This window comes from Vulpes lagopus, chromosome X, assembly GCF_018345385.1.
Source record: "Vulpes lagopus strain Blue_001 chromosome X, ASM1834538v1, whole genome shotgun sequence".
NCBI classification, from domain to species: Eukaryota; Metazoa; Chordata; class Mammalia; order Carnivora; family Canidae; genus Vulpes; species Vulpes lagopus.
The window spans coordinates 30,882,265-32,035,697 of record NC_054848.1 but is presented as its reverse complement, the minus strand read 5'-3'; the positions used below and the strand labels follow the sequence as shown (position 1 = coordinate 32,035,697).

The following is a 1,153,433-nucleotide window of genomic DNA, read 5'->3' as shown; positions in this document are numbered from 1 at the left end:
GAAAAATCCCTTCAATAAATGGTATTGGAAAAACTAGAGTTACACACAGAAGAATGAAACTGGATCCCTATCTCAAACCATACACAAAAAGATCAACTCAAATTGGATTAAAAATTTGAATATAATACCTGAAACCATAAAATTCCTAGAAGAAAATATAGAGGGTAAGCTTCTTAACATTGATCTTGGTGATGACTTTTTTGGATTTGACACTGAAAGCAAAAGCAAACAAAATAAATAAACAAATGAGACTATCAAGCTAAAAAGCTTCTACAGAGCAAAGGAAACAATTAAAATAAATATGGAATGGGAGAAAATAGTTGCAAATCATATCTTTGAGAAGGAGCTAATATCCAAAATATATAAAGAACTCATACAACTCAAATTTAACAATTTGGTTAAAAAAATGACAGAAAAACTGAATGGACATTTTTTTCCAAAGAAGACATCCAAATGTCCAACAGGTGTATGAAAAGATGTTCAACATCACTTATTATCAAGGAAGTACAAATCAAAACCACAAGATATTATCTCATACCTATTAGAATGGCTATCACCAAAAAAGACAAGAAATAGCAAGTGCTGGTGAGGTTTTGGAGAAAAGGGAACCCTTGTGCACTGTTGGGAAAGGAAATCAGTACAGTCACGATGGAAAATAGTATGAAGATTCCTCTATGGAAAATAGTATGGAAATTCCTCAAAACATTATAAATAAGGGCACCTGGGTGGCTCAGTGGTTGAGCATCTGCCTTGGGCTCAGGTCGTGATCCTGGGGGTCCCAGGATCGAGTTCCACATCAGGCTCCCCGCAGGGAGCCTGCTTCTCCCTCTGCCTGTGTCTCTGCCTCTCTCTGTGTGTCTCTCATGAATAAATAAGTAAAATCTTTAAAAAAAAACATTATAAATAGAACTACCATATACTCATATAAATACTACTATGCACTACTAAATACAATGTAAACTACTATTCATATAAATAGAATTACATCCAGTATTTTACTTTTTGGGTATATATCCAAAGATAATGGAATCACTATCCCAAAAATATATATGCACACTCAGGTATCACAGCATTGTTGCAATAGCCAAAGTATTGGAAACAACCTACGTATCTGTTGATAGTTGAATAAAGAAATTATAACATATATACAATGGAGTATTATTCAGCCATAAAAGGGGGAATCCTGCCAATTGTAACAACATGGATGGACTTTGAGGGCATTATGCTGAGTGAGGTAAGTCAGAGAGAGACAAATACTATGTAATTTCTCTTATAAGTGGAATCCAAAAAACCAAACTCACAGATACATAGAACGTATTGGTGGTGGCCATAATAGGGGGTGGGGAGTAGAGGAAATGGGTGGTCAAAAGATAAAAATGTGCAGTTATAAGATAAATAAGCATTGGGAATGTAATTTACAGCATTGAGACTATTGTTAACAATACTGTACTGGATATCTGAAAGTTATTAAGAGAGTAAATCTTAAAAGTTCTCATCATAAGAGAAAAAAATTTGTTTTGTTTTTTTTTTTAAATTTATTTATGATAGTCACACACAGAGAGAGAGAGAGGCAGAGACACAGGCAGAGGGAGAAGCAGGCTCCATGCACCGGGAGCCCGACGTGGGATTCGATCCCGGGTCTCCAGGATCGCGCCCTGGGCCAAAGGCAGGCGCCAAACCGCTGCGCCACCCAGGGATCCCGAGAAAAAAATTTGTAATTATGTTAGGTAATTAATATTAACTAAACTTATTGTGGTACTCTTTTTTTTTTTATTGTGGTACTCTTTTAGCAATACATACATTAAATCATTATGTTGTGCATCTTGGACTAATACAATGTTATATGCCAATATATCTCAGTAAAATTTGAAAAACACCTTGCCTTAAAAAATTTGAATGGTAGATTGCCCTCCTTAATGTGAGTGAGACTTATCCAATCAGTTGAAGGCCTAAAAAGAACAAAAGGCTGACCTCTCTCCTTGATTAACAGAGAACTCCTGCCTGACTTCCTTTGATCTGGGACATTAGTATTTTCTTGCCTTCAAACTTAAACTGAAAATCAGTTCCTCCTGGTTCTTAACATTGCTGTCCATCATTTCTCCTGGGTCCCCACTGTATTAACTGTAGATCTTAGGACTTGTCAGCCTCTGTGATTGCATGTTACAACTTACTTTTTTCACCCTAGAATTTATTTATTTATTTATTAAGTTTTAAAATTCCAGTTAACATACTGTAATATTAGTTTCAGGTGTACAATACACTGATTCAATAGTTCCATACCAGCCAATTTCTTATATTTTATTGGTTCTGTTGCCCTGGAGAACCCTAACACAAATACTGACCACAAACATGTCATCTTATGGCCCTATAATCATATTTTTAAAAAACATAATCTGCTCTGTATTTTTCCTATTCTATGTTTATATTTAGTTTTATAACACTTACTAAAGAAAAATTGGACATATATTTCCTTTGTGGAAATTTGAGGTCCTAATCCATGCTTCTTTGTTGATTTTCTCTTAGAAGAGTTGGTTTTTATGTCCTAGGTTTTTCTTAGTTTTAAAATATATTTTATTGTTACCTACTTCCCTAGGAGGTAATTATGAAGGATGAAATACCTGAGAAACACCATTTGCACCCCTTATAGCATGGCACAGATAAAACTATTCAAACCCATTATTATTTTAAATATTTATAGAGTTAAATTATAGGGATAAATTAATTATTAAATAATCTTGGGAATATAATGAGAAAACATTCTATAAAATCAAGACCCCTTTTACTTAAATAGGTTCTTACAGTGAAGTCTACAATGGAATCTCCCAAGGAAATTTTGGAAGTCTACAATTATATTAAGATAAAGCACTTGTACAGGCGCTTGGGTGGTGCAGTGGGTTAAGCCTCGGACTCTTGGTTTTAGCTCAGGTCATGATCTCAGAGTCATGAGATTGAGCCCTGCTGTGGGCTCACGCTCAGCATGGAGTCTGCTTAGGATTGTCTGTCCTTCTCCCTCTGCCCCACCCACTCCTGCTCTCTCTCTCTAAAAATAAATAAATAAATCTTAAAAAGAAAGACAAAGCACTCGGGTTAAGCAAATATAGAATAAAATTTTATGTCATTGAGAACTGATCATGTAGTTCTTTTCCATCTCTAGTGTGCGATTTTATCATTAAAATCAACTTATCAAGTAGACGATATTATTCTATTTATTTACAGAATCAACAATTACATACCTCTAAAACTGCTTAGAGAAGTTTACATTGTGATATTGGATAGTTGATCCTTTGCTTTCTTCATAAAAACTGATTTTAAAATAGCGTAAGCTTCCAAAGAGTAATAAAAAGACCCCAAAAAAGGTGCGTCAACTAGAGCCATGAGATTAAACCTTTCTGTGAAAATAGTCATTTTACCCTAACTTTATCTGAGAGCAGTCAGAATATTCCATCCCTCTATGTTGTATCTTGAAAACAGAGACCATGTTTGATTCTTCTGTGTATCTCCAGAATCAGAATATCTGATATATTTGGAGTATCTAAATGGTTGTTGTATTAATGTACAAACACAATAGTTATAGATACCTAAATTGGTCTTATGTTTTCTACTATAGGATCTTTGAATTCTAATAATATATAGTTTTTTTAAATTTACATATACACATGTATTATCTTGTATGTATATGCTTGGGACAATAAGGGGAGGGGGGAAAGATGGTTGTTTAGTTTGGTCTGCTTCTCTAATGGAATGTAGATCCCAGTCGAACAGACACTTCTTTGTTACTAATGTATGCCCAAATCGTGGCATACAGTGCTTGGGCAATATTAGGTAATCAGTGCTTGGCAATATTAGGTAATCAATAAATATTTGTGCTTGGGCAATATTAGGTAATCAATAAATATTTGTTGAATGAATGAATAAAAGGCAATTTGAAATCAGTAGTATAATCTGTAGAACATAATTGAAAGTGAAGAAGAAAAAGACTTCCTGAGTGGCAGTGAAAGTACAGATGAGGCCTGAAGGAGGAATACATCCATCCACATGGTTAGCAGTGCTTTCTCTAAAAATGCACCTAAAACTTTTGTTTTCTGCAAAAGAAAAGAGAAATCTGCATTTACTCCAGGAGGAAGGGAGAGCCAGATGAGAGGGGACGAGCAAATCTAGGATGTCAGTGAAGAGATCCCTGAAGCTGTCCATATTGGGGGCCAGACAGGACAAAAGGAATGTGTTACTAGGATTGTGCTAAAAGATTAAGAAATGAAAGAGAATAAAGGGAGTGAAGAACAAGTGCAAAAAGAGTGGAAGATTTGGAAGATTAAGAGGTGGAAAGGTTTGCTGAGAAATTGGAGGTGTAGCTCTGCTGTCAGAAAAGACAGAATGTGATCATAAATAGGAGAGACGTGGAAGTCCCTGAAACAATAAGGTCTAGGATCTGAGTGAGGAGGCTATCAGAAGTATCATTATTATGGATGTCGAGTCACTGAGGATAGCTGCTATCCAAGGAAAACTTTGTGATATTAAATATTCCAATGATACCACGAAAGCACTGTAATGAACAATCCCATCAGGATAATATTCAAGTGCATTGTTCAAAGAAACCATGCATGTGATTAACTCAGAATGGCTGAGTTATATTCATGAGCAACATTTAGAAATATTATATAGGCCACACGCTCAGCAGAGTCGCACTGTGTCACCCAGCTCTTTGGAACACACAATAGCGCTCGTTCTCTGCCCCGCTCAAGCCCCGCCCCCCGCTCCCAGCCCCACCCCGGCCCCGCCCCCTACCCTCTGACCCCCTGTAATTCCTAACCGATTCTCACTCCAACTCCCAAGTAACAGACGCATCTTCTGGATCCAGCACAGAGTTCTTGAGCCGCCCGCCCAGGACCCTGCCTGCCTCCAGCCTCTCTCGTCCAGGCACTTTGAAAAGGCGCCGAGGCACCGCAGCCCTCTCTTCGCACCGCGGTCACCTTCGCCCTGGTGCCCGGCCCCCTTAGGCCCAGGGTGGAATCCTGGAGACCCGGGATCGAGTTCCATGCTGGGCTTCCTGCATGGAGCCTGCTTCTCCTCTGTCTGTGTCTCTGCCTCTCTCTGTGTTTCTCATGAATAAATAAATAAAATCTTAAAAAAAAAAATGAAGTTTGTGAGACACCTGGGTGTCTCAGTGGTTGAGCAGTTGGGTGTGGCCCCGCGCCCCGCCCCCCGCCGAGCACGCTCTGCCCCCTCACCTCGCCCCGCCCCTGCATTGTGACCACGCCCCTCACCTAACGGATTCCACCTCCCCCCTCCACAATAACGGACTTTAAGGGACTTCACTCCTGCCACGTGGCATCGCCCGAGCCTGTCTTCGCACCGTGGTCGCCGTCGCCCCGCTGCCCGGGCCGCCAGCCATGGCCACGGCGCCCATCTCCCAGGTCCGCCAGAACTACCACCCCGACTGCGAGGCCGCCATCAACAGCCAGATCAGCCTGGAGCTGTACGCCTCCTACGTCTACCAGTCCATGGCCTTCTACTTCGACCGCCACGACGTGGCCCTGAGGAACTTCGCCCGCTTCTTCCAGCGCCAGGCCCGCGAGGAGACCCAGCACGCCGAGATGCTGATGGAGCTGCAGAACCAGCGCGGGGGCCGCATCCGTCTGCGCGACATCAAGAAGCCCGACCGCGACGACTGGGAGAGCGGCCTGAGGGCCATGGAGTGCGCCCTGCACCTGGAGAAGAGCGTCAGCCAGAGCCTGCTCGACCTGCACCAGCTGGCCACCGACAGGAACGACGCCCAGCTCTGCGGCTTCCTGGACGCCCACTACCTCCGCGAGCAAATCCAGGCCATCGAAGAGCTGGGAGGCCACGTCACCAGCCTCTGCAGCATGGGGGCCCCGGAAGCCGGCCTGGCTGAGTACCTGTTCGACAGGCTCACCCTGCGCGACAGCCACAAAGAGAACTGACCTGGGACTGACCCCTCCCCCAGGCAGGGCCCAGGGGGACTTCCCCGGGGCACCCTGCCGAGCGTGCCTGTTGCAGTATTGCCTTGGCAGAACGTAGAACGTTCGGGTTGTTTTCTTCCAGTTCTGCCATAAATAAATAAATAAATAAATAAATAAATAAATAAATAAATAGAAAGTTGTTTGGTTTCAATAAAGTTATTTGGTTCAAAACTTAAAAAAAAAGGTCTCTGGTTGATTCCCGCGCAAACCCTTCACCTTTTAAGTTTTACAACAGGTATTCAGGAGTCTCTCCACCCACCCAACCCGATCCACCTTAGAATCTCTGAAGATGGAGGGAGAAGGTACTTCTTGGGACCCTGGAAAACACAAAATCAATCTTCCCCTTATAAATGATGTGGGAATATAGGGGTAGGGTGGAATGGGGGTGGGATGGAGTGCGTTGGAGCCATGGTGAATGTGAGAACCTGTGCATGGTAAAAATATAAAAACATGACCTGACAGTCACAATTGGGGTTGCCTCTGGATAAAGTGGGGGGATTGGGACTGGGCAGAGATTAAAATAAAGGATTTTTACATTTTACTTGATAATTTTTAGTTTACTAGTATACACAAATGTTAATGTTTGTTAACATCAAATGGGTAGCATGACAGAGACCCCAGAAGCCAGCTTGGCAGAGTATCTCTGACAAGCTACTCTGGGCAAAATTGACAATGTAACTGAGTCTTTGGCTCAACTTTCCCACAGACAGGGGAGTGAGTTTGTAAGTCACCATGCTGGACAAGCATATTGCCCTTACCAAACATCTAAATTTTTTTTTTCCCTTCAGTTGTACCCTTTCTTCCATCAAAGTAATGTGGTACCAGAAAACCAACATTGCCTTATAAGAAGGGCTGAAGAATACACGGTCAAGGGTGAAGCTCAAATTTGTGATATTGAATATGAAGTAGAATAAATCCCCTTTAATGTTCAGTCAATGAGTCTGGCTGCTTTGAAGAATGTAGGGGGTGGGGAAGAGTTGAAGGTGGGAGGCCAGGCAGGAGATATGATAGGTAGTCCAGTGAGAGATACTGGTGGCTGAATTGGAGGGGAGGCTGATAAATGGAGGATGACACACATTGTAGTTGGATTTGGATGAATCAAGATTTATTCATGGATCAGAGGTGAAGAATGAGAAATGAGGAAAATAATCCAGGTTCTGATGTTTGGACTTGAATATCTGGGTTGACAATAGTGCTTTTCATTAATTTGGGGGCTTTTGCCAGGGGCACATCTAGGGTAGAAGGGTGGGAAGGCATATCATGTAAAATCTAAGATGCCTATTAGATATCCAAATAGAACCGTCATTCAGGTAGCTGGAAAAAAATGAATCCAGGGGATCCCTGGGTGTCTCAGCAGTTTAGCGCCTGTCTTCAGCCCTGGGCATGATCCTGGAGTCCAGGGATCAAGTCCCATGTCCAGCTCCCTGCATGGAGCCTGCTTCTCCCTCTGCCTGTGTCTCTGCCTCTCTCTCTCTGTCTCTCTCTCTGTCTGTCTCTCATAAATAGATAGATGATAGATAGATAGAAAGAAAGAAAGAAAGAAAGAAAGAAAGAAAGAAAGAAAGAAAAAAATAATAAATCTGGAGCTCAGATGGGAAGTCAAGCTTGAAAATATACCCAAAGGAAGCACTGTGACTGGATAAAATCACTAGAAAGAATGTAGAGAGTGTATGGCACAACCAGCCTCAATCCCAGGGCAGTTAACATTTAGAGAAAGGATTGAGATATTTGAACACACAGACAGGGGCTGTCCCCACCTTGACCATTATCTTATTTCCAGACTGAATGGCCACTTAGATACACTCCCAGTATATCCCCAAATCAACCTGTTCCTGACCTCACTGTGGCCTCTGGATTGTTCCTTCAGGATGTGGTGAAGATTTACCTTTTTTTTTTCTTTTTAATTTTCATGGCTATGTGTAGAAAGAAATTATGTCCCAGTTAAAAAAAAAAAAGATTTCCAAAGTAAATGATAGACATGTATTTGTATAATTTTCTTTTATGTTCCCCTTTCAGAACTCTGCCTCTTTCTCAGTCCATTCTTATTTAACCAGATGAAATGGTTGCCCCTGTAATCCCTAGTGCTATCTATCTGAGAAAAATTCTCAAAATATTGTGTTTCCTCTCTGCCATTTGTGGCAAAAATAAAAGTAAAAAATTTACAGACTTTGTATCTTATAGACAAAGATGCATGAGTGACTTTTCAAAGCCACCAAATGGCTTTGAAGCATTTAGAAAAATATAATGAAGTTAAGGTAAACAATAATTACATCCACATTTCCCCATGACTGTGCTTCAATACTTCCTTAAAAATGAGGATTATGGTTCTTTGAGTTCAGTTTGCAGGAGATGCTATTGACATTTTATTCTATTTAGTCAAATTTAGTCTTTTTACTTTATTTCTTCTCTGCTTGCTTCTCTGCTTTGCTCTTTCTGATTTGTCTCAGATCTTACAGATATGTGTGTATGTTGCTATTCCTTTATGTAGGGCTAATCTAACAAATACAAGAGGACTACAAAGAAAAGGCAGTTTTTAGTCTCACTCAAAGTTAAATCCATCAGTTTTCCTCTTTTTTTGAATACTCGGTGTTATTAGTGCATGCTATATGTGAGGCTTTCCAGATGTGTTGTCACATAAACCTTGTGAAGTATGGATCCTCCATACTGTAAATATAAGAAATTGGGTTCAGAGTATCCTCATTTTCTGAGACAGCAGCTGGTAAGTGGTAGGGTTAGAATCATCTGGCCTCAGAAGGGGATAAACTGCATATTATCTGCTCTGCTGTCATCTCAATTCCTTGAGCAATATAACCCACATTACATAAGTGATTTCATTTAAGCAGTAGTTCTGTGGGATGAGTCTCTTTATCCCTGTTTTATTAAAAAGTGACAGGCTTTAAAATTTTTTTATTTTTATATATTTTTTAAATGACAGGCTTATTAGTGGTGTTTGCACATCCCTTCCAGGTGTTCAGACCCAGAGCCCATACTCTTCTCTGTTACATCCAGCGGGGAAGGACTTATTTCATGCCTGGTGTTCACTAAACACACAGGTCCCTGATCCTCGTAAGTATTACAAACCAGCTGCTCTCTTTGCTTTCAGGTCACAGTTAGTTTCTTAAAAGGGTCACCTGTACCTATGACGTCCCTGAAAAAATGAATTTGTTTGTGTTAAGTTTTATTTATTTCTTTTTTGAAGATTTTACTTGTTTATTCATGAGAGACACAGAGAGAGGCAGGCAGAGACACAGGCAGAGGGAGAAGCAGGCTCCATGCAGGGAGCCCAATGTGGGACTCAATCACAGGTCTCCAGGATCATGCCCTGGGCCAAAGGCAGACGCTCAACTGCTGAGCCACCCAGGTGTCCCTTGTGTTAAGTTTTAGAAGCAGTAATATATGTAAGAATTAGAAATCAAAATGTATCAAAAAGATTTATAGTGAATCATTCATTCTATCACTCTCCCCAGGCTCCCAAATGTTTCCACTCAATGGGTATTTCTGTGGAGGGATAAGCCTTCACAGAGGGTGCTTCTACTAGTGGCCCTGGCATCACCCAATTCAATGATTTTTAATATATTTGTTGAGTTGTGCAACTAAACATCACAATCTAATTTTATTTTATTATTATTTTTTAAAGATTTTATTTATTTATTCCTGAGAGACACAGAGAGAAGCAGAGACATAGCCAGAGGGAGAAGCAGGCTCCCGGCGGGAAGCCCAATGTGGGACTCGATCCCGGGACTCTGGAATCACGCCCTGAGCCAAAGGCAGATGTTCAACCACTGAGCCAGGTGCCCCTAAACATCACAATCTAATTTTAGGACAATTCATAACTACTCTCCCCCCACTACAGTCACTCTGTTATACTGCCCGCAGCCCCTGGCAAACATTGATCTATTCTACAAATTTGCCTTTTCTAGACATTTAATATAAATGGAAGCATACAAAGTGTATTGTTTTGTATTTCACTGGGCAAAATGTTTTTGAGGTTCATCCATGTTGCAACATATACTTCATTTTATTATTTATTGCTGAATAATATTCTACTGTATGGATGTAACACTTCTGTTTATTTACCAGCTGATAGACATTTGAGTTGTTTTTACTTTTAGGCTGTTGGGAATATTGCTGCTGTGAAGAGTCACATACAAATTTAAAAGAATGTTTTAATTTCTCCTGGGCAGATACTTCATTGATATTGCTGTGGCATATGTTAAGCACATATTCAACTCTATAAGAAACTTCTAATCTAATCTGTTTTCTTTCTTTTTTTAAAAGGTTTTATTTATTTGAGAGACAGAGAAAGAGAGAACAGGAGAAGGGGCAAAGGGAGAGGGAGACAGAAAATGTCAGGCAGACTCCAAGCTAAGCAAGGAGCCTGATGTGGGGCTCGATCCCATGACCCTGAGATCATGACCTGAGCCAAAATCAAGAATTAGATGCTTAACTGAATGAGCTACCCAGATACCCCTCTAATCTGTTTTCTAAAGTGTCTGCATCTTTTATATTTCTATCAGCAATATGTGAGGGTTCGACTTCTATCCATAAAGATGTTATACATGGAAATGTCTTTTGGGGAGGACTTAAGATGGTGGAGGAGTAGGGGGCCCTAAGTTGATCTGGTCCCTGGAATTCAGCTAGGCAGTTATCAAATCACTCTAAACACCTGCAAAATCAATCAGAGATCTGAGAAAAGAAATGCTGCAATTTTACAAATAGAAGAGCAACCACTTTTTGGGAGGTAGGAGGTAAGGAGACTTGAATCTGTGGCGATATATATATGAGGATACAGCAATGGGGAGGGAGCTGGTTTAAGGAGGCTACTGCAAAGTATTATAAGCAATGGAGCACAAAATCAGAACTTTTCGAAATCTGGTACAGTGGGGGATGTCCTTGACTTAAAGGTGCTCCGGTGGCAAAGTGGGGCAGAATCCCAGGTGGGATAGCATGGGCTCAGGATCTCCAGGGTCACAAGAAGAACAGGGGTGCCTGAGTGTGGCAGAGTTCCCAGGTATCAGATTGGAGAAGCCAGCTGAAAACAGCCAGTCTAGGCGCAGGCTATCTGCTCTGTGTTGCTATAAACTGCAAAACTGCTCCACAATTATGCAAACTCTCTCCTGGCAGGAGTCCAGCAAAAAGCAGAAACATGGCAAGACTCCCCACCCTCTCCCAGGAGGAACAACCTGGGTCTGTGCTACAGAAGTCCATAAAATTTGAAGTCTTAAAACTCAGTCTTGTGCCTGAGATAAAAATGCTTGGTCACAGGCTGGGCAAAGACAGAGTTCAGATGGAAACCAGGGAGACAAGAGTGATTGACTGCTTTTCTGTGAGGGCTCACTAAAGAATGGGGGGTACAAACTTTCAGCTCTGGGGCTAGAGAGCTGGGTGTCACCTTTTTCATCCTGCCCATTGGTGCTTAAAGTCTTCAGGGAGAAAAACAGTATCACATAGCCTCTTACACTGAGCCTGGCCTCCTGGCAAGGGCAGTGTATTTCCACAAGGGCCAGTGCACCTGAGAATCAGCAAAACAGGTGCCTCCCCAGAAGGGCAGAAGGAACAATTGGCTAGCACCAAGTTTACTGATCACACAGAACAGCAAAGCTTCAGGTCCTGGGGAAAACAGTACATAGCATTCTTGTTTTTTTTTTTTTTTTATTCTGTAATCTGCCAGTATTTTTAAAGCTCTTTTCTTATTTTTTTCAATTCTTTCTTTATTCTTTTAAAAAAAATATAAAACTTTTGGTATCCTTTCATATTTTACTTTATATTTGTGTACAGATGTATATACACATACTTTGTATATACACACATACACACACTATATATATATATATATATATATACACACACATATATATATATATACACACACATATATATATATATAAGTTTTTTGTCCTTCCTATTTTGGGATTTAGTTTCTTTTAACAAGCATACCAAAACACACCCAGGGTATAGTTTTTGTTTTGTTCTGTCATGTTTCTTGTTTAATTTTTTTCTTATTTTGTTTTGTTGTTATTTTTTCTGTTTTTTTTTTTTTTTCTGTTGTTGTTGTTATCGTTGTCTTTTCTCTTTCTTCTCTTCTTTTCTGGGCAAAATGATGAGATGGAGAAATTCACCCAAAAAGAAAGAACAGGAGGTAAGAATACTCACTGCAGGGATTTAATCAATAAGGATTTAAATAAGATGTCTGAACTAGAATTTACAACAAGTATAAAGATACTAGTTGGGCCTGAAAAAAGCATAGAAGACAGTAGGGAATATCTTACTGTAGAAATAAAAGAACTAAAATCTAGTCAGGCCAAAATTTAAAGTGCTATTACCGAGATGCAGTCCCAGATGAAGGCTCTAAAAACAAGGATTAATGAAGCAGAAGAGAGAGTCAGTGATACAGAAGATAAAATGATGGAAAATAATGAAGCTGAAAAGAGAGAAATACAATTATTGATCATGAAGAGAGACTTTGAGAACTCAGGGATTCCATGAAGAAAAATAACATCTGTATAATAGGGGTCCCAGAAGATGAAGAGACAGAGAGATAAGCAGAAGGTTTATTTGTACAAATTATAGCTGAGACCTTCCCTAATCTGGGGAAGAAAACAGGCATTCAAGTCCAGGAGGCACAGAGAACCCCCCTCAAAATCAATAAAAATAGGTCAACACCTATAATTGCAAATTTCAAAGATAAAGAGAAAATCCTGAAAGTAGCTCGGGACACGAGGTCCTTAATCTACAAGGGTAGACACATAAGGCTAGCAGCAGACCTGTCCACAGAGACTTGGCAGGCCCAGAAAGGAATGGCATGATACATTCAATGTGCTAAATGGGAAAAATATGCAGCCAAGAATACTGACTGAGCCACCCAGGTGCTCCAAAGATTATAAAACAATTTTTTCTCAGTAATGAATAAAACAGGGAGGTAGAAAATTAATAGATATATAAGACCTAATCAAATCTATCAACAAATTTGACCTAATTGATGTTTATAGAATACTTCACCCAACAGAATACATATTCTTTTCAAGTGTACATGATTCATTCACTTAGACTATATACTAATGCATGAAAGGAATTTCAATTAATTTTGAAAAACATTAAATCAAACACATGTTCTCTGACTACAATGGAATTAAATTGAAGTCAACAACAAAAAGCTATCTGTAGTCCTCCAAATTCGGAAAATTAAATAGTACACTTATAAATAAGCCATGGCTCAAAGAATAATACATATGTACAATTAGGGTTAAACTCAGGAATGCTAGGTTGATTGATATAATATCCAATTTCAATCAGTTTAATACAGGATAATAACAGAATAATGAAGAAAAATGAGACCATCTCAATAGATACATATAAACATTTTACATAATTTAATGTACATTTATGATAAAAACTTTCAGCAAACAGAAAGCAGAAGGCAACACCATAAACTTGATAGAGCTACTCCAGCTAACATTATTTTTAATCGTGAAATATTGGGCACTTTCCCCTAAGACCACAAACAAGGAAAGCAGTCTGCTCTCATCACTCCTAATCAATATTTCTAGGATATAGTATTCAGTTAAACAAACTAAGAGAAGGGGAAAAGGCACCCAGATTGGAAAGAAAGAAGTTAAACTCTCTTTATTGAAAGATAAGATGATTTATGTATAACTCTAAGGAATTAGTTCTAAAAGCTACTAAAACTATATCTACAAATAAAACGTTACAGTATACAAGATCAATACACAAAAATTAATTGTATTCTATACTAATAAATGATGAACAATTGGAAAATAAAAAGTTGAAAAAGTTATCACTTAAAATTGCATAAAAACATTTATTTATTTATGAGAGACACATAGACTTTAATTAAAATTAAAAATGAAAAGAAAAGCTGCAGATTGGGAAAGATTATTTATAATACATATATAGGACAAAGGACTTAGGTGATGGTTAATTTTGTGTCAACTGGATGGGACCGAGGAGTACCCGGGATTTGGTCAAATATTCTGAGTATGCTTGTGAGGGTATTTCTGGATAAGTTGAACATCTGAATTGACAGACTGAGTAAAGCAGATTCCTGCTCTCCCTATTCCTAGTCAATGTGGGTAAACTTCATCCATTCAGTTGAAAGCCTGGATAGGACAAAAGGGCTGACCCTACTTTGAGTAAGGGTCAATTTTTCTTGCTTTTGAATTCAAACTGAAACATTAGCTTTTCCTAGGCATTAAGCCTATTGGCCCTCTGACTGAAGCTACATCATTGACTCTCCTGGGTCTCCAGTTTGTCAAATGCAGACCTTGGGACTTGCCGGTCTCCATAATTTCATGAGCCGAATGTTACAATAACTAAATAAATATAAATACAAATACAAATATAAATACAGACATACCTCATTTTATTGTGCCTTGCTTTATTGTGCTTCACAGATAATTGTGTTTTTTACAACTGAAAGTCTGTGGCAATCTTGCATGGAGCAAGTCTTTTGGCATCATTTTTCCAACAGCATTTGCTCATTTTGTGTCTGTGTCACATTTTTGGTAATTCTCACAATATTTCAAACTTGTTCATTACTGTTGAATTTGTTACGGTGATCTGTGGTCAGTGATCTTTAATGCTACAGTTGTCATTGTTTGGGGGCACCTTCAACCATATAAGATGGTGAACTGAATAAATGTGTGTTCTGACTCCTCCACTGATTGGCAGTTCTCCCATTCCTTTCCTTCTCCACGGCTTCACTATTCCCTAAGACACAACAGTCTTGAAATTGGGCCAAATATAAAAAAAGAATGAAATTTTCCCATTTTCGACAATGTGGATGGAGCTGGAGAGTATTATGCTAAGCAAAATAAGTTAGAGAAAGATAAATACTATATGATTTTACTCATATATAGAATTTAAGAAAGAAAACAAACATTAGAAGGGGAAAAAAGAGAGGAAAAACAAGAGACAGGCTCTTAACTATAAAGAACAAACTGATGGTTACCAGAGGGGAGATGGGAGGCAGGATGGGTTAAGTAGGTGATAGGGATTAAGGAAAGTACTTGCGATGAGCACTGGGTGTTTAATGCAAGTGATGAATCACTAAATTCTATACCTGAAACTAATATTACATTTTATATTAACTAACTAGAATTTAAATAAAAACGTGGAAAAAAAAGAAATTGGGCCAATTAATAACCCTACAATGGCCATTAAGTGTTAGTGAAGGAAGAGCCATACATTTCTCACTTTAAACCGAAAGCTAGAAATGATTACATTTAGTGAGGAAGACCTGCCAAAAGCCAAGATAGGCCAAAAGCTAGGCCTTGTGTGCCAGTTAGTCAAGTTGTGAATGCAAAGGGAAAGTTCTTGAAAAATTAAAAGTGCTCCTCCAGTGAATACATGATGGTAGGAAAGTGGAACTGCCTTCTTGCTGATATGGAGAAAGTTTTAGTCGTCTGGATAGAAGATTGAACCAGCCATAATATTCCCTTAAGCCAAGGCCTAATCCAGAGCAAGGCCCTAACTCTTCAGTTCTATGAAGGCTGAAAGGTGAGAAAGCTGCAGAAGAAAAGTTGGAAACTTGCAGAGGTTGGTTCATGGGGTTTAAGGAAAGAAGCCATCTCTGAGCATAAAAGCATAAGGTGAAGCAGCAAGTGCTGATGCAGAAGCTGCAGCAAGTTATTCAGAAGATCTAGTTAAAATAATTAGAAACGGTGGCTACACTAAACAACAGATTTTCAATGTATTAAAAACATCCTTATTTTGGAATAAGATGCCATCTAGGACTTTCATAGCTAGAGAGAAGAAGTCAATGCCTGACCTCAAAGCTTAAAAGGCAGGCTAACTCTCTTATTAGGGGCTAATACAGCTGGTGACTAAGTTGAAGCCAGTGTTCATTTACCATTCCAAAAATCATAGGGTCCTTAAGAATCATGCTAAATCTACTCTGCCTCAGCTCTATAAATGGAACAAAGTCCAGATGATGACAGCACATCTGTTTACAACATGGTTTACTAAGCCCACCGTTGATATGTACGATTCAGAAAAAAAGATTCCTTTCAAAGTATTACTTTTCATTCTAATGCACTTGGTCACTCAAGAGCTCTGATGGATATGTATAAGATTAGTGTTGTTCTGGTGCCTGCTAACATAATATCCAGTCTGTGGTCCATGGATCAGGGAGTAATTTTGACTTTCAAGCTTTATTATTTAAGAAATACATTTTGTAAGGCTATTATTTGCCATAGATTATGATTCCTCTATTGGATCTTGACAAAATAAATCTTTTATAAGGAATTTACCATTCTAGAAACAATATTTGTGATTCATGGGAAGAGGTCAAATATCAATATTAACAGGAGTTTGGAAGAAGCTGATTCCAACCCTCATGAATGATTTTGAGGGGTTCAATACTTCAGTGGCAGAAGTAGCTAGATGTGTTGGAAAAAGCAAGAGAACTAGAATTAGAATTGGAGCCTGAAAATGGGACTGAATTGCTGCAATCTCATGATGATACTTTAATGGATGAGGAGTTGCTTTTTTTTTTTTTTAAAGTAGGCTCCATACCCAGCATGAAGCCCAATGTGGGGCTTGAATTCATGACCCTGAGATCAAGATCTGAGCTAAGATCAAGACTCAGATATTCAACCAACTGAAACACCCAGGTGCCCTGAGGTGTTGCTTCTTATGGATGAGCAAAGAAAGTGGTTTCTTTTTTTCTTTTCTTTCTTTCTTTTTTTAAAGATTGATTGATTTGACACAGAGAGAGAGAGAGAGAGCACAAGCAAGGGGAGCAGCAGAGGGAGAGGGAGAAGCAGAATCCCCACTGAGCAGGGAGCCCAATGTGGGGCTCAATCCCAGGACCCCAGGATCATGACCTGAGCCAAAGGCAGACGCTTAACTGACCAAGCCACCCAGGCACTCCAGAAAATGGTTTCTTGAGATAAAATCAAATTCTGGTGAAGATACTGTGAAGATTGTTGAAATGGAAAAAAAAAAAGAATATTACATAAATTTAGTTGATAAAACAGAGACAGGGCTTGATAGGACTGACTCCCAATTTTGAAACAAGTTCTATCATGGGTAAAATGCTATCAAATAGCATCACATGCTACAGAGAAATCATTCATGAAAGGAAGATGTGGCAAACTTTGTTGTTGTCTTATTTTAAGAAATTGCCACAACCAATCCTTCCTTCAGCAACCACTACCCTGATCAATTAGCAGCCATCAACAACAAGGCAGGATGTTCCACTAGCAAAAAAGATTACAACTTCACTGAAAGCTCAGATGATGCTTAGCATTTTTTAACAATAAGGTGCTTTTATTTTTATTCTTTAATTTTTAGCAATAAAGTATTTTAAAATTAATGTATTTACATTTTTTAGACATAATGCTATTGCACACTTTATAGACTATAGTATAATGTAAACACAAACATTTACATGCACTAGGAAACCAAGAAATTAATTCAATTCAATTTATTGCAATACTTGCTTTATTGTAATGGTTTGGAACTGAACCTACACTATCTCTGAGGCATGCTTGTATACTACATTTTCTTTATACATTCATTCATTAATAGACACTTAGGTTATTTCTATGTCTTGACCATCATAAATAATAACAACATGCTGGATCATATGGTAGTTTTATTTTTAATGTTTAGAGAAACCTCCATACTGTTCTCCATAGCAGCTACCCAATTTATATTCCTACCAACATTGTACAAGTGTTCTCTTTTCTTTAAACCTTCACCAACACTTGTTATTTCTTGTTTTTATGATTTTAGCCATTCTAACAGGTGTGAAGTAATATTTCATTGTGCTTTTGATTTGTATCTCCCTGATGATGAGTGATGCTGAGCATCTTTTCATGTGTCTGTTGGCCATCTGCATGTTTTTTCGGAAAAATGTCTATTCAGACCTTCCTCCCTTAATTTTTGTGAAGGGTAAAGGCTCATGTGGAGTGGCTAACACATCACAATATTACGCAATTAGGGTATTCAGAATCTGCCTGTATGATTACTTTTACCAGTGTGTTGTGTATTTTCATACATTTTCATGTAACTAATTAGTATCCTTTCATATCAGCTTGAAAAACTCCTTTTGGCATTTCTTGTAAGGCAAGCTGAGTGGTGATAACTTCCTCAGTTTTTGTTTGTTTTGGAAAGTCTTTATCTCATTTTTATTTCGGAAGGACAACTTTGCCATGTAAAGTATTCTCGGTTGGATATTTCTTTCAGCACTTAAAAGAAAAAGACTATTTATTTATTCATGAGACACACACACACACACACACACACAGAGACACACACACAAAGAGAGAGAGAGAGAGAGGGGCAGAGACACAGGCAGAGGGAGAAGCAGGATCCATGCAGGGAGCCCGACATGGGACTCGATCCCGGGTCTCTAGGATCAGGCCCTGGGCTGAAGGTGGCGCTAAACTGCTGAGCCACCCGGGCTGCCCATCTTTCAGCACTTTGAATATATTTTCCATTCTCTCCCTACCTGAAATATTTCTGATGAAATATCTGGTGATAGCCTTATGAGTGGTTCCCTTACATGAGAAAAAATTTTTTTCTCTTGCTGCTTTAAAGATTCTCTTTCGACTCTAATTTAATTTTATTTTTTTCTACTTTAATTTTAAACAACTGTATTATAATATTTCTTAGAGACAATAATTTTGGACTGAACTTTTGGGGTTGACCTATTAGCTGCATGAAATTGGATATCTAAATCCCTAGTTTGGAAAGTTCTCAGCCATTATTTCTTTAAATAAGCTTTCTGCTCCTTTCTCTTTCTCTTCTTCTTCTGGAACTTCAGATACATACATTGTTTCTCCTAATGGTATCCCGTAAGTCCCATAAGCTTTCTTCATTCCTTTTTATTCTCTTTTCCTTTTGCTTCTCTGATTACATAATTTCAAATATTCTGTTTTTGAGTTCACTGATTCCTTCTTCTGTTTAGTATTGTCCGATGTTGAAGTTCTCTAGTAAATTCTTAATTTCAGTTATTGTTTTCTTCAGCTCCAAAATTTCTTTATGTTTTCTCTCAGTGCAACTTCTCATTTTGTTTTTGTATTATTTTCCAGACTTTGTTAAATTGTTTATGTGTGTCCTTTTGTAGATCTCTGAGCTCTCCCAGATCTATTTTTTTCATGGATAGCTATATAATTGCTGATCTTTGTGAGAGGAGAGAGACTAGGGTCTCCTACTCCACCATCTTGGTAACATCAATTCTCCAAGTCATCTTTCAAATAACATTATACCACTTCATGAGTAGTATAAATATAACTTATACTACTTCATGAGTAGTATAAATATAACAAAAAAATCCTATTTCTTTCCTCCTGTCCTCTGTATCTTTGATGTCATTCCTTTCATTTATATAGAAACATACATAAACATGTATATGTTGGCTGGCATATATATAAACATATATATATGACGTATATAAAAGCATCCACAATTGAATACATTGTTTCTATTATTTTAAACAAAATGTTATCTGTTAGATCAATTAAAAATAAGACAAAAGTTTTTATTTTACCTTTCCTTATTCCTTCTTCAATGCTCTTCCTTTAAATGATCTAAATTTCTAACCTATATTATTTTCTCTTTCTAAAGAATTTATTTTACTATTTTTTGAAAGGCAGGTTTACTGGCAACAAATTCCCTCAATTTTGTTGTCTAAGGAAAGTTTTTGTCTAAGAACATCTTTATTTCTCCTTTGTTTTTGAAGGATAATTTCACAGGGTACAGAATTCCACATCTGTAGGGCTTTTTTTTCTCTTTCAGCACTTTATTTATCTATACTTCTTTGCATGGTTTCTAAGAAGTCAGATATAATTATTATCTTTGTTCCTCTATAGATAGGAAGCTATTTTCCTTTGGCATCTTTCAGGAATTTTTTTTATCTTGGATTTTCTGGAATTTGAAAATCATATGCCTAGGTATACTTTTTCTTGGTATTAAGCTGCTTAGAATTTTCTGAACTTTCTGGATCTGTGGTTTAATGTCTGACTTTAATATGGGGCAACTTCTCAGTCATTATTAGTTCAAATATTTCTTTAGCTCCTTTGTCTTTTTCTTCTCTTTCTGGTATTCCTAATATATATATATATATATATATATATATATATATATATATACACACATACACACACATATATATATTATATATTACATATATATATTACAATTTTTGTAATTGTCCTATGTTCCTTGGATATTGTTTTGGTTTTTTTTTTCATTCTTTTTTTCTCTTTGCTTTCAGTTTTCTTTTCTTTCTTTCTTTCTTTTTTTTGAGTCTTTGTTCTCTTTGCTTTTCAGTTTTTGCTTTTCAGCTCAGAGATTCTTTTTTCTGCAATGTTCAGTCTAGTAATAAACCTTCCAAAGGCATTCTTTATTTCTGTTGCAATGTTTTTTATTGCTACCATCACTTTTTGGTCCTTTCTTAAGATTTTCAACTCTCAGCTTACCTGACATTACCCATATGTCATTTATGCTGTCTACTTTATCTATTAGAGCCCTTAGCATATTAATCATGGTAGTTTTAAATTCCTTGTCTGATAATTCCAACTCACCTGCCATTATTGGTTCTGATGCTTGCTCTGTCTCTTCAAACTGTGTTTTTTGTCTTTTATTATGCTTTGTACTTTTTTTTCTTGATTGCCTGGCATGATATACTGGGTAAAAAGAACTGCTGTAAATAGGCCTTCAGCAATACAGTGGTAAGAGGTGGGGGAAAGGGAAGAATTCTATAGTCTCATGCTTCAGTCTCAATCTTTTAGTGAGACTGTGCCTCTGGACTGTAAACTTCACAAGTGTTTCTTAGTTTTTTTCTATCCCCTTAGATGGGACAGGACCTCTAGAGTGAACTGAGGCTTAGCATTTCCCTTCTCCCACATGTCAGCAGATGCTATAAGATGGCAATTCAGCTGGTAGGTATCTTGCTAAGAGAAACTCTCAAGTGCACATGGACACAAGGAACTTCCCATAAGGATATACATGGCAAAATATTTCTATAATGCCAAAATATGATGACAACAGTAACAAGTAATATCCAAAACAAAATGATAGAAATTCATAAAATAATAGCTGATAAAACAGGCATAAAATTACTTTGTATAAAGGAGTCAAGATATTTAAGTAAGGGCTACATATACCTACATGGGTAAATGTTATAGCCCTAAAAAGCAAGTTGCACAAAATAACATCAAAACCACTTCTGTAGGGACACCTGGGTGGCTCAGCGGTTGAGCGTCTGCCTTCCGCTCAGGGTGTGATCCCGGAGTGCCGGGATCGAGTCCCACATCAGGCTTCCTGCACGGAGCCTGTTTCCCCCTCTGCCTATGTCTCTGTCTCTCTCTCTGTGTCTCTTACGAGTAAATAAATAAAATCTTTAAAAAAACCCACTTCTGTAAATATTAAACATACACCAAACAACACCAACTACACAGATGGAAAAAGTGTAAAAACAGACAGGAAACATAAACTACACTTTGAGATAATGGCTACCTCTTTGGACCAAGAACTTAGAGAATGCCATTGAAGGGGCATGTAAAAGGAGCTTCTGACCCCGACATATTTAATTTCTTTAAACAAGAAAATGAACTGAAGCAAGCATGACAAAATGTTAATATTAAATACATCTGGGTAGGGGATAGATGGGTGATTTTTATATTATTATCTGTATTTCTTTTGCACATTAGAAGCAGTGCATTGAAAGACAAGAGAAGTTGTATCGTCCTTGCTCTGGAAGCATGTCAGTTGTGGAGTGTACTATGAGGTGCTGTAAATGTCAAAGTGCAGTCTATTTTATTGAAAATTCCCCACAATACTTGACCTTGGGGTAATTTTTTCCAAGGAAGGTTTTGTGGGATGACAGCTATTAGGATATATTTAAGAAGGACTGCCTTATTATTAGATGGTAGATACCATCAGGAAACATTCAATGTCATTATTAGTTACAACACATAAATGAAGACACAGACTTAAGCTTCTAAAGTTGGTACTGTCATACCTATCCTTAAGGCTCCCTCTTTATCCACTTTTTCCTTACTTGATGATTAAAGTCAAGCAATTTAGATCTGTAGGTAGTTAAAGTCAGGAGTGTCAGGGATTCTCAATATCACCACTAATGTCAGAGGTTCATTAAAAGGGCTAATGTACAAGAACTCATAGAACTCAGTATATAGTTGTACTCAGGACTAAGATTTATCACAGCAGTGCAAAGGATACAGGGCTAGAACTTAAAGGAAAAAGACACAGGTGAAGTTGGGAGGAATCCATGCTCTCTGCCTCCCATGAGGACTCACAGAGAGCATCCTCTTCCCCCAGCAATGAACATGCGGCAACATGTGTAATGTTTCTGCCCAGGGAAGCCCTTTGAGACTCATTTTAGGGTTTTTACTGGAGGCTGATAACAAAGGCACCCTCTGCCTATTAAGTAGCAGAAAGTCCAGGCTTGCAGAAAGAAGGCAGGTGCTCAGAATAAAATACATTGTGCCAACAATCTAAGCATAACAGATACTCTTATCAATGAGGGAGTGTTCTTAAGAACTCTCTAGATTCTGGCTCAAGGCCAGACTGAGCCAATAACAGTATCTATTAAAGACTTTAGTGATATATAGGAAAACATCATCTACACTAACAACTTAGCAGTCTTCTTACACAACACTTATAACAATAAATATGCTCATATAAATCCAAGCTTTCCTTGGGTAGTTTTTAGTTTTCAATGTTTAATTTTATTTGATATAATTCAAAGAACTAGGGCCAAGGGTAAGAAAAGGCTTTTTTGATGATTTTCCGAGATGGAAGCAGATAAATATTAGAACAATCCTTCAGGAGCAACTAGTGTATTTCAGTCACAGAGGCCAAACATGATTGCATTTGTTCATCCTAAAATTTCACATTTTAGTGAGTAGCTTTCTTTATTAATTTTAATTTTAATTTTAGAACTTCCAAAATAAACTTTACATGCTATCTTTTTAAAAGGAAAATTTAGCATTGTTAAAGTTCAACTTTATTTTTCTTCTTTCAGTTGTAGGTTAAATTTCAAATAAATTGGTTTTCTTGCTCCTAGGGTTGTCTTTCTACCACTTTCTCAAAAAATAAAAATTGTTATTTATCTCAATGTTGTATATTATACTAATCGCAAATATATTGTTAGGGAATATAAAGAATTATTTAGTAAGTAATGAATTGATAGAAGGAAAATTACCTTTAAATTATATCATGTTCCCGTGGATTAAAGAGATTATAAAAAACGAAACCATAAAGATCTAGAGGTAGCTCATCTTTTCCTCTTCCTTTCCATTCTTTTCCAGAACACCTCAGTCACACAGGCATTGGTAGAGACAACCAGGAGAGGCATTTGCACCAAGATAGCGAAATCCATGGTAGCTCAGAGTGAGGTAAGGTAAGCATCTACATAGGAGGAAGGTTTACCCTGGGTGATGGAGATTAATCAAGATGAATAGGGTATCCATACATGAGGGTGGCTTGGCTCAGGGTGTCAGACATTGGGTAGGATGAAGAGAGAGTCCACATAATGGCATCCAGCTGCAATAGCCCTGTAGTCCCACTAGGGTAAGGAAGTAGTTGTAAAGGAGGTGCTGGTGATGGCAAAGGGAAATTGGTGCACATAAAGAAATGATCAAATAAGAGAAAGTATTAAGGATAATGAGATCCAGGGAGAAAATGAGATGAACTTCGTAGTGATGGATTGAGACTGGAGGTGTCAGTGTGAAGTAACTGTTTGCAGTATTGTAGATATACATGGATATAAACACAGATATAACTGTATATGTGCATATACCCATATGTGTATGTATCTGTGTGTACAAATATTCCTTACCTCTGTCCAAACAGAGGGAATGGAAGCAGCAATACCACAATACTAAAAATTGTACATAGCATGCAGATCTTGGTTTCCAAATACTATTCTCCCCTAAGGGAATCAGGGTTCTTTGGAGAAATAGCTGATTCTAAAACTGGGAAAGAGAAAATGCAAATGAGCTTGGAACATCTTATCGTGGCATTAATAAGTACTCAAAGAATGACAGGTGACATGTCAAAAGGACGGAGAAGCCAGCTTATAGGGACTCAAGACTCAAAGTACCTCACTAAGGGGATCCCTGGGTGGCGCAGCGGTTTGGCGCCTGCCTTTGGCCCAGGGCGCAATCCTGGAGACCCGGGATCGAATCCCACGTCGGGCTCCCGGTGCATGGAGCCTGCTTCTCCCTCTGCCTGTGTCTCTGCCTCTCTCTCTCTCTCTCTCTGTGTGACTATCATAAATAAATAAAAATTAAAAAAAAAATCAAAGTACCTCACTAAGAAATATAGTTCCTATCTTTTGCCTAATTTTCTACCAGGTTGTATAAGAGTTTATCATATAGCTTTTTAAGGTTCTTTACCTATTCTGTAAACTAATCCTTTCTGGGATATATGTGTAAAAAATGTATTTCATTTGTGGCTTGTCTGGTTATTGTTTTTAAGTCATCTTTTGTTTTTTGGGTTTTAAAATTTTTTAAATTTAAATTCCCATTAGTTAAGGATGCCTGGGTGGCTCAGTTGGTTAAGCATCTGCCTTCGGCTCAGGTCATGATCTCAGGGTCCTGAGACAGTCCATGTCAGGCTCCCTGCTCACTGGGCGTCTGCTTCTCCCTCTCCCTCTCTCTTTGCCTCTGCTCCTGCTTGTTCACTCTCTCAAATAAATAAATAAAAATCTTAAAAAATAAAATAAACTCCCATTAGTTAATGTACAAAGCAATATTAGTTTCAGGTGTACAATATAGTGATATGTGTGGAAAACGTCTTTTCCTCATTTGTGGCTTACTTATCTGGTCACTGTCTTTAAGGTATCTTTTGATAAACAGTTATTGTTAACTTTAATAGAGTTGAATTTGTCAACTTCTTCCTTTATGGTATGTGCTTTGTAGGCCTTGTTTTATAATGTTTTTCTATTCCACATTATAAAGATCGTGTGCTACACTGTCTTCAAAAGATTAAAAGCTTTACTTTTTACAATTTGGTCTTTAATCTATATATGATGTTTGTTTATGTATAGAGTGATACAGAGAGATAATTCCTGGGCAGCCCTGGTGGCTCAGCGGTTTAGCACCGCCTTCAGTCCAGGGCATGATCCTGGAGACCTGGGATCAAGTCCCACATCAGGCTCCCTGCATGGAGCCTGCTCCTCCCTCTGCCTGTGTCTCTGCCTCTTTCTCTCTCTCTCTCTCCTGAATAAATAAATAAAATCTTTTTTTTTTAAAAAAGAGATAATTCCTTTATTTGCCTATGGGTAACCAATCATCCCATCACCATTTACTATACTAAGGAATAGTTATTTTTTCCCCATCTGAGTATCTAACCCAACACCGGCACCACATTGCCATATTACTATAACCTTGTAATAAATCTTAATATCTGGTAAAGTGAAAAAGAACTCTCTTGAAACCCCAACTCCTAGACTCCAGCCAAGGGTGAAGTTTACAAGTGGGATATCAGTCTCAGGCCTGCTATGTTAACTCTTCTCTGCAGAGGACAATTGGCAGAGACCTCAGATAATGCAGTCAGGTATTAAAGAATCTTGTGGGAGAGAATGATGAAGTGAAACCAACAAGCTGAAATCTAAGGAAAGTGAGAGCTTTGCATTAAAATCTATAAGACTGATTACTAGAGAAGACCCAGTTTGACAGCAATTAATGTGGAAAAAACCTACAAGGGTTTGCTTCTTAATATGAATTAACAGTGTTAACTGAGCCATTGGAAAATCTAATGGAATCTTATTATAAATTAATGGGAATGTCATGTCCAAATTAATGGACAGAGAACTCCTATGGTATTCTGAAATAATCAGACATCATTTGGGAAATGAGTGCATTTCTAAGGTTCTCCTTATAATACAAATATGAATAAATAAGAGCAGTACAGTGTACAGTACAGTGTGGGTCACTAGGGTGACACTGATATGTAAACAGTCTTAACATTTTTGAAATGAGGTTTTGAAAAATTTTTTTTTTTTTGAAAAATTTTAAATGAGTCATAGTTATTTTCTTTTGCTCCATTTGGCAGAATCGAGAACAATGATGGCACCTTAGGGAAGCAGATGCAAAGACAATATAAAAAGGAATTAGGGCAGCCTGGGTGGCTCAGTGGTTTAGCACCACCTTCAGGCCGGGGTATGATCCGGGACACCCAGTGTCTCTGTATTTGACTCTGAGTGTTGCAGCAGGAACCATGGATACACTCACAAGCACTGAGGGCTCATTTCATAACATTTCCTCATAGACACAAGGCCTTAAATTTGGACCAAAAATGTCATTGGCAATATTCAAGCTTAAATTTTCTACCTATAGAATTTTTTATTTATTTTATTTTTTTTAGAGAGAGAGAGAGACCTCACTAGCAGGGGGAGGGGAAGGGAGGAGGGAGAGAGTAAGAGGAAGAGAGAGAAAATCTTAAGTAGACTCCATACCCACCGCAGAGGCTGACACAGGGCTCAATCTCACAATCCTGAGATCATGCCCTGAGCCAAAATCAATAGTCAAATGCTTGATGGAATGAGCCACCCAGGTACCCCTTCACCTATAGAATTAATCTTCAAAGATAATGTGACAAACATCAAACTACTATTTCAACGAGGGAACCTATTAGATTTTAGATATGATTTCAAAAACATCAAGGGGGGCCACTTGACGAGATGAGCACTGGGTGTTATACTATATGTTGGCAAATCAAAATCCAATAAAAAATGTACAAAACAAAAAACAAAAAACAAACCATCAGGAAATGCCATAGTACCAACTGGCCAGAATCCCTCACATTTTACCATTAAAAATTAACTTTTTTGCATCTTAAAAATATATTGATTTTCATAAAACCTCTACTAAAAAGAAACATTGAGGACTTCCAGGGAAGATGATGGAGTAGGAGGCTCCTAGGCTCACCTCATCACACGGTTACATCTAGATAACATCCATATCAGAGTAAATAAACCAGAAAATGACCTTAGGGCTGGCAGAATAGACTTTCCACAGCTAAATGTAAAGAACTGGCCACATTGAAGATGTCAGAAAGGTCAGGAGATGTGGCCAAGAACCAAAGTGACCTGCAGAACTATTGGTGGGAAGGAGGGAAACCACAGATGTAGAAAGGAGAGAGGAGAAGATCCCACACTAGGCACCCCAGGCACAGGGGACCTAAACTGGAAAGACAAATCCCCATAATATTTGGCTTTGAAAATCAGAGAGGCCTAATTTTGTGGGTTCTTAAAATTAGTGGGGCTTAACAGTAGAAACTTTAAAAATCAGTGGCTCTGCTCTGGGAGAACCAGAGGGCAATAGGAAACCATCCCCACTCTTACAGAGAAAGCACAACAGTCTTGCTGAGATAGCATAGAAGCAGCAGTTTGAAAAATGCCTGAGATAGATGGGAAGGATATTTATTTAGCAACCTCAGAGCATGTGCTAGAGGCGCAGGGATCTTTGGGAGACATCTCCAAGAACAAAAGTGCTAGAGGATACCATTTCCCTCCCTTGCACCCCAGCCTAGGTACACAGACACCAGCCAGAACCAGCATAATGCCAACACTATCCACATATCTTGTTAACATTGTACCCTGCCTTCATGTGCTTTTGCAGATTTGTCTCCTCTGAACCAGCCAGCCTCAGCAGTTTTTCCAGGTGGACTGCAGGTCAGCTCCCACAGCAGACCAGCATGGAACTTGCTGGCACCATATCCCCATATTCTCCTGGAGACCTGTACACCCTTGGCCAGAGCCCAATCAAAGCAGTCCCATGGGCCTGACAGGGTGTAAGAAGCCCCAACAGGGGCCAGCAGCACTCCAAAGTAACTCCTGGTCAAGGAAAAGGGGGAAGATAACCTCAAAAACCATTCCAACTGGGCAGCCCGGGTGGCTCAGAGGTTTAGCATCTGCCTTCGGCCCGGGATGTGATCCTGGAGTCCTGGGATCAAGTCCCATGTTGGGCTCCCTGCGTGGAGCCTGCTCCTCCCTCTGCCTGTGTCTCTGCCTCTCTCTCTGTCTCTCAGGAATAAATAAATAAAATCTTAAAAAAAGAAAAAAAAAACAGTCCAACTGCAACCCCAACCAGTGAGCTTGGAGCAGACATCTTGCTAAACTGTTAGGTCTATCCACAAGCAAAAGCTTCTCAGGGAACAACACAGGGAGAGTACCCTGCAGTTCTGTGATACTGGAGCGTTGGCAAAGACCTATTCTAACTCAACTCAAGCACAAGGTAGTCCCAGACTGGCCCACTAACAATACAGGGATCAAACCCTACTTGCAACTGATAAAAACAGCCATTGCAGATGAATGGACTGAAGGCAAACATGGCTTAGCCACAACAGTAGGGTGTACACAACACCCATTGAAGACACTCCTGAAGAACCAGAGTCTGGTGAAGAGGGCATGTTGCACTGCAGGGCACTACAGTACCACTTCTTCATAAGAACACAATTTTCAAGAGCAGGAGACATAGCGGACTTTCCTAACGTATAGAAACAGATACATTAAGTTAGATAAAATGAGAAGATAGAGGAATATGTCTCAAATGAAAGAACAGGACAAAATCACAGCATGAGAGCAAAACAAAATGGAGATAAGAAGAGAACAAGAGAAAAAACAGAGAAGAACTAGAAAAACAACCATATGATAAGTAACAAAATAGCAGTAAGTACACACGTATCAATAATTACTTTGATGAAAATGAACTAAGTGCTCCAAAGGACACAGGGTGATAGAATGGATAAAAAAAAAATCAAGACCCATCTATACATATTGCCTACAACAGACTCATTTCAGCCTGAAAGACACAGGCAAATTGAAAATAAAGGAGTGGAAAACCATTTATCATTTAAATGGCTGTGAAAATACAGCCAAGGTAGCAACACTTACATCAGAAAAAACTGACTTAAAAAAAAACTATAATAAGAGATGAAGAAGGACCTATATAATCATAAAGGAAATAACCAAACAAGAAGATATAACAACTATAAATAGTTATGCACCCAACATGGGGGCACCAAAATCCATAAAGACACTAATATCAAACATAAAGGAAGTAATCAAAGTAATACAATAATAGTAGGGGACATTAACACCTCACTTATATCAATGGTAGATCATCCAAACAGAAAATTAACAAGTAAACAGTGACTCTGAATGATACATTGGACCAGATGGCTCTTACAGATATATTGAGAACATTCCATAATAAAATAGTGAAATACACATTCTTTTCAAGTGCACATGGAACATTCTCCAGAATAGATTACATGTTAAGCCACAAAACATATCTCAACAAATTAAAAATATTGAGGTCATATCATGCATCTTTTCAGACCATAACACTATGAACTAGAAATCAAATACAAGAAAAAAAATCTGGAAAGAACACAAATACATTCAGGTTAAGTAACATGCTACTAAACAATGAATGAGTCAACCAAGAAATCAGAGACAAAAACAAAAAATACATGGAGACAAATGAAAATAAATACACAATGGCCCCAAATCATTGGGATACAGCAAAAGCGGTTCCAAGATGGAAGTCTGTAGCAATACAGGCCTACCTCAAGAAGCAAGAAAAATCTCAAGTAAACAACTTAACTTTATACTCAAAGGAGCTAGAAAAACAAGAACAAACAAAACCCAAAACCAGTAGAAGGATGAAAATAATAAAAATAAGAGCAGAAGTAAATGAAATAGGAATTAAAATAACAATTGAACAGATCAATGAAACCAGGAGCTGGTTCTTTGAAAAAAAAAAATCAACAAAACTGGTAAACCTTTAGCTAGACTAATTAAAACAAACAAACAAAATTATAACCTCCCAAAATTGAATCAGGAGGAAATAGAAAATTTGAACAGACCAATTACCAGCAACAAAATTGAATCAGTAATAAAAAAACTCAAAAAACAAAAGTCCCGGACCAGATAGCTTCACAGGTGAGTTCCACCAAACATTCAATTAAGAGTTAATACCTATTCTTCTCAAACTATCCCAAAAAACAGAAGAGGACAGAAAGCTTCCAAATTAATTCTATAAGGCCAGCATTACTCTGATATCAAAACCAGACAAAGACACTACCAAAAAAGAGAACTTTGCTCCACTACCTCTGATGAACATAGATGAAAAACTCCTCAACAAATGTGCTTGTACACAACCTCTTCATGCTTATGAACATCTGAAGGTATTCTGTATAGAAAAATTCAGATAAGGCCATTTTTTTGCCAATTCATAGTCAGTGCTTCCAGCTAAGCCACTGATTTAGGCTTAGCAGTCCGTTCAAATTCAAAGATACTGCATTTAATAAACAAGTTGCCTCTCTAAGGTGTGCATATGAAGAGAAAGGTGAGAGATGTAGACAAAAACTGTTCATTCATTGTTGCAAACTGCGACTAATCAGGAGCATTAAACACTAAAAGCCAATAGCCATGAGACACACCTGAGAGGGGTCAAGTGTTAATTCCATCAAAAGTGGGTAGAACCTATAACATGTGTCCTTTCTCAACTTGCAGTTTTACCAGGAATCACAAGTTAGGATTGCAGTAGTCTCTGCAGAAATACAGAGCTGGTCAAAATCTCGATTTCATGGTCCCATCAGAGAACAAGTTCACATAAACATGCTTATATGCTTATACAGCCCAGCAGCATCCATAATGTTCTCGTAGTTTAGGGCCTCACAGATGAGTATCCTAAATCTGCAAACAAAGACCCAGAACCTGGGATGCCGGAGTGGCTCAGTGGTTTAGCACCTGCCTTTGGCCCAGGGCCTGATCCTGGAGGCCCGGGATCGAGTCCCACATTGGGCTTCCTGAGTGGAGCCTGCTCCTCCTTCTGCCTGTGTCTCTGTCTTTCATGAATAAACAAATACAATCTTTAAAAAAAAAAAAGACCCAGAATCTGATTTTGGTTCACTGAATAAACCAACTGCAGATTTTGGTTCCATACAGCTAGTGCTGAGGCTGAAATAGCCCATAGTAGACAGTGTCAGCTTTTAGTCAGGTCCAGGCAATCAAGATCTATGAATTCAGTATTCTCAAAAAAGCTTAGATATTACAGGGCCAGACGGCTAGCTTTGTTCCAAATCCAGGTAACAATCAAGCCCAATTTGCCTGTCAGTCTTGGAGTTGAGCTTGACCCACTAAAAATATACAGGCTGGAAAATCATCAGCTTCTAAGGGTCTGACATCTGATTTCATAAGAGCTGACTAACAACTAAAAACTGAATTCTAAAACTCCAAAAGTGTATCTCCATTTGGAGATCGCTTCTCTTTCATGTTGTCCCTCTTTTTTTTTTTCAGAGATCCCAATAGGCAAAAATCATCACTTATGACAATTTATTTTTTTCAATATTCAGAGAGCTCAAATTCCAATCAGCCCACCAGTGGCAAAAAATAAGGCCTTTGTATGCAATTAACCTATCTTTTTTTAAGCTTTCCCTCAGTGGGATGATCCCTGCAGCATTTATATAATTACAAGAATACAGTATTTCATATTAGTTTCATAATATATCCTGATACAATAGCCACAAACTCATTTTTAATTTTTTTTTCTTTTTCTCATTACAAATTCATTCAAGTCTCTCACAAGAAGTTTAGATTTATAGGTTTAACATTATAGATCCCCGAGATACAGACTAGAATGTGGTGTGGGAAGAAGCAGCAGTTAGCTGCTATTTTGGTAGCAGCGAAGCCAAAGGAATGGCTAGAGTGTTTCCCTCTCTCCTTTTTCCTCAAAGTTTATCTAAAGCTTTGCTCCAGTCCTGGAAACCGAATTTAACCATTTTCCTCCCCCTGGGAAGAACTAAAAATACAGACTTTTAACATTTTTGGCTGGCCCAAGCTTACCTTTGGAATGAGGGGGTCCTTTCTCCTACAGTCTAGAGGAAATTCAAAAACCAAAGGCTTTTTACACATTTTTCTCAGCCTTCATGGCCAAAATTAGTCAGAGGACCCAGCAAGTCAACTTTCCTGCTATTGGATCTATCATTTTCAAATTCCATAGTTAATTTTGACCTCTCACAACAGAGAGCAGCTCAACTGCTGTTTTCATACTAGGGATGACTCCGCAGCCACCCAGGAATCAAATGGTTGTCATCTCCCATCCCTTCATCCTTCCATTTCCCAAACCATGCTTTTACCATATTTCAATGAGTCAAGGTCATTTGAGGATATCTTCTTGCTGCCACCATTATGGTGGAGGTCTCCAGGACCACTAATGATTCACAAGGAAGACTCACATGACACCATAAATAGTCATACGTAAGGGTATAACCTATTAAAGGGGAAAGCTACATTGGAAAAGAAGCAAGGGGAAGACACATGGCACAAAGCCAGGAGGAAATCAGTAGGAAGTTTACAAAAGTCCTCTTCCAATGGGTTCACACAGATCACATTTAATTCCCCCAGCAACAAGTTGAGACAACACATGTGAAATGCTGTCTACCAGGAAAGCTCTTAAGAGACTCAGTGCTCAAAGTTTGTAGTGGGAGCTGGACATGTAGGCACCCTCTGCTTAGCAAGTATCAAGACTCCATACAAAGAGAAAGAACACCCGTGTTCAACATAAATAATATTGTTTTCAGACTTTTGGCACAACAAGGCATTTTTATCAGTCAAGGAAGGCTGGGAATACTCCCAAAATTGAAGTTCCCAGACACCTGTCAAGGTCCAACATTGCAAGGATGTCTGATATAACTCATTTATGCACAGTAGGTATAACTGACCCAAAACGGGGCACTTACCCTCTACCCACTAGTAGAATAAGCTTGATACGATAACTGTATTTAAAGTACATAAGCAGCAACTAACATGCTTTTGTAGGCTAACAGACAATAGTTTCAACTCATTTAATAAAAATCATATTTCCAGCCATGTCAAAAGACTTGAAGTAGGGCAGCCCCAGAGGCGCAGCGGGGCTGCCACCTGCAGCTCCCTGCATGGAGCCTGCTTCTCCCTCTGCCTGTGCCTCTGCCCCTCTCTCTCTTTGTGTCTCTATGAATAAATAAATAAAATCTTAAAAAAAAAAGACTTGAAGTAGCCAAAATGTCATATAAGGAATTTATTTTTCAATAACATTAGAGAGGAATTACATTCATAAATTTAAAAAATATGTATTGAAATATAATTTAAACAACATAAAATCTACCCATTTAAAGCAAAAAACTTGTGTTTTTTTTAGTATACTCCTAGAATTATGAAACCATCGTCAAAATCTAATTTTAGAATTTTCATCACCCCAAAAAGCAACTCATTAGTAGTTTTTTTTTTTTTAAACCTCATTAAAAAAATTTATTTTTCTTCCCAACACAGGGTTTCAAATGGAAAGCAACTGGTCCAAACAGGTAGTTTCAAGCTTTAGGTGACTAGGTGAATGCGAGACCCAGTAGGTCATCACGTGGGGTGCAAGGGAGTCATGGGAAAGAAGCATGGGCAAGTGCTCTGAACTCCTCTGGTTTTGTAGCCTCAACCAAGAATGCCTTGGGGTCACCTAGAGTCCGGTAAAGCATGACAAGGAGGAGGACAATGAGAACAATCAGAGGTACAGAAGGTTTTTAAAACAATCCATGGTGGTTTTCAGATTGCTTACGACTGAGTTCTCCCTTGCTAATGTTGCTGCCAGAGCTCTTGGTGCCTGCAGCATGGTCCCATTTATCCATGGTGGAGAGTGGGGGGCGGGGGTGCTCACATGAGATAGGATTATGGCCATTCCTGTCTGTCACAGCCAAGCTCAGGGACGCATCCTAATGGGATCCACATAAGGACCTGAAGTAGGTCCGCACAACGTAGTTAAATCTCCTGGAATCCAGAATGGCAGTTGAGAAGTCCAGCCTGTTGAAGGCTTCCCCCAAAGTGCAATATCCATGGCGCTCTTTAGTACTTCCTTTGTGAACATAGATCCATTTTTCTTGGTGGAAATACTGAGTTTTGGTTTTGCTATTCAGCATGTCCTTCTTTCTCTTCTTGGCTGCAACGTCATAGTTCAGGCTGTTGAAAAGATTCTCCTTGTTGTATACTTCCTTGTTGCAGTAACTGCCGAGGTCGCTCACGAAGCCGCCGCTCTTCTCGTCCAGGAAGCGCTTCCAGCCGTCGGCCGTCTTCACCCAGCTCTGCCCGGGGGACCGCCAGTCCTGCCCGAGGAACGGCATGGCACCGAGGCCAGGGGGCCGACCCGGCGGGCGGGCGGGCGGGCGGAGGGGCGCAGCGGCTGGGCGGCCTCGGGGCGGGGGCGGGGGGCCGGCCGCGGGGCGCTGCGGGGCCGGGGCGCTGCGGGGTCTGGGCGCTGCCAGCATGTCCTTAGGTTTCACCCATTCATCAAACTGCTCTGCGGTGAGATAGCCAAGCTCAATGGCAGTCGCCTTCAAGGTTGATCCATTTTTGTGTGCTGTCTTAGCAATCTTTGCCGCCTTGTCATACCCTATATGAGGATTAAGAGCTGTCACCAACATTAGCGATTCACTCATCAGTTTGCTGATCCTCTCTGTGTTGGCCTGGATTCCCATGACGCAGTTTTCTGTGAAGGAAACGGCTGCATCTCCCAGTTTTGTGTCACCAATACTATTATCTAATTCCAGAACATTTCTATCACCCCCAAAAAATCCTCCCCTCCCAATTCTCCCCTCCTCTCATCTCTTAGCAGCCACTAATCCACTTTCTGTTGCTATGGATTTACAGATTTTGAACATTTCATAAAAGTGGAATCATACGGAATATGTGCCTTTTGTGACTGGCTTTTTTCACTTAGCACCAGGTTTTCAAAGTCCATGTTGCAGCACATATCAGGGATTGATTCTTTTCATTATTAAGTCCTCTTTTTCATACTGTTGGAGTCTTCAAAAGCTAGGTAATTCTAAGCTGCCCATATTGTAAATGAAGGTGTTAATTTAATGGTTTTGATATCTGGAGTGTATTTTTAGTTCATGTGAGAATTTCTGCTCACCCAGCAGGGAAATCCAGTGCCCTGGTATCTGAGTTACCTGGAGCCTTTCTGTACTTTCCTGGCCCAAGTATCTACCCTGGGACCTTGCTTACCACAGTTGCCATTGTGGAGAGCTGGGATACCCCATCTTCTTGGGTACTAGCCTTGGTGAAGCATGTGGGGGTTGTATCTCTAACGGTAGATGAGGGGACCCTAACCTAGCTATTAATTAACTCTTTAATTTTCTGACTAATATATACAATCTCTCCTCCCAGCCTTTATTTATTTAGATCTAGGCATTGTTCTAGGGATACTTCTGATAAAACTCATGATTTGGGATGCCTGGGTGGCTCAGCGGTTGAGCGTCTGCCTTTTTGGCTCAGGTCGTAATCCTGGGACTCCGGGATTGAGTCGCACATCAGGCTTCCTGCATGAAGCCTGCTTCTCCCTCTGCCTGTGTCTCTCTCTCTCTCTTTCATGAATAAATAAAATCTTTTAAAAAAATAAATAAAACTCATGATTTGCAGGGAGTGAGGTCTTCTCTTCTACCTGTGTTATAGGTTCTCCACCTACCCCTGTTACCATCTGCTTTATGTCATCCAAAAACTAGTATTTTGAGCTGCTGGTAGCACCCCTCTTGGTTTTCTAGCAATGAAATAGGTTTGTTTTTATTTTGTGTTTCTTTTGACATTTTGGTAAGATTTGGGAAAGAAGGGAAATATCTTTGTAGTTGACCTTTCCTCTACTCTTACCTAGATCAGGACAGTCCAATCCAACCTTTTATCTCCAGAAAGGCTCTCAAGCCTATGTACTCAGAAAAAAACCACCTGGTTCACTACTTCCTAAAGCACATAAGGTATGGTATACAAATGCAATAATTCTTTGTTGACAAATACTTTTTATATGCAGAAAAATCATTTAAATTGGTTTTAAAAGTCCTCTCATTATTAAACAATAATACATTTTATTTCTTAGATAAAAATTTCACTTGAATTGTATCCCATTTTTAAAAAGGACTTGAGGTTGAAATCTGAGGCTGTCTTTAGGTTATTAATCTTGTGCAATACCCAGTCCTCTTATGGATTTGATTCCTTCCTTACAATTGGCTAAAAATGCAATCCAGTGAATATTTTCAGTGCTGCTCATTTATAGATGTTTGTCTTTGGTTATATATTTTTTAATTATGTTTTTAAAATTATCTTACAATAATATCTACTCACTGAAGGATCTTAATATATTTGCTCTGACAATCCATTGATCTTCTAATAAAAAATACTTGAATAATCAAAAAAAAAAATGGAATGGAATGGTCCAGGGTCAATTCTCCCTGACCCTGGCACTAGGCAACCACTAATCTATACTCTATAGATTTGCCTATTTTGGAAATTTCATACAAATGGAATCTACAAAATGTAATTTCTTTAGGCTGACTTCTTTCAGTTTTGCTTAATTTTCAAAGTTCATCCATGTTTCAGTATATAGAAGGACTTCATTCCTTTTTATTGCCAAAGCATTCTATTATATGGATAAACTGTATTTTGTTAATGCATTCATCAGCTGATGGCACTGGTTCCTTTCAAATTTTTTTATTATTATTGATGCTGCTATAAACATTCATGTAGTTTTCATGTGGAAGTATGTTATTTCTCTTGAGTAGATATCTAGAAGTAGAATTGCTGGGAAATATGTTAACTGTATGTTCAGCATTTTGAGAAACTGCCAAAATGTTTTCCAAAATGGCTATACTATTTTGTATTCCTACCAGCAATGTACAAGTGTTTCAATTATTCCACATTTTTGCTCACACTTTTTATTTTTTCTCTTTTTTTTTTTTTGGTTATAGTCATCTTAGTGTATGTAAAGTTATATCTCTTTATAGCTTTGATTTTAAATTTCCTAGTGACTAATGATGCTGAGCATCTTTTTATGTAGCTACTGGACATTTGTAGATCTTCTTTCTTGAATTTCATTTGTCTATTCAAATCCTTTGTCCATTTTAAAATGGAGTTATTGGGATGCCTGGGTGTCTCAGCAGTTGAGTGTCTGCCTTCAGCTCAGGGCGTGATCCTGGAGTTCCGGGTTCGAGTCCCCCTGCAGGAAGCCGGTTTCTCCCTCTGCCTGTGTCTCTCATGAATAAATAAATAAAATCTTAAAAAAAAATAAAATGGAGTTATTTATCTTTTCATTGTTGAGTTGTATAAAGTTATTTTTTAACATATTTTGGGTATAAGTCCTTATCAGATACATGTTTTGTAATATTTTCTACCATTGTGTAGATCATCTTTGACTTTCTTAATGGTATTGTTTATAGCACAAAAGTATCTAGTTTTGGGAAGCCCGGATACCTCAGCAGTTTAGAGCAGCCTTCAGCCCAAGGTGTGATCCTGGAGATCCGTGATTGAGTCCCACATCAGGCTCCCTGCATGGAGCCTGCTTCTCCCTCTGCCTGTGTCTCTGCCTCTCTCTCTCTCTCTCTCTTTCTCTGTGACTCTCATGAATAAATAAATAAAATCTTTAAAAATAAAAGTTTCTAGTTTTGATGAATTTATATTGCTTTGTTGCTTTGTCCTTTTGGTATCATATCTAGGAAGTCATTTATTAGCCCAAGGTTATGATGATTTATTCCTATGTTTTCTTTGAAGAGTTTAATAGTTTTAGTTCTTTTTTTTTTTTTTTTTTAAGATTTTATGTATTTACTTAGAAGAAAGAGAGAGCACGCGTGAGCGAGCCAGCAGTGGGAAGGGACAAAGGGAGAGAGGCAGAGAGACAGAGACAGACAGAGACAGACAGACTCCCCTCTGAACAGGGAGCCCAATGCAGGGCTTGATTCCAGGAGCCAGGTGCTTAACTGACTGAGCCACCCAAGTGACCCTACTTTTTTAGGTTTATGATCCCTTTTGAGTTAATTTTGTGTGAAGTGGGGGATCCCTGGATGGCTCAGTGGTTTAGCACCTGCCTTTGGCCCAGGGCACGATCCTGGAGTCCCGGGATCGAGTTCCACGCCTGCTTCTCCCTCCTCCTGTGTCTCTGCCTCTCTCTATATATATGCCTATCATAAATAAATAAATAAATAAATAAATAAATAAATAAATAAATCTTAAAAAAAATTTGTGTGAAGTATGAGGTAGGGATCCAACTTTATTCTTTCATAGGTGGATATCCAGTAATCTTAGCAATATTTTTTTAAAAGACTCTTCTTTTCCAATCAAATTGTTGGTACTGTTGTTTAAAATCAATTGAACATAAAAGGGTTTATTTCTGGACTCTCAATATTATTAATTTGATCTATATGAATATCTTTATGCCAGCACCACACTGTCTGGATTACTAAAGGTTTTTAGTAAGTATTGAAATTTCAAGATTGTTTTGTGTATTCTGAACTCTTTGCATTTCCATATGAGTTTTAGAATTAGGATACATCTTGATTCTTGCAAAAAGGAAACAGATTTTTTTTTAAAAGATTTATTTATTTATTCATGAGACACACACACACACACACACACACACACACACGTAGAGATATAGGCAGAGGGAGAAGCAGGCTTTTCGTAGGAGCCCAATGCAGGACTCTATCCTGGATCACAGGATCACATGAGCCGAAGGCAGCTGCCCAACTGCTGAATCATGCAGGCATCCCAGGAAGCTGAGATATTGATAGAGATTGCATTGGATCTGTAGATTAATTTAGGGAGCACTGTAACTTAATGTTAAGTCTTTATCTCTGTAAACATGGGATGTCTCTACATTTACTTAGGTATTCTTTAATGACTTTTGACAATGTTTTAGTTTTTAGTATAGAATTTTATACTTCTTTTGTTAAATTTATTACTAAGTTTTTAAATTATATTTGATGCTACTGTAGTTGAAATTTTAACACATCTTTTTCAGATAGCTTATTACTAGAGTATGGAAATACAATTGATTTTGGTAGATTAATCTTGAATACTACAGCCTTGCTGAAATCACTTATTATTTTTAATAGGTTTTAGTAGATTCATTGGGAATGTCTATAATTATGTCATTCACAAATAGAGACAGGTTTATTTCTTCCTTCCAAATAGGATGTATTTTTTTTCTTTCTTGCCTAATTACCTGGTCTAGACCTTGTAAAATGCTGAATGGAAGTGGTGAGAGCAGAGATTCTTGTCTTGTTTCTGAGCTTAAGGGAGAAGTATCCAGTCTTCTTCAATTAAGCATGATGTCACCTGTGGGTTTTTCTTAGATGCACCCTTTATCATTTCAAAGAAGTTCCTTTGTATGCTTAGTTTGTTGAGTGTTTTGCTTTTGTTTTTGTTTTATCATGAAAGATTGTTGCATTTGCCCTTTCCATATAGTATGAAAATCACAAATATTTTGTCCTTTATTCTACTAATATGGTGTATTACATTGATTGATTTTCTGATGTCAACCCAACTTTGCATTCCTGGGATTTATCCCAACTGATCATGAAATATAATTATTTTTCTATGTTGCTTGATTCAGTTTGTTAGGATTTTATTGAAGATATTTTTTCATCTATATTCATAAACAATAATGATTTGTAGTTTCCCTTTCTCATGATATCTTTTTTCTAATTTTAGTATTATAGCATTTAAAATTTTCCCACTTAATTTAGATCATTCTATTATTTATTAATTTCCATCTTCCTCAACATCACTCCACTTCTTGTATCTCTAGGTACAGAAACTTAAGGAGAGAGGGAGGGAGGGGGAGAGAGAGAGAGAAAGAATAAGAATGAGATTGGGAATAAGATAGAGTCCCAGATATGCAGGGCATATATGATATGTTCTAAGTAATTTTTACTAAATTCAATTTTGTGCCTTTACCAATAGCTCTTTAACAGTGACTTAAGCTCTCCAGAGCTCTCTGTATTCCATTTCATCAAAAGAGAAGAGGTTGACTGTAGCCTATTTTCTCTCTCTTACACAGTTCTATCTCTAGCCCATGTGTGCATGCTCCCAAAACAATACAATGACCACCACCACCATCACCATTCCTCCCTATGATCTCCAATTCATACTGTGTAGAACTTTGCCTGAGGACAAAATAGAGCACCTATAGAGAGCAAGAGGACATGTCTATTTTTTTTTTCCAATTTGTAGTATAAACATATAAACCCTTCTAAGTGAAGGGGCAAGTGCAGGGCCTGGTAAAATCAGTGTTCCTTTCATTCTGAAGATTTTGACACAGATCAAATCAAATTAAAAGAAACATTAAGATAAATTAGAACAGAAAAATCACGTTACTCAAGTGCAATCTTAACCTGAAGGGTGAATTTCTATATCTTCACTAGGGCCAAGTGGTTAGGAAGGTAATGGGCAAAAAGAACATTTGATTTTTATTTGGCTACATTGTATAACCACCTGGATCTAGACATGCAGAAACAGGCCTCTCAAAGGCCCAAAATTTAGGTAGTTGGTTCAATTCATTTTGGCCTAGAACCTATCAGGAAAACTTGTTCTGTACCATGTTTTTGATGTGCTTTGGCAAAACAGAATGCAAACAGAATCCCACATAGATCTCTATTCCAAATGACCCAGCTATGGTTCTTAAGCTGACCCACTGGCCTTTCCCTGGGATCAATCCTCAGTAATAGATTTCCTTCACTCCTGCTTCAGAGTCCTCAACTTCTTAGCTTTGTCATAAAGTAAATCATAAAATACTTCCTTTCTACAGAACCCAGCAGCTTCTGATATTTTTCTTTTCTCTGTCTGTAGTACCTTGGAGTTGATACAAGTTTCTTCTTTGCCAGGGCTCACTTTAGCTTGTCTCCTCAAACCCAATTCCAAGGTACTGACTGGGCCATGTCTCCCTCTGTAAGTGCTCTGTCCAATAGATAGACATTAGCCACATGTATCAGGTAAGTCCTTGAAAAGTGACTAATCCAAATTACAATACACTGCAATGTAAAGTATATATTAGATTTCAAAGAGTTAGTTTAAAAAGGAGCATGCAAAGTAGTTCATTAATTTTTATATTAATTACATCTTGAAATTTTAATGTTTTAGATATATTGGGTTACATAAAATATGCTATTAAAATTAATTACACCAATTTCTCTTTACCTTTTGTAATGTGGCTACTAGAAAATTAAAAATTAAGTATATGGCTGGCATTTGTGGCTATTATTCTAGTGGACTGTGCTGTTCCACACTCTCTTAGTTCTAATAACTAGACACTCCCTTCAGAAATTGTATCTTTCAGTGGAAAAGTAATTTTGTATCACGTAGACTTGGACTTACTGCCTAATGCTGACACTAATTATATAGCTTTAGGCAATTTAGTTATCTTATTGAGTCTTGGTCTCTTTACTTGTAAAATGGGACTATTAATACTTACCAATTTTACCTGTATATATGATTCCATTTAATAGATTTGCTGTTCTAAAATTCAAAAGGTAAGTCTGTGTACAGTTTAGTGCTTGCCAAGTGGTAGGTAGGCAGGTCCTCATCATCGCTTCTCATCCTAAGTCTATACAGTTAACAAATGGACCTTTCAATCTTGTCTCCTTACTGCTTGAGGTGTCCATAAATCTTGTGCAATTCCTTGTCTCTGATCTGGTGTTTTTTGCACAAGGCTATTCTCTAAAATGCTTTTAACAGTTTCTCCATAAAAACAATTTCCTATAAAGAGTACTATATATTCAGGAGACTCACGTATATACAAATAATTTGCATGATAGGGGATTTCCTTTAGGTTAATTTCTGTTTAGCCCATATGCCACTCCAGAATTTTACAAAATACTGCAAGTACCAGTGATTTAATTAACTTTAGGCTTTATTTTATGATATAGATTTTTCCCTATCAAAAAAAAATTAATTTTTTCTACACAGGCAGGGTAAAACATAAACATACAAATATTGTAATCTCCTTTCCAAAAGGGAAAAACATCATCAAATTTCTCTATCATTCCCTACCTACACTGAGGATAAGGCCAAAAGATGACACAAAAGTAATCAACATAGAAAATATGCATTAATCATTGTCTTTTTTGTGCTAAAACTGAAGTTAATACTTTAATATGTCACCAAATTTCAAGTGGTCAACATGTTTTATTTTTAAAAAGTACAAGCATATTCTGAAAGTATTTTTCATCCATATTTTGATGTGGAATATGTTAGGCTTTTCAGTCTGTATCACATAACACTTTTATCCAGAAACTGGGGAAAAATTAAACCATCTACCAATAGTTGTCAACAGAGTTATGATTTTTATTACAAGAAGTATTTATCATTGGTTTAATATCTCTCAAGGACATTTGTGGATGCCATTCGTATTACCACACATGAATGTGTACTTATTTGAGTATTTCTTTCTAAATGCTTTTAGGTTATATGTGTAAGTGCGTGTACGTATATGTATGTGTACACCTGTGTTGCTGTGTTTTCCTAGATAAAATCCTAGTTTCTTCTTTTCTGTCCCTCTTAGTTGATATTTTTAAATTAAAGTATAATTTACACACAATGAAATCCATATTTTTTATGTCTAGTTGAGAATTTTGACAAAAGTATAGAATTGTGTAATCACACCAAAATCAAGATATAGAATAGTTTTCATCACTCCCACAAATCTCTCATCTTGTGTTCCTTCTCACCACATCCAGAGAAAACTCATCTGTTTTCTGGGTCTGTAGTTTTGTCTTTTCCAGAATGTCATATAAATGAAACCATATAGTATATAGCCTTTTGAGTTTGCCTTCTTTCACTTAGCATAATACAGTAGAGAGTCATCTGCAATGTTGCTTGGGTTAGTAAGCATCATTCCTTTTTATTGTTGACTAGAATTCCATTATATGGAAACAACAGAAGTTTGTTTATCTGTCAGTTGAAGGATATTTGCTTTTACAGCAAATATGTGTGTGTGCGTCTCTCATGAATAAATAAATAAAATCTTTTAAAACATAGAATGTTTGAGATATATTTTTATTTTTTTAAAGAATAGGTATTAATTCTTTAATTATTTTTAAAGATTTTATCTATTTATTCATGGAAGACACAGAAAGAGAGAGAGGCAGAGACACAGGCAGAGGGAGAAGCAGGCCCCATGCAGGGAGCCTGATCTGGGACTCCATCCCGGGTCTCCAGGATCGCGCCCTGAGCTGAAGGCCATCCGGGCTGCCCGAGATATATATTTTTAACGTGACCATTTGCAGCTATACATTTTTCTCTCATCGCTGCATTTGGTGCACTCCATATTTCTTGGTATGCCATGTTTCTTTCTCATTCATCTCAAAGTATTTTCTAATTTCCCATGTGATCTCTTCTTTGACCTATTGGTTATTTAGAAGTGTGTTGTTTCATTTCCACGTATTTGTGAATTTCTCAAGTTGTCTTCTGTTACTTATTTCTGTTTTTTTTTTTTTTTTTTTTTTTAATTTATGATAGTCACAGAGAGAGAGAGGCAGAGACACAGGCGGAGGGAGAAGCAGGCTCCATGCACCGGGAGCCCGATGTGGGATTCGATCCTGGGTCTCCAGGATCGCGCCCTGGGCCAAAGGCAGGCGCCAAACCGCTGCGCCACCCAGGGATCCCCTGTTACTTATTTCTAATCTTGTTCCATTTTGGTAAAAAAAAAAAAACATTATTTGTTATGACTTCAATCCTTTTAAATTGACTGAGGCTCATTTTAGAATATGGTGTATCCTAGAGAATATGTCATGAGTGCTTGGGAAGAAGTATTCAGCTCTTGTTGGGTGGAGCATTCTATAGATTTTTGTTAGGCCTACCTGGTTGATAGTTTTAGTAAAGTCTTCTACTTCTTTACTGCTTTTCTTCCTAGTTATGCTGTCTGTTACAAAAGTAGGAATTGCCATCTCCAACTATCATTTCCGACTTCCAATTTCATCCTTCAATTCTGTAGGTTTTGTTTCATGTATTTGAGGCTTTCTGTTTATGCATATGTACATTGATAATATTATCTCTTCCTGATGATTTGAACTTTTTATCACTATAAAATGTCTCTCTTTGCCTCTAGTAAGAGTTTGTGTCTTTGGGATGCCTTGGTGGTGCAGCAGTTAGGCATCTGCCTTTGGCTCAGGGGTTGATCCTGGAGTCCCAGGATCGAGTCCTGCATCGGGCTCCCTGCATGGAGCCTGCTTCTCCCTCTGCCTGTGTCTCTGCCTCTCTCTATATATATCTCTCATGAATAAATAATTAAAATCTTTAAAAAAAGAAAAGAGTTTGTGTTTTCATGTACATTTTTTTCCCCGAGATAGGTATAGCCACTCCTGCTCTTCTTTGGTAACTGTTTGCATAACATAACTCCTTTTTACTTTCAAACTATTCATGTCTTTCAATATAATGCATATCTCTTGTAAATAGTATATAGTTGGATATTCTTTTTATCCATTGTGGCAGTATCTGTCTTTTGATTATATAATCTATTTACTTTTAATGTTATTATTGATATGGTTGATTTATATCTGCCATACTGCTATATGTTTCCTGTGAATCTCTGTCTTTTGTGTTTCCCTATTCTTCCTCTAGTCCCTTCATTTGTATGAAATAGATATTCTCCACTATACCATTTTAATTCATTTGTTGGTTTTCATTCTTATGTTTTAAAGTGATTTTTTATTGATTTCTCTAGGGATCACAATATGTATTTTAGCACAGTCCACTTCACCTTAATACTAATACATTCCAGGGGTACCTGGCTGGCTCTTGGTCTTGGGGTCATGAGTTCAAGCCCCACATTGGCCCTAGAGACTACTTAGGGACATAAAAAAAGAAAATACAAATACACTCCAGTAAAACATAGAAACTTTGTTCCAATATAGCTCCATTCTTTGTATCCTCAGTTCCACTATCATTGCTACATACATCTGTATATTATAGACCTAACAATACAATGGTTTATTATAATTATTGCTTTAGGCAATTCCCTTTAAAAACAATTTGTGTGTATTCTAGTCACAGCCTGGTGATATTTCCTTTCAGATAGAAGAACTTTTAGATTTTTTTATAAAGCAAGGCTATTAGCAATGATTTCTATCAGTCTTCATGTATCTGGGAACATCTTTATTTTACCTTCATTTCAAAATGATAATTTTGCTCAATATATTAGTGTTCTTGGTTGACATTTTCTTCCTTGCAGCAATTTGAATATCCCATTGCCTTCTGGCCTCCATTATTTATTTATTTTTAAATATCTTTTATTTATTTGAGAGTGTGAGAGAGCACACGAGACAGAGTGCAAATGGGAGGGGGCAGAGGGAAAGAGAGAAGTAGACTCCCCATTGAGCAGGGAGCCTGACTTGGGGTTCATCTCAGGACCCCAGGATCATGACCTGAACAGAAAGCAAATGCTTAACTGAATGAGCCACCCAGGTGCCCCAGCCATTGCCCTTTTCCAAAAAGATTTATTTATTTATTTTAGAGAGCAGGGAAGAGGGGCAGAGGGAGAGAGAGAAATCCAAGCTGACTCCCTGCTGAGCACAGAGCCCAATGCAGGCTTGATCTCATGACCCTGAGATCATGACCTGAGCTGAAATCAAGAGTTAGACATTTAACCAACTGAGCCACCCAGGTGCCCCCAGCTATTGCCTTTTTACGTATAGGAAGGATATCTTGGGTGTACATTGATTTTTTGTATGTAATATCTCTATATATCATGAAGAATCATTTCCTTTTTCAGAAAGAGAGTGAAATGGGGTTAGATATGCTGAAGTGTCATGATATATTTAACTTAACTACATCCAGAACAAAATTATTTTTAGTAATCCTTGGAATAAATTATGGCCAAATTCATCTTAACTTCTTGATATTGTTTTGCCAGCTCTTCTTTTCATATAAGTAAGGGTTCTCTGGGTCTGTATTACTAGGTTTATTTATTTTTATTTAGGGGAACAGAGACTGGTGGTCTGGAGACTGGATTTTGACTTGGTTGCCAGTGCCCAACAGCAGAATGCCTGGGGGCATCCACTTACAACAAAGAGTATAAGTAGTGGAATCACTATTACTATATTTAAATACCAATGGCTGGCAGGAATGTGCTAAAGTCTGAATCTAACTGTGAATTATGTCACTATCCCTACTCAGGGCAAGTGCTACTCAAAGGGCATGCTCACAGGAGGAGGAAGACAGCAGAGGTGGCTATTTGGAGCTAAACGTACTTTCGTACTTTCGTTGCTGACTCAGGGGAAGAGGTTTAGGATGCTGGTTGTGTTTTCTAAAGAGCACCTAGCAGTTTCCACCTTGTATGCGAAGCTTCCACATGTTTTTCAAATGATAATTTTATGCTTTTGATTTTCTCTCTTCTTAGTTTTCCTCACAGGAGAAAAAGCCAATTCAGTATTGAAACGCAACCCAAGAGCTAATGGACTTTTTGAAGAAATAAGACAGGGCAACATTGATCGTGAATGCAAAGAAATCTGCACGTTTGAAGAAGCAAGAGAAGCTTTTGAAAATACTGAGAAAACTGTAAGTGTATTGGCAATTTGTAAGAAACGTTCACAGTTTTGCCTACCTTTGGATGTACGTTTGCAGTCTGCATTCCCAAATTGTGTGCATCACTCTCAGTTACAAATTGATCACAAATTACCTTTGTGAGGAACTCTGCAAACGGCATCTAAGAATACACTTGGCTAGGAGAGCCAGGTTCGCTTCCCCGTGTGTGGGTCTGTGTGGGTCCGGCTTTGAGGGCCCTGTTCCCACAGGACTCTGCTGAGCAGAGATTGATCATCCTAGCAAGGGGGAAGTGCTTGTTTCACACGAGGCTCTGATGGGGAAAGTTACCAATATCATCACCTCACTTTGCCTAATCAGTGAGGAAGTGTGGAGGAACGGAAGAGATATTGACACTGTTTTAAAATCTTTGACTTCTTGTACAAAAAAAAAAAAAAAAAAAAAAAAGACCTATCTATCTTTGAACTCCTCTCCCCACTCTAAGAATACTCCTCCTTACCTCTCTTTACTGTAGATGGCATGCTATTCAAGGACAGCACAGGGGTGGGCAAGCCAAAGGCAGTGGTCTAAATTCTGTGGAACTGCTCTGGAGTTGGAAATGACAATACCCGACATAGCCATTATATAAAGATCCATTCTTGTGCACCGACCATGAAAATAACATTAGTTGCTAAACAAGTGATGTCAGATGTACTAGAAGACAATCAAATACATCTTGTGTGTCATTTGTTTATTGCTTCACGTGATTTTTTGTGAGTGTGTGGATCATTGTGCGTACGTGTGTGTTTCAACACAACTGGCTTTATCTTAAAGTAGCCACATTCCTAGAGCAATCATAAGCTATTATGTACTCTAAAGAGAATAAAGTGCCATTTGTAAATGTGATCTAAATGTTATTTAGAACCTTCACTATCTATACCAAATATCATGAAATGTTTAAAGTGCAATATGGCTCATGTTTTCAAAACATGCACAAAATCTATATTGTCCTCTATATTGTATTTTTTCAATGAATATAAGTTTTAGATATTCTCTAGTTTTCACAAAGCTAATGACTTTTCCTCCTAATTTTTTTAAAGGAAAGGCCAGTACTTGTTCAAAATGCATTGTGTGAAAGTACTTTATGCTAGTGAACAATATTATTTTGAACTTAAAAATGTAAGTAATTTGGGGATCCTTGGGCGGTTCAGCAATTTAGAACCTGCCGTTGGCCCAGGGCATGATCCTGGAGTTCCGTGATGGAGCCTGGTATCCGCCTCCTGCATGGAGCCTGCTTCTCACTCTGCCTGTGTCTCTGCCTCTCTCTCTGTGTGTCTCTCATGAATAAATAGATAAAATCTTTTTTTAAAAAATGTAAGTAATTTAAAAAAAATGTAAGTAATTTAAAATTTACAGGAAAGTTGTATGAATACAAAAATACCCTTTACTTAATATTTGCCAATTACATTTTGCCACATTTGCTTTATGTTTTCTTTCCCTTCCCCACACTTTTACTAGTAAGCTGCATATATCATGGAAACTTCACTGTGGGGACCCCGGGTGGCTCAGGGGTTGAGCTCTTGCCTTTCAAGCCCGGGGTGTGATCCTGGAGTCCCACATCGGGCTCCCTGCATGGAGCCTGCTTCTCCCGCTGCCTGTGTCCCTGCCTCTCTCTCTGTGTCTCTCATGAATTAAAAAAAAAAAAAAAAAAAAAAGGAAACTTCACTGTGTATTTCCAAAAACAAAACCAAAAATTACTTAACTACTATGTAGTAGATGTATCCCTATTTGCACTCAACAATCATTCTAATAATGTCCTTTATAGTACTTTTGTTTCCTTTCCAAGATCTAATTCAAGAATCAATTCTGTCTTAGGAGCTCTCACAGTACAGATCTGTTTGCAGCTTTTAGAGTTGGGTGAGTAAACTATAAAGTTCCAGGCTTTTGTAAGTAGTTCTTGAAGAAAAAGAAAAATCTGGAGGAGACAGAAGATATTTGGAGAGGGAGAGAAAGAAGTGCAACTCACAACCAAAAACGCATCTCTGTCTCTCTCTCTCTCTCTCTCTCTCTCTCTCTCTCTCTCTCTCACACACACACACACACACACACACACACACACACGGACGTAAAGGAAATTACTCCTGTCTCTCTTCCAATTCTCCATACCCCTCAAAAATTTAAGGGAATAAAAGCCAAACCGAAACTCCCCAGGGAAACCCGAGACCAAGTGGAGTAGAGCTGCCAGAAACGTGGGCACTAAGAGGTAAAGTCAGGCAAATTGCTCCTTGAGAGAGGAGCGAGAAGAGAGCGGGGAAGCCGGGGCAGAGAAGGCGCGCGCGGCGTCCTGGCGTCCCGGTCCTGGCGCAGTTGGGGCGGTTTCGCTTGTCCTTTTCAACGAGAGAGAGCGTGGAAGGCGCTGCCTGTTCAACACGACCCCACGGCTCTCGCCTTAAAGGAGACCAATTACCCCAAAGAGCATACGCGTTACTCCAGAGCCCACGGAACGGCCACGGGAGGACGGGGAGGGCGTGGGGCGCCCGTGGCACTGGCCGTGGCGGCCAGGGGCGGCGGGGGGGGGGGGAGCCGGGGGGGCCGGGCGAGGGGTGCGGATCAGGGAGGCGGCCCTACGTAGCCCAGGGGCCCGCGAAGGGCCAGGACGGGGCGGGGCGGCCCCGGGCGGGTCGGGGACGCGGCAGGGGTGGGGGCGAGAGCGCGGGGCGGTCCCGGGCGGGAGGCAGGGGTCGCGGCGCGCCGGGCCCTCACCGCTGCTGAGCGTGGACTCGCAGTGCCAGATGTCCAAGCTGGCGGGTTTCCGGCAGGACTCCCACAGGGACAGGTAGTACTGGTGGTCGGCCGTGACCCAGGCCGGGCTCAGCACGGCCCCCAGGTCCAGGCACAGCGCCAGGAAGATGCACACCAGCCCCACCAGCTTCAGCGGCGTCAGCACCGACACGCGCACCTCCTCCATGCCGCTGCCCGCCGAAGCCATGCCCCGGGCGCCGCAGCCGTGCGCCCCGCCGCCGGAGGCGAGGTCGCCAGGCGGGTCCGCAGAGCCGGGAGCCCGACCTCCTCTGGAGGGGACCGCCGGGGCCGCCGCGCGCCGCGAAGGTGGGTCTGCGGGAGCTCCCGGCTGCGCTGGGGGGTCTTGGGCAGCCGCAGCGACGCCGAGCCCGCCGCGGACCTTCGCCGCCAGCCCCGCGCCGCGCTCTGCCCTGCCCAGCTGCTCCCGGGACTGCAGGAGGGTGGAAGGCTGGCACCCAGCGGTGAGGGACAAGGGTTTGCACCCCACAGGTGGCCTTAGGCTCTTGTTCCAGGCGCAAAAGGCTGGCGCGCAACCGCCCCTACTCTGTGCAGAGCCAGGTTCCTTCTCTGAACCTGGAGGCCGGTGGGCGCAGAGCAAGTGCCCCCATCTCCTGGCTGGCGCTGGAAAAATGGGTCCTCCCTCTCATGTATCTCATACAAGTGTAATCATATAGTATTTGTCCTTTGTGTCTGGCTTATTTCACTTAGCATAATGTTTTTAAACTCTTCCATGTTATAGCATGTATTAGAATTGATTCCTTTTTTAATGCTGAAAAATATTTCATTGTATAGTAGTCCTCCCTTACATCCCGGGTGGTTGGTCCAAGACCCCTGAAACCAGGGTTAGTACAAAACTCTGTATATACCATGCTTTTTCTTATACATATCTCCCTAAGATAAAGTTTAATTTATAAATTACGCACAGTAAGAGATTAACAATAATAGAACAATAATAACAATATACTGTCATAAAAGTTATGTGAATGTGGTCGCTTTCTTAGAATATCCTATTACCCTGTACTCACCCATCTTCTTGCGATGATGTGAGATGATAAAATGCCTACCTGATGATGTGAAGAAAAGTGAATAACACCCGCATGGAGACATAGCTTTAGGCTACTGTTGGCTTGCCAATTTCTGAGGAGGACCATCTGCTTTCCCAGGCTACCGCTTCGCTTGACAGCAGGTAACTGAAAAGGTGGAAAGCGAAACTGCTGATAAAGGGGACTATTGCATATATATACTACATTTTGTTTAACCTGTCCGTTAGACATGTGGGTTGTTTCCACCTTTTGGCTATTCTGAATCTCACTGCTTTGAAAACAGGCATACAAATATCTGTTCAAGTCTCTACTTTTAATTATTTTGGATATATACCCAGAAGTAGAATTGCTGGATCATATGGAAATTCCATTTTTAGTTTTTTAAGGAACTACTATACTGTTTTCCATAGCAACTCACCATTTTACTTTTAGATCAGCAATGCAGGGGCAGCCCAGGTGGCTCAGCAGTTTAGCACTGCCTTCAGCCCAGGGTGTGATCCTGGAGTCTTGGGATCAAGTCCCACATCAGGCTCCCTACATGGAGCCTGTTTCTCCCTCTGCCTGTGTCTCTGCCTCTCTCTCTGTGTCTCTCATGAATAAATAAAAATCTTTAAAAAAAAAAAAAAAGATCAGCAATGCACAAGGGTTCCAGTTTCTCCACATCCTTCCCAAAACTTTTGTCTTTTGTTTGCTTTTTATAATAACTACTCCACTGGCTATGAAATGGTATCTTACTGTAGTTTTGATCTGCATTTCCCTAATGATTAGTGATACCGAGTAGTTCTTTATGTATTCATTAGCTATTTTTTATCATCTTTTGTGAAATGTCTATTCAAGTTCTTTGCCTACTTTTAAATTGGGTTGTTTTTGTTGTTGTTGAGTTTTAGGGGTTCTTTATATGTTCTGGATATTGATCCCTTATTAGACATATGATTTGCAAAATATTTTCTTCCATTCTATTGGTTGCCTTTTCATTCTCTTGATAGTGTCCTTTGATTCACAAAAGCCTTTAATTTTGATGAAGACCAATTTACATATTTTTCTTTTGTTGCCTGAGCTTTTGGTGACCTATCTAAGAAACCTAATGTCATGAAGCTTTCCTTTATGTTTTCTACTGAGTTTTATTTTTTTTTTTTTTTTTTTTTTTTAAATTTTATTTATTTATGATAGGCACACAGTGAGAGAGAGAGAAGCAGAGACACAGGCAGAGGGAGAAGCAGGCTCCATGCACCGGGAGCCCGATGTGGGATTCGATCCCGGGTTTCCAGGATCGCGCCCTGGGCCAAAGGCAGGCGCCAAACCGCTGCGCCACCCAGGGATCCCTCTACTGAGTTTTATAGTTTTAGCACTTATGTTTAGGTCTTTGATGCAAGGTATGGGTCTAGCTTCATTCTTTTCATGTGGATGTCTAGTTTCCCCAGCACCATTTCATGTAAAGACTGTCTCCTCCCCCCAGAACTATACAGTTTTGAATTTTTATCCTTCAGACTACTTGAAAAGTCATAAGGAAGCAGTGCTGCACTATAGAGAGTAAAGCCTTCCACATCTTGCTTGCCTCAGCAGATCCACATCTGTCCAACATCTTTGTGGGTCCCATCCCCCTCTCGTCTCCCCATCTGCTCATTCAGTAGATTCCATCCCCAGGGCTCTCAACCTTTACTACTTGAAGTGTGGTCCAAGGATGCCACCAGGACTAGAATCGTCAGTGAGTTCACTAGAAACGCAGAGCCCTGGCCTCTCTCCAGACCTAAAGAATCAGAATCTGTAGTTTAATGGGATCCATAGTGATTTGTGTGCAAGTTCAAGTTTAAGAAACCTCAGCTAGATCATCTTCTCATGTCTCTCAGGGCTCAACTTGTACTACAAGCAGTGGTATCAAAGCAGCTTCTAAGCCAATGAAAATTCACCACTTTATGCCCTACCCTTCAACGCATTACCTGCTGCCCAGGTGAATGGTGTTTCATTCCTGCTTCTCCGCAGGCTCTAATTGTCACTAGGTTTGGCGCCATTGGCAATGATTAGTCAACAATGTCAACCTTAACTGGCATCAGTGTATTCTAGACTCACTTGTTCTCAACCACCTTGTTTTATTATGTTCCCACTTCTGAGAGCTATTGGTTTACTGCATCTCATGCTTGATACTTGATGGATGAAGATAAATAATGATGGCTTACCAAAGGTGTCTCAAATAACCATCTTTCAGATTCTGAGGGAGATGGAACTTCCAGGATGGTGATATGAGAAGTTTGGGGGAAATCTGATCCCTGGAGAAACATTTGTTAAGCTGGTGAAACTGGCATAGACACTCAAAGTCTCTAGAGATCCATCAAAGGTCTTAAAACCAAGTGAGAAGCATTTATTTAACTAAGTCTATGGGAATTAAGTAAGAATGGTGGGAGGACATGGCCTTTAAGCTAGAGATGACACATAGGACTTCACAGTCCTTGCACAAGAACTGTTCCAGGGGCCTCAGCATCTTAGGGTAGCTCCCATCTCCCCAGCTTATTGGGTGGAAGAGCTATTCTGAAAGGAATCCAGATAATTGGGTACTAGAGACAGAATTAAAGTGAAAGATAAGTAAAATTTACCTTAAATTAAAATGATAAAAGTTCAATTTATATAAATAGTTGGTAGGTCACGTAAAAAGTAAGAGGGGGCGACGGGGTGGCTCAGTTGGTTAAGTGTCCGACTCTTGATTTCAGCTCGGGTCTTCATCTCAATCAGGGGTGTGAGTTCAAGCCCTACATCGGGCTCGATGCTGGGCATGGAGCCTACTTTAAAAAAACGTAAAAGAAAAAAAAATAAACAGTGAGAGATGAAAAAAAATAAAAATAATTTAAAAATAAAAAAACGTAAAAGAGAAATAAAACTTATTATTAGAGTTGACAATCAAGACTGAGGGACAAGGTGGTAACCCTTGTAGGGAGCAAGTTTTCATGGCTGGCATAGACTCAGGGTGATCAACACCATAGTTCTATTTTTTGACTACTGCCTTGGAGTGAAGTAAGTGAAAGTGTGATTTCTGATAATGCTTTATTATTACTTGACAAGATGTCACAAATTTTAATAAAGCAAGAAAGATAAAGCAGAATGATAAACATCTGCAGATATGTATATTTCCTTCGATATATTTTTCTCTTCAGTGCCTACTGAAATATTTTGTTAATTGTTTAAATGTTTTTTTATCAAGTCACTGTTAATCACATTCCAATCTTAGGATACTCTATTGGTCATATGTCTTAATATTTTGTGTGTGCCTCTGAGGAGGGCATATCATTTTCTATTACCTAAATTAATGTGCATTGCTTATGCTCATGATTGTCATGGAATACCTTCTTTAATTTTTAGAGATAGGCTTCATTTTAAGAGAAGTATGATATCTTGAGTCAAGACATCTGGCACGTAGGACTTTTTAAAAATTTATTTTTGTTATAATCAATTTTAAAATGTCACTATTGTGGCCATATGCTGTGCTGTAAAAATAACCCTGTTTTATAGAAGTAGCCTTTTAATTTGCATTGATTAAAAAAAGGACCTTAGACTCGTGTAGTCTAAAGATAATATTGTAATACATAATGGATGCAAAGCTCTTTACATGTCCTTTAAGTGTGTTTTCCTCTACCTTTTCTTTTACCATCCCCCATGGAATCCCAAGTGATCCCCTAGTCTAGAACATCTCGTAGTGGGAATGGTTGTTATCACTACTGTACAAGGAAATAACTGAAGTCCTAAAAGTTTAAGTGAGAGAGAATAAATGTCAGGCCATCTATACTTTCTAGTTCAGATTTCTTTTGTACCACAATACTTCAGATGCTCTTTAGTCAATCAGGAGCTCATTTAACAAATCTATGTCTATTCAACCAATTCCCCAAATTAATCAGTGCTCTCCAAAGTCTTTGTAAAGCAAGCCAGCTGATGCCCAGAGCATAGTCAAGACTCAGAGCTAGTAGGCTGCTGTACTGTAGGCCCATTCCATGGAGAGATGAATTTTTACCAAGAATGATCTGTTTGTTATAATACCTGTTTATAGTACTGCATATGTTCTGATAATTGCATAATTTAATTACCATTTAAAAGCAATACAGGGGTGCCTGGGTGGCTCAGTTGGTTAGGCTTCTGATTTTGGCTCAGGTTGTGATCTCAGGGTCTGGAATCAAGTCCTGAGTCGGGTTCCCTGCTCAGCGGGGAGTCTGCTTCTCGCTCTCCCTCTGCTCCCTGCTCTCCCTCCCCCACACTCTTTCTCTCATATAAATAAATAATTTTTTTTTAAAAAGCAATACAAATAATATAAGAGAGTAACATATGAAAACCAGGGTGAATAATTTGGTGTGATTCCATAAAGTTGAGACAATTTTAAAAAATCTGTCAAATTAATGTGGGAAAAAGCAATAACAAAACGTAAATAATTTGAATAAATCTAGATAGAATCTAAATCCAGTTTGACTCAATATATTTCTTTTTCTTTTCCTTTTTTTTTTTTTTTAAAGATTTCATTTATTTATTCATGGGAGACACTGAGAGAGAGAGAGAGGCAGAGACATAGGCAGAGGGAGGAGCAGACTCCATGCAAGGAGCCTGATGTGGGGGACTCAATCCTGGGATTCCAGGATCATGCCCTTGGCCAAAGGCAGGTGCTCAACTGCTGAGCCACCCAGGCACCCCTGAGTTCTCTATTTAAAAATAATGGAGTAGACAACCCCCAATAGGTCTATTATTTATTAAAGGAATTGAGGGGTGCCTGGGTGGCTCAAGTGGCTGAGTGTCTGCCTTTGACTCGGGTCATGATCCTGGAGTCCTGGGATCGAATCCCACATCAGACTTCCAGCATGGGGTCTGCTCTCTCTCTGCCTGTGTTTCTGCTTCTCTCTCTCTCTGTGTCTCTCATGAGTAAATAAATACAATCTTAAAAACAAATGAATCAATAATCAATAACCTTCCAAGACAGCCCCAGGTCCAAATGGGTTGACTGGTGAATTCTATCAAACATTTTATGAATAAATTATACCAATTCTCCACAATCTTTTCCAGAAGACAGAAGCCAAGGGAATACTTCTTAACTTATGCATTATCCTAATATCAAAATCTGACAAAGACATTACAAGAAAACAGACTAACATTTCTCATGAACATAGATGTAAACACCCTCAACAAATATCAGTAAATCAAATTCAAGGGTGTATAAAGAAATTATGCATTAAAACCAAGTTGGTGTAGGTAGGTCCCTAGAGGGTCCAAATCACCACAAATACCATAAATGATTTCCATCACTATAGAGAAGACAGTCCGCATCTGACAGAGTCTGCCTCTGAGCAAACTGCTAAGCCTAAAATCATTTTGCTTCACAATTACATTTTTATTAATGTAAGATAGCATACTTACAAAAAGTGGTACATCAATTTAATGAGTAATAAACACATAAATGGTTGTGTATCCAACACCAAATTCAGAGTAAATTTTATCAATACCTCACAAACCCCTGTAAGCTCCTCACTGATCTCCCCTTCCTCTCTTCAATCTAGATATACTCATAACCAAAAAAGTTACATTGTTATTTTATATTTTTTAAGACTTAAACAATTTGCTATTTAGTTTTACCTCATATAGTGCTATACAAATAGAATCCTAGAGCATGTCTTTTTTTTTTTTTAAAGATTTTATTTATTTATTTATTTGAAAGAGAAGGTGAATGAGAAAGAGAGAGAGAGCACAAGCAGGGGGAGAGGCAGAGGGACAAGCAGACTCCCCACTGAGCTAGAAGCCTAACTTGGGTCTTGATCCCACGACCCTGAGATCATGGCCTGAGCTGAAACCAAGAGTCTGACATTTAACCAACTGAGCCATTCAGGGATCCCAACATGTGTTTTTACGTGACTTTTTTGAACTTCATCCAGCTGACACACGCAGCTGCTGTTCATTCACTTTTTCTGTTGTATGATATTTCAGTGCTTATTCATACAATGAATGAATATTTGTCCATTCCCCTATGGAAGGCCATTTGGGCTAATTCCATTTTTTGCCTTTAAAAACAATGCTGCTAAGAACATCCTGTAAACATTGCTTAGTGCATATGTGCATGTGTTATGTACTAAAGAGTGGAACTGTGGATCATAAAGTATGTTCCTGTTTACTTTTATTGGAAAATACCAAACTGGTTCCCAAATTATACTGCTACTAGTACTGTGTGAAATAGAGTTTTCGTTGCTCAGTTCTTCATAAACACATGGCATTTTCCAAATGTTTAATTTTTACAGTTTCTTTTTTGAGTGTTTAGCATCTATCCTGGTATATTGAGGCTAGCAGACTAAAAGAACAATAATTTTTCTAATATCATCCTATTTCTATTTACTAAGGAGAGCCATTACTGTGGCCTCAGTCTGGTTTTATAGCACTCCATACAACCTAAAGAATGTTGGCTAACAATTCTGTGTGGAAACACCAAATTATCTGTTGCTACCAGAGCCTATTAATTTGAATATTCCTAGTTTAAGGGACCACTGCCAGAAGATGGGATAAATACACAAAATAGTAACATATTTTAATAAATATTTAAAGATACTTTCCTGGGCAGCCCTGGTGGCTCAGCGGTTTAGTTCAGCCCAGGGCCTAATCCTGGAGACCTGGGATTGAGTCCCACGTCAGGCTCCCTGCATGGAGCCTGCTTCTCCCTCTGCCTGTATCTCTGCCTCTCTCTGTGTGTGTCTCTCATGAATAAATAAATAAAATCTAAAAAAAAAATACCAATTAAAAAAATAAAGATACTTTCCTGGTTAAGAATTATAGACAGTGCTTTAAAATTATAGGGTACAATCCAATTTTAATTTTTTTTCTTCCTCACTTATATTCTCACAGAGCTCGTTTGTACTTTAGAGGCTGGATATCTTCTAAAATTCAAACATGTTCTTTTCATCTACATTCATACTTGCAAGTGGAATTTTTTTTGTTTTTTTTTTTTTTTAGAATTTTTAAAAGGGGGCAGCCCCAGTGGCCCAGTGGTTTAACACTGCCATCAGCCCGGGGTGTGATCCTGGAGACCGGAGATGGAGTCCCACATCGGGCTCCCTGCATGGAGCCTGCTTCTCCCTCTGCCTGTGTCTCTGCCTCTCTCTCTCTGTGTCTGCCATGAATAAATGAATGGAATCTTAAAAAAAAAAAAAAAAAGAATTTTTAAAGGTAAAAATTTAACTACTTTGGAATCGAGAACTGGAAAAATTCTTATTTCAGTGGACTTTTCCAGTATTAAATACATACTTATATGTTACCCTAATATAAAGAAACATTGATATGTATTTCCCTGATGGCAAGTGATGTGGAGCATTTTCTCATGTGCTTGTTGGCCATGTCTATGTCTTCCTCTGTGAGATTTCTCTTCATGTCTTTTGCCCATTTCATGATTGGATCGTTTGTTTCTTTGCTGTTGAGTTTAATAAGTTCTTTATAGATCTTGGATACTAGCCCTTTATCTGATACATCATTTTCAAATATCTTCTCCCATTCTGTAGGTTGTCTTTGAGTTTTGTTGACTGTTTCTTTTGCTGTGCAGAAGCTTCTTATCTTGATGAAGTCCCAATAGTTCATTTTTGTTTCTGTATCCCTTGCCTCCATAGATGTATCTTGTAAGAAGTTACTGTGGCCAAATTCAAAAAGGGTGTTGCCTGTGTTCTCCTCTAGGATTCTGATGGATTTTTATCTCACATTTAGATCTTTCATCCATTTTCAGCTTATATTTGCATCTGGTGTAAGAGAATGGTCTAGTTTCATTCTTCTGCATGTGGATGTCCAATTTTCCCAGCACCATTTATTGAAGAGACTGTCTTTTTTCCAGTGGATAGTCTTTCCTCCTTTGTTGAATATTAGTTGACCATAAAGTTGAGGGTCCACTTCTGGATTCTCTATTCTGTTCCATTGATCTATGTGTCTGTTTTTGTGCCAGTACCACACTGTCTTGATGACCACAGCTTTGTAGTACAACCTGAAATCTGGCATTGTGATGCCCCCAGCTATGGTTTTCTTTTTTAATATTCCCCTGGCTATTCGGGGTCTTTTCTGATTCCACACAAATCTTAAAATAATTTGTTCCAACTCTCTGAAGAAGGTCCATGGTATTTTGTTAGGGATTGCATTAAACGTGTAAATTGCCCTGGGTAACATTGACATTTTCACAATATTAATTCTTCCAATCCATGAGCATGGAATATTTTTCCATCTCTTTGTGTCTTCCTCAATTTCTTTCAGAAGTGTTCTGTAGGGGCAGCCCTGGTGGCTCAGCAGTTTAGCACCGCCTTCAGTCCAGGGTGAGATCCTGGAGACCCAGGATCGAGTCCCGTGTCGGGCTCCCTGCATGGAGCCTGCTTCTCCCTCTGCCTGTGTCTCTGCCTCTCTCTCTCTCTCTCTTTCTGTCTCTCATGAATAAATAAATAAAATCTTTAAAAAAAAAAAAGAAAGAAAAACCTATCTCTTAAAAAAAAGAAAGAAGTGTTCTGTAGTTTTTAGGGTATAGATCCTTTACCTCTTTGGTTAGGTTTATTCCTAGGTATCTTATGCTTTTAGGTGCAATTGTAAGTGGGATTGACTCCTTAATTTCTCTTTCTTCAGTCTCATTGTTAGTGTATAGAAATGCCGCTGACCTCTGGGCATTGATTTTGTATCCTGCCACACTGCCAAATTGCTGTATGAGAGTTAAAAATAGATCTGCCCTACGACCCAGCAATTGCACTGCTGGGGATTTACCCCAAAGATACAGATGCAATGAAACGCCGGGACACCTGCACCCCGATGTTTATAGCAGCAATGTCTGCAAGAGCCAAACTGTGGAAGGAGCCTCGGTGTCCATCTAAAGATGAATGGATAAAGAAGATGTGGTCTATGTATACAATGGAATATTACTCAGCCATTAGAAACGACAAAATACACCATTTGCTTCGACATGGATGGAACTGGAGGGTATTATGCTGAGTGAAATAAGTCAATTGGAGAAGGACAAACATTATATGGTCTCATTCATTTGGGGAATATAAAAAATAGTGAAAGGGAATAAAGGGGAAAGGAGAAAAAATGAGTGGGAAATATCAGAAAGGGAGACAGAACATGAGAGACTCCTAACTCTGAGAAACGAACTAGGGGTGGTGGAAGGGGAGGTGGGCGGGGGGTGGGTGTGACTGGGTGACGGGCACTGAGGGGGGCACTTGACGGGATGAGCACTGGGTGTTATTCTATATGTTGGCAAATTGAACACCAATAAAAAAAAATAAATCTATATATAAAAAAAGAAACATTGAGGGATCCCTGGGTGGCGCAGCAGTTTAGCGCCTGCCTTTGGCCCAGGGCGCAATCCTGGAGACCCGGGATCGAATCCCACGTGGGGCTCCCGGTGCATGGAGCCTGCTTCTCCCTCTGCCTATGTCTCTGCCTCTCTCTCTCTGTGTGACTATCATAAAAAAAAAAAGTTAAAAAAAAGAAACATTGATAAAAATGCTATTAATACTTAGTGAACAATAGAATTGCCTTTTCTGTAATAACTTATTATAAAAAGTGTTTTATCACATTCAGGAGACATGTAAATAATTCTATGCAGTGCCATTTTATAAATGCCTTGTAACAGATTGATACCACATTATTTAGAACCTGTTTCAAACATGAAAGAGGTAAAAAAAGCAAGCACCTCAATGACTGACTTCGATTTAGAAGCCTATGTTCTCATTATGCAAGTTTTTCATATCATTTCTAAATGTTACCTTAAATTAAAATACAACTACCATTTCTTATTCAGTTTTGCTTTCAAGTAAAAACAGAACAAATCTGCAGCACTCAAGCCAGAGTGAATGCCATGGCAGAGAACTGTTAGGCACAGTGGTAGCAAAAGTTCCAGATCATTACCTGTTTTCAAAGCTTAGATAAATAAAATCTTAAAAAAAAAAATTCTTTAGAGGTTGACACTTCCTTAGCCAGTGGTCAGAAATTAGACATAAGGAATGTAAAAATATATTTTTAATTGTGGATCCTCTTTTTTTTAATGCCTGTCATCTGCATTTTTTTTCAGGGATCACTGGCTAAATTCTGGAACATGTACAATAAAATATACGTCATTCAGATAAAATAGGAAAATACATCTTATACACATTCAGGTAAAATAAACCAACCAGAGTAAATTTTAAAAAGTAACAATGAAACTCCTACAGGGCTATAGCAAAACTAGTCCAAAATCTGACAACAGAAATTCCACATGTAAAAAGATCTATTTAATACTATAATATAAAGTATATGATGTACTATAAACTATATATGTGTGTGTGTATATATATATATATATATATATATACATATATATGTAGTATAAACAACTATAATTGTTGATTACTAAATAGGAGAGAGTTGTCTAGCTAATGTTTTCACACCATGTGTGTTCTCATTTGGTTATTTCTGCACCATTAATCTTTTTCTTGTTACCACTACCCTCCCTGCTCAGATTTGCTCTCCCTGCCTCCTGCTCCTTTCCTCTCCACTTTATCTTACACACTTCTGCAGGATTCCCTTCTCTAAATGTAACACTGGCCCTACTGTCCTTTCAGGGACTTGTCATTCTTTACATTAGAATTTTTCACCCAACCTGTGTTGGACTCACTGCTCTGCAGGTAGCCTGCTTCTCCTTCTGCCTCTCCTTCTCTCTGTGTGTCTCTCATGAATAAATAAATAAAAATCTTTAAAATAATAAAAATTTTAAAAATTAAAAAAAAAGAAGTTTTCACCCAAGATCCTCAGAGGACATACCTCTCTGGACATCTTACATGGTGTTTGATGGGGGGTGGGGGGGGGAAGGAATGTGTGATCAAATACACTTGAGAAACAGGACTGAAAAGAGTAAAGTCAGTTTCTCTACTTATAACCTTTGGTGTACCAAAAACTCAGCGTGAATTTTTAAATTTGAAAGGCTTCCCGAAATTACTTGTCCCATAACATTTTCTCAAGAGTTGCTTTTTTGTGTTTCTCATGAGTCACTTTTCTTCATGTGCACTGCAATGGAATTATGTACCATTTTACTCTTGATTTCCCTTTCAGAAGACTGATTAGTGCAATCAGTCACTGGAAAGTAATTTTCATCACCAAAAAGCAGCTTCATTTTTCTCTTGATTAATAGCCCTGCTAGAAGTTATTCAGCAGAAATAAATAATCGGTAAGAACACAGATATTGTCTGTTCTATGTTGTTCCCTGATAGCATATATAACATACTATCTATGTTGTACTAGATAGTCTGATATCCTAGGTAGGCAAATGATCAACGAAGCCAATGCTGCCTCGCATTCCTGTGATACTCCTCTTTTATTTGGAGAACTGGGCCCTTAGCACTTGTTTTTATTTTTTTCTCATTTCTGTATGAACCTTTGGGTTTTTGAGAAAACACATTTGCCTAAGGTCTATTTGGAGAGAGACAAAATGCTTATAACATATCAGTATCACAAACCAACCATTCCTTATTTCTATAGGTATGTTTGGTCACTCTCACTAAAAGCAGGGTGGGTCTATCTGAAGCAATGAAGTTGCAAAAAAAAACCAGAGTTCCTGTATACCTTTCACTCAGCTTCTTCTAATGTTAATCTTTCATGTAACCATAATGCAAATAAATGATCAAAACCAGAACATTAATGTTAACACAGTACCATTATTTTTTTAAAAAGATTTTATTTATTTATTCATGACAGATACACAGAGAGAGAGAGAGGCAGAGACACAGGCAGAGGGAGAAGCAGGCTCCATGCAGGGAGCCCGATGTGGGACTCAATCCTGGGACTCTAGGATCAGGCCCTGGGCTGAAGGCCGCGCTAAACCACTGAGCCACCGGGGCTGCCCAGTAACATTAATTAAACCAGACCTGGGACGCTTGGGTGGCTCAGTGGCTTCGCACCTGTTTTCGGCCCAGGGTATGATCCTGGAGATCCGGGGTGGAGTCCCATATCGGGCTCCCTACCTGGAGCCTGCTTCTCCCTCTGCCTGTGCCTTTGCCTCTCTGTGTCTCTCATGAATGAAAAAATAAAATGTTAAAAAAAAAAAACCCACAGACCTTATTTGAATTTTGCTAGTCTTCTCAATAATGTCTTTTTTTTTTGAGTCTACCACCCAACACAGCTCCCCACATTGCATTCAGTAATTATGCCTCATTAGTTTATGTCCGTTCCTTAATCTTTCCTTGCCTTTCATGATACTAACACTTTCAAAAGCACTGATCAGTATTTTGTGGAATGTTCCCCACTTTGGATTTGTCTGTTTTTTCCCTCATGATTAGAATGAGGTTATGTATTTTTGGCAAGAACACCAAAGAAATAATTTGTCCTCAGTGAATCATACCACAAGATTCATGATGTTGAAGTGTCTTATTGCAGATGATGTTAAATGTGATTACTTGATTAGGTGATGTCTGCTATAGTTATTTAAATAAAAACAAAAAGTTGCTGTTTTTACCTTTTGTGGGTAATAAATATCTTGTGAGGACAGGCTTTTGAGGCTATGTAAATATCTTGTTTCTCACCATATTTTCATTCACTAATTTTAGTATCAATCAACAGTACTTGCCTGTCCCACTTCTTACTGTGATGATTGCCTAAAGGTGATTTTTTATTTCCCTCATTCCTTCTTCACTTCTTAATTAGAATTATTCTATAAATAAGAGCTGTACTTTCTCCTAATTTATTTCTTAACGCATTTATATTAGTATTAACTCTTTTTATCTTGGAGCATCTTGTTAGTCAACTATTCTATAACTTGAATTTGTGAAATCTTGACCTAGTCCATGAAATAACAATAAAAACATTGTTGACAACCACTAGGAATGGGCTAGAAAAGTAACTGGAGCTTTAAATTTTAACTACATTTAAGCCTTTGCTAAGCATCATGATTTTTTCACTCTCAATGTACATTAGGCATAAATAAATAATAGTCATCATTTTGTAGGACCTACATGGCTTTGTAGTATGAGTCATTAACAGTGCTGCTTAAACAAAGTAATTACTTCCATTTCTTCTGCTTCATACTACATACATTATAGAAAATAACTTACATTTTCTTTATTTTTTAAAGATTTATATATTTATTTGAGAGAGAGGGAGTGCTGGGGGAGAAGCAGAGGGAGGAGAGAGTCTTAAGAAGACTCTCAGAGCCTGACTTGGGGCTTGATCTCATGACCCTGAGACCCTGAGATCACGACTGGTGCATGTGCATCAGGGGAGGGGTAGACAGAGAGGGAGAGAGAATTTCCAGCAGACTCCCTGCTGAGCTCAGAGCCCCGCCCAGGGCTGGATCTCATGACCCTGAGATTATTACTTGAGCTGAAATCAAGAGTCAGCTGCTCAACCCACTGAGCCATGCAGGTGCCCAACTACTTTCTTAATATAATGACAAAATGTTTTCCTCAGGTAATTTTTAGGGACTGATATTTATGAATTCAATTAAGTTGAGGTTTGAGGGGATCCCTGAGTGGCTCAGTGGTTGAGTGCCTACCTTTGGCTCAGGGTGTGATCCTGGAGTTGGGGGATCAAGTCCCACGTCAGGCTCCCTGCATGGAGCCTGCTTCTCCCTCTGCCTGTGTCTCTGTGTCTCTCATGAATAAATAAACCTTTAAAAAATAATAATAAAAAAATAAAATAAAAATCAGCTCAGCATATCTTATTAAAAAAAAAAGTTGAGGTTTGAGATGAAAATTATGTAGCCTAACCCACCACTGAGCTATTGTTTGAAGCCATGCCTACTGAATTCCCCTATGAGCAAACCAATAATATCTTCTACGCAAAAGGTCTAGGACAATAAAATGGTTTGATAAACACATATATCTTTGTGTATTTTTCTACCTATCTATCTTTAAGTTTCTCTAATGACTGTGATTTCTAGGAATGTTTAAGAATCTTTCTGTTTAAGCAATACAGTAATACATGATTTTGCCTGATATTCTAACACACAATACTTATATACATGATTTTGCCTATTTGTGTTCCAAGTGTCTTATGTTCCCAAAGTTTGTTACATTTTTTTATTTATTGTATTTCTTCCATAAACCTGTGATGGTTTAAACTTTCTTCCTTTTTAAACTTCCTGGGTATTAGCCAGTAATGATGGAATTTAGGCATAAAGCATGAGATCAGATACTATATAAATCAAATACAGCTTATGACCTAAAAGAGGTTTAAATATACCAGTAACCATTGTTATAGGAAGGCTGTGACAAATGTTACTAGAAGGGTGCATTTGAGGTATTGTAGGAGCTTCAAAAAGATATGCTTTATGAAAATAGAGGCTTTGCACAGGATTAAAGAAGAGACACGCTTTAAATATGTGGATATGGGGCAGCCCTGGTGGCCTAGTGGTTTAGTGCCACCTTCAGCCAGGGGTGTGATCCTGGAGACCGGGGATCGAGTCCCATGTCGGGCTCCCTGCATGGAGCCTGCTTCTTCCTTGGCCTCTCTCTCTCTGTCATGAATAAATAAATAAAATCTTTAAAAATAAATAAATAAATATGTGGATATGGTAAGAAGCAAGGCATACCAAGTATGTAGTGGATACGGTAAGCAATAGATTGTTGGGGCATGAATGCAGGTAGAAGATTCCATCACCAAGGTGGAATCAAGATCATATTTATGTAGACATCAAGTGACAGAGAAATCTAAGCTACTATCTAGAACAAAGAAAAACTGGTGACCAGAAGATCACTTAGGGGTAGGTAAGAGGTAATGGTGATTTGAACTTGAAGTAATGGAAACTAAAAGAAAAAACAGTTCAGCCAGACTCTGAACTCCTTGTGTCCTAATCATTGCTTGTGTTTGAGGGGTGAGGAAAAGGAAAAGATAGAGGAAGGAAATGAATGACATTATTGAGCTGTGTGGCTGGGATGAGGACGGGAGACTGGCAGTACCATTCATACTCCCAGGAATAAGTTGTCAAGAAAAAAGCCTGTAGAGGGGCATGTGGTTGTGTGAAATATACTTGAGATTTACTCATGGCAGAACCCTGGGACTTCACAATTCAGCAGTCTACATCCAGATTGTAAGAAGATAAACTAAGCTGGAGGCTACAGAGTTTAGAAATGAGTGATGCTGGATCCCTGGGTGGCTCAGCGGTTTAGCGCCTGCCTTCAGCCCAGGGGGTGATCCTGGAGTCCCGGGATCGAGTCTCATGTCGGGTTCCCTTCGTGGAGCCTGCTTCTCCCTCTGCCTGTGTCTCTGCCTCTCTCTCTCTCTCTCTCTCTCTGTCTCTCATGAATAAATAAAAATCTTAAAAAAAAAAAAGAAATGAGTGATGCTGTTAAATATTTACTTAATATGATTATATATGAAAACACTGCACTATTATGCATTACTAATAAAGGAGGTATATCTTGTTGACTCATGCACATAAGTACATATTTGCTGTGATGATGCAAGTCATTTGAATATTCATGTTTTACTTATATTCATAATCTTTATCATATGGAATCATGAGGGAAAAATGATAGAAGCTGAAGGTTTGTCAAAAAACTTTCCAATGTGGATCAAGAAACTGGTTACCTTATTCATGGAATAAAGGTCTACTGAACATTAGTTATGTCTGGCACTGCAATAGTTATGGTGGAAGATGCAAGAAATGTAAGTTTATCCTTTCTCTTTAGTGATTTATAATCTTTTTATTAAAAATATTTTATTTATTCATGAGAGACACAGAGAGAGAGAGGCAGAGACACAGACAGAGGGAGAAGCAGCTCCAAACAGGGAGCCCGACGTGGGACTTGATCCCGGGTCTCCAGGATCATGCCCCGGGCAGAAGGCAGTGTTAAACTGCTGAGCCACCCGGGCTGTCTGTGATTTATAATCTTGATGAGGTTAAATAGTGTTCTTTTCTGAATCCTAACTAGACAATTGTATTTTCATTTGTTACTTCACCTTAGATTCTGTCACCCAGACTGGACCATAAGCTCCTTGAAGTGATATGTTCTCTCCTTTCTTTAAGCAGTAATAAATACTGCTGATTATTTCATCAAATTATTAATGATACACAATGAAGTCACATATTCCTTTCCTGAAAATCACAGTCTTCAGATATAATATACAAATAACAATGGCTTGAAAGATTTTACAGAAACCCTTTATAAAACTGGGTAGAGTATTACTGTGTAGTAACTAACATAAGTTAAACTTAATAGTCTGTGCCTCCTTTTGGGGAACTTTGTTGAAAATGGATTGACTTTAGTTCAGTGGGTGACTCTCTCTCTCTCTCTCTGTCTCATAAATAAATAAAATCTTAAAAAAAAAAGAACTTAACATATATTGACAATTATTTCCTAGAATGAGGTAGGAAATAATGCGTAAACATCAACCATTAATTACTAACTGAGGCACTTCTGAAATCCCACATGATGCACTGAAATTAATTAATAGGACCATACCTGAAGGAAGTATAGGGGTAGAGGAAATGGTCCCCAAATCAAGAGGACAAGTGCCAAAACCTTCAAACCAACCAAATTATCATGACTTGCTTAAATGTCTACTTTGTAAAATATACTATGCTAGGTGCCTGATAAAAAGATACATATAATGTTCCCTGCCTTCAAAGAGCTTACAACTAAATTGAAGTTAAACCATACACCTCCAATAAAGAACACAACAAAACACAAAGGGAATAAAAGAGAACTCTTGTAATCGTTTTTGACAAGCTATATGAAGAGTACAGCAAAGTCCTTAGACTGAAATTGCCTGAAACAAAAAATGAAAATAATAGTTTATACCCATTAAAGGCTAACAACACACAAGGTAGGCAGATGAGGAAACTATGGCACAAAAAAAGATGAAGTAACTTGTCCAAGGCCAAACAACTGGAACCAATGGTACTCAGAACCTGGTCAAAAAGATTCCAATGTCCAGGACTTGTGCTTGTGATGAACTACTGGGTAACCACGAGGCAGTGACAGCATCCCTGGATGTCAAGTTTCTCATATAGATAGCAAAGAATTGGATGAGGTCTCACCGGGGTCCCTCCCATTCCAGTGATTATTGTACAATTTCCGTGTGTAATTGCTACGCTGAGCACTTTTCCATCTCTGAGTTTCACAACACCCTTGTGAGGTAGGTGCCATCACCCCCATTTCACTGCTGGAGAGCCATAGCTTGAAGAATAAATGACGTGCCATAGACACAGCCTGCCAGCAGCTTAGCTGGTTCTCTGTATCCTAGTAACTACACTGTGCTCCTCACCTGGACCAAGATGCTATTAATGGGAAAAGCTATGTTTTGTCATCAAATTACCAGTGGACGGGGATCCCCGGGTGGCTCAGCGGTTTGGCACCTGCCTTTGGCCCAGGGCGCGATCCTGGACTCCCGGGATCGAGTCCTGCATCAGGCTCCCGGCATGGAGCCTGCTTCTCCCTCTGCCTGTGTCTCTGCCTCTCTCTCTCTCTCTGTCTCTATCATAAACAAACAAACAAACAAACAAACAAACAAACAAATAAATAAATATTTTTAAAAAAGACCAAATTAACAGTGGATTAGCCATTTCCTTGGGCTGCCAGACCTCTTTATAATTGCCCTAGACATCTCCCCTCACTACCATATGATCCATTCAGCAACTAAGGGGGCACACCTGGTATATATAGCCTTCTAGAATCCTTTCTAGAATTAGGTCATTTTCATTAAACGGAGTCATGGTGTCACTCTCCAGTGCAATAACAGACATGTGTACAAGAGGGTACTGATCCGTAAGGCAAGATGAGGAGAGATGCAGCTAGAGTCCAAATAGCCCTTTCAGAGCATCATTGTCGATCAAAAGTCTAGAGGTGGTATATAAGGGGTGTAGGCAACAGCATTTCCTGACTTGAAAGTCTGCAGGGTGAGCCTTCATGAAGTGTTTCTTGAAGTGATTTCAACATAGGTCCCGAGGTCAGATATATTTTCACAGTATCAAGTTCCTGGGGAGAATTAGTCTGGATGGTGGGCCATTAAGTTCCTGAACCTAGCCCTTCTAAAAATGATAAAGTTACTATGTGGTTAGCAGGCAAATATGAAGGTCTCTATTACCCCACATGGGGTCATGGATTAACAGCCATTCAAATGTAAAGCATATACAATTCCATTGATTAGTAACACAATAATGTAGTATGGAGAGAAGATAGAAAGCAGTCAGAATGGGAAGGCAGGATATTTTACCATAGCCTCAGGGTAGCCAAGAGAACAAGGCACTTCACTGTCAAGGGTTGGGTGGGATGTAGAGATAAGGGACAGAAAGGAGCTTTGACAGGATGAGTCTCCCTGAAACTCCACTGGGCCCAGCTCTTCCCTAGTGATGCAACTCAGAGGGAGACAATCCAGCAATGAGGTCTCCCTGAAACGGAGCCAGGGGAAGGCAAACGTGCCCTCTTCGAGTTCATCTTTGAGTCAGTCACCTGTCTGGGTTCCTTAATCCCGTGGTCTTTAATGTCCCTTGATTCTGTCTACTTCACTTGTGTTCTTTTGTGATGAGAGTCTTCCCTCTCCCCTCAGGAAATATTTGGAGATGAACAAATAGGAGGACAGTGAAGCTCACATAAGAGGTAATTATTTCGCTGAAGTTGCTAAGGGTTGCCATACTGCTCCACACATCCTTGTTACAGTCTTATGAAATGCAGAGTTGTAGAATTGGTTAAGTTGATATTAGTCATCTTTTTATTTATAACTCTGATTTATAAATGCTAACCTTCACTTGATTTATTTTATTTATTTTTAAAGATTTTATTCATTTATTCATGAGAGACACAGAGAGAGAGAAGCCTGATGTGGGACTCAATCCCGGGACTCCGGGAACACACCCTGGGCTAAAGGCAGCGCTAAACCATGGAGCCACCCAGGCGTCCGCCTTCACTTGATTTTAAATTCATTTTTTTGCTTAGTTACATATGTAATTCTTGAGTTACTTATTTATAAAACAAAACTTAATAATTTCCAATTTAGGGCAGCCCGGGTGGCTCAGCGGTTTAGCGCTGCCTTCAGCCCAGGGCCTGATCCTGGTAGACCCAGGATCGAGTCCCATGTCGGGCTCCCTGCATGGAGCCTGCTTCTCCCTCTGCCTGTGTCTCTGCCCCGCCCCCCTCTCTCTCTGTCTCCCATGAATAAATAAATAAAATCTTTAAAAAAATAATAATAATTTCCAATTTAGTATCTGGATTTACAGATCTCTGACTCTTCATGAACTTCTTGATTTACAAACAATGGACCAAAAGTCCTAGTGCATAAATGCAGTCTTCTGATGGATTTATCCACTCTAACCAAGAACCCTGCCATGAATCATTGTCGTATTTCCAAATATTCCCATTAGTTAGTCCTTTGGCTGTCTGATTTGAGAACACCTTCTATCTTCCCTATTAAATTCTGAGTTGTCATTTTAATATACAACTCATTCTGATAATTTGTTACTACTAAGTGCTGATGTAGAAGAACACTAATAAATCTTATAACATAAATTTTAAAGGTTTGAGTTAGATATGCTATATTTTTGAAGGCTTTATGGTTGAAAAACAAGTCTCAGAAGCAAGAAGTAAATTTTACAACCAACATCCTACAAAACAAAACATGGAGCACTGGCCATGAGAATGTTTGTTTTTTTTCTATACTGTCTCCCTACCCACTGCATTTAGAATTTCCTTTAAATTTTTTTTTCCTTTTTTAAACAATTGCATATAGTTGTTGGCTGGACCTAAGGAGATTTCCAAGGGCAGAAAGTATTAGTGTTTGACCTTAACATATTGATATGATTACTGGGTTCTAAGCCTCTTGATGAATTTTGGGGGCATGCATGCTTTTATCTTGTTTCTTTCTTTCATCTGTGCTTTTCATCTGCTGGGAACACATCGGTACATATTTGGACTTAAATCCCTGCTTACGGAGATCAGAACACTGGTTGTGTAGCCTGCTCATTACATATCTGTTGAACTTATTTATTATTTCCCTGGCTAAGGGTGGAGGGATTTATATTTATCAGCTTTATGCCTTTGCCTACTGGTGACTGAACTAGTGCCCACTGTCTGAGAGAATTGCTACTATGGGGGATTAGGGCAAGGCCTGAGACCACTGAGTAAGAACCAGCATTTTAGAGTGATGCTATTCTCAGAAGTGTTATATACAATAAAGGAAATGGATGATTTTCCTCTTGATTATATCAAATCTAGTAGATCTATGTTCCTTAGGTTCATGTCATTCAAATTTGTGTCTTTCTCTCCCTTAAGGTGGTATATATTGTCACATGGTAAATTAACCACAAAGGTTTTATCTTACTGAATTTCCAAGAGCTGAAAGTTCTTAAAATGGATAATTAAAGGTACAGATATGGGCAGTCCGGGTGGCTCAGCGGTTTAGCGCCGCGTTCAGCCTAGGGCGTGATCCTGGAGACTTGGGATGGAGTCCCATGTCGGGCTTCCTGCATGGAGCCTGCTTCTCCCTCTGCCTGTGTCTCTGCCTCTCCCTCTCTCTCTCTCTCTCTCTCTCTCTCTGTCTCTCATGAATAAATAAATAAAATCTTTAAAAAAAATAAATAAAGGTACAGATATTATTTTGGATGAATTGACAAACAACAGGCAAAAACTGTTACCCTGTAGTCTCTACTTAGTCCTGAGATTTGTAGGAAATCTGGGAAATGATGGATGGCAATTTTTAGTAGAGCAGTTGACATTCACCATAAAGCATTTTTTCCCTGAAATATTTTTTAATGACAAAAGTTTTTAGAATAAAGTAGTCTATATATTTCTTAAAGCTCTCTTTTGGGACTATCACTGCATATTGGAATTGGAGCTAGGCATATGGAGAAACTAACACAATATTCTAGGAGTATAATACATAGTCTTTGTCCTCAAGGGCAAATCAAAGTAGCAAGGAAAGACTGAAATCCAAAGTAGTAAACTAACAACACTGGGAGCTCCAGAAATGCAGCTAGGTTTCCCTCTTGAGTAGCTGTGTGTCACTGCAAGTCACTTCAATCTTCGTGGGCCTTAATTTCTTTACCTTAAAGAGATGAACTGATGAACAAACATCTATTGAGTAGGGATGATTTTCCACGCACAGTCAAAACTATTGGGGAATGAGAGATCATTAAAGCCGCAGTCCAGCTTCACAGAATTAAAGTCCAGAAGAGAAGGCAGCATTTTTTAAACTAAGGAGATAAGATATATGTTAGAAAAGTTTGAGCAAATACAACAGAAGAGGAGGAAAATTCCTCAAGGTCCCTTTTAGCTTTGCAGTACCAGTAGTTCTGAGTGTTGCTTGTAGGTACCAGCAGGGGCAATACAAATTTTGTTTTACAAAGAATTGGAGTTTTGTCCTGTCTGATAGTTCTCTGAAGGCTCAGTTCCAAGGGCTTGCTTTCGTTTTGCAAACATGAAACTTTCTCACAGCTGGATAGCCTCCCAGTGGGCATTTATCAAAAGAATTTAATGGCAAATATATTAGCCCCAGCCACCTGAGACAAGAAATAACAGATCAGAAAAATACTTTGAGATAAAAAAAGAAAAACTAACATACCAAAACTTACAGGATGCATTGAGAGTAGAGCTAAGAGTGAAATTTATAGCTGTAGATGCTTGCATTAAAAAAAAGAATAAGAGGATGCCTAGGTAGCTCAGTGGTTGGGCATCTGCATTCAGCTCAGGTCGTAATCCCAGGCAGGTCCTGGGATCCAGTCCTGCATTGGGCTCCTTGCGGGGAGCCTGCTTCTCCCTCTCTCCCTATGTCTCTGCCTCCCTCTGTCTCTCATGAATAAATAAATAAAATCTTTAAAAAATTTAAAATGCATAAGGACTTTAAAAAATGTAACTTGCTACCATCAGAAACAGAAAAAAAAAAGACTAAACTAAATCCAAAGCAAACAGAAGGAGGGATGATAAAAATTAGGGTGGAGATAAATGAAATGAGAATAGAAAATGATAGAGAAAAATCAGTAAAATCGAAAGTTCATTCTTTGAACACATCAAAAAAAAAGGACAAACCATTAGACAGACTAAGAAAAAGAGAGAAGACTTGTATTTCTAATAATAGCAACTAATACTAGCAATTAAATGGGACACTACTGGGATCCCTGGGTGGCGCAGCGGTTTGGCGTCTGCTTTTGGCCCAGGGCGCGATCCGGAAGACCCGGGCTCGAATCCCACATCGGGTTACCGGTGCATGGAGCCTGCTTCTCCCTCTGCCTCTGTCTCTGCCTCTCTCTCTCTCTCTCTCTCTGTGTGTGTGTGACTATCATAAATAAATAAAAATTGAAAAAAAAATAAAAAAAAAATAAATGGGACACTACTCCTGGCCTCAGAGATATAAAAAGAATCACAGGAGAATATTATGAGCCAACAAATTATGTAATCTAAGTGGAAAGGGCAAATTCCTTATAAATACAAACTATCAAACCTGACTTATGAAGAAGCAGAAAATCTAAACAGACCCATAATTAGTGAAGAGATTTATGCTGATGATTATAAACTTTATAACAATAACAGCAGAAAACAAAATGGCTTTACTGGTAAGTTCTAGAAGACATTTAAGAATTAACACCAATTGCTCTCAAACTCTTCCAAAAATAGAAGAGAAGGGAATACTTCCTAACTTATTCCACAATGTCAGTAATTACCTAATACCAAAGCCAAACAAAGATATCACAAGAGAACTACAGAAAAATAGCTCTTATGACTACAGATGTTAAAATACTCAACAAAATACTAACACATTGAATTTAGCAGCTTGTTATAAGGATCAGGCACCTTAATCAAATGGGATTTATCCCAGGAGTGTAAGGCTCTACATATGAAAATCAATCAATACTATACACCATTTTAATAGAAGAAGGAAAAATCTCCACAAGATTATCTCAGTATATACAGAAAAAATATTTGACAAAATCAATACTTTTTCATAATAATAACACCACAAACTAGGAATGGAAAGGAACCTCCTCAACCTGAAAAAGGGCATCTACGAAAAATCCACAACTAACAAGACACTAGTGGTGAAAAACTGAATACTTTACCCCTAAAATTAGAAACAAGGCAAAGATGTCTTCTGTCACCACTTTTTTCTTTAAGATTTTATTTATTTATGTATTTTAGAGAGAGTGTGTACACATGAACAGCAAGGAGGAAGGAGAAGGAGGAGGAAAGAATCTCAAGCCGATTCCATGCTGACCACAGAACCTGATAAGGGGCTCGATCTCATGAACCTGAGATCATGACCTGAGCTGAAACCAGGAGTCAGTAGTACCTCAACTGACTGAGCCATCCAGGCACCCCATTCTGTCTCCAATTCTATTTTTTTTTAAGATTTTATTTATTTATTCATAGACACAGAGAGAGAGAGGCAGAGACACAGGCAGAGGGAGAGGGAGAAGCAGGCTCCATGCAGGGAGCCCGATGTGGGTCTCGATCCCAGGTCTCCAGGATCACACCCCAGGCTGTAGGCAGCGCCAAACCGATGCGCCACCGGGGCTGCCCCCCAATTCTATTTAACACTGTGCTAGAAGTTCTACCCAAAGGTATTAGGAAAGAATAAGTAATAAAATGCATCTGGATTTGAAAGCAAGCAATAGAATTTTGTGTTTGTAGAAGATATGCTCTTAAATACAGAAGTCTTAAATAATCCACAGAAATTATTAGGGCTAATAAATGAGTTCAGTATAGTTGCAACATCCAAGATCAATATATGAATATCTATTGTATTTCTATATACTTGCAATGAAAAATCTAAAAAGTGAAATTAAGAATACAACTCCATTTATAACAGCATCAAACAGAATATACTCAATAATAAATTAAACCAAGTAAGTGCAGGACTTATACATTGAAATTTACAATGCATTGTTGAAAGGACTTAAAGAAGACCTAAATAAATGGAAAGGTATGGAAAATTTTGCGTTGGAAAATTTAATTTTGGTATGATGGCAATACTCCCCAAATTGATACACATTCAATAAAGTCACTATCATAAATCCAAATGTGTTTTTTTGCAGAAATAGATACACTGATCTGATCTAAAAATTCATATAGAAAATCTAGGGGCACAGAATTGCCAAAACAATCTTGAGGAAGATAAAGTTGGAGGATTCACACTTTCCAATTCCAAAGCCTGCTACAAAGCTACTCTAATCAAAATATCGTGGTACTGGCATAAGGATAGACACACAGATCAATTGAACAGAAATGGAAATCTAGGGGAAAAAACCCTACATCTATGGTTAATTGATTTTTGACCAAAGTGTTAAGACTATTCATTGAAGAAAGAACAGTCTTTTTAACAAACTGTTCTGTGATAACTAGATATACATATACAAAATATTGAATTTGAACTATCTCATGCTGTATACAAAAATTATTTCAAAATGGATCAAAGACTTTAATGTATACATTGAGGTACACTTAGTTGCAAGCAAAAAATTCCTAGAAATAAATGTAAATTTTTGTAACCTTGGATTGGACAATAGTTTCTTTTCTTTCTTTCTTTCTTTCTTTCTTTCTTTCTTTCTTTCTTTCTTTCTTTCTTTCTTCCTTTCTTTTTTTAAAGATTTTATTTATTTATTCATGAGAGACACAGAGAGAGAGAGAGGCAGAGACACAGGCAGAAGGAGAAGCAGACTCCATGCAGGGAGCCCGATGTGGGACTCGATCCCGGGACTCCAGGATCACACCCTGGGCTGAAGGTGGCGCTAAACCACTGAGCCACCAGGGATTCCCCTGGACAATAGTTTCTTAAATATGACAGCAAAAGAACAAATAACCAAAGAAAAAATAATTAAACTGAACGTCATCAAAATTAAATAAATACTTTATGCATCAAAAGACATTTTTTAGGGATCCCTGGGTGGCTCAGTGGTTGAGCGTCTGCCTTTGTCCCAGGGCGTGATCCTGGGGACCCAGGATCGAGTCCCACATCGGGCTCCCTGCATGGAGCCTGCTTCTCCCTCTGCCTGTGTCTCTGCCTCTCTCTCTCTCTCTCTGTGTTTCTCATGAATAAATAAAATCTTAAAAAAAAAAAAAAAAGATAAGACAAAAGACATTATTTAAAAAGTGAAGACTGGGCAGCCCTGGTGGCGCAGCGGCTTAGCGCCGCCTGCAGCCCAGGGTGTGATCCTGGAGACTCAGGATGGAGTCCCACGTCGGGCTTCCTGCATGGAACCTGCTTCTCCCTCTGCCTGTGTCTCTGCCTCTCTCTCTCTCTCTGGGCCTCTCATGAATAAATAAATAAAATCTTAAAAAAAAATTAAAAGTGAAGACAACCCACAGAATGGGTGAAAATATTTGTAAATTACATATCTGATAAGGACCTAGCTCAAGGACAAAAAAAAACAAATGGTCCAAAAAAAAAAAAAAAAAAAGGTCCAATTAAGAACCAATTAAGAAAATAAGCAGAAGACACAAATACCCATTTCTTCAAAGAAGACATACAAATGTCCAATAAGCACAGGCAAAGATGCTTTACATCATTAATCAATAAGGAGATGTAAATCAAAACCACAATGAGGTACTGCCTCACATCTACGAAAATGATATGACAAAAAAAAGATAAGAAGTATCAGTGAGGATGTGGAGAAACTAGACCCCTCATACACTGCCAGTGTGAAGGGAAAATCACACAACTTGTGTAGAACACATTTTGTCAGTTAGCTAAAAAAATTTAGCCATAGAGTTACCATATGACCCCGTGATTCTACTTCTCAGTATTTACCCAAGAGAATTGAAAACATATGTTCACACAAAAACTTGGACATAAATACTCATAGCAGCAACATTATTCATAGGAGCCAAAAACTGAAAACAATCTAAATGTCCACCAACTGAAGAATGGGTAAACAAAATGTAGTGTGTGTGTGTGTGTGTATGTATATGTGTATAATGAAATATTGAACCATAAAAAAAATGAAGTACTGACACATTCTACAACATGGGTGAACCTTGAAAACATTATGCTAATTAAAAATCCAGATTCAAAAGGCCACTTGTTGCACAATTCCATTAATGTGAAATGTCCATAATAGACAAATCCACAGAGACAGAAAGCAAATTAGTGGTTGCCAGTGAAAGAATAATGGAGTGGGTGTTAAATGGGTACAGGCTCTCCTTTTGGGGTGAGGAAAATGTTCTTGAATTATTTATTGATGATAGTTGCACAACATTGTGAATATGATAAAACCACTGAATTGTACATTTTTATATGATTAAAATGGTGAATTGTTATGTGAATTGTATCTCAATTAAAAAAATTGCCAAAATGATAAAAATATAATTCAGTAGGCAAATGACTTCTTTGAAAAAAGGAACAATATCAGCAAATCAACCTTCAAAGTGAATATGAAAAATGTCCTGAAAACTATGAAGAGAATGGGCATTTTTAACTATTCATGATGGTGATGGTCAGGTAAAAAATAAATGAAAGGCACATTATTTTATAAGAATTTAGTTCAATTTATATGCAGTCTTTATATACTATCTTTATATACTTTTATATACTATCTTTCCCATAAGGCCAGTTTAAATACAGATTTGAATGAAAATTTGCAGCTCTGTCCCTTTCATTAACATTTTTTTTCTGTCATAATCATCTTGTATACCCCATGCCTGGGCTAGTGACATCAGAACCATTTCAATTCTGGGCCATGGCTCTTCTAATAAAAGATGAGGCAGACATAGAACGGTATCCACCGTCAGATGCTTGTGGCACAGACATATGCTTGTGTTTGGATATGTCCTGTTCAACATTTTAATAAGTGAGTTGAATGAATTCATGGAAAGAACTTATGTTTTTATTTATTTATTTTTTATTTTTATTTTATTTATTTATTCATGAGAGACACAGAGAGAGAGAGAGGCAGAGACACAGGCAGAGGGAGAAGCAGGCTCCATGCAGGGAGCCCAACGTGGGACTCGATCCCCGGTCTCCAGGATCACACCCTGGGCTGAAGGTGGCGCTAAACCGCTGCACCACCGGGGCTGCCAGAAAAAGAACTTATGTTTTTAAATGCATGGATGATACAAAAATGGAAGAGTCAGTTTATATAATAGATGATAGAATCAGTGTCAAGATCTTGACAAGCGGATATATGAGCTAAAATTAGCAAGGTGATGTGTTTATATTCTCTAAGGATACATGTACATTTCTTTACTAAGGATTAAAAAAAATCCACTGCATATAGAAATGGGTTGGGAAAACCTGGGGAAGTGGGCATTTATGTGAAAGCTGTAACAACAGTAGCAACAGCAAATAAACAAACAAAACTAGAGTTTTAGTTGACTTCAAGCTCAATATGAGTCCCTGGTTGCAAGTCCACTGCCATGAAACTCAATTTTGGAAAATGTGATGAAGCTATATAGCAAAGTTGCCTTTGGGAGATGAAATACATTCTAGAAATGCTCCAGTAGGAAGTTCTTGCATTTTTTTGATATATGACCTCTTGGACTACACATACTTTGTTTCAGAGGAAGCCAGCAGTACCAAATACAAAATATAAGAAATTAGCAACGGAAGTTTTTTTTTTTTTTTCAGAAGTTCTGATTACATCTCTCTTTTCCATAGCTTCATTTATTGAAATGCCTCACTTGGTTTACCTAAAATTAGAACTAATAAGAGACAGCTTCCAGCATTTTTGTAGGGATAAATTTGATATAAAAGGAAAATTATATTAAATTCAAAGGTACTATGCAATGTTATTTTTAAATCATTATCTTCTGATAGATTTATCCTTAGTGGGGTCATAAGTATGTGAGTACTCCTAGGAAAACAGGCTTTTGAAACTATCCTTCAAATTTCTCAGTGTATGTGTTTTAATCAAGGAATTTCATTTCTATTACTCTTAAATATATTTACAAAGTTATAAGTAGAAAGGATGTTTACTCCAGTATTTTTTTTGTAACAAGACACTGAAAAAAAAAATCCTAAAGGATATGAATAGGGAAATACTTCAGAATTATTAACCAATTGTGGCATGCCAATTATATTTTAGTAACATTTGGCCCTATAACAAAATACCATAAACTGGATGGGGTTGTTTTGGGTTTGTTTGTTTTTTTTTAATAATGAAGAGATAGTAACAGCTGTCACACATCCAGGCCACTGGGCTAGGGGATTCACACCCAGCCCTTGTTTTTTTTTTTTTTTTTTAAAGATTTTATTTATTTACTCCTGAGAGACAGAGAGAGAGAGAGGCAGAGACACAGGCAGAGGGAGAAGCAGGTCCCACACAGGGAGCCCGATGCAGGACTCGATTCTGGGTCTCCAGGATCACTCCCTGAGCTAAAGGCAGGCACCAAACCACTGAACTACCCAGAGACCCCCAAACTGGATGGTTTTAAAAAACATTTTTCACAATTCTGAAGGCAAGAATGGTCAAGGTGGAGATGTCAGCAGATTTTTCCCTTTGGTGATGGCCCTCTTCCGGGCTTGCAGAAGTCCACTTTGTTGCTATATTCTCACATGGCAGAGACAGAAGGGACACCTGGGTGGCTCAGCGGTTGAGCGGCTGCCTTTGGCTCAGAGCATGATCCGGGGTCCTGGGAATGAGTCCTGCATTGGGCTCCCCACAGGGAGCCTACTTCTCCCTCTGCCTATGTCTCTGCCTTCTCTCTGTGTGTCTCTCATGAATAAATTAATAAAATCTTAAAAAAAAAAAAAGAGGGGATCCCTGGGTGGCTCAGCGGTTTAGCGCCTGCCTTTGGCCCACGGCGTGATTCTGGGGTCCCGGGATCAAGTCCCACATCGGGCTCCCTGCATGGAGCCTGCTTCTCCCTCTGCCTGTGTCTGCTTCTCTCTCTCTCTCTGTCTCTCTCATGAATAAATAAATATAATCTTAAAAAAGAAAAAAAAGAAAAAGAAAACGGGTGTTTCTTCCTCTTCTTATAGACATTGATTCCATCATGGAGACTCTACCCTCATGACTTCAGCCAAACCTAATTACCTCTTCCTTTTCAGTTCCAGGACCCTATTCCAGTATATGTGTATGTATACATGAGGGGCAGGGGTCTCCCATAGTACCAAGCAATTCTCAGACACCAGCAGGGTGTCAGAGAATTCAACTTAATTCTGACATGATCTACTTGGATTAGGGTCAGATACCATAGTTTAAGGCATCAATCCCACAACATTGCCCTACCTCCCCCACTTCAGATGTCAGCCACAATAAAGATTGTCTCTTTCTAATGCAAAGGTTGGGCAGAGTTTAAAACATTGTGGTTTCCTAAAGTCAAGATTTTTTTTAATAATAAATTTATTTTTTATTGGTGTTCAATTTGCCAACATACAGAATAACACCCAGTGCTCATCCCGTCAAGTGCCCACCTCAATGCCCTCCTCCCCTTCCACCACCCCTAGTTCGTTTCCCAGAGTTAGGAGTCTTCCATGTTCTGTCTCCCTTTCTGAAAAATACCCACCTTTTGCTTCGATGTGGATGGAACTGGAGGGTATTATGCTAAAGTCGGGATTCTTTAAGCATTCAGATGTTACCTTTTTCTGCCTCTGTGTGTATATGTATAGTGAAGGATCAGCAATCAAGTTTTTTATTTGAGGTGATAAGGAGTAAATCCTGCAACACCAGCAGTTTCATGAAAAACTATGAACATCCAAAGGGATCTAGAAGCAATCACTGGGGAAAAGTTACAAGGGGAAATAGGTAAAATTTTGATCATTAAAGGAAAAATTTCGGGCAGCCCGGGTGGCTCAGCGGTTTAGCGCCACCTTCAGCCCAGGGCATGATCCTGGAGACCCGGGATCAAGTCCCACATCGGGCTCCCTGCATGGAGCCTGCTTCTCCCTCTGCCTGTGTCTGTGCCTCTCTCTCTGTCTCTCATGAATAAATAAATAAAATTTAAAAAAATAAAAATAAAGGAAAAATTTCCAAATGTTAAAACAAATGAATAGGCAACTTCCCTCTTAATAAATTACTATTGGTCCCTAATCTCTTATTATTCATTTTTCAACAGAGTTATGATGAAGACAAAAAAAGATGTATACTCAATGTGCAAGGCTCCTGGTGAGTCAATCCTTGATTATATTTAGTGAGTGTTTAAGGGTCTTCTCAAATGAACTTGATCTTTCCCTTCTCCATGTTCTCTCTTCCTCTTTACACACATGGGCTGGCCTCATATGAGCAGCTCTATCCCTTTGCACCATTCACAAATCTTTTCTTGTTCATAGAAGTCGGGTCTAAGGGCCAGGATTTAACGTGGAAATTAGGTGCAGCATTTTGTTTAGTTAAATAGTAAACAAAAATTTTTCATTGCAGGTCTGTAGAAGCCAAAGGCCACTCAGCCTGCTTTGATTCTGAGCTCTATAGGATTATAGACCCTGACAGGTGAGACCCAGATCATCTGGTAGTGTTTTATGTGCACCGCTGAATCATAAAGTACCTCTTTATTTTCTGTGCCTTTCGTGTACCTTCTTTGGGAAGGTGATAGGGAAGATCCTGCAGGGCTAGGTAGGATTGTTAAGTAATTCTGGGCCCCTGGCTCAGAGGCACTGTTAACACTATTTCCCAAAAGACTCCAATCATTTCTGTTTCCTAAAAAGCATTGACAGGAATATTGATGAAGCGTATCTTCTACTGGGCCAGAGACATTAGAGTAGAGGCCTAGTATGAAGTTACTAAAAGTATTTCATTCATATAAGGATTGGTTTTTGTATGAACTTCACATATCACAGGAATTAGTGAACTAAGGCTATAAAATGGAGGGAGATATAAAACTTTAAATGCTTATCTGTAAAAACATGCATCTTAAAATGTATTTTATTATGTCTCACTGTTTCACAAACCAAATTACAAATGAATTCTGTATGTCAGGGAAGTTTGAGAAGATAAATGTCAGACAAATATCAAGTGTGTTTCAAAACCATTCTGTCACAAGCGTAGCAGCATAATGTCCATGGCAGTAAACAATACATTAATTCATCTCCCTCCTGCAATTTTCCATTCTTTCCTTTTCACATGTCAAAAGCAACCAGAATGCTTGAATGTTTCTTAGAGTAATTGTATCCGTGTTTTCTACCATTATTATTGGCATCTTTATTTTCCTTTTGGGCCCATTTTTGTTTTATAGACATCTCACGCTATCAAACTCTCCAGATAGGGAAGACAGGGACTGGCCCGTCCTCCTCAAGCAATGCTAATAGAAATTCCATCCCTTTTGTTACACCCTTTGGAAATGCTAAGCAATGGTTTACAATCCCTCATCATATAGGGCTTTTGTAAAAAAGTTACTCAGATGGTATGAAACACTCCTGAATAGTGCAAAGGCAGGAGTGTTTTGGAGGATTTGTGCACTCAGGACAAAGCAAGAACCATTCATGAAGAAATAAAGAAAAAATAACGGATGGAGATCCCTAGGTGGCTCAGCGGTTTGGCGCCTGCCTTTGGCCCAGGGCGCAATCCTGGAGTCCCGGGATCGAGTCCCACATCGGGCTCCCTGCATGGAGCCTGCTTCTCCTTCTGCCTGTGTCTCTGCCTCTCTCTCTCTCTATGTCTATCATGAATAAATAATAAATAAAATCCTAAAAAAAAAAAAAAAGAAAAAATAATGGAGCTTAAACTTGAAGCCCATACCCTAGAATCCTTGAGAGCAAAGCTCTAAAAAAGGATCATATCCTAGGGGCACCTGGATGGCTCAGTGGTTGAGGTGTGATGTCTTCAGCTCAGGGTGTGATCGGGGATTCCCCGGGATCCTGTCCCACATTGGGCTCCCCATAGGGAGCCTGCTTCTCCCTCTGTGTCTCTCATGAAAAAATAAATAAAATCTGAAAAAAAGGTTCATATCCTATATTTATGGAAAGTGATGTTTAATTATAACTGAATACATAATACAGCAAATAGATGTGCTAAAGCAACTAGAAATATGGCTATACCTATATAAACACACATATAAACATATATATTATACATTCTAAGTATATACATGCATGTGTTCTTTCTTTTCTGGGGTCTTTTTCAAAATCCAATATATTTCAAAACAGGGTCAGCAAACTTTCTGTAAAGGGCCAGATAGTAAATATTTTGAGCTTTGTGGGCTTAAAATATAACAGAGTATATATATTTATATATACTCATCTCTTTCATTGTAGCTCTAAAGCTACCACACGCAACAGGTAAACAAATGGGCATAATTGTACTCCAATTAAATTTTAATTATGGACACTGAAATTTCATACAATTTTCATATGCCACAAACTATTATTCTTCTTTTTAAGTTTTTCAAGTATGTAAACATATAAAAACCATTGTTAACTTATGCAATGTCCAAACAGATGGCAGGCTAAGTATGGCAAGTTGGCATAGTTTGCTGACCTTTGTTTTAGAGGTCAAGATCCATGAGATGAAATAAAATTTGATGCTGTCTAAAAACTGAAAATACTTTAGATTTGTGGAGCATCTCAACACAATTCATACATCCTATTTTATATGACTATTTGGAAGTGCTGAAATAATCACTAGATGGCTCTGTACTCTTTCCACTGTACTTGTAACAGCTTCACCCATCCTCTGCCATGCATTCAGCACTAGATGGCACCAACAACTGACAATGTGCTGTTTTATATATATATTCCTAAATATAGAAATTATTTCTCATTTTCCCTGTATTATAGGAAGTATACCATCAATCTCAGTTCTTATTATCAGAATGCTAAGTAACTGCTTTATTATCAGCTTAGAAAGTAGAGCTTACCTACACACCCTATGAAAAGGAGCATTTTTGTTTAATAATAGATTTAAATAATGCATTTAGCCAAAGGAGGAGAGGGAAGCAGAATATGTACTTTGGCATGTGGATTATTTTGAGCTGAAGGCAATCAAGACTCAGCAGACTCAAGAAAAACCTTTACCTTTCTCTTAACTACCTAAAAGAATTTAGATTAGGAGGCCTGGCTCAGACAGAGAGTTATTACCAGAGAAAACTTTTATCTGAATGACCCATCTGTATGGCAGGGCAAATACCTAATTACCAAACACCTGCTCTTTTAATTGTCCTGTGAATTACCTTCCTTCTCTCTGAAGTCCCAGGCCCCTATTCTATTTGTTAGTTCAGGATGGCATATAAACCTCAAATGCTTGACTTGCTTTTGGGTCTCATATTTTTATGGAGCTCCTCTACATATGAAATTAAATTTGTTTTTCTCTTGTTAATCTGTCTTATGTCTGTTAATTATTAAACCAGCCAAAGAATCAAGAAAGGTAAAAGGGAAAATTTTCCTACTTAACAGAAGCTATACTCCTAAGAGCTATGGAAAACTAACCTGACACATTAAAGTAGTTCCCAAATATTTAATTCTAAATAATATTTTGTAAAATACGTAGACATGAAATAATTTCATAAATCAAAAATAAAGTTGACTTCACTGCTTTTGTGTTTATAGTGAAATAAATCCATTATTTCTGAAGTCTAAAGAAATGACATACTAAAACACCATCAGTGAAGTAGAATCAATCCTACAGGTCATTGACTCCTTGGGTTAAAGTTGCTTTCAAAATCTTGTTGCTAGCACTGCTGCATTGGAAGCTTCTAAATCTATTACAGTAGAGGCAGGATTGCATTTATTATAACAGTTTGCCAGTACTTCAAGTAGACTTGATTTTCCTAAATTGAAAAAGACTGAGCTCAATGTCCGTAACTTGCTACAAAGGCAAACTTCCAAAATTTACAAGTTAAAGAAATATGCTGAAGTAATATGCAGATAAGTAAATCATTGGCACATTAAGAAATGAAATGTTTTTGAAATAGTTCACTTATAATTGGATCATTTTACCTTCTTTACCACCTTCTTAAATTTAGGTCTCTCTCAAGCTAGAGAAGAATAGATGAGGGAATCCAATTCTGTCACTTTATTTTACTACCAAATCTATACTCTAATTTCTTTTCCACATGCTGTTTTCCAAATGTCATGAGATTAGAATGCTGTTTGTTTTTATTCAACTTTAAGTGGTTCTGTATATGAGAAATGAATTGCATTATGTGTATGCATACCCAGTGCATCTCCAAGAGAAAGAATATTAAAAAATAGCTCATCAATCAACAGGTTTAAAATCTAATAAAAATGCTTTCAATGTGGTACAATTCATTGCAGCAGGGTTGAGCAAAGCATATGCAGTTATCTCAGTTTCTTCATTCCTTTTCATTTCCATATGAAAAATGAGTTTTGCATTGATTTCTTTTCATTCACGTGTACATTAAATCAAGAAACTACATGACACATACATTTCAGGAACTGATAGAATGCTGTTATCAACTCAAAACAATGTCTATTTATTGTCATAACTATGTACCAATGGAATAATAAAGGTTATATATTATTCTTGAAGTAGCATCTCTGATGATGGTAGCTTTGTTTTGTATTGAACATAATTTCATCTCTCCTTATCATTTGTTAACTAATCTATATTCCTTTGAATAAGAGATCTGAACACATTATTTTTATTAGTCAGGACATTTTGTTCCACTAAAGAAAATAACTCTGCTCTTTCTCAGAGATTTTCAACTGACTTTCTGGAGGGATTATATTAAAAACAAAAACAAGGAAGGATGTCTGTGGTTTAAATTTCACTTTCTTGGTTTTTTTATATTCCTCTAATGGAAATTCACACTTAAACTGCATCTCTACAGCATAAAGTTTGAAATGTAGTTGACAATTATCTGATAGATTTAGATTTAAAGGGTAAGTCTAAAAATAAAATTAATATCGCAGGGCTGGGTGGCTCAGTTGGTTAAATGTCTGACTCTTGATTTTGGCTCAGGTCATGATCTCAGGGTTCTGAGATCGAGCTCTGTGCTGGGCGAGGAGCCTGTTTAAGATTCTCTCTGTCCCTATATGCCCCTTCCTTGCTTCTCTCTAAACAATTTCCCTTAATATCTCTTTTTAAAAAATATTTTTATTTATTTATTCATGAGACACACACACACACACACATACACACACACACACACACACACACACAGAGGCAGAGACACAGGCAGAGGGAGAAGCAGGCTCCATGCAGGGAACCCGACGTGGGACTCGATCCCAGGGCTCAAGGATCACATCCTGGGCTGAAGGCAGGCGCTAAACCGCTGAGCCACCAAGGGATCCCCCTCCCTTAATATCTTTAAATTATTTTTTAACCTTGTGGCAACTGACAAACCAATTGATTAACCAACTCACATCTCCCTTCTTACATTTGGTGTATTAAGCATAAATGTAGTAAAATAGCATAATCCTATTGATAGCTGTCAATATAAATAAGTTCCACTGCTAAATTTTCTCCCTTAGTTCTAACAGTTTGTTAGTTGATTATCCCAAATTGTTCATAAATGATCATATTGTCTGCAAATAATATTTCTTTCATCTTCTCTTTTACAACCTCACTCCATATTTTTTTTTCTCTTGTTTTATTGCAACGGGTAGGACTTTGAGGGCAATGTTGTTATTATAAGGGGTCATAATTTTATTCCTGGGTTTAAATTATTCTAGAACTATGTATCTTATATTGTACATATATTTGTTATAGGGGTCTGGTAGATATACTTATGAACGTTAACTTTGTCAAAAATATTTATCATGACTAGTTGCTATATTTTATTCATTGGTATTATTAAGACTTATTAATGAAATATTTCTCTCATTTAATGTTATTTGAGTGAATTAATTACTTTGATACATTTTCTAAAATGGCACTATTCTTGCAGTCCTGGATCAGCCCTTGGTTGTGATATAATAGTAAACTATTGATTGCATAGGTTTGCTGATAATCTATTTAGAACTTTTGCTTCTATGTTTATAGGTGTGATTTTATTTTCTTGTGGTTTTCTGTATTTAGGGTCACAGTAATTACTAACCTCATAAAATCAGTTAAAATAGTTTCCCATCTTATTTTCTGTGTTTTGGAATAGTTTTCATAGAAATGTCATTAACTGTTTTTTTTTTTTTAACATTTAGTAGAACTGACCTATAAGTCCATATGGGTCTGATGTCCCTCTTGTTGAAGAAATTTAACTACTCTCTCATTTACTATATAGCTTTCTTCTTGTTAACTAGCCATCTTGTTAATTTAAATTTTCCTAAGAAAAAATCCCATGCTGCTTAGCTTTTCATGTAACTATACACTATAAACTTGTTCAAAGTATTATATTGTTTTTAGATTTATTTTTTAAATCTTATATTTCCATTTTTCATTACTGATATTTATTCCTACACCCTCTTTAAAAAACAAAATATTTGACAGAATGTTCTGTTTTATTTTTCTTACCAAAAATGAGAAAATTCTAATTGATCAACTTTGTGTTTTTTTATTTTATTTTTTTAAAAAATATTTTATTTATTTATTCATGAGAGACACAGAGAGAGAGAGAGAGAGAGAGAGGCAGGGACACAGGTAGAGAGAGAAACAGGCTCCATGCAGGGAGCCTGATGTGGGACTCGATCCAGGGACTCCAGGATCACGTCCTGGGCCCAAGGCAGGTGCTCAACTGCTGAGCCACCCGGACATCCCAACTTTGTGTTTTTTTAAAGTTTCAAATTATATTAATTACTGTCATTAGGTGCTTTTAGTAATTTTTTTTTTTTTGCTTGTTCTTTTTTTTTTTTTGCCTTTAGTTGAAATTTTTTTTTTTTAGGCTTTCTAGTTTTCTAGTAGATGTAATTACTAAGCATCTCACCTCCATTACTGCTTTTAGACGCAAAACTCAGGTTTGAAATATAGTGATTCATTTTCTTTTACAAAAATTTTGTGATTTCCACTTTTACCAACAAATTATTCAGAATGCATACCTAATTTTAAAGATATTTGGATTAGTGTGTTTTGGCCATTACCTTTTTGTCATTGATTTTTCCAATTTTATTTTGCCATATTTTATGAGTCGTTGTATAATAGTTTTAGGAAATTTGAAATTTTATTTGTGCCTTTATTCATGTTATTGTAATACTGTATGAATGCTTGTCCTGCTTTCAGCTTCCTCTTGTAGTTCTACTAAATTTAACCTGATTAAATATATTATGAAACGTTCAGTTGGAACTGCCTCTGCCAACAGAGTGCACCAAATTCATACAACTTTAGCATAAATATAGTTACTATTTTGTCTAGCCTTCTAGAGAGTGTTAAAGAAATTGTTACTCCTTCTATCTCTCTATTGGTCCATAAACTTGCCGCACTTAACTTAGATATTCTTTCACAATCAATGGTTATTTTGCCCTGATAGAGCCAAGAGCCTCAAATACTTATCCTTTAAGATTTCATAAATGTAAGGCATTTCTCAGACTCAGATTGTGACCACCCATCCATATCTGAATCCTCTGCATTGTCCATGTCCAAATTCTGAAAAATAGCTCATATTTCAATTGTTGTTTCTCTTAGGTATGGGGGGGAATATATTCCTCATGGCTGTGTATGGGTATCTAATCTTCAGGCTTCTAGAATTGCACTCTCTCATAAAGTAGTAGCACCTAAGCTTTTGTGACATGTGTTGCTTTATTAAAAATCTACACTAAGAAAAAGGTGAAAAAATACATTGTAGAGTTCTATTTTCTTCTCTCCATAGCTTTTACGGTTATGGTATATTTCACACAAAAATGATATGTGAGCTAATATTCTACAGATACTTCCAGTCCTGAACTGCATGTGTCCACAAGGACAGTGTAGTTCACAAGCTTGCTTACATTGATCTTGCATAGTTCATTGTACAACCCACTTACAGCCTTGAATGATGCTAAAAGGGCAAGAGAGACACACTCAACTCAAGTGTTCTGCAATGTAAACTCAGGTTCACAAGATGGGAGTTACCTCAAAGATCCTTTTCATCTCATTGGATTATTTCTCTCCTGACTAGCACAAGTTAATGAACTGATTCTGGTCAGTTCTACCCATGTCCATATGCAAAAGATTTTTCCTTTCAAATTCACTTCTTAAGATGGCTGAGGTCTCACCCTACATCTCAGGGTGTATGAGTGTCTTTAGACATTGAAAATGAAGCCTGTTCTGACAGGCTTAAGTTAAATGGGAATTGGGAAAATCTGGAGCTCAGACAGACATCCCACCTGCTGGACAGTCAACAGGAGAAACTAACCAAAGGGATGTTTTTTCTTTTAATCTTTACCATTTACTAACAGTAAGACAACAAAATTGCTCCTTAAATTGACAGTCTTTATTAGTCTCTGTTCTTGTCCATTGTTAATTCCAGGATAGGTCCATTCATTCTAAATTATTTTTCCCCCAGATTTATTGAGATATATTGACAACTGACATGTAACATTGTGTAAGTTTAAGGTATACAATGTGATGATTTGGTACATGTACATATTGTGAAATGATCATCACAATAAAGTTAGTTAACACCTCCATCACCTTATATAATTACTATTTCTGTTTTGTAGTAAGAACACCGAAGACCTACTTTTTTGGCAATTTTCAAGTATATCATACAGTATTCTTAACTATAGTCTTCATGGTGTTCATTAGATCTCCAGAACTTATTCATCTTATAATTGGAATTTTCTACCCTTTGATCAACATCTTCCCATTTCCCTCACCCCTTAGTCCCTGATAACCATCATTCTACTCTCTAACAGTTGAGCTTTTGTAGATTCCACATATAAGTGAGATAAGGCAGTATTTGTTTTTCTTTGTCTGATTTCACTTAGCATAGTGCCTTCAAGGTCCATCCATTGTGTTGCAATGGCTCTCTCTCTCTCTCTCCCTCTCTCTCTCTCTCTCTCTATATATATATATATAGAGAGAGAGAGACTTAGGTTGTTTCACCTAACTTAGGTGAAACACTAAGGTTGTTTCAATGACTTGGCTATTGTTAATAATGCTGCTATGAATATAGAAATGCAGATATCTCTTCATGGTAGTGATTTCATTTCCTTTGAATGGATATATACCCAGAAGTGGGACTGATGGATCATATGGTAGTTCTATTTTTAATTTTTTGAGGAACCTCCATACTGTTTTCCATAATGTCCACACCAATTTACGTTCCTACCAACAGTGCACAAGACTTCCCTTTTTTCCACATCATTGCCAACACTTATTATCTCTTATCATTTTGATAATAACTGTTCTAACAGATATGAGATGACATCTCATTGGGGTTTTGATTTGCATTTCCCTAATGAATAGTGATGTTGAGCACCATTTCATGTGCCTGTTGGCCACTTGTATGTCTTATTTGGAAAAATATCTATTTAGGTCCTCTGCCTATTCTTTATTTTTTTACATTTATTATTTTTTTAAAGATTTTATTTATTTATTGATGAGAGACACAAAGAAAGAGAGAGAGGCAGAGATACAGGCAGAGAGAGAAGCAGGCTCCATGCAGGGAGCCTGACACGGGGTCTCCAGGATCACACCCTGGGCCGAAGGGGGCGCTAAACCACTGAGCCACCCGGGCTGCCCTCTGCCTATTCTTTAATTGTATTGTTTCTTTGTTCCTGAGTTATGTGAGTGCTTTACATAATTTTGAAAAAGGATTTTATTTATTTATTCATAAGAGATACACACAGAGAGAGAGAGAGAGAGGCAGAGACACAGGTAGAGGGAGAAGCAGGCTCCACATAGGGAGCCGGATGCAGGACGATCCCCAGACTCTAGAATCACGCCCTGAGCAGAAGGAAGGCTCCAAACGGCTGAGCCACCCAGGGATGCTTGAGTGTTTTACTTATTTTGGATGTTAGTGCCTTAGCAGATAAATACTTTGCAAACATTTTCTACCATTCCACTGGTTGCCATTACAGTTTATCGTTTTCTTTCCTAGGCATAAGATTTTAGTTTGATGTAGTCCCACTTGTTTTTCACTTTTGTTGTTTGTGCTTTTGGCATCATATACAGAAAATTGCTGCCAAGAACAATGCGAAGGAGCTTTTCCCCTATGTATTCTTGTAGGGATTGTATAGCTTCAGGTCTTATGTTTAAATCTTTAATCCATTTGGAGTTAATATCTGTGAGGGGTATAAGAGCCCAACTTCACTCTTTTGCATTTGATTGTCCAGCTTTAATAACACTATTTATTGAAAAGACTATCTTTTCCCCATGAGTATTTTTAGCTTCTGTGTTAAATATTAGTTGAATATATGTGAGGGTTTATTTCTGGGCCTTTGATTCTCTTCCACTGGTCTTGTTGGTGATCTTAGAGGAAAGCTTTCAATATTTTTTTAAATTTTATTTATTTATCCATGAGAGACACAGAGAGAGGCAGAGACATAGGCAGAGGGAGAAGCAGGCTCCATGCAGGGAGCCCAATGCAGGACTCGATCCTGGGACCCCACGATCACGTCCTGAGCCGAAGGCAGACACTTAACTGCTGAGTCACCCAGGTGTCCCAGCTTTCAACTTTTCATCTTTGAGTATGATGTTAGCTGTGGGTTGTCATGTATGTCCTTTATTATGAGGTACATTCCATCTATATTCAATTTGTTGAGAGTTTTTTTTATCATGAATGGATGTTGAATTTTGTCAAATGATCCTTCTGTATCTATTCAGAAAATAATGATTTTATCTTTCATTTTATTAATGTGGTGCATAACATTTATTGAACTCTGTATGTTAAATAATCTTTGAACCCCAGGGATAAATCCCATTTGATCATGGTATATGGTCCTTTTTATGTGGTGTTTAGTTTGCCTGTATTTTGTTGAGAATTTTTGAATCTATATTCATCAGAGATATTGACCTGCAATTTATTTTCCTGTGGTGTGTTTTCTGCCTTTGGTATCAAGGTAATGCTAAACTCATAAAGTGAGTTTGGGAGCATTCCCTCCTCTCCAGTTTTTTTGGGGGGAAGAGTTTGAGTATTGTTTTTATTCATTTTTAAAAGTTTGTTTGTTTGTTTATTTGCGAGGGAGAGCACAAGCACAGAGGAGAAACAGAGGGGGAAGGAGAAGCAGACTCCTTGATGAGCAGACAGCCTGATGTGGGGCTTGATTCCAGAACCTTGGGATCATGACCCGAGCTGAAGGCAGACACTTAACCAACTGAGCCACACAGGTACCCTGAGAATTGTCTTTAATTCCTTAAATATTTGGTAGAATTAATCAGTAAAACTATCTGGTCCTGGCTTTTCTTTATTGGGAGGATTGTGATTGCTGATTTAATGTCCTTACATGTTTTTGGTCTGTTCAGACTTTCTGTTTTGTTATGACTCAGTCTTGGTAGGTTGCATGTTTCTAAGAATTTATCCATGTCTTCTAGGTTATTCAATTTGTTGGTGTATATAATCATTCATAATAGTATCATACAATCCTTTGTATTATGTGTGTATTATCCATTATAATATCTCCCCTTTCACTTCTGATTTTGTTTGATTTTTTTTCTTAGTCTACAGTTTGTCAGTTTTATTTTTCCATAAACTAGCTCTTAGTTTTGTCAATCTTTTCTACCATTTTGCTGAACTCTATTTCCTTTATTTTTGTTCTCATCTTGTTATTTCTTTCCTTCCACTAACACTGGGTTTAGCTTTTATTTTTATTTATTTATTTGTTAAAGATTTTACTTATTTATTCATGAGAGACACAGAGAGAGAGGCAGAGAGAGAGGCAGAAAGAGAAGCAGGCTCCATGCAGGTAGCCTGATGTGGAACTAGATCCCGGGACACTCTGGGCTGAAGGCAGACACTTAACCCCTGAACCATCTGAGTGTCCCCGGGCTTAGCTTTTAAATTCTATTTCTAGTTCCTTGAGATGTAAGGAAGTTAGATTGTTTGAGACTTTTATTTTTTCTTATTATAAGCATTTGTTCCTATCAGGTTCTCTTTTAAAACTGCTTTTGGGGGATCCCTGGCTGGCTCAGTGGTTTACCACCTGCCTTTGACCTAGGGCGTGATCCTGGAGTCCCGGGATCGAGTCCTGGGATCGAGTCCCGCATTGGGCTCCCTGAAGGGAGCCTGCTTCTCCCTCTGCCTGCTTCTCCTTCTGCCCCCCTCTCTCTCTGTCTCTCACGAATAAATAAAATCTTAAAAAAAAAAAAAAAAAAAAACTGCTGGGCAGCCCCAGTGGCGCAGCGGTTTAGCGCCACCTGCAGCCCAGGACGTGATCCTGGAGACCCTGGATCAAGTCCCACGTCAGGCACCCTGCATGAAGCCTGCTTCTCCCCCTGCCTGTGTCTCTGCCTCTCTCTCTCTCTCTCTCTCTCTGCATCTCTGTGAATAAATAAAATCTTTTTTTAAAAAAACAACTGCTTTTGTTGCTTCCATACATTTTGGTGGCTGGATTTTCATCTGCTTCAAGATACTTTTATTTATTTATTTATTTATTTTTTAATTTTTATTTATTTATGATAGTCACACACACACAGAGAGAGAGGCAGAGACACAGGCAGAGGGAGAAGCAGGCTTCATGCACCGGGAGCCCGACATGGGATTCGATCCCGGGCCTCCAGGATCGCGCCCTGGGCCAAAGGCAGGCGCTAAACCGCTGCGCCACCCAGGGATCCCTTCAAGATTCTTCTAAATTTTTTTTTAAATTTCTTTTTTGACACATTGTCTAGGAGTGTATTTTTTTAACTTTATTTTTTTAGATTTATTTATTTATTTATGATAGATATATATATAGAGAGAGAGAGAAGCAGAGACACAGGAGGAGGGAGAAGCAGGTTCCATGTCTGGAGCCTGACGTGGGACTCGATCCCAGGACTCCAGGATTGCACCCTGGGCCAAAGGCAGGCGCCAAACCGCTGAGTCACCCAGGGATCCCCTCTAGGAGTGTATTGTTAATTCCCATGCATTTGTGAAATTTCCAGCCTTCCTCTTATTTCTTGGAGCTGTATCCTATATCTATAACCAGGGCAATGATGAGCAAGTTAGTTGCCTGAATGGAGACCTCTTTTCTCAAAACAGCTATACTCATTCTTAGAATGTACTGGGGTTTCACAACCTTCTACCTGGATGTCACAGCTCTCACAAAGGCACTTTTGTTCTAATTGTTACATGTCAGATTGTTGTAGAGGAATGTAAACAAGGGATTTCTTATTTGACCATCTTGCTGACATCACTCCCTTTCATCCTAAATTCTAAACCCTCACACAGATTTTTATTACTTTTCACACTTCTGTTAATAACTTGAATCACCAAATCAAAAAATCTTTTTTCTACTTATCATAACATCTTATAAATATATTATCACTGAATACAAATTATTCCTATTCTTTTGATCCTAGATGTTTGAAATTAAAAAGCCACAGCTGATTCATGCCAATGGCTATTCAACTGAATAAATGAGACTCAAAGGGCAGGAAGAAATATCCTAAAGAGGGTAAATTTGTTTAATTCTTCATAGACATCATCCTGCCACATTCCTGGTGCTGACTGTACCTCCATTTCTTTTTCATGACCTGCTCTTCCCTTCACTTTTACCTTCTGCCAAACCTGCAAAATCAGGCACTTCAAGAAAACACTTTTTGGCCTTCAGAAAGATGAAGATACACCATTTCATCACTGAGCAAAAGAAATTGTAAAGTGGAACTTTTACCATTTTTAAGCTATTTAGGATATAGTTTGCATAAAGTATTTTATATGATTTTTTAAAGATCTATATGACCTAGATAATTTGAAATGACAGGCATGGGAGGAAGACATGAAGGAGGAACTTATGTATTTAATTGACTTTGAAGGAAAATAAGTTTCATAACTAGTAGTGATTACAATTACATAAAGATTAAGCTATATTATTATCCAAACAAGTCATCTAAGCTATTTTATGGTATTGTTAGAATCACATAATGTCTACCCTCCTAATGATTTTGGCAGTGCTAAGACAACCACCATCCTGCTTTACAGCAAAAGGAATGGAAAGTAGTTAGGAGATGAAATAAAGCATACTTTCCATCAGTGTTTAAGTATTTTATTTTCACACATCATTTCAAATTGTCAGATTTTTGGTTGAGAGAGGTAAAATTTAAATTGGCTTATTGGAATTGCACAATATATTGTAATTTTTTGTTGGAAAAGATTATACTTAAGTCTATAAAAATATTAGTATTGTAGGAAGTGTTATGTCTCTAAGTATCTGTTAATTTTCAAATAATCCCAGACTGAACAAACTGCAAAGTATACCATTATTTGTGAAAAGTAAAATATTAATTACATACATGCACACTTGCACAGATTGTCAATATGATTATTCTGACAAAAAAATTTTGAACTCTTAGGATAGGGTGGCTCAGCGGTTGAGTGCCTGCCTTTGGACCAGGCCGTGATCCTCGAGTCCCAGGATCGAGTCCCACATCGGGCTTCCTGCATGGAGCCTGCTTCTCTCTCTGCCTCTCTCTTCTGTGTCTTTCATGAATAAATAAGTAAAATCTTTAAAAAAATTTTTTTTGAACTCTCATATATTAATGAAGTACTGAATTTTAGATTTTGAGCTTTTCTAATTAAAAAACACTTAATTTTTTTGTCTATTGTATTTGAATAATTATATAACATATAATTTTGTCTATCTCCTTAAAAAATATTATAGTTATAAATTATACAAAATAAAATTCCTTAAATAACAATGTCTATAGATGATGCAAATTGGAGATGGTAATAAAACTGTAGGCCCATTTTATTAATAATAAAAAGGGCCATTTTATCTACAATTTACTTAAATGAAAAACATTTATATGTATGTTTTATCTGCTTGAAAATAAAATTATTTTTTCATATCTTAACTGCATTATATTTTTTAATTTTTTAATTTTTTTTGCATTATATTCTTAATCCTCTTGAAGCAGTATAATTTTTACACATTCAGATGTGTATTTAGCTTACATTTCATTACCAGAAAACTTGGGAATGAGGAAAAGCAGACCTTAATGTTCCCATCCTGCATTTGAAGGTATTAAGGTATTCAGACATTGGAATTCTTACAGAGCATGGTGGTAGCAGAATCCTTTTCATATGCTTACTAATTTAGTAGTTCTATTGTTCATATAAATATTATTTTCAGGACGCCTGGGTGGCTCAGCCGTTGAGTGCCTGCCTTTGGCCCAGGGTGCGATCCTGGAGTCCAGGGATCGGGTCCCACATTGGGCTCCCTGCATGAAGCCTGCTTCTCCCTCTGCCTGTGTCTCTGCCCCTCTCTCTCCGTGTCTCTCGTTAATGAATAAATAAAAAATCGTTTAAAAAATTTTAAATTAAAAATGAAATTAAATAAATAAATAAATATTATTTTCATACCAGACACGAAATAGAAAAGGCCATACATGCTTTTGGAGCAAAATGCTATGAGCACAAAAATACCTGTTCTCTTTGATATTGCTCTTTGACATTGGTATCAAAAATAGTATTTTCCAGGTTAATAATGTGAGAAATAACTAAATGATGGTAGTTATATATGTTCTGAGAGACAAATAAATAAACATTGCATGGAAGTAAAGTTTGCTGCTACCATCTCACTCCACCCACTCCCCACCCAGCGCCCATCATTTCCTCTAGTGAGTTTAAATATAGACTCGATGGCAATAATACTGCATGGCCCATGCCGCGACTAGTTTAACTGCAGATTGAGTACATTTCCAGGAAAAAAATGTAACTCAGTTTCCTGGTATCTAGATTGGTGTTATTTATAATCTTGTAAAATCAGTAAGTTTTCTAAATCTGTTTTCTCTTTTGGATAGAGCTAAGGGAATTGTTTTTTTTAAAAGAATGACTCAGTTTCTATTTTCCAAAAGCAAATGTCCTACTAGCCCTCTCAGACATCCTTTAGAAGACTAAAAACAGATATAAAAAGAAACAGATTGGCTCACATAAAAGTAGAATTCAACTGAGATCCTGTGTATAAGGGGAAATAGAAAGTATTAGAGGTTTTAAAGAAATAATTGCTGTTTAATAGGAGAGAAAGCCAAGATACTTTCTAAAACCCAGAAAATAGATCAGGCAATCATTTGCCATGATTGGCAGTTATTTGCGGTGAAAATAGAGAGCTCTAAGGGCACATGAGAACTATGAATTATTAGAACTGCAGCTCAGCTATTTATAAATATATTTCTGTTTAGAAATTTGTTCACTGCAGTGATGACTCTCAGAATATAAGCCACAAAACATCTGCAATGCTTAATGCCAGAGGCTATCTGCCTCCATCTTAGGCCACACTAAAAGTAGAGTCCAGTTTACACGAGGGAAGAGTCCCATCATGCTGATCAGAAACCATTTTTCTGAAACCATCTTAAGTGTAGCCTGAGGGAAATAACCCAAAGTAACGACATAAGGAGTAGTAACAGTATTCTTTGATATTTTTTTGGTCAAGACAGAAGAAGATTCCTGGGAACACCATTTAATTCTTCTAAAGACTCTTAGAGTTCTTATGGAGAAAATAATTTGATTTAGATATTTAAAAGAATATTTAATTATTTATTTGAGAGAGAGAAAAAGAATGTGCAGGGGAGGGCCACAAGGAGAGAGAATCAAGCAGACTCTCTGCTGAGCCCAGAGCCCAACTCAGAGCTTGATCCCACTATACCCAGATCACAACCTGAGTTGATTTTTTTAAGATTTTATTTATTCATGCATGAGAGACATATATAGAGAGAGGCAGAGACACAGGCAGAGGGAGAAGCGGGCTCCATGCAGGGAGCCTGATGTGGGACTTGATCCCTGGTCTCCAGGATCCCACCCTGGGCTGAAGGTGACGCCAAACCGCTGAGCCACTGGGGGCTGCCCACAACCTGAGTTGAAGCCAAGAGTCAGACACTTAACCGACTGAGCCACCCAGGCATCCCTTAGATAGTTTTATCAAAAAGTAATAAAGATTTTAGTTTATTATATAAATGGTCCAGTGGCACAATAAGACTTCATACCTACATTACAAACTCTGGAGTAGCATGGTAGATAATCAAGGACTGATTTTCCTATGGATTCTTGAATAATTTTGAATTCCCCAGACATTAGAAATACAATATTGCATAAAAGAGGAAGAATGCATAAAGCTTGTCTTCTATATACTGGAAAGAAATAGTGCTCTCATTAATGCAGGAAAGAATAAAGGCATCATTCCCTCTTCCCAATACAGAGCAGGAAGAGGAAAAGTAGCTGTGCAGGATGCAATAGCACCATACTGAAAGAGCTTGCCAGCCAATCTGAAACTTCAGTCATTCTTTTAGCATCAATAAGGAGGAAGACACTTAACATGAAACACAGGAAACTGGGATGGAAATTATGAATATGAAGAATATGAAATAGTTACTGGAGGTGAAACTTCTACAAGGATGGCATAAAAAGCATGGCAAAAAACCCTACCTACCAAAACAATTTAACCAGTAAAAATTACAAAACAAAAAAAATCTTTTAAAGTTTCTGGAAATTTTCCTAAAACCATCCATACTGCATAGGAGAAACACTTAAAAAAATTACTGAATCATGTAAGGACAGTGAGAATCTGTGGCATTTGAGCTGCAACATAGTCCATTACCCACCGATTCACACTACTGTATTACCAAAGTTCTACTCCAGGCATATGCAGCAAAGAATAATCTAGATCTCTGTCATCTCAGCTTCCAGTCTGAGGCTGTATTTTCATCTCAGGAGGGGCACACTGCTGGTTTTTCTCGTTCTTCTCACTCCCAAAGTACAGAATCTCTATTGTGAGCGGGGAGAAGAGAGGTTTGGTCTCCCTTCTCACATCCAGTTTTCAATTATTGAGTGAAAGCTCTACCTCAGTTGCTGCAGGCCAAGAATACTGGCCCCAACTGTCAGAGCTCACTGATAGCTCACTGATAGAAGTTTCATGTCTGGAGGGGCAAGCTGAGAAAATCAGAGATAATACCTCAGTCCCTCAGTGCCCATTGTTAGGATGGGATTGTTACTCTGGAAAAGTGGGTCCTCACCATCACCTCCAGTGCAGTGACACAGGGGTTCTTTCCAAGAACAAAGATAAACTTTATAGGCCAAGAACTCCTCAGCTCTTACTGAGGAGATGGATGGACACTATTTGTAATACTGAGTAGAGAACTCATCCCCAAGGGTGTTGTTGAAAACAATGGACACCTTGATGGACTGAAGGTGGTAGCTCTGATATAAAAAAAAATTAACCGAAAAAAAAAATTAACCGAACAGCCAGAACTTTAATAGTGAAAACCAAGGAATAAGCCATGAAAAGCCCTCTTGGGATCAGAGCCAACCCCAGAGTTGATGAAGTCTGTGCATATGCATTATACTGCACCCATTCAGAAGCAATTAGAGCAGGACATGAGGCAGGCCACACACAGATCCATTAATACAGGGCAGAAGTCTTACTGACACTTGGGGATTAACTAAAGCCTCTGACAAAACACTGATGATCCAGTGAAGTACTCTAACCCAGGCATTTTCTAAAAAGAAAGGCTTAAAACTAATATCACAGTCATCACTGGCAGTCTTTAACACTGCATACATACCCAAAGCAGTACTCTATCTAGAGTTATCAGAGAGGGAAACTTTAAGCTACTAGTGCCCAGCAGAATATATGGCCAAAAATATAAATTCCCTAAACTCAGCAGTCTATAAGCTACTTATAGACTGGCAAAGAATGAAAATACAACTGGCTATGAGGGCTTAAGCGCAAACTTGACCAATAAGTGCATTTTAACAACACAAGGGAACTCAACGTAGCCAGACTGAAAGACAAAAATAAGAGAAAAAATAACCGAGGGGAAATACACTTTGTAGAAATAGTTGAGCTAAATCACAAAAACAAACAAGCAAAAAACAACCATCTCAATCACCTCCAGAGAAAGGTCAGTATCCAGAGTTTCTACAATAAATTATCTAAGTTATCCAGCTTTTTTTTTTTAAAGGATAAGACATGGAAAGAAACAGGGAAGTGTGACCTAAACATAGGAGAGAAAAGCTGGCAATACCACCTGTGTATAAATTTGGATTACAGTGGCTTTATTAGATTAAAAACTTCAAAGCAGCTATGTATATATGTTCAAAAACCAAAGGAACTCATACTTAAAGAATTAAAGAACGGTATGATGATGGTATTGCATTAAAGACCAATTATTAAAAAGAATAAATGAGAAATCTGGAGTTATAAAGTATAAATAGGGACACCTGGGTGGCTTAGTGGTTAAGTGTCTGCCTTCGGCTCAGGGCATGATCCTGGAGTTCCAGGATTGAGTCCCACATCGGGCTCCCTGCATTGAGCCTGCTTCTCCCTCTGCCTATGTCTCTGCCTCTCTCTCTCCCTGTGTCTCTCATGAATGAATAAATAAAATCTTTAAAAAAATAAATCAAAAGTATAAATAACATTGAAAGTTCAATAGAGTGGCTAACAGTAGTTTGAACAGAAAGAAAAATCAGTGAACTAAAATATAGACTGATAGAGATTATACAATCTGATTATACAACAGAGGAAAAAATAAAGAAAAAATAAAGAGGCACAGAAAAATATAGGAAACCATTAACCAGACTAATATATGTGTCATAAGAATCCTAGAAGGAAAGAAGATAAAGTGACAGAAAAATATTTGAAAAATAATAGCTAGGAAAAACCATTAATCTACAAATCCAAAAAGCTCAACAAACTCCAAGAACTATTACGCAAAGAGATCCACACCCAAACACATTGTAGTCAAAATGTTGAAAGCCAGGGACACCTGGGTGGCTCGCTCAGCGGTTGAGCACCTGTCTTTGGCTCCTGCATCGGGCTCCCCATGAGGAGCCTGCTTCTCCCTCTTCCTGTATCTCTGCCCCTCTCTCTGAGTCTCTCATGAATAAATAAATAAATAAATTTTTTAAAATGTTGAAAGCTGGGCAGCCCCGGTGGCACAGCGGTTTAGCACCGCCTGCAGCCCAGGGTATGATCCTGGAGACCCAGGATCGAGTCCCACGTCGGGTTCCCTGCCTGGAGCCTGCTTCTCCCTCTGCCTGTGTCTTTGCCTCTCTCTTTCTGTGTGTCTCAATAAATAAATAAAATCTTTTTTTTCTTAAAGATTTTATTTATTCATGAGAGACACAGAGAGAGAGGCAGGCAGAGACTTAGGCAGAGAGAAGCAGGCTCCATGCAGGGAACCTGATGTGGGACTCGATCCTGGGACCGTGGGATCACGCCTTGAGCCGAAGGCAGATGCTCAACTGCTGAGCCACCCAGGCATCCCCTAAATAAATAAAATCTTAAAAAAAAAAAAATTTGAAAGCCAAAGAGAATTTTCAACACAGCAGGAAAAAAAAAAGTGACTCATCACTTTTGTTGGAACCCCGTAAGATTAACAGATGACATCTTATCAGAAGTAATAGAGGTCAGTGATATCAGCAAGATGGCAGATGGCAAAGTTCCAAAGTGAAAAAAGTCTCCAGAAACGCTGTAGAACACACACAAAAAATCCGGGTTTACTGCATAGAAAATCATAAAAAGCATCTTTCCTACATTAACACATCTTCCATTTTGACAGAACTCAGCATCAAGAGAAATCTGCTCAGCTGCAATCATGATCCATGTGGGAAAAGGAGAGTGAGAAGTTCCAGTGACCCTTGTCATCACCACAGACAAAAGCAGTGTTTGCCACTGAGGAGCACTGCAGTCTTCACCAATGCTGAGCCCAGCTGATGGAGTAGCTTGTAGTTCACACTGCCACATCCCCACCAAAAACCAATATTGTGCTCTACACAGTGATGGCAATCACCATCACCATGCCCCTTGGAGAAGGAGATACTGCTCTGTCAACTGCCAAAGATTGGGGCTGCCACTGCACTCCTCCTCACCCAGCCCCCCAGAGTTGGAGCCAAAGCTTGCATACTGTCCCACCTTTCCTCTCCTGCCCCAGGTCCATGAGCTGCTGCTGTTACCCTCCCTGAGAATGAACTACTGCTATGCCCTCATCAGGAAAAGAGCATATGCCACAGATTGCAGAAGGAAGGAATAAAAAACAAAACAAAACAAAACAAAAGAGCAGAAATGAGTCAAATGAGAATAGAAAAATAATATAAAACTCAACAGTTTAATTAAACTGAACCAACAAACCATTAGGTACATTAACTAAGAAAAAAAAAAGAAAGGCTCAAATTACTAAAATCAGAAACAAAACAGTAGACATTGCAAACAGATGCTTCAATAATAGAAACAATCATAAGGGACTATTACAAACAATTATATGCCAATATATCAGAAAATCTAAAAGAAACAGTAAATTCTTAGAAATACACAACCTATCAAAACTAAATCAAGAAGTAATAGAAAGGGGATCCCTGGGTGGCTCAGCGGTTTAGCACCTGCCTTTGGCCCAGGGCGTGATCCTGGAGTCCCAGGATCGAGTCCCACGTCGGGCTCCTGGCATGAAGCTTGCTTCTCCCTCCTCCTGTGTCTCTGCCTCTCTCTCTCTCTCTCTCTCTCTCTCATGAATAAATAAATAAATAAATCTTAAAAAAAAAAAGTAATAGAAAGCCTCAACAGATCAATAACAAATAAGGAGATTGAATCAGTAATCGAAAACTACCCAAAAGGGCAGCCCAGGTGGCTCAGGGGTTTAGTGCTGCCTTCAGCCCGGGGCCTGATCCTGGAGACCGGGGATCGAGTCCCACATCGGGCTCCCTGCATGGAGCCTGCTTCTTCCTCTGCCTATGTCTCTGCCTCTCTTTCTGTGTGTCTCTCATGAATAAATAAATAAAATCTTAAAAAAAAAAAAACCTACCCAAAACATAAAAGCTTAGAACTAGATGGCTTTATGGATGAATCCTACCAAACATTCAAAGTAGGATTAATACCAATCCTTCTTAAACCCTTAACAAAAAACAAAAGAGGGAACACTTTCAAACTAGTTTTATGAGTCCATCATCATTCTAATACCAAAGCCAAAGTTTATACCTTAAAGAAAGAAAACTACAGGCCAATGTGTCTGATGACAAAGATGTAGAGTTTTGATAAAATAGTTACAAAATCAAATTCCCTGACATATTAAAAGGATCATATACCATGACAAAGTGGGATTTAACTCTGAGATTTAAGGATAGTTCAGTATATACAAATCAACCCATGTGATACAATGAAAGAAAAAACCTACAAGATCATATCAACAAATGCTTAGAAAAAGTGTTTAACAAAGTTCAAATCCATTCATGATGAAAACTCTCAACAAAATATAAAATATAGAAGGAACTTACCTCAGCACAATAAAGGCCCTATATGAAAAGCACATAGCTAATATCATAATTAACTGGGGGAAACTCAAAGCTTTTCCTCTAAGATTTAGTACAAGGCAAGGATGCCCAATCTTACCATTTTTATTCATTCAACACAGTAGTGGAAGTCCAGAATAATTAGGCAAGAATAAGAAAAAAAAAAAAGCATCCAAATTGGAAAGGAAGATGTACAATGATCCCTGTTTACTAACAACATGATTATAAATGTAGAAAACCCTAAAGAATCAAAACAAAAAAAATGTGTTAGAATAATCGAATTCAGTTTATTCTCTCTCTCTCTTTTTTAAAAGATTTTATTTATTTATTCATAGACACAGAGAGAGAGAGAGAGGCAGAGACACAGGGAGAGGGAGAAGCAGGATCCATGCAGGGAGCCCGATGTGGGACTGGGTCCTATGTCTCCAGGATCATACCCCAGGCCACAGGCGGCGCCAAACCACTGAGCCACCCGGGGATCCCGTCCACTGGTAATTTGATGACAAAACATAGCTTTTCCGGGACTGCCCTATTCTCTCTTTTGACCAAGGAACACATCCTATTTTCTGGGTTGTTGGTAACACCAGGTTGAGAGAAACAGCGGTATGCCTCCCTTTGTGATTTAAAACAGGTCTAGAGGGATCCCTGGGTGGCGCAGCTGTTTGGCACCTGCCTTTGGCCCAGGGCGAGATCCTGGAGACCCAGGATCGAATCCCACATCAGGCTCCCAGTGCATGGAGCCTGCTTCTCCCTCTGCTTGTCTCTGCCTCTCTCTCTCTCTCTCTCTCTCTCTGTGACTATCATAAAAAAAAAAAAAAAAAAAAAACAGGTCTAGAGAAACAATATGTTGCTTTAGGCCACACACTTCAATGGGCCCACTCAGTTGTTAGCAGTCCTGAAAATATTTGAGCCTCTTCTGTGGGTCAGGTAATGCTCTGAGCTCAGAGAGCAATAAAGGAAATGTACACAACCTAGCTGATGAAACTGACATTGAAATTTACATGTCAAATGTTAATTTAGCAAGCAGTAAATGGGCATTGTTTTCTCTTTTTAATATTAAAGTGAAGGACAAAAAGACCACCACCACCCCCAAAAAAAGTTGCAAGGAAACAGGATAAAAAAAGTTGCAGGAAACAGAAATTAATTGTTTTTATACACTAATGACAAACTATCTACAAAGGAAATTAGGAAAACAACCCCATTCACAATAGCAACAAAAAGAATAAAATATATGGGTATAAGCAACTAAAAATTTGAAAGACTTGTACACTGAATGATGTAAGACCTGAGATCACAACACTCCTAGAATAAGACATAGGGGGAAAAGCTTGACATTTATATGAGCAGTGATTTTTTGGATATGACACCAAATGCACAGGCAAGAAAAACAAAAATAAACAAATGAGAATACCATCAAACTGAAAACCAAAAGGTTTCTACACAGCAAAGAAAACAATCAATAGACTGAAAAGGCAACAAACATCATAAGAAAAAATATTAGCAGATCATTTACCACTTAAGAGGCTAACACCCAAAATATATAAAGAATTGATACAACTCAAAAACAAAAAAAAACACACCCCATACACACACAAAAAAACCATTACTTAAGTAACCCTAGTGAAAAATGGGCAAATGATTTGAATAGATATTTCTCAAAAGAACACAAAGAGCCAACAAGTATATGGAACTCGCTAGATATCACTACTCAACAGGGAAATGCAAAACAGAACCACAATGAGATATTTTTTTTAAGATTATTTACTTATTTATTCATAGAGACACAGAGAGAGAGAGAGGCAGAGACACAGGCAGAGGGAGAAGCAGGCTCCATGCAGAGAGCCTGACATGGAACTCGATCCAGGGTCTCCAGGATCACACCCTAGGCTGCAGGCAGCGCTAAACCAATGTGCCACTGGGGCTGCCCCACAATGAGATATTATCTAACACCTGTTAGAATTGATCATTATCAAAAAAGACAAAAGATATCATGGGCACCTGGGTGGTTCAGTGATTGGGTGTGTCTGCTTTGGCTCAGGTCGTGATCCCAGGGTCCTGAGATTGAGTCTCACATCGGGCTCCCCTTGGGGAGCCCGCTTCTCCCTCTGCCTGTGTCTCTAACTCTCTGTGTCTCATTAAAAAATAAAAATCTGGGATCCCTGGGTGGCTCAGCTGTTTGGCGCCTGCCTTTGGCCCAAGGCGCAATCCTGGGGTCCCGGGATGGAGTCCCACGTCAGGCTCCCTGCATGGAGCCTGCTTCTCCCTCTGCCTCTCTGTCTCTCATGAGTAAATAAATAAAATCTTTAAAAAAATAAAAATTAAAAAAAAATAAAAATCTTAAAAAAAAAAGACAAAAGATATCAATGTTGGTGAGGATATGGAGAACAGGTAACTCTTGTATACTGTTGAGAATGTAAACTGGTACTGCCAGTATGGAAAAACAGCATGGAGATTCCTCAAAAAATTAAAAATAAAACTACTATATGATCCTGTAATCTCACTTTTGGTACATATCCAAAAAAACGAAATCAGTATCTCAAAGAGATATATGCATTTCCATGTTAATTGCAATAGTATTCACAATACCCAAGGTAAGGTAACAACCTAAGTGTACACTGGCAGATTAACGGATAAAGAAAATATATAAAGAAAAAATATATATATACACACATGCATGTATATATATATTTATATATCAGCATGTATATGGTAGTGGTGGTATGGTACATATATCATATATATCATATATATGTGTATATATATACATACATTACATACATACATGGTACATATACCATATATATCATATATGTGTATATATACATACATTACATACATATATGTATATATACATATATATGTAATGAAATTTTACTCAGCCTCAAAAAAAGAAGGAATACTACCATTTGCAACAAATACAAATGAACCTCAAGGATTCTATGCTAAGTAAAATAAACCAGACACAGAAAGAGAAATGCTCCATGGTCTCATTTATATGTAAAAAAGACTGACTTATAAAAGTAGAGGGTAGAACCATCATAGTCAGAAGCTGGGAATCAGGGGAAATGGAAAGATTCTGGCCAAAAGATATAAAGGTTCATTTTTGCAGGATTAGTAAATTCTGGACATTTAATAGACAGCATGGTAATTATAGTTAATAATACTGTATTATATACTTGAAATTTGCTGAGAGTTGATCTTAAGCACAAACACAAAAATGTAAAAAAAAAAAACAAAAAAAAAAACACAAAAATGTAACTATCTGAGGTGATGTATATGTTAATAAGCTTCATTGTGGTAATAATTTCATAAATATATATGGAAACATCACATTGTACACCTTAAATACATACAATTTTTATTTGTCAATTATAACCCTAATAAAGCTAGAAGAAAAAGAACAAAAAGAAATAATAGATGTCAAAAGGCAGTGAGATGACATATTCAAAGTGCTGAAAGTAAAAAAAAACAACCTTGATTTTTATATTCAGCAAAATTACCTTTTAGAATGTCAGATGGAAATATAACCATATCAGTAACATTAACTACAGATTAAACAATTCAATCAAAACCAGACAGTGAGGTTGCATAAAAGAACAATAGCCATCTCTATGATATCTATAGGAGACATATTTTAGATTTAAAGATACGAACAGATTGAAAGTAAAAAGGATGGAAAACAGTGATGCAACATAAACAACTACAAAAGAGCTGGAGTAGCTCTAATAATACCAAACTAGATCATAAAAAATAAATTACTAGATAAAGAATATTTCATATTAAAAGAGTCAATCTATCAGAAAGATGAAAACTCTGTAAACATATATGCACCTAGCAAAAGAGCCTGCATATACATGAAGCACAAAACTGAAGGAACTGAAGGAAAAAATAATTCAACATTAACACACAAAGATTTCTCTGTCATTGGATTTCTGTGGTTTAAATATTTTATGCCTACTAGGGTTTTGTTGTTGTTGTTTTGTGGGTTTTTAAAAATACTTTTCCTGCTTAGTTTTCTGTCACTTATTTTGGAAAGTTCTCAATTGCTGTGATTTCAAACATTTCTCCATCTCTGTTCTATCCTTTTTCTTCTGATATTCCAATTATACCTATGTCATATCTTTTGAAATTGCCCCCACAGGGCAGCCCTGGTGGCACAGTGGTTTGGTGCTGCCTGCAGCCTGGGGTGTGATCTTGGAGACCCGGATCAAGTCCCACATCGGGCTCCCTGCATGGAGCCTGCTTCCCACTCTCCCTGTGTCTCTGCCTCTCTCTCTCTCTCTCCCTGTGTCTATGAATAAATAAATAAAATCTTAAAAAAAAAAAAAGAAATTGCCCCCATAGTTCTTATATTCCTGTTTTGTTATTTTTAAAAGATTTTTATTCATTCATTCATTCATTCATTCATGAGAGACACATACACACAGAGGCAGAGACACAGGCAAAGGGCGAAGCAAGATGCTTGCAGGGAGCCTGCTGTGGGACTCGATCCCCGGACCCGGATCATGCCCTGAGCCAAAGGCAGACGCTCAACCGCTGAGCCACCCAGCTGTTCCCCTGTTCTGTTTCTTAAATTCTTTTTTTCTCATTGCCATTAATTTGGGAAGTTTATACAGACCTATCTTCAGGTTCTCTGATTCCATTAGCTGTGTCCAGTCTACTAATGTGCCCAGCAATTTCATTCATTTCTGTTAAAATGTTTTTGATATCTAGCATATCTTCTTGATTCTTTTTTAGTGTTTCCATCTCTGTGCTTCTTTTTTAAACCAGATTTCTTTATTTATTTGAGAGGGGGGGAAGCAAAGAGGGAGAGAGAGTCGTAAACAGACTCTATGCTGAGCATGGAGCCCGATGTTGGGCTCCTTCTTGTGTTCCCAAGATCACGACCTGACCCAAAACCAAGAGTCAGATGCCTAATCAAATGAGCCACCCATGTGCCCCCCCATCTCTCTGCTTCTATTACCCATTCAGTGCCTTGCACATTATCTTCTTTTTCTATTAGATCTCTTCTTTTTTAAATCTTTTATTTTTTATTTTATTTTTTAAAATCTTTTATTTTATTCCAAATCTGACACTTCCAAAATTTGTGTCCTGAGTCTGGTTCTGATGCTTGCTTTGTCTCTTTAGATTGTGATTTCCTGTTGTTGTTGTTTGCTTTTATTTTGCCTTTTAGCATGTTTTGTAATTTTTAGGTGAAATCCGAAAATATACTGTCAAGTCATAGGAACTGAAGTAAACAGGCCTGTAGGGTGTGATTTTATGTTAACCTCGCTCAAAATTGAGTTGTTTTAAATGGTTGCTATAGTTGTAGGTCCCAGAGATTTCAAATTCTTTCAGTGTCATTGTTTGTGCCTCTTTTGTCTTTGGGCTTTCCCAAAACTCCTCCTTAGAATCTGAATCTTGGAGCTCCTTCTGCTGTAACTCACTATAATTATACTGAAGGCCTATTGACATGGTGGTAAAGGGGATGATGGTGGTGGTAATAACTGGTCTATAATCCTATGATTAAAACTCAGTCTTTTAATAGGTTTGTGCCTTTGGTCTGTGATCATCACAAGTGCTTCTTAATTCCCATACCTTCTATGTAAGACAGGAAAGCTGGAGAAGGCTAAAGTCAGAGAAATTCTCTTCTCCCAGGTGGGATAAGGCTCTGGTTAAGTCTTTTCCCCTGAAGAGTGGTCCTTTGTTCTGAGGACTACTCTGGGGATATTTTACAATGGTTACTTTTCTCCTCCTCTTGCCAGAGTCATGAAGGGGTCTTTTTTCTTTTTTTTTCTTTTCTTTTTTCTTTTCTTTTCTTTTCTTTTCTTTTCTTTTCTTTTCTTTTCTTTTCTTTTCTTTTTTCTTTTCTTCTTTTTAAGATTTATTTATTTATTCATGAGAGACACAGAGAGGGGCAGAGACATAGGCAGAAGGAGAAGCAGGCTCCATGGAGGAGCCCCATGTGGGACTTGATCCAGGCATTCTGGGATCATGTCCTGAGCTGAAGGCAACTCAACCGCTGAGCCACCCAGGCATCCCTAGTGATATCAGCAAGATGGCAGATGGCAAAGTTCCAAAGTGAAAAAAGTCTCCAGAAACGCTGTAGAACACACACAAAAAATCCGGGTTTACTGCATAGAAAATCATAAAAAGCATCTTTCCTACATTAACACATCTTCATTTTGACAGAACTCAGCATCAAGAGAAATCTGCTCAGCTGCAATCATGATCCATGTGGGGAAAAGGAGAGTGAGAAGTTCCAGTGACCCTTGTCATCACCACAGACAAAAGCAGTGTTTGCCACTGAGGAGCACTGCAGTCTTCACCAATGCTGAGCCCAGCTGATGGAGTAGCTTGTAGTTCACACTGCCACATCCCCACCAAAAACCAATATTGTGCTCTACACAGTGATGGCAATCACCATCACCATGCCCCTTGGAGAAGGAGATACTGCTCTGTCAACTGCCAAAGATTGGGGCTGCCACTGCACTCCTCCTCACCCAGCCCCCCAGAGTTGGAGCCAAAGCTTGCATACTGTCCCACCTTTCCTCTCCTGCCCCAGGTCCATGAGCTGCTGCTGTTACCCTCCCTGAGAATGAACTACTGCTATGCCCTCATCAGGAAAAGAGCATATGCCACAGATTGCAGAAGGAAGGAATAAAAAACAAAACAAAACAAAACAAAAGAGCAGAAATGAGTCAAATGAGAATAGAAAAATAATATAAAACTCAACAGTTTAATTAAACTGAACCAACAAACCATTAGGTACATTAACTAAGAAAAAAAAAAGAAAGGCTCAAATTACTAAAATCAGAAACAAAACAGTAGACATTGCAAACAGATGCTTCAATAATAGAAACAATCATAAGGGACTATTACAAACAATTATATGCCAATATATCAGAAAATCTAAAAGAAACAGTAAATTCTTAGAAATACACAACCTATCAAAACTAAATCAAGAAGTAATAGAAAGGGGATCCCTGGGTGGCTCAGCGGTTTAGCACCTGCCTTTGGCCCAGGGCGTGATCCTGGAGTCCCAGGATCGAGTCCCACGTCGGGCTCCTGGCATGAAGCTTGCTTCTCCCTCCTCCTGTGTCTCTGCCTCTCTCTCTCTCTCTCTCTCTCTCTCATGAATAAATAAATAAATAAATCTTAAAAAAAAAAAGTAATAGAAAGCCTCAACAGATCAATAACAAATAAGGAGATTGAATCAGTAATCGAAAACTACCCAAAAGGGCAGCCCAGGTGGCTCAGGGGTTTAGTGCTGCCTTCAGCCCGGGGCCTGATCCTGGAGACCGGGGATCGAGTCCCACATCGGGCTCCCTGCATGGAGCCTGCTTCTTCCTCTGCCTATGTCTCTGCCTCTCTTTCTGTGTGTCTCTCATGAATAAATAAATAAAATCTTAAAAAAAAAAAAACCTACCCAAAACATAAAAGCTTAGAACTAGATGGCTTTATGGATGAATCCTACCAAACATTCAAAGTAGGATTAATACCAATCCTTCTTAAACCCTTAACAAAAAACAAAAGAGGGAACACTTTCAAACTAGTTTTATGAGTCCATCATCATTCTAATACCAAAGCCAAAGTTTATACCTTAAAGAAAGAAAACTACAGGCCAATGTGTCTGATGACAAAGATGTAGAGTTTTGATAAAATAGTTACAAAATCAAATTCCCTGACATATTAAAAGGATCATATACCATGACAAAGTGGGATTTAACTCTGAGATTTAAGGATAGTTCAGTATATACAAATCAACCCATGTGATACAATGAAAGAAAAAACCTACAAGATCATATCAACAAATGCTTAGAAAAAGTGTTTAACAAAGTTCAAATCCATTCATGATGAAAACTCTCAACAAAATATAAAATATAGAAGGAACTTACCTCAGCACAATAAAGGCCCTATATGAAAAGCACATAGCTAATATCATAATTAACTGGGGGAAACTCAAAGCTTTTCCTCTAAGATTTAGTACAAGGCAAGGATGCCCAATCTTACCATTTTTATTCATTCAACACAGTAGTGGAAGTCCAGAATAATTAGGCAAGAATAAGAAAAAAAAAAAAGCATCCAAATTGGAAAGGAAGATGTACAATGATCCCTGTTTACTAACAACATGATTATAAATGTAGAAAACCCTAAAGAATCAAAACAAAAAAAATGTGTTAGAATAATCGAATTCAGTTTATTCTCTCTCTCTCTTTTTTAAAAGATTTTATTTATTTATTCATAGACACAGAGAGAGAGAGAGAGGCAGAGACACAGGGAGAGGGAGAAGCAGGATCCATGCAGGGAGCCCGATGTGGGACTGGGTCCTATGTCTCCAGGATCATACCCCAGGCCACAGGCGGCGCCAAACCACTGAGCCACCCGGGGATCCCGTCCACTGGTAATTTGATGACAAAACATAGCTTTTCCGGGACTGCCCTATTCTCTCTTTTGACCAAGGAACACATCCTATTTTCTGGGTTGTTGGTAACACCAGGTTGAGAGAAACAGCGGTATGCCTCCCTTTGTGATTTAAAACAGGTCTAGAGGGATCCCTGGGTGGCGCAGCTGTTTGGCACCTGCCTTTGGCCCAGGGCGAGATCCTGGAGACCCAGGATCGAATCCCACATCAGGCTCCCAGTGCATGGAGCCTGCTTCTCCCTCTGCTTGTCTCTGCCTCTCTCTCTCTCTCTCTCTCTCTGTGACTATCATAAAAAAAAAAAAAAAAAAAAACAGGTCTAGAGAAACAATATGTTGCTTTAGGCCACACACTTCAATGGGCCCACTCAGTTGTTAGCAGTCCTGAAAATATTTGAGCCTCTTCTGTGGGTCAGGTAATGCTCTGAGCTCAGAGAGCAATAAAGGAAATGTACACAACCTAGCTGATGAAACTGACATTGAAATTTACATGTCAAATGTTAATTTAGCAAGCAGTAAATGGGCATTGTTTTCTCTTTTTAATATTAAAGTGAAGGACAAAAAGACCACCACCACCCCCAAAAAAGTTGCAAGGAAACAGGATAAAAAAAGTTGCAGGAAACAGAAATTAATTGTTTTTATACACTAATGACAAACTATCTACAAAGGAAATTAGGAAAACAACCCCATTCACAATAGCAACAAAAAGAATAAAATATATGGGTATAAGCAACTAAAAATTTGAAAGACTTGTACACTGAATGATGTAAGACCTGAGATCACAACACTCCTAGAATAAGACATAGGGGGAAAAGCTTGACATTTATATGAGCAGTGATTTTTTGGATATGACACCAAATGCACAGGCAAGAAAAACAAAAATAAACAAATGAGAATACCATCAAACTGAAAACCAAAAGGTTTCTACACAGCAAAGAAAACAATCAATAGACTGAAAAGGCAACAAACATCATAAGAAAAAATATTAGCAGATCATTTACCACTTAAGAGGCTAACACCCAAAATATATAAAGAATTGATACAACTCAAAAACAAAAAAAAACACACCCCATACACACACAAAAAAACCATTACTTAAGTAACCCTAGTGAAAAATGGGCAAATGATTTGAATAGATATTTCTCAAAAGAACACAAAGAGCCAACAAGTATATGGAACTCGCTAGATATCACTACTCAACAGGGAAATGCAAAACAGAACCACAATGAGATATTTTTTTTAAGATTATTTACTTATTTATTCATAGAGACACAGAGAGAGAGAGAGGCAGAGACACAGGCAGAGGGAGAAGCAGGCTCCATGCAGAGAGCCTGACATGGAACTCGATCCAGGGTCTCCAGGATCACACCCTAGGCTGCAGGCAGCGCTAAACCAATGTGCCACTGGGGCTGCCCCACAATGAGATATTATCTAACACCTGTTAGAATTGATCATTATCAAAAAAGACAAAAGATATCATGGGCACCTGGGTGGTTCAGTGATTGGGTGTGTCTGCTTTGGCTCAGGTCGTGATCCCAGGGTCCTGAGATTGAGTCTCACATCGGGCTCCCCTTGGGGAGCCCGCTTCTCCCTCTGCCTGTGTCTCTAACTCTCTGTGTCTCATTAAAAAATAAAAATCTGGGATCCCTGGGTGGCTCAGCTGTTTGGCGCCTGCCTTTGGCCCAAGGCGCAATCCTGGGGTCCCGGGATGGAGTCCCACGTCAGGCTCCCTGCATGGAGCCTGCTTCTCCCTCTGCCTCTCTGTCTCTCATGAGTAAATAAATAAAATCTTTAAAAAAAATAAAAATTAAAAAAAAATAAAAATCTTAAAAAAAAAAGACAAAAGATATCAATGTTGGTGAGGATATGGAGAACAGGTAACTCTTGTATACTGTTGAGAATGTAAACTGGTACTGCCAGTATGGAAAAACAGCATGGAGATTCCTCAAAAAATTAAAAATAAAACTACTATATGATCCTGTAATCTCACTTTTGGTACATATCCAAAAAAACGAAATCAGTATCTCAAAGAGATATATGCATTTCCATGTTAATTGCAATAGTATTCACAATACCCAAGGTAAGGTAACAACCTAAGTGTACACTGGCAGATTAACGGATAAAGAAAATATATAAAGAAAAAATATATATATACACACATGCATGTATATATATATATTTATATATCAGCATGTATATGGTAGTGGTGGTATGGTACATATATCATATATATCATATATATGTGTATATATATACATACATTACATACATACATGGTACATATACCATATATATCATATATGTGTATATATACATACATTACATACATATATGTATATATACATATATATGTAATGAAATTTTACTCAGCCTCAAAAAAAGAAGGAATACTACCATTTGCAACAAATACAAATGAACCTCAAGGATTCTATGCTAAGTAAAATAAACCAGACACAGAAAGAGAAATGCTCCATGGTCTCATTTATATGTAAAAAAGACTGACTTATAAAAGTAGAGGGTAGAACCATCATAGTCAGAAGCTGGGAATCAGGGGAAATGGAAAGATTCTGGCCAAAAGATATAAAGGTTCATTTTTGCAGGATTAGTAAATTCTGGACATTTAATAGACAGCATGGTAATTATAGTTAATAATACTGTATTATATACTTGAAATTTGCTGAGAGTTGATCTTAAGCACAAACACAAAAATGTAAAAAAAAAAAAAAAAACACAAAAATGTAACTATCTGAGGTGATGTATATGTTAATAAGCTTCATTGTGGTAATAATTTCATAAATATATATGGAAACATCACATTGTACACCTTAAATACATACAATTTTTATTTGTCAATTATAACCCTAATAAAGCTAGAAGAAAAAGAACAAAAAGAAATAATAGATGTCAAAAGGCAGTGAGATGACATATTCAAAGTGCTGAAAGTAAAAAAAACAACCTTGATTTTTATATTCAGCAAAATTACCTTTTAGAATGTCAGATGGAAATATAACCATATCAGTAACATTAACTACAGATTAAACAATTCAATCAAAACCAGACAGTGAGGTTGCATAAAAGAACAATAGCCATCTCTATGATATCTATAGGAGACATATTTTAGATTTAAAGATACGAACAGATTGAAAGTAAAAAGGATGGAAAACAGTGATGCAACATAAACAACTACAAAAGAGCTGGAGTAGCTCTAATAATACCAAACTAGATCATAAAAAATAAATTACTAGATAAAGAATATTTCATATTAAAAGAGTCAATCTATCAGAAAGATGAAAACTCTGTAAACATATATGCACCTAGCAAAAGAGCCTGCATATACATGAAGCACAAAACTGAAGGAACTGAAGGAAAAAATAATTCAACATTAACACACAAAGATTTCTCTGTCATTGGATTTCTGTGGTTTAAATATTTTATGCCTACTAGGGTTTTGTTGTTGTTGTTTTGTGGGTTTTTAAAAATACTTTTCCTGCTTAGTTTTCTGTCACTTATTTTGGAAAGTTCTCAATTGCTGTGATTTCAAACATTTCTCCATCTCTGTTCTATCCTTTTTCTTCTGATATTCCAATTATACCTATGTCATATCTTTTGAAATTGCCCCCACAGGGCAGCCCTGGTGGCACAGTGGTTTGGTGCTGCCTGCAGCCTGGGGTGTGATCTTGGAGACCCGGGATCAAGTCCCACATCGGGCTCCCTGCATGGAGCCTGCTTCCCACTCTCCCTGTGTCTCTGCCTCTCTCTCTCTCTCTCCCTGTGTCTATGAATAAATAAATAAAATCTTAAAAAAAAAAAAAGAAATTGCCCCCATAGTTCTTATATTCCTGTTTTGTTATTTTTAAAAGATTTTTATTCATTCATTCATTCATTCATTCATGAGAGACACATACACACAGAGGCAGAGACACAGGCAAAGGGCGAAGCAAGATGCTTGCAGGGAGCCTGCTGTGGGACTCGATCCCCGGACCCGGATCATGCCCTGAGCCAAAGGCAGACGCTCAACCGCTGAGCCACCCAGCTGTTCCCCTGTTCTGTTTCTTAAATTCTTTTTTTCTCATTGCCATTAATTTGGGAAGTTTATACAGACCTATCTTCAGGTTCTCTGATTCCATTAGCTGTGTCCAGTCTACTAATGTGCCCAGCAATTTCATTCATTTCTGTTAAAATGTTTTTGATATCTAGCATATCTTCTTGATTCTTTTTTAGTGTTTCCATCTCTGTGCTTCTTTTTTAAACCAGATTTCTTTATTTATTTGAGAGGGGGGGAAGCAAAGAGGGAGAGAGAGTCGTAAACAGACTCTATGCTGAGCATGGAGCCCGATGTTGGGCTCCTTCTTGTGTTCCCAAGATCACGACCTGACCCAAAACCAAGAGTCAGATGCCTAATCAAATGAGCCACCCATGTGCCCCCCATCTCTCTGCTTCTATTACCCATTCAGTGCCTTGCACATTATCTTCTTTTTCTATTAGATCTCTTCTTTTTTAAATCTTTTATTTTTTATTTTATTTTTTAAAATCTTTTATTTTATTCCAAATCTGACACTTCCAAAATTTGTGTCCTGAGTCTGGTTCTGATGCTTGCTTTGTCTCTTTAGATTGTGATTTCCTGTTGTTGTTGTTTGCTTTTATTTTGCCTTTTAGCATGTTTTGTAATTTTTAGGTGAAATCCGAAAATATACTGTCAAGTCATAGGAACTGAAGTAAACAGGCCTGTAGGGTGTGATTTTATGTTAACCTCGCTCAAAATTGAGTTGTTTTAAATGGTTGCTATAGTTGTAGGTCCCAGAGATTTCAAATTCTTTCAGTGTCATTGTTTGTGCCTCTTTTGTCTTTGGGCTTTCCCAAAACTCCTCCTTAGAATCTGAATCTTGGAGCTCCTTCTGCTGTAACTCACTATAATTATACTGAAGGCCTATTGACATGGTGGTAAAGGGGATGATGGTGGTGGTAATAACTGGTCTATAATCCTATGATTAAAACTCAGTCTTTTAATAGGTTTGTGCCTTTGGTCTGTGATCATCACAAGTGCTTCTTAATTCCCATACCTTCTATGTAAGACAGGAAAGCTGGAGAAGGCTAAAGTCAGAGAAATTCTCTTCTCCCAGGTGGGATAAGGCTCTGGTTAAGTCTTTTCCCCTGAAGAGTGGTCCTTTGTTCTGAGGACTACTCTGGGGATATTTTACAATGGTTACTTTTCTCCTCCTCTTGCCAGAGTCATGAAGGGGTCTTTTTTCTTTTTTTTTCTTTTCTTTTCTTTTCTTTTCTTTTCTTTTCTTTTCTTTTCTTTTCTTTTCTTTTCTTTTCTTTTTTCTTTTCTTCTTTTTAAGATTTTATTTATTTATTCATGAGAGACACAGAGAGGGGCAGAGACATAGGCAGAAGGAGAAGCAGGCTCCATGGAGGAGCCCCATGTGGGACTTGATCCAGGCATTCTGGGATCATGTCCTGAGCTGAAGGCAACTCAACCGCTGAGCCACCCAGGCATCCCTGAAGGTATCTTTCTTTATTCTTTTTTTTTTTTTTTAAGATTTTATTTATTTATGACAGACACAGAGAGAGAAAGAGGCAGGGACACAGACAGAGGAAGAAGCAGGCTTCATGCAGGGAGCCCCAACATGGGACTTGATCCTGGGTCTCCAGGATCATACCCTGGGCTAAAGGGGGCGCTAAACCGTTGAGCCACCAGGGCTGCCCTCTTTATTCTTTGCTGTGAGAACTAGGAGGGATTCTTGTAGACAGACCCAAGAAAGGAAGGGTCTAAGACAGTAGTCCTCAGATATTTCTCATTCTCAAACTAATCCACACTCAGCCTCTAGCAATTCTTCGAAATTATAATTTAAGTCTTCCTACAAGTTTATGGATTCAGTGTCTTTTGCTCCAATCAAACAAGCCTTAGTTGTTACTCTCTGGATTAGCACATCCTCCAGATTTCAGTGTGGCACTTTGCTCTGTGACCTTAATTCTCTGATGAGTTCAAGAAATGTCATAAATTTTCAATTTATTCAGCTTTTTCATAGATTTAAGAACAGGAATGACAAGGTCAAGTTCTTTACATGTTGGAGCTGAGACTGGAAGTCTCCTTCAAAGTATGAATTTTTACTTTGAATACCTGATCACCTCTACACTTTCACAGATTTACTGAATTCCTACATTGTTGAATATTTGTACCATTTTTCCTAGGAGATGTCATTTAAATGTTGTACATTTCCTCACTTTAAAAAATGTAATATAGGGATCCCTGGGTGGCGCAGCGGTTTGGCGCCTGCCTTTGGCCCAGGGCACGATCCTGGAGATCCGGGATCGAATCCCACGTCGGGCTCCCGGTGCATGGAGCCTGCTTCTCCTTCTGCCTATGTCTCTGCCTCTCTCTCTCTCTCTCTCTCTCTCTGTGTGTGTGCCTATCATAAATAAATAAAAAAAAATTTTTAAAAATAAAAAAAATAAAAAATAAAAAATAAAAAATGTAATATATACTCTAAATTGATATGCAGTCAAAGTCAGGCTGCTGGGTGTTATAAACGTCTGAACAGAAATTCAACTTTTTTCCATTCGTTAAAATTTGGATCTCAATATTCACTAATTAATGAAGAAAAGTGAAATGGTTCTTGCTCCTGTATACTGAAAGCTCATAAGCTTTGTCACGGGGTGCTGCAAGAAGAACTGGTGATTACTTTCTTTATCTCACATATACACATTCCACTAATGTACCATGAATGGCAGAAAGAAAAAATGCAAGTTTATGTGTCATGCATTTATTATCCTTAATATAATTAAAGGATATATTAGCTGAAAATACAAAGTTATATAATTATGTCATGTTGATCACTTAATATTATAAAAGAGTATCTTAGAGTCCAATGTTGCTATGGACAGACTTGTGTTCCTCCAAAATTCATATGCTGAAGTCCTAACGACCACTGGTGACTACATGTGAAAATAGGGGTTTTAGTAGGTAAAGTTCAATGAGATCACAAAGGTGAGGTTCTAATCTGATAGGTTTGGTGAACTTATAAAAAGAGGAAGAACGAGATTCTATCTCCCTCAGTACTCTTTCCCCATTCACACACCAAGGAAAAGTCATTTGATAACACAGCAAGGTTGCCGTCTGCAATCCAAGGAAAGAACTTTCACCAGAATCCAGACCTTTGGCAACTTGATCTTGGACTTCTGGTCTCCAGAACTGAAAAATAAATTCCTATTGTTTAAGCCTTCCAGTCTATGTATTTTGTTATCACACCCTGTGCTAATACAAGTGTATATGACTTTGTTTTTTTTTTTTTTAAGATTTTTATTTATTTATTCATGAGAGACACAGAGAGGGAGAGAGAGAGAGAGGCAGAGGCACAGGCAGAGGGAGAGGCAGGCCCCATGCAGGGAGCCGGACGTGGGACTCCATCCTGGGTCTCCAGGATCAGGCCCTGGGCTGAAGGCAGCACTAAACCACTGAGCCACCAGGGCTGCCCTGTATATGACTTTGAAACCCTGTGCAATTCTAGCTCTGCCTTCAGGCTTTGACCTTAAGTGAAAGATACCAAGATAAGAAAGACCAGATGTTATCCAGGGCTTTTGAGCAGCATGGCTACTTCCTAAATATGTCTAAATAACTTTGGTCCAGAAATGATAGTGTCCACAAAATCAGAATTCACCATAAAATTAAACTTCTCAGTATAAATTAGCTTCAAATTAATTTTTCCTTCTTTCATTCCAGTTCACACCTTTGTAAGATGCAATTTCTAATTATTAAAAACATTAGTTCTTCAAGAAAATCAGAAAGGACTTCAGAAATCAATGTATACTGTATTTTATCTCTAACCCTGACACTGAGGAGCTAAAATACTTCTGGAAGATTATTCCAAAACCCTGACCCCCAGAGTGGTTGTTTTATGATGGACTAAATGCCAGTTATCATATATATAATGTAATTGTATGTAATTTGTATAAGTTATATAATAAAGGGGCACCTGGGTGGCTCAGTTAAGTTTCTAACTCCTGGTTTTCACTCAGGAGGGAGTCTGCTTAAGGATTCTCTCCCTCTCCCTCTGCCCCTTCCCCTGTTCATGCTTGCTCTCTCTCCCTATAAAATAAATAAATCCTTTAAAAAAATATATATAATATAGAGACATAAAAAACATATTTACATTCATGCCTTATAACAATTGAAATATGTATTATTAAATTATAATATAAAAATAACTCATATGTATTAGGCTGAATAGCATATATAGTATATTTATAGAAGGTTGAATAATGGCCCCTAAAGGGATCTAGGTCTTATTCCCTAGTATAACCTGTAAGTGTTGCCTTATATGGCAAAAAGAACTTTGAAGGTATAATTAAGTTAACGATCTTGATATGGGGAATTTATCCAGGGTCCTAAATGTAATCACAAGTGTTAAATAAAAGAGAGACAGAGGGAAATTTGACTATAGAAGAGGGGAAGAGGTTGTGCTGATGGAGGGAGAGATGCAATGATGCACACTGAAGATAGCAGCAGGGGCCACAAGCCAAGAAATGCAGATGGCCACTACAGCTGCAAAAGGCAAGGAAACAGATTAACCACTCAAGACCTCCAGAAGAAATCGCCTCAGTGGACACCATGACTTTGGTCCAGGGAAAGTGATTTCAGACTTCTGACCTCTGAAACCGTAAGAGAGGGAATTTGTTTTGTTTAAGCTACTAAGTTTATGGTATTGTTACAGAAGCAATAGAAAACTAATTATATATATATATATATATATATATATATATATATATAAATAAATTCTTAAGTGTCAGTTCCATACCTAGAAATCTATGCATTTAACAATATCTTCCATTTAATAGGTATTTGTTAAATGTTAGCTTCCACACATTGGTTTTAAACCACATGAATATATAACCTTGAAACTATAGTTATGATATGGTTTATGTTTGGAATATAGTACACTAATTTCAAATTTATGAAGATTTTGACAAATCAATAAGTACAAAGGGATGGACAACATATGTACCCTGACATAATATCTTAGGACTTCAACATGTACAATATGTTCAAAATACCTTCTTTGTTTCTACGTTTATCTTTAACTCAGCATTTTTGCCAAGTTTTGGAGAAAATATTAGAGATGTCCTTTTATTTTACTATATTACTGCAATGTAGGCCATATTTATCTTTTCATGTTAACATTACAGGTCAATTTTCCACTTTCAAGTGGAATGGAAAATATGTGAAACTCTCATAAAATCATATTCAGTGCAGTTTATAAATCAAGGTCTTTATGCTTGGTCCACATTAAACCATGACAGGATGCACTACTATATGCACAATAGGAAATGTACACAAGTACTTTAACTTTGGAATATTAAAATCTACAGGAAATGCGCAAGCCATTTCATGGGATTAGAGTATGGCTTTTGGATTTAAAACAAATTGGTTTTAAATCCCAATTCTTCTAACTTATCCTCTCTGTGGCAAGTTAAGCAAATTAGTTAACCTTCCTGGATCTCACTTACTCCATCTGACACTGAGATAATGGCAGCAATTAGCCCTCCAGTTTGTTATACTGAGTCATTAGATTTCTAGTACATGGCACTGAGTCTGGCCCTTGGCATCCCTTAGTAAGTGACACCTACTCCTACAACTATGTAGAAAAGTTTGGAAATCAAACTTTATAACCAAGAGTTTTATAACCAAGCAACTCATTTTGGAATATCTCCATTCTCCTGGAAATCATATGGAAAAAAAAAGAAACAGTAAAAACTATATTTTCAGTGAAACTAGGAGACAGAGAAAACTCACAGACTTTCAGTTGCATATGCATTACAGCAAAGGTGAGGCCACTAGAAGCTGGTGATTGTAAGGACTGAGTGGGGGGCAGAGTGGGGAAAGGGATTCTAAAGGGCTGGTGGATCTCAGAACTCTCCAGCAGATAGTTGCTTCCCATCTGAGTGGGGGCTACGGTGACCATAATTGAGATTGAGTGCCTCAAGAGTGCTGGGGAAGAGAGACAAGGTTTGGAAAGTGTCCAAGAGGCCAGAGTTGGCAGATGGCAGACATGCCAGCAAGAAATAGTGTCTGAAAGTGTATCATAGTGAAAGAAAGGGCTGAGGAGGAGGCTAGGAAATCCAGAGCTGGTAGGTAAAGGTCACCAAAACCAAGCTGGGCTCTGAGAGTCAGAGCAGTGCTGGCTATAGAAATTAACATACTATAAAACACTCCCTGTAGTGACAGAGGAGAGAGATGTGAGCTTTGAAACTCGTAATGATGTCCTGTCGCATCCCTGTATCCTCTGCTTTGTCTCCTACTAGGAAGTCTAGGAAAATTTACCCCATGTAAATGCAAGTAACAGTAAATGAGGAAGCTCTACCTGCACACGAAGATACCACAGAATAAATCCTGAATGAGAGGAATATTGATTCCTTTAAATAATAGGAAAACTCACCTAAAAATAATTTCAAAAATAAGAACTAAAAAAAGGAAAGACACAAAAATTACAAAAGCTTGAAAAAGAAATTATAGTTATGTAGGAACATCACAGAGTACAAACATAAGAATTCCAAAAAAAAAAAAAAAAAAAAAAAAAAAAGGTAATCAGAAAACAGGTAGAGATAGCCTGAAAATAAGATGCCATGGGATGTAAATCAACAGAATTCAGAAAAAGAACAGAAAAATATGTTAAATAAAGATGAAATTACAAGGAACATAGAATAACTGCTACAGAAAGCACAGCAAAGAAGAGAGAAGAACTAAATGAAAAGCAAGGTTTACAAGAACTGAAGTAAAAAAAGAGATTTAAAACAATAAGATAAAGTCTCCTTATAGAAATGGGAGATTACAAATTTGGGCGATAAAAATATAGAAAGTGAGCCCAAAACATCTGTTTATAATAGAAAACAAGATTATTAAATAATAATTACTACAGTGAATGGGAACAAAAACAAGTTTTTAAATGTTTATATCCATGAGTACTTTCTAACACACACATACACACACACACACACACACACACACACACACACACACCCCTCATCACATTCATTGGTCAACTTTGGAGAATTTAAAGGAGTAAATTCATCACTTCGAAAATAAAAGTATTAAACATTAGTCTGGCCTTTCTAGAACTCACTGTAACTTTAGATACATCTTTATAGGGATCCCTGGGTGGCGCAGCGGTTTAGCGCCTGCCTTTGGCCCAGGGCGCGATCCTGGAGACCCGGGATCGAATCCCACATCAGGCTCCCAGTGCATGGAGCCTGCTTCTCCCTCTGCCTATGTCTCTGCCTCTCTCTCTCCCTCTCTCTGTGACTATCATAAATAAATAAAAATTAAAAAAAAAAAAGTGTTAAAAAAAAAAAAAGATACATCTTTATAAAGGCATTCTAGCTAACACATGAAAAAATAATAATTTAATTAGAACACCATCATTTTGCAACCCTTAATGAAATAATGGAACAAGGGAAAGCCCATCAATGGTTCTTATTATGAAACAGAGAGTGCTACATATTCTGTGCTTTCTAACAACAGCACATCATCCCATTTATGAAGCTGTTTTGCTAAAAATGCAAATCAGAATCTAATGAAAGTTAGATTTAATCAAGAATTTGCATAAAATACAAGAGACAAGGGACCATATTAAACTAAACTACAGGGATTCAATTAGCAAAATCCAGATTGTGTGAAACAGTATAGAAGAAACCCTTCCGTTTTTTTCCCCAGAAAATAAACAGCAAGAAAATAAAGGAAAGAGAGGCATTCTATCAATGAAAAGAATTAGGGACATAACCTATTGCAATGTATAGGCTACATAATGTATGATATTAAGGCATTCTACTTACTATGTAGGGGTGATAGGATATTCTTGTTTTTAGAGTCTTGTTTTTAACTTAGAGGTTGTTAACTTGTTAACTTAGAGGTTGTTAACTTTAACTTAGAGGTACATTCAGAAATATCTACAGATGGAATAACATGATGACTGGGATCTGCTTCAAAATAATCCCAATAGGGTGAGATAGGGGATGTATCGGACATTTGTTAAGAAAGTGGGTAGGGGGCACCCCCAATGGCTCAGCGGTTTAGCGCTGCATTCAGCCTGGGGTGGGATCCTAGAGACCTGGGATGAGTCCCAAGTCCAGCTCCCTGCATGGAGCCTGCTTCTCCTTCTACCTGTGTCTCTGCCTCTCTCTCTCTCTCTCTCTCTCTCTCTCTCTATCTCTATGTCTCTCATGAATGAATAAAATCTTTAAAATAAAAAAAGAAGAAAGTGGGTAGGTGTACAGGGGAAACAATATTGAGGTCCATTATACTGTTTTCTCTCTTATTATTAAAATTTTCCATAATAAAATATGAAAATATTTCTAAAATAACTAATAAAAAGAACATACCTGAATGACATTTCGTTTAGGAATTTTATAGAAATTTTTATTTAGTTTAAGGAGATTTCCTTATATTCTTAGTTGACCCTGTTTTTATCACAAAATTGTATTGAGCTTTGTAAAAAGATTTTTCGGGCAGCCTGGGTGGCTCAGCAGTTCAGCGCCGCCTTCGGCCCAGGGCGTGATCCTGGAGACCCAGGACTGAGTCCCACATTGGGCTCCCTGCCTGGAGCCTGCCTCTCCCTCTGCCTATGTCTCTGTTCCTCTCTCTCTCTTTCTCTGTGTCTCTCATGAATAAATAAATAAAATATTTAAAAAAAAGATTTTTCTGCTTCTGTAAAGATGTTACTATTTTGCTTTTCTAAGCCACTTATGTGGACTTATATATTTATATATCTTTTATATATTTTCCAAAATTGAATCATCTTTGATTTCTCAAACTCTTCAAGTCCAATACAAAGAACCCCCACAAAACTAAAAAAATTAAGCAGAAAAAAGTCCGATATGTACATAAATTTCCAATATGTACATAAGTTGAGTCATCAAAGAAGACTGAAACAATTCAACACATATTCAAAACTATTATTTAAGAAAATAATCCTGAAATAAAAAAGATTTTAATATACATTTGAATGGCAACACCATGCACCTGATGAAAAATGATTCAGGACAGTAAATCTCAAGACATTTCCTGGTAAAATCATGAAGTATTAAAATGAGGAAATAATTCTTTGTTCATCTAGGTAGAATGCAAAGGTAAAGAAACCCAGGTTGGGATCATGTTTTTCAGCAGACCATTAAATGACAGAAGACAATGAACTAAGACTATGAGAGATTTTTAGAAAAGATTTATTTATTCATGAGAGACACAGAGAGAAGCAGAGAGAGAGAGGCAGGCTCCATGCAAGGAACCCGATATGGGACTTGGTCCTGGGACTCCGGAATCATGCCCTGAGCCAAAGGCAGATAGATGCCCAACCGCTGAGCCACCCAGGCGTCCCAACGATGAGATATTTCTAAAGGAAAGTTTGAGTCAATACTTTTCTATCCGGGGAAGCTGTCCCTCAAAAAAAATTTTTTGTGACCCTCAAATATAATGACTACAGACAAAAACTTTTATACATTCAATAACCTAGGTGACATAATTTCTACGAGCCTTTACTGAGGAATAACCTAGAGGATAAGCTTCAGCCAACCAGTGATGATTAGGAGAACTTTGGGAAAAGCCTTGATAAATTTGTGTAACTGTATATCTAAGGTTAAAAGAATATTTTGAAAAAGCATGCCAAAATAAGATTTAACTATTATATTTTCTAAATTTATATATATTAAAATTAACAAAATTTGAAATAGAAAGGGGGAAAGAAGGTGGGAAGTAGAATAATCTTACAGATGACCTGTACAAAGGATGAGCTGTCCAAAGGACACATTATGCTGACAAACCAAATAAGGTATATGTAACCTCAGGAGAATCAGAGAATTCTATAGCAGAACAGCTGCTAGGAAAAAAATATATTAAAGGGGTTAGTAAGGGATCCCTGGGTGGCGCAGTGGTTTAGCGCCTGTCTTTGGCCCAGGGCGCGATCCTGGAAACCCGGGATCGAATCCCACATCGGGCTCCCGGTGCATGGAGCCTGCTTCTCCCTCTGCCTGTGTCTCTGCCTCTCTCTCTCTCTCTCTCTCTTTCTGTGACTGTCATAAATAAATAAAAAATTTTAAAAAAAGGGGGTTAGTTAACTGGACATTCACCAATGTGGTTTTTGAAAAATACAAATGTGAAGAAGTGGTTTTTAAATTTAAAAAACCAACAACAAGAATTAAATTGATAATCAAAAAACTCCCAAGAAATAGAAGTCCAGGACCAGATGGCTTCACAGGTGAATTCTACCACACATTTAAAGAAGGGTTAATATCTACTCTTCTCAAATTATTACAAAATAAAGGAGAGTAAACAAAACTTGTATATTCATTCTAGGAAATCAGCATTGCCCTGATACCAAAACCAAAGACACTACAAAAAAAAAAAAAAAAGAAAGAAAGAAAGAACGAGAGTGAGCGAGAGAGAGAGAGAGAACTACAGGCCAATACCCATGATGAACACAGATGCAAAAATCCTCAACAAAACATTAGCAAACCACATACAATAAATTAAGAGGATCTTTCATCACAATTAAGTGAGGTTTATCATAGGTATATAAGGGTGGTTCAGTATTTGAAAATCAATCAATATGATTCATCTTAGTAGCAAAAGGAAAGATGAAACCACATGATCATCTCAATAAATGTCACAGAAAACATTTGACAAAATACAAATGATATATTCACTTGTATCCGTTCATGAAAAGAACCCTCAACAAAATGGGTGTAGGTGGAACATACCTCAACATAATGAAAAGGCCATATATGACGAACTCACAAACCCATACATGGCATCATCCTCAATGGTGAGAAACTGAAAGCTTTTCCTCCACGATCAGGAACAAGACAAAGATATCCACTCTTACCACTTTTATTCAAAATAGTATGAGAAATCCTAGCTGTAGGAATCAGACAAGAAACTGAAGGCATTCAAATTAGTAAGAAAGTAATAAAACTGTTATTGTTTGCAATGACATAATACTACATTTAGAAAACCTTAAAGACCTCACCAAAAAACTATTAGAATAAATGAATTCAGTAAAGCTGAAATATACAAAGTTAATATTCAGAAATCTGTTGCATTTCTATATACTAATAACAAATTAGCAGAAACAGAAATTAAGAAAACTATCCGATTTACAATTACACCAAAAAGAATAAAATATGTAGGAATAAATTTAACCACAGCGGTGACTATAAGACATTGATGAGAGAGATTGAAGATGATACACACAAATAGAAAGGCATGTCATGGATTGGAAGAATATTTTTAAAATGTTCATACTACCAAAAGCAATCTAGAGTCAATGCAATCCCTATTGAAATACTAATAGCATTTTTAAAGAAATATAACAAATAATTCCAAAATTTGTATGGAACCACAAAAAGCCCTGAATAGCCAAAGCAATCTTGAGAAAGACGATCAAAGCTGGAAGTATCACAATCCCAGATTTCAAGAGCTACTACAATGCTATGGTAATCAAAACAGTATGGTCCTGGCACAAGAAGAAACATATAGATCATTGGAACAGGACAGAGAGTCCATTAATAAAACCAGTTACTTAGTCTATTAATTTATGACAAAGGATGCAAGAATATATAATGGAAATAAGACAGTCTCTTCAATAAATGGTGTTGGAAAAATTGGACAGCCACATGTAAAAGAATAAAACATAGACCACTATCTTACTGTATATACAAAAATTAACTCAAAATGAATTAAAGGGTGGCTCAGTGTTTGACTGTCTGACTTCAGCTCAGGTCATGATCTCAGGGTCCTAGAATGGAGTCCTGCATCAGGCTTCCTGCAGGGAGCCTGCTTCTCCCTCTGCCTGTGTCTCTAGCTCTCTCTGTGTGTCTCTCATGAATAAATAAATAAAATCTTTTTTTATTTAGAGAGAGAGAGAGAGAGAGAGAGAGCGAACCCGATGTGGGACTCGAATCTGGACCCCAGGATCATGCTCTGAGCCGAAGGCATATGCCCAACCACTGATCCACCCAGGCATCCCAATAAATAAAATCTTAAAAAAAAAATGGATTAAATACTTGAATGTAAGACCCCAACCAAAAAATTCCTAAAAGAAAACATAGGTAAGAGAACCATTATGTTGTCCAGGCAACATGTTTAGCTTAAATATTTGCTTCTCCAAGATCCCTTGCCATGAGAGGTCCCCTTCTCAGACAGTTCTGGACAGTAAGGTATAAGTAGTAGTGTGTAGGGAAATACACTACTTTTCTGATATAGAAGATTTGTCTCTTTTCCCCAATGTATTTATTCAATCATTTATTTATTTTAGTATGGACTCATGGATATTTGTTTTATATTTTGGGTTATAAGCCAGTACTAATTTGTTATGGGTTATGCCATGTGTTCTGAAAACAGTTTAGTTATAGAACATCTTGGGCCTGACTTAGGAGTTCAGCTTGGTGAGTACACTAAAGACATGAGTCAAAGTCTGGAAGTAGGCATGACAGAAACAAGGGCAATCACATCTTGCTAGGGTGGCAAACCCACTCAGATAACTGTTATTTGCTATTTTCGTAACGTCACCCACCCTCACTATGGCATATTTTGCTCTATAACTTGCACTCCTGTTCAAAATGTGTGATGCTCTTGGTCTCCAACAAGAGAGTGTCTGCCATTTAGTCAGGCTCACATTATTCATCATATTGGATTTATGGAGGGAAAAATATATCACGACTTTAACACTGCCACTTTACCCTATGCAATTATTTTACCACATTCCATTCATTAAATTAAAATAAAATAGAAACATTTATTTGGGCAAAAGAGAATTTTCCTGTGCCTCTCTCAAAATAACCCACCTGTATGCCACAGTGCTGCATATGAAGGGACCAATAAACACCCTGGGCACCGGTGTTTTCACAGTAGTGAGGGAGGAGAATGTCACTATTTCCTAAGGGAAGAGAATAAAGGTAAACATGTCACCAACTCAAACTCTGAGCAAGGTTAGGTTGAGGAAAGGAGGCTTCAAGGGCCGTGCAGAGACTAATCTCCGAGTCTTCTCATTTGAGATCACAGAAGTCCTGTCATTCCAGTTCACAGTGGTATCTGTGACAGAAGTTTCTCGGCATTCTGATGGCTTAGGGCACAATCAGCCAGACAGTACGGAGTGCTCATGATGAGATACCTGCTGCTGAGAGTCCGCCCAGCTGTGATTTTATTTCCCTGTGTTTGGATAATACAATCTGTTCTACTACATCCACTGAAATAGACTGCCAGAGAAATGGCCAGTTTGAAAGAACACAACGAAAAATCAATATTCCCAATGCATCTTGAGATCATGGCAGCAACAGGAACATATTTCCAAACAGCCATACCGAAACAGCAGTAAGTCAGGGGAGAGGATCTGGTCTCTCCAGAGGACTGTGACATCATTTTGCACGAACACAGGAACTGTGGTGAGGAGGGCGGGAATGAGCCTTCCACTGCAAAATCACAAATTTCTTGGAAAGACCCATTGTCAATACACTCCCCACTGCAGCCACCAGTCTTTCATTAATTTTCAATTATTCTTGTTTTAGTTTTACCTCACTGTTAATTTTCTGCTTGTACAAAGTATAAAGATGCCACAATGTTTTCATTTTTAAATCCTAATATTAGTCAATGTATATGCCGCTTAGGAAATGGGTTTGGCTTATAAGTAAAAAGTTTTGATCATTTTCCCTCTAATTATGAATGTAATTACACAAAATGCAGGAAGTTGTTATTGTCATATTTCTGAGAAAACTGTTAGTGACAGAATTTTCTTCCTTTTTTAACATTTCACTTCTGGCAGCCAAACTTTTTAGGAGAGAATTCTGTGTAGAATTTAGGTAGAGATAGGGATGAAAAATTCAGAGTTTGCAACGATAATTCATCTCATGAATTTCATCTACTTCCAAAGTATACCCAATAGCATTAATGTAGGAAATTTCTAGACAAAAACCTGGTTACATATATCTTATCTTTAATATGACCAAAATGATAGAGGAGCCTTAGCTTAGATACCCTTCTATCATTCCTTTTTTTTTTTTTTTTGGAATGAACCTCTCAACTCCATCCCCACCATTATTCATGTTTCAAACATATTTCTCTAGATAAAACATAACTTTTAATTGCTCAACATATGGCAACAGTGTCACACTTTTCCACCACAGAAAGCCTTTCCTGATTTTTCGTGTGGAAAAAACTTTGTAAAAAAATGTGAATAAGCAGAAATATTTGCAATCTCTATGCTGCCTTTCAAATATGTTCTAATATATCCTTAGTTAACCGTGTATTTCAAGTTATCTGCCAACAGTTTTTTTTTTTTACTTTGTACTTTATGATTTCCTATTTTCTTAAATAAAAAGGCATCACATCATTTAAACCATAAGAAAGAAAAACAAAAGAAAGAAAAACAAAAGAAAGACAAAACAAAATGAAATATATACTCTGGACTTTGTTAACATAATAATTGAAAAGAGATTCATTATAGTGATAATGTCTTATGTTTGGACAGTCCCCTCAGGAAAAATGTCACATTTTTGTAATTCAAGGAGCAAGTGCTCTTGAGTAATTCTTTGATTTGATTTGTTGGGCCTTTTGAATTATATAATTGTCTAAACTTAATACTATATATAGAACATTAATACTGTATATAGAACAAATTTCTGGCCCACACATGTTAAGTCATAACTGAGTGGATTCTAGCCTAATTCATGGGCATGCTTTGTACAAACCCTAAATTTTGTTTTCTCTTGCCACAATTTTTTCTAAACTCATTCATTTTCTGATCTTCCATATTCTTTTAAGTTTACTCAAATCCTTTTTTTAAAAAAAGCATGGAGTATAAGCATATAGATTAATATACAAAATATGATTAAGTGGTTAGTTCTATAGTAGTATTATATATGGATATACCCTATCTACTGGAATACTATACCTGTCAAGGTGCTTAGAATACTAATGACGAAGGGTGAAGTTACACTCATGAATGGAAAAATTATTACTCTTTATCCATTTCTTAAATTTCAACAAATCAATTTCCTCCATATTTTGGAAACAATACACAAAGCAGGTGGCCATTATTCTCAATCTCTCATTCTTTTACATGATTTACATCTCATTGTCTCTGATGGAGACGAAATTCGCTTTAATCCTTGGATGATAACTGGGAAACCTGCTAGCTTCAGAAGGAATGTTCTCACAAGACATCTCTAAAAGCTACTACCCTTGTATATGTCCCATTGTTTCAATTATCTCTTCCTGATGAACAATGTGGTCTGTAGTTAGTGGTGTTAAACAGGTATAATAATTAAAAGTTAATTATTTTTCCATTACAGTTTTAGGGATTGCCTTGAGCTCAGCTTGGCAGAGATTGACTTAGAATCTCTCATGATGTTGTACTTGAATGATGGCTGAAGCTGGAACCATCTCAAAGCCTTTCTTATATATCTAGTGGTTGATATTGGTTGTTGATTGGGACTTCAGCAGGGGCTAACAAGAGAAAAACCTACACGGTGGTCTCTCTATGTGGATTAGGCTTCTATATACTGTAGTACTTTGTTCCAAAAGGGAAGTATCCTCAGCAAGCCAGTTGGTTAGTTTTACAACCTTGTCTAATCTAGCCTCAGAAGTTATACAGCATCACTTCAGCTACATTCTCTTTATTAGATGTTGTTAACTAAGGCCCTTCTATATTCAAAAAGGAGTGAGGTGGGAAATTAGACGTCATCTCTTGAGGGGCAGAGTGTCAAAGAATTTTCAGATGTATTTTTTAAAAGATTTTATTTATTTATTCATGAGAAAGACACAGAAAGAGAGAGAGGCAGAGACACAGGTAGAGGGAGAAGCAGGCTCCATGTAGGAAGCCTGATGGGGGACTCGATCCCGGAATTGCGGGATCATGCTCTGAGCCAAAGGCAAACGCTCAACCACTGTGGTATCCCTTCAGATGTATTTTTTTTTTTAAGATTTTATTTATGAGAGAGAGAGGGAGAGAGGCAGACACAGGCAGAGAGAGAAGCAGGCTCCATGCAGAAGCCCGACGTGGGACTTGATCCCGGGACTCCAAGATCACACCCTGGTCCGAAGGCAGGTGCTAAAACCGCTGAGCCACCCAGGGATCCCCAGATGTATTTTAAAACCATGCACTCACCTGGTCTCTGTGATACTAAGACTTATCAGTGCAGTTTAAGATATCGACATTTCCCTTGGTAGGCTTTCTATATGCAGTAGGATGCCTTCTTCAGAGTCTGTTTCCTTCATGACTACATCACTGCAGCATACAACACAATGACCTGCAACTCCATATGTACTGCCATTATGCTTTTTTTTTTTTTTTAAATTTTTTTTTTAATTTTTATTTATTTATGATAGTCACAGAGAGATAGAGAGAGGCAGAGACACAGGCAGAGGGAGAAGCAGGCTCCATGCACCGGGAGCCCGACGTGGGATTCGATCCCGGGTCTCCAGGATCGCGCCCTGGGCCAAAGGCAGGCGCCAAACCGCTGCGCCACCCAGGGATCCCTGCCATTATGCTTTATTCTAAGACACCATTGCTAGAGTCTGTCTTTTTTTTTTTTTTTTAGTTTATGATAGTCACAGAGAGAGAGAGAGAGAGAGGCAGAGTCATAGGCAGAGGGAGAAACAGGCTCCATGCACCGGGAGCCCGACGTGGGATTCGATCCCGGGTCTCCAGGATCGTGCCCTGGGCCAAAGGCAGGCACCCAACCGCTGCGCCACCCAGGGATCCCGCTAGAGTCTGTCTTGACATTGCTTCAGGAGACAACAGGTTGTGCCCAGATTAATGAGACATTTTATTCTATGTTGCTGATGCTAAAGGATTCTTTGGATATGTTGGTTTCTAAAATCAATTTAGTTGTATACAAGACAGTCCTAATTCCACTGGTTTAGGTTCTTGCAGTGCCACTCTTGACTGATACACAAAGTAAAGAAGACTCGCTGAAGACTGTGTACTGTTATGCTGACAGAACTAAACTGATTTCAAATTCAGTTCAATTGTCGATCTGTGTGGTTGAATAGGTTCTGATTAAAAGACCAATTTATTCATGGCATTGTTCCAAGGATCAAAAAATTTGAGTGTCATTGTAGGCATGTGAGATGATTAGAGAGTCAATGGATTGGCTTTTATAATTACTACCCCTTTATGACCATGCTTCTGAGGAATTACTGCCTGGAATAGTATTCACTGCTGTTTGAAATCTGAAACCTTGAAAACATTCTATAATATAAACTTGCCATTGAAAAACGACCCCAAATATTTCTATAGTGAGAGAAGTAAGGAGAATTACTGAAGTGATAATACTTGCAGTATTTATATTAAATGGATATTTAGGACAGATATAGTAAATATTTTGTGATCTGTTTATATGTGTATGTAAGCTAAATGAAATTAAGTACATTTGTGAAATCAACAATACTCCGTGGTTTGTATGTATAAATGAGTCATCTTCAAATGAATGTAACTTGATCATTCAACTGATACAAGCTGATTAACCTATTGTTAATCTAATATTTTTTAAAGGTTTTATTTATTTATTCATGAGAGACACAGAGAGAGAGAGGCAGAGACACAGGCAGAGGGAGAAAGAAGCAGGTTCCATGCAGGGAGCCCGACATGGGACTTGATTCCAGGTAGCCAGGATCACACCCCTGGCTGCAGGTGGCGCTAAACCACTGAGCCAACCGGGCTGCCCTTGTTAACCTAATTTAATGTGTTATTTTTTTTAAATGTGTTATTAAAAACAATATTTATTTTTAACATTAAACTACAAGTTTTAAATCAGGTTGACATCCTACAGTATGGAATTTAATTTGCTTTAGTTAACATCATAAATAAAATTAAAGTAGAGGTAAATGGAAAGACATCTCATGTTCATGGATTGGAAGAATTAATATTGTTAAAATGTCCATACTACCAAAAGTGATCTACAAATTTAATTCAATGCAATCTCTATCCAAATCTCAATGGCATTCATTAACAGAACTAGAAAAAAACAATTACTAAAATTCATATAGAATCACAAAAGACTCCAAAAAGCCAAAAGAATCTTGAGCAAGAAGAATAAATATAGAGGCATCACACTGATTTTGAAATACATCATAAAGCTATATGGTACTAGCATAAAGACGGACACATAGCTCATTGGACAGAATAGGGCCCAGAAATAAATCAATGTCTCCATACTCAATTAATATTAAATAAGGGTGCCATGAAAACAAAATGGCAAAACGGTAATCTCTTCAATAAACTGTGTTGGGGAAACTGGATATACACATAAAGAGAAATGAAATTGAACCCTTAACTCATACCATATACAAAACATAACGTAAAATGGATTAAAGACTTAAACATAAGACCTGAAACTGTAATACTACTAGAAGACAACATAGGGGAAAAGCTTCTTGATATTGGTCTGGGCAATGATTATTTGGATTTGACACTGAAAGCACAGGCAACACAAGAAAACATAGGCAAGCGGGTTTGCATCAGACTAAAAGGCTTCTGCATGGCCAAGGAAACAAATGACAGAATGAAAAGGTAACCTACAGAATGGGGGAAAATAGCAGACCATATATCATATAAGTGGTTAATATCCAAAACATATAAATAACTCAAACAGCTCAATAGCAGAAAAACAAATAGCCTGATTAAAAAATTACCAAGTAAAGGATCTGAATAAATACTTCTCAAAAGAAAACATACAAATGACCAATAGGTATATGAAAAGGTGCTCAATTTCACTAATGATCAGGAAAAGGGAAATTAAAACTACAATGAGACATCACCTAACACCTGTTAGAATGGCCATTAGCAAAACAAAAAATAACAAGTGTTGGCTACAATGTGGAACAAAGGGAACCCTTGTACACTATTTATGGGAATGTAAATTGTTAAAACCATTATACAGTATATGAAGGTTCCTCAAAAAATGAAAAAATATTGATGGACTGAGCACTGGGTGTTATACTATATGCTGGCAAATTGAATTTAAATTAAAAAAAATAAAAATAGAACCACAATGCCACTTCTGGGTATATATACAAAAGAAATGAAATCAGTATCTCGGGGCACCCAGGTGGCTCAGTTGCATAAGCATCTGCCTTCAGCTTAGGTCATGATCCCAGAGTCCAGGGATCGAGCCTCACATCAGGTTCCCTGCTCAGCCTGCTTCTCCCTGTCCCTCTGCCTGCTGCTTTCCCTGCTTGTGCTCTTTCTCGCTGTCAAATAAATAAAAAAAGAAAAAGAAAAAGAAAAGGAAACCAGCATCTCAAAGAGGTTATCAGCACTCCAATTTTCATTGCAGCACTATTCACAATAGCCAAGATATGGAATAAACCTAAATTTCTACTGGCAGATGAATGGATAAAGAAATGCGGTAAATATAATATTTCTGTGTGTGTATGTATTAAGAAGGAAATCCTGCCATTTGTGAAAATAGTGTAATATGCAAGACACAAAAAGACAAATACTGCCTGATCTCATTTTCATATGGAATATAAATAATCAAACTCATAAAAACAGAGAGTAGAATGGTGGTTGCTAGGGGGAGTTAAAAACAGGGAGGTGATGGTCAAAGGGTACAAATTTTTAGTTATGCAAAATGTGACCAAAATTAACAATACTGTATTATATACCTGAAATTTACTAAGTGGGTAGATCTTTAGTGTTCTTTTACCATACACACAAAAACAAAACAAGAAAATGATAACTATGTGAGGTGATGGATATGTTTATTAGCCTAACAGTGATTATTTCACAATATATAAGCCTACAAAAACATCAAGTTGTGTACTTTAAATACATAAAATTAAAAATATATATATATAAAATTTTTATTTGTTAATTATAACTCAATAAAACTGGAAGAAATTAATATATTTGATTTGAAAGACAACTAAATTTCATTTGCTTAGCACATCTATATGTAATTTCCAACAGAGGAGCAATTTCCCACTGTGTTAAATTTTGAAATGTATTTAAAAAGGATAAAAAAAATACCAGCACTTTATAGTCACTTGCTGGCGAAAAGTGCCTCTGAAATAATTTATGAAGTGGGAAATATGAGACTTTAATAACATGGACTATAAACCAGTTTCTGGTAACATCTAGCATTTGTATGACATTAGGGGATATTTAGTGTGTAAATATGTTAAATAGCATACTTTGTGTTATGTTAGCACTTTTATTAAAGACCCTAGAGCATTTTAAATAGGCTTATGAAAATTTTCAATTCTCTCTTCTGATTAGGGCAATGCTCAAATTTTATACCTAGTATTTCCTTCATAGTTCTATAATAGTTACAGTAGAGAGGTACCAGGGTTGCTCAGTGGTTGGGCGTCTGCCTTTGGCTCAGGGCATGATTCCAGTCCTGGGATTGAGTTTCACAGCAGGCTCCCCATAGGGAGCCTGCTTCTCCCTCTGCCTGTCTCTGCCTCTCTCTCTGTCTCTCATAAATAAATAACAAAATTAAAAAAGAATAGTTGCAATAGAGAATTATATGGTGAGTGAATCTGATGGTTGACTAGAAAAATAGATTTATTAAGAATGACCATAGACTAGAAATTTTTAATAAATCAAAAAATATACATACAAACCATGTATTATCACCATCTGTTCTTTGACCCTAAAAGATAAATCAAGTGTCTAGGGAAGGAAAGCCTTTGTATAGTGCTCTCTCAGAGTTTACAGTCATATATTCTACTACTAATGAAAACAATCAGAGGACCTCTACCACCACCCCAAACACTCAGAGTCAATAGAACATGTTAAGGTACACAATTTCAGAAATCACAGTGTTCTTTCTGGTTGCTGTTTTGCTCTCACAAATTGACACCATTAACACAATTTCTTTATCAAATCAGTTCTCTCTGAACTAACAGGTTAGTCTCTATATGGCTTCCACTGTGAACTACAATTTATTTAATTTTTACTATGCATTCATTTGTCTGAGGGGTGATTGTAACTGGTTATGGGAAGACCTAGGTAATATTAATTTTCTTTTTTTTGAGATTAAAATTTTCTTTTTTAAATATTTAAAAATAAACAATCAAAACTCCATCCTGTGCTATACACAGCCCTTTTGACTGCCTGACATTGATCCGAGGAAAGAAGAGAAGGGGTGTCAACATTGAAAGGGCCTCCTCAATTTCTTCCGCCACTTCAGTTTGGCTTCTCCTTTGGGTAGTGTGCTGTTGGGCTTAGAGGCTGCAGTGGCCCCAGGACCAGGCTGAGGAGCTGCAAATAATTTCCCATTGGACATCTAGCCTGGGATTACTTGAAAGATCCTGCTCAAGAAATCCTGAAAGTCAGCAGGAGGGGCATCTGGGGTTTCTCTCTGCCGACCACTGGTGCCTGGAATCTGAGAACCAAATGAGATGTGATAGGGGACTCTGGGTATCTGGGGAAATTCCCACATGCTGGCATCCAGCCCACTCTGTGATATCATACACCTTTCCATCCATCAGTGCAAAATAGGTGATCTTGAGGCCCAACATGCTTGACTCTGCCCAAAAGTCTCCTTCCTCAGCAGGATGCAGTCCATCTCCTATGCATTCCCTGGTATCGGCTGCACATCACAGTATTCATTTCTTCTTCTTCTTCTTCTTTCTTCTTCTTCTTCTTTCTTCTTCTTCTTCTTCTTCTTCTTCTTCTTCTTCTTCTTCTTCTTCTTCTTCTCTTCTCCTTCTCCTTCTTTCTCCTCTCTTCTTCTCCCCTCCCCTCCCCTCCCCTCCCCTCCCCTCCCCTCTCCTCCTCTCCTCCTCCTCCTCCTCCTCCTCCTCCTCCTCCTCCTTCTTCTTCTTCTTCTTCTTCTTCTTTTTTTTTTTCCATTGCTTCTTTGAGGTCATCCTGCAGCTTGGACAGAAATTCATTCACTGACCAGCTTAGCTCATTCTCTACCATTCGTTTCATTTCATATTCCTTCCAACTTTCAAGCTGTCCACAAAACCTTGAAGGCCTCCTCAGCCCGGGGATGATGATTTTTGTCAGTATGAACATCATTGCCAGCTGCCTATAGGCCTTCTTCAGTTCAACATCTGATGCTGTGGCTTCAACCCCCAACACATGAAAAGGGTTTAGCTTATCCTCAGAAACCCCAGCCATGGTAAAGAGTCGAGCTACTTCTTCTTAAGGCTGGCAGTTGTGACCACCAGCTACAGGTGCATTCCCCTGCCTGTTAGTCCTTGGCTTGACCCAAGGCAACTCCAGCCAACCCTACTGAAACATTTTTACCAACTGCTGCAATGGCCTGCTATCTCTTAACAGAATCAGGCAATGCTGCAAGGTGGGAAAACCCAGCCAGAAAAAGAGCCAACTGGCTTTACCCCTCCAGCCTAAACGGTCATCCAGTCCCACCAGACTGTAGACAGTCCAACAAGAGGGCCAGAACCAGGAGTAGCAAAGCACCAGTAGCCTAAGACAACAGGTGAACAGCCCTGCCCCATAGCAACATCGTTGGCTCAGAAATTGGAACATCACCTGGGCCCAGGCCCTCAGCCGCCCTGCTCAGACTCCCAACCAGACTCGAAAAAGGTCCACATCACTGCCTTCCAGCTGCTTGCATGCATAGATGAGATGGTCACAAGTTTCCAAGTACTCTCCCACCAATACCAGCAGTTCAATCAGCCACCAGAAGCCTGCCTGTCCAAGCTGACACAGTTCTTCTGCTCCCCATAATCCCAGGCCTCTGCGCTTATCTGTCTGACTTCGTTTCTGGCCCAGCCGATGTGGGCCAGAGGATCTGGGATCTCTGCATCCACCTCCTGAGTATCCTCCTTGGTCAGAATGTGGTGCCGCTGTTTCTGGATTGGAGGTTTCTTCCCACTGGGCACACGTGAAAAATCACTGGGGAACTTAAGAGGTTCCTCCTCATCATATTCCTCTTCCAACTCTTCATCTTCCCCCCCAAACTGGAGAGGTACAATGGTGGCAAAATGTGCTAGAAGAGCTATCTCTTCCCTCAGAGTAAGGTCCTTCAGGGATTCCAGGAGTTCCCTGGCAGTTGCAAGCAGATGGAATGAAAAGAAAAGAAGGGTTCCCATCCTACTGGTACCCAGCCTCATTCTCTCTTGAGAGTTCCTGATCTACTCTTGACTCTTCTTCTGAAGATGCCTCACTCTGATCAGGGTCTTCTCCATCCCTGGGGGTCCAGGACCCTTTGGGGGGCCATGGCTTGGATTCAACCAGTGGGCTGCATTTGGGGGCTATATGTACTTGGGACTAGAGTGCTCTATGAGGCAGCAGGTACTATTGGGAGCAGGCCTCCCTGAGTCCTGAGAATGAAAGTATTTCAGGGTCCACAGAGGACAAGGTAAGGCTGAGAGGAGGGCTAATGCTTTCACTCTCCACTGAAAAGGTCACATCTTGGGCTGCCTCTCCCTTAAAACTTAAACAAGACTCTAGGAACTTGGCCTTATAATGGGCTTTGACAGAGGGAAGACCTGAAGAGCTTGATAAAAGGGGCTCACCGCAGCTCTCAAGCCAGCAGATGCTATGGTGGATCAATTGCAATCAGTAACTTGTCACCACTGGAGACCAAGTTGAGGTCCAATTGTTCTAACCAAATTAAGAGATAAGATTACTAATTGAACCAGAGACTTCAGCCATGGCTGTGAGCAGGGTTAATCATACCCAATGTTTACAAAGAATCTTATCCCAGAGACTAGAAGAATAGAGAGTATCAAATCTGAGGACTTTGGCTTTTTGTCATGTCAAGGAGATAGTTAAAATCCTTCCCTCTTATACCCTGGCACCACCATCAGGAAGGAAGCAAGGGGAAGGGAAGGCTCTCTGAAAGATTAAATATTTTCTTCAAAATTTAATGATGTGCATTGTCTGCATATCTGAATGATGCTCCTCAATATTTTTGGATCACACTATCTTCAAACAAAATTGAATATTTAGTGATTTTTTTCTCCATTGACAAGTGGTGGGAAGGGTAGTCTTTGAATGACAAAACAAATAAATTACATTTTATTTTGACTGGCCATGCCAAAAGAGTATAGAAAGCGCTTCCTTAAGTTTATCTCTTTGGCAATGGTTCCTCCTAATTTCTTGTCTGTTAAGTAGGTCAGGGATCCCTGGGTGGCTCAGCAGTTTAGCACTTGCCTTCAGCCCAGGGTGTGATCCTAGAGTCCCGAGTTCGAGTACCGTATCAGGTTCCCTGCATGAAGCCTGCTTCTCCCTCTGCCTGTGTCTCTGCCTCTGTGTGTGTGTGTGTGTGAATAAATGAATAAAATCTTTTTAAAAAATACTTATTAAGTAGGTCAGTGAGAAAGAGAGAGAACATTACAGGATCCTTGTGTTTCTGACATAGTTTATGTGGTGGAATTGATGTGCAAATGTCTACTTATCTTAAGATAAAAGATTAAGAGAAGGAGCTCTAAGCTGCATCTTCAAAATACAAATCAGTTTTTAAAAAATTTTGTTTATTTGAGAGAGAGAGAGAGAGAGAGAGAATGAGTGTGGGGGAGGGGCAGAGGTAAAGGGAGAAGCAGACTCCCCACTGAGTAGGGAGCTGAAGGCAGATGCTTACCTGACTGAGCTACTCAGGCACCCCACAGATTAGTTTTTAATCAAAGTATAGTCTACTGAGTGTTTACAGCTGTAAATAAAATAGTAAGTGTTCAGTACAAGATGTCATCATCAGTGTGAAATCTGTCCTCTCAGGTTCCCTGTCCAGTCTGTTATACATTAAACCAGATCTCCACCATTATACTAAGTGCTATTGTCAGGCTTTCATGTCTATCAGTCTATTAGATCCTTTTTGGTTTCACTAGTGTCTTCCTGGCTTGGACCACACAGGCAGTTGTGTTAATGATGAAAGTCAAATTTTGTGCCCTATGTTGACATTCTCCAGAGAGGAACCATCAAGTACATCGACAGTCAATAAAGTGAAATTTGTTGTTGCAACATGGGAGACTAAATCAGGAGGAACAGTGAGATACTCCATTAATAAGGATTTGGGGGAAAAAATAAGGATTTGGGGGATTTTTCTAGGATTTGAATTTATGCTGATGGATTTAGGGATGCCCTCAAAAAGTGAATGTCTGTTCTGGGATGCATTAAGAAAGCAAGAATAACTTGAAGATTGGGTCATTACAATTTCCTAAGTGGCAGGAGGAAAGGAGTGGGACTAAAGTCATTACTGGGCAGGAAGCAACAATTACCTATGTTAGCTGAAAGAAGGGGATGTTTGTGGTTGCATGATGACAGAATTCTTGTGTTTGTTCTTGTCTTGTTCAATCACAGTCTGATGATATTCTGTGGTTTTACCTTCAGCTGAGGAGTATCATGGTCTAGCTAGAAACAACTACATCAACTACTAGCTATCTACTCTCATGGTTCTTCTTTTCTTTTTCACATGGAAACTATCATGCTCTGCACTACCAGGTCTGTCATGCCAATTACCAAGCTTTTCAGTCAAGACTTGATCAGAAGAAAATCATGATCATTTACTTTGAAAATCCACTAAAAATTAATGTTTCTTTTTTTCAGATTTTATTTATTTATTCATGAGAGACACACACAGAGAGAGAAAGAGAGAGGCAGAGACAAAAGCAGAGGGAGAAACAGGCTTCCCGCAAGGAGCCCGATATGGGACTCGATCTGGGATCCCGGGATCATGCCTTGAGCCGGGCAGATGCTAACCCACTGAGCCACCCAGACATCCTTAAATTAATGTTTTCTAACCTCAAGTGCTCCTTCACTGCTCCTCTACAATAAAAAAAAAAATACACTTCTTGCTGAATTTCTGTTATAATGACCATGGAAGCCATTTCAAACTCTTCATGTACTCCACAGGGTATAATTTAATCACAGCATCTCTGACTCTTGATAAATGAATACACCTACAAACTAGTTGAAAGACTGAGACCATGTAATTTAAAGATCTTCTAATTACTTCCTCTCCTCATGGCCTCTAAATTTCCCTGTGAATTCTAGTTTTTCTTCCTCTCTTTCAAGAAGAGAAGGATTGCCATATTCCTGTCAGATCAACTGAAGCTTCTGATTCCATGCCATCTAATCACTGGTGTGACAATGTCCAATCAGGGATTTCCTCTCTGCCCACCATCTTAATTGTGTTCTTTTATTTTCATGTATTTATTATGGACAAAATGGTTTTGTGCCTTCTTCCCCCAAATTCATATGTTGAAGCCTAATCTCCGATGTAACTATACAGAGATAGGGCCTTTGCAAAAGTAATTACTTTGCAAAAGTAATTAAACTTAAATGAAGCCATAAAGGTGCAGCCCTAATCCAATGGGATTTTTATTCTTATAAGAGGGAGAGGAGAAACCAGAGTTCTCTCCACCAACCAAGGACACAGCAATAAAGCAGTCTTCTGTAAGCTAGGAAGAGAGTCTAACCAGAACCCAACAATGATGATACCATGATCTCAAACTTCCAGCCTCCAAACTTTGAGAAAATAAATTTCTGCTGTATAAACTACCCAGTCTGTGGTATTTTGTTATGCAGCCTGAACTAAAACATACTAAATAACAGTGTCCCTCTATACACATATATTCTCATCTTTCTCCCAACTAGAAATTAGCTAACTTATTCTTCCTTGTGTGCCCATTTTTTTAAAGATTTATTTTTATTTATTTATTTATTTTTTTTTTGAGAGAGAGAAAGAGAGACAGAGAGAGAACATGAGCAGAAAGAGGGAGAAGCAGACTCTCCACTGAGCGAGGCTCAATCCCAGGATCCCAAGATCATGACCTAAGCCAAAGGCAAATGCTTAACTGACTGAACCACCCAGGCGCCTGTATTCTCATTTTTATTAAGACTCACTTACTCTCCTTTCCTTCATTTATTGTTTTTATTTTGGAAAATTTTTTAAGGATCAAAAAATTAAGAAAAAATACAACACTGTGTTTTTACCACCAGGAATTAATAAATATTTATGCTCTGTATGTTAAAGATATTTTAATATCTTTAATATCCAGTGACCTGGAATTGACATTTTGTAATTCTTACTGCCAAAATTGTCTTGGCTGAAGGTCAACATATGTTATAAATATCTATATAATAATACAAAAGCAACTAAGTTCGTTATTGAAATTTCATTTTTTCTTTTATAATTATTTAGATCACTAAGTCACTATAGTCTAAATTCTGATTCTTCCCTACAGACAAGTACTTTAAATACTAATTATTTTATTTCTCATAATCTCTCACAGTGGTACTTTGTATGGAAAATGTCAATATCCAAGTCTTACTCTATTATTTCATGCAGAAGCTATTCTAATATTTTTCTTATTAGCCTTCAAGATCTAATTCCAAATCATTTTTATGTGAAATTCACATAATACAAAATTAACCATTTTAAAGTGAAAAACTAAATATGATTTAGTGCATTTAAATGCTGTACAACCACAAATTCTATTTAGTTCCAAAACAATTTTATCACCCTTAAAGTAAACAAGGAACCATTAAACAAATCTTATCATTCCCCCTCTGCCTAGACTCTGGCAACCACTAGTATGATTTCTGTTTTAATGAATATCTATTTTGGATATTTCATATATATGGAATCACACAGTATGTGATCTTTTCTTTCTGGATTCTTGCACTTAGCAAAGTATTTCAGAGGTTCACTCATGTATCTATGTATCAGTACTACAGTCTATATATGGCTGAAATAAACATTTATTATATACATAATTAATAATATGTATTTCACAATGTATTTATGTGTTCAGCTGTTGACGGATGATTTCAATGTGTCTCAGTGTATATATTTCTGAGATTAGACTACTTGGTTTTTGTTGAGCTCTTAGATGGGTAGAGTCATTACTGTCTTTAAAGTTGGAAAGTAATAAGCTATTATTCATTCAAGTGTTCTTTCTGCCATTTTTATTCTCTCTTCTTCTTGGACATCCATAATATGTATTGTGCTATTAAAGATAGTATCCCACAGGTCCCTTTAGGCTCTGTTCATTCTTCTTAATTCTATTTTCTTCCTGTTCTGCAAACTAGATAATAATTGCCCTATATTCAAGTTTTCTCTCCTACTTGCTCAGATCTGCTATTGAAAGCTTCTAGTGAAGTTTTCATCTTGGGGATTGTAGTGTCAACTCCAGAATTTGTTTCCTCCTTATACATTCTATCTCTTTACTTTTAAACTGTTGTCCATAGTTTCCTATGGCTCTTTGAGCATAGCTCTGATAGTTGATTTAAAGTCTTTGTCTAGTTCGTCCATATCTGGCATTTATCAGGAATGTTTTTGTCAACCTTTTTTTTCCTGTGCATAACCATACTTTCCTATTTCTTTGTATACTGTGTAATTTTTTTTTTTGAAAAATGGTATTTCAAATATTTTGATATGGTATCTCTGGAAATCATTCTTCTCCAGGATTTCTGCTATTGACTACTGTGGCTGAAGTTGTCCATTTGTTTAGTGATTTTTTCAAATGATTTCTTTAAAGACTGAGTTCTCTGTTATGTGTGGTAAATTGAAGATTCTGTCCTATTATCCTAGTGGTCAGCCAGTGACCTAATAGGGAAATCCTTATGTGCCTGGAGATTTAAAAAAAAAAAAATACTCTCCTGGTCTTTGCATATTGGCTCTGAGTTGGGATATTCCTCCAGCATTAAGCAGGCTACAACTCTGTCTCAGCTTGCACCTTCTGCTTGTGCAGAGCCCATAAATCAGACACAAGTGCAAAATCTGGGATCTTCTTAGGTCTTTACTAAGCATATGTCCTGTTCTGGGGCATAAGCTAAACACTCCAGCTTCCTTGGTATATATGAAAGCCCTACAGAGCCATTATTCCCCTAAATACCTTCCTTCTGATTCCTCCTTTCCATACTTTTGGGTTTGTCGGCAATGTGTCTTGTCCATTATCTTTAGATTGTTTGCTTTAGATTGTTACTGGTGGTGTAAATCTTCAAATGATTTCAACAGATGTTGCCAACCAGAAAGCTACTCTAGTTAAAGGTGAGCAAAGCAAAGGTGTGCCTCTGTGTTGGTCTCTCAGAGAACCACTATACAGGAAAAACAGACAATCACAATGTTTTAAAAACAAACTGTTCTGAGACCCGAAAGACACACCAGAATCATGGGCTGCCATCTTTATGGACTGCTAATACCAAGGGGGGAATGGGAGATTGTTATCTGGTAAGCAAAACATTACAACACTTTCTTGGCAAAATTTAGCAGCCTGTTTCTTCATTAAACACTCCCTCGGTAGCTGCAAGTTATTTTAATTACATTTAAGAGCTCCAAATAAATTGATACTCAACTTTTTTTTATAGTTTAATTGTTGCTTCAGTAAAGGGACTGAATCTTTTGAGCCCCCTACTCTGCCATTTTTTCTTCAACTCATTTCTTACACATCCAGATGTGCCTTCTTGAAATACATCAGTGATAATCTCTCTTGTTTGTTAAAGCAACAATCAATTTTCTCACAAAATGTGTGCATATTCTTTCATGTGATCATCAAATTTTACCAACTGCAAAGGAGAATTTCATCCTGCTACTTTGGTGAAAGAAACCTATCACAAGGGACAAAGACAGTATATAATAAAAAAAGAGGCAATTTATCAGGAAGATATAACAATTCATATATTTATGCACCCAACATTAGAGCACATAAATATATAATGCAATTATCAACAGAAATAAAGGGAGAAAAAGCAATACTATAATAGTAGAAGATGTGAATACCTCACTTTCAACAAGCAATAGATCTTCCAAACATAAAATCAATAAGTAAAGAGTGAATGTGAAGAAAGCTATAGACCAATAAACTCAAAATTTAAACGGAACACACCACCCAACAACAGAAGAATACACATTCTTCTCCAGGGTACAATGAATATTCTCCAGGATAGATCACATGTTAGCTCACAAAATAAATCTTTACAAATTTAAAAAGACTGAAATCATAACAAGTATCTTTTCCAACCACAATGATACAAAGCTAGACAGTAAATAACAGGAGGAAAACTGGAAAATTCACAGATTTGGAGAATTAAACAACACACTCCTAAATATCCTAAATGGGCCAAAGAAGAAATCAAATGAAAAATGTAAAAATACCTGGAGACAAATGAAAATGGAAACATTACAACATTACAAAATCTTTGGAATGCAAAGCAAAAGCAGTCCTAAGAGGGAAGTTTATAGTGATACAGACCAATCTCAAAAACAAGAAAAATATCAAACAACCTAACCTTTCATGTCAAGGAACTACAAAAAAAAAAAAAGAAAAAAAGAAAAATAAAGAAAAACAAACTAAGACCCAAGTTAGCAGAGAGAAAAAATAATGAATATTAGAATATAAATAAATGGAGACTAGAAAAACAATTTTATAAAAATCAATGAAGCTAAGAGGTAGTTATTTGAAAAGATAAAATTGATACACCTTCAGCTCAATTAACTAGGAAAAAAGAGAGAAGACTAAAATAAAAAAAAATCAGAAATGAAAAAGAGAGATGACAATTTTTGTTATTGCATAAATACAAAATATCACAAAGTACTGCTAAGAAAAATCATATGCCAACAAATTGGAAAACCTGGAAGAAATGAGTAAATTCTAGAAACATACACCCCTCCAAGACTGAATCATGAAGAAACAAAAAATCTGAACAAACCTGTAAAACAAATAAGATTAGATAAGTAGTCAAAAACCTCTCAATAAATAAAATCCCAAAACCAAATAGTTTCACTAGTGAGTTCTACTAAACATTTAAAAAGAAGTAACACCAATACTAATTAAATTTTTCTCAAAAAATGAACAGGGAAAATTTTAAAATTCATTTTATGAAGCCAGCATTACCTTGATACCAAAGGAAGTAAAACACACTACAAGAAAAAATTACAGGCCAATATCCCTGATGAGCAAGTACAAAAAAATCCTTAGCAAAATACTAGTAAACTCAATTCAACAACACATTAAAAGGTTCACACACCACGATCAAGTGGGATTTATCCCTGGGATGCAAGGATGTTTCAACACATACAAATCAATAAATGTGGGATGCCTGGGTGGCTCAGCAGTTGAGCACCTGCCTTCAGCCCAGGGTGTGATCCTGGAGTCCCGGGATTGAGTCCCAACATCAGGCTCTCTGCCTGCCTCTCCCTCTGCCTATGTCTCTGCCTCTCTCTGTGTCTCTCATGAATAAATAAAATCTTAAAAAAAAAATCAATAAATGTGATAAGTTCAACACATTAACAAAATAAAGGACAAAAATTAGGTGATGATATCAATAGATGCAGAAAAATAATCTGACAAAATTCAATAACTTTTCATGATAATAAATGCTCAACAAGCTCGGTATAGATGGAATGTACCTCAATAACGGTCATATACAATAAGCACACAACATGCTCAACAGTGACAAGCTGAAAGCTTTCCCTCTAAGAACAGGAACAAGACCAGGATTCTCATCCTTACCATTTCTTTCTTTTTTTTTTTTTTAAAGATTTTATTTATTTATTCATGAGAGACACAGGGAAAGAGAGAGGCAGAGACACAGGCAGTCGGAGAAGGAGGCTCCATGCGGGGAACCTGATATGGGACTCGATCCGGTGACTCCAGGATCACGCCCTGGGCTGAAGGCAGGCGCCAAACCACTGAGCCACCCAGGGATCCCCCCATCCTTACCATTTCTACTCAAAAAAGTACTGGTTGTCCTAATCAGGGCAGTTAAACAAGTACAAGAAATAAAAGGCATCAAAATTGAAAAGGAAAAGGTAAAATTATCACTTTGCAGATGACATGATCCTATATGTATAAGACCCTAAAGACTATGCACATAAAAAATTTGTTAAAATAAATAAATTCAGTAAAGTTGCAGCACACATAGCCAACAAATAAAAATCAGGTTTAGACACTAATAATGAATTATCCAAAAGGGAAATTAAGAAAACCACCCTATTTAGAATGGCATTAAAAAGAGTAAAATACTTAGGAATAAATTGGATCAAGGAGGTAAAAGACAGGTACACTGAATATTATAAAATATTAATGAAGGAAATTAAAGGAAGAAAAAATGCAAAAATAACTTGTTTTGATGGATTAGAAGACTTAATACTGTTAAAATGTCCACAGTACTCAAAACAATCTACAGTTTCAACACTAATGCCACCAAAATCCCACTGGTATTTTTAATAGAAATTACAAAATAATCCTAAAATTCATATGGAACCACAAAAGACGCAGAACAGCCAGAGTAGTCTTGAGAAAGAACAAAGCTAGAGGCATCACACTTCTTGACTGAAAATATATTACAAGCATACAGTAATTGAAACAGAATGGTCCTGGCATAAAGACAGATATAGAGACCACTGGAATACAATAGAGGTCCCAGAAATAAACCCATGAATATATGATCAACTGATCTTTGACAAGGATTCCAAGAACACACAATGAGGAATAAATAGTGTCTTCAACTAATTATGCTGGGAAAAGTGGATATTCACATGCAGATGAATGAAATTGGATTCCTACCTTACACAATGAACAAAAATAAACTTAAAATGGATTAAAAACATATGTAAGAGATATTGATCTTATACCCCTATAGAAAAGTTGAGGCAAAAGCCTCCTGACATTGGTCCAAGGCAATGATTTCTTAGATAGGACATCAAAAGTGCAAAGAAAAAAAGCAAAAAAAATAGACAAGTGGATCAAAATAAAACTAAAACCTTCTGCACAGCCAAATAAAAAAATCAAAGAAATGAAAAAACAACCTATGGAACAGGAGAAAATATTTGCAAAATAAGTCTGATAATTTATTTCCAAAACATGTAAGAGATTTATACAATTCAATATCTAAAAAGTAAGTAATCTGATGAAAAAGGGGCAATGGAACTAAATAGATATTTTTCCACAGACATCACATAAATGGCTAATATATTTATGAAGACAGTCAACATTATTAATTATAAGGAAATGCAAATCAAAACTACAATGAAATATCACTTCACACCTTTTAGGATGGCTATTAAGAAAAACAAAAGATAACAAGTGTTAGTGAAGTTGTGGGAAAATTGGAACTCTTGTATGCTGTTGGGAATGTTTAAAATGGTGCAGGAGCTATGGAAAATAGTATGATGATTTCTAAAAAAATTAAAAACAGAATTACCACAAGATCTAGAAATTCCAGTTCTGGGTATATTGCCAACAGAATTGAAATCAGGATCTTCAAGATATATTTGCACTCCCATTTTCACTGCAGCACTATTCACAATAGCCAAGACAGGGAAGAAACCTAAATGTCCATTGATATATAAGTGGATAAGGAAAATGTGGTATAAGTAATGAAGCCAGTGTCAGAAAGAAAATCCTGCACGATTCCACTTATATGAAGTATGTGAAACAGTCAAAACAATAGAAGCATAGAATACAGTAATGGTTTCCAGGGGCCAGAGGATGGGAGAAATAGTAAGTTGTTATTAAATGGGTAGGAAGTTCTGTTATGCAAAATGAACAAATTCTAGAAATCTGCTTAATAATACAGTATCGTGCATTTCAAAACTTGAGAGTGGATCTCAAGTTAAGTGTTCTAACCACAAAAACAAAAACCAAACACACATATACAAAATCAAGAGGACACAAGGAAACTCGGAGAGATGCTGAATATGCGCATTAACTTGATTGTGGTAATGGCATCAGGAGTCCTTGCATATGTCTAAACTCATCAAACTATATGCATTAACTGTGTTCAATTCTTTGTATACCACTTATACCTCAATAAAGCTGTTATTTTAAAATATATGTATAACCAAAGAGTTTACATAGCTGTAATCAAAAGAAAAACAGTAGATATTTAAATAACTATTGTATATATTCATCAATAAAGATTAGTAAGTTAGTTCTAAGAAAGGTGCTGCTGAGCCACAAATCCCTGCTAAGTGGCAATCTTCAATGTTTGGAATTTTATTCTGTGTTTCACATCACAGTCCTAGGAATATGAGTTTCCATGCATCACTGGATCCTTATCACAAAGAACTGTTGCTATTTCTGCTGGCCATATCCCAGCTTCTTTAGTGATTTTTTTTCTCCTCTGAATCATAATGAATAATGAAGCATGTTCTCTGAGCTCCACCCACCTATCTTCTGTTCCAAAACCAAAAATATAAACCTACATACACTTCTAAATATCTTATGGTGGATTTTATTTAGAATTCTATACCAGAGTGCTAAGACTTTCATTCTTACAAATTTTTTACAATGCTCAAACTGGTAATTTCTCCTAAAACTGGACAGAAAACCACTAAATTATTTTAGTATTACAAAAATAGTGTTTAGTCATATGTAAAATCATGCAAAATATTGTGAGTTTTTATTACTGAGGTTGCTTTGAAAACATGCAGAAAGAAAAGGCTATACCCCCCACCAAGAAGTCAGACTGAAAAATGAGAAGCTATTTATCATAAGTCAGGGAGTCTGGGTTACCTATCCATACAGAAAATTGATAATTCTCAGTCACTCATAGATTTGAGCCACCAGTGAAGAACAGTGAGGGAGAAACATAAGGAGCACTTGGTCTTCAAAGAGTAGAGTGATGTTTTAGAAAAGACGATGACACCATTTCTGTATGTAAATAGCATGTAACACCAATAAAGAACTTACAAGGCCCACAGACATGAAAAATATCCCAGGAGAACCCCAGCAAAAACAGAAAGCTTCCAGTTTACAGGATAATACTGAGTCAGAAAAACATTAAAAAGAAATAAATATAAAAAATAAATAAATAAATAAATAAATAAATAAATAAATAAATAAATGAAATAAATATTCCTAAGTCAGCACTGACCACTTGTCATCTAAGTTATGCTTTCTGGGTAGGAAATTGTTTATCTTTTTATACATACCTGCCTTATCAACAAGGACATACACTCCATTGTTTTGAGTGATAAGATGAACTCATGGCAAAATTTTATTTTTTAAGATTTTATTTATTCATTCATGAGAGACAGAAAGAGAGGCAGAGACTTAGGCAGAGGAAGAAGCAGGCTCCTTTGGGGAGCCTGATGTGAGACTTGATCCCAGGACTATGGGATCATGACCTGAGACGAAGGTGGATGCTCAACCACTGAGCCACCCAGGCATCCCCAAAGTTTTAAAATACATACATTCATACCGAACTTAAGCAAATCCGTGACTCTGAGGATAAATTAGGACCCAAATCAGGCAAGCTAGTTAGATTTTCATTTAAACTCCTGGCTGTTTGGCAGAAAACAGATTAAGAATTTACGTTTAAGGTAATGAATTAATCTTCACATTGTGGATGATGGAGGCATAGTCCCTTGAAATCCCTCTCTAGTGTATTTGTTGACATGAGAGATGCACAGCATAGTTTCTTGTGGATGCTTATTTTCAAATATCACAATATGCCCATTGAATTCAATTACAAATCTTGGAGAAGAAAGACCACTTTGCTTTGCACAGATTCATATAGTTTCGAACAACACTTGGTCTCCGGGTTGTGAATTCACGCCCCACACTGGGTATGGAGCTTACTTAAAAATTTTTTTTAAAAATAGCTATCTAAAACATCCAAAGGCAGTATTACACTAATTCATTTCTAACAAACCTATGATTATACTGGTGATTTTTCCAATTTAACTTTATAGATATTCTCAGTACTATTAACAGTAGAATCAAACTTCCAACTTTCAAGGTAGACTCATTGTCTTTGCATCCAATACATTAATTAAAGGAATACTCCCATGGAAGCTAAGGACCTAACATTCTCAACTTAAGAGGTATTAAAAGTCCAAGGTTTACATATCCCTAGGGAATCAAATATTCTCTGGAAACTTCACTAGGCATTGTTTTCATAAGCCTGATTGTAATATGGATACAGACTGGAAACTTGTTTGTTGTCTTGGTTATTATTTGAAGATACACAGTTATCCCAAGAGGGTCTCTTCTGGATGTCCTCAAATCAGTATGATTGAAAATTCTTGAAGATGCTGAGAAGTAATAAATCTTTAATATTTCCAGTTTGTTGATGATGTTCAGTTAATTAAATTCAGTGGGCATTTCCTGACAAGAATGCATTTTATGGGAAGTGCAGACAGGTAGAGAGAAAAAGCCTATCATCAGAAATGAAGAAAAAAAAATTGCTCAAAGTTTTAGTTACTTTAATGGGGATGATCACTTTTCTCTAGGATTTTAAGTAATCTATACACCCAATGTGGGGCTCAAACCAAGAACCTCAAGACCAAGAGTTGCACACTCTACCAAGTGAGCCAGTCAAGCAACCTGGTATGGTCATTCTAATGATTATTCCAACATTCATTTTCTCCTGCTATACTTTTAGTGATTATATAGAAGAAAATTGAAGCCATCCTATGAGACAATGCCAAATCCATCTTTTCCACATGAGGTCAAACATTCAATTTCTAAAACCCTGAAAGGGTAACAATGCTCTGAAGTTTTCTTTGGGTTTAAGCAATCCAGAAACTGGTAGAAGAAATGAAAATAATTTGACTGAAATTTTTATTGCCCCAGTGGGAGGGAAACACAAATGACTCAACTACTTTAATAAGGTTAAAGAATCATTTAAAGAATCTTCATGATTCATTTGCATTTATTTTTTGCTATCATGAAACCACTCAAAATCTGTTTCCCACCAGAATAACAGAAATGATAACAGGGGTGATACACCAAAATATAAATATCACTACTGAGAAAATTATTGTTTAAAGCAGAGCAGGACAGGGGTGCTGGGGTGGATTGGTCAGGTGAGTGTCCCACTATTGACTACGGCACAGGTCATGATCTCAGGGTCGTGGGATCCAACCCTGGCCAAGGGCTCCGAGCTCAGGGGGCAGTCTGTTTTTCTCCTTCTCCCTCTGCTCCTCCCCTCACATTCTCTCCCTCTCTCAAGTAAACAAATCTTTTTTGAAAATGTAAATAAAAAATAAAGCAAAGTAGTACATAAATTTTAGACAGTAAATGGCAGTCAAAGGTTGATGTTTTTGTAAAGATTTTTCATCTTATGACAACCACATATGTTAGTTAAAATCAAATTCATTTCTCCTTTCAAGATGGTAAGTTATTTATTTATATATTTATGAGAGAGAGAGAGAGAGAGAGAGAGGCAGAGACACAGGCAGAGGGAGAGGTAGGCTCCGTGCAGGGAGCCTGATGTGGGACTCAATCCCGGGTCGCCAGGATCAGTCCCTGGGCTGAAGGCAGCATTAAACCATTGAGCAACCCGGGCTGCCCTGTAAATTTTTTTTTTCCGTAAATTATTTTTTTCTTATTTTGGTCATCAATGGACTAGAAACATTGATCCATTAACAACTAATGATCGTGATGGCTGCAAAGTAACTCATTTAAGTTTGTTTTAACAGATTTCCTTTTTTTTTTTTAAGATTTTATTTATTTATTCATGAGAGAGAGAGAGAGAAAGAGAGAGAGGGAGAGAGAGAGAGGAAGAGACATAGGCAGAGGGAGAAGCAGGCCCCATGCAGGGAGCCCAACGTGGGACTTGATACCGGGTCTCCAGGATCAGGCAGCGCTAAACCACTGAGCCGCCGGGGCTACCCAACATATTTCTTTACAAGCAGGGAACAGAGCTTACAGGTAAGATGCTCTGACTTTCAATGGTGCTTATAAGAGACGTTGACAGAACATAGTCATTTCCTCTTGAACACCAAATTACAATAGTGAAAACTCCTGCTCATGGTACTTCAAGTTTATCCCAAAAATACTGCTGAAAATGATCAAACTCCACATGCTTCTTGAACTTTCTATTAACTAGATAAACAAAACAGATGGTAAGGTATTTGACAAGGGAAACACTGGAAATCACTCTAGCTCCATTAAACTGAAAGTAATTAAATATATTTTCATATAGTCTGGGATTTTTTTATAATTCTTTTTTATTCCAATACATTTTGTTTGGTTACTCTTCAAAAGAAAATTTTCCGGGATGCCTGAGTGGCTCAATGTTTGAGCATCTACCTTTGGTTCAGGGCGTGAGATCAAGTCCCTCTGCTTATGTCTCTGCCTCTCTCTCTGTATCTCTCATAAATAAATAAATAAATAAGATCTTAAAAAAAAAAAGAAAACAAAATTTTCCAACTGTCCCATAGTAGTAGTGGATAAGGAAATAAGCAGAAAAGAAACTGATCGGTCTGTTGTGGCCAGGCTGGACCTGTGGCTTCCCAATTATCAGACTACCTTTTATCTCTTCAAATTCTTTTTATATCCATCAAAAAGACATTTTGAGGGCTTCACATTGCTCAGGAGCACAGAAAATCTTATACTTGGCAGTGAGTTCGCCAAGTAAAACATGGACCAGAAATGCTATATTATACTGGCCTTGACCAAGTTCTTCCTTTGAGTTCTCTCTTGCTCTTCTGACCCATTCTCATGTCATGCCTGTTGTGTCTCAAATCTGCAGCCAGGTTCCTTTTGAACTCGTCCAATCCCCTCACCACTATTTCTCAACTTTACTATTTCTCATATTCTGCTTAAGACGTAACCCAGATTCTTTCTTGCTCTCATCTCCTTGCCTGGACAACACAGGGATGAATGATTGCACTCTGGTTGTTCTATTTTCAATTTTCCAGCTCAGAAAATTCTCAATTCTCATACAACCTCTGAGACAAGGAGGCTGGCTGAAGGATTATTATGCCAAGTGTGGTCTGAGGACCAACAGCATTGGCATCTCCTGGGAGTTGATTAGGAATGTAGAATCTTAGATGTCACTTCAGGCCTGCTGAATCAGAATCTGCTTATCTGAGTTGTAACAAGATTCCCAAGGTAGTTCTGTCTATACATTAAGTATGAGAAGCACTGAGTTAGATCATCAGTCCACAAAATTATTTTTTCTGCTTTATTGATATAATTAACATATATAAGATTAAGGTATACAGTGTGATGATCTGATACATGTATATATTGTGAAATATCTACAACAATAAGGCTAGCTAATACATCCTTTACCTCATGTAATTACCATTTTACTGTTGCTCATATGACAAGAACACTAAAGCTGAACTCTCAAGCACATACAGCCATATAAGCCAGTGATATACGCTGTGACCAGATCATGCCCATGAGCCTCTGTGGGGGACCTTGGCTGTCAGCCTGCATTTGTGTGGCTAATGAGGCTAACTGACAGTAAGCACAGAGCAGTGGAGGTTAGTGATGGGAGTTTAGGTCAGCAGTGTGCATGTGTCCAACTGCAGTGGCTAGCTGCAGGTAGGTGCAGCAGCAAAGGCCAGTGAAAGGAGTCAGGGTCAGATTAAGGCCCATGAACTGCTGTGGGAGCCTTGGCTGTCAGCATGTATTCATGTGGCTGCAGGGACTATTGACAGGCTCAAACACAGCAATGAGAGTCCACTGTAGGGGCCTCGGCTGGCATCTTATACGTGTATAGGTGAAGAGGATAGAGCTGGCTGCCAGTGGGGGGCCTAGGCTGCAACAGGAGGGTAGGTGGGCAGGGAACAGAGAGGGACTCAGACAGCTAGCATCTGCAACTGCCAAAACTTGTGGAGGAAAAAAACATCAGTTGTGGAATATGCAGGATGTCCATGATAGTTGTCTTAGCCATCGGTTTCCTCTGTGGCAAATGCTCCTGGGGTCCTCTGCAAAAGAGTCTTCTGGGATCCATGACAAGTGATGATAACTGGGGAGGTCTGCGACATCTGCAATGTCTGGTGAAGTCCTCAGGGGTAAAAGCTACTGGGATCCACTGCAGAAATGACTGGGAATCCAGGTCAATCCCACCACGTGACTGATACTGGTAGCTCCTGCCCTTTCCTCCTTATTCTTAGCGGTCTCTACAGGTCTCATCATTCCTACTCTTTTTTTTTTTTTTAAGAATTTTTAAAATTTATTCATGAGAAACACAGAAAGAGAGAGAGGGGCAGAGACACAGGCAGAGGGAGAAGCAGGCTCCCTGCAGGGAGCCCGATGTGGGACTCCAGGACCACAACCTGGGCTGAAGGTGGTGCTAAACCGCTGAGCCACCGGGCTGCCCTATGCGTATTTTTCTTAGAATTTCCTTCATATGCCTTGTGATGCAATTTGGTATATACACATTGATGGCCATTATTTCTCCATTATGTTTTGTAATTTTCATTTTATTTTTTATTTAAAAAATTTTTTTTAATTCTATTTATTTATGATAGTCATAGAGAGAGAGAGAGAGAGAGAGAGAGAGAGAGAGGCAGAGACATAGGCAGAGGGAGAAGCAGGCTCCATGTACCGGGAGCCCAATGTGGGATTCGATCCCGGGTCTCCAGGATCGCACCCTGGGGCAAAGGCAGGCGCCAAACCGCTGCGCCACCCAGGGATCCCTGTTTTGTAATTTTTATAAAAAATGTAACCCCATTTGATTTATGACTGAAATCTCAACTTGATAGTAATATTTTCATATTTGCAGTTCATCCTTACCTAATTTTTAAGATTTTAATTTTGAGATAATTATATATTAACATTTAGTTGTAAGACATAACATAGAGAGGTCCTAGATACCTTTTACCAGGATTTCCACAATGATAACACCTTGCAAAACTAAAGTACAATATCACAACCAGGATATGGACTGTGATAGGTAAGACACAGAACATATCAATCATCACAAAAGTGTGCCATGCCATGTCCACCTCCATGTCACTCTACCTGCCCTCATTCATCTCAGCAACCACTAATTTGTTCATTTATATAATCCTGTCATTTCAAGAATGTTTTATAAACAAAACTGTAAAGTATTTAACCATTTGTGATTGGCTTGTTTTAACTCAGCATCAATCCCTGGGGATTCATATAGTTTGTTGCCTCAATAACTCCGTCCTTTTTATTTGCTGAGAAGTACTTCTTGGTATACACATTTTATAACTTGTCTATCTGCTAACCCATAAAGGACATCTGCTTTGTTTCCAAGTTTGGGCTCTTATTAATAAAACCGCTCTAAACATTCATGAACAGATTGTTGCAAGAACATACGTTTTCATTTCTCTGGGATAAAGGCCCAGATGTCCAATTGCTGGGTCTATGATACTTTCATGTTAGGTTTTGGTTTTTGTTTTTCAAATGGCCAGAACTTCTCCCAGAGAGGCTATACTATTTAAAAAATTTTTGCGATGCCTCGGTGACTCAGATTTGGCTCAGGGTATTATCCTGGTCCTAGAATCGAGTCCCACATTAGGCTCCCTGTGAGGAACCTGCTTCTCTCTCTATGTCTCTGATTCTCTCTGTGTCTCTCGGGAATATATAGATAAAATCTTAAAAAGAAAAAGAATTCTCAAAAGTTTAAGAACTATTTTAACTACTCATTATAGATATTAGAGGTAATCCAGTTTCTCCTCAGCCACACTAGCACTTGATATTGTCACAATTTTTTATTTTAATGAATATCAATTTATTCTTTTATTGATGATGCCTTGGTGTCAAGTCTAAGAACTCTTCCTAGCCTTAGTTCCAGTAGAATTTCTGCTGTCTTGGGGATCCCTGGGTGGTGCAGCGGTTTAGCGCCTGCCTTTGGCCTGTGGCGTGATCCTGGAGATCCGGGATCGAATCCCACGTCAGGCTCCCGGTGCATGGAGTCTGCCTCCCTCTCCCTCTCCCTCTGCCTCTCCCTCTCCCTCTCTCTCTCTCTGTGTGTGTGTGTCTGTGTGTGTGACTATCATAAATAAATAAAATTAAAAAAAAAAGAATTTCTGCTGTCTTCTACCATCTTATTGAAATGTTTTATACTTAAGTTTATGACCTATTTTGAATTGATTTTTGCATACTATGTGGACACAGATAACCTTTTTTGTAAAAAATTGACAAAATTCACATAACATAAAATTAACTAGTTTAAATAGTAAAATTCAGTGGAATTCAGTCCATTCAAGATTTGTACAACTACCACATCCATCTAGATCCAAAAAATTTTAACTACCCAGAAAGCAAATCCTATACCCATTAACCAATCATTCCCCATTCATACTTTCCTTTAGCCCCTGACAATCACTAATCTGCATTCTGACTTTATAGATTTACCTTTTTGGATATTTTATATAAATGGAATCATAGGGCAGCCCGGATGGCTCAGCGGTTTGGTGCCTGCCTTCGGCCCAGGGTGTGATCCTAGAAACCCAGGATCGAGTCCCGAGTCGGGCTACCTGTGTGGAGCCTGCTTCTCCCTCTGCCTGTGTCTGTGCCTCTCGCTCTCTCTGTGTCTCTCTCATGAATAAAAAGGAAAATCTTTAAAAATAAATAAATAAATAGAATCATAAATGTGAACTTCTGTGTCTGACTTCTTTAACTTAGCATATTTCTGCGGTTTATACATATTGAAGCATGTATCAGTATTTTACTACTTTTACTTTTTTTAAATAGGCTCCACACACAAAGTGGGGCTTGAACTCAAGAGCCTGAGATCAAGAGTCAGATGCTCTACCGACTGAGTTATCCAGGTGCTCCCGTTACTTCTTTTTATGGCAGAATAATACTATCTTGTATTGATATACCATATTTTGCTTATGCAGACATTAATCGATAGACATTTGGGCTATTTCCCTTTTTTGGTTAATGCAAATAATGCTGCTATAAACATGTGCAAGATTTTTTTTTATCTTGTTTTAAATTCTTTGTACTATATACCTAGATGTGGAAGTGCTAGTTAAAATGAATATTCTATATTTAAATTTTTGAGAAACCATCAAATGCTGACAGAGGCTCCAACATTTTACATTCCCAGCAACAGTGTATAGGGTTTAGGCTTCTCCAAACCCTCATCAACAATTGTTAGGACTTGACTTTTTATTCTAGCCATTCTAATGGGTGTAAAGTGATATTGTGAATTTGATTTGTATTTTGCTGATGAATAATGATGAGCATCTTTTCATATACTTACTGGCAATTTTTATATCTTGTTTACAAAAATATCAATTCAAGCCATTTGCTCATTTGTAAATTGGGTTGTTTGTCTTTTGCAAAGTTTTAAATGTTTGTTTTTAAAATATATTCTGGATACTAGACCCTTTTCGGATATATAAGTTGCAAATATTTTCTCCCACTCTAAACTATATTTTCCCTTTGATAATGTCCTTTGATGCACAATTTAAAAAATTTTTTTTTAAGATTTTATTTATTTAATCATGAGAGACAGAGACACAGGCAGAGGGAGAAGCAGGCTTCATGCAGGGAGCCTGATGTGGGACACAATCCCGGGTCTCCAGGATCATGCCCTGGGCTGAAGGCGGTGCTAAACTGCTGAGCCACCTGGGCTGCCTAAAAATTTTTTTTTGATGAAGTACTGCTTATCTATTTCTTTTGTTGCTTAGGCTTTTTGGTGTCATATCTAAGAATCCATTGCCTTATCCAAGGACATGAAGATTTACCACTATGCTTTCTAAGATTTTTATAGTTTAATCCTTAGATTTAAGCCTTTTATCTTTTTGAATTAACTTTTGTATATGTTGTGAGGTAGGTGTTCTACCTCATGCTTTGTGGATGATCTTGGCACTACTGTAAAAAATCAAGTGTCCACAGATGTATGAGGTTATTTCTGAACTTTCAGTTCTATTCCATTGACCTATATGACAATGTATGTGTCTATATACATCATTTTGATCACTGTATCTTTTTAGTTTTGAAATCGAGCAGTGTGAGTGTTCAAAGTTTATTCTTCTTCTTTGAGATAGTTTTGGCTACTTGAGGCCCTTGCAATCCCTCATACATTTTAGGATTTTTGCACTCAAAAACCAGAAATTCCGATGGTAACTACGCTAAATGTGTGTATCACTTTGTGGAGTACTGTCATCTTAAAAATATTAAGTGTTCTGATCCATGAACATGGGTGTCTTTTAAACATTAAGTTTTGTAGTTTTCAGTGTATAAGATGTACACTACCTTAGTTAAATTTATTCCCAAATATTTTATTAGCAGAATTGCTTTCTTAATTTCTGACTGACTATTCACTGCAAATGTTTAGAAATAAAAATGATTTATGTTCATTTTGTATCTTGCAACTTTGGTGAATACACTTAATAGTTCAAATAGTTCTTTAGTGGATTTTTGGGGACTTTTCTATATATGAGATCATGTCAAGAAGGGACAAAATAGTTTCATATCTTTCTTTCAAACTTCAATATCTTTTACTTTATTATTTTATTTATTACCTATTTTCCTTGGCTAGGACTTCCAGGACAATGTTAAAGAGAAGTGACAAAAGTGAGTATCCTTTTCTTTTACCTTATCTTGGGAGGAAACCATTCAGTCTTTAACCACTGAGTGTATTAGATGTGGATTCCTAGACCCAGTTTTTTTCCTTATGACTTTATCAGGCTTTGATATCAATGTAAGGAAGATCTTATGGAATGAATTAGGAATGGTTCTCTCCTCTTGCATTCTTTGGAAACATACAGAAATGATTAGTGTTAATTCTTTAAAAGTTTGGTATAATTCACCAGTGAAGCCATCTGGTCCTGTGCTTTTCTTTATTGGATGTTTTGTTTACTGATTTTATCTTATTTCTGATTTTTAGTCATTTTAATCTTCTCTCCTTTGTTCTTAGTCATTCTAGCTAAATATTGCTTAATTTTGTTGATATTTAAAGGAGGACCTTTCAGTTTTGTTGATTCCATTATTCTACCATCTATTTCATTTATTCTCATCTAGTCTTTGTCATTTCCAACCTTCTGCTAGTTTTGGGATCAACTTGCTCTTCTCTTTTTAATCTCTTAAGATATAAAATTAAGCATTTCCCCCTTTTGATTTGAGCATTTACTGCTATAAATTTCCATATGAGCAATGTTTTCACCACATCCACTTTGAGATGTTTTGTTTTGCTTAATTCATCTCAGATAATTTTCTAAATTCCCTGTGATTTCTTCTCTACTGCTACAATGCTTAAGAGGTCTCTGTTGAATTTTCATGTATTTGTAATTTCTTTTCCATTTTCATTCTGTTATACATTCCTAGATTCATTCCATTGTGGTAGAAGATCCCTTGAATTGGGGCGCCTGGGTGGCTACACTGATTAAACATCAGACTCTTGATTTCGGATCAGGTCATGATCTCAGGGTCAGGAAATTGAGCCCTGTATCAGTCTCCATACTCAGCATGGAGTTGGCCTGAGATTCTCCCTCTCCCTCTGCTCCTCTCCTCTATAAATAAATAAAGAAGATACCCTGTATTGCAGGGATATTTTTAAATATATTGAGGTTTGTTTTGTGGCATAACATAAGTTATATCCTGGGTAACGTCCTCTGTGCATTTCAGAAACATGTGCATGATGCTGTTAGATTACATATGTCTATTAGGTCTAGTTGGTTCATAGTATTCTTGAAGTATTCTTTTTCCTTATTGATATCGCACCTAGCTGTTCTAGTCATTATTAAAAGTGCAATATCATAGTCTCCATCTTTATTGTAGAACTATTTATTCCTTCAATTTTGTCAGTTTAGCATTATATTTTGAGACTCTGTCTCAAGTGTGCATATGTTAGTATTGTTATATCTTTTTAAGGGACTGACCCTTTCATAAATATATAATATTCTTCTATGTATCTTGTAATAATTTTTGACTTAATGAGGATTTTGTGTGGTATCAATATTAAGACCCTAGATGTCTTTTGGGTAACATATCCTTATAATATCTTTTTCTTTCCATTCACTTTCAAACTTTTTGTGTCTTTAGATATAAAATGAGTATTTTATAGACAGCATATAGTTGGATATTTTCTTTTATCTATTTTTGCAATCTCTTCCTTTGGAGAATTTATCCTTATATTTAAAGTAATTACTGGTAACAAAGTTCTTTTTACCATTTGGCTAATTATTTTCCATTTGTCTTATATATGTTTTATTTCTCAATTCCTCCTTACTGGCTTTTTTTTTTTTCTTACTGGCTTTTTTAATGATTATTTCTACTGTACCATTTGGATTCCCATCTAATTTATTTTTCTATAGTTTTTCAAGTTATTTACTTAGTAACTACTCAGGATTGATTATAATTCAAGTATTACATGTCAACTAGATTTGGTGGACTAAAGGTGTTAGTTAGTCAGTTCAAATATATCCTTGATGTTTTTCTACCTGATGCATCTATAAATTACTGACAGGGGGAAATGAAGTCTCCAACTGTAACAGTGGATGAATCTATATCTCCTTGCAATTCTATCAGTTTTGCCACAAGTACTTTGATACTCTGTTGTTAGGTGCATATAGGATAAGGACTGTGATATCTTCTTGGAGAATTAATCACCTTATTATTATGTATGCCCCTCTTTTCCTTTATAATTTTCCTTGCTCTGAATTTTTTTCATCTGAAATTAATATAACTATTCTAACATTCTTTGATTAGTGTTGGCATGGTATATCTTTCTCTGCTGTTTTACTTTTAATCTATCTGTGTTTTTACATTCAAATTAGGTGTCTTGTAGAAAACACAGACCTAGGTCTTATTTTTTTTACCTCATTCTGAGACTCTCTATTAATTGCTATAGGTAGACCACAGATATTAAAGTGAGTATAGTTAAGCTGTATTGATATCTACCATATTTGTTATTCTTTTTTTTTTTTTTAAGATTTTATTTATTTGACAGAAAGAGTAAGACTGGGGGAGGGGTCATGGGAGAGGAAGAAACAGGTTCCCCCTGAGCAGGGAGAATGATTTGGGGCTCCATCCCAGGACCTTGGGATCATGATTTCAGTTGAAGGCAGATGCTTAACCAACTGAGGCAACCAGATGCCCCTTATTACATAATTCTATTCATTGCCCTCATTCTTCATTTCTTTTTTGTGTTTCACTCTTTTCCTGCTTTTAATTTATCATTTTACATGATTCCATTTTCTTCTCTCTGAAAGTACCAATTATGCTACTCTTACTTTATCAGTGGTTTCCCTTGAGTTTGCGAGTGTATAATTAATTAAAATCCTGTTTCAAATAACAGTATACCTCTTCAAGTTACTGCAAGTACCTTATAATCAGTATTTCCAATTGATTCTTCCTGTCACTATGACATCATTACCACTCATTTCACTTACACATAGGCTACAATCACCAAACGCATGGTTACTGTTATTATTTTAAACACCTATTATCCATTATATCAAATTAAGAATAAAACAATTCTCTAATAAAAACCTCCTCTGTTGTCTTTGGGGCTCCCTAGAGACTTCTTTGATAAGGTCGAAGCCAAGCACTTCATTCAGTTATAGTCACCTGTTATTATGTAGGGATGCTACTGATGTTCTGGTAAGATGTGAGAAGACAAAAAGCATTCTGTGATCCTGTGATTAGTTCTTATTCTTCAGGTTAGTTTGTAAAAACTATTTCTTATTAGATAGTCACAATACAGTTAAGTGTATCAAGCTTTCTTTAATGAATTGTGTTTACTTTGTTTTCTAATTAAGAAATGCTTATGCTATATTTTCCTAATTGTTTTAAATTGATCACATTTAGTTGACATAGATTTCTAAAATTTATTTTTTGGTGAAGAGCTAATTTTATTAATTTTTGTTGTCTGGCAGAAAGACAATTTTTCCAGCATTATTTATAAAGTAATTCATAACTTCTTTATCTGTAGTATCACATCCAACACACACCAAGTTCCCAGATGTACTGGAGGGCTCTTTCTAATTATTTTACAGTGTTTCACTGATTTAGTTTTCTATCCCTCTGCCAATAAGACCTGTTTCAATTATTAGAGAATCTCAATAATTATTTGCTATTTGGTAATACACTTTCTACTTCCCTGAACTTCTTTAGAATGGTCTCGGCTTGGTGGGGGAGTTAAGATGGCACAGTAGTAGGGGGATCCTGGGCTTGCATAGTCCCTTGAGCACAGACAGATCAACATGAAATCATTTTGAACAACTAGAAAATCAACCTGAGGATTAAGAAAACAATCTGCACAATTGGAGGGAAAAAATGTGGAGATGGGAGGTTTTGGAGATGTGAATTGGGGGAGACAAAAGCCACAGTGCTGTGGAGGGGAAAGAGCCCTTTTTGTGGAGAGAATTCAGGGAGAGGGAGAGCAGGAGAGAGAGGAGCACATAGGGTTTTTGCACAAGACACTGTAGTGTGGGGATCCCCTGGGTCACACTGGTAGAAAATACTCCCCTGTCTGGAGTACATTTGGAAGAGGGTATATTACCTCTCTAAGGACAAAAGACCCATGCAGCGTCAATGAGCTGCCAGTCAACAGCAGGGAATAGAGGTGCACACAGATCACAGAAAACCTGGTCACAGCTTTTCACTATTTTTCACCATAGACTCCAGGCACCTGTGTGGCTCTTTCCTGAGACTGAATGGGTGCTGGGCTCAGCACTGCAAGGCTCTCCTCCAGGGGAGAGGAGTAGGTCCACACCTTGCCAAGTCATTTAAGATTTGGAGTTTTGAATCCCAACTGCATGCCAGAGATAGAACACAGGGGAACTATATGTGCCAACAGCTCAGGTACATACAGGTTGAGGGCGGGGATCTGACAAAAGCCTGGGACACAGGAGGAAAAATTGATCGCTTTTCTGTGAGGGCCTCTTGAACAGCGGAAGCCAAGAATTCTCCCCAGGACAAGAGGGCAGAGTGATGCCATCTTCCAATCCCTCCCTGCCTACCAGCATGGTTGGCCTTCAGAAAGAAAAACAATACCTCCAGTGGAGGCTTAGAGTTGCTTACAACAAACACTGCCCCCCTGTGCCAGCGGGGGCATCTTTAGTATACCAGGTATGATCATGAGCCAGTGCAGCTGGCTTATCCTTCAGAAGAACAACAAGGCACCCTGCATGTACGAAGTCTACAGATCACAGAATGCTCCAAAGCATCAGCTTCAGTTCCAGTAGAAATAGGACCAGGCTTTCCATTTTATTTAATTTTTTTTCCTCTTATTTCAATTGGGTTTTTGGAATCGGGCTTATAATCTTTTGATTGTCACTTTGTTTGCTTTTGCATCCTTTTCTTTCTCATTTCTTGGATCAGATTTCTTTTTTTTTAAATCAGGTTTATCTTAACAAAAACATCAAAGCACACTTGGTTAAAGGTTGAAATACTGCCCACTGCAAGCAAGAAGGAACTCAACACCACAGCAGAATGCACACACCATACATTGGAAACACTTCCTGAAGCACCAGACATGGACAGTGTATGACCCCTTCTTAATATAGTATTACTCTCAGAAGCAGGAAATATAACAAGCTTTCATAATACACAAAATGCTGAAACACAGACATGATGACAAGAATTCTTCCCAAAACAAAGGTCAAGAAGAAATTACAGCCAGGGATTTGCTCAAACAGATATAAGCAATATATCTGAACAAGAATATGGAGCAACAGTCATAAGATTACTAACTGGGCTTGAAGGACGCATAGAAGACATGAGAGAAACCCTTGCTGTAGAGAGAAAACACCTAAAACCTTGTCAGGCTGAAAGAAAAAATGCTATAACTGAGATATAAATCTAACTGGATATAATCAAAATGAGGATGGAAGAAGCAGAGGAACAAATAGGCAATATAGAAGATAAAATTATGAAAAATAATGAACTGAAAAGAAGAGGGAAAGAAAACTATTAGATTATGGATATAGACTTAGAGAACACAGCTATTCCACAAAGCACAATAATATCCATATCATAGGAGTCCCAGAAGAAGAAGAGTGGGAAAAAGGAGCAGAAGGTCTATTTGAACACATTATAGCTGACAACATCTCTAATCTGGGGAAGGACACAGGCATTTAAACCCAAGAGGAATAAGAGAATTCCCCTGAAAATCAACAAATCAGGACAACTAGACATGTCATAGCAAAACTTGCAAGATACAAAAATAGAGAATTTTGAAAGCATCTAGGGACAAAAGGTCCTTAACTTAAAAGAGTAGACATAAAAGCTTAGCAGCAGATTTGTCCACAGAAACATAGCAGACAAGATGAAAAAGGCATGATATATTCTACATGCTAAATGGGAAAAATATGCAACCAAGAATACTATATCCAGCAAAGCTATCATTAAGAATAGAAGGAGAGATAAAGAGTTTCCAAGACAAGCAAAAACTGAAGGACTTTGTGAACACTAAACCAGTTCTGCAAGAAACATTAAGAGGACATTTTGAGTGGGACAGAGAGCCCAAAGGAAACAAAGACTAGAAAGGAAGAGACAATCTATAGGAACAGTGACGTTACAATACAATGGCACTAAATTACTCTGAATGTAAATGGACTTAATGTTCCAATTAAAAGAAAGAGGGCATCAGAATGGACAAAAAACAAGACCCAATGACATGCTGCTTACCAGAGACTCATTTTAGACCCAAAGACACCTCCAGATTGAAAGTGAGGCAGTGGAGAACCATGTATCATGCTAATGGGCATATAAAAAAATAAGCTGGAGTAGTCATCCTTCTATCAGACAAACTAGATTTAAAACCAAAGACTCTAATAAGAGATGAAGAAAGGTACTATGTCATAATAAAGGGGTCTATCCAAGAAGAAGATCTAACATTTGTAAATATTTATGCCCCCAACTTGGGAGCAGCCAAATATATAAATCAGTTAATAACAAACTTAAACTTATTGGTAAAAATACAATAATACTAGAGGACTTTACAGCAATGGACAGCTCATCTAAGCAGCAGATCAACAAGGAAACAAGGTCTTTGAATGACACACTGGACCACATGGGACTTCACAGATATATGCAGAGCATTTCATCCTAAAACAGCAGAATACACATTCTTTTTGAGTGCATGTGGAATGTTCTTGAGAAGAGATCACAGACTGGTTTCAAATCAAGTCTCAAGGAGTACAAAAAGATTGAGATCATACCATGCATATTTTTAGATCATAATGCTGTGAAAATTGACATCAACCACAAAAAAAATTGGAAAAAACACAAATACATGAGGATACAGAACAAACCACTAAAGAATGAATGGATTAATGAGGAAGTTAAAGAAGAACTTAAAAAATACATGGAAGCAAATGAAAATGAAAACAGGACAGTTCAAAACCTTTGCGATGCAGAAAAGGTGGTCCTAAGAGGGAGGTACATAACAATAAAAGCCTTCCACACAAGAAACAAGATAAGTCTCCAATATACAACCTAACCTTACACCTAAAGGAGCTGGAAAAAGAACAGCAAATAAAATCTAAAAGTTGCAGGAAGGGGAAATAATTAAGATTAGAGCAGAAATAAATGATATGGAAATTTTGTTAAAAAATGAGTAGAACAAAAAAAAAAAAATGAGTAGAACAAAAAAAAAAAAATGAGTAGAACAAATAAATGGAACTAGGAGCTGGTTCTTTGAAAGGATTAATATAATTGATAAACCCTAGCCAGATTTATCAAAAAGAAAAGAGAAAGGACCCAAATAAATAAAACCAAGAATGAAAGAGGAAAGATCAGAACCAACACTGCAGAAATATAAATGGTTATAAGAAATTAAAAATGATAATATATATCAGCAATTATATGCCAACAAATGGGGACAATCTGGAAGAAATGGATGCACTCCTGGAAACTTATAAACTACCAAAACTAAAACAGGAAGAAATACAAAATCTGAACAGACCTATAACCAGAAATGAAATTGAGTCAATAATTTAAAATCTCCCAAAAAAACAAGAGTACAGGGCTGGATGGCTTCCAAAGGGAATTCTACCAAACATTTAAAGAAGAATTAATACCTATTCTTCTGAAGCTGTTCTAAAAAAATAGAAATAGAAGGAAAACGTCTGAACTCTTTCTATGAGGCCAGCATTACCTTGATTCTAAAACCAGAACAAGACCCTACTAAATAGGAGAATTACAGACTGATATTTCCTTATGACCACAGATGCAGAAATTCTCAACAAGATACTAGCTAATTGAATCTAACAGTACATTAAAAAAGGATTATTCGCCATGATCAAGTGGGGTTTATTCCTGGGTTGCAGGGGTGGTTCAGTACCTGCAAATCAATCAACCTGTTACACCACATTGATAAAACAAAGGATAAGAACCATATGATCCTCTCAATAGATGCAGAACAAGCATTTGACAAAATATAGCATCCATTCTTCATAAAAATGCTAAAGAAAGTAGGGATAGAAGGAACATAACTCAAAATCATAAAGGCCATATACAAAAGACTCATAGGTAGTATCATCCTAACGGGGGAAAAACTAAGCTATTCCCCTAAGGCCAGGAACATCAAAGGAATGTCCACTCTCACCATTGTTTTTCAACATAGTACTGGAAGTCCTAGCCTCAGCAATCAGACAGCAAAAAGAAATAAAAGGCATTCAAATTGGCAAGGAAGAAGTCAAACTTTCACTATTTGCAGATGAAATGATAATCTATGTAGAAAACCCAAAAGACTCCACCCCAAAATCGCTAAAATGGATATATTCTGTAAAGCCACATGACATAAAATCAATGTACAGAAATCTGTTGCATTTCTATACACCCCAATAATGAAGAAGCAGAAAGACAAATCAAGGCATCAATCCCATTTACAATAGCACCAAAACCCGTAAGATATGTAGGAATAAACCTAATCAAAGAAGTAAAAGATCTGTACTGAAAAAACTATGGAATACTTATGAAAGAATTTGGGGGAGAAACAAAGAAATGGAAAAACATTCCATGCTCCTGGATTGGAAAAGTAAATAGTTAAAATGTTTATACTACCTGAAGCCATCTACACACTCAACACAATCCCTATAAAAATAATGCCAGCATTTTTCACAAAGCTAGACCAAATAATCCTAAAATTTGTAAGGAACCAGAAAAGACTCCGAATAGTTGAAGGAATGTTGAAAAGCAAAGCAAAGCAGGAGGCATCACAATCCATGACTTTAAGCTATATTACAAGGCTGTAATCATCAAGACAGTATGGTACAAGCATAAAACCAGACATACAGATGAATGTAACAGAATAGACAACCCAGAAAAGCACCCTTAACTCTATCAACAAACTAAAAGCCAACCTACAGAATGTGAGAAGAAAGTTGCTAACATCTTATGAGATAAAGGGCTCAAATTCAAAATCTATCTAGAACTTATTAAACTCAAAAATAATAATAATAATAATCCAGTCAAGAAATGGGCATAAGAAATGCACAGACATTTCTCTAAAGAAAACATACAAATGGCTAACAGACTTATGAAAAAATGCTCAACATCACTCATCATCAGGGAAATACAAATCAAAACCACAAGGAGATAGCAGCTCACACCAATCAAAATGGCTAAAATTAACAACTCAAGGAACAACAGATATTGGTGAGGATGTAGAGAAAGGAGAATCCTCTTACACTGTTGGTGGAAATGCAAACTGGTGCAGCCACTCTGGAAAACAGTATGGTGTTTCTCAAAAAGTTAAAAATAGAACTATCCTATGAATCAGCAATTGCACTGCTAAGTATTTATCCAAAAGATATAAAAATACTAATTTGAAGCAGCATATGCACCCCAATGTTTATAGCAGCACTATTAGCAATAGCCAAACTATGGATGGGGGTAAATGTGGGATGTGAGGGAACGCACAATTTTGAAGAACAGCACGACGAAGGGTTCACTGTCCTGGTGAGGGGTGGGTGTATAACAAATGTGCAGGGAGTGATTTGGAAAGGGAAGAATGAAGAGCAGCAAAGCATACTTAGCCCCTGTTATTATTTGGTATGAACTGTACCCAGTTGGCTACTGTAGATCAAGCTCTGTGGAGGTGGGTGAAGTTTATGCAACTGTGGCTTTGGCAAGCACAGTGAGGTGAGGGATATGGGAGAAGTGAGTTGCAAGCTTGGGAGAAAAGAAAGTGGAAGACATTTTCCCAGCACGTTCTTTCATCCAGAATTGTAGAAACATGCCTTTCTGCATCCATTAAAACCTTACATGCCATTTACTTACTATGTAAGTTCAGGAAGTTTTAAAATTACGCATGGGACGTTAAAATTGCATTGGAATGTGACATTGGACTTAACACTTCCACTCATAAAAATACGCACTGGGAATTTTAACCCCCACATATCATCAGAATTGATTTCTAATACTGGCACAAAATCCATTTGTGACTGAGGTGAGCATGAACAAAACAGAGCTGTTATGTTGTCCTTTCAGGAAGTGGCTGAACTTGGGCTCACATAGAAGCTCACTGGATTTCCCCTACACAGAATCAATGACTGGGAAGAAGACGAACTTGTCTGGGCAGCAGCTCCTCAGGTGTCTAACGGCAGCTTCTGGGAGCAGGTGGTGGGTCCTGTCTCCTGAAATGCCTCTGTAACATGCCTCGTGTGACAGACATCCTGATATTTCTATCCTTTCGCTCTGCTGTGAGTTTGCCTTTCATGAGCACTAAATGATACTGCAAAAATGTGTTCTTATAAACTCTAACAAGGTTATTGTAAAATACACATCAATTTTAACTTGTTTAGAAATTATTATTTTTTAAAGAGACAAGCTGAGGACATAGCTCCACTAGAAAGATATAATTTAATCTCTTCTTAGGGACAGCAATGAAGGAACTCTCTTCCCGGTTCACAGATATATGGTCCCTTCTCAGGTGTCATTGACAGCTTAGTTCTGGGGGAGATGAAGTTCCCCCCAAAATAAATGATAAAGTGAAAACACCGGTGGGGCTCCCTGAAGAGCTCTTGCTTGTTTCTTCTGACTCTCTAGGCCAGGGCCCATGAACATCTTTATCGCCATTCTTTTCAATCCCTCGTAGGTTCCAGAATTTTTTTCTCATCTATGCTTCCTAAGAAAAGGGAACAACTTGTTGTTGCCTGTCTGATATGTGCCAGGAGCAAGAATGGCAGGCTACAGGGCTACAGTACTGGAAGGCATAACTTTTGAGCTTCATTATCACTACAGTGAATTAGGTTATAATTTACTGTGCCTTAGGCACTGTGCTATGTCCCAGATATCACATCATCTGAAATTCTCATTTTGCACGGCAACTTTATACTGTTTGAGAGAGGTGAATTAATTCAGATGAGTTGAATGTTATTATATGATGAGAAGAGCATCAAAAACAAGGACAGTTCTTTATCATGCTCAGGCATCATGCTAAGCACTGAACATGCATTAGATAGTTTCACCTACACACAGCCTGTGAAGAGGATATTTACGGCTAACACTTGAAAATGACAAATGTAAAAACTGAAGGTCAGAGATGTTAAGAAACTTACCCAAGGTCACACAGCTGGAGAGTCTAGAGGCTATGCCCCTATTCTCCAGTGTACAATGGTGTGTCCATCTTACATGTTATCACAGAACCCATCAAAGGCTTTTAATACAGAAAGAACTGAAATATTTCAGATGAGAATTCATTCTTTCTATAGACACTTATTATGGTTACTCTTGGCCAGGTATGTCTCTGGGCACAGGAGATACAGGCACAAATGAGACAGAGAAAGACTGCAAAGCTGATGATTATATTCTTGTGGATGGATGAAAAATGATAAGTCCCATAGTTTACCTAGTATACATCAGTGAATTGTTTTCATGAACCAAGAAGTAATCTGGAGGCAGCCCAGGTGGCTCAGCAGTTTAGCGCCACCTGCAGTCCAGGGCCTCATCCTGGAGACCGGGGATTGAGTCCCACATCGGGCTCCCTGCATGGAGCCAGCTTCTCCCTCTGCCTGTGTCTCCGCCTCTCTGTCTTCTCTCTCTCTTTCTCTCCCTCTCTGTAGGTCTCTCATGAATAAATAAATAAAATCTTAAAAAAAAAGAAGTAATCTGGATACTACAACTTTGGGCTGAAAACTCAGTGCTTTAATCATTAATTTCATTGTTATTATAACAGGAACTATGTCTTTCTCATGTGGGCATCCCTCTAACTGCACACAGAGCCATGGTATCTAGCCTCTGATGGCTCCTAAAAAATTGTGTATTGAATGATGGATTATTACAGACTTCAAAAATTATGTATGGGTCTTGTGGGGAAGATAGCAGAGTAGGAGGACCCTAAGCTCACCTCATCCCACAGAAACAACTATATAACAGTCACATCAGTATAAATAACCCAGAAAATGACTCAAAGCCTGGCAGAACAAACTCTCCACAGCTAAATGTAGAGAATAGAACACAGAGAAGAGGGTAGGAAGGGCAGAGATGCAGTTAGGAGCTAAACAGACCCATGGGAGGGTTGCTGCAGGTGAGGAGAGAGGACAGAAACAGGCTCTCACACCAGGAAGCTCCCACAGGGAAGAAGAAATCCCCATAACACTTGGCTGTGAAAACCAAAGGGGGCAAATTTCATGAGTTTTTAAAATCAGTGTGTCTAAAAACCTGGAACTTTAAAAATCAGTGGGCTTGGCTCTAAGATAGCAGGGGGGACAAGAGTTAATGGAGTCATCACTTTTTAAAAAGACACCACAAGGATGGCTAAGCTGAGAAACAGTATAGAAGCAGCAGTTTGAAAAATACCTGCGTTATACAAGGGAGATTATTTACTCATCTCACAGTATGTGAGGGACAGGGATCATTGGGAGACTTCTCCAGGAGCAAGGAGCTGGCTGGCACCATGTCACCAGCATAAACATATGGACACCCACCAGAACCAACTCTGTGCCAACATTTCCATCTAATTTGCTAACAACGGGCCCTGCCTCCACATTCTCCTGCTAAAACACCACCCCCTGCCCGGCCACCTCCCACAGCAGACCCCTGCAAATCCTACTAACACATTGCGTTTTACCACTGTGTGCTTCTGCAAATCCAATCCCTCGAACCTGGCCTGCTTTGGTCTCTGAGACTGCAAGTCACCTCCTCAGAGGACCAGTGTAAACCTTGCTGGTACCATGCACTCCACCTCTGTGTTCTCTTACATTTCCATGATACTGGATCTCTGGCAAATGCTGGTCTGACACAACTCAAGCCCATGGTGGATCCAGACTGGCTAAAAAACAACATAGAGACCAAACCCTGCCTACAACAGGCAAAGAATGCCCTTGTAGATGAGACCCTTTACAAAGAGACAGAAAACATAAAAAAAGAAACCACAGATGAGTAACTCAACAAATGAAGTGAAAAGTACATTAGAAGAATTAAATATTAGACTATACCACGCATCATTTCAGACCACAATGCTATGAAACAAGAATTTAACTGTAAGAACAAATCAGGAAAGAAAATATATATGGAATTAAAATAAATTGCTACTAAACAATGAAAGGGTCAACGAAGAAATCAAAAATGAAAAAAAAATATTACAGTCAAATGATGATAAAAACAAAATGGTCCAAAATAGTCAAGGATGCAGCAAAAGCTATTCTAAAAGGGAAGTTTATAGCAAAACAGGCCTAACTCATGAATCAAGAATAATCTCAAATAGACAACTTAAATTTACACCTAAAAAGGTAGAAAAATAAGAACATTAAAATCCAAAATCAACAGAAGGAAGGAAATAATAAAGATTAAAGGAGAAATAAATGAAATAGAAAAAAAAACCCCAATAGAACAGATCAATGAAGCCAGGAGTTCGTTTTATGAAAATAAAAATGATAAACCTTTAGTCAGACTCATTAAAAGACAACACAAATAAACAAAATCTGAAATGAAAGAGGAGAAATAACTGACATCACAGAACTACAAAGGACTATAAAAGAGTATTATGAAAAATTATATGGTAATAAATTGGACAATATAGAAAAAATGGCTACAATCCTAGAAACCTATAATCTTCCAAAACTGAATCAGTAAGAAATAGAAAATTTGAAAAGACCAATCACCAGCAATGAAATTGAATCAGTCATGAAAAAACTGAAACAAACAAAAGCCCAGGACCAGACATCTTCACAGATGATTTCTATCAAACATTTAAAGATGAGTTAATAGGGCAGCCCCGGTGGTGCAGCGGTTTGGCGCTGCCTGTAGCCTGGGGTATGATCCTGGAGACCCAGGATCGAGTCCCATGTTGGGCTCCATGCATGGAGCCTGTTTCTCCCTCTGCCTGTGTCTCTGCCTCTCTCTCTCTGTGTCTATGAATAAATAAATAAAATGTTTAAAAAAATAAAGATGAGTTAATATGTGTTCTTCTCAAATTATCCCAAAAAAACAGACGAGGAAGAAAAGCTTTTAAATTCATTCTATGAGGCCAGCAGCATCCAGATACCAAAATCAGATAAAGATACTACAAAAAGAGAGAACTATAGGCCACTATCTCTGATGGACATAGATGCAAAAATCCTTAACAAATCAAATCATTCACCACAGTCAAGTGGGGTTTATTCCTGGGATGCAAGTATCATTTAATACTTCCAAATCCATCAACATGATCCATCACATAGGTTTTGTATCCTGCAACCTTAACAGTATTAATTTAACAGTTATAGCAGTGTTTTGGTAGAGTCTCTAGGATTTTCTCGTCTTGTTACATAAAAGAGAAACATAAAAACCATATGATCATTTCAATAGATGCAGAAAAAGCATTTGACAAGGTACAACATACATTCCTGATAAAATCCCTCAACAAAGTAGGTTTAAAGGGAATATACCTCAACATAATTAAGACCATCTATGAAAAATCCATGGCAAACTTCATACTCAATGGAGAAAATAGCTTTGCCTCCAAGATCAGTAACAAGACGAGGATATCTACCCTCACCACTTCTATTCAACACAGGACTGGAAGTCTTAGCCACAGTAATCAGACAACAAAAAGAAATACCAGGGATCCAAACTGGTAAAGAAAAAGTAAAACTTTCACTATATGCAGAAGACATAATAATGTATTATAGAAAATCCTAGAGACTCTACCAAAAAACTGCTATAACTGTTAAATTAATACTGTTAAGGTTGCAGGATACAAAACCTATACGCAAAAATCCACTGCATTTCTATACACTAATAATGAAGAAACAGAAAGACAAAGTAGGGAAACAATCTCACAATTGCACCAAGAATAATAAAATACCTAGGGAAAAAACTTAACCAAGGAGATGAAAGATGTGTACTCTGAAAATTATGAAACACTGATTAAGGAAATTGAAGATAACACAAATGAAAGAAGTACCATGCTCATGGATTAGAAGAACAAATACTGTTAAAATGCTTGTGCTACGCAAAGCAATCTACACATTTAATGCAATCCCAATCAAAACACCTACATCATTTTTTACAGAATCAGAATAATTTTAAAATTCGTGCAGAACAAGAAGACCCTAATAGCCAAAGCAATCTTGGGGGGAAAAAAAAAACCTGCCAGTATCACAATCTCAGATTGCAAGATCCACTACAAAGCTATAGTAATCAAAATAGTATGGTACTGGCACAAAAACAGAAACATAAACCAGTGCAACAGAATAGACAGCCCAGAAATAAACCCACCATTATATGTCAAATTAATCTTTGACAAAGGAGGGAAGAATATGCAATGGGAAAAAGTTGCTTCAACCAATAGTGTTGGGAAAACTGGACAGCTACATGCAAAAGAATGAAAACGAACCAGTTTCAAAAAAAAAAAAAAAGAAAATGAACCAGTTTCTTACATCATACACAAAACTAAACTCAAATTTGAGACCTAAAAACATAATCCTAGAGGAGAGCACAAGCAAAAATATTTGACATTAGCCATATCAACAGTGTTCTAGATAAGTCTCCTGAGGCAAGGGAAACAAAAACAAAAATAAACTACTGGGACAACATCAAAATAAAGGGCTTCTGCACGGCAGAGGAAACAATAAACAAAACTAAAAAGACAACCTAATGAAGGGAGAAGATATTTTCAAAGGTCATAACCAATAAAGGATGAACACCCAAAATATATAAAGACCTTATATAACTCAGAAACCTAAAACAAATAAAGCAATTGAAAAATGGGCAGGATATATGAAAAGATATTTCTCGGGGATCCCTGGGTGGCTCGGCGGTTTACTGCCTGCCTTAGGCACAGGGAGTGATCCTGGAGTCCCGGGATCGAGTCCCACATCAGGCTTCCTGCATGGAGCCTGCTTCACCCTCTGCCTGTATCTCTGCCTCCCTCTCTCTCTGTGTCTCTCATGAATAAATAAATAAAATCTTAAAAAATAAAAAATAAAAAAAGATATTTCTCCAAAGAAGATACCCAGATGGCCAACAGACACATGAAAAGATGCTCAACATCACTGATCAGCAGGGAAATGTAAATCAAAACCACAACAAGATCACCTCACACCTGTCAAAACGGCTAGTATCAAAAAGACACACACAAAAAAACAAGTGTTAATGAAAATACAGAGAAAAACGAATCCTTGTGCACTGTTAGTGGGAATGCGAATTGGCATAGCCACTGTGGAAGACATTATGTCATGTCCTCAAAAAATTAAAAATAGAATTCCCCTATGATCCAGTAATCACGCTACTGGGTATTTATCCAAAGTATAAAAAAACACTAATTCAAAGGGTTACATGTGGGACCCCTAGGTGGCTCAGCAGTTGAGCGCCTGCTTTCGGCCCAGGGAGTGATCCTGGAGTCCTGCTTGGAGCCTGCTTCTCCCTCTGCCTGCGTATCTGCCTCTCTCTGTGTGTGTGTGCGTGTGTGTGTCTCACATGAATAAATAAAATCTTAAAAAAAAAAAAACCAAAGGGTTATATGCACCCTATATTTATTACAGCATGATTTACAATAGTGAAACCATTGAAGTAGCCCAAGTGTCCATAAAGAGATGAATGGATAAAGATGTGGTGTATATATACAATAGATTATTCAGCCATAAAAAGAATGAAATCTTACAATCTGTAATAACATGGATGGATCGAGAGTATTATGCTGAAAAAAACAAGCCAGTCAGAGAAAGACAAATATCATAGCATTTTACTCACAAGTGGAATAAGAAACAACAAAGCTAAAAAAAGAGAAACCAAAACATAGAGTCTTTACTATAGAGAACAAACAGATGGTTAAAAGAGGGGAGGTGGGTGGGGGTATGGGTAAAATAGGGGAAGGAGATTTTTTTTTTAATTTTTTAAATTTATTTATTCATGATAGAGAGAGGCAGAGACACAGGAGGAGGGAGAAGCAGGCTCCATGCCGGGACCGACGCGGGACTCGATCCAGGGACTCCAGGATCGCGCGATGGCCAAAGGCAGGCGCTAAAACGCTGAGCCACCCAGGGATCCCAGGTGAAGGAGATTAAGAGTATACTTATCTTGATGAGCACTGAGTAATTATAGAATCGTTGAATCATTATATTGCACACCTGAAACTAACATAATGCATGTTAACTATACTGGAATTTTTTAAAAAGCCAACAGAATTCTCTGGGGATGATTTTTTCTGTTAAATTGATAAGGAATTATTTTAAAAAATTTTTTTCCGGGCACCCCAGGTGGCTCAGCGGTTTAGAGCTGCCTTCAGCTGGGGGTGTGATCCTGGGTTCCCAGGAGTCCTGCATTGGGCACCCTGCATGGAGCCTGCTTCTCCCTCTGCCTGTGTCTCTGCCTCTCTCTGTATGTCTCTCACAAATAAATAAAATCTTTAAAAAAATTTTTTTTTCCTATGTTACATTCTGGGGTTTGATGAAAAAAGAGTGGCATTCTGTTCTTGTAACATAAACTATGTATAATTCTTAATAATGGACCATGTGTTTTTGAGTAGTTTTATAGCCAGCCTTGATCACAAACATGGAATTTCAGAGCAGTGCAAAGCTTAAATAAATGCTGATTTAACAGAGGTATGTAAATATTATTTTTTATCTAAAAGTACTTCAATTTTGGGGTGCCTGGGTGGCACAATCGGTTAAGCATTGGCTTCCTGGTTTCCATTCAGTGGCTCAGGGCCTGATCTCAGAGTTGTAAGATTGAGCCCCACATCTGGCTCTGCACTGAGCATAGTCTGCTAAAGTTTCTCTGTCCTCCCTCTGCCCCTCCCAGCCTCAAATAAATAAAGAAATCTTTAAAAACTAAAAATACTTTAATTTTAATTTTTCAGTGAAAAAACTAACAGTAACATATTCTCAATAACAGCATCTGTTCTTATCAAATAAAAAATGACTATAGTCAAGCACTGGACAAATTGCATGCGAGCCAATGCCAGTGGGGGACGTGCTGTCAGAACCGAGGTGTCAAGGAAGGGTGGAAGAAGACACAGGCCCAGAGAAAGGCAGGCTCCAGCTTCCCTCTATAGCAGGTGTCAGCAGGGAGTCAGTAACATTGACAGAACAGCCCCAGTTTTCAAGCATATAGACTTTTAGAGCTGGAAGAAATCTCACTAAGGAGATACGATGCTTTTCCTTGCCTTCTTATAAATGTAGAAATTGAACTGAAGGCAGCACAAGAAAGCAGACAGCCTGAAGCCAGTCAGTTGTTCTTCAGTTCACTTATTTATTCTTCTTTATGCAATGGGCTGATGTAGGGATAGCAGAGGAGCAGTCATAGGCCCTGTGCAGAAGAAACCTCATGTCCCCATTAGATGGCCTTATTACTCTGGGGGGCAGAAGTCTCAAAGCAAATGCAACAATGTGCTAGGAAGTGATGAGAAGGCAGTGACTAAATTACCTAGAATGGGGCGGGTGGGGCGCCTGGAAAGGAGACTACACTGGAGCATAATAGAAAGGATCCTAACAATGGAACCTAGACAGCTCTGCATTTTGTCCTGATTCCTCATTCATTAAAATGCAAAAACAAAGAAATAAAGAAAAAAATGCAACATATTTTACTCAGAGCTAAATAAGCATTACAAATTTAATCACCTAGAATCACTGTGACCAGGAGTGTGCAGAGAGAAAAAATTAAAACGTGCATACATAGAATCATGGCTGGAGAGTTTTTCAGAACCATGGAACATAAGGCCTGGAAAGATGAAATATGTTTTATTAATAAAAATGAGGGAAATTTACCAAAAACATTTCTTACTTTCAGAAAATTTTGCATTTCTGTCAAAGTACTGAACCAAAACTGATAATGGTATGGGGGCCCAGATACGAGGGCTTAAAACCCACAACAACAAACTCTGCCTTCTCCTGCGATATTCTATAATCTCTGAGATTGTATCTACATTCAGTTTATCCTTCCAATGTGTAATGCAATTCCAGAGGAAGTGACCAAATGGGCTTGGGAAATAATAGGCTGCTAGAGTTGTCAAAAACATAGTTAGCTATTAATAACCTTTTAGATTAAAAAAAAATAATAACCTTTTAGATTAATTATATTTTCCCTCCTCCTGTTAACTTCTATTAGAAGTGCTTTTTTTTTTTTTTTTTTTTTTTTTTTAATTTTTATTTATTTATGATAGTCACACAGAGAGAGAGAGAGAGAGGCAGAGACACAGGCAGAGGGAGAAGCAGGCTCCATGCACCGGGAGCCTGACGTGGGATTCGATCCCGGGTCTCCAGGATCGCGCCCTGGGCCAAAGGCAGGCGCCAAACCGCTGCGCCACCCAGGGATCCCTAGAAGTGCTTTCAAGTACCACTGATTTACTATTAAAAAGCATATAATGTTTCATGGACAATCTTTTTTTTTAATTTTTAAAAAAGATTTTATTTATTTGACATAGCAAGAGGAAGAACACAAATTGGGGGAGGGGAGAGGGAGAAGCAAACTCCCCACTGAGCAGGGAGTCTGATATGGGGCTCGATCCCAGAACCTTGGGATTATGACCTGAGATAAAGGCAGAAGCTTAACTCACTAAACCACCCAGGGACTCCTTTCCTCAACAATCTTAGGGGGGAAAAATTTTTAAGTCTTTTCAAAAATTTAATATAGTTAGAAAATTCATAAAACTGGATTTATAAGGTCCATAAATAAATACAAATTTAAACTATCTATGCCTGGCCTCTTAGCGAACCACTATAATTTCAATTTTCTAATTTTTTTTAGAGACTGGAGGGAGGGGCAAAGGGAAAGGTAGAGAAAGAATCTTAAGCAGGCTCCACACCTAGTGTGGACATGGGGCTCAATCTCACAACTCTGAGATAATAACCTGAGCCAAAATTAAGAGATGGACACTTAAGCAATTAAGCCATCCAGGTGGCCCTCAATTTAAATTTTAAATGCTATTTAATGAATAGAAATATATCTTTGTTTAGTATCATAGGTCCTGCTGTTAATTTAAACAGGAAACCTTTTGCCCAGAAATGACCCCACAACTATATGGTCAATTTATCTATTACAAAAGAGGAAACAATATACAATGGGGAAGAGATAGTGTTTTCAATAACTGATGTTGGGAAAATTGGACACTTACATGCAAAAGAAGGAAATTGAACCAATTTCTTACACCATACACAAAATTAAACTCAAAATGGACTAAAGACCTAAATGTGAGACATGAAACCATAAAACTTCAAAAAGAACACAGGTAGTAATCTCTTAAACATTGGCCTTAGTATTTTATTTATAAATAGGTCTCCTCAGGCAACAGAAACATAAGCAAAAATAAACTATTGGGACTACATCAAAATGAAAAGCTTTTGTACAGCAAAGAAAACCATCAATGAAACTAAAAGATACCCTACTGAATGGAAGAAGATATTTGCAAATGATCCGATATGGGATCAATATCCAAAATATATTTTAAATTTTTTTTTTTAATTTTTGTTTATTTATGATAGTCAGAGAGAGAGAGAGGCAGAGACACAGGCAGAGGGAGAAGCAGGCCCCATGCACCGGGAGCCCGATGTGGGACTCGATCCCGGGTCTCCAGGATCGCGCCCTGGGCCAAAGGCAGGCGCCAAACCGCTGCGCCACCCAGGGATCCCCCAAAATATATTTTAAAAATATTATACAACCAAACACTAAAAAACCCAGAGTGTGGCTAGAAGTGGATTGCTGGTTGTCCCACAGGACGCAGTCAGAGGTTAGGAAGGGGCCTGTGTTGCCCTGAAGTAGTATTTCTGCTCCCGAAGCATACTCTTACTCCCAAGAAGACATAATGACGATCATATGTAAATAGTAGTTCCATATACATTTAAATTTTTTAATTTAAATTCAACTTAATTAACATATACTATACTATTAGTTTCAGAGATAGAATTCAATGATTCATCAGTTGCATATAACATCCAGTACTCATTACTTCAAGTGCCCTCCTTTACGCCCTTCACCCAGTTACCCCATCCCCCCAACCACCTCCCATCCAGAGACCTTCAGTTTATTCCCTAGACTTAAGTTTCTTGTGGTTTGCCTCCCTCTCTTTTCGTCTTATTTTATTTTTCCTCCATACACATTTTTTGGAAATTAACATTTTCTCATCTGAGAAAACTAAGTGCCACATCCCATAGAAAATTCTCTATTCATAGCTTTTAATTCTTCCAAAGGCACTGCAAGTTGGACATTGATTCTCTTATTCTCATTTGCCTAGCACCAAGTCTAAAGCATAAGAGTGTCTGCCTACAAAAAAAAAAAAAAAAAAAAGAGTGTCTGCCTACAAAGTTGCCATTCATTCCAGTATACCATGTTCCTTCCAATCTCACCGTAAAGGCACACAACTGTATCACCGTTCCTATCTTTATTAATTGATATCCTCCTGCCTGTGCAATTTTCTCTCAGTCATGCGTTTCTGCTAACAAGCGAGGAAGCTAATACATTTCTTAAGATAAAGCAATGCCTGTTACAGACTTTCATGAGAATTTAAATATGGAATAATATTTACCCAGAATCATTACAGATTAATAAGCCAAAATTATCTAATCTTTTCCTCCAACAGAATTCATTCTTACTAGGCTAGTATATAAAGTGGAGAACATACAAATTTAAAAGATTCAAAAATTTCTTTAAAAGAGTTTATAAAAATACCCACAACATCCTGGTGGAAGAGATGAAGAATCAGGTGTCAAACGTTACTAACATCATCTATGTTCAAAGACACAAGACTCATTAAAACAAAAATGTTCAAGAAATTGATACTAAATATAGTGACAAATACCATCTGTAAGCATGAAATATCTTTCTATGTTCTTCTGCTTTCTTTAATTCCTTTGATTAGTATCTTACAGTTTTCAGTATACAGGTTTTTCACCTCCCTGGTTAAATTTACTCCTAGGTATTTTATTCTTTGTGATGCAATTATAAATTGATTTTGCTTCCTTAATTTCTCTAATAGTTTATTAATTTATAGAAAGACATTTATATTTTTATTTGAGCCTTCTATTTTCTTGATAAGTCTAGCTAAAGGCCTGTTTTCGGGTTATCTTTTCAAAACATCACCTATAAATTTCATTAATTTTTTCTATTGTTTTTTTATCTCCATTTCATTTTTTTTTAAAGATTTTATTTATTCATGAGAGACACAGATATAGAGAGAGACAGAGAGACAAAGGCAGAAGCAAAGACACAAGCAGAGGGAGAAGCAGGCTCCATGCAAGGAGCCTCATGCGGGACTTGATCCTGAGACTCCAGGATCAGGCCCAGAGCTGAAGGCAGAGGCTCAACCACTGAGACACCCAGGAGTCCCTGATCTCCATTTCATTTACATCTACTATAATCTTTGTTCTTTCCTTCCTTCTGCTAATTTTAGGCTTGGTTCACCTCTGATGCTAGTTGTTGAGGCATAAAGTCGTTTATGTGAGAACTGTCATGTAATACATTGGTGTTTTTATTAAAAACTTTGTTCTTAGTACTGCTTTTGCTTTATACCCTAAATCTCACTATTTTGTTTTTCCATTTTCATTTGTCTGAAGACACATTACTATTTTTATTTTGATTTCTTCCTTGTTCCATTAGCTGTTAAGGAATTTATTGTTCAATTTTCCTATATTTACGAATTTTCCAGTTTTCTTGTGATTTACTTCCAGATTCACAGTATTTTGGTCTAAAAACCTGATTGATATGATTTCAATCTTCTTAATTTTAGTACGTTTTATGGCCTAACATATGATCTATCCTGCAGAATGTTCCATGTGCACTTAAGAATGTGTGTTCAGTTGCCATTGAATGGAATTATTTGTATGTGTCTGTAAGGTCCATCTATAAGGTCTAACGTATCACCTAAGTCCAGTTTTTCCTTAATTTTTGTCTTAATGATCTATCTATTGTTGAAAGTGGCATAATGAAGGCCCTTACTATTATTTTATTTTTATCTATGTCTCCCTTCAAAACTGTTAAGATTTGCTTCATATTATTTAAGCGTTCCTATGTTTGGTTGATAAATATTTCTAAATGTTATAGACGCCTTTGGTCCCTTTATCATTATATAATAAATTAGCCTCTTGTTATATAGTCTGTGACATAAAGTCTATTTTGTTTGATATGAATATAGCTACTCCTGCATTCTTTTAATATCCATTTACATAGATTATTTTTTCCTATCCCTACACTTCAGTCTGTGAGTCCTTTTGTTTTTTTTTTTAAAGATTTTATTTATTTATTTGAGAAAGAGAGAGAGAGAGCACAAGCAGGGGAAGGGGCAGAGAGAAGACAATTTCCCACCGAGCAGGGAGCCTGATGCAGAGCTCAGCCTCATGACCCTGAGATCATGCCTTGAGCCAACCATGCTTACCTGACTGAAGCACTCAGGCATCCTTATTATTTACTTTTTTCTGCTTACTTTAAATTTTATTTATTGTTTATTTTATAGTCTACGAAGATGAAGGCTTACATTATTAATTTTATATTTTTCTCCTTTTATATTTATAATTAATCTCTCCAAGTATTTGGAGTGTGTCCATTCAGGCTGTTATAACAGAATACTATGGACTGACTGTGTTATGAACAAGAGAAATTTATTTCTTACACTTCTGGGGGTTGGAAAGTCCAAGATCAAGTTGCTGACAGATCCTCTGTCTGGTAAGGGCCAGCTACCTCATTCGTTGATAGATGTTTATGTTCTCAGTAAGTCCTCACATAGCAACGGATCCAATGGAGATCTCTGTGATCTCTTTTATAAGCACACTAATCCCAATCAGGAAGGGCCCACCATCATTATCTAATCACTTCCCAAAGGCAACTCCTCTAAATACCATTTCATTGGGGGGGGGGGGGGTTAGGATTTCAATATATGCATTGGGGGTGGGGGGATATAAACATTCAGTCCATCATAGGGTACTTCCAGCTAGCTTTGTTTTTGATTTCTAGTCTAATTCCTGTGTGGTCTGATAGCAGACTATGTGATTTCTAGTCTTTTGAATTTGTTCAAGTGTGGTTTATTCACTAGAATGCGTTCTATCTTGGTGAATGTTTCATGTGATATGAGAAGAATGTGCAATCTCCTCTTGGTTGATGAGTATTCTAGAGAGGTCAATTAGCTACAGATATCAAGTAGATCCAGTATATTGATGGTGTTGTTCAGTTCAACAGTGTCTTTACTGTTTGATAGAGTTTAAAAATCTCCAGTAGTTGCAGATTCATCCATTTCTCCTTTCTTCAGTTCTATCCCTCTTTGCCTCACATTTTTTGATGCATCTCAAAGATATTAATGTATTCTTAAGAAATGAACTCCTTTATCAACCTGTAATGCCTTTCTTTATCCCTTATAATATTCCTTACTCTACAAAGTGTAGGTCAAGAAATTTCTTTCTTTTTTAGGGGGAGGGAAGGAGCTCGAATCTTTTAAAGAAAACTATGTCAATTACTGCTTACCACTAAGCTAAGGGAGCAGGGACTTAAGTGAACACAAATTACTAAAATTTCAATCTTTAAAATATAGTTTAAAATGCCACTAGAAAAATAAATGACATTTATAATTCATAATAAGCAGTAACAAATCTTAGAGAGGAAGGAGAATCTTATTTAAGTTACCACAGTTGCATGGCCGGCTTAGTCAGGACAGCATGCAACTCTTGTTCTTAGGGTTTTGAGTTCAAGCCCCACATTGGGTGCAGAGCTTACTTTTAAAAATGAATAAAATAGGGCACCTGGGTGGCTCAGTGGTTGAGCGTCTGCCTTCAGCTCAGGGCATTATCCTGGGGTCTGGGGATCGAGTCCCACATCAGGCTGCCTGCATGGAGCCTGCTTCTACCTCTACCTGTATGTGTGTCTCTGCCTCTTTCTCTCTGTATCTCTCATGAATAAATAAATAAAATCTTTAAAAAATGAATAAAATAAGATACTACATTATAACATTCAAAGTGTCAAATTTTCAACAAAAAACTATAAGTCATCCACAAAAAGAAGTAAGCATGACCCATTCACAGTAAGAAAAGAAATGAGCAGAAACCTTTCTATCTGTGAGGAAGCCCAGAGGTTGGAATTAATAGAAAACTTCTTTAAATTAAACGTCTTGGATATATTCAAAGGGCTAAAGGACATCACGGGAAAGGAAGTAGAGGGGAACAAAATAACAATGCTACACCAAAAGGGGAATATCAATAAAGAGATAGAAAACATAAACAGGAAGAAAATGGAATTTTTCAGGGTTGAAAAGTACACATACTCAAGTGAAAAATTCACTGAAGAGATCCAACTGGAGATTTGATGAAGAAAGAATTGGTAGACTTGAGTACAAGTCAACTGTAATTATGAAGTCTGAGAAGCAAAAAGAAAAATAAATGAATAAAAATGAACAGAGTCTAAGAGACCTGAGGGGCACTATCAAGTATAACAACATATGCATAACTGGTGTCCCAGCAGAGAGGAGATGTAGCATGGGACAGAAATAATATTTGACAAAATATTGTCTGCTGAAGTAACATCAGACAACTTCCCAAATTTGATGAAACACCTAACTCTTTACATCCAAAAAATCTCACAAATTCCAAGTAGGTTAAACTCAGATATCCACAGTATGACACATTATAATCAAGTTGTTGAAAACCAAAAACAAAGGGAAAATATTGAAGTAGCAATAGAATATAAAATTCTTGATAGTTTTTTTCTTCCAGCATTTTAAATGTCATCCCACTGCCCTCTAGCATCCCTAATTTTTTATGAGAAATTGGCTCTTAATCTTAATGACTATTCCTTGTAAGTAATATACGATTACTTAAAAACAGTATAAGAAAATTCCCAGAAATAACTATATAAATTTCTAGAATTAAAGACCCTAGTGAATGTCAAACACAGTGGATAGGGAAAAATAGACCACTGCCACCCTCTCCCCTGACCCCATGACAACAACTGTTTTGAGCAGTTTATCAAGTTACTCTTAGGATCTGATTTCCAGTACAGACTTACCAGGCTACATGATGCAACATTGGGTGAGAAGTACTTGGCAGCTCTGCCCTACCTCAGCCCCATTTGTATGGACCCATTCAGTAGGGAAGGGGGTAGTGAATAGTAATTGGTAATACCATGAAGAATGATATTAGTAAAGGAGATATTACAAAAGAGATGTTTTTAAGCTGTTACTTTTTCTGATAAGCATTTGCTTATTTCACTGCTCATGTGATAGACACAGTTTTGAACCTTTGGTAACCTGTTAATACCCAGAATTTTCAACCAATATATAATGAACTAGGCACAATGTTTAGGAATTGTTTCATGATTGAGTCTTCCCCTCCCCCAATATAGTTTCGACTTTCCACATTCCATAATTCCGTATTTTCTGAGACAAAGCAAAACGACAGAAGCTAAAAGATTACTAATATGTGTAATTTGTAGAACCTTACAATATTAAATGTGATATGCAGGCAATAAGACTTTTGAATTTTTGTTTAAAATTAGGACAAGCTTCCAAAATTTTTGTTCTTTTATTTCTTAGCACTATCTTATTAATACCGTGTGTCCATAGGATCAATGGGGCTTTCTCAGAACTCATTAGCTAAAGAATGTGTTTCATTCATAGCCCTAGGGATTCCTGGCTGTGTTCTGTGACAATTAAAGTGATATACATTATCATCCTGTCACCTTGGATGCCTATTGCAAAGTTCCTTAATAGTCACCTGTTAAGTTGGTGGGGAAAAAAAAAGTATTATTCAGGCACTTTGGCTGAGAACTAGGGACATTCTACTAGGCAGAAACATTGTGTTTGAAATATTATTCTCTTTGTTCAGAAATTTCAAATGCCAATTCCAGAAACAAAATTAACTAAACTAAGCAAGTTAAACCATGCTGCTAACGACACAACTTGAGGTGTCTGAGACAGTGATCATGTAATTTAGCACTGTTTTATAATTCCAATCTATACTGCTGTGCTGCAGCTATCAAAACCCACAGAAAACCCTTTATTTCCTCCATTTAGGATTGTAGCAAACTGACACCTAACATACAGAGTAGGGGTATTTTAGCCATAATTTTATACAGAGGGGACTATCCTGCTCTGTTTTCTTCCTGCCCTCAAGGCCTGACTGGTTTACAGAATTTCTTTTGAATTATTTTACAAATCTCATTATCTGTTTTGCTTATTAGCAACTGATCCCAATTTTATTATGTACCCTGCAGGCCAGCGATCCAGTGCAAACTGGTACCAATGCCAGGAATTCATCCCATCTTTTACGGTGCTCATATGCTGCCTGGCCCTGTTTAGAGTCCTTTAGCACCAGCACAATTCAGGTCCCCTGTCCACTAACACAGTCTATTAACTTCTTCTCCCCCTCAAGGGTGGGTGTGCTCTGTATTCTAATTAAGTTAAAGACCATTTCCTTTAAATCCTCAATTCATCAAAGCTGGGGAATGATATATTGTTGACCAAAAATCTGACTTGAAAGACAAGGCAATTATAACAACCCCAAGAGCAAGTAATATTTAACTGGTGTGTGGCTATTAGACAGATAATGAATGTTGGGTGTCTATTGGTTTTTAAAGTTTTCTATTAAAACAATGGCATTGGAATTGAGGGGGGTCAGCTTACCATGCTAGTCACTGAAATGAATAATGAATAACTGTCAAATACAGGTAATTTAAATGAATATTTTGCCCAATCAGTTTTCTTGAGGGATGGTACAGTGCTCTGATTTAGTCTTGAAAGTATTCTTCTCATTATGTTGATTAAATCATTTCCCTACTGCTATTTCTTGCCTAATCCTAGATTACACTTGAACCATTTCTCACCCCCTGGGCCCTAAGTGACCCACTGTTACATTTCAAATATGAATACATTTGTATGATTAGAATTTTGGTTTGGACGTTGAATGGCTCTACCCTCTGCCCCTAATAAGGGCTTCAAGGCAATGACAAACAAATTGTCTCTGAACACAGAAATTTACAAGTTCTGAAATCAGAAAGCAAACCTTATGTAATTCTTGGTGGAATGCATAGTTAGAAAGCCCAAACTGCTTGACATGAAAGCACATTCAGAGACCTTGTGATCCAATAGGCAGTCCCCATTCCTAAAGCACAACCTAACAGCACCACCTCCTCTACTTTTTAAATCACACAAGCATTGAGCACTGCAGTGTGGGTCAAATTCTCTTCTACTTTAGCAGATGTCAGCACCAGAGGGAAATCTGGCATCCTTCCCTGGACCCCTGCAATCACAGTACAGAATTTGCTTATTGTTCTCATATTTAAGTAGAAAACCCAAAGAGACTTGCAAACCAGGGGTAGAAAAAGTCACTGAGGGGAGCCTTCCTTCTGCAGATGTATCTGACTCAGGACAGTGGAAGTGATTCAGGCAAACCACACACACTCATTTGGAATGTTCCCTGGATTTCACAGTTTCACCATTTACCATCAGTCCAGAGGGAGTGGCTTAACTTAAGCCCTGCTAGATTTAAGAACATCAAGTTTAACACTTATGAAATCAAACTAAGGGTCATGGACCTAAAATGATCTCAAAGAGATGGACAGGGGAAAGTATATAAAAAATGGATTTACGGCCCCAAGGTCCCATGGTGGTAGTTCTTCATGGATTTCTCTTCCATTCACTTAAGCACTAAGGCCCTGTCTTGTATACAAGCCAGACACCATCACTGTCACTTCCCCAATAGCTGACAGGTTCCCTTTAACCGTAATGCCTATACTTGTGACATTTCCCAATGATTTCCAATTAAAATCATTTGACATCTGTGTGTTTGCTTTAAGATTTGATTATTGGGTAGTTTTAGAACTGTGCATCATTTGCTTTCAGACTCCTTGTTGGCCCATTTTAAATGCAAACCAGGATCCCAGGCTGTCTTCAAATCATGAATACAGAGAGGGATATTGTATCTTGAGGAAGCTTGAGAAGAAAGAAAAGTATCCTGAAAAAGAAAAGCCTGGAGCCTGACTCCCAGAAGCCCTATTATAGTGAATGCTGGCTCTGAGATTTCTGAAGCTGACATTCAGCATATAAACAAGAGCAATGTCTCCTGATTACTTCAAGTAATTAGGGAGCACTCCCCACCCAAGACCTCTACATAATTAGAAGTATCTGGTAAGCAAGTATTTACATATCTTCAAGTCATATTATGTCATGAAGACAACTGAACTGATGAAAAGTGACATTTACCATAAAATAAAAACGCATCACATTGAAACCAGGAGTCATGTGAAACTCACAGCTGAGGATTTGGGAACCTGTTTTAATTGATGAGACACAGCGGCTCTGCCTCATGAAGCAAATCAGAGCATTACAGGAGGAATGTAAATATGCAGAGGTCAGAATATCACAGCAAGAAGAGCTGCAGACACTATGAATAGTATAGATCCCTTGAATGCGGTTTCTAGCTTTTCTCTTCTCTCCTTACTTGGGATGTATAAATCAGAATTTAGGGGAAAAGATTCTCTCTCTTCCTTCTCTCACTCAATTTTATCTTTGCTGTGCCATTTCTACTTACTAGAGAATTACCACCAAGTGCTTATGGTGATAATGAGTTTTGGACAACTGAAGCCAAGAGAAAGAAGCAGTTTCACAGTTCTGACAAACACACCATCATTTCATGTGACTGCATTTGCATTCCAATAATCATACTCCTTAGAATTACAGCAATAACTGTTTGCTATAGGTCCAGCATTGTCATATGAATTCATTTAATCCTTACAAAAATCCTCTGAAGTAGGTGCTCTTATCATTCCTGTATTAATGATTAGGAATCTGGACTAAAGTGTGATAAAATGATTTGTTCAAAATAACCCAGTTTGAATTCATAATTTGAAATAAACCAATCCAACTTCAGTCTGAGATTTTAGCAATGCACGTTTGTTCTAGTTGTTATTTTTCCAATATGTTTACATGCATGCATACACACAAATGCATTTTAAATCAATATCATTATATATGTTTCTTTGGTAATGTTGACTTCTAAGTATCAGTAGTCAACTATAAACTGGGGCAGCCTGGGTAGCTCAGCGGTTTAGCGCTGGCTTCAGCCCAGGGCATGCTCCTGGAGACCCGGGATTAAGTCCCATGGAGCCTGCTTCTCCCTCTGCCTAGGTCTATGCCTCTCTCTGTGTCTCTCATGAATAAATAAATAAAATCTTTAAAAAAAAAACTATAAACTGTTCTTAGATGTCTATGATGAGTTCATTGAAATCAAACAGCACGGAGAACAGGGTGGCTCAATGGCTTAGTGGGCTGAGCACTGGATTTCAGCTCAGATCATGATCTCAGGCACCGGGGATCCAGCCTCGCTTAGTAGGAAGTCAGCTTGTTCCCTCTCCTTCTGCCCCTCCCTCCATGTGCACACTCTCCCTCTAATACTTGAAAAAAAAAAAAAAGCACAAAGAACATTTTCCTATGCCTTTTTTCTATCTTTATTGGTCACATTTTTTATCCGTTGGTCATATTTAAATTGTTTTTAAGTCATCCCGTGTAGAGGTCCTCTTGTATCCTTTTCTCTAACAGATTCCTTTTCCATAGTCCACTTTCTTATACGGTTCTGTCAGTATCCTGTGTCCGGAACACACAGAACAGAGATGCTGGCCTCCGTGTAGAGGTATACAGCCTATCTAGACTAGGAGGAACAGTCAGCTGGTAAGCACATACAATTTGTTGCTTTCTCTGTGTCTTTGGATGCATTTTCCAGCAGTTGCCTATCTTCCAATCAAATATTTATTTCTTTTTTAAATTTGTTGATGACAGACACAGAAAAAGAGAAAGAGATATACACAGAGAGAGAAGCAGACTCCCTTGGGGACCACGATGCGAGACTTGATCTCAGAACCACGGGATCACACCCTGAGCCAAAGGCAGATGCTAAACCACTAAGCCACCCAAGCATCCCCCTCTCTTACATTTGAACACACAAACATACACTTTTTCTCCGAATGTCTCAAGCTAATTTGTATCATGACTTTTCCTAACTATATCCTCTGTGTCATAGGTAACTAGCAAAGGGATTCTGTAAGAATCCTTCCCAGCTATGATAAATTTTCTATTTGAGGGTGGGCATACTTAGATTAAGATGCCTGGCAAAATGAAGGTTAATAAACCCTAGAAACCCTAATAAACCCTAGAAAGACATACTAATACCTAGTGACATACATGAGTTAAAAGCTTTTGGTAGTTTTAAAATATGCAATCCAAACTCAAAGACAAATATCCAATTTCATACTAATCTTAACAGTGGATATGTAAAAATTTCATTTTTTCTTAAAAAATTATTTTTAAAAAATTTTTATTTCTTTATTTGACAGAGCAAGAGCACACAAGTAGGCAAAGTGGCAGGAAGAGAGGGATAAGGCCCCCTGCTGAGCAGAAAGCCTGACATGGGACTTTGATCTCAGAATCCCAGGATCACAACCTGAGCTGAAAGCAGAAGCTTACCTGACTTAGCCACCCAGGCATGCCAATACCTATTTATTTTTATTTTTTTTTATTTTTATTTTTTTACCTATTTATTTTTAAAAATCAGTTTTGGATTCATAGCAAAATTGAGCAGAAGGTAGAGGGTTTCCCATATACCTATAACTCTATATGTGCATAGCCTCCCCATTATTAACATATCCCCAGCAGAGTAGTACATTTATTACAATTAATAAACATAAACTGACATGTCATCAGATTCCATAGTTCGCAGTAGAGTTCACTCATGGTGGTGTACATTCTACAGGTTTAGACAGAAGTATAATGACATGAATCCACCATTAGCATTTATTCATGAGAGTACCAGAGAGGTAGAGACACAGGCAGAGGGAGAACAAGGCTCCTCACAGGGAGGGAGCCCGATGTGGGACTTGATCCCTGGATCCTGGGATCAGGCCCTGAGCTGAAGGCAGACATTCAACCACTGAGCCACCCAGGCGTCCCACCATCATTATAGTAACTTACAGAGTAGTTTCACTGCCCTAAAAATTCTCAGTGCTCTTCCTATTCAATATTTTCTCCCTTCTGAATCCTGGCAACCACTAATTTTTTGTACTTGTCCCCATAGTTGTGCCTTCTCCATGATGTCATGTAGTTGGAATTATGCAGAATGTTGTCTTTTCAGATTGGCTTCATTCACTTAATAATAAATATGTGAGGTTTCTCCGTCTTTTCATGGCTTGATAACTCGTTTCTTTTTTTTTTTTTTTTTTTTTTTTGATAACTCGTTTCTTTAACACTGAATCATATTCCATTGTCTATGCACCAGTTTATCCATTCATCCACTGAAGGATATCTTGGTGTTTTTTTTTTTTTTAAGTATTGGTAATTATGGATAAAGCTGTTATAACCCTCTACATGCAAAATTTTGAGTGGACAAGATATTTAACTTTTTTTGGTAAATACTAAGGAGTGCAATTGCTAGTTTGTATGGCAAGAGTATGTTCAGTTTTTTTAAGAAACTGCAGTCTTCCAAAGTGTTTTTACCATATAGCATTTCTACCAGCAATGTATGAAGGTTACTATTGCTCCATATCCTCACCACCATATGATATGGTCAATATTCAGGATGTGGCCATTCTAATAGGTGTTTAATGGTATTTTTTTTATTCCATTGGTTTAATTTGCATTTTCCAGATGACACACAACGAGGAACATCTTATATACTACTTTCCACCGTTTTTCGTTTTTTTGTTTGTTTTTGGTAAAGGTGTTTGTTATGGTCATTGGTCCAATTTTATGGTTTTGGTTTTTTTTTTGTATTGCTGACATTTAGGAGCATTGTGGACAAAAGGAAAATGGTAGTAGAGAATGTATTATTTGTTTTTCCAAAAGGTGGGTATTGATATTTGTAATAAGGTAATCATTCCCTTTGGAAAGATAAAGCCACAATACACTATGCATTAAACTGAACCCACTTCCAAAACAGGACAATATTGAAGATATTTATATTTCTTGGTGAAAAGGCACAACACTTAAGTAATAGGTTAAATTTTTTAAAAATTACATTAAAGGAAATTAATGTGGAGTAGATCAAAAGTGAGTTTGTTCAAGAAAAAGATGTGCAGTCTACACTGCTGTTTAAACTATACAATGTCCAAGAGCTCACATCCAGAACCAAAAACTCACCTATGATTTATATGTCTCTCCTCACATTAAACACCCTCCAAACAAAATCTATAAATAAAAAGCTGTCAAGATAGCTATTACAGTAACATGACAGTGGAATTTGAACTACTTGAAGTGTATGCACTTTCAGATCTGTGAGCTATTTGAGGAAAGACATTTTAAACTACAGTAGTTTAAAACACCCTTGCCTCATACAATCCATTAGAGTTGAATTACACAGGCCTTCAATCATTTGATGACTGAGTTCTGCGTGAGAAAAAGGCCGATGTCAAAAGAAGAATGACAGGGACAGTTTTTATGACATGTTTTAGGAGAAGAAATGTGGTTAATATGAATCTGCAGAAAGTCTTCCTCTGACAAAGTGCAAATTGCATCAAATTTGGGTAAATAACCAACATTTACAATGACAAAGGAAAATAAATGGGAAATTTTAGCCTTGGCACTTAACTGTATCCAGAAGAAACTACCAATACTTTAAGAAACAGCTATTTAGTCAAGCAATTCCTCAGGCAATAATTTTCTTATTGTTTTCTTTGTTACTTTATTCTAAGATCCTCTGGAAAATAAATGAAGAGGATTTTTTTTTTTAATGAAGAGGATTTTTAGAGAGAAATTCTCTAAGTTTTCCAAAGAGGAGTACACCTTTCCCTAAGTTCTCTGTAAACCTAAATGAATAAAGCATACACTTCTCCATCCCCTGAGTGATGTTTGATTTGAATCTTTTCTACCTTTATTAAATCTGTGTGTGATATTTGCCATTACTGTGTAGTTCTGATTATATGAGATTCATACTTCAGAAAGTTTATTTCCAGATAGAGTGTCTACAGTTCTAAGAGCTGAGTACAATCAGTCGTGCCTCAGTAAACATAAGATTTCCCTACATGTGTGTAACAGAAAGCACTGACTGGAACATAATTCAGTATTATGTTTTTTTCTGAAATTTGTGAAAATACTGAATGCATATTGATAATCTCTCCTGGGCTGCCTCAGTGCCTTTCATCAATTCTGCCCCTTCTTCTCATGGACACATCAAATATACACGTGGAACAATTCCCTATGAAAGAGATTTAGAAACTAGCTGAGTAACTTCTACACATTGGGCAAGTAAGAAAATACCCATATTGAAAGGGTAGGAAAGGCTGAGACAAACTCTTAACATGAACTCCACCTCTGGCACATACCATAAAGTCAGGGAAGAGGAGCAAAGGGTTTGAAAACCACATCTAGCATTCCAGCTTTTCAGACTCACACCCAAGGGTGGGCCCTCAAAACATCTAAATTTGAAAGTCAGTGGGGCTTGTGTCCAGGAGACCCATGAGACTATAGCAATCAAAGAATATTTCTTATTGGTCACGAGAGCACTCACCAAGGCTATTCCTCCAAAACAAAGTGTAGAGAGATCAGGCAAAAACACCCATCTTTCATTCTTAACCCAAAAGAGGATTATCTGGAAACTTATAAAGAGGTTGCCTCCACAGTCAGGCTTCTAATTTAGCATACATCTAGAGGTTAGCTATACTCTCTTCCTCACACTTCTGTCTTCTCCCTCCAGCCAACTCCAAATCACCAATATCTCTCTGGAAGGAGCTGGTACACAGGACTACATCCCTGATTTTGATACTGCTGCCTGGATCACGTACCTCTGATGGCCAAAATGGTTTACATTTAAGAGTCCCATATGATTGTGCAATATAAAGAAGTAGTTCTTTTTTTCTTTTAAAGCTTTTATTTATTCATGAGAGACAGAGAAAGAAAGAGGCAGAGACACAGTCAGGGGAGAAGAGTCTCTAATGAGTAAATAAATAAAATCTTAAAAAAAAAGAAAAAGAAAGGAGAGGCAGAGGAAGAGGGAGCCAACTCCACACTGAGCATGGAACCTAATGTAGGGCTGGATTCCAGTACTCCGGGATCATGCCTGGGCTAAAGGCAGGCAATCAAATGAGCCACCCAGTTACCCCTGGAAAGGCACTTTTTTTTTTTTGGAAAGGCATTCTTAATGCTAAAATACAGCATAATAAAAATATATAGATTTAGAAGGAAGAAATAAATCTGTCTTTATTTGCTGTTGACATGATTTTCAATGTAGAAAATCTGATAGAATCAATAACAACAACAAAAACTCCTGGAACTATTAAATCATTAGAGTAAGGTTTCAGGATACAAGGTTAATATACGAGTCAAATGCTTTCCTCAATACCAACAGCAAACAATTGTAATTTGAAATTAAAAACACAATGACATTTACACCAGCACCAAATAAAGATATATGTTTAGGTATACATTTCACAAAATGTGTACAAGATCTATATGAGGAAAATTACAAATCTCTGCTGAAAGAAACTGAAGATCTAACTAGATAGAAAGACGTTCTGTGCATGATCCTAATGAATAGGAACATTAAATATTCTCACGATATCATGCCTTCCCAATTTAATCTATAGATTTAATGCAATCCCAGCAAGTTTATTTTAATTGAGGTAAAAAATTATCATAAAATGTACAGACTTAACCTGTTTTAAGTGCACAATTCATTAGTGTTAAGTATATTTACATTGTTGTGAATGGATCTTCAAAACCTATTCATCCTGCAGAACTGAAACTGTATACCCATTAAACAATTCCTTTGCCCTTTCCTATAGTGTCCACTACCAACCATGTATCTAGTCTAATTCGAAGACTTCCTGTATGAATTTGTTGACTTTAGATATCTCAAATAAATGTAATGATACAGTATTTGTACGTTTTTAACTGCTTTATTTCACTTACCATAAAATCTTAAGTGTACATCCATGTGGTAGCTTACGAGAAGATTTCCTTCCTTTTTAAGGGGGCATAGTATTCTATTGTATGTATAAACCAGTTTTTTTTGAATATTTTATTTATTAATTCGTGAGAGAGAGAGAGAAAGAGAGGCAGAGGGAGAAGCAGGCTCCATGCAGGGGGCCCGACATGGGACTCAACCCCAGGTCTCCAGGATAATACCCTGGGCTGAAGGCGGCGCTAAAGCATTAAGACACTGGGGCTGCCCTATACCACATCTTTTTGAACGATTTATCCAGCGACAGAAATTTGGGTTGCTTCCACCTCTTTGCTAGTCCAGAAATGTATTTTGGGGATCTGAAAAACTTGATTCTAAAGTTTATATAGAAAAGCAAAAGACCCAGAATGATCAACACAATCATGAAGGAGAACAAAGTTGGAGGCCTGACATTACCAAACTCAATACTTACTGTAAAGCCACCGTAATCAAGTAATCAGAATAGTGTGGGATAGGCAAAGGAACAGACAGACCAATGCAACAGAATAGAGAACTCAGAAACAGGCCCACACAAATACAGCCAACTGATTTATGACAAAGGTACAAAGGCAATTAAATAGAGAAAGCACAGATTTTTCAATAAATGGTGCCAGAACTGGGCATCATTCACATACAAAAACATGAACACAGACACAGACTTTACACCATCACAAAAATTAACTCAAGATGAATTATAGGAGTAATATAAAATGGGAAGCTATAAAACTCCTAGAAGATAACATGGGAAAGAATCTAGCTGACTTCGAGTTTGTTGATAACTTTTTAGATACAACACCAAAAACATGATCTGCAAAAGAAAAATTTGATACGGACAACTTCTTTAAAATTAAAATCTATGGTAGCACAATGTGAATGGACTTCATGTCACTGAAATGTACACTTAAAATAGTTAAAATGTTAAACTTATGTATATTTACCACAAGGAAAAAAAAAACCTTCCCTTATCCATCTTGAAAAAAGCCCTGTTACTTTCGATGAGTCAATCTGACAATGTTCAAAGAAATATAAAAGCAAAGTCAGAAAAAAAGAAAGTTTGAGATACTAAGATGTAAGCCGGAATCAAAGCATTTTCTCTTAATTTTCTAGTTCCCACACATTTTTCCTAATGTTAACATTTTAGTTATGTTTTATTTCCTATTATACTTCAAAAATAATGAATTAAAAAGCAAAAAAAAAAATTGCTTTAACTTCTAGTCTCCAAAAGATACTGTTAAGACACATACAGTCAATCACGAGAACTCTTTCATCTAGCATTATCTTGAACACAGTGGCTAGAGTCAATATATTATTGTGTACTTCAAATTTTGTTAATAGGGTAGATCTCAAATTAAGTGCTTAGAACACCAAAAACAAATAATAACAACAACAAATGTGACACGAGGTAACTTCTGGAGGTGTTGAATATGGCTATTACCTTGATTATGCTGATGGGATCAGGGATAATTGCATATAATCAAACTCATCAAACTGTACACATTATATGTATGCAGTTCTCTGTATATTAGTGATAATTTAGTAAAGATGTTTTTACAAAGCAAGAGATACAAATGTGAATTTATAAAACAAATAGTTCACAGAGTTGAAAAGCAAAGCATAGGAAATACAAGGCAATAATAATGTAATAATATTGTATGGTGATGGATGTTAACTATACTTATTATGACGAACAATGCATAATGTATAGAATTATCAAATCACAATGTCAGGAAGAAATTACACTTAGTGATGTACCACGTCCATCTTTATATTATGCATGTGGCTATTCAAAGAATAAACACTTTTGGGCAGCCCGGGTAGCTCTGTAGTTTAGCGCCACCTTCAGCCCAGGGCAGGATCCTGGAGACCCGGGATGGAGTCCCAAGTTGGGCTCCCTGCATGGAGCCTGCTTCTCCCTCTACCTGTGTCTCTGCCTCTCTCTCTCTATGTCTATCATGAATGAATGAATGAATGAATCAATCAATCAATCAATCAATCAATCTTTAAATATATATATATAAAAAAAACACTTTTGCGGGAACCTGCCTGACTCAATTGGTAGACCATGCAACTCTTGAGCTCTGTCGGGGTTATCAGTTTGAACCCCATGTTGTGTGTAGAGATTATTTAAAAATAAAATCAGAAAAAAAACACCACTTTTATCCTGCAAGATGCATAGCAGTAGTCGAAGAAAAACAGATATTAAAGACAGAGAATAGGGCAGCCCCGGTGGTGCAGCGGTTTAGCGCCACCTGTAGCCTGGGGTGTGATCCTGGAGACCCAGGATCGAGTCCCACGTCCGGCTTCCTGTAGTCCGGCTTCCTGTACGGGACCCGTTTCTCCCTCTGCCTGTGTCTCTGCCTCTCTCTCTCTCTGGGTCTCTATGAATAAACAAAATCTTTAAAAAAAAATAAAAGAGAATGGAGATCCAATATGCAGATTATTCAGATGCTTGGAAGAAAATTCCTAAACAAATGGAAAAGCAGCAATATTTAGATAAAAGAATAAAGTTTTCTTGAGATGAAAAGCGTTAATCTTCAGATGAAAATATCTTAAAATGTTCAATCAAAATTTAAAACTGTCCAATATTTATTTTTTTCTGTCCAATATTTAAATATGAATGTCTGACATTCTTAACTTCAAAGAAAAATAATCCAACAGGTTTTCAGGAAAAAAATTCCCACAAGCACAAAATCAGGCTGTTCCTGAGTGTCAGAGAGTGAGGAGGATACAAAAGCAACAGCATATAATAGGTTAAGGGGACAAGGCTGTGTCTGACTCAACAATTCTATATCAAATCATATCTGAAAGCCCCAGAAAAAATTCCAATTATATACACTCTGAAGATTCTACCATGTCTGAAAATATTCATCAAAATTCAAAAAATTAATCAAAATAAAACCTTTGAAGTAGAAGTGCATAGTAAAAGTCCCGAAGGTGAATGGGGAAATCAATTAAATAGAGGAAGTAAGGCTGAATAGTTACCGTAAATAGGATTTCAAAGAAGTATAAATGTTAATAATTCCAATTTTTACCTATATTGGTTTTGAAAAACCTTTTTAGTAAAAGAAATTTGGTTTAATAATGCCTCCCCCCAAGTGTATGCTTATAACATGTATTTGAAAACGGTGATTGTGTTTGTCCTGGAAAACAATAAAGGGATTTAGTTTTATTAATATTTTCACTTTATTTCTCTAAAACAATGAGTATCGTGGAATCATTTAGTTCTTTATTAATGTCTAACTCCCTACTTGTAACATAAACTTTTCAAATAGCATTAAAACTATGAATCACAAAAAAAACCCCAAAAATATGAATCATCAGTGCCTGTAACTGCCTTGTACATAGCAAATACATAACAAATGTTTGTAGAATGAACGTATAAATGAAAGAAACTTACCTGGAAAACTAGAGGTTTCCCAGTAGGTCCCTAATCTTTGATGGAGCTTCCTATAAGATCCAAAGTCCTTTGAAAATGTTTCTGAAGTATGAATTGGTTGTATCTATAATCAGACATTAAATAGAACAGCCTCAGGGCATTAACCTGCATGGTACCTGACAATGTGAACTGGTTGTCCTGCATCAGGAAAATTCCCTTGGCACCATAAACTCCGAGTCACCAACAGTTTATATAGAATCTTTGTATGTATTAGCCGGAAGCATTCCCTGCCATCAGGGAAGGTGAGCAGAGTGCTGGCTTCACTGTGAAGATGGGAGGCTCCCAGCAGGAGGAGTGTTTAAGAAATGAAAGGTTCCCCTCTGGAATGGTGAAAAGGGTAGCTTTTCAGAGTGAAGAGGTACTGTATCTAGGGGAATGATCTGGAATAGCTCCTACTCCCCATAAGAAATGTCTCCCTCTTATGAGAAGAGGACTCAGAAAGAAGTGCCTCTCTGCCAGATGTAGTAGGGGGTTTGCATGTTGGAAAGGAGACTCCAAGCTGCCTATCAGTGTCCCCACCCCAGTGACTGGGCACTCTGTGCAGTGTGCAAACCACACAACTGTGCAAGGTGGCCCCACCAAACCCTGGTTACACTCCTCAAAGTTATTTTCTCACTTCACCTCCCAAACTTATTTCCTCTCCTTTCTTCCATGAACACCATACCCCTGTTAAATATTGTCTAAAATTTTAGAGTATCTACCCAATAAACTTGATTTGGATTATCTTTCTCAATCTATTTTAACTTTGGCACATTTAATACAGCACAACAATATAGTGAGAAACATCAATCTTGCTAGGTGGCTCCTTGGTGAACACAGTGTTGCTTTCGATCGTCAGGTCCACAACCTTGAAAGCAAGTCAGCCCCTTTATTCCCAGAACAGAAGGAGAAGCATCCAGGACTGGTGTGTGTTCCTGCAAGTCATTCTGCTAACGTCCTGCAGCCTGGCCTGCAGAGATCACTTCCAGACTTAAGAGGATAATTCAGCGTTCACAGCCCACTGACTTCCTGGCCATGTCTGCGGAAATGTCAATAAGGCGCCAACTGTGGCAGGGGTTGTCTTGTGATCCATTCTCTTCTGCTGAAACTCAATTTGTCAAGGCTGCCAGATAATCCATGATGACTTTTAGTAACTAGAGCCTGGACTGGTTTTGGGTCATTTACTTGGTTTGCATGTTAGTTACCTAACATTCTAGAGTGTTACCATTGTGCATATTTATGTCAGGGTATATATCTTGGGCAATTATAGTGTCTGAAAATTTAGAACCTCGGCTTTTAGAGTCTTCAGTGATATATGTTACAAGATACACGACAGGCTCTGAGCAGGACGGCAGGAGAATTGGCTTTCCGTTAACTATCTCAGTAGTATCTAGAAGGTCACCTCAAGCTCCAAAAAGCAGATCAGTCTATTGAAGATGAAATGTCTCATGACACTGTAACTATAAATCACGCTAGCATGAAGGCACACTTTTAATTCTCCTGGGGCACTGAAGAGCAGCACTCCAGTTCTTCCTAACTTGGGAGCGAACTGAGTTGCTGGCGGCAGAGCCATCCCTGGCTTCAGCCCAAAATTATGGTGGCAGAAATGCTGAGTCTGTAAGAGCACAGGTAGGGGTCTTCCCAGTGACTCCACTGCACCGATGCAGGGGAACTCTCAAAAACTGCCCACAGTCACTGTGCTGTGTTGATGGGGTACGGCTCCTCCTATCCATTCTGTTCACATTGTACTTCACTAATATGGTGGAGATCCTCCTAATTGCCCTTGTTCACATACACTGTCCATGTGTTACAGCGCACTGACGTGGCAGGGCTCTTCCTAAATGACCCACTCACATCACCTAACAGTTACTCCACTCTAGAGATGGGGCAAGACTCAATCTAACTACCTCATTCATATACACTATCTAGTCATTTCATGCACTGAGCGGCAGGAGTCCTCACAATTGCCCTTTTCACTAACTTTATACAGTTACCCTCCTGCGAGGAGATGGTAGGACTCCTCCTGACCCTGTGTCACAAACTGTCTAGTTACTCCACTGCAGGGCTGGCTCCTCCCAATGGTCCCATTCGCATCTACTGTGTACTGCTCTACTGTACTGATGTTGTAGGGCTTTTCCTAATGGCCTCAGGGATCTACAATCCAGTAATACAGTTGCACTGACAAGGCAGGTGTTCCCCTACTGTCCCCATTCACATACACTGTCCAATAACTCCACTGTACTTCCGTGGCAGGGCTCCACATATACACTGTCAGTTACTCCAGAGCACTAATGTGGATCATCTCAAACCACACCATGTCGTATACACTGCACAGTTATGGCGCTATACTTATTTCATCTTCTTTGCCCCATATGTATCCCTGCCCAACTAAATAAGTTGCAAGACTCGGCTTCTTCATATCCATAAAACATTCTTCCAAATTATACCACTGCAAGAAAAATTTGGAGCTCTTTGTATTTGCTCCATTCACACTCTCCTTCCTATCCAGTTATTCATCTCCACTGACTGGGTGGGGTATTGCTTTTGGCTCAATACATATCCCCTGTCCCATTACCCTACTACACTGGTGGTTTGGTGTTCTTGCTCTTGGTCGAGTTGCCAGTTCACCACTGTCCCATTCACAGACCCAGCCAACCAACACCACCACACTGGAGTTAGAATACTCTTGACTGCCCTGTTCACATTCCCTGTCCAGGCGCCAGTCCAATGAAGGAGCAGGGCTCTTCGTGTTTGCTCTACTGTTTGATCTCTACTTCTGCCTACTATTAATACTTCGCTGAATGTTCAGGAATCCTGCCATTTGGTATGTAAGCATCACTATCCAGTCACGCCACTCCAGTGATGAAGAAGTGCTCCCAACCTTCATCCCTTTCAAATACATGTCTCATGAGAGCCTTAATCTGAAGATGTGGGTATAATCCTCCTGCTGCTGCTGAAGTCCCCCTCAAATCATGCCATTGAGATGCAAAAGGTTTCGCAGAAGCAGATTCCCTGCTGTGCAGGGAACCAAATATGGGGCTCAATCCCAGGACCCCCATTCACACACCCTCTCCACTTACATAATTGGGCCAATGGTATGGGGAGGGCTCCACTTTCCCCAGTTTCTGCCTAGTTTCCATTTGTAGCTTTGTAGTAGTGATATGAGGATGTTAGTCCTTACCCAGTACACACTCTCCCACAACTTACATGACCACGTCCATGCTTTGAGAAGGTTCTTCTTTGCCCTGTCTTCATCAATTTTCCATTTGCACCACTGAAGTGGTGATAGAAGAATCTTACTCTCTGTCCCACTCGCACTACACTCCCAGGTATATATGGCCATGAAGTATTGTCCTCATTCCCTTTTTACCATTCTCTCTCCATACACCCAACCACACATGGATGACAAAGGGCAGCTCTTGTGTGCAATTCACAATCCCTTCCTGTTGCAGCACTACACTTGTGGTGTGAGGATGCTGCTAATTGATCTCTCTAAATTCTGTGTCATTATACCCATAGACTCATGTTTTGGGGTTCTATTCTTTGCCCAGTTCATATCAACCATCTAGTACTGCACTGCTGGGGTGGGGTTTCTTCCTTTACCATATTCACATAACCTCTCCATTTACCCCAATGCACTGAGGGGAAGGGCTCCAAAACTTGGTCTTGTTCAACTTCCCTATACTTTACTGGGTGATATGCAGGTTTTCTATTTACTCCTTTTCCATCCCTAACAACTCAGCTGATGATATGGGGTTGTTTCTGCTTGGGCAGTTTACTGTTTCTAACCAGTTGCCATATCAGACTGCTGGTGCAGGGATGCTTGCCCTGGAGCTCTTCACATGCCAGGAATGCATCACTGTAATGAAGGCCTGAGTTTTTCCTCTTTGCCATGTTCACATCTCCATCCAAGTGTATAACCCCACCGACGGTGTGGGCTTCCGATTCTTTGCTTTCTCACAATCCCTGTTAAGTCACACCTCTGAAATTATAGAGCTGGCCCTTCCCTTCTATGCCCCTTTCCAAACTTTTTCCCAGTTGACCCACTCCAAGGATGGCTAGGGCTCTTCCTAGCTGCCGTTTTCATATCCAGCCCATTGTTCCATTGAACTGATGTTGAAGGGCTCTTCCCATGTGCCCTGTAAATACCCCCCATTAAGTTAGAGTCCTGTCATACTTCAGAGCTCCCCTTCTTTGCATGTTCATATCCACTCTCAAGTCACTCTCCTCCTCTCTGCCAATCTTCTGTGCTGTTACTCAGCTGCAGTGGTGATGTGGCTCCCTGACCATCCCCTCTGGCCTTTTGGTCCCCTGTTCTGGTACACCACAGGATCCATTAGTCAGGCCTCACCCTCTTTACCCTGGTCACACTGGTCTGGTGGCACCACTGCAGCACGAGTACAGATGTGCTCACCTGTTCTCGTCCTGAGACTAAACCCAGGGCTGGCAGGACAGTTTTACTCTCTGCTCTGGTCACATGCACAACTGCACTGGTGCTCCTCCTCCCAACTTTCCCTTTCCACTCAGGGAACACCTTGATGGTGGCACGTCACTCCCTTTCCCTATCCACATCCCATCCCATTACACAACTGTGCTGCAGTACATGAACCTCCTCTACCACATTCATGCACAACACAGTCACAATGCTGTGAGGATCCCTCCCTTGCTCATAAAGACCCATGATGCACTTACACCAGAGAACACGAGGCCTCCCTTCACTCTGCTCACATCACCCACCCAGCACCACCACCATATCGGCTTTGCCCTCGGCAGTTTTTTGTCCTGCTCACATCCCTATCCATGTAACCACTGTGCTACTGGTGCAGTGTTCTTCCTCTTAGCCACGATCTTGGGTCCTGTCCAGTTACACCTCAGCATTAATGGTATGAGGATTCTCCTATTCGGTCTACTCCCATCCCCTGTGACGTTTCACCACTGACCTTGTCAGATAGGACTCCGCTTCTTTCTTCCTCTCACAGGTCATGCCCCATTCTATCAAGGCACTAACAGACCAGGGCTCATCCTCTTTCCACCACCCACATTTCCAGTCTAGTTGTTGTCTCACACCACTTTCTATTTGCCAGGTTCACATTCCTGTCCAAGTACATTGCTATGCACGTGGACCACACCTCAACTTTGTCCTGGTCACATCTTCTAACGAATTATACTATTACAAAAATTATGGTGCAAGGTGACTATTCTTTGCACAAATGAAATCCACTGGCCAGTTACACCAGCACATGAATGGGGTTGGCCTCCTTCTCTTTGTGTCATTTGTTGTTTATTTTTAATTTTTTTAAAATATTTTATTTATTTATTTTAAAGAGAGAGAGTATGTACACAGAGGGAGGAAAGGGAGAAGCAGATTCCCTGCTGAGCAGGGAACCAAATATGGAGCTCAATCCCAGGACTCTAAGGTCATGACCTGGTCCACTCAGTTGTCCCTCTAAGCATCATTTGAATATTTTGCTTAATGACATCACTACACTGATGTTGCTGGAATGCCCTCTGCAGTTACACCTCTACACTGATGGTGTGGGCTTGAACCTCTGCCCGCTTTACATCTGTGGCCAGGCCACAGTGTTGTTTATTGTTCAGGCTCTTCCACTCTGCACTGCTCAGAATTTTGTGCCCTGGGCCCTCTTTCGACTTTTCTGAGAAATGGTGCTGGGTCCTCCTCTTGCCTAGTTCACATGAACTGTACACGTGTACCACTATGTTGACGGTACCAGGCTAATCTGACCAAGTCACATCCCCTGTCCAGTTACCTTCCTGCACTGATGCAGTCATTCAGAATTGTTCCTCCAGACCCTGATAACATGCCCTGTACTGTGTTTTATACTGGAGCGGGGAAGGAAGTACATTCTCCTTGTGCCTTTCACATCTTCTGTCACTTATACCATGATAGTGATGGTGCTGGGCTCCTTTTCTTTGCCATGATCAAATTTGCTGTCCAGACTCACTATAATGATGGTAAGAGCATGTGTCTCACTTCCTGTACACATCTGCCATCCAGGAGTAGGTTTTCCCTGTCATACCCATAAGGTTTGGGGATTGAGATCTCGGCCCCCATCAGAAAACTTGTCATGTCACCCCCACTGCAGGAATCAACTGGGAATCCTCCTCTTTCACTTATCACCATCATTGTCCAGTTGCTCGACTGACCTGATATAGTGGGGTTCTTCCTCTTTGTTCACATCATCTGTCCAGTTATACCACTACAATTGGTGTAGGGCTTTTACTCTTTGCCCCATCCACATGCTCTGTCTAGAGACTAACTGCATCTATGGAGTAAATACTCCTATCTGCTGCATTCATACCCTCTGTCCAGCTGCTCTAATGAATTGATGATGTAAGGCCCTTTTCATTTGTCCCTTCTACATTCTCTGGCCAAGCACATCACTGCAATGATGGGGAAGGCCTCATCTTCCCTGCCTTATTCATATCGCCTGTTCTAGTTCTCTCACCCAACTCACATTCTGCCATTACAGCACTGATGCTTCAGGGGTCTTTCTCGTTAGACTCGTCATACCTTGTAGACTCGTCATACCTTGTCACCTACTCCCTTGGACAGAAAGACCTTTTCTTTCTTTTTTATTTTTTTTTAAGATTTTATTTATTCATTCATAGAGACACACAGAGAAAGAGAGAGGCAGAGACACAAGCAGAGGGAGAAGCAGGCTCCATGAAGAGAGCCCAACGTGGGACTCGATCCAGGGCCTCCAGGATCACGCCATGGGCTGCAGGTAGTGCCAAACCACTGCACGACCGGGGCTGCCCGGAAAGACCTTTTCTTTCCCCATTCACATCCTTTGTCCAGTGGTGGCACTATAATCCTGAAACAGGGCTCCTCCTCTTTGCCTTGTTCACAAGCCCTCTTCCTCGAACTACTGTATAATACACTGGGTGAGCTACTTTCTTAGCTCCATTCACATACTTTGTCCAATTAAAACAGCACAATGACTGTGCAAGCTACATTTCTTTTCCTCAATCATATCTTCTGCCAAGATCCCCCAGGGCACTGATAGCACATGACTCGCCCTCTTTGTTCTGTTCATACATAGTCCCTTGTTTGCTACTCCACTGGACTCACAGGTAGCGATCATTCATATTTGCTGCCAGGATAAACCACTGAATCAACAGATGGTCAGTCATACTCCTTGCCCTGTTTACACCCTATCCAGTTAAAAGATCTGAGATAATGGGCCTGTGTCCATCTCTACAGTCTTGTGGCCTGCATTGAAACATAATGACAATCATAATAGAAGGTGGAGGGTTCACAGGTTCACACTGAGCCAAGTCCCACAGCAAGTGCTACTGGTTTTGGTTTGTTCCAGTTTAAGAGAATTACATAAATGGTGTCCATGCCTCATTTCAGACAGATCAGAGACAGAGGGGCCACCACGACTGTAGATTTAATTAATTTGATAAATCTAATCATAACATCATGTGTGACTCATATGCTCTGAATGGGGTGATCCAATATGCCCTGCATTTTAAATAGGTTACCTTATTTTTTTTAAAGAGAAGATTACCCAGAATAACTGACTTGTTTCTAGTATCTAAAAGAGCCAGGGAAAATTGGCTATTTTATAGGCTCCAATATACCATCAGATTAGTTTCTCTGCAGCCGTCCCCAGGCAGTGGGACAAGATCCAGGGAGTTGTCATCACCCTAGGGGTAGGGGCTAGGTGACAGCCATGTCAAAGGTCAGAATACAACATGAGGCATGAGGACTCCTTGAACTAGGAACTGATAATGCCAGCCTCTGGCTGAGCAGGGCTTCCCATATCAAATGAAGGAGGAAAAAAAAAAAATGGAGAAACTCACTACAACATCTAATAAGTTTTTGAATTGCTGGAGTTTAAGGGTAGATTGGCCTGAAATTTTTTCATGAGGGATGCTCATGTCTCTTATGTTGCCAATATACAAGTTTGTCTGAGGATGATGGTTGAAAGCTCTGTACTGCCTCAGCAGGGGCTGGTTATGGATTAGGAAAAGGTCCTAAATTAAGAAATGCCTTCATAAGTAGTCCAAATATGTGAGATGGCTGCACAGCTATGAAGTCTGTAGAAGCCACAGGTAATGGAAGTTCCCCCAAGAGAAATTTTCCAGAGGTAGAGGAGGTTGCTAGGGGGGAAATGCCTGGAGGATCCAGCCAGTGGCTGGTTCTGATAAACTAAAACCTGCTTATTGTTGGGGGATTCACTCCAAGTCCACTAGGGTATTTGTTCTCTCCAGGGCTTCCCTAAATTTGTGGGCTGAGCCTGTTAGAAGAAGGACAGGTTTATAACCTGCCAGTCCCATATTTAGGAAAAGTTTCTTGGATTCTGAGTTAAGGAGAGTAGACACTGGGTTTGAAACCACTTCATTATCTGCAGGGTCAGGGTTTTCTACAAAACAATAAACCCATCGAACCATGCCAATCCTGAGTAATAATGTTTTGGCCACCACTACTATTTGCCATTTATCAGGAGCCTTAGCAAAGACTGTGGCTATGCTACAGTGAACCCATTCCCAGGCCATAAAAACTCAAGGTCCTAAGGGAAGGGGCTCATTCGGCATAGCAATTGTCTGGGAACTGCTCTGAACCGGCTCATAAGTGTCACTTTCATCTGTTTGGTAGGTGTACTGAGTAAAGGTGTGAGTCTAGCCGGGGCATATAGGGAACAATCTAGCCCTATGGAAGACTTCTCTCAGGGAATGTGGACATTCCTTGGTAAAGCTGTATTTAAGGATTCTGGGCTATTCCCATGATTGCCTCATTTCTTGGCCACAAGCCAGAGTTTGGAGCCAGTAGTAAAGACCTTTAGAACCCATTATGCTCTCTTTTCCTGAACTCTCTGGATAAAGGCCTAAAGATGGTTTGTATATTTGGCCTTATGAAGTTTTGAATCTTTATCTCAATTTCCCGTTCATTTCTCAGAGTTTTTATCCATTGGGTGTTTACAAGAAATACCTGCAGGAGTGGTTTAGAATTGGCCTGCCTTTCTAAAGGTATCCCACTCAACACACAGTCAGTATCCACCTCCAAGAAGGCAACTGTGACACTGCCTGATTTATGCATATGCTTTGATTTTAATATGCTGCAGTGCTAAGGATCCATAAATAGTGCTCTTGTGGTATTTTACAAGTATTAAACTGAGTCCATCATCAAAGGGTTTTTGGAGATGCTGGAACCAGATGCTCCTTATCCTTCCATTTTTTTCCAATAATATTCTGCCAAGGGCTTATAAGAATATGAACTCTTATAACCCACAGGCTTCAGAGACAAAGTGCAATACAGCAACAAGATAGACAATAGCAAAGGAGTGTGGTCAACACAAAAGTGTTTGCAAGGAACCACAGTGTCTTTGAAAAGAGTGGACCACATCACTAGTCAACAGGTCTTTTCAGTTCTAAGGGTAGCTCTAGGTGGTTGGTTTTCTGCTACAAGAGGGCTAATGTGCCTAGGAAGGAAATTGCTTTTAGTTGAGTAGTTCTACAGACTTCAGCCCTAGTGGAGGTTCAGTGGATTCGACACACCTATATTGGGACATAGGTAACTACTTCCTATTTCTTTGGAAGGACTTTCACACAGTACAATAGCCAACTACCCTAGGATCTCTTCCCCAGATTAGGCACATTATAAACACTTAAGGAGCCAGATGGGGACCACATTGCCCAGATTACAGCACCCTAAACCAGACAGCCACTGGGAGAAGACTAAGCTTTTTGAGCTCTGCTATTATTTAGATTGCAGAACCACTGCAATACCATACAGACAGAATACAATGCAGTGGCCAGTAAAGTGCCAATAGCCAGCAGTGCCTTCCCACAGTATCTGCTGCCTGTTGGATTCACTTGGTAAACCCAGAGACATGTCAAGCTCATCTGTCACCAGACTACCCTGTTCATTGCACCAACTGTTTAAAAATGTACCCAAGATTTGCTTTGAGCACATTAAGATAACAGACATAAGAGGCAATCACCTTTAAAAGGAGAGTTTCTCACAGTTCCCCAGAGGGCAGAAGGACCCAGCAAGCCACATGGTAACTTGTAGGGACAAGCAGAGAGAGGGATAAAGTAGAATTAGGACATTTATTACTACAGCAGTGTGATGTAGCCATGAGAGGACATCACCTACTAGGCAAGAAGCAAAACAAATTAAAGTTTAGTGAGTACATGGAGAGTTTAGAATAAGGTTATTACATGCTCAAGATAACACTGGGATGATGGAGATGAAAAAACTTTGGGCCACTAGAATGGCTCAGTGACTTCATGATGCCAAATCATCAATAACAGAATATCAAAAATAGTTATTAAGTGATCACAGCCTACTACTCATAAACCTCTCAGGCCAAATACTCCCCTAGGCTGAAAGATCCTACCAGCCATACATGCCTTGGTCTACTCCTCCCTTAACCTGTCTGTACCCTCTACCTTATACCTCTTACTGAATACTTTTCCAGGCCCTCTGAATCCTCCACTTACACAGGTCTTACATGTTGCTCACCTAAAATGGCTATTTTACCCATGCACCTCTTGTCCAGTCCTGCCATAAACTACATGCTACCTCTTTCCACGCACCATCTTCAATGTCTGGCCCTAAGGTTCATCTACCTAAGGTTCATCTTAGGGCCGTATTTAGGTTCTACTAAATCCATCCTTAGAATACTCCTACTCCTTCATCCTTTGCACTTCCTGTTAAGCCTCACCCAAGGTTATGTCCACCTACCACTCAAGGACTTCTTGCAGGGTTGTCCCCTACATTGGCTACACCCACCACGGCGGTACCTGTTGTTGCATACTGCACTAGGCTGGTTTCTCCCTACCAACGCATAGCCTAGAAGTCTTCCTCTAGGCTAGATGCTCCCTTTAACCATGCACAGCATTTTAGGTCCCAGCACAAAGTGGATGTTTCCTCCATTCATTCAACTCCTGCTCAATCCTCCTAGAGGCTGGGTTCTCCCTCTTGCCATACACCTTTTAATTGATCAGGCCCTACGATGGCTGCACCTTCCACACACACACGACCTTCTGATACATGCCCTATAGTTGCTGTATCCTACGCTAATGAACTTCCTGATGATTCTTCACCTAACCTCATGCATCGGGCACCCATGCACTTCCAGCTACATTCTCAACTAGGTTTACTATACCTCCACCAATGCACCCTGTGCCAAGTCCTTTCTTCAGGTAAAAAGTTCTTGATTAAATGTTAGCAGCTAACTGATTTTCTATCAAAATACACATGTAGGACTAGAAAACCCATCTGCTGTCCAGATTATACCTGTGAGCTGCCTCTCTATAATTTATGATTTAGAAATGACGTACTGATGTTCATGGAAGGATTCATCTTTCTAACATCTTTCTAACACCTCTGTTCGCAAAGGTTGTTGTCAGTAAGAGGCCAGCCTAGTGTCCAGGCCTTGTGTTCATGCCAACACCAAGCCCACATTACCCTCCCAGGTTCCTGTCAAGTTCAACTCTTGGGCTAATCTCTTCTGACACATTAATATTTTCCCCTGTACTGATCTGTGTCTAACCCTAGCCTGCCCTGATACTGCTTTGGATCACAGATCTGGTTTGTCAGCCACACCCTCCCCAAACCATCCCTATTCACTCTAATTTTAATTTTTTTTAATATTTTTTTAAGATTTTATTTATTTATTCATGAGAGAGAGAGAGAGAGAGAGAGAGAGAGAGAGAGAGAGAGAGAGGCAGGACACAGGCAGAGGCAGCAGGCTTCATTCAGGGAGCCCCACATGGGACTTGATCCCGGGACACCAGGATCATGCCCTGGGCCGAAGGCCGTGCTAAATGGCTCAGCCACCGGTACTGCTCCAGTTTTAATTTTCGACTCACAATAGGGCACTTGTCATCAATAGTGTCCCCTGTCTCAGGCCCAAGCTACAGCTAATCATTCCTCACTATCACCTACCTCCCAATTTTTGAAATGCACAAAATGCATAAACATCTATGGCTCATTCATTCCCAAGGGTAGTGACTCTCACTCTCTGCCCACCTTCCTCCCCTGAGGGTGGGATTCCTGTGCCCAGATAAGAGGGGGATCCAGAAAGGTGCTGCATTTACACCCATGCTATGCTGGCACAGACCCCATGTTTTGTGTGAAACCCACAAGCACAGGTGAAGGACTGTTTCCAAATGGGAGGGCAACAATGCCCTGTTTGATTATCCCATGACCCCGTGGCTGCTGAGGGCTCATGAGGTCATTAAGTCTCAAACTCCAAACTCCACCTAGGACCTTGGATAGTCTGAGGAGCCCAGGCAGCCTGGCTCCTCGCAAATGTCACAATGACCAACAGTGTCGACTCCTGCATGGACTGTAAGGGGACCACCTGACCACACAGTTCTGCTACGCCAACATAATTTATCAACCTACTCTCACATCTCTGGCCTTCAATGAATTTCTCCTTAGCTGTGCCTTCTGGTGAAGTACCCAGGAGATTATTTTGCACTAAAACAAGCCACTGCCATCGCCAAAATCAATAGCTTATAAAAATCAGCCACTTAACCAACATATCAACATCATAGCATAATGACTGATTCCCTGGCATTATCCACCCCAGAGGCACTTGCTGTTGGCTGAAGGACACTGGAATATGAGACACCATGCCCTGGACACACAGATGCTCTGCTTCAGGGATGGGGTAGCAATGTTGGTGCTTCCTGTGACCAGGTGAAGGACAATCTCACCTGCAGCTGCTGAGGAGAGGCCTGCTTGATACTCAGATGAACAGAAGAGTAATAGTTAAACTTGGCCGAGGCAATAAGGCCTCCTGGATCTCTAACAAATCCCAACATTATGCGGTGGACATCTTCACAGGGAGGTTTCTGGAAATATTTGACTGAATGGCATTAGGGAGAAAGAAAAGTTTCTTGGATTTATACAGGCCCATATTCCAATGAGCTCTAAACACAACCCTGGCCCTATTATTGTCAGGACCCTCCTGTGAAGGAGGCAAAGGCACAGACAGCTCCACACTTTGAAAGATAATAGGAGGCAGAAAGAGGGGGAGTCACCATGCAGAGGGGAGGAGAGACACCAGGCTGAGACCTACCATGTTCCCAGGCATACTTCTGGCTTCTTCCTCTATTGGGGCACTCCTCTGTGTCTCCACAGGACTCAGCAGGCTGTGGTTTCACAGCCAGTGGCCCAAGCACCCAGCAGTCATGGGAAAACCAGGTGCAGGAGCACTTGGGGAAGTACATGTAAGCATCTCGTCTACCAAAAGGGAGAGAGACACACAGCTATTCGTTAAGGGCACACTCTGTGCCAGGCACTGTGTTATGTAGCAGTTTACAGGCACACATTAACTTTATGTTTTTGCAAAAATCCAATGACGGAGGAATTCTTATTATCCCCATTTTACACATTAGGAAAGTGTTGCTCAGACAGAATAGAGGACTGTCCAGGATCACAAGGCCAGAAAGTGGTGAACTGGGATGGCCAACCCAGCTCCTCTGACCCCATTGTTGAAGGTGCCTGGGCAACCTCTGAGCAGCCCTCTATGACACACCAAGGGGAAACAGAAGGGGGGCCCTGAGCATTCGATGAACAAGAGAAAATGTTAAATGCTGACAGTCACAGGAAGAGAACAGGCTGCAAGGATACTTGACGTGACACTATTTTTAACCTAAAACACACAAGACTGTTTATAAGAATTACATGTACTTGTGAGTCTCCCACTTGGGAAAACATATTTATATCTCTCCAAATGTGCATTCAGACACTGATAAGTCTAGATCGCTCCATCAAATATATGACCATAGACAGGTTAGGTGTTTCTTCTGAGAATGAGGCTAATGTGCTTATGATGGAGTGTATTTAGAAATAAATCTACCACACATATGAGTGGCACATGAATGGCTCAGTTGGTTTAGTATCGGACTCTTGATGTTGACTCCAGTCATGATATCAAGGTTGTGAGATCACACCTCGAGTCAGATTCCACGTGGAGCCTAAGATTCTCTCTCTCCCTCTACTCCTCCCTCCTCTTCCTCTCGAATCAATCAATCAATTATTAATAACCACTAAGAACTTCTAGGATTGCAAGTCTTAGGCCAGATAATACCTTTGATGTTACTAATGAACATACCAGTGTCCACAGGAGAGGACACAAGGCCATACTCCACAAAATGTTATCACAGCACTAATATTATCTGTCGTAGGTCCCTTTTTGGAATGAGGCAGGGTATCAGTGAATGAAATCAATCTGAGCACCGTTCCACTCTGTATACCTCTTCATGGGTTCCCCATCGCCCCTCAATCTTCACGTAAAGCTCATGCCATCGAGTTCACGTCAACTGCTCTGCCACCCTCTCCATCCACCCACACTGCCATCACCTCCTGACTTCTACACGTTCCCTTCTCATGAATAAAGCTCCTGGCACCTCAGTCACGAGCTTCGGGACCTCCCCAGTTACCACCATGGTTCTGGGAACTCAACATGCCTGGGAAGCCCCCCACCCGCTGCCAACCTCTCAGCCCGCAGGCCTCGAGTGGCTCAGAGACTGTGAAGAAATCTCTCCTCTGCAGCCAGCTACTCCCCCCAGGGCCTTTCCCCCCAAGCAGTCCCCAGAGAAACAACTCCCTGAAACGCTGGGCTGCAGCCTCCCACACTGATCACCCCTTCCGCCCTCTGCTCCCCACGGGAGAACTCCTCCTGGGTGTCTCCGGAAGGACAGAAAATAGTCAGAGGCACGGCCCTGGGTTTCAACCCTTTAATGGCTGGTGCCCCCAGAGGAGCAGGCCCCCCTCATCTGCGTGCCGCTCTGGCGACTAGACGAGGTTGTCGGCTCTGGTGACTAGATGCGGCTGTCGGCCCCAGTGCCCGGGCCTGACCACTTCCTGGCCTGGGCCATCCCATCCCCCTGGGAGTAGGTGTTCTCCTCAAAGAGTTGGCTCAGGTACTGGTTGTTGGCCAGGGCCTTCTGCAGGTGCTCAGGGGTGATGCGCATCTTGTGGCTGTTGCGGGCCTCCTGGCCCGCGAGCTCCAGGATGTTGGATGTCAGGTACTCTAGGATGCCGGCCAGGAACACAGGTGTGGACGAGCTTAAGCGGTGGGCATAGTGACCCTCGCGCAGGAGGCGGTCCACGCGGCTGACGGGGAACTGCAGCTCGGCTCTTCTGGAGCGGGACATGCCGTGCCTCCTTGGTCTACGGGAATGCCCGTGGCCTCTTTCTCCAGTCATGTTGGTGGCTGCGTTTGGTCCTGATCAGCCCAGCCCAACGATCCCACTGGCCTTGGTCCGTCAGGATACCAGTGCTCACTCCTGCTTACTGTGGGCCGCACTGGTCAGTGACTGGAGGTCACTGGGAGTCAGCTTTATGACAACTCACATTGTGATGTCATCGGGGTCACTGGGGCCTCATCATGACTGCCTTGGAAACGTCTAGGACAGAAACCTGGCCTCACTGTTGAAACTCTGTATGAGGGAACGTTAATGTTCTACTTGACTATAGTATTCTAGCAAAACATATGTTTCAGAGAAAAATTTTTCCTTGGCTATAGGACACCACTTCAAGTATTCTAACCTTATGTTGTCTTTGAGCTCTTTTCTATCCTTTTTTATTTTTAATTTTTTAAGATTTTATTTATTTATTCATGAGGGACACACAAAGAAAGGTAGCAATATAGGCAGAGGGAGAAGCAGGCTCCATGCAGGGAGCACGATGTGGGACTCGATCCTGGATCCCAGAATCACACCCTGAGCAGAAGGCAGACGCCTAACTGCTGAGCCACCCAGGCATCCCTCTATCCCTTTTTAAATTGTAGGTGACTGACAAATATGTACAACCTTCAATGCAGGCTCAATTGATCCCCCTATCATGCAGTGGGTAAAACAATTTTGCTTCCTTTTACATATTCATCTCAGTATTCCCAATTAATATTCCTGGTTCCATTCTTTGGATTCTCTTGTAAACTAGTTAACAATATCTGCCAATTTGCTCATATGATAAACAAAATGCTTTTACCATGTGTTCATATCTGTATGAGTGCCATGATTTTATATTTCTTTAATAATTATCTTTATTTTTGAAGAAAACATCCATATGTCTAATTGTTTCATCTACCAGAGCCAGGTAAACCTCAATAATAGAAAAGTGGCCCACACGAACATCTAAATCCCAGATGTCTTTTCTTAGCTATTTGAAGTAACTCCAATGTATCAATTAGTACACTGTTAACTCTTTATAATTTATTTTTCTCTCTACTTCCTTACTGTTTCTGTTTTGGTTTTGGCTCATTTTGAGTCAGTATGTTTTTCCCTGCTATTGAAAGCCATGATTGGGAATTTGGGTTTTGGTTTTCTTTTCGTTTTATTTTCTTAGTAAGGTAAAGTCCACATAACATAAAATTCACCATTTTTGCCATTTTTAAGTGTACAATTCAATGTTTTTTTAATACATTTGCAATGCTGTGACACTCTCACTTCTGATTCCAGAACAGTTACATCACCCCCAGAAGAAACTCCATACCCATTAAAGCTTTAACTCTTTATTCCTCCCTCCCCACAAGCCCCTGGCAGACAATCTACTTTCTGCCTATATAGGTTTGCCTACTCTAGACATTTATATAAATTGACTCATGTGACTCATGTGAAACATTTTGTACCTGGCATGTTTTCAAGGTTTGTCCATATTATAGCATGTGTCATTACTTAATGTATTTTTATGGCTGTAAAATAATCCATTGTAAACATATATCACATTTTGTTTATCCATTTATTAGTTGATAGACATCTGGGCTGTTTCCAACACTTTGGCTATTATAAATCCTGCTGATACAAGCATTTGGGTACAAGATTTTGTGTTAACATATGGCTTCAATTTTCTTGTGTATATACCTAAAAGTACAATTGCTGGTCATGTGGTGAGAATTTGTATTTATGGTCTGACCATCTGGAGATCTTTCTAAATTGATTGATTGTTCATAGAGATCTGGTCCCCGCTGGGTGAGAGACAACAGAGAATCTAGTTTGTCGGTCTTTTTGTTTGTCTATTTTTAGCGCCTATCAATGCAGAATTTCATGCCCTCTACAAAGAGAACATCTACTTGATATCTGTGCCAGGAGTGTTTACTGTTTCTGGGTTAATGCTTGACCCAAGGATGAAATTGTAGAATTGAGGCTATAAACTGTTTTTGTCTGTGCCTGTACATCTATGTGTCTGTAACTCAGAAATGCCTTCTTCTGATTTTGTGAGTATATAGTTTTCCTAACCTCCACATGGTACTAATACATTAGATTATAAATTCTCAGAAATGAAAGGGGCTCTGTTCTTATTGGCATGTCTAGATAATAAAATTGCTTACATAAATCGAATATTCTAAAATACCCTGAAAATCATGAAACTAAATTTCTGACCCTTTAAATAAGCTTTATTTAAAAAAAAAAAACAGATTCTCACAAAAAAACAACTCAGATTTCAAGAATTTAAATTCACAGTGAAATAAGTCAGTCAGAGAAAGACAAATAAATGATTATACTCATGTGGAATTTAAAAACAAAATAAATGAGCAAGGAGAAAAAAGAGAGAAAGAGAAAGAGAGAGAGAGGGAGAAAGACAAGCCAAGAAATAGACTCTTGAGAACATAATGGTGTTCACCAGAGGGGAGGCTGGGGAACGGGAGAAACAGGTGATGAGGATTTAGGAAGGCAGGTGTGATGAGCACCAGGTGATGTATGTTAGTGTTGAATCACTATACTGTATATCTGTAACTAATATGACACTGTATATTACCTATACTGAAATTAAAATAAAGTATTTGTTAAAAGAATTTAAACTCATAATTTAAATATTTGGTTTAAAGGATTAATATTTAGTTTTTAATAAAAACAGCTATGTCTTCTCTATCAGTATCAAGTTTAATATGAAACCATTTTTCTTCTTGGGTATATTTTTCCTAAACTTATATAGGTTTACTGATTAAGGATAGTAGCAACGGGCACCTGGGTGGCTTAATGGTTGAGCCCTTTGGCTCAAGTCGGGATTCCAGGGTTCAGGGATCGAGCCTCACATCGAGAACCCCTTGGGGAGCCTGCTTCTCCCTCTGCCTATGTCTCTGTCTCTCTCTGTATCTCTTATGAATAAATAACATCTTTAATAAAAGAAAGATAGTAGCATTATTTCTAGTTATTAACATTATAAAAATATAAATTTATATTTAATGAAATTCAAACATTACTCAACCATCTTTTATTGTCAGTTATTAAGGTTGTGTAGCTTGAAGAAAGTTCGAGACAAGATAATATAAAAAGAAACATAAATCTGTGTTAAAATTTTGCCAAAACTGTCCCCATTTTGATGGGCTTATTCAGAATATTATAAAAATAAACTTGTGGTTCTTTTAGAATCAAATATTACAGTAATGCAAACTTAGAATTCAATTTTCTCTCTGGAAAAATAATGTTTCCTTAGAGGATTTCTCTGTTCTTAGTAAAAGGTTATGCAAGTTCACTCTTCATCCCATATGGTAATTTGTTTAAATAAAGATTTCATATCTCACCAAAATAACATTGTATATTTTATTTCTAATTTATATGTCATCAATTATTCTCCTTAAAATAAACAAATACCCTGAGCGGCCCAGGTGGCTCAGTGGTTCAGCGCCGCCTTCAGCCCAGGGCCTGATCCTGGAGACCCGGGATGGAGTGCAACATTAGGCTCCCTGCATGGAGCCCGCTTCTCCCTCTGCCTGTGTCTCTGCCTCTCACTGTCTCTCTCGGTGTCTTTAATGAATAAAAAAATAAAATCTTTTTAAAAAATTAAAATAAAATAAACACCCTACATTTCTATACATGCTAAGGATTTTTGTTTTATTTTATTTTATTTTTTTTAGGATTTTTGTTTTAAATATTGTATTTATTAAATATTATATTGCCACTTTTATTAATAGGTAGCATTGCTACAATCATTCATATGCACCCAACTCCTCAAGGCTGGCTTCCCTCTTTATTCATGCACTTCCTGCTGAACTCTTCCTTAGATGGGGTACTTCCTTCATTCTTGATGTTCCTGGTAGATTCTTCTCTAGACTGAAGATCACTCATGCACCTCTTGCCATTCCATCTATGCACTCTCTACCTAGTCATCCACAAGGCTGTCATCACACATCACCTCCTTCCAGATCCCTCACACATCACCTTCATCCAGAATTCATTCTGGACATGTAAATTAGAAAGGCTGGAAGTCCAATATCATGGCACAGCCATGGTCAGAGGAGGGCCCTTTTCTGGGTCACAGACATCTCACTGGATGCTCACAAGGCAGATCCCTCTGGATCCCTCTCCAGTGATCCCTCTGGAGCCCCATTTGAGGACACTAATTCCAATCATGAGGGCTCCACCCTCATGGCTTCAACACCTTAAAGAGCTCCTAAAGGCCCCACCTACTAATACCACATTGGACATTAGGTTTTCAACATGTAAATTTAAAAGAACACAAACATTCAGACCATAGCATCTTCCCTTAGTCTGAATTCATTCAACCCCAGGAACCTCCTGCTGGATCTTCTCCAGGAAAAGATATTCCCTCTTTGAATTTCTCTATCTTGTGCAGTCTACAATCTTGACTGCTCTCTCCACCTAAGTCTTCTATTCCAGATATATCCTAGGCTGGCTATATTTACCATTCACTTTCTTCAATATCCATCGTGTGAATAAGTTGTTTGAGCTCTCCTCTTAAGTACTTCCTGCTGGGTCCTACCCTAATCTGGTCACATACTCCACCTCCTGCCATGTCCTTTCCAAGGCAGTATGATCTCTATACCCATATACCTCCTGCCAAGTGTAACCCTAGACGGGCTTCACCCCATGCCAATACACCTCCATCATATGCTTCCCTATGAGGGCTGTAACTTCCATTCATGTACCACTTCCAATAACCTCTCCCATGTTGGATGTTCCTTCCTTCTAGGCATATCCTGCCAAATCCTCTCCTAGGCTGGCTGCACATTCCACCAATATACTTCCTGAAATATCCTTTCCTGGACTGGATTCTCTATGTATTCACGTACTTCCTATTCTAACCTCCATTAGCCTGGCTGCAGTCTCTATCCATATACCTATTTTAGAGTCTTCCCATAGGCTGCAAACTCTTCTAGAAATGAACATCCATTTTTAGACTGGCTGCATCCTCTAGTTATGCACTTCCCACTGAATCCTAATTTAGGCAGAGTGATTTCCATACCCATGCTTCTCCTAATGTCTGCAGTCCTAGGCAGGATGCTCCTCCTTCTCAGGCACTCCCTGTTAGAGGTTACAGAAGGCCAGCTGTAGTTTCCACATATGCAACTCCGGCACAGCAATCCTCTAGGACACATATGTCTACCAACCATCATATACTGTCTAGTTCCATATAGGTTGTCTGAATCCTATACCTATATAGGTCCTCGGGTCCCTCTAATAGGCTGGCTATTGTCTGCATCCACATACCTCTACCAGGCCTTCCATAGGCTGGAACCTACCTCTACCTAGGCAACTCATACCATTTCTTCCCCTAAGCTGCCTGCACCTACTATTCATGCACCTACAGCAGAGTTATCTGCTAAGCTAGCTACTCCCTGCACCATTTACTTCCTGCCGAATTCTGTCCTCGAATTCCTGCAAACTTCATTCATACATATCCTTCTAGTGTTCCCCTCAGTTGGGAGCTCCCAAAACATGTACTTCCTACCAGCTTATCTCCTAAATCGGCTTCACCTTGCAGGCAAGCACCTTCCTCAATGTTCTTCTTGACAAGACTGATCAAACATTGTACTTGATAGGAGTTTAACGTAGTTTGACTAAGACAGCTAGTCCCTCAACTTTGTGATATTCTCAAACTGTAATTTGTTTTCTCCATCTCAAAGCCTAGATATCTGTCACGTGTACATGAAAACAAACACCAACTGCCTAGATCTCCTTTTTCACAATGTTCAAGAAATACTCCAGTAGTTTTCAGCATACCCTTCCTCTTTCCCATAATCTCTACATGCAATAGCTTTGCTTATTTCCCCCACTCTGAGATGTTTTTCCTTAAATTATGAATATCACTATATTGCAGTACTACTTAATAAAGTCTTTCTTTACTAATATCTGGGTTTGCCTTTTTTTTAACCTTTACACTATGGTGACATGACTTGAATGGAGTGGTGACTGTCTTATTAGACTCACCATATTCACCCAGTTAATAATGCTAGTCTCCTGAACCCTTAGAGTCCTTTCATGGATGTGGAAATTGAGATCTATGGTAAGTTGCAATTCCTTATCCTTTTCTCTGACATTTGTCCATTTTAGCACAGGAAGGACTTAATTTTATTTTCCCTTACTTTCTTACTCTCCTGTTTCTCTGTCTTCTCTGTTTCTGACTGAGGGGAATGACCCTTACTCTTTAATGGTAAATTACATCTTGTGTTTAAGACAAAGGACCTTAGCACTGAGAGGTGTTCCTTTCATTATCTGGGAAACCCTCAAAATCTCTGATATTCACTAGAATATACTCGCACAGGATATATGCTCCATCATTCTAGTTTTACTTCCATTGAAATCTTCCAAAAGTAGCAAAAATTTGTTTAATACAACACAGAGCTTGAGCATCCTCTTTGGGATCTTGGATTATCTCCAAACTGGTCACTTGTTAGGGGATCCATATATAAGATCTCATCAAAACAATGTTCTACTTATTTTGTCTAGTATGAAGAAGCAGAAAAGATAGTATCCAATAGAATCTTTTCAGGAGCCATTATTTCCATCAAAGACCATCTTCCTTACCCAGTCTTCTAAGACCTCTCACTTTACAACCTATCCCCCTCTTTCTACTTTCCCTTTTTTGAACCACTTTTTTTTAAAGATTTTATTTATTCAAATTTTATTTATTTATTCATGACAGACACACAGAGAGAGAGAGGCAGAGACACAGGCAGAGGGAGAAGCAGGCTCCATGCAGGGAGCGCGAAGTGGGAGTTGATCCCCAATCACCAGGATCACACCCCAGGCTGAAGGCTGTGCTGCTGGTCACTGGGACTGTCCTTTTGAACCACTTTTAACCTAACCTAACTCCCTTGAATCCTCCATTCTGTCATCCTTCAACTCTCTGATCTCCTCTACCCTGCCAGACCATTCCCTTTCCCAGATCCAAAGAGTCACTTAAGCTTTAGGCTTCCCTCCTCCCACCATGGGCTCTCAATGAGCTCAAGAGACCCAAGATTAACAAACTAAGACTGTGGTTTTCAAACCCTTATCTCCCTCTGATATTCATGGCATAATTAACTATTTTCTGGATCTCTGAACAAACCAAGAGGAATTTTCCACTCAGTTCGAACTATTCCTTACAATCTGCTTACCAAGGCATCCTGACCTTTACCAAATGGTCAATCTCCTTGTGGACCCAGGAGATGCCATCCATTGGTTTTAAGGGGCTAGGTAAGATAGCACAAACAAAGTCATTTAGATGGATCAATATAGCATGATTTCGTTTCATAAAACCAAGAAATTTGGTGACAATTTTTTGTTTCTAACCCCTAGGCTTTCACTTCTCAATTTGATTGGTCAGAAATATAAGAAACAAGAAGACAAATCTATCTCCAATTTTAAATACAGGTTAACAATAATATTAGGAAGGACTTTTCAGGTCTCTCTCCAAATGACCAAACACAATTCTAGCCTTAGTCACCAATTTTGCTAGTGGACTAAACTCCCGAATAAAGAAATTGTACAAAAGCATAACAAACTATCATTCAAATCCCCTCTCTGGATTCATGTTCTAATCCAACATTATGAGGATGTAATACTTGAAAAATCTGAATCAACATAGCTTAAGCTCATGGTTCATCAACTTAATCAACTATAAAGAATAATACATAACATACATAATAATACATAACATATATAGACTTTCCTTTTGGAAACCCTCTACTGACAAAGATATATGAAAACCTGTATATTTCTAAGTAACCACTGGACTATAAATGGAAATCCAATCAGCTTATTAGTGGACACAAAGGCTTCTTATTCTTACTCCATCATAAATGTCTCAGATTTTCCTAAAAACCTTCCTCAGAACATACAAAAGGTTTAGGTGATAGAATCAGATCACCTGTTGCACAACCTGCCAGTATTCCAACCACTAACCATCTCACTTGGGTGTCGATACTCATAACACAGCTTTCTCCTTCGCTGGACAATTCTAGTTAACTTCTTGGAAAGAGACCTGCTCTCCATCTGGAACATTCACTTAAGTTCTTCCCTCCAAAGAATTCATTATAAAAATTCCCTATGTCGGGATCCCTGGGTGGTGCAGCGGTTTGGCGCCTGCCTTTGGCCCAGGGCGCGATCCTGGAGACCTGGGATCGAATCCCACGTCGGGCTCCTGGTGCATGGAGCCTGCTTCTCCCTCTGCCTATGTCTCTGCCCCTCTCTCTCTCTCTGTGACTATCATGAATAAATGAAAAAATTAAAAACATATATTAAAAAATAAAATAAAATAAAATAAAAATTCCCTATGCCTTAATATATACTTTTGCTGCCTCACAGCTCTCAATGATCATCCTACTTTTCTTACATTCCTTAAAATTCCAAAGACTCTCCTAAACTCTAAAATAACTAAAAGCCTTCCTCACATTTTTGAAGCCCTTTGAAACTCTGAACCTACTTATACTGGCCAAATTTTACATACAGGGACCTTAAAGGTGGCACATAATCCTTCCATACCTCTTCAAAGACTGATATAATATTCCTTAAATCCAGAGTCCATCCACCAGGAACTCTCATTCAGTATACAATTCATAACAACCTCAAGACCCTGTCACACTTCCATGAGATTTTAAAAAATGGAAAAATGATCTAGGCAAATCCAAGATGTACAGGACATCAAAAAGATAATTAGACCTCAATTCCCTTCAGTCTCAAATCTTAATATCATCTTAGCAAACAAGTACATGGAAATGATTTAATGTAGATCTATGCCCTGCATTTTTCAACTCTCAACATTTGTCTTATTTTACTTGGCAACATCACCAGAACACCTGAACAGTTATACCTCAAACCACCACTGAAGTTCCTACCTAAGTTTCTTGTAGTCTCAATGCAAATCTTAATAACCTCAGGTTTCCTTAAAAAAGCTACTAAAAATATACTATGTCAATGATCTTCTGTTATAAGTTTCTAATTTTGATCATTCTATCATGGACACATTAATATTTATTCCAGGAATTACATAAAAAAGGTCTTAAGTTATCTAGGGATAAGATGAAACTCTGCAACCTTCAGATACTTTACCACAAGCATAGCATTTTCTATGAAGGCAAAACATTACCTCCACAGTGTATCTCCACCATTTTTGAGTATCCCCTACATGAAACAAAAAGACAAATTATGGTTTGTGGGCATTAACTGAATACTGTTGGGTATGGGTCCCAAATTTCTTTTCTATTGGCAGTTCAATACATAACATGACAAAGGAAAAGCACTCCAGATATCCTTTAATAGGACTCTCCTATGGTCTAACAGACCTTCTAACTGCTGTTGTCTCTGCATGCAACTTATGGCTAACTACTCTTTCTCTGTAAGAGGAAGGGGACACCCTTTGTGAGATTGCCCCAAAACACGGACAGAATCCACAGCCCCATCAATTACATTAGCCTGACTTTAGACAGTGGCTCCTTATCTAGGGACAGTCACCACAGCTGCCTATGCTTTGAAGTCAGTGCTGAGATGGTTTAGAATACCCTCTAGAATTTTATATACCTCATGATATCCAAACTCTATTCCTCACTGAAAATATTCAACATTTCTCCACATCCAGACTTACATCTTACAAAGTATTGCCATTATGTCCTTCCTAAGATTCTATTCATAGGTGCCAAACCCCCAACCTTGCTACTCTTCCATCTCTTCCTATTAATGAACAACCAAACAACTACATACATACCACTTAGTCTCTTTCTTTGTCTCCTCCTTCCCTTATCCAGATCTCCCTAAAACACTTTTATTTGTCTCCTGTCTTTCACTATTTGTAGATAAACCTCTGAGAAAACTAAGTATGTTTCTGGTTCCCCAGGCCATCACAGACATTACTTAGAAATTGAAATTTGGCCCTTTACAAGAGTCAAATCAGTTGAGAGAGCCAAACTGACTATTTGTACACAGATGTGTCACTTACCCAAGACCAAAAGGTTAATACTTACACCGAGAGCAGGCATGCTTTTGGTGTTACACAGGACCTTAGAATGTTATGGAAATAGAGAATTTACAACAGCTATAGGCACTCACAAAAAATGGTCCATTGGTAAGCTATTTTGACTATTAGTCAAAAATTCTTAAAAGTCAGGACGATACCTCAAATGAGGTATCTGAATCTAAGGGAAACACACTGGTTGACAAACATAGTTACATAGCAAGGCACATCCACCCCCACTAATAAACCTTCACCAAGTATTATGGCAACTAAACACCTACTAGAATCCTGATTGAGGTAATTCAAGGTAAAACAAATGCTGACACTAGATAAAGAAAAAGCTAAATGGAAACAAGTTAGATATTTTTTATACCTAGATCATACTCTGGAGATAGCCACAGTTCCCTGGTCTTTCCATAGGCATGCAAAATCAAGTTAATAACTTTCAGAAAATGACCACCACAAGAGAAATACCTTCCTAGGTCTTCTCCCTAAACACTAGTGGGAAATTTTACTTCAATTATCAAACATATCACCTTGACATGTCCCATCTGCCAAATGAACAATGAAAGATTATAAATTCTGAGACGTGGGTAAAAATCTGTTGCTAATGTTCCTTTCATGCATGGGCAAATGGATTTTATCCAACATCCCAACTCCCAAGATGACAAATATCTATTGACTATTTATGCATATTTTCTGGATGGCTAAAAGCCTTCTTTTTTAGACAACCACAGTGAGTAAGGTACGTTTTGAAACTGTCTTCCCTATCTGGGGTAGCCCATATTTCTTTTCCTGTGGTACAAAAGTTCCTTTCACTGGCAAGATGATTCATAATTGCTAAAATGTATTGATCCTTTTTTTTAATATAGTCTCCTGTAGAGTCCAAATCCAGACTAGAAGTCACAACCATGAAATCAAGACCTGAGTTGAGATAAAGAGATGGTCACTTAACCAACTGAACCACCCAGGCAACCCTGTAGTTGCTTTCAATGAAGCCCCACTGTCCCTATCACCCCCAATCCTCCAGGAATGTTAAAAGTTTGAAAAAAATGCTAACCTCAAATTAGCCATATTATCAATAAAATAAATCTTCCCTGGCCCAATGTTCTTCCTTTAGCCTTTATGATTCCTGGATCACTCCTCTACTAATTCAAACTGATTGGTTCCTGTAGAGGGCTAAATAATTGCTACGCAAAGATATCAAGTCCTGATCCCAGTAACATTTGTTTATTTGAAAAAAAGAGTCATTGTAGATGAGAATAAGTTAAGGATACTGAGATGAATAAATTGGCCTACACGATCCAGGTGGGTCCTAAATGCCACCGCATATTTCCTTATAAGATAGAGGTAGAGGGAGATTTTACAGAGAGAAACACAAATACACATGCATGCGCGTGCGTGCACACACACACACACACACACACTCACACATATGACAAGGTAATGTGAAAACAGAGAGTGAGACTGGAGTGAAGGATCAGAAACACCAGGCATCCACCAGAAGCTACAGATAGCAAGATATAGGTTCTCCATATAGTCTCTGGAGAGATCATAAACCTGTGGCACTAAATCAGACTTTTGGCTTTCAGAGTGGTAAGTGAATACATTTTTGTTATTTCAAGCCACCAATATGCTGGTAATTTGTTACAGTAGGCACAGAAAATTAATGAAGCCCCTTATGCAATTATAACTGGAAGGCTCATGAAAATTTCATATTCTACCTGGAAACTCAGAAATTCAACTGAATATAGTCAGACATCCTTATGTACTATAAAGGACTTATTAAGTATACTCACTTATCCCCAATTGGTTAAGACTACCTTTCCTTATAATAGGTCTTTCCATTCTCTTCGCAGTCTTCAATTGGAGGATAAAATCTTTTGCAAGTGCATCACCCAAAGATTAATCTTGAACCTAGATGGAAAGAATCTTATACAACCCCTCCTATAACCAATAACACAACCAAACTTCACGAAATCCTCAACCTAAAAATATAATATGTACAGATGGTCCCCCACTTACAATGGTTCAACTTACAATTTTTTAACATTATGATGGCATGAAAGCAATATGCATTCAGAAGAAAACATACTTTAAAAGAAATTATTTATTTATTCATGAGAGATACAGAGACTGGCAGAGACATAGACAGAGGGAGAGGATCCCTGTGGGGAGCCTGAGGTAGGACTCCATCCCATGACCCCAGGATCACGACCTGAGCCAAAGGCAGATGCTCAAACACTGAGGCACAAAGGTGTTCCAAAACCACGCTTTGGATTTTGAATTCTGATCTTTCCTTGGACTAGAAAAATGCAGTACGATATTTACTTATGTTGCTGGGCAGTGGCAGTAAGCCACAGCTCACACTCAGCCAAGTGATCACAAATGTTAAACAACCAATATACTGACAATCATTTGATAACCATGAGTAACCACACCAATAACCACACAACCATAGGTTTTCACTTTCAGTATAGTATTGAATAAATTACATGAGATGGTCAACACTTTATTCTAAAATACGTTTTATGTTACATGATTTTGCCCAACAGTAGTCTAATTACAAAGTGTTCTGAGCATGTTTATGGCAAGCTAAGATAAGCTATGATGTTCAGTAAGTTAGGTGTGTTGAATGCATTTTTGACTTAAAATAACTTCCATTTACGATGGGTTTATTGGGACAAAATCCCATAATAAAGTCAAGCAAGATCTGTATTTTGCATGGAAATCCATTATAACTTGGGAACCTTAAAATAGACTCTTCTAAGAATCTCCAGAAAGAGATGATATCATGACTTAGGCAACTTTCTCAAGAATGATGAAAAAACAGTAGTCAGCTTCTACCCAGTATGCTAGACAAGACTCCTAGAGTTCCCAATCCCAATATTGCCCCCATTACCATTGGAGGCAAACATAATACATACTCTCTGCTTTGTTATATGTCTCTAATTGACCCTGATGCAACTGAAAGTTCACTTTGTGTTTGGAAATATCCTTACTGTGAACACCAAATTCAGGACTTCCCTTTTCTCCAACAGAAAATCTAAATAAGTCTCTGTCTTAAGAGTTCCAATAAAAGTAAAAATGCAAATTCATGGGACAATTAACTCCATGATCCTGGGGTAGCCCCCAGTGAGATGAATTTTACACTTGTTGATATTTTCCCTGCTAAATACATTTGATACTGCTTTCTAGCTAATCTTTTTGGTCCTTAATCGATCTTGCCTTTACCTAAATCTTTATTAATTTTTTATGGGTTTTTTTTGTTTTGTTTTTTTGTTTTTGAGAGAGAGAGACAGCAAGAGAGAAAGAGAAAGCATGAGCTGGTAGCGGCAGGGGAGGGCAGAGGAACAGGGAGAGAGAGAATCTTAAGCAGGCTCTAGCCCAGCACGGAGCCCAACATGCGGCTTGATCTCACAACTCTAAGATCATGACTTGAGCAGAAATCAAGAGTCAGGTGCCTAGCCAACTGGGTGACCCAGGTGCCCCTACCTTTACCTAATTCTTTAATGAGACAGCCATTTTCTTTCATATTAACTTTCATGTGACCTCTGGTTTTTTTTTTTTAATTTTTATTTATTTATGATAGTCACAGAGAGAGAGAGAGAGAGAGAGAGAGAGAGGCAGAGACACAGGCAGAGGGAGAAGCAGGCTTCATGCACCGGGAGCCCAACGTGGGATTCGATCCCGGGTCTCCAGGATCGCGCCCTGGGCCAAAGGCAGGCGCCAAACTGCTGCACCACCCAGGGATCCCTCTGATTGGGTTTTTAAAACTCCAGATGATCTGAATGATCTAAAAGGGACAAAATGTGTTCTAGTCTTAAGCTTGGTTTCAGTTCCAAAATGTGTCTTTTTTTTTTTTTAAGGTTTTGAGAAGCTCCCAAAATTGAAGGAAACAAATATGACTAAAATTGGAAAACCTACCCTAAAATCCTTGATTATGTGTGGACCACCGTTATTCCTGAGACCACCACTGTGTATGCCATGTGAGAAGTTACCTGAAATTCCCTCATTTTCTATGCTTTGTTCCAGGAGCTAACAACAACTGTGGACATCTCACGTAAACCACAAACATCATCAGAGGATTCCAAGAACAAGGGGTCCTTCACAATCACAGAAATGATATGGCTTCCCCAGGGGGCACTTACACTGTAGTTGGAAGTAACTGCTGCGACTATGTTCCTTAGAACATACTGACATCTGTGTCATCACCAAATATTCAGATCACAAACTGGGATGAACATTCAACACATCACCACAGCTGCCCTCATACCACCGACCTGAAATGCTTTAAACCCATGTCCTGGAATCCATTAGAAAGGCTACCTTATAGTGTAAAGTCCTGGTTTTAATCTCTTTCTTATCTAAGATCCACTAATCTTTATCTTCCCTCTTCTGTTTATTTTTACATGTAATCCCATAATCAAATGCCACATCAACAGAACTATCTGGCAACTACCAATTTAAGCAACATGTCCAGCACAAGTTATACCTGGTTTTCAAGGAACAACAATGACTGCAATATAAAACCTGAAGACTATTTCACTCAACCATTCCCTACTTCAAGATCTCCCTTAACCTTGAGGTGTCCCAGGACAGTCTCTCTGATCATATATTGTATTTGACATAACCTTAGGCTGACTTGAATAATACAGATTGACCTTAAAACACTTTAAATGAATTTCCACACTTTTTTTCTTCCTTCTCATTCCCAGATCCCAGCTTCATGTGCCTAGGAGAAAATAACATTCTCTGTCTCTATTTTCATGTTCTTGTAATGTTTGGTGCAGTTCACTGGGTTACTAGAACTCCCCATAAGTATTTATCACCCTGCTTTCTCTTTCCACATCCATTGTCTCTGTATATAAAAGATTTGATCATCCACCCCTTCCATGAGATGTTCCTGACTTAGGATTGGAGAGTCTCCCTAATACAACAGGCTCTCTTAACTCTTTCATTAATATTGTCTAGATCTGCATTTGTTTTTATTTTTGACGTTCACAGGTCTGCTTGCACCCCCTAACCATGTACTTCCTGTTAATTCCTCCCCTAGCCTTGATATTCTCTTCACTCACGCACTTACTACAGAACAGTCACCTAAGCTGGATATTCCTTCCACTCAAAAGCTTCAGGTCAAAACCTACACGAGGCTGGCTAGACACACCACATAGACATCTCCTGTAAAGTCCCCCTTTTGACTCCTTGCTTCGTCTAATCATTTATCTCCTGCCAATTTCCCTAAGCTGAATATTCTCTCTGCCCATCCACTTCCTTCTGGATCAGAAATTGGGATGGCTGTACCATGCATCCATGCACCTCTGTCCATGTCTTCTAGTAAGCTAAGAGTACTGCCCCACCATTTACCACCTGCGAAGTCAACCCGTAGGCTGGCCACAACTTTAAATCAGGAAACTACTTCCGTAGTCTCCCCATGATGGATGCACACTCAGTCTTGCACAATACCAACAGTCCTCCAAAGGCTGGATGCTTCTGCTACCCATCCATTCCAACCTGATCCTGTCCTAAGATGATTGCTTTATCCATTCATGGATGTCCCTTTCCCTGAGCTTGAAAGTCCAAACCTCATGTAACTCATGCTGAGTCTTCCCCTAAGAGGGCTGTACCCTGCACCCATAGATGCCATCCACGTTCTCCTCTATGATCAATGCATGCTCCATTTATCCACTACCTGCCAAGTCCTCCCCAGTCTAGATAATCGTTTTACCCATGTACTTCCTATAAGTTCTTCCTCTTATATGTATTCTCCACCTGTGTACTTTCTGTTGGGCTATCTGCTAGACTGGCTGGACGAATCACCCATGCACCTCTTGCCAAAACGGTGTGTAGGCAAGCTACTGCCCCTACACATAAACAGCCTGCTACAACCACCTTTGTACCTCCTCCTGAATCCTCCCCTAGGCAGGTTGGATGGGTAGCAGAAGCATGTAACAGATCTCCACTTCACTTACACTAATGAACATCTTGCAGCATCCTTCTCTAGACTAGTTGCATTCTGCATTTGTGCACTTGTGCACTCCCTGCCATTTCCTTATGTGAGGTGACTGAAACATACACCTATGCATCTTTAGGCATGTCCTTTCCCTAGAGTGGATGCCACTAATGGACATCATGCCATGATTTTTCATGGAATAAACATTTCTTCCTTTGGAATCCTGAGGATGGCTTCATCCCACATTCATGTACCACATAATTAGCTCTGACCCCGAGGTTGGTTGCATGTTTCACACATGAACTTCATGCAGAGTTCTTAACTAGGATAGATATCCCATCGACCTATATACCTTGTATTATGTTCTTCCTTGGGCTAGCTGCACTCTCCACCCATGTTCTTTCTTCCATAGAGGAATTTGGCTGCAACTTCCAACCATGCAGTTTCTAATAGGTCTTCCCAAAGGCTGGCAACACTCTGCAACCATGCAACTTATGCCAAGTCTTCTCCAGCAATGTCCTTTCTAAGACTGGATGCTCTTTCCACTCAAGGATCACCTGACTCGTCCTTCCCTAGGCAGGATATTCCCTCCAACCATTCTCATCTAGCAGGATTCTTCTATAACCTTTCTGCACAATTGCCCCACTCAATGTCTGCTGAGTCCTGCCCTAGACTGGATGCTCTCTCAACCAATGTGCCCATTGCCATTAACACAACTAGTTTAGCTGTGGACTCCATCCATGCATTTCCTACAGGACCTCCTCTGGGGTGGCTGCATTCAATGTTCCTCTATCTCTGCCATCAATCAGGCAAGTCCTAGGATGATTACACCATATCCCTACCCTTCAGACTGGCTTAAACTCTCCACACATACACCTGTGAAGATCACCCTTAAGCTGAAGGATGCCTCCACACTTCTGTAGGATCTTCCCCCAAATGAGGCCACAATCCACATATACAATTCCCTCCAATGACTCTATTGGGCTGGATGCTAGCTTCACCCATGAAGCAACTTAGGCTAGCTTCTATGAGTTTATTGTTTGATATTCTCCTGGACTGTTCACATACCCTAAACACACACTTCCTGCTACCTTCTCTCCTAGGTTGCCTGTAACCTCCATCTGTAGATCTACAGCAATATCCTACCTTAACCTGGCTACAAGCCCCAGTCATGCATTTTTTTTACCAAGGTCTCCCCTATGATTGTCACACCCTCCAGTAGTATACCTATTGGTAGATCCATCTGTTAGGATGGGTGCTTCCTGGGTGCTTCCTCCATCCATGCATCTCCTGGTAGACGTACCCTAGTTTGGATTCTCCTTCCAAACATGCACTGTGTGAAGGTTCCTACCACAGGCTGTATCCTCCACTCTCCAATGTACAAACTGCTGAGACTTTCCTTAAGCTGGGTGATCACTTCCTTCATACATGTCCAAACTATTTTCCCCCTGTGCTGAATGAATGTTCTCTCCATCGATGGATGAGCCCACTCTCTACCATACATTTCATTATGGTCATTTCCTAAGCTTGCTAAATTCTATGCCAATGTAACTTGTATCACATCTTTCCAATGGTCTGAATGCTCTATTCCCACATATATTTCTTGTTATTCTAACTTAAGCTAGCTGCATCTTATACTCATGCATCGCCTGCCATGTCCTGCGTGAGGCTGACTGCCTCCTCCAACACAGCACATCACTGGGAGACCTCTCTTAGGTGAGATATCCTCTCCAACCAAGTACCCCCTGCCAGAATCTTCTATAGGATATTGTACCCTCCATTCATGTACATCCCCTTACTTCTTCGCTAAGCTAGAAGCTCCATACACTCAGGTACTCCCTGTTGAGACACCCCTCCTGCCACATCCTCCACTTCACTGACTGTACCCTGCACCCATACACCACCTGCTGTGTCCTTTCCCAGATGCAGCCCTTTCCACCTATGTACTTCCTGTAGATTCATCTCCTTAGAGAAGATGATCCCTCAACCGATGCCTCTTCATTATTGTGCTTCTATAGGCTGGAGACATCCTCCTTCCATAAACCTCCTAAAATGTATTCCTCTAATTTGTTTATTTCTATATCCATAAACGTCCTCCACAGTCCCATTCACCTCCTGCCAATTCCCACACTATGATGAATGCTTCCTTCACACACATCCTGATAAATCTTATCCTAAGCTAGTTTCTCCCTCCAAATAGGCATGTCCTACAGGGTTCTACTTTAGGCTGGCTGTACTCTGTAGCAAAGCATCTTCTACTATGTTTGCCATTACATTGGCTTCATCTTCCATCTGCCATCTTCCACTCATCAACCATTTGCCAGTACCTAGCCATTGCTTACCTACATACTGAACCCCTAAACACACAACCATATCCTCAGCTATGCTGGCTGAATGCTTCATATACACCTCCTATTGAGACTACTCTAGGATGGAGGTTTCCTCTACTAAAGCATTTTGTACTGGATACTCCTATACACTCACTGGACCTTTCATCCATGTACCAACAAGTGTGTCCTCCTTTAGGCGGGATGCTCCCTTCACCCATAAATTCCATGAAGTGTATTTCTGTGGGCTGTACTCTCACTCAACCCATCAAATTCTCAAATTGGTAAAGACACAATGGACAAGGACCTAAAGAACACCATCAGAATAATGTTTCACCAAACAAGTAACAGTGATAATGGGATAGAAATTAGAAAAAGGAACCAAATATAAATTCTAAAGCTGAAAAGAATAACTAAAATGACAAATTCATCAAAAAAGTTCAATGGCATATTTTATCAAGCAGAAGAAAATAATCAGAGAAATTGAAGATAGGCAATTAAAATGAACAATCTAAGAAGAAAAAAGATGAAAGAATGAAAATCAATAAACAGAGCTTAAGAGATCTGTGGGACACCAACTCACATACCAACACATGAATGGAGCTACAAGAGAAAGGAGTGAAAGTACGGAGCCTAAAGTACATTTAAAAAAATAATGGCAAAAATAAATAAATAAATAAATAAATAAATAAATAAATAAATAAAAATTAAAAATAAAATAAAAAAATAATGGCCAGCAGCTTTCCAAATTTGATAAAAGATATGAATCTCTACTTCCAGAGGTCAACAAATTCAAATGGAGTAGAAAAGCAAAGAGATCGATACCGAGGCATATCATAATGAAACTGTCAAAAACCAAAGAAAAAGAGAAAATCGTGAAAGCAATAAAACTATACACTTACAAGGGATCCTCAGTCTGATTAGGAGAAGCCAATTTCTCGTGAGAAATGACAGAGATAAGAAGGCAGTGGGATGATGTATTTGAAGTGCTGAAAGAAAAACAACCTTTAAGGAAAAACACTAAATCTTATAAAACTACCCTTTAAAAATGAAGCAGATTGACATAACTGAAAGGAGAAATAGACATCAACACAATTATAATAGAAGATTTCAATACTTCACTTTCACTTATGGACCGAACAACCAGACAGAAGATCAATAAGTAAACAGAGAACTTGAAAAACACAATAGATCAATGCATGTAACAGACATAAACAAAACTGTCTGGCCAGTAACAGCAGAATATATATTCTTCAAGTGTACAGGAAACATTCTCTAAGATAGACCATATATTAGGGGACTAAACAAGTCTTAACATTTTCTTAACATTTAAGAAAATTGGACTGATATGAAGTATTTTCTCTGACCACAGTGGAATGAAACTAGAGATCAATAGCAGAAGGCAAACAGGAAAATGCACAAATATGTGGTATTTAAACAATGCACTCTGAACCAACCAATGGATTAAAGAAGAGATCAAAAGGGAATTTAGAGGGCAGCCTGGGTCTCAGCGGTTTAGCGCCACCTTCAGCCCGGAGTGTGGTCCTGGAGTCCCAAGATCGAGTCCCAGGTCAAGCTCCCTGCATGGAGCCTGCTTCTCCCTCTGCCTGTGTCTCTGCCTCTCTCTCTCTCTCTCTCTCTCTGTGTGTCTCTCATGAACAAATAAATAAAATATTATTTTTTAAAAAGGGAATTTAGAAAATATATGGAGATAAAAAAGAAAAAATGTCTTAAATTTTAAAAAGAAAATATTAGGAGACAAATGAAAATTAAAACATGACATTCCAAAAACAAAACAAAACAAAACAAAACATGACATTCCAAAACTTATGGAGTGCAATAAAAGCAATACTGAGGAAACATTTCACAGGAGTAAATGCTTATATAGGGAAAAAAAAGACCTCAACTCGACAACTAATTGTACACCTAAAGGAACTAAAAAAGAACAAACTAAACCCAAAATTAGCAGAAAGGAGGAATAGACTGCAGCAGGTAGAAATGAAATAAAAGAGAAAAACATCAATGAAACCAAGAACTGAATTTTTGGAAAAAAAAAATCAATAAAACTGATAAATCTTAACCTAAAGTAAAAAAAGAGAGGACTCAAATAATAAAATTAGAAATAAAAGAGGTAGGGGCACCTAGGTGGCTCAGTTGGTTAAGTGACTAACTCTGGATTTCACCTAAGGTCATGATCTCAGAAATGTGAGATCCAGCCCAACCTAGAGCTCTGTGCTCAGAGCAGTCTGCTTGAGATTCTTTTTCTCTCTCTCTCCGATCCTTCCTGCCCCTCCCCCACTCACAAGTGAAGTCCCTCTATAAAATATTTAAAAATAAAAACAAAAACATTCTCTCTCTCTCCCTCTCCTGGTCCCTTACCTCTGTGTTCATTTATTTAAGTGTGTGTGGTGGGGAAAGAGGGGCAGGAGAAGTGAAAGCAGTAATATTAAAAACTGATGTCACAGAAATATAAAGGATTATAAGATATTACTATGGGGGCACCTCAGTGGCTCAGTGGTTGAGCATCTGCCTTTGGATCAGGTGATCCTGAGGTCTTGGGATGGAGTTCTCCCTGTGGGGAGCCTGCTTCTCCCTCGGCCTATGTCTCTGAATAAATAAATAAATAAAATCTTAAAAGAAAAAGATATCAAAATGAAAAAATCCCAATTTAAAAATTGGCAAAGGAGTTGAATAGGCATTTTTCCAAACAAGATACACAAATGGCAAATAAGCACATGAAAAGTACTCAAAGACCTTAGTTATTACGGAAATGAAAATCAAACCTAAATAAGATACGACTTCACACACACTGGGATGGCCTCAAAATTTTAAAAAGACAATAATAAAGCTTGGTGTGGATGTATAGAATATTGAAATCCCACAAAATTTCTTGGAGGAATGAATATAAACTGGTAGAGCCACTATGGAATATAAACTGATAGAGCCACTTGTGATTCCTCAAGAAGTTAAACATAGAATTAACAGAAGAACCAGCATTTAGAGTCCTAGATATAAACTGAAAGAGCTGAAAACAGGTATTCAAACAAAAACTTATATAAAAAAAAAAAACTTGTACATGTCTGTTCATAGCAGCACTATTCACAATAGTCAAAAGGTCCAAATGTTCAAACAATCAAAATATCTCTTCACTGATGAATGGATAAACAAAATCAAGAGACACGTTCCCTGCATGGTATCCCTGTCCTCATGAAGGTAAAAAAGAAGCAAAGGCACAGCACCTGAATAACTTTATTACAGAGAACAGCAAACTAGCCAAAAGGTACTTACTGGAAAGAGCAGCTGAAATTGGGATGGTGCAAGGAACATACCTCAAGAAGGAGCAAAAGTACTAGAGAATAGCACCTGTGAACTTTCCCAAAACTGATGCCTGAGCATTCACTTCTACAACAGGACCCCATGATTAGCATGATTAGATAAAGCACCTAGGATGGAAAAAAAAAAATGCAGTAGGAAATTTACAAGAAAAATAAAGGCAAGGAAAAAGTCCCAAATTTGCTCTCCACACATATGTACACATGTGGCTACTAAACATTTAAAATGTGGCTAGTCAGAATGGAGATCATGTAACAGTAAAATACATATATTTTACTCCATAATTTTTATATTGATCCCATATAGAAAATATAATATATTTGATAGATGGAATTAAAAATCTTATTAAAATTAATTTCACATTTCTTATTACTTTTTGAATGTCTTACTACTAGAAAATTGTGAGTTACATGTGTGGTTAGTATTATGTTTCCTTCAATGGACAGCACTCTATACTACTCAAGTTTGAGATGCCTCTTAGGTCAAGCAGAAAAATCAATTAGGCAGCTGGATATACATAAATTGAGTACAAGGGAATGAGTAAGAACAAACATACATATTTAGAATTTATTGAATTAAAATGACATTTAAAAACTCAAGACTACATGGGATTCCCTGGGAAGTGAATGTATGTGGCAAAAAAAAAAAAGACCAAACACTAAAATGCAACACACAGAGGTATGGAAGGAAGGTCTAGGAAAATATTAGGTAAACATAAAAAAGGAAATCTCTTAAGACCAAGGAAGAATATGTATCAAAGAAAAGGATGATCCAACTGTTTGAAATGCTTCCAAAGCTCCTAGAAGATGATGTCTAGAAATAGGTTTCCTCAGGATTCTGCAGTGTGGAGGTTTCCTTTAAGATGGATGGTATTTGGTACATTCTGAAGGAGGGAATATGGGACGGACTCAACGTCAAAGGGAGGAAGAAGAGCTTGTGGCCAGTTTGGCAGGCCTGAGTTAAGAACTCTGAATTAGGGTCCACATTCTGGCAGATCAAATGCCCAGGAGACTCATTAAAACACTAGGATGGAGAAGGGTGGTAGGATTTGTGATTCTACCTGCAATGCTGGCTCACTGAAGGAAGGAACCAAATCTAAAGCCTGAAATACTGTTTTCCTCAGCCTCTGGAATATGAAGTGTTCTGCGGTCAGGGTACCTCCAGGGATAAAGTGTAGCTTCTTAAATATATAGGCCTGGGTACAGAGCTCAGGACATATACAGGCCCACCATTAACCTCTGGTGCCTATGGCAAAAGGACAAATGTAGTCCCCTGGTCCATATTCTGGATCTCTTCTCCCCAGGGCCAGCTACATCCTACAACATGCAGTGCTTCACACCTAACTCAGGGAGCACTACAACCCACACTTCCCAGCTTGGGCTAGCCCTTGCTCCCACACTTTTTTTTTGCAAGATTTTTTTTGCAAGATTGCAAGATTGCAATTTGCAAGATTGAGCACACCATAGGCTCAGCTCTTCCTTTCTTAGGACGGACTTTGAGAATAAGGACTTGCTGGCTCTGAAAACATCCTCAGAAAATTAGGATACTTGATACATTTTCTACAAAACTAGTAAGATGTCTAGACCTGGGGGGAGAGGGGGCCGGGTTCATCTCCTTGTCCCAATGGACTCTTATCTCTGGCATGAAATGTAGAAGAGGAAGGCCTGAGCAGGACCCTCCAAAATATGGGACTCAGCCACTAGGGCTCCTCTTGACCAGGTCTAATGCCAGTACTGGTCACATACCAGAAAAGCAAAAGGGAAGAGGAGAAATACAGGAAAGGAGCAAAAGGGAGTTCATTTTAGTAGTTTTATTTGTTAATCCATTTATTTTAAACATGGTCTCCTACCATGTTTCCACAAGTTAAATTATTTAAAAAATGGCTGAGTCTCATTACAGCAGGGATATGGTCAAGACAGAAAGACAACTGGACAGATACCCTGTTCAGAGTGCTATAAGCCTACCTACTTCTATACAAATATGTTTACAAATACACTCACACTCCCTTATCTGCTCACAAACTCAGTCACAACTATTTTTCAATGGGATTATCTATTAACATATTTTTTCACTATTTGATCATTTACTCATGTCAATCAATAACCTTAAATAGTTCTCCATCCTTCTACTGCCCACTCTTAGAGACTTCAAAAGCCCCTGTTCCCAACATAGACATTTCTTTCTTTAAAAAACCAAGAGTTTCCTCCATCAGGTTTCTAACCTCTGCCGTTTCTTTCTTGATTCTGTGTCTTCCTCCCTGCTCTCCCTATTCCCATATCTATTGGTCTGTATCTGTGGTTATTCTCTACACCACATTGACCATGTACTCACTCTCCCTGTCTCTGCATACCATAATCACCTCTGTTTCTCCAGTCATCTTCGGACAAACTCTACTTCTCTTATCCAAGTTGTAAATGACCTATGCTAGAAAGGTATGAAGTGTCTAAATGGGAATTTTATGGTCATAACTCCATTTCAAATAAAGGCAATAAATGATTATTCTCTATCTCTCCTTAAGATTCAACTAACATGCTACTTTCTTTTAATCCTCTAAACAGAATATAAAATGGACAATTCTGCGGATGACAGTTTTTAAATTTCCTTTTTAAAACCGAAAATATTTTTATTTTTTAAAAAATTCAGGACGCCTGAGCAGTTGAGCATCTGCCTTCAGCTCAGGCCATGATCCCAGGATCCGGGATGGAGTCCCACATCAGGATCCTTGTGGGGAGCCTGCTTATCCCTCTGCCTATATCTCTGCCTCTCTCTCTGTCTCTCATAAATAAATAAATAAAATCTTTAAAAAATTCATTCTATGAAAATAGAAATGCCTAGAATTTTAAAAATTGAAGCTATCAAGTCATAGGATCAAAAACCCCTACAGACCTCAAGCAAGATAGAAACAAAGAAAACCACACCTACAAACAGATTAACACTACTGAAAAAATTATAAAAATGTGATTAAAATGAACAAAAAAATGCCTAAATAAGAAACACTATTTTCACCAAGATTCAGTATTACAATATATACTTCCCAAAACAATCTACAAATTCAAAGCAATTTCAAGCATGACCCTATAGGATATTTCATGCAATATGACAAGCTACTTCTAAAATGTAATATGAAAAATATAGGGTCATAAAATGTGAAAAATATGATCATATTCCTAAGAGAATTAAGTGAGACACCTGCCCAACAACATATTAAATTTTTTTATAACACAGAGTAGTATAAACAGAGGCAAATGACCAAACTGTACAAGAAAGAGTCTATAGTTAGATCTATGCATAAATTAAAATCTATTTCATTTCAGTGCTGTCATGGCAGATCATGGGGAAAGGAAGGAATTTTAACATTCTAATGGGCAACACATGACCCATATGGAAAATGGCAATAAAATGTGAACCTCTTCACTAAATAATACATGGCAACAAATTTCAGGTGGATTGTATTCTGTGAAAAGCAAGAGTTAAAGAATATAGAAAAAACATGGACTAATTTATTAGTGGTAGTAAAGGATTTCTTAATTATAATATAAAAAGCAAAATTGCAAAGGACAGTCAAAATCAGCTGCATAGTAATTTTCAAACTTTTGGTTACTAAATGAGAATATTTAAAAGATTCAAGAAGTAGGGATCCCTGGGTGGCGCAGCGGTTTGGCGCCTGCCTTTGGCCCAGGGCGCGATCCTGGAGACCCGGGATCGAATCCCACGTCGGGCCCCCGGTGCATGGAGCCTGCTTCTCCCTCTGCCTATGTCTCTGCCTCTCTCTCTCTCTCTCTCTCTCTCTCTGTGACTATCATAAATAAATAAATAAAATTAAAAAAAAAAAAAAGATTCAAGAAGTAGACAAAAAAACTGGGAGAAGTATTTGTCCCATATTAACCAGAAAAAGGGTTATTATTCATAATGTATATTTAAGGCAATGAAAAAAATGAACAAAAGGTATAAATAGGCATTTTGCAGAAACATACAAGCCCCCAAAACAACAAAAAAAGTATTTGCTCTTTTTTTTTTTAATTTTTATTTATTTATGATAGTCACAGAGAGAGAGAGAGAGAGAGGCAGAGACACAGACAGAGGGAGAAGCAGGCTCCACGCACCGGGAGCCTGATGTGGGATTCGATCCCGGGTCTCCAGGATCGCGCCCTGGGCCAAAGGCAGGCGCCAAACCGCTGCGCCACCCAGGGATCCCAAAGTATTTGCTCTTATATATAATAATAGAAAAGCCAGAAGGAGATACCATTTTTAAAAATTCATTCAGTAAATGTCAACATGGAAAACAGAAATTTCAGCTCAGGAATAAAGGCAGACCATTTGAGGGGGCGGGGGACCTGGAATCAAGATTCAACAGCCAATTCAATACTCCGTGGTGGAGTAACAGGGAGAAGAGGCTTTAAAATCACTCATAAATATGAAGTGCCTGGGTGGCTCAGTCAGTTAAGCTAATGACTCGATCTCATCCAGGTCAGGATCTCAGGGTTCTGTGACCAAGCCCCTAGGCATGGAGACTGCTTAAGATTCTCTCTCCCCTGCCTACTTCTGACGTCCCTACCCCCAAACTCTCTCTTAAAAAAAAAAATTATTCATGATGATTGTTAGTGACTGACAGGACTCTTGGAAACCTCCCAGTGGATGGATGTCCCTTCCAACTTTGCTTTGGAGATTGCTGAGAGAGGGTCACACCATTTGGGTTAGTTGCTCCCTCTTTTGACCTTTTCTGGATTGGCAGGACTCAGGGCAACAAGTTCAGGCAGTAAGACTGGCCTAACTCTAGGAGGGCTAGGCTTGGAGTGTGAGCTCAGGCAAAATTATCATCATGGGAGGACAAGGAGGAAAAGCAGCTCAGGCCAGAAAACCCAATGGAGATGGTGGGGTTCACACCAAGAGACTTACGGAAGGAAGCTCCCACCACACTGCCCAACAAAATGAAAACAAAATGTGCCTGGAGACCCGAAAGAGGAGGCACGTTATAATGCAGGTGGCATTACTGCCAGGCGGGAAGCAAGGCAAGAATCTCAGCCATCAAGAGAGTTTGAAGGACTACAGGAGACAAGCGTTCCCTAGGCAAACCTAGGAGCAAAAGCAGGACAACGGGCAGCTGGCAGAGGAGGACACAGATGGCAGCAGACTGCCGTTCTTACCTGTGTGCCGTGGCTTGGGAGGATCAGTCTTGGTGTACGGTCGCGACTGGGAAGAGCTGGGCAGAGCTGGGCGAGGCTTTGCCGATGTGGCTGCCACAAGCCGAGGCTGCCTAAGGGCTACAGCTTGCACTGGCCGGGTTAGCAGGAATCCGCGGCCCTGAAGAGCAGGGCCTGCCCGTGATGTTGCATTCCACACGGAAGCCCGAGCATGATGCCCGCTGCTGGGCTCAAGTTTTGGAGAAGAGGGCAGGAAAGGCTGAGACCCCCGAGTTCCGGAAACAGCCCACAGAGAAGTGTGTGTGTCTAGGCAGGTTGTTCCCGCTGGAGTGCTTTTGGGGCAGCCTTTTCCCAAGCCTCAGAGTTTATCAGAGTTTATCCACCGACCATGCCAATGCCCCCTGTGGGTTGTCCCGTGACGGGTAGCCGCCAGGGGGCACGGGCTCGCTTCCGGCCCTCCTAGGCCACCATGGATGGAAGGTCTGAATGGTAACCAGGAAGCCTCGGAGGTCAGAACGCCTCTTCGCCAGCAGCTTTTGCCGGGCAAGTCAGCGCCCTCATAGACGATGGATACGGAGGCTTCAGTGAAAGCCCGTGTAATCCTCAAGAGCTCAGTGGTGAAGGGGAATCTGGGCCGCAGGACGTGGGCTTCCAGTCTCCCTGGCAGCAACAGCGGTAAAGGTGACCTCATTCTTAGGCTACTCCCTGTGACTCCGACACCCAACAAGGATTCAAACTGCTGCTGCTCCTCCTCTCTTCCTCCTCTAAGTAGGACTGGGCGATCAAAACGCAGGTTTCTCAGAAATAGCAACACCTCGCAGAGGTTACCTCAAGTAGAGCCATGACTAGAGGCGCGAGGAAGGCGGGCGGGGCCTGGTGGAACCTTCCCTTCTGATTGGTGGGCTGGGGATCACGTGATCATCTTCAGAAGCCGCCCAACCCAAGCCACGGCTGGCAGCAAGCCCGAAGGTGAGCACTCACCCTGTGGGGTCTACCCTGGACTGGTAGATAATGTGAATGTCCTGGGCTTTAAACATAGCCTTTAAAAGCGTGCGTGTGTAGGGTGGTGAGGCTCTCTGTATATAAACAACATGAGTGACCCAAAATCGGTGTGTCACCACCATTCTCGTGGCTCAAATTCAAGATATCACTTGAAAGAAATACCACACTGGTCAAAAAGAGCGAATTCCCTAGCTAGGTCACCGTTATGATACCTAGTCAGACCCTGGGTGCATGGATGACTCCAGAGGGGACAGTTCTGAGACTCCTCCAGACATCTGAATCACTCCACACGGGGTTTAAAAGCTGGAGAGCAACTCAAAGAGTAGAACAGGGACGGGGCCCACAGTGTGCCTCCTGTAGTTCCCAAGCATGAGAAAAGGGAGATGGACATTTTCCAGGAAGACTGCTTCTTCCCGCCTGTCCCACTGAGGCACAGGAAAGAATTGCCTGGGATTAAGAGTGGTACTACCCTTAAATATATATTAACATTTGTATGAGCTAGGTAGTAATCTAGTGATGAATGCATGCTAATTAATTTGTTTTTTTTTCATGCTAATTAATTTGACCTAGTCTTCATTCTTGGCCACAGATGTTTAATTTCTATTAATAGAAATATGTTCTGAGGGGATCCCTGGGTGGCGCAGCGGTTTGGCGCCTGCCTTTGGCCCAGGGCACGATCCTGGAGACCCGGGATCGAATCCCATGTCAGGCTCCTGGTGCATGGAGCCTGCTTCTCCCTCTGCCTAGGTCTCTGCCTCTCTCTCTCTGTGTGTGACTATCATAAATAAATAAAAATTTAAAAAAAAAAAAAAAGAAATATGTTCTGAGGCACAGACTTGAAGAGTAATATTTGGATATTTTAGTCACTATTACAGAAGGATTGCATGTTCAGTACCCAAAATGGAAAGGCAAATATAAGAAAACTTGCACTTAAAAAAAAAAAGAAAGAAAACTTGCAATTAACTTTTCACACACTCATAGGGAAAACAATTTTTTTTTTCACACACCAATGGGTAACTACTGGAAATGTTTAATTATATACTGGCAGAACGGCCATTTATATAGTTGTTTTCTTTTGTCTTCCAAAAATGGAATTATTTATCCATAAATATTGTTTTGTAACCTCTGTTTTGGATCCAGAAAATATACTCTCCATGTAAATAAACAAGGCCATTTTGTAATAGAAAACATTCCATTTATAGAGGTGGCCTGCATTTTCAAAAATTCTTATATTGCCAACATTTATCTTGTTTTCAACTTTGCACTCTATCACTGAGTCACATCCTGCAAGCTAAAATATGTTCATATCCTAAGTTTATCCTTGTTATGGATAAATTCCCAGAAGTGGAAATTCTTGGCATAATGCCAGGCACATTTCTGATTCTTTGATAAAAATGTTGGCAAGCAGATGTCCCGAAAATCATTGTTATAACAATTTTGACAAAATGGAATGAAAGGTTCAGTGGAATAGATAAGCAACTGGAAATATGACACAGAACAGAATGGAATGGTACCTGGAGTGCTAAATAATAAGGAATGGAAAATGGATTTTAAACATAAAGCAGAATGGGATGAAATAAAAACTGGTTGCAGAGGAAACTGGAATAAAATGAGGCACAGAATATGGACTTGAACAGGATATGAAATGGAAAATTGAAGAGGATGGAACCTGAATGGAATATAATGGGAAAATGGAATGGAAAGGAGGATAGAAATAAATATCTAATAGCACAGAGAATAAAAGATATAATGTCATATGAGAAAAGGAATAGAATGGAATATAGGGTGAAATAAATTGTTAAAGAAAAAGAAGGAAAACATAATAGGAAGGAATGTAGAATTGAACTGAAAATGCAATGACATGAAATAAATGGAGTATGAAACATGTACTATAGATTTAAAAATAGATGGAATGGAAAAAATGGAATGGAATTTGGAATGAAATATAGTATACAAGGTTTTGAAGGATGAAATAGAAATGGAGTAAGAATGGAAAGGCACATGGAAAACAAAATACTGATGAAACAGTATGAAATAAAATGAAAAATAAATTAATAGAATGTGTTTCAATCAGTTACTGCTCTCTAACTTGGTGTTGTGAAATACTATTTTATTATGCTCATAGATTTTATACATCTGGAATTTAGGCAGGGCTTGTCTCTTCCTCGCTAGGACCTCAGCTGGTAAAACTTGTATTGTTGCAAGGTCGTGAGGGAAGAACAACAATCAGTGACAACACCTAAAATTTGGCCAGAAAATCTGAGTAGATGGTGGTACCACTTCTGCAATAGGGAAAACGTGCTTAGTAGAAGAGCAGACTGGGGAGACAAGGGAAATTGGTGACCCTGTTCTGACCAAGTTGACTGCTATAACCTGTGTGACTGCACTACTAATTTAGGTGAATAAATTCCAATTTGTCTCATAAACATTCCATTACCTCTAGAGGTCAGCTGTCACCAGTTTCATAGGTCTAGTATTCCTCAGGAGTATCATTCCTCTGGGGTATCATTTCTGTTTACTGTCTGATATCTAGAATTCCCTCCTGCCTGGATGTTTCTGTGCCTTAGTTAGGACCTTCATTAAGTAATAAGTAAAATGCCTCCATTTCTCCCTGCCATCATTTAAAGAAATATATATATATGTATATGTATAAATAGATTTCTCCTTACATATATATATATTTATAGAAATTTTCTTTGGGGTACCTAAGTGACTCTTGATTTCTGCTGAGGTCATGATCTCAGGGTCATGTAATCGTGTCTATCCTTGGGCTCTGCACTCAGCGAGGAGTCTGTTACTCTCCCTTTCAGTCTGCCCTTCTCTCGACTCATGTGCTTTCACTCTCTAAAATAAATAAATACATAAATCTTTTTTAAAAAAGAAATTTTCAGGGCAGCCCCAGTGTCTCAGCAGTTTAGCATTACTTCTCTTATTCTCCTAGCATCTCTGTGTCAAATGAGAAAATGCGGGCAGCCCCGGTGGCTCAGAGGTTTAGCCTTCAGACCGCGGTGTGATCCTGGAGACCCGGGATTGAGTCCCACGTTGGCCTCCCTGCATGGAGCCTGCTTCTCCCTCCGCCTGTGTCTCTGCTTCTCTGTGTGTTTCTCAAATAAACAAATAAAATACTTTTAAAATAGTTTTCTTTATATACATTATTATATGTGGGTATTTATATAAGATTCATATAAAATTAGGAACAAAGTTTTATTTTATTTTTTTTTAAGATTTATTTATTTATTAATTCAGAGAGAGCAAAGAGAGAGGCAGAGACACAAGCAGGCTCCCTGCAGGAAACCTGATGTGGGACTGGATCCCGGGTCTCCAGGATCACACCCCAGGCTGCAGGGGGCGCTAAACCGCTACGCCACCGGGGATGCCCCAAAGTTTTATTTTTAAAATAGGTCTTTAGGGATGCCTGGGTGGCTCAGCAGCTGAGGATCTGCCTTTGGCTCAGGGCCTGATTCCAGAGTCCTGGGATCGAATCCGGATTCGGGTTTCCTGCATGGAGCCTACTTCTCCCTCTGCCTATGTCTCTGACTCTTTCTCTGTGTCTATCATGAATAAATAACTGAAATCTTTTTAAGAAAATAAAATAGGTCTTTATATTTTTTTTAAATATAAAGTGTATTTTTAATTTATTTATTTATTTTAGAAAGAAAGAGAGAAAGAATGCATGCAAAGGGGAAGGGCAAAGGGAGAGGCAGAGAGAAAACCAAGCAGACTCTGCGCTGAGCATAGAGCTTGACATGGGGCCCAATCTCACAACCCTGAGATCATGACCTGAGCTGAAACCAAGAGATGGATGCTTAACCAACTGAGCCGTCCAATTGCACCACTCAGGCACCCCTAAAATTATTATTTATAAAAATTTCCTTATATTTCTAGAAGTATAGAAATTTTGCATTTATTTCTCCTTTCCAATTACATACATAATTTCTTTGAATATATATTTCTATAGAAAATATATAAGAAGATACATATCACATATGTACATATGTTTCTTTATTTTTTTTTCATATGTTTCTTTAAATGATGGCAAGTGAAAGAAAATATTTTTCTTTCACTTACTGATTCAATAACCTATAAGATCTCAAGCTTTCTTCTGAGGAAAACCCTCTCTTTAGCTCCATTAGTATTTCTTTAATATCTTCTTTATATTTCCTCCTGTTTGGATGGTATATATGTCTGTATGTACTCAAAGAAAAAGAAACTTCGAGAAGGAGGACTTCTTTCTTTATCCATTATGTCCTGTTTTCTATTAATATACATTACCATTATATTTGGAAAAATAACAGCTATTTGTATTTAGAAAAATGTATCATTTTTGAATGTTTACTTATGTTTTAAAGTATTATAAGAAACTAAGCTCTCTCCTATAGTACTACATGGATTTTTAAATTCCTAATATACTGGGCGCCTGGGTGGCTCAGGGTTGAGTGTCTGCCTTTGGCTCAGGTCAAGATCCTGGAGTCCCAAGATGGAGTCCCGCATCTGGCTCCCCACTGGGAACCTGCCTCTACCTCTGCCTATGTCTCTGCCTCTCTCTGTGTCTGTCATGAATAAACAAATAAAATCATCCAAAATAATAAAAAATAAATTCTGAACATACCAACAGATGGAAAATTGACAATATATATTTTTTTGAAAAATTGACTATATTTAAAGTCATAAACATGAAATCCATTTGACTTTACATTTCCTCTTCTAAACATTAATTCTAAAGAAATACTCATATATATACACAAAGTTATTATGTCCAAAGGGGATTATTATGCTGTCAATTACTTTATAAAGTCAAAACAGGAGCACCTGGGTCATTTAAGTGTCTACCTTCAGCTCAGGTAATGATCCCAGAGTTCTAGAATCAAGCCTTGAATCCAGCTCCCTGCTCAGCTCCCTGCTCAACGGGGAGTCTGCTTCTCCCTCTGCCCCTCACTCTGCTTGTGCTCTCTCAAAAAATAAAATCTTTTTTTTAAAAAAGTCTAAAACAGCCTCACTGTCCAAGAGGACACTGGATGTCCATAGAATCAACTTAAGTAGCTTCCCATGTTTCTTTTAATGCTATGAGAAAATAACTATGATATTATACAAGTAAAAACCATGATTACTGTAAATATTGATCAATATTTACAACTACTTATCTGTGTATCCACCTAGTAGCTGCCTACTTATCCTTCTCTCCATCTATCTGTCTTAATTTTCTTTAGTTGCTGTAAAAAATTACCACAAATGTGATGGCTTAAAATAACAGAAGTGTACTCTATCACAACCTAGAAGGCCAGATGTACAAATCCCTTAGCATTGGGGCAAAAATCAAGGTATTAGCAGGCCTGCAGTCTTTTGGAGGCTCTATGGGATAATCTGTTCCTTGCTTCTTGCAGCTTATAGAAGCTGCCAGCCATCCTTGGCTCATTGATATTATCACCCCAATTTCCAACTCCATCTTCCCATAGCTTTCTCCTCTGTGTATTTGTATCAGATCTGCCTCTTCCTCTCTCTTATAAGAACATATGACTGATGCCCATCAATAGATGAATGAAGATGGGATATATCTATACCTATCTATATATAGTAGATTATTACCCAGTCATACAAGAAGAATGAAATTTTGTCATTTGTGACAACATGGATGGACTAGAGGGTATTGAGCTGAAAATAATAAGACAAAAAAAGGCAAATACCATATTATCTCAATTACACATAGAATCTAAAAACAAACAAATGAACAAACAAAACAGAAACAGACTTATAGAAGACAAATTCAGGGTTGTCAGAGGGTTTGGACAAAATTGGTATAGGTGATTAAGAGGTAGAACCTTCCAGTTATAAAATAAATAAGAGGGATCCCTGGGTGGCGCAGCGGTTTGGCGCCTGCCTTTGGCCCAGGGCGCGATCCTGGAGACCCGGGATCGAATCCCACGTCAGGCTCCCGGTGCATGGAACCTGCTTCTCCCTCTGCCTGTGTCTCTGCCTCTGTCTCTCTCTCTGTGTGTGTGACTATCATAAATAAATAAAAATTTATTTAAAAATAAATAAATAAATAAATAAATAAATAAATAAATAAGAGATAGATATAATGCACAGAGTAGGCAATGCAGTCAGTAAATCGTAACAGCTTTGCAAGGTGATAGATAGTAACTAGGTTTATTGAGATGACCATTTTGTAATGTATATAATATTGAGTCACTATATTGTACACCTGAAACTAATACTGCATGTCAAATATTCTTCAATAAAAATAAATGAAATAGGGCAGTCCCAGTGGCCCAGCGGTTTGGTGCCGTCTTCAGCCCGGGGTGTGATCCTGGATATCTGGGATTGAGTCACACGTCAGGCTTCCAGTATGGAGCCTGCTTATCTCTCTCCCTCTGTGTGTGTGTGTGTGTGTGTGTGTGTGTGTGTGTGTGTGTCTCATGAATAAATAAATAAAATCTTAAAAAAATAAATGAAATAAAAATAAAAAACACATAATATTTCGAAAAATATAATTTTAAAAACTAAAGTTTAAAACTTAACATATATGATTGCATTTAGGCCTCACCTGGTTAAAACAGAATAATCTCCCCATCTCAAGATCTGTAATGTAACCACATCTGCAAAGTCCCATTTTTTGCTATATAAGATAATATTGACAGGCTCCACTGATTAGGATGGGAATATCTTTTGATGGATCATCATTCAACCAACTGTACTATCAATTTACTTATCCATCTTTATACCTGCCTAGCTTTCAACAAGTATTAGGATCTCATTCACTAAGAAATAGTGACCCACAACTATATACATTTAGCCCCCAAGGGGACATCTTAACAATGCCTAGAGATATTTTTGGTTGTCCCAATTAGTAAGGGTGGAAGTACTATTGGCATCTAGTGTGTAGAGGCCAGTGATTGAAAGTAAACCTGCTCAATGCACAGGACAACATCCTACTACATGGAATTGTCTGTCTTATTCACAATATCTACAGTGTCAAGGTTTACAAACACTGCTGTGGAGAATTTAGACAATTGAGAAAAATTTATAACAAAATTTAAATTACAAACAATCATGCCAGAGATTGGTAACTATTCTTAAACATTTGATACATCATCAGAGTGAAATCACAGAAGATGGCAGAGTAGAGAACTCCAAAAATCCATCTCTCCAGAAGCAATGATTAAGCTATCAAAAATTATCACAGTCAACTTGTTTGAAACTCTGGAATTTAAATTTAAGGATCTTAGAACAACCAAAAGGATGCTTAAGGAATAAAGAGACTCCTAATACTAGTAAGAGACTTCTGTTGCCTTCTTGCTTACCTGCCTACCATCCTATTCCCTAGATAGGTGGTGGCTATGGGGATGGCCTGCTGATGCCAACGGGGAATATAGGGACCTCTTTCTCAAACAATTGTGGCCTTGCAATTGATCGGTTTTGTGGTTTCCTACCGGATTAGCTCAGAGGCTGGCCTTGGCTTCACCCACCACAGAATTGTCAAGGCTGGAGCAGCCTCTGGGTTAGCATCTGTTGAAAGCACTTAAGGGCAAATACAATCCACAGCACCTGAGGCAGGAGATGGTGGAAGGGGCATATCCATCCTGGAGTTAGACAGCATCACTCTCAATGAGACTAGGCTGCTTGTTGTGACTTGGTTTGTTTTGCTGATATGCCTGCCACCCTGGTGGCTCTGTGTAGAGTTTCAAGCAGATAAAGGTTTCCAAGACCAAGTTGCTTGATGTGACTTGATCTCCTTTAATCTATTCCCTGCTTGCCACACCCCCAGTCCCACAGATCAGTATCTCTGGGCCATAATAAGGACTTCCTGGCTTTTCCAGCTGTGGCACGCAGCAGCGAGAGGAGGAGCTCTTGGCTATGTTCCCAACCACTGGGACCTGAGGGTCCCCTGCAGTCCATGCAGGTCTCTGGACTCACAGAGGCAGCCACAGGAGTGGCACACTACAAACCTGGCAACAGCCTCAGCAAGGTGAATGGCTGGCCCTGGAAATCACTGAACCCTGCAAGCTGTAATAGAAGCTCCTGGAACATGTTCTGCTTCTGGGGAAGGAGGGATTTGCCGGGGTGGACATCTGAATCTGAGTGAAGGGAGGTAGTCACATGGCACAGATTTCCACAATCTGCCAGTCCATCTGGAGCAGCCCTGGTGGCCTATTATCAGAAATAAGGGATCAAAGACATCCTCATCCAGTAAGACCAGCCCCGGCTGGTTGCTGATCTATGGCGATGGGAATCTAAAAGTTTGGTAGTCCTAGTTGCCAGTGCTCACTACCAGAAATCCTACTGATAAGCCCATCCTTACAGTAAGGGTTCGCCTTTATAATAAATAATTGTAAAGGCAGGGATGGTGGTGAGAAGAGTTCCTGAGCCAGACAAAATTTGCCTTGGTCCCATCCCTGGATCTGCCCAGTTGACCCAGTGTTTCTGAATGGAGAAGAGAGTTTCAGGTGCTCAGACACTAAGGTTTTTCTAATATGTTCCTGCTTGGTGTGATAAGGTCTGTTTTTCCTCTTTAAGCAGCCAATCTTGGTTTTTCTAGGGGGGAAGAAAATCTCAGATCTTATAAGATAAAAAAGCTTGCAGGACCAGGCCCCCTATGGCAGTTGGGTTCTGCCTGCCTACTTAAGTTTGCTCCTTGGAAAAGAGCAGTCCTAGTCCCAGAGGGAAAAGTGCTTCTCTTGGCTACTTCTTTCTGGTGAGGCTACCAATGGCTCCCCCTTGCCAATGCTGTCAGGCTCACTTGTTTGAAGAATTCCCATTTGATCTGGATTAGGACTAAACTTACCTGGATCTTCTGTTGTTAGGGCAGGGGTCAAAAAAAATGGAGTCCCAGAGGCCTTCCACTTTGGGAGTACACAAAGCTGACCTGCTGTTTGGTTCCTCTGGTACTGAGGTCCTAAACCAGCTGGGCTTCTTCTTACTGCCCTTCAAAATTTTCCTTTGGTTTTCTCTTGTACCATTTCTATGATTTATAGGTGTTTTTGGAAAGAAAGACAATGAGAAATGGAACTATACTATCTGGTCTGGAATGGAAGTTTTCATCCACTTTTAAAAAATAATAGACTTTATTTATAGAGAAGTTGAAAGTTCATAGAAAAATTGAGGGTCAAGTACAGAGTTCCCATATAGCCCCTGCCCACACCCATGCCCAGCCACCCCTGCAATCAACGTCCCCAACCAGAGTGGTATATTTGTTACAATCAGTTAACGTACATTAATACATTGTTGTCATTCGAAGCCCTTAATTTACCTCAGGGTTCAATCTTGGTGTTGTACATTCTATGGGTTTTGACAGACGTGTAATGACTTGAATCTACCAATATAGTATCCGACGGGATAGTTTCTCTGCTCTAAAAAGCAGCGCCCCATCAATTTATCCTTCCCTCCTGCTAATCCCTAGAATCACTGACCTTTTAACCATTGTCATATTTTAGTCTTTTTCAGAATGCTATATGGTTAGAATATCATGACATATGTGGCCTTTTCAGATTGACCTCTTGTACATAGTAATATGTATTTAAAGTCTTTGCCAGGCCTGATAACTCCTTTTGTTTTAGCAATGAATAATAATATTCCACTGTCTCAAGGTACCACAGTTGATTTATCAATTCACCTACTTAAGGACATTTTGGTTTCTTCCAAGTTTTAGCAAACATAAATAAACCTGCTAGAAACATCCACGTGCAAGGTTTAGTGAAGACATAAATTTTCAACTCATTTGGGTAAAGAGCAAGGAGTAAGACTGCTAGATCATACTGTAAGAGTATGTTTAGCTTTGTAAAAAACCACCAAAGTGTCTTCCAAAGTGCCTGTACCATTTTGTGTTTTTACCAGCAGTGAATGGAAGTTCCTGTTGCTCCACATCCTTTCTAGCATTTAGTGGTGTCACAGTTTGAGATTTTTATCATTCTTATAGGTGTATAGTGGGTCCCAATTCACTTTTAACTAGAGGTCAGACAGCCTTCATTAAAGCAGAACTGTTATGTAAATTAAATCTAAAGTGTGCCTGACAGCAAGAGCATTATGAAACACAAAAGTCTTTTGTAAAATTTTTTGAGGTTATTCACAGGCGGACTTCAAAGTAGAACCAGGAAGGAGTAAAGTCTGGGGTCTTAAAATTTCATTTATCACATTAGGGAGATAAAGTCATGTACAGCTTGTACTGGAATATATGTAAAGCATATTGGAACAAGTTTGGATGCCTCTCTCTGTGTCTCTCATGAGTAAATAAATAAAATTAAATAAATAAATAAATAAATAAATAAATAAATAAATAAATAAATTAGGGGTCTTTCCCAGAATAAGGGTTATTAGTGGAGATAAATTTTATCTGACTGGCCCATCTGTATGGCAGGGCAAACATCCAATTACCAAACATCTGCTCTTCTTAATTGTCCTGTAAAGTGCATTCCTTTCCTCTGAAGTCCCAGACCCCTACCCCCTTCTTCTTAGTTCAGGATGATATATATAACTCATTTTCCCTGACTGTATTTGGAATTCCCATGTCTGTGTGGATTCGCCATACATACCCTATTAAATCTGGTCTTCTCATTAATGCATCTAATGTAAATTTGATTCATGGAATACCTAAAAGAACCATTGAGAGAACAGGAATTCTTATTCTCCCAACAGAGCAAATATCACAACCATATTTAGATATATAGGTATTCAAAATATCAATGAGTTTAATGAATAAGATGTTAAGGTCTTTAATGGATAATGTAGATAACATTTTAGTATAGTGTTGCCAAAGCGAGCATTATAATGTAGATAAAATACAAGAACAAATGTGTAATGTAAGTAGAGACATAGAAACTCTAAGAAAGAATAAAAAAGAAATTCTATATCAAAGAACAGAAACAGAAATGAAAAATGTCCATGAATGATTCATTACTAGACTTAACACGTTTGAGGAAAACTCTTAAGATTGGTCAACAGAAGCCTCCCAAAGTGAAATGCAAAGAAGATTTTAAAAAGGAAAAAAAGAACTGAAATGAAAATAATTAATAAAAAAAAATGAAAATAGAACTTTTCAAAATCCGTAGGCTGCAACTAAAGCAATGCATATGGAAATTTAGAACAATATACATATATAAGAACACAAAAAAAGATCTAAAATCAGTAAGATAGGCTTCCACCTTAGGAAATGAAAATGAAGAGCAAATTAAATTTAAAACAACTAGAAGAACTAAGGTAATAAAACTAAGAGTGGAAATCAACAACACTGAAAATAGGAAAACAGAAAAAAAGCCAAAAGCTGATTCTTTAAAAACATTAATAAAATTGATAAGAAAACATCAGACAAATCTCAATTGAGGAACATTATAAAAAATACTTGACAAGCACTCTTCTCAGATGTCAAGTTTGTCAAAAAAAAAGAAGCCTGAAAAACTATCACAGCCAATGAAGACCCTAAGAAGACATGATGTCTAAAAAGGTATCCTGAATGGAATTCTCACATTCATAAATAGCACTGAGTAAAAACTAAGAAAATCTAGAAGAAGTATGGACTATCCCAGGGTCCCTGAGATAGAGCTCCTGTGGGGCTCCCTGCTCAGTGGGGAGCCTCCTTCTCCCTCTCCTTAGGACTGCTGCTCCTCCTGCCTGTACCTGCGCACTCTCACTTTCTCTCTGTCAAATAAATAAATAAAACCTAAAAAAACCCCACATTTTTCTGTAAATGTAACAAGTGAATTTTCAGGAATAGCTACTTTTTAGTCTTTTATTTCTTTAATACGTCTTTTATTCTATGAAATTTGTAGATCTACGGAGAACTTGTGATGGTAATACAGAGATTTCTCATATACATATACCACACCTAGTTTTCTCTACCCTTTTTTCTTTTTTAACATTTTATTCATTTATTCATGAGAAACACAGAGAGAGGCAGAGACATAGGCAGAGGGAGAAGCAGGCTCCCTGTGGGGAGCCTGACACAGGACTCTGGGATCAGGCCCTGAGCCAAAGGCAGAAATTCAACCACTGAGCCACCCAGGTGTCCTGAAAATAAATCTTTTAGAACAGAAGTTCCAGAGTGCTTAAATCTGGCTGGAGAAGAGACCTCTGATGAAAAAAGGTATGTGTGTTCTCTGACAGTCCAGCAGTGGTTGTAGACACATGCATACTGTTGCTACTTCCCCAGCTAAAATCTAGCCTGAGACTCAGACTCAAACTCTAGGAGAGTTGCAGTCTGATAAATCTGCGCAGACTCATAGATTACTCCCTGAATCAGTCAAGGTAGCTTAATTGAGGAAGTAATTAAGCAACAGGACTATAGCCAAGAGAAACACACTGAATGTGAGCTTAAGGTGGCCCACTCAGCATAGAAGAGAGGGAGGCCCTACAGAGCCATGCCCCCCACCAGCTATCAGCCCTAAGAGGTCTAGAATTACTGTCAGACTGAGGGACCCCCTCATTTCCTCTGGGGGTGAGGGAAGGGACTCTGGGAAATGAGTACCTTACTCAGGGGCGGGGTTGGGTGGAGGGGGGGTGTCCCAGATAAGCAGAAGGAAAAGTCCTAAGTGAGGACTTGGAGTAAGGATTGAGGGGATTGCCCACCTCAGAAAAGAGAAAGAGACACACCTCTGCTGTAAGCCTTGGAAAACCTATTAGAGATGGAAAGAAATGGTGCCCCTAAGTTCTTCCTCAGAAGCCTCAGTTCTCAGGGTTGTGGAGGCCTGGTCTAAGGGGGTCACCTCAGGTCTGCAAATAGAAGATTCCCAGGCTCTGTCAGAGTCCATGTGAGGATCTGAACTGAAGAATTGTGAAACCACTCATCCAAGAATGGAGGGGCCCTGTAGAGCCCCATGCATGCTACCAACCCTAGCAAGCTCCATGATAGCATTCACACTAAGGTGACACCTGACCTTTACTTCCTACAATGTGGGGAAGTAATCCCTGCCCTGAGGGGGCTTGGCCTTGGTTAACAGGGGGGAAGTGACCTAGCACCTTTAGGGTCAAGGTGAATGCTCTGAGAGAGGACAGAGGAGACTACCTGCCCGAGGTCCCACCCCTGCTGTTAGACCCAGGCACCTCTGGGTAAATCTGTTATGGTTAGACTACTCCCTGATTTCCTACTCACCAGTCTCAGATTAGAGATTGTCTTAATCTGAGGGGGGCAGCCCTCGTACAGGAGAGAGAAATGTTCCTATCAATGCCAGAGTCTAGGTGAAGACCCTTAGTGAGGGCGGAGGGGATGACACACCTGAGAAAAGAAGGGACCCCAAAAGACCTCAAACCTGCCTGCCCTAAAATCAGCCCTAAGAATTTGCATTCCAATGAATAATAGTGAAAGGGAATATAAAGGAAGGGAAAAGAAATGTTGGGAAATATCAGGAAGGGAGACAGAACATAAAGACTCCTAGCTCTGGGAAGCGAACTGGGGGTGGTGGAAGGGGAGGAGGGCGGGTGTTGGAGGGGAATGGGTGACGGGCACTGAGGTGGACACTTGACGGGATGAGCACTGGGTGTTTTACTGTATGTTGGTAAATTGAACACCAATAAAAATTAATTAAAAAAAAAAAGAATTTGCATTCCAGGATGCCTGGCTGCACACTTAGGAGCCTTTTCACTTCCTCTGTCAGGTTATTATCAAACAGGTGGTTCAGGACAAGAAAACCATGAGGCCCTAGCGTACTGCCCTGTGAAGACCTCCATAAGAGTGGTTATGGCTGGGGGGCCTGGATGGTTCAGTTAGTTAAGCATCTGCCTTCAGCTCAGGTCATCATCCCGGGGTCCTGAAATGGAGCCCCACATCTAGCTCCTTGCTCAGTGGGGAGTCTGCTTCTCCCTCTATCCTTCCCCCCTAGGCCTGCTCTCTCTCTCCCTCTCAAATAAATAAATAAAATATTTTTTAAAAGGAGCTATTATGGTTAAGTTTTCCAATTAAGATGAGTCATATCCTCCCTCTTTCCCCTGGACTGTGGGCCTTCTTTGCCCACCCTCCTGCTGACATTCCTCTGCTGCCACCAACACAAGTCATCACACCTTATGGTGGTAATCCCACTTCAGCAGAGCTTTCAGGTTTACAATGAAACCCAGGGCCTGGAGGGAGTACACTTTCCAGAAGTTAAAAATGAGACTGATCCTTCCTCCTCGTCTTCACTGATCCCCTGCACCATGGAGGAGGTTTCTACTCCTGGGACACACAGTACTTCCCAGGATCCTTGGAGTGCCTACACCTCTTCCACTGTCACCAGAGCCATGTCAATAAGCAAATCAGATGAGGGCTCTAGCAACCAAGAAATGGAAAATACAAGCACTTTGAAATCCCTGCCAGGGACTGAGAACTTGCCCATAGACTCTATAGATGAACAGATGGAATTGTTTGTCAATTTCCTGCTGCTGAAGTTTCAAATAAATGAGCCCCATCAGAAAGGCAGGCATGCAGAAGAGTGTCATCAAAAAGCACAAAAACCACTTCTCTGAGATCCTCGGGAGAGCCTCTGAGTGCACAGGACTGGTCTTTGGCATTGATGTGAAGGAGTAAACCCCACCGGTCACTGCTTTGCTCTTGTTAACAAACTGGATCTCACCTATGATGGAAGGGGGAGTGGTAGGGAGGACATGTCCAAGACTGGCCTCCTGATAGTTATCCTCAGAGTGATCTCCTTAAAGGGCAAACATGTCACTGAGGAAGAAAACTGGGAACTACTGAATATGATGGCTATATACTCTGAGAAAGAGTACTTCATCTTTAAGGAACCCAGAAGACTCATCACCAGAAATCTGGAAAAGTACCTGGAATATCAGCAATACCCAATAGTGATCCTCCACAGTATGAATTCCTGTAGGGCCCAAAAGCCTATATTGAAACCAGCAAGATGAAATTGCTACACTTTTTGGCAATGATCCATTGGAACAACCCTAGGTGCTTCCCATTCCAGTATGCAGAGGCTTTGAGAGATGAGGAAGACAGGCTGAGCCAGAGTTGCAGCCAAAGCCAGCACAACTGCCATGGAAAGGGTACATCCCAAAAAAAAAAAAAAAAAAAAAAAAAAAAAAAAAAAAAAAAGGGTACATCCCAAGGCCAGACCCGGCAGAACCTCCCACCTCTAGTGAAGTAGGAGGCAGATTCTTCACTTCGCTGTTGAAGAGAGAAGTCAACATCTAAAATAGTGAAAGTTGGAGTAGGATTGGAGGAAAACAGTATATAAAATCTTTTATTCCTATTCTATATGTATGACCTGGGAGATTTATACCCTTTTTGGATATTTTTTAAATGTTATTTATTTTATTTTATTTTTTTATTTTTTATTTTTTTTTAAAATATCTATTTTTTTTTTAAAGAATTTTATTTTATTTATGATAGTCACAGAGAGAGAGAGAGAGAGAGGCAGAGACACAGGCAGAGAGAGGAGAAGCAGGCTCCATGCACCGAGAGCCCGACATGGGATTCGATCCCGGGTCTCCAGGATCGCGCCCTGGGCCAAAGGCAGGCGCCAAACCGCTGCGCCACCCAGGGATCCCAATGTTATTTATTTTATAGGACATTTGATTAGATTTAGAATCTACACTTACAGAGACACCTGGTGGCTCAGTGGTTGAGTATCTGCCTTTGGTTCAGGTCGTGAACCTGGAGTCGAGGGATTGAGTGAGACTCCCTGCAGAAAGCCTGCTGCTCTCTCTGTGTGTCTGGTATGAATAATTCAAATCGTTTTAAAAAAAGAATATAAGTTTATAAATGCCCTGTTCACACATTTATTACTATTTATCAGATTTAAGTATGAGATTTGTTATTTTGTAATATAAATTAGAACCATTCATTATCATTAGTGATCTAGAATTAGAGAACATGGAACTGGAGATTTTTAAGAACTCAGCAGTAAAATGGCTGAGGTGCATTAGTAGACAAAAAAGTAAGAGATGGTCAAATCTTAGCATCTTTTATCCCTGTTAGTCCATTTGATAAAACTAAAAATGATATATATCTCATTCAAGAGAATAGATGGAACATTAAATGGACAAATATTCTCCAAACATTAACTGGACAGCTGCCCTTTGGAAGGTACCACACTAGTACTGGGGACATTAGCTTAAACATGACCCAGACCCTATCCAGAGTATTCTGGCATTGATGAGCAGTAATTATGTAACAATAATGGTGGGGGGCAGCCCAGGTGGCTCAGTGGTTTAGTGCCACCTTCAGCACAGGGCGTGATCCTGGAGACCCGGGATTGAGTCCCACGTCAGGCTCCCTGCATGGAGTCTGCTTCTCCCTCTGCCTGTGGCTCTGCCTGTCTGTCTGTCTGTCTCTCTCTTTCTCTCTCTCTGTCTGTCTCTCATGAATAAATAAATAAATAAAATCTTTTAAAAAAATAATGGTGGGTATCCTCTAAGACCTAATGGATAAACAAAAACAAGTGAGAGGGATGGGAGATCCACATGAAGCAGTCTGCTGTAAATGCCCCAAGACAAAGACATACTAGAGCCCTGTGAAACAACAAGTCATTCAGCGGCAGAGAATTTTAAATAAAGCTGAGCTGGGGGCGGTGGCCGGGAGATGAGGCTGTGGCAGTGGTGAGCAGGGACCAGAGCCTCCAGTTTACCTCAGAGTTGAAAGTCAATAAACTAGAATGCAAAACTGCACGTAACATTACTTTGGGATCATGGGTAAGCCAGAGATATCTGTACCTGGGGCAGGAATGGAAGTTGTCCTGTGCTCTTGTCACAGTGCATTGGAACATAATGTACAAACTAGTTGTTTAATGCGCATGGTCTCCAAAGAGTTTCTGAGAAGTAAGGGTAATAGTCCTTAAAAGTGACAGCAGGTACTGGTCTGGCACCATTTTCCTTGATCTTGGAGAGCCAGGATCCACTTCATTCAAAGGACATTTTTATGAGGTTACCTTGAGTGTAATTTCCCAAACTCTTAAGTGAGATCTAGATTTTTGGTGGGGGTAAAATGAATGAAAACGGAAGTACTTTAAGTAGAAGTGCAGCTAGAAGGGATGGATGGACGGATTTGGGATTTATACAAATAATGGAAGCTTTGAGTTACATCCACCTGAAGAAAACTGTCCAAACCCAAATTATATAATACAGTATATCCTCTAAGGGGGAGGATTAACTTAGGTTTTCTTGCTAATCAGCATTGCCTTTTTGAGAGAGAGAGAGAGAGAGAGAGAGAGTGTGTGTGTGTGTTTGTGTGTATGTGTGACCATGGATAGGGGCAGAGGGAGAAAGAGAGAATCTCAAGCAGACTCCATGCTCAGTGCAGAGCCCAACTAGGGGCTTGATCTCAGGACCCTGAGATCATGACCTGAGCCAAAATCAAAAGTTGGAACACTTACCGACTGAGCCTCATAGACGCCCCGCAAATCAGCATTTTTTACTGATTTGCTATATTATGTCCTAGAGCACTTTAAATTCTCTGACATCTTCTGGATCAAAAAATACCAGATAAGGTGAAAGAGTGTGAAGTCAAAATAATAATAGTACTAAATGCCAATCACTAAAGACCCAATGCATTTCAGGCAGTGGGTTAGTTGCTTTGTATTCAGCACGTACATTCCGATAGTCCTATAAGATAGGACATATTAATCCCACTTCACAGAGGAATAAACCAAGGGTCAGAGCCCTTGGTAATATGCTCAAGTTCACACTGATAGTATGTGGAAGAGTTGGCACCAGACCCCTGATCAGAAACTGTCTGAACCCCACATGCTCCCATGCCTCCCAGCCTGAGGTCAAACTTCCATCTCTTAATTCATTTCTCTTTTCACTACTCCAAAACACTGTTCAGTTGAGAAAGAAAGAAAGAAAGAAAGAAAGAAAGAAAGAAAGAAAGAAAGAAAGAAAGAAAGAAAGAGGGGATCCCTGGGTGGCGCAGCGGTTTAGCACCTGCCTTTGGCCCAGGGCGCGATCCTGGAGACCCGGGATCGAATCCCACGTCGGGCTCCCGGCGCATGGAGCCTGCTTCTCCCTCTGCCTATGTCTCTGCCTCTCTCTCTCTCTCTTTCTCTGACTATCATAAAAAAAAAAAAAAAAAAAAAATTAAAAAAAAAAGAAAGAAAGAAAGAAAGAAAGAGAGAGAAAAGATCCTGTGGCCAAAGCACTAACAAGCCTAAAGAAGGGAGGTAAACATGAGAAACACACTTCAGGGTTTCTCTGTGAGCTTTCTATATATAGGGTTTTACTGTCCTTAATGCCAGCACGCATGTGAGAGCTACCTCTGCCCAGGCACCATTATTGTTAAGCTCCAACTCTTTCCCATGTTACAGCATCCTTCACCTGGTTCTTCCTCAGTGTCCCCTCCTGTCCAATTTTGGAACCTAACCTACTTCCTAGCTCTTCACTAAGTCATCCTCTGGAGGCTAAGCCCTGCTTACAGTGGAACAGACAGTCCAGGGGCACCTGGATGACTCACTGATTGGGGGTTTCCCTTTAACTCATATCATGATCCCAGGGTCCTGGGATCGAGTTCTGATTCAGGCTTACCCCAGGGAGCCTCCTTCTCCCTCTGCCAATGTCTCTGCCTCTCTGTGTGTCTATCGTGAATAAATAAAGAAAATCTTAAAAAAAAAAATCACCTATCCTCCCTCCCCTCCATCCCCCACACTCAATTTTCCAACTCCCTGCAGATATCTCCTGGCTTATCTTCCCCATGAGACCCCTCTGAGAGCAGCCACCCTTTCTATATAAAATTCAGTTTGGACAGTGAATTGTAAAAATAGTCATCTTCCATCAGCATCTCCATCACTCAAGGGTTTTTCAAATGAGCTGGTTAGTAGAGTATGATTTAGCAGAACCTACGGCTTTTTGGCATATAACTCTGAAGTCAGAGAGGGGGTTTCTGAAATCACTTTAATATACAAACTAGGATTTTAATAGTGCCTTCCTTGCAACTGAACATATTACACCTATAAGTGAGAATACCTAAGTGGTGAAAATCAAAGTCTCTTCCATATGTAGTAGATAAGGAAAAACCATGGAAATCACTGCATGAGCAAATATCTAGAGAGAAGCTGAATTCCTAAAAACCCTAGAGTTCTACTAGAAGGTAGAAAAAGTTTCCTTGTCAGATATGCTAGCCTTGACTTAAAAAGAAAAAATAATTCATCGTCCTTCTCTTGCCTCTTATCTTTATACTTTTCCCAATAGAAAATCCTGATTTTCAACGTGCCTAATTGCCAGCACACAGGTGGTCAGGTATAGTCAGTGAGGTGGTATGCAGTAGGGACTTGCAAATTAAGATACTGAAAATGCACCAAAAGAAAAGAAAAAATTCTCAGTCTACTGAGATTATAGAGGTTATTGCAAAGAGCAGTACAAAAAGGTGCTCTTGAGTAAAGTTGGGTGAACATTTCCTATAAATATTTTCAGAGTCCTTTTGAAAATTAGATGTAATACTAAAAAAAAGAAAGAAAGAAAATTAGATGTACTGTATTTGAAAGCAACTATTGGGGTACCTGGGTGGCTCAGTTGATTAAGTGTCTGCCCTGGCTCCAGTCATGGTCCTGGCATCAGGCACCCTGCGCAGTGGGGAGTCTGCTTCTCAATCTCCCTCTGCCCTACCCCTGCTTGTGCTTTCTTTCTCACTAAAATAAATAAAATATTAAAAAAAAAAAAACAGAAAGCACCTATCACATTTGGGCTCTTGAGAAAAAGTGGGTGACATACAGATAAATTTGCACTTCTCAGAAACTTCAAGTAATAAAAAAGGTTGTTGTAACAAATTATGTAACAGTTTTTCTTAATTGAACACACACTATTTAACAGTTTGTGCTAGAGACTGTAAATGCTCATCCATATCTTTGCCTTTATCTACTAGGTTCACAGAAATGCTACATTACCACATGGACTCTTAGCTAGAAAGGATTATATGACTAGTCCTTGCCACTGAAATATAAGCAAAGTAGTATTTTCTACCAAGCCAAAACATTTGAGAATCCGTGTGACACATTCATGCATTTTCTTCTATTCAGCACCAAACACAGAGAGCTTATGTTGAGATAGTGAAACTAGAAGAAGGAAGAAGCCTAGATCTCTAGTTCAACTGATATCAGAGAGCCCCTACTGACACTCCTCCATTTCTCAGTGCAGAATGAGTAAAGTTTTGATTTATTAAGCCATTCAGATTTCAGATTTTTGTCTGTTTCACCAGGTAGGAGAAGTTTTATTTTACTGATGCACAGATGATATTTCTGTTGTTAGACCTATTTAAACTTTAATTAAAAGGTAATAGTACAGTGTTGTTGCAAAAAAAAAAAAAAAGGCATAACAATACAGATAAATCACAATTCAACTCCTTAACAATGTTCCTCCAAAATTCAGCCCTTTTTCAGAGCCAACCACAATTAGTAATGTGCTGTTAAAATTGATTCTAGTTTTTATATGCAGATGCGTTTAGTAAACATATACTGTGATTTTTTTTAACATACATGGGTAGTGATATGTGTGCCACAATTCTATGCTTCTGCTGATAAGACATACTCCTTTCCCACTTGATGTTATGATCAACAAAACAGAAATAAGCACTTGTGATCATGAATTCTTTGGAATGTGTGCATGTTTGCTTAAAGACGTAGGAGAGTAAAATTTGTGTTAAGGTAGAAAATGTGATTATTTTAAATTTTTATAAATATTGCTAAAATTTCACTACATAAATGCTCACCAATTATTTTGTGTGAATACCCTACATTCTCATAGACATTTTATTTTGTCATCTTAAAAACTTCTGGTCAAACTTAAGAGAAAAAAATGTAATTGAGGCGTTATTTTAATTTCTGTATCCCGGTTTTCAAATTAGGTTGAACAGAAGAGCAACTTGACTAGGCTATGGTCCAAATTTATTTAAACACCAATGGGGGGTTTCTGTGAAGGTATTCATGATGGCTTTTATTTTATGTATCAACATGGCTAGGCCATGGTGTCTAGTTATATACTAATACTATTCTGGCGGTTTCTGTGAAAGTGTTTTTGGATGAGATTAACATTTAAATAGATGGACTCTGGGGTGCCTGAGTATCCATTAAGCATCTGTCTTTAGCTCAGGTTGTGATCCTAGGGTCCTCCTGGGACTGAGCCCAGGGTTGGTGGGTTGGTCTTCTCTGCTCAGTGGGGAGACTGCTTCTTTCTCCCTCTCCCTCTGCCACTCTCCCTGCTTGTGCTCTCTTGCTCAGGTGCTCTCTCAAATAAATAAAATCTTTTAGATGATAGATAGATAGATAGATAGATAGATAGATAGATAGATGATAGATAGATAGACTTTGAGCAAAGCATATTGCATGTGTCTGAGCCTCATCTAATTAGTTGAAAGCCTGAATAGAACAAAAAAACTAACCTTCTCAGAGCAACAGGGAATTCTGCGAGCGGACAGTCTTTAGATTGGAACTGAAACATCAACTCTTCCCTTAGTGTCACCATGCCAGCCAACCCTGAAGATCTTGGACTTGCAGCTTCCATAATCACAAGAGTCTATTCCTTAAAATCAACCAATCTCAGTCTCAGTATCTCTCTCTTTCTCCACCTCCCTTCAATCTCTAATGAGATATCACTACACACCTAGCAGAATCACTAAGATAGGGCAGCCCCGGTGGCGCAGCAGTTTAGCGCAGTTTAGAGAGAGGCAGAGACAAGGGCAGAGGGAGAAGCAGGCTTCATGCAGGGAGTCCGATGTGGGACTCGATCGGATCTCCAAGATCACACCCCAGGCTGAAGGCGGCACTAAACCGCTGAGCCACCCGGGCTGCTATGGGAGCTTTATTCATAATAACCAACAACTGAAAAAAACTCCTATTTCCTTCAATGAATGAAAGGTTACACCCAATGTGTTATGCCCATACTATAGAACACTACACTACTAAGCAATAAATAGGAATTAGGAATTAACTATTGACATATGCAACAACTCAAATGAATACCCAGGGATTTATGCTGAGTATGATTCCATTTACATAACTTTTTTAAATGATAAAGTTATACAGATGGAAAACAGATTAGTGGTGGTCAGGCATTACAAAGTGGGTGTGGGCAGGAAAAGACGAAGGGAATAGAGAAATGTGAGGGATCGTTGTGGGGATCAAAATATTCTGTACCTTATCTCCACCAAGGCCAGTATCCTGGTTTTTATGACTGCACTATGGTTTTGCAAGATGTTGCTATTTGGTGGGCAGGGGTACTGGGTGAAGAGTATATGTATGGCATCTCTGTTTTATTTCTGCCCTCTGGTTAAACGTGGACTTATACACTGAGGGAAAACACTGAATAAAGAAAACAAAAGGAAATAACAAGATACTCACTTCAAACTGTGTGTGAGGATGGGGAGGGAAGAGACAGATTTGAGAGTTTTAAGTAGTCAATAACTGTTGAAATAGTGCAGGAGGTGCAGGAAGAGTCTGTAATAAGAATGTTGGCTGACTAAGTTGAAACCGTACGTCTTAGTTCAGATTGAGAACACAGAAGGTCGGTAGCAATTCGAGGTTTAGGTAGATAGGAGGAGGTGTTGAGGTCAGTTTGGGCCACTTAAGGAGCTGGCTGTACAGGTGGGCAATAGAAAACATGGATCTGGGGATGCCTGGGTGGCTCAGCGGTTCAGCGTCTGCCTTTGGATCAGGTCATGATCCTGGAGTCTCGGGACTGAGTCCCACGTCGGGCTCCCTGCATGGAGCCTGCTTCTCCCTCTGCCTGTGTGTCTGCCTCTCTCTCTGTGTGTCTCTCATGAATAAATAAACTCCTAAAAAAAAAAAAAAAGACTTTAAGCATGGATCTGGCTATCAGGAGAGGGTCTGAGGCTGCATATTGGGTTTGGCTGCATTAATGGAAGTCACTTGAGACCATAAATTTGGGTAAAACCTAGAGTACATATATATAGCAGCCTACATGCTCTACAATGTCATCCTCTCTCCTCAAAACACAGCTGGAAACCAAAATTAGCTAAAGCTTAATAAATCCATGGGAGAGATTGAAAAGGGAAGTCCTCACCAGAAATCCACCAATTAGAGCAAGTTTTCCCATGTTTCCTTAACCTCGTTTCTAATCATAGATCTGTGCCTTTGCATATGCCTGTGCATTTGTGGCTCATATGTAAAGTTAAATATCCTGATTATTCATTTTCACATCTTTTGTCTTGGGTTCCTTTCAGGACTCTACTCTGAATAGCCTTTACCCAAGGCTGAGTTTACAATCCTGCACCAATAACCAGACACTTTATCTGGTATAATGTCTGTGTTTGTTTTAGGCAGCTGGTAGCTCTGCAGTTAACTCAAGTTTCTTACCACATACAGAGCAAAGGACTGAAGGAAATCTTGGGCCTAGAGTACGGGAGGTCAGAACTTCATGTCACATTCCTCATCTAACTGGGGGGCAGTGATTGTCAAAATTTTAGACATGTGACTGATTATTCCAGCTGCAGCTTTCTCCAGAAATCCAACCCATGAACCTAAAGAAGGCTGAGCAGTCTGGGTAAAATGGGGACTGCAATCCCAGAGTACTGTACACTCAGCTCCTTCTTCCCTCTGGGGACAGTGGGCCCTACCACCCACAGAACCCTGGGTTACTATCTGAGCCCTGCTGGGGAAGCTTAGTGCTACAGGATCCTGCCTCACATGGACTTCATCTAGGGCTGACAGCCATCCTTAACATATACAACATGCCGTCTTTGTAATTTTCTCCTGTATGCTATATTGGCTGTCAGGACACACCCTAAATGTCCTATATTCAGCTTTTTTCAGTAAGTCACAAAAGTTCAGCAGTTAGAGTCGGTTTTCAATCACAATAATTGGTTATTAAATCACTTAAGGTAACACTAGTTGAAAACCATACCTCCACAAATAAAGATCTGATTTCTCTGCATTTTTGGCTGAAGGAAGTTCAAAGAGGATGGACTTAGAATTAAAGGAAATATTCAAGAAAGAGTATTTTTTGGCCATAGTCCCAAGTCATGAACAAGTAACCATCATTAACTACTTTGTGAGTTTGATCTGTACAACCAGATTGTTGACGAATGCTTCTCCCCAGTAACTAAGCTTCTACAACACAGCATGTCAATGTCAGCTCCAAGCTTCTGAAAGTCAGCCAATCAGCGACAGCCTCACACTTCCAGATGGCATCCAAACAGGGGCCAGGATTTTGAACAGGGGCCAGGATTGGTAGCAGCCTTACTCCAGTCACCACAGGAACACCCCTCCTGAATGTCTGTCCATCCCTAAACACTCTGATCCTGAATGTCAGCCACTCCTTGAATCCCCACATAGCTAAATCTTATTTAGGGTCACCTGTGGCTTTGTTCAGAAAGACTGCATCTTACAGGTACAGTTCTCCCTTCAGGCAAATGGGGAGTTCACCTTTTTTGGATCAAATAGTGAGTTCAAGTCATTCTTAGTTCGCCAGTTCACGACACTTTCAACCGTTCAACTCTTTTAGGGACCTGTTCGGACTTGCTCATGGCAGGCACATTGAGTGATGTGCAAATTCAGTCTTTTCAGTTCTTGCAATGCTTGTTTACATCTGTCTTTATTTGTGTATAAGTGAACCTCAAAATGCCCAACACAAGTGTAAATGCTGTGACAAATTTTATGAACAGTGGACATTTCTTAAATGAGGAACAAGTCCTTTCACAGCTTCTTGTGAGTATGCAACTGTTCATTCAATATAGAAAATGATGGAAAGTCAGATATAAACCAGTATATACTAACAGGTGAGCATGAGATGCAGGATTTCCTCGACTGGTACCAAAGACTGTGAAAAAAATAACTTTTTTTATTCAGAAATTCACATCAAGAACATAAAATAGTCACAGTAGAAGTTGTAATGGCCTTCTATACTATATATAAAAGACAGCAGTCTTTCAGCTCAAATGACTGTTCAAATGTACTACTACCAGAAGTATTTTCTGATTCCAAAATTGCAAGCAAATTTAGAAGTACCAAAGAGAAATCAAAAAAATGTAATAGTTCCATTTACTATCAGAGAGATTACCAAAGATCAGAATGGTAATTCTAAATGATCCACGCTAAAATATCTAAACCTTTTTACACCATGGCTATATATCCAAGTAATAACACTGCAGGAAAACTTTTTTCCTTCGCTTGAAGGATAGCTTTCATATGAAAAAACTTGCCATTAGGAGCAAAATCCCTTCCAGATGAAACTTCAGAAAGAAAAGATTTTTGCAGACTCTTTTAGAGTGAATGAGGAAAATGTACTGCTTTTTGTAAAGGTAAAACAAGTACAAATTTTGTTGGATATTGGTAGATGGGTGTAAAGTTTACGAAAAATTGAAGCAGAACATGAATGATTCTATGGAAAATGTTGGCTGTACTCCTCGTATTCTACATAATTCTACTCAAATAGCAACTGATGTCCTTTCTATTCACATTAAAGTAATTGGCATAAAATTGTCCTTTTACTTCAGCATTTGGATGGTTTGCATGTAACAGATAATTTTTGTGATTTTATTGGCATCCACTATTCTTCAATCCTCTTCCATTCAGAAAGCAATTGGCTCTCTGTAACAATTGCAGCTGAATAGCTCTTCAGCTTTTTTTATTTATTTTTATTTTTTAAAGATTTTATTTATTCATTCATGACCGACACAGAGAGAGACAGAGAGAGAGGCAGGGACACAGGCAGTGGGAAGCAGGCTCCATGCAGGGAGCCCAACACGGGACTCAATCCCGGGTACCCAAGATCATGCCCTGGGCTGAAGACAGGCACTAAACTGCTGAGCCACACAGGGATCCCTCTTCACCTTTTTTTTTAAACACTGAATTCACACTTTATGAAGAAAAGACCACCCAAATTTTTCGTAACTTTTAAAACTATCCTTTGAGTTAAGCCTACTTATTTCTCATTCATGGTTTTCAATATCTCTTTTGTAACAGGATTTTGCAAAGTGAAAGAAGAGCAGGGTTATTGAAGTACTCAATTGCTTAAAGGAACTTGAATGTGTAAAAGAAATAAATGATGAAAAAAATTCATCCTCGTAAGTGTCAAGGCTTTTCTTAAAATGGACAACATGACCTCTGAATGGGAAAGAAATTATCCTGACTTGAAGTGGATAATTATTATGGTACTTGCCATGACCATATTTTGAAACAGATTTAATAGAAGAATTTGATTTTTTCACACAGATATTACTATATACTCTTCCAGCATGCGAACAATTGCAATCATCATGTGTAATGTTAAAGAAAGGAATTTTAAAAATGATGACAATGTTCTGTCAATAGACAACAATGAAAAAACTTGTTGATCAGAGGTATAACATAATCTTGAGAATGGAAAAATAAATTGTCATGCTTAAATCAAGTTGGAAGAAAAATCCTCATAGTTGTTAACTTTATGCCAATACATGTTTTGTATACTGGCTGACAATGCTTAACACTGAATGTATGCTCTTATTAATGATTCTTCAGTAGACAAAAGAATGGAGTAAGTTGATGGCAACCAGTGTGGAAGCTAATGCTACAATGTTAAGTAAACTGTAACTGCAAGGAATTCTACAAGCAAATTTTGTAAGATAAGGAATTGTTAAATATGCAAACAATCAGGGAAATATAATTAATGAGATATATAAATTAGATAAATAATAGTTTTTACAAGTATGTTCTATGTAATATTTTTCTGTCAGTGTATATCATACACATAGGCAATTAGAAATGATTCAACTCAGTTTCCAAAGAAAGCAAGACAGAAAAGGATATATCCAGCTCTATTCTGTTTATATAAAGTTCAGGCTAAATTAAACAGCATATTCTTTATAGTTTCATACATACACGGTAAAACCAAAAGGAAGAAAGAGCAAGAAGAGAATTCAAAAGTCAAATTTTAACTTAAGCAGAAAGAGAAGAAGATGTGCCAGGCAATAAAATCATATGGGGCTTGGGGTGTGTTGGTGTTCTGCTTTCTTACTTAGAAGGGATTTACACTATTTCTTGTTTTATAATTATTCTTAAAACTGTACATAGGGCAGCCCAGGTGGCTCAGCGGTTTAGCGCTGCCTTCAGCCCAGGGCGTGATCCTGGAGACCCAGGACTGAGTCCCATGTTGGGCTCCCTGCATGGAGCCTGCTTCTCCCTCTGCCTGTGTCTCTGCCTCTCTCTCTCTCTCTCTCTCTCTCTCTCTCTCTCTCGTCTCTGTGTATTCCCATGAATAAATAAATAAAATCTTTAAAAAAAAAACCCAACTGTAAATATATGTATTTTATATACAAATATTGTCTTTCAATAAATATTAAAATGTCATTTTAAAGTTATCTCATAAGTTCGAGGAGGTCTGAAGTGAGATTTTTGAAAATTATCCAATTTTCTATTGATAATAAAAAGCAAAACTGTATGGACACAATCTCAAAACCTGATTATCATTTGGAAAATATTTAATGCTATAAGGCCACAGAATTAATAATTTAAAGCTCATTTTTGACAATGAAATGGCAAATTTTAAAATAAAGATGGCACAAAAGATAGCTAGCATTCCTAGACGCATTTAAATGTGCCCATCTTTACCTCTAAGGAGATCCTGGTTTTAGGAAATTATAATGAACTCATTATTGCAATGTCTTAATTCAGTTAAGTATCGATGCTGGGGCCATATTCCTCTGTTTATTTCATTATCACATATTTATTATGCTCCACAGAAATGCATTCTATCTCAGTGTCTTTATGAAACTGATAATTGGAAGTGATCTGTCACTCTAAAATTAGGAAAGTTGTCCACAAACAGTTGCTTGAGTAGCTAAAGATACATTTTCAGTTCATGTGTTAATGGGAAAATTAACACTGCTGGTAATGTTAAATAAGAAACAGTGCATCCTGAGCATTTTGAGAGACAGCTGGTCTCCCTTTCACTTGTATTTACCCTTGTTGCTCTGGGACCTCTGGCCAGAGACCAGTATGCCAACACTACCCTTCATTTTAAGGCTCCCAGTGTGTTTCTTTTTTCTTTTTTTTTTTTTTTTTTAAGATTTTATTTATTTATTCATGAGAGACACAGAGAGAATGAGAGACAGACACAGGCAGAGGGAGAAGCAGGCTCCATGCAGGGAGCCCGATGCAGGACTCAATCCTGGGTCCCCAGGATCACACCCTGGGCCAAAGGCCGCACTAAACTGCTGAGCCACCCGGGCTGCCCTCCCAGTCTGTTTCTGTAATAAAGAGCAGAGCACTGGAGTCTGCGGGCTTTCAAGATACATCTTTCTGAAAAGGTGCACTTTATATATGAATGAGCTAGGTATTGTCAGTACATGCTTTAGGAAGGAAGGAAGCCTAAAAACAACAAACTAATTTGTCACTTAGGAAGTTTCCCAGTTGGGACGCCTGGGTGTGGTTAAGCGTCTGCCTTGGCTGAGGGGATGGTACCAAGGTCCCCGGATCGGACATCGGACTTCCTGCATGGAGCCTGCTTCTCCCTCTGCCTGTGTCTCTGCCTCTCTCGCGGTCTCTTATGAATAAATAAATAAATTTTTATTTATTTATTCATGAGAGACAGACAGACAGACAGACAGACACAGAGGGAGAAGCAGGCTCCATGCAGGGAGCCTGATGTGGGTGGGACTTGATCCCAGGACTCCAGGATCATGCCCTGGGCGGAAGGCAGGCACTAAACCGCTGAGCCACCCAGGGATCCCGAATAAATAAAATCTTTAAAAAAAAGTTTCCTAAGATATTAAAAGCACCATGCTCATTTTAGAAGCTGCCATCTCACCCAATTTTCCCTGAACATGTGCCAGATAAGAAATGCAAGCACCTGACGGAACTGGTCAGAGTGAACCAAAACGTGGGACTCAAGAATGTATCTTTCTGGATAAGGCGCTGGGCCATGCCTTAGAGTAACAATGGCTCTTTTTTAGTTGGTCCTGAATGATTTTGTCTATTTCCGTTGACCAATGGAAAATTCACGACCCCGCTGCTCTGTGATGTTAGTAGGACAGATGTATCACAACGTGGATTGTCATTCATGTCTGAGGCGGAGCACAGCAACATTTTCACAGACTAAATGAAGAGAATATATTGAATTCAGAGGAGATTCTCTCACAAACGAGTGCACCATCTTCTGGAGCACTGCCTAACAGTAGATGGAGTATAAATGGCCTTGGGTGGAGTATGTAAATAATTCATTAGGCAGGAAATGAGAGTTTTACTGTTAGAAACATAGTGAGATTCTTTTTGTCTCTATAAGAAAGCTTTTCGTGAGAGGAGAATCAATCATCTGATCAAATGCCTTTTCTGCCTTTTGAAATAGCACAGTGCTAATGCATTTTCCCTTCTTCCTCTTTGTAAAATGTAAATTCTTATAACACACATTTTATTGTTGGCAGAGAGAAGCTAGGACTTTGGCTTTAGAGTGAGGACTCTCTCCCGAGGTTCAGTAGAAATGTAGCAGCATCCTGTCCCTTCTCTGACCTGACCTACAGCAAGTTAGTCCCCTCTTCCAATATTTTCAGGTTCTATAGTACAACACTTCTAAGGTAGCACTTTTACTTCACTATAATACAGAATAGATTTTTCAAAAGGTTTGAACTATAAAATCTATTCTTGAGCAGCAATCTTTTCAATTATTTCCAGTTTTTTCAACCAATAAACAGCTAGTTTCCCTAAAATTCTCTGAATTCTCTCATACTCAACCTCACACGTGTAAATGCTATATTGTATGAACAATTTTCAAATTTAACTCAAATAATGCCTGGAAGAGAAGATTCTATTACTTAATAATAGGTTCTTATTCCTGTCACTTGAAGGGAGAAAAAGGCAAGAAATTAAGAAACAAAAAGATCAAGAGATGGAGCGTTCAGTACACTAACTTAGTGATGAGCACTGAGCATTGTATACAATAACAAAATAAAATATTTTTTAAAGACACATGGTTTTTTAAGATTATAAAGGCAATATTAGGGAATTTAGATAAGCTACAAGCATAAAAACAAAATTAAAATATGTACCTATAACCTCATCATTTCATTATTCCTTAATTAAGATTTTACATATTTTTTAAGATTTTATTTATTTATTCATGAGAGACACAGAGAGAGGCAGAGAGACACAGGAAGAGGGAGAAGCAGGCTCCCTGCAGGGAGCGGGATGCCAGACTAGATCCTGGGACTCGGGGATCACACGCTGAGCCACCCAGGCATCCCTTATTTTATGTATTTTAATACTTTTAATTATACAAATGCTCCTACCACCACTGATGGTGAGGATGATAAGAATAATAATAATGGCTAAGCGCTTTCTTTGTGCTAGATCAGTTTTAAGTACTAAATGTCTTAACTGACCTTCACCAAAACGCATGTGTAGATATACCATCTCCATTATGCATGTGGGGAAACTGAGGTCTTGAACTACTAGGTAACATGGCTAACATTATTAGCAATAAAGCCAATATTAGCAATAAAGCCAAAGTTTAACCATTCTAAGCTGCCTTAAATTTGCACGTGTGTGCGGGCATGTGTAATTCCAGGATGTGATTAATATGCAACTATTGTACAGCTGCTTCAAAACCCAGTCAAGTGGGGTAAATGGGAATAATCTTTCCTTGACATTAGATGGACATTTTGGTTATTCATACATCTACAGATATTTATTCATACATCCATGGTTGGATACATTGGCTGCTCAAGTACCTCTTCGCTATTGTAAATAGTACTGCTATAAAAACATGAGTATACAAATAGCTCTTTGAAATCTTGATTTCAGTTTTTTGGATGTATATCAAGAAATGGAATTGCTAAAAAATTTAAAAAAAAAATGGAATTGCTGGGGCAGCCCCGGTGCCTGAAGCCCGGGGTGTGATCCTGGAGACCCGGGATCGAGTACCCAGTCGGGCTCCCTGCATGGAGCCTGCTTCTCCCTCTCCCTCTGCCTGTGTCTCTGCCTCTCTCTCTCTGTGTCTCTCATGAATGAATAAATAAAATTCTTTACAAAAAATAAAAAAAGATCTAAAAAAAAAGAAATGGAATTGCTGGATCATATGGCAATTTTACTTTTATTTTAAAGAAATGCCATACTATTTTCCATAGCTACTGTACCATTACATTCCCATCAACAATACACAAGGCCTCCTATTTATCTACATCCCTACCAATACTTATTTTTTATTTTGATAATAGCTATCCTAAGGAGGTGTGGGGGGATATCTCATTACAGTCGCTTTAACCTTTTGAGAGAGGCTTTCCTTCTCGGAGCCTCTCTGACAGTGTTATTAATCTGAAGCAAATAGGTAAGCAAATAGACAACATAAGCTATATAAATTGAACCATCATTAATATAGAAGGCGGAATTGGGCAGCCCGGGTGGCTTAGCAGTTTAGCGCCGCCTTCAGCCCAGGGCCTGATCCTGGAGGCCCAGGATCAGGTCCGCGTTGGGCTCCCTGCATGGGACCTGCTTCTCACTCTGCCTGTGTCTCTGCCTCTCTCTCTCTCTCTCTCTCTCTCTCTCTTTCTCTCTGTGTGTCTCTCATGAATGAATAAATAAAATATTTTTTAAAAATAGAATGCAGATTTTAAGATATTCACTAGTAACTACAACACAGAGAGAAACACGTTAAATGTACTTAGAGGGAAATTTTTCAATAAAAGGGGCAGATTCAGAATCTCCTATCTACCTAACTCCTTACTCTATCTTAAAGAGACCACCGAAAATTACATATCATAAATTCTGAATGCCTGAGATCATCTTTACGTTTAATTTCTTTCCATCCACATGAACAGCCAATTGCTGTATCTAGGCATCGTTCTTTGTGGCAAGGCTAGATTTTAAGCCAAGCCCTTTGTCTAACTTTGGGCTGATTTTACCTAAACCAAAACATGGCAGGTCCTAAATTTTAAATCATCTTCTATTTCTAATTTCAGATATTGTATGCTGCTACTCACAGAAATTCAGGAGCACCCCAGGATTAGATATAAATTTCTGACTAATCTTCAACATATCCACCTAAAATTCAGTGTTAAGAACATATATGTCCTCAACTCTGAATAATCATCCCAAATTTATGGGTACAATTCTCCATTTATTCCCAGAAAATATCTACATCCATTTCTTTTCAGAATCCTGTACTTAAAATGATCGAATCTAGGATCCTTTGGAAGAATTAATAATAGTTTAGTACAACCATTAACATTTTATACTTTCTCCATCAATCTTGCCCCAGTGGAGCTTCCATTTCCCAACCAATAGAATTGTGTCCCTGCCAACAGTTTGCTAACGAGCTTCCTGTGCAGGAAACTGCCTCTGATGGGAGGAATAAGAGGAGGAAGTAGGGCTTGCCAAATAGTGTCCCTACTAGTAGTTCTAATTCCTAAAGTGCTGTGACAGAAGAAATGAGTCAAAAAGTTTTGGAATAAGGGAATAGAAGTTTGGTGGTACACACACCAAAAACAAAAACAAAAAACCAAGAATATATCTTGGAGGAGTTAAGCAGGGGCAGGGAAAGAGAAGGGAAAGACTCAGCAATGAGAAAATAAAGCAAATTATGTGAAATGTAGAGAATCTTCCACCCTGTATCAGGGCCCTGTATGCTCCATACTGAGGGTGGGGCTGGAGAGGGGCTGTCCTACTATCTGGCTTTTTCATGGGGTGCCCCTGTATCAGTGCTTCTTCAGATCGGCCTGAAGAAAGGCTGCTGGATGGGCTCTTTAAACTGTTGCCCCATGGAACATTGCAGAAAGACCTCATGAGTCCAGAATGTCCTAAGCAATCTTTCATGTGCCTTAACATCTCTTCGCCAGTGACTGAGATAAGCAGGTTGTGAAGAGGAGCATAGCTGAACAGCTCTCTGTGAAGACTGAAAATTAAGGTCCATCACTGCTTAACTAAAGAAAGACTAGCATGCAAAACATGAAACCAGAACAGAAGCCACCTCTTATCTATAAAACTCAAAAGTAGGTAGCTGGAAGGTTGGCAAACCCTCGGCACATCAGGTGCAAGGATTAGAGAAGTAAGATTATTTGCCAGATCTGGGTAGGAGGCTAATGTTACAAGCTTTAGTCAAGATCTAGTCAAGATCAGAAGCTAGAAGTGACTAGGCCTACCATTTGAGCAATCTCAGTGTGTGCAGCTGAGTGAAGTGCTGGGTGAATACCCACTATTAAATTAAGGAACACAGGGATGCCTGGGTGGCTCAGGCGTTTAGCACCTGCCTTTGGCCCGGGGTGAGATCCTGCAGTCGTGGATCGAGTCCCACATGTGGAGCCTGCTTCTCCCTCTGCCTGTGTCTCTGCGCCTGTGTGTGTGTGTGTGTGTGTGTGTGTGTGTGTGTGTGTATCTCTCATGAATAAATAAATAAAACCTTTAAAATAAATAAATAAATTGAGGAACGCAGAATAAGTGATTATTGGTCAATATTCACTGATAACCCAAACGAATGCTAGCAATTTAATCATTATGCAAACTTTCAATTTTGGGGGGGACTTAAGAAATATACCATTAACTGAACTTTTCATTCTGTTTTTCCTACTCTCATCTCACATTTTGTCGTTTGGTAAAGCAAGCTTCAGGATACCAAGTGTTTGTTTTTGGAAAGAATTTGGGTGGTTTTAGTGAGATAGGAAATTGGACCATCTGGTGTTATCTCTGCATGCAATGGGAGTCTAAATACCCCAAGACTGGCCAACTACCCTACCCACATAAAAACCAACAATTCTCTAGATTTTGTTTTTAAAGATTTTATTTCTTTATTTGGGAGAGAGAGAGAGAGCTTGCACAAGTAGGGGGAGGAGCATACTGTGGGAGAAGGAGAAGCAGAATCCCCACTGAGCAGGGAGTCCCATGCGGGGCTCTATCCCAGGACCCCAAGGACATGACCTGAGCTGAAGGCAGATGCTCAGCTAAGTGAGACACCCAGGGGCCCACCAATTCTCTAGATTTACTGAATTTCTCCAAGAGCTGCACTTCATTATGAGAATTTATTTTCAAGCAGAGCACTGTTTTGATTTGCTTAAAGAATAAAAGTTAAAAGGAATGGATGAAGGACTAAGACTTAAAAAAAATTGTCGGCACCTCAGGACTACTGGCAGCCTGGCAGGGTGAGCTGAGCCATCCTAGTCTGCATGGAGATCCTAGAGGAAACTTCCTCCAGTTGACCAGGGATCAGTATCCGCCAGCTCCTGATGACAGAGGATTTTCCCTAAGGCAATAGCATGAACCAAAACGGAAAATAAATTCCTGTCCCGGATTACAAAGTGAAAAAGAAGCAGGGAACAGAATGAGGGCTGATGAGCAAAAGATGGACCCTGTGAAGACCTGGAAAGGTCCAGCGGTAAATCTCTGGATTTCAGGGGGACCAAACCTCAGGAACTTGAAGGACCATAGGCCTGTGGAGGAGGTGTGGAGCCAGAAATCTCAACCGCAGAGGCTCTACGGGTAGAGCAGCAACAGTGAACAGCAAGATCGAAGCAGAGTTTCTGAAGAACTTATAACGGTTGTGCAAGAAATGGAAAAACACCTCCCATCAGGAAGACACAGTAAGCCAAGCACCGCAGATGCCCTCAACTATGCCCTTTGCAGTGTACACAGTGTACAAGGTAAATGAGCTGGAGAAAAAGTACTGTTGTGCAAATACATCATTTTGATCATAAACATCGGGCAAGCCAGAAGAGTTGTCAGTGTGATTCTAGTCCTGGAAATGTTTTGAGCTTTTTATGGTGCTTGATGTGAAATGAGCAAATCTACACGGATTCTATTCATGTCTTTGTTTTGCAAATTAGGAACAGCAGGAGAACCTTATTTGTGTAATAGTTTAGGAACTGCTGTTTAGTGACTGTTCCATATTTTGATGATTTGTTGCAGGAGAGTAGAGTTTATTTAGCACATTCTAAAGACTCACTTTTTAAAGGATCGTCATCTACTAGGGATATTGGGGGAAAATGCATTTGGCAAAATGCAGCTCACCTTTCCCTATCATCCACATACTGTTAAAATGCATTCATGAGGGGCACCAGGGTGGCTCAGGTTGTGATTCCGGGATCCGGGGATCTAATCCTGCAGGGAGCCTGCTTCTCCCTTTGCCTATGTCTTTGCCCCTCTCTCTGTGTCTCTCATGAATAAATAAAAATCTTTAAAAAATACATTCAGGATATAACAGGAATTTGCCAAATTAAAAATGAACAATTACTTTAAAAAAAGACTTAAAAATGCAAGATTTTATTCTTTCCATATGTCTCATACTAGCCTTTCAACTTCCTAAAATTACTAAAATGAGCAACAATAGGGCCTCATGAAGACCAAACCTTCTAGAGAGAGCTGAACATTACAGTTTGGAAGGTATGTAATATCCCTTTTTCTTATCTAATATAGCATTTTTTTTCCAACTAAGGAGATTCCTTTTGCAAGATTGTCTTGGAATTGTATCAGAATTCCCCTTGGAGATTGTAGTGTAGTAAAGAAAATTGCTTCCTCTGCTTTTTTACCTGGTGAGTTCTCTAGGGATATATAAAATCCACAGCAAAAAACACAACAAAGAGGAAGTCTAATGATTCCAGAAGGGATGTCACCAATGGGACTACTATTGCCAATTCATTTTTAGAGAAGTTCTTGCACAGTGATCCACAGGCACTTTGTCTCTTGAAAGAAACAGGTCCTGTGACTCTAACATATTGCCCAGATTGGATTTTAGGAGATGCTCTAAGCAAGAACCCAAATAAAGGACTCACCCAAAAATTTGTAGACAGAGTCCATAACTTTCTTCTTCATTGGCTATTCTGATACAGAATGATACAGAGTAGTATCAAAGTTTAAATGAACAAACTATTTTCTTATCTATTTCTAGCTCACTCCTTTTTTTAAATGATTTTATTCATTTATTTGACAGAGAGAAAGAGAGAGTGTGTGCGCATAAACAGTGGGGCTGGCAGGCTGAGGGAGAAGCAGGCTCACTGCTGAGCAAGGAGCCGGATGTGGGGCTGGATCCTGGGACCCCGGGATCATGACCCCTGAGCCTAAGGCAGCTGCTTGACCCACTGAGCCACTAAGGCACCCCTCTACCTCACTCCTAACTCCGTATTTTTTACTTCTTTTACCTAAACAACTCACTTTATTATGGCATCCAGTTTTTTCATTACTGTTTCTCCTCTTATATGTACTCCCAAATTTCCTGGGTGTGATGTCGGCTGTTTTCCATATTTACTTTCATCTTTCCATTAATGTGTGATGCAGTCATAACACTTCTATGACCATCACCTTGGCCAGGTCCCAAAAATACTCTTTTCTACATATGTTCCCTATAGGTTACCAAACTCCAACATTCAAAAATTAAAGTGTCTGCTTATCTAGCTTTATTGTTCCTAAAGAGGATTTAATTCTTATGAATCAAGTTAGTGAAGAAGATAAATTAAGGCTTATTTTAATAAAATTCACTTTTTGTATGTATGTAACTCAACAGAAGCTAGGAAGATATGATTGAGGCTAACTTTGAGATCCAGTGCCATTTATTAGAACTGATGCATAGGGTAGAACATGAATGAGAAATCAGCAAGTGTTGGTGGCCAACAATCTATCTCAAAGCATTCTTAATAATTTGTTGCTATGAAAAAAAAATAATTTGTTGCTATGAAAAGTTTTTTAAAAATAAAAAAATAATTTGTCATTATATTTCAGCCTAAATTTTATACATGTGTGAGTGTCGGGGATTATGGTTTATGTTGATAGGAGATACAACAATCATGTCAGATGCTTCCTATTGTCCATTTTCTTAATCTCAGTGGAGGTAATTTCAGACACCTTTTCAGAAATGTGTTACAAACAGTATAACTGATGTAATTCAGGGACTGTAGCAACAGATATTTCACCCATTGTCTGAGTTATTTTGAGGGGAGGCATTTTGATCAAATCGATCTTTCAATTAAGACTAAATCATGGGATCCCTGGATGGCGCGGCGGTTTGGCGCCTGCCTTTGGCCCAGGGCGCGATCCTGGAGACCTGGGATCGAATCCCACGTCGGGCTCCCGGTGCATGGAGCCTGCTTCTCCCTCTGCCTGTATCTCTGCCTTGTCTCTGCCTCTCTCTCTCTCTGTATGACTATCATAAATAAATAATATTAAAAAAAAAGATTTAAAAAAAAAGACTAAATCATAAAAAAAAGACTAAATCATAAATTCAGGCATCGTGGTTAGTACCATGTAAGTATAGGTAACTTGGTTTGTGCTTCACTCTTTTTTAGCCTATCTAATATTAGCCAATCAGTAACTTAGTAACATTCTTAGACTCATTTCTTTTTCCATAGAGAGGATTACACTGTACACTGAATGTAATATAGCTAAGAAAATGACTACAGCTTTCTTTTAAAATCAGTGGATTTTCTCCATAAAGACTTCATTTCTGGAAAGATTGTTTTGAACAGTTTGATTTCATATAGTGTTCTCTTCACTTTTTACCTCCTATACACATAATTGCAAAAAAATTATTAGTGATTTAATGAAATGAAAATGGGTCAGGAATATCCCCAAGTGTCAATATGCTCAATGGCTGACTCTGCTTAGTGGATATAGTACTTTTAGTTTGAGGGCAAGTGAAAGCACAAAAAGCTTATTGTTGAATGAGAAGACTGGAGAAAGGAGTTGTAATGAGCAAATTAGAAGCATCATGAATGATCTGGTATATATTCAAGGTAGCCTAACGAATGTCCCTGGAGGATACTATCTTCCCACTCCCACCTTTGACCCATGGCTCACAAGGACCCAAGTATGGTGCGTCTATGCAATACAAAGAATGTTGCTAGATTGCTTCATTCCTTCCCCACCTGCTTTGAAACATTCATTTGATTCAACTATGACCCTCCTACAACTTCATTTGAGTCAGTATATATTTTGATTCTGGAAAAACCAGGCCTGACAATATATTGGATAGAGGTAGGAAGAGTCTCTCTACCCTTCAATGCCATCTTCCTCTGTGGTCTGCTGACAGATCAAGAACTTCATGCTAATTTAAAACTATTTATTTTAAATAATGAGCTACTCACCGTTAAACCTGATAATCAACTACAGTTTTGTAATAAAGAGACGAAGGTGATGACCACCTGTTGCCAATATTTTCTGAAAAACTCTATGCTCATTTTTGGAGTCTAGAAAAACTGTAGCAAGTTAAGTATGAACAAAGCAAATAAGTAACAAGCTCCCTCCCAACTTCTGAAAGTGTGCAATCCTCCTACCTAAGATGCACGTGTGCATGCACTTTATTAAGACCAGATGCACACTATTAAGACCAGAAGCTGGATAAGCATATGAAGCATATGAGTATGTGGGTGAGCCAGGGCATAAACAACTGTAATCATAACCAGTGACTAGCCCAATGGAAAAATACCTTCTGTAAACTTGAACTATAGCACATATTCTTTACATCAGTAGTGATCAACCTTGACCACCCATATAAAATCACTTTGAAAGTAGTTAAAAATATGGATGCTAAGGACAGCTTCCCATTAAATCAGAATCACTGAGGGTTGGGTTAGTCGGTAATAGTTTATAAACTCCCCAGGTGAATCCAATGTACAGCCATGTTTAGGAATCAGTGCTTTACACAATAGTTTACAAGTGGGAAAACCAGGGCAGCCCTGGTGGTGCAGCGGTTTAGTGCCGCCTGCAGCCAGGTGTGATCCTGGAGACCGGGGATGGAGTCCCAGTCAGTCTTCTTGTATGGAGCCTGCTTCTCCCTCTGCCTGCTTCTCCCTCTGCCTGTATCTCTGCCCCTCTCTCCCTATGAATAAATTAAATCTTAAAAAAAAAAAACATTGCGGGAAGTCTATAATGGACATAGATCTGACATAATGCAGAACTCCAAAAATACACAATCACTTTGATAAGATATAAATTTGTGGCAGGTGCAATATTTTCGTAAGTCAGGTGTTTTAATATGGGCTGTGGCTCTAAGAGCAAATGTTCTTTATCCACAAACTGCTCTCACAGGGCTGAGGGTTCTGATATGATGCATTCTTCCCATGGTGCATATTAGCATATACAGTAAAAGCCCACAGCAGCAGTCTTCATTAGCAGGATGCCAGTGGAGTCAGGGGGTAAAAAAAAAAAATCAATGTAGCCCACTTACTACTAGCATCGCGAAGCATTTGATATTTAATATTCGCTAGAGTACAATGCTGAAATGCCATTTCCTATTGATTTGCATTCTGTGGTAAGGTGGTAGGAAGGGACAGCTGTCTTTTAAGAGCTCTCCAAACCCACCAATGTGGTTTTCATGCTATTATATTTAGTGTTGTAACTGGTCTCAGTTTTATATTCCCAAATTCTGACTGGGGACATATGTCACTTATTACTTAAGAGTTCAGTTCTACTCTTTAAGAACCTGAGTACTTCTCCTATATAATCTTTATTTTCCAAATTTATACATTTCTGAAATCTGCATAACTTAAGATGAAACACTGAATCATCCCAGATGCTAATTTTTGCCAAGGTAATTTCCCACTATTCTGCTTTTTATCCTTTACTTTTCACTTCTTTAAGTCAGTGTTAGAAGTATAGAGAGCCAAGACAGGGAGATGAAATAATGTACAGTTGACCCTTAAACAAGGTGGAGCTGAGGAGCACCAACACCCAGCACCATCAAAAGTTCACATATAACTTTTGAATCTCCAAAAACTTAACTGCTAGCAGCCTACTGCTAAAGTGAAATGAAAGCCTTAACAGTAACATAAACAGTAGATTAACCCATATTTTTCATGTTACATGTATTATATACTATATTCTTATAGTAAAATAAGCTAGAGAAAATGTTTTTTTAAAAGAATCATAAGGAGGAAAAATTACATTTGCAATTCTGCATTGTATTTATCTCAAAGAATCCACATATAAGCGGACAGTTCAAATCTGTGTTAAGGGCCAACTGTACATTCGATTGGAACTGCAATGGCTTTGTGTATGGGGATGCTATGGGACCACAGCAAAGGCCATGCTGACACTTTTTTGAGATACTCAGCAATATCAGTGTTGAGACAATTATATTTGAGTTGATTTTTGAAATGTGAGGGAGTACACAGGAAAGAAAGGAATGAAGGAACTCCAGGAAGAGGTAAGACACAAGTGACTACAAACAACACAGGGAACGTGGTAGGGACCAGACTCTCAGAAGAAAGCTGGGCCCTTACAGGTGATGAGGCCTAAGGAAGAGCCAGGGCATTGGAACTCATGCTAGGAGACTGAATTTCATTCTTTTGGGAAATCACTGCAGGTTAAGGCATGCATGGTCAGTTTTTCCATTTTGAATGATGAATCTGACATTAGTAGAGATGTCATGACCCAATGGAGAAAGACAGTTTAGAAGATAAGGCAACAACAGTACAAATGAGAGTCTAAGTATCTTTAGCTAAAAGCAAAGCTGCGCTTTAGGATTGCGGGTTAGGTGATGTCAGTGAGATGGCCGCCTAGGACTTCCCAGCTTTTGTCCCCTCACAAAAACAATTTAACAATTACCCACCAATTTAACAATGAAATAGCTCTGGGAGAGCTCTGAAGTACAATGCAGAAGCTGAAGCAACCCAAGCAGTACAAAAACTGAGGATGGCTACAACGGAATGTGTGGAAAGCAGTTTACCCAGGTCATCGCATCCCCTAGCCCAGCACAGTTTATGGACAAGAAGCAACCACAATTTCCCTCCATGGAGAGCAAGAGGACCCTGGCCTGTTTACCACCAAAAAATTCATCACCCTCACTGCTGTGGACACTTAGAGCTTTTGCCACAGAAGATCCACCCCAACCGCATCCTTGAAGATGGTGACTCCACCTTATGTAGCTGCCTGGAGTCCACATCACTGCAACCTCCTCCAGCTGGAACCACCACACACCTCTCTACTCCTCTCCCTGGGGCTACCACCACCATTTTTACACCAACACAACAGGATTGCAATTGACAGTAATACAATAATAGTAGGAGACTTCAATATCCCACTTACAATGATGGACAGAACATTCAGATAGAAAATTACTAAGAGGGTCGCCTGGGTGGCTCAATACATTAAGTGTCTGCTTTCAGCTCAGGTCATAATCTCGGGGTCCTGGGATTGAGCCTGGTGTCATTGGGTCCCCTGCTCAGCAAGAAGTCTGCTTGTCCCTCTCCCTCTGCCATTCACCCCTGCTTATGCTCTCTTAAATAAATAAATAAATAAAATCTTTAAAAAAACAAAAAGAAAATTAGTAAGAAACAACTGACTTGAACAATACTATAAACCAAGTGAACATGACATAAAGAATTTTTCATCCAATAGCATAAGAATACATGTTGTTCTCAGGCACCTGGATGGCTCAGTAGTTGAACATATGCCTTTGTATCAGGTCATGATCCCAGGGTCCTGGGATTGAGTCCCACATCAGGTTCCCCACAGGGAGCCTGCTTATCCCTTTGCCTAGGTCTCTGCCTCTCTCTGTGTCTCTCTTGAATAAACAAATAAAATCTTAAAAAAAAAAAAAAAAAGAATACATGCTGTTCTCAAGTATACTCTGAACATTCTCCAGGATATGTTAGGTCACAAAACAAGTCCTTACAAACTTAAGGTCGAAATTATTCCAAGTATTTTTTCTGACCAAAATAGAATGAAAGTAGAAATCAACAACAATAAAATTTATTTTTAAATTTACAAAGATGTGGAAACTAAACATACTCTTGTACAACCAATGGGTAATAGAAGAAATCAAAAGGGAATTTAAAATGTACCTTGAGACAAAGGAAGAAAAGGATTTTTTTTGAATATTAAAACAAAACCAACAAACACATAGCTAGATTTAATAAGAAAAGAGAGGAAAAGAGAGAGAAGGCTAAATAAATAAAATCAGAAATGAAAGAAAAGACATTACCACAGATGCCTCAGAAATAAAAGGGTCATAGGGACTATTCTGAACACTCGCATGCCATCAAATTGAATAACCTAGAAGGAATGGATAAACTCCTAGAAATAGGCAACCTATAAAAAGTGAATAAAAAAGAAATGTAAAGCCTAAATAGATCAATAACAAATTTCCCAGTAAGGAAAAGCCCAGGACCAAGTAGTTTCATCAGTGAATTCTATCAGCTATTCAAGTTGGGCAGCCGGGTGGCTCAGCGGTTTAGCACCGCCTTCAGCCCAGGGCCTGATCCTGGAGACCTGGGATTGAGTCCCAGGTTGGGCTCCCTGCATGGAGCCTGCTTCTCCCTCTTCCTGTGTCTCTGCCTCTCTATCTCTTTCTCTCTCTCTCTCGGTCTCTCTGTCTCTCTCTCTCTCTCTGTCTCTCATGAATAAATAAATAAAATCTTAAAAAAATTTTCAGGAAGAATTAATGCCAATTCTTAGACTCCTCCAAAAAAACAGAAGAGAGAACACTATGAAACTGATTTGATAATAGCAAAACCAAAGACACCATAATAAAAAGAAACTTAAGCCCAGTATCTCTAATGCACATAGATGCTAAAATATCTAATAAAGGGACGCCTGGGTGGCTCAGGGGTTGAGCTGCCTTCCGCCCAGGGCGTGATCCTGGAGACTATGGATCAAGTCCCACATCGGGCTCCCTGCATGGATCCTGCTTCTCCCTCTGCCTGTGTCTCTGCCTCTCTCTTTCTCTGTGTCTCTCATAAATAAATAAATAAAATCTTAAAAAAAAACTAATAAAATAAGAGCGAACTAAAAATTCAATAGCATATTAGAAAAGCATGACCTAATGGGATCTATCCCTGGGATGCAAGGATGGTTGAAAATACACAAATCAATGTAATACACCACTTTAACAAAATGAAAGGGGAAAACCCACATTATAAATCAGCCAATGCAGAAGTATTTGACAAAAATCAACATTCATTCATCATTGAAACTTTTAATAAAGTAGGTATGGAAGGAAATTACTTCAACACAATAAAAGTTATATATGAAAATCTCACAGCTAACATCATAATCAATGAGGAAAAATGGAAAGCTTTACCCTGTGATATGGACAAGGCAAGGATGTGTGCTCTGTACTATTCAACATGTACAGGAAGTCCTAGCCAGAACAATTAGACAAGATAAAGAAATGTAAGGTACGCAAATTGGAAAGGAAGAACTAAAATCATCTCTCTATGCACATTATATGATTAAACATGTAAAAAACTTTAAAGACTCAACAAAAGTTTGGACTAACAATAATTCAGTAAAGTTGCAGGATACAAAATCATTGTACAGAAATCAGTTATGTTTCTATACACTAAAAATGAAATATCTGAAAGAGAAGAGTAATGAAGAAAACAATCCAATTCACAATAACTTAAAAAAACGGTACAATACTTAGGAATAAATTTAACCAAAGAGGTGAAAGCTCTACACACTGAAAATTATGAGACACTGATGAAAGAAACTGAGGAAACACAAAATGGAAAGATAAACCATGTTCATAGATTCTAAGAGTTAATATTGTTAAAATGTCCATACTGTCTAAAGCCATCTACAGATTAAAAAAAACTGCATAAAAATTCCAATGATTGGGGGGCACCTGGGTGGTTCAGTGGTTGGGCATCTGCCTTCCCCTCAGGTCATGATCCCGGGGTACTGGGATGGACTCCCACATCAGGCTCCCCACTGGGAGACTGCTTCTCCCTCTGCCTGTGTCTCTGCCTGTCTCTCTGTGTCTCTCATGAATAAATAAATAAAAATCTTTAAAAAATAAAAAAGTAAATGGTGTTGGAAAATCTGGATATCCACAGCAGAAGAATGAAATAGAACCCTTATCTCACACCATATACATAAATCAACTCAAAATGAGGGCACCTGGCTAGTCAGTAGAACCTGTGTCTCAGGGATTTGAGTTCATGCCACAGGTTGGGTGTAGAAATTACTTAAAAATAAAATGTTTTAAAAAAATTAACTCAAATTAGATTAAAGACATAAATGTAGACATGAAACAGTAAAACTATTAGAACAAAAGCTTCTTGACAGTGGCCTGGGCCATTATTTATTTATTTTGTTGGAGGTGGCTGGATGACACTAAAAGTATAGACAACAAAAGCAAAAATAAACAAGTGGGATTGCCTCAAACTAAAAAGTTTTTGCACATCAAAGGAAAAAAAATCCACAAAATGAAAAGGCAACCTACTGAATGGGAGAAAATATTTGCAAATCCTATTTCTGAAAAGAGATTAACTTCTGAAATATGTAAGGAATTCATGCAACTCAATAGCAGGAACATAAATAACCTTTGCATTTAAAAATGTGCAAAGGAACTGATAGACATTTTTCTAGAGAAGACATATTAATGGCCAACAGGTTTATAAAATGGTGCTCAACTTAACTAATCATTAGGGAAATGTAAATCAAAACCACAATGATAGATCCCTCACATCTCTTAGAATGACTATTATCAAAAAGACAAAAGATAAGTATTGATGAGGATTTGGGGTAAACATATCCCTTGTTAGTGAGGATGTAAATTGGTAAAGCCATTACCAGAAAAAAGAGTATGGTGGTTCCTAAAATAATTAAAACCAGAAATACCATATATGATCCAGCAATCCCACTTATGGATACAAAAGAACTGAAGTCAGTATCTTGATGACATCTGTGTCAGACCTCTGACTTCCAGAACAGTAAGATAATAACTTTGTATTTAAGACATTAAATCAGCAGTAATTTGTTACAGCTGCAATATGAAACTAACATACATGTTATCCCTGGATTTTAGATTTGACACTTTATCTGAGATCAAGGCATCTCTAGCCAATATTTGATCAGAATCAGCGTTTATTAAAAAGAAGAGATAAAGAGAGGTTGTCTGTTGGATAGGAAAACCTAGGGCTTGCCACAGAAAGCTTCCTATAGTACTTACGTATTATAAATTTGTCTATTTACATAGCTTCTTCTTCCCTTAAATTATGAACTCTTCATAGATGTGAATGGACCAGGATGTATTAATTTTTATATTTATATTGTCTATCACGTGACCTGACCTATTGTAGGGTTTAATAATTTTAAAATTAATGGAAAATAGAAGAAATACATAATTATTAAAGTCAACATTTTGAGAAACATTGGCCTGAAAAGTGGGTAAATATAGTGGTCCAAAGTAAAAAAAAAACAAAACAAAAAAAAAAAAAACGTCAGTTAAACGTTTTCCTTTCCCTTACTTTACAGATATTAGAATGCTTTCTTTGGGAGTCTGACACTCCGGGGCCCAATACTTTCTATAGTCAATTGTGTTTTTTGATGACTTAAAAAAGTGGACTGACGTCCATAACAATCCTTTTTTACAAAATTTAGCTATCTTTAAGAGGAATTATGATTCTGCTTCAGAGTAGAAAAGTGTCATTCTTTATAATATCAACATTTCATGAGTTGTCTAACAAAATTGTATCATGGGCATTATAATTTTCTTTTCAGTACTGTGAGTTTGAGATACTGAAGGTTGTAATAGAATATTAAAAGTTTTGGCTTCATGGTGTAAGATTACCTAAGAGTTTACACCTTCCCAAAAATTTCAAGCAGCTAATTATTAATCAAAATGCAAAAAGTTTCTGAGTGCAAAGTTTTCAAATATCTCTTCTTAATCCTTGAAGAAACTAAACATAGTAAGAATAAATCTTAGCTCTCTGTTTCAGTTATAATCATTGTAATTATATAGTGTAGGTTGTTACTCTGCATACACAATACTATTATTTACCTATTAGATAATCCATTTGTCTGAAGAAAAAAATCTAAAGTGCTCTGTGCTCTGGTAATTTTCAATAGGTTATTCTTTTTTTTTTTTTTTTTAAGATTTATTTATTCATGAGAGACACAGAAAGAGAGAGAGAAAGAGAGGGAGGCAGAGACATAAGTAGAAGGAGAAGCGGGCTCCCTGCAGGGAGTCTGATACAGGACTAGATCCCAGGCCCCAGGGCTGAAGGCAGACGCTTAACCGCTGAGCCACCCAGGCGTCCCAATAGGTGATTCACTATATAGTAAAACAATTATTCAGTGAAATAAATAACAAAATTGGAAGTTAGTAAATACTTTAGCACTATATAATTTGAAGCTCATATTTCATCCTAAAAATGCAGGTATGCCTATTCTTCCTTTACAGCTAGTGAATGTATGGTCTTAGAAGACTTTGAATAATGTCTGATTATAAGACGAGAAACCAATTATTTTATTTAATTTAATTATTTTAATTAAACTCAATTATTTTAATTATTTTAATTAATTTTAATTAAACTCAATTATTTAAAAAATTCATCAGGGCAGCCCCTGTGGCTCAGCGGTTTAGCACTGCCTGCAGCCCAGGGTGTGATCCTGGAGACCCGGGATGGAGTCCCACATCGGGCTCCCTGCATGGAGCCTGCTTCTCCCTCTGCCTGTGTCTCTGCTTCTCTCTCTCCTCTCTGTGTATTCTCATGAATAAATAAATAAAATCTTTTTAAAAAAAATCACCAAAAACTTAGTATCTATAATTATAGTGCAATATGAGAGCTTATATTTTCCAGTTAGAGAACAGTGGGGTGAAATTTGAAGTGAAAAATTCTATCATCAACATAGTTTAAGATATTTTCATGTATTATTTTTTTCCAAAAAGATATATTTATTTCAGGGACACCTGGGTGGCTCAGTGGTTGTGGGTCTGCCTTTGGCTAAGGGCATGATCCCAGGATCCAGGATCGAGAATCTAGGATCCAGGGCAGCCCCGGTGGCGCAGCGGTTTGGCGCCGCCTGCAGCCCAGGGTGTGATCCTAGAGACTAAGGATCAGGGTCCCTGCACAGAGCATGCTTCTCCCTCTGCCTGTTTCTCTGCCTTTCTCTCTCTCTCTGAATGAATAAATAAATAAATCTTTAAAAAAAAAAGAGAGAATCTAGGATCCAGTCTCACATCAGGTTCCCTGCAGGGAAGCCTGCTTCTCCCTCTGCCTCGCTCTGCGTCTCTCATGAATAAATAAATAAATCTTAAAATATGTGTGTGTGTGTGTGTGTGTGTGTGTGTGTGTGTGTGTATATATAATTTAAGAGAGAGAGTGAGCACATGCAGGAGGGGGGATGACCCAGAGAGAGGGAGAGAATCTCAAGCCGACTCCCCACTGAATGTGAAGCCCAGTGCAGAGCTGGAACTCATGATCCTAAGATTATGTCCTGAGTCAAAACCAAGAGTTAGGGGCACCTGGGTGGCTCAGTGGTTGAGCATCTGCCTTTGGCTCAGGTCATGATCTTGGGGCCTGGGATCAGGTCCTGCATCAGGCTCCCCTTGGGGAGCCTACTTCTCCCTCTGCCTATCGCCTCACACCTCTGTGTGTCTTCATGAGTAAATAAAATCTTTTAAAAAGCCAAAAGACAAAAAACCAAGAGTTGGATACTCAACCAACTGAGTCACCTATGCACCCCTAATGTGTTAGTTCTAAAGGATCTTAGTTTTTTTCTTTTTCTTAAAAAAAGCACATTTATCTTTTCATAGAATTTTATCACCCAAGAACGGTAAAAGACAAGTGCAAATATCAAGGGGGAGGATCATATCAAGCAAGATAATTTGAAACTCTCTGTTAGAACCAGAGACCAAACAGCATCAGGAATTTTATTAGAATTCAATAGCCACTGGACATAGGATAATTTTTTTTTAAGATTTTTTTTATTTATTCATGAGAGACACAGAGAGAGGCAGAGACACAGACAGAGGGAGAAGCAGGCTCCATGGACAGAGCCCAACATGGGACTTGATCCTGAGTCTCCAGGATCACGCCCTGGGCCAAAGGTGGCGCTAAACCACTGAGCGACCTGGGCTGCCCTGGGCATAGTATAATTATTAGATTGTTATTAATAGAAAGGATCAGAGAGTTCAGATAGATGCTGGAAAGACTGGATCTCGATATAAGGGAAACAAAGCATCAGTTATGATTGTTCCAATCAAACTAGGCATATAAACATTGGGAAACCATGCACAATGGGACTTGCCTCGGCAGTTTGTTTTTACTTCTATCCAGTTTTGTGTCCCTCACTATGAGAAATGATTGTGGTAATGCAGATGCCCAAGGTGAAATCCTGACACAAATTCACATAGATCTGGTTTTTCAGCAGTAGCGCTCTTATATTTGAAGTAGATTAATTTTGGTCTTATTCTAAGAGCCAAAATCCACCAGAAAAATCACAACTATACACTTCGTTTCAAATGGCTTTTGCTCAAGTCTAGAAAAGTAAAATAAAGCTAAGGAATGAGGTATCTTTGTAACATTCTGGTGCCTTTAGGAAACAGTAATGTATTAGAATGGTAGTGCTGTTACACAGAATTACTCAAAATGGATCGCTGAGTGTGGGAGAAAGTAAGAACACTTGAGTGAACCCAGGAAAAATATTCTTGAGGGTGAAACTTTCCCTTAGTGATAAAATTGCTGGCTACATGGAAACTACCCTGAGATCACCACGATAGTTCTCTGCCAGTTTTATGGGCAACTTAGAGTAATGAAAATGTATTGAATCTAGAAATTCTCATGGCGTTCAGCAATCCCTTTAGCACCTTTGGGTCTCAGTTTCCCACACATGGAGACAAAGAGCTAGCACTCAATGATCCGTAAGACCCCTCAATCTTTAACATTTTGAGAGTCCTTTTTTTTATTTTCTTTTTTTTTTTAATTTTTATTTATTTATGATAGTCACAGAGAGAGAGAGAGAGAGAGAGGCAGAGACACAGGCAGAGGGAGAAGCAGGCTCCATGCACTGGGAGCCTGATGTGGGATTCGATCCTGGGTCTCCAGGATCGCGCCCTGGGCCAAAGGCAGGCGCCAAACCGCTGCGCCACCCAGGGATCCCCCCTTTTTTTTATTTTCAACACAACTCTCTCCCTTTTCCTGTTTTGTGCTCAAATCCATCTTATTTATTCCCTCTCCTCCAATCCTCAATAAGTCTCCCTGCTGTTTCTTGCCATCTCTGACACAAAGGAGACAACTCTAGAGACTATTCACCAGAATTACTGCATAATCATCATCAGTAGCAGACAACCAGTCTTCATCAAGGAGAGAAGGGCTGAGCGAGCAACCATGAAAGCAAGTCACTGGGCTGAAATGAATGAGCAAGAAACATCACCAAGGCAAAAATGAGTATTGCTCTGGATTATCCATGCATTCTTTTCTTTATACTCGTTTCTCTTCTGGCTATTTTTCTCATCTGATAATTCCAAGGACTTTTTTTGCCAAACTATATAGAAATGGCGAATCATAATGACTTTGTGGCCTCACTTCCCAGGTTGGAGGGTGAGCACTAATTTATTGCAAACAAACCCATGCAACAGCTGGCTGGACAGAGTGCTTGCTGGTCATTTCCAACCGATGGGCTGCCTTTGAGCCTACTGCTTAAATATGTAGCAAAATAAGTATGGACGTGTTTGTGTGTGTGTGTGTGTGTGTGTGTGTGTGTGTCCACAAGCATATATATTTATTTTGACTTTAAGGAGAGGTTAAATTTTACCCGTTAGTGTTAAAAAATAATAATAATCATGATATTTAATGGTACATAAATATAGGAATCATTTATACTAGATAGAATTAACTAAATTATTCTAAATTTAGCATGGATATTGTTGCTCTTCTATTAAACAACAACAAAAAAGCCTCAATATGCTCTGTTGTTGTTGAAATGAGTTCAAACAACTGTGGTCCCTTTTAGGAGCTCCAGGTCAGTCATTGTATATAACACCAGATATTTAGTGCCAACTACAGGCAGAGAAAAATTAAAATGTAGCCTTTTGTTTAATGAACAGTATTTTTAATTTCTGAAGAGCTGCAAACAAGTCACATAATGGAGGAAGATTAAAAGCAGTAATTTATGCATCAATAGAGTACTACTATATCCTACTCTTTCTTCAGAGCAAAAATACGAAGGAATATTATGAACTGCTGTTAGCAACATTAACTGGATGTGAACAGGATATTGATAACTATATTAATATTTAGAAAAATGAAAGTTTCTGAAGAGGCTGAGAGGAACCAATCTGGTTTGTATCGATGTTATTGTACTAACTTAATCCACAGAAGACATGCTCAGCGTTGCCATGGTGCTAGGTCCATAATGTCCTTTTTTTTTAAAGATTTTTAAAAATTATTTATTCATGAGAGACACACAGAGACATAGGCTCCATGCAGGGAGCCTGATGTGGGACTTGATCCCAGGACTCCAGGACCACATCCTGGGCCAAAGGCAGGCACTAAACCGCTGAGCCACCCAGGGATCCCCATAGTGAGCTACTATCTTAACCAACAACACTCATGAGGAATCCAGAACTCATTTGTCTTCTTAAAGGGCCTACAAAGAAATGTAACTTATACATGACATAAGGAAGAATCGGGAAAAAAGTCAGTTAACTCCATGGTCTTCTATTAGGGCAACCTTTTCAGATTGCTGTATTGTGATGCCTTTCAGGGTTTCACCATTTACAAGTTGTCTGTAAACTAGAGTTAACTCCCAGACACTGCTGCTGCCAATAAATCTCAGGTTTTCATGGATTTTTTAAAAAGGAAAATAAAAGGATCAGCAAAAAAAAAATACTGGAAAGTATCTATTTGTTCAGTCATTAAGCACACATTGCTAAACAATTCCCTAGAAATCAGAGAAAAATATGGTACCTCGTGATTATTCTAAAAGAACCTGCAAAATGTACATTAAGACAGATGTGTTAACAAATTATTTGAATGCCACATGCTAACTTTTTTTAATTTAATTTTTTTTAAGTAATCTCTATGACCAATGCGGAGCTTGAACTCATGACCGAGAGCAAGAGTCACATGCTCCACGGACAGCGCCCATCAGGTGCCCCAACTCTACGCTAAAGTTAAGTGATATCCACCAGTGCTGTAAAGGGATGGCAAAGGGAGGACAGAAAGCCTGGGTTTGCAGGTCATTGACATTTTTCCTTTACCACATTTGTTCCTCAAGTGTCACATAGTAAATTGAGAAAGAAAAAAAATAGAAAAGAAAGAAAGACAAGAATAGAAAAATCACTGTCAACACCATGTATGAATGATTTCCGTTTGCTATATTTTAGAATGAATTTAAGTTTACTTTTGTATCTTTACTTGGATTTGTTTTCCTTTGATGTTTTTCTCGAATGGGACAAATGAAAAGGTGTCAGAGCTAGGAGGGACTGTGTCATCCTTCTTTATGTCACTGTCAGAAAGAAGTACTCTAATAGCCAAGAGTACTTAGCAACTTTGAAGTTGCTATTTTACTTACCCTTTCTTATACCAGTAATAGGTTTTATAAGAAATGTTTAGAAGGAGAAAATCAAGTGTGACTAAAAGACAATCTGTGCTCATATTTTCTTTAATCTTGCAAAATAATTTGGGGGAGGTTTTCATTAAATTCTGGGCATAGAAAAGGGAATATGTCACTCATGAAAGTGCCTCATACTGGAAAAAATATCCAAGATCCACTGACTTATAAGATTCAAGAATAGAAGGAAGGGGCATCTGGCACATTGAGGAATCTGGGTTTATCAAAATGGGATAAAAATATTTTAAGCAAGTCACTTATATGATTATATTTGCATGTTAGACCTGTCTCTCTTCTAGATGTGTAGAATTTAATTTTGTGTTGGCTGAATATAAACAGGGGCACCTGGGTGATTCAGTCGGTTAAGTATCTGCCTTCGGCTCAGGTCATGATCCCAGGGTCCTAAAATCGAGCCCCGCCTTGGGCTCCCAGCTGGATGGGCAGCCCACTTCTCCATCACCAACACATGTGCTCTCCCACTCTCTTCCTCTCTCTCTCTCAAATAAAATCTTTTTAAAAAAGGATCTGTCAATTAAAAATCACTGATTATACTAGCGAGAGCGGAATTATGTAAATGCTATTAAGAAAACAAGGTTTCAGTGGGTTGAAAAGTTAATGCAAGGTGATACAGCTGAGGTGAAGCATCAGGTGACCAAACTCCTGGATTTATGCTTCCTTGCAGGGATGTTCACAAGAGTGACATGTTGAAATCTTTTTCTCAACGTCTCCTCTTTATTTTTTTTTTAAGATTTTATTAATGTATTAGAGACAGCACAAGCAAGGGGAGCTGCAGGCAGAGAGAGAGAGAAGCAGGCTCTCCAGAGTGGGGAGCCTGATGTGGGGCTCAATTCCAGGACTCTGGGATCATGACCTGTGCCCAAGGCAGAGGCTTAAATGACTGAGCCACTCAGGCCCCCAATTTCCTCTCTTTTTATCATCTGTCATTCATTTCCTAAGATAAATCAACAACAAGTGTTGATGTGACCAACCAAACACTTTCTACACTCCAGCTCTTCCTTTTACTGAAGTGGCTAACTTATTGAAGGAGTACCACCTTTCCAGCAAGAAAAGAACTTTTGGTTGGGGCAGGTCCAGGTTATAGGATTATGCATGTGCTTCTGCTAAAGTCTCCAAATAAGCCCTCAAGTTTCATTTGTCGGGAGAGAGAACTAATCAAGGAAGAACACTCAATGTATTGGGGACACAACCTTATATTTGTGGTGGCATATTCTGGGTGGTTAACAACAGTTTTTGTCACAAACAAATCTGAGAGGTTAAACACAATAATGGTTTAATTCTTTTTTTTTTTTATGATAGTCACACACACACACACACACACACACAGAGAGAGAGAGAGAGAGAGAGAGAGGCAGAGACACAGGCAGAGGGAGAAGCAGGCTCCATGCACCGGGAGCCCAACATGGGATTCGATCCCGGGTCTCCAGAATCGCGCCCTGGGCCAAAGGCAGGCGCCAAACCGCTGCGCCACCCAGGGATCCCATGGTTTAATTCTTATTCATACAAAGCCTGGTTATGTGACTCTCCTGAAAAGGTGATGGGGTCTCCAATCTCCCTCCATGATGTGCAACTACATTCTTAACAAATGGTTTCAAAATCTCCATTACACCATCCATTCAGCAGAAGGTGCGTCAGTGAACATGAATCACATCCACTTTTAAATGCCTCATTCCAGGGGCACCTGGGTGGCTCAGCTAGTTAAGCACCTGCCTTCAGCTCAGGTCATAATATCAGGGTCCTGGGATCACCCGCATTGAGCACCCTGCTCATCAGGGAGCCTGCTTCTCCCTCTCTTCCCTGCTTGTGCTCTCTGTCGCTATTTCTGTCTCTGTCTCTCTCAAACAAATAAATAAAGTATTTATAAATAAATAAATAAATAAATAAATAAATAAATAAATAAATAAATATCTCAATCCAGAAACAGTAGGTTATTGCCATCTACTTCCCATTGGCAACAATTTATCATATGGCTCCAAATAGACTCAAGGTGGCTGAAGAATATAGTTTTAGCAATGTGCCTAAGATGAGGGAATAGGGTTTGGTGAATATCTAGTCCATTTCTACCAATTATACTTCTCCTGATCATATATCTCTTCCTCTACTTCCTCACACCTAGGAAACACTCCCCCTCTTTCAAGGAGCTACCTCAAGAGCTCTCTAGTTGCTTCCTTCATATACAATTATTCTAAGCCCTTTCTCCAATTTTGAGAAAATTAATCTTCCCTTTGATACGCTCATAAATTCTCCCTATTCTTCTAAACCCTTTGTATCTCATAAAGATATATTGGCTGTCTGTGATTGGTTTTCTTTTCTATTCTGATAAATCGACTCCTGATTTACGAACTCCTCTCCAATCCAATTTTTCTTTCCTGCTTTGAAAGCTGATTCTTGGGTAGCCCTGGTGGCACAGCGGTTTGGTGCCGCCTGCAGCCTGGGGTATGATCCTGGAGACCCAGGATCGAGTCCCACATCGGGCTCCCTACATGGAGCCTGCTTCTCCCTCTGCCTGTGTCTCTGCCTCTCTCTCTCTCTCTCTGTGTTTATGAATAAATAAATAAAATCTTTAAAAAGAAAATAAAGCTGATTCTACGTTCTATTAAACATTTGTTTTAGAGGGAAAACTTATCAAAATGCCAACTGTGTTTCCATTCTCATACCACTATTCTTTATGAACCATCTTGAATTTGGATTTATAAGAAAAAACTGAGTTAAAAAAAAAAAAAATTAAAAAAAAAAAAAAAAAACCTACGTTCTATTAAACATTTGTTTTAGAGGGAAAACTTATCAAAATGCCAACTGTGTTTCCATTCTCATACCACTATTCTTTATGAACCATCTTGAATTTGGATTTATAAGAAAAAACTGAGTAAAAAACTAACTGAAATTGCAAGGTAATTTAATAGAATTTCACGCAGAGCTCACAGAATTGAAAGCGGCAATATTTGAAAAGAAAGAGGTAAGTAAGTAACTTCTGAGGAATAAGCTGGAAACCTACATCATAGGGGTACCTGGCTGGCTCAGTTATTGGAACATGTGAGTCTTGATCTCAAAGTTGTGAGTTCAAGCCCATGTTGGGTGTAGAGATTACTTTTAAAAAAATCATTTCAAGAAAAAATTCCTATATCACTAACAGTTTAGTCCAGTGTTTTTCACACTTCAGGTCAGGACTTATAGTGAGACTTAAGAATCAGTGAGTCCTGACTAGCATTTTAAAAATGGAATGGAAACAAGAACAGCACATTACATAAATAGTTCTAAAGAATATTACCTCCACATCTTTGATCATTCACTAAAAGATTCGCTATCTCAAGAGAGCATCCAATTAAACAAACCTAGGTTATGATCTTGCTTTCTAACATTTTCTAAAATTCACTTCTTTCTACTCAATAAACAATTAGGCCTGAATATAGTGCAAAAGCATTAAGAGGGTCTGAACTGGGGCTTCTGAACTAATATTACCTATTTATACCTGGCGCAAACACACATACTTTTGGTCTATATCTCTCATGACTCTTTCTGCTACTGTAAATTTAATAACTTCAGCATGTACATCCAGCTGGGAGGAAAAAAAAAAAAAAACCTACGTTATAAAAAGTTTTTACTATATTTATTCAACATCCCACTTTCACTTTCTACGAAGCAGCTACATGTACAAAGAAACAGCAGCAGACTTGTCAAAAATCCTCAGAGATTTAGTTCTTGATGTAAATCTGGCTGTGAATAAAATTGGAGCTGCGTGGGATTCTGAACCAGGTAGGCAGTGAAACTTTTACTTTGAAGGAGAGGGAGGTGAAGTTACAGAGTCATAGAAGGAGAGAGGGGACATACAGGAAACCAGCTTTGTATTACTTATTGTGAAAAATAATATATAAATGCAAAGGGAGGGGCACCTGAATGGCTCAGTCAGTTAAATATCTACCTTGGGCTCAGGTCATGATCTCTGTTTCCTGAGATCAAGCCCAGCGTTGGGCTCCCTTTTCAGCAGTCTGCTCTCCCTCCGGTAGGCAGTGAAACTTTTACTTTGAAGGAGAGGGAGGTGAAGTTACAGAGTCATAGAAGGAGAGAGGGGACATACAGGAAACCAGCTTTGTATTACTTATTGTGAAAAATAATATATAAATGCAAAGGGAGGGGCACCTGAATGGCTCAGTCAGTTAAATATCTACCTTGGGCTCAGGTCATGATCTCTGTTTCCTGAGATCAAGCCCAGCGTTGGGCTCCCTTTTCAGCAGTCTGCTTCTCCCTTTCCTTCTGCCTGCTGCTCTCCCCGCTTGTGCTTTCTCTCTCATTCTGTCTCTGTCAAATAAATAAAATCTTTTAAAAAAATGCAAAAGGGATTTTGTAAATGGTTGACAATAGTGAGTTAACAGATATATCAACCAATATTTTTAATCTTCAACCCCCTATTTCTATTGCTCCAGAGACAGTGTGAATTGAGAGAAAGACTCCAGTCTTTAAAATTAAATAGACCTCAAAGCAAACCCTGGCTTTGACACTTACTAGCTGTGAAATTCCAACATCTTTGCTGTACTATTGCACCGAGCATGAATGGAGAGAATTTCCACCTTGTTGTTAGAATTTGCCATATTTATGTGTCACATAAATGATACTAAATAAATCACAGCCATCATTAAATTACTATACTAAACAGTGTGTTGATATACATACATGTATTTATGAATGATAGGTATATTACACACATAACTGATACAATGGCATTAAAAAAGAATTAGAAATTAAAAGTTTATAAATATTCATATTTAAGGCAGAAAAATAAGCCTGTTATTTTCTTTTAAGATTTTATTTATTTATCATGAGAGACACAAAGAGAAGCAGACATAGGCAGAGGGATAAGCAGGCTCCCCAAGGAGAGCCTGATATGGGACTAGATCCCAGGACTCTGGGATCATGACCTGAGCCAAAGGCAGATGCTCAACCATTGACCCACCCAGGTGTCCCCTAAGCCTGTTACTTAAATTATTTTCACTGTAATCTATTTTCTGAAGATCTTTTCTCATAAGGATTTTGTTATTATTTAATTGGAGTAATAACTTTGTAGATTAACAAATGTGTCTTTTACTTCTTAAATTGTAGCGCTTGAACCAAACTGCCACACACCATCACTACCTGCCCCTCTCTACAAGTTGCATGCTAGCAAAAATTATTTATTTATTTATTTATTTTTAAGCAAAAAATAATTTAAACCTACGTTCTAGGGAAGCCCGGGTGGCTCAGCGGTTGAGCGCCTGCCTTCGGCCCAGGGCGTGATCCTGGAGACCCGGAATCGAGTCCCACATCGGGTTCCCTGCATGGAGCCTGCTTCTCCCTCTGCCCGTGTCTCTGCCTCCCTCTTTCTGTGTCTCTCATTAATAAATAAATAAAATCTTAAAAAAAAAAAAACCTACGTTCTATTAAACATTTGTTTTAGAGGGAAAACTTATCAAAATGCCAACTGTGTTTCCATTCTCATACCACTATTCTGTTATGAACCATCTTGAATTTGGATTTATAAGAAAAAACTGAGTAAAATAACTGAAATTGCAAGGTAATTTAATAGAATTTCACGCAGAGCTCACAGAATTGAAAGCGGCAATATTTGAAAAGAAAGAGGTAAGTAAGTAACTTCTGAGGAATAAGCTGGAAACCTACATCATAGGGGTACCTGGCTGGCTCAGTTGGTAGAGCATGCGAATCTTGATCTCAGGGTCAAGAGTCCAAGCCCCATGTTGGATGTAGAGATTACTTTTAAAAAAATCATTTCAAGAAAAAATTCCTATATCACTAACAGTTTAGTCCAGTGTTTTTCACACTTCAGGTCAGGACTTATAGTGAGACTTAAGAATCAGTGAGTCCTGACTAGCATTTTAAAATGGAATGGAGAGGCACCTGGCTGGCTCAGTTATTGGAACATGTGAGTCTTGATCTCAAAGTTGTGAGTTCAAGCCCCATGTTGGGTGTAGAGATTACTTTAATTAAGAATCAGGGGCACCTGGATGGCTTGGTCGCTTAAGCATCTGCCTTCGGCTCAGATCATGATCCCAAGGTCCTGAAAGCATGCCCTCTGCCTGCCACTCTGCCTACTAGCACGCTTGTGCTCTGTCAAATAAAGAAATAACATCTTTAAAAAATTGGTTATTCTTTAAAAAAATTATTTAAAAAAATAAAATGGAATGGAAACAAGAACAGCACATTGCATAAATAGTTCTAAAGAATATTACCTCCACATCTTTGATCATTCACTAAAAGATTCGCTATCTCAAGAGAGCATCCAATTAAACAAACCTAGGTTATGATCTTGCTTTCTAACATTTTCTAAAATTCACTTCTTTCTACTCCAATAAACAATTAGGCCTGAATATAGTGCAAAAGCATTAAGAGGGTCTGAACTTGGGGCTTCTGAACTACTATTACCTATTTATACCTGGCGCAAAACACACATACTTTTGGTCTATATCTCTCATGACTCTTTCTGCTACTGTAAATTTAATAACTTCAGCATGTACATCCAGCTGGGAGGAAAAAAAAAAAAATCACAAAAAGTTTTCTTTCTACCATTTTCCCTAAAGCATAAATGCTTGGAAAGCTTAAACACTTTGGAAGGCTCAGCTTGTTTCCATGTAGGCCTTAACAAGGACTAAATGGCTTTCTCCTTTGGACGGTTAATCCTTGTGTCAGCAGACCCTGCTTGGTTAAAAAGGCGAAGCTGATGTGGGTCAGGGTGAGGTCAGCCTGATGCTCTGTTGTCTATGCTTACTGAGGCTTGTCCTACCTGAGCTAGTTAAAAATCAAGGTCAAAAAATCCACAAGACTTAGGAAAGCATTGAAACCTGATGCCTCCTGACCAGGCTGTCAGAAGCACGAATCTTTCTTCCTCAAATACCAGTTCAAATTTTCCAGTCAATGATCCAAGGTGCTGGGGTATCAGGTGGCAGATGAATAGCAAGCCTGTTCGTTTCACCTAAGTTAGAAACCAATTTGGTGACAAGCAAACAAGTCTAACAGAGAAAAAAAAAAATTAAAGTATGTTTTATTACTGATGACGCTGAAGGAGGATTCAACTCACAACATCAGAAAAACGTAAAAGGTATACATAACTGCAACAAATGGTACTTAAGAATTGAATGGATAGGGCAGCCTGGCTGGCTCAGCGGTTTAGTGCTGCCTTCGACCCAGGGCGTGATCCTGGAGACCTGGGATCGAGTCCCGTGTCAGGCTCCCTGTATGGAGCCTGCTTCTCCCTCTGCCTGCCTCTCTGCCTCCCTCTCTCTCACTCTCTCTCATGAATAAATAAATAAAATATTAAAAAAAGAATTGAGTGGATAAAATGACCAAACATCTTTAAGATTCTAAGAGTTTAATAACTTGAATTATTTATTATATCCTAAAATGAGAAGATGCCATATTGTAAAGATATCATTATCCCTCAATTAATCCATAACTTTGATAGTTCCAATAAAAAAAATCACATTAGTTCTCCCTTTTTTCCATGAAACTTAAGGATATTATTCTAAGCATATTTGACAAAGTGACTAATACTAATGAAGACCATTTGGGGAAAAAAGAACACGGACTGTTATTACAACATGTTACGAAAATACACTGTGGTTCAAAACATGAGATTTTTGGCAAAGGGATAGAAAATCATACAGCAGGGGAGGTGGGCGGGGGAATGGGGTGACTGGGTGACAGGCACTGAGGGGGGCATTTGACGGGAGGAGCACTGGGTGTTATACTATATGTTGGCAAATCGAACTCCAATAATAAGATTGGATATATATAAGAAAAACATTAAGCAAAGAATACAACAAGGAATACAACAGCACAGAAGGATACACAGAAATAAATAGGATCTGTACATGTGACAGAGACAATGATTAATCAGTGGAACAGGAGTTATTTATCAATATGAAATTATCCAAGTGAAGTAATAAAATTAAATTGGAATCATTACACTTAACCCATAAAGTAGTTCCAAGTGGATTTAAGCATGAATTTTTTAAAAATCTTAAGAAATGCCAGATATGTATTTCAGACTTTAAGTTAGGGAGTGATTTCTTAAAATCAGTATCATGTATCAAGAGTATTAATTTAAAATTTGACTACCTTTCTTTTTTAAAGTTTCATTTACTTAAGTAATCTCTACACCCAAAATGGGGCTCAAACTCATAACCCCAAGGTCAAGAGTCACATGCTTTTCTGAGCCAGCCAGGTGCCCCTTGACTGCCTCAATATTATAAATATCATTAACAATAATCACAACCATCAAAAGGATAAAAGCTGGATCACTTTTCCCAACTTGTGGCCCACATATCCCTCTCAGAGCCACAGACAGATCTTGGAGAGATGCTAATGGTGAAAGAGCCACGTATAAAATGCTCACCACAACTTACCTGCTTGAGAAGTACACTGCAGTTGAATGCTATTCAGAACACTTCCTTCTGTCTCCAGAAATACTTACACAGTTACTATTAGAAAATGTCCACATTTCTTCTGGCAAGTCTTTACACACCTTGGGTCATGTATCACTAATAACTACTGTGTGTGGACAGCAACCCTTCTTTCTCAATTGCACGGTCCCAAAGTGAGTTTTGTTTAGAATGGTGTTTTTTAAAAAGGACACTTTAAATTGGATATTTAGGGACACCAGGGTGGCTCAGCGGTTGAGAGTCTGCCTTTGGCTCGGGTTGTGATCCCGGGGATCAAGTTCCACATTGGGCTTCCCTCAGGGAACCTGCTTCTCCCCTCTGTCTCTGTTTCTGCCTCTCTCTGTCTCTCATGAATAAATAAATAAAATCTTTAAAAATAATAATAAACTGGGGATCCCTGGGTGGCGCAGCGGTTTAGCGCCTGCCTTTGGCCGGGGGCGCGATCCTGGAGACCCGGGATCGAATCCCACATCAGGCTCCCGGTGCATGGAGCCTGCTTCTCCCTCTGCCTGTGTCTCTGCCTCTCTCTCTCTCTCTCTCTATCATAAATTAAAAATAATAATAATAATAAACTGGATATTTAAATACAGAAAAAGGAAGAACTTCGAAAAACCAAAAATTCCTATGTTTAATGCTAGTAGCAATGTTTTTGTCTTTTCCTCTCAGACAAGAAACCATTTCCTGGATGCTCCACTGCTTGGCTGTATCCCAGTTCAGCTACTGAGTACTTGGAAGATTCATTGGTGTCACCTGCAATTTCCAGTGACAAATTGGACAGGTAGCAATAGTGTTGCTCTAGTCACTGGGCAAAATAAATGAAATCAGTCCTGTGCTAAAACTGGTCATCCAAGAAATACTTTTTTTAAAGATTTTATTTATTTATTTCAATGAGAGAACATGTGTGTGAATAGAAGCAGAGAGAGGGGCAGAGGGAGAGGGACAAACAGACTTTGCACTGAGCAGGGAGCCCACCTTGGAGCTCCATCCCACCACCCCAAGATCCAACCCAACCTAAGCAGAAATCAAGTCAGATGCTAAACTGACTAAGCCACTCAGGCATCCCCCAAGAAATATTTTTCTACTCAAATTATAGTAAAAAGAAGAAATCAGACAACTTTCCAGTTGTATTCTAAAAGATATAGCTTGGGGCACCTTGGTGGCTCAGTGGTTGAGCATCTGCCTTTGGCTCAGGTCGAGATCCTAGTCCCTGGAGGCCCCCCAGATTGAGTCCTGCATCAGGGTCCCAGTGGGGAGACTGTTACTCACTCAGCCTGTGTCTCTGCCTCTCTCTGTACCTCTCATAAATAAATAAAATCTTTAAAAAAAAAGATATAGTTCATTTTTATGAACTATATGGTTTTTTTAAACCATTCCCTTCATAGGCAGATATTACAGTATAATCAATCACTTGTGTCATTTAATCCAGGATGGAGAGTGGTAGGAAATTAGGCCCTAAGGCAGTTTTATTTTACTGTTGGTGGAATGTTTAGGACAAACTATCTTGCAACTCCCAAAAATAATGTATTAATGAGCATTGTACACTACAAGGGCACACTTCCCAATGGAATGAGCTAGGGTACAAGAAAACTAGTATATCCTCCCTCCCATGTGCACTGATACTTGCATTTAAAAATCTCCATTTGAAGAGAAAAATCTCCATTTGGGTGCTTAAATAGTGAAAGAAATAATTAAGCTTTAAATCCACAATGTGGGAATTGTACCCATAGGGATTCAGCAGCGCCAAAAATAGCCCTAAGGCTGTGTTATTAAATGGATCTGGCATTGTGTGATTAGACGCATGAAGTCATATTACTGGTTATAATTACAAAATGATGTCAGAGATTAGGGATTTGGGTTTATGAAAAAGAAAAATCCATCTGTATAAAATGCAAGTCTATTATGATTTCTTTTGGAATTTGCCAGCTTTTATATAGAATAGTATGTGAAATCATCCCTTTTACCCTTTTATATCTCCATGAGGACTACATTTTTTAGGAAGCTCTTCTGAAAATTTCCCAATTATCTTCAATATTTCATCATCTACTGAGAAGCATAAGGTTCCATCTAAAGTGAAGCAATGATTCATAATATTTCTTTTTTATATATAACCTCTATGCTCAATGTGGGGCTTGAACTCACAATCTTTTTTTTCCCTTTTAATTTTTTTTTAATTTTTATTTGTTTATGATAGGAACACAGTGAGAGAGAGAGAGGCAGAGACACAGGCAGAGGGAGAAGCAGGCTCCATGCACCGGGAGCCCGACGTGGGACTCGATCCCGGGTCTCCAGGATCGCGCCCTGGGCCAAAGGCAGGCGCTAAACCGCTGCGCCACCCAGGGATCCCTAAAGATTTTATTTATTCATGAGAGACACAGAGAGAGAGAGAGAGAGAGAGAGGAAGAGACATAGGCAGAGAGAGAAGCAGGCTCCATGCAGAAAGCCCGATACGGGACTCGATCCAGGGGCCTCCAGATCCCGGGACTCCAGGATCACGCCCTGGGCCAAAAGCAGACACTACCAACTGAGCCACAAGGTGCCCTCTTGACTCTTGTTAATCACAATCCAGTTCATCTACATGGAAGGAATTGAATATAGAAAAATGTGTTGAATTTTGTCTCTTTCGATTAGCCTTTGAATTTTGAGGGATTAAAATTAAATACATTTCACTCCTCAAAGGAAATATGTAAAAATAAATCCAAGTTATATGCATTTCCTCTTAAGCTTCTTTATCTCTAGTTGTCTCAAACACTCAGAGCTAAAATTCTCCCAATTATACAAGCTCAAAAGCTCAAAACCATCTTTCATTTTTCAGATCAGTAATGAACTGGGCCAGGATCTTAGAAGATAAAGTAGAGGATTCTTCTCCCAAAGAAAATCACACTTAAGTAGATAGCCACCAAGATGTTCCCCAATGATCCGCTTTTCCAGACCTATACCCTTCCCTTGCATACTCTTCCCATTTCGAATTAGGGCTGACCTATATGACTTTAATAGGGTTCTTTGGAAGAGGTAAGACTTCTGAAGCTAGGTTATAAAAAACATTGCAGCTTTCACCTCGGCCTCCTTGATCACTCCCTCCAGAGGAAACAAGCTACCCTGTTGACAGAATTCTGAAACAGCCCTGTGGAGAGGAATGTATGAAGAGGAACTGAAGGCTCCCACTAACAGCCAGCACCAACTTGCCAGCTATGTCAAATAATTCTTTGGATGGATTATCCAACCTAATTCAAGTCTTCAGATAACTATCCACAATCTAAGGAAGTATCCCAAGCCGGAATCACCAAGCCAAATCACTCCCAAATTCCTGACCCTCAGGAAACGTTAAGAGATAATATTTATTCTTCTTTACATCACTAAATTTCAGGAGCAATCTGTTACACACACCCCTTACCTCTATCTGATCAATCAAGTGCAGAGTCTGCTTGAGATCCTGTCTCCCTCTGCATCTCCTGTTCTTGCATGCTGGTTCACTTGCACTCTCTCTCTCAAATAAATAAATAACTCAAGAAAGAAAGAAAGGAAGAAAGAAAGAAAGAAAGAAAGAAAGAAAGAAAGAAAGAAAGTCTACTTTCAGAGCTCACATCATCCTCTTTCCCATTTCTTTCATTACAGCTCAGAACTTGAGCCCTTCATTACATGATCACATTTGTTCCTCAACTGGTAATGCTCCACAACAAAGTCAAGATAATGCGCTGATAATGCAAGATAATGTAAAAAGGTACAAATTTTCAGTTATAAAAGAAATGTCCTAGGGATGTAATACGGGGGGAGGGAGAATGAAAAGAAAAATAATGTGCTGAAATTACAGTTCTTTTTCATTCCCCTGATAAAAAGCATTAAAAAGCTGCCCATTCGTTTCCAAAATTGATGCCCAGTTCTTTATCTTAATGTTTAAAGGCCTTATTGTTTATGTAATTTTCTAAAAGATTTCATTTATTTATTCATGAGAGACAGAGAGAGAAAGGCAGAGATATAGGCAGAGGGAGAAGCAGGCTCCATGCAGGGAGCCAGATGCGGGACTCGATCCCGGGATCCCAGGATCACGCCCTGGGCGGGGGACAGCGCTAAACCCCTGAGCCACCTGGGCTGCCCTGTAATTTTTTTAAAGATTTTTTTCAAGTAATCTCTATACCCAGTGTGAGGCTTAAACTCCTAGCCCTGAGATCAAGAGTCATGTACTCTATCAACTGAGCCAGCTGGGCATCCTCATGTGATCCTATTTTGCTTAGCTGCCATGTTGACATGTGTTTGCCCAAGGCATGGCCAGAGAGACCAAGTAAATCCTGCCTAGGTGTCTTCACCTATGCTGTTTCCTCCTTATGCAGGCTCTCTCTACCCATCTTGGATTATCAAAGAACAGATCAAATACTTCTTTCTTGGAGCCATAGCTGAGAGTCAACCTAGATAATGTTTCTGCCTCTTGATTTTCCACGGAACACACTACTTCTCTTATGGGGTTTATCGTGTTGTTTCATGTTATAAAGTTTTGGTCCTTTTATTTTAGTCCAAGAATCCTCTATTACTCTACTTTTTATTTCCCAAAGTACTTAGCATGGTGACCTGCATATAGTGGACACAGAATATTTTATTAAGTCGAAATAATTTATTTTTAAATACAAGCAAAGGAATCAGTACCATTGCATGGCATTTTTTTTAAAGATTTTATTTATTTATGAGAGTCACAGAGAGTGGCAGAGATATAGGCAGAGGGAGAAGCAGGTTCCCTCCAGGGAGCCTCATGCAGGCAGGACTCAATCCCAGGACCCTGGGATCATGACCTGAGCTGAAGGCAGGCACTTAAACAACTGAGCCACCCAGGAACCCCCAGGGAAATGTTTCTAACTCAACTTTTGGACTAAACATAGAATTCTCATAAGCAATACTTAGCACATCAATTATATATCTCAACACTCTTGCCATCCCAAAACAATATTTTCAGACAATTATGCATCTGTTTTAATTATAAGCTTAGTCTTTTTTTTTTTCATTTTTTCTGAAGATTTTTTTATATACTCTTTTGAGAGAGAGAGACAGCACTCAAGAATCCAGGCAGAAAAATCTTTTTAAAAAGTGGGGGAGGGGGGGAGGATCCCTGGGTGGCTCAGCGGTTTAGCGCCTGCCTTCGGCCCAGGGCGTGATCCTGGAGGTCTGGGATCAGGTCCCACATCGTGCTCCCTGCATGGAGCCTGCTTCTCCCTCTGCCTGGGTCTCTGCCTCTCTCACTCTCTGTGTGTCTCTCATGCATAAATAAATAAAATCTTTAAAAAAAAAAAAAAAAAAAAAGAACCCAGGCAGAGGGGCAGGCCAGAGGGAGAGGGAAAAGCAGACTCCCCACTGAGCAGGGTGCCAGATGTGGGGCTCAATCCCAAGACATCCAGGCATCCCCAAAACTTTATCTTGCAAGTAAATCAAATCCCTCTAGAATGTATTGAAATATGTCAAATGAGTTTACATAATTAGAATTATTTTACCTTTAACTCAATATTTAATGATAAGAATATTTATTTTTATATATTACCTAGTTCTACATTGAAACTACAAAACTTCTTAAGGCAGCAAATTCTTTTTTCCTTTTTAATCTATTTCCTTTTTAATCAAACTACAGTTGAAACACAATGTTGGCAGCAGATTCTTAAGTAATTGCCCCATTTAGGAACTGTCACATAGTTGACAAGATATATATTTTTGTTTTCTTTGAGCATACACTGTTTTATAGTTTAGGTAAAATTTTATAAGGGCAAAGACTATATTTTTAATTAATTGACTTAGAGCATCTCTCAATTTCTATATATAGAAATATATAGTCATATATTTTGTTTGCTTTTTTTTTTTTTATTTTGTTTATTTATTCATGATTGAGAGAGAGAGAAGCAGAGACACAGACAGAGGGAGAAGCAGGCTCCATGCAGGGAGGCCGATGTGGGACTCGATCCCGGGTCTCCAAGATCACGCCCTGGGCTGAACACAGCGCTAAACCGCTGAGCCACCCGGGCTACCAGCTTGTTTTGTTTTTAAACCTTATCACATGAAAAATACAGAGTAAGAATGAACAATATAATAGACATTAAGTAAAATTATAATGATGATCAATGTTTGCGTGTTTTATAAACTATCTTAACTTAAAATTAGTGCATGTTTTCTAAATTTTCCTTTAGGCTTGGTATGAAAATTTTGTAGTGGGAAAAAAAGGCCAGAGAGTAGGCATCTAGAGACCCAATTCTAGTACTGGCTTTGGTCTTCTGACTATTCTATGTTAATTTTCACTTCAGTTAAAAGAAACCTCATTAGGGGCACGTGGGTGGCACAGTCAGTCAAGCGTCTGACTCAGGGTCCTCAGATTCAGCCCCATGTCAGGCTCCCATACTCTGCACAGGGTGTGGCTTGGGATTCTCTCTCCCTCTCCCTCTGCCCTTCCCCACCCCCTTATACATACCCTCTCTCTTTCTCTCTCTCTCTCTCTCAAATAAATAAATCTTAAAAAGAAAAAGGAACTGTATTAGTTACTCTGTTATTGTCTGATACAATCCTAAATGTATTCCAAATGTCTGCTAGGTCTCCCAAGATTCGAGCTTGCTGAGGTCACCCTTATGCTTTCTTTAATAGCTAAATAAAATGGTTCAAGTCCTCATCCCAGATACTAGGGAAAGTCCTGGGAGTCCAAGGGTTCCCTCAAAAGGGTGGGGGAAGAGAGCTGCACTTTCCTTTGTCCCTTTGGCTCCTATTTCTTGTTCCTGCATTTTCAGTTGTTTTTTTCTAACTGCTATTCTCTTCTCCTCTTGCCCTGCACGTTATCCTATGCTGGACCTCATCAATTTCCCTTCATTTTCCCAGAATACAGTTTGTTAAAAAGCTATTGTTTATAGTAGACTTTTACTAAAAGTCTGGGATAATGAAGGAAGATTATAGACTACTAAGAAGCACGTTGATACTGGAAATATCTCTTCTAAAAAATCACCAGTAAAACCTCCAGAATATTACTGTTTGTGCTTCTACTCTCTTAACCCCCCTTACATTGCCCTCATATCCTACATCCTCTCTCCTTTACTGCTTCCAATATATTTCTTTCATTGTATGGCTAAAAGTAATAATAATAAACTTTCTATGGCTCACCTTGGAATTCACCTATTCTCTAGTGGCCTTTCTCTTCTCACCAGAAGTCCATATCGGTCTATTTAAGAGGATTCTAGGGACACCTGGGTGGCTCAGTGGTTGAGTGTCTGCCTTTGGCTCAGGGCCTGATTCCAGGATCTGGGATTGAGTCCCACATCCGGCTCCCTGCATGGAGCCTGCTTCTCCCTCTGCCTATATCTCTGCCTATCTCTGTCTCTCATTAGTAAATAAATAAATCTTAAAAAAAAAAAAAAGTCTCAGCCTGCAGAGACTATTTAAAAAAAAAAAAAGATGATTCTAGAAGGAGTAATTTCCGTGATATAGATTCTGCAACACTGTTTGGGGTGGGGGAAGATTCCTCTCTTAAAATTGAGGTATAATTGACATACAACATTATATTAGTTTCAGGTGTACAAGTGATTCAGTATTTTTGTATATCTTGAGAAATGACCACCACAACAAGTCCAGTTAATATCCATTACCTCAGATAATTACAGAATTTTGTTTTCTAGTGAGGAGAACTTTTAAGATCTACTCTTAGTGACTTTTGAATATGCAATGGAGTGTTATTAACTACAGTAACGATGCTGTATATTACACCCCTAGTCTTATTTTATAAATGGATGTACCTTTTGACCTCCTTCAGCCATTTTGCTCACCCCCAATCCCTGCCTTTGGCAACCACAAATCTGTTCTAACTATAAGCTTGGGTTTTTTTCCTTTTATCTTTAGATTCCACATAAAAGTGAGATCATATGGCATTTGTCTTTCTGTCTTATTTCCATCACATGTTGTCCTCAATGGCAATCATGCATTCTAGCACTACGAAAACCATGAAATATTAAGTTAATTTTTCCCTAATATTTTTGTTTACCTTATAAATTTTATGATTCCTTTTTTTTTTCATTTCTCATATTATACGGATCTTTGACAACTTTAAACCAAAAACAGCAACTAAGTTCAACTTAGTCTTTCTCATGACAAACATTGATTGGTTGTCATCTTTGTATGAGGGCTTCTTTTCACCCTAAGTCTTTCAGGTCCCCTTTTGCCTGACTAAAAGCCCTGTCTTTAAGTATTTGCTGCTTAACACCCACTCAGTGAATTTTTCTCCTCCATTGCTCAACTCTAGATCTCTGGAAAAAAGTGTCTTCTCCCTTCTCGGATAGATTCTCTGAATCTTGACTGCCTAGAACTCTTTGGCTTATAACAAATCTGTCTTCAATCCTCATATAATCCTTGATGATCTGTCATACAGATCATACAGCTATCTCTCTTAACAAGACAAAGATAAGGGAATAGTATTTTTCTCCTTTTCATCAAAGGAAAAGGAAATTAGTTCAATGCCTCTGATTCAAACACTAACTTAATGTTGGAATAGTCACCTCAACTACTTTCAGTAAATATACACTAAGAAAGAAAGGAAGAAAAGAATGGACTTTTGTTGGGACATATATGCTCAAGTCTCTTTGTTTCTAATGGACCCTCCATGAAGCAGCACTTCCAGAATCATTTTTGGTAAGATTAACTCAAATCATATCCTTCTGCTTCTCAGAAAGATTTCAACTCTTTCCCTACCTGATGAAGACACCAAATCAAAACTCCTTTCAGCAGTTGCTTATGATCTTCTAGTGGGTATCCAGCCATACCCCCAGGACTCCTTTTCCTGACACTTCAACTTTCCTTTTTGTCCAGCAATGTTCTTGGCTGGGATGCCTTTAAGATCCTGCTGAGCCTCTGACAAACTCTTCGATGCCGGTCTTTTTGATCATCCTACTACTGTTTACAGTATCACAAAATATGATATGTAAAAAGAGGGACTTAACCTAGACTTGCCTTTTATCCCAACCTTATCCCAATTCAAGACCATTCTGAAAGAGAACAATTATCCAAATAGAGTTTCTCTACCTTAGGGCACTGATTTCATAACCTAAAATTGCCTGGTTTCTGAAATTAAAAAATCAATACCATGACTATGATCTTGGTTTGATGCACAATTAATTAAATGTCTCTCCTTAATAATTCTCAAATGTGTTCTTTTTTTTTCCTAAAGGCACATGGGGCAAATCTTTTTTTTTTTTTTAAGATTTTATTTATTTTTTCATGAGAGACACAGAGAGAGAGGCAGAGACATAGGTAGAGGGAAAAGCAGGCTCCATGCAGAGAGCCTGATGTGGGACTCAATCCTGGGACTCCAGGATCACAACCTGAGCCAAAAGTCAGACGCTTAACCACTGAGCTACCCAGGCGTCCCTCAAATGAGTTCTTTCTTAGGATTTTATAGACAACAAAAAGAGGTCACAGTAAAAGTATGAAAGCAAAGGAATGAATTGAGCTATATTCTATTAACCAATAGCCAAGCAGGAAATTACAAATTCATACATAATAAATGAATCATGGCTGTGGTACCAACCTTGATTATTGGGAGTGATTAAAGTAGCCCCTTCATCCCAAATTTCCTCTACATCTTCTTTCATTGCTCTGATTTTTCATCTCCCATTTGGCAATAGGATTTCTCAAATTCTACATCACAACACTCCTTTGTGAAAGACTAGGCCCTACCAGCTTTCATAATTGGAACAATAATCACAGATTTTTTAGTCTCTATTATCCAGATATTCTGCTTCCTAAAGTTCAGCAACTATGTTTTAGTGTTCTAGCTTTTCTACATTCATTTTTTAAGTGGTGTTGTTGAAATCGATGCAATGCATAACTTCAAAGACTAAGCATTTGCAGATTGAGGGCTTATACATGCTTCTGTATTTTAGAAGGACTTGTATTACCTCCTGGGGAATATGCCCCATCATTCAAATGCTCCTTCTTTATGTGTACTTTCTTGTTCTATACAAAGAGCCTCTCTGCAAATAAGCACAAGCCTCTGGGGCTGAGTTAACCAATTCAGGTCTTTGCTGCTTAACTGCTTTTTTATTTCATTTATCTTACCCATTTATCTTATTTTTACTATGGTGCCAAACACCATCACATTCTCTAGGGGACAAATAAAACACAACTTTATTACAGAAGGTGAATAGAATATTCTACTATAGAAGGTAGAGTATTTCAGACATAGAGTTGGTTCCAGAAAGGTCTTAAGCTTCCTCCCTACAAAAAAAAAAAAAAAGTTTCTTCCCCTACAAATGAACATGCAGTGGAGATGAAGGAGAGAGCTCTTCAGGCTTCTGGAGGAAGCAATTCATGCCTAGGATATAAGGCTTACAGCAGTACAGAAGACAAAGACAGATGACAACATTAATAGTCCACACTGCATCAGACCACAGTGCCTCACAAAGGGCGCACATCAGTGGACATGCTCTTATAATACTCAATTCATTAAATTCACCAATGTTCCATGAATGTCAGCTCTCCAACACCCATAGGCCTTGAAAGTCACATTCAAAAAAAGGGGATTTTTTTGGCTGATAAATATTTTTGAAGATTCTAAGGGACCTTAAAGATCTGATAGTTCAGAATCTGAACTTGCACAGGTATAAAGAATTTGAATTGACATCATGTATAAAGAACCAAGCCAGGGCGGCCTGGGTAGCTCAGCGGTTGAGTGTCTGCCTTTGGCTTAGGGTGTGATCCGGAAGTCCGGGGGAGTCCCACATCGGGTTCCCCATAGGGAGCCTGCTTCTCTCTCTGCCTCTCTCTGTGTCTCTCATGAATGGATAACTAAAAATCTTTAAAAATAAAAATTTAAAAGTAATAAAGTAAGCTCTATACACAAAAATAAAAATAAAAAAGTAATAAAGTAAGCTCTATACACAACATGGAGTTTAAACTCACGACCCTGAGATCAAGAGTCCCATGCCCTACCGACTGAGCCAGCCAGCTGCCCCATTAGTAGTCTATGTTTAAATCATTGTTGATACTGACATTGGAGTTACAATGAAATAAGCAACATGTCTTGTCCACAAAGAGAGCCTATCAAGAATGGTAAGTACTACAAGAACCCTTTTGAGACACAATGAGTGTGATATAGGGATGGCGCAGCGGTTTAGCGCCTGCCTTTGGCCCAGGGCGCGATCCTGGAGACCCGGGATCAAGTCCCACGTCGGGCTCCCGGTGCATGGAGCCTGCTTCTCCCTCTGCCTATGTCTCTGCCTCTCTCTCTCTGTGTGTGACTATCATAAATAAATAAAAATTAAAAAAAATGAGTGTGATATATGTAACACTCCTCTAATAGGAACAGCTTTAATGGAGAACATGGTACTTAAGCATAATCTGAATGAATGGCTATAAGAAAATTCTCCACAAAGTACCAAGTGAATCAGAAAACCTGCAAGCATTACTATGTTAATTTTTCCATTTTCCTAGAAATATGGTCTTTGTACTAAGCTATGTAGGGCAAATCACAGAACTTTTATGTCAAAGATATACTGCATATCCTCCTTGAAGGAAAATGGATGACAACTAATCTGGTTTAAAAACTTCTTTAGAGGGATCCCTGGGTGGTGCAGCGGTTTGGCGCCTGCCTTTGGCCCAGGGCGCGATCCTGGAGACCCGGGATCGAATCCCACATCAGGCTCCCGGTGCATGGAGCCTGCTTCTCCCTCTGCCTGTGTCTCTGCCTCTCTCTCTCTCTGTGACTATCATAAATAAATAAAAAATTAAAAAAAAAAAAAAACTTCTTTAGAAAAAAAAAAAAAACCTTCTTTAGGGGCAGCCCCCGTGGTGCAGCAGTTTATCGCTGCCTGCAGCCCAGGGCATGATCCTGGAGACCCTGGATGGAGTCCCATGTCAGGCTCTCTGCATGGAGCCCGCTTCTCCCTGTGTCTCTGCCTCTCTGCCTCTCTGCCTCTCTCTCTCTCTCTCTCTCTCTGTGTCTCTATGAATAAATAAATAAAATCTTTAAGGGATCCCTGGGTGGCGCAGCGGTTTGGCGCCTGCCTTTGGCCCAGGGCGCGATCCTGGAGACCCTGGATCGAATCCCACGTCAGGCTCCCGGTGCATGGAGCCTGCTTCTCCCTCTGCCTGTGTCTCTGCCTCTCTCTCTATCTCTCTGTGACTATCATAAATAAATAAAAATTAAAAAAAAAATCTTTAAAAAAAGACTCCTTCATAAAAAAAATAAAAAATAAAAGCTTCTTTATTGGGACACCTGGGTGGCTCAAGCGGTTGAGCGTCTGCTTTTGGCTCAGGTTGTGATACTGGAGTTCCAGGATCGAGTCCCACATCAGGCTCCTGCATAGAGCCTGCTTCTCCTCCCTCTGCCTATGTCTTTGCCTCTCTCTGTGGCTCTCATGAATAAATAAATCTTTAAAAAAATTTTAAAAATAAAAACTTCCTTATTTAGTAATACTGGTTGTTCTTTTGACTTGTCTATCTCTATAAATATATTTGGGGCATCTGTCCTGCTGTTTCATATATTGGCCCATATTTTTTTGTTCCAGGCAAAGAATACAATAATTATTCTCAAAACATGTTTTGTGAGGGGGATCCCTGGGTGGCGCAGCGGTTTGGCGCCTGCCTTTGGCCCAGGGCGTGATCCTGGAGACCTGGGATCGAATCCCACGTCGGGCTCCCGGTGCATGGAGCCTGCTTCTCCCTCTCCCTGTGTCTCTGCCTCTCTCTCTCTCTCTCTCTCTCTCTGACTATCATAAATAAATAAAGATTTAAAAAAAATGTTTAAAATAGTTTAAAAAAAAAAAAAACATGTTTTGTGAGAACAACACATACTGTAACAGAGTACTCATTCCATGCTGTGCCACCACTAATAAGGGACTGAACGGTGACAGATCAGAGACACAGGATTGTAGGGACAACAGAAGGCCTACTCCTGTATATAAAGATGGCACATGTTGTGGGAAATATCTGGGTATTTTTAGGCACTCGTGCTAAAAAAGGAATAAAGGATACTAAGAAAACCCTTTTTTCAGTTTCTATCCACTAATTGCCTGAAATGTATGTGTGTTTATGATTTTTTAAAAAATCATAGGGTACTCTGGGGTTGCCTGGGTGACTTAGTGAGTTAAGTGTCCAGCTCTTGGTTACAGCTCAGATCAGGATCCCATGGGTGGTGGGATTGAGCCTTGCTTTAGGCTCCACACCTCAGTGGAGTCTCCTTCAAAATTCTCTCCCTCTAGGCAGCCGGTGGCTCAGTGGTTTAGTACTGCCTTTGGCCCAGGGCCTGATCCTGGAGACTGGGGATTGAGTCCCACACGTCAGGCTCCCTGCATGGAGCCTGCTTCTCCCTCTGCCTGTGCCTCTCTCTCTCTCTCTCTCTCTCTCTCTCTCTCTGTGTGTCTCTCATGAATAAATAAATAAAATCTTTTAAAAAAAATCTCTCCCTCTGCCCTCCCCCAACTCTCACCCTTACCCTGTTTCCTTCTCAAACAAATAAATAAAAGTTAAAAAAAAAGGAAGGGGGGCAGCCTGGGTTGCTCAGTGGTTTAGCACCACCTTCAGCCCAGGGAGTGATCCTGGAGACCTGGGATCGAGTCCCACGTCGGGCTCCCTGCATGGAACCTGCTTCTCCCTCTGCCTGTGTTGTGTCTCTGCCTCTGTGCCTCTCTCTGCCACTCTGTCTCTCTCTGTGTCTCTCAAGAAAAAAAAAAGGTAAAAATCATACGATGCTCTGGACCAGATTAGGGAGAAAACAGAAACTTAAATAAATGAAGCTGATCATATGTGAAATCTAAAACACAAAACAAAAAGCAGAATCATATCTATAAATGTAGACAACAAACTGTTGTCAGACATAAGGTAATGGGCTGGGGGCAAGGGGAGCAGGTAAAATGGGTTAAGAAGAGTGAGAGGTATAGGCTTCTAGTTATGGAATGAATAAGTCATGGAGGTAAAAAGTACAGAACAGGAAATATAGTCAATGATCCTGTTATAGTGCTGTATGCTGACAGATGGTAGCTACACTTGTGAGCATAGCAGAACATAAAGATGTTGAATCACAATGCTGCACACCTGAAACTAATATAACACTGTGTGTCAAATTTAAGAAAAATCCTTAAGTAGCGGCACCTGGGTGTCTCAGTCAGTTAAGCGTCTGCCTTCGGCTCAAGTCATGATCTCAGGATCCTGGCATGGAGCCCCACGTTGGGCTCCCTGCTCCATGGGGAGCCTGCTTCTCCCTCTCTTCTCTGTCTCTATTGCTATCTCTGTATCTCTCAAATAAAGAAATAAAATCTTAAAAAAAAAAGTAGGGGCACCTAGTTAGCTCAGTCAGTGAAGCATCCAACTCTTGATCTTAGCTCAGGTCTTGATCTCAGGGTAGTGAGTTCAAGACCTGCATTGAGCTCCATGCTGGGCCTGGAGCCTACTTAAAAAAATCTTTAAGTAAATGAAGCTGATTTTAATTAACAAAGAGAGAACTTGCTAAGATATTTGAAGTAGAAGAAAGCAGAGAAGAGGTAGACCAGGGACATGGTAAATAATCCAATTTGGATAATACTATGATGTGATACAGTGCAGTAACTATATTGAGAGTTGGAGACAAGAATCTAAAGCTAGAAAGAAATCATGTGGCATATTGCCCAGAGCGTCTGGATTTTGTGAAATATGTGTCACATGATCCTCAATGCCATACATGTCTCTTAGTGGTACCGTGTAATGATAGAATAATCCCACTATGGATGTAGGGGGCATGTAGGATCTTGCAAACCAGGAATATACAGGCTAGATCTGAGGTAAAATAAGAGAGGGATACTCCTATCAAGGTGGCATCAACACAATTTTAGATTCACAAATGCAAAAGATGAAGATAAATGCAAGGCAGTAGCAGTATCCAGGGAGCCTGTGTAGAAAGCAAAGTACATGGTGAGGAGCTACAGGGAGTAAAGTTTTTAATATTATATGAACAGTGGGTCATAGGGAAAGAAAAGAGGCAAATCATGACTCAGGAGCAGGCTTTAGGTATAAAAGAGCAGGACAAAGTAAAAGATGCAACAATGTTCAATAAAACAATACCAGCAAAAAAAAAAAAAAAAAAAACAATACCAGCAAACATGTAATTTCAACCAAAGTGCAGTTTAACAACAGAAGCACGACATTACAACATGGTGTACGTTACAGTTAATTCCTCCTTTCAACATACAGAAAAGCCTACAGAGTATTTCACGCCAAAGTATTCACCCTGTCGTGTTAAGTTATAGGAATTCCTCTGTAGGGCAGCCCTGGTGGCCCAGGGGTTTAGCACCACCTTCAGCCTGGGGTGTGGTCCTGGAGACCTGGAATCCCTGCATGGAGCCTGCTTCTCCCTCTGCCTGTGTCTCTGCTTCTCTCTCTCTCTCTCTCTCTGTGTGTGTGTGTGTGTGTGTGTGTCTGTCATGAATAAATAAAATCTTTAAAAAAATTTTTTCTCTGGGGAATTACTTTTAGATTAGCTGGAAGCAGGGACGCCTGGGTGGCTCAGTGATTGAGCCTCTGCCTTAGGCTCAAGGGTGTGATCCCAGGGTCAGGGATCAAATCCTGCATCAGGCTGCCTGCAGGGAGCCTGCTTCTCCCTTTGCTTCTCCCTCTGCCTATGTCTCTGTCTCTCTCTGTGTCTCTAATGAAAAAAGAAATAAAATCTTTAAAAAAAAAAAAAGATTAGCTAGAAGCATAGTGTTTTTAAATTAGTTTATTCCTATGTCAACTTCAGTATTGAGTGACTTTCCCTTCCATTTTATAGAAATATGATGCTTGTTTAGATCTTTGCCCTTGATCATAAGTTTTAGGTACCAACTTAGAAGGGTGGGTTGTTACCAAAAGCTTGGTCACTTCATCATATGCTATTTAGACTTTCACAGTGATCCTGACTTATTTTCCTTTAATGAATTTATGAAAAATTAATGACAAACTCAGCTTAGGGGTTGGAATTAAAAGAACAAAGATAATTTTAAATGGTAATAAAATATATATTGGCTTTGTGCTGGGGATAGACAAAATGCACTGTTATAAGGGGTAGCTTGGGTCAGTACAAAGATGCATAAGGCAGGAAGAATAAATCTCTTTCCTGGAGGCTACATTAGTCATGAGAAAAATAAATCCACACATAAAAGACAAGGGACGAGGACACTTCAGGTGAAAATAAAAACGTCATAAAGATTTGAAATATTTTAAAGAATGATATTAAAGGTCTTATTCTAGGGACGCGTGGGTGGCTCAGCGGTTGGGTGTCTGCCTTTGGCCCAAGCATGATCCCCGGATCCCAGGTTCGAGTCCCACACTGGGCTTCCTGCATGGAGCTTGCTTCTCTCCCTGCCTATGTCTCTGCCTCTCTCTCTCATGAATAAATAAATAAAATCTTTAAAAAATAAAATAAAGGTCTTATTCTAGACTATGGTAAGGTAGCTATATCCTTGTGTGAAAGGAGCTCTTTCAATGTACAGTTGATGGTTAGATTGTAAGATATTTGATGACATAGATGGTATATATATAGACAATGTTTGCTTATGACATGTACCCAATACAGTGTTTTATATATAGGAAGCTTTCAAGAAGTATTTGTTGAAATGGCAGCCTTATGGAAACAAACTTGTTCATCCTTAAATTGCAAACTACAAAAAATAAATTATGCTCAAAAATTACGAAGCAGGGCAGCCCGGGTGGCTCAGCGGTTTAGTGCCGCCTTCAGCCCAGGGCCTGATCCTGGAGACCTGGGATCAAGTCCCACATCAAGCTCCTTGCATGGAGCCTGCTTCTCCCTCTGCCTGTCTCTCTGTGTCTCTCATGAATAAATAAGTAAAATCTTTTAAAAAAATTACGAAGCAGTATAATGAACTCTAATATCCCTTCTTGTAACATTTTTTTAATGCAAACTGAGCCATTTTATAACATAACCACTCCCCTAAAAGTATATTAATAAATGCCAGGTATTGACCTAAGTTCTTTACATACATGACTTTTTAAAATGATTCTATAATAATAAACTGTAATATATAAAACATGAAAATATAGAAATAGTTACTATTCTCATACCTACTTTAAAAGTGAGGAACTGGGATCCCTGGGTGGTGCAGCAGTTGGCGCCTGCCTTTGGCCCAGGGCACGATCCTCGAGACCCGGGATCAAATCCCACATCGGGCTCCCGGTGCATGGAGCCTGCTTCTCCCTCTGCCTGTGTCTCTGCCTCTCTCTCTCTGTATGACTATCATAAGTAAATAAAATTTAAAAAAAAAATAAAAGTGAGGAACTAAAGATTAAAATGTTTATTAGCTTAACAAAACCCAAGATTTATACTCAAGATGTCATCAGGACCTTCATACATCAACAAAATTCTATACAGTGTAATAAGGATGAATTTCCTTACTATTCACATGGCTAGTCCCTTAAGTGGAATAAAATTCAGCTATTTATTTAAGGTCACACAGCAAGTAAGAGATTGAAATAAATTTAGATTATAACATAACATGTGGGACAATAGCAGTAAAATTAACTGGTAAAAGAATTAATTACTATATACATTGCCTTCCCATCTCAGGCAACTAGAAAAGTAAACAAAAAATATGAAAACAACTTTTCAGATTAAGGGGAACAGAATTTGCCACCACAACATATGCCTCTTAGGCATAAGGTTTAGGCTGGTTATTTTTAAAAAATAGCAAACACAAATTTATATTCATAAGGGAAATCTCTATGTGTAAGAGGGTTTCCCTTCTGCACCAGAAAGATAAATTAACTAAATTTCTAGAAACTCTTCAATTGGGCAGCCCTGGTAGCTCAGCAGTTTAGCGCTGCCTTCTGCCCAGGGCATGATCCTGGAGTCCCGGGATCGAGTCCCACGTTGGACTCCCTGCATGGAGCCTGCTTCTCCTTCTGCCTGTGTCTCTGCCTCTCTCTCTCTGTCTCTCATGAATAAATAAGTAAATAAAATCTTTAAAAAAAAATAAAAAGAAACTCTTCAATGAAGACATGGACTTAAATCTGCATAACCATGCCCTCATCTACTGTGCTTTGCCTAAAAATTGCCTTGAACTGGCTCCCCACCCCCAACATCCTTTGTCTTTAGCTGTCGATGATATTCAAGGTTATGGCTTAGACTATTTGGGGAATTAATCGGTTTTCCTGGGCATCTTCCATGTATACAGGAGGTACACATTTTATTCAATTTTTGTTTTTCTCCTATTACTCTTTTATTACAGTGAGGTCTTAGCCAAAAACCTAGAAGGGTAGAAAAAAATAGTATTTCCTCCCCCACACAGACATTGGTCAATGGAAGTGCAAGACTAATCCATGAGAGAAGGGATACATGTTAAACTGAGGCTATGGCTGTTCCAGCTAGCATATAGGCACTTTACAGAGACAACTGGCTCAAAATGAAGTCACTTGTGCTAAGCCGACATAATCAGATCAAGACTTAATACCTACCTTAATTATAGTTTCTTGCCCCCCTTCTACCTATTAAAGTTTCTCATTTTGTACAACTCTTTGGAATTCCTTTCTATCTGCTAGATGGAATTCTGCCCTATTCACGAATCATTGAATAAAAGGCAATAAGATCTCTAAAATCCACTCGCTGAATTTTTTTTTTTTAACACCAAGTAGTTTGAAGTGCAAGGAAGGGGGAAAGAAACAGACTCCAGTGATCTTACTAAGTTAAGGAGACAAAACTCTGAGTCAGAGAGGCTGAGTAACCTAGAATTTAAGCAGCAAAGTACTAAAAAGAGGAAGCAGAAAAGAGGGAGAATTCTGCTCTGTTGTGTTTAATTCATCCTTTTAACTACAGAAAACACCCCTTGAATCTTTGCTGAGTACTGATCTGTGTGTACATGGAAAGAATCTTCAGAAGAATGAGGAAAGAGGAGGATGATGACGATACCTGCCTGATAGGGTTTTGTAATCTACAAAAGTTAATAGATATAAAGGACATAGAAGAGCAACTATGAAATAATGTATGCTCAGTGAATGCTCTCTGTCCTCAGCTTCAGATTCTGCCACCAAACTAATGACATTAATCAGGTCATGTAAATTCTATTTTGCGGGCAGCCCAAGTGGGTCAGCGGTTTAGCGCCTCCTTCAGCCCAGGGTGTGATCCTGTAGACCCGGGATCGAGTCCCGTCCTGCGTCGGGCTCCCTGCATCGAGCCTGCTTCTCCCTCTGCCTGTGTCTCTGCCTCTCTCTCTTTCTCTCTCTCATGAATAAGTAAAATAAATCCTTAAAAAAAAAAAAGAACTCTAAAAACATGCTAAAACATATTTAATAAATAAACTCTATTTTGTTTTCTTCAACTTTAAAAATTCAGGATTACATAGATCCCCATGGTCTTTCCAGATTTCTGATACCCTAAAGTCTATAAAGACATGGAATGGGACGCCTGGGTGGCTCAGCAGTTAAGCATCTGCCTTTGGCCCAGGGCGTGATCCTGGATCCCAGGATCGAGTTCCACATCAGGCTCCCTGCATGGAGCCTGCTTCTCCCTCTGCCTGTGTCTCTGTGTGTCTCTCATGAATAAATAAATAAAATCTTTAAAAAAAAAAGACATGGAACAATTTTTGTACACTCTTTTGGAAGATATCCTTTGCAAAATTGATTAAAAGAAAGTTTCTTTTTTCTTTTCTCTCTCTCTCTCTTTTAAGGAAACATAAGTTTATTGAATACACCATAAGGGAACAGTGGGCAGGACAGAAGAGAGGCTGCCTCTAAGGAAACATTTCCAAAAATAATGGCACCCTGAAAACATTTGTCAAATAGAGAAATTATCTATTTATTTGGCAAAACTGTCAGGATGATATGCACCCTTTCACCCCAGAAAAACCATATTTTGCCCCCAAGATAGACTTAAAAATATTTATTTCACCAAAATCTATTTTGACAGTTTTGCCAGTAGCATATGCTCTTTGGTAAAGCTTTTACTCTCATTTCTGGTAAATCATGTAAAATTGTTTTTCAAGATTGATAAAAGCCTCCTGATTTAACCCAGTGCAATTCAACAGGTCCACAAGCTCCTTGTCATGTAGACTACTGAAGACATCAAACCCAGCAGCTTGTAGTTGATTAGCACTTTTGCCCTAGATACCTAGTCTCTCCTCTCACTTAATGATGCTGTCCTTGATAATGTAGTGATGCTCAACTAGCTGGAGGCCATATGTATTAAGCAGTAAAGTCTTGACAGATATTTGAAAGGATTATTAGTTTTTTCTATTCAGTATGCCTCCCTTAAAGTGATTTATAGGAGAACAAATTAGAATCTAATAGTGAAATGGCTGAACACTCAAGAGTTATATAGTAATCAGTGTATAGAATCCAGGTGGAGAGTCCATTCTCTTTGAAAAATGTCAAAGGATCTTTAGCTTCCTACAGGAAGAAGGGAACCTGATTCAAAAGCTCAGCCAAGTTAAGTTCATACATATAAATCACACATTTTCCTTCAATAAAATACAATCCCTGTTTTCAAATTTCTTGGAAAGATATATCAAGATTAATTTCAATGAATGAAATTTCCAGACATATTCTTGGATTCCTCTTTATGAAAATTCCTGGTGATTGATTGCATGTTTAATAAACAATAAAACTTACAGCTGTCATGTTCTTGCTAAAACTCTATTTCCCCTCTGGTAATTGTGTGAAGGGAGAGGAGTGTGATTACATTTCTTGTCAAGTATTTCCTTGAAAGGTGTTTTATGCAAGGATATCCAAGCTCTTGAGCCTAATTCACTCATAGGCCTGCAGCCAATATAAGTGCTTGGTGCACTGCTGGATACCAATGCATGCTTCCTTCACTGAAGATAAAAATTGCAAATTATTACTCAGCCATAAAAAAAAAAAAATGGAATTTTGCCATTTGCAACAACATGGACAGACCTTGAGGGCATTATGCTAATTGAAACAAAGCCAGAAAAAAGAAAAAAGAATCCTATAATCTCACTTATATGTGGAATCCAAAACAAAAAACAAGAACAGAGCTCTCAGATACAGAAAACAGATTGGTGTTTGCCAGAGGTGGGGGGCAGGAAGTAGGAGAATTGGGTAAAGGTGGTTAAAAGGTACAACCTTTCAGTTATAAATTAAGTCCTAGGGATATAATGTACAGCATGGTGACTAAAATTAACACTCTATTGCATATGTGAAAGTTTCTAAGAGATTAAATCTTAGAAATCCTCATCACATGAAAAAAAACTTTGTTAACTACATACGTCGATGGATGTTAACTAGACTTATTGTAGTGATCACTTTGCAACATATACAAATTTTGAATCATTATGTTGTATACCTGAAACAGTATTAGTTAATTTTATATTAAAATTATGTCAGGGGATCCCTGGGTGGCACAGCAGTTTGGCACCTGCCTTTGGCCCAGAGCGCGATCCTGGAGATCCAGGATCGAGTCCCACGTCGGGCTCCCGGTGCATGGAGCCTGCTTCTCCCTCTGCCTGTGTCTCTGCCTCTGTCTCTCTCTGTGTGTGACTATCATAAATAAATAAAAATTAAAAGAAATAAAATAAAATTATGTCAATTACAGATTAATAAAAAAATTGGGAAAAAAAAAGATGAAAACTTCACAATGGTCGTTCACCTCACGACTCCAAGAGGCTCTTGGAGTGTGAAATTAAGGCTCTAACTACTGGGCTTATGTGTTTTATCTTGAGTTGTTCCCAACTTGGGAAATATCTTTCACTTTGAGACATTGCTTCTTAATAGTGAAATCACACATAAGAGTAGAAATGTTTCCTCCCTGCCCAAAGCTTCCATTATTCATTATATAAAAGGGAAAGCATATAGGTATTTTTACCTTGCTGCCTCCATGTGACAGTAAAATCGCATTTAAACTCAGTTCTCCCATGTTCAGGAAATTGAGATAATTAATTTTAATTAGTAATTCATCCAGAAATTAATTAGTGAACACACACTGTGTACATTTGATTTTTCTAGAAACTAAAGCTTTGAGTGAGATTTCAGTCTAGGAGGGGACATAATTAAAGGCAATTAAAAGTAAGCCAAGATAGAAAACACAGGTGGGTTGCAAATTTTACACAATAAATTTAAATTTTAAATTTAAATTTTTTCACAATAAATTTAAATAATTTATTTTGTAACTAATCTGGTCTTTGTCCAAGATACACCTGCTTCTTAGGTGGTAAAATACACACACACATACTCACACACACGTTATATAAAAAAATAAATATAAGATGTATACACACATATATAATACATACACATACTTATTATACATATGTATAGGTGTATGTATATGTAATTTAGTTTAAACTTATCTGATTTCTGACTTAAATAATTTATGCATTTTAGGTATTGCTCCATGCCTCATTTGGATTAAACTTTCACTCAGCTTCCTCTGCCCCTTGTTCTCCTGAAAATGAATTCCTGGCGGGATGCTTGGGTGGCTCACTGGGGTAAGAGTCTGACTCTTGATTTCAGCTCCGGTCATGATCTCAAGGTCATGAGCCTCTGATCAGCAAGGAGTCTGCTTGGGATGCTCTTTCTCCCTCCTCCTTGGCCCCTCGCCACACTGTCTCTCTCAAATAAATGCATAAGTCTTAAAAAAAAAAAAAAGGATTTCTTGGGTAAATGTCTTCGTTGAGGCAGAGAGTGTGGTCTTTTTTTTTTTTTTTTTTTGAGAGTGTGGTCTTTTGAGTTGATATCCTCACCCTTCTCTGATATCCAGGGCAATACCCTATAAGGCAACAGCACTATAAACCAAAAATGAGAGAAGACATTGAAGTAAGTTCAAGGTTCAATTTTCACTACATTCCTAGGGAGGATGAATTGAGAAGCATATTCTCGAAACTAGATCAAGGCAGATGTCCCCAAAGATGGCATGAGCCTAATTCTAGGCTTTAAAGCTACAGTGGCCGGAACAATAAATGTCTTTTCCCCACCAGAAGAGAACCAATTTATGAACAAATCATAGTCCTCTCTTCTCCCTTCTTTTTTTTTTTTTTCCTTCTTTTTTTTTTTCTTCTCCCTTCTTTTATCTATTTCCTCTTCTGGATTTATTCAAAGATTTAAAAAAAAAAAAAGGTTTTTATCTCCCAATACACAATTCAAAAGAAAATAGCAAGAAACTAGAAGTGATTATTTGTATCCAAGTATGTTTGGCTGGCTAAGAAACAGCAATGTGAACAGGGACAGAGACAAGAAAGGCTCTGAACGTAGTAATGCTACAGAGGATAACATTTATACACTTCATTTTTCAAAACAGAATTGCAAATTGCATCTGAGTCACTTGCTGATGTGTAGAACTTGAAATTCAAAGCAGGAAAAGAGCTCTCCAACTAGGGCCCGGCAGAATGGCCCTGGCAAAGAAGGGTGGCGAGAAGGGCCATTCTGCCATCAACAAGGTAGTGACCAGAGAATACACCATCAACATTCACAAACGTATCCATGGAGTGGGTTTCAAGAAGCATGCCCCTTGGGCACTCAAAGAGATCCAGAAATTTGTCATGAAGGAAATGGAAACTCCAGATATGCGTATTGACACCAGGCTCAACAAAGCTGTCTGGGCCAAAGGAATAAGGAATGTTCCATAGTGTATCCGTGTGTGGTTGTCCAGAAAACGTAAGGAGGATTTAGATTCACCAAACAAGCTCTACATGCTGGTTACCTAGGTACCTGTCACCACTTTCAAAAATCTACAGACTGTTAATGTGGATGAGAACCAATCGCTGATTGTCAAATAAAGGTATAAAACTGCAAAAAAAAAAAAAAAAGGCAGGAAAAGATCCAGCTTCTCTCAAGCATAATCTCACTAAATATCTGATTTCTCTCAACAATTATCCCCCTTTGGCTATTCCATATTGATCCAGGTAGCATGCAACTCAACCACAGATTTAGGCCTCAGAAAGCTCACATGATTAACATCAATATTCAGTTCACTTTGACCAAGGCTGAGGCTGAGGGAAATGGGTCTTAAAAACTAATGAGAGGAAAAAAAAAAAAAAAAACTACTGAGAGGGATGACGAAGGAGGAAACCTCAGAGTTCTAAAACTCCAATATAAGTAGATAATAATAGGCCTGGGTGGCTCAGTTGGTTAAGCATCTGCCTTTGGCCCAGGACGTGATCCTGGAGTCCCATGATCGAGTCCCACATCAGGTTCCCTGCATGGAGCCTCTCTGCCGGTGTCTCTGCCTCTCTCTGTGTGTCTCTCATGAATAAATAAATAAAATATTTTTTAAAAAGTAGGTTAGAATAGAAAAGTTGTAGTAAACACAAAGGTTAAGCATGGAAAATGCTGGCTAAACTATTAAAAGCATGGAACAAATATAAGTTAAATCAATTTTTCATTTGTCAAGTATTTCAGAACTGAAAGTTGAAATAAGACTATGTAAAAAATGCCTAAGAATTCACTTATCTGAATTCTCATTTATTTGAAAAAAAAGAGTTAATTTTCCTCATTATAAATAAATTGAATTGGACAGCCCAGGTGGCTCAGCAATTTAGCACCGTCTTCAGCCCAGGGCCTGATCCTGGAGACCCTGGATGGAGTTCCACATCAGGCTCCCCGCAGGGAGCCTGCTTCTCCCTCTGCTTGTGTCTCTGCCTCTCTCTCTCTCTGTGTCTCGCATGAATAAAAATAAAAATTTTAAAATAAATAAATAAATAAATAAATTGAATTTATATTGTGAAATACTAAAGAAATCTGTTTATCTTAACCGAATATCCAAATATGTATGGAAATTGTATGCTACATTGTATTGTAAGCAAAGAGTCCTAGCTACAAGTCATGTGCTGTGATTAGCTATAGATGTGACTTTACCCAAATCACTTCACCAATGCCAGCCAGCTCCAGGGTGGTTATGTGAGGATGTGCCAGCTGTCATTGCAAATCTCCAGCAGGAGGGCTTCACTCCTAATCTATGTGAATGACACTGCCTGTGGTGCAAATATATTCCTGTCTAGATGAAGAAATCAAGTTCCCATGGGCTTTGAATGGGAAATTATGAGAAAAATGAGAATGTGGCAGCCTGGATTCAAGAACTTGTTTGAAAAGAATTTCTGTGCAAAGGTCACCATTCTAAAGAGGCAGAACAACTCTCAGCAAGCAATGGTTTTGTCATTATCTTGACATCTTTCTCATGGCTAGTCATTTTTGTTAAAAGTTCGTTTACTTTTAGTTATCTCTACACCCAGAATGGGGCTCAAACTCACAACTTTGAGATAGAGTCACATGCTCTTTTGACTGAGCCAGCCAGGTGCCCCAGGACTTAGTCTTTTTTTTTTTTTTTTAGTCAAATAGTATATACAGTAAAATGCCATAAAATATAAAATATAAAACTCAACATAACATTTCTGAAATTTCACTGTTGTTACTGAGAATTAAAAAAAAAGGAATCCCTGGGTGGTTCAGTGGTTTAGGGTCTGCCTTTGGCCCAGGGCGTGATCCTGGAGTCCCAGGATAGAGTCCTGCATCGGGCTCCCTGCATGGAGCCTGCTTCTCCCTCTGCCTGTGTCTCTGCCTCTGTGTGTGTGTGTGTGTCTCTCATGAATAAAGAACTAAAATCTTAAAAAAAAAAAAAAAAAAAAAAAAACTCTTGGCACATTTAAACCCATGCATGCACTTAAAAAACTTAACCAAATTCTAGCATTGCTTCTAGAAGCTTGAGACCATGTCTCTAGGATGACTCCAGCTGCCTGCCACTGCCCCCGCTACCCTACCCCAGAAAATGACTACCTGAAAAAGTTCAAACTGACGGGATAATTTACTGTTTGGTCCAGCTAAAATTTGGTGATAAGCAAATAGGCCTCTAAACCCTCTGTTAAATGCAGTTACTTTAGGAAGCTTTCAATTATAAATCCTTTCTCTGCCCCTTTGAGATATAAATCTTCTAGCACCCACAACTATCTCCTCAAAGACCCTAGAGCCATCTCTTTGAAATGCACACAATCAAGGAGATGACTCTTTTTCGTGTTCTCAGTCCCTATGGGAGAGTAAAACCCTAATTTCAGTGTGTGTACCATTGCCTCCTTTCACAAAGATAAAGGAAGTTTGTTTCTTCTCCAGATAAGCACCAATTAGCAAGTCAGATGGCCTAGTCACACCAACATTCCTCCCCACCCCCTTAATGCCCTCAGTGTCTTTAAAACACCTCAGTCTATAAAGTCTGCCTTTTGTTTCAGTGGAGTTGAGTTCAGATGACACCCAGTCCCCCACTGCAAAAGTTACTACCAAATAAAATCTGTCTTTACAACTTTAATGTCTGGCTGTATCTGTTATATTACATATAGCAATATTTTTTATGCTGCTGAATAGAATTTCATTAAAGGAATATGCCACCCATAAATTTCTCCATTCCACTTATCAATCAGTTTTTAACTAAAACTCCTTAAGAAGCAATTGTAAACTAAGCAAAGACAATTTGGTTATACTTGATTAATAGATTGACTTGGTGGATATTGGTAACCTCTAATTGAGATAGAAAAAGATCTCTGTCTCCTTCCCTGGGATCTCACTACCAAATGGAATGCTACAAGTCATAGATACTATTCTGCTATATACTCCACATTTATGAGAAAAAGTGGGCATACTTTGTCCTTTCAGGCATTTCAGGAAACATTCTGCTTCAATTTTCTGTCTAAGACAGACATGGCACTAGCCAGAAATCCTCCAAACGTGGCTACATACAAAAAACAGATATAATCATAGACCTGGAGAACCAGTGTAAAGGGTACAGGATTCTGGTTTCTCTAGATCTCTCTGAAATAAGTGATCTTATTCATAACATGAAAATAGACAGAAATATAGACAATGATTTTAGCCAATCCACATGTTAAAACCACTCAAGTCAGCAATTAAAATCATTCTTTAAAATTTACTAATTAATGAACCATTTGGTGGTGATCAGAGGTAAAGATAGCTGAAGGGCACCCATGGAGCCTGAATTTCTGAATACAGATTCTGAAGTGCTAGGTAACAAAGCCCAGGAGTGTACCCTCTTGATTAGGAGACTCAAATGTTGGGACACCTGGGTGGCTTGGCAGTTGAACCTCTGCCTTTGGCTCGGGTCATGATCCTGGAGTTCCGGGACTGAATCCCACATGGGGGTCCCTACATGGAGCCTGCTTCTCCCTCTGCCAGTCTCTGCCTCTCTCTGTGTCTCTCAGTCTCTCATGAATAAATAAATGAAATTAAAAAAAAAAAAAAAAGGAGACTCTGGGACGCCTGGGTGACTCAGCCATTAAGGGCCTGCCTTCAGCTCAAGACATGATCCTGGAGTCCCGGGATTAAGTCCCACATGGGGCTCCTTGCATGGAGCCTGGCTTCTCCTTCTGCTTATGCCTCTCACTCTCTGTGTCTTTCATGAATAAATAAAATCTTTAAAATAAAACAAATTTAAAAAAGGAGACTCAAATGTTCATTTAATGATTTCTAGGGGGTGGACTGAAAGCCCTTTCTTCCACACAGACAAAACATTTAAAAATAAATTGTAGGGGTGCCTGGGTGGCTCAGTCGGTTAAGCATCCAACTCTTGATTTCAGCTCAGGTCATGATCTTAGGGTCCTGAGGTGAGGCTCTGCATTCAAAAAGGTGTCTGCCCGGGATCCCTGGGTGGCGCAGCAGTTTGGCGCCTGCCTTTGGCCCAGGGCGCGATCCTGGAGACCTGGGATCGAATCCCACGTCGGGCTTCCGGTGCACGGAGCCTGCTTCTCCCTCCGCCTGTGTCTCTGCCTCTCTCTCTCTCTCTGTGACTATCATAAATAAATATTTAAAAAAAATTTAAAAAAATAAATAAAATAAAATAAAAAAACAAAACAAAAAGGTGTCTGCTTGAGATTCTCTCTATCCTCCCTCTGTCCCGCCCCCCACTTGTGGGAGTACACTTGCTCTCTTTCAAAAGGAAAAAGAAAATTGAAGACTATATTACAAATTTTCCTGTAAACATCCAAGTCTAAGTTGCTAACACTAATCTTTACATTAATGAGTTTGCTAAAAAAATTTTTTTTAAAAAAAGGAGTTTGCTCAGGGAGGCTGTTCTTAACAGATTGGGGAATGCTTGTAGGTGTTCATTTGGCTGACTTTTTCCTGGAATCTCAGCCTTGGACTGTCTCTAAGGTTTAATTGTCTTTAAAGAATCAAAAGGTGAGAGACAGAGAGCAAACTGTTATCTGTTATTATAGCATATTGCTGACCTGGAGCCCCCGGCATTTAACTCTAAAAGCAATGGGTACATCTGTATTCATTAGCCATTGCCACAACACTCAGTGGCTTTGACAGAAATTTTTATTTCACTGAATCTGCAATTGGATGTAAGTTCCACACAACTGGAAATTGAACAAACTAGGGTGGGCCTAATTAACTCAGTTCTACTCCACAGGACTCATTTGGTTCCGGGGGTAAGGAAATCTTTATCAGGGTAATGCCTAAAAAGTACAACAGGGCAAGCAGAAACACTTGAAGACTTCTAGGGTCTAGATTTATTTTATTTTATTTCTTCAGATTTCATTTATTTATTCATGAGAGACACAGAGAATGGCAGAGACTTAGGCAGGAGAAGCAGGCTTCCTGTGGGGAGCCCAATGTGGGACTTGATCCAAGTACCCTAAGATCACAACCTGAGCCAAAGGCAGATGCTTAACCATTGAGCCACCCAAGTGCCCTAGATTTAGAGATGAATCTAGGTCCCTTCCACCCGCATGCCATAGGCCAAAGCAAACAAGTAGAACAAGCTGAAAATCAAGGGGCAGAGAGGTGTGCTTTTGTCATGATGAGGCAACCATAGAGCAATAGGCACAGGACAGGATGGAGCATTTGAGACTGTCATTCAGTTATCACATTCTCCCTATACACCCATCACTGAATTAATGGTTTTCCTTTTCATTTATAATTATTTAAACGTTGACAAAGAGGGAAAGAGAATTTGCTTTTATTTTTCCCCCCATTTTATGTCTCAGCCTCTGGCAGATATTAAGACCTGATTCAGATCATTTTATAAAATTGTATTTATTCATTCATTGGACAATCAAATATTGAGTACCTACTGTATAGAAATCAACTGAAAAAAATCAGGTGAAACGGGCACCTGGGTGGCTCAGTCTATTAAACATCCAACTCTTGATTTCAGCTCAAGTCATGATCTCAGGGTGGTGAGATCAAGCCCAGCCTCAGGCTCTGTACTGAACATGGAGCCTGCTTCCTGCTTAAGATTTTTTCTCTCGGGATCCCTGGGTGGCGCAGCAGTTTGGCGCCTGCCTTTGGCCCGGGGCGTGATCCTGGAGACGCCGGATCGAATCCCACGTCGGGCTCCCTGCATGGAGCCTGCTTCTCCCTCTGCCTGTGTCTCTGCCTCTCTCTGTTGACTATCATGAATAAATAAAATCTTTAAAAAAAAAAAAAAAAAAAAGATTTTTTTCTCTCTGCTCCTCCCCCTGCTTGCACATCTCTCAAATAAATAAATCTTTTTTAAAATATCAAGTGAAACAAATGTGAGAAATATAAAAATGGATCAGATGTAGATTCTTTCCCAATGATCTTGGAGGTTTGGAGGTTGAGCCTGTAAGTTTGGGGTGAGAGTAGCATCCAGTACTGAAATAGAGTAAGGTGGATAAAACCATCAGTTTGGGGCTCAAGCAATCCTAGATTTGAGTCTCAGCCCCACCACTTCAAGAAAGCTATTTATTCTCTCTTCCTTAGTTTTAGCCATTGACAAATGAAACAAGAATACTTACTTCATAGGTTAAGGATTAAAAGCATATAATTTGGGGATCCCTGGGTGGCTCAGCGGTTTAGCGCCTGCCTTTGGCCCAGGGCGCGATCCTGGAATGCCAGGATCGAGTCCCACGTCGGGGTCCCTGCGTGGAGCCTGCTTCTCCCTCTGCCTGTGTCTCTGCCTCTCTCTGTGTCTCTCATGAATAAATAAATAAAATCTTTTAAATAAATAAATATATATATGTATATATATAATTTATGCCAGTCACCTATAGGTGCTCAATTAATAAATAGCACGAGGCAACAGATCATTTTTACCAGATTGGACACCATTTCCCCACCAGTTAAAGCCTTTTTCAGCTAGACCCTACCTCATCATTTCTTCACAAAAATTATTTTGAGCTGCTTTTAACAGATTTCATTATAGAATATACCCTTGAAAAAGGCTTAACTTCCTATAGCTTGTGTTTGTTATCTGTGTATTATCCTTTTTTTTAGAAGGGCATAATCATATCCAATTAGAACCCACTTTAATGATCTCATCTTAACTTGAACATCTGCATTTATGTCACCAAAAGAATTATAGTTCCTGAGGTGCTTAGAAAATAAGAGGAGAAAGCTACAATCTTGTCCCATGTATATTACTTCATCAGAACATCATCTTACCCTCTGGGACTCCATGCGGCTGCTCCAGCAACAACATTTCTCATCAGAGGGGGCCTCCAGTGATGGATGCCTATGAACGTAACCTTACTGAGAACTCGGGTCTTTGCAGACACAGAAGGAAGAACGCTCTATGAACATAAAGGCAGTGCTCAGGGTGATGAATCTGCCGTTAAGGAATGCCAGAGTCTGCCAGTAAACCACAGAAACTGAGAGGGATATAAGACAGATTCTTCCTCACAGCCTTCAGAAGGAACCAACCCCACCAACACCCTGATCTTGGACTTGCAGCTTCCAGAACCATAGGACAATAAATTCTTGTTGTTGAGGCCACCCAGTTTGTGACACTTTATTACAGCAGCCCTAGGACACTAATACAGTGATGAAGACTAGGATGGCCCTGATAGTCTGTGAGGTCAGCAGAGTTACAGGTAACTCTATCCACCCTGGTGTCTTTTATCAACCCTTTCTTCTTCCTTCTCAAGTTCTGATGTGTTTCAGTTATCCCCTCTACTCCTGCCACCACCCTCCTGCTCTGTCAATTCACCTGCAAGTGCTTTCTGGTTGTAACACAGGAGGAATGCAAAAGTGAGAGACAGGACATCTGTACACCTTGAATTCATTCAGTCAGCCAACAAATAATTGCATCTGCTACATGGAAGCCACTCTTCCAGGTGCTAGGAATGCATCCAAGAAAAACAAAAACAAAAACAAAAACCAAAACAAAAACAGAAAAAAATATCCCTGTCCTCTCAGAGTTTATATTCTAGTGGATTTATGGCCTGGAATTAAATCCAATTCTCAAATCCTTCTTTTACACCAAAGTATAATAGTGAAATGTATTTATTCTCAAAAAGAAGAAATCCTATTTACATTAGTATTTCTCAAAGTACTTTCCAAGGATGAACTTTATCAGAATCTCTTGACATGCTAGTCAAAGAATTGGTGGGATTCACAGCAGGCACACACAATTAAACTCTGAGGGTGGGCTGCAAGAACCTTAACATTCTTGGCAGGAATGTTCCCAAACCTTTGGAAGGATCTGTTCAAACTAAAAGGATTAAGCTCAAATAGTGGAGATTCAGGTTCTTCTGTGCAAACTAGTTTGAGATCTGCTGCTCAACCAAAGAGAGAAACTACAATGATGGAGCTTCAAGCACCAGCTATAGCAATATTTCCTCAACTTCCTGTAAAATCACCATGGGAACTGGCAATACTGGAGCTTCCCTGACTTCTTTCACAGATTCTGACCCAGAGGGTCTAGGGTGAGACCACAGGTGATTAATGGGTTGGCAGCATTGCTTTTAAAAACATAGAGCTTAAAATAAATAAATAAAATAAAATAAATAAAAACAGAGCTTAAAAAAATAAAAATAAATAAAAATAAAATAAAAACATAGAGCTTTACAATAAAATACAAATTAGGGACACTAGAAATATTCCACACTTAGGGAAAAGTCCCAAGAGTGATAGATTAGCCACTCTTATTTTTTCCCCGATTTAGTGACATTTTTTTCTCACAGAGATTTGCCCCCTTTGCTTCTCCATTTTCTTTCTCTATTGAATAGATCTTTAAAGATCAGCTGTGAAAAATAAAAATAATAATAAATAAATAAATAAATATCAGCTGTGTGAGCCCTAGGCTTGAAGAAACAAGCTTTCATCACAAGGTTCATCATAAGATCTTCAAGGGTGGAGATTAAACTTGTCAGCCTAGTACCCACCTCCAGCCTCTCCCCAGTAGGTGTCTCAAAAATATTTTCTCAGTACTAGTCTGGTTAGTAATATTCTGAGAGGTTATTAAATTTTTGGATCTAATTGAGACCATATCTGGGAATCCTGTGGCCCTGTATTCAGTTCTCAACTCTTCAATAAATGACACACCAAGTGTCAGTTCCTTTGCATTACACCCTGCAATACCCACTGATTCCCCCTAGGGTCTCCTCTGGTCCCCCCATCCCAAGGACAAGAGCAGAAAAGAGCAATATGTGCTGATGGACAAGATCAGACCTGCACATGAAAGAGATTCATTACACCTTTTGATATTCCTGGCTTTTGGCTTCCAGCTGGTTACTACACCATTGTTATAACATTTTAGTAGTAAGTAAAAATGCACTGTTTAAAACAAATGCTTTTATATTTAATTCTTTAGATTAAAAAGTCAGTAAGAGTCTCCTTTTCTTTTATCTATAGGGCAAACTGAGGTTTGAAATTATACATCTGAAATAAATTTGGGGAAAAGATAAAGGATAAAAGACTGAAATATGTCAAGCGAGTTTAAAAAAGGAAACACAAAAACAATGTTCCTTGAAGATAGCTTTCATAAAAACCTCTCTCATGGCTTTTCTGAGCAGGAACCATGGTTGAGCAGAGTGGAAAGAAGCGTCTCAAATAAGATAGAACACTTGGCAGATAAAGACAGCAGAAAGAGAACAGGTTTCAGAGGTAGTAAGTCCCCTTGAGAGAATCCAGATTTTAATTTGGAATAATGACTATGTAATCTTGGGCACATCACCAACCCCTCAAACATTAACGAAACACCTCTAAATTTTTTTAGTAAGAACACTTATGAAGACAAATATCCATCTTCCCTCCCTTTTTTTTTTTTTAAGATTTTATCTTATTTATTTATTTATTCATGAGAGACACACACACACACACACAGAGAGAGAGAGAGGTAGAGACACAGGCAGAGGGAGAAGCAGGCTCCATTCAGGGAGCCCGACGCGGGACTCGATCCCGATCACACCCCTGGCTGCAGGCTGCGCTAAACCGCTGCGCCACCGGGGCTGCCCTCTTCCCTCCCTTTTAAATGAATTGGTGTCACATGAATTTTTAGAAAAGGAATAATGCAAATTAGATGAATTGTAAACTACTCTATTGATACAGAAAATACAGCTAATGTCTTTCTTAACTATGATTTCAGCTAAGCAAAGTAAAGTAAACAAATCCATAATCCAGCTGAAATTCATTCAGCTATTCACATTATCATACGTTAAAACAAAAAGCAGAACAGAGCAAAACCAAAACAAAACCAACAATAATCTGGATGCCTGGATGGCTCAGCAGTTGATGATCTGCCTTCAGCTCAGGGCATGACCCCAGGCCCAGGGATCGAGTCCCGCATCAGGCTCGCTGTGAGGAGCCTGCTTCTCCCTCTGCCTGTGTCTCTGCCTCTCTGTGTCTCTCATGAATAAACAAATAAAATCTTAAAAAACAATAAAACAAAAACAATCAAAATACCTACTTATCACACAAGAGATCTTTTTCTTTTTTTTTTTTTTTTTTAAGATTTTATTTTAAACTTACAACCCTGAGATCAAGTTGCACACTCTACTGAGCCAGTCGTGCACACCTCAATAACCTTTGGATAGCCGTGAACAGATTTCTTAGGTAAACTCCGAGTTCATTACCCTTTAGTACTGTGCCCTTAGGTAGCTACCATTTCATACACAAAAAAGTCATCAACGTATCCAAGTAGGCTATATATTTAGATGTAGATCTGGCAACAAAACACTGGGAAAGCCCAACCCCAAGCCCCAAATTTAGGGGCTTGGTAGCCCAAGTTGGGGTAGTTTGGTTTAAGCCGGTAGGTAAGGGCAATTAACTAGACAAAAGAGTTGCTCAGAACCACGTGAAAACTACTTCAGTCCAACAATGTATTCTTGTATGTTATCACTTGACAAAAAAGAGAGAATATAGTTCTACACAATTTCCTCCATTTCCAGTTTATCCAACACATCCATAACATAAAGCACGAACATAGGTGTATCATTATTTGTAAAGATGAATCATTACAAATGAGTTGGGACACAGCCTTCAAAGAATTCACGTAAATTCAGAGTTCATAACCTGAAGTAGAATAAACACTTAGCTCTAGTCTCTCTTTGGAAACTATGAAATATGCTCCATCTTCACATGTAAAAAAAAAAAAAAAGGTTATAAGCAAGATTAATTGGTTTATTATGAAGAACACCCATCTTTTGCAAATAAGTTATTGTCATTCTGAAGACCGTATGTACAAATATGAAGTCAAAGCATACATCTATATGAAGGTAAAGGTGTTCTGCACATCGATTCCAATGTGGGAGAGATGAGAGGGAATTACCTCACACCAATAACCCAATTCTCTGAACACCAGCCAGATGTCCTCAAATTCAAGTTAATTCTGATACTATCTACCCACAGGGCTCAGTCCTACAATACTGCTACCCCAACCTCCACCACTACCAATATAGGTGGCAAGTTCAGGCCATTACCTGTGCTTCAGACCAACTGATTATAGATAAGGCTACAACAGTCCTGTCTTTCGGTTTCCTTAATTTGCTAGAGCAGGTTACAGAACTCAGAGAAACATTTTACTTACTAGATCACCAGTTTATTATAAAGTGACAGAACTCAGGAACAGCCAGATGTAAGAGATGCATAGGACGAAAAAGGGAAGAAAGGCGTGGAATTTCCATGTATTCTCCAGGCCCACCACTCTCTCCACATTCACGTGTTGACCAACCCAGAAATTCTCCAAACCCGGGCCTTTTGGGTTTTTATGGAGGCTTCCTTGCATAGGCATGATTGATGAAATCATTGGCCACTGGTGATTGACTCAGTCTCCAAACCCCCTCCTCTCCCCTGAGGTCAGGGGGTTGAAACTAAGAATTCTAACCCTCTATTTGTGATTGGTTTCCCTGGCAACCAGCCCCCACGTTCAGGTGCTTTCCAAAAATACTCAATGAACTGAGACCCAGTTGTGTTGGGAAGGGATTTGTTATGAATAACAGCTCCTGCTGCTTTTCGCTCAGGAAAGTCCAAGGATTTGGGAAGCCATGAGCCAGAAACCTTGACCTATATTTCTCATTAATCACAATATCACAGCAAGAAAAATTCTCAGGAGAGCAGAATTTGCCCCCCAAATATGTGTCTTTGGCATAAAGGTTATTTTAGGCTGATTATTTCTAAGAAATAGCAGACACAGAAAAAGCTCTGAAAAATGAGAAGTTACTCTTTTGTAAGAGACATTTACATTTATAAGGGAAATCTCCATTTGTAGGGGTGACTTCCTCTTCCTACCAGGATGACTAAATCTCTAAAAACTAATCTGTGGAGAAGGCAAGGATTTAAATCTGCATAACAAACTTACCCTTGTTTACAGTGCTTTTCCTGGTGACCTCCCACTCCCGGCCTGCTCAACTTCCAGCATCTTCCTTGTCATTAGTGGGAGATATTATTTAACATAGTGACTTGGGCCATTTCTGGGAGTTACTCAGTTTTCCTCGATCTCTCCCATGTATACAAGAGATGTGTTATTAAACCTGCTTGTTATTTCCTATTAATCTTTCCTATTACAGGGAGTATCTAGCCAAGAATCTAGAAGGATAGAGGGAAAAAAATAGTTTTTCCTCCCCCACATCTTCAAAGATCTTGCCTGCCATTTAAAATAAAATCTTCAAAAAAATAAAATAAATAAAATAAAATCTTCTAGAAATTAGTCACATCAGAATTTACCAAGCTTGTGCCTAAAATGTCACAGCTAATTTGAATGAAAAACTGACACAAGTTCGTGCAGAAGTTTCTCTTCCAGCGTTTCAATATCCCTGTCTGCCTTTTCTGCTGCAAGGAAAATTTAAGCATGCCCTCACTGAGGGATAGTGACAAAGTAGAAAAAAAAACCAGAACTTTCAGCTAAATCCTTGATGTTCCACTCCGTTAAAAGATAAAAGTCAAAGAAAATATTTCCTTGTTTGTTAACATTTTATACTGACGAGCACAGAGTTCTTGGGAACTAAGAATGCCATCAGGAACCAAGTAGGAAAATGACAGGGTCTTAAACAAGCTAATTGCTCCTTAGGCAGGGGGTAAATAGGAATTCTAACTCACTGAACCAGAAATCAGAAAGTAGGTTGGATACTTCTTTATAATTTACTATCTTAAGGATGGTATATTTATTTTGAATTCTGAATTACCTGCAATTCTCTTTGTTGTACGCCTTACCAAGGCATGTATGGCTGTTGTTGATCGTAGTGGGGGCCAATTTCCTAGCTATTTTGAGGAGACCATGCTCATTGTGATGTTGCTAAAGACATGGAAAACAAAAGCAGAAGAAAAATTATTAAATTTCCTTACTATCTACAGACAAGTCCTTGAAACAGGCAGAGTAACATTCATCTAAGGGACTCAGCTGCCTCAAGGTTAATACTTTGCTAAGGGCAACAGGTAATCTTAACCTGATACCCAGCATCTGGTAAGTCTACTTCAACATATAAAAATTCCTTTAGAAACTTCCTTTATCTCTAAAAGCCCTAAGATACGTGTTGGCAATCATGCTCCAAACGTATGGCCCACCCATATACATCTGAAGGGTCTCATGACTCACGTTTTATTAGACAGTAATAAATGACCTTTTCCCAACAATAGCTAGCCCCCTCAAGGTCCTGGAAACCTTGCTTAGAGACTTACACCCTTCCTAACCTCCTCCCATCTTGAAGGTATATAATAGGTCACTCCTCACAACTCCAGTGCAGCTCTTCCTGCCCATGGGTCCTGTCCCCTTGCTTTAATAAAACCACCTTTTTGCACCAAAGACATCTCAAGAATTCCTTCTTGGCCATCGGCTTTGAACCCTAACATCTTTTCCTACATCACTTCTATACCTCCTTGCACAGATAATGAACCAGGAAAAAAGCTCTAACTGGGTAAATCCAAGGTTCAACTTAGGAAAAAATGATGCTTGCTTTAATAAAAACTACCTTTTTTGCCCTGAACACGGCTTAAGAATTCTTTCTTGACTGTTCACTCCATGACCCCAACATTTCACATAACTCTAGACTCTGTTTTCAAGGATATTTGTATAAACAAGCAGTTGAATGATAGAAATAATGTCACTCCTTGGTCAAAAGACAGATTTTTTACTAAGGACCATAAAAGATAATGTCTCCCTTGGGGCAAAGGTTAGGCAGGCTTGCTGGAAGTCCTCTCTAAAGAATCTGGTTCTTGGGGCAACTAGGTGGCTCAGTAGGTTAAGCATCTGCCTTGGGCTCAGGTCATGATCTCAGAGACCTGAGATGGAGTCCAAAGCAGGGACTACTCCCTTCTGGGAGCCTGCTTCTCCCTCTGCCTCTCTCTTTCTGTGTCTCTCATGAATAAGTAAATAAAATCTTAAAAAAAAAAAAAAAAAACCGGTTCTTAAGTTCAGGGTTCCTCATTTGTGACATAAATCCACACTGTGCACAGTATCTATCCATTGGGACTGCTCCGTACCAATTCTATGCAACTTAAAGGACAAGGAGAACAGACGCAAATAAGAAGCTCACGCTCCCTGCTGTCTTTTGAGCAACAAAGATCTTTGGCTCTGACCTTGGAGTATTGTACCTTCTGCCAGAATCCATTAAAATGTGACAGACTAACTTGTTATCTTGCCAGTAGGATAAAATCTCAGACCAGTGGTAGTTATTGCCAAATATCTCCCCTGTGCTTGCTCTGGAAACTATGGTGCAAACTTTTATTTTTTATTTTATTTTATTTTTTTATTGGAGCTAAATTTACCAGCACATAGCATAACACAAACTGTCTTTTAAAACCTATTTCAAGAAGGGGCACCTGGCTGGCTCAATCAGTGAGCACTGATTCTTGATCTTGGGGTTGTGAGTTCAAGCACCACATTGGGCATAGAGATTACTTCAAAATAAAATCTTATGGGATGCCTGGGTGGCTCAGTGGTTGAGCGTCTGCCTTTGGCTCAGGGTGTGATCCCAGGGTTCTGGGATTGAGTCCCACATCCGGCTCCCTGCATGGAGCCTGCTTCTCCCTCTGCCTGTGTCTCTGCCTCTCTCTCTGTAGGTCTCTCATGAATAAATAAATAAAATATTTTTTTAAAAAATCTTAAAAAAAACTATTTCAGGGATATGTGGTATTGATGTAGTTTTGAGCAGTGTTGTTTTTGGGGTTAAGAGCCAATAGCCAAGAAAGAACTCTTAAGATGTCTTTGGTGCAAAAAGATGATTTTATTAAATCATGGGGACAGGGCCCATGATCAAAATAAGCTTCAGCACTTGGGTTGTGAGGAGTGGCTGACTGATTATATACTTTGGAGTTGGGGGAGGTAAGGACAACTTTCATATGCTTTTTTTTTTTTTTTTCATATGCTTTTTTTTTTTAGCACTTTCATATGCTAAAGACAGCTCTGGATACTGGAGGTCTAGCTATCTTCAAGGTTGTTTTTCTTTAGGAATGTTACACTCTGCCTGCCTCAAATATTTGTCAATGGGCTGCAGATTATAAGGAAATTTAATTTTATTTACATTCCCTTCTGCCTTTGTTTCCCACTTCACTATGGAAGGGAGGGTGATATTAGGGCTCCAGGAAATTGACTTATGGGTCTCTGAAAGGCTATTGATAAGAATGCTTTTTCCTTGTAAATCACTGAGACATTTGTAAACTGATGGAGACTCAGGTCCTGCAGGACTGTGATCTCTATCAGTTAACCATTTGTTTTTTCCCTTCCCTTAGTTTTAGGGCAGTCAGGATTGTGTAAGGAGGGGTGCCTGGGTGGCTCAGTGGTTGAGCTTCTGCCTTTGGCTCAGGTCGTGATCCCGGGGTCCTGGGATCAAGTCCCGCATTGGGCTCCCTGCGGTGAGCCTGCTTCTCTCTCTGCCTCTCTCTGTGGATCTCTTATGATTAAATAAATAAAATCTTAAAAAAAAAAACAAAAAAGGATTGTGTGAGGAATGTCACAAAGATCCCACCCTGGCGGGGATGAGGGTGCAGCTTGTGCTTTGCCCTCAGCTTGCCTTCTATTCCTTCATCAGTTTGGGTAAATACACCACAGTGAACATTTCTCAATCCTCCACATTGGACTAGGGATGATGATTTAAGGATCTGGCGGTTCAGTCTTTAGTTGACCTAAATGTGTTGCTCTTCCTGTCAGCATCTTTTTCACATTATCCATATTACCCATAATGTAATCACAAAATTTCAATAGAATTCTTTTTTTTTTAAGGCTTTATTTATTTATTCATGAGAGACACAGAGAGACAGAGACACACACACACACACACACACACACACACACAGAGAGAGAGACACAGGCAGAGGGAGAAGCAGGCTCCCTAGAGCCCCATGAGGGACTGGATCCCGGGACTCCAGGATCATGCCCTGGGCCAAAGGCAGGCACTAAACCACTGAGCAACTCAGGGATTCCTTTTTTTTTTTTTTTTTTTAAATTCTCAGTAACAAGAGTGAAATCTCAGAAATGTTGAGTTTTATACCACTGAGCCACCTGGGCATCCCTCTCTCTGTGCCTCACTCATGAATAAATAAATAAAATCGGGCAGCCCCGGTGGCACAGCGGTTTGGTGCCGCCTGCAGCCTGGGGTGTGATCCTGGAGACCTGGGATCCAGTCCTGCATCGGGCTCCCTGCATGGAGCCTGCTTCTCCCTCTGTCTGTGTCTCTGCCCCTCTCTCTCTGTGTCTATGAATAAATAAATAAAATCTTTAAAATAACTAACTAAATAAATAAATAAATAAAATCTTAAAAAAAAGAACTGCAAATCTATAAATTTCATAATCAATACACAATTACAAAAAAGAAGAATCTAAGGTATGAACCAAAAATCAGTTATTATGTCAGTACAAGATATGACAGACTCCAATGCATTACAATTTTAAAACATTTGAATTAATGTATTTTGTTTTTAATTACCATTTTAAAATATTTTAATACCATGTTAAAATTTATAACTCAAACATTTATAGAATTCCTAAGACAAAAAAAAAAAAAAAAAAAGAATCCCTAAGACAGGGGTGCCTCGGTAGTTAAATGACTGCCTTTCCTTCAGGTCATAATCTCAGAGTCTTGGGATCTGGCCTCTTGGGGCTCCCTGCTCCATGAGGAGTCTGTTTCTCCCTCTGTCTACCCTTCCCTATCCCCCAACTCAGTGTTTGTGCTCTCTCTCAAATAAAAAATAAAATCTGGGGAGGCTGGGTGGCTCATCAGTCGAGCATCTGCCTTTGGCCCAGGTTGTGATCCTGGAATCCCGGGATCGAGTCCTGAATCGGGCTTTCTGTGTAGAGTCTGCTTCTCCCTCTGCCTGTGTCTCTGCCTCTCTCTGTGTGTCTCTCATGAATAAATAAATAAAATCTTTTAAAAATAATAATAATTTTCCAGTGGGAATATTTTATCTCAACAATGAATTAGGAAGTCTCAATTACAGTCTTGTTTAATTGCTAATTTACATATTACCTTGTAGGGGCTATTAACTTCTGCATTTCAATTTATATTGAAGGGGAGCTGAATTTGTCTACAAAATAGGTCTCTTCGGCATAAGGATTATTTTAGGCTGATTATTTTTAAGAAACAAAAGACATAGAGGGAGCTTTAAAAACTGAGTAGGGGGGTGTCTGGCTGACTTAGTATAGAGCATGTGGCTCTTGATTTCAGTGTTACAAGTTTAAGTCCCATGTTGGACATAGAGCTTACTTAATAAAAAAAAAAAAAATAGTAGAAGGTACCCTTTAGTAAGAGACATCTACATTTATAACAATGCTTCTCATTCCCCTAAAAAAAAAAAAAAAAAAAAAAACAATGCTTCTCATTCTGTATCAGGATGACTAAATCTCTAGAAACCTATCAGTGGGGAAGACATGGACATAAACCTGCATAACATGGGCAGCCCGGGTGGCTCAGCGGTTTAGTGCCACCTTCGGCCCAGGGCGTGATCCTGGAGCCCCAGGATTGAGCCCCGCCTCAGGCTCCTTGCATGGAGGCTGCTTCTCCTTCTGCCTGTGTCTCTGCCTCTCTCTCTGTGTGGGTTTCTCATGAATAAATAAATAAAATCTTAATAAATAAATAAATAAATAAATAAATAAATAAATAAATAAAATCTTTAAAAGAATAATAAAATAAACCTGCATAACAACCACAGCCTTGATTACTGTGCTTTGCCTGATCACCCCCCACAACTGGCCCCCTGTCCCTCAACATCTTTTGTCTTTAGCTGGAGATGAGATTTAAGACAGTGGCTTGGGGCATCTCTGGGAGTTACCTAGTTATCCTGGTTCTCTCCCATATATAAAAGAGGTATACATATTACTAAACTCTTTTTTTCTAGTTAGTCTGTCTTTTTTTTTTTTTTTTTTAAGATTTTATTTATTTACTCATGAGAGACATAGAGAGAGAGGCAGAGACACAGGCAGAAGGAGAAGCAGGCTCCATGCAAGGAGCCTGATGTGAGACTCGATCCCTGGTCTCCAGGATCATAACCTGGGCAGAAGGCGGAGCCAAACCACTGAGCCATCAGGGCTGCCCTAGTCTGTCTTTTATTACATGGTGTCTCTGCCAAGAACCTAGAGTAATGGAGGGAAAATTATTTTTCCTCTCCTACACTATATTTACAAAACAAAACAAAACAAAGCAAAAAAAAAAAAAAAAAAAAGGAATGAGACAAACATTGACAATGAATCTAGAAAGGATTGAGTTTTAGATCGATTCCCTCCCTTAATTCCCTCAATAATCCCAATAGGAATATGTTGTATCTCCATTTTGCAGACAAGAAAAATGAGGCTGAAATATGTTAATTTGTCCGTATTAATATAACTATTAAGAAATCCAGTTGGGACACTTGGATGGCTCAGGCAGTTAAGTGACTCTTGGTTTTAGCTGAGGTCATGATCTCATGATCTTGGAATCAAGCCCCAAGGTGGGCTCCACACCCAGTGCAGAGTCAGTTTCAGATTCTTTCTCCCCTTCTGCCCCTCCCTGCTTGTGCTCTCTCTCTCTCTCTCTCAAATAAATAAATAAAATCTTAAAAATAGAAAAAAGAAATCCAATTAGAGTCTAAGCTGAGTATTTTCTAGCTCTATTATAGATGCTCACTACTCTGCTACTGCACATGTATATATACAGCTACTTAGAAAGCTTGAAAGACACATGAACTAAGGATTAAAGCATATATTATTGGGTGCTTGGGTGGCTCAGTGGTTTAGCATATGCCTTTGGCTCAAGGCATGATCCTGGGGTGTGGGATGGAGTCCCATATCTGGCTCCTTGCAGGTAGCCTGCTTGTCCCTCTGCCTATGTCTCTGCTTCTCTCTCTGTGTCTCTCATAAATAAATAAATAAAATCTTTAAAAAAAATAAAAATAGGGATCCCTGGGTGGGTCAGCAGTTTAGTGCCTGCCTTCAGCCAAGGGCATGATCATGGAGTCCTGGGATCAAGTCCCACGTCAGGCTCCCTGCATGGAGCCTGCTTCTCACTCTGCCTGTGTCTCTGCCTCTCTCTCTCTCTCTCAGTGTCTCTCATGAATAAATAAATAAAATCTTTAAAATAAATAAATAATAAAATCTTAAAAAAAAAAGAGCATATATTATCATCACTGCTTGAAACATATTACAAACAGGGAAGGACTCTATCTCAAGGATTATATTGTTTAATACAAACTAAAATATAAGAAAAACATATATTATTGGGACACCTGATTGGCTCAGTTGGAAGAGCATGTGACTCTTGATCTTAGTGTCATGGTTTGAGCCTCAGGTTGGGTGTAAAGATTACTAAATATATATATATATATATATACTCTTTAAAAAATTATTTCACAAGTAGTACTAAAGAGGTAGATTTAGCTAAATAGAAAACAAGCATATAATGGAAAATAAAAGGAAAAATTCATTTTTTGGACAATCTGACATTAATTAATGAACACTAAGCATATTTTGTCATGATAGGAGATAAAATTACCAATATCAGGGATGCCTAGATGGCTCAGCAGTTGAGCATCTGCCTTCATCTCAGGTTGGGATCCCAAGGTCCTGGGATCAAGTCCCTCATTGGGATCCCTGCATGGAGCCTGCTTCTCCCTCTGCCTCTGTCTGCCTCTCTCTCTGTATGCCTCTGATGAATAAATAGATAAAATCTTTTTTAAAAAATTACCAATATCAAAAAAATTTTTTAAATTTTAAAAATTTTTAAAAATTACCAATATCAGAGTTTTTAAAAAGAGACATCAATACAAAAACATTAAAGGCAGGGATCCCTGGGTGGTGCAATGGTTTGGCGCCTCCCTTTGGCCCAGGGCGCGATCCTGGAGACCTGGGATCGAATCCCACATAGGGCTCCCGGTGCATGGAGCCTGCTTCTCCCTCTGCCTGTGTCTCTGCCTCTCTCTCTCTCTCTGTGACTATCATAAATAAAAAATTAAAAAAAAAAAGACATTAAAGGCATTAAAAACAAAACAAAACAACAAAAAAGGCATTAAAAACATAAAAAGAAAAAATTAAAAAATTAAAAAATAAAAATAAAAAATAAAACATTAAAAATAGCTTTTTAGCAAAATATTTGAAAATTTATATTAAATTTTTATTTTTATTTTTTTTTTAAGATTTCACTTATTTATTCATGAGACACACAGACAGAGAGAGGCAGAGACATAGGCAGAGGGAGAAGTAGGCTCCACACAAGGAGACTGATGTGGGACTCGATCCCAGGACTAGGATCATGCCCTAAGCTGAAGGCAGATGCTCAACTGCTGAGCCACCCAAGCATCCCTATATTAAATTTTTAAAATAATAGAGAAACACCAATTACCAAAAGTGGTAAAAGAAGAAATAGGAAACCCAAATAATCCTATCTTTTAAATAAATTGGATTTGCAATTTAATATCTCCTCCCTTCCCCCCCCACCCCCAGAAAGTACTGTTTAGCCCCAGGTGGTTTTACCCATGAATTCTATCAAATATTTAAGGAAAAAATAACAGCAATACTATACAAAAGATATGAAAAATTTCCAAGTCTTTTATTAGTGTAGTGTAACCTTGGTGCCAAAAATGAAAAAGACATTACAAGGGCACCTGAGTGGTTCAGTTGGTTAAGCATCTGCCTCTGGCTCAGGTCATTATCTCAGGCTCCTGGGATCCTGCATTGGGCACCCTATTCAGTGGGGAGCCTGCTTTTCCCTCTTTCTCTGCCCCTCCCCTTATTCGTGTTCTCTCTCTTTCTATCTCTCTCTCTGAAATAAATAAATGAAATCTCTTTTAAAAATGAAAAGAGCATTTCAATAAATAAAAATATGGGTCAGTCTCTTTCATAAACACAGACAAAAAATCCTACATAAAATATTAGAAAATAGAAACTTTTAACCTAGAGACATTTGGTTTAATACCACCCCCAAATTCTTGAATCCCTAAATTTCCCTAAATCCCTTGGGTCTATAAAAGTAGCCCACTCCTGGGACACCTGGATGGCTCAGCAGTTGTGCATCTGCCTTCAGCTCAGGGTGTGATTGTGGATTCCCAGGATCAAGTCCCACATCAGGCTCCTGGCATGGAGCTTGCTTATGTCCCTGTCTCTGTGTGTGTGTGTCTCTCATGAATAAATAACATCTTTAAAGAAAAAAAAAAAGTAGCCCACTCCTATCTATTAATGGATAGCCCTATTCTCTTGTTTGAAGATGATGTGAAAGTTTCCACTCTACAGGGCAACATGCATCTGCTTCCCCAGAAACTACTATCTTTTCTCCTGGATACTAAGCCACAACTAGGTTTTACAACAGAACTTAGTTTATAAAAGACATTCTAGGTCTGATAAAGGAGGAAAGAGACTATTTTATAAAAAATCTGAAATTTCTAGTAAACATACCCCACCAAGAGCTGTAAAAGTTAATATAGGATTGCAATCAGAGGACACTGGATCAAGTATGGGCAGAACACAAATTTAATGTAGGGGCCGAGGGCAGGCAGCCCCAGGATAGGCCACTTTGGCATGAAGATCATTCTGAGTTGAAAGCAATCAAGACCCTATGAGCACAAGACAAACTTCTGCCTCTCCCTTAACTACACAAAAGAATCTAAACTGGAGGTCTTTCCCAAAATAAGAGTTATTACTAGAGACAAATTTTATCTGACTGACTCATCTGTATGGCATGGCAAACATCTAATTACCAAACATCTGTTCTTATTGCCCTGTGAATTATATTCCCTTCCTGTGAAGTCCCAGACCTCTACCCCTTCCTTAGTTCAGGATGACATACAGACCTCATTTTGCCTGACTGTCTTCGGAATTTCCATGTCTGTGTGGATTCTCTGTTTGTATTAAATTTTATTTTCTCCTGTTAATCTCTCTTATGTCAATTTGATTGTTAGTCCAGCTAGAAGGACCCCTGAAGGGGACAGAAATTCTTACTCCCTGATGTTAGAAAATGGGAAGTTTATTGATTTATGAGAGCTCGTCTGGGATATAGGATTTAACACCTTGACAAGGACCTACAGCTATTGTATGAATATGATGAAGCATGGGAAAAGCAATAGTCTTTATAATTGGATAGGAAAACCAGACATAACACTGCAGACAGTAGGGGCAAGTATTAAAATGTTCATAATTTTTTTTTAAAAGCTTATAAAAGGGAAGCCTGGGTGGCTCAGTCAGGTGAGCATTTGCCTTTGGCTCGGGTCATGATCCTGGGGTCCTGGGACTGAGCCCCACACTGGGCTCCCTGCTCAGTGGGGAGTCTGCTTCTCCCTCTCCTCCCTGCTTGGGCTCTCACTATCTCTGTTGTTATCTGTTTCTCTCTCTCAAATAAATAAATAAAATCTTTAAAAAAGAAGCTCATAAAATGCTCATGGCCTACTGGACCATCCTATTATACTATGTAATATCAAAAATCCACCACAATGAATATGCTTCAGTAGGACCCAGAGGATACACCTTATATGAAATGGTAAAAATATGCTGGTGATATGGGCAATCATACTACTAACATTTTCAGTGATGATTCTCCTTTGTAGGTAGGGGCTGAGATAAGTTATACTATTATAGAATCTGGCTCGCAAGAAAGGTGGTAGGAACTTAAAACAATAAACAAGTGGCAGCATGTAATGATCAGGAGTCAGATGAATCAAATTATTATTTTGAGCAGAAAAAACAAAGCAGCAGCCAGGAAGTCTGACCTATAGAAGGTTATGAAGGTGATTAGCAGAATACAATCTCTCTCTCAGAGCCAAATATATGGGCCTCTGACAAGGGTTCTCTTCAATCAGTACAATCAAAAGAAGTAAAAAATAGATTATCAGGAGACTTATTACATAATGTAAATCACCATCCCCTGCTAAATTTCCATAATTGAGCCAATTTTAAGACCCAAAACTCATGGATTGAAGGAGAGGCCTGGTCCCCAGAAAGCAGAACACTTTGAAACAATGACAAGTGTATGCAATAATAATTCTTTTGGTGCTTTCCCAATTAAAACAATTTACTTAATTAGCTGTTACCTGGGCTACATAAATATACAAACACCTCAAGGACTATTGGACATAGGATCAAACTGATGCTCAAATCCAAAAATTCAAAGCATCCCATGGACCCGTGTCCATGAGTTAGGATATACAATGGTCCGGTAATAAATGGAGTCCTAGAGCACCTGGTTGGCTAGGTCTGTAGAGTATGTGACTCTTGATCTCGGGGTGGTGAGTTCAAGCTCCATGTTGAGTATAGAGCTTACTGTGAATGAATGAATAAATAAATGAATGAATGTAGTTCTGGCCCAGCTCCATTTCACAGTTAATCCCTTGGGTACACAGTTCAAAATATGCGATAGAATAGGTAATGTTGGCATTTGACAGAACCCCACCTTGGTTCCTTGGCTTGTAGGGTAAGAGTTATGATAGTGTGGAAGGCCAAGTAAAAAACTTTCGAAATTGCCCCCATTCTCAACCAAGACAATAAAGAAAGATCAATCCTGCATTCCAAGGGTAGCAGCACCTAAAGAATGCAGTATTGGTTGTCATAGTATTATCTCCTTTTCTCAGTCTCACACTTTCAAAACACAGGGACGCCTGGGTGGCTCAGCAGTTGAGCATCTACCTTCAGCCCAGGGTGTGATCCTGGAGTCCTGGGATCAAGACCCACATCGGGCTCCCTGCATGGAGCCTGCTTCTCCCTCTGTCTGTGTCTCTGCCTCTCTCTCTGTGTCTCTCATGAATAAATAAATAAAATCTTAAAAAAAAAAAATCCAGGGCAGCCCCGGTGGCTCAGTGGTTTAGCGCCACCTTCAGCCGAGGGCCTGGTCCTGGAGACCCAGAATCGAGTCCCACATCAGGCTCCCTGCATGGAGCCTGCTTCTCCCTCTGCCTGTGTCTCTGTCTCTCTCTCTCTCTCTCTGTATCTATCATGAATAAATAAAATGAAATTAAAAAAAAATCCAAACACATTCCTTATTGTATTAGTGGACTGCTGCAAACTCAAACAATATCCTCAACTGCAGCTACTGTGTCAGATGGGGTGTCTCTGTTAGAGCAGATTTACATAACCAAAGTACATGGTAAGTAATCATTGATGTGGCAACTGCATATTTTTCTGTTTCTCTCAAAAGATAGGATTATAAATAGTTTGTATTTACTGGCAGGAGATAACAATGTATATTTATAGTCCCATCCTAGGTATATATTAAGTCTCCTACCCTCTGTCATAATATACTCTGAAGACACCTGAACTGTCTGGACATTCTGTAGAACATCAAAAATTTCCAACATACTGACTATAGCTTGCTAACTAGACTAAGAAGTAGCAAATATGCTGAAAGTCCTCATAAGGCATGTGGATTCCAAAGACAGGGCCTACAACATTGGCAAAAATGTTAAGAGTCCAGTGGTCTGAGATATGCCAGCACATTTCCTCTGTATTAAAGGGCACATTATTGCATCTCAAACATTCCTCTGCAAAGAAAAAAGCACAATTCCTGGAAAGCCCTTTGGGGTTCTGCACAAAGCATAACCCATAACTGGCAATACTGTTGGAGCCCATATACTGAGTGGCACAAATGGTCTCCGCTTTGAGTGAGGCCTAGAGCAGAAAAGGGCTCTGCATAGGGAAGAGACTACAATGCAAGTGTTCCTACTGCTTGTCCCATATCATCTGGGAAACTATGTTACCTTGTACCAAAGTTGACAAAAGACACAATTTATTTATTATATTTTTTAAAGTAGGCTCTACTCCCAATATGGGGCTAAAACTCAGGACCCCAAGATCAAGAACTGCATACTCTACTAACTGAACCAGGCAGGGACCCCTCACAATTTACTTTTATAGGCTTTTAATTCCAGTTAGATAACATGCAGTGTTATATTATTTTCAGGTGTACAATATAGTGATTCAACACTTCCATACGTCACCCTGTGCTCATCATAACAAGTACACTCCTTAAATCCCCATCCCCTATTTCCATCCCTCCACCCACCTCCCCTCTGGTAACCATCAGTTTGTTCTCCATAATGAAGAGTCTGTTTCTTGGTTTGTCTCTTTCTAAAAGACACCATTTAGAGTTTATGGCAAGCCTCGATGATGACTCGTAACACAGATTCCTAGGGTTCTGGAGTAAGACTCAACCCTCTGCAGAACATATTCCAAAAAGAAGTGTCTGATTTTATAATATTGATATTTTTAATAAATATAGTTTAGTTATTGTGTAGAACTTCTACCATTTCTTTCCTCATCATTTGATCATGATATACTTTTTTTTTTCCCCAGGAATATTACAGCAGTGATACGTGTCCTTTTTTAGTGCATCATATCAGGCAGCATATGACTGGCAATTTACTTTTGAACCCTTAGTTAAAGTGATACCTTCCAGGGTTCTCCATTATAGTTATACTTTTCTTTCTCTTTTGAGGAAGATTCTTTCAAATGATGTCACTACCTTATTGCACTGTAGATTTTCACTCACTAGTTTTCGAGTTTATTGATGATTCTAGCCTGGATTGATTTTTATCATGATGATTACCAAATTTATTTTTTGTGCATCTAGTAGTTGGTTTTCTACTAATTTTCCATCAAATTCTTTGGTTCTTTGGGTTCTTCTTGCCCAATGACAATGTGGGGGGTGGATTCCCTCTACACCAACAAGCAATTAATTCTCAGACACCAGCTGGATGCCCTACACAATTCAGACAGTATCTATCAGAAGATAACATCAGATTCCAGTTGAGGGCTGTCATACAAGGCTGTCTACACTCTAACTTCACATGCCAATCACAAACCCAGGTTATCACTGTGGGTTTTTTTTTTTTTTTTTTAGATTTTATTTATTTATTCATGAGAGACACACAGAGAGAGAGGCAGAGACACAGGCAGAGGGAGAAGCAGGCTCCATGCATCACTTGTGTTTCTGATCAACTAGATATAGGTTACAGTTTCCAATGACCCCCATCTTGGGTTGGATTAATTTGCTAGAGCAGCTCACAGAACTTAGAAACATTTTACAGTTGACTCTTGAATAATGCAGGGGTTAGGAGCACTAATTTTCAGCTGAAAATCTCCACATAACTTTTGACTCCAAAAACTTATTAACAGCCTACTTTTGACTAGAAACCTTACCAATAGTGTAAACACTTAATTAACACATATTTTGCAGGTTATATGATTATATAATAAGATAAGCTAGAGAAAATAAAATATTAGGAAAATCATAAGGAAGAGAAAATACATCTACAGTGCTGTACTGTATGTATTTAAAAATGTGCAGTTGTTGGAAGAAGAAAAAAAGAAAAAAAAAATCCTGAAAGTTGTTGGAAAAAAAAAAAAGTGCATATGGGGATCCCTGGGTGGCTCAGCGGCTTAGCGCCTGCCTTTGGCCCAGAGTGCAATCCGATCCTGGAGTACCGGGATCGAGTCTCACATCAGGCTCCCTGCATGGGGCCTGCTTCTCCCTCTGCCTGTGTCTCTGCCTCTCTCTCTCTATGCATCTGTCATGAATAAATAAATAAAAATCTTTAAAAAAAAATGTGCATGTAAGTAGACCCACACAGTTTAAATCCATGTTTCTCGAGTCAATTGTATTTACTAGATTACCAGTTTCTTATTAAAAGATATACCTCAGAAGGGATCCCTGGGTGGCTCAGTGGTTTAGCGCCGCCTTCAGCCCAGGTTGTGATCCTGGAGACCCGGAATTGAGTCCCATGTAGGGCTCCTGCATGGAGCCTGCTTCTCACTCTACCTGTGTCTCTGCTTCTCTCTCTCTCTCTCTGTCTTTCAGGGATAAATAAATAAAAATCTTAAAAAAAAAAAAAAAGATATACCTCAGGAACATCCAGATGGAAGAGATGAACAAGGTGAAGTATGAGGTAAGGGCTAAAGCTTCCATGCCCTCTCAAGGAGCAGGACTCTATACTCAGATCTCCAAGTGTTCACTGACCCAGAAGCTCCCTGAACCTGTCCTTTTGGGATTTTACTGAAGCTTCATTACATAAGCAAGAGTGATTAAATTATTGGCCACTGGTGACTGACTCAATCTCCAGTCCCTCTCCCCTCCATATAGATCAGAGGTAGGACTAAAAGGTCCAATCTTCTAATCAGGTGGTTGATTCCACTGGCAATCAGCCCTCAGCCTTACATGCTTTGAAAAGTCACCTCAGTAACATAAACTCAGGTGTGACCGAGAGGGGCTTATTCCAAATAACAGAAAACATGTTTATTGTTCTCATCACTTAGAAATTCCAAAAAAAAAAAAAAAAAAGAAAATTCCAAGGGTTTTAGGAGCTCTGTGCCAGAAACTGAACAAAGACCAAATATATATTTATTATAAAAATCAAAATTTCACACACATCTACACCTACTTACAGATTTGTCTATCAAAAAATCTTTCTTTTTTTCTTTAGTCTACACAGACATTTTAAATAAGCAGCTTTCAAAGCAGAAGACGTGGCTCTGGCAGGTGGGGCCAAGCCTCTGTGCCGGCTGTCTGCTCACCACACCACGTCTTCAGTACGTTCTGCCAAGCACTGGGCAAGGTGGCTGTCCCTGTCTAGCTGGGCCAGCCTGGGGGCGAAGTCGACCTGGCACATGGGGCAGCTCCGCAGGCTGGGCGAGGCCTCCCACAGCTGCTCCGGGGCACCGGGCGTCCCTCGCGGCTCAGGCGAGGGGCATCGCTGCGGGGACCGGGCCGGAAGGGGCACTTGGTGGGAAGGGCCCAAGCCCCCCCCCCCTCTCGGGGCCAGCGGGAAGGGCGTCCAGGAAAAGGTCCGGGCTCCCACGGTGAACGCCTCGGGGGACGCGGTGCGCTTGGGACGGCGGCCGGGATCCCGCCCCCGGGGGACGGCCTCCGCGCCGCCTCCATCCGCCCTCAAAAAATCTTTCTATACATCTATATCTATATATACTCTACTGCTTTGACTTGCTCTCTCTTCTTCTTAGAAATAACCTATTAGCTGGGGCACCTGGGTGGCATCTGACTTTGGCTTAGGTCGTGATCTCAGGGTCCTGGGACCAAGCCCTGCCTGTCAAGCTCAGCTCTCATCAAGCCCCAGCCACATCAAGCCTGGCCTGGGCCTCTGTGTTCTTCTTGTCCCTCTCCCTCTGCCTCTCCCACCACTCATGTTCTCTCTCTCTCTTTCTCTCTCTCTCTCTCTCTCTCAAATAAATAAAATCTTAAAAAAAAAAGAAAAAGAAATATCCCATTAGATGATGAAAAATCAAGTATTCTCTCTCCCACAATTTTAACTTTATTTTTCTTCTGCTACCTAAAGCAAATATCAATTAATTTAAGTAGGAAAGGAAACCATGTAAGTTTTTAAGATCTTGTTTGCTTTATAAATATTGATTTTACCATCTTTGGCTGGAAGGTATTTTATTTCTTTCTGAGATTCTGATTTCTTTTCTATCCTCCTTTTGTCCACTGAATATGTTTAAATTTGTGGAATTAAAAAAGATGAAATAGTAACGTAAAATCTACTTCTGTGTTTTATATCCATCCTTTCCCTCTTGCTGGATGTTTGCTTCTTTGCTTTCTTCAAATATATACACCCACTGTTTTAGGCTTCTACTGAGACTTTATCAAACTCCTCCATAAACATGTCTGTTATATTTAATTTTTTTATAAAAGCAGCATGATACTTCATTCAGAGTAAACTTTTAGAAATCATATTTACTTATTCATTGAGCACTTATTTTCATCTATATTCTCTGACTTTTAATAATGGAAACTGAAAACTACACAGTAAAATTCTAAGACAGGATATATATAAATTGGGCAGCCCCGGTGGCGCAGTGGTTTAGCGCCACCTGAAGCCCGGGGTGTGATCCTAGAGACCCAGGATGGAGTCCCACGTCGGGTTCCCTGTATGGAGCCTGCTTCTCCCTCTGCCTCTGTCTCTGTCTCTCTCTGTCTACACAGAGGTGCTAAATCGCTGAGCCACCCAGGCTGCCCTAAATAAATAAAATCTTAAAAAAAAAAAAAAAAAAAAAAAAGAAATAGGGATCCCTGGGTGGCGCAGTGGTTTAGCACCTGCCTTTGGCCCAGGGCGGGATCCTAGAGACCCGGGATCAAATCCCACGTCCCGGTGCATGGAGCCTGTTTCTCCCTCTGCCTATGTCTCTGCCTCTCTCTCTCTCTCTGTGACTATCATAAATAAATAAAAATTTTTTAAAAAAGGAAATAATCTTTAAGTTACAGTCTAGTTTAGCATCACTTGACAAACTGCTACTGAAGCTAAGGAGACTATTTATTCTTTGAAATTGAAATCTTTCTATTTGACTTTAACAGCTGTCTTCCTTTTTTGAAGTGTCCTCAATTTTTCAATTTTTTCAATTGAAATTTTTTCTTATTTGAAAGAAAGTGCAGGGGTGCCTGGCTGGCTCAGTCAGAAGTCACAAGTCACAACCTTGGGGTTGTGAGTTTGAGCCCCATGTTGGGTGTAGAGATTACTTAAATCAATAATTTTTTTAAGTGCAAATAATCTTTTTTTAAGGGCAAATAATCTAATAGAAGATACAAAGACATGAACAGGTATTTCACAGAAGAAGAAGCATATATAGAGAAAAAATTTTGAAAAAGTGGTCAGCTGCAGTAGTGAGCAAGACCATGAAAATAAATACCAGAATGACATGCCATTTCGTACTCATTTTATTGGTGAAAGTAAGAAATTGATAATACTGGGGCACCTGGGTGGCTCAGTGGTTGAGTGCCTGCCTTTGGCCCAGGGAGTGATCCTGGGGTCCTGGGATGGAGTCCCACATCAGGTTCCCCACAGGGAGCCTGCTTCTCCCTCTGCCTGTGTCTCTGCCTCTCTGTGTCTCTTATGAATAAATAAATAAAATCTTAAAAAAAGATATCTGATAATACTAAATATTGTAGAAGATCTGGATTATTGTGATCTTGCAGACATTGCTAGAAGAAGTATGGCTTACTATAACCACTTTGGAAAGCAGCTGGCAATATCTTGCAAAGATGAGCATTCATATATCATATAGCCCAGCAATTTCCCTGCTAGTCATATACCCAAAAGAAACTTTTGCATATATCCTCCTCCTCCTCCTTTCCTACCACCATCACCACTATCATCATAAAATGTGTACAAGAATGTTCATAGAAGGGATCCCTGGGTGGCGCAGCGGTTTGGCGCCTGCCTTTGGCCCAGGGCGCGATCCTGGAGACCCGGGATCGAATCCCACGTCGGGCTCCCGGTGCGTGGAGCCTGCTTCTCCCTCTGCCTGTGTCTATGCCTCTCTCTCTATCTGTGTGACTATCATAAATAAATAAAAATTAAAAAAAAAAAAAAAAAAGAATGTTCATAGAAACAGTCATAAAATCTGAGAACTATCAGCCACAGAATGGGAAAGGAGAACACATATATGACTGGACAGCAGCTGCATGCAATAAGGATGAATGTCAGCAGTGCAATTTTGAATTAAAAAAAATGAATCCCGGGGATCCCTGGGTGGCTCAGCAGTTTGGCGCCTGCCTTTGGCCCAGGGCAAGATCTTATGTGGAGGCCGAGAAAATTAAGGCCATTCCACTTTAAGTTCAGCGTTAGCACAAGTACAGCCATCCCAGGCCCCTGTGAATGAGAGCTGAACTTTCCCTTGCTTCAGTTACAGGAAGAAAACAGCTTACAGTTTAACGCCCTAGAAGCCCCATATTAGAATGAGAACAGAGCCCAAGCCAAGGGCAGGAAGCCCCATATCAGAATGAGAACAGAGCTCAATGTCCTTGAAAGCCCCATATCAGAATGTAAACAGAACTTAAGAAATTCCTCCCCCCCTCTGAAGATCCCCTAGACTAGTCAACTAAGCTGAAACGCACCTCGGGGTCCAAGTCCCTGCTCCACTGTGTCGCTGTGTCCGGTATACTTGGACCCAAACTCGAGCTGGTAAATAAACCCTCGTGTGAAAACAAACAAACAAACAAACAAACAAAAAAAAAACCTCGTGTGTTTGCATCAGTGTCGGCTCCTTGGTGGTTTCTCGGATTCGCAATCTTGGGCACAACATTTAGAGTCCCAGGATCGATTCCCTCATCAGTCTCCTTGCATGGGGACTGCCTTCTGCCTGTTTCTCTGCCTCTCCTTCTCTCTCTCTCTCTGTCTCTCATGAATAAATGAATAAAATCTTAAAAAAAAAAAATCCCGTGTCATGTTGGGAGATAAAATCTTGAGATAATAACTGATTTTTCTGTTACTTCTGTTGAAGAAACCACCCCCTGTAAGTAGGATCAGCCCTAATCCAGAGGCAGCCCATCCAGGTGCCTTCCTGAAGTTTTAGCAACAAAAAGCATTCTGTTTGTGATAAGAAAACCATTTCCCCCCACTCCCTGATTGGAATGTCCCTGAATAGGTTCATGTTGACCTGAGAAATCCATAACCTGAATGCTATGCGACTCCCGCGGTTCTTTTGTCTTTAAGCGGGTTTTTTTTCTTTTGCCTTTAAAAGATACCTGTAATTGCTAATCAGGGCTCTCTTCCTCCTCGGAGGCGGAGAGCCCGTTTGCGCAAACGTTCAATAAACCCTCTTGCTAATTGCATCTGCCTGTCTGGGGTCTGAGTCTCTGGGGCGTCCACCGGGACACGGTGGCACCCGTGAGCCAGGGTCCAACATTTGGGGGCTCGTCCGGGATCCGAGACGCCCCAGGCTCAATCCTAAGCCCGGTAGGAGGTAAGACCGAGCTCGCTAAATGTCATATCTGTCTCGTCCGTTTGCCTGACTGGCCGGGTCTGTATTGTGCCAGGTCTGTATTGTGCCTGCAGGACTCTGTATTCTGTATTTGGACCAGCGGGGGAGGCAGACGTGCCCTGAGACCCCTGGTCCCCCTCCGGAGTCGGACTCCGGAGTGGTCTGGAAGAGGAACGGAGCCCGGCACTCCCTCCTCTTCGGGGAGGGTCGTTGTTGGCGACCGCTCCAATCTGAATCTGCCGCGCCAGTCCTGTCATTCGTGTGCGTCTGTCTGTTCTGTGTCTTTCTTCCTGTCCTCCTCCTCCCCGCTCACCTCTTTTCTACACCCGCGGGGCAAACTGTAACCACCCCTTTAAGCCTCACTCTAGATCACTGGAAAGAAGTCGCCGGCCGGGCACACAACCTTTCGGTCGAAGTCAGAAGACGAAAATGGGTCACCTTCTGCTCCTCAGAGTGGCCAACTCTCAACGTCGGGTGGCCCAGGAATGGAACTTTTAATATTGATATTATCTTGCAGGTGAAGGCCCCGGTCTCTCAGCCAGGACCCCATGGGCACCCTGATCAGCTCCTGCAGACTCTCCTCACCACGGAGGAGAGACAGCGCAGTCTACAGAAAAACGTCCCCGGGGTGGATGGGAGGCCGACCCAGCTGCCTAATGAAATCGAGGATGCTTTCCCCTTGGTTCGCCCGACCTGGGACTACGACACTGCTGCTGGGAGGGAGCGGCTCCGTCTCTATCGCCAGGTACTCCTAGCGGGTCTCAGAGGGGCAGGGCCACGCCCCACCAATTTGGCAAAGGTACGTGCTATAGTGCAGGGAAAAGATGAGACGCCGGCAGGTTTTCTGGAAAGATTAATGGAGGGCTACCGTATGTATACTTAAAGAGAAAGAGATAAAGGAAACGCAGTAAAGAACTGACTGGGATACTGGCCACCATAGTACAGGGCTCAGGGCAGAGTAAGTCAGGACAGAGTAAGGACCTGGGAGACAAAAGAAAACCACGGGTTGAACAAGACCAGTGTGCCTACTGCAAGGAAAAAGGACATTGGGTTAAAGATTGTCCAAAGAAGGGCCAAACGCAGGGACCTAAGAAGAAGCCCATTCCCGTTCTGTCCCTAGAGGATGAAGATTAGATTAGGGGTGTCAGGGCCAGGAGCCCACCCCAACCCCGAGCCTCAGATAACCCTTAAAGTGGGGGGTCAACCAGTGACCTTCCTGGTTGCTACAGGAGCTCAACATTCAGTTTTAACTGAGGCAGAAGGACCCTTGACCTCTATCTAAAAGATGCATTCTTTTGCCTAAAGTTAAGCTCTCAAAGCCAGCCTATTTTTGCCTTTAAATGGAAAGATCCTGAGACGGGATTCTCAGGACAACTCACTTGGACAAGGCTACCACAGGGATTCAAAAACTCCCCCACCTTGTTCAACGAAGCCTTGCATCAGGACTTGGCAGAATTCGGAGTTGGCCATCCGGACCTCGTTCTCCTGCAGTACGTGGATGATTTGCTCATAGTGGCTAAGACAGAACAGGATTGTGTAAAAGGTACGGGGGCCCTGCTCGAGAGACTGGGAGGACTGGGGTATAGGGTCTCCGCCAAAAAGGCCCAAATAGGCCAGAGACGAGTGACCTATCTGGGATATCTCCTGGAAGGAGGCCAGAGGTGGCTGATGGAGGGCCGCAAAAAGGCTGTAGCCCTGATCCCAGCACCCACTAGTGCCAGAGGGCTACGAGAGTTCCTCGGCAGTGCCGGGTTCTGCCGCCTCTGGGTATCCGGGTTTGCAGAGCTGGCGGCTCCCCTATATCCTCTCACGAAATCCAACACCCCCTACCACTGGGGAAAGGAGCAACAATTGGCTTTTGACAAAATAAAAAGGGCCGCCCCTGCCCTGAGCCTCCCAGATGTAACCAAGCCATTTGCGCTATATGCTGATGAACGCTGAGGAATAGCCAAAGGGGTCCTAACTCAGAAACTGGGACCCTGGAAAAGGCCCGTGGCATACTTTTCAAAAAATTAGACAGCGTGGCTGCAGGATGGCCCCCATGTCTCTGAATAATAGCGGCTGTGGCAGTCCTGGTAAAAGATTCAGATAAGTTGGCCTTCAGCCAACCCCTCACTGTGGTGGCCCCCCCACGCCATAGAGACAGTCATCCGCCAGCCCCCTGATCGATGGCTCTCAAACGCTCGGGCCACCCATTATCAGGCCATGTTACTGAATTCCGAGCGGATACGGTTCAGAACGGCTACATCCCTAAACCCCGCCACCTTGCTTCCAGAAACCGAGTCCCCCTCCCTGCTAATGCATGATTGCCACCAGATCCTAGCCGAGGTCCATGGCACCAGAGGGGGCTTGACGGACCAGCCTTTGCCAGATGCTGAAGCAACCTGGTACACCGAGGGGAGTAGCTTTCTACGAAATGGTGAACGCAAAGCCGGGGCGGCCGTGGTAGATAATTCACTGTCCTGGGCATCAGCGAGGCAACGACCCAGTAGCAGAGGGGAACAGGATGGCCGATGAAACAGCACGAGCCGCTGCACTAGGCCCACAGGAGGATGGACAGAAGCATTCCCCACCAAACGAGAAACTGCCCAGGTGGTTGTCAAGAAAATCCTAGAAGAAATTTTCCCCTGGTTTGGACTGCCCAAGGTAATAGGGTCGGACAACGGCCCCGCCTTCGTCTCCCAGGTAAGTCAGTTGGTGGCCAGATTACTGGGGATAAATTGGAAATTACATTGTGCATACAGACCCCAGAGCTCAGGGCAGGTAGAAAGAATGAATAGAACAATTAAAGAGACCCTAACCAAATTGACATTGGAGACTGGCACTAGAGACTGGGTCCAACTCCTCCCTATGGTTCTGTTCCAAGTCCGGAACACTCCCGCGCGCTATGGGCTAACTCCTTACGAGATTCTCTATGGAGGTCCCCCACCAGTAACAGACTTACTAGATTCTGCTATTGACCCTCTTGCTAACACTCCCGGTTTACAGGACAGGCTAAAGGCGCTCCAGATTATCCAGCGCCTCTGGAAACCCCTTGCAGCTGTTTACCGCCCCAGAGACACAACCTGTTCCAGATCGGTGACTCCGTCTACGTCAGGAGACATCAGTCCAGGACCCTTGAGCCCCGCTGGAAGGGCCCATACTCTGTACTACTAACCACCCCAACCGCCCTAAAAGTAGACAGTATTGCTGCTTGGGTCCACGCCTCACACGTCAAGCGTGCCCCATCAAGGAGCACCGCTGACGCCAGCCAGGACGGACTGGGCGAGCCACTCCAATGGAAGCTCCACCGCACCCAAAACCCGCTCAAGATAAGACTTTCAAAAATTGTTCAATGAGAGTTGTTATATTCCTACCTCTCCTAGCACTCTTCACCCCCGCCAAAGGTAACCCTCATGCCCCCAAAAGGTTAACCTGGCAGGTACTAACGTCTGGGGGTGAGGAGGTCTGGTCCATAACTAAGACTGCTCCCGTGGGAACCTGGTGGCCTAACCTATATCCTGACTTATGCAAGCTAACCATAGGGGCCCCTAGCCCATGGGACCTAGAGGGATACTTCAACACCTCTAGGGCCCCCAACCGAGAAAGCCCCCCAGGGCGACTGGGATTAGACCCATGGGGAGGATGTGGCACGCCTGACAGAAGGGCCATGCTAAGCACTCTTCCCTTTTATGTCTGTCCCGGGTACCACAGAGATCGCAGGCTAAATCCCACCTGTGGAGGAGGGGAATACTTCTATTGTAAAAATTGGGGGTGCGAGACTATGGGAGACACAGGATGAGAGGCCCTCCTCCTCCTGGGATTACATCACTGTCAAGGCTAACTATACTCACCCGGGGTTACCAGGAACTCTGCAATACTACTGCCCCGATTTTAGGGACTGACTCTTACCTGGTGCCCCAGCCGGGAACTTGTTGGGCATGCAACAAAGGCCTCACCCCCTGTGTGTCAGCTAAGGTTCTAAATAGCTCAAACGACTTCTGTGTCATGGTGCAGATCATACCCAGGGTGTTCTATCACCCTGCTGAAACTCTAGAAAATCAGTATGATGAACATCCCACCCGTTTTCGGCGCGAACCTGTCTCCCTAACCCTAGCCGTTATGTTGGGACTAGGGGTCGCTACTGGGGTGGGTACTGGTGCAGCTGCTCTGATCCAGGGCTCACGACGTTATACAGAACTCCAGGCAGCTGTAGATGAGGATCTAGGGGCACTAGAGCAGTCCGTTTCTAAGTTAGAACAGTCCCTCACCTCACTTTCAGAAGTAGGACTTCAAAACAGGAGAGGCTTGGATTTACTATTCCTGAAAGAGGGAGGACTGTGTGAGGCCCTGGGAGAGGAATGCTGTTTCTATGCAGACCACTCTGGAGTCATCAGGGACTCCATGGCCAAACTCAGGGATAGGCTAAATAAAAGACAAAGGGACTGGGAGGCCCAGCAGGGCTGGTTTGAAAGCTGGTTTAACCAGTCTCCCTGGATGACCACCCTAATCTCTACCATTATGGGCCCTCTAGTTATCCTGCTCCTGCTGCTAACTTTCGGCCCCTGCATCCTCAACCAGCTGCTCCATTTCGTCCGAGAAAGATTGTCTATTACCCAAGCTCTGGTATTAACTCAACAATGTCGGGCCCTCCAAACTGAAGAAATAAATGTTCCCTAAGATTTTAAGGTTAAAATCAGCCCAAGAGGAGGGAATGAAGAACACCCCCCCCCCATAAGTAGGATCAGCCCTAATCCAGAGGCAGCCCATCCAGGTGCCTTCCTGAAGTTTTAGCAACAAAAAGCATTCTGTTTGTGATAAGAAAACCATTTCCCCCCACTCCCTGATTGGAATGTCCCTGAATAGGTTCATGTTGACCTGAGAAATCCATAACCTGAATGCTATGCGACTCCCGCGGTTCTTTTGTCTTTAAGCGGGTTTTTTTCTTTTGCCTTTAAAAGATACCTGTAATTGCTAATCAGGGCTCTCTTCCTCCTCGGAGGCGGAGAGCCCGTTTGCGCAAGCGTCCAATAAACCCTCTTGCTAATTGCATCTGCCTGTCTGGGGTCTGAGTCTCTGGGGCGGCCACCGGGACACGTTGGCACCCGTGAGCCAGGGTCCAACACTGTCAATTCTTTTTACTTGAACCACATGATCCTTCCCTATTAAAACAAGACTAGGAGGTTGAGGCACTCCATGTTTCTTGCCCCAGACGAATAGCAACATAGAGGAAAATGCTGAGGCAGATTAAAATTGTTTTAGTACATAGGGAAGGAAAAAAATGTTCTTTTACCCATCAAGGTTCCATGGCTAGTCTAATGGTTAAATTGACATAAGACAAATCAACAGAAGACAAATTTAATTTCATACTGAAGAAACCTCCCCCCTTGTAAGTAGGGCCAGCCCTAATCCAGAGGCAGCCCATCCAGGCGTCTTCCTGAAATTTTAGCAACTAAAAGCATTCTGTTTACAATAAGAAAACCATTTCCCCCCACACCCTGATTGGAATGTCCCTGAATAGGTTCATGTTGACCCTCTGTGAAATCAATAACCTGAATGCTATGCAACTCCCGAGGTTCTTTTGTCTTTAAGCGGTTTTTTTTTTCCTTTTGCCTTTAAAAGATACCTGTAATTGCTAATCAGGGCTCTCTTCCTCTTCGGAGGCGGAGAGCCCGTTTGCGCAAACGTCCAATAAACCCTCTTGCTAATTGCATCTGCCTGTCTGGGGTCTGAGTCTCTGGGGCGTCCACCGGGACACGTTGGCACCCGTGAGCCAGGGTCCAACATTACATATGGGAACCCCACAAAAATAAGAGATCCCTGGGCAATCAGGCAGTTGAGGCTTACTTGCCATCCTGAATAGGGGCTTCAAAGAAGAGGGTAATTCATAGGACAGCAAGAGGAACAGATGCTTGGTGATTAGATATTTGCCCTGTGTTGGGGAGGAAGCCCTTCCTCTGCCCTATGCTCCTTCTAGCTAGACTCAGAATCATACTGACATTAGATTAAAAGGAGAAAAATCAAATTTAATAGGTGTACATGCAGGGAATCCACACGGACAGGAAATTTCAAAGACAATGGGGCAAGCTCACAGGAGTTAAGGAGGGGGTAGCCTCTGAGGACACAAAGGGGAGGAAAAGACCATTAGCAAGAAGGTGAGATGGGATGTTTGGAAAAACAAAGTTTGCCCTATGATGCAGATGAGGTTCTGAGGTGAAGGGGAGGCTCTGTTAATAGCTCTCTTCCAGCTACTGGCTCTCCTTTCCAATGTAAATTTAGGCAGTTGAGGGAGAGGAAGAGAGCTTTTCCTGCATCTGTGGGATTTCAGATTACTTTTAACTCAAAATAATCTTTATGCCAAAGTAGCCCATCTTAGGGCAGCCTACCCCTGGCTCCTATACCTACCATACAGTTGGATCATTCAGATAAAAGTTATCCCTGACAATAACTCTCTTGGAGCCAAGCCCTCTGTCTAAATTTTTCTAGGTCAGTAAGGGAAAGGTAAGTTGTTTCCTAAATCTGCTGGGTCTTGATTGCCTTCAGCTCAAAATAATTCATATGCCAAAGTAGCATATTTTTGGGATTACATATTCTTTTCCCCTTCAAGCACCATCAATTTGGTGTCGGGTATTTAAAAAGAAAAAAATGTTTTTAAAATTTTTTAATTTAGGGATCCCTGGGTGGTGCAGTGGTTTGGCGCCTGCCTTTGGCCCAGGGCGCGATCCTGGAGACCCCCACGGAGATCCTGGATCTCCCCCCTGGAGATCGAATCCCACGTCAGGCTCCCGGTGCATGGGGCCTGCTTCTCCTTCTGCCTGTGTCTCTGCCTCTCTCTCTCTCTCTCTCTCTCTCTCTCTGTGTGTGTGACTATCATAAATAAAGAAAAATTAAAAAAAATATATATATAAATTTTTATTTAGATACACACACACACACACACACACACACACACACAGTGTCCTGGAGCAGGGAAGAGGGGCAGAGGGAGAGGGAGAAAAAATCTCAAGCAGACTCCATGTTCAGCACAGAGCCCTAGACAGGGCTCTATCTTAAGAACCCAAGATCATCAACCCAAGCTGAAATCAAGAGTCAGATGCTTACCAACTGAGCCACCCATGCACCCCTGGTGTTAAGAATTAAAAGCAAATCTCTAAAATAATTAATAAATACATTTTAGGATTAAACAATAGCTTAGAAAAATAAGGAGAAATGGCATGCCTGGGTGGCTCAGCAGTTGAGGGGCTGCCTTGGGCTCAGGGAGTGGTCCTGGGGTCCCAGGATCAAGTCCCACTTCAGGCTCCCCTTGAGGAAGCTGCTTCTCCCTCGGGCTGTGTCTCTGTCTCTCTCTGTGTCTTTCATGGATAAATAAACAAAATCTTAAAAAAAAAAAAAAAAGAAAGAAAGAAAAAGAAGGAGAAACTTACCCAAAACATCATCAACCCCAATAAAAGTTTACACCTAATGGTGACTGGCTAAGACTATTGTTTTTGAAGTGAGGAATAGGAAACCATGTCTACCAGCACTGCTACCTTTTAATTCTATGTTTTCAATTCTAGGAAATGCAGACACAAGAAGTATAAGGATGGGAAGGAAGAAAGAAAACTGATTTTTCTGCATAAGATACAATAGCCCATATGTCGATATGAAGCCTCCATCAGCATAGAGTCCTGAATAACCTTATGGAAACACCATCCCTGCCAATCCACATAGAACATTTGGTGTGAAATGGAAATAATTTTTTGTTGTTTTGAGCTACTGAGATTGAGGCATTGTTTGTTGCTAACTTATTCAAACTGGTACAGACGGCTTCAATTCAATCTGTAGTGCTTTCTATCTAACTGGATAGCTTCACATCTAATCTGGATAGCCAATATTTTAAACACCTGAATTAATTTTAACATGTATTTATAAATAAATAGAATAGGGGATCCCTGGGTGCTCACCAGTTTGGCGCCTGCCTTCCGCCCAGGGTGTGTTCCTGGGGACCCAGGATTGAGTCCCACGTCGGACTCCCTGCATGGAGCCTGCTTCTCCCTCTGCCTGTGTCTCTGCCTCTCTCTTCGTGTGTCTCTCATGAATAAATTAATAAAATCTTTTTAAAAATTAGAATGCATGAAAATACAAATTTCCCTAACCTGGAGATTAGACAAAGTTAATTCAGCTAGAGTAAGAAAGAGTCAGAGGAGGGTACATAATTGTTAGCTGGTGTGAATCTCTCAGATGGGGGGTCTGAAATTTCTCCTTTTCCTTCTCAGAGGAGAGACACTGTGTGTGTGCACGTATGTGTTTCAAAGAATGGTTTGGAAAATAGCACACAGAGAAGAAATGGCAGCGCAGGAGATCAGGATTGAGACAACCTATCACACCCAGAATCTATCTCATTAAACAGTATCTGCAAGTTTCCTTAGCTTTACCCTATCTCTCAGTACGGTGGTGCAGAAGGGCTGAGAGATAGTGGAGGGCCTCGTGCGTGAGAGAAACAGGACACAGAGTGAGTGGATGGACTTACAGAGTCTGCACGTATTGGCACAACTGGGACCCAGGTGCTGATATAAAGAGCTGTCAGGGACCAAAAGGGGAGTCAAGTGCCTGTCAGATGACATCTGCAAGAAGATCTGCTGACAATCCAGTTTCAGGAGTTTCCTAAAGTGCTATTATTCTACATGAGCCCTTGAACATATTTGTCCCCTTAAGAGAAAGGGGGATATGCAAAAATCCTTAATTGCCTGAGTTTCAATTGGATTTGACTGAGGCAATTCTATAATGGTGCTGACTGCGTTCAATTTTTTGCCTTCATGCTGAACTGGGACTCAAAATGAAGACTGAACATTTACAAAGTTAAAAGTACCAAAAACAGGGGCACCTGGGTGGCTTAGTGGTTAAATGTCTGCCTTTGTCACAGATCATGATCCCAGGGTCCTGGGATCGAGTTTGCAACAGGCTCCAGACAGGAAGCCTGGTTCTCCCTCTGCCTATGTCTCTGCCTCTCTCTGTGCGTCTCTCATAAATAAATAGAATCTTAAAAAAAAAGGTTTTTTTAAAAAAAAGTACCAAAAACAAAAAACACAGTTAAAAGTACCATTATTTGCTTATGTGCATTTTGCAGCAAATTAAACACTCCCTCAAAGAGCTTTTTGGGCATCGTTAGTAAATTAAATATACTGAGAGGGAGAACACTGGGGAGTGGATTAGATTTGGATAGCAGAGCAATTAGAAGTTCAATTTGTAGGCATGGTGAATTTGAGATGACTAATAAACCTCAAAGTAGAGGAAGCTGGGTGCCAGTAGAGAGATGTAAGGTAGATATACACATTTGGAGGTTTTTAGATATGGATGAGGATTTAAAGTGAGGGACCTGGGAATTAGATTACATAATGAATAAATACAGAAAAAGAACAGATCTAGAGATGTGAGCTACAAAGCTTCCAACATTTACAGATTAAGAGGATGCTATTCCAACAAAGAAGATAGAAACAGCAGCAAATAAAGTAGTAGTAGAAAACAGGTTCGTATGGTGTTCTGGATGCCAAATAAAGTTTCAAGAAGGATGTGATCAACCATGTCAAATACAGAGAGGAAAGATATGGATTGAATAATGACCATTGGATTTGGCACCCTGGGCATAATAGATAACTTGGAAATGCAGTTTTGTGAGTGTTGGAGATGAAAACATTGTGTAACTGCCCAAATCTGGAATAGTTGGTCTTCCCCTTCTTGTGTGATTTTTCAAAAACGTTTTGTTGACTTGGCATGAAGAAGCTCCTTGATGAGGAGGTTATTCATTTGAATATGTCTAGAAACACAGCATATTACATCCCACAATGTAAGTCAAAAAGAAAATAAAAGATGTAAGAAATCCAAAAAGAGGCCTATTTATTTCACCTAGAAATTCTTAAACTTGTGTCCTATAAAGTGTATATACATGCATGCATGCGTGTGTGTATAAGGCCTCAAAATCTCTTATGTGAAGCCCTTTGGGTCAGATATAATTTGAAAATCAAAATGTTTCAGATTTCAGAAAGGTAATGAAGTGAATAGTGCATATTTTATGTAATTCCACCAGCAGGAAATCAAACATATGAACATTTTTGCAATTTTCTTATACAAAGTTTTACCCTGGGATAAACAAAGACTATAAATAGCTTCATACTCCTTTAAATTTATGCACCAAAGAATCGTGTGCCAAAATTTTTAAGAAGATTATTTCAGTTTCAGAATTTTGGGGGTTTCAGGTTGTGGGCTTATGTTAGGATTCAGTGGAAATGTTTCCTAGAATGAAGATTGTGTAGGGTTGACATATGACCTTGAAGTAAGGGTCAAGAGCTAGTAGTAACCTTTGGGGTAAAATACAAACATGGGCATTCGTTAAGCACAGTTTAGTTTTAGCAGATAATATTTTATGCAAGCCACATATGGATTCATATCATGAGAGAATAAGTATATGCTTTATAATTTCAAAATGATATATAATGGTATAAATGATGACATGAAAATGATAACAAACACAGTGTTTTTGTGTTTTTTTAAATTATTTTTTAAAAATTTTTTAAAAAAATTTTATTTATTTATTCATGAGAGACACAGAGATAGAGAAAGAGAGAGAGAGGCAGAGACACATGCAGAAGCAGAAGCAGGCTCCACTCAGGGAGACCGACGTGGGACTCCATGCGGCATCTCCAGGATCAGGCCCTGGGCTGAAGGCGGCGCTAAAGCGCTGAGCCAACCGGGCTTACCTATTCTTTAAATTATTTTTTAAAGATTTAATTTATTTATTCATGAGAGAGACACACAGAGAGAGGCAGAGACACAGGCAGAGGGAGAAGCAGGCTCCACGCAGGGAGCCCGACGTGGGACTCGATCCTGGGACTCCAGGATGAGGCCCTGGGCCAAAGGCAGGCGCTAAAGCGCTGAGCCACGCAGGGATCCCCCGAGAAATGTTTTCACGGGCAATATGCTGTAGGGCGGATTCCCGCATTTCACTGGGATGAATGGAGTCGTATCTGGAGGCAGGGACTGACTGGTAAGTGAAAGCCTGCGAAGGACACTGGCGTGGTTCCCTTTGTCACGGGCTCTAGTGTTGTCTCCTATCTCTGAGGACGCAGCGCACGGAGCGTCCGTCGAAGAGGTGGCGGCTCCATGGAAACCATCTACTGCACTGTGTGAATTGCATTTTGTCTCTCCTGGAGAATATCCGGAAAGGAGTACGTCTGAGAACCATTCCACAAGACAGACCGGCGACATAAGCTAAGTTTGATCAAGTAATGAGCAGCTTGGGGAGGAGAAGCACATTTGTCAGGCTCCTTGACTCTCCAGACGGGCAATGGCCTCGGGAATTGGTGCTGAGCGGGAAGCTGGGGGGCAGGTAGGGGCACAGGAAGGGATGGCGACTCCCCTGACACCCTCACCAGAGAGACAGGGCCTCTGGCTGGACAAGGCTTCCCCGAATGGGTCTTGACGTTATTCCAGGGGGCCACCTTCAAGGTCATACTTCGTTAGGTTATACTAGAAATCCTTGATCATTCGCTTTGGGGTCGCTTGGGAGTCAAGCGGTTTAAACAGAGAGGCAAGGTTAGCATCCTGTCCCACAGCCATCCCTGACAGCTTGCTCCCGGCTCGCGCTTGAGGAGCTGAGCCGCGGTGTGGCCGGAGCACAGCGCACCGAGCAGGTGGTGCGGAGGGAGGATTTGGCTCACTACGCGCTAGACCTGGCTAACTTGGACCAACAGCCAACCCTTGCTGAGACTCAGCTTTCTGGTCTACGAGGCCGGGGCACTTCCCATTCCAATCTCACAGAGTCCTTGCGAGACGTGCGTGAGACAGCGTGAGAGCGCGCCACTTGGACAAGGTAAAGCAATATACAAATACTCCTCAGAATTCATTTTAAAATTTGCTATAAGGTCGAACAACAACAACAAAAAGGTAGAACAAAGATGTGACTGGGATATAGACCTAAATCCTCACAGAAAAAAAAAATGAAAAATTGAATTTAGACAGTTAGGTGCTTGTTTTGTAATTTTTATAGTATCTCCTTTCTTCAAGGGCAAACTGATGGCTTTTTTGCATACTATATTCATGCTCCTTGCTAATCTTTAATTCACATTCTTCCACCTTGGGGTAATGGTACCCCAATTTCGGTAACTCACTGTTTAGACATCTGAATGACTTTCTTTGATACTTGGCTTTTCATTTTTTTCATTTTGATTTTTTAAAGATTTATTTTTTTTTATTTTTTTATTTTTTTAAGATTTATTTATTTATTAGAAAGAGAGAGTGTGTGTGTGTGCCAGCATAAGTGCGAGGAGGGGCACAAGGAGAGGGAGAAGCAGATTCCCCACTGAGCAGGGACCCCAATAACAGGGCTTGATTCCAGGACCCTGGGATCATGACCTGAGCCAAAACCAAGAGTTGGATGCTTGACTGACTGAGCCACTCAGGCACCCTGATCCTTGGTTTTTTAATACTATCAGTACAATGTAATTGATACACAGGATCTCGATACATTAATCATGTCTGTTAATCATGATGATAAGTGATACCAGTGCTTATTTTGTCCAGGTCCATCTCACCAGTGCTGATGATATCGCTTCTACTTACATTATAGAATTTAGTTACATTTGTCATATATTTATGTGCTCATATTTATGCATCCTTGACCAAGCTCTGAACTTGTTGGGGCTCAATAGTGTGTCTTTTTTTTTTCAGCTGGAATGTTTCTCATTTTTTGGAAAAATATGAGATCTTTTAAGGGACTGTATTTCCCTTTTTGCTTTGACTACTAGGAAGCTCATAGGCAAAATGAAAGCCCGACTTTGCTAACTCTGAAGGATGAAATAGTATGTATTTGTGTGCATACACTTTCCCAGACCTTTTACTATTCTACCTTCATCTTTTACAGATTTCTTTTTTTAAGATTTTATTTATTCATGACAGACACACAGAGAAAGACAGAGACATAGACAGAGGGAGAAACATGCTCCTCACAGGAGCCTGATGCAGGACTCGATCCTCAGATCTGGGATCATGCCCTGAGCCAAAGGCACTCAACTGCTGAGCCACCCAGGTGTCCCTTTTACAGATTTCTTTATTTTCATTTTGTTTCATGGTTATACGTTCCTGTCAATCTGTTACAGATTCTTTCATTCTGCTTAGGAGATGGTTCTTTGAGTTCCTTCTTATTTTTTTGACCCTTTTGCCCAGACTGGTCTTCTCCTAAACTTATGACAAGTTCACTCTCTGAATCTGAGTCTAAGCCCAAATGTACTGTTTGAGAATCCGTTTCATCTTTCCCCCTCAGTTTATCCTTGATGAGAGGAGGCAAGGCTTTCACTTTTTCTGTAAAGTCCTTCTCAGGCTGGGGACTTGCCTTTTCTTTGAGCCTGGATCTGCTTTCCCACTAGTCGGCCATGCACTTTTCAGTTTCTCCTTAATCTCCACTGGGTTTGCCAGTTTGAGCCTTTTATTTTTATTTATTTTAATTTTATTATTATTTTTTTATTTTAATTTTTATTTTTTTTTACTGTAGACAGCTCTTTGTCCTTCCAACTACCTTCTTCGTGTTCTGCATCTTCTGGTTCATTCTTAGACTTCTGCTCACTATCAGTGATATACTCATTATCACTACTATCTGACTTCTCAGGATCTTCTGAATTGCTGTGCTCTACAGCCATGTAAACATCATCTGAGATTTCATTTATGCCTAGCTGTGCTTTGCAACTCTCTATCATCTTGTCGAGATTTAGCTGGAACTTGCTGTGAATCTGCCAGTTGGGCAAGATGAGAAGAACAGGCACCAATAGCATAGCTAGCTGCTGTGCTGACATGGCTCCTGCCTGCTGGTTTATCTGTTGTGTCTCATTCTTTTTTTTTTTTTTAAGATTTTATTTATTTATTCATGAGACAGAGAGAGAGAGAGAGAGAGAAAGGCAGAGACACAGGCAGAGGGAGAAGCAGGCTCCATGCAGGGAGCCTGATGTGGGACTCGATCCTCGGTCTCCAGGATCAGGCTGAAGGCGGCGCTAAACCGCTGAGCCACCCGGACTGCCCGAGTCTTATTCTTTTTATATCCCTCCTTATACTAACTCTAAACAAAGGATGCACCTAGAAATTTCCTGGAGAAATGGTCTTGGGACTAGATACACCAATAAGGTATAAGAGCTTGGAAGTCATCTCAGAAGAAGAAGTGAGGGAGCCCAGAGTTCAAAGGGAAGGCTTCAATTTTAGTATATGTGCTGCTGAAGGGAGCACAAAAGGAAGGCTTCAAAGAGCCATTAGGATGTCACAGGGGATTCTGGATCTTCTTAGTGCATCCTACCATGAGGAAAGACAGGAAGAGTGGAAGAGTATGCCCTTTTATCGACAATGTTAATCTTTTGGCTTTTTAAAAGATTATTTATTTATTTATTTTTTTTTAAAGATTATTTATTTATTTATTTGAGAGACAGACAGAAAGAGAGAGAGGCAGAGGAAGAAGCAGACTCTCCACTGAGCAGGGAGCCGGATGCTGGGCCTGACCCCAAGATTCTGACATCATGATCTGAGCCTAAGGCAGATCCTTAACTGACTGAGCCACCCAGGCACTCCTGGCAATATTAAGGTGGTATCTGTCATGTCCCTTTACTGTGAAGTTACCATTTTTCCTTTTTTATTAATATGTATTTCATGTGGCGATACATTGAGACTAGGCAAATATCCTATTTCTTTTTTTTCTTTTTAAAAATTTTATTTATTTATTCATCAGAGACACAGAGAGAGAGGCAGAGACATAGGCAGAGGGAGAAAGGGGCTCCTTGCAGGGAGGCCAGTGCAGGACTCAATCCCCGGACCTGGGATCATGACCTGAGCCTAAGTCAGGTGCTCAATCACTGAGCCACCCGGGCGTCCCTATTCTGTTTCTTTCTTTCTTTCTTTTTTTTTAGATTTTATTTATTTATTCATGGGAGATACAGAGAGAAAGAGAGGCAGAGACACAGGCAGAGGGAGAAGCAGGCTGTATGCAGGGAGCCTCATGTGGGACTTGATCCCGGGTCTCCAGGATCACACCCTGGGCTGCAGGCGGCGCTAAACCGCTGTGCCACCGGGGCTGCCCATCCCTATCCTTTTTCTTATCATACGTTGTCCTATTAATTTTAACACCCAATAATAATTTTCTGGGGTTTATCCAGAAATAGGTATTTTCTATTCCACTATCCCTGAGTTAATTATTAATGAGACTTTTGCTCCTAGAAAAGAAAATAGAATTTTACTGTTAGAAAGAGCTGTCCCCTCTTCACAGTTTCAGTTATGGTTTGGTTTCAAAGAAGGTGAAACTTTAGAATTCATCAAACACATTAGAAAGGCTAATGCATGAAAATGCTTTTTTTAAAGATTTATTTTATTTATGGGGTCCCTAGGTGTCACAGTTGGTTAAGCATCCAACTCTTGGTTTTAGCTTAGGTCATGATCTCAGGGTCCTAAGTTTGAGCCCTGCATTAAGCTCGACTCAGTGAGGAGTCTGCTAAAGTTTCTGTCTCCCAGAAAAAAAAAAAAAGTTTCTGTCTCCCTCTGCCCCTCCCCACATGCATTTTATTTATTTATTTGAGAGAGAGAGAGAGAGAGAGAAAGAGAATAGGAGTGGAGGGAGGCAGAGGGAGAGTGAGAAAATCCCAAGCAGACTCCTCACTGTGTGCAGAGCCAGACACAGGGCTCTATCCCACCACCCTGAGATCACAACCAGAGCCAAAATCAGGAGCTGGATGCTTAACCCACTGAGTCACTCAGACACCACTGAAATTATTGTTTCAAATGCTTTAATAAGAATTCACTCTTTGGGCAGCCCTGGTGGCTCAGCGGTTTATCCCCACCTTCAGCCCAGGGTGTGATCCTGGGGACCCAGGATCAAGTCCCACGTGGGGCTCCCTGCATGGAGCCTGCTTCTCGCTCTGCCTGTGACTCTGCCTCTCTCTCTTTCTCTCTCTTGAATAAATAAATAAATCAAATCTTTAAAAAAAAAAAAAGAACTCACTCTTTTTGATTTCCATACAAGTCAGTGTATGTGGCAGGGGGTTGGTATATATGTGTAACCTTGAACATGCAGGCCCATTTACTCTTGAAGTCATGACAGACAAGAATAAATTAACACCATGGGTTTGACATATCCATGCAGAAGTACAACTCAGCAATGCAGACCCTCTCTTGGGTAACATCATATAACATAATGAGAGACACAAGGCCAGCATATTATATCTCAACATAGTAGGCAAAATTGAAAGAAAAAAAAAAGGAACAGTTCTTTGGAAAAAATTGAATAAAGTAACCTGTAGGAGCTTCAGAAAATTGTTGGTTAAATTCATTTTTATTTTCATCTCTAAAGTAATGAATGACAATTCTTTAGGCCTTTCTTCACAAAGTACCTATATTCTGAAAGTGTGAATTCCTTTCATAGAATCACACCCTGTCTAGGACAGAGTCTTAAATGACCTCCATATTTCAGATGAACCATCTTTGCTTCATTGAAAAGAGTGGCATTATGGATGGTCTATACCCTTGGATAGTTAAGAAACAAAAATACTCACTTATGGTACAAATTGCCTTATTGTAAAGCCTGACAGAATTTGGGATCTAAGCCAGAGAATTTTCTAACATTTCTGCCGCAAAAGGGCAGCAAAATCACATGAAAATCTTTTCTGGGCCCAGATCAAACAGTACATTAAAAGGTTTTGCTACTGCACAACTTTCCCAAAGGCACTAGTCCTTCTCAAAATATTTATTCGAAGTGCTTTGAACTTGCTCTAACAGGTGAACACAGGACTGCAGATATTGTGGAAAGTTATATACAACCCCTACTCCCTTGATTTCCTTTATTAAAGAGATTGAAATCTAAATTGGTCACTGGTTTGCCTCTCTTTCAGCCAGCGTGGCCAGAGGAGAGGCAATTCTAGTCATTAGTGAGATGTACGTTAAGTCTTGAAAAAAGGGAGAAAAGGAAAAGCTTTGGGAGGAAGATTTTGGCTTTTCTTCCTGCTTCACACCAGAAATATGAGTAAAGAAAAATGGAGTGGGAAGACAGAAGGAGCCATGATTCCCTGTAGACATCCTATTGCATAAGCTACCTCCTGACAGGTTAGCTAATTAAAATATGCCCCAATGTGTTTAAAGTACTATCGTTGGGTTTTCTTTTGTTTTTAAGACATCACCCCACATAAGAAAGGTGTTTTGGAGATACTGAATTAAAAAACAAACAAACAAACAAAAACCCCAGAACACCTAGGTGGCTCACTAGTTGAGCATCTGCCTTTGGCTCAGGACTGATGGGGTCCTGGGATGGAGTCCTGCATTGGGCTCCCCCTGGGGAGCCTGCTTCTCTTTCTGCCTATGTCTCTGTCTCTCTCTATGTGTCTCTCATGAATAAATAGATTAAACCTTTTAAAATTTTTTAAAAATAAAAAAACCTTTAAGTAACAACTAGTGGTACAATTAATTTTCAAATTTTGTCAACATAGAGGATTCAAATTCAGATTGCTTAGGGCAAATATTTTTGTATATATTTACTTCATATATAAATATCTATTGTAAAAAAAATTAAAAAAATAAATATCTATTGTATATAGTAGGAATAAAGCAGTCGCAGAAAATAAAGGACTGATTTAATAAAAGTAAAAGGTAGTAACATTTCATCAAGTAAATGTTTTGCATTCTACAAGAAATATTTGAGTTACTTTAATAGGTAAACTACAAGGATCTATGATTCAACTAATTTATTTGGTGAGGAATGCTAGCTACCAGAACAAGTTCTTTATTTTTTACAGAATGTTTTACTGAGTTTTGTTTTCATTTTTCAATTAGCTGTGTTGGTATTACAAATGAACCATATATAAACGAACCATTTGCAATACATATAATTATTCAAACTTACATGGTAAAAAATGAAAGTTTCACATCAATGTCAATTAGCTATGCACACTTTTGAAATGGAAGTGAAATGGAATATGTTGGTTAAGAATAAATTGGTGAATGTTTCTGTGATTACGTTGTAGGGGTAAGGCACTTTCATAATTACTGAAGGGAATGTAAATGTGACAAAAACTATCAAAATCGCAAAAGCACATTTCCTTGGAATCAGCAATTCTACATTTAGGAATTTATTCTGAAGATGTACTCACATGCATTCATGGAAAATCATACATGCACAAGATTATTCTTGCAGCACAGTTTGCAATAGCAATCTGGAGACAAATGTTCATAAACGGGATTGGCTCTATGAATTATTGTGTATTCATAGAAAAAATATTATTGAAAAGAATGAAGTAACTCATTATGTACTTATATGAAGCAATCTCCAACTTGTTATAGGTAAAAAGAAAAATGTTGAAAAAAATGGATGGACAGTATATGGGTATACCATATATGGGTATGTAAAAATATATATTTATATATATTTTCCCCCCTGGTATAGATATAACTGTGGGAGAAACTGACATTTGCTGCTTTTGGTGACTAAGAGTGATACGTGGGTTAATGTCACTAGGAACAGGGTAGGAGAAAAACTGCAAACCTATTTTTTTAATTATAAGCAATGTGTAAGCTATTACTTATCTTACAAAAGAGAATTAAAATATATATTACAGGGGAAAGAGTGCAGGGTTTGAAAGATGGCGGACAATGTGGACCAGCAACAAACTACCAACACCGTAGAAGAGCCCCTGGATCTCATCAGGCTCAGCCTGGATGAGCGAATTTATGTGAAAATGAGAAATGACCTAGAGCTTCGAGGCATATTACATGCTTATGATCAGCATTTAAATATGATATTGGAAGATGTGGAAGAAACTGTGACTCCTATAGAAATTGATGAAGAAACATATGAAGAGATATATAAATCAACAAAATGGAATATTCCGATGCTTTTTGTCCGGGGAGACGGTGTTGTACTAGTTGCTCCTCCATTAAGAGTTGGCTGAAACAAAGAATTTATCGTGTATGGAATATAGGAGATTTGTTGTTGTTGTTGTTGTTGTTTTTAAGATTTATTTATTTATTTATTCCTAGAGATGCAGAGAGAAAGAGAGGCAGAGACACAGGCAGAGGGAGAGGCAGGCTCCATGCAGAGAGCCTGACATGGGACTCGATCCAGGGTCTCCAGGATCACGCCCTGGGCTGCAGGCGGCGTCAAACCGCTGCGCCACTGGGGCAGCCCCGGAATATAGGAGATTTTGTATGATTGCCTCTTTAAATGTAGAAGACATTCAAAAGAGAAACCTGCGTTCATTTTGATATTAAGAAATGACCAAGGATTCTTCCACCCTGAAATGAGTTGATTTGCAGATAACTCAAACATTCTTTTTTTTTTTTTTTTTTTTTTTTTAAAGATTTATTTATTTTATTCAGAGAGAGAGACTGAAAGGCAGAGACACAGGCAGAGGGAGAAGCAGGCTCCATGCAGGGAGCCCGACATGGGACTCGATCCCAGGTGCTCAGGATCACACCCCAGGCTGCAGGCGGCGCCAAACCGCTGCGCCAACAGGGCTGCCCTAACTCAAAAATTCTTAAGCTAAAGGGCATTTTAATTTTTTTTTCAATTCTTTCAATAAATGTGATCACCAGGATGCAGAGCTCTTTGTTCAGGAATTCCTTTGCTCTGTTGTTTTCTCAGACAATTTCTGATATTTTTTTCCTTTGAATTAAATTTCATGTTTTCTTTTTTAAAAAAATAAATAGGGCAGCCCCGGTGGCGCAGCGGTTTAGCGCCGCCTGCAGCCCAGGGCGTGATCCTGGAGACCCTGCATAGAGTCCCACGTCGGGCTCCCTGCATGGAGCTTCTCCCTCTGCCTGTGTCTCTGCCTCTCTCTCTCTCTCTCTCTCTCTCTGTCTCTATGAATAAATAAATAAAATCTTTTAAAAAATAAATAAAAATAAAAAATATATATATTACTGGGGTGCCTGAATGGCTCAGTCAGTTAAGCATCTGACTTGATCTCAACTCAGATCTTGATCTCAGAGTTGTAAATTCAAGCCCCATGTTGGGTTCCATGCTGGGTGCAGAGTCTACTTAAAAAAATAAATAAAATCGAAAAAAGTAATATAATAAATGTGTTTCTTCATGAATTAGAGACACCAGACTGTTCAATATCCTCCAGAGTGTGCTTCCTTTTTTGAGACCTTCAAGGACTTTATTAAAGTCTGGATATTAATAAGCCTCACTCATTAAAAAATGCACATTATGCGTGGCTCCAGTTATAGAACCTAGTTATGCTCATCAAGGATGAAATCCTCAAGTATTCTTTAGTTAGCTACCCTCATTCCCATCTATTCTAGTCATAAAACCAAGTGGGTCAACTCCAAAAGCACATGATGGATGCTTAGTAAATACCAGATGGGTGAGGAATGAGTAAATGGGTAATAATAAACTATATAAACTATATATTATAGTTAATAATATTAGTGCTTCGGCTTCCACTTTAGCTCTTAGTTTAGATACAAAATGGCAAAAGCTTTGCTTGGAATGTCCTTTGTTGTTAAGATTTCTGACATCCCACTCAGCCACCTGGAGGCCACAACATTCTCTCTAGGTTTGAGAGAATCCTTATAGCCACATCAGAGTTCCTAAATGTTGCTATGAAGCCAACAAGCTGTAATCTTAAACCAAATTCCAATACTGAAATGTGACATGATGAAACAGATTACTACCCCCTTCATAACTGATAATGCGGAACACCAATTATTCTATTGGGAGGTAGTAACATTAAGGTCTGCCCTCTGAGTGAGAACAATGCCCTTTTGTTCTCTGATGGGTAACATTTTCTTCCCCCTGGATATGGCATTGTCCCTCCATTGTTAAATTAAATCTTGCAGAAATCACCAAGGATTATCATGAATGTCAGCATTAATGTCAGCCTTCGTTGACAACAAAGCCAACATCTGGGAGTGTGCAGAAAGGGAGCAGCCCACTCAGGAAAATCAGGCAGAGTAGTTTGATGTGCCTGTCAAATTTCACATCAAAAATGATATAATACAATATGAAATGAATGAAACCTGGGGTGGGGGAGGGGGACATCGTTAATCAGAAGAGTTAACATATTGCCTCCCTAAACCCTCACTGTCAGCTTTGCCAGAAAAATACACATATCATAGAGGAAACACTGATAAAAATGTTGCAATACCCTTGTCTCAATATGTCTATAATTTATCAAGAAGCCAGAAAATGTGAAAGTTAACCCAAAAGTTATCGCAGGGGAAAGACTCCACTTAGACTACTCAGTAGAATGGCAAAATGATCCATGTGACAATGAAACAGAAAGGACTAACCTCACAGGGCAAGCTTAATGACAGGATTACTTTGAAAGATATTTATACAAATTAATACATAGAGATTAATAAAGTTTTATTTGCCTTAAAATCATACATTGCAAAACTACACTTTGTTGCTTGCTTTTCTGACCTGTTATCACAATAACATTTATTCCCATATCAAGCCCATGCTCCACTGGATCTGTGAAATATCGAACTTCTCTGCAAAGGAAGGCTCATCAAAAAGAAATTTGAGGGCAGCCCGGATGGCTCAGATGTTTAGCGCCACCTTCGGCCCAGGGCATGATCCTGGAGACCCAGGATGGAGTCCTACATTGGGCTCCCTGCATGGAGCCTGCTTCTCCCTCTGCCTATGTCTCTGCCATTCTCTTTCTCTGTCTCTCAGGAATAAATAATATCTTTAAAAAAAAAGAAATTTGAAATATGATATTCTGAAACTAATAATATAAAATAAAGTCCTTTTTGCTGAATAAGTGACTTGTTTTATACTTTATCTAAAATCTTGTAATATGTTTTTAAAGTGTTCAGTTCAAACAACCAAGAAATAAAAGTGAAGAATAGAAAGAAAATATATAACTAGATATTGGAAAATCTATGGTAAATTTAGAAATATATTGCAAAATAGAAAAGCAGGACAAAAAACATTTTAAAGCACCTTGGATCAAGATCTTGCAACTATATTCACGTAAGATAATTCTATCCTAAGTGAAAATAATGTGTTTACTACTGCAACTAGCTTTCTATATAAGAGTTGGTGAAATGGCACATAGCCGTACCATAAAGTCATATATAAATTATATCCAATATAATGATAAAAACTGACAATGAGTTCCTGTCTTCCCCTCTTATCCTTCCTTCCTCCATCCCTCTGTCCTTTCCCCTTTTCTTCTTTCTTTTTTAATCTCTGCTTGAAAGTATAGTCTAGACTAGTGTGCATAACATAATTAGTACAACTAGTTTTTACCAAACCTGAATTAACTATCAATCCAAATCCAATTGATTTTTTAAGATTATTTTTATTTACATAGGAGAGAAATAGAGAGCACAAGGGTTGGGGGGCAGAAGCAGACTCCCTATTGAGCAGGGAGCTGGACACCAGACTCAGGGCTCTATCTCAGGACCCTGAGATCATGACTTGAGCCAAAGTCAGATGCTTAACCGACTGAGCCACCCACTTGCCCCCCAAATCTAATTTATTTTAGTTGTTTTCTGTCACTCCCTCATGTCTTGACACCCTCCAGGAATGTGCCTCGACAGGACCACTCCTTGATCAAATTCTAAGCAGAGAGCAGCACATACATATGCAGCATGTGAATATGCTCTAATGGAGCTAGGTGTGAGAAGCTGTGTGCTGACAAGAGAGGAGGTAACTGATCGAACCTGAGGGAACGTGGCACACTTCCTATCAGGAGCAACATATGTATGGAAGGGTAAAATAGGAATTTGCCATATAGACAAGATGGGGAGGCAAGATACTCTATACTAAAGGGAGGTAGAGAAAAATGTGGTTAATCTAGTCAATAACAACAGATTAGCTGATTTAGGAAATATTTTGTGAAATCTTACTTGAAAATGTGAATTTCTATAGCCAGGGTTTAACCCTACTTGGTCCCTGCTTGAATTAAGTGTGATGTATACAAACTCATGTGGGACCACATTTAAATAATGCCGTACTGCACTTGAAAGGACAAGAAAGTGCTGGTGACCATCTTCTAATATCGTTTACATGGTGCTCTCCATGCCAGGGTGGCCTACATTGTCCTCAAAGTGATCGTGCAAGGCCCTGGGAATGTTAGCAGATCCGGATGACGAGATGTTGGGGAAACATCCCGGAAGCTGGCATCTGTAAGTGTATATTTCTAATTTGTAAGATTTCTCACAAATCTGAAACTGCCTGTTAAAATATCAAGTAATTTGTGTAAGACACTATTTGAAGCATTCAAATATTTCCTTACACATCAAATAATATTGATGGAAACTCTTAGCCATTTATGATGTTTTCTTTTAGAAGCAAGGAACCTCTTCATATTCATATTTGATGTTTTCTTTTCCCCAGACTACTGGCATATTCATAAAAATGCAATTCTCAGGTGGCATGTACTATGAGTTTATTTGTTGTGTAAATGCATTTTTATACTCTGTTGGTTGCCTAAATTATATTTTTCTATAAATACAAACTGGAATGCTATTCACAGAACAGGTGTGTAAGTATGAAAATTGTCTTACAAAAGGACTTATTTATTTCTATGTTTTCTTTATATTATTGGTTTGAAACTTAAAAACTATATACTTATAAGTAATAAGTGATCTGAAATTATCTTAATGTAATGAAACTCGAATGCATTAAAGTTGTGGAATTTTATAGCCTATATTCATCTTAGAAATGATTTATTTCAGTCACCTCATATTGAATATAGGAGGCTTAGGTCAAATGAGATTATGGCTTGCTTCTGATTCCTCAATTTTTGTAAAAATTCTGAAATTAGAGTATTAATTTCTACATTTCCAGCACTGTGTTCCTACCTCTGCTCTCTGATGGGTACCCCTATATGACTACCTTTTCTTTAAATAATCATAAAATAAGAGGCTTTGAGGACCCTCAAAGATCCTTTCATGCCCCTGTTCTTTGAGTGGATAGTCCTATTGTGTTCTGCATAGACTTTAAATTATTAATTTCTGGAGAAACTGACATATAGTAAATGAGAGTATTACTCAAATGTCATCCCCAAATTACCATCTTTCTCTTTAAATAAATGAAAGTGAGCTTCATTCTTAAATAGGATATTATTGTATCTTGACACAAACATTCTTTTATATTATGGAAATATTCAATGGAAAATGGGATATAATTTGTCAGCAAAAATGCATTCTAAAATAAAGAAACTGTGGCACCTGGCTGGCTCAGTCAGTAGAGCATCCGACTCTTGACCTCAGAGTCATGAGTCTGAGCCCCACATTGGGTGTAGCGATTATCTAAAAAAAAATTTAAAAATAAAAAAACCTCATTATTATCTTTGAAAGAACAGTATCATTAAAAGATGCATATGAATTGTCTCAACTGTCAATGATTCATTTTATCCCAATGAGTCAATAATGTAGTAGAAGTCCCTCCCTCCCCCTCCCAACACCCCCACTGGGATTTTTGGCCACAAAAGTTCAGCCTAGATATATATATATATTTTAAAGATTTTATTTATTTATTCATGAGAGACACACAGAGAAAGAGAGAGAGAGGCAGAGACACAGGCAGAGGGAGAAGCAGGCTCCACACAGGGAGCCCGACGTGGGGACTTGATCCCAGGTCTCCAGGATCAGGCCCTGGGCTGAAGGCAGCGCTAAACTGCTGAGCCACCAGAGCTGCCCCTAGATATATTTTTGTAAAAAGAGAAACAGACTGCTCAAAGATCTGATGCCATCAGTTCCCTACAGTTTGTAAGTCAACTCTCGAAAGCACCAGGAAAAATTTCACCTATAAAATCAATGAGTCATTCACAAGGTGATTACCACAAAGTCCACTTGAATTGGATTTGGTCAACTGTGTATAGGTGGCACTGCCACATTATTCATCAAATATCTACTGAGATCATATCCTGTGTGGAGCACTATGCAATGGAGGCACTTTTGCAAATCGGGCCTCAGACTCTACCATCACACTGTCATGGCCCACCCTCCCCTATACCTCTGAGAGAGGGTTTTTGGAAGCAGGGGGTCTGGGTTCCAGTTCCTGCTCTAGCACATGCTAGCTGAGCAACTCCTCTCTTTTTTTTTTGAGCAACTCCTCTCTAATCCTCAGTTTCTTTATCTGTAAAATGCAAACAAGAATACCTTATCCATAAAATTTTAAGGGAGGTCAAATAAAATAATGCTTGAAAATTATTTAAGCGAATTGTCTGGAGTATAATGTGGAATTGGAAATGTTCAACCACCAAATACTGTGAATCACTTTGGTTATAATAAAACCATAAACCAAATATTTCAGTAGTATTTAATAAGAAAACTTGATACAAGTGCTTTTGACAGTGCAGGATACAAGGTTCTCTGTTAATCCTTATTGAAAAGATAATCGAGAAGATTGAAAAATATTTACATATTAATTATCATTAAGGCACAAGGTATAAGAAGCATTAATTTTGGGCTGATTTAATTTAATATCTCTATATATTATTTATCCTGTCATTGTCAAGTTGATTTGGGGTCAAGTCTGTTACAAATGGAAGAAATTCTCTTAGAACATTTTGTTTTCTTTACAGGGTTTTAGTTTTATCCCTAGTGCAATATAATCCTTAATCTCAAGACTATAATTACAAGGGGTTTGCTTTCTATAGAAAACGCTGTCAGCTGGAGCATTTATTACAGGAAATTGGATTTACTCACCAAAATTGTGAAGTACAGACTAGTCTTCTGATGTTTGGCTCAATATCCATTTATCCTTGCTAAATATCATAACACATTTCCTATATATGCGATATAGATTTGCTAGTCCATGAGTAAGCTTTCTAATTTTGAATTTCTCCATTTATGCCTGTTGGCAAAAAATAAATTTGTGACTAACAAATTCATTTTTATTTATTTATTTACTTATTTAAGATCTTTATTTATTCATCAAAGAGAGAGAGAGAGAGAGAGAGAGAGAGATACAGAGACAGAGAGACAGAGGCAGAGACACAGGCAGAGGGAGAAGCAGGCTCCATGCAGGGAGCCTGATGTGGGTCTTGATCCTGGGACTCCAGGATCCACCCTGGGCCAAAGGCAGGCTGTCAACCGCTGAGTCACCCAGGGATCCCAAATTCATTTTTAAACAAAACACAGAGATTCTTTCTTCTACAATGATAAGTACAAAACCAATGTTGATTGTGATGAGTTATACTTTTGTTACTTATGCTCTCTTCCACCATTTGACAACTATTCTTAGGCTGATGGGATAAGGGAAGTTGAGTCATTTTGCCTTCTCTTAGGGGAAAACAAAGTTTAACACGCCAGGGCTCAGAAGCAAGTTAACTGTCCTGCTGGCCCCTGGGCTTATCTTAATCCTTGCCTCTACCTTCCTGTAACAACTCCCTGGGAATACTGAGTCCCTCCTGGAATTTGGAGCTCTTGCTATTTCACTTACTAAATACTGGTGTTCTGGCCAGAAACCCAGGCTTACCGCCGCCTGCTGAGAGTTTTCCCCCAAGTCCCATGGCCTGTTGGTCTGTCTGAAACTCTTTTCTTTTTTTAATTTATTTTTATTTTTTCTTTCTCTTTTTTTTAAAAGATTTTATTTCTTTATTCATGAGAGAGGCAGAGACACAGGCAGAGGGAGAGAATCAGGCTCCCCGGAGCCTGATGAGGGTCTGGATCCCGGGACCCCAGGATCACGATCTGAACCAAAGGCAGGTGCTCAACCGCTGAGTCCCCCAGGTGACCGTGTCAGCAACTCTGAATAAGGCCCTCCACGAGATTCCCTGGGCGCTTGCCCGCCAAAGACATGACAACAGAACGTGGGCTTTGGTTACACTGAACCCGCTATAGAAAGGTCAAGATAGAAGTTCGGATGGGCACCCTTGTGCTTCGGGCAGGGCCTGACTTTGTTTGTTTGTTTGTTTTTTAAGATTTTATTTGTTTATTCATGAGAGACACACAGAGAGAGAGAGAGAGAGAGAGAGAGAGAGAGAGAGAGGCAGAGACAGGCAGAGGGAGAAGCATGCTCCACGCAGGGAGCCCCACGCGGGACTCCATCCCGGGTCTCCAGGATCACACCCTGGGCTGCAGGCGGTGCTAAACTGCTGCGCCGCCGGGGCTGCAGGGCCTGACTTTGAACACATTTTCCTCCTCATTGTGGAAGCCTCCCCCTCTCTTCAGTTGTCTTTCTGTAGAATCCTTCGCTCCGGGAACCTGGCCTGGGTAGTGACATGTCGCTGACCTCGATGCACCTTCCTAAGGGGACCTTCCCCTAGTCATCGCCTCACGGAGGAGCTCTGTGGTTTCTAGTGTGTCTACAGGAAACGGACGTAATGGACTCACGTGTGAGCAGGAGCTCATCCTCAGAACACAGAAAGGGACCCGTCGTCACCTGTGGACGGATGTCCGGACAGCTCACCTGAGCCTGTTCTCCTGGGTCACCGCTGCAACCCCCAGCACCGAGCAGCGGGCTAAGCCCTCGCCGCCTCAAGTCCCTCCAGCGACGCAACCTCCTGGGGCCTCATCGGCCCATCCGCAGGATGCTGCTCTAAAAGACGCGGCTTGGGCAGCCCAGGGGCTCAGCGGCTGAGCGCTGCCTTTGGCCGGGCGTGATCCTGGAGACCCGGGTTCGAGGTCTGCGTCGGGCTTCCCGCGTCGGGCTCCCCGCGTAGGGCCTGCTTGTCCCTCTGCCCGTGTCTCCGCACCCCCCGTCCCGTGTCTCTGTCTCTCATGAATAAATAAATAAAAATCTTTAAAAAATAAATAAATACGCGGCTCGAGGGACCGAAGAGCGGAAAGGCGCGTGAGGCTCCCCGCAGGCGCCGGGCCAGGACGCAGCGCGGAAGCCCCGGGCACGTACCGCTCCAAGGCCGCTCCTCCTGCCTGCCTGCCGGCGCGCTCCCTGGTTCTCACCCGCCCTTGGCCCCGCGCCTCAGCGCGCGCGGGGCTCCCCCTCACCGCCGGGGGTGGGGGGCGCTGGGGGCGCGGCCCGGCCCCCGGGACCCCCCTGCGGAGGCCCCGCTCCTCGCGTCCACCCCCCCGGAGCCGCTCCGTGGCCCTTGTGCTTTAGTAGCTCAGCGGCAAGAGGACACACATTCCCGCACTTTGTTTCCCTCGCTTGTGGTTTTGGCACTGTTGGACTTACCCGAATCCTGTGGTCTGGGAAAACAGCAGTTTAAGGAATCTCTCTGGAGCATCGGTTTGTATTTAAGGTGTGAAAAGAAATGAAATGGGGTCACCACGTCAAGGGGTTCTAAGGCGCGCCGGCGGCCATGAAGGCCCAGGGCCTTAGGCAGGTCCTCATCCGGTGCAACTAGGAGCATTGAACCGGGCCAGGCCCAGGCTGCAAAGCCTGAGGACTCTGCAGGAACACCTAGAGCTTGTTACACTAACGCACATTTGCTTAGTGACAACCTTAGCAACCAATTCTGTTTAACCAAGATTAGTTTTCTGCCCCCAACAACAATCAAAATTCTTTGTAAACAACTTACATAAGCATTCTTTTTTGTCTTTTGAAACCTCTGATTTTCCTCCCTAGTGGGACACTGTTTGGGCTGCTGCCCAAATCTGTGCACCCTGAATGGCAATTCTGTGATCCCAAATAAACTGGTTTGCTTAATTATTGCTTCCTGACAGTTTTAGATTGACAAAGGAAATGGCTTACTGCAAAGAAACACCCTTCTCCAGATGACTTAGAAAAGACTCAGATGCTCCCTTTGTTTACCTAAGACAAGGCCTGATACACAGCCTCCTGATTCCCAGGCTTTGTCTCATAAAAGACAAGCTGATCTGCGTGTTCCCACTGATCAATGGGAACAAAATGCTTTTTAATCGAACTTTCATTAAGCTTCTCTACTTACCTCTGATCCCTAACCTTTGACCCACCTCAGCCTGAGCCAAAGTATAATGCCTTCTGTCAACAGAATGGCCTCAGAGTAAAAATTTCTCAGATGTAATTTGCAATCTTCCCTTTCAACCCACTTCCCTGCACCTAATTATTTCTAGCCTTGTTTATTCCTCCCCATGAAAGAAAACTCCTTTTTGCCTAATACTCCAAAGGCTCCCAGATCTCATGATATTTTTTGTTGTTGTTGCTTGTTTGTTTTGACTGTTTACTGGTTTGCTTTTTCAAAGCAGAGCTGGGCAGGAAAGGTAGGCAGCGTGTAGTTGAAAAACTGATTGAAAACAAAAGTGATGAAGGAAATTTGTGGGTTTTGTGTGTTTGCTTTCATGGACAATTTTCCCCTTATACAAACAAGAGGTGGAGTAGGGAGCAGAGTCAAAAGGAGGCAGGCCCAGAAGGAGGTAAGGTAGAAGCAGGCTCTGGATCTCTTAGTCCCAAATTGAGTTCTGCACTTAAGATCTGTGACTATGGGGCAATCTCATCCCTGGAGGTAGGAACTGCCTGCAAACAGTGCCCCTCCTCATCACTTTCTTCTCTATGAGCTCCAGTGTAAATCTTCTCTAGGCTGAATCTATGGGTAGTAATGTTTCCTGTGAAGCCGGCAGGAACCAGAGGAGAGAAAAGGAAATTAATCTCGGACCAAGCTCTTAATCAAATTCAGCAAAGGTCAGAGATGGGTTTAGGGACAGTTTTAAAAATTTTTTTTATTTATTTTTTTTAAAGATTTATTTATTTATTTATGATAGACACACACACACACACACACACACACAGAGAGAGAGAGAGAGAGAGAGAGAGAGAGAGAGAGGCAGAGACACAGGCTCCATGCCAGGAGCCCAATGTGGGATTCAATCCCAGGACTCCAGGATCGTGCCCTGGGCCAAAGGCAGGCACCAAACCGCTGAGCCACCCAGGGATCCCAGGGACAGTTTTTTAAAAACTCCCAGTGACTCTTATAGTTTACTGTTCTATTACTTTGAAATTCAGTCTTACCAGTTTCCTCTGACTTCTAGGGGAGAATCTTATCTGAATAGACCACTTTCTATCAACGTCATAATCACGTTATATTTTCATCATTCTTTTTTTTTAGATTTATTTAATTATTGGAGAGGGGAAGGACGGAGTGAAGGGGGGCCAGAGAGAGAGAGAGAATCTCAAGCAGGCTCCATGCTGAGTGTGGAGCCCAGCACAGGGCTTGATCTTACAGCTCTGAGATCTCCAGCTGAGCCGACTTACCCCTATCAGAACAAAGCCTTCTCTCTCTCTCTCTTTTTTTTTTTTAAAGATTATATTTACTTATTAATGAGAGACACACAGAGAGAAGAGAGGCAGAGACACAGGCAGAGGGAGAAGCAGGCTCCATGCAGGGAGCCCGACTTGGGACTCCATCCCCAGTCTCTAGGATCAGGCCCTGGGCTGAAGGTGGCGCTAAACCACTGAGCCATCCAGGCTGCCCAAGCCTTCTCTTTAACAGTAATTACTTCCTTTTCTGCTGCTATAATAATTATGTTCACTTTATGGTCAATATTTGTTAAGTCATCTATGTATGATAAAAAATAATGCGTATTGTGTTTTGAGTGAAATAATTTGCATGCACACACACAGACATGCATAACCATTAAGCCATGTTTGTTAATGATGTTTACCTCTTCTATATCTAATTGATTTTTTTTGCATGGTGATTACCAGAAAAGGCATATGCTAAAATCTCCTACAATGCTTATTGTGTTTATTTCTTGTTATAATTTTACATTTTTTAGATCTATTGATCAATCTATCAATTGATTGACCAATTCATCTCTCAAATCTGTTTTATCTCTTTAATGAGATGAGGCTTTTGTCTTTACAAACAAATTCTCTTGATCTCCAGTAAAATTTTTTTTGTTCTAATGTATAGTAGATATGATCCAAACCTATGGGTTTTTTTTTTTAAAGTAATCTTGAAGAAACCCCCCCCCCCCTGTAAGTAGGATCAGCCCTAATCCAGAGGCAGCCCATCCAGGTGCCTTCCTGAAGTTTTAGCAACAAAAAGCATTCTGTTTGTGATAAGAAAACCATTTCCCCCACTCCCTGATTGGAATGTCCCTGAATAGGTTCATGTTGACCTAAGAAATCGATAACCTGAATGCTATGCGACTTCCGCGGTTCTTTTGTCTTTAAGCGGTTTTTTTCTTTTGCCTTTAAAAGATGCCTGTAATTGCTAATCGGGGCTCTCTTCCTCCTCGGAGGCGGAGAGCCCGTTTGCACAAACGTTCAATAAACCCTCTTGTTAATTGCATCTGCCTGTCTGGGGTCTGAGTCTCTGGGGCGTCCACCGGGACACGTTGGCACCCGTGAGCCAGGGTCCAACAATCTCTGCACCCAACATGGGGGTCCAACTCATGACCCCAAGGAACCTCGAGATTAAGAGTCATATGTTCTACCAATTGAACCCTCCAGGAGCCCCCAGCTATGATATATTTTCACTTCTCTTTTTTTTTCCCCATTCTGCGCAACACCAGGATGACCTTCCTACAACTCTGGAGGTAAGATTTGTTTGGTTTACTTTAACACTAAGGTTGTAACTCTTTTGGATTCAGGACTTTTCTGCTTGAGGCAGGCCCTCAGTCTTGACTTCTGTTCTTCCTTATTTCTTTTTCTTTCTTTCTTTCTTTCTTTCTTTCTTTCTTTCTTTCTTTCTTTCTTTCTTTCTTTTTTTCCGTATTTCTTTTTCTTGATGGAGAGAATATGCCACCCCCAAATGTGCTGCATTGGCATGTGGATTGTTTTGAACTGAAGGCAAATAAGACCCATTAGACTCAGGAAAAGCTTTTACTTCCCCCTTAACTACTTAATAGAATTTAGATTGGGGTCCTATGCTAAGAAGAGATAACTTTTTTTTAAAGATTTATTTATTTATTTATTTATTTACTTACTTATTATTCATGGGAGACACAGAGAGAGAGAGACAGAGACAGAGACAGAGCCACAGGCAGAGGGAGAAGCAGGTCCCACACAGAGAGCCCGAGGTGGGACTCGATCCCAGGTCTCCAGGATCAGACCCTGGGCTGAAGGCGGTGCTAAACCGCTGAGCCACCAGGGCTGCCCTGAAGAGATAACTTTTTATATCAAAAAAGCTTTTTTTTTTTTTTTGAGAGAGAGAGAACATGAAAGTAGGGGAGAGACAGAGTGAGAGAGAAAGAATCCTAAGTAGGCTCCATGCTCAGCCCAAAGCTGCATGTGGGCCTTGATCTCATGACCTTGAGAACATGACCTCAGCTGAAATCAAGAGTCCAATATTTAACCAACTGAGCCACCCAGGTGCCCTATCAAAAAAACTTATTTGCATGGCTTGGCAAATGCCTGATCACCAAATATTTGCTCTTCCCATCTTCCTGTCCATTGTCTTCTTCCTCTTTGAAGCCCGACCCCTACTCCCTTCTCCTTACCTCAGGATGGTACTATAGAAGCCTCAATTGCTTGACTGCCCAGGAGTTTCATGTCTCTATGGGGCTCCTGTACATATGTAATTAAATTTATTTTCTCCTTTGTCTATGCTGTATCAATTTCATTATTAGATCAAAGAACCTAGAAGAGACAACTCTTCTGCCCAACACCCTCCTTCCTACTCCTTCCAGAAAATCTAGACCTCCAGAATGAAAGAAACTTAGTCTTTGAATGTGAGGGAATAGAAGGTGACATTGTTCTGTGCTCTGCTGTTTTTTTTTTTTTTAAGAGTATTTTTAAAAATATTCTCTACATCCAAGATGGGGCTCAAACTCACAATCCCAAGAACAAGAGTTACGTAGTTTTACAACTGCGCCAGCCAGGCACCCCTGCTAAGCTCCATTTTATTTTTCATTTTATTTTTATTTTTTATATTTTTAAGATTTTATTTATTTATTTATTTTTAAAGATTTTATTTATTTATTTATGACACACACACACACACACACAGAAGCAGACACACAGGCATAGGGAGAAGCAGGTTCCATGCAGGGAGCCGGAAGTGGGACTAGATCCTGGGACTCCAGGATCATGCCCTGGGCTGAAGGCGGTGCTAAACTGCTGAGTCTCTGGGGCTCCCCAAGATTTTATTTATTTACTCAAAAGAGACACATAGAGAGAGACAGAGGCAGAGGCAGAGGGAGAAACAGGCTCCATGCAGGGAGCCCAATGTGGAACTCCATCCTGGGACTGCGGGGTCACACGCTGAGCGGAAGGCAGATGCTCAACTGCTGAGCCACCCAGGCGTCCCTCATTTTATTTTTAAATTTCTTATCTATTTTATTTGATCATTTTTTTAGTTCTTATTTTATTTATTTTAAAGATTTTATTTATTTATTCATTAGAGACACACAGAGAAAGGCAGAGACACAGGCAGAGGGAGAAGCAGGCTCCCCACAAGGAGCCTGATGTGGGACTCAATCCTGGTGTGGGACTTGATTCCCTCCTGACCCCAGGATCAGGACCTGAGCCAAAGGCAGAAGCTCAACCACTGAGCCACCCAGGCATCCCAGTCCTTATTTTAGAGTACAGGTTTGACCTGGAATTTTTCCAGAGTCTTATCTGCTCTTTGATGTTTTTAAAGTGAGGTTTTAAATTTTGATCCAAAGTTTTGAGTTGTTTTTAGAGGGAAGATTCATCTAAATAATTACAGAATTTTTTTTGCATGAAACAGAAAAAAATTAGCTCCATTTCCATGGAATTTAAAAATTCAGACAAAATATTCTTGCTATCCAAAGCTTCTAACCTTATGAGGTGGGCTCTTTGTATTGAAGAAACCATTAGAAACAGTTTTAACTGTCAACCCAGAAAACCTCTCCACAAACGAAGAGAAAGACAATAGTTTTATTATGAATATGCAATAAATCAAACTGCAATGTGGATCACAGACACCAGCTAAAGTGACTACTAAGACAAAAGTCTTACCATTTTATATAGCTAAGCAGATATAATCCAGTATATACATATTCTTAAGATAAATGATAATTAATCTTCATGTAAAAGGACATAATAGTGCCATCTGTTACACATACTTTATCCTAAATTTACTAGGTAATTGAGATGGCCATTTCTTTCAGCTAATTACTTTTATCCAAAGGAATAATACAACTTATATCTATAGAACAGGTAAATAGTCACAACGTGGTATCATGCTGAAATACAACTTTCAGAGAGACCAGAAGATGGTCTCTGTTGGGAGGGGGGCAGCTGTTTCTCTCTTTTTTTAAAAAGATTTTATTTATTTTATTTTATTTTATTTTATTTTTGATTTTATTTATTTATTCATGAGAGACACAGAGAAAAAGGCAGAGACATGGGCAGAGGGAGATGCAGGCTCCGTACGGGGAGCCCAATGTGTGACTCGATCCCAGGACCCTGGGATCATGTCCTGAGCCAAAGGTAGACACTCAACCACTGAGCAACCCAGGTGTCCCTACAACTATCTCTTTTTGATGACTAGATTTCAAAGAGATATTTCTAGGCCTGGGTTGTAAAATCAGCAAGAAGCTTACTTAGCCTTTATAAATCCTTACATACATCTCAAAGAATAGAAAACAAACAATTACAAGTTTTCTAAAGAAAATAAGGAAAGCAAGGGGAAAGTTTCTGTCCTTTTTTATGTCATGGAGAATTACTTTTTTCCTTATTTTTGATTTTCATTTACGCTAAGATTTGAAACAACAGAGTCTTTCCCTGTGTTCCAAGATCTCTTCTTTGAACACTGAGAGGCAAACCTTGAAGTCCCTGAACAACAGGTTTGAAGGAACCTGTAATGATGAAAGAGCTGGTCTTTCCTCCCCTAGGAATAAGCCTCTTGGAAGAGAAGAGAGAACTTGGAGATTGAGAGTCATTGATGTAGGTCCAGAGGGAGTGCTGTTGGATGGTGCTAAAGAATTCTTAATTTATGATAAGCTAGGATCACAGAAATGATGTATTCCCCTCTTCCTATCTGGCATTTCAAGAGATCAACATGCAAACATCTATTAGCCTCACGCTACAAATGGTCATAAGCCAAGGGTAATTGTAGAGAAATCCTGAGACTGTCCCAAATTGCCTACATTCTCGTTTCTTGCAGTCTAGAGTGGCTAAGATTATTGCAGGTTTGGAACCACTAAAGATTCCTACTGATTCCTTTCAGATTCCATACTGAAAGGTATGTGGAAATAGTTTGGGAAAGACTCTCTAGATTTGAGGGGACTCAGTGTTTTAGATGGGGAAGATTTGGTATCAGATTTTGCAGATATGGCATCAGAGGGCATGTCATCATGAGAATGTTGACCAAATCAGAGGTATCTCTGCAGAGGCCTTTGTGTGCAGAAAGTGGCTGTGGACAAAATATAAAAACTAATGTGTCAATACAAAGCATTCCACTGTGGGGGAGGAGGAATAATTTTCCCTCTACCTTTCTATGTTCTTGGCTGAGACACCTGTAACACAAGACAGATTAACAGAAGCAAAACAAGACGTTTAATTACATGTACACCTGTATACATGGGAGACACCCAGGAAAACTGAATAAGTCTCCAAATAACCCCAAGTCATCATCTTAAATACTATCTCCAGTTAAAGACAAAAGATGTTGCTTGGGGTGTTTGGGGCTAGTTATGGGAGGTTATCAGGAAAGCATGTCAATCAAGGGTAAGGTTGTTATGCAGATTTAAGTCTGTGCCTTCCCCACTGATAAGAGTTTCTAGGGATTTAATCATTCTCTTTCTGGTACAGAGAAGGAGACACTGACAAACGGAGATTTCCCTTATATATATAAGTTTATTTTACAAAAAGGTAACTTCTCAGGTTTTAGAGCTTTCCCTTTGTTGGTCTCTTAAAAATAATCAGCCTAAAATAATCCTTATGCCAAAGATACCTATTTTGAGATTTCAAATCCTGCTCCCCTCCTCACTGTTCACAGTAAAAGTAACTCATAGGGAAAAAGATGATAAAGGCGAAAACCCAGATTTTCCTTAGAAGGTAATACTGAGAAATCAAGAAGTGGCTAAGTTTACCATAAGCGTTTCTTTCTTTTCCTCAGCAAATTGGGAAATGGAGAGGAAAGTTTACTAAAATGTAACAGTACATCTTTATACATGAAATTATGTAGCTTCAGTAATTGTAGTATGCTAAGTGGGGCCTTGTCAGAGTTTCCCAAGAATTTTTGTGCAGTGTGTATCTGCCTCAAGGACTAACACTGGATGGGAAGAGGGGCAAATCAACTAGAAGCCATGCCTTTGACCTTGTGAGAGAAGGGAGATGGACTCCTAGAAGTCATTGCTGACTTGCAAACAACGGATGGTAATGAGACTCAGAGGCTGAGTGTAAGAATATTGCATAATCCATCACATCCCCTGGGCTGACACAGGAATGTCAGCATAAGGAAAAACAGTTATGGATGGCTATGGAAAAATATGAATGCTTCTATGTGAACTCTGAGCTGCTCCTACAAGTTATAAACTTCTAAGAAAGGAAAAGGCAATTCCAGCTCAGAGTATAAGTGTGTCTAATACTATGGCTTTCCAGGAAGTGGAAGTCCACACCTGAGCTAAAAAGCCAAATCAGTTACTGGGTGGGGAATTAAAGGTTCTGGGCACCAATCCAATGTGTGGGTGTGTGTGTCTGGTGGGGGGGTTCCCCACACTAACAGGCAATTCTCAGACACCAGCTGCCTTTTCTACAATTTAACTCAACTCTACCTGGAGAGTACATCAGAGAGTATCCCCCTTCAGGGGAAGGGTTTAAGCCCCCCCCTCCCATTCACTTCAGATGCCAGTTCCCAGTCCAGGTTGTCACCTGTAATTCTGACTGACCAGTTATAGACTGGAGGTTCCACAATCTCCTCGGGTTCATTTAATTTGCCAGTGTGGTTCACAGAACTCAGGAACATTGTACTTACTAGATCATCAGTTTATTATTATTATTATTATTATTTTTTTAAACATTTTTTTTAATCTTTATTTATTTATGATAGTCACAGAGAGAGAGAGAGAGGCAGAGACACAGGCAGAGGGAGAAGCAGGCTCCATGCACCGGGAGCCCGATGTGGGATTCGATCCCGGGTCTCCAGGATCACGCCCTGGGCCAAAGGCAGGCGCCAAACCGCTGCGCCACCCAGGGATCCCCTCATCAGTTTATTATAAAAGGACAGAATTTAGCAACAGAAGGATAGAAGAGAGGCATAGGGCGAGGTAGGGGGAGAGGATGAGGAGCTTCCCCACCTTCTCCAGGCCTGCCACTGCCCCCACATCTCCATGTGTTTATGAACATGGAAGCTCTCTGAATCCGTTGGGGAGAAGGGTAAGTGGGCCTGAAAGTTCAAACCCTCTAATATGTAGCTGGTTCCCCTGGCAACCAGCCCCCATCCTTAGGTGCTTTCCAAAAGTTGCCTTATTAACATAACAAAAGATACCTTTAGGGCTCTCACCTCTTAGAAAATTCCAAGGGTTTTAGGAGCTCTACGCTAGAAATGGAAGACCAAATATATATATTCATTATAAATTACAATATCACAGGAATTAGAACATTTCTATGACAGCTGAAGCCCTCATTATAGCACAAGCATTCTATTCTTTTTTCTTTATTTATTTTAAAAAAAGATTTTGCTTATTTATTTGACAGAGAGAGAGCACAAGCAAGCAGAGTGGCAGGCAGAGGGAGAGGGAAAAACAGACTGCCCGCTGAGCAGGAAGCCCACATGCGGGGATGCAGGGCTCCTTCCCAGGATCCAGGGATCATGACCTGAGCTGAAGGCAGACGCTTAACAGTCTGAGCCAGCCAGGTGTCCCTATTCTGTTGTCTTTAAAAAAATAAAAGCAAAACCAACAAATTATGTAATAAACTATAACCATCAAGAAAACATGGCCAAAAAAAAAAAAAAAAGAAAGAAAAAGAACATGGCCAGTAATATGGAAGGTGAGGCAGTCTTAGGAGGTTGCGGAGGCCCGAGAGATTTTAGGTGTATCGTTACTCTAGTACTGAGAGAGCCTGAGGGTTGTCCTTACTTATGTTTCTTTGGAGCCAGTTAACCCCAAAAGACAAACCATGACTTTCTTTTATTTTTTTTTTAAGATTTTATTTATTTATTTATGAGAGACACAGAGAGAGAGAGAGGTAGAGACACAGGCAGAGGGAGAAGCAGGCTCCATGCAGGGACTCAATCCAGGATCAGGCCCTGGGCTGAAGGCGGTGCTAAACCGCTGAGCCACCAGGGCTGCCCCATGACTTTCTTATAAACAAGAAAGCATGGCTAGAGATTTGTGTTGTGAAATCAGACCATTTTATGTGCACTTTTCAAAGAAAGACATACTCTGTCCTGTTTTCGCAATGTTATTTAAGACTGAGCACTACTATCACTAGGATTAAAATTTCTTTGTTGAGGTAAGAGGAAGACAAAGCAGGTGCTGAGAGGATGCAGTCTCCTGGGGAAAAAAAATACTCCCAAAGGAAGAAGTGGAGAACATACCCTCCAATAGAAGGAATTGAAAATGGCATTCAGGATCCAGGTTACCTATATGATGGCAGTGAGCAAGGGTGTTACACTGTTTGTAATTAAAATTCTATGTACACATAATGCACACAGATGTACACACATATGTAATGTGCCTGTTATTTAAATGGTTATTTCAAACACCAACCTGGGTCCAGATATCACACTAAAGAACAAGACACAGATTAAGAATGGTCAGCTGGCACTCAAATAGGAAGTCCAGATAGCCACTGAAAGTGCTTCTGTTGTTGATTTTTTTAAAAAAAATTTATTTATTTATTCATGAGAGACACAGAGACATAGATGGAGGGAGAAACAGGCTCCCCACGGAATCGGATGCAGGACTCGATCCCAGGACCCTAGGATGCTTAACCACTGAGCCACCCAGGCGGCCCCCTGTTCTTGTTTTTCAAACAAGTTGCTTGTTTAGCAAACTAGGCTTTGCAAATGAACGTATTAAATGCCAGAAATGGATTGGTATTGGTGAAATTAAGCATGTTGACTACAGCAATAATTTTTGTAAGTGGGTCTCCTAGAGAAGTAAAAAGTAGTTAAGGTTTATGGACTGGGTGGATCTGTGTAAGTGGTACTGCCCACCTTTGTACAAAAGGTTTTAAGGATCTAAAAAGATTGGTAGACTTTACCCCTTGGAATGGAGGCCAAAGCTTGATGCCTAAACAGTCCTGTGTCCTGAAACTGCTTTAGGAATATAGTTCTTAAACTTGGCTGCACATTAGATGTACTTAGAATGCTTTAGGAAGCTGCAAATGCTCAAGTCACACCTCAGGACAATAAAATGAAAATCCTTGGGGGAGCAGTCAAGGCATTAGTGGTTTTAAAAGCTTTTTAGGTAATTTCAATGTGCAGCCAAGGTTGAAAACCACTAGTTTGAGAGGACATACAGTGGCAGTTACAATAATGTTTGCAGATTCCAGACTCTGTAATAGTTTTGAATCTATCTAGAGTGACCTTCCTGTGCAAAGAGGTGGGTGAAGCACATAAAGAGACAGACATCTGGACTTCACAGAGTCCCACCGAATAGGTTATATGAACTGTTTCAGGTGTGCTTGATAATTGATGTTTGATTATCCTATGGCTGTATATGTGCCAGCAATTGTTCTAAGATTTCATTTATCCTGACAGAAAAGTTTATAGGGAAGCAACTACCCTAACTCACTTCCAACTTTTGGGCAGCGTTGTTTATCAAAAATAAACTATGGATTGTGTAAGACCATATTGGCCTAAGTCAGATAACAGTGGGTGCTGTGGATATAATTTGCTATCCACCCAACTATGAGCAGTTTTGTGTAAGCTAATCACTATTTTAGGATGCTCAATTCTAGAGAGACTTAATTACCATATTTATCAAAGCGTAGCGATATTAGGTAATATATAAATAGTTTGTCTCTAATCAGGAAAGTAAAATTGTCCTAGGTGGAGAAATATTTATTGGATACAGGCACCAACCACAGGAGGGCAAACAAGTCCCTATCTTTTGCCTCTGTAACTAAATTTTGATCTTGAATTTTCATTTCAGCTCAGTTGTGGAAAATTTAATCTTCCAAATTGAAGGTACATTCAGTAAGTTCTGGTTTGAAATTCAATCTTTTTAAGTAGCTCTCTCTTAATTCAGGAACTTCCTGTCATTCCTCTCCTTCTATACGGGTCCAGGGCAGGCCGCCCCAAAATGTAACATAATGGCATACTGATTATTTTGAATTGAAGTTACCCGAGAAACAAACAGTCATGCAAGGACACTCAGATCCTCCTCTGTCCCCCTGAAAGCAGAAAACAAATTTCTCATGTGAAAGGCACCCTCTCTTTCCTAGGAAGTAAAACAGACATTCTTATCACCGGAGATAGGGACTTCAAAATTGAGAAAGTTATAGAAACAAACCTTGTTACTTTTTCACTAATCTACTACTTCAGCCCAAATTCTGATTAGAATTACTTTTTTTTTTTTTTTAATTTATTCATGATAGACAGAGGCAGAGACACAGGCAGAGGGAGAAGCAGGCTCCATGCCTGGGAGCCCGATGTGGGATTCGATCCCGGGTCTCCAGGATCGCGCCCTGGGCCAAAGGCAGGCGCTAAACCGCTGCGCCACCCAGGGATCCCTGATTAGAATTACTAATTGAAGTTCCCCAACACCTATTTTCTTTATCCTGTCAATTCCTCACAAATTTCTTATCTCTTTGTCTAAAATGTATAGAACCTGCCTGGGTCATTTCTTTGGGTCTCAATTTCAGTTGTGGGCCTCCATGCTTACATAATAAAGTTTTGCCTTTTTCTCTTATTTATCTGTCTCGCATTAATTTAATTCCTAAGCAGCTAGAAGAACCCTGGGAGGGGATTAGGAAACTTCTTCCTCCCCAACACTTTTATTTGCCCTGTTCTGGGAAGATTTACAAATCACTGGCATTTGGGATGGATGGATAGATGGATGGATCAGACAGATTGGTAATGTATAACTTAGCATTGGAACTAAGAACCTGTTCTGGCTTTGATTGACATGTGTCTTTCTTTTTTTAAAATTAAAAAAAAAAATCTTTTCAAGGAATCTCTATGCCCAATGTGGGGCTTTAACTCATGACCCTGAGATCAAGAGTTGCATTCCTTACCTGCTGAGCCAGTCAGGTGCCCCTGACATATATAATCTTAATTTATTTTATTTTATTTATTTATTTTTTAAGATTTTATTTATTTATTTATTTATTTATTTATTTATTTATTTATGAGAGACATAGAGAGAGAGCGAGAGGCAGAGACACAGGCAGAGGAAGAAGCAGGCTCCATGCAGGGAGCCCGACGTGGGACTTGATCCTGGGTCTCCAGGTTCTCACCCTGGGCTGAAGGCCAGCGCTAAACTGCTGAGCCACCCAGGGATCCCCCTAATTGATTTTATTGATTGACATCTATACACTACTTCTGTGGCTCAAACGCCCATGTTGTTTCTGCTCTGTGATGCCTAGTTTACTGCAAACCAATGTGTGTCTTCATTGTCCTATCATTTTGAGGGCTTTTTTAAAAAAAATGTATTTATTTGAGAGAGAGAGAGAAAGAAAGAATGAGTGGAGGGGAAGGGCAGAGGGAGAGAGAGAACCAGACTCCCCCTGAGCAGGGAACCTGATGTGGGGCTCAATCCTCGGACCCTGAGATCATGACCCAAGCCAAAGGCAGATGCTTAACTGACTGAGCCACCCAGGTGCCCCTCGAGGGGTCTTTGAGTCTCCAGCCCATTCTTAGTCATTTTTATATCCCTCTGAAGGGAATAGGCCACTTTTGGATGCTCTCCTACCTATCACATTGAGGGATGTGCACTCACAACTTGCTATTCTAGATTTCAGAGGCCAAAATGGCTTTGGGACTTCTCCAGGGGACTTGCACTAATCCTTCTTTACGTTTGGGCCCACTAATCCTGTCTAGATTTCTACTGCATTCCAAACCCTAAAACACAATCCTGGGATATTTTTAATCTACCAATTAACTCCTTTGATCACCTCTGCCAAATATTTTGCTTTCCCTAAAGCAAATACGTGGATTTATTTATTTATTTATTTATTTATTTATTTATTTATTCATTCATTCATTCACAAGAGACAGAGAGAGACAGGCAGAGACATAGGCAGAGGGAGAAGCAGGCTCCATGCAGGGAGCCCAATGTGGGATTCGATCCTGGGACTCTGAGATCACACCCTGGGCAGAAGACAGGTGCTGAGTCACCCAGGCATCCCAAATACATGGATTCTTTACGTGCCCAGGGGCAGGAAATTGTTCTGACATCTTCATATGTTTTTTTGAGTTAAATGCATATGACTTAAACTCTAGGTTGTCTTCCTTTGAGGTAGAGTTTACTGGAAGGTAGGTTTTCACAACCTCTGTTTCTAGAAGTTTAAAAACCTCCTCAGGAATTCATTTGATTTATTTATAATCAGTTGAGCTAGCCCTCCCCTGACTCAAGGAATACCACTAATCCAATGGATGGAGTGCCCAAGATCATCAAAAATAATGGAAGAAAGAAAAACCTTGGTTATTATTAAAGTATTGCTTCCTGCCATACTTGTAACAAGGACTTGTGGCTAATTGGATGACTGGGGGTGGGATAACATTTTATCAGGTTATCTGTATTAGCTGATACAGATGTGAGAAAACCGAAGTTCTTTTATGTTAAGTGACACATCTGAAATCACAGTACTAATTAATAGCAACTCTGGGTTTAGGAAAGTGTAGTGTTTTTCTGTTGCTGGAGACTCTATAAACGAGTTGGAGAAATAGAAAGTGATTTCCAGGGATCTCAATATCAATGATTCACAAATATGGCTGTCCATTAGAATCAACCGCAGAGCTTTCGCAGAATACAAAGGACTCTCAAATAGCAAGCATGCAAATTTACCAGGCCTTTATTAGGTTCCACACCTCTGTATTTAATTACACACAGATAATTTCTATGCTTTATAAAATAAACAAAGCTGAAGATCATGTGTAATGCACATGCAATCACCCTCAAATGTTGCCTTCCCTGGGCATCCTTCCAGCAGCTTTTTCCCCTATCTCTTCCAGCCCCCAAAGACCAAATGGGAGGTGGCTAATGCAGGCTTCAGCCCTGATCTGTGCACAGCTTGATGCAGTGGTTTTAACATCTCTGGGTGCTTCAGGATCCTCTAGGACGCTTGCTAAAAATGCAATTATTAGATGCTACTCCCAAGTTGCATGAATTGTATTATGGACATTTATTTTATTTATTTATTTTTAAAAAAGATTTATTTATTTATTCATTCAAAGAGAGAGAGAGGCAGAGACACAGGCAGAGGGAGAAGCAGGCTCCATGCAGGGAGCCTATCGTCGGACTCGATCCTGGGTCTCCAGGATCACACCCTGGGCTGCAGGTGGCGCTAAACTGCTGCGCCACCGGGTCTGCCCTATATGGACATTTAATAATGGATAATTAATAAATAGGTATATGCTAGAATTTGGTCTGAAGCTGGGGTTTATTATAACCTGGAAGTGAGGCTTTGGGGCCCTATTCATCCCAAATTCTTTGACTGCTCTTGCATATCTACCCAAAATAACTTAATAAACATGCATGACCAAATTGATTTAGATCACAGGGCTTATTTACTTGAGTGTTTACCTTTTAATAGTTGAACCCTCCCTCCTTTGGAGGCTGCAAACAGTCTGTATCCTGGCCCTGCCTTTGGAACATAGCTTGGCAATGAGTAGGAAGTGAGCATATTTGTCTACTGGGGGATTTGGCAGGAAAGCACGTAAAAACATTTCCCAAAGTACTTCTGAGCCTGCCCATAGAAATACCAACATTCTTCCACACCTATAAAATGAGCTGTGATGTTTACTAAGTGTTCAGTCTGAAAGTAACAAAGTTGTTGATAAATACCTGTTTGGAGAACAGAGAATGTCTGCCAAGCATAATCTGTCACCCAGTATTTTTCAGGGAACATGGATGGCAAGAGCATTTGGACCTTAAAAGCTCTGATGACCTAGAGAATTTTTTTAATATTCTTTTTTTTTTTTTTAAGATTTCATTTATTTATTCATGAAAGACCCAGAGGGGAGAGAGGGAGAGACACAGGCAGAGGGAGAAGCAGGCTCATGCAGGGAGCCCGATGTGGGACTCCATCCTGGGACTCTAGGATCATGCCCTGGGCCAAAGGCAGATGCTAAACCACTGAGCCCCTCAGGGATTCCCTGACCTAGAGAATCTGTTTCCAGTTTAATTACTTTGTAGGTAAAACAGGGGATAGATGTGTCACACTGGATCTAGCATTAGGATGAACCTAGGTATTGGCTCAAACCATCACTTCTTGGCTCCTGGCCTGAATGCCTGGGAGTCAGAAGACAAAGAGCACACAAATCTGTGTGGTGAGCTCCAGCTCCTGATCCATCAGACAAAACAGGTAAGAACTTTTTTGAGAAATGGCCCTGTCAGGATAATTATTAGGGCAGCTTCCTTACCAACACATTGACATATAATGGGAGGAACACCTGAGAGAGGGAGGAGAAAAATAAGAGAAACAGAGTAGAAGAAGTGGAAGATGAAGTTGCAAAATTAAACTTGATCCTGGCAAGACACTAAGGAAATCCTATGTCAGCCAGGAAGAGTCTATCTCCTGATTTGCTTTGCTGTCTGCTCCAGATCCAGGAAAGCCTAAAAATAGTAGGGTTGTCAGAAAACATAGGAGAAGTGACACCTGAAGAGCACTGAAAGGAAACAAAACAGAACAGAAAACATGTTCTTATGGAAAAAAATATCTTCATTGTGACTGATTTTATTCACTGAAGTGACAGCGATGTAATTGTCTTTTTTACATATTACACTAACAGAACTCTGAAAACTATGAATGAAGGCATGATGTGATATTTATTGTATTCTCAGCACAAAGCATAACACTTACGAATGGTAGATGTTTAATACACATTTGTTGAAAGAATGAACATAACGAAAATGTCTCTGTTTAAATGGAAGAGCAGAATGAGGCCAGAAGATGAGATAGTAATTCTCTGGGCATATGTAGTAACAATCATGTTTCTAAAATTGTATCCCTTTCTTATTTATTGTTTCCTTCCTTTCACCAATATTTCTTTATTTCCTTCCCTTCTCTTTGCTTGCTGTACCTCTTTCTTCTCCCCTCATTCATTTTCTCCCTCCCTTTCTTCCCTCCTCTTCCTCACTCCCTCCCTTCTTCACCAGTTGAGAGAGCTGAGGCCAAAAATGACGTTTCCAAGTTCTTCCACTAAGCTGGTGGCCGACCTGGGTCAAAGACAACTTCTTTTGTCACTCAAGTCAGGTCTCTTTACAATACATCACACTCTCCCTCATTCAGATTTTGCAAATGAAGAGAGCCAAGCTGTCACCAAGACACCGAATGAAGATCCTCATTATGCTCTATGCATTGCTCTGAAAGTACTACATCTAAAGAAATTAGTGGCATTTCACACTCTGCTCTATCTCAGGCAGAGAAAATGCCTGACTGTCCTGGCCATTAAAAGGACAGACATGATTGATAGGAAACAGATTCTGTTAATATGTGTCAAAAATTACAATATATATAGATTATTTCTCAAATTGACTGTTCCGAATTTCAGTTATGATCTTGGACTTTGTTACACTTCAGCTGTATCTTCACAACACCCAATTTAGCATGAAAATCTGTCAGTTCCTATTTGTTTGAGTATATAATTCCAGAAAGGTACATGTAGTTTTTCCAGATAAATCAGTCTGTTATTTTGCTATCATCTAGACATATCCACAATTATTGTTTTGTTTGTTGTATTGCCACATGATTATTTCAGCAAGGAGAAGACTGGAGTACTCTTAGGGCTTTGACAGCCTCTAGGTAACCTGGAAATAAGTTACTTAGTGACAGTCCTAGCCAGGAATATTAAAACTAATAATAAATACCCATCCAGTATTTCACAGAGGTAATGAGAGCAAATTAAGTGACATTCAATGCATAGGAGGAGTTTTTCAAGGACCAATACAAAGCATTATCCATTTAAGCGGAGAGAAATGTGATATTTGCTAAGGGAATAGGAAGTACTATGAGGAAGTGACCAACTTTATTTTCCCTCATGCATATTCTTACTTTTCTCTAGAACTAATGAGCCCTGACAGTGGCAATAGTGAATATTAACATCTGAAGTTCTATTCAAATTGTGCTGTGCTGCTGATTTTTTTCTCTTGCATTTGGACCTTTCATTTAAATTGGCTTTCTCATATATACTGCATTTATTAGAAATTGTGCTGTAGGGAACCTGTTTTAATTTTTTATTATTTTACCTTTAGCAGCAATTATTGCTTGATATAATTTAATTTAAAGGATTGGAAGGGAAGAATCTGTAGGCAGGGAGGGTTAATTTGGAGGACACTAGATTGTGAATCAGTTAAGTCCTTGGTGAGTGGTAATCAAGAAAATCATAAATTATAAACAAGAAACATAATACCGTTTTTTACAATTCTGACTCAGAATTCTGGCTTTTTTTTTTTTTTTTAAGAATTATTTATTTGGGACAGTCTCAGTGGCGCAGCGGTTTAGCGCCGCCTGTGGCCTGGGGCGTGATCCTGAAGACGTGGGATCGAGTCCAACGTCGGGCTCCCTGCATGGAGCCTGCTTCTCCCTCTGCCTGTGTCTCTGCCTCTCTCTCTCTCTGTGTCTCTATGAATAAATAAATTTTTAAAAATCTTTAAAAATATATTATTTATTTGGGGCAGCCTGGGTGGCTCAGCAGTTTAGCGCTGCCTTCAGCCTGGGGCCTGATCCTGGAGGCCCAGGATCGAGTCCCGTGTCAGGCTTCCTGCATGGAGCCTGCTTCTCCCTCTGCCTGTGTCTCTGCCTCTCTCTCTCTCTATGTCTCTCATGAATGAATAAATAAAATCTTAAAAAAATATATTTATTTATTTTAGGGGGAGGGGCAGAGGGAGGTGGAGAGTCTCAAGCAGACACCCTGCTGAGCACAGAACTGATGTGGGGCTTAATCCCATGACCCTGAGATCATGATCTGAGCTGAAATTAAGAATCAGACGCTCAATCTAGTGGGCCACCCAAGTGCTCGTTATTGGTTTTTCTAAAAACATCAGTGAGTATTTTCTAAAATATCAATATTTCCTAACTATTGGGATTTTATTTTATATTTTTAAAAGATTTATTTATTTATTCATGAGCGACTCAGGGAGAGAGAGAGAGAGGCAGAGACACAGGCAGAGAGAGAAGCAGGCTCCCGCAGGGAGCTCAATGTGGGACTTGATCCAGGATCCTGGGATCATGCCGAGCTGAAGGCAGACGCTCAACCACTGAGCCACCCATGGGTTCCAACTATTGGGATTTTAGAACAAAAGTTATATGTTTTTTTTAAAGATTTTATTTATTTATTCATGAGAAACACACACACACACACACACACACACACAGAGGCAGAGATACAGGCAGAGGGAGAAGCAGGCTCCATGCAGGAAGCCTGAGGTGGGACTCGATCCCGGGTCTCCAGGATCATGCACTGGGCCAAAGGTGACACTAAACCGCTGAGCCACCCAGGCTGCCCACAAAAGTTATATCTAACAAAAATATCTGGCCAATGTCCCTCAGTCTTCTCTTCCATCTGATAGGAAGTATTGACTGCAAACGCAACAAGACAAAAAGAGTAATATAGAAAGAGTAGGTAGCTGAAGACAATTTATTGACATAAACTACCTTAGAAATTGTTCATATTACTTGCAATAAAGAAAATATTGCAAAGTTGAATCTTGAGTATTTAGAAGAGATATTCCACGGATTGGAAGGTGTCAGAAGATATTGCACGAATTATCCATCATGGGAAAGTTGAACAAGATATTAGTAAGGTGTAGATAAAACCCATTTGTAGGGTTTTGCTGGTTTTCTGGGAGTTTAACATGACCTCCCCGGGGGGAGATGATTTGTCATAAATCTCTCCATATGATTGGGTATGTAAAATGACAGGTGGAGCATGCATGGAGGTTTCCTTTAACTAAACAGATTTAGGGCTTGTTTCTATATGTTAATCTAGGCCTTCCCGATGTGTATCCAGGATTACTTTTTTTTTTTTTTAAGATTTATTTATTCATTCATTCAGAGAGAGCGAAGAGAGAGGCAGCGACACAGGCCAAGAGAGAAGCAGGCTCCATGCAGGGAGCCCAATGTGGGACTCAATCCCGGGTCTCCAGGATCACACCACCCCAGGCTGCAGGCGGCACTAAACCGCTGCGCCACCGGGGCTGCCCTTCTTTTTTTTTAAAGATTTTATTTATTCATGAGAGACACAGAAAGAGAGGCAGAGACATAGGCAGAGGGAGAAGCAGGCTCCCTGCAGGGAGCCCGACGTGGGACTCGATCCCGGGACCCTGGGATCACAACAACCTGAGCCAAAGGCAGATGCTCAACCACTGAGCCACCCAAGCGCCCCCCCCCCCTTTTTTAAAGATTTTATTTTCCAGTATTACTTCAAGGCAGAACTATAATCCCATGCAGAAACTGGTGGAAATCTATTTCTCCTTGAATAGTACACTTACCAGGTTTAAATCAACTTCAAGCTAAACTTTCTTCCTCCCCTAAAGTAAGAACTTCTGAAATGTACTGTATGTGTTGTCATATTGTGTTATTTAATGCTTTATTAGTTGTGACTCTTGGTTTCCTATAATGTTAAGCAATGCAATTCATGTTAATTCAATAAACTACATCACCTCTTGATTTCTGTTTTGCTTATTTGTTTGTTTTTGGCTTTTACCAAATCCTATGGTTTTAAATACTAAAGACTTTGAAGCAACTTATTAAACATAGACCAGGGACTTTGTAAATCTCTCTCTTACTATTGACTCTAGGCACTCTGAGGCCACCTTTTTAAACTTTTTCAGTTTTCTTATTTGGTAAATTAGTGGAGAGAAGTGGTATTTGGACTCCTGGTTGATATGGTTGTGAGAATTTCATTACATATCATAGCTCATAATAAGAAAGTGTCAAACTCGTAGTAAGCATTTAAGACATTCAAGGTCAGCTACTATAATTATTCAGGATATAAAACCTATTCTCTTCTTCTAGTGATTTGATTGTTATTTAGAGGTGAAGTCAGCATGATGGTAGAAGAGAAAACCTCAGACCTTGTTCCCCACAGAGACACTGACTTAACAATCTATGGTCCAGTGAGCTTTTGTGAGAACTCCAGAAAGCAGTTAAGACAACTCAGCACCCCAGGAAATGACAAAGCCAAGAACAGCCTCATTGACATGGGTGAAAAAAAAAAGTTGTTGCATTTTCCCCATCATGGTTCTTCCCCTAAGCCAGCACAATTTGTCGTGATTGGAAGAAAACACTCAACTCAGTGCTTCTTCCTTGGAAGGGAAAGAGAAGAATGGAACATCCAATGTTCCAGCTTTGTGAGGGGGCTGCCCAGGGACTGGATCCTGTCACATCTGATTCATAGTGCTAATGTGGAACCAGCTGACTATTAAAGCCTAGGGACTGCTGAGAGCAAAGGCGACCTCAGTGGTCTGTTGTACCAGAGAACCTAGAGAACCATAAAAAACACCAGAAGGAACACAGAAATCTAAGCTCCTAGAAAAGTAACTGGAAAATTTGTATAACTGAGAAATCACATTTCTTTTTTTTAAAATTTGATTTATTTAATCATGAGAGATACAAAGGGAGAGGCAGAGACATAGGCAGAGGGAGAAGCAGACTCCCTGTGGAGAGCCAGATGTAAGACTTGATCCCAGGACCCTGGGATCACAACCTGAGCCAAAGGCAGATGTTCAACCACTGAGCCACCCAGCCAGGTTCCCTGATCAATGAGCTTTTTTTTTTTTTTTAAAGATTTTATTTATTTATTCATAAGAATACACGGAGAGGAGAGAGAGGCAGAGACACAGGCAGAAGGAGAAGCAGGCTCCATGCAGGGAGCCCGACGTGGGACTTGATCCCGGGTCTCCAGGGTCAGGCCCTGGGCTGACGGTGGCGCTAAACCGCTGAGCCACCCGGGCTGCCCATCAATGAGCTTTAAAAAAAAAAAAAAAAGGCAGAAAACAGCACGTGAAGGTGAAAATGTAGAGAAATCAGAACCCTTGTACACTGCTGGTGGAAATGTAAAATGGGGCAGCTGCTATGGAAAACAGTATGAAGTCCCCTCTAATAATTAAAAACATTATTATCCTATGATCTAGGAATCCCACTTCTAGATATATATTTAAAAGAATTGAAAGCTGGATCTCTAAGCAGTATTTGCCTATCCATGTTCACTGCAGCATTATTCTCAACTGCCAGAAGGGGGAAGCAAGCTAAATGTCCATCACATATGAATGGATAAAGTAAATGTAGTATATACACACAATGAAATACTTATCCTTGGGGCAGCCCCGGTGGCTCAGCGGTTTAGCGCCGCCTACAGCTCAGGGTGTGATCCTGGAGACCTGGGATCGAGGCCCATGTCGGGCTCCCTGCATGGAGCCTGCTTCTCCCTCTGCCTGTGTCTCTGCCTCTCTCTTCTCTGTGTATTCTCATGAATAAATAAATAAATAAAATCTTAAAAAAAAAAAGAAATACTTATCCTTAAAAAAAGGAAGAAATCCTGCTTGTGTGCTACAATATGGATGAACCTTTAACACATTAAGTGAAAGAAGCTAGTCATAAAATGACAATGAGCATGCAGTCTAGTTATAGGTGGTATGTAAATTAATTAGTCTCTGAGAAATAGGAAGTGGAATGGTAGTTGCCAGGAGCTATAGGAATAGAGAAAAGGGGAGTTGCCTTTTGTATAGAGTTTGTTCTGCAAAAGGAAAATTTTCTAGAGATCTGTTGCTCAGCAATGTACTTATAGTTAACACTACTATATGGTACACTTAAAAATGGTTAAGATTTATTTATTTTATTTTATTTTATTTTATTTTTAAATATATATATTTTTTAAGATTTTATTCATGAGAGACAGAGAGAGAGAGAGGCAGAGACACAGGCAGAGGGAGAAGCAGGCTCCACGCAGGGAGCCCGACGTGGGACTCGATCCCAGGTCTCCAGGATCATGCCCCTGGCTGAAGGCAGTGCTAAACCGCTGAGCCATCCAGGCGTCCCAAAAATGATTAAGATTTAAAAAATTTTAAGGATTTATTTAGAGAAAGAGAGTGTGTGTGAGTAGGGGGAAGGGCAGAGGGAGAGATAGAGAATCTCAAACAGACTCTGGCTGAGTGTGGAGCTCCATGTGGGGCTCTATCTCATGACCCTGAGATCATGAGCTGAGCTGAAATCGAGAGTCAGACGCTTAACCCATTGAGCCACTCAGGGGCCCCTAGATTAAAAAAAAAATTTTTTTTTAGATTTAAAATTTTTAATGTGCTTTTTAATGCAGCAAAAAAGGATTTCATTTCATTTCATTCTGGCTCTGATGGCTCTTGTCATCACAGCTACACCATCAGAGAGTGGCTGAGCAGAGCTGAAGTCCCAGAGAAGAACTCTGGCTGGCTGGCACAGCATCCACCCCCGTCATTGTGTCTAGGAAGGTGACAACTTTGACTGGCAGCCGTCACTAGAATCCCTTTGTTCTGGTGAAAGTGTAAATGACTGAACTGTGGGCATATGCTTTGAATAAGTATTTTGTTCAATCAAAACTAATTTGGAAGAAAGTCCTCTCCCCCTACGCCTTGCTAGTTGAGCAAAACAAAAAGGTGTGGATGGTTCTAATACTATTCTGTGTGGCATTTCTTGCAATCATTTTTCACCCATATATTATTCCCTTTCAGAGAGAAAGTTTAAAACAGCGCTGTTTGAAGGAAATACCTAGTTTTCTATCTGGAAATGATCATTTTTTCCTTGAAAGAGTCTTCATCTATAAGTCCTAAGTTTAAAATTACTGCCTGTATCTCACCATTTTCTCCTCCTCCTAATCCTCCTTCCAATACATGGCTGAATTTTGCTTGTGATATTTTATGTCTCGGCATCTATTCAGGTAAATTTTGTTAACTTATTTTCCCACAGGAAGGAGAAAACCACATCCCCTCCTGGCACATGGGAGGATTTTATCTCATTTTATAGAATGTTTTATACAGCATTCATTTTAATCATCCTTCATATGATGGATTGCAGATATCTCTCTTCTTCTATAATGTCATTTTGGTGCTAAAGGAAAATGTGAACATTTACAGGTATCATTTCAAAAGAAATATTTTCTAGGGGCACCTGGCTGGCTCAGCCAGGAGAGCACATAAGTCTTGATCTTGGGGTTGTAAGTTTGAGCCCCATACTGGGTGAAAAGATTACTTTACTTAAACATAAAATCTTAAAAAAGGAGAAATATTTTCCATTCACTCTAAAACAATTAAAAAATCACTGGAGAATGTAGCAGAAGGTGGGAGAAATCTTGATAGTAGGGAAAAATGTCCCAGATGTAGCATGTTTGTTTGTTTGACCCAAGGGGTACTATCTGAAATGGTGAGCAGCACAGTGTGCAGAGGGATTTGCATGACAACACTGCACTCAAAAGTAAACCTCCACATGACAGGTGTTTGACCCAGGTCATAAAGGGCCGATGTAACGTGAGATACTGATTTCTGCCTCCTGGAAACATCCTCAAGGAGCTTGTGCTGAGAAACCATGCCATACTGGCTGAATCTGCAAATCCCATAAGATTTCTAATTCTACCCTCTTGAAGTATAATCTCCTGCAGCCAAGGGACCCCCTTCTTTTCCCTGGTTACCCTAAGTGGCTTTACCAGTGAGGTTGTTACTTTACCCTTGATTTGCTACACGGGGTTGTGAGTTGATGAGTCATTTGTGAGTGCCATGGGGGTATAAAGCTCAAGACTTCAGTGCCTGGTTTACTGATCACCACACACCAGGTACAGCAGCCCCGATGGGCAGCAAACATCCCGGCGGCCTTATGGGGAAACAGAAAAAGCCCATTTCCTTCTCAGACTTGTAGATGTGACCCTACATTCAGCTGCCAACCACCAGGCTGTTGATGCCTGGTCAGGGTGGGAATTGCTTGCTCATAAGAAGCAACTGATAAATGGTAAGTCATAAGAACATCTCTGCAAAAACCTACCATAAATATGACCAGCAGATAAGACTCCCCACTGCTTTTCTCACAAAGAAATAGAACACTCTATTCCTGGGGAATAAAATGGGATCTGGGCCCATCAATTCTAGCAATTTATGCTTTTGAGTAATCAAGCCCCCCCCCTTTTTTCTGAAAAGTGTGGAAATTTAGTGGACTACCCCAAGCACATTTATTAGTTTCCTGTTGGCTTTTTTCTTCTTTACTTTCTGTGCCTTCATTCCAGGAGCACTTTGAAAGTTTTCCTTACCCTTCAACCATTGCCTCTCCTGCTTCAGCATCACTGGGTCAATTTAAAAGAATTGTTTTAAATTCTTTTAAATTTTAGATTTAAAATTTTTAATGTGCTTTTTAATGCAGCAAAAAAGGATTTCATTTCATTTCATTCTGGCTCTGATGGCTCTTGTCATCACAGCTACACCATCAGAGAGTGGCTGAGCAGAGCTGAAGTTCCAGAGAAGAATTCTGGCTGGCTGGCACAGCATCCACCCAGAACAGAAAAGTTGTTTTAAATGGGAAAGACCAGGCACAGAGCAGCTCTGACCTTCAAGATGCCCAGCAGAGGGAAGAGGACATGTGGAAGAAAACCAGAATTGCAGCGCTCTACCATGGGATGAAAACCGAGCAGCTCTGAGTCAGCCTGAGGATGTTGAGGATGCCTATGAGGAAGGGTTAGCATCAAGCTAGCTGATTCTTGAGCAACAGGTAAGAGTTAGCCAGGAAAACCAAGAGGAAAGGAAAAGAAATCCTAACAAGTGGAAGAGCATGGCCAAATACTCAGAGGTTTGAAGGATCTTAGCACACAGAAAGAACCGAATATAGATGGTGGATATGAAGCAAGTGATGTGTGTGTGTGTGTGTGTGTGTGTGTGTGTAAGTGCATGTGTGCACTCATGTGCTCATGTTCACACACATGTGGCAGTGGTGGTGGGGATGACACAGTGGAAGATAAGTCTGTGACCTTATAGATTACCTGGCTCACTACGGTGTTCAAATGTTTCCTGGGCATAGGGCATCATTTCACTGTAAACAAGGAACATGAAAACATTTCTTTCTCTCATGCACATGAGCATCAAAAGGGAAAAAAAAACCCCTGAAACAAACATGTGATGGTCTTTGTATGGGCATAAACCCAGAAAGAGATGAAGAGATGAAAGAAGTTGAGGACTGAGGTGGAGGGGCAGTTTTTAAGCCCCTCTTGTTCTAAATCTTTACAGTGTAGCTTCCTTATTATTATTATTATCAAAATTTCTTTGAAGTGCTGCACATTTATACTGCTGTCTACGTTTACCCCAATACTCAATGAAAAATTCAAATATAGACTCCAACGTAAAAATACATTATGTCCCCAAATTCTATTTCTAAGTTAGATGTTTTATTCACAATGCGTTCACCCATAGAAACAGTGTTATAAAAGGCAGCGAGCACGATCACCTCAGTTCATTCACTGCACACATGAAGTCTCCTTCTTTCTACTGCAAAGTTCCATGGGTTTTGACAAAACAATAATGTGATGTGCACACCATTACGTTATCATACAAAAGAGTTTGCTTGCCCCCTCAAATCCCCTTTGCTTCACATATTTAATCCTTACCACACCCTGATCTGCTGATAATCCTGGTCTATTTACTGTTTCTATATTTTTACTTTTTCCAGAGAAAAAAAACCGGTCAGTCAGATAGAAACAGTCAGTATATAACCTTTCAACTAGCTTCTTTCCTCTAGCAATGATCATTTAAGAGTCATCCACGTCTTTGTATGACTTGATAGTTAATTCCTTTTATTTTTATTTTTTAAAAGATTTCATTTATTTATTAATGAGAGACACACACAGAGAGAGAGAAGCATGCTCCATGCAGGGAGCCTGATGTGGGAATCGATCCTTGGACTCCAGAATCAGGCCCTGGGCCGAAGGCAGGCACTCAACAACTGAGCCACCCAGGGATCCCTTATTTTTATTTTTATTTATTTTTTATTTTTAAAAAAGATTTTATTTTTTATTCATGAGAGACATACAGAGAGGTAGAGACCTAGGCAGAGGGAGAAGCAGGCTCCTCACAGGGGTCCCGATGTGGGACTTGATCCCAGATTCTGGGATCACATCCTGAGCTGAAGGCAGATGCTCAACTGTTGAGCCACCCAGGCATCCTAATTCCTTTTATTTTTAAAAATTATTAAGAGCAGTATTAGTTTATAGAAAAATGGAGAAAATACAGAAGTTCCCATATATCTCTTCAATCTCCACCCCTCCCCCATTCCAGAGCAGTTTCCCTCTTAATGTATTGCATTAATATAGTACATTTTTTACAATTGATGAGCTGGTATCAATACGTTTTTTTGGGGGGTATTGATACTTTTTAATTAATTAATTTTAAAATATTTAATTTATTTATTCATGAGAGACACAGAGAGAGGCAGAGAAACAGGCAGAGGGAGAAGCAGGCTCCATGCAGGGAGCCTGACGTGGGACTTGATCCTGGGTCTCCAGGATCACAGCCTGGGCTGAGGGCGGCACTAAACCGCTGAGCCACCAGGACTGCCCTTGATACATTTTTAAAAACTAAAGTCCATAGTTTGCATCAGAATTCATTTGTTATATTTTACATTCTATGGGTTTTGAAAAATGCACAATGACATGTATCCAGCATTACAGTATCATACAGAATAATAATTTCTCTGCTCTTAAAAATCTCCTGAGCTCTACCTATTAGCCCTCTCTCTCTCCCTATGAGCCCCTAACATCCAGTAGGATCTTTCTACTGTCTCCATAGTTTCACTATTTTCAGAATGTCATTAGTTGGAATCATTCAGTAAGTAGCCTTTACAGATTGGTTACTTTCACTTGGCAATATGCATTTGAGTTTCCTCCATTCTTTTGGTGGCTTGATGGCTCATTTCTTTTTAGCAATGAATAATATTTCACTGTGTAGGTGTACTGCACTTTATTGACCTGTTGAAGGACATCTTGGTTGCTTCCATGATTTGGCAATTATGAATAAATTTGCTGCAAACATCCACACACGGGTTTTCATGTGCACATAAGATTTCAGCTCAATTGGGAAAACACCAAGTAGTATGATTGCTGGATCTTATGATTAAACTATGCTTCTTTCTTTCTTTTTCTTTTTTTTTTAAAGATTTCATTTATGAGAGAGTGAGAACATGCACAAGTGAGCGTGCACAATTGGACGGGCAGAGGGTGAGAGAAGCAGGCTCTCTGTCAAGCAGGGTGCCTGAGGTGGTGCTCCATCCCAGGACCCTGCGATCATGACCTGAGCAGAAAGCAGACACTTAACTGACCGAGCCACCCAGGTACCCCAAACTATGTTTATTTTCATAAAAAATCTTCCAACCTGACTACCACTTTGCACTCTCATGAGCAATGAATGAAAATTCTTGTTGCTCCAGCTCTTCACCAGCACTTGGTGTTGTCAGTGTTTTGGATTTTAGTCATCATAATAGGTATGCAGTGTTTATTTTTTTATTTTATTTTTTTAAAGATTCTTTTTTTTTAAGATTTTGTTTATTTATTCATGAGAGACACACAGAGAGAGCGAGAGGCAGAGACACAGACAGAGGGAGAAGCAGGCTCCACGCAGGGAGCCCGATGTGAGACTCCATCCGGGGTCTCCAGGATCACGCCCTGGGCTGCAGGCGGCGCCAAACCGAGGCGCCACCGGGGCTGCCCGGTATGTAGTGTTTAATTAGCAATTTCCTAAGGACACAATGCTGAGCATATTTTTAAAAAGTTTTTTATTGAAGTACAGTTGACACACAATTTTAGAGCATATTTGTATAGGATTATTTGCAATTTGTATATCTTCTTTGATGAGACGTCTGTTCAGATCTTTTGCCTATTTTGCTAATTGGGTTCTTTGTTTTCTTATAGTTGAGTCTTGAAAGTTCTTTGTATATTTTAGATATTTTATCATTTGTAAGGATTCTAAGTGTGGGGAAGCCTGGGTGGCTCAGCGGTTTAGTGCTGCCTTCAGCCCAAGGTGTGGTCCTGGAGACCCGGGATCGAGTCCCATGTCAGGCTCCCTGCATGGAATGGAGCCTGCTTCTCCCTCTGCCTGTGTCTGTGCCTCTCTCTCTCATGAATAGATTAAAAAAAAAAAAAAGGATTCTAAGTGTGTGGCTCTTCATCTACTAATAGTGTCTTTCACAGAACAGTTTTAAATTTTAATGAGATCCAACTTATTTTTTCGTTCATGAGTCATCACATTCAATGATACATGCATTGTATCTAGAAAGTCTCTGTCAACCGAAGGTCACCTAGATTTTCTATGTTAATCTGCATTTTAAATTTAGGTCATGATCCATTTTGAATTAATTTTTGAGATGACAAGATTTGTATCTAGATTTTTTTTTTGCATGTAGATGTCCAGATGTTCCAGAACCATTTGTTGAAGAGGTTATCTTTCTCCATTTTATTGTTTTTACCCCTTTGTCAAAGACCAGTTGATTATATTTGTGGATATTTACTTCTGGGCTATTTCATTCCATAGCTCTATATAGCTCTTCTTTTTCAATTCCATATAGTACCTTGATTATTATAACTTTATGTCAGATCTCAAAATGAAGTAGCATGAGTTGTCCAACTTTGCCCTTCTTCAGTATTATTTTGGCTATTCTATGTATTTCACTTTTCCACGTAAACTTCGCTTTGCTACACAGTTGCTTATACCTACACAGTTGCTTATACCTACACAGTTGCTTATTGCCATTTTGGGTGGGATCGAACTGAATCTATAGATTAAGAATGATAGGGGATCCCTGGATGGCTCAGTGGTTTAGTGCCTGCCTTCGGCCCAGGGCGTGATCCTGGAGTCCCGGGATGGAGTCCCACATTAGCCTCCTTGCATGGAGCCTGCTTCTCCCTCTGCCTGTGTCTCTGCCTCTGTGTGTGTGTGTGTGTGTGTGTTTGTATGTGTGTCTCATGAATAAATAAATAAAATCTTAAAAAAAATAAGAATGATAGATATTGTAGCAATAGTGAATCTTCTAAATCATGAACATGGGTTAGCTCTCATTTAGATCTTGATTTTTTTTTCACCAATGCTAAGTAGTTTTATGCATAGGATTCCTGTACATATTTTTTTTCCTGTACATATTTTATTAGAGTTCTACCTAAGTATTTATTTGGTGCCATTGTATATAATATTTTTTTTAAATTTCAGATTTCAATTGTTCATTGCTTATTGGCTTTTGTATATTGATCTGGTATTTTGAAAACTTGTTTTACTTGCCACCCATTTTTTCCCTATGATTTTTTTCCCTATGAGTTTCTCAGAAGACTGAGGATTTTCTAGATAAACATATGTTAATAAATACAGTATTATTTCTTCATTTATAATCTGAGTAGCCTTTTATTTCTTTTGCTTGTCTTATTTATTGCACTAGCTTGGACTTCCAGAATGATGTTAAAAGGGAGTGGTAAAGGGCAGCCTGGGTGGCTCAGTGGTTTAGTGCTGCCTTTGGCCCGTGGCCTGGTCCAGGAGACCCAGGATCGAGTCCCACATCGGGCTCCCTGCATGGCGTCTGCTTCTCTCTCTGCCTGTGTCTCTGCCTCTCTCTCTCTCTCTCTCTCTTTCTGTGTCTCTCATGAATAAATAAATAAAATCTTTAAAAAAAAAAAAAGGGAGTGGTAAAGAGGGGATAACCTTGCTTTGTTCTTTATTCTAGGGGGAAGCTCTCCATCTCTTACCTATAAACTACAAATTTTGGAGATACACTTTTGTTTTTTTAAGATTTTATTTACTAAAAAATTTAAAATATTTTATTATTTTTTTAAAGATTTTATTTATTTATTCATGAGAGACACAGAGAGAGAGAGAGAGAGAGAGGCAGAGACACAGGCAGAGGGAGAAGCAGGCTCCATGCAAGGAGCCTGATGTGGGACTCGATCCCAGGTCTTCAGGATCACACCTCAGGCTGCAGGCAGCGCTAAACTGCTGCACCACCGGGGCTGCCCTTAAGATTTTATTTTTAAGTGATCTTTACACCCACCATGGGGCTAAAACTCACAGCCTGGGGATCAAGAGTCACATGTTCTATTTACTGAGCCATCCAGGACCCAGTAGATATTCTTTAGAAAACTGAGAAAAGGGGATCCCTGGGTGGCGCAGTGGTTTGGCGCCTGCCTTTGGCCCAGGGCACGATCCTGGAGACACCGGATCGAATCCCACATCAGGCTCCCGGTGCATGGAGCCTGCTTCTCCCTCTGCCTGTGTCTCTGCCTCTCTCTATCTCTCTGTGACTATCATAAATAAATAAAAATTAAAAAAAAAACTGAGAAAAGTTCTTCTCAATTCTTAATTTGCTGAGAGCTATTATGTGAATGCATGTTGTATTTTGTTATTATTCTTTTTCTGCAGGAATTGATATAATTATACAAATTTTCTTCCTTAGCCTGTTGATATGGTGATTTTTGGGGAAAGATTTTATTTATTTATTCATGAGAGACACAGAGAGAGAGAGAGAGGCAGAGATACAGGCAAGAGGAGAAGCAGGCTCCCTGTGGGGGCCTGATGCAGGATTCAATCCCAGGACCCCAGGATAACAACCTGAGCTGAAGGCAGATGCTCAACCATTGAGTCATCCAGGTGCCCCTGATATGATGATTAACACTTAATGATTTTCAAATATGATCCAGCTTTGCATGCCTGTAATAAATTGTACATGGTTGTTTTCTTTTGTTTTTGTTTTCTTTCTCATGTTTATCCTGATTGGAGTTGTCCAAGCTTACTGGATTTTTGGTTTAATGTCTGTCAATAACTTTGGCAAATTCTAGGTCATGAGTATTTCAAATTTTTTTGTTCTTTATTCTTTTTTAAGTGTATTTATTTTTAGAGAGAGATATTGCAGGGTGGGGGGAAGGAAAAAGGGAGAGGGCGAGAGAGAATCTGCAGCACACTCCCCACTGAGCAGGGAGTCTAGTGGGGGGCTTGATCTCACGACCCTAAGATCCAGACCTGAGGTGAAACCAAGAGTTGGACACCTAACCAAATGAACTACTCAGGCATCTCATTTTGTTCTGTTGTTTTTTCTGCTCTTGACTTTCCAATGACACATAATTTATACCTTTTGATAGTGTACCTCTGTTCTTGGATGTTGAGTTGATTTTTTCTTTCTTCTTTCTTCTTTTTTCATTTATGTTTGAGAGTTATCCATTGCCTACAGATAAGCCACTGAAGTTTTGCTTCATTTTTTGAAGTTTTATTTATTTGGGGTGTCTGGGTGGCGCAGTGGTTGATCATCTGCCTGTGGCTCAGGACCTGATCCTGGGGTCCTGGGATCGAGTCCCACATCTGGATCCCTGCGAGGGAGCCTGCTTCTCCCTCTGCTTATGTCTCTGCCTCTCTCTCTGTATGTCTCTCATGAATAAATAAATTAAAAACTTTTTTTTAAGATTTATTTATTTATTCATGAGAGAGACACATACACACACACACACAGAGGCAGAGATATAGGCAGAGGGAGAAGCAGGCTCCATGCAGGGAGCCTGACGTGGGACTCAATTCTGGGTCTCCAGGATCACACCCCTAGCCGAAGGTGGCACTAAACCTCTGAGCCACCCGGGCTACCCAAATAAAATCTTTTTTAAAAAAATAAAGTTTTATTTATTTAAGTAATCTCTACACTCAACATGGGCTCAAACTTAAAACCTTGACATCAAGAGTTGGCATGCTCTTCTGCTAAGCCAGTCAGGCACCCCTGTAGGTTTTCTTCATTTCTGATGCTGTTTTTTGTTTGTTTCTAGCATTTACTTTTGATTTTTTTCTTAGCATGTCATCACTTTGTGTACTCTACCCATCTATATCCATTCTTTCGTATTGTAATTTTTCTCCCACTAGAAATATTAACATATTCATCATAGTTATTTTAAATTTCCTTTCTAGGGCATCCCGGGTGGCTCAGAGGTTTAGCGCCACCTTCAGCCCAGGGTATGATCCTGGAGACCCAGTATCGAGTCCCACGTTGGGCTCCCTGCATGGAACCTGCTTCTTCCACTGCCTCTGTCTGTGCCTCTCAATCTCTCTCTGTGTCTCTCATGAATAAATAAATAAAATCTTAAAAAAAAATTTCCTTTCTAATAATTCCAACATCTGTGCCATATCTAAGTCTGATCCTGACACTTGTTTTATTTCTTCAGACTGTTTTCCCTTGCCTTTTAATTTTTTTTTTATTTATTTATGGTAGTCACAGAGAGAGAGAGAGAGGCAGAGACATAGGCAGAGGGAGAAGCAGGCTCCATGCACCAGGAGCCTGACGTGGGATTCAATCCCAGGTCTCCAGGATCGCGCCCTGGGCCAAAGGCAGGCGCCAAACCACTGTGCCACCCAGGGATCCCTTCCCTTTTCTTTTAGCATGTATTTGTGTTTTGTGTTGAAGTTTGGACATGTATCAGATAATGGGAACTGAGGTAAATAAACATTTAGTGTGTGTGTGTGTGTGTGTGTGTGTTTTGCACTTAGTGTGTTTTTATGTTAATCTTACTAGGACTATGCCTGTGCTTAATGTTTGGTGTAGTTGGAGGTGCCAGAGATTTTTTTTTTCTTTTTTTATGATTTATTTATTTGAGAGAGAGAGAGAGAGAGAGATTGAGAGAACATGAGTGGGAGATGCAGAGTGAGAGGGGGAGAGAATTTAAAGCAGACTCCATGCTGGGTGTGGAGCCTAATGTGGGGCTTAATCTCACAACTCTGAGATTACAACCTGGGCTGAAACCAAGGTTTGGCTGCTTAACTGACTGCATCACCCAGACTGCCCAAGTGTCAGAGATCTCTAAGTCTTGTACCATCCTTATGCTCTTTAATCCTCTTGAATTTCATTTTCTCTAAGTATACTTCTTCAGAGAAAGCCTATCTTGCAGCTCTTTTATCTTTCTTCCACTATTATACTGGAGTCCTGTTGGGGAAGTGGTAAGATATTATGGGAATGGGAACATATTCTACAGCTTTTAAATTCAGTCTAAGTCTTTGAGCTGCCCTGTGTATTGCAGCCTTTCCAAGAGTTTCTCCAGTGATACAGTTCTCCGTTTACCCCCTCAGCCCCATATTGCCTTCCCTGGCTGCATCACCCCAATCTATGTCCTTGAAGCCATGAATCCTGTTGACTGTGCTTCCCTCCCCCCAATTCTGTGAGACAGAGAGACTGAAGGAGGCTGGCATGGGAGTAATCCCCTCATCTTATATGTGATAAGACTTTGGAAAGGTCACTTTCCCTGTAGAATTTTGTTATGGAGAAGGTTTAGTCTTTTTTTTTTTTTCTATTTTTTCAAAGATTTTTAGTTATTTATTCATGAGAGACACACACAGATAGAGAGAGACACAGGCAGAGGGAGAAGCAGGCTCCATGCAGGGAACCCAACGTGGGACTCGATCCCTGGTCTCCAGGATCAGGCCCTGGGCCGAAGGCGGCACTAAACCTCTGAGCCACCCGGGCTGCCCAGAGAAGGCTTAGTCTTATGTCTGAGAGCATACAAGGCAAAAGTGAAATGAAAGTTTGCTTGCACTAAATTTATGCCGCTATAATTGCATCTGTGTGAATTTGTTTCCAGGAAACATATATATGCTTTAGACTGTGTGTGAAACATGCCACTGTTCTCCATTAATACAGAGATGCATAAGAGTAAAACCACCAAACTCAGGGAGCTGATACTCAGGTGTAGATAGACCAGTGAATAAGGAATATATGTTATAAAGAAATATAACTGTGATGTTACGGGGAGAGTAAGGTGATGCTCAATATGAAAATGCAATTTCAGGGTCACTTTTCCATATATTCATTTAGGCACTCTGAAATGTTCTCAGTAATGGTGCTTGTTCCCTATAGACTGTGTGACTTTGGAAGATGCCAGGGACATATGTTAGGGGGAGTTCTGCACATAAATTACATTAACATCAGGGTTAATCCCTATTTCCCTCATCAATTCACTGAAAAACATCTCTAATATTGACATTTCTCTATCTTTTTTTCTTATGGTCTAGTTTTTGATAGGAATACATATGTAATTCTTAAAAAATGTACATAGACTGAGATATCACAGCCTTCAAATGGTAAAGAAAAAAAAACACCCCCAAACTATTATTGCATCCTTGAAAAAAAATGCAATCCTTTGTCTCAGAGAGCAGAGATAGGCACTCTATAAAGAATAACAGAGTCACCTGACTGGCACGAGAACGTGCATTGCCTAGCAACCTTCTGTGATTTGCATTGATTAAGTCAGCAAGCTCCATGCATGGTATCAAGGCAGAAGGAGATCTCTGTATTATTCTTCAAAGTATATATTAAATTTTTGGCTTCCAAAGTTTGTACTCAGTTATCTCCCTTTGCTTTTATATTGTCCTCCTTGTCTGGGCAGGGATTGATATGTGAATCTCCTTTGTGTTTTGACAATACAGACAGACCACTTGCTTACAAAAAATGCTATAACTCTGAGCTATCTATCAGGTCACTTAATAAAACTCATTTTTTGGGATGCCTGGGTGGCTCCCTGGTTGAGTGTCTGCCTTAGGCTCAGGTCATGATCCCAGGGTCCTGGGATCCAGCCCCACATCAGGCTTCCTGCAGGGAGCCTGCCTCTCCCTCTGCATATGTCTCTGCCTCTCTGTGTGTCTCTCATGAATAAATAAATAAAATCTTTAAAAAAATTAGATTTAGATTTAGCTAGCTGGATTCAGTTTAGATGATCCCAATTTTGTTGGCAACATTCAAAGCATCATAGGCAGCAGCCAGTTGACTCACAGCATCTTATTTTTATTCTTATTCTTCAGGGGACTACCATTTGTTCTTTTTTGCTAGACCAGAAAAATAAGACAGAGATATGTACCCAAGTGAAAGACTTATCAGAATCCCCTTTCAGAGAATAAGCAGTGGTTGTTTGGACTCTGTTCACGCCACAGCCTGCTGCCAAATAAGTAGTGTTCCTTTCCTGCCCTCTCTTACTGCTCTCTCATAAAAAAAACTGCAAAATTTAAAAGGACTAAAGGTTCTTATAATTCTTGGCACACTGCAGTCCTCTTCCCATATGTTCCCTATCTTTACCGGCCTTTAAAATTTCTCTGTATCTCTAGCTTCCCCTCTCTAAATGCTACAACACGAAACTTGAACGGCTTCCAAGGTGAGCCCCTAGCTTTGCTTTGCAAGCACTCGCCAGCTAGCCAGTGTAGTTACAGCAGGGCCTGAGGCTGGCCTTTGTGAGAGTCAAAGTTCAAGGCTGTCACACTTGAATCTTTCTCTCCATTGGTAAACACACTGGAGACAGAGATTAGAAAATAAATCTTGTCAAGTTGCAGAGAGGCAGAGTTTTCTTCCTTTATTAAAGGGACTTGCTTAGCAATTATGAAAATGAAACCCTGCAGTTCCAGGTCTTTATGCCTTTTCAAGTAAGATGAGCTAACCACATGATCTGTTTCTCACCTGAGAAGTGAGTGCAGGTCTCAAGTCAGAGCAGACTGGGAGAAGCCTTCCATTGTGCTGGGTGGAGTCAGGAATGCTCCAAGCTCTGCAGTGGACTTGCTCCTCTTCTGTGGGGATCAGAGCTGCCAATATCTTTTGTTTTCTTAATTTTAATTTATTTGTTAATGAGAGAGAGAGAGAGAGAAAGGGAGAGAGAAAGAAAGAGAGAGAGAGAGACCGAGGGAGAAGCAGGCCCCACATAGGAAGCCCGACAGGGGACTCATCCCGGGTCCCCAGGATCACACCCTGGGCCAAAGGCAGTGCTAAACTGCTGAGCCACCAGGGCTGCTCAGAGCTGCCAATATCTATGTCTACACATTCCCCCTAGATCCAACAGGGCTTATTTGAGGTAGATTTGAAGGATGCTTAGGAAACATTAGCCTACGCCTTAGAATACACTGTCTCCATCTCAGTGATTTTGTTATTAAAAAGTTTTTGGAAGAGAGAGCACATGAAAAAAGCAGAGGCTAAATATACCAAATGTTCACTGGGTTGTTCTAATACTTTCTTGTGAGAATAAATTAATGAATTTATGGATTATTGGTAACACACTGCTAAAAAGTCCCTCTAGTCTTTTGAAAGTCGCAAAAAATACGGAAACAAACGATCCACTTATTTCTTTCATTTAGCATTCATTGATCATCTGAGGCACAACGTCCAGTGTGTGATCCCAAATACAAATGTTAAAAACAACTTCTATAGCATATGTTTAAGAAAGACACAGTCAACTGGGAACTGGCATATGTTTCTCAGAGCAAATTTTAGAGCTAGTTTAATGTACTAGTTAATTCCCTGGGATTATTTGATGTCAAGTGCTTTTACTCATGTAAAATTACATATTTGGGGACGCCTGGGTGGCTCAGCGGTTGAGTGTCTGCCTTTGACTCAGGGCATGATCCTGGGGTCCGGGATTGAGTCCCGCATCAGGCTCCCTGTGGGGAGCCTGCTTCTCCATCTGCCTGTGTCTCTGCCTCTCTCTGTGTGTCTCTCATGAATAAATAAATAAAATTTAAAAAAAAAGAAACTTCTAAACTAAAATTACGTATTTGGCTCTTCCCTACTTCATTCCCTGTTATTCAACTTATGTTATTTAAATCTGAAATAAAAAACCCATCAAAATAAGTAAAGACATTATGTTCAGTAAGCATCCTGTAAGGAACATAGGCCTCTGGAGAACTTGCCTTATTTCTTCCCACAAGTGAACTATGAACAGAACAATTAGGCAATTCCACACCTATCAAATTCAAATACTGTTTATTTGAAACATCCAAGAAATGGAGGCTATAATATTTTCTTGACTTGAAGTATTCATATTTTTTCCACTTTCCATCTGCCTTTGCATAAACAGACCCAACTCCAAATCTGAGAGAGACCTCTTTGTCTCAAAGCATATCATCCATGGTCATGGCTTCTACTGTGACTGTTGAAACTCCCATGGGCTAGTTGTTGACTGGGGGCATATTGTTGAAGGCAAGTTGACAAAGGAAAATAGAAATGGGAGCTTCAGTGAAGAGAATGTTGTTCAGCTGCAGGTGGGTTGAACTTAGACTTAATTGAGGGCTTGAGAAAGGAGGGTCCTCTGAGAATGTTAAATAAAACTTACCAGCCTGACGTCTCTTGAGATGAGTGGGGTAAAGGATGGTATTTTTTTAAGACTTTAGTTATTTATTCATGAGAGACACACAGAGAGAGAGAGAGAGAGAGGCAGAGACACAGGCAGAGAGAGAAGCAGGTTCCATGCAGGGAGCCGACGTGGGACTCTATCCCCAGTCTCCGGGATCACGCACTGGACTGAAGGTGACGCTAAACCGCTGAGCCACTCGGGCTGCCCAAGGATGTTATTTTTTTAATGGCATCATACTTATGCTTCCAGCCAAGATCTATTAATGAGGACACTTGGGCACATAACTAAAATGACAACAAAAACAAACCAAAAACAAATAAGAAAAAACCCTCCAACAAAACAACCTCCCCACCCAAGCCCTGAAACTGCCCCAAATACATGAAAAACTAGTTTTCAAGGCATTATGCAATGAGACTGGGAAAAGAAACTGGTCAACCTAACTCCTGATGAGATGGATAGGATAAATATAATTAAAAAGTAGCAACAGATTTCAAGTGCTGGGAGATGGGACAGCTCATGTGCTATAAAAGGAAGCACTTAGACAAGCCAAGACTCTATAGACTGATGAAGGGTGATGTTTTATTTTTATTTTTATTTATTTTTAAGATTTTATTTATTTATTCATGAGAGACACAGAGAGAGAGAGAGAGAGAGAGAGAGAGAGAGAGAGACTGAGACACAGGCAGAGGGAGAAGCAGGCTCCATGCAGTGAGCCCGATGTGAGACTCGATCCCAGCATCTGGGATCACGTCCTGAGCCAAAGGCAGACGCCCAACCGCTGAGCCACCCAGGCATCCCAAGGGTGATGTTTTAGTTTGGGTTTTACTTTGATTTTTATTTTCGCTTGTTTTATATCTGTTTTCGGCTAGACATATGCTCCAAATTTAGAGGTGAGATGGAGAGGCCCTAAATATAGTGCAATGTATAACCCAAAGATCAGGAAGTTAGGACCAGGAAAGAGGAAATTTTAAAAAATCATACACTGACCAGTGTACTTTAAAGCGGATAGGAGTTCTGCAAGGGAGTTCAAGTCAAAAGAGTTACGCATTAAAACTAATGCATTTTCCCTAGAAAGTTGGTGAGATGTATTTCATTTTATCTTATACCAGATCTTTATAACCCAAAACTGTTGTGGAGGAGTACAAATTGTCCACTGTGTTGAGGTAGTAAATAACTCAGCCTGAATCCTAGTATGTTTTCAATTTTTCATAGCAGAGTAGAAAAGCAGATGTCTAGAAGTAGTTCTCATTTGTCTGCATTTGGAAGATTTTCTTCTTATCATTATCAGTGACCTCAGTAGGAAGAAAGTAATTTCACAAGCTAGTAACATTATTTAAATATTCTCTCTCTCTCTCTCTCTCTCTCTCTCTCACACACACACACACACACACACACGCAAACTCCTTTAGTTTTAGCATAAACACATAGGCACTCCCTCCCACTAAATGCTCTCCCATCTTTATGACATTTGTTTGCTCATTTATAGCTGGGATTTTTGCCAAGCTTCTAGCGAAATAAGGCGTGTTTATGACTAAGGCTTATTTTCACAGCTTCAAAAAACCTTTCAACTAGATACTTGAGGAACTTAACAAAATCTTTTTTCCCTAAAAGTCACCATAATTTATGGATATATCAATGTTAGACAATTTGAATTTCTTGTGGTTGCCAAGAGTTACAATCAGTATTTTATAGTTAAGGGATCTATTATGAACACCTTTAGTTCCCTCTGGAGTTTCCCGGAAGACTAACTCGATTTCTTTGACCCTCTTTTATACCTTTTACCTTATGGTACCAACCCATGTTTTTTTTTTTTTTTTTTTTTTTAAGATTTTATTTATTTATTCATGAGAGACACAGAGAGAGGCAGAGAGAGAAGCAGGTTCCATGCAGGAGCCTGATTCGGGACTCGATCCCGGGACTCCAGGATCACGCCCTGGACCAAAGGCAGGTGCTAAACCGCTGAGCCACCCAGGGATCCCCAACCCATGGGTTTTGTATTATTTCTCCCAATGGAAAATAGAAAAGACTTCCATTGAAAAGAGCCTGATATTTAAAATGTTGATTGCTTATCAGATACTAATATTTGCAAATATTTTCTCCCATTCTGTAGGTTGCCTTTTCATTTTGTTGATTGTTTCCTTTACTGTGTAGAAGCTTTTTAGTTAGAAGTAGTCCCACTATTCATTTTTGCTTTTGTTACCTGGGTTTTAGTGTCTTATTCAAAACTTTATTGCTAAGATCAATGTCAAGGTGATTTTTCCCCTATGTTTTCTTTTTCCTTTCTTTTTTTTTTTTTTTGGAGTTTTATGGTTTCACATCTTAAATTTAAGTCTTTAATGCATCCTCAGTTGATTTCTGTATACAGTGTAAGGATCTAATTTCATTCTTTTGCATGTGGATATCCCATCTCCCTAATACCATTTATCAAAGAGACTATCCCTTCTGCATTATGTATCCTTGGCACACTTGGCAAAGCAAATACTATATAATCTCATTTATATGTGGAATCTTAAGGCCAAACTCATAGAATCAGAGTAGAACAGTGGGTTGCTAGGGGCTGAGAGAGTGGTGAGGAAAATGGAGAGGTATTGGTCAAAGAATACACTTTAAATTATAAGATGAATAAGTTTTGGGGATCTAATGTACAGCATGTTGCCTATAGTTAATAATACTATACTGTATATTTGAAATTTCCTAAGAGAGTAGATCTTAAGTGTTCACACCATACATAAAAATTGGCAAATATGTGAAGTGATGGATATGTTAATAAGCTTGATTGTGGTGATTATTTCACAGTGTATATGGATATCAAACCATCATGCTGTACACCTTAAGTATATACAGTTTTCATTTGTCAATTATATCTCATTAAAACTAGAATAAAATAAGTGTTCAGTGCTTCATAATGTTTCCATTTGCTAATGAGATCCAGGATTGCAATGTCACTAGCTATGCAATGTATTTGAATTTTAAAATTTGCTTCAACATGCACTGTCAAAACAATTTTGCTTTGATTTTGAACATGTTACCAGCAGAATATTAATTCCTGGACAACTTAGCTCAAAGTTCAATTCCAGAAGAGCTTCTGGAAACACCCACATGCTCTTTAAACAGATTTTTAAAAAAGATTTATTTATTTATTTATTTATTTATTTATTTATTTATTATTTCTCTTGAGAGAGAGAGAGAGAGAGAGAGAGAGAGAAAGCAAGCATAAGCATGGGGAGGGCTCAATCCCACAACCCTAAGATCATATCCTGAGCCAAAATCAAGAGTCAGACTGACTAAGCCCCCTAGGCACTCACTAATAACGGATTCTAATAAGAAACACAAACATAGAGGCACCTGGGTGGCTTGGTGGGTTAAGCGTCTGCCTTTGGCTCAGGTCATGATCCCAGGGTCTTGGGATTGAGCCCCAATTCAGGCTTCCTTAGGGAGCCTTCTTTTCCTTCTCCCTCTGCTGCTCCCCCTGATTGTGCTCTCTCTCTGGCTCTCCCTCTCTCAAATAAATAAATAAAAATCATTTTTTTAAAAAAAGGAAACACAAACATAAAGCTCTTATAACCCCAAGCTTCAAGCACTACTTTGGAACTACAAGAAAAAAATGGTAGTAAAACAAAAACGATTGTATTTCCATATAGCTTCTCTACCAGGCCTACAAACTCTTATTTTACAGCCCTAAGATCAGCCAGGACACTCTCTATTTCCTGACATTTATCATTTATTTATTTATTTATTTATTTATTTATTTATTTATCTATTTATTTATTTATTTTCATGTATTTTAAAATATTCTTATTGTAAAAATAATGATTAGTATAGAAAATTCAGAAAATCTAGAAAATCATAAAGAAGTAAAACAACCCAGAGTTCTATACTTTACAGAGAACTTTATTTTTGTGTGTTTACTACAGATATTTTGTATCTTTTTGTTTTTGCTATGTTATCATGACCATCTTTTCATATCCTTAAGCATTCCATAAAATCAGTTTTAATGTTTGTTTAATGTTTTTTTAACAATAAATTTATTTTTTATTGGTGTTCAATTTGCCAACATACAGAATAACACCCAGTGCTCATCCTGTCAAGTGCCCCCTGTTTGTTTAATGTTTTATTGTATTCTAGCAATTCATAATTTATTTAGCCATCTCGCTATAGTTATCTGTTTTTAATATTTTTTTTAAAGATTTTATTTATTTATTCATGAGAGACACAGAGAGAGAGGCAGAGACACAGGCAGAGGGAGAAGCAGGCTCCATTCAGGGAGCCCGATGAAGGACTTGGTCCCTGGTCTCCAGGATCAGGCCCTGGGCTGAAGGCGGTGTTAAACCACTGAGCTACCCGGGCTGCCCACATTTTCTGGTTTGACACAGAGATGCTAGGAGAATAAGAGAAGTAATGCTCTTTTACCTCTAGAGTTCTTAAAACAGAGAGAATGAGGATCTGCAGCTGTTGGGGGCCATGTTTTCCTCTTAAGAGGAAACCTTTATGAAGAATGAAGTCAAGTAAAATGATAGATGGTGTCCAGGACAATCCTGGCATATTCTGGTTATTACTGCCTGACCTTGGGCCCTGGGTATTGCAATTCTTCCTTCAATTTTGTGGAACTTCCTTAGTATTCTTTCTAACTTTAGGAGCAGCCACATTTCTACTTTTTGCTTGAATTATTTTGAGTTGGGTAATCATCACTTAAAACTGAAAAAAAATTTATTTGGGTATCTCATTTTTTTTTTGGGTATCTTGTAATTTTTTAAAGGATTTTATTTTTAAGTAATCTCTACACTCAGTGTGGGGCTTGAACTCACAACCCTGAGATCAATATACTCTACTGATGAGCACCCCTAATGATTTCCTTTTGAAGACTGCTTTTTAGGAAAATTTATGGCTAAAAGAATAATAATATTTTAAAGTTCTTGCTATGTACTGTAAAGCTAAATTCCAGAAAATTTACATTGATTTGTACTCTGTTAGTAATGAACGTACGCCATAGACAGGTTTCTGAAAAATCCCCATATGATAAAGCATCTGTGGGTTTGAGGCTGTTTATAGCTCTGAATCTTCATTTTATTTATTTTACCAATAATTATAGATCAGCTGCTATATACAGTGTGCCAGGAATTATTCAAAATTAGGGTATGAAGATGAATAATACAAAAGCTTAACTTAAAGGAGCTCCTGTCCAGTGGGGAAAGGAGGACTTCCCATCCAAATGTATCATGAGGTGATCAGTGATGTAATAATAACATGGTTGAGGCACCTGGGTGGTTCAGTGGTTGAGCATCTACTTTGGACTCAGGTCATGATCCCAGGGTCCTGGGATCGAGTCCTGCATCAGCCTGCTTCTCCCTCTGCCTATGTCTCTGCCTCTCTCTCTTTTTCTCTGTGTCTCTCATGAATAAATAAAATATTTTTAAAATAATAAAAAATAGTCAAGTAAAATAAAGTTACAACACTTCTTTTGCAATTTACAGGCGATTTCCCTTTTTCATTTAGCAGTCTTATTCTCCCCTCAATTTGTACTAGTAATATACTATTTATGGTAACAAGGCATGAAAGAAAGAGCCTAATGGTTGGACAATGAGTACTGTTTTTTTTTTTTTTTAAGATTTTACTTATTTATTTGTCAGAGACTCAGAGACAGTGGCAGAGACATAGGCAGAGGGAGAAGCAGGTTCCCCATGGGGAGCCTGATGTGGGACTTGATCTCAGGACCCCAGGATCACTACCTGAGCCGAAGGTAGTCACTCAACCATTGACTCACCCATGTGCCCCAATAAATAAAATCTTTAAAAATAATGCTTGAGCAGTGAGCAACACAGGAGACTTTCAGCACCTAGCCTGGCTTTGTAGGAGTGATAAAATGTATAGAATCTTAAGATTATTTCCAAAATAAGAAGTATGGAGCATAGTAAAGATCTGAGAAAGCCTCAGAATCCCTAACAGAGTTACAGGAAGGTATTTCTCTTGCAAAGCAGTCAGTAAAATTACCACATGAAATCAATTGCATTTCTATACACTGACAATAAAATATTTGAAAAAGAAATAGAGAAAACAATCCTAATTATAATAGCATCAAAAACAATAAAATACATAGGAATAAATTTAACCAAGGATGTAAAAAACCCATATACTGAAAATAAGACACTGAAGAAAGAGATTTCAAAAGACACAAATAAATGGAAAGATAGCCCATGTTCATCGTTCAGAAGATTATTACTGTTAAAATGTCCATATTACCCAAAGTCATCTACAGAGTCAATGTAATCCCTAACAAAATTCCAAAGACAGAGACGCCTGGGTGGCTCAGCGGTTGAGCGTCTGCCTTTGGCTCAGGACGTGATCCTGGATTCCTGGGATCGAGTCCCACATCGGGCTCCTTGCATGGAGCTTGCTTCTCCTCCTGTCTCTGCCTCTCTTTCTGTGTCTCTCATGAATAAATAAATAAAATCTTTGAAAAAAAATTCCAAAGACATTTTTCACAGAAATAGAGAAACCATCCTAATATTCCTATGAATCTATAAAAGACCCTGAATAGCCAGAGCAATCTTGAGAAAGAAGAACAAGGCTGGAGACATTGAACTTCCTGATTTCAAAATATGCTATAAAACTATAGTAATCAAAACAGTGTGGTACTGGCATAAAAAAAGTAGACATGGACCAGGGGCACCTGGGTAGCTCAGCCAGTGAAGTGTCTGATTTCAGGTCAGGGATCCAGCCCCAAATCGGGCTTCCTGCTCAGTGGAGAGTCTGCTTCTCCCTCTCCCTATGCCCCTTCCCCCACTCATGCTTTCTCTCTCTTAAGTGAAATAAATAAAATCTTAAAAAAATAGACATAAAAAATAGACATGGACCAATGTAACAGAACTGAAAGCCTGGAAATAAACATTTGCATACATAGTAAACTAATATTTGACAAAAAGCCAATAATACATGGGAAAAGGACAGTCTTTTCAATTAACAGTGCTGGGAAAATTCACATGTAGTAGAATGAAATTGGTCCCTTATCTTACATCAGTCAAAAACATTAACTTGAATGGAATAAAGACTTAAATCTAAGACCTGAAACCATAAAACTTCAAGAAGTCAACATAGGGAAAAAAATCCTTGACATAGGTCTTGGCAATGACTTTTATTTTTTTTATTTTAAGATTTTATTTATTTACTCATGAGAGACACAGAGAGAGAGAAAGGGGCAGAGACACAGGCAGAGGGAGAAGCAGGCTCCATGCAAGGAGCCTGATGCAAGACTCGATCCTGGGTTTCCAGGATCACGCCCTGAGCGGAAGGCAGATGCTCAACCTCTGAGCCACCTAGGCGTCCCAGCAATGACTTTTTGGATCTGAGACAAAAGCACAAGGAACAAGAGCAAAAATAAACAAGTGGGACCATGTCAAACCAAAAGGCTTTTGCAGAGCAAATGAAACAATCAACAAAATGAAAATGGAACCCATGGAATCGAATTAAATACTTACAAACCATGTATCAGATAAAGGGATAATGTACAAGAAATGCCTACAATTTAAAAGCAAAAAAAACCAATCTGACTAAAAATGCACAGGGAACATGAATAGATTTTTTTTTTCCGAAGAAGATATTCAAACAGCCAAGAGGTACATAAAAAAGGTGCTTAACATCTTTGTAGACATTCCGCTGAAGAATCACGAGATGCAACACAAGATTAGAAATGGTGGTGTGGGGCAATGGTGGTGTGGCTCAGTGGTTTAGCGCCACCTTCAGCCCAGGGCGTGATCCTGGAGACCGGGGATCGAGTCCCAGTCCGGCTCCCTGCATGGAGCCTGCTTCTCCCTCTCCCTGTGTCTCTGCCTCTCTCTGTGTGTGTCTCTCATGAATAAATAAATAAAATCTTACTAAAAAAAAAGAAATGGTGGTGTGGCATGTTCCACATATAAGGGGCAAATGACTCTCTCTTTCCCTCTTAATAGTCCATGGTTCCAAACAGATAGCAGAGAACATTCAAAAATTCAAGTGATGCTCCAAGAGAACATGCACATTAGTTGAGAGAGAAATTGCTGGGAGATCTGTTAGATGTCAAAGCTAGTTCAAGGGAATGATGCAACAGAGGGTGCATTTTGAACTTGCTTTGGGATTCAAATGAGTTTGTAAATTTTTCCTGATGGTGAGGTGAGAGGAAACAAACTTAAAAACAAGACAGCATACATTCTAACACTTTAGATGCCAGCAGGGGACCAGCATAGAACAAGATAGAGAAATAAATGCTGCCTCCCTACCAAGGACAGAGTAGTATTTGTGTAGGACAGTAGGGGCAAGCTTCAGTCTCAAAGAGTTGGAGTCCAAATCATGAATTTGAGTAAAGCTTAAATGAATGAGAAATCACCAAAGTAACTAGGCTTATCTGGAGGTGATGATTGTTGGGGCCAGGCGGGAAGAGAAACTCCTCAAGATGGCAGATACCCCAAATGGCTGAGGTTCCTGTCACCACCTCCACCTGGGACGCCAATGGACCAATGACCTGCTGACAGCTTGATGCAGACCCTTAGACCTCTCCTTTGGACTTACCCAACCGGACCCAATGCCCTTCAAACCCCAGAGGAGGAAGTCACCTTTGACTGACCGAATTGCAATCCTTCCTTTGCATAGTGAGGGTCGCTTTGACTGGTTGGATTGCAATCCTTCCTTTGCATATGAGCCAACCAATAGGAAACCGTTCTGCCTTACAACGTTATGTAAACCCCCTGTCACCTTGTCTTGGCGCGACTTCCCCGACTCACTCTTTCCCTCCGTGAGTCGTGGAACCTCGCCCGAGGGTGCCTGCAATAAAATCTGTTCTTGGACCCTCGCTTGCCTTGGCGGTCTCATTTCCATTTAGTTACCAAAAAACCTAACAATGATTATTACATCAGAGAGGCAAAGGGGCTAATGCAGAGTATGCTGTGATAGAAATTAAGTCAATCTGTGGAAAGACACAAAAGTTACATTCTGTCACCTAATGCCTAAGTTTGTGGTCTATCAAATTTACATCACTAGGGTTTCTTTAACCAAGTCTACTCTATTTTTTTTAAAGATTTATTTATTTATTTATTTATTTATTTAATTTATGATAGACACACACACACAGAGAGAGAGAGAGAGAGAGAGAGAGAGAGGCAGAGACACAGGAGGAGGGAGAAGCAGGCTCCATGCCGGGAGCCCGATGTGGGACTTGATCCCGAACTCCAGGATCGCGCCCTGGGCCAAAGGCAGGCGCCAAACCGCTGAGCCACCCAGGGATCCCCCCAAGTCTACTCTATTTTTTTTTTCCAAGTCTACTCTAAATAGAATATTGGATGGATGACTTTCTAGATTTTCATGTACCTATACAATATTATATAAAAATTAAAGATTTCATATACTTTACTAGTGGGAAAAAGATTAAGGGTAAAACCTATATTATACTTTTTGGGAGTCAAATGATCAATGTTCCTTGCTAATCTTGAATATCAAAAAATAAATGGATGACCTGAAATCATATAGGAATAGGACTTGTCCCTTTTTGTAATACACCCCCTTCCAATGGTTACTTATGACGACTTATTCACTCTTTACGGCCAATCAGTTTACTCAGGGAGACACGACCACAGCCTCCCTGCACCCCCTGACCAGGTGCTTGTCCTTTTCCATAGCAAGCTGACTCAGGACCATCAGTTCTGCCTTCCAGTTTCTGCCCTTCCAGGTTATGCACAGCCATTATACCCCATTCCCTTCTTAAAGTCTAATGGCTCTTATAGTAAGTTGTGATTTAGAACAACAACAACAACAACAACAACAACAAAACAGCTTCCTAAACCAGCTACATGTTATGCATAATACATATATTTAGGAGCATCAATCTCTTTTTCATTCTTTTCATCCCTTTTCTAATAATATATCTTTTCCTTTGAGAAGCCTAGCATGCCCTTTGTGAGGACGAGGCACACAAGGGTTTCAAGAATATCTCTTGCATTCCGTTTTGGCTTCCTTGCCTTGGTGCACCACACATCAAGATCCTGCATAATGAATAAGTCTCCCCTCACCTGACTGCCAAGCTGGCTGCATGGCCTCAGAGCAACCCATGTAATAACACTCCTGAGGACCTGGTCCCTCACTGATGGCTCCTTCCCTCTTTGCCTGGGTCCACAATCATTTTACTTCTCAGCTTTTCTTAGAATATAACAACCATGTTGAGGAATGCTTTCTCTTTCCCTCATTCTTGCGACCTTCTTATAGGAATTTACAATAATCTGCACAGTATATTGCGACACAAGGATGGAAGAGCCTCTTTTTATGATCCTTTGTAGGTTCTGATGTTTAAAGATTAGAACTTGGGCATCCCGGGTGGCTCAGCGGTTTAGCGCCACCTTCAGTCCAGGGCCTGATCCTGGAGACCCGGAATCGAGTCCCATGTCAGGCTCCCTGCATGGAGCCTGCTTCTCCCACCTCCTGTGTCTCTGCCTCTCTCTCTCTGTTTCTCATGAATAAATAAAATCTTAAAAAAAAAAAAAAAAAGATTAGAACTTGTCCTAGTAGTCAGGACAACTGTAGAGGAACAGATAACCTGTGTTAACTAATATCACTGAAAAGGTTTTACACCAATTTGCAAGGTACAAAAGATGCCCTTATTTTGATTTGCTTTTTCATTCTTGTTAAATAAAACTAGATATTTCACAAAATATTCATGGTCACTGCACTCCTTTCAGGAATGGGTAGTCTGCTAACAATATTTCCATGGATATATGAATAAGCAAAGGCAATTTATAAAGAAAAACGTATATTGGGCAGCCTGGGAGGCTTAGTGGTTCAGCGCCGCCTTCGGCCCAGGGCATGATCCTGGAGAGTCGGGATCGAGTCCCGCGTCGGGCTCCCCGCATGGAGCCTGCTTCTCCCTCTGCCTGTGTCTCTGCGTCTCTCTCTGTGTCTGTCATGAATAAATAAATTTAAAAAAAATCTTGAAAAAGAAAAATGTATGTTATTGTAATAATAATTACTGTTATCATTCACACTACCCTGTCACATAATTCTCAATTTAAGTATTTAAGTACATTTCCATATAAATTTTACACTGCTCTAAGAAAGAAGAATCCTTTATCATGTGTTTTAATTTTACCTGGGATACTTACCGAGATTCTTTTCACATAGCAGGGCTTTCTTGTGTATGTATTGTATGTACATGCATGTATATGTTGCAAATACATCATATATAAAAAATATACACATATATTATAGGTCATATATATGTCTAATATTTTCATACCTGGTGTGATTCTTACTTTAACTGGCTTAATTTTCTTTCGTTAGGGAGAGGAAGCCAAAGAAAAACATTTAGAATCTTAAAGAGAAAAAGAGAAAAAGAATCTTAAGGAGAGCCACGTTAGACTTTGAAACGTTAATGGTTTGGGAGCTCCTGAGCTGGGTGCTAACCAAGACGACTGAAAGGGTGAGGGCGAAACAGAGTGGCGTCGGCGGGAGCCCCCCCCCCCCCCCCCCCCCGGTCTGGGGCAGGAGAGACCCCTCCCCGCCCCAGTCTGGGGCAGTCGGGGGAAGTGAGGACGCTAGCGCAGAAGGCGGCATCTCCTTCCACCGTGGGGCGGAACGCGGGGGGCGGCGGGGGGCGGCGGGGGGCGGCGGGGGGCGCAGGGGCCAAGGCCGCGGGGGGCGGCGGGGGGCGGCGGGTGGCGGCGGGGGGCGCAGGGGCCAAGGCCGCGGGGGGCGGCGGGGGGCGGCGGGGGGCGGCGGGGGGCGCAGGGGCCAAGGCCGCGGGGCTCGCTCCCGCAGGGGGCAGGCAGGTCTCTAAGTGGGCGGCTGGGGGCGGCCCCCGGAAAGGAGCGCGCGAGGAGCCAGCGGGTGTCCGGCGAGAGGCCCAGCGGGACGGCGCCTCACTGCGGCGGAAGCATCCGAGAGCGGCAGGTGGACCCGCGGCACCTCGGGGGTCGCCAGGCCCGGGCTTCGAGAGCGGCCCGGAAGGCGGGGGGCCGGCCGGCCGCGTCCCCCCTCGCCCCCCCCCCCGCCCCGCCCCGCCCCGAGTCCCTGCGCCGCGGCCCGCGGAGAGCTGCCTGGACTGTGCCTGTCGGTGCGCGCGTCACCCTCGGCGGTCGGTCATCGCCTCTCTTCCAGCTCTTTCTCTGGCCGTGTGAATCGGCTTCCTGGGGCGCGCCCTCCACTGACCTCTTGCTGACCCCGGGCCCCGGGGCGCTAAGCACCCTCAGAGGGCGCGACTTCATTCTCAAAGCTTCCGACGCGGGTGCTCCTCCTTGCCTCTCCCTCCCGCCTCCCTTCTCGCTTGGGGGCTTCATCCATGCAAGTAGGGTCCGCCCGAGACCCGAAACTGCATTGCACCGGACACATTCTGGCCCCTTCAGCATCAAAAGTGAATTATTTTTGCCTTAATTTCAGTATCATCTTTGCCTTAATTTCTCTCTTTGGTAAGAGGTGGGAGGATTAGTATAGGGAAGCCAGGCAGGACAATAAACCAAATTCATCCACATTCCACATTTTTCTAAATGGATTACTAAATGCATATTACTAATCACATCATTTTGTGTCTGCAAAACAAACCAAGAGAGAGAGAATCAAGATGTTGTTATCCACTGCTAATTACAGATTAGAGGATTAAGTTGGAAAGAATCTCACTGCAGGGAAATGGTAAAGGAAAAACAACAACAAATAAAGAAGCCTAATATTGTTACTATTCAACAGAGACAACAAATAAAGAAAACAAAGTTTAAGCCTTTCTTCAAAGGATTGTAGAAGCAATTTGATGGATTTTTACAATCCAATTAGCTGGTCTTTTTTGTTGTTGTTGTGTTGTTTTAAACAATCAAAAGTTCAAACTCTACCATCAATACATTTCTTTCTTTCTTTTTTCTTTTTTTTCCATCAATACATTTCTAAAACAAAAGAACTCAGGGAATGGAGAATCTCCCCAGCACAGACAGAAAAGGGGCTCACTAATTTCATAGCAATGGGTGCCCTACCATGAAATTCCCCATTTTGGTCCCAGTTGTGCCACCTTCTGCAGACTATCCTCTCTTCCCTCGTAATATTATCAGCTTTATACCCACACCATCTAGGCAGGGGCACTTTCCCAATATGACTTTGAAACCTTATTGGTCATGCTAAATTAATCTTAGCCTACAAAGTAGAATACATGTTCTTGTGCCTCAGAAATGTATTTGTTCAGTTTTAGGTGTTTCGAGAAATAAATTATATCACTGCATAATGCAACATAACAATTCCATGCCTCGTTGTGTTCGTTATACTGATTGAACTTGTCTGCTAAGAGAGAGGTTTTGAAAGTTAACAGCTTCAAAGCTCCAAACCCAGTAAATTGATATTATCTATCAAGCAAACACGATGTGGCCTAGAGAAGTGACAAGAAAAAATGTGTGCCTTTCATTGAAAATAAAGAGCATTTGAATTTCTGTGAGTCTCCATTATTAAGGAATAAAATGATTCTTCTTTTAATTTAAACTAATAGTTTTGAGTGGGATAGCAGAAAATAAAATTTTCTTACCATTTTTGAAATTATATTGGCACACCTCGTGATTTACTTGATCCATGTCCTATAATGTATAATGTAGCTAGCCTGTCCAAAACTTCCACTATTCTTCAGACAATATGGAAATACAACTAATCATGAATATTTACAAAAATGGGAGTAATATTTCTTTTCTTTTTTTTTAAATATTTTATTTATTTATTCATGAGCAACATAGAGAGGTAGAGACACAGTGAGAAGCAGGCTCCATGCAGGGAGCCCGACCTGGGACTCGATCCTGGGTCTCCAGGACCAGGCCCTGGGCCAAAGGCAGGCACCAAACCTCTGAGCCACCCGGGCCGCCCCGGGAGTAATATTTCTTTAGATAAGTTACGATGAGTTCAGTTTTGTGGGAAAAGAAGAACCTAAAAGCTAATGTGATGCTATTTTGTCTGCTAATGCACATAAATCTGCTCCTAATAAAAGCGAGAGGTTTATTGCAAAATGCCATTGCAGAGACGAGTTGATTATGATGTAAATAAAACAATTTTATCTCGTAGGGGAAGCAAATGTAATTGAAATTCCACATTTTAAGTATTCATTTATACTTTTTTTCCAAATTAAATATTTTGCCATTTCTATAGTGTTGTAACTTTGGAATCTAAATATAGTGATAAAAGAGCAACTTGGATTTAATTTTTAGAATTGACAAGTCGTTCAATCATTTATTCTAAAACTAATCATGGAACATCTTGTAGATGCCACAGGGAGTTCGAACTGTAAGACATTCATAACTAGAGCCCTAAGGGAGGTTACAGCTTAGCAGTTTTGTGTTTGCAGTATTTATTTTTCCAAATCCAACGGTCACCTCAATCTCCCTTGACTAACAGCTGCCTCCATATTAAAGCTGTGACCTGTGGCTGTGGCACAGAATTTTCCCTTTGAGAGGAGACCTCACAGGGTCAGGGGAGAACCTGCCAGTGCTGCCAGCATCTCTGCAGTCAGAAACAGTGACAGAGAAGCTCAACGTGGGCAACTTGGAATCCAAATACCATAGTTTGTGCTTTATTTTCTCTTTAGGTTGATTTGCATATCAGGAGGAGTTGCTAACCTAAGAACAACCCAAATTCCTCTTATCTCCTTCATGCCAGCTATGTAATGACTTCTTCCCAGAGGACTCTGCAGCATGGCTTGCTGGAGTAAGAACATGCTTCAGAGATGAGAAGATATTACTGTCTCCTGTTTGTGCTACTTTGGACATTTTATGTAGCATTCTGTTTGTTTTTTCCAGTTGTAAGAGGTGCAACTGACATAAAATAAACTATTTGGGTTTAAAACAGTTTGGGAAGTGTTGATACATTTGTGTATCTGTAAAAGCACATCACAGTCCAGATGATGAACAAATCAATAACCTCAAAAATGCTTCTGAATCATGCCCCTCTGTTACTTAGCATTCTAAACCCTGTATTTTTCATTTGTAAAGCCAGCGTGAACATATCAACCTCATAATGTTTTAGTAAAAATGTACAAAATTCAAAAGAGCACACTACGTAGCAGGGCTTGTGCTAGATCCTTACCCTCACTGTGCATTTAGTGAATATCCATGCATAATTGGGTTCTGACTGACTGTACCATTTTATGCTTCTCCTTCTTCTCCTTCTCTTCCCTCTGATAAGTCAATTTTTTTCTCATGCTTGCAACCAGAAATAATAGATTCCTATGTAAGCTCCACATGGGTTTATCAAGCTAGCTGTGGAGGAGAGAACTGGGCATTTTGAACTATCCAGGGAGTGGATGGTAACTACAGATACAATCCCTAGTCCTGGCTGACCACTAACCAAAAGTCTGTATGTGAACATGGAAGGGAAGAGTATATCAAGGGCATTGATGTTACTACCTGAAGAGAGTGTGATCTTTCAATAGCTGACACCAAGGGGTGGAGATTCACAAAATTGTGTCAACAAGGAAACCACTACCGGAATGAACAGGGTGATTCAGAGGGACTCTTAATTCCCAGGAAAAAGCTGTGCTTGCTTGAGTCCACATGGAATCAGTGTGTAGTTCTGTAGACATTTAAATGAAAATGGTTGAGACATGACACTTCTTTGAGAATAGACTGTTTTCATGTACCTGTATAGGAAAAACAAGGGAAGAAATGGAAGGGGAGCAGAATCTGTCACCCTAAAATATCCCTCTTTGATATAAAGATTATTTTAGGCTGATTATTTTTAAGAAACAGCAGACATGGCAAAAGGTCTGAAAACCTAGTAGAAGTTACACTTTTGTAAGAGAAATGTCTCTACACAAGAGAAACCTGAAATTATAAGGGTATTTCCCTCTCTGTACCAGGAAGAGAAGGACCATTCCAAATCTAGAAACTCCCATCAATGGAGAAGGCATGGACCTAAATTGGTATGACAACCTTACTCTTGATTACTGTACTTTTCCTGAAAGCCTGCAATAATAGACTCCCCACCCCCAACATATTCTTTTGTCTTTAGCCAGAGATGGCATTTAAGGTGGTGGCTTGGGCTATTTCAGGGAGTTACTTAGTTTTCCTGGGTCACTTCCATGCATATAGGAGGTATTAAACTTCTATTTTTTTCCCTGTTAATCTGTCTTTTTATGTGTGTGTGTGTGTGTGGGGGGGAGGGTCTCAGCCAAGAACCTAGAAGAATAGAGGGGAAATTGTTTTTCCTCCCCCTAAAATACCTTAAGGAACCCAATTGCTTGTGAGAAAAGGAATGGATGGAATTATTTCATATTTTAAAAGAACTCAGAAGGAAGTCCAGGCCTGACTATAACCATTTTCTAATTTAAAAACTGACATTTAGTTGGTTAGGTTGTTTTGAATTGAATCTTGCTAAGTTTTCCGTTAAAATTCACATGTTTAAAATAATGTTCAAGTAATATATGATTCAAAGTCATATAAGTTTGTCCAAGTGGAATTTGGGAAATTTATTTTAAAAGCACACTATGTCATTAAATGATCCATACCCCAACACACGTAGGCCTATAAAATATGTCAATTCATTGTTTTCCAGCTTGGGATCTCACATTTCTAGCATAGCCCATTTTTTATTGTGTTTTCTAAAATAGTATCTTGAGGAACATTGGAGATGGTAGACTTGGAACTATTTTCTGAAGTTTTGAAAACAGATGAAATGGATTAGATTTAATCATAATAGACAACCATTTTGGGGCACCCGGGTGTCTCAGTTGGTTGAACATCTGCTTTCCTTAGGTCATGATCCCAGGGTCATGGGATGGAGCCGCACGTTGGGCTCCCTGCTCGGTGGGGAGTCTGCTACTCCCCCTTCCCCCGTTCCTCCCCCATCACATGGTCTCTCTCTCAAATAGATAAAATCTTAAAAAGAAAAAAAAGAAGAAACAGCCAATTGCTAAATCATTCAAGTATAATGATTTTTTTGGTATATTTTTTTATTGGAGTTCGATTTGCCAACATATAGCATAACACCCAGTGCTCATCCCGTCAAGTGCCCCCCTCAGTGCCCATCACCCAGTCACCCCATCCCCCCCCCCCGCCCACCTCCCTTTCCACCACCCCTTGTTTGTTTCCCAGAGTTAGGAGTCTCTCATGTTCTGTCACCCTCACTGATTCAAATATAATGATTTTTATGGTTCATCCTGAATACTTGGGATTCTCTAAGAGAATCTCAGGACAGAGTCTACTTCTAGAAGGGTACATTTTGTTTTTTTGTAAAGCATCTCTGTTGACAAATGAAAACAACAGAAAGAGGCTGATAAATACAGAAAATAAACAGGTGATTGCCAGAGGGGAGATGGGTAGGGTGATGGGCAAAACAGGTGAAGGGGATTAAGAAGTACAAATTTACAGTTATAAAATATATAAATCACTGAGATGAAAGTACAGCATAGGGAATATAGTTAATAATACTATAATAACTTTGGTGACAGATGGTGACTACATTTATTGTGGTGAGTATTGAGTAATGCATGAAATTGTTGAATCATTATGTTTTAACATGTGAAACTAATGTAACCTGGTATGTTAATTATATGTCTATAAAAATACTAATGCAAAAATCTTTATCAAATTACTATGAAACAGAATTTACTACCATATTAAAAGGAATATACACTGTGACTGATTAATATTTCTAGAACGCAAAATCATTCCATGTATAAAAATTCAATGTAATATAGGTTAAAGGAAAAACCCCCACATAATCATCTCAACACATGCAGAAAAAAGCATTTGCCAAAACTCAATACCATTTCATGATAAACACATTACAAAAAAGAGATTAAAAAATTTCTTTGAAATGATAAAGACTATGTATTAAAAAACCCAGAGCTAAAATATGGTGAAAGACAGGAAGATTCCCCCTAAGATTAAGAACAAAATAAGAATGCCAGCTTTTGCCACTTGTATCCAACATATAATTGGAAGTTCTAGCCATTAGCAAAAAAGGCAAGAAGTAAAAGGCATCTAAATTCTAAAGGATAAAGTAAAATTATCTCTCTTTACAGATGACATGATCTTATATGTAGAAAATCTTAAATATGCCACAAAAAACCATTAGATCTAGTAAACAAATTCTGAACACAAAATCAACAAACAAAAATTAGTTGTGTTTCTCTATACCAATAACAAACAATTTGAAAAGGAAATTAAGAAAAAAAATTCCATTTAAAATATCACCAAAAGGAATGGAATACTTAGGAATAAACTTAATCAGAGAGGTTAAAGATTTATATACTGAAAAGTACTAAATATCACTGAAAGAAATTGAAGAAGACTTAAATAAATGGAAAGACATTCTATGCCCATGGATTCAAAAATGTATACTGTTGAGATGACAACAGTACCCAAAGAGATCTAAGGATTCAGTGGTATCCTTACTGATACCCCCTGACTTTTTTTTTTTTCAAAAAGAGAAAACCCATTTTAAAATATATATATAATCTCAAAGGAACATGAATAGCCAAAACAATGTTGAAAAGAAAAAATTTGAAGAATTTAGCCTTCCTAATTTCAAGACTTAATAAAAAGCTACAGTAATCAAAACAATATGGTACCATTAGTGAGCCCTCTTGCTTCACTGTAGACCCTGACAGTTATTTCTTACCACAGTTTCTTGAGGTGTTGACAATGACTGGAACATTCCAATCACCAGACCAGAAAAGTCCCAATAGCAATGGAATGCCTAGAAGGTCCCACCCCACATGTCACCTTCCCAGCCCATGATCACCACTGAACACAACTGACCCCCCCATTCATGATCATACACTCTCCACCTGCTCTCTTGCATGTTCTCCCCTGAACCCCTGCCTATAAAATTCTAGGTGTCCATCTTGAAGGTGGAGAGGTCAGTTGTTAAGGCTTGAGCCACCACTTTCCCTATCTGCCAGCACCCAAAATAAATTTCTCCCTTTCTTTCTTCCAAATTCTTACCTCTTGAGTTATTGGCTTCTCTTGTGATGAGTTCATCTGAGTTTGTTGGGCAACAATGTTGGCAAGCCCAGCCAGGACCCATGCTTTCAATTTGTCCAGCCTTCTCAGGATTTCCCTGGATGGAGGAGTTGGCCACAGCAGTGCCAGGGCTTGCTGGTTCATTCCTGAGTTTGCAGCCATAATACATTGTTCAGTAATAGTACTGGCAAAAAGACAGATATATCAATGGAATAGAAAACCCAGAAGTAAACCTTCTCATATATGGTCAGATAATTTTTGACAAGGCTGCTAAGACCATTAAATAGGGGAAAGACAGTCTTTTAATAAAATGGTGTGAGGAAAACTGGATATTGACATGCAAAAAAAAAAAAAAGTGGGACTCTTACATCATATACATGAATGAACTCAAAATGGGTCAAAGACCTAAATGTAACAGCTAGAACTGTAAAACTCTTAGAAGAAAGTGGGAGAAAACTTCCTGATGCAGCATTTGGTATAGATTTGCTTGGGTATGACATTCAAAGCACAGCTTTAGAAAAAGGAAGAGATAATTTGGACTCAGGCAAAATGAACAACTATTATTGTATAGCAAAGGATAGTATCAAGAGAGTGAAGTCATAAAATGGGATAAAATATTTGCAAATCTTATATCTGATGAGAAATTAATATCTAGTATATATAAAGAATTCTTAGAACTCAAAAGCAAAAAAACCTACCTAAATAAAAGCTTGATGAAAGATTTAAATAGACATTTCTCCAAAGAAAATACACAAAGGCCCACTGTGCACATGAAAAGATGCTCAACCAGTATCCATAGTCGGGGTATCTGGGTGTTTCAGTTGGTTATGCACCTACCTTTGGTTCAGATCATGATCCCAGAGTCTTGGGATCGAGCCCCTCATCAGGTTGCCTGCTCAGTGGGGAGTCTGCTTCTCCCTCTCCCTCTGTCCCTCCTCCCTGCTTGTGCTCTGTCTCTCTTAAATGAATCAAAAAGAATCTGTAGTCATCAGGGAAATTCAAATCAAAACCACAATGAGATACTACTTCACATCCATTAGAATGGCTACTATACAAAAAAAAAAAAAAGGGAGAACTTCAAATATTGGTGAGATTACAGAGGAATTAGAACCCTTGTGCATTGCTGGTGGGAATGTAAAATAATGCAACCACCATAGAAAACAATTTGGCAGCTCCTCAAGGTAAAATAAAAACTTCTATTTTAAACATTTTTATGATTTTCTTGAAAAACAGTTAAAAATAATAATAGCAACAGTGTATTTGACTATGTATGCAAATATACACACGTACCATCATGTAAGCTTACATATAAGTGAAGTGAAATGACTTCCGTTATACAAGGAACTGGAGGGAGGAATTAAGAACATTTCGTTTTTCTTCTCATCCTGCAAGGTGGCAGGTAAGAAATTTGGTTAAGTCAAATACCAAGGAGATACCTGAAGCCAAGAAGGCTGATACTGGTGGCAAAATTCAGAAGGGTAATCCTAATGCTAAAATGCCAAGAAGCAGCAGCCCCATAGCAGCCAAAACCCTGTCCTAGTCAGAGAAATTGGCAGGTATTCCCAATTGGCTATATATTCTAGAAGGGCTATATACAAGAGGAAATATTCAGCAGCCAAATCCAGGATTGAAAAGAAATTTCTTGCTACTGTCAGGAAACCAGTTGGTGGTGACAAGATCAGTGGAAACTGAGTGGTTAAACCATAAAACGCCTAGGTTTTATCCTACTGAAGATGTATCTTGAAAGCTGTTAAGTCACAGTAAAAAAATGTTCAGTTAGCATGTGAGAAAACTGGAAATGGCATCACTCCTGGCACCATTCTGATCATCCTCACTGGGAACCACAGAGGCAAGAGAGTGGTTTTCCTGAAGCAGTTTGACAGTGGCTTGCTACCTGTAAAATGGCCTCTAATCCTCAATAGAGTTCTTCCACACAGAACAGAACACAAATTTGTCATTGCGACCTCCACCAAAATTGTATCAGGGGTGTGAAAATCCCCAAACATTTCACTGATGCTAACTGCAAGAAGAAGAAATTGTAAACCCAGACACCAGGAAAGTGAGATCTCTGACACAAAGAGAAATAAGAGATTACAGAGCAGTGTAAGGTTGATCAGAAATCTGTGGACTCACAAATTCTGCCAAAAATCAAAGCTGTTCCTCAGCTCCAGGGATACCTCTGCTCTGTGTTTTCTCTCACAGATGGAGTTTACCCTCACAAACGGTATTCTAAATTTCTTACAAAGAGCCTAATTAAATAATTGATCCATTATTAAAAAAGAATATTTTTTTCTTTTTAAAGATTTATTTATTTTAGAGAAAAAGAGCATGCACATGCATGCATGGCGGGGAGAGGCAGAGGGAAAGAATCCCAAGCAGACTCCCCACTGAACATGGAGCCCAATGTAGTGCTTGAGATCACAACCTAAGCAGGAATCAAGAGTTGATGCTTAACTAGTTAGCCACCCAGGCACCCCAAGAATATTTTGTTTTTGTAAGGTACTTGTACTTCATGTGAAGCAGTGTAGTGTTATTTGAATATATACCTGTATTGATCGTAAATATATATTACAAACTCTAAGGAAACCACTAAAGACAGTAAAAAAGTAAATCTACATATTAAGAAAGAAGAATCACATAAAATGCTGAATTAAAATCACAAAAGGCACACAAAAATGGAAGACAAAAATAAGAAACCAACAAATAGAAACTGTAACAGACATGATAGATATCAATCCAACTATATGCCAATTAAGACAGAGACTGTCAGAGTGGCTCAGAAAATAAGACCTAGCTGTACATTGTCTATAAGAAAACCACTTTAGGGGCACCTGGGTGGCTCAGTTGGGTAAACATCTGCCTTCAGCTCAGATCATGATCCAGGGGTCTTGGAATTGAGTTTCGCATCAGGCTCCCTGCTCCATGGGGAACCTGCTTGTCCCTCTGCCTCTGCCCTCTGCCTTTTAAATAAATAAATAAATAATATCTTTTTTTCTTTTTTAAAAAGAAAACCACTTTAAATGTTAAGACACATGTAGGTTAAAAGTAAAGTGATGGAAAAAACAATCCAGTTAAAAAATGGTCAGAAGACTTGAATGGACATTTTTCCAAAGAAGATGTACAAATGGTCAACAAGTATATGAAAAGATGCTCAGCATCACTAATCAAATAGTGAAAATATGAACCAAAACCACAATGAAATATCACCTCAAACCTGTTAGAATGGCTGTCAACAAAAATAAAAGAAATAACAAGTGTTGACAGGAATATGGAGGAAGAGGACCATTGAGCCCTCTTGGTGGAAATGTAAATTGGGGCAGCCACCATGGAAAAGATTATGGAGGTTCCTCAAAAAATTAAAATTAGAACTACCATATTCTAGCAATTCCACTTCTGAGTATTTATCTGAAGATATGAAAACACTAATTTGAAAAGATCAAAGCACCCACACGTTCATTGCAACATTACTTATAGTAGCCAAGATATGGAAACAACCAAGAATGAGTGAATGGATAAAGCATATGTGGTATGTTTGTAGTTTGTGTGTGTGTGTGTGTGTGTGTTTGTGTAATGGAATATTATTTATCCATTAAAAGAGAATGAAATCTTGCAATTTTCAAAGACATGGATGATCTAGAGAGTATAATGCTAAGTGAAATAAATCAGTCAGAGAAAGACAAATACCACATGATTTCACAATCTGCCAAAATTCATGATTGTTAGAAAAAACTTGGATACCAAGTAACTTTTTTTACTCTTAGGAAAGCATCCTACATAAATTGAAAGGAACACAAATTTATTACAGCCTCACCACATAAAGCAGGTAGATAGTTCTTGAATATCAATGATAAGAGAGTTCTATTTATCCATAGTGATTTTCTCCTATTAGCAGTAGAACTTATGTGGTAAATACTCTTTTTATGTGGTGTTCTCTATTATTAGAAAAGCTCCTGGTTCATCAACTCTTCTATGAGGACAGAAGCTGGGATCAAAATTTTACTATATAGCAGATTTCAGAACTTGAAATGCCAATGGAATTAGTTTAGCCTGCAGTATTATATGCCACCATTTCAGTGCAGGGGAGACATTTTCAAGATGGATACTTGATTGGTAACAGTATGATTCCTCAAGTTAATGTCTCAAGCAAGGGATTAATAACCCTACTGGCAACAACTGCCTTTTTTGTACACCAGGCAAACATAATAGCTTAAACAAATGCCATTTGAATGTTTTGGATCTCCTGTTTGTTTTGGAATGGCATAATCCTCTTTGACTTTAGAAAGAATCTTTCATTTGCTTCCTCTGTCACTGATCATAGCCATCATGCCTTCCAGCTCAAAAAGACATATGGCATTATGGGCTATGAAATCCATCGTGAAATAGAGTAATGCCAAGTAAGGAGGTTTAAAAAACAATTGTAAAAAGTTTACCCTCCTCTGCTCCTCTCTTTGCATGATCTGAGTATCTCTTTTACCAGCTTAGCTTAATTGTTCAACCAGTGTCCTTTGGGTGAAAGTACTATTTTGTAGATGGCCCTGTGGGAATGAATACATGTACAAAGAGGGGCTAATAAAGAGACTAGAATACAGCAGGGGCTCAATAAATATTTGCTGAATGAATTGTTTTTCAAATGCAAGACTCTTTTTAGGCAAATTATAGTTTGGATTTAGTGTTGAGTTCAAGATCATAAAGAAAAATCCTGGGGCACCTGGGTGGCTCAGTCGGTTAAGCATCTGCTTTTGGCTCAGGTCATGATTCCGAGGTCCTGAGATAGAGCCTTGCATGGGACTCTCTGCTCAGCGGGGAGCCTGCTTCATCCTTTCCCTCTGCCCCTTTCCCCACTTGTGCTCACTCTCTATCTCAAATAAATAAATAAAATTTAAAAAGAAAAAAATTCTATGAGGCTGTGACCCAAGGCAGAGAGATATCACTAAACTGGGGCAGGATATAGAGCAGGAAGTATGTGAACACTGAGGACTATGAGCATCTAGTAGAATTAAGCTTCAAAAAAATGGAGGGACCTTGACTGATATCCTCCTTAAAGACAACTAGTGCCAAGAACAGTGCATGGCAACCTACAAGGTGTTAAGTATTTATAGTATCAGAGAATTAAGTCAAAATTCACTCATATAAAAATTTTGTTTGAGGGCACCTGGGTGGCTTAGTTGGTTAAGTGTCTGCCTTCAGCTCAGGTCATGATTCTAGGATCCTGAGATCAAGTCCCACATCGGGCTCCCTGCTCTGCAGGGAGAATGCTTCTCCCTCTCCCTCTGCCCACCACTCGCCTGCTTGTGTGCTCTCTCTGTCAAATAAATAAATTTTGAAAACCTTTAAAAAAAGAAAAAAATTCCCTCGAAATTATCTGTTATCTTGCTTTGTATTGTTAACAGCCATTTTCTTTCCAGATCTAAAATTATTGACTAGAGAGTGCTTCACACATACCTTACCCTGTCCTGTGAACAACTTATTTACAATCCTTAGAACGAAGGTAGCAATCAATCTCCAACATATTGATTCTCTGATTCTTCTAGAGAAGCCAGCATGATATCCAACAAAGAGTTCAGTATTCAATATCTTTAACATCCATTAGAAAAAAAAGGATAGAGAAAATATCCCAATGAAAAAATGTGTTTAATAATGATAGACAGGGAAGCCTGGGTAGCTCAGTGGTTGAGCATCTACCTTTGGCTCAGGGCATGACCCCGGGGTCTGAGGATCAAGTCCCACATTGGGCTCCCTGCATGGAGCCTGCTTCTCCCTTCACCTGTGTCTCTGCCTCTCTCTCTGTGTCTCATGAATAAATAAATAAAAATCTAAAAAAAAAAAAAGAAAGACAATTCCTGACAGAATAAATGCAAATGCACAATCAGCATGTGAAGATATATTCAATATTAATTATGAAGCATAGAATAATGTTATAATTTTATTACATTTGCCTATAAAAACAGCAAATACTTCATTGCTCCCTTTTTGGTGGGTGATGAACAAGACAGATATTACAACGTCATATTTGTTGATCACTGGTACAAATTCTCTGAAAGGCAATTCAATGTGTTATCAAAAGCCTTAAAAATGAAAAAAAAAAAGCCTTAAAAATGTATGTGCCCCTTATTAAGAAATTTAGAATCTGACAATTTAGTCTCAGTAGATAATTATGAATGTGCACAAACTAGCTACAAGGTTATTCATCATAATAACACTTAAAAAAGTAAAACAATAATAAACTATTCAACAAAAGGTGACTGGCTAATTAAGAATGAATAGGAAAGATTTTTTCAAGATTTATTTATTTTAGAGAGAGAGTGTGTGAGTGGGAGAGGGGCAGAGAGAGAGGGAGAGTGAGAGTGAGAATCTCAAGCAGACTCCCTGCTGAGTGTGGAGCCCAATGTGGGGCTCAGTCTCATGACACTGAGATCATGACCTGAACTGAAATTAGGATTCGTACACTTACCTGACTGAGCCACCCAGGTGCTCCAAGGAACAGATTTTCTTAGTACAAAACCAAACGTATGGGACAATATCAAATAGTATAAAATACAATGCCAGATAGGGCAGCACATGTATGTGTGTGTGTGTGTGTGTGTGTGTGTGTGTGTATGATATAATACAGGAAATGATTAGAGACTAAAAATTGGAGAATGGTCTAAGGGTTCAACAAGAAATTACTCCCTTTCTGTGTAGAAAAATAAAGAGGAATAGAAGTGGGCAAAATAGTCTGTAAGTGAAAGAAAATAAGGGTGAATAGTGAGAGAAGGCAATTAAGATTTTCCTTCTATTCTCTTCTGAGGCCTCAGGTATTCATTCCTTGCATAGTTTGCCAACTATGTTGTGGAGCACTTTTGTGTGTTATCTCATTTAATCCTAACAACAGCTATGAACTTACATCTGCTATCATCTGTATTTTATAGATGTGGAAACAAAGACATTGAAGTTCATACAGCTAATAAGGGAAAGAGCTGAGATACTAGCTTTTAGAGCTTTTGAATAGATTGAACAGAGAGTAGAGGACATGAGGAATTGTTTATGTAAATAACTTCTAGGGAATGGTGATTCTGAATTTTGTGTAGGTTGGCAAGATGGGCCCATGAGCTTCAGGTGGTGCTTTGGCTCTGAGACACAGAGATGCCCTGTGTCCTCAGCAATAACAATGCAGAGACGCAGAGGTTTTGTAAGAGAATGGCATTTGGGTAAACTAAGGTCATGGGGAGAATTTCATCTTTCGTATGCCAGCACTGTCCTTCTACTGATTACTTATTTCTTTGTGAAAATTTAAAAAATCGAACATATGTCTAAGAGGACTCACTAGGAACCATGGTATTTGTTGGGTGGCAGGGCAGAGAACAATATAACGGAAAAGAAGACAATGTATGAGGAGACACAAATATTCCTGGAAATCCACTACACACTAAACTGTCTGTATATTTTATTTCATTTAATCCTCAGAAATAAAAAATAGGGAAAAAGTTAAAAAAAATCTTATGAAATCAGGACTAGTATCATTAAGAATTGAAGAGACTTATTTTGTCTTACAAACAAGAAAACTTGGGATGCCTGGGTGGCTGAGTGGTTGAGTGTTTGCCTTCAGCTCAGGGCATGATCCTGGGATCCCAGGATTGAATCCTGCATCTAGCTCCCCACGGGGAGTCTGCTTGTCCCTCTGCCTATGTCTCTGCCCCTCTCTCTGTGTCTCTCATGAATAAATAAATTATCTTTAAACAAACAAACAAACATGAAAACTTTTTCCCAATGCCAAAGTGCTAATAGATGGCGGAGTCAGAATTGCTCTCTAAAAAATGAACATCACAGTGAATGACAGAACCCAAATGTCTGTCAACTGAGGAATGGTTAACAAGTGTAGCCTATTCATATAATGGAATATTTGACAATTAAAAGGAATGAAGTACTGACCCATGCTACAACATAAATGAATCTTTAAAATATGCTAAAGAAGCTAGTCACAAAATACCACATGGTGTATGATCTATCTGTGTGAAATGTCCAGAAGAGACAAATCTGTGAACACAGAAAGTAGATTCACAGTTGCCAGGGGCTTTGAGAAGTGGGGACTGGGGAGTGGCTGCTAATGTGTACAGAGTTTCTCTCTGAGGTGGTGAAAATATTCTGAAACTAGATAGTGCTGACGCTTGCAGAACCTTGTAGAAATACTTTGAATATATTCAAATTCACTCATTTGTATACTTTAAAATGATGAATGTTATAGCCTATGAGTTATAGCTCAATAATAAAAGGAAGAATGAATGATGATGATGTGGTGTTGGGTTGAGGGATTATGAATTTTCTCTTATTTTTTTCCAAAATTTTCTGTCACATGGTTAATTAACTTTCAAAATAAAACAGAGAAAAAAAAAATAAAACAGAGAAAAGAAAAAAAATCAGACACAGGGCTAAACAGAACCATGAGCACTGGTGGCTGCCACATGGTAACAAGTTACCAGATTGGTTCCCAGCTAAAACTAAGGAGAAGGGATCATCGCTGCACAGGAAATGAGTTTACAAGCACCTGCTCTCCGTTACCATGGCAACCCAAAGGTCCTCACCTCCCTGAGATGCAGCACCAAGTAAAATCTACTAAATCCATGCTAGAAAATGCCTTCAATCTGTCCCTCTAAAGGAATCAAGATCAACAGCCTGTTCTCCCTGGAAGACACGTGCATCACCCCTCTAATTAAGCTGAGGATGATGAGAAGAGTGAGGGGAGACTTGACTTGCTTTTGATTGAGTGAGCTGGCCGATGGTGGCCCTGGGAACCCTTGAACATTATGGTGGCCCAGCACTGACCAGCTGTGTGACCTTGAGCAAGTTACCTGACTTCTGTGAGCCTTGGTGTCCTTCCTTGATACCTGTGGCTCAGTTGTCATGAGGACTCAGGGCCACATTAGCATACAGAGTGCTTAGCTCTGTGCCAGGCTCCTAATGAGTGCTTAATAAATATGGCTGGTCCCATTATGGACTTCTATCATTTCTTCTGTTCCTTTGACAGATGTGTATGGATCGCCCACTCTGCCGGGCACTGTTCTAAACACTGGGAACACAGCAGGAAACAAAACAGATAAAAATTATGGCGTGGGACGCCTGGGTGGCTCAGCAGTTGAGTGCCTGCCTGTGGCTCAGAGCATGATCCTGGAGTCCCTGGATCGAGTCCCACATCAGGGTCCCTGCATGGAGCCTGCTTCTCCCTCTATGTCTCTGCCTCCCTCTCTCTCTCTGTCTCTCGTGAATAAATACATAAAATTAAAAAGAAAATTATGGCGTTTACATGCTGGTGGGAATGTACACAGATAGGATTTTAAATTAACGTGTGTAGTGTATCAAGTGGTGTTAAGTGCCAAAGAGATAAAAATTAAAGGGAGGATAGTAAGTGTCAGTATGGAGAGCTGAGTGGCCAGGGGAGGCTTCACAGAGATGGGACTTTTGTGTTTTTTTTTGTGTTTTGTGTTTTTTGTTTTAAAGATTTTATTTATTCATGACAGAGAAAGAGAGAGAGAGAGAGAGAGAGAGAGAGAGAGAGAGAGAGAGGCAGAGACACAGGCAGAGGGAGAAGCAGGCTCCATGCAGGGAGCCCGACGTGGGACTCGATCCCGTGACTCCAGGATCACGCCCTGGGCCGAAGGTGGTGCTAAACCACTGAGCCACCCGGGCTGCCCGACTTTTTATACTTTATTCTTAGTGAATCTACACAAGATTCTTGTGATTAGGGCTCACTTTAAAAAGTCTATTTTAAAAAATGACAGTATTTAAAAATCCTATTATTTATCTTAATAATGGCTGACTCTCTGATGATATTACTGTAACCAGGCTGTAGATCATACCATTTTTTCTCTTTCCCAAACTGAAAACTGGAAATGTGTGTGTGTGTATCTAACATTCTGGCAAATCTCCCTATCTTTCTGATTCTTCAGAGAAATTAAAACTTCTTTGATAACCTCATTACATATTATTCCTCAATAGAGCAAAATCTTTTAAAAATAAATTTGATTTTTCAAACAATTCTCGTACTTTCAAGTCTTTAGGTGCATTTTTAATCTGACAATTTGGCAGTAGAACACTGGGAGAGGAACAGGCAGGCTGTCCACCCAGATTTCACTTCACATCAAAGAAACTATATTTGGAAAGATCCATCAAGTACTCTAAAAACATATTCCTCAACTGGATACTGTTCTCCTTGAAACACTTCACCAGCCTGAAGCCAGAATTTCTTTTTAATTCATATGTTTGTTCTTCAATTTTCTTTTTAATAATCACTCGATAGGAAAAAAAACCCATAAGGAATATAAGATGAGATGTTTCCTTTCTGTAATCTATTATCATAACATCAGACTATCTTTTTTCCTTATTCTTACTGTGAATTTAATTCAGAAGTAAGTTATTCTTGTTTTTCACATTACTTTCTCAAGCCTTCATATATTATAGACTTTAATTGACCTGATGCTATTCTTATAGTTGTATTCTTTCTTTTCTTTTGGTTCTATTTTCCATATATAATCTTGAGAATGAGTCTTCTTTATTTATAATAATATTTGTTTTATTCTTTTAAAGATTTAATTTATTCTAGAGGGAGAATGAGCTAGCAAGGGGAGGAGCAGAAAGGGAGGGGGAGAGGGGAAGGACGAGGAAGAGGGAAAAGCAGAGGGAGTGGGACAAGAAGACTCCCTGATTAGTGCAGAGCCTGACCTGGGGCTTGATCCCAGGACCCCCAGATCATGACCTAGGTTGAAATCAGGAGTCAGATGTTTAACCGACTGAGCCACTCAGGCACCCCATAAGAATAGTTTTTAAAAATTAACACATAGAACTTCCTAACTGATGAGAAATCCTAACTGATTTGAGAAATTTTCTCTTTCCTCTCAAAATTCATTTCTAGTACATATTGGCAACTACAATTGCTTTACTTTATTTCTTTTTAAAGATTTTATTTATTTATTCATGAGAGAGAGAGAGAGACAGAGACACAGGCAGAGGGAGAAGCAGGCTCCTCACAGGGAGCCCAATATGGGACTTGATCCCGGGACCCTGGGATCATGCCTTGAGCCAAAGGCAGACGCTCAACTGCTGAGCCACCCAGGCATCCCTACGATCGCTTTAAAACAGATAAAGCTTTCCTTCTGTAATTTTAAGATAGGGATGGCCATGCATAGAATCTTTATAGAGCCAACATTCTGGGATTAAACCCCCACCCCATATTAATGACTGATGAAGTCCTTTTTGAAATCAAGTTCTGCTATGAAGAAAAAGAGGGGAGAGCACAAATCTGCTTAAAATGGAAGAACACCCAGGAGATCATGTTCTTTATACCTGTAAACATCTCTTTCTCTGACACAACATTCACTTTTGGAAGCCAGCCACATCATCAAGGCCAGGGTCCCACGATTTCCTCTATGCAGTCTCCCCAGTCACCCTGGCCACAGCCGTGCATCATCTTGGAACTGCCAAACATCAGCTTTCCCCTCCTTTCCTTTATTTTTTGGTTTTTATGTTTTATTTGAGTCTTTTTTTTCAAGTGTTTCAACAAATTTAGTGAAGCTGTTTTCATTTAAGGAAACGCAAATTTTCCCTTCAAAAAGAATCAAAGCTTGTCCTTATTTCATGCAAAATGGCACTCTGGTCCTGCTAGAAACAGCCTTTTTTTTTTCTTTTTTTCTTTTAAAGATTTTTAGTCATTTATTTGAGAGACAGAAAATGGGGGGAGGGGCAGAGGTAGAGGGAGAAGCAGACTCCCCCATGAGCAGGGACCCCGGGATTATGACCCAAACTGGAGGCAGCTGTTTAATGGACTAAGCCCCATCAGGCACTCCAGAATCAGACTCTTTGTAACATTTTCAGTGAGAAGAATGACATGTTTTCTTTTTAGATAAACGATTCTCCATCTATCTGCTCATAGGAATCATTGGGGATCTTTTTTTTTTTTTTTCATTGGGGATCTTTAAAAACAGTGATGTCTGGATCTTATCCCCAGACTGATTTAATTGATTTGGAATGAGGCCAAGATTTTGGAGTTTTTAAAAGTTCTAATATGCAGTCAAGATCCATACCATTGGCCTAGTCCATTTTCATAGAAGTAAAGAACTATTTGTCTCATAACCTGTGTAGTCTATATTTTAAGACAAATTCAATCCTACAGTACAGCTGCTATTGCTTTGATAATTCCAAACAGCAATTTTTCAATGTCTCTTTGATTTCTCACGGCAGATATTCAGAGAAATGCTTGAGGGCATCAGATTTGCCTCATGAAAATAAAAAGAGGTACATATATGCTTTAGCATCTTTTTCCCCTCCATGAAACAGAAGGAAGCCAAAAGATAGATATGTCTATTACTTAGACTGTGGTGATGATTTCACGGTGTATGCACAGCTCCAAACCTATCAAGTTGTACATTCAATGTGTAGTTTTGTATACCAATTATACTCAATAAAGCTGTTTTTAAAAAGTTATTTCGGCTAATCCACCCAGATAGTTTTCCAGAAAGATTTACTTTATGCCTGTGTAGCAGAAAAAAAACTGCTATAGGATAAAATTTTTATAGAGAATCATAATGCAACTGCTAGCTATTTATGAAACACCCATTAAAAAATTTAATTTTCAAATGACCAAAGAAATGAAGTGGAAATGATTTTTAGCCCTCCATTGTAAATCTTTCTAGAATGGTCTTGGTTCTAAACTTCATATTTGTTCTTCTGGCAGTCTCCCATGGATATTCAGTAAGAGAATTCCTTACTTTTTTCCTTGTAATCATAGATCTTAAAATGATGTCTTAGATTCAGATAAAATATCACCCTTCCAATGTTTGGCTCCCAGTTTGGCAATATAAGTTTCTCCTAGAAACATTTTAGAATTTCAGATTCTCAGCTTCACCTCAGAACTACTGAATTAGAAACTCTGGATATGGGATCCAGCAACCTATGTTTTAATAAATCCATGATTTAGATATATACTAAAGTTTGAGAATCAATGATATAGAAAATAATAGACATTTATATTTGTACTTTGGCCCTGAAGAACTTTTCTTTTTTTAAATTTGCATTTAGCTTTATTTTTTATTTTTATTTTTTTTAAAGATCTTATTTATTTATTCATGAGAGACAGAGAGAGAGGCAGAGACATAGGCAGAGGGAGAAGCAGGCTCCCTGCGAGAGTAAACAGCCAAGCCATGCCCCTATCTGTTTTATCTTAACATGTAACAGTGTTGATTGTAATATAAATATCTGCATGGAATTCTTTTCCTAAAAACCTTCAAGGGCAAGAAGGAAGACGGATTCCTGACAGGCTGCCTCTCTTCTGAGAATTCATATTTGTTCTCTATCAACAAGACTCTTCATTTCATATTTCAAATTCATTACCCTTCTGTGCCCCTAAGAAAAACCTCAAGGGAAGCTTAATGCTTAAATCTGGCAATTCCTCCCGTTCATGATATTCATGTTTCTGTTTTCTTCTTCTGTTTCACACATCTCACATTGCCTCATTTCTCTTCATGATTTTCCTTACAATTGACCTCTTGTTCCTGTTTATGACAAGAAGTCTCCCTCACCTTTACAGGATTTCCTTTTATATACAACGCACTGCATGCTTGCACTGAATCATTAAACATCCTTATCTGGGTCCAAGTTCCTTAGAAAACAGTTTCTAACAACGCTTAAATTCTAATGTTTCATTGCAGAGGGGTAGGAGGAATATGAAATCCCAGGGAAGCAAGTGATGTGACAGAGAAGGAGCTGAGACAAAAAGGAAAGCACACACGCAAAGAAAGGAACGTGAAGATAATGGCCTGTCTTAACAAGTTGGCCACAGTTTCATAAGAAAATGTAGCTGTTTGCTTGATCTCATGGGCCAGCCCCTTGAGAGGCTATATAAAGCCATTTTCCTTCAGAAGAATATGTGTGAAGAGGAAAATAAGTAGGAATTAACAAAATCTTGTTGACTATATAACACTGATTCAAGGTTGTCACACAGAACATTAATTTCCCCAGCCTCCAGGCTATGTCACTGAGCTTTTCCAGGCAACCACTAGGAAAGTCAAACCCATTTCATGATGCAGGACATCATATAAACTACAAAGGGGTGAGAGGAGCAATAGATTCTCTGGGGTGCAGCCCTGGGGTCTCTAAGCTGTGGTGGCTCCTGCTCTGGGACAATGGGGAAGCCTAGTATCATCCTGAGAGGTCGAGGCAGCTAGTAGTGTTAAGACATGTGTCCATGAAAGTGATAGATGGGAAAGTCTTGTGGGAAAGTCTTTAAGCGGTGCTTGGGGGGGTCATATAGATCCAAGAGAACCTGGGGAAGCGCAAAAAAGCAGGGTAATTAATTGTACCCCTCCAATCTAGTTGCATCATGAAGGTGAAAACCCAATCCTTGTCAGTTATAATCTTCTAAAAATGTACTTTTATGATTACTGTTGAACCTGGTCTCAAGGCTGTAATAGACATACATCATCTTTTCTTTCACTGGAACTCAGAGATTTCCATCATCATCTGCCAATACTGAGTCTCATCTGGGTTGCTTTCCTGGTAGGATGAACCAAAACTTCATTTCTGAAGGATCTATGCCCTTAGCAGCTTTTCACTCATGGAGCTGGTGGATTTCTAATACTTCTTATTTATAGCAGTTCTTGGGATGGAGGCAACAAGAAATTCCCCAGTGAAAAACCGGGGTGCAAAGTATACTCCCCTTTGCCCCTTGCTCAAGTAGCCTCCCAAGTAGCCTCCTTGCTCTTCACAGTCATCAAAGTATATTCCATTGCCCAGTTCAGTACCTCTTTGCTTGCTTTCCCACTGATAGAAGGAGTCTCAAATTGAAATGTGGTAGTTGTACCTTTCTTTTTTTTTTTAATATTTTATTTATTTATTCATGGGGGTGGGGCAGAGACACAGACAGAGGGAGAAGCAGGCTCCATGCAGGGAGCCCGATGTGGGACTCGATTCTGAGACTCCAGGATCACGCCCTGGGCCGAAGGTGGCACTAAATTGCTGAGCACCCGGGCTGCCCTGTACCTTTCATTTCAGGAGAATGCTTCAAGTGTCCTTGTTAAGTTTATTCCCCCTCTGGAAACTAGAGCTTGTAATATGGCAGAGTTAAAGATCCTACAAGTAAAGCAGTGCAAGTGCTGGTGAAATGGGCCAGTGCTACTTTCTGTGTATTCTAGCTACTGAGGACAAAGCACTATATGTCGTTTGTTGCTTTTATATACATATATATATATGTATATATATATAAAACACTTGGGGACATTGCTGCTCTCCATATATGTGATGACTCATATCTGTTTTGAGTGGGTCCCATTTTGAGAGAGAGCTCTTCACAAGCCCAGTGTGAAGAATAAGTTGCATTAACACTTGGGCCATATGACTTAGATCTGCTGATGCCAGAGGTATCCAGTGTGGATAACAATACTGTGTGAAGTCTCTGGCAAACCCCGATAGGAAGGTTGTAGAGCAGAGCCCTAGAGTTCTGAAAATATACTATATTCTATACAACAACTATTTCTCTGAAAAAAGCCCCCCAGATGAGCTCCTGGTGTGTTACTAGACCCCTATAAAGACTGTGCACCTAGATACAAAGTGGCCAAGAGACTTGAGCTGCTCATGTAAACTGGGTGTTATCAAATCCATTGAGTTGTAAATTGAAACTGATTTAAATAAAGATGAGGGAGGCTTATAAATTGGGTACAGAATCAATCATATAAGAGACTGTTAAGGACTGAAAATTTATGTCACCCTAAAATTCATATGTTGAAGTCCTAACCCAAAATGTAATGGTACTTGGAGATGGGGCCTTTGGGAAGTAATTAAAGTTAGATGATGGGTCCCTCATGACCTGATTAGTGCCTTTATCAGAAATGATACCAGAAAGCTTGCTCTCTTGCTCTCTCTCTCTCTGCACAAAGAATAGGTCATATGAGCTTGCAGTGAGATGGCGGCTGCCTGCAAGCCAAGAGAAGAGATCTCAGATCAACTCTACCTTGCCAGCACCCTGACCTTTGCTTTCCCTAGACTCCAAAACTAAGAGAAATACATTTCTATTGTTTAAGTGGTGTATGGTATTTCACTATCACAGCCTCAGTCTACTAACACAGAAACCAAAACAAAACACAAAGACTTACAGGTACAAAACATTAAATACCAGAGCTAGAAGGGATCTTTGTGAATTTATCAGTTTATAGGTAACTTGCAGAGTTCCACGGACACTACAGAAACTGAGAGAAAGATCAAATTCCAGATGTCCCAAAGCCAACTAATGACCACACAGGATTAACTCAAGGTCATCATCTAGTATTCTATTAAGGCAATTGGAGGCATTTAAAGGCAGACAATGTGAATGAGAATCTGGAAAGCTCCGTTTCACAGAACCAGCAATTGAAATAAGGCAGTGTTCAAATTCAACTTAACACATCATCCAGTACAAGACTGTTATCAAGGAAGGTTTTAATGATGTCATAAAGTATACAACTTAGGTAAAAATGAATGTCCTTTAATGTATACAATATCTTTGTAGAAAACTTTATAGCTCCTTTTCACATCTAATATGAATGGAAAGCAAAGAGAGAGAGAGAGAGAGAGAGAGAGAAGGGTAGCTGATTTAGTTATTTTATTTGAAAAAAAAAAGACTATATAAAACTTTATTAGTACTTCATAAGTATTACACATTTAAGTTTATAACAAACTTATAAAGCTCCATTATCATCCTATTTTTACAGATAAGAAGAGTTGTGACATTGAACAACTCACTTAATTTTCTATGTCTCCATTTTCTGATCTGAGGTTGATAACTGCATTACAGTCTTGGAATCAAATGTCCTTATTCTTAGTAAATTCAGGCAGGAAGTGAACAATGAGAGGAGATTTCATTTTCATAAGTCGTACTGAATGTCATAATTCAAAAGTTTCAAAATTATCATAAATCAGCAAAAATCATCCCCAGAGTTTAGCTTTTCATAAGACTCACAAATAATAAAGGAAGGCTAGTACTCCTGTCATGACCTAATTAACTGTTCTCCCTTCATAAAACAATGCTGAAATAGAACTCAAATTTTTAGTGGAAATGTTAGTAAGCCAGTTATAAAAATGTCTGTGGATTCCAAAAAGAACCTTCAAACTGCAAAGAAAATGTTTACAGATATTGCAAATGGTCCATATTTGCAGCAGTAAGAACAGAGTGTTTTTCATTTGAGTTGAATGTGTGAATGTCACCACTGAGATTCATTTTGGGGGGAGAGGCTAGAACCTACTTTCCCCAAAGTTCTAACTCTAACGGAAAACCAACTTACAAAGACAAGAACAATAATGTTGGGCAAGTTTCTCATCTGGGAGACTCAGTAGGGGAGAAAACCATCCTTCTGGCTGTTGACAGACTGCATTAAGCAGTGGATCATGATATAGAACAATAACCTTCTACTGTGCAGTAAGCATACCACTCAGGAATTGCCATGCACGGGAAATCCTCAGCAAGCCCATGAGATTTCACCAGGATACTTAATGAGCAGATTTCCTAAATGGGTGTGCAGCTGTCACAGTATGTAAAACTGCCCATACATTCCACACAACACTGTATCTGGCCTCCATCTTCATTCTCTGTGATATTTGCCACAGGGAAATAAGTGGCATGCTAAATGGCCTTGCAGAAGAAAAGAGGCTTTCAAAGATTTCTACCAGGGTAATCTCGATTTTTCTGGGTAGGAAATGGAAGTTAATGTTTTTTCAACAGATTGGGGCCCTTACCTGTTGCTGTTAGTGCCCTATCTCTCTATTGTTGGCATTTACCTCAACATAGTAAATATTGCCTCCTGCAAACACTTGCTACTCTCTGCCTCAGGGCTTTGTTTGGAGTGGATTAGTCTCTGTAGTGGGCAGACCAAGATGTCCAGGAAGCAGTTCTTAACCAATGATGGGAAGGCCAGTCGTCTCCAGTGGGTCTAAGCTCTACTTGTTTGAAGTAGTAGCTACCTTACTAATACACCATTTATGCCTTCCTCCCTTTCTTGTCTCACTTCACTATCCCCTAAAGAGTTCCCAAAGAATAACTTGCAAATAAAAATACTTGTCTCAGGTTCAGCCTTTTAGGGAACGCCACACAAACACAGACTTCCACTGAAAAAAATTTGAAGTTCTTTAGATGGGAAGAAATATCCCCTGTAGGCCATCAAGCTCAGAGTAAATCATATATATCTTATTAAGGATGAAATTATTTTTATGGTAAACATGAATTATGTCCCTTAAGAATCTCACAAAATGGGTACACAGCTTAAAAGATTTTTGAAAGGCAGAAGTTAAACCTTCTTTGACCTGCTAGCAATATGGGGTTCATCTCTTATTAGATGCAATTTATATATATATAGGTAAACTCCAGTGTTTTAAGTACCACTTGTAGGAACAATTTTTTTTTTCATTTACTTGGCCTTCGCCTTTGCATGCCTCGGGGAAAACCCTTGAATGGCTTCCCTTGAGAAGTTGGGAACAGCATATTCAGGGAAGAGGCATGAACCAAGAGCAAAGGAATGAATACAGATTTACATGAGAGAATTAGGAAGGGTAATGTTCCCAATGTTTAGATTTCTCAGTTTTGTTGACCTACATCTTCCTCTCCACCAAGCATTATTGCCACTGATGAATTTTAAGCCTTTTAGATTTGTATCATGCTTTGAGGAAAAAAATCCCATGGGTGCTTTTTTCAAAGTTATGCCTTTATCATTAGGATAAATATAGCACTTCTTGATGGCCAAGCAGTCCCAGACAAAATTCTACAAGAGAAAGAGTATATGCTGGAGCCCATGACCTCTTTTTCTTTGACAATTCATGATCCTCTCAATCAACTCTTTCCTACTTTATCCTTATTTGGACTCAGTGTCAGGAGGTATCTTGATTCCAATTACTTATAAATTAGCTGCACTAGCTCTCCTAAGAGTGTTTGAAATCTCCTAATTATGTACTGGAAAGTTTTGTATCTTGTTAATGATATTTTGAACACAAGTAAGTAAGTGAGTAATGACTGTAGAAGTGGGGAATCTCCTATTTAGGATTAATTCACAATTGCCTGTTTATTAGCCATCTCTTGAATTTCCCACAGCCATTTCTCCATAGAATTTATTTTTCACGGACCTTAAGTGAAAACATTCTGTCTGTAATTTTGGTTCAAACAAACACTTTATCTGACTACATGGCAAGATACATTGGTTCAATGTATATTCACTGAACCGATGGAAATAAAAAGTGTGGTGAGGATAATAATTTCTTTAAAACTTGCAACCTGATTCTTCATGGTCTTTTAAAACTAATTTTATTCGAGGGTCCAAATGTTGCTTTCCTGAGCAATGAAAAGTTTAGTGTGAAGTCATCCTGGCTCTTTAAAGGAGAAGACTAAATGGGGTCAGTAGGTCTTCAGGGAAAGCCTGTAGGGAAACCCAGTAACACATGCCTATTCCACACCATTTTATTGAAAACAGAGAGCTGCATTGACCCCATTTCTACTCCATGAAGCTTGATGCTAACTTAATCTCTACTCAATTTAAGGTAAAACTTAGAGGCAGAGGTAAAAGGTACTGGTAGAGAAGATTTGTTCTCTTCCTTGCAATTGTGTAGCATGTATGGTTACTACTTGATATTTTTTTCTGACATATTAGAGTATGAGAGCACATTACTCTTTTTAAATGATGCTGGTTACAGTTGTATTAGTAGATGAAGGTACTTCCTTCAAAGTTAATATAAAGATAAACATTTAAAAATGAATAATGGTGAAAAAAATGAATAATGGTGTCAGAAGTTTGTCCAGGATTTATACCTTCTGAAAAAAAAAAACCCACAAATCATATTTGATTTTTTAATTTTTTAATTTTTTTAAGGATTTTATTTATTTATTCATGAGAGACAATGAGAGAGAGACAGAGACACAGGCAGAGGGAGAAGCAGGCTCCATGCAAGGAGCCCGATGTGGGACTCAATCCAGATCCCGGGATCATGCCCTGAGTCGAAGGCAGACACTCAACCGCTGAGCCACCCAGGTGTCCTTATTTGATTTTTTTTTAAAGGATTTTTATATTTCTGTAAAAAAATGGCACTGGAAATTTTGGTAGGGATTGCGTCAAAACTGTAGGTCACTTTAGGTAGTATGATAATTTTAACAATATTAATTTTTCCGATCCAAGAACACAAGATATCTTTCCCATTTATTGTCTCCTTCAGTTTCTTTTTTAAAAAGATTTCATTTATTTATTCATGAGAGACAGAGAGAGAGGCAGAGACACAGGTAGAGGGAGAAGCAGGCTCCATGCAGGGACCCCGATGTGGGACTCGAATCAGGTCTCCAGGATCACCCTCTGAGCCAAAGGCAGACACTCAACCACTGAGCCACCCAGGCATCCTTCCTTTAGTTTCTTTTGTCAGTGTCTTATCTTTCAGTTTACAGGCCTTTCATCAGCTTAGTTAAATTTATTCTTAAGCATTTTACTGTATTTAATGCTACTGTCATTGAGATTGCTTTCGTAATTTCTCTTGCAGATAGTTTGTTGTTAGTATATAGATTTCTGGTGGGTTTTTACATGTTGATTTTGTATTCTACAGGTTTACTACATTTCTTTATCAGTTCTAACAGTGTTTGGGTGGAACCTTGAGAGTTTTTTATAAATAAGATCCTATTATCTGCAAACAGAGACAGTTTTACTTCTTTATTTCCAATTTGAAAGCCTTTTCATTCTTTTTCTTGCCAAATATCTTTGGTTAGGACTCCCAGTTACTATGTTGAATGAAATAGAGAGAATGGTCATCCTTTTCTTGTTTATTTTTTTATTTTTTTAAATTTTTATTTATTTATGATAGTAACACAGAGAGAGACAGAGGCAGAGACATAGGCAGAGGGAGAAGCAGGCTCCATGCACTGGAAGCCCGACGTGGGATTCGATCCCGGGTCTCCAGGATCACGCCCTGGGCCAAAGGCAGGCGCCAAACCGCTGCGCCACCCAGGGATCCCTTTTCTTGTTTATTTTAGAGAAAAAGCTTCAATCTTTTCATTTGAGGAATAAGGTTATCTGTGGGCTTGTCCTATATGGCCTTTATTTTGTTTGGGTACATTCCTGTTCTTGATTTGTTGAGAGTTTTTATCATGAAAACATGTTGTATTTTGTCAAATCCTTTCTTGAATGTATTGCGATGATGATTTTTATCCTGCATTCTGTTAATGTGGTGTTTCACATTTAACTTGCATTTGTTGAACCATTCTTGTATCTTAGGGGTAAATGCCATTTGATCGTGGTGTATGATTCTTTAAACATGCTGTTGAATTAGGTTTGCTAGTATACGTTGTTATAGATTTTTGCATTTATGTTCATCAGGGATATTGGCCTTTAATTTTCTTCTCTCATATTATCCTTTCCTGACTTTGGTATCAGGGTAATGCTGGCCTTGTAAAATGAGGTTGGAAGTATTTCTCCTCTTCAAATTTTTGGAATAGTTTGAGAAGGACTGTTGTTAATTCTTTTTTAAATATTTGGTAGAATTCACCAGTGAAGTCATCTGGTCCTGAACTCTTTTTTTCTTGGAAAATTTTTGATTACTGATAATTGAATCAGATTATTATTAGTTATAAAACTATTCAGATTTTCTATTTTCATGATTCACTCTTATTAGGTTGCATGTTTCTAGGAATTTATCTATTTCTTCTAGTTTATATAATTTGTTGGTGTATAATTGTTCATAGTAGTCTATGATTTGTATTTCTGCAGTATCAGTTGTTATGTCTATTCTCATTTCTAATTTTGAGTCTTGTCTTTTTTTAGTTATCTCACTAAAGGCTCATTGATTTTGTTCATCTTTAAAAAACAGCTCTTAGTTATATTGATCCTTTCTATTGTTTTTTATGGTTTCTATTTCACTTATTTCTGTTTTGATCTGTATTTCTGTCTTTCTGCTAACTTTGGGCTTTTTCTTTTCTTCTTAGTTCTTTCAGGTATTGATTTACATTGTTGAGATCTTTATCAATAGCCATTTGTTACTATAAACATCCCTCTAGAACTGCTTTTGCAACATCCCTTCAGGTTTGTTGTGTTTTCATTTTTGTCTCAAAAATTTTTTGTATCTTTTAAAAAAAAATTTGGCTCCACACCCAGCATGGAGCTTGATGCTATGCTTGAACTCATGACCCTGAGATCAAGACCTGAGCTAAGATCAAGAGTTGGACCCTAAAAAAAAAAAAAAAAAAAAAAGAGTTGGACCCTCAACCAGCTGAGCCATCCAGGTGTCCCTTGATATCTCCTTTGGGGATCCCTGGGTGGCGCAGCAGTTTGGCGCCTGCCTTTGGCCCAGGGCGCGATCCTGGAGACCCGGGATCGAATCCCACGTCAGGCTCCCGGTGCATGGAGCCTGCTTCTCCCTCTGCCTGTGTCCTGCCTCTCTCTCTCTCTGTGTGTGTATGTGTGACTATCATTAGTAAATTAAAAAAAAAAAAAAAAAGATATCTCCTTTGATTTCTCCTTTGATCCATTAGTTGTTCAGGAGTGTTTTTCCACATATTTGTGAATTTTCCTGTTTTTCTCGTTATTGAATTTAGTTCCACTAAATAACATTGTCAGAAAAGGTGGTTGGTGAGATTTCAATCTTCTTACATTTGTTAAGACTTGTTTAAAAGAAAACCTGCTCCGTGTTAAATGACTATTTTTCCTTAATTTGATCAAAATAGTGTTCAGAGGCCTGTGAGATAAAGTGAATTTGTCTGTTTACTGCCCCAAAAGAAGGATCCTACTATTTATAATACTTTTTGCAACTTTTGTGCTAATAATATAACATTTGCTTTTCAAACTGTCCATTGCTCACTAAAAATAGTACTCAGCTATGGGAAAATCTGACATTCCCAGAAAACAACATTTCAACTTGTCTTTTTAAGAGTTTGGGAATTAAATTATTTTAAGAGAAAGAAATTCTAGAAAGAAGGTTAAATAAGACATTAAATCGATTTATTCTCACTTTTCATGTAGCCCAGTATGAATCTTCATCCTTCTAAACTGCAGAATTGGGCACCCCAGGTGGCTCAGCTGTTTAGCGCCCCCTTTAGCCCAGGGCCTGATCCTGGAAACCCAGGATCAAGTCCCACATCAGGCTCCCTGCATGGAGTCTGCTTCTCCCTCTGCCTGTGTCTCTGCCTCTCTCTCTCTCTCTCTGTGTGTGTGTCTCTCATGAAAAATAAATAAAATCTTAAAAAAAAAAAGAAAAACAAATATTCCAACTTTATAAAAAAAATAAATAAAATAAACTGCAGAATTACTTCAACAAGTGCCCTAGACCAGGGCTTTCCAAACTGCGATGTGCATAGAAATTCCCTGGCTATCTTAGTAACATGCAGATTCTGATTCAGTGATTCTGTTGTGGGGCCCAATATTTTGCACTCCTAACAAGTTCCCAGGTGACGTACCACACTGAGTAGTGAGGAGTTAGATACACTGAATGTTGTGCCCAAGATCGCGAATCCAAGAAACCACCAAGGAGCCGACACCGATGCAAACACACGAGGGTTTATTTACAAGCTGGAGCTTGGGTCCAAGTGTACCCGACACAGCTGAGCAGGGACTTGGACCCCGAGGTGGGTTTCAGCTTAATTTTTATAGGCTGGTCTAGGGGACCTCCAGAAGTGGTGGAGGAATTTCTCAAGTTCTGTTTACATTCTGATATGGGGCCTTCAAGGGCATTGAGCTCTGTTCTCATTCTAATAGGGGCTTCCTGCCCTTGGCTTGGGCTCTGTTTTTATTCTAATATGGGGCTTTCTAGGGCGTTAAACTGTAAGCTGTTTTCTTCCTGTAACTGAAGTAAGGTAAAGTTCAGCTCTTATTCACAGGGGCCTGGGATGGCTGTACTTGTGCTTATGCTGAACTTAAAGTGGAATGGCCTTAATTTTCTCGGCCTCCACACTGAAGGGACAAATTTGTTCTGCCAAAAGAACAAATTACTTTAATCTTTATTGCTTTTTGCCTGTTTTAGCTTGGCATGAGTACAAGTGACTAACTTTGGGATAAAATTGTGGGGTTCAACCATAGTTTTAGGTTCTCTGAGAAAGAACCAGGTTTATTCATTTTTTTTTGGTGAGTTTTGCACAAAAGTTGGGCTATCTCTTCCTACAGCCTGAATTGCCACCATTTAGCTTTTTGCATTTTGCTTTCTTTGAATTGATCAATACCAATGTACTCCCTGCCTCCTCCATTTCTTGCTCTCAGACCTGTAAAGAACTCAAATACTTGCATTCAGCATGGCAGCCACACGTTCTTTTGAAAATCTTATAGAGCACATGCAAAAGGAGAAACAAATTGTGAAATGTATTTGAAGCCTACTGTTTGCCTTCTTGCCTCTGCTTTTTTTTTTAATCTTTTAAGGATTGTATTTATTTTTTAATTTATTTCAGAGAAAGAGAGAGCATGCATACACTTTCTATGGGAGCAGTGGTACAGAAGGAATCTCAAGCAGACTCCATGCTAAGCCTGGAGCCAAATGTGGGGCTCGATCTCATGACCCTGAGGTTATGACTGGGGCTGAAATCATTAGTTGGTTGCTTAAACGAGTGAGCCACCCAGATACCTTGTCATCCCTGTTTAGTTTCTTTGAGTACTTGCTCAGGGCAACCCGGCTTTTCTGATTGCTGTAGTCCAAAAGATATTCCACTGGAGAAGTTGGCAACCGTCTCTACAAATGGTCCTTCACTCTGACCAGGGTCTTTCTAAGGCTCATTGCAGTTTGCAATACCCTGCAATGGTGAGTATGACAGTATTTTGATTAGTTGTAGCAAAGAAGATATAAAAATGATGGAGTAGTTTGTACACCAGGAAAACTTGCTAAGATTTTTCCCCCCTTACTATAAGAAGAAAAGCCATTTTAATAAAACTGAGTTGATTGGCCCTATAAAGCTTTCTCATTAGAGGCTAATGTAATAGCTAACTGATTCTGTTCCATCCAATATAGTGTCTCCTTAAGAGACCAGCAGCACATGTGATTTGAGAAAGAGAGGAGGAGGAAGAAGAGGGAGTACTGTTTACAAAGGTTCCTACTAGAAAGGCCTTAATTAATTAAGCAATAATATCTGACAGGCCTCATCTGTATACTTTGCAGGGAATGCCGTGAGGAATGGTGCTTTGAGGTAACATAATCTGCAGGATATACACTGCCCACAGCACTAGTTTATTATTAGGAAATGGCATTCTTAATAAAATTAAAGTAAAATGCCAGGGCTTTTTCATTTCCTGGGCATTATTAGCATGAGCCTGACAATTACTGATAGCTAGTCAGAACCTTGTTTGTTTTCTTTGCTCTTTGGGCATTTCTTAATTATGAATAATAATTCCATTATTCATGCATTTGAAACAAGTAAATTATCCAGCAGAACATCCTAATCAGTTGCATCAAAGAGCCTTCAGGAAGCCCCCATATGGCTTTGTTTTAGCTTCCCCATTTGCAGCTCCCCCACCTACCTCCAGGAAGTCAGGACTCAATGTGTATCTCCTAGCTGGGAAAAGCATCCTTCAGGCACACCTTTGCAAATGAAGCCATATCCTGTGACACAACTGATTTTGAATTACCTATTTAGGTTTAATGTCAACTTCATGGCTTGCCAGATTCATCCTGTGGATGGCCACCAGGAGATGCTATGGACTGATGGTCACCATTGACTCCCTTCTCCAAAGCTCACCAAGGACAGGTCCTCCTTTAGTAGCTAGTAGGTATTCTTGACATTCATGTTTCATCCAAGCTACCAGCTGGCCTTCACTATTGTATGTACAAGTCCTGATCCTGGAAGTAAGCCTCCCATAATCAAAAGTTTCCTCAGTCCATGGACAAAATGAAAGTTGTTAGTAAATTTGCTTAGAGAAGCCTCTCAGCCCTCCCAACTTTACTTTTATACAGACTTTCTCCTTTTCTCTCTTCTTCTTGCCTGCTCTTTTTTCTTTCTAAATGTGTGTTGACATGTGACTGCTCGGATCCCTCAGTTTGTAACATATTTTGATCCCAGACATCACTGTGGTGTGCTGGAAAGATTACCTTTCTGGAGAGGTCCTTTGCAGGTCCCAGAAAATGGTAGTTCAATTTTTAAAAATATTGTATTTTTTCTTCTGAGTATTTCTTTTATAATGTCTTACTATTGGGGATTATGTTCCTTTCAAAAAGAAGAAAACAGACAAAATGAATTGATTGCAAATCAGAACCAGTAATAGCAAGCAACACAAAGGCTATTTGCACTGATCTTTACTGTGATCTTCCTGGGCAGTAGATGCCCTGCCAGGTTCTGTATTTTTGTGTGTGGGGATAAAAAGGAATGAAGAGATATAAAATATGAATAAAAGATATTCTTTTTTGTCTTGGAATCCACACTTTATTTGATCAAATGAAAGCAGAGCTGTGACACAGAAATGAGTCAAGTCATACAATGACTTCAGTTCCATGTTTACTAAATTGACTCTTCTTTATAGCTAAACATGTTGGGTAGCCAAACATTTTTTGGCTGTATGAAGTGGCTGATAAGCATCTAATGAGGCATTACAAAACATTTATTGAACTTCTAAAACAAATAGAAAAGCTGGGGATACAGAAACTTAATGTGGGAAGGAGTTAAGATCACAGGAGTAGTAGGGGGACCCTAAGCTTGTCTAGTACACAGATAGTTATCAAATCATTCGGAACATCCAGGAAATCAATTAGACGTCTGAGAGAACAAAAACTGCAAGTCTATAAGTAGAAAAGCAACCACCTTTTGCAAGGTAGGAGGTGTGGAGAGTTTAAGTGGGGGAGATATAGCTGTGGATATGGCAGTGGGAAGGAGCCCACTTACAGAGGCAACCACAAAGTATTAGAAGCAGTGGAGCACAAAATCTAAACTTTTAGAAGTCCACTGCAGTGGAGAAGTGCCTGGCTTAATGCTGCTCAGGGGCAAAGAGAGACAAATTCTCAGGAGTCACAATGTGGTCTGAGGATCCCCTGCGTGACAAGAAGAACTGGTGGTGCCAACGTGCTTCACTGTTCCCAGGCATAGGAACAGGGAATCCAGCTGAGAGCAGCAGGTCCAGGTGCCAGCTCTCTCTATATTTTCACCATAAACTATGAATTGCTGTGCACTTGTGCAACTGCTTTCCTGGGACTGGCTGGTAAATGTCAAAAAGCACAGTGAGACCCTCCTGGAGGAAAAGGAAGGGTTTGCACCATGGGAATCCCTAAAAGTTGGATTTTTGAAACTCAGTCATGAGTTGAGATAAAAATGGTTGGACACAGGAGGGATAAATGCAGGGTTCAGACAGAAGCCAGGAACACAAGTGGGGTAATTGCTCCTTGGTGAGAGCTCAATGAGGGGTGAGACCATCAACTTTCAACTCAGGGGCTAGAGAGGAGGTGTCACCATATTCACCCTGGCCAACAGCGCTGAAAGCCTGCAGGTAGCCAAACAGCACCACCTAATGGAGGCCAGAACTGCTTACACCAAGCATCATCCACCCCTCCACCCCACCCCCCACCCCCGCCAGGCACATTTTCACTGAAACAAGTCAGCCTGAGAATCAGCACAGCAGGCCCTTCCCCCAGAAGACCATCAGAAACAACTTGCTGGCACAGTCTACTGAATGCTGCAAAGCTTCAGATCTAAGGGAACTAGGATCTAGCTTCCTGTATATTTTTATTTTTTATTTTTATTATTATTTTTTCACTTATTTTCTTTTTTAAGTTCCTTTTTTAACTTAAAAATTTTATTTATATACATATATTTTTTATTTATTTTCAGGTTTTTTCTTTCTTTCTTTTTAAATTTTTATTTGGGATCTAGATTTTTTAACAAGCAGACCAAAACACACCCAGGATCTAGTTGTTGTTGTTGTTGTTCTTTTCTGGAGTTTTTTTCTTTGTTTTGTTTTCTTTTTGTTTGTTTTTGTTTTTGTTTTCTGGACAAAATGACAAGATGGAGAAATTCAGTCTAAAAGAATGAACAGAAAGTAGAACTCACAGCCAAGGAGTCAATCAATATAGATATAAGTAAGATGTTTGAAATAGAATTTAAAACACTGATTATAAAAAAAAACCACACTGATTATAAGAATACTAGCTGTTCTTGAAAAAAGCATGAAAGACACTAGAAAATCCCTTTCTGCAGAGATAAAAGAACTAAAATCTAGTGGGGCTGAAATTAAAAATGCTATAACTGAGATGCAATCCCAAATGGAGGCTTTATAAATGAGGATGGATGAAGCAGAGTAGCAAATCAGTGATACTGAAGATAAAATTATGGAAAGTAATGAAGCTGAAGTGTATAGAAAAGTAATTAACCACAAAAGTAGATTTAGGAAAATCAGCAACTTATTAAAATGTAATAACATTCATATCATAGATGTCTCAGAAGATGAAGAGACAGAAAAAGGAGCAGAAGGTTTATTTGAACAAATTATAGTTGAAAATTTCCCTAATCTGGGGAAGGACACAGACATCAAAATCCAACAAACACAGAGAACTCCCACTAAATTCAACAGAAGCTGATCATCACCAAAACATATCATAGTCAAATTTACAAAATATACAAATAGGGAAAGAATCCTAAAAGCAGAAAGGGAAGAGTCCTTAACCTATAAGGGAAGACAGATAAGGTTTGCAGCAGATCTTTCCACAGAAACAGAGCAGGCCAGATAACAGTGGCAGAAAATATTCAATGTGCTGAATGGGAAAAACATTCAGTCAAGAATTCTTTATCCAACAAGGCTGTCTTTTGGAATAGGAGAAATAAAGAGTTTCCCAGAAAAAGAAAAACCAAAGGAGTTTGTGACCACTAAATCAGCCATGTAAGAATTTTTACGGGGGACTCTGTGAGTGGAGAAAAAAAAGATTAAAAGCAACAAAGGCTAAAGAGACCAGAGAACATCACCAGAAATACCAACTCTACAGGGTACACAATGGCACTAAATTCATATCTTTCTATTGCACTGAATGTAAGTGGACTAAATGATCTAATCAAAAGACATAGGGTATCAGAATGGATTAAAAAAATAAGATCCATCTGTATGCTGCTTACAAGAGACTCATTCTAGACCTAAAGACATGTGCAGATGAAAGTGAGGGGATAGAGAACCATCTATCATGCTAATGGATGTCAAAATAAAGCCAGAATAGCCATACTTATCTCAGACAAGCTAGATTTAATTTTATTTTTAAATTTATTTTTATTTTTAAAAAGATTTTATTTATTTAGTTATTTACTTGAAAGAGAGCGATAGTGCACAAGCATGAGTTGGGGGAGAAATAGAGAAAGAGGGATAAGCAGACTCCATGCTGAGCATGGAGTCCAACTTGAGGCTCAATCCCATGACTTTGAGATCATGAGCTGGGCCAAAATCAACAGTCATTTGCTCAATCAACATTGGGCTCCCTGCGAGGAGCCTGCTTCCTCTGCCTGTGTCTCTGCCTCTCTCTGTGTCTCTCATGAATAAATAGATAAAATCTTAAAAAAAAAAAAACAACCCATGATGATTTCACACCCATCAGAATGGCTAAAATTAACACACAAGAGACAACATGTGTTGGTGAGGATGCAGAGAAAGGGCAAGCCTCTTGCAGTGTTGGTGGGGATAAAAACTGATACAGTTACTGGGGCAAACAGTATGGAGGTTTCCTCAAAAAGTTAAAAACAAAAATACCCTATAACCCAACAACTTCATTATTAGGTATTTACCCAAAGGATACAGAAATACAGATTTGAAGGAGTACATGCATTCCAATGTTTATAGCAGCATTATCAACAATAGCCAAACTATGGAGAGAACCCCAATGTCCATCAACTGAGGAATGGATAAAGAAGGTGTGGCCTAAATATACAATGGAATATTACTCAGCCATCAAAAATGAAATCTTGCCATTTGCAATGATGTGGATGGAACTAGAATGTATTATGCTAAGTGTAATGAGTCAGTCAAAGAAAGACAAATACCATGAGATCCCACTCATATGTGGAATTTTAGAAAGAAAACAGATGAACATATGGGAAAGGAGAAAAGAAAAAAAGGAAAGAGGGGAACAAAAAATTTCAAAATTAAAAAAATTATTTATTTATTTGACAGAGAGAGAGTACAAGTGGGGAAGTGGCAGAAGGAGAAGCAGAGGGAGAAGCAGGCAACCCACTTAGCGGGGAGCCCAATGCAGGGCTCCATCCCAGGACCCTGGGATCACGACCTGAGCTGAAAGCAGATGCTTAAATGACTGAGTCACCCAGGCGTCCCCATAAGAGACTCTTAACAGTAAAGGACAAACAGGGTTGATGAAGGGATGGGCGAGATGGGTATTAAAGAGAGCATTTGTTGTGATGAGCACTAGGTATTGTATGTAAGTGATGAATCACTGAATTCTACTCCAGAAACCAATATTGCACTGTATGTTCACTAACTAAAATTAAAAAACAAAACAAAACCAAATGAAATGTAATGTGTCATCAGGTATGGGATATGTGCAGTATATATGTCCTCTCATGTGAGAGCTTATTTAACTGTAAGACATGCATTTGGCTGATAGCCTCCAGCTGCCTCACCTTCAGGATCCACCTCAGGTGTTACAAACCAAATAGTTATGTCTTAAAATTCATCTGTTGAAATCCTAACCTTCAATGTGATGGTATTAGGAAGTGGGGCCTTTGAAAATTAATTAGGTCATGAGGGAGGAGCCCTTATGAATGGAATTAGTACCCTGATAAGAAGGGACATAAGGGATTACTTTCTCTCTCTCTGCTCTCCACCATATGAGAATAGAGTGAGAATAAGATCACCATTTTCAAATGAGGAAGAGGGCCCTCCCCACACACCACATCTGTCAGCATCTTGATCTTGAACTTCCCAGCCTCTGGAACTATAACCTGAGAAATAAGTGTTACTTATTTATTTATTTTTTCATGAGAGAGGCAGAGACATAGGCAGAGAGAGAAGCAGGCTCCATGCAGGGAGCCCGACGTGGGACTCGATCTGGGGTCTCCAGGATCCCACCCTGGGCTGAAGGTGGCACTAAACTGCTGAGCTACCCAGGCTGCCCAAGAAAAATATAATTTTAAATCAAGGCCAGAGATTGTAAAATGTCTGCAAAATTCTCTACTTGCCGCTAATAAATTTCCTTTCCCTGTGAAAAGAAATTTTGTTTCCTTGGACAAATCACTAAGCTAGTATAAAGGTCTTGTGGGGGGAGTCTCAAATGGCAATTGTGTTAACAAGAAGGAAAGAAGGAGGTTTTGTAGACACTGTTCTAAGTACAGGGACTGCAATGTCTCTAGAGAACAATAAAGTCTACCAGAAGTTTGTATGCATTTATTATCAGTATGTGACAAATAAAATTTTAAAATATCAGTGTCAAAATAGTTTTCTCTGTCAGGGTGGAATTGCTCCCATACCTTCCACTTGCCACTTTGGTCCACCACTGTGAATTGACTAAATTATAAATGTGAACTAGTCTAACTACTTCTTACTATGAAATCTCAAATTTTCCCTTTTCCAGTTATTTATAAAATTTGGTAAATCTTTTCTTTTGGGGGGGCACCTGGGTGGCTCAGTGGTTGAGCATCTGCTTTTGGCTCAGGTCATGATCCCAGGGTCCCGGGACTGAGTCTTGCATTGGGCTCCCCACGGGGAGCCTGCTTCTCCCTCTGTGTCTTTGCCTCTCTCTCTGTGTCTGTCATGAATAAATAAATAAAATCTTAAAAAAATCTTTTCTTTTGGGCTATTAAGATTTGTCCTATTTAGATTCAAATATCCCATTTATTATTTTAGAGATCTTACAGCTAACATTGAGTTTGTATGTCAAGGGAACTGGAGAGATACAGGTTATAATCTGTTCCTCTTATTTCTTTCGGTGTAGTACTGTGTGTGTGTGTGTGTGTGTGTGTGTGTGTGAGTGTGTATGTGTGTGTGTGTGTCAGTGGGGTTGGGGATATTTCTTCTACACTGCTCTTACATATATAGCTCCTGTAAGTTTGGGAACGGGGAAGAACATTAGGGGCATAGAAATGCTCACATATAACTGTTGCCCGTTGGAGCCTGATGTCTCACTTTGATTTGGTCTAATTCTGCCTGGGGCTACTGCTATGTAGGTGGTTTGATAGGCATCAGCTTTACTCAGCAACACTCCAGAACCACGGACCCCTACAGAGTATTATCTGTATTGTCTCCCTCTGGCCCCCTGCCAGTACTCCATACTTCCAATACCCCTCTGATTTGAACATCCCAATGTTTAGCCAGCCAGTGGTTTGAGAAATGCTGGAGCTCCTCCTGGGGCTATCAGAACCACTGTTATCCCCTTCTCTAAGGACTATGGAAAACTGGGATGGAAGAAGATGCCTCTGTATTCTTTTCAAGCCCCCCCCCCCACACCATAATCTCTAAGGTCTTACTGGTCTAAACCACTTCAGTGGAATCCTCATCTTGAGAAACGTCTAGATGAGAAAACAGCATTGATCTTTCAATTCATGATGCCACAAATGTCTACAGAATGCCTGTCAAACTACTCCCAAAACTCTGATCACTCTTCCTTAGACAGTGGTACCAGAACATCCAGATGATAAAGTAGGAAAAAAGAACAGAGTCTCTCCTTCTTTAAGACTCAGCCACAATTTACGAGTGATTCTCTTAGAACAAACCCGTCATTAGGACCACTTGCATTTAGAAGGAATATCTTGGAGAGGGGAAAGGAAGAATCTTTGGCCACTCTTTGTGCTCCCCAAACTGTCAAGCATGAGGACTCTCCTTCCTCCCATCTCTGCATCTTGGCCAATTCTGAGGTGAGAAGGTGCATGACAGTAATAGAGCTGAGTCTATTGCCTCTAAATGCCTTTGTTTTTTTTTTTTTTAAAGATCTTATTTATTTATTCATGAGAGACACACACACACAGAGAGAGAGAGAGAGAGAGAGAGAGAGAGAGAGAATGGCAGAAGCACAGGCAGAGGGAGAAGCAGGCTCCATGCAGGGAGCCTGATGTGGGATTTGATCCTGGGGCTCTAGGATCACACCCTGGGCCGAAGGCAGGTGCGCTAAACTGCTGAGCCACCCAGGGATCCCTTCTAAATGTCTTTGAGTAGATGGTACTCATAGAGAAGCCCTCTTGAAATTAAATGGATTCATAGGGTCTTTTTCTTTCTTTCTTTTTTATTTTTATTATTAATTAATTAATTTATTTATTTTTAATTTTTTTTCTCATTAAACTTTGTTTTAATGGGTCTCAAAATTCTGTGACAGATTTTTGGTCAAGTTGTTTCCATTAAAAAGTACTGATTTTAAAAACTAATAACTTAAAACTGCCACACACACACACACACACACAAAACAAATGGTCCACAAAACATTCTCCTTTCCTTCTGAAGGTTTTACGATGCATTGTTATCATTAACCAGTCTTTTACTATTAAACGGCCAATTGACACAAACAGTTCTGAGACCGTTCTTCCACCACTGATTAAGACTGGGGTGGCAGGTATTGGGGACAATATTCATTTAGCCTTCTGAGCTTTCTGGGGAGACTTGGTGACTTTGCCAGCTCCAGCTGCCTTCTTGTCCTCTGCTTTGATGACACTCACAGCAACCGTCTGTCTCATGCCATGTACAGCAAAACAGCCCAGAGGAGGATAGTCAGAGAAGCTCTCAACACACATAGGTTTGCCGGGAACCATATCAACAATGGCAGCATCCCCAGATTTCAAGAACTTGGGACCATCTTCCAGCTTTCTTCCAGAATGACGATCTATCTTCTCCTTCAGCTCAGCAAACTTGCAAGCAATGTGAGCTGTGCGACAATCCAGCACAGGTGCATGTCCAGCACTGATTTGGCCTGGATGGTTCAGGATAATCACCTGAGCTGTGAAGCCAGCTGCTTCCATTGGGTGGGTCATTTTTGCTGTCACCAGCCACATTGCCACGACGAACATCTTTGACAGATACTTCCTGACATTGAAGCCCACGTTGTTCCCAGGAAGAGCCTCACTCAACAGACTTTACTTCAGTTGTAACATTGACTGGAGCAAAGGTGACCACCATGCCAGGCTTAAGAACACCAGTCTCCACTCGACCCACTGGGACAGTACCAATACCACCAATTTTGTAGATGTCCTGGAGAGGCAGACGCAAGGGCATATCAGTTGGATGAGTTGGTGGCAGAATGCAAGCCAGAGCTTCAAGCAGTGTGGTTCCACTGGCTTTCCCATCTTTACGGGTGACTTTCTGCCCCTTGAACCAAGGCATCTTAGCACTTGGCTCCAGCATGTTGTCACCATTCCAACCAGAAATTGGCACAAATGCTACTGTGTTGGGGTTGTAGCCAATTTTCTTTTTTTTTTTTTAAGGTTTTTTTTAAATTTTTTTATTTATTTATGATAGTCACAGAGAGAGAGAGAGAGGCAGAGACACAGGCAGAGGGAGAAGCAGGCTCCATGCACCGGGAGCCCGATGTGGGATTCCATCCCGGGTCTCCAGGATCGCGCCCTGAGCCAAAGGCAGGCGCCAAGCCGCTGCGCCACCCAGGGATCCCCTGTAGCCAATTTTCTTAATGTAGGTGCTGACTTCCTTAACGATTCCCTCGTATCTCTTCTGGCTGTAGGGTGGTTCAGTGGAATCCATTTTGTTAACACCAACAATTAGTTGTTTTACACCCAGTGTGTAAGCCAGAAGGGCATGCTCACGGGTCTGCCCATTCTTGGAGATACCTGCTTCAAATTCACCAACACCAGCAGCAACAATCAGGACAGTCAGCCTGAGATGTGCCTGTAATGTTTTTTTTTTTTATTTTAATTTTATTTATGATAGTCACAGAGAGATAGAGAGAGAGGCAGAGACACAGGCAGAGGGAGAAGCAGGCTCCATGCACCAGGAGCCCGACGTGGGACTCGATCCCGGGTCTCCAGGATCGCGCCCTGGGCCAAAGGCAGGCGCCAAACCGCTGCGCCACCCAGGGATCCCGCCTGTAATGTTTTTGATAAAGTCTCTGTGTCCTGGGGCATCAGTGATGGTCACATAATACTTGCTGGTCTCGAATTTCCACAGGGAGGTACCAATGGTGATCCCACGTTCACGTTCAGCTTTCAGTTTATCCAAGACCCAGGCATACCTGAAGGAGCCTTGTCCCATCTCAGCAGCCTCCTTCTCAAATTTTTCAATAGTTCTTTTGTCGATCCCACCACATTTGTAGATCAGATGGCCAGTAGTGGTAGACTTGCCCAAATCTACGTGTCCAATGACGACGATGTTGATGTGAGTCTTTTCCTTTACCATTTTGGTTTAGGTTTAGCGGTGGTTTTCACGACAGCTGTGTTCTAGCTGCAAACCCGTTGCGAAAAAGCTCTTTCTTTTTTATTTATTTTTATTTATTTTTTAATTTTTATTTATTTATGATAGTCACAGAGAGAGAGAGAGAGAGAGGCAGAGACACAGGCAGAGGGAGAAGCAGGCTCCATGCACTGGGAGCCCAACATGGGACTCGATCCCGGGTCTCCAGGATCGCTCCCTGGGCCAAACCGCTGTGCCACCCAGGGATCTTTCTTTCTTTCTTTCTTTCTTTCTTTCTTTCTTTCTTTCTTTCTTTCTTTCTTTCTTCTTTCTTTCTTTCTTTCTTTCTTTCTTTCTTTCTTTCTTTTTTAACCAACAGTTTTTCTTCATAGTCAAGTTTGGACTTATAGGGGAAATCCCATTCAACATCCCAGTACTCCAGGTTCTTACCTATAAAATGAGAGATTAGACAAAATAATCCCGAAAACTTTTTTTCAGTTCTAACAGTGCATGTGTCCAATATTTCTTACCAAAATCAGGATTAGAATTCTCCATCTCCACTGAAGCTTACTTACTCATCACACATTTATCAAATTTTAACAATTGCTCTATAGCACATCACTGCATAATTTGTTTACATATGTCTCTTCCTATTATGCCAGAAGTTCCTCAATGGCAGCATTTTTATTCTTATGTCCCTATCACAAAATGGACTCAAAAAATAAATTCTTTTTGGAGGAATGTGTGCTTTATGCAAATTACAAATAACTATCAGATGTAGTTTTTGGATAAAAAATTAGCAGTGAATACACCAACATTTGTTATTCCCTTTTTATGAGCCTAGCACCATGCCATGATTCTAGAATATTGAGGGGAAAGAGAAGGCATGGTTCCTGAACTCATCAAGAACAAACTATAACTGCAAAAGAAAAAGTGAAACTAAAGTAGACTGTTATGTCTTAGTATACAAGCTAGAGTTTTCTTAGAAAGCATATGAACAAGAAATCCAAAAGCAATACACTTCCAGCCACATACTCTTTTTTTTAATACATTTATTTTTTATTGGTGTTCAATTTGTCAACATACAGAATAACAACCAGTGCTCATCCCGTCAAGTGCCCACCTCAGTGCCCGCCACCCAGTCACCCCCACCCCCCGCCCTCCTCCCCTTCCACCACCCCTAGTTCGTTTCCCAGAGTTAGGAGTCTTTCATGTTCTGTCTCCCTTTCTGATATTTCCCATTTATTTTTTCTCCTTTCCCCTTTATTCCCTTTCACTATTTTTTATATTCCCCAAATGAATGAGACCATATAATGTTTGTCCTTCTCCGATTGACTTATTTCACTCAGCATAATACCCTCTAGTTCCATCCATGTCGAAGCAAATGCTGGGTATTTGTCGTTTCTAATCAGCCACATGTTCTTAAAACTACTATGACAAAATGTGAAATAAGTGGTCTTCCACAGTGAAAGAAAAGCATTTATAGTTGAAGACCACCAAATCACAAATATCACATACCTATTAGTTTGTGTGTAGCTGGGCAAGGGAGCAGAATGTTGTAATTAAGCTCCTACACACCTTATTAGTTCTGTTATGCTGGAAAAATTAATATTGCTGTGTCTTAGCTTCCTTATATGTAAAATGAGAATAACAGAATTCACCTCATTGGCTTGTTGTGATCATCACATAAGTAAATACAAGTAAAGAACATGGCTTGGCACTTAATTACCACAGTATCAATGTCTGACCTTCCTTATTACTGAATATATTACACTCCTGAGGTTGTGAAAATACTAATGCAAAATTTGTTAATCTTAACTAAAATCAGAGTCTTTGATAAGTTACACACACACACACACACACACACACACACACACACACATTGTTTATCCATTGCCCTCCTGACTTCAGTAAGCATCTTTATGTTATTTTGAATTCTCTGAGATAGTATTGAGACTGCTAGGAACAAGGAAGGAAAACAGAGGCTGTTATTAGCATACAATGGGAGCAATCATGATTTTCACAAACCTGCTCTTCAACCTCAACAGAATTTACCACTTATGAAGCCAAGGGCCAGTGTAGCCATTGCAGATCCCTGAAGATCTCTTTAGCTCTCACCCAATAGGTTTTCACATTTGCTGATGCTAGGTGCCCGAGTCCTTCCCCATCCCTACTGGAGTTTGAGAGTCACACTTACAGCCAGATCTGGCTTTTGCATCTAGGAGGCTGAAGACGCCAGCCTAAGACCCTCTGGCTGAACCCCATCATTGAGTCAGTGCTCAAGACTAGCACATCCAGCTGTGCACCTGCATGCCACCCACCTGATGCCAGCCATTAGCCTCCAGTGTGAATGCCTGGGGGGAGAGTAGATAGCCACAGGCAAGCACAGTGATAACCAGGGCCCTGGCAGCTGCTTGTGGGCCAAGATCAGGTGCTTCTTTTTAAATTTTTTTAAAATTTTTATTTATTTATGATAGTCACAGAGAGAGAGAGAGAGAGAGAGAGAGAGGCAGATACACAGGCAGAGGGAGAAGCAGGCTCCATGCACCAGGAGCCCGATGTGGGACTCTATCCCAGGTCTCCAGGATTGCGCCCTGGGCCAAAGGCAGGCGCCAAACCGCTGGACCACCCAGGGATCCCCAGGTGCTTCTTTTTATCACTGGTCATGACCAATGTTCTTAGGCAGAGCTAGGCCCTCCAGCTGTGCACTTGCACACCCCCAATCAAACCTTTGTAATTGGACTCCATGGCAGCATGCATGTCCATTGGAATATTATGCATCCGTAGGAAAGCATGCCAGCAGGCAAGGCCTCCATAGAAGTCAGTGAGCCCTAGTGGGCCTTGGCCCTTGCCACCTGCCTGGCCACCATCACGATGAATGTGTCTGCAACTGGTTTCTGCAACTACACAACTAGCTGCACATGACCCCCATAGCTGAGTGTGTGCAAACCACTGGATCTGGCCACCACCACTGCCTGCCCTGGTCCCTAGATACCAGACCTAAGGCACATATTAGGACCCCAAAATCTCTTGCAGCCATTATAATCCTCTGACAGTGCTCACCAAGGACTACAGGGTTGTCAAAGATATGAACTTCAGTGACTTGAGCTGAAGAGGCTTTACATGCTCTTTGACCTGGTGCCATGATGTGCCTCCACACTTGGCACCCTACTCCACTAAACCCAGGGTCATACTACAAGCTACCATGCTCTCATCCACAGGTAAAAGGTCTTCCTTACTGAAGTCAGTCCATAAAGTCTGGAAGACTTCTTCAAGTGTGCAGACATCTACCCAAGGCTACAGAGATTATGAAGAATCACAAGGGGAAATATGTGTCCATCAAAGGAATACAGCAAATGTCCAGCAATTAGCCCCCAAAGAAGTGGATAGTCACAAATTACACAATAAAGAAATCAAAATAATTGTTCTATGGATGCTCAGAGAGCTATAAGAGAATATACATAAACAATTTATTGATATCAGAAAATGATACAGGAACAAAATGAGAAGTTTCACAAAGAAATAGAAAACATAAAAAATAACCAAACAAATTTTGGAGCTGAAGAATATAATGAATGAACTGTAGAAGTCAATATAGAGTTTCAACAGCAGACTTAAATAAGCAGAAGAGAGAATCAATGAATTATAAGACAAATCAATTGAATTACCCAGAGATTAAAAAAGGAAAAACAATAAAAAAAATGATGAAAGCCTATGGAACTCATGGGACATCATCAAAAGAAATAATAAATGCATCACTGCAGTTCCAGAAGAGAGGGAGAAAGAGGTAGAAAACTTTAAAAAAAAATAATGGCTCAGAAATTCCTGAATCTGGGGAGAGATTTGGATATCCAAGTTCATGAGGGTAATAAGTCACTTCAAAATTCTATCCAAAAAAAAAAAAAAAAAAAAATTCTATCCAAAGTGATCTTCTCCAAGATACAATATAAAACTGTCTCAAGCCAAAGACAGAGAATTTTAAAAGCAGCAAGAAAAAAAAATCTCTCATAGAAGGGAACCCCAAAAAAGCTATCAGAAAATTTTTTAGCAGAGACCTTATAGGCCAGAAAAGATGCTATATTCTAAGTGCTGAAAGAAAGACACTGCCAGCCAAGGGTACTTTACTCACCTTTCAGAACTAAAGCCAAATAAAGGCTTTCCCTAATAAACAAAGCAGAGGGAATTCATCACTACTAAATCTGCCTTACAAGAAATGCCAAAATAGTTCTCCAAGATGAAGCAAAAGGTCAAAAAATATTAAAATAAAAATAAATGAATGTATATAAATCACACTGGTAAAGGTATATATGGTCAGATTCAGAAAACCCTAATACTGTAATGTGGTGGTGTGTTACCTGATTAACTCTAGTATAAAGGTATTTGTAGGAAGGGAATATAAAGGAAGGGAAAAGAAATGTTGGGAAATATCAGGAAGGGAGACAGAACATAAAGACTCCTAACTCGGGGAAATGAACTAGGGGTGGTGGAAGGGGAGGAGGGCGGGTGATGGAGGGGAATGGGTGACGGGCACTGAGGTGGACACTTGACGGGATGAGCACTGGGTGTTTTTCTGTATGTTGGTAAATTGAACACCAATAAAAGTTAATTAAAAAAAAAAAGGTATTTGTAGGGGTTTTTAACTCTAGTGTAAAGCTTAAAGGAGAAAAATATTAAAAATAATGACAATTTAATTGGTTAATGGATACAAAATATAAAAAGATGTAAATGGTGGCATCAAACATGAAATAGGGGAGCAAAAGCATAATTTTTGTATGTGATTGAAGTTAAATTGTAATTCGCATAAAAGAGATGGATATATATATCTATATCTCTGTATAGAGATATAGAAAGTTGTTTTATGTAAGCGTTTTGGGAATCACAAGACAAAAATCTGCACTAGATACCCCAAAGAGGAGACAATCAAAGTGTACCACAAGAGAAAATGATCAATTTACAACACAAAGCAACAAGAAGAAAAGAAAAATGGCACTATAAAACACCCAAAAAACATTAAGATGGCATTAATGAGTCCTAATATATCAATAGCTACCCTAAATATTAAAGGATTAAATTTTCCAATCAAGAGGCATAGAGAAGGTGGGATGGATAAAACAACAAAACAAGACCCTACACACTGCTGACAAGAGACTCACTTCAGCTTTAAGGACATATATAGATTCAAAGTGTAGGGATATCAAAATATTTTGCATGCGAGTGGAAATTAAAAGAAATCAAGGTAGCCATACTTATATCAGTCAAAATAGACTTTAAGCCAAAAATAGTTAACACATAAAAATAGTCATTATGGGACACTTGGGTGGCTCAGCAGTTGAGCATCTGCCTTCAGCCCAGACTGTGATCCTGGAGACCCAGTATCAAGTCCCATGTCAGGCTCCCACATGGAGCTTGCTTCTCCCTCTGCCCATGTCTCTGCCTCTCTCTCTCTCTCTCTCTCTCTCTCTCTGCATGTGTGTCTCTCATGAATAAATAAATAAAATCTTTAAAAAAAGGTCATTATGTAAGGGGTCAATTCATCAAGAAGAATAAATATATATGCACCCAACATTGGAGCACTTATATGTATTAAGCAAATTCTAATAGATCGGAAGGAAGAAATAGACAGCAATCCAATAATAGTAGGGGACTTTAATGCCCCACTTTCAGCAATGGATAAATCATTCAGACAGAAAACAAGAAAACTTTGAACTTGAATCCTACTTTAGACCAAATGGAATTAACCGACACATACAGAACATCCTACCCAATAGTGGCAGAATACACATTCTTTTCAAGCACATGGGGATTATCTCCAGCCAGGTCATATGATAGATCACAAAACAAGTCTTAGCAAATTAATGATTTCAATCATATTATCTTTTCTGATGACTGTGGTATAAAAATATAAATCAGTAATAGGAGGAAAGCTGGATGAAGCACAAGATTTAACAACATGCTCCTTAACAACCAACTGGTCAAAGAAAAAAAAAAGAGAAATTGAAAAATATGTTGAGACAAATGAAAATAAAAATACCACATACCAGAACTTGGGGGTGTTGCAAAAGCAGTTCTATAGGGAAGTTTACAGAGATTAATGCTGACATTAAAAAATAAGAAATATATGTCAATTACATCTCAAACAAAACAAAACATGAAAGATCTCAGCCTCGTTTTACACCTTAAGGAACTAGAAAAAGATTATACACAAAGTTAGAATAAGGAAGTAACAAAGATCATAGCAGGAATAAATGAAATAAAGACCAGAGAAAAAAATTAAAAAGATCAATAAACTAAGAGCTAGTTCTTTTAAAAAGGTAAACTGATAAGCCTTTAGCTAGACTAGCTCAGTAAAGAGAACCCAAAATAAGAAATGAAAGAGGAGACATTATAACTGATACCACAGAAATACAAAGGATCATGAGACTACTATTTACAATTATATGCCAATGAACTGGATAACCTACAAGAAATGGATAAATTCCTAGAAACATACAACTTACCAAGGCTGAATCATGAAGAAATAGAAAATCTGAATAGACAAATAACATCTAAAGAGATTGAATCCATAATCAAAAACCTCTTAACACAAAGAATTCCAGGACCAGATGGTTTTGCTGGTCAATTCTACCAAACACTTAAAGAAGAATTAACACCAATTCATTTGAAACTCTCCCCACAAAATCAATGAGAATATACCCAAACTCATTTTGCAAGCCAATATTGCCCTGACACCAGAGCCAGAAAAACTTACCACTAGAAAACTACAGACCTACATCCCTGATAAATGCAGATGCAAAAATTCTCACCATAATATTATCAAACAGTAAAAGAATCATACATCATGATTAAGTAAGTTTTATCCCTGGGGTGCAAGGATGATTCAACATACATAAATCAACATGATACACATTAATAGAATGGAAGATAAAAATCTTTTAATCACTTCGTTAGATGCAGAAAAAGCATTTGACAAGATACATTTCACAATAAAAGACTCAACAAATTGGGTATAGAAGAAATGTGCAAAAAAAAAAAAAAAAAAAGAAGAAATGTGCCTCCACATAATAAAAGCCATATATTATAAATCCACAGTTAAATCATACTCCATGATGAAGGTTGAAAGCTTTTCCTCAGTGACAAATGTGCCCACTCTCACCATTCTCGTTCACCTTAGTACTGGAAATCCTAGCCAAAGCAATTAGGCTAAATAAATAAATAAATGGCATTAAAACAGGAAAAGAAGTAAAATTATCTTTGTTTACAGATGATATGGTCTTACATATATAGGCAATCCTAAAGACTTTACAAAAAAAATCATTAGAACTAATCTGCAAATTCAATAAAGTTGCCAGAAACAAAATCAACATAAAGAACTCAATTGTACTTTTGTATGCTAACTGCAAAATACCCAAAAATGAAATAAAGAAAGCAATTCCATTCAAAATGGCATCAAATACCTTAAAATACTTAAGAATAAGTCTAACAACATGGTGAAAGACCTGTACAATGAATACTGTAAGGTTTTGATGAAAAAAAAAAAAAAACCTTGAAAAATAAAAAACAGGAACAAATGAAGATATCCTGTGTCCATGGATTGAAAGAATATTGTTGAAATGTCTGTGATACATTAAAAAAAATTTAAAAAAAAGGGGGGATCCCTGGGTGGCTCAATGGTTTCACGCCTGGCTTTGGCCCAGGGTGTGATCCTGGAGTCCCGGGATCGAGTCCTGCGTCGGGCTCCTTGCATGGAGCCTGCTTCTCCCTCTGCCTGTGTCTCTGCCTCTCTCTCTCTCTCTCTCTCTCTCTCTCTCTCTCTCTCTCTCTCTCTCTCTATCATAAATAAACAAAAATAAATCGTTAAAAAATTTAAAAAAAGAAATGTCTGCAATAGCCATCTATAGATTCAGTGTAATCCCTATGAAAATTCAAATAGCATTTTTCACAGAAATAGAAAAAAAATTCTAAAATTTGTATGAAGCCACAAATGACCCTGTATAGCCAAAGTAATCATTAGAAGAGCAAACCTGGAGGCTTCACAATTCCTGGTTTCAAATTATACTACAAAGCTATAGTCATCAAAAAGTATGATACTGGTAGAAAAATGGACACATAAACATAATCAAGAGCCCAGAAATAAACCTCTGCATATATAGTCAACTAGTATTTAATAAGGGAGCAAAGACTAGTCAATGATGATAGAGTTTAATAAATGTTGCTGGAGAAACCTTGTAACTACATGCAGGAGAATGAAATTAGATGCCTATCTTATGCCACTCATAAAAATGAACTCAGAATGAATTAAAGACTTATTTTTTTTAAGGTTTTATTTATTTATTCATGAGAGACACAGAGAGAGAGGCAGAGACACAGGCAGAGGGAGAAGCAGACTCCCTGCAGGAAGCCTGATGTGGGACTTGATCCTGGGACTCCGGGAATACACCCTGAGCCAAAAGCAGACGCTCAACCACTGAGTCACCCAGGCATCCCATAATTTTTGGATTTTAAATTAAAATCTTCCAGGGGAAAAAAATCTTCCAGGGATAATTTCCTTTACTTCTGCTAATTGATGATGTGTTCAGCCACAGAGGCGGTGAGAATTCTAGTTCCCATACTTTTGAAGAAAGAGGCAATTTGTCAGAAAAAGTATAGCAGGTAGATTAGCAAACGGGCCAATTACTCTCCAGAAAAGAGATCTGTATGGGATCTTACCGCTTTCCATTTGGTGATCCCACTTTCTCTGAAAACTTTTTATAAATGAACCAGGTCAGAGAGCAGTAGGAAGCTATTTGGTCTAAATCAGATCTTAAACTACTAGGAGGCATTAGACTGGGAAAGTTAACCACTGCAGCTATCAACCTCCAAATCTTAATGGCCTAATATAACTCAAAAGTAGTTCTACTTTTGAGTTATGGTTCCTCATGGTTCCACATGGGTGTTTGGTGGGTGACCTTCAATGGAAGGATGCAGAAATCAGGTACCTCCTCCTTGTAGCACTACTGCCTCATAAGACCTCAAGATCTCCTGCTGGTTTTTATTTTTCTTTCTGCCAAAAGAGAGTGGAGGATAGTTTAGGAGATTGTCGTGTTGGGCTTGGAAATGGTGTCCATCACTTCCATCCACAATGGCCCCATCTGTTGCAAGGCAGGTCGGACAGGGTATATACGAACAAAAGGAAATGGGCTTGGTAAACAACGGGCTTGGATCCCAGGTCCGTGATGCCTGGGGTTATAAGCACCACAGGCTGAACCTGAAAACTTCCCAGGACTAAATAACTCAAATACCATGAGATGGCTTTCAGAATAATGGTTGCATATGAATGGCAAAAACAAGTTGTAATGTAGCTTATAACATAGTCTACAGTGATCTATGGTGGTATGTGGCAGCCAGGGCTGACTGTGACAATGGGAGCAGAGAGAGCATTTTATCTCCATTCTCTCATACCCTCCTCACCTCTTAACCCCTAGATGACAACAGGAACCAAAAGATTTTCTTTTGCATCTGCAAAGGTATTATTGTATCAATATGCAAGAATGACACGGGACTGTTGAAACCACCTGTGAGGTGACCCTGTCAGGTAGCAGTAGTGTGGAGTCAGATCTGGCTCTGTGGATTATGCTTACAGTGAATCACCTTGGCAAAAGTAATAGAAGTTTGGGAGCAGTTTGCCCAGACTTCATGAGCAGAGAAGTTAGTCTTTGGCTTCACTGTGAGCTACCTGTCACCGGCTTTCAGTGGTAGATGCAGAATTGCTCAACTTCTAGTTGGGTTTCAACTGCAGACATGAGGTAGTTCTCACAGCATACAATATTCCAGAAAGTGATCCCTGATCCATCTACCAAGAGTGGGGTGAAGCTGGTGATGAGCCTATGGGAGGAGAGGTGGATAGTCTTGCAATGCAAAGATGGGAAGGACTTCATAGAAACACTGACTTTATTAAAATCATTGTGACCTCACTTGAACCGCAAGCCTGTGAAGAGGGCTTTATCAGTTACAGTTAGAATTGAAAAATTTTTATTGCTGCCTGTTATGGGGAGAATGAAATTGATCATCATAAAATATAGCCACATTTTCCCACCAGAGTGAGACAGCTATACACTTCCACAGTTTGCATGACTACTTGGCATAGCTTTCGTGCCCCTATAACTTGTGAGTCCTCTGAAGCAGCACATAGATATCTGCAGGGGAGGACTTTTCTTTACTCAGAAAGAAACTGTCCTTGAACATTGCTGTAAGCTGGCAAGGTAATGATCCCATTTCCTGTCAAAATAAGATATCCATTTGCTCCAAAAATATCCATTGTAAAAGAGAGAGAGAGAGAAAAAAAAAAAAACCCAAGGTTAAAAATGCCCTGAACGAAGAAGGTTTGAGTTCATGAATACCATGGTTTATACCCCGAATGCTGGAGGCACTGTTATATGCCAATTCTTTTTCTTTTGATTATCTCACAGGGTTGCCGGGCCCATGTGATGGGAGAGTGGTAAGCCAATGGTCTCCTGGAATAAATCTGGCCAAGGTCAGTTTTTATTTCATTTCATTCGTATCCTGCTTTTAATTTTCCTCAAATTTCTTGTGTTTTTTTTTCATAGTGATTACAAGATGTTCTATTTGTGCTCAGTGCACCTGAAGGAAAGGCTGACTCCTTCAACTCTGATGCTGACATCCTCCGTTGCATATTCTGTATTCTAGACCAGGTTGTTAATCCTTGATTTTGAGCTGGAGATTCTCTGTCTCCATAACATCAAACCATATTGCTCACTAGTCCATAGATTCTCAAGAGACTGCACTAATTTATTATAATAAATTATTCCTTGTTTCTGACCTCTGTCTGAGACTTGGCATTAGTAGATGTAAATCACGCAGAATCAAGACTTAGCATCTAGAATTTGACTTTTGCATTATATATTGGCAATATCCCCTAGGCAGAGAGAAGAACTAGGCAATTATTAACCATGCAAGGAAGATTCTGATCTCGAATTTTCAAGTTGAGATCCCAATGGGTGCGGCATTTAAATCCTAGGTTCCCTGCAGTCTGAGCTCCAGACCCTCATGGGTAAAATAAGCTTCTTTTAGGAATTAAAATGGTTTTATCACAAATCCAAGCAAATATCAGGAATGCAAGGAAAAAAGAAAGGACACTGGGGCTCCACCGGATGCAAAAAAGCTAACATGATATACCATCTAAACAACTCTAGTGTATGGTAAAACAAGGCGGCACTGATTGTATCCCAGGTTCTGTCTTAACGCCTATGCCATGAAGATGAGGCTCAACAACATATGTGCACTCCTTGAATCAGGCTCTAGAGAAGGCCAAGTGAAAGAGACCTAACAGGGTTCTAAGAAGAAGGTCAGGATGGGTTCTACATATACGCTTTCAGGGAATGAGCCTCAAGTGAGGGCCAAAAGACAGGGAGTCCTATGGTGGTTTCCTTAAGAGGAACATACAGGAAGTGGCTCACTTATTTGCATTCAAGGAATCATAGATAAGAGAAGGCATGGCAAAGGGGCATCCATTACAGGATCCCTATAACTGAAGGAGGGAAAGGTGTGCCTGCATGCTTAGATTCAGGTATCAGACTGGAGAGAAGGCCAAGTGAAAGAAAGTCTATGGTGGATTACTAAAAGGAAAGGAAGGAGAGTACCAGCATGTGTGCTCTCAAGAAAAAGGCCTGAGAAAAGATGAAGTGCTTTCACTTGGTCCTACCATAGGGGCCTAAGAAGTAAGGATGAGAAGTGTTCAATATGTGTGCACTCAGTGAATCAGCCCCAAGAGAAGGTCAAGTGATGTCTAGACTGCTTTCCTAAAAGGTAAGAGTCAGAAGAGAACATGAGGGTGGTTCTCTCAGTCACATCTGTTATAAATTGATGAAGAGCATTTGACCATATGTCATATATAGAGAGAATGGGTTTGACTAAACTCTTTCCTTCCACTTTGGTTTTGCATCAGTGCAGTGAATGTCAGAGCAACTGCTCCTATACTGAATTCGTTTATGAGACTTTGTGTTATTGAAAACAATGAGGTACCTTTTCTTAGAGGTCTCTGATTAGACATAATTACAGACATAATTCCAGGAGGCAATATATTGATAACACACACCCCAAGGGTGGAAAAATTAGTCACAAAGAAGAGATCAACCTCAGACTGCAAAGCATTAGGACCCAATTCTCCATGGGTCTCATGTACTTCTGTACGTCTTATGAACAGAAGCACTAAATGCCTTCGTTCTAGACTATCTTTTCAAGGATATTTGTATAATGAACAATTTTGGAAGATAGTGTTTCTGAAACAAAGGGCAGGTTCACTTACTGTCCTATAATTAGCCTAGTATTTCCCTCCAGATCAAAGGGAAGGCCTGTTTATCACCCATTATAAAATGGTGGAGATTTTTTTATCTCAGGGATGTTCTTCTGAAATGCAATCTACTGTTTGTGCAGACATCTATATAGACCCATTTGTTGGCTCTATAAAACTTGGTGCAAAGGGAACTGATGCAACTGTTCTGATACACATGCTGCTTGCTGTGAATAATAATGTATCTCTGACACAGGAGTCTTGTGTTTTCTGACAATATCTTTGAAGCAGACTAATTTACTAGTTTGCAAGTAGTGTAAATTCTGAGACCTTTCATAGTTGTTGACTTAGCTTAGGTATAAACTTGAGCCCCAAGCTCAAAAAGAAGCATATTAGTGATCTAGGGTTTTCACCTTAGGGTATTTTGCTGTGGTTTACAAAAATTGATTACTCACCGAGAACTCAAGACTTATGTATTAGACATCATTCTACTAGAGATTTTCTTATGACGGCATAGAATTTTCTGTTACCTGAACTAAATCATGAAGCTGAGAATAAGGAAAAAGTTTAGGTGACACAAAAAATTTCCTAAGAAAGCTTGAGCTATTTGAGATTTATAATATGTTCATATTGCTAACTAGAAATAATTCAAGGAGAAAAATAAAAAGGCAATTAAGAGAAGGAAATTTGGTGTGTGCAAATTATATGCACATTTAACTTAGGGAAATTCAATTTTATGTTTGTAATAGGGTGATAGAGTGACAAACAGGGGAGATGGGGTGGGGTGAGGTTTGAGGAAGTTCAAATGACGTGAGCAATTCTGTCTACCATTCCAATAAACATATCCGAGAAGAAAAACAAAGGCGAGAAGCATTAATATACTGCTGCTTTGGCTGGTCCCAATGCAGGCATGCCTCTCAAAGTTTGTGGCTGTTTGTTTTGAGTATTATTCTAGTGTTTAAATTCGTGTACTTTTCATATAACACGGCTTCTAAAAGCCAGCTGGTTGCTTCATTTGGTGCTGGAGAACAGCAACCTACTCTCATGCTTAGGAAACAAGTCATGTGTTAGACTTTTTTTTTTTTTTTAAGATTTTATTTATTTATGAGAGACAGAGAGAGAGAGAGAGGCAGAGACATAGGCAGAGAGAGAAGTAGGCTCCCTGTGAGGAGCCTGATGTGGACCTGATTCTAGGACCCCGGGATCATGACCTGAGCCAAAGGCAGATGCTCAACCACTGAGCCACCTAGGTGCCCATGTGTTGGACTCTTTAGGTAATTTTTTAAGCCCCTAAATGTGTCATCTTTCTAAGGAATTTTGAAGCATGGTTTTGACTTAATGTAATGACTTTTGTTCCTAACTTTCTCAACACTTCTTGCTTGGCATGAGATATGGATCCATGATTATTCATCAGAAATCAGTCTGCATGACGGATGCTACTCTGAGCATCTCAAGTAGAAAGGGATTTAATACAGGGAATTAGAGTATTAATCATTGAATGCACTACAGAAGTAAAAGAGAAATAACACTAGACTTTCAGGAAACTGGAAGTGCTGGAATCTGTCCAAGCCACCAATGATGGCCTCAGCTGTCTGCAGGACAAAAGCAAGTGATCCACAGGAACTCACTGCAAGCCTTCTGCAAACTCATCTGCAACTTCCCACGAGTTTCTTTTTAATGCTTCTGGGTGATAACAGCTTCTATTTCTCTTCTGCTTTTCAAATCTGACATAGATGCTTCTTATTGGCAAAATTTAACCCAGAACTCTACCGGCAGTAGAGTCTTACACATGTAATTTTGAAGCTTCCCTACTGTGATACAGAAGTAAGTGTGAATCAGGGTCTGGATTGTGTTGATTTGACACAATGTGGCACATTCTACCCCTTTGACAAGTCAACTTCTATGCATATCATAGTTAACTTTCTTTTTTTTTTTTAATTTTTATTTATTTATGATAGTCACAGAGAGAGAGAGAGAGAGGCAGAGACACAGGCAGAGGGAGAAGCAGGCTCCATGCACTGGGAGCCTGATGTGGGACTCGATCCCGGGTCTCCAGGATCGCGCCCTGGGCCAAAGGCAGGCGCCAAACCGCTGCGCCACCCAGGGATCCCCCATAGTTAACTTTCAAAGGACAAAAATGGCAACAAAATCCTGCTTGCACTGAACATCATGTGGTTATCTCCGATATAAATAAGACATGCTCACTTTCTACCCCAATATGAAATCCTAACCTCCCAATATTCTCTTATTATTCTGTGATATTTATTCTTCTGTTTCAGTCACAATTCTTTTTTTGATGTTCTGTAATCTTAATATTAAATTTTAAGGTTAACAATCTTGGATACACATTATAGAAAAAATAGTACTTCAAGAGAAGATAGGGGCCATAAATTAATTAATATAGATGAGTATATGACAAAGCAAGGAAGAAAAAAGAGCTTAAAACCTAACATCTTGATTTTTTACAGTTGGTCACAATGTAGGTATACATAACTGCCTTCTTCCATTACCCAAGCTTTCCTTTGCTCACAGCTGATCATGGTTGTTTATCTTACTCCTAAAAGATGCGAGCCCTTAAAGATCCTGTCTGCCTTAGGTTGCTCTATATCCCATCAGGTTTTTTTAAAAAATTTTATTTATTTATTCATGAGAGACAGAGAGAGGGGCAGAGACATAGGCAGAGGGAGGAGAAGCAGGCTTCATACAAGGAGCCTGATGCGGACTCGACCCCAGGACTCCGGATCATGCCCCGACCCAAAGGTAGATGCTCAACCACTGAGCCACACGGGTATCTCCTATCCTATCAGGGTTTAACATTAGACACAGAAGTACAAAAAGTCCTCCAGAGAATCACTTGAACTCCATACTCTACACATGTTCACTTTGGCCCCACTGCAATGCAACCACTCTACTTTCTCCTAATAATCAGGGTCAATTAGCACAGGAAATAGGGTAATATTTTGCCTGTTAATTAACTGGCATGCCAAATCCTAAATGGGTCATTTGGCAATTTCAGTTTTCACATTACTGGGAGAATTATGGCTCTGGTGGAACTAATCTTCTAAAGCAGCAGAGCTCTCAAGGATGTAAAGGATTAGTTGTAATCAATCTGCCACCTGTTAAATCATTTCCCTCTCCCTCATGATGGCGCCATTTTAAGTTCTCAGCGTTTGTCTTTGCTATTGGCAGATTTGTTACTTGACAGCATGAGGAATCAGTAGGAAACCCAAGAAATAGTGACTTGCCTAAGGTAAAGGGAAAATCAGGGCAAGCCTTTTTTTCTCATACTTAGGTATTCTCGATCCTAAATTACCATTCACATCATCTATTTAAGGTTTTGTCCCCATTGGATAAAAAAAAAAAATCTGTGAATTAATGTAGTATCTTTCCCATTCACACCTTATTGGCTCCAAGGAATCTGGAGAAAAAAAATCCTTTAAGATAGTGCAGCCAGATTATTGTACACCATCTCAAATGGCTAGATCACATGCTTTCTTCATATTGAAACCTGGAGACTTGACTCAAAATATTTGAATTTTAATAGGTACAATATGATATCTATTGATAATTGATATTTTGGCACTGATAATGCCAAAATAATGTAATAAATAATAACTATTTAAAGGCACTTAAACCACAGTAAATTATTTTTATGTAATGGTTCATTTAATCTTCATAATACCCTCAGGAAGTGTGTACTAAGTCACACCCATTTTACAGATGGAGAAACTAAGGCAAGGTGGTTAAGTTACTTGTCAAAGACTACACGGTTACAGTCTAGTGCAGAAGGGATTCAAATTCAAGCATTTTGCCTTCAGAGTGTGTGTTTCTGTTCTCTTATGCTATATGTCTCACACTCAGCCAACAATAGCACTTTTTTTGGTAAATGTGTATTTTTAAGATTTTATTTATTTATTCATGAGAGACACACACACACAGAGAGGCAGATACATAGGCTGAGGGAGAAGCAGGCTCCTCACTGGGGTCCTGATTCAAGACTTGATCCCAGGACCCCAGGATCACGACCAGAGCCAAAGGCAGATACTTAACCACTGAGCCACCCAGGTGCCCCTTGGCAAACACTGTTTGAATTTTCATCATTAATCTACCTCCTAGTTTGCTGATAAATTTCTCTAGGAGAAAGATCAGCACACACTCTAAAAGAACTGTCATGCTTAAAAGATGTTGAATTATTTTATGACATTATTCTAAATTGAATATTAAAATTTTTGAATTTAGACATAGATAGCCTATTTTGATCATTATTGGAGTTTCCAAAAAACCCCAACCCCCAAAATCTTGTATTTCTTTTTTTTTTTTTTTAAGATTTTATTTATTTATTCATGACAGACACATACAGAGAGAGAGAGGCAGAGACACAGGCAGAGGGAGAAGTAGGCTCCATGCAGGGAGCCTGATGTGGGACTTGATCCCAGGTCTCTAGGATCACACCCTGGGCCAAAGGCGGCGCTAAACCACTGAGCCACCAGGGCTGCCCAAACCTTGGATTTCTTTTTAGTGATGTTCAAGTTCCTTATTCAGATGTAGTCTTAAACAGTGTATATCCAAAGGCTTTGTCTATTTTCCTGTGTCAATTTATTCTCTCACTTAAAAGCATCATGCAATTTTATGGTATCTTAAAGCTTTTACATTTTTTAAAAGATTTTTATTTATTTATTCATCAGAGACACAGAGACAGAGAGAGGCAGAGACACAGGCAGAGGGAGAAGCAGGTTCCATGCAGGGAGCCTGACACGGGACTCAAATCTTGGGTCTCCAGGATCATACCCTGGGCCGAAGGCGGCGCTAAACCTCTGGGCCACCCAGGCTGCCCAGCTTTTACATTTTTTAAAGCTAATCCTGAGCCCAGATATCTAAACAGGTTTGAGAAAATTAAATTGGTAAAGTTGGAATAAAAGCACAGAAACATTACTGATCACAAAAGCACGCCTGGTTAATAAGTGTGTTGGTACCAAGTGCTGGTTCAACTTAGTATATTAAATTGGAGGGAGAATTGATAGAGTAGAAACCAAATGAATATTTGCCAAATACATAGGATAGCTATTGGCATCCTCACTGCTACTCTGGAGTCATTTAGTCTTACAGTTGAATATACGGCAGTTTGAGACAGGGAGGAAAGATCTGAGAACTACATCTCCACTTTCATCAGTACATTCCGTTTCAGCCTACAGATATTTACAACATAAAGACCATGCCAGCAATATTAAGTGAGAGCGTGAGTCTCATATGATTTAGGGCATTCTGCATCGGTGGATGGTCTGAAGGAAACAATATTGGGAATGTAGATGAATCCATACTTTCAGAGCAAAATCTAAATCATACTTCAATAAAGGAATGGAATGGAATTATCCTGGGATGTTTTTGGGAATCTACAACCACAGATCAAGCCCTCCTCTTCTTCTCTGAGGCAGGCAAGGAATCGTACTTCTTTGGTGAAGTAACAGCTGCCTGAGCTCTTTAAATATCAGCACAATTAGCATAAGGAACAAGTGGTCACCGCCAACAAGCCACCTACAAACACTTAATATTCAAAGGAAGAATACTGTCATTTAATTGTGGATACAGTCACACTGAAAAATGACATATAAAAATTATTAAGAAAATGTGACTGATGTGTAAAAGAAAAAAAAAATGTCCCCACAGTCAGAAAGAACCTTCACAAGGTTAGATAGCATAAGCTGGATAGCCAGGATAAGCCTTCCTAACACCTAATGTGAAACGTTCACCCTGGAGCTTTGATCCAGGTTGCCCCTTTATGTAAAATAAAACGCAATTCTCTCTTCTCTCATCTGCCTCTTTCCTTCCTGCTCTATAAATCTTTTTTTTTTTAAGATTTTATTTATTTATTCATGAGAGAAAGAGAGAGAGAGAGAGAGAGAGAGAGAGAGAGGCAGAGACACAGACAGAGGGAGAAGCAAGCTCCATGCAGGGAGCCTGATGTGGGACTCGATCCCAGAACTCCAGGATCACGCCCTGGGCGGAAGGCAGGCGCTAAACCGTTGAGGCACCCAGGCTGCCCCTGCTCTATAAATCTAACTAAAATTTCTCACTTTTCTTTCATCTCTTTCAGGTCCCCCCCCCAATATATTCAAATCCCAACCATTATTTGGAAATAGGATCTTTCCAACTGTAATCTAGTGAAGAGGATATTATACTGGATTAGAATGGGCCTTAAATCCTTATCTTGTATCTTTACAAGAAGAGTCAGAGGCACGAGAAAAGATGGCCATGTGATGATGGAGGCAGAGGTTACAGTCACCCATTTACAAGCCAAGGAACACACCAAGGACTGGCTGCTGGCCATCACAAGAAGTTAGGAAGAGTCAAGAAAGGATTCTTCCCTAGAGTATTCAGAGGGAGTGTGGCCCTGCCAACATCTTGGTTCTGGACTTCTAGACTACATAACCTTGAGAGGATAACTTTCTCTTGTTTTAAGCCACCCAGCTTGTGATATTTTGTTATGGCAGCTCTAGCGAACTAATACAGCATCTATTAAATTATTGGTGGATGACTATAAAAATAAACTGACACCAAGTTCATTCGTTTTGGTGTGCCTGCAACCTAAGAATTCCTAACTCAGAATTTATGCTGACAAGTCTCTAATTTTAGGTAACCCTCAGAATATATTTTTTTTCTTTGATTGCATTAACATTATGCATTGATGAAGGAAGTTACAAAAGTTAACTGACTCCAAATCAAAGCAATGCCTCCAACTTCAGCCAGGCCCTCATTATGACTTGGTGTTTGCTGTTTTTATTTTTATTTTTAAGATTTTATTTATTTATTCATGAGAGACACAGAGAGGCAGAGACATAGGCAGAGAGAGAAGCAGGCTCCCTGTAGGGAGTCTGATGACAGAGTAGATCCCAGGACCCCAGGATCAAGACCTGAGCTGAAGGCAGACACTCAACCACTGAGCCACCCAGGTGTCCTAGGTGTTTGCTGTTTTTAAATATGCACGGACTGTTCTGTAATGATTAATATTATGTTTCTTTCATCAATTATCCCAAATTCCTAACTTCAATTCTGAAGTATCCAATTCTACCTCTATGAAATTCTGTTCATCTCTTGATGTTATACCTCATGTTTTTAATACTATATTTTTCTCCTAAAGTTTCCCTCATTTATCACAACCAAATGTTTTTATTGACATAAATTTTATCTGGATATGCATGTAGTCTTTTATTTTTTTCCCATTCTAGAGGGAAAATTATCCTTCCTCCCCAAAGGTTTCTTCTCTCTTTTCAGTGAGAATGGGACTATTTTTTCAGTTTTTTTTCTTTTTTAAAGATTTTATTCATCCATTTGGCAGGAAAAGTGAGAGCACAACAGGGGGAGTGGTGGGCAGAGAGAGAGGGAGAAACCAGACTCCCTGCTGAGCAGGAAGGCCAATGTGGGGCTTGATCCCAGGACCCTGGGATCATGACCTGAGACAAAGGCAGATGCTTAACTAACAGAGCGACCCAAGTGGCCCAGTTTTTCTATTTTTTAAAGCATTTTTAAAAATTTCATTTATTTATTCATGAGAGACACACACAGAGAGAGGCAGAGACACAGGCAGAGGGAGAAGCAGGCTCCATGCAGGGTGCCTGACATGGGACTTGATCCCGGGTCTCCAGGACCATGACCTGGGCTGAAGGCGGTGCTAAACAGCTGAGCCACCTGGGCTGCCCTATTTTTTATTTAACAACTAGAGAAATGTAATTCACAGAGCATAAAATTCACCTATTCAGGTTTGTAAAATTCAGCGGTTTTTAGTATAGTCAGAGTCACACATATTTACAAGGATAATCAATTTTTAAATAGTTTCTTCATCACAGAAGAATACCCTGCAGCAATCATTCACAATTATCCTCTCTGTCCATGCCATGGCATTCTATTTCTATGGATATGCCTATTCTGGACATTACATGTAAATCGAATCACTCAGTATATGGCTCCTGTGACTGACTTCTTTCACTTAGTGTAAAGTTTAATGTTTTCAAATTCATCAATATAGGGACGCCTGGGTGGCTCAGCGGTTGAGCATCTGCCTTTGGCTCAGGATGTGATCCTGGGATCCGGGATCAAGTCCCAAATTGGGCTCCTTGCATGGAGCCTGCTTCTCCCTCTGCCTGTGTCTCTGCCTCTCTCTCTCTCTCTCTGTGTGTGTGTCTCTCATGAATAAATAAATAAAATCTTAAAAATTCATCCATATTATAACATGGTCACTACCTCTTTATTTTTGCCAAGTAATATACCACATTTTGTGTACCGAATCATCTGTTGATGGACATTGGGACTGCTTTCACTTTGAGGCTATTATGAGTAATATTATGAACATTTGAGTATATGGGCACATATGTAGGAATAGGTTTTCATTTCTCTTTGGTGTAAGTGTAAGAGCGGAATTGCTGGGTCACATGGTGACTACGTTTAGCATTTTGAGGAGCACTCAAATTTTTTTTTAAGAGACTTTTTTTTTGGATTTTTTTATGACCTTTTTTTTTTTCAGGTGTCCCCACTCAAACTTTTTTTTTTTTTTTTTTAAAGATTTTCTTTATTCATGAGATACAGAAAGATAGAGACATAGGCAGAGGGAGAAGCAGACTCCTGGTGAGGACCTGATTCCAGGACCCTGGGATCATGATCTGAACCAAAGGCAGACACTCAACCACTGAGCCACCCAGGTGCTCCACACTCAAACTTTACTAAAGCAGCTGCACCATTTTACGATTCCACTATCAGTTTATGAGTGTCCCAGTTTCTCATATATTTAGGTGTATGATCCATTTTGAGTTAATTTCTGTGTGGGTCTGGTATTTAGCTTTACTCTTTTTCTTTTTTCTTTTCTTTTCTTTTTTTTTTAGCTTTACTCTTTTTATATAGATATCCAGTTGTTTTAGCATAATTTTCGAAAAGAAAATTATCTCCCCAGTGAACTGTCCTGACACTCTTCAAAAATCAATTAACTAGAACTATAAGGTTTTTTTTTTTTTTTTTTTTTTTTTTTTTTTTAACTTGCTGATACAGGTTTGATTTTAATCACTGAACAATGTTTTGATCTCCATTGCTAATGAGGGACCAATCTTTAGAACAGAGAGGTGGGGTTTATTTGCATGCAGACAAGCAAGAGATTTTTATACTGCCTCTCTCTACCTCATGATAGCGCCTATTTTACAGTCATGAAATCTAATCTTGACATTGCTTTGTTACCCATAAACATTTTACAGATTGAAATCATCTACCTTAAACTTTCTATTTGGAGTACATGTAAACCTCTTGACTCACCCTGAATTCAGCTACTCTAAAGCATTTCTGGTACAGACACTGGCGGCATAGACTGACCTCAAGTTAATTTTAACACCATTGGTTTTGTTTTGCTGCATTGTTTGCCTTAATCTTTGTACTGTGTTGAGATTTCATAATGTTAGAGCTAGATATTTATCCTGCTGAAGGAAACTGCCAGATGTAAGGCAACATCAGTCCTTTAATTATTGGATATGACTGAACTCTGGGTTTGAAAGCGATCGCTAGAGAAGTAATGTCTTGTAAATTAGTATGGAGGTAACTTCACAGCTCAGTAATTGTCTCTGGTTCCTTTATGCAGTTAATGCCCGTAGAAAAGTCAGTGGCACAATGGCAGAGCACAGAGGATTTATAAGGAACTATAAGGTTTTATTTATTCACTCTCAATCTGATTCCATTGTTCTATGTATTTGTCATTATGCCAGTACCACACTATCCTGATTAATGTAGTTTTGTAGTGAGTTCTAAAATCATGAAGTGTGAATCCTTCAAGGCCACCCACCCCATGGTTTTTGCTATTCTGAGAAGCCTTTGCATTTCTGTATTAACTTGAAGATGGCTTGTCAATTTCCATAAGAATCCATGTAGGGTTTTGATAGGGATTATAATGAACTATTGATTACCTTGGTGAATATTGCTATCTTACTATTTATCTTTTGATCCATGATAATGAAGACTCTATTTAGATCTAGTTTTTTCAACAATGTTTTGTAGTTTTCAGTATACAAGACTTGCACTAAAAAAAAGAATCCCTATTATTTTTTTAATGCTATTTTACATGAAATTATATACTTATTTTTGGATTCTTCATTACTAGTATATAAAATTGCAAGTGACTTTTATATATTGATCTTGTATCCTTTATCCTTTCTAAACTACTTTATCAATGGCTTCTTTAGGATTTTCTTTTCTTTTTTTAAAAATATTTATTTATTTATTTGAGAGAGAATGAGAAAGAGCATGAGAATGGAGTGAGGGGCAGAGGAAGAAGCAGACTCCCCACTGAACAGGGAGCCTGATGTGGGGCTCAATCCCCAGACTCCAGGATCACAAACCAACGGAGTCAAGAGCCCTTTTAGGATTCTCTACATACCTGATCTTAGTATTTGTGAATAGTTGTTCATTCTTTTCATCATGGATACCTTTATTTTTTATTTCTATTTTTAAAATATTTTATTTATTTATTCATGAGAGACACAGAGAGAGAGAGAGAGAGAGAGAGAGAGGCAGAGACACAGTCAGAGGGAGAAGCAGGCTCCATGCAGGGAGGCCAATGTGGGACTTGATCCCCGGACTCCAGGATCACGCCCTGTGCCAAAAGCAGGCACTAAACCACTGAGCCACCCAGGGATCCCTTTAAAATTTTTTTCTTGTTTAATTGCCACAATAGAACCTCCAATGCATTGCTTAATGAAAGTGGACAGAGTGGACACCCTAGTTTTGTTCTGGAGCATAGGGGAAAATCATTAACTCTTTTATAATAGAGTATGATGTTAGTTGTGGGTTTTATAGACTCTTTTTATGTGGTTAAGAGAAGATCCCTTCTTTCTTATTTTTAAGATTTTATTTATTTATTCATGAGAGACATAGAGAGAAGGCAGAGATATAGGCAGAGGGGAAGAAGGCTCCCCACAGGGAGCCCTATGTGAGACTGGGTCCTGGGACTCTGGGATCACCCTCTGAGCCAAAGGCAGACACTCAACCACTGAGCCACCAATGCATCCCAAGAAGGTCTCTTCTATTCCTAGTTTGTTCACTCTTTTTTTTTATATATATATGAAAGTGTGATAGGTTTATTCAAATAATTTTTCTCCATCTATTGAAATGACCCTATGTATTCTGTTACTTATTCTATTAATATTTTGTGTTACACTGACTTTCAGATATTGAACAAATTTGCCTTCCTGAGATACCACTCCTCCACCCCAGCTTATAGTATATAATCCTTTATGTTTAAGGCTGAGTACACATACTAGTATTTTATTGAAGATTTTAAAGGCTACATTCACAAAGGATATTGGTCTGTAGTTTTTCTTGTGATATCTTGACCTGGTTTTCGTATCAGGGTAATGCTGGTCATCTAGAATGAGTTAAGAAGTGTTCTATTGTGGGCAGCCTGGGTGGCTCAGTGGTTTAGCGCCGCCTTTGACCCAGGGCCTGATCCTGGAGACCCGGGATTGAGTCCCACGTCCAGCTCCCTGCATGGAGCCTGCTTCTCCCTCTGCCTGTGTCTCTGCCTCTCTCTCTCTGTGTCTCTCATGAATAAATAAATAAAATCGAAAAAAAAAAAAGAAGTGTTCTATTGTTTGGATGCTTTTGAGATAATTCAGGATTATTTATTCTTTTAATGACTGGTATAATTCACTAGTAAAGACATTTGGGCCTAGACTTTTCCTTGGGGGATTTTTTTTTTTTTAAGATTTTGTTTATTTGAAAGAGAGAGAGAGAACACAGGCAGGAGGAGTGGCAGAGGGAAAGGGAGAAGCAAGCTTCCCACAGAGCAGGGAGCCTGATGCCTGGGTGGCTCAGCCCTTGAGTGTCTGCCTTAGGCTCAAGGCATGATCCAAGATTGAGTCCCACATTGGGCTCCTTGCACGGAGCCTGCTTCTCCCTCTGCCTGTGTCTCTGCCTCTCTCTCTCTCTCTGTCTCTCATGAATAAATAAATAAATTTTTTTTAAAAAAGAACATCTATTTCTTCAGTGTTGGTACTTTGTCTTTCTAGAAATTTGTTCATTTCATCTAAGTTATCGAATTCAATGACTTTTATTTGTTCAGAATATTCACATATAATTCCATTTTTCTAAGATCTGCAGTAATGTCCTTTTTCATTCCTGATTTTCATAGTTTCAGTTTTCTCTTTTTCTAAAGTCTAATGTTTTATCAATTTTGCTGATATATTTTGAAGAATCAATATTTGATTTTATTTATTGTTTTTAATCTTGTGTTACTCTGTTTTTAAAATTTCTTTCTTTCCTTCTGCAAAGCTTTGATTTTAGTTTACTCTTACTTTTCTACTTCCCTAAGGTAGGACAGATTACTTAAGATCTTCCTTCTTTTTTCATATAAACATTCACAGGTATAAATATCTCTCTAAGTGATCCTCTAGCTGTATCACAAAAGTTGTTCTTTTTTTTTTTAAAAGATTTTATTTATTTATTCATGAGAGACAGAGAGAGAGAGAGAGAGAGAGAGAGAGAGAGAGAGAGAGAGAAGCAGAGGGAGAAGCAGGTTCCATGCATGGAGACTGACGTTGGGATTCTATCCTGGGTCTCCAGGATCAGGCCCTGGGCTGAAGGTGGCGCTAAACTGCTGAGCCACCAGGGCTGCCGAGTTTTGGTATTTAAAAAAGGTTTGTTCATCTAAATATATACTCTGATTTTCCTTGTGATATCTTCGTTGACCCCTTAGTTCATTAAGAATATGTCATTTTATTTCTAAATATGTGAATTTCTCAAATTTCCTTATGTTACTGAGTTCTAATTTAATCCTGTTTAGTCAAAAAACATCCTTTGCATGATTTCAGTCCTTTTACATTTGAAAGTTGTTTTATTGCCCGGTGTGTGGTCTACACTGGAGTGTGGTCCATGTACACCTAAGAACTTATATCATCCTGTTTTGGGTGGAGTACTGTATAGGCCTCTATTAGTTTTAGTTGATTTATAGTGTTGTTCATGTCTTTTATTTCCTCACTCATCTTTTGATTAGTTGCTCTGTCCATTCTTGAAAACAGGATACTGAAGTCTGAGTGTACATATAATTGTATATATAAAATTTTAATTGTTATATCTTACTAATACATTTACTCTTGTCATTTTAAAAGGTTTCCTACTGTTTGGTGTAATAATTTTGTCTTAGAGTCTGTTTTCTGGTAGTAACAAAGCCCTTCCAACTTTTTTTTTTTGGCTACTATTAGTGTATATTTTCCCATTTTTTTTTTTTACTTTTAAGGTAGTTGTGCCTAAGTCCTAAGTGAATTTCTTATAGAAAACATATAGTTAGATTCTGGTTTTTTCTTTAATCAGTTATACCATTTCTCCCTTTTCATTAGAGTGTTTGACCCTTTTTCATTTAATGGAATTACAAGTAAGGTAGGATTTATGTTTGCCAACTTGTTATTTTTTTCTTGTTTTTTCAATGATTTTTATGTCTCTAAGTCTGCCATTATTGCTACCCTTTTTTGCTTCATTATATAACATTTTAATTCACTTGGTTGTTTACCTTAAAATATTTTTAAATTATTGGTTGTTCTTGCTGTTTAATTAGCATATAAACTAAGCTAATTAAAATCTGATACTGTTTTTGTCATTACAGTGACCTGGACATACAAGCCCATCAACACAATTTATGTTTGTTGCTTTTTGCTATTATAGTTTAAAGCAGATAAAAGAAAGGCATAAAAATATACATTTATACTATCTTTTCTATTTACCTAACTTTACCCTTAGTGGTGCTCTTTATTCCCTCATGTAGATTCATGTTACCTCCAAGAGTCCTTTAATTTCAGTCTGAATGATTCCCTTTACTATATTAGGGCTGGTCTGATGATGACAGATTGTTTCAGTTTTTGGTTTTCTGGAGACGTGCTAATTTCTCCCATCATTTTCCAAGGCTAGTTTCACAGACTACAGATTCTTTGGGTTGTCAGTATTCTTATTTAGCAAATTGAATGTGTTATCCCACCACCTTGTGGCCTCTGGAGGAGAGAGGGATTGGAGTAGGCCAAGTTAAAATACAATAATACCTGCTATTCTTACCAAGGTTCCAGTTTTTTCTTGAACACATGCTACCTAGGTTTTTCCAACTTTTGGTTAATTTCTAGAGTTATGAAAAAGTTGATTTTGACATTTCTTTGGCCAGTGTTTTAATGGGGAAATAGATTTATGGAGTTCCCATTTCCATCATTCTAGAAATCCCACCCTTTTTATAGTATTGTAAAGCACATGCTTATCAATTATATACAGAACTGAGAATTTTGGATCTTAATCCAAACAAGGACACATTCAATTACAGCTTTGGTTTACTGGGGAAATCTCAGTTTCATGATTATAAGTACTAACATGATTTCAGTACTATGTTGAGAATATTTAGTTATCAAGGGCAAGACACTATGTTAGGTATAAACTATCATCAGAAGAATAGAAATAAGTGGGTTTTTTTGCAGTTCTATCTCTCTTCACACTCAAAGAAATTCCTTTATTGCAGTAATAGGCATACTGATAGACTTATAAACTCCTAAAACACTCAGTGCTCCACTTATGTCCTCCAAACACATACTATGCTAATATCTAGATGTAAATCAATTATTTTTCACTTGTCTTTATTCTAAACACAATAAAGAGAAGTATAGATATTAAGCATTGATGTGATCTAGACCAGCATTATTTTGGGCCTACGTAGTAGTCACCTTCTCTACCAGAATGTACTCTCTCTATTAGGCCCACAGCAACAGCACTGGGGTATTTAAGGAGAAGCTTTCTGATCTCTACACAGAATCATTCACCTTCTCCACATGGTGATCAAGAGTATCCTGTGATATGACGGCCTTCTGATGAACATTAAAGTGAAATAGAATAATCTGAAAACATTTTGCCTACTCACAGAGGTACATGCAGATGTCTTTCCCAGAAATCTCTCTCCCAATAGTCCAATCTTGCCCCATCCGGAACTCTAACCAGCCAGCCAGGACATTTCCCACTGTCCAGGAGTCCATGAACAACCATTCTCAAGGCTGCCTCTCATTTCATATGAAGTAAATATGCAAGTGAACTATTCACAGACCTACCACTTGGAAGACCTTCCTTCACTACTGCGTTTTAGGACTATTGCTAGCATTAGCCCTGAATAGGACTCCAGTAAAGCAGCATTATAGTTTTATATTGATACACCTGTGAAGGGGAAGGGATGCAAGGGCAAAGTCCTTTCTTATTTTTCATTTAATTGTACTGAATTCCTACGAGGTCATAAGAATAAGTTTAGAAGATAAATCAGTGCAATGAAATTAGGTGATATGGTAGTCTTTCCCCTATGTTCATATAATTTTCTTTTACCTTTGGGCCTACTTAGGTCTGTTTCTAACCGTGTATACAATGGTTTTTGTGCCTGTCATAATTTATGACTAATTGAATTTGGTAATACCCATTAATCATAGGAAAATATAGTTGCATTATCATTTAGCACAGAAAGGAGGAAATGTGAAAACCTAGAGGAAGTGCTATCAGATCCTATCATGAAGCCAGAAAATCCTTGCTATCCAAACCTGACAAAGGCATTATAAAATAATTGCAGACCAATATCCCTCATATATACACAATAATATACCAGAGAACTGAATAGCTAATGTTAAAAAATATCACAATCAAGATTTATATAAATAATGCAGCATTTAAAACCCAAGTAATTTACTATGAAAGCAGAATAAAAAAAATCATAAAATCACTTCAACTAGACTTTGAAAAAAAGTTGATAGAATTCAATATCCATCAATGATTAAAATCATTAAAATGGGGATCCCTGGGTGGCGCAGCGGTTTGGCGCCTGCCTTTGGCCCAGGGCGCGATCCTGGAGACCCGGGATCGAATCCCACATCAGGCTCCCGGGGCATGGAGCCTGCTTCTCCCTCTGCCTGTGTCTCTGCCTCTCTCTCTCTCTCTGTGACTATCATAAATAAATAAAAAATTAAAAATAAAATCTTTAGGGATCCCTGGGTGGCGCAGCGGTTTGGCGCCTGTCTTTGGCCCAGGGCGCGATCCTGGAGACCCGGGATCGAATCCCACATCAGGCTCCCGGTGCATGGAGCCTGCTTCTCCCTCTGCCTGTGTCTCTGCCTCTCTCTCTCTCTCTCTCTGTGACTATCATAAATAAATAATAAAAAAAAAAATTAAAAATAAAATCTTTAATATAAATAAAACCATCTGTATCTACAATGTTATTATTGGTGAGAAAAAATATATGCTTTCTCACTAAGCACAGAAAGAAACAAATGATGACCATTCTTGCCATGTCTTCTTATTATTACACTAGAGGTGCTACTAGGTACAATAAGGCAAGAAATAGTATAATCTATCTGCATATGACACGCTTGCCTAGAAAACTAAGAAAATTACAAAAATAACTAGAATTGATGAATTCAGCAGTCACAAGATATATAGTAAATAAAAAGGCCAATATATTACTACGAAATAGCAAACAACTGAATTATAAAGACCATTAAAAATTATAAAATAACTTTCACAAAATACGGGCAAGAAATAGAACATGAGGATTCACTACTGCTAAGATGTCCAAACTCCCTAAATTCACTTACAGATTCAACACAACTGTAATAAAAATACCAGCAGTCTACTTATAGAAGTGTATAAGCTTGTTCTAAAATTATATGGAATTGTAAAAGACTAGAATAGCCAGGGCAATTATGGAAAACGAGGGGATAAAATCAAAATAGCTATACTATCTGATCCAAGAGCTGGTATAAATCTAGAGTAACATCACAGTGTGGTATTGGCATAAAATAGACATACAGATCAATACAACAGAATACACAGTCCAGAGAGACACCCACACATATGTGTTTAATTCATTTTCAACAGACGTGTTGATCTATTGCAATTGGAAAAGAATAATCTTTTTAACAAATGGTCCTAAGGTGCTGGAAGAGTTAGATATCTAGAAGGGAAAAAATAAATCTTAACTCATCATGCCATACCAAAAAAGAAAAAAAATCCTAGATTGGACTTAAACATAAAAACTAAAACTGTTAACATGTGTTAAAAAAAAGGCGGGGGTGGGGGGAACTCTGATACTACAATATTTTTGTGGCCTTCAGATATACAGAATACAAAAAACACAAACTATAAAGTAAAAAATAAATTGCAACAGGGGCACCTGTCTAGCTCAGTGGGAAGAGCATACAACTCTTGATCTCAGGGTCCTGAGTTCAGGCTCCACATGGGCATAGAGCTTACTCAAAATAAATAAATAAATAGATTAACTTCATCAAAATGGAAAACCTTGGCTCATTAATAAAAAGTGTTAAAGAAACTAATAAAACCATAACCTAGGGAAAATTATTCCCAAAGCACTCATTTGACAGAGGACTAGCATAAATTATATAAATATATTTAATATATCATCAATATATATAACAAATGTATGTTTTACCATTAATAACAAGACAAATGACATGAATGAAAATTAGGGAAACATTTAAAGAGATATTTCTTTTTTTTAAAAGGATTTTATTTTTTTATTCATGAGAGACAAAGAGAGAGGCAGAGACAAAAGCAGTTTCCATGCAGGGAGCCCAAAGCAGGACTCGATCCAGGGACTCCAGGATCACGCCCTGGGCTGAAGGTAGGCACTAAACTGCTGAGCCACCCCAGCGTCCAAAAGAGATATTTCAAAAAAGAACATAAAGGAATGGCCAATAAGCACATGTGATGATCAACATCATTAGTCATCAAGGAAATACAAGTTAAAACTACTGTGATACACATCTCCCAGAGGACCAATCATTAGTGCAGATGTGGAGCAATTGGAGTTCTCATACTTTATTAGAGGGAACCACTTTGGATAACAATTTAGCAGTTTCTTTGAACATTAAAAATATACTATAACCCAGCCATTCCCAGTTACTTATACAAGAAAAATGAAATGAGCATTTTATGTCCACATAAAATCTTGAATATAAATCTCTTAGGACCCCTATTCTTAATGTCCAAAATCTAGAAGTGATCTGTATGTCAATCAACTGATAAATGGATAAAAGGACTATATTATATTCATATAATGAAAAACTACTCAGCCCTAAAAAACAATGAACTACTAATATACACAACAACATGGATGGATTTCAGGAACAGGTTTATTGAAAGAAGCCACACACACACACACACACACACACACACCAACAACAACCAAAAACCTAGACTCTAATTTCATGTATATGTTGTTAGAAAGGGCGACCTTAATTTATAAGGTAACCAGAGCAGTGTGAGTGGAGGGGTTAAATAGGTTATGAGCATTAGGTAATATATGGAATTGTTGAATCATTATATTGTACAATTGAAGCAAACATAACATTGTATGTTACCTTGAATTAAAATAAAAAAAAAAAAAAGAAAAAAAAAAAGAACCAGTCAATATTATCTGGGTCAGGATGTAGGAAGGGTTGACTGCAGGCAACATGGGTAAGCTTTCTTGGGTAATGGAAAAGTCTATATTTTTATTAAAATACTGGTCAAAATGGTATGTAAATTTTTTTGGAGCTCAAACCATATCCATAAAATGGGTGCATATACATGTGAATTTTATGTTAACAAAGTATTTCATAAAATAGAATAATTGGAGAGGAGAATAACCTTTTAGTAAATAATCATCTGAACATCACTTTCAAAAGCAATGAAGTCAGAAAATAAAGATGTGTTCTATTAGCTGTAACAAAGTACCACAAACTCAGTTGCTCAAACTAAAGAAATTTATTGCCTCATAGTTCTGGCTTTTCTCCTAACTTTTGGTAATTCTTTGGCTTGTGCCAACAGAACTTCAATCTTCCCATGGTATTCTTCCTATGTGCAGGTATATCTGTCTTCATGTGGCTTTCTTTTATAAGGACACTGCCATATTGGATTAGAAGCTCACCTTACTCCAATAGGACATCATCTTAACTTGCTGCATCTGCAACAATTCTTCTTCCAAATAAGGCCACAGTCTGAAGTACCAGGGGTTAGGACTTTAAGATACAGACTTTTTTTTTGGGGGGGGGTGCGGGTTGGAAACAATTCAATCCATGTGTTTAAAATAAAGCTTGCTGCATCTATAAATTAAATTAGTATTCAGCTTTTATAAATCATATTTCCAATTAAGGATATCATAAAATACTAAGTATGTTGTGTTGTTAAATGAGTAAAATCAGATTAATATACACATACACTATATATAGATATATATATTTATGTATGCTTATCATGTATGTGTATGATTTTTATAATTCTGTGCATAATATAGGCATGACAACATTAATATTCTGTTATTTTTGTGGTGGTACAATTATACATTTCTTGAGTGAGAAGCAAAATATTTAGCTTTCTGAATCCTCTTATCCACCTCAACTTCACATGAAATAATGACAAGACAAAATGACACAAATGAAAATTGGGGAAACATTTGAAGAGATTTTTCAAAAAGGAATATAAAAGAATGGCCAATAAGCACATGTGATGATCAACATCATTAGTCATTAGGGAAATGCAAGCTAATTGTTTTAGGGGACAGTTGGAAGCTCTTCTATCATGCAGATATAGTCTGTATCAATAGGCTTATTGCATCATTGTTTGAAAGAAATTTCTCCAAATGTCTCTAGATGTAAGGAACATAAAAAAAAAACATTTTATTTCAGACAGTATAGCAAATAATGGACAAAGAGTTCGCTGAGTCTAAAACTTCAGATCCTATAAGCAAGTTGTCCAAGTCCCTTAAGAAAAGCAATTTAAACTAGCTGGCTTATTCATAATTCTACTTCCATACAGACCAAAGAGTAGCCAAGTTTGACAGGAAAGCAGTGAGTGAGGCAGAAAACATTACAAAGACTCTGAGCATAATAACAGCAATGATTTGATCCTAAACATACTTTAGATATTTCACATTAGTATTATGTACTATGTATTGTACTATGTACTATGTACTATGTACATGTACATAGTACTATGTACTATGTATGTATGTATGTAAGTATTATGAATTAAGAAACTAAGAAGAATGAAGAAAAAATTAAGAAAAAGAAAACTCTAGGGTATAATTACATGCAATGTAAAGAAAAATCTCTTTTTTAAGCACTCAGACTGCTTGGGTGCATTTTTAATGGAGGATGGGCATGTAAGCTGCCTCAGTTTCCCCAACAAAACTGAGAACAGTCCAGGTTAAGAGAGACTAAGATTCCTCAAAGTTCAAGATTGATTTAGGCCCCTTCTGGGCTGGTAGAAGACAGACAGCATGGACACGATGTTCATCTGTGAGCACACAGTTCCTGCATCCACACCACTAAGTTTACCCTGAATAAGACATACTTGGTAGTTGCTGAGGTTTTATTTCCACTTACTTGAAAATTGCATCTATACTTTCTCTGGAAGAACAGTATATACATAGTTCTGGGTTTGACTGGACAGAGACCAAGAGAATACCTGGGAACTTTTAACAGTTCCAATGTCAAAGACCAGATGCTATCTTGCTTAACTTATGAGGTCACAAGTTTAGTTTCAAGGTCAATTATGGGCCCATGGCAAAGCCCCGGGGATATACATGTTATACTAGGCAATGTCAGACATCTAACCATTTTACTGCATTTACTGACTCTTCACCAGGCCAGCTCTCAGGTATGAGAAGTTGAGTAGTCTGGACTCCTCATGTTAAAATGCACTGACATTTCCCGTCTGTGAAAGGCACCGCTCCTGTGCATTTAATTTTTGCCTTCTTCCTATTTGTGCTCCCATTTTATTCTCTCCTGTAGTTGCTTCCTCTAAAACATTAGACCTTAACCTACATGTGTGGAATCTTGTAAAAAAATATTGGTGTACTTTTCTCAGAATATTTGTGTATGTGTGTATGTGTTTATGCATACTTAGGAGTTTGACTTTAGACATGAGGAATTTGAGGTTTCTTTTTTTTTAAGATTTTTATTTTATTTATTCATGAGAGACACACACAGAGAGAGGCACAGACACAGGCAGAGGGAGAAGCAGGCTCCATGCAGGCAGCTTGGGCTGCCCGAATTTGAGTTTTCTGTGCAGGTATCCAGATGGAGTGAAACTTGCATACCTAGTTCTGTAGTTTCACAACTCAGAATAGAGATCTTGGTTACAGGTAACACTGAGGACTCACCAACTTTCAGGTGACAGTAGCAGATAAAGGACTAGTGTAGAGAAAGAAGATACACATGCATGAAATAACGTGGTGCATTTAAAATTATACTATAGATGCTCTGTGCTGAGGTAAATATGTATAGTGAAATATAAAATTGAAGAAACGATCTGCTAACTTAAGACCAAAGCAGATACTTGAATCTAAAATGATGACTTGAATCAATTAAGTTTAAATCATCTTCTTGGATTTCAATTGCATTATGTAAGGACCTAGCAATGGTAATTTTGATATGTTACAGCATATTCCAGTAAGGGATTGTTTCCAAAATATATTAAAAATATTACCTTTGTAGCATTTTTATAAGTAATAATAATTGTCAGAAGAGTATTTTTCTGATATAGAAGCTATAAAGGGGCAATGAAGATATTTCCCTAAGATTTGAGGTAAATATCATGAATCAAATAAGTTAGCCCTCTATTCTGATAATGTTTTCCCAGCAGTTGTAGCTGGGATCTTGTTTTCTTAGTTGGTTCTACTATTGCTTCAAGAGTTTGCACAACTATACTTCAATGTTGTGCAAATATGTACTATACTATACTTTAATGTTGGTTTATAGAAAAGATTTTATGGAAAACCACTTAATATGTCCAAACAAAAGTGACTTACCATTATTGTCAGATGGCAAAAGCAAGACTAGAGAACATGGGATCATGCCATTGGCATGCTTTAACTTGACTTCCTCCATTAATACCAGCCTCATCTGTAAAGGAAGACTGTATATTTCTATGCTATGAATTTTTTAGAATGGAAGGAATGATGTTCCCTGGCTAGCGTGGGGTCTTTGGCTCGGAGCACAAAAGATCAGAGTGACATCAAAGCCATATGGTTAATGGGCATTAGGAGCTTGTTGGGAATTTCCAAGCAGTGAGTGGGATTTACTCAATGTTCTGCATCAATGCACTAGCTGCTGAGGTTAACAAGAACCCTGTGGAGAACTTTCCATAAATATGACACCTTGGAGAGTGTGACTTCATGCAAATGAGAGTAGTGCTGGTGTCTATATGTTGGTGATAACGTTTCCTGGTTTTAATTATAACATTAAACACATTAGGTGAGTGGCTTAAAGCTGTATAGGGACTACAGAAACAGTACTACTTTAGCAAGTTCCTGGCCACACAGTTTACTAGCAAATGGGATTTCAATAGGGTCCTCAAGCCAGTTTCCATTTTCAAGTGTGGAAGTTTAGACAATAGTTGTAAGATTTATCACTGCTGACAAGAGTAAGACACCTTCTTCTGTTCCTGGCCACACATTGTTCCTGGTCTCATTATGCCATGATGTAGTGTTTGTAGGAATGAGAGGTGCACTGCCCAAAGAGAGGCCAGACTCGGTGGGGTTCATGGTTCAATCCAGATCCTAACACAGAAACTCATGGCAGGAAGTAAATTTAGAACTAAACAGTTTTCATGGACAAACTATTGCTTATATTTGTTTCAGCAAAATTCTGAATGACAGAAGAGAGGAAATTATGAATGATTCATGTTACCATTAGATTTGTATCCTAAGAAGAATCATGTCTTTAGCTAAGTTATCTGATCCATCAGAATAATTTTCAACTTATCTAAGATTTTTTGACTGAACTTAGCTTTTCTGTACATTTCATGTAATACTGCTTTAGTACTTTTTTGAAACGGTTCTTCAGGAGTTAGCATACACTGTGGACTGAATGCGTACTCCCAAAATTCACTATGTGAGTACACAGCAAAAAAGATGGCCACTTATGAACCATAAAGGAGCCCTTGACGCTAAATATGCTGGTGCCTTAATCTTGGACTCCTCATCTTTTGGACTTCCTCCCAGAATGTGAGAAGTATCTTGTTGTTTAAGCCATCCAGTCTAAGATATTTTGGTTGTAGAAATCCAAATGGACTAAAACAGTGTATTACTTTAGCATATTATTCTGGAGTCAAAGAGATCTTAATTAAAATCTTGGTTGTGTCCTTTTCTAGCAGTGTGACTTTGGGTCTCAGTTCTTTCATCTAAAAGATGGAGATAAAAATGGTACCTCTCTCATAAGCCTCTAAAGATTAATAGGCGGCTATAAACTAGTATTATTTTAATTTTGATATATTCAACTCCTTGCCTTTCTTTGAACTACACTGTATTCATAATTACTCAGATTTAACTTTTTTGACTATAGTCATTGAGGTACTGGTGAACTCCTTGAATTCTTCATAAATTGTAGTTTTTTTTCTAACCTAAGTATCCATATCATGATTTTCCCAATTACCCACTCAGATATATTTTGACTTTCAATGAAAGGGGTTAATTTAGTTAAAAGGAAATTCTTTAAAAATAAATATCTTTTAAGCATTGAAGATTATTAGAGTCACAGCGTATAATAAGGAATGAGTGAGATGTTAGGTCTCAACTCAATGATCTTACAATGCACTGAGGGAGATGAGAATAAAGATGGAAGTAAGAACATAGAGGGAGAAAGCTAACTCTTCTGGGGAAGGACAATCAAAATTTTACATTAAGGACGTGAAGTTTGAGCTAGCCTAGAAGTTCCAGCGCATTAGGAAGACAAGGATAAAGGGCATTTCTGGCAGAGGGAATTGCATTTGCAAAATCATACTGGGATAGGAAGGCATAGAGGTTTGAAAAATCTAAAAGTAGTGTGTTACTTGTAGAGTAAAAGGTATGTGGATGTGGATGATGGATGGGGTTGATGCAATAGAAATAGGGCTAAAACACAATGTATATTGAGTACAAACTAAAGGCATTCACCTTTATCAATCATCAACTGTATGAATAATTATCTATAACCTCAGGCTGAGTAGTTAGTGGCAAAAACCTGAACACACATGCAAGAGAATAGCATATACTGAGCACCAATTATGTGCCAATCTCAAAGTGAAGGGCCTTTAACATATGGTCATATTTAACTGACATAAAATATATGGAGAATTCCATACCCACTCACATTGCCACAGATCAATTTCCATGCAAAAGTTCTGAGGGAAACACTTTGGGAAGAAAGATCTGTGCCTGCTGGCTACTACCAATGAGCTGTTTAAGAATATTAGTTCTGGGGGATCCCTGGGTGGTTCAGTGGTTTAGAGCCTGCCTTCAGCCCAGGGTGTGATCCTGGAGTCCCAGGATCGAGTCCTGTGTCAGGCTCCCTGTATGGAGCCTGCTTCTCCCTCTGCTTGTGTCTCTGCCTCTCTCTCTCTCTCAATCTCTGTGTGTGTCTTTCATGAATAAATATATTAAAAAAAATTAAGAATATTAGTTCTGGTGTAGGAAAGCAAGGACCAGGTGAGGATATGAGAGTGTATGTCCCTGCAGTGTCTGGCATTGGGTAAGTCTACCTCTCCGGACATATTTCCACTGTAAAAGATGAAGGGATGGATCAGATGGTATCTGGTATTATTTCCTGAAAGAAATTTTAGCTAGACTAAAAAAAGAGGGAAGATACAAATTAATGGACGTAGAAATGAAAGAAGAGACACTATCACCTATGCCACAGAAATAGAAAGGCTCATCAGAGACTACTATGAATGTTTATACACCAGCAAATTCAACAACCTGGAAGAAATGAATAAGATCCAGCAATATACAACCTACCTAGACTGAACCATAAAGAAATGGAAAATCTAAACTGACCTATATTTGTTATGGATGTTGAATCAGTATTCAAAAACCTCCTATCCAAACAAGCCCAGTATGGGGTGTCTTCATTGGCTAATACTAACATTTCAATGGGAATTAATAACTATAGTTATAATGTTGTATTGTATACTTGAAATTTGCTATGAAAGTAGATATTAAGTGTTCTCACCACATTAAAAAAAATCACTATGCGATGCAATGGATATATTAATGAATTTGGTTGTGGCAACTGTTTCACAAAGTACATATGTATCAAAATCATGCTGTACACCTTAAAAATATGCTTTTTCAGTCAATTATACTTCAAAAAATCTGAGAAAAAAGGACAAAAGCCAATCCTTTTCAAACTTTCCAAAAAATTAAAGACGAAGGAACACTTCCAAACTCATTTTATGAGACCACATTACCCTGATACCAAACCTAAACAAAGAAACCACAAGAAAACTAAAGGCCAATATCCCTGATGAACATAATTTCAAAAATTCCCAACAAAATACTAGCAAACTGAACTCAACAGCACATTAAAAGGATCACATACCTTAAACAGTTAGGATTTATCCTTTAGATGAAAAGATGGCCCAACGTATGGAAAGAAATCAATAATGTGGTATACGCATTAAAAGAATAAAGGACAATTTACATAATAATCTCAATAGATGTGGAAAAAAACATATGATAAAATTCATACTTTTTTGTGATTAAAAAAACTCAACAAATTAGGTATAGAAGGATCTTACTCTTAACATAATGAAGGCCATTAACAAAAGGCCCACGGCCAACATTGCACTCAGTGGTAAAAAACTGAAAGCTTTTCTTCTAAGATCTGGAACAAGGCAAGAATGCTTATTCCTGTCACTTTGATTCAATGTAGTACTGAAAATCCTAGCCAGAACAATTAGGCAAGAAAGAAAAATAAAAGGCATCCAAATTGGAAGTAAGAAGTCAAACTGTCCCTGTTTATGGATGATATAATCATATAGAAAACTCTAGAGACTGTAAAAAATACAAAAGCAGAACTGAAAATGAATTTAGAAAAATTTTAGAATACAAAGTCAAAATGCAAAAATCAATCATGCTTCCCTACACTTATGACAATATTTGAAAAGGCAATTAGAAAATTGTCCCATTTTACAATAGTATCAAAGAATAAAATAATTAGGAACAAAAGTAACTAAAGAAGTGAAGGACTTGTACACTGAACATTAAAAAACATTAATGCATTAATGAAAGCAATTAAAGAACACATAAATGGAAAGACATCTGTGTTCATGGATTGAAAGAGTATTAAAATGTCCATACTGCCCAGCTTGATTTACAGATTCAATGTAATACCTATTAATATCCCGGTGGCATTTTTTCCAGAAATAGAACAAGTCTAGAATTCATATGGAACCACAAAGGACCTCAAAGAGCTAAAATAACCATTAAAAAGATGAATCAAGCTCAACTCATTATACTCCTCATTTCTACATATATTACAAAGATGCAGTAATAAAACTGGTATGGTACAGGCACAGAGACACATAGATCAATGGAACAGAATAGAGAGCTCAGAAATAAGTCCACATGTACATGTAGTTAACTGCCAAAAATACACACTGGGCAAAGTCTGATCTTCAACAAATGGCAATAGGAAAATTGGATATTCCACATGCAAATTAGTAAAATTTGATCTTTATACCATACACAAAAATCTACCCAAAATGGATTATTTAAATGTAAGATGTGGAACTGTAAGATTCTTAGAAGAAAACATAAAGGAAAATATTAATGACATTGGTCTTCAGTGATTTCATGGACAAAACACTAAGCACAGGCAGCAAAAAACAGAAAGATAAATTGGACTACATTAAACTAAAAAGCTTCTATGTAGCAAAAAAAAAAACAATCAACAGAATAAAAAGGCAATTTAGGGAATTGTAGAAAATATTTGCAAAGCATATCTGATAAAGGGTTTATTCCCAAAATATATAAGAAACTTCTATAACTTATTAGCAAAACAAACAATCTTAATTTAAAATTGGGCTAAAGACCTGGGATGCCTGAGTGGCTCAGTTGGTTAAGCATCTGACTCTCGGTTTTGGATCAGGTTATGATCGTAGGGTGGAGAGAGAGACTGAGCCCAGCACAGGTGTCTGCATGAGATTCTCTCCCTTTCTCTCTCCCTCCTCCTCTCTCCCCCATTCCCCCCCACCCTGGGAGCTCTCTCTCTCTCTAAATCTTTTTTTTTTAAAGGGCTGAAGACCTAGATAGACATTTTTCCAAAGAAAATACGCAAATGACCAACACCTATATGAAAAGATGCTCAACCTTACTCATCATCAGGGAAATGCAAACCAGAACCACAAAGACATATCCCCTCACACTTGTTAGGATAACTATTATCAAACAAAAACACAAGATAGCAGATGTTGGGGAAGTTGTGGATAAACTGAAACCTTTTGGTTAAAGATTTTATTTATTCATGAGAGACACAGAGAGAGAGGCAGAGACATAGGCAGAGGGAGAAGCAGGCTCCCCACAGGAAGCCCAATATGGGACTCAATCCTGGATTCCAGGATCATGACCTGAGGGAAAAGCAGATGCTCAACCACCGAGTCACCCAGGTGCCCCTAAGCCAAAACACTTTTATACTGTTGATGGGAATGCAAAATGGTGCAGTGACTGTTGAAAATAGTCTAGAAGTGCCTCAAAAAATTAAAAATAGAATAATCATATTATCTAGGCATCCCATTTCTGGGTATTTAACCATGAAAAATGACAATTAGGGTCTCAAAGAGGTAATAGCTCTCCCAGTATAGCACTGCTCACAATAACCAAAATGTGGAAATAACCTAAGTGTCCATCAATGGATTAATGGGTAAAGAAAATGTGGAAAATGTGGTGTACACATACAACAGAATATCATTCAACCATAAAAAAGGAAATTCTGCAGTATAAGGCAACACGGACAAACCTAAGATATGTGAAATAAGCTACTTACAGCAGGGCAAATATTGCAAGATCCCCCTTACAGGAGATATTCAAAAGAGCCAAACTCATGGAAGAAAACAGTTACAAAATTTCAGTAGGCAAGATGAATAATTTGTAGAAATCTGCTACACAATGTTGTGCTACAGAATATAATACTGTATTGTACAATAAGATTAAGGGTTTTAAGTTCTTATGTTACACATTAAGCATTTTAATTAACCTCAGTAAAGTCATAAAAAGAAACCAACCTTGCCAGCACCTTGATCTTAGACGTGCAGCCTCCAAAACTGTGAGAAAATAAATTTCTGTTATTTAAGCACTCCAGTCTGTAGTATTTGGTTATGGTGGCCTGAGATGACTAAGACACCAGTAAACTCACTGCCATGTTATGCCTCAAGTCCCAAAGTCACTAGTAATTTCATTGTCTTTCTGCTTTTCAAAGTTTTCCTAGCTTGGTCTGTTAGGTTCAGGGCTTTTGGTTATAAGACTGAAGACATAGGGGCACATTGGTGGCTCAGTGGTTGAGCATTTGCCTTCAGCTCAGGTCGTGATCCCGGGGTCCTGGAATCGAGTCCCACATCAGGCTCCCTGTGAGGAACCTGCTTCTTCCTCTGCCTATGTCTCTGCCTCTCTGTGTGTCTTTCATGAATAAATAAATAAAATCTTAAAGAAAAAAAGAAAAAAATTTTTAAAGAAAAAAAAACTTAAAGAAAAAAATCTTAGAGGAAAAAAGAGGTTTTACCATCTTGGCTGGGATTGGAAGTCTGCTGCTCTGCTCTTTGAATGCAATGAAGAGCCACCAGGCAGAAGTATGGAAAGACTGCAATACTTAAAACCTTTCCGATTTGTAAGGATCACATGAAATAGGCTTATCTCAGATATGTGTCAGGACCAGATACTTTTTCTGTGACCCTCCTCTTTATATCACTATAACCTCAGCATGAATGGGAATAAGCATCAGATTCAGTCCTCACTTGACTATTATTTTCTCTTTTAATTTACTCTCTAAATAAGAATACCTGCCTAGAGACTGACTAGCTTCCACACCTGGACTTGTTTTGTCTTTGCTCATCTGTGCGTCCATGGGGATTTACCTTAAGGCACAGATAAATGCCTATCTGTGCCTTTACTCCCAACCCCCATACTTGCAGCCTCATATCTGCTCCTTGTATGGTTGAATTCTAGCCTATTTCTGTCAATATTTACAGCTATTATTATTATTATTATTTTTACGTTGTATCTCCTTTATCCATAAGACACTTATAATCCATAATAGGCCACTATGAGGTCCCAGCATATCTTGACACTCTCCTGGTCTCACATTACACTGTTCTTTAACAGTGACTGGAAGGAGTGAGCAGCAACAATTAGAGCCATCCTAGTGGCTTCCAGGCCCCTGAAGTATACTAATCAGCATCTGGAGGGTTGCACCGCATGATAAACAGAGGAAGATCTGGCCTTCTTCCTTGCATCTCAATCACATCTAAGAAAATGAGCTCTTCTTGGCTTCCCTACTTCCAAATGCAGCCTTTGGTTACACACCCTTCCAGGTCTAATACGCCTTATAGTCCTCTTTGCTTGGCTATTATTTTCAAATGCTCAGCCATGGGAAGATCCTGGCAATTAATGGTGAAGCTTCAGAAATATTATTCTTAGCCCCTGACCCCCAGTTAATGTATCCTATCCCCTCCCTAAGGATGACTCAGAATGGCCAACAGTTCATGATACTTTGAATTTTTAACATCTTTCTTTTTTTAAATTTTTTTTAAAAGATTTTATTTATTTTTTCATGAGAGACACACACAGAGAGAGAGGCAGAGACATAGGCAGAGGGAGAAGCAGGCTCCATGCAGGGAGCCCGATGTGGGACTCGATCCTAGGACCCCGGGATCGCGACCTGAGCCCAAGGTAGATACTCAACCACTGAGCCACCCAGGTGCCCCTTTAACATCTTTCTTAAGATTTTATTTATTTATTTTTATTTTGAGAAAGAGAGAGAGAAGGAGTGCATGAGTGAGTGAGGGGAGGGGCAGAGGCAGAGGGAGAGAGAATCTCAAGCAGATTCCACACTGAACCTGGAATCCAATGTTGGGCTCAATCCCGTGGACTCTGAGACCATGACCCAAGCCAAAACCAAGAGTCAGACAGACGTCTGCCTGACTGAGCCATCCAGGTACCCCATTGAATTTTTTTTTTAAAGATTTTTATTTATTCATGAGAGACACAGAGACACAGGCAGAGGGAGAAGCAGGCTCCATGCAGGAAGCCCGATGCGGAACTCTATCCCGGGTCTCCAGGATCACACCCTGGGCTGAAGGTGCTAAACCACTGAGCCACCTGGGCTGCCCCAACCCCATTGAATTTTTAACATCTTTTTGTGAACCAGAGGAGTGTGGCTGGCTTGCACAAACACCTGAAATAGTTTGGTGCTTAAAAGTCCTTTAAAAACACCTTTTTGATACATAATAAGATTTTACCTATAATCAGTTACAATTAGAAGCATAAGTGTTAGTTTTTTTTCAAGATTTAATTTATTTATTCATGAGAGACACAGAGAGGCAGAGACATAGGCAGAGGGAGAAGCAGGCTCCCTGTGGGGAGCCCGATGTGGGACTCGATCCCAGGACTCTGGGATCACACCCTGATCTGAAGGCAGATGCTCAACCACTGAGCCACCCAGGTATCCCAAGTGTTAATTTCTTAACTGTGTTATAGAAAGTAGAAGTACCTACTCTGCATCAAATAGAACACAGGACTATAAAAACACAGGTAAATCACCCCTAATCATCTATGCTTAAAAGGAACACCAATGACTACTGTAATGAAAACCATGAAATCCTTTCTATTTGTGAAACCATATTTACATTTTCTGACTGTATTTAGAGATAAAAGTGAGCCCTCTTCCAGGTATACACAAAGAACCCATTAAAGACAATTATTTACTTATTAGCAGTTTGCACAGCCCACTAAGCCTCATAATTTTCTGAGCTCTGAAGAGCATTTCCTTATCTAAGTTGTTTGAGTCAGAGTCATTGTGGAAGGCCGAACTGGAAAGGGTCCAAGAAGCCAAAAGATTCAGACTTCCTTTGGAGCTGAGAAAACTGACACTCAGAAAAGGCAAGCGGCTTGTCTAAGGTTATACAGCCAGTTGACCCTGGACTAAAATGCATCTGACTGTTGTTTGGAAATGCCAGGAGCTCCCCCTGCTGAAATTTGAAACTGGCCCCTCTACGTGTATTTGTCTTGAGCTGCCGTAAGACTAGATCTCTGCACCTGTCCATCACAATCTTAACAGTTTCTATAGAGGCCTTAACAAGATTCAGTTGCCTGTGTAATATCAGATGATTTCACTAACACATTACTCTCAAGGCTGCGTCCTTGAAGTGGCTCCTAGGATGGGGCTGGGGTGGGCGTAAGGAGTCTCTGACTGCTTAGGTTCAGCTGGAGGGTGAACCAGCGGTCATGTCCTCCCAGTGACTTCCTTCAACATTGGCCAATACTATTTTCACTATGTTAGTGATTTTCACGTTTTTAGAACTTTATCAGAATCACTTGGAGGACATGCTAAAACAGACTGCTGGGTTCCACCCTCAGAGGTTTGGATTCAGTTTACCTGAGATGGGAACTCAGGAATTTGTATTTCAAATAAGATCCTACCTAGCTGCTGATGCTGCTGGTCTCAGGGACTGCTCGTTGAGAACCACAGCACCACAGTAGTTTCCTCCTATATTTATATGTTATTTTAATTTTAAATAATTTATTTTTTAACTTTTTATTTTGGAGAATTTTGAATGTATACAAAAGTGGACAGAAGTGTATTGGGGATCCTCACAAATCTATTGAGCACTGGCAACCATCTAACTACAGGCAATCTAAAGGACTTTAAAAAGCCACTTTATTTCTTTTTTTTTCTCTTGGGAGCTAGGCACTCTCATGAGTTCCAAAATTCTAATGAAAGTTGTATTTTCTAGTCTTACTCTATTAATTATTAGTTTGCACTGGTAACTAATGTATACTATTTCTGCAACTCTAAGAAAAGGTGGAGACAGTAGTTTACCAGCTTCCATGTTACCATGAGGGAAACGGAGGCTCAGATGATTATTAAGCAACTTACCCAGGACTCATACTGAAGTCTGACCTCAGAACACATCATGATAGACATAATTATTCAATTGTTTCAATTCAAGTCAAACTCATCTGCTTTTAAGGCAAAAGCACAATTCTGGCTGTATTTCTATTCATATGTGTAGCCAGTAATGGCTTAACACTTGTGACACACTTTAGCTCTTGTGGCCAAGTTTTCTGTGGTTGGTGGCCTGGGAAGATTCAGACCTCCCGGTGGAGTGGAGGTGGCTGCATTTTCTTTCTTTCTTTTTTTTTAATAATAAATTTATTTTTTATTAGTGTTCAATGTGCCAACATACAGAATAACATCCAGTGCTCATCCCGTCAAGTGCCCACCTCAGTGCCCGCCACCCAGTCACTCCCACCCCCCACCCACCTCCCCTTCCACCACCCCTAGTTCGTTTCCCAGAGTTAGGAGTCTTCCATGTTCTGTCTCCCTTTCTGATATTTTCCACTCATTTTTTCTCCAACCCTTTATTCCCTTTCACTACTATTTATATTCCCCAAATGGATGAGACCATATAATGTTTGTCCTTCTCCCACTGACTTATTTTACTCTCAAACTCCCAGTGTGATTAATTGCTATTAGGATTCAGATACCACCACCCAACTCAATCTACATGCCAGAGTATGGAGATCTTCCTTTATTTAGCACCTGAGTCTCCCTGGGACTCTTGCTTCTTGCTATCAGAAATGTGCAGTTTTTATCATTTATGTGCCTTGGACAACTTGTGAGGCTTAATGAACTATTAAGAGCCTTTTAGACAAATGCTCCTTTATAATGGCATGTGTCTCTGAATAGTTCTGTACGTTGTACACACATATTCATAAACATTATGAGCAATACATATGCATTTATGACTCAGTACTCAGAGAAAATTATAAAACACCTATGTGTGTCAAAATGCCACTAATCATGTCTTACGAAATCTTATCTTAAACTCCTAACCTTGCAATACTCTAATAGTTATCACCTTTCAGACATAACTGATTTAGTCAACGTTATCATATGCCTCTCTGATTATTTGTGATGGACATTGTGCTCTGGACATTTTATGATTAGCACAGATAAAAAAGTGAAAGATTGGAAAAGCTCTGAGATAAAGCTTGGCAGTTACAGTCCTTTCTTGTCAGTAGCCTGTGGTTTTGTTATGTGATTCTGGGTTCTTTTCTTCAACTTGATTAAATTGAAATAATAATGAATGATTTTAGGCAATTTGTGAAATGACATCTGTTTTTTTTTTTATAAATTTATTTTTATTGGTGTTCAATTTACCAACATACAGAATAACACCCAGTGCTCATCCCATCAAGTGCCCCCCTCAGTGCCCATCACCCAGTCACCCCCACCCCTCGCCCTCCTCCCCTTCCACCACCCCTAGTTCGTTTCCCAGAGTTAGGAGTCTTTATGTTCTGTCTCCCTTTCTGATATTTCCCACACATTTCTTTTCCCTTCCCTTATATTCCCTTTCACTATTATTTATGCTCCCCAAATGAATGAGACCATATAATGTTTGTCCTTCTCCGATTGACTTACTTCACTCAGCATAATACCCTCCAGTTCCATCCACGTTGAAGCAAATGGTGGTTATTTGTCGTGTCTAATGGCTGAGTAATATTCCATTGTATACATAAACCACATCTTCTTTATCCATTCATCTTTCGATGGACACTGAGGCTCCTTCCACAGTTTGGCTATTGTGGACATTGCTGCTAGAAACATCGGGGTGCAGGTGTCCCGGCGTTTCATTGCATCCGTATCTTTGGGGTAAATCCCCAACAGTGCAATTGCTGGGTCGTAGGGCAGGTCTATTTTTAACTCTTTGAGGAACCTCCACACAGTTTTCCAGAGTGGCTGCACCAGTTCACATTCCCACCAACAGTGTAAGAAGGTTCCCTTTTCTCCACATCCTCTCCAACATTTGTGGTTTCCTGCCTTGTTAATTTTCCCCATTCTCACTGGTGTGAGGTGGGATCTCATTGTGGTTTTGATTTGTATTTCCCTGATGGCAAGTGATGCAGAGCATTTTCTCATGTGCATGTTGGCCATGTCTATGTCTTCCTCTGTGAGATTTCTGTTCATGTCTTTTGCCCATTTCATGATTGGATTGTTTGTTTCTTTGGTGTTGAGTTTAATAATTTCTTTATAGATCTTGGAAACTAGCCCTTTATCTGATACGTCATTTGCAAATATCTTCTCCCATTCTGTAGGTTGTCTTTTAGTTTTGTTGACTGTATCCTTTGCTGTGCAAAAGCTTCTTATCTTGATGAAGTCCCAATAGTTCATTTTTGCTTTTGTTCCTTTTGCCTTCATGGATGTATCTTGCAAGAAATTACTGTGGCTGAGTCAAAAATGGTGTTGCCTGTGTTCTCCTCTAGGATTTTGATGGAATCTTGTCTCACATTTAGATCTTTCATCCATTTTGAGTTTATCTTTGTGTATGGTGAAAAGGAGTGGTCTAGTTTCATTCTTCTGCAGGTGGATGTTCAATTTTCCCAGCACCATTTATTGAAGAGACTGTCTTTCTTCCAATGGATAGTCTTTCCTCCTTTATCAAATATTAGTTGACCACAAAGTTCAGGGTCCACTTCTGGGTTCTCTATTGACATCTGTTTTAATCTAAGATCTATAAAGAAAATTGGGGGTGCCTGGGTGGCTCAGTTGGTTGAGCATCTGCCTTCAGCTTGGGTAGTGATCCCAGGTTTCTGGGATCCAGGCTGACATTGGGCCACCTGCTCCATGGGGAGCCTGCTTCTCCCTCTCCTCCTCTGCTCATGTTCTCTCTCTCTCAAATAAATAAAATCTCAAAGAAAAATGAAGATATCTAATTTATGATTCCTTATTATTGAGATATAATTGACATATAACATTGCATAAGTTTAAGATGTATGTGTTGGTTTGACACATATATTGCAACATGATTACTACAGTAGCAATAGCTAACACCTTTATCACATCACATAATTACATTTCTTCTTGTGTAAATAGTTAAGATGTAGTCTTTTGGCAATTTTGAAGTTTATAATACAATATCATTGACTGCAATCACTATGTTGTGCATTAGATCATCAGACCTTATTCATCTACTAGCTGCAAGGCTGTGCCCTTAAACATGTCCTCAGTTCCCCCACCCACAGCCCCTGATAACCATAATTCTAACTCTGTTTTCACTAGTTCAGTTTTTTTAGATTCCACAATGAATGATATACAGTATTTGTTTTTGTCTGACTTATCTCACTTAGCATAATGCCCTCAAAAGACAACATGGATGGACCTTCAGGGTGTTATCATAGTTTTTATATTAGAAGAGTTTGCTTCCAATTCAGATTGCTAATTAGCATATGAGAAGGTGCTCAATGTCATTAGCCATCAGGAAATGCAAGTTCAAACCACAGCGAGATATCAGTAGACTCCCCAACAGAATAGCTAAAATTTAAAAGACTAGATAATACCACTGTTGGCAAGGATATAAAGTAACTGAAACTCTCGCACATTGTTGGTAGGAGGGTAAATTGGTAAAACCACATTGGAAAACTCTTTGATAGCAACTAGTAAAGCTATAAAACAAACACCTTAGGATTCAGCAATTCCACTCTTGGTTACATAAACAATTGAAATGTATACACGTGTGCACCAAATAACATGGATAAGAATGTTCTTAGCAGCTTTGTATATAATGACCAAAACCTGGGATCAACACAACTATCCGTCCATAGGTGAAAGTGTAAATACATATGGTATCTTCATCTAATGTGGTATGTTCATACAATGAGATGTAACTCAGCAATAAAAAGAAAAACTTGATAGAAGCAAACATGTGGCTAAATCTCATAGACAACATATTATGTGAATGAAAGCCAGACAGAAATGAGGATGAACTATATGATTCCATTTATATGAAGTTCAAAACAGTCATATGACCTGATGGGGAGTGGTAAAGAGGAGATAGTACAGCAGAGCTTTCCTGAGAACCAGTTATGTTCTATATCTTGATCTGGGTACTGGTATCATAGGTGTATACACATGTAAAAGTTCATTGAGCTTTACACTTGGGATGTGTTTACTTGCTAAAATATTTTTTAATAGATATGATTATATATTCAGAATGGTAGAGAGGCCCTGCTGAAGTGACACTTCTGGACTGGCTGATTTCCAAGCACCCAGCCCCAGAGTGACCTTATTTCTGGAGATTCTCCATGGGCAATATAATTTAAATGTGCTTAGGAGCCAGTGAGGCTGAAATATAGATTTAGTATCATCTCTATTATAAAATGCCACTCAGTCATATGACTCATCATTTTCTATTCTTAAACACAGAAGTTCACAGCTTTAAAACAATTTATAGCCTGCACACATCTATGTAGCCAGCACAACTTACATAACTCCTTGTAAGCTACTATTTAAGTAGGGACAAGGTATATCTATTCTTGGAGGACTATGGTATAAGTCTAAGCTTTGTTTAATAAAAATATTTATCTTTTTTAAGGTTAATAAAAAAGAAATGTCTTATAAACATCTTATTTCCTATATTTTCATATACATACTTTATTTTCAGACATAATATATCACCGTTTCAAAGAATGATAAACAACATGCAGACCTGGAAGAAAGGTACAGCTCACATGTCCAATTTTGTATATGTGCTGCCGAAGCAAGCATCAGCCTATATCTCTAAACCACATTCTGGATAGGAGAATTTTCCACCTGCACTGGACTATCCTACAAAGGCAAACAGGCAGGAAGGTGCTCTCGACACTGAGAAAATTGAAGCCACTAAGACTTCTGCTGAGGTGTTGACTTTTGCTTTTGCTAAAGTTTTATATGGTCCTCTGTGAGTGGTTGTCCCAGATACAAAATCACTCAGGGATGAAGCCGAAGTCACAGGTTTTGTTTGTCTTTGGAAATTTCAGAATTCTTTTTTAGCACTCCCTTTCTGATCTTCGAAATGGAGCAAAGCTTCATACTCTGGAGACGATTTTTCACACCAGAGAATATGCTTGCATGTCTTTTTTCTTTTGGGGAGTGTCTGTTTCTTAAATTGTAACCTTGACATATTATTAAATGTGTCACCTCTCCCAATTAAAATATCCTTTTGTAAGCCAGGTGCCACTCTCAGTATTGCAATGGCTGAAACGAAGAATATGGAAGAAGATTTTTCACATCAGTGGAAGTGGTAGAGCCAGAAAATGAATTGGATTCCTTTTAGATGAATCTTTTATGGATCAGCAGGTTTATTCAGAGTTACTTAAAAAGCAGTTAACATTCCATTAGCAACAAACTGTGATCTGTGTCAGCAATAAGACATTCCTCAGTCATTTATTTTAGTGCAAGAAGTCACTTTAGAAAAAATGCAAATATTTAATATCTAAGGGGCAAATAAATACAGAGGCAAAATTAGGTCATTTTTCTTATAGAATTATGGACTTTATGCTTGATTCTTTGCTTCATTTAGTCAAAGCATTCGGCTGTTTTATTTTTGTCAGTAAGTTTATGATCAGGAAAGATGAAATGATTTTAAAAGAACAGTAAAGCTAACACATTTCACAAAGTTCACAGCAATGACTTCAGTAGCAAGTGCTTGGAGCTACTGTACTCAGTGGATAGGAGACACTCATTGGGGTTCCCCAAGCCTGTGTTGTGGGACAGGGCACTTCTAGACATAAAGTGAGGCGTGGTCTCAAATGCTGGGGAATCTTGCAGAGGCCAGAGTTCAGAGGCTCACCAATGCAGAGTGCCCTTTACCTTGACTGCATTGGGTTTAACCTCAAGGCCCTACACTTTAGAATTTCTCTTGGTCTTGACAAGATGGAAGCAGATAGCAGAAAAATCCCAAAGGGCTTTCAGAGTCATGCTGAAGGTCAGCTTCCCACCGAGTAGAGAAGTTAATGGCACCAAGCTTCTTTTGACTTTTGAGAAAAACGGATGACAATCATGCTGGAGGAAACTGAAAGCATCCATGTTATATTTTCCTCTGAATTAATTTGATGAATATGAAGCTAGAATTCCTCTTCTGGGAAGATGGAGTAAATGTATGCAACCCCTTGTCTTCCCAATAAGCACAACTTCAGTATGTATAATATTAGGTATCTAACTCTGAAAGATGAAGAGAAGAAGGCAAACTGGCTAAGGACAACCTTGGAACTCAGGAAAGGACTAGGACAAGGTCAGCCTAGCAGACAGAAAAATTAGACAATGACTTCTTTTTAAAAATATTTTATTGGGGCCCCTGGTGGCTCAGTGGTTGAGCATCTGCCTTTGGCTCAGGTCGTGATCCTGGAGTTCTAGGATCGAGTCCCATATCGGGCTCCTTGCGGGAAGCCTGCTTCTCTCTCTGCCTGTGTCTCTGCCTCTCTCTGTATGTCTCATGAATAAATTAAAAAATCTTTTAAAAAATATTTTATTTATTTATTTGACAAAGACAGAGCACAAGCAGGAGGAGCTGCAGAAGGAGAGGGAGAAGCAGATTCCCCACTGAGCAAGGAACCCCAAAGTGGGGCTCAATCCCAGGACCTGAGGATCATGACCTGAACTGAAGACAGATGCTTCACTGACCAAGCCATCCAGGTGCCCCATTTACTTCTTTACTCTAGTCAAACACCATGGACAAAGCTATGGCCCCACACTTACTCTTGCCAATAAAAGTCAAATGGAGGCTGGACTTTCACAGCCACACTTGCCAGACTGTAATAAAATGCCACAAATCCCCACTAGAGTGGTGTCAGAGAAGGTCGAGTAGGGGACAGTGCTTTCATATTTAACCCTGCTACGTGGTAATAAGATTCTGCCCCCAATGCTGTCAGAAAAAGCCACGTGGAAGGCCTGTACATCTACCTATACTCTAGGGTAACAAGATTCTTCTCCCCCTCCAACTGGAGTGATGGAGAGGCAGGACTTTCACCACTCTCTCTCATGATGAAGAAAACCCTCCCTGTGGTGTCACTGGAGGCCATTTGAGGAGCAGGAACAAGATACTCCTAGCCCTTCTTGTCATAGAGGTGTCAGGGGAAGCCAGGTAGAAAGGAGGAACTCCCACCCCACTCAGCAGTAAATAAGTCATCTACCCCTTGAGTGTCAATGGAGGCTGAGTGGGAAATCTGCACTTGTGCAGTAACAAGTTGGTATCCTACATTCTCCTGCTGGAACGCTCTCATATGAAACCAACTAAAACAGAAGGTTTAAATAAGATTCAGGATCTCATAACATAATATCCCAAAAGTACAAGTTTCAGATGAAAATCCTTCTTCATAAAAATGACCAGGAAGATTTTTATTTGTACGAAAAAAGACAATCAATAGATGCCAACACTGAGGTGGCAGAGTTGTTAGAATGATTTGACAAAGATTTTAAAGCAGCCATCTTCAACAAAAAATAAAACAAAAGCTTGAACAAGCAATATGAGCATCTCTGAAACAATAGAGAGTATCAGAAAAGAAAAGAAAATCTCAACAAAGAAACATATTGGAAGAATCAAATTTTAGAAGTGCAAAACCCAAAAATGAGTTTTTTAAAAACCCAGTGTTTGAGCCCAAAAATATAAAGCAGGGGACAGATAAAAAGGCTACTGAATAGAAAGAACAATTCTGACTCTAATCTGAATACTACCAGAGAAAAGGAGAATAATAATAAAAAAAAATAACAGAGCCTCAGGGACAGAAATCTAATACTCATGTCATCAGAATGAGAGGAGAAAAAAGATAGGGCTGAAAATGTACTTGAAGAAATAATGGAGGAAAACTCCTAAAATTTGGCAAAAGACATACAACTGCAGATTAAAGAAGCTAATAAAATTCTAAACAGGATAAATCCAAAGCAATCCATACCAACACACATCAGAATCAAACTTCTGAAAAATGAAAACAAAGAAAAAGTCTTGCAAGTATCTACAGGGAAATGACACCTTACCTAGAGGGGAAAAAACCATGGTAATGATAATGAATTTCTCATTAGAAACCATGTAGGCACAAAGGAAGTGGCACATTTTTAAGCTCTGAAAGGAAAGAACTGCCAACCTAGAATCCATTTATCCAGTGAAAATTTTGTTCAGAAAGGCAGAAGAAGCCAAGATATTCTTAGCAAGGGAAAATTAGTGGAATTTGTTACCAAGAGACCTACTCTAAAATAAAGGTGAAAGAAATTTCTCTAAGCAGAAAGGATGTTCTAAAAGAAGGAATACTGGAACATAAGAGGGAAGAAATAATACAGTGCACAAACGTATAGGTAAATACTACAAACTTTCCTTCTATTGAGTTTTCTAAATTATAGTTGATGTAGGAAGAACAAATTATAACACTATCTGATATGGTTCCAAATACATGTAAATATTTTTTAAATTATATAAAGGGAGATGACGATACTACACTTTATTCAAGCTGATAAAATGATGATACAAGCAAACTGTGATAAGTTATGAATACTTAATAAGAAAACTATCATAACAAAGTTATGCAAAGAGGTGCTCTTATGGTAACCCATAGTAGAACAGGAGAGTAGAGAAACATAAAGTGGAATGAACACTGAAAAATTTTAAAATAAAAAAAGAGGGAAAATAGGGAGAAAACTAGTATTTTTTTCCACAGTAGGAAAGAGACAAGTTGTATCATTACAGGCCCTGCAGGCATCAGGTTAACAAGGGCATAATGCAAAAAATGCCTACACATACACATGTAACAACTCAGTCGGCAAGGATGTGCATAAATCAAAACCCTTGTGTGGTGCTGTTGCCAATGTAAAATGGTACAGGCACTATGGAGAAGAGTACGGTGGTTTCTCACAAAATTAGAATCACCATATGATCCAACAATTCCACTTCTGGATACATACCCAATAACTGAGAGCAAGTACCCAAATATTCATACACAAATATACAAATTTGTACATTAATACCTGTGCACCCAGGTTCATAGCACAACATAGTACTATTCACAACAGCCAAAATGTGGAGGCAACCCAAGTTCCCATTGACGTGTAATGGATAAACAAAATGTGGTCTATACATACAATGGAAGATTATTCAGCTTTAAAAAGAAGGAAATTCTGTTGTATGCTACAACACGAATGAACCTGGGACATTATGCTAAGTGAAATAAGCCAGTCATAAAACAATAAATGCTCTATGACTGTATTTATGTCAAGAATCTAGAGTAGTCAACTTCATAGAGACAGAAGTAGAATGGTGGTTGCCAGAACTGGAAGGAGGGGAGAATGAGAGTCATTGTTTAATGGGTATGCAGTTTTGGTTGGGAAAGATGGAAAGTGTCCTGGGATAGGTGTTTGTTATGGTTAAACAACAATGTGAATGTACTTAATGCTGCTGAACTGTAGGATTACACTCAATGCTTAAAATGGTAAACTTAATGCTTAAAATGGTAAATTTTATGTGTATTTTATCCCACATACACACAAAAATGTTAAAAACGAAACAAAAGTACTTCACTCAGATATATAAATATGATACCTCATGGCATTTATTTATATATCTGGTTATACACTTATCTCCCTCACCCCAGCTTGGTCTGACTCCAGTAAAATGTGGAGGCCATCAACATCATATATCCCTTATTCCATATATTAGTATTCTTATGCTTCCTCTTTAAACAGATCCAGAAGGAAATCTTTTGGTAAACTCATTTAGAGTAAAGAATTAGTGCCTGAATTTTAAGCATAAAGGAGAAATCTGTCAGGATTCAGGTGTAATTCAAAGATAAGCAAATACAAACAGGCCTCCTCAGGGATATGAACAAAGCACTGGAATGGTATTAGTAAGCAAGCCACATCATAGCTTATTCTCTCTCTGAAGTCAGGTCTTACTGGTGTTTTGCCTGCTGCATACATTGCCACTCCTCAGCTCCCAGGTCTTCCTAACTAAATAACTGAGACCAAAAGAGCCTCTTGTCCAGATGCCAAATTCCTAGAGAGGGAATCTGGTGGCTCTCCCCAGGTCAGTTCCTTGCTCTTTATCCAATTGACTGTGGGATCATGTGGGAGGATGAATATAGTTATTGAGGACTCGGATCTAGAGTTCAGTGATATTGCTTTTGGAAAGAGATGATGTGCAACAGGAAACTATTGTTTAATAGAGAATTATAGGCATGAATGGAGCAGATAACTTTGGATGAGCACTATCTTGGGGTCTCACAAATTCTGCTCACCTGAGCATGTAGTGAGGGTGGCCTTATCTCTCTGTTATATAGATGTCAAAAGTTCCTGTATCAGTTATTAGGAGGTGAGAGTGATTCATCAGTTCCTGTTGTGCCTCCCTCACACTCTTAACACTCATTGTCCAGTACCTGACAACCCTGTAGCATTGCAAATTTCTGCTGAAGGTTTTCTTTCATACTTGTGAAATGTCTTATAGTAACACTGCTGAAGAAATGATTACTGACTTGGAAGATAGCACTGAATACTTCACCTACCACACAGAGAAGAGATAAAAGAGGTAAAATATATGCACAAGCTACAAGACCTAGTGAGGTCCTTTATACTTAAGCTTTAGGCCCTGATATCTTGGGATGCCTTTCCAGAATAAACAGAATACAGGCAATGGCAGATAAGGAATATGTGATAAGATATTAACTGAGAATTTTCTGCCATTGAAGAGAGATCAAAGTACTCAAATTGGTAGTATACTTGGGTAAGAAGTATAATAATAATAATAATAATAATAATAATAGTGACATGATAAATCCATTGCTAGATATAACATAGAGACATTTTTAGGAAATCAAGCATGAAAGAAAGAAATCTTAAAGCTAAAAAGAAATATTAGGGGCAGCCCCGGTGGCGCAGCGGTTTAGCGCCACCTGCAGCCCAGGGCATGGTCCTGGAGACCCGGATCGAGTCCCACGTCCGACTCTCTGTGTGGTGCCTGCTTCTCCCTCTGCCTGTGTCTCTGCCTCTCTCTCTCTCTCTCTGTCCCTATGAATAAAATAAAATCTTTAAAAAAAAAAAGAAATATTAGTTTACCTAAAAGTTAACAACTTGACATACAATAGACTCTCATTATAGACTAGGAAGGCCATAGAAAGTAGCTTCAGGGGCACCTGGCTGGCTCAGTGGGAAGAGCATGAAACTCTTGAGCCTGGAATTGTGAATTTGAGCCTCATGTTGGGTGTAGAGCTTACTAAAAAATAGACAAACTTAAAAAGGAAGAGAAAATAGCTTCAAAGTGCTGAGGTAATAGCTTCAAAGCTCTGGGGAGAAAAATAATTATGAATTCAGAGTTCTATACAAAGAAAAAGTATAATTCAAAAGTAAGGACAAAATGAAGACTTTTTAGAAATAAAAAGACTGAAAGAAGTTGTGTGAAAGGTGAAATGAAATGGGGTCACTTATGTCCAGGGGTTCTAAAATGGAGCCAGGAGGCCATTGAGGTGGCGGGTCTAATGCATGTCCTCACTGGGTAGAACCGTCAACTTTTGAACTGGGCCGAATAGGAAATACTCCACGGACGCAGGCCGCACTCCTCCAACTTTGCTACAGTAATGCACATTTGCTTCATGATAGCCTTAGCCACCAATTATATTCAGTTCAAGATTAGTTTCCTGTCATCAACACCCATCAAAATTCTTTGTAAACAACATATACAAGCATTCCCTTTGGTCTTTAAAAACCTTTCACTTTTGTTCCCTGAGGGGACGCGACTAGAGTTGCTGCCCAAATCTGCGCCCTGTGAATTGCAATTCTAAGACACCAAATAAATGCTTTCACTCCAGCTCTGCCTCTTGTCTGAGTCAACAATTGCTACAAACAAAACCTTACGATATTGATTTTGGTTAGAAAAAAGACCCTATGACAGAACATGAGAGACACCTAACCCTGGGAAACGAACAAGGGGTAGTGGAAGGGGAAGTGGGCGGGGGGGGGGGGGGGTGGAGGTGACTGGGTGACGGGCACTGAGGGGGGCACTTGACGGGATGAGCATTGGGTGATATGCTATATGTTGGCAAATTGAACTCCAATAAAAAAAAAAAAAAAGAAAAAAAGACCCTAAATGAATAACACTTTTTTTCTTCCTGCAAGTATGTTTCAACAATCTGTTTATAGGGAGGTTGGAAAGGACTCAAAACTTCCCCAGGCTTCTTATGACCTCCCTTTAACACTTTCCTTCCCAGTGGTGAATACCCCACATTGTCCTGCCTGTTCTCTAGGAACTATGCTATGTAGTTAGTTGGCTCAGTGGGCACAAGACCCCTGACTGGTGTACTCCAAAGTCAGGAGTGGGATCTAGGTGTTTCTTCTCTTTTTAGCCAGTGTCTTCTCAGTTGACACGACTGCCTGTTTTCTCTGCTCACTACTCTTTAAATGTTTTTCAGAGGGATCCCTGGGTGGCGCAGCGGTTTGGCGCCTGCCTTTGGCCCAGGGCACGATCCTGGAGACCCAGGATTGAGTCCCACATCGGGCTCCCGGTGCATGGAGCCTGCTTCTCCCTCTGCCTGTGTCTCTGCCCCCCTCTCTCTCTCTGTGACTATCATAAATAAATAAAAATTAAAAAAAAAAAAGTAAATGTTTTTCAGAGTTTTATCTCTGAGTTTTATCTTTAGCCCCTCTTTTCTTCTTCAATATTGCATCTTAAGGTGCAAACCTTAGAGGCACCTAAACACATATTAAAATGTAGAGTCTTGCATCTAGCTCCAAATATACTGAATCAGAATGAAGAAGAGTGGCCCTTATAACTCTTGCCAAACAAGAAAGAACTAAGGCCACAAAGCGAACCAAATTTTATTTGGGGTCTTTAGAATTCAAATGCAGGAGCACAGATTTAGGAGAAACCTGAAATGTGTTCTGAGGAGGAGAGAGAAAGACAAAGTTTATAGAGGTAAAAATCACACATTTGTATAAATTGTTTTGAAAGAATTATGACTGGCGTAGGCAAAAATAGTTAGCATTGGTATATATACGATAGGCTACTTTGCTAAGTTGCTTGGTTGTAGTAAAAAAAAGCCTCATTCTGAGAATTACAACAGGCTGTGGCAGTTTGTGGTTGGCAGAGTCTAAAACCTCATGTTTCACCCTAATGTGGACATGCAGGGATCCCTGGGTGGCTCAGCAGTTTAGCACCTGCCTTCCGCCCAGGGCGTGATCCTGGAGACCTGAGATCGAGTCCCCCATCGGGCTCCTTGCACGGAGCATGCTTCTTCCTCTGCCTGTGCCTGTGCCTCTCTCTCTCTCTGTGTCTCTCATGAATAAATAAATAAAATCTTAAAAAAACAAATGTGGACATGCAGAAGACCAACTTTCCCAGGGGCCTCCCAGCAACATTTTAGGGCCCCTTGACCTTCCTATGTTCTTTCAAATGTTTCTTTAAAAATTTTTTAAAAAAATATTTTCCAAAAAAAAAAAATTATTTATTTATTCATGAGAGACAGAGAGAGAGAGAGAGAGAGACAGACAGACAGACAGACAGACATAGGCAGAGGGAGAAGCAGGCTCCATGCAGGAAGCCTGATGTGGGACTCGATCCCAGGTCTCCAGGATCACGCCCTGGGCCAAAGGCAGGCGCCAAACCGCTGAGCCACCGAGGGATCCCCTAAAAAATTTTTTAAATTTATTTATTTGAGAAAGAGAGAGAGAGAGAGAGAGAGAGAGAGAGAGAGAGAGAGAGAAAACACACATGAGCAGGGTTGGGGGAGAGGCAGTGGGAGAGGGAGAAGGAGAATCGCCCTGCTGGGTGTGGGGCTCCACGCCAGGACCCTGGGATCTTGACCTGAGCCTAAAGCAGAGGCTGAAGTGACTGATCCAACCCAGGCACCCCCTTTCAAATGTTTCTGTTCACACTTTGCATTTTTAGCAGTCAACTCAGATAGTTCTAATGCATACTAGTTTGAGAACCACTGCTTTTGTAAGCTTTCTATAAGCATTATCATGTATAGCTTTGCTTTTGACACATACCAACTCACCAATAAATCATAAAACTTGTATCACAATCAAACCCATATTCTAAGTTCCATATGACTCTATCTATTTACTAACTGGCCATTTCAATATACATAGCCTATATTTACCTAAAGTGGTGCATCCAAATTTGAAAGCATTTTCTTATCCCATCATTTCATGTAGTCCCTGAGCTAAGAATGCTAGTTTAAGCTCTTCTGTTCCCACCTACATTTGTTCCCATATTTTCTATCACTCCCCTAATCATTTATTCTGAGCTCTAACCACTGCTTGTCTCTGGACATGTTATGATCTGTCACATTTGTATGCTTTGGCACATGTTCCTCCTCCCAGTCTGAGAGGTCATACTTCACCTGGAAGACTCCAACTCCATTAATATCATGTCTTCCTTGAGGCCTTTTCTCACTCCCTAGCCAGGTCCTCACCCCTGTGTTTTTACACCAAGGTCTCAATCACAATGCCTTCCATATGGTATGGAATCTCCCTGCTCACACCCGTTTTCTCCATCAGTCAGGGGGCACTTGCAGGAAACGTCTGATCAGGGCTCATTTGTTTTTATATCAAAGTTGAGTAGCTTGGAGCAGTACTTAAAACCGGTTTATTAAGTAAGGGCATAAACATATGAGTGAATTAATAGATATTTAAACAAGCTACAGATAATCTACAATCAAATTCCAAATCAGCATATGTATATTTAAAAATGTATAGTGTTAGCACATGGAACTTTTAGATTCCCAGAAAAATCTTATCTTTCATTCTATAGGAAATTCACTTGCTAATGAGCAAATTGTGGTCCTCAAATAAGAAACTTCAAGTAAAACCTCTGACTGCTTTTTCAGACTCCTTTTTCAATAGAGAGATATAAACATTAGCACACTATAGCATGTTCTTTGTCCTCTAGAGATAAGGAAGAAGTTTGTGGATATTGTTAGACTTCTTTCTGGTTACGTGCCCTACTCCCCATGTAACTGCTGTAGTCTCTGAATTAATTTGATGCCTTTTGGTCTTCAAGCCACTGATATTCACAAGTGTTGTACTAATAAATAGTGGAAAGTATATAGTGCAAAAGTTTCAAATTATTGGAGAATTTCAGATAGGAGAGCAATTATGACTCTTAGAAGGCTCAATATAAGAGGTTTAAGATTATTTAACTATTATGTATTACCATATACACCAAAATACAAAAACACCACTATAAACATTGTATGTTCATAACAAATATGATTTTCCTTTCCTAAGGATTTGGAGAAGTTTTATAAAGGCTTTGTAAGAAATATACTCAGAGACTGACCAAACTCCTTCTCACAAACGTAATACAGAAAAAGAAAGGACAAATAATCTATGACTCTACTCAAAGAATTATCTTTAGAGAGCCAGAGAATAAGAAAGGCTTTTGGAAATTTACAGAATTTTGGCTTTTATCCTTTTTGAGGATGACAAATCTGGGGTACATGGGCTTCTCCTCTACTACAGTACCTACAGACATGACTAATTAATTGCATAGAGGTGTCCCTAGAATTCCACTTAACACCATGGGAAGAAATTATAATCAATCTATAGTGGTTCCTAAAGGCCATTCCTGCTCTAGCATAAGGTTGCCATTTTTTTTTTTCTGTAAAGTTCCAGAGAGTAAATATTTAAAACTTTGTAGTTATATGGTTTCTGACCATTGGACCTTGTGGTTACAGCACAAAAACAACCACAGGTAATACACAAACACATGACTGTGGCTATGCTTTCATAAGACTTTATTTATAGACAATGACATTTGAATTAAAAAAAAGATTTATTTATTATTTGAGAGAGAGAGAGAGAGAGAGTGCCGGCACATGGCAGGGAGGGGGTAGAGAGAGAGGGAGAGAGAATCCCAAGCAGACTCCCTTCTGAGCATAGAACCCGACCCAGGACTCCATTCCATGCCCCTGAGATCATGACCTGAGCCGAAATCAAGAGTGGGACACTTAACTGACTGAGCCACCCAGGCGCCCTTGAAATTTGAATATTATGCAATTTTCTTGTTACTCAATATTCTATTAATTTTTCAATTATGTAAAAATCTTTATCTTTTCGTAAGTATATAAAAATAGGTAGTAGACTAGATCTATAGTTTGCAAATTCTTGTCCCAGTATAGTTCTTTTGTTTTGCACATAAGAAAACAGAACCCAAAAAGGATAAGTGAATTCTTTAAAATGATATGAGTGAATAATTTGTAGCAAAGTCAGTCACTTCATGTCAAATTCTCTTAAAGATGGTCCATATTTGCTGTTTATTATTATATTTTTCCTGAATGATAAGTACCGAGGAAAATAGTCTCCTTTGAGAAAATGAATTTTCCCCAGGATCATTTTGAAGTATATCTATATTATCTAAAGATTCAATATAGAAGTGGATGGACTACATATACTTACATGCATGGATTTTTAAGCTGAATTTTTTTTTTACTACAAATGTATCCCTGTACGTTAAAAGTGAACCAATCCCAATAATTGCAATCAGTCCATTTTAAAAGACACACATAGCAGAAATCAGGTGCAACATATTCAGAGAATAGATTTAGTCAGACTTTTAAAAATTAAACAGAGAGGGCCTATTATCATTAAAACATTATTCATCAGAAATATTCCAAAAGATGAAAGAACAATCATGAAAATATGTTCAAATCTACTTAAGGCTAAGAAATATTTTGGAAAAAAGTATTTATTTATTCTTCAACATCAAAGGTGCACCCTTGATGGGAGAGGACACCCCTGTCCTCAGGAGTTTAGCATTTTCACGAATAAAATTGCGCTGACGAACTGGCTTGCTATGAAACCTCTTATTAGTTGAGTCAATTTTGGCTTTTACATTCATTGGTGGCATGGTAACTTGAGGTAACCCATTGACATCATACAACCAGTACATGTCCGGTGTCTGGAAACAAAGAGAGGAGAGATTTTACATGAAAAATCAGGGACTGAGAAAACTATAGGAAAAAATTTACCAAGTTACTATGGTCTCTCTTCTCCATGCAAGGTATGGGAGAGGTACAAAACTGGAAGTGTGCCAGTAATAAATAATGACCACGGGAAAAAAGGCAAGAAAGCACTTAGCTTTATGAATTAAGAACCACTCACTAAAAGGTCTCTCAAAGTTAGAGGTCTGCCCTGTGGGTGAAATAAGCATCCATCTGATCTGAGCAGAAGCAGTCTATTTTCTTTGCACGAAACTGTTGCCCAGCATGAACGATATAACTAACTGAAATCATATTTTGCAAGAACTTATCCATGACAATTTAAGTGTGGCTATAGAACTGACTGGTAAAATATGTTGAGCTTCTGTTTTTTAGATTATGAAAGCCTGTAATTAATAGAACCATTTGAAATTACTGAGAATTGTGTAAAATCATTAATGACAGTCACAATCTAAATTCAAGTTAGTACAATTTAGGGATTTATTTAAAAATTCATTATTTTTTTCTGCTTATGCATGGATGGCAATACATATCTGGAATGACCCTATTTTAACTAGAACTGGCCCTCCTATCAGTGTTCATAGTAACTGTGTATTCTGAATCAGGAGTCAAAAGCAGAACAAACCAAGGACTATACTATAACTGGATTGAATAACATTTTACTTCACATAAGGATGTTCAGTTTGAAAAACCAAGCTACGTTCTGGTGATTGTGCATATGTCATGGTAAATTTTTGCATTACAGGTGACCTACTTCATGACTACAGATGCATGAGGTACTTGAAGGGACTTGCATCCATGCCCAACACTCATGTGCAGGAGCGAGGTACATGAAGGGATGTACACTATCTGAAATGTAGTGGGTGCCAATAGGAATGACATATATGGATTTGTACCTTCAGCCGACCCATCTCCAAGACCCTTTGAAAATAATTATCTATAAAGACAGTATTTTTAAAATCCTAAATATTATTGTATGCATTTCAATTAAGATTCAAATAAATTTGCCATAAGTGATGCTGAGTGTGTGTGTGTGTGTATATATATATAATATGTATATAAATATATATATTTATGTATACATAAGATATATAACCCAAGTATAAAATATATTTGGAAGAAGTCATTCATGTCCTTTATTCCAACACTCTATATGGTTATAAGAATATGTTTATTTTATAAAGATTAAATATTACAGTTCTCATATCTACAGTCAACTTTCTTCAAGTTGTAAATAAATACAATGACTCATGTTTCTGAGAACACTTTAAAACAAAAACAAACAACCCCCCAACTCTCTAGCCCCATCAGATGTAAATATTCTACAGTGTGTGTTCCATGCTATTTTCCATAGAAATCCCATGGTATTAAATTCCAGTTGCCCACTGTGGTAGCTGCTTTGATAAAGCACCCTTTATTGGTTTCCATTCCTTTTCTGTCTCATATCCTGGCTTCCCTGCATCTGTTTCTTGAGATCACACAGGAAATATGCTACTTGGATTTGAATCCGTATTTCAAGTTTGCTTAAGAGAAAATACAAACCAAGATTTATATATATATAAATGAGATGCTATTTCTTACAGTTTCACAACAATGATTTATTCCTTCAAAAGCAATGCATTTACATACCTATTACTTATGTCTCGTTATATCTCTAGTTATAACAGGTCCAACAATATTACTTTTGTACAAGCATTATATGTTTTATCTTGGATAATTCTAATAGCTTTCATATTTTTGTATAAACTAAGATTTCTCATGTCCACCATGGAAAGCTGAGTGGACTATTTATCCTTTTTGGGTAACATTGTTTTTTTGTATCGATCAAGTTAACATAAGTCTCTCTAAGCTAGTGCTATATGCCTTGTTTAACAATAGGGAAAAGGCAGTTTTTAATCATTCTAAATATGGTTTCATTGAACGGGAACTTTCTATGATGTTTGTTAAGGAAGTTGAAGTTTCTACAGGCTAGTATTTAACTAAACTGTTCTTAAGCATCCTCATTTTTATTTCTAAGTAAAGCACAATGAAAGTCATATGTTTCATATATAAGTATTAATTGAATTAATGCTTAAAACCAACAGTTTAAAAAAAGATAATACAGTGAACAGTAATTTTTATTTAGATAATGAAATAACCTTTAAAATTCTTCACATATTATCATGTGGGACATCATGGTATTGTCATTAAGAGCAAGGTTTTACTTATTTATTATTTATTTTTAGAGCAAGGTTTTAGAATCAGACAGTGTTTGAACCATGATTTAAAAATCATTGATTTGATGTATGCAATAACTTTTATGAAACTCAAGGGCATTATACTCAGCATAAAAAGCCAATCTCAAAAAAGTTACATGGAGTATTATTTCATTTATGTAATATTCTAGAAATTAGAAAATCATAGAGATGGAGAAAAGGTTAGTGGTTGCTGGGGTAAAGAAGGAGTTACCCTTTTGGATGTTACCATAAAGAGTTAGCAGGACACAGTTTCCATACTGTTACTGGTTCCCACAGTTGTGTTGGAACAGTTTTGTATCTCAGTTGTTACTGTAGTTATACAGATCTCTGCATGGGTTCAAATTGCCTAGAACCACACACACACACACACACACACACACACACACACACGTGAAAAATGCTGAAAATGAAATAGGTCTCTAGCTTAGTTCACAGTATTTTGTCAATGTCAATTTCCTTCTTCTGATATATTATTACAACTCTGTAAAATCTCACCATTGGGAGAAGCTGGGAGGATTCACAGGACTCTATGTACTATTTTTGTGACTCCTTGTGAGTCCTTACTTTAAGTTAAAAAATATGAGATTTATGAGTCCATAGAGAATTTGAACACTAAATGGTATTTGATATGTCATGATACTAAGGAATTATTGTTAATTTTTAGATGTGATAAGGGTATCATGGTTATGATTTTGGTTTTTTAGAGAATGAGAAATAGTTGAAGAGAATAGGATGTCTGGGATTTTCTTCAAAATAATATGGAATATGGGGAAGGGGATGAGAATGTATTTGAATTGGCTCAAATAAGTGTTCATACTGGATGATAAGTATATGTAGATTAATTATTCTATTTCTACTAACATTTGGAATTTTCCAAATAATAATAGAATCAAAAAAATAGTGATTTCTTAAACACATTTCCATCTCGATTTTCCCTACATAAGTTTTATCAAACTGTACCACTTCAGACTAAATGAAAATTTCACATTTCCATTTGATCCCATATGTCAACTTATTCTCTCACAGAAACCTTTCAATTGTGCTGCCAGTGATTTAATTGTCAAATCAACACAGGGAAACTGGGCACAGATTTTGTTGGGAAAACCTCCAACATAGTTCATTTCAGAAATGTTCACTGTGCAATAGGTAAAATAAACATCATTTTCACTTGCAAATCTGTTTTTAAATATGTCATTTAATCTCCTTAGAGTAAGAGTATGTCCTCGCTTCTTAAGAGGCAGGTACAACATGATCATTTTAAATTAAGCATCAATATAGCAAAGGGCGATGTGTAGCAAGGCTCCAGAGGCTTTATATTTTTATTACCTGAGGTGTAAGAATTCCCAGAAAGATGAAAAATATAAATAATTTTCTTGAGAAATATTCAACATTATTCTTTTCTCTATTCATTAAAACAGTAACAACACATTCTTCTGCCCATGGCACTGCCTAATTAGTGTCTGATTTAGAAGTCTAGTAATCACTTTGGCACCAGTAGTTGTGTCTTGAAACATAAATACACATCCTTTGTGCCTGTGCTACTGAAAATAGGCACTGGCATTCAGGATCTTTTCATAAATAATTTCAAAGTTGTCTTTAGCCTAAAAGCTATTAGTAAAATACATGTGTGAAATCTGATGAAGAAATTTTGCTTACTGCATAAATTTTCAAAACTATGTTTACCTTAACTTTTAATAAGATGATCACTCAAGCAGACTTTCATATTAATGGCCCACTTCACATTGTGTCTTTCTCAATTCAAAATAAGTTTTATCTTCTATTTAATTTCCTTCATTTTAGACCTTAACATTTTGGCAATACTTTATGCCTTAATTAAAGATTCCAAAATATCTTTCTCAAATCACCTGAAGTCCTTGAATAGATTATTACAATGAAAGTCATATGTTTCATATATAAGTATTAATTGAATTAATGCTTAAAATCAACAGCTTAAACAAGATATTCCAGATAACAATATGTGAATATACAGATCACTTTACAGTCAATATTTATCTCTTCTGCATTTTCTTAATATGGAAGGGGAAGAATTCTTTTTTAAAAGATTTTATTTATTTATTTGACAGAGAGAGCACAAGCAGGGGGAGCAGCAGGCAGAGGGAGAGGGAGAATAAGGCTCTCCATTGACCAAGGAGCCTGATGACAAGGGGCTTGAACCCAGGACCCTGGGATCATGACCTGAGCTGAAGGTAGATGCTTAACCGACTGAGACACCCAGGTGCCCTGGGAAAGAATTTCTTACGTCCCACTGGTGATGATAACTTTTTTGTTATATTCCATATTTACAAGTTCTTTACAGGGCAAAAGGAAATTAAAACTAGATAGAGTAGTTGAAATAGGTTGGCTTTTGAAAGGTAATGTTGCTATTCTTTACCTGGGTGAAACATTTTCTCCTTTAATGCCTTCAGGGACATCAAACATCCTTGACTATTAGCTTTATTATTTTTTAAAGATTTTATTTATTTATTCATGAGAGACACACACAGAGAGAGAGGCAGAGACCCAGGCAGAGGGAGGGGCAGGCTCCATGCAGGGAGCCTGACGTGGGACTTGATCCCGGGACTCCAGGATCAGGTCCTGGACCGAAGGCGGCACTAAACCACTGAGCCACCCGGGCTGCCCGACTATTACCTTCAGAGAACTCACCTGTATTACTAATGTTGCTTTGTATTTCCTACCGTACATTTGGGGTTTAAAACCCACCATGATGACAGTTCCTTCAGTATCAAAAGGAGGAAGTTCTCCAACCTGAGGTTTTACAAAAAACTCAGGATCACTGCCAGGTAGAAAATATGCGGTGAATGGCTCAGGATCTCTAGAACAAAAATATAAATATTAACCTTTATTTTTTTTTAATTTTTATTTATTTATGATAGTCACAGAGAGAGAGAGAGACAGGCAGAGACACAGGCAGAGGGAGAAGCAGGCTCCATGCACCGGGAGCCCGACGTGGGATTCGATCCCGGGTCCCCAGGATCGCGCCCTGGGCCAAAGGCAGGCGCCAAACCGCTGCGCCACCCAGGGATCCCATAAATATTAACCTTTAAATTTTATCATTACTGTTTGTGAGAACTTGATGCATTGGACTACAGTTAAACATTAATGCTGCCATGCAGCTGTGAACCTCATGCTTGTTGCTTTATAATAGTGAGGAGGTCTTTTAAAAATTACTGAACAGTGTCACTCTTCCCAGGGTGACAAAATGGAATCTTAAAGATTTTTAAATTATGTCTTACATTTTTAGTGCACAAAGAATAAAAAATGTTGTCCATATAAAAATTTGAAGAACTCAATGTCCCAAATTAAAATGTAATCATTTGTAAATAAATTCATATCCAAAATGCATGGCTAGAATGGCTATCATGAAGCCTTTGTTTTTATCATGATTCCAATGTGATTGCTCACTCTCCTTTGTCTTTCCGCTTGTGAAGTGAGATGAAAGTACTTTGCAGGTTCATTAAAGATTTTTGAGCCTCAAGATGACTTGCTATGATTAGAAGTGAACTGAGAGGCATTTAGGATTCAAGTGACCATTTTCAGTCAAGGTTGATTACATTTGAGATGAAGACAGTGAGAGAAGCTGAGGAACTCCTTGGTAGAATAAAACAGGGGAGGAGCACACTGCATGGAAGGTTGTACATGAAGGGTTTTAAACCCAAACTTTCTGAGGAGGTGCAAGTAGAAGGTAAAGAACAGTTTCCTAGAAAAGATCCAGCAATGACTCATAAAAAAGAAGATGGGAGATTCAGGTCGGGACTCAGTGATTCAGCAAATGTATTGAGTATCATCTCAGAGGGTTTGAGAAAGTGGACTATGGTTATGGATGGCCTAGATTGGAACGCCAGCTCCATGTAGGTGCATAACTTTAGACAATTTACTGTTTTGTACCTCAATTTTCATATCTGTTAATGAACTTAGAAACCCCTACAAAGTCATTAGATCAGTACCTGACATGTGGGATGTGCTCTATAAGGATTCATCAATATTAATATAATCATTATTATGATTATTGTTGTCTTAAAATATATTATTACCAGGCAATGATGCATGATGCAATAAATTTTAAAAATGTATAAAACAGAATACCCAGGTGTTCTGGTGGAATAGGAGACCCAGAACCTTTTTACTCCCAAGGAACCACAATACAAGGACCAATTCCCATTGTGAGAAATTGAGAAACCAGTTAAGAGACTTGTGCCTTCCACATGAGCACAAAACCAGCTGTTTTGAAGTTAGTAGGAAATTTTGTGGCACACTCTCCCCAGTCTCCCCTCCACACCAGTGCAGCAGTACACAATTGGAAACAAAGTATCAGCTTCCATTTTTTTCCCTGGGGAAGGAAAGAGAAATGGATCAAATATCCAAAAATTGGACTCTTGGATGGAATGTGAGGGTGTGCTGCCTGAAGGACTGGCTTCTGTCCTGCTTGTCTTGAAGTACTGATGGGACCTGACATACGGTAGATGCATGAGGGTTTGTAAGAACAAACTGGACAGGGTGCTGGTGCTCCAGAGGTCCCCTGGTGGAGCAGACAGAAACTGATATAGTTCAGAAGCCTCTCCCTAAGTGTGTAAAAAGAAGGGTGGAGGGACGCCTGGGTGGCTCAGCGATTGGGTGTCTGCCTTCAGCTCAGGGCATGATCCCGGGTCTGGGGATTGGGTCCCACATCGGGCTCCCCTTAGGGAGCCTGCTTCTCCCTCTACCTATGTCTCTGCCTCTCTCTCTCTTTGTGTCTCTCATGAATAAATAAATAAAATCTAAAAAAAAAAAAAAGAAGGGTGGAACATGTGTCCAGATTTCTGGCTTTTCAGTGGGCTGCTGAGGGTTCTGGTATCTGTCTATCCTATCTTAGTGAACTGACAGAACTTGGTGAAATCTTGATGCCTAAAGGCTGCTGAGGAAAAAAAAAAATCTGGTTGGTGTACTGCTGCTTCAGAGTGCCAGGGTACAAAAGACAGCAAAGACAGCAAGAAGTTAGGAATTTCTGAACAATTAGAAACTAGCAAACCCCTCTAATTAGTAATCTTCACACACAGTAATCTTCACATATATCTATATCTATATATCTATATCTATATCTATATCTATATCTACTCACAAAAGAGATCTGAGGTGTTCCCAGGATCTCTAGTTGGTCTGAGTGATGAAGATCTTTCCCTGCATGAAACTAGTCTATAAAGACCAAGAGAGGCGGCTGTTTTTTTCAAATATGTGAGGATATCAACACAAAGTTACAAAGAACATGAAGAAACAGGAAAAAATTACCCAATTAAAGGAACAAAAGAAATCTCTCTAGAAATACGCTATAAAGAAATGGACGTATAGGAATTATTGACCAATTTATTCGAAATAACTGTCATGAAGATGCTCAATACTATCAGGAAAGTAATGCATGAACAAAATGAAGAGACAGAAAATATAGAAAAAGGCCAAACAAATTTTAGAGCTGAAGAAGGGAATAATTGAACTGAAAAAACTCACTAGAGGGGTTCAACAAAGGATTTGATCAAGCAGAAGTAATTGGGGAACCCAAAGATAAGTCATTTGAAATTATCCAGTTATAGGAGCAAAAAGAAAATGAAACAGAGTAAAGAAAATCTAAAGGAGTTAAACAGCAACATCAAGTGTCCAATATACATATAATGAGTCTCAAAAGAAGAGAGAAATAGGGGCAGAAAGCTTACATAAAGAAATAATGGTCAGAAAACTCCCAAATCTGAGGAAGGAAAGGGATGTGCAGATTTGTGAAGTCCAACATATTCCAAATGGGATGAAACTAAAGAACTCCACAATGAGACACAGAATCAAAATGTCAACAGTTAAAGACAAAAAGAGTTTTGAAGCAAGAAAAAAATGACTCCTCATATACAATGCCACCCTTGGAAGACCGTTAGCAGATTCCTTAGCAGAAACCTTGTAAGCTTGAAGTGAGTGGGGTGATATATTCAAAGTGCTGAAAACAAACTGTCAACCAAAAATACTATATCTAGCAAAATTGTCCTTCAAAAATGAAGAAGATAAAGACTTTCCCGTGATTAACAAAAGCTGAGGGAGTTAATCACTTATCTTACAAGACATAGTAGAGGGAGTCCTTTGAATTGAACTGAAAATATGTTGAACAGCAACACAAAAGTATTTGAAAGTAAAAATTCACTGCTCAAGGTAAATATACAGAAAAATACATAACGTTGAATGCTGTAATGGGGGTACATAAATTATTTTTATTTGTGGCATAAAAGTTAAAAGACAAAAGTATAAAAATAACTAAAATTATAAAATGTATTAATGGATACACAATATTAAAATATGTTATCTATATATCACTAGCAAAGTATAGAGATTTTGTATGCGATTAAAGTTATCAGATTCTGCATGCAATTAAAATAGATTGTTAAGCCTATAAGTTATTTTATGTAGGCCCCATATTAGCCACAAACACCTACAGAAGATACCAAAAAGAAAATGAGAAGGGAATCAAAGCATGTCACTACAAAAAACATAAATATGCACAAAGGAAGACAGCAAGAAAAGAAAAGATGTACAAAAGAGCTATAAGACATACAAAAAACAACAAAATGGCAACAGTAAATCCTTTCCTATCAATAATTACTTTAAATACAAAACAGTCAGACTCTCAGTCACAAGACACAATAGCTGATTGGATAAAAAAAAAACAAGATCCAAGTATATGCTGTCTACAAAAGACTAGATTTAAAGATACACATAGGCTGACAGTTAAAGGAAGGAAAGAGATATTCCATGCAAATGGTAAACAAGAGAGCATGGGTAGCCTTACTTATATTAGACAAAGTGGACTTAATAACAATCTGTAGCAGGAGACAAAGAAGGCCATTATATAATGACAAAAGATTAATTTAACACACACACACACACACACACACAGCAGCAGCAGCAGCGCACCTAAATTTATGTACCAAAGATGGACAGAATTAAGGAAGAAATAGACAGCAATAGATAATAAATAGTAGGAAATTTTAATACTTTGTTTTCAACAATGGATAGAAAACTCCAACAGAAGATAAGCATGAAAAAAGAAGACTGGAACAACACTACAGTCCAAATGGATCTCACAGCTATATATAGAAATTCCACTCGACAGCAAAAGCATTTACATTCTTCTCAGGTGCATATCGAACAATCTCTAGGATGGATTGCAGGTTAGGTCAGAAATCAAGCCTGAATTCACTTAAGAAGACTGAAATCATACCAGTTGTCTTTTCCCACCACAATAGAATAAAACTCGGTATCAACAGCAGAAAGAAAACTGGAAAATAAATAAGTATGTGGAAATTAAACAATAAACTCTTGAACAACCACTAAGTCAAAGAAGAAATCAGAGAGATATTAGGAAATATCTTGAGACAAACAAAAATGAAAACACAACATCCCGAAGCTTATAGAATGCAGCAAAAGTAGTACTTAAAGAGAGGTTTATAGTGATAAGAGCCTACATTAAAAAAGAAAGATCTTTTCTTTCTTTTAAGCAACTTAAATAAGCAACTTAATTCTACATCTCAAGGAAGTAGAAATAAAGAACAAACTCAACCCAAAGTTAGCAGAAAGAAGGAAATAATAAAGATGGGAACAGAAATAAATCAAATACAGAATTTTAAGAAATCAACTAAGAGTCAAACTAAGATTGGGTTTCTGAAAAGATCAACAAAATTGACATTGAGTTAGACTAAGAAAAGAAGAGAGGAGACTCAAATAAGTAAAATCATAAATGAAAAAGGAGATGTTAACTCCAGAAATAAAAACAATCATAAGAGACTGCTGTGAACAATGCTCCAGATGCTTCAGAAATAAAAACAATCATAAGAAACTGCTATGAACAATTATACACCAAAAAATTGTACAACCTAGAAAAAATGAATAAATTCCTAGAAAAATGCAACCTACCAAGACTGAATCATGAAGAAATAAAAAATCTGAATGGACGTATAAATATTAAGGAGATTGAATCAGTAATCAAAATCTCCCAACAAAGAAAAACCCAGGACCAGATGGTGAATTCAACCAAATATTTACAGAAGGATTAGCACCAACCTATCTCAAACTCTTCCAAAATATTGTAGAGCAGGGAATACTTCCAAAGTTAATTTATTTATATCAATATTACCCTGATACTAAAGCCAGAAAAGACACAAGAAAAGAAAACTACTGGCAAATATCCCTGATGAATATAGATGCAAAAATCCTCAACAAATACTACCAAATGGAATTCATCTGCACATTAATAGGATCATATACCATGTTCAAATAGGATTTATCCTTAGGATGTAAGGAAGGCTCAACATGAGAAAGTCAATATGATAAACCACTTTCACAAAATGAAGGATAAAAAATACATAATAATCTCAATCTATGCAGAAAAAATGCAAAATCTATGCATTTGACAAAATTCAACACCCTTCTATGATAAAATCTCGAGCAGAAAGAAATTACTTCAACATAATAAAGACCACATATGAAAAGCCCACAGCTAACATCTTACTCAACATTAAAAAGCTGAAGCTTTTCTCTAAGACCACTATCTCTGTTAGCAGATGGCATGACCTTATATGTAGAATTATTACACAAAAAGACTGTTAGGACTAATAAATGAACTCAGTAAAGTTTCAGGATATAAAGTCAACATGAAAAAATCAGTTGCATTTTTACACAATAGCAATGAATTATTTGAAAAATAAATTTAAAAACCATTTCATTTAAAATAGCATGAAAAAGAATAAAACACTTAGAAATAAATTTAAGCAAGAAGGTTAAAGATCTGTACACTGAAAACTATAAGACAATGATGAAAGAATTTGAAGAAGATAACGAATAGAAAGATATCCCCATGTTCATGGGTAGGAACAATTAATATTGTTAAAATGTCCATAGTACCCAAAGCAATCAACAGAGTCAATGCAATCCCCATCAAAATCCCAATGGCCTTTTTTAAAAAAAAATAGGAAAAATATTTTAAAATTCATATTTATTGTCAAAGGATCTTGGATGACTAAAAAAAGAATATTCTTTTCAATAAATGTGGCTGGGAAAACTGGATAATCACATGCAGAAGAATGAAACGGGATCTCTATCTTACACCCACACAAGAATCAACTCAAAATGATTAAAGACATTAATATAAGACCTAATCCCATAAAAACAAACTGTAAAAACCCCAGAAGAAAACAGAGGGAAAAAGCTCCTTGTCTTGGAAATGAGTTTTTGGACATGACATCAAAAGCATTGGCAACAAAAACAAAAATAAAGAAGTGGGACTATAAACAAAAGAAAAAATTTCTGCACAGCAGAGGAAAAAAATCAACAAAATGAAAGCAACCTATGGAATTGAAGAAAATATTTATAGACTGTAAATCTGATAGGGGGCTAATATCCAAAATATATAATGAACTAATGCAAGTTAATAGCAAAAATACTCAAATAACACTATAAAAAATAGGCATAGGACCTAAATAGATATCACTTCATTCCTGTTAAAATGGCTATTATCAAGAAGTAAAAAAATAAGAGTTGCATGCATGTGGAGAAAAGGGAACTCTTGAATACTGTTGGTGGAATTTAATATTGGTACAACCATTATGGAAAAGAATAAGAAGTTTCCTCAAAAAAGTAAAATTGAATTATCATATGATCCAGCAATCTCTCTTCTGGGTATATATCCAAAGGAAATGAAATCAGTATCTCAAAGATATATCTGTATCCCCATGTTTATTACAGCATTAGTCATAATAGCCAAGATACAGAAATAAGCTAAGTGTCCATCAATAGATGAATAAAGAAAAAGTGGTATATATACAAAATAGAATATTATGAAGCCATAAAAAATTACTGCAACAACATAGATGAACTTGAAGGACATTATGCTAGTTAAAATAAGCCAGACACAGAAAAACACATTTTACATGATCTTACTTATAAGTGGAATCTGAAAAAAAATGCAGAACACATAAAAACAGAGAGTAGAACAATGATGGCCATAGGCTGGGGATTAGAGGAAATGGGAAGATTTTGGTAAAAAGGTACAAACTTTCACTTTAAGATAAATAAGTTCTAGAGTTCTAATGTACAGCATGGAGACTATAGTTATAGTTAGTAATATATATAGTTAGTAATAATGTATCGTAATACCTGAAATTTGCTGAGAGTGAATCAGTGTTCCTACCAGACACAAAAAAGGTAGCTAGTGAGGTGTTGGGTATGCTAATTACCATGATTGGGAGAATCATTTCACAATACCTATGTATATCAAATTGTTGAGTTGTACACCTTAAATATATACAATGTTTGTTTGTGAATCATACCTAAGTGAGGCTGGAAAAAGTTAAAAAAATAAAATTAAAAAATAACCTTAATGGAAAAAGATAAGCTTCTGAGAGAAGAATTTCAAATCCCAGTTACGACAGTCATAGAAACTATCCCTTCATGTATGTGGCATTTCTTATATTATACTGCCTGGTAGGGTACTTATATTATACTGCCTGGTAGGGTACCTATTCTGCTTATATCTGCCAAAGTTACTGCTGGATATAACCCTCTAAAGGAAGAGAACTGTTTATCAGCGTTCCCAGGGCTATTGATACTGAAAATACAGCTCAGAGGTTGGACGTGTTCTCTAGCCTACCACAATCCAGAATGGTCCGATCTGAGGTTCACAGGATACCAAGCTGGGATAAGGATGTGAACAAGGGTTTTTCTGTTGAGATGGGATTGGAGGAGAGGAGACAGGAGGTGAGGTATCTTATCTAAGTGGACACCTTGTCCACTAAACATTATCAGACCTGGTAAGTTTGTACGTGTGTGTGTTTAGGTAAACTGGATATCTATTTAGTAGTATCTTAAAATTAAATAATTCTATATATGCTAAATATTTAGTAGGAATGAAACTGATATTTACTATTTTGTTTATTATGTTGTTCTTAGGTAAGGCAGACAAAGGAATAAGAAAAATGAGATGATAATGAATAATTGCTCAAGTGGGCTCATATTGTCCTATATTTGACACAGCTCTGATCTTTATTGGAAACACATTCTTTTCAGTTTTTTAAATTTTTATTCATTCATGAGAGACATGGAGAGAGAGAAAGAGGCAGACACAGGCAGAGGGAGAAGCAGGCTCCTCCCAGGGAGCCGATGTGGGACTTGATCCCAGGTCTCCAGGATCATGCCCTGGGCCGAAGGCGGTGCTAAGCTGCTGAGCCACCTGGGCTGCCTTCTTTTCAGTTTTTTATAATAATATCACCAAGAACAACAGATAAGCTGTTTTGATATTTTGAATTCTATCATGTGTTTCTCCTAACTCTTCAGAACACTTTGCATCCATAAATCATCATACCTAAAATCCCTCAACAAAATATGGACCGTGGTCCTTTTTTTAAAGATTTTATTTATTTCAGAGAGAGAGCATGAGCTGGCAGGTGGGGGCGGATTCCCCCCCCCCCCCAAGCAGGGAGCCTGATGCGGGGCTCAATCCCAGGACTCTAGGATCACAACCTGAGCTGAAGGCAGATACTTAACTGACTGAGACATCCAGGCACCCCATGAAATGTATTTCTTAAAACAGTTTCTTGGCTCCTTCTCTTTCCTCCTCTCCTAGAGACTCTTACATTTTAGAGATAATTTATTTACTTATTTTTTTTTTAAAAAATTTTATTTATTTATGATAGTCACACAGAGAGAGAGAGAGGCAGAGACATAGGCAGAGGGAGAAGCAGGCTCCATGCACCGGGAGCCCGATGTGGGATTCAATCCCAGGTCTCCAGGATCACGCCCTGGGCCAAAGGCAGGCGCCAAACCGCTGCGCCACCCAGGGATCCCCTTTAGAGATAATTTAATTTAGGAGACAGAAGAGCTACCACTTCATAGCTTCCCATGCAGTTTTTTTTTTTTTCCCTCCTTTCCCCTCCCTGAATGCTCAGCAAACAAGAAAAAATGGGTAGCATTAGGACATAGAGTCATTTACCTTCAGAACTTATTTTACTCTTGGTCATTGAAAAAAGAAAAAGGAGATGTTGAGTTGGTTTGTGGAGAATCTGGTCAAATGCTGAATGTGATTAGGTCAATCTGTCTTCCTGACCCATTTTGTGTCTTCCATATGTTTCCCACTAGTTTCATAGATCTTCTGAATGACTTGAGATTTCTAATACTAATTGAGTATAGCCTCCCCAGAGGTAGAAAGTAAACTGGATATATTCAGTAGCTTATTTACATCATTGAGTCATCTAAAATAATTTTTTTTCTTTTTAAAGATTTATCTATTTATTTGAGAGAGATAGAGATAGAGATATAGAGATAGAGAGATAGAGAGAGCATTAGAAGGGGAGGGGCAGAGGGACAGAGAAACTTAGTAGACTCTGCACTGAGCACAGAGCCTGACACGGGGCTCTATTTCACAACCGCAAGATCATGACCCCCAGATCATGACCCCAAGATCACAACCAAGAGTCAGACCTTCAACTGACTGTGCCACCCAGGTGCCCCTATAATAAATTTAAAGACTTTGTATGGGGGTGCCTGGGTGGTGTAGTCAGTTAAGCACATGACTCTTGACTTTGGCTCAGGTCATGATCTCGGGGTCCTAGAATCCAAACCCCATGTTGGGAGAGTCCATGCTTAGTGGGGATTCTGCTTGAGGACTCTTTCCCTTTCCCTCTCTCCTTCACCATAAAATAAATAAATAAATCTTAAAAAAAGAAGACAGACTTGGTATGGGGTAGTTTTCAAGTATTTTAGAAAACTGATCCATGAAGAGAAAATAAGTGCACTCCCTTCTGCTGCTTGGTACGTTGCCCACCATGAACTGAACCTTGCCACTCAAAAAGTATTCCTGCTAGTGATAATATCCAGGAGGAATCTGGAGAGAGTTTATTGACTTAGCAAAGGCTCATAATACTCAAGTAAGTAGATTCCACTGTAGCATGCTTACACATTCTTTAACACTTTTGCCATTGAAATGTGGTGCCTCTGTTCCTTTCATAAATCCAAGCCAACACAGTGACTCTTGTAACCATTAGAATGTGGCTGAAGGGATGCTGCATAACTTCTAGATCTACATCAGAAAATGCCACACGGTTCTTTTGGAATACACATTGTTAGGAACAAGTCACCATGTACAAAATCCAACTACTTGAGACACATGAAATGGAGACAACATGTAGGCACTAATTGCCAATAATAGCTGCTCTATTAGCCAACAACTAGCATTAACTGCTAATTGTAAGAGTTAACTGTTTTGATCAGCTAGCTCAATCATGCCTTCAGATGACTGCAGACATGGTCAACATGTAATTGCCTCCCCATGAGGTAGCCTCAATCATTAAAATGTACCAAAACTGCACCCCTAACCTGCACATTAAATGTGCTTAATGAGGATAATTCTATTTCCTGTTAATTTTTTTAAAAGATTTTATTTATTTATGAGAGAGAGAGAGAGAGAGAGAGAGAGAGAGAGAGAGACAGGCAGAGGGAGAAGCAGGCTCCATGCAGGGAGCCTGACGTGGGACTGGATCCCGGGTCCCCAGGATCATGCCCTGGGCTGAAGGTGGTGCTAAACCGCTGAGCCACTGGGGCTGCTCATATTTCCTATTAAATCTTTAAAAAGATCCTCCTGTGTCAATAATATATGGGGTGCATTATTACATCCTCAGAAACAAAACTGAACAAAGTTAAAATCTATACTTTAGAAAATATTCTGTTGGTTTTTTTGATATTTCAGTAATTTTCATTCACTTTCTCAATATAAGAGGGCTATCAGAGTTCAGGACATATGAATCAAATTTTATTTCATACTTTGAGTGCATTTGACATATATGACTATATATTCTAAAATTTCTGTTAAATGCAATCATCCATTAGGAAAATGTTCATTGAAATCTATAGAAGTCTAGTTATATTTAAGGTTTCTGTTGAGATTCTCTTTGAACTTAATGCTTGCATAAATGCATCAAAATAAAAGATATTAGATGCTTCTGATTTTAAATACATCTGAAAGAATATTTGTAATATTAATTAAAAGTGAACTCAAGAAATTATGGTTGTAATGAAGCAGAACGACTATTTCCCTTTTGCTCCTTTTACACAAATATATTGCCATAATTTCCTTTTTCTTATTTAAAAATTATACAAGGGCATAAGGAAGCAGATCTAATTATTTTGGAAACTGAATTGTATGCCATATATTTTCTGGTTGAAGTCATAAAAAAACCCCTCAAGATATTAAAAAAAATCATGATACCCAGTGAAAACACAAAAATAAATTGAATGGCATTTTGAAGAAATTGATTTTGTAACTGTCTTATTTTTTTCCAAACGCCTACTGAAAATATGAAGGTATGTTCAAAATCAGCTGGGACTGAATTGAGAAAAAAATTAATAAATGTAAAGAAATCAAGAAAATGAGAACTGAGCTCCTAACTTATTACTTTGAGAAGGCTGAGTAAAACATAGATGCAATCTTGACCTTATATCATAAACAATATCAGATTCAGCATATCTGTAAAATATTAACATTAGCATTATTATGGTCAGAACCTATACAAGTTAGGATATTACTCAAGACATTGGGGGAATGAATCATATTGGAATCTGAATTAAAATAGATATTCAGTAGGATGTAACATGCATGTTCTTTCTTCCTTCTGGCAGTAAACATGGGCCTTGGTTGATGTCTCCAATTAACTAAATAAATGCAGTGGGTTTCCGATTAGATTTGGAGAGAAAGTAGACAATAAAAGTAATTTTTCAATTTAGACAGAAATAATTATGATGATATTCTTCTCTAAAACTCACACATTTCATTTTATATCTTTATTGAGTATTTTCCTTCATGAATACATTCAAAATTTTTACTTTTAAAATTATAATCTCACTGATGATTGAGTTATATAATTGTATCTGTCAAAAACAGTCTCAAATGAGGAAATGAAGGATGGAATTTGTGTTATTTTGAATTCAAATGCTTTAGCTCCTATGTTTTCATCAAATTAAATACAGGATAATATTGCACAGTAATTAATTAACAAGGACAGAATACAATGGCTCAGATACTCTGAACTCTATGAATTATTTATTTGCTGCAACCCGGAAAGAATATAGATAATTTTACTCATTAAAGGCTTATACAGGTTAGAAAATCAGTTCACTTATATTTTAGCTAGCAACTCTTGCATCTCTCTTTAGTTAATTTTCACCTAGAAGAGAAACATGTTGTAGATGATCTAAAATAGACCTGCAATAACAGGCTGTGGGCAAAGCCCAAGGGTTGTGTAGGCCAGATGTACATATAAAACTGGATGAAGGAGCATTGATGTCCTACTCAAGAGGCAGTTTTTTCAGAGTAAACAAGTATGATATTAAAATTTACACCTGCCAATAAACAGAAAGTCATTTTTTCTTCTTGATGGCAAAGGAGAAGGTTATACAGGCCAATCAGTAAAGAATATTAAATAAGTTATTAGACGAGCAGAGTTCTAATCATGCCCATAACTGTGTTTATTTGAAACTGATTAATCCATTAGAAAATTATGTTGATTGCAATAAACAATATATTTTGAAAGGACTCCAAATATATTGATGTAATGGTTTTATGCAATAAATAAGGATACAAATAAGGATACAAATAAGGATACTTCTTTAAAGAGCTATGAAATTTAAAAATATTTTTAAAAGAGTTTTACAAGATTTCTCAATAGAAATCGCAAATAATCATATGTACTAGTATTCATCAGAAATCTAAGAAATACATTAAGCTTTTGTTTTGTCCATAAATACATTTCAAGGCAAATTTATATTAAATAATCACTATTACTTATTGTCATGGAAACCAAGGTACTTGGGATTTTCTTTCTTTTGGGGTATACTTATTAAGCATCTCTTATATATTTGGCACTGACTAAAACAGTCCTAGTCCCTGTCTTCATTGAACTTAAGCTAATGGAGATAGCAGACATTGCATGACAAGACTAATAGTCAAACTTCTGAAAACTAAAATCAAAGAAAACATCTTGAAGGAGACTAGAGAAAATGAAATGTTACCTATAGGGGAACAGTACTAATGACACCTCATTTATCCTCAGAAACCATGCAAGCCTGAAGATAGTGGCACGATATTTTTCCACTGATGAGAGAAAAGAACTCTGAACCATGCATTGTATATCAAGCAAAAATATTGTTCAATAATGAAGGTGGAATAAAGACAATATCAGATTAAGGAAAGTTAAGAGAATGTATCACTAGCAGAGCTAACCTTAAAGAATAGGTAAAAGAAGTTCTCTTAACGAAAAGAAATGAAAATTGAAGGAAGTTGGTACTTTATGGGGAAAGGAAAACAATGGAATGGGTAAAAATAAGGGTAAGTATAATGGACCATCCTTCTCATGAGTTTTTTTTTTTTCAGATTTTATTTACTTATTTGACAGAGAGAATGAGTGGGGGGAGGGCAGAGGGAGAAGGAGAAGCAGACTCCATGCTGAGCAGGGAGCTGGATGTGGGGCTTGATCCAAGGATCCTGAGATCATGACCTGAGCCTAAGGCAGACGCTTAAACTACTGAGCTGCCCAGGTGCCCCTCATAAGTTTTTACAATTATATTTTATAATTGAAGCAAAAATTACAGCATCATCAGACATGGTACTCAGTATATTCAGTGAAAACATTTATGATACTTACATTTAAAAAGTGAGGAGGGTAAAGGAACCAAGAGAAGTGAGTTTATACATTTATCTTGAGGTGGCAAAATGTTAAACAGTAGACTGATCTGTTGTACATGAATATGGCAATATTGACATCAACTACTAAAAACAAACTATACAATGATACATTTTTAAAAAAACTGTGGGTAAATAACAATGGATTCTAAAAACAGTTCAGATTACCAAAGAAAGGCAAGGAAAGGGAAACATAGGAAATAAATAAAATGAACAATGAATAATAAAATGGCAGAAATAAATCTAATATATTAATCATTACTTTAGATATTAGTAATGTAAATTCACACCAATGGAAGATAAGAGATTGGCAAGGTGAATCAAAAATAGATGATCAAATTACATGCTGTCTACAAGAAATATACTTTAAATTAATGACATAGGTGATTAAAAATAAATAAAAATAAAAGGATGAAAAAACATTATACCATGCAAATATTTATTTTTTAAAAAGCAGGAGTGGGGGCACCTGAGTGGCTCAGTGGTTGAGCGTCTGCCTTCAGCTCAGAGCATGATCCTAGGATCCAGGATCAAGTCCCACATCAGGCTCCTTGCAAGGAGCCTGCTTCTCCCTCTGCCTATGTCTCTGCCTCTCTCTCCGTGTGTCTTTCATGAATAAATAACTAAAATCTTTAAAAAAAAATAAAAAGCAGGAGTGAAGCAGTAGTGACTATATTAATATCAAATAAATAGACTTTAAAGCAATACATTTACCAAAGATATATATATATATAACAATAAAGAGTAAATATGCCAAAATGACACAGAAACCCTATATTTGCATGCACCAAATATCAGAACTTTAAAAATACATGTAGCCAAAACAGAGTTTAAAAAAGAAACAGATAATGTTTGTGGTGCCTGGGTGCCTGGGTGGTTCAGTCAGTTGAGTGTCTGATTGGATTTGGCCTCAGGTCATGATCTCAGGGTCATGGATCTGTGCTCAGTGCAGTCTGCTTGTCCCTCTCCCTCTGCTCCTCCCCGTTTGCACTCTCCCTCAAATAAATAGATAAAATCTTTCTAAAAAAGAAATAGATAAATCTACAATTATGTCTAGAGATTTCAACACTGCCCCCTCATCAATGTTTAGAACTATGGGGCTGAAAATCATCAAGGAAACAAAAGAACAATATGATCAACCTATAAGCTCCAATAGATATTTACAGAATACTCCACCCAACAAGAGAAAAATATATTCATTCTTTTCTATAAATATAAAATGATTTAGATCAGAGTATGTTCTCTGACCATAGTAGAATCAAACTAGAAAAAAAAAAAAGAATCAAACTAGAAATCGATAACAGAAATATAAAGTATTTGTAAATTAAATAATACTTTTCTAAATAAGAGGGAAAGTCAAAAAGAAACCAAAAATACATTTAGAACTGAGTAAATAAAAAAAAGAAAGAAAAAGAACTGAGTAAATATGAAAATACATGTCAAAATTTGTGAAATGCAGCTAAAGCAGCACCTAGAGGGAAATTTATCACAATAGATGCTTAAAAGAGAACAAAGGAAGATTTCAAGTCAATAATCTTTTTTTTTTTAAAAGATTTTATTTATTTATTCATGAGAGTCATAGAGAGAGAGAGGCAGAGACATAGGCCGAGGGAGAAGCAGGTTCCCTGCCAGGGGCTCAATGTGGGACTTGATCCCAGATCCTGGGACCACACCCTGGGCCAAAGGCAGAGGCTCAACCACTGAGCCACCCAGGCATCCCTCAAGTCAATAATCTAAGCTTCCACTTCAGGAAACTAAAAACTGATCAGAATAGAAGCAACATCATCAAGATCTCTGAATAAGATGTCCCTCGCTCATATATTCCATAACAACAATAATTTGGTATCCATCTATAGACAAAAGTACCTTTATGGGAGCTTTGGAATCCAGGCATAAATTGTGAATGAAACTCTAGTGTAGTCTAAGACCATTTTGAGAATGCAGTTCCATATCCTGATGACTGACTTGCTTCCTATGGTCATGGCCACAGGCAAGAAAATAGCTTCCTATTCCTGCAGACTCCTCCTGTCAGGGGATCAGCTGGAAGAGCTGAGCATAGGACTCTCAGAGGACATTAAAGGGACATAGATGTTCTTATGTCACAGATTCAATCAAGAAGCCCACACAAAAGCCAATAGGGACGCCTCACCTGCAGATGCCCCAGCTGGCCCAGAAGAACCCTGAGCACTCTGGGTGCCTCACACCCAGACATTCTCACCCCATGGCTAGTTCCTTGTGTGTGCTCCCCACTAGAAACCAGAAAGTGGAGCATTTAGAACAGCCCTACGGAAAGCAAAAAGAAGGCTGTCAGCTCTCAGAGTAGCTTGATAAGATGGACAGAATTTGGCCATGAGATTAGAGTAAGAGGTGTGAAGCAGGTATAGACATAGAAAAGCACTGAGAAAGACTCATAATCCCAAGAAAGACTGAAAGTGACATTTCCTTCCTGAAATTAGTTAGCAAAGACTGGTAGAAGTGATTGCTACTTTATTTTTTTCAAAGATTTTATTTATTTATTCATGAGAAACACACAGAGAGAGGCAGAGATGCAGGCAGAGGGAGAAGCAAGCTCCATGCAAGGAGCCTGACGTGGGACTAGATCCTGGGTCTCCAGGATCACTCCCTGGGCTGACGGCGGCGCTAAATCACTGAGCCACCCAGGCTGCCCTGATTGCTACTTTAAATGTGAAGACAGTAACATGAGTCAGGAGATTGAATCAATGATTAAAAGCCAGCCAACATAGAAAATCCCAGGACCAGATGGTTTCACTGGTGAATTCTACCAAATATTTAAAAAAGAATTAATACCAATCCTTTTTAAAATTCTTGCCAAATATTGAAGAGAAAGGAACATTCACCAACTCATTTTATGAGATCAGCATTGCCCTGTTGGCAAAACCAAATAAGAGCACTACAAGTAAAGAAAATATCCCTGATAAATACAGGTATAAAAATTCTCAACAAAAGACTAGCAAACTGAATTCAACAGTGCATTAAAAGTTTCATATGCCACAATCAAGTAGGATTTATCAGATGCAAAGATGGGTTGAATAAACCAATTAATAAATATGACATACCACATTAGCAGTGTGAAAGATAAAATTTACATTATCATTTAGACAAGTAAGAAAAAGCATTTGACAAAATTCAACATCCTTTCACGATAATAACTCTCAACAAATTGTATTTAGAAAGAACACAGCTCAACATAATAAAGGCCATATATGACAAGCCCACAGCCAACATCATAATCAATGGTGAAAGGTTGATAGCTTTTCCTCTAAGATCACAAACAAGACAAAGGTGCCCACTCTCACTATTTCTACTCAACACAGTACTGAAAGTCCATGCCAGAGTAAGCATATAAGAAAAAGAAATGAAAGGCATCCATATCAGAAAAGAAGTAAAATTGTCTCTTTTCTTATGCATGATATGATCTAAGATATAGAAAATCCTGAGAACTACACCAAAAAATTTAGAATCAATAAACAAAATTTTAGGTTATAGGACACAAAACCAACATACAAAAATCAGTTGCCGTATATAACTAATCAGTTTCCATATACTAACAACACATTATCTGAAAAATAAAGACAATGGTCCCATTTTTCAATTGCATTTAAATGAATAAAATACTTAGTAATAAATTTAACCAAGGAGGTTAAAGATCTGTACACTGGAAACTCGAAGATTTTGATGAAAGAAATTGGAGACAAATAGGAAGATATACTGTGTTCAGGGGTCAGAAGAATTAATATTATTAAAATATCCATACAACCAAAGCCATCGATAGAGTCCATGTGATCTCCATCAAAATCCCAATGGCATTTTTTATATATAGAAAAAATGAATCCTAAAATTTATGTGGAACCACAAGAAACCCTGAAAAAACAAAGCAATCTTGAGTAGAACAAAGCTGGAGGGATAACACTTTTTGATTTCAAACCATATTACAAAGCTATAGTAATTAAAATAGTATGGCCTTGGCATAAAAACAGACACAACAGTAGAACAGAATTGAGAGCCCAGAAATAAACTCTCACATATGCAGTCAACTAATATATGGTAAAGGCACAGAAATAACTCCATGGGGAAAGAGGACAGTCTCTTTAATCAATATTCTGGGAAAACTGGATAATTACATGCAAAAGAAGGCAATTGGACACTTACATCATTCATGAAAAATTAAAAAAAAAGGATTAGAGAATCAATTTAAGACCTAAAACTATAAAATTCCTTAAAGAAAACATAGAGAAAAGCTCCTTGGGATTGGTCCTGGCAACGATTTTTTTCAATGACACCAAGAGCCCAAGCAATGAAAGTGAAAACAAACAAGTGGGACTAACTCAAGCTACAAAGGTTCTGCACAGCAAATAAACAGTCAACAAAATTTCTTGCAAAAAATAGAAGATGTTGTTGACCAACATCTCCCCGTTTCCTCCATCTCCCAATTCCTCACAACCACCATTCTACTCTCTGAGTTCAGCTTTTTTAGATTTCACATATAATTAAGATCATACAGATTTGAGCATTTCTGAAACTCATTTTTTTAAGTACAGCATTACTCATTTAGTAAAACGAGAGACAGCACACTAATCATAATAATAGTAATGATAATAATAACAATTTATAAGTAAACTATAATCCGATATTTCTCATAAACTTGGGCACAAAAATCCTGACCAAATTTTAGCAAACTTAACCTAGCAATGCATAAAAAGAAATATATACCAAGACCACGTTGGCTTTATTCCAGAAATGTAAATTTAGTTCAGTATTTGAAATTTGACCAATGTAATCCACCATGACAACAACCAAAAGAAGAAAGATGGCCTGATAATATCAACTGGTGCAAAAAAATCATTTGACAAAATTCAACACCCATTCATGATAAAGGCTCTTAGAAAATCAGAGTAAGGAAATTAGGAAGTGTCTTCCACAAAATGTATGTTGAAGTCTTCATCCCCAGTGCCTTCAATATGACCTTATTTAAAAGTAGGGTCATTTCATATGTAATCAATTCAAGATGAGGACATTCTGAATTAGGGTGGGCTCTAATCCAATATGACAGATATCATTATGAAAGAGATACAGAGAAAGACACACAAAGAGAATGCCATGTGATATCGCAGCAGAGATTGGACTGATGTGTCCACAAACCAAGGAAGCTTAAAGTTTACAATCAACCCCAGAAGCAAAGAAAAAGGGATGGATCCAATTCTTCCCAAGAGTGTAGAGACCTGCCAACACCTTGATTTCAGATTTCTATTCTCCAGAACTGTGACAGAATAAATTTCTATTGTTTAAAGCCACCCAGATTATGATAATTTGTTACAGCAGCTCTAGGAAACTACAGCTGAGGGGAAACAAATTTCTCAACTTGATGAGCGTTCTCTGTAAAAATCCCACAGCTTATATCATATGTAATGACAAATGACTAAATCATTTCCCTTTAAGTTTGGAAAAAAGGCAACTATGTCCACTCTCATCATTCTCATTCAGTATAGTACTGGAAGTCCTAGCCAGTGAAATAAGGCATAAAATAAAATAAAGTCATACTGATTGGAAATGAAGAAATAACTGCCTTACTTATAAAAAACACGATTGTCTATGTAGAAAATGCCAAGGAATCAAAAACAAAGCTTGTAGAAACCTTTCAGCAAATTCAGAGGACGTGAGATAAATACATAATAACAACTGTACTTCTGCAATAAACATTTGGAGACAAATTAAAAACAATGTACCTTTTATAATCACCCCAAAATCACAGGTCCTATATCCAACATCCACCCAGTATTATGATACCTTCTACCTTATAGGTAATCCTAGGGTTCATGATTGAATAATCTCTAACAAGGTGTAACATCCTGATTTCTAAATCCATTGCTAAATTCGTAGATTTTATCTCTATGAAGCTTCTCTCTAATTTATACACATTCCTTTTCTACTTCTGCCCCCAAATATTCAACCAATTCCTTATTGCCTAGACAATAGCATTAGCCAACTAACTAAATGGTCTATCCTGCCTATACATTTTAGCTAAGGTATTCTTTTTCCAAATACACCACTTCTGTGATTTTTAAAAAAGATTGTATTTATTTATTCATGAGATACACAGAGAGAGAGGCAGAGGGAGAAGCAGACTTCCCACAGGGAGCCTGATGTGGGGCTCAATCCCAAGACCCTGGGATCACAACCCAAGCAGAAGGCAGACACTCAGCCAGTGAGCCACCCAGGCGCCCCTGCTTCTGTGATTATAATACTTTAATGACTTTCCATTATTCTTTAGATAAAGAGCAAACTTCTTACCATAGCCAGAAGTGTTGGTTTGCTCAGATCTGCCTGGCTTACTTTGTTGCCAAGCCTGATTATTAATTGAGTCTTTAATTCCAGTTTGGATAGTGAATTTCATGGCCATTCTACCTAAAGAGCCTTGTATTTTCTGGCTTCAAATGACCTCTCCAGCATCTTCCCATCTCTTCCATATCCCTTTATACCCATTTCTCATCCACTCTGGTATTCCTTGGTCATCTGTTCATATCTAGCACTCTCTCACTAAAGAATCTTTGCCCATATGTTTTTTTTTTTATGTTCACAATGCTCTTGCCTTCCTCCTCATTCTCTTATCTCCTATAAACTTTCAAACCGTTCCCCAGAGAAGTTGCCCTGGCCTCTGTGACTTAGCCAAATCTCCTCATTATATGCATTTAGAACATCCTTCATTCTTGGCACAACAAACTTTTATATTTGTCTAAATGTTTGTGTGATAAACATATCCACTGAATAAATGAATAATAAAAATAAAGGAATGAATGATTGAAAGTACTATGTCCTATTATTGGTTTGAGTGATGAAACTATTTTTTTTTTAGATATGGGCATCATTTCTCTTCAGTTCCCATAGGGTAAGTTTATTTGTTATCTTTTGTTTTCTAGAACCTTGGTGAAAGATTTTAGGAGAGATCCTCCTTCTGTTTTTCTCATACTTCTAGATACCCTTGAGACTTAGTGACTCTCTTATAATCCAAAATTCAGAATAGATAAGTTATTCATGTTTCTCTAACCAACTGTACCATAGCATTATACCTCAAAATGTCCAGATTTCCCTTCCTTATTATTATGATAATTTCTCATACCCATAATTGCTACATAATCAAGGAGTTATCACCATAAAGTTAAAACTAATTACAGAGCATAGTATCCCTTCTGATAGTAGACCCATCAGTAAGATGGGTTATTTAAATATTCTTATCAAATATACCAAAAGAAGATATATGGATAGTAGTTGACTCTTCTCTGTCTTGTTTCTTTGTCATTTTTATCATCAGCATAAGAAGGTTATCCCACATGGCTAGTATCCTTCTATATGACCTATAATCTTCTTTCCACTTTCTCTTCTTTAAACCTCAATCCAAAGTTCAACATGATGTTTCAACCTTTATATTCTTAGATTTTTACAGGGGAATATATAGCAGACAGATACATAACAGAAGTCTTTGCACTTTGCCTTAGATACTTCTTAAAAAAAAAAAAAACAACAACTATATGCATCTTACTGGCAAATTCTACCAAATATTTAAATAAGAAGTAATATCAACTTTCTATAATCTCTTCTAGAAATAGAAGCAGAGGAAACATTTCCTAATTCATTTGTGAGGCTAGCATCATCCTAATACCAAAGCAGTAAATTTGGTTTTACAAGAAAGTAAAATTAAAGACCAATATCTCTCGTGAACACAGATGCAACATTCCTCAACAAAATATCAGCAGATCAAATCCAACAATTTATAAAAAGAATTATATGCCATAAACAAGTGGGATTTATTCCAGGTATGCAATGGGGCCTCAATGCTTGAAAATCAATTAATTTAATTTATCACATCAACAGTCTAAGAAGAGAAATCAAACGACCGTTTCAACAGATATAGATAAAGCATTGGACAAAATCCAGTACTCATTCATGATAAAAACTATTAGCAAAGTAGGAATAAAAGAGAACTTCTTCAATGTTATTAAAAACATCTATAAAAAACTACAGCTACAATCAAACTTAATGATGAGAAAACAGACGTTTCCTTCCTAACGTTGAAAACAAGACAAAGATGTTTCCTCTCACCACTCCTATGCAACTTCATATTGGAAGTCCTAGATAGTATAATAAAACATGAAAAGGACGTAAAAGATATCCAGATCAAATAGTAAGAAATTAAAACTGTCCTTGGTTGTAAATGACATGATTGTCTATATAACAAATCCCAAAGAATTGACTAAAAAATTGCCTGGAACTAATAAGCAATTACAGTAAAGTTACAGGATACAAAGTTAATTACAAAAATCAACCATTTTCCTATGTACCAGCAAGGAACAACTGGAATTTGAAATAGAACACACAACACTATTTACATGAGCACCAAAAAGCAAAGTTAATAGGTATAAATCTAACAATATATTTACAAGATCTAGATGAGGAAAACTACAAAAGACTTTTTTTTAAAGAAAAAGTGTTTATTACTTACACCACTGAAATAGTCCCATAAGAACAATATACACCATGAAAACTACAAAATTCTGATAAAGAAATGAAGAACTAAATAAATGAATATTCCATGTCCATGACTAGGAAGTCTCAATATTATTGAGATATCAATTCCTCCAAACTTTATCTGTATATTTAATTCAATCTCAATAAAAATATAAGAAAGCTACTTTGAGACATGTATAAACTGAATATAAAGTTACACAAAAAAGTAAAATACCTAAAATAGTTAACACAGTAGTGAAAAAGAAAGTTCTGGACTCACACTACCTGATTTCAGATCTTACTATAAAAGTGGTATAGTAGAGGTGAAAAAATTGACACAGATAGCAATGGAACAGAGTAAATAAACCAGGTATAAGCTTGCATAAATACAGGCAACTCTTCTTTGACAAAGGAGTAACGGTAATTTAATGGAGAAAGGAGTCTTTCAACAAATGGTGCTATACAAATTGGAAACCAATATGTAATTAACCAAAAATCAATCAATCAAGAACCTACATTCAAACCTTACACCTCTCAGAAAAATTAAGTCAATGTGGATGATAGGTCTAAATGTAAATGGGAAAACTATAAGATATCTAGAAGAGAACATACAAAAAAATAAAAGCAACTTTGCATTTGGTAATGAGTTTTTATTTTATTTATTTTTTATCTGAGAGGGAGAGGGAGAGAGAGAGAGAGAGTGCGCATGGGGAGGGGACCAGTAATGGGAGAATCAGGCTCCTGCTAAACATGGAACCCAACATGGGGCTGGGTCCCAGAACCTCGGGATCATGACCTGAGCTGAAGGCAGATGCTTAACCAACTAAGCCACCCAGGTGCCCCTGGTGATGAGTTTTTAGATACAAAACCAAAAGCATAACACAGGAAAGAAAAAACTGACTAGTTAGGCTTTATTAAAATTAAAAAGCTTTTCTCTATGAAAGGCACTGGTAAGTGTATGAAAACACAAGCTACAGACTGGGAGAATGTCTTTTCAGAACAAGTACCTGTAAAGGATTTATATCCAAAATTTATAAATGATTCTAAAAGCTCAACAAGAACAAAACCAAAAATCCAATTAAAATATCTTAATGAAAAATAAAATAAAATAAAATATCTTAATGATATTTTAAAAAGATCTTAATAAACTACTCACCAACGAAGATATACTCACTTACAAAAGTGTAAGGTTTGAATGTAGGTTCTTGATTGAGAATGTAGGTTCTTGATTGGCAAATAAGCATATAACATGCTCAATGTCATTAACATTAGGAAACAGCAAGTTATAACAATGAGATAGCACTATTAGAATGGCTACAACCAGGACACCTGGGTGGCTCAGCGGTTTAGCGCCTGCTTTCGGCCCAGGGTGTGATCCTGGAGTCCAGGGATCGAGTCCCACATCGGGCACCCTGCATGGAGCCTGCTTCTCCCTCTGCCTATGTCTCTGCCTCTCTATTTCTCTCTCCCGTTCTCTCTCTGTGTCTCTCATGAATAAACATAATCTTAGAAAAAAAAAAAAAAGAATGGCTACAACCCAAAAAACCTAACATCACCAAATGCTGGTGAAGATGTAGAACAACAGGAAATCTCATTCACTGCCCCTGGAGATGCAAGATGGTGCAGCCACTTTAGAGGATAATTTGGTAGCTTCTTACATATCTAAGGATATGCTTACTATACAATCCAGCATTTATAATACTAGGTGTTTATCCAGATGATTTAAAAACATACATCCATGCACAAACCTGAGCAAATGTTTACAGCAACTTTTTTTCATACTTGCCCCAAACTAGAATCTATCAAGATGTCCATTATTCAGCTATGTAAAGAAATGAAGTATGAAGCTACAAAAAGACCAACCTTTAATGCATATTGCTAGTGAAAGAAGCCAGTCTGAAAAGGCTACATAATATATAATTCTAGCCATATGACATTCTAGAAAAGATAAAACTACAGAGTCAGTAAAAAGATCAGTGGCTGCCAAGGGTTCAGAAAGTAGGGAGAATAAATAGGTGAAAGATGGGGGGATTTTTAGGGCAGTGAAAACTATTCTGTATGATACTATAATGTTGAACACACATGTCAAAATCCATAAAAGTGTATAACACAAAAAGTAAATCCTAATGTAAACTATGGTCTTTAGTTAATAATAATATATCAATATGAGTTTGTCAATTGTCACAAATGTGACACATTGATGCAAGGTATTATTAAGAGAGGAAACTGTGCTGGGGTTTGGGGAGGAGGTATACAGGAAGTCTCTGTGCTTTATGCGCAATTTTTCTGTATACCTAAAAAAAATGGCTCTAGAAATGAAGTCTTATTAAAAATGTATGCTTCAATATTATCTATTCCCACCAAATCTCAATGGTATTATACAATAAATTTCTGCTTCACAGTAAAGATAATACTTTGCTTGTTCTCCATTTGTGGTATATATGGCTATGCTAAGCAGCTGAAAACATGAATATTGTTTCTAATAATTTTCCTTCTTAATCCTATTCCTTCAATTAATATTTTCTCTCTTTTCTAAACTAAGGCTTTTTTCCTCCTCTTCTTTTAAAAAAAGATTTATTTATTTATTTATTTGAGAGCGAGATCATGTGAGTGAGGGAGGCGCAAAGGGAGAGAGAAAATCCTGAAGCAGACTCCCCACTGAGCATGGAGCCCAACATGGGGCTCAATCCTAGGACCCTGAGATCACGACCTTAGCTGAAATCAAAAGTTGGATGCTAAATCAACTGAGCCACCCAGGCACCTCTCCTTCAATTAATATTTATGGGATACCTGTTTATGAGCCAGTCACTATACTTGCCATGAATTTCCTGGCACAGACTACAGTCTGTCACCCTTTCTTTTTTTTTTTTAAGATTTTATTTATTTATTCATGAGAGACATACAGAGAGAGGCATTAGCAGATGAGAGAGAGAGACATTAGCAGAGGGGGAAGCAGGCTCCCTATGGAAGCCTAATATGGCACTTGATCCTAGGACCCTGGGATCATGACGTGAGCCACAGGCAGATGCTCAACCACTAAGCCCCCCAGGTGCCCCTCTGTCACCCTTTCTTGTATTACAGGGGCTGCTCTTAATAACCAGCCAGTTTGCAGTACTGTATGTATAAAACCCTCAGCAATTCCTTACTGCATGCTGTGAAGAAAGAGATCTTTATTCTTTACTCCTAAAGATTAAATTACTTAACATGATAATTTTATAGAAGAACTGAAAAATATAATTGCTTTACTCATTTCCTGATCCAAATGAGTTTAGTTCTATGACCACAAAAATTATTAATATTTATTGATTAAATCCCCTCTAAATAGTACTATTTTTTAAAGTACCATCTTGTGATTTAAGGTCTTATTTGCCACATATACTATAAACCTACTCAAAGTATGTTTTAAACTATTAACAAAGCTGATGCTTTAACATAAAGCAATATTTATAACCCCTGTTTAATGAAGATAAACAGTAATACCTTTGGATTGTTATAAAATGGTAAAGGATATTTTTTGACTCAAGATTTGAGAATTTTACATCATGGTTCCCTCCCCTTCCTTTTTTTCCTCTTAACTAATCTCAATGATTACATTTTATGAGGGAACATTAGAGCTCTGTATACCTATCAAATTTCAATCAGCAAATTACATTTCTTCCAGATAAAAGTGTTTCTTTTTTTATTATTCACCCAAAGCATATATTTTTTAAGTTGATCACTTATGAATTTTGCTATCAAGATTTGTGCATTGATAAAGTTTTAAATGGCCATGTTAATTTTCAGTTAAGGAAAATAAGGTATTATATAGAGATATGACATACATATTTATCAATAAATACTAATATAGACATCAAGACTATATGGAACAGGAAATTAAAATAATGACACAATAGTATATAATCCATATATATCTATTCAGTACTTTATTTTCTAACTTTTGTGATTCTGAATAACTGACTAGGTGGATCCTCGAGATGTTTCTCTTTATTCTGATTTCATGAATTTATTCATTTACTCACTATCAATATTTACTGAAGCCCTAGGATGTATAAAGCACTTACTAAATGATGATTTTGTGCTCTAGAATCTCATGTTCTGAAGAATGAGAGATAAAGAAGATACCAAGTATTTACTCTAATTGTTGACCACACAACAAACTTATGAGCACAGACAAATGGAACAAGGGAGGTGTGCAATAATTATTGAATTAATGAATTTGAAATGGTCACTACATGGAACAAGGAGATGTGCAATAACTATTGAATTAATGAATTTGAAATGGTCACTACATTATTCTACTCTTTCCCTCAGGCATGATGAATGAATAGAATAATAGAATCCAGGAGCCTTATGGTTCTCTAGTTGAGAACCATAATGCCAATTCTGTTACCTGCTCCCAGTGTCTCCATGGTGCTCCTAACTGCAGCTATTCTAACTACTTTCAGTTCTTTAAATAGAACTCACTGTCTCATCCCTCTAGAACTTTGTACATATAATACTCTCCTCCTGGAACTCCTTCAATTCCTTCCCTAATCTGCATTTCAAGTGACAACTTAAGTTTCAAGACTTAGTTTAAAGTATCTGTTGATTGAAATAATTTATTGCACACCTAGGTAGAGAGTTTACAAAGATGAATAAAACATGGTCCCATGGGGATCTTGCTTTCTATAGAGTAAACTATAATTGGAATAAAACACCACCTTATCCAATGCTTTTTGTCTATTGATATGCAATAATTACAAAGCTCTATATTCCTTGAATTTGCCTGCAGAAATCAGCTCAGTGCCTTTTAGTTGATTTCACAATTAACTTAATATTTATTGAATACTAACTTTGATTCAAGCATTTACAGAAGACAAACACAATTTAGAGTCTTAGAACCTTCCAAAATAAATGAAACTCATACTATGAGTTTCATTATGGGTTTATATTTTCATATGAAAGTAGAATGTCATTTTTTTCTCTTGCACACAATAACAGTAATTTTTCTAAGGGAATACTGTATTATACTGGCCTAACTGGAATATTTATCTTTGGAAATTTTGTTGAATGAATAAAATAAGTAATTCTAAATTATTTTTCTAAGTTTGATTCATTGCTAGATATCTAATAGAAACTAATTTTGAACAAAGCCTAGTATTGCAAATACAAAAGACACAGAAGAAATTGCAAAAAAATTCTATATATTATGCCTAAGAAATATGTATAGTTACATATATTTATATATAAATGTGTATATTTACATATGTACACATATATATAAGTATATATAAATTGTCAAGTAAGATTATTTTGTGATGAGAAGAACAATGAGTAAATTTTAGAAATGTGGAGAGGATATGAAGGGCATTTTAGAAGCAGAAAGAAACTGAAGAAAGGTGAGGAGTAACGGATAAGACACTCTGAGAATTGTGATATTTTTTTCCTTATGACTGAGGCAGAAGATCTGTTTTAGGCAGTGGAAAGAAGAAATAGGAAAGGTCAGAATGAGCTAGGACCATGAAGAGCATGCATAATTTAGATGCAACTTTGGGTAAGCAACAGGAAACTATCAAATGCTTTTGACAAGGGGAGTTACATGTTAATAACATTGTTTTGTTTTTTTTTTTTTTTAAGATTTTATTTATTTATTTATGAGAGACACAGAGAGGCTGAGACACAGGCAGAGGGAGAAGCAGGCTCCATGCAAGGAGCCTGATGTGGGACTTGATCCTGGGTCCCCGGATCACACCCTGGGCTGCAGGCGGCGCTAAACCGTTGTGCCACCGGGGCTGCCCAATAACATTGTTTTAAGGAGATTGGTTTTACTGCAATATATAAAGTAAGTTGGAATGAAAGGCCTACAGATAGAGAATCTAATGAGACAATTTCAATTGCTCAAACATAAAAGGAAAACCATCTGAACTATTACTGAGCTAAAATATATATAAGCAAAGGGAAACAACATTGAGTATAATCGAAAAATACAATTTGGGGAGCTTTTTTCCAACTGTTTTTTTTTTTTGCCAATATTGCATTTGAGAAAATATTGGTTATGATAAAATCAGTTGAAACTATTTCACTAGTCCTGAAAAACTTTCTGAATGCACTTAATATATCTACATGTAAACAAAAATATCTAATAATTTGAAATATCTTTGGAAGTTGTACAATAAGACTACCCAACTTCAAGACTTACTATAAAGCTACAGTAATCAAGACAGTGTGGTATTGGCCAAAGAACACGCAAATAGATCAGTGGAATAGAACAGAGGTCCTAGAAATACACATACATACATTGATCAGTCAACTGATCTTTGACAAAAGAGCAGAAGCAATACAATGAAGCAAAGAGTCTCTTCAACAAATGGTGCTGGAACAACTGCACATCTGCATGCAAGGAAACAAAAAAGAATCTAGACACATACTTTATACTCATACAAAAGTTAACTCAAAATGGATTATAAACCTAAATGCAAAACACAAAACTATGTAATAGAAGATAGCATAAGAGAAAACCTAGATGACTTTTGGTATGGTGATGCCTTAGATATAACAGCAAAGACACAATTCATGAAAGAAAAATCGGTTAGTTGGACTCTGTTAACACTAAAAACTTCTCTGTGATGAACAGTATCAAGAGAATTAGAACACAATCTACAGACTGGGAGAAAGTATTTGTAAAAGACACATTGATAATGGAGTATTATGCATTATATGTAGAGAACTCTTAAAATTCAACAATAAAAAACCCCAAGCAGCCCAATTTAAGTGAGCCAAAGACCTTATCACATTCCTCACCAAAGGAGATATGCAGATGTCAAGTAAGCATTTGAAAAGATGTATTGTGTACCATATGTCATTAGGAAATGCAAACTAAAACTACAATGAGATACTGCTACACTTATTTTAAAATGGCCAAAATCCAGAACACTAACAGAATCACATGCTGATGAGGATATAGAGCAACAGAAACTGTCATTCACAATTGGTGAGAATACAAAATGGCACAGCCACTTACGAAGACAGTTGGGGGGGGGGGCGCAACAAGATGGCGGAGGAGTAGGGTCCTTACCTCACCTGTCCCCACCAACTTACCTAGATAACTTTCAAATCATCCTGAAAACCTACGAATTCGGCTAAGATTTAAAGAGAGAACAGCTGGAATGCTACAGAGAGAAGAGTTTGCGCTTTTAACAAGGTAGGAAGACAGAATAATAATAAATAAATAAATAAATAAATAAATAAATAAATAAAAAGCATCCAGTGGGGGAGGAGCCCCACGAGGAGCTGGGCTAAGGGGGGCGGTGAGAGCCTCCAGCACAGGAGAGCCCAGTCCTGAGGAGCAGAAACTTTACCAACCTTCCAGGACGGAAAGGCCTCAGGGAACTCGGGCAGGACCCCAGGAGGGGCAGTGGAGCCCCCAGGTTCCCGGGGTCACTAACAGGAGGTGCGCCCAGAGGAGAGCACCCCACACCCCGCGGGCAGAGCGAGGTAAAGGCTTGGAGCCGCCCAGCGTGGCCTTGGGGAGAAGCCAGTGGGTCAGGCAGCAGCTCAGCGCGGAGGGGGCTGTGCAGCCCCGGGAGCGTTATTCCAGTGGCGCAAGTCCCGGATCCCAGGGCGCCGAGGGACGCAGCCCGGGATCCGACGTTCCCCTCAGACAGGCAGAGCCGGGGAGGACCCAGGACAGCGAGGACGCTCCTGCTTCTGAGGGCCCCAAGCTGTGCAGATCAGCGCCTCCCGCCGCCTCCGGAGAACCCAGGCCAGTGCGAGCTGACTCCAGAGCTGGGAGGGGCCGCTGCCAGTGTGGTTGTTCCTCTTGGTGTCACCTCCTGCCTGGGACCGAGTGGGGCCCCAGGGAACAGAGGCCTCACTGGGTCAACAGCTCCCACTGAGCCCTGTACCTGGCAGGGGCGGGGCAGCTCCCCCAGGTGCACACACCTGAGAATCAGCACAGCATCGTCTCCCCAAGAAGACCAGCTGGAAAGACAGGGGAAGAGCAAGTTCTTGACCAAGCAGTGCTGGAAAGCTCCAGGGGAAGTCGAGGGATTTATAGTATATAGAACCAGAGGATACCCCTCTTGTTTTTGTTTTTGTTCTTTTTTTTTTTTTTTTTGTCTGTTTGATTACAATTCAGTGTCAGAAAGCCAATTCAGAAGCACAATTATAAAGCTACTAGTGGTCCTGGAAAAGAGCATAAAAGATTCAAGAGACTTCATGACTGTAGAATTTACACCTTATCAGGCCAAAATTAAAAATCAATTAAATGAGATGCAATCCAAACTGGAGGTCGTAACGATGAGGGTTAATGAGGTAGAAGAATGAGTAAATTGACATAGAAGACAATTTCATGGCAAGCAATGAAGCTGAGGAAAAAATAGAAAAATAATTAAAAGACGATGAGGAAAGGTTAAGGGAAATAAATGACAGACTCAGAAGGAAAAAATTCTACATTTAATTGGGGTTCCAGAGGGTGCCAAAAGGGACAGAGGACCAGAACGTATATTTGAATGAATCATAGCTGAGAACTTCCCTAACTTGGGGTGGGAAACAGGCATACAGATCCAGGAGATAGATTTCCCCCCCCCAAAATCAATAAAAAACGTTCAACACCTTGACATTTAATCGTGAAACTTGCAAATTCCAAAGATGAAGGGAAGATCTTTAATGCAGAAAGAGACAAGAGATCCCTAACTTATATGGGGAGAAGTATTAGATTAACAGCAGACCTCTCCACAGAGACCTGGCAGGCCAGAAAGGGCTGGCAGGATATATTCAGGGTCCTAAATGAGAAGAACATGCAGCCAAGAACACTTTATCCAGCAAGGCTCTCATTCAGAATAGAAGGAGAGATAAAGAGCTTCCAAGAGAGGCAGGAACTGAAAGAATATGTGACCACCAAGCCAGCTCTGCAAGAAATATTAAGGGGGACTCTGTAAAGGAAAGAGGAAGTCCAAGGAAACAATCCACAGAAACAGGGACTGAATAGGTATCATGAGGACACTAAATTCATATCTTTCAATAGTAACTCTGAATGTGAATGGGCTTAATGACCCCATCAAAAGACACAGGGTTTCAGACTGGATAAAAAAACAAGACCCATCTATTTGCTGTTTACAAGAGACTCTTTATAGACCTAAGGACACCTACAGCCTGAAAATGAAAGGTCGGATAACCATTTACCACTCAAATGGTCCTCAAAAGAAAGCAGGGGTAGCCATCCTCATATCAGATAAATTAAAGTTTACCCCAAAGACTGTAGTAAGAGATGAAGAGGGACACTATATCATACTTAAAGGATCCATCCAACAAGAGGGCCTAACAATCATGAATATTTATGCCCCTAAAGTGGGAGCTGCCAAGTATATCAATCACTTAATAACAAAAGTTATGACATACTTAGATAGTGATACACTACTACTGGGAGACTTCAACATGGCACTTTCTGTAAATGACAGATCTTCTAAGCACACATCTCCAAAGAAACAAGAGCTTTAAATGATACACTGGACCAGATGGATTTCACAGATATTTACAGAACTTTACATCCAAACACAACTGAATACACATTCTTCTCAAGTGCACATGGAACTTTCTCCAGAATAGACCACATACTGGGTCACAAATCAGGTCTTAACAGATACCAAAAGATTGGGATTGTCCCCTGCATATTTTCAGACCATAATGCTTTGTAACTAGAACTAAATCACAAGAAGAAATTTGGAGGATATTCAAACACATGGAGGTAAAAGACCATCCTGCTAAAAGACGAAAGGATCAACTAGGAAATTAGAGAAGAATTAAAAAGATTCATGGAAACTAATGAGAACGAAGATACAACCGTTCAAAATCTTTGGGATACAGCAAAAGCAGTCTTGAGAGGGAAATATATTGAAATACGAGCATTACTCAAAAAACTGGAAAAAAACTCAAATATTCAAGCTAACCTTGCACCTAAAGGACCTGGAGAAAGAACAGCAAATAAAACCTACACCCTGCAGAAGAAGAGAGTTAACAAAGATTCAAGCAGAACTCAATGAAATAGAGACCAGAAGAACTGTAGATCAACAAAACCAGGAGTTGGTTCTTTGAAAGAATTAGTAAGATAGATAAACTCCTAGCCAGCCTTATTAAAAACAAAAGAGAAAAGACTCAAATTAATAAAATCACGAATGAAAAAGGAGAGATCACCACCAATACCAAGGAAATACAAACGATTTTAAAAACATATTATGAGCAGCTATAAGCCAATAAATTAGGCAATCTAGAAGAAATGGATGCATTTCTGGAAAACCACAAACTACCAAAAGTGGAACAGGAAGAAATAGAAAACCTGAACAGGCCAATAATCAGGGAAGAAATTGAAGCAGTCATCAAAAACCTCCCAAGACACAAAAGTCCAGGGTCAGATGGCTTCCCAGGGGAATTCTTCTTTTTTTTCCCCCCAGGGGAATTCTATCAAACGTTTAAAGAAGAAACCATACCTATTCTACTAAAGCTGTTCCGAAAGATAGAAAGAGATGGAGTACTTCCAAATTCGTTCTATGAGGCCAGCATCACCTTAATTCCAAAACCAGACAAAGACCTCACCAAAAATGAGAATTATAGACCACTATCCCTGATGAACACAGATGCAAAAATTCTCAACAAGATACTGGCCAATAGAATCCAACAGTACATTACAAAGATTATTCACCATGACCAAGTGGGATTTATCCCCGGGAGGCAAGCCTGGTTCAACACTCATAAAGCAATCAGTGCGATAGATCATATCAACAAGAGAATAAACAAGAACCATATGATCCTCTCAATAGATGCAGAGAAAGCATTTGACAAAATACAGCATCCATTCCTTTTTTTTGTTTGTTTGTTTTTACAGCATCCCTTCCTGATCAAAACTCTTCAGAGTGTAGGGATAGAGGGAACATTCCTCAGCATCTTAAAAGCCATCTACAAAAAGCCCACAGCAAATATCATTCTCAATGGGGAAGCACTGGGAGCCTTTCCCCTAAGATCAGGAACACGACAGGGATGTCCACTTTCACCACTGCTATTCAACATAGTACTAGAAGTCCTCGCCTCAGCAATCAGACAACAAAAGGAAATAAAAGGCATTCAAACTGGCAAAGAATAAGTTAAACTTTCTCTCTTTGCAGATGACATAATACTGTACATAGAAAACCCAAAGACTCCACCCCAAGATTGCTAAACTCATACAGCAATTCGGCAGTGTGGCAGGATACAAAATCAATGCCCAGAAATCAGTGGCATTTCTATACATTAACAATGAGACTGAAGAGAGAGAAATTAAGGAGTCAATCCCATTTACAATTGCACCCAAAGGCATAAGATACCTAGGAATAAACCTAACCAAAGAGGAATCGGATCTATACCCTAAAAACTACAGAACACTTCTGAAGGAAATGGAGGAAGACACAAAGAGATGGAAAAATATTCCATGCTCATGGATTGGAAGAATTAATATTGTGAAAATGTCAATGCTACCCAGGGCAATTTACACATTTAATGCAATCCCTATCAAAATTCCATGGACTTTCTTCAGAGAGTTGGAACAAATCATCTTAAGATTTGTGTGGAATCAGAAAAGACCCCGAATAACTAGGGGAATATTATAAAAGAAAACCAGAGCTGGGAGCATCAAAATGCCAGATTTCAGTTTGTACTACAAAGCTGTGATCATCAAAACAGTGTGGTACTGGCACAAAAACAGACACATAGATCAATGGTACAGAATAGAGAACCCAGAAATGGGCCCTCAACTCTATGGTCAACTAATATTCAACAAAGCAAGAAAGACTATCCATTGGAAAAAAAGACAGTCTCTTCAATCAATGGTGCTGGCAAAATTGGACAGCCACATGCAAAAGAATGAAACTAGACCATTCTCTTACAGCATACAAAGATAAACTCAAAATGGATGAAAGGTCTAAATGTGAGACAAGAATCCACCAAAATCCTAGAGAAGAACACAGGCAACACCCTTTTTGAACTTGGCCACAGCAACTTCTTGCAAGATACATCTATGAAAGCAAAAATGAACTATTGGGACTTCATCAAGATAAAAAGCTTCTGCACAGCAAAAGAAACAGTCAACAAAACTAAAAGACAACCTACAGAATGGGAGAAGATATTTGCAAATGACATATCAGATATAGGGCTAGTGTCCAAGATCTTATAAAGAACTTATTAAACTCAACAGCAAAGAAGCAAACAATCCAATCATGAAATGAGCAAAAGACATGAACAGAAATTTCACAGAGGAAGACATAGACATGGCCAACAAGCACATGAGAAAATGCTCTGCATTCCTTGCCATCAGGGAAATACAAATCAAAACCACAATGAGATCCCACCTCACACCAGTGAGAATGGGGAAAATTAACAAGGCAGGAAACCACAAATGTTGGAGAGGATGCGGAGAAAAGGGAACCCTCTTACACTGTTGGTGGGAATGTGAACAGGTACAGCCACTCTGGAAAACTGTGTGGAGGTTCCTCAAAGAGTTAAAAATAGACCTGCCCTACGACCCAGCAATTGCACTGCTGGGGATTTACCCCAAAGATACAGATGCAGTGAAACCACAGGACACCTGCACCCCGATGTTTCTAGCAGCAATGTCCACAAGAGCCAAATTGTGGAAGGAGCCTCGGTGTCCATCGAAAGATGAATGGATAAAGAAGCTGTGGTCTATGTATACAATGGAATATTCCTCAGCCATTAGAAATGACAAATACCCATCATTTGCTTCCATGTGGATGGAACTGGAGGGTATTATGCTGAGTGAAGTAAGTGAATCAGAGAAGGACAAACATTATATGTTCATTCATTTGGGGAATATAAAAAATAGTGAAAGGGAATAAAGGGGAAAGGAGATAAAATGAGTGGGAAATATCAGAAAGGGAGACAGAACATGAGAGACACCTAACTCTGGGAAACGAACATGGGGTAGTGGAAAGGGAGGTGGGCGGGGGTTTGGGGTGACTGGGTGATGGGCACCCAGGGGGGCACTTGATGGGATGAGTACTGGGCGATATGCTATATGTTGGCAAATTGAACTCCAATAAAAAATAATTAAAAAAATAAATAAATTGCAAAAAGAAAGGAAGAAGATAGTTTGGCAATTTCTTATAAAACTAAACATACCCTCATCATAAGATCTAGCATCATGCTCCTGGGTGTTTACCCCAAAGACTTGAAAACTTATATCCACAGTAAAACCTGTACCCAGATGTTTGCAGCAGTTTCGTTCACAATTGCCAAAACGTTGAAGCAACCAAGACATCCTTCATCAGGTGAATGGGTAAATAAGCTGTGGTACATCCAGACAGTGGATTACTCAATGCTAAAAAAAATGAGCTACCAAGCCATGAAAAAACATGGATAAACCTTACATGCATATCTCTAAGCAAAAGAAGCCAGTCTGAAAAGCCTACATACTATATGATTCCAATTTTTGAACATTCTGAAAAAGCCAAAACTAGTAGACTAGGTTTCCCGGGGTGGGAGAGAGTTAAATAGGGAGAGCACTGAGGAGTTTTTTAGTGCAGTGAAAATACTCTGTATATTATAATGATGTATATATGCCATTGTTCTTTCCAAATTAATAGAATGTATAACACTAACCTAAAGGAACTATGGACTTTGGGTGATTATGATGACAAATGTAGGCCCATCTTCGGTAAAAAATGTACCATTCCAGTGGGTGAAGTGAAGTTGACTATCAGAAAGGCTATGCATAGAGTTGGGGCAGGAGGCATATGAGAAATCTCTGCACCTTCTTCTCAATTCTGTCATAAACCTAACACTGTTTAAAAATAGTTTAAAAAATACTACATATTGGGCAATTTTATTTATATGAAATATCCAGAAAATGCAAGATTATAGAGACATAAAGCAAATCACTGGTTGCCTGAGACTGTGGGTGGGAGCAGGGGTTGAGTGCAAAGGGGGTTGAGAGATATTTGGAAGGAAATGGAAGAGTTCTAAACCTAGAATGTGGTTATGATTGCAAATTCTATAATTTTTGAAAGAAATTATTAAGATGTATACTTACAATGAAATTTTACGGCATGTTCATTATATCTCAAAAACTGGTGTAAAATGTGTTTTACATGTGAGATTAGTAAAAGTATTGTGGTCATGCTGCCTATGTTATCACAAGTATAACTAGGGTAGCTATGGTGGAACAGAATAATAGCAAAGAAAATAGAATCAATATAGGTTACCCAGTCATCTCTAGTTAAACCACTTCATAACCCCAAACCATTAAAGTTTACTGAAAAATATTCCATCTATCTTTAAATTTTTTTCTAGATATGTCTTCTTTGGCAAGGGAAATAAAAGCAAATAAACTACTGGGATTACATCAAAATAAACAGCTTCTGCCCAAAAAAGAAACAATCAAAAAAATGAAAAGACAACCCACTGAATGGGAGACGGTATTTACAAATGACATATCTAATAAAGGGTTAGTATCCAAAATGTATAAAGAACTGATACAACTCAACACTCAAGAAACAGATAATCCAATTAGAAAATGGACAGAGTCATGAGCATACATATCTCTAAAGAAGACATACAGATGGCCAAAAGACACATGAGAAGATGTTCAACATCACTGTCATCAGTGAAATGCAAATCAAAACCACAATGAGATACTAATTCATGGCTGTGAGAATGGCTAAAATTAACAACACAGGAAACAACAGGTATTGATGAGGATGTGGAGAAAGGAGAAACCTCTTGTGCTGTTGGTGGGAATGCAAGCTGGTTTAGCCACACTGGAAAACACTACAGAGGTCCCTCAAAAAGTTAAAAATAAGGCATGCCTGTGTGGCTCAGTTGGTTAATCATCTAACTCTTGGTTTCAGCTCAGGTCATGATCTCAGGGTTGTAAAATGAAGCCCCCTGGCGGGTTCTGCACTCAATGTGGAGTCTGCTGGAGATTCTCTCCCTTTCCTGCTTTCTCTCTCTCTGCCCCTCTTCCCACTTATATGCATGGGGGCTCTCTCTCTCTCTCTAACATAAATAAATAAAGCCTTAAAAAAAAGTTAGAAATAAAACTACCCTATGATCCAGCAATTGTAGTACTAAGTATTTACTGAAAAGAGACAAAAATACTGATTCAAAGAGATACATGCACCTGCATGTTTGTAGCAGCATTATCAGCAATGGAAAGAGCCCAAATACGTATTTACTAATGAATGGATAAAGAAGAGGTGGTATAAGTATACAAAGGAATATTACTCAGCCATCAAAAAGAATGAAATCTTGCAATTTGCAATGATGTGGATAGAGCTAGGGAGAATTATGCTAAGTGAAATAAGTCAGTCAGAGAAGGCCGAATATCATATGATCTCACTTCCATGTGTAAGTTAAGAAACAAAACAGATGAACATGGGGGGAAAAGAGAGGCAAACCAGGAAACAGACTCTTAACTATACAGTAAAAACAGAGGGTCACTGGAGGGGAGATGGGTGGGGGGATGAATGAAATAGGTGATGGGGATTAAGGAGGGCACCTGTGATGAGCATCAGCTACTGTATGGAGATAATGAACCACTGTATTACACACCTGAAACTAATATTACACTGTATGTTGACTAACTGGAATTTAACAAAAACTTGAAAAAAAACACCTCGCACTTGTCAGAATAGCTAAAATCAAAAGCAAAAAAAACCAACAAATGCTGGTGAGAGTGTGGAGGAAAAGGAACCCTTGTGTACAGTTGGTGGGAATGTAAACTGGTGTAGCCACTGTGGAAGACAGCATAGAGCTTCCTCAAAAAATTAAAAATAGAACTACCCTATGATCAACTAATCTCATTATTGAGTATTTACCCAAGAATACAAAAACACTAATCTGAAAAGATATATGTAGCTCAAATATACATTTATTTTTTATTGCAGCATTTTTTTACAATAGCCAAATTATGGAAGCAGCCCAAGTATCTATTGATAGATAAATGGATAAAGAAGTGGTAAAAACACACACACACATATACACACAATAGAATATTATTCAGCCATAAAAAGCACAAAATTTTGCCATTTGCAATAGCAAGGACGGAGGGAGAGAGTACAATGCTAAATGAAATAAGTCAGAGAAAGACAAATACCATATGATTTTACTCCCAGGTGGGATTTAAGAAACAAAACAAATGAAAAGGGAAAAAAATAAAGAGAGATGAACCAAGAAACAGACTCTTAATTATAGATAACAGACTGATGGTTACCGGAGGGGAGGTGGGGGGATGGGTGAAATAGGTGAAAGGGATCAAGAGTACACTTATTATGATTAGCACTGAATGATGTATAGAATTGTTGATCATTATATTGCACGCCCAAAACTAATATAACACTGTATGTTAATTGTACTGGAATTGAAAATAAAAACTTAAGGAGAGTGGGCTATAAAAATACATTAATAACATCCTTTGAAAAACAGAGGGGTGCCTGGGGGGCACAGTCAGTTAAGCATCTGACTCTTGGTGTCAGCTCAGGTCATGATCTCAGCGTCCTAAGATCAAGTCCTTCATTGGACTCTGCACTCAGTACAGAGTCTGCTTAAAATTCTCTCTCTCTCTCTCTCTCTCTCTCTGCCCCTCCCAATACTCGTGTGCTCTCTTTCTCTCTGTCAAATAAATAAATAAATAAATAAATAAATAAATCTTAAAAAAATAGAACTATTATCCTGAATTTCAGCATCTACTTACTTTTGTTACCTGTTTTCTTGGTCCTCACTTTGTAGACTCTATTTTTCTAATTTTTATTGAAAAATTATGAAATATATAAAGCTTTCATTCACAGAAGCAATATTCCTCTGGCTTACACAGCAAAAGAGGACATAATAGAATTTTCCATCTTAAATTTTGTTTCTCAATTCAGCATAAATTACATTTACAAAACCTGTTACATACTTTTGCTAGATATATTACCTTGTCTGACTTGTCAGTCTGAAGTCAACAACTGATTCCTTAAATAAACCAATGCCTTCAATATCAATGACATCATCCACATCAGGCTCAGTTGCAACCAACGTTATGGGAAACTTCCAAATCCCATCTGTTATGCACTCAATTTTCAGTGTAATTTGTGTCCTTAAATATAAAAAGAGATTACAGAGGATACTACAGGAAAACAAGCAAAAAAAGAATACAATAGAGCAGATCAACATCCATGCAGAAAACATTAGTAAACCTTGTGATGTTGGTAAAAAGGCTGGGGCTTAAATGCAGGTGACTGTTAATTACATTTTAGGAATAATTTTTAGGTCTTTCGTTATATTATCAATCTCCTTGTGAGATAAATATATTGTAGTACATCTTATCTACTCTCTAGTTATTTACTAAGAACCAGTAGAATATGCAGAATTGACTGCAAATTTTCTGTAACCAGCACAGAATATGATAATATTTAAGAATCCAAGGTGAGGTCAGTGAAGGGAACCAGGCATTATACAAATAGGTCTGTATGGAAATTTTGTTCAAAAGGAAACATTGTGAGGAGGTTTTTTTCAATTCTTGCTTCATGTAGAAAAATTATATTTTCTGTGGATACTTACAAAGCTCATAAAATTACCTTAAATATTTTTAAAAATTAAATTGCAATTTTAATTTAAATTATTTAAATTATTTGATTATTTTAAGTTATTTTACTTTCTTCACTTATCTAGGTAAAACATGGCTTAGGTATAATTATTTTCTTGTTGTTTTTCATAATTTAGAGCTGTTTGTTTTATTTTGGTTTTTCTCATTTAACTGTATGTCTTCCAGCAAATCACCTCAAATAAATAAGGAAGAAGGAATGACAAAAGTAAACGAATATATACATATTTAAACGGAATTCTTAAACTACATCAGAATATCACACGACACACAAAAATTTATGAATCATGCATACAAGTTGTCCTAAATCAGGTTTGCAAACATTCACCAAGAAACTCTAAATCCACAAAATGTTGAATAGGTATAAATTCACCCGGTAGTGCTCATATTCACCAATGAAAACATACTCTCTTTCTGGTTGTTGCTGGTAATTTCTATATCACTAAGTCAACAAAATACAAATCTAAATGTGAAAAAAATACTTATGAAATAAACACAGAAAACTATCATAATGAAAAAGAAGATAAATGTTTACAGTATACTATCTTCTTGTAGCTTGGTTTTTATTACTGTTTTCTGAAGATGACCCTCATATGTTTTAGTGATTGAACTACATATTCAAAACCACTTTAAATACTTGCCTGGCTACATCAAATACATAGTTAAATTACAGAAATAATTAAAAACACAGCTAATACTTCAGCTGTCTTTTCATTGCTAGATTGTATTTTGTACTTTTTTTTTTACAAAAGGTTTTATACATTTATTTATTTGAGAGAGAGGGAGAGAGAGAGAGAGAGATCACGAGTAGCAGGGAAAGGCAGAGGGAGAAGCAGACTCCCTTCTGAGCAGGGAGCCAGACTCAGAGCTTCTGGATCCTGGGATCAATACCTGAGGAGGCAGACACTTAACCAACTGAGCCACCCAGGCACCCCCGTATTTTGTACTTTGTGTGTATTGTGGTACTGATCAGTGTCTGCATTAAGACATAAAGAAATCCCTGTTTCAGATGCAGCATTTGCATGTGCTAAGTACCAGTTGCCCAGCAAGTAAATATAAAGACACTGGATGCGGTTTCCCAGAAGAAAGACATTAAAGGTCACTATTCTCAGAGATTCTGATATGATCCTCTTAAATCTTACTACAGGATGTGCAATGTTATAGTTTTGGTGATAAAAGCAACTACGAAGTAGAACACAGCTGAGGCATTTTAAAAATTTTTTTATTTTTATTTATTTATGATAGTCACAGAGAGAGAGAGAGAGAGAGAGGCAGAGACATAGGCAGAGGGAGAAGCAGGCTCCATGCACCAGGAGCCCGACGTGGGATTCGATCCCCGGTCTCCAGGATCGCGCCCTGGGCCAAAGGCAGGCGCCAAACCGCTGCGCCACCCAGGGATCCCCAGCTGAAGCATTTTTAATCATTTGAACTGGTTCTGAGAAGTAGTATCCAGAAACATCATGTTGGGGTGCCTGGGTGGCTCAGCAGGGTAAGTGTCTGACTGGTGATTTTGGTTCAGGTCATGATCTCATGGATCGTGAGATTAAGCCCCTCACTGGGCTCTGTGCTCAGCAGGGAGCGTGCTTGAAAATTCTGTCCCTCTGCCCTCCCCCCATTCTCTCTCTCTCTCTCTCTCAAATTTAAAAATCTAAGAGAGGGCAGCCTGGGGCGGGGGTGGGGGTGGGGGCTCAGCGGTTTAGCGCCGCCTTCAGCCCAGGGTGTGATCCTGGAGACCCAGGATTGAGTCCCGCTTTGGGCTCCCTGCAATGGAGCTTGCTTCTTCCTCTGCCTGTGTCTCTGCCTCTCTCTCTGTGTCTCTCATGAATAAATAAATAAAATCTTTTCTAAAAAATAAATAAATAAAAATCTAAGAGAGAGAGAGAGAGAGAAACATCATGTTGCCAATGGACAGCACCAAGGCAGTGGTTTTTGAAAAAAATTTACAGAGTGCACCACTCTTTTGTGAATATTCTACCCTAATGACCTTTGGGAGTTCACAGTTTGTGAAGGATTTCTTAGACTTCTAATCATTTTAACTATTTTTTGTCTTTATCAGAATATTTTTCAGAGCTTGATAGCTAGAGAGAATCTAGCCCAAAATATTTACCTCAGTAGCATCAAAGTAGTAATACAATCTAAATATAAAAAATGGAAAGAAAAATCAACATTTTGTTTAAAAGAGTAATAATATGTAGTTTCAAAGAGTCATAATATTATTTAAAGAAAAAAGTTTACCTCAATGGTTTCTTTGGTGCAAACACCACATTGAAGACCAATGTTATCATTTCATCTTTGATGTGATAAATTTTTTTGATCATATATAAAGCTACACAGGATCCCAAGTTAGACTTCATAGCTTCAGATTCAAATTGAATTTCATATTCAAATTCACGTTTTATAGGCATACCTAAGAAAATCAAGATTAAAATGATTTCAACTTAAGTATATATAGATTGAAAAGCAATCACCTGTCAACACTAATCATGCACAGATATTCAGACAGAGGGAGAAGATTTATGTTATTTATTTATTTATTTATTTTTTTGATTTATGTTATTTAAATTGCATTTATAATACCTAGTGCATTACCAGATGTATAATAATACTCAGTAATGTTTTTGTTAAAAGGTTAATAAATAAATTATTGAATAAAAACATAAATGCAGAAGACAACTCCCACTACCTTAAATCTTTAAAATTTAGATTTATGAAATAAGAAATAGCTAGATGGCAATTAATAATCAATACTTACCATAAAATATAAATAATATGGCATGGTCCATATAATAAATTTATTAAAAGTTTATAGATTTGTAACATATAAAGAAATATTTGAATTAAGTTTAAAAAATATTAAAATGGCATCCTAATCTATTAGGGCAGAATTTTCAAGTTCTGGTATATTTTAATAAAAGAGAGAATTTTTCATGTTTTAGTCTTGGGGTATTACAGACCACCTAGTTAACCATATCTTCTTAACCAGTAGCTTACCAGAAGAAAGTAATAGCAGGGTTTTGTTGGGTACATGTAAAAAATATCTTAAATCCAGTACTAGCATGTATAAGAGAAGAACAAATATCTATTATATTAACTCTTCACATACGCAAAAGGAGCCCAAATGCCAAATTGAGAAGTTTGTTGCATATGGGTCATGGAAGAGAGGTCAGGAACCCATAACTTGACCTGGTCCACAGCTGAGGTAATTTCTGCAGTCTGTCTCCAGTATATAAAGGTCAACATGATCTTTGGGTTCATAGAACTGATGGCCACCTTTCTTTAAGCAATCCAAGCAGAAAACTGACCACCTTTAAGACGTAGTTGATTATATCTACTGTAGAACTCTGAAAAATAGTATGGCTGTAACAAGCCCAAGTCACATTTAATGATTATCCAGCAAATCTTATTAATGTAAAATAACTGGCTGACCCACACTCTTATAAGATCTCTCTCTCTCTCTCTCTCCCTCTTTCTTACTTTTTCCACATGTAAAAGTATATTTTTGATCTCTGGAATTGCTGATTTTTTATCCTGTTGACAAAATCAGCAATTATTGCTCCTATCAATAACCTGTCTTTGCAATAGCAAAATCAATGTGTCTACATATAATGTGTCTATTTGTTCTAGGGAGATATGGAAATGTTCCATAGGAAGCCATAATCCATACAAAGAAAGAGCATTTAAGAATTTTAGATTGGTTAATGGGAGATGAAATTTCCATTGCATTCAAATAACATAATATTTTTAAAGCAAATACTGTATGTAGTTGAGCTCTGCATCTGTTTCTACTTAATTACTAAAATCTTTATGGGAATGTTTATGTCAGAATGAAGACAAGAAATGAGAAGCTAAATTTAGTTTCAGAAGCATTGAACTCCCTGTGGAGAATCTGTCGCTATGGATGTTATAATTGTAATCATAAGAAGATCCATTGCTACAAAATAGAGACACTTATCGGCTAAGGGATAGGAGGTGAAACAAGTAGAAACAATGTGAATATATTTTTCAAACTACACATATTCCCCCTTGTCTGTAACTGGAATATATTGTTCTGAGCAATATCCTTTTCCCCATAAAGGAGGGGGAAAGAAGAAGGTTGGAGAAAGTCACAATAAACTGACATTCTGTACTGTATCTTAAAAGCAATCTGTTAGTCTCTCCATTTTATTTGGAAAGTCATATTACCAAGTGAGAAATATGGTTTTTGTTATGCTCCTAATTTGGAGAGAAACTATATAGTATTTTTATGTGGACTGGGTGGATAAGAGTGAAGTCAGTGAGGCCAGTTTAAAATAATTATCTTGATTGTTGGATAAAATTAATCTCTCATGGCAAACATAGCTCATAACTGTAAGAGAACACCAGCACATTTCTAAAACAAAATTTAAATAAATGTAGTTTCCCATAATACACTTTACAATTTCAAAATTACAACCCAACAGCGTTTGGGACTACTGTAACAAAGTTTTCAACATGGAGGGAAAATTCTACTGTTTTTTAGCAAACCCTTAAAAAGGCACTTAAATTCATGAAACTAATAGGATAAGTATATATTCATCTTTAATTGTGTTTTAAAGATTTTGTTTATTCATGAGAGACGGGGGGGTGGGGTGGGGTGGGCAGAGACGCAGGCAGAGGGAGAAGCAGGCTCCATGCAGGGAGCCCGACATGGGACTCGATCCCGGGTCCTCAGGATCAGGCCCTGGGCTGAAGGCAGGTGCTAAACTGCGAGCCAGCCGGGCTGCCCTTTAATTGTATTTTAACAGTATGTAAAAAGCTTTCCTTGAAATGACAAGTATGGTTTTTCCCTCATGGAGCTGAAGACTGAGAGGCAAGAACTGGCAATGAACTAACAGTAATACCACTAGTTTTTAATTACTGTGATAATTGCTATTATGGAGAAGTAAAGGAGGTTATGAGAGCATCTGTTCTGGGATCCTGGCTGCTAAGGTACTGAGGCAGAAACCAATATACCAAAATTGAAAGGTGATAAAGGTTACCTGGATGAAGAAATTTAAAAAATGCCTCCTAAGCATTGGAGCAGCGTGGGGGATTTTGCCAGAATGGAAACGACCTTAGCCCATTTGAGAAAGAACTCATGGATGAAGCAGAGGAAGTGGCAAGAATTTGTCAAAAGATAAAGTGGACAAAATAGGCAAGACTATACAGGGGACGGTGAAGATTTGGGACTTCTATGAATAACAGGAGCCCACTGAATGTTTTAAATATGTCAGTAACGTGCTCTTTTAATGGCAAATTGAGCAACAGGGGATTAGGAGAAAACTTAAGGAAGTTTCCACAGTAGTTCAGGCCAGGTGATGGCTTGCACCAGGGTGAGAGGAAGATGTAGATTAAGATCAGATAATGCCCTGCTCTGTATAAAGTGGGAGAGACATGAGCAAGCATGACTGGCAACAGAATCACCAGCTTATTGCTTCTGTCCTGTATCCATATCCTTTACATATATACAAAATATTTAATCAAACAGGTTTCAGAGAATTTCAGAGTATGATACCTGTATCTTATCTGTATCCATATCCATATCTATCTATTGTGTCACAAAATAATAATGCCGATAATCATTTGGGTATGTCAGCAGAGTCATTATATTGAACAAAAGGGGCATGTCTCCCATCCGGATAATATCCCTGCATAATTATCATTCAACCTAATGCCTGTATCATAGTGCCAATAAATCATGCAGTGGGAGCTACGTTGGCCAACGGTTCCTGTTATTAAATTTACTAAGGTGAATTTTCTCAGGACAATGACTGAATTTTATTCAATGTGGAGGAACATCAGTCATTTTTTTTTAAAAGAACACCTGACTAAATATAATCAGAAACTATAGATTTATAACAAATTCATTATAAAATATGCTTGAAATTATGTATTATTATAACATATACATTTTAATCTGTAAGAAATACATGTCAAAATAAACCCAACAAAAAGATTTCAATTATGGAGAAATGACTATCAAAGAATAATGAACATTGTATTTCATGTTTTTCCCCTAAATGTCTGTTCTCTCTTCACTAATAATGGGCATGCCCATCTGTTAGAACATCATAATCACATAAGGAATGAATGGAATTCTAGGGACAAATTTGAAACAGATGAAGACAGTAAAGTATTCAAAGAAAACAGAGAAGGCTGGATAAACTCACTAAAGCTATTTTCTTTGAACAAGTAATGAAGAACAAACCACTCTTACTTTTTTAAAAAATAAAATTGCAAATCTTTCTGAAGGAAGATTTCATTGACATGTTTTTACTTCACTTTCATAAGGCCATTTAACAGACCAGACATTTTGATTAATTTAATATAACTGCATGTTCCTCTGCTCTGACTACAAGTACAGTAAACTACAAAATGAAAAATTAAACAAGGTGGCCTCACATTTTATTTGAAACAAGATACCAAAAAAGAAAAGATAAGGGAACTTCTTGCAACATAAATATTTGATCTGAGCTTTCAGCAATTAGCATCCAATTTCAGTCTCTATCTAATATGTAGGCACCATATTTTTGTATTTTCTTTTTCCAGGGATATTCTTCTGTGTACTGATGAGAATACCCACTGAATGACAATGAGAGGACTACGTTTCCATTATAAAACATCATTTGTCAGTAACTGAAGATGGTCACTCTAGTATATAACTGTCACAAAATACCCCCACTAGAGCTTTGAATGACAATAATGGTAAGATCTAAAACTTATGGAACACATACTGAGAACAATAGGCTTTCTAAGGATTCCATGCATTTACATATTTAATCCTCAGAAACAGCCTATGAAGTAGATGCAATTATTATCTCCATGTTACAGTTGAAGAAACTGAGTTTATAGAGATATAAAGTAATTTTCTCAAGGCCCTAAAAAGATGAAATAGAAGAACCCAAGGTGTCTGGCTTTATACTTCATAACCTGGGATATGAGGCCGGTCAAGTGGCACAATTGCTGAAAAGATACCACTAGCAGCAGCTTCTGGAAATATGCTGGACATAACTGGCGCAATGGAGTGTGGTGTCCCTCAGGGCAGAGCCCTTGGTCACTCAAACATTTAGATCCTGGTCAGAAGAAGAGGTGTCAACCAGAAAAATGGAGGAGAGGCAACCAGAGAGATAATAAATAATAAGACTAGTCATGAAAACTAAGAGTAGGAAGTCTTTCAACTGGGTCAAATGTTGAAAGGCTGAGTGAGCTCAGGACAGAAATCTGACCATAGGTTTATACTGGATAAAGGTGACCATCTTGTGAAGGGCAGTCTCGTTAGGACAGTTAGGACAGAAACCTTAACAGAATGAGTTGAGCAAAGAAAGTAAAATGAACAAAAGCAGGGGAAAGGATCAAATCTATTGGCCAAGGTAGGGTCTTGGAAGGGCCAATGACAGGTTTCTCAGGAGCTGTGAGTGATTACAGACCAAACAGGGCATGAGAGTTTACATATGATGTGCAAACAACATACAGCAAGATGATGGAAATGAGACCAGTGTGACACATAAATTAGCAAATCAGACACACAAAAAAGGATAACAGATTAATCAAAGAACAATGGCCTCAAGTTATAGAACATCTGGAAAATAAAAGGAAGAGGCATGAATCTGATATGCAGTTAAACAATAAAACCACCCTCACAGAAAAAATCTCATAGAGATAGTCACTGAACTAATCCCCAGGGAGGCACAAAGAAGGGATAGACCAAGAATTACTTAGGAAGAACAAATACAATTATGGGGGAGATTATGCCCACACAGAATAATTTGTAATTTGTAATTTTATAGAAGTGACATTGCAAAATACAGTCTAAATATCCACATATAATAATATTCCAGTAGGGCAATACCAATTGATTTAAATACTGCAGGTGCATAAATCCAACATGTTGGACAGATGTTCTTTGAATTCCTTGACAACAGTCTGTGTGTCTTATTAATTTTGGTATCTCTGGGGCTCAGCAAAGTATCTGGCAGCAAAGATGCTCACAAGATTGTTGTTGAAAGAAATATAAAAGTGATCAATCCTGGTTAACTCAATGGTGTATATGAGGAATCAGGGTGGAAGGAGAGCAGAGAGGTCCTGGCATTTTCATTTAATAAGGCTTGGTAAGGTTCTTTGGACTCTTAGGGAAAGATGATGAAGATAAAGGGCAACTGATGGGAAGGAGTGTTGGGGATTCTGATCTCCTGCTTATCATGTCTATATAGAGGGGCCTATTCACTCACAAGAAAGGAAAAGTATAGGAGGAAAAAAGTCTCAGCATCAATCTGCCTCCTCCATCATGACTTGCCATTGGGGGAAGAGCAACATATCTGATCAGTGAATATGGGTGAAGGAATGGAACATGAGTAGATGAACAGACCTCTTTCTTTCCTAATGTCTTGAATCCAGAATGTGCACTTTCTTTTCCTTCTTCATGTGTAGGTTGTTTGTTCCTGCCAGAAATCTACAACTGGCTAGTCTCGGGTAAATGCACTTCACTTCATTTTGGTGGAAGGTATTAATAAACCCAAATGAATCCATAGTGCCAAGTCACTTTATAATGAATAGAGGTAACATTTTGATCTCCATCTGCCCTATTTTGAATCTACTTCTCATTTGGTCACTAACCTGTGTGCAGGAATATAAGGGTTTAATTAGTGATCATGCCTAAAACTGCATTATAGTCCAAGCCAGAGAGTTTTAAAATTTCCACCATAATGGATTTAAGAGACTTTAATTTCCACCATAATGGATTTAAGGGACCAAAGGAAGTACAAACTGGCATGAATAACATGACTCTTTTGAACACTATTTAATGTGTTGGGTATACTATAATTAAATTACACACACAGGGAGAAAAGAGCTGGTTTGTCTTTGCATATACTGAAGACTAAAATAGTATTCAGACTTCGTGGTCAGACTTGTCCTTAAAGAAATAGGTGAGAAGGGAAAGGCAAGCAGGTAGACTTACAGAGTGCAGGCAAGTTGATTACCTCTTTCGAATATGGGCAGAAAAGAAATCAAATTATTACCAGATGCCTTTAATGAACCCAGACAAAGGAGAGGTTAATGGATTTATCAAATATTCAGGTACCATAAAGACAGAGAAAAACATTAAGTTTGGGAGGGGACTGAACAAATCTACTTCTATATAGGACATGCTTCAGAACAGAAACATTCACAAATTAAAATGTCTTTAGTCAAAAAATAGATAAATTTCTTGAGTTTGGTGGTATTGAGCACAGAAAAAGCTATTTTAGAGGGAATCACTGGAAGATATAAGCCTGCGAACCTTCCAAATTGTTATTTTCAATATTAAGTATTATTTTTCATCATGAAAAGTATTGAAGCAATAAAATAAGAGCCATATCAAAAGCTGTACTTTCAAGAGCTATTTTCTTAATTTGCCTTTCAAATGTCCCAAAATGATACTGGCAGCTTCCTTAGAGACCCTGCTTATATAGAAGGAAGTAGACTTTTTTTTTTTAGTAATAACATTTAATCAATTTCTATTTTTCAGAATTATAATTTCTTTAGCTTGCAACCTAAAAAAGGTATAAGTAATTTCATGTAGCAAGAACATATTAAAATGGATACTATGTATAAGCATTTTTTTTACCTTCTTTCACAATGTCACAGAAACATCAACATTTTGCCTTCAACAGGATAGATTTCAAATAGAAATCAAAGTTTGAATACTCAATTATTAAAACTCACTTAAGCACAGCAAAATGACACACAAAAAAATTATTTTACTTTAGAAATATACTGGACATTTACTGGGGTACATTTATTAAAAGTTGGCTGCTTATTAAAATATGTTCCATTTCAATAAAAAGTGCTTATTTTATTTCTCACTGGATATAGACAGTTGTGTTACACATTTGAACTCTGAGGTTAATCTACACTGATATTTTTTATCCATGATCTGCATAAACAATCAGAATTCCCTTTAGTCTTATCTACTGGTTGAAGGAAAGGAAGTCGGCAGGGTTTCACTTACTTAAAAATTATAATTCCTACCTTTCTCTAATGCTTCTACATTATTCACTAAAGCAAAATCTGTATTAAACTTACAACATTTCTGAGACAAATGGAAATGGTTTCCATCAGTCTGATTTCATTTTGAATAGACACTCTTTAAAATAGAGTAATTGAACAGACTTCCAATAGAAAATTCCCCTCTCCTGACATGTTTATTTCATTTTTTATAAATTTAAACAGTCTAGGATTCAGTTGGCATTTCTGCAATTACAAAACTAAAATTCAAAGAGAAAAAAGCAAATAACTAATAAATTAACATAATTACAAATTAAATGTCTGTGCAACTTAATATTTTCTTAACTCACACAATACATACTATCAATACCTAGCTAGTAAATAAATAAGACAATAATTAGTGTAAACCACTTTTTTTTGTAACTCCAAAGATTTTATGAAGTACATTGGGTACTTGTAACATAGGTACTCATTTCATAATTCCATCTTCAGTTTTTAAATTATTACCTTCCAAACCATATAAGGAAAGAGTATGGGGGAGATTGTTTTTTAACATTTTTATAATTCATTTAAGAAATATTTATCATTTCCAGATCCTCTCCCATATTTACTCTCAGAATACTTGTTTGCAAACAACAAAACTCTAGTTTGAATGATCTATTTTGGAAGACACCAAGGAGTATCCAGAAGAGTGAAAGGCAGTTGACTCTTCATGACTGAGCCATGTGTATAAGTTGATGAGTAGACAGAGAAAGTAGGCCTGATTAGAGAGGAGAAAAGCAGACATGCAGAGAAAAGCAAGCAAAAAAAAAAAAAAAAAAAAAAAAAAACTTCTCATTTTTACATATTACAGCTTCAACAAATACAGATAAACAGTAAGGGATTTGACATGCTGCCCAGAAAGTGACTGAAACTCTGTCCTAAAGAGTGGGGACATGAGTTTCACGGAAGGAGAGCTATGAGAGGTATGAGAGGTAGGAGTTTCTAGGCCCAGAAAAACATTTAATGTGTAATAAGTTTTTAATAAGTACCTTTGGATAGATTGACCACAGATAGATTTTATCAGTCCATGGTAAATAAAGTAGGGCAGAGACTGCTCACTGTCTTTTCAATATTTATTTTTTCCTTTCTTCTTTTTTAGTAATAGAAAGTACTCAAATTTTATCTGGGCCTGGATAAAGAGATTACATTTCCCAGACTTCACCACAGCTAGACATGTCCATATGACTGAGTTCTGCCCAATGGCATACAAATATAAGAGATGCAAATATAAATGACGTATGCAACCCCAGGCCATGGCTTTTTTTTTTTTTTTCTGTTTTTTTAGGCCATGGCTTTCAAGGGAACCAGATTGCTCTCCACTGCAGATGTGACAGCACAATTGACCTGCAGAAGGGGACAACACTGGGGATAGTGAAGCAACAAGAGAAAAGGAATCTGGGTCCCTGGATGATCTAAGGGACCCAGGCACCACACTCCCTGGGACCTCCTAGAAGTCCAGGCTTTCCTGTGAAAGAGAAGCCTGTCTTATTTGTCATTGTCATTTGGTCTTGGTTAAAATAGCTGGTTAAATTCCTAGCATGTTTCCACCCCTTGGGTGTGGCTGGAAGCTCAAGAGGGTATATATCAAATTTATTAAGGTGTAACAACCACCCAACTAAGACTGACTTGAGCTGGGGATGACTATTCGTATCACTTTAGAAGTTTCTGGAATTATTTAAAAATGAACATTTCTTATTTATTTTTTATATTTATTTTAAACGATTATATTTGTTTATTCATGAGAGACACAGAGAGAGAGGCAGAGACATAGGTAGAGGGAGAAGCAGGCTTCTTGTGGTGAGCCCGATGCGGGACTCCATCCCGCACCCCAGGATCACGCCCTGAGCCAAAGACAGACGCTCAACTGGGGAGCTACCAAGGCGTCCTGAACATCTCTTATTTAATAGAAACAGCCAACATTATACAAAATAAAAAATTAAAAGCTATTTTACTCTTATATACTCTATACTCATATATTCTCTCTCTCTCACTTATATCTCATTTATATTCTTTGATCACAGAAATAATTAAATCAGACACAAAGATAATAATACTAAATTCAATGTAAAAAAAAAAACTATAGATATGAATGAGAAAACCAGAGAAGATATATTATTTCTGCAGGAATTTCATACTTAATTTTGTGGTCAATTTGTTTTTTAAATAACACTTAAACACTGATTTCCCCCCCTGATTTTAATAAAATAAAGCCATAGGAGATTTCCCTTTCAATGAGAAATAGGAGCATTCTACCTCAGTTCATCTGGAAGACAGCTGAAAAATAAACTTTGTATCACTGGGATTTGATTTTGCTAGATCTTCATATTAACTTGTTGAAAAGTTTTCTTTAAAATTTTAAATGCCAGAGGGATTATTATACAAAATTTATTTGGGGATTGCATCTAATTTATGACAATTTTTCAATTTCTTTAACTACAGAACACTTTTTGCAAGGTCGTGTTTCTGAATTTAAAACTGTAAACGTGGCTTCAATCATATTCCTTAAATAAAGGAAGAGTTTAAAAGTGAAGGGATGTGGAATTTAGTTACTACAGTTTTTTCTCTTCTCACTGATGACAGAATAATAATCTATTCTTATAAATAGATTAACAACTATAATTATTTTCCTTTTGGAAATGACCACTATATGAAAAGAACAAACATCACTGAACACTTGCTAAACACTATTTTAAGGATATATTGTAACTGAAACATATTGGGTGTGGATTTTCATGTAACTGAGGAATCAGCAAATCGCAACTTCTTTTTTAAAAAGAATTAGGTATCTTCTTTTTTTTTTTTAAGATTATAAATATTTATTTGAAAGAGAGACAGAGATAGTGAAAGAGAGAGAGAGAGAGAGAGAGCAGGAGTGGGGAGGAGAAGCAAGCTCCCCACTGAGCAGGGAGCCCAACATGGGGCTGGATCCCAGGACCCTGAGATCATGACCTGAACCCAAGGCAGGTGTTTAACCAGCTGAGCCACCCAGGTGCTCCAGCAAACTGCAATTTAAGGAAATTGAGTTTTTATTTATTATCATTTTTTATATCCATGACTGTGGTTCTCTTACCATCAATATCTTCATAAGAACCAAGTGAATTTCTTTTTGGAATCACTATAAAATCTGTCGAATCTAAGATAGGACTTTCTCCAAAAAAATCACCAGTCAGTGTGACTTCCACCTCCTGGTCTATCCTCTTCCTGGACTGACATTCTATGACAACTATAGGAGAGAAACATTTCCAGTTGAGATGGAAGAAAATGAATTATGTCATGAAAAATATCCTTTAGCATACTTTGACTTACTTTGTCTGGCATTAACACACACACACACTAACATTTTGGAAGCAAATAAGAATATTAAATAATATGTAAAAATAGCATGACAAAGATTAACCTGGAAGATATACACTAGATTACAGAAGATTATATTAAGATGTAAAATTTGATTCAGGAACTCACCTAGTTATATCAATAATTCAACTGGTGGTCATGAACATGTGAATTTTTCAGCTATCTGTATGTTCATTGTGGCAAATACCCAGCTCTGCTTACGTAGTAATACTATAGCAAATACCTTCAAATAATTTTTAAAAATAAGTTCTATAACATTTATTTTGTAATAATACTTTAAAAATATTTCCTATTCTTTATTCATATGTACCTTAAAATTCATATTTAAATTATTTCAGTAAAATATTTTGATTTTTTCTTGTGAATTGCTTTTAAATTTACAAAGTACACTAACAGTTAAAAATAAAATTGAAAAATAAAATGGTAATGATTTAAAATTCATGTTAAAATGTGATTATAATTTTAATTTAATATACAACATTAAAACTTCATATATTTTTAAAGATTTATTTATTTATTTGAGATAGAGAGAAAAAGAGAGAGATCACAAACAGGGGAAGGGGCAGAGTGTGAGAATCTTCAAGCAGACTCCCTGCTGAGCAGGAAGCTGGATGCAGGGCTCCATCCCTATGACCCATGAGATCATGACCTGAGCTGAAACCAAGAGTTGGATGCTCAATCGACTGAGCCACCCAGGTGCCCCTGAAACTTTTTATATTTTTATATATATATTAAATTTCAATGCTTTCTTATATCAAGTACAGAGGTTGTCAGTGATCTTGTGAGAAACCAAAATATTATTTTTAAATACAACTACTAATTACACAAAGGAGTATTAATGCATTCCCCTGGCATTAGTTCTATAATATCATGGGGCCAAGTATATTAGAGTCCACATAAATAAAGATATTATTTCTCAAAAATATATTAAATCCTTGGGGCACTTGGGTGACTCAGTTGGTTAAATGTCTGACTCTTGATTTTGGCTCAGACCATGATCTCAGGGTGTTGAGATTGAGCCCCATGTTAGGCTCTGTGCTAAGGCAGGGGGGGGCGGGGTGGGGGAGTCTGCTTGAGATTCTCTCTTTCCTTCCTCTTCTGCCCCTTTTCCCTTCTAAAAAATAATAAATAAATCTTTAAAATACATATGTTAGATGCTATATTTTTGTCAATTCAGATTCACATAAAACATTAATATAAGGAATAAGTGGGAATCATAATATAAAAAAGCTTTAAAAATGTATTATATCATACTGTTGTGGCATCAATAATAATATATTCATCTAAACTGCACAATCAAATAATGTCCTCAAATTTATGTTTTTTCACAATACATACCACATTTATAAATATCTAATATAAATTCATTTTTAATTCTCAAATTTACAGGTTGATATGGAACATTTTGAACTTAGAATAAGTAGTGAAATGCAAGATGTAAATTAAGAGGGTTGAAATGACTGAGGAAAATGTACAGGCTTCTCTGGTTTTAATTAGCTTCAGTCTTAAAGCATTAAATTGGAAATTAGTGTGATCAAAGTTACAATTAGTATCATGTCACTGGTCTTGTCCTCTAAGTCCTTCGGAAATTAGTGCCCTGGCAATGCACGGATTACTCAATCACAATGGATTCGCATTCCATTGTCTTCACACTGTGACAGTAGTAGAGTCCTTTCCAATTATCTGCCCCAATGGATAGGAGCAGATAGGAATACACAAAAAGAAGGGATGGCTCACAGTACAACAAAAGTATCCTGGGTTTAAGAATAACCTGAGTGACAGACACACAAAAACAGAAAAGAAACAGTAAACATCGATGATGATGCAGTTGAGCAGGGAAAGCAATAGGTTATGTCTGATGTGTTCAGAAGAATGAAGGATGGACTGTACAGAAAGTAAGCAATATGTATTTATGTAATTGTACTTATTTTTTTCTCAAGGGCATTTGTAGACAAAAATAATTACCAGAATAGGCTTTAGACTTCTGCTAAAATGATTTAATAACTAATACACAATCTGTTTCAGAACACTGATGTTACTACTGGGTTGTGCTAAAGCAACACAGGCTATTTATAGAACTCACACTTGATTTAAAAATTGAGTAATTACCAACAGAAGTGACTTGATGGAAAACGCCTTTTTGTTTCTGCAGCATGTTTAACTTTCTTTGAAGAAAACTGCAAGAAATTTATGATTTTATGTTTTCGCAGGCGTTGTTTCAGACTGAAAAAAAATCTGCTTTAAATCTTTAATCTGGGAAAAACAAAACTGGGTCTGCAGTCAACATGAGCAACGTTGCTGCTAGTATTTCAACAGAGTAATGTCTAGGCTTTATTATATCACTTTGATCAGATGACTGTATTATAAATTTTGAACCATTCAGCTCTATGGAAAGTATACAAACAATTATATTCCAGAAGGAGATAAAAGAAATGCTTTGGCATTTTTCTGGAGCATTCAGAAGATAATTTAGTATATTTGAAACATTTATGTGTTGATAATTTTTTCAGTTAAGACCAAAAATACTTCAAGTAAAATAAATGACATTTACTGTCAAAGGTACTGCTAGATATGTGGATTTTTCCTTCAGTTAAAATTAAATGACATAAGGCATTATGTAACCTTGGCCTTCAGTGTATCTGGGGAAATGTCATTATCCACAAGCAAAATTTACTATTTTCTCTTCTTTTGAAGGGTAGTGAAATAATATATGCCAGTAGAAGACTAACTCTGTTTCACTACCAAAGATTGATACTGGAAGGAGAAGAAAAATTCAAAATTTCAGGACTCCTTTTGGCTCATATGTATTGCTCAAGTGAGAGGCTCCCAAAGAGATATCTCTTTGCGGAGATGAGCAATTCAGTATTCCTTAGTTAGGAAGAACTATGTGTAAGGCCTGGTAAGAGGTTGCTCTACAAATATCTAAGAGGATTTGTGTTTCTTAGGCTTACTCTGGAAAGAAGATGAGAAAAGCAAGCAATGTGGAAGAAGTGAGATGAGTATTGAGGAAAGAGAACACACAGAAACTTCAGAGAAGTTTGGAGTATGGGAAAGTAAAAGAGCGGTCGCTGAGAAAAAGAAAGGCATTTTAAGAGTAGGAATTTTTATGTTGTGTATATGGTAGTGAAGTGAACCTCCTTGAAAACTTCAGTACATTCCGAATGGTTTTTGGAGGACATCATACAAGTTTAGTGTCTGGGACAACAGAGAATAGAGGGATCAGTGTCCCCATAGGACAGTTCTTGGATGAGACTTAGAGTTACACAGAAGCTGGAATCTGGCAAATAAATGTGACGCAAGAACCAAAGTACCTGGGAATCTTATAGATCCAGGGCAGGTCTCTGAGTCCCTCACAGAATGTGGGATAATGGGGCCTGAAGTTAATGTTATTTTCTATCTTAGCTGATCCCGGGGTTTCAGCAACAGGAAGAACAACAGGAAATGGTGTGGTTTGGTGGAAACATCATTGGACTTACTGTTAGGAGACCAGATTCAGTCCTGGTGCTCCTACCAGTAAGGCTATTCACTTCACGATTTACTTTCTCTGGACCTCAGTTCTCTTGCTTGTACAAGAAGAGACAGGATTAAAGGAGCCTCTAAGATCACTTGGAATCTTAGTGTTTTGTGACTCTACAGCATACCTACCTTGAGGGCATTTAGAATGTAGTGCCTGAGGAAGTCCAAGAATAGGGTATATCCAGTGTATTGCTTGGATTTCTCCACTTTCTATTCCCAGGGTTCTAGTTAGGAAGAGTGAACAAAAAATATGAACACTTTCAATATTAGCATAAAAGAGAATATTCATTATTAACTTAATGGTATTTTAGCAAAGCTCATGAATTTAAACTCTGATAGAGAGAAACTATGAAATACACCACATTTTCTGCAAGTGTTATGAACACTTCAAAGCAAACCCTGGGGAATTATCACAAAGAAAAATGTAATGCAAAGATTGTGAGATGGAACTTAAAACTGAAGAGCTTTTCCCCTGCTTTTAAAAGTTGGTATTTATTGATGTGACTAAAATGTGATTAATCAGAGGTAATACAGTTCCTATGGGTTGTATTCTAAATTGGACAGGCAAAACACAAAACACAAAAAATGCCATTAAGTACAAGACATCAGAAAGTGATAAAGAGGGACGCCCAGGTGGCTTAGCGGTTTAGCGCCTGCCTTCGGCCCAGGGCCTGATTCTGGGGTCCCGGGATCGAGTCCCACGTCGGGTTCCCTGCGTGGAGCCTGGTTCTCCCTCTGCCTGTGTCTCTGCCTCTCTTTCTGTGTCTCTCATGAATAAATAATAATAATAATAATAAAAAGAAAGTGACAAAGAACCTACTTTTTGGGGATATTGGTTAAAAAAGGCCGTTTGTCAAAATATTGTTAAGTCTGTCATACACCATCAAGACAACAGTAATTGTACAAAATGGTTCTGATCATTGTTGACAATTGGCTTTTCTTGTTAAAAATGAAACAGAAGACACAGCAGGCAGGACCAGCTTCATGAGCACATGACTTGAGCAACACACAGCATGTGGACCCCACACCTAGAATTGTTCCATGCTTGTTTAACACACCACTGTAACCGTCCTGAAATTCTCAACCACTTTTGAACAAGGGCCCTCTCATTTTCATTTTACACTGGGGCCCACAAATTCATAGGGTGTCTTGACTATAGGAATGGTGAAAATCGTGGCAGAATGGACACTAATGGGCTCACAGAAAAGAATTTTTTTTTTTTTTGTGGAGAAGAAATATATACACGTAAGGCAAAGACAGAATTTCTTTTTAATTAACATTTCTAGATCATTATTTAATTAAATTATAAAAGCAGAGAAAACATATATTTTGGATCATTATTGGAGTTGGCTTAAACTTCAGTGAAGCAAAGAGAATCCAAGCAATCTGTATCCTGGCAATAACACAGTACAGCAGTAGTCATAGTGGTGTTGCCTCAGGGTGTCATACACACACACCTGGCACAGGGCCATCACTTGGTGAATGTCAGCATCCCAAGTCCCAATACTTTGCCAAGACAAGCTGCTTCAGGTTGTTCTCTAGAGATTTATTATTTGTTGTCTCAGCAATAAGTATTTTCCCAGTCAAAAAGAATCCCTTTGCATGTCTCTGACTCTGATTCATTGACATGATACTTAAGGTTGACTTGCTCATCACTCTGAACTTCAAATCCCTCTGAACGTCAAATGATATATATTCTACCCACATAACAAATGTATTTTCCTCTTCGGAACATATAAATTTCAACACCTCAGAGAATATAAAATCATGAGCTTTACATTACATAACACAGAACAGAAAGTGATCATGTCAGCGCCAGTCAAAATAAAACCATTTTTCTTCAATTGTCCTTACTTAAAAGTTACCTTTTCATCTCTGGGCTCAATTCGTCAAAATTGTCAATTGGCCAGCTTTCTCTGTTTGCCCTCATCATTTGAACAATGACCACTGCTTTGTGTAATTTCATAATGTTGGGCATGAATAACACTGGGATATCTATATTCCCCTTAGGAGGCAATACGATTCCTATAAAAACCACAAAAATAATTATTAATGTGGTAAACATTTTTAGAATATAGACAGCTGAAAATAATCTCCTAATTCCTGTATTGACTATCAGCTTTTCAAAATCACTTCGGAGCAAGAAAATGCTTTATGCTACATTATAAGTACCAAGCACTGGCTTCACCAATTTTCCCCACATGCCATCAACCCTATTAAAAAAACATATTTTATCCTGAGGCAAGAAGCTTCTCCTGAAGAGTCTGGAAGGGATGAGGAAATGTCAAAAGTGAAGGCTTGGGTTTCCCAGAGTGGTAAAAGAACCATAAAACCCATGAGTCTTTCCAAGTCTTACCACAGTTTTTTAAAGGATTTTATGTATTTACTTGAGAGAGAGAGTGTGCAACCATGAAATGGGGGAGGGGCAGCAGAAAAGGGAGAAGCAGGCTCCTCGCTGCTGAGCAAAGCTCCATCCCAGGACACTGGGATCATGACCTGAGCTGAAGGAAGACGCTCAACCGACTGAGCCCCCCAGGCGCCCCCCAAGTCTTACTACACTTTGCAAAAGCCAAAGCACAGCAATTTTTGACTCTTTAATTACTTTGTGTATTTCTTTTTCTTAGACCATAACAGCTCCAGGTTTCTGTTTGGAGTACTAAAGTTGTTACCAGTAAACTGTTCATTTATTTAATTGATCCACCAGGGAAGTCAAAGCTTATTTGTGAAAGAAAGGGGGATTTGAAGAAAAAAAAAAAAAAAAAGAAAGGGGGATTTGCTCCAGGCTGTAAACACCAGAAGACAGAAAAACTGACGGCATTTTCTTGTGTTCTAATAAAATTCAAATTTTTCAACCTTCACTTTTCATAAGAACTGCGTACAAAACTTGTTAGACATGAGCCTGCTCAGCTCCACCTATAGATTCTGGTTTATTCAGTCTGGGCTGGGGCCCAAAAGCTGTATGTTTAAGTACAGCTCCTTATGCATTCCAGAAGCAGATAGTCATGTGGCCACACTTTGAAAAAAAACATGCATCCTACCTACTGGACAAGTATGGGGACATGGGGAGGTTGGAAGCGTGGTGAGCTTCTGGGTATTTAAAGCAGTGAGGATTTCCAAGGGATAGATGTCTTCCTTTATTTTGGAGAGTAACACTATTTCTTTATAAGAACAGAAGAGATTTTTGACTGTATTCTGGTTTTTATATTCTTTGTTATAAAATCAATGATTTTCAAAGCCATTTTGTCTCAGATGAGAACACTGTACTAAACTATTAAGAACATCAAGAAAAGACTTAGAAAATGGCCCCTCTGGGGCACCTGGGTGGCTCAGTGGTTGAGCAACTGCCTTTGGCTCAGGGTATGATCTCAGGGTCCTGGGATTGAGTCTCGAGCTCCCCGCAGGGAGCCCCGCCTCTCCCTCTACCTATGTCTCTCCCTCTCTCTCTCTCTCTCTCTCTCTCTCTCTATCATGAATAAATAAATAAAATCTTTTTTAAAAATAAAAATAATAAAAAGTAAATATCAGATAAATATTCATATACATTAAGTTCTGGGTTTTTTAAAATAAATAAATAAAATCTTAAAAAAGAAAAGAAAAGGGCCCCTCTGCAAAATGTCCTGCCTCAAAATTCGTATAAATGTTTAAATATCACTCCTTCAGGAAATGAAACTGTTCTGTCTCATAGCATAGTTAATAGTAGTTAATAATTAATATGGTTATGACTTAATATTTATTAAGTACTTACTATATGCCAGGCTCTGTGCTAAGTATTTTTCACACAATACCTCACTTCATGTTCAGAAAATCACTGTAAATTACACGCTACTATGTTTCTCATTTTAGAGGTGGAGAAACTGAGACAGTTTGGTTAAAAAACTTGCCAAAGTCCCAGTGAAAGTTTGTGCTGCTAAGATACCTAAGCAATGTCTGCCGTCTTCAACTTTGTCTTTATGAACTCTAGATGTTTAATGAATCATTGCATTCAAGTGGATAAAAGCAGCAAGAGCTGGAATAGGATAGGATAAAGAGTTGGAATAGGATAAGAACAAGAGCTGAGTCAAATAAATGATTTACACATCCCCAAGGAAATCAAGTTCAGGAATGATCATTTGCCCTTACAAAATTCTGTGTTACCACTAGAAATAGATTTTAGTATGGCTAAAAATAAAACCTAGACATTTAGATGGTGTAAGGAGCCAAGAGAAAGATACAAAGGGGTAATTCATTACCAACACCATGTTTCTTATAATATTTGAATTGAAAGTATAGAAAGACAATGCTATGATAAATAAGCCCATTTAATTACAAATCCAGTAGCCTATTTGTGACTGTAATGTCTTACCAGTCTACAAGTAGAAATAGCTCCCTGCTGAAGTGATCTTAAGTTTCCTTAACTGTCATGTTTGAATAGTAAGAATCACTGTGCTATTATTAACTTCCATGAAATCAATAAAATTTAACAAAAAGAACTTGGAGAATTTATCAAGTTCATTTTGTGTCTCACAAATGAGTTTTATTTTCTGTGGTTTTCCCATTATCCTGTAAATCACTATGAGTGTTTTCTTCTTCTTCTTTTTTTTAAAGATTTTATTTATTTATTCATGATAGACATACATAGAGAGAGAGAGGCAGAGACACAAGCAGGCTCCACGCAGGGAGCCCAATGCGGGACTCGATCCCGGGACTCCAGGATCGTGCCCTGGGCCAAAGGCAGGCTCCAAACCGCTGAGCCACCCAGGGGTCCCAAGTGTTTTCTTCTAACACCTAAATGCTTTCATTTTTATAGTTATTTGATCCATTTGTAACTTAACCATACATATGAAATGAGGAAGAAATGTATCCAATGTTGCTGATTTTCTATAGGGGACTAATTATACAAAACCACTTATTTGAAAGTTCACTGACTTGAAATGCTGCCTTCATGGCATGTCTATACATATTTTACTTTTTTTTCTGAATTCTCTAGATTTCTTTGGTCTTTCTTTCTCTTCATTTGTATGTGCCACATTGTTGTAATTACACATGTGTTATTTTCTAGTGGGACTAACTGCCTCCTCCTCCAGCTCATTTTTAAAAAGAATTTTTTCCATGTATGGAATGAAGGGTTCTTTAGCTCCAGGGGTGGCAAATATTTTATTTTATTTTATTTTATTTTATTTTATTTTATTTTATTTTATTTTATTTATTTTATTTTATTTTATTTTATTTTATTTTATTTTATTTTATTTTATTTTATTTTATATTTTTAAATAGTACTTTTAATGGAATCACCCTGCATTTATACTTTTGGGGTAACTGACATTTTTGTCTATTCATGATCTATCCAAGAGCAAGCATTTGGCCTTTATTTTATTTTATTTTTTTATTTTTTATTTTTTTATTTTATTTATTTTATTTTTTTTATTTTTTTGGCCTTTATTTTATATTTCTCATCTGGGCATTGTATTAGGTGCTTCTAGGTTCTTGGAGTTGCTTTTCTGCCAGTTTCAGTTTTCAGTCTTGCTAGAGGCTTGTTTCAGCATCTTCATATGTATTTAGCAGGAAGCTGAGAGGAACCACATCAATTTTTTCTTTCTTTTGCCAAGGAAATCCAGTTAGTATGATGATTACTATACTTCTTAGGTTGATAAACATATTCTAAACTCAAACATTTTCTGAGCTTGCTTCTTTCTGTTTTCTCCCATTTCCATATGGTAACCACACAAACTTACTTTTTTCTATTACAGTTATCATTCTTCAGATTCAAAACCCTAATAAGCATGGGGGGATATGCACATTTTATTTTACATGATTAATTTTATGGATTTATATATTTTATGAGAGGTATATATTATTTACAGAATTTTTGAAACCTTGATAATACTTCATGCTTAGAATCTGAGAAATGTTACAAAGTGTGATATTACTGTTTTGCCTTTGAAATTTCCTATGGCCTTGTTGCACTTAGCATTCAAATTTTATTCAGTATATTTTAAAACTGCTACTTTGATTGCTCTTTTGATTAAAGGTGTTAGAAATATTTATTGACTGATCTCTCATTTGAAATACAGAAATTGTACAATGCTTTAATGGCTATGAGGTTTCCTTCCTTCTTAGAAGAAAATCTTCTCAAGAGAGTAGCATAATCCTCATTTTAGATATGAAAGTATTTCATTCTAGGAGATTCATTTTTAATCACTTTAGTGATGTGACATTACTGCCTTTCACAGCATAAGTTCTAATATTTAGCATGGCAGTAGGAATGACCCATGTCAGGTAATCAAAGAGATACTAAGAAACATAATAGCACCCTAAGTCATGCTATTATTTTGGTTATCACGGTTTATTTTAAATAAGAGTACAAGTTTTATTTTTTTTTATTTTTTAAAACTTTTTATTTATTTATTCATGAGAGACACACAGAGAGAGAAGTAGAGACACAGGCAGAGGGAGAAGCAGGCTCCATGCAGGGAGCCCGATGTGGGACTTGATCCCAGATCCTGGGATCACGCCCTGAGCCAAAGGCAGACGCTCAACCACTGAGCTACCCAGGCGTCCCAAGAGTACAAGTTTAAATTTTAATTTAATTTAATTTTTTAAAGGGTTTTTGGAGAAATCTTTTTTTTTTTTTTTAACATTTTATTGATTTATTCATGAGAGACACACACACAGAAAGAGAGAGAGAGACACACACACACACACACAGGCAGGGGGAGAAGCAGGCTCCGTGCAGGGAGCCTGACATGGGACTCAATTCCGGGTCTCCAGGATCATGCCCGGGGCTGAAGGCAGTGCTAAACCGCTGAGCCACCCGGGCTGCCCTAAATTTTAATTTTAAATAAGAGAATAAGATGAACATGACTTGTCATCAACCATTTCAAACATGAAATCTATGCACTTTCTACTTGGATGCTTTATAGTTTCAATAACCTATTTCAAAAGTCTTTAAGTTATGACTAAAAAATGGAACATAATTGTTAATGTGGTAGTTTGGAGAAGAGTCCTTTCATTGGTTCCTGTGGAGATGCTACGGGCTGAATTATGTGTGCCACTGGTCTCCAGCCACTGACAGGATGAAGCCCTGATCTCCTGTATCCCAAAATGTGACTATATTTGGAGTTAGGGCCTTTATAGAGGTTAAGTTAAAATAAGACTGTCAGGGTGGGCCTTTGTCCAATATGATGGGTGTCCTTATAAAAAGAAGAAATTCAGACACACAGACACACACCTGGAATGTGCAAACCCTGAAGGAAAGACCATATGAAGATACAGTGAAAAGGCAACCATTTACAACCCAAGGAGAAACGCCTTGGAAGAAAACAAACCCCCCAATTCCTTGATCTTGGACTTCCAGCTTGTAGAACTGTGATAAAATAAATTCATTTTGTTTAAGTAATTTTTAATAGCCAGTCTAGTGTTTAGTTATTACAGCCCTAGCAAACTAATCCATGAAATTATATTTTCTTATGTTAGAGGCTGAAGTATGGGATGCCATTGAATTTGCTTACAGAAATTCTACTTCCAGACTCTCATAACATAGAGCAGATAAAGAAAGTTGACTCGGATTGCTGTTTGGCTGCTATGATCATGGAAAAACTAGGGATGAAACATTTTTCCCTTTCTACTTGTATCTCATCTGAATAGAGGCATCTAATGAATAGCAAAAAGGACATATCAGGGATTGTGTTTTCTTTGTCAAGGATTAGAGACTGTTGCTGCTTTGCGTTGTCTGTCTTTTGAAGAGCTAGCTAATGCTTGAGATTTAACGAAGAAGTTGTTCAAGGAAGACACTACCAAGGGGACTAGTGTAGAAAAAGTAAGCAGTAAGTGGAAGGTCATATTTACTAAAACAGGTAATTGGGGCAAAGACACATATCCATGCTTCTTAGAAAATGAATGTTCAGTTTGGGATATATAATGCTTTAAAAGTAGATTTTGGAGTTATTCAACACAAATATGATTGCTGAGGTAAATTTTACACCAGGAACTAAGCAACTGTAAGCTGAAGTTTTGTGTTCGCTTTTTAAGTCTAAGAATTCATTAGCAAAAATAAAAACAAAGTAACACTTAAAATATTGATTTTAATGTAAACACTTCATTGTTGACTCAAAATGAGTGAAAAAGCCTTCTGACCAGATGCATAATGAATGAGAGAGTTTTCCATGATTAAAGGCCATCAAATACATGCTGCATAAGCACTGACAGTGATGAGAGAAGGGTTTTGGACTTTGAGTGCTGGAATAGGATATCTTCATGTTCCTTCCAGTCCTAATATTCTATGATAACATTTTTCCTCATAAATAGAAAAGATAAATAAGATTGAAAAATTAATTTCAGGGAATTGAATATTTTCTTGGAAAAGTAGCTAATTTTGTTTTCAATTAAAACTACCCACAGAAAATTCTAAGATAAAATAAATGTCTACTACTACAACTAATATACTTTACTGATCAATTACCATGTCCTCCCTGCCCCTGCATCATACTGTGTGTGTGTGCATGCGCACATGCAAGCGTATATGTATGTATGTGCATGTAAGATCTCTCTCTTTACTACAGGAATACTCTATGATATAGTGTAGAGCATGAGCTTTAGAAGTTTCAATGTTTGCTCTGTTATTTGCTAGCATTGGGAAAGTTATTTAAATTTCTAAGTGAGATTTTCCTCCTATGAAAAAGCTAATGTAATATACATATCAGTGTTTTGCTATGGAAAGGTACTATTCCAATCCATTCATATAATCCCATTTTGTACAGTATACATTATTTCTACACTGCTTTATACTTTCATTTATTCATTCAAAAAATATTATATGTCATGCACTATAATAAGCACTGGGGATAAAATGGTGGAAAAAAATGTATCCCCTGCTTTCCTGAGTCGTGCATTCCAGAATGTGTCAGGGGGTGAGGGTAGGAGTCAAACAATAATAAAATGTATTTGTATGTATGGTATAAATAAAACAATAAAGGGTTAGAGAGTTATGTGGATGTAAAGATAGAGTGGTCCAGGAAGGCCTCTCTGATGAGGTGTCATTTGCCTAGAGCACCTAAGGAAGTTTGAGAAGCCTTGTAGACATCCATGGTGGGGACTATGGAGATAGCAAGTGGCTATATGAACTGGATTTAAGGAGAGATTGAAGGGGACATCTGGGTGCTTCAGCGGTTGAGTGTCTGCTTTCAGCTCAGGGCGTGATCCCATCCGGGATTGAGTCACGCATCGGGCTCCATGCAAGGAGCCTGCTTCTCCCTCTACCTATGTCTCTGCCTCTCTCTCTGTGTGTCTCATGAATAAATAACTAAAATCTTAAAAAAAAAAAAAAAAAAAGGAGAGGTTGAAGCTGGAGTTATCAGTTTAGAAGTTCTTAGAACTTCATGTGTGACTGAATGGGGAGACCTTATCAGGAATGAGTGTGGCTAGAAATGAAGAGAAGACTGAGCCTTGGACCTCTAGGAAGTCACAGGACGGGACCAGGGGGCAAACGTGCAAAAGAGAATGAAGAGGACTTACTAGAGAGAGAGAAGGAGAATCAAGAGAGAATTAAGTCCTGGAAACCAGGACTCCAAAAGAGAACTTTTCTGATATAATGGGAGGGAATGCAAGACACAGGGATGAAAATAAAATTAGGCTGGTTGGTATAATGGAAGAACTAGACAATTAGACTCTGATTTGACCCTATATTTTCAATGAAACAGGAAGTATATCAGATGTGAGAAGAGGAAATGCTGCATGTCAGTAGTAGTTACCAAGTTTCAATTCACTGTAGGAAATTTTATTATAAGCAAATATTACTATAAGAAAACCATGTCTCACCAAAAGTTCATCATTTAAAATTTCTCTACTTTCCTTTCTCTCCATCCATCCAAATATCAACCATTCTACCTGCTTTAAAGGCCTATAATGCCTGAGCAGATATTAGTCTTCTCTCTTCTCTCTGTCAGAATATTCACCTATATTTCTGCAACTAAGAAAATTGCATGAAATGTCCCCTCCCCCCCCAAAAAAATGGCACTGCACCTTGGGCTCCATTTTACAAGCCTAGACCTTACATAAACTATTTAAATAAGTTCAATTTCTGTTTTCTGAGTAGAAATATTCTAGTGATGTTAGTGGTCTAAATTTCAGGTATACAGACTTTTCTAAAGGGCAGGCATCCAGACATCTTTGCATAAGCAAAGCTGTAGCTTTGTCTTTTACAATAAAATCAGTAGCTTCACTGACTAGCTAAGAAATCCACCTGCTTTATGCTATAAATCGTAATTACAAATCTATGTGATTGGAACCTGTGCTTATTTGTGTGGAAAATTGGTCATTTGACATAATAGGAAGAGAAATTTTATTAAAAATGTGAAGTCATGCTCAGCTGCAGACATAATTTAATAAACATTCATGACAATTATCTGGAGACCTGGGCATGCTTTACGTTAGGCAGCAGCATGCACAGTAAATGTCACTAAACACTGAGCTCTTTTTTTTTTTAAAAGATTTTATTTATTTTATTTTTACAGAAAGGGAGGACATGCAATTGGGAGGAGGGGCAGAGGGAAAGGGAGAGAAAATCTCAAGCAGGATCCATGCTGAGTGCAGAGCTGGATGTGGGGCTCAATCCCACGACCCCAAAATCATGACCTAGCCCAAATCAAGAGTCAGATGCCTAACCGACTGAGCCACCAGAAGCCCCTAAACACTGAGCTCTTAGGGACATTCTCCAATTCATAAATAGCAACATTTAGTTTCAAAAACATATTACTTTTCAAATAACATTTTATTGTTGATTGTCAAACTACATGATATATGTTAACTAAATTAACATGAGACACAGCAATTATCTCTCATAAAGAGTAAGCCAATATACTCTTAATAAATGCTAATGCTAGGGCAGCCCAGGTGGCTCAGCGGTTTAGCCGGCTTTCAGCCTAGGGCGTGATCCTGGAGTCCTGGGATCGAGTCCTGGGATGGAGTCCCACATCAGGCTCCCTGTGTGGAGCCTGCTTCTCCCTCCGCCTATGTCTCTGCCTCTCTCTCTCTGTGTGTCTCTCATGAATAAAATAAATAAAATATTTTAAAAAAATGCTAATGCTAGAACTCTGCTTATTTAGCTCTGATTATTAGCAGTCATATAAACATAAAAGATGAATGGTTTATCTTTTAAACAATAGATACTTGGATACCAAGCAGTGTAGATCTATATCCTTTGGATTATTCTCTTATATCACTCATATACGATACAAAAATATTTAAAATAATTATAAATATACAGTTTTAAGATATAAAAGAGAGATCCCATGTATCCTTTGCCCAGTTATATCCCACAGTAACATCTTGTAAAACTATAAAACAATATAAAAACCAGAATATTTCAGGGCTCCTGGGTGGCTCAGTTGGTTAAGCATCTGACTCTTGATTTCAGCTCAGGTCATGACATCAAGGTTGTGGGATCAAGCCTTGCATTGGATTCAGCAGGGAGTGTGCTTGAGATTCTCTCTCCCTTTCCCTCTGCCCCTTCCCACTGCATGTTCACTTGAGCTCTCTCTCTCTCTAAAATAAATAAATAAATATTTTTATAAAGGAGAAAAATAGGGAATAAACCCCACAATATTTATATTGATATAGTCAAGATACAGAAAAGCTTCATCACCACAAGGATCCCTCTGTTGACCTTTTTTTTTCCTCTGTTGACCTTTTAAAGACACCCCTACTCGATCCCCTGTTCCATCCCTGAATCATTATAACCACTAATCCATTCTCCATTTCTGTAAATTTGTCAAATCAAGAATATTAAATAAATGGAATCATATCATAAGTAAATTTTTGAAACTGGCTTTTTCACTCAGCTTTAAATCCCTGGACACTTGATCAAGTTGTGCTTATCAATGCTTCATTCCTTTATATTGCTGTCCTTCATGTTATCAATGGGCCAGTTTGTTTAACCATTCACCCACTGAAGGGCAACTGGGTTGTTTGCAGATTTAGTCTATGATGAATAAATCTGCCATGAACATTCATGCACATGTTTTTATGCAGAAATAAATTTTCATTTCTCTGTGATAAATTCTCAGGAGTGCAACTGTTGGGTGATAAGGTAGCCAGCCACATGTCTGCTTTTACAAAAAACTCCCAGTTTCCCAGGATGGCTGTACCCCTTAACATGTCCACCAGCAGTATATGAGCAATCCAGTTTCTCTACATCTTTCCCAACACTTCATGTAGTTAGGATATTTTAGTTTAACCATTCCAATGTGTTTGTAGTAAAATCTCATTGTGGTTTTATTTTGCATTTCCCTAAAGACTAATGATCCTGAACACCTTTTCATGTGCTTATTAGCCCTCAGTATATTCTCTTTGGTGAAATACTTGCTTATGTTCTTTGATCATGTTCTACTTTAACTGTATTTTTGTGAGTTTTTAGTACTTTTTATGTGTTCTAGATACTAACTATCACATGTTTTGCAAATATCTTCTCCCACTCTGTACTTTCCCATTTCATCATCTTCTCATGGGCTTTTACAGAGAAAAATAGTTTGATGATGTGCAATTTATTAATTTTTCCTCTTACAGAATTTGCTACTAGTGAAATATAAGAACTATTTGCTTAGCAGTGCTGAGTTAAATTTGCTAAGGTGTGAGTACCTTTTTTAAAAAATATTTTATTTATTTATTTTAGAGAGAGATAGTGTGCAAGTGCCAGGGGGAGGGGCAGAGGGAGAGGAAGAGAGAGAATCCCAAGCAGACCCTGTGCTGAGTGCAGAGCCCAACTTGGGGCTCCATCCCAGGACCCTGAGATCGTGACCTGAGCTGAAACCAAGAGTTAGATGCTTAACTCACTGAGCTGCTCAGCCACCCCAAGGTGTGAACATCTTGACAGGAATTGCATCAAACCTATGGATTGATTTGGATAGCACTGATATCTTTACTATATGGAGTTTTGCAACCATGAATACAGCATATCTCTCCATTCATTTATTTGTGATTTGATTTTGTCATATCAGTATATAAGTCCTATACACATTTTGTTAGATTTATTTCTAAGTATTTCATTTATTTGGAGAGACTATAAATGGTATTATGTTTCTAATCTCAGTCTCTACATTTTCACAGGTAGTATATATAAATATATAAGTATGATTTATGTTACTGTAGGCTTGCTGAACTCAATACTTCTACCAACTTTTTTTTTAAGATCCCTTGGGATTTTCTGATAGATCATTAATGATATGAAAATAGGAACAGTTGATTTCTTTCGTTGCATTCTATTTGCCTTTTGCTTCCTTTGCTTGCCATTTTGTACTGGCTAGGACTTTCAACAGTATATTAAATAAGTGATGAGAATGGCATCCTTGGGTTATTGCCTATTTTAGAAAGAAAGTACTCAATGTTTCATAATCGAATCCCACATTCAAACAAGTAGTTTTATCAAATCAGCTCTTTATCAGGTTGAGGAAATTCCTTTTATTCCTGGGTTGTAAAGAGTTTTCTAAGAAATGGATATTGGACTTATTCTAATGCTTTTTAAATATTAACTGACATGTGAATTTTTTCCCCTTAATCTTTTTAACAGAGTGGATTACATAATGGAATTTCAAATACCAAACCAGCCTTTACTTCTGGAATAAACCCCATTTGGTTGTGTATGTATTTTTTCTTATATAGTGATGGATTCAATTTACTGACATTTTGTTTAACAGTATTAGTCTGTAGTTTGTCTTTATTGTGGTTTTCTGGATTTTGTGTCATGGTAATGCTGGCCACAGAATAGGTTAAACAGTGTTCCTTTCTCTTCTTTTTTTGGAAGAGTTTGAGAAGGATTAATGTTAATTCTTTAAATATCTGATAGAATTTGCCATTGAGGCCAACTGGGCCTGAAAATTTCTTTTTGGAACTTTCTCAATTATGAATTCAATTTCTTTAATAGTTACAGGACTATTCATATTATCTGTTTCATCATTGCTGAATTCTGGTAGTTTGGAATTTACTAGAAATGGATCATTTTTTCCTAAGTTGTTGGATTTACATGTTTAGAGTTGCCTGCAATACTGCTTTATTTCTTTAATATCTTAGGGTTATCTGTAGTGATATTGTCATGAGTTACTTGAACATATTTTAGGATTCAAACTGATTTACAGTGTTTTGGGGTATATTACTTCACAAAATTTTCTTAGTTGTTTTAAATGGTAATTCAATATACATATACAACCTATTGTTGTCCACAGGCATCAATATTTAGCTACTTTGAATGAAGCGTATATACTTTACATTTTAAAATGCACCCAGGATTGGTTTTAATCACATCTGGTAACACATGTAGACATAGAAATGACTGTCATGAAGAAGTTTTTGTACTCGCCTCTACCTAGAAACAGGAGGCATGCCATGCCATGCAGGGCTATATGGAGAAGTACCAGAGTCAGTCATGAGGTGGAGGAACAGGCAAGAGTCTTTATTGTGGTTTTCATAAGAAGGAATGAGCAAGATATGGTAAACAGGCTAAGCAGGTTTAGGATTGGCTAGTTTGAATAATTTCAGTAGGTTTTGGAATGAAAGGGTTCCCAGCCTGGGGGTGATAGAGGTAGAACATTGGTCTAGAATGTAAAAGCCTTACAGAAAGGTGTGGGAGGCAGGGGGCTCTAATTTGTTAGTTTGCATATAAAAGGTGATCACAAATGACTCATTTACTATCTCTAGGAATTAGCTAACCTTGGGAGAGGCAGCTCCCAACAAGATTCCAGATACCAGAGCACCAAAAATATAGAAAATAGGAAAATATAATCAATATATCTTATTTCTATTTAGATCAGTTTATGTACTCCATATTTCATATATAATTATCTTAAGATTTTTCTCTCCTTCTAGATAGATACATAGCGATATGTAGATAAATAGACTCCATAACACAAAGTGTTGTAATTTTTGTTTCAATCAGCAAATATAATTTAAGGAATTCAATAGAAGTAAGAGAGTTTACTAATATTTTACTCATTTTGATATTCTTCACTTTCTGAAGTTCTAATTCTCTTTATGTTAACCATTTCCTATGTGTTTAGAGAATATTCTTCAGTCATTTTTTAAGGGCTGGTTTGCTTGTAACAAATTGTCTTTCTTTTCCTTCATCTAAGAATGTTTATTTTTCCTTTATTCATGAAGGATATATTCTCAGGATATAAAATTTACAGTTCACAGTTCTTCCTTTTCAGTACTTAGAATTTAAGTATCACTTTCTTCTTGCCTGTATGGTTTTAGATGAGAAATCTTTTGTCATTTGAATTGCTCTTTCCCTGTAAGTAATGCACTTTCCCTTTGGCTGCTTTCAAGGTTTGTTTCTTTGTCTTTTGTTTACTGAAGTTTATTTTATTTATTTTTAAATATTTTATTTATTTATTTATTCATTCATGAGAGACACAGAGAGATAGAGAGAGGCAGAGACACAGGCAGAGGGAGAAGCAGACTCCATGCAGGGAGCCCGATGTGGGACTCCATCCTGGGTCTCCAGGATCACACCCTGGGCTGAAGGCGGCGCTAAACTGCTGAGCCACCCAGGCTGCCCAGTTTACTGAAGTTTAATTATTGTGTCTTACCATGGATTCCATTAGCTTTAAACTATTTGGAATTTACTAGCTTCTTGAATCTCTAGGTTTATGTATTTCATCACAAGTTTTCAGATATTTATATCTTTGAATTATGTTTTAGTCACAGACTCTCCTCTCCCTTGGGGGCTCTGATATGACTATTATTTCTTTAATTATTTTCCTACAGGTCCTGAACTGCATTTTTTTCAGTTTGTCTTTTCTCTGTTGTTTAGTCTGTGATGATTCTATTGATTTGTCCTCACATTCACTGATTCTATTCTCCATCATCTCCAGTCTCTTTTTGATCACATCCAGCGAGATATCTATTTAACTTAATGTATTTTATCAGTACCAGGACTTCAATTTGATTCTTTAACTTACTTTTTTCCCTTCAGCTTCTCTGTGTTTTCATTTGTTTAATGAGAATTCAAAACTATTTGTTTAAGTAGAATGTGGAGCATTGACTTACATTGCCTCATTGCAGAAGGGTGGGGTGGGGTGGGGGTCTTTTCCCTGATGAGATTAAGAGAAATGACCAAGAGAAGAGATAGGAAGAAGCAGAGTGCCAACTAATTCTACCTGTCACCACTTCATTCTACTTCATTGATGCTAGGTGCAGTTGGAGGCTCAGTTCTCCACTGTTCCTGGCTCAGATGTTGAGAGAAGGAAAACAGAATGCCAACTACCTTGCCTCACATCACTTTATTTTACCTTGTTGATGCTTGTTAGGGGTGTAGACTGTGGTCCCCACTAGATCTCACTGACTCCAGAGAATGGGATGGAATAGGAGCGGCTACTGGCCCTGCTTTATACCCTACTGGATCTTACTGACACCAGTAAAGGGAAGAAAAGTGAACTGCTTACTAGCCCAAATTGCACCAATTTGCTTAGTCCCATTGACAACATGCATAGAAGTGACTAGATCGTCCAGACACCAGCTCTTTAAGTCTCATTATGCCTGGGTGAAGACAAGCTCTCAGCTTACAACAACACTGTTGACACCTTCTTGGTGGGGTACTTTGAGCTCCACCTGCTTCTGCCAGGGAAGAAATAGAAGATAAGCTCCCCTCTTGGCTCCACCAACACTATTGTGGCAAGGGACCTGGAGCACTGCCTACTTCAGCTGGCAGAATGATAGATGAATTTTCCTGCTTGGCCTCATCAACACCACAGACAGGCCAGGGGAAGGGAATCAGAGTGTGCTGCTTGTAAGGCATGAGGGTGAGAGTGTGCAAAATCAATTACCTGTTTGGCCCTACTGAGGCTATCGAGGTGGGGGACATGTGATTTTTCCATTGATGTTTGGCTAGAGTAGGGTAGGAAGAAAAGGACTATGCTGTCTTGGCAAAGCCAGAAATCCAATAAATAGGAGTATTTAAAAAATATTTTGGCAAATATGAATTGTTTCCAATATTTATAGACAACCCAAGATCTTTCATTTCTATATTATGATTCTCTTAGTTCTATAATTTCTTTTGGAATGAAAAAAATGTTGTTAAACACTAAAATGTAAAAATCAAGGAACATAAAAAATTAGAATATTTAATGCAACTATCAATAACAATAGCAGCATATTTCAAAATGGTGATGAGGATTTTTCTAATTACAGTGTCTTCTCAGGGGAAAGTCAGGTTTCAAGAAGGTACAGGAAACATTCCTATTAGCTGACTTGGAGATAGAGGTTATCTTCCCTATGGCAAATCGTGGATTCTAGAGAATTGTGTGGTAAAGTCTTAGAGTTTGGAAAGGAGAGAAAGTTGTGATAAAAGAGTGGATGTACTGATGAGCATTGGGTGATGTGTAGAAGTGCTGAATCACCATATTGTACATCTGAAAAGAAAAGACTATACATTGACTAATGGGAATTTAAATAAAAGTTTAAAAGAAGTGGATGCACTGCCCTTGAGGATATGAATGCTGAGAATGAGGGGTGACACAGAGGAACTGGTATTCATTTGGTAACAGATATAAAGAGGGATAACTGTATAATTACATATTTTCACATGGAAGAAAGATAAATAGTGATGGTAAGATCTCACACTCCCACTACTTTTGGGGATGAGACTTTAGAGGTGGGAAAGATTGATAACTTAGTAAATATACATTATATATAAGGATTTGCCAGTGGTTTGAAAATAATCCACCAATTATTCAACACTCTCTGACTCCTAAATATATGCATATATTTTGCTATATATGAGCTTAGCGGTCTCAAAACTCAGCCCTCACAAGTAACAAACACAACTGAACTCTTGAGCAATGTGGGGGGTTAGGAGTGCTAATTCCCCTGCAAAGCCAAAAATCTGCATAAAGACTTAACTACTAAGAGCCTACTGTTGACTAGAAGCCTTATTGATAACATAAACAGTTGATGAACACACATTTTTATGTTATATGTATTATATACTGTATTCTTACAATAAAGAAGCTGGAGAAAAGAAAGTGTTATTAAGGAAATCATAAAGAAGACAAAATACATTTAAAATATTGCACTGTAAAAAAAATCCCGTGTATAAGTGGACCTGAGCAGTTCAAATCCATGTTGTTCAAGGGTCAGCTGTAATATTAAATATGGAGAGTTGGCTAATGTACTCAGGAATTGAGCGCTTATCTGCAAGATAAGTGTCTCATCATTTTCCTTTTATCTCATCAGTTTTCTTCCTGATAGAAGTTGTGATAAGATCACAGTACCATTTACATAAGATAATAAAATGAATAACATGTAATGATGACTTCTGTTTCTATCGAGGACTCAGGGTTTCCAATATATCCCCAGTTGCACAGGAAAGAAAATCTATTATAGCTACCAGAAGTCAGGAAGAATAAAAGTGGCAAAAGGTAATGAGTGTTTGTGCCTAGTCAAAACAGAGAAATCCTAGAATGAATGTTTTCATAAAATGCATTTATCATATTCTTTTTTATGAGATAACTAAAAAATATATAAATCTAATCCTTTCTGTAAGATTAAATTTTGACCTGCCCACAGAACTGGTGACAGTAGAGAGTTTCAATTGTGTATTTATTTCCCACTCATGGAGCCCACGACAACTTATATGCATTTGATCTTACTTTTAGACTTAAATATACATAGGATTGTCAGCTAAATGAAGAAGAAGAAAAAAACGATAACAACTTCAGTTCAGGTGTAATTGGATTTTTGACATATCAGATAGAGCTCTGATTCCATTTGACAGATGCATATTGATTTTCACTTTAAACTCTTCTGATCCAACATACATACATATTTCTGGATTTTTTTTTCCTTGAAATTAAATAAAGGTTTGAAGTGATAGAAAATTTTAATTAACCTCACTGACTGGATGTAATACTTATCCTGGAATTGGAGTCTGATAGTATATATTTTTCATATAAAAACAATAAAAACATATAATATTTGTATAGCATAAAGCAAAAATTTTGTTTTTTAGAATGTATCAAACAGGTCATAAGACATAGCTTAGAATATGTTCTCACTAATCAGAATTTAAGAATTAAAAAAGTAAAAAGTTTATACAATTGCATTAAGCTTCTCAAGAGTGACCCAAATGTGCTAAAGCTGTCACCACTTTTACTATCTCTCAACACTTTCTTTACAGCTTCCATCTCTTGAGGCTCTTGTACAGAAGCTAATGCCTTTTATGTTTTTTCATACCGGATTCTGTGCCAGTGACCTTCAGTATTTTTGCCCTGATTTCTTCTCTCTTGTATACAAGTGGATAAATACTCAATTTTAAGCATGTTTTATTATGTTTCTCCCAAGACAGGCACTTGAGCCTTGATCCCAACATAATAAAAACATTATTAGACCAATAAAACTTGAAAGAGTATATTCCATTTTACAAAACGCAATTTTACTCTCAAACTCACATCTTATTTGATTCCAAACGTACTCAAAAAGTATATAATTTGTATCTGAGCACTTTTATTCCAAATTTTTCTTTCTTATGTCTTTTCTAGCACCTAAGAAAAAAAAGCATTCCATTTTTTAAGAGAAAACATTGTAAACTTAGCATCAAAATTAAAATAACTATTCTAAAAGCAAACAAACCTGTATAGATCTGTTTTTGTTAATGTCATTAACATAGAATGACAGAATCTTTGAGTTCTAATTTAATGGTCCTCATTTATAACCTCCCAGTGAATGTAGGAATATATTCTAAGAAGTATTCAGAGGATGGCCCCACAACAACCACTTAAACTCATCATCTGATGAGGAATTCCTATATCTTAAGGTACTCAGCTCCTTTATGAAACAAAATTGGAAGGTTTTTCATTGTTCTAGGCCCTGGTTCCACTGCTTACAGCTACTAGTGTCTGTTTGAAGTTCTGCTATTAGCAGCCATACAGAAAATTAAACTCCATCTTCCACATTTAGAGAAGCCACTTTTCCATGCTCACTATAATTTATTACCTCAAGCACTAGACATAGTTCTATACATTTGTCATGTCTTGCTAGTTATTTAAATCTAAGGATTTAAGACTTGACTGTCTGACTGTCTTTACTAAGTCCTTCAAGAGGCAAATCCAAGGGGACTCTTGGCTTTGGCCTAGGTCATGGTCTCATGGATCATGAGATGGAGCCCCACATTGGGCTCTGTGCTCAGTGGGAAGTCGGCTTGGGGATTCGCTCTCTGCTCCTTCCCCAAACCCAAACCAATAAGGTCAGCTATGTGTTATATTTCCACCTATGATGAATGATTTCCTGGAACTCCAAATACTGTCCTTGAATTCCTATCTCCATGGGCTATCAGCCCATTGGGACACCACCATTTCTACCTAAATTACAACATGTTGACCATTGCCTTACTCATAATGTAAGATCTTCCAAATTTCTGATTTCACTCTTTCCTAATATAACTATGTGTGGTTTCTTCAGCGTCAATGGAAATCCAATCAGTATGTCTCATTGGACATTTTGGTTATAAGTGGAGTTGTCTAGTCATTTATCAGATATTTACCAGCCATTTCTTAAGATATGGCAAAAGACCCTTCATACTCATCCACAAAAAGAAGTATTTTATTTTCCAGTATCTTAATATTTAGCATGTTTAATTGACCCAAATTATCCAGGTGTGATCTAATTAGTGCAAAGCAATTTGGACCAATTACATATGTTCTTACACCTGCAAAAAGCTATTTTGCTATTATGGCTCAAATTTACTTTAAATTTTTAGATAATCTGACTACAAACTATGTTGTCAAGTATTAAATAAGACAAAACCAAAAATGTGCTCCCAAGCTGCACACCACCATATTCAGTTTATGTTACTGATGCTTTGTACCCCCGTGTCAAACATTCTATCATTTCCTTAAAACTCTGTCTTGAAGACTTAAGCCAAATATTACAGAATACAGAGATTAAATATCCATTTAGCATTCTAGCATATTGGCTTTCTCTTCCTGCTTTTTGTGATACATCAATTTGCTGAATATTCTCTGGTTTTACATAAATCATTGATGGTATGAACTCAGATAAGACTCCATTAGCTATTTATTATAGCCATCTCTGCAGGCTAATTCATTCATGTTGTCCCTTCACTAAGGGCTTTTCTAACCACTCTCTTCAAAATTGCACCTTCAACACCATGACTTAACCTTATCCTCCTCCCCTACCAATTTTCATTCCCCATCCTATGATTGTTTATCTTTTCCTACTAGCATGTAAATCCACTAAGACAGAGATATTTGCCTGCTTAGCTCCCTGCTGCATCTACAGACTTTAGAACAGGATCTTAGCATATTGTAGCTCTCAATAAATATTAGTGTGTGAATGAGTTGAGCAAGGAACTGTTTTAGTTGCTGGAAACACCACATAAAATTAGAGAAAATATCATTTGTGCTGTGGAACTTAATAGAAAGTGGGGGAAAAGAAGAGGAATAAATAAGTAGATAACTACACAATAGGTTTTAAGTTAGTTATTTAGGAAGAGAGAATTGGTTATGGTTGTTTTCAGGGAAAATTTCTCTAAAGAGGTGACACTGAGTAGAGGCATTTAAAGGTAAACAAGAAGTTAGGGTAACGGTATTTCCAGAAGGGGAAGCAACCTAAACGACTCAGGGGGCACCTGGGTGGCTCAGTGGTTGAGTGTCTGCCTTCAGCTCAGGTCATGATCCCAGGGTCCTGGGATTGAGTCCCACATTGGGCTCACCACAAGGAGCCTACTTCTCCGTCTGCCTATGGCTCTGCCTCTCTTTCTGTGTCTCTCATGAATGAATAAATAAAAAAAAAAAAAAAAAAAAAAAGGAATTGACTCAGGATGAGTCCGCAGCAGGTCAGTGAAGGGTGGGGGAGATTAGAGAATGTGAGATCAGGGAAAAAAAAAAAAAAAGCAAGTGATGGACAAATGATGTGGTGCCTTTCTGACCTCACTTCCTAAAACTGAATGTATAACACAGGGAGGTTTTTAAAAAGCATAGTGATATGATCCAGTTTATGTTTTACAACAGATCACTCTGTCTTCTGCGTGGAGATCAGAATTTAGGGTGCAAGAGGGAAATAAAGAAAGCAATTATAGCAGTTCAGGTGGTGTAGACTAGGGTAAAAGTGGCAGAGGTTGTAAAAAGGGGCCAAGAAATAAGATACATTTATGGCTTTCTGATCAGTGTTCACTGATGGGCTGGGAATTTCCACTGAGAACAAAAAAGAAATCCAGTATGACTTCTAGGTGTTTGGCAAGATGAACTAGATAAATAATGGTGCCTTTAAGTGAGATGGAGAGAGCTTTGAGGAATAAATTAGCATGAGAGTGAGGGAGGGGACAGGTATATCAAGAGTAATATTTAGTAAGAGATACCTACTAGATACCCACGTGAAAAAGGAAATAAGCAGTTGAAACCCAAGAGAAACTCAAGAGATATAAATGAGGAGTTCGTGATGAATAGACAGGATCCACAAGCCTGAAATAAATGGCCAGGAAGATAATAAACCTGGAAAAGAGACAGGACTGAACCTCAAGTCAAGCCAATATTTTGAGTCCTGAGAGCAGATAAAAGACAGAAAAGATGACTCACAAGGGCTAAACAATGACATAGGAGGAAAACCAAAAGTCAAGTTAATATAGCATTTCAAGAAGAAAAAAGTCAACTATGTCAAATGCTACTGAGAGATAAAGACAAGGACATAGCATTGAATGGTAGATTCTGCAACATGAAAGTTATGATCTCCCTGACAGAAGTAATTTTAGTTGAGTTGTCAAGATTAAATTCTCACTGAAGTGAATAGGAGAATTGATAATAGAGATAGTGAGGATAGACAACTTTTTCTAAGAATTTTTTTTCTAAGAATTTTTCTAAAAAAGACTTTATCCATTTATTTATGAGAGACACACACACACAGAGAGAGGCAGAGATACAGGCAGAGGGAGAAGCAGGCTCCATACAGGGAGCCCGATGTGGGACTTGATCCAAGGACTCCAGGATCACGCTGAAGACAGACACTTAGCCGCTGAGTCACCCAGGTGTCCCTCTAAGAATTTTTCTTCAAAGAAAAAGAGAGAAGTGGGTTGGGGGCTACTGGGGCCATCAGATCAAGGTGTTAATATATATTGATATTATGCTGGTATATACTACAGGAATCATCCAGTCAATGCAAACACTGTAGATATAGGTGAGATGAGGGATAGCTGGGTGGTGAGGCTGTTGAATAAATCATAAGAGGTGAAATCTGGGGTTCAAGTGGAGGGGCTAGTTTTGTGACAGGAATACAAACCATTTGGCCATTTTAATGAAAGTCAGAGTTTTTTTTTCTGTTTGTTTTGTTTTGTTTCTTTTTCTTTGTCTCTCAGCCATATTCAGCTATCTGTATGCAAGTGTAGAAAGGACAGAGTTGGTTTGCGTCTGATGTAGTAAACTGGACCACTTTTCCTAATACTTCACTCTTCCTCTTTATTATAATTATATAATCATGGTCATAGTTTGATTATAATTTGACTTTGACATTTCCCATGTTAAGGTAGACAGAATATATTTTCCACCTTCATTGATCCTAAGCATGACTTGATTTGACCAACAGAATGTGGGTGTAGGTGATAGTATCCAAGTTGAGGTCTTAGAACTCACTTGCACTCTTGTTTCTTCTTCCAGACACAATAAGAAGAACATATTCTAGGTTATGTCCCATAATAAATAAACATGTAGAGCAGTCCTGAGACTGATAATAAAATCTAAATAAGAGCTACCCAGCTAATCAAAAGATCCACAGGCAAGAAAAATGAACATTTCTGGTTATAAAACATTGAGATTATGAGGTTGTTATGCAGTATTAATGAAGCAATCACTGACTAATTCACCACAGTTGTGCGTTTACTTGGTGAATAGAAGAAGGAAGATAAACAAGGGAGAGGAAAGCATAAGGAAGGGAGTGACTATAGTGACAGAGTAAGTGACTATTTATCAGAAGTTTTGGATATAAATGTTCAAAATACTAGAACGCATATGTTTGTATCCCAAAGATCTCATGATGGAATTTGTCCAATGCCTTGTAGAAAATGAAGAACATAATTATTACATATTTTCTGAGATTTGAGAGTTTAGCAAAATATAGACAGTCTCTTATGATAGTGCAAAAGTACAGTGGAAATTGTACTTTGAATTTTGATATTTTCCTAGGGTAGTAATATGCTGTATGATACTCTCTTATCATGCTGGGCAGTGGCAGTGAGTCAACCACGAGGGTAGACAACCAATACACTCACAACTATTCTGTTTTTTCACTTTCACTACAGTATTCAACAAATTCCGTGAGATATTCTACAACTTATTATAAAATAGGCTTTGTCTTAGATGATTTTGTCCAACTGTAAATGTTCCGAGCAGGTTAATGTAGACTAGGCTGTGCTTTGACATTTGGTAGACTAGGTGTAGCAAATGCATTTTCAACTTATGATATTTTCAACTTACAATGGCTCTATTGGGACATAATCCCATCGTACATCAAGGAAGATCTGTAAGACTAGGTTAAAGTGTTAGAACTTGCTCTTAACATTAACTGGCTAGCATTGGAATCCTCCTTGTTCTACTTTTTGTACAGTAGCAATCAAAACTCAGTTTATTTCACATTACCATCCTAAATTTACCTTACACAAAGAAAGACTCACACAGTCTTACAGAAATTATAAAACATGCTATGGATTTTTAATAATAAAGCTCAAAACTAGTTGGTGTTTGGAATAATTCCAGAGATAATATTTTCTAACAGGCTTTAAAAATAACCTTTTTTTTGAAAATGTAGAATTATCAAAACTAAGAAAGTAACATTGGTACAATATGATGAACTAACCTATATACTTTATTCAGATATTAACTATTCTATTATGTCATTTTATATCATTTGATCCAAGCCAAGATTCTGCATTGTATCCACATGGCATGTCCCTTGAATATCCTTCAATCTGTGACATGGCTTTTCCTTGTCTTTTATGATCTTTTATGATACTTTAAAAGTGCACTGGTAAGGGACGCCTGGGTGGCTCAATGGTTGAACATCTGCCTTTAGCTCAGATCCTGATCCCAGGGTTCTGGGATCAAGTCCTGCATTGGGGTCCCCGCAGCAAGTCTGTTTCTCCCTCTGTCTATGTCTCTGCCTCTCTCTGTGTCTCTCATGAATAAATGAATAAAATCTTAAAAAAATAAAGTGTATTGGTAAGTTTTTTTATAGAATGCCCTTCAGGGAGACAGAACATAAAGACTCCTAACTCTGGGAAACGAACTAGGGGTGGTGGAAGGGGAGGAGGGCGGGTGTTGGAGGGGAATGGGTGACGGGTACTGAGGCGGACATTTGACGGGATGAGCACTGGGTGTTTTTCTGTATGTTGGTAAATTGAACACCAATAAAAATTAATTAAAAAAAAAAAAGAAAAAAAAAGAATGCCCTTCAGTTTGAATTTGTCTGATGCTTTCTTTTTTTTTCTTTTTCTTTTTTTTTTTTGATGTTTTCTCATTAGATTGAGGATATACACTTTGGGGAATGATATCAGAGAGATGATTTCTTTTTCTCTGTGTTCAATTATCAGGGGATATATGATAATGATATATTTTAGTATTGGCCATGCTAATCTTTATTTGGTTAAGGTGGTGTCTGCCGGGTTCTCCAATGTAAGTTAGTATTTTCTCTTAGTATTTAATATACACCTTGTGGAAATACTTTGAGATTATGCAAATATTCCTTCTCTTTGAACTTTCACCATCTAATTTGATGACCTATCAGCAGACCTTGCTTTATCAATTAGGTGTTTAGTATTTCTTCAGACCCCAAAACATTCAGTTGACTATATTTGTTTGGGTCTAAATCTAGGTTTTCCCTCCTGTTCATTTGATCTTCATGCTCATCTTTAGTCAGGACAAATTGTCTGTATGTCTGTTTAATCAGTACAAAATAATGTACATTTTAGGTACAAGCATACCTCATTTTATTGTGCTTCACTTTATTAAGCTTCTCAGATAACTTTTTTTTTTTTTAAGTTGAAGGTTTGTGGCAACCCTGCATCAAGCAAGTCTATTGGCACCATTCTTCCAACAGCATTTGCTTACTTTGTGTCTCTGTGTCACAGTTTGGCAAATGTACATTTCAAACTTTTTCAGTATTGTTATTTTTGTTATGGTGATGTTTGATCAGTGATTCGGACTCAAAGTTCAAATGATGGTTAGCATTTTTTAGTGATAAAGTATTTTTAATTAAGGTATGCACATTGTTTTTTTTAGAGATAATGCTATCATATACTTAATAGACTATAGTATAAACATAACTTCTATATGTACTAGGAAACCAAAACATTCATTTGACTCATTTTATTGCAATATTCACTTTACTGCAGGGGTTTGGAGCTGAACCCGCAGTATCTCCAAGGTATGCCTGTACATCTTAAAATCTGTTAGTAAAAGCCTTCCAATTTCATTCTTTCTTATTTGTTTTGAAAATTCTACTTTTTTGTCTTTTTGTATATATTTTAGAATCAGCTTATCAATATCTACAAAAATTGTCTAATGAGAAATGGATTGGAAATGCACTGGATCTATATATCAAAGTGGAGAGCATTGACATTTTAGCAATATTATGTCTTCGGTCGATGAACATGATGCATCTCTATTTATTTAGGTTTATTGGATTTCTTCCATCAGTGTTTTTCTATTATTTGATACACAGATACTGTACATATTTTGTTAGATATTTACCTACGAACTGTAGGTTTTTTTTAATCGTTGTTGTAAATGACATTTTTAACATCACACTTGAATTGTCTGCTGCTAGTATACAGAAATGCAACTGGGTTTTGGACACTGACTTGAAGAAGTCTTTAATTCTACAGTGTAAAGAGTATTTTTGGGTTATAGAATTATGATCGACAGTACTTTTTTTTCTTGCATCACTATAGACATCACTCCGTTACCACCTAGCTTGCACGGTTTATAAAGAGAAGTCTTTATTCTTTTGTATGTAATGTGTCTTTTTTTTTTTTTAAAGATTTATTTATTTATTCATTCAGACAGAGCAAGAGAGAGGCAGAGACACAGGCAGAGGGAAAAGCAGGCTCCATGAAGGAAGCCCAATGTGGGACTGGATCCCAGGTCTCCAGGGTCACAGCCCGGGTGGAAGGGAGGTGCTAAACCGCTGGGCCACCGGGGCATCCCTCTGATCATTTTTTAAAAGTGAATTCTATACTCAACATGAGGCTTGAACTCATGACCCTGAGATCGAGAGGTGCATGCTCTACTGACTGAGCCAGCCAGGCACCCCTTAATATAGTCACTGATAGAATTTTGTTCTTATTTCTTAAATATCCTATGCTGATAATGAGCTATTTTTAAACATCAAAATTAATAATTTATACCTGTGGGTTTTTTTTATACTTTTTTTTAAAAGATCTTATTTATTTATTCATGAGAGACAGAGAGAGAGAGAGAGAGGCAGAGACACAGGCAGAGGGAGAAGCAGGCTCCATGCAGGGAGCCCAACGTGGGACTCCATCCGGGTCTCCAGGACCACACCCTGGACTGAAGGCGGTGCTAAACTGCTGAGCCACCCGGGCTGCCCTATACCTGTGGTTTTTGATGTTGTACTGAGAACAGAGAAGGGGACGAGCCTTATTGGATACTAACACATAAAGTAAAAAAAAATCACAATTTTTACTAAAAGACAACCTACAGAATGGGAGAAAATATTTGCAAATGACATATCTGATAAAGCATTAGTATCCAAAATATATAAAGAACTTACAAAAAAAAAAAAAAAAGAACTTACACAATTCAACTCCAAAGAAACTAATCATCCAATTTAATACAGGCAGAAGAAAGTAAACACAGACTTCTCCAAAGAAGACATACAGATGGTCAACAGACACATGAAAAGATGCTCAACATCACTAATCATCAAGAAATATAAATCAAAACCACAATGAAATATCACCTCACATCTGTCAGAATGACTATAATCCAAAACAGAGGAAAAAAGTGTTGGCGAGGATGTGGTTAAAAAGGAACCCTAGTGTACTGTTGGTGGGAATGTAAACTGCTGCAGCCACTGAGGAAAACAGTATGGAAGTTCCTCAAAAAATTAAAAGTTGCATTACCATATGATCCAGTAATTCAATTACTGGGTATTTGCCCAAAGAATACAAAAATACTAATTCTAAAGGATATATGTACCCCTGTGTTTATTGCAGCATTATTTATAAGAGCCACATTATGGAAGCAGCCCAGGGCCCATCCATAGATGAATGGGTAAAGATGTGGTCCTATATATAATGGAATATTACTCAGCCACAAAAAAAGAATGAAATCTTACCATTTGCAGTGACATGAATGGATCTAGAGAGCATAATGCTAAGCGAAATAAGTCAGTCAGAGAAAGACAATACCATATGATTTCACTTATATGTAGAATTTAAGAAACAAAACAAATGAACAAAGAAAAAACGAGTCAAATAAAAATCAGGCTTTTAATGATAGAGAACAGACTGATGGTTACCAGAAGAGAGGTTGGTGGGGTATGGGTGAAATAGGTAAAGGGGATTAAGAGTATATTTATCATGATGAGCACTGAATAATGCATGGAGTTTTGAATCACTATATTATATACCTGAAACTAATATAATGCTGTATGTTAACTATATTGGAATCAAAAAATTTTTTAATTCACAATTTTGAAAAAGGCACTGGCTAGTTATAGGCTAGTTAATTAATGAAACAATCTAGAAAATGACCATAGAGTCATTTTGTTTGTTTGTTGTAGAGTATGTGCATATGAAGATACTATCTTATTAAACATACCCATCAATTAATTAATATATCAATAATACTAAAGGTACTAAACAGTTCATATATTCAATTATGCATCATTATATTATATAATGATAATATATTCCATATAAATCAAGTTATAAATTATTGATTACATTAAATGCAATAATTAACAATGTATTATTTATATATTAATTACATTAATGATGTTCCCATTCAGTGAAAAATTTGGTTTATTTCACAAATGATACAATTACAATTTGCTATCTGGCTTGGGGAAAAACAAATGGAAAACTTTGCACACCAAATACAAAGATCAATTTCAGATAAATTGCATATGTAAATATTTTTAAAACCTTAAAGTCTTAAAAAAGTTTAATGATCTATTTTCACATTGTTTGAAGAAGAAAAATGTTTCTAACCAAGACAGGTGACCCAGAGGATATAAAGATAGGATTTTACCATAAAATTACAAAAATTATGGGAAAAATTCTATAATTGCAGACAACAAATAATAGATTGGAAGAAATATGTCTCAGGGAGATATCAAAAATGTTTTTCAATGGATAACATGAAAAAGTTTTACAAATTCATGGCAGAGGTAAAAACAACCTAGTGTCATTTAAAATGAGCAAAAGTTATGCAAATAGAATTTACAAAAAGCCGAATGCAAAGAGCAATATTAGATGTGCAAGTTCTGCTTCCTGGAACCCAAAGAACTTGTATTTGCCAACTGAATGGCTTCATGTTGACAACAGAGGCATTTATTCTCAAAGAAGAAAGAGGGATGTTACCTAAAATTTATCTATCTGTCTGCCTATGTATTTATGCTTATATAAAGCTAAAATAGAATATTGAAAAATTTTAAAGTTACATGGAAATGGCACTAACTAAAATTATATCTGGTTAGTTTTATTTATATGTAGAAAATTATGTGAGAAAATAATGGCCTGATGTTTTAGAGAAAAAAATAGATTTAAGTGGAATAGAGCAACATGGTTAAAGGTATTTTCCCTATGTATTTTTCTGCCAGGAATATTTATGTAACCAGAAGTAGGATCTCCTAATACTGTTATTACTCCAATGACAACCACCTAAACTGAGGCTCAAAATCTTTTCTTTAAAGTAAGTATAAAATTTAATTAGCCCTTACTGATATTATTCAACATTCTATAAAATGTTTTGAATACCAAGAAAACAAAAGTGATATAATAGTTACTATATAATAATATTTTTTAATTATATTAATCTTTCTCATGAAAATGATTAAAGATTTTCTATTCTTGAGCAAAGAATACTCTCATTGTTTTAAGTAAAGCCTTTATGTTTTCTAAGAATCAATAGGAGAAAAGAAATAGTGAGCTGTTGTATTTAAAATCAGTAATAAAATATTAAGTATAAATAAACATAGAAGTAGCTTGTAGTATGTGACAACAAATTGTGTATTTACTGTTGCTCTAATATCACAAAAAATGAGATATTATGTTAATAGTCTTGCTATTTTTAAAGGGTGATCTAAAATGGTCTTGAGTATAACTTGTCCATTAGGCAAATGCAAAATATATGAAAAATATATAAAAAAATAAAATTTAAACATTTCTGAAGACATAAAGTTGATTAACTAGTGAAAATACATAAAATGGACATACCCATAAAAGATTCAGAATCACAGAAATGTCATTTTTCCTACATGTACAAAGTTAAAATTTAAATGACAAATTTAAAATAATTCCAATAAACATTCTATTAGGTTTTCTCTGGAGGCAATTGAGTTCATTATAACGGTCATATAGATACACAAATAAAAAAGAATAGCCAGTATAACTCTGAAAAGGAAGAGTAATATGAGAGAACTAATCTCAACACATATTAAAACACATTATAGGGATCCCTGGGTGGCGCAGCGGTTTGGCGCCTGCCTTTGGCCCAGGGCGCGATCCTGGGGACCCGGGATCGAGTCCCACGTCGGGCCCCCGGTGCATGGAGCCTGCTTCTCTCTCTGCCTGTGTCTCTGCCTCTCTCTCTCTCTCTCTCTGTGTGACTATCATAAATTTAAAAATTAAAAAAAAAACACATTATAAAGCCTCTCTAATTAAAATAATGTAGTTTTGGCTCTCAAAGAAAGATCAGTGGAATAGTAGTGATAACCCAGAAAGAAACCAAGTACACATGGCAGCATAGTCTAGGATAATGCTGGTATATTGAATCAGTACAGATAAAATGGGCTTTTAAATAAATCTTGAAGATTTATTTGGATAAACAGATGGAGGGGAAAACCATATTCTTAGATTTAAAAAATTCATCATTCAATATTTCTAAGATGCCAGTTACCCCCAAGTCGATACGTAATTTCAGTATAATTCAAATACAAATCCTAGCAGGGACATGTGTGTGTGTCTATGTATCTGTATAGCTGTGTGTGTTTGAAAGTTAACTAGCTGATTCTAAAATTCTTATAAAAGTACAAAGGATTTAGAATAACTAAGGAAATCTTGAAGAGCAGGGAAAACTTGAAGGATTTATGTTACCACATATCAAGACTTGCCATATAGCTATAGCAATTAAGGCAGTATGGCATTGGTAAAAGGATGAATGAATGAGTAGACAACTGGAACTGAAAAGAAAGTCCAGAAACAGACTCACATACATACTGACATTGGATTTGGGAGAAAAGTGTCCCTGCTATACAATGAAGGAAAGGATGGCCTTTTCTATTGTGCTAGGGCAATTTGGTATACATAATGAATAAAATGAATCTTAACTTCCACCTCACCATATTTAAAGTTATTGAGATATGTATCAGGAAAAGTAAACGATAATGCTTCTAGTAAAAAAGAGAAATATATCTTCATGACTTTTTGCCCCAAGCTACCAAGACAATGGCCAGTACTTAGTACCTAGATATCAGCTCTCTGGGAGAAGTGCCTTCAGCTGTAGAGTCACCTGACTAAAGCCAAGCTCCTTTCCTGGGGCAGACCATATTTCATGATAGATCTATGTAGGCCCAGAGGGGTCAAGGAGATGGAGGTATAAGATCGGGGCCTCCTCATCCCAAATTGGGCAACTCTGAAGAGGTAGCCTAGTTTCTATGCTTGCCATGGTGTGAGCCAACACTTCTGTCTCCACCTTTCCTTCTGTCAGGTCTTACTTTGTTCTCTTCTTCCCCAGGGCTGTTGATCCTGAAAGCACTCCCTAATAGATTTCTGCTTACTAACCCCCTTCTCAGAGACTGCTTCCTAGGAAAACTGTTTTGCAACAATGCTACTTGAGGTAGTTCTGAGTGAAACTTGGACAGATATTTAACATTTTTGTTTCATTATCTGTTGATAGATGTTTTACAGCTGTCTTCTATTTGTAGTAGCAGTATTATGTGGTTGGGTAAGAGCCCAAACCCAAGCTCCAGCATAGACTGTGGGTGTGATCTTGGACATTACTCCTACATGTCTCAGCATACTCACCTAGCATGATGGTATGAATACAATCTATATCATAGGGTTATTGTGAGGACTAAATCCATTAAAATATGTAAAGTGTGGGCAGCTTGGGTGGCTCAGCAGTTTAGTGCCACCTTTGGCCCAGGACGTGATCCTGGGGACCTGGGATCGAGTCCCATGTCAGGCTGCCTACATTGAGCCTGCTTCTCCCTCTGCCTGTGTCTCTGCCTCTCTCTCTGTGTCTCTCATGAATAAACAAATAAAATCTTAAAAAAAAAAAAGTAAAGTGTTTCAAACAGTTCCTTGCACAGAGTACATTGCTATTGCTCACAGCAAGTGACACTGTTTTCCACTAAAATACTATTAAGTAAATTACTATATAGGTGACATGCCAAAATATGTGAAGATGGTATATGAACAACTGAAATTTGGTGATATTTTTAGTGAAAATGTTGAGTAAAAGTAGAATACATAAAGAATTAGAAATATCAAAAGGAAGAACAAAGCTGGATAATTTTAAAAGTATAGATACAAATATAGAATTGGATATCTACTATTCTGTAAGAAATTCTTTTCTAGAAAACTAGTATTCACCTAAGGCAACAAGACTCTTCATCAATGAGTAACTGATGAAAGTTAAAAGCATCTGTTTACCAATTGTTTCACCTAGAAAACAAATGGATTTCAGAAGAAAAAAGCCTAGTATTTATTTCTTTATTCATTTTTCAGAAATATACTTCCTGGCATGTATTGGCAGTATGCTAGTCTTGTTTCTAATAAAAACTGAAGAAATGAAAAAAAAAAAAAAAACCCTGAAGAAATGGGGCGCCTGAGTGGCTCAGTGGTTGAACGTCTGCCTTTCTCTCAGGTCATGATCCCGGGGTCCAGGGATCGAGTCCCACATCGGGCTCCCTGTGGGGAGCCTGCTTCTCCCTCTGCCTATGTCTCTGCCTCTCTCTGAGTGTCTCTCATGAATAAATTAAAAAAAAAAAAACTGAAGAAAGCCAGGAATTCATCTTTGTATTGACTTATTTTCACCTATATGAATAATACTCATGACCAGTACATAATTTTAGTGTTTAGAAATGTCTTCACAGGGGCACCTGGGTGGCTCAACAGTTGAGCATCTACCTTTGGCTCAGGTCGTGATCCTGTTGTCCTGGGAACGAGTCCCACATCAGGCTCCCCAAGGGGAGCCTGCTTCTCCCTCTGACTATGTATCTGCCTCTCTCTCTGTGCCTCTCATGAATAAATAAATAAAATCTTAAAAAAAGAGAAATGTCTTCATATACACAATTGCAATTGTTCTTCAAAAAATATCCTGTTTGGTAAAACTAATTTTCACTTTTTATGATGTCCAGGTTAGGACCTAGAAAATACAGAAACTAGCTCAAGCTAACAACTTTTCTAGGTTACAGTCAAAACCAGAACACAACAGACTTTCAGACTACACATCTAATGCCAGTCCCTGTAGCTTGGATCTCCTCCTAGGGTCCTAGAAGTAGCACCTTATATTCTCTAGATCTACAGTATGATATCTAATTCAACTAACCCCTTCCCCTCCCCTGGCCCTGATTTTTTAAATGTCACAGTCAGAGGACCCAGGAAAATGTTACAGCTAAAATTTTTTTCTCAAGGGTTTAATCTTGATTTTGCTTCAGTGACATTTGATTACTTCCTGGTGAAGGAGAAAAAGAACACTTCAAGTCTTATAAATGTATCAGCTTTGTAGCAGGATGTCTTCTGAGATCACAATTCACCTCTACTCTTATCTCATTCTTGGTTACTCAACCTAATTAGATGTGTAGACAAGAATGAGCTTCAAAGTGAAAGCCTGGCAGGTTAACATTCTTCACTGACAGGAAGACCCTTTTTTTCTCCCCCTCCTGTCTAGTTCCTGTCACCAATTTTGAGAGAAAGATAACAAAAAGGACAGTGAACTTATTAAAAACAAAATGAAATATTGAGCTATTACAACATAGCATGGAACTCATCCTAAAGAAGAAAAATTCTAGGAAGAAAAAGTTTCTGTAGAGGAATTAAAAGTTTCTGTAGAGGACATGAAACTTTTTTTTTTTCCCCCAATGTCAAAACAAACAAAAAAACAAAAAACAAAAAAACAAAACCAGTGTCAATGGCTAGAATTCTAGTCTTGGTCGATATCTTCATATATAGAGATGTGATTTTATGAGAGGATTTTATAAATACAAAGGAACTTAAATTTCAGAAAGAAGTTAATATGAGAAGGTTTGCAGAAATTATTTGTACCTATGTCCTTTTGTCACATATTGATCAAAATATTTCAGAAGTTAGATTGAGACTGGGATGATGCCTAGAAAAGCTTAGCATGAAATGAAGCAGCAGCATTCACATTTGAGAAACATATACTAGTCTTCACAGCTATCACTTGGTCTCCCTTTAATGCTGAGCCCTTTGCTGAATTGAATTGAATGCACTGTCACAGGATATGGCACACTGGAGGGTAGGAGTTTAGAACTTCTTTGCTGAATTAGTTCATCGGAGAACAGTATTTACAAAAGTATGTTTCTTAGACAGATATATATTCCAAAAGCATATGGAATCTCCTCTATATGGAAATATAGACAGCATTAGAAGAAAAAAGGTCCTAGGAAACCCTGCTATAAAGGAAATTTTGTTTAAGCTGGTATTTCCCAAATTTATCAAAGCATAGAACTTAGTGTTTTTTTTTTTAAATCTCATATCACACCTATTTCTATCTCTTGAAATTAGTATTTCACTCTACACACTTAAGTAAACACTGGTCAAGAATAAGATAATCTCTATAGTTCTCAAGGACTCACCAAGGAAATGTTCCATGTAAAAGTGGAAAGAGTTTTAAAGTTATAAATGCTTTATATGGTGTAAGAGATTATACCTAAAGGTAATTTTTATAGTATGATCAATGAATCTCAAAGTCTCTAAAAATGTCAATAGCAGTATTAGAAACAGAGCTCCCATGAGATCATGACCTGAGCTGAAACCAAGAGTCGGATGCTTAACTGACTGAACCACCCAGGCATCTCTGGGTGAAATAATTCTTTAAGAGATCATGAAAAGAAAGAAATGGAATAAGAAAACACAAAAAAAAGAAACATAAAATTGTAACATTTAAACTGTATGGCACTAGAGCAAGTTCTGAAATATAGATCCATATAATAGAATATATATGATCTGAATATAGGTTGCAAAAATAAATAGCTTCAGAATGATGATTATTATCAGATGAAAAGATGGGTACCTTGCTAGTTAAGTAGGGGAATCAAATTAGATTATAATTACATAGCAAAAAAGCAAAACCTGGATGATTTAAGAGAAAATTTAAAAGCTGCCCTTTTATGTATAACTCCTTCCCCATTACAAAATAGAAGAAAAAGAAAATGTAGGTGAATTTTTGATGGATTTCAGGATGTAGGAAGCCTGAAAGTGTAGAACCAATGGAAAAAATTTTAAAAAAGAAAATGTCTCATATACTCAATGGGTAAGTAAAATTAAAATATAAGAAGAAATGTAAATAATTAATACAAATATAATAAAGTTGTTATTTGGCATTCAGGGGTTTTCCAACTTTTTGCTATTAATAACAATGCAATATTTTGATTCTTTCTGTAAGTGGTCTCAGCAGAGGGGTGTCTGTGTGGTGCAGTTAAGTGTCAGACTCTTGATTTAGGCTCAGATCGTGATCTCAGGGTCCTGAGATTGAACCCCATGTTAGGCTCCACACTCACGTGAAGTCTGCTTAAGACTCTCTCTCCCTCTCCCTCTGCTCCTTCCCCTCTAAAATATATAAACAAATCTTTTTAAAAAATGATCTCAGTAGAATTGCAACTGCTGGGTCAAAAAGGTGACAATTTCTAAGTTTCTTTATATACATTTACACAAAGTGCTTTACAGAAGCTATGCTGTGATTTGTATTCCCCAACCATTACATGTTCAGATTTCACCATGGTTTCAAGGAAATACAGAAGTAAATATCAAAAAGGAAAAAGAAAACCTACATGGCTATCATTTAAATCAACATCTATTTGAATATCAGTGACTATGAAAATATTTTCAATCGTTCCTTGGCCATCTGCACTCACTCTTTTGTGAACTGGGGTTCACACTCTTTTTAATGTGTTACAAGGAAATTGAAAACAAACACTTTGAAGTTGTCCCCAGGAGGTTTTGCTTTGCCATTAAGCAACTTTCTGAATCGCAATCTCCTTGATTTGACAAGAGTAATAATACCACTTACATATGGAGTTGTATCAAATGAAATAAAATAATGAGATTGAGGATGCTGATATAAATAGTACAATAAATAGAAAACAGTCATGAACCCATTTGTATTGGGATGCTAGTAGTAGTCACTGATTGCAGTTAGTATTTTAGTATTATGCTAATTCATATTTTATCATGTTTACCATAACTATTATGATTAAATTAATGTAAATAAAATATTATTATTTTTCAAAGATTTTATTTATTTATTCATGAGAGACAAACAGAGAGAGGCAGAGACAGGCAGAGGGAGAAGCAGGCTCCCCACAGGGAGCCTGAACATGACTTGATCCTGGACCCTGGGATCACGCCCTGAGCTGATGGCAGACGCTCAACCACTGAGCCACTTAGGTTCCCAATAAAAATATTATTTTAAGCAAATTAGTATTTTTTGAGCTTTAGATTTTAAGCAACTTCATTATTTATGTCTTAGGTTTTTTCCTATTCATCAATGTGCAAGTGGGATGATTAATACATAGTGCAAATAGATGTACGCTCCCTAATAATTTTTCAGGGAATCATTAGGTTTGTAAAGATGCAATTATTTTTCATGATTATGAATAGCTTTAGCATATTATTTATTTTTAATTTTCCAAAATCTTCTTTGACTAACACACGAGTATTTTTTTTAAATTTTATTTTAAAGTAATCTCTACACCCAACATAGGGCTCAAACTCACAACCCAGAGATCAAGAGTCACATGCTCTACTGACTGAGCCAGCTAGATGCCCCTCACATGCTTAAGTACTAAGTGGTATGACTTTTCAACTAGTCAAAATCTCAAAGATAAAATATTTTACAAGTTGTACTTATATATTATGGAAAAAACAGCAAAGATATAGTGAATATATATAAAGATTATACTACCTATGTTTTTCTATCAACTTACTAAAATTCATGTCCAAATTTTTTTTTTTTAATTTTTTATTTATTTATGATAGTCACAGAGAGAGAGAGAGAGGCAGAGACACAGGCGGAGGGAGAAGCAGGCTCCATGCACCGGGAGCCCGATGTGGGATTCGATCCCGGGTCTCCAGGATCGCGCCCTGGGCCAAAGGCAGGCGCCAAACCGCTGCGCCACCCAGGGATCCCATGTCCAAATTTTTAATAGTGTAATTGTTATTAAAATATACTAAGACAACAGACATAATTTCATCATCTCTGAAATATAAAAGCATACAGAATGACAGACTATAAAGTAGAAATCCATACCTTGTGTGTGACTCAAACCACTAAACTTGAAGGCAGAAGTCTCATGGAAGAAGCAATCCCAGTAACAGTTAAGGCCATGATACTTGAGTTTTTCCCAACCTAATAAAAATATAAAGAGATATTATTCTCCAATGTCACATTCAAAAGGAAAAATAGAAGTGGAGATTGAAATAGAATCCAAACTCTCCTCTAATGGGAAATTTTTCAGATAATTATTTTTCAAAGTATATTTTAAGATGAGATTTAAATGTCATTTTTGAAGAACATATTCAACATTATGAAAGTTTTTCTCTCTAATATTACAAAATATTAAAAAAACAATTCATACATTCTTAGAATTTAATGTATTCTACTCAAATAACAGATATTACTGACAGCCTGTTTGAGTCTACCATCTAAAAATGGATTCTAAAAAAAAATGGATTCTAGTAGTTTATATTTACATATGCATAAATGTATATACATTGACAATAATTTAAACCAATAAATACAAAATCAATCAATTACCCAAAATGTCCTGGCTGTATAACAAGTACCTGCTTTTAGTGCTGCTTTATGAAAGATAAAAACCTCTTGTCAACATAGACATTTATGATATTAGGTACACTGAACTAGATATCAGCTGACACTGGCCTTGGAAAGGAATGGGAGTGCATATTACAACTCCTATGAAGGAGATTTTTGTAACATATGATAAAATTATATATATATTTCCCATTTTGCTAATCAATACTGTTTGTAGAAATACACCTTCAATACACATCTGAAACATGAAACAATATACATGTAAGGGGATTATTTTATTTATTTATTTATTTATTTATTTATTTATTTATTTATTTATTTCTTATTGGAGTTCAATTTGCCAACATATAGCATAACACCCAGTGCTCATCCCAGCAAGTGCCCCCCTCTGTGCCCGTCACCCAGTCACCCCCCCCCCCGCCCAACTCCCTTTCTACCACCCCTTGTTCGTTTTCCAGAGTTAGGAGTCTTTCATGTTCTGTCTCCCTTTCTGATATTTCCCACTCATTTTTTCTCCTTTCGTAAGGGGATTATTTGAATAGTAATATGCACTGGGGCATTATTTATATAGCAAATTATTAGAAATAATGAAAAGTTCCATCTATTGGAGACTAGACTATAATGCAGCAAAAACTGAGGTACTAATAAGTTATAGAAATCAATGAGAAAGGTGTCCATTAACTATTTTACTGGGATTTCAGACATATACATATTGTTAGGTGAAGTTGGCAAGGTGCAAAAAAAAAAATGATATGGTACTTCATGTTTGCATGAGAAAGAGGATGACACAGCACAGGACTAGATATGTATTTATGCATTTATTCATATATGCTCATTTTTGCAAAACCAAACACAGTATGGATAAATAAGAATCAAATGAAAATGAAGATGGCTACCCACACAGTTGGTTGAGAATGTGGTAGAGGGTATAGGCTTGGGAATGGAATTTCTTTCAGTAGAACTTTTTATATAGTTTAGAGTTGTGAACAATATGTTTCACAAATTCAAAAATATAATTGAATTTAAAAAGTCTCAAAAAGCAAACTTTAAAACTGGATTTAAATTTAAAAAATAGTAAATCCATTTTTGTGTAAGTTGACAACAAAACTACACAGAATAAAGAATTAATCAAAGAATATTTTGGCCATAGTTCCCTGACTGCTGTACTACAGTACAATATACTTTAGGCAGAAAAAGTATTGTAAAGATAGTTTTAATTTTATTTAGTAGTTTTCAGTTCTTTCTACTTTTCTTCCCTTTTTTTTGTAGTTGTAATAATATAGTAATTTTGACAGCTAAAATAGTGACTATGATAGAGCAAATAAACTACACTGTTGTGTTGAGAACCAGGTTTCTCATGTGGGAGAAGGAAGAGAGAGTGATGTAAATTAAAGAAGAACTCTGTGGTGTAGGATTGAAAGGGAACTATCAGTATGAAACAACATTTTTAAAAAAGATTTTTATTTATTCATGAGAGACACAGAGAAAGAGAGGCAGAGACATAGGTAGAGGGAGAGGTAGGCTCCCTGTGGGAAGCCTCATGTGGGACTTGATCTCAGGATCCTGGGATCATGACCTGACCCAAAGGCAGACGCTCAACTGCTGAGCTACCCAGGTGTCCCTGAAACAACATATTTTTTAAAGTAGCCTCATGCCCAGCATTGAACCCAACATAGGGCTTGAACTCATAGCTCTAAGATCAAGACCTGAACTGATATCAAGAGTCAGACACTTGAGACACCTGGCTTGCAAAGGATCCTGCTGGCCAAACTAGAAAATATCCAAAAGAATAATAATGAATAAAAAAACAAAAACATAAAGACAAAGTAACTCCAATCCTCCTAGGCTCTCCCTCTTACAACTAAAACTTGTCAAACATAACAGACGACCCTGGGGAGGCTTTAAAAGCATGGGAAGAAGGTAATTTGAGGAATAACATGGTAGTGAGGTCCTGATTTCTTTTTCTTTTTTCTTTTCTTTTTTTTTTTTTAAGGAGGCACTATGCTGGGCATAGAGCCCTATGCAGGGCTTGAACTCACAATCTTGAGATCAAGACCTGAGCTGAGATCAAGAGTTGGATGCTTAACTGACTGAGCCACCCAGGTACCCCAAATTCCTGTTTTCTATATTGCCTTTTCTATATACTGGACAAGGCATCGCAGAAGCCTCAAACCCAGATCAGCTAAGAGGGGTAGACAAAAAAAAAAAAAAAAAAAAAAAAAAAGAAAAAGAAAAAGAGGAGGGTAGAAGCTGATCTTTTAGATCCTGCTGGTAGACACAGGCAGCACTCTGATTCTCTGCTTGGCAGCAGGTTGAGAGAAACGGTAACAAGGGTAGAGTGTATCTAAATGAATGAATGAATGAATAAAAATGGTCCGACAATATTCTGTCCACAAGAAACTTCTTCAAATTTAGTAACATTGGTAGTTTGAAAGAAAAGGGATGGAAAAAGATGTACCATGCAAATGTTAATTATAAGAAACAGGAATGGTTACATTAATACCATATAAAATAAATTTCAGAGAAAATTAAATTACTAGAGACACAGAGAGGCATTACATAATATAAGATATTGATACATGAGGGAGACATACAATCCTAACATGTCTATAATAGATAATGGAGCCTCAGCTTACATAAAGCAAAAATCAATGGAGCTGAAAAAAGAAATAAACAAATACACCATTATAGTTGTGTCATCCCTCTTTTAGCAACTGATAGAATCACTAGTCAGAAAATCAGCAAGGATATGGAGGACTGAAATAACAAAATTAACTGACAGAATTTAAATGACATGTGTAGAACATTCCACAAAACAACAGAAGAATACATATTTGTTTCAAGTGCCTGTGGGACGTTCACTAAGACAAACCATATCCTAGGTCATAAAACAAACCTCAACAAATTCAAAATAAGCTAAGTCATACAGATCATGTTCTTTTGACCATAGGAAATCAATAATGGAAAGAAAAAGGGAAAAAAAAAAAGAGGGTCTTAACACAGCCTTTTCCAGTCTGTCCTGGTGCCACTCTTTGAATGTCTTCTCAAAACCAAAAAAAATTTGTTGTAATTAAAAAAAAAAAAATTGTTGTAATTCAAAAACTCCACAAACAAGCTCAACAGTCCTCAGTGCAAGAGGAAAAATGAAAAAGTAAGAGATTTCTTTTTCTGTTGGTGTAAGAGTTATGGATTTGTACAAATATTAGCTTTAGGGTTTTAAAAAAAATGTTTGTGTGTGTGTGTGTGTGTGTGTGTGTGAGAGAGAGAGAGAGAGAGAGAGAGAGAGAATGGGGGCGAGGGGCAGAGAGAGAGAGAGAATGGGGGGGAGGGGCAGAGAAAGAGAGAGAATCCAAGCAGATACTGTGCTGAGCACGGAGCCCGACACAGGGCTCAATCTCAAGAGCCTGAGATCATGACCTGAGCCAAAACCAAGAGTCGGACATTTAACTGACTGGTGCCCCTAATTTGTTTTTTTTTTTTTAAGTTTCTCTTAAAAGTCATAAGGTCCTCCTGGAGATTTGGATACAGAGAAATCCAGAGAAGAAAGAGGTGTCAAAATCGATTCTATTAACATTTTGTTATGTTCTTGTTTTCCCAGACTCAGGGACATTACTCAGAAATAAAATGGTAATGACACTCTTAAACAAAGAGATCAAGTAGCCACCCCTGAATAAAGTGTGGGCCATCAGACAATACATGTTTGGTGGTCAAAGAATCATCAGAATCACTAGCTACAAGCAACCTTAGCGATTACGTGGTGCATCCTCCAGTGTGTTAGGAGATGAAGAAGCCAAAAAAAAAAAAAAAAAAATTCCTTGCCTAAGGTCACACAGCTTGTGTCTTCTGAATTTACATCCCCACATGCTTTTATACATTAAATATTATGTGAATAAATGTGATGATGTGATCATTTGAAAATAATAAAAGTTGAGATGTAAAAGACCAAAAAGAAAAAATCCATGAAGCTGTACTCATACTTAAAGATAGGAAAAGTGGGGGGAAGAGGAAAAGCAGAAGAAAAAGCTTTTTTTCCCCTTAATATAAAAATCTCCAGGGGCACCTGGGTGACTCAGGTGGTTAAGCATCTGCCTTCTGCTAAGGAACATGGTCTGAGAGTCCTGGGATCAAGCCCTGCATTGGGCTCCTTGCTGAGCGGACAGTCGGCCTCTCCCTTCCAATCGGCTAATGCTTGTTCTCTCTTTCTCTCACTGCCTCTCTCTCTCTCTCTCAAATAAATAAAATCTTAAAATATATATGTTACCTCTAGCTAATAAAAAAACAGTGAGAGTGATAGACATAGAAACTGATACTAGTAGGGATACTAAAACTTTCCATCAAGTGAAATGTAAGGGAAGAGGTTATTCACATTGTTTCAAATTATCACCCCCCTCATGCACAAATTATTTATTATTTATAAGGGAGAAAGATGACCTTATGACATAAAGATCTGGTGGACACAACCTTAACCAAGTGATTAAGCTCAGCATCCCCGATAATGGGCCTTGGTGTCTCCTAATGTGTTGCAATAAGTACACAGTATGTGATATTCTTCCCAAAATCTTAGTCATAATTGAGTAATAAAGACACAAAGATAAAATAAATCAAAGTACGTCAATGCAATGTAGTTATTATAGAGCTGTTAATATATTTAGGTAGTTCTATATTTCCTAACATAAAATAATCTCCAAGATATGTAACATGAATTTATGAAATGGAAATTTTTGTACAAAAAAAAAGAGAGAAATCCATAATGTGCAATATTCTATAAAACAACTGGCCTGGACTCTTCGAAATTCCAGTATTGTAAGAGACAAAACAAGGTGGGAGGGAATTTTTAGATTTATGGGACTTAAGAGATCTGATGACCAAATGCAATGCACAGTCCTTAACTGGATCCCAGATTGGAAAAAAGATAAAATTTTTAAGTTACAAGGAACATTTTGGGGACAACTGGCAAAGTTTTACTGTGGAGTATATGTTAAATATTAACATATCTATATTAAATCTTTGTGTATGATATGGCATTGCAGCTATGTTGTAGAAAGTTCCTTCTCTAAGGCTATAGATGCTTTAGAGATGAAATTATGTCTATAGAGATGGGATATAAAGCGAATTCCCCCAAATTAACAACTGATGAAGCAGATAAATCTATACCAAAAGTATAGGACTATTCATTGTACTGTACTCTTCTGTAGGTATTAAAATTTTCAAAATAAAAGTGTCTTGGGGTGCCTGGGTGGTTCAGTCAGTTGACTACCTGCCTTTGGCTCAGGGTCCTGGGATCGAGCCCCGAATCCAGCTCCCTGCTCAGTGTGGAGTTTGCTTCTCCCTCTCTCTCTGCCCCTCCCCATCACTTGTGTGCATGCTCTCTCTCTCTCTCAAATAAATAAATAGGAAATAAGCTCTATTGATTGACATTAAGTATACGAGATGATAATGTTACATGTATATATTTCACAAATCAATATATACACATAAAACTGAATGCTGAGAAATAGTTACTAGTTGAGGTATATGATTTTTAAATATATTTTGAAACCTCTGTGTAAAGACCAGTGCTTCTGAAAGTGTAGTCTTCTGACAACCTACACTAGAATAAATTATGCTGGTAGAGTCTTATCATAGACATAATGAATCAGAATAACTGAATGTGGACCTGGGAATCTAAATTTTGATAAGTTCTCAATTATTGGTTATTGACTTTTAAGAGCTACTAAACAAGAAAAAGAGGAGTTCCAAATATTAAGTCTCCTAAAAAGTATCTAGAGTAAAACAAAACAAAACAAAAGATTATAAGCAAGTTGAATCTCAGATTACTTTTCGAAAAAGCAGCTATAACAGTAATTTTATATTTAATTTTCCACACTACAAAAACATTTGCTATTTGCTGTAAGCAAAGCAAACTAAGACAAACAATCTAATTAAATTAGGGTATAAAGGAGTATTTGATACTCCAAAATCCCTGCCTGCCAATCTCAAAAACTCCTAGTACTATTTATTTATTTATGTATTTATTTATTGAAATACTTAAAAAGTTGATTATCTCAATTTGGGAGAGACTTTGAGAGTGTGGTACTTTTTCTTACACCTATTTCTCTCTCTTTTTATGTATACATAAAGCTATGCACCCCTTGATTGGCAATATAAAATAATTACTACATATTTAACATAAATATTTTAGATAAGATTCAGGGGGTCTCCAGGGACAAGATTTTCATAAACTAATTCTAACATATCAAATCAAATGCACTAGACGTTGTCTCTCTGTCCTGTATCATTAATATGTCATAACTACGCTACACTGTGTGCTTTATTACTTTACTGCTGGTGAACACCATGGTCATAAAGAACCCTGAGTCAACAAGAAGTCAACATAGTATTTTGTTTACATCAATCAACCCTCAAAATGGAAGGTGATATTTGAAAAACTAATATAATTGGTAGGTATACCTCTATCCCTATGTTACTTTGTTTTTGCTCTTCAGTAAAACTACTGATGTCTAGAAAAGTAGCCACTTAAACATTTGAATCAAATCACTAATACTGCATTTAAATTTGAATTCAGTAGGAAGAGTGAATAATCTCAAGACTATAGCTATTTTAGTAGGAATCAAAACTGCTACTTTACATGCATCAGTTACTGCTTCATTCACTTATGTAACTTTGAGGTATATAACCCATAGTGATATTTCACAAATAGATTGCCACATGAGATCAAAATCTGGTGTATATATGTATGAGTGTATGTATATTGCCGATATAGTTATTTTGAAATTTGCATATGTTTTCAGCATAAAATAGATGCTCAGTAAATAATCAGTGACTGAAGATTCAATTCTTGCTCTACCAACAATGACAACACTGAAATACTCATTTAGGTAAAAATAAAGCTATGAGTTAATGTACCCCCTGCCATTAATGAGCACAGATTAGCAGGTTTGGAATGTGGTTACACGAACAAGGGCACATACATACATATAATGGAGGTGTGTCCTTAAGTTCCTAAATTCATCATGTCCTATTTTCTAATGTTTTGACTCAGACCCATTCATGGCTACCTTTCCTTTTTCCACCTTTATTTCTGGCTAAGTGGGGTAGCAACTTGAAAGCAGGGATAGGGGTGGAGGGCATAATTACTGATCGGAGAGGATTGTGGGAACTGAGTCTACTGAAAGCAGTCACGGAGCAAGGGTACATGTCCAGGCTGAACAAGTAGGCCAAGATAGGAAATCCAAACATGTGTTGATGAGACAGAGCCAGAGTCTGATGGCAGAGTTAAAAAGAGAAAGGAAAGATCTGAAGAGCTGAGAAAATGCAAAAGGAGTGGCAGTCAGAGGTATTTCCTGAGGTCCTTTGACTGGGCAGGGGGAGGCCTGTTTTCCTTGAGATCTTAGGGGAGGAAGCAAGTGCCATTCTTTAGAGCCTTATTGGTATGGGGATTTATAAGTACCATCTGCGTCTGTAAGCAGACAACTTAGAATCCCAGTTAGGTGGTCCTGGAGAAGACAGCTAGATGTGATGAGTTCAAGACACTGTTCAATCACTCATTGTATGGCTTTGGGAGATTTCTAAGCTTCAGATTCTACATCTGAGAAACCTCTCAGAGTGTTTTTAAAGATAGGGTATAGTCACATTTACAGAGCTCAAATGTGGTACCAAGTGAATGTATAACAAAGTGAGTTTCGTAGGTTATTTGAAGCTTTTGTGTACCATCCTGCTCCTCATGGGACTCATAATGGTCCCCTTTGGAGAAGTCTCCACTATTCTCTGAGTGTTTAGGCCATTTCCTCTCTAGCCACCCTACCTCATTCACCATTTAAAGGTGGCATGAATTAAGATATGAATAGATCCCTGAAATATAAGCTTTTCAACACCTTGCCTTGTGTAATGTTCAACTGAAAGAACTTAGAGACAACGTACAATAGAATTAAAGAATTAAATAGAATTTAATTAAATAGAATTAAAAGATTTTTGAATGTCAAAAGGCAGTATTTCTGAGATAAGTGATTAAAATGGAAATAGCTAAAATATCAGCACAAGAAAAGACATTAGAGAATTGGCAATATAAAAGTATGAGAATGAGTTTGCAATTCTAAAAACATTGCCTTCTTGGAAAAATGATGTGTTTTGAAAGATATCTTTTCCTATATATCTTATCTATCTTATCCGTCTGTCTATCAAAAGAAAAATCAGGAATGCAGGATCTGAAATACTGTGAGATCTCTCTCTCAGCAGCCACCAACTTGATGCTATCAACTTCCCTTAGGGGATTCTGTGAATTCTGTAGCATCTGCAGAAATACTGACATCTTCTTTCGAAAGATAGCAAGGGAATACATAGTCCTATCATGAAGTAATTTTTAAAAAGATTTAATTTATTTATTCATGAGAGATACACACACACACACACACACAGAGAGAGAGAGAGAGAGAGAGAGAGAGAGAGAGAGAGAGAGGCAGAGACACAGGCAGGGGGAGAAGCAGGCTCCATGCAGGGAGCCCGGATGTGGGACTTGATCCCAGGTCTCCAGGATCAGGCCCTGGGCTAAAGGCGGCGCTAAACTTTAGCCCTGGGCTAATCAGCCCAGGCCCTGGGCTAAAGGTGGCGCTGAGCCCCCCAGGCTGCCCTCATGAAGTAATTTTAAGACATTTGCAAATATTTAAATCAGTAGGTATTAATTTATTACCTTTTGAAATGAGTATATTCGGCATACATGTTAAATATTTTTATCCTTGTCAGTCATGTTTCCTTGTGGCCCTTCAACAATTCAGGCCAGCTTATGAGGTTTAGTCGCTAAGGAATATGAATGCAAGAAGTCATGAACATGGTGGCTAGAAAAAATAGAACCCACAAAAAAAGAAGGAAGAGGTGAGAGAGAGAGAGAGATTTCATTACCACGAAAAGGAAAGGAGAAATATCTTCATAAAGGAAAAGGAGAAGTGAAAGAAAGGAAGATTTCAGAAGTTTTGTCTTTTTTTTTTTTTTGTCCCTGGTCTCCTCAGGTTGAAGCAAGGAGGAGAACCAGAGTCTGAATATTTACTCAAGAGAGAGGGAGTTTGGGGCCCCTGGGTGGCTCAGTTGTTTAAGCGTCTGCTTTGGCTCAGGTCAGGAGCTCAGGGTCCTGGCATCGAGCCCCATGTTGGGCTCCCTGTTCAGCAGTGAGTCTGTTTCTCCCTCTCCCTCTTCAGTTGCCCCTCTGCCTGCTTGTGCTTGGTCTCTTTCAAATAAATAAATATAATCTTAAAAAAATTTTTAAAAAAGAGAGAGGGAGTTTGCTTAAAAGAGACTGTTTTAAATACAAAAGACTACGAAATCTTTCATTGTCAAACTTACTGTTTTTTTCTGTTATATAGCAAAACCATTTTAGACCAACTAAAGAAAACCAAGAAGCCACAAATTACTTCATATTCTATTTTTAATGTTAAAAATCTTGATCCAATATGTTTTTATAACATTCTCATAGTTATGAGGTGATTTGGCTGCAATTCCCTTGAAAATTCCATCCCTTGGACAGATCCATTTATCAGCCTTGTGTGTTGTTCCCATACCAGGAATTCTGAGCACCAGAAGTGGTACAAACTTCACAAACATGTATTTTCTTGGTGCCTATCTAAATTTGTGATTTCTAATCCCAGCCAAATACAATAACTTTTATATTTTAATTGTGTCAGCTCCATCCTCAATTCCCTCCAGCAATGATTTCAAACCACTGGGCCACTCTTCAAATCTCTTAGTCTATCGCCTTTCCTCAGCAGATAAAAATATTAACATAACTGCACTTAATTCCCAAGTCCCTCTGCGATCTAACAATTTATCCACAGTCACATTTGTTTTATCCTACTTCCACCTGTTCAAAGGCATAAATGCCACTCCTGTTCATGACTCTTCCTTCAAGTCTGATCTTAGTCCTCCTAGAACCTTACCCATCAGTAAAAACCTACCCCCTTTACAGTTGTAAGTTCTGCTCCACCCTGGCTTCTTCTTTCTGCCTATACATAGGTTCACATCTCTTTCATATTAAAATGCTGAATTCCTTGAGTTTCTAATCAACTTTTAGTAAATACTGCCAGTGTCTCTCCTCAGCACAGCCCAAGTCTTCATAAGGGAATTGTACATTAGATGACATTATGTTCTTAGTTTTTACTTAATTATTTCATACCAGGAGTAGATGATCAGGAAATGATCAGGAAAGATGAAAACTTCAACAGGTAAATTATAGTGTTCAGCTTCAACTTTAATAAAAAAAATAGTCATTTGCAATCATGATAAAATACCGCTTTGCCTCAATCAGATTGATGGAGATTAAGGATAATGCTACTGGTCAGAGTTTACAAGGTTCAGGAAAAGTGAAGTGTGTCTGTAATACATTCCTGAGAGCAGCATGAATTGCAACAGTATAACTATTCTGGAGAGCAAGTTGGTTATTTATCTCAAAAACCTTAACATATATGCATTCCTTTTGGCCCAATGTTTGAGCTATATACAATGAATTGTGGTAGTAGTAGTAGTTTTAGTAGATGTAGTAATAATATTTGAAAAGATAAATTAGTGATGTCTAATACTAGATTTAAAATGTGTTTCAGAAAACTCATAATGAGTTGGTTTTCAGACCTTCATTATTTGATCTTTTAATAAAAAGTAAACAAACTCCACATGATCTTATTTAAAAACATGTATCTTCAATATGACATGAAAAAACCACAAGTTTTGTTAGAACCAAAATTTAATCCAAATATGCTATTTATAAAAAAACTGGGTGAAAACAGTATGAAGTTTCCTTCAAAAGCTAAAATAGAAGTACCCTACGATCCAGGAATCACACAACTGGGTATTTACCAAAAAAATACAAAAACACTAATTCCAAGGGATACATGCACCCCTATGTTTAAATGATGATGATAATGGGTGATATGTGAAATTATTAAATTTCTATGTTGTACACCTGAAACAAATATAACACTGTATGTTAACTATATGAGAATTAAAATTTTTTAAAAAGAAAAGGGAGAAATGAAACAAGACAAAAACACAAACCAAAAACAAAAACACTAGAATTTCTAAAAACTTTTAAGGAATCAGGACTGGCATATTTGAATCATATCACAATAATTTCATAAATCTATTACTTTACATATTTGGCATGGTACATAAATTCCTAATTTCTTAATCTGGCTCCACCATTTATAAGCTGTGATTTCAGCCAAGATATTTCTTCTCTCATATTTTGTTTTCTCTTTTATAAAATGATGCTGTTGAAATAGCTAATGGATCTCTAAATTGTAAATTATCTCTATAATGGTCTGATTCTGTGATAAAATCAGTTTGACTAATGATTACAAAATAACATATGTAAAATATAAAAAAAAACACTTACTTGTTAGTACAATATTGACCAAAACCTCTTCCTTGGTGGGATTTTGGAAAGGTATAACAAGAATCGATTGAAGATGGAGGTATGTGGTTATTCTCTCTATGTCTATAGGCTGAGGGAATAGTCCTACTCCAGAGAGGCAAAACATCCATTCTTTAAACTGTTTAAAGATAAAATATTCGTGAGATATATATCCTAATCACATACATTTTCTTTGCAACCCTTAATAAATGTGATATGCATAAAAATCTTGGTAGATAAGAAACATTTCGGGGTGCCTGGGTGGCTCAGGGAGTTAATTCTTGATTTCAGCTCAGGTTGTGATCTCAGGGTCATGAGATCAAGCCCCATGTTGGGCTCCATTCAGTGGGGAGTCTGCTTCTCTCCCTCTCTCCCTTTGCCTCTCCTCCTTGGTCTCTTTAAAATAAATAAATGGATCTTTATTAAAAAAACAATTTGTTGTTAATATTTAATATGCATTGTTTTATATATTTTTCTTTTCTGAATTCCTTTTGATTTTATTGAATAGTCAATGTATTTCTGCACTACAAAAAGGGGCAAAAGACCAATACTCGGGAAGCCGGGGTGGCTCAGTGGTTTAGTGCCGCCGTCAGCCTAGGGCCTGATCCTGGAGACTTGGGATCGAGTCCCACGTCGGGCTTCCTGCATGGAGCCTGCTTCTCCCTCTGCCTGTGTCTCTGCTTCTTTCTCTCTCTGTCCCTCATGAATAAATAAATAAAATCTTAAAAAAAGAGAATACTCAAATATTAAACATATTTCTATGCTTAAAAGGTTATTTATAGCAACATAAAAGAGAAATCTTTATGAAAACTTTGCATTTCTGCCCAAGGTTTTTAAAAAAATCAGTTTGCCTAGCGAACCGGATACTAAACACTACATGAAGTTCCCAAAATTTTAGGGTGAATTTCAAATGAAATTCAGGTAGTTATCACATGAAGGAAAAGATGGTGAGGCACAGATTGAAGTCCCACTAAAAGGAAGTGCACAACTGCATGCCATTCTATTTATCCCTACTGTCTAGTACAGTGTATGTTCTGCTATGACAGGAAAGGAAAAAAATGACTCAAAAATGATGTGAAGGAGATTGCATGTAGCCATTGTTCTTATTTGAGTTTCACAAACCTGCAAAGCACTGTTTGAAAATGTTCCTTTGTGTTCATTTAGAATAAAAGTCCCAAGAGTACAACTGACTGTGACTCAGTTCTGCACTGAACACTGCTAATGTTACAGATGAATAAAGAGGTCACAAAATGGAAACCAACAAACAATAACCTAGCCTATAATCTCTTAAACTACATCAATGTGTCCAGGCTGAAACTCCAACAAAAGAGGAAAATTTTTAAGATCATTTCAAATTAGGACAGATGGTGACAGTAAATCCATAAAATGCTGTCTCGGTATAGGAAGAATTAAAGGTAAGTTTTATCTGCATAGATCTTCAAATGATTGCATTACTTTTAGTTAGAGATTTTACTAGCAGAATACAAGTACACTATATTTTCACTTACAATGTCCTAACCTGATTCCGCACAATTGAATGACTGGAATCAAGCATCAGAGCTCGATTATATTAACAACTGTTCTACACAAGTTACTCGCTTTTTTGGCTACTTAATAAAAATCAATCCTGGATAACAGAAATGAAGTTATTTTAAACCACTGAGAATGAGCCAAACTACAAAAACGAGAAGGTCATGTTTTCACATCTCACCAAGTGGCCTAGAATAGCGTAGCTTCTAAACTTAGCTACATCCCACCATTATTGAACACTAGTATCCAACAACTGCCCTGGCATTGCTTAAATTATGCCATTAGGTTCAGAAAGGGAAATTAAAAAGTATCCAAATGAACATGGCCATTAAAAAAAAAAGTAACATTTTTAGCTTATCTTTATCTCAAACTTTTTTGAAAAAAGACAGCACCACCTTAGAGACCCAATTCTAGGGGTGCCTGAATGGCTCAGTTGGTTAAGCATTTGACTCTTGATTTTGGCTCAGGTCATGAGGCTCCAGACTCAGCAGGGAGTCCGCTTGAGATTCTTTCCTTCTCCTTCTGCTCCCTCCTGCATACTTTCCTCTCCCTCTCCCCCTCCCTCCCTCCCTCCCTCCCTCCCTCTCTCTCTCTCAACTAACTAACTAACTAACTAACTAACTAATTAACTAAATAAATCTTTAGAAAAAAAAGATCTGCCTTGTTAAAATTATTTTTGTAGAAGGAAACAGTCTCCACTATACTTTCCCTCTTCTGTATGAAAAGGATAATTATTTTTCATTCTTTAGTATTTTTGAGAATCAAGCATACTTCCAGAGCATTGCTTCAGTTTACATAAAAGTTAGTCATCATGTAGGAAATTTAATAGCCTAAATTTCTTCTTCTGAAGGTAAATTACACATGTTTTAGAAAAGAGGATACTCCAGTCACCCACAGGTCTTGCACTGACATGGGGTCCCCTGGATTATATTTGATTCCCCTGCCTCTCAGGAAATTTTTGTAAGTTCCTTGGTGTCCCAAAGGATTTAAAGCACATTTTAAAGGTTTTGTAAGCTCCTTGGTGTCCCATAGGATTTAAAGAACATTTCTCCACTTACTTCCCTCATCATTAACACTTAAAGAAATAAAAAATAATAATAACTGTCAAAAGTCATGTAAAAATTTATTAGCAGTAAGAGAGTTATAATCACTTAGCAATCTGCAGGTATCTCCAAAAACAGTCAAGAAGACAGGTTGAAGTCACATGTTCTGAGTTCAGGTCTGAGTTAAACATCTTACTAGCTGCCTGACTTTAATTTCTTTGTTTCCTAATGCATAAAACAAGATTGATAATACTTCTACCATAGGACTGTGGTGAGAATGAGTTGATATAATTCTTTGAATGGCATGTAGCAAGTTGAGAGATGCTTAAAAATTATTAAGCAAAATTATTATTGTTTTATTACCTATTTTTTTAAAAGATTTTATTTATTTGAGAGAGAGAGAGAGCGAATGGGATAAGGGGCAAAGGGAGAGAATCTCAAGCAGACTCTGCACTGAGCACGTAGCCCAACATGGGGCTTGATCTCACGACCCTGAGAACTTGACCTGAGCTGAAATTAAGAACCAGATGCTTGGGACCCCTGGATGGCACAGTGGTTGAGCATCTGCCTTCAGCTCAGGGTGTGATCCTGGGGTCTAGGGATCAAGTCCCACATCGGGCTTCCTGCATGGAGCCTGCCTTACCCTCTGCCTATGTCTCTGCCTCTCTCTCTGTGCCTCTTATGAATAAATAAATAAAATCTTAAAGAAAAAAGAGTTGGACGCTTAACTGACTGAGTCACCCAGGTGCCCCTTAAGTCTTATTGCTTCTCAAAATTTATTATTAATCAGTAAAACTGTGTAGATGAAATAGAATGAAAAAATAATACAATATTTGCAAGATTACAATTTGTATAGTTTTATATTTAAATTCATGCAAATATGACAGAATATTAACATAAATGCCAACAAAATGGCATTTCCATTAAAATACCTATATTTCAAATCTCGTGGTACATTCTCCTTCATCCAAGTAATCTAAGAATTTAAAAATGCCTTCTTTAGATGCCTCCACGTGCACAATATATACTGTATTTCCAAAAGTTCATTTAATTAATAATTTACAATGAACTTATTTTGCTGGCAAAGTACATTAAGTGAATGAATTAGTTTTACTTATTCATTGATTATGAAATTTAATGAACTTGACTTGGTCCAAGAATAGTCTATCATACCTGAGCACAGTGGAAGATGATAGAAGCTTGATGACCAGTTCTTCCAAGAGCTGAAGGAAAAAAGTGAACATATACTTCTTTGCTCGAGTAAGGAGGTAAGGTCAGCTGCATAAATTCAGAGAGGAAAAAAATAATCAATGCTTTTGTTTGAGTCAGGATCTTTGCATGCTAGGTAAATGCCAGGTTGATTTTCGTGTGAGTAGTGTGTTGCCTTGTACGTGTTACTCGTTCTTAGTAGGCCTGTTTGGCAAATATTGGTGTAATGGCCATGGTAAACAGTGTTTAGTAGTGTTTACTCCATGTTCTTTCCCCAGACAATGACCACATGGAGTTAACATCAACAGTTGTAGAATGATAAAATAAAAAGGCATATGTCTGAAAGTAAGCTTATTTTTTTCACTCCGTTATTTTTCCAAATAACTTTTGAAAATATAAAATTGCAATATAGCTGTGCTGTTCAAATCCTTGTAGAATATAGCACTTAGTGCTTAATAATTATGTTCTGACAATGACCATGAAATACAAATACAACTTAATGTTATATTTAGAACAGTCACTCTCTTACTATATATATGTGTGGCTTATCTACAGCAAATATTTTTATCTTAAGCTGGCTCTCCCTCTGATAGTTAATCACTTAAGTTTATGCACACATAAGGAATATACATTAATTTCAATATCAACCTTAGCAAAAAAAAGTTGTATTTCATATATTCTTTCAATTAAGCAAATATAAAACAAGTTTTTTTCTATATATATATACATATGTAAAAGGAAATCATGTATTACATTAGAAAAACCAAATACTACTACATAAACTTGGATTTTAATTTTAGTTCTACCACTTACTAACTACATGGTTTAAATAATTTTAGCTTCTCTGACCTCAAATTCCTCTTCCATAAATATATGTCAGAAGCATGTGGTGCAGACTGAGGTAGTGTGTATAACCAAATAGTAACTAAAAAAAAATTCCTTTATTTTCACCTAAAATTCACTGAAAAATACCATGGTTTCACGGAAAGAAAGGTAAACACTACTGGCTGGAATATATCTGCAGCAAATGTACTGGTTTAGTGTAACGGGATATAGATAATATGCTAAATATAGGATCGTTTTGAAACTTACAAACATTTAATTACAAGCAAATGTTATCATAATAACCAATTCCAATATGTGATTTTACACTGGATCTTAGTTGAAGAGAGAAAGATTATTGGGATAGCTGAGTAAACTTAAATTTGGACAGGATACTAGATGATGTGAGAGATTAATTATGCTATTAAGAAATATAATCTGAAGTATTTAGTGTTGAAGTTCATGATGCCCACAACTTACCTTCAGACTGAACAGTAAGAAATGTAAGAGAAAGAAGAAAGAGAATAATTTAGCAAATCATTAACATAAGAACCAAGGTAGAAGGTAGAAGTTTTATGCATTGTATTATTCTTTCAATTTCTGCATCTGTTTGAAATTTTTCATAGTATATAGTTGAGGGGAAGCAAGTTTTTTATATCATTTGCCTGGATAATGTTTATGCTTACTTATTGTAGCATTTATGAGTAATCATCAATATTTTAAAATCCTTACTTGCATAAACACGAATTCTATGCAACAAAACCAAGAATAAAATTATATATGTATGTGTGTGTATATATATATAATCTTTCTATTTATTATCATTACCATTAATGTGTGCCATTACCATTAATTTGTTCTATAATAGTATTTTTCTCATCTATAAATTTATTTTTGAGCTGTTTCCCAATATTCTAGTTAAGTGCATATTCAGGGCTCAAAAATATGTGGTAAATGTATAAAACAATGGATGGATTAGAAACCACAGTTAAAATGTTGAAGTAGAGTCTATATTCTTCATTATGTGATATAAAGTGACACCTGCAATATACTACATTTGTTTTCCCTTAGACCACAGTTTATATTCTTCTGTAAAAGTGGTGATATAAAGGACATAAAAACACCACTTTCTAATGAGGAATTTCAGTTATTTGTAAACTATATCCTGACCACCATATTCTGCTTAATTTATGGAAAATACAGTGTTAATAAGATGCATGTGTGCACATTTTAGTATAGTTATTCTAAGATTAAACCATATATACAATTTTAGCTATATAATATTTAGTGATATCTAATTTGACACATTATGGAAGTTAAGAACTAATTTCATATCAAGCTATTATTAATTGGTAACCAGTATCATAGGTATTCTGATACAAATGAAATCACATTGTAGATTTCTTAAACAATCTTTAAACAGCAAATAATAAAAGCTTTTGTTTAAATACTATATCTATTTACTAGGGCTTCATGATTTACTGTGAGATCCTATGAGGAAAATAATCTATCACAATTATTTTGAAGCTTATCCAAAAACATGGTTTTGGTATTCACTGTACATATTTGGTATCATTTGCTTGGAAACAAAGATATTGATGTTAAACCTTCAGATCTTGTTTAGTTACTTGTAGGAGGAGAAAAGTGATTGGGGCCCACTGACTGGTTCTAGTGTCTGCTAGGGTTCAAGGAATGAGAAATGGGGTAGAGAACGGAAAGAGGGTCAGAGCTGTTCATTGTTTGGAAGTAGGGAACGGGTGATGGGCGGGAACTCATGAAGGGCTGGAAGGAACTGGCCTCTTGGGACCCTGAAAACATAGAAGATTCCTGAGTCAATATCACATTCAAATCTGATTACGAAAATGGTCAGAAATACAGCACAACTAGTTTATTTAGAGTTTAGTGATAATGAGTATGACACTAGCATATAGAATTCTAAAAATTTAGATGGACATGATTTGGGTTTTTTGATCAATTAAAATTGTGGGAGGGAGATATATAGTATATAAATTCTATTTTTAAATTTTAAGCATTTGAAACCTTATTAATAAATCAAATGATACTTAATAGTGTCCCAAAATCAGTATTGGAAAATGCTTCTAGTAGTGGTAGGTTACTTGGCTTTCCAAATATACTTACTAGTGATTTGTTCATATCCAAGACAAAATTTTCAGGATTAGTGTTTGTTGCTTGCAATTCTAAAGTCTCGTGTGTAGGATTAACTAAAGGAATGATCTGAGTGACATACCTGGAAGGAAAAATGAAGTTAGTAAACTTGTTCATAAACTTGTTCAGTGATAATTTTATAAACTTGATGACTATTATGGGTTGACCTGCATACCCAAAAAAGATATATTTAAGTTCTAACTCCCAATACCTCAGAATGTGACCTTATTTGGAAATAGGGTCACTGCAGATGTAATTAGTTAAAATGTGATCCTACTGGAGTAGGGTGGCCCTTAATCCATTATGACTGGGGTCCTTATAAGAAAATGATGTGAAGACACATGAGAAGATAGCCATATAGTAATGGAGGTGGAGACTGGAATGATGCACTTCTAAGTTAAGAAATACCAAGGATTGCTGGCAAGCACTAGAAGCCACAGGACGAAAGGAAGGATTTTCCTTTATTGATTTCAGAGGGAATATGGTCCTGCTGAAAACTTGACTTCAAATTTCTAGCCTCCAGGACTGTGAAACAATACATTTATGTTGTTTTAATCCACCCAGTGTGTGGTATTTGTTATGACAGGTCTAGGAAACTAATACAATGACTTGTATGAGTTTCAAAATAAGAATAATCATGGATGAACTAATGAGATTTTGCTAAATTTGTCCTTGATTTTCTATTTCTGAGACCAAATGTTATTCTACACTGGGCAATGGAATATATCCCAGTTTTAGGAGCAATATTTACTCATCATTATTTTATAACTGTTAAATTTAGGCAAAAAAAGTTAACATAGTCTAGAAATAATAACAATGAGTAATAAATTCACAAAGTTCTGTTCTTTACATTGAAAAGATCCAAATCAATGATGACTAAATACTGAAAAAAATGTGGCTGGTATTTTTGCTCAAAGCAAAGGATAATCAAGAGGGTTCATAATTCTCACTCAACCACCATTTCTAACACCTTTTGATGTATAGCATGAAAACTGTCATTCTGCAGAAATGCAAAACAAAACCACACTGAGATACCAACTCACACCTGTTAGGATGGCTGTCATTTAAAAAAATAATAAGTGTTGGCAAGGACATGCAGAAAATGGAACACTGGTATACCAGTGATGGGAATGTAAATTGGTACAGTGACTATGGCAAACAACAGGAGTTCTGCAAAAAATTAAAAAAAATAAAACTACCATACGATCCAACAATTCCACTATTGAATATATATCCAAAATAAATGAAATCAGTATCTTGAAGAGATAAGTGTGCTCCCATGTTAATTGCGGCATTATTCACAATTGCCAAGATATGGAAATAATCTAAATATTCTTCCACAGATGAATGGATAAATAAAATGTGAAATATACAATAGAATATTACTCAAACCCAAAAAAGAAGGAAATCCAGACATTTGCAACAATATGGATGAACCTAGAGGACATTATGTTAAAGGAAATAAGTCAGACAAAGAAAGACAAATACTGTGTGATCTCATTTATATATGGAATCTAAAAAAGTGAAAAATAGTGTAAGTTCTATGGGAATTAAAATCAATTTCATTGCAAAGTTTAGTATAACTTGATGACATTTGAAATGGACAAAGATACAAAAAGTAAGAGGTGTATGTAGACTGTGATTGCCAGTGGACCAAGAAGCAAAATATATAAACTAAAGAGGCACTTGATTCATTGTTCATCCAGAAGTTTTTCAATTGAATCAAATCTAATAAACCTTCTCTTTTTTTGCTAGTTTTCCTAATAATGAGAAATGAAGTTTGTATTTACAGATGTGTATCCTGAGGATTGTTGATGCACATATTTATTACTTAGGGACAAAATTAAATTTCTTGAGTTTAAAATGTTGTTATACTTTTTTCTTGGGTTCCTTATTTCTAGAGTCACAATAAAATATTTTTTCATCAAGACTGTCTCAAACTTGTTAATATAGAGTAACAAAGGAAAATGAAATAATATTACCTGTCAAATCAATGAAAAACAAGAAGGAAATTAAAAAAATATATATATATTTATTTAGAGAAAGAGAGAGAGAGAGAGAGAGTGTGTACAAGTGGAAGGAGGGGTAGAGAGAGAGAGAGAAGTATCCTGAAGCAGACTCCCTGAGAGCACAGAGCCCCATCTGGGGCTTCATCCCAGGATTCTGAGATCATGACTTGACCCAAAATCAAGAGTCAGATGTTTAACCAACTGAGGCCCCCAGATGCACCAAGAAGGTAATTTTAATGTGAACCAAGTGGTAGCACCTTAAAAACCATTTCCAGGATGAAGTGTATGTGTGAACTCTATTACTTTTTCAATTTCTTATGAGTCTTAAGCTCTTTCAAAATAAAAAGACACTAAAAAAAAAAAAAATCCGGTGCCAAGGTATCTGGGTGGCTCAGTGAGTCAAGCATCTGACTCTTGATTTTGGCTCAGGTCATGATCTCAGGATTGTGGGATTGAGCCCCACATCCAGGTCTGTGCTGAGTCGAGAGTCTGCTTGAGATTCTATCTCCCTCTCTCTCTGACCCTCCTCTCACTTGTGCTCTCTCTCTAAATAGATAAATAAAATATTGAAAAAAAAAAAAGTGTCAAATGCTTGTTATGAGAAAATATCATGACCCAGTGAGAACGCAGTTACCATAAAATGGTAAAACAAAAAAATGCCTCCAATATGTAAAGGTTCCTGGGGTGACTGAATTCAATTAATTTCATTTTGCAAATTATTTAGTAAGTGACTATTATAATTCTGAAATTAATTAATAACAATCTGTAAGGCAAATCATAGATTATAATTAAGGCTGTCTGATTCAAAAGTGCAGAGTCCTACTATTTATTCCACTTACGCTTGACATAAACCTAGGAACAACTAAATAATGTATCTCCAACATGAATATTTCCACTGTTCTCCAGGCTTTGTCTCGAATTTCCTACACATCATTCAAATGTTTAATAGAAACTTCAAATTTACAAGTCCCAAGCTGAGCTCTTGATCCCTACCCTCAAACCAGCTTTTCTTAGTCTTCTCTCTCTCAGTTAATGTCATATCTTGAGTTCCAAGTGTTCAGGTAAAAAACTTCAGTGTCATCCATGCCCTGCTGTTTTCCTTATGCCTTAAATATTAGCAGTCAACAAAACTCATTAGCTCTCCTTTCAAAAATAAACCATAACTGAACACTTCTCTCCACACTGACTGGCAATCCTCTGGTCCAAGCTGCTATCATCTTGGTCCTGAGTTAGCGTAAGGACCTCCTAACTGATGTTTCTCTCACATCACATACAGATACCAATTCCAGGAACACTGTGGACCTAAATATGAGATGTATAGACAGTATATTTTTTGAGAAATGAAAAGAAGTTCTTAATGATGTTGGTGTATGGAGGAACTGGAGAAAACAAAAAAGTTGATAAACTACATTAAATTAAGAATTTAATTCTTAAGAATTTAATGTCATTAAAAGACTCTATTAAGAGACTGAAAAGGTAATTCATAAGATAAGGCATTTGCAAAATATATAACCCATAAAGGTTTGTATCTAATATATACAAAGAACTACAAGATATAAAGGAAAATATAGACAAACTAATAGTAAAATGGTCAAGGGACATGAACAAGAACTTCAAAAAAGCCTATATCAAAATGGATGATAAACACATGGCAGGTGCTCAACCTCATTAGTCATGAGGGAAATGTAAATTAAAAGTACACTGATGTGGGTGCCCCTGGCTGGTTCAGTCAGAGAAGTGTGCAACTCTTGATCTCAGGATTCTGAGTTTGAACCCCATGTTGAGTGTAGAGATTTTTTTTTTTTTTTTTTTTTTTTTTTTTTTTTTAATTTATGATAGTCATACAGAGAGAGAGAGAGGGGCAGAGACACAGGCAGAGGGAGAAGCAGGCTCCATGCACCGGGAGCCTGATGTGGGACTCGATCCCGGGTCTCCAGGATCGCGCCCTGGGCCAAAGGCAGGCGCCAAACCGCTGCGCCACCCAGGGATCCCTTTATTTTTTTTTTTATTTTTTTTTTTTTTAATTTATGATAGTCATACAGAGAGGAGTGTAGAGATTACTCAAAAACAAAATCTGAAGGTGTGCCTGGGTGGCTCAGTCAGTTAGGTGTCTGACTCTTGATTTAAGTTCAGGTCACAGTCTCAGGGTTGTGAGATCAAGCTCTGGGCTCGGGTTCTGGGCTCAATGTAGAGTCTGCTGAGATTCTCTCTCTTGGTCTCCCTCTGCCCCTCCCCTATTCTCTCTCTCTCTCTCTCTCTCATAAATAAATAAATAAATAGATAAATAAATAAATATTTTAAAACATCTTAAAAATAAAAGTACATTGATGTACTACTTTACACACATCACAATGGTTAGAGTTAGTCTTAAAATACCATGTTCTTGAGGTTGTGAAGCAGCTGCAATTCATATATGGCCAGTGGAATGTACATAAGTACAACCTATTTTGAACTCTTTGTTGTTATCCACTAAATTAAAGTGATTGCATTCTTATGTTTGTACCCAATAAAAACAAGCATTAAATGTGCAACAAAAGCATGTACAATGTTATAAACAACATGTTTCATTATATAACAAACTGGGGAAAAAAAACCCAAGCCCATCAATTAAAAAAAGGAATTTTTTTGCAGTAATGAAAAAAAAATGAAGAATGGTACATGAATGGGTCGGTAAGTCCTGACTATCATTTTAGAGCCTCCCATTTAAATATGAGGGAGGGGTGTCTGGGTGGCTCTTGATTTTGGCTCTGGTCACAATCTCAGGGGCATGAGACCAAGCCCCACATTGGGTTCCATACTCAGCAGGGAGTCTTCTTGAGTTTCTCTCTCCCTCTGCCCCTCCTTCATGTCCCCTCATACTCACTCTCTCTATATATATTAAATAAATAAATCTTTAAATATGAGCAAAACAAGTATCAGGAGAGTTTTGAATGGGGAAAAAAGGAGAACAAAATTTATTTATTTATTTTTAAGATTTTATTTATTTTTTCGTGGGAGACACAGAGAGAGGCAGAGACATAGGCAGAGGGAGCAGCAGGGTCCTCATGGGGAGCCTGATGCAGGACTTGATCTCAGGACCCCAGGATCACCACCTAAGTCGAAGGCAAATGCTCAACCACTGAGCCACCCAGGAGTCCCAGAAGAACAAAATTTATGATTAAAGACAAAGACCATGACCATTTAAAATGAAATGATATCTTAAGCATATCAGTAAAAATATTATCAACATGGGATAAGAACAGATTGTTATGATTTAAAAACAAAAACAAAAACATGTAAAAGAAACACCCAAACAACAACAACAAAAATGGTCTTGGACATTGATAGCAGACATGAAAATTCAACAGAAAGCATGGAAAATAAATTCAGGTAAATGTATCTGAATGCAAAAGCACAAATGTTGGTAATAAAGGCCAAAGAATAAGAAAATTAAAATAGCCCCCACATTCTAAAACTAAAACATGGATGTTGTAGGAAGAGAGAAAACAGAGAGAGAGCATATTTTGAGACTTCCAGAAACTGAAAGTCATGTGTTTCCATATTGAAAGAGACCCCAACTACCTAGAAAAATGTATGAAAATAGAGCCACACCAATTTCTTAAAAATTTTAAAGACACTGGATACAATTAATGGCTGTGCAAACTTCCAAAGAGGATAAGGATCCAGAATACAACTGGTTAAAAATGTAGTTACTATGAAACATCTATTAATATTATGCAACTTTTAATTATATACAGTATGACTTAGATAAAAAGAAATTATGCTTTAGAACAACCTGACCAAAAGTAACAAGAACTTAAAAAGAAAGAGAAAAGCACCTTCTAGTGGAGTGAAAACAAACCATCATTATAAAACCGGTTGTGCTAAGTATGTTCACATAAGTGTATCACATTTGTTAATAATTTTATATATACATAATTTTCATACATTAATGAATTTTTAAAACAAGAAAAAATATAAAACTAGAAATAAGTTTGTTAATAAGGTAAAGCAGACACTGCTAGCACCCTTCCCAGTTCCCCTAGAAGATATTTACCAGTTCTCTACCATCAGACCCCAACGTCTACATGCTTGCTGTTCATCTTCCATCTGAGACTTTCAGATGGTCACCCTTGAGTCCTGCTGCCTCCTCAACTGTACAAACAGTAGAAGTTTATACCTCTTCCCAAGGAAGCTTATAGTGACCAATGTGAGAATTCAAAAGCTGAGCATCATTGCACCAAGACAGGGCAAACTCTGAGATGTGATTTATGCTAGAGCTCTCTGCAGGATCAGGTAGTCTGGGGCTGTCCCTGCAATCACATCCTTGCTTGGTTTCTTCCCTTTTCTCATCCTGCTTCCCCTATCTCTTACTGATTGTTCTTAATGGGACCACTTCCTTAATAAATTACTTGCTACAGATTTATTTGGCTACAGATCTGGCCCTGGGAGAATTCAACATTCTTCTGGAGAGCTAAGGGAGAGAGATTAACAAAGAGGTACTGATTTGCCCACTGGTGCACGTGCTCTTTAGAAGTAGGGATTGTGGGGACGCCTGGGTGATTCAGTTGGTTTAGCGTACAACTCTTGGTTTCAGCTTAGGTCATGGTCTCAGGGTCTTGAGATGGAGCCTCGAGAATAAAGATAAAAGTGGGAATTGTGACTCAGTACCACTATGTATCAGCATCAAATCTGGTACCAGACATGTAATAAGAGCTCAATGATGCAAATATAAATGGCCATAACTCCAGGGCACATGGTATTAGCCAAATGACCAAGTATTCTCCACTGTCCATTGCTGACCCCCTGCTTTGCCTTGACCAAACTTTAGTCAGTTTCCTATGTTTCCTATGGGCCCTTGAGCTCTGCTTGTCCCCAAGCCTAAGCAAGCACAAAGCATAACAGGCCTCCTTCCTTTGGCTTCCTCTGGGAATCGGCTTAGCATAGGGCAAGGCTTTCCCCATCAGTGCCCACCAGTCATTTTCCTTTCCTTGTCTGGCTTTCTCTCCAAACAGTCTGCTTATCTCTTCTTGTCCCACCTTTAACTTCTGTTTGATTTTGAGACGCTTGCAGATTGCTGAGATCAGCGTTCTCCACCTATTTCAAATAGTCCCTTTCTCTCCCTTGTTAACAATCATTTTGAAGAAAAGCCTCTCCTTACTAAGTCCTAATTTGCTTTCCTTTCACATAAGTTTTCCATGGGGTAGTTTAAATGTCAAAACTTCCCTGGAAAAGAAAATTAATTGCTCAAAATATATTTATGTCTTCCCAAGAAAGATTAAAGGGATTATAACAATATTCTTTTAGATAACGTTTTTTCCTTTCACAAAATAACTTTATCCATACTTACTTTCCAATGTCACATTGTATTTCTGGTATTGTGGTTGGTTTTGGTAATTCAGTAGTTAATCTCAGTAAATACCAGAACTCTAGAGCCATATCAGGCTGGAAAATAACGCTGGTGGAGAGAAATATACAAAATCCTGTCAGTGGTTTTAGTTTGTGTAATAAAGTTGGCAGAAAAAAAAAATCCTAAATAGGTAGTTTCAAATGCAATATTTGAAAACTGCTCTGTGATCCATTCTATTCTTACTGGAGATATATTTAAAATTTTTTCATTTTTGGTGAGAAGATCACTTCATTATTCAGAAAAACTGTCATCTTTAATATCTGTTTAATAAATGCTTGTTGAATGAATGAAAAATATTTAAACGTTAATGAATTCAAATGTATTGCAGGAGCAAGAACAAGAAAATTCCTGCTTTCTGTGATTAAATCCAACTCAATTTGTTGAATTAGACACATGTATATTTTCATGTGAAGGCTATCAAGTGACAGGCAACTCTGGAGAGCTTTATTATCAGCATGTGCTTGCCTTTGGGGGAAATAGAGACAGAACCTGTGACAGTCTAAAAGTGTAACTGGAAAAAATAAACAAATGAAAGTACAGCCGGGCTAGTATCTCAGCTCTGTCATCTTTTATTTAAGTAGACTTGAACAAGTCACTTAAAATAATTTTGAAGGCTTTATTTCAAAGTATCAACAATAAAATATAATGCCACACTAAAACCATACCTTTCATCTCTACAGCCTGTAGTTGCTGGAGTATACCGTACCACATAGCTGATACATTCTAGCGGATACAGTATAAATTGCTTGAGTCCATTAAGGGCAGCATTGGATAATTGCACATCTAAGTGAATCATTGTCTCTTTGGAATTCGAGAGAGGTATTTCAATGCAAATGGTCTCCTAGAATTACAGAACAAATATATAATCAGCTCTTAGTGTCAGCATAGAGTGAATCATTGTTCTTTAAAGGAAATGCAAAGAAAACTTTTATGCAACATAAGGCCATTTGTTTTATTTTTCTCCTTGATCCGCTATTGAATATATCTCACTCACTTTTAATCTCTTACATGTTTTCCTTGACTAATCTTGGTAAATGATAATGTTATTTTTTTTCAACAACAAATACTCCAAGACATTCATCTAGCTAAATGGTAAGGAAAGTGTAAAATTACATTTGAAATATAGTTTCCTTCAGTACTATTGCCATTTATCAATGTTTTCTCTAGCTGTGGTACTCAAACTTTAGCATGGCATAGGAATCATTTGCAGAGGTTGCTAAAACATAGATTACTGGCCCCCTGCCCCAAAGATTGTGATTCAGTAGCTCTGAGATGGGGCCTGAAAATACATATTTCTAAAAAGTTCTGCCGATGCAGAGGACATACTTCAAGTATCTCTGTACATGAGCAACAAATGGGAAAATCTGAACTAAGAAGACAAATTATGTTGATAATTCAACTACCTTCTTGTTTAGATTCCTTCTTTCCATACTGGTTTCTCCTGTCCTGCCTCCCTAGGTACATCCACTCAGCCCTGGAAGACACTCTTCAAGTTCCAAGACATTTCTTGATCCCCATTCTGACCTATTCTGGCTAATGGCTTATGTTTCATCCCATTACAGTCATGATCTCCACTAGAGTAAAAGTCATTAGTTAAAACAAAAGTGTTGAAGGTGATTGATAGGACATATCTCAATCTTGAACAAAGATGAGTTGTCTGTAATGCCTTAACCTAACAAAATAGAAAATATTGGACATTTCAATCATATTTCAAAGCTTGGTAATGAATGTACTTTAGGACTTGGAGGTATTTTGAAACTTAACACATTAGAGGAATGACAAAAACAACCTTGATACTGAGCTGGTAGGGACAGGCGGTGATGAAGAAAGTTATTCACAATACATATCTTCAAGATACAGCTTCACCCACGGAATGAATGTTTGCTTGATTACAGATATATAAATAATTGAGTGGATAAATGTTACATTTTAGGGGAATGGAAACAGCATTGAGTGTGGTGAACAACATCTGGTAAGGAAAGATGAAAATCAAGAATATATACAAATTTACAATTAAACTGGGATATCATATGTTATAAGTCAGATTTAATTATAAATGCATTGGAAAATAGCCATCTACAATAGTTTCAGGAGATACTAGAATCATGGATTTCTAAAATACATGGGCATTTAAATTGCTATAGTAAAATAACCAATGCTCATGATTATAAAGAAGGAAAATAAAAATATAAAATGAAAAAAACCCAATAATTACATTATGTCACAGAATTTATCACTTCCTAGGCAATCTGAAGTATTTCATGAGACTGTTAGAGAATTTAGCCTCCTAGGAAGTTTCTAAGGGTCTAGCAGATCAACAACTAAACCATATGCCAGGATAACAAATACCAACAACTATATATTGGTCTAGAAACTTTGCCCAGGTCTTTAGACAGAAAACCAAAATGAGATATCTTTGGACTAGACATTTGTCCTAGTCTATATTACTTGGATATTTCTCAGAGAAGGTCAGTGTCAGTTTAAAACAATGCTGTGGCTTATTCTTCACAGAAGTAAAAAAAATACTAGGATCTGAACCAGTGATTTTCAAAATGTTTTCATCACAACCTAGAGTAATTCATTTTACATCATGACCTGGCTCACATACACACTGGAAAAAAAAGATTCGCAAAACAATTCCTACTCTTCTCACATGTGACATTCTCTGATACTTTCTATTCTCTTTTATTCTATTCTATTTCTTAAAAAAAAAATAACGCTCGTTTTGACCCACTCACGTTTTTGAAACCTATACTTAGAAAAACTTTGGTCTAAAGAGGAATGAAGTACTGGAATATTGAATTGCTTTATGTCTTATCACATATAGACTTTGAACAAAAGGTAAAACAAAACCACTTTCAATCTACTGCTATCTCTGTGAACTACAAGTAATTTAACAGAAGCATGCCCTAGTGTTACAAATGTGTTAGGACATTCTACGGTTGGCCGAATCTTAAGAGATGAAAATGGGGATGGCAGCTCTGGGGCACTTGTGTAACAGCTCCTGTTTGACACATCCGTGGCAAATATCACTACTTGATCACTTCACTCTTACCCAGTATGTCTGGACACTCCCTCAAAATTGAGCAGCCTTCCAGAGAGCAATCGTTAATTGCTTCCAACTACTTGCACTAAGCAGTACTGCAATCTCTAAGGAAAGCCTGCAATCAAATTCTCTGGGGTCTCAAAACCAGCAATAGACTCAATAGAAATGAATGATTCATTACAGTAAAAAGCTTTAAATTCCCAATTAATTAAGAGTGTGGTATTTCTAGTCTGGTAAAATATATGTCAATTTTAGTTACAATATTATAAAAAACAATTTCTAACTTTCATTATAATTTGAATATTTAAAAAATAATTTGAATATTTTTTCAAGTTTAAATAGATTAAAAACTCCTAAATTACACCTTTAAAATATAGTATTGTATGAATAATCTCTTTTAAATATACGTCTGCCAAAATACTGTCAAAATTAATTTAGACAAGATTAATTTTCTAACTATATTTCTTAAGGCCATAAAAATTAGATATTTCTTTAAATATTTCATGTATTCAATAAGAGAAGAGATTTTTGTCATTCATGATTTGATGAGATGATCCAAATTTGTAAGTTTATTCTTAAAATACCTCCTTTGTGTTAGCTATATTCTCCAAAAATACAGAACTATTTTCAACACATGAAGCAGAATGTATAAAGAAGTCATCTGCAAAGATGGCCAATAGTCTTGTTGTCTAAGGCATTCTGTACCCCCCATTCCATTTTATGACAAATAACTCTCACTCAATAAGAAGTATAAAGCCTGCTGAATTTCTGTGACTATTTTCTCCATATAAAAGGTGTGAAATATTTGGTGTGTGTGTCTTGCCAATGGTATATTCTTCCACTTTGATGGGTGATTTTATAAGGTTTTTTAGAATCAAATGTACATCTATTTGGACTGATTTTGGTTTTGGAAATTCAAGTGAAACAGTGATTATACACAGTGACTTCAAAAATTGTCTTTTTTCTTTACATGGCCTCCTTTGGGTGCAATGCACAGTATTCTTTTATAAGGTGTCCAGTATTTTTCTCTGGATTATACTGAAGGAATATTTTAGCTAACATAATGACTGTTGAAAGAAATTGCTTCCATTTTTCATAATCCTTTTGTAAAAGGAATAAATTATGTATATTTAATCCCATGGAATATAAAGATTTTAAAGCATGAAGATGTTCATAAAATGTTGAAAATCAGAATGCCGAAAAAATTCAAACATGCAGCTAAGATTGGAATATGTTTAAAATGTGTACAAACAGATGTATTGAATTTTGCAAATTATAGACTTTTCAGAGGAAGTTTGAATACTTACATCTATTTTTTTTTAAACAAATTATTTATTTATTTGAAAGAGAGAGGGAAAGAGTGGTTGGGGAGGGTCAGAGAGAGAATCTTAAGCAGGCTCCACTCCCAGGGCTTGGTCTCACAACCCTTAGATCACGGGCTGAGCTGAAATCAGGAGTCAAATGCTTAATTGACTGAGCCACCCAGGCGCCCCTCTATATTCATTTTAAAACAAATATAAAATATTTTCAGAGGCGCCTGGGTGGCTCAGTTAGTTAAATGTCTGACTTTGGCTGTCATGATCTCCAGGTCCTGGATCAGACCCCACATGGGGCTCCCTGCTCAACGAGGAGTCTACTCGTCTCTCTCCCTTTCTGCTCACTCATGCTTGTGCTCTCTCTCTCTCTTTCTCATAAATAAACAAATAAAAGAATAAGTAAATAAATAAAATCTTTAAAAATATTCAGTATCTAAATATAACTTATATGTTTCTTATTTTCTTAAAATAGGAGAAACATTTTAAAGAAATTTAAAGACAGAAATTTTAGATCAGGTCATTCCCATCTTTCCACTCTCTAGTAGCTTCTAATTGCACATGGAATAAAATATCTTATCTCACTTTCTGAGGTCCTGAAAGACTTGGCCCTGCCAGCTCCTCTGATTCAAAGTACTTCCTCCCCACTGCTATTTCTGTCCAAGCTCCAGCCTCACAAGCATCTTTTCTGTTCCTGGAGTGCCTGGGCTCTTACCTATTACCTCCCTTCCCACCAAGCTCGTTTTGTTCTGAACATCTGTTAGTTGCTCCTGGGTACATTTCTCCAGTCATCACGCCACAGTCAATGAAACTCTGGACTATTTTTGTTGGTACAATCATCACTAAATTTAGATTAGGCATTTATTATCATGGTAACAGATAAACTGGATGGACTAACTTGGTAGAGTACCATCTGAAAATGGTTTCTCTTCCACTACTGATCTTCCAATCTGGCAGGATCTCCCTTTCTCCATCTCCTTGTTTTCTCAGGGTAGTTCCTAATGCTAGAGGAGTCTCGTTATCAGATCTCGAAAGAGGTACAATAACAATCAACACTTTCATTTGAAATCCAATGAATATTTTTGGTGATCTTTCCTCCTGGCACTCCCTTCTTACCCTCAGGACATGTAGTAATTTTTCAGACTGTTTGTGAGGAAGAAAGTAGACATGACCTGCTCTTTTCAAGCTCCTGCTCTAACTACCTCTCCTGCAGTCACTGTGTTAATATGGCTCCTACAGGTTACAGGATGAATATGGTGCAAGAAGTAAAAGAACAAAGACCATTTACTTAATTGATACTGACTGATCTTTTCCAGTTGACTTTCTAGGTCCTTCTCTTTCTCCTCTTCCTAGCATTACCCCATGTAGACTTTTTCTTTTGGGTTCTTCTTACTCTAGCCAAATGTATCTTGAGCAGATCCTTTTAAAATAGCCCAACCCAGTCCCCAGACACTGAGGAGAATCCACTTTGATCTACAAGGTTTTGTTATGTGCCATTAAAAGTGCAGCTGCTGGGGATCCCTGGGTGGCTCAGCAGTTTAGTGCCTGCCTTCGGCCCAGGGCCTGATCCTAGAGTCCCAGGATGGGGTCCCACGTCGGGATCCCTGCACGGAGCCTGCTTCTCCCTCTGCCTCTCTCTCTCTCATGAATAAATAAATAAAATCTTTAAAAAAATAAAATAAATAAAAGTGCAGTTGCTGTCACTCTAGCCATTTTCCCTCCATTCCATGGTCCAGACTTTTAGCGAGAACTCACCAAAATCCAATGGGCATTAAACTATCAGTTTCCATTCTTTAAAGAAGCCACTCCCCCTCTCTTTGTTCTGGCCAATGCATACAGAGGCTGGACAAGGGTGATAGGCTAAAGGGTTCTTATCTGTCTTGGCATGGCAGAAATATCATCCCTCCAGCAAAATTCTGTGCTCTCCTTCATGATATGAAGACATCATTGGGCAGGAGCTGCCCAACCAGAGGTTACATTTCCCAAACTCTCTTGCACCCAGGCATAGCCATGTGATTAGTTCTCTCTAGTAGGTGAGTGGAAGTGAAGTGTGCTGCCTCTGTGACAAGATGATTCAGAAACCAGTGGAAATTCTTTTTTGTTTCCTTTTTCTTTTTCCATCTATATGCAGCTATTGTGTTAGGCCATTGAAATTTTGGACTTTGTCATGTCAACTAAAAACATCATAACTAGAACATTTAGTGACACCTTAATAAATGGCAGAGCAGCACCTTTCATAACATGGAGACAGAATTATCTATGGTTCTCAGGTTGTGTCTTCACTTGAAAATGTAAGACAACAGAAAACCTTCCCATGAAATATGTTATTCCAAGGTTATTTTTGTTTTCTGTCTGACTCAACTAGAATGTTAGCTCCATGCAAATAGGGGCCTTGTTTGTAATATTCATCACCGTTCCTCAGCACCTAGAACAGTGTGAGGGATACCAGACACAATAAATATTCATTAAATAAATGTGCAATTTATAAGAGACCTTAGTGTTTGTATATAAATCTAATGGTTAATGTGTCTGATATTCTAGATACTTCAAACTGAATAATACAGCTTCCATTGATAAAATCTTACTCAGAAGGAGTTTAAAAATCTTAAGTTAACCTAGGCCACCTCCTTTCATGAAAATTATGGGTAAGGACAGCTGTGAGAAAGACAGTGGGTTAATTTTATCATTTGGTTGCCAGTTCACACCTTCTCCGAACAGGGAAAACTCAATTCACTGACTTTTGCACTGAAAACCTCATCACTTCCGACTCTAACTGGGTCAGAGTAAATCAACATTATGATTTTTGCCCATTAAAGCCTAATGGAGTCAATGACAATTCAATATGCACCAGCAGGAAGTATTTCCCACCATATCCTCTCCCAGGAGATAATTATGAGTTCATTTAAAATGGACTATTTCTGAGGTGGCTGGCTGGTTCAGATGGTAGAGCATGCAACTCTTGATCTCAGGATTGTGAGTTCAAACCCCATGTGGGCATGGAGCCTATTTAATTTAAAAAAAATTAAAGTGATTATTTCTGAGGTCCAAACATACAATATTAATTTAAGTTAGGCACAACTTATATTAAGGAAATTTTCAATTTTAATTTTATTCTATTTAAAAACATCACCAAGTCAATAAACAAACTATATTAAAGGGTATTTAAAAATGTACCATGTAATTCAGAGGAAGTGATAACTATAGCCTGTTTCAGTAATTTTCCAAAATTGAAAAGTCAGTGCCAGCAGTTCAGAACTCAGAGGAAACAGGCAGATAGCCATAAACTAGAAACACCCTTGTCATTCTTCTGCTACTGCCACCTGCATGTCCCTATACCTAAGGAAGTGATGCTTCACACCTCTACATCCAACGTGGACATACAGAACGCAGAGGTGCAATCAAGAAGGGCTGCCAGTGCCAGACTGGGGGATGATGTGGGAGTGAGGATGTACTTGACAAGCACTGAGGAGCTGTGGAAAAAGTCAGAAACTCCTGTAGAGTGTATAGGCTCGTTCACATGTATTCAGACATTTATCATAACCTTGGGGGCAGGGGTGGGGGTGCAGGAACTATTAAAAGCAGCGACAAATAGAAATATAATTGATTGCAGGGAATGCTCCCTAGGAAGTAGCCTCTAGCTTAAATTTTAAGACAGGGTCTCTCTCCTTCTCCCTCTGCTTTCTCTCTATACACATACATATGTGTACACATACAGAGCAAAATGGATCTCTCCTGTCAAGAAGGAGCCTGTGTCAAGCAGTGACACAAGCAGTTAAAGGTACTGCAGCTACAAGATACCACCAGGACCAGCATTAGCTGGCTGACACCCCAGAAATGAGAACAAGCAGAAGCAGGGCAGGTCTGCAGGGGCCCAAGACTGATGAAATCCCTTTAAAAAGGGGAGGATTTTTGCAGCAAACTCTCAGACTCTTCAGACATGACTTCTCTATGTCTGACCACTTGAAAAAGGCAGCTGCTGTTGAAGGCCCTGCCTGATTGATCTCTGAACAGAACTGAGATCCTTCACTGCTTGAACACAGTAGGCAGTTAGTGCTGAGAGCTGACTCAGACCAGACCTTACCTCAACTGCGCATCCACAGACTGACTTTGCGGTTGGTTCATTAACTTCCTATTCCCTTCTGTTATCTCGTTTGTTGTGTGGCTTGTCTTATGTTCTGTTCTGTGTGCCATGTGAGAAGCCAAGTTTCATCACATGGTGAAATATCATTGAGTTTGGAATCCTGAACCTGCTTTATAATTATGATTAACTTTGCTTTATGACTGATTAAAGCTGACATTGTGGAAAGGCACAACTCGTGTGTGTGCCTTCATGGCATGCTCAGGACTGTATATGTAGATACATACATGTACATGTACACATAGGGTCTACATTTTATCTTCTCAAGATAAATTCAAAGCAGATTTTTAATTTTTTTACATCAACGTTTCATGAGGAAGAAAAATTTCAATATCATGTACAACACCAATCATATATGATCTTTCACCTAGAAAAAATAAAGAATATAAAAACACAAAGAAAAGAAGAAAAACATAGCAAAATGAGTAAATCTAAATATATACATTTTTATTATGAAGGGTAAAATATTTTTTTCAGATTTTATTTATTTATACATGAGAGAGACAGAGAGAGAGAGAGAGGCAGAGACATAGGCAGAGGGAGAAGCAGGCTCCCCATAGGGAGCTGGATGTGGTACTTGATCCTGGGACCCCAGGATCACGACCTGAAGGTAGGCGCTCAACTGCTGAGCAACCCTGGTGCCCCCTAAGGGTAAAATTTTAAACTAAAAATTAGTTGAAAATGGTTGGCAACTCACAAATGTTGTTTTGTATGAACGTTTTTACATTTGACGCCAAGGGCATTAGTAGTGTTTTTAACTATGCTGCTAAGGGGAGAAAATTTTGCCATCCCAAGATATGCCTCTTTGGCATATTGATTATTTTAAACTGGTTATTTTTAAGAAACAACAAACTAGAAGCTCCTCGGAAAACCAAGTAGGAGTTACCCTATTGTAAGAGACATTTACATTTATACGGAAAATCTGCATTTGTAAGAGTGTCTCCCACACTGCACTAGGAAGCGGTGAGGGATGACTCTGAATCTCTAGAGACTCTTAATCAATGGAAAAGGCAAAACTTAAATCTGTATAACAATATTCCTCTTATTTACTATGCTTTTCCTATTCACGTCCCATAAAACTGACTCCCCACTCCCAACATTTTACTGTGTCTTTAGCTGAAGATGGGACTTAAGATGAAGGCTTTGGCCATTTTGGAGAGTTATTCAGTGTCTAGGGTCTCTCCCACGTACACAGGAAGGATGTATACATGTTATTAAACTTCTGTTTGATCTTCTCCTGTTAATTTGTCTCATGTCAATTTAATTCTTAGACCAACCAAAAAACCTTCAAAGGTATAATAAATGTTTTCCTCCCTGACACTCTTCTCTTACTAACTTGTAGAAAGACTTCTGAGTTTCACCATTAACAATACAGTGAATTTAACTAAAAGTTGATTATAAGATGAATAAATTAGTCATTCAATTGTCACTGACAACAGAACAGATATTATAAAGGCTATGACTGATCTAAAGCTTAAAGCATAGGTTTTATTCACACACTAAGGTTTTGTTTTCAGAATACATTTATAACACTGCTGTACATTGAAATTATTGTCAGTAGGAAGATAGTGGATTGGTCTCATCATCCTCACATAGCCAAACTATATGACATACAAGAAATTTTTTAAGGTTAAACAAGATGGAATAGCAGATATCATGCTAAAATTTCCAAGAGAATACTAAATAATTTACACCAAGAGATAATGGACTGCTAACAACCAATTATTGTTTACTGTGAATATAATCTGATTTTTGGAACCTACTCTAAGAAGTAACCAAATTTATGTGCCTCGAGGGTATAAATATTTCTTACACGAACCCTATTTTAGAGAGATTCTGACCATTCATTTCTAAGGAAGATGTGAAAGTTGGGTTGAACATAGCAAAAGCTGAGATACAGATGGAAAACCAGCTGGCTTAGTATCTTGAAAACTCCATTGCTACATCTGATGATCTAAGGTTTAAATAAAATATTTCTCAAAAGTTTGACAAAACAGCAAATGCAGTAAAAAAATATTAGGAAAGAGTATATAGGTAAGGACAATAATTTTAGCATACTTTTGAAAGTATTTGGAAAACTTCTTCAAGAAGTGCACAAAGATTTATGTGATGGGATTATTTAAAAGAATCCATAGGGCAGCCTGAGTGGCTCAGCAGTTTAGCACTGCCTTCAGCCCAGCGTGTGATCCTGGAGACCCAGGATGAGTCCCATGTCGGGTTCCCAGCATGGAGCCTGCTTCTTCTTCTGCCTGTGTCTCTACCTCTCCCTCTCTGTGTCTCTCATGAATAAGAATCCATAGCATCTCCACCAACTAAATCATCTTGTCTGAGAGTTAAAGAGTGCATATGTTTTCACCTTAGGCAGTTACTATTAGAGAGGTGGGAAAATGTAAAAATTTGGCAACATCACTGTCATTAGTAGCCTAACTGGACTGAGGTAGTCAAAGAAGATTCCCCTTTGCCACCAACCTTAGCTGAAAGTAATCGCTTAGTACAGCACACCTACCAGTAGTGACAAACAAAGCAATCTGACAATTCATGCACTAAATTCTGCTCCTGCATTGCAATGTAAAACTACTAAATGGAACGGAGGCTCAGGAATTGCATTTTCATTTATGTAGATCTTGGAAGTAAATTATTAAATATTTTTATGAAATAACTAACTATTCATAATGAAAAATAAAAGCAATATTGAAATTGGTAATAACCAGAAGAACATATGCAAACAGGATGAGTTATAGGTATCACACTGTGGTACCGAAATCAGAAAGTTTTAAAGTAAAAAATAACGGGAAATCAACACAAACTGAATGAGAATTACATGTGTTTTAAAAAAACAAAAACAAAAACAGAAACAGGGGGGCCTGGCTGGTTCAGTTGGAAGAGCATGCAACTCTTGATCTCGGGGTTGTGGATTTGAGCTCCCCACATGGGGGGGGGGAGATTATTAAAAAAAATAATAAACTTAAAAAAATCAAACCAAGCCAAACAAAATTAAAAGGAACCGTAGGTTCCAAATGGTGTCACCTAGGCCAAGTCTCCAAAGCAGAGGCTTAATACATAATCTAATTGCAGTTTCAACTCCCCCAGAAATGTAGTCTTAACTGGTCAGTTAGGAATTTTTTGATGGGTGTCAATGAATCTGTCATACATACTCTCCATCCCTTAAAGGAAGATGAGCTAATCTGCATGATAAAATCCCTCACTCTTTTCCCTTAAGGAAAAGAGCTACCTTGGCTGAAACAATCTTTTTCTTTTGCTAATACATTTCTTGCCCTACCTTCCATCTATAATAACCTTCCCTTTTGTACAACTCCTTAGAATTCCCCTCTACTGCCTAGATGGGATGCTCCGAATTCCAGAATTGTTGAATAAAGCCAATTAGATCTTCAGATATACTTGGTTGAATTTCTTGTTAAAAATAATTTATTTGCTTTAGAGAGAGAGAGAGAGAGAGAGAGAGAGAGAGAGAGAGAGACAGCATGAGCAGGAGGAGCAAAGGCAGAGGGAGAGAGAGAATCTCAAGCAGACTCTGTGCTGAGTGTGGAGCCCAATGTGGACCTGAGGACCCTGAGATCATGACCTGAGCTGAAAGCAAGAGTTGGATGCAAAATTGAATGCACCACAATGGCACCCCACTTGATTATATATTTTTAAACACAATAATAATGAAATGTATTACATAGGGAGGGGCAAGTCTTTTATGGAAAATGGACAAGGGCTATTATTTGAAAATTATTTATGAAAACAATGTGCTCCTGAAACTGTATATGCATATATTAAATTTAAAAATGAAAACATATTTGAAGTACATTAAAAGAAACTGTTTTCTTTTTGCTCAGTCTTACTTATCCACATAAAGTACCCTGATGGTGTATGTTTCTCAGTTTGTGTGATAATCTTTACCATTCAAAGTTGAGAGTTAAAAAATCTTAAGTTCTATCAGTTTTGCTTGAAAGGTTAACATCTCTTCCCAAAAGGGGGGCACATTATATACCATTTTGTGAGAATATATGGAGTTGTTTGTCTATTAGTATTTTAGAATCACATCCTTTTTTGTTATTTTGGATTGCATAGCTATACTCACCTCTATATCTATTTTAAACATACAGTTAATAAGGGACTCAATGTCTATCTTTTTTTGAGGTGCCACCTCATGGTCCCAGTTTCTCCTGGACCCATTTAAAATGTTTTGTTTTCCCTCCTGTGTCCTGACAAAGAGATTTCTGTTAATCCAGTGATCATTTTCCACTGCAAGTAGTTTTATAAAGTTTTGTCATTTAAACATAATATTTAAGAAATATTTTTTTCTCCAGTGATAATAGGGTCACAGAAATGGGACATTTTCATTGAGTGAAATGACCCTATCATCATCATATTAAATCATTTTCCACTTAGAAGAGAATGCTTTTGCAAGCTACACTTGAGTGCATCTCGGTAGTTTAACCACCCATTTTCTATGTCTCAGTGGAGATTTACCCAGAAATCAAGTGGGCAAGTAATTGATTTACAGACAAAGTATTTTTGTCTTTTTAAAGTTTTTTATTTGTTGGAGCAAAAGTTCAAGATTCTAGGGACGCCTGAGTGGCTCAGTGGTTGAGCATGAGCCTTTGGCCCAGGGCGTGATCCTGGGGTCCCGGGATCGAGTCCCACATCCGGCTCCTTGGTGGAGCCTGCTTCTCTCTCTGCCTATGTCTCTGCCTCTCTCTCTGTGTTTCTCATGAATAAACAAATTAAATCTTGAAAAAAAAAGTTCAAGATTCTCAATAATCAATTTTATGAAAAATCTCTCTGCAATTTTTAAAAATGAAAATAACTTTTATCATCATTTTAAATATTTAAGTACTAACAATAAGAAAATTAAGTCAAATTAAAACATTGTTAAGAGCAATTAATACTGTCCTCATGTTTCATTTAAACCAAGACTCAATATGGGGCATCTGGATGGCTCAGTCGGTTAAGCATCTGACTTCAGCTCCATGATCTTGGGGTCTTGGGATTGAGGCTCCATGTTCAGTGGGGAGTCTGCTTCTCTCTCTCCCTTTGCCCCTCCCCTCTGCTCATCTTGTCTCCCCCTCTTGAAATAAATAAAATCTTTTTTTAAAAAAAAACTACCAAGATCCAATATTTATTTACTTTATTAAGTAATCAGAACAATAATGGACATAGATTTAGTAACACTTTAATAATTCATATAAGACAATCCTATTCTTAGTCACTATTATTTAAAATGCCAAATCTATGTCTGTTACTTCAAATGTGTTTCAAAGTGAAAAGCCTGATGTAGAAACCAGAAAGAAACAGTACTGTAAGAGTCAACAGACTATAGGAACCAAAGGCAGGTCTCCTCAAAATGAACAACTTTGGTACAAAGGTTATTTTGAGTTAAAAAGCAACCAAACCCAAGCTGATTCAGGAAAATCTCTTTACCTCTTTCCTCAATTGCATAAAAAGAATTCAAACAGAAGACCTTCTCCAGGAAGATAGCTATCACCACAGATAACTACATTATACAATGAACTGGGTGTGGAGGCAGGGAGGAAGGGAGCAAGGCCTGTTTGATCAAAGTTCTCTGTATCACCTTCTTTCTAAGAGGCCCAGCAAACATTTGCATACCAAATATTTACTCTTTTTCATCTTTATGTAAATTGCATTCCTTCTCTTTGAAGTCTCAGACCCCTACCCTCTTCTCCTTAATTCAGAATGACATATGTACCTCATTTTGCCTGTGTTTGGGATTCCCATGTCTATGTGCATTCCGCATACATACACTATTAACTTTGATTTTTCTCCTGTTAATCTGTCTCATGTCAATTTGGTTCTTAGTTCAGCTAGAAAAACCTTGAGGGGACAGGATATTCCAGAACCCTGACAAAAACATAATTCTGCTTTTATCGTATGTGTGAGGTTATGCATGTAGGCTAAGGTTAAGTTTGCTCGTGGTAACTCTTGAAACATTCATGTAGCATATTAATCAGTAAAGCTACTATAAGATACCATAGAGCTGGAATGCCTGGGTGGTTCAGCGGTTGAGCGTCTGCCTTCCACTCAGGCCGTGATCTCTGTGTCCCAGGATCGAGTCTCACATCGGGCTCCCTGTATGGAGCCTGCTTCTCCCTCTGCCTGTGTCTCTGCCATTCTCTCTGTGTCTTTCATGAATAAATAAATAAAATCTTTAAAAAAAAAAAAAGATACCATAGAGCTAAAATATGTTTTCCATAAGCACTTAAGGTCGATATTACTGGATTTAGAATAAAACTCCTATAATTTGAATAACTTAACCTAATATGCTCATTTAATCTGGATTTTTTTTAGGGAATCGCAATTTAAATGTACAACAAAAACTCTGTTTACAAAAAGACAGAGTCTATGAACATTTAATGGGTTCTTACCAGAGAAATGCATTTCATTTCAATAACTTTTACTGGTGGTCCTGGAGAGCTATGGATCTCAAGAGAATACCAGACTTGGAAGTTGCTAACATCATCATCTGGAAAAAAAAAAAAAAAATCTCTTAATGTGGCTTCAGAATACCATACTTAACATAAAAATTTTAGAAACATCAATAGATATCATGTCCAAACTCTTTTTGATAAACTCATTTGTCAAGAGAGCCAAGGAGAGGGTGAAAAGCTGGCTGCATTACAATTTTTGAGTGTGAAGAGAAGCATCATCTTGCATGGCCATGAGCATGCCCCATAAAAGCTCCCCATCCTCTACCTGCCCCTGGAATTCATTATAGTCCCCACTAAAATAAGAATATTTTACTTCTAGGTTAAGAATTAATATTTCAGGGGTGCCTGGGTGGTTCAGGTCATGTTCCTGGGTCCCTGAGATCTAGCCCTGCGTGTTGGACTCCCTGCTCAGTGGGGAGTCTGCTTCTCCCTCTCTCCCCCCTCACACTCTCTTTCCTCACCTCTGCCAATATTTTTGTTTCTCTTTTGTAAATAGATGAATAAAATCTTTTAAAAAATTATTAGGGGCGCCTGGGTGGCTCAGTTGGTTAAGCAGTTGGTTAAGCATCTGCCTTATGCTCAAGTCATGATCCCAGGGTCCTCAGATGGAGCCCTGCATCCAGCTCCCTGCTCCATAGGGAGTCTACTTCTTCCTCTCCCTCTGCCTGCCACTCCCCCTACTTATGCTCTCTCTCTCTCTTCTTTTTTTTTTTTTATTTATGATAGTCACACACAGAGAGAGAGGCAGAGACACAGGCAGAGGGAAAAGCAGGCTCCATGCACCGGGAGCCCGACGTGGGATTCGATCCGGGGTCTCCACGTGCCCTGGGCCAAAGGCAGGCGCCAAACCGCTGCGCCACCCAGGGATCCCTTATGCTCTCTCTCTATCAAATAAATAAACTCTTTTTTAAAAAAGAATATTTCAAAAGAAATAACTAATCATTTCCCCCAATTGCCAAAACATTCACATATTATACATAGAACTATCTAAGTATTGTGTTATATTTCACAGTGGTACATTTCCAGTACCATAAGAATCCAGTCTAAGGACAAAATCAGGAATAATTGATGAGATTTTTCTTTTCTTGAAAGTGTGAAAAAGGATCCTAGCAATTTAGCCTAAAGGAAGCTGGATTGGGAATGGACTAAGTGGTGACAAAGTAATGTTTACATCTGGGTTCCTGAAAAAAAAATTTTTTTTTTAAAGCAAGCATTTCTGTCACTGGTGATGTCTAAAGTCATACTTCCAAATCCTGTTACTGGAACCTTGGTCTACCACAGCAGTCTTGTGTAGCAGGGTTTGTACTTGCATCAAACTCAAGCTTTCCATTTGGTTAGCCTGATCTGTTCGGTTTCTACTTTGATATTCTTTAGTCTCCAGTGTTGAGCTAGTATATGGTTTTAGATGCCCTCCAATTTCCATTATTCATATGCATATTCATATCAGTATTGTCATATTTTAAAGATTCCAGGTACTGCTGACTTACTTAGGTAAATCAGCCTCTTTGGGCCTCATTTTCCTCATCTGAAATAAGGGGCCCAGACTCATGGAATTCTCACTCCCTTCTGAAAGACAGTGTTGTGTATTTCAGTACATAGCATGGCACTGTGTTGTACTGTAAGGCACCCAATGACATTGTGTTGTATGAAATTGTACTGCATGGTGAAGTGGAGTAGAATTTGCTACCCTACAATACATCTTTGGTATAAATTTGGTATATATTTTGCACTGACTATTTTTAAGAAGCTACAGATACAGAAGTTCTGAAAACTGAGTAAAGTTACCCTTTAGTAAGAGACATTTACATTTATAAAGGAAATCTGCATTTGTAAGGGTCTCCCTCTCTGTACTAGAAAGCTGAATTGATTACATCTTTAGAATTTCATATCAATGGAGAAGACAGTGACCTAAATCTATCAAACAACCTTACTCTTGTTTACTGTACTTTCCTGCTAACTTTGCATTTTTGGCTCTCCTTCCCCCAACATCTTTGTCTTTAGTAGGAGATGGTATTTTAAGATAAGGGCTTGGACCTTTTCAAGGAGTTACTCATTTTTTTTTCCTGGGTCTCTCCCATGTATACAAGGAGAGAGAGAGTGTGTGCGTGCATGCACATGTTGGGGAGGGGGAGAGAATACCAAGCAGGCTTCACACTCATCACAGAACCCCTGTGAGCATCACAGATGGTGTTCAGTCTCACTACTCTGAGATCATGACCTGAGCCGAAATCAAAAGTCAGATGCTTAACTGACCCACCCGGCACCCCACTTTACTGAACTTCTGTTTATTTTTCTTCTGCTTATCTTTTTTTTTTTTTTTGTTATTACAGGGGGGGTCTTGGCCAAGAATTTAGAAGGGTAGAGGGAAAATTATTCCCTCCTACCAAGAGCATTGTATCTTATTGTACTGCAATACACTACTTCATATTATATTATATTATATTATATTATATTATATTATATTATATTATATTCCATTCTATTCTAATACTTTAGCTATCAAGAAAACTTATCAAGTTAGTGGATCTCAGAACAATCCAGACATTCAGAACAATTAGCTAGTGAGAGGGAGACAGAGAAGGTCCATGTGAATTCTTATTCCAAATACTTGTGAGAAGTTCTTGAGGGTGAACTTACTTCTGCATTTTGAATTGCCTTCTGTGTTTATTTGTTTTACAGACACCAACTAAATGGTTACCTTGAAACCATTAATGAACAGAGAATAAGTTACCAACTTTATATTGATATTAGGCTACTGAGAAAACCTCTGCTCATGTTTGAAATGGCTGCTCCTTCAGTTCTATGACTGTGCTTTACATGCTTTTATGATGTTTAAATGTGACATCTCAAAATAAACCAAAGTTGTTAAAATGAAAAAGGTTTCCGTTCTAGGTTGCTCATGTATATTTCACTGGTTTTTCTAATGCCTTAATCCACATTGAACTTACAGGGACAGTAATTCTGGAGAGAAAGGGCTTCGTGACTATAAAGCTTGAATGCCCTATGATTCTGGGTTGGCACAAAGAATAGTCAAACAGTCTGCCCATCTATGGAATGGGGACGGTCTTGGTCAAAGTTCTCCAGAGGAAGAGAACCAAGAGGATATGTGTGTGCATATATAGAGACAGAGACAGAGAAACAGAAGCAGAGAGAGATTGATTTTAAGGAAATGGCTCACATAATTGACTTGGTGGGTCCAAAACCTTCAGGTTAGGTCAGTAGGCTATAGATCCAGGAAAGAATTGCGGTGCAAATCCAAAGTTGGCTTATGGGTAGAATTCTTTTTTGTTCTGGGGATGTCATTCTTGGTTCTATTAAGACCTTCAACTGATTGGATGAGACCTATCCACACTATGGAGGGCCATTTTTATTCAAAGTTCAGAGATTTAAATATAATTCTCATCCAAAATCACCTTCAGGGATCCCTGGGTGGCGCAGCGGTTTGGCGCCTGCCTTTGGCCCAGGGCGCGATCCTGGAGACCCGGGATTGAATCCCACATCGGGCTCCCGGTGCATGGAGCCTGCTTCTCCCTCTGCCTGTGTCTCTGCCTCTCTCTCTCTCTCTGTGACTATCATAAATAAAAATTAAAAAACAAAAACAAAAAACAAAAAAACCCAAAATCACCTTCAAAGAAACATCCAGAATAATATTTCATCTATTATCTGGACACTATAACCTAGCTAGGTTGACACATAAAATTAGCTATCACAGAAACAATAACACTTAATATTTGTGATTGCTGTGACTATCACATAAGGCAGTGTAGTAATGTAGCTGATTTAATTCCTACAGTGCTAAAAATGTACACTGAATATGAGTTTGTTGGTTAGACTAAGATTAAAGATGATTGATCAATGAGAACAAAATAATAATTATTAAGCATTGTTTAGCTAAAGGCCTTAAACATATTAAAACTGTTTGCTAATTATAAAATCAATAACATTCACTATAGTGATCTTAGAAATTCCTGAAAAGCTTAAAGATGAAAATTATTCATGATCTCATGACTAAGAGTAAATATTTATTTTTTCTTGTATAAAATACCAGGCTTGATATATCAATAAAGACATAGATGTAGGGATGCCTGGGTGACTCAGTGGTTGAGAGTCTGCCTTTGGCTCAGGGTGTGATCCTGCGGTCCCAGGATCGAGTTCCACATCGGGCTCCCTTCATGGAGCCTGCTTCTCCCTCTGCTAATGTGTCTGCCTCTCTCTCTGTGTCTCTTATGAATAAATAAATAAATCTTAAAAAAAAAATTAAAAAGGACATAGATGTATAGATACACACACACATACATATATATAAATACACTGGGGTATACAAATAATATAAAATTGATATGTCCATATCTATGTATGTGTGTGCAAACATTTTTATCGTTCAGACAATATTTGCTCTTAGAACTTAAGTTTTATCCCTAATCATTAGGGAAATGCAAATCAAAAACAACAATTAGCTATCATCTCACACTCATTAGGATGGCTACTATCAAAAGAACAGAAAATAGCAAGTGTTGGTGGGATACACAAAAAAGGTAACCCTTGTGCTCTGTTGGTGGCAAATACAGATTGGTGCAGCCACTGAAACTGCCAAGAGATTTAAGTCTGAAGAAAGGCATATAGCCCATGGTTAAAGATAATTGAGAAAAACACCAGGAAGGAACTTAGAATATGCTTTGCTTAAGATAATGAAAATGTAGGGGCACCTGGCTGGCTTAGTCAGAGGAACATGAGACTCTTGATCTCAGAGTTGTGAGTTCAAGCCTCATGACAGGTGTAGAGATTACTTGAATAAATAAACTTTAAAAAAGAAAGATAATGGGATGCCTGGGTGGCTCAGCAGTTGAGCATCTGCCTTCGGCTCAGGGCATGATCCTGGAGACCCGGGACCGAGTCCCATATCAGGCTCCCTGCATGGAGCCTGCTTCTCCCTCTTCCCTGCCTATGTCTCTGCCTCTCTCTCTCTCTCTGTCTCTCATGAATAAATAAATTTTTAAAAAATCAGTTATACCACTATGGAAAACAGTATGGACAATCCTCAAAAAATTAAAAATAAACTTCCATACCCACATTTGGGTATTTATCTGAAGAAAACCAAAATAGTTACTTGGAAAAGATGTATGAACCCCCATGTTTTGCAGCATTACTTACAATAGCTAAAATATGGGAACAGCTTAAGTGTCCATCGAGGGATGATGGGATAAAGAAGTTGTGAGATATACATATAATGGAATATTATTCAGCCATTAAAAAAAACAACAACAAGGAAATCCTACCATTTACAACAACATGGACAGGCCTTGGAGACATTATGATAAAGTGAAATAAATCCGAAAGAGAAAGAAAAAACTGTATGACTTCACTTCTATGTGGAATCTTAAAAAAAAAAAAAAAACAACTCAGAAAACGAGATCAGACTTGCGGTTATCACAGGTAGAGCATGGGGTGGAGAGGAGGAAAGGTGGTCAAAAGATACAAACTTTCATTTATAAGAGAAATAAGGACTACAATGTAATTACAACATGATGAGTATAGCTAACAGTGCTGTATGATATATAGGACAGCTGTTAAGAGTATAAATCCTGAGTTCTTATCACAAGGAGAATTTTTTCCTTTTTTTTCTTTTTCTCTTTTTATTGTATCTATATGAAAAGAGAGATATTAGCAGGACCTATTGTAAGCTTTTCACAATATGTAAAGCAAACCATCATGCTGCATACTCTAAACTTATATAGTGATGCATGTCAATTATTTTTCAATAAAAGTGGGAAAAAATTATGTGCGAGTAATATGTATTCAAAATTAAATAAATAAAAATTACATAATTACAAAATTATATAAATATAATTGTAAAAGTAAAAACCTTAAGTTTTAATTATTCAACATAATAGATCACATAAAGAATGTTCTTATAGAAAAATATATGTGCATATCTCTGATTATCTTATTCCAACTAATTTCTTAGACTGAAATAATTGGATCAAGTGTATAAAAAAAAATCTTAAAAGTTTTAGGGGTGTCGGGCTGGCTCAGTCAGTAGAGTATGTAACCCTTAATCTTGGGGGTGTAAGTTTGAGTCCCATGTTGGGTACTGAGATTACTTAAAATTAAAAAAAAAAAAGTGTTAAACATTGTAAATGCTTTCAAATTCCCATTATAATGCATAAGATTGTGTCTTTAAACTTGACCCTCAAAAAAAAAAAAAAAAAAAAAAACTTGACCCTCCTCCAAAAAAAAAAAAAAAAAATATGTGACCCTCCTCAAAACTGTTACTAATATTTTTCAAGTTTTTCTATTTGGAAGGTTAAAAAATTCTTATTTAGTTGTTTTCATTTCTTTTTTTTGTCCTAGCTTTATTGAGGTATAACTATTAAAAATTGTATTTAAGGTGCACCTTGGTTTGATATGGTATGCATTATAAAATAATCACTACAGTCAAGCTAATTAACACATCTATCATCTCACATAATTACTGATTTTTGGTGGGGGTGGTGAAGACACTTAGGCCTACCTTCTAAGCAAATCTCAAGTATACCCACCCACTGTAGTGTTAACTGTAATCATGTTGCTGTACATTAATTAGTTCCCCAGAACTTATTCATTTTACCTAACTGAAACTTCCCTAATTGAAAAGAGATTCACTGCTGAGCAATCGGTAAGAAAAAGTCCTGTGTTATTACAGGAGATGGAAAGGTTAATCCTGTCTGATATCAGCAGACCACTTTGAAGAACTGGGGATACTTGGAATATTATTAGATGCATTTTTCCTAGCTCTTAATCTGCCTTGCAACCTGTCATCATGAAGATTTTTCAATTAGATATCACTCCTTTTTATTCCATTAACATGATGCCATAATATTCTGATTTTCTTTCAAACACTTTTACCTGGCTTTCCTTCATAGTTCTTTGCATTAGATTTCTCTTCTTTCTTTCTCTTTCTTTCTTTCTTTCTTTCTTTCTTTCTTTCTTTCTTTCTTTTCTTTCTTTCTTTCTTCTTTCTTTCTTTCTTTCTCCTTTCTTTCTCCTTTCTTTCTTTCTTTCTTTCTTTCTTTCTTTCTTTCTTTCTTTCTTTCTTTCTTTCTTTCTTTCTTTCTTTCTTCTTTCTCTTTCTTTTTCATTAGATTTCGATGAGGGTTTCACTCCTAGCATAATCCATCTACAACAGTCCTCTATTCTTTGATCTTAAATCTTTACAACCTATTTTTTTGTCTCAGCTCCAAATATTCGAATGATGACTGGCTATTGCCACATAAATGTCTAGCTGTCACATCAAAATCAGGAAGTACAAAACTGTGCCAAGCATTATAATCTCCCAGCCTTTTTATTTCTTCTTATTGATAGTTCAACTAAATTACTCCATAATATGGCTGTCTCCGCATCCATTTTGTGTGGCCACATGGGCTGCATGGGATTTATTTATTTATTTATTTATTTATTTATTTATTTATTTAATTTATTGCATGGGATTTAAACTGATAGTAGCCTCTCTGGAGAGTGCACACATCAGATACCAGCCCACATGGTTACAAGTAAATATAAATTTCTGATATGGTTCCCTAACCACCCTTGTGATAAGCACCCTTCTCTGCCTCTCAGGGCCTTCCCCTTGTGTAGCACTTGGATGAGACCCCCATGATGCTTACCAGAATCCTACTCTTTTTGGTTTGAATTAACCAAATCTGGCCTTAGCCTGGAACCCCAAAGCATTCTGCCTGAGAACCCTAATGTCCAGGTCTTTCTTCTCTCTTTGTCTGCACCCTGCCTCGACCTCCTTATGTGGCCTGTCGAGGAGTGAAGTATGCATTCTCCAAGATCTGTGAGTAATAAGCTTTATTTCACTTTTCCTTGTGGCCTTTTGTTGAACTGTGACACACCATCTGACATCCCAGGGGTCTACTTAACAAACGTTATTTTAACCAAGTCCCAACATTTCTAAATGAATAGCTCGGTATTTTTCTATTCACCAAGATACAAACAAACCTTGTTCGTGTTTGAAATCAATCCTCTCTTTCCATCTCCTCTCTTAAGAGAGTCATCTAGTGGCACCTGGGTGGCTCAGTCGGTTAAGCGTCTGCTTTGGCTTGGGTCATGATCCCAGAGTCCTCGGATTGAGCCCCACATTGGGCTCCCTGCTGAGCAGGGAGTCTGCTTCTCGCCCTCCCTGTCCCCAATCCTGCTTGTGCTCTCTCTCTCTTTTAAATAAATAAATAAATAAATAAATAAATAAATAAAATCTTAAAAAAAAAAGAGTCATCTAATGCTAGTCTCTAATGCTTTCCATCTTTAATGGTATGTCTCTATCCTCATTGCCACCATAAAATACATTGTTCTCTTCATTTCAAAGCCAGTTTGCTGTCCCAGTGGCCTGTCTAGCTGGCCTCAACTGCTGTTCCCTTTCCAAATCATTTTGAATAGTGCCTAAATATCACTCTTAATCCATGTATTCTGTGATGGTTAATTTTATGTGTCAACTTGGCTGGGCTCTGATGCCTAGTTGTTTGTTTAAACACCAGTCTTAGATCTTGCTGTGAAGGGTCCACCTCCACAGTGGAGTTTGAGTAAAGCAGATTACCCTGCATAATATGGGTGCACCTCCTCCAATCAGTTTGAAGCCTTAAAAGCAAATACTGAGGTTACCTGAAGAAGAAGCCTTTCTTACTCAAAACTGAAAGAGAAATCCTGTCTGAGCTTATAGCCTACCTGGCCTGCTTCAGGCATTTGAACCCAAGATTGCCTTTGGAATTCTTTTGTAATTCTCTGCCCTGCTTGCTTGCCCTACAGATTTTGGATTTGCCAGTCCCCATAATCATGTCAGCCAATTCTTAAAAATTTCAACATCTGTCTGTCTATATATAAATATGCACCTATTTACATTACATTATATTATGGTAGTGTCTGTTTTATTGAAGAATCCTGACTAAACACAAAGTCATTCAATAAAGATTTCTTCTTTGATATACCTCATTGTCTCCACAGCTGTGCTCCTGATGACCCACTCTTCTCTATCGTCCTCTTATGTCCCTGCTACTCACCCATAAGAGAATTCAGTCACCCATTCTCCAGGAAATCTGCCCTGTGCCTTCCAATTCTCCATTACCTCAATTTCCTTTGAATTTCTACTAAAAAGATATGATGTTTAACAACACTCAAATCTTTATAAAACAGGAAGGAAAAAAATAGCACTGATTTTCTTCTGCATATGAGGAAGATTGTTATCATCTCCTACGCTGAAGAAAAGCATATTACATTGTTAAAATTATATACTCATTAACATTTTATCAGAAATGTACTGTAATTTTTCTGTTTAATAACAAGTATATGTAAAGCTTTTCACTTATGGAAGAGTAGACAGCCTTCAAGCTGACGTATTTTAATCTATTAATGTTAGTAGCTGTACAAATCCAGAAAGTAAACTACATAAAGTTAATCCTGAAATAATACAATAACATTCTTATAGATATATGCAACACACAGCTGTATATACATTATGAATGCAAAGCATGTATTCATTTTAAAAGTGAATGATTGAGAAGTGATCATGAAACTCCTTCATAAATTTACCTGAGTCTCCCTCATCAGACTTGTGGAATAGTTCTGATAATGATTTCTCAAAGGAAGGTATTAGATCTTGATCTGACTCTTCCGGAGAGTCATCGACTTGTCTGCTTTTAACAGAAAATGAAATTGCACCTACAACACATAAGTACAAGATGCCAGATTAACCAGGGATTAATTTTCTAAAATGAAAGGTCAATTTTAGGTACTAAAGATGCTTTAGCTTGAAACTAATGAATATAAAGCCAAACATAAATTCTAAGAGTTAGTATTAGACTTAAACCTGATGGTGGTACAGAACAATTTAATAGAAAATTCATTAATATTTATTTTTTAAGTATAAGAGATAATCAGTTTTTAATTAAAACCAGCAATGTGATACCTAGGTTCACAACCCGGGATGTCTGTTACCAGCTATGTGCCTCAGTTCACCCAAATATGAAACCGAGGTTGACAGTGGATATTACAAAGTGTCTCTGGTGTTACACTCACCATTCCACTCAACACACATTCCACTCAACAATAGTAGAATGAATACACATTCTTCTTAAATCAACATGGAACACTGTCCAGGACAGATCAGATGTGAGGCCCCAAAGCATATCTTAATACATTTAAAAAAATGTAAATCATACAAAGCATCTTTTCTTATCACAATGGAATGAAAGTACAAATCAATAATGGGAGAAAATGTGGAAATTCAATTTGGAGATGAAACAATAAACTCTTAATCAATATTTTAAAGAAGAAGCCACAATGGAAATTAGAAAATATCTGATGATTGAAAATGAAAACACAGTATACAAAACTCATGTGGTGCAGTGAGAGCAGCACTAAGAGGGGAATTCATAGTAGCAAAAGCATACTTTAAAAAGATTAATCTAAAATCAACAACCTGTGGTGCCTGGGTGGCTCAGTAGGTTAAGCATCTGATTCTTGATTTCAGTTCAGGTCTTGATCTCAGTTCAAACCCACCAAATAAAATAAAATAAAATAAAATAAAATAAAATAAAATAAAATAAAATAAAAAACAACTAATCGCACATTGTTATGGAACTAGAAAAAGAAGAGCAAACTAAACCCAAAACTAACAAAAGGAAGGAGATAATGAAGATCAGAGTGGAGGTAAATAAAACAGAGAAAAACAATAAACAAAAATATTGGCTCTTTGGAAAGGTCAACATAATTGGCAGACCTTTAAAGTAATTAAGAAAAGAGGAATGGAGAGTCAAATTAATAAAATCAGAAATAAAGTGGGGACATTATGTTGTTTTTACCAAAATAAAAAGCATTGTAAGAGAATACTATGAACAACTATATACCCCCCACATTGGGTAACTTAGATGAAATGATCAATTTCCTAGAAGTACAGAATCTATTAAAACTGCTCATGAATAAGAGATAACCTGAATAGACATAAAACTAGTAAAGGGATTGAATGAGTAATCAAAACTCTTCCTACAAAGAAAAGCCCAGGACGAGATGGCTTCATTGTTGAATTCTATCAAATATTTAAAGAAGACTTAATATTAATATTATTTTTTTCTCAAACACTTAAAAATTGAAGAGAAGGGAAAACATCCTAACTCATTCTAGGAGGCCAGCAATGTCCTGATAGAAAAACAAAGATAGGACAAGAAAAGAAAACTAAAATCCAATATCCGTGATGAACATTAATATAAAACTTTTCAACAAAATACTAGCAAGTTGAATTCAGCAGCACATTATAAAGATTATATACTATGGTCAAATGGGATTCATTCCAAGAATCAATGAATGAATGAAGGAAGGAAGGAAGAGTGGTTCAACATACACAAATCAATCAACATAATAAACCGCATTAACAGAATGAAAACAAACATGATCACCTCAACTGATGAATAAAAAGTATTTGGCAAAATTCAACATCCTTTCATGATAAAAATAAATTAGGGATGGAACTGGAGGGTATTATGCTGAGTGAAATAAGTCAATCGGAGAAGGACAAACAGTGTATGTTCTCATTCATTTGGGGAATATGAATAATAGTGAAAGGGAATATAAAGGAAGGGAAAAGAAATGTTGGGAAATATCAGGAAGGGAGACAGAACATAAAGACTCCTAACTCGGGGAAACGAACTAGGGGTGGTGGAAGGGGAGGAGGGCGGGTGTTGGAGGGGAATGGGTGACGGGCACTGAGGTGGACACTTGATGGGATGAGCACTGGGTGTTTTTCTGTATGTTGGTAAATTGAACACCAATAAAAATTAATTAAAAAAAACCATTTTATCATAAAAAATAAATAAATTAGGGATAGAACTTCCTAAAAAAGCCACATATGAAAATTCGCAGCTATTATCAAATGAGTGGTAAGAGACTAAAATCTTTTCCTCTAAGATCAGAAACAAGAGAAGGATGTCTGGTTTAGCCACTTCTATTCAACATAATACTGGAATTTCTTGCCAGAGCAATTATGCAAGAAAAAGTAATAAAGGTATCCAAATTGGACAAGAAGAAGTATAATTATATTTGCAGATGACACAATTTCATATAGAGAAAACCTTAATGATTACATACAAAAAAATGTTAGACCTAATAAATGCATTCAGTAAATATGCAGGATACAAAATCAATAAACAAAAGTAGTTAAATTTCTATACAATTGTAATGAACAATTTGAAAAGGAAACTTAAGAAAAACAACTCAGACAAAGCTGATTTGGATAAGCCTACATAATGTTAAACAATATGTTTGCACTGAATAATAAGGGAACCTAATCAATATTTCAAATACTATGAAATACTCTCAAGAATTAAAAGCACACATTCTCTATTCTTTCTCATTTCAGCCTATTTATATACTCAGCATATTTTTCTTCCTCCAACATACCCATCTAAACATTACAGTTTTATTGTCCCTTAACAAAAAGAAATTGAACAATAATTTGTAAAACAATTCAAAAGCCTTACATGAGTATAACAAGACTGTATATTATATGCCAGCATGAGAAATTAAGTATTTATCTCAAAAATTAGAAATAAATGAAGAGAACTATGGAATTATAGGTCTATATAGTAGCTAATGTTTTAACTGAAAGAACACTTTAAAACAATGTATCTTAGAATTATGCCATGAATTTATACACAATTTCTTTCCAGTAAAAAAAACCTTTCTCTTGGCAATTTAATTTTATTTCTATACAATTACATTTTTATTTTTCATTTTTTTAAAAGATTTATTTATTTATTCAGAGAGAGAGAGAGAGAGAGAGGCAGAGCCACAGGCAGAGGGAGAAGCAGGCTCCATGCAGGGAGCCCGACGTGAGACTCGATCCCGGACTCCAGGATCACACCTTGGGCCGAAGGCGGTGCTAAACCGCTGCACCACCGGGGCTGCCCCACAATTACATTTTTAAATTGCATCTTAATTTTTGGTTATGAATTGCTATGGTAGAAGAGACAAGCATCAAATTCTTCTAAACTTATTACAAAGAGTAACATTAGACTCAGTAACTATCAGCAATGAACCCTTCAACCAAATGCAGGAAATAATGATTATGAAAATACGTGTTTCAAAAGGTGATAATATTTTTCCACACTAAGCATGTGTGGTTATTTGACTTCCTATATTCCTCTGTTCGGGCTAAAGCCAACCAATCCAAAGGGGAACAATAGTAAATAAAAGGTTGTTTGTTGGTACCTCAGTTTATCAGAGTGATAAAAAAACTATAAGACTATTTTGGAAAAACTCTGGGTATAACAGAAATAATAGTAGTGTACAAAGCAACTCTCTAAGATAGAGCATCACTGACTTAATGGAGGCTTTCAGTTTGTCTGAAATGAGTGTTACTAAAAAAATCTAATAGGGATTGTAATTACAGCTGTTATATTTTCAATAGCTCAAGCTTTTATTTTGACAAGTGGATTTTTTTTCTCTACTAAACAGTCTACGTATTTGATTTTTTCAAAATGCATTTGTAATGGTCAAAACAAACATTTCCTAGTATATAGCTTGTTTTTCATTAGGAATTGTTTTTCTCTAATGCCATACTATCTTGTAAAATGTCAATATCAGGCTCAAGTTTAAAGCCTGAGCAATGCAGTTTTATATCAATGGTTAGTCTTTTGAAAATAATGTAAAATACCATTTATTGAATTTGGGCGTATGCTGAATGCCTCCCATTCATTATCTATTGAACCCCTTTAATGAGCATAGACATTAATTCCTCGTTAGACTCATTTTAAAGCTGAGCAACCTGGGCTGTACAGAAGTTCAGTAACTCACTCCAGGTCCTATAGTTAGTAAGTGACAAAGGCATACGTTTACCTGACATAGAACGTGGAAAATGGCACATTATGTCTAACTATCACCAAATATACCACAGAAGAAATGGGCTTTTCGCTGGAAAAATAGCAAAATAGCTCACATACTTACAAAACACTTATTTTGACCTAAAGTAATAGGTTTCAGATACTGCTCACTGATTATCTAAACTATTTCACCCTTTAGAAAACTTCCCAAAGCAAGTTTCCATGGCAACAGCTGAACCTGGCAAGGTCTTTGACCTCTTTGCACTTTGTTCCCCCACACCCATCCTGCTTTCTCTCTGGCTTCATGCTTCACCACTCCCTATCGCTAATGAGGAATATTATGGTTAAGGAAAATTTCTGAATGGCTGGGCCTTTATCACCTTGTGAATTTCTTGGAGGTACGTTAATTCTGTTGAGAAGGGTTTTCATAAATATCTGCTCTATGCACATTATACTACACATGATAAAATGAATTTTAATTGTTTTGTTTCTCTAATACACTACCTGAAAATATCTGAAGCAAGACTAAAAATGAAAGCCAAAGGATATCTCTGTTGACCCTTTTCCTTCCTTTCTCTCTCTTTTTCTTACTTCCTTTTAACCACATTTCTAACTCATTTTCTTTTGTTTTATTTTCCCTCTCTAGAGGACCAAAAGGCAAGCTGGAAAAACAAAATTTGATGGCTAAGAAACCCAGTGCTGTGGCCATATCTGCTTTTATTTTGTGTATAATAACAGCTCTTGTCATCTATTCCTTTTAAGCTCTTAATTTTTAAGATAAAACATATAGTAGTCTAGCATCCAATTGTAGTTGTTTAGGAATCCTTTTTTTTTGTGGTATTATACTGTTTGTTCTTTCTTTTTTTTTTTAATTTAATTTTATTTATTTCTGATAGGCACACAGTGAGAGAGAGAGAGAGAGGCAGAGACATAGGCAGAGGGAGAAGCAGGCTCCATGCACCGGGAGCCCGATGTGGGATTCGATCCCGAGTCTCCAGGATCGCGCCCTGGGCCAAAGGCAGGCGCCAAACCGCTGCGCCACCCAGGGATCCCCTGTTTGTTCTTTCTATAACACATTTTTGAAGTGTGCATAACAGAAGACACAATAGACAATAGAGAAAGATTAATAAAATCTGCAGGGTTCAGATTTCTGTTGTAGAGGATGGTTCATTATATTTTAGCTTTAGCAAGAAGCTATGCTTTCATTACTGGGGCAAATGTGAAAGCAGTAGTAATCTAGGTTGTCATTAAAACCACATGTTTCTTCTTGATTCATGAAAGAAAAAGTGATAAATTGCATTTCATCAATATCAAAAACTTGTATAATCTTTCACAGTGTATACATATATCAAATCATCATACTGTGCATCTTAAATATACACAATTTTTATTTGTCAATGCTGGGAAAAAAATTCTGCTACTCAATAGACACCATTAAGAAAATCAAAGCAAAAACCACACTTCAGGAGAGAAGATTTTAAAGAATGTATCTGATAAAAAACATGCATCCAGAATCAATTTTTAAAACTCTGAAAATTCAGCAACCAAAAAACAAACAACTCAATGTAGGGAGAGGGATGGGCAAAAGATTTGAGAAAGCATTTCAGAAGAAGACACATGATGACAAAGAAGCACAGGAAAAGATGCTTAACATTATTATTCATTATAGAAATGTAGGTTAAAACCACACTGTAATTGTACTACACATAGGTTAAAGTGGATAAAATTGAAATGGCAAACCCTACTACGTATGGTCAAAGATATAGAGAAATTGGAACTTTTTTTTTTTAAAGATTTATTTATTTATTCATTCAGAGAGAGTGAGAGAGAGGCAGAGACACGGGCAGAGGCAGAAGCAGGCCCCATGCAGGGAGCCCAATGTGGGACTCGATCCCGGGTCTCCAGGATCACACCCGGGGCTGAAGGCAGCGCTAAACCGCTGCGCCACCGGGGCTGCCTGAGAAACTGGAACTTTTATGCAGTACAGGTGGGAATGGAAAAAAGGAACAATCTCCTTGAGAAACTGTTGGCAGGTATTTCTTTAAACACTATAAATTCAACTACCATATTACCCAGCCATCCCACATATAAGTGATTTACTCGAGATGAATGAAAGTATATGCCCATGCAAAGATTTTTATATCTGCTCATATCAACTTATTTGTTATTACCAAAAAATGGAAAATCCCAAATGCCCATCAACAGGTAGATGAACAAATTGTGGTATATCCATTCAATGGACTACTCCTCAGCAATAAAGGAATACTATTGATACAGGCACTGTGTGGATAGATCTTAAAATAGTTATGTTGCATAAAAGAAAACAACCTCTCAAAAGGGTATACATTGTATGATTTCATTTTTATACGTTGCTACCAAATGCACATAAAGTGACAAAAAAAAAACCCAGGTAAATTATTGCCTAGGGCAAGAGTGGTTTGTGGCATGAGGGGAGGGAAGGGGAGGCTGAAAGGATTAAAAATGGACACAAGGAAATTTTGGGGGATGACATATTCATTATTTGATTTGTAACCTTGGATTCATAGTTGTATGCATGTGTTAAAGCTTCTCAAATTGTATTCTTTAAATATGCATGGTTTATTGTATGTTAAATATACCACAATAAAACTGTAAAAAGCATACTTTGTATTTCAGATATTTTACTCATTGCTACTGAGCAGGATAACAACAGGATTTGAGAACTGTCACCCCAAATTGAATGTAATGTTTAAGCAGGATGTGTAAGTGAAGTTCACAGCCAATTATGAGTATCTTTCCAGCACTATATAGTATCGTGTATGAGATAATTAATGCAGGATAATTAATGCAGCATCATATTAAAGTCTTCATTATAAATCTATCTCTCATTTATCTATCACTTCTATTCATTTACATCTCTCAGTTCCATAAATTCATGTATGTTTCTCTGATATCAAATGCAACTGTTTGCTCATTTGTTTGGAATCACCATTCGAGGTGTCTTCTCAAGCCTCCATGTAAAGCCTTCATTTGTTTTGTTAATTTTACTTTAGACTTATTTCTATGAGTAATTTCTGCATGAAAAAAATGCATTTTAGTATTAAAAAGCATCCTTAGGCTCTATCTGAACAATAAAATGGGGGAGATTGCTTTTTCATAAAAATGCTGTGTGGTGAGAGGCAAATGTTGACAAGTATTTGTAAAATATTTTGAAGTTCCTTGTTAAAAGAAAATGCTAAAAAAAAGTATTAGTTTCAGTATTTCTTTTTTTCTTTTTATTAATTTAAGGGTGGGGATGAGGCCAAGGGAGAAGGAGACAGAGAGAATCTTAAGCAGGCTTCATGCACAGAACAGAGCCCAATCTCAAGACCCTGAGATCATGACCTGAACTGAAATCAAGAATCAGATGCTTTATCAACTGAGCCGTCCAGGCATCCCTAGTTTCACGATTTCTGAATCTTATAAGTCTACTAATCTCAACCAGTTATGCTTAGTTCCCCACATATTAGGAAATTATCTTTGAAGGGTGATTAGAATTTTAAAATTTTCATAAAAATGTATGAATAAATTATAATAAATCCATGTATCTGAGATTCTTAAGCAAAAGTCTTACATGAGAAAAGCCAAGGATCTGCCAAATCATATTTTTCTTTTACTGTAAATAACTCCTCACAAAATACACAATTCTTTTGACTGTTAAAGTAGGACACACACACACACATACATACTCACACATATACACATACCCAGATTAAAAGAAAGATTTCCTTTCCGTAATAATGCTACATATACCTTAGCAGTTTAAAATTTGAATATAAAGAGCAACCTAAATTTATATTCAATAGAGCATCCATAGCCTGCCTTGCCCTCCCAGGAAGAACTATGTTTCTGACACATAATCAAGAATTACAAGTGAGTGTTGTATCAATTAAATGTGGGCCTCATGGCAAACACTGGAGATGCAAGAGTATCTTCCTTCAGTTTAATGAAGTCAATCCAGTTATCAAATTTATGTTTTTCTCCAAGTTTATAAACCTTTGTTCTCAGATTGTTGCTGCAGTCCTCTTATTGTACTACCAAGTAATTTCTGAAATATTTTAGAAGCAATTCTATTTTTGAAATGTATTGATTCTTCTATTCAGCATTGACCAGATACCTGCAGCTATATGCCAGATGTTGGTCTGGAGGCCAGTGCTTGGCCTGGCAGTCAAAGGACAAATTATCTCACATAAAGGCATAAAAAAACAGTATATGCCATCACTTACTGATCTAGTAATATGGATGAATTTATCTGTAACCAATCATCTGAGTGGTCCTTGAGACTAGAATATTTATTTTGATTTTGGGAACAGGTGCTGGAAGAAAAAGTTTAGTGCTCACAAACCCTGAAGGGTAATGCCACACAGATGGCCAAAGCTGTCATGAAACATCAGAGCACAGGTGGCAGGGGAAAGCAGACATAGTAAAAGCAAAGAGGAGCGCCCAAAGGAGCACGAGAGGATCCAAGCAAACCCAATTCATTCTCTCCAGAAGGCCCTGCTTTTGCAAAATATTTCCTTCACCTAAAGAAGCAAGAAAAATGCTTTATAGCAACCAACATTTGTTTTGAAGACTAGTGGAATATGACTGGTTTTCATGCCTCCACAACTATGTCCCAGTCCACAATGGCGATGGGAAGAAGCCAGTAAGACCCAAGTTCAGTTTCAGCCAAGTTTCTGTCATTTTCACTGAGACAAACTCAGATAGAGTGGGGATTAAAGAAGCTGCAAAGCCCACTGGAAATTCATATTGTATTAGGGGATTTTTAAAAAAATGGGAGATAACATATTAAGTAAGTGTGCTAAACATTATTTGAGCACCTACTAGATGAGCAGTTTTTATAAACTCCCATTTAATGCCCATGACCACCCTGAAAGATTAAACACTATCAATATTTTACATGTAAGAAACCTGAGGTCAGTGAGGTGAGGTCAAGGTCACAGAACTGGAGAATAATATAATTGGATGCCGAAGTCACGTTTGACTTCTGAATATATTCCTTTGCAACACAATAACAGTAAAATAGGAAACAGCAAAGTTAAAGATATGCAATTTTACCAGTGCAATGTGGTGGTTCACATGAATATAGTACCCAAGCTTTAAATGAAAAATGCAAATTTAAATAGCACTACTTTTGCTCAGCATCACGCTCTGAAAATACATGTGATAGGCAGTGCCTCTCATCACATACAATATTAGAAATCAAATTTTGAACTTAATTTGTATTTTAAAGATGGCAACTGGTAATATACATCTTTCTGGAGAGTGTATAATTTCAGAGAGTAGCAGAATGCTAAATATAAAAACGATTTCTATCTTGTTTAAACATAGGCCTAACATAAGAACTTTATTGTGCACACAGAAAAATTTTGTTTTGACACTAAACAGAAGTTTATGGGAAATTTTTTTTTAAAAGTCTTTAGCAAAGCTGACTAAAAGCTTTGTTTGCAATTGTTTGGACGAGGCTTTCTTGTGCCAATGTCATAACAGATTTCATTCCAGTGTAAGAACTTCCGAACTGCAAATTTGCAGAAATGAATCTTAGCTATAATTTACAATTGTATTGAACTGAATGAATACAATCACTTTCCAGCAAGTAAAAGACCACTTTTAGTTGCTATTGAAAAAATACAAGGTAATTGCTGGCTACATCAAAAATGATCATTGCTACCTATTTTCTGGAGCTACCATATTATCAAGGGTCATGGATAACAGGAGAGAATCTCAGACTACTGTATCATGAATGTTCAGGGCAGAGACTAAATTTACTAAAATGACTGGAAACCACCTTAAACATGGATTCTCAATATTTGGTTTTGTAATGTGGAACAAAGAGTTAAAACATGGGGATCCCTGGGTGGCTCAGCGGTTTAGTGCCTGCCTTCGGCCCAGGGCATGATCCTGGAGTCTCGGGATCGAGTCCCACATCAGGCTCCCTGCATGGAGCCTGCTCCTCCCTCTGCGTGTGTCTCTGCCTCTCATACTCTCTCTCTGTATTTCTCATGAATAAATAAAAAGAAAAATAAAACAAATAAAAAAAAAGAGTTAAAACACCCTGATGAGGGCATTGTACCATCTAAAGCCTTGATAGTGTAAGTAAATGCTATGTGAAAATATTCTTTAATTTTTTTCATTTTTAATTTTTTACCTGAGATACAATGAACATATAACATTGCATTATTTTTAGGTGTAAAAGTATTCTTGTTGTTTAATATTTAGAGATCATTTTAGGCTAACATGCCATGATCAACATACTAAATTATTTCAGCCTGAGTTTTGCTCATACATTTAAATGACTTGCAATTCAATAAATTATCCTTGTCACTGCCTTTCTCTTTTGTACTTCTGTCAACTCTGTGGACAAAGGTAAGATATTCAACTACTCGAGTTCACGTTACTCCTTTCTTTGGTCACAAATAAATGCTATTAATGATTGTAAGAATTTCTAAAGACTTTTTCCTAGGAGATGAAAGTACGTTTCTCAAAAGAAAGAGTTTGGAGGAGATAATTATCAGATCTTATACTTAGGTTAATAAAGTCAAATGTACTAATTAACAATTAGATTAAAGTTGTTTAAAAATATTTAGGGGAGCACCTGGGTAGCTCAGTCAGTTAAGCATCCAACTCTTGATTTTGGCTCAGGTCATAATCTCAGGGTTGTGAGATCAAGCCCTGAGTCAGGCTCTGCACTCAGCAGGAAGTCTGCTTGAATTTTCTCTATCCCTCTTCCTCTATCCATCTCTCCATTTGTGCTGTCTCTCCCACCATCTCTCTCAAATGAATGAATGAATGAATGAATGAATAAATAAATAAATAAATAAATAAATAAATCTTTAAAAAATATATTTAGGGATTGTCTTTTCTATAATATGTTGGAAGAGATGTTCAGAAAATCCTCTCTCAACTGAAAATTTTAGGTTAAACACACATAGAAGCTAAGAAAGCAGGGATCCGTTGTATTGAGTCATCACTGGAGATGACATTTGTTCTGAGAAATGGGCTACTTTGTGATGGCCTGGAGTGTTAGATCTTGGGGCCATAAATGGGAATCAGGGAACAAAACTGTCAACTAAAGAGCTGACACTTAGATGGCTTAGAGTCCAGATTTCACATTATATTTTTGGACCACCAGGCCCCAAACTAATTATTTAGCTTCTCAGCTCTTCATCTTTCATCATACAAAGGAAATGAAGAGGTATTCCTACAAGTTTAGATAGTCTCCTGTTTGTTGTTATTAAATTTGCTTTTTAAAGTTATATTACAACCCTGATATTCACAAGCTGGAGGGTACTGAGCAGATCAGTGTGATATCCTCATAAGGAGCTCAGAACAGTTATACCAGAGACACAGGCATTCCTATGTAGACTATTAAAGAGCAACTGGACTGAATTATTAGAAAAAAGTGATATGTATGTTATATAAAATTGTACAAACTTAATTCTTACATGTACAAGTTCATTTTCTTATGCTATATAGGAGTGAGTTGCTCTATGTTGTAAACATATATGATTATAGTTATCCCTAAATCATATTCATGAACCATGTTATCACAATCAAAATAAATTTAAGGATTATTGTTACTAACATATATCCCAACCACTAAAGCCTAATCATCTTCACCTCAACATTAGTCTTGTATAAAAACTCAAGCCTCTACCTGAGACAAATGGAAATTTAGTTATCTATTTCACAACTATAAATAGAAACAACTTATTACTATATCTCTATATTTTGCTACATAGTAATCCTGTAATAATGGGACAGTAATATTAGCTTTTTGCATTCTAATATTGATCCAGACCAATGAGGTCACTATCTGGGCATTAGGGAGAGAGTTAAGTCATCATGTTTTCATGCATTCAGTCATTAACACAGGATTTCTGTCACGCCTTACACAGTATTTTTGTTTGCTGGGTTTTGTCTGTGTCTGTCTGTTTTCCTCTAAGATCACATGCTTTCATTTCTAGGTTGACCGATTCAGTATTTTTCCAATTTTTTTTGAAATTAGTTGACATAAAAAGATAATTTTCAAATCAAGATAAAACTAGGCTTTCCCTCTTTTTTTTTTTTTTTTTACAAAAAAAGATTATTTATTTAGTTGAGAGAAAGAGACCATGCAAGCAGGGGAAGAGCAGAAGGAAAGGGTCAAGCAGACTCCCTGCTGAGAGGGGAGCCTGACTTGAGGCTCGATTCCATAACCCTGAGATTATGAACTGAGCCAAAATCAAGAGTCAGTTAACCAATTGAGCCACCCCAGCACCTACAGGCCTCCCTTCCTGATCGCTTCAATTTCTAAATTTAATTTTTAATATTTTTTTTAGCTTTTGTCAGTTTTTTTTTTTTTTTTTAATTTTTTTTTTTTTTTTTGTGTTTTTTTTTGTCAGTTTTTTATATTAAGGTTTTATTTTAATTCCAGTGCAGTTAACAAGCAGTGTTATATTAGTTTTAGGTACAATATGGTGTTTCAACAATTCTATACATTACTCACTATTCATCATAATTGTACTTTTTAATTCCCTTCATCTGTATCACTCATTCTCCCGCACCAACCTCCCTTCTTGTAACCATCAATTTGTCCACTATAGTTAAGAGTTTATTTCTTGGTTTGACTTCTTTCTCTCTCTCTTTTATCCCCCCTTTGCTCATTTGGTTTGTTTTTCAAATTCCACATACGAGTGAAATCATATGGTATTTGTCTTTCTCTGACTTATTTAACTTAGCATTATAATCTCTAGCTCCATCCATGTCATTGCAAATGGTAAGATTTCATTCTATCTTTATGCCTGAATAATATTCTGTTATATATCTATCTATCTCACTTCTCCATTCCTTTGTCGATGGACACTTGGACTGTGTCCATGATTTGGCTATTATAAATAATGCTGCTATAAACATAAAGGTGCATGTGTCCCTTTGAATTAATGTTTTTCTATTGCTTGGGTAAACACCCAGTAGTGCCATTACTGGATCATAGGGTAGTTCTATTTTTAACTTTTTGAGGAAACTCCATACTGTTTTCTGCAGTGGCTGCACCAGTTTGCATTCCCACATCCTCGCCAACACTTGTTGTTTCTTGTGTTTTTTATTTTAGGCATTTTGACAGGTATGAGGTGACATCAGTTATAGTCTAATTCCAGTATAGTTTTGATAGTCTTGTTGATTGTTTTCTTTGCTATGCAGAAACTTCTAATTTTGATGTAGTACTAATGTTTTACTTTTGCTATTTCTCTTGCTTCAGGAGACATATCTAGGAAAATGTTGCTATGGCTGATATTAGAGAAATTACTGCCTGCGCTCTCTTCTAGAATTTTTGTGGTTTTGGGTCTTTTAAGTATTTAATCCATTTTGAATTTATTTTTGTGAATGGCATAAGGATGTGGTCCAGTTTCATTCATTTGCATGTAGCTGTCTAGTCTTCTTGGCACCATTTTTTGAGGAGACTTTTTCCCATTATATATTCTTGCCTCCTTTGTTGAAGATTAATTAACCATAGAATTGGGGGTTTATTTATGGATTTTCTATTCTGTTCTACTGATCTATGTGTCTATCTTTGTTCCAGTACCATTCTGTTTTAATAACTACAGCTTATGGGGTGTCTGGGTGGTTCAGTTGGTTAAGCATCTGACTCTCGATCTCAGCTCAGGTCTTGACCTCAGGGTTGTGAGTTCAAGTGCTGCACTGGGCTCCATGTTGGGTGTAAGGACTACTTAAGAAAAAAATTACTACAGCTTTGTAGTATAACTTGAAGTCTGGTATTGTGATTCCTCCAGTTTTTTTGTTTAAGATTTTATTTATTTATTCATGAGAGATGAGAGAGAGAGAAAGAGAGAGAGAAGGAGAGAGAGAGGCAGAGACACAGGCAGAGGGAGAAGCAGGCTCCATGCAGGGAGCCTGATGTGGGACTCGATCCCGGGTCTCCAGGATCACACCCTGGGCTGAAGGTGGTGCTACACCGCTGAGCCACCGGGCTGCCCCCAGTTTTTTTTTTAATATTTTATTTATGTATTTATGAGAGACAGAGAGAGGCAGAGACATAGGCAGAGAGAGAGAAGCAGGCTCCTCGCGAGGAGCCTGATGTGGGACTCAATCCCAGGACCCTGGGATCACAACCTGAGCTGAAGGCGGACACTCAACCACTGAGCCACGCAGATGCTCCTCAGTTTTGTTTTTCTTTTTCAAGAATGCTTTAGCTTTTCGGGGTCTGTTTTCAGTTCTATGAAAAATGCTGCTGGTATTTTGATAGGGATTGCATTAAGCGTGTAGATTGCTTTGGGTAGAGTAGACATTTTAACAATATTTGTTCTTCCGATTCATGAGCATGAAATGTCTTTTCATTTCCTTGTGTCATTTTCAATTTCTTTCATCAGTGTTTGATAGTTTTCAGAGTACAGTTTTTGCACCTCTTTGGTTAAGTTTATTCTTAGATACTTTACTATTTTTGGTGCAATAGTAAATTGGATTGTTTTCTTAATTTCTCTTTCTGCTTCTTCATTATTGGTATATAGAAATCCAACAAATTTCTATATGTTGATCCTGTATTCTGCAACTTTAATGAATTCGTTTATCAGTTCTAGTAGTTTTTTTGGTGAAGTATTTCAGGTTTCCTACATTGAATATCATGTCATCTGTGAATAGTAGAGTTTTATTTCTTCCTTAGTGATTGGATGCCTTTTATTTCTTTTTGTTGTCTGATTGCTGTGGCATGGAGTTTCAGCACTATGTTGAATAAAAGGGGTGAGTAGACATCCTTGTCTTATTCCTGACCTTAGTGGAAAAGCTCTGTTTTTCCCAATTAAGTATGATGTTAGTTGTGGGTTTTTCATATAAGGCCTTTATTATGTTGAGGTATGTTCTCTCTAAACCTACTCTGTTGAGGGTTTTTATCATGAATGGATGTTGTACTTTGTCAAATGCTTTTTCTGCATCTATTGAAATGATAATTGGTTTTTATCCTTTCTCTTACTAATGTGAAGTATCAAGTTGATAGATTTGTGAAAACTGAACCACACTTGTATACTGGGAATAAATCCCACTTGAACATGGTGAGTGTTTGAAATTTTTAATAAAAAAATTTTTAAAGGAAGTATAGTTGACAGACTTCTCAGTTAATTATATCACCTTCCTTAGTGTTGCTTACTATCAGAAATACATTTGACTCTCCTTTCTCCCTTATCTCTCCATATCCAATTTTCATCAGATGGAACTGTGGTGGACCCTATACAGCACAGCATCAATCACATTCCTCATCAGGAATGAAGGACTTATTCCTGTAGCTACAGGGAATGACACTGGGAGACACGAATGAGGTCAGCCTTCTTTGGGCATTGCCTTAGCTTGAAAAAAATGCCTTATCCAGGGTCAAACCCACTTCCGCATGTAGTCCACTTTCAATTACTTATCAACACAGCAGCATAAAGGTCCAGTCCCCTTCTCCTAACTTGGGACAATTCCAAAGGCCATCCTAGCTTAAGAGACCCCAATGAATTGACTAAAAGCCTTCACTGGACCTGTCTAGAAGCCTAATTTCTTTGTCTTCCTGGTCAACATACCTTCTTACCTTTCCTTTCACAAATGTTTATCATAATACATCCCCTAATAAAATGTCCAGCTAATCTCCCATCTCAGAGTTTGAATTGCTGAAAACCCAAGTTGTTAGCACATCATTTCCCATTTTTATTTCTTTGAAAACTCTTCCTCTGTTGTTTAATCCACTATCACTGGTCTAGTGCAGTCTGCCATTAACTTTTTTCTTTCTTTTGTTTTAAACATTTATTTATTTGAGAGAGAGAGAGAGAGAGCGAGAGAGAGCCCATGCACTGATGTGCAAGCCGGGGGCAGGGAGTGGGGGGTTGGGGTCGCTGCAGAGGGAAAGGAGAAAGAGAATCTTAAGCACACTCCTCACTGAGCATGGAGCCCCACAGGGGGCTCAGTCTAGCGATACTGTGATCATGACCTGAGCTGAAATCAAGAGTTGGACACGCAACTGCCTGAGCCACCCAGGTGCCCCTACCCTTAACTTTCATTTAAAATGATCAATCTTCACTCTTTGTTCCATGGCCAAAGAGGCATTCAAATTCAAGCCTTCATAGCACACACTTGAAACATGATCGTAGCTCACTTCCGGCTGCTGCAAAAATTCCAAATCCATCCGTTTTTCAAAATTTCTACCTACCAATCAGTATGACATGATACCCACTGTAGTATGTGCTCTTGGTGTCCCACAAAAATCCCATCTGCAGACAGTTTCCAAACACAGCATTGGTTTCCTATAACTTTTCCAGTAGGGATTGATGCATTGCCATGGGAATCTGCCCTAAGAGCAAACTTTAGCCAATGAGGGAGGGATTGGAGTTAGTGGATGATTACCACAATTTGCTTGTCCTTTGGCATGACAACATTCCCTGAAGGTTCCCAGTGAGCTTCCCCATGTCTCACCAGTAGTGTGATATCTAGCCTACTTTTTGTTGACGCTGTCCCTATAGCATATTACCTTCCCATTCCCTCAGAGTGCTTCCTGTGATCAACTCTCATCTAAGCCACTTGAAATTAAACTTTTCTCAAGGTCTGCTTTTAAGACAAGAAGCACAAATATTGAGAACTGATAAACTAGAACATTACCAAAGGCTTTTAAAGGATCTCTCAGATCCAACTGCCCTCTCTTGTCCCTCCTATCTGTTTTGTAGTTTACCTTTAGATTTTTCTTTCTAAAACTCTGTTGACTTATGCCCCTCAGACATCCTCAATGGCTCCCACTGTAGTAAGAAGTAAAACAAAATTTTGTCTGCCAAAGTCTGTCTGTATTTGTAACTGCATGTCAGCTGGCATTTTCCTACCACACACACTACAGACACACTTTTCTATTCATTACTGACATGAAGTATCTTCTCTGTGTTTTCAATAAGGTTGTTTCCTCTGCTGTAATGCCCTCTCCACCATATTGGCTAAGAAATCCCAGCTTATCCTTTTTTTTTCCAGCTTATCCTTTGAAGTCCAAATCAAACCTATTATCCCCTAAAAAGACTTCTCATATCCCCAGTGTTAGGGTTAATATTTCCTGCTACTATGCTCTCCAGTCCCATGTTTTAAGCTTTTGGTATATCAGAGTGTACCTCGTACTGAGATGATTTATGGATATATATTTCCACCAACAGATAGGAATTCCTAGGAGGCAGGAGCCATGCTACTCATCTTTGTACCCATGGCTAATATTTGAAATAATTAACAAACTTATATTCTAGTCTGGCCAATGAAAAAGAACACCAAATCAAAGTCCTGGGGCACCCCAATGAGTCATAGTTTAACCCTTTAGTTGCTGCTGGCTTGCTGGGAAGTCTTGAGGCACCTGAGGGAGGGGCTGTGGTGGCTATCATGGCAAGGGTTTTCTTATAGTGGAGCTGAATTAATTGAGTATTTGCCAATACATAAGGAAAAGCGTCTGTTATAATATTTTAACAAACAGATCATAATTGGTTGGATGTCAGCTTTGTTCACAACTACTATACTTATGGAGGCTTCCCAAGTTATAGGCCTTTTGTAAATAATTGTTATATCATTAAGAACAAACTGAAAAGGAACACAAATTTTTTTAAAAGACCGCTGATACATACATGCACATGGATACATTTCTTTAACCAGTACAAATAGGAATATTCTCATATACATATGAAAATTTTATAGACTGGTTTTTTAATCACGTTAGATTAACAGCTGTTCAGAAACAACTGCATTTACACTGCTTCAAATATTGTAGACGTTTTCTAACAATAATATCAATGAAAATAGACTTGCCCTTCTTTCCAGGCTCACCTTCTCCAAATCATATCAACATTAATTCCCCTCTAAGGGACTGCCCTGGAAAGAGCAATCATGATAGTGTCTTGCAAATATTTTTCAAAATTATGAAGCCAGCAAAGCCTCTTGTGTAGCCAGCAACATTTACTAATTCATCCTCAACAGTGTACCTGGAGTTGCCTTTAACTCTGCTAAATTCCTTCTAAAGTCCTTCAAACCAGCATATGAAATGAGTCCATATCTGTTCAGTGAAAATATGTATTGAAATTTTATGGTCTCGGAAAGGCTGCCAAAACTAACAAAAATAACTATACAAAGGAAAGACATGTTAAATATGATTACTTAACTATTCTTAGCTCCATTTCCATAACTTTGAGAGTCTGATTCACAGGTAAGGGGTTTTGTTTCCGTAAGGGAGTCATAAATATTTCTAATACAACAATGTTGTACAGTGAGGTTCCTCAAATTCCTTCTCATACATAGCAGAACTCTTTGCCTTCTGTAGAACAGGAAACTGAGATTTCATATGTTTATCAAAAATAATGGCAAATCTGAATGATTCACTGTTCTTTACAAAAGACTAGTTAACATGCCAAAACTAAGGGAAATCCACCAGATTTGTCATTTGATTATTAAAATGAGAAGTGAAATTTATATTTCACTGTCATTTGTTTATTAAAATGAGAAGTGAAATTTATATTTCTTAAAATCAATTTACATCTTCTGAATTGGGACACTTGGGTGGCTCAGCGGTTGGGTATCTGCCTGAGGCTCAGGGCGAGATCCCGGGTCAGGGGATCAAGTCCCACATCAGGCTCCCTGTGAGGATCCTGCTTCTCCCTCTATGTCTCTGCCTCTTTCTCTGTGTTTCTCATGAATAAATAAATAAAATATTTTCAAAAAATCTTCTGAATTACATAAAAAATGACATAATGTGCTACTTTATTGAAATGCTAGGAATAGGTTCACTGTAGCTCAAAATCTGCCTATCACACGAATTATTAATTGGTTTTGAAAAGCCAAATGTCTGAAAAATGATGAGAAGATTTCGGAAGATGCTAGTAACTATGACTGGTGATATGTGAGTTCAAGCCTGCTAGGAGACAGTGGAGGTGGGCAAGTTGGCTCCTGCTGTACAGTACATTGTTACTGAGGAATTGATCACTGTGTTTGCCATTCTGAAGTTTCCCTTCTGCTTATTAATAGCATTGGCTATTAATATGCTTGTGTATAGACCCTTCTATGCTAAGTATGAACCCTCTCCTAAAACATTCTTTGTTGAGGCAAACAGGGTTGAGACAGTAGTTTTCCATGTAGCACAAGATTGCTACTAGGTGTATACTAACCACACTGCTTCTTTTTTTTAAAGATTTTATTTATTTATTAATGAGAGATAGATAGATAGAGGTGGGGGGCAGAGGCACAGGTAGAGGGAGAAGCAGGTTCCACGCAGGGAGCCTGACGTGGGACTCGATCCTGGGTCTCCAGGATCAGTCCCAGGGCTGAAGGCGGCGCTAAACCACTGAGCCACCGGTGCTGCCTCACACTTCTAAATTATATCCATTTACCTACATTATAATGATTTCCTCAGAAGGATCCAACAGGGCATTTGATTCTCTCCCGAAGAAGACAACTTATTCCTTTGATGAATCATAGTCCCTTAGTTCTTCTCTATTACTCTTCTATACTTCTCAAGTACCTTCCCTTCAAAAGTTTATAGAAACACCCCTCAGCACTATTCCCATGCAGGCAATTCTGTTCAGGGACCATCAGAGCAATTTTTATAAATGAATACTTTATTAGAGACAAGGAAGGATACTTCACACACTAAAGACTGTAACCTATTTTTTCATGTATCAATTCAGTGCATATGCTTGTTTTTACAATACCTATTCCCATAAACAGACATTCTCATAAGATGTTGTCTGACTCATAAATTGGTATAAGTATTTGAAAGTATTTACCACAATTTTAAGTGTAAATACCCTTAACTAGATATTTCTACTTCTAGAAATTTGTCCAACACATACGTTCAAATAAATGGCCAAGAATGTATAGCACTAGACATAAAATGTATGTCCCAAAGTTCAGATTATTCAGAAAGCTAATGACCAAAGTAGGAAACTAAATGTCCCTCTGAGTCATTTATTAGAAAGGGAAAATGTAAACTATATTTTTAAATTCCTTCTCATCATGTATCTATCCTAGAATAATATTTCACTAATGGTTTTGTTACCTTTGAATACACCACGTTTCCAAGGGGATACATGGAGAATATATGGAACTGCATTATCAGGGTCTATGGTGATGTTTGGATTTCCCCGCACTATTGGAAGATCTGAAGTTACCTAGAAAAGAGATTTCAAAGAATTACATAATGTCAATATTTACATGAAATTTATGTAACAAGTTAAAGCATAGGAAAAAAATGAAAATGTAAATACTTCCATTAAAACTGTTCACCTTAAAAAAATAAAAAAAAAATAAAACTGTTCACCTTTAAATGAAAAGCAAACCAGAAAAACACTATATACAGTAAAGAAAGATCAGAGGAGACTTCTGAAAAAATAGGACAAAAAATGATTCTTATGAAAAGAACAATGCTTATTTTGTTGCTACTTGTAACAAGATCACTGATGCTTAGATATCCTGAATATCTTTTATAGGCCATGCATAATTTTCTTTATGCATTTCGATGTACAAAAGATGAACCATTTCAATGCATTCTACATCAATATTAATACAGCAAATAAAGTATATTTAAGCAGCATTCGACCATAACTCTGGTTGAATCCAACTTTCAGATCACTGAATGGTACATTTTACTACCCCCCACTCTCTAGGAAAACACTAATCTACTTTGGGTCTATAGACTTGCCTCTTCTGAACAATTTGTAGGAAAGAAATCATAACATGTGGTCATTTGTGACTAGCTTTTTTTTTTCACTTAGCATCATGTTTTCAAGGTTCATCTGTATTGTGGTATATATCAGTACACCATTTCTTTTCATGATACTAAATTGTCACGATATGCCACATTTTGTGTATCCATGTATAAGCTGATGGTAATTTGGGTTGTTTCCATTTTGGTCTATTATGAAAAATGCTGCTATAAAAACATGTGTGAGCTTTGAAGTGGACATAGATGTTCATTTCTTATGGATGTGTATGTATCTAGGAGTGGAACTACTGGAGCAAATGGTAACTCATCGTTTAACCTTTAAAGTTACTGCTTTTCAAACCTGTTGTTGTCTGACTCATAAATTGGTATAAGTATTTGAAAGTATTTACCACAATTTTAAGTGTAAATACCCTTAACTAGATATTTCTACTTCTAGAAATTTGTCCAACACATACGTTCAAATAAATGGCCAAGAATGTATAGCACTAGACATAAAATGTATGTCCCAAAGTTCAGATTATTCAGAAAGCTAATGACCAAAGTAGGAAACTAAATGTCCCTCTGAGTCATTTATTAGAAAGGGAAAATGTAAACTATATTTTTAAATTCCTTCTCATCATGTATCTATCCTAGAATAATATTCCACTAATGGTTTTGTTACCTTTGTGACTGTACTATTTTCTTTTCTACCAACAAGGCATAATGGCTCCTATTTCTCTACATCTTCCCTCCAAGTTTTTACTCTCATTTTGCTTATAGCCATCCTAGTGAAGTGTGAAGTGGTATCTGATTGTGATTCTGATTTGCATTTTTCTAATGGCTAATATGTTGAGTATCTTTTCACGTGCTTATTGATCACGTGCATATCCTTGCTGGGGAACTGACTATTCAAAGTCTGTACGTTTTGGGGTGTCTGATAGCTCGGTGGGTTAAGCATCTGACTCTTGATTTTGGTCCCCCAAGTTTTTCTTGAGTAAACACTCCTCAGATTGCTCTAAGTTTTTGTTTAATTCAAGGTCTGAAAATGTTCACATTGACAGCTTTTTGCCAGTGTATTATTGCTTTAGAGGAGGAACAGATGTATGCAACTCCTTGCTCTACCATTCTGGAAGTCCCATATCTGCTGTTTTCCGTATTGCATAACTATTTTCTACTACTTGATCACTTGGATAAAATGCCACAGCATTTTACCTGTGTCTCAATTGTGTTCTCTGATTTTTTATTTTCTCTTTCATATTAAGGAAGTCTCAACCTGCTACTGAAAACTATTCTTGCAGCAGTAAGATGAAATATAACTTAAAAGGCTATTTAAAAAGGTATAAAAATGACTACTAGCTGGGGCGCCTGGGTAGCTCAGCCGGTTAAGTATTGGACACTTGATTTCAGCTCAGTCATGATCTTGGGGTCATGAGATCAACCTCCGTGTTGGGCTCTGTGCTGGGCATTCAGCCTTCTTAAGATTCTCTCTCTCTTCCTATTCTCTCACACTTTCTCTTTCTCTCTAAAAAAACCCAATCAAACAAAAAAAATCCCAAAACCAAAACCCTACAGCAATGAAAAATAGAATAAAGATATGAAAAGAATATACTGAGTTTGAGTTGTTAGCAGATTGTCAAAGTGCAGGTGTACAGCAAGCAGTTGAGAATGAGGGACAGAGATAACACATATGTCTTGAGTAAAAGCGTAGATTTGGTATTTGTACCTTGATGACAGTTTAGAGCCAAGAAATTGCCAGGTGAGACGTAAAAACATAAGAATACTTTGGAAGATGGAAACTTGAAAAGACATCAGAAGGTTAGAGGAATAAAAGAACCAGATAAGTAATAATCAAGAAATGGCAGGGAAATGAAGAATACAGAATGATATAAAATAAAAGGTGGAGAGTGTTAAGAAGGCAGACTGACACTGTCAAACACTACATGAGTTTTGAGGCAGATATGTTGGCAGAAAAAGTGATTTTTATTTTCTTCTTCTTCTTTTTTTTTAAGATTTTATTTATTTACTTGAGAGAGAGCAAAAGAGAACACAAGCAGAGGGAAAGGGAGAAGCAGGCTCTCCACAGAGCAGGGAGCCCAATGTGGGGCTCGATCCCAGGACCTTGAGATCATGACCTGAGCCAAAGGTAGACGTTTAACCAAGTGAGCCACCCAGGTGTCCATAAGCAATTTTTCTTGACCCAAAGTCCAGAGTGATTTCTGTGGCAGCAGTTTCACAGCACAGCTGTGAAAAACAATAGAGCTATAAATTATCCACCACAAATTAAGAAGTGATCATGTAATCACCACTTTTTCAAAAAGTTTAGCAATCGTGGACAATAAAGATGATAATAGTTGAAGAATAAGTAACATACAGACATGTTTTCTCTGATAATGGAAACATTTGAGAATATTCATAGTAAGGGAAATAATCCCACAAAGAGGAAGATACTGAAAGAGACATAAAGAGCAGAGGATAAGAATGTGAATCAGTCTTTTAAAATATTTTATTTATTTATTCATGAGAGACACAGAGAGAGAGAGAGGCAGAGACACAGGCAGAGGGAGAAGCAGGCTCCATGCAGGGAGCCCAATGTGGGACTCGATTCCGGGACTCCAGGATCACACTCTGGGCTGAAGGCAGATGCTCAACCCCTGAGCCACCCAGGCGTCCCTGTGAATCAGTCTTGAGTGCACTGAGGTCAACTTCATTTCACTGAAGGAATGAAGATGGAGAATCAAAAGCACTTTAGTGGTACCAAAGAGTATGATGAAATCTGGAAGTATAAAGCAATGATTCTCAGCCCAGCCTTTCTCCTTGTTGCTACCTCAGTTGTTCCTCAAGAGAATTTCTATTGAAATACAAGCTATAAACTTGTATTATGTACTAAATTATGGGGCAGCCTGGGTGGCTTAGCAGTTTAGTGCCGCCTTCAGTCCAGGGCATGATCCTGGAGACCTGGAATCGAGTCCCGCATCGGGCTCCCTGCATGGACCCTGCTTCTTCTTCTGCCTGTGTCTCTGCCTCTCTTTCTCTCTCTGTGTGTGTCTCATAAATAAATAAATAAAATATTAAAAAAATTATGAATGAAATGAGAGGGCAAATTTGTAATGCTCATTATTCTGTGTTGATTAAAAACAATGGTAAATTTTAAACTAAGAATTTTAAACTAATTTTAAACTGTGTCTTTTGACAATATCTCTAGGAACAAATGTTTCTTAAATACATGTGTGTTCTTTTATAATTGTTGGAGGTCTTTAAATATAAAAAGTATGGAAAATCTTCCTGGAAAAACTATTATGCGATCGATACTATAATTTATGTTTAAAATGTAGATAGGAGAGGCATGCCCCTTTTCTCAGTTTATAATCTGGTGGAGAACAATAAAAAGGTAATAGCAATATGATATAGTATGTTTGATGGTGGAACAGGTAAAAAAAAATGTTGTGTAAGCATATGAAAGGCATACTCCCTAATTCTATAATCCATAAATGTTAAAAGCTGTTCAAAATTTTTTTTGAAAATACTGTTGATTATCATTCTTGGAAAAGTGGAATCTAAGACTTACCCTAAAGAATTAAAAGGAGTAAAATAATCCCAGAGAAATGGTAGAAAGGGAGTTGGGTAGAGATTTCTTGATGGGAACAAAAGGAAATACTGTTTACAAAGGGCTGAGTGCTGCTGGAGCCAAGAGTGGCAACAGATGAAAATGAGCAGATGAGCTTTTAAAGGACAATGAAAGCCCATTCAGGGAGTATGGATTTGATCCCCAGAGCAAGAAGCGATACTGACAAGTTTCAGCAGAGGAGTGACAAGATGAGATTTTCGTTCTTAATATTCACTCCATTTGCCATCCAGTAAGGAGAGAAGAAAACCAAAGCACATATTTTTTTTCAGGATTACAAACAAAAATCAGAGCGCAAACTTGGAAAATTTCCAAACTTCTGCAGCACCCTCTGAAACCCAGGCACCTATGATGAATAGATATGTGAAGCTTCTTTCAAAGATTCTATTAGACAAACAACAATTTATTGATAAATGTGGGAGCAGGGAGTGGGAAAAATTATTTTGGGATTGGTTTGAATCAGGTGAGGAAAACCAAATGTAAAACTTCAAAAAAAAAAAAAATAAAGGATGTAAATAATTATGCACTTCTTCACATTCCAACTATTATTCACCCTGATAAATGACAAGATACACTTTTGAAATTTGGATCTACAGATTTCACATTAAAATTTTAAGAGCTGGGATGCCTGGGTGGCTCAGCGGTTGAGCAGGCTCAGGGCAAGATCCTCAGTGTCCTGGGATCGAGTCCCACATTCGGTTCCCCACAGGGAGCCTGCTTCTGTTTCTGCCTCTTTTTCTGAGTCTCTCATGAATAAATAAATTAAAAAATTTTAAGATCTGTCAAAAATATTTTGGAAAATACCTTTAATTATCAGATATAATTTCTCCAGGTAAAAATACATGATTCAAATAAGTAGATTTCAATGTGCTTTATGATTATGTAGTAATACTTAGGTACAAAACTTGTTTGGTGCTATTTCATCTTTACAATTGAAATGAAATTTAATAGCTGTTGGCCTAACAAAAATAGAGTTCTAAACATCTCCTTATGTGACACTTCACCTAGTTAAGTAAAATTAAATGTTTTTAAAGTTCCGTATAATTTAATATAGTCCTTCTGAAAACACTTTCATCCTTAAAAAAGAAAACAATCTTACCTTAAATGTTTGGATGGTCTTTGTATAATTGGGCACCATTATGGACTTATTTGTTATGTTCCCTACTTGACAGTTTATAGTGATGTGTTCCAAGGCCAGGGGTCTTTTTCCAATCCCTTTTATGTCAAAGACATGCTCCATACCATCTACTTCATTTTGTAGAATAAGTCTGCCCTATGAAAAATCAGCCAAATTTCAGCTCTATAGGAGTCACAGTTGGATGTCAAACAATCTCTGCTATCCTATTAACTTTGAATCTGATTAATGAAATGCGCTTTCAAGGAGGTGTCAATCACTGACTTTTCTAGTTTATGTATAAATACTTCTACTGAAAGAATAAAGATGAATATCCTGTAAAAAGCTCTATATTTCTCTTTATATTCTATAAATGAGAGAATGAGAGTTTATATAGGCATTCTCATACATAGCAATTATATGCATTTTTATGTCCTTGTCAAAGAAATATGTCTTAAGGAAATATTCTCTGAAGTACCAACTACCTTAATGAATAAAAACAAAGGAACAATGATTTTACTTTGTTAAATGTGTTATGTAAAGATAATCTAGACATAGGTACTGGCAGCCAATGGCATTCTGAATTTCAGAAATTTTATCCCTTAAGTTAAAAGATTTATTAAAGTTTGAAGCAGAGTAAATATTAAAGATCAAAAGCATACAGTATATAACTTTTATGCAAAAAGGCTTATCATAAATTATAAATGTTAATATCATACATCAGTTTATTGACAAATTAATAGTAGGAAAAAAATAATGAGTTCATACCATAATCTCACATTCAAAAATGGGTTTGAATGTAAGAGGATATTGCACAGTTTCACCTGGTCCAACATATAAAACAGGAGGTCCATAAAACCATTCTCCTTCTATAATAACTTGACATTTCCATTCATTCTTTGTTTTATTATTCTAAAGCATGAAAAAAATATAGAGAAATATCAGAAGGGTGATATTGATGAAGCCGAATTATGTATTAATTCTTGGTATTTTTAATAAAATTATATATTGTATTTTAAATTACATTTCATAAGAATCACCTTTTGAAAGTTATGGTTGTTAAGAACAACTATCAACAATGTGAACATACAGCATAAGGATGACTATGCTTTCACTGTCATATAGGAGCATTGTCTAATAGGTTGTTACATGGGTTATTTAATATTTAAAGAGATATTTGTTTGATTTATCAATTATTGTGAAAATTATAAAATGGTCTTATAATTACACATTCTACTTCTAATTATGGGCAATCTATCTGGTAGATTGTTCAGATAGCAAAGCTTACACATTTCATCATTACAAATTTTTGTTCTTTGCAGACTTTTTTTTGTATCTTTAATAATTAAAGAAACAAAACCAATTTCTAGTCTAGAAAATCCAACATTCCTTACAAACATATTACCTTCTTCTATGCTGTATGTCACTTTGAGAGCCAAGCTACAGTCAATAATTGTTCTCAGTAACCATGAACCCATCTTAATTGTGAAGATCACACGTGAATTTGGAGCAGATATTGGAGAGATCATAACGCTGCCTGGTGAGAGCCAGAATTCCTTTTGAGTAGGAATGTGATGATAAGTTAAGGAAGTTGAAGTTAATTTTTGAAGGAAAGAGATCCAATAGAAGTGATTAGTGAGGTACATAACATGATAACATTTATATTGAAGAATAAAGCTCTGTCCTCAATGTGGAGAAACAAATGGCAGCAGATAATGCAATTAGAAATAGCAATCATTCAAGATGAGAGGTTTGAAGGACTTTAATTGAGACAGTGGCGATGGGAATGAAGAAAAGTACCAAAAAAATGTTTGCACTTACTAGTGGAATATGCTGGGTAAGGGCTTCAAATGCTGGTGTTTCAAATTCAAATCTGGCCTCTGGATGTTCTTCATTTACCACACCTTCAATGCAATAGAGACGTACATCATATCGTGATGTCAGCAAAATTTTACAAGGGTACCGTCCAGGACTGAGAGGAACAAATTGTAGAGGAACTAGAAAAGATCCATCTGCAACTATTAAAAAAATTTTAAAAATATCTTGGTCATTTATGATGGCACAAATCCCAAAATTTATTTTGGAATAAAACAATATTTAATACTAATGCATTTAATTATATTATATAATCCAGAAAAGATTAGCTTATCCTGAAGTAACACATTACCAGTAAATCACCAGGGCATAACCAGCAAGTTTATCAATGACAGAATATATCCTGCATAGGTCACGGGAAGGTCTACTCCCTAAAGTCACTCAGGGATCCATGTTGTAAAAGATACCACTATCTTGCAGGTGGTAGTAGGATACCTCTCTTCCTTTGTTGACAGATCAGGGGAAGAAAAGTGGCTAGAAGTTTGCTCAAGGGCTTTTCAGTGCTCAACTTAAAAGTAATACACATTACTGATGACCTTTGCACAACACAGGTTTGAACCACGCAAGTCTACTTATACATGGACTTTTTTCAATAAACACAGTACAGTGCTAGAAATGCATTTTCTTTTCCTTAGGGTTTTCTTTTTTTTCAGATTTTATTTATTTATTCATGAAAGACACACACACACACACAGAGAGAGAGAGAGAGACTGAGAGAGAGAGAGAGAGAGAGAGAGAGAGAGACAGGCAGACGGAAAGGCAGGCTCCACACAGTGAGCCCGATGTGGGATTCCAGGATCACACCCTGGGCTGAAGGCAAGCGCTAAACCACTGAGCCACCCAGGAATCCCCATTCCTTAGGATTTTCTTAATATTTTCTTTCCTCTAGCTTACTTTATTGTAAGAATACAGTACATAATACATATAGCATACAAGATGTGTGTTAGTCAACTGTTAATGCTATTGGTTAAAGCTTCTGGTCAATAGTAGGCTATTAGTTAAATTTTGGAGTAGTCAAAAGTTACACAGGGATTTCTGACTGTGTAAGGGATAGGTGCTCCTAACACCTGTATTGTTCAAGGGCCAACTGTGCATTTAGTTGGCCAGAACCAACCACATGGCTCTATCTAACTGAATGGGGGCTGAGAATGAGACAGGTACATATATTTGGTGAGCATTATTGCTTGCCACAGTAATCAAAATAATTTGCAGCTTGACAAGCAGATGGAATACTTTTTCCTAGTTAATAACCAAGGGAAGCAGTTAGAGGAATGCCCAATTAATACTTCTCATATCACCTTGTTATACCATTAACCTTAAATCAATAGCTAATGTCAATTCTTACAGTAGGCAGCTATCTATGTTGGCCTTTTCCTTCCAAGCAACACTATTTTTTTTCTGAAGGTCACCATTTTCTTATTGTCCATGAAATGAGAAAATAGTTATAAAAATCTCTCAATGCTAAAATAGAATGCAGTATAAGAGTATAATGCAAATTTCACTGCTAATGGCAAAGTGTTTAAGCAATAGATAAAAAACAAATGATTAAAAAAATGTTCAAAGTCTAATTCTATATGAGGAAGTTCTCTGAAACCAAGAAAACAAATCAAGCTTATCAACCAATAGACCAGACAAGTATTTGACATTAATTAGCTATAATTTTAATTCATTCACATTTAACACCTCAAATGTTAAAAATGCTAAACCTGTTGTCAAATACACTGAGGTTTATGCCAAGAAAACCAGTCACTTTTGCAAGAACATTAATTGTTTTAAATCAATTTAAAATTAAATGGAGGATGTGTGTATATATGTGTTACATGTTAGGTGTTATATATTATAAAGACATATTAGTTACATATTATATAGCATGTTGCATGTTGTATACTGCTATATGTCATCTACACTACATATGATGGTAGTGTCATACGTCATATAAAAACACACTGACAATGGACCACTTTTAAAATCTATGCTACATCTAACTGAAGTTCAAGATTATCAGCTAAAGAGAAAACAAAGGCTGTCAGAATGTTGTTATTTTTATTCCATCCTATTCAAGTACAGATTTAATTTTAGAATAAAATTTTTTCCTGTTGAAAAGGACTCCAGGCACATTTTATCATCTGTTATTCATTGATTGTTTTCATTCTGAGAGAATTATTTGAGTTGTGGCAACATCATGAGAACAAAACAGGTGAGATAAACATTCGATCCAAATTTGTTGCTTTATTAACAGAAATAAAGAAACCTCATTGTTCTCTTTCACAAACAGACTGGAATGAAAATATTTAGATTAGGTAATTTAAATAAAGTTAAACTGCTTAGAACAGGAAATTTAAGCAACTCAAGAGTAATTACTATTCTCATCAAAGATAAAGAATAACTAGCCATTTAATAGTAAACAATGATTGAAATGCACAAGTCCCAGTATAAAGCTTCTATCAAAAGCTTTAGGTTATACTCTATTTCCCTTTCCCTAAAAATATCCACTTCCTAATGATCTGAGTCTGAAAGTGAAAGCCAAGGACGTTCTTAAGTGTACATTTTCCAACTCATGAAATGTTTATGAGTAAAGACCCTAAGGATTGCACAGTGCCAGCCTCTCTCCTTTACCAGTCCAAACAGGAATCCATCATAACAGAATTCACAGAAATGATCACTTTATTTCTGAAGGTACATTGGTAAAACAATATTTGTTTCTTTTCTTAAATATCTGAAGTAATTTAATTGATTTGTGCCAGAAACATAAGTAGGAATATTATCATAAATTATCAACAAGAAGTCGCTTCTGTATTAAGCCATTCATTTTTTAAAGAATTTTAAAAAAGATTTTATTTATTTATTCATGAGAGACACACACACACACACAGAGGCAGAAACATAGGCAGAGGGAGAAGCAGGCTCCATGTGGGAGCCTGATGCAGGACTTGATCCCAGGACTCTGGGATCGCACCTTGAGCTGAAGGCAGATGCTCAACCACTGAGCCACCCAGGCGTCCCTGGATTAAGGTATTCAACAGTCAGTATCCACATTCCCTTAAATGTAAAATGGGCAGAAGTAGAAATGATTTTGATTTTTAAAAATTTAGAAATTTTACTGGCCACATTATGCTATTAAACTATCATTCTCCTGCAGGGACATGTTTTCTTAAAGTCCCATCCAATTCTGCATTGTAGCAGATGCCATTCATGCCCTGCCTGGTCCCCTTGGCGTTTAAATCCTCCATGCAGGCAAATGGCTTTATGGAAAACCAACTTTCTCTCTGAGGACTTTCTCTGAGAATAGGAGAATATTCAGTCCTCATATGTACCAGGCCAGAAGTGACAGTTAATGGTTGCATTTGTAGTCCTCAACAAATAACATATTAAATCAGTAGAAAAATAACCCAAGGTCTTTGACCTTTGGTATGAATAATTGTGAGGTGAATTCTACATGAACTCCTAGAGATTTCCAGTGCACCTGAGCCCAAGTTCTTAACAGTGGCAGCTGCTCATTAACACTCCCTGAATTGGCTTCTCCCTGCTGTCTCTCACTTTCTCACACTTCTACCTATGGTTCTTGAGATAGCCTCTCAAACTACTTGCTCTCGAGACCTGGTTTCAGAGTTTGCTGCTGGGGATCCCCAACCAAACACACACCTTTAAGCCCAGGAAGGAGACCTTCCAGTCCAGAGCCTCAGGCTTTCTAGGGCCTCTGAGTCTCCTCAGTCATTGTCTCCTTGCACATCCAAGGAGTACATGGGCCCATTGGGACAGGCCCACAATGCTCCTAGAATTGAAACCTAGGACGTGGCTATCAAGGGGAAGATGTAGACCAAGATTAGTTATGTGGGCTGAGACATCCACAAATTTGTACATGAGATCCCTTATGGCATACACTGTTGAAGCTGAAGGAAGGGAGAAAATAGAGTGGGCCCTTGGTGAGGGCCCAGCTATTCTGTGCTATCATATTCTAGTGCAAAACTCTGAGGTGGTCAAAAAAATTATAAATTCAAACTTGGTCTTACAAGTTAGTATAAAGTTATATTTGTCAAAGTGGAATAACAGAATACATTCTATTTAAAAGTTTATTAGTTTGATTTACCACCTAAAAAATTCAGACATATGGTATATGGGTTTCCATTTGTACTTTTGACCTGGTATCACATATGTTAGGGACAATCTGGACCTGTCCTTCCCTACTCTACTCAGATGTAGCTCCCCTACTACCTTTCCTTCACAGATGATTCTGGTAACTGTGGCAGTTCCCAGGGTTCTATGATTCAAGAAAACCAAATATATTTCATCCACCAGATCACAGTTATGGAAGGAAATAAAGACAGACTCTCTCTAGTGAAAGAATACATAATTTTAGATAACATCAGCTACTAGAAGAAGTCAGTGTGATCTACACTTTTTGAAATGACCCATAAAAATATGCTGCACTCAGATCCTAGGAAAGGTCATGGTTGGCACAATAAGTCAATACTGCTCTTTGTGTCAGCCATCACTGCAAAAACAAACTACAGCAAAACTAATGTTATTTAAAGAAACAACCATCTATTTGCTTATGATTTTGTGGTCTGACCTAATTTGGAAAAGCTTATCGACTTTCTGTGGTCTTAGCTGGGCTCACTCCTGGTTTGGGACCTCGATTAGGAATTTTGTCCTGGAGCTCTCTAATCTATGAGATGAGCCACATATGTTCATATAGTACATGAAAATTACCAGCTGCAAAAGAGAATCCAAATGTATAAATGGTTATCATAAGTCTGCTACTTTCACATTCCTTAGTAAACCATTGGCCAAACCAAGTCATGTGGCCAAGATCAGAGTGAACAAGGGAGAGGAGACTACATAAAAGCTGTGTACAGGTAGATGTGATCCATTTGAGCTTTACTGAAACAATCTACCATGTCTCTTTTTTTTAAAAGATTTTTAAAAAATTTATTCATGAGAGAGAGAGAGAGAGAGGCAGAGGGAGAAGCAGGCTCCAAGCAGGGAGCCCGATGTGGGACTCGAGCCCGGGTCTCCAGGATCACACCCTGGGCCGAAGGCAGATGCTCAACTGCTGAGCCACCCAGGGATCATGTCTTAATTGCAAAGAAAGACACATGTATAAAACTGGTAAGGTGAGAGTTAAAAAATCCTTTTTTTTAGTTTTAGCTCCCATTCCTATATTGTGTGACCTTTGGGCAGATAATTTAAAGAGGGTTTTTTTTCTTTTTAGCACATAAATTCTTAATCTTTAAATTCTTAAAGAAATAAGATTTATTCAGTGGCTTTTAAACATCTTATGTTTTGGCTTGGAGGGTACTTTGTCTGAAAAATACTTAAGACAGAATCTCAACATACAAATATAAAGCGAAGTACCCTAGAGTTGATCTGGTTGAAGATAAGAAGCTGGAAGCTTCCATTGATTTCCACAGCCCCCCTATAGACAAACAAAGCACCTTAAAAGAATGCCAGGGCTCTATAGACTATAATTTGATTAACTGACACCTACTAGGTTTATTTCCACCTTAATATTTCATGATTAGATGAAAGTACATCAGAAATTTGGAAGAGACTGAGTAATGCAGCAAAATGGTTATAATCTTCTATAATTAATTATTTAGATATATTATTAGCAAGCATATCTTAATTCAGAAAATGAGGTACTAAGAGAATTACTATATTTATGATACAAATTCATTTATATAAATGTATTTATATAAAAAAGTATTTATTTGTTCTAAATTAATGCACGAGTAATTATATTTTCAGAGAATATTTTGGCCTATTTGCTAATCCCACTTCCACTACTACAGGAAAGTTTCAGTATATATATATTTTTTCCATTGTACAAATAAAAAGACCAAATCACATGCTAGCTGAAATTTTACTCATTTTAAGTTACTTTATTATGCTCTTATCAGCACAAGAGCATCTGCCTCACAAATACTTTGGTAAAGTAAGTGACAGATTCATTGTGTGCTAATGATTGCTCATTACTGAGCTTCCCCATTTAATATAAAAAACATTGGGATGCTTGGGTGGCTCAGCTGCCTTCCGCCTAGGGTGTGATCCCAGGAGTCCCAGGATGGGGTCCCACATGGGGCTCCCTGCAGGGAGCCTGCTTCTCCCTCTGCCTAAGTCTTTGCCTCTCTCCACCCCCCCCCCGTGTCTCCCATGAATAATAAAGTTAATAATAATAAATTTTAATAAATTAAAAAAATAATTTCAAAAACATGAAGTATGCCATAGACTTCATACAGACAAGAAAAGGATTCAGCAATTACAAATTGTAGAGTATGTTTGATTTGTTTTGTGAAAATTTTTTTTTATTATTAAAGATTTTATTTTTTTATTTGAGAGAGAGAGAGATAGCATGAGCATGAGTGGAGGGGAGACAGGAAGACGCAGAGGGAGAGGGAGAAGCAGACTCCCTGCTGAGTAGGGAACCTGACAGCCATGGAGGAGGGGTCTTAATGGGGGTTACTTGATGCCAGGACCTGAGCCAAAGGCAGACACTTAACCAACTGAGCCACCCAGGCGCCCCAAATGTTTTCTTTAGCACAAGTGTAGTTTAGTATCATCCACTCAGGAAAAACTGTTTTCTGAAATGACTTGCTGCTTAAATTGTTAAATTTATTATACTATTCAATAGAGTAACAGCAATTTAAAATGATAAGGACTCATATTATTTATAGACAAATTCAATTTTTGATATTGGTTAAAATGGATTTTTTCACTTCAAAAGAGGCCAACTACTTTTGCTTTTCTCTTCCAGAAAGATCTCAAGTAATATAACACTTAAGAGTGAAAAGAGAGCTAAAGAAAGAGATAGAAAAAGGAAAAAAGGAAGAAAGGAGGAAGGAAGGAGGATAAAAATAGAGAATAGAGGGAAGTAGGAATCAATGAAGGGAAAAGAAAGTTTGGGGAATGCTAAGAAAATGGCATGTGACCTTTTTTTCCCCTAACCAATTCTAAATGGCTGAGAATGCTGGACTTTTCTCCTCATGAAGTTTGTATCTATAATCAAGAAAGACTGGTATGGAGTTTCCTGTCAGATTTTGCTGAAAGGCAATACTTGCACACCTCACAGGTATCCTAAAGCATAGAAAGAAGTCCAGAGAGAGAAAGAGAGAGATCAAAGTGCAATAATAACTAAAAGGCAAAAATTGACAATTATTTGCAGCAAAGCCATGGTAGGCTTAATAGGTAGGGGAAACCCTAATCTCATTAATTGTGCTGGTCAAGTCTAGTAGGGCTTGACTAACATCCATGTCAGCTTGATCTTTCAATTATTGAAAGAAGCATAATAATATCTCCTACTCTGTGGATTTGTTCATCTCTCCTTCCATATTTGTCAAATTTTGCTTTACACATTTTGAGATTATGTGGTTGGGGGAAATAAGTTTGGAATTGTTCTTTACATTGGATGATTCTTTTTGAATTAATATATTTATTTGCTTTAAAATCTACTTAGTCTAATATATATATGCCAGTTAATTTTTGATTAGTATATACCTTTCTAGATATATACATTTCTAGACATCTTACCCAGTAATTTTGTCAACAGCATAAAGCTGCATTTCACTTTCTATTTTGAAAATATCAATTTTCAGTTTAGTCTGTTTATATTTATCATGATTAACAATATATTTGTGTTGGACATTTCATATGGTACCTTTTTGTACTATATCCTTCCCTCAATTCTTCTCTGTTCTTGCATTCTATTGGACTCATTAAAGTTTTCCTTATTTCCTTTTACGCCTCCACTAGTTCAGAAATTATATATTCTGGGGTGCCTGGGTGGCTCAGTCAGTTAAATGTCCAACTTTGCCGATCAGGTACTAATCTCAGAGTCTTGAGTTCAAGCCCAGTATTGGGATCCATGTTGGGCATGAAGCCTACTTTAAAAATGGGTGCCTGGGTGGTGCAGTCAGTTCGGTGTCCGATTTGGTTTCAGCTCAGGTCGAGACCTCATTGTCTCTCCGGAGCGTGGGATGGAGACCCTAGTCAGACTCTGTGTTCAGCGTGGAGTCTGCTTCAGAAAATGACTTTGTCTCCCTCTACATCTTCCATCCTCAAATAAATAAATAAATCTTAAAAAAATAAATTATATATTCTATTTCTATATTTTTTGCTTGTCCCAAGTTTACAACATTTACACTTTATAAAAAATGTATTAAAATACTTCAAACCTCTTCCCCCCAAATACAAGAACCTTACACGTCCATGGCAATACCCATCCCCCTGATAAAGTTATGTAATAATTGAGTTCACTTTGCTTTTAGAGCATCTGAATTATTCATTAGTATTTCCATAGTCAATGCTCATTGAGATTTACACACATTTATTGATGATTTTAATAACCACTGTTACTGGATCCTAATTCTTTTTTCTGAATTCAATTTCCCTCATTCCTAAGTAGGTCCTCCATGTATTCTTTAAGCAAGTATCTGTGAGTTTTAAATTGTCTCAATCTCATTGTTGGATTGAAAATATTTTTATTTCTTCCTTACTCTTGAGTGATAGTTTACTGGGATTTAGAATTCTAGGCTGACAATTTGCTTCCGCACTATAATTCCACTGTCTTCTGGCTTCTATTCTTACTATTGGGGATTCTACCTTTGGTATAATTTTTGTTCCTTTGAAAATCATGTCTTTGTCTTGTTGCTTTTCAGAATTTCTCCTGTCTTTGCCCTTCTGTTGTTTGACTATAACCCAACTAAGTGGGAATTTAGGTGTCACTCTTTTATCTTCTAGCACTAAAAGATATCATTTCTGCCTTTTCTCGTTTGCTCTTATAAAAAGGAAAGGGGTATTTTTTCTAGGTGGTCACTTGTACAGGGTCTCAGCCTCCTCTCATTCTACAGTGATTTCTTAGATCTGCTTGTGGAGGTAGCTCAATGCATTCCTATGGGCCAATTTCCTGTAGCAAACAAGCATCCATTAGATGTAGGGAGGATATTTTCTTACATCCATTGGCAGTTTGCAAATAATCTAGGGAAGACTGACATTTTAGAAAATTGCATTATCTTCCTATTAGTGGATAAACTCTAATGTCACCAGTAACATGCACCACAAATCGCTTGGACTCTTCGCATCACGCTACCACCAGATCTACATGCTAGATTCTATACATCCTAGATAAATGATGTTCCCCCATATTTTTCCCTACCATTACAGTCATTTTAAGTCCAGGTGGGTTGGATTTTCAAGAGGGATGCAGAAAAAGAAGTGTCAATAGAGGGCTTCCTTTGAAAGTATTTCACATAGATTCATTCACTCATTAGAAAAAAGTTTTAAAACACCTACTACGTGCCAGGAGGGATGCAACGAGGAGGCAGCTTCCTGGTTTTCTAGTAGGTGCAGATAATAAATTTCTGAGGAAAAGACAGATCATGGGACTAGACTGTTTCCTTTTTATACCTAAATTTTCTTTTAATTAGGCATGAGCTGGGGAGGCTATTAAACGTGTTTTTCAATCAGGCCACATCAGCTCAGTAATTACTGGGAATTCCTCATAGGACTTATGTAAATGGGTGGCTGTTATCTTCCCTTTCCATTGCTACCGAATTTTTGAGTTTCTGTGTGTATTCATGGATCATTTAATGGAAAATTAGAAGAGAGCTTATTATGGAGTTGCAGCTTGCCAATATTTTAACTAGGAAGTTGTCTTTTCTTTCTACATAATTTTTTAAGACAAAATTTCCAAAAGAAAAGAACTGAAATAAAATTTCTAATTAACCCCTCCATGAGGAAGGAAGCAAGGGATTACTGACAGCAAATTAACTGCCTTTTGCATTTTCAATTCTGAATACCATAAACTTTCTCTAATTGTCATGTGTTAAAAATGAAATCTGTTTTAAACAGATTTGATTTTTAAGTTCTCGTAGATTCATTTACTAAGAGTGCAAATTAGTTTAAGCTGTTAGCAAGCCAATAAACAACACATTTTCTAGGACTTAAACTAGGGGAAAAAGCTTATGCAATTTTTGATTAAATGTCTTCCTAAATGTATTATTGCATAGCATATGTTCACTATTGAAGATCTAATAGAAAGATTAAGATGCTGTGTAAAGTTCACATTTGTTTTTGCTTGCAGGTTCTATGTCCATAGGTATAAAACAATAAAAGGCAAAGTGGGAGACATTGACCAAACTCAAGGTATCTTATAATAAAACTAAGAATAAATAATATATACACAGTCTTGGATATTACAATTATGTTGATTTGGTTATAGCAAATGCTTTGACTTACAGTATGTTTTCTTTGATAATATGGGACACAATCTTGTTTCATTAATGTGTGGAGCAAAGGAGAGAGACCTGAGGCTGCTAGAACCCTGACATGTTGGGACAAGACATAGATTAACAACTGAACAAAGCTGGAAGGTCTGCCTCTGGGAGGAGGACAAGTTTGGGAGGCCAGCCAGCCGAGAAAGGCAGATTAGTCAAACATCTGTGGCTGGGATTTTCAAAAATAGAAGTGAAAGTATAAAGTATGTGGACCAGAGATAAGAAAAACTAGGTCCAATGGAAGTCAGAGACCAGTTGTACACTCAAGAAAGACCCAGGATCCCAAGTTCAGAGGCCAGATTCTTCTTTGAGGGAAGCTTGGACTGTCCAGGACAAGAGTGGATGGCAGGAAGAGTCTATCAGCTCTTGGGGAGGGAGTGTAAAAACAACTAGCTTGGATTTTAAGAAATAGACTAGAAACTTATACCTGGATACTGAAATACAAGGGATAAAGGAAGATGCATCGCAAGGATAGGAGCAAACAAAGAAGGTACCAGGGCTGCCAGGTTAGTATTCCAGTAGTACTCATGAGACTTCAGGCATGACGAGAGACTCGCGGACAGCACAGATGGGTGCGTAGACCCCAGGTCCCAGATGACAGTTGGCTCAGGACCTGGGATGAAGTATGTGAGCAGCGATGGTAGGGGAAAGGGAAGGACATTGGATATTGCCTATGAAAGCTGCTGACAGTGTGATGATTCTTTAAAATATCAACAGTGAGACAACTTTGCTTCCTGAGATTCCCTGGGTCCTGCCACCTCCAGCAACCTCAGCTACTTGTCCCACCTCTATGCTCTTCTGCCTGAGGATGACCTGCAAATTCCTTCAGAACTAGTGGAGCCAACCACTTGGTTGCTGCTTGATGGACAGGTAGATCGGCCCCATGTTCAGAATTTCTGGCTCCTCTTCCCCGGTAGGGCATAGAACCTGGCATTCTGTGGGGGCCAGGGGAGGCTACTTCAAAGCCTATGACCATTAACTCCCATGGAGTAAAGTCTGGCAGTTTTTAGGTACAGGTACAGGAGACAGGAGGTAAATATGGGGACAAATTTCCTTTCCATCCTCTCTCGCAATGATTGCTTGGGAGCACTTTTCACGTAGGTTTTCAAAGTGACACCTGCTCAGCAATCTGTTGTATCTATTCATGGAGGTAAATCGTGGACATTGAGATAGCAGCTCAAGCATCATTCATTGTTTTGCATCCCATTCTTCCCTTCCTTGTTTCTCTTCTCACTCTCATTGCCCTGAGTTTGCATCTCCCAAGTAAAGCATCAGTATTTAGTTCTTGCATCAGGCTTCACTGTCCAGGGGACTCAAACTAAGATAATCACTAACCTAAGAATAAAGAGCCATATGATTTTTTTTTTTTTTTTTTTTTTTTTTTTTTTTTTTTAAAGTTTTATTTATGATAGTCACACACACACACAGAGAGAGAGGCAGAGACACAGGCAGAGGGAGAAGCAGGCTCCATGCACCGGGAGCCCGATGTGGGATTCGATCCCGGGTCTCCAGGATCGCGCCCTGGGCCAAAGGCAGGCGCCAAACCGCTGCGCCACCCAGGGATCCCAATATGATTTTTTAATGCAGTATTGCATAATGGAAAAGGCAATAGACAAAGACTTAGACTTGGGTGCTTACTCAGGAGACTGGATGTGACCTCTCACATAACCTCCTAAAGGGATTTTAATTTTCTGGGCCTGATTTTCTGCATTTGTAAAATGGAGATGTAACATGGAGGCACTCCACTGCACAGCAATGGTCCCCAACTCTAATACATGGATTAACTAAGACAGTGATTTGGAAGGAAACTTATTTTTTTAAAACATTCATTCATTTATTTTAGAGAGAGGAGAAGAGGGACAGAGGGAGAGAGAATCTTTTTTTTTTTTAAGATTTTATTTATTTATTCATGAGTGACAGAGAGAGAGAGAGAGAGAGAGAGAGAGAGAGAGAGAGAAAGGCAGAGACATAGGCAGATGGAGAAGCAGGCTCCACGCAGGGAGCCCGATGTGGGACTCGATCCCGGGTCTCTGGGACCACACCTTGGGCTGCAGGTGGGGCTAAACCACTGCACCACTGGGGCTGCCTGAGGGAGAGAGAATCTTAAGCAGACTCCACACTGAGCATGGATCCTGAGGTGGGGCTCAATCTCACAACCCTACGATCATAACCTGAGCTGAAACCAAGAGTCCAATGCTCAACTGACTATACCACCCAGGTGCCCCACTTCCTATATATATATATATATTTTTTTCTTTTTTTTAAAGTAGGCTCCATACCCAGTGTGGAGCCCATCACAAGGCTTGAACTCAAGACCCTGAGATCAAGTCCTTAGGTAAGATCAGGAGTTGGACACTTGACCTACTCAGCCACCCAATGACTCTGGAAACTTTTAAAATACAGGTTCCTAGAGTACCTGCGTGGCTCAGTTGGTTAAGTGTCTGCCTTTGGTTCAGGTCATGATCCCAGGATCCTGGAATCGAGTCTCACATAGGGCTCTCTGCTCAGGGGTGAGTCTGCTTCTCCCTCTGCCCCTCTCCTCTGCTCGTGCTCTCTCTTTCTCCCTCTTCTCTCTCTCTCTCTCTCTCAAATAATAAAATCTATAAAATAAAATAAAATAAAATAATAAGATAAGATAAAATAAAATACAGGTTCCTAGACATCTTCCAACCTAGGAGTGATTCAATAGATCTAGAGTTGGGCCTGGAAACTGTTTTTTGTAAAAGGCATCCAGGTGTCACTGATGGATAACCAGGGTTGGCAACTAACAGCAACGTGTAAAGAGCACAGGCTTTGGATACTGCAATTCTCAAGTTACTTCCATTTGTGTCAGAAACCCAACTAAAACTAGTAGGAACCACAGAGGTAATTTGTTGACCTGCAAACTGGCAGGTACACCAGGAATGACCACCTTTACAATGACAGCATCCAGAAATACACCTAAAATCATAATACTTCATCCTTTTTTCTCTACTGACCTCATTCTTGGAGGCTCCACCCACTTACTCCAGACTTTCAGCCTACCAGCTTAGCTGACCTGCGGAGGCTGCAGAGGAGAATCCCTTTTCTAAAATTCCAGGCAAGTTCCCAAGTCTGACTGTCCCTGAATCAACTGTGGACAACTGAAGCCCTGAAACAATTTCTGTAACCAGGTGAATAAACACTTCAATGACCAGAAAGCTATAGAGACAAGCACTTATCAGTTTGAATCATGAATCAGGGTTATTGTGCACCCAATTGCTGTCATTTTTACTGATCTATAAGCTTCCTGAGGACAAGAACTTAGTATTATTTCTTCATCATTTGAATCCCTTTAAAACAAATCCAAATGAATGAGTTAAACTCTTAAATCTTCATTAAATTTCATGAAGTTTCTAACAAAAATAGATTTTAAAAAGTAACGAAACATATGAAGAATGTAAGAGGTACAAATATTACAATTAAACAATCCATTTTTAGGACAAATAATTAAATAAAATACAACTAAATCATTTTTATTTGTTTAAAATCATTTTTATACGTGAGAAAACATATACTATGTCCAGAAAATCAATCCACACAATTAATCCTCCACAAAATTCTTTATTTAAAAATTTTTTTTCTCCGTAAAAATTCTTTCCTAACTTTCCCAGTAAGCATTTCTAGTTCTTTCTCTCCATATTAAGATTGGAATCACACAATTACAGACCAAATATTCTGATAACAAGTTGTATATTACTATATAGTTTCCATCTCAAAAATCACAATGTTAACTGCAAGTCTAAAATCTGTCTTAAGTCAGAGAAAGACAAATATTATATGATCTCACTTATATGTGGAATCTAAAAAACAAAAAAGAATGAATAATCAAAAAAATCTAGAAAAAGAACCATAAATACACAGAACAAAGCAATAGTTGCCAGAGGGGAGGGAGTGGGGGGATGGGCAAAATGGGTGGAGAGGAGTGGAAGATAGAGGCTTCCAGTTATGGGATGAATAGTCATGGGGATGAAAGGTACAGCATAGGGAATATAGTCAATGATATTGTACTGGCATTGTATGGTGACAGACGTCAATACACTTGTGGTGAGCACATACATGTAGCATAACATATAGACGTCTCCAATCACTATTTTATATACCTGAAAATAATGTATTATTGTACATTAGATATACTTCAGTCATTCAATCAATAAATATAAAATATCTTTTTCTGGAAAAAGAAAAAACAAGGTTGTTGGCTAGAAACAAAATTTTAAAAACCATGACCTTTCTAAAAGGGAGTTTATACAAAGGGGAGACACTCAAGGTTCCAATCAGGTTATAAACTGCCACAGGTCAGGCAAAGAAAAGAACTGAAGAAGAGATATCCTGAAATAGAAAGATATAGTAGTGAACATTCTCAGCAGCTCAGTCATTTGCCCACCCTAGAGGTGGCTTGGGCTGAGGCCAGAATGCCAGAACACATGACCCAATTTTCAGACTCAGCTGAGGAATCCCTGAGTAGTGATATGGACTTAACAATAGTTTGATCAACAGGACTGATCCCTGTACCCAGTAGCATGATTAGGGAAGAGACTCAAAAGTTTCAGTTACTGCCCATGAATACATTCTCTAAAGGTGATGCATATCAGTGATCCAGAATAGGATAAAAGGTGTTACAGGAAAGCAGGATAATCAATAAAATATAAATATCAATGGTCAGACCTTGAAATTTGTACATAAAGTGTTAATAGGTTCATCTTTTAAGTGCCCACTCACCTGCTGACCACTGAAACTACATCATTTCTTCTTTCACTCGATCACCAGAACCCCGTTTCCTAATGTTAGATTCCCCACTATGCATTTACACGAAATCAGAGAATTAGGTGCACCTGGGGCAGCCCTCCACATCCCAGAAGTGGTTAGGAGGCACCTCTCTGAGAAAAGACGATTATTTCCTTCCACAAGAATTGTGATCACACCTACTGTCATGATACTTATTAAAGCACAAAAGACAATGATCCAAATATTTTAAGCATAAAGGACAAGAAAATTCTCTAAGATTCTATCTTTAACGGTAAAATAAAGAAACTTAGTAAACATAGGAATGGTAAATAATTATAGACATAATACTGAAAAGAAGCTGACTTCAAATACTTCATTATGTTTTAATCACACCTATGTGTGATATTACAATACAATGTGCCACTAGTTAGCATTCATTGCATTCAAATGAGTACTACCATTGCCCCTAAGCTTAAAAGAACAAAATTCTATTTCAGACATTATTTTTCCACTGGCTTTTTTTTTTTTTTAGTTTTTTCTGTTCACACACACACAAAATGATATATTAGAATAAAAATTGATCAAACAGGGACCATGTAATTATTTTCAATCAGATATTATGTGGATAGATACAACTGATTTAAGGTAGAAATGGCTGAAAATTATAATCAGAGCTAACAATTATACATACCTAATATGTCATTCTTTTTTTTAAGACTTTATTTATTTATTCATGAGACACACAGAGAGAGAGAGAGAGAGAGAGAGAGAGAGAGAGAGGCAGAGACACAGGTAGAGGGAGAAGCAGGCTCCATGCAGGAAGCCCAACATGGGATTCAATCCCGGGTCCCCAGGATTAGGCCCTGGGCTGAAGGCGGCGCTAAACTGCTGAGCCACCTGGGCTGCCCCCTAATATGCCATTCTAGTCGCTAACAACTTGTAGACCATTTGGAACTGAAAATCAGAGGCTGGGTCTTTTTTATTAAAACAGTGAAGTCAAAGTTTGGGTTAAGTTCTCATTCAGCTAGTCATATTTTTTGATGCCACAACCACTGTCAGCATATCCAACTAGCTAGTTATCCAAAGAAGTAATACCCTAGGTCACAAGATAGAATGAAAGAATGAGCCACAGAAGAGCGACAACCAATAATGAAAATGTCATACTCAGCGAATATGCCCCAAGGATGCAAACACTAGGAACAATTTTCCACATGAAATTCTAAAAGACAAGGATCTTCTCTATTGTGGTTACTGCTATGTCTTGGGGTCTTAACATTGCTTATTTATACACTAAGCTCTCAATAAATATTTGTTGAATAAAGTATCCCATAATCTAGCATCTTTGTTTAAAAAGGCTGAAGATAATAAGTTCTAGAGTGAAATATGCCACTATCTACTTGATTCTAGTTAAATTGCTTACCCTCTCTGTGTTTCAATTTCCTCATTTTATAAAATGTGGAAGCTGGGCTAAATCAGCAGCTTTCAAATTATATTAATCAGAACCCTAGGCTTATGAGAATGTGTTTCATGGACCATTGCTGGGGATAAAATAACAGGTCAGAGGAGGATAAGCAGACAGTTCTGAAGCATCTTCTCTGGTTTTGAACAGAGAAGCTTCTCATTTACCTGATTTATATATTGGGAGTTTCATAATATTTAAATCTCCCTTCCAAAACAACTATTGTTATTGTTGATACACTCTCAAATAATCAATGGGTCAAGAAAAAAATCTGGGGAAATTAGAAAATACTTTATAATTAATGAAAATAAAGATAAAGCATACAGAAATGTATAAATTCAGCTCAAGCAGTAATTTATAGCTGTAAATACCTATAAGGAATTTTATATCTATAAATTCATATAACAAAGAAGAAAAGAGATCTGAAATTAATAACCTAAATGTTCACTTTAAGACACTGGAAAAAGAAGAGCAGCCTAAACTGAAAGAAAGTAGAATGAAAAAAAATAAAGATTGAAAGAGAAATTAATGAAATAGAGAAAACAGGGAGAAATCACTGAAACCTAAAGCTAGTTCTTTGAAAAGATCAACAGAATTGACAAACATTTAGCTAAATGAAACTAGAAAAAAAGAAAATATTCAAATTATTAGAATCAGAAATGAAAGTAGGGACGCCTGGGTGGCCCAGGGGTTGAACATCTGCCTTTGGCTCAGAGCGTGATCCTGGTCTGAGGATTGAGTTCTATATCGGGCTCCCTGCAGGGAGTCTGCTTCTCTCTCTGCCTATGTCTCTGCCTCTCTCTCTTTCTCATGAATAAATAAATAAATCTTAAAAAAAGGAAGTAGAGGCATTACTTTTGCCTTACAGAAACAAAATGGAATTTAAGAGAATGGTATAAACAATTGTATGCCAAAAATTACACAATTTAAGTGACACAAACCACTGAAACTGACTCAAAAAAAAGAGACCATCTAAATAGATCTACATAACAAGTAAAGATATTGAATCAGTAACTAAAAATTTCCCAAAAAAGAGAAGCCCATGACCAGATGGCTACATTGGTGAATTATACCAAACACTTAAAAAAGAATCAACACTAATCCCTCTGAAATGCTTCTACAAAAATAAAAAAGGAAGGAATATTTCCTAACTCATTCTATAAGGCCAGCATTACCACACAGACATCATAAGAAGAACTGTAGACCAAAGTTTCTTATGATTATAAAAACAAAAATCAATGAAATTCTAGCAAATAGAATTCAGCAACATATAGAAGAATTATCAGCATTATTATCAGTCTTAAGGTGCTTGGGATGCTATAAAAAATGTCTTATAAACAACACATTCATTTATCACAATTCTGGAGGCTGAAAGTCTAAGGATGGGGTGCCAGAAGAGTCAGGTGAGAACCCTCTTCTGGGTTTCAAATTTCTCTTTGTATCCTCACATAATAGACAGGGTGAACTAGCTCTCTGGGGCATCTTTCACAAGGATACTAATCCCACTCATGAGAGCTGTGTCCTCCTGATCTAATCACCTCCCAAAGATCATACCTTCTAATATACAATCACCTTGGCCATTAGGTTTTCAACATATGAATTCTGAAGGGATAAAAACATTCAAACCATAGCAATTACCAAATGGTATTTATCACAGGGATGCAAGTTTGGTTTAACATCCAAAAATTAATGAATATGCTATAACAAGAGAATAAAAAAACAAAATCTACATGTTCATCCCAATTATGCAGAAAAATAATTTGAAAAAATACAATACTCTTTCATGAGAAAGACACCCAACAAACTAGGAAGAGATGGGAACTTCCTCAACTCATACAGGGCACCTATAAAATACCTATAGCTACCATGCTACTTAATGATTAAAGACTGGATTATTTCTCCACAAATTAAGGAAGAAGATAAGAATGTGCCCTTTTATCACTTCTAACATTCCACTGGAGGTATTAACCAGATCAATTAGGTAAAAAAAAATATATAAACAATCCATTTCAGAAGGGAAGATGTAAGACCATCTCTGTATGCATATAAAATTATATTGTATATGGAAAATCCTAAGGAATCCAGTAAAACATATTAGAATTTAGAAACCAATCCATTAAAGCTACATGATATAATTTTAATACACAACAATAAATTGCATTTCTATACATTTGCAATGAATAATCCAAAAATGAAATAAAGAAAACAATTTCATTTATAATATCATGAAAAAGAATAAAATATTTAGGAATATATTTAACAAAAGAAGCGCAAAACTTATACTCTTAAAACTACAAAACACTGCTGAAAGAAATGAAGGAATATCTAATGAAATGGAAAAATATTGCATGGTCATGAATCACAAGACTTAATATTTTTAAGATACTATCCTCTCCAAATTGATTTATAGATTCAATGCAACGTCTATTGGGTGGCCTGTTGGCTTGCTTGCAGAAACTGACAAGCTGATTCTAAAGTCCATATAGAATAGTGAGAATATCAGAATAGCCAAATAATCTGGTTAAAAAAGAGCAATATAGTTGGAATAACACTTTCTGATTTCATAACTTACTACAGAGCAATAGTAATCAGAAAAGTATGGTATTAGCCTAAGGAAAGACATATAGATATATGGGATAAAATAGAGAACCCAGAAACAAACCACATATTTATGGTCAACTGGTTTTCAACAAAGGTGTCAAGATAATTTAATGCAGAAAGAACAGTATTTTCTTTTTTTAAAACCCATTTATTTATTTATTTATTTTAGAGAGAGTGAGAGAGAGAGAGAGCACAAGCAAGTGTGGAGAAGGGCAGAGAGAGAGAATCTCCAAACAGATTCCCCACTGAGTGCTGAGCTGGATGGGGGATGGGACACAAGACTGTATCTCACTACCCTGAGATCACAACCTGAGCCAAACTCTCACAACCTGAGCCAAAACCAAGAGTTGGATGCTCAACCGACTGAGCCACCCAGGTACCCCAAAAGAACAGTATTTTCAAGAAATGGTTCCAAGACCACTGGGACAGCCACATTCAAAAGAATGAAGTTAGACCCTTACCTCAAACAATATAAAAATATTAGCTCAAAATGGGTCAAAGACCTAAATGTAAGGACTAAGGCCATAAAATTCTTAAAAGAAAATAAAATTAAATCTTCATGCCCTCAAATTTGGCAATGGATTCTGAAATATGATATCAAAAGCAAGAAATACAATCAATAACAAAAATAGATCAGTTAGATTTCATTAAAATCAAGTACTGCGCTTCAAAGGACAGTCTCAAGAGAGTGAAAAGACAACCCATGGAATGTAAGAAAATATATGCAAATTGTATATCTGATAAGGTATCTAGAATATAGATTGGACACTTGCAAATCAGTAAGAAAAAGACAACCTAAACAATGAGTGAAAAATCTGAATAGACATTTATGCAAATGATATATAAATAGCCAATAAGGATATGAAAAGAAGCTCAACATGCTGAGGCACCAGGTAAATACAAATCAAAGCACATAAGATACCATTTCTACTCACTAGGATCACTAAAATTAAAAAGTTAGATAATAAGTATTGCGGTGATACCGGAACCCTCACGTACTACTGTTGAAATGTAAAATGGTATGGTGACTTTGGAAAACAGTCTGGCAGTTCCTCAAATGTTTGAACGTAGTTGCCAGGTGACCCAACAGTTCTACTTACAGCTGTATATATACACACCCAAGAAAAATGAAAACATATGTTCACCTAAAAACTTGTACAGAAATGTTTATAGCAGTATTATTCATGGTAAGCAAAAGGTAGGAGTAACCCAAATGTTCATCAAATTATGAGTGGATAAACCAAATGTGTTAGCCAAACAATGTGATATTATTTGGCCATTAGAAGGCATGAAATATGGATACATGAAACAACATGGATGAACTATGAAAACACTATGCTAAGTGAAAGAAGCCAGTCATAAAATACTACATGTGATATGATTTCTTTTATGTGAAATCTCCAGAGTAGGCAAATCTATGTAGAGAGAAAAATTAATGATTTAAACAATCAGGCTTGGGGGAGGGGTGGATAATAGGAAGTTGATAGCTACAGGGTTCTGAGTTTCTTTTTGAGGTGATATAAATGCTTTAAAATCAACTGTGCTAATGGTTACACGTATCTATGCAATGTATTGAAAACTATTGAATTGTACACTTTAAATAAATTGAAGTGTATGGCATGTGAATACTTTATAAAGTTATTAAAAATGAAATACATAAGTAGAAGAGTAAAGTTTTAAGCATGAGTACAGATAAATACCCTTTTATTTTTCTCTTGATGTAAATTAAAATTTATATCAGGTATTTATAAGACAGGTATTGTCTTTAATGATTATGATTACAAGTCTTGGAAGGTAGACTATAACAGAAACTATTACATTTATAATTAAATATAAATTTAAAGATCACAGATAGAGAATTACATTCTTTTCTTTTCCTGGTTTTTATTCTTTTTGATCTGATGAGATTTAAATGTAGTATATGGATTGCTGATTTCCTTCTGGAATTTAATAACATTCTTTTATACACTGTCATTGGACTTGATGGTTTACAATTGTGGCAATCCTATATGAAAAATTCATTTGAATTATATTTCTAAGTGAATTAAAGAAATTCCATTTCAAAAAGGTTTGTAAATTTAAAGAGTTTTTACTAAAACAAAAACCAAAAACCAAACCTGTAACAAATTTACCACCACAAGTTTAACTATAGCTATTTTGAGAAAAATGAACTATAGCACACTTTTAAGATTAGGTGATTTGGTGATATGGACAATAAAGTATAGTGGATCGCTTTAACTCAGTTTAATCATTAAAACTAACATTTTAAATGTACTCTGTTAAATGAAATTTACTTTTATTTTATTTGAAATGCATTTGTGATTATTTGATATAACTTAGAGATGTAGGGTTTATTTGTCAAAACAGTTAATAAATTTTAAGCGGGAATTTAAATTCTTTTTTATTGCAATAATTTTGCAGTCTTATTTTCATACTGAAGGATAATTTAGCCATTACAATAATATATAGAATTCTTATAAAATGGATAGAACCATATATAGTGTTTGTTACTAATAATAAATTTTCAGTATAGTTTATAATCACATTACATATTAAATAGCTGCCATGGAAAAATTGAGTGAATATTTGTCACCTATTAGGCTGCTGATTATTAGTAAATGTTAGAAAATTAAGAAAATTGCAACCAAATGGGAGAAGATACAGAACAGTGTTCTTACAAAATGTATTTCTAATATGTCTGCCATAGAGCCCTTGAGAGAGAACAAGAAATTGGGTCAATGTGAAATACTAGAAACTGAAGAGACAACCTAGAAATGAGGGTTTTGAGCTCTGTGTAAGTGATCAGCAAAACCAGCCTAGAGCACTTTGAGTGTTCTTGCACATATTTTTCATGGATGGCATAAAATACACAGGACCCTCTATACTGGGGAAGTAATAAGTGTTCCTGGACCCAGTGGAGATTTCCTGTTTACCTGTATTCATTTAAGGTCCATAAAACTCTTCCTGTTATAAATTTCAACATCCCCAGAACCACAAGTAGATGAGACTTGAAGTCAAGACCTACAACCAGGTAAAAGTCTAGGTTTTCTGAGGCCTGAGATTTAAAATTTAGGGACGTTCTTCAAGAGAAAGAATATAAAATTGAAAATATAAAACTAGGTACAGGAACTAAGAAGTGGGGGTCAAAAAAGTGAAGAATCATAAAATTTATGTGTCTTTGGTAGTATAGTAAATCTGCCTCTGAAATCACTAAATGTTTCAGTAATATTTCACGGTCAGATTTAATAGTTCTAGTGCCTAGAGTTGAAGTACTTTAAAGGTGATGAGACTAGAATAGAATTAATAGGTATATCATATAGCGCTTAAATTCTTAACATATGTTATCCCATTAAATCTGCACTTCATTGAGAAGAAATAGATGTGATTACTTTGTCCATTTGTGAAGTACTGATGAAGACCTGAATCATTAACAGTGGGAATAGAGAAGAGAAAGAAATAAATTACAGAAAATTTAGAACTACAAGATGAATTGTAGGTAGGAGTTCAAAAGAGAGAAGCTTCAAGCAGTATGCCCAGATTTCTAATATAAGAGACAGGATGGATATATGTTCCACCATATGAAAAGATGAAGATTATATGATAAGAAACAAATCAATGGAGAATAAAAATACATTCATTTAGAATCTGAGGGGTAAATCTCTCTATTTGTGTATCTATTTGCAGATATGTATCTAGGTAGGCATATCATATGCCTCTGAATAAGTTGAAAAGAGAAGAAAAAGGGTAGGAATAAATATAAATGTTAGTGATGTTAAGGGTAATTTTAACTATGGGAGCATACAAAATCCCCAATGGGATACATTAAAAGTAATAATAGCCCCACTAGGACAAGTATAACCTTGAAGATTCCCATATTGATGGAGTAAACAGAAGAACTCACAAAAAGACTAAGAAGAAATCTTGGCAAGGGGCTGGAGAAGCAATGCAGGGAACAAGGATAAAGCCTTAATATCAAATGTCTAGAATTCTGACCAGATGCCTAATCATCCAGGTCAAATGCAACAGAGGTCCAAGAAGATGAAGACTGAGAATGATCCACTGGATTTAGTAAGTAGAAAGCAGCTAACCATTTTACTACAGCAGTAAAGCAGAACCCAGATGTGAGAGGTTGCAAACTAGTTATGCAAGAATAGAAACTACAAATGAAGATAGCGCTACTCAGAAGTATGTTTGTCTTGGGAAAGGTATGAATATCGTTAGGTATTGAAGCTTGAGAAAGTTGGGGAGCCAAAAGTGAAGGAATTACTCTCAGAGACGGAGCCGTGATAAATGGCAGAACAGAACTCAAGAGCAGGCTATCTGGGATAAGATAAAGGTTGATAGAGTAGATTCCTATTATTTGGAGACTGAAGGTAAGGGGGTAAGGAAGAGTGTATGCTCATGTAGTCCCCTCTCCTCTATGACAGAGATGACACAGTCATTTGTCCAGTGGACGTTGGGAGATGGGGAAAAATTGGTGTAAAGAGGATGTTTGAAAAGACTCAAAACTGCTTGGAAAGGTTGTAATGAGCCATGCAAGGGTCCATGGAGAAGCAAGTAGAAGGATCGATGCCTAGATGCGATCTAAGACAGAATATCTACTGGGAGAACTAAATGAGAAGAACTATAAAACCACCTGTCACAGCGTTTTGCATATTGTTGGTGCTCAACAAATATTAGACCTACTCTGGTCCACTAACACAAAGGAGTCACAGGATCTTTGAGACCTATGAAGTGGAACAAGTAATACCTCTTCCATGGGAAAATGTTGTCATGTAGGTACATCTGATGCATTTGTAGAGATGGATGCACCTACTTGTGTGCATACACTCTTTCTCTACAGCTTCATCTCCGTCAGTTGAAAGCATGAGAATGTTAAAGGGTGGGATGGGAAAAATAATACCTTCCTAAATGATGGAGCTAAAAGAAATATGAATTTAAGTAGATTATTTTAAATAATTACAGTAGTAGCTATTGTTAACCAGAAATGTAGAATTTTCATTAGGAATTTCAGAAAGGTAAAGACTAATAGGCAACAGAAGACAGCCACTTTTCAATACCTCAAAACTAGTTCCTTCTGATGACATTAGAACTTCAAGAGATTATGAAAATGATCCACTTCTACCCCTTTCCTGCTATTAGCAGGAACACTGGGATCTTGACTTCTCCAGATAAACACTTGTCATTTCTTTCTTTCTTCGTGCCTCCCGTTAAAAAAAAAAAAATTAGAAGTGTCCGGCTGGCTCAGTTGGTAGAGCATGTGACTTGTGATCTTGGGGTATGAGTTTGAGCCCCACACTAGGTGTAGGGGTTATTTAAAAAAATAATTTTTTTTTAATAAAACAAGATTTGTTTCTATATTAGTATATTCATTGCTAGGAATTTGCTGGTTCTCTTCAAAGTGGCTTACATCACAAAGATAAGCCTTTTTCCCCTACAAAGATAAGCCTCTTAAATGCTTAACTCCACTATTCTTTGTCTCAAATTCTAATAGAATGTTATTTATTAAACTTAAAAAAACAACATACGTTCTTTTCTTTTTCATTAATCAAGTCCACTGCTTAACAACAGAATGTACACTGCACTGTTTAGGCTATGTATTTTATTTGACCTGTTACTATCTTGAGTTAGAATATTCTGTTTTTGTAAACTTAATTTATTTAAATGTATGCTGAAGGAAGTGGAAACAGAAACTTGGGCTTCAGGCTTCCTCTATAAAGTCAACTGCATAGAAAATCAAGTTGGACAGGAACCGCAATATGCAAATCATATTTTAAAACTTTTGTGCATGATCTTTTAAAATTCACAGCTCTATTTTTCTTAATTCTCACAATAATCTTCTCACTAAAATGGATAGTTTACAATTGATATGAAAGAAAAATATTAACTTTTGAAAATTATCTGAATGAAAGGCCTTTCAATATAGATAACTTCATGCTTATTTATGATTAAACAGCATCTTAATATGCCAAGTTTCATCATCTTGTCCAAAGGATTTGATGCTCAAGAGTATTGAGTGAATGGCTGAATAAGTGAATTGTTTGGACCCGGAATCCTAGCTGGGCTTATACACACACAGTTTTATCCAGTTATCTCAAAGGGGTTAAAAAATTATCATTATAAAATCTTCATTTAAAAATTTAATAGTACATTGAAAAGCTGGAGGTAATAAAGATTAAAAAAAAAAAAAGACAACAATTTCACTTAAGAGCTGTCACCAGCCTGACAGCTGATGAGTTAAATATACCCTCACTGTGGTCAGGAGGATTTAAGCTTTTCTGTTTATTGTTTTGATTTTGAATGTTTAGACAGGGTGCCTACTCTCCAGCTTGTCTCAGGCCCCATCATCCTTCTTACCTTAGACCAGTCCTAATTCATAAATCCTTGTTACCTGCTTGGCCACTTAGCATTTGAATCTGGGATCTGAGATCTCCCAGGAAGGTAAAAATGGACAGATTACCCTGTACACTTATTTTTTGTAACCACCTTTTCAGATTTAGAAACATTTTATAGTTAACACAAAGCCACAGGAAAAGAACAAAAGAAAATATAAACAAAACCTAAGTTAGCAACAATATAGAGTCCATGACATTGGAGTTATGATACATTGTGGGAACATCCCTAGTAAAGAAATTACAATCCTATTATCATCCACCAGCTTGGAAAGGAGTGCAATGAAAACAAATTAATTTTGGGCGCTTTATTTTTTTTTTTAAGATTTTATTTATTTATTCATGAGAAACACACAGAGAGAGGCAGAGATATAGGCAGAGGTAGGAGCAGTCTCCATGCAGGGAGCCTGATGTGGGACTCGATGCCAGGACTCCGGGATCATGCCCTGAGCCAAAAGCAGACGCTCAACTGCTGAACCACCCAGGTGTCCCAATTTTGGATACTTTAAATTATTTAGTCACATTGTTTAAATTTTATTGTTTATATTTGATAATGTAAATGTACTAATATTCTATGAAATCTGGGTTAGTCTTTCCTAATTACAATAACAGAATAAAGGGGAACCAGGAGACCAAGAGTAAATATTCAGTCATTAAAGGCCCTAGTTCAGATCAAAGATAAATTACTCATAAATAACACATTGTCTCCTTTGATATGCTCTTGCCACCAACATCCCTTCTACACTTTAAAGCTAGCCAGAGCCTCAACTCCAGCACAACTCCTCTAACCAATTTCACTTAATGTTTCTCAAAGAGCACTTACTGCCTTTATCAGACAACTACTCTTTAAGAAGGAGTAATAACAGGTCTGCAAATTTCAGTACCAGCAATTTAGCATTTAAACTCAGTACATAATTTAGATTATTGTGCTACAGTATGTTGGTTATTTATGATGTAAAGTAGTCAATAATTGATATTTATGTACACTGAACTATCTCTTTAATAACATTACAAATATATCCTATTAGTAGAGATAATCTCTTTAAATTTTAGTATATCATAGAGCCTGGGACAGAGCTAGATATTGCAGTCCACATGTTACTGATTACCTGTTTTATTTGCAGGTTTAATTCCTCGAGAGTGGGTCAATTTAGCTTGAGTTTCTGAAATCTGAGGAATGTAGATTTTCTTGGGGATATCAAAATATTCTGGAAGGCTCAGTTCTGCTGTGTATAAAATGGATTTAGGCTTCTTGAGCTTTGAGGTATTAAAGAGCATACAAGTCTGCAAATAAACAGAGAGTAAAATTGGAATGTAATTCTGTTAGCCTTTACCTCCAAAACACACCAAGGGAAAAAAAAAAGCATTATGCATTTAGAGTCCACATTTGGGGAAAAATTCACCAAGGGATGGAATCTGTTCGATCTTTAGACACGTTATTATTTTATTTTATTTTTTATTTTATTTTTTTTTCTATTTATTTATTTATGATAGGCACAGAGAGAGAGAGAGAGAGAGGCAGAGACACAGGCAGAGGGAGAAGCAGGCTCCATGCACCGGGAGCCCGACGTGGGATTTGATCCCGGGTCTCCAGGATCGCGCCCTGGGCCAAAGGCAGGCGCCAAACCGCTGCGCCACCCAGGGATCCCTAGACACGTTATTATTTTAATTGGTGGAAGATAACACTAACATGTTTTTTAGAACCAATGGAATCATCCTTTATTAACAGATGCTCAATGTCCCAAGCTCTAATCCTTTCAGTGTTGAGGAATTCATTGCTTCAGGGAAAAACCAATTCTACTGCTGAATAGCAGCATTGAGAAAGTGCTTCCCTCCTTCAGTTGGTCCCTGTGTTCCCTGATATCTAACCCTTGAGTTCGAGTTCTTAGCAGAAGCACAGTTAGTCCTCTCTCTTTTCCTAATAACAATGTTGTGAATATATGTGTGTATATGTGTGTATGTACACATATATGTGTAGAAGATTAAGGCCTGCCTCTCCACAGACAACCAAACATATTTTTTTCTTCCTCCCTCCCCCATCCCAAACATACCTTTTATTTATTTTATTTTTTTTTTCCAAACATACCTTTTAAATAGGTTTGATATGTTTAGTCCCTTCAACCACTGCTTATAAATGTGGGTCACAACAACTCAGCAACATGCATATGCTCCTCAAGACACAATCTAGTCAACATTGTCCTTCTTAAAATGTAACACTGAAGGGAAAGCCAGTTCTCTAAGTGTGAACCAAGCAATGCAAAGCCCAAAGGTAGGCATTCATTTATATTTATCCGGATGCTCTATTGCTAACCATATAGTACAGCCCAATGGTTAGTCCAAGCACTCTTGAAGACAGACTGGCTGCATTTATAACCCAACTTTAAGTAAGTGTGGCCAGCCTATTAACCAAAGCCACAAAGTTTTCATTTGTAAAATATGGGCAACAATAGTACACCCTGCCTATATCCCTGGTATGAACATTTAAAGTGAAAACAAAAATCCAGGTCCTTGAAGCATATTTTATACTCAATAAATGCTGGCTATTAGTATCATTATTGTCATCATCATCATCTTGATCGTGGTCATGGTATCATTACTCAACAAAAATAAATGTTGGTGCCATCAGCAATTTTCTCATTCACTGGGTTTGTTATCTACAAAATCCACAGGGATTTTTTTCCCCACAAAGTAACATTTTTCAACTACTTTAGTTTGGTAATTAAAATCATGTAAATCAAAAAACTTAATTCATTTACATTCATCATCACTTGTGTTTGGTTCATTTTTCTAGTCACTGCGAACAAATTATATATTCACATTAGCAACCGGCTCTTTAACCTAAATGTGTATCATCTGCCTTTTATATCTTCAAGTCATTAAGTCATGATATATTGACATAGACCCTCTTCTTGGCAAAACTCTAGCCAGGCTCCTCCAACTCCTCTTCTCAAGTAGCCCTCAACCTTGGCTTACAATAACTACAGATTTTCAGCACAAACAATTTTTTCTACCCCCTTCCCCTCGCCCCGACTAAGAGACTTAATTAAACAAGCACTGACATAATTTCTAACAGCTTAAGGCCATATCCCTAGGATGATCCCACTTCCCCTTAAAGTGCCTACCTGAGAGAGCTTAATACTGCCATGAGAATATACTGTTTGTTTCAGCCAAGACCCAATGACAGGTAGATAGGCCCCTAAACCCCCTCTTATCAGAGCAGTTACTTTAGAAAGCTTACTATTGTAAGTCCTTTCTCTACCTCCCTTTTTTTATTCTACTCCCATCCATCCCTTTCTCTCTCCTTTCTGAGATGTAAGTTTTCTGCCACCCAGAGCTATTTTCTTAAGGACCTCAGAATGCAAACATTCAAGGAGATAATGATCCCAGCCAGGTAGGTACCTTGTTCTAACTTGTATCACTATCTCCAGTCATAAAGATTCCAAGTTTGTCTTCTGCTGATAAGCATCAATTAACAAATCCAGATCACACTGACCAACCCTCTCCCACTTATAAATGTCCACTTTCCTGATTCTGCCCATTATCATTAAGTTCCCAGCTCATTATCCCTCTTCACTTTCTCATCCTCCCTTTAAAACTCCCAGTTCCTTCTGCATAAATTTCAGGTTAGTTCATGCTGGATCCTTCTCCCTATTGCAACAGTTACTGAATAGAGTCTATCCTCATTTCTTTATCTTTGACAGTACCAATAGATTCATGATTCAAAGTACATTTAAATCATACAAATACAAAAACCATTTTCTTTACCCTTCTGAATCCTCACAAAAGAGATCTTTTAGGCTTCCTTTTTAAAACATATTAAATTTCAAAATTTCAATGATTTTTCCTACCATTTATCCCAGAGTATATATAGCATGGCTTTTAAAACATAAACTTGAAAAAGTTAACAGAAAATAGAAGGAAACTACCCTGTAAGTTCTGAATCTTTCCAATAGCACTGAGTATATCGTTAGAGTTGATTTATTAATGGCCAGAAGAATGTGAATTCAATAAATGAGTGCTAAGTGGTAAAGTGTCAGAAACTCATGCTCCTGACAAAAGATCCTGTCTCTCACAGTATAAAGTAGATACATCATACTGCTATTACTCTATAAATATTTCAAAAATTAAAATTTCACATGGTTGTCTACCAAAAAAATTTAGTCAAATGTGTCACTTTTCTTTGGTAGAAAAGTGATCACATATATTTGATTAGATTTAGTTCTAAACAGATTTATTTCAAGGATTATTTTAGGTTTTGTTATGTAGTTATTTTACGCTATAACTGAGTATTCTAGACTTTCATTCATTCCATTATACAATTTCCTGGTAGTAGACTAAGAAGTGAACATACGACCTGAAGACTATGCAGGAGAAGGAAAAGAGTAATGGATGAAGGGGCAAAAACCTGGGTCTATTCTTATTCTGTCACAAATCAGTGGTGTGACCTTAGGCTGCCATCCTACTATTTTGGGGTCTTGGTTTGCACGTCTGTAAGAATAAGAAGTTGGACGATGTGTCTCTCTGTGTCTTTGATTTTTTTCTCAGCTTTATTTTTTAAAAAATATTATAATCATTTATTTGACAAAGAGAGAGAGGGAGCACAAGCAGGAGGAGCAGCAGGCAGAGGGAGAGGGAGAAGCAGGCTTCCTTGCTGAGCAGGGAGCCTGGCACTGGGCGCCATCCCACAACCCTGGGACCATGACCCAAGCCAAAGGCAGACAACCAACTGAGCCACCCAGGCACTCCTCTTTTTCAGCATTAAAATACAATGATGTCTCTACCATGATATGGCTGTAACTGCCACCTGTCATTAAGGGCAACAGAAGTCTTTTTATGCCTCAGTCATTTTATTTTTTTGTATTACAAGTATCATTATACCTTCTCTACTTTTCTCCATGGGGTCATTGAAATAATTTGGAAATGTGCACATAAAAACATGTTGGAAAAAATGGTATAAAATACTATATAAGGAGAGAGTATTTTTGAAGTTAATCTTGTTTACTGTTCCCCTGCAAAAATTATCAGCATTGTTGTATTTCAAGAGTGCATTGATAATTGCACTTGAAAAGAACGCTTTATGATTAGATGTATATGAGCACAATAAGGTGCATTTATGAGTTCTGATTTGCTGCAGCTGGTTTTCTTAAACTGGAACATTCAACTCTTCTCTAGCTACTTTGTAGATTTGGAAAGTTTTTGCTGAAATCAAAAAATGTGTGATATTCACAGAATTCAAAGAAGTAGTAATTTTCAGGTAAAAAAAACTTGGAATTTTTAAATTTAGAGACTATTTAAAACATTTCAATTTTAATTTTAAAGAAGTCAACATTTTTTTCATAAATGATGATGATGACGATGATGATGATGATGATGATGGTTGCTGTTATTTCCACCAACCAGTCAGGAGAAGTACACACATACAGATACCCATCCTGCAAATGTGGGAGATAAACAAGGATAAGTAAACAAGATGACTGTGACTGAAAAATCAGGCTATGAGGCAAGCTGCATAGACACAAAGACCTCAGGCTTACAATGTTATTTGTCTGTGTGGGCACATGTTCAATTCAATTAAACAGTGACAGAGCACCTGTCACACACAAGACAATAAGGGCTAAACAAAAAACACATAACAAAGATTTTTAATTTCATGGCACTCGTAATCCTAGAGAAGCAGGGAAATATAAAAATAAATATTATACAAAACATAGTTTGATAAATACAATAATAAACACAGAGTGTGCTGGATTCCAGAGAAAGCTAAAAGAAGGAGAAAAACAAACTATATACATGCATAAATAATAGAAAGGGAATCCACTGAAAAAATCCATCTCCTTCTAGCATTTCTCATTTAAATAAAATGTTTTGATAAGAGGTAAGAATGAAGAAGCTCAATTTTTTCTTTTTTTTAAGGTTTACTTATTTGAGAGAGAGAGAGAGAGACAGTGGGGGTGGTGCAAAAAGAGATGGAGAGAGAGAATCTCAAGTAGATTTCCTGCTAAGCACAGAGCCCAAGAAGGGGGCTTGATCCCATGAGATCATGACCTGAGCCAAAATCAAGCATCAGGACACTTAACCGACTGAGCCACCCAGCACCCCTAAGGAAAACAAATTTAAAAGGAAAGAGAGATGGGATGCCTGGGTATCTCAGCAGTTGAACATCTGCCTTCAGCTCAGGGCATGATCACGGAGTCCAGGGATCGAGTCCCACATCGGGCTCCCTGCATGAAGCCTGCTTCTCCCTCTGCGTAGGTCTCTGCCTCTCTCTGTGTCTCTCATGAATAAATAAAATCTTAAAAAAAAATGGAAAGAGAGAGACAGCAAGAGAGTGTACTATGATAGGGTTAAGGTTTGAAAAGGTCACATGTCAAATATTTCTATTGTAATTCTATACTGAAAGTTGGATAAAAACCTTCCCAAATTCACTGCTCTGTAATAGAAGTAACCATGTTGGTATGAACTGAAGAGAGCCATCAGCTTCTTGAATGCATAGTGTAGATGGGTCATTCCAGGGGGCATCAGAGACTTGGGCCTTGATATTTTTGAGCTAATCAGAACTTAAAAGTCCAGGTCATCCATAAAATATTATCATTAAATGTTAGATATTTGTGCTTAGACTGTACTGATTCTAGCATTCTAACAAAAAAAGAAATCATCCCTATGATGCTGAGTATTTTGTTGCAATATATATAAGGTAACATATGAAGGTAAATCTCCAACAAGGATGAAAACATTTACCATTTGTTCCTACACTGATCAAAGATTTATTGACTACCTTTGGCATAGCATACTTTTCTAGGCACTGGTGACATGAGAGTTGACTGAACAAATATCTTCTCACAAATTCCCTTGCTGGAGATAGATAATGAGTAAACAAACAAATATATTACTCTCAGGTGGTAAATGCTATCTACAGAGAAAGTGGAAGGATATTTAGCATTTGAAAAGCACCTGGTAGAAGTGAGTAATGCTTTAAAAAAAAAATACAAAAAGTACAAGCATACCTCATTGGTAGCATTCTAGCAGGCCTGAAGTAATTGAGGGAAGTAGCCTCTAATATCTAGAAAAACTCACCACAGAAGTGCACAGGGCATGGGGAGCACGCCTTGGGATTTTTAGATGAGCAAGGAGGCCTGTCCTGAGGAAGTGACATGAATGAATGGGCTCCAGTGGAGAAGGTGAGATCAGGGAAGGGATGGGACTGACTGGGAGGGTCATGAGGACTGTCCTAAGGATGTTGGGGTTTATTCTGAATGAGCTGGAAAGCCAAGAGAGGAATCTGTGCAGGGGAGCAATGTGACCAGGTTTACATTTTGAAAGAATCACTTTGGTGGCTCTGTGAGATTAGACTGTCCCTTACTTCATTTATACAATGGAGTTCAAGATATAATAATAGGATCAATAGTAATAGTAGTAACAAGAACAACAATGCTGCATATATAGAGAACACTTATTTATATACTAGGTAATGTGGTAAGCATTTTACATAATTATCTCACTTAGCTTCCATCAATTACCAGTATCTTTGGATTAAAAATTAAGAAAAAATTGAAGATTGATGATTTTGAAGTAACCAGCCCACGTTCACACAGGTAGACAGTGTCAGAGTCTGGATTCTTAACCTGGTAGTCTGACCCCAGGGATGAGCCTTTCTAGATGCACAGACAATCCTAGACAACTTTTAGAACCTATCCCTCTTCACTCCCTTCCAGAGATTTACATTTAATTGTTCTAGAGCAGGGCCGGACACTACTATTACTTTAAGTTCTCCAGGGCATTCTAATGTACAGTCAGAACTGGAGGCAACTGGGGATTCAGTGGCCACACTGTAATGCCTAAATGTACTAGTATCCTAAGTCACCACTAATTTAGTTATCACTACTAAAATTAGCAGTCATGCTAACATTCGTAGAACACTTTATTTCAGACTTATTTTTTAATGAGGTAGAAAGAAAAAAAGTTACTGAGCTTTTTTGAGAAAACCAGCATTCATCATTTTCCCATGTAAAAATGTTACAACTAAGTAACAACTCTGCATCATTTTATTTATTTTATTTAAAGATTTTATTTATTTATTCATGAGATATACAGACAAGAGAGGCAGAGACCTAGGCAGAGGGAGAAGCAGGCTCCCTGTGGGAAGCCCAATGTGGGACTCAATCCCAGGACCCAGGGATCATGAACTGAGCTAAAGGCGGACACACAACTACTGAGCCATCTAGGTGCCCCTCTGCATCATTTTAAAAAGAGAATAGTTTATGTGCATCACCTGCCCTGCATTCTCACCTCAATCTTGGTCAGCCCCAGGAGCGCGACGGCCACACGAACACTACTGCTTTCCAGAGTACCTGTGATCAGCCGTCGCTCATACTCTATATCTGACATCTGCTGCTGTGCTGCAAACGCCAAAGCTTTTTCCTTGGCTTCATTCGTCAGTGGCAACTTAAGGTCCACATCCAAGATTTGACGGAGCTCACATTTCAAATACAGAACTGGATTTTCCTTACTAAGCGCTAGGGGAAGCAAAAGCATTCATGACTGCAATGATCATTTATGCCCTTGACAAGCTATCCAGAATGGACTTGGAAGGTTTAAAATACAGAACTGTAGCTGTGGTCTTTATCAACCAGAGTAACATGGGTAACTCATTTAGAGTAGTTCTGATTCAGTAATTCAAGAAGAGTAAGTCTTCTGGAATTAAAGGTATTTTGCCAGCATTCTCTAAAAAGAATGCTCAAAAGAACTCAAAGGATTCTTTTGTAGAAATATCAACATTAAGTTCAAACATTAAGTGATCATTGTGCTATCAGTGATTAGAAGGTAAGGGAAGTAGAAATAAATGTAAAGACATCATCTGTTGGGGACCGCCAAGAACTGGCATTTTCTTTCACTAACAACCTAACACTTCAGAATGTAGGGTAAAGTTCAGGTAATATATTACAATATGTAGAATTTGAGAGCATGGCCATTTCTCAATTATTTGGGAAACTGAAAATTTGCTGAGTAAATATTTTGAATGCCACATTTCAATATTTAACAGAAGAATGAACAATAAGGATTTAAAGAAAAGCACCACTGACATTGTTTTCATTGTTAATCTGGCGCTCTACTCCATGAATGTTGACATAATAAAGTTAAAGGGAGCCTTCCAAAAGACTTCCCAGTTTTTACTGGGAAAAATTTGCTGTGAGTACGCTTGGACGACTCCATGAGGAACAGCACTGTCCTTAACATTTTAAATGAAATAAAACATATGTTTACTCTACCTTCCTCTGGAGAAATGTTGTAGTCAAGTGGAGCTGAAGAATCCTTTGGGAGAAAGGAGGAAGGCAAGGGGATCATGCCTTTTCCTTCCACAACGTAAATTAATTCTCCAATCTAAAACACAACCACACAATGATATTAAATTTCAAAAGCCCAGAAAAAATCAGGATAAATCTTTCTGCTTTGAGAACAATCTGTATGCTATAAAAACATCCATGCATTGTGCATTGCTAAGCAACTGTAAGCCCTAAATGAGGAGTGAAAGGTAAGGCTTAAATATAGCCCTCCCACAGTGTGGAGGAAACTTTGTATGTGCATCCAGAGCAGGGAGGCGTATTAAGAAGGCCCCAGGATGGCACTGACAGCAATTGATCTTTGCAGCTGTAAATATCCTTGGTAGACTGCTAGCTTAAATCACATAAACAATCAAGGAAGAAAATATTTTTTCCTTCGTTCTGTAATTTATTGTTGGAGAGAAGTAACATCACTTTTGCATGTCTGAGCTCTCAAGTGTTGATATTTTAAAGTGTAGTTTTTTTTTTAAGTGAGCATATGAGGATCTGTAGATCTTTTAGAATAAGTAATTAGGCAAGAAATACAAAAGAGTAAACAGAAAGAGTAAAAATAAAAGTGGGGTCAATGCAAGGGCAGCAACACAATATGGGGAAAGATCAGTAGAGGTCAACATGCTCGTCATGCTAGTACTGCCATTTACTAGCTACTAAGCCTCAGGTAAATTTAGTAAATCTCTGACTTTCAGTTTTGGCCTCTGTAAAATGGGATGATCAAAAAAAAAAAAAAAAAAAACCAAACCAAAACCCAGTTCATTTTAGAAATCTAGAGATTAAATGAAAAGGAAGGGGAGAGAGGGAGTCTCTAAAGACATATGATCCAATTGGATGAATATTATTTAAATCTTGATTCTGAAGGGAAGGAGAAAATGTCACCCCAGAATATGCCGCTTTGCTATATTAATAATTTTGAAATGTAGGCACTTAAAAGACAGCAAATGCAAGGAGAGGCTTTCTTGAACTTGCCTTATCTGCCTAAAGACAGATCCTCCAAAAGAAACTCAAATATCATAAATTCCCTCCTTGTGGATTTCACAAACCAAGGACTGACTCTTACCAGAAGGAGCCTGAAAGTTGATACTGTACACCAAACTTTATCACAAAGTATCAGGTGTCCTGTCTATTCTTCTAAGGGCCCATTCATCTTTCCTAAAAATCATTTACTCTCCTCTAAGTGGCCAATGTCCCTTTCTCCCTTTTCTCTCTTAAGATGGTATTGAGCCTGAATTCTAAGCTACCTTGAGGAATTCCTCATTTTCCCTTGGGTACCTCTCATGTATATAGGAAGTATGCATGTTAATAAATGTGTATTTTTTTCTTGTTAATCTGTCTTTTATTACAGGAGACTCAACCAATAATTCAGAAGGGTAGAGGAAAAATAATTTTTCCTCCCCTACAATTTGAACAAAGACACTTAAAAAGAAATGACAGAAAAAATGTACAAACAATCATGAGATAATCAGGGAAATACAAACAATGCCTGGTTGTTTGATGTTAAGAAAAAAAACTTTACAATATTTTTAGTAATATCAGTATCAATGTTATGTCAAAAAACCAAAGTCTTCTTGTTGTAGAGATTCTTACTAAATGATCTGTGGAAAAAATTATGTGATGATTGGAATTTGCTTCATTATAATGATGTAACAAGTTAGGCCATGCACTGTTGAAGCTGGGAAGAGAGTACAGGGGGGATTAATTGCAGTTTTTGTTTACAGAATGGTATTTTATATTTTTCATAAGAAAGTCTTAAAAACGCTTATTTATATCTTAAGAAGTAGAATCATAGTAACGCTGTAGCAAAGACTAAACAAGGTTAACACATATGAGGAACCCAACCCTTTGCCTGGCACTTAGTAGGCACATAAGAGAGATCCATTTAAATGGAGAGGGATCATTTTTTAAGAGCAAGGCTTCCCAAACTTTCATGACATATAAATCATTTGAAGATATGGTTTAAATACAGGTCTGACTGAAGAGATCTAGAGTAGGGCCAAGACTTGGAGGACTAATGAAAAAGAGCACTGGCAAATTTAGTGCTAAGCCATGTGATGGAGATTCTTCTGCCAGAATGACCTTGTGAAAGGCATGTAACTAACTACTGGGAAAGCAAAAGGAAACAAACTTAGCTTCCATGCTGGGATGGTAACTAGTTTGAACTGCCCCACCATCTTAAAACAATGTTAACTGTATGCTTGAGAGACTATTCCAGAGACAGCACACATAAATTATATAAAAGGAAATTAATCACATAACAAAAATACATAACCTAAGATATTGTAAATATCCTAGATAACATATGAAATGGCAAAAACTGAAAATTAATCTAGAAATTATAAGAATAAACAATTTCTGATCACGAAGTCAATTTATTTATAGCTACCCTATAAATAAAAACACTGATTGAGATTTGTTTACAATAAGGTTAATGGTCATCTACTCTCATATGATCATGTTCCACAGAATTGTATTAATTATAACCCACAATTATCTTCAGTTTATGCTGAAAAAAGAAATATGGAAAACTTTGAATATTTTAAATTGTTTAGCAAAGGGCAGCCTGGGTGGCTCAGCATTTTAGCGCTGCCTTTGGCCCAGGGCGTGATCCTGGAGACCTGGGATTGAGTCCCACGTCAGGCTCCCTGCATGGAGCCTGCTTCTCCCTCTGCCTGTCTCTGCCTCTCTCTCTCTGTCTCTCTCTCTCTCTCTCTCTGTCTCTCTCTCTCTCTGTGTCTCTCATGAATAAATAAATAAAATCTTTAAAAAAATTGTTTAGCATTTAAATCCATACAGTCTGGATAACAAACAGTACATTATATAAAATTTTCATATAGTACTTTTTCCTAAGCAACCTTGTACTCTGCAAACATAAATCCAAGCTAGCCATCTGAAATGTGTTTTCTGTGTGTGCATGTTTTACTACAAATACAACTGAGTGATCAATACTAATGACATGGAATTTTTTTGATGATAATTGAAGTACTCAACAAAGACCAGGGAAAATATATTAAGTTTTTACTTTTATTTTACTTTTTTTCTCATTTTTATTTTTATCTAAAGAAAAATCAGTTGTTTTACCCAAAATATAATATTCATAAGAAATCAGACTCGGTGAGTATAGAGTTACCAAAATTACACTTTTTCTTAAAAGTGTGCCTGAATGAAACCTGATCTATAGCTTGTCTTCTCAATCAAAATGAATACCAACTCATGGGAGTTGATACAAAAGGATCAAACCACTATTTGCCAGGGTATTTCCCTTAAATATGCATTATAAAAAAGCCTCCTAGCCATGGATTAGTCAACTAAAATATCAGTAACTAAAACTCCACTCAATTCCATTTAATTCCACCTCTTACACAGACGATATATTATCATTTCTCAAAAAATTATTTTGTCTAACTTGTTCATTTTCAGTGTTCTTTTTCATTAAAAAGAAACTTAATTGAAAATAATGCCTGTGTCAGAAAATTGTTCAGGAAAATCAACTGTGGTATCATCTAATTATTTCCCTCTACTTTTCTTGCAATAAAATCAGACCAGGAAAGGAATAAAAAAGCAATAAAGAACTCCCTTAAAGCAGAGAAGTCCCTTACATTCCAAGTCTGGAAGCTGTGACAAGAGAAATGAAATTATCTGACACATAACAGATACTTGTCAATGTGAGCTATTCTAATAAGCTATTAAATTTCCTTTCCGCCCTTAATTTCATATTTTACAGCCAGGATGTTTACTTGGGTTTTTATTATATTTTCCAGAAAGATGCCAAAGCCCATTGTCCATTGTAAGAAACCCTCACAAAAGATATTTTGTTCTTCCTGTGTATCTAGTTAAGTGTAGTCCTCAGATAAGACAGTTGCACACAAATTTACAAGACCAGCTGTTAACGACCTAGAAATGAGGAACACAAACAATGAATCGGCAGAAAAATTTTAATCCTAGCTCTGTTACTAATTAGCTGGGTAACCTTGGACATGTCATGGATACCCTCCAGACACAAATAACCTTAATCTTAAAAAAAAAAAGAAAAAAGCATTTTAGATAGAAAATCCCCATGTTGTTTCATAGGTCTTCAAATTCTACTTATTTTTTAATCTTGGGCCTAGACTTTGCTGTTTTGTGATTTATTTGTTTAAAGTAGCTGAGCAATATTATATTATTTTGATGGCTAAACAGGCATGTGAGAGCTAAGCTAAAATTCTAAAATGTTAAATTCCATACACTAGAGAGAGATCATTAATCACTGTAGGCGGCTATTTGGCATTGGCATAATTATGATGTGAAACTGACCAGTAAGAATAATTGCTGTTCTTTTAAAATATGATCTTTCATAGAATGAGTGTTCTAGGAGACTCAGGGTGAACAGAAAATATATAAAGAGGTTTGTAAGCTTGCACTAAAATGTTCAACTTTCTTAACACAATTTCTTTTTTAAAGACTTATTTATTTATTTGAGAGAGAGAGAGAGAGAGAGAGAGAGAGAGAAAGAAAATCCTTAAGCAGACTCTCTGTTGAGCAGGGAGCCAGAGGCTGGGGATCAATCCTAGGACTCTGAGATCATGACCTGAGCCAAAATCAAGAGTCAGATGCTGCCGGGACACCTGCACCCCGATGGTTAAGCAGCAGTGTCCACAATAGCCAAACTGTGGAAGGAGCCTCGGTGTCCATCGAAAGATGAATGGATAAAGATGTGGTTTATGTATACAATGGAATATTACTCAGCCATTAGAAACGACAAATACCCACCATTTGCTTCAACATGGATGGAACTGGAAGGTATTATGCTGAGTGAAGTCAGTCAATCGGAGAAGGACAAACATTGTATGTTCTCATTCATTTGGGGAATATAAATAATAGTGAAAGGGAATATAAGGGAAGGGAGAAGAAATGTGTAGGAAATATCAGAAAGGGAGACAGAACATAAAGACTCCTAACTCTGGGAAACGAACTAGGGGTGGTGGAAGGGGAGGAGGGTGGGGTTGTGGGGGTGAATGGGTGACGGGCACTGAGGGGGGCACTTGACATGATGAGCACTGGGTGTTATTCTGTATGTTGGTAAATTGAACACCAATAAAAAATAAATTTATTATTAAAAAAAAGAGTCAGATGCTTAAGTGACTGAGCCACCCGGGTGCCCCTAACTCAGTCTTAATTGCCTGAGAGATTATTCCACAGACATTTTGAGAAAGCAACATATACTTAAATGCCATAAAACATGAATCATTTACTAAAATGTATGGCATACTGTCGGAAAACATCTCATCAAATAACAGAAAGCTGGGCTTAGGATCCAGAAGTTACTGTGGCAATGAGACTAGCAATCTCTCTTTGTCTTTATCACAATATTTCTCAGAACAGTTTCTATTCAATTTTTTGCCATCAGTTTGTTCTGCACATAAATGAAACTTTGCTTCAAGTGTGAACATCATGCAAACTGTCATTAAGATTGATCTTTGTATCAACATTCATCTTTGTGGTTCTCTCTTGTTCTCTTGCTCCTTCCCCCAAATCCAATATCATCACCTCTTCTTTCACCGTTGGCTTTTCACATCCTTCTGTCTGTCTTTACTGCTGGTATGCAAAAACCAGAAGGCAATAGAGAATGGAGGTGTGTGGAGTAGTTATCATAGACTACAAGAGTCTCTGAGCCCGTCTCTTGGTCTCCAGTCTCTTTCTCCAACTCTTAATCTATTCTCTGTTTTGGCTTCAGAGACACTTTTTCAAACAAAGATGAAATCAGGTCATGTCTATGCTCAATCCCTTCCTGCTTTTGATAACAATAATGATAATAATATAATTAAGTTATTCAGCTAAAAATTTCACTGCCCTCCTCATTATCAGTCTGCCTTATCCATCCAATCAATTTTCTGTCACTTCCAACAAACTTCTCTCAGAATAGGCAATTCAAGTGTGAAATTTCATGCTCAGCTGCTTGCCTCATGTTCTCAGAATCTTCTCCTGAGCACACTTTTCCCCTGCCCAAACTCTGCTTTACTGGCAAATTTCCACTCATCCTCTTAACTAAATTCCTCTCTGAGTCAATTATCCTTGCCTTTACTATCATATAGAAATGCATTCTTCCCTCTATTCTAGAAATGGTCACAATCTGGCTCTGTTATAGAATTGGTGGATATGTTTCATGTATGCAAGCATGCCTTCTCCATGAAATGTGATTCCCCTGAGTTCAGGCTTCATTTCCTTTCTGTGTTCACTCTCTATATGCCTACAAAATTGGCTTTATAGTCTTGGTGAATCAAATTGTACTGGGAGAAGTGAACACAATAATATAATGAAATTATTGAGAATATGGCTTGAGGCTGTTAAATTTTAAAACTTGCAAGAGTCATACTCCATATTCTATAGTTTCCTTCATGAATGAGGGAGTTCCAGACTAGCAGCTATCAGATAAATAAGTTATGGACATCAAATTCACAGCTTAGTGATTATAGTCAATAATACTACATTAAAAATGTTGAAGTTTCTAAGGGACTAGATCTTAATTGTTCTCCACACAACAAAGAAACAATAATTGTGTGATGTGACAAAGGTGTTAGCTAACGCTATTGTAGTAATCACATTGCAATATATGAATGTATCAAACCAACATGTTGCATAGTTCAAAGTTATACAATGTTATCTGTCAGTTATATCTCAATTTAAAAAAAGGTTCATAAAATTAACATGGGGGATCCCTGGGTGGCGCAACGGTTTGGCGCCTGCCTTTGGCCCAGGGCGCGATCCTGGAGACCCGGGATCGAATCCCACATCAGGCTCCCGGTGCATGGAGCCTGCTTCTTCCTCAGCCTGTGTCTCTGCCTCTCTCTCTCTCTCTCTCTCTCTCTCTCTCTCTGTGACTATCATAAAATAAATAAATAAATAAAAGAAAGATCTTTCATAAAAAAAATAAAAAAAAATAAAATAAAATTAACATGGATTTGGGAAAATAGGTATTGTTCCCTTGTATTCTAAATGTCATTTGAAAGGATATCCCCTGGGGCTAAAATATTGGTATCCCAGAGGCATGCGGAATCTTTACAGACTAACTGGTAGGATCATTGATTAGAAACCCAGAGGATAATTTCAAGAATAAATAACTACCATTAGGTACAAAATTCTCTTTAACAGATTTTCTTCTCATGCTTTTTTTTTTACAAAGGCTGCAGGGCTTATTGCAGGATGATAGTTTCACAAAAAGGAGAGCAGGTGAAGGGGGAGAAGGCTCTGCAGTGAGGGGGCTCAAACTATGTGTAACTTGGTGAACCTTTACCACATTGACCTAGAGTTTAAAGTTCACTTATCCTGTTCCCATATTGTCAGCAGGCATCATAAGGTTAATAAATGCTTTCAAAATGTGTATGGGCCAGATGGGATTAAATCTTCTGTTTCCCTGGGAATAACTCAGAGGTATGGGAAGGAGTGTACTTACCAAAACAACAGCAACAACAAATATGCAGTGTAACAAATAGAATGGAAAAAATCAAAAGGTGAATAAAATGTGGCTTGCCATTAAAAATCATGGAAAATTAAAAAAAAAAACACACACCCTCAAATGATAGTCCCTCCAGTTATAAAAATAACTTTCGTGGGACACCTGGGTGGTTCAGTGGTTGAGCACCTACCTTCAGCCCAGGGCATGATCCTAGAGTCCCAGGATCGAGTCCTCCATTGGGCTCCCCGCATGGAGCCTGCTTTTCCTTCTGCCTATGTCTCTGCCTCTCTCTCTCTGTGTCTCTCATGAATAAATAAATAAAATCTTTAAAAACTTTCACAAAACTGAAATTACTCTGTCTAAATATAAAATTATATAAGGTTTTAGCATAATTTAATGTTTTTACCTTCATGTTCAATAAAATTAAACAAAAGCCAGAATTACTGAAGTCTGCACGTTAAGTATGATTGAAAAAAGTTGTACTTTGATCATAGAATCTTTAAAAAATAGACACAATAGAGACTGCCAGCTTAATCTCTGTACCAGCAGAGACAGAAAGACACAAAAGGCTGAGGGGGAATGAAATGAGGGATAGGGCAAAAAGTCAGATGAGTAGTTCCACCTACTCATGCAAACATGAGAGAGATGGAAAGACTGACACATAATATAACAACTGGTAAGATGTAGTCTTAGACTAAATTGTTGGAGATCATAAATCAAGAAGAAGATCTTGACTGCTCTTCTATGTGGGAGTGGGCACCCTTGTCCTGTCAACTGTTTATTTGACTTGGTAAGGCTGAAACTCTCTCTGCTGTATTAGGGCCCCGGTGTGGGACTGGACCGATTCTTATAAGTTGCTCAGGGATGCTGACTCCCATCCTGGCTTTCTCGAGTCAACAATACCTGGACTTTGGTTTCTATTTGTTCAGACCAAATTCTGTCGACAGAAAGGGACGACATAGGACTGCAAGATAAAGAAGTCTGGTTTGGTTTCATAAAATGGCTCATGGGTTGGCACCAGAGGGCTGGTTAGGCCATAGCAAATTGTTGCAACTGTGTGGAACCCAGTATTAATGCAGGCCCCATGTCAAGGATTCCTGCTCTTGCTTGGATGGTCCCAACAGTGATAGGTGGCTTCCTATTTGGGAACTGAGAACTATGTAGAGCATCTGCTCTATGTACTATGTTCACACAGGCATGAAAGGAAAGACAGACAACCCTGGGGTTGTGTCAATATATTGCTTTGTACTTTGCAATGTTTGCATAGGGGTCTGTCAAGCCCTCCTTCCAGAAAGTGCAGTTCCTCAGGGACTGGGTCATATTTCTACTCCAGGTTCCTCCATTCAATCTGCCCCATCCACACATGGGCAAAAATGCTTTCGGAGTCTTGGCATTTGATAGCATAAATGTTTTGGGATTTTGTAGGTTTTCCCCTAAGCTAAGAATTTCTATGAACGTTGATGGAAGTTTTGTAAACAGTTTGTACTTTCAAACAGCTATTACATAAGTCATCTCATTTTTTTTATTTGAAAGTTCAAATGGAACAGCCAAAATGAAACAAATGGCCTTTCCTTGATAGCAATATTAGTAGAAATGTTTCTGTTTTACACATGGAAAGCTATCAAATTGAGGCCTAATTACTTTACAGTTTTCAACAGGTGGTTCTTAATGGCAAAGCAGTTATCACACATTTAATAAGAACAGGAACTAACTAGGTGGACTTGGATGTTTGATTATCTATTTGAGCGTGTAATTGCATTTTCAATATAATTAGCAATAAATTGAATGTGTAAATTAATAGATGTGTTTGCCCACATAAGTCATTGTAATTCAACACAATACTTTAGACCGAGGGCATTATTTCTCAGTTGATAGCAATATAATTTCATGATTACTGTTTTTCTTAATATTTTTTCTGACAGCAACAAAATATACATAATCAAAAGACATATTTTAATAAGTTGAGATACCAAATTAAGTATAATTATTTTGATTAATTTAGACAAAATTTACGGAAGTAAATAATATTCCAATAGTTTAATTCAAATAATAAAACCAGCCTCCTTACTATGCTATTGAGAATTAACCCTAGGATTTTCTAGTGCTATATTATAAATTAATATAAAAAAGGGATTGTGAAATATTTGATTAAACTACTAGTCACACTATTGTTACTATTTTTCACACATTTTCATGTAGAGGAATTCAGTTAAATCCTGAACTCTTTTAGGGGAAATAAAAAACAAGATTTAGCATTACTATAAAACAGCATTTTTTCCTCCTAAATGGTAATTTTAAGTAAAGTTAAACTATTCTTTACATATTTAGTGGGCTATATTATTTTTTCATGTGTAAAGGGCCCTACAGACACCAGGTCAATATAATACTTCTTTCCAATTACCATTATTTCATTGAGTATGAATTTACTATAGCACATAACTGATACATAATTGATATAGTTGGGGCTATCTACTGGGCATTATAAATTCCCTCCTCAGGTCAACACATGGCAGTTTCTTTCTGGAAAGGGATAATACCATAAAATGTTTCTTCTACAGCCTGTCTTCTCTTTCTCTCTGTCTCTCTGCCTCCTTCTCTGTTCTTCCATCCCTCCTTTCTTTCTCTCTCTCTCCTTTGCTGGATTTATTTCTTTTTAAGATTTTATTTATTTATTTGAGAGAAAGAGAGAGAGAGAGATCACAAGCCAGGGGAGAGGCAGAGGGAGAGGGAGAAGCAGGCTCCCCACTGAGCTGGGAGCCAGATGCGGGGCTCAATCGCAGGACCCCGGGATCATGACCTGAACTGAAGGCAGATGCTTAACTGACTGAGCCACCCAGCTGCCCCCTGAGCCACCCAGGTGCTCCATTTGCTGGCTTTAAAGCAGCAAGTTACATGGATGCCAGAGCCACTAGAAAATTAATTCTGTCAACAACTTGAGAGATCTGAGAAGCAGCTCCTTCCTCAGTAGAGCCTTTGAGGACGATCCAGTAGTAGCAGGTCCCTTGACTGAAGACTTACTAGACCTTAAGCAGAGAACCCGCTTAGATCATGCCCAGACCTCTGATCCATGGAAAACATGACATAACACCTGCGTATTGTTTTAAGCCCCTCAGTGTTTGGTAATTTGTTATGCAGTTGCATAAAGCTAATACAGACAGAGCTGCAGCAAGGTTAGGCATGCCACCCATCTGCTCCCATGGGACTTCCTAAGGCAGTCATTATAGAGCTTACTCACAACTAGTGTAACTCTTCGCTTATTTGTGAGGATAAGCTCTTCGTTTAGCAACCAGGAGGCTGAAATTGTTGTCTGCATTACTAGAGTCTTTAGCTACCTTCCAGTCACGTGTACTGGCTAGTCCATTCAATTGCCAGCCTGTGATGAAATGTGCCACAATTCTGTTCTCACCTCTTTGCTGCTGAGGATGATGACACAGTAGCGCGTGTGCATGTCAAAGGGAAGAAACACGAGCTCCAGGCTTGAGGTCCCTTTTACTCCCAGGTGAAGAGTGTGTGTGGAGCAGAAGAACTCTCTGATGAAATTGGACTTAATTGCTACCAAAACATGAAGTAGAGCTTGTTTACATATCATTTCATAAGTGCTGTTCAAATAAAGCAGCTGTTTCAATTAGTGCTTCAAGTTTTGAAATGAATAAAAAAAATGTTCATAGCATTAGCACACCAAATTAGATGACACATGCATTTGTTAATGAAAGTACAGGTGACACCAGCACAAGCCTGATATCATAAAAATGTAAAATTATGACTCTCTATTAAAGATTCCTCAAAAAGGAAACTTTATTAGTATTTAAAATTAGCCTAGATATACATATATAAATAGCAAAGTGGTTATCCAGGTAACTTCAACTTTTTTTGTGGACTATGTAAGAGTTCATATAACATGGTGTAACAGAAAACTTGAACTGGAAATAGAGGAATGTTATATACATATTTTTTTCCTATCGTTTTTGTTGACTTTAAAACATGTCTACAAGTTCTTCAACACTGCTGTGAGTGTGGTGATATGGTGGGGCAGTCTCAGTGACTTGATCCTAACGAATAGTATGCTGGAAGATAGCAATGTGACTTCTGACACTAGAGCAAACAATGTAATACAATTTCTTCCCAATCATCCCTTTCTTGGCTCACTTGCTTTTAGAACCAACTTGTCATCCTGTGAAGAAGCCTAGGCCACATGAAAAGCCACATGTAAGTGTCTAGGCCAACAGCCCTACCTGAGGTCCTAGCCAATAGGTATTAACCATCAGACATATGAGTAAGGAAGCCTTTGGAATGACTCCAGCTGAAGCCTCCATCTGACTATAACTGCATGAGGAAGCTGAGCAAGAAGAGTCTAGTTGAGGCCAGTTAGTCCAGAAGTGTGAGAAATAATAATGCTAACACATTTTTTATTGTTTAAGGCCACTACATTTGGGGTGGTTTGTTCTGTAGCTAGACAGCCACATCATTCCTATATCCATTGTCCTATTCACATTCTATTAATCTTTTCTACATCTATAGTTATTTCATAAAACAAAGTAGATCTGTGTTCTCCTTGTAATTTTAAACATGGTGAGACCTGTCACCTAAATAGGTTTAAACAGTTCAGAATAAGCCAAAAGAAACATAAAAGTCATTTATTTAAATGCATTCATCATACGGTAAGGAAACCAGGACTTGTAGTGAAAAGAAAGCGGGGACAGAGTCCTCCAAAGGGTCATGAACAGGAAAGGCTGAGGATCAGCACTTGGGCCTCCACACTCTGCCAGTAATCCCCAGGGCTTGCCTTTCTGGCTATTGTCATAACCATCCTTTGTTGGGCATTTCATTTACTGGTATGCCATGCACACAAAAGTCAGACATGAAGACAAATGAAAGCTTTTATTTGAGGTACTCACAAGTTCTTAAGGCATTTGGGGAATGGCAATCACTCTCAGGGCTATTCTCAGCATTACTGTCATAAGTAAACAGGAGAACAATATCAACAACACAAAAGAAAATAAAAAAATAATTCTCTATTTTCATTAAATCTTATAGAATCTTAAAAATTATGGCTACCTACATGATATGCAAAGACCACAGATGTATTTCATATATCACCCTTATGTTTATATTGTTTCAGAAATTTGAAAAGAAAAATGCAAAAAGGAAACTAATAATCATCCATATTTCCACCACTGTTTCATACAATTTGGTAAAAACAATTCCTTTTTACTTTTGAATATGGAGAAATAAACATTTGATAATAATAAAAAAACAAAAACAAAAGCAAATCCTGAGGCCCAAAAGTAGTGGTCGCAACTTAGGATTACATAGGTATTTTCTCTAAAAGTGGTTCTAGAACTTGATTTCTTGGAAGATTCTCTTCTTTCAGCTTATTGTTTCCACATTTCCTTTTTTCTCATAAAGAGAGGAGATATGGACAGCTGCTTAAGCTCTGGTTGCATTTCTGAAAATTAATTAGCAGATCATAGCCTGAAGCAACTGCCTCCCTTGAAAGTTTCCGTATCTTCCAGAACCCATCATTTTTCCCCCAAACTGCTCTTCTCTTAATATTCATGATTACTTTGCTCAACAAGCTGGCAATTAGCATCTGGGCTCTCAGATATTGTTTGCCTGATTTCTTTCTGAGAATACAAAACTCCATATTTTCTCACCTTGTCATCTGCTTTTGCCTGAATTTGATGCTGTAAAAATATATGGGCTCTTTCCAAGTAAAGTTCTAGCCATATTGATTCATTTCTCCACTGCCTTTTCTTGATACAACATTCTTAATAAGGTTTACCAGATCTTGTAATTTTTTCTCTGCTTTATTTCAACTCACAGACATTCTGATTAGCTGTTTTAATATTTAATGTAACTTGAACATTTGATAGACACTTTAAGGCTATCAGAGATATATTAGACAGATATTTTTAGCATTTATAAGGGAGATTATACAGAGAATGGAAAAAACAACAAAGAATGCTTATTTCTCGATGTATGGCTCCACTGCCATCTCAATAATGGAGCTCTGGGTAGAATGCCTGATTAAAATCCTCAGATAATTTCAGAACTTCATTTTGCTCAATACTTGCAATATCTAGCCCGTTAGTCATTTTCTTTCTCATAATGAATAGAAAGGCAGAGCAATTTGGGCTTCATCTCCCTTTTCTTTTCTTTATTTTCTTAGAGAATAGCCTTTTGAATAAATCAGAGTTGCCTTATCCTCAAAGGAGATTCTCAAGCCCAGAAAAATTGAGTTACCTGTACTACTTATGGCAAAGATGGATAGAAAAAAAAATGCAGACGTAGAAATGTTATTACCTTGCTCATATAAATTGATTATCATGATTAATTTGGAGACATCAGAAAATAATTAAATAAAATAATTTGGTTTAGGAAAATTCTATTTTACCTGATCAACATTCTTGAGTTTAGAAATTCAGTGATAAACCCACCTTGTTTACAAAACCACTATCTTGCAGGTCAAAAGACAGAACAGGAAATCAACTCTGCCTTTTGGTTACTCCCTGTGCCTCAGTCTATGCTATCATTTTCCTAAATGCTTATCAATTATTGTTGAAGCTATGGAAGAAGGAGTATTTTTAAACCCTTGGTTTTAAAGAGGAAATAGCATCAAAAGAGGTTAAAATTATACAAAATGCAGTTGATCAAGGAAGGGAATATTTTCTACTAATTTAGCAGTGGGCTAAAGTAAGTGAAACCTACTTAGGAGGTGTGAAGGGATAGCATTTTTTTTTCTCTCTGCAGTAGTAGTACACAGCTCCTTTCAAACTAAAATAATCAAAATGACATTGAACTGGTTCTATTCAGAGTATGAATGAATCAACCCCAAGAATGACTTCCTATTCAACCCTTTTCCAGTGGGGAGGGAAGATCTTTTTTTATAAGCCTTCATGAAGCTACTCTTGGGCTAGCATTCACGGCCATGCTCAAATCAAAGAGCAAATTTTCTGGTTAAAGACTAGTCTTCAGGCATCATGGGAAGGAAATGCAAGAGGATCGATTTTGATAATTCTCTATCTTCACTCTATACTCCATATGTCCAGGGCTTCTTTAGAAAAGGACCTAGTGGCCATCTGAAGGGCAATAAAAATGGGATTAAAAAAAATATTTTATTTATTCATGAGAGAGACACACACACAGAGGCAGAGACACAGGCAAAGGGAAAAGCAGGCTCCACGGAAAGAGCCTGATGTGGGACCCAATCCCGGGACTCCGGGACTCCAGGACCACGACCTGAGCCAAAGGCAGATGCTCAAATGCTGAGTCATCCAGGCGTCCTCCAAATGGGATATTTGCTGGGGTTTTTTGTACCACTTTGCCCCTGAGCAATTGAGTCAGTCTGTAAAGCAAGGTGTACCAACCCGAAGTGCAAGGACAGAGTGTATCTATGAATTCAAATGGAGAAAAAATTCCATCTTGACTTCCACTCTATTTTTTTTAAGATTTTTTTTTCATTTATTTACTCATGAGGGACACACACACAGAGAGGCAGAGACATAGGCAGAGAGAGAAGCATGCTCCCCTCAGGGAGCTTGATGTGGGACCCTATCCTAGGACCCCAGGACCACGAACTAAGCCAAAGGCAGAGGCTCAAATGCTGAGCCACCCAGGTCCCCCCCCACTAACTCTTAATGGTAATTTAAACCAAACCAAAGTAGCATTAGCTGTAATATGATTGGGTTACCAAATAATCATGGATATGTTTATATCACATTTCAATTCTTGTACATATCTTAAGCTATTATTTACATTCATATTTACTTTTAAAGTATGGTAGTTATTACATCCACCAGTAGATTTTATTGTGTTTTATGTTAATGAAGAAGTACATATCTTCACATATTAAAATTTTTAAATATGTATATTATCTGCTGGAGTATTAAGTTTCCTCTATGCCATAGACTGAATTGTGTCATCCTTAAATTCTTATGTTAAAGCCCCAATTCTCCAAATGACTATATTTGGAGATAGGACCTGTAAGAGGGTAATTAAGGTTAAATGAGGGTAGGGCCTGATACAACAGAATTAGTGTCCTTATAAGAAAAGACAACAGTGAGCTTACTCTCTCTATGTACAAAGAGGTCATGTAAACCCACAGCAAGAAGGCTGCCACCTACATGCCAAGAGAAGAGGCCTCCAAATGAAAATTATCTTGCCTGTACCTTGATCTTGGACTTCCAACCTCCAGAGCTATGGGAGATAAACTTCTATTGTTTAGGCCACCCTTTCTATATTATTTTGTTATTGCAGCCTGGGGAAATTACAACACTCTGTAATCCTTGCATCTTATTTTAAGTATTTATAAAACTTTATTCTGTGAAGTAGAATAGGCTTCATCAGACTGGCAAAGACTGTGGTGATATTAAAAACAGATATGAAATCCTCATGTAGAGCAAGAGGATCATGGCAAATTGTGACTCTTAGTACATACATCTGGCTTTTGATTCACTGTACTTCCATTGGAGATTTGCCTAATTCTAATTGTCACCAATTATTCAGTGTAGTAAAATAAACTATTTTAAAACAATGGCCATGCAGAATCCATCTTTTCTGGGTTTTTAGCAAGAATCAAGACCCAGAAAAATATCTCTACCAGGGCCTTCTTTTATTTGGGTGGCTACTCTGGGCCAAGTTACTCTGAGAGACAAGGATAAATGACAAAGCCCCTAAGCTCATGGAGTATAGTCTGTCATACAAAGTAAATCTGCAAGAAATAATTACAAAGCAGAAAGATAAACACTTCAACACCTTTTCAACTTCCATTCACACTCTCCTATAATCCATATGCATGAGCATATGTCTTGTATGTCCCCTTGCCTGTCCCTTCTCTCCTTCAGCAATTCTTTCTTCCTATGATCCTTTTCTACTTGTAGGAAAGTCCTCCTCTGCTCTAGATTCGGGCCACCAAAATCTTACTCACATTTCAATCCCAATTTGTATATGATGAAGAAGAACAGCAGAGTACAGCATATGCATGAGAAAAAAGTGCTTAGTACCTCATTATTTTCCTTAAATGCCTTCTCTTTCTAGGTCTGCAATTTTTTTCTACTAGTCTTTGCCATAAATAATATAGTTAACTCAATTTTTCTGGGTTTGAGGGTCTTTTTGAGGAAAAGGCAACTCTAATTTATTCAAAAGATACTTTCATTAGCTATTTTCCAAGGAAATATGGAAAGAGAAGATAAAGGAGATGAAGCTCAGGAAAATCTCTGTATCTAGATAGTGATATTCCTTGTCAATGAGCTCCAAGAACTTTTTTTTTTTGTACAACATATATTACTGAATGCATTCTGCCCTGTACAATTGTCTCCACTTGTGTAGATATTTTTTTCTTCTCTACTTGATGGTTGGCTCCTTGAGAATCAGATCTATGACTTATTTATCTGATAGTCCTCTGATACTATGAGCACTGCTTGAGGGGCCACTTAGTAAGAATTTATTAAATGATAAATAATTCAATGTTGCTGGAAAAAATAGCAAGTCATATTACTATAGGAAATTATTTATATAGTGCTCATTTCTGAGCACCGCTGACCCACCATTTAATTTTATTTTAAAGTGTGGCTAAAATCAATGCCCTGTCCTGATCCTTGCTGGCAATCCTTAGGATTTAATTAGAATAAAAAGTTCTTAACTGCTCTTGCTTATGCTCATGGATCATTTTCCCATAAAGTAAAAGGTGTGATGAATATAAAGTTTTATCATCCATGTGGTTTCAAATGTGCTGTTTTATATGTATCTGTTGCTTAAGAAGAGTAGCCTATAGATAGAGGTATTTTACAACTTTTTAATAGGAGACTTTACCTTTTTTATGCCACCTGGAAGATAATTTCAGCACTTTACTGCTCATTTGAGAAGAGAATATTTATTATTTGGGGAGATATTGAGTGAAGTGATCTGAGGAAGAGTATCAGTTAGCATCTGCTAGATTGTGCTGCAGTGACACCCCATATCTCAGTGGATTAGCACAATACTTTGTGCGCACATTACATGTCCATCTTATGTGAAGGGTATGTACTCAAAGATCTCTGGTGAAGGGAATTCCATTTCTATATATGCTTCTTTAGTCATTGTATCAGGAAAAGGGAACAAGAAAAATTTTCCACTGGATCTTAAAGCTATCCTTTGGAGAAAACATTCAGTACTTTTTCTCATATGCTATTGGCCAATTAAGTTATATATTCACACATCAACTGGGGGAACACAATATTATCACATGCCTAAAAAGAATAAAACAGGGATTTTTGTTAAGAGCTCTAAAAAAAGATTACTGATAGTTTATGGAGTATTTTTTTAACCCTTGATCTCTTATATTGTTACCTTGTTGATTAGACCTAGAGATCAGAGTGGGTGTTATTGAGACAATGTAATGCTTATTGTATGGTATATATTACCTGCAAATGTTATTAATCATAGAGGTACTACACCAGACTTCCATTCTGGTCATGATTCAAAATGCATGTTCTTAAATTTTATTTCTAACTGGAAATCTATTCAAGACAAACATTAAGGAGAGCTTTAAGAAAAACGATGTGTAACATTACTAAGTATTATTTTATTAAGACATTTAAAGATCAAAAGGCCTCATTATGCCAATGAAGCCAGACTGATGAAATACTAGAAAACTTTGTGCTATTTGGAATAGAACTCTCTTTTGTGTCCCCTCATGGTGGAACCTGTTGATTGCCTATCCCAATAACCATAGGCCCTTCCTCCTCACTGACAAAACCCTCATTTTGCTTTGATGTGTATGCAGAGAAGGGTGGTTTCTCAGTCTTCCTTCCAGCTAGATTTGGCCAAGTGGCTACAAGTAGAAGTGCTGTGTGCTATTTCTGGGAAGTTGCTCTAACAAAGAAAGAAAGGGCACACTTCTATTGTGCTTCATCCTTTCTGCTGCCTATAAAGCAGATTTGATTGTTGGAGTTCTGGATACTTTAGCTGATCCTTGAGAAAGTGAATAAAGATTTGCCTGCTATATGAAGGAGCCTGGAGGTGTTGTATAGCAAGCAGTCAGGACTCCAAAAGAAGAAGCCATAATAAGTGTTTCTAATAAATCTCTTAAGAACTGTCAGAAAAACAGCCTTTGGGGTCAATTTAAGACTATTCTGTTTAAATCCAACATATAAATTTGGGGCTCAGCATTCAGCCCAGACCAGTACTGACACGATAACCCAGGTACCTTCCCTTTTCCTTGAAAAACTGTAGCCTTTGACTTTTTAAATCCCCCTCTTACCTTTGATCTGATAGACAGTCTTCACAGAGGTGCATAGGAGTAAATCCTCAATCCTTTAAACAAACGGCCCTGAGACTTAATCTAAGTAGCCTGATTAACCTATGTTGGATTGTGTCCTCCCTGACCAGTACTCAATATCACTATATCTTTATGTTAATTTTATCACAGGAAGCCTTGAGCAAGGAACTAAGAAAGTAAAGTATTATAAATATGAAAGAGACTATATGAGAAGGAATGATCCATAATGTTTGAGACCATGATAGGCACATTTCTTAAGCTGTACTTCATGCTGAGTTGGTAATTATTTTGGATGAGTACTTGCAAAGTGTCCTTTCTAGCCAAAATTAAATTATAAATGTCTTAATAATTGTTTATTCCATCATGTTTTGGATTTGAGAACTATAACAGAAAATATAGCTTTATCTATAGCTTCAGTAATTATGAAACTTTGGATCTAATCAAAATCATTCCAGAATATTGTATGAAAAAAAAACATGTTAAAATTTGGGATACAGGGACGCCTGAGTGATGCAGTGGTTTAGCGTCTGCCTTTGGCCTGGGGCATGATCCTGGAGTCCCGGGTTGAGTCCCACATCAGGCTCCCCGCATGGAGCCTGCTTCTCCCTCTGCCTGTGTCTCTGTCTCTCATGAAAAATAAAATAAAATAAAATAAAATAAAATAAAATAAAATAAAATAAAAAAGGATACAGAATTCCTATACTGTATTCCAAATTAAGAAAGACTTGGAGCACCTGAGTGGCTCAGTAGGTTAAACATCCGACTCTTGATTTTGGCTCAGGTCATGGTCTCAGGGTTGTGAGATGGAGCCCCATGTCAGGCTACATGCTCAGCAAGGGAGTCTGCTTGGGATTCTCTCTCTCCCTCTCCCTCTGCCTCTCCCCCTCCATTCACATATGTTCTCTTGCTCTAAAATATATAAATACATATTTTAAAATAAGAGAAAGCTAAAAATAAAATAAAATAAAAAAATAAGAGAAAGCTGATTCAATTTTTCTGTTCATTAAACTGATCCAACTTTGAATTACTTAAGCTCACAGATACTGATAACATTCCTTTGAGATTTGATTCCAGTTTAATATGTGATACTATAAATTATTTGTAATTAATGTGGAGAAATTATTTCAAGGCCATTCAGGTAAAATCTACCATGCCACACAGCTGCTTAATCAAGAAACAAGGGACTAAAGAGATAAAAACTTAGGAGAAGTATTTACTGAAGAGTTTTTAGAAACACCAACACTTCATACTACAAAGAAATTAACATAAAATACCTACAATACTCTATCTATTCTTACGGTATCTATACGGATGCTTTATCGCTGAAGGTATTTTTTTTTTTTAAATTTTTATTTATTTATTTATGATAGTCGCACAGAGAGAGAGAGAGAGAGAGAGAGAAAGGCAGAAACACAGGCAGAGGGAGAAGCAGGCTCCATGCACCGGGAGCCCGACGTGGGATTCGATCCCGGGTCTCCAGGATCGCGCCCTGGGCCAAAGGCAGGCGCTAAACCGCTGCGCCACCCAGGGATCCCCATCGCTGAAGGTATTAATTCATATTTTATTGTTCATTAAAGCAAAATGTAAAAGGAATATTTTGAATGCCTTAGTTAAGCATGTAATTAGCATTCAATAAAACAAATGCTGTGAGACAAAAATGGTTTCCCCTTTAACAATTTTTTTCACAGAACAACCGATGAAGAAATTAAACATAATAAATATAATCCTTATAATCTCATAATACTATTGCCTTAAATTCAATTTTCTTTTGGAAAATAAGCTATATTCGTTTAAATCTTAGCAAGATCTGCACAAATCATTTGCCAAATCCTTGACTCCTGATACATTTTTGCATCTAAAAGGATGATACTATCATTGTTAAGCATTACACCGAGACAAAGGTATAAAATATACTAACATCATAGTAGCTATCCTGTAATTATGTTATAGTAATGGTCAACATATGCATGCATTTCACTAATACATACTTGCATTATTTTCACCAAATACAGACCTCATAATGTAGGTGGAATAAATTTAAATACAGTTGATCCTCATTATCCACAAATTCTGGTTATTTGCAAATTTGTCTCCTCACTAAAATTGATTTGTATCCCCCAAATCCATACTCACAGAGTTCCCTCTGTTATTTTTGGACATGTGCAGTGTGGCAAAAAGTTCTAGTCAGTGGTCACACAAGTTCCCAGTGAAGGTCAAACAAGGTGACACTGGGCCTTTCTGTTTCAGTTCTCATATGTAGAAGACTAGAGGAGGGGGATAGTAGGAGGCAGTACAGAAGTACAAATCCTCAAGAACCTCCACCTCTGGTGCCAAATAGACACGGTTTGAAACAATTTGCCAGCACCTTTTAGTGGGTTAGCCTCATGCAAGTCATTTAATACTACTGAACCTTATTTTCTCTATGTGAAGAAGAAAAAAAAAATCTACCAGTATGGATTGTTTTGGGGATTTACAATTATAACCTATGTGATTACATATATTTCTTCTAGGAATAATGGTTCAGTATTCACTTGCTGAGTGCCATAATTTTATGGAATATGACTATTACAAATAATGAGAATCCACTGTATTTAATCCAGTGCATATTTATTCAATTTTCATGCACATAGCCTAGTAAAATATAAGAGAATAGAATAAGTGGGAATAATATAAATTTTATACATATATTATAAATTAAATATTTCAAATAAATGAATACTATATAATTAATAAAAAGTTTAGTTGAATGCTAATTTCTTAGAATTTTTCCTTAGACAATTATGAGCATAAAATATGTTCATATTTACTTATCGTTCATGTTGTGAGTGACTTTTCCAGATTCTGTTAATTGAGATGGCAAAGAGAGAAATGTTGAGGATTCCACCAACCTTACACTAAAACAAATGGAAAAAAAGGATTATTTTGAATTCTACTATAACAAAATTAAAATGACCACAAAACATACTTTTAGATTTTTTTTCCATCATTCATAAAATATAATTAGAATCAGAATAAATTACAGTTAAAAAATCCACATGCCCTCATTCTGCATCTCAAAGCATATATGTTTTCAAAAAAGGAAAGGTCAGGGTGCCTGGCTGGTTCAGTTGGTAGAGCATGCAACTCTAAATCTCAGGGTTGTGAGTTCAGGGCATATGTTGGGTGTAGAAAGTACTTTAAACGGTGGGGTGACAGCAATTGCACTGTTGGGGATTTACCCCAAAGATTCAGATGCAATGAAACGCCGGGACACCTGCACCCCGATGTTTCTAGCAGCAATGTCCACAATAGCCAAACTGTGGAAGGAGCCTCAGTGTCCATCGAAAGATGAATGGATAAAGAAGATGTGGTTTATGTATACAATGGATTATTACTCAGCCATTAGAAACGACAAATACCCACCATTTGCTTCAACGTGGATGGAACTGGAGGGTATTATGCTGAGTGAAGTAAGTCAATCGGAGAAGGACAAACATTGTATGTTCTCATTCATTTGGGGAATATAAATAACAGTGAAAGGAAATATAAGGGAAGGGAGAAGAAATGTGTGAGAAATATCAGAAAGGGAGAGAGAACATAAAGACTCCTAACTCTGGGAAACGAACTAGGGGTGGTGGAAGGGGAGGAGGGTGGGGTGGTGGGGGTGAATGGGTGACGGGCACTGAGGGGGGCACTTGATGGGATGAGCACTGGGTGTTATTCTGTATGTTGGTAAATTGAACACCAATAAAAAATTAATTTATTAAAAAAAAGGTGGGGTGAGGGGGGAGATCTGGAATTGAAATATGTAAAAAATAATATTCTATTATATGGAAAGGCAATGCTAAATTTTAATAGCAAGGAAATTTAGAATATAAATGACTGCCAAAATTATATTCCAGAAACAAAATGGAATCATATACTGGTCTCAGTGTATTTTCAGAGCTGTAAACATTTCATAACTTCTAATCTTATTTCCAAAAAAAAAGAGAGAAATGTTTCCTTCAGGACTGGACATGAGATGTGGATACCTACTTAATCAGTGCATTAGTAATTATGCCATCTACAGGAATTACATAGCAATGCTGTCCTACTTACAAGATAATGCTCATTCATTCAAGAAACAGTTATGGGGAATCCATTGTATGTTAGATGTGGACTAGCTGCTGGAAATACAAGGATGAATCTGTTATCGTCTCTGTCTTAGGTTGCCCACATTATAGGTTAGTTTGGAAATGATCCTCTGGATGTGGGTCAAAATGTCAGGAATGCCTAATTCTATCTGCAGAGTTGAAGAGAATCTGTATGATATTAAGAACAGATTTATTAAAACTTAATTCTGTAAGAACTAAATGCAGGCTGCACCAAGATGGGGCACTTCAGTGTGAAGATTATTTTGAGTTAAAAGAAATAAAAAACTAGCAGGTTCAGGTCAAGCTCTTCATCTTCCTCTTGACTTACTAAATTTTCATTGGAAAAAAGATATCCTTCCTGTAGCAGGAAAAGAGCTATTAACAGAGATTCTTCTTTAGCTAAGAAATGTATCTGCATAATAGGACAACCCCTGTTTTCCAGACATCTCCTCTCACTTTCTTGCTAATGGTCTTCCTCCCCTTTGTATCCTCACACCTCTATCTCTCTGTTTAGCTCATATAAGTCTCATATTGTCTCACTGTATTTGGAGTTTCAGGTGTGTGTGAATTCCCCTTATGTAAGAAACTAAATTTCATTTTCTCCTGTCAATCTGTCTCATGTCAATTGGATTCTTAGTTCAGCTAAAAGGATCTTGAAGAGCAGAGAAAATTTCTTCCTTCTCAACAATTCGTTAAAATAAATCTTTATTATGTAACAGTTATTAATCTCATAATACAAGCTTTACAGTAAAAATAGATCAATAATAAAATTAATCAAATGTTTTAGTATTGAAACACAAACACACATACAACTGCATACAAAACTAAAATGTAACACATTCATACATATTAATGTTTCAATGTTGAAGGGGTTCAAGGCAGCCTCTGCTCCCCAAATGTACCACTTTGGCATGCAGATTATTTGAAGCCGAAGGCAATCAAGACCCTGTGGGCTCAAAAAAGCTTTTTGCTTCTCCCTTAATTATAAAGAAGAAGCAAAATTGGGAGTTTTTCCCAGAATAAGGGTCATTAGCAGAAATAAATTTTATCCTTGTGAATAATAAATTTTATCCATCTGTATGGCAGGGCAAATGTCTAATTACCAAACATCTGCTTTTCTTCTCTCCTTGTGAGGTGCATTCCTTTCCTCTAAAATCTCAGACCCCTACTTCCTTCTCTTTAGTTCAGGATGACATACATATCTCATTTTGCCTGTCTTTGGAATTTTTTTTGTCTGCATGGATTCCCCATACTTACATCATTAAATTTGATTTTCTCCTATTAATCTGTCTCATGTCAATGTGACTCTTAGTCTAACTAGGACCCTTAAAGGGGACAGGAATTCTTGCTCACCAACAATGTTAATGTCACTTTCTTTCCTTTTAAGTTGGTAGTTCTGATAGTTTCATATATAAGGATTGTAAGGAATTATATTAATATCAAACACTAAAAATTTTTAAACAGACAAAATTTACTATAGGAAAATGTAAACTATGAACTATGTAAGACATGTATCAGACTATCAGATTTGCTTTTATCATTTTAAAGTTATAGTTAAGCAAATGTAGGAAGAGTTCCTCTTGAGAGAATAATTTTAATTTAAATTAAGGTGTTGAACTCTCATTCAAATCTCATAAAATTATGAGGCAGAAAAAATTTACAATGTTTCTTTATATTTCTATAAATCCAAGGTGAATCATCAGGGCAATTTATTTAGGTCATAATTTGTTCTGGCTAAAAAACAGTCACAAGGATAATACAATTTTATACACAAATAAAAAGACTAAACCAATAAAGTAAATATTAGGTTTTTTGCATACTGTGCATATACCATTTTGAGATAAAATAGCATTTGAAAAGTCCCTGCATAATTGCATTGAAGATGTCCTCCTTAAAATAGAAATATTAACTGTAAAAATAAAATACAAACTGCCATTAAAATGGAGAAAAATCCTACTTGATTACTGTAGTTTCTAAATTGGTGGTTTTCACACTTCAGTGTTTATTATAAACATCTGCAGTGCTTGGTCCAAATGCATATTCCCAAGCTCTATTTGTATGAATTCTGACTTAGTTAAGTCTGGTATGGCTTCCAGGAGCCTCCATTTAAAACAAGCTCTCCAGATGCTTTTTAAACAGCTTAAAAATGGATTAAACTTTGAACAATCTTGACTTAGACCTGCATTGCTCTAACATTAATGTACAAACAAATCCTCAGGAGATGGTAAATGCAGAGTCTGACTCAAATGGATTGAGGTGGGCCTAAGATTCTGTTTGTGTAACAAGCTCCCAGGTGATATTGAGTTTGCTGATTCAAGGATGATACTTTGGGAACAGTCTAATCTAAAGCAAAAACTATTTTTCAATAGTTTTTTTTCTGGCTACCAGAAAAAGAAAGGCAAGAAATGGCAGAGTTAGAAGCACCACACATTCCCTCCCCTATAAAAGCAATAAAAACAGTGGAAAAGATTGTAAAAATTAACTTTTTTCAGAACTCTGGTTAATTAATGAAAAGCTTGCAGCAATTTGAGTCATATTTATTCAAGGAGAACCACCACACCTTGATAAGAACAGCAGAGTTTGTGGCCTTGTAGCTTTAGTGTTGTAATTCCCATCTTTCCACTGCTCTGTAGTAACCTTGAAAATCAGCAGTCTTGCAACTAAGGTAGTTGTAAAAATGGGCAGGCTTATAGCCACATGAGGGCACAGACTGAGATTGCAGCTCTTCAAAAAAAGTCCCATCCCTGAACATTGTTACTTTTTCCTCTGTCTCACAGCTCCCTAGAAAAATTCAGTTTGCAAGGTGTTGTCTTTACTGACCTGGCTCAAAGGAAAACAGCAATATCCAGGATGTTTGCTGAAAAAATCAGTAGCAAATGTACCTGAGTTTCCTACAGCAGTTGCATCAAATAAGAGCTTGCCAAAACATCAAAGGAAGATCTGGGGAACAAGATGATTATGTGAGGGGTTGAAGGAGCTTGCTGGATCCCCAAACTACGTAAAAGGTCTTCAACCCTGTTTATGAATGACATTGATGTTCCACCAAATAAAGAATACTAATAAAGAGAGAAATTTTTTTTTTTTTAAAGAGAGAAATTATTCAAAATAACCAATTATAAATTTTGGACTTTAAAAGTATGATACCTGAAATAAAAGATCACTAAAGGGACTCAACAGGAGGTTTGCAGTGGCAAAAGAAAGAACCAGTGTACCTGAAAATAGGCCAGATAAAATGATTATTTCTAAAGAACAGAAAGAGAAAATAATGACAAAAAATTAACACAGCTTCAGAAAACTGAGAGACACCATTAAGCATACAAACACAAGCCTTGTCAGAATCCTGAAGAGACAGGAAAGAAAAGCAGAAAGAAAATGCAAAGAAATAAATGATGAAAAACTCCCAATTTTTAAAAAAGATTTTATTTATTTATTCATGAGAGACACAGAGAGAGAGGCAGAGACACAGGCAGAGAGAGCTGGCTCCACGCAGGGAGCCCGATGTGGGACTGCATCCCAGGACTCCAAGATCACGCCCTGGGCTGAAGGCAGACGCTCAACCACTGAGCCACCCAGGCGTCCCGAAAAATTCCCAAATTTTATGAGAAACATTAATTTACACACCTAAGAAGTCTAAAAAATTTGATTCAGGACAAACCCAAGGCAATCCCAAACTAGAAAATAATAGTCAAAGTATATTAGTAAGCCAAGACGTGGTAAGCAGCAACAAGACAAAATTGACTTAACACTTAAATCATTCCTTTGTAAAATTAACAGTTGAATTTCCATCTGAAACCTTAGACTACAGAAGGCAATGGGATGATACAGTCAGTGTGCTGAAAGAAGACTGTCAATAAAGAATACTGTTTACAGCAAAAGTGTCCTTCAAAAATGAAGGAAATACTAACAAATAAGCAAAAACTGAAAAAAAATTCATTGCTAGCAGACCTGCCCTACAAGAAATACTAATGGGAGTCCTTCAGGCTGAAATAAGAGGACATTAGAAATTAACTCAAAATCACATGAAATAAAAAGCACCAACATAGGTAACTATATAGCTATATATATAAATCAAAACAAAAATTATAAGTGTAACTTCTTTTTTTTATTTAAATTCAATTATCCAACATATAATACATCATTAGTATTTTCTGTGCAAACTTTTAAATTCTGCTTTCTGATTTAAATGAAAAGAATGCAAGACAATAAATATAAAACTGTTCTAGGGGCTTATAATGTATAAAGATGCAATTGGTGTAACAGTAATAGCAGTAACAAGTAGCTATGTAAAGCTGATACATTGCAGCCAAGTTTCTGAATTTTATTAAAATAGAGTTGGTATTAATTTGAGCTACATTATGCTAAATTAGGATGATTATAATCTTCAGGGTAACTAAGAAAATAAGAAAAATACAGTAGAAGACAAAAAAGAACCAAAAATTTACACTAAAAATAAATACACAATACAAAACCAAGAAGTAATGGAGAAATAGAGGAACAAAGACATAAGATAGAAAACAGGTACCCAAATGGCAATCTTAAATTAAGTATCAGAGATTAAATGAACTTTAAATGGATGGAACACTCCAATCAAAAGGCAGAGGTTGACAAAAGGGATACAAACAGATTAGAAAAAAATATAAACAGTAGTTCAAAGACAAACAGATTAGGAGCAAAAGGTCAATAAAGACATACCATACAAATGGTATAACAGAGACCTGGAGTGTCTATAGTAGTAATGGGCAAAATAGAATTTAAAGCAAGCATTGTTCCAGCATGACAACATGAGAGCTCCATTGACCGCTCCCCAGGAAAATGAGGAAAAGATGTAAGAATCAACTATTTTAATTGTCTGGAGATTATCCTAAGGGTATAGAGGAAATGAAGAAAAATCTATTCAGTAATATTAACTAAATTCCGTAAGAAAGGCTGTAATGTGTGGCATCTGCACCAAGACCCCTCACTCCACCCTCCTTCCCTACTCAGTAAGACAGAAACCCTAGTCCTCACTGGCACAGCTAAGAATACAGGGTCACAACTTCCCCAGCTCCCAGTTGGAGAGCTACCTTTCTGGGAGGGGTAGGACATCAACATTTCTCATCCTGCCCCCAGTACATGCTGCTGAAGCTAAGTTTTGGGCAAGTGAAGCTGAGAGTAGTAGGGGGGAATCCCACTTCTGCCCAGCAACCACTCACAGGATGGAGGCTCTACATGGGTGGGAAATTGTCCTTGACTTAGCTTTAAAATGGTTGTTCATGGCAGAAGCAAACCAAGAATACCTAAAGCTATCGCCCCCTATCTCACCTCATACTTAGATCCTAATGTACGGGTGGTACTCTGAGAAAAGTAAGCGCAACACTATCCCCACCTCCAGCTACAGAGCCAGGGTTCCGAGATTTTGCCTGGAGGGAGAAGCTGGGTTTAAAACAGCTCTTAGGGCAGCCCCAGGGGCTCAGCGGTTCAGCTCCGCCTTCAGCGTAGGGCCTGATCCTGGAGACCCACGTTGGGCTCCCTGCGTGGAGCCTGCTTCTCCCTCTGCCTGTGTCTCGGCCTCTCAATCTCTCTGTCTCATGAATAAATAAATAAAATCTTAAAAAAAATAATAAAAAATTAAAACAGCTCTTAATCTCTCCCCAAAGGAATCGGTTGCATTTTCAACAAAGTATGAAGAGGACCAGGCCAAAGGATCAATGAAAAATAGTGCAGGTTGTGGTGAAAGGCAATTGGGAGTAGATTGGTAGATTCACTGGAGATACAGACTAAACTGTAGGCCTGCTAGTTTGGTAATAAACTAGTTTGGAGAGGGGACTCTGCTTCTCCCTCTCCCCACCCACTGCTCATGCTTGCTCTTGTTATGTCTCTCTCTCCCTCTCTCTAATAAATAAATAAAACCTTTTAAAAAAATTAACCAATACCATTAATGATCCTGTGGGAGATGGGACCAGTACTCAGCTGCTACAATATACATATATTCTAAAATGTATAGTTTTCAACCTTAAAAATGATGAAACATGAAAAGAAATGGGCAACAGAAACTGCATGTTAAAGTGACCAGTTATCAGATTTAACAGAATACTGGGACGTCTGGGTGTGTCAGTGGTTGAGTATCTGCCTTCCGCTCAGGGGATGATCCCAGGGTCCTGGGATCTAGTCCCACATCGGGCTCCCTGCATGAACCCTGCTTCTCCCTCTGCCTGTGCCTCTGCCTCTCTCTCTGTCTCTCATGAATAAATAAATGAATTTTTTTTAAGATTTTATTTATTCATTCATGAGAGACAGAGAGAGAGAGGCAGAGGCACAGGCAGAGGGAGAAGCAGGCTCCATGCAGGGAGCCCGATGTGGGACTCGATTCCGGGACGCCAGGGTCACACCCTGGGCTGAAGGTGGCGCTAAACCACTTTGCCACCCAGGCTGCCCAAATGAAATCTTAAAAAAAAAAAAAAAAAAAAAGATTTAACAGAAAACTGATTCAAAATTGCCATTATAAATGTCTTCAAAAAGTAAGGAAAATATGACTAAAGAAGTAAAGGGAGGTATGATACAATGTAACATCAAGTAGAGAATATCAAAAAAGAGACTGAAATTTAAAGAAGAACAAAAAAAATTCTGGAGTTGGAAACTACAAAAACAAGTATTTTGAAAAATCACTAGAGGGGTTCAATCATAGATCTGAACTGGCAGAAAAAGAAAGAGCTAACAAATTGAAGATTGGAAGAGATTATGCAATCTGAAGGACAGAAAATAGAATAAAGAAAAATAAACAATCTCATACACATAATGGTGTACCAACACATGGTGTAATACAATTACTGGAAGGAGCAGACAGAGAGAAAATAAAAGAAAAACTTTAAAAATGAGGTGGGTGACAGTGAAGCTGGATTTAGCCATGGAAGTTATTCCAGAAGGTAATGTGAATCCATAGAAACAAATAAACCAGAAATGATAAATAAGAAGGCTAATGTAATGAAAATTATAAATGTGTATACTTTCTTTTATGGGCTAAATTGTTTCCGTCCTCAAATTTCATGTTAAAGCCGTAATCTGTAGTACTCTCACAATGTGACAGTTATTTGGAAACAGGGCCTTTAAAAAGGCGACTAAGTTATAATGGGGCCATTAGAGTGGGCCCTAATTCATTCCAACTGGTGTTCTTACAAAAGAAAATGTGGACACACAGAGACTCCAGGGATGTGCACATACAGAGAAGAGACCATGTGAGGGCACAGCAAGAAGGTGGCCATCTATCTGCAAGACAGAGAGGCCTCAAAGAAACCCAATCTGCCAATACCTTGATTGGACTTATATCCTCCAGAAGTGTGAGAAAATAAGTTTCTGTTGCTTAAGCCAACCAGTCCATGGTATTTTGTTATGGGAGCCCTAGCAAACTAATACAGTGTCTTTTCTTCTCTCAGCTTTCTTAAGACATAAAAATTACACAAAATTAAATAAAGATATACCCCAAAATGTTAGTAACATTACTGATTATTGTGACACCTTTGATACAATATGTCTGACAAAAATACCATGAAAAGGGGGGTAAATGCAATAGAGTTATACAAGAGTAATGTAAAAATGAAAAGGCAACCTACCAAATGTGAGAAAAATATTTGCAAATCATATACCTGATAAAGGATTATTTTCCAAAATCTACTAAGAGCTCATAGAACTCAGAAGCAAAAAACTAACCAAAAAACAAACAAGCTAATTGAAAATTGGGCAGAGGATATCAATAGACATTTTTCTAAAGAGGACATACAGATGGCCAACATGTATATGAAAACATTTTGAACATCCATACTCATCCAGGAAATGCATTTCAAAACCACAGTGAGATATCATCTCATCCCTATCAGAAAGGCTATGATAAACAAAGAAACACGAAAACATACAAACAAAAAAGATATTACAATATTGGTGAATATCTAGAGAAAGGAAACACTGGCATGCTATTGGTGGGAATACAAAATGGTATAGCCACTATGGGAAAGTATGGAAGTTCCTCAAAAAATTAAAAGTAGAAGTATCATGTAGTTCAGCACTTCCACTTCTGGGTATTTATCCAATGGAGCTGAAATCAAGAACTCAAAAAGGTATCTTTACTCTCATGCTCATTGCAGCATTATTCACAATAGCGAAGATATGAAAACAATCTAAAAAACCCAAATGTCCATCTATAGACAAATGAGTAAAGACAACATGGTGTGTATATATATTACAGTGGAAGACTATTCAGCCTTAAAAAAAAAAAGGAAATCCTACAATATGTGACAACATGTTTGAAACATGGGGACATTATGCTAAGTAAAATAAACCAGTCTCAGAAGGACAAATACTGTATGATTCCATTTATATGAGGTATCTAAAATAGCCAAATTCAAAAAGCAGAGGATAGAATGATGGTTGCTAGGAATTCATACTAGGATGAAATGGAGAGTTGTTATATATAAAGTTTCAGTTTTGCAAGATGAATAAATCCTAGGGATGTGATATACAACAGAGTTAATTAACAACACAGTACGGAGCACTTAAACATCTGTTAAGAGGATAAGTCTCATGTTAAGCATTCTTACCACCACCACAATAAAAAATGTAACAGAAGGAAACTTTTGGAAGTGATGGATATGTTTATTACCTTAATTGTGGTGATAGTATTATGGTTGCATGCATATGTCCAAACTCATCAAATTGTATACATTAAATGTGCGGGTTTTTTTGTAGGTCAATCCTACCTCAATAAACAATAGAGAATATCAAGGAAACCAGAAAAAATTTTCTTTGAAAAGATCGATATCATTGACAAATGTTTACCTAGACTGATCAAGAATGAAGGAAAGAAGATCAAATTATTAAAATTCGGGATGGAAGAAGGGCCATCACTATTGACTTTCCAGGGGGAAAAAAAGGATTGTAAGAGAATATTATGAAAATTTATGTGCCAACAAATTACATAATTTGGAGGAAATGCACAAATTCCTAGAATAGTACAAACTATCAAAACTGATTTAAGAAGAAATAGAATATCTGATTAGGCCCATAACAAATAAAGAGATTGAACTGGTAATGAAATAAATTACCCATAAAGCAAAGCTCAGTCCTGATGGCTTTAGTTGTGAATTCTACTGAAGATTAACAGAATTAATACCAATCCTTCACAAACTTTTCAGAAAAAATATAATAAAAGGGACCATTTCCCAAATCACTCTTAGAAGCTAGTATTAATGACACAAAAAAACTGATAGTCATCAGTAGAAAAGGGAATTAAACCATTAAACTCTATGATTATAAATGTAAAATCTTCAACAAAATATTAGGAAATCAAATATTATAGTGTATAAAAAAGTATTATATAGCAAGAAATAGTTGCATTCTGCAAAAGAGGAATTTGAGAATCACTAATCTGGTAGAGAAAGGCATGTAGGCAAATCCTGTCTGTTAAATCTAGTTTGGGTTGCCATTTTTGATAAAAGTACTGTTAGATTTTGATTAAAAGGTGATCAAATCTGGTCACTGCACTGCATATAATTTTGGGGAAAATATATGGACATTTTTGTTTTATTTTAAAGTATGTTTCATATTAGATTGTTAATAATTAAATTCTGGTAGTTTTTTAAGTGTAACATTAAAAGCTAGTTCATTTATTGTTATGGTGTTTGTAACATTACAAAATCTCTCCATAAGAATTAATTGGCAATTAAATCTCCTTTCTTTTCTAGTGTATTATTTTTATATTTTAAAATACATGCCTGTTGTAAAATGCTGATTTTACACATTTTGTAAGTGGTTTTAAAATTTTGAGTTTATATGCCCATTGACTAAATTTGAGGGCCACATTCATACAAAGAAGGAGTCTTGTGCTCTACCAAACAAATCATGCACCACCTCTCGTTGAATTTTAATTTAATCTGAGATAAATCATAAAGTAACAATAAAATATTATAACTTTTGAAAAACATACAATTATAATAGTCTACCAATTCCTGGAACTTTGAGATTTCCTTTCAGCTCTACCACTAGAATGTAAGCCTAACTATGTTTGATCTTGATTTCCTCTGAAGAACTGCAGTCAGTCATTTGGTTCATTTAAGGGCATATTTTAATACTGGATTAATGCTACATATTCTGACATTTTTTTTGTTCCTTGCATTCTAAAACTTTAATAAAATTACAGTAAATAAAACTCTCCCCATGTAAACAAAGGAACCATAAATTCACCTGTAACTGTTTTAACAAAAACAAACTGTTTTGTCAACGATAAATGATGATTAATAAGAAACTACCAACAGCCTAGGAATACAATGATTTTAAAAACTGGAAATTATCAAATACTAAAATAATAAGCATACTTACAACTTCTAGTGTCAACACAAGTACTGTTGTGAGGATCTGATTTCTAAAGCTGATGGCAACAGTGCATAATTGAAGCAATACATGGGTATCACTGACCAACTTCTCTCTCAGTATGTAAGTTTACAAAGAGATTTGTCTATTGCGGCCTTAACTAGTACTTAAGCATTTTATATTCTTTTCATCTCAAATCTGTGTTGCTGTTATTGTTTTTGTTAAATCTCAAGATGCTCGAATGCATGGTTAATGCACAGTTTAAATTAATCATGATGCCTTAAGCTAAAATGCATGTTCTGCTTGAATCAATATTTCACTTTCAGAAATTAACAGATGGAATAAAATTAGAAGTAAAAATGTCTATTAATTAAACATTTTTAAAAATTAAAGGATTAGTACATCTCAACAAACATAAAGCTCTTAGACAAAAATCATAAATTTGATATGACCAATCTTATCTTTAAATAGATCAAATAGTATTTCCAGAAAAATTGATTTATCATCATTTGTTGTTTTATCTGATGATGTCCATAAATTTACTATAGTGTAAACATATAAAATTTCTCAAAATGGCTCACATTGAAAAAAGTCACTTATTCCCTTTAAGATTGGATATGACTAATTGCAAAGAAATTATACAAAAATGTTATATTAACACACCTGAAGTCCCCCGCAGTGTGGAAGGGATTTTTAACATTCACAGTGATTTCTTTCCATTTATAACATGGAGATTTGCAATGTATAATTTCCTAAAGTAAAAAAAAAAAATTAATTCTATATGAAAATAAAAAAGAATAACCTGAATTGTAACATATAAACTTAAAGTATCTAAAAAATAGTACATTTAAACATTACAGTGATATTAGTTTATGTAATTCCCCTTATCCCACAAATATTGTACTGCTAAAATCTGTGCGGGAACAAATAGAAATAGATCTTACCACATTACTGAATTATTTGTCACAATAGTGTCTCCTAAATTGGTTTCCTTGAAATTGCTTTTGTTAATGACTGAGCATGATTCCACATTTGAAAATTAATCAATCATATATATACCTAATATACATGACATAAGGAAGAGGTAGGGTGTGTGTATGTGCACGCTCATAGCTCATGTGAGTGCATGAATATCTCTGTGTGTGACATGCTTGTGTTTATGATGTGGTGGCTACACTGACATATTTGTACTGTAATAAAAGCACAAATGTAAAATTAAAACTTCAAATTACCTGAAGGACTTTCATGGAAAATAAGATGCTAGTAATTCTACATTTTTAGACTGATCATGTTATTATTTTATTTCTCCATTATTATCCAGGCCCCTCCCTGGTTTACTAAAACCATGAGTAGCCAGATGGAGAAATTAACAGACCACATGAGCTTCAGGTGTCAGCTTTTCTGCCCCAGAACCATGTAAATGACAAGCTAAAATCATCCAAGTGTCATAGATACATATGGCAGGGCAATGTTTCGTTTCGGAGAATTTGTGTGGGAGGGTTGGGAAGTCTAAGAATTTATCATTTAGGAGGAAATCTGAAGATCAGGATGCACATCTTAATGATAATCAAATGTCCGCTTCCTGTTCTAAGCGTCTGTACCTTGTCAACCAGTCTGTCCATGTGAGCAACTTAATGCTCTCCTTACACAACTGGCCATTACTGGAGTCAATCTCTTTATTTCCTATTCACCCCAAATCCTTTATAACCCATGTGGAAATCTGGCAACATAACAAGTTTACTTCTTTACTATACAGTCATGGTATAAAATAATATTTAGACAAAACAGCTACAAGAAGTCGATGATAGCAATATCACGACCATTTTATAGAGATTTAAAAATCTTTCTCTCCCATTCTTTGAGATATAAACAGAATTCTGTCTGGAACATTATTGCCTCTCAATAAATGCCAGTCTTAGCATTATCTTTAGAATGGATTTGAGCCACAGGACACTCAAGATAAATTGATGAATGTCCCTATCAGAGAAGAGAAACATTTTCTCTGCCACATAAAACACCAACCCTTAATTCAAATAAAAACAGACAGAAGCCCAGGGACTGCTTTACCTTAAATCACAAGTCTCCACAGCAGAAGGGAATGTAAGTTGCTACATTGTATATAGTAAATGATTCCATTATGGAAAGAACAAATATAATCCTAAAAATCTGACCTTAAAGGAACACTCAACACAAGTCCTTTCAAATTATCTTATAAAACTGAAGAATTATTTCCACACCTCTTTAAAAAAATTTTTTTTTAAATTTTTATTTATTTATAATAGTCACAGAGAGAGAGAGAGAGAGAGAGAGAGAGAGAGAGAGAGAGAGGCAGAGACACAGGCAGAGGGAGAAGCAGGCTCCATGCACCGGGAGCCCGACGAGGGATTCGATCCCAGGTCTCCAGGATCGCGCCCTGGGCCAAAGGCAGGCGCTAAACCGCTGCGCCACCCAGGGATCCCTATTTCCACACTCTTAAAAAAATAAATAAAAAATAAAAAACGAATTATTTCCACAGAAAGAGTAACAGAGCAAGAATATCAGAGACACAGAAGGCAAGAATTGTGCAAATGTAATTATGTGCACATGTGTCTGTACAAACATGACTTCAAAGAACAGAAGCTGTATAGAGATAAAACTTAGAAGAACAGCTGTGCTTGGGGCACTGAGAAGAGAAGCAAACATACAAAATAGGTAAAATTTACTTACAATGGCTTTAAAATTGAGGACTTCACCCTTAAGAGCAAAAGTCATTGTAGCGCCTCCTATTGCATGTCTACGTTTTGAAATTAATAGTAGTGAAGCTTCAGCGGGATGAAGAAAGCGACTGGTGAATTTCAGAGTGACAGTAATTTGGTTTCTATTTAGTAAAAGATAAAAGAGGAAATATTTTACTGAAAAAACACAAGTATCTTTTCAGCATAGATCATGTGCCCAGTGCCTACACTCTGCGATATACTCACTTCTACAATAAAATTGAAGACTGCTACACATCTCAGCAAGTCTACAATCCAGTTTTTGTCATCAGTTAAAACATCTTGATCCTATCTGTAAAATCTACAGTTACCTTCAAATGTACATAGAATTTACCAAGTACTGGATTGCCAATTAGCTGCAGGAAATGATGTAGGTATTTTTGAGGTGAAATTAATGGACTTTCTGTGCTGTTAGGTGAACTCTTAATCATATCACTGTTTTTTTTTTATCACATAGACAAAAAATGAGAAAGATTAAGAATTCAAAAAATACTTAAAGCCATGGTTGAAAATAAAATTTAAATCTGGAACCAAAGTAATAGTACATACATAGCAGGATTTTTATTTGAGAGAAACATAAATAAAAGAAGGAAAACAGAAAGTCATGTCCATCTCCCTTTAACCTCAACTTCCTAGTCTAAAAACACAGTAAAATGGTGAGGAGCCTATGGATTTGGAGGAGATTTCACTTACCAGTTTGTAGGGGAATGACTACACATAGCACCCTGACAATCTGGCATGCCAACACACAGGCCACATATACAAGGCTTAACTACAGTGGATAAAAGTCTTGGCAGAAAGCCAAGATCCACCCATAACATAAGAGCATAGAGACACATGAAGAGCTGCTACAAGAACCTTTCTCACTTGCTTCTCTACCTTCCCTGACAGGGTATCCTCAGTTTCTCATTGCCTCCTAGATTGTGATACAGTAGGAGGGTTGCTACCTAGTCCCCTTCAGGGGAGAGTTACAGGCTATAAAACTGCTTAGTTGCAGCATGAGATTGGCTGTCAGCAACAGGGTGCCCTACCATGCATGATGTATTCATCAACAAAAGCCCCTTTGCTGTGGCATTAACCTGCACAAGGGACATGGGATCTGGCCCTTTTGAGAACTTTAATGTAAGTAATGAAGTCCTTGAATAAAAAAAAAATGAGCTCAGTGTTTCTTAACTGGCTAACTCTTTCAGCCTTGCCTTGCCTTGGCACAGCTGTGGGTAAAAAATCTTGAGGAAATTTTATATTTGCTTTTGCTCTGGCTTTTAGCATAGTTATCACAGTTATTCCTTTGTACAAACTATCACCTATTGCCTTCTCTTAGGATACTCATATTTGGAAATGAAGATGGGAATAGAGTCAGTGTCCAACTTTGGCTTACCTTCCCTCAGATCCTTGTGGAATTAATGTTAAATAGGTAAGTCTATGGAGCAGCAAAAAGTAAAGTGAATTAAGGACTTTCAAAATCAATAGAAATACAAACCTGCTTTTTAGGGAAAATTACAACTCACATGTAGTGGGAGTGGGGCTGGTCTTTACTCAAATATGTCATCACTAATCTCAATTTGTGCAAAGGGATATTTTGTTGGTCATTAAAAAGCTCATGGATTTGAATTTAATTAAGAACAAAGAATATTTGACCTTGAGATCTTTTTCAGGATGTATAGGCTCAAATTCTGTGTTAGGATACCTGTGAATGACTTAGGATTTTTATAGATTTCCTAAAATTCATCATAAGATCAAGTCATTTATTCATTCACTCAATTGATATTTAGAGAATTTATAATGTTCCACGTACTATTTTAGATTTGGGGATATAGTAATTAGAAAAAACCCTTAGTATTCCTGATCTCCTGGATCTTACATTCTATAGGGCATTCAGACATTAATTATGCCATCATGAAATAAATGTGAAAATTATAAATTATGTACGTGCTAGGAAGTGGTATGATAGCATATAACAGGAAGTGTGGTATAGTTTGAAAAATCTGAGGAAGGGATCTGCTAGGTGGGATATGAAGGATGAGAATGAGTTAGCCAGAATGAACAGGGGAAGAAAGAAGGCATCCAAGGCCTCTGGTTTGAGGAATTATGTGTTTGAAGAACTTACCAAAGGCCAGTGGTGCTACAGCTTAGAGAGCAAGAGTGTTAGCAATACAGATATATCCAAGAGCCAGTGATGAAAATCATGTTGAGATATTCAGCCTATATCTTAATGGTAATAGGAAGCTATGGGAATATTTTAAGCAGAGGAGTGATAAGCAAATTTGCATTTAAAAAAATGTTTCCATTCTAAGAAAGAGGATGGATTGCAGAGAAACCTTTTAGTAGTCTATTGTGGCAGTGCAGCTTAAAGATGATGGTACATTAAACTAAATGTGGAATAGGTGACTAAGAAGAAAAGATGTCAACTTTAAGATATATTTGGTAAAATCAAGAAGACTTGCTAACAGATTGGATCTCCATGGAAGTTGATTTAAAAAAGGTATTTGAAAATGGCCATAATCTAAATAACATGCATTTAATAAATGAATTTATGGACCTATACTTAAATCCTATGAAACACATTTTAAAATATAATATCCTTTTTATAAAATCAATGTCTGGTTTTAGGACTATGAAGATTTGAGCCTTTCTTGAGTATAGATGTTTCTTTTGAAATTTTGTAGTCAGATGGAGGCATGTAAATGACAAGGATTCCTTCCTGAATGTGTTAGAAAGTTCAGAATCAAATGGGTGGTCTACTTGGGTAAATGTCTTAGGTCTCTAAAAATGTGTATAATCATAGGCTTCATATTAATTTTCTTCCTTTTATTTTATTTTTGTTCCAATTGCCTCCCTCTCATTAAAAAAAAATCTTGATATTACATGTCTCTTGTAGGGTACTTCAACTTGGCTTTTGGAAAAGATGGAAAATAATTTATAACGTATCATTCAATATCAGTGCCCAAAAGGTTCAGTGAGAATAACGTGGAAAAAAAGAAGCAGACTGCTTTTCCAAAAGTATACTTTTACTTTTATGCAGTAACTCTATGGTTAAAGCTAAATTTAATCATCAAATTAGATGCAAAAGTAAACATGTTTGTTTATATGTTGCTGTAGCTGTTTAATCTATTCTATGTAAATGATTATCTCTGGGAATTTAAATCCACAGCTGCCAGAAAGAGCCATTATTAATCATGATTTAGAAAGACTCTAAGGATGTGGTACACATAGATAATTATATAATACCTAATAATAATAATGCTGCCATTTCTTTTTTATGAAAACAAAATATTTTCTGAACCTTATTTGTAAAAAACAAAAGACTAGGAAATTACTTAGCCTAGCTAATAAAGATGCTTAAAGAACCACCTAATAATAGTACTCAAGCCTACAAAATAAAATGCATCTAGAAAAGGAAATAATTATTTTGTATGGGCAGCCTGGGTGGCTCAGCGGTTTAGTGCTGCTTTCAGCCCAGGGCGTGATCCTGGAGACACGGGATGGAGTCCCACATGGGCTCCCTGAATGGAGCCTACTTCTCCCTCTGCCTGTGTCTCTGCCTCTCTCCCTCTCTCTGTCTCTCATGAATAAATAAATAAAATCTTTAAAAAAATTATTTTTTATATATATTGAGAATTAAGTTTTATATATATTGAGAATCTTTTCTAGAAACACTTCCATGGTTATTCCAAGAATACTTAGGTGCTTCTTTCTATTTTTCTCTAGTTCTATACACACAATATAAATAAAGCAATTATCAAATTATATCCTAATTGTGAATTTGCTTATTGTGCTAGATTGCAAACACTGTGAGTAGTGTTAATATATTTTCATCTATGAATCACCAGCACTTCAAATTGGGAGTGGGGGCAAATACTTATTGCTTCCTAATATGTTCCAGCTACAGTACTAGGTGCTTTGCCTATTTAATTACATTTATTCCTGACAAAACTGTGGGTAAATATACTGATCCTTGTTTTCTTTTTCTTTGTTTTTTTTTCATTTTTTATTTATGAGAGAGAGAGACAGACAGAGAGAAGAAGAGCAAAGGGAGAGGGAGAAGCAGACACCACACTGAGCAGAAAGCCTGACATGGAGCTTGATTTCATGACTGAGATCAGATCTGAGCCAAAACCAAGAGTCGGTCCTTTAACCAAATGCACCACCCAGGCGCCTGATCCTCGTTTTCTAAATAAGAAAAATGAGGCTGGATCATAGAGCCTGTGCATAGCAGTATCAAAGCCCAGCATTTAATTGTTAAATGACATGACAGTAGAGTTCTAGACCACAATGGCTTCTGAAGCTCAGATTTATCGCCTAAGAGAAATCTCATTAAAATTATAAGAAAGAAAAAAAAAATTATAAGAAAGAGATTTTTTTAAAGCTGCTAATTAGAAGAGGCTATTGATGAGCATCTGAACAGAGGTTAATAAAGGAAACAAAGCCGCCCCACAGACTCCTGGAGAGGCCATTTCCAGAAATGCCCACTTGCATGGAGCTCAAGATGGGGTTCAGACAACTTCACTGTCCTCAAGGCCAGTACAGTATGTTGGGCAATTGGGCATTAATGTTTTTCATCCTAAGATAAAGATTTGTGTGTATACACAGAACAACTATACTTTTCTATTGCCGTGTTATTAAATATGAATGGATAAGCAACTACCACAAGGCATTAGAATAAATCCTTAAACATAATACACTGAAAACAAAATAAACATTAACAAATGACCTAAAAGAAAATAAAAATATTTACATAAGAGATGAGTACATCAGAGTCAGAGACATTGATGAAGATAACCCCAATTTAAGAACAGGATGCCATGCAAGAGATACTCAATAAAAATGAAAATACTCTTGCAAATATACATGTAGAGGGGATTCTCATTTTCTCTCCCTTTCTTTGCTTCTCTCCTCTAAAGAAACACTTAGAAAAGAAAGCTTGTTGAAAAAAAGGGGAAAAAGCAGTGACATGAAAAAGACTAGTGATAAGACAGGATACATAAAGAATACAATGAACAGGTTCAATATCCAACAACTAAAGGTTGGAAAATGAGAAATGAGAAAGTGGAGGGGAGAGAATTATGAAATTATTTAAGAGAATTTGCCAGGGCTTATGAAAAACTTCATATTTAAAGGACTCATTATGTACCCAGACAATGAATAAAAAAAGACCCTCCTTGAGGCATTCTAGAGCAGTCTCAGAACACAATGGAAAATCCTAAAACCTTCTAGAGGTGTTGGAAAACAGAATTATAGTAGACTTTCTCATCACAAATAATGAATACTATAAGGCAGCAGAACAATTATTTTAAGAGTAATGAGGAAAAATCTTTCCAACTTAGCAAAATAAACCAAGCAAAATATAAATCAAAGGTAAGGGTAGTAAAAAGACATGCTTAAAAATGCAAAATCTTGGAAAATTTGTCTCTCATATATATTTTTTAAAGATTTTATTTATTTATTCATGAGAGACACAGAGAGAGAGGCAGAGACACAGGCAGAGGGAGAAGCAGGCTCCCTGTACGCAGCCTGATGTAGGACCCGATCCCAGGACCCCAGGATCACATCTTGAGCCAGAGGCATATGCTCAACCGATGAGCCACCCAGGTGCGCCTGTCATATATTTTATTAGGCTTCATAAGGATTTTTTAAAAAGTAAATATATAAGTAGATTAAGAAAGATATTAGTTTCTATCCAAAGAGAAATAAAAAATGTCCAATATTGACATCTCTTCAGTAGGTCTGGAAAGCAATCAGTCCAAATAAGAGGAAAAGGCAAAGTGCTCTAGAAATGGTATACTTGAAAGAAAGAGACTTCAAGGATTGTATGAACTTCTTTAGAATTTATTGATTTTCTCAAAGAAGGAGGAGTCAAAAGATACTTTTTATACTGATGGTATAAGAAACATATTAAAATAGATTTTCACTCTTGGAAAAGTAATAAATAGAGGACAGACTAGTGATGTTTGGAGGGATGGCAATAAATCTGGAGAAGTAAATAAACTAGGTCATTAAATATTATAGCTATACATCAACAGATTATTTCTGAAGTTGACATAACAAAAATACTGGCAAATATAATATAGATTATTTCAATTTATGGAGGTAACTACTGGAAGAGCTAAAATGAGACCTAAATGAAGGAGTGAAAAGTAGGTGGCACAAGAAGTGGATTTCTAGAGACAGATTTGAGGGGAGAGGGACTTGCTTTTCATTCTAAACTCCTCTGCAGGGGCACCCAGGTGGCTCAGACAGTTAAGCATCTACATTTGGCTCAGGTCATGAACCCAGGGTCCTGGGATGGAGTCCCACGTCGGGCTTCCTGCTCAGCAGGAATCTACCTCTCTCTTTCCACCTGCCTCTCCCTCAGCTCATGCTATCTCACACACACACTCTCTCTCAAATAAATAAAATCTTAAAAAAAATAAATTACTCTGCATTTTTTACTTGTTAAGCATGTATAAGTTAAATTTTGATTAAAATATATAAGTTGATAACAAGAATATAGGCATGTGTGTAATATAGTCAAAACATGAATATATGTACTCATGATTACATGTGTGAGTAGGTATACATGAATATGGTCAGTTAATGTTCACTTGGCATGTATTAAAATCTCAAGAAGCTAATATTTACAAATATATCTATATTTATATAGACAATAAGTGGTGCAATGGTGAATAAAGAGAAAACAAGGCACACTACTGTTAATAAGTTAATAATTAATAATTGTTAATAAGTTAATAATTTAATAGGAAGTAGCCTGTTGGGTTCACCCAAGTGAAATATTCTCACAAACCAGCTCCTGGAGAAACAAAAAATGATACGTCATGAATCTTCAGGATTACTTACAAATAGTCAAAGACATGTTTTATTGAATGTCAAGGGCTTTGCATGCATGTGATACACAAACACACATGCATACACACATAATATATACAGATATCTATTGAATAAGAGTGCCATCTCTGGATTTAGATTGCCTGGTTTTAAATCTCCACTTGATCATTTAATAGCAGGGAAAATTGGGCAAATGATTTAATGTCTCTGCTCAATGTCTTCTTTCGGAAAATAAGGACACTAATATGGCTGTTAGGATGTTTAAATATGAAAAGGTACACAAAGTGCATGTTATATAGATTTTGTACATAGCAAGTGTTTAATAAGCATTAAGTGTTTTAATATTTACATATATAATGCATTTATTTTGTAAATATAATACTATACATATGCTATAATAAACATATACTTGTGCATATAAAAAGGCTAGAAGGAAATGAACTGATGAATTGTTTATCTGATGGAGTTCTAGGTGATTTTGTTTCTTCTTTGTACATTTCCGTAACAAATTTTCAACAAGGCACAGATTTTACATTTATAGTAAAGACTATAAATGTTAATTTTGTTAACTGAAATGTGATTTTTAGGCTAAAATATCAGAGGTTTTATGTGGTTGTTAGGAAGAATTTCCACCTAATGAAAGCTGTGAAATCTGAAAGACACTATTGGGTTTATGAGTTAAAAAAAAGTGGAGAGAAACCTGAAACCTTTTCACTTGTATCAACCTATTTGAAAGGCAGAGAACAGATCTCAATTATCCAAGTCCTGTGGGAAGAAAAATGGTACTGTGACAATGTTTAAATGAACTAGTATTACTAAAGTTGTGTTTTAATTTTTTTTTTTTTAAATAGATGGGTCCTGCTTTTTTTTTTTTTAATTTTTATTTATTTATGATAGGAACACAGAGAGAGAGAGAGAGAGGCAGAGACACAGGCGGAGGGAGAAGCAGGCTCCATGCACCGGGAGCCCGACGTGGGATTCGATCCCGGATCTCCAGGATCGAGCCCTGGGCCAAAGGCAGGCGCCAAACCGCTGCGCCACCCAGGGATCCCTAAAGTTGTGTTTTATAACAGACACATAATAACTTTAAAAAAATGAGTGGGTTATTTTTACAAGGAGTTTTATTCTAATCATTCAATTTATAATATAGAAACAGGTGAGTGGAGAATTGTTTCCCTCACACTCAGTTCAATCTGGATATATACCAACCATGAATATTCAGAATTTATAAATTATATACTCCTTAGCATGGAGCAGTAACTGAAGAAAACAAACACAGGCTAATGACACAAGCCAAGGGCACTGTTAGAACTGGGTTTCTCGGTATTTTAAATGTAATTAAAATGGCCCTTATTTCCAATTATTTCTGTATTTCATATACTAGAAGTAATAATAATTACAATGTGAAAAGCAACTCAGGTTAATGTATAATTAAAAACCAAAAAGATAACCAGGTGAAGTAACTTTAGTAGTTATAACCTGTCACTCTGCACTGCAAAAAAAATAATTGAATGCAAAGGCAATGACTAAAATTCTAGCTGGCTGAAATCAATTACTGGTTATTAGTCTGTGAACCATTGTGATACTAGCATGGCTATTCTCTTATCATCCTTGTATTTTGTAATAAGAATATTTGCCATCATTAAAACCGTTGACATATCTAATAGGATTTGTTGATCTGGGAAGAGTCATACATTATGCTTATATTTAATTTCTCAAGACTATTCTTTGGGGGTTTCATTTGTGCTTTATTTTTGAAAGTAGGATAGTAGAAGAAACATTAAACAAAAGCATCATGAGAAAAGAATCAGATAGAAATGAGACTTTAAAGAAAATCACTACAATTTGTGAGTGTGTATATATATATATACACACACACACTAGGTATACACCTATATATCTATACACACACACACATATATACCTAGTGCATATATATATTATATATATAACATATATATATATATGCATCTAGTCACACATACAAACACAATGACAGTGAAGGGATGGAGAAAAATGGCAACAGTGAAGGTGGCTTTGAGGTAAGATTATCAGTCTTTCACTTTCTTTGTTCTTTGTACTTTCATAGTTTCTAAATTTTCTACAATGAGCACATTGCTCAGCAACAACTATATATAACATATAAACAGAATGATATATAATAATGTTATATATAATATCTATAAAATATATATAAGTAAGTAATATAACTATATAACAGATATATATACATATAAATTTAGCACACACTGGTTTGAATTTCCTACAGGAAACTGAAGCACAGTACATAAACAAACAACTTATAATCTAATCTCTATGGCCCATATGCATGTAAAATAAACTAAAATTAAAAGCATACATAACAAGCAACTGTTTTATGTTGTTAAAATTGTTTTAACAAAATTGGTGAGGAATCTCAGCAACATATACATAATTTATCTATGCCTGAGTGATAATCTTTTCATTATACATATACTAGTTAAAAACAAATCCAGGCCACTCTTTTATAATTATAATACACATTAAATCTCTAGGGTTATTTTTAGTGAAGCAAAATTTAAAAAGAAAAAAAAAAACACTTACTTTGGAGATATTGTCACAGTGTTCCTTGCCTGGGAAAGGGAGAAGTCAGAGGCATCTTTTCCAATAATTGTAGCATTATACACTAACTGTTTCAAGCTTGAATTTTTCAGTAGAATCTATATTGAAGAAGAGAGTATACATAAGATCATGAATTTTAAAAATATATAATTTAGCACTTATTTTCATCAAAGCAAGTTATACACTTTAATCATGAAAATATTCCTAATGTGCACTAACTGGAGGAAAGCAGACTTCGTATTTAAAGATAACACATATATAGATAGTTTACCAGAATAGGCAAGGAGAAAGAGCTTTCAAGCTTTCAAGTAAGGAAATGACAGATGTAGAAACACCTGATCATCAAAGGTTTGAAATCCAAAGTTAGCAACTTGGATTTTGTTCTTACTGCGAAGGGAAATCTTTGGAGAATTTTAAACAGAGAACTTAGATAATCCAATTTACAAAAATACTACTCAGGCTGCTCAGTGTAGAAAGTATTATAAGGAATGTACATTTAAAAAGAGAGGCCCAGGCTGAAAATGATGGTGGCCTTGACTTGAAGCAATAGTATAACATTGGGTTGGGTGTTCCTTTCTTTCTGATGCCAAGATAGGGAGGGTACTTGAGGACAAGTTAGAGAGGATATCTCATGAAAACTGTGAATATCCAAGTGTTTATGTAGAATATAATGGAGATTTTAAAAAAACAGACACAGTGGAAAGATTCCAGGTTATCATGGAAAGTACTGACTCAGAGGAGGAAGATGACATGGGGAAAAATGCATGAGTGGCCAAATTAGAGTGACAACAGGTGAGTGCAACTTACATAGCTCAAGAAGTATAGTCACAGAGATCGGAAGAGTCAACAATTAGCACCATGCATGATTATAGTGACTTACAGCAATAATGGTGACTTATACAGAATTTGGTAGATTTGTTAAAGATTAACTAGGGGAGCCTGGGTGGCTCTGTTAGTTAAGTGTCTGGCTCTTGGTTTCTGCTCAGGTTGTGATCTCAGGGTGGTGCGACTGTGCCCTGCATCAGGCTCCATACTCAGTGCAGAGAGTGCTTGAGATTCTCTGCCTCTCCCTCTCTATCTGTCCCTCCTCCTGCTCTTTCTCTACCTCTCTCTAAAATTAAAAAAAAAAAATCTTAAAAAAAATAAAAGATTAAATTAACTAGTTTTATATTTCAATGAGAATTTTTGGTAACTACCAGGACAAGTACGTTGTTGCCAAAGAGTTTCTTCTATCTTTGGTTATACCAAGGAATTGGGGCTCTCATGTTGTTTACCTACTTGTGCATATCATTTATACTGGGAGCAAGACAAACCCAGTGTGTTATTTTTTATGTATGTATGTATGTATTTATGTATGAATTTGAAGTACTAGTAAATGATTTTAAGTTCCAGAGAACTAGTTTCTGTTTTCTGAAAGGAAATGTAGAAAATCATGAGGATTCTCTGTGAAATGTTTTTGTTTTATAGTCCTGGAACTTCCATAACCAGCTCTGAAATCTGAAAAAAGCCACTCATTCTCATTATGTCATATCCTATATATGACACAAAGGCATTGGGCTCACCTGTGGTCAGATTATTCCACCCAGGATTTCACATTGGGGTAGTAAGTGGCAAATGGGGACAAAGGAAATCTGTTCAAGGAAAGGAAAGAAAGCTTCGGAGCCTCAATTCCCCTTGTGCATCTTTTGTAAGAATAGCTTAACTTTCACTATTTAATAGTTATCTTTAACAACTGTGATTCTGTGTAAATTCTGCTTCAAAAAAGTAAGAAGAAAAGTTCAATTGCATTTTAAAAATACCTCAGAAAACCACACAATCTAAATTTTTTTTTCACTGATCACTATTTTTTTTACTGGTTCTAGGATTCTATGTTTCTATTAGTGACATATAGTTACACAAATACTTTTTCAATTCTAGTAGCCATTTCTTGAGATTCTTCTTTTTTCTAGAGTGATGAAAATGTTGATTAAAATACTCAACAACTGGCGGGGGGTGGGGGTGACTGGGTGGCGGGCACTGAGGTGGGCACTTGATGGGATGAGCACTGGGTGTTATTCTGTATGTTGACAAATTGAACACCAATAAAAAATAAATTTATTTAAAAATAAAATAAAATAAAATACTCAACAACTTAAGCACTGCCATTTATGGTGTTGATGCATAGGGGCAAATTATGCCAAACGTTCTCAGCAATTTCCAAATCAGTGATTTTCTTAAATTAAATTTAAAATTAAAGCTTATAGTAACTGACAGTTTTTTGCATTCATATTTAATTTTTGTTGCCTTCAAAAGACATACTCTACATTTGTGGAAAATAAAAGCTGTATCTGTATAATTTCATCTATAATCTTTTTTTTTCTTTCTTTTTTTTTTAAAGTAGGCTCCATGCCCACTGTGGAGCTTGAACTCAAGACCTGGAGATCAAGAGTTGGATGCTCTACCTACTGAGCCAACCAGGTGCCTATCATCTATAATCTTAAGATATGAACATTATTTCTAGTAAAGAGCTAAATGTGGAAAGAACTGTTTCCATTTTAATTGCTCTAATTTGATTTTTAACATCACAATTAAAATTTATATTGAAACATGAGTTTCTGTTAAGTACTTTTAAAAAATAATGGCAATTAAATGGCATAAAGAAATACAAACACATGGACAGAATTAAAGAACTGGAATTAAACCTTACTATAATAAATCACTGCTTAATCTAATCCAGACTCCTCCTAGTTTCTGCAGGCTTAATCAAAACATTTCTAACTCTTTAGAAATTTTATTTTGAAGTCAAAAGATCTCTCCAACATAATTACAGCTCCAGGCTTTGAGAATCATTGCAGTTAGGGAATTATCAGAGTAAATACTGTTGAAAAAACTTCCAAAGAGTCTTATGTCTTTTTTTCTGACAAAAAAAAGAAAAAAAAATCCTTAAAAGGAATCATATCTCAACGTATACTAAGAAATAATAAGGAGAGGCTTTCCTCACCCTAAACTGAACCCTTTACATGTTGAGACAAGTACCTGATTTTCCCTGATTTTTAACTGAATCCTTACCAACCATCAATCATCTTGTCACAGAGGCTACATATTTATTTAGAGGCACAATTACAAATCAAAGATCACCAAAACATATTTTTGAAGACCAAATATGGACAAGTTCTGCATCAAAAGTATAAAATCACATCCTCGCAACTAAATATGAGGAGGAATACATAGAATAGCCAAAGAAAAGGAATAGATATGATCTGACCAAAGAGGTAAAGTAACTTTTGTATGAAATAAGATTCTATCAGCCACTAGTGTCCTCAAAGAAAGGAGAGACCTATAAATCTAGTTGAAGATTTTATGAAAATTTGTAGAAGGAACAATCTGATATAAACATAAGCAATTTGAAGCTGTATGCTAGGAGTGCCTGGGTGGCTCAGTCGGTTAGGCATCATACTCTTGGTTACAGCTCAGGTCATGAACTCAGGGTCCTGGAGTTTAGACCTGAGCCAGCCTCTATGCTTAGTGCAGAGTCTGCTTGTCCCTCTCCTTCCCCCTCTGCCCCTCACCCTTTTCTCTTTCCATCTCCCTTCTTCATATGCATGCTCTTTCTCTCTCAAATAAATAAAATCTTTTAAAAAAATTGGAAAGAATTTTAAAAATAAAAATTGTGTGCTAGAAGATATTTCACAAGTGTAAATATGAAACAAACAGCTTGAAAAACAAATTGAGGTCAATGGTCCTTGACAAGATATTTCTCCTTTTTTTTTAAAATATTTTTATTTATTTATTTGAGAGAGAGAGAGAGAGAGAGAACAAGCACAAGCAGGGTGAATAGCAGGCAGAGGGAGAGGGAGAAGTAGGATTCCTACTGAGCAGGGAGCCAGAAGTGGGGCTCAATCTCAGAACCCCAGGATCATGACCTGAGTCTAAGGCAGATGCTTAACCGACATAGCCATCCAGATGGGTGACAAGATATTTCTCAATCAAAGAGAACACTTCATAAATATAGACATATTTATACAGATTTGTTATTGTCATGGGACTTCAAATTTTATTTTCATTTTTGATTTTTTTTCTGCATATTAAAAAATTCACTGTTATACATTTAGCAGCTCCTGCACATATAATATCCTTTAGTGGGAATTAGATGGTCCTGGTTTTTTTCCTGAAGTTTTTCCTGAAAACTTTGATTTTTATTTCCCTTTCTATATCCTCATCTGAATAAATTCAACTAGATGTGTAAACTGCTCCCTTATGGAAAGCTGAGTACATTCAGAACACAAGTTTACGCTCCTGGGGTCAGTCCCCTTGCACGTGAAATGCGTGTCAAGTACTTTGAGAAAATTTGCCCTTTGAAGTGCCTGACTTTTCATTTTCTACTTCCCCAAGCCCCATTCATCAAATGAATCATCTAGGAATCATCATTTCATTGCAGGTGATTACTATTATGCAAAAATTGTCTCTTTCACTCTGCTAAACCTTCTTTAGAAAAAGCAATATTTGCTAAGGCTTACTATATCATATTGATACTTTCGTTAATTTGGGGTTGGAAAAGAACTAACTAAAACCCCTGTGAAGTGTTTAACTCCACATATTTTGGCCCCAAATATATCCATACCTGTCTCAGCACAGTGTCATGTAGAGTACAATGAAAGGGCACCACCTTCTTGGGGAGATATGTCGGGAGCCTTTCATACATATAGACACAAAGCATGAGCATCAGGATTGGATTAGGGTCACAGATGTCCGTGGCCTAGTTTCAAAGAAAAGAAATATACATCAGAGAGGATATGTCGATGAAATATATAAAAAGGGCTAAGGCATAATACAGCAATTATTGAATTACTTTAACATATTTTAAAATATTACTAATTGACATTGACACTGAACTGTAAACACAGTAAACAGAATATTGCTGTGAATCAGAAAAGCTTGACTCAGGTGTTAAAAGATGAATTAGATGTGTTCTCAGTATAACACTGACCTCACGGCCTCAAAGTCTTCACAAAAGCTTGTCAGAGATCATAAAAATATTAGGCACTAGAAATACTGACCGATGTGACTAAGACACTGCTCCTGATGCAAAATACCATAAACAGCAATAAAATAGAACAGAGAAGTAGACAAATTACTGAGGTAAAAGAAGGCAAGAACTTCAAGCAAAAGCTCAAGGGAGAAGGCAGCACAAGAGATGGCCTTGAAGAGTGCTTGGATCTTAAATAGGTTGTGCCTGGGGTGCAGAAAAGGATGTTTTCCATCAGAAAGGCACAGAACTACAGTGCAAGGATATAGGGAAGTATAGTGTTTATTTGTTAAAGAAGTACAATTCGAATCATGTGTAAGGCAAGAAAGGCCAAGCACTGCGTGAAAAGACTAAGGAGCGCCAAGGCCACACTGTGGAGGGTGTCATCGATGCCAAGGTGAGGGACTTGATTTCTGAATGAGGAATAACACAAGAGCAACAATGCAGGCAGATCAGGTGGGGGTGGAGGTGGTTAGGGAGTACTTTTTCTAGAACAAATTGTAATAGGTCAGAAAATGTAATCATACTGATAACCAAGGTAAATTAGTGATGGATGCTGGAAAAGATTTGAGATAAAAGCCAGAATTGCAAAGGAATAATAGCAGGGACAATCAACATAGCCTGAATGTACACTGAATATAAAAAGTAGAGTCAGGAGCACCTGGGTGGCTCAGTCAGTTAAGCTGACTTAGGTCATGATCCCAAGGTCCAGGGATGGAGTCCTGGGATCAAGTCCCGCATCAGGCTTCCTGCTCAGTGGGGAGTTTGCTTTTCCCTCTCCCTCTGCCCCTTCTCCCCACCCGGCTTGTGCTCTCTCCTCAGTCAAATAAATAAATAAAATCTTAAAACCTTAAAAAAGAAAAGTAGAGTCAGGAGTAGGAGGAAAGATTCTTTGTATCAGCTCATATAGTATCTATGATGTCCTAGAAAAATGTGAAGGTCTTAGAGGAGAATCACTCATAGCAAAGAAGTATTGAGAATGGTCTAAGGCATGGATTAGAAGACATAAAACACCGCTGATAGACAAACAACTCTGTCATTGTCAGTACACTTCTATAAAATGAAGATCTAGTTAATGGCTCATATTCAAGTTAGTAACTGAAAATGATCCAGGTCTGGCTTGGAAATGCAAATAGTGTGGGAGCCAAGGAGACCTAAGCCATTATGTGGAACTAATACACTTAACTCTGAAGTACAGCAGCAGTTCCCAGCAAATAAAAAACAGCTCCTCTGATCATCTGCTGGTTCATATTCCTAAATACATTCTTTTACTTATTTGAAAGAATAGAAGAGTTTGTGGTTTCTTGTTTTTTTTTTCTTAAGATTTTATTTATTTATTCATGAGAGACCCCGAGAAAGAGGCAGAGACATAGGCAGAGGGAGAAGCAGGCTCCCTGTGGGGAGCCTGATGCAGGACTTGATCCTAGGACTCCGGGATCACGACCTGAGCCAAAGGCAGACAGACTCTCAATCACTGAGCCACCCAGGTGTCCCTGTTGTTTCTTGTTTTGTCAATAAGCAGTAAGGCTAACCAATAAAGGTGCCTGGGTAGGAGATTTTTAGTAAAAAATAAAGGAGCTGGCTTTCCTCGGCAGGGTAGAAAGCTGCTAGTGAGTATGATTTGAGGAAAACTGAGAAATACACCAAGACTCCAAAGTTACTCATCAGTATTCTGTGGTAGCACATTTCTTCATGAAATACAATGTTAGTCAACACGTGAAGGAAAAATAAAGATAAGAACAAACTAAAAAACTAAAAACTAAATACAGAGTTTAATTCTCACGAAGTGAAGACTATGGCTCTGCTGGGCTCTTTAGGATGGGCCTATCTATGAGTGGGATCAAAGAGGGCTGTGGGGCACCTGGGTGCCTGTCAGTTAAGTGTTTGCCTCTTGATTTCAGCTCAGGTCATGATCTCAGGGTAGTGAGACAGAGCCCCAAATGGGACTCCATATTGGGAGTCTGTTGGAGATTCTCTCTCTGCCCCAACCCCATGGTCTCTCTTTCTCTCTCAAATAAATAAATAAATAAATATTTTTTTAAAAAGAGGGCTAAGGTGATGAGAAATGTGTTTGTTGGGGGAAGGGTAAGACTAGTGGCAGAACACTGTAGGCTCAAGTCTGAGGTCAATAAAAAGCCTTTTGAACACTTTTTTAGTGACTACAGCATAAAATATAGGTAACAATATTACCTAGTTAACAATATTACCTCATATAGGTAACAATATTATCTAAAATATAGGTAACAATATAGAATTATACCTAAAACTCATCTTTGAAAAATATATATATAATGGGATGAAAATGCAATACTTTAGAAATTAAAAAAATATGTTTATCTTAATGGGAAGATATATTTGATTATTAAGATATTAGACTGAAAAAAAAAAGAGAAAAGAGCATCCTTAACTTTCCTTATAAGTTTCGATGAAAATGACCTAAAGCAATTACACTTTAGTCGATCCTAGGCTCAAAAATCCAAATGTTAAAATAGGTTTATTATTATTATTATTACTATTACTATTATTATTATTATTATTATTATTATTTTAAGTTAGGTTTGCTTAAAAGAAGATTTCCTTGTGAAATATCTTTCAAAGATATAATCATTGCTTTCTCTATACAGGTCTAACCTAGAAGAACTTCAACTGTATTGGTCCATTTCCCACCAAAGAATTAAACAAAATAGGTCATAATAGAGAAAAATGCTGCAGTAGAAATCTGGTAAACCAAATTCCAGCCCTGCTACTACACAGTGCCATGATCTTGACTAAATCAATTAGTTTCCCAAGGCCTCAGTTTTTTCATCAGTAACAAGAAGAGGTGAAATAATGTCGACCTTTGTGGAGGATTTAATTTTCTATGACTTCAAGATATTACCAGCTTTTGTACTGGACACCAAATATAACTAGCAGTACCCACTGACATACTTTAATTCTACAGAGAACACTTGATTACCTTCTGCAAAGCAATTTTTTCCTTTCTTCTTCCCTAAGAATCCCAATTTTTGTGGCTGTTTCATTACTTTTATCAAACACTGGTTTGGCTACAAGCATGGAATGTAATTATGGCTAATGACGCGTGACAGGAAATATGCAGTTAACCATTAGAAAAGGTTTACCTTATGGAAAAAGAGAAGTGAAAGATGAGGTGCTATTCAACTAGCCCCAAGAGTAACTGTATAGCACTGTTACATGAGAATTTCAATAGAAATTTGGTGGTTATTAGTGCACACACCTAAAACAAAACCAGAGGTTGAGAAGGGCTGAGCAAAAATGAATCTCTAATAACTTTATTGAGTAACTGACTGACTATTCCTATAATCTCCTAATGCCTGACTTAATCTAACATAAAATATTGAATTTATTTTTTAAAGATTTTATTTATTTATTCATGAGACACGCACAGAGAGAGGCAGAGACACAGGCAGAGGGAGAAGCAGGCTCCATGCAGGGCCTGATGTGGGACTCGATCTTGGCACTCCAGGATCACACTCTGAGCCGAAGGCAGACACTTGACCACTGAGCCACCCAGGTGTCCAAGAATTTGTTTATTTTTAAAGTGCTTTCACTCCTGAATTGTTATTTAATGCTAAAAGCATCAAACTTGCTAAAAACAAGTGTTTTTTTTTTTTTTTAGAGAAGGAGAGAAGAAGAGAGAGAGAAGGGGGAGGGGACAGGGAGAAAGAGAAGCTCAAGCAGGCTCCAAGCCCAGTGCTTGTGGCTTGATTCCCACAACCCTGAAATGATGACATGAGCCAAAATCAAGAGTCAGATGCTAAACAGACTGATCCACCCAGAAGCCCCAAAAGTAAATGAAAATTTTAAGAGAAAAGTCAAATTATCTATTCAACTTTAGCTCCCATCACTACTCAGTGAATTAGGTGTAGTACAATCTCTATAAATGTTATATTTATTTTCATATCCATTTCTTTACATGAGGGAATAAAAATACATTCTATACTGAGTCCAAATAATTCCCACTATATTTTTGCTTTAAATATAATGTATATCATGAAAGAGAAGATATGTAAACAACTGTTATATTTCAAATGGCAAGATTCCACAACAGGACATAACACAGGTACAGAAACTTATCTAGCTGATTCCACAGCTGCAAAGAATATAATAAAGGAGAAACTTAAACATTAATAAATATTTTGAATTTCTTTGTTTTTTTTTAAATTTTTTTTTATTTTTTTATTTCTTTGGTTTTAAATGTGAACCAGTGCTATGCATTGGCATTAATTCACTATCGCTTAATTTAATATTTTTGAATTTTGTGATTTAATGTGGTTGGTAAATTTAGGTTGATAAAAAAAAGTTAAGGAATTGAAACTGGTTATTAAAAGCTTGATAATTATCAGTTAACTGTCAGTTTCTCCATTCATCAAATCTTTCTCTGCATTTTTATGTATTAGATATTCACATTTTAAAATATCGTTTGATTATACAATAAAATAAAAATTTTGAGTCAACATATCTGAGTAAATAAAAAAGTAAAGGAGAGGGCACCTGGGTGGCTCAGTCAGTTGAGTGTCTGCTTTTGGTTCCGGTCATGATCCCAGGGTCCTAGGATCCAGGGTCCTGGGATCAAGTCCCACATTGGGCTCCCTGCTCTGTGGGGAGCCTGCCTCTCCCTCTGTTTCCCTCTCTCTTTCCCTAACTCTCATGAATAAATAAATAAAATCTAAGAAAAAAAAAGCACAACGTATAATGATTTATATTGTCCAAACAAAAATATTTAAGTTTCTTTTGAGTCTGATCAAATTCTCAAGGGCCACCTTGAACACCAAATGTCTCCTGTAACTCTTCTTGGTTCCCTTACCAGAATGATTTCTGTCCCTTTTGATTCCTATAGCACATTGCTTCTATGTATACTATGGCATTCACTATCTTCTTTGCATCAGATCTTTTTTGTGAACTGGTCACTATTAATAACATCTTTGAAGGCATGATTGTGGTTTAATCATATCTGTACCACTTACAGGGTCTATCCTGTGTCTTTTCTGGAGGATACTCAATTTGTTGAATTCATGAGAACTACAGTATTTTTACTCTTTCAAACCAAAGTCTTTCACTGAAGTGTATCTCTAAAACTCTCTTATAAAAGAAATGTCTAGCCAAAATCCTAAAATACAGTTTCTCTTTACACCTACATCAATATAAAAGAAGGTAAATGTCAGACCTGAAACAAAGTGACTTTAACATGCAAGTGACTTTCATACACGGAAAAAGCAAATCATTATGAAATGTCATTTTTCCAGCAGGTGTGAGGAACAGCTTTATACCAAGCCATATGTGGGCATTGGCATCATCAATGTCTCTTGTGTCATGGAACAGAAAACTCAGTTAGCTGTAATGGTCTTTCTCCCGTGTCCTTCTTTTGTGACTGTTCACAAGGTCTAGCAAACCTCAAATGTTTCCTATATCAACTTATTATTTTAAGTTCCCAAATGACATGAGTAGAGAAAATATCTTCCTCTTTGACCAACTGAAATTATATTTTGTTTGGTCTATGATCCCTGTCTCCAGGACCTCTCCTATGAGTCCTTTCCAATCATCGTTGTAAGAACAAATACCTTTATTCCCATTATACCACATAATTCTGACTTTTTATGCTGATATCCAATATCCCAATATATATCTATATTGATTTTTCTAATCTCGAAATTCAACTAAGGCACTCTCTTCACAGAATTTCCTTAATGTATGTCATGTATTACATTTGACATGCTGTTTACTCCATATCCTCTAAGTAAACAACTTCGTCTCTTGCCACTACCAATCCAAATCCAATCTTCCTTCAAGACCCCAAATAAGTCCTGCCTTCTCTACAAAATCTTTGGTGGATCCATCTAGATCATATTGATCTCTTCCCTTATCTGAATTTTATACTTTGTTTTTTTGCATACACCGACAATTACATGAGTAGAATGTTTTTTATCATTGACTATGCACATATCTTGATAATTCAATGATTTTGTATATTCTTCAAAGTAAGAAATTATTTATTTATTTTTTAAAAATTATTTACTTGAGAGACAGAGAGAAAGAATGACCTTGAGGGGTTGGACAGAGGAAGAGGGAGAAAGAAACGTAAGCAGACTCCATGCTGAGCAGAGACCCTGACATGGGGCTCAATCTCACCACATTGAGATCAGGATGAGCCAAACCCAGTGGGGTGCTCAAGCAACTGCACCACACAGGCGCCCCAAGAAATAATTTGTTATACTATTTCATTACTCTAACAAAGGGCTCAAAATTGTAGGCATATAATGATTATTGCTATTGAGGACTTGATGTGAAAGGCCAGGTGGAATTATAATGTGAAGATCCAAATATAATAATGTATATTGCCATTCTGATCTCAACATGAATATTTATTTTAAAACCAAAATGAAAAGTTGTCTTTTTAGCTACTAAATTAAAAAATGATAATACATCTATATTCAAAGAAGTCTGCTCCTTTAATTCAATTTTAGAGCTTGGGTAGTGCTACTAAATCACTCAAGCTTCATTCTCGGCATTTAAGAAAACTGGACAAATCAGTAGAACTATTTTCTTATCATGCACAGTTAGATATACATAATTATACATATTTAGAAATATCCAGTAGATTTCTATAAAGTCATATTTCAAATTCCACATTTTAGCTACATCCTATGAAAACACTGCTCAATTTAGATTTAAAATATATGAACAAAGGAATGTTAAAAGGAGTCAACTAACATTTTTCCATTTTTCCAAAGAAGACATACAAATAACCAATAGGTACATGAAAAGTTGTTCAGCATCATTAAGCATGAAGGAAATGTAAATCAAAACCACAATTAAATATTACCGCACACCTGTTAGAATAACTACTATCAAAAAGAGGAGAGATAAAGTGTTGGCAAGGATGTAGAGTAAGGGGAATTTTTGTATGCTGTTGGTGGAAATGTGCCTTGTTATAGCCATTATGGGGAACAGTATGGGATTCCTCTAAAATATTAAAAACAGAACTACTATACAGTCCAGTAACCCTATTTCTGGGTACATATCCAAAGGAAATGAAATCAGCATCTCGGAGATATCTACACTTCCATGTCCAACTGCAACATTATTCACAATATCGAGGATATGGAATAACCTCTCCGTCAGTGGATAAATGAGTAAAGAAAATTTGGTATATACTCACAATGGGATATTTAGTCATAAAAAAGAATGAAATCTTGTTGCTTGTGATAATGTGGAAGAAACCAAAGACATTATGCTAAACAAAATAAGCCAGGCACACTAAGACAAGTATTTTATGATTTCAATTGTATGTGAAATCTAAAAAAGTCAAACCCATGTAATCTGAGAGTAGAAAGATAGTTGCCACAGGAGGGGGATGGAGGAAATGAGGAAATGTTGGATCTTAAGTGTTCTCATCACAAACAGATACACATACTCACACACACACACATATACGTATAAATCATCATATTGTATACACACAAAATCACATTGTACAAACTAAATATACATTATTTTTATTTGCCAATCATATCTAATAAAGCTGGAAAAATATGAAAAGAAATTTACATGTATGGAATATGTGATACATAGGCACTCACCTGTATGTCCATGTCAAAGCCAATTTCACGAAGTACATTCACAATAATCAGGCAATTGTGCAGATATTGTTCAGAACTTTTTGGTTGTGTGTACATTTTTACTAAATGAGACTCAATCTGGAAAAGACAACAATCAAATCTTTTAGTGATAAAAGAATAAAAATGACCACTTTTTAACTGTTCTTTTTTAGTTCAGCAAAGAATCATTTAAATATTAACATCTGTCAGTAGTAAATTATTTTAATCAAAATACCAGAATAAACAAAAAGGGAATGCTGGCCATTCAGATTCCAGTGTAACTTAAAATATTGAAAAGAATCAGTTTATAAAAAATACTTTGAGTTGTAATTACTAAGTTCTTTTTTTTTTTTTTTACAACACACATTTTCTTTATTCATAAATGAATCGGACTCTAACAGAGTCTATCTTGGCTTCCTTCTCTTCTGTCTACCTTCTCTCAATACCTTCCTTGAGCTTCCTGGGATCACCCCAAATATACTTCTGTTCACATTCTTGGGTGGAAGTCTACGGTCTCCTTTCTCTTCACATCCCAGAGCTCCTTCTCTTGTTCCAAAAAGATGACCAGATCTGGCTTCCAAACAACAAGACCCAAGAAGAGGAGGTATCCGTAGTTCTCTAACATCACATCCCTGTACAATTCCTGCTGAGTGTGGTTCAGGCATCCCCACTCCTCCTGAGAGAATTCTATGGTCACATCCCTGAATGTCAGCAGTCCCTGAGAACTGGCCATTTCTTCTTCTTTCACTTTGTCCTCTAGATTTCTTTCTCAGAAGAGATTCATGGAGAAATCCAAGTTCTTTTTTTTTTTTAAAGATTTTATTTATTTATTCATGAGAGAAACACACACACACACACACACACACACAGAGAGAGAGAGAGAGAGAGAGAGAGGCAGAGACATAGGCAGAGGGAGAAGCAGGCTCCAGGCAGGAAGCCTGATGTGGGACCCGATCCAGGGACTCCAGGATCACGCCCTGAGCCAGAGGCAGACGCTCAATCGCTGAGATACCCAGGCGTCCCAAGTTCTTCTTTCAAATAATAGAAGTCCATTCCTCATTAAACCGACACTTACCAAAAATGGACAATAGGCTCCCAACTGTGTCGCAAAAACAAGGCCATCTAAAAGGTCTCTGTCAAAATTTACTATCCATCTCTCAGATGGAATAACTCCTGTTCCAAAAAAGAGAGTAAATGTAACATTAGTTTTACTTTTCTAAAAAGATCCTTTATAGTATCTGTCTGAATATATTCTGATCTTGTCACTATATGATACAGAAGGTATTTAAAATTGACAAACATTATAGAAAAAAATGCTTTCAAAATCATTCCCATTGTGGAGACCTTTAGTGCCTAGTTCAAACACAAAGGAAAACAACATATGTCTATCTTTATTTCACTGGTTTTCAAGGAATCACTGATCCTTAATAGGTTTTCTCCCAAAGTGACATACAAAAGAATAAATAAATGATCTGGAATTTTCTATTCCTTCAAAAGGAAAATGGATTGATGAATAAAGGACAATGGGGAAAATTTAAAAAAAAAAAGGAAAAAGGGTGTCTTATGGAATTTGAGTAATAGTTTAAAAAAATTTATCTTTGCTTGGAAAAGAAAAAGTGTAGTATTTTGGGGAAAAAAACAAAATTTAAACCTCCAAACAATAATAAGAGAATATGAAAAACTATATGCCAACAAATTGGATAACCTAGAAGAAATGGATAAATTCCTAGAAACATATAAATCACCAAAACTGATTCAGGAATTAATAGAAAATTTGAACAGACTGATCATCAGCAAAGAAATTGCTGCAAAGAATTTTTGAATACTCCCAACAAACTAAAGTCCAGGACCAGATGGCCTCACAGGTGAATTCTACCAAATATTTAAAGAAGAGTTAATACGTATTCTTCTCAAATTATCCCAAGCAATAGAAAAGGAAGGAAAACTTCCAAATTCATTCTATTAAGCCATCATTACTCTAATATTAAAACCAGAAAATGACACCGTGAAAAAAGAGAACTACAGGCCAATACCTCTGATGAACACAGATGCAAAAATCCTCAATAAAATACTAGCAAACGAAATCCAATAATACATTACAGAAATCATTCACCACAATCAAGTGGGATTTATTCCTGGGTTACAAGGGTGGTTCAATATTCTTAAATCAATCAATGTGATATATCCCATTAACTGAAAGGAGAAGAACCATATGATTCTTTCCATAGATGCAGACATAGCATTTGACAGAGTACAATACCCATTCATGATAAAAATCCTCAACAAAGTAGGTTAGAGGGAACATACTTCAACATAATTAAGGCCATATGTAAGAAACCTACAACAGCTAACATGGTCCTCAATGGGGGAAAAAAAACCTTTTCCATCAACTTGAGGAATAAGATAAGGATATCCACTCTCACTGCTTCTATTTAACATAGTGCTGGAAGTCCTAGCCACAGCAATCAAACAACAAAAAGAAATAAAAAGCATCGAGATCAATAAAGAAAAAGTAAAACTTTCCCTATTTGCAGATGACATGATACTATATATAGAAAACCCAAAAGACTCTACCAAAAATCTGCTAGAACTGATAAATAAATTCAGTAAAGTTGCAGGATACATAATCAATCTACAGAAAGCAGTTGCATTTCTATAAACTAATAATGAAGTAGCAGAAAGAAAAATTAAGGAATCAGTCTCATTTACAATTGCACCAAAAGTAATAAGATACCCAGGAATAAACATATCCAAAGTGGTAAAATGCTTGTGCTCTAAAAATTATAAAACACTGATGAAAGAAATTGAGGATGATGCAAAGAAATGGAAAGACATTCCATGCTCATGGATTAAAAGAACAAATATTGTTAAAACATCTATACTACCCAAAGCAATCTACACATTTAATGCAATACTTATCAAAATACAAATAGCATTTTTCACAGAGCTAGAACAAGCAATCCTAAAATCTGTGTAGAACCACAAAAGACCTCAAAAAGCTAAAGTAAGCTTGAAAAAGAAAAGCAAAGCTGGAGGCATCACAATTCTGAACTTCAAGTTATATTACAAAGCTAGTAGTGGCACACAGCATGGTACTGGCACAAAAATAGACATAGATCAATGGAACAGAATAGAAAACTCAGAAATGAACCCAAAACTATTTGGCCAGTTAATCTTTGACAAGGATGGGAAGAATATCCAATGGGAAAAGGACAGTCTCTTCAACAAATGGTGTTGGAAAACTGGACAGCAACATGCAAAGGAAACTGGACCACTTTCTTACACCATACATAAAAATAAATTCAAAATGAACTAAAGATCTATATGTGAAACCTAAAACCACAAAAATCCTAGAACACAGGCAGCAACCTCTTTGAAATTGGCCATAGAAATTTCTTTCTAGATATGTCTCCTGAGGCAAGAGAAACAAAAGCAAAAATAAACTATTGGGACTACATCAAAATAAAAATTTTCTACACAGCAAAGGAAACAATCAACAAAACTAAAGGGTAACCTACTGCATGGGAGAAGATACTATCAAATGACATATCTGATATAGGGTTAGTATTCAAAATGTATAAAGAACTTATATAACTCAATACCCAAAACAAATAATTCAATGAAAAGATGGGCAGAAGACATGAATAGACATCTTTCCATGTAAATAGCAGCATTATTTGCAATATCCAAAATGTGGAAGCAGCCCAAGTGTCCATCAGTTGATGAATGGATGAAGACGATGTGGTATATACATACAATGGAATTTTATTCAGCCATGAAAAAGAATGAAATCTTGTCATTTGCAACAATGTGGACGGAGCTGGAGAGTATAATGCTGAGAGAAATAGGTCGGTTAAAGAGGGATAGGTGCCTTATAATTTCACTATTGTCTGGTATATGAGAAACAAAAAAAAAATGAGCAAAGGTAAAAAAGAGAGAGACAAACCAATAGGCAGATCCTTGATCATAGAAAACAAACTGGTGGTGGCAGGGGCATGGCAGGGGTTAGGGAGATACATATGATGAGGATTAAAAAGTAGTACACTTGTGATGAGCACTGGGTGATACACGGAGTTATTGAATTTCTATGTTGTACACTTAAAACTAGCATAACACTGTACGTTAAGCAACTGGAATTAAAATAAAAACTTAAAAAGAAATCAAAGCCAAAACCAAAAAAACAAACAAAAAAGTTTCCAAAAGGACCTAGATTCTTATAGGTTTGAGATGACGTCTTGTCTGAAAACAAGGGGAAAAATCGGCTATCTTCCTAAGTCCTTGCAAATTCTTTGTTTCTCATTTTCTGTGAATAAGAAACTACGACAGGAGATCTTCATGATATGTATATTAACTTCACAAATCAAGATTACTGTACATCTGGGGTGTCTGGTTGACTCAGTTGATTAAGCATGCAACTGTTGATTTAGGCTCAGGGTTGTGAGATTGAGACCTGTGTCAGGCTCCATGCTGGGTGTGGAGCCTGCTTGAGAGATTTTCTCTCCATCTCCCTCTGCCCTTACTCCTACCCCCCACCCTCCACCTCCCTCTTGCATGCACTCACATGCTCTCTCTCTCTAAAACAAGAAAAAAAAGATTGCTTTACATCTGGTACTGGAAGACTAATTTCTCTGGAACCACTGATGTTCTTGATACTTCACAAAAATAGTACCTGGTATTTTTTCATCTGAGATACTACAACATTGAACAATTCTGTAGGATTTCTATAGCACGATATTGCAGAAACAGTCTAGCAAACAAAGATCAATAGAAATTTTCAGCTAATGCATAGCAAAGAACTATATATTTCAAAGTATTTTTTTTGCTGACAAAGACTTATAAATAACTATATCTGATATATAATGTGATGCAATCAAAGTAATGAGTTTAAAATGCACATTTCTGGCAGGCTGGATGTTTATAACCTAAAAGTGCTTCTCTTAACGTTTATGTGCCACCTATGGCTTTTAATAAAAGCAAAGGGTCTCACATTTTTCTAAGAACTGTAAGCAAATCTAACTTTAATCTGAAAAAGGCAATTTACTAGTCTTTCAAGTTAATTGTGAACCGGACAGTATTTGATATAGACAATGATCTCTAAACATCCCAATATCATTTTGTATTATTAAAGAGACAGAAATTCCCCTAAAAATGTTCAACATCTTGTTGAGGATAGGTCACATCTGTAACAAGAAAACAAGTAATGAAAAATCTCCTAACTGAAAGCTAATAGATAGATTACAATATAACAATAACTGTTACGCTGTTACTTCCAACTCCACCAACTGCAATACAGCACCACAGGACTCATCATGACCTTCTACCTTTCCTTATTTCTAACTCGCTTCTTCAATACTGAAAAGCCTGGCTCTCATTACCAAAAACATATTTACTTATTTGTTCAACCCTAGTATACATATAAAGCAATTTCAAAATTGCTACCCCAAACCCCTACAAGAAACTAAAGTAACATGTGCATGCACCATCCTTTAGTCTTTAGTTCTACAGTGTTCAGTCATGATTGTTTTCACAAGATAATTTAGTCAGAACCTTTCTTGTCCATTATACTCAGTGAGGTTGTCAAACATTTGCAGTGCAGTTAGATTCACTTGTTATAGTCTACATTTCATCCTGAATTACTTCCATGTTTTGGCTGATTAAAAAAAAACACATGTACTAGCATTCTTTCTTTGTGTTGTAAATTTCTAGGATTTTGAGAGACATATTGTCATGTATTTATCATATTTCCATTACAGAAAAGTTTCATCACCCCCAACATTTCCATTTGCACTGTAGAGTCAACTAATTGATATCTACAAAAAAAAGGGAAGTAGGATTTTTCACTAGGGTTATATTGAATCTATAGATCAATTTGACAATAAAATATCTTACTATTTGTCTTCCACCCCCATGTGCATGGTATATTTCTCTATTTATTTAGTTCTCTTTGATTTCTTTCTTGTTTCATAATGCTTAGTACATATATCCTGTGCATATTTTGTTGGGTTCATACTTAAGCATTTTATTCTATATTGCTTTGGTAAATAACATGTATAATTATATATATATATACATATATATATTTTATTATTGCAAATTCCAATTGTTTACTGCCACTATATGGAAACAATATTTTTATATACTGATTTATATCAAACTACAACCATAACAAACTCTATACTAATTCTAGGATGATTTTGTAGATGCTTTGGGATTTTCTACATGACTGTCATATTGAATTCCAGCGCCTTTCTCAAGGGTAGAGGTGATTTGTTGTTGTAATTATTATTATTCAGTTTCTTTTTATAGCTGCAATGAGTTTTCATCACGGCCCTGAAGATGACTGTATGTGTGGTCCTTCTTCCTATTTATTAACGTTTTTTGTTCTATAGGGAATAGAGAAGTTGGACAAGTTGCTTGCCCCTCCCCCCAGGTCTACACTATGAGGAACACATTCTCCAGACTCACTCCTCAGTCATGTCTGTGAGCAACCAGAGAGGTTTGTGGGGTAAAACTCTGTAAGACATGCAGACTTTCTCTATTGCTGAGGCCCCTAGGACTTCACGCTCTCTCACTAGTGTATACTTGGTCTCTACCAATTCACCAGCCACCTAACTCAACTCTTCTTATCAGTCTCCAGCTGTCTCTACCACAAGTAGATAATTACTATCATCTAATTTCTTCCTGTAAACACCTCATCCTTCTTGGACTTCAGGGTACTTTGTTGTCCTACAGCCTTAGCTTCTCAGGAGAGCTTAATGCATTTGGGGATTTGCTATTTAAATGGTATTTGCTGTTGTTTTGTATATGTTTTTGTTGTAATTTTAAGGGTGGTAGCTAAAGATCTTTCCAGTCCTCTATCTCCCTGAGTGCAAAACCAGTGGCACCTATTGGTGTTCAGTCCACTACAACTTTGGAGCTGCTATGTTATTTCTTAAACAGCAGTTGGCATGAATTGTTGCTGTTCAAACATGGCTCTCTGTGCAAAGAGAATGGCAATAATCCTCCAAAACAGTGTTGAGAAGTAAAAACCACACTTCTCTGGTCTGATCCCACACCTATAGCCTATCATTCACAAGAAGGCTGCTTACAAGCCTCCACCAGTTTACCACAACCTTAGGTATATCAAGGATTTTCTCTGCTTTTTTGTTAATTCCTTTGATCTAGGCTACTCTCTTTTGTATACTCCAAGATTTTGCTACCCAAAGTGTGCTATGTGAATCAGCAGCACCTTTATCAACTAGAAGTTTGTTATGAATGCAGGATTTCAGGTCCCACTTAAAACCTACTGAAATATAAAAAGTTTAGCAAAATCATTTTTTTATTTTAAATTTTAATTTGGAAGTTGTATTTTACCTGTTTATACATTACATTACTTCAAATATTCAGAAATATTAAAATACTCCTAGTGTTATGAATTAGAGATATAACTACTAAACATAAAACTGAATCATTTTATGCATTAAAGCAATAAGTGCACATATTATGTTTATGAATAGCATAATAATTATTTAAATTGGGCACTTGGGTGGCTCAGTTAGTTAAGAATCTGCCTTCAGTTAAGGTCATGATCCTAGAGTCCTTAGATCAAATCCTGCATGAGGCTCTCTGCTCAGCAGGAAGTTTGCTTCTCCCACTGCTCTTTTTCCCTGCTTATGAGCTCTCTCTCTCAAACAAATAAATAAAATCTTAAAAAAAAATTATTTAAATTACATTTTAGGTGATTAAAACAGTACATTTTTAGAACAGCTTTATTGATATATAACTCATATAACATAAATTTTATCCAATTCAACTGTCCAATTCATTAAATTACTTAATATATTTATAGAGCTGTGAGATCATCACCACTATTTAATTTTAGCATAATTTCATCAACACATAAAGAAGCCTCATACTCATTAGCTATCATTCCCCATTTCTCTCTTCTCTCACTCACTGGAAAAAAACAAACCTACTTTCAATCACTATGGATTTGCTTATTCTAAACACATCAGAGAAATGGAATCAAGATATGTGTCCTTTTGTGTTATGGCTTCTTTTACTTAGCATAATGTTTTCAAGGTTCATCCATGCCTTAGCATGTGTCAGTGCTTTGTTTCTTTTCATAGCTTAGTAACATTCCATTTTATGACTATATATATATATATATATACCACATTGTGTTTATCTATTCATCAGTTTATTGGCATTTGGGCTGCTTCAACACTTTGGCTATTAATATTTATTTAAGAATTTTTGTGAGAATATATGTATTTTCAAACATTTTGAGTATAAACCAATGAATTGAATTGCTGAATCATAGTATTCTCTGTTCTCATAGACAAATAGTTAATCTATTTTTTTTTTTACCATTTTGAGAAATGTTAAACTCTTTAACATTAAACTGTTTTCCAAAGTGGTTGCATCAATTACAATTTCTCTAGGAATGTGCAAGGTTCCAATTTCCATAAATCTTCCCCAATACTTGTCATAGTTTTTCTTTTCCCTTTTTTTAAAATTTTAGTCATCCAAGTTGGTGTCAAGTGCTAGGACACTGTGCTTTTGGTTTGCATTTCCCTAATGACTAGTATTATACTGAGTCTCTTCATGTGCTCATTGACCATTTGCTTATCTCCTTTTCTTCTTCTTTTTTTTTTTTAAGATTTTATTTATTTACCCATGAGAGACACAGAGAGACACAGAGAGACAGAGAGGCAGAGACACAAGCAGAGGGAGAAGTAGGCTCCATGCAGGGAGCCCGATGTGGGACTTGATCCTGGGTCTCCAGGATCACGCCCTGGGCTAAAGGCGGTGCTAAACCGCTGAGCCACCTGGGATGCCCCCTGTTTTTTCTTTTTAATTTGGTTATTTGTTGTTTTATTATTGTGCTGTGTTTTTATATATTCTTGGTATAAGTCTCTTGCTAGATATGTGTTTTCATTGTTGTTGTGTCCTTTGGAATGGTCTCTTTTACTTCCCTTAATATTCTATTAATATGGAGTTTTGCATTGATTAGAATTCTATTCCTTTTTAGAGATGTATTTATTTTAGAGAGAGAGGGAGAGAGAGCAGGGTAATGGGCAGAGGGAGAGGGAGAGAATCTCCAGCAGACTCCCCAATGAACATGGAGCCCAATGCAAGGCTTAATCTCACAAACCCGAGATCATGACCTGAGACAAAGCCAAGAGTTGGAGGCTTAACAGAGTGAGCCATCCAGGTACCTCAGAATTCCTATGTAAATCAATCTTGCACTCTGGGGATAAATCTCATGTAGTAATTTTGTTTAATCCTTTTAAAATGTTTCTGGATTCTGTTTGCTAGTATTTTTGAGGATTTTTGTGCCTACATTCAGAACAGATAACAGTACATTTTTAATTATTTTAAAGCACTTTAGAAATGCAAAGTAATATATACTTTAATGCAGAAACCATCTTGTTTCTAAAGGTAATTGAATCATGAAGATATGTGAGCTCTAAATAATTATAAGACCTGCCAAATATAATAATTAGAAGATCAGCCACATGAGATTGAGGTAATGTATATAAGATTTGGTAGAACTTCCACATTAAGTGCATCATTAAACTAGAAAAAAATAAAGAATCTTGTGTACTAAGATGATAATTACTATGGACAAAGATTGATTAAAAAAACAAGAAGTATAAAGAAATAATAGGGGATCCCTGGGTGGCGCAGCGGTTTGGCGCCTGCCTTTGGCCCAGGGCGCGATCCTGGAGACCCGGGATCAAATCCCACATCAGGCTCCCGGTGCATGGAGCCTACTTCTCCCTCCGCCTGTGTCTCTGCCTCTCTCTCTCTCTCTCTGTGACTATCATAAATAAATAAAAAATTAAAAAAAAAAAAAGAAATAATAGGTCCAGATAATCTTACCAGTAAATTCTACAGAATTTAAGAAACAAGCAATTTCACTTTTCTAGAAATTCTCTCAAAGCCCACAAAGAGGGAATATACTACAATTGTTGAGATTTACAAAACAAAACAAAACAAAACCCCTAAAAAGTACAGAGAATAATTACAAATCATCACTCATGTAAACTAAAGCAAAAAACTAAAATATTACTAAACTATTCTAGAAAGATATTAGAAAAAAGATCAGCTACCACGGCAAAATTAAATTTTGTGCCAGGAATGCAAGGTTAGTTTACATTTAATAATCACTTTAATATATTGTAAGTATGACATATGGAGAGAGATAGAGATAAATAGAAAGAGAGATACATGCATATACAGTTGACCTTTGAACAATGTAGGGTTTGGGGTACCATCTCCTGCACAGTGAAAAAATTGTATATAACTTTTGACTCCTCCAAAACTTTACTAATAGCCTACTGTTGACCAGAAGCCTTAGTGAAAACATAAGCAAGTCAATTAACACATATTTTGTCTATGTATTATATATTGTATTCTTACAGTAAAATAAGCTAGAGAAAACAAAATGTTATTAAGAAAATCACAAGGAAGGGGACACCTGGGTAGCTCAGTTGGGTAAACATCTGCCTTCGGCTCAGATCATGATCCCAAGGTCTTGGGATCAAGTCCCACATCAGGCTCTGCTCTGCCTGCTTCTCCCTCTCCCTCTGCTTGCCACTCCCCCTGCTTGTGTGCATGCTCTGTCTCTGTTAAATAAATAAATAAATAAATAAATAAAATAAATAAATAAAATAAAATAAATAAAATCCTCTTTTTAAAAAAAGAAATCACAAGGAAGAAAAAATATACTTACAGTCCTGTATCATTAAAAAAAAAATCCACACATGAGTGGACTTGCACAGTTCAAAACCATGTTGTTCAAGGGTCAACTGTATATAATATATATAATTAAATAGTATTCATTATAAAAATTCCTGGAAAATTGAAAGGATATAAATTCTAGAACACAATCTACAAAGTAATTGTACAGTAAATATCACAATTAATGATGAAATGTTGAATGTATTTTGCTTAAGCATGAAAAAGGTCAGGTGTAAGATCATCCATGTTAATAAAAGGTTAGAAAAAGCCTCATTTCACCCTTTTTTTTTCCACCCTTTTCTTTAAAAACAAAACAAAACAACTCATATCCTGTAGTGTCTTACAAATATCAAGTCCACCCTTTTCTTTAAAAAGAAGAAAGAAAAATCCTCTTCATGACTCAGTTTCAACCAATATCTTTCACCTCAACAGGAATACAGTAAATACTTCCTATGCCAAATTTACAAAATAAATGTTTAGAACAGGTTTCATACTCTTGTACACACCACCCACTTTGTGAATATAAATAAGTTTAGAGTCAAACAAAGCAAATCACTTATAGGGGAGAAGTCATCAGCCTGATCTCCAATCTGCCAAGCTATTTTATAGACATAACACAATAGGACGCCCTACATGGAGTCTGGAGAAAAATAAAGGGTGACTCAAATATTATTCCTAGTCAAGATGCAATCATACATTTTTTTTTTTTTAAAAGATATTTACAAACAGAACTCAGAGACCCTGGAAAGGGTTTTCTTAGAAAAACAAAACAAGGGCAGCCCGGGTGGCTCCGCGGTTTAGCGCCACCTTCCGCCTGATCCAGGAGACCCAGGACTAAGTCCCACGTCGGGTTCCCTGCATGGAGCCTGCTTCTCCCTCTGCCTGTGTCTCTGCCTCTCTCTCTCTCTCTCTCTCTCTCTCTATGTGTGTCTCTCATGAATAAATACATAAAATCTTAAAAAAAAAAAAAAGAAAAAGAAAAGCAAAACAATTATGAAAGCCAGCCACCCAATAACTGAATCCAAAAAAATAAATAAAAATGGAGAATCCAGGTAAAATGACACCTAATGGACTATCGACAGAATAGAATAGAAGTGGTTATAAATACTGACAATATAGGCATAACGAATGTAACGAGATGATACACTTGGGCAGAAAGGTGAGAAGAAATGAGAGCAAGAATTAACTTACCTGTCACAGCAATGGTTACCGTTGCTATGTAAAATCATAATGGCTAGCAACGAAACAGAACCAAAAAACCCTCAGAATTCATAATGTTATTTATAAGTTTCTTCTTTTAAATTTGAGACATATTTTGGAAAATATATTTCTTGTGGTGAACGAAGATTTATGTTATTAGGTACCTCTGCACTATTTAATCTTATTCCCTATTTTTAAATTTGCACATATTAGAGTTTTTAACCTTCACTGTACACCAGAGCCACCTAGAAAGCTTTTAAAAGCTGCAGATGTGCAGGCAACACCCCCACAGATTCAGTTTCAGTTGGCCTGGAGTGGGGCATCCATTTTCATTTTTTTAATTTCCCAGGTGATTGCAAAAGGGCATCCAGATTTGAAAACTCACTCTTGGTGGATGAAAAGGGAAATGAGATATCTCTCTGGACATTAGGAAAGAATTTGCAAGAATTGCACAGATCTAAGCTAAAGAAGAATTAACAGTTTGAAGGAGTGGCATCACACAATGATACTTAACATGAGCCTTGGAGGTCAAACTGCTTGGATTCAAAGCCCAGTCACACACTTTCCTAGGAAAATAAATTAACCTCTCTGCCTTAGTTTTCCTGTTAATAATAGCAATAGTTACTTGATCGTGTTGCTTATTCTGAGGATTAAATAAACCATTATATGTAAAATTCTTAGTTCTTTAATCAGCATACTACAAAATATTGTGAAAATGAGTAATGGAAATCTCATTTAAAATTGAGTTAGGGGGATCCCTGGGTGGCGCAGCGGTTTAGCGCCTGCCTTTGGCCCAGGGCGCGATCCTGGAGACCCGGGATCAAATCCCACATTGGGCTCCCGGTGCATGGAGCCTGCTTCTCCCTCTGCCTGTGTCTCTGTCTCTCTCTCTCTGTGTGACTATCATAAATAAATAAAAATTAAAAAAAAAATTGAGTTAGGGAAGCCCTGAAGGGGGAATCAAAGTAGTACCAGTCACCGCAGCCTGCATAACAAGCAGGAAAAGGGAAGTATTTTATCTCTTGCTCTTAAGAAAAAGAAGACCCTTCCCTGCCCCAGCAATAATGCATCTGTAACCAATGAAAAACCACCACATCCTCAAACTCTTGTTCCTCTCCAGTGAACTTCTGTTCAAAACAACCCTCCCCAATTTCCTCCTAAACCTAATAAAAATTGATCTTCCCCTTTTCCCCTTGTCTCTTCATACTTCCTATGGTTTGCCATAGTCTGCTTGTCCAGAATTGCCATTCCTCTGCTATTCTCAAATAAATTCATTGCCTTAATAAAATAATTATTTTTAAGGTTGACAATACCAAACATCCCTCTCTCCTGACTAATAAAAGTGGTCATTGCTTTTCTACCAATTAAAGAGTTGACCTCAATTATAGTCTTCTTTCCTCGAGATAAGATTTATTAAGTTACTGATAGAATTACCACTGCCCCTGATAGCATACAATTAAGGTAAATCCTTTTTTCCTTGAACCTGTCCCCAATTTACCTAGGCAATGCACAAATCCTGTCTTCCATATTATCTTTTACTGCGAGACACTCCATGATTCTCCATAATGTATGGTCTGCCTCATTGCAATGAGCATTGAAAAGAATTCCTTCAACTATCCATGTGTTCCCAGTGGTCTCTGGCTCAAAGCATTGACATTGAGTAGGTATGAACATGAAAGACAGAATGTGGTCTGGTTGTGGATGAATTTTTACATCCTTCATTTTCCAGGACACATGGATATTGACTTGGTTTGCCCTGATTTATTAAACCACATGCTAATCCACTGGAAATGGCTTAACTTTCTGTTCTCATATTTGTTTGACTGCTTGGCATTTCTCTGAATTTAGTGTTGAGTTTCACACTAATCATGACTTCTACATATTGACTGACAGTCACATTCCCAATATAAAACATTCTAAATGTAACATTAAAATATCAAATTATACCATTTCTATCATCTATGTGCATCTTAATCTTGCATCATTGACAATAAATATTTAACGCTAAGCATTAAAGGGATAATTTGGAACTTCTGGAAAAAATATAAAACTCTTTGTAAATAATGACTATTTTCTGGTTTAATAAAGTTGAAAATTAGACACATTTGAAACAACCAACATATACATATTTAAGACCTCAATACTACATTAGTTTTAAGAATAGATACCATTAAAAGGCCAGTACAGTTTCCCAAATGTGTACTGAATATTGTTTTTTTTTTGAATATTGTTTTTTTTTTAAAGATTTTATTTATTTATTCATGAGAGACCCAGAGAGACAGGGGCGGAGACATAGGCAAAGGCAGAAACAGGCTCCGCGCAGGAAGCCTGATGTGGGACTCAATCCCAGGACTCTGGGATCATGACCTGAGCCAAAGGCAGACACTTAACTGCTGAGCTACCCAGGTGCTGAATATTGTTTACTTTAACAAACCAGCCCATGATAAATGAAATCAAGGATACCTTTAGATAGTATATAAAAGAAAAGATAAAATATATTTATGACTGCTTCACAAGAAAAAATAGAATAAAAACTATTTTCCATTCATAAGAACTACAATTGTTACTTCATGAAAAAAATGTTAAAATAAGCATCAGTTAAATAATAGTATTTTGTAGAATAAAGCTCCTTTGAACAGACAGTTCAAAATGCTCCAATTTTGGGATTTTTGTTAAAAGCACAGTCAAATGAAAGTACTTAGTCCTCTCCGAAATTAAACTCTATATTACAAAAATGGTCTGTTGTGGTTCTCAAAATCACCAGGTAATTATAGGATGATAAAATTTCCATTAGCAATCAAATATAGCAATTAAAGAAAAGGGTCCAAAAGAATAACAAACAGGATATTTTATCACAGGCATGATCTACTGCAGAAGAAGTTGTCACAAAGTTGAAAAAAAAAGGTTCATCAGTGAAAAACACTTGTGTTAATGATAAAGAGCTTAAGGACATACAATACAAAGAGCTAGCGGGAACAAGAGGATAAGTGGTATAAGGGCAAATATACTCCCTGGCAAGCCCTAAAAAGGTCCCCTACTTATACAAAACAAGTGTTCACTTATTACATGGAAAATGCTGTTGGACTTTCACAACTCTTAGAACAAATCACCATGTTATGAATTTTCAGACATAGGATGGGTAACTCTTTTTTTTTTTTTTTTGGGTAACTCTTTTTATTCGTGTTTTGGTTTGTTTGCTTTTTAACAGTGCCTCTGAGCAACTATCTATAGCTATGAAAGGAAACTCCCAAACTTGGACTTCCCAGCACCACATACTCTTGAACAAATTTATAGAAAGTCCAGGGTTAGGAAATCTCAGTGTCCTCTCAGCACTAAATTCAGAATGTGCTGAACAAAAGCATGTGACCTCAGTGTACTTCGATCCATGGGCTTGCTGTGGCCACCAGACCAAATACCCATTTTATCATAGCAGTCGCTGCCTTGGCCATCTCCCCATGACTCTCCAAGGCCAACAGAATGAAGTCCTAAGACATTGTCCTGATATTCAAAGCCCTGGATGGCCAGTCTTCTGAACCAACTGATTCCAACTTTACCACTCCATACTCTCCTTGACAAGGAAAGCTCCCTCACTTATCACATCCTTCCTTGTTCCTACATCATTACAAAGAAATTCTAATGAGAAAATATGTCAGACTTGTCTTGACTGAGGTGGAGGTGCTGATAGAGACCTCAGCAGATATGTAACATGGAAGCCACTGCCCAACTCTCAAGAGTTTCTGGGAAAGCCATAAACAACTAAAAAATTATTTATTTGTTGCCCCATCATGCTGATCAAGGACAGACTATCCATAAAGATGACTCTGAAAGCTGCCAACTGATCAGTTTACCCCCAAAATTTATAAGCAAGGTCCACTGGTCTATTTTTTGCAATGTTTTCTCCTTCATTATCAAAAGAGAATTTTACAGGGTACAGCATTCTAGGTTAGGATTTTTTTTTTTCCTCTTAACACTTTAAATACTCTACTCTCTTCCTGACTGCATGATTTCTGAGTTCAATGTAATTCTTACCTCAGTTCCTCTATACATAAGGCGTTGTTCCCCATCTGGTTTCTTTCAAGATTCTTTCTTTATATTTGATTTTCTGCAATTTGAATGTAGTATTCCTAGCTATAAAGGGTTTTTTGTTTTGTTTTGTTTTGTTTTTTAAGCATCTATCCTGCTTGGTTATTTCCTGATCTTTCTGGATCTGTGGCTTGATTAATTTGGGGAAATTTTCAGTTACTATTATGTTACAGGAATTATTATTTAAAGGAAAGGTTTTTAAGAGATACAATTGTAAATAAATACCATCCTGTGAACTATTTAAAAGCACTAAGGAAACCACTTTTTGTGACACTATAGCTTAACTGTTTCATACTTTAGTGTGCATCAGAATCACACTAATAAAACACAGATTGCTGGGCCTCTTTCTCAAGAGTTTCTCTCTCTTTTTCTTTTGTTAAGATTTTATTTATTTATTCATGAGAGACAAAGAGAGAGACAGAGACAGAAGCAGGCTCTTCCCAGGGAGCCCGAGGCAGGACTCAGGACTCGATCCTGGAAAGCCAGGATCATGCCCTGAGCCAAAGACAGATATGCTCAACCGCTGAGCCACCCAGGCATCTCTCTCAAGAGTTTCTCAATCTAAAGGTTCCAGGTGCAGCCCTACCCTCCACATGTTCACATACCAGTGAACAACAAAATAGACAAAACTGTTCCTGTTAAGAAGTTCACATTCTACTGGAGAAAACAGACTCTTCATTTTGTATATATAATTTTGGGAAAATGCTATTGAGAAGAACAGAGCAAGAAAGAGAAAGATGGAAGTCTATGCTATTTTAGAGAGGGTAATGGGAAAGCTTCTCAGATAAAGTGATATTTGAGCAGGGACTTGAATGAAGTGAGAAACGGAATCATGAAGACAAACAGGAAAATAATAGTCCAAGCAGAAGGAAGCAGAGAAAAATGCAAAGGCTTTGTAAAGGCATAAAATTCAGTATATTTTTTAAAGATTTTGTTTATTTACTCATAACACACACACACACACACACACACACACACACACACACAGAGGCAGAGACACACAGGCAGAGGGAGAAGCAGGTTCCATGCAGGAAGCCCAATGCGGGACTCGATCCCAAGTCTCCAGGATCACCCCCTGGGCTGAAGACAGTGCTAAACTGCTGAGCTACCTGGGCTGCTGGAAAATCCAGTATTTCTTTTAAATAAGAAAAGAGGGCTAGTGCCTGTAATGTATTATTCTAAAAAATGCAGCAAACTATTTGAAACTAACTTGCATAGACCATTTTGTTGGTAAAAATAGAACCATATTACTTTACAACAAATGAATATACTAATTTCTGGTATATATATATATATTTTATAGTACTTTGGTTAAGTTTTACACCACAGTAATCTAACTAATGATTTGAACTTTGTTTTTTATATTTTTAAAAAAGCCAAATACAGTTTTATAAAATATGAATGTTATTCAGAGATTCAAGTCAAATTATTTGGATATTATCAGCACATCAATTAGAAGGTACTAAAATATTCTATGTTTATTATTGCCTAATACCAATATATCAACATATCTGTTTCAATTTTGATGTCACTATGTTTGCTGAAGTAATGCCTTCAAGTTGAGAGCAATTGTAATTGAAAGTCTCATTTTAAATCACACTCTTAAATCCTCTTACTTCTAAAGTTTAAACTCTGAGGGTTTAGTATAAAAAATAAATTTAATGACTTAAACACAACCCCTTCTGAACATAAGAGGTTTGTATGTACTTGGAAGAGGGGGACTGAATTTAAGCCATAGAAACAACCAATATGCACACTGTCATCCACTTCACTATAATCAGTGGTTATGATGGAGGGAAAAAATATACTACACAGAAAATTGGAACTTAAAAAAGAAAAAAAAAATCCTGAAAGATCTTAGGGTGGAAATTTATAGAGCCTCATTCCACAAGGAAAGAACGAGGCAGTGGCCACCCAAACACTGAATGGGTCTCTCTAGGAACACCCACTTATCTCAATATTTGGACCTAATATGACCAACCTCCCCTCAAATTCATGAAGCATTATTGCACTCAGTGATCTCCAACATGACTGTCACAATGACATGTAAGACGTTTTCTGGTCAAATTTCACTTGATATCAACTGAGGACATACAAGGTTTGAGCACTGTCACCTAAATTTAATACTTTAAAGAGCTGAAAATGTCAACAATGATATGAAGGCTATCTTTTGTAGAGCATCTCTACATAATTTTTATCATTTATTCTTCAAAATATATTAAAGAAGCATCTTTTATTATTTCCATCTACATGTAAAGAAACTGATCTTGAAGATGTTAAGAGATCCCGTTTGCAGAAAAAAGTAAGGCCTAGAATCCATGGGTTCTGAGTCCAATTCTACATTGTCACCCCAAAATTGGTAATAATTTATTTAAAGAAAAAAATTCTCACCTTTGTGACAGTTTTTCCATATAATATGTCGGGCATTCTCATAATTTGTGTTCATCCAATTAAGTAGAATCCTTTCAGGATTAGAATATATGTTGCTGGATGAAAAACAAGGATTGACTTTTGGAGAATTTTGCACAGGTATTGGGGGCAGATTATTGCTGCAGTGTGGTACAACCCGGGATAGTACCAGAACCTGAAATTGAGAAAAAGGGAGAACCCTTACTAGACCTGAATGGCAAAATTAAAAATTAGTATTTGAAGACTAAATAAAGCAAGTCATCAATATTTTCTGGTTAATTACATCCAATATAAAAGCAAAATAAATCAGAAGACCCCCTATAAAAAAGATGAAAGTCAGGACACATGCAATAACAACTCACCTATCCAAATCTCAGCTATGTTTGAAATCCTCGTGGAGGTGGGCCAGCAAGTACATAATGCATATGTAAACAATCTGAGCTACAATCTGTGAAGTCTCAGAGTCTGTAAGCTTACTTTCTCCCACTTAGTTCATAAAAACCTGTTTGTGCACTTTAAGTCAGTGCCTATTTGGTTTTTTTTATAGAAAAGTTTTGTAAGTTGGATATCTAGTCTTTTAGGCTACAACAAATGACAATAGGAAAAAATAGGACAGTGATGAAAAGCGAAAGAGAATAGACATATGACAAGAGAATAAAGACACAAACTATTAAAAGCTAAAAAATAATTCAATTGTCTGAGCCCCATTTAGAGAAGAAATAGGCCTGTAGAGAGTCCTGTGGTAACTACTGCACAGGATACTGAGGCAATATGAATGTTTCAAACATAAATTGCATTCTAGCTAAGAGGTCAGAAGGTCTACATCTATTCTTTCATTCAATTATGACGTACTGAGTGCATGATATGAAGCCAGTTACTGTGCTTGGAAATAGGAACATGACAGTGAAACAATGCAATCCCTAGCTCAAGTATATTTAGAAAGATACTTAATCCGAAATGGTGGATTTTCAAAATATTTTAAAAGGTAGAGCGTAAGAGGTAGAACAACAATTTAAAACATGCTATTAAAAAAAAAAAATAAAACATGCTATTAAAAAAAAAAAATAAAACATGCTATTAAAGCTAATTCCTTTTCCAGAGTTCCCAAGAACAAGGTCATACCATGTCTCCATTTGTCAGTGTTTCTGCCTCATCTAAAATTCAAGCTGTTGTTCTACCAGGAAATGACTCTTATATTTTTGGACTATGTTTAAAGAAAATAATATTTTAGAAGTAATGATTGGTCTCATAATGAATAAATGGAATAGTAATGAGAAAATGTCAAGTACTTCCCCATCAAAAAACTGAATACCAAATAGATCAAGACATGAGGTGAAACTTTAATTTTGCTAATCTGTTACAATTTCACAGAATGTTCTAAACTGTGTATAAATTATTCTAGTAAATCTTAACTCAAAATGTAGCCCAAAAAGGCACAATTAATTTAAGTAGGGGAATTAGAAAATGTCAGACCAGATTTAATTTGTAGAAGTTTACCTTTTCTTTGATCTAATAGAAGAATATAAGAAACATTGCTCAAACATACCATAAATGTTTATCACACCAACAAAATTTATTGCAGTTAAGTCTAAATATTATCAAGATCACAAATTTGTTGTAAAGGGAATATAATTTAAGTCCACAGAGTAAGAATTACAAAAACAACAATAATTTTAAAAGGCAAATAGAGAAAGCATATTTAAAAAGAAGCATTCAAGTTTGCTCATCAATAGCCCCTACCAAAGAGGACAACCTGGATGTGATATGGGGGTGAATACATAAGCTTCAGTTAAGACAGGAGATAGAGGAAAAGCACCAAGAGAAGACTGAATCTACAGGGGAGTTTCCTGGTGGTGGAAGGCACAGCAGCAATCTGACCTCAGCTCTAAGGCACAGCACACGCCATCCACAGGGATCAATCACTACAGGGGTTCCAGGAAACCCAGGATGCACCTGTTCCTGATTTAAAGATAAAGCCCTGCAGGTCCAGAGATCTGTTTCCCCTTGTCTTCTCACTCCCATTACCCATAGCGGCTCCCGGCTCCTTAATCATCTCTTTATCAGATCTCCTTCCCTCTCAGCCTATATGCTAGTTTTTCTCAGAAGATCCATCATCACTACTTCAAAGAGCAAATGGATGACATCTTAAATGAAAACACTGCAGTGTCCTACCACTTGTCCAAAAGTTCTTGCATCGACACTCACTTTGCTTCCTTCTCTATAACCACAATGGATGAGCTATCCCTTCTCTTGCATTAGATACCAAATCTACTCATCATCTTTGGCATAGTTCTGCATCAGTTGTCTTTTTTTAGCTTTTGGATCCTTAACTCCTCCCTTCTTACCAGTTCCTTTTTAGTAATATCAAAACATGCCTACTTACACTCAGCTTTTAGAGAGCTCTCCCAAACTTGGCTTCTCCCTGATTCTTTTATCTGTTCCCTCTACCAGTTATAACTCATGAAAGAGTTTTCTACCCTACTGTCTCCACATTTATTCCTTTTGCTCATCAAACCAAAGTCCATCTAATAACCTTCCCCTAATTAATCATTTCGGGCATTCACCCTGAAAGTGCCTTTGGCATCTTTGTTGTCCAATACAACAGACAATTTTATCTATCTATGTATCTATTTATTTATTTTTAGATGCAAAGAATTTTAATTAAATTAGCATAGTTAAGACTAAAAAGATAAACTGGACACTGCCAGCTTATCTTCAGCCATTGCCTTTAACAGGCTAGGGAATACAGCTTGAAACACAGCTGAGTCTTGCTGTTCTGAGACAGTGAAGGGATTTCCTCAGTATTTAAATATATTAATATGACCGTTATATAAATCTAAATATAAAACCAATCTATACATTTGGAGGTGGCATTTACCATCTCTGTGAAAAGCTACACATCCTTAATCAATTCCAATCATATTTTTTAGAAGGGGAAAACAGTGACAGCACTTGCTAAACCAGAATTACTATCAAAGTTCAAAAAACTGATCATATTAATTTAACCAGAAGCCAATCTTATTTAAATCAGGACTGTCCAAGAGAAACATTCTATCAGCCACTCATGATCTGAATTCTGGTCAATGAGATCAATTTAGATATGGTACACATAAAAAAAGTCATGACACATTTTTGTTTTGTAATAAATAAAGTGATGGCCAACTATTACTCCTTAGTAGCTTTTTTTTTTTTGAGATAAGCTATTAAGTCTGCTCTTTCCCCTGTCTTCTTAATGCCAGCGAAGATCATTTTTGTTCCAGGGATGTACTTCTTGGGATTCTCCAAATACTCCATCAGGGTCTCCTTTCCCCAGGTGATGCCTTTGTTCTTGTTGGCACCCGTGTAAGAAAATCCAGGGGCCTGCCCAATCTTTCGCCCAAATAAACCATGGAGGTTTGGCCCAGTCTTGTGCTTGCCTCCCTTCCACAGTATGGCACTGGGGGCACACTTCTGAACAAAAATCTTCTTGCCCTTCTCAACATCACCCATTTTTGAATAGCTTTTCTGTCACACATGAAACGAAGAAGCCCATTTGCAAGCTGGACGTCCTGCTCTCTAACCAACAGTTTTAAATCAATATCTTAAGCAACCTCTCAATTTCATCTGATAACACGTCCTTCCTCAAAGATTTTCTTCCCTCCTTGTTCATGATACCATAAAGTATTACTGCTATCTTTTTGCCTATTTCAAGCTCATTTTGCAGGATTCTCTTTCCTTACCTATTTAAATACTGGGTTTTAAAATAGATATTGGGTTCCTAACCAATGATATCTTTTCTTTAAACTTTATAGGTCTGTTTCTCCCAATTTTATCTCCCAGAGACCACTAAATATGCATTAAGAAACCACAAAGACCACCAATTGTTGTAATTAAAAAATGAAGATTCAACAGGATACTTAGAACATTATGTTAGTAGTAAAATGAGAATAATTATAGCTTCATATCAGTGAGATGAATGATATTGTTACAATCTCTATCAAGGTATTTATATCTACCTAGATGATTAATGTATTGAGCTATATCACTTTATATATTCAGTAATCTCTTTTCTTGCTATGTCCACCAAATGAGAAAATCCTACCTCATAATTACAGGTTAACAGAATAGATGCTCAGTTTGATTGTTATGGATAGTGAGGCCTAACATGAAGCCAGAAATTACGGAGATATCTTTTTATTAAAGTCTACTTCATCTTCTTTCAAATACCAACTAAATGCTAAGCTGGTTCATGATCAAATCACACTGAAAAGCCAAAAGTAAAAACACTCAACTCGGAAAATAGCATTAAAGATAATAGTACTCTACTTTTCAGTGGCATTCATCTTTGGGAAAAGTTTCTTCAGCTTCCACGGTCAGGAGCTCAATAACTTATACAGTATCTTTGTGGAAATTAGAAAGTGGCACACTCTCTGAGAAATTGTTGTCCTGATGGTATCCTTATTTAAAGTAAAAGCCCCCCCCCCCTTAATTGTTGAGACACAGCTTCCAATAGTGTCCATAGCCTTAATGAGCAGCATGTAGGCTGGATTTCAGCTCCCAATTATCAACTCAGCTGTGCAGAAACTACATGATCATATTCAGATTATCTGTCAATTCAACAGTTCAATACATTTTTTCCCCAACTAATCTTGGGAAAAAGCCAAACTTTTGATGCTTTAGTGATTTGTACCACCTTAAAAATAATGATATTCAAATCTTATAGGTATATGTCCAAGACATGAAAGCATCATGTGATGCATCATTTGAACTAGCCACTTAAAATAATGAAAATGATAAATGCAGAAAAACATCAGTGCTAGGAAGATACTGTATTTCATCTCACTATTGTTGGAAAAATGCATGTGAGAGTGACCTTCCTTTCATAATCAGGACATCTCAAAATTGGAAATAAAGACCTTGAATTTACAGAGATCACGAAGCAATTAGGTAACTCAGTAGCCTTAGATTGACAGTACTTAAAAATTTTCTATTTCCTTTAACAATGAATTCACAACAGAAACATATTTTTTAATGACTTACATTTCCCTATGAATAAGGGTTCATTTGCAACACCCTTTCTTGTGATCAATGGCTAATCGTCTATTAATATGTACCACCAACTGATTTTCTCCTGGTTACATTATAAATTAATCTTAAATTAATGACAAAGAATCATTCCTCCAAGAGCATGGGCTTTCACTGATAGAGAATAAAACATCATCATATATTTCTTTCTTTTGCATATATTTATCACACATGCAAATGTGTTCATACATTGCCTTATATTCAACCAAAGCACGCAATATTTGCTATTACATGTGAGAATAATTGTATTTCCATGTTGCATGCCACTGATATTGTGGCACATCCTACAGAGCCATTTAATAAAAGAATGTCATCATTTTTACTTTCCAACCATGTTTTATTGAAGCTCATTTTAAATATTCCACACAGGGGTACTTCAGTGGCATAGTTAAGTGTCTGACTCTTAGTTTTGGCTCAGGTCATGATCTCAGGGTCGTTAAATTGAGCCCCCATCAGGTCCTGCACTCAGTGTGCAGTCTGCTGGAGATTCTCTCTCTCCCTCTCCCTCTCCCTCTGCCCCTCTCCCCCACACTTTCTTTCTAAAATGAATAAATAAACCTTTAAAAATAAATAAATAAATATTCCTCACAAATATGATCCCTTGTACTATCTTTGCTTGTCTTCTATAGGGACATGAAATTCTAAATAATACCTGAGTATAACTGGTATCTTATCTACCTTTAGCAACAAATACTCTAATTTTATAGTATTTTGAATTGGTTTGGGGAAAATGTGTTTAAATTAACCATAAAGATCACTGTTCTTTGTTTAGAAATATCAAAATATTTGACCCAATTGTGCCACTATTAAAAAAAAACACAACTTTATGGCAGACAATACACAGGGAACAAATGAATAAACAGTTTACCTAAACTTATTATTCAGATATTTATTACTGATCATCATTTTCTTGTCTAGATTCTTCAGTAAAAATATCACATTCACTTCTTTCAGCACAGATTCATCCTTTATATCCACATGAGAGCCCTATTTATATTTACACTTAAAACAGCATTGAGAATTTGAGTGTTTCTGTTATTGTTTACAATTTCTCTTGTGCTTCAATGACCCATTTTTTAGCCATCAATACATTTTTGTGAATTGGGAATATAATGCAAGAAAACAGCAACAATTAAACATGAAAATTTAACAAGCAAAAGTAACCAAATGACACAAAATCAAATTGGGTGAGACAAGTTGTATACTATTATTCAAACTTTTAGCCAAGAAGAACTGACAAAGGCAATCCTGGAGTACATGCATGACCTCTAGGAATGAGAAAATGAAAATCTAAAGGAATTTGTGTGAAAATCACCATCTATTTATCCAACCTGTGAAACTCATCTCAACAACATTGTTTGCTTTTGCAGGAGAAATTGCCAGTCTGCTTCTGATTTAATAGAGATTCTAGAGCTACCTAGGCTTTGGACACAAGACATGGAGAAACACAGCTCAGCAAATGATCTAACTGGGCACTTTTATCTATTCCTATGACTTTATATGGAATCAATGAAGAATCCCAGATCTGTGCTGCCACCCAGATCTCTTTCCTGACTGAAGGATATACCCACCTGGTATACAGGGTAGCATAATACAGCATAACCAAAATTATTTTTTTATGCTTTCTTGCCCTATCTCATCCTCTATTCTCAACAAAATCCTGTTATTATCCCTTGTCTTACCATTTCAGTGACTGGGATCAAATTCCATTCAGTCACTCCAGTAAGACCCACTGTCGTCTTTTACCTCTCTGTTTCCTTCACCCATCAAGATCTAATGATTCACCAAGTCCTACTGAGACTGAGTTCTATTCCTAATATTTACAAAAGCTGCTCCTTTCTCATCTCTCCCACTACCACCAGTATTCCCAGTACCAGGCACTTAATTACACCCCCAAACAGTCTCCACACTGTACCAGAGTGATCTCTCTAGAATGCAAAGCGGATTATGTCAGCCTCTGTTTAAAATCCTTTAGGAGCTCAGTACTCTGACCCTGGGCTAAAGTCCATGAAATCCAGATTCCTTGGTTTGGCTTATGAAGTCAATTATGATCTAATTTGTGACTGGGATCACAGTCTATCCCTCCTACCCCCAGCCATTGTGTGCTTCTTCCTCAGAATCAAACATATCTAACCTCAGGCATTTCCACATTTAATTCCCTTTGCCTTGACAAATGTTACTGTCTTGCTCCCCAGCAAAATTCATCTACAACCTCCTTACAAATTGTACACACACACTCTCTCTCTCACCTATGCTCCAACCCTTTACCCTGCCTGGAAAACTCCTAGTCATTTTTCAGGGTCAGGTTAAATTGTTAAATTGTTTTTTGTTTTTGTTTTTGTTTTTTTCCCTAGGACCTTCCCCAAGGCACAGGAAAGGTAGGTTCCTCTCTATGTGCACTGACCCTTAGTTATTTGGGCTTACCTCATCATAGCAGTTTCATCATTCCTTGTAATTATATATGAATAGTTACTTATATACTTCAGGACACAAAATCCTAGAAGAGACAGACTATATCAAGTGTACCCCTAGAGCTTAGTACAGTGCCTGCACCATAATAGTTGTTAACTGATTTATTCAACAAGTATTTGTTAAGCATATACTATGTAGCTGACACACTATCAAATTCTGAGTTTACAAGTAACATTTGGTTTTTAAATTCACAGACTTATAGGTTGGGAAAGATAAATTATTATTATTATTATTTAACAATTATATAAATTATTATTATTATTTATTACCCCAAACATATCTATCAATGCATGCAGTGATAAATGAATGAATAAGTGAATAAAGCTCACAAACTGAAATTAGGACTAGTTTGTCCATAAAGTAGGGCATTTTTTGCCCTTCTGTTTTAGAGCTGCTCCTTTTTCTCAGCAGGCAACATTACAGATGATACAGACTGGAGTTAAGAAAGCAGAAAAGAAAAGGTCTTTTCCCAAATCTAAATTTGGCTGAGAATCACAAATACCCTCATACATCCTTCAGGGAATTACTCAAGAAAAAACATGATTTCTCCCCTTGACATCTTGCAAAAAAGGCAGGGCAGGCTGATGGAAGAAGAAGAGGAAAGGAGTAAGAATCATGCAGCAGAAGGAACTTTCTACAGGGTAGGCTGGGTAGCTGACTGCAGTGGAGGCTTTTGGCTACCAGACAGCAGCGAGAGAGCCTTGGTTTCTGTGCCCCAGCAGAGAACAAAGAAGAGATAAGCTTTATCTACATGACATGGTTTTATATGGTTAAAATCAGGTGATCTGGGAAGACAGTATGTATGCCTGTGGACCTTTGTTTCCTCATCTCAAAACTGGAGATTAGGGATGCCTCGGTGGCTCAATGGTTAAGTGTCTGCCTTCAGCTCAAGGTGTGATCCAGGGGCTCCAGGATGGAGTCCCACATCAATTTGGCTCCCTATAGGGAGCCTGTTTCTCCCTCTGCCTATGTCACTGACTCTCTCTGTACCTCTCATGAAAAAATAAATAAAATCTTAAAAAAAAAAAAGATTATTGCTTGTGAAGAGTAAACAGGCTCACATTTAAAAAGCCTCTGGTGACAAAGAGTCTGACATAAACTATATAGTATTTAGTTATTAGTTTTGTCCTTTCCTTTCAGTGACTAATTGCTACTTCTCTTTAATTTCTCCCTCATTTTTTTAACACCATTGTCCCACAGCTCACCTTACCTGTGGTTTCAACCTGCAAAGACAGAGCAAGAGCCTCCACTAGTCTTAGTGGGGAAGCTCTGCGGTGCCACAGTTAGAAGCCTAGAAAATAATTCTCAGGACTGAAGTCAGCACTTTTTTACACAAAAAAAGGAGCATGATGTCGAAGGAATAATTTATGCTATGTTAATCTACCTACACATGCAACTTGGCATGAAGTTAACTGGAGAGTTTCATCAAAACCTGGTCTCGTCTACTGGGGGATGGTTCCTAGTAAATATCTCTCCAGAATAATATTTATAGCAAGAGTCTAGTGTGTAGCAGAGGTAGAAACCATAATTTTCACTATTATCCATTCTTTAACCCTTCCTTTTAGTACCAGAATATGACCATTGCTATCTATTTTAGGAACTACATTTCTCAACATCCCCTGCAGCTAGGTACAATCATACGACTAAACTCTACCCAAAGGAAATGATTCATCTTTTAGGTGACATCCTTAAATGGTATTTACTTTTCCTCCACTACTCCTTGATGTGTTCTTTCTTGTTCTGAGAAACTGTCCTAGAGATGAAAGCCCAGTACTGAGGCTGGAAGACACACCCTGCTGTCTCTAAACCACCTTTTTCTCAACAGTTTCATGAGAAAGAAAAATAAAAACTCTATCTTATTGGAGCCACTATGTTTCTGAATTCTTTAATTGGCAGTATCACCTATACCTTAACTAATACACTATTCAGGTACATCAACCAAAACAACCAGCAGTGAATAAGAGTGGAGATGTTACCTTGTATATCTGAAGGAATACATCTGTCCATGACCGTTTACTCCAGGCTTCAAACTGACTCATATCTATAACAATATAATGCTTTTCCTTAGGTATACAGGAACATGCAGGCAAGGTATCAGTGGAAGAATTTAAGGAAAAAATATTACAATGTTAATTAAAATGCAATGCAAATATAAGTTCAAAATTTTAACTACTTAGCATATAAGTTTTTTTTTTTCTTTCTTTCTTTTTACAAAGTTTTGCATGCCCTATCTATACATTCATCAAGATCTCTAATTCCTCATGCACCGGTTACAGAAACTATCAACAGAGGTAACTTTCTGGAATGCATAGCCCCTTACTGAGGTTATAGATTTATCCACTCAATGTATCTACTAGCTTATTTGGTGACAGAAGTGGCAGAATGAGATGCAAAGTTATTCTGAACTCTGAGCCTGAAAAAGAAACACATCCTTTGGATAAGCCACTGTAACTCAGCAGAGTGTCAAAGGACAGGTCCCTGGTGGCACCTGGGTGGCTCAGTTGGTTGACCATCTGACTCTTGATTTTGGCTCAGGTCATGGGGTGGAGCCCCACATCAAGCCCTGTACTCAGCAGGGAGTTGCTTGAGAGTCTCTTTCTCCCTCTCCCTTCTTCCCCCTCCACCCCACCAAATAAATAAATACATCTTAAAAAAAAAAAAAAAGACAAGCCCTGGTTCTCCTGCTTGCATCATGTGTTGAGTATAGTAACAGAGCCACAACTAAAGTAGAGTTGCTTCAAAGCCTGCAGGCTCCTCTAAGAAATTCCCCTTTTCAATAGGTTTCCATAAAATGAACTGTATACTTTGAAAATAACTAGACATGTCTTGCTCAATTTCTGCCTATTCTCTCCTTTAACTAAGGAAGGGAAGTGGCAAGTGGTGGGGAAATTAAATTTGTATTTTCCTTGGAAGATACATATTCTAAAAATTTAAGAAAACATTTACATAAGCACACACAATTCATTTCTAGATCCCCTAAAAGAAGCAATTACTTATATATTTAAGAAAGCCATATATTAATTTCTGCATAGCATAGGGGCCAAGGGCAGGCTAGGTGGGTCACTTTGGCACAAATATTGAATTTGAAGGAATTTAGGACAGGTACCCTCAAAACATACCACTTTGGCATATCGACTATTTTCAGCTGAAGGCAACTGAGACACTCTGGGCTCAAGAGAAACTTTTGCCTCTGCCTTAACTCACAGAAGAATTTAAATTGGTGGTGGTGGTGGTAGAGTCTTTCCCAGAATAAGGGTTGTTAGCAGAGATAGATTTTACCTGAGTGACCCATCTGTATGGCAGGGCAAACATCTAATTACCAAACATCTACTCTTCTTAGCACCTGGTGAGGTGCATTCCTTCCCTTTGAAATCCTAGACCCCTACCCCTTCTCCTTAGTTCAGAATGACACATATATACCCCATTTTGTCTTTGGAATTTCCATGTCTGTGTGGATTCCCCTTACATTTGCTATTAAATTTGATTTTCTCCTGCTAATCTGTTTCATGTCAATTCTATTCTTTGTCTAGCTAGAAGAACCTTGAAGGGAACAGGATATCCTTGCTCCTCAACAATAGGAACTCCACAAAGATTTTTAGACAGATATAAAAATATGTGTATATGTCCGTGTGTATATATACATATATGTATATATATACACATATATACACATTTAAATATTTATACACACACATAAATAAGCTGTCCAGAGAGGCATAATCCATAAGACATTTCATAAATAAAAATATCAGTATTTTAAAATGAAATCTTCTAACAAAGACCAAAGAACAGTCAATTTAATAACTGTGCAGATTGTTCCCTAGAAATTGTATTGCCTTACTGTAATTTCAATCCACTTTTTATAATCTTCTGGTTCAAGCAGAAATTCTGGCAGTACATGAGAAATACATGCTCCTTGAGTGCTAAAATCAAAAAAGAAAAATCCAAATTATCATTGTATAATACAGTTTGCATACCACCTGCATTTGAACTTTATTTCAATATCATAGTTTATATGTGTATCGAATTTTAATTTTTAAATTTAAAATTTATACAATTAGCTTTAACCCTTCCCTTAACAATGAAATGTGCATATGATGTTTCCTTTAGAGAATTAATAATAAGAAAGAACTTACTAAGTGCCTACAACCAGCCACATCTATCCTTATATGATAATGGAATAGAGACTTATAGGACTTGGCTAACCATTTTATTGTTGCATAACATTATAAAATTGGAAAATATCTGGGAAAAGTTTGAATACAATAAAGCATCTAACAGACCATTAGTCACCCAATGCTCAGTGAATGCCACAACACATACCTGAATACAGAAAACCCCCAATATAACATAATCCATCATCTATTTTCTTTGATTATACAAATTTGTAGAGTACATCTGTTGCAGCACATATATATTTATATTATTTTATACATTTAAAAGCATATATATGAATATATATAATTTATCACATTTAAGATTATAGTTTTTTAGTTGGCATATTTCTTGAAATATTTTTTAAAGATTTATTGATTTGAGAGAGAAAGAGAGAGCGTGAGTGGGGGGTGAGAGGTAAGAGAGAGAGACAGAAAGAGAGAATCTTAAGCAGGCTCCACATTGAGTGCAGAGCCTGACACAGAACTCCATCTCATGACTCTGAGTTCATGACCTGAGTTGAAATCAAGAATTGATTGCTCAACCGATTGAGCCAATATTGAGAAATATTTTTATTCAAAGTCTTTATATGCACACCTATCACCACTAGAGCTACTTTCACAGAGTTTAACCCAGTTTTGGCAGGAGTGTTTCCTAGCAGGGATTTAAACATTTAGTTCTAACTCATTTGGTGAGCATAGAATGCCACCCACCATAAGCACTTATCAGAGAATGCCATATCTAGTACTCAACTCTGTAGACATTTTGCAGTCCTATCACTACTGAAAAAATGGGGGAAAGGAAAGGCAGAAAAAAGCCTCTAGATAATTCTGAAAGCTCAAACCTGGAAGGTAGCATAATGAATGAGAAGAAAGGGTAAAAGGAGAGACCAGAGTTCTAGAATTGTTAAGTTTGACTTGGCCATGGGCCACGGGAAGCTGGTAGAAGAAATAGTGCTGCATACATAAAGCTCCTTTGTTTGAAGGTCAAACACCATCCCTTCTCTTTGATTTTCAGGCATTTCCCATCTGCATCTATATTACTCCTATGAATCTTCACTACACTGGAATTATTATAGATTTAAATAATATCTAACTTTAATGGAACACTATTCCTTAGCAGGAGTAGCTGACCTAAAGCATATTTAAGAACTCAAATGATATGATGGTCCATTAGGTTGAAATCTTAGAGGTAAAACAAAGACAGCTCAGAGACATATATAGCAGCTGGAATACTTCCTTGCATCCAAAGCAAATATGGGATTTCAGAAGGAAATAATCACTTCTATTAAATGCTACTGAAAGCCTAAGAAAAATTATCAGGGAAGCATTAAACTGAAAGCTTCTTGAAGAAGGCGACCGTGTGATATTCATTTGGTATTCCATAGTGGCCAGCAGAGGATAGGCCCTCAGTAAAATGTTGAGAATGGAGAATGAATTGTTTGCGTTATTAAAGACAATAGGCCCCAAATGGAGTCACTTATGCTAAGCTCCATGTCACCAAACTGAGATTTAACTTCATTATGATTTTGGCTCTCCCAGAAATGGAATCTTAAACCAGTCAATCAGGAATCCCCTGAGCAGCATTAGTTAGGTAGTCTGCCTGACAGACTCCTACCATCCCTCCTAGAGAAAGTAACTTTGCAATAACCAATCTGCTTTTGTGCTGTAGGAATAGAAAACTTTTCCCTCTTTACCTTCTAGGGTTTTTTGCTAGTCCAACAATCAAATTGACATAAGATACATTAAGAGGGGAAAAAAAACCCTCAGATTTAATTACATACCTAGGAGAGCCCCACAAAGACGTGAAGACTGAGAGGCAGTCAGACAGTTAAAGGTAACGAGAAGGGGGTAGGGGCCTGGGTCTTCAAAGGGGAGGAAGACAATTCACAGGAATACTAGAAGAGCAAATGTTTGGTAAACAATCATTTGCCATGCCAGGTAGTAAAGTCTGATATAAAAAGTTATCTCTGGTAATCGTTCTCTTCCTGGTACAGGCCCTCTGTAAATGCTTGTAGGCAGTTAAGGGAGAGGTAAAAAGCTTTTCCAGAGTCTGCTGGGACTCAGTGGCCTTCAGCTCAAAATAATCCCCATGCCAAAGTGGCACATTTTGGGACTGCATATGCTGCTTCCCCATACTCTAAGTACGACTTCCTTGTTCTTGCTTCTTTCTGCCTATAAAATCTCTTGCCTTGTACAGCTCTTCAGCTTCCTTCTGTCTGCTAGATTGGATGCTGCCCAGTTCATGAATTCCAAAATAAGACTGATAAGAGCTTTAAAATTTACTCAGGTGTATTTTGTTCTTTCACAGCATTTTACCGACACTATTATGAAGTGAAGGGTAGCAGAATATTCCATCCCAAAATATACCTCTTTGGCATGCCAATTATTTGGAGAATCTGCAGAAAGGGAGAAGCTCTAAAAACAGGGTAGAAGTCACCCTTTTGTAAGGGAAAACACACATTTATTTTAAAAATTTACATTAGAAAAGGGGCCCCACCAGGAAGAGATCTATTGTGAGGAGATAACTTTTTCACCTTAGAGATTTATCTGTGTGACAGGGTAACCTTTATGTAACAAATACTTCCTCCTCTCACCATTCTGGAATTACCTCCTCCCCCTCTTGGCCCCCTTCTCTCTTTAAAGCCCTAGGCTCCTACCCTTTTCCATAGCTCAGAATGGTATAGAAGCCTCATCTTTTGGCTGACTTTTGAGTCTCAAATCTTTGTGGTGCCACTGTACTTACATACATAATTAAATTCTTTTCCTCCTGTCCTTTTATTATGGGGGGGGGGAGGTTGGTCTCATCCAAGAACCTAGAAGGGTACAGGGGAAATTACTTTTCCTCTCCTACATGAGACTTGTCTTCTTTTCATTTTGAATGTATCTCAAGACCTAACTTCATCAGTCCCTAAGACAGTATTTATGATTGTCTTTATCAATAGATTTTATTATGTCTGCTCAGTAGTTTTATAGAGTGTTGAGTTGCCTAATTGATTTAATCACACTTTTAAAATCTAGGTTTTCCATTTGAATATTTCTTCCAGGTTTACACTAAGTAGAACATAATAAAATTAGATGTAATGAGTTATTAAATTCTCAATTTGATCTCTAAAGATTTTTGAATTTCTCATTTATTGTACAAAATCAATATAATTTCACTTGTATAAAAGTCCTTACCCACTGTCATCAAATTCAAATGTGAAAGCTAATAACATTTATGATTACTTTGAATTTAGTACACTTATTTGCATGATGAAACATATGCATGAATCTTAGATCAATGACTCAATTTTAAGAACCATATTGCTATACTTAAATATTGAGGAATTTTATCACGGTTGACATATCCTGATAAGCATGTATTTGCTGATAAAAGAACAATAAATTTGAATGGCTTGGCATTAAGTCCAAAATCATTCTTCCATAATTGTGTCCTCACACCATAAAATGTCAAAACAGAAACTACCATGTTAATGTCAAGACCACTCACTGGGAGCTAACCAACAAAAGTGCTGCAAGAATAACATGACAATTCCAAGTACCACAGAATTTAATGACACTATCAGGAAACTGTTTCATTTCTATAATGCACAAACAATAAAGATTTATTTAAGTGTCTGAACCTTTTCCTTCAATTCACAGTTAATACTTCATTAGATATTAGAACACTACTTTCTTTCTTTTGGTAAATAATAATTATAATTAAAACCTTCTAAAAGAAAAGTCTTCTAAACACAACTAACCTTCTAAAATAAAAATAGCATTAGAATGTTTGCCTTATTGAATTAAAGCATTTACTTTAATAAATCAATCATCAAGGACCAAGAGTAGGACATGGTAAAATTAAAACAAAAGTTATGTACTTTCAATTTTAAAATTACAAAACCTTTTAAAATGTACTTATTTTATCTAATAAAGACACGCTTGATAAATATTGGTTTTCTGGACATATGTCAATAAAATGTTTCTCTCTAATAGAGCAACAGATTTGTAAAATATTCTATTTCAGTGACAATGGTATCACAAGAATCAGTTTTCAGTATGTTGCTAATGGCTATCATATCGAAGAAACTTAGGGAAACATTTTAGCATATGAAAGCCATAGATCACAGTTTATTGTATTTAAATTCATCCTCCTCCTCTTCCTCCTCCTCCTCCTCCTCATTATCTACAGTGTGTCATGTAATACTTACTCTATTATTTCTAACTCTATTGTTAACCAAGTTTCGAATTATCTTCAACTTTACAGATATTGAAATTGAAGCTTAAACAGATTAACTTGTGGAAAGTCACAGGAGTACAAAAGACCTAGAATTTAAGCCTGCATCTACCTAGTTCAAAAGCCATGCTTTTTTACCCAACTTCAGTGAATTCTCCCAGAATCACTCTTAGACTGCTGCTTTAAAATATTTTCATTCTTAGATGCAATTCCATTAAATAAGATACCATAGTGGTCATGTATAAGTAAGAAGGATATAATTTTTTTAAAGATAAAAGAAATGAAATGACAAATGGAATTAAATTTAATTATAAAGGGAGGTGAGTTGGTTTCCTAAGTGTATTTATTTTTGTGAATGAAAAATTTATTTAAAAATCAATGGTATTAGAAAGAGTTATAATAGTTTTATATTATGTGATATCCTACATTACAGTTTCAATGCAGGATACATAGTGGTTTTGTTCTGCTTCTGTTTTATAGTTTTATATTATGGAAATTACGAACCAAAATACTTTGTTTTTTTCAGTGAAAGTTAATTATATCATAAAAATTATTGTTGCATATAAATAAATGAAATTATATCAAAGGATATTAGGCATTGTGTTAGCTTGGTCTGTCATAACAGAATACAGCAGGCTGCATATACAATAGAAATTTATTTTTTCACAGTTGTGGAGACAAGAAGTCCAAGAACAAGATGTTGGAAAATTTGGTTGCTTGTGAACATTCTCTTCCTGGCTTGCAGACAGCTTAAAGTCCCATCTTTATATCATGAACCATGATTACATTCTTAAAGGTCCTGTTTCCAAATACAGTTGCATTGGGGGTTAGGGCTTCAACATGTGAATTAGAGGGAGACTCAATTCATTCCATACCATGCACAAATGACAAGAAACATTAAGTATATTCTTTCAAATATAAGGATAAAAATGTATTACAAAATATAATACCTGTTTTCAAAATAGTTTTTACAACACATATGACATTTTTATGGGCTGAATTGTTTCCCCCCTCAAAAGTCACATGTTGAAATCCTTACACGGGTACTTCAGAATGTGACTATATTTGGAGTCAAGGCCTTTAAAGAGGCAATTAAGATAAAATGAGGTATTAGGATAAGCCTTAATCCAAACTTCCTGGTGTCCACATATGACCATGAAATTTGGACACACCGAGAGACATTTAGGGGTATGTGCACACAGAGGAAAGAACATGTGAGGACAGAGAGAAAGTGGCTGTCTGCAAGCCAGAGGCCTCAGGAGAGAACCAATCTGCCAACACCTTGATCTTGCGTTTCCAGCCCCCAGAACTGTAAGAAAACAAATTTTTGTTGTTTAAGCCTTCCAGTCTGTTATTGGCAGCCAGGGCAAACTGATATGGATACAGGGGAATAAATGCCTTAATAATTAGTTATTTTTAAGAATTTACAGTTTAATATTATCAATAAAGTTCAATGTATAACTTTCATAGTATATACTCCATCTTTTCCCAATTTAATCCTCTCTCACTGGTTACACCTTTTCTCCTGGAATTCAAGTGCTTTACCTTATCTTCTCTTATCCCTAATTTTTCATATTTCACAACATTTTCTCCATTCCTATATGACTATCCTGAGACCCAATTTCAAAGTTTTATTCCTTTCACCACACAAGCTCAAAAAGCAAGCTCTGTGAAAGACAATGTTAATAAATAAATATTTAATGAACATTGGCCCCATTCTTTGTTATTAAGGACCCTGGGTATTAGAGATGCCAGATGAATGAGATGTGCTTCCTGCCCCCAGCTTGCACACAAATTAGGGAGGTATACTCACCTATGAATAAGTCAGTGGTATTGAAAATAATTGACAAAGTTACACACAGCTGTGCTATTTTCGTTAGCTGATAAAATCTTTATCATTCTCTCAAACAGATTAGATATATAGGATTAGGAAGAAAACCTAGACTTAAATGTTCATATATTTTAGAGTCTTCTAACTTGAACAGTCTCCTTATAGTAATTCTGTTCTATGGGACAAGCAATCAAAATTTCAGACCTCCCCCCCCCACACACACACAATGGCAACAACAAAGAGAGAGATTTATTGTGTAGTAAATAAAGCTTCAACTTTAGCTTTCATCACATTCATGAGTCTCTTCTAAAGCCATGTTGCTAAAGTTTGTATTTTTAATTTGATGTTAATTTATAAAGGAGGGATCTCCAAATTGTGTAAGGCCTCTCAGAACATGGATCAGTCCTACATTTATGCTTACATGAAGTAGGTGAGAGGGACACTTATACCCTTCTACAAGCAAGTCTGTGATTACTTTTCTGGATCTCCAGTCTCTTTGGCAATACCCCCTATCACTGCCTGAAACCAGTTGCCATGTGGGTAATTGCTGCTGAGGCCTGAGATGAGGATCTTGCATTTCTCCTCCTACTCAATTGAGGACCCAGAGGTCTCTCAAAACTGACTCAGCCACACTCCAGTTCTCATATATTTGTCATTCATACCATGGCTTCAGCTCCTACCCTCCTGTCTCTTTAGTGGAGTCCCTCTCATTTAGTCAGCCTCCATAACAGGCTGCCTGGGTCTTAACTCAGTTCCCTTCAGTGAATTAGAAACTTCTAGGTCCCTTACAAGTCACAAGAAACTCAGGCCAGTTTTGACTATTCACATGGCAGCACCTAAGAAATGAAGAAAATAATTTGTTCAGCTCCATCTCTAATTTTTTTAAAGTTTTTATTTAAATTCCAGTTAGTTAAAAATACAGTGTAATAATAGCTTCAGGGGTACAATATAGCGATTCAACACGTGCATACAATATCTGATGCTCATCACAACAAGTGCACTCCTTAATCCCCATCACCTATTTTACCCATCCCCCAACCAAACCCATCTGGTAACCATTAGTTTCTTTTCTATAGTTAAGAGTCTGTTTCTTGGTTTGCCTCTCTTTTTCCCCTCTGCTCATTTGTTTTGTTTCTTAAATTCTACATATGAGTGAAATCATATCTAGTATTTGTCTTTTTATTACTAATTTCACTTGGCATTATACTCTCTAGCTCCATCCATGTCACTGCAAATGGCAAGATTTCCTCTTTATGGCTGAGTAATAATCCAGTGTGTTCGTATATGTATATACCACTTATTTATCAACTCATCAGTTGATGGACACTTGGGCTATTTTCATAATTTGGCTATTATAAATAATGCAGCTATAAACATTGGGGTGTATGTATCCCTATGAATTAGTATTTTATATTCTTTTGAAAAATACCTTTTTTAAATATTCTTTGGGAAAATACCTTGTAGTGTGATTGCTGAATTGTAGGGTAGTTAGTTCTATTTTTCACTTTTTAAACAAGCTTCATGTTTTCCACAGTGGCTGCACCAGTTTGCATTCCCACCAACAGTGCAAGAGGGTTCCTGTTCTCCACACCCTCAGCAATATCTGTTGTTTCTTCTGTTGTTGATGTTAGCCATTCTTACTGGTGTGAGGTGATACCTCATTGTAGTTTTGATTTGTAGTCCCTTATGATCAGTGATTTTGAAGACCTTTTCATGTGTTTGTTGGCCATCTATATGTCTTCTTTGGAAAAAATATCTATTTATGTCTTCTGCCCATTTTTTCATTGAATTATTTATGTTCTGAGTATTAAATTCTTTATAAACTTTGGATATTAACCTTTATCAGATATGTCATCTGAAAGTAACTTCTCCCTTGCAGTAGGAAGAAGAAGGGCAACCTAGGTAGGTTGCCCTTTAGCTTTGTTGATTGATTCCTTTGCTGTACAGAAGCTTTTTATTTTGATGTAGTACAATAGTTGATTTTTGCTTTTGTTTCCCTTGCCTCACGAGACATATCTAGAAAGAAGTTGCTACAGCTGATGTCAAAGAGGTTACTGCCTGTGTTCTTCTCTAGGATTTTTATGGTTTCAGTTCACACATTTGGATCTTTAATTCACTTTGAATTTAGTTTTCTAACTTGTGTAAGAAAGTGGTCTAGTTTCATTCTTCTGCCTGTTGCTGTCCAGTTTCCTCAACACCATTTGTTGAAGAGACAGTCTTTTTCCCATGGCATATTCTTTTCTGCTTTGTCAAAGATTAATTGACCAAATAATTGTTGGTTTATTTCTGAGTTTTATATTCTGTTCCATTGATCTATATGTTCATTTTTATGACAGTGCCATACTGTTTTGATAACCACAACTTTGTAATATAACTTGAAGTCCAGAATTGTGATGCCTCCAGCTTTGCTTTTCTTTTTCAAGATTGCCTTGGCTATTCAGGTTCTTTTGTGGTTCCATACAAATTTCAGGATTGTTTGTTCTAGCTCTGTGAAAAATGCTATTGGTGTTTTGATAGGGATTGCATTAAATGTGTTGATTGCTTTGAGTAGTAGACATTTAAAAATTTTTTTCTTCCAATCCATGAGCATGAATGCCTTTCCATTTATTTGAGTTGTCTTCAATTTCTTTCACTGAAGTTTTCTAGTTTCCAAGTACAAGTCTTTCACCTCTTTGGTCAGGTTTTTTTCCCCTAGGTATCTTAATGTTTTTGGTGCAATTGTAAAAAGGATTGACCCCCCCCCCCCTCTTTTTTTTGCTGCTTCATTATTAGTATATAGATATGCAACAGATTTTTGTCGATTTTATATCCTGCAAATTTACTGAATTTGTGTACCAGTTCTAGCAGTTTTTTTGGTGGAGTCTTCTGGGTTTTCAATATATAGCATCATGTCATCTGCAAATAGTGAAAGTTTTACTTCTTCCTTGCCAATATGGATGCTTTTTATATCTTTTTGTTTTCTGATTACTGTGGCTAGGACTTCCAGTACTATGTTGAATAGAAGTAGTGACAATGGATATTCCTGTCTTGTTCCTGACTGTAGAGGAAAAGCTCTGTTTTTCCCTATTTAGCATGATATTAGCTGTGGGTTTTTCATATATGGCCTTTTTATGTTGAGGTACATTCCCTCTAAATCTACTTTGGTGAGGTGTTTTGGTTTCTTTTCTTTCTTTTTTTTTTTTATCATGAATGGATGTTGTACTTTGTCAAATACTTTTTCTGCATCTGTTGAAAAGATCATATAGTTCTTTTACTTTCTCTTATTGATGTGATGTACTACACTGATTGATTTGGAGATACTAAACCACCCTTGTGGCCCAAGCAAAATCCCACTTGATTGTGGTGAATGGTATTTAAAATTTTTGTTGAATTTGGCTTATTTTATTGAGGATTTTTGCATATCTGTTCATCAGAGATATTGGCTTATAGTTCTTTTTTTTAATTTTTTTTTTTTTTTTTGTGGTGTCTTTATCAGGTTTTGCTATCTGGGTAATGCTGGTCTCAAGGAATGAATTTGGAAATTTTTCCTCCATCTCTATTTTTTTGGAATAGTTTGAGAAGAATTAGTATTAACTTTTCTTTAAATGTTTGGTAGAGGGATCCCTGGGTGGCGCAGCGGTTTGGCGCCTGCCTTTGGCCCAGGGCGCGATCCTGGAGACCCGGGATCGAATCCCACATCAGGCTCCCGGTGCATGGAGCCTGCTTCTCCCTCCGCCTGTGTCTCTGCCTCTCTCTCTCTCTCTCTCTCTGTGACTATCATAAATAAATAAAAAATTAAAAAAAAAATAAATGTTTGGTAGAATTCACTTGTGAAGCCCTGTGGTCCTGGACTTTTGTTTGTTGGGGGCTTTTGGTTACTGATTCAATTTCTTTACTGTTTATCAGTCTGTTCAAATTTTCTATCTGTTCCTGATTCAGTTTTGGTGATACATCTGTTTCTAGGAATTTATCCTTCTCTTCTAGCTTGTCCAGTTTATTGGCATATAGTTTTTCATAATATTCGCTTATGATTATTTGCATTTCTGTGGTGTCAGTCGTTATTTCTTCTCTCTCATTTATAATTTTATTTATTTGGGTCCTTTCTGTTTTCCTTTCGCTAAGTCTGGCTACAAGTTTATCAATTTTATTAATTTTTTCAAAGAACCAGCTTCTGGTTTCATTCATGTGTTCTATTGTTATTTTAGTTTCTTTATCATCTATTTCTGCTCTAATTATTATTTCCTTCCTTCTTAGGCTGTTTTGTTTTGTTTTTTTTCCTAGCTCATTTAGGTATAAAGTTAGGTTGTTTGAGATGTTTCTTGCTTCTTGAGGTCAGCTTGTATTGCTATATATTCTCTCTTAGGACCTCTTTTATTGCATCCCAAAGGGTTTAGACCACTGTGTTTCCATTTTCATTTGTTTCCATGTATCTTTTCATTTCTTCTTTGATGTCCTAGTTGACCCATTCGTTATTTAGTAGCATGTTATTTAACTTCCACCTATTTGTTATCTTTCCAGATTTTTTCTTGTGGTTGCCTTCTAGTTTCACAGTGTGGTGGTCAGAAAAGGTGCATGGTATGACTTCTTTCTTCTTGTATTTGTTGAGGTTTGTTTTGTGGCCTACTATGTGATGTATTCTCGAGAATGTTCCATGTGCACTTGAAAAAATGTATATTGTGCTGTTTTAGGTTGAAATGTTCTGAATACATCTGCTAAGTCCATCTGGTCCAGTGTGTCATTCAAAGTCATTGTTTTCTTGTTGACTTTCTATTTAGCTGATCCATCCATTGATGTAAGTGGGGTGTTAAAAGTCTTTGACTATTATTGTATTATTATTGGTTAGTTCCTTTATGTTTGTTATTAAACACTTTCTGTATTTCTGTGCTCCCATCTTGGGTGCATAAATATTTTCAATTGTTATACCTTCTTGTTGGATTGTCCCCTTTCTTATGATGTAGTGACCTTCTTTGTCTTTTGTTACAGTCTTTGTTTTAAAGTCCAGTTTTTCCAATGTAGATATTGCTACTCTGCCTTTCTTTTGACATCTATTTGCATGATAAATATTTTTCCGTCCCTTGACTTTCAATCTGCAAATGTCCTTAGGTCTAAAATGAGTCTCTTATAGGCAGCATATAGATGAGTCTTATATTTTTTTTTATCCATTCTGACACCCTATGCCTTCTGATTAGAGCTTTTAGTCCATTTACATTCAAAGTAATTACTGATAAGTATGTATTACCATTTTAGTACTTGTTTTGTGGTTGTTTCTGAAAATTTTCTCTGACCTTTTGTCTTTATTTTTTTTTTTTTGCTTATTTTCTTCAGTGATATATTTGTATTTCTTTCTCTTTATTCTTTACATGTTTATATATATAGTTATATAGTTATATATAGTTACCATTTGGTTTGTATCTAACCTCTCCTGTATATAGCAGTCTACATTAAGTTGATGGTCATTTAAGTTTGAACCTATTATTCTCTCCTCTCCATGTCTTAGGCATATGTTAGTATATTTTATACCCTTTTTTGGTGAGTTCTTTGACTGATTTTTTTGCAGAAGTATTCATTTTTACTGCTTTCATGTTTCCTGCATTTGTACTGTCACTTTTGAATACTTTAAAAAAATATTTTATTTATTTATTCATGAGCAACAGAGAGAGAGAGAGGCAGAGACATAGGCCAAGGGAGAAGCAGGCTCCTGGTAGGGAGCCTGACGTGGGACTTGATCCCGGGTCTCAAGGATCACGCCCTGGGCTGAAAGCAGCACTAAACTGCTGAGCCACCCGGGCTGCCCTGTACTGTCACTTTTGGCCTCTCCTTTCCACTCAAAAAGTATTCTTTAATATTTCTTGCAAGGCTAGCTTAGTGGTCACAAACTCCGTTAGTTTTTGTCTGGGGAAATGCTTATCTCTCCTATTCTGAATGACAGCCTTGCTGGATAGAGTGTTCTTGGCTTCAGATTTTCCCTTTCAGCACTTTGAATATATCATGCCATTCTCTTCTGGCTTGCCAAGTTTTTGTTGAAGAATCCCCAGCTAGCCTTATGGGCTTCCTCTTGTAAGTTAATGACTTCTTTTGTCTTAATGCTTTTAAGAATTTTCTTTATCATTATATTCAGCAAATTTAAGTATAATATGTCTTGGTGTTGGCCTGCTTTTGTTGATTTTGTTGGGGGTTCTCTGTGCCTCCTGGATTGGGATGTCTGTTTCCTTTTCCAGATCACGGAAAGTTTTAGCTATTATTTCCTCAAACAAATTTTCTTCCCCTTTTTCTCTCTTCTTCTGGGAATCCTATACGAATGTTATTATGTTGGATGGAGGCACTGCATTCCCTATGTTTGCATAATTCTTTCTCTCTTTTGTTCAGCTTTATTGTTTTCCATTTCTTTGTATTCTAGGTCATTATTTAATTCCTCTGCTTCTTCCAGCCTGCTGTTCATTGAGTCAAATGTGTTTCTAATCTCATTTATTGCACTCTTCATCTCTTCATCTCTGACTGACTCTTTTTTAATTCTTCTATCTCTGTGGTAAGGGTCTTACCAATGTTTTCTATTCTTTCCTCAAGTCCAGTGAGTATCCTTATGATCATTACTTTAAATTCTCCATCAGCCTGTTAGTCATCTGTTTCACTTAGATCTCTGTCTGTGATCTTATCTTTTTCTTTCATTTGGGATAAATTCCTCTGACTTCTCATTCTAAGTCTCTGCCTGTTTTTTTTTTTTTTTTTAATTAGAAAAGGCAATTATTTCTCCTACTCCTAGCCTTATGAAGAAACATCATGTAGTGCTCAGGCCCTGGCTCTTTAGGGAATGTCTCTGATGTGTGCTGCATGTGTGCTGCTGCTGTGTCCTGGTCACTTTATCTTTAGGTCAGTCATCTGCCAAAAGCTTTCCTTGCCTGATGTGGGCAGTGTTTGGTCCCTGGCCTGAACATGGTGAGTTTTAACTAGGTATGCTTTGGTTTGCTTGTGAAATGAGACCTGTCACCACCTCCACTGGAACTAAGGTACTGCAAAACTCTCTGTTTGGGAGATGTGGTGTAGACTGGGATTTGTACCAGTCTTCTGGAGGAGGAATCTGCTGGCTTGGAACTGACGCAAACATGACTGAGAAGAGCAATCTCACTGGAGTGAAGGAGAGGAGGCTTAGTATAAGCAAGTTAGGCAGCCAGTATCATTCTGGGCTGCTTCCCACTGATGGTTCTGTGTTTATGGTGAGGGGCAGGGGAGGGAAATGGCACCAGCAAGCTCCTTTGTTCCTGGACAGGTGTCTCTGTGAATGCTGCTTTCTCAGGGACACACAGAGAGGGGCAAATGATCTCCCCAATGTGTGCCCCAGTCGTTCTTTACCTTGCTCTTTCCACGCTGTATGCCCTTGGGTTGTTTGCCTGCCTTCTCTCCAAAGTAGCACAGTGCTTTCCAGGCTGTATCACAGCCAAGCCCACTCATATTTAAAACTCCAGTGTTTAAGGCCCCCTGGTTGCAAAAGCTCATGAAAATCTGTACCTTTCATTTTCCAAGCCAATGGCTATGGGGAAACATTCTCCTTTTGTGTTCCCCTGTGTCTTCCTCTCTCACCATTCTCAGTGACCCTGGCTCCATCCCCTCAGTAGCACCCAAGATTGATTTCTCTCCTAAACTGTAACTCCATACTTCCTACCTTCTTCAATGTGGCCTCTTCCTCCCTTTCCTTGTTCTATCAGTCTTCAGGTCAATTTCTGGGGTATTTAGGATGATTTGATAGTTATCTGGTTATGTTCATGGAAGGAGGCAAGTCTAGAGTACTCCTACTCTGCTGTCATATTCCTGTTTCTCTGTATACCATGTCTAATTTTTAAGACCATAATATTGCTAGAGACTCAAAAATTCTGATTTGGAAATTAAAAAAAATTTTGAACACCAAATTTTTCATTTGCATTCCTGCTTTGAGATTCCTTTTGTTACCCTCCATCCCCACCCCTGCTAAGGTAGGTGAACATTTCTGTCCAACTATGGAATAGCTTCCATACACAAAGAAGCAATGATATAAAGACACAGCAATATATTTCAAAAATATGAACCCTATTGCATAATAATTACAAGTAACAAATGTTATTTTAGTGATATAGAAGCATGGTTATGGATGTTCCAGTGGATAAGGATACTGCAAATATAAGCAAAAGAAGTAATATAAATTAACCAGTACTCTCCTCAGACTTTTAATGAACACTGCTTTTCTATTTCTTGGCCACTCACCATTTATAATCTCTGCAGAGGAACACAGACATTATAATGACAAATATTTTCCCTATATTTTCTGTCAACCAGTTATGGAAATTTTCACCTGCTGATTATTTTAATATTAAAAGACAACTATGTGGACTAAAAGTTCATAGTATAACTTGAGATTATACTAACAGTATTCTGAGAAATAAACTTATTGGTATCATCCCTTTTTAGTTCTATGAACTTATATATTTGTCTAGGTAAGAAAACTCAAAATGAGGTCATGGACCAGAAGAAATAAATATCACCTAAAACTCCTTATAAATGCAAATTAACATCATAAACTCTGTGGGTAAGGGCCAGAAACCTGTTTAACATGCTCTCACAATGATATGGATTGATGATAAAGCTTGGGAATGAATGCCTTAAGTTGCCAATTCAATAGTCTATGAAATGTTTATTTTCCATTATCTTTCCAAGGTATATATTACAGGATTATGCATATACTGGAAACATGGTAAATATATTATAAAAAGACAAATAATATCAAAATCTACCTATCTACCCATTTACTTATGTATCTATCCAAGCCAAAATTACATGCTTAAATTAGCACATTCATGTTCTTACATGAGAAAGTCAAGAAGTGAAGAATGTTGAGAATGAAGTTGAATCACCCTTTCAGTGTAATCCTCAGGTAAGGACTGACTTAAATTAATTCCAGGTGGTATTTTTCCACTCAAGTGGAGCATCACATCATAAATGGTCTTATTGTATTTCGAAAAGTCATTCTGTCTGAAAATTTTTTTGGATGATGAGGTTGATGAGTAGAATTGTATTTTATACACTTCCCTATGAGAAAACAATTTTAAAATTAAAAAAGAATATCAGTATGTTATATTATGAAAAAATTTTTCAATGACTAAATAAAGTTCTACTTAAAATCAAATAAGAAATTATAAAATTCACCTTACTCAGCTATCATTTGTTAGTACAAATTAGATGTTTTGATAACCCTGGAACTTTCTATTATCTCATTTTAAACACGCATCATAATCTGAGGTTGCAATTGTCAGGTCTGGAAGATTGGATTGTGAATAGAAAATGTAACTGCTTTGGATAAACAGTACAGGAGTTAAGTCCTGGACCCATTAACTGCTAGCTGGTTGAGAAGTTATCCAAACTCATTGAACTCAAATTTTATACCATTTAAACTGGAGGTAATAATGCCTATGATAGTTTTCAAGATAGATGTCAAATATTCATCACACATGTATAGACAAAAACAAATTTATACATATTTTCTCAATATTGTATTCTAATAATTAGAAGGGCTCATCCTGCACATTGGCCTCATAAGCAGAGACTCACATTTTAAAGATAAACCCAGAGAGCTAATGCTCTTATATATTTCTCTGTCCTTTAAATAAGACAGTACAATCTCTATTTCTGATACTTCTCACACTGAGTTACAATGGATGCTAATTATTAAATGGATTAAAAAAATTCAAACAATTCTTGCTCTCTATAGTTTATCAATTATCTAATACTACAGTATACTGTCTACTTGTTTGCTAGCAATCAAAGTCAAAATGTATCACTAATTTAGACTGATAAATAAAAAGTGCCCAAGGAGTCATTTTGAGTGGCCATTCTCCAGTTTGGTAGCTAGTAGGTCTATATTGCATATTATAGGACAAAGTACATTGACTTAGATAAGGGTTTGAGTACCATTGCTCAAACTCTGGCTCTTCCTCTTACTGTGTGACTTTATGGAAGCTACTTGACTTGTCTGTTTCTCAAGTTCCTCATTAGTAATGTATATAATAGAGCTAGTATATCCTGAAGGTACCAACAAAGCAAATATTTCATTGAAAATAATTAATACCTGAAAATATTTCTATAAAAAATTATGAAGAAGATAAATGATCTAAACAGAATTAAGACATAACCAGACAATAACTAAAAAAAGAAGGAGAAAAAACAAGTTGAATATAAATAGTAAGAAACAATAAATAATATGAATGGACACACAGGGCCCACATATTATAGTTTTAAGACACAGATTTTAAAGTAATTGTATGTACTATGATTAAGATTGAGAATTTTGTCATTGAACTATAAGTTATATAAAAATATAACTAAATGGAGAGGCTTCTGGGTGGCTCAGTCTGTTAAGCATTTGATTCTTGATTTCACCTCAGATCATTATCTCAAGCCCTGTGTCTGGCTTTGCGCTCAGAGTGGAGTCTGCTTGAGATTCTCTCTCATTCTGCTTCAGTACCTCCCCCCACTTGCTCTCTCTCTCTTCCTCTCTCTCAATAAATCAAATCTTTAGGGGTACCTTGCTGGCTCAGTCATTTAAGCACCTGCCTTCAGTTCAGGTCATGATCCCAGGGGCCTGGAATGGAGCTCCACATTGGGCTCCCTGCTCAGCAGGAAGCCTGCTTCTTCTTCTCCCTCTGACACTTCCCCTGCTTGTGCTCTCTTCTATCTCTCTCTCAAATAAATAAATAAAATCTTTAAAATATATGTATATAACTAAATGGAAAATTTAGAAACAAACAAATCTAGTAAGTAAAATGAAGAGAGCAATGGATGAAGTTAACAGCAAACTAAATCAAATGAAGAAAAAACTAATGCAATGGAATATAGGTCATAGGAAAGTATCTTACTACAACAGAGAGGGATAAAAGGATGGAAAACACAGAAGAGTGAGCAAAGGAGAGGAGCCCAAAAGAATGAGGTAGTCACATAATGGAAAGCATATTGACTAAGAGAGTTCCAAAACTGACAATAAAAAAATCAGACCACAGATGAGAGAATCACTATGAACCACAATAAGAATAACTACAAAGAACAGGCTCTTCATGGTACAACATTTCCAAATGACCAAGAAAATATAAATTTTTTCTTAATATCAAGAGTAGTAAAATGTCAATTCAAACCTCACTCAGAGCTAATATTGAAAAGACTGAAAATATTAACTGTTTCTTGGAATATAGAGCAAATAGAACTTTCATATATGACCTGTGGTAGTGGAAATAGGTACAACCACTTTGGAAAGCTACTTGGAAATAACTTCTAAAGGTGATCATATTTCCATCTTATGATTTAGCAATTTTACTCAACATATAAGCCTTTCAGAAATATGTATCAAAAGACATATGTTAAAATGTCCATAGTTACATTTTTCATAATAGAAAAATCTAGAAGCCAGTGAAACATCTATGGACAGAATGATTCAATAGAATATACATATAATGACCTAGTGTACAGCATTACTAGTAATCCACTTTGAAATGCAATAGTGAATCACATGAACATAATATTGATAAAAAAAAATCCAGATGCTACAAAAAAAACGCAAATTGTATGATTTTTCCTACATCATGTTCAAAACTAGAAAAAAACTAATCTTTGGTGTTAGAATTCAGGATAATGGTGACCTCTCCAGGGGATGGGAAGGGAAATAGAAGTGGCAGGGATTTGGAGATGTTAGCTATGCTCTATTTCTTTTTTTTTAAATGATTTTATTTATTTATTCATGAGAGACACAGAGAGAAGTCAGAGACATAGGTAGAGGGAGAAGCAGGCTCCCCACAGGGAGCTCAATCCCTGGACCTCTGGATCACACCTTGAGCCAAAGGCAGATGTTCAACCTCTGAGCCACACAGACCTTCCACTATGCTCTATATCTTGGTCTAAGTGATAGCTACACACATGTTCACATAGTATAATTCTGTCTATATGTTATGTGGTGACAAGCATGATTAAAATTCAAAAACATAAACCTTAAACTCTGGAGTTCACAGATCTATGCTTGCATGATAAAACTAAAAAAAAAAAAAAAAAAGGTAAGGAAATGATTACCATAAAAGGCAAGCTGGTGATTTCTTTTCAGTTATAGAGATCCTGTAGATTGTGAGTGTCAAAGAGGTTTCTGGGGTGCTGTTAAAGGGAAGCCTGCACAGGGATTTGCTCTAGGAGTAAAATGATGGGTTGTACTTGGTTTGTGAATCTTTTTCTATGTGTATTTTATTTCATGATTTGAAAAGTCAAGAGGGAACAGCTTGGGTCTTCAAAGTTCCCCAACCCCTTAAAGGCTGACTGAAATTAGGTAGTTAAAATTACTATCTAGAGGATTGTTAAAGGAAAAGGTGACATTGTTAGTGGATTAACTGGATTATAACTGGATTTCCCACTGGGAGTACAAATTCTGATGTATAAACTACAGTCTTTTCTTTAATATCTATATGTATGCATATCTCACAAGTGTGGACTTTAATTAAAATTTTGATAACTGTTAACAATATTCCTTCTCTTCTTGTTTATATTTTAAGATATTAGATTATTTAAAGTTTCTTTTCAATTATGAGAGTCCTTTTACTTTGGAGATTGAAAATATGCACAAGCAAAAGGCTCATGTACTTACATCATGATCTATTTCTCCAGGTAAAGAAACTACCTACCACTTACCACTATTCCCAGCAAACAAGTAGTAAAATGGTTAAAGAAGGAAACTGCCTTGAGAAGAATTATAAAATGATTCACTATTCTCACTGTAATGTGGAAAAATGAAAAAAATTCAAGGAAGCCAACTCTAATCAGTTATTTAACACTTTTATTTTAACACTTTCACTCTAAAGACACATTTTTGTGATTTTGTTGGACATGGCTGGCAAAAAGAATAGGCAGCCTGCCCAGAAATGGAGGAGAAACTTTATGTTTATATTGCTAAATTTATCAGTGATCTTGCCAGCAGCTCAAAGTGGCAAAGAGAAACGCATACCACACACACACACATACACACACACACACACACACACACACACAGAGTTTAGAAAATGTCAGAAGTTTCTTATCAAACTGGGAAAAAATCTTGTGCAAGGTAAGGAAAAATATTAATGAAATATCATTTGGTAACTGCTTGGAAAAGATCGGTTTTAAATTTACCTTCCACTGTCAAATAGAAGAGTTGGTGAATACAGTGAATGAGATCAGAAATATATAATGCTGCTAACATAATACTAACTAAATTTAATAATAACAGCTAACATTTATTGAATGCTTATTAGGTCTCATACTCTGTTCTCATAAAGGTATTACCTTTTTTAAGTATCACAACAATCATATAAGGTAGGTATTATTATTACCTCTTTTTATAAATGAGGAAGCAGAGGCAGTGAGAAAATATTTCATTTTGTATGCTGTCATTATGAATGGTAGACTATTCTATTGATTAATTTGATTTCCTGTGAGATTCTATATATTTACACTAAATGCACATTTCTGGTATAGAATGTAGCTCTAAAACAATTTGAACCCTTTCCCCTAAGCTTCCTGACTGGCATTCCCAGATGTGCTCTTGGTGTGTGGCAGCTGGAAGGAGGTACATATTGGAATAGAAGTTTGGACTAGCAATGACATGTACTGCAATCACTTCTGCCAGATGCAGTGGAATTTTCATTATGATGTAAATGTTTCTGTGATCAGTTGCTTACAGATCTTCCCAGTAGTGTTTAGAAAAAATGTTAATTCCCACAATTCATCCAACCTGAAGTGAGTGGGCTATTATATTTAGTACATTTCCTCTGATGATTTTGGAAACATAAATTGTGTTCTCTTATATTTTTTCAATAGCTATTTCCATCTTTTGGCGATTTCAGGAAGGGCTGAAAATAAATAATATCTAGGGGCCTCTAAGAATTGTAAACAGACTACTAATCAATAAAGGTAATCTCCTCAAATAATTGGTTTCTGCTATTCCACCTGAATATCTCTCAAATTAACAAATGACATGGACCATATGGCCTGTCTGCCACAAATTGGTGTTTGTAAAGAGTGAAATTATCTGAGCTAATATACCAATAAAGCAGCATTTCTGACAATCTGTATCTTCAGGTTCATGAAAGCTGATGCATAAATATGTCAAAAAATGTTCAATAGTGTTAAAAGGAAAACAAAAAGTTTTTGATGTCCATACCGTAATTCACAATGAATTCTAGTTTTCCAGGTTATACATCCTGTAGTGGATGACTCTTCAGTGGGGGGTTATTGCATATAAGGCAATATAATTCCACTTTCCCTGTTAATACGGCTGACTTTGCTAGAATTGAAGGCTTGCCCAGGACTTTGAGCTTCACTGGATCTGAAATCCTAGACTTAGCCTATAAACATTAGGATTATATAACTCTCCTCAGTTCTAGACTACCATATTCTTAATCTTCTTGAACTGATATACCTAACCACAGGTACTTATAGTGCCCAGTCTAAAGCCAAAGACAGGAAGACATGGACATGGCCAACAAGCACATGAGAAAATGCTCTGCATCACTTGCCATCAGGGAAATACAAATCAAAACCACAATGAGATACCACCTCACACCAGTGAGAATGGGGAAAATTAACAAGGCAGGAAACAACAAATGTTGGAGAGGATGCGGAGAAAAGGGAACCCTCTTACACTGTTGGTGGGAATGTGAACTGGTGCAGCCACTCTGGAAAACTGTGTGGAGGTTCCTCAAAGAGTTAAAAATAGACCTGCCCTACGACCCAGCAATTGCACTGTTGGGGATTTACCCCAAAGATTCAGATGCAATGAAACGTCGGGACACCTGCACCCCGATGTTTCTAGCAGCAATGGCCACAATAGCCAAACTGTGGCAGGAGCCTCGGTGTCCATGGAAAGATGAATGGATAAAGAAGATGTGGTTTATGTATACAATGGAATATTACTCAGCAATTAGAAACGACAAATACCCATCATTTGCTTCAACGTGGATGGAACTGGAGGGTATTATGCTGAGTGAAATAAGTCAATCGGAGAAGGACAAACAGTGTATGTTCTCATTCATTTGGGGAATATGAATAATAGTGAAAGGGAATATAAAGGAAGGGAAAAGAAATGTTGGGAAATATCAGGAAGGGAGACAGAACATAAAGACCCCTAACTCGGGGAAACGAACTAGGGGTGGTGGAAGGGGAGGAGGGCGGGTGTTGGAGGGGAATGGGTGACGGGCACTGAGGTGGACACTTGACGGGATGAGCACTGGGTGTTTTTCTGTATGTTGGTAAATTGAACACCAATAAAAGTTAATTAAAAAAAAAAAATAAAGCCAAAGACAAAATGCCAAATAGTGGAGCTCATGTCTTTCAAGTGTCAAAGCTCCCTAAGTCTTAATCTGATTCTACAATAATTAGCAAGTGGAATGAAGCTTAAAAGCACTAGCTCTAGGGTAGAATGCTTGGCTTCAAATCCTGGCTCTGCTATTTATCAGGTGAGTAACTTTGAGAAACTTACTAATTCTCTCTTTGCCTCAGTTTCCCACAATAAAATGGGTATAATAATAGTATTGACCTCATAGGATTATTATAAAGAATACATGAATTAATACGCACAAAACACATATGTTTTGTTCCTAGTAGGAGCCCAATATATATATGAACTATTATCATTAATAAAATACCAACACACAATTTTTTTTTAAAGGAACAAGGTAACAGACATATTGCCAAGCAAGTTCAACAGGGCATGGATTACTAGACCACAATAATGAAAGCAATAACAGAAATTACAGATCATTAAGCTGGGATAAAATGAAAGAGTAAAACTGTAGAAAACTATGAGAAGGAATATCAATTTTCTTTTCAAGATGATAAAATTAATATATGTGCTTATCTTCTCTCCTCAAAATATTCCTGAAATGTCAGAAAGACTGGAGAACTATAACAACACTAAAGTTGGGGAAAGAATCATTAGTATAGCAACGACTCTGAAGAATATCTGTAAAACAGAATGAATGGAATCGTATTAAGGAATAAATTAAAACGATGGACTGCATAGCAGTAGGCTGCAGAAAAAAAGGACACCATTTTTCCTAAAGGAACATAAGTCACCAAGATTATGGCTGGCAGATACAGAGGAAGGAAGTGACCTTCAGTACAGTAATAATGATGATTAATTCAAGTACTATATTTGGAAGAGATATTTGAGAAGATGCATCCGTAACACAAAAATAGGATGCTATTATGAAAGAAATAGATGGAAGAAGGATGGAAGGGAGGAAGGAAGGAAGGCATAAAGAATAACAGAGTTCTTGTAAAACAAAACTATAAACACCAATTAAAAATTTTATAGAATACTGGGAGAGCAAATGAGGATCTACAAACATAAGAAAGCAAAGACAGAAAAAAATCATAGGACATAACTGAAAGTGGTATAAAGGATCAGTCATGCAGGTCCACTATCATTCTTAAAGGAGATAAAAAGACAGTGAGAGAATAAAGAAAAATTGAGAAAAGCAAAGGCAGGAAAGAGGAGAGAGGGAAGACTAGTTGAATGATGAGTTTTCCTAGTAAAAGGGTCTAATGAATACCAAGTAGATTGAATGATATAAAATATTCTCACAGTCAGATTTTATTTCATAAATTTCAAATTAGCAAAGAAATGGGAACCATAAAATAACTCTGAGAGAATGAACATGGTAGTCACAAAATATGACATTAGACTTCTTTTTTTTTTTTTTTTTTTTTTGATATTAGACTTCTCATGAGAAAAACTGAGAGTCCAGATGATGGGGTAATGTAGGAAACATTGAGGTAAGGGGTTCAAAGATTGGCAACATTATATTACCTTGAAAGTATTCTCTTAGCCTGAGAGTCCATGATCCAAATATTCCAAATAAAGTATTAGCAGTGAACAACATTGTTACTTGGACAAAGTTTTTAATATTCAAAGATTTCTGGGCTAGAAAGGTCCCCATATTCCTTTAAAACTGTCTTTCCCCAAGACGTACCCAATGACATGAGCTGTTACCCACTTATCAAAATAGCAAGGTACTCAACTCTGTCAGTTAACAACCAGACCGGCATTGTAACTCATTAATAGGGATATAAAATAGAAAACTTACTAGAAAGTCATTCAAAAATAAAATAGATTTTTAAAAGCTTATATTAGTTGATTCAGTGATCCCACTCTGAAATCCTTCCTATGTAACATCCAGGAATATTTGCTACTACTTACAAACAGATACAATGAATCTTGGCATTGTTTACATTAGGAAAATACAGAACAAAATAACATAACATAATAACATAAGTAAATACCCCCATATTAATGTGAATGGGCAAGTATATAAAGATGCATAAATCCAATAACATATTGGATTTAACATAAGCTATAGTTACAGTAAAAATATGTAGAAAATAAAAATTAAGATCACAAGCTCTATAAAAAAAACAACCAAAATTAGAATGCTTAATAGCAAAAATTGTAGGATGCATCTAACATGGAATAAAGACATAAATGTATAGACCTGAAAATAATTAAGCATACAAGTCAAATTTAAAGAAGTGAATAATAAAAAAAATCAGCATTAAATGATTTAGAAAACATGGAAATGGATAAATTAATTCAAAAATTTATTCATCTCATGAGACCTAAAAGTATAATATGCATAATAGGAGCACCTGCATGGCTCAGTTGGTTAAGCACCTGTCTTTGGCTCAGGTCATGTCACGATCCTGAGGTCCCAGGATCAAGCCCTGCATTGGGTTCCTTGCTCAGCAGGGAGTCTGCTTCTCCTTCTGCTCCTTACCCTGCTTGTGCTCTCTCTCTCTCTCTCAAATAAATAAATATTTTTAAAAAGTGTAATATGTATAATAAAAATTATAAATAAGAGTCTATGAGCATATAAACAATACTCAGTCATTACTGTCAGATAATGAATTTTAAATGTCTGATCAATGATTTCCCCAAAATAAAAAATCATTAAAATTTACTCAAAATATATATAATTTTCAGTAGAACAAACAGCAAAGCAGAAAACTGAAAAGTTATTAACCAAATAACTTCTCTAAAAAATTCCCTGAAGTCAGATGATTTTATGATCAAGCCTGTAAATTTTCAGTGTATCTGTTGTATTAATTTTCCCTCAGCATAAGTAAAGATGAAATATTAGCTAATTCATTTGATGAAACTGATACAGTCCCATTAATTTAAAAAACTGAAAAAGATAGCTTTTATAGGAAAAGTATAGATTGAGCGTAACTTAATCGCTCCTGAACATAGATGCAAAAATGCTACTATAGCTCTTCTAGCTACAGAGATGAAGTACTTGCCCCTCTGGTGCCTGCAAGTCACTCCAAGCTCTGAGAAAGGAGGTAGAAAAACTGTGAGAACCACTACACAAGGGAAGTGCCTAAATATCAATTTAAATTAACAACAGAATTAAGTGACTTGATCTAAACCAAAGCAGTTTATCTACTTTAGATATGCTGAGTAATAAAAGCCCATGAAAGAGGGAAGTAAATGTACTGTCTACTTGACTATACTCTAGATCCAGGGCTGATATTTCCTTTATATATACATGTGGGGTTTCCAAAAGTTTCAAATTTAAAACTTACCCATAGTTTACCCCCTTGTCATTTGACAGATGAGGAAAGTGAGGTTTAGTGACTTTCAGTACTTACCTCAAATCTTAAGAGGTTTAGAAGAAATTAAAAGAGTATACCCATACCAGGGGAGCCTGGGTGGCTCAGTCAGGTAAACTCCTGGTGTTGGCGCAGGTCATGATCTCAGAGTCCTCAGGTCAAGCCCCGTGTGGAGTCTCATGTTGAGCTTTGTGTGGAGCCCTGCATGGGGCTCCCATCTCAGCAGGCAGTCTGCTTGAGATCCTCTCCCTCTGTTCCTCCTGTCATGTGCACATGCCCGCACCCACAATCTCTCTCAAATAAATAAATCTTTTTTTTAAGTATACCTACACCAAAGAATTTATATTTGTGTCCTTTTGCTTTTCTTAGTAGCCTCCTCCTAATTTACCAATTTATAAGAAATCATTTAACGTTGTGTTTCATGTAAAACAACCCCAGTGAGTAGATTATATTTTGTTATATGATACAAAGCAAATTTTAGAGAAACACATAGCTTTTACCTTCTTATTGTTTCTGGAATAGAAAGACAATGGGGTCCTTCAGGCCAGCCGAAGAGACTGAACCAGGTCTGAGCAGCATTTACAACCTTCTCAAAGAAGTCATATGCCTTTGTTCCTTCTTCAGGAGAAAAGCATTGCTCATTTTTCTCCTCCTTTTCCATAGATCTATCATTGTGTTTCTTTGACGTTTTACTTTTGCGTGAGTTCAACCTTTCATGTATTATTTCAATTCCTAAAATTCACATTTGTTTGTAAAAAAGGGTTACATCACCATAGAGTAAAATATCCTGTCAGCTATTGCTATTTATATGCAGACAAATAAAGCTCATTTTACAAATTATGCTATGCTCTCAAAGAAATTCTGAGTCAATTTACTGTATCTTAAAAACAAGAAAATAGATTTATTTTCAATACCTAACAGAAATACTTTAAAAATAGATGAATTTCAATAAAGAAAACCATTAAATTTTCTCTTGCCATAATGGTATGTGAAAACATTCCCCAAAATGGAATGTTTCATTTTCAATTTCACATGTAAAATATTTTCACCATTCTTCAATTCTACCCAATAGACAGAATTAAACCTTAGATGGAAAACTTATAGAAACAAAATATTGGTTTCATATTCAAAATGACTCTTTATCCAAGTGAAGCACTTTAATAAAACAAAACGTTTCAAGGTAGAGAGATTTTTCAAGAATACAAAATGATTTTATATTCTTTTCACAAATATCTATGTGATGGCACAAGCACACAGTCATTTAAAAACCTCACAATATTTAATTTGGTTTGGTCCATTCAATAAACAGGAAAATTTTCAATATTACCCATATCCAGAGAAAGGAATATTTGAAGAGTTAATTTCAATTGATAATATCAAATTTGTATCTTTATCTATTTATCTGTGCTCAATCTCTTTCTAAGTTAGGTAATACTGTCTCTAGCTAAATAATTGGCAGACAAACCCATAGTCTGGCCGTTCCCAAACTGTACAGAGGGACCTGGGATGTCAGCAAATTTAGAGGGGCTCTACAGGGTATTATTTAACATTATAGTTAAATATCACTACTGCATATATTGGATATCACATGAATTACTACTCTTAGGTTTTTCAACCAAACCATTTAATAAAGGGAATAGCTTGGCACATCTTTTGACCTCAGGGAAAGGTACTGAGAACAGTATACTGTGAACAAAACACATTAGAGAATCGCTGCTCCACATCATTGGAGAGAGCTCCCAAAGCAGATGACCCACTTTTTTCATGGATTTCTTCTTACCTGAAAAAGCCTAAGTTTTCAGTTCAGTAATATTAAACAGATCATGTTATGAACTGGGTTTGCTCAGTACATTATATATTTGCCACATACCAACAGATAATCTTCTCTCTGCAGGCTCAGCATCATTAAATTTAGTAGGAGCAGGAGAGGATAAACCGACTTCTTGGTAGGGAAGCAAAACACTGTCTCTACTCTTCACAGAACTCACAGAACTGTCATCCTTATCTACAAAATGATATGTTGGAACATAGTAAGTCAACAAGCATTGTGAATTCACTCTCAAATTATTGAACCTGAATTTCATAAGTTTATATATAATATTCATACTATATGTAATAAATATGTATATATATGCACACACACATATACATACATAGAGTAAAAATTTTTTTAAAGTCTAAATGTCCATTATACTTCAAATAAGATGTCAAGGAAAAGACCATAAAAGCTGATATGGTTTTCTGAATTGAATTAATTTTATTTAACAAGGCAATTATTGTGGTATATCAAAATTTTCAGAGAATGAACAACGCTCACATTTAAGATAAATAAATATATGGAAACCATTAAATGTTTTTACACCAAAATTTTTGGAATTATTATATATGGTGCTCAAAATTAAATACAAGAAGAGCATCACTAATGAAAGTAGTTTCTTCCTGGTTAATTTTTTTAAATGAAATCACTGTTTAAGATTATCAGTTGCCACCATTTTGCATAGCTTTCAATATTTATTCCAATTAGAGTTGCTGTATATACACTAGAATTTGCCACCATGGTAATCTGAACTCAACCAAAGGCAATGTTAAGAAAAGGCATTATATGTGAAGTAAGGCCAGATTATCTATCTATCTATCTATCTATCTATCATCTATCATCTATCATCTATCTTTCTATGTATTCACATATGTATATATAAGTTTATACATATATATGCATAATGTAATTCTGTCAGAAAAGCATGGCCTTTGCATTTATAAATTTCTGATTTTAAATCTTGGCACTACAATTCCTGAGCTATTAAACCATGGGTATGTTATACAAGTTCTCTGAAACATGTTTTTATCCATAAAATAGAAACCAAAGCTTCTGAGCTCATAAATTTGTTGTGAGGGTTACTTTACAGGCAATAACACAGAGAGGTAAGCTGGCTTATACTAAGTTCCTTTCATTTTTTTTCAATACAAAAACAATCAGAATTTTCCAGGGAATCTGTGCCAAACAGGTCTGCATATCTCTGCAATGCTATGCCACTACAGACTTCATAAAAATGAGCCTTAGGAAACTCAATGATAGAATAATTCATCATGGATGTATTAGGCATTATCTTTTCAACTTACCACCAAATGATAAAAAGTTCCTAGTGGGAGACAAACCCACATCTGTACTCTTCAAAAGTTAATTATTCATATAGTAGTTTTTATTCAGCATATTAGCTGTAATAAGTAAATCATACTGCTTTACTTTATGATATATCTAATGTGTTTTAAGATTTCACCTTTACTGAACATATCATAATCTAGAGCACGGTAGCTAAATGTGTAGGTTCCGAGGCCGTTCTTTGGTTAGAATTCCCTGGGGCAAACTGCTCAAACTCTATATGACTCAGTTTCTTAATCTGTAAAGTGAAATTAGTAAGAGTATCGAACTCAGTTGTTGGAAGGATTAAATGAAATAACAAATATAAGCCACTCAACAGAGCACCATGTGCCTGGGGAGCATTAAATATATATTATAAATTATTACTGTACATATTTTTAAAGATATTTTAGAATATTTAAAAATCATGTCTTTCTATAATAATATTTACTGAAATGGATGCATTATTTTTAATCCACAGATTTCATACCCAGTCATCATATAAGCACTAAGACTCTATTCATTTTTTCCTTTTAAAGAAATAGCAATATTTTATACAGTAACTCCTCATTACTTTTTGGAGTATATTATGAAAAATATGAGTGTTAAACCAATAATAACAGCAGTTATGATAGCAATAATAATGAAATGATGATAGTAGTAATAGTAATAATTTCCAAGTATTTACTCCAGGAGTCCTCACAAAAGTCTTTGAAATATTGTTAATATCCTATTATTCTCCTACCATGCACATTTTGTTAAATAACAGATGTTTGCGGATCTAAGAGTTAACAATAAAAGCCTATGGCAAAATGGTAAGATTAAAACACAAAATAGAATTTCCACCCATGTTCTGTAATATTTCATCCACTGCTCTTTCCATTATGTTGCATTATCTGAAATCTGGCCCCCGGTATTAGAAGAATATAAAAATATTACATCAGAATTGATCAGAAAATCTTTAAAATTTTGAGAATGTGCTTAAATTTTGTAATATATATGTGCTCAGAAGGAACAGTCAGAGAGGCGAGAAGAACCCCAGGGAAGTATGGTATGTGGAAGTCCAGAGAGAGTTTGAAGAGGGGTTGGGGGTGGGAGTGGTCAACAGTGTAAACTGCTGGTCAGTAGTGGAGTAACAGCAGTGTAATGGAAGAATGCTCTGCCTCACGCCTGACATGTCCTTCCTGTTAAAGGAACCTAAGTTATTCTTTTTTTTAAAAAAAAAAAATTATTTATTCATGAGAGACACACAGAGAGAGAGAGAGGCAGAGACATAGGCAGGGGGAGAAGCAGGTTCCCCATGAGGAGCCCCATGTGGGACTTGATCCCAGATCCTGGGATCATGACCTGAGCCTAAGGCAGCTGCCCAACCCCTGAGCCACCCAGGCATCCCTGAATCTAAGGTATTCTAAATATTTAGTTTCCCTTGCGATTTTTCTCCAATTTTTCTCCGTCTGGGAAACCAAATGGTTTATCTGATTGCTAAATTTGCAAAGATTAAATCGGGAATGCAAGGCCTGGATTCACCTTTTTTTCTTTCTCTTTGGGAACTAGCCTATCCACTGAAAGGATATAGTCCCCTCTCTCTTCCCTGTTGTTATCCTAGCCGGGCCCCCAAAGCAGCTAAGAGGGAGGCATAATTCAAAGGGCAAGAGTGAGCAAGGTCCCTGGATAAAGGGACCCAGATAAAGGAATGGCCTAAATCAGGAGTCAGTCTTGCCTCTCGGCTTTGTGACAGACAATTGTGACAGACAATGGTTTCCGATGCCTGCTTGGCATTTGGAAGTTTGGAGTGTTCTTGCCTGATTGTCTCTATTTCTTCTGCAAAGTCAGAGAAAAGGTCATGCCCTGAGACTGAGGCAGAACAGGGCTGAACAGGTTTCACAGCAGTGGTAAACATTTGAAGAAGCAAGTGGAAAATAGGAGAAAACTAGTTACAAACACAGAAAAGATCTCCAATTCAGCCCTGAAACATAAGGCCTTGACAATCTACACAGATGGAATGTTTTACCACTCCTCATCTTTCCTCCTCCCCTGAGATTTACTCCATCAATCATTTGTCTCTGTGTCTTGCATTTCAAATTTCTCAGCTTAGCAGCTTCACTTCTATTGTTCTCAGTCCCTCACCATTTCCCTGGTAGCAACTCCCACTGGCGTAGTAACCACTCTCTTGCCCATTTTAATTCAGCTCTCGTCTCAACAAGCGTTCCCTTTCTAAATCAGTGATACTCAGAAATCACAGAAGGTTCCCATCATTACAGAATAAAGGGTGCCCTGGCCCCTTGATTGCCTGCCTTATGTCGCCCATAAGACCTGCCATGCTTTTGCTCTATTATCCTTTGCCGAGATTGTGCTGTTTAGGACCATTTGTCAAACTCTACACAGATGTCCTCTCTTCTCTAAAGTTATCCCAGACCCCAAACATCAATGTTAGCCTCTATACCACACCCACATTTCCAACACTACAATTGGCTCTTACTTCAAACACCTTTGTATTTATTTATTTGTATCTTTTACTAGATTTTCACCTTTTGCAATTAAGAGACACTGCCATATTCTACTCTCAGTGATAACTGCAGCTCTTAGAAATGGCAGGAGTTTGATAAATATTAGTTAATTTTAAAGTCACTTTACTTCTAGGTGTCAACTGTGGATAACAAGAACATATACAGTAAGACTAGGAGACAATAGTTATATATCTAACTTACCATCCTTTAAAATAATTGTTTGCTTATCAAGATGAGTTGCCATATATGGGTAAATAGTAAGAAGACAGTTTTCTGCTGTTGCAGTAACTGGAAGCGAAAACCTAAAAGTGAAAACATTGCATTTCAATAAAATAAAATTGTCAGATGCAGTAAATACAATGAAATATTTTCCAAGTACCCTGGATGGCTTAAATGATTAAGACATGAATTATTCATCATTTTCAAATTGTCTACCTACTTTGTTTTTCTTAACCACCTACTGTATCTACTTTAATGGTTTAGGAATATTTACTTTTAAAGCTTTTAACAGAGATGGTAAATTTCACTGTCAAGTATGCTCTAGAACACAGCTTGTAATTAAACAGGTTCTCAAACAGATTCAGGAAATTTTAGAATTGAAGGAACTTCAGAGTTAATTTACTCACCTTCTTCTTTTCTAGAATCCCTGAAAAATGCTATCTAGCCTCAGAGGACACTACTAGGGAGACACTACCATGGTGACACTCAGACAACCTATTTCATATCTGGAGAGCTATACCCTCAGACATTTGGTTTCAGGGCAACAGAAAACAAAATCTATCATTGGACCCCATTACATTCCTTCAAATACTTAAAAACAATCATTGTATCGTTTCTAGGCTTTCTCTTCTTTAAATTGAAAACATTTAGAACATTCAAGGTTTCTTTCAACTGCAAGGACTCCAAAAATTTCATGTATCATCTACCTTCTTGCGATGATCTTTTGTGTTTGTCCTTTAAATGCATCTGAGAACTGAATGCAATACTACAGAAGTTATTCAGCCAGTAAAGTATTAATACATTCCACAACCGGCATACTATTAACTATTTTATAAGAGTATTGTAAACTTTCTTACTAATAAGAGCCACAAAACATTCTAAGGTTATATTGGGCCTGGCCAATTTATGTGACAATTCTGTCCTAGTCCAACTTTTTTTTTTAAAGTAGTCTCCACGCCCAACATGGGGATTGAACTCAAAACCCTGAGATTACAAATCATATACTCTATTGATGGAGCCAGTCAGACGCCCCCAACTGATCTTTTAATAGAAGTACTATATTTTATATCTATACCACTGTTATACTGGATTATTGGTTTGACTTTTGCATATAGTATTTATCAAGATAATTCTACTCATGAATCAGCTATGTATCATATTAGCCCTTCTCTGTAGCTTATGGTCACTGAAAAGGTGAAATGATAAAATCTGTGTTCTAATCTAAGTTGATACAAATAAAATACAGGGTAGGATGAGACTAAGAAAAACTTTGTAGCTAAAATACATTGAGCTGTCAGGGACATTAAAATAAACATGTTATATGTAAATGAATTGATTTTCACCTCAGTTCTGCATATTTTCTCATAAGGAATGCATTCTGTTTTTCTTTACCAACTAATGTGCATTAAAATACTATGCAAACTATACATATTCAACATTGTCTTGTTTGACCAACCCTAATCATCTATTCCATCATCCTAAACACGTTTAAACACATGTTAGATTGCCCTAGTCAGGATTAAATTATATTTCTATACTGTAATTCTTTTTAAAATGTCCTTTAGGATGTCCTTTTTAGGATGGATGTCCTTTTTAAAATGAAATTTAAAATTCCTTGATAGTATGAATCATTATTTCTACATATTATGTATTTATGCTATGTTATCAAGATTCCATTAACTGACCAACTCTGTTTAATATTTTTCAGATTAAATAACATAGCTTATCTATAGATACCATCATCATTGTTATCTTAGAAGCAAACATGCTTTTTTGCTTTAACCGTGATTAAAGGAAGAGAAAAAATAGAAAGGGAAAAAAGACTACTCCAGTAAATCCTGGCAAATGCTGGTTGGTCCTTATCCCCAAGAATGTAATATCTTTGTGCCGGGCTCGCATCCTCTGGGTGGACATGGTGGGGTAACTGTCACCTTCAAGAACCAATGTTGGATTGCCAGAGCTGCTGAAAGCTTCAATTGCCTTGGGAGTTTATGATCCCGGGGGGAATGCTAGAGCCAATCCCTGTGTGGTGTGGGAGTTTAAAAGCCCAGGCTTTTTGCTTCAAATAGGACAAAAATTCTGTGGTATAACTTCATCTCCAGAGGATCCCATGGGATCAAGCTGAGGTTGGAACTCTGAATCTGATTTAAGTTTCATTTTATTTGGGATGACTGATTCCGTGTTCTGCTACCTTGTTTTTTCCTGGCAGTTCTTCCTTAAGAAAACCACACATCCCTGAATCTTCATCTAAAAGTTAGCTTGTGGACAACTTTCCCCAAGGCAACAACCACATGAACACATGAAAGATGAAGTATCACTAGAAACAATTTAATATATATATATATTAAAGATTTTGTTTATTTATTCATGAGAGGCACAGAGAGAGAGAGAGGCAGAGACAGGCTGAGGGAGAAGCAGGCTCCCTGCTAGGAACCTGATGTGGGACTCAATCCCAGATCCTGGGATCATGCCCTGGGCCAAAGGCAGATGCTCAACCGCTGAGCCACCCAGGTGTCCCACTAGAAACAATTATAAAATGGTACAGAACCAAAGAAAATAAGGTTGAAATAAAATTCATTTAGGGAATGAAATGGGAATAAATATTCTAATTTTTCTCTTATAAAACTAGTTTGTTGCAGATATAACATTGATTTCAGATACTCCTCGGAGTAAAGAGTAACCAGCATATACAAAATTCATTTGACTACATTCTTCTATAGAGCATCATGATATAGAAATTATACAACTTACACAGCATGGGAATGTGGGCACTTTATACGTTAATATCACTATTATTAAAAATACATTAAAACAGGAAAGAGACTTGCAGTCAATAATATTAATACTCTACATTTTAACAAATATATTTTTTTGTAAAACAGGGTACCTTATCAGAGAATAATGGTATTATTTATAGATGGTATTATTTATATATAGATCTTCTCTATATCAATGGTATTATTATGGTATTATTTATATATAGATATTCTCTATATCAATCCATTATAGCCAGGAACCGTTAGTGGTAGACAATTTACTCTAAAAATACTCAAAATTACAGTAATAGTAAAATGACTATAACATTGTACAGTAATAGTGAAGTGACACTGACACTATCCGTTTCAATTCCATTTGGAGATTTAAATAGCAACCTTCAGGCACAAGTGATTTAGAAGAGTTCCAATGTGCAAAAATCAGGATGGACTGTTCCAATGCTCAAAAATCAGGATGGACATTCCTGGCCATGGAGTTGATATGATGTAGATGTTGGTGGTGATGGAAATAGACTTTAACTATTTGTGGCAGCTACTGTGCTGGGCATCTAAAATGCATTATTTCATTTATATAAATCTTTTCAACATTCTTTGAGGATGTATATTATTAACTTTCTCAGACTTTGGTTACAATAGCAAGATCCAGAAAAAGTCAACAATTGTTTAAAGTCACACAATCAGGAAAAAGAGAGACAAGTTCAAGTTCACCATACCTGAAACAAGGCTATGCTCTTGGCCACTGCATGAGAATGGTTAACTTCCAGATGTGCCTTGCTGCACATATACTCAAAGTTACCAGGTTAGGATAGAGTCATATATATGATGATGGATGTAAGCACTGACAAACAAAACATTTTTCACTACCTTCTTCTAGCAATCATCTCATTTAACAACATGCATTTTAATACTTTAATTTTTAATTGTAATACTTTAATACTTCTGGCTGCTCTAATAATGTTAAATTATGTAAGTTCCTATTAGAAGCTGGTTAAATAAAAGCCTTTTTTGGAAGCTATAGATATTCTCCTGGATTCTAAGGGAAAAGCATTTACAAAATCAACATAAACAAATTCTCTTGTTGGACACATGAAAATTCTTAGAGGTAGAAAGTCTGTAGTATGTATGGAAACAAAAGGTACTGCTGTACCCTAGGGAACAATGCAAGATGAGAGGATAAGGACAACTCTGACTGCTCTCTACCTCCCACCATTTTAGATATGATTGTCATGCACAAACTATGAATATTTTAGTATGATAAATCAATCAGTAAATACCATAACGTACAGAAAGTCAAACACGGAGTGTGTGTAATTCATTTTTATTCTTTGTCATTTGAGGTTCACCTGAAATTTCTCATTAATGATTTTTTCCCCTCCACCTCAACATTGTACATTTTCCCAAATTCACAGAAGAATTGAAAGACTATTAAAATAATCATATATGTACCCTTCACCCGGTTCAGTAATCACTATTTTGCCAGATTCATTTCTCTGTCTTCTATTAAAAATGTATTTTCTTAAAATGTGTGTGTACATAAATTTACTCCTAAAGATTCAGCCTGTATGCCCTAAGAACATTTTTCTATATAATCATAATCATATCACCACTATCATGAAATTTAACATTAGTTCAAGAATATTATCTAGTTTACAGTCCATATTAAAGAGTCCCAGTAATGTCAAAGTCCAAACTGAGATCAATGATTGAATTTACTTTCCTTTGAAACAGGACAATCTCCCAGTCTTGCGTGGTCCTTCATGGCATTGATGTTATATTTAAGAGTCAAGGCTAATTATCTGAAATATTTTAATTGTCATCTCATGACTGGATAATGTTTTATTTCTGATTTAAATTTTTTTTCAGATGTGCTGTGGCACAGTTCTCATTTCATCCCACTAGGATACACAGCAGGTTAGTGTTCCTCCTTATTAGTGACACTGATTCTGGTCATTTGGTTATGATAGTATGCATCAGATGCCCTCCTTTTTTATACCAACATTTAAAATATATAATTTATATATCATGAAATCCATCTTTTTTAAGATGTACAATTCAGTAGTTCTTAATATTTTACAAAGTTGCATAACCATCAGCACTAATTTTAGAATATTTTCATTGCCTATAAATGAAACTCCATATATATATATGCAGTCACTCTCCATTTGCCTCTCTCCTCAGACCCTACAAATCGCTCATCTACTTTCTGTCTCTATAGATTTGCCTATTCTGGATATCTAATAATTGATTAGTCATTAGTAATCGCAATTAAGGGCAGGTAATAAGTAATGTGTGGATAAAATGTTAAGACCATGTAAACAAACATCTCTTCTTCATTAACCTTTCACCCAGTGCATAGAAAGTATATACTATGTATTTCAGTTGTGCAAAACACAGTTATGTCAGTGGCTCCCAAGGCTGACAACTACCAAGCAGGGTCCCAAAACTGAAAAGTATGCTGTGAGAGTTTATGAAGGATTGGCTTTGATTCCTTAAATGTTTAGTGGAATTCACCAATGAAATCCTCCAGGACTGGACTTTTCTTTGTGGGAAGATTTTTAAAATAATTATTTGATATTTTTACTTGTTATAAGAATGTTTATATTATTTATTTCTTCTCCAGTCATTTTTGGTACTCTGTGTCTCTCTAGGAAATTATTAGTTTCATCTAAATCATCAACTCTGTTGGCATACAGATTATTCCGTTCTTTCTGCTTTAGTTGCATTTAATATGATGCCCTTTTCCAGCTTTTTAGGGGAAGGTTAGGCCACTGACATGAAATCTTTCATCTTGTTTAATCTAGGCACTTAAATCTATAAACTTCCCTCCAAACACTGCTTTAGCTGCATCCTTTAAATTTTGATATAGTGTGTTTTCATTTTCCTTTATCTCAAAATATTTTCTAACTTAAGATTTCTTCTTTGATCCATTAGTTCTGTAAGAATGTGTAGTGTAATTTTCACACATTTGTGAAATTCCCAAATTTCCTTTTGTTAATTTTTAATTTAATTTCATTATGTTGGAGATCACATTTTGCATATTTCAATATTTAAAACATAGAGACTTTTCTCATAGCCTAGTATATAATTATCCTAGAGAATGCTTCTTGTGCACTTGAAATAAAATGTTTTCTGTTCCTATTAAGTGGTATGTTCTATAGCTACTACTAAGATGCTTGGTTGACTGTTTTTCAAGCATTTCATATCCTTGTAGATTTTCTGTCTAAATATTCTCTCCATCATCAACACTGTGGTGTTAAAATCTCCAACTATTATTTTTGTATTATCTCTTTCTCCTTTCACATCTGTAGCTTTTCCTTCATAGTTAGGTGCATATGTTTTTGACTGTTATATAGTCCTGATGGATAGACAATTTTATCATTACAAAATGTCCATCTTAAAAAAAAGTCCATCTTATTCTTTAGCAACACTTTTTTGTTTTAAAGTCTACTTTCACTAATATTAGTATTACTATTCCACTTCTCTCAGTTGTTAACTGCATGGTATAAATTTTTCCATCCTTTCAATTTCAACTTATTCATATTTTTTAATCTAGAAGAGTGTTTTTTGTAAACTACACAAGTTTTTTTTTTTCACCAAGTCAGACAATTTCTGCCTTTTGATTGGATTGTTTAAATCTATTCACAAGGGATCCCTGGGTGGCGCAGCGGTTTAGCGCCTGCCTTTGGCCCAGGGCGTGATCCTGGAGACCCAGGATCAAATCCCGCGTCAGGCTCCCTGCATGGAGCCTGCTTCTCCCTCTGCCTCTCTCTCTCTCTCTCTGTGACTATCATGAATAAATAAATAAAATCTTTAAAAAAAAAATAAATAAATCTATTCACATATAGGATTAGGTTTTTTTTTTTATATCTTCCATTTTGTCTTCTGTGTGTTTCATGTCTCTTTTTTTAATCTCTTCTTTATTACCTTCTTCTGTATTAAGTGGATTCTTTCTATTGTATAGTGCTAATTCCTTAATAATTTTTAACTGTTATTTTTTAGTTAAAACTTCTTGGTGGCTCAGGATTACAAATATGCACCTCAATTTAGCATCTATTCCAGATTTATACTAACTTGATTCCAATACGCTATAAAATGTTGCTCCAATATATCTCCATTCCTTTCTTTTATTGTCACATATAGTTATATTTATATGTGTTACAAACCCAATAATTTAGTGTTGTAATTGTTTTACACAATCTTATGGCTTTTAAAGATGTTAAGAAAGAAAAAAATCTATTTAGTTTTTTACATCAGATTTCATTACCATTGCTGGTTCTCATTTTCTCTTCCTGTGGATTCAATTTATTATAAAGTGTTATTTCCTTACTCCAGTATAGCTTCACTTCTACTGCCCGTGGCAAAATCATTCACATGTTACTTTACTTACACACAAAAAGGGTGGATATGTTTATTTAAATGTTTAATGCATACCATAGTTAGTACTTTTATATTAGGCCAATCAATTGGACTTAATCTGGTACCAAAATGTATATTTATAACAGTAGATCATTTATGATGTTAGCAGAGAGAAGAATTTCTCTATTACAAGGAGATCAAGCATTATTTTGTTAATCATTAATAAAGTTACAGAGTTTTTATTTATTCATTTTTAATAGATCCAAACAGAATGAAAAGATTCTTGATGATAATATGATTCTCACTTAATTACTTTTCAATATTCTTCCTTGAGTGGAGGGAAAAGAAATAAAATTATAGCTGCTCTTCTGGACATTGCAATAATCCACAATATATGTTATATGCAGTCCAACAAGGCATTGTTATTTATGAACATAAATAATTCTAGGAAATATATGCTCTTAACCAATTTAATGACCTTAAGAAGATTTTAGGTTTTATCTTAATGTGCATAAATCCATGGAAGTGTGCTTCATATGTGAATGTATTCCACTGATTTGTATCACAGCAAAGTAAGGTAGAGAACTCTTCTTTAGATACATGAGAGACCCATTGATAATTCATCAAGTCTAGAAACATATGTCCATTTAGCAATATTTTAAGTATATATCAATTCTTTTTACAAGAGTCATCTCATTTTTCGTCTGCCCAACAACCTGTAAATAATCCCATAATTGATGTAAACCATTTTTGAAATCTAAAAACCTCTCTTTAGGTCTATTCTCACAATTTTAAATCATTAACTTTGATTAATATAGTATTCAATACATTTTATTCTTAATTCAGGGTTCTTATGGGAAAATATATAGTGGCTAATACGTTTATGGGGTTTCCAGGAAAGAATTGTGACAAAAAGCAAAATTTACCATTTTTGTCTATGCATAAATATGTATACCATTAATGTATAGACAATGTTTGTTTTCATGAAGGTATATAAATTTATTATATTCCAAAAATACCCAGGAAAATTGTAAACTTTTTTTTTTTAATTTTTTATTTATTTATGATAGTCACAGAGAGAGAGAGAGAGGCAGAGACATAGGCAGAGGGAGAAGCAGGCTCCATGCACGGGGAGCCTGATGTGGGATTCGATCCCGGGTCTCCAGGATCGCGCCCTGGGCCAAAGCCAAGCGCCAAACCACTGCGCCACCCAGGGATCCCGAAAATTGTAAACTTTAATCAGAAATACAAATTGCTTTAACACAGTAAAGGGCACTACCTTCACCCCCAAAAGTAAAACTGCTAAATATGGTGGCATGCTTTATAACGTGATTAATACACTAATGCCTAATAAAAATGGGTTGAAAAATTATTTCTAAGTGGGGTGAATCATTAATTGTTCTGCTGCTTGAATCATTATATACCTAATGGCTAATTCCAAAAAACATAGAGCCAAAGCTCTAGCTATTAGATACAATATATGGACTAGCATGTGCAACTTGATGAAACCAAACACTAACATTCTCTCCATGGTAACAAGAACTCATACAAAGCAAAAAGCTTATTTTCATTAAATTATTTTTCTTAGGGATCCCTGGGTGGCTCAGCGGTTTAGTGCCTGCCTTTGGCCCAGGGTGCGATGCTGGGGTCCCGGGATTGAGTCCCGCATCGGGCTCCCAGCATGGAGCCTGCTTCTCCCTCTGCCTGTGTCTCTGCCTCTCTCTCTCATAAATAAATAAATAAATAAATAAATAAATAAATAAATAAATAAATCTTTAAAAAAATTTTTCTTTTTTTTTTTAAAGATTGAGAGAGAGAGAGAGAGGAAGGGTGGGCAGAAGGAAAGAATCTGAATGCAGAGCCTGTCGTGGGGGACATCCCACAACCCTGAGATCACAACGTAAGCTGGAATCAAGAGTTGGATGTTTAACTGACTGAGCCACCCAGGCATCTCTCATTAAATTATTTCTAGAATGCTGTAGTGCACTTTACTTTAGAAGACAATCGTGACCTAGCTAAAACACAAACCAGGTAGTTTTTACAGGTTAGTTTCATTTTATCTTTTAGATTTCAGGATACATATGTATTTTTAATGAAAATAACAAAAAATAAGATTCATCATCTGAAACATCTGGAATCAATTCTAAGGAAGAGTTTTATTGTTGTTGTTGTTGTTTTAATAAACAGTAACACTAAGATCAGAATTGGTCAGAGTTGGAGTCATCAACTCTGTGTCATGATGGAACTTCCTATAATAGAATTTCTTGTGAAAAATCATTTCCCTAACTATCTGGCCAAAGGCCTGAAATTCAACTATAAAATATGTATTGTTAGTGGTTAGAGCAAAGCAATCCAGAATATTTGTAGATTATAAATTAGTATCTTAAACGTTAAATATTAACATCTAAGCAAGGGAACACTTATTAGAGATCAACTAGGATATGATGAAATGACCACAAGGGCTTGGGAAACCTAGTGATGATCTGGCATCACTTTCAGAGGAAATATGGTTGCAGAAGGAGCGGTCAGCTGTGGATTCCTGGTGACAGAGAAGTGGTTCCGAAAGGAAGGGAAAAGTAAATTAACCAGGAATTACAATGTAAAAAGTACAGCTGGTCCTTGACTTAGATGGTTCAACTTACGATTTTTAGATTTTGCGATGCTGCAAAAGCTATATGCTTTCAATAGAAAACATACTTCAAATTTTGGAATTTGATCTTTTCTCAGGCTAGTGACATGTGGGATGATCCTCCCACCTTGGTGCTGGCAGGGGCAGTGAGCCACAGCTCCCAGTCAGCCACCCCATCACAAGGGTAAACAACAGACACACTTAGAACCATTATGTTTTCCACTTTTAGTACAGCATTCAATAAATTACATGAGATATTCAATACTTTATAATAGGTTTTATGTTAGATAGCTTTGCCTAACTGTAGGCTAATGTAAGTCTTCTAAGCACGTTTAAGGTAGGCTAGGCTGAGCTATGATGTCTGGTAGGTTAGGTGTATTAAATGCATTTTCAACTTATGATATTTTCAATTTACTGTGGTTTTATTGGGGCATAACCTCATCATAACTCGAGGAAGATCTGCACAGCATAAAACACTCTTACCTCATTAATATCCCAAAGTTAGATTATATCTTTCAGAATATTCCCATTGCATTTAAGTCCAGTGATAGGAAAAGACAAAAGGTTCATTTGAATTGTGTTGTTTTATTCCTTTCCAAAAAGAAATAAATGAAATTCATACAAAGTTATCTCCTCCATATCAATAACAGATGTAGCACAGTAAATCTACCAACAGGTTTCATAATTTATGAGAATAGTTCCCGATTTTTAGGACACAGACTCTTATAAAGCAGCATAGGGCATGCATTCACTGAAAAGTAATTGGCCTTGGGGTGCCTGTGTGGCTCAGCGGTTGAGTGGCTGCCTTTGGCTCAGGGCGTGATCCCGGGATCCAGGATTGAGTCCTGCACCAGGCTCCCTACAGGGAGCCTGCTTCTCACTCAGCCTGTGTCTCTGCCTCTCTCTCTGTGTGTCTCTCATGAATAAATAACTAAATCTTAAAAAAAAAGTAATTGGCCTAACACATGTTTTAAAAAATGAACTTAACAGATTTCAGTATATGCTTTAATAGTTAATAAAAATAAATTTTGGGATCCCTGGGTGGCGCAGCGGTTTGGCGCCTGCCTTTGGCCCAGGGCGCGATCCTGGAGACCCGGGATCGAATCCCACATCAGGCTCCCGGTGCATGGAGCCTGCTTCTCCCTCCACCTGTGTCTCTGCCTCTCTCTCTCTCTCTCTCTCTCTGTGACTATCATAAATAAATAAAAATTTAAAAAAATAAATTTTACTTTAAAATGTTACTGAGTTTAGAGTAACTTGGTAACATGTTTTCTCAAAAACAAAAAACAGAGTAAAATGTAAGTACTCTCCTGTAGAGGGTCTAGTAAATGCAGTACTTGAAAAGTATAAAACCACTGCTCTTCAGCTAATATATTCTAAAATAGGGCACACTAGTACACCAATAGTTTATGCAAGACTGAGATAAAGGTCATTTGGAGTGCATGAAAGACTAGTATTATCAAACCCTAAAGTAGAATCCTGAACTATCTTTTCATTTTAGCATGGGAAAAAATGAATTCAAATTCCTATCACTGATGCTTCTTTATGTAGACTTACCTAATTGTAATAGGAAAACACTTATGTCTAGCCACTATGTCTTCTACCCTAGAAGAGATCAGATTCCATCACCTACAAACACCAATGTACTGGCTACAAAATACACTTGGGGACTGATTCTCACAGTTACAGGGAATATGTTGTTAAGATCATAGTGCAAACATTTGCTGCTGGATTTGGAAATTAGAAAAGAAAAACCCTTAAAATACAATAACTCTGAGGTAAACAGCTGTCAAGAGAACAACAGAGTATGAGAGTAGGGGAAAGGTAGGCATCAAAGAAAGTATAAAACAAGTAAACCAAAAAAGTATAAAACATAATAAATTTGCATGGTCGTTTCAGTAAATTGACTGATAAATTTGGTAGTTTTACTAACAACTACAACGGCTATATTTGAGAGATTAGTAGCATACAGGATATTTTGTTAACAAGTAAAAGTAACGAAAGGGTGCCTGGGTGGCTCAGCTGGTGAAGCGTCTGCCTTTGGCTTAGGTCATGATCTCAGAGTCCTGGGATTGAGCCCCACATCTGGCTCCTTGCTCAGGGAGGAGTCTGCTTCTCCCTCTTCTTCTGCCCCTCCCCCTAACTCATGCACTCTCTCACTCACTCTCTCAAATAAATAAATAAAATCTCTTTAAAAAGTAAGGAAACATTTAGTTACACAAAAACTACAGCAAGCTACAAAATTGATTTGATTTGCATCTAATTCATATTCATATTTGCTGCTTTTAAATTCTCTTTCATTTCAAAGGTCTGTTGATGTCAGACATTGCCATCGGTCACCATGTCCTTCCCCCCCCCGCACCATGTCCTTATAGCTATTCAATCAAAATCACTCTTTTCCATTCACCCCTTTATTACTGTCACTGTAGTTCTGTACCTCTTCACAGCATCAGTCTGGGATAGCTTATTTATTTGTCTCTCCACTTCCAGTTTTTGTATTTTCATCATCACCTAACACATAAATATCTTCTCTCTTTCATCTAGTTCCTTATAGACAAGGACCAGTACACAGCACATAAAAGATACTTGGAAGTTGTGACTACATACATGGATGGATGGATAGATGGATGGAGTGACTGGCATCCTCATTCGGGATACATAACAGAAAAGACTACTTCATAGCCATCATCAGGGACACAAGTAAAATAACCTCAAATTATCATAGTTTGGGTTAACTGGCATAAGAAGTCTATTATTTATTTTTAAGAGATTTATTAAAATCAATAAATGTGTAGGAAAGAGAGTGGAAGCAGATGGGAGAAAAAGAGGATGAAGATGGGCTGCATGGTGTAGAAACAGGATGATGTAGAATAGCCATAGAAGGCCTTGGTCAACTGGGCAGGGAGCTTTGAATTGCCCTTCAGAGCTTCTGGCATCAGGCTAAAATGTCTTCCCTCACTCACTCACTCAAACTTGCCTGAATCAGTCAGGGAATACAGGCTGCTTGACGGAGGGGGTGTAACCTTAGGCCAAGTGCAGCTGAGAGAGATTCTATAGGCACTGACAAATGGAAGTCATCAGCTGACTTCATTCTGCATGGTTGGACAGCAAATCCCACCTTGAAGGGCACCAGGAGGTACAGTTCCATGTGTTCCATACTAACCAACCCACTTTTATTTTGATTTCTAAATCAGAAAAATCTAGCAGGTGAGATGATCATCTAGTACAGCAAAGGGTACAAACTGCCAAAACTCTTGGTGTATTTTACAACAGAGGAGGTACATGTTGGTCAATTTAAGCAACTCTGCCTAAGTAAGTAAGGAGAGGCTGGGTGACCAGCCAAGAGCTTCATATTCCCCCTAAATCTGTGTAGCCCTTTCGAGAACATAGAATCTTCGAGGCACATGTTAGAATTCTACTGACTGTATATGTGAAACACCTTTCTTAGTCAATTTTCCTCATGCCCAGCTGTTTTTCATTAGTATGAACTCACTGTATATCACATATCATTTATCTTTTGTAAAAAGTATCATCTGAATACCTAATGAGCAAGGTAATGCAGCATGGTGTTTAAAACTATGGTTTCATCATGTGGAAACCAACTGAATGCAAGGAGATAATACCTTTATTTTGAAAGTAAGGGTATGACTGAGTCCTCTACGATTCATTATAATGATATTCGTCTTTAAATTCCAAGCATTTAAATGATTAACTTTAAGCAATCTGCTGAAATTCTGAAAAAATATTATTAAGGCACTTTACTATATCAGTTTCTATTTGGTTGTAATACTGAAAGTGTTAAAGCTATAGGTAGAGATCAAGGAATTTTAAATAGTAAAGTTACATAAAATTAAAAATATTAAAATAAGATAGCCCAATATACTTAATAAACATATTAAAATAAGAAATGCTAGTAATATTGTTAATTTTAAGGTGAATGCAAATTTATAAACAAAAAACCTCAATTAGTTGAATCATGTTCTGTCGTTCTTTTAACTCAAGGGAAGTAAGTGAATTTTGATTTCTATTAACATCCTCCTCTGTAAGCATAGAGCATATGTTTGAATATCACCTAATGTGAAATGATCAAAATTAGAGACAGTAATAATTATAGAGAACTAATGGCCACAGAAATTAACCCAGGTTGTGTTGGGAAAGAAATACACAAGAGATCTTTGGGGCATCAGTGATACTCTATTTCTGGACCAGAGTGGTAGATAAAAGAGTGTTTACTTTACAATGATTTGTTAAGATGTGCAAATTTATTTCACATAGTTTTATCTATGTTGTTTCAAGAAGAAAAAAACCTTTCCAAACAATTACTCAAAAAAGCAACTTGTAAACCAAATGCCCTCAGATTTATACTGCTGTGGTAGTTGAAAATTATCACCATGGAAATATCATTTGCACTAAGGACAAATTTAGAAGTGATTGGAAGTTTCTTTGTAAATGTGGAATCGATGGTGGCATTTAGAAATTGGGAATGTTAGCACAAACAGCTCCCCACATTATCTCCAAATCAAGATTATAATCAGCAATGACAGCAGGAAGCAACTTTTAGTAGTCAATGGAGAAAAACCCAATATGCCATACCATGAAGTACATGAACAAACCTCTTCTTATTAATAATAAGTCAACAACACCAATACACTTGTTTGGAGGAATCTAAATGCAGAACGGACAAACATAAAAGTAAGGATATATTTAAAAACAAATCCAAGGGGGCACCTGGGTGGCTCAGTCGGTTAAGTGGCCCACTGTTGATTTTGGCTTGGGTCATGATGTCAGGGTCCTGGGATTGAGTCTGTGACAAGCTCCCCGATCAGTGGTGAATCTGCTAATGATTCTCTCTCTTTCTCTCCTCCTCTGCACCTCCCCCACCCCAGCCCACATGCGCTCTCTCTCAAATAAATAAATAAATCTTTAAAAAATAAAATAAAATAAAATAAAATAAATAAAAGCAAATACAAGGATTTAATACGAACACAAAAGGATAAACATATCTCTGCACCAAAAGGAAAATTTTGGAAAGTCGGGGCTAGGATGCAGAATCATGTCACCTTCCACACAGTTCCTACTGAAATGACAACTACCAAGCTTGCTGGTGGAAACTGGGCATCAGTGTCAGGGCCTTTCAGGTCTTGCAGAACTTTCAGTGAAGAAGGCCAAGTTTGCAGTTGCCTGAAAGGCTTGACTATATGAAATGCAATTAGAACACCAAGAAGGATTTATGGAATGTAAAATTTAATAAAATTCTTAAAGTACAGAAGAGGAGAAAAACCTATTCCTACTTGGGTTGGAGTCTGCTGTTGCCCAAAATCTATCTTCTTGCTCATAGAAACAGAATTCCTCTCCCAAACCTCGACAGGACACACAGCCATACAGATACACAAACTTGACCTAGGCAAAGCCCACAGGACTAAGCTTGGGTCAGTGACATATTGGCAAAAGTGATGGGTACATGTTCTAGTTCATCTCCTTAAAAATTTTTGGCCTGAACTCCCTGCATTCTATTCTATTAGTCTAGAGATAAGAGTAGCAGACTTCAGAAGTTGTACATTAAAGATAATGGAGCAAGCCCACAAGCCCCAGACTACCTTACATCTTCATTCTGTTGTGTGACATATGCAGGAAAAAACCCACAGACGAATTAGCCAGAATATTATCTTTAAAAAAACCTTTATCTAGGTCTATATCAATGTACATATATTTATCCATACATACACACGCAGGGCTGCATATATTTGTATGACTAAATATATAGGGACACCTGGGTGGCTCAGTGGTTGAGTGTCTGCCTCCAGCTTGGGGTGTGGTCCTGGGATCGAGTCCCACATGGGGCTCCCTTCAGCAAGCCTGTTTCTCCCTCTACCTATATCTCTCTGCCTCTCTGTGTCTCTCATGAATAAATAAATAAAATATTTAAAAAATAGTTAATACATGAAAAGATACCACATTACAATTTTTTAAAAAGATTTTATTTATTTATTCATGAGAGACACAGAGAAAAAGGCAGAGACACAGGCAGAGGGAGAAACAGGCTTCCTGTAAGGAGCCTGATGTGGGACTTGATCCCAGGACCCTGGGATCATGATCCAAGCCAAAGGCAGATGCTCAACCCAGATGCCCCAAGATACTACATTTTTAATACAACATGTGATCATGTATGTGGAATCAAAAGTGGAGAAACGAACTCTTAATGGTATTTTTAACTTTTGTATTGTTTGAATTGTTATAAGTATACTTTCCTTTTGTTATTTAAATGCCTGATTTTCTATGCATAAAGCAATCAAGTATTATAACAGCAATCAAATATTATAATCCTGTTAAGGTATTTTCTTGATTAATCTATTCATATTTCCAAATAGATGAAGGATTGAGTAGCCAGACAGGGTCTGAGGAAGAAGAGATGTAGAGGACCCTACTAATAGGTCCCAAGGTGGCAATCAACTCCATGGGGATTCAACTTCTAAGACCTTGTGAAGACTAGCAATCAGGCAGGTGCTTATAACCAGTAAGGGAGAGACAAAGGACAAGACATTGGAATTCTCCCTAAAATGAAAAGTCTCTAAGCAGGGCAGAGACTCTCCAACCATCACTGGCTCCAAAGAGAATGGGGGTAACAAGAAGGAAAAAGGACCATGGTTAACTTTCCTTGCTGCAACCTGTGTTAAAAGTACCATGATTTTTGTAATCTGAGAAGACACAGCAAATATTACATTGGAAGTTTCTGGGCTTTTGAAATTTCTATATATATTTTAAGCACTACCAGTTTACTATAAGTGAATGATGACCAAATCATAATTATGATTTTTTTCTGTTGATAGTTTATTATAATACATTGGTATCCTATGTTTTGGTTAAATACAAATAAACATTTTACTTTATAATTGAGACTGTGCTACAGTCCAATGCTCTAGTTTAACAGATCCACCATGAAAATAATGCTCTTCAAAGAATGAAGGTGCCATTGCAAACAGCTTTCCACAGGGCTAGGTCAAGGAATAAGGAACAGATGATTGTATCAGAACAAAGCAAAGCCCCTTATAAACTCTATTCACCCCTCACTGCATATTCTTTCTATACACACAATACCAAGAAAGGTGGACAAATACACAGTGTTATGTATGACCCAGCCCCCCAAAACATGACAGATAGTGTTTTAGGGCAATATTCCAACACTGTCTTCAGTTATGATCTATTAGGTGGTTATTGAAATATTCTTGAGATTTCCCATTGCCTACATTTTAGCAGCCATGTTGCTAAAATTCTAAATGGCTCATTGTTAATGGGCATCAGGTTTGTGCTAAGAATGGAGACTCCTAAAGATGAACATATCCTAAGTAACTGCTCTTCTTAATACATAAGGGGAGTTTTGAATATCTCAAAAGTTGCTTCTAGCTATCTGGTAGTATCCTAGAAAGGTTCTTGACTCACTTTATATACTTATTTTAAATATTTAAATGTCCATTTAAATATATATTTCTAGGTTTATTTTAAATATCTGAATATCCCAGAAAGTCACATATAAAGCAGATACTAATTTACACTAGATTTACTAAGGTCACATTACCAACTTGAATGCATTAATGCTCTATGTGTTTGATTCTGGGTCTCATTCATTCTCTGGTAATCTCCTTTATGTGCTGCAGGTTCCCACCCCATCAAAAACATTAAGGTGTCTGGAAGAGGCACATGAAGAAATACTAGAAACAGAACCAAAATTGCCCAGTGCGTACTATACAAATACTAAATTATGTGCTGAGTAAAACAATAATTAGAATCATCTTTCATCATTCATTTCCTTTTTATTCTATTGAATGCTTAAAAAATAATAAAATTTCAATTTGTGATTGTTGATGCCGTATTATTTTAATAAGAGTAAGCATAACAAGTTTTATTATGCATCAAAAATGTTTTTGAATCCATAACAAGGTTGATAAAATGCAATTCTATGTAGAAAAAGATATAATTAAGAGCTCTACATTCTCAGTTTTTTTTTTTTAATTTTTATTTATTTATGATAGTCACAGAGAGATAGAGAGAGAGGCAGAGACACAGGCAGAGGGAGAAGCAGGCTCCATGCACCGGGAGCCCGACGTGGGATTCGATCCTGGGTCTCCAGGATCGCGCCCTGAGCCAAAGGCAGGCGCCAAACCACTGCGCCACCCAGGGATCCCTACATTCTCAGTTTTATACAAAAGATCTGCACATTTTAAAATACATTTCCCCACTAGTGAAATGTTCAGCATATTTATAATTAAGACCATGGGCTTTATCTCTAAATTTAGAATGAATAACTAACACATATCAAAGGAAGAAGGTAGAAATTACAATTTATCATTTAAACTTCCTATTCATGTATTAATTTGCCTACATATGTCAAGTCCTTATTTTACTTGTTTTAATGTCAGAAGACAGAACCCAGTACCTTAAAATCAGCAACTTGCAAACAAAAGAAGATCGTGACTAGTTATTTTTCAGAAATGATCAAGAATTTTGCTAAACCATATCTTGCTCATGATTAGGAAAACTAGAAATTTATATTGCTTTAGAGTGAGCAACTAAATCAGGCACCACCCAGAAGTTTGTGTGCCAAGAAACTCAGAGCAGACACTTCAGTGGCAGCTTTGCTGCTAATGACACCGAAGCTTCTAAATACCAGCCAATCTCAAATGTGTGGGACCACTTCTCCTGATGTCATTAGAACTATATTAACTGTGTTTTTTGGATACAAAATCATGTTTCATAATTGTAAAAGGGTGATATTAAAATATTTATCTGTGAATATCAATGAATTCTACAATCTAAAAGGAGGTGCATATGAATATGTAGTATAAGCACCTGACAATTAGTTTTTCTGATTGTAATGTTAAGTGCCTGACATTAGGCTTTTGATTGCAGAGGCATCCACTTCAAAGACATCCATCTCAAATAAACACACTGTCAGCTAAACAACTAGATAAAAAGCCAAGCGACCTCACCCATGAAGTTCCCCTTTCGAGATATCTCTGTTGACCTAGATAACTGACCATCTAACTGCTTGCTTTTCCCTTCCCTCACTTTAATCTCTGCTCTTATATTTTAAATTCACTAATAAAGAGTGAACTCCTGAAACCCTAGCTGCCCTGCCCTCAAGCCCAGGCTTGTACACACTCTCCCTTTCTACTGGAAACCTGTGTGGCCCTGAGCGTGACTTCTACCCTTCAAAACACATAATAAGCCTTGTTTTTTCAAAGTTCCCTGATGGTTGCTACTGGGGCGCACCTTGCAATCATAGTTAACAATCACAAAGGTCTTGGTCCAGCCCCAGCACTGGCTGTGAAAGAGGAAATGTCTGTGGGGACTCGCCACAAATAGCACAGGAGCGCGGGAGTGCTTCCAGCATTCCTAGCCAATAGTCACTCTTGATAATGTAGACTGACCCAAAAGAAAATAGTATAGACTCCTCTGACCTCTGGCTATGACAGGCATTAGGCCTTTAATCACTAAGTCTTGGGGCACCTGGGTGGTTCAGTTGGTTAAGTGACTGCCTTCGGCTCAGGTCATGATCTCAGGGTCCTAGGACTGAGCCCTGGCAGGCGTCCTGCTCAGTGGGCTCCCTATTCAGTTGAGAGTCTGCTTCTCCCTCTCCCTCTGCTACTCTCCCTGCTCAGTCTCATGCTCTCTCTCTCTCTTTCTCTCTTAAACCAATAAATCTTGAAAAAAAAAAAAAAAAAGTACTAAGTCTTGAGTGGGTTCAAGGCTCAAAAGGAGTGTTTGAGGCAAGCCAGGCACCAGTGTAAGGACCTAGGACAGTGGCTGGTTACCAACCAGCAGAGAAATGTTTCTTTGGCACTTATTTCACTGGCAAAAAAAAAACAAAAACAAAAACAAAACTGTGTGCTAGCTACTCAGCAGCCTTGATTTTAGTTTAACCACATCTACCAAACAACCTGCTTGGCATTATTATTCTTCCTGTACATTTCTAATCAGCGTCTCATTCAGAACATAACATGTGGTTCAATTTGCCTAACAACATCAAAATCTTCCTATTCAAGCAGCCCAGGTGGCTCAGCGGTTTAGCTCCGCCTTCAGCCCAGGGCCTGATCCTGGAGACCTGGGATTAAGACCCACGTCAGGCTCCCTGCATGGAGCCTGCTTCTCCCTCTGCTTGTGTCTCTGCCTCTCTCTCTGCATCTCTCTGTGTCTCTCATGAATAAATAAAATCTTAAAAAAATATATTCCTATTCAAGTAATGGATTATATAGCACATATCAAAACTTAGAAATAATTTTACTGAATTTTCTTAGTAAACCAATTGTGTTTTAACAATAAAATCCTAGGATTTGAAAAGTCGAAGGGAAGCAAAGTTGTGTAATAGAGACAATGAGATGTGATCTCAAACCAAAGTTTTTTCACAATATAGCTGGGTAAGGGTCAAAAAGAAAAATAGTCAATTTCCTCTGCTATAAATTGAGAATTATACTTCATAATGTAAATCTCTTAAACAAATTAGGTTAGATAATGTATTAGCAAATGAAGCAGATTTACTCTAAAAGAAAGGTATTTAAAGACGCTGACAGGGATCCCTGGGTGGCGCAGTGGTTTGGCGCCTGCCTTTGGCCCAGGGTGCGATCCTGGAGACCCGGGATCGAATCCCACGTCGGGCTCCCGGTGCATGGAGCCTGCTTCTCTCCCTCTGCCTGTGTCTCTGCCTCTCTCTCTCTCTCTCTCTCTCTGTGACTATAATAAATAAATAAATAAAAAAATTAAAAAAAAAAAAAGACACTGACAGCGATACCATTTTCTAGCACTAATGTTATTTCTAGCCAAATACTTAAGTGTTCCATTCTTTGATCTACTCTTTCTTTTTTTAAAAGACTTTATTTGAGAGAGATACAGAGAGTTTAAGAGAGAGAGCACGCACGCAGGAGCAGCGGGGAGGGGAGAGGAGCAGAGGGAGAGGGAGAAACAGACTCCCCACTGAGCAGGGAGCCTGACCTGGGGCCTGATCCCAGGACCCCGAGATCAGGACCTGAGCTGAAGGCAGACGCTTAACCCACTGAGCCACCCAGGTGCACCTAATCTACTCTCTTGATGGCATTTTCCCTTATTCTGTCTTTCTAGGTCCAGTGCTTCATGAATCTTATTGCAGATGAACCACTTTGGGGATATTTTAAAAAAACAGACGTTGGTTCCTTGGATCCAAAAAGAGATCTGAAATTCTACCTTTCACAAAGCTCAGTGTCTGTCTGGACTAGCAACCTGTTATATATGAAATATGGGGACGACTGGGTGGCTCAGTAGTTGAGCATCTGCCTTTGGCTCAGGGTCTGTTCCCGGGGTCCAGGATTGAGTCCAGGATCGAGTCCAGGATGGAGTCCTGCTTTGAGCTCCCTGGAGGGAGCCTGCTTCTGCTTGTGCCTGTGTCTCTGCCACTCTGTCTCATGAATGAATGAATGAATGAATAAATAAATAAATAAATAAATAAATAATAAAAAAGACATGCAAATATGCACGCCCCACCCAAGACTTACTAAATCAGGAACTCTGGAGGTGGGGATTGGAATCTGTTTTAATAAGCCCCCAGGATGAGTCATATGTAGGGTGAAGTTTGAGAACTGGGATTCTAGAGTGAAGGCTCTCAACTTTGACTTCTCAGTAGAATCACATGGGGAGCTTTCTAAATTTTCAGTGCCTAGGTAGCCCTCCAGACAAACTACATCATATCACAGTCTATGGGTTGGATTGAGGCATGCATAGTTTTTAAGTTTTCAGGTTATTTCTGGTTTCAAGTTATGAGCAACACTGCTCTAGATGGGGGGGGGGAGTGAGGGGGAAGGAACACCACTATATCTATTTGACAGATAAGGAATTTAGGTTTCTTTCATTTTCCTTAAATTTTAATTTTCAATTACTCATGTTAACTCTTATAAAACATCTGAATTTTTTCCTTTACTCTAAAATTATTTGAATTAAATTGGGCACTAACAAGGGAAGATATAATCAGTTTTTATTATAATAGATATGTGTTAAATATTTATGGGATTTAAAAAAAATGTATGGAATACCTCAGAGTTCTGACATGCCACATTCCTAATTGTGAACCTTCAGTTTGTGTTTGATATTTTGTTCTATTTTTTTTAAAGATTTATTTATTTATTCATGAGACACACACACAGAAAGAGGCAGAGACATAGGCAGAGGGAGAAGTAGGCTTGGCTTCCCGCAGGGAGCCAGATGTGGGACTCGATCCTGGGTCCTAGGATCACGCCCTGAGCCAAAGGCAGCCGCTCAATTGCTGAGTCACCCGGGCATCCCTATGTTTGCTATTTTAAAAATGAGGCACTACTAACTCAGGTTAACCTTTGGGTCACCGGAAACATACAGGTGAAATCAACTCTGAATTCTACAAAAGTAAACGTGCTATGTTTGGCGTTAGTCATAGGAAAATACTAAGCTGTCTTTGGCACCCTTAGGATTGCTATGAAATCAATTTCCCAAAGCCATAACTCTCATCCTTTGCAAGGTCTAAGTGTAGTCAGACAGTGAACTTATAAAGTCAGAGTAAGAGGCAAGGACTTCATTCTCATAATTATAAGCTCCTGCAGGATGTAATGTTCCCTTCTCCTCAATCTGTTGTGCAAAATAAGGGATTACAACATTCTGGCAACTCTTTTTTTTTTTTTAAGATTTTATTTATTTATTTATTCATGAAAGACACAGAGAGAGAGGCAGAGACACAGGCAGAGGGAGAAGCAGGCTCCATGCAGGGAGCCTGATGTGGGACTTGATCCCGGGACTCCAGGATCACGCCCTGGGCCAAAGGCAGGCACTAAACTGCTGAGCCACCCAGAGATTCCCCATTCTGGCAACTCGTTCACTGTGTGAATTCCCAGATCAGATACATTTTCAAACATAAAAATAAACATCAATACTGAAACACAATAGAAATAATTGGGAGATTCTCCGGAGCAATCCTTAACACTATGACAACTGTCCTGCCCCTGTCCCTTCTTCCCCCTACCCCAGGGTGTATCTAATTGTTCTTAATAGAAGAAAGCCCCTATATCTATAGTAGCCACTGAGATCATTCTGGAAATCTAGAATACTAATTTTAAAACTAATGCCAATTCTAGAATATTTACTCAGTTACTGCAACATACCAGCACAGGGACTGTTCTAAGCACTTTATATGTATTTTCTTGTTAAATCCTCATAATCACCATCTGCTCAAATATCACATCCTCAGAAATGCTTTATCTGTCTGGTAGATGGAGATATCCCTTACTTTCTATCTCATTAAACTCATATAATTTCCTTGTTAACTTGTGACATAATATTATTTAACAGTTTTTGTCTCCTCCATTATAATGGAAGCTCCATGAGGCCAGGAGTTCATTCTGACCTCAGAGTCAGAAAAAAAAAAAAAACAGGTTTATTATTGCCACTTTGTAAATATTGAATGAATGAATGAATGAGAAAAAATCTACTTGAGAACCAAGAAGCCTTTTCATGAACAAAAGGGATAATTTTGGAAGCACAAGATTTTTGTGGTGGGGAATCCCTGGGATTCATTATCACTCAAAAGCCATGGCTACTACATTTTCTTACTGGTTCAGAATCAAGCAATGGCTTCTCAAATCATTCAAGGTAAAAGTCCAAATCCTTACAATAACCTCAAAGGCCCCACTGGGTCCACAGTGCTACTGTGATGTCTCCAATCCTTTCTCCTAAATTCCTCCATTGGCTCATTTCATTTAGGTTGCACAGGCCTCTCTGTAAGCATCCCCTGATGACCTTGCATCAGCTATTCCCTTGAATAGCTTGATTCAGTCAACAATGTCCCTGAAAAAATATTCCCAGATATCTTTCTAACTTGACCGTCTGTTTCACATCACTTAGATCCCATCCTCTTAAGAGAAACACTCCTTATCATCCTATATTCTACTGAGACCTAGTCATTCCCATTCTGGTACTCCCCAGGACCTGACCCTGCTCTTTTACTTTGTCCTTATAGCCTTCATCAATAATCACATACCAGACTTCCACCTTATTATGTGTACTGTTTATTGTCTCTTTCCCCTCTGCTAGACTCTAAGCTCCACTGGGCAGGGCTCATGTTGTGATCTTGGAGGTTACCCCTAGTGCTGAGAATGGTGTCTGGTACATGGAGAACATTCAATAAATACCTGTTGAATAATGGAATGAATGAATAAATGCCTCAATTGTTACTCACAATGTCAGATTGCTAACTGATAATAGTGTTAAAAGTATTTGGGTGGGGCAGCCCGGGTGGCTCAGTGGTTTAGCACTGCCTTCAGCCCAGGGCGTGATCCTGGAGACTTGGGATTGAGTCCCACATCAGGCTCCCTGCATGGAGCCTGCTTCTCCCTCTGCCTGTGTCTCTGCCCCCCTCTCTCTCTGTCTCTCATGAATAAATAAATAAAATCTTAAAAAAAAAAAAGTATTTGGGTGACTGAATCAGAACCTTGCTTTGGTTATTCAAGGTTACCCTTGACTGTGAGCTGCACTGAATTGAACACCTGGACATTCTTTTTTTTTTTAGATTTTATTTATCTATTTGACCGAGAGAGAGAGAGAGAGAGAGAGAGAGAACAAGCAGGGGGAGCAGCAAGCAGAGGGAGAGGGAGAAGTGGGCTCCACACTGAGCAAGGAGCCCAATAAGGGACTCAATCTCAGGACCCCAGGATCATGACCCCAGCCAAAGGCAGATGCTTAACCAACTGAGCCACCCAGGCACCCACACCTGCACATTCTTATTTCCCAGCTCCAACGTGAATGTTTATCACTCAACCAAAGCAGAGATATTTATGTACCTATTATAAACTTCAAAACGTATCTTCTCCTTAATTATTTTGTATTGATGATTTGTTGATTAGGGACCACCTGCAGACATTTTAGATTCACTTATTTTTATCAATAATCAGTTAACACTTTTTCTTCAAGGTAGATTACTTCTTAGGATGCTTTCCATAAATCTTTACCTATGTAAGGGAATTCATGTTATTCTATTCAGGGAATATTTCTTGATCCATTCCCTAATTCTAAAGAGTATAACTTATTTAAGACCTATAAATGTACTTAATATAATTATAAACTATACTCCTTGGTGCATAAAGGCAATACAGAAACTAATATACACACATAAATACACATACATATTTATTCCTTCCCTCTTTCTCTTCCTCTCCCCTCCATACACCCCTGCATTGGGACCTCACATGCCAAAAGTAAAAGTAAGGAAACAAGAAGAAAGAGATTGAATTAATTAGTATATAAGGAAGATAATAAGTTAACCTAGAATAGGAGTTGATTCGTAAAGCAGAAATAAAATCTGTTACTATCACATTCCTTGACTCCCTCAAAAACCATTCATAATACCATTTAAACTACTTTATAAACAGATGCAAAAATTACTCATGAAACATATACTTCTAAAATACAATGAATTTTGTTTCAATAAACATGCTTCTTTTATTATATTGTAGGAAAAGAAAATATTTTAATTTTTACAAGGAATATATGTTGTCCATTTTGAGATTTTATTGATGTGAAATAGTTTCAAAAGAGCATTTTAGCAGTCATTTTGATACTGGATTTCAGTTTTATACATTTATTCAAAGACTTTTATAAACACTATAAATTTTAAAATATCTGAAAAAATTATAGTGTATCATAAGTACTCATATATAATAAGCTTATTTTTAAGACTTTATTTTTAAGTAATTTCTATACCCAATTTTGGGCTTGAATTCAAAAGCCCAAGATCAAGAGTTGCATGCTTTACCTACTGAGTCATCCAGGTGCTCCATAAGCTTAATTGTAAGTAAAAATCATCTTCTGTAGTTTACTAATGATAGTTGTAATACAGGCTTTTTCAGTGAAACTATAAACATTTACTTTATGCTATAACCATGGACACTATGAGTTTTTGCCTCATCAATAAATTAATATATCAATAAAAATAACTGAATATCTCAGTGCTTATTGAGTAAACTTTAATTACTATCATTACTACATGTCAAACACAAAATCTTCATTAATGTGTGTTTTTGTGTGAGAGAGAGATGCAAAACAACAGGAAAGAAAGAAATTACACCATTTCTTTATGTTTGTAAAAAATACATGACAGTGCATATAAAAAAGTGTAACTATAATAAAGATTTCTGTATGACTCTCTCTATACAATCTAAGTGGTGTTCAAACAAGGTGACTAGGTGCATAATCTTTGGAAACAGAAACTTGGTTCAAATTCCTGGCACTTCCACTAAACATCTGAATGAGCTTGAATAGCTTTTATCATGCTATGGTCCTTAGATATATCTTATGTAAAGTAGAAATGAAAATCTAAAAATATCCACTTCCCAGGGCTGTTGCGTGGATTCTATGATATCTAGCCTATGATCCAGGACCTGAGCTATGTTAATTAATAGCTGTTGACCTCATGCTTCCTTATGTAGCCAGGCTTTGATTTCTAGAACATGACCTCTCCTAGCTCTCCTATGTCTTACTCATTGATACCAAAACAGAGCTCGCAAGACTCCCACAATCTGCTCCTGCTGTTCTTTAAGCTTTATCTCTTAGTTCTGCCTTGCCAATATCCATCAAACCCAAAACACCAAAAATATCCCCCCACATACAATACTGCTTCAGCTTCTATACCTAGTGCATTTTTTTAGACACTTATAATACTCTTTGACCACGTCGCCATCCTTTCTTCCCATAGATATACAATCTTTGTCCCCAAATTTTTGGGGGAATTTGGAGAAAAGGCAAGTAGGGTATGCAACCTCTGAACTGAAGGTATACGAGTGTGGAGGGGACCATAATTAGTGGCAGCAGGCCTGTTAGAAAGAATAATAGTGACTATAATTTATAGCTCTTGGACCAGCTGAGCTAATCCAACTGTGACAAAGTCTAAAAAAGGAAGCAAATAAGAACCCATTCATGTTAGACTACAAAGGGAACCACTGTATGAAATGGTCTTACGTGAGTAAAAGAAAGCAAAGTACGAAGGAATGAGTGTTTTATTTTGTATTGAACCCGTGTGTTCCAATATGGACAAATTGGATGCGAAAAAAAAAAAAGTTTCAATTTAGGACAAACACCGGCAAGTATAATTTGTCCTTTGAGATTTTACTCAGAAACCTAGGTAGCCATCCCTGATTTCACCACTGCCACAAGACATTTATTAGTAGCTCCTATTGTACTGTCTTTTGTATTCATCTCTTGGCACCAAAGAGTATATAAAAAACACTTATTTAAAGTCTACCTTTACTACACTGACCTCTATCAAGGAAGGGCCCCTTTCTAATAATCTTTTCTTACCCAAGAGATTGGGCAGGGCACACTTGAACTACCACAATAAATAGAATAGATGAAAATAAATAAAAGAATAAAATTTATTCCAAAGAGAAATTCTGTGGTGAGAAGGAAACTCTTGAGGAATTTCTGGTGGAAGACCTCATTTATCTTAGGTAGAAAGTCTACAGAGAGAAAGGCAAAGACAGCTTTGGAATTGAGAAGAGACAGAAGACTGGCCATATGCACTATGGGAAACTAGATAAGGAGTTATCAATGAATGCAGTAGTAGAAGGATTTGCCAGCATTAAGGTTCCACAGAGTGCTTATGATTCTTGTTCATCTGGTTGCATGGGAAAGTCTTTTGTAGCCCATCTATGATTTTGAAAGTTTCTAAATTACTTCTAAAAGCTCTACTTTAAAAAAAAATAAAAAAATAAAAAATAAAAAATAAAAGCTCTACTTTACCCCAAAGTTGCTGAAGGTTGAAATGGAGTTTAGTGGAATGTAAGGTAAGAAGTGTGGGGAAGTCCAGGAAGAGCCAACAAGTCTCAAGGCCAAGAGGAAACACGGCAAGAAAGAAAAGAAAACATTATCAAATATAGCACCCCCCACCCCCTTCTAGAGACTGTTTTCAGGTCTCCTTACTGTCCTATTTGCTGACCAGAAGTCAGCACACTGGCACAATGGAGTCTGTCCATGCCCCTGTTAGAGGCGCTTGTACCATTGTCACAGAAACTTGGCCCACCCACTATTTAGTGAAACTATGTCGTTCCTCACCCTGTTAATATGGTCTGAATCTTTGTTAGCTTTAAGACACGGATAAATTATTCATTATTTTTATTTGTGAGTTCACAGGTCCACTTTACATAGTGCTTTGGGCAAACTGTGAACTTGTGGATTGGAGTGAAGTAATCTTTTACAAACAAGGTCGGTAATGTACAAAAAGACAGAAAGAAGGTCTCCCAGGACAGAAGCACAGAGTTCAGTGCTTGATAGGAGCCTAAAGCAAAACCACTAAAATTTGTTTTTAAATATCAACAAAAGACAAACTGTTAGCATCAAAATAGAAAAACAGGAATCTGAGTAGTGTGACTTAGATGATTTTATCCATCAACATATGCAAGAGACATGGAAGGTGGAGTTCAGAACTCTGTGAACTGTGTCCTGGATACGGCCACACTTTGCTCTGGATCCAAAATCCCAATACCATCTGTCTCTCTCCCTTTCAATTCCTAACACAGAAATCAATCCTTTGACTATGAATATACCAAACAGCAATAACTCCGCTACAAGTTAATCAATGATCACACTGAGTACATATACTGACACTAAATCTTTAGTGTACAATTCCCTCCAAGGCTACTTGTTACTCTAAACATTTTTAACAAACTATACTGCTCTACCTAATAGCCTCCTATAGCTTGGTGAATCAAATCATCCCAGGGTGTAACGTAAAAGTAGAATTTCTGGCCCTACAAGGTAAGAAATCCAGAAACACGTTTTCACCAAGGTGTATCTGAATTTTCCTGAGTCCGCTAAAGCAATATGTAGCAAGATCATATCGTTCAGAAAATTGTTATGTTGATATCTGTCATTTTCATTTACTACTCATTTAGCATTTCCTTTGTGCCAGTTCCTGTCCAATTACTCAATAACTACTAACTCAGGGAATTTCTCATGATTCCAGAGGAGATAGGTTCTGCTATTACCCCATTTTATGGACGAGAAAACGGAGAGGCTCTCTGAAGGTTAAATCACTTCACCACAGTTAGCAGAGTCAGGATTCAAACCCACACAGCCTAGCTGCAGTATACACTGGTAACCACTATCAAGCTATTGCTCATGGAAGCAATGCTACATTTGGAACTTTAAAATAGATCTTTATGTCCAAAGTCATTATTATAGATGTCTTTCCTTTTAACATTTTACAATAGTGTAAAACAAAAACTTATTATTCTCTGCTATCAGATACAAAGAATATCTTACCAGTTATCTCTGTTATCACAGAAAAGAATATTGGTGAGAAATGACACAGGTTTAGATGATCTGAAGCTGAGGTGGCAACTGAGCTCTGCATTTATTCCACTGGGAGAGCCTTTGATGACTATGCCTTTTGGAAACGTCACACCAATAGGGTGAGCCTCTTCATCATCAAGAAGTCTTGCTGTGGGAATCTGGACATTTATCATTGAATCTCTGTTTAAAATAAAAAAAAATGGTTCAAAATACATGCAAGTAATCAGATTTTTAAAAATTTATTTATGATAGTCACACAGAGAGAGAGAGAGAGAGGCAGAGACATAGGCAGAGGGAGAAGCAGGCTCCATGCACCGGGAGCCCGACGTGGGATTCGATCCCGGGTCTCCAGGATCGCGCCTTGGGCCAAAGGCAGGCGCCAAACCGCTGCGCCACCCAGAGATCCCAAGTAATCAGATTTAAATGTGTCTTCCTCTGATTTTTGAATCATTAGAAAAACTAACAAGATATTTACAATAATGTAATGTGCTCAATTATTAAAGATATTTTTACATCATCTATTATTTTCTGGTCACAATATAAGATTGATAATGTATTAATTTGACCACATAAGATAATCCAAAGTTCCTTCTGTCTTCTATGAATTAAAAAAGGAGATTATGGATGCCTGGGTGGCTTAGTGGTTGAGCATCTGCCTTTGGCTCAGGGCATGATCCCAGAATCCTAGGATTGAGTCCCACATTGGGGCTCCCTGCAGGGAGCCTTCTTCTCCCTCTGCCTGTGTCTCTGCCTATTTCTCTGTGTCTCTAACGGATAAATAAAATCTTTTAAAAAATTAAATTAAAAAATAAAAATAAGATATTAAAATCCCTGATTAAATACATGTTTTTATTGATAGCCATACTATAAATAGTACTGCCCTTAAACATATCCTTATAAAAAATTACCAAAACTTTCCAATTGATAGCTAAAGCTTTAATGCATATAAACTAAATATGACACTAACAGATGCATATACACAAAAGATTTTTTACTATGGATACTATTAAGCACTTGTATACATATCGTGAAGAGTTTCTAATCATTACTACTAAAAAATTACACTTAATGTTCACGTATTTCATTATATACCTATAGTTTATTTAACCAATCTAAAATGTTTATGATATCTAATAACACAGTACTTAGTATTCACTTTTAAATCTAACACTTGATAACTTTTAGTGGTCAGTAAATATTTAGCCATAGTACTTTAAAATTGTATTATATATGTAGGTTCTTACAGCAAATAAGAAGTATTATCAAATGGGAATCACATTTCCCTAGTATGTTAATTAGAATGAAGATCATTCAGCTAATTCACTAAAGAAAGTAAAGAAGATCTCAACTTGAATTACTTAAACATATATGGTTCGTTGCATAAAAAATTAGAAAGATAATTTATAAATTAGGTTTGAATCCAATTCTGTCATTAATTAGCTAAGTGTCATTGGATATGTCATTAATGCTGATGATCTTATTGTACATACAATAGGAGACCATGTTATATCATGTCGACAGTCCCTGTTACATGTTCATTTCATTATACTGTATTTTTCAAAATTCAACTTTTGACTTGAGATCATCTTTAAGTTGATACCTTGATACATTAATTCAAAAGTTGAAAGAGTAAAACATTAATCCATATATTAGACTATGTTTCTTGATTAAAAAAAAAACTTTAGCACAATATAATTCAAGCCACTTATATTTTCTGTTTAACCTACAGAGACTAATGTCTAGTTATAAGAAAGGGTCTTAAAAGAACCAGGAATCCCAAAGTTGTCCAGTTAATGTTGAACACCTACACTCTTGTCACCAAATGGCATTCAGAGAAAGCTATATGGTGTAAGTAAGCACTCATTGTATCTTGCAGGCCAAAGGTTAGAAACTAAAGGTTGCTCTGGGCTCTACAGCTTGAATAATACCCATTTATTTTCAACCATCACAACACATATGGAACTCTTTTATCTGGATCTCAAAATGCTTAACTGTAAAATAAGAGATTGAACTAGAGATAGAGAGGCTCTGAGGTAGCTACAAGATCTGGAAGTTTGTGAAAATAATGCGTACAGGCAATTCACAATGGTGCACAAATCCTCACAAATTGTATAATTTTAGAATTTTTAAAAATATTTTTATTTATTTATGATAGTCACACACAGAGAGAGAGAGAGGCAGAGACACAGGCAGAGGGAGAAGCAGGCTCCATGCACCGGGAGCCCGACGTGGGATTCGATCCTGGGTCTCCAGGATCGCGCCCTGGGCCAAAGGCAGGCACCAAACCGCTGCGCCACCCAGGGATCCCTAATTTTAGAATTTTTAAAAAGATTTTATTTATTTATTCATAGAGACACAGCTAGAGAGAGAGAGGCAGAGACACAGGCAGAGGGAGAAGCAGGCTCCCTTCAGGGAGCCCGACTTGGGACTCCATCCCGGGTCTCCAGGATCTCGCCCTGGGCTGCAGGCGGCGCTGAACCGCTGTGCCACCGGGGCTGCCCAAATTGTATAATTTTAACATGTCAACTAGCCACTCTTTATATCTATTTCTTTATAGATATGTGTATATTTCTAAATAAAAAAAATTTGTTTGGCTTTTCTTTTTTTAAAATTTTTATTTATTTATGATAGTCAGAGAGAGAGAGAGAGAGAGAGAGAGAGGCAGAGACATGGCAAAGGGAGAAGCAGGCTCCATGCACCGGGAGCCCAACGTGGGATTCGATCCCGGGTCTCCAGGATCGCACCCTGGGCCATAGGCAGGTGCTAAACTGCTGTGCCACCCAGGGATCCCTCTTTTTTGTTTTATATAAAGTATATCAATATACATAGTCTTGCTTGATTTTCAAAATAAATTTTATCTCATTACTTTGTTTCTAAGATTTCTAACAGAGTTGTCTCATTAGCTGAAGTTCATCTACATCACAGCTATATTTGTGTACACATATCACAAATGATTATCCTTTTATCTTCATAGAATATATTTGTTCAGTTCCCAGGTTTTGCTGTTCTGAATAATGGTACTATGAAATAATTTCAAACATATCTTATAGTACACACATGCAAGGGTTTTTCTTGCATATCCTGCAAAGTGGAATTACTGGGCTGTGAGATATACAAATATTACACTTTGCATTTTATTATTCAATGTGGTCCTAACTCATTGACATTGTAACTAGGATCTGACTTCTTAACGTTTACCTGCCTATACCAGGCAAAATACTTATCTTATTGTAGTCTCTAATTTTCATTTCCAAATTTACAAAAAGGTCAATTACATGTTTTCAAATGTTCATTATTCACTTATGAATCCTATTCTGTGAAGTACTTATCCAAGGTCTTTGTCAACGTTTCTGTTTGAGTGATTTGATATTTTTCTAATTTTTATCATTTATTTTTTTGTTAGCATGATTTTAAGTCTTAAGAAATTCTCTACCCACAGATGTTAAAATTGTTTCCCAAAATATTTTTTAAAAAATTTTCCTTTCACATTTAAAACTTTAAGCCATTTGTAATGGATCTTTGTGTATTATGAGACAGGAATCCAGTTTGAAATATTCCCTACAGATAATCAATTGTTCCAGTGCCATTTATTGGCTAGTAACCTGTCTTCTCCAAAGATCTACAACACCATTTTTTTGTCAAACATTCACTATCCATTCATATATTTTTTGTCAAATATTCACTATCCATTCATATATGGGTTTTCTGCAAGTCTCTTTATTCTATTCCTTTGGTTACTTTATCTACCACTATACCACTACCATATTGGTTTAGTCTTGATATTTGGTAAGGCAAGCCCTTCTTATCTTACTCTTCTTCAAGAATGACTTGGCTATTCTTTTTCTTTTTTTTCTTTCTCAAAGATTTATTTATTTGAAAGAGACAGAGAGAGAGAGGAAGAGAGAGAGGGAGAGTGGAGGGGGAGCAGAAGGAAAGTAAGTCCTCAGCAGACTCTGCATTGAGTGCAGAGCCCAACATGAGGCTGGAACTGAGATGAAGACTTGAGCTAAGATCAAGAGTAGGCCGTTTAACAGTCACCCAGGCACCTCAATGCTATGTATTTTAAATAGTGAACTTATATTTGCCCATTTTGATAAATGACCTTCATAGCTTACAAAATTTACCAGATTCTTTTAATTTCCTATATAAAAGTCATCTGTAATCTACAGATGACAGTGTTTATTTTCCTATCCTTACTTATTTTATTTCTCTTAACTTCATGTATGGACTGTTTTTCAGGAAAATGTTTTAGAAAGGCAGTGGTAATAGGCGTCCTTGCCTTTTCTTTTTTATTTAAAGGGAATTAATTTATGTTCCAGTATCCATGATAATGTCTCTTTTAGATTCATGATAGAAAATTTTTACAATTTAAAGGATGTCTCTTTTATTCCTGTTTAAGAGTTTTATCATGATTGGTTTTGGAATTTTATCAAATGCTTTTCTACTGCTTCTATGGAAATGATCATATCATTATTCTCTTTAATTTGTAAATGTGGGAGATGAAACACAAAGGTATTTTAGATTTTCTAACATTAGGCAAATCTTAAAATCCTGGGATACAACCGAGTTGGTCATGATTTATTAATATATTTATATTATATAATTAATATGTATTACATTAATATGTATATACAATTTAATTAAGGATCATTACATCTATAGTCATAAGAGAGACTGGCCTATAATTTATCTTTCTCATACTGTCATTGTTTGATTTTATAATAAAAATTTTTGACTTCATAAAACAAATTGGAGCACATTGTGTCTTTTTCTACTGTCTGGAAGAATTTCTAAAAAGTTTGAGATACTAGTTTCTTGCAAGTTTAGTAAAACTTGCCTGTAAAAACATCAGAAGATTTCCTTTTAAGATTTTAAATCTTTGAATCAATATTCAAAGACTATCTATGTATTCCCAGTATGGTTTTAGTAAATTCTATTTTTTTCTACAAACTTCTCATTTCATTTAAGTTTTCAAATCTGTTGGAAAAAAATTTCTTCATAGTGTTTTGATTATCTCATTTTTCTCCATTGGAGATGTAATATGCTCCATTATTCTTAATATTATTTAGTTGTACCTTTTCTCTTTTTTGTTCCTCATGAGTGTCACTGTATCAGTATCCATTGTATTTTCAAAGAATCAACTTGTGGGCTCACTGAGCCTATCTTCTATATATTTGCTTTCTATTCCTATAATTTCTACTCTTTTTCATTTTACATTCTGTATTCCTTAGGTTTAATCTATTATTCTTATTCATTAAGTTGAATGCTTGAATAATCATGCTTTTAATCATTTTTTATCTACTATCAGCATTTAAGATCACACATTTCCATCTAAGTATCATTTTTGATGCATTCCATAAGTGTATGTATTTGTTTATTGCTTAACCATTGGAATATAACAGATGCAGTTAACACAGATGCAAGTCTAATTGTCTAAAGAAAGCAATAGATGTGACAGTACATATTTCAAGTTTAGTCTTCAACTTTAATACTCAAACACTGTTTATATCAGTGAATGTTGTTTTCATGTTTTGATACATGATATTTTAATTACTATTTATTTCAGAATTCAATATATCTTCTTTGACTCTCTGCAGAAGATATTTTTAGGGGCCCCTGGATGGCTCAATTGAATTGAGTGTCCAAGTCTTAATTTTGGCTGAGGTCATGATCTCAGGGTCATGAGATCAAGTCCCTCATGAGATTTTTCCCTCTCCCTCTCTCTGCCCCTCCTCCTGCTCATATATGCTCACTTTCTCTCTAAAATAAATTTTTTTTAAAAAACAAGTTTTTTTAAAAAAAATAGTTCCAAATCTAGGGCAAATCTCTTAATTTTTCTTTAATGATTTCAAAATTATGATTATTATCAGAAAATACAGTGTATATAATGTTAACTCTTTAAAATTTATTAAATTTGAAAGGGTGCTTGGGTGGCACAGTTGGTTAAGCATCTGACTCTTAGTTTTGGTTCAGCTCATGATCTCAGGATTGTGAGATTGAGCCCAGAGTCAGGCTCTGCACTCAGTGGGGTCTGCTTGGGATTCTCTCTTTCCCTTTCCCTCTGTCCCTTCCTTCCTCATGAGAGCTCATGCTCTCACTGTCTCTCTCTCTCTAAAACAAATAAATCTTTTTTTTAACTGTTAAATTGAACTATAGAATGATGCACTTTGTTTTTTTAAATATCTTCTATATGATTGTGAAAAATGTGTATTCTCTAACTGCAGGATGCAGTATTTTATAGTATTAGTTTTAATACTATTTTTAGTATTTTTAATAATATTAGTATTAAATTAATGAGGCTTTTAAAATACCTTTTCAAATTTTCTTTATCTATGCAAGTGTTTTTGTCTTTTGGACTCACCAATAATTGAGATATGTGTTAAAACACCCTACAGTGATGAAGGACTAGTCAATTTCTCCCTATTATTTTTTTTTAAGATTTTATTTATTTATTCATGAGAGACAGAGACAGAGAGAGGCAGAGACACAGGCAGAGGGAGAAGCAGGCTCCATGCAGGGAGCCTGATGTGCGACTCGATCCGGGGTCTCCGGGATCATGTCCTGAGCTGAAGGCGGCACTAAACTGCTGAGCCACCCGGGCTGCCCTCTCCTTATTATTTTAATCTGGGGTTTATATATTTTAAGAGTATTTTAGTTGTGCATGCAATTTTAGAATTCCAAGTGAGCTGCATCTTTTATAATTAATGCATTAATACTGCTATCCAGCTTTCTTATGGTGATTCTGCTATACCTTTTCCTAAGATTTCAGTTTGTTGATTCTTAACTGGGAGTGGTTATGCATCCCAGGGGACATGTAGCAATGTGTGGAGACAATTTTTTTCTGTCATAACTATAGAAGGATGCCACTGGTTAAAGACCAAGGAGGCTGCTAAATATCCTACTATATACAAAATAGCCTCCAGTGGGGGGGGGGGGGGAGCATCTTCCTCAAAATGTCAACAGTTCCTGAAGTTGAGAAACTCTGCTTTACTTTAATCTTTGTTTTCCTTATGTTTCACATATACCTTTTTAAATAGATAGTTGGATTTTTAAAATTACTTTAACTTTCTCTTTAATCAGAGAAAATTACATTTAAGATTTTGTTGATTTCTATACTGTTTGTATAGGTATATACAATCTTAGGTTTAGTGGATGCCCTTAAAAATTTACCCTACACCTTTGTTTTGAAATTCCTAAAAGTGGGGGCACCCGGGTAGCTCAGTGGTCGAGCACCTGCCTTTGGCTCAGCTCATGATCCTGGCATCCTGGGATTGAGTCCCGCATTGGGCTCCCCACAGGGAGCCTGCTTCTCCCTCTGCCTATGTCTCTGGCTCTCTTTGTGTGTCTCTCATGAGTAAATAAATGAAATCTTTAAAAATAATAATGAATTAAAATGATATTCCTAAAAGTTATATTTGGTTCATTTTTAAGTCTATATAGTATAATTCCATGTTAATTATTAATTTTTGTAATGCTATCTCTTTTTATCTATATTCTGTGTCTGATAATTCCAATACCTGAATGGCTAAAGAGTTTAAGTTTCAAGATGGTTGGTTGTGCTGACTCTAATGATGGCATCTTCCCTTCCTGTAAGTTTTGCGACACCGGCTAACGCACTCATGTCTGGTTGATAGCAATTATGGAAACTGAAATATGAGCCAAAACTGAGGGTGACTTCATGTAGAACAGTGGTTCACAAAGTGTGGTCCATGTATCAGCAGCATCAGTTTCATTTGAAAACTTACTAAAAATACAAATTGTTACATACCATTCCAGGCTTCCTAAGTCATAAGTTCTGGGTATGGGAAGCAAAAATCTCTGTTTTAAAAAGTGTCTCAGGAGATGCTAATAGACACCAACATTTAAGAACGACTGATCTAGGGAAGATTTGCTGGCTTCCACTGAAAGGTAGAAGGATTTACTCATGTGACCTATTTTAGTCTCTTCCAGTGTCCCTGGATTAACCCAGGAATTTGAGATTGTTTTCCTACCTTGAAGAAGTTGTCTCAAGTTTTAAGAATAAGCCTGCATTTGGCAGATTATTACAGCTCACCACTTCTACTTTGGTTTCAGCTTATAAGTATGTATTAGTTTGGTTTGGTTTGATTGGAGCCCTTTGGAGACCTCTCGCATTTTTCAGAAGCCAGCAATTAATTAATTAATCAATTTAAAAAACATAAAAAACATAAAAAACAGAATCCACTTGTTTTGTAGAACAAGGGTACAAAATGTATCTAGGGCAATACAGTATTAGGGCTTGGGTTGCTGACAAATTAAAAAAAAAAATTAAAACAGATCGCACTCTGTTATAGTATGTACATGTGATAGGCAGAATTTTGAGATGCCCGCCAAGAGTCCTGTCTCTTAGTGTACATACAAACTCTACATAATTCCCACCCTTGGGTGCCAGAATCTGTAAATACAGTATCACTTTGATGATTAAGTTGTGTTATACAGCAGTGGTAAAGGGACTTTCCATATGTAATTGACATCCCTAGTTAAATGAATTCAAATAAAGCAAAAGGGAGATTATCATGGGTGGATCAGAGCTAATTAGGTGAGATCTTAAAAGAAGGTTAGGAAGTCAGGGACTGAGAAGTCAGAGAGATGGTCTACTTCTGACTTTCAGTGAGTAAAGTACCATGATTGGGGGAGGAACCACATGGCTGGGATTTGAGGGTAACCTCTAATTGCTGAGAGTAGGTCCCAGCCAACAGCCAGCAAGAAAATGATATCTTAGTTCTACAATTAAATGGATCAATTCTGCCTACAACCAGAAAGCTTGGAGGAAGACTGAGCCTCAGATAAGACAGCTGCTATAGCTTGCACCTTGATTTCTGCCTACTGAGATTATAAGCAGTGGATGTAGCTAAACTAAGCTGGACTCCTAATGCAAAGAAACTGTGAGATAATAAACTCATGTTTTAAGGCACTAAGTTTGTGGTAATTGTCACATAGCAATAGAAAGGTTGCTTCCCGGGGCAGCCCGGGTAGTTCGGTGGTTTAGCGCCTGCCTTTGGTCCAGGGCCTGATCCTGGAGACCTGGGATCGAGTCCCACGTCGGGTTCCCTGCATGGAGCCTGCTTCTCCCTCTGCCTGTGTCTCTGCCTCTCTCTCTCTCTCTCTCTCTGTGTGTTGTCTCTCATGAATAAATAAATAAAATCTTAAAAAAAAAAAAAAAAAAGAAAGGTTGCTTCCCATACCATGAAGAGAAATGTATCAAACATTTTTTTTCATATCAAACATTTTTACAAGAAAATCAAATGACAGATTATGAACTAATTAAGTGAGCTTTTTAAATTTTTTAAGTTAAATGAAGCTAAATATTTTAATGCTTCATTATAACTGTAGAAACAAGTCAGATATTGCTCATGACTCACATAACACAGACACAAACAAAAAAAGCACATTATGAAAATGTGGTTGATTCACATTAAGCATTTACCTGAAATAGTTTTGAGGTAAAATTTTGATATCCATCACAGTTGTAATATCCAGAGGAACGGGAGTGAAAAATATGAATGGAGGGTCAAATAATAACTTGGGTGACTTCACCTCTCCAACCAAGCGTAGCATTCGATAGCAAACCGGATTATCATTTAGACGAATGGGAATATCAGCTGTGTATTTTCTAGGATGATCTAATGAAGAACAATTTTTAAAAGTATCTTAGATTTGTTCATATACATAAAAAAATTTACATAGTTTAAACCTTATAAAATATTAAAGTGTACTATGAGGTTACAGCCCAATGGGAAACAGATTACCCAGAAACTGGAATTACCCTGCCAAGGAACTTGAAACATGTAATGAAATGTCATTGACTCAAAAGTATTCTGAAGTGCACTATGTCTAGAAATAGAGCAGGTCTCCTTAAAGCAGATTATCATTATTATTGGAAAATACCTATACCTGAAGGAAACAGTGCAACGGGACTTCTTTTTGGGTTTGTTTTCCGTGCCTTAACAGGAGTTGCCCATCCCTTTAGCATTTGCAGTATGAAGATGAGGTCAGATAGTTGCCATAAAGGTCAAAGGGGACCAGTATTGAGAAATGGGTATGCTGTGAAGAAAGGAATATTGTTCCTCCCAGATTTCTAAGTTTATGGAAAGCTGCCAGGGTTGACTGGCCAATTTCACTTTGTAGGAAAAGATAGGAAATTCCCATATGGCAACTCACTATGAGGAGGCATTTTGTGTTGGAGAAAAGAGCTCTGCATCTGAGGCTGCAGGCTAGTCCCAGACAACAGGATCCATCTCAGCAAGCTGCTAATTCCCTTTTAGACCCAAATGCCCAAACACAGTGTCTCATAGAGAGAAAAAAGTGATCTGGTGAGTATGAATTCAAGGTATTATCTTAGAATTCAAAAACAGAACACTGAAATGGCCTGGCATAGATCAGGGCCATCAAGAGTATTACCAGAGCAAATGATGAGTGTTCCAGATAATGCATGTCCAAAGGTGACACATTGTGAACCATACACACAAAAAATGGAATCATTGAACTGATCATACCCGCTAGATCTCTCTGTACTGGGTGCCTTCACTTGGTCAAATCAGTCTTTTACTTGTTCATATAGTCTGAGGACCTTGGAAAATAAGATATGGCTGGAGAGGGAAGTGAATTAGTGACCTCCTACTAATAATGACAGATAAGCACAGGAAAGACTATGTGAAAACATGAGAAAGTATATCTATACCTTGAGCTGGAGAATGAATTATAATAGAATTTATGTATTTAAAGCTTTGTAAATCTATAGAGGAATGGTGGTTTCTTTTAACAAATCTGATATTGTAAAAATTATTTTGGGGAGAAAGAAAATCAATTTCATTACTTCCAGAGTTAAGCAAGGTTTTAATTAAGACTTACTGAATTCCGAATTTCAAACGGGTTGCTTTGAGATTATTTCTGGGTTTCATACCTGTTAAATGTTTCTGAGGTCATAGAAAAAGTGGGTTCCCTGTGTAACCTAAAACTACTGGATATTCAGTAACACATTTTTCTAAGCTCAGGCGGGCCTTCTCTCTCATCTGAGATGTAAGTTATATAAATGTGTTAGAGGCATGTTTAATTTTCTTAAGAGTGAGGTTGAAATCCTAAGAAGGCAACTCATAGATTTGACTGCTTAGGCTTAGCCTCATACTAAAGGAAAAGTCAAATTGAAATGTCTCTTATTTCCTTCTAGATTGTCTATTTCATTTCATCTGGATAAAAATGTTGACACAGACATAAAGGAGAAGCTCTATACAGAAATATAGATGGTGGCTTTAGCTCGATTGGCTTTACTGTAATTTCTTTCAGGATCAGACATAGTAGAAACTGAGAAGAAATACATAATGAAAAAGTAATTACTTTTACAAAATAAACTTCAGAATGGGGAGAGTGTGCAATGTTCTTTATTATATTTTCATAGTTCTAAACAGAGATAATAAAAGATGAAACATTTTTCAAACTTATTAATCATAGTACTCTATGTACTGTTTCCCACACATGAAACTAAAGTGATTATAAAATGCCACACAGAAAGAAAACAAACAAACAAAAAAATGTCATGCTAATAGATGTACCAGGACACCGAGTTAAGGCAACACAGTGCTAATAGCATATTATGAGAAAACACACAGCTAAATGAACTACAAAAAGCTTAAAAGCCATAAGAGGTTCTTATCCTGCCTTTTCTGTTGATAACATAGCTAGTTCTTGGTATTTTATTTAGATTGCCACATTTTTTTTTTTTTTTAATTTATGATAGTCACAGAGAGAGAGAGAGAGGCAGAGACATAGGCAGAGGGAGAAGCAGGCTCCATGCACCGGGAGCCCAACGTGGGATTCGATCCTGGGTCTCCAGGATCGCGCCCTGGGGCAAAGGCAGGCGCTAAACCACTGCGCCACCCAAGGATCCTGCCACATTTTTTTAAACGTATAAAACTGTACTGTCCCAAGGATTCTGATGCAAGTGATTTACTGAGGGTACGCTCTCAGAAGGAACCTGTGACAGGTAAAGAGAGAAGCAAAACCGAGGAGGTCAAGAAGTTATGAAACTTGTGATTTTATAATCCAGATTCAAACTGATCCCATAGGCAGCTATGGGATGTGAATTCACCAGAGATGTTGTTCTACCTGAGGGAGAGTTAGTTGGGCCAGTTGAGGTAGTAGCAGTGGTGAGGCTTACCCTCTTAGGCATCTCTGCACATAGCATCTTCCTTCAGCCAAGGGCAACCTTCTAGAGAAAGGGACAGATATAACCTGTCAGGAACCAATACCACAACTGAGGGATGGATGGGAAAACCCAGTAATGGGAATCTGGATGGGCCCAAACAGCATATACCAGAGACTGCAGACCTAATGTTGCTTTACAAGTAAGAATAATTGAGAATAACAGGTGAATTACTACAACACCCTTTTAAATAGAAAAATCGTCTAGAAATGGCATTTAGTGTGCTTATTTAGTTATGGCATATGAACTATAAAGGTATTGAAGCAGATGCTTTAAATTAAAGACAAATACCAGTATAGAGTTCTTCAAAAAGGGAAAAAAAAATATTCATAGATGTCTTTTCAAGCATCATCCTGCTGTTTCTTTGCTTCGGCCTGCTTAAAGAATCTAGTTGTCAATACCCTCATTTCCTGAAGCTCATTACCGGAAAGAATTCTGTATTTTTATGCAATAGGGATTCTCCTGTTGGGCATTTTCTAAGTTATGTGCTCCTGGGTTGTGAAACATTGAGGCTATTTACATGAGAACTCAGAACAATGTTATCTAACCACCCAAATTAGATTCAAGAACAATGGTTTGGTTTCAGAAGGGATTGGAGATCTGCTTAGAGACCAGTATGGGTCACATATTCTATCACAGCCCCAGTCTCTGTCCCTGTGGCAGTCCAAGGAAGAGATAAGAAAGAGGGAGTGAAAAGTAAAAACCACCTCCCTAAAACTTTTGAAAGCCCTGACAGTATAAGGCAGTCCTGCTTGGTGGCCAGTAGGACAGGTCTAGCCAAAGTGGAGTTAGGTAGATCTACTCCACTTTAGGTGATATTGACCACAAAGAATGCATTTAAAAGGCAATGGAAACAGAATGAGACATAAAGGCCCTGACCATGGCTCAGGATAAGAAGCTTATCCCCTAGTCAGATTATAAGAAAAGAAAATGGCAGAAGCAAAGTATAATCCATTACCAATGCCTGCTAGAAGAAAATGGCAGATGTTACAGGATAGCCCAAAGAACAAGGCTGAGATCTCACCAGGTATAACCGAAAAATCCTAAATCAATAATGAATGATCCATACACACACACACACACACAAAGGCTGTCAACAGAATCTGTCCCTGAGAAACTTCAAGCATTGGACATATATACATATGAATATACATAAATATATATATAAGTTGTGGAATTGAAAAATACAATGTCTGAAATGAAAAATTCACTAGAGAAATTCAACAGATTTGAACTAGCTAAATGGAGAATCAGCCAACATGAAAAAAGGTCAGTTGAATTTATTGATTCTGAAGAACAGAAAGAAAAAAGGCGCTTTTTTTTGTCTTTAGCTGAAAATGATATTTAAGCCTGAATTCTAAGCTACCTCTGAGACTTACTCATTTTCCCCTGAGTTATCTCCTATGTATACATAAAAATACATGTTAATAAACTTAGGTTTTTTTTTTTCCAAAAAAGAAGAAAGAATGAAAAATGAATAGAGCCCCAGAGATCTACCGGGTACCATCAGGAACACCAATATATGCAAAATAAGAATCCCTGGGATGGAAAGGAGACAGAGAGGGAGAAACATTGTTGGAAGAAATAATGTGGAAAAAAAAGAAAGAATGGCCAAAAACATCCAAAATTTAGTTTAAAAATTTTTAATTAAGAAAATATTAATCTAAACATGTAAGAATTTCAGTAAACTGAAGGAGCAATCAAAAAACTTCTCACATGGAACAGTCAAAACCCAAATGCATTCATTGGTGAAATCTACTAAACATTTCATGAGGAATTAATATCTATATATAAATATCTTTATATTAATATATATATTAATGTATATGTATATGAGTATGTCCCAAGCCATTCTCTAAGACCACGGTAACAAAAACGAACACTTCTGTTTATGGTCAATTGATTTTGAACTAGGGTACCAAGACAATTCCTTTCAATAAATGGTGCTGGGACAAGTGAATATGCCATGCAAATGAATGAGGATTAGAGCCCTACCTTATACCATATTAAGAAAATAACTCAAAATAAGCCATAGACTTAAATATAAAAGGTAAAATTATGTGGCTTTAGGAGAAAACGTAAGAATAAATCAGCATAACCTCGGGTTATGTAATGTCTTCATAGATACGACACTGAAAAGCCAAAGTAGCGAAGGAAAATTTGGATAAATTAGACTTCATCAAAATTAAGAGCTATTTTCCATTAGTTATCATCAGAAACTGAAAGAGAAATCTCAGAATGAAATACAATATTTTCAAATTGCATATCTAATAAAATCATTTCATTCAGAATATATAAAGAACAGTGAAAACTCAAAAATTAAAGACAGCCAAATTTTAATATCAACAAAGGATATGAAGAGACCTTTCTCTAAAGATGATATACAAACTGACAAGTATATGTAAAGGTACTCAATATCATTAGTCACCAGGGAAATACAAATAATAACTAAAATGACATATTACACTCAATAGCATAGTAGTAATAAAAAAGATCACAAGAAGAGTTAACAGGGATGTGAAGAAACTGGAACCCTCATTCTTGCTGGTAAGATTTTAAATTTTTACAGTTGCTTTCTAAGACAGTTTGGCAGGTTCTAAAAATGTTAAACATCAAATTATCCTATGACCCAACAATTCCATTCCAAGAAATATAACCAAATAAATGAAAACATGTGTCCTCACAGAACTATACATGAATGTTCATAGCTATTTTATTCCTAACAGTCAAAAAGTAAAAATGATCCAAATGTCTGTCAACTGAATAGACAATGAATGTCTATGCACAGACAACATGTGATATATCCTTAAAATTACTGGTAATAGAAAGGAATTAAATACTGATTGATGCTACAACATGGAAGGCCCTTGACATTATTATGCAATGTGAAAGAAGCCAATCACAAGACGACACTCATTGTATGATTCTATTCATATGAAATGTCCACAGTAACCTTTTCCTAGAGATAGCAAATAGTGGTCAGCAGTGGCTGAATGGAGGGGGAGATGGGGAGTGACTGCTAGTGGGCATGGGCTTTTCTTCACAGGCAATGGATATGTTCTAAATTTAGGTTGTGGTGATGGTGTGACTATCCTAAAAACCAGTACATTGTACACTTTTTAAAAATGTATTTTATGGTGTATGAATCAAATTTTAACAAAGTTGTAATTAAGAAATCATACTCAAAGGGCACCTGGGTGGCTCAGTTGGCTAAGTGTCTGCCTTCGGCTCAGGTCATGATCTCAGGTCCTGGAATCGAGCCCCGTAGCAGCCTCCCTGCTCAGCAGGGAGTCTGCTTCTCCTTCTTCTCCCCACTCATGCTCTCTGTTGCTATCGCTGTCTCTCTCTCTCTCAAATAAATAAATAAATTAAAAAATCTTAAAAAAAAAGAAACCATACTCAAAAATAATCACATCTGAGTATGAATTGTATCTTTTATGGTATCTAATTTTAAAATATAAGCTTTTAAGCAAAATAGAAGGCATCTTCTTCTTCTAGTAGTATCTACACTTTAATGAACAATAAAAACAACTTAGAAAACCAGAAAATAAAGGCATTCTTGATATGGAAAGAACTACTAAGGAAAAATTGTGAGGGCTGTAGTCAGTGCCATATGAGCCAGGAAAAGTAAATATGATCTGCACTAGAAGAAAATAGATGAAAGTGACCAAAAGATCAAGGAGATGCATCCTGGTTCCAAATCAAAAGGCCCCTGTAACTCAATTCCAATTCCTTGAAAATTCCATTCTCCATCCAGCTGTTTGAATTGAAGAACCCAGAACTCTCATCCAACCTGTTGCTTTTGATCTACTAGAGTCTTGCCTCCTGCTACCTCAATGCTTTAAAGATGGAGAAGACTCTAGCCCACTGATCAAGCAGTGGGAGGAATGGAATGATGCAGTTACTGGAAATAAAATTCCAAAGTATTTCAACAACTGCTTGAGTAAGAAATAAACCCATACTATAATTTTGTCTGTGGGTAAGTTCACTGATACTGTTCCATTGTATAACTGATTGGAAAATATATGCCCAAAAAGGTGTTTTCAAAGGTTTAGTGATGACAGATAGAAAAGAAATAAAACAAAAATTTGATCAATGCATAAAATTTATGAAAATTAATAAGGAATACAATGGAAATATAAAATGAAACTGCCTGAAAATGAATATATATTATAACACAAAATATGAATAAGTTAAAATCTCCTCCTAAAAATCACATTTTGGTCTTACTCAGGAAGGAAAGCAAGGTCCTTTGCTTTACAATACTGGTATTAAATTTAAGACACAGACTGAAAATAAAATGATATACCAACCAAAGGCTGTCAAAAGGAAGACAAAGTGGCAATGTATCACATAAACAGCATTCAAGCAAACAGCATTTAGTAGAAAAAAAACATTATTTTAGATGCATATACTTATTTATAAAAGATGTATAAGATATAAACTTTTCATAACATTCAAATATACAAAGTAAAACTATTGGAATCAAAAAAGTTTTAACAAACTGCTGATGTAGTAACAATTCAGACAGATTATAATAATATTTGTAATGCAATCGTAATATAATGTAATTGTAATGTAGTAACATTGTATTAACAGATTCAGGAGAAGAATAAGGCAGAGGAAGATATATTATAAATGAAGAAACAAAATCATTAGTTACAATGATTTTAGATTATAAAACTATTTATTTAGAAAACAATGCAGAATAATCTTTGAAAAATCTCCAGATCTAACCAGAGAAGTTCAGTATAGGAGCCAAGTGCCAAATAAACTATAAATATATTCTTTTTATAAAGTGATAGCTAATTAAAAAGAATAATTTAGGGGCACCTGGGTGGCTCAGTCAGTTAAGTGTCTGCCTTTGGCTTAGGTCCTGGGATCAAGTCCACCATCAGGCTCCCTGCTCAGAGGGGAACCTACTTCTCTCTCTCTCTCTTTCTCCGTGTGCTCTCTCTCTTTCTCTGTGTGCTTTCTCTCTCCCTCAAATAAATAAATAAAATCTTTTTTTAAAAAAAGGAATAATTTAAAAATCTCATTCACAATAATAATGCATATAAACTAAACTTTAATTACAAAAAAAACATGCTATTCTTTGAAGGGAAAAACTCAATGACATGCCTTTTTCTAAAAACAAGAAAAAAATAATCTAAAGTTCACTTATAAAAATAAATGGGTAAGAACTGCCAAGAATTTTTGTAATAGATTTGTAATGATGGAAAATTTGTCACACCAATTATAAAAAGGTACAATAAAGGTGTTGTAATAAAAAATACCAATAAAGAAGTGGACATAGAGATAAATAGACATGCTTGCCAGCTTCCCCTAAAGCAAGTAATCCAAGAGTACAAGCTAGATGTAGCAATGCCTTTTCTGATCTAACCTTGGAAATCACACACCATCACATCCATAATATCCCATGGGTGATATATCAGTCCTATCTGATAAGGGAGAGGACTCTACAAGGGCATGAATACCAAGAGGTAAGTATCATTGCAGGTCATTTTTGGGAACAGTGACCACAAAATTCTAATACAAAACTCCTTAAAACTGTTTTAAGAATACATAAAAAGTAACCTAAACTTTTGTTATGTGATAAAATTAAATAATATTGAGGGATGAATTGAAATATAAATAACAAATATAAGAAAAAGGTACTTACTTGGACAGAAACTTATGGAAATATTACATTCTTCATGTGATTGCAGAATCCCACTCAACACACTAATCTTGAATGTGCCATCTTTGAAGAGTTTCCTAGTGTCACCAATATCCAAAGTCCATTCCACATCTTGTTTTGAAGTATTATATAAGACAAGATCCTATTCACACACAAAATAAATAAAAGAAGACATTTATAAAAATTAAAATATACAATATAAAATATAACTGTTTTACCATGCCAACTTGAAGAACCTATGTACAAAGTCAAATGATTAAAAGTGGAATTCATGGACAGATTATATTTTATTTTATTTTATTTATTTTATTTATTTTATTTATTTTATTTTATTTTATTTATTTTATTTTATTTTATTTTATTTTATTTTATTTTATTTTATTTTATTTTATTTTATTTTATTTTATTTTATTTTATTTATTTTATTTTATTTATGATAGTCACAGAGAGAGAGAGAGAGGCAGAGACACAGGCAGAGGGAGGAGAAGCAGGCTCCATGCACCGGGAGTCCGACGTGGGATTCGATCCCGGATCTCCAGGATCGCGCCCTGGGCCAAAGGCAGGCGCCAAACCGCTGCGCCACCCAGGGATCCCTTTTTTTTTTTTTTTTTTTTTTGGACAGATTATTTTAAAAGTGATTTTAGATTAAAAAAAGAAGGTAGCAAGTATGTTCATAGCCTATTAACAATTATGAAAAATACACAAATGATAAAGACTGGGTAAAATTAAAATGTCAAAATAGCTAGCTAGTTAGCAAGGATGCAGAATAGCTACAACCTTCATTCGCGATTGTGAGACTGTAAAATGATACAGTCACTTTGGAAGACAGTTTGGCAGTTTCTTTTGTTAAACATACAACTACCATATAACCCAGTAATCCCACTCCTAAGTATTCATGTAAGTGAAGTGAAAATTTATGTTCACATAAAAATGTGTATGTTAATGTTTATAATTGCTTTGTTCATTACCAAACAATGGAAGAAAAAAAGAGATTTCCTTCAAATAATGAATGGATAAACATTCCATACAATGGAATAAAATTCAGTGATAAAATAAGTGAAGTATTAATTCATACAAAATCAGAAATGAATATTAATATATTTTGCTAAGTGAAAGATGCCAGACCCAAATGGCTACATTTTATATAATTAAATTACCTATCAATCTGGAAATGCAAAATTATGTAGATGGAAAAAAAGAATCAGTGGTTGTGAAGTGTTGGTGAAAGGAGTAGTTGACTGCAAAGGGGTTACACTGAGAATTTTTAGTATCGTGAAACTGCTCTGTAATGTATTGAAGTGGTAGACAAATTATTCAACATATTTTTCAAAACCCAAAGAACTGTATACTACTAAGAGTCAACTTATATGTATGTAAATTAAAAACAACCAATCAAGATGTTGAGGATACCAGGATGGATTGTAGATTACAACATGCTATATTACAAATGTATGAAATAATCTCACTGAAGTTAATGGGGGCAAGGAGGAATGGCCTAAGTAACTGAAAAACTGTGTTTTGACTGGAAACTATAAAGCTAAAGACAAAAAATAAACACTGTGGTCTAGTTGGTAAATGTGTTAGCAATTCTACCTACACTTTAAAAATTCTGAAACTTCTTTACTAGTACAGTACAGTTAAAAAAAATAAGCAAATAAATTACAAATAAGAGAGCCAGATTTCTCATTGTCAGAAAAAGTAGTTAAAAATGAGCAAGGAAGAAAGACTGGAATAAATCTTGTAGTGCTAGATTAGAGTCAGAGATAGCAGTTTGAACTCATCGTTAGATAGATAGATAGATGATAGAGATAGAATGATAAGCATATAAATTATAGATATATGTATATTTCTTTTTTTAGATATATGTATATTTCAAGTTACTATACATAAAAGTATTTCCAGATTCTATTTGCCAAAAGGGCTTAGAACATGTGATACCCTAGTAGCAGCTAGGATACCTAGTGTACAGATCTTGGTTTCTAAATATCATTCTTCCATAAATGGTACTGGGGTTTGTTGGAGAAAATAATGATTCTAAAGATGGAAAAGGTAAAATGAAATATAAGCCTGGACCATTTTGTAGTGCCAGAAAGTATGAGAATGCTTAATGATGATGAAAGCATGTCAAAGAGCCAGCTTAAAAGAACTCTAAATGGCCAGAGCTGGAACAATTTCAATAACAAAATAAATAATGTAATATTGGATTATAACTAAAAGCATAAATATTTGTGAGGTTGCACTGATATGTTAAGTAATAAAATAACTACTAAAATATTTTTTCTTACAAAACAATTCCAAATAATATATGTAAATATCCCTCTCCAGGTGCAGCTCAATTCCTAAAATTTTGAGTGGTGCGCTGAAATCGATGATTCACTTCCAAAATGTAGAGTATGAAAAAAGAAAAATAGTTTGTCCAACTTTTTTTTCAATTCTCCTGACATATATCACCAGTGATAAGTCATGCTGATATCATGAACTCCCTTCACATGATGTGACAAAAAAGACATTTCACCACTGTTACATTTTTCCCTAAAATCCATGAAAAATAATAATGCAGCTGAGTCAGATGGAAAAAATCAGACAAACCAAAATTAAAGAGCATGCTGAAACAATACCAAACCAGTACTCTTAAAAATTGACAAAGTCATAAAAAAATTAGCAAGATTGAGAGCCTGCCCCATATCTGAGGAAACGAAATGAAATATGGTACCCTGGACCGGACCCTGAGACAGTAAAAGGACATTACCGAAAAACTGGTGAAACCCAAATAGAACCTGTTGTTTAATTAATAACTTGTAGTAATGTTAATTTCTTAGATTTGAAAAATGTTCTATGGTTGTATAAGGTGTTAATAATAATGATGTGTGAAGAGTATACATAATCTCTGCACTCTCTTTGTAATGTTCTGGTAAATCTGGGAGCTGTATGCAGGACTTATGTGTAGACTTGTCTTTCCAGTGCAACATACTATCAAAATAAAAATATCAATTAGGTATTGTTTCAACTTTACTCTTCAAGATTTGAAAAGAATAGATTGATTCATACAATTGGCACCACAACAAAATGATGTACTTCATCTCTTTCTAAAGTATGGTTGATTTAAAATATCCAGGATTTAAAAATTAGGCAATTTTATTTCCAATGCCTCTCAGTACTTAAACATCTATTTAGGTCTAATATTTGCACGTTATAAAGAAAACAACATCTTTCAAAACACAAGGTGGACATGAAATTGTACTAGTCATTTGAATGCTTCATTTTTCTCATTCTAAAATGAGGGAATGGTAGGTAAATCAAAATACTATCCTCTTTACAATCCTATCCCAAGAATGGAACTAATACAGTCATCCATAAAGAAACATTGTTTAGTATGTGTAGTATTGTGTTATTTTTTATAAATAATTTTATCAAAATGATACATGTCCATTTACACAAATAATTCAAAAATGCTTATAAAAAACAGTTGTCCCAAACAAATTAAAAAGAAAAAAACAGTTGTCCCACTCAACTCCTCCTTATCAATAGTTCTGCTTTTAAGAGGCAACAAATTTCAGCTAAATTTTGGATTTTCTCTAATAGTTACGGCCTTATTCTAAATACAACATTGATATGGCTTACTTTAGGGTTTTTTGTATTGCTGCTATAACAAATTACCACCAACTTAGTGGTTTAAATCAATACAAATTTATTAAATTACAGTATTGTAGGTTAGAAGTTCAACAGGCATGTTGCTGGGCTAAGATCAAGGTGTTAGAATGAACTATGATACTTTTGGAGGGCTCTAAGGAAGACTGTTTCCTTGCCATTCCCAGTTTCTATTTTTTTTAAAATTTTTATTTATTTATGATAGTCATAGAGAGAGAGAGAGAGGCAGAGACACAGGCAGAGGGAGAAGCAGGCTCCATGCACCGGGAGCCTGATGTGGGACTCGATCCCGGGTCTCCAGGATCGCGCCCTGGGCCAAAGGCAGGCGCCAAACCGCTGCGCCACCCAGGGATCCCCGCCATTCCCAGTTTCTAGAGGGCAAACAAATTCTTTGGCAGATGGCCTCCTTCCACTATCTTCAAATACAGTAACATTAATTTCTCTACCCTTCGTCTGTCATCACATTTCCCTCTGAGTACAGCCAGGAAAACTTCTCTGATTTTAACCACTCATGTGATTCAACTGGGATCACCCAGATAACCCAGCATAATCTCCCTTGCTCAGAGTCCTTCATCTCCATCACATTACACATCAGCAAAGGATCTTCTGCAATATAAGAGAAAAGATACTCGCACATTCTAGGGATTGGAATTGGATAACTTTGAGGACCACTCCCCTATCACACAGCTATTTTGTGATTTATCAGACCCAGATATTGTCTCAGTGCCCACTAGTAAAGATGAGGATTTAGTTCATATATATATAATCTTCACTCCTCTTTCACTCTCCCAATTTTGGATATTTATATTAATTCTTTCATTAGTCACCTGGTAACAATAAGCGATATATTTAAAATTCGAGTTCTTCTGTCAAGTCTAAACAATTCTCTTTACTTACCCACTATGTAAAATGAGTTTCACTCCTCTTTCTTCTTCCATTCCCAACCGTTCTATCAACTTAATCTTCATATACACGTTGTACATATCACACACTTGCCATTTTACATGCAATACACTATTTATGATCAAGTTTTAATTATGCTCCATAACATATTAAGACTTCTCTGTATTATATATTTGATTATGACTATGTAAATAACATTCATGGCAAATTCAAGCAGTTCATTAGAGTCACATTTATTTCTCCATGGGGCCAATGTGACTCTTTTGCCACTCAAGAGAGAAGGCTCTTGTCTAGATCCTCTTTTACCATGCCAATTGAACAAAATTTCAATTATATAAAATAAGCTCACATTTATAAAGGGATTGCTTTTCCTTTGGAATTCAATCCAATTCAGTTCACTAAAGCTTCCTTTCTAGCCCCACATACAAAGTCTTTTGCATCCTTGAAGTTATGGTAGAATTAGAAATCTTACTGATAATTAATACTTGCAACAGTCACATTTTAATTTCAGAAGAGATCCTTTATTCTTCTCTAATTTCATATAGTACTGTGCTATTATTTGACACATGCAATGTTAAACATTTTCTCCATATAATTTTTCTTCAAAGCTACAGAGTTCAAAATTAATTGTTGGAAAGGCAATATATATAATAAAGGAGTACTACAAATACAAATTTCTACTATATATGCATGAGCTTCCTTCTTATGCATGTCTCTTTTTTTTTCGTTCTAGATGGATTCATTATTAGGAGACACACAGAGATATATAGTAAGAAAAAAGTAGATTGTCATAGAAGTCACTTTATTATATACCTGGACTTTTCCAATTTTTATTATTATCTTTCACCACATTTCCTTACTTGTATGGAACATGTTTCACATTAATTTAATCTTGGCTTCCATTTATATAAGGAGAGACTAGTAACTTAATTTTATTTAAAATATTTTGAATAGTCCTATTAAATATATATATATATAAATGGTTTTATATGTATTTGTATACTTGATAATTACTTCTGAGAAATAGGATATATATGCAAGTTCTCTAAAAATGAAAGTATTCTTATAACACATGCTTCATAATAATCAATTCAATAAACCACAAGCCATATGAAAAAAAGTTGTAAGCTGCAATAATTCTCTATACATACCTCAGTTTTTGTGACCTTATTATTAGGATCCAAAGCATGCAATGGGATTTCAAATATAAAATCAGTGCTGGATAATCTCAATGGTGCTTGCAATACTATGAGAAGAAAGTAAATATACTGGTAAAATATTAAGAGATATTAGGTTATAGACAATTATACTTTTCAACACAAAACAATAAAGAATTTTTTTATTTTTATGTACCCAGAGAGGAAACAAAGTCATACTTTAAGACACTTATAGAATATGATGGTTTATCACATCTATAAAATTCTAATTTTATATCTTAATGGTAATTAATTACAAGTACAATATAAAGATCACTCGCAATAGTAAGAGTATAAATATACTAAATATTGAGCTGAGAATAAAGTAAACATAGTTAAAATGATCACTATAATAGAGTTTGACCAATAAAGAGTACAGAAGTGAAAAGAAACAAGTCTTTTGCAAATATTTTGTCCCAGTCAGTGGTTTGTCTTTTTGGCCTTTTGGCAGTGTTTTTGCAGAGCAGAAATTTTTAATTTTAGTGAATTCCAGCTTTCAATTCTTCCTCCACAGATCTTGCCTCTGTTGCTGTATCTAAAATGTCATTGCCAAACTTAAGGTCATGTAGATTTTTTGTTTTATTATCTCCTAAAAGTTTTGTAATTTTGCATTTTACATTTAGGTCTGTGATACATTTTAAGTTAATTTTTGTGAAGGGTGTAAAGCCTGTATCTAGATTCTTTTTGTTTTTTTGTTTTGTTTTGTTTTGTTTTGTTTTTTTGCTTGTGATGTTCAGTTGTTCACTATTTTTTTAGAAAGACTATCTTTTCTGAGCTGTATTTGCCTCTACTTGTATGTCAAAGATCAGTTGACTACATTTTTGTTAGTCTATTTCTGGGCTCTCTTTTCTATTCCACTAACCTACTGGTCAATATTTTTGCCAATACCAAAGTCTTGTGATCACTGCACCTTCGTAGAAAGTCTTAAAGTTGAATAGCGTCAGTCCTCCAATTTTATTCTTCTTCAGTAGTGTGTTGGCTACTGTGGGTCTTTTTCCTTTCCATATAAAGTTCTTTTTTAAAGATTTTACTTATTTATTCATAGAGACAGAGAGAGAGAGAGAGAGAGGCAGAGACACAAGCAGAGGGAGAAGCAGGCATCATACAGAGAGCCTGACATGGGACTTGATCCAGGGTCTCCAGGATCACGCCCCAGGCTGCAGGCAGCGCTAAACCGCTGCGCCACCGCGGGCTGCCCTCCATATAAAGTTTTAATAAATCTGGTAATACCCACAAAATAACTTGCTGAGACTTTGAGATTGCACTGAATCTCTGGATCAAGTTGGGAGGAAGTGCCGTCTTAACAATATTGAGACTTCCTATGCATAAACATGGAATACCACTCCCCATTTATTTCATTCCTCTTTTATACCTTTCATCAGATAAATGTCATCATTTGATAATTTTTCTTGTATAAACCTTGTAAATACCTTGTGTTATTTATGCCTAAGTATTTCATTTTTGTTGGGTGCTAATATAATTCTATTTTGTATTTAATTTCAAATCCCATTTGTTGATTGCAATTGACTTTTGTACATTAAGTTTGTATCCTGCAACCTTGTTATATTAACTTATTTGTTCCAGAATTGTTTTTAACTGATTCTTTCAGATTTTCTACATAAACAATCATGTCATCAATGAATGCAGAGTTGTAGTTTTTCCTTCCCAAGCTGTGTGTCTTTTGATTCCTTTTCATGTCCTACTGCCTTAGCTAGGACTTCTAGTACAATGTTGAAAAAGTGGTGAGAAGGGACAACCTAGTCTGGTTCCTGATTTTAATGAGAAAGCTTTGAGTTTCTCATCATTAAGAATTATGATAGCTGTGGGGTGTTTGCAGATATTTTTTTTATCAAGCTGAGAAAGTTATAACCAGCCCTCATTTACTAAGTTGTTTTCATGAATGGGTATTAGATTTTATAAAATGTTTTTTTCCTCCTGAATCTATTGATATAATCATGTGATATTTTTTCTCTATCTTAGTCATATAATGAAATACACTAACTGATTTCTGAATGTGAACCAACCTTGCATACATGAGATAAATCTCACTTGGTCATGGTGCATAATTCTTGTTATACATTGTTGGATTTAATTTGCTAATATTTTGTTAAGGACTTTTTTTTTAAAAAATATTTTATTTATTTATTCATGAGAGACATAGAGAGAGAGAGGCAGAGACACAGGCAGAGGTAGAAGCTGGTTCCATGCTGGGAGCCGGATGTGGGGCTTGATCCTGGGACTCCAGGATCACACCCTGGGCCCAAGGCAGGGGCTAAACTGCTGAGCCACCCAGGGATCCCCTGTTAAGGACTTTTGTATCTATGCTGATAAGAGATATTGGTTTGCTGTCTTCTATTTTTGTAATGCCTTTGTCTGGTTTGGTACTAGGGTAATATTGACCTAAAAATGAGTTAGAAAGCATTCTTTGTGTTTCTATCTTCTGAAAGAGATTGTAGAGAATTGATAATAGAGAACTGGTAAGATTTCTTCTCTAAATGTTATCAAGCATTTATCTATCTATCATCTATTATCTATCAAGAGTCCACCCATCTGGGCCTGGTGCTTTCTGTTTTTGAAGGTTACTAAGTATTAATTCAATTTGTTTAATAGATTGAGTCCTATCCAGACTGTCTATTTCTTCTTGTGTGAGTTTTGGCAGATTGTGCCTTTCAAGAAATTGCTCCATTTTGTCTAGGTCATCAAATGTGCATGCATATTGTTGTTGATATATGATCCTATCATCCTTTTAATTTGAATAAGTATTTTCTGGAAAAACTGAACTGCTCAAGATTAAAGTCTTATAGCCTTTGACCTCCTTAAATATTCACTGAGATCCAGATTGTCAGAAAGTGATATAATTGTTGGTAATGAAGCCAGCATTGTGGGACGCACTAATAATCATGAGAGAATAGGCAAAAATCAACAGACATTTAAGGAACTCCGCAACATGAAGGAGAAATAACTTAGCAAAAATTGAGACAATGTAGTCAACAGCAGAAAATTTCAAAGAAATCATCATAATAAAAGTAGAGATAAAGAATGTTGTTTTTATTTTTCAGAATTCTGTAAGAAATAATCAGAAAAACGTTAACTCCCATTAGTTTAAAATTGCCAAAATAATTTCTTAAGACATAATGAAGTCAGAAAAATATCCTAAGTACAACAAAAAAGATAAGAAAAAGGACAATAAGAGAGAAGAAATAAGATAATTAAAATATATAACATAATCTAAGAAGTACAAAATATAGCCAATAAAGTCTTAAAGAAAGAAATATAGAAAATGGTGGGGACAACTTTTCAATGAAATAATCGATGAAACCTTTATAGAACTGGAGGACATGAATATCCAGATTGCAAAAGGTCCACAAGAACAGAAGACCAAAGATTCACACTAAGGTTATCAGTGTGAAATAATGGAATACCAGGGATAAAAAGTAGCTTCTAAAAGCTTCTCAAGGGGAAACACTAGGTCATATAATGGATAGAGAAGAAGAAGAATGGCATCAGACTTTAAATGCCATAGTGGAAATTAGAAGATAATGATAATTGAGGAAAAATTATTTTCAAACTAGTATTTTATACGAAATCAAATTATCATTTAAATGTAGAAGGAAAAGCAAAGATATTTTCAGACATGGAAATTCTCAAAAATTAGCTCCCTTACACTCTTTCTTTATAAGCTCCTGGAAGATGTAATCTACCTAAACAATGAAATAAACCAAGAAATAGGAAGGCAAGGGATTGAAAAAACAGGAGATTCAAGAGATAAGGGTTTTTCTTTAATTTTTTTAATTTTTAAAAAAGATTTTATTTATTTTTTTAAAGATTTTATTTCTTTATTCATTAGAGAGAGAGAGAGAGAGAGAGAGAGAGAGAGGCAGAGACACAGGCAGAGGGAGAAGCAGGCCCCATGCAGGGAACTCATGTGGAACTTGATCTCTGGTCTCTAGGATCAGGCCCTGGGCAGAAGGTGGCGCTAAACCGCTGAGCCACCCGGGCTGCCCCCCCCCCCCTTTTTTAATTTTAAATCCCCACAATTATAGTGAAAGGAAATCTTAGACAAAAGTTCTGCCACAGGGAAAGTATCTAGTCCATGTTGAAGCAGGAGGTTGTTGTGTTCTAGGAAGGTTGCTTCAAGAGAATAAGTAGACATGACATATTATGTGACAGACTAGACTATATGGAACATTGTCCAGACAAACATAATATAGAGCTCTTGGCATGAGAGGATTTAGTCAAATATCTAAGGACAATTGAGCAATTAGTAACTGTAGGGATAAACAAAAAGTTGAAAGTAAATAAAATAATTATGCAGTTACACTACTTGGCTTAACAACAACATATCATCATAACAATTACATTTCTGATAAAAATTTTAATTGAAATTTAAACTATAATTACATTACAAAATGGTAACAGGAGTTAGTGTTTCAAGTGAGTGAAGATGCTTGTCATTAAATAAGTGTTTTCATTAGATAATTAATGAAAAAAAAGTTACTGTCTCTGGGGTGCAGGATAAGCCTTGAGAAGAAGATAATGGATTGCAATTCTGGCTTAGCACTATTTTGATTTTAAAATGAATACATGTAATTTTAGAGTAAAGAGATAACAGCAAGCTTGTGGCCCTCCTATAGTAATCATCCTTCTATTAAGGGGGTAGCTCAGGGGATAATAGACTTTTGACCAAGCTTCCTTGCAGACATAAAAATGGAATTGACTAGTGGACTATTCAAAAAAATAATAATAAAATGAATAAAAAGCACCTCGACATATATTACCTGTCCAATGGCCAATGAAAAATATCTGGAATTTATGGATTTATGAGACATTGAGGGTAGGAGAATGAGAATTGCTCATGTAGACATTTCCTCTATCAAGAGTACAAAAACAGGAAGCTCCAAAAAAAAAAAACCAACCCAGCTTCCTTTGGGAACAAGGTTTCTACAAATGACATTTAAAAGTCATATGTTAATTCAAAAGCAAAAAGCATCTTGAGGATGGAGAAAAGGACAATCTGGAAGCTGCATCTGATAGATACCAACTTCTATAGGAAGAAATGTTACATCTCTGCCTGATTATATTTGCATCATATCATTTGAATCAGTAGTAACCTTTGGGGTTCACAAGTTATATAATATAACCAATTTGCTTTGACATTCCAATCCTTTTTGGAAATACAGCAATATATATATATACATATATATATATATATATATATATATATATATATATATATATGTTTTACAAATTAAGTATAGAAATTGTTAAATGAATTTTAAAACATTAAAAATAGAAAAAAACAGAATTACATATATACCAAATCTGAAGATGGGTAGATGTTCTAATCTTTAAACAATGTTAGAAATCACAGAGGAAATGATAGCTAAATTTCACTATAAAATTGCTAAAAGAATCTTTGAAAAACACAACAAAAGGCAAACAATGAATCTTAGAAAAAATTCACAGTAAAAATGAAAAAAATTAATATAGATAGATGAGGAAATCACTGACATCTATCACACAAATACATCACCACAGTGATAAAGGTAAAGTCCATGAATAATTTACATATGAAATATATTATTAATAGCAAAGATAGAAAATTTTAATCCTCATAAGTAATTAAAGAAATTTAAATGAAAATTGAAATGATGTACTTTTAATCACATAGAAAAAGATCCAATTTCTTTAATTCAATGCTGGTTAGAGTTTATACTGAAGGAGAGGTAAAACAGCATAAATCTTTACAAAAGCCATTTTGCAAAACATATCTAGAGCTTTAACATGTATCTACTTTTTCTTTTTTGAGAGAGAGAAAGCCCGAGTGTGTGCTCACTGGAGGAAGGGCGGAGAGGCAGAGGGAAAGAGAGAGAACCTTAAGCTCCATGCCCATCCTGAGATCATAACCTGGGCAGAAATCAAGAGTTGGATGCTTAATGGCTGAGCCACCTAAGTGTTGCTGACATATATATGCTTCAGAAGGAAAGCAGCCAATTCAGAGAATCTCACTTTGAAAAGAAATCTAAACAGGTAAAAAGTATTATACGCAAAAATGTTCACTAGGACAAGATTTATATGAATAAGAAAATAAAAGAAACAACCTAAATGTGTAAATAATCTATAAGAGACACTGGATGAAATATTCTATAATAATTATCAGTGTTAATTTATACAATTAAGAGTCTATAACATCCAAGTAAAAGTTTCTATAGAGTGAAGATATTTCTTTTTTATTTTTTAGAGTGAAGAGATTTCAACTGAACACAGACAATAAGATCAGAACTATGCTAAAAATAAATAAAGGCATAGAAAAAAGAATACGGTACCAAGATATTAATAGTATGCTCTACATATTTACACTCCAGATGTCATATCTGTGTTTCTAACATTTTCCAATTTTTCATAATGACAATACATTAATTTTTATTTGTCAAGTAGGTAAATTTTATTTTTCATGTAAGTAATTTACCCCATTCAGAAAACAAAATTAGACAATGATTTTTTTCCCTAAACAGATATCTTAAAACAAGGGAGAAAACTCATGGAGCCTCCCTATCAGCTTCAGAATTCTTAATTCTATATTTTAAACAGGAGGGAAATAAGTCTCTATATTGTATATGCTATATTAATGAAGCCTCTCTTACTAGGTGCCAAGTGCAGTTATCAACTGAGTACTCTTTTATTACTAAGAACAACTTAATGTCAGAATTATAAAAACAAAATACCACATAATATAGCATAGACTAAACTTTCCATGAAAAATACTTAAACACATAATAAAACAAACCAAAGATTATCAAAAGTAGGGTTCACAGAGTGCATTGGTTTTGGATTTGAATATCTGGAGAAAATGAGTAATAAACACTCAAAAATTTAATATATTTACCCTTCTTTTGTCTGTTTTTACTTACCCTTCTTTACGTGTACTTAGTCCTTTAGTAACCCATTCCTTTGGGGAGAAATTTTTTTAAACAAAATTTTCATCATTTCATTATATATCTAATGTACTTTATTTTAATAATTTATATTTTGATTTAATCATTTAAAGCTACCCACACAATAAATAACTAAACTGACCTTTGTCTTTAATTATAACCTATGTTTTTAAGCAAGAATCATTGATCTGAGATTATATACAGGGTACTGTCACCAGTAGATAGACTCCAAGACCTGACCTTTACTGCCCACCTGCTTGAACTCATTAAACTTTGTCTTACATTCTTCCTTAAGCTCTTCTTTACAGCTTACCTCTTAACTCAGGCAAATGAAACTGGAAACCACCCTTCAGGTGATGGTGACCACCTGACAAGACCTCCCACCCATCCCAGGCTACCCCGACATTTTGAGCTAAACCCCCAACTCATACCTGTGCAGAGAGACCATGGAGTAACCTCTGGAATGATCTACCATTACCTTTGCCTCATTATAATACTAAAATCTCCACCTAAGGAGGAGCTTCAGCCTCATTTATATAACATACAGTTCATTTATAGATATGTTTCCTTAAGGCTCATCTGTGACTTTATGGCCATCTCTATATACTATGAGAATGTTTCCCTATATAAATATTCATCCTAGGAGCACCTGGGTGGCTCAGTCAGTTAAGTGACTAACTCTTAACCCTGGCTCAGATCATAAACTCAAGGTCCTGATACCGAGCCCTGCATTGGGCTCCCTGCTGAGCAAGGAACCTGTTTAAGATTCTCCCTCTGGCCCTCCCCCACCATTCACACTCTCTCAAAAAAATGCACATAAATAAATACATACATACATACATACATAAATACATAAATAAATATTCATCTAACTCTAAGCAAAAGGTATCCCTTCATCTGATGTTTGGGAGTCACAGCTTTGGAAGTCTTTGCCCATGATCTCCTTAATAAAGTTTTCTTGTGCAACAACTTCACCTGGTGCAGTTTCTGTAACTCAATAAGGAGTGAACTTCACATGGATTTGGTTACACTATTTCTCAAAATTCATTCTCACAGGTACTATTTAAGTCACACACACAGGAATCATATCAGAGTTTTACCATCTAATACTTCTATTTTTAAAAAGTAAATAATCATATTCTAAATTTTTAAACTTTTAGCTGCTTAAGGATAAATATTTGGCATATGCACACCAAGTGAATGCTTCACATTACATACCAGTAGCTTGAACATAACACGGCCGAATAAGTGGTGTTTTCTTTGGAATCATAGGAGAATTTGACGAACAATACTGAGTGTAAAGTTCTGAAGCCTTGAAGAAATTAATTTGAACTTGAATGCTAAAGTCATATGTTGCCACCTGACAGACAAAAAAGAAATACATTACACCTGTGATTGTTTTTGCTATAAGAAATTTGTGATACTATTTTTATTGAATATAAAATGTACAACATGAAGATTCGGTACACATATCAAATGAAGTAACACCATAATCAAGCTAATTAACATATCCATCATCTCGCATAGTTACCCCTCACCTCATTGTGAGAACACATAGAATCTACCCTCTTAATAAATTTCAAGCGTAAAATGTAATATTGTTACCAGAATTACTATATGACCCAGCAATCTCACCCCTGGTATTTACCCAAAGGAACTGAAATCAGGATTTTGAAGATATTCCTTCACTCCTATGTTCACTGCAGCATTATTTACAATAGTCAAGACATGGAAATAACCTAAAAGTCCATCAAAGGATAAATGGTTAAAGAAAATGTAGTATATGCATACAATGGAGTATCTTTCAGCTTTACAAATAGAAGGAAATTTTGCCATTTGCAACAATATGGATGAGCCTGCAGGACATTATGCTAAGTGAATTAAATCTGACACAGCAAGTCAAATAATATATGATCTCATATGTAGAATCTAAAATTGTCAACTCATAGAAGCAGAAAACAGAATGGTGGTTACTAGGGACTAGAGAGGGAGATTGGGGAGATGTTGGTCAAGAGGTACAAAGTTTCAATTATACAAGATGAATAAGTTCTGGAGATCTAATGAAATACTATGGATGTAGCAAAACAGCAGTTTAAAAAAGACATTTTCAAAAAGAAAATTATCTTGTGATGGTTAAAGTACTTTTATTTTTCCCAAAAAACCAAGACCTGCTTTATTTTTCATGAGTTTAAAAATAATTCTTAAAAATAAAAACAAATTTTAAAATAGTTTCTATTGATTCAAAATGGGCCAAAGACCTAAATATAAAACCTAAAACTATAAACCATTTAGGTGAAAAATCTTTGTAATCATTGGTTAGGCAAAGATTTCTTAAATACACTACTAAATAAATTATCCACAAAAAAAATGATTAAATTATATTTTGTCAAAGTTAAAAACATCTTTTCTGTTAAATATAATGCTTAATAAGAAGCCAAAAACACATTTTTGATAAAAAAATCCAACTTATATCCAAAATATTTAAAAGAACACACAGAGATCAGTAAAAAGCAAAGTTTCTAATGAAAAACTAAGTAAAAGATATGAAAAAACAACTGAGAAAATATACATATGACATATTACCACAAGAAAAAGTGTTTAATATCATCACACATTAGGGATATGTAAATTGATTCACAGGAGAGAATATACCTATCACAATGGCTTAAACGAAAATGGCATTACCAAGATGTGATAAAGATGTGAGCACCTTAACCATTTATACATTGTTGATAGGAATGCACAATTTCATAATAATTATGGAAAATAGTTTTCCACTTTCTTAGAAAATTAGATATGGACTGAACATAAGGCCCACAATTCCTAATTCTAGGTTACCAAAGAGAAATAAACACTTGCATGTAAATATTTATAGTGGTCTTATGCATAATTACAAAAACCTGAAAACAACTCAAATTCCCTCCAAACAGTGAATGGACAACAGATTTTGGTAAATCCACACAAAAGAATACTTTTCAACAATGAAATGTAATGTACCAGTGTTCCACATAATAATATGGATGAATATCAAATGCATTATTCTAAGTAAGAGAAGCCAGGCTGAAAAGGCAACCTATCTTAATACTTCACTTAATATGATGTATAAGTGAAAAGGCAAAATTATACAAACAAAATGAGATCAGTGTTTGTCATGAACTGGAACTGGGGTAAAGGTTGACTGCAAACTGGTAAAATAAAAATTTAGAGAAGGTGATATGTGTTCTCTATAATTTTTAAAACAAATGAAAAGAAGTTAATGCTAATTCCTTACCTTTGGGTAGGATACAAGGCATTTGGATTGGAAAGGAAAGATTAAGACTATATGTATTTATAAATGAAATGATCCTGCATAGAGAAATTCACAAAGAATCCACAAAGAAAGCTCTAGAGCTAATAAATGAATTCAGGAAAATTGCAACATACAAGGTCAACAAACAAAAATCAAATGTTCCTACACACCAGCAATGAATTCTGAAAAATAAAATAAGCAGACAGTTTCATTTAAAATTAGATGCAACAGACTCCTGGGCCTCGGCGATTGGTGGGGCGCGCCTGCACAGCTGTGGACGCTGCAGGTTTTTGAAACATAAATCCTTCACTCTTCTTGACTGCCCTTTGCAGGGAATAGTCTCAGCAGCTCCAAAACTTGATCAAAGCTTAAATGCACAATGGTACCAGTGGAAGGCAATGCACAGATTATATGCCATGAATGAAGAAGGATGGAGGAGAGCAGTGTGGGAGAAGAATATGAAAATGATTGAACTGCATAATCGGGAATATAGCCAAGGAAAACATGGCTTCACAATGGCAATGAATGCCTTTGGTTACATGACCAATGAAGAATTCAGGCAGGTGATGAATGGCTTTCAAAACCAGAAGCACAAGAAAGGGAAAGTGTTCCAAGAACCTCTCTTTGCTGAGATCCTCAAATCTGTGGACTGGAGAGAGAAAGGCTACGTAACTCCCGTGAAGAATCAAGGTCAATGTGGTTCTTGTTGGGCTTTTAGTGCAACTGGTGCCCTCAAAGGACAGATATTCCAGAAAACAGGCAAACTTGTGCCATTGAGAAGGAGCCTCAGTGTCCATTGAAAGATGAATGGATAAAGAAGATGTGGTCTATGTATACAATGGAATATTACTCAGCCATTAGAAACGACAAATACCCACCATTTGCTTTGACGTGGATGGAACTGGAGGGTATTATGCTGAGTGAAGTAAGTCAATCGGAAAAGGACAAACATTATATGGTCTCATTCATTTGGGGAATATAAAAAATAGTGAAAGGGAATAAAGGGGCAAGGAGAAAAAATGAGTGGGAAATATCAGAAAGGGAGACAGAACATGAGAGACTCCTAACTCTGGGAAATGAACAAGGGGTGGTAGAAAGGGAGGTGGGCGGGGGGTGGGGGTGACTGGGTGATGGGCACTGAGGGGGGCACTTGATGGGATGAGCCCTGGGTGTTATTCTATATGTTGGCAAATTGAACACCAATAAAAAATAAATTAAAAAAAAAGAATAATTAAAAAAAAAAAAACTTGTGCCACTGAGTGAGCAGAACCTGGTGGACTGCTCTCAGGCTCAAGGCAACAAGGGCTGCAATGGTGGCTTCATGGATAACGCCTTCCAGTACGTTAAGGACAATGGAGGCCTGGACTCAGAGGAATGTTATCCGTATATTGGAAGGGACACAGATATCTGTAACTACAAGCCTGAGTGTTCTGCTGCCAATGACATTGGCTTTGTGGACATCCCTCAACGGGAGAAGGCCCTAATGAAGGCAGTGGCAACTCTAGGGCCCATCTCCGTTGTTACTGATGCAGGTCATCAGTCTTTCCAGTTCTATAAATCAGGCATTTATTTTGAATCAGACTGCAGCAGCAAAGATCTAGATCATGGTGTTATGGTGGTTGGCTATGGCTTTGAAGGAACAGATTCAAATAATAAATTTTGGATTGTCAAGAACAGTTGGGGTCCAGAATGGGGCTGGAATGGCTATGTAAAAATGGCCAAAGGCCAGAACAACCACTGTGGAATTGCCACAGAGCCAGCTATCCCACTGCGTGAGCTGATGGACCACAGGATTAGAGGACTTGAGGACAGCATATCTGGAGGAATTTTATCTTAAAACTGACCAAACCCTTATTGTGTAGGATAAGACACTTGAATCATTGAGGATCCAAGTTGTGATTCGAATTCTGTGACATTTTTATCAGGGTAAAACATTACCACTACTTTAGTTACTGTTATATATGGCTTTATAATGTTGAAGGCTCATTACTTAATTCTAAGACTTTTGACTTTTCATTTTTTCAAAGAATATATAAAACTTTACCTTTTGAAATAAATTTTAATTCAATATGTAAAGAAATAAAATAAAATTAAATTAAATGAGATGCAAGAGGTGTCTAGGTGGCTCAGTCAGGCATCTGATTTTGGATTTTGGCTTAGGTCATGATCTCAGAGTCATGAGATCAAGTCCCATCTGGGGCTCCACACTCAACACATAAGTCTACTTCTCCCCTTTTCCCTCTGCCCCTCCCCCTGTTCACACATGTTTGCTCACTCTCTCTCTCATTTTCTCTCAAATAAATTAATTTTTTTAAATAAATTAATTTTAAAAATAAAATCCAAAAGAAGAAAATTTCTAGAAATGTGTCCAAGTTCTGACAAACTTGTACAATGAAAACTGCAAAATATTGTTGAAAGAAATAAAAGAAGTTCTACAAAAATGGAAAGACATCCAATGTTCATTGATTGAAAAATTTAGTATTGTTCAGATGTCAGTACTACACTAAACAATCTACAATTCGTAGCAATCCCTATCAGAAGTCCGATGGCCATTTTTGCAAAACTGGATAAGCTAACCATTTAATTCATAATAGTAAGGCTCCAAATAGCCAAAACAAACTGGAAAAAGGATGAAGGTGGAAAACTCATACTTCTCAATTTCAAAACTTATTATAAAGCTACAGTAATCAAAACAGTATGATACTTGCATAAGAGTAAACATGTAGACAACTGGAATAGAGTGTCCAGAAACAAAACATACATCTACAGGCAATTAATTTTTTATAAGGGCAACAGGCTCTTATCTCATTCCACACACCAAATTGACTCAAAATGGATTAAAAACCTAAACGTAGACCTAAAACTATAAAACTTGAAGAAGAAAACCTAGGGGAAAACTTTATAACATTAGAATTGGCAATGATTTCTTATATATGACATGAAAGTACAGGCAACAAAAGAAAAATAGACGAAAGAGACTATATCCAACACAAAATATCTGTTCATCAAAGTAAACAATCAACAGAGTGAAAAGGCAACCTGTGAAATGAAAGTATTTGCGAACCATACATTTGATAAAGGATTGATGACCAGAATATATAAAGAACTATAGTTCGACAACAAGAAAATAATCATTCGATTTTAAAAAGGGCAAAGGTCTTGAGTGGGTATTTCCCCAAAAATGATATACAGATGGTCAAAAAGTATCTGAAAAGATACTCGATAACAATAATTATCAGAGGAATGCAAATCAAAACCATAATAAGATATCACCTCACACCCATTATCATGGCTGTGATCAAAAATCCAGAAAATAGTAAGTGTTGGTGTAAATGTGGAGAAACTGGAGCAACTGTACAGTATTGGTGGGAGAGTAAAACAGTGCTAACCATATGGAAAACAGTATGGAGGTTCTTTAGGAAATTAAATATAGAGTTACCATTTAATCTATCAATCTCACTTCTAGGTATATATTTAAAAGATCTGAAAGCAGGGTCTTGAAAAGATATTTGTAGATCCATTTCCATAATAGCACTATTTAAAATAGCTGAGAAGTAGATGCAAAACAAATGTCCATAGACAGATGAATGGATAAACAAAATCTAGTATAAATATTGCTTTGGCTTAAGAATAAACGAAATCCTGTCATATGCTATATGAATGGTCTTTTTTTTTTTAAGATCTTATTTATTTATTCATGAGAGACACAGAGAGGGAGAGAGAGAGAGGCAGAGGCAGAGGCAGAGGGAGAAGCAGGCTCCATGCAGGGAGCCCGACGCGGGACTCGATCCCTGGTCTCCAGGATCAGGCCCTGGGCTGAAGGTGGTGCTAAACTGCTGAGTCACCCGGGCTGCCCCTGATCTTTTGAGGATATTATGCTAAGTGAAATAATTCAGTCACCAAAAGACGAATACTACTCTCCCACTTATATGAGGCATCTAAAGTAGTCAATTTTATAGAAACATAAAGAAGAATGGTGGTTGCCCAGGTTTGGAGGAAAACGGCAAAAGGGAGTTATTTTTAAATGGGTATAGAGTTTCAGATCTGCAAGATGAAAAAGTTCTAGAGATCTTTCACAACATGGATACAATTTAGCACTTAAGATAGTCGTCAAATTTTATGTTATATGTTTTTTCTACCACAATAAAAATGAAAACTCAAAACATTGTGCTAAGTGAAAAAACCCACATGCAAATGGCCACATATTGTATAATTCTTTTCATATGAAATAATCCAGAAGAGATAGATCCAGAGAGATTGAATACAGATTGGTGGCTGTCAGTGGCTAGTGGAAAGAGAGGTGAGGAGAAACTGCTTTAATAAGTTAAGGGTTGTGCTTTGTAGTGTTTGAAATGTTTTGAAATGGGACAGAAGGAATGGTTATACCATACTGTAAAGGCACTAAATGCCACTGAATTGTTTACTTTAAAAATGGTTAATTTTGTTATATAAATTTCCTCTCAATAAATTATTTCTTAAAAATAAAGAGATTAAGCAGAGATTCTTAAAAATAAAGGAGGGAGAAGTCAATCAAAGGTAAAAATCCTAACCCCCAAAGATAATAGTATTGGGAGGTAGGGCCTTCACGAGGTCCTTAGCCATGAGTGTGGAGCCCGCATGATTGGGATCAGTGCCTTATAAAAGAGACTGCTGGAAATCCCTAACTCCTTCCACCATGTGAGCACATGTCAAAGATTCTATAATCCAGAAGAGGACCTTCCTCTACCTTGCTGGTGCCATGATCCTGGACTTCCAGAATCCAAAACTGTGATAAATAAATTTGTGTTGTTTACAAACTACTCAGTCTGTGGTACTTTGTTATAGCACCTGAATAGACTGAGACACTGGCCATACCACTGAGAATTCCATCTCTTGTCACAGAATCTTTTTAAAATAGACTGTTCTCCTAACAGAATTATAGAAGCAAGAAAATACTATAGCCTGTTTTATTTTCATGAATGTTTCATTTATTTTGACAAATCAGAGCAAGCAACTCATTCCCATGATATTCTATTTCTGCAATGACACCAATACACAGATGTCAAAGAGTAAATTGAATAAAGATATATTTCGTGTATAAATACTACCTGGTTTCATATATCAGTCCTTAAAACAATTTTGCTTGACTTGATTTCCCCTAGAATTTGTCATTATTAATCATCAGTAACTAGTTATATTTTTGTCCCATTTCTTTGTTTCCTCTTCTGGTTTATGTTTTTTTTCTTTGAGTATTAATATAAATCAATACTAACTATCATATGTATTTTAATGGTATTTATATTATCTTTAGGTTACTATCTTATTCTTTAAGTTCTAGGTTTTTTCATATAATATAAATATATATTTTAAAGTCAAATATATTTCCCAAACCATTATCCTCATCTGACTGGAATGGATGGAAGTGGATTCCCAATGGAAGAAGCTGAGGGGAATGGAAGAAGGGACCAATGGAAACCTGAAGACAAGGAAATGGGAGGCCAGGGTTCTGGATGGATCTCCATATGAATACTGAAATCACTCAGAAAATTAGAGGAGTAGAGTATAGACTATACAATGAGACTGGCTGTAGCAATGTCCAGAGATTACTACTCTGAGTAAGGGAAAATGGTAAACTCATATAATATGAAGTTCAAAGAAGCAGCCATTTTTAACAGATAAAGACCATCTAGAAAAATCCACCCAGGGAGCAAGACTTCCAGAAAGTATCACCTCTAGAGCCACACCCAGACCCAAAGGAAAGGCTACATAAGAAGCAGTGCCCTAAAGAGAGCCATGTTCATCATATGAAGAAACTATGAAGGGAAAGGAAGCTCGAAAAACCACTGAAGACATGTAAATATAGGGATCCTAGAAGGCAAATAGGAAGGGGGAAAAAGCCAAATGTGAGGGAGCTCAGAGCTAGTGGGGATGAGAATCTATTCACAGAGAGCTCCACTTGGGGGGATGATTGAGGTAAAGTGTGATCATGATGGGTTAAAATTCTGACAGTCACTGAGTACTGAATCTTGACTGCCACTGGAACTAGCACTTGGTCCCAAAGTCAGGAATGATAGGAGCAGAAGATGGGAGTGGTGAGAGAGGCTTAACACAAAGCATGACTGTGGGCTTCATTTGAGAATGTCTGATGTTGTAGATGATAACGTTGGTAATTCTCAAGATAATTTGATATACTTATCTCAGCCCTTAACTATCTCTTTGATTTTAAGTGTGAGACCTTCTTTCCTCTCAGAACATATATATTTTCTAAAACTGTGTGCTGAATTCACAGAGCAGAGATTCATTCTCTGCCTTCTCTAATTGCCAATTGCGTGTATGTGGGAAATTATACTAGACTTGCTTTCTCATAACTCACATCTTTGCAGACAATTTACATAAAATGAGTTTATACCTAAAGTAGCCCTGTAATTACTTAGAATGCAAAATTCAGAGGTTAATGATTTCTCTACTCACATCTTATCCTCTCAACAGAACTGAAAGAATATAAGATTTAACACTTTATACAGAAACTCAGTGACACAGAGGGAGAAAAGGAAATGAGGGCTATCACTGTGAAACCACTGAACTATCTAATGAAGAGGGAAATCTTGGAAAGTTTTGTGATATGTGCTACACTAATTACTTTCCTAGTTGGTGTCATTCAAACAGAGGAATACCTCGAATTGAAAAATTATATTCTGATGAAGATTTCAGTCCTCCAGCCAGTACTGATAGACAAAAATATTTATGGTGCAGGTGTCACTCAAATGTCCTCTCTTTTAGTCCTTCAAGGATCATACTAGCTTCCTGTAAGAATGATTATAAATCCAGAATAACCACAGCAAAAAGTGTACTCAGAGGTGGCATATCCTTAAAGGATAAAGGTTGATAGAAAAAGGAAAAAAGTGAAAAAATTTAACAATTCTCCCTCATTTTCAAGAGCTTTAGGGCAAATATAGAGGAGGATAGATGAGAACCTCAAAGCAACCAACCCACTGTAGATTAGCCTGTGCCACAGAGCAGAATCTGGGCCATAGAGGCAGGAAAACTAAGAGTAAAAACCAGGAAATACTTATTATCATATACAACCTTCTGTCATATACAACCTTCTGTGATGACAAAATGTTCTACACTTTCCAACAGCCATGTGTGGATCCTGAGAACTTGAAATGTGGCTATTTTGACAAAGGAAATGCATTTTTAATTTTATTTAACTTTAAAGTTTAAATATCCAAACATAGCTAGTGGCTATCATATAAGGAAGTACAACTCTATACACTGACTCAGAAGACAAAAGACATATGAGTAGACCACAAGGAAAGGAGAAACTTGAATGACAGTGTAAACAAACCATTCTAGTCAGAGATGCCAAACACAACTATAATTTCCCACTAGCATTTTTAATTGCATCCAAACCTTGTACAACCCAGAGCAATTTACACATTCAATGGAATCTCTATCAAAATACCATGGAATTTCTTCACAGACTTGGAACAAATAATCCTAAGATTTGTATGGAACCAGAAAAGACCTCAAATAACCAGAATGTTGAAAAAGAAAACCAAAACTAGGGGCATCACAATGCCTGTGACCACAAGCTATATTACAAAGCTGTGATCATCAAGATACCATGGTACTGGCACAAAAACAGACACATAGATCAACAGAACAGAATAGAGAACCCAGAAATGGACCATCAACTCTATGGTCAACTCATCTCCGACAAATCAGGGAAGAATATCCACTGGAAAAAAGTCTCTTCAATAAATGGTGTTGGGAAAATTGGACAGCCACATGCAGAAGAATGAAACTGGACCATTCTCTTACACCATACACAAACATAACCTCAAAATGGTTGGAAGATATAAATGTAAGACAAGAATCCACGAAAATCCTAGAGTAGAACACAGGAAGCAACCTTTTTGAACTCTTGCAAAACACATCTAGAAAGGCAAGGGAAACAAAAGCAAAAATGAACTATTAGGACTTCATCAAAATAAAAAGCTCTACACAGCAAAGGAAACAGTCAACAAAACTAAAAGACAACCTGCAGAATGGGAGAAGATATTTATAAATGATATAACGGATAAAGGGCTAGTATCCAAGATCTGTAAAGAACTTATCAAAATCAACACCCAAAAAACAATCTAGTCAAGGAATGGGCAGAAGACATGAACAGACATTTCTCCAAAGAAGACCTACACATGGTCAACAAGCATATGAAAAAAATGTTCCACATCACTTGTCATCAGGGAAATACAAATCAAAACCACAGTGAAATACTACTTTACACCAGTGAGAATGGCTAAAATTAAGACAGGAAACAACAAATGCTGGTGAGGGTGTGGAGAAAGGGGAAACCTCTTGCACCATTGGTAGGAATACAATCTGGTACAGCCACTCTGGAAAAAAGTGTGAAGATTCCTCGAGAAGTTAAAAATAGAGCTACCCTATGACCCAGCAATTGCACTACTGGGTATTTACCCCAGAGATACAGATGTAGTGAAATGACAGGACACCAGCACCCCAATGTTCATAGCAGTAATGTCCACAATAGCCAAATTGTGGAAGGAGCTATGATGTCCTTCAACAGATAAATGGATAAAGAATACACGTATACACACACACACACACACACACACACACACACACACACACAGTGTAATATTACTCAGCCATTAGAAAGGATGAATACCTTCCATTTACATCGACATGGATGGAACTGGAGGGTATTATGCTGAGTGAAATAAATCAATCAAAGAAAGACAATTATCATATGGTTTCATTCATATGTGGAATATAAAAAATAGTGAAAGGGACCATAACGGAAGTGGAGGAAAACTGAATGGGGAAAAATTAGAGAGAAAGACAAACCATGAGAGACTCTTGACTCTGAGAAACAAAGAGTTGTGGGAGAGAAGGGGGTGATGGGGTAATTGGGTAATGGGCAGTAAGGAGGGCACGTGATATGATGAGCACTGGGTGTTATACTATATGTTGGCAAACTAAATTTAAATTTAAAAAAAATCAGGGTAGCCCAGGTGGCTCAGTGGTTTAGCGCCACCTTTGGCCCAGGGCATGATCCTGGAATCCGGGGATGGAGCCCCACATCGGGATCCCTGCATGGAGCCTGCTTCTCCCTCTGCCTGTGTCTCTGCCTCTCTCTCTCTCTCTCTCTCTCTCTGTGTGTGTGTCTCTCATGAATAAATAAATAAAATATTTTAAAAAATCAAGCTCTTTATTGCTGATTATACATTTGCCTGCTATATGGGTCAACCAAGAGAGTATCCACTGACTATTTACATCTATACACACACACACACACACTACACACACACACACACACACACACACACACAGAAAGATAACTTACAGCTAGTTATAAACATCGTGGTGGATATGTGAAATGACTAGAAACCAGATAAAAAATCTGCCTCATAGGCACAAATTTATAGAACAAAGCCTCACAGGGTATACTATTGCTGAAGGGTTTTTTAAAATGTTCATCTCATTGTTGGATTAAATTACATTCCAATACTCAAAGTAAATCTCCCTTTAAAATATCTAGTAAATGCAGAACAACTCAGAATCTTAAGGAATTTGTGGCACTCTAGAGAACTAAATATATAACAATTTATTTTAATTTTATAACAAATTTTTAGAATCCTAGGAGAGCCACAATCTAAACATTAAAAAAAGAGATTAACAAGTTTTTAATTGTTGACAATGTTAAATAGTAATTGAACTCAAAAGATGAAAATACCAAATTACATATGAATCCTAAAAAAGTCATATAACAAATTTAAATTGGATTACGTACTTTTTCTAATTTTTAGTGACCCTCAAGTTAAAATTCTTTTTTTTTTTTAATTTTTTTTTATTTATTTATGATAGTCACAGAGAGAGAGAGAGAGGCAGAGACACAGGCGGAGGGAGAAGCAGGCTCCATGCACCGGGAGCCTGATGTGGGATTCGATCCCGGGTCTCCAGGATCGCGCCCTGGGCCAAAGGCAGGCGCCAAACCGCTGCGCCACCCAGGGATCCCTCAAGTTAAAATTCTGTGGATGAATGATAACATAAAAACCAAATTATATATTTCCACTATATAAAAATATAAAATCACAACATAGACTAATTAAGAAAACTTACAAACTGATCTTAACATACTTGAAAATGTATAGATTGAATTACTATACAAAATCATTTGCCTCTTTCTGTTCTTTCCCTTAGTTTCTTATTGAAGAATATCTGTGTGTGTGTATGTGTGTGTTTGCATAGTTCTATGTACATACAGAATGCAGGCATTGACTAGGAGAAAGACATAATCCTTCAAAATATTAACCTGTCACAAAAGGATTATTTTTTATTGTGAGTTATTGTCTTTATCAAAATGACAAGAGTACAGATTTGAAAAAATAAAACCAAAATAATCCCACATAGCTTATTTTAGAAATTAGCATTCTGTTCCCTCCACTATCATATACTTGCACACATACAAATACACATACATGCACAAACACACATACAAATCCAGATGCAATCATTTTCAACTCAGGAGTAGTTTTAGATTTACCTCAACATAGCTAAATAATCTATATAGATTGTAATAAAACAAGCCTCAATACATTTAAATAATACAAAATATAGCCTCCAATTGCAATGGGATTATATGAGAAATCAATAAAAGAAGGAAATTTGGCAAATTCACAAATAGGTAGAAATTAAACAACACATCCTAAATAACAAATGGATCAAAGAAAAAACTTATATAAGAAATTGCAAAACTTGGGATGCCTGGGTGGCTCAGTGGTTGAGCATCTGCCTTTGGCCCAGGGCGTGATCCTGGGATCCAGGATCAAGTCCCGTGTTGGGCTCCTTGCAGGGAGCCTGCTTCTCCCTTGGCCTGTGTCTCTGCCTCTCTCTTTGTCTCTCATGAATAAACACATAAAATCTTAAAAAAAAGAAAAGAAAGAAATTGCAAAACTCTTTGCTGAACAGAAATTAAACAAATTAAACACAACAGACCAAAACTTTTGAATACAGGTAAAACAATGCTTAAAGGGAAAAGTATAGCTTTAAAACCTATATAAAAAAATAAGATCTCAATTCAATACCCTTACCTTCCACCTTAAAAAAAGACAAGGAAAAAAGCAAAGCAAACTAAACTCAAAGTAAGCAGAAGGAAGTAAACAATAAACAACAAAGGGGAAATATATGAAATAATCAAAAACAGTATAGAAAATCAACTATACCAAAAATTAAATCTTAGAAATATCAATAAAATGGCAAAACCATTAGACAGGCTGACCAAGATGAAAAGAGAGATGACTCAATTTTAAAATAAAATAAAGTCAGAAAGAAAGAACATTATTTCGTATCCTACAGAAATAAAAATAAAAGAACACCATGAATAACTGTATGCCAACAAATTAGATAACTTTGATAAAATTTCTAAAGTGGAAGGGGAGGAGGGCGGGTGTTGGAGGGGAATGGGTGACGGGCACTGAGGTGGACACTTGACGGGATGAGCACTGGGTGTTTTTCTGTATGTTGGTAAATTGAACACCAATAAAAATTAAAAAAAAAAAAAAAAGAAGAAGAAACAGAAAATTTGACCACTTTCAACCATTAAATGAGTGAAATTGTTCAAAAAATACAAACTTCCAGTTATAAGTCCTGGGGATACAATGTACAGATGGTGACTATAGTTAATAATACTGTATTGTTATCCTTCAAAGTTGCTAAGATAGATCTTTTTTTTTTTTTAAGACAGTAGATCTTATCACAAGAAAAAAACAACTACATGAGGTCACAGATGTGAACTAAACCTATTGTGGTAATCATTTCACAATATGCACACATATTAAATCATTATGCTGTACACCTGAAACTAATATAAGTTATATGTCAATTATATCTCAATTAAAAAAAAAAACAGGGAAGCTTGCCTGGAAGAAGTATTAGAAACCACTATTAAGATATAGGTAAAAGGGAGTGGGGAAAGTAGGAGAGACCCATTGGCCTTAGTTTTCTGAAGGGAAGCCAGAGAACTGATTACAGCAAAACAGAAAGTTCCCAAGAGAAAACATAAATACTAAAGAAACATCATGTCATTTTAGAATGAACAATAGGAAATGAAACAACATTAAATGGGCTCCATCTAAAGTGGAACATAAGTCAGTGGAAACTCATATGAAATCTGTAAATGAAGTCTAAGAGGTAATACTAATAAAGAATTTAAGAATGAGAAACAAGAGAAACTCTCCTTTTGCTCTGGATGCTATATATTTTTAGGAAGAGGAATATATGGAAAAAACTTTTTAAAGTCTGTCCATGATTTGATCTGACACAGAATTGTTACTCATGCTTAACAACTGGGATGACAGATATTTTGTATCAAATAATGCCACCTCTAATGACATGATATTAATTTTTTGAGTTGTCTTGTACACATGTATATTTAAGATGGCATTTCCCAATATTCTACAAATTCCTGACAAACGTCAATTTCTTTTCTTTTTTTCCATTGTATTATGGGTTCTTACTTTATTTGCTTCTATAGATACTCTTGTAGATATAATGAGTTAAGCATCTAGAAATTATCCCCCAAATAAATTTAATCCCAGAAGGAAGTAATTTCTTCTTATGAATATGGAAAATGGAACAGAAGAGAGACCATGTAAAGTGGTAATTGAAATTCAGAGGAGTGTAACTTTATGAAATGGAAGATTTTGAGTGCTTATGACTAGGAAAAAAGTTAATAAACCTAAAGAATAGATACAAAAGTTTTGTGTCTATTGGTTAAAGGAATATGTACTATTCTTCATCATGTATGGATTCCTAACATGGTATCATTAGGGTCCAGTGGGTCAGGAGGTTGAGGACATAACACTGTATTATTCAAGCTGTACAATTCACCAGCAGGTAGCCTTGACAAGTCAGTTAGCTTCACTGTGCATCGGCTTCTATGACTGGGAAAAGGGGGAGGAGGCGCCTGGGTGGCTCAGTGGTTGAGCATCTGCCTCAGCTTAGGGCATGATCCTGGGGTCATGGGATTGAGTCCTGCAGTGGGACTCCCTGCAGGAAGCCTGCTTCTCCCTCTGTCCATGTTTCTGCTTCTCTCTGCTTCTTTGTGTCTCTCATGAATAAATAAATAAAATCTTAAAAAAAAAACAAAAAGAAAGAAAGAAAAGGGGGGAAAAATCTAAGGTCTTAATGCTAGTCTTATTGGATTCACATGGAACTAAAGTGATATTAGATATATGAGTACTTTATAAAGTCTAAGTACTATATAATTATCAATTAAAGGATTATAATTTTTAAAAGAAAAAAATTTGAATAGATCCAAAACAAGCAAATAGATTGACTTAGTAGTTTAAAATAAATATGACAAAAGAAAGCCAAAGACCAGATGATTTCAATGGTGAAATATAGCACTAAATTTAAAAAGATTTACAATACAATCCTTCATAAATTCTTTCAAAAATAGAAGAAGAGAGGACACTTCTCACCTCATTCTAAGTCAATATTACCCTGATACCAAAACCAAACAAAGACATTTGTCTTTGGGAAGGAAGGAAACTACAGATCAATATTCCTTATGAGCATAGATGCAAAACCCCTCAAGAAAATACAAAGGAAATTGGATGCAGTAATATGTAAAAAAGATTATACTCCAAGTATAATGATCAAGGAGGATTTATCCCAGAAATGTAAAGTTGGTTTAACACATAGAAATCAATCAAAATAATGCATCATATTAATAGAGGACAAATCAAGATCATTAAAATAGATGCCAAAAATGTTTGACAAAATCCAAATTTCTTCCATGATCAGAATAACCAGGAATAGAAGAGAACTTCCTTAACCTGAAGAAAGGAATCTACAAAAAAAATTGTTAACATCATATTTAAAGATGAAAGATTGATGCTTTCCTTCTAATAACAGGAACAAGTTAAGACGTTTGCTCTCACCACTTCTAAACCACATTGTACTGGTGGTTCTGGAAGTCTGGGGGAAAAATTTTCCAGATTGGACAAAAAACTTTCCAGATTGAAAACTCAGGGAGTAAAACAATTTTCCAGATTGGAAGTAAAATTTTCTCTATTTGCAGGAGGCATATTCTTATAGAAAATTCTAAGGAATTTACTAACAAACTACTAGAACTAATGAATAAGTTCAATAAGGTTACAAAATACTAGATCAATGTTTAAAATCAATTGTTTTTCTATACACTTAACATGAATAATTTGCAAATGAAATTAAGAAAACAATCTCATTTACAGTAGCATTAAAATGTTATAAATAAAATTAATAAAGAAATAGGAACTTTGTACACTGAAAACTACAAAACATTGTTGAAAGAAATTAAAAACCTAAATCAATGCAAAAACATCACATGTTCATGGCTTAGAAGACTTAATATTGTTAAGATGGTAATACCCCCTCAAATTGATCTATAGATTCTTCACAATCCTTATCAAAATCCCAGCTGGGGGGGGGGGTGGATCTGGGTGGCTCAGTTGGTTAAGCACCTGCCTTCAGCTCAGCTCATGATGCCAGGGTTCTGGGATCACCCTGCATCAGGCTCCCTGCTCAGTTCAGAGTCTGCTTCTCCCACTCCCTCTGTCCCTCCTCTTCATTTATGCTCTCTCTCTCTCTCTCACTCAAATAAATACATAAAATCTTTGTTTAAAAAAATCCCAGCTGGATTTTTTTTTTTGCAGTAATTGGCAAGGTAATCCTAAAATTCATATGGAAGTGCCTGGGACACAAATTAGCCAAAAATATTACTGAAGAAGAACAAAATTGGTGTACTCACATTTTCCAATTTCAAAAATTACTACAAAATTTACTATACTAATCAAGACATTGTGTTATTGGAATGAGTGAAGACATCTAGATCAATGGAACAGAATTGAAACTCCAGAGATAAACACATATATTTATGTTTAACTGACTATAGACAAGGGTGCCAAGGCAGTTTGATGTGGTAAAATAATATTTTCAATAAATTCTCCTGGAACAAATGGACATTGCATGCAAAAGAATGAAATTAGATTCTTATAGCATACACAAAAATAATTCAAAATGGATCATAGACCTAAACATAAGAGGTAATGCTATAAAACTCTTAAAAGCAAACAGAAATCTTTATGATTTGAGCTAGGAAATAGCTTCTTAGATATGACACCAGAAAGCACAAGTGACAAAAAGCAAAACAAAACAGTTACATTGGACTTTTGTCACATGTGTCCTTTACAATGGTAAATGATAATACCCAGTGTAAAGAAGAAGATATGAAGAAAAGACAGCATGGTACCACACTAGGATGTAAGCTTTCTACTATAACCCCAAGGTCCAGAAGACTGCAGGGTTGCTAGTAGGTGCTCAATAAGTATTTGTTGAATGATAATTATCAATGGAAATATAAATTGAAATAAGTTCTATGGTGGCAATGTGGATATATGTGACAATAATTAAAATACACATACCCTTTCCTCATTAATTTCAATTCTAAGTATCCAAAAGAAAAAACAGAACAAGTTCTCAAATATGAATGTGCAGATTTATGCACTACATTTTAATTTACTTATAGAATACTTAGTGATTATTTGATGGGTACCAAAAAAATATACTAATGTTACAAATATAATGTAGAACTATATCACACTGTTTTCCTCCTTGAATCAATTTGATTGATGGCATAAAATATTTAACTAAGTAAAAAAATCTGTATCTATTTTGGATTAAATTTGTATTAAATTAGTACTAGAAAAATATTTTGAACATGAGCTTAAAACATGTTGCTTCACAGAAAAGTAGGAATAAGATAAGCCAAGAAAATAATGTGACTTTGTTCTGGAAGTTCTAAACAACATAATATAAGAAAAACAGGTAAAAATTATAATTATTTAATTGGAAGAGACAACAATATTTGCAGTCTATTACGGTATTCCTGAAAAATCTAAAATAAATTGAAGGATAATTTAAACTAATTGAAGTTGGGACACCTGGGTGGCTCAGCAGTTGAGCATCTGTCTTCAGCTCAGGGTGTGATCCCAGAGTCCTGGGATCAAGTCCCATATCAGGCTCCTTGCATAGAGCCTGCTTCTCCCTCTGCCTATGTCTCTGCCTCTCTCTCTCTCTATGTCTCTCATGAATACATAAATAAAATCTTTTTAAAAAACAAATAATAAAATAATTGATGTTTAAAGTAGGAAGGACAGTTGGAGTTTTTTGTTGTTTTTTTTAAGCAGACCCCATACCTGGTGTGGAGCCTGGTGTGGGGCTGGAACTCACGATTCCTGAGGTCAAGACCTGAGTTGAGATCAAGAGTTGGACACTTAACCACCCAAGCACCCCAAGAAAGACAGTACTATATGTAACTCACGAACATTATTTTTGAAATTTAAGAGCATAAAATATATAAAACCCAAACCATTTACACAGCACAAAACATAGAAAAATTACTTCAAAATGTTTCAAAATTTGCTGAGTAGTATAAAACATTTTAATAAAATAAAAGGCTTGGGGTCCCTGGGTGGCTCAGTCCTTTGAGCATCTGACTCTTGGTTTCCTTCAGCTCAGGTCATGATCTCATGGGTCATGAGATTCAGCCCCTCCTCAGCCTCCGTGCTCAGTTGGGAGTCTGCTTGAAGATGCTCTCCCTCTGCTCCTTCCCCAGCTCATGCTCTTTCTTTCTTTCTCTCTCAAAAAAAAACTTATCTTTAAAAAATAATAAATAAAATAAAAGGCTTATCTTATTTCTGAATAGGAAGCTCAGTTTTATACAGAAATCACTTCCTTGTAATTTTATTAGTTTAATGCAATGCAAATCAAAATCCCCATAGAACTTATAGCTATAAACTTGAGAAAATGTTTCCAAAGTTTATCAGGAAAAATAAAACAGAAAACTGGCCAATAATAGTGTAAAAAGAAAATAATAGAGGCCACCTATCCTACCAGAGAATTCAAAGAATTTTAACAGTACCAACCTGGCCAAATTGTTAGCAAATAAATCACTACTGTTGTAGGGTAGTTTGTTATGCAAGAGGAATTCAAGATATGCAATTTAAAATGATCTTTCACCTATAAGATTGTCAGAATATTATACATGCATGCATATATAATTGATTCAGCCTAGTTATACAAAGACAATGAGCAACATTTTACACTGTTACTGGCATTTAGTATAACTGGTATAACTTTTTTGGAGAGCAATTTGGCAAAACATATCAACAGCCTAAAATATGTACATAGAGTTTGACCCAACTATTCTCCTTCAAGAAATATATAATGAAAATAAATACAAAATCAAACATTTATCTACAAGGATGTTTCCCACGGTATCATTTATAAAGCCCCCAAAATGGAAATATCTTAAGTGTATAGTAAGAAGGATTAGTGAAGGGAGTATAACATGATATAGCCACTAAATAATAGGATAGATCATTCCTAAAAAATTAGATTGCATTTAGAATACTTAATGACACAAAAAGTTAACGATAACATTTTAATTGATACATTGAGTAATAAAATGCTGGTTAAAGATAATTCATAAAGTATTATCTCATTACAATTATAGAAATATAAGTATGGAGAGAGACAGAGGGAGAGGGAGAAAAACAGAGAGTCCTAAATATAACCAGAGGTCATTGTTAAGTATTGGGATTATTATTGCTTATTTTTTTTTCTTTCTCCTCTTCTAAACTCCCATTTTAAGAAGCAGGAAGAGAGTTTCAGTGACATGTTCGATTAAAATATAAGTTGATGCTGACAAAACTTGCAAATGGTCAGGGTATGTGAGAGTTGAGAAGACATTAGAATACTGTAAAAATTAGGGGCATCTGGGTGGCTCAGTCAGTTGAGTGTCTTCTTCTGGCTTGGGTCATGATCCCAGGGTCCTGGGATCCAGCCCCACATTGGGCTCCCTGCTTGCTGGGGAGCCTGCTTCTCCCTTTCCCTCTGCCTGCCACTCCCCCTGCTTATGCTTGCTCTCTCTCTCTCTCTGTCAAATAAATAAATAAAAATTGGAAAAAACTACTGTAAAAAGTAAAAAGAAAAACATCTCCTGAATCTCTGCAAGTAACTTGTTGATTATACTTTTTGTCTGAATTAGAAAGACAAATTAAAAATATTCTGACAATATTTCATGCACTTCAAAGTCCTTTGCTGAAAAGATAAAAGGAAGACCTAAATAATATTTGTACTCTGATATTATCTGATAGCCTAAATTAGGCCAAAGTAAAATATTTGCAAGCTTAAAAAAAAAAAAAAAAAGAAAGAATGTTCTCTCTCTTCTTGATAACCTTGGTAAAAAGTATTTATCTAGAGAAGAGATGGTTAGCAGAGGGGAAGTGAGTGGGCAGATGGATGAAACAGGTGATGGGGATTAAGAGTACACTTACAGTGATGAATACTGAGTAATGTAAAGAATTACTGAATCATTATATTGTACACCTGAAACTAATATAACACTGTATGCTAATTGTACTTCAATTAAAAAATAGAGATTTTTTTCCAAAATAAATAAAATTAAAAGTATCTAAATATGATTGTTCATTAATGTAGATGAAACCTATGGAAATCGAATATAATATAGTATACAACTGTGTATACTTAATATTGTGTATGAGAATTTTCATGTTCTCTAATGTCAGAAAAGTAGCTTTTGCTACCTCATGCACTATGTTTGCCTACAGCTAGAAGAGACACCAGTGAACTCCGTAGACGATATCATTCCATGTGAATCACATGTGTACAATATCCATAAAACATACCCCAACCAATGTACTTAAAAAAGCAAAATGCTCTTCAGCATTTTCTTAAATCTAAAGATGTCCTCACATTTCTTTTATCTTTTCCTCCTGAAAGGTAAGTAACAGCTATCGTTGTTCCTAAAATAAGATTTAAATTTCAGGAAACTATATTTCAGTGACATGACTAAGAACGGATAGACAGTACCTTGCATTCAATACACTCTCTTACTGTGTTATTATTTTCACTTAGTTCTTTCTATTCTACCTATTGGGTACAAGGCTTCATGCTAGTTATGCTGGAATATATAAAGTGTTTTGGTGTAAGAATATTATACTCTAGGGATGCCTGGGTGGCTCAGTGGTTGAGCATCTACCTTTGGCTCAGGTCATGATCCTGGGATCAAGTCCCACATTGGGCTCCCTGTATGGAGCCTGCTCCTCCCTCTGCCTGTGTCTCTGACCTTCTCTCTCTCTCTCTCTCTCTCTCTCTCTCTCTGTGTGTGTGTCTCTCACGAATAAATAAATAAAATCTTTAAAAGAAAATTTTAAAAAGAATGTTATACTCTAATTGTCACAGAGAAATTTGATTCCTATTTAGGAGGATGCAGCAACATGACTTTCCACATCATGGGTAGCAAGAAGCTTTCTCCTTGGCACTTTTGTAGCAAAATCTCTGAAGGAAAAACATATGAGAAATGGCCCCTGAAACTTGGCCAATGGTACGTCTCACTCTTGGGCATATTCCAGGGAAGGTGTTTTCTTTTCTTTTGTTTGTTGTTTTTAAATTATTAAACATCGAGGGACACTATTAAAAAAAACAGTATCACAGCAACCCCTCTTAAATCCTCTGGTAATTTCAGGTCGTGATTCCAAGAGCATTAAATATAAGTACAAAGTACATGCTGGCTCAAATATAAGTGATTTTGAGTTAGCCTCGAGTGTCCTTCATAACGTGTCATATCTTGAATTCTCTAGAGAGCAGAACTGAGACCATAGTTTCCTTGTTTATGCTCTCTGTACCTCCTGAGATACTCTGCAAGCATGAGCCAGGCACTTCTAGCAACCACCTTACTGAATTAAAAGATATACTCAGCCATGCGTACAAGTTAGAAAAAGACCCAGAGCAAAAGGAGCTTAGGTGATCTTTGATAGCTTCTGAGTTAGGATTATCTTAACTCCTCTACTCTCCAGTCATATGAGTAATAGAAAGCTGAACATACCTCTTTGGGAGAAAATGCTATGCCACATTCCAGGGATGTGCCTTCCTCTAACTCCAAAGAATATATGTCAGGAAATGCACAGTCTGTGAATTCCTCTATAAGACATAAAAAAGAACATATATTTTTTAAAAGCCAGATACATATCTATAATACCACTATTAAATGTAGAAATGAAATTTTGAGAAACCTCATAAACATGTTTATAATAGTAAAAAACCAGTTACTGTGCAGGACTGCATATGGTTGCTGTTGGTTAAAGAATGACTCTTAATACCAAGGTTCCAATCGGCAAAACTGATATTCAAACATGCATCAAACATAGATTCAATTAGCAAAGCAAACAGTAAACCCATCTTTTAAAATCACCAAAGGTCAAGGATCATATCACAGCCATATTCACAAGGATATAGAAAGGAATGAAGGTCAAAGTCAAGTAAGGGACTGAATCTTAGGCCCAAGAAAGTGAGAGACTCCCTCTCCAGCAAAGACAGCAGGGAAGACCCAGATCTTCTCTGATGCCTCCAAGAGGCCACAGTGAAGCTAAAGACAGTTTTATCCAAGGTCACTTTTTGACAAAATAGAATCAGTCCAGACATAAAAGCATTAGATAGAGATACAGAAACAATTGTCAAAAAATAATGCAAACTTCAGGGTAAAAAATTATAACCACTTACAGAAACTTCTACAAGTTCCTGAAAGATCAAATGTTTGTTATAGTAGAACCTCTGTCCTCATCTAAACAATTCTAAAAACTCTTATTTTCTCCCTCAAGTTTTCTGATTAATCCAAGGAATGATGATCATTTCAATCACCCCTAGGTGGAAATGAACTTCAATAACTCATTGCACCCTCCTTTAACTTACTCAATTTCACTCACTATGATGAAAAAACTATTATATGACCAAAAAATTCATAAAGTGTATATTAACACCAGCACAGTTTGTAGTGTGGGAAAAGATACACATATTATACAGCAAAGAATGCCCACCTAGAATGGGTATGTATCTGGAACATAGAAAATATAATAAAAACAGATGGATAAATACTCATAAATATATTTGGAATATATATAAACATATAGTTTGTGACATGTAATAATCCAAGACAGCTTCAGTAAATATTTCTTGAGTGCCTATAATGCACACAGCACTATATTGGACAAGTCTAGCAGAAAACAACAATTATAAACATAGTCCTTGACCTCATGGATATCACAGTGTAGTTGGGCAGTCAAACAGGTACACAACTCTCTTTGATATAAGGCAGACATTGTTAGTGCTAAAATGAGACTTAAACAATGTCCTAGGGGAGTAAAGATTAAAAAAATAATTTTAACCAACTGGACAGGCATGGGTATGGGGCTAAATACTCATAGGAACTCATGAGTTTTAAGCTATTTTATAAAAGAGGGTGGGATCGCAGACATCAGGAACAAAAGAGGAAGAATCATGCTAGGAGAAGGGAAGCCCAGTGCCATTGGAAGGAAACATGGAACACAATCTGGCTGCAGCAGAGACAGACAGAGGAGCCTGCAATGGGAAAGGTGACAGGAAAGACAAGGTGGAGTCATACCCAAATGGCCCTCAACATTTCCTCTCCCATAACTCCTCTATCCGATAATCTTGAAATGATCACGAGGAAAACCAAGTCTAATTTGTCACAGGAGGGTATTTATGTGTTAAAATACTTGTAATAATGAAACACATTTTCAGAACATTTTAAGTATAAACTTTACTGCAAATTGTTAATAATTATTAAGATCAAGGGAAGTATCTCCTAGACTGTGTGAGTAGCCTGCTGCTAAGAACCACTGCTATTGGTAATAAGAAACCAGCAAAAGTTTTTGAGTAGAGGATAGATGTGATACGATTCTTGCTTTAGGGAGCTCACTCCCAGAAGAGGTCTGAGGAGAAAAGCTTAGAGGCAGGGGAAGCATTTGAAAAGATGATGCAGTGGCCTCAAAGGGAGGCTTAAGCGAGGGATAAGGCAAAATTGTGGAAACAAATGTACTTTGCAGACTAGCTTTGCAGATTAACAAGAGTCTGTGATCCAATGAACAAGGTGCATGACTGTATATGAGGCAGTCAGTGAGAGTAAAGTATTAAGCAACTAAAGTTTCAGCATCCAGAATAAAAAAAAGAAGAAGAAGAATATGGACTTCATATTCCAGTTGCCTGCTGCTATCATTCCTGGGCTAGCGCACAGTCTTATTACATACCACGCTCACCTAAACCTGATCCTCCTCCTGTATTACATCAACCATGAATTTTACCTCCAGTCATTTACCTCTTATAATCAAAACCTGAGAGAGATTTGAGCCTGGCTCCTCCTCCCTAATACCCATGTCTCCTTGGTAAACAAGTCAGAGCACTTCTGTCTCGACACCTTCATACTCCCTTGCTTCCCATCTCTAGCACCACTCCCTGTGTTCGGGCTTTCATCACTTCTCACCCAGATGGCCACAACCCCTAGCTAACCTCCTTCTCTCTGGTCTTACCTTTTCCCATTTCCACATGTTCCTCCAGCCCATTTTCAACTTTGCTCCAAAAGAAAAATCAGCAAAATGTGAGTTCTGATCATATCACTGCCTAGATATATGTCCTCTGATGGTGCTGCCTATTCACCAGGAGAAAAGTCCAGAAAAGATCCTTCATGACCTGGATCTCACTTGCCCTTCCAGTCCTGTTCTTCCACACTCTGGACATCTTGAACTACTTACCATATTGACTCATTTCTAGACCCTTGCTTGCATTCTTTTACATATTCCCCCTTTTCTTGTGTATCTGCAAGACTAGGATTAGGCATGAACTTCTCCAAGAAATCTTTCCTTAGGCTGATTGCTGGTCTTCCCTAACATATGCTCCCTTAGTACCATGAACCCACTTGTCTCACAGAACCTGCCCTGCTCGATGGTAATAAGCTGATCCTTTGACCACTTCACCTACTGTTACAGATGTTCCTCATTTGTCACTTAGATTCAATAGCCAGCTTTTCTGTTCTGCTCTGTCCTGACTTCTATAGGTCAACTCATCTAGGCCCTCTTGCTCTTCTGCCTCTGACTTGGTTCAACCTCACAGAGACACCAGTAGGCTATCAGAAGGTAGGAGGTATTTATGCCTTCATGTCTTCACTGCCTTGTCTATGGTTCTGGCAATGGCTGCAATTCCCTTACAGCTAAAGCTCTAATCAATTGGCTCCTCTTTCATAGTTTCACCGGTCATGGGGTTGCAGTAATACCTTGCCTCCTGTTAGTCCTTCAGGTGCAGAGGTAGTAGCAGCATCCATTCCTGGTTGATTTCTTTTAATCCAGCTCCCACCTCCATAGATAATTCCTTCATTAAACTCTCTTCAGTTAAACCCTTTGAGTGAGTCATCTGTTAACTACTGAAATCCTGACTGATACACTTGCTGTTTACTTCTTGAGAACATGTAAAATATCTTATTATCTTTACACACTCAAAGTCTAGTATCTAGCATATGATTGGTATTCAACAAACATCTATTGAAGAAGAAATGACCAAACTAATGGTTGGCAAACTTTCTATAAGGGTCCAGATATGAAGTACTGTAGGCTCTGCAAGCCATATGGTTTCTTTCTCAAATATTAAACTCTGCCATTGTAGTATGCAAGCAGCCATAAATAGTACACAAACAAATGTGTCTGTACTCTAATAAAATTTTATTTATAAAAACATGTAACAGGCCAGATTACCCACAAGCTTTACTGTGCCAACCCCTGGAGCAAACAAATGAAATGTCTTTGTAGAAGTGCCTATCTTTTAAACTTAATGTGATATAAAGTTACTTAATACATGAATAAACATATATAAAGAACTCTCTAAAGACATTTACCTGACACTCTTGGGCAATTAAAATTAGCAATTAATTATTTCATTTTCATTTACAGTATATGCTTAACTTTATTTTCTTTTACTTATATGTAACATTCTTAACTAACTATATTGAATCAACTAAGCATGGTTATATGTTATAAATCACCAAAGAATTCTGATATTAACATTGATATATTTCTAGAAATAAAACCATGGTGGCTTACAGAAATAAGAAAAGCATGCATTAAGTAATTAAAAATATTTAAGAACAATTGCCCTTGAGTTACAGTATTTTTAGCATTATACCGTAAAGCAACTTAAAACTATCTTATAAGAGTATCATTATAGTATAGAAGCCATACTTGATTTATCTTTAAAATCCAAAGAAAAATATTCAAAGTCTTGTAGATTAAATTCCACTCTGGCACGTGTTATACCTTTGTTTTTTATTATAAATGGGATAATCTGAGTAGTACCAACATAGGTACCACTGAAGTTGAATACATCCTAAAATTAAAAAGAGAGAAAGAATTAGAAAGCAGAATAATATTTTATGAAAATAATGTAAATCAAAAATTACACTTTAAGAGAGTAGACCTTAAAGTTCTTATCACAAGAGAAAGAATGTAACTATATTTGGTGATAGATGTTAAATAGACTCATTATGGTGATCATTTTGCAATACATACAAATATTGAATCACTATGTGGTACACATAAAACTAACATAATGTTATAGGTCAATTATACCTCGATGAAAAATGTATACTGTTATTTTTCATCAAGGATATTAAAACTCCTGTTCTCTAGCAAAACTGGTCACATTTTCCTTCCTCTCCCCTACCTCCTCTATGTAATCAGCTACCAAATCCCATTTATCCTGCCTCCTTCACCTCTTATCCTTAAAGTAATTGTATGAAATTAATAATTCATCACTTACCATTTCATTTCTAGATTTGTACTTTCTCCAATTCTCCTCTCCACAGATAAGTCACAATTAAATTAATCAAAAATGTGTACTTCCTATCTTAAAATGTGATGATTCTCCTCCAACTACCAGACAATGTCCAAGTGCCTCAGCAGGCTCATAAAGTTCACCTTGACCTTCCTCTGCCTCACCTTTCTCCACTCCTATCCTGTCATTCATACTTCAGCAAGCTATATGCACTGCCATTTCCAATCAATACCTGATGTTTCACCGTTCTGTGTCTTTATCAGTGTGTCCCTTCTGTTAGGAAGGCTTTTCTCTAACTCAGAATTGCCTGATAAAATATTATCTATCCTTCAAATCCCAGTTAGATAAACTATATTTTATTATACTGTGCTTGGAACTACTTCTGTTCCTTCTTTTCCCTCACCATTACAACATCAGAAAGTGTGTTTATTTGTTTACCAATCTGTCTCTCCTAGTGGACCATAGGCCTGATTCATTTTTGTATTCCTAGCACCTAATGCCTAGCTTTAATATAGGTAAGGAATGCTTATTGAATGTATCTTAACTTTAGCTTACCTGCCAGGTATGTGCCTACATCACAAAGCTCTGTAGAACTCTTCTTATGGCAGAAATATATACATAGCCTTACAATTACTTAGTAAAAGAATTACATACAACATTAAAGAGAAAGTGGCAACAATATCCTGTTGTTAAGGAAATTATTGCATTAAGGTCAACCGGCCACTATTTGTTTCACCTAAAATATCAACCCGGTTCTAGAGGTAAAATCTGTAAAATCCAATACAGGTAATAAAAGCTTGATGCTTTGTATATGCAAAAAAAAAAAAAAAAAACTTCTCTTATACTATTCTGGCCTTGTACATATGCTCATTTGGATAAAATGTCCTAATTGTTATTAAGATACATATTCAATGCCATACAGTTATTAAATGTCTTACTGATGATGCCAGAATATTATTTTTTAAAAGGCAGCTAGGGATCCCTGGGTGGCGCAGCGGTTTGGCGCCTGCCTTTGGCCCAGGGCGCGATCCTGGAGACCCGGGATCGAATCCCACATCAGGCTCCCGGTGCATGGAGCCTGCTTCTCCCTCTGCCTGTGTCTCTGCCTCTCTCTCTCTCTCTCTGTGACTATCATAAATAAAAAATTAAAAAAAAAAAAAAAAGGCAGCTAGGCAGCCATGTTTAAAACCTAACATAATCAGAGAATATTGATATATCTTAATATAAAGTCTCAAAAATTACTCAATTGTACCATAACATGCAAAGCATGCCATGAATGCCTTCAGAATATGGAAACAAAGTAGTCAAAGTCTCAATACACTTCTAATAATGTTCAAGGAGAAACACCATGGCAATGGAGAAAGCACTCTGGATACCACAGTGTTTAACCTCCAAAAATCACCATAGTCTTAGACAAGCTAACCTAGTATCTCTCAATCTATCTATACTTATCACGCCTTCAGTATCAAATAAAATATAGGTTAGAAAATTATAACTCAAAGTCAGACACTAGAATTGTGGTGATGCCATTAAAGTACAGACTAGTAACGAGGCCCTACCTGAGGCACTGTCAGCCTCATCCATTTTTGCTCAATTTAATTCAGTACCAGAATGGTGCAAGGTGCTGTAGTACTAGTAGGAAAGAAGGACAAAAGTGCAGATAACCTGAAAATAATATGGCAATTGCCATGATGAAGATGTTTCCAGAGTTTAAGATGCTTGTAACACCTTAAGAATGTCACAATGGAGGGGCATATGGGCCTGCTTTGAAGGACCAGGGTAAAGTTTTTAGATAGACAAGACCAGATTTAATTCCTGAAAGACTTGCCAGAAAAAAAAAAAAAGTATGTGTGTATACTCTAACAATTGTAGAACAAAATTTTATCAGGGTACACAACAATAATTTAAAAAAATAAATATAACTATAGTTCAGAAAATATAAATCAAGACCACAGTGAGATATCATTTTATACCTAGTAGACTGGCAAACATTAAGTCTTAAAATACAACTTATGGAGCAATGGCATGTGGAGCAATGGAAACTTGAGAAGAAAATATGGAAACTATCTTGTGAAGCCAAAAATGCACACATTCTATGACTTAGCAACTCCACTCCTAGGGAAACTCTGGCATCTGTCCCTCACAAGATATATACATGAATATTTCCAGCTGTAGTGTTTGCAATAACAAAAAAAGAAACATCTAATTGAATGGAGAACAGAATGAGTCTACAAATTAAAACAGGCCTATATAATGGACTATTAAGCAGTAGTGAGAAAATATAGCTACATGCAACTTAGATGCATTTTGGAAATGCAATATACAGTTAAAAGTAACTCACCAAAGACTACACACAGCACATCTTTATCATAAAGCTCAAAAGTGAACAAACTAAACTAAATAATGAATTGTTAAGGAATTCATACATATGTGGTGAGTCAATTAGAAAAAGTAAAGGGAGAATAATCAGAAAATTCAGTAAAGCGGTTATCTTTTAAAGAGGGGTAGAATCATGATGAAGCCTACGATGACTTTAATGGTGTTAGTAGTATTCTGAAAGTTAAGTTCAGTGATGAATTCTGAAACCTCCATTTAATATTCTGCTTCATCACATATTTATATTACATATATTAACTTCTACATGTCAAAGTACTATATAATGAGATATTTTTAAACATAAATAGGCTGACTAGGGATACATAATAAGAGTCACCACACTCAGAAAATGATTACACAAATGGTTAACATACTAACATACTCACCGGATTAATTTCCACATCAGCAATCTCAACAGATCCACCAATCCTAAGGTCTATGACATTTGCATGGTGAATAGCAACCTTATTTGAGAGAAATATAAAGCCTTGTAGAAACCACATTAAAATCTACTCATATACTACTATAGTATTACCTGGCATCTGGCAATTTTTAAAAATTTAAATAACCATAACATATTATAAATATTACAAGATTTATTCTGGTGGTTGTCATCACATTTCTTGTTATTCAGAATTGATATTCCTAAGAGGAATGAGTGTTCAGCTCTTAAAAACCTCCACCACAAATGGGACCAGTTCATAGCTTGTGAATTTAACTGCAGAGTTCTACCCATTTAACTATACATTATTGCCACTCTCTGTATGCCTTTTGTACTTACCTAATTTCAATGGATTATTCAAAATTAAAACAGATAGGGAACTAAGTACAAACATACTTCTTCCTATAGAGAGATACTAATATCCACTATGACCATAATAATAATAATGAAAGTAGCTAAAATATTGCTAAGTAAATGAGCCAAGTATAGTGCTAACTACATTGTCTCCTTTTTAACTCTCAGTATCCTGTGAGGTCACTAATATTAATATCCTAATTTCTGAGTGAGGAAAACTGAGGGTCAGAGAGGCAGAGTATTTTGTCTTTTTCTTGATGTTTCAAAACAGCAGTGGCTAAATTTCAACCAACGACTGCCTAAACACTCCATTGCCTCTGAGAAAATTAACATAGTGAACTAAGAATCTAGTTGTATAATTCCTATAAAATTAGAACTGTAGATTATCTGAACATGTAAATGTCTAAGCAAAATCTCAGAAGCAGAAAAACAGCATTCACTGAAAGCCCTACCTGTATAAGAACAGGGAGCATCAATTCTGGATTTAAATCTAAATATATATCTAAGAAAGAGATAGGACTATATCTTACTCTTTCCATAGAAAGACACTGACACCATTCATAGGCAAAAAAAACCTCCAAACTGTCATATTTTCTAAATTATTGGGGAGAGTGACATGTCATTTAATTTTATTAACTAAATCACTATATTCATAATATTATATGATTTCCACATCTTGTTTAAAAAACATATAGTATATGTTGGTTAATTGAATTTAAATTAATTTTTTAATTTAAAAAAGATAAAGAATATATAGTACATAAACAAAATACTTGACTAAAATCATAAAAAGGATAATTTATGATTCAGAGGAAATTACAAATCGACATGCTCTTCATTGATGAACCCCATAATTAAGTCTCAACACCTCATAGCTGGCTTTACCCACCTCCCCATTATTCATTGTACTGACTCTACAACAGAAACTAACATAAAATGTGTGCTCAGTAAATATGTGTGAATGGAAGAATAAACTAATCTTATTATATAATGTTAAAAAGGTAAGCTTTGTAAAAACAGCATACTCATCTAAAATATAGTAGAAATTAATCTTCTAGTGAAATCTATTTTTAGTGGCCATATTTTTTATTTTTTCCAGAATATTAGATAAAAAAATACTGCCCAAATCTCAGACCATGTACCATAATATATAATTTACAATCATCTTTCAATACATATTTCTTCATAAAGGATATAATCAGTAGGTTGCTTATTTGGGGCAAATTGGTATCAAGTTAAACTACATATTATTTAAAGATTGTTATGAAAAAAAGGGTTGTTATGGGAAATTAAAGATAAAATGGGGATATATCTGAAACTATTCATTTTGATTTGATAACAGTATACATATTATTTTTAATATGCATAAATGTACATAGTTGATCATCAGATTAAAAAATCAAGAGTAGGGGGATCCCTGGGTGGCTCAGCAGTTTAGCGCCTGCCTTTGGCCCAGGTCGCGATCCTGGAGTCCCGGGATCAAGTCCCACATCAGGCTCCCTGCATGGAGCCTGCTTCTCCCTCTGCCTGCGTCTCTGCCTCTTTCTCCCTCTATGTCTATCATGAATAAATAAATAAAATCTTTTAAAAAAATCAAGAGTATTTCATTCCTCGTGTTTATAATAAATTTTATCAGAGACTAGTCTTCTATGTTTTATTTACTCTATTTAATAAACAATTAGAGAAGCCCCTAAAATCAAAGTAATATCTTTTCAATTACATAATTCCCAGAATATAAATTAGTAAAATATTTTATGTATGCTATAAAATATAAATGTTAACACCATATATAATTTGCACATAATTCATATAGTCTTTGAAGCTATTTAGAATTAACATCCCAAAATTGATTAATTTTTCCTAAGGTATCTAATTAAATCAAATATCTAACTAATACCATGAAAAAAGTTATCCTTCCCTCTGTGACTAGTGAGGACTTATCACAACTCAGAGATGCCAAATATCATTCTAATTTCATGTGAAAAATGCCTCATGTTAATGAAAAGTATCCATTTCAACTTAGCAGAAATTTCCATTACTAATTTTTACCAAAAATTATCTACAAAACCTCTTGCCAGGTTCTGCTATTTCTACAAGATTGTATAGGTAAGGTTGCTTATCCTATAGATCTCTAAAAACTGCATTTCTTTAGAAATAACTAAATTGCTAACAAAGTAACCGAAATTTTAAAAATTACTCATTAGTATCATAACATTCAAACCTATTCCCATTAGAAGAAATCCTTAAAACAAGTTTTCTAAGAATAAACACACACATTTTATAGCATTATACTTACTATTATAAATCTCTGAAACAAATCCACATAGACATATATAACATATGAATATATATGTATATACATAAAAAGTATGAATACACACACATACACACACTCACACATGAACATACCTTTGCTCTTGTATCAAATTTTTCTGCTACAGTAGGTGTACAGGAGATATTGAGAACAGTTATACCTCCAAATGGAATGATTCCTTGTGATGGAACAATATTAATGGTAGGCAAAAGACTCTGGTCACAAACCTGTAATTGAAAATTTGCAGAACTGCTACATTATCCTTTAGAGTTGCTGTTCTGAAGCTTTCATAGGAAAGCTTCCAAACCACTACCCAGAGAGAGAACTCCTGGGCACAGGACATGAGATGATTTTGTAATGAGTTTTCCAATACCAGATGCACAAATAAACTTCAACAAGGATTTGTACCCCTAACCCAGCAAATGGAACTTTTAGTAGTGGTGGCATCCAGTTCAAAAAGGATGATGAAGTTTACTGTCTGAGCATTATTAAAATTTTGCAAAACTTACAAGGATGAGATATATCTGATAGAGAAGATGATAAAATTCTGGATAGTACTTTGATAGTTTGCTTTTTCCCTGACAGTAAACACTGAAAGAAAAGTTAGTGGGGAGGCAGATGATAAAGTAACCTCTTCCTGTTTTTTATTATTTCCTTAATAGCCTAATGTCTAAGATATAATTTTGACCTTCAAAAAAGTTATAAGTAGCTTACCAAAGCATTTATGGTATGGTTTCTCAGGGGCTAATTTAGGACCATCTATCATGCTATAAGCCAGAATAATTTAAAGGAAAATTGGTTAAGGTATTTTGGGGATGAGGGAACAAACAGACTTCAGAACTAAATTTGAAGCAAGAGTAGAAAAAGGTATCTGCATTTGTTTGGGCAGATGACATGTAGATATAAAGCTTGAATGAAATATCTCAAACAGACACCTAACTCTGGGAAACGAACAAGGGGTAGTGGAAAGGGAGGTGGGTGGGGGGTTGGGGTGACTGGGTGATGAGCACTGAGGGGGGCACTTGGCAGGATGAGCACTGGGTATTATGCTATATGTTGGCAGGTTGAACTCCAACTAAAAAAATTTAAAAAAAGAAATATCTCAAACACTGACCTCTATCTATTGTCACTATTGGAAAATATTAATATGTTTTTCAGCAAAAAAATATTCTATCACCACTTTAAACACCCTTCACCCTGTAATTTAAATCAGGAGCAACAACTATAAATACAGTATCTTTAGAAGGAACTTGCTTTAGTTTCCAGTTTCTACCATAACAGTCTTGATGAGAGTGAAAATGAGGAGAAGAAGAAAAGTATGTAATTAAATATGAAGTTGTAATAGCAACAATAGATAATTTTTTAAAAGATTTTATTTATTTATTCATGAGAGGCAGAGGGAGAAGCAGGCTCCTGCGAGGAGCCTGATAGGAGACTCGATCCCAGGACCCCGGAATCATGCCCTGAGCTGAAGGCAGATGCTCAACCACTGAGCCACCCACCCAGGTGCCCAACAATGGATATTTTTTAAAGTGCTCTTTTTTTCCCAAATTATCTTTTTCTCAACAAGACAAAATGACAGGAAGGGAAAAAAGGCCTAAGAAGAGGAGAGCCTAATGGCGGAAGAATGGAGAAATTATTTTTGTGGGAAATTAAAAGGACAAAGTAGCTGAAATATACTCAGATAAGTCTCACATAAAATATCGAAATATTAGCATTAGTCAATTTATAAAGACTACAGTATTAACACTACAGTGTTCATGGAAAAAAATAATTCAAATTATAATGTGATCTGATCCAAATAAGATTCCAAGATTCTACATTACCTTGAAATAAGCATGGTTTTGTCCTACATTGTGAAGAATGGCTTTCCTCCAAGTTGTTAAACCTTGAGGACTATTACTGAAGAGGATTCGTGGCTCCAAAAACATGACCTTGGTATGACCAAGCTAGTAACAAGAGGAGAAGAGAGAAGATGCAATAAAAATAATAGTAAAATTTTTTTTTGCCCCTTCCAAATGACTCAAATTATTTCAGCTTCATGGAAATTTCTAAAACATAAAGTGTTATCAGATGTTATGATGTACTTAAAGGAAAGGAAAATAGAATGGAATATCTAAAGTACACTCCTAAACTGATGAAGGCAGGGGGAATTAGACAACACAATGAAGGAAGTAAATCCAGGACTGAAAGTCATGTTGGAGATCATAGAGATATCTACCCAACTATGTACAGGGTGTTACTGTGTGCTGTGCAAAAGGAAAGAGTTCAAGAGTGCCCTAGCATGGTAAATAATGTGCCAAATGAAATCATCTAGACATGTTTTTACTATTAGTCTTCTTCTAGAGCTTTATATGCTGATAATGCACACTTTGCTTATCTGAAAATGGGGAGGTAGTTCACTGTGATTCACAGAGTTACTTAGGTGCAACACTTCTCCTTACTCCCTGCACAAATCACTTCACAGAACTACTGTATCATAGTACAGTTTTTGAAAATGCTGATGTTATCCACCTTTCCCATTTCCCAGGAAAGCAAACAATAGCCAAGGGGAACTAGAACCCAAGTTTTCCACTTTCTTATACAGTGCTCTTTACACCCAACTCTGTTTATCTATGATAAATATTGATGATAAATTATTGTTTTGGGAGGTTTTAATACATTCTTATAATTATTTGAGGAACATGACTTGGGTAATTTGAACAATAAGTTTCTAAACAAAGCTAACAGATGAGAAAATGGTCAAGTAAGTTCTTCATAAATTAATGACAAACATTAAATGAACATTTTATTCAGTCACTTAATGTTTCTCCATTTGTACTTTTCTTAAGGGAAACACTTCACAGTTCATTTAACTTAAAGGATCTCAAAAATTTACCATAAAATCATCAAATTCATTATTCTCATATCTCAGACTTTAATTCTTAACCAATCCTAGTGTAGGGAAAGCAGAAAGTAAATTTAATCAAAGGGTAATAGCAAAGACGGTGGAGGCAAACAGATATGGATATGAATTCCACCTAGGGCATTTACTGCATATGTGAATTTGTATTAAACACCCACTCTAATCCTCCATTTCCTCATCCATCAACTAACTGAGTTATCAATATAGCCTTACAGAGTTGTTAGAAGGCTTAAATTAGGTAATACATGAAAAGTATTTAGCATCCTGCTTGACACATAGTAATTAATAAATGATATCTATTATTAATACAAAGTTTAAATTACTAAATTGCTCATCTTCTATTTTATAGAAAAAATACACGTGAGGTGAGTATGTGGGCAAATTTATATTGCTAACTTTATCAAACACAGTTATGTAAGTAATAGCTAAAGAATTGTGTGCATATGTTCACCAAAATACAGCTATAAGAATGTTAAGAGAAGCATTTTTATAGTAGCGAATAATCTGAAACAATACAAATCCCCACCAGCTGTGTAATGGAAAAATGATGGTATAGTCACACAACGGAATACTATCCAGGAATGAGAATGAATACTCTGTCACCAAATGTATCAGAATAGACAAAGCCCCAAACCTAATGATGAACAAAAGAAGCTAGATGTAAAAGAATACAAATGTTTTGATTACATTTATATAACATTTGAAACCAAAATTAATCCATACCCTTAGAACTAAGGATAGTGATAACTTTGGGAGGGACACAGAGGGACTGGAAACGTGGATGGGGAAGATGGTTCTTTTGCAATGCTAGTCATAGTCTGCTTCTTGATCTGGTTGATCTGGGTGTGACTTACAAAGGTGCTATCAGTTTATAAAGACTGAATGATACAGAAGTCATAATATGTATACTTTTCTGTATATATCCTGTACTTCAATAGAAACTTTTAAAAAGAATAGCAAGTAATTTAAACATAGGTAAAGCAGTAGGGTCCAGCTTATTTCAAGGCTAGAACAGAGGAAAGACCCTACTGATTTCTGACGGTCACTTGTCATCATTAAAGTGAATGAATGTCTCATCTCTAAAGGCTATGAGTTTCTTCATAGCTGAAATATTTAAAACCATGATCATGGTCTGGAGAGAGAGATGAGAATCAGTAAGACAGGACTGGCTTGAGCTAAATTACTGAGAATATTGGGGAAAAAATTTGGTACACAAGTAAAGTGGATTCTTGGTGATTATGAGACATGAAGTTGAGGTCTTCTGGGCTCTACCACAAAAAGAAAGTCAAAATTGCAAATTGAAGCTTTAACTTAACTCATTTTTATTATAAGAGTATATTGTGTAAAATTAGAATTTTACATATCTCCTTGTTATGTAAATTATGTGATCCATTTCAAACTGAATTATTAATTACTACCAGAATTCTAAAAATGCAATATAGTAGGACAAAAATACAATTTTCTCTATTTTTCTTTGGTTTCTGTCAATGAAATAATTTAATTTCAAGTGGCCCTCATGGTATTGTATGTTTATGAGGCACTAACAGCAATCTAGTATTATGGCATAAAGGTACTGGATTTGTAAATTGATTCTAGGTAACACAACACATTTTTTTTTTTTAGCAAAGTCTTCATTTATGGTAGAGAAGTGGCACCAAGGAGATGGTAATTCAGTTAACTAAATATTGCAAGCAAAATCAGTTTTGTGAACATAGTATATATATATATACCCAATTGTATAAACATATATATATCCAACCAATGTAGAGTCCCCCAAATAAAAATCATATCCAAAGGAAATCATTACACGTGCAACACATTTTAGCGTCAGCGTGTTTCCTTCATTGACATGAAGAACAAATTCTCCTCTTTCCGGAGAACTGAAACCTGGCTGCCATGTTACTTCACATTCCAATGAAGAGTGTGGTTCAACTGTGCCTACAGATAATTTAGAAAGAACAGACATTTACCACATTTTAATTATATTCATTTTAATATACAAAATAAGAGCTGGCATAAAAATATATAACATATATTGACATTTATATAACAAATTATTTAAAGTAAACTCAAAATATATAGAAATGCTACATGAGAGATTATCAAATGAGTACAGACTTACAGGTTTGATTCAAATCTAAAATGCATACTTTATTTTCCAATTTTATTAGGCAGATCAAAATATTTGATAAAAGTATGCCAATATTTAGCAAAACATCCCCTTCACATGTTTCCCAACAGTCTGAAATAGTTATTAACATCAGACACTTATTCAGTTTTCAGAGGAAGGAATTACAATTACCAGAGGCTTTTTGTTTTTAAATGTCCACATCCCTAGAGGTATAACTTCTGATGTAGTTATAGAGTAATTAACACATTTCTATAATTCAAATGTACTGAGAACCTAGGAGGTAGCAAGCACATTTGGTATGAGCTGCTTTATATGTTTTAATTCATCATTTCCTTTGGAGTAAGAAAATAATACTTGATAGAAAGAATGACTTAGAAGTTCTTTCTTCAAAGAAGAGAGGATCATCGAAGATTCAAATGCACAGGGCATTGAACAGAAAGATGAGTGACCATCACAAATATACTTTGCGTTAAGGTTGGGTTGACTTGCATGTGATGGCAGTTTCTGTAATCTTAAAAAAGAAGACATAGTACCTACCTCTTAATTCTGTAATCTTAAAAAAGAAGACACAGTACCTACCTCTTAAATTTGCAGTGGCCATGTAAGGATATAATACACGTAAAGCAATCAACATAGTGTGTGATGCCCAGAATACACCCAGTGTCAAATTTTATTATTAATACTCTGGAATGCCAGTACTATGGTAGGCACAGTAATTTATAAAAAGAAAAGAAACTGCTGATGGAAAAGCTAACAGTCTAGTGGTGGTCCATCAGGATTATATTTGTTTGGAAGTAACAAAAAGTCCTGCTACAGTGGGTTAGGTAGATAGGAGTTTACTTATTTTATGCAATCAGAAGTCCATCGATAGGTATTTCAGGGGTACCTTAGCAGGCTGACAATGTCTTCAAGGAGCAATGATCCCTCTAGCTTGCTATACTACCATTCCTTAACATGAGGTCTTCTCAGTGTAGAAAAGTGTCATAGCATAGTGGTTTAAAAAGCACAAATTCTAGGGTTGGAATCCCTGGTTCCAATTTCAGCTCTGCCATTTTCTAGTTGAAAATTTGGGACAATTTACTTAACATATATATCACATAGCCTCTTCAGACATCAATGGGGATCACAGTTGTATGTACCTCAGAGAATTGTTGTAGGGATTAAAGAAGCAAGTATATGTAGAAGTGCTTCAAATGGTGCCTGGCATGAAGAAGGAATATGGAGCTAAAAGAAACTTCTATCTATATCTCATTGGCAAGAAAGACTGGGGACCCAAGAAAGGCTGAGGAAAAGAAATTTCTAGATATGAACATTGCTTCCTCCAACAAAATGAGGTTTCTCCTAGAAAGGGGATGGATATCAGATATGAGTTTAGCAATATTTAATACAATAGAATATAGATGGGAATAAATAATTATAGATGACATAACAAATACACAGTGGGAGCAGGTAGAGGGAGCTTAAATTAGCCCAAGGATATAGAGGAAACTTCATTATAAGAAGATGGCATTTGAATTGTGAAAAATGAGCAGGAACTCTGCAGGACAAAGCCTGGGGAAGTATAAAAGTCAAGTGACCACACTGGAAGAGAGCTGTGTGTCAAGAAGACTGATAAGAAGTAACTTTGACAAAGCAGATTGGACATGGTCTATAAAGACACCTGAAATACAAGGAAAAGTGCCATGCACTGTGCTTTCTGTACACACTCAGCGCCTTCGAATGTGCTTAATCAAACCTATAACTACTGCAATGTGATGCCTGTTCAAAACAACTAGAGAAGGTTTATCCAGAATCTCTGAAATGTGCAGAAGTATTTTCTCTCTCTTCTCTGATTATTCACTCAGCTTTTCTCTAGTACTGAGGCAGGACTCAGGCTTACCAGTATTAATAATTTAAAAAAAGAGCTTGGTCAAATGAATCTGCCAAGTAATGATGGAAGTATAACTTGAATGCTTAATACATATAATCTGGGATTTATTAAATAAATACATGTTAATAAAAAGATTAAATATGGCTATATCAATGATTTCCAACCTTACTGAAGGTACAGTACTACTTTTCCAATGCATAGATCCATAAATATATCCATACTAAAATTAAGCAAATTGAAATTAATACTGAAGCTTGTTTATAACACTCACTGTTACAAACACTGGTAAACTAATATAAAAATTGTGATTTGGAAATGACTGACACTCACAAGAATATACACCTATGGCAAGATTTCTACAAACCAGTACTTCTCTATGGTCTAAAATATAGTCTACTTAGATCCCAAATGATGAATATTCCTAAATTAAAAATAAGGAAGGATTAGAAGGAAGAAGGGAAGGGTGTAGGGAAGGAAAAAGAGAGCGAAGTAAGCAGGGAACAAGTAATTGGTAATGAGGATGGCTGGCTAGATGCATGATCAGCTATTACTACTCTGAGGACATTTTCAGGGAAAAAAGAAGTAAAAAAAGAATTAGCAAATTTTCATAATCAAATAACTATATTTCCTTGACAACTACACTTTGCCAGTCTTTACAGAAGGAGTTTTCCATATATTTAATCTTTATGAGATATGTTAGTCTCTCCATTTTACAAATAAGAAAACTAGTGCTTATAGAGTACTCCTCAACAATCACAAACGTAGCAAGAAGCTAAGACTAGTTTTGAAATCAGGTTTATCTAACCCCAAAGTTTGTTTTATTTCCCACTCATGCAGAAACAGACTTCAGCTAGTTATAAAACACCACATGAGTCACTGCAAGTACAAAACTCCAGATCCTTCCAGCTAGCTGAAAAGGCATAACATGTACAGAAAATGAAGATGCTGTATCAATCATTCAATTTATTTTTTATTTTTTTTATTTTTTTTAGGGAGAGAACAAACATGCATACAAGCAGGGGTGGAGGGGTGGAGTAGGGGCAGAGGCAGAGAGAGACCATCTCAAGCAGGCTCCATGCTCAGCATGGAGAATGATGTGGGGCTCAATCTCATGACTCTGAGATCATGACCCAAGCCAAAAATCAATTGCAGGTTGCCTAACCCACTGTGCCACCCAGGCACCCCTTCATCATTTAACTTCTAACTTGCCATCTTATTTCTTTAAATGACAGCTTGTATCTTCATGAGGTCCTCATAGTATATCACAATGATGTCTGCTGAATTTGACAGGCTACTTAGATAACACTTTAACAGTTACAAGGGCTCAGTTTTGTAACGGGCACATTATATGGAATTACAGATTCTGGGGAATGGCAGAAACAAGGTTAACAGGACACTTAACAAACATATAGAACCGCCCAAAACAGTAAATTGGAGATTATTTTCTATTATTTAAAAAATTACTTGCTTAAATGTCAATTTTAAGTTTCTGATTTTATTACCTGTATTAAATATTGATCATAAAGAATTTATGGATTATAAAGAATTTATGATGATTTATTTTGTCAACTTGGCCATACTTGGCCAAGCTATTGTGCCCAGGTGTCTGGTCAGTCTAGCTATTGCTGTAAAGGTATTTTTCAGATGTGCTGAACATTTAAATCAGTACACTTTGAGTAAAGATTATCTTCCACAATGTGAAAGGGTCTCATCCAATAAACTGAAGGCCTGAAGAGAAAAAAACTGAAGTCCCTTTGGATTCAAGACTGCAAAATGAATTTCTTCCTGGGTTTCCAGCCTGCCAAGCCTACTGGAGTACCCACACAATTGTATGAGCCAATTCCTTAAAATCAATCTCCTCCCTCCCTCTCTCCCTATATATTTCCTTTTGCTTCTTTTTCTCTGGAGAACTCTAATACAGGATCTGTATTTTCAAATCAAATTTACATATTATGTATATAAAAATAAATGCCCCCAGGCACCTGGGTGGCTCAGTCATTTAAGCATCTGCCTTCAGCTCAGGTCATGATCCCAGGGTCCTGGGATCAAGTCCCAACTGGGCTCCCTATTTAGCAGGAGTCTGCTTTTCCCTCTGCCCTTCCCCCTCCCTATGCTCTCTCTCAAATAAATAAATAAAATCTTTTTTAAAAATGAAATATAAATGCCCCAATGACCATAGCTGATTTGTTTCTATTTTTAGCACCACTATACAGTTCATACTCAATAAATACTGCCTGAATACATGAATTAATCAGTGTCTAAATCAAACAAATAGAATAAACTATTACCTTTAGCTGGACGCATGGAAAATGCCATTCCTCTTTCTGTGTTTACAGGTTGCCATTCAAATTTTGCAAAGTAATTCTGATGATTATACAACCCAACTGTCCCCATAAAACATGTTTTCACCGAGAAGCCTTGTGGTCTCAATACTAGCTCATTAGAAGACAGCTCAAGATTTACTGGCATGACAACTGCCATCACTAGGATATGGCCACCAGGTATATTGTTCACTGTGAAGGTGAAAGACCTGTAATACAGCAAAAGCAGTCAAACTTAATTAACAATAGCTATTTGCAATTACAGAATTCAGTTACATGTAAAAATGCATATATTACTGATTAATACCCACAATTAATCCTTTGTAAGCAATACATCAAAATATTTATGACAGACCACACTGAAATATAAATCTACAAATTGATGCACATATAGTTTCTATGTTTGAGGACCAAATATATTCTACAATTATTGAGTTAAATAAATACATATTCTACAAAAGGATACTTTGATTCCAACATATAGAAGCAAAAATAAATCCTACTTCCAAAATTTTCCAATGGTGGGAGATTCAAATATCATCGAAATATAAGTACTAGATGTAGGCGGAATCACATATGAAAATTGCTTGGTTTTTTGAAGTTCTTCCAAATCAGTATGTAACTGGATCAAAATATGCATGGATAGCATATTAATAACATGCAGTAGACGAGTATTTGTGGAGTTCACACAAACGTCACCAAAGTTAAGGATAGAGGGCCCTGAAAAAAAAGGAAAATAATTAAGTTTTATGTCGGCAAATGTATTCAGTAATTTTAAGTTTCCATACTATATTTTCACCAATTAATTTATAAAAAATGGTACTTAGAGAAATATTTCTTATAGTATCAGAAGTTATTAACCAAAATTTTTATCTAAATTCCCATAATGTGGTATTTAGAGATTATTGGCTAAAATTCAACATAAATATACCTTAATTATATGGAAAATTACATTGAAAAATTATTAGCCCTCATTATAACTCATTTTAGTATACAAATTTGCATACTCCAATATCTTCTCCACTTCCATCAATACATTTATGTTCATTTAACCAGAATTTACAGAAATTGGTGATTTTTCCCATTGCTCAGTACTTAAGTTTTCCCTTTTATTTTTTTTAAAGATTTATTTATTTAGAGAGAGAGACAGAGAGTACAAGTGTGAGTGGGGCGAGTTTTCCCTTTTAAATGACAAAAGTTTTTATATCATATAATTTTTTTAAAGATTTTATTTATTTATTCATGAGAGATACAGAAAGAGAGGCAGAGACAGAGGCAGAGGGAGAAGCAGACTCCCTGCGGGAAGCCTGATGCAGGACTCGATCCCAGGACCCCAGGATCATGACTTGAGCCGAAGGCAGACAGACACTCAACCACTGAGCTACCCAGTTGACCCTATATCATATAATTTTAATAATTATAAGTCTTCTACATTTCTTAACAGCTTGATTTAATGGTAACTGATATACAATAAGCCGTGTTTAAAGTGTAGAATTTCTGGGGTGCCTGGGTGGATCAATTTTAGTATATGTGCTGCCGAAGCAAGCACTGCCTGGGTGGATCAGTTGTTTAAGCATCTGCCTTCAGCTCAGGTCATGATCTCAGGGTTCGGGGATGGAGCCCCACCTGGGGCTCCGTGCTCAGTGGGGAGTCTTCTTGTCCCTCTCCCTCTGCCCCTCCTCCTGCTTGTACTCTCTTTCTCTCTCCCTCTCTTCCAAATACATAAATAAAATCTTTAAATTTTTTTTTTACATAAAGTGTAGAATTTCCTGTGTTGACATATATGTAACACCTATGGAACCATCACCACAATGAAGAGAGTGAACATTCCTCACTCCAAAGTTCTCTCATCCTCCTTTATATTCTCTCCTTCCCATCATCCTCACCACTTCTCCTTTCCAGACACCCACTCAAATGCTTTATGTCACTGTAGATCAGTTTACACATTCTAGAGACTTTTATGAGTAGAATAATGTAACATGTGCAGTTTTTCTCTGATCTCTTTCACTCTACAAATTCCCTGGAGATTAATTCAAGTTCTTTCATGTGTCAGTAGTCCATTCTTTTATATTACAAAGTGCTAGTCCATTACAGGTGAATGTTTGTCTCTTCACCTGTTGAATGACAGTTGGATTGTTTCTAGGTACTGGTTATTACAAATAAAGCTGCTAAAATATTTGTGCACAAGTATTTGTTTGAATACATAATTTCATTTCTTTTGGATAAATATCTAGGAGTGGAATGCATGGATCATATGGTAAATGTATGTATAAATGTATAAGAAACTTCCTGTGTTCAAGTGGTTGTGTGATTTCCCATTCTACTAGCAATGTATAAGACTTCCAGCTCCTTCACGTCTTTGGCAACAATTGAAATGGTGAGTTTGGGTTTGTGTGTTTTAACTTTAGCCATTCTAATAGATTTACAGTAGTATCTCATTGTGGTTTTATTGGGTTTCCCTAACAGCTAACAATGCTGTGCATCTTTTCATGTACTTATTTCTCAATTGTATATCTTTGTTGATGAAATATCTGTTCAAATCCCTTTGCCCATTTTTAATTGGGTTATTTGTTTTCCTAATACTGAGTCTCAAAAATTGTATAAGCATTCTGGTTGCAGTTCTTTCATGACATACATAATTTGCAAATATTTTCTCTCAGTCTATGTCTTGTTTTTATCCTCTCATCAGTTGCTTTGAGGAGAAGTATTTAAATGTGATCAATTCCAAATTATCCATTCATTCTTTTCTTTTTTTTGTCCATTTGTTCTTTTATGGATCGTAGAGTTTTTTTTAAATATCATATCTAAGAGATTTTTGCTCTCTTCATCATCACAGATATTTTTTCCCTATGCTTCTTTTAAAAGATTTATTTAGAGAGAAAGAGTGCACATGCGTGCATGCGGAGAGGGGGAGGGACAGAGGGAGAGAGAATCTCCATCAAACTCCTTGCTGAGGAGCCCAATGGTGGGGCTCCATCTCATGACCCTGAGATCATGATCTGAGCTAAAATCAAGAGTCAGATGCCTAACCAACTGAGCCACCCAGGTGCCCCTCCTATGCTTCCTTCTATAAGGAAGCAAAAGGTTTAAAATCTAGTTTGACTTAGGTTAGGTATATGATACAAGGATATAAACTCCTTTTTTTTTTTTTAAATGAGTGGCTCATGTGTCACAGAACTACTTCTTCAAAAGATTATCCTTTTTGCATTGTCTTTGTGTCAAATTTCACTTGTCCCATATGTGTAGATCTATGTCTGAACTCTCACTTACGATTCATTGATCTGGGTCTATGTTTACACCAATACTATGCTGTTTTAATTACTATAGCTTTCTAAGTCTTGAAATCAGTTATTTATCTCCAACTTGTTTTTTTTCCCCAAATTGATTTGATTATTCTAACTACTTTCATTTCTACCTGAATTTTAAAATGAGCTTGTCAATTTCTACAAAAGATCTAGATGGAATTTTGACTGGAATCCTATTGAATCCATGGATCACATGGATAATTTTTCAAATCTTCTATGTCTCTGCATAACTTTTTAAATATATGGGATATAGTTATATTCCCTTTTCATATCTTTGTCTGATAATTCTACCATATGTATCCTTATTGGGTAGGTTTAATTGATTATTCTCCTCATTATGGGTTGTGTTTTGCTGCTGCTTTTCATGCCTAGTAATTTTTGTACAGATGTACTTCACTAGGTATTTTTTGTATTCCTATAAATTCTATAAATTCCTATAAATTTTCTTGAGTTTTGTTCTGGGAGGACAGATTGATTTTGTTACTTTCAAACAGATTGATCCTTCCAAGTCTTGCTTTTATGAAAGTTACCTGGATCCGGTATAGTGCTCTGAATAGTAATAATTATTCTCCACTACTGAGGCAAGAATTTCCTGAGCTCTGGCCCAATGTCCATATATCATGAAGTTGTTTGTTTTTTTTCCTGGTCTACCAGGTGGGAAATTTCAGTTACTATTCCCTGGACTCTATGAGTAGTGGATAATTCCATAATCATTTCTAATGGGTTTTTTCCCTAGTTTTAGATAGTTTGCCTCGTACCTATGAGCTGACTGGTATTTTTTAGAGTAATTGAGGGGAACCCACAGCAGAATATTGAGGCCCTCATTTTGTGCAGTTCTCTCCTGCCTTGTATTCTGTCCTGTGAGTTCTGGCTTTGGTGACTCTAGTCTCATAGCCAGGTTTCCTCATCTCAAGGATTCCACCAGGCTCTTCTGGGTTCCTTCTCTCTGGGCAACGGACTGGAAATTCTCCCACAGTGGTAAGCTTGGGTAGGACTCACATGTATTTTTTCCTGCCAGACATCACTCACTTTCAGTGTCTTAAAAATTCTTGCTTTATATTCTTTTTGTCTGTTGTTTTGGTTGTTTCGGACAGATGAGTAAATGTAGTTCCTGTCATTCCAATGTGGATAGAAGGTGAAGTTTCCCTTTCTTCTAAAACTGAATTGATAAGTTAAACTTTATAAACATGTTAGGATCTGTTTTAATGAATATTAATTTCTGCATATTTAAAAAGGGTCTTTTATCCCTATCTGAAAAATGGAGACTTCTGATCGAGTATCTGGATATAGGGCCAGACATGACAATAGGATGTGATTGATGAACATGTTACACAGCATGATGACTCAAAAACCAGTGTTAAGGGAAAAAGTCAGTGTCAGGCTCAAACATGCATTCTGGGTCTCCAGAGGGTAAATTCAGACAGACATAGGGCAATAAAGCAGGGACAATGTATGAGGAAACTCAAAGCATAATAAGATGTCCTGACATTCTGTATCCCTGGCCAAAGGGCTGCCTAAAGATGTTGGTAACCTCAATAAGAAGGATAGGATCTGGAGAGCAGACAATGTGGTTTAAATAATAACAGTTCTCAGAGCTCCTGGCATTCTTTTCCTGCCTGCTCCAATGGCTCTGACCATTATCCATGATGAAATCTTATCCACTGGATTTTAATTTTATGCTTTTTTAATCATGGTAAGGCTATTAAACTGCCATTCTCTGTGCTAATGTTTTCCAGTCCCTCACAAAAGAGAAATAGCAATATGTTCAATAAGTATAGCATATTTTAGAGCAATACTTCCCCTTCATATTTCAAGAATTTATTTCTAGAAAAAATTAAGTAAATACAATCCACTGTATTCCTCTGCTAATAACAGATTAAAATGTTGACAAAATCTATGACATAACTATCAGAAACTTTTGAAAAGTAATGAGAAAAGGATTCTCTAGGGATTTTATGAATAGAAAGATAAACCTGTAGTGAATTTTCCTTGGTTATTATCTTGGCCTGGGTGCTAGAGTAGCCTAAAGCCCATTCTCACTACCCAAAGAACTGAGAAGAGGGTGGCCCTGTAGGGCCATACCCTTTTAACTATATCTGCCCTATTTCAGGCAAACATCATGAAAGAAGTTGATCTGCACAACACTAGGTTCTAAGAAGGCTGCAGTAGACCCTTGTCAACCATACCTGCTATGCACTAGGACAAAGAGAGACATCATTCCTTCCCTTCTCCACTAAAGCGGGAGTCTCTGTAAAGTTGCTGGAGTTGGGGCCTGTCAAACCATGTCTGCCTTTCAATAAGGCTGACAGAGGCAGTGCCCCTCTCCCTCTTGACCATGCTCCCAAGAGACTGGAGGATAGAGTCCCATTGACTACAACCACTCTCACTAAGAGAAGCAGTAGTAACATCCCTCCCCTCCTCACTTGGCACTGCATGGTCTGTGAAATAAATACCTGCTGACCAAAGCTGCCCTGTATTAAACAAACATAAGCAAAGAGATGCTGCCCCTATCACAGTAGCCACTCCACACACACTTCACTAAACTAAAGCAGGCAAATAATTGACACCACTCCTCCTCCCACCTAAAGAATAGGGGGAAGAATACAGAGAGGTGGGAGTTAGAGAAGGATATATTTTAAAAATGTAAAAAAAAATGTGAATGAAGTTATGATCATCTATTGAACAGTCCACGTGTGAAATCTATCGGAACCAACACATCAAATGGCTTAAAAAACAGAAATATAGTATGAAATAATGCCTGGGTTTCCTATAGTCTTCTGGATAGCACACAAAAAGGGAAAACCAGAATAGTACCATAAATGCTTTGAAAATTAAACTGACATTTGTTACACAGCACACAAATGTGGACTACAATGTATGTTCCAGAGCCAAATGGATCATCTGCATCCTAAAATAGATTATTTAAATAGTAAACAAAGCCTTAAAACAAACAAAAAAAGCCTTAAAACATAGTACTCAAAATGCCCATAAAACAAAATTACTCATCATACCAAGACTGAGATGACAGAGATGCTGAAATTGCTTGACATGGTTTTATTTTTTTATTTATTTATTTTTTTTGCTTGACATGGTTTTAAAGAAGCTATTATAAAAACAACCAAATAAGCAATTATGAATACTCTTGAAATAAGTAGAAAAAGTGTTTCAGCAAAGAAAGAGAATATCCAATGGAGAACTAAATAGAAACCCTAAGATTAAAAAATATAGTAAACAAAATAGAAACCTCTTGGGTATGCTCATTAACAGAATGAAAGGACAGAAGAAAAAGCTGGTGAGCCTGAAGAAATATCAATAGAATTTATCCAATCTGAAAAACAAAAATAAAACAGATTAAAAAAATTAAAAGTCTCAGAGACCCATGGAACAAAAACAAACTGTCTAAAATTCACGTAAGTGGAGCTCCAGCATAAGAAAGTGTGTGTGTGTGTGTGTGTGTGTGTGTGTACGCATGTGTATGTGGTAGGGACTGGAAAAATATTTTGAAATAAATAATAGCTAAAATATGCCCAAATGTAGCAAAAAAAAAAAAAAAAGAGTAAACCTTCACATTCTAGCAGCTCAGTGAAACTCAAACAGAACAAATCCAAAGAAAACCATGCCCAGATTTTTGAAAACTTTTGAGAACTAAACATAAACTTTTGAAAGTAAAAATAAAGAATGTAAAATATCATTCCATAGTCTTGGTGTAATAACATTATTATCAAATGTAAATGATACAAATGTACCAATTAAAAACAGAGATTGTAAGAATGGATGAAAAAGTACTATATGCTGCCCACAAGAAACTTACTTCAAATGCAATGACATAGAGAAGTCAAAAGTAGAAACAAGTAAAAAGATATAATGTGCAAAGACTAAACAAAAGAAAGCTTTGATAGCTAGATCAATCAGACAAACTACATTTCAGAGCAAATAAAATTACATGGGACAAAGAGGGATATTATATAATGATAAAAGAGACCAAAAAGACATAACAGTCTTTAATGTGTATGTACCAAACAAGGGAGCTTCAAAATACATGAAGCAAAACTGACAGAATTAAAAGGAGAAATAAAAAAATCTACAATTACACTTTGGGAATTCAATCACCTTTGTCAATAACTGACAGACTGTCTAGACAAAAAAAAAAAAAGAAAGAAAGAAAAAGCAGTAAGGATTTAGTGGAAATAAATACCATTAACTAATTGGAATATAATCGACATTTAAAGAACACTCCATCCAACAATAGCAGAATACGTCTTCTCAAGTCATATGAACCTTCAACGAAAGAGACCACATCCAAAATCACACTTAACAAATCTTTAAAAATTTTATAAAGACTTGAATACATACATGTGTGTGTTCTGGCCAAATGGAATCAAACTAGAAAACAAAAGAAGAAAGAAAACAGAAAAATCCTGGAATTTAAGTAACACACTTCTAAATAACTCATGAGCCAAGGAGAATGTTTCAAGGAAATAGTAACCCTTGACCCTTAGACAATAGGAGTTTGAGATTCATGGATACACTTATATGCACCTCCCCCCAACCCCACCAATAAACATGTATTTTATATTGTGATTTAAAAGTAAGATAGAATAGCAAGTCTCTTGCCTGATCGAGACATTCCTCACCCCACTACCTGTTCACTGAGGTCTTGAAATGAGGAGCACAAAGGAACTGGCTCCGAGGAGGGATTCTCACCAAAGCAGCAGGGCCCTTCACTAGCAGTAGTTGATCAAGGACTGAATGATAACCCATCCCTTCCCCTGGATCAAGGGGTCTGGGGGAACATGGACGTGTGTTGGCAGGGGGGATGGCGGCAGGTCAGGATAGCACCAGGGTGAAGTCCAAAGTGTACAATAGAGGCGGCACTGTACATGGTGCTGAAAGTTCTTCTAGGTAAGAAGATAATACTATCAGGTAACTCGCCCCTCAACACTTGCCAGCATTTCCTGAAAGCAGAAACTGTGTTAGAACCCCATAAAAGGGGTCAGGAAGAGTAAGTGACCTACAGAAATGGATAAAAGTGCTCTGCCTTCCCTGGTTCACTGCATTCCCCCAGACTCCACTTGGAAGAAGGCTTCCCACATTCCTGGGTAGAGGAGTAAGAAGCAGGTGTCACTCCAGGATGCAGCTTTGCTAACTTCAAGTGGGGACAAGGAGATGTGGAGTGCCTCATTCTACTACTGTCTTGTATAGTAAATGTATTCTCCCTTTCTTGTGATTTTTCTCTTTTTTTAAAGATTTTATTTATTTATTCAAGAGAGACAGAGCAAGAGTCAAGGAGAAAGAGAGAAAGGGAGAAGCAAACTCTCTGCTGAGCAAGGAACCTGATGAGGGCTCGATCCCAGGACCCTGAGATCATGACCTGAGTTGAAGGCAGATGCTCAACCAACTGAGCCACCCAGGTACCCCCGGACTTTTTAAAAAGATTTTATTTATTCACGAGAGACACACAGAGAGAGAGAGAGAGAGGCAGAGACACAGGCAGAAGGAGAAGCAGGCTCCATGCAGGGAGACTAATGTGGGACTCGATCCTGGGTCTTCAGGATCACACTCTGGGCCAAAGGTGGCGCTAAACCACTGAGCCACCCAGGCTGCCCCTGATTTCTTAAAGATTATTTATTTATTCATGAGAGACACAGAAAGAGGCAGAGACATAGGCAGAAGAGGGAGCCTGATGTGGGACTCAATCCCAGGACCCCAGGATCACAACCTGAGCCAAAGGCAGATGCTCAACTACTGAGCCACCCAGGTGCCCCAGTACCCCATGATTTTCTTAATCACGTTTTCTTTTCTCTAGCTTACTTTAAGAATACAGTATATAGTACATATAACATACAAACTATATGTTAACCCATTACTTATATTATCAGTAAGTCTTCTGGTTAACAGTAGGCTATTAGTAGTTAACTTCTGAGGGAGTCAAAAGTTATACACAGATTTTCAACCACATGGTGAAGAGTGTTGGTACCACTAATCTCCATGTTATTCAAGAGTCAACTGTATATTGAGCTAAAAGAAAATGAAAATATATAAGAATATATGAGATATAGCTAAGGTACTGTTTAGTGAGAAATATATAGCTCTAAATGATTATATTAGAAAAAAAGAAGGGTATAAATCAATAATTTAAGCTTCTATCTCAAGAAATTAGAAAAAAGATAAATCCCAATAAAAATCCAAAGCAAATAGAAGGAAATGACAAACATAAGAAGTGATTAAAATTAAAAACAGAAAAACTATGGAGAAAAATAAATTAAACCAAATGCTGGTTCTTTGAAATGACCAACAAAATTGATAAACCTCTACTGAGACTGAGAAAGGAAAATAACAAGAAAAATAAAAATTCTCAATATTGAAAAAAAAGAGGCTCTATCACTAAAGATGTTTCTGATCCAGACATTAAAGGGATAATTTGGGAATTCTGCAAACAATTCTATACACATAAATGGGATGTCCTTATGGAGGTGATGGATTCCAGAAAAACCACAAACTACCAAAATTCTACCAAAATGGTGTAGATCATTTGAATAGCTCTACAATTATTAAAGAATTTGAATTTGTAAGTAAATATCCTCTGAGGGGCACCTGGGTGGCTCCATCAGTTAACTATCTGCCTCCAACTCAGGTCATTATCCCAGGGTCCTAGGATCAACCCCGGTGTAGGGCTCCCTGCTCAGCGGGGAACCTGCTTCTCCCTCTTCCTCTGCCACTCCCTTGTTTATGCTCTCCCTCTCTCTCAAATAAATAAATAAAATCTTTTTTAAAAATCCTCTGAGGGCAGCCCCAGTGGCTCAGCGGTTTAGCGCAGCCTTCAGCCCAGGGCCTCATCCTGGAGACCCAGGATCGAGTCCCACATTGGGCTCCCTGCATGGAGCCTGCTTCTCCCTCTGCCTGTGTCTCTGCATCTCTCTCTCTCTTCCTCTATGTTTCTCATGAATAAATAAATAAAATCTTTTTTAAAAAATAATAAAATAAAAATAATAAAAATCCTCTAAAAATGAACTCTCCTTTCCCAGATGTTTTCTCCAAAGAACTCTTAACAATTCAAAAATAATATAATTCTACATAATTTCTTTCAGAATATAGTAAAGGAATGAAAACTTCCTAAGTCTCTGAACACAGTCTATAAGGCCAACATTATTCTAAGGCCAAAACAAATATAGTAAAAACAAACTTTAAAAAAGCAAAAATGCAGACTAGTATGTTTTATGAAAACAGATATATAATTCCAGATTCTGATTTAACAATACTGTGAGGTTGACATAAAGGAAGTTGGGCAAAAAGCTGAGACAAATACTGTAGGGAAAAATACAGGTTGTAAAAGAGTAACAGAAAGAGAAATTGAGATAGAAATTGTAGGTAGGGGGCACCTGGGTGGCTCAGTAGGTCAAGCAACTGACTCCTGCTTTCAGCTCAGGTGGTGATCTCAGGGTCATGAGATGGAGCCCCAAGTTGGGCTCCGTGCTCAGTGTGGAATCTGTTTGAGATTCCCTCTCTCTCTCCCTGTGCCCCTCCTCCTGCCCATACTCTCCAAATGAACGAATGAACGAACGAACGAATGAATAAATGAATAAATAAATAAAATCTTTTTTAAAAAGTATGATTAGATTCAAATCTAATTTCAAATCTACTCCTTTCCACGAAATATTGAGCAATTTGATCAAGGCTTATCACTTCTCTAAGCTTCTTTTTACTCATCTCTAAAATGACAATAATAGCAATTACCTTATAAGTTGCTTACATCATTTGAAGTTGCTTACATCATGATTAAATAAGATGTTTATACATTGTTCAACATAATGCTTGGCTTATAAGTGGTAACTAAAACCAAAGTGATTGGATATTTGCTGATGAAGCAAACAATACTCTTTGCACAACATCCAATGTAACCTAGACTCTAACAGTTTTCACAAATTGATTCAATTAATCTCTAATTCCTCTATTGTGTCTCTTGACAATTACCTTTTTTTTCTTTTTGAGAGAGAAAGAGAGAAAGAAAGAGAGGGAGTGGGGGAAGGGCAGAGAGAAAAGGAGAGAAAGAATCTGAAGGAGGCTCCAAGCCCAGTGTGGAGCCTGATATGGAGCTCAATCTCACAACCCTGAGATCATGACCTGAGCCCAAATCAAGAGATGGATGCTGAACTAACTGAGCCACCCAGAGGGACCCACCTTAATTTTTTAAAATATAAATACAGAGCAAAATTTTCTGAAACTGTAATCTTGACAGTACCAGTCCCTGCTCCGTGCAGAGGCTCAAAAAACACTTTCAAGGTATAAAAATAAGAGTGTTACAAAATTCCCACCATCAGAGTTGCTGACCTTGTAAACTCACCCAAGGGCCCTTTCCCCAGAGAAAGGGTCATTATTAACAAAATCAGGACACCAGGTGAAGAAGAGAGAGAAGCTGGTGGAGGAGACACTGGACACACTGTCTTCTAACTTTGTTCCTTTTGAATGTCTATAGATTTGCTTATCTGGTTAATCAGTTACCACTTTGGAAGACACAAAGCATTTACCACCCAATAATGAAAGGTAAGTCCCTGGGTCTATAATGCCCAATACCTGTCATGTGCCTGGCACTAAAGAAAGGCACAGTAAACGATGTTTAACCTGAAATGAACTGCATACACAACCCCAGACAGGCAAGGAACTAATGAGTTCCCAGTCTGGCATGCCCAGGGGCCTCACTGTCACTATGTAGCAGGGAGGTTTGGCTCCAGTGCTATTACAGCACTGAGTTCTATTTCCCATTCAGAACCCTCTGTGAATTATAGGAAATTCCAACTCTTTTTACCAGTCCATGTCACCTGCTTTTCTCAGAGTCAGATCCTGTTTTGGGCATTTCCCACGGAACTCACTGATCTGAGATTTGACCACTAACCAGTCATAATAAGCCATCACCAACCAGAAATTTAAGTACTTCTTATTTGTTGCCTCTGACCTTGCACCTCTTTGGCTATCACCTTTAGCCTGGATAATAAAAGAAATGGTATTTGATGTTTTGTGTACTGGGTTCTCCCTAGAGGGAGAATCAGCACATTCATACCAATTAATCATGGTCTACCCAGATCTCCCTCAGGGCCACTCTAACCCTACCTACAATGAAATGCAAACTTCTTCTTCAGACTATTATAGACTATTATTTAACCATAATCATTCTTTAACAGGCTTGGTGAAAATGACCTAGGAAGGGACACTGTTCAAAACCTCTCCAAAGGGAATTGTCACTTGTTTCTTAACTCTTGCCTAGGGATGTTGTCAAAATAATAATTACCTCGATGGCAAACATTTAGAGAAGGTCAGCATCATGACCTGAGCTTTCAATACTGATTAGGGCAAGCAAGAGATCCAGAAGCAAAACACACAAAGTGGGTCTTAATAAGATCTGATTCAGGGATGCCTGGGTTGCTCAGTGGTTTGGCATCTGCCTTCCACCCAGGGCATGATCCTGGAGTCCCAGGATCAAGTCCCACATTGGGCTCCCTGCATGGAGCCTGCTTCTCTCTCTCTCTCTCTCTCTCTCTCTCTCTCTGCCTGTGTCTCTGCCTCTCTCTCTCTCTCTGTGTCTCATGAGTAAATAAATAAAATCTTAAAAAAAAAAGATCTGATTCATATCCATAACAGCCAAAGCAATCTTGAAAAAGGCAAATTTGGAGGATTTACACTTAACCAATTTCAAAACTTACTCTAAAGGTACAGTATCAAAGACAGTTATAGACCTGTCATAAGGATAGACATACAGATCAATGGAATAGAAGTGAGACTCTAGAAATAAATGCTGATACATATAGTTGATTGATTTTCAGCAAGAGTGCTAAGGCAATTCAATGAGGAATGATAGTATTTTCAACAAATGGTGCTAGAACAATTGAATATCCCCATAAAACAATATGAATTTAGGCTCTTAACTCACAATATAAAAATTAACCCAAAAGGAGTTGTAGTCCTAAATATAAAATTATAAACATTTTAGAAGAAAACAAGAGAAAATATTTGTGACATTGAGTTAGCTACAGATTTCTTGGGTATGAAATCAAAAGCATGATCTATAAAAGAAAAAAATTATAATAAAAATTTTTAATTGATAAATTCAATTGATTTCTTTTAAAGATTTCATTTATTTATCTGAAAGAGGGAGAAAAAGGGAGAGAGAAAAAACATAAGCGGTGGGCAGCAGCAGAAGGAAAGGGAGAAGCAGACTCCATGGAGTAGAGAGCCCAGTGTGGGGCTTGATACCAGGACCTGAGATCATGACCTGAGCCAAAGGTAGATGCTTAACTGACTGAGCCAACCAGGTAGCCCAAATTACATTTTGCTTAAAGTAAAAACTTCTGTGCTTTAAACAACACTATTTGAAAACAAAACAAACAAAAAAAACACTAAAAAAAAAAGCCACAGACTTTGGAAATCATATATCTGATAAAAAAGACTTGTATCCAGGATATATAAACAATACTTACAACTCTACAATAAGAAGGCAAATATTCAAATTAAAAATTGGGCTAAGAATTTGAAAAACACTCCTCCAAAGGAGATGTACATCTATTTAAATGAATGAAAATAGGGGTGCCTGGATGTCTCAGTCAGTTAAGCGTCTGCTCAGGTTGTGACCCCAGGGTCTTAGGATAGAGCCCCATGTCAGGACTCTCCTGCTCAGCAGGGAGTATACTTCTCCCTCTGCTCCTCCCCCTGCTTGTGTTCTCTCTCTCCCCTTCTCTCTCTCTCTCTCTCTCTCAAATAAATAAATAAAATCTTTTTTTAAAAATGCATGAAAATATATTCTACATCCTAGTCACAAGGAAAATGCAAATCAAAACCACAGTGAGAACATTTCACACCACCAAGATGGCTATGATCAAAAAAGAGAAAAAATAACATATGTTGGTGAGAATGTGGAGTAACTTTAACCCTGACGCACTACTGGTGGGATTGTAACTCGGTGCACTTTGGAAAGTTTTTGGCACTTTCTTTAAATGTTAGAAATCTAACATACAACTCAGCGATTCCACTCCTAGCAATCTAACCAAAAGAAAGGAAAACATATGTTCACTCAAAGAATTGTATATGAACATTTATAGCAACATTATTCACAATAGCCTCAAACTGAAAACAGCTCATGTCCATCAACTGGTAAATGGATAAACAAAATGTGGTATTCCCATAAAATGAAGTGCTATTTAGACATAAAAAGGAACAAAATATTTATACCTATTTATACCTATTGGATAAACCTCAAAAACATTATGCTAAGTAAAAGCCTCAATATAAGAAAGACTACATATTATATGATTCCTTTTATTCAGAAGAGGCAAATCCAAAATGAGAGAACATTCATTAATGGTTGCCTGGGGCTAAGGGTGGGATTTGAGAGTAAATGCATATGGTCCTGAGGGTGATGGCAACATTCTAAAATTGAATTATGATTATGGTTGCATAATCCCTTAAGTTTACTAAAGTTCAGTGACTTCCATACTTTAAACAGGTCAATTTTATGGAATAGAAACTATACTTCAATAAATCCGTTAAAAAACAAAGGCTATAATAGCTTTTTATAGATGCTTACCAACAATTACTTGATGAATTTGCTTTGGTGTCAGAATCAAGCTGCAATCATGTTTTTCATGGGGTGTGAATGGATCTGATTTAAGTCCTTTGAGAACCTGTGGGAAAATATTACTCCAAAATTAATTTTTAATATTAGCAAAAGATATTTTAAGAATTTTTATGGCTTAATGAAATGTAAAATATTGTACATGCCTTTCTTCTCAGAGCCTTTGTCTCCTTGGATTCTATACTTCTGGTATTTAGCAACTTGTTAGGTTTGATCCGACACTGTGAAGATAATTCCTCTTCTATTTCCGTTTCTGAGAGTGAGGGTGACTTTAGACCTGATGCTGGCTGTAATCCTATGTCTATATCATTATATGAATACATGCATTCCCTATTGAAATCATAATAATAACGAATTGAGGCCAAGAGTTTTAGAAAATACACAGGCAAATCCCAACATTGCCCATAGCACGTGATGCTGTGCTACCACTTACAAGAATGATGCACTAATCTGCATAAAACTGCCTTTTGCTGAGAAGACCTCATTCTCAAAGACCTCACCAAGGAAGTCATTCCCACCCCACCACACCCAAGGACAGTTCACAATCGATGGCTGATAGAGAACACAAAAGACAAGCCCCTAAAAAAAAAAAAAAAAAAAAAAAAAAAAGGACAAGCCCCTTTGGCTCAATGCAGGAACTTCTATGTGGGATAATTTATGCTTCAAGAGACCCTAAGCATCAGGCTGAGTGTAAGCGTTATCTGAAACACGTCATTTCTCAGTTCCCTCCCCTGCCGTATCCTGCTTTCCTCCTCTTGGTTCTCCTAAAAGAACACTGTGCTAGAATCCCTGTCTCAAGAATTGCTTCTGGGGAAACCCAGTATAAGACATTCCCAAACCAAAAGTAAGGAGGAAATAACTGCAGTTAAAATAGTACAAGGTTTTGCCATTTTCCTATATGAAAAGGTCATTTAAACCACTAAAAAGAAACTAAGGAGTAAAGAAGAAAATCTTGCTCTCCAGGCACCATGATCTGTTTCATACTGTTTGAGGAAGTGAACTTTACCTCTCTGCTTGTTTCTGCAGGCGTACACTTCTTAGATGCTTAATGTATCCTGCATAATAGTTTCCATGAATTTGCTTTTTAATTCTTTCAGATTTAGTATACGCAAAATCAGGATCCACATAGTTATATCTTGGAATCTTTGTGAAAATCGTCCTACAAGATGTGCAAGTTACATTAATATTTATATATTTGCATTTATTCAATCAGTCTCTATTGAGTGTCTCCTATGCAAGGGGCTAAGCACAGAATGGTGAATAGGGCAGGTCATAGTCCTTACCCTCAAATCTTCTTACATAGTGAAACATCAATACATATAGAACTAGAATAATTCCTAATTTTCTTCTTAACCTAATTAGAGAAAATTCTTAAGGTCACAGGACTTCAATGGTGCCTACCTTAAAACTACTCTTGAGGAATGAGTCAAGTAAGCAATTTGGAGAGTTCTAGATTTACATGTGGGACTAGATCTGAATCTGATTAGTGTTTCCTAAGAGTTAATTACTTTTAGATTATTGTAATCAAAATTAGGAAAATGCATATAATCATAAATCCTTTTATTAAGCATATTAATTTTTTAATATCTCAAAGCTTATGCAATTAACCATCAATGGTAAATCCATAGAGAGAAATCAATCCATAAATGAATTACAACTGCTTTACATCTCATGTTCACTCATCTAAATTCATACTCTTCCTTTCACTCACCATATATTTTCCATAAAAACAAAATGTATAATAATTATTCACAACTTCTGACCTTGGTCTGTCTCAATTCTCATCAAATGTTATCAATCATTAAGATTCTCACCCTCAATAATTAACTCAAGTATAAACCTAATAGCCACACAGTCAAATGAAATATATTTCCCCCTGTTCTTAACAAGCCCTCAATGATAACAGTAACATAATTTTAACTGAACGACAGTCTTTAAGAGAGTTAGGCAATGAGGCACCTGGGTGACTCAGTGGTCTGCCTTTGACTCAGGGCATGATCCTGGGATCCTGGGATGGAGTCCCACATCAGGCTCCCTGAAGGGAACCTGTTTCTCCTTCTGCCTACGTCTCTACCTCTCTCTGTGTGTCTCTCATGAATAAATAATAAAATCTTTTTAAAAAGAGAGAGAGTTAAGCAATAAAAGAGAAATAAATGATTTGTTATTCAAAGAGAGTTGTTGAAAAGACCCCCAAGAACCAAAGCAAATCTTGAGAAGAACAAACCTCGAGGTATCACAATTTCAGATTTCAAGATATACTACAAAGCTACAATAATCAAGACAATATGGTACTGACAAAAAAAATAGAGGGCCGAGAAATAAATCCATGCTCATACAGTCAATTAATCTTCCTCAAAGGAGGCAAGAACATTCGATGAGGAAAAGATAGTCTCTTCAATAAATGGTGCTGGGAAAACAGGACAGCTACATGCAAAAGAATGAAATTGGACCACTTTCTTAGACCATACACACAAAAAAAACTCAACATGGATTTAAAATTTAAACGTGGGATCCCTGGGTGGCACAGCGGTTTGGCGCCTGCCTTTGACCCAGGGCGCGATCCTGGAGACCCGGGATCGAATCCCACGTCGGGCTCCCGGTGCATGGAGCCTGCTTCTCCCTCTGCCTGTGTCTCTGCCTCTCTCTCTCTCTCTCTCTCTGTGTGTGACTATCATAAATAAAATAAAAAAAAAATTAAAAAAAATAAAATAAAATAAAATTTAAACGTGAAACCTGAAGCCATAAAACTCCTAAAAGAAAACATAGGCAATAATCTCTTTGACATCAGTCTTAGCAATATTTTTCAAGATATATCTCCTCAGGTAAGGGAAACAAAAGTAAAAATAAACTATTTGATTGCACCAAACTAAAAAGCTTTTGCACAGTGAAGGAAACCATCAACAAAATGAAAAGGCAACCTACTGAATGGGAGAAGATATTTGCAAATGGTATTTGCAATGAAAGGTTAATATCCAAAATATATAAAGAACTTAAACAACTCAACACACAAAAAAATAATAATAATCCAATTTAAAAATGGGCAGATGACTGGAATAGACATTTTTCCAGAAAAAGACATAGAGATGGCCAACAGACTCATGAAAATGTGTTCAACATCACTAATCATGAGGGAAATAAAAATCAAAACCACAATGAGGTGTCATCTTAGATATTTCAGGATCCTAGTATTAAAAAGACAAGAGATAACAAGTGTTAATGAGGATGTGGTTCAGTGTTGGTGTGAATGTAGATTAGTACAACCACTGTGGAAAATGGTATGGAAGTTCCTTAATAAATTAAAAACAGAAACACACACAGAAGACAGACAATAAGAAGAAATAAAAAAACATTCAAATCGGTAAGGAAGAAGTAAGACTTTCACTATTTGCAGGTGACATGATATTAAATATAGAAAACATGAAAGACTTCACCAAAAAATTGCTAGAATTGATACATATATTTAGCAAAATCACAGGACACAAAATCAATGTACGGAAATCTGTTGCATTTTTATAAACCAATAATGAAGCAGCAGAAAGAGAAATTAAGAAAACAATTCCATTTGCAATTATACCCAAAATAATAAGATACCTAGGAATAAGTCTAATCAAAGAGGTGAAAGACTTGTAGTCTGAAAACTATAAAACACTGATGAAAGAAATTGAAGATGACACTAAGAAATGTAAAGACATTCTATGCTCAAGGATTGGGAGAACAAATATTGTTAAAATGCTTATACTACCCAAAGCGATCAACACATTTAATGCGATCCCTAGCAAAATATCAACAGCATTTTTCACAGAACTAGAACAAATAATTCTAAACTTTGTATGGAACCAAAAAAGACCCTGAATAGCCAAAGCAATCTTGAAAAAGCAAAGAAAAGCTGGAAGTATCACAATTCTTGACTTGAAGCTATATTACAAAGCTGTGGTGATCAAGAGTACGGTATTGGAACAAAGATAGACATATAGATCAACAGAGCAGAAGTGAAAACCCAGAAATAAACCCACAATTACATGGTATATTAATCTTCAACAAAGTGGAAAAAAATATACAATAGGAAAAAGAATGTCTTTTTAAAAAAATGGTGCTGGAAAAAGTAGACAGCAATATGCAAACGAATGAAAGTGGACCATTTGCTTACAGCATACACAAAAAAAAAATTCAAAATGGAATAAAGACCTAAATGTGAAACTTGAAACCCCCATAAAAATCCTACAAGAGGGGATCCCTGGGTGGCTCTGTGGTTTAGTGCCTGCCTTTGGCCCAGGGCATGATCCTGGAGTCCCAGAATCAAGTCCCGCATCGGGCTCCCTGAATGGAGCCTGTTTCTTCCTCTACCTGTGTCTCTGCCTCTCTTTCTCTTTCTCTGTGTCTCTCATGAATAAATAAATAAAATATTTTTTTAAAATCCTAGAAGAGAATACAGGCAAGTAAGCTCATTGACATTGGCCATAGCAACTTTTTTCTAGATATGTGTCCTGAGGCAAGGGAAACAAAAGGGGGGAAAAAAGCTATTGGGACTACTTCAAAATAAAAAGCTTCTGTGCAGCAAAAGAAACAATCAACAAAACTAAAAGGCAACCTACGGAATGGTAGAAGATATCTGAAACCCCAAAAATGGTTAATATCCAAAATATATAAAGAACTTATACAACTCAACACCCAAAAAATAAATAATTCAATTAAAAAATGTGCAGAAGACATAAACAGACATTATTCCAAAGAAGACATCCAGGTGGCCAACAGATACATGAAAAAACATTCATCATCACTATCAGGGAAATGTGAATTAACACTACAATAAGCGATCAACCCACATCTGTCAGAATGGCTAGAATCAATAACACAAGAAACAACAGGTGTTGGTGGGGATGTGGAGAAAGGGGAAACCTATTGCACTCAGTGGGAATGCAAACTGGTGCAGCCACTCTGGAGAACAGTATGGAGGTTCCTTAAAAAATTAAAAATAGAACTACCCTAAGATCTAGCAATTGTTCTACTGGGTATTTACTCAAAGAACATAAAACACTAATTCAAAGGGATACATGTACCCCTATGTTTACTGCAGCATTATTTACAGTGAAGATATGGAAGCAGCCCAATAGTCCATCAACTGATGAACAGATAAAGAAGATGTGGTATACATGTAGTATGGAATATTATTCAGTCATAAAAAAGAATGAAATCTTGCCATTTGCAACAACACAGAGCGAGAGAGTATAATGCTAAGAGAAGTAAATCAGTCAAAGAAAGGCAAATATCACATCATTTTACATATGTGGAATTTAAGAAACGAATGAGCAAAGGGAAAAAAGATAGACAAATCAAGAAACAGACTCTTAATTATAGAGAACAAATTGATGGTTACCAGAGGGGAGGTTGGTGGGGGGGGGGGGACAGAGTACAACAGGTGATGGGGATTAAGGAGTATACTTGGTGTGATGAGCACCAGGTGATCTATGGAAGTGTTGAATCACTATATTGTACACCTGAAACTAATATTACATTGTATATTAACTGGAATTAAAATAAAAATTTTAGAAAAAGAATAAACTTCATGAAACACCTCTTCAGCTTTGAGTAGGTGCTTTTTGTAATGTGCAAAATACAGAGGACAAAGTTTATTATGCTACTAAAACACTTTTCCTTATTTATTTGCTAAAAAATATTTACCTAGTACCTATTATATGCCTGACACTTGAAAACACAGGACATACTGTAGTAAACAAAAATTAGACAAAAATTCCTAACTTGTTTTATTTTTTTGTCAAAATAATTAATGAAATACATTAGGAAATTTTAAAAAAAGCAATTATGGTTAACAATTTACTACATCATAAAATTTCATTACTAACTAATACTAACCAGAAAGTACGTAAATTGAGAAAAATAATTTTGGCCATGTGGTAAATAGAAAATGTTCAGTTTTCTTCAAAAAAATCATAAAAAACTTATCAAATTCAACAACCAAAAAACAATAATCCAGTCAAGAAATGGGCAGAAAACATGAACAGTCATTTCTCCAAGGAAGACATACAAATGTCCAATAGACACATGAAAAAATGTTCAACATCACTCTGTATCAGGAAAATACAAATCAAAACTGCAATGAGACATCCCTCATACCAGTCAGAATAGCTAAAATTAATAAGTCAGGAAACAAATGTTGATGAGGATGTAGAGAAAAGGGAACCCTCTTACACTGCTGGTGGGAATGCAAGCTGGTATAGCCACTCTGGAAAACAGTATGGAGGTTCCCAAAAAAGTTAACAATAGAGCTACCCTATGGCCTAGCAATGGCACTACTAGGTATTTACTCAAAAGATACAAACATAGTGATCCAAAAGGGCACTTGCACTCCAATGTGTATAGCAGCAATGTTCAAAATAGCCAAACTATGGAAAGAGCCCAGATTTCCATCAACAGATGAATGGCTAAAGAAGATATGGTGCATATCTGTGTATACACACACACACACACACACACACACACACACACACACTGGACTACTACTTAACCATAAAATATAAAATCGTACCATTTGTAACGATATGGATGGAACTAGAGGATATTATGCTAAGTGAAATAAGTCAATCAGAGAAAGACAATTATATGATTTCACTCATATGTGGAATTTAAGAAACAAAACAGGGTCATAGGAGAAGGGAGGGAAAAATAAAATGAAATCAGAAAGAGAGACAAGCTTTAAGAGATTCATAACTATAGGAAACAATCTGAAGGTTGCTGGAGGGGAAGTGGATGGGGGGATGGGATAACTGGGTGATAGGCATTAAGGAGTGCATGTGATATAATGAGCACTGGGTATATGAAACTGATGAATCACTGAACTCTACCTCTGAAATTAATAATGTACTATATGTTAATTAATTGAATTTAAATAAAATAAAATTTTAAAAAATCTAGTGGAACTAGTAATACAATATAAATTACCTAAATTGAATTTAAATAATTTTTTTAAAATCTGGCATTTTTAGATCATATAATTAAGACTGATTTAGACAGAAAAATATTAATATCAAATTAACATATGTCTATACAAGCATATTTATATAAGCATAGGAAAGAACTACAGGGCACCTGGGTGGCTCAGTCAGATAAGCATCTGCCTTCAGCCCAGGTCATGAACCCCGGGGGTCCTGGGATCAAGTCCTGCATTGGGCTCCCTGCTCAGTGGGGAGTCTGCTTCTCTCCCTGCCCTTCCCCCCTGCTTGTGATCTCATTCTCTCTCTCTCACTCTTTCTTTTTCTCAAATAGATTCTTAAAAATCTTTTTTAAAAAAGGAAAGAACAGAAAAGGATACATTTAAAAATTGCTTCCAATAGATACTTCTGTATGGGAGGGAGTGCAATGAGTCAGAGGGAGAGATGAGTTTTCCTTCTTTATACTCTAAAACTATTTAAAATGGAGTCTGAGTGATTTTTGCACTCCTATGTTTCATGGTACTTGTCAAACGAAGAGAGATAGAAAGGCTGGTATGAATAAAATTTGTAAAATAAAATAATAAGACTGACTATTCAAAAACCCAGAACTTTCCAATTGTGGATAATGAAATAATTACGGCCTAAAAATCAAATAATAGTGCAAGAACATGTCTGTAAAATTAAGTGAGCTCAATAACTCACCAAAGGTAAAGAGAGAAGTAGAGAAAATCCAGAGACATCATCAAGTTTAGATAGTATAATGTCTAAAGCAGTGCATAAGCAGGCAGAAAAGAAACTCATTTCCATCTCAAATGTGTAAAAATCAGGATGTCTAGGTTTATTCTCAGTAAGCACTTGTAAGGTAGTAATTTCTTTGAGGTTTACATCGATTTAAACTGAGGTCTAACATCACTTTTGATCCTAATTGGTGAGGTTTTAGTTCAGTTTGGAAAAGGTCATAAGAAATGTGACTTTGAGGAGAACAATGATGACAAACGTAATGATGATGATGATGATGACAATGACTGGTTTTTCACAATTGCTAATGTTTATTTTTATCTTAAATAAATTCAAACTATCAGCCATACCTAATGAACATGACTATTCTGAGAACTTGATATATTTCTATCATTCCATACTTTTCAACGGCATATTTTAATAATCATCTGATAAACCATACACAGTACAGGTGATGAGAGGTCAGACAAAGCAAATACAGTAGAACTAAATAACCATCACCTCCAATGTAAAACAAATTAAGAGAGAGAAAATAAAATGTTATTACTATTATTATTATCATCATCATTAATTTGTTACAGCAGGATCTGCTAAGACATGCATATCATGTTGGTAAGTGTGCCTTTCAAATTTTCTGGGTTTTAATATAACATGTTACCTGAAAATTTTATCCTGGTCTTCAGACCTGATACTTGTAGCTCGGTCATTGGGAAAGGCTATCAATGCATCCTTCATTGACTCTTTACATAAGCGATGATTGTGAAGGCGTGTCATGGTTGATTGAAGCATTGCAACAGGTGCACGGTCTTTGTATTTTGGCAAGTCTCTGACCACAAACTGTCCCGCAGGATTAGTAACCAAAGGGGATATACCTTTTATAGAATTGAATATTAAGTTAAATACAGTTTTTAGAATTTCAGCTTTCCAAATAATATCCATGTATTAATACACTACACCATTGGTTCTAACCCAAAACTAAATCCCTAACCAAACATATTCAGAAAATATAAGTAATTTATCTAATAAATGGACCTACACAAAACAGTTTAGCAAAATATTGCATGCATAAAAAACATACTAACTTGAAGGAATGGGTTAGCCGATATGACACAATTTTTTATCGATCAAAGAATATCAGCAATTTCATGTGGCTCAATGTATAAAAAATAATTGAGTTTTTTTTAAATAATTGAGTATTAAATGAAATAGCAGCAACAAGAAAACCCATGGAATGGTCAAAACTAGTTTATATTATAGACTCAAACAAAAATGTAGAAGAACAAAGTATAAAAACCATTAAAATATTGAATAAATTTTATAGATCAATAAACCAGTGCTTTTAAATTATAATCCTCAAAATGGCAGCATCAGCAACTGTCAGGGACATGCTAGAAATTCAAATCTTTAGGTTCTAACAAAGACCTAATTAACAATCAATTATGGGATATAGACCAGTGAGATTTATTTTAACTAGCCTTCTAGTGATTTTGATGCATTCAAAAGGTAAGAACCACAAGATCAGACCACATTTGATATACATAGCTAAGCAATTGGTGTGTTAAAATAATCCTATATAACCTTAATTTAAAAAAAAAAAAGGTATCCACATTAGCTTACCAGGATTAATTTTCATCACAACTTTCTTGGTGGAAGGTTTACAGGTGCTTTTGAAATATAAATATATTTGATGAAAAGGTTTCAGAGATGAAGACTGCAAATTTTCATCTGCCACTGTGCCAATAACCTCTATCAACTGCTTTACTTTAAAGACTCCTACTTGATGTGGAATGAATGAACATGTCACATTCTAAAAAAAGAAAAAGTAACCAATTGCTGTAGGCTGAATGTTTGCAAACCCCAAAAACTCATATGTTTAAACCTAATGCCCAATGTGATGGAATTAGGAGAAAGGGCCTTTGGGATGTGGTTAGATCATGGGATTAGTGGTCTTATAAAAGAGGCCTCACAGAGCTCCCTAGACTGGTCTAGCATGAGAAGACTACAACCAGGGGTAGCCCGCATGGCTCAGTGGTTTAGCGCCTCCTTCAGCCCAGGGAGTGATCCTGGAAACTGGGGATCGAGTCCCATGTTGGGCTCCCTATGTGGAGCCTGCTTCTCCCTCTGCCTGTGTCTCTGCCTCTCTCTCTTTCTCTCTCTCTCTCTCTCTCTGTGTCTCATGAATAAACAAATAAATAAAATCTTAAAAAAAAAGAGAGAGAGAGAAGACTACAACCAGGAAGAGGACCCTTCCCTGACCATGCTGGCACCTTAATCTAGGACTTCTAGCCTACAGTACTGTAAGGAATAAATTTCTGTTGTTTATGAACCATGCAATCTATGGTATTTTGTTATCGCAGTCCAAATGAATTACAAAAATAATATTATATTGTTGGAAAAAATAAAAAGCAAATAAAAAACTGTTTATAAAATATTTAAGGAGAACTAGTCCATCACTGTAATATAAAAGTGGCTTAGAAATACCATATACAGTATTGACAAACCCTTAAGATATATATTATTGGAAAAGTATTTAAGAAAAAATTAAAAACAATGGTATCGAAGCATGTCCAGAATAGCAAATCAAGGATATCCAAATATCTACTCCTCCACAAAGAGAAAGAGACCACTGGAATAATCGTCAAAATCAACTTTACATGTATTTAAAAATTACCCAAAAGCTTATAAAAATCCAAAGAGTATTTAGGAATAAAACAGCTGAACCCCTGAAAGAATAACAGGTTTTGTGGCACTTTTGTACACTGTAATCCCATCTTCCTAGTCCCTGTTTTGAGATCTCCTTGAAAAACAACAGCCTTGTAACTATGGCAGCTGTAAAAACTATTAGCCTAACTCAGGGAAGGAAAAGATTGGGTTTGCAGGTCTCCAAAAATCCTATCCCCAGAGATTGTTCCTATTTGTCCTGTCTAGAAGCTAGCTAAAAACTCTACTCCAAGAGTATATCTTTAATTGACCTGGTTCAGGGATCATTCTTTGTAAACAACTCTCTCTCCCCCTAGTTTTATGCGCTCTTCCCCTACCCTTGCCCCATCAAAAATTCAGCAGCAATTGCTAAACATCACAGCAACTTGAGGTCGCATTACTATTTATGGCCAATAAGAGGCAAAACAAACCAAAACAAACAAAAAAAAAAAAAAAGGAAAAAGAAAGGAACCCAAAACATTCAGATGATATTTGAAAAGCTCTGACATATTTTTGGGAATTTAGATCACCATACACATGTGTAGAACAATGTATATGCCCAGGAAATATTTGAGAAAGCTCTGATTTCTGACTTCTGGCTGATTTTGAGACTCTGTACAAGATGAAATTAAAGACCAAAAAGAGCTATAAACTACCTGACAGAACAATGAAGATATGCTTTACCCAATACACCTACACAAAGGTTCTTGGCAACGGCTTTGAGACTTATCAATTCAAGGAATTTAAGAGAAGCTCTGCCCAATCATTAGCTAACCCATAAATTAACTGAGCAGATTCTTGTTTGGCTACACATAACAAAGATAACAACCTGTACAGACTCGTCTAGAAAGTCACTAAAGAAAAAGAACAACAAAAACAAATAGTGATAACAATAAATCTTGGGAACTATCGGATTTCAGAATTGCCAAATTATATCATTTAACATGCCCAGTTTTCAACAAAAAATCACGGGACATGAAAAGAAAGAGAAAAATGTGGCCAATACACAGAAAAAAATGCAATAAATAGAAACTGTGCCTGAAGAAACTCAGAGTTGAACTTACTAGACAAAGATGATAAGTTGACTATTATAAATACCCTCAAAAGACTAATGGAAAATATGTCTAAAGAATTAAAGGAAGACACCAAAAGCAAAGGCAACAAAAATAAAAATAAACAATAAATAAAGTGGGGCTTCATCAAACTTAAAAGCTTCTGCACAGCAAAGGAAACCATTAACAAAATGAAAAGGTAACCAATGAGATGGGAAAAAAATATCACTCATTAATTATCATCACATCAACATCACTAGTCATCATAGATGTAAATCAAAACCACAATGTGGTATCATGGAACACCTGTCAGAGCGGCTATTATCAAAAAAACACAAGAAATATTAAGTGTTTAGCAATAAAATAAGAACAAAACATTGCCATTTTTTGACAACCTGGATGTACTTTGAGGGCTTTATGCTAAGTGAAATAAGTCAGACACAGAAATAGAAATACCATATGAACTCACTTCTATGTGGGATCTAAAACCAAAACACAAACAAAAAAACCAAGCTCATAGATACACAGTAGAGACTGGTGGTAGCCGGGGCAATAGGAGGTAGATGGGCAAAATAGATGAAGGGAGTCAAAAGGTACAAATTTCCAGCTATAAAATAAATAAGTCATGAGAATATAACATACAGCATAGTGACTACAGTTCATAATACTGTATCACATATTTGAAAGTTTTGACAAGAATAAATCTTAAGAGTTATTATCACAATTAAAAAATATAATTATGTAGAGAGATAGATATTAAATAGACTTATTATGGTGATCATTTTCCAATATATACAAATATCATTACACTGTACACCTGAAACTAATGTTACATGTCAAATATTCCTTGATAAAAAAAAGAATTAGAAAAGGTATGAAAACATCCCACAAAACAGAGACTATCAATAAAGTAGAGAAATTGTTAAAAAAGAAAATAATGAGAAGGATATATGGAAAACTCACAAATATGTTAAAATTAAATGGTACACTCCTAAATAACCAATGGGTCAAAGAAATCTCAGGGGAAATTAGAGAATACCTTGAGATAAAGGAAAACTGTAACACAACATACCAAAACTTATGAAATGCAGTAAAAGCAGTGATCAGAAGTAAATTTAAAAGGTCTAGGGGATCCCTGAGTGGTGCAGTGGTTTAGCGCCTGCCTTTGGCCCAGGGCGAGATCCTGGAGACCCGGAATCAAGTCCCACATCAGGCTCCCTGCATGGAGCCTGCTTTTCCCTCTGCCTGTCTCTCTCTCTCTCTCTCTCTCTCTCTCTCTCTCTCTCTCTGTCTCTCATGAATAAATAAATGAAATCTTTTTAAATAAATAAATAAATAAATAAATAAATAAATAAATAAATGGCCTTCAATCAGGGCACCTAGATTGCTCAGTCCATTGGGCATCTGCCTTCTGCTTGGTTTGTGATTCCAGGGTCCTGGACCAAGCCCTGCATTGGGCTGCCTGCTCAGCAGGGAGCCTGCTTCTCCCTCTCCTCCCTGCTTGTGCTGATGGTTACCAGAGGGGAGGTAGTGGGAGGAATGGGTGAAATAGATGGGAGTAAGGAGTGCACTTATCATGATAAGCACCGAGTAATGGATGTATAGAAGTGCTGAATCACTATATTGTACACCTGAAACTAATATAACAATGAATGTTAATTATACTGGAATTAAAAAACAATTTATAAAACATATTTAAATAAAATAAGTTCATTTGAACAAAGTAGTTGATTTCAATAAATAGAAAACCAAAACTTGACACACACAGACACAAAAACAGTATGAGGTAATATGATGAACAAGTGTATGCCAACAAATTAGATAACCTAGATGATATGGACAAATTCTTAGAAATCTGCAAATTTGTTATTCTATAAAGACAGATTAAATCTATCCAACTTTGGGGGGATGGAAGTCATTCTAATGAAGCAGGAAGAGTTATAAATATAAGCAGGGAGCCTGTTGAGGGACTCCATCCCAGGACCCCAAGATTATGACCTGAGCCAAAGGCAGATGCTTAACCAAATGAGCCACCCAGGCACATCTGAATTATACACTTTAAATGTATGAATTTCATGGTATGTCAATTATATTTCAATAAGCTAGTATTAAAAAGAATAATTTAGGTCACTTCTAAATAATCAAAGACTATCTGACCATGACCAACCTGTGCACACCACAGTCATCCAGCAATTCCGTTTCCTAGATTAACTTTTTATTAATTTGAAAGTTATTAGTGCTTGAGAAACCCAGAAACGCAGAGAGTTAAAAATTGTATTAGGAACTTGGCTATCAGACACGTTTTGAAAGATGTGCGTGTCCTGGAGAAAATAGAGTTGGTAGATTTAAGCAAACTGACCTAAAGAAAGGCTAAGAAGCAGTTAAAAAGCAAACGTTTTACATAGTGGTTAACATCAGTTATTATTCTATAAAGACGGATTAAATCTATCCAACTTTGGGGGGGACGGAAGTGAGTCATTCTAATGAAGTAGGAAGAGTTATAAATATAATCTGCGTGCATTTAAACATGTATACAATAGTTCCTGATTGCAACTGGGAGAACGCTTCCATCAATAATTTTATGAGCCGTATCACAAAGCGGTGGAGAAAAGATGGTAACACAAGAATCCGAGGTGAAACTGGAAGCATTCATGCTTGCTACTGTTTAGAGCAAGGCTCCAAACTTTTTCTGTAAATGGCCAGACAGTAAATATTGTAGGCTTTATGAGCCATAGAACTGTAAAAATTAATAAAGGTAAACTTCACTAAAATGGAATCGGGAGGCCAGAAGGAGGAGCTCTCATGCCCTGCCACTAGACTTCAATTACAGGAAGAATCATGGATTGGAAAGAATCATGAGCTGCTGGTCCCAACCGGAAAAGATGTACATTGCTTCTCCTATAAGAAATCGACCACCCCAGCAACTCAGCCAACAGAAAACTGTTGTCACCCTGAACTGCTTTTCTTCCATGGACTTGCCTTCAAAATAACCACTGCCAACTTCCTCCTCCTCCATAAAATAACGTTCCTCTCTTTGGTTGTTGGACTAGCCTGTGGTTTTTGTCATAGCTTGTTTGCCCAAATTACAGTTCTTTGCTATTCCCAAGTAAATCCAGTTTGCTGGCAAAATAACTATCATATTTTTAAAGTCAACACAACTCTCTCACACCTATTCAACTTTGCCTTTGTAGTGTGAAAGCAGCCATAGGCAACAGACAATAAGAGCAGCTATGTTCCAACAACAGTTTACTTAAAAAGACAGGTGGCAGGCCAGATTTGATAGTCTAAACCTCCTGGTTCAGAGGACAAAGGCAAGAGTTCTCTGAGTAGCGAGAAAGAAGCTGGCCTGGTACTCACAGGTGTTCCTCAGAGTTAAGCTTGTCTGCTCCACACCAGCAGTTGCTCCACACCTAGGCCAGTTAAGGATCGTCAGTGGGGCTCTAGGAGGGCACGGAAGTGAGTCTACCACAGGTGCAGCCACAGCCATAAGGAGCTGAGCTGTGCCACGCGTGTCCCCGGGTGGCCCTGCTATTGCCCCCAGCACTGCCCATGTGGAACCCCCATACTGATTGTGCAAGGGGATGGTGGGGTTGCGGTGGCAGGCTATTTCTCTGCTATACCAGCTGTGAGATAGTGCGAGTCACTCCAAGACTACAAGCACCTGTGCCAAGACCCAAGCCTGTGCCAGGATCTGTTGACTCCCTACGCTCAGATAGCTCATAACTCACCTGATGCTGGCCTAATGATGACAAGCCTCCTGATGTGAGTCTACCCCACACCCACTACCCCTCACTGTGCTGGTGACACAGAATGCCCATGACCAGTAGTGGCAGGATGCCTTTCCCATCAGCTGCTGAAGAGCTAGCTGGGGGGGACAAGGAGCATGCACTCATGCAAAAGGTTGAGAAACTCACCCCTCAGCAAGTCGTAGGACTATATATAGTGGCTAGTTTCCCCCAAACCACCTCACCTTGGCAAGGCTGGGAGCCCTCAGAGGCAAAACTGCCAACACCCTCCCTCCTGTGGTGGGTTATAACTATAGCATGAGGCTACAGCCCCTGCCCTTGAGGCACTAGACTTCCATTTGTCCCACATGTGTGCATACCAGCTGGGGCAACCTTCAGTCTAGAGGTGAGGCCCAAAGTATCTTGCACCCCCTTTCAGCATCTCTGAGATTGGCACAAGTGCCTGGTTCCTACCTCCTTTTCACTTTTTGCAGCTATTGGCAGCTACTAGCTCAGGGGCATCATCCTTCTGGTCACTGGGTTCCACTGTCCTAGACAAAGGCTTCAGGACTTGTTTCTGTACCCACCAAAGGAAGGGGGGACTAAGGCTCCATGATGAATATTTAAGTTTAGGGGCTTGCCTCCTGAGACATTGATAAATAAATACTCTCTCAGAAAAAAAAAAAATCCTGAGAAGCAATAACTATGTTTTCTACTTCTAAACATTCCCTACAGTGTCAAATGCTTTTCCTGCCACATGAAAGGCACTTAACAAATAATTATGGATACGGTATAGCGCCAACACAAAAGTATTCATAACTAGGCCACAAAGAGATACAATTTATAATACTGGAACAAAATGAAATTTTTAATTCTTGCATGTCATTTTAGCGAATCTTAAAATATTTGAAACATGTGAAAGCCTCGAATAATTATCTTACCTGGATACATCCTTCATCAATCCTGCCCTTCTCAGGATCAATTTTAAAATGTGCAGTCTTTTGAAAGCGGTACATCACAGGAAGTGAGTTGGATCGATTTTGCATGATACACAGAGTCTCTGAATGTTCACCCATGAAACAAGGTGCAAAATTAAGGACCTTTCCTGGATCAAAGTGTAATAAGACAGGAAGTCCTGAGCCTGTCAGTGCTAATTCCACTTTCTGAAATCGATCACCTGGAAAAGCAATAATAGCTTTTTAACATAAAAAGTGATGGGAATCCAGAATATATTTGCTTGGTCCAAAAGGTGTCATCTGAAAGACCTGAGGAGACATGGGTAGCTCATTCAATCTTTCATTCAACAAAATTATGAAGTGCGTTCTCTATGCCAAATACTCTTCTAGGCTGTGGGGATACAGCAGTGAATGAAACAGACACTGTTCCTGCTCTGGTGGACTTTATAATCTAGTGAGGTGACACTGGCAATAAAATAAGGAAATATGTAGTATTTCAGAGAGGATAAGTGCTATGGGGAAAAGTAATGTAGGGTGAAGGGGTGCACCATTTGTCACCCAAAAATATGCCTCTTTGGCATAAGGATTATTTTAAGCTGATTATTGTTATGTAACAGCAGACACAAGAAAAGCTCTGAAAACTACAGAGAAGAAACTCTTATCAAAGAATGCAGACACTTAAATCTGCATAACAACTATACCCTCCTTTACTATGATTTGCCTGAAAACCTCCCATAACTGCCTGACCCACTACAACAACTTTTGTCTTTAGCTGGAGATAGTATTTAAAGTAATGGCTTGGGTCGTTTTGGAGAATTACTCAGGTCTTTCCCACCTATAGAGGAGGCATACTTGTCATTAAACTTCTATGTGTTTGGTTTTTTCCCCCCTCTTAATCTGTCTTTTATTAAGGGAGGCCTCAGTCAAGAACCTAGAGAGGTACCGGGAAAATTATTTTCCTTTTTCTACAAGGGTAAGACAGAACACAATGTCTGAGGGCTGCTCCTTTATATGAGAAAGTCCAAAAAGGCATCTCTTGACAGGGAGACATTTAAGCAAAAACATATAAAGGAACTCAGGAAGAAAATCCAGGAAAAGTACATTCCAGACAGACAGAAGAGCAAATACAAAGACTCTGAGATAGGAATTTCCTTGGCACATTCCAAAACCATTAAAGAACCAAATATGGCTGGGTAAGAGTAGCAGAAGAAGGGTGAGACATGGTCATATTTAACATACAGTTTTAAGGGGAGAGTTAACAAAATTTGCTGATGGACTGGATATAAAATAGAAAATTGAACACAGGATGAACGAGGATGCTAAGGTCTTGAGCCTGAGCAACTGAAGTGATAGAATTGTCATTTCTTGAGACAGGAAAGACTGTAGAAAAGACAGGTTATGGGGAAACCAAGAGGGTTTTTTTGGACATGTTAAGTTTGAGATGCCTAACAGATATGCAAGTGGAAATGTCTGCTAGGTCACTTAATGTATTTAGAAGTTCAGAGTAAAGACAAAGGAAGAAGTCTTGGATGTTTGAGATGAGAAGAGAAGGTGTGTGATACTGATCTATCGTGAGCAAGCAAATGAAAGGAGGAATGCAGCAGGAATGTTAACCATCTTAAAGGACCCACTTGGGGTTAGTGATTATAGATTAAAAAGTGAACCATCACAGCATGGTTTGGGGTTTTTTCCCAACACAATTAGCTTCCCAGGTGCAGACCCAGGGTAGGCTAAGATTGGAATTTAATCAGATTAGAAGTTTGCCACTCAGTCACTATGGGATATGGGCCAAGAAACTTAACTGTACATGGAAAAGAGTGATTAAAATAATGAACAGAGGAATATAAGCTGGGCAATAACATAAGCATGAAGTTTTGGAGACACAGGAGAGAAGGCAAGAACTATAAACCATAGGGTTTAATTAAGTGAATGAACAACTTTGCACGGAGAGCACTGTAACTAGAATCCAAAAGATGACTGTGAATTTTTCTTCATTGAAGCTCTTACTAGCCATCTCTAGACTCTAAATTACCTTTAAGGCAAACTTACCATCTCCATCACTCACCGTTCCAAACTAGGTTAGCTTGCAAGACTCGAACAAATCTTCTATGATAGACAGGCAGAGCTCAAATCACAAACCATGACACAAATCATAGCAAAGCACTCAATTTCTGTCCTCGGAAAACAGTTCAACCCTGCTCAATGGTATTACTCATCCTGACACACAATTCTTCTCAACTCCTGACTTGCCATGGCTCATCTTTCTAGATCCAATCCCTCACCTGTCTCTATCTTTATTTTCTCTTTGATCTGTCTGGCTAAGCTGAATTCCAAGTCTGATTACATTTTTTCTCACTATAGCCCATCTAATACTACCTGAGAATATTAAAAAGGGCAGTGCATCTTGACATGTGGCCTGCAAGGTAAATGTACTTATCAATACCCTATAATAAGATATTGTACCCTATTCCTAGAGCTCTGGTTCTAGGTCTTATCCTTTGACTGTTACCATATGTAGATTCTAAGAGCTGAAGTTCTGGTAGAGATGGGAATGGGTTGTTTGTTCTATATTAATCTCTAAGAGAAAACATAGGCTTAAATGGGAAAAGAAGCCATGTTGGTTCATGCATTTTCTTTTTTCATTCCTTAACTCTAGATCATCATGTTTATCTAATGTCATTTAAAAATAATGAAGTCATCTAAATTCTAACTTGAAAAATTATTATGTAAATGATTCTGTGGTTGACTTCTTTCTTAACATGCCACAAAAGACTTTTTAAGGTCTCTTGCATGTCTGCATTTTTGTTCTATTCAATAAGTATACATTTTTATTAAATTGCCTCTAAAATATGATATCCACACTTCTGAATAATTTAAACTGCTATACATTTGTTGCGTATACTCATTTCATACTTACTTTTGATGGTTTTACTGTTATCATCCCTCAAAAATCCATCTTTACTTCCCACAGAGTCAAATCTCAAAAAGACAGCATAGTCCTGCCTGTGCGAAGGATCATTATTCTTTTTACCATCAATCATTAGCCTATAAAAAATTACAATCAATTATTTTTAAAGCAAAGATGATACACACTATTACATCTCAATAAGGATCAACTCAATCCTTAAATCTATGCAAACAGATGAAAGTTCAGGAATAAAAATATAATTGTGATCCATTCTCTAAAATTACTGCCCAGATGTAGAGACTTGCCAAAAGAAGGCCACAAAACATAAAGATTCCGAAAACGAGCTCATGACAACATCTGCAAGCCAAAAGTAATTTAAATATACTAAATTGTCAAGGTCCAGCTTCAATGTCACTTTCTATGTAAAGGCTTTTCTTTCCAGGCCGAGTTCATGGCTAGCTAAGGGCTCTGTTCAATTCCTACAATAGTCCTTGTTACCTCTGGATGTAACTGCAAACCTCCATTCCATATCTGTCTCCTCCTGTGGACTAAGCACATATTGCTAGCCACATACTCCATATTCTTAGCAGAACAAGCAATTTGGAGAACAAGATTTGATAACAGTCAAATCTTACCAGAGGAGAAAAGGAGAGGAAAGAGGGGAAGAAAGACCAAAGCCAGAGATGAGTTACCTCTAGACCTGCATGTTGAATGTCTTTCTTTGCCTTACCTGAAGTTCAGCTTTTTTAGCAGTGGATACTCTAATACACACACACACACACACACACAAAGATAGATGTGAAATACTACATAGGAATGCAAGTAGCATGTTAAAAACATATTTAAGTACGACTTCCAGTCATAATCAGACCTATGAGTTTATGCTAGACTCTCAAATAAAGCTAACATGCTGCCATGAAAAAGAATATTTAGAATTTCAAAGATTCTGTGTTAAACAGAATCTTATACATTGGCCAAGGAAATTTCCTGCAGGAAAATATGATTCATGAGGCAATTACAAAATGTACAAATAGAACAATTACTTGATTTATTACCCTCCTTAAATTAAAATACAATTCAGTCTCCAACAATCAGTATCATCATCAAGTGACACCCAGTTGCCCCAGAGAGAAGTACCTTGAACACTGCCTCCTCGCAAAGGTAAACATCCAATTGGATCAATTGTTGCCGCCCCCACATGGCCACCTCTCCAGTAGAGCTGAAATTGCTACTATATATTTAAAACAGCATTTCCAAATATATTTTCAAACTAAATAACCAAACCAAGTACACAGAATTAGGAAAAATATACATTGGCAAAGGTCCTAAAAGTCTGTGTCAATTTCAGCAAGCAGAGGTGGTTGATCCCAGCAGCTGCTATAGGCTTCATATTCATGCTACTTAGCAAGTATTTTGCTGTGGCAAGAGCACTGCATCCTCTCTGGAGACACCTAAACATACTGCATGCCACTGGCCATCACCTATTTCTGCAGGGACAACGGGGTCTTGCTGCACAGAGTCATCTGAGACCACAATCCAAAACAACACAGAACTTCCACTTCTACCAGGTCTAAAGAGATCTGTAATCTGACATGAAATATTTAGAACAAAATTTTTCAGTATTCGAAATAATGTTAACCATGTTGGAAACTTTAAGAGCCATAATAAGAAAAAGCTGATTGGTACCTTCTGACAAGTTTTACTATTAAAGTCAATTTGATGAATGTATGATTGATATGCTTTCAATGAATAAAAATCACAATAATTGAATTTTTGCTTACTTTGGGCTGAAACAAAATGTAATTGTAGTCTTTTGATAAGGCAGTAACCTCCCTTCATTAGGAACACAGGAGATAAAAGTGGTAATATCTATGTTCTTTGATTTTCTTAAGTAGGTGAGATTATTTAAAGCAACATCTGTTCTTTGGTGTATATTTGTGCCCTGTAATATAAAATGAGAAATAAAAAGAATATTATGGCAGAATGCAAATAAAATATTTTAAGAGGAGATCATAACATGATTGTTGAAATTTTAGTCCAGAAGATCGAGAATATGAATGTCTTTAAAGTAACATACATAAATTTGACCAAGGGACATCATAAAATTAAAGAAACTGTTGAAAAATTGATGAGAACAGAAATCCCCACAACTAGCTACTAATCCATAAGAAGCACTTGTCTGGTTTATTTCAGATACAGATCCCTATCAGTGTTAATTTAATTTACAGAATTTTTTGAGGTTGAAGACAAATGAAAGGGAATAAAATCCGTCCGCATGTTAAAACATACTTAGAAAAAAATAAAAAATAAAAAAATAAAATAAAATAAAATAAAATAAAATAAAATAAATAAAATAAACATACTTAGAATAATTTAACAGCTTTTTTTGGTTATATGCAAGTTCAAAACAATCTGTTTCAAAACATAATACCTGATCTTCCCCTGCTGCATTATTTACTTACCAGTTCTTCTCCAACTGAGTCACTTTGCATTATGGCCACCCAATTTATAGGTTCTGGGCTGTTATTGTATAGAAGAGCATGTTCAATTTTTGAAGTTCCGAAGAAAACAGAACCAAAGTGTATGCATTCCAACTTTTTGTCATTACTCGTGTTTAACAATTCAATAATCTGCTCAACCACATGAGCTTTGACACTCAAGAGTATATCTGGACGACCTTGCAAACTCACTCTACAAGATAATAAATTATATATATTTTTATTTTATTTTTTTTTAAAATTTTTTATTTATTTATGATAGTCACAGAGAGAGAGAGAGGCAGAGACACAGGCAGAGGGAGAAGCAGGCTCCATGCACCGGGAGCCTGACGTGGGATTCGATCCCGGGTCTCCAGGATCGCGCCCTGGGCCAAAGGCAGGCGCCAAACCGCTGCGCCACCCAGGGATCCCCTATATATATTTTTAAATTAGAATTCTATATACTTAAGTTTTCTCCTAAATATTTGGATAAGCAGAAATTTTATAAAATCTCGTTATAATTAAAATTCAAAGGCCTGAGAGCAATTCCTTTTTCATACATGCCAGAGAATGCCATGACCTTCTGACTATCTGAATCTGCACAGTGGAATGGCGTATGTACAACCTAATTCATTGTCCCCAAGAAACAACAAAGTTGGAAAACAATCACATGAATTGACTTCAAAAAGGACTTATTGCTAGGTCCATCTCACCAATTATTTTGTAAACATTAGAATTGGATAGGATGATTTAGATGGTCGCCTGTAGTTCTAGAATTCTGAGATTCTTTTCTAACTCATCCCACTCCCCCAAGTCCAATAGCCAATCTCATCTCAATCCTAATAGCCCTATTCCCTATGAAGTAAAATCTTAGCAAAATTCCACTTGTTTGTTGAAATGAAAGTCTCCCCATAAAGCTTCACTTCCTAGACTAATTTCAAATCCCTTTTGAAACTGCCCACATATGCACATGCCTCCCTCTGTGGCATAAATGCAATCCTTTTGACTCTCACCCCATCAAATACCACAAATAACTCACCACTCCACAAAAATCACGTAAGTCCTTATCTTACACTACATCTGTGTCACAGTGGGCAAGTCTGGCACCATCTAAGCATATCTCTCCTCCTTTAGCTTTCTTGATGCCATACTTTGATGGTTTCCTTCTAACTTATTCAGACGTTACGTTCTCGTTCTTCTAAGGCTTGGATATTTTATAAACTGCATGAATAATAATGTCTCTCTCCTACTCTTTTATACTCAGCCCTCCTTGTCAAAGTTATTTTCAACACTTCATGCTTCAATACAACTTATCCACTGACACTCCTCAAGCCAATACACCTCGACCAAATTCTTTTTCTGTGCCTCAAGATAAGTAAATCTAATAGGCTCCACAGGATTCTGCAAAGCAAATCAATTCCAGCAGTTTAAAACTGAACTCAAGATCCTCTCCCACAGACCTGTCCTTCTTCTTACCTTCCCTCTCTATAACCAGTCCCTACATCTAGTTAAATCTGCCTCCATAACATTTCTTCAATCAACACACTTCTCTCTATACTTCCCAATCTGTACCTTACCTGAAGCCTTCATCATTTCTTTTCTATTTTACTGTTATAGTTAGTAGTCAGGCTATCTCTCCACATATGTACTCCCTGATTTGTTGTGCCCACTGTTATCAGCATGACCTTTCTAAATTGCAAACTAATCAAGACACTCCCATCTTAAAACCTTCCCGAGATTCCACAGACTTCACAATAAAACCTAAGCTTCTATCAGGGCTCACGACTGTTTCTCAAACATTTTTCTGGCTCTGACCTTCAGTAAGAAATGTATTTACATTGCAAACACACACACATGCACACACATGCATAGAGAAATACACAGGCACACATGCATGCACACATACACATTCATGAAACAAGTTTTGCAAAAATATTTGCCCTTACTATGTGAGATACATTCTGATATTATCTATTTCACTATTTTGATGCTGGTGGTGATCTATTATAGTGAATGCACATTCCACTAATGGACTGAGACATACAACATTAAAAAACACTGTCCTATGAAGTCCTTTACTGGCCCCTGCGTCATTCTGGGTTTCTGGTCTCATCTCATGTCACTCCACACCTCCATCTCTTTGCCTCTACATTGCCTCAGCTCTCGCGGTGAGTAACATTGTCTATTTACCTCCAAGATTTCAAGTCTTCTATGTGCTCTGCCTGAAATTGTTCTTCTAACTTACCCTCACCAACACCCACCTCTCCTGTGCACATGTGCACACACACACACACACACACACACACACATGCACTCAGCTCAAATCACACCACTGCTCTTTGCCTGGCTACTTCCTACTAACCAATAAATGTTTGAGTACACTATCACCTCCTTACTGGAGCCCTTTCCTGATCCACTCCCTCACCCCCACAAAATCCAAACTAGGAACTCCTGTTATGTGTACCTATAGGCCATCCTCTAGTTCTTCCCATTTTTGAGTCTCTGGTGCTTGGCAAATAGTAGAAACTCAGTGAACGAATTCTGACTGAAAGAACAAAGAAGCTAATATACATTCAAGACAATAAGCATATCTGAAAAGTAAAACTGGAACATATTAAGTACTACATTAGAATTAAGAACCATAGTATATACTTACATTGCCACTTCATTTACAATTCTGGGCTCATCAGCACAGAAATCCACTTTAACAATCATGGATGACTTGGGCTCCACAATACCATTACTCGGAAAAATGACAATGGGTAATTGGCCCTGGTATTCTGTTTTAAATGTACCTAAGGAGAACAAGAACAGATGGTTTACATCTGGATCCTTACAGTGTTATATTCACACTCTTAATAGGAGACAGAGTATATAGTCAATTGTGGACCAAGAATCACAGCTTTGATTATAAGTTTAGCCTCTGGGGTCACCCAACAAATGTGAACTGATTGTTAGGACTCAAGCTTCATTGATCATTAAAATATACTATCTGCTTACAATGTTCAGACATGTATGCTAAGAGCTTTGTATATGTTAATCTATGTAATCCTCAGAGTGATTCTCTGATATAGGTTCAATTATTACCTCCATTTTATAAATAAGGAAAAGAAGCTTACAATGGTTGAGTGATTTGTGGTAGATTACACAGTTGACTTCAATTCTTCACCCTTCTCTGCATCTTACCATTATGCTACTGTGGGCAAAGTATCTTTTCCTACTCCATGACTTCAGGCCTGAACATGTGATTTGCTTTGACCAATAGCATATGGGTAGAACTGAAAACATGCCAGCTCCAATCCCAGATGTTCTCTGGCACTACTATCATGTAAGGTGCTTGAATAACTGATGCCCCTTTGGCCTGTGGTTCAGAATGAGCACATGTAGAACACAGCCTCCACCTGAGTCACAGACCTGCAGTGAGTAACAGAAAATCCTCAGCTGCCTAAATTTGAAGCAGAGATACCCAGCTGAGCCCAGCTTAGATCAGTCAAGTTCCAGCCAATCTGCATACAAATGAACAATCAAAATACAATTGCCTTCCTAAGACACAAAATTGTGGGGTGGTTTGTTACATAGCAATAGCTGACTGCCACAGTTAGAAACTAATAGAGCTAGGACTTTCACTTGGATGTTTCTGACCAAAGGGTTCACACTTATGGACATTGCCACTTTTTAAAAGATTTATTTATTTATTTATTTATTTATTTAAGTAATCTCTACACCCAATGTAGGGCTAGAACTCAACCTCAAGATCAAGAGTCACCTGCTCTACCAACTGAGCCAGTCAGGAGCCCTGTCACTTACTGATAAATGAATTAATGCAGTTCACATAGGGAAAGGCCAAAAGGAATGGGTTTCTAGAATCAAATAGCATGGGGCACGTGGGTGCCACAGTCAGTTAAGTGTTTGACTCTTGATTTCAGCTCAGATCTTGAGATCGAGCCCCGCACTAGACTCCTCAGTCAGCATAAAGTCTACCTAAAGACTATCTCCCCCTCTCCCTCTATCCCTTCCTCCATATTTGCTCTCTCTCTCTCTCTCTCTCTAGATCTCTAAATTAGTCTTTTTTTAAAAAATAGAATCAAATAGCATATGAGAAGGAGCCTGAGAAAATGTCTTATTCTGAAAGCAGAAATGATTCATAATTTATGGTCATGTTTAGTCACTGCATGAAATCCTTGAGCTCACACATTATGTTTTCTCATCTCCATGGTCCTAGCACCCTACACAGTGCCTAGCACCATGTGGTGCTCAAGATGTGTCCAACAATGGAAGTAGCCAGTCACAAGTTTCCTTAATATCATTATGCAAAATAAACACAAATGAGCATCCTGCCAAGATAAACTTTGCAAATTCTAGCTCACCAATTCTAAATCACATTTGATGAAATTTTCCAAAATTACGAATTTCATTTTGGAAAATAAAATATTAGCATAATAAAAGTGTTGAAAGTATAAAAAGGCAAAAAACCTTTTTAAAGTACAGAGATGATCTGATGGAAAAGTCAAACAGTAACAAAATTCGTTCCTCTGATCATTTTAGGGAAGTACTAAGAACATATTTAAGAGTTTTTTTCCTAAAAAAAAAAAAAAAAGAGGTTTTTTTCCTGTCATAAAACAAAAATTCAAATAAATGTTACTGACTCAGTTCTTCAGAAAAGGAAAATTATGTGAGTCGCAGTTAAGGCTGAGTCAGTGAGATAGTTCCTATATCGTAATCATTTTGATATAATTTGACAAAAGAATTTAAGGGAATATTTCAAAAATTTATTTAGGAACAACCCTCAAACCAAAAGAACATAGTTCAGTCTTCCAAATATATTAAAACAGTGGCTACACAAATATTACTGTGTCTTATACAACTTTATTGCCACTAGTAATAGTGAAATATTTGACTTTTATTTTTAAATCACTAACAACAGAAGCAAGGACATCATACTAAGGGAAGAGTGTCATTGAAGGAAGGATGTTACAGAAGGAATTTGTCATCAAATTTTCATTTCTTTTTAGATATGACACTGGCTGATGTTTGGAGAATGAACTAGGAGATAAGGGATTTCAAAGAAATAATTTCAGTTGGTATACTTACTAAGCAAAAGAAGATGATGGCCCGTTGTAGAAAAGTGGCAACAGGACAGAGGAAAGAGGATTACTGACATAATTAGGAAATTGAATAGACAGGATTTAATAACTGACTAAAGGGGTAGGAGGTGTAAAAAAGGAAGAGGTCAAGGATTTTGCCCAGTTTCTGACTTGCCCAAATACATGGTAGTGATGTTTAATGAAAAAGAGAAAAGGAAAAGTTTTGGGGAAAAGGTGAGGAGCTTAGTTTTAGACATGTGAAGTTTGAGAAACCTGAAGGAAATGAAGAGGATTGTATAGACCTCAGTGAAGAACAGGAATGGCAGTGATTACCTAGGGGGAATGTGCTGACTCAGGAAACGTGCATGTGTGTGTTTGTGTCCATGCACATCCACGCAGATTCTAAGAAATGCTCACATTTAAGCAACCCCTCAAAAAGGGATAACAATCCACAAAAGAGAATTGAAGAGGAGGAAGGTGGTAGAAACGAATAATTCTCACATCAATACTAAATATTTACTGAACACTTAATATGTATCAGAGAGTGTGCTAAGCATCTTATTAATCATCATTACCATTAGAGGAGGCAGGCACTATGTTTATCTCTACAATAGATGTTCGAGAAGTGTAAATTCCTTGCCTGGGGCTTCCCAGCCAGTAAATATAAGGATTTGAGTCCTGGAAGACCTCACTCTGGAACCTCAGCCACTATTTTATATAAGCCATTGAGGAGTCAAAGAAGTCGAACTTTTGGCTTTTTTTTTTTTCAAGACAACACCAGTGACCACCTGTGTCAAATGTTGCTCATTAAGTCATGTAAAATAAATGCTTAGTCTTGTTCACTAATGAGACTCAGGAGAGCACATGGTATGTGAGTCTACACATAGTTGTGGATGGGATGATGGGTCCTCTACACAAACCTCTATGTTTTTTTGCGTCTGAGTTGCTCTACTTTCCCTAGAGAAGCAGCTCAGGCATTGGGTGATGAAGTATATACATTGTTACCATGTCTTTATTCTTCCAAAATTCTTTTAGAAACTATGAAGTATTCATGTAAAAGTATTTGTGGTATTTTATTTTTTCCTTCCCTTCCCCTATGTTCATCTGTTTTGTTTCTTAAATTCCATGCAGACCATAATGGACGCTGAACTTTAGGAAACAAACTGAGGTTCGCTCGAGGTGAGGTTGGGGGGAAGGGGTAATTGGGTGATGGGCATTAAGGAGGGCACTTGATGTACTGAGCATTGAGTGTTCTTTGCAACTGATGAATCACTAAACTCTACCTCTGAAACTAAAAACAAAAATAAAACAGAACAAAACAAAACAAAAAAAGCATTTGTAATACCAAGCCAAGGCAAACAGTCTGTAGTTTTATAGGCTGCTACTGAAAAATCAAGAGTCACAAACCCAAGGTCATGGTCATTTCCTATGTATGCTTTTTTTTTTTTTTTTAAGTTTCCTTGGGTCTAAGCATTCTGAGGATATACCAGTCTTCATATGTCTCCAGACAACTGCTTTGGAGACTCTTCAGAATGTCCATATGGGATTAAACAGGTTACTTCTAAGTTCAATCAGCTTTCATTGAAAGCTTAATGCTTTTATTGTTATGTACTAAAATGACAAATCATTTTTTTTATTTTGTAATATCCTGGTCAAATTATTTTTAGAATTTTTTTTTATTCAACTAATGATTCTTTACTGAAACTCTGAGAGATCACTGAACCAAATCAATTACACAAAGGTTTATTGAATGTCTACTGTTGCCCAGGATTGTATTATGCAAGAAATGTATATTGAGATTCCATGACATCAGTTTCTAAGAAAACAAAAAATACACATTGAGAATAAGTAATGAGTGTTTCTCTGAGTAGTTAAGGAGGATCCCAAGCACCAGTCCCAGGACTTGGTCCAATTTAGCAAACTTCCTGGTTTATAGATGATGATAGGCTTTTCTAGACTGTGAAGTAGTGAGATATGCTGATGATCAGGCAAAGGGGGAAAGTAGGCATTAAGAGCAAGAGAAAGGACATATTATCTTGGACAAAATAACCCAAGAAAACCTAAAGGTTGATGAGTTCTAAGGTAGCTGTTCAAACACAGAAATGGTGTGTGAAGATCTCATGAGAGACTTTAAAGACTGTTCTACATTATAACGCTGTAGTAGAAAAAGTCGTCTCAGATATTCAAGGTTACCGAGGGAAAGAGGGAAATGATTGCAGTTCCAGGCATGCTAAAATAATAATGCTTTTTCAGTGATGTTCTTTAAAAGATAAAAACTGAGAAACAATAAAATCATAAAACAGAACATGGAGTTCACCAGCTCAGAAAGTACTAAGAGTAGAGACTTATCTTCAAGACAAAGCCACGTCTTCAGAATGAAAAGACAAGCACTACTTTGCACAGTAAGGAGTAAATTCAGGAAACATAGAGGGTGAGAAAACAAAATGTATTCGACAATATTTGGCTAAATCCATGGATAATTACTCCATAATGGGCTATTAAAATAAAAAATCATGAAGCTGTTACATAGATCAACTAACAACCCCTCTGTCACCACCAGAGAGAAAAACAAAGCTATACATACCATGAATCTGCTGAGTGTGGCTTTTTAATGTCCTCTTAAGTGTGCATATAAATTTATAAACATTTGATCTTTGACTCTAAAACTATAAAATATTTGTCACATAAAATCTTTTTAAAAAATTTTATTAAAATCATCTTTGGGTGCTAAATCTATTTTCTGCATAAGTGTTTTTCCTCATGAAAATACATTATTATTCTCATGAATATTTATATACTGTGCTTGTAGATAATAAGGACTTTATGACACCTTACAGACACTTGCTACTGTGAATATAAAACATAATATCAATTTTGCTTATGGTGGAAAAAATAATATTGCTCAGTTCAAAGAAGGAGAAACAAAGTCAACACTAAGAAAATATATTCCATTGATAATAATTTGGTTTACTTTGTAAGGTAATAATTAACATTTCTTGGTACTCAATTACAATTTACAAACTGTAGTATTTACTACAAATCCTGTGAACACACAAAATATTAATATAACACTAAAAGCCAGTGTGGTTACTTTTCCTAAAATGTATGGGTCTAGATCTGAGGCTTAATTTTATTTACTCTATTTTATTAAGTACAATAATACTGAATATTCATTTAAAATTAAAATCACATATACTTGTTACTTACAGAGAGCTTTTATATGTAATAAAGCTGTACAGTTTGGTGACATTTTACAATAAGGAGAGGATATGATCAAAACTTTGAAGGGTTTAGAATGCACAACAGTTAAGAGAGATTTTTGGAAAATAAATAATAAAAATAAAATTCTCTCAATTACATACCACTGCTCTAAAAAACAGAGAGTCTAAAGGACCATACAGTCCATAATTACTAAACATGAGACATCCCAGCCTTAACATTGGAGTCAGACCACAAACGAGTCTAATATTCTACAATTCCACAGGCATCAGAAATTTAATCATTTAAAAAACAAAGCATGGAAAGTTGAAATGAGCAACATTCAGGGAAGAACAATTATCAGTTTTATTTGTTTAGCCTCAGGAAGAAATCAATACAGTGACAAACTGCCTTTGTCTTAATAATTCCCACTGCTCAATCAAACAGCCCCAAAGAATATCCCCACTTAGTGTAACAGGCTTAGAATGAAGACCAGTTTTATGTATCTGAGAAACAGTCTCAGAAAAAAATGCCATCCCTATGTGGATCTAGTCCTCATGTCAGCTCAGCAGAAATGGAAGCCTTGCCAGCCCAGATGCTGACCATCCAATTAGGTCAATGAAGGTATAAGCAATTTTATTATATACTGTATATCATCAATGAAGAGTATGCATGAACACACACACATACAGACATACACACCTTTATGGAAACTCTTAGGTCACAGTAAAAATCTCTAGAAACAATCCAGTCTGGAAAAAAGCATTTACTCTTTCAACAAAAAGTTAGTAAGATCTTTCTAGAGACCATCGTGTAAATTCAAAGTTGAATATGATAGAGAAAAAGAACAAATATTTATTGAGTGCTGATGAGTCAAGTACCTTATTACAACCATAAATTCATACATAATTAAAAAGAGTTAATTTTATTAACCACAGTATATAAATGAGAAATATCAAGTTCAACATCCTAAAAGATAACTTGCCCCAGATCACACAGCTAGTAAGGCACTGTGCCCTGATTCTATCTCTGATGGCTCACTCTGAGAACTATGTCACTCCATAACACATATCCTGCCTTCTGTCTGCAGGGAAATCACCAGTCACCTGGGAGTCAGGCTATTAATCAGAATCATAAGGAGACAGATTCATCTTTCCTGCATTATTATCTGTCTTTTACAGCCATTCTATTTAAGGGCCTTCAGTTTTGAGCTATTTCAAATGACAGACATCTTTTGGTGGGGAGTGAGGAATGAATCAGAGAGCCCATTAATTATACAAAGTATATATTTTAAATAATACCAACTTTCTTCCAAAAGTGGAAGTTAATTTATATAACAGAAAGATATACCTGGAACTCTGCCATGGTTAACGATATTAATCTCTTTACAATATACTTTACTATCAGCAACCAATGTGCCAAAATTAACTTCTGACTCGATTTCCAATTGACAGGATGGAATCAACCTAGAGGAAGAGAAAAGTGGACACTATAATTAACAATTATACCCTCATACTTAAATCCACAGGGGGACATACAAAGACACCTTTATTAATTCCTTGTAAGACACTTATGTTTCCTTACACGTCTGTTGATGGCATATTTATCAGTAAAGAGAACTGTGAAATAGACATGAAAACAAGATAATGAGATGCATTTTAACAAAGAAATCAGACTTTATGCATCTAAGAACATGGTTACCCTCTTAAGTACTCACCTTGATAGGCTACCCACATATCTCAGTAGTTTTGTTGCTCCAAGCATTCTTGGAATCTCCACCTAAACCTATAATACACTCTTTAGGCCCTCCTCAAAAAGGATGGAATTGATCTTAACAAAGCAGTTTGGATGATGCCAAATCTGATGAAATAAAAGAAGGCGCTATGCTATAAAATGCCATTTGGAGACTAAAGCAAGGTCTAAGCACAAAGAGATACAATTGATTTTTCACCTGTATCTCTAACTTAAAGGGCTCACTGTAGCATATCTATACCATATATTTCATACACCTTTTAAAAATCCATTATAATCCTATATGCATGTCTCATAAGGATATATATATATTGTATATGGCTAATTCATAATTTATAAACATCATTAAATATATTATCCTGTTTGATACTAAAAGTTTTGTGAAAGGGTAGTAAATATTATTATGGCTATGTTACAGATGAAAAGCCAAAGACTTCAAAAGTCTCAATGACTTACCTGAGAAATTATTTAGATATAATATTGGTGACCTTAGCCATGAATCTATTCTGTTAGATTTGGAGTGCATTACCCTTACAAACCTAAGGATAACAGCACCAATAATTAATAGAGTAATAACTGATCTTTACTGAGTCCTTACATACCAGACACATGATTTAAGTAATTTACTCCACATAGGATACAACCTCCAAGATATAAATACAGACACACATACACACACAATATACAAATGAAAATACCTGAACAAAATATTTACAAATGCTGCTTTATGCACTGGGTCTTCCTTCTGGCATATATGTTTATATGTGAGTGCTTGTGTATTATAAAATATGTACAGACATTCCAGAGATCAGCCAGGACTGTCCTGCATATGCTGCTTCTTTAAGGGATACCATGTTCTTCTCATAAAGACATTGTAATTTTGTAATAGGAAAAGGAAAGATCAATGACCCTAGTGTACTTAATTGCATTAATAAAGAGTTTACAGGATCTAAAGGAGGAACTCATTACACAAACAATATATGAAGCTGAACATTTTTTCAAACTATTTCTCTAGTTAGATACAGAGAAGTGTCTTAAGAATAATTTTGGGGGGCTGCCCGGGTGGCTCAGTGGTTTAGTGCCGCCTTCAGCCCAGGGCCTGATCCTGGAGACCTAGGTTCGAGTCCCACATCAGGCTTCCTGCCTGGAGCCTGCTTCTCCCTCTGCCCCTCTGCCTCTCTCTCTCTCTCTCATGAATAAATAAATAAAATCTTTAAAAAAAAAAAAAGAACAATTTTTTTAAAGATTTTATTTAGTTATTTGAGACAGAGAGAGAGAGAGATAGAGAGAGAGAGCAAGTGAGGGCACAAGCCCGGGAAGAGGCAGAAGGAGAGAGAAGCAGACTCCCCACAGAGCAGGGAGCCAGACGTGGGGCTCAGTCCTAGGACCCTGGGATCATAACCTGAGCGGAAGGCAGATGCTTAATCAACTGAGCCACCCAGGCACCCTTAAGAATATTTTCTTAAGAGTCTACTCACACACACACACACACACACACACACGTATATACATATGTATACACATGTATACATATACACACACACAAACACACACACACTAGTCAGAGCTTATAATATGTAACAGTTATTCTGGCTTTCCTCTTGGTTTCTCTTCAATCTGATTTTAAAAAAGTATTTTCAATAACATTTTCTTCTTATGTTAACAGAGAATTTATGTTAAGAGACAGGAGAATAGTAGTTACTAGGGCCTGGGGGTGGGAAAATTGGTGAGATGTTGGTAAAAAAAAATACAAACTAGAAGATGAATTGGTTTTGAGGATCCAATGCCCAGCTTTGTGGTTACAGTTAACAACACTGCATTATGTATTTGAAAGTTGCTAAGAGACGAGATCTTAAACGTTCTCACTACAAAATGAAATCAATATGTGATGTGGTGGAGGTGTTAGCTAACAACACACTAGTAATCACATTGCAACATATAAATGTATGAAATCAACAGTAGATACAGCTTAAACTTATACAATGTTATATATCAATTATATCTCAATTTTTAAAAAGGAAAAAAAATTAAGTATCAAACTTGGTAAGTTAAATTTATATTGCATGTCTGGATAGCTCAGTAGGTTAAGCATCTGCTTTCAGTTCAAGACATGATCCCAGGGTCCTGGGATAGAGTCCCACGTCAGGCTCCCTTCTCAGCAGCGAGTCTGCTTCTCCCTCTCCCTCTTCCTCTCCCCCTGGCTTGTGTTCCCCCTCTCTCTCTTACACTCTCAAATAAATAAATAAATCTTTATAAAATAAGTAAAAAATAAATTTACATTAATATAATTCATAAGAATTTTTTACAAAAAAGTATAGATTTATGATTACAGTAAATCTATTTATATACATATCTGTATACATACTGGCTACACATATTCATATGTACATATACAAATATACATATGCATATATTATATACAAATTTAAAACATAGTTTACTGGTGATCAGCAAAAATCTTTTAAGTATAAAAATGTAACACATTAGGATATGATGCTATGGTAGAGATGCTATGGAAGTACAAAACTGAGGGGGAAAAATGAGGTAAATTTTTCAACTGTTAACAAATTATTATGGTATTTCCACTTTACTGGATATATTTGAAAAAAGCATATAATTATCTTATAGTATCATTTATTATGTACAAGCAATTACATCTTTGCAACTATTCAAGCTCATACCGAAAAGCTTTAGACATTTTTAAATATGCAAGAGGGGATGTAGTTTTTAGGGATACATTCTAAAAAAGTGCTCAAAATCATTGATTACATCATCTCTGCTAAAGTACAGATAATACAAACTTCTGGTTTCCTTGTACAGAGTTGTACAGAACTATAAACTCTAGAAATGGTGCAAGAGGCAAGCAAAAAATGTTCATATCAGCCTTATTTATAATAGCCAGAAACTGGAATCAGCCTGACATTCTTCAACAGGTCAATGGTTCAACAAACTGTGGTATACACATACCATGGAATAATATTCAACAATAAAAAGAAGCAAACTATTGATATAAACAAAAACTTTGTTGAATCTCCAGGGAATTTTGCTGAGTGAAAAAAAAAATCAATCTCAAAAGGCTATATAACATATTTCATGGGGCATTGGGTGGCTCAGTGGTTAAGCATCTGCCTTTGGCTCAGGTCATGATCCCATAGTCCTGTGGGATGGAGCCCCACATCGGACACCCGCAGGGAGCCTGCTTTTCCTTCTGCTTATGTCTCTGCCTCTCTCCCTGTGTCTCTCATGAATAAATAAATAACATCTTCTAAAAAAATAAATAACAATTTTGCATGACAAAATTTTAGAGATGGAAGACAGAACAGTGGTTTCCACAGTGTAGGGATAGGTGTGAAGCAGAATGGAGGTGGATGTGGTTATTAAAAAGTTAACAGGAGAGATCTTTATGGTATTGGAACAGCTGAATATCTTGACTATGGTGGTGGATACAAAACCCTACACACGTAATAGAATTGTACAGAACTTAAAAACTTAACACGCACAGATACACACACGCATACACATCTTCCTTCAGCCCCTTCCATCATATTTTAAGAGAGTAGTGTTGTCTTTATTTTGCAAATGTGATACGCAGCTGACCTCTGATAAGAGAGGGCATACATTATGGGGATAAGACAAAATTCCTGTTTTCAAAGGAAGAAGTATCTTCAACTCTTCTCTCTATATACAGTACAAAAACAAATCTAAGTGCAACTCATAGTTATATCAAGGTGCAGAATGAACCAAAAATGGCAGTAGTTAAAATAAATTATAAAAGGTAAATTAAGGGGGTGCCTGGATGGCTCAGTCAGTTAAGTGTCTGCCTTTGGCTCAGGTCATGTTCCCAGGGTCCTGGGATCAAGCCGCTTGTGGTCTCTCTTGCTATCTCTGTCACTATCTCTGTATCTCTCTCTAATAAAATCTTTTTTTTTTAAGTAAATTGAGTATGTGTAATAGGCTAATAGCTTATCCCTTTACTATCATGTGTCAACTGTTTGATTTCTTTATAGAATGCAGTGCTGTGCTTAATCAGAACTTCTCAAAAACATGGAGAACCACATAACTGCAGGTCTAAATTTACTTTATAAAAATTTTTAAAATGCAAGGGAAATTATAAAAAGGCATGTCTAATAGCAATATTAATACTAATATTCCAATATTAATTCTGCTGGTGTTAGACAAATAGACACAAAAGAAGAATATCTATGGAATCACATTTTGCTAAGGAAAAGGTGGCTTCATATGTGTATGAAAATGAATAAAAAATAAAATTTTTCACACTAGTCTTAACAGGTAATTTTATGATGAACAAAAGTACACTTTTTTCAACATAAAATGAAAATGGCAATTTCCTGGTCAAATAAATAATTTGTATCAAAGCTAATCTCCAAATCAGTTACAGTTGATCCTCGGACAACACAGGTTTGAACTCAGTGCACTTACATGCAGATTTTTTTATAATACAGTACTATAAATGCATTTTCTCTTCCTTATGATTTTCTTAAAATTTTCTTTTCTCTAGCTTATTTTATTGTAAAATTACAGTATATAAGACATATAACATATACAATATGTCTTAACTGACTGTTATCAATAAGACTTCTAGTCAACAGTAGGCTATTAGTAGGGAGAGTCAAATGTTAATACACAGATTTTCAATTGCACGAGGATTGGCAGCTCTAACTCCTACATTGTTCAAGGGTCAACTGTAGTCACTTCTGTGTTATATTCATTATATCAGTCCACATTTTTCAACCAATCTCAAAAGAGTACAATTTAGATTTTTTTAAGTTAAACATCTGCATTATTTAAAATTAAGTGAAGTAATCATGGCAATAATTAAATTAAATTATGGATACAAGTTCACAATCCATTTAAGAATATAGTCATCATAAAAATAGAGAGTAGAATGGTGGTTACCAGAGCCTAGGGCGTGGGGAAATTGGGGAGATGTTGGGCAAGGATACAAATAGGGAACTAGTAGATAAATAAGTCCTGGAAAGCTAATGTGCAACATAGTGATTATAGTCAACAACATCATATTATAAACTTCAATGTTACAAGGAGATTAGATCTTAATTGCTCCCACCACAAAAAAGAAATGGTGACTATGTAATGTGATAGGGGTATTAGCTCACCTTAGAGTGGTAATCATATTGCAATATATAAATATATCACACCAACATGCTAACTTAAACTTGTACAATGCTTTGTGTCAATTGCATTTCAATAAAACAAAGAAAAGTAAGATGAGAAGGAGCAGCCATTGAAAAAGTATAGTATCAAGGAAGTCAAGAGAATAAAGTGGCACAAGAAGGCAATAATGGTTAATAGTGTCAAATGCTGCTGAGAAATGGAGTAAGGTAAAGACAGGAATTACCAACAGATTGGCAACACGCAAGAGGTAATTCACTGGAAAGCTCAGGAAGACAACCTGTCTGGGGTTTTGAAGTGAGAGTAGAATGTGAGACTGTAAAGACAGTAATAGAGCTTTATTTAATAAGTTTTGCCATCAAAGGTACCAAAAAACACGGTAGAAATAAAATAGGATGTGAGCCAAGGGGAAAAAACAGAATACATGCAATTATTTAATGTTTTTATTTAAAAATACCAGAAAGCTTGGGGTACCTGGGTGTCTCCATGTGTTGTTGGAATCTTGATTTAGGCTCAGGGTCATGATCTCAGGGTCATGGTATTGAGTCCCGCAGGAAAGGCTCCATGCTCAGCAGGAAGTCTGCTGGATATTCTCTCCCTCTCTCTCCCTCTGCCCCTACCCTGCTTGCATGTGCCCTAGCTCTCTCTCTCTAAACTAAATAAGTAAATAGCTCTCTCTAAACTAAATAAGTAAATAGAGGTACCTGGGTGGCCCAATTAGTTGAGTGGCTCTTGATTTTGGCTCGGGTTATATCAGAGTCATGGTATTGAGCCCAGTTGTGGGCTCAGCAGAGAGTCTGCTGGAGATTCTCTCTCTCCTTCTTCCTATGCCTTTCCCCACCCCCATGCTCGCTCACTCGCTCTCTCTCTGTAAAATAAATAAATCTTTAAGTAAATTTTTTTTAAAAATTAAAAATATCAGAAAACCAGTCCTCCATTTGTTTTAAACACCACAGTTTCTTAAAAATTTGTCCTTTAAGTTTGGCTGTAAGGAAACTATGGATAAAACAAGCCCTATTGTCCAGAGAAAATACAAAATATTACTTTGACCCTTATTTTCATTTGAAGAATGCTGAAAACGTCAGCATAAAATATGGAGAATACATACCCAATTAGAGGGATCTCTATTGTTTTATTTCCTATTGAAATAAGTAGCTGGTCAAAAGTGTCTTCATCTTTATCTGGATGGTATTCCACCATCGCTGTCATCTGAAGTCCGGAAGCAAGTGCTTTATCCAGATTGGTCAACATCAATTTGAACTTTAGTGGAAGGAAAAAAAAATCAAATGAAACATCTTAACTCCTAATACGGAAATAATGTGAGCAACAGCAGTTAGAAGTATACATTATTTCAAGAATTAGGTCAATGAATTAGGTCAAGAGTTAGGTCAATACATAGACAATATTCCTTCCCTAAAGGAAAAGACTTAATTATCATATATGAATGTGTCAGATTCTAGATCCTGCAGATATGCTTTTAACAGAACATGGACTGAGGGACACCTGGGTGGCTCAGCGGTTGAGTGTCTGCCTTTGGCTCAAGGCAAGATCCCAGTCCGGAGATCGAGTCCCGTATCGGGCTCCCTGCAAGAAGCCTGCTTCTCCCTCTGCCTATTTCTCTGCCTCTCTCTCTGTCTCATGAATAAATAAATAAAAACTCTTTAAAAAAAAGCAGTACATGGACTGAAACTGACAATGCAGTCAGGTGAGAATCATGTAAATGCTCATAGACTCCTTTCGAAGTCTGAGGTACTTAAATAGAGAAAAAAGGGAGAGCAATCTAACAAAAATGTTGCTCAATCATCTATATATATACATAACACACACATATTTACATATATACATATGTATGTATACACATATACATATAGCATTTTTAAAAGATTTTATTTATTTGAGAGAGAGAGCAGGACTAGGGGTAAAGGCAGAGGGGGAGGGAGAAGCAGACTCCCCGTTGAGCAGGGAGTCCTATGGGGAGTGCTCAGTCCTGCAACTCCAGGATCACGACCTGAGCTGAAGGCAGACAGTTAACCAACTGAGCCTCCCAGACACCCCCATATAGCATTTTAGATAGTTTTTGCATGGGGACTTAGAATCCATAATCTGGAGGAAATATAAAAAATGAATAGGGCACCTGGGTGGCTCAGTGGTTGAGCATATGCCTTTGGCTCAGGTCATGATCCCAGGGTCTTGCTTCTCTCTCTGCCTATGTCTCTGCCTCTCTCTGTGTCTCTAATGCATTAAAAACAAAAACAAAAACAAAAACTGAATAGAATAAGGAGGTTTTATTCCTTATTTTCTCCAACACTTTCATTCTTGTAAACCATTTGCTAGACTCCAGGAAAAATATGAAGGTAGAAAGAGATACTATGTGTTGGGCTCTCAATAGGTCAAGCAATTTTTCTAAATTTTATTTACTTATTCATGAGAGACAGAGAGGCAGAGGCACAGGCAGAGGGAGAAGCAGGCTCCATGCAGGGAGCCTGACGTGGGACTCGATCCCCGGTCTCCAGGATCAGGCCCTGGACTGAAGGCGGCACTAAACCGCTGAGTCACCAGGGCTGCCCAAAGTCAAGCATTCTCCATCTCTTATCTCACACCATATAGTTCTGCAGTCCTATAAGGCTGATGTTAAGGCTCCCAGAATATAGATGAGGAAACTGGGACTTGTAGAAGTTAATTAATGTCTAATGTCACTCTGACAGTGAGGATTCAAATCACACATCTATCTGACTCTAAAGTGTAAGCTCTTTCCCCACAACTAGAAAAAGTCCCTCTCCTGAATATATAATCTCCTTAAGGAAGTAGACTATATACCTCTAGAAAGTTAAATAATACAAGCCAAGGACTAATTAATTGTCTTATGGGTAAATGAGACATAAGTAATGGAAATCCATGAAAAAAACATGATTATTATGGGCCAGAAAGGAGTGTACTTGGCTTAGGTTTAGAGAATGGTTGTGAAAGATGAGAAAGTAAGGTGCTCCCTGTGGGGGCAAGAATATCTCAGATGCAAACAGAGAAAAGAATTAAGCAAAATAGGGGCACCTGGCTGGCTCAGTAAGGCTCCCTGCTCAGTGGGGAGTCTGCTTCTCCCTCTCTGCCCATTCCCCTGCTCATGCTTTCTCTCTCTCAAATAAATAGAATCTTAAAAAAAAAAAAAAAAAAAAAAAAAAGAACAAGCAAAATAGTCTCCCAGCAGGCAACTAATAAGCTACCCTTGCTGGGCAAAGAGCTTCAATCAGTAACAAGGGAGGTCTGTTGAAATTAATTATTCAGAGCTTTTCAAAATGCCAGGCTGAGTCTAAGGAGTACTTTCCAGCAATGAAGGACATAGGGCAATGGAGTGATTTTGTTGAACAGTCTGAAAGCTTCATACTTCCAGTAAACTTCTGATACCTTAAAACCATCACAGTCCAACTCTCAAACCCCCTGCAATTACATAACAGCAAGAAGACAAGCGATCAATTATTCCCTGCATAAGCCTTGGAGTGTTAGAAGTACACAAATTGGGTGTGACTATCTTTAAAGAAGCTGTATCTTCAAGAAGAAAAACCGGGATGGGGAGCCTGGGTTGCTCGGCCCATTAACTGTCTGCCTTCAGCTTGGGTCATGATCCTGGGGTGCTGGGATGGAGCCCCATGTGGGGCTTCCTGCTCAGTGGGGAGTCTGCTTCTTCTTTGCCCTCTGCCCCTCCCCTGCTCATGCTCACTCTAAAATAAAATCGTTTCAAATAAATAATTTTTAAAAATTAAAAAAAAAAAAGGAAAACCAGGGCTTCAGCAGCATGTGCTCCTGGTCAAACTACAAGTTGCTGAGTCCTCTGAGCTTAACACAAAGGTGTATAAGGCACCATCCCTACCTAGGAGCTAAAGGTAGGAGGCACTGAGGTAAAACTAACATTACTAGACATCATGGGGACCCAAGTCCAAACTATAATAAATGTTTATTAATTCAACTGGTATCCAGTAAAGAAGAAATAATTTGGAGATAATATGATGAGATTTAGAGAGTAAAAGAGAACTCACTTAGACCCTCAAAGATGGGTGAGCTTTGGAAAAGGGTGATTCTTGCAGGAGGTGGGAATGAAAACATGGGTCAAAGAAAAAGGAGTCTAGGGGCGCCTGGGGGGTTCAGTCAGTTAAGCATCTGCCTTCGGTTCAGGTCATGATTGTGGGATCCTGAGACCCAACTCTGCAGTGTAGCTCCCTGATCAGCGTGGGGCTCCCTGCTCTGCGGGAAGCCAGCTTTTACCTCTCCTCCCTGCGTGTGCTTTCTCAAATAGATAATAATAAAAAAAAATCGTATCTCAATCTCACTCTTATTTTAGATCATGTGTATGAGTGAATGTTTACTATGATCACCTGTTATCAGGAGACTTGATATAGGAAAGGATAAGAATTTTTGACATGTAAGTGATAAATAAGTTGATTTTTTAGTGGAACATTCCTAATGATAAATAGTATTGAATGCAGCTGGACTTATAGGTACAGAAATAGAAAAGTATCTACGATCTTTTGGTTAAAATGACATATTTGTATACACATAGGAGAATGTATAGTAGTGATTAGAACAGCAAGAAAAAGGCCTTTCATGTTCTACTTTGTACACTTAAAAAAATTGACGTACCATTTACCTAATACACAAATCTCAAAGGTAAAGTTTGATGAATTTTTATATAAACACACCCATGTAGCCACCATTTGTGTCAAATCGTAGAATATTTCCACCACTCTAGAATGTTCCCTTAAGTACCTGGAATAATCACACCACGGGAGTGACCACTGTACTGATTTAAGATTTTATTTATTTATTTGAGATAGAGAGGGAAAGAGCGTGGGGGGTGGGGGAAGGAGGGCAGAGGGGGCTCTATCCCAGGATCCTAACTTGAGCCGAAGGCAGAACCTTAACTGACTCAGCCACGCAGGCACCCCAAGATGGAATTCTGTCCACTATGAAATCAGAAGATGGGGACAGCGTCTCAGAACATTAATTTTGCTGATGACCTGTACCGACACCCCCCTCCCCCAGTTTCTAAGTCCTCTGAGGGTAGGGCTGTCTACCCTCATTCATGTTATATTCCTCACACCTACTGCCTATTACATAGTAGGTGTTCAAAAACTGTTAGACTACAAAATAATAAACCTTTCCACTCTCCTAGAGTATCTCAGGCGCTTCATGATTCAAAGGGTAGTGAATAGAGCATTTTGTGGATGTGACTCTGCAGTGTGTAAGCATAAATTCTGCGCTGTTGGGACACAGACACGGGACCCCCTCTCCCCTCTTTCCAAACCCAGAAGGATGAACTTGGGAGGTTCCAGGTCGACTTTCCCTCACCCTGTCTCCCCAAACCACAACACTCACAAAACAAGGCAAAGCAAAACAAAACAAAAAGGCTAGCACACGTCAACACGGACACCTAAATCGCCGCTCGCTCCGGGGAAGGTCAATCCTGCCCCCACTCCCGCAGGAGCCGGACGGCCTCTCTCGGACAAAGCGGCGCCCCCCCCCCAAGGTGGGGAGGCGTTCTCGGAGCCCCCACTCTCCTGAGGTCCTGCTCCAGCACCCCCCAGTGTGTTACCTGTGGCTTGAGGGGCTCCTGAAACCGGATTTTCTGGTTGGAACGGCCGAGATTGTGCACGGTAAGTGGGAGGCGGTACACCCTCCCGGCCAGCGCGTCCAGGAACTTCACCTCCGAAGGGGTCACCCGCAGCTGCACCTCCTTCTTTAGAGCCTCCCCGTCCCGGGGGACCAGGGAGCCCCTCTCGGCCTCCATGGTGGCCCCCTGGGTGACCCGCAAACGGCAGCCGACTGGACCTACAGAGGGCCCGCGCGGACGCCGTCGCTAGGCAACCGACGGACGCCGCGCGCTCGCCCAGCTCCACCCCCCGGTGCCGCCTAAACTTTGTGAGTCGCTTTCGCGAATGGAGAACGCTGGCGTCGGGGGAAAGAACGCAGGGATCGCAGCTGTCGCCAGGGAAGCTGCAAACGTTCTAGGACTGCCCAAATCCCAGAGCCTTCTCACTTTCTCATGGCCTAACAGAATTGTAAGATGGCCCTGGGGGGTGGGCGTTTCCTGGACCTCTCTCAAGACAAAGCTTAAAGAGCTGTGGAAGTGATGTGCCCACGGAGTCTCCTAAAGCGGCAAAATGTAACAGTAACGGAGGAATTCAATGGAAGCAGAGTCAGGCCCCCTGGGTGTCCTGCTCCTCGGCCTTTAGGCTCTCGTAACTAAAACTGTCGGAGCAATCCTCTGGGTCTTTTGTTAAAATGCAGATTTTGTTTCAGTAGATCTGGGGCAGGACCTAAGAATCTCTATTTGTAACAAGGTTCCAGGTGATTCGAACGCGGCAGGTCCAGGGAACACATACTGAGTACAGAAGCTTTACAAGTTTTGTTAACCACTCTAGATTTGGGGGGATTTTAAAAAGATTTTATTTATTCATTCATGAGAGACACAGAGAGGCAGAGACATTGGCAGAGGGAGAAGCAGGCTCCCTGTGGGGAGCCCCAAGCGGGGCTGGATCCCAGGACCCCAGAATCAGGCCCTGAGTCCAAGGCAGAGGGGCTCAGCCGCTGAGCCACTCAGGCCTAACTCAGGTTAGGCGTCTCTAACCACTCTAGGTTTTAAATTTCTTCATTTGTGAAACCAAGATGCTGCTCAGAAGACTGAGATCAAAACTCTTCATCTCTAGTTAGATGAGCACCTTTCCAACAAGTCCAGATTCACACTGCCCAGTCCCTACTCTCTCTTCATTCTTTATCTGCTTTGATGGTTTTAGGGTTTTAAAACATTACATGAGTGGTATTTCCCTGCCTTAAATCTGCCTCTTATCATGACTTTACAACATGCTGCTTCTATGAACCTTTATTAATTTGGAGTCAAGCTCTGCAGATATATTTATATACTGTGTAATTATATAGATATATAAATGTATTTGTATATAAATATATATATACTCACTATATATATATATATATATATATATTTGCTGTTTTCATTTCCTCCTTGCTATTGTACATAATTTTCATTCTGAGAGGACTGGCCTTTCATCTGCTGGCCAGTTATTTATCCCTCAAAACCACTGTTTTCCTTTTCTCACCAACTGTTTCAGCCCTTTAAACAGCTCTCAAAGTAGATATTGAAAAATTCTACTAGGGATCATTCTGCTTATTTCCTCATTGTTATCCTTTCCTTGGTATTTAGGAACTCTATCCACCATGAGAGTTTCCACTAGCTAAATATGAAGTAAAATGTCTGATTTCTAGTTCACATGGCAAAATGTAGACTCCATAGATAGCAGTTACATTTTCTCTTAAATTCAGATTAGAAGAATGGTCAAGTCTGCGGTGGGCATTTAGAAGGTCTCTCCTGAACTTCCAAGTCTCCATAACTGTATAGTTCATTATTCATTATAATAAGGGGTAACTTATTTATCCTATTGGTACTGTGGGAATCTTGGAAAACCCTTATGGGAAAGACTTTGAAAGTTTTTTTGAAAGAGGAGTCTGAATACAATCCAGGAAAATCTATTATAGTGGTTAGAGTAGTGACTGACAAACAAGAGCTATTGACAGAAGATAAACAGATCTTCCCTGAGCACAATACTATTAAAAATTTGGTAATTGATGTGTTTAAAAAATAATTTGACGGTGGGTAGTCATAATGAAATTCACTAAGGTTACATATGATTAAAGTTTCATCCCGATAATGAAAAGCCATGCCAATGAGAATAAACTGATGGCACTAATGCCCAGATAGAGTAGAATAGCATGACTTGGATAACAGTGACAAGGACCAAGAATTCTTGTCCCATTCAAGGTACACCTAGCTGGAATAAGAATCAAATTGACAAGAGACAGATTAACAGGAGACAATCAAATTTAAAGTATACATACAGGGAACCCACTGGACATGGAAATTCCAAAGACAGTCAGGCAAAATGAGGTATATATGTCATCCTGAACTGAGGAGTAGGGGTAGGGCTCTGAGACTTCAAAGGGAAGGAATGTACCTCACAGGGTGGTAAGAAGAGCAGATGTTTGGAAATTAGATGTTTCTCCTGCCATACAGATGGATCACCCAAATAAAATTTATCTCTGCTAATAACCATTATTCTGTGAAAAACTCTCATTTAGATTCCTCTATGTGGCTAAGGGAGGGGCAAAAGCTTCTCTTGAGTTCACTGGTCTCAATTGCCTTCAGCCCAGAATAATCCTCATGTCAAAATAGCCATCATAGGGGCAGCCGACCTTCAGCCCCTACAGTTCCTTCTTCTGAAACTTTCCGGAAGTTTCACATATTGAAAGTTGAGCTAGTAGGTAGTATTATTTCATTGAACCATCTCTTAGTCCTCACAGTAGGTCACTTCAGTCAAACTTATTTCAGGAGGCAGTGATGCAGGTGTATTCCCAAAGGTAGGCCTATGGTTCAAGTAATCAGGGATTAAATAAAAGGTATGTCTATGGAGACAAAAGAAAAATAATGGTTATTGATTGTTTCAAACATTAAGCCAGTTTCTGAGTTCTGAGGGTAGCCAATTGAGAAGACTTCTAGATGTCTTGACTTAAAGCCTCTCCAGATAGAGTGAGGGCAAGTAGTGGCAATCCCACAGATCTTCCTGGTTTGTAGTTCAAATGTCTGGCAATCTCTGAGTGGCCTACTAAGCAATAGGCATGAAGATTATCTATTTATGAGCTATTGTGGGGATTTCTCTGAAGTTAACATCAAGTCATTTGTATTTAGTTTGCAGGACTTCAGGGGAAAAGGCAGTTTCACTTCTCAAATGATTCCAAGTCAGAAAAATGGGAGAAAAATCAAAATGTTAGTTTGGAGAGTTCTGGCCAGTCATTGGGGCACAGTAGAAGAAATCAGAATCTAGTCCAGTTTAGAATGAATAGTATTAAAATCTAATATCCCCCCCAAAGATATATTATTGAAATATATATTCTCTCTATAAATTACCCTCATTTTTAACAAAGACAGCCAAATTAACACAAATTTGTTTGCAAAATAAGTCATTTCAAAAAACCGTAGCCTTTCTCTCTCAAGTAAACAATCTTTTTAAAAATTTTAAAAATAGATATAAAAACACACACTCAAAAAAACCCCATGGCCTGATTATTTGCATAAGTGCAACAAAAACAGTGGTTCATTATATAAGCTTTTAAAAGCCTGCTTTGCTGGAATTTTTCATAAAGAATCACTAGATTGAGATTTTAATAGCCTCTCAACACCAAAAGCCAAGCCAAATATTTGCCATCAGACTTTGCCTGTAATACATTTAGATTTGGATGAATTCCTCTTTTTGGAGGTCCCCAAAATATCCTGAGGTTCCTGCACCTGCCCAGAAGTGGCCTTCTATTTTTTTTTAAGGTTTTATTTATTTATTCATGAGAGACACACAGAGAGAGACAGAGACATAGGCAGAGGGAAGAGCAGGCTCCCTGTAGGGAGCCTGATGTGGGACTCCATCCCAAGACCCCCAGATCACGACCTTAGCCAAGAGCACCTCTCAACCACTGAGCCACCCAGGTGCCCCAGGAAGTGACCTTCTTTGCTCACCTGGTAAGGCTGCTGGGACCTCTGTAAGCAAGGTATCAGGCTGAGATTTCCAAGGGGCTTTATTGGCTCCATAAAGTCAACTTTAGTTCTTTAAAGCTATCCGGTCATATCTGAGATTGTACATGTCATTCACCAGTCAAAGCCTTGGTGAAATAACCTGTGTTTCCGATTGTGTCCTGTCATAAGGAGAACAGATTCTTATTGAACTTATGCAAATAAATATATTGCCATAAAAATATGAGAGTTCTGTCTGAGAGTTTCTGAACTCTGTAGGATTCACGTAGGGAGAAAAAGTAAATGTTCAAATTTGTTCACAAAGGTGTATTTTATCAAATTGCTGTAAGTCTGTTTAAGAGAATAAGTTTACTTAAATCTGGAAAAAAATAAAACATTTTTTAAAAGTCAGCAATGTTTCAAACAAGAGGTCATAAAAAGTTTAGTTATCTTCTTCAGTTCATTCAATCTGTGTTATTAATTATTGTTCTGCTTCACTCTAATTTATCTATGAGCTTCAGAAATTTTTACTTAGTTCAGTTTATGATCTTAAGATTATCAGAAACCTGTACTCCGAGTTTTTTTCCATGAGTCTCATTGAAGGTGAAGCAAACTGCAGGGAGTTTTTGTAAAGGCACCTGAGTAAAAGTATAACTGTCTGTAAATGATAAAAGACTTGGTTACCTATATGATAAAGCCATGGTTACATATATGATTAGAGATCATTACAATGAAATTGACAAATTTGGCTATTTTTCTGGCACATATCACTTCAAGATAATGATATCCCAAGATATCAGATTGCTAGGAGTTTCATATAATTCTTAGAAGATTTATTTTAATATATCTTCATAAATATAATCTAAGAGGGTTTACTATAACTTCTTGAACAATGTTGCCTTGTAATTTAACATACCCAATAAGGCTATTTAATTTCTCACATTTTTAAAATTTTTAAATTTTTTTCGATTTTATTTATTTATTCATGAGAGACACAGAGAGAGAGAGGTGCAGACACAGGCAGAGGGAGAAAGGCTCCATGTAGAAGCCCCATGCAGGACTCAATCCCAGATCTCAGGGATCATGTCCTAAGCCAAAGGCAGACACTCAGACACTTAACCACACAGGCATCCCTCACATTTTTTTTTTAAAATGTTCCAGTAGTCGGCTGGAAATTTTCGGCTAGATTGTGCTCAAAAGACTTCATGTTAAAATCTGATTTTCAGAAGTATGTGAAAAAATATCAAAAGTTTTGAACATTTGATTGAATAGGATCACAAATCATTACAAAAACAGTATTTAATTATCCATTTAACCAAAGAGACAATAAAATATATCAAAGGCAAAGAGAGGTTACATAGTTGTGAGCAAAATTTTGCTCTTTTAACATTCAGACTCAGTTTTGTTAAACAAAGACCTGAAAAATATAGGAAATTATTTTAACAAACAGAATCATTGTGTTTTAGGCAGATAACTTAAAAATTAAAGAAAAAGTTTTATTTATAATTTCTTATGAAGGTGTTAGGGAGGAAGAATTTACTCTGCCTTTTAAGGTCCCTCTAGTTGGACTAAAAATCAAATTGTCATGAGACAGATGAGCAGGAGAAAATCAAATTTAATACTGTGTACATATGTACAGGGAATCCACATAAACATGGAAATGCAAAAAAAAAAAAACAAGCAACATAATGCTTATATAGACGAAGGAGTGGGATAGGGGTCTGAGGATACAAATGGGGAGACCAGTAGCAAAAAGGTGAAGGAAGGTGCATGGAAAACAAAGTTTCCCCTATTATGCAAATACATTTCTTAGGTAAATAAGAATCTCTGTTAATAGCTCCCTTCCTGATACAAGCAGTTGAGGGGAAGGTAAAGAGCTAGGTTTTCATTACTTTTAATTTAAAATAATGTTCATGCCAAAGTGGCCGATCTTGAGGCTGCCTATCTTTGGCCCCTAGTAAGAGCAGATCAACATTTCAAAGAACTTCATACTTTTAAGAACAAGAAAATAAAAACTTTGAATCAGTGTACTTTGGAAATTAAAACACATTTATTTATTATTTTTTCTTTAAGTTTTATTTATGTATTCATGAGACACACAGAGGGATGCAGAGACATAGGCAGAGGGAGAAGCAGGCTCCTCGCAGGGAGCCAGATGCAAGACTCGATCCCAGGACCCCGGGATCATGCCGGAGCCGAAGGCAGACACTTAACCACTGAACCACCCAGGTGTCCCCACATTTACTTATTTAAATTTATCTTATCATTCTTTCTCCAAAAACCTTCTACAATTTCTTTTTCTACATTCAGATTTTGTCCTAAATTTTTACTCTTTATTTATTTATTTTTTAATTTTTCCTCTTTAAATGACCAGTGTCACTTTAACACAAAATTATTTTCATTTCCCTCAACTAACACATATTTTGATTCCTCCTATTTTTCTTACCAAAACCACATATCTTATTTTCCTCACAACCAGAGTTCTTTTCCTTACCTCTGGTAGTCTTGATTACATATATTAGAATTCTTAAGGCTTAGAAACGTTAATTTCTACCAAAAACTAAGTAGTAAGCAATTGTGAACTCTTACATCGGAATTCTTTATATTGGCAAACGTATGAATATATTCTATGATGTAGGAAAGAAATATTAGGGTTCAACGCCAATGGGCAAGAAAGAATTCCTGAAATACCTTTAGTGTAAAAAGATGGTTTTATTAAAGCACGGGGACAGGATCTGTGGGCAGAAAGAGCTTCACTGGGGTCATGAAGAGTGGCCTGTTACATACATTCAGATTGGGAGGGGTTTAGGGAGAGTGTAAGCCTCCCATATTTTAGACACAAGGTTTCCAAAACCTTGTGGATCCTGAGGAGGCTAGCTAGTGTTAGGAAAAGGTCATTTATTACTGTTTAGTAAAAACTCACTCTTGAGACCCTTCAGATATGTATCGGTAGTTCATATGCTTAGAGGATGATTGCCAACATGTATTTTTTTTGGGGGGGGTAGAGATAAAGGAAGTTTCTAAAGGAATTTTTATATGTTAAAGTAGACTTACAGGATCCTGGAAGTCTGGTCTAAGATTGCATTTTGCCCTTAGCAAAGTATTAACATCGAGGCAGCTGAGTCCCTAGACGAATGTCACTCTGCCCGTTTCAAGGACTTGTCAGTGGGCTGTAAATTGTAAGGAAATTTAATATTTTTCTTCTACTTTTGTTTCCCACATCATTTAATGAGTTTTAGAACTGTTTTTTCATAATATGATCTTTCAGTGAAGCATAAAACATGTTTACTAATGGGCTCAAATTTATCTTTTGTTTTTTTTTGTTGTTGTTGTTGTTGCTAAAGATTTTATTTATTTATTCATGATAGACATAGAGAGGCAGAGACATAGGCAGAGGGAGAAACAGGCTCCCTACAAGGAGCCCAATATGGGACTCAATCCCAGGACCACGGGATCGTGACCTGAGCCAAAGGCAGACGCTCAACCACTGAGCCACTCAGGTGCCCCTATCTTCAGTTTCTCTATAAAAAGGCAAAAGTTGATAAACCATATTCAATACTTAATGTTTCATTATTTTATCTTATTTGGAAATGATCTAGATTATTGATGAATTTATGTTACTCATCATTTAACTTAGTAAGACTTTATAGCTCAAGATACCAAAGATTTTGGAAGCTATTTAAAAGTTTACTTACAAATCTTTTAATCTTACATCTATTTAATTTACTTGTTCTTAACAATTATGCTTAGACTACCCACAAAACTTCACAAGATTTTAAAGTCAAATATTCTACCTTTTTTTTTTTGCTGACAAAGTTTGCAACAGAGATACTGTGAACTTATGTGACTTTTAGTAAACACAAGCAGAATAAAAGTTTTATTTTTAATGCTGATACCTCTAATGCTGATATCTCTAAAGACATGTTTATTTTAATTAAACCAACAACCCTAAATAAGCTTCTATACTGAATATTTTCCCAGATCACGTGAACTTGAAAAACATTTAGATTAGTTTGAGTTTTAGAATATCCAATCCTTACAAGTGCTTACCTTCAAACCACCTAAATAGAGCTCTTTTATTAATTATTTTTAGCAAGATCATCTAAAGGTAGAAAAATATCTCACATTTAGATCATACATGGACGCACACAAATAGTATGCAGACAAGTTGTTACTAATATTTGTGGAAAGGACATTATAGGCCCAATTTTTCAATACTTTCATATTATTTATTTATCTTTATTAAAAACTTTCCCCTAAACTTTGCATGTCAAACAATGGCTCTTAGGTCTCAGAGAAGATGGGGTTTGAAAATTTATATCACAAAGGCACAGGGAAAGTGTCTTTTTTTTTTTTTTCCCCCGATGTGGATATCTGGAGCATATCTCTGTTTATCAGAGGTGCTAGGGTCTGGGCATAAGAGCTCTTTCAGCCATTTGTATTTTTTAAGGGCTCTTTCCCCTTTTTTCCCTCAAGTCTCAGGAGATTGTGATCTGTGTTTATATTTAAAAGATATGACAGAAAAGATATGGCAGCCCAGGTGGCTCAGCACTTAAGGGCAGCCCAGGTGGCTCAATGGTTTAGCACCACCTTCAGCCCAGGGCCTGGTCCTGGAGACCCAGGATCGAGTCCCATGTCAGGTTCCCTGTATGGAGCCTGCTTTTCCCTCTGCCCGTGTCTCTGCCCCTCTCTCTCTCTGTGTCTCCCATGAATAAATAAATAAAATCTTTAAAAACAATAAAAGATATGACAAAAGTAATTATTTAAAGGGACAGAGAAAGAATGTAGAAATATTGTTTTCTAGAGTTTCAGGGTAATTGCTATTTAAAATTTACCTTTTTTGTATTTTTAATAGACAATACAGGTACATGCTACAAAATTCAAAAAGAATATATAAGCAGCTATCATTGCCAGACTATTCTATGCCTATGTAAGCATATATGTTCCTGTTTTCTAGCAACATTATTTTTTTTAGGTTTTTATTTAAATTCCAGTTAGTTAACATACAGTGTAATATCAGTTTCAGGTACTCAACGCTTCAATACATCACCCAGTGCTCATCACAGCAAGTGCCCTCCTTAATCCCCTTCCACTATTTCACCCATCTTCTACCTACCTCCCCTCTGGTCACTATCAGTTTGTCCTGTGTAGTTAAGAGTCTGTTTCTTGGTTTACCTTTCTCTCCCTCTCTCTTTTTTCACTTTTTCTCATTTGTTTTGTTTCTTAAATTTCACCTATGAGTGAAATCATGTGGTATTTGTCTTTCTCTGACTGACATCTTTTGCTCGGCATAATACTAACTCCATCCATGTTGTTGCAAATGGCAAGATTTCATCCTTTTTAATGGCTGGGTAATATTCCAGTGTGTGTGTGTGTGTGTGTGTGTGTGTGTGTGTGTGTGTGTGTTTCTTTATCCATTCATCAGTGGGTGGACACTTGGGCTATTTCCATAATTTGGCATTGCCCTCCAGCCTCTATCCTAGCCAAGTCTGTTGACCTTTAAAACTCTACTTTTTAGGGGCACCTGGGTAGCTCAGAGAGTTACGTGTCTGCCTGTGACTTAGGTCATGATCCTGGGGTCCTGGGATCAAGCCCAACATCTGACTCCCTGCTCAGCGGGCAGTCTGCTTCTCCCTCTGCCCCTCCCTGTCCCCATGGTCTCTCTCTCTCTCTGTCTCTGTCTCTCAAATAAATAAATAAAAACCTTAAAAATAAAACAAACTCCAGGCTTTAAGCCCTGCTGGTTGCAAGAACTCATGAAATTCAGTCCATCTTATTTTCCAAGCCAGTGGCTCTAGGGAAATGTTCTTGGGCTCCTCTTTCTCCCTTCTCTGTGACCAGGGCTTCCTCCCCTCTGCAGCAACCAGAATCTGTTTCTCCCTTCAACCACATCTTGGCACTTCCTACCTTCTTCAATGTGGCCTCTTGTCTCCCTTTAGTTGTAGAATTTGTTCTGTCAGTTGTCAGGTCTATTTCTAGGGTATTTAGGATGACTTGATAGTTACATTTGTAGGATGAAGGGAGCCTAGGGTCCTCCTATTCCACTGCCATCTTCGTGTTTCTCCCCTCTTTATTTTTAAAAGTACAGAACAATTTTGTTCCAATATCCTGATCTTTTATAATATTCACAAACATTTGGACTGGAATAGGTAAAGTTTGGCTATTGGTCAAGGTAGATGGGCTTTAACTTGTTTTTAGAGATGTAGTTCTGGTTTTGTAGAGATTTGTGAGGTAAAGAAGTTATTCCTAATTCCCGAAAGATCTGGGTTGCAACATGAATATCAAGAGACTGGCTCATCTTTTTAATGAAATTTGCTTCTTTATATAGGGAAAATTTTTAACTAAAAGGGGGAACTGAAAGCTTTATGCTTTTGTAAAGTCTGTGTAAATCATTTTAACAAAAGCCTTTTTCCTGAGTGCATAACTTAAACTTGACTTCTGTTAGCCTCTGAATATTGGCCTTTTGCAAATCATGTGTAGGAAGGCCCGGGAAAAATTCTGATCATCTATATCCTCTGTGAAGGGAAGATTGTAAATATAGTCAAATAATCGAATTACTCCCTAAATTCAGTAGGATCTTCTGAAGGGAGAGGTAAAAAGGCTCTATAATTTAAAAGCTCTGCTGCTATCCAGAGGACAAGAATTTTTTTTTTTTTTTTTTTTTTTTTTTTTTTTTTTTTTTTTTGCAGTGGGGGAGTTCTAGGATATTCCTGCAAAGGAAAACCTGTGTCTGACTGAGCTTGATTACAGAGTCCTGGAAAATAGAAGCACAGTGAACCTTATGGCCAGCCTTGGGTGCTTTTATTAAATTCATTTTCTGGCTTTCAGCATTTACATGAGCAACCTGTATACTTTGAACCTAAAGATTTGGTTAAAGTGATCTCTCAGTATTGTAAGGAAAAGGAATTTAAAATAGGCCTATGTGGCCAGATTTTAAGAAGGGGAATTTATATTGGATGGGGACATTTCTTTGTGTCTTATGTTTATATTGTTCTTTTATCTTGTCAAGGGAGTCCCTAAGGCTAACCATTATACTAGTAAGGCAATTGAGAGTTCTATATTATATATATATATATATATATATATGGCCAATATAAAGTATTCATCATCTGGTCATTGATGAGTAGGGTCTATTAATAGTGGCTCAAACCAATAAGCCTTTTAATGGCTTAACCCAAGATGCTAGAGATGCCCATGGGCATAGATGATGCAGTCACCCTGATCCAATAGTTTACTCCCAAAGTTAGTCTAAGAAAGCAAAAGCCTTTGTTGCAAAGGTGGTAAGGATGGTATAGTGAAATTGGCACCTCTCGTTCTCCCATGAAAACATGAGATGCCTCCAGTCTCAGACCTGCTAATCTGTGACACAAGGCAGACACTTCTGGAATGGGACATTCAAACACTAACAAGCAACAAATGTTGAAATAACAAAGCTTCCTATGGGCTGGAACCTCTCATGACAAATACCTCTGAGAGCTGGCACAGCCAGACAGAGAGGAGACAGTTGGATCCCTAGTCTATTTGACTGGCCACCGATGTGCACTCTAGTAAGTGCACCCTATGGATGGTGGAGACCAAAGAGACTATCCTCTCTGGTCACATAGCCAAACTCTGGACACAGACCAAAGCAAAAGGAAAAATCTAGCATCTTTATGTAAGCCTTAGGTCTCGTGAAGCCACACTAATACCTAGGAGGGATCTGCTGCCAGGCTGGGGACTCTGTTGTTTTACGATGTACCTCATTATGCAGAGGTTTTCTTGAGGTTGGTGAGGCTGGATGCTTGGTGTCTGGGCTTATTTGGAAAGCATAAGCAGAACTATAGTTGTATTAGTTGAATTATTAATTTAGCTCCATGTTGTCTTATTCCCTATTTAAGTTTTATGCACCTCTTAACCTCATGCACCATCTATCATTAACTTTGCCTTTTTTAGCCCTACTCCCTGTTTACCCACTGATTGTAGAAACTTAATGGGGACTGGACAGTAACATTTCTCTTAAAATTATCTGATATACCTGATTATACCAAGTTCCAAAAGTTACGTCATTGTTCAGAAGCACACACAGTTCTAGTTGTTTCTTTTTTTAAAAAAGATTTATTTATTTATGATAGACATAGAGAGAGAGAGAGACAGAGACACAGGAGGAGGGAGAAGCAGGCTCCATGCTGGGAGCCTGTCGCGGGACTCAATCCTGGGACTCCAGGATCGCGCCCTGGGCCAAAAGCAGGCGCCAAACCACTGAGCCACCCAGGGATCCCTGCTCTAATTGTTTCAAGGGCTCCCTCTCCAAAGGTTTCAAAAGATGCCTCCTCTCATATATTCACCTCCTTCCCCAAGGATATATAAGCTGTCCCTAGGTTCATGAGGGCAAGGCAGCTTTGGAAATGATGCCCTGACTTCTTGCTGGGCTGTCTTTCTGATAATAAAGCTTTCTTTGCTTCAAAACAGGTATCTCAGACACTGGCTTACTGCACATCAGGTGCATAGACAAGTTTAAGTTTAGAAACAGCTGGTAGGTGACCGAGTGTCAATCCAACTTGTTCTGAAACCAATTTATCTTATCACAGACATCTTCTTGAGCTGGCCAGTGCTCTAATGAAGTGTTTGACTCATGCCCACCAATTCTGTGGCTTTGGGTGCCAAGATGTCCTGCAGCAACAGGTGACAAACAACAGAAAAGACACAGACAAAGGAAAACAAAATCTATCTCCAGTAGGAAATGGGTCAATAACCAAAGAGTATTCTACCAAATTTTAGCCAAAGAGTTGCTTAGCCCAAGGAACTAGTTCCACAAATATTTTCTCCTGCTAATCTAAATTTGGAAAGAGAGAAAAAAGACGCCTACCATACTAGCTATATCAGACTCTGCAGATACCCAGATACCAATTCCGGGAGGCTGATACAGTAAGAAATCTCACTTTCTGCCTATTGTGTGTCAGGTGTCCGAAGGATCTCTCAGCTGCAGCAGTGTCCCAGGTGAGCAGTGTTCAGTGAGTTAAAGTATCTTACCACCTGTGCCAACTGTTGGAGAGCAAGAATTTCTGTCCTCTTCAAGGCTCCTTCCAGCTGGACTAAGAATTAAATTGACATGAGACAGAGTTAACAGCAGAAAATCAAATTTAATAGTGTATGTACTGGGAATTTCCATGCCTGGGTGGATTCCCCATATGTATGCTATTACATTTGTTTTTCTCCTATGAATCTGTCTCAACGTCAATTTGATTCTTAGTCCAGCCGGAAGGACCCTTGGAAGGGACAGGAATTCTTGTTCCCCAACAGCAATAACATGAACTAAGAGAAAAACAATCCATTATTTTCACACAGCTTATAGTGAATGACAGAAAGCCACCACTGACCCTGGCCAAAGGATACAAGCTTCTCAATTGTTAGTAACAAGTGTGTCTTACTACATGCAGACATCTATTCAGAGATTGCTAACAGTGCTCCGGAATCCATTTTCCCCTTCTATCACGGTAGAAATTTTCAATATGCATATGGCTATACAGATGAAGACTACATTTTTTACATTTCACTGCCTCCTTTGCTGCTGGACATGGCCATGCAAATAAGTTCTATTAATGGAACTGATGTGTGCCACTTCTGAATTGTACCCTTGAAGTGGTGTCTTAAGATGATGAAAGATAACTCCTCCTCCCTCTTATCCTACTTTTCTGGCTCACTGCAAATATTGTAGTGGGCCATGTGATCACTTAAAGATCAAATAAGAACGTAGAAGAAGACTGAGCCCTGGCAAAACTGCATAGTAAAGCCACCAGCCCTGCTGGGATTTTTGAGACTTAAAACTAAATCTTATTTAATCCACTGTTGGTTTGAGTCCCTCTAGAAAAGCGGGACCTGGTCAATACAGACAACAACACAGGGCAGGAACTGAGACGAGCATGTTCCCATGAAAGGGACAAGCTGCAATAACACTACTTCAGGGATCTCTGGGTGGCGCAGCGGTTTGGTGCCTGCCTTTGGCCCAGGGCGCGATCCTGGAGACCCGGGATCGAGTCCCACGTCGGGCTCCCGGTGCATGGAGCCTGCTTCTCCTTCTGCCTGTGTCTCTGCCTCTCTCTCTCTCTCTCTGTGACTATCATAAATTAAAAAAAACAAAACAAAAACAAAACACCACTTCAATAGCCTGAACGTTGTAACTTTTGCAAAACCTTGTTTTATTTTATTTTTTAAATTCTGTTTAGAGATTTTATTTATTTATTTATTTATTTATTTATTTATTTATTTGAGACACACAGGGAGATAAGAGACACACAGGGAGAGGCAAAGACATAGGCAGAGGGAGAAGCAGGATCCCTGCAGGAAGCCTGATGCAGGACTAGATCCCAGGACCCTGTGATCACAACCTGAGCCAAAGGCAGATGCTCAACTACTGAGCCACCCAGGTGTCCCTGTAAAACCTTGTTTTAGCCATCTGAAACTCCTGCCAACCCTTCCCACCCCTCAAACTGCCGTGGCGACTCTGGTTTTGCCCCTCCTGCTCACTGGACACAAATACCCAGTGGCAAGTAATACCTCGGGTTGTTGAGTAATTAGTTTCCTGAGTGAAACAATGAATTTAAGGAACAAGAAGAATTCAAAGCACTCTGGCTGTTTTGAAGATGGAGGGGTCTACACGAGGAGGAATGGAAGGCCTTATGGGGCTCAAAGAGACGTCCTGGATGAACAGTCAGTGAGGAATGGTGTTGGTTTGCTGCCTGAAATTTGAAATTGCTCCCCTGCCACCCCTCACAGAGAGGGCAAGGAGAGAGGGAATGAAGAGGCAGGCTACTCCAGACCAGTAGGGGGCAGGTTTAACAAGAAAGGAAAACTTCTGAGGTTTGTCTTGGGCAGCTACAAGATGAGTAGATCTCAGCAATTGCCCTCCAGAATCTTAGTGTATATAGAGGCCTTCACAGAGTTCAGTCTTCCATTTGTATCCATAATTGCATTTTTCTGTTGATGATTAATATATTGGGGATCGCTCCAAATTTTTATTATTATTATTTTTTACTCTTGGTTGTTCTGTTTCAACATGCCCTGCGTTTTTGCTCTTTGCCTTTGTCCTACCTTTCAATTCTACCTTCCTCGTTTGTCTCTTTAAATTTATGCTTTGGCTGAAGTAAAAAATACCATTTCTTTCTAGCATTTATTTAAGTGTTCAGTATTTGATTGGTGAACCGCATAACACCAGTGTTTTAGACAGGGCTAGTTTCATAGTAAAGGCTCTGTATCAAATTTTATTAGGCTATAAGATATTGATGTCTATTGAGTTATAAAATGCAACCACCATCAAATCGGGACCTGATAAATGTGACTAGTTGATGGCTGAAATCAATGTGAAAGAAAGTCCCAAAGCGGTGATTATGAAAGCTATTGTTCATCAAATGATTCAAGACTCTTTCAATCCTCAATTCATTTATCTTGCTATCTGTACTCTATTTCGTGTTTGACCCCAGTGAATCCCGGAACCTCTTTTGTATTACTTATTTGAAATAGAATAAAAAATCTGTTTCCAAAGGACTTCTGAGACTGCAAAATAAATGAGACAATTAAAAAACCCATTCTGTAACCAAAGGGGAGGAAAAACCTGTAAAACAGGTAATGAAAAAAATCTTTCCAATTACAGATTCTAAAAGAAATATATATCTATGTATATACAATTTGATATATTCATTTTCCATAGGCTTTCCTTATCTATAAGTTTGTAAGTAGCTGAGTTTTCATTATAAAGAGCAAGTCTTTAAAAGGACAATGACTTTTTGAAACTAAAGTGCCAGATTTCCAGCAATTCTTGCTTTCAGGGCAAGCCTGCGGAAGTGGGGGGTGGGAAAAGTAAAAGCTCTGTTCCTCTTTAATTGTTGGAGAAAATATAATTGGTTGTATATTCAATTCCATTATATAAGTCAATATTGCATAAAATGCCTTTTTGAACCCTCTAAGAATATAGCAGGAACTCTCTTCTATGCCTGCCTCCTTGTAGGAGGCTTTGAAAGATTTCTTATTTTGTCTCTTCCTCCTCATCTCCAGCATTCCAGCTCCCACTTCTCCTACATAAGTTCAGTTTAACTCATGTCAGGGGGCAGTGATGCAGGTGTGTTCTCAAAGTGAGGCCTCTGATTTGAGAAATCAGGTATTGAAAAGACATTTCTATGGAAACAAAAGAAAAACAGTGGATGATGATCGAATCAAAACATAAATCAATTTCTGAGTTCTGAGTATAGCCAGTGGAGACTTCTAGATGTCAAATTCGAAGCATATTCAGATAGAGTGAGAGCAGGCAATGGAATCTGACAGCTCTTCCTGGTTTCCAGTTCAAAAGTATCTGGTGATCTCAGAGCGGCCCACAGAGCAGCAGGCATGAAGATTGTCTTATATATGAGCTATTGTAGTAATTGCCCTGAAGTTGATATCAAATTGTTCATATTTAGTTTTCAGGGCTTCAGGAAAAAGGGCAGTTGTAGTTCTCAAATGTATCCACCTCAGAAAGGTGAGAGAAAAATTAAAATGTTTGCAGAGTTGTAGTCAGACATTGGAGGACACTAGAAGAAATCAAGATCTAGTCCAGTTTGTAATAAACACTATTCAAATCTAATATTTATACAGGTGACTTACTAAAACATTTTTCTCTCTCTATAATCACCCTCCTTTCTACCAAAGATTGCCAAATTATTATTAATTTGTTTGCAAAACGTGTCTAGTTAAAAAAAAAAAAAAACAACTCAGCCTGATTATTTACATAAGTGCAGCAAGAATAGTGGTTCACCATACAGGCTCTTTAAAACCTGCTTTTTGGGGCACCTGAGTGGCTTATCCATTGAGCTTCTGACTTTGGTTCAGGTCTTGATCTTAGAGTCCTGGGACCAGCCCTGCATCAGGCTTCCTGCTCAGTGGGGAGTCTGCTTCTCTCTTTCTCTCCTCCTCTACCCTTCTGCCCACCCATGTTCTCTCTCTTTCTCTCTCTCAAATAAATAAATAAAATCTTCAAAAATAAATAAATAAAACCTGCTTTGCTGGAACATTTCGTAAGAAATCTCTAGACTGAAATTTTAAAGCCTCCTGAGGTCAGAGGCCAACCCAAATACTTGCATTAAGATTTTGCCTGCAATATTGATAGATTTGAATGAATTCCACTCTTCTCAAGGTCTCCAAAATACTCCAAGCTTCTTGCATCTGGCAATAAGTGACCTTCTTTATTTATCTGGTAAGGCTGCTGAAAGCTCTGCAAGCAAGGTACCAGGCTGAGAATTTTAAGGGGCTCTATTGGCTCCATCAAATCAACCTTAGTTCTTTAAAGCTGTCTGGTCATATCTGAATCTATACATGTCTTTCTCAGATATGATATTCCAGTCAAAGCCTTGATAATATAACCAGTGTTTCCAATTGTATCCTGTTACAAGAACTGATTCTTATTTAATTTATGCAAATAAATATATTGCCATAAAAAGTATGAGAATACTCACTGAGAATTTTTGAATTCTGGAGGGTTATGGTAGCAAGACACATCAGTGTTTCAGTTCTGCTTACGATGTAATTTATCAAATTACTATAGGTCAGTTTGTCAGTGGGTCCTCTTGCTCAACTGTAGACACCAATGATTAAAACCAGAAATGGACGAGACCACTTAACTCATGCTCTCACTAAAAACCATTGTTATTATTTATTATTGCACTTCCTTGAGGCATTGAAGATGTTTTGCAATGACCAGAATATTCAGACTGCTATCAGAAATGCCCTGATGGCATCAGAATGGCTAGAAGACCACACCCCATATGTCCTCTCCCCTGCTTATGATCAACACTGAAGATATACGACTTCATGTGTGATCATGTGCTCTCTTGCACGTACCCCACCACCCACCTCTTCTTATAAAACTCTAGGTGTCCATCTGGCTGGTGGAGAGTTCCATTGTTAAGGCTTGAGCCTGCAACTTCTTCTGGCTATTGGCACCCAAAATAAATTTCTCCCTTTTTCTTTTCCAAACCCTCATCTCTTGAATTATTGGCTTGTCTCCCAGTGAGTTTTAACTGAGTTTGTTCGGCAACAGACTTGGCAAACTCAGCCAGGAGCCATGCTTTTGATTTGTCCAACCCCCTCAGAATTTCCCAGATTGGAGCAGTTGGCCATGGCAGTGGCCATATTATATGACCCATTCATATCCTGAGTTAGTGACTATGACAGATTGATTGGTAATAGTTTTTGGCAAGCCAGCCAGAAAGGATATCTTAAAAGTCACCATGATCTGGTAAGTGCCTCAACACCTCCCAGCAATTGCCTCACAGGGGTGGCTGGGAGGTAGTCCTGGCAGCGGCAGGGACCATTTTCCTCAGGGAAGCTCCCTATCCTTCACTTGTAATGAAGGATAGTTGGAAGAAAGTCAGGCGGGGACAAGGGGCCCTGCCCCAAGAGGAAACCACTCTTAAAAGGATTTTACGTGTCCCTGAAAAGAACCCTCCATCCTTTCCTGTGTGATACGTAGATGACACCCGATTGGGTGACAGGTGCAGGGAGGGTTAATCATATCAAAACAGCCCACCTACAAGCCCATAAAAACCCCTAGACTTAGAAACTGTTGGCAACCCTCTTGGGTCTCCTCCCTCTTCAGGAGCTTTGTACTATTATTCAATAAACTTTACTATCACTTGAAAAACTTTCTTTGCTGCCCACCACTTTTTGTCTGGTCTACCTCTTCATTCTTTGAAGTAGCATGACCAAGAACCGTGGGCACCGTAGGAAAAGAAATCCGTAACACTTGCGGATGCAGCTTCCGCTTCACATACTGTTTGAAAAGAGAAACAGATTTGGGAAGCATCCAGCTTCCTTCTTCAGGGGAAGTAGTATTAGTGTGCTTGCCAGAACCCTCTGATCTCCCCTTTGGGGCTACTTTATAACTCTTGGTACCAAGCAAGGTGAAATAATGATATAAGACTGAGGCATTTGGCTTCTCTTTCCCAAAATTTGGAAGAGTACTCTGGTTTGGTTTCTTTCATTTCCTCCTCATTCTGTTCTTCTCTTTCTAGGATGGAAACTCTACCTCTATACCCTCCAACAGCCCCTTGGGGCACATTTTGGCAGCATGGTCTACATATAGCTATAAGCCTATGCCTAAGAAGACGATTTTTTACTGCAACACAGCATGGCCCATGGCTGTACTAGAATCAGAAGAAAAATGGTCTTTGAATGGGTCTGTAAATTGCCATCTTACCCTCCAATTAGAATTATTCTGTCAAATATCTGGTAAATGGGATAAAATTTCATATATTCAGACTTTTATGATGTCATATAATAAAGATTTGGCACATAAAGTCTTTAAGCTCATAATACAAAGAAAGCCTGAGGTTAAAATGTGTGAGGATAGTAGGCCTACTGAGGAAAAATGAAATGAGGAACTCAGCTTGTTACAATCTTTGAACTACCCTGCCCTGTGGAATCTACTGGTCCCAACCACAGATGATCATAGAGCCCCATCTGCCCCAGTTTCTCCCCCACCTAATTATACCCTAGAGACAGGAATGGTCTCCCTTTCTGAGACCCACCAGAGCACCCAATTTGGGCAGCAGACACCTGATTTAGAACAGGGCAATTTCCTTTGCAACAGTATCCTTTAGGGAGGAATCCCCAGGGATACCAGGCCAGATATTATTGGACATACAGTCCTTTCTCTAACTGAGACCTTTTAAAATGGAAAAATTCAAACCCTACTTACAGAGGGATCTTCAGAAAATGTCTGAATTGTTCACAATTACTGTTGCCACTCATAAGCTTACTTGGGCAGATGTGTAGACTGCTTTATCCTTATAGTACATGATCAATGCCTGGTGATTGATAAAGCATGTGAGGAGGTCAGCATCTGTATGGGAAAAATCCAGGTAATACTCCATTATTGACAGGGGCAATTCCAGTGGTCAAACCTGGTTGGGACCCAAATGTTGCTGAAGGACTGGTTCATTTGAATCATTATCAAAGGTATATGTTAGTGGGATTGAGGCAAAGGATCCCAAAGCAAAAAAGCCTAATGAAGTTCAGAAAGTTCAACAAAAATTAAATGACGTTCCTTCTGAGTGTCTGAAGAGGATATATCAAGCCTATTGAAAATATACTGATGAGGATCCTGAGGCTCCCAAAAATCTGAGGATGGTTAATATGACCTTTCTTGGACAAAAGGCCCCTGATACAAGAAAGAAGGTGCAGAAGGTCAAGGGAGCAGTAGGTATGAACTCTTCTCAGTTGGTAGACATTGCTTTTAAATTACCCAATTAGGGGCACCTGAGTGGCTCAGTCAGTGAAGCATTTGACTCTTGATCTCAGCTCAGGTCTTGATCTCAGGGTGATGAGTTCAAGACCAGTATTGGGCTCCACAATGGGCTCAGAGCTTACTTTAAAAAAAAAGTATTTAATTATAGGGATAAAAATCATATGAAACAAGCTACTCTGTTTCTCACAGACCCACCACCCCAGAAGCGCCAAGCCCAGAGGAATAGAAGAAAACTCCCACCTGTTGATCAGTGTGCCTACTGCAGGGAACAAGGAAGGGTACTGAAAAAGGATCCCAGGGGCATCTGGTTGGCTCAGTCAGTTAAGTGTCTGCCTATGGTTGGGGCCCTGGTCCCAGTGTCCTGGGATCAAGCCGCACATCAGGGCTGCCTGCTCAGTAGGGAGTCAGCTTCTCCCTCTCCTTCTCCCTCCGCCAGTTCCCCTGCTTGTGCACACTCTCTCTCTCAAATAAATACATAAAATTTTTTAAAAAGAGTATCCCAAACTTAAAGAGGTAAAGACAGATAAAAGTTGACCTCAGAAGAAAATCCTGGACAAGGATGGGGACTGAGGTCACGCAGAGCCTCCGCTGGCTAGAACAGTTCTGATCTCCATTTCCCCACAGGAGCCCTGGGTACAGTTGACATGGAGAACCAGTGGGTTGACTTCCTAGTCAATACAGGCATCACCAATTCAGTTTTAAATTGAAAGGTGACAAAGGAAAGTGGCAGTTCTGTACCTGTTGTAGTTATAACCAGGCAGCCCCAGTGTCATCTGTTGTTGCAATCCTTAGAATGTCAAAGTGGGGGAAAGACATTAAAACATAGTTTCTTGTATACACCTGATTGACCCATCCCACTGTTGGGGAGAAGCCTGCTATGCAAATTAAATGCCCAGATAATATTCTTGCCCAAACAGCAGCAGTTCCATTTATAGGTGCCTCCTGAGCAAGCTCTTCATTTCCAGTTGCTTCTCATTCAACAGGACAGAAATGAAGAAGAGTCATTTCCACCTAAAATCCATAAAAGTGTAAGTAATGCCACATGGGCCAATGGAATCCCAGGAAAAGCAAAGAATGCTATCCCTATCCATGTACAATTAAAACAACATGCAAAAACAGTCCATAAGAGACAATATACTTTAAAAAAGGAAGCACTGGGGATCCCTGGGTGGCTCAGCAGTTTGGTGCCTGCCTTTGGCCCAGGGCATGATCCTGGAGACCCGGGAGCGAATCCCACATCGGGCCCTGCGTGGAGCCTGCTTCTCCCTTTGCCTGTGTCTCTGCCTCTCTCTCTATCTGTGTCACTCATGAATAAATAAATAAAATCTTAAAAAAAAAAAAAGAAGGAAGCACTGAGAGTATCCAGCCTGTTTTAACTAAATTTTTAAAACATGGACTCATCGGACCCTGCTGGTACCCATATAATATACGCATACTTCCGGTTTAAAAGTCTCGTACCACCAAACGTGTTTTTGTTCAGGACCTTAGGACAATTGATGACATTGTGCAGGATATTCACCCTACTGTACTAAATCCATATACCCTCTTGACCATCATACTGGAAAATCATGGCTAGTTTTCTGTTATAGACTTAAAGAATGCCTTTTTTGGGGGTTCCATTGGATTCTGAATCTCAGCTATTATTTGCCTTTGAATGATAGGATCCAGAATCTAAAACAATTTTCCAATACTGTTGGACTATATTACCTCAAGGGTTGAAGAATTCATGCACTTTATTTGACAAGGTACTAGCCAAAGATTTAAGAACGCAAGTAGATCAAGTTTAGTCCTCCAGTACACAGATGATTTGATGATCACCAGCCCAGATTTTGAATAATGTCTCTCAAATATAATCCAGATGTTATAAATGTGGGTATAAAGTATTTCTTCAAAAGGGCCAGACACTTAAACAACAGGTGTCCTACTTGGGCTTCCAGATAAGTCAAGGGATTCAAAGCTGAATGATGGATCAGAAACAAGTCATTGTGAACATCAAAACGCCCCCAGATTGGAGGCAACTCTGTGGATTTTCAGTAATGGTAGGTTTTTGTCATATTTAGATACCTAATTTTGGCTTAATATTTAGGTCCCTTTATAAATCTCTTAAAGAAATAGACTCAGATGTTTCTGGGTGATTTGGATATCTGGGTGCCAAAAATTTTTTAATTCATTAATAGAAAAACTGATGACAGCACCTGCCCTGGGCCTGCCAAATCCAAATAAACCTTTTAAACTATATGTTCATGAAAGACAGAGTCTAGGACTAGGCATGTTGTTTTATTTTTTTTTATTTTTTTTTTTTAGGCATGTTGTTTTAGATGTTGGGGAATACTCTGAACTCATTGCCTATTTTTCTGAGCAATCGGATGCACCTACAAAAGATTAGTGACTGCTCCCCATAGGTGGCTCAGTCAGTTGAGCATCTGACTCTTAATTTCAGCTGGAGTCATGAAGTTGGAGATGTGAGATTAAGCCCTGCATCAGGGATTCTCTCTCTCCCTCTGCTCCTCCACCTCCCACCCAAATAAATAAATAGATAAAATCTTAAAAAAAAAAAAAAGGTTGGCCCCCATGTCTTCAAGCAGTGGCTGCTACCTGTGACATACCCAAGCTGAAAAGTTTACTTGGAGACAGCCTGTTACTGTGTTTGTACTATATCAAGTTTTAACATTATCGGAGCAAAAGGGCAGTTATTGGATTATTGCAGGGCACCTAGGCAAATATCACATGATTCTATTGAATAATCCCAATGTAATCCTGCCACTTTGCTTCCAGTAGTAGAGGACTCAAAGGCAGAACATGACTGAAAATTCTCAAGGCTGTTTTCTCAGGCAGGATGGATTTAACAGATCAGCCTCTACAGGATACGGATTGGAACCTGTTCACTGATAGTACTACCTTCATGGAAAATGGCCAATGAAAAGCCAGATATCCCATAGCCACCATGGAACAAGTAATAGAAGCTAAGGCCCTCTCCCTGGGGACTTGTGTCCCAAAGGCCAAGCTGATTGCACTGACCCAGGCCTTGTAGCTATCTTCAGGAAAAAAAAGGTGAATGTTTATATAGTTTCTAAATATACCTTTATAATAGTTCAAATCCATGGCATTAACTGGAAAAAAAAAAAAAAAAGGAGGCTCCTTACTTAAAGGAACAAGGATGTTAAGTATTCCCTGGAAATCTTGGCTTTGTTAGAAGCAGTGGCATTACCATCTGAGGTGGCTATTATGCATTGCCCAGGCCATCAACAGACTAATTCTTATGAAGCAAAAGGGAACCAAGCTGCAGATAAAGCAGTCAAGACAGCAGCATCAGAACCTGACCATTCTTTGCAGCATTGGTTCCTAGTTTTGACTTGGGTGAATTTATTTATTTATTTTTTAAAGATTTTATTTATTTATTCATTCATGAGAAAGAGAGAGAGAGAGAGAGAGAGACAGAGAGACAGAGAGAGACAGAGAGAGGGAGAGACAGAGAGACAGAGAGAGACAGAGAGAGGCAGAGACGCAGGCAGAGGAAGAAGCAGGCTCCATGCAGGGAGCCTGATGTGGGACTTGATCCTGGGTCTCCAGGATCAGGCCCTGGGCTGAAGGCTGCGCTAAACCGCTGAGCCACCCAGTCTGCCCAACTTAGGTGAATTTAAACCCTGCTACAGTGAGGCTGATGAAAAGCATGCCCCCAGTGGGGGCTTTACTAAATGGAATGACACTTCTACTTGGAGACTCAATATACATGTTCTGATTCTCTTACCAGAAGTGTTCTTTTACTGAGTCCTTAAACATTTGCATAAGAGCATCCACTATGGACAAGATGCCCTACTGGATATAGTGCACCCTCATTTACGTGGACCATGTCTCCAAAGATGAAACAGTAAATAACTTTGAATTGGCCCTTGTATGTCTGGAACAATCCCTAAGATACTATTCAGGTGAATATCCTTTTGAAGACTGGCAGATGCCTAGAGTCCCAAGAAATTTTAAGTACTTACTTGTGTTTGTGAATACTTCCCCAGGAGGGTTGAGGCTTTCCCCACACAAATGCAAAGAGCATCTGAAGTAGCCCCAGTTCTCTTGAAGGATTTGATATCCACCTATGTCCTACCAACCTCTATTCAGAGTGATAATTGTCTTATACTTTTTTAAAAAATATTTTACTCATTTATTCATGAGAGACACACAGAGAAAGGCAGAGACACAGGCAGAGGGAGAAGCAGGCTGCATGCAGGGAGCCCAATGTGGGACTCAATCCCGGGACTCCAGGATCACACTCTGGGCTGAAGGTAGGCACCCAACCACTGAGCCACCCGGGTGTCCCCACATTTTTTAAAGATTATTTATTCAAGAGAGGCAGAGAGAGAAGCAGGCTCCCTGCAGGGATCCTGATACGGGACTCGATCCCAGAATCTTAGCACCACGACCCAAGCCAAAGGCAGATGCTCAACCACTGAGCCACCCAGCTGACCCTCTCTTATACGTTTCTGAAGTCACTCAAGAAGTGAGTAAAATAGTACAGATAAAACGGAGACTCCATGCTTCATGGAGACCACAGTCAATGGGAAGAACAGAAACTGAATCATACTACAAAAAAGACCATTCCAAAGTTATGTCAGGAAACTCATTTAGGGGCACCTGTGTAGCTCAGTTGGTTAAGCAACTGACTTTTGATTTTGGCTCAGGTCATGGTCTCACGGTCTTGAGATTGGGCCCCCTGTTGGGCTCTGCACTCAGCTTGGAGTCTGCTTGAGATTCTCTCTCTCTCCCTCTCCATCTGCCACTCTCCTCGCTTGTGCTTTGGCTCTTTCTTTCTCTCTCATAAATAAATAAATAAATAAATAAATAAATAAATAAATAAATAAAATTTAAAGAGCTGATTAAAGTTCATTATGATGCAATTGGCAAGGATATTTGGTTATTTATGTGATATACAACACTTCAAGATTATATCAGGACATATATTTCTAAGAATGTCATACAATTTCTAGGACAGTTATTTTAATGATATATCTACAAAAATATCTTTTTTTGAGAGACAGAGAGCACACACATGCAGGCATGGTGGGGAGGGGCAGAGGGGGAGAGAGAAAATCTTAAGTAGGCTCCAGTCCCAGTGTAAGCCCAATATGGGGCTCAATCTCGTGACCCTGAAATCATGACTTCAGCTGAAATTAAGTCAGACGATCAACTGACTGAGCCACCTGGATGCCCCAAATATAACCTTTTTTAAGATATGATTTTACTTATTTTGTTTCAAGTTTTTATTTATTTATCTATTTTTTAAGATTTTATTTATTTATTTGAGAGAGATTGAGCACAAGCAGGGCAGAGGGAAAGAGGGACAGGGAGAAGCAGATTGCCCACTGAGCAGGGAGCCTGATGTGGGGCTCTATCCCAGGACACTGAGATCATGACCTGAGCAGAAGGCAGATGCTTAACCAACTAAGCCACCCAGGTAACCTCAAATTTTTATTTAAAATACAATCTAACAAGGTTTAGTATCATTTGACTGCTTCCCATTAATTTAACATACCAAATAAGTCTAATTAGTTTAATTTCTTTTTTAAAAAATTTATTTGAGAGAGAGAGAAAGTGAGCAAGAGAACACAAGCAGAGGGAGTGGCAGAGGGAGAAGGAGAAGCATGCTCCCTGATGAGCAAGGAGCCTGATGCAGGGCTTGATCCCAGGACCCTGGGATCATGACCTGAGCCAAAGGCAGACACTTAACCAATCGAGCCACCCAGGAACTCCTAATTAGTTTAATTTCTAACAAAATTTTTGAAATATTCCAAGAACTCTATGAAACACCTCAGATTGTGGTCAAAGATTTCATTTTAGAATTTGATTTGGGGAAATACCTAGAAAAATATAAAAAAGTTTGAACATTTCACTAAATAGAATCACAGATCATTATAAAACAATATTTATCAGGATGCCTGGGTGGTTCAGTGGTTGAGCCTCTGCCTTTGGCTCAGGATGTGATCCCAGAGTCCCGGGATCAAGTCCTGCATCGGGTTCCCTCTCCCTCTTCCTGTGTCTCTGCCTCTCCCTCTGTGTCTCTCATGAATAAATAAATTGATTAAAAAAAAACTATCAAAGGCAAATATAGGAAGTTACATAGCTGTAAGCAAAATTTACCTTTTTTAATTCATTTTATTTTATTTTATTTTAGATGGGGGAGAGGGACAGAGGAAGAGGGAAAGAGAAGCTTAAGCATACTCCAAACTGAATGCAGAGCCAGACTCAAGGCTCAATCTCATGACCCTGAGATCATGACGTGAGCCAAAACTAAGAGTTGGATGCTTAACAAACTGTGTCACATTGGTGCCTCCAAATTTAGCTTTTTAAAAAAATATTAAGACTAGTTGTTTTTCTACAGTAAAACAAAGACCAGATAAACATAGAAAACTACTTTGGCAAAACATGGAATCATTGTTTACTAAGACAATAACTTTAAAGTTAAAAACATTTATAATTTCTTATTGAAAGAAGATCTATCACTTAAAATATCTTGTCTTTTTAACAAAAAGTAAAGATTTAATTTTTACCCAGTCTGCTTTTGATATTAAAACTCATTTACTTACTTAAAGTTATTCTAATCCTAGTCAGTACTGACCACACACAAAATTCCCTTCTAAAGATTCTCTTCATGAGCCTTCTGCAACTTCGCCTTTTTATATTCAGGTTTTGTCCTAAGATTTCTCTCCTTAAATAACCAGCTGCACTTTAGGACAAAATCATTCTTTTCTCTCAACAAAAAGGTATTCTCATTCCTCATCTTTTTTTCTGCAAAAACTGCATCTTACTTGTCTTGTATACAGAGTTGTTTCCCTTAATATTTCTAATAGTCTTAATTATATTTATTAGAGGTCTTAACTCTTAGAAATATTGGTTTCTACTGAAAACTAAGTAGTAAGCTGTTGTTTTTTTTTTTTTTTTTTTTAGTAGTAAGCTGTTGTGAACTCTTTCCTTACACCAGTATTCTTTGGCTTAGTAAATTTATGAATACATATCATACTTTCTAGAAACGTGTTTTTTCATAGTACAATTTTTTAAAAGATTTTTTTATTTATTCATGAGACATGGAGAGAGAGGCAGAGACACAGGCAGAGGGAGAAGCAGGCTCCCTGTGGGAAGCCCGATGCAGGACTCAATCCCAGGACCATGGGATGACAACCTGAGCCAAAGGCAGATGCTCAACCACCAAGCCACCCAGATGCCCCCATAGTACAATTTTTTAAACAAAGCACAAACCAAGTTTATTAATAGAGACATATTTAGATTTAGTGTCTTTGTGATAAGACAAAAGTAGATAAACCTAAGTTTAGTATTTAGTGTTTCATTATGTTATCTTCTTTGGAATGATCTAGATATTCAATAAATTTAAGTTAATTCATCAGTTAATTTAGCAAAACTTAAAATTTCAAGATGCCAAAGATTTTGGTAGCTGTTTAAATGTTTACCTAACAAACCTTTTTTTTAAATCTTATTTACGTCTATAAACTTGTTTATAATTATGTTTAGATTACCCACAAAACTTCATGAAGCATTAGACAAAATCAAGTATTAATCTATTTTTTTGACAAATTTGCAACAGAGATACCATGAACTTATGTGACTTCTCATTAGACATAAGTAGAATGAAGGTTTTGCATTTAATGCATAATTCTAGGGACACTTTTATTTTACCTAAACTAACAACCTTAAGGTAGCTCTAGTACCAAATATTTTCCCAGATCATGCAAACTTGAAAAAACATTTGGGTTAGTTTCTATCTTTCTGAGTTTTAGAATACCCTTAAAAGCGTCTGTCTTCAAACCAACTAAATAGGGCTCTTTTACAAATGAATTTTAGTAATACCATCTAGAGGCCGAGAAAATATCTCACATTTATAATATATATGGATACATACACAGACAAGACGCAAGCAATTTTATAGCTTTTGTTCTTATAATATTTGTGGGAAAGACAGGAAAGGCCCAATTTCCAACACCTCTGTTTTGTTTTTTTTTTTTAATTCTGAAAATCTTTAAGTTCTCCTTAATTCTTGGTATTTCAAAGAATGGCTTTTTAGGTCCCAGAGAAGATGGGGGTAGGAGATTTACATCACAATTGCACAAATATCCATGCTTTCACTAAGGTGGAGATTTGGTGCATATCTGTCTCTTAGGTGTTAATTATCTGTCTGGGCATAAGAGCCCTTTTAGCAGTTTATGTTTCTAAAAGGCCTCTTCTCCCCTCTTTTTTTTTTTCAGTCTCAGACAATGGTGGACTGTGTTTATATTTCAAAGATATTAAATTTATAATTTTAAGGAACATAGTATAATTTTTTTTCTTAGAGTTTCAGGGTAATTACAATTTAAAATTATCTACATTCCTGGGGCACCCGGGTGCCTCAGTAGGTTAATCTTCTTCCTTTGGCTCAGGTCATGGTCCTAGGGTCCTAAGATGGATCCCCATGTCAGGATCCCTGCTTAGTGGGGAGCCTGCTTCACCCTTTCCCTCTGCCTGCTGCTCCCCCTGCTTGTGCTTGCTTTCTCTTTCTGTCAAATAAGCAAATTAAATTTAAAAAATTTACCATGTTTCCATAAGTATGGAAAATTTTGTTCCAATATTTTGATTTTTCATAACATACACAAACATTATTTAAGAGGAATAGGCATGCTTGTGGGATTGGAAAAGATAGGTGGCTTCGACTTGTTTCTAGAGTTGCATTTCTGGTTTTGTAGAGATTTGTAAAACAAAGAGTTATTTCTGATTCCCCAAAGAACTAGATTATAGTCTAAATATCAAGGGACTGGCCTGCCTTTTAAACTAACTGTACTTCTTTATATTAGGGATATTTTTAACTAAAATGGGAATCAAAAGATTTTTATCTTTGTGAAGTCTGTATAAAGCATTTTAACAAAAGCCTTCTTTCTAGATACACAATTCAACCTTGGCTTCTATTAAGTCCTGAATATTGGCCTTTTGCAGATCTTCTATAGGAGGACCTAGAAGAAATTTTGGTCCTGTTTCCTCTGTGAAGATGAGTTAGTGAGTAGTCATTAACATTTCAAATTTCTCTCTAAATTTGTTAGGATGTTTTCAGAGTGAAAGTAAAGGGGCTTTGTAATTTAAAAAAAAAAAAGTTAATATCCAGGAGTCTCGAAATTCTTTTGCAGTGGGGAACTGGTGTCTAGGATACACCTGCAAAGGACATCATATAAGAATGTCTGAAGCTGGCAGAGCCTGACTATAGATCCTTGCAAGATATGAGCAAAGCAAGCCTTATGCCAGTCTCAAGTGCTTTTTATTTCCTGGCTATCAGCATTTACCTGAGCAATCAGTATACTATGAAGGTAGAGAACTACAGAATAGGTCTGAGTGCTCCCTGTAAATCTTGTAGGGAAAGGTTATTTAAAACAGTTAGATGAGGGGCACCTCATCTCAGTTGGTTAAGGGTCTTTCTCTCAGGTCATGATCTCAGGGTCCTAGGGTTGAGCCCCGCATCAAGCCCAGAGTCAGGCTCCCTGCTTACTGAGGAGGCTGCTTCAGGATTCTCTCTCTTCTTCTGCCCCTCTCCACTCCTGCTCTACTCCTCCTAAAATACATAAGTAAATATTTTTTTAAAAAGTGCCTTAAAAAAATCAAATAAAGCAGATTTTAAGGGGAATTTTCATTGAATCTGGGATATTTATTTTTTAAGTCTGATTTCTGTGATTTTATCTTGTCAAGGGACTCCCTAAGGCTAGCCATTACACTAAGGCAATCAAGAACTCTCTATAAAGAATATTTTTGGGGGGGCCTGGGGGGCTCAGCCAGTTGAGCATCTGCCTTCAGCTGGGGTCGTAATCCCAGAGTCCCGGGATCAAGTCCCATGTTGTCAGTTTCCCTGCTCAGTGAGGAGTCTGCTTCTCCTTCTGCCTCTGTCTCTCCCCCTGCTCAAGCTCACCTGCATTCTCTCTCTAGTGTGCTCTCTCTCAAATGAATAAAATCTTTTTTTTTTAAAGAAAATTTTTCTTTTACTTACAGGCAATTTAAAGGATCCATCCTTTAAACAGGACCAAATGGCAATTTAAAGGCCATTGATAAGTAGGATCTAAACTTTAATGGCTTAACCAAAAACACAAGAGGCATCCAAAGGGGGCAAAGATGATGTAGCCCCTCGATCCAAAAATTTGCTCTCAAAATTAGTCTAAGAAAGCAAAAAACTTGGTTGCATAGGCGGTAAGGATGGTGTAGTAAAAATGGTGTTTCCAGTCTTCCACAAAAATGTGAGACACCTCCAGTCATAAATATGCTAATCTGTGACTGGGTAGGCAGTATTAGAATGAGACTTTCCAATACTAATCAGGCAATGAAGGTTGAGATGACAAAGGTTCCCATGGGCTGGAACCTTATGATAAATACCCCAGAGAGTTGGCACAACTGGGATAGGGGAAGCAGGGGAAAGACTGAGAGAGTCAGAGTCAGATCCCCAGTCTGTTAAATTGGCCACCAAGGTGCACTCCATTAAGTACACCATCTGGATGGTGGAGGCAAAAAAGAATGTTCATGGGCCACAAAGCCCAAGCTCTCAGAACATAGAAAAAAGTGAAAGGGAAAATACATATACGTTAACAGCCCTGATTAAGCCTTGGGTCTCTTGGAGCCACGCTAATACTAAAGAGGTATGTGCCATGGTGCTGGAGACTGTGTGTTGTTTTACAGTGCACCTTGTTGCACAGAATATTCTAGTGGGTAACCTAGTCTCATTCTAATCCACTTGCTGACCAACTTATCCTATCACAAGCATCTTCTTGAGGTGGTAAGCACTCTAATAGCTTTTAAATGCTTGACTCGTGCCCACCAATTTTGCAGCTTTCGGTTCCAAGATGTCCATTAGCAACCGATGACAATGTAAAAAACAGACAAAGGAAAACAAAGTCTACCTCTGGGAAGAAATAGATCAGTAACCAAAGAGTACTCTACAAATTTAATCAAACCTCCTATATTTGCCTGTGATAATTATTTTTTTTGTCACTGTGATTAAATGGATAATTAAATACTGTTCCATAATGATTTGTGATCCTATTCAATTAAATGTTCAAACTTACTGATATTTTTTCATGTACTTCCCGAAGTCAAATTCTAACATTAAGTCTTCTGACCACAATCTACCAGAAATTTTCCAGTGGCCCCTGGAACATTTCAAGAAAAACATTTTGTGAGAAATTAACCTAATTAGGCTTATTAGAGTATGTTAAATTACATAAGAAACACTGTCTAATAAGTGATGTTAAATTCCTTACATAGATTATATTTGTGTAGATATTTTACTAAAATAAGTGTTCTAGGATCATATGAAATTCCTAGCAATTTGATGTCTGGTATGTTATTATCTTGAGGTGTTGTGTGTAACAACATGACCAAATTTCCTTGTCAGTTACATTACAATGAACTCTAATCAAATCTATAACCATGGCCATTTTTAAGTCTTTTATCATTTATAGACAGTTAGACTTTTACCCAGATGCCTCTATAAAAGTTTCCTGCAAACGTGCTTCATCTTCAGTGAGACTCAAGGAAAAAAACTCTGAATACAGGTTCTGATAATCTTAAGATCATAAAACAACTATATAAAAATTTCTGGAACTAGTGAAAAAACAACAGATTCAAGCAGAACAAGAATTAATAACATGGGATTGAGTGAAATGAAGATAATTGTACTTTTTATGACCTCTTGTTTGAAACATGGCTGACTTTTAAAAAATGTTTTATTGTTTCCAGATTTTTAAATTTTTAAAAATTTATTCATGAGAGACACACAGAAAGAGGCAGAGACACAGGCAGAGGGAGAAGCAGGCTTCCTGCAGGGAGCCTGATGTGGAACTCAATCCCAGGACCCCAGGATCACGACCTGAGCCAAAGGCAGACGCTCAACCACTGAGCCACCCAGGTGCCCCATTTTTTCCAGATTTAATAAAACTTTTCCTCTTAAGCTAATTGACTTACAGTATTTGTTGAAACATATCTTTGTGAACAAATTGGAACATTTACCTTTTCTTCCTACCTGAACCCTCCAGAATTCAGAAACTCTCAGAGAGTACTCTCATATTTTTATGGCAATATATTGATTTGCATAAGTTCAATAAGAATCTGTTCTCCTTATGACAGGACACAATTGGAAACACAGGTTATTTCCCAAGGCTTTGACTAGAATGTCATATCTAAGAAAGATATGTACAGACTCAGATATGACCAGACTGCTTCAAAGAACTAAGGTTGACTTTATGAAGCCAATAAATCCCTTTGGAAATCTCAGCCTGATTGATACCTTGCTTACAGAGCTCCCAGCAGCTTTCCCAGGTGAATAAAGAAGGTCACTTCCTGGCAGATGAAAGAGGCTCAGAATATTTTGGGTATCTTGAGAAGAGAGGAATTCATCCAAATCTATCAGTATTGCAGGCAAAGTCTTAATGCAAGTATTTGGCATGGCCTCTGGCCTTAAGAGGCTGTTAAAATTTCAATCTAGATATTCCTTATGAAAAGTTCCAGCAAAGCAGGTTTTAAAGAGTCTATATGGTCAACTGCTATTCTTACTGCACTTATGAAAATAAGCCAACTTTTTTGAAACTAGACTTATTTTACAAACAAATTACTGTTGATTTGGCTATCTTTGGTAAAACTGAGGGTGATTATAGAGAGAAAATGTGTTTCAATAACATACCTTGTAGATATTAGATTTTAATACTACCAGATCTTTTTTTTAATTTTTAATTTTTAAAGATTTTATTTATTTATTCATGAGGGATACAGAGAGAGAGAGGCAGAGACACAGGCAGAGGGAGAAGCAGGCTCCATGCAGGAAGCCCGATGTGGGACTTGATTCCGGGACTCCGGGATCATGACCTGAGCCAAAGGCAGACGCTCAACCACTGAGCCACCCAGGTGTCCCATGACTTGGACCAGGTCTTGATTTCTTCTAGTGTGCTCTCTAATGCCTATAACTCTCCAGACTAACATTTTGATTTTTTTTCTCCCACCTTTCTGACTTGGGATCATTTGAGAACTAAAGTTTCCCTTTTTTCTGAAGCCTTACAAACTAAATATAAGTGACTCAATGTAAAGAAATTGCCGCAATACCTCATACATAGACAATCATCATGCCTGTTGCTCAGGGGGCCACTCAAAGATCATCAGAAAGATCTGAACTACAAACCAGGAAGATCTGTGAGATTGCCACTACCTGCCCTAACTTTACCTGAAGATGCTTTGAGTCTGATATCTAGAAGTCTTCTCAACAGGCTATCCTCAGAACCAAGAAACTTGCTTAATATTTGATCCAATCATTAAGCATTGTTTTTCTTGTATTTACACAGAAATGCCTCTTATTGAATACCTGACTACTTGAACCATAAGCCTTTGAAAATACAACTGCATCACTGCCCCCCTGAAATGAGTCTGAGTAAATTGACCCATTATCAGGACTAAGAGATGATACAGTGAGGGGGTGCCTAGGTGGCTCAGTTGGTTAAGCATTTGACTCTTGATTTCAGCTATGGTGGTGATCTCGGGGTCATGAAATCAAGCCCTGCTTTGGGTTTGTTCTGAGTGGGGAGTCTGCTTGAGATTCTCTCTCTCCCTTGCCCTCTGCCCACCCCCACCCCCCAGAATGGATAGAGAAATCTTAAAAGTAAAGAGATGGTTCAGTGAGATGAAACAACCTACCAGTTCAACTTTTATTTTTAAAGATTTTATTTATTTATTTGAGAGAAAGAGAGAAAGATAGTAAGAGAGAAAGCATGAACAGTGGGGAGAGAGAGAAGCAGGCTCCCTGTTGAGGAGGGAACCCAGCTTGGGACTTGATCTCAGGACCCTGTTATCATGATCTGAGCTGAAGGCAGCTGCTTAACTGACTGAGCCAGCCAGGTGGCCCCCAGATCAACTTTTAATGTGTGAAACTTCAGGGAAGTGTCATAGGAGAAAGGGGCCAGGGGAAGGCCAGGGAAAGGCCACTCTAAAATGCACTACTATGGTATGATTATTCTGAGCTAAAGGCAATGGAGATTCTGTGGGCTCAAGAGAAGGTTTTACTCCTTTAATTCTTCTCTTAGAAGAATCTAAATTGGGGATCTTTCCCAAAATAAGTATTATTAGGAGAGAGAAACTTTATCTGAGTGACCCATTCCCATGGCAGGACAAACATCTAATTATCAAGCATTGGCTTTTCTTATTGTCCTGAGAATTGAATTCTTTTCCTGAGGAATCCCAGATTCCTATCCCCTTCTCCTTAGTTCTGGATGATGTATACACTTCACTTTGCCTAATTGTCTTTGGAACTTCCACATCTATATGGATTCCCCATACATATGCTTTTAAATTGTTTTTTTCTCCTGTTCATCTGTCTCATGGCAATTAGATTCTTAGTCCAGCTAGAATGACCCTTAAAGGGGACAAGAGTTCTTGCCCCCTAACAGTGTCTTTGGGCCCTAAAAGTGTTTTGTTTATTTTTGTCCAGAAAACAGAAAGCAATCTCCTATAACAGTAAGTCTTCAATAAAGTCTAGTTAAAAACCAAAGCCTAGATCTCCTTTGTGCTGCTGAGAATTAATTCATCTGGAGCTGAACTTAAGCCTTCCTGTACCCATAGGGGTTTCATTCTAACTGGCATGCATTCTGATTGGTCGGCTCCCTTGCTGCACCAGAAGTTAAATATTCCAAATATCACCTATGGCAGTATTCTTCCTTAAGGTCTTCAGAGCAGGAAGGCAGAGGCGTGCTATTTTCTCTTGAAGACTGTCCTCAACCTTGACAGGAAGAATGCAAACAAGACTTTAGGAGAAGACACTAAGAGCATGTTTTGGAGCATAGGTGGTATTATACTTGACAGTATTGTCAAACAGCTGAAGAGGTGGTGTTTTTACAGGAGATCGTTTTAGGTTAGGTTCTCACTTTATGTCCAACATGTGGCTACGTTTTGAGAATTGGGTTCTTTTGTGTGTGTGTGTGTGTGTGTGTGTGTGTGTGTGTACACATGAATGCATGTGTGCTATAATAATTTTAATATAAATTTCCATTGGTTCCATTATTCTTTAAGAAGAATATATATGTCACGCCAAATGTCTTTGGCTAATTATTCTGCTGAGATTCCCAGATCTCTCTTCCTTCACCCACTCTATTCCCTTATGGAATTTTTCAGCCCCCAAAATAAATTTAAAAGGATCTTCTGAGACCCCAAATTCACATCTTGGTAATAAGTTCGGTGATTATCCACAACAGTTTACTAAGTGTGATTCCAAGGGACTAAAATAGTTCTTATTCCACTTAAATGCACTGTATTAGAAGGACATAGAAAAGAGTTCACTATATTCTTTTGGTTCTTCTTTAATGAGATGTTGCAGATGGAAGCAGTTGATGAAATCAGTGCTTTTGGCAATTCAATTAGAAATATATTCTAAAAGCAATCTACATAAATGGGAAATATATACTATATCTTACTAAGGCTAGGACCCTGTAAAAGCTAGCTTTCTCATTTGGAATTTGACCCCAAATTGCAGGTAAGTAATGGAAAAAGCACTCAACTGAGAGGTCCCAATTACTGACTGTATACCTTAATAATAGTTACCAGTTAATGATCTTTTAAATTTTCTTCTCATTTAACAAATATTTATTTGGTGCTTACTACACAGTAAGGTGCTTATTTAAGTGCTTTATGAAAAATAATCCTTTTAATCTTCCATAAACCCCTATAGAGGTACTGTTATTATACTTATATTATAGAAGAGGAAACTGAAGCACAAAAAGGTTAAATACATTGCTTCGGTTACACTGCTAATAAGTAGCAAAGCCAGGATTTGTAGCTCAATGATATGGCTCCAGAATTTGTCCTCTATAATCACTGCATTTACGCTACTTACAATAAGATAACCACTATGCCAGAGCAGAAAAAAAGCATTCTATTAGAATCTCAAAATCATGCTATGTAGGTGGCTAACTCTTTAGCATATGAAGGAAACCAGTTGGATAGGTCAGTATGGTCTAATACATTATAAATACATACACACATGTATATATACACAGTGTAATATGCATTCATATATACGTTCTTAAGTATATTCTTTTTTTTTAATTTTTTTAATTTATTTATTCAGAGAGAGAGAGAGAGAGAGAGAGAGAGGCAGAGACATAGGCAGAGGGAGAGGCAGGCTCCATGCAGGGAGCCTGACATGGGACTCGATCCCAGGTCTCCAGGATCACACCCCGGGCTGCAGGCAGCACTAAACCACTGCGTCACCGGGGCTGCCCTCTTAAGTATATTCTTAATGCATGTATCAATATATATTCTTAATATATATTTTTATGCATTAAAATATATACTACTGGGACACCTGGGTAGCTCAGTGGTTGAGTGTCTGCCTTTGGCTCAGGGCATGATCCCAGGTCTGGAAATTGAGTCCCACGTCAGGCTCCTTGTGAGGAGCCTACTTCTCCCTCTGTCTATGTCTCTGCCTCTCTCTGTGTGTCTCTCATGAATAAATAAAATCTTTTAAAAAATAAAAGTAAAATATAAGAGCCTTATTCCTACTCAGGTATTTTAAGGTTAAAGCTCAAGCCTACCAAAGCATGGGCTTGTAGTGTTCAAATATTACTGATCTTTTTTTACATATCCTTATCTTCCATTACATGTTATGCATGTCATGTCTTCTTGTGTTGGGCAGAGGTCATAAAATGTATTGCATGTAATTTTTGACCACTATTTATGATATACATCAGGCTTACATGATGCTTAAGATCGTATGGTAATAAAGGTAAACATATACCATATACTTACAAAATGACTTATTAGCATGAGTAACCTAAGCCGTTTTTTATTGTATACACAGAAATCCAGGCTAAGAATGTTTCTTCCCTTCCCTAACCACTTTTGAATAAAATATTTGTCTGCCAGGTACCATGACTCAAACAAAGTGAAAGTTATGCAAGCCCTTGGAATTTACCCCACGTAATACCTGAGCAAAAGTAGCCAACATTATTATTTGCTTACTCAATAGTAATTAGTTGATAATAAGCTTCTTCCTTGCTAATTTTTTATTTGATTTTTTTTTTCAAAGAATCAGATGAAGAGTTGCTTGGGGATAAAGTTCCCAGACCTGTGGAATGACTAATGATTTTTCATGGGGTATGAAGATATGACAAATTTGTTCTTTAGATCACCAATTTCCCAAAATACCTTGCATCTAAGCTTGACCTATTAAATAAGTATTTGGGCCAATACCATCTAAGTCTGGAAGAAGTAAAGAGGCCTCTGGGAAGGTTTTGCTTATGAAAAGGCCAAATTTGAATGGCACCACCCTTCTTTATCCTTCCTGCCTTGAGATGAGATGCAATGGCTAAAGATACGATAGCCATCTTTCAGCCATGATTCCACAAGCATGAGGATAATGGATGAACACCCTAAGTATGGGGGAGGAGAAAGACAGAAATTACATGAATCTTTGATGGTATCATTTAGCATCTAAATCCATGTGAACAGGGTAGCCCGGGGGGCCCAGAGGTTTAGCGCCGCCTTGGGCCCAGGGTGTGATCTTGGAGACCCGGGATCGAGTCCCATGTCGGGGTCCCTGCGTGGAGCCTGCTTCTCCCTCTGCCTGTGCCTGTGTCTCTGCTACTCTCTCTGTGTCTCTCATGAATAAGTCAATTAAAAATAAATAAATAAATAAATAAATCCATTGGAACATGGCCTACCTTCAGAGTTCACACAATGTGAGAAAACACTTACTTGGTTAAGCCCCTGTTAGTTTGGATTTCTGTATCCAAACAGAAAACATATCCAATCAATAACACCAAAGAAATCCCAGGCACTCAAATACTGATTTTAATTATCCAACTAGTAAAATGTTAACCAATCAGCTATGTCCCTAGCTTACTCACCACATTCATCTCATTCTAGCCATGTCCCAAGATCACCACCATGCATGATACCAGGTTATATAGTATCCCATCAGCAACATGTCATTTATTAACTCAAAAATACATATGGATTATTATTGACCCTTTTCTACGTGCCTGATACTCTGCTAAATAGTTGTGGGGAAAATGTTCAGAAGTAGGCTAGGAACATTCTCATCTTAACAGAATTTATAATCTTGTGTGGAAGAAGGTACTAATTACATAAACATATGATAAATGCATTTGATATAAGTCTAATGAAGAAGAGGTATGTGTTGCTACAAGAGTATAAATTAAGATTTAACTAGTCAAAGAAGTCAGCAAAGGCTATTCTGAAGAGGTGACTTATGTTTTTCCAAAAGCTAAAGAATGAATAAATTCCTAAGAGATATTGGTCTATAGTGTTCTTTTCTTATAATGCCTTTGTCTGGTGTTTGGTATCATCAGATTAATACTGACCTCAAACAATTAGTTGAGAAATATTCCTTCTTTTTCAATTTGCCAAAATAAATTTTGTATAATTGGTATTATTGATATTAGTCTTATTTCTTCTTTAAGTGTTTGTTTGAATTTGCCAGGGGCGGCACATTAACTTGGGATTTTCATTGTGGGAAGTTTTTAAACTACAAATTCCATTTTTGAAATAGATAATTATCCAGGTTACATTTCTCTTGCATGAGCTTTGTAAGTATCTATCTTTCGGAAATTTACACAATCATGTAAGTTATTGAATTTACTAGCATGAAGTTGATTATAATAACCCTTTATTTTGATATCTGTAATATCTGTAGATTTGCCACCTTTCCCATTCTTGACATTGGAAATTTGTGTCTTTGTTTTATTGATCAGCCCGGATAAAAATTTATCCATTTTATTGAGTATCTCAAATAATCAGCTTTTAGTTTAACTGATTTTCTCTATTTTTTTCTTTTTAAATTTCATTTATTTTTGTTCTGATAGTCATTATTTCTTTTCTTCTGCTTATTTTGTGATTGATTGGTTTTTATTTTTCTGGCTTCTTAAAGTAGAACTTGAAGACTTTGATTTGAAACATTTTATCTTTTCTAATATAGGAATTTGACACAATAAATTTCTCACTAAATTCTACTTTAACTGCATTACACAAGTATAATACAATTTTTGCATGAGGATCTAATTTTGAGACATTTATGTAGAAGTATATTACCTAGTTTTCAAATATTTGGAGATTTTTCAAGACTTTTGTTATTGATTCCTAGTTGAATTTCATCATGGTCAGAAGACATACTTTATATTAGTGGAATACTTTAAACTAAATTAGATGTGTTTTATGATCCATAGCATGGCCTTGGTAAATATTCCATGTGCATGTGAAAAAAACTGAGCAGTCTGCTGGGTGCAGTACTCTATAAATGTCAATTAGTACAAGATATTTGATAACATTCTCCAAGTCTTCTATATCCTTACTAGTTTTCTGCCTACCTGTTTTATCAATTATTGGCAAATAAGCATAAAAATGTCCATCTATAATTGTTGATTCAGAGAAAGATGAGAAGTGAAGTGAATATTATTATTCCCACATATACATTTCCTTCTACCCCATTATGCCACTGTGTAAAAATTACATGATTTAGAAGGGATGGATCCCATCCCAAACACTAGGAGTAGCAGCAATAGTTCTGAGCCAATCAGGATTATCCTGCTTTCTTATCAAAGTGACTGATTCAGGTATCTGAGATTAAGTCAATTAATGTATGATATCCTACTGAACAGACTGGTTTAGGATTCTTAGCATGTATTTATTTATTTATTTATTTATTTATTTATTTATTTATTTTATTCTTAGCATTTCTGTAAGAAAATACTCATACAGGTCACCATTCTGGAAAGCCTACAAATTACCACATTCATCTGTGTATGCAGAACTTTCAGCATTTTAGTGATACACTCTTAAATATGAGCAGGTGGTCAAGGATCTCCTATCATCTTATTAAAAATGCTAACATTACAAAGATCAAAGAAATCAGGTAAAAACAACTTAAAAGAGAAATAATACTAGATGATAAAATAGTAAAAACAGAGAAAAGATTATTTATATCTTCAGAAAAATAACAGCAATTTTATGGCCACAAATTAAGAACAGGATATTGTAAATGGAACTAATGGAAGTTGAAACTATGAACACAGATATGAGAAATTCAATAGATAATTTAGAAGAAAAAATTGAAAAAGAAAAAACCTCTTAGAAGAAATGCCCACAAACCTGCGATTAAATTACCAGATATTAAATGTTTTAGGCCCACAAGGCATACGGTCTTTGTTACAACTACTAAACTCCAGTTATAACTGAATGGATATAGCTGTGTTCCCATTAAACTTTATTTAGAAAAATGGGTGGCCATCCCATGGGCCATAGTGTGCTAATCCTCAACCTAGAAGATACTCTTAAAAGTTTAGGGGATGAGGGGCACTGGGTGGCTCAGTGGTTGAGTGTCTGCCTTTGGCTCGGGTTGTGATCCCAGTGTCCTAGGATCAAGTCCCCCATCAGGCTCCCTGCAGGAAGCCTGCTTCTCCCTCTGGCCTATGCCTCTGCCTCTCTCTGTGTGTCTCTCATTAATAAATAAATAAAATCTTAAAAAAAAGTTTAGGGGATGAAAAAATATGTTTAGGGAATAGAAAAACAGGCAGAAAAACATAAAACGATTAGAAGATATCCAGGTGTCCAATTGCCAAATAATAAGTGTTCCTGAAAGAGAAAAACAGAATAAAAAGGAAATAAATATTAAAGATAATTTTATATAATTTAAGGATATGATTTTCCTGATTTAAATGTACCCTTACTTCTCAATATCAAGGATCCAAATACATCTATGATAAGGTAAAAATATGGAAATATCAAAGAGAAGGGGTAAAAAGAAAATTCGAAGAGCTTCCAAAGAGGAAAAGAAAAGAAAGGAAAAAGAAAAGAAAGAAAAGAAAAGAAAAGAAAAGAAAAGAAAAGAAAAGAAAAGAAAAGAAAAGAAAAGGAGCACATGCAGAACACAAGAAATCAAGATGGCTTTGGTCTTCCTCAGCAGAATATTGGATAGTAGAAAATGTTGAAGCAACTGCTTCAAGATTTAAGAGAAAATTATTTAACCTATGTCAAGTTAAACTATTGTTTTTGTTTGTTTTGTATGGGTAAATTAATGGCATTTTCTGATAATCAAGGCCTCAACCTTTAACTCACAGGCCCTTCCCCAGGAAACTACCTGAGAGAATGTGTTCTACTTAAATGAGGCCAAGAGAAAGGAAAAATAGTAGGATACCCAACTCAAGAGAGTGGTGATGGAAAACTCCAGGATGATGGTGAAGGGATAACAGATATGTAACCAACTTGACAAACAACGAGCGAAGCCTGGAACAGGTCAGAGGGCTACTGGAGAGAGGTCTCCAAGAAGATTGAATGGATTGAGTGCTTGATGAGTTTGAATATGTTGAGAAATGATTTAGAAAATTGGAGGTTTAGGAAGAATATATTAGTGATAAATACACAGAAGCAAGGTAAAAACATAAAAAATTAAAAGCATAAAAAATATTAACTTAAAAAAATGACAACCTATGCATGAAAATATAAATTATTACTTGGATTAAAAGTGAATACCATTTATTAAGATATAATAATATAAAAGCAGAATATTGATCCCAAATTATGTTATAACTGTATCAGGAAGATGATGTATGTTATTTGGTGGTGAGCTGTTGGTGAGAGATCATTAAAGCATCATCTTCTAAAATAAGCAATGACAATACAAAATGCTGATGAAGATGTGGAAAAACTGGAAATTCATAAATTTCTGGTGGGAGTATAAAATAGTACAGCCACTCTGGAAAACAGTTTGGCATTTTCTTTTCTTTTTGGAGATTTTATTCACTTATTTTAGAGAGAGAGTGAGAGAGAAGGGAGAAGGGCTGAGGGGGAGGGAGAGGGACAAGCAGACTCCATGGTGACTACAGAGCCTTACATAGAGTTCAATTTCATGACCCTGAGATCATGCCCTGAGCTGAAACCAAGTCAGCCACTAAACTGAGTCCCCTAGGCACCCGGCTCTTCCTTGTTTAACTAAATGCATAACTAACAAATATGACTAAACAATTACACTCACAGACATTCATCCTAGAGAAATGCAAAGTTATGTTTACACAAAAAATAAATATTCAAAACAGCTTTGTTCATAATAGCCAAAAACTGGAAACACTCCAGATGCCTTTCAACAGGCAGTTAAACTGTGATACATCCATACCCTGGAATACTCCTCAGTAATGAAAGGAACAAACTCTTGATGCACACAACTTGGGCAAATATCCAGAGGATAATGGTGTGTGAAATAAGCTTATCCCAAAAGGTTACATAGTGTATGATTCCTTTATATAACTGGTTTAAAGTGATAACATTTTAGAAATGGAGGGCATATCAGTGGTTAAGTACAGAGTGAGGCAGAAGAAAGTTGAGTGTGGTTCTAAAAGGGCATGAGGAGGGATCCTTATGGTTCTGGAATTGTTGAAGATTTTTTTTAAAGATTTTATTTATTTATTTGAGAGAGAGAGAGAGAGAGAGCATGAGTTGGGGAGGGGTAGAGGGAGAGGGAGAAGCAGATTCCCTGCTGAGTGTGGAGCCCAGTGCGGGGCTTGATCCCAGGACCCTGAGATCATGACCTGAGCCAAAGTCACACACTTACCAACAGAGCCACCCAGGAGCCCCAGGAACTGTTCAAGATCTTGGCTGTAGTGATAGACACATGAGCCTGCACAGATGATAGAATAATACAGAGCTGAACACACACACACATACAAATATGACACAGGAGTATCAGTGAAAGTGGCAGTCTGAATAATATCGGTGCATTATATCAATGTCAACAGGCTGATTATGATACTGTAGTTTTGCAAAATGTTACCTTTGAGGAACAGGGAAAATATTACATGAGACAGCTCTGTCTTGTTTCTTACAATCGCATGTAAACCTACAATGATCTTAACACAAAATTTAAATTTTAAACAAAATGAAATTACTAAAAACTCAAGTAAATAAAATTTTTATGAGATTTCCTACTCCCCAAAGTGTTACCATTATGATACCAGGACAAAGTATACTCGAGATCCAAGAATAAAAATTAAAAAAAAAAAACTCACAAAAACCTCATGGTATTTGTTCATCATACTCTGTATGGCGCGCGTCACACTTTTATTCAAAATTCTAAATCATTCCATTTTTGTTGTGCACTTAAAGTGAGATTTACTTCGTGTATAGGAGAGTAATTCAGTCAGACACTGAAAAGAACATATAAAATCCTGCAGAGACAGCGCACCCTGTGAGAATTTGCTCACTAAATTTGTGCCAGCGAGGCAGATTGATTATCTGGTTTCTAGTCATTTCAAATGTCCTCCACTATATTTATAGCTAGCTGCAAGTTGTCTGTTGTTTTTTTGTGGAAATGTAAATAGCCAGTGGGTGCTCTTTCGGTTGACCTGTGTAGCAGGAAAATGTGAAATCAGCAATAAAGGGCTTGATTTATTTCTAGTTGTAACCCTTCCATTCCAATGCTGTATCAGGTTTGGGCACAATCAGAAGTGCTTGTGGGCAACTGCAGTTATATTTGGTATCATGGCTGGACTGGTTTGTTTACACTAAGTCATTGTGGCCCCTCCTTCCCTTGTGGGCCACTCACATGTCTTCTAGGCCACTGTATGCAACTGTGCTTCCCTGTATGGTAGCCACCAGCAGCATGTGACTATTTAAATTAAAACTTAAATTAATTACAATTAAGTGAAATTATTATTATTTTTTTTCAATTAAGTGAAATTAAAAATGTAGTCCTGCCATCACAGTAGCCATATTTTAAGGTCTACATAACCAGTAATAAATGCTCTGATATTTTATGCTTCTATAATTGTTATGAGAATAAGCTATTTCCAGAAGATTCTATGACAAGAGAAGAAACTGACAGTGGTATATAGTTTATGTAAAATAAAAAACAAATTGAAAATTCAAATGCTTTGCTCAGTAAGGCAATATATATAACTGGAGCTGAAAGTATTCTCTTTTTATTATTTAACTCTTCATCTTATTTTAAGAACTTTCAGACTGTTAGTATGGAATTTATGAGTATAGCATAACACTAGGTACATATCTTCGAAACCATCAATGCTTATCATAATCTTGGAGGCTTAAGTGTGTCAGTGGTACTATTATTCTTCCTTTTTCCACTCTTGAAATATTTGTCATCTTTTCTTATTTTTCTCCTCTTACTTTTAGACACTGACCAAACCACTGAGGAAAAGTTACAGAGTTGATTTTTTTAAACTTATTTTAAAAATATTTTAACACCCTTACATTTAAATAAAATTAGAACGTACATAATTAAGAGGGTCATTAGAATACTGGGTGTAGTAAATATTTACTTTCCAAAGTTGAAATTTGGGACTAGGACTATGGTGTCCTATGGTGTCATCACTTAGGAGTCAGAGAAGGGGAAAGGACATTTATCTTCATCTTCGTCCCTAGTGTCAAGGCAGAGTAATAGGTTTTTTTTTTTTTTAAACTCTGACTGCCCAATTTTTCAATTCTTTATTGATCCTTGTAAGGATCCCAGAGTGAGGGAGGAAATTTCTAGTTGCATCTGTGGATTTAGAGAACCTCATATTTTAAATATACTATTTGTCATTTAGAAATGAATCCTTAAATTTCACAGAACCATATTTCTATATTCCTTTCACATGCATCATTGGGTTATGATTGCTCTTAGATGTTTTTTTTTAAAATTTTTTTTAATTTTTATTTATTTATGATAGTCACAGAGAGAGAGAGAGAGAGGCAGAGACATAGGCAGAGGGAGAAGCAGGCTCCATGCACCGGGAGCCTGATGTGGGATTCGATCCCGGGTCTCCAGGATCGCGCCCTGGGCCAAAGGCAAGCTACAAACCACTGCGCCACCCAGGGATCCTGCTCTTAGATGTTTATTATAAATTAGATGTCATTAATTTTTAAGATTTTGTATTTTTAAGATTTTTTTATTTTTAAAATTCATCCATTATTTCAATTATAGAGTAACACAATTACTATCCAGTGACATAGTGTAATGCATATTAATTTTCTCTGTTTTAAATATGTCTTGCTAAAAAAAGAAAAACATTAAAGGAAATTTAAAAAGCAAAATGTTAAAAAAAAAAAAAAAAAAAAAGACAGGCCGTGTGACTCAGTGGTTTAGCGCCGCCTTCAGCCCAGGGCATGATCCTGGAGACCAGGGACCGAGTCCCACATCAGGCTCCCTGCATAGAGCCTGCTTCTCCCTCTGCCTGTGTCTCTGCCTCTCTCTCTGTGTGTCTTTCATGAATAAATAAATAAAATCTTAAAAAATAAAGAAACTATTTTTGTCCATGAACCAAAGTGGCACTTCAGATGATTTATAATTGAAATAATCATATAAGGTATTGCTGCATAACAAATTATCCCAGAACTTAATAGCTTAAAAAACAATCAATTACTAACTAACTATCACAGTTATTATAGGTCAAATACTTGGGAGTGATCCAAATGGTTGCTTCTGGCTTTGGGTCTCCTTTAAGGTCTCATTCAGGACTCCAGCTGCAGAGCTGCAGTCATCTGAAGGCTTGACCTGGACTGAAAGATCAGATTCTAAAGTGATTCACCCACATGGCTGGGCAGATAGTGCTCGGTCCTGGAAAAAGACTGAAGTTCCTCTCCTCATGGGGATCTTCACAGGGTCACGTGCATGTTTTCAGTTTGTGCCTGCTAGCCTGTCCCACAATGAGCAATCCAAGAGCACAAGGAAGATGCTGCCGTGCTTTTGCTTTTTGTTACGTAGCTTTGAAAGCCACCCACTATCATATCTACAGTGTCCCATGGGTCACAGGTTTGCCCTGGTCACTTGGAGAGGACTACATAAGGGTATAAATATTGGGAGGTAAGGATTATTGGGGGCCATCTTAGAAGCTAACAATTATTTTAAGAAAAAGTAAAAGAAAAAATGTATAAAAATCATAAGATGTAGAATATTTAGGTTATATTAGCATAGCAGACTGATGGACTTTATGCATAAAGTGATAGAGAAAATATTTTAAAACATATTAGGTAAACAAAGATGTATATAAACATGTATGTATTTTTAAAAATTAAAAAAATAAAATGATCAGTGGCTAAAGATTGAGGTAATTTGAAGAAATCCAAATAATTATAATAGGGGATAGAATTATGGGGCTATTAAACATTTCTAGACAATATATTACTGTCGCCTATAAAATAGATGTAACTTCATCTGGGTGCAAAGTTATGTCAAAAAATATAAGGGAGAAAGCAAACAAATATCACAGACATTATACATCAGACCTGAATATAATCACTATCATCATTCTGAACTTTTTGCAAAGATATATTAATATGCACGTTTTTATAAAAATGTGAACATACTCTAATACTGTTTTAAATTATTTTTCCTTAATACATAATGGTCATCTTTGGACTATACATGTATGTCTAATTCATCATGTTTGATGGTTCTGTATTATCCAGTTTTATAGATAAACCTTAGTATATTTTATCAGTTCTCTCTTTGCACATTTAGACTGTTTCCACCTATTTAGTATTATACTAGTACCATAGTCAGTAGCTTTTTATATATTTTTTTTAATTTAAAAAAAAATCTCCTTAGGGATTTTATTTATTTACTTGAAAGAGAGAGACAGAGCAAGCACAGAGGGAGAAAGAGAAGCAACCCTCCACTGAGCAGGGAGCCTGATATAGGACTTGGTCCCAGGACCCTGAGACCACAACCTGAGCCAAGACATATACTTACTAATTAATCCCCCCAGGCACCCTCCCCCAGTAGCTTTTTACTGACATTTATTTTCATACTTGTCTATGTGTTTTTTATGATTAATTCTTAATGCTTAGAGGAAATCGTATGCATGTACATTTATATTGGTGAGAAATATTTAAATCTATTCTCATGGAGGCTGTGGGGTGGGGACCTAGCAATATTTGCTTCTTCAATTTTCCCTGATACTCCAACACTATTTATTGAAAAACATTCATTGTCTTCAGTGATTTAAAATGACTCCTTTATCTGAATTAATTATGAGCTTTTGATCTATCACTCCACTTAAATACTGGTGTTTCAATTTTTTTCATTTCGAATTACAATAGCTTTATAATACTCTTTGCTATTTGGCACAAAAAGTCTTACTTCAAAGACATCCATTACACAGATCTCTTGACTCTTCTCAACCAACTTACTCATCTAGGTGAAATAGATAAACTATAGAATAATTTTTCCTGCTTCAAGAAAAAGTCTATGATTTTAAACTAGGATGACCTTATATATATATAATTTTGGAGAAACTGATATATTTAAGATATTGAGCTTTTTGATTCAACAAATATGATGTTTTCCCCATTTGTTTAAGTTTACCTTATGTATATGTGCTGTGAGAATATTTTTCCATTATTCTTTTAAGGGGCACCCGGATGACTTAGTCATTTAGGCATTCACCTCTTGATTTTGGCTCAGGTCATAGTCTCAGTTGTGGGATGGAGCTCCACATCAGGCTTCATGCTCAGAGTCTACTTTTCCCTCTCCCTCTTCTCCTCCCCTTGCTCTTTCTGTCTCTCTCAAATAAATTTTTAAAAAATTGTTATTACTAGTATAAAAGCCTAATATTATTTATTTCCACTTTGTCTTGCATTTGGTTCTCTTACTCAACTTCTCTGATTGGTTCTTGTGTATTTTCATTTGTTCTTCAAGGTTTTCTAAATAACTAGTTTATCAGTCTCATATAATGGTAACTGATAAATGTTTACCTTCATGTCAAGCATTTACTCATCATCATCATCATCTCCTTTTTTATGGTTAGAACATCAGAATTATGTTGAATCCTTATGCTGATGTTAGGCATCCTGACCTTGTTCCTGCCTGTGAGCAAATGCTTATTGTGTTTACTTGGCAATTGAGGAAATACTTTGCAGACACACAGGGAGTAATTTATTACAACTGAGTTAATTTACTACAGTAAATTAACTGTAATTATTTACAGTTAACTGAAATTATTCTTACTGAATATTTCTTACTGAATTCTTACTGAAATTAACTGAAATTATTCTTACTTCCTCATCTCCCATTCCACCCTTTACTCCACTCTACTCAAACCACTCTTGCAAAGTCACCAAGGGCAAATCCAGCAGACACTTTTCAGTCTTTTTTGCTAATGGAATTTACTGCATTATTTGACACCACTGATCCTTTCTGTGATTTAAAAATATCCTCCTACCTGGGCTCCCTCAATATTCCTTTCTCCCATTTCTCCGTTCTCCTCAAGACTTTTCCTCCATTCATCCTACAGAAGAGACAGGCCTCCTTTCTCTTCACAAGAGATATTCTCTCTGAGTTTTCTTCTCTATTGACAAGTTTCTAGAACTGACCCTATAAGGTGATCGTTTACATCTCTGAATGTGTTTAAGAGCACTACAGGTAAACAAAGTCTACAGCTCATGGTCCCTTTCATCATAGGTATCTCCAAGTCTGGCCTCTTGGCTCTTGTCCACAGCTTTGATGATGAATGCTTTAGAAAGCCCAAGAATAGGGTTTGAAATGGTCTGTTTTAAATGGATCCAACCAATTGGTTTCATTCCAAGTTTCAAGATCTCATGCTTTCCTAATTAGTGCTCAAACTTTAACATGAGAAACTAGGCAAGGCTGTGACTTTAACTATCGTTGGAATTCATAACACACACATTTAAATTTTGCATTTGATTTACAGCAGCATCAGCCCTCTGACTACAAGAAATAATTTCTTTTATGACTGACAGGGAAACTTTGATTCTTGGAAAATAACTTGAGCTGGAATTTAACAATCCTCAGCTTGTCATTGTCTCTTTGTAAGCATTCAATTGAACTGGGAAAAATCTGTCCATTATCATGGTCTTTTCAGTTGTCATTACTGCCATAATAATCAAGTGCAACAGTCACCTAGGCTCCCAAAACACAAGTTTCATTTGGCCCTTCATCACAATCAAATTGATTAATTATGAGGTCATCATATGCTGTTTTACTAGCACCTCATTTCCCAGTGGCAAGGAGCTCAGCACTGTTCCCAAGCCCACAGTCATGCACAGACCAAAATTCTATCTTTGAGAGTCTGTTTTCTGGTATCACTATTAGTACCAATTGTATACCATTCTGGGTCCAACCAAGAGAGAGAAACAATATGGTAATTTGAACAGGGAAAGATTTAATATAAAGAATCATTAACAATAATGAGATGGGCATGATGATGGATTGTCTAGGAAGAAGGAAAGCTAACTAAATAAGGAATATAGAAATAACTGATACAAGGAGTAGCCACTATGCTGAAGCTAATGTAGAGCACACCAGTTAGCTCCCTCTACCCAAAGGGCTGTAACCCAGACTTCTTAGAGAGGACAGATGCACTGTTCAATTGATGGCAGAGAATCTACATGTGATACCACACCAGCAGAACTTGCTGGAAATCTTCCCCTCTGGAGTGGGGGGGAGAAAAATAACTCATGGGGAAGGGTCTCATCAGAGACACTCTGCTACAAAACTGCTTGAGAATGGGTGACAGGGGAAGTTACTTACTGCTGGCTGCTGTTGGCCACCACATACTATAAGAGCTGGGAACTGAAGAAACTGCCTGCACTTCCAAGCCTGATGTAGGAGAGAGCCATGAGAACTGTAAGAGTCAGCCCAGGAAGCACACTTGAACCAGGAAGCAAAACGCTTCCACCTGCAATATATCTCCATGCCCCCTATTGACCAAAGACTCTGTGTCAGGGAGCAAAGGAATACTATTTGAAGAGCCTAGATTTATTTTCGTAAAGCAGCCTAAAATGGTGCATTTGGAACTGTGAAGCAATAAAGTGTTAATCGGTATCCGAATATATTAACATGCAAAGCATTTCCTCCAGTGTGTTTCATGTTCTACAACATTGTTTAGAGGATTTCACCTTGAAAAAGTTAAATTTGTAGACTGTCAGGATTATGTGCTTTTTCTTTATGATTTATGGAAGTTTTAATGTTTAAAAAAGGATTATCTTATCTAAAGATTACATAATTATTCTCCAAACTCCTTTCTCTGTATTTTAAGCCTAACTGTAGTGATATTTGTTACCCTACACATATTAGTTTTAGCCCCGGCAAGCTATCTAAACTCTTGGAGTTTCAATTTCCTCATCTGTAATAGTGGAATGATAATACTTACCTAAGAGGATTGTTATCAGAATTAGGTATATTTTATCTTATTAGAATATTTGGTACATATTAGGGGTCTAGTATATGCTACTGATTATATTGTATTATAGCATTATTAACATTATCATCATTGACTTTATAACATATGTACATAATTTTGCATCTTGTATTTTTCACTCAAAATCACGTTATTATAAAAATGTTTCCTCAATGTAATTGTTTCATTTAGCTTTTAAAATTAATTTTTAAAAGGTATTTTGATTTTCATAGATTACCTGATATATCTAAATTAATTTTGATAAAAAGATAGCTAAGGAAATATTTATTACAAAGATAATTTTGTAGTGACTTTTCACATCATTTTTGTTTTTAAGAGATAGCTCAAGGGACGCCTGGTGGCTCAGAGGTTTGGCACATGCCTTTGGCTCAGGGTATGATCCTGGGGTCGCCGGATCAAGTCCTACATTGGGCTCCCTGCATGGAGCCTGCTTCTTCCTCCACCTGTGTCTCTGCCTCTCTCTCTCTCTCTCTCTCTCTGTGTGTCTCTCATGAATAAATAAATAAAATCTTAAAAAAAAAAGCGAGAGAGATAGCTCAAAACTGTAAGATAATATGTTACCCCAGAATTCTAATAGATTCTTGTCCTATCATATACTCTAAAATGATTAAATAACATAATTATCCACTAACAGTTTGGACATAATCTATTCTCTGATATAATGTTGATATTTTGCTTTGAAATATACTATTAGTCATAGCTTAAATTTTTATATTGGATTACTCAGTGTGTTGTCTTTTGGATATGTCAGCTTGTCTAGGGTTATGTCCCCCATTATTTAAAGACTAATCTGGGTATCATTATAAAGGTATTTTGTAGATGTGATTTAAGTCCACCATCAGTTGGCTTTAAATAAAGTAGATTATCAAAGACAACTGAGATGGGCCTGATTCAATCAACTCAATGCCCATAAAAGCATAGATAAACTCAAAATGGATGAGAGATCTAAATGTGAGACAAGATTCCATTAAAATCCTAGAGGAGAACACAGGCAACACCCTTTTTGAACTTGGCCACAGTAATTTCTTGCAAGATACATCCACAAAGGCAAAAGAAACAAAAGCAAAAATGAACTATTGGGACTTCATCAAGATAAGAAGCTTTTGCACAGCAAAGGATACAGTCAACAAAACTAAAAGACAACCTACAGAATGGGAGAAGATATTTGCAAATGACATATCAGATAAAGGGCTAGTTTCCAAAATCTATAAAGAACTTATTAAACTCAACACCAAAGAAACAAACAATCCAATCATGAAATGGGCAAAAGACATGAAGAGAAATCTCACAGAGGAAGACATGGACATGGCCAACAAGCACATGAGAAAATGCTCTGCATCACTTGCCATCAGGGAAATACAAATCCAAACCACAATGAGATACCACCTCACACCAGTGAGAATGGGGAAAATTAACAAGGCAGGAAACCACAAATGTTGGAGAGGATGCGGAGAAAAGGGAACCCTCTTACACTGTTGGTGGGAATGTGAACTGGTGCAGCCACTCTGGAAAACTGTGTGGAGGTTCCTCAAAGAGTTAAAAATAGACCTGCCCTACGACCCAGCAATTGCACTGTTGGGGATTTACCCCAAAATTCAGATGCAATGAAAAGTCGGGACACCTGCACCCCAATGTTTATATCAGCAATGGCCACAATAGCCAAACTGTGGAAGGAGCCTCGGTGTCCATAGAAAGATGAATGGATAAAGAAGATGTGGTTTATGTATACAATGGAATATTACTCAGCAATTAGAAACGACAAATACCCACCATTTGCTTCAACGTGGATGGAACTGGAGGGTATTATGCTGAGTGAAATAAGTCAATCGGAGAAGGACAAACAGTGTATGTTCTCATTCATTTGGGGAATATGAATAATAGCGAAAGGGAATATAAAGGAAGGGAAAAGAAATGTTGGGAAATATCAGGAAGGGAGACAGAACATAAAGACTCCTAACTCGGGGAAATGAACTAGGGGTGGTGGAAGGGGAGGAGGGCGGGTGTTGGAGGGGAATGGGTGACGGGCACTGAGGTGGACACTTGACGGGATGAGCACTGGGTGTTTTTCTGTATGTTGGTAAATTGAACACCAATAAAAATTAATTAAAAAAAAAAAAAAGCATAGCTGCAGCTTCCTTGAAAAAGAGATCCACTGGGCACCTAGGTGGCTCAGTCAGTTAAGCCTCCAACTCTTGGTTTCAGCTCAGGGCATGATCTCAGAGTGGTGAAATCCAGCCCCACATTGGGCTCCTCACTCAGCAGAGTCTGCTGGAGACACTCTTCCTCTTGCCCTTCCCCTACTCATGCACACATTCTCTCTCTACTATAAATAAATAAATCTTTAAAACAAAAAATAGATCCTGTGTACAGCAGATTCAGTTCATTTCCCAAAGTTCCAATCCGCCCTTCCCAAAGGCCAGCCCTATTGATTTTGAACTTGTGTAGCCAGCTCCTATAATCAGGAAAGCAATAAATCTCTTAACATTAACTCCTACTGGTTCTGCCTTCCTAATCAGACCTTGACTGATACACCCAGCAAAAGATAGAGTGTTTTACTTCTTTAAAAATATCTACCTTCTCGGGGTGTCTGGATGGCTCAGTTGGTTGAGCATCTGCCCTTCAGCTCTGGTCATGATCTCAGAGTCCTGGGATTGAGTCGGCATCTGGCTCCCTGCTCAGCGGGAAGTCTGTGTCTCCCTCTCCCTCTGCCCCTACCCACCCCACTCATGCTCTCTTTTGCTCTCTCTCAAATAAATAAATACAAATCTTTTTAAAAATAAAATAAATAAAATATCTACCTTCTCAAAAGAAAAGTCAGGTGTAATGTACTAAATAGAGAAGTTGTCACTTACAGCGGTAGGAAAGTAAACAAATCTGTGTCTAGCAAAAGATTATTTAGATAAATAAAAACAATAAACACACTTTTATTTTTTATTTTATTTTTTATGCATATTTTTTAATTGGAGGTCGATTTGCCAACATATAGTATAACACCCAGTGCTCACCCGGTCAAACGCCCCCCTCAGTGCCCATCACCCAGTCACCCTATCCCCCCACCCACCTCCCCTTCCACTATCCCTTATTCGTTTCCCAGTTAGGAGTCTTTCATGTAAAACACACTTTTAAAGCACATTACGCATATGTCCAAACTCATCATAATGCATACAATAAAATATGTGCAATTTTCTGTACATCAATTGTACTTCAATAAAGTAGTTAAAAAAGAAACTTAATTGCATCTTCAAAGAGTAATATAAATGCCATGGCTGCATACTGATAAAATAAGAGAATTTTCTTACCACTCTAACACAAGCTCTGTTAAAAGCTCTCCCTGTGTGCATCTGTGGATGTGTGTGAGCTGTCAGCAAAGGGCAAATATAATTTTGTTCCATAAAAACATATTTGGACTTCCAATTCTGGAAAAGTTAAAATGGATGGATTTCACTCCGTTATTCCTACTAAATACAGCTAAAACCCCAAATAAAATACATAAAGCAAAGACCTCCCAAAATATTGAGAATGAGGCAAATTTGCTAGGGTCCCTGGGACTTGACTAATAGCATGGCAGTGAGTTCCTTGGGTTTAGGTTTTCTTTTCATTCCTATGTATCCCAAATTGGATGCTAAAGAAGTTCACAGCTCAGAAATGCCAACAGGCACAGAGAAATGTTAAATACTGTGTGACTATGTTATATAACATTCTTGAAATGACATAGTTTTGTAGATGAAGGACTTTTTAAAAAAAATCTTATTTATTTATTCATGAGAGTCAGAGAGAGAGGCACAGACATAGGCAGAGGGAGATGCAGGCTCACTGCGGGGAGCCCGATGGGGGACTCGATCCCAAAACCCCTGGATCATGCTCTGAGCCAAAGACAGACACTCAACCGCTGAGCCACCCAGGCATCCCAAGATGAAGGATTTGTTAATGGTTGCCAAGGGTTAGGGGCATATGCAGGAATAGGACTATGAAGAGGTAGCATCTTTGTGATGATGGAGCTGTTGTGTGTCTTGATTGTTAAGGTGATTACATGAATCCATATATTTGGAAAAATGCATGGGACTACACACACACACACACACACACACCCCACAAAGGAATGCATGTAAATACTGGTGGAATCTTAATAAATCTGTAGTGTTGTTAATTACATTTTACCAAGGTCAACTTTTTGGTTTTGATGTTGTGTTTTAATTATGTAAGATATTGTTGTGTAGAGCTGGAGGAAGGGTACACAGATCTTTGTATTATTTTTGCAACTTCCTTTGTATCTATAATTATTTCAAAATAAAGATTTTAAAAATAAAAACATACTGCTTGTTCACATATTCAGGTCATAGCAATTCCCACTTGAACATCATTATATGTTCAACACTAACCATTACCAATTTTGATTCTATCTATTTTAAGATACTCTAGCGAATACCCAAATCATAGAGATACTAGAAATAACCTAATGACATATGTGGAGATGCAGTGAAGGTGCTTTAGGTCTGGAAAAGTCAAATATGATATATGTTTTTAGCTTCAGAAAATAAGATGTCCTAGTAGCTTGATACTTGAGTAATTTTGGAACCTATTAGCAAATTAGTTTGTTAGATTCCAATACATATTTTTTCAGATATAAATATAGAGTAAAAATAATTTGTGCTTATTGTTAATAATAAATTATCCAAGATCTTAATCATTTTTATCATATAGTGTCCCAGTAACTTGTTTAGTTTATGTATACATTCCTATAAGTGTCTGAGTGGTATGTGTGTGTGTGTGTGTGTGTATAGGGGGTGGGTCTGTAGAGAAAGAGGGAAGAAAGATAGAAATTTTATCTTGGCTTTAACAATGTTCATAAATAATTTCTGTCACAAGGCATAGAAAATACAACTCAACCTAGGGGTTCATCTATGGATGAATAAATAAAGAAAACATTGGTATGTATTATACATACACAGTGGAATATTATTAAGCTATAAAAAATCCTGCCACTTGTGACAGCATGGATAAACCTGGAGGACATTACACTAAGTGAAATAAGCCAGTCAGAGAAAGACAAATATTATTTTATCTAAAAATGTCAAACTCATAGAAAGAAAGAGTAGAACAGTAGTTGCTGGGGACTACGGGGAAGGGGAAATGGCCTGGGCAGGAGGGCTTATGAAGACCATAATTAGTAATATTGTGTTATATGCTTGAAAATTTCCTTGGACAGTAAATATTAAGTGTTCTTATCACACACAAAAAAAATGTTAATTATGTGAGGTGAAGGATGTATTAACTTAATTGTGGTAGTTGCTTTATACCACATACGTATTTTATTAATTAATTAATTAATTAATTTAGTAAAAAGCACAAATTACATATTTTTTTATTTTTTTAAAAAGATTTTAATTATCTATTTGAGAGAGAGAGAGAGAGAGAGAGAGAGAGACAGAGGACACCTGTGTGGCTCAGTGGTTGAGCATCTGCTTTCAGCCCAGGTTGTAATCTGGGGGTCCTGGGATCGAGTCCCACATTGGGCTCCCTACTGGGAGCCCACTTCTCCGTCTGCCTGTGTCTCTGTCTCTCATGAATAAATAAGTAAAATCTTTAAAAAGAGAGAGAGCAAACACAATCAGAGGAGAGAGGCAGAAGCAGACTTCCCACTGAGTAGGGAGCCTGATGTGGGGCTCAATCCCAGGACCCTAGAACCATGATTTGAGCTGAAGGCAGATGCTTAACTGACTGAGCCACCCAGGTGCCCATCACATACATTTAAAAAAATATATATATATATAGAATATATATATAAATAAATATAATATATTTATATTATAAATATAAATGAATATAAAATATGTAATAATTATATAATACATATTATTATAGAATATATAGTATATCAATATATATTATTATAAATAAATATAATATATATTATATATATATATATATAGAGAGAGAGAGAGAGAGAGAGAGAGAGAGAGAGCATTTTACTTGGAAGTGGTCTTTATTTTTTTTTAAGTAACCTCTACCCCCAATGAGGGGCTTGAACTCAAGCACCCAAGATCAAATATAGTATGCTCTACCAATGGAGCCAGCCAGCAAGCCAGGTTACATATGTATTTGAAATTATCACACTATACACCTTAAATATATACAATTTTATTTTATTTTATTTTTAAAGATTTTATTTATTTATTCATGAGAGACACAGAGAGAGGCAGAGATAGGAGAAGCAGGCTCCATGCAAGGAGCCTGATATGGGACTCGATCCCAGGACTCTGGGATCATGCCCTGAGCCAAAGGCAGACACTCAACCACTGAGCCACCCAGGCATCTCAAATATATACAATTTTAAACTGCCAATTATACCTCAATAAATCCAGAAAAAAATGAAATAGAATTTTAACCTGTTGGAGAGGAAGAATTTACTGTATCTTTCAACATCCTTCTAGCGAGATTCTGAATCAAATTGGCATGAGACAGATTAACAGGAGAAAATAAAATTTAACAGCATATATACAGGGAATCCACACAAACATGAAAATTTCAAAATCAGTCAGGCAATATGATGCTCACATGAGCTAAGGAGAGGGATAGGGGTGTGAAGATAAAAAGGGGAGAAAGATCATTAGCAGGAAGGTGACTGGCGATATTTGGAAAACAAAAGTTGCCCTATGACACAGATAAGTTTCTCGGGTAAAGAGAAATCTCTGTTAATAGTTCTCTTCCTGATACAAGCAGGCAGTTGAGAGGGAGGTAAAGAGCTTTTTTCTGAATCTCGGTGGTTTGGATTGTTTTTAACTCAAAATAATGTTCATGCCAATGTGGCCTGTCTTGGGGCTGCCGGCTGTTTGCCACTACAAACCTCAGATCCCAGAAACCTGGTCAGGCTACCTAATATAATGGATGGATGAGAGAATCAAAATTCAAATCTTCTGACAGACAGTAATAATGGACTGAAACTAACAAGGCAAAATTTAATTAAAAAAAAAAAAACTACAGAAAACCAGACAAAATCCTGGGAAGATAATCTTTGCCTTCTGTGTTCCAGTACAGGCTTTGTGATTGGCCTGCCAGGGTTAGAGTCCTAGTGCTACCAATAAGTGAGTCCTTGGCAATGACACTTACCTCTCTGTGCATCAATTTCCTCATACATTAAGTGTGAATGCTAATGACCATGGCCATGTTTGACAGTGCCTACATTGGAGGATGATTGTGAAGATGAAACAAACTAACACTGAAAAAGCACCTATCACTCTCTCTGGCACACAATCATTCTCGATAAATATTCTTTGTTGTTTTCACTGTGTGAAAAGTTTGCATAAAAGTAAAGCCTTTAAAGTCACATACAGATAAAGTTGAAAGAAATGAAGAAACTATTACTGAACTCAGGCTTGTCTGGCCCCTAAAGTACAGTAAGCCAAGGTCTGAGACACTGGTTTTGAAGTAAAGAAAGGTTATTATCAGAAGGACAGCCCAACAAGAAGGCAGAGGATTGTTCCCAAAGCTGCCTTGCCCTGGTGAGTCTAGTGACCGCTTATGTATGTTTAGGGAAGGAGGTGAATGCATGAGAAGAGGGTGAGGGGTTTCTTGAAACCTTGAGGTGAGGAGCTTGAAACAATCGGTGGTATGCATTCTTTTGGACAACAAGATACTGTTTGGGACCTGGTATAATCAGGTGCATCAGATCATTTCAAGACAAATGTTACCATCCGATGCTCATTAAGTTTTTACAGTGTATAGGTAAACAGGGTGTAGGAGTAAAAAAGGCAAAGTTAATGATTGATTGTGCATGAAGTTAAGAGGTGCATAAAACATAATTGAGTAGAGAACAAATCAGAACATGGAACTAAGTTGCTAATGCAACTCTAGGGCTGCTTATGCTTTCAAAACAGATGCAGCAACCAAGCATCTGTCCTCGAAACCATAAGGGGTAGGGCATTACCATATCCATTTGAGCCAATCACCTGATGCAATGTGGGAAGTGTAATAATTGCATGGGCTTTGGAGTAGGACTGACTCAGAATCAAGTCCTGACTGATATTTACCAGCTATGTGACTTTAAGAAGTCAGAAATCTCTCTAAATTGTGCCTTGTTTCTTCATTTGTAATAGAGTAATAGTAGTGACCCCATATTAGAGCTGTTGCAAGGACTCAGAGACACTTTACAGTGATTTTTTTTTAAATTGCAACAGAGCAATAGCTCAACAATACTTATTTTTATTACCATTATGTGACTGCTGTAAACCTTGTTGTTTATTTCCAGAACACTTGAAAGTCACAATATTCTGGGAAACTTTTTGAATTTTCTAATCAAGAGAAGAAATATTTCCATTTGCTTAGTACTAATCTGTTAGCTATGCTAACCAATATTTCTGGAATAGAAAATCCTGTCCTTATTTCTGTCATTAACATTCTTGGTTCCATTCCTTTGTGTATTCCTAATGTTACCTCCTGTATGCAGTTTCAGTTCTTGACAACTTTGGCCTAAACCAAGGCAAATTCCTTCTAAATCTTTTCCCCAGTTACTATTAATTAGTGACTTTAACTTTGGAAGGCAAGCTGGGGTTGGGTGTGAAAACCAAAATTTTTCAGTGGAGTGGGTTGACTGTTACCTGATTATATCCATAAGATCACCTTCATTCTTCTTACATTTATCAAATTCTTTCCCTATAGTATCTTCCAGCTATTCAGTTGGTATATATTGCATGTTGTTGATAGGATACGGTAAAAGTCTCTTCTTGCCTCCTACTGAACCAAACGTTTTTTTAAAAATGCTTTTGGTTGTGTTTTTATAGGCCAATAACAGCACATTTATTGATTGCTCACCATTTGTCAGGCTTACAGTGTCACATTATCACCTCAGATGAGAATAGTTCTTCTGCCCATTTTTAATCATGAGGAAACTGTAACTTAGAGACATAACACAACTAAAAGGAAAGAAGCTAAGATTCAGTGCCAGGTCTGTCGGCCCAGAAAAATGACTATTTCCTGTGTGTAGGGGAGGAAAAAACAATTTATCTTATATCCTTCTACATTTTTGGCTGAGACCTCCCCATCCCCCAGAATAAAATACAGATTAGCAGGAGAAAACAAACAGAAGTTTAATAACATGTACACATCCTATATGCATGGGAGAGACTTAGAGAAACAGAGTAACTCCCCATATCCCCGCAGGACCAAATCTAGCACCTTAAAAACCATTTCCACCTAAAAACAAAGCAAGATATTGGGGTGAAGTGAGGTTCAGGGCAGGGGGTAGATGAAGACCAGTTAAGGGAGGTTACCAGGAAAGCACAGTAAACAAGGTGTGGTGGATTTGCAGATTTAAGTCCGTGCTTTCTCTATTGATAAAGAGTCTCTAAAGATTTAGTCATCCTTTTCTTCCTGGTACACAGAGGAAGACACTCTTACAAATGGAGATTTCCCTTATAAATGTAAATGTATCCTTCAGGAGGATATCTTCTCAGTTTTCTGAGCTACTCCTGTGTCATCTGTTTCATAAAAATAATCAGGTCATGATACTCCTTATGCCAAAAAGACATATTTGGGTAACATATTCTGTTCCCCTTCAATCTAATAGAGTTTGCACTGTATTGGATTTTCTATAGATTGCCACAAATGTATAAGATACAGTTCTTGCCCTTTTCCTTCAATTATTTTTTTAATATTTTATTTATTTATTCATGAGAGACAGAGAGAGGCAGAGACACAGGCAGAGGGAGAAGCAGGCTCCATGCAGGGAGCCCGACGTGGGACTTGATCCCAGGGCTCCAGGATCACCCCCTGGGCCGAAGGCAGACACTCAACCACTGAGCCACCCGGGCATCTCAATTATTTTTTTTAAGATTTTATTTATTTATTCATGAGAGACACAGAGAGAGGCAAAGGCATAGGCAGAGGGAGAAGCAGGCTCCCCAAGGGGAGCCCAATGCAGGACTCCATCCTAGAACCCTCGGATCACCACCTGAGCCAAAGGCAGATGCTAAACCACTGAGTCACCCAGGTGCCCCACTTCAATTGTTTTTAAATAAATTGATTATAACTAAATAACTTGAAACATTCAGCATACTTAGTTGCTATTTGTGTGGCATTTTCTCATAACAACAGAGGGAATACAGGGAAGAAAGAGTGCAGTTTATCAGAGATAACCTACCAAAAAGTTTGGAGTTTGTGCAGGGTGTGGAAGATGGAGAAAATAAGTCAGGGAAGTTTTTAAGAAGTCCTAAAAATGGAATAGGTAGAAGCAACTTGGCAATGGACTTGTGGTAATAAATATTATGGTCTGGGAAATGGGAAATAAATTTAATTAGGAATTATTGAGCCATTTAATTGCCATAATTGATTAGTAAGCACTAGGGAGTCATTTCAAAATCTTGAGAAAAAGACTGAATGATTTATGGTATGTTTACAGGAAATTAGTCTGGTAGTAAAATGCTGGAGAAATAGGACAGAAGAGAACAAGATGGCGGGGGCACTGGTAGAAGCTGTTATAATAAACTATGTTGGTGTTGGGGAGGAAAAAAAATTTCTGCTCTCCAAGATCCTTCTAGTTGGGCTAATAATCAAACTGACATGAGAAAGATTGACAGGAGAAAATAAAATTTGTTCTCATATATATGGGAAATCCACATAGACATGGAAATTCCAAAGATAGCAGCAAGGCAACATGAGGCTTATATGATATCCTGAACTAAGGAGAGGGGTAGGAGGTCTCAGGATACAAAGTGGAGGAAGAGCCTTACCAGGAACATGAGAGGAGATGCTTGGAAAACAAAGGTTTCTCTGTTATGCAGATATATTTCTTAGGTAAAGAGGAATCTCTGTTATTAGCTCTTCTTGGTATAGACTCTCCTTTCCGATGTAAATTTAGGCAGTTGAGGGGAAGAGGTAAAGAGTTTTTTCTGAATGCTGGGTTTTGCTTGTTTTTAACTCAAAATAATCTTCATGGCAAGGTAGCCCATCTTGGGGTAGCCTGTCTTGGCTCTCATACTGGTTACCATAGTGATGGCAGTGCAAGAATACATCCTAGAGTCAGGATGGGGTGACCTGTGTGAGCCCCTTCCTTGCCAATCACAGTAGTATTGCCATAGATGAACAATCTGGACATTAATTTTATTTTTAGTATATACTTATAGTCACTTCAGGATTTTGAAAAATGGATCCATCACCTTTCACATTAAAAACCACACCAATCAGGGACACCTGGGTGGCTCAGCAGTTGAGTGCCTGCCTTCAGCTCAGGGTGTGTGATCCCAGAGTCCCTGCATCAAGTCCCACATCAGGCTCCCTCCATGGAGCCTGCTTCTCCCTCTATCTGTGTCTCTGCCTCCTCTCTCTCTCTGTCTCTGTCTCTCATGAATAAATAAATAAAATCTTTGAAAAAAAGAACACACCAATCATTTCCTTTTTTTTTTTTTTTTCAGAGAGAGAGAGCACCTGTGAGCAGGGGTGGGTGAGGGGCAGAGGAAGAGGATGAGAGAGAAAATCCCAAGCAGGCTCCATGCTCAGTGCAGAGTGCATTGCAGGGCTAGATCCCATGACCCTGAGGTCATGACCCAAGCAGCAATCAAGAGGCAGGTGCTCAAATGACTTAGCCACCCAGGAGCCCAGGAATCATTTCTTTCTAAGATACTTTTTTACACTACAGAAACAAACAAACAAACAAACAAACAAACAAAAAGTATAGCAACCAGAAATATTTCTTTGCCTCTGTACACTTCAATTGAATCAAAGCTCTTAGACCAAACTAGTTCTCTACTTAACAACCTTCAACAGTACCATTTTGCTTTTTAAAATAAAAATCTGGTTTTCTAGTTCCTTTAAATCCTATTCATCCTCAGCCCCTTTATATGACATCCCACTTATATCCCAATCATGATACCACAAATATTATAACTTTGCTTTTTTACCTCCAGGTCACAAGAAATAAGGGTGGTAAAAATAGCATCATAAATAACACAGAAAATAGCTTGTTTACTTTCTCCCTTTCTCTTGTAATCCAAGAATGTAGGTTTCTACTTTACTTAAAATTCCTTCCATTTATATTTGGTGGGGTCTTACCCTTTTACTTTGGGCTTTCCCCATAGTATCTGCCATTTTCTTCTGATAAGTACTGATAACTACACTTCTGTTCTGCCATTTTTCCTTCTTGTAATCTGGCTGTGATGTGAATTTCTTGTTCCATCCATGATGAAGCCACCGTCTGTCTGAGAGTTCATTTTATCTACAGGCATGGCTGGACCAGCCAGGGAACACATGGGCCTAGGCTCAAGACATAGGAATGCTTGCTTATCATTCATAGGAACATGTAGTAAGGCAATCCCACTAGCTTAAAAGTTGTTCTTCAGCACTACCCTAAAGATATAATCACCAGATGTACCTAATGAAATATCTAAAATAAAGAATAAAGACAGTTTTTCAGATTACAGTCTCTTGAGATGAAATAGACCTCTGAGAATCCAGACAAAACAGCATCAGAAATTATTAAGTAAAATTATTAAGTAACATCTGCTAAAATTAAAAAAAAATCTGCTAACATGACCTCATGGGCCCCCAATCAACAGTGCCCAACTTCTTAGGAGATCCATGCCCTAAATTTTGCCCTTAAAATCCTCACTTGGAAGTGCCTAAGTGACTCAGTTGGTTAAGCATCCAACTCTTGGTTTCCACTCAGGTCATGATCTCATGGGTCCTGGGATCAAGCCCCTTGGGTATGAATTCAGTGGAAAATCTGCTTTAAGATTCTCTCCCTCTGTCCTTCCCCCCACTCATGTGTGCACACTCTCTCTCTCTCTAAAATAAATAAATAAATTTTTTTAAAATCCCTCACTTGCAAGCCATTGAGGAATTTGAGACTTTTGAGCATTAGCTCCCTCTTTTCCAGGGTGGTACCACACTTATAAATGGTCTATCTTTCTTTACTGCAAAAGCTTGTTGTCAATTTTTTTATTGGCTTACTACACATTAGGAAGACAAACTTTTGTTCTATTTGGTTACAATGATCAGGGCTTTGATGTTCCTTTCCATTTCCTTTGCTATGTAGATTCAACCCTTGCAATTAACATTACCCTAAATAGGGTAGATATAATTTATCTCCAGTATGGCTTGACCTTTATACTGGCCACTGAGCAGGCTGCTTATATTGTTGGGGCTTTCAGGGTTTAAGTGAGGTGAGCTTTACTTTTCCCTCCCCCTTTCTTGTCCCTTCACTGGATTCCCACAGGGATTAGAACACTGGGTCTGGGATAGTATATGTGAAGCACATTGAGTTCTATTTAAATCTGCACTCCTGACTCTGAACTGTTGTTCTTGAATTACATTTCTGTGGCTAGACTTTCACTTTCTCTCCTTGGAAAGCTTTTCTCAGAACTTCTTAGTTCTGTGACACCCAGGTGGCTCAGCAGTTGAGTGTCTGCCTTTAGCTTAGGTCGTGATCCTGGGGTCCTGGGATCGAGTCCTGCACCGGGCTCCCCACAGGGAGTCTGCTTCTCCCTTTGCCCATGTCTTTGCCTCTCTCTCTGTGTCTCTCATGAATAAAGTCTTAAAAAAATAAAATAAAGGAAATTTGATCTAAAAAAAAAAAAAAGAAGTTCATAATTCTAATGTAAATAGCCCCAATGTTTGGCAAGCCAAACAACTATGGTGCATAAGCTTTGAAAATTCTCAAGCTGAGAACCCCTGCTACATAAAGATAGAGAATTTTCCTTGTAATGAACTTGAGACAATGAAGACATTGACAGCTAGCTTCTTTAAGCAAACCAGAGAGACGAAGTAATAGGAAGGAGCTGGGAAAAACATCTAGGAGGATTTTTTTTTCTCTTTTTGAGAACATATATTCTGGTATGGGTCATTGATTTAAAGCATTTGCCTTAGTTCTTTAATAGGTTATAGCCCATACTAGAAATAAGCAAATTAACTGCCATTTTCAAACTATTTCCTCTAATTAAAGGAGTGGTATAATAACTTGTTTGTTATTCTTCATAGTTAGGCTTCCTTATGAAGAGAAATATGGATTGTTATCTCTTTCATATGCTCGTTGAGCCCATCAAATTTCCATTGTTGGTCTTTTACATTTGAAGAGTAGTAGAATATGCCACCCCCAAATATCCTTCTTTGGCACAAGGATTATTTTGAGCTGATTATTTTGAGAAACAGAAGACACAGCAGAAGTTCTGCAAACCAAGGAAAAGTTAACTTTTCATAAGGGATATTTACATTTACAAAGGAAATTTCTGACTGTAAGGGTGTTTACTTCTCTGTACCAGGAAGAGAAAGCTCTAAATCAAAGAGAATTTTATCAATGGAGAAAGCACCAACTTGGATCTGTGAACAAAGCTTACCCTGGTTTGTCTGCTTTACTTCACTCAGCATCTTCTTTTGTCTTTAGCTGGAAATATTTAAGGTGGTGGTTTGGGCCATTTGGGGAGAATTATTCAATTTTCCTTAGTCTTTCCCATGTATATAGGAGGTACATATGTTACCAAACTTCTGTTTGTTTTTCTCCTGCTAGGCTGTCTTTTAATAAAGTGAGTATTAGCCAAGAACATAAAAGAGTAGTGGGAAAATTATTTTTCCTCTCATCCCTACACTTTTATGCTTATTAAGGGTGTAAAAAGAGATCAAAATGCATTTACTTCCCTCAAGTTAAAAATATAGGTAAAATATGACACAACTAAAGGAAATATTTTGCTCTATTTATAAATTTCTATTCAATATAAAACTAAGTGTATTTTTCCATTCTTCTTTCAATTACTTTTATTAAATATATTGAACTATCTTAATATCTTTCATTTTATTTTAAAACAATATTTAATTTTGTTTCATCTTTACTTATAGCCTGAATATTTTCAATATTTGAATCAAATAGATGCTGTAGGGGTGAAGGGCAGGCTGTCCAAAGATGGACTACTTTGGCCTGAAGATCATTCTGGGCTGAAGGCAATCAAGACCCTACCAGCATAAAACAAACTCTTGCCTCGCTCTTAACTACATAGAAGAACCAAAATTGGTGGTCTTTTTCAGAATAAGCATTATTAGCAGAGATAAATTTTATCTAAGTGACCCGCTATATGGCAAGGCAAACATCTATGATCTCAGGGACCCCCCCATTGGGCTCTGCACTCATCATGGAGTCTGCTTGAGATTCTCTCCCTCTCCCTCTGCCTCTCCTGCTCATGCTCTCTCTCTCTCAAACAAATAAATAACATCTTTAAAAAGGGTTTTAGAATTTCAATAGACTACTTAAAATTCATTGTTTAAATGCTCAGATTTTACTTATAGATGTCATTTTAAATAATCTTTGAGGACTTATATACCCTTCTCTTCAAAATAGAACTATTATCTATTTGCATTGTTTTTTCCCATTTAATAAAATCATAATCTTATTTTATTTTTTAAAGATTTTATTTATTTATTCATGAGAGACACAGAGAGAATGGCAGAGACACAGACAGAGGGAGAAGCAGGTTCCCTGCAGGGAGCCCCATGTGGGACTTGATCCTAGGACTCCAGGATCACAACCTGAGCCAAATGCAGACACTTAACCGCTGAGCCACCCAGGCATCCCAAAATCATAATTTTAAATACCATACTAGATCATGTCAGTCATTAGGTATCCAAATAATCCTTACTGTGATAGCTGAGTAATATGTGACGTACGCAGTGAGGTTGACTTATAAGTAAGAGCTAAACAGGAGACTATTTGACCAAGTCTCAGACTCCTACCCTCAGACTCCTAACCCTCTCCTTACCTCATACAACCATCATGTTATCTCACTGTCTTTGGAATTTCCATGTCTATCAGGATTCCCCATAGGCATACAATTAAATTTTATTTTCTCCTGTTAATGTATCTCATGTCAATTTGATTCTTAGTCCAGCTAGAGGGATCTTAAAGGGCAGAAGAAATTCTTCCTCCCTAACACAGTGTTGGATAACCATTCTCACTTGTTAGATTTTTCTGATTTGCAAATCAAGATACAAATGTGTTGATTAGTGTAGAAGACATGAAACTGCATTTCCCAGTACCCCTTTGAGTCAGAACATATTGCCCTGCCACTGTCCAACCAGTGGTGTATGGTCAAGTGACTGCTTTCATTTGTCAACTCCTACACGGTGTCTTTTTCAGCAACCTGGCCCTGAGTTGCACCTCACCAGGCAAACCTGCATCCTCTGACTTACTGAGGCTCTGACCCTCACTGAGGGTCAGAGGCTCAGACATTCTAGACTGATGCCAAAAATTCTGAAGGGCAATTCAAAGCTCCTTGTCATGTTGACCAAGGCCCCATAGGGCCTGTGTAGCTGGTTTACTTCTTACTCTGTCCAAATATGTTTCCTCTCCATTCCTTACACAGAAATTGATCTCTAATAAATCTCCTATACCTCACAATATCTGCTTGTAACAAACTCAATTTGTGACAATTAGGGATTGGATATTATACTTTTGGGGTCCCTATTGATAGTTACAATAAGTAAGCATGCAAAAAGTAAGCTTTTCTGGTGGTTCAAATTTATCTTGAATGATGGTGTCAGACTCCATCCATCCATCCATCCATCCATCCATCCATGCCTCTTTGATCCACGTATGCATTCAAAAGTGTGCTGGTCTTTGACTTTAAGGAGCTTCCAGTCAGATGGAGGAGATAAGATACTAACGTGCAAGTTGACTCTAAAAGGGGAAATGGCAGTAGTAGAAAGATCTGTAAATAAATAGACCAGAATGATGTCAAATAAACCAAATTGATACTATAAGGAGATATAGAACTATAGTGGTAGTGGTTTACCTCAGGTTTAATTATATTTTAAGGGATTTATCTTCTAATATTTAAGTTATGCAGCAAATGTTAGCTCCATGATCTTAAAAACATATCCCCTATAACTGTGACAATCAGTCTTCAACTGCATTTTAGAGCCAGCACGTGGCTGTTTATAGATATTGGAATCTGACCTTTTTCAGTGCTTTGCTAGACATACTGCTTTCCCACTACTAGATATGTCTACAGAAATAAGTATTAATGAAAGGAAGTTGAATTCCTTTCTCCCCTACTAAAATGCAAAAAGTAGTTCAGAATTCTACTGCAATGCTTCCAATGATACCTGTCTGTATTCTATTCTAAATGGTCTTTTTTCAATATTCCACAAACTAGTGGAATCCTACTGTGCTCTATTTTAGGTTGTATTGAAGCTGAAGAGCAATGGTTCCATGTTTTTCAAAATCTGCAAGAGTTTTTAACCTCAAACCATTTACTAGATCTTCTGCATGAGAGTACCTTTGCTTTACTCTTTGTTGCTTGAGAAAACATGACCAAATGTTACTCTAAATTCATCAATGCTTCAAAATAAAATTTCACTTTATTAACTATTAGAGCAGGCACTGACATTTGTAAGATCATGTTTTAAAATATGTATTTGGGGGCACCTGGGTGGCTCAGTGGTTGAGCATCTGCCTTTGGCTCAGGTCATGTTCCTGGGGTCCCAGGATCAAGTCCCGCATTGGGCTCCCCACAGGGAGCCTGCTTCTCCCTCTGCCTATGTCTCTGCTTCTGTGTGTGTGTCTCTCATGAATAAATAAATAAAATCTTTAAAAAAATAAAACATGTATTTGGCAAATTGCTTTTCTGTTTGTTTTGAATAAGGACATAGAGCCTCAACTGCTTGTTTCTGCTGTCCCTCCTGTGTCCTCTCAGCCTAGAATTAAGGATCTGTATTTATAAATTATGGAAACCTGTGAGTAATTTTACCATTACAAGTCTATTATTGATATTGAGCAGGAATTTTTTGGAGAGATTTCACTGACATCATATTTAAAATGTGCAAAACAATGTAATACAAATAAAATTTGTCTATTTTCCTATCATTGGACTTACATACAATGGGAATATTTTGAAAGTATGAAATATTTTGAAACTTTGAAGTATTACATAAGTTAAGGCTGTCTTATGCTGTACGTGGTATATCATAGTTTCTGGCTAATTTACTTTTTCCCTTGCCTTCTGAGTCATTCCTCTCTCATCAGGGGTCCCCAGCTGACCCCACCCTCTGTAACCATGTTTTGTGTGAAAGTGAGGCCAGACTATGTTCTGGTTTCCCAAACCTCTGTGGTCATTTCATCATGGCTTAGTCGTTTCCTTGCTTAGGCATCAATATCTAACCTTCAATCTAAAAATTTATAGTCCTTCAAAATTTTTTCTTTAGCATTGCTCTAATCACTGAAAATACACAATTTGTGACAATTTGACCAGATGATTAAATAAATATATTTTAACAAGGAATTCCATCAGGGGCAATTTCATCTTTACACGGTATCAATTGCTTCCTTTAATAACTTGTATGACCAGCTTCGACCTTATTCCATGTTACTGTTTATAAGAATCCCTGAATACAATAGATTGATGCCAGGTATTTAAAAACTGATCTATCCCTTCTTTTATTATGCTCATTAAAAACAACCTGAAATCTTCTAAGAGATAAAATGAAAACAACCTAAGAAAATTACCTAGTCTATGTTTTAGCTAGTTTGTAGATATCTTCTAAAATAAGTACATTACATATTTCTAAAGAATGGTTTAATGAGAATGAACTTGCTGTGTTTATATGAGTTCATGCCATCACTGTGGGAGTTTTAGTTTTTGGTTATCAGCAGGTTGCGGATGTTGATTCACATAATATATTTAATGACTATTGCTTCTGCTCAGGATTCTTTGGAATTAACCACTAAAGAGGTAAACAGCAGAACAGCTAATGGTTCCTATGGTTTACAAATAATTTTTCGACTCGGCTTTATTAGGCATGATAAGGCTAATTGCATTACCAGAGTAATTTGCCATATATAAAAGTTTTATCCTTTGGTTGTTAGTGGTGCTTTTTACTATTTTGTAATTTACTATTTTGTAATCTGTATACCTTTCTGAATATTCATGTTTTGTATTTGTATATTTTTGTAATCATAGTTATATATATATATATTCATTAAACCAAAAAGTTTATAACTTTAAGTTGTATATACATACACATACATTTATTTATTTATTTATTTATTTATTTATTTATTTATTTATTTAAAGATTTTGTTTATTTATTAATGAGAGACGCAGAGAGAGAGAGAAAGAGAGAGAGGCAGAGACACAGGCAGAGGGAGAAGCAGGCTCCACACAGGGAGCCCAACGTGGGACTTGATCCCGGGACTCCAGGATCACACCCTGGGCCAAAGGCAGGCGCTAAACCTCTGAGCCACCCAGGGATTCCCCATACACATACATTTATGTATGGGATATTGACCAAACTTAAGTATGTTTAGGGAATGCTTATTTTTCAGTTTTTGCCACAATTCATTTCTAGAAACAGTATTTTAAAAACTGTGCTTAATAGATTACATATTTTTTCTATAGGTATACTTTCCTGAAAAGAAAATATATATTAATAGATATTAATACAATTTAATGATTTATTTTTTTAAAGATTTTATTTATTTAGAGACAACACAAATAGGGAGAGGGGCTGAGAGAGAGGAAGAGAGAGAATCTCAACCAGACTCTGCACTGAACACAGAGCCCTATGAGGGAGGGGCTCGATCTCACATCCCTGAGATCATGACCTGAGCCAAAATCAAGAGACAGACTTTTAACTGACTGAATCATCCAGGTGTCCCTCAAAGGTATGATTTAAAATTATGACAGTAACACAAAAGCATAAGATACCTAGGAATCAACCTAACCAAAGAGGTAAAGGATCTATACCCTAAAAACTACAGAACACTTCTGAAAGAAATTGAGGAAGACACAAAGAGATGGAAAAATAAATATTTCATGCTCATGGATTGGAAGAATTAATATTGTGAAAATGTCAATGCTACCCAGGGCAATTTACACATTTAATGCAATCCCTATCAAAATACCATGGACTTTCTTCAGAGAGTTGGAACAAATCATCTTAAGATTTGTGTGGAATCAGAAAAGACCCTGAATAGCCAGGGGAGTATTAGAAAAGAAAACCAGAGCTGGGGGCATCACAATGCCAGATTTCAGGTTGTACTACAAAGCTGTGGTCATGAGGACAGTGTGGTACTGGCACAAAAACAGACACATAGATCAATGGAACAGAATAGAGAACCCAGAAGTGGACCCTGAAATGTACGGTCATCTAATATTCGATAAAGGAGGAAAGACTATCCATTGGAAGAAAGACTGTATGTACAATAAATGGTGCTGGGAAAATTGGACATCCACATGCAGAAGAATGAAACTAGACCATTCTCTTACACCATACACAAAGATAAACTCAAAATGGATGAAAGATCTAAATATGAGACAAGAATCCATCAAAATCCTAGAGGAGAACACAGGCAACACACTTTTTGAACTTGGCCACAGCAACTTCTTGCAAGATACATCTATGAAGGCAAGGGAAACAAAAGCATAAATGAGCTATTGGTTGGCAGCCCCGGTTGGTGCAGCGGTTTAGCGCCGCCTGCAGTCCGGGGCCTGATCCTGGAGACCTGGGATTGAGTCCCGCCTCAGGCTCCCTGCGTGGAGCCTGCTTCTCCCTCTGCCTGTGTCTCTGCCTCTCTCTCTGTGTCTCTATGAATAAATAAATAAAATTTAAAAAAAAAGAACTATTAGGACTTCATCAAGATAAAAAGCTTCTGCACAGCAAAGGAAACAGTCAACAAAACTAAAAGACAACCGACAGAATGGGATAAGGTATTTGCAAATGACCTATCAGATAAAGGGCTAGTGTCCAAGATCTATAAAGAACTTATTAAACTCAACAGCAAGGAAACAAACAATCCAATCATGAAATGGGCAAAAGACATGAACAGAAATCTCACAGAGGAAGACATAGACATGGCCAACACGCACATGAGAAAATGCTCCGCATCTCTGGCCATCAGGGAAATACAAATCAAAACCACAGTGAGATCCCACCTCACACCAGTGAGAATGGGGAAAATTAACAAGGCAGGAAACCACAAATGTTGGAGAGGATGTGGAGAAAGGGAAACCTTCTTTCACTGTTGGTGGGAATGTGAACTGGTGCAGTCAGTCTGGAAAACTGTGTGGAGGTTCCTCAAAGAGTTAAAAATAGACCTGCCCTACGACCCAGCAATTGTACTGTTGGGGATTTACCCCAAAGATACAGATGCAATGAAACGCCTGCACCCCAATGTTTATAGCAGTAATGTCCACAATAGCCAAACTGTGGAAGGAGCCTCGGTGTCCATTGACAGATGAATGAATAAGGAAGATGTGGTTTATGTATACAATGGAATATTCCTCAGCCATTAGAAACGACAAATACCCACCATTTGCTTCAACGTGGATGGAACTGGAGGGTATTATGCTGAGTGAAATAAGTCCATCGGAGGACAAACAGTGTATGTTCTCATTCATTTGGGGAATATAAATAATAGTGAAAGGGAGTAGAAAGGAAGGGAGAGGAAATGGGTAGTAAATGTCAGAAAGGGAGACAGAACATAAAGACTCCTAACTCTGGGAAACGAACTAGGGGTGGTAGAAGGGGAGGAGGGCAGGGGTGGGGGTGAATGGGTGACGGGCACCGAGGGGGGCCCTTAATAAGATGAGCACTGGGTGTTATTCTGTATGTTGGCAAATTGAACACCAATAAAAAATAAATTTATTATTAAAAAACATAAATATTTTGATCATGAAAAAAATAAAAATAAAATCACTGGAAGATATTCACTTGCATGGACTTAGGCATACTATTCAAACTTAAAAACCATTTTAGGTACTAAATTAATTCAGTAACAACATTTAGTCTAGTTCACATTCATAAATACAGTGACATTTTGGGCTGAGATAACACATAATCTGGGTTATTGCAGTGCCCAGAAGAGTAGCTGTAACTCTACTCTTTTCCCCTCTCTCAAGGATTGGAACACAATGAGTAACAGTACATTATGATAGGAAACCTTGGATCTTTGATGCATTAGAAATAAATGAATAAGTGAATAAATGAATAAATGAATGAATAAATAAATAAATAAATAAATAAATAAATAAATAATAAATGAAAGCTCTAGAATTTTATCACTGATTAAAAACAGAAACTTTTGGGGTCCCTGGGTGGCGCAGCGGTTTGGCGCCTGCCTTTGGCCCAGGGCACGATCCTGGAGACCCGGGATCGAATCCCACGTCGGGCTCCCGGTGCATGGAGCCTGCTTCTCCCTCTGCCTGTGTCTCTGCCTCTCTCTCTCTCTCTCTCTCTCTGTATGACTATCATAAATAAAAAAAAAAAAAAAAGAAACTTTTGATGTCCTCACATGTGATTGAGACTTCATGTTGCATGTAGCAACATGATGGATGAGCTTGGTCAAGGGCTGCTCCAAGATGGACCACTTTGAACTGAAGATCATTCTGAGCTGAAGGCAATCCAGGTCCCATCAGCACAAGACAAACTTTTGCCTTTCCCTTAACTACATAGAAGAATCTAAATTGGAGGTGTTTCCCAGGATAACAGTTACTAGCAGAGATAAATTTTATCTGAGTGACCCATTTGTACGGCAGGACAAACATCTAATTACCAAACATCTATTCTTCCTATTGTCTGGTGAATTGCATTCCTTTCCTCTGAAGTTCTAGACCCTTACCTTTTCTCCTTAGTTCAGGATGACATATAGACCTCATTTTGCCTGACTATCTTTGGAATTTCCATGTTTGTAGGGATTCCCTATACATACACATAATATTAAATGTGATTTTCTCCTGTTACTCTGTCTCATGTCAATTTGATTCTTAGTCCAGATAGTCCCCTTTGAAGGGGATGGGAATTCTTGTTTCCTGACAAGTTGTATTGTCATAAATACATACAGTAACAGCTTTAAAATTCACTTGTCCCATAGATTGACCTAATCAACAAAAATATACTAGCTATAGTAAACATTAGATATTAAATAAACACAATAATGAAATCTTTTGTGTCAATAAGGTTAGATACAAATTATCTTGTTGCCAGTTATTAAATTAAGAAATATGGATAGGTATAAATAGTGCAAGCTGCTTTAGAAAGTTTGCTGAATGAAGTTTGCTTTCTGTAATAGCTTTCTCTGAAGCAAGTACAAGTCATTCAAAATCATTACATTGATTATAAATCTTTACTTAAAACTAGATGTAGAGTAAAAAGCACTTGTTTTAAATGGTTATGCTGGCAGTACTAGGTTTCACAATGAGGAGCAATTTCAAAGGACTGACCCGCATCTTTTCTTCTTTTTCTCCTATTTTTCATTTTATTCAGCTCTACAAATAGAGCTGTAGATCATTAATTCAAAGCAGTGTTAGCAGTAAACTCTTTCTTTAACCCTTCAAACACAGCCAGTTCTGCCAATATGTAAATTTTGGTTTAGCCGAGTTTAAGAGGAAGGTTAAGGTAGGTAACTGTATTAAGACCAGAGGAATTTGCTCCTAGAATCCACACCATAACACCCTGCCCCTCTCCCCCACTATGTCAGTTTCTATGAATTAGAGCCATTTTCAACAGAACTGAGTTCTGAACACAAAGTCTGTTTTCCAATAACATATGTAGACACATGAACTTGGTTACAATCAGAAAAAGATACATAACAAAATAATTTTATGGTACTAGGCATATTGGTAACATGACATCACAGTATTTCATATGGCATTGGAAATGCCATTTATTGAAGAAATTTAATGTAAGTCTTCAAAATTCCATCCCTAAAATAATTTGTGAAGACAAGGATAAATGTCTTTTATTTTCACTAATGATGGAGAAGGGCCTAGACTATTTATTTATTTATTTATTTATTTATAGGTTGGGGGGCGGGGCAGAAGGAGAGGGAGACAGATGATCTCAAGCAGCTTCACACTTAGCATGGAGCCTGACATGGAGCTCAATCTCAAGACCCTGAGATCATGACCTGAGCTAAAATCAAGAGTCAGATGCTTAACCAACTGAGCCATTCAGGCACCCCAAAAGGCCCAGACATTTGAAATTTGAGTGTTACATTCCTCTGGTAATGAATGAAGTGATGAATAAGGAGACTTTAGATGCTTTCTGTAGTGTTTTAGATACAGTATACAGGAAGAAAAACAAGTTTCCTTCTACTTTTCATTGTTCTTGACTGAGATCCCCTGGAATAAATGACAGATTAACACAAATAGAAGTATAATAATATTTATACCACCAGTCTACAATAGGGGTACACAGGAAAAATGAGTATCTCCCAAAATGGCCTGAGCCACCACCTTAAATACCATTTCCAGCCTAAAGACAAATGACAGATATTTGGTATAGCAGTTATGGGAGGTTTTCAGGCAAAGCACAATAAACAAGAATAGGATTTAAAATGCAGATATGAGGCTGTGTTTTTTCAAATAATGAGTTGCAAGATATTTATTAGAGTCATCCTTTTATTCCTGCTACAGGGAGGGAGATACCTTTACAAATGGAGATTTCCTTTGTAAGTGTAAATGTCTCTTACAAGACAGTAAATTTTATTCTGTTTTTAGAAATTCTACTGTGTCTGATTTTTCTCAAAAATAATCATCTCAAAATAAGCCTTAGGCCAAAGAGGCATATTTTGTGGTAGCATACTCTGCTGCTCTTCAATAGTCATCATGTCACTCAGTTTGAAAGTTGTGGTTATTAAAACTATCACTTGCATTTTGTTGGTTATCCTCCTTGGTGTAGTTAAAAGTTCTTAATCAAATTACCTTATTTTGGTAAGGTAATACCAAAATACTTAGGCATTTTTGTTTGCTTTCCCTTTTATAGTAGACAGTGACTTCTCTACAATCCAGCAGTGAGGAAAACGGAATATAGAATTGAGAAAGTAATGGATGTAAAAGATAAACAATCTTTATCGCCATTTGGTGAAAGGTTAATGAGGAAAGAGATGTTCACACATTCACAATGTTTTATCCACCAATTACCTATTAATTGCCCAATATGGTCATTGAAAGTCAATATTAGTATCTCTATACTGTTAAAGAACAAAATTCAAGTGAATAAATTTTAAAGATATTATTGGCTTTATTCAATGATTCATGCATCAGGCAGCATCTAATCTAGCAGATGGAAAGGAGCTCTAAGATGCTGTACAAAATGAAAGATTTTTATAGGCAGCAGGGAGAAGGAACAAGAGATTTGCACTAGGCAAAAAGGTGGATTGGTTATCGCAAGGTTACTTTACTTTAGGGGATGGCAGGACTCTAATAGGCAGATTATCTAACTAGTGCAAATCAAGTGATTTCTGATTGACAGGTTTAATATTTAATTTCTGGGAAAGCCAAAATTGTAATTAAGTATCTGTTTGGTGGTGTAGAGTTAGCCCAAGCAATTCCACTTGGGGTTTGTTTTCTTTTTGCTGTTACTGTTTGTACCTTCTTAATCCCCTTCCTCTATTTTGCCCATCACCTCATTCTTCTTTCTGGCCACCATCAAATTGATCTCTATATCATTGTATGTGTTTCTGTTTTGTTTGTTTGATGGTTTTATTTTTCAGATTCTACATATAAGTGAAATCATACAGTATATGTCATTATCTAAATTATTTCAATTACCATGATATCACCTAGGTCCATCCATGTTATTGTGAATAGCAAGATTTCATTCTTTCTTTATGGCTGAGTAATATTCATATATATGTATATATACATATACACACATACCACTTCTTTATCCATTCATCTACAAATGCACATTTGGGTTGCTTCCTTATCTTGGCTATTATAAATAATGCTGCACTGAACATAGGGGTTCATATATCTTTTCAAATTAGTGTTTCCATTTTCCTCAGATAAATACCTAGAAGGAATCAGTGGACCATATGATAGTTCTATTTTTAATTTTTTGAGGAATCTCCATACTGTTTTCTACAGTGGCTGTGCAATTTTGCATTCTTACCAACAAAGAATGAGCAAGAGTTCCCTTTCTCCACATCTTCTCCAACACTTGTTATCTTGATAATAGCCATTCTGACAGGTGTGAGGTGTATTTCATCATAGTTTTGATTTGTATTTTACTGATGATTAGTGCTGTTGAGTATCTTTTCATATGTCTGTTGGCCATTTGTATGTCTTCCTTGGAGAAATGTCTATTTAGGTCTTCTGCCCATTTTAATTATATTATTTATGGTTTTTGGTGTTGAGTTGCATAAATTCTTTGTATATACTGGATTTTGACCCTTTATTGGACATATCATTTACAAATATCTTCTCCCACTCAGTAGATTGACTTTTTGTTTTGCAGTTTCCTTCATTGTGCAGAAGCTTTTTAGTTTGATGTAGTCTCATTAGTTTATTTTTGCTTTTGTTGTACTTGCTTAAGAAAACAAATTCAAAAATATATTGTTAAGACCAATGTCCAAAAGTTTAATACTTACGTTTTCTTTCAGGAATTTTATGTTTTCCAGTTTTACATCTAAGTCTTTAATCCACTTAGAGTTTATTTTTGTGTATGGTGTAAGAAGTGGTACAGTTTTTCCAATACCATTTATTGAAAAGATAGTCTTTCCTCCATTGATGTACTTGCTTCTTTGCCAAAGACTAATTGACTGTACAAGTGTGGGTATATTTCTGGACTCTCTATTTATTCTATTCTCTATTCTATTCTATTCTTCTATCCCATTCCATTCTATTTCATTCTATTCTATTCATCTATGTGTCTATTTTTGTGCCACTGTCATACTGTTTTGATTGCTACAACTTGGAGTATAGTTTAAAATCAGGAATTGATAGAATAGACAGCCAGACTTGAGCAGGGAACATTTGTTTTCTGACTGTTAAGAGGAGTGGAAACCAAGTTTCAAACAGCTGGGAAAAACCCCAGGGAGCACACATATAACCTATAACCTCCAACCTACAGTAACTTATAGGTTCATTATAATACATTTACATTGCAGTTTTGACACCCCTTTGTGGGGAGTGGCTGCCATGATAGTTCCAATAAGGACCATATAGGGCCATAAACTTTCCCTCCTAACCTGTAAGAGGAGATCCTTAGATGATTTCAGGCAATCCTGGTCAGAGACCACCCTAGCTATGATCCATAGACCTTGCAAGCATAAAAAGGAAAGACCACTCTTGAACCTCTCCCACCCCTCACTGCACCTGTGCAGTTGTCATCTCTGTTCCTGCTCACTCTCCCATCCTGAGAGTGTACTTTTGCTTTAACTGCTATTCAACTCTTGCTTTCTTGAGAGTTTGACTCTGAATTCTCTCTTGGCTGAACTGAAGAACTGAGCTGGGGGCGGGGGACAAGGATGGGACATACCACTGACAGGATCATGATGTCTTCAGCTTCATTCTTTCTCAAGATCGCTTTGGCTATTTGGAGTCTTTTTGATTCCATACAAATTTTAAGATTATTTGTTCCAATCCCATGAAAAATGCCATTGATATTTTAAAAGGGACTGCACTGAATGTGTAGATTGCTTTGAGTAGTATGGACTTTTAACAATATTAATTCTTCCAATCCATGAGCACAGTATATCTTTCCATTTATTTGTGTCATTGTCAATTTCTTTCATCAGTCTTATAGTTTTCAGAGTATAGGTTTTTCAGCTCCTTAATTAAATTTATTCCTAGGCATTTTACTCTTCTTGATCCAATTGTAAATTGAATTTTCTTCCTAAGTTCTCTTTCTGATAGTTCATTAATGCACAGAAATGTGCTGTATTTCTGTATATTAATTTTGTATCCTGCAACTTTACTAAATTCATTTATTCTAGTTTTTTTAAAGGTTTTATTTATTAATTTGACAGAGAGAGAGAGAGAGAGAGAGCTTGCGCGAGAGAGCACAAGTAGGGGGAGCAGGAGAGGGATAAGTAGGCTCCCCAATGAGCAGGGAGCTGGATATGGGGCTCCATCCCAGGACCTTGGGATCATGACCTTTGCTGAAGGCAGACACTTAACCAACTGAGCCACCCAGGCGTCCATAGTTTTAATTTTTTGATGGAGTCTTCAGGGTTTTCTAAAGATTGTTGTCTTGTTTTTACCAATGCAAAATTTTTGGTTAAGATTTACATAGACGTTAGAATCATATGTTAAAAATGATAAGTTCTATAAGATAAAAATAAAACAAACAAATCAGAATTTCAAATAGCAGTGTAAAATGAGTTACTGATTTACATAGCTCTTGAATTTCATTCAGAAACCATGTGTTACTGATGTAATTTGAAATATATTTGGATTTTTATACTTTAATTTCTTCTTACATTATTTACATTAAAAAAATCTAAGGCATGGGAGCTCTAAAGGCAGCATCCTTTAATTATAGCTTTCCAAATTTCATAGGATATTGAGAGCATCTATGCTGTGAAAACATAGACATTATAAAAGTAAATTTTTTGGAATCATCATCCCAGCTGTGCATCAATGGCATTTATTGTATACTGATTTACACCAGAAACCAACAGATTCTTTCATTAGAGTCTTAGCTGACTATTAGCTAAGTGATTTGGTTGGATGAACTACCTTGAATCCTACAAAATACAAACCAGCAAAAGATTAATATATTAGGAAGGGAAGTTATACAAAAAGGATGCATCCCAGTAAAGGTATTAACATAAGAATAATTTATTTGCATAGAAATAGATCAATTATTACAATTCTTAGCCTTATATGGTTCTAAAAGTCTGCTATTCTTAGACAATTCCTTGAAGGAAGATAGAGAAGTTGCAGAGGTCTGCCTGCATGGCCTCAAGTTTGTGAAAAAGAGCAATAATAATTTCTGACTGTTTTACAAGTTCACACATGCACTTCATACTAATACTGCAGAAGATATTTGGATTATTTTTCATCTTGTGATGCAACTGTTCCACATTATGCTTTTCAGTTTTAGAGCTTGATTCTGCATTTCTTGACCCTAAGAACCAGCCACCCTAAGAACCAGCACAGAATCTGGCATGAATCACACAAGCCCATTTCTATCAATTTCATTAACATCTGTGTCATATCATTAACCCTCTTGTCATCAGGAATGTCCATCTTGCTTTATGCCAGTGAAATCATTCTAAATCATTAATGCTTGAGATTGAGATTTAAATTCCAGAATGACATTGAAATCCATATTAGAATGTGTTCTTATTTAACTGTTGCTCTAAATTGACTAAAGATCCTACTGCTAATGTCCTATTCTGTTTGGATTAGCATAGAGAATCCATTAATATTACCACTGTTTTCTGAAATAGGTATCATATTTTCCAGGAAATCTTTTTATGAAAATACAGAGTATTAGTATTATCAATTACAGGCTATCTTTCTGTTTATCTATATCCATCTCTCTCTCTCTCTCTCTCTCTCTCTCTCTCTCTATTTTCTATATCTATCTATCTATCTATCTATCTATCTATCTATCATCTATCTATCTATCATCTGTCTTTTAGTAGAGTTGACATACGGTGTTATATTAGTTTCAGGTATACACACAGTGTTTCAATAACCTTATTATTATAGTCATGCTATGCTCACCACAAGTATAACTGCCATCTGTCACCATGCAGCACTATTGCAATACCATTGACTATATTCCTTACGCTGTACCTTTTTTTCCCACTACTTACTCATTCCATAACTAGAAGCCTGTATCTCCCACTCCCTTTCAACCATTTTTCCCATTGGCCTACTTCCCTCCCCTCTGGCAACTATCAGTATGTGCTCTGTATTTATAGGCCTAGTTCAACTTTTTGTTCATTTGTTTTGTTTTTTACATTTCACATTAAAGTGAAATCATATGATATTAGTCTCTTTTTAAAAAAATATTTTTAATGCTAATGACATCAATATATGAAGTGCCCATATAGCCATGCTGTATAATTTATGATTCCTATATCATGTGCTTCATAGAAGAATGTGAGCGATTTTGTCTATGTCAATTATTCTTTACTCTGAGAAGAATCTGAAATCAAATGTGATCACTGTCAAAAAATGATTTTGTAAAAAACAAAACAAAACAAAATCCTGACATATTGGTATATTTATTCCCATCTGATCCTGTGAAATAAAATTTTATTTTTATCTTTATTATCATAAATCCCTTACCTATTTATAAGTAATTGAATGGATAAGACTTGTTTTGTTTCCTTATTTTGTATTTTTCTTGAGTGGGATAGTCCATAAGCTGATCTTTTAGGTGAGGATTCAATGATATGTGATTAACTGAAGAAATGCTTCCAGGAAAAATAAGTAAAGGAGTAGTGAAAGCAGAAGAGGGGACCAATCACCCTAAATAAGTGTGGCATTTTAGTAAATGTTATTGACCTCAGCCTGATTCCATTGTATTCTCTGGGGCTGAAATGACACCAGTGTTTTTCATTTGTTTTTGTTTGTTTGTTTTTTCTGAGGTAATAGGGCTGAGCTTTTAAAGTCCCACCCAACACAGCAGTTGACTCTGGGCCTGACCCAGGGGACAATATTTCCCACCTCTTCTGGTTTTGAGCAGCCCCAGTGCCCTAACTGTAAGTCTCTAAAGAAAGTTACATGTATCCCACATGCTGACCCAGAAATGGGAGCCCACCACAAATAAACAAAATGCTAGGGGAAATGAGGGTCTAAGAGCAGAGCATCAAAAAAATTGTTAAAATAGTCTTTCTTATTTTTTTTCTTTTCTTCCCCTCCTCCTGGAAGCATTGTTAAAACCAAAATAACACTTTTGATTCTATGATAGCAATGATGATGGTGTCTGTGAATAAAATGTTGCATATAATCAAGGCAATTATTGTTTAAATACAGTTGGTCAGTTAATAGTATTTTTGATTTATTATTCTGCTTATCATGTACATAAATTTAGTTAATAATTCCTGCTCTCTAGGGATCGTAAGTTTCATTTGTAAATAAGAGAGAACATTAAATTATTGTATATATGTGTTATTTTTCTTTTGCTGCCATAGCAATTAGCTCAAATTCAATATCTTAAAACAATACCACATATTGTCTCACGGTTCTGTATATCAGAAGTCCAGTGTGGTAGGCAATGTTCTCTGCTCTGTTCCAACAGGCTGAAATCAAGGCATTAGTCTGTACAGTGCTCATCTGAGGCTTGGGTCTTTTTCCAAACACAGAGATTGTTACCAGAACCACCACAGAATTTGTTTTCTCTTGGGTATAGGACTGAGGCCCATTGTCTTGCTAGCTGTCAGGCAGGGGAGGCTGTCAGCTGTTACAGGCTTCACACTCATAAACCACCCCCACAACATGGTATTTTATTCTTTCTTCCTTCAGGCCAGCAGGAGCCTATCCTTCTGACTTCTGGACATCCAGAGAAACTCAACTGATTAGCTTCTCACCTGAGTGAGGCAGGTCCACCCAGATAATCTTATTTTAAATTAAGCTGACTTGTGACTTTACATTTGTAAAATCTTTTTCCAGGGCTTGAACAACTAGGCGGCTGGAATCTTGAGGCACCATCTTTAGGATTCTGCCTATGACAGCATACAAATGCAAATTAACACTCAGTGAGGCAATCTGATGCTTGTGTTTAGGCTGCAGCGAATAGAATGACTGGCTTGGAGAGATGGCTAAAAAAGAAAACCAAGTATGTGGATTTTGCAAAGAGTCTGAAGAATTTGAAAGGCTGAAAAAAATGGATAATGAATTCTACAAGGAAGGAATTTATGCAAGGGCAAGGAAGAAATAACAATGCAATTATATGGGACATATGCATTTTTAATATCCTTGAGAACTATTTATATTTGAGCTAAAATATTTTTCTTAATTCTGTGATATGTGAATTAGTGTAATGGTAGGAAGTTCGTGAGATTAATTTAGTCTTAAAATTAATTGATAAAATACATGTATTTATTTTTGTGTGTGTGTGTGTGTTTTTTTTAATTTTTATTTATTTATGATAGTCACACAGAGAGAGAGAGAGAGAGGCAGAGACACAGGCAGAGGGAGAAGCAGGCTTCATGCACCGGGAGCCCGACGTGGGATTCGATCCTGGGTCTCCAGGATCGTGCCCTGGGCCAAAGGCAGGCGCTAAACCGCTGTGCCACCCAGGGATCCCGTGTATTTATTTTTTTTAAAGATTTTATTTATTTATTCATGAGAGACACAGAGAAAGAGGCAGAGACATAGGCAGAGGGAGAAGCAGGCTTCCTGCGGGGAGCCTGATGGAGGACTCGATCCCAGGACCTTTGGATCATGACCTGAGCCAAAGGCAGATGCTTAACCACTGAAACACCCAGGTACCTGGATAAAATACATTTAAATAACTTTCCTTCTGTATTATATATATTGATCTCACTTTTTCTCTTGTTTTCACAGACATAAACCATTTGTGTGTGCATGTACACCTATAGGTAGACACATGCATACATCTGCACATACATATGCTACACTAACTGGAACACAAAAAAATTTCCTAGCCCATCAATTATACAGCTACACCATTCATCTAGTTGTGAAATCATTCAGTGAATCATTTTAATAAATACATCATTTCTCTGTTTAATTACAATATCCATCAGCCAGTGTTTGATATACTCCCAAACTGGCAAAATAGATTATGCTTATATGAGGAGAAAGAGGAAATTAAGTCCTTAAAAATATGTTCTAGAGTGAACAGAATTTAACATTTTTCATCATGACAGCATCAATGTCTCCTAAAATATTTGAAAGTTTAATGATGCTTTCTTCAACAAGAAAAACTTTTATTAGCTGTCATCCAAAGAAATATGAGGAATGGAATAGAACCTGCCTCCAAATAAAGGACAATCAAATGGCAGAGAAAGTAATCTTCAATTAATAAGAGGAGGGCCATGAAATCACTAAAATCTCAGTGCACTGCATCCTTCAAATAATTATGATGGTGTAAAACCTGGCTAATGTACAATTCTATATCTTAATGTCAATTAGTTAATAGAATAATTCTTGTAAAATTCAATGGACTGGTAGTAATTGGAGAGGATTCGAGGACAATATTGAATCAAGGATACAAGTGCAAAGGTTAGAATTCAGAATTTGGTTGATAAGAGGAAGCCCTAGAAAATAATTGACTATTTTGATCTGTTGTGATTAAGCCCCTGTGTCTGTGAACTATTAATTATATTTTTCTTACTAAGGGATATTATACTATAAAATATAAACTAAATTTTTAATGCATATGGCTTCCTTAAAAAAAAAAAAAAAACTTTAATGGAAAAGTAAACCCTGGGTGATATAATTCAGTTGATCCAAAAAGAAAAAAAAAAATAGATGTCATACATGAAAAAGAGAATAGGGAATTTGTGATACAATAGCTAGGATCCAGATGCCATGATAGCAAAGGTCAGGAATAACAAGTTTTCAATTTCTGGGTTAATTCTGTAATAAGCTATGTTCATTAGCACTTAATACTCAGCAGACACTTAATCTAGATTGAGTTTAAATGAATGGTTTTCACTAATTAGAGAACATCCCCATCTCCATCTTGATGGTTATTAAAAATGAAGAATGTTTTGACAAAGCACCTAAAGCAGACCGGTCATGTTTATTATCTGAAGGATGGCTTAACATATTCAAATAATCAAGGGTTCTGGAAACTAGAAGTATGCAAAGAAAAAGAATAGGTTAACCAAAAAATGCTAATAATTTTAGTTATTTTGCGATTATAATTACTAAATGTAATACATTCCCTGAGTAACTTGCAAGCACATACAAATATTTCTATTTGGACAGTGCTTATCATATACCCTTATGTGGTTTACATGCAAATCAATTACTTTTGATTTAGTTAAAACAAAGTTCAAGTATTGTTATAGACACTCAAATATAAACTTAAAAAAAACTGGCATTACTTTTCTGGTTTTAAAAGTAGTATATAATCATTGTAGACAATTTGAAGATTCTGAAAAATGAAAGAGGATTAGTTCATCATAATGCTGCTTTTCTGAGATATCTACTATTCATATTTTAATATTTTAGTATTTATCCTCTGTACATGCTTATCTATCTATATGGTGCCTGTGGGTACATGCAGATATTGAATATAAAAATATATATGTGTATGTAAGCCAATTTGCTCTTCAAATTTTTATGGAAAGTTCCTTCCACTCATTCTCATTCCCCCCAGGATCCTCTACAAGAATATATGCCACTCTCTAAGGAGGTATTTTATCTCCTACACCCCAGATACCTTAGGTCAAGAGGTGAAGTAAGCTTTTTAAAAAATTCCACTATCCCACCTCCATTTTTATCTAAATTCTCCTGTTGCATTTGCTCTCAAGTCATCTGGTTCCATTGCCCTCTACAAACCTCATTCTTGGAATCAACCAACTTCATCTCTTTGTTCCATTCATTGAATGCCTAGCTCCATATTCACTTTTGTTATGTTCATGCTGATTCCTACCATACCCTAAATGGCTACAATTTTCAGGACTTTATTTTTTTTTTAATATTTTATTTATTTATTCATGAGAGAGACACACACACACAGAGGGGAGACACAGGCAGAGGGAGAAGCAGGCTCCTTGCAGGGAGCCCGATGTGGGACCCCATCCTGGGACTCCAGGATCATGCCCTGGGCTGAAGGCAGACGCTCAACCACTGAGCCACACAGGTGTCCCTTCAGGACATTAAATAAACACATTTCTTCAAACTCTTAAGTGTAAATGTCTCTTATCTATGTTCTACTTAACCACTAATTCCATGGCTGTATCATAAGCTCTGTCTCCACCCAAACTGCTCTACTTCTGACATCACACATTCATACTTCTATGCCATGACCCCAAACACTTGTCCTCTCTCCCACACTGGAGAATTCCCATTTTACCTACCCTCTGACCTATGAGTCTTTTGCTTCTAACTTCATTTCTTTCCAAGTTAGACTCAGTTATCTGTCACTGTCTCTCTTGATAGTACCTGAGACCCCTTGCTTCACAGTTTTTATTCATTAATTGTCCGGAAAAGCCCCACCCATGGATTTTTGCAAATCTAGACCTTTCCCCAGCTGCTGAGAATGAGGGAAAATTCCCTATGTATAGATTGTCAAGGTCTTTCTTTTTCTTAAATATAGATTGTATCTATTCATGAGAGATACACAGAGAGAGGCAGAGACATAGCCAGAGGGAGAAGCAGGCTCCTCTCAGGGAGTCCAATGTGGGACTTGATCCCAGGACCTGAGCCAAAGGCTGAGCTCAACCACTGAACCACCTAGGCGTCCCTAGATTGTCAAGGTCTTAATGTTCAGTGTTGATGAAAGGTCTCCGTATTCTTATCCAGGTTTCTTTGATTGTCTTACACTTGCTTCTTCAAATTTTACCACTCTTATTAAATCTTTTCCACCCTCTGCCACAATCTCAGGGGAGATGTCCTTTTCTCCAAATTTTAGAACAAATAGAGACCATGGGGCAGGAAGACTCTCAACTTCCAAGTACCAAACTTGAACTGGAACCCATGATCTGTCCTTTGGTACCTGTCACAAAGTAGGAGACTGTTACCTCAGGGTACTCCTTCCCCTAATGGAATGGATACCTTTATCCAAGGAACTCATTTCAAATATCCTTTCTTACCTTGATTTTCAAGTTCTGCTTCCCTTTAGGCTTCTTTGGGAGAGTATCCAGATATGGCAATAGACAGGAAAGAGGTGACCTTATTCTGTCAGTGGACAGGCTCATTCCCAGTCAGGAAAATGGGATGACTCAGGCTATACATGCCCAATCTACTCTCCAAATTTATCAATCAGATAAGATAAATCACTTCCAAGGAAGAGAAAAAAAAAACAAAACTAGCAGAGGGAACTAGACAGAGTACATTAGCTCCCTCTAACTGGAAAGAAATGTCAGAAGTGAGAAAGAAGCATTTCTTCATTATATTTTTGTAACTTGGCTGCTGAGCAGCATTTGATAGTGTGACTATTCTCTCTTCAGGCTCTCTCTGGACTTCCACATACTACAGGTCTCTTCCACATACCCTAGGTCTCATCTCTGACTGTTCCTTCTGAGCATCCTTCATGAGATCCACTCCCCCTACCTGTCCTCTAAAATTCTTTATGTCAAAGTGAATTCTCTTCTAGCTCCTTTTCTCTTCTCCCTTTCATAGTTTCAACTATAATCTGTGGGCTATATCTCCAACCTAGACCCTATCCAGAGTTTCAGAAAACTATATTCAACTGCTTTCTGTATATCTTTCATTGGACCCCCACAGGTACTTCAACAGCAACGTGGCACAAACTGAACTCCTGTTTCTGAAATCATCCTCTCCTACCAAATGCCCTGTCTTTGTGTTTGTAACTACTATCTATCCTGGTATCCAACAAGAAAACTAAGTTCCATCCTGAACAAAATTGTCTCTTCTCCATTCCACTTCCAGTCGCCCAAGTCTCATCCCTTTTGTCTCCTAAATATCTGTCAAATCCATTATCTTCCCTCCCTCTCTACTGCAACTTCCCACATTCAGACAACCCTAATAACTTCCCAGGATTATCACAAAGGTCTCTAAACTATTATTTTGTCATCTACAATGTTCCTCCCTTTCCCAAATGATCCTTCACACTGGCCATAGTGGTCTTTTTAAATTGAAAATCTAGTCTTGTCCTTTACAAGCCTAAAATGCATCCATAGAACTCCACTGACATTAAGATGAAGTCTACGAGGCCCCAATATCCAGTGTCATGGTCCCAGCCAATGGCTTCATTCTCATTTTTGGATATCTTTCACTCTATATCAATGCCACATTACACTTCCTTGTATTCTTCTAGCATTTATATTTTTGCTAATGGTCTTTCTTATAACTGGGGCATTTTCACCAACCACAACCCACACTCACATAGGAGATCCATTCCTTTGCATGTAGGGGTTTTATTTATTTATTTATTTATTTATTTATTTATTTATTTATTTTTAAAGTTTTATTTATTTATTCATGAAAGACACAGAGTGAGAGACAGAGGCAGACACATAGGGAGAGGGAGAAGCAGGCTCCATGCGGGGAGCCCGATGTGGGACTCGATCCCAGATCCTGAGATCCCAGGATCACGACCTGAACCAGACAGGCGCCCAACCGCTGAGCCACCCAGGTGTCCCTCATGTAGGGGTTTTTTGTTTCTCTGGTGTACCCTCATAGTTCTGCAATTCCCCTGTCATGGCCCTTAGCCACACTGTGATTTAGCTTTCTTATTATCCATATCAATTTTAACTATTAATATTTATAAGGTCAGTGAGAACAGGAATCATATCTATCCTCTATGGCCTTGAATCCACAGTGCTTAGCACAGTGCCTGGCATATAAAAGGTTCTCAATCAATACTATAGAATGGATAGTCTGAATTATGAGCCATCAGGAAGGTATATTAGAGAAATACAATTTATAAGGGAGTAGATTTTATGTAGAATAGTGTATTTTGAGCAATGAAAAGTTTATTTTAAAGTAATTTATTGAAAAATCCTGTTGACAGGATAGGAAGTCTATTTTTATTTTTTAAGATAAAGGGTTAATTTATTTCCATTTTTGCTTTTAAACATTTCAGTATAATTAATGTATAGTGATGTATGTGTTTCAGATGCATAATATAGTGATTCAACAATTCTTTGTACTTCTTAGTGCTCATCACAATAAGTGTACTATTAATCTGCTTTATCTATTTCATGCATCCCCCCACCCACCTCTTCTCTGGAAACCAAAGTTTGTTCTTTATAGTAAAGAGTCTTTTTTTGGACACTTTTCTCCTTTGTTTATTTCTTAAATTCCACATATGAGTGAAATCATATGGCATTTGTCTTTCCGTGACTCATTTTTCTTAGCAGTATGTTCTCTAGGCCCATCTATATTGTTGCAAATGGCAAGATCTCATTCTTTTTTACGGCTGAGTCACATTCCTATATATATATTTTTTTCTTTATCCATTTGTCTGTCAATAGACACTGGATTGCTTCCATAATTTGGCTATTGTAAATAAAGTTGTAGTAAACATAGGAGTGGATATATCTTTTCAAAACAGTGTTTTTGCATTCCTTGGGTAAATTCCCAGTAGTGGAATTATTGGATCCTATGGTAATTCTATTTTTAATTTTTTGAGGAGTCTCTTTTCTACAGTAGCTGTACCAGTTTATATTCCCACCAACAGCGCACAAGGGTTCCTTTTTCTCCACATCTTTACCAACATTTGTTATTTCTGTGTTGTCGATTTTACCCATACTGAGAGATGTGAGTTGATATCTCATTATAGTTTTGATTTGCATTTTCCTGATGAAGAGTGATTTTGAGCATCTTTTCATGTGTCTATTGACAATCTGTAGGTCTTCTCTGGGGAAATTTTCTGTTCATATCTTCTGTCCATTTAAAATTGGATTATTTGGGTTTTTGGCTGTGGGTTGTATAAATTCTTGATATATTTTGAATACTAACCCCTTATCAAATATAACATTTGCCAATACCTTCTGCCATTCAGTAGGTAGTCTTTTTGTTTTGTGGATGGTTTCTTTTGCTGTACAGAAGCTGTTTATTTTGATGTATTCCCAGTAGTTTATTTTTATTTTTGTTCCCTTTGCTTTAGGAGGCAAATCAAGAAAAATATTCCTATAACCAATGCCAGAGAAATTACTGTCTCTGCTTTATTCTAGGATATTTTGATTTTAGGTCTCACATTTAAGTCCTAAGCCATTTTGAGTTTATTTTTTGTGTATGATATAAGAAATTGGTCCAGTTTCATTGTTTTGCATGTTGCTGTCTAGTTTTCCCTTTTTCCCATCATATATTCTTGCCTCCTTTGTAGAAGATAAATTAACCATATAATTGTGGGTTTATTTCTGGGTGCTATTCTGTTCCATTGATCTATGTGTCTATTTTTTGTGCCAGTACCATACGCTTTTGATTACTATAGCTTTGTAGTATATCTTGAAATCTTGGATTGTGATGCCTACACTTTCGTTCTTCCTTTTCAAGATTGCTTTGGCTATTTGGGGTCTTTTCTTATTCCATACAAATTTTAGGATTATTTGTTTTAGTTCTGTCAACAATGATATTGGTACTTTGATAAGCATTGCATCAAGTCCATAGATTGCTTTGGGTAATATAGACATTTTAACAATATTTGTTCTCCCAATCCATGCGTGGAATGTCTTTCCATTTCTTTGTGTCAGCTTCAATTCCTTTCATTGATGTTTTACAGTTTTCAGAGTACAGGTCTTTCACCTTTTTGGATAGGTTTATTCCTGGGTATTTTGTTAATTTTGGTGCAATTGTAAATGGTATTCTTTTCTGAATTCTCTTTCTGCAACTTCATTTTTAGTGTATAGAAATGCAACAGATTTCTGCATATCAACTTTGTATCCTGTGACCTTACTAAATGTATTTATCAGTTCTAGCAGTTTTTTGTTGGAGTCTTTTGGGTTTTCTATATATAGTATCAAGTCATCTGCAAATTGAAAGTTTTACTTCTTCCTTGCCAATGTGGATGCATTTTATTTCTTTCTGTTGTCTGATTACTGTGGCTACGACTTCTAGTACTATGTTGAATAAAGTGATGAGAGTGGTCATCCTTGTCTTATTCCTAATATTTCAGGAAAAGCCCTGTGTTTCACCATTGAGGTTGATGTTAGCTGTGTTTTTCATAGATGGCCTTAATTATATTGAAGTATGATCCCTCTAAACCTACTTTGTTGAGAGTTTTTATCATGACTGGATATTATATTCTGTCAAATGCTTTTTCTACATCTATTGAAATGATCATATGGTTCTTATCCTTTCTCTGGTTGATATCATGAATCATGTTGATTGATTTGTGACTACTGAACCACTTTATATCCCAGGAGTAAATCCCACTTGATTATTGTGAATTTTTTTGTTTTAAGTATTGTTGGATTTGGTTTGCTAATATTTTCTTGAGGACTTTTGCATCTATGTTCATCAGAGATATTGACCTGTAGTTCTTTTTTTTTTTTTTTAGTGTCTTTAACTGGTTTTGTTATCAGAGTGATTCTGACTTCATAGAACAAATTTGGAAGCTTTCCTTCCTCTCCTATTTTTTTGGATAGTTTGAGAAGAATAGGTATTAACTCTTCTTTAAATGTTTGATAGAATTCACCTATGAAGTCATCTAGTCCTGGGGTTTTGTTTGTTGGGAGTTTTTTGATTACTGATTCAATTTTATTACCGGCAATCAGCGTGTTCAAATTTTCTATTTCTTCAGGATGAGATGAAGTTTTATATATATATAGTATATATATATATAGTATATAGTATACCTATATCTATATACCTATATCTATATATATCACAATTTTACAAACATTATCAAAATGAAAAGGATTTCCTAAAAAACCCTAATATATTCTAATATACTAGGAAGGAAGAGTTCAGATAGTATAATATAGTAGCAGAGCAGATGAAAAGTTACAGAATCTGGATAAAAATTCTATTTCATGTGTTAACCTCACAAATTTGCAACATAACTTTATCTTTATCTCTCAGAGCCTCAAATTTCTTATCTGCCATTAAAAAAATATGTGTGCATTGGTAAGGAGGACAAGAGGATATTAATAATGTCTGCTTTATTTATTTTGTGAGAACACGTAGACTATAAACACCTGGAAGATGTTATTATTATTCTCATTATTATTGCTATTATAATTGTTATTGCTTTTTTACTATTTTCCTTTTTTCATAAGATCTTTCTACAAAAGCAAATGAATTACAATACAATAAATAGCATTAAAATATGAATAAAATCTGTATTTTTCTTGGATTATTGGGCAAGAAGCCTATGGGTTAAAAATAACATCCATATCGGAACTATTTCTAAAGATGTACATCATGACTTTTAAATACTTTGAGATATCTTTAGAAATATGTGTAATGGAGGGGCCCCGCGAGGAGCCAGGCTAAGGCCGGGGCGAGTGTCCCCAGGACAGGAGAGCCCCGTCCCGGAGAAGCAGGAGCTGCACCAACCTTCCTCAGCGGAAAGGGGCTCGCAGGGAGTTAGAGCAGGACCCAGGAGGGCGGGGATGCCCTCGGGCTCCCGGGGACACTAACAGGCACCTGCGCCCCCGGAGAGTGTGCCGAGCTCCCTAAGGGCTGCAGCGCGCACAGCGGGACCCGGAGCAGCTCGGAGGGGCTCGGGGGGCGGCTCCGCGGAGGGGGCTGAGGGGCGGGAGCGCGAATCCAACAGCGCAGGCCTCGGAGCACAGGGCGCCGGGACACAGCCCAGGATCCGGCCTCCCCCGGGACAGGCAGAGACCGGGAGGGCCCAGGACAGCAAGGACGCTCCTGCCGGGGGCTGAGCAGATCAGTGGCCCCACCCCGGAGTCTCCAGGCCCTGCAGACGGAGAGCCCCGGAGTTACTGCGGGAGCTGAATCCAGGGCTCCAGAGCTGGCCCCGCCACTGGGGCTGTTCCTCCTGGGGCCTCACGGGGTGAACAACCCCCACTGAGCCCTGCACCAGGCAGGGGCAGAGCAGCTCCCCCAAGTGCTAACACCTGAAAATCAGCACAGCAGGCCCCTCCCCCAGAAGACCAGCTAGACGGACCAGTTCCAGGGGAAGTCAAGGGACTTAAAGTATACAGAATCGGAAGATACTCCCCCGTGGGTTTTTTTTTTTTTTTATTTCTGATTGCTTCCCCCACCCTTTTTTTTCACCTTTCTTTCTCTTTCTCTTTCTCTTTTTCTTCTCTTTTTTCCTTTCTTCTTCCTTTTCTCTTTTTTCTTTTTCTCTTTTCTTCCCTTCTCTCTCTCTTTTTCTCCTTTTCCCAATACAACTTGTTTTTTGCCACTCTGCACTGAGCAAAATGACTAGAAGGAAGACCTCACCTCAAAAGAAAGAATCAGAAACAGTCCTCTCTCCCACAGAGTTACAAAATCTGGATTACAATTCAATGTTAGAAAGCCAATTCAGAAGCACTATTATACAGCTACTGGTGGTTCTAGAAAAAAGCATAAAGGACTCAAAAAACTTCATGACTGCAGAATTTAGATCCAATCAGGCAGAAATTAAAAATCAATTGAATGAGATGCAATCCAAACTAGAAGTCCTAACGACAAGGGTTAACGAGGTGGAAGAACGAGTGAGTGACATAGAAGACAAGTTGATGGCAAAGAGGGAAACTGAGGAAAAAAGAGACAAACAATTAAAAGACCATGAAGACAGATTAAGGGAAATAAATGAAAGCCTGAGGAAGAAAAACCTGCATTTAACTGGGGTTCCCAAGGGCGCCAAAAGGGCCAGAGGGCCAGAATATGTATTTGAACAAATCCTAGCTGAAAACTTTCCTAATCTGGGAAGGGAAACAGGCATTCAGATCCAGGAAACAGAGAGATCCCCCCCTAAAATCAATAAAAACCGTTCAACACCTCGACATTTAATAGTGAAGCCTGCAAATTCCAAAGATAAAGAGAAGATCCTTGAAGCAGCAAGAGACAAGAAATCCCTGACTTTTATGGGGAAGAGTATTAGGGTAACAGCAGACCTCTCCACAGAGACCTGGCAGGCCAGAAAGGGCTGGCAGGATATATTCAGGGTCCTAAATGAGAAGAACATGCAACCAAGAATACTTTATCCAGCAAGGCTCTCATTCAAAATGGAAGGAGAGATAAAGAGCTTCCAAGACAGGCAGGAACTGAAAGAATACGTGACCTCCAAACCAGCTCTGCAAGAAATTTTAAGGGGGACTCTTAAAATTCCCCTTGAAGAAGAAGTTCAGTGGAACAATCCACAAAAACAAGGACTGAATAGATATCATGATGACACTAAACTCATATCTGTCAATAGTAACTCTGAACGTGAACGGACTTGATGACCCCATCAAAGGCGCAGGGTTTCAGACTGGATAAAAAAGCAGGACCCATCTATTTGCTGTCTACAAGAGACTCATTTTAGACAGAAGGACACCTACAACCTGAAAATAAAAGGTTGGAGAACCATTTACCATTCAAATGGTCCTCAAAAGAAAGCAGGGGTAGCCATCCTCATATCAGATAAACTAAAATTTACCCCAAAGACTGTAGTGAGAGATGAAGAGGGACACTATCCCATACTTAAAGGATCTATCCAACAAGAGGACTTAACAATCCTCAACATATATGCCCCAAATGTGGGAGCTGCCAAATATTTAAACCAATTAATAACCAAAGTGAAGAAATACTTAGATAATAATACACTTATACTTGGTGACTTCAATCTAGCTCTTTCTACCCTCGATAGGTCTTCTAAGCACAACATCTCCAAAGAAACGAGAGCTTTAAATGATACACTGGACAAGATGGATTTCACAGATATCTACAAAACTTTACATCCAAACTCAACTGAATACACATTCTTCTCAAGTGCACATGGAACTTTCTCCAGAATAGACCACATACTGGGTCACAAATCGGGTCTGAACTGATACCAAAAGATTGGGATCGTCCCCTGCATATTCTCAGACCATAATGCCTTGAAATTAGAACTAAATCACAATAAGAAGTTTGGAAGGACCTCAAACACGTGGAGGTTAAGGACCATCCTGCTAAAAGATGAAAGGGTCAACCAGGAAATTAAGGAAGAATTAAAAAGATTCATGGAAACTAATGAGAATGAAGATACAACCATTCAAAATCTTTGGGATGGAGCAAAAGCAGTCCTGAGGGGGAAATACATCGCAATACAAGCATCCATTCAAAAACTGGAAAGAACTCAAATACAAAAGCTAACCTTACACCTAAAGGAGCTAGAGAAAAAATAGCAGATGGACCCCATGCCCAGCAGAAGAAGAGAGTTAATACAAATTCGAGCAGAAATCAACGAAATCGAGACCAGAAGAATTGTGGAACAGATCAACAGAACCAGGAGTTGGTTCTTTGAAAGAATTAATAAGATAGATAAACCATTAGCCAACCTTATTAAAAAGAAGAGAGAGAAGACTCAAATAATAAAATCATGAATGAGAAAGGAGAGATCACTACCAACACCAAGGAAATACAAACGATTTTAGAAACATGTTATGAACAGCTCTACGCCAATAAATTAGGCAATCTAGAAGAAATGGACGCATTCCTGGAAAGCCACAAACTGCCAAGACTGGAACAGGAAGAAATAGAAAACCTGAACAGGCCAATAACCAGGGAGGAAATTGAAGCAGTCATCAAAAACCTCCCAAGACACAAGAGTCCAGGGCCAGATGGCTTCCCAGGGGAATTGTATCAAACGTTTAAAGAAGAAATCATACCTATTCTACTAAAGCTGTTTGGAAAGATAGAAAGAGATGGAGTACTTCCAAATTCGTTCTACGAGGCCAGCATCACCTTAATTCCCAAACCAGACAAAGACCCCACCAAAAAAGGAGAATTACAGACCAATATCCCTGATGAACATGGATGCAAAAATTCTCCACAAGATACTAGCCAATAGGATCCAACAGCACATTAAGAAAATTATTCACCATGACCAAGTAGGATTTATCCCCAGGACACAAGGCTGGTTCAACACTCGTAAAACAATCAATGTGATTCATCATATCAGCAAGAGAAAAACGAAGAACCATATGATTCTCTTTAGATGCAGAGAAAGCATTTGACAAAATACAGCATCCATTCCTGATCAAAACTCTTCAGAGTGTAGGGATAGAGGGAACTTTCCTCGACATCTTAAAAGCCATCTACAAAAAGCCCACAGCAAATATCATTCTCAATGGGGAAGCACTGGGAGCCTTTCCCCTAAGATCAGGAACAAGACAGGGATGTCCACTCTCACCACGGCTATTCAACATAGTACTGGAAGTCCTCGCCTCAGCAACCAGACAACAAAAAGACTTTAAAGGCATTCAAATGGCAAAGAAGAAGTCAAACTCTCCCTCTTCGCTGATGACATGATACTCTACATAGAAAACCCGAAAGACTCCACCCCAAGATTGCTAGAACTCATACAGCAATTTGGCAGCGTGGCAGGATACAGAATCAATGCCCAGAAATCAATGGCATTTCTATACACTAACAATGAGACTATAGCCAGGGGAATTTTAAAAAAGAAAACCATATCTGGGGGCATCACAATGCCAGATTTCAGGTTGTACTACAAAGCTGTGGTCATCAAGACAGTGTGGTACTGGCACAAAAACAGACACATAGATCAATGGAACAGAACAGAGAATCCAGAAGTGGACCCTCAACTTTATGGTCAACTAATATTCGATAAAGGAGGAAAGACTATCCATTGGAAGAAAGACAGTCTCTTCAATAAATGGTGCTGGGAAAATTGGACATCCACATGCAGAAGAATGAAACTAGACCACTCTCTTGCACCATACACAAAGATTAAACTCAAAATGGATGAAAGATCTAAATGTGAGACAAGATTCCATCAAAATCCTAGAGGAGAACACAGGCAACACCCTTTTTGAACTCAGCCACAGTAACTCCTTGCAAGATACATCCACGAAGGCAAAAGAAACAAAAGCAAAAATGAACTATTGGGACTTCATCAAGATAAAAAGCTTTTGCACAGCAAAGGATACAGTCAACAAAAGTAAAAGACAACCTAGAGAATGGGAGAAGATATTTGCAAATGATGTATCAGATAAAGGGCTAGTTTCCAAGATCTATAAAGAACTTATTAAACTCAACACCAAAGAAACAAACAATCCAATTATAAAAGGCCAAAAGACATGAAGAGAAATCTCACAGAGGAAGACATGGACATGGCCAACAAGCACATGAGAAAATGCTCTGCATCACTTTCCATCAGGGAAATACAAATCCAAACCACAATGAGATACCACCTCACACCAGTGAGAATGGGGAAAATTAACAAGGCAGGAAACCACAAATGTTGGAGAGGATGCGGAGAAAAGGGAACCCTCTTACACTGTTGGTGGGAATGTGAACTGGTGCAGCCACTCTGGAAAAGTGTGTGGAGGTTCCTCAATGAGTTAAAAATAGACCTGCCCTACGACCCAGCAATTGCACTGTTGGGGATTTACCCCAAAGATTCAGATGCAATGAAACGTCGGGACACCTGCACCCCGATGTTTCTATCAGCAATGGCCACAATAGCCAAACTGTGGAAGGAGCCTCGGTGTCCATCGAAAGATGAATGGATAAAGAAGATGTGGTTTATGTATACAATGGAATATTCCTCAGCCATTAGAAACGACAAATACCCACCATTTGCTTCAACGTGGATGGAACTGGAGGGTATTATCCTGAGTGAAGCAAGTCAATCGGAGAAGGACAAACATTATATGGTCTCATTCATTTGGGGAATATAAATAATAGTGAAAGGGAATAGAAGGGAAGGGAGAAGAAATGGGTAGGAAATATCAGAAAGGGAGACAGAACATGAGAGACTCCTAACTCTGGGAAACGACCTAGGGGTGGTGGAAGGGGAGGAGGACGGGGGGTGGGGATGAATGGGTGACGGGCACTGAGGAGGACACTTGATGGGATGAGCACTGGGTGTTATTCTGTATGTTGGTAAATTGAACACCAATAAAAAGTTATTTTATTAAAAAAAGAAAAGAAAAGAAATATGTGTAATAGTAATCACTAATATATATTTAGTGTTTTCCTGGTAATGGTGCTATGCTATGTGACTTACACCCATTGTTTCACTTCATCCTCCCAATAACTCTGAATTGGATAACCTCACTGAGCCCACCTTACAGATTAAGAAAACGTATTCTAGGAAGATTGAGAAGGTTATACTTACAGCTACCATGATCTGGATGGATACAATATTGCATGTCTTGTGAAGAGATGGCTCTGCATGGGTGTATATACTTTGGGATGAAATCATACTTTGGTCTTGAAAATATTGTTAACTGAGAAATGCTGTTTCAACTGACGTGCTTAATTTGGATATAAAATTATTTTGAATCTGAAGCCGTTTTTGCTTCTGTCATGTCTGCAGCTAAAATTTTATTGAGGCTATTTAGGAATGCTAAGAATTTTCAAGATGTTTTAAATGTAGTTGTAAATAAAAACGTATTTCAAAGGGAATGCTTCTACATACTATTCAAATGATAAGAAAAATTAAGCTGCTTTGTTTGTGGAGATTCACCTGCTTTCTGGGCATTTCTATAATAGCTTTGAAAAGAAATATATTTCTCTCAAAATACAGTTAATTGACCCAGAATTTCTTCTTAGCGAACAGAAGAGGTAGAATGGGATCTACTTGCCTTAACACAAGAATGTTTTACAATATTCAAGGAGCTTTATGTGACCTACATTTATGAATACTTGGTGTGGATATATTAAATGAAAATATGAATTTGAAGGAAAATATATCATCAAAGCAAGAAGGTCTTGGATCCATGGAATGGGTGAAGAAAAAAAAAGGTATACAGTTTCTTTCAGGAGATTTTAAATGCAGCTCAGTCCTGCTTTAGTCACTTTGGCCCCATAGATTTCATTCTCTTTCTATTCCAGAGACAATAAGAAGGTGAATATTAGATCTTTCACCAAATCACTTGCCCTGTGTCATAATAAAATATAATGCATTCTTTAGAATTAAAATACATTAAATATTTTATTCTAAATTGTAAATTATGAGAGGGCTGTTAATAAGAGCAAAAATCTGCAAATATAAATTCTTGAGTACATGCACTTTTTATTTTTTCTGAATATCTGATGATTTAGGTAAGCACTGAAAAACTCTGAGCTTCAGTTTCCTCACTTGTGAAATGAGAAAGTTGAACTATAGCTAAAAGTCCATTTATATATGTAAAATTTAGAAGCTACACATTTCTATATTAATAAAATATCAATCTTAGATATGTGCATATGTGTCAAGTAGACACATAGTATTAATGAACAGGGAGACTGCTTTTTTTTGACACTGTCTCCTCTGTCATGACACATTCACCTCCTTTCATTCGGATGTTGTTTTATTACTCAGCATGTCAAAAATAATTAAATTGCATTGGTCACATCAAGTCATGTATATTTGTTGTTAATTCAACTAGGAATTTAGGTGCATTGATAGTTACAACATAGCAGGTATGGTATTTTGTCAGAAATTTTCTACCATCATCTTCACCTCTAGGGTAATTTCCTGGCACAACAGAGGTGAGTCTTGATCACTGTAAATGGAAAAGCTATATTCAGAATTTCTACATCTATGTTTAGGAGCAAGCTATACTGAGCTGATTTTATGTTTCCTATTAATCTTTTCAGTTTTTTAATAAGACAAACCTAATTCCATAGAATTTATTAGTTAATATTTGAGATTTCTATATAGTGAGAAATTTAATATAGAAGATATCTTAAAAATTTAGACTTCATTATAAAATTACCTTAGCCTGCTAATTTTTCAACAATTAATTCTAACTTCAATTTTATGTTTGTTTTATCAAAAATTTTACCTATTTTAAGTAAATGTTAATGAATTTCTTTTATTTGGTGGGAAATAATTCATTGGGCATTCAAAATTCATTATTCAACAGTTGTGACTTAGTGTCTCATTTTAAAAATTATTCTTTGTGCAGTTATGGTTTCTTTTTAAATCCAATACAGGGAATGAGAGGGAGGAATTAGAAATATTTTATTATTATAATGTACTTGTACTACCTATGAAGCAATATAGTGTTATTTGAAAGTGGACTTAGGGAAGTTGTACATGTGTATTATAAACTCTAGGACAACCACTTTAAAAAGTTTAAAAAAAACATAATAAATATAATTGATGTGCTAAGAAAGGAGAGAAAAAGCAATCATATAAGATTCTTAATTAAGGGCAGCCCGGGTGGCTCAGCGGTTTAGCACCACCTTCCACCCAGGGCCTGATCCTGGAGACGCTCCAGGATTGAGTCCCACATCAGGCTCCCTTCATGGAGCCTGCTTCTCCCTCTGCCTTGTGTCTCTGCCTCTCTCTCTCCCTCTGGGTCTCTCATGAATAAATAAATAAAATCTTTTTTTAAAAAATGCTTAATTAAGGGGCACCTGGGTAGTTCAGTCAGTTGAATGTCTGACTTTTGGTTTTAGCTCAGGTCATGATCTCAGGGTCCTGGGATCGAGCCTTGTGTTGAACTCTATGCTCAGCAGGGAGTCTATTTGAGATTCTCTCTCTCCCTCTCCCTCTGTCCCTCTGCTCTGCTCACTTTCTAAATAAATGAATGAATCTTTTAAAAAAGTTTTTAAATAACATGCTTAACTAAAACCATAAAAGGTTGCCTCACACCTGTTAGAATGGTTATTATCAAAAAGACAAGACATAACAAGTGTCAGTAAGGATGCAGAGAAAAGAGAACCTTTGTGCACTGTTAGTGAGAATATAAATTGGTGCAGCCACTATGGAAAACGATATGAAGTCCTCGAAAAATTAAAGATAGAACTAGCATATGATCCAGAAATTCCACTTCTGGGTACCTATCTGAGGGAAGCACAATCACTAACTCGAAAATATAGCTGCCTCCTCATGTTCATTGCAGTATAATTTACAATAGCCAACCAGCATGAGAGCAGCCTAAGTGTCCATTGACAGATGAATGGATAAAGAAATGTGGTGCATATACACACAATGCAATACTATTCACCCAAAGAAAGGGAAATCCTGACATTCATGACAACTTGGATGAATCGTGAGGACATTATGCTAAGTGAAATAAGCCAGATAAAGAAAGACAGATACTCCATTAAGAACTTTTTTTTAAAGTTAGCCTTTTGTTTGTTTTTAAAGATTTTATTTATTTATTCATGAGAGACACAGAGAGATCGGCAGAGACTTAGGCAAAGGGAGAAGTAGGCTCCCCGGGAGGAGCCCAATGAAGGACTCAATCCCGGATTCCAGATTCCAGGATCACACCCTGAGCCAAAGGCAGACGCTCAACCCCTGAGCCACCTGGGCGTCCCACCATGAATAATTTATACAAGGAATCTAAAATAGTAAACTCATAGAAGCGGAGAGTAGAATGGTGGTTGCCAGGGCCTGGAGGAGGGGAAAATGGGGAGAAGCAAAGGATACAAAGTTGTAATGCAAGATGAAAAAATCCTAGAGTACTTATTCTGTGTACAATATAGTGCTTATCATTAATAATATTGTATTGCATAGTTACAGGTTTGCTAGAGTGTAGGATTTATGTTAAATGTTTTTATCACACAAAAATAATAATGAGAGCAGGAAGAAACTTTTGGAGGTGATGGAGACGTTTATGGCATAGATTGCAGTGATGATTTCATGGATGTATACCTATCTTCAAAATCATCAAGTTGTATACATTAAATATGTCAGTTTTTTTGCATAGCAATCATACCTCAATAATGTGGTTTTAAGAAAAAGAAATAGAATGGTGTTTCATACAAATCCTTTTAGGTTCTAATTGCCTCATTCCCAGAGATCATGCACGCACCCCAGGACTGCTTTAGTCTGTTCTTAGCTAATAGTTTAGATAACAGGATATAGCTTATCTCACCCAATTTGATTTTGTGTTATTTGGTTATTTTTGCTTGTTAAATTTGGTTGTTCAGTTGTAGCTATTGTCTTGCATTATATTCCAAAATTCACACACAAAATATATTGATGGCTGAAAAATTGTTTTTTGAAACACAAGAGATATAAAAAAAAGGATAACATAAACACTCCAACTCAGACTGTTAATATAAATAGAGCTATCACATGAATTGAAAGGATAAATTTGTGTCTGATTAAACAAGAAGATTTTTGTTTATAATGATTTTACAGAAGAAGCTAGAAAAGAAAAATGTGACAGGGAATATAGTAATAAATATCTGAAAAATGGGTTTAATTGGATTGGTAATCAATTTCTTCCAAGTATTGTCTGTTATAAAGTTTTGTCAAATATTGTCAAAATTCCATCACAAAGTTTGACATTTTCAAAAACAGGGATCCCTCTGGTAAACCAATGAGGTTTCCTCAGAGCAGTATTAAATTATGCTTTATAAAATTAAATTGATGCTTTTTGTTGCTAAACATAGGGGAATGAGACCAAAACTACAGAAGCATATTGAGAGGTATATGAAAATTCAGCAAAAATAAAATGAAACAAAATAATATTAATACATGGATTTCATATTGGAGAAGAGCTTACAATAGTATTTCCAAAATATGATTGTATAGAAGCAAAATTGGTGAAAGCATTTTCTTGAATGTCTCTCTAGGATGACCCATGATGTGGAAGAGTAATTACTCAATCATTTCACTGGATAAAACATCAAAAACGGAATGAATCAATAACTTTACCTATGTGTGGTACATATATGTGAGGGAGTTATGTACTGACATTTCATTCTGTTTATTACCAAATGCCCATGACAGAAAGGGATAAATTTTGTCATTAAGTTAAGAATTAATTCATGATACAAACAAGACTTTGGGGGTAAATATGATAGAGCATTAGCCATGGGGATAGTAAGGAAGAGGGGATTTGTGAATAAGGGAGGTTGCAAATGAAACATTATTAACAAGGAAATGTGGACAGTTCTATCTCTCCATTCTATGTTAAGGAAATAATAAAATTGCAAATACTGTTAAGTGATGGCCACTGAGTTACCTATTTTTATTTTCTCTGTGAAGATAGAAGCTCTAAGTTCCAAATGTTGAATGAAATAACTATTATTTATTAGTATGTCATGCAGTCACAAGTAAGATTATAAATGTTGATATGTAGCCTACATACTACTTGCTAAGTCAATAAACATATTCAAAACTGTACCTGCCTAGAGGAACAGATGGAATTTTCTTTGCACAGATTCCATCAGCTAAAACCATATACATCTAGACCTATGTCCTTTCTGATGAGAGAAAGACATATTTTTTTAATTAATACAAAAGCTTGGTACAGGTTAGTGAAGTTCTTGTAATAGAATCTGAAGAAACTTTTCATAACACTGCAAATTTTTCTTATCTTTGCCACTCTATCTCAAGTTAAGCCATTTTACCTTCGGCTATTAAGTGTAATAAGTTTGTCAGGACAGCTTAGCATCTGAGAGTTTGGACAATAGATTTCCATGAGAAACCTCAATAGAATGTCTCACTTCATGTTTCATTTGAATATCTAGAACTAGCTTATAGAATCACCATTTTTGTTGACCCATAATTGTGAAATTGTATTTTTTCATGGTAAGTAGAAACAGAGTATGTAAAAATTAACAATTGAAAATGTAGACTGCCTGGGTCACTTGGGTGGCTCATCTAGTTAAGTGTCCAACTCTTGATTTCAGCTCAGGTCATGATCTCAGGGTCATGTGATTGAGCCCTGCATAAGGCTCTGCACTCAGTGTGGAGTCTGCTTAAGACTCCCTCTCCCTCTGCCCCTCCCCACCTCCTCTCTAAATCAGATAAATAAATAAATCTTTTAAAAGAAAAGAAAATGTAGAGTGTTCTATAAACTCAATGTATTCACTATATATTTAGAAATAAATATATATTATTTAAAGACTAATGGTATTCCTCCCATTGGTATGAATCCATTATAATTGTCATCACTGTTTATATAATAGTGCTTTTTCTTACTATTTAAAATGATACTGACTCTTGTTTTCATTACAAAAATGAACAATCTTTGTGGCTATTGAATGCATATTAAGTGACCTATGGTGCTCAAATTTGGAATAGGAAACCATGCAGAATGCACAAATGAAAAATGGAAAGTATACGACTCAAGGCATAATTTCCATTGTCTCACTCATTCCACACTTAAGTCAGAAATGATCATAAGAGATGGGACTGAGTGGGCAGGGATCATTTCAACTTAGGAAAGCCTTCAAGTCTTAGATCTTTTCAGTTTTTATTCTTATAAAGTCAAGCATCACCCTCATAGTAATGAGTAATTATCCATTACTTAGTAAACAATCTTGACAATGAGGTATGGGTACTTTGGTCCAGCACATAATCCTCAATTGGATTCTCAATTAACTTGGATTTGGCATACTACCATAAATTCCTTGAGTTAATGGTGTAAAGAGATTCCAACCAAATGTCAAGCCCTCAGGCATCCCTAAGTCTGAAAGAAAGGTCACAAACTGACGATTAATCATTTTCTTCTGCTCAAAATAAGACTATTCAAGATAACACCACAGAATCAAGCCAAATATTTGTTAGAAAAGAAACAATGGACTTAAAATGGAGTCATTAGCTCCCATGACAGCAAGCCAAGACTCATTTTAGTTTCAATCTCAGAAATGTGACCTTCAAACAGTCTATTTGAAATTTCCTAATGAGCACTAGTGAGGTAATTTGCATAGTAAGATCCCTATTGTTTGCTTCCCCCCAAAAGAAGGTGATTTGGCCAGTTTCATAATCCTTTCTTTTCTTTTGGTAATAACTTCTTTACCCCATCCTCCTTTTGCCTAGAAAGACCTTCCATTTTGCATAGCTTCTCAGAATGCCTGTCTATTTACTAGAAGGTATGGCCTAATTCATGAATTATTAGATAAAGCCAATTAGATAATCAAATTCACCCAGCTGAACTTTTGTTCTTCAACATATCTAAATAGTCTAAATAAAGATGGAGCTTTTTACTGATGATACAAAAATTAAAGTCATCTTTTTCCTTTGCCTATTTACAAAACGGATTTTTATTTTTTATTTTATTTTATTATTTTTTAAAGATTTTATTGATTTATTCATGAGAGACACAGAGAAAGAGAGAAGCAGAGACACAGGCAGAGGGAGAAGCAGGCTCCTGCAGGGAGCCCAATGTGGGACTCGATCCCAGAACTCCGGGATCATGACCTGAGCCGAAGGCAGGCACTCAACCACTGAGCCACTCAGGTGTCCCAAAACGGATTTTTAAAGTAACTTGAAAGACTTGCAATTGAATTATATCGCAAAATATGGAGGAGTAGGAAGATCCAAGGATCTATTTCTCCACTCAGTAGATCTATCACCTGAACCAATTGAATATAAATAAACCTTTAACAAGCAAAGAGATTAAATTAGCATTCAAATAATTTCCATCTAAGAAAAGCCCAGGACCAGATAGGTGGTTTTGCTAGTCAATTCTATCAAGAATTTAAAGAATAATTAACAGTAATCCTTTTCAAATTCTTCCAAAAAATAGTGAAATATTTACTTCATTAACCTAAGAGGCTAGTAATACCCTGTTACAAAAGTTAAAGAGTCATTAAAAAAACAACTCCAAATCCCTTAAGAATATAGATGCAAACATCCTCCACATAATACCAGTGGATTGAATGTGGCAGAATATTAAGAGGATTATATGCCAGGACAAAGCAAGATCTGTTCCTATAACATAAAGATGAACCAACAGAACAAAATCAATTAATTTAATATTCTTTATTGCTACAATAAAGGAAAATATATTATTTCAATTGATGTAGAAGACATATTTGACAAAATTCAACATGCTTCACTGATAAGAAAACAAAACAATTGGGATAGAAGACATTAAAAAGAAAACCACAGGTCCAAAATGGAGTCACTCCTGTTAAGAACTCCATCTCAGGCAGCCCCGGGGGGTGGGCTCAGCAGTCTAGCACTGCCTTCAGCCCAGGGTGTGATCCTGAAGACTCGGGATGGAGCCCTACATCAGGCTCCGGTCATGGAGCCTGCTTCTCCCTCTGTCTGTGTCTTTGCCCGTCTCTCTCTCTCTCTCTCTCTCTCTGTGTCGCTCATGAATAAATAATAAATAAAATCTTAAAAAAAAAAAGAACTCCATCTCAGCAAACCAAGACTTAACATCAAACATAACTGCAGTTTTAAACCCCTACCTCCAAATGTAACCCTTAACCAGTCAACTTGGAATTTTTTGGTCAGCACTAGGAAATTTAATGATGGACCCCTTTTTATTTCCCATAGGAAGGCGACTTTGCCTAAAACAATATATTCTTTACTAATAGTTTCTGCTTTTCTCTCCCCTCTCTACTTTCAAAACCTTTCCTTTTCTGCAGCTCGATGGAGCTGCTTTCTATTTGCTAGATGGGATGCTGCCCAATTCATGAATCATTTAATAAAGCCAATTAAATCTTCAAATTTACTTGGATGAATTTTGTTGTTTAACAAAGGGAACATTCTCAACTGGATAAAAGGTATCTATAAAAACTCCAAAGCTAACAACATATTAAATGGTGAAAATGGAAAGTTTTCCCTGTAATATCAGAATCAAGACAATGACACCCATTCTTGCCATTTCTATTCAGTGTTGTACTAAAAGTTCTCAGCAGGAAAATGAGCAAGGAAAAAGAAATAAAAGACATACAAATTGGAAAGTAAAAAGTGAAATTATCTCTATTTGCAAATGACATGATCTTATATAAAGAAAATCTGGGGCACCTGGGTGGTTCAATCCATTAAGCATTTCCCCTTGGCTCAGGTCATGATCTCAGATTCTGGAATGGAACCCTATGATGGGCTCCCTGCTTAGTGGGGCATCTGTTTCCTCTTTCTCTTCTTGTTTCCTCCCTCTTCCTCTACCCCTCTCCCACTTATGCTCTCTCTCTCTCACTTGCTTACTCTCTCTCTCAAGTAAATAAATAAAATCTTTTAAAAAGGAGAAAATCATGAAAGAGTCCACTAAAAGGAAATTAGAGATAATAAAAAGTTATTCAAGATAATAAATAAACACACATAGTTGACATATATAAAACCAACATACAATAGTCAGTTTTATTTCTATACATTAATAATTAACAATCTGAAAATGAAATTAAGAAAAATGCTCCATTTAAAATAACATCAGAAAGAATACAATACTTAGGAATAAATTTATAATGAAGATGTAAGATTAACATACTGAAAAGCACAAAATATTGTTAAAAGATATGAAAGAATTAAATAAATGGAAAGACATCCCATAGATATTCATGGATTAGAAGACAATATTGTTAAAATTGTAATATACTCCAAAACTGATTTGCAGATTCAATGCAATCTCTACTAAAATTCCAACTGCTTTTTTTATCAGAAATGGACAAGCTGGTCCTAAAATTTGAATGGAAATACCGGAGATTCCGAATAGCCAAAATCTTTAAAAAGAAGAACAATGTTGGAGGACACATACTTCTTAATTTGAAAACCTACCACAAAGCTGCAATAATCAAAACTTTCAACAAGAGTGACAAGAAAATTCATTGAGGAGAGAATAATCTTTTTAATAAACATCGCTGAGACAACTTATATTCACATGGAGAAAAATGAAGTTCGATCTTTACCTCACACCATATAGGAAAATAAAGATCTAAATGTAATAGCTAAAACTCTTATTAAACTCTTAAAGAACAGAAGTTAACATTCATGAGAACTTAGGTATCGTACTAAAAGCACAGTCAACTAGGGGCTAGGGGCACCTGGGTGCCTAGTCAGTTAAACATCTGCCTTTGGCTTGGGCCATGACCCTAGGGTCCTGAGATTGAGCCCCATATTGGTCTCCCTTCTTGGTCAGCACTAGGAAAAACTTAATGATGGACCCCTTTTTATTCCCCATAGGAAGGCAACTTTGCCTAAAACAATATATTCTTTACTAATAGTTTCTGCTTCTCCCTCTCTCCACCTCCTGCTTGTGCTCTCTCTCTCAGAAATAAATAAAATCTTTTAAAAAATTTAAAAAGCACAACTAAAGAAAAATAGATAAAATGAATTCCATCAAAATCAAACATTTTTATGTATTAAAAGATGTTACTAAGAGAATGAAAAGACAATCTACAGAATGGGAGAAAATATTTGCAAGTATTATATTTGATAATGATCTAGTATTCAGAATATATAAAGAACATTTCCAATTCAACAATACAGGCCGGTCACAGAGGGACAAATACTACATGAATCCACTTATATGAAGTTCCTAAAATAGTCAAATCTATACAAGTAGAAATTAGAATAGTGATTATCAGGGGCTGGGGTAGAGAAGAATTGAGGGAGAAATAGATGACTATTCTTTGATTTTTACGGGAATACTTTGTTTTATTGTACTTTGTAGATACTGTGCTTTTACAAATTGAAGGTTTGTGGCAACCGTGCATAGAGAAAGTCTATCATTTTCATTTTCCAACAGATTTGCTAACTTTGTGCCTCCATATCACACTTGATAGTTCTCACAATATTTCAAACTTCTTACTTATTTTTATATTTGTTGTGGTGATCTGCGATCCATGATTACAATTCACTGAAAGCTCAGATGATAGCATTTTTAGCAATAAGGTAATTTTTTAAAAAAGGATCTTATTTATTTATTCATGAGAGACAACACAGAGAGGTAGAGACACAGGCAAAAGGAGAAGCAGGTTCCATGCAGGGAGCCTGATGTGGGGCTCCATCCCAGGACTCTGGGATCACACTCTGAGCCAAAGGCAGACACTCAACCACTTTGATTGCCATCCAGGTGTCCCTAAAGTAGTTTTTAATTAAGATATGTACAATATCTTTTTAAACATAATGCTATTGTACACTTAATAGACTACATAGCACAGTATGAACATAACTTTTATATACCCCGAAAAACCAAAAAGATTCATTTGACTCACTTTATTTTGATATTTACTTTATTGCAGGGGTCTGAAACCAAATCCACAATATCTCCAAAGTATGCCTGTGAAAGGTTTCAGTTATGCAAGATAAATTAGTTCTAGGTATCTGTACAGCACAGTCCTACAGTCAACAATACTGTACTGTGCACTTAAAATTTTATTAAGAGGGTGGATGTCATGTTAAGTATTCTTATGACAAAACTTCTCCCCAAAGCCCCCCCAAAAAAACAAAGGAACACTTTTGGATGTAATGGATGTGTCTATTTCCTTGATTGTGGTGATGGTGTCATGGGCATATGCATATGCTGAAATTCATTAAATTGTATACATTAAGTAGTATGGGTTTTATATACCAGTTATACCTCAATAAAGCTGTTTTTAAAGACAAAAATACTAATTAAAAATGAGGAAAGGACTTGAATAGACATTTCTCCAAAGAAAATATACAAATTGCCAAAAAGGAAAAAAAGCCTACATAAAAAAAGATGCTCAGCAGCACTTGTCATTGGGGAAAAGCAAATAATCAAAACCACAATGAGATCCTACTTCACACCCATTAAAATGGCTCCAATGATTGCAAACGAAAAGGAACAAGTATTGACGAGGGTACAGAAAAGTTGGAACCCTCATACATTGCTAGTGTGAATGTAACATGGTGAAGTACTCTGTAAATTTTGGGATTTCCTCAAAAAGTTAACCATAGAATTACCAGAGGACTGAGAAATTTCACTCTTAGGTGTATACCTAAGAGAATTGAAAACAAGAGTTCAGCCAAAAAAGTTGTACATGAATGTTCAGAGCAGCATTATTCATGATAGCCAAATAGTAGAAAGAGACAACTGCTAAATGGATAAATAAGACATGGCATATTCATATAGCAGAATATTATTTAACTGTAAAAAAACGAATGAAGTACTGATACATGCTACAGCATGGGTCAACCTTGGAAATCTTATGCTGAATGAAAGAATCTATAACATCAAAGGATGTTTATGATTTCATTTATATGAAATGGCCATAAGAGGCAAATTCATAGAGAGTGAATACAGATTAGTGCTTATAAGGACCTGAGCGGAGGAGAGGAAAGGGGAGTGATTGAGTAATGGGTATGAATTATTTTTTCTGGGTGGTGAAAATATTCTTGAATTGGATGGCAATGATGGTTGCACACCTAAAATCCATAAATCTTGTCCTTCAAAATGATTAAAACAGTGACTTTAAGCTAGGTGAATTTTACCTCAATAAAGAGAAAGGTAATGTTAAAGAGCAATTTCACACATCCTGGCTCTCTTATTTAAAAAATACTGTGAAGATAACAAGTAACAAACAAGTTGAGATTATTTGGCAATGTACTGCATCAGTACAGGGTCTTTGGTGAGGAGAAATTGGAATAAAATTTGACACGTCATATGCTGCACTAAGCCATAGGACCCATCAGCAATTCCATTAGGTAAATTTGGAAGGTGGCATCACCATGATGAAATTATGGTTCATCATTGTTAAAAATATCTATAAATGGCAGGAAATACAAGATAATACTGCAAACAAGCTTAGCTGTAAAAAAAGTTGGTATTAAAAATGTGGATTTATATATAAAAAGAGCTAACATAACTTAAAAGATTATAATCTTTACTGGAGCCATTGATAGCATCTCTATATATTTACAGTATGACTGTCCTCACAAAAATGGATTCGTTACAGATTTTGAAGGAAAGTAAGTACATGTAATAAGAGATAAACCTATACATTGCCATCTAGAGATAGAAATAAAATAATTCTCTGACCTTTCATTTAGAGTTTGAACAAATCTTAATCTCTCTCTCTGTCTCTATTTCTCTTCATTTCTTTCTAATCTCTCTGTTGTCAAACTCTTTATTTTGATAAAGGTCATGTAGTATCTATTAGATAAAATTTGTTCATGGCCCAAATTGTCATAGTTACGTTTTGTAATATTAGTTTCAATACATGCATCATTAAAATATATTTACCTATGTACTAATTAAAGACCCCAGGTATGTTGGCAAGATGTCAGCTGGAGACACTCTCGATCACATTACAAAATAAAATGATTAGATAGCTCAAAATTTTTGTTCAGTGGACACTTAAAAATGTTGTGGAATGACATTCATATTGGTTCTTTATAAATATTTCTCCATAACCAAAAGCCAAATATAGTCCTAATGACAAAGTAAAAGACCCCAAATCAGGTCTGTGGCCAATACTAGCTATATCTGTTGCTTGTTTTAGAGTGTAACTACATAGAACTTTTAGAAAAAATCACTGATGGTGTTTGGGCATACACAAATGAAGGGAAATTTTTTACTAGATCACCAGTTTATTATAAAAGGATTTAACTCAGGAGCAGCCAGATGAAGAGAAGCACAGGGAGAGATATATGGGACAGGGCACAGTTTCTGCACTATTTTTGAGGCTTCCACTCTCCCCAGTTTTGTATATGTTTACCAACCTAGAAGTTTGGAAATTTTTAATATCAGCATATTCAGTGAGTCCAGCTTAAAAAATTAAACCTAAGATGTATCTTCATGTAAATAGAATGATTTCTGTTATATACATATGTTTCATTGGCCTTATTAGGTGCTGACATGAGATTAGTGCAAGGCCAGAACCCATAATTTAACTCAAAATATAAACCTAGGGGTACCTAGATGGCTCAGTCCATTAAGCATCTGACTCTTGATTTTGGCTCAGGTCATAATCTCAGAGTGGCAAAATGCCTCACATCAGGCTCCGTGCTAGACATGGAGCCTGCTTAAGATTCTCTCTCTCTCTCTCTCTCCCCCTTTCTCTCTGTCCCTTCCCATGCTTGTGCTCTCCCTATCCCACTCATTAATAGATGGATAGATAGATAGATAGATAGATAGATAGATAGATAGATAGATGATAGAATAAATATCTTTAAAAAAATATGAACCTAAACCTTAGGCATAGAATCACCCAAGAATGCCTATTAAAATGGAATTTGAGGCTTTGCCCACAATGACCTAAATTAGAATTCCTGGGCTTACTTATTACCTGGTAATCTCATCTTTAACAAACTTACCAGTGCATTACTTTGCACATTTTTTAAGACTTTATACATTTATTTATTTTAAAGAGAGAGAAGATGAGCAGGGGGAGGGAAGGGAAAGACTCAAGCAGATGGCAAACAGAGCATAGAGCCCAATGTGGGGCTCAATCTTGCAACCCTGAGATCACGGCCCCAGCTGAAATCAAGAGTCAGACACTTAACCAACTGCACCATCAGGTGCCCCTACTTTGCACATTGAGAACCGTATTTGCTTAGATGTGGCAGCATTTGTTCTGTCTCTTTCTCTCTCCCCTCTGCCTCTCTGTGTGTCTCCCAGCACTTCCTCCTTGTTCTCAGTCAGCCACTAAAATATTACCAGTGGTTTTGCTGCTGATAATCTATCTTAACCTGTGGTCATGTTTCAAAATGCATGGTAATATCTGGAGGAAAAAAATCATAGCAGGAGGGGAAATATTATAACTTTTCCTTATCAGCATAATGTAGAAGAAAGAGTTTAATTGTTCCTTTGAAATAAGGTGTTCATTGATACTCTTATTAAATGAAGTTTAATGCAGTTCTCAAGAAGAAGAAGAATGGATGCTTGAAGGCATTATTGTAATTCCCTAAAGGTCATAGGGGACAAAACACTACAGAGGTACTCTTTTCAGCAGAAACTTTTTAGACTGGAATCTATTTTTGCTGAGAAACAGCCAGGATAAGAGCTGTGTGCCAAGCAAGATATGATTGCTTAGAAGGACTAGTTGTAATGATTAAAAACTCAGGGACTCTTGCTCACAAGTGGGTTCTCAAGAGCCAAGCATTATCCACATCTAGCAAACCTATTGTTGCTACATCATCTCTCACGGTGTCTCACTTGCCTTAAATACACAGTGGTATAACTGTTTTAGCTGCACTTCCGGTTTGGCAGGCCAAGTGATGCCCCTATGCCTTCTGGTTTTCCCCTCCAATTCTTCCTTCTGAGAAAAAGACTTTCATTTCCCTTTTGAAGTACAGGATATTTATCATCGATCTTTCTAGTATATTTTCAGGATCCTCTATTTCAACATAATAAAATTTCCCAATATGAGGAACTATGCAAGGTCCTTCAGGGTCTAGAAAAATAAGTAAATCTGTCCCTGTCCCCAAGCATCTCTATCAGAAAAAGTAAAATCCAGGACAAAATATTTACCTGAAAAATCTAATAGAGAGAAAATATAATGAATGCTGAAAGGGAGGGGACAAAGAACTAGAGAATCAAAGGAGAGCTGCCTGGAAGGAGCCTTGGTGGGATTTTGACATGAGCAGATTGCACAGAAATCATGTGAGATAGAAAAATCAATATAATCATAGAGCAGAAGGTGAGTAAACTTGCATTGTATATTAAGTGGCAGCTCGGAAAACAGATGAGGATATTTCACAATATGGGAAATAGTGAAAGATAAGATTTTAAATGTTATAAAAATCACTGAAAAGTATTTTTTTTCAATTATTTATTTAGGAAGGCACAGGATCAGTCACATTTTAGAATAACTAGTCCACTGGCTTTATGAAGGAGAAATTATTGAATAAGTGAACATAGACTGATGTGGGGCTCATGGTAGCATTGGAGATGGATAACAGAGAACAAATTTGGATGTGGTTTTAAGTCCAGACCTTGAAGCATCACCACTGATTGGATGCAGACTATGAAGGACAAAGATATGTTTAAGATATCTGAATTGAGTCCCTGTAAATAGTGAAAGAAAAGAATTGACTTGGGAGTGAAGATGATGAACTCCGTTTTGATCATGTTAAATTGGAGGTGGAACCGTCCAGTGACATTTTGTGTTTTTTTTTTAAGATTTTATTTATTTATTTATTTATTTATTTATTTATTTATTTATTTATTTGACAGAGAGAGAGAGAAAGAGACTGCACACAAGTAGGGGGAGCAGCAGACAGAGGCAGAGGGAGAAACAGGCTCCCCACTGAGCAGGGAGCCCGACATGGGGCTTGATCCCAAGACCCTGAGACCATAACCTGAGCCAAAGGCAGATACTTAACCCACTGAGCCACCCAAGTGACTCATGTAGTGACATTTTGAAAAGTGGGAATGAGGTTGAAGTTACTGAGATGGGTTTGGGAGTCATTTGATGAAGGCTAACGAAAGACTCTTGGATGAATATACAGAGTGAGAACTCGGAAAGGAAAATTCTATAAATAAACAAGAAAAGATGAAGTGGTAAAACTAGGGAGGAAATGAGAAAGTAGTCTTACAGACTATAAGTAGAGACATAATATGTCAAAGAAGAAGGAGAAGAAGAATACAGGCTGAGGAAGGTGACTATTAAAAACAACTGCATCAAAAATCCTGACCTCAGATTTATTTTGAATAATATTGCAAATTGTGGAGATGGATACAAAATGCCTTAATTTATAGTCTGCTGTCTGCAATCTGGTCAAGGACGTAACTATACACTGTAAACAGCTAAGTGATCATTTAGGGCTATAGATTTGCTAAGTCTCTAAAGCAAGTGGCAGAAATGGAAAACACTAGAAAAATCTAGAGAATGGAGATGGTCCATGGGGGATGAGAAAGCTCAGAGGATGTCTCTTAAACAAAAGGGTTGGGGAGTGGATCCAAAAAAAAAAGAAAGAATGAAAGATAGTTTGGAATGTTAAACAGTAACTCCTAGACCTACAGTTATTTTAAGCACACTGTTTACTTGCATATAAGGAAAACCAATTGTTAAAATGTCAGCCTCAAATAGTCGTGAGAGATGGATGAGGTGGGGACTGCATAACATCAATGTTTGATCTGGCAGCAGAACTGAGAAATGACTGAAATGTCTTTGCCCTGAGCTTTCTGTGAACTCATCCAAGAACACAAGGTACTAGACAGTCCATCACAGTTTGGAGAAATTTCTTTTCCTAACCACAGATGGGTTGCAGAGAGCCATGTTAAAAAAACAAAACAAAACAAAAAAAAGCAAAAACTGTAGTCTGTATTTGAAAATTCATAACAGGTGATGATTTGTTTTAAATGTGGTGAAAGTAAAAAAAAAATCCATTTAATAAATAGACACCTGCTCATGTGAATAAGGGGCCTTTGTAATCCTTGCCAGTGCTTGCTCTTAAATACTCATCCTTCTGTTCCCAGTATCTTGTTGTATTGTGTATGCTTAAACCTTTTTAGCATTAACTCTATAGTTAACATTTTTCACTGGTTAACATTTTCTCACATATTAGTGACAGTATCTTTTTCAACAGATCATGGCTGTGAAAGTGTCTTCTATGTGATTTCTTGGGACCCTTTGCTTCAATTGCTATATTGGATTGCTAATGGAAATTTCGTCATCATGTAATCACCTAGTGGTTCTGAGAGCAACAAAAGATCATTTTGTAACATTAAGTGGAATTTCGAACAGAACTAAATATTTCCACTTGGCTACACTTTTAGCAAAATCTGGCAACTGGGGTATTTTGAACTGTCTGTTCAAAGAACTACTGTTCTACAGAATGAAGTATTACCTTTTACCTTATGCTTATTTAGATGTTTACGATGAAATAATAACTTCAGTTCTTATTCATGCAAGATGCTGCTGTTTTGATATTTTTTAGAGGAGCACAGCTTTCAGTATATTGGGTAACATTTATGCTTAATTTTACATACCATCTAAAGATGCCCTTCACTTTAGAATGAAATTTAACTGCTGATTTTGTAATAGTTTGCTACGGTAAAGAATATCCAATAAATGTTTGGGACATTGTGTTGGCCTCTTAGTAATTTTATGTATTCTTAAAATTAATGTGGTGCTCAAGTCTTAAATCTGTATGCACTGAGTTCTTCAGTGTCTCTGACTTTCAATTTCATCGAATCAGCAAGGAATCATTATTTCCAAAAAGTGTGTGTTTCTTTCAGATGCCACAAATTATTTCTTTAAATTTCAGCATTAAATATTTATCATCGATGTTGCAAGATTGAAATTCACATGGGCTCAGTGGTTTGGCACCTGCCTTCGGCCCAGGGCGTGATCCTGGAGTCCCGGGATCGAGTCCCACATCAGGCTCCCTGCATGGAGCCTGCTTCTCCCTCTGCCTGTGTCTCTGCCTCTCTTTCTCTCTCTCTGACTCTCATGAATAAATAAATAAAATCTTTTTTAAAAAAAATTAAATTCACATGGACAATAGAAATAGGGTAATCTTATATTTGTTTACATTTGTATTTCAGTAGTGTGACGATCAGTCAATAGATGGATGCTGTGATTCATGTGAAGCTCAGCACTACATTCAATGAAGTGCCAAGGAAACAAAATGAATGTCAAAACACAAAGGCAAACCATCTCCTGTGGACTAGCAACATGGTGCCATAAGCCCTGATGAACAAGGCAGTAATCATATGTCCTGGAAAATGTAGGGTGTAAAATAGACCAACTGCCAGACATCAATCTCTTATATTCATACCTACCTGTTATTACCAAGTAGAATGAATCAAGGACTCTAACTATGACTCCATCTGCCTGAATTAATAAACACTAAAAATTTTATGTTTTATTTTTTATTGGTATTCAATTTGCCAACATATAGAATAACACCCAGTGCTCATCCCATCAAGTGTCCTCCTCAGTGCCCGTCACCCAGTCATCCCTACCCCCCGCCCACCTCCCTTTCTACCACTCCTTGTTCGTTTCCCAGAGTTAGGAGTCTCTCATGTCCTGTCTCCCTTTCTGATATTTCCCACTCATTTTTTCTCCTTTCTCCTTTATTCCCTCTCACTATTTTTTATTTTCCCCAAATGAATGAGACCATATAATGTTTGTCCTTCTCCGATTGACTTACTTCACTCAGCATAATACCCTCCAGTTCCATCCACGTCGAAGCAAGTGGTGGGTATTTGTCATTTCTAATGGCTGAGGAATATTCCATTGTATACATAGACCACAGCTTCTTTATCCATTCATCTTTCGATGGACACCGAGGCTCCTTCCACAGTTTGGCTATTGTGGACATTGCTGCTAGAAACATCGGGGTGCAGGTGTCCCAGCATTTCACTGCATCTGTATCTTGGGGGTAAATCCCCAGCAGTGCAATTGCTGGGTCGTAGGGCAGGTCTATTTTTCACTCTTTGAGGAACCTCCACACAGTTTTCCAGAGTGGCTGCACCAGTTCACATTCCCACCAACAGTGCAAGAGGGTTCCCCTTTCTCCACATCCTCTCCAACATTTGTTGTTTCCTGCCTTGTTAATTTTCCCCATTCTCACTGGTGTGAGGTGGTATCTCATTGTGGTTTGGATTTGTATTTCCCTGAGGGCAAGTGATGCAGAGCATTTTCTCATGTGCATGTTGGCCATGTCTATGTCTTCCTCTGTGAGATTTCTCTTCATGTCTTTTGCCCATTTCATGATTGGATTGTTTGTTTCTTTGCTGTTGAGTTTAATAAGTTCTTTATAGATCTTGGATACTAGTCCTTTATCTGATAGGTCATTTGCAAATATCTTCTCCCATTCTGTAGGTTGTCTTTTAGTTTTGTTGACTGTTTCTTTGGCTGGGCAGAAACTTCTTATCTTGATGAAGTCCCAATAGTTCATTTTTGGTTTTGTTTCTCTTGCCTTCATGGATGTATCTTGCAAGAAGTTACTGTGGCCAAGTTCAAAAAGGGTGTTGCTTGTGTTCTCCTCTAGGATTTTGATGGAATCTTGTCTCACATTTAGATCTTTCATCCATTTTGAGTTTATCTTTGTGTATGGTGCAAGAGAGTGGTCTAGTTTCATTCTTCTGCATGTGGATGTCCAATTTTCCCAGCACCATTTATTGAAGAGACTGTCTTTTTTCCAGTGGATAGTCTTTCCTGCTTTGTCGAATATTAGTTGACCATAAAGTTCAGGGTCCACTTCTGGATTCTCTATTCTGTTCCATTGATCTATGTGTCTGTTTTTGTGCCAGTACCACACTGTCTTGATGACCACAGCTTTGTAGTACAACCTGAAATCTGGCATTAACACTAAAAATTTTTAAATAAATGAGAGGACAGGAGATAAATGGGAAAATTCTGTATCTTCCCCTTAATTTTACTAGAAATCTAAAATTTCTTGAAAGGAATAAAGTTTTAAAATAGATGAGAGCTTCTACTATTATTAAAAACCATTATCAGCATTATTTATTAAGATTAAATGACCAACATTAAATTTTGCCACTAATTGCAGTTTGCATCTTAACTCTTTCCCCAAGGACAGAGTAGGGGAAAGGCATAATAATATAATGATAATGTAACCAAATTACTGAAATGGTATGCTTTCTAAGTTTTGTCTGAGGATCCAAAGGTCAAGAACCGAGCAATTGTGCCATATATTCCAAAGGTATATAAAGGTTGTAGCTAATGAGCGGGGCTGACTATTTGCTTGGAGAATTATCCATGTGCTGTTGTTTGTGCCCATCTCTCATGGAGGGAGGGAGAGGGTGCATTCATCTCACCTTAAGCCAAAGGAGAGAAGAGGCTTTGAGAGACCATATAGGGAATTTTACCTGTGATAGTCCCCAGAACCTGGATATTGGTATTAGAAAAAATGGGTAGAAGGTCTGAAAGGATTTATAAAGGGAGAGAAGGGAGGGCTGCTTTGAGAGGCAGCAACATTCCAGTGATGGTAGGGCCAGGATTCCTGAGTGGGTTTGCAGATGTGGGAAAATGTTGGAGAAAACTGGTGTAATGCTGTTTGGATCCCTCCCAAGAGAACTGCCTGGAGAAGCAAGTGGTCCCCAATGCAAAGACAGTATACCATAGACCACCAAATGTGCAGGGGCTATGCCTTGAAGGGCTACGGGATCAAGTGGAGAAAAGGCATTGCCCATACTTTGAAAAATATAACTGGAAGTTTCTAATGGGTGTATCTGAGGAATCCACAGAACTCTCATAGGAAAGCAAACCTAACAGTGCTAAATAGCCATTGTGGATAACCCTGAGATTCTCTCTAGACTACTCAAGAAATGACTTTTGGTTTTTGTTTCTGTTTTGGTTTTGGTCTCTCCTCTTTATTTTGACTCTGGAGAGCTAGAATAAGTCGCTCTAGTAGGAGGTGGTATTGAGATGGGGTGGGGTGAATGGGGAAATAAAAGAGTCATGAAAGATCAAGGGGACATCCTGCTAGATTGCAGGCTTTAAGAATCAAAGCAGAACTGTGCTGGGGGAGGAGAAATATTTCTATTAAAACAGAAATATTTCCATTGGATAATTATGGTTTGTGTGTTTATCATGTTAGCATGGACATTTAATTACTAAAGTGGGATTTTCCAGGAACTGAGAGTGCTTGAAGGACATTCTATTATTTAGGAGTTACCAATAACTTTTAGGTGGACTTTCAGAAGTTTTATCAAAAGACAAAGAAATAATCAGTACACAGAGTGGGTTTGAAAGGGCAGTGAAAAAAATTTTTTTCTGATTTTTACTCTGGGAAGTATAACCCATTCAATATAACTCATTATGATGTGACCGTGACGATGAAGAAAGATTAGTGGAGACATCAGTGACTAATATTGCCTAGCTCATTTTTGTCTCAGGTGAATTCTGACCCTTTCTGAATTTTCTGGTTTTTAAATTCTAAGAACTTATTTACAAATGATACAACACGCTATTTTAAGTAGCAGCACCGGTCATTATGCTGTAAGCAAGTCTTTTAGTCATCAATAGAAAAAAAGCCCTCTGTTTACTTCAGAAATAATAGCCATATAATTCAATTCCATTAATATTTATTTAGGACCTGCAGTGTGCCTAATATATTATTGGAAATTGATATTGATTATAATAAAACATATATGGAAATTATAGATTTTATGTTTCCCTTTCATCCATAATTTTAAGTACAATGACCTCAATATCAAATTTATGTGTGGTTATATAATGAAGTCTTCAAAAGCCTTCTTTAACACATTTAACAATGTTAAGATATAAAAATATTTTAAAATTTAAGAACTAAAGTGCATAAGTAATGGAAAATATAAGTCAAAATTATAATGGTTTGCATATTATTTGCTTGTCTACCTGGGAAACTCAGAATTATTCATGGAAAACCTGTAAGAACTTAGAGATTAGTGAAATTGCCATTTGTTAAACAAAATGGCAAAAATCAATAGCTCTCCTATGTGCCAGCAATAAACAATTTAATAAAAATTATTACTTCAATAGAAAAAACATTAAAATAACCAGAACAATCTTAATAGATATCGACCTATTAGTATCGATACTACCTTAAGAAAACAAAATAACTTCCATGTTGATATAAAATAAATTTTTTTTCCTTAAGATTTTATTTATTTATTCATGAGAGACAGAGAGAGAGAGGCAGAGACACGGGAAGAGGGAGAAGCAGGCTCCATGCAGGGAGCCTGATTGCAGTTTCAACCCCCTCTCCCAAGAATGTAATATTTACCAGTCAACATGAGATTTCCTGGTCAGCACTAGGAAATTTATGAATAAACCTCTTGTGTTCCCCTTCGGATGACAACCTTGCCTAAAATAATGAATTCCTTGCTAATAATTTCCTTTTTTTCACCCCACTCCTGGATACCTTTAAAAACCTTTCCTTTTTAAGGAGGGGAACTGAGTAGGAAGAAATTAGAGAGGAAGACAAACCATTAGAGACTCCTAACTCTGGGAAACAAAGAGTTGTGGAAGGGGAGGTGGGTGAGGGGATGGAGTAACTGGGTGACGGGCACTAAGGAGGGTGCATGATGAGATGAGCACTGGGTGTTAACTGTATGTTGGCAAATTGAATTTAACCTTTACTCCTCTCAACGAACAACACGATTAAATATTATCACTATTGTTATTAAACATATGGAGAAAATGAAGCACAAATAGTTTGTTACTTTCCTGGAAACATATTAATTAGTAAAAAGTATACCTGGGTTTAAATTCAGTGAGTTCAACTCCAGAGCCCGTGATTTTCTTCATTGTGGGCTACTGCTTCTTTGTAATAATCAACACTAGACTTCTTTTACTTAGACCTCTAAAGTTCTCACAAAGTCTCTTCCTGTTGCAGCTACTGAAATGTTTTGTCAAACCTGGATGCAAATAAAAATCACCCGGAGAGATTAAATAATTACAGGTGCCTGGGACCCATTCCAAAGCAACTGAGCTTGGTAGGGTGTATCCTTAGCATTCTAGTTTGTAACAGCTGTCCAGGTCATTCTAATGCACAGTGAGGGTTGCAAACCACTGACTTGTGTGAATATAGAATTAAAGATAAATTAAATAGTAATTCTCTGGTTGCCTTATAAAATTATGTGTGCAATAAATTACATAGTTTATATCTTTTATACTTGTGATATACTTCTTATCATTTATTTTGCAATTAATTTCCTATGATGTACACAGGCCTAAGTATTTGTTTTAATTTGGGTTAAATTATATATCCATCAAGGCAACCCAAAACAATCTCCTCTTCCCTTTGAAGACGAATAGTCTTCACTATTCACCAGCTATTTATGTAAGGTCCTACAACAATTCTTCTGTTTCCACTTGGAACAAAATTTGGGGGGTCATTTTAAAAGTTGGAAGAATAACTTTGAAAATATAATGTATACTCAATATTTGCAATTCAATGATGGCATAAAAGTAAAAAAAACAAAATCTCACCATGCGTGATTCGTCAACTTTTAATATTGAGTGAACAGCCTTACAGGCTTTTCCTCTGCTTACATACAAATGGATGAGTGGATGGATGGAAACCTAGAATTTTTTTTCTTTTATTTTCCTTTTTCTAGCTTTACTGAGAAAGAATTGATATATAACATTGTGTAAGTTTAAAGTGTAGAGCATGATGATTTGTTACACATATATATTGTGAAATGATCACCATAATGAGGTCAGTTAACCCATCTATCACCACATAAGTACAATTATGTGTACGTGTGTGTATGTGGTGAGACCACTTGCGATCTAATCTCTTAGCAATTGTTAAGAATATAACACGGCATTCTTAACTCTAGTCACCATGCTGTATATTAGATCTGCAGGATTTCTTCATCTTATAACTGGAAGTTTGTACCCTTTGACCAATATCTTCCCATTTCCCCAACCTCCCAGCCCCTGGAAACTGCCATTCTGCCCTGTTTCTATGAGTTTGACTTTCTGTTTTAGATTTCACATATAAGTGAGATTATACAGTATTTGTCTTTCTGCGTACTCAGGAGAGGTGTGGGGAAAATGGTATCTCTGGCAAGAAGCCAGATTTCAGTTAAGTATCATTGCTAAAAAATATTTCCTGGGTTTCAGTATGATAGGTCTCCATGAAACTTGAGTTTTAGTAATTCAAGTTCTTACCTTCAAAGTTTTTATTTACATGTTTGTTTGTGTGTTTGTGTTTCTCACCCCCTCTCCAGAGAGGACAGTAACATCTTTGGTGGAAGTAAAGGCGAACTGGCCATTGTGAAAATATTATCCCAGGGTCAAAGCATTAGAGCCCACTTTACTTCCCAACTGCCACTTTGTGCAGAGAATTGTTCATGTTTGACCCCCAGAAATGTTGGCTGTAGTTTCAGTATTTACATGTCTCCTTTTAAGACACACCATTTTTATCCAAATAGTCTATGCTATATTATTCTTTAAGTTTGTGTATTCCATGAGTACTGACTACTTTTAATACTATATACTATAAGAATAGTATGTAAAGAAAAAATGTGTTTCTGCTAGAGTTGGATACTTAAGAAAAAAAATTCGCTTACATTTGGGATCCTAGCATAAGAGCAAGCCTTGGGAAGTTAGACCTCCAGAAAGATTTAGCTAAATCCAGAGCTATGTACTTGCATTTCAACAGAAAATGAGACCTTGTAGACATCTCTAGGTTGTAGACTCTTGGGGCATCAGGGCTTGTGGGCCCTAGGAAAGATTCATTTATATTCAAAAATTAGAGTGAGGACTTGGGAGTTTGGTTTTGTTTCTATCCCATCTCCAGAGAGCAAAGGTTGGTCTCCATAATGTCAAGAGGGGAAAAGAAGGTAGCTGCCTCTTGCTCCTGTATATAGGCAGGAAAAAAAGTCAATTTTTCTCCATTCTTCACAGATTATAATAACTTCAAATTTGTGAGTATAAGACATTTCATTTGGCTTTCAGCAGGTCATCTGAGGAGTAAGAATCAGGGCATGACAAACAACATGATTATTATTTGCCTTTAAGTGAATTTGTATTTTAAATGAATGATAAGTCTGTGTTTGATCCAGAATATATCATGTGAGCATTCAGGATGAAATTAATAAAGATGATTATTAAAAGCAAAATAGCAAGTTTTATTTTCATTTTCTGTGTGTGTGTGTGTGTACATGACTGAGCAATCCTGAACAATTCTGCATAATTGACAAGCTATTATGAAAGTTCTCCATGAAATTGTACGTGGCATGGCCATATACAATTGAGTGCCTTTATAACATGCATTCTATAACCATCTGATGAATAATCTTTGTTCCTTTACTTCTTTGTATTATTGCTTTGTTCATACATTTTTAATGTCTGAATTGAAAAAGAATTTTCATGGGATATTATTACAGAGCAGAAACTAAAATATGACTCCATATAAATCTACTGCATTTCTAAAAATATGTAGAAGTATATACACCCAAGTATGCATAATTAGAAAGTAGTCTTAGTGAGAGGTCCAGGTTTCATGAGCCAAGAGAATGAAGGTTGAGCACTTTATTAATATAACTCATGCTGTAAGAATAAATTTAAAAAGCACAATGGCATTCATATAGATGCTGTATTATCATTTCCTATTTTAGTAGTAAAAGAAAGTTTTTCATTTTTGTCAGTTTTTAAGTATATGTGTGTCAGTCTCTATAGTAATAGAATATATCCTTGTATTGGGGCCTCCTTGTTATAATTCTACTTGATCTTTCACGTCAAGTTGCTAAGAGCAATTATCAAAAATGTTTTTTTATGCTATTTTGAGCCCTTTGCTCTTTGGGGGAAATTTGATGATATAAAAATGGTTCGAAGTATATACAGACTGATTGGGAGACACGCAGAAGAGAGAAGAGAATTAAGATAAGGGAAAAGATCAATATAACCTAAATTTATCAACAAAGACTTTTTGATGAGGCAGGAATTATTTAGGTTCTTAAAGAATGTATTAGATTTGGATCAGAAGTAGAGAGAGAAAGAAATTGTATAGTTTATTAGTAAAATATCATTCAACATAAAAGTAACTCTTTTCAACCTGCATTTATAAACTTGTCTTTTGCTCAAATTAAAATGTGAGTTTCCACATCTGCTGAAAACTCTCAACAATGATCGGAACTATGTAATTGTGTGATTAAAAGAAAATCAAAAATTAAAAATATGAAATTAAATTGTCCATATAGAAAATGCAGATCAACTGGAAATCTCTTGCGTAGCTTGTGGAATTGTAAACTGGAGCAACTGCTGTGAAAACATAAACTTTTAAAAGTTTTTCTTGAATATAAGTTTCCTTAAAAAATCCTTGTTTGTAACTCAGATTACCTCCTTGAAATCAGACACTGGAGCAGAAATAGAATGTTTTGAAAACCAAACCCAAACAAATAGCAGCACATGGTTGACATCTGCCACCTAACACTAGACTTATGAAAGACCTCAGAGGCAAAATGTCATTATTGAAATAAGAAGATAAACTGAAAGAAACAACTAAGTGACTTGTAGCTGCATAAACAATGTTCTGTATATTGTTCTGATGCAACTCTTGTAAGCCTGAATCTGAGCCATGAGATTGAATGTAATGGAGCAACTTCAAAATCCTTAGATCAGGGGCCACCTGAGTGGTTCAGTCAGTTAAGTGTCAGACTCTTGAATTCAGCTCAAGTCATGATCTCAAGGTTGTGAGATCCAGCTTTGCACTGGTCTCCATGCTGGGCATGGAGCCTGCTGAAAGTTCTCTTTCTCCATCTCTCTCTGCACAACCAGCAACCCTGCCCCCTCTCCTCATACTCTCTCTAAAAATAATAATAAAATAAAATAAAATAAAATAAAATAAAATAAAATAAAATCATTAGATAGGAAGAGTGATATTGGAGACCATATTGACATTAACCACGCTGGAACATGTAGTGTTTTGTTGTGTTTTGTTTTCTTTTTTCTTTTATCTATTTCCCCCTGGGCACATTTCTACCAACACAAATCAAACTATTGCTATGTCTGTCATCTATACACTCACTATGGCAAAATAGTGTTATAGGTACTTTATGAATGTTAACTCATTCAATCCTCTGTGGTAGTTGTCACAAATGTGGGCATGAGTAAGGCTGAATTTCTTATCTCTTGGACCACCATCCACTCACTTAATTTTTTTTTACTGACTCTGTGTAAAAATAATTTTAAAATGCTTTTTAAAAAGCAATATTTATAAATTATGATAAGTTTTTCCCTTTCAGTGCCTAGTATACAACATGAAAAAATATATATATTTAGTTCATCCGAGATCTAGCTGCTTTCTGAAATGTAGGAGGCAAGTTTTCCAATAATGATTCACATGTGTTAGCAGGCAAGAGGACTTTGTATGGACTTAAAAAAAAAAAGAAAGAAAGAAAGAAAAATTTTAAAAACAAAACAAAAAAACAAAAAGAAGTAGAGAGAGAAGATGTTTGCTAGGAGGGAATGGTGCAGCCAGAATATAGAGAGTGCACAAGTGATATGCATTTAAGAAATTGTGTGGATAGGTTGTTGTAGTTAAAGTTTGGGATTAGAAAACTACATATGGGCAGCCCGGGTGGCTGAGCAGTTTGGAGTGGCCTTCGGCCCAGGGCGTGATCCTGGAGACCTGGGATCGAGTCCCGCGTCGGGCTCCCTGCATGGAGCTTGCTTCTCCCTCTGCCTGTGTCTCTGCTTCTGTCTCTCTCTGTGTCTCTCATGAATGAATAAATAAAATCTTTAAAAAAAAAAAAAGAAAATTACACATGACATGACACTTTAGACCTCCTCAGCTCTTGTACCATTTGTGTTTCCAAAGCTAGGCCTAGATTATTTTCAGTTGGTAACTTGACTATGTGTCATTAAGACATAACAGATCTTCGTTTCATGGAAGTGCAGAGAGCTACCTGTATGTTGACAATGACAGGGTTGATGAAGTGTATGTCTTTGAATCAGTGCTTCACATCAATCCCAAAGCCTCTTTGCTATAAATAATTACTCTCTACCGGTTCCACCCTTTCTTAGGAGATCCTAGTCACTTTATAAACTGATGGAAAGAACACCTCCTTTTTCTGAAGCTGGCCCTCTTTTAAACTGCAACTTACATTCTGGCTATTTATTGTGCCTGATGTTATTCCTCTGTGTTTTTTGAATTTTATCTCAAATCCAATCCCCTTCATAATTTATCTTGCTTATCAGTATAATTACCTTTTCTGCCTTGTTATAATATCTCTCCTGGGAAAAATACGTCCCCAAACACTCCTGTCTAATCTGCCTGAATTGTTGCTCTTGTCATATTATCCCTTGTTCAGAAACAAAGTCCCTTTGTGGGGCTTCTGAGCCATCCACAATGTGACCTCAGTCTCATCCCCCGCTTGTCTCCTAGTTTCTTCTGCATGAGTCAAAGGGTACTTCTTCCCTGAACAAACCACTATCTCTTTGCCTTATACTGCATTCCCTTTCTGATAGAATACACCTTTTCCCTTGCCCCAAGCACAACCATTTCAAACTTCTGGCATTCGTATTCTGGGCACCTGGTTCAGTTGGTAGAGCATGCAACTCTTGATCTTGGAGTCATGAGTTCAAACCCCAGGTTGGGCATAAAGATTACTCAAAATTCTAGCATTCTTCAGTGCCCATCTCAAAGGCCACCTCCTCCCTTGGGCTTTTGCTTAAATGACCTTGTCGTCTTTTACCTAATAACAAAGTATTTTGTCTACTTGTCAGTGTCCTTTTATTTAATTACTTATTTCTTCAAAGCAGAAATGATGTCTTAGTCACTTTAATCATTATTTATAGTGCACAGTATTCTTTCTGACATCCGACTGGCTTTTATGGGGTCTTTGAGACTTTGAGATCAGTGTTATTTTTAGAACCCCCTTAATTCATGTTTTAACTCCTCTGATTTAGCTTTTAAAACTGAGGCTAAGGTCTTCTGACTGATCTAACTATACTGTTTGCTGTGTCTACATTTCACCATCATTGCCAGTTAGTGGCTTTTTAAAGTAGTGCAATGTTTCAACTTTTATTTTTTTTAAAGATTTATTTATTTATTTTAGAGAGAGAAAGAGAGCATGAGCAG

General features: G+C 37.5%; 6 protein-coding genes and 1 pseudogene across 11 annotated transcripts; 3 read left to right on the top strand and 4 right to left on the bottom strand.

The window, feature by feature from the left end:
- The first annotated feature begins 5,387 nt into the window (after positions 1–5,387).
- Positions 5,388–6,090, top strand: LOC121483131 (ferritin heavy chain-like). The gene has a single exon (XM_041741420.1). The coding sequence runs from the start codon at positions 5,388–5,390 to the stop codon at positions 5,937–5,939; it is 552 nt and encodes a 183-aa protein (XP_041597354.1). The 3' UTR covers positions 5,940–6,090.
- Positions 6,091–135,667: 129,577 nt separating this feature from the next.
- On the bottom strand, positions 135,668–210,599 carry LOC121482470 (annotated as a pseudogene).
- Positions 210,600–212,603: 2,004 nt separating this feature from the next.
- LOC121482469 (histone H2A-Bbd type 1-like) lies at positions 212,604–212,990 on the bottom strand. Its single transcript, XM_041740385.1, has one exon. The coding sequence runs from the start codon at positions 212,988–212,990 to the stop codon at positions 212,604–212,606; it is 387 nt and encodes a 128-aa protein (XP_041596319.1).
- Positions 212,991–374,073: 161,083 nt separating this feature from the next.
- LOC121482373 (U6 snRNA-associated Sm-like protein LSm3) lies at positions 374,074–374,382 on the top strand. The gene has a single exon (XM_041740292.1). It carries the CDS (start codon positions 374,074–374,076, stop codon positions 374,380–374,382), a length of 309 nt encoding a protein of 102 aa, XP_041596226.1.
- Positions 374,383–535,430: 161,048 nt separating this feature from the next.
- Positions 535,431–1,027,713, bottom strand: CFAP47 (cilia and flagella associated protein 47). 6 transcript variants are annotated; one of them, XM_041740236.1, is made up of 64 exons: positions 1,027,485–1,027,713; positions 1,023,012–1,023,163; positions 1,016,351–1,016,466; positions 1,009,375–1,009,513; positions 1,006,704–1,006,932; positions 1,006,023–1,006,183; positions 1,004,251–1,004,378; positions 1,001,319–1,001,554; positions 994,518–994,707; positions 993,559–993,772; positions 986,222–986,374; positions 985,362–985,545; positions 985,168–985,264; positions 970,794–971,010; positions 970,258–970,499; positions 965,776–965,906; positions 962,890–963,012; positions 961,159–961,290; positions 958,340–958,417; positions 954,986–955,130; positions 950,791–950,885; positions 928,763–928,904; positions 920,565–920,659; positions 914,845–915,004; positions 906,411–906,606; positions 896,936–897,145; positions 867,863–867,963; positions 863,886–864,020; positions 862,516–862,747; positions 852,212–852,433; positions 837,035–837,116; positions 835,170–835,256; positions 825,640–825,832; positions 808,313–808,410; positions 807,220–807,336; positions 799,217–799,351; positions 794,599–794,714; positions 785,147–785,297; positions 783,104–783,192; positions 770,801–770,887; positions 761,632–761,687; positions 760,143–760,288; positions 749,242–749,353; positions 748,262–748,488; positions 741,085–741,259; positions 714,453–714,649; positions 713,400–713,543; positions 712,617–712,790; positions 707,251–707,362; positions 686,923–687,051; positions 677,299–677,396; positions 663,075–663,250; positions 662,350–662,457; positions 654,985–655,093; positions 651,988–652,092; positions 648,224–648,380; positions 636,325–636,423; positions 600,487–600,646; positions 598,751–598,845; positions 594,822–594,974; positions 583,964–584,135; positions 581,060–581,221; positions 541,521–541,689; positions 535,431–536,579 (listed from the first exon to the last, which is right to left on the bottom strand). In XM_041740236.1, the coding sequence occupies exons 1-64, from the start codon at positions 1,027,677–1,027,679 to the stop codon at positions 536,367–536,369; spliced, it is 9,453 nt and encodes a 3,150-aa protein (XP_041596170.1). In that variant the 5' UTR covers positions 1,027,680–1,027,713; the 3' UTR covers positions 535,431–536,366. The 6 variants fall into 6 exon arrangements, with proteins under 6 accessions (XP_041596170.1, XP_041596171.1, XP_041596173.1 ...); XM_041740237.1 differs by having other exon boundaries at positions 714,453–714,535; XM_041740239.1 differs by lacking the exon at positions 594,822–594,974.
- Positions 828,823–829,146, bottom strand: LOC121482342 (cytochrome c-like). The gene has a single exon (XM_041740242.1). The coding sequence runs from the start codon at positions 829,144–829,146 to the stop codon at positions 828,823–828,825; it is 324 nt and encodes a 107-aa protein (XP_041596176.1).
- On the top strand, positions 931,217–932,670 carry LOC121483019 (procathepsin L-like). The gene is made up of 2 exons (XM_041741237.1): positions 931,217–931,593; positions 932,076–932,670. Exons 1-2 carry the CDS (start codon positions 931,232–931,234, stop codon positions 932,668–932,670), a joined length of 957 nt encoding a protein of 318 aa, XP_041597171.1. The 5' UTR covers positions 931,217–931,231.
- Positions 1,027,714–1,153,433: the final 125,720 nt, after the last annotated feature.

Bases quoted from the DNA above. Each gene is read 5' to 3' on its own strand.
- LOC121483131 (XM_041741420.1), top strand. From the start codon at position 5,388: ATGGCCACGGCGCCCATCTCCCAGGTCCGCCAGAACTACCACCCCGAC.
- LOC121482469 (XM_041740385.1), bottom strand. From the start codon at position 212,990: ATGACTGGAGAAAGAGGCCACGGGCATTCCCGTAGACCAAGGAGGCAC.
- LOC121482373 (XM_041740292.1), top strand. From the start codon at position 374,074: ATGGCGGACAATGTGGACCAGCAACAAACTACCAACACCGTAGAAGAG.
- LOC121482342 (XM_041740242.1), bottom strand. From the start codon at position 829,146: ATGGGTGATGTTGAGAAGGGCAAGAAGATTTTTGTTCAGAAGTGTGCC.
- LOC121483019 (XM_041741237.1), top strand. From the start codon at position 931,232: ATGCACAGATTATATGCCATGAATGAAGAAGGATGGAGGAGAGCAGTG. The intron at 931,594-932,075 runs CAAACTTGTGCC...ATTAAAAAAAAA, and splicing joins CAGATATTCCAGAAAACAGG to AAAACTTGTGCCACTGAGTG.
- CFAP47 (XM_041740236.1), bottom strand. From the start codon at position 1,027,679: ATGGAGGCCGAGAGGGGCTCCCTGGTCCCCCGGGACGGGGAGGCTCTA. The intron at 749,354-760,142 runs GTGAGAACAGAA...GTTGTGTTTTAG, and splicing joins TCATCCTCAGCAGCAAAGAG to ATTGGAGAATTAATTTACGT. The intron at 598,846-600,486 runs GTAACTTTTAAG...CTTCCTAACTAG, and splicing joins TTGAGCCCAGAGATGAAAAG to AACCCTGGGAATAGAAAGTG.